The sequence below is a fragment of the Mesoplodon densirostris genome, chromosome 16, assembly GCF_025265405.1.
Source record: "Mesoplodon densirostris isolate mMesDen1 chromosome 16, mMesDen1 primary haplotype, whole genome shotgun sequence".
Taxonomy (NCBI): Eukaryota; Metazoa; Chordata; class Mammalia; order Artiodactyla; family Ziphiidae; genus Mesoplodon; species Mesoplodon densirostris.
In genome coordinates, this window is record NC_082676.1 from 85233785 (window position 1) to 86365633 (window position 1131849).

General features: G+C 44.9%; 1 protein-coding gene, 1 non-coding gene and 1 pseudogene across 2 annotated transcripts; 1 reads left to right on the forward strand and 2 right to left on the reverse strand.

Moving 5' to 3' along the window:
• Nucleotides 1–129930: 129930 nt before the first annotated feature.
• Nucleotides 129931–961139, reverse strand: SDK1 (sidekick cell adhesion molecule 1). Its single transcript, XM_060079272.1, has 45 exons — nt 960890–961139; nt 672166–672325; nt 658085–658191; nt 655796–655943; nt 478902–479035; nt 370554–370665; nt 369691–369881; nt 360867–360950; nt 357291–357485; nt 354565–354681; nt 353265–353432; nt 351217–351319; nt 347986–348162; nt 334468–334604; nt 316296–316443; nt 315208–315348; nt 310511–310692; nt 283954–284069; nt 281932–282124; nt 274704–274802; nt 268477–268668; nt 265551–265672; nt 242983–243092; nt 241179–241329; nt 240380–240617; nt 233043–233158; nt 231523–231712; nt 229371–229469; nt 216632–216826; nt 214993–215194; nt 207949–208052; nt 205432–205502; nt 194165–194300; nt 192814–192873; nt 190444–190545; nt 174490–174605; nt 172430–172616; nt 170565–170702; nt 163154–163315; nt 162463–162588; nt 151799–151963; nt 148669–148806; nt 146056–146176; nt 145555–145684; nt 129931–130176 (listed from the first exon to the last, which is right to left on the reverse strand). Exons 1-45 carry the CDS (start codon nt 961137–961139, stop codon nt 129931–129933), a joined length of 6579 nt encoding a protein of 2192 aa, XP_059935255.1.
• LOC132476424 (cytosol aminopeptidase-like) lies at nt 378222–379756 on the reverse strand (annotated as a pseudogene).
• On the forward strand, nt 747191–747263 carry TRNAW-CCA (transfer RNA tryptophan (anticodon CCA)). The gene has a single exon. It is a non-coding gene; the product is annotated as a tRNA-Trp (tRNA).
• Nucleotides 961140–1131849: the final 170710 nt, after the last annotated feature.

A 1131849-nucleotide genomic window follows, 5' to 3' on the forward strand; every position in this document is an offset into this window, starting at 1 on the left:
AATATGCAAAAAAATATAAAGAACTCAAAACAACTCAATAGCAAAAAACCCAAATAATCTGATTTAAAAAGTGGATGAAGGACCTGAATAGACATTTCTCCAAAGAAGACATACAAATGTCCAACAGGTACATGAAAAGGTGCTCAACATCACTAATTATCAGTGAAATACAAATCAAAACCACAATGAGGTACCACCTCACACCTGTTAGAATGGCTTCAAAAGACAAGAGATAACAAGTGTCTACAAGGATGTGGAGAAAAGAGAACCCTAAAGCCCTGTGGTGAGAATGTAAACTGATGCAGCCACTATGGGAAGCAGTATGGCAGTTCCTCAAAAAAATAACAGTAGAACTACCACATGATCCGGCAATCCTACTTCTGGGTGTTTATCTGAAGGAAATGAAATCACTGTCTCAAAGAGATATCTCTACCCTCACGTTCACTGCAGCATTATTCACAATAGCCAAGACATGGAAACAAGTGTCCATCAATGGATAAATGGATAAAAAAGATGTGTACACACACACACACACACACACACACACAAACACACACACACACACACACACCCGGAGTATTACTCAGCCATAAAAAATGAAATTTTGCCGTTTGCAGAAACATGGATGGACTTGGAAGGCATTATGCTAAGTGAAATAAATCAGACAGAGAAAGACAAATATTGTATGATCTCACTTATATGTGAAATTTTTAAAAAAGCGCCAAATTCATAGAAACAAAGTAGAATGGTGGTTGTCAGGGGCTGGGGGTGGGAGAAGCAGGGATATGCTGGTCAAAGGGTACAAACTTCCAATTATAAGATGGATAAGTTCTGGGGAATCTAGTATTCAGCATGGTGACTGTAGTTAAAAAACTGTATTACACACTTGAAAGTTACTAAGAGAGTCGATCTTAAGTGTTCTCACCCCAAAATAAAATCATAATTATGCAACTGATGAATGTGTTAACTAGCTCTATTGTGGAAATCATTTCACAATATATACTTCTATAAAACATCACATTGCAGGGCTTCCCTGATGGCTCAGTGGTTAAGAATCTGCCTGCCAATGCAGGGGACATGGGTTTGAGCCCTTGTCCAGGAAGATCCCACATGCTGCGGAGCAATGAAGACTGTGTGCCACAACTACTGAGCCTGCGCTCTAGAGCCCACGAGCCACAACTACTGAGCCTGTGCACCACAACTACTGAAGCCCGTGCACCTAGAGCCCGTGTTCTGCAACAAGAGAAGCCGCTGCAATGAGAAGCCCGCGCACCACCACAAAGAGTAGCCCGCGCTCGCTGCAACTAGAGAAAGCCCGCGTGCAGCAATGAAGAGCCAACGCAGTCAAAAATAAATAAATTAAATAAATTTTAAAAAATCACATTGTACAACACCTTAAACTTACATAATGTTATATGTCAATTATATGTCAGTAGTACTGGAAAAATTTTTTTAAAATCTTTACCCCCGCCAAAAAAAAGAAAAGAAAAGAAAAAAAAGTCTTTACCCAGTGTGTTGAATAAAACCTGATTCCAGACAAAAATCAAAACATATCTTTTAAAATTTTTTGCTGTTTTGGTAACTTTCCTCTGTCTCCCAGTAAAAATGTGGCTAGCCCATGAGTTTTTGGTTCATTCTTACATGACAGACATTCCCAGGTCAGTTTAAGAAGCAAAAGCAATCTCAGATCAACATATCCGACTTGAGATATTCATCAAAACTCCAAGCCTGTTTTAGCATTAAATCTCCATTCTGGTTTGGACCTGCTTCAGGCTGGGAGCCTGACGTGGAGACCCGATTGGTCTCATCTGTTCCCTGTCCTGCTTCTCACAACAAGCTACCTGTAGCTTGGAGAGACATGAGGGGAAAAAGGCGAGAGCTGGTGCTATTGTAAGCCAACTCTGTCCTCTCTAAGCCTGTTCTCTAGGTCCACACAGAATGCATGTTTCCTTTGGGTGGCTGTTTCAGTTATCTGTTGTTAGTTAACAAATTAACCCCTAACTTAGCAGCTTACAACCACCATTTTATTTTTCTGGTGATTCTGTGGGTCAGGAATTGGGGAAAGGTTGGGATGGGCAGTATTCCCTGGAGCCTTTCACGGGGTTGCTGTCATATGGTGTTGGGGCTGCATCATCTCCAGGATGGACCAGAATGGACATCCAAGATGGTGCACTCACACAGCTGGAGCTCAACTGGGTCTGTGGATCTGAGCGCCCCCAGGTGACCCTTCAAGGTGCCTGGGCTCAGAGAGGGGTGTCCAGGAACCAGTGCTGAAGCCCAGAGATCCAGATGACCTAGTTCTTCAGATTCTCCAGCACATAAGTCAACCAGATGGAGAGTTAGGACACACCATAGTCATGAGAATTGTTGGACTCACCTCCCCCAGGGGATTTCCTCTTGTTTTTTATTTTTTTCCCCAAAGGCTGTCTTGGCTAATATTGGCCCTCTGCATTTCCACATAAATTTTAAAACATTGTTCATTTCTACAAAAATTATAATTTTGACTGGAACTTGAATCTGTAGATTCCACTAACATCTTTGTATTGAACAAAGGCGATTGTAGGCGATTGTAACAGCTTTACAATACGGAATTTTCCACTCCATGAACATAGTATTTAGGTTTTCTTTACTTTTTCTCAGTAATGCTTTTCAGTTTTCTTTAGAGATAAACTGTATAACATTTATAAGATGCATTTCTAGGTATTTGAACTTTTTGTGTTATTAAAATGTTATCTTTTTACAGGCTTTATTTTCTTTTTGTTGCTGGTAGGGGTGAATAGACTTTTAGGTATTGGCCTTGTTTCCAGCAATCTCGTTAAACTCATTTACTAATTGTAATTATTTTCTGTAGATTCTTCTGGATTTCTACAAACCATTAATCTCTGAATAATGCCCTTTTTATTTCTTCTTTTCCAAGTCTTATGTATTTTGTTTCTTTTTCTTGCCTTATTCTTTTTTTTTTTTAATATTTATTTATTTATTTATGGCTGTGTTGGGTCTTCGTCTCTGCGCGAGGGCTTTCTCTAGTTGCGGCAAGCAGGGGCCACTCCTCATCGCCGTGCACGGGCCTCTCACTATCGCGGCCTCTCGTTGCGGAGCACAGGCTCCAGACGCGCAGGCTCAGTAATTGTGGCTCACGGGCCCAGCCACTCCGCGGCATGTGGGATCCTCCCAGACCAGGGCTCAAACCTCTGTCCCCTGCACCGGCAGGCAGACTCCCAACCACTGCGCCACCAGGGAAGCCCCTTGCCTTATTCTTATCTCACAGGATCTTCATTACAATGTTGAATTGAAGTGACAGCTGGTATTCTTGTTCCTGTCCTTAAAACTTTTTTTTCAAAATTTCATTAAGTATTTCATGTAGTTTGGTATTGCTGTAATTTTTTAAAGAAATATATCCATTATCATATTGAGGGAGTTCCCTTCTGTTCTTAGTTTGCTAAAAGTTTTTAAAATCACAAATAGATGATAAATTTTATAAAACTTTCTGCATCTATTGAGCAGATACTATAGTATCATTCAATGATTTTTTTTTTTTTTTTTTTTTTTTTGCTGTACGCAGGCCTCTCACCGCTGTGGCCTCCCCCGCCATGGAGCACAGGCTCTGCACGAGCAGGCCTAGCGGCCACGGCCCACAGGCCCAGCCGCTCCGTGGCACGAACCCGCATCCCCCACATCGGCAGGCAGACCCCCAACCACTGTGCCACCAGGGAAGCCCATTCATTGATTTTTGAGTAGTAGATCCACATTGCATTCCTGGAATAAACCCAGCTTGGTCATTAACTGTTATTCTTTTTGTTTTTGTTTTTCTTTTTATTTACCACTGGGATCAATTTTGATATTTTGCTTCAGAATTTTGCATTCAAATTCATGAACGTAATTGGTTTTGTCAGGATCTGGTATACTAACCTCATAAAACGAGTTTTGGAGTGTTCCTTCTTTATTATAATCTCTATTAAAGTCTGTATAAAATTTGCATTATTTACTCTCTAAACATTTCATAGAACTTCTCAGTGAAAACAATCTGGGCCTAGAGTTTACTTTGTGGCAAATTTTTAAATTATAGATTTAATTCATTTAATAGTTATAGAACTATGCAGATTTTTGATTCTGATTTCTTCTTGTGTCAGTTGTGTTTTTCTAGGTATTTGTTTTTTGGGTTTTTTTGCAATACGCGGGCCTCTCACTGCTGCGGCCTCTCCCGCTGCGGAGCACAGGCTCCGGACGCGCAGGCCCAGCGGCCATGGCCCACGGGCCCAGCCGCTCTGCGGCACGCGGGATCCCCCCGGACCGGGGCACGATCCCGCGCCCCCTGCATTGGCAGGCGGACTCCCAACCACTGCGCCACCAGGGAAGCCCCTTTTCTAGGTATTTGTAAACATCTAAATTTTGAAGTTTATAACTCTGCTCATATTAGCAAATTTGCTCTTATTTTTATTTTAACATCTAAATATCTATAGAAATGTTACCTTTTTCATTCCTAATATCTATTTATTCCTTCTCTTTTTCTTGCCAGAGAACCACTGATTTTATTAGTCTTTTCAAAGACACAACTTTTGGCTTTTTCATCCTGCCTACTGTATATTTGTTTTTTAATTTCTGCTCTTTAATACTTCCTTCTTATCTACTTTCTTTAGTTTATTTGCAGTTTAATTTTTTTTTAAGTTCTTGAGATGATTAGATGATTTTTGGTCACACTGATTTTTGGTCTCATTGATCTTTGGTCTTCCTTTTTAATTTTGGACTAACATGAACAGGTTTTAAAGTTATGAATTAGAAATATTTCCATCTTACTCCACATATAGCTTAAATAACACAGTAATTACCTGTTTTCTTAAGGTTAACTAGAAGCCATCTTCTTGTCATCTCTATTTTCAAGCTTTCTGTGTCATTTGTTTCGGGTGATTTGTTTTAACTATATGTAGCTGACTATTATTTGATACATTCTGAAAATGTTTGTCTCTTCACAGAACTTAACTGGTTTTTTACTTGTGATTACCAATATGTTTTAATACATTTCCGTCTTATTTTATGTTTTATTTCCTGTCTTTCGAGGGTTGATCATATTATTGTTTTATTATTATTCCTCCAGCAGTTTGAAATCAAGTTATATGTATATTTCTATTTTTCTACTAATTGTTCTTAAATTTTAAAAATGTCTAGAGTTAATCAGAATTTTTATTTTCTCCTAAGTAAGACAAGACCTTTCGTATAATTTTACTCCCCTATTTTCTTACCAGTCTTCCCCCTCTTCTTGCTAACACACCTTTCCCAAGTTGAATTCTTTTGGAATGTTTTCAGCTTAAAGTTTTCAATAACACATTTAAAAATATTATGCATCCTGAATTCTCAACAGATAATTTTTTTCTCCCCTCCATTTTCTCAGTTGTCTACACGTGAAACTCATGAGACTGTTAGAGTGATTTTATTTTTTTTCTCATTTTGGTTACTTGCATCTTATGTTGCCTACTTAAATTCATTATTTTTGTTTGTTTTGGTGGAGCAAATCCTTAACTATTTGTTCAAAAAAGATTTATTGGGTGGTAAATGCTTTGAGTCCTAGTATGTCTGAAAGTGTCTTGATTTTGATCTCACATTTAAATATTAGTTTTGGATGGTGTATAAGATGCTGGATTCAAAGTAATTTTTATCCTTAGAGTTTTGAGGTTGCTGCTCCTTTGTCTTCTAGCATCCACTGTTGCCAACAAGAAGGCAGAACCCAGTTTCATTTTTGTTCCTTTGTGGGCAATCTGTTTTCTTCTCTCTCTCTCTCTCTCTCTCTCTCTCTCTCTCTCTCTCTCTCTCCTGCTTGCTTTGTAATCTTTTAGGACTTCCCCTTCCTCCTGTTGTTTTGCTTATCTGTTTCATTCATTCTGATCAACTTTCAGTGAACCTATTCAACCACAATCCTTGTGTCTTTCTTTAACTCTGGATAAGTTTATTATTAAATTTTTCCTCTCCTCCATTCTTTCATTCTCTACTTAGGAAATTCATTTTGGAATGGTTCGATTATTCAGGAAATAATCAGTTTTTAGCTCCATCTATCTACTATTCATTTGATCTGTTGAGTTTAAAATTTTCAGTATCATATTCAATATTTCTAAGACTCTTAATTGGTTCTTGAAAAACACAGTCATCCCCCCCTCCGGATCTGCTGTAATCTCACTAGGCATTGCTTTATCTGGGGAAACAAAATACTTCATGAAAAAACAGAAGCCTTGTCAGTGTTACCCAGTATTTCAAATGGCTTGAGACCTATGCATTCATAGTTGACCTTAACCTTGGTCATGTGCAGAAAGATCTGAAGAAAGTAACACATCCAGAAGTCATACTGTTAAAAACAAAATTACTCCTGTCAAGGGTAAAGTTAAAAATCTTGAGATTCATTTTAAACCAGAGCAACATGGACTTACTGTATTCCCCAAAGAGGGACAAGCAAGCTAAACAGACACAGTTTGAAACGCTTTAAGAACTCTGCCACTGCGATTCTAACTTGTCACAGAGCCCCATCTGTAACCCTAAATTTAGACCATTCCTTGTTATGAAACCAGGACATTCCATCTTTGTTCAAAAAGGAATGAAAAAGAAGTCAATTCAGCTGCTTTTAATTCATGAAACAGATTTAAATTCAGCTGAGGAAATAAAGATGTTAATTACAGTATTATTTATAATAGCACAAATTGGAAACAACCCAAAAGGTCAAAAAGAAGGAAAAAAAATAAATCATAATCAACGTATATTATGTAGACATTAAAAACAATAGTTATAAAGATTCAGTGGCAAGATGGGAAATACATTATATAAGGTGAAATGAAAAACAGGACAAATTTGTATGTATATTCCTCTTACAATTATGCATATGTAAAATATACCTGAAAATAGGAAAATATAAAAGAAATGTTATTTGTGGTAATGAACTGGGATGCTTTTTTTTCTTTTTGTTGTAATTTTATTTAGTTTTTATTGTTATTTATTATTATTATTTTTTTTTCCATTATGGTTTGTTACAGGATATTGAATATAGTTCCCTGTGCTATAGAGTAGGACCTTGTTGTTTATGGGATGCTTTTTTATGGGGCAATTTTTCTGTTTGTTTTTTAAAGCCAAAGTTTTGTAACTTGAGATTACTTTTAAAATATTAAATTATTTAAGACAACATTTGGCAGAGACAGGGAACGTGATGGAGCAATCAGTGGATGGAGCCAGGAGTCCTGGGTTCTAATCACAGCTCTGCTCTGGGCTGGGAGCATCCTTGAACCACATAAGCTTTTCTGTTGCTTTTGGGCTTATTTTTGTTGTCTTTTCTCCCTCCATAGATCATATCCTGTGTACTTTCCAAAAAATCTTCTAGTTGGGGAGGGAAGGATTGGGAGTTTGGGATTAGCAGATGCAAACTATAATATATAGGATGGATAAACAACCAGGTCCTACTGTAGAGCACAGGGAACTAGATTCAATATCCTGTGACAAACCATAATGGAAAAGAATATAAAAAAGAATGTATACATGTACTATATAACTGAATCACTTTGCTGTGCAGCAGAAATGAACACATTATAAATCAACTATACTTCAATAAAATTTAAAAAACTCTTCTAAGGGCTTCCCTGGTGGCGCAGTGGTTTAGAGTCCGCCTGCCGATGCAGGGGACACGAGTTCGTGCCCTGGTCCAGGAGGATCCCACATGCCGCGGAGCGGCTGGGCCCGTGAGCCATGGCCGCTGAGCCTGTGCGTCTGGAGCCTGTGCTCCGCAACGGGAGAGGCCACAACGGTGAGAGGCCCGCGTACCGCAAAAAAAAAAACAAACCACTCTTCTACAGTCTAGTACTATTATATATTTATTCTCATTAAAATTATATTTTCTGCCATTTTACAGAAGTTGCAGAGGAAAGTGACGCTTAGTCCAGCATTTTGTTATGTCTCTGTTGTTTATCTTTTGTTAACTAATCGATACTTCTAAAGACATGCTTATTCACAATCTTTGTTCTCCTAATGTTACTTCTCCATTAAATCTTTGTTAACCAGTAAATCTCATCCAGTTGTTTCTAGAAACTTAATCCATGAGGCTGGCACAGACTATCGTATGTTAGTTCTGACTAACCTTTAAGATTTATTTCAGTCTTTAACAATTGCTTGCCTCTTGGAGTTAAATAAACTTCATATCACTCACGGTATTGATTATGGATCTCGCATCTTGCTCTTTGCTCTGTTGAGCTTGCTTGGGAGGAAATGTTTAGCGTTGATTATATAACATCGCATTGAAAGTCACAACTCATGGGCTCTGCTTTCAGCTGAGGCTCCAGGTTATGGACCAACTGAATCTGTTTTATTTTACTTGATACATATTTCATTATGCACCATCACCTGTGCTGGTCAGTCTGGATCCATTCATAAAACAGTACCTGTGGGTAGGTACTCCTGGTTGACTAAACTACGAGTTATTAAGATGGTATCCCAATAGCTGCCTGCCTTTTAAAATGTGGCTACTAGAAAATTTAAAATTACACACATAGCTTACATTTATAACTTGTGTTATATTTCTACTGGGCTATGCTGAAATACAGTCTAGAAATAGATCCATGCATATAGGATTAATTTTTGACAAAGATGCTGGAGCAAATCAACGGGGGGAAAGTCTTTTCAACAAATGGTGTTAGACCTACAGACACAGAAAACAAACGTATGATTACCAAAGGGGAAAGCAGGGGAGGGATACATTAGGAGGTTGGGATTAACAGATACACACTACTATATATAAGATAGGTAACCAATAAGGACCTACTGTAGAGCATAGGGAACTATACTCAATATTCTGTAAATAACCTATATGGGAAAAGAATCTGAAAAACAATATGTATGTATATATCTATATCTATATCTGAATCACTGTGCTGTACACCTGAACCTAACACGACATTGTAAATCAACTATACTTCCGAAAAAAAGTTGAAGAAAAAATGGTGCTAGAATAACTGGATATCCATGTGGAAAAAAAATAAGCATCAACCCTTATACCAGGCCACACACAATATTAACACAAAATGAAACACACACCTAAATGTGAAAGCTCAAACAAAGCTCCTAGAAGAATGCACAGGAAAAAAATATTTGCAACTTAGGGCATGCAATGATTTTTTCTTTTTTGAGATGTGTATTAAAATTTCCAGTCAGAGAAATAGCAAGACAGTGAGACCTCATGGAGAATGGGGAGTTTTACATACATAAATTTCATCAAACAGATAAGGAGGCAAATAATATACTGAGAGGCAGCAATGTACCAGGTCCTTTTTTTTTTGGCCATGCTGCGTGGCTCGTGGGATCTTAGTTCCCTGACCAGGGATCGAACCTGCGCCTTCTCAGTGAAAGCGCGGAGTCCTAACCACTGGACCACCAGGGAGTTTCCCATGCAATATACCAGGTCCTTGCTGGCTGCACTTTACATCTGTGACGTCACCCCAGCCTCACAGCACCCCTGCATGGTGGGAAGGATCGTCTGCTTTATAGAGAAGACAGACAAGAAAACGGAGTGACCTGCTCACATCACTTAAGCATAAGACGTGAATCTGGAATATAAACCCAGTCTGATGCCAAGTCCTATCACCATATCATGCTGCCGCCTTTGAGCTACCAATTTTTTTTCATTCAATAGTCAATCATTTATTAGCCAACAAATGGTCATAAAATGGGAATGAATTTTAGATGTGAATTTCCTTTTATTTATTTTTTTCCAAAGAAGACATGCAGATGGCCAAGAGGCACGTGAATAGGTGCTCAACATCGCTAATTATTAGAGAAATGCAAATCAATAAGGTATCACCTCACACCAGTCAGAGTAGCTATCATCAAAAAGTCTAAAAATAATAAATGCTGGAGAGGGTGTGGAGAAAAGGGAACCCTCATACATTGTTGGTGGGAATGTAAATTGGTGCAGCCGCTATGGAAAACAATATGGAGGTTCCTTAAAAAACGAAAAATAGAACTACCATATGATCCAGCAATCTCACTCCTGGACATATATCTGGAAAAGATGAAAACTCTAATTTGAAACGATACATGCACCCCAATGTTCATAGCAGCACTATTTACAGTACCCAAGACATGGAAGCAACCTAACTGTCCATCAAGAAATGACTGGTTTAAGAAGATGTGGTATATATATATATATACAGTGCAATATTACTCAGCCATAAAGAGGGATGAAATAATGCCATTTGCAGCAACATAGATGGACCTAGAGATTATCATACTAAGTGAAATAAGTCAGACACAGAAAGACAAATTATTATATAACTTACATGTGGAATCTAAAAATTAATACAGGGAGTTCCCTGGTGGCCGAATGGTTAGGATTCTGGGCTTTCACTGCTGTGGCCTGGGTTCAATCCTTGGCTGGGGAACTGAGATCCCGCGAGCCAAACAAATTTATTTACAAAACAGAAACAGACTCACAGACGTAGAAAACAAACTTACGGTTACCAAAGGGGAAGGGAGGCGGGAAGGGAAAAAAATTAAGAGTATGGGATTAACATATACACACTATTATATATAAAATAGATAAGTAACAAGGATTTACTGTATAGCACAGGGAACTGTATTCAATAGCTTATAATAATCTATAATGGAAAAGAATCTGAAAAAATATAAATATATATTTAACTGAATCACTTTGCTGTACACCTGAAAGTAACACAATATTGTAAATCAACTATACTTCAATTAAAAAACCAAGAATTTCTTAAATAGGATATAAAAAGCAAATTATAAAAATTTTTAAATTGATAAACTGGACTTTACAAGATGTTGAAAACGTCTTATTGAAAACATCATTAAGTAAACAACAGGGCAAGTCACTTTGTTTGCAATATCTGTAATACACACATCTTGCAAAGGACTTGTATCATATATATGTAGATAATAAGAAGATGAATGGTCATCTTCAATAAGTGGTGCTGGGAAAACTGGACAGGTACATGTAAAAGTAGGAGATTAGATCACTCCCTAACACCATACACAAAAATAAGCTCAAAATGGATTAAAGACCTAAATGTAAGGCCAGAAACTATCAAACTCTTAGGGGAAAAACATAGGCAGAACACTCTATGACATAAATCACAGCAAGATCCTTTTTGACCCACCTCCTAGAGAAATGGAAATAAAGACAAAAATAAACACATGGGACCTAATGAAACTTCAAAGCTTTTGCACAGCAAAGGAAACCATAAACAAGATGAAAAGACAACCCTCAGAATGGGAGAAAATATTTGCAAATGAAGCAAGTGACAAGAGATTAATCTCCAAAATTTATAAGCAGCTCATGCAGCTCAAGAGCCAAAAAAACAAACAACCCAATCCAAAAATGGGCAGAAGACCTAAATAGACATTTCTCCAAAGAAGATATACAGACTGCCAACAAACACATGAAAGAATGCTCAACATCATTAATCATTAGAGAAATGCAAATCAAAACTACAATGAGGTATCATCTCACACCAGTCAGAATGGCCATCATCAAAAAATCTAGAAACAATAAATGCTGGAGAGGGTGTGGAGAAAAGGGAACACTCTTGCACTGCTGGTGGGAATGTGAATTGGCACAGCCACTATGGAGGACAGTATGGAGGTTCCTTAAAAAACTACAAATAGAACTACCATATGACCCAGCAATCCCAATACTGGGCATATACCCTGAGAAAACCATAATTCAAAAAGAGACATGTACCAAAATGTTCATTGCAGCTCTATTTACAATAGCCAGGAGATGGAAACAACCTAAGTGTCCATCATCGGATGAATGGATAAAGAAGATGTGGCACATATATACAATGGAATATGACTCAGCCATAAAATGAAACGAAATTGAGCTATTTGTAATGAGGTGGATAGACCTAGAGTCTGTCATACAGAGTGAAGTAAGTCCGAAAGAGAAAGATAAATACCGTATGCTAAAACATATATATGGAATTTAAGAAAAAAAAAGTGTCATGAAGAACCTAGGGGTAAAACAGGAATAAAGACACAGACCTACTTGAGAATGGACTTGAGGATATGGGGAGGGGGAAGGGTAAGCTGTGACAAAGTGAGAGAGTGGCATGGACATATACACACTACCAAACGTAAAATAGCTAGCTAGTGGGAAGCAGCCGCATAGCACAGGGAGATCAGCTCAGTGCTTTGTGACCACCTAGAGGGGTGGGATAGGGAGGGTGGGAGGGAGGGAGACGCAAGAGGGAGGAGATATGGGAACAGATGTATATGTATAACTGATTCTTTGTTATAAAGCAGAAACTAATAAAAATAAATAAAACACGTAACTACGAAAGAAAAAAAATAATAAAAATAAAATGTTTACGGATGCTGATAGATTGCCTTCCAAAGCCGGATACAAGTGACAAGTGTTCTCATTTCCCTCTGCTTTTAATACAGAGTTTAAAAAAATATTTTACTAAAATACAGAGCATCTGGCTTTATCATACTGTTTTCAGAAGCTCTAGTTTTGTCTAGCACCTGAGGCTTTTCACTGGGAAACACATACGGGGCACCCACTCTCTGTTCTAAGTGTGAAAACACAGCCAGAAGCAAAACAAAGCCCTTTCCCCATGGCTGCAGCTTTGAGTGGAAGAGACCACAGCCCAGCCGACAAGCACACACAGAACAGGGTTAACAGGCAGGGGCTGCAGAGCAGGGGGTGGGGAGTGGGCGGGGCCGGGTGTGTGTGATCTTAGATCGGATGATAAGGAAAAGCCTCTCCAAGGCGATGCCTTTTGAGCTGAGATCAGAATGAAGCAATCCGTATCAGAGGATCAATAAATGTTGACTAAGTGAATTGATGTTGTATATAAAAAATTTCCACTCACGGCACCGCTTGGCCAGATCATACAACTGGTCCTAGGCTGCTGCTGCTGCTGAAGGACCACGCGTATGGACTGACCCCTGACCCCGACTGGCCCAAACTGAAGATGTTTGCAGGACCAGTGAATGACAAGACTCGTGTTAACCCACTGTGCACACACCTCTGGACTTGTTCTGTTCACAATGGTAGCTGTCAATCTTTAATTAGCACAACTACCAGGGTCCCCTCTACAATCTAAACCCTGCATTTCTGCTCAGCACTTTTCTTCAGGGACACATGCCCCTTTGTCTGCACTGGAATGGACTCGGCTTTGCATGTTTTGTCTAAGCTCTGATCATCTTTATTCTTTGATGGCATCCATTCTGATCAAAATAAGTATATAGAGTCAGAGATGTGAAAAGGCCAGTGAGGATAAGTTTAACTTTGGTTTATTTGCCGTCTATGGACTGCTGCTGATACCCCGGAAATGTGGCACCCAGGGACCCTGACAGCTTTGGTGCCCTTACCCTGAAACTGAGCCATGAACAGTGACAACAGGTAGAAACTCACTCCCAGAGGACTTAATGCAGTGAAAGGGCAGGGAAAAAATCACTCTGAAATTCAGGAAGCAAGACTGAATTTACTTTCCCTAGCAGGTGAATTGCTGGACATGTCTCCTGCCCTTTTGGCTGTCTAGGTTTCTAAGGATGGTTAGTTTGGTGCTGATGAAGTGTCCAGTGGGCTGCTCTGGACACTCAGTGAATGGAAATGTATGAAGGTTAAGAGCTGAGCCACTGCTTAGCAGCTTTTGTTCAGGATGCTGACAATCATGGTTAACGGAATTAATGATGCAATTCAATAAAGACATGACGCGTACAAAAAAAATACTGGGGCTTCCCTGGTGGCGCAGTGGTTGGGAGTCCGCCTGCCGATGCAGGGGACACAAGTTCGTGCCCCGGTCCGGGAAGATCCCACATGCCGCGGAGCGGCTGGGCCCGTGAGCCACGGCCGCTGAGTCTGCGCGTCCGGAGCCTGTGCTCCACAACGGGAGAGGCCACGACGGTGAGAGGCCCGCGTACCGGAGAAAAAACAAAAAAACAAAACAAAACAAAACTGTCTGATGCCTTGCATTCTTCAAAGTGGAATCCATATACGATACTACACTATAATGTAAATTACTATTGATGTATTATGTCATATATAAATATAATATAGTATAATATAGTATGATATCATTATGTCATAGGATGACTTGGTTGTCTGATCTCAGTCCTGGATCTCAATCCTTGGGGGTATAGCTTTCGATCAGATTAAGCAGAAATTCAATTTGATTGTTAAAAGAGCCAGGATTCAAGCCACCACGACTTTCCCTGCTTATTAGCTTGGAACAGTGCTTCTTGAGTTTAATGTGCATATGAATCAACGGGGATCCTGTTAAAATGCCGAGTCCGATTCAGAAATTCCAGGGCAGGACCTGGGAACCTGCATTTCTGACCAGCTCCCAGGGGATGCAGCTGCTGCTGGCCCGGTGGACCCCAGTCTGAGCAGTAGGCCGTGGAGACACGGTCTGCCAGGCATGCGCCCCAGGAGTTAAGACGTCGCTCTCTGCAGACGGGTAGGGCCTGGGGCGGCCTGAATCTCTGGACTGGTTCCCTCTAGCCAAGAACAGCCTCATACTTTTACTCCAGTGGTTTTGGTTTTTTTTCTACACTTACCAGTATGGGGTACGAACTAGCTTTGACTTTATAGACCCTGAACTATCTGTATCTGTTCAAATTCTTTAGATTTCTGGGGACAAAAACCCACAATCCAAAATGACTCTGACAAAAAGGAGATGTACTGGTTCATGAACTGGGAAAGTCTAGGAAGATTCCTGGCTCTAATGACTCAAATGGTATCACCTGGACCCACTGTTTTCCTATATTCTCTGGTCCCACTCACCACCAAGGGGAGGGGGGTTCCCTCATATTCTTGGACTCCTATTCTCCCTGACAGGCTGGAGAAGGCTGGGGCGCCTCCAGACCTCACGTCCCCTCAAGGTCAAATCCAGAATTCTTAGCTGTAATCTCACTGCATCCGATTGGTTCCTACTGGGTCACATACTCATCCTTGCATTAATCACTACTGTCGGCGATTGAACTGCAGCTGAATTGTGTTTCCCCCAGAGAAGTTGCAGTCCCAACTCCAGCACCCATAATGGGACCTTATTTGGAAACAGCATCTCTGCAGAGGATCAAGTTAAGACGAGGTCATTAGGGAGGTCCTCATCCACTATGATCTAGATCCTCATTAGAAGAGGACATTTGGACACAGGGGCAGAAAGGCACACAGGGCACACAGGGAGAAGGAAGAGATCGCGGTGATGCATCGCCAAGCCACAGAACGCCAAAGACTGACAGCAAACCACCTGCAGCACGGAGAGGAGTGCAGAAAGGACTCCCTCGCAGCCTCGGAAGGAACCCACGCTGCCCGCACCTCGATCATGGACTTCTGGCCTCCAGAACTGGGAAACCACACATTTCTGTTATTTCAGCTGCACAGTCATCACTTGGTGATGGCAACCCTAGCAAACCACTGCCCCAGGGTCATGCAGTGCCCATCTGTCTCTGTTTATGCTGTTCCCTCCCCCGCAGCTCACCCCACCCATCACCCCGGGAATGCCCATCCTTCTCTCCTCTACAGACTGTCCTTCTCCAGTGATTCTCCAATTTCAATCACCTGGGGGGCGGGGCTTGTAAACACATGTGTAGCTGGGCCCCATCCCCAGGGTTTCTGATTCAGCAGGTCTGGGGTGAAGCCCGAGAACCTGCATTTCTAAGTCCCAGGTTGATGCTGAGGCTGATGGTCTGAGGACCCCCTGCTCTGATCCATCCTCTAGATTTTCCCATGCACTGCTTTGTATTGTTTTTTAGACTTTCCTGTTTTCCTCTCATCCCGGCCACATTTAAGCCTCGGGGAGTTCTGTGTGCCCCTCCTCGTTTAGGATGCAATAGACACACCAATTGCCAACTGGTGTCTAGACTTGGGAGGAAAAACAAGAAAGCCTCCCTGACGTTTGTCAGTCACCAAAGGCTGCAACGTACCCTGTCGCTCGCACCTTCTTCTCAACTTTCCCAATATCGTCCGCGTTTGTGTACATCCTGATGCACACTTCGCCACCGTCCCCAAGAACCCAGCCTAAGTTAAGACTTCAGAGAATAACACTGCACACGCTTTTCTTGGAGATTTAAAGCAAGGAGTTATTAGTGTGAATGCTGTTGCTACCCAACAATTCGAGGGAAATGGAAATACTCCTTGGCTGGTGCCCATGCAGAGCTGCACACAAGGGGCCTCCTGCCTTTTGCTGCATGTCATCTCACTTGGAGGGAAATGGACTCTAGTCTCCCCTCAGCCCCCAGGATGCTCCCTATACACGCTGGGAAATCCCTTTGTGCCCCTACAACTAAGAGATGAGAAAAGCCATGCCTACAACAGCTTGGGGAGTGCCCTTCCCCCCCCAGAGAACCTTCTAAGAGAATAAGGGCTTGGTCAGTTGAATAATTGGTTATGGTTTCCTGTAATGCACCCTTGCTGTGGTCTTTCCTGCCCATGGTTGTTGGGCATTGGCTTTGGCCAGTGGGATGACACAGGCAGGGATTCAAAGTGTGCTTGCGAGGTTGGGCATGTACTCTTGACCTTCTATCACTGACAAAAGAAGAGCTTCCCCTGAATAGCTTCTGCGTCTTTAACCTGGATCCCAAGTGAATCCACATGGCACAGACTAGATGGGGAAGGGGGAAAGGCCAGCTAGACTCGTAGCCTGAAGCAGTAGAAACCCCCCAGATGAGCCCAGACTAGATCAACAAACACATGCAATTTTTATTTTTTTTTTTTGCCACTGAGATTTTTGTGATTATTCCTTATGCAGTGATAGTTGACTGATGCAGAAGGCAACGGCAATGGTGAGGAAGCTGGGGATGCAAAATATACTTTTCTCACCTCAAAGTTGCCCAGCCAGGCCCTGCTCCTGTATCAGAAATCACAGGTCCATGCATGGCTTTTTCAAACACCTGATTCACATTTGTCTCCCTCATTATGATTTGCAGAAAACGATGTCGTTAAGCAGCTTTAAAAACTCTTCCATTAGTAGAGGGATGGGATCATAACCAACACTTTGGCAAGATTTCAAAACCGAAGGAGAGTTGTGGGGTGGGTTCATTTATAATAAAATGCAATGACTTGAAGGTTTTAGTTTTCAATTATGAAAGTTCGAGTGCCAAAGCCTCAGCCGTGCACTTCAGTTCTTAGCTATTTTCACTAACATCTCCTCAGCCCTTCACATCTAAATACCCAGTCAGTCAACAGCCATAATGGAGTTCTTGTTCCCTGCAGGGCTGTGTATGGAGCTGCTGGGAGAAGAGAAGAAAAACACTCTCCCACGCTTTGGGAATTTATAACTTATAATTAGTTATTTAGTGAGCCACTAAATAGATCAATTATTCATTTAAATGCCGAGAGAAATTATCAATGCACTCTTTAGTAACTTTACTTTTGTAAGTTATTATAATCATTTGTGTTTACTTCAAATACTTTACAAAATATGAGAAACAAAGAAAAAAATACATTGCCAGTAATCCTAACTTTCAAATAACCATTCTTAACATTTTGATCAATAACCTTTCAGACATTTTTTCAAGGCACATGTATTTTCTTTAAAGATTTTTTTTGATGTGGACCATTTTTTGTTTTTTTTTCTTTTTTTTGCGGTATGTGGGCCTCTCACTGTTGTGGCCTCTCCCGTTGCGGAGCACAGGCTCCGGACGCACAGGCTCAGCGGCCATGGCTCACGTGCCCAGCCGCTCCACGGCATGTGGGATCCTCCCGGACCGGGGCACGAACCTGCGTCCCCTGCATCGGCAGGCGGACTCTCAACCACTGCGCCACCAGGGAAGCCCTGGACCATTTTTTAAGTTTGCTACAATATTGCTTCTGTTTTATGTTTTGGTTTTTTGGCCGTGACGCATGTGGGATCTTAGCTCCCTGACCAGGGATCGAACCCACATCCTCTGCATTGCAAGGCGAAGGCTTAATCACTGGACCACCAGGAAAGTTCCAAGGCACGTGTATTTTCGTACACATATTTCTTTTTCAGAGAAAAATAATATCATATTGCTTTTTTCACTTAATATTACATGGCCATCTTTCCATGTCAATGATTATTGAACTGCAGCATAATTTTATAGCTGAAAAGTATTCTTTGCATGGCTGTGCCATGACTTGCTTAATCAATTTTCTATCAATAGTCTTTTAAGTTATTTTCTTATTTTCTCTAATATAAAGAGTAATGCAGGGACTTCCCTGGTGGTGCAGTGCTTAAGAAATTGCCTGCCAATGCAGGGGACACAGGTTTCATCCCTGGTCCAGGAAGACCCCACATGCTGCAGAGCAACTAAGCTTGTGTGCCACAACTACTAAGCCTGTGCCCTAGAGTCCACGAGCCACAACTACTGAAGCCCGCGCGCCTAGAGCCCGTGCTCCCCAACAAAAGAAGCCACTGCAATGAGAAGCCCGCGCACTGCAACGAAGACTAGCTCCTGTTCACCCCAACTAGAGAAGGCCCGTGCGCAGCAACGAAGACCCAATGCAGCCCCCCACAAAAAGTACGATGTAACATTTTAAAAAAAGAGTAATGCAGTTAATAATATCATATATTCACCTATGTCCAACGGTCCCATTTTGACCTTAAGACAGGTTCCTATGTGTGGAATTTTCAGGTCGAATGTATGCTTTTTGAATAAAGCACTTGATATATTCAGGTAAACTGACTTCCAGAGTTTCAATTTTAAATGTCTTCTCTAAAGCTTTAATTATTTTGATAAGATGATCATGTCACCATTGAAACATAGGCTGTATCTGAGTCTCTCTCTTGATGTTAAAGGCTATTATTTTCAAGTTTGTAAGTTGGTTCTAAAAGCTTGATGTCCTTGTGATTCAATCAAAAACTTGGAATTTTGGTCCTTTCAACTCAATGTTCATTAGAGGGGAACATCTACACATATGCAGGAAAGAAAAAAAAGAGAGACAGACGGTGTACCGCATCTCTCCTGAGACTCAGCTCCCACATGCTCTGAGTACCTTACTCATCCCCTCCCAGCTCAGCATCCCTACTGATCAATAATTGCTTCCAACAAACCAGTACCGATCTCCAATCACTAGACACCTCCCAATGGCTGGGAAATTCCACAGGTTGGAAACTGGCAGCTTCTAGGTGGGACCAAGACATCTGTTCACATAGTCCGCACTGTTCCCCAATGACTAAGCCTGGTTGCTTCACTTACTTTCCCTTCCTTGTTTCTATGGCCCTATTGGAGCAGGACCCTGTGGGGCTCTTGGGCACAAAAGCCTTTCTGTGTCCCCCGTTTCTTGTTTTTAGGAAAGAAGCTTCATTCAGCCTCCAGGACCTTCCCTGAGCTCCGAAGGGCAGGTTCAAACAGTGGCTAATCAGGGAAAGGAGGGGATGCGGAGACAAGGGAGGAGCAGTCGAGAAACAACAGTGCAGCCTTGGGGCAGGTCCTGTTCCCCTCAAGGGATACACAGAGTATCTCTGAGCTGTTCTGCAGATACTGAAACTCCCACCAACTGGAAGAAGTTAACTGCGTGCTGCCCACAAGCACGTAGACCCCAGCCCGGCTGGAACCAGAACGTTGGTAATGCCGACTCCCAATTACCTCACCACCGACCAATCAGAAGAGTGTCCACGAGCTGACCACGCCCTCCGCCTTGAACCATTCCTATAAAACTCCTCACTACCGCCTCCAGGTCGGGACACACAGGTTTGAGTGGTTAGGCTGCAATGGCCCCCTCTGCCTGGCGAAGCAATAAAGCTATTCTCTCCTACTTCACCCCAAACTCTGTCTCCGGGATTCAGCTCGGTACTGGTGTACAGAGGCCAAATTTTGGCTACACTATCTATGAATTTTGTTCTAAATCTCTTCTGGTTTAGAAGAAAAGGGTCTTACGTGCAAATAAGGAACGTGTGAAGTGACCTCAGGTGAACTCTATTTCACAGAGCTTTGTAGAACGAATGGACCTGGGAAGGGGGCACTTTCTGCCCTGATTGGGGGCGGGCTTCCCACTGGCTCGCTTGGTTCTTCTTTTCTCTGTGCGTCCCCTTCTGCCTTTGGTCCCCAAGTCCCGTGTCTGATCTCATGGAAAATGAAGGCAACTAAAACAAGTCAAAATATAGGAAAAGGAAAGAGATTGAGCTGCGGTCTCCACCCTTTGTGTAAAAAATGGACTCCTCTGGCCCGTCCAATGGTGCACATGAAGCTGGCTCTTCCCCAGCCACTCCTATGATTCCATCTGGGAAGCCAGAGGGCAGGCTGGGACAGGAAGTGAACCCCTTCCTTCAATCTAAGCAGTGTCTGCAGCCGTCAGGGATTTTATAATTTGCTCTGGGAGAGGGGAGACGTTGCTATGACCCCAACTATTCTCTTCTACTCTCCGTCTCTTGTTTTTAAGAGGTACATCTAAAGCAAAAGGCATGCAGAGGTCGAAAATAAAAGGATGGAGCAAAAGACCCATCAGTAATATACTACCCCAAAGACTGCTGCTCTTAAATATTAGACAGATTAGTCTTTAAGACATAAAGTGTGATAAGGCATGGCGCTGGTCTCTGCAAAATGGTAAGAGGTTCTATTTCGTGAGAAGATACGGCTGCTCTAATCATGAATGCACCCAACAAAACAGCCCTATATGGAGGAAGCTAAAAACGGTTAGAACTGGAGGGGAAATGGATAAATCCACCCTTACAGTTGTTTCAGTTATTGATAAGGCAATCACACAAAAAATGAACAAGGATTTGGGAGATCTGAACAAATCACAACATTGGCTGAATGGACCCATGTGGAATCCTGCAATCAGTGCTGAAGATGGGCAGGACCCTCGGGCACCCACCAATGTTAGCGGCGTCATTACCAGGCCACACAGCATCCTCTGTAAATCTCACAGGATAGTTTACATACAGCCCTTGTTCTCTGATCACATATTATTAAGTTAGAAGCTAATGTGAAAAGACAATCAAAAAATGCTCAGTAGTTGGGAATTTTAAAGCATGCTGCTAAACAATTTGTGGGTTAGAGAAGAAATCTTAAAAAGCCAAAAGTTGATTCTTAAAAAAAAAAAACCCAAACCAAACAAACCCATATAGACAAAGTTCTAGCAAGACCGATTGAGAAAAAAAAGAGAAGGCCCAGATAAATAATGTTATAAAGGAAGAAAGAATCATACTTATGGATAAGGTCGAGATTTAAAAGATAAGAGAACACTATTACCAAATGCAGTTGATTTTTGTTACTGCTGGCATCTATGTTTTATAGAGTCACCACAAACTCTGAATTAATGGTTGCTCCCGGGAAGTTTGGGGTTAAGTTCCCGCCAGCCTCTGGTCCCAGCATTTTCATCAACGGATCAGTACATAATTTTGTTTTATGTGTGTTTCTGTTAAAAGACACCTTATTTTATTTTGTTGATTAGTATTGAACTCACAGCCAACCGCGCTGCAACTTAGGCATTCATGAAGCTCATCTAACACACGTGTTTTCTCTGAAACGCACATCACAGCCTTTAGGCCCTTAGGAACCCTAGACCACACTCCAGCACCATGCTTAGGGGGTATTTTCAACAGCAAAGAGCATAAAAGTGCAAAACATGGCATAAACAGACCGCAGGAAGATTGCTTGTTTACAGAACAAGAACTGACACACGAAGGCAAGGGGTCTCATTAGGTGTATCTAGTTTTTCTCTGCTTTGCACAGCAGCCCTGCAAGTGCTGATTTGGGGATTACCAATAAGTTTTAGGGTGAAGGCACATTCGGAATTATGGAACCCGCAAATAAAAGGCATCAACTGCAGGTGCCGATGTTTTTTTTCTTTTTTAAGACTTGATTTTTTAAAAAAGCTGTTTTAGGTTTATGACAAAATTAAGGTGTAGGTATGCAGATTTCCCACTTCCCCTACCCCTCACACAGCCTCCCCCATTATCAACATCCCCACCAGAATGGTACATTTTTTACCAAGGATGAACCTACATTGACACATCATCATCACCCAAAGACCACAGTTTACATTACTGTTCACTCTGGTTGCTGTACATTCTACGGGTATGGACAAATGTGTAATGACATATATACACCATTATAATATCATAAAGAGTATTTTCACTGCCCTAAAAATCCACTGCACTCTGCTTATTCATCTCTCCCTCACCCCAGAAACCACTGCTTTTTTACTGTCTCCATAGTTTTGCCTTTTCCAGAATGTCATATAGCTGGAATCACACAGTATGTCCTCTTTGCATGAGTTGATAACTCATTTCTTTTTAGCACTGAGTAATATTGCATTGTCAGGATGGACCACAATTTATTTATCCACTCACCTACTGAAGGAGATCCTGGTTACGTCCAAGTTATGAATCAAGCTGTTACAGACATCCATGTGCAGGTTTCTGTGTATACAGACGTTCTCCGCTCCTTTTGTTTGCAAACCAGGTTCATTTTGCCTGACGCGCAGCAAGCCACAACACTAAGAAGCCAAGGTTTGCAGCAAAGGTCACCTGACACTCCCACATGCCTAACTGCAGGGTGGGTGGCCCTATCCAGTCTTAACCAGCTCAGCTCGAATAAGACACAGCTGACTCCAAGTTCCTGGAAAACAACTCAGGCAAACACCTTGTTGTTTAGGCTTCGCGCAGCTTGGAGGACGTGCAAGTCTTTTGCAGCAACAATTAAAACGACCTTGATTAGTAAAGGCAGGTTACAGGTGAAATGGATTTAACTAAAGATTACCCACAGTTTCACTTTGGGTAAAACCAGGAAGCGCCACTGCTGGATCCCATGGTACTATGGTAAAAGTAGAGTTAAACTTTGTAAGAAGTCATCAAACTGTCTTCCAAAGTGGCTGCACCATTTTGCATTCCCTCCAGCAGTGAATGCGAGCTCCTGCTGCACTACATCCTCACCAGCATTCCGCGCTGTCGGTGTTGAGGAGTCTGCCTGTCCTAACAGGTGTGTAGTGGTATCTCACTGTTCTAATTTGCTTTTCTCTAATGACATATAATTTGGAGCATCTTCTATACTATTATTTGACATCTGTATATCCTCTTTGGTGAGCTGTCTGTTCATATATTCGGACATGGTCCACTCTTTTTTTTTTTTTTTTTCTTGCGGTACGCGGGCCTCTCACTGTTGTGGCCTCTCCCGTTGCGGACCACAGGCTCCGGACACGCAGGCTCAGAGGCCATGGCTCACGGGCCCAGCCGCTCCGTGGCATGTGGGATCTTCCCGGACTGGGGCATGAACCCGTGTCCCCTGCATCGGCAGGCAGACTCTCAACCACTGCGCCACCAGGGAAGCCCCTATGGTCCACTCTTATAGAGACAAAGTGAAGCACAGAGATGAGATGATCTGAAGATTCTAATCTAATGCCTGGAATCAGCTAGAACGTAAACTTAATGAGGCCATCAACTTGTGTTTCTAATCACTGCTAAATTTCTAGCACAAGAACGGTGCCTAGCACATGACAGAAGTCCTGTGTTTGCTGAGTGAATCATCAGATAAGACATTTGTATGGATTTGTTCAAGAGTCAGCAAACATGGTCTCTGGGCCAATGAGGCCCTCAGCCCATTATTATAAATAAAGTTTTATTGGGACACAGACACACTTGTTTATTTACATATTGTCTAAGGCTGCTTTTGCATTATAATGGCATTGTTAAGTAGCTGCAAATGAAACCATCTGGCCTGAAAACCATTTACTCTGTGGCCCTTGACGGAAAAGGTTTATCCAGCTCTGGATCAGGTTGTCAGTTTACCAGTTGCCCAGAGGAAAGCGGCACTTCGGAGCAGGGAAGGACATCCTTGGATTCCTCAGCACTACCTTTAATTGCATTCAGCATTTTCTTAGTTACTCATTGTACTGAGGCTTCAAATTTTATGGATGGCTGGGGAGCCAGTGTCTCCCATCTTCTGTTCAGTCTGGTGGGGTAGAAAGGTCTGTAAACACAGGTGCATAATCCTTACATGCCACTCCAGAATTCAAAAGTTCTTCAAAGTCTGACCTGACCTGATGAGAGGCTATTTATAATCATTTTTTCCCCTGCTTAGTCTGAATATTCATGTGCTTTCCCACAGAAATATTCATGGGTTTGATTACAGGTTGCCGTCCCTGGATCCTTCTGTGTCTATAATGTAATAGAAAGCCTCGGCCGTGCATTCTTTGGAAAGCTGCAAAGTTCTCAATGCGAAAACATGTACGGCCCCAAGGGTGTTGGATAAGGCCTCTAATGGCAACATGACACGATGCAGTTACAGTTCAGCCTACAAGCAGAGGGCTCAACTCTGGGAGGGGGAAGGTGAAGGGCTGGGGGACTCAGGTGGGCGGCGCTTCGTGGGTATCTGGTAGCAAAGCCGGGGCCATGGACATTCATGAGGCACTCGGGGCAGTTTGGGGAGAGAGAAAGGAATGATGGGAGACTTTTACCGAAAGCAAATTTCTAATTTTTCCCAGAACAGACTCCACCTGAGGCTCCTTCTGCTACAAGGTGAACTCATTCACCTCCAAGCAAAACGGTGCCGTATCTAGCCTCTTGGTTTTCTGTCTGCGCCTCTTCCCCCGACCCTTCTCTTTTTCACGGATGCTCCCCTCCCAGATAACACGTAGTCTCAAGTTGGGGAAATTCCTTGTCCACGCTTCACAACTGGTCCTGATGAGGACAGTTAGAAGGATGGAGAGCTCCCCGCCCCTTGCATCTGCTATCACTAGCTCAGGAGTCAAACTCAGGCTGTGCTGACTGGGGGGTGCAGGTCCACTTGTTAAGGAACTGTTGACCCAATCTGCCTGCTTTGGGGCAGGCACGGTGGTGACCACTTGCATGAGCTGTCTCAGAGCAGGAGGTCCTGATAAGGAACGTGGTGCTGCCCCAAAAACTACCCAGGAGAGTTCGGGAGGGGCCAAAGGAGGGAGGAGACGCCAGCCCATAATATATCCTACCAGCCTCCCAGAATCCTTCACGCTGGGATCCATCTTGGCTGACAGATGCGCGTGCCACCAGAAGGACCCCGAGTCAGACCAAATATGGGCCACGCCAGATGGCTGGCCAGAGATAACCTGGAAGCTGACCCCGTTAGCATAAAACCTGAGGCTGCGAGCCACGTGGCCGAGTAGATCTCCTGGGTCCCCTCACCCCCCTGCTCTCCGCCCGGGCACCCCTTCCCAATAAAGTCTTTTGCTTTGCGAGCACGTGTGTCTTCTCGGACAATTCATTTCTGAGTGTTAGACCAGAGCCGCCTCTCGGGCCCTGGAAGGTGTCCCTCTTCCTGCAACACTTGTCTGATTTTGAGCCGCAAGGGAGGCTGGGAAAGTGAGTGTCTGGCATCTTGAGCCCTGGTCTCGAGAGCTGTCTCTTCCATTCCCCCCCACCCCAAACGCACACCAAGAAGGGACCCTTGACTGGAAAACAAAACGGAATTAGAAAGCCAATGAGATCATGGAAATTCCTATCGTCTATCATTTGGTTTTGTTTTTTTTCCTTCTCATGGATGCCCATCTTTGCTTCCCGCCCTTCTCTTCTCACTTGACATCAAATTATGCTTTCAAAAACTAGTCATTTTTTATGGACTGATTGAATGACTTCATTGACTTGAAAGAACTTTCTGCCAACTGCCTTTAATTGATTTTATCCCTTTAAATCAAAGGTGCTTATATTCAGTCCTGGATCTGCTCCAAATCAAGTGATTATATGTTGCGGCTGCCACACTCTCTCTAATTTCTTCAGAGTAAATGGACTATTCACGTCCCTGCCGAAAAGTAATAACGCATTCACAGAGGGAGCGCCTGCCATGGTGGGTGATTGGTTTCCTGGGAGAGGTGAATTTTCTCTGGTAGGCAACCCCCTTAGAATTCTTACAAAAAGAGCTAAACGAAAAGGAAAAGGTAGAAAAAAATAAGGGAAACAGTTGGTCTCCAGGATGACAAATTAAGAAGAATGGTAACTGTGACTGAGTTGCTTTTCTCATCTTTGGATCTGAGTCATTAAAACATGGGAGAGACTGAACACCTTTTCTGTGTGGAGCACTTCTGCAGAAGCTTTTAGGAAAGACCTCTGTGGCTTAAGGAAGAGGACAATACAGGGGAGAGGCACAGCTCGGCAAAGACACAGGCAGTGATGAAAAAAGGCATGATTGGGTCTAATTCTGATGTCTCGTGGCCAACAGCAGGTCTCTGGACCCATGCCAATTTTCCTACTTTCTGTAGGAATAGCTTCTTGTGACATACGAACCCTTTGCAAATTCAGTTTCTGGGGCACCGTGAAAAGCAATGATACAAGTTGCAATCATGAAGTGGAATCTAGTTAGAATAAATTGCCCAGGCATGAAGGTGAATTAGCTACAGAGGCACTGACGGGGGGGGATGGCTGGATTTGGTGATTGCCATCTGCTCAGTTATCAGGGTGATAATTATTTGAAACGACCTTTCCGCCCATCTCAGGCTAGTACAGAAGGGTAAATGTATTCCCCAATCCATGAACTGTGTGTATGTGTGTGTGTTTTTAATGTTTGTGTCTCTGTTCAGTTTGAATGAAGGGAATTCAGAACAAACTGAGGTGGAGGTGTTTAGGAAACACACAACTTTTCCTAGATGTGATGACTTCGATAAATGGGATGCAGGAGAAAAGAACCCAGGAAGGCATTGCAGAAGGAAGGGAGGGAGGGAGGGGAGGGGAGGGGAGGGAGGGGAAGGGAGGGTGGGGGGAGGGAGGGGAGGGAGGGAGGGGAGGGAGAGGAGGGAGAGGAGGGGAGGGAGAGGAGGGGAGGGAAGGGAGGGAGGGAGGGGAGGGAAGGGAGGGAGGGAGGGGAGGGAGGGTCTCTCCGGTTTAGCAAGGCCAACTTCTTCTCTTTTTGTTGGTTTGCCTCATTGCTTTTGCTTTTAGAAATCAAAACAGAAAATTCTGTGAACGCCCACACGTGAATCTAGCAAGACTTGACCTGCTGTGTCTGGGGCTGGGGTGAGGGAGGGGGGCTGAAGCCCCCCAACGTGGTCCCCTCCCCACTCATCTCCATTCATTCACTCAGTCACGTGTTTATTCCTTACCTATTTATGGAGCATCTACTACGTGCTAGGCCCTGTGCAATGTGCCAGGGAAACAGTGGTGAGCAAGCAAGCAGACGTGATCCCCTTGAAGCTTCCAGTTTGGAGGAGGAGACAGATAAGGATGTAACTATGAGTGTGCATCGTGTCATTACAGATTGTGAACAGGGCTACGAAGGAAACAGAATTTGGTGAAACAGACCAACAAAACGAAAATACCTTACACAGTTGCTCAGGGCAGATCTCTCAAGCCAAGACCTGGAGGATGAGAAGGAGCCCATTCTGTAAAGAACAGATTGTTCTGAGCGGGAGAAAAGGCAGGTGCAAAGGTCCTGAGGCAGGTCACTGCTTGATGTGTTCTAAAAGCTGAAGACAAGCAAATACGGCCACAGTGACATTTCTTAAGTGCTGGATTCATCTGGAACTCATTTCTTCTGTGGTTGTAAGTTTCCTGAGCATAAGGGTTGGGTCCAGTAATTTTTTAGAATTTCTCAAATAATTCGCCATAGCAGGGAGAACACAAGGTGGCAATGAGGAAATGTTCGTGGAAGGGAATTGTCAACACCTTCTCATAAACTCAAGGCCATGACTTGGAAGGCTGCCAGGCCCACCTCTGGCTTTTCCCGTGGGTGAATGACTTTTCTTGTTTAAGTGTTGGAAAGAGAAAGAAACCAAGTTAATAACCCCGCAGGAGCATGCCCCAGGCCTTATGGTTTATGAAGATTTAACATCACCCATTTATAACGACTTCATTAATTTATGAGGTTACAGTGCTCTTTGTTACCTAAAACCCTCTTAGGAACATTGTAGGATGTAAATACATAAGTAAATAATTACAATGATAATGTCTTCTGAATCTGAGGCCTGTGAAAATAAAGCATCCGCTGTCCCAGGCTATTTGCTAGGCTGACTGCAAACCGCTGCTTCGTTGTTAATAAATTCGATCACGGAAAACTTTGGAGGTGTCAGAAATCAAACACCGCGCTGGGTGCAGAATTTCATTTAACTAATGACATCACGTACCACGGTGGTGAACTGATCTATAAATACACTATATAAACGGTTGCCAGAGACGGATCTGACGCAGCGTTAAACGTGGGGTCTCAGAGGCAGACACGTCTGTCCCGCTCGCTGCTCTGTCATCCTCAGCTGTTTAAATTGAGGAAATCACTTAATATCCCCAGGCTCAGTTTCTTCATCCATAAGGGGACGATTACAGTATTACCGCCTCCTGGATTGCTGTGGCCTTTATATGGTTTAATGGGGCCTGTTGGCTAAGTCTCACTCTCTACGCATACAGCCTGTGAGCTAAAAAATGACTTTTATATTTTTATTATTTATTTATTAATTATTATTTTTAAATTTTGGGGCTGTGCCGCACGGCATGCGGGATCTTAGTTCCCCGACCAGGGATCGAACCCTCATGCCCTGCATTGGAAACACGGAGTCTTAACCACTAGACTGCCAGGGAAGTCCCTACCTTTTTAAATGATTGCTAAAAAAATAAAAATAAACACCAAAAAACCAAACAGAATAATATTTCAGGGCATGTAAAATTATGTGAACATCAGATTTTGATGTCCATAAATGTATCACTGGTTTATACATCATCTCTGGCTACTTTCAGGCTACACAGCAAAGATGGGTATTTGGACAGAGACCACGTGGTGGCCAGCAAAGCCTAAACTATTTTTTATCAACCCAGTGGTCCTGTCATTTGAAGTTTCTAACCAGCATCTTGCTACCACATAAGCTGGATTTCTATTGACAAATCTCTTTTCGTGCCACTCAAAGCTGTAATAAATGTTAATGTACAAATCATGTTGTGAATGTTTAATTATCATCAACACAATAAAGGGTAAGAATCACACCAGGAAAAAAAGTAAACTTGAGAAAAATATATGTATGTTCTCTAAGTATGGATTTAAATAGAGATATAAATGTGAATTCCAAATAATTTTTATGGGTTCATTAAATCAAGTTCAGTAGGACTTCTGCTTTTCAGTGGTTGCTTACTAAATGTATATCCTGTTAATATAACCACATCTTCCCCTAAAAAAATCAAAATGAAACTTTTCATTGCATCAGGACCTACCTTTCTTTCCCACCCATCCTAAGCACTCTTTTTGCTACATCATTTAGCACTCACCTGCTCTGTAGATGCTGGAATGTTATTTAGAAGTTACCTTTCAGGTAACTATATTTCAAGGTTATGAGGCAGAGGCAGTGCTCATTTCTGGTATTTTTGCCACAACTTTCTATTCTTGGGTTTTTCTTGATTTTTAGGAATGCTACCCAGCCCTGTAGGACATTCAAAGGTGGGCATCCCTGGGGTGCATTTCTTTGATGCTCTTCGAACTGTAATGGCCTTTCAATAAGTTAGGGCTGGAAAACTTCTCCTTCTTTCCCTAAAACATGTGTTAGGTAACTCATGGGCTTGTGCTGGAAGTGTGAAATTCTATGATCTTAGGCTTTCCAAAAATAGGTTCATGGCCGTTGCCTTTCAGCAATCTTGAGGATGTAGGACTCATTTTAAAGAAAGAGTGGTTCTGCTGCTCTGGACATTTATGTCCTTTGAAGGGTTATTTTCTTAATGTATATGCTCTCTGGGGTTTTGACACAGATGGGCAAGTCCCTTGAGCATTTCAAAGTATTCCTAATCAGCCAAAAGTGGTTATAAGATGCTCATGGTTACATAGTTCAAGATGCTAGAATTTCTACTATAGAAAAATCACTGTCTCCTTTCCCACATGGCTCACAGTTCAGAGGGAAAGAAAGGATACAGACAGACTTTATTCTAAAGAATAAGTCATGGAGTTGTCCCAGGACAGTGACCTGGAAACCTGTCTGTCTTGGAGTTTTGTCAGGACAGGCAGACATTGATGGATCTGCCAGCATCAGGCCATCCTCCCTCAGCAGGCTACAAACGAGAAGGCAGGGAATTTGTTACGGGGGTTCAGGAGACTGGAAAGGGAGGGTTTCTTTGGAGGGTGCCTTTGAGAGAACACTCTGGGGACTTGCCATGAAGCCCGCGTAGTTAGAGATGGAAGAGGGCTCTGTGGAGCGCCCCCTGGTGGCAGCGCAAAGAAATGAAGGCTGCCTTGGGAGCAAGTGAGTCATTCGGAAGGTCGCTCCCAGCCTCTGAGGACTGCCTGGCAGGCAAAGTGACTCAGCTGATAGGTGGATTGCAAGAAGCCTGGGATTGTTGAAAGCAGTCAGATGAAGGAGGTACCGCTTGTACCTGGGAAATGTAGTCAGATTCCCAGCAGGGATTACCTAGGGGGAACCCAAAGACACCAGATCACAACTGCACCAGCCAAGTAACACCTCCTCCCCTGTCCTCCTCCTTCCCTGCCTGACCCTGGGGAACTAATAGCAACAGCTATTGTGTAGGAAACAGAAGACCATTCTCCTTTCCATGGGAGGTTTCTAACCCCAAAGCCAGCCTGAGCTGATGGAGGAAAGAAAACGGGAGATTTAATAAAATTAGAAAATTCAATCCCTTGAAAACGCTACTTGTCTATATTTTCTGGAAGTGATCCAAACATCTCTGTGATCTGCCTCAGATTTCATTAAAGGGTGAGAAGGACTAGTCAAGAAGAGGGGTGTGAGGAGTCAGTAGCGGGAAGGAAAAAAGGTGATTTGTTTGCTACTCTGAGGCCAGCTCTGCTGATAAATCTCTTACGTGGGTTTTTCTCAAAGGAAAGGAAAGCTTAAGCCAAGTCAATACTTCATTTTCCTAATTCAAGAGTCACCATCTGTACTGCTTAATTTTTCTCTAAGGGATTAAAACGATGTCTTCTCAATGGTTGGGAGAGGTTAGGTTATGTCTCTATGGTTAGGTGAGGTTAATAGAGAATATTATACAAAAGGCAAAGCTTTTAATAAAACTTAAGTGAAAATTAAAAAAAAAAGAGTCACCATCACCTTCATGGCTTATCTCAACTCCTCAAACATCTACCTTGACAGGCAAACTTTTACCACTCCATATGCCTAAAAACGCCCAGAGTCCAAGGAATTTTTGAGAGCTTTACTCACGGGAGGATTGGGTGGGGATTTTAACACTGGGGGTTGTGTCTCTCAGGGTTTCAGAGGTGCTCTGAATTCCACGAAACTGCAGGCAAAATTTTAAGTGTTTATGTACATTTTTCTGGGGGGAAATGTAGGCATCGTTTTTTCGAAAGGGTTTTGAAGTTTCTAGGCCCAAGATGGAGCCATTCCTGCCCCCGGATGCTGTGTCAGCAAATGGAAACTTAGGTAACTTTTGTGTCCCCGTAAATGCTCCCCTTGACCTGAAACGCCAGTCCACAAACGCCAAGAAAATGTCATGATTTCCTTGCTTTAAATAAGTCCAAATGTGCAACCCCAGCCAATCAAGCTTAAGCCAAGTACTCCTGCCTTATTCCCTGACTGAGCATCCAGCCTTATGAGGAAGGAAATCCCACCTCCCAGCCACCCCTGCCTGCTTCTATTGCTCCATAAACCTCATGCTTGCCCCAAATCCCTCGGGAACGGCGCTCCCCTGCTTGTGAGGCACTGTACTCCCTGAGTCCATGCACTGTTTTCCTTTGAATTAAAGAACATTGAACTCGCTACTAAATTGGTTTATTTTTGTCATTTGGCGAGGGTCTCAGACCTAAAAGAGGTCACGAACTACTGGTTAGACTCTTGGGCCCTGATGAACCATTTAAGAGAACAAACACTCCATCCCAGCACCCAGGTGAGCGGCTTGGGTTCTCTGGAAGCTGAGTCGGAGATGGAGACGTGGGTGGTGATGCTCACTAGGGACCAGTTCCGGAGAACAGACGCGAGGAAGCAGGAAAAAGTGAAGCTGCCCAAGAGGCCAACCAAGCCTCAGCCCACCCAGCCGGGCCCTGGAGTCAGCACGTCCATCAGATGCTATTTCAGAAGAGCCTCTAACCCTGGTCCGGGAAGATCCCACGTGCCGCCGAGCAACTAAGCCCGTGCGCCACAACTACTGAGCCTGCGCTCTAGAGCCCGTGAGCCACAACTACTGAGCCCACGTGACACAGCTACTGAAGCCCACACGTCTAGAGCCCGTGCTCCACAGCAAGGGAAGCCACCACAATGAGACGCATGCACACCACAACAAAGACCCAACACAGCCAAAAACAAATAAAATAAATACATAAATAAAAGAATGATAAAGATGTGGAATCTAAATATGACACACATGGACTTATCTACAAAACAGAAACAGACTCCTAGACATAGAGAACAGACTGTAGTTGCCAAGGGGGAGGGGGAGTGGGGGAAGGATAGAGTAGGAGTTGGGATTAGCAGAGGCAAACTGTTACATACAGGATGGATAAACGACAAGGTCCTACTGTAGAGCACAGGGAACTATACTCAATATCTTGTGATAAACCATAATGGAAAAGAATATATGAAAAAGAATGTACATATATGTATAACTGAATCACTTTGTTGTACAGTAGAAATTATAATACTGCATATCAACTATACTTCAATAAAACAAAATTTTAAAAAAGAAAAAAAAAAGAAGAGCCTCCTCTTCTTTAAAGAGAAGCAAATCTGACGTCCAATTGGACCTCTGTTATGATGATCATTTCTGGAACTTCTCCATCACAATTTCCGAAACGCCCACGTGACAAACAAAAAACCACAAAGAGCACTGAACAAGCTGTTAGTAAAGAAGCATCCTTGGCGCCCTTCTAGGCCGACTTGCTCAGCCACTGGTAAGGGGGAACCGTGCTGAATTCTGGAATCTGGGGCTTTGTTACCAAACCAGATTCGTTTTGCCCGCGCACACAGCAGGTCAAAATGTTGACACACCAAGGTTTGCAGCAAAGAGGGGCGTTATTTGCAAGGAAGCCATGTGAAGAGGGAGAACAGGTTCCAGATCAGCCTCCCTGAAGCCAAGGGTCTGGGGAAATTATGGGATGAAGCATAAAGAAGCAGGGTGGTCAGCGGCGGTGGGGGGCCTGGGCAGAGGGGATGGGAAAAGGTATGGTCGAGGTCGTTCTGCGCAGGCGTAACTAAGCCACTGCCCTCAGCACGACCTGAGGGTGGAGTTTTCCATCCTCTGACGTCAAAAGGTCACGAGGCGGACACTCGCGCATGCCCAGTTGGAGGGTCAGTGGTCCTATCCAGTCTTAACCCGCTCAGCTAGAAGCAGACACAACTGACTCCAAGTTCCTGGACCACAACTTGGGGAAACGCCTTATTGTTTAGGCTCCGTGCTGCTTGGAGGATGTGCTTCGTGAAGACCTTGACTGGTGGAGGCGGGTGCGATGGATTTGGCTTCGGCTTCATCTGATCACACCACCCTCCCAGCCTTGCCCACCTCGCCCCTTGGCAAGTTTTACCTTCACAGATTGGAATCCTCTAAAGGATGAGGCTCGAACCACCCAGAAGAACGCTCACCTTTTCAACTGCCAAGCTCTTAGCTCCCGTTTAATCCCTTACAAATTGCAGAAACAGGAATGAAAAATAGGAGTTCAGCGGGCTGGGCGGCTCAGTGTTGGCAGCACCGGACCCTTGTGGCTATTTTCCCCAATTAGAATGTTTTCTGGACAGTTTGCTTGAGAACTAGGTCATAACCTGTTCAGCTTTCTCCATTTGAGAAGGCCCACTGATGCTCTCTGTGTCTAAGTGTTAAAAAAAATCCCTATTGTATAAATTCAACTCGATTTAACTCTGGAAACAGAGTTTATCCAAAGAATATGCAACATAATTATATTAGTTTCCTAAGTGTATTTATGACTCAAGTAGTTTATCATGTTCAAGAACAAACAAATAGACAGGAAAAGATAGGCATTAACTTGGCCCTTGATTTTTTTAAAAGGTATAAATCCATTTAAAGGAAAAAATACAAAAGTGAAGTCTGGGAATTTTCAGTTTTTTAAAATTGGAGATGAATGGAGTGATCTGGAGCTCACTGGAGAGACTGATCTCTAGATGGCTTTGTGATAAAGGTCCCATTTTGATCAAGTACTGCTGCTGTTTATTCTGTTGGGGAACAGATGTTTATTTTGCTGGAGGGCAGCAAAAAAAAAAAGTCCCTGTCTTAGATGAGACAGGATCACTGGGAACAATTTAGAAGATGGGGTTTGTGAAATCTGCACCGGACTTTGGGGTCAACAGGGGGCTACCGCATTGTCTCTTCAAGGACACTGTGATGATCCTTCCCTAAAGGTGGTCTTCGTGGATCCAGCCCTCCTCCATTAGTGCTCAGACACAACTGAGAGTACCTTTCCCAAGCAACTCCTAGGTTTTGGTTTTTTTTTTTTTTTTTTTTTTTTCGGTATGCGGGCCTCTCACTGTTGTGGCCTCCCCCGTTGCGGAGCACAGGCTCCGGACGCGCAGGCTCCGGACGCGCAGGCTCAGCGGCCATGGCTCACGGGCCCAGCCGCTCCGCGGCATATGGGATCCTCCCAGACCGGGGCACGAACCCGCATCCCCTGCATCGGCAGGCGGACTCTCAACCACTTGCGCCACCAGGGAGGCCCTAGGTTTTGGTATTTAAGACTGAGTTCTGTTTTGTAAGTAAGTCCATTTATATCTTTTTTTTTTTTTTTAGATTCCACATAGAAGTGATATCATGATATTTGTCTTTCTCTGTCTGACTTCACTTAGTATGATCATCTCTAGGTCCATCCATGTTGCTGCAAATGGCATTATTTCATTCTTTTTTACGGCTGAGGAATATTCCATTGTATATATACATATACCATATCTTCTTTATCCATTCATCTGTCAGTGGCCATTTAGGTTGCTTCCATACCTTGGCAATTGTAAATAGTGCTGCAGTGAACATTGGGGTGCATGTATCTTTTTGAATTATGTATGGCACAGGGAACTATACTCAATATTTTGTAATAACCCGTAAAGAATATATATATATATATTTATATAATGGAATCACTTTGCTGTACACCTGAAACTAACACAACATTGTAAATCAACTTATACTTCAATTTAAAAATATATTAGAAAATACTGAAAGGAAAAAAAGAGACTGAGCTCTAATTGCTAAGACTTATAACCACTTCTTCAGGAAATACTTATAGGGCCTGATTACGAATGTTACACTATGAAGGTTGAACATATGTGGAGGATAACCTCTGTCTTCAAGGGCTTTGTATGCTCTTAGGGAAGATAAGGCATGACCACAAATAGGTATTACACAAGGTGGCATGGGACAAATACTAGCAGAAAGCTGTAAGTGTTAAAGTTTGGGAAGGCAGCGCTAACATCTAGCTATGTGCAGTATTTGTGTGCATGGACTCTTCTTATGTGACTACATGAGGGGTGCATGTGAGCCATGTGATGGTATCTCATCAGGAAATGATCTTGAGGGCAGAGGGTCAGGATTTACTGATGAATCCTCATTCTGGGGCCTGAGCAATAGGAGGACGGTGTTGTAGTAACTGAGACAGGAGCCCAGCGAGAGAGCTGAGTGGCGGGGGAGCTGGGGGTTCCATTCTTCAGCCCCATGAAGGCGGGGAAGCCTGTTAGGCAGTGCGTGGGGAGAAGGGAGTGGGATTCTGAGCCCGGGGGTTGGGAGAGGACCGGGCTGCGGATGTACACTCGGGGCCATCGGCTTCCGCCTGGAAGAGGTGACCGCTAAGGGACAGAGCCCTGGAGACTGGAGGGAGGGGAGAAGAGGAGGAAGCAGCAAAGGGGTTCCAGGGGAGCAGCCAGGGAGGTGGGAGGGAAACCCAGAGGGTTTGGCATCCTGAATCCAAATGAAGGAAGCAGCTGGATGAGAAGCGGGTGACCAGCTCTTGGTGGAATCGACAAAGCGCCGTTGAGACGGAATGGTCTTGAAAACTCTGATTGGAGTCGGCCTGAGAGATGTTAGAAGAGGGGAGGTGCAGTGGTTCCAGAAGCAACATCAGGACTAACGGGTGATGGTTTTGTAAGAAAGCGCACAAGGCAACTGGGGTTGCCCGCGGTGGACGCTTATCCACAGGAGCCTCCCCTCTATGGGACCCGGTCCAAGGAAATAGATCTGCACATTTATCAGGAGGGTTTCTACCGCACAAGGAAGGCTGCGTGAGACGATTTAGGTCACTTGCAGCTCTAAGACCCCATCGTTCACTTTGCCGTGGGCTCTGTGACAGTCACTGTGGTCACATAATCTGAGGGAGTGAGCACACCTCATCCTGGTGATAACGTCAAGGCAGACAGATGCTCCAGCAGGACACCTCCCTTTCCATCGTGTGTTCTTTTTCTTTTCACAATTGTATTCACATTCCCAGCCCCTCTTCTTAAAATGCTGAATATAGACCACCTCCCCAGAGAAGTCCCAGAATTCTTCGTGGGATCAATGAGCAAAATTGAAAGAAAACGGTCAAAAAGAAACCTGCACAGGAAGCAGGGCCTCCCCGTGGAGAGGAAACACATGTTCTTAAATGAATAATGATCATGAAACTCATTCATAAATAGTGCTTCACTGGGTGGTAGAGTATAAAGGGCCTAGAAAACTTTGTGTAAATGAAAGGAACATCCTGAGAAGTGGATAAGCACAGTCTCAGGATGGAAGCAAAGTCACATCATCAGTTTCAGTTAGGAAGCAACCGGATTTTTGAGAAAAACACTGGGTGCTCAGTATCATTTTTCATCAGTGTTATTTTATATTTTGGCCAGAATGATTCACATTTCTGGCATCACTCTCTACCTCTTTACACTCTTTTCGTTTCTTCAAGGTGTATATCACCATTTAAAATGACCATGTTTACTTAATTGCACACATGTTTCTTGTCTACATTCCTTGAGGACTGGAATCTTCTCTGTCTTGTACATTGCTTGGCGTTGAACAGATGCTCAATACGAATTTGTTTACTAACCCTGACTCTTTGTGGTTGCGGCTATGACACCAACCTACTTCACCAGTGTTTGGGAGTCACTGCATCTCTGGAATGAACCCTAATTAAAATAGATGTTCACTGTCAGACAGCAACCATCCCCAGCTCTCTTCCCTTTTGTTTACTTTCCACTTGAGAGAATGTAAAATGGCCAGATGTTTGCTTTCCCAGTTTTTTTGTCTGTTCGTTTATTTTTGGCCACAAGGGATTGTCATATACCATAGTCCCAAGGGAACGTGCTGAAGTGCTTCAACAAAAGTTTTTCTGTTGGTGATAATAAAAGAGAACCACTACAGAAAACGACCTTTTGCCACTGCACCCATCGTTTCCTGCTTTCGAATAAGGCAACAATGCCTGGAGCTGCAGCAGCCATCTTGTGACCATGAAGCAACAAACATCAGATCAAAAAGCTCACATTGTAAAGATGAAGGAAGCAAAGAATGGAGTGATCTTGGATCCCTGACAACTCTTTTAAGTTAAGGGCAGTCACCACCTATCTCCTTGCTAAGTAAGCCTCTATGAGTTCAGTTTTCTGTTACTTGAAGCTGAGGTGTTCTAAATGATACCATAACCAGCACACAGTATCACTGAACACCTGTAAGGTAAATACTTGGTTTTCCAGACTGTCTCCAGGATGTTAATGAGTCATGTTCATGGTTGCTTCTTGTCTTTCCTATATCTGGGGCCAAACAGAGTGAGGCACAAATGAGTTTACTAACTTAAGTTCACCTAGCTAGGACTGGGGCACCAGAACTTGGACTCAAACCCAAGTGTTCCAATTCTAAGACCTCTAGTTCCCTCTATACTCTCCACCCATTGGAGGGAGCTGATGAAGGCAGTGTAAGCCTAGTGGGTTGGGTGAATGCAGACTTTAACAAACTTACAGGAACTGTTTTCCAAGGCATGGTTTACTTAATGACAGCTACCTCTACTATAAAGAGACCTGTAAGTAGTGTGATGTAGTGATAAAATATATGCTACTTTTAAGAAATTTTAGAAGTGATAAACCTCAAAGAGACATTTTCCCAAAACATACTTGTCCGTGATTAACATTATGTAGATCCCTGGTGATAAAACACTGGCTGGACTTTGGCCCTCTAATAAAGTACTCACCCCTTAAATTTGTTTCTTGTTCACTGATTCTACAAATAAAATAGGTCATAGTGAAATTCACGTTCACTGGCATGGTAAGTCTAGAATAATTATTTAAAAGTTTATGACATGCTACATCAGCTAGGATACTTTAGCTACAAGTAACTGAAAACTTGATTAAATGAATAGGATGTTTAGGATGATTAGGGTTAAATGATACAAGAGTTTAGTCTCTCTCATTGGAAGAAGTCCAACAGTAAGTTGTTCCAAGACTGGTTATTTCAGTGGAACCATGAAGACATCACAAACCTGGGTAATTTTCTCTTTCTGCTCAGTCATCCTCAGCTTTCTCCCTTAGGTAATTTTCCTCATGTCACCAGATGGCTACCACAGCTCCAGACATCACATCTTTACCCACTCATGTCCAAAAGAATAAGGAGGACTTAATTCTCTCATTCCCTGCTTGACCAGGGAATTTCTCTCAGCAGATGTCCTCTGATGATCCACTGGACAGGAGTTGGGCCAGCCTAGCTGCAAGGGAGGCTGCAATGTACATGTTTTTCACTTTCAGCTGCTATGGTGGGAGGAGGCTCTGCCAGCTGGGAAGAGGGCGGAGGAAGGAACGGCAATAAAGTCTGCTCCACAGGCCCATCTGCACAGGACAATACTGTGAATTCTCATCAAGGGGCTGGGAAAGCAACAGTCTTCACCAAACAGTCTCAGAATTTGACGCAACCACTCTTTTTCCACAGGATGGCATTGCAGCGAAACAAGTCACCATGATACCTTTCAATGTGTACTTTGGTTTGAGGCCGTAGGGACCCACTCAGGGACTCCTGCTGGTATCCTTATATATTTTTTCTCCATTCCAAAAAAGGTTTTAAGTTAAAGTAAAATTTCGCTCCTATCACGTCCCCCAGTCCTCCTCCCTGTGTATCTTTTTAGAAATATTCTGTGAATTTGCAAGCAGACACACATGGACCTCACATAACAATGCCTCAGCGTACAAGCTTTGGCTGTGATAGCTCTCGGAAAGTTACAGCACTTTTTAAACAATGACTCCTTGTGTGTATATATGTGTGTGCACACGTGCGTCATGACTTTTTCACCAAAATCACACCAAATAAAATGCTATAAAGATGTCATATTTTGATATGACAGTTTCAAGCAAGGACATACAACTTACTTGACCCAGTTTCTTGATGAAGAATATCTGTATAATAAACTTTAGGGACATCCCTGGTGGTGCAGTGGTTAAGAATCCGCTCGCCAATGCAGGGGACACGGGTTTGAGCCCTGGTCCAGGAAGATCCCACATGCCGCGGAGCAACTAAGCCCATGCGCCACAACTACTGAGCCTGTGCTCGAGAGCCCATGAGCCACAACTACTGAGCCCGTGAGCCACAACTACTGAAGCCTGCACGTCTAGAGCCCATGTTCCGCGACGTGAAGCCACCGCAATGAGGAGCCCCGTGCACCGCAATGAAGAGTAGCCCCCGCTCGCCACAACTAGAGAAAGCCCGCTTGCAGCAACAAAGACCCAACACAGCCATAAATAAATAAACAAATAAACAAATAAATAAAATTTAAAAACCACTTTAATTTCACGCCAGCATATTTTGCTTTCCTATGTACGCCAGCTGAGAGGTGGTATTTTCAACAAGTCTTCAGTCTGTTTTGTGGATGCCCTATTTCCACATTTTAGCTTTGAACACTTCTCTGTTTTGCCTTTATTTGGCCCTCAAGGTGATTTTATGCGTCATTATTTTTAAGTTTGCTTTGAGTCATCAGGCACCCCCTAAAAGGTTGAAAAATTGGTGAAGAAAGTGCTGAAGACAAAAGAGCAAATGCAATAAAACTTTATTACATTTTATTTTATGGACAAACTGTATCTATTTACTTTAAGAGTGTTACTATTTATAACTTTGTTTTCCTTGCTCAATTTGTATTTTATCTGTGAAAATTGTTTGGATATTTTAGATTGGGATGGAACACATCACAATTTTTACTTTGAATAATGGAAACATTTTTTTCACTTAATAGCTCTTCACTCAGGGGTAGGGTTTTTCAGAAGTAAATGAAGATTGCTAAGTGAGGTATAGATGTTATAGATACATATTGCTTCTTAAACCCATAAGAACTACACATTTTGCCTCTATGCTCTTAACCACTTGCTGATTTATTCAGTAGGCTGAATAATGGCCCCCCCCCAACAATACTGACATCCTAATCTTGGACATTTAGTATAATGCTCAGGTATGCAGGGAAGTTGTGTATATATTGGACTTTGATTTCTTTATTGAAGTATAGTTAATTTACAATGTTGTGTTAATTTCTGCTGTACGGCAAAGTGATTCAGTTATACATATATACATTCTTTCTAAATATTCTTTTCCATTATGGCTTATCATAGGATATTGAATATTGTTCTCTGTGCTATACAGTAGGACCCTGTTGTTTATCCATCCTATATATAAAAGCTTGCATCTGCTAACCCCAACCTCCCAGTCCATCCCTCCCCCAACCCCCTCCCCCTTGACAACCACCAGTCTGTTCTCTATGCCCACGATTCTGTTTCTGTCTCATAGATAGGTTCATTTGTGTCATATTTTAGATTCCACATGTAAGTGATGTATCATATGGTATCTGTCTTTCTGACTTACTTCACTTAGTATGATAATCTCTAGTTGCATCCATGTTGCTGCAAATGGCATTATTTTGTTCTTTTTTTATGGCTGAGTAGTATTCCATTGTATATATGTACCATATCTTCTTTATCCATTCATCTGTTGATGGACATTTAGGCTGTTTCCATGTCTTGGCTATTGTGAATAGGGCTGCATGTCTCTTTTTGAATTAGAGTTTTGTCTGGATATATGCCCAGGAGTGGGATTGCTGGATCATATGGTAGCTCTATTTTTAGTTTTCTGAGGAACCTCCACACTGTTTTCCACAGTGGCTGCACCAACTTACATTCCTACCAGCACTGTAGGAGGGTTCGTTTTTCTCAGAGTTTGATTTTTTTTTTAATTTTTATTTATTTATTTTTGTCCGCGTTGGGTCTTCATTGCTGCACGCGGGCTTTCTCTAGTTGCAGCCAGTGGGGGCTACTCTTCATTGCAGTGTGTGGGCTTCTCATTGCAGTGGCTTCTCTTGTTGTGGAGCACGGGCTATAGGTGCGTGGGCTCCAGTAATTGTGGCACGTGGACTCAGTAGCTGTGGGGCACGGGCTTAGTTGCTCTGAGGCATGTGGGATCTTCCCGGACCAGGGCTTGAACCCGTGTCCCCTGCATTGGCAGGCGGATTCTTAACCACTGCGCCACCAGGGAAGTCCCTCTCAGAGTTTGATTTTAAAGTTGCGAAGTGTGGTTCAGTCAATAGTATGCTTGGAAATGTCCTATGTGAGGGTGAGTTTGATGTGTCAGCCTGGCGGGGCTACAGGACCCAGGTATATAATCAAACACTAATCTAGGTGTTGTCGCAGAGGTTTGAGTAGTTGTGGTTAATATCTAACAGTCGGCTGACTTTAAGTAAAGGAGATTATCCTCCATCATTTGGTCGGCCCTCTCCAATCAGCTAAAGGCCTGAAGAGCACAAACTGAGATTTCTTGGAGAAGAACTTCTGCCTCAAAACTGTAGGGTCAGTTCCTACTTGAGCTGCCAGCCTGCTGGCCTCACCTACAGATTCTGAACTTGCCAGCCCCCACAACTGTGTGAGCCAATTCTTTAAAATAAATATAAAAATCAGTGTATCTTATATAATTATAATTTGCATAATCAATAATGCATATATGTAAATATTCAATATATTATTTATAAAATTATACTATTAATTATATTGTATATCATATATAATGTACATATAGTAATATACCCATAATTGATAACATAGTATCCATGGTTTCATGTATACACAGAGTGGTTAGTTAGAGTGTGCAGGCTAAAAAAAAAATAAGCATCTTTGAAAGTGAGAATCACACGCTCTCATAGTTGGCTACACATACTGTATGAAGGCAAGTGTGCGTAGGATGCAATTACACTGTTTCCCAATCTATTTGGTCTCAGCCATCTATTGAGTTTCTATTCACTCACGGCACTGGTTGGGTTCTGAAATGTGATGGTGACCAAGGAGCAAGTCCGGGGAAAGTGCACAAGGCATTTATGCTGCGGTCTCAGGGTAACAGAGTTGGGTGTCTTGGAGGCATGGAGAGACCCCAACCAGGAATTCCTGCAGCCAGTGGGACCACACCCTGGACAAGCAGCCCCTTGTCGCCACCAGTCCTAGCTCCTCCCCAGTGAGGAACTGGGAAGATGTGGGAAGCAGTGCTCCCTACATCCTACAGCCTGGAATCTTCTGGTGGGCTTTACGGAGAATGTCCCTTGAGCTCATTACAGAAAACGTCAACTTCCAAAAGATATACGTGGCAGAGAACTCATTTCATCAAACGTCAAACCCAGTCCTCGGAGGAGCTGCTTCAGGGACTAAATGAACACGCCGCCACCCTGAGTCACTGTCACACATCTTCGTCCCAGTGAACAGTGACAACAATGACAGGTCCTGCCCTGTGACAAGTCGCACACAGAGGGGCACCCGTCTCAGCCTGGCACGCGGGGAGAGAGATGCTTCGGAAGAGGACTGATGTGAACAGGTGGAAGGTGGAGGGCAAGGACAGACCTTCCAATTCCAGGTAGAGGTAAATGCACATGCACAGGCTCCCGGAAGGTTCCAGAAGCTGCCACGAAGTGGTGTTTCTTAAAAGCTGCCACAGAACCCTCCTGCACTGTTGGTGGGAATGTAAACGGATACAGCCACTATGGAGAACAGTATGGAGGTTCCTTAAAAAACTAAAAATAGAATTACCCTAGGACCCAGCAATCCCACTACTGGGCATACACCCAGAGAAAACCATAATTCCAAAAGACACATGCACCCCAATATTTATTGCAGCACTATTTACAATAGCCAGGACATGGAAGCAACCTAAATGTCCATCAACAGACGAATGGATAAAAAAGATGTGGTACAGGGCTTCCCTGGTGGCGCAGTGGTTGAGAGTCTGCCTGCCGATGCAGGGGACATGGGTTCATGCCCCGGTATGGGAAAATCCCACGTGCCGTGGAGGGGCTGGGCCCATGAGCCATGGCCGCTGAGCCTGCGCGTCCAGAGCCTGTGCTCCACAATGGGAGAGGCCACAGCAGTGAGAGGCCCGCGTACTGCAAAAAAAAAAAAAAAAAAAAAATAGATGTGGTACATATATACAATAGAATATTACTCAGCCATAAAAAGGAATGAAATTGGGTCATTTGTAGAGATGTGGATGGACCTAGAGTCTGTCACACAGAGTGAAGTAAATCAGAAAGAGAAAAACAAATATTGTAATATTAACTCATATATGTGGAATCTGAAAAAATTGGTATAGACGATCTTTTTTTTTTTTTTTTTTTTGCGGTACGCAGGCCTCTCACTGTTGTGGCCTCTCCCTTTGTGGACCACAGGCTCTGGACGCGCAGGCTCAGCGGCCATGGCTCATGGGCCCAGCCGCTCCGCGGCACACGGGATCCTCCCGGACCAGGGCACGAACCCGTGTCCCCTGCATCGGCAGGCGGACTCCCAACCACTGCACCACCAGGGAAGCCCTATTATCTACTATTATAATAATATTTTCACATTTCCTTCCAGGAAGATGATGCAGGCCCCAGTCCTTGCCTCAGTGCTAGACTTTGGGGGAAGCCAAGTCTAAGACTTGGCTTGAAACAAGCTATCTTTGGGAACATTCCCCAAATTCTTTGTAAGTGCCCCAGCAGGCTTGCCATCCCTCCAGTGGTAGCAAGAAGCATGAATTGTCCTTTTAATTCACTCATTTCTCTCAGCTGACTCCCTGCACCCTCTTCTCTGTGGCTCATGGGAAAGAAAGAAAGGCTCTGATCTCTGGGATATGTTCTCATCGGTTTCCCAATGGCTTGGCTAACTCACTCACTGACCTTGCTGAACAAAGTTTATCCCCATAAAATGCCTCTGCTAAATCTCAGGAGCTACTGCTATCCTTCTCAAACAACTCATGCCAGAGGACAATGAGAGACAAGATTCCCTTTCCCACTTTCAGACTCTGAAATACCTTAGAACAAATTGGACTTGTTTCTGAACAAAATCACACAATTCTACCCAACCGTTTTGATAAAGGACTTTGTTATGCACTTGTCTCCCCCATCATCGTATTCTGGAAGGTCATGCTACCCTACAAATCGGGGCGGGGTTCCAATAACTGCTGGGTTGATTGATTTTCAAATTAAAAATGTATAAAGTAAGCTACCTGAATGGCACCTGAAGATGGACGTTCTCTATGCCATATTTGTAATTTGCTTCTTGGTAGGAAGGAGTAGTCAGATAAATGATTAAATACGAAATAACATAAAAACTATTTAGTCACCCTAATTTTATTTACCATAAAAGCTAATCAAGGTAAAATTATTCTAGCTTGGAACTGGTTACTTTAACTAAAAGCAGGATAAATCCTGAAAAGAACTTTAAGCTCCCAAAATCTTTAGTGAGGTTTAGTGATTTAGTAAACTTAAAAGCTGGGATGTTCCGTATCTTTTGATGTTGTCTTAAATCCCTTCCAGAACAAGAAAGGTTACAAGATGGGGTTACCATATAGTTTTGTTTTGTCCTGACTGGAAAAATTTTGAAGCTAAAAAGTGATGCTAAAATATAAATAACTTTAAAATTATTTATTTATTGACTTGCAAATTGGTTTCATGATATGGTGCAGCTCTAAAGTAGTTCTTTCTTTCAAAAATAAATATTTAAAAAAATTAACCAAAATCTACATGCATTAAAGGAAAAAGAATTTTTAAATGTTTATATTAATCATCTGAACACTAGATAACAACATGGGAAGAATAATTATTCTTGGCAGCTATTCACATATTTCCTCAGTTTTTTTAGCCATCTCTACTTCTAACACCATCTCATTGGTATTTTTCTGAAAAAGAAAGTTTTTCAATATTGTTCTATTTTATTTTTTATAAAATTGCCTGTAATCTTCCTCAAAGTGGTTTCTATGACTAATGCATTTGAGATTGCTGACACCTTCCATCAATTTTTCTCAGTCAATAGTAATATTTTAGGTTACAAAAACATTCCTCTCTACAGGTGCTGAGGTATCTGGTAGGCTCAGAACAATTCTGATAAATGGAGGTTATTATCAATTTTATTATTTTTGTGTTAACATGTGTAAATATTTCAGTCCAAAATTTTACAGAGCCTGTCTTTTTTGCTTCCATTCAGAATACCTTCTGTTATTGAACGGTGAAAAGATGAAAGCATTTCCTCTAAGATCAGGAACAAGACAAGGATGACCACCCTCACCACTTCTATGCAACCTAGTTTTGGAAGTCCTAGTCATGGCAATCAGAGAAGAAAAGGAAATAAAAGGAATCCAAATTGGAAAAGAAGAAGTAAAACTGTCACTGTTTGCAGATGACATGATACTATACATAGAAAATCCTAAAGACACTACCAGAAAACTACTAGAGTTTTCAATGAATTTGGTAAAGTTGCAGGATACAAAATTAATACACAGAAAGCTGTTGCATCTCTATACACTAACAACAAAAGATCAGAAGGAGAAATTAAGGAAACAGTCCCATTTACCATCACATCAAGAAGAATAAAAGACCTAGATATAAACCTACCTAAGGAGGCAAAAACCTATACCCTGAAAACTATAAGATGCTGATGAAAAAAGTCAAAGATGACACAGATGGAGAGATATACCATGTTCTTGGATTGGAAGAATCAATATTGTCAAATGACTATTTTACCCAAGGCAATCTACAGATTCAATGCAATCCCTATCAAATTACCAACAGAACTTTGTTTTTTCTTTTGCAGATCTAGAACACAAAATCTTAAAATTTGCATGGAAACACTAAAGACCCTGAATAGCCAAAGCAATCCTGAGAAAGAAAAACAGAGCTGGAGGAATCAGGCTCCCTGACCTGACTATACCACAAAGCTACAGTAATCAAAACAATATGGTACTGCACAAAGACAGACTTATAGATCAACGGACCAGGATAGAAAGCCTAGAAATAAACCCATGCACCTACGGTCAATTAATCTACAACAAAGGAGGCAAGAATGTACAATGGAGAAAAGACAGTCTCTTCAATAAGTGGTGCTTGGAAAACTGGATAGTTACATGTAAAAGAATTAAATTAGAACATTCTCTAAAAACATACAGGAGGGCTTCCCTGGTGGCGCAGTGGTTGACAGTCTGCCTGCTGATGCAGGGGACGCGGGTTTGTACCCTGGTATGGGAAGATCCCACATGCCGCGGAGCGGCTGGGCCCGTGAGCCATGGCCGCTGAGCCTGTGCATCCAGAGCCTGCACTCCACAACAGGAGATGCCACAGCAGTGAGAGGCCCATGTATGGCAAAAAAAAAAAAAAAAATGAAAATAAGCTTGAAATGGATTAAAGACCTAAATGTAAGACCAGATACTATAAAACTCTCAAAGGAAAATACTGGCATAACATTCTTTGACACAGATCACAGCAATATCTTCTTGGATCCACTCCTAGAGGAATAAAAATAAAAGCAAAAATAAACAAATGGGACCTAATTAAGCCTAAAAGCTTTTGCACAGCAAAGAAAACCATAAACAAAATGAAAAGACAACACACAGAATGGGAGAAAATATTTGCAAACTATGCAACCAACAAGGAATTAATCTCCAAAATATACAAACAGCTCATGCAGCTCAATAAAAAACAAACAGACAGGGCCTCCCTGGTGGCGCAAGTGGTTGAGAGTCCGCCTGCCGATGCAGGGGATACGGGTTCGTGCCCCGGTCTGGGAGGATCCCATATGCCGCGGAGCGGCTGGGCCCGTGAGCCATGGCCGCTGAGCCTGCGCGTCCGGAGCCTGCGCGTCCGGAGCCTGTGCTCCGCAACGGGGGAGGCCACAACAGTGAGAGGCCCGCATACCGCAAAAAAAAAAAAAAAAACAAACAGACAACCCAATCAAAAAATGGTTGGATATCTAAATAGACATTTCTCCAAAGAAAACATACAGATGGCCAAACGGCACATGAAAAGATGCTCAGCATGGCTAATTATTAGAGAAATGAAACTCAAAACTACAATGAGGTATCACCTCACACCACTCAGAATGGCCATCATCAAAATGTCTACAAACAATAAATACTGGAGAGGGTGTGGAGAAAAGGGAACCCTCCTATATTGTTGGTGGGGATGTAAATTGGTACAACCATTATGAAGACAGTATGGAGGTTCCTTAAAAAACTAAGAACAGAGCTAACATATGATCCAGCAATCCCACTCCTGAGCATATATCCAGAGAAAACCATTCTTTGAAAAGATACATGCACCACAATGTTCACTGCAGCACTATTTACAATAGCCAAGACATGGAAGCAACCTAAATGCCCATCGACAGATGAATGGATAAAGAAGATGTGCTGTATATATACAATGGAATATTACTCAGCCATAAAAAAGAATGAAACAATGCCATTTGCAGCAATATAAATGGGCCTAGAGATTATCATACTAAGTGAAGTAAGTCAGACAGAGAAAGACAAATATCATGTATCATTTATATGTGGAATCTAAAAACCGACAGAAATGAACTTATTTATAAAACAGAAACAGACTCACAGACATAGAAAACTTACGGTTACCAAAGGGGAAAGGCTGGTGGAGGGATAAATTAGGAGTTTGAGATCAACAGATACACACTAATATATATAAAATAGATATTCAACAAGGTCCTACTGTATAGCACAGGGACCTCTACCCAATCATCTGTAATAACTTATATGGATAAGAATCTGAAAAAGAATGGATATATGTATGTGTGTAATGGAATCGCTTTGCTGTACACCTGAAACTAACACAACATTGTAAATCAACTATACTCCAATATAAAATAAAAATTAAAAAACTTCTGTCAAGTAAGTTTATATTCTATTTATGACTCTCGTAAGTGTGTCACTCATCAAAAATGTTGAGAAATTCTAAGTACTGTCACTTTATCAAATGAAAAATAGGAGCTCCATCAGAAGATTCTTTCTGCAAGTCTAGATATTCCCAATCACAATTTTAGAATTTTAAAATTAAATCCTGCACATGGTTTGAACTCTCACATCATTTATTTCCTTGCTTACTTTTGCGGGAACAAATTTCAATACCTTTCTGATTGCAGACTTTGTTTTCAGTAATTGCATTTGGCTAAGATCTTCAAGTGCTGAAGATCTCTTGGCACTCCATGATTACTTTAAAATTTCCAACGTATTTGGGAAAAAATGGGCCCCAAATTTGGAAGATTCATTTATAAAAAGGCAAAAAAAAAATTCACTACCATTGTAGGATGCTTAAATGAAATAGTTTTCTCTAACAGTGGAAATATTTCTAAAATGCATTGATGATGGGAAGCAAAGATAGCAAGTGTTGAAATTTTTTCTTTTAAATTTAGCATCAACATCATTTAAATAATTTTGTAGTTCAGTTACTCTGTGCATAAAAAAACTATCTGTAAATGGTGACAGGCACAGTTTCTGTTTCTATTGTTAGAATCTTACTTCATATTTGGAAACAATTGTGGGCACCACAACCAGTTCCAAGTATGTTTTTGCTCCACAGATTTTAATAATTTAGTAAGAATGCTATTTTTACCTCAACATTTTTCTTCATAAAATTTTGTACTGTATGGTTACAGTCCCCTAAATTATTTTATCTTCAATGTTGAACTTTTAAACTGAATTTTCAATAGTATTTATAATACTTTTAGAGGTTTCACCTTCAAATAGATGAATTTTCAAAGGCTTTACTTTGATAATGTGAATTGGATGAAAAAGATCACACTATTACTGGAATGAACTGATTTTCTACTAGAAACATCTCATGATGTTGATACAATACTGGCATCATTTAACTGTTTGTGAAATTATTCTGCCAATGAAGTTGACAACTTAGCAGCTATTCCTTCACTTTTTATACATATGTAGTAAAATCTGGGAGTAAAATTAGCAACACTGATTTAGAAGAACAGTCATTTGATCTAAATGAAAAGTCATGCTCCATGGAGTGCCACAGAAATGGACATTCTGCAGCTGCACGTTGTGTTGTCATCTTTGGCATTTTAAGAAGGCTGTGCTCAATTAACTTTATTTATTAAAAAAAATTTTTTTAAATCATGGCCATTTTCATTTTTATTTATTTTTGGCTGTGTTGGGTCTTTGTTGCTGCACGCGGGCTTTTCTCTAGTTGCAGTGAGCAGGGGCTACTCTTCATTGTGGTGTGCAGGTTTCTCATTGTGGTGGCTTCTCTTGTTGCGGAGCACGGGCTCTAGGCACACGGGCTTCAGTAGTTGTGGCATGTGGGCGCAGTAGTTGTGGCTTGCGGGCTCTAGAGCGCAGGCTCAGTAGTTGCAGCGCACGGGCTTAGTTGTTCCGCGGCACGTGGGATCTTCCTGGACCAAGGCTCGAACCCGTGTCCCCTGCATTGGCAGGCGGATTCCCAACCACTGCACCACCAGGGAAGTCCTCAATTAACTTTAAACAAATTTTATTATTTGGCTGTGCCAGGTCTTAGGTGCAGCACCCGGGATCTTCGCTGAGGCATGTGGAATCTTTATGTGTGGTGTGTGGGCTCTCAGTTGCGGCATGCGGGCTCTTAGTTGTGGCATGCAGGATCTAGTTCCCTGACCAGGGATCAAACCCGGGCCCCCTGCATTGGGAGCACCAGGGAAGTCCCTCAATTAACTTTTGAAGTAGATACTGAAGCATCTTCAGCAGGTTGGCCTTTTTTCTGGTTTTCGTTGGGGGAAGTACAATCCCCATGGCCCCCGGGGTGAGTGGTAAATGTCAACAAGCATTTTGTGTCAATTATGCATTTGTCATCAATTTTCTGGAGAAATGGAAATTCAGTCCTTAGTTTTTATTAAACATGCACTTTTGCTTTTCATTTTCAGTTTATTATTACTGTAGGAGTTTGTTGTGAAATAAAAAGGCATTACCTAGCCATAACATACATAACTAGTTGTTGATTTACTCCATGCAATAAGTGTCCGTACTACTACAGCAAGAGTGTTCAGATGGTTCTAACACACTCACCAGCAGGGGCTCAGTCTCTATTTCCCACATAAATTCCACACGCACCTACATATATTTTCCCCCATTGCTTACCAGCCTCACCAACCGCTGGCCTGGTAGTTTCACACATTTTGCAGGTCAAAGCACAGGCAGCTATACTGAATACTTCCCCCTCATTCCCAAACTGGAAGGAGTTAGCCGTGTCCAGCCTCTCCTGACTTCACTCCATTGATCAGCAAGCCTGCTTTGTTTTCTCAGTGGGTCTCCTACATGCTATCCTTGAAAGACAGGTTATCAGTTTCTGTTGGAAATATGTGGAAAAAAGGGATGGATGATCTCAGTTTAGCTTTCAGATTTCGTCACATGTGAGAGTGAAAACTCCATCTCCTGCATGTAATGTCGCACACACCACCAGACGAGGTGAGGGCTGAAGCTCCACGTACACAAAGAGTGCTTTCCATCTGGGCTTATGCTAATGTGGCGATTACAGCCCTGGGTGCTCAGAAGTTAGAAATCTAGACAAGTGCTGACCTGGAACACAGAAATAAACTGATACTATTTCAGGCAAATCGGGAAGTTGGGTCACTCTAGTGATGATAGAAAAGAGACAGATCTATATCTGTATTTCTATATCTATGATAAATAGATAAGTGATAGATGATAGATACACAGATGACAGATAATGAAACCAAGTCCCTCTAAAGCTGAGCTTCTCTGCCGAGGTTGTGATTAACCTCTCTATCCAAAATGTTATTCCCTTTCTTGTCCAACACCTGTTCCCCTCTAGATAGAGGAGAATCAAAGACAACGGGGGACTGAAATTGAGCAGGACCCTGTGGGGCCCTCCCTGGCATAAAAACATTTCCACGTCCCCCATTTCTTGTTTCAGCCTCCTAGACCTTCTCTGAGCTCCAAAGGGCAGATTCAGTTACCAATTAGGGAAATGAAGAAAGATGCACTTCCTGGTTCCTCCTGTGGGCGTGCGTACGCATACCAATCTGATACGTGTCTCTGAGCTCTTACACAGCAATGAAGGCCCTCACCCAGGTGGAGAACGTCGCTTCAGGCTAAGCACAAAGACGGGGACCCCAGACTGGCTGGAACCAGAAGGAACCAGAAGATTGAGATCCCTGTTACCTCACCACCAACCAACCAGAGGAGGGTTACACACCCTGCAGCCCTCCCCCCAGATTTTGTCTATAAAAACTTCCTCCCTCAACTCATCAGGGATTTTGAGTCTTTTGAGCATGAGCTACCCATTCTCCTTGCTTGGTCCTGCAATAAACCTTTCTCTGCTCCAAACTCTGATGTTTCAGTTTGTTTGGCCTCACTGTGCATCAGGCACATGAACTTGGGCTCAACAACAATGACACATAGATGATACATAGATAAATGATAGAGATATAGATAGATTGGTGACAGGAAGAGAGAGATGAAAAATAATGATAGACAATAGGTAACTAAATGATAGATAACACATAGATGATAGATGATTAAATACATGATTCATAGATGACACATAGATATAGACAATAGATAGATGATAGTTAAGTGATAGATGACAGGTAGATAGATGATAGATGATGATAGACTGCTTGATTGTTTTGCTAATTGTCAATGAATTTTAGAGCCAACTATGCTCAAGCTGACCACTAATATTTGGCAAATTTACTATTTTGTGAAATGTTAAGCGCAGTGTGGTCTGACTGTGTACTGAGAAGCCTTCTACTCCGGGAACTTAGAATTAATCTAAGTGTTAGTTTCCTTATTTTAAAAATGAGGATAACAAGCACTTCTGGCTCATAATACAAACGTGTGATATTGAATAAGGTGGTATCTGTGAGCACACTTTGAAAAATGTGAACTAAAAGCATCGTCTTTTCATTAGAGAAGGACCTCTGATGTCAAACTCAAGTCATTCCAAACGGCTTCCAAGTTTCTGCCAGTTCCATCAGGGAAGAAAAATATGTTATTTCTTCTTCTGGTGAGATAAGACACATGGAATAGCGATGGTAGTTTATATTCTTATATAGATTTTCTTTCCTTCCAGCTAAAAGATATCACTTACTGTGTTTGATTTTTTAATTAAAAATATTTATCAAAGTATCATGTGCATGTATTAAAAAATCAAATAGTACCACAAAGCTTATAAGGAAGATCAGTCTTCCCATCCCCAAGTCCTACTCCTCACAGATAACTGCCTTTGACTTTTTTTTAATGTGGGTAAAATATATGCACCACAAAATTTATCATTTTAACCATTTTTAAGTGAACAGTTCTGTGGCATTAAGCACATTCACACTGTTGTGTAACCATCACCACTGTCCATCTCCAGAACTCATTTCATCTTCCCAAACCGAGACTCTGCCCCCCATTACACACTGACTGCCCCTGGCCTCCCAGCCCCTGGCCCCCACCCTTCTACTTTCTGTCTCTATGAATTTGACTCCTCTAGGGACCTCACATAAGTAGAATCCTGAGATTTGTCTTTTATGTCTGGCTTCTTTCACTGAGCATCACGTCCTCATGGTTCATCCATGCTGTAGCAGGTGGCAGAATTTCACTGCTTTTTAAGGCTGAGTAATATTTCATTTATGTATTCCTTTATGTGTAAATGGAATACACTATTAATAAAATACCATATATAAAACGTATAGACCACATTTTGGTTATCCGTTCATCTGTGGCTTGGTTACTTGGGTTGTTTCAACCTTTTGTCTATTGTGAGTAATGCTGCTTTGAACATTTAGGCTCACCAGGAAGCCTTGCATTTGAAACACAGTTCTCGTTAGAGCCCTCCCACTGACAAGGTAAGTATTCTCTCAATCCTGACAGAGTCTGATGCTTGGACACCCAGGCTTGCTCATTTGGCTGCCTCTGCAGGAAAATTCGTTACTGTGAACAAAGCCCCATCGTGGTGAATTAATCCTTGTCGAGAGACTGGCGGCGTCAGGAGGTGTGAGTCTACGTGGAAACTTTCAGTTGCTTCGGGTGAAGAGATGAATCTACTGGTCACTGACTTCTCTTTCAGGTGTTGGAATCCTACCTCCAAGGTAGGAACCCAAGTGATGCTGTCGAGGCTCTGCGTGGCCCCTCCACCTGCTGGAAGAGAGAGACGTGGAGAGAGGACGTGGTGCAGCTGTCGGGGAGACCAGCGAGGACACCCCCTACCCCTGGGGCTGAGTGTGCCGCCTCATCTGGGAGCACGGTCTGATGAGATGCGCGGGACCACTCCAGCTTCAGACACGGGGGGCAAAGGGTGTTGCCAGCCCTGCTCTTCTGCCCTCTGGTTTCCAGGAGCAGCCAGGGCGACACCACCATCCACTTCGCAAGAGAAAGCTCACTGGGCAGTGGTAATGCCATCCTGCACTTCCAAGAAGAAACCCCTTCGCTGATGAGCCAGGGAAAGTGGACTTGGAAAGGCCAGGGAAGCTCTGATGCTCGGAAGACAGACGCGTCGTGAGCTGGGTCTTGAACATCCGAGAGGACGAAGACAGAGAGTCCTTCGTGGGAGGTGGCAGAGGACGGATGCTGGGGGCCGGGGCCGGTGCCTGTGAGCACAGAGGGCACGCTGACCCACCGACCTCTCAACAAGAGAACAGTGTTTCCAACCCCCCTGCAGAAGTGCTCCTTGGAGCGAAGGCAATCGTGGTCGAACAACAGAGACATTTTCTCCTGGAAGCTTCCTTGTCTGTTGGCTTCTCAGCAGCATCTTCCACAGCATCCCCCACCGTATCTCTGTGCCTTTGCCCGTCCCTCCTCTGCAGTGCATCCCTTAGACATTGGTGTTGCCCAAGGCTTGGGGCTCGGATCTCTCTTCTTCTTGCTCTGGTTATGTGGTATCCCCCAACCTCGGTGATCCCACAAAAAAAAGAAAAAAATCCGAGGGGAAATGAACGTAGGTGGGAACAGTTACACACTGTAAAGCCAGTTTTCCCCACAGACCTCCATCTGCAGTACGAATGCTGAGTGCCCCCTGGAAGCAGCCTTCAAGGAACCATTGGGTCAAAGCTGCTTAGCTGACCCTCCAAGCCCAGTGGTCACTCGGACAGTCCCGTCCCTGACTCTGGGTGCCCCCATCCCTTCCTCTCACCCCTTTCAGATGGGCTGTTACCATGTAAAACCTGCAGCGTCTCAGGTGTGACCCCCTCAGATGTGGAAATGAGATGCAGCTTCTTTGTTTCCTGCCACGGGTCTCACTTTCCTTATTAGGTGCCCCCCTGGAGGATGGAAGGGTGGGAGGGAGACATATTTGTCCAGTCAGCCTCTGCCACCCCAAATACCATCTTTGGGGCAAACACTCAATCTGCCAGCATTCAATCTCCTCCCCAAGGAAGCAGCTGTGGGTCCAGGGGCATCCACGTCCTCAGGGCATTGGGTCCGGGAGAGCCCCTGGCCTCATACCTGCTGGTCTCCAGGGAGAGGGGCTGCTTTGTCCTTTGTGGGTCCTCTGGCTGCCGTCCACTGAGAAGTGGGGTTCCTCGTCCCATTCCTGGGTGTGTGAAGCTCCTTTCTATTAGGACAACCATGGTTTGTTTTCTTGTCCCCAGGAAGCTTGGCCATTACTCGCAGGGTCCCGCCTTGGTGGTGTTGGTGCTGAGGACCCCAGACGTGTGGCCGAGACCCCCCACCAGATGTTGGATCCTAACAGCATCTCCCTTTGACCTCACTTGCTCCAGGAACTTCTTCAAAATCAACTTATCCGAACCGTGGATTTCCCAAACAGACCCCTTCCAGGACACGTGACTGCTCAAATGGGCAGAGCATTTGCCCATCAAACAACTGTGTCTTTATCAAAACTCCTCCTAGATCCTTGCTTTAGTGGCCCCGTCAAACCTGTGCTGTTATAGTGAGAGCTTTGTCCAATCCCGGTATGATCTCCCCATTGAAAGACCCACCTTAAACCACTGGTGACATGTAGTGGGCTGAAGGGTGCCCCCCACAAAGATATGTCCACGTCCTAATCCCTGGACTCTGTGAGTGTGGCATTGTTCAGAAAAAAGGTCTTCATAGATTTATTAAGGATCTTGAGATGAAGAGATCATCCCGGCTTATCTTGGTGGCCCCCAAATCCAAGAGACACAGAGACAGAAGAGGCGGGAGCAGTGTGACAAGAGGAAGAGATTGGAGTGACGGGGCCATAAGCCAAGGAGCACCGGCAGCCACCGGAGGCTGGCAGAGGCAAAGAATGGAAGCTCCCCTGGTGCCTTTGGAGGGAGTGCGATCCTACTAACATTTAATTTGGGGCTTCTGGCCTCCAGAACCGTGAGCGGAGAAATTTCTGTTGTTTTGAGCTGCTCAGTATGTGGTGGTTCGTTTACAGCACCCACAGGAAACTGATACAAGCCTAGACCTCAAAAGCATACACGTCAACCCTCTCCCCTCTCCCCTGAGAAGCACTAAGACTCCGTTGAGCTGCGGTCAGACTTAAGTGCTGTGGGTGAGAAACCCAGCTCTGCCTGGTCCATGGGTAAGTCATCTTCTGGGGAGCTGACAGGCAATACCTCTCTGCTCTTATGTCAGACTCTTTCTCTTCAGCACTGTGTTATAGTGTCTCCCCAGATTCTGCAAAGAAAATACCCAACAGTGGTGTGAAGGGCTCTCTCTCTCTCTTCCTCCTTCTCTGTCTCTGTCTATCTTTCTTCATCTCTCTCTCTCGAGCAAGCATGAATGCCGTAGGGTCACACTTTTTCATAAGGATTCTCTTCTTGGAATATGCTGCATTTGTTCTGCGGCATCTTGGTCCAGAAAACTGATGAATTAATTCATTTGTTTGTTCTTTATGCATTTACCGTATATTTTTTTGTTTACATAGTATTTTTACTAAGGTCCTTGGGAAACAATAGTGCAGAAAAATCGTTGACAGCGCGTAGAGTGGGGAATACTGAAATAAAATAGATTAAGTGGGAAGAAAATACACATCTAAAATGTGTATTATGAGTGTCTAATGCCCTGCTACCGTGTTAGTATTGATGCTTTACCCAGGATGGAGCCAGTTCCTGCTAACAGCAGTCACTCCAAACAATAAAAGAATTACAGTATGCTTAAAAATACATAGAAGAGGAAGAAAAATCACATTTAATAGTACTCAACATGGATGCAATTCTATTAGTATTGATAAAACTCAGCATGGCACCTACATGCCCCAGAGTTTACCCGACAGCTCTGATGTCAAATATTCTGTTTTTTTGCTCAGATTCTATGTTATAATTTCAGCATTGAGCTACAGGAACAAGCCCAGTCAACCATGAAAACGATCTGTTCCTCTATTCAAGAGATAGCTGAGTGACACAAAGTGGAAAATTACAGATTTTGGACTCAGGTACCACAATGCCCGTGGCCTTGGGCAAGTCACTTCACCAATCTCTGCACCCATTTCTTCACCTGCAAAGTAAGGATGGTAACTAGTAGGCAGGAAAGGAGATCATCCAAGTTTGGGGGCGATATTGTGAAGAATTTACCATGTTCTTTTTCTTCTTCTGTTAAACCCTCAATGTTGTCACTTGTAACTAGAGGGCTTCCCTTGCAGCCCTCAGTCCAAGGTGGGGGTGGGGGCAGGAATATCAAATCAAATCACTGAATTTTAAGTTTGAAAGAACCAAGGCTTAGATATAAGACAGAGGGATTTGGTATAAGCACTGTGGCATCAACACCCCCAAACTTCATGTCACTCCAGAGGAAATAAATCTTCCCTGCATTTGTGGAGGAGGAGACGCTTGGAAAGACAGCAGAAGTTTAGATGCTGGCGAGATTCCTGCCCCCTGCCCCGCACCAGGTGAAGGCTGCAGGAAGTGGGCGCAGGGTCTGCACGTGTGAGCTCAGCAAAGAAAAGAGGACACACCATCACATCTTATTATAAACTCCCTCAGAGCACGGAGATTTGAATTTTAGATATTGCCTTTTCAAAGGGGTTACCTCACCCCACCGTGGGAACACTGACCACATATAACAAAAAGAATATGGTCATTGCAGTCAGGAAAATTCGGGCTCAAATTCTATCTACAGTGAGAGATATTGCACCAAGGTGGCCTGGGGGATTAAAACACAGCAGAAGTGATGGCTTGTCACTGTCTAGATCAGGTTACAGAAGACACTGCCTTTTCCATCCTGATCTGCCCCTCTCAGATCCCACACGCTGGGGGAAGCCAGCTGCCTTGTCTTGAGCAGCCCTTTGGAGGGTCCCACCTGGTAAGGAGCTGAGGCCTCCTGCCAACAGCCACGACCAAGAACCTGGAAGCCCATCTGCCAACCCAGTCAAGCCTTCAGACAACTTCAGCCCTAGCCAACAGCTTGACTGCATCTCATGAGACGCCCCCCCCAGCAAGAACCAAACAGCTGAGCTACTCCCAGATTTCTGATCCTTAGAAACTGTGTGAGATAATCAATGCACGACGCTTAAAGCTTCAAGGTTCGGGGATAATTTGCTACGTGACTACTACACCATCTCTCCCAGGTACTGTTCGGTAACCTTGGGCACCTTGCTTCCCATTTTTCATCTGTAAGACGGGGACTCCCATCCCCTTGATTCTTCCAGAGATCCCTGAAAGGGGGTCTTATACACACCAGCAGCTCCCAACGTCTCCTGCCGGAGTCCGTTCTCTGGCCACGGGAGCATCCCTGGCCCATGCGTGGAGGCCAGGCTGGAAGCACCAAGGAGTTGATACCCCAGGAGAGACCCTCCACCAGTGCAGAAAGGGGCTTGGCGGACAGATACCCCAGCTCCCGTGCCCACGTGAGAGGGCAGTTCTGAGTATCCTACACCATCTCTCGTGGTGATACCCTGCACTTCTCCTCCTCCCTTCCCTGTCTCATCCTCCCAAGACCTCACTGTGCTCCCTGGGACTGCTCTCAAGGAGGATGCTTGTACCCACGTCCTTGTCTCAAGGTTTGCTTTAGGGACAATCCAAACTAAGACAGGGGTAATATTCACTAAGTAGGCTTCTGGATGGCCAACCTGATGCACTGAGGTGCCTCCTTCTCCAGGAGACTTGCAGTGAGAACTTGGCTGAAATGCCTCATTCAGGGGAGCTTCATCCATAGGAGGCTTCGGTATGGATGATGTGTTGGACGTAGTCTTCCTTCCTTCTTTCCTTCCTTCCTTTTCCCTCCCTCCCTCCCTCCCTCCCCGTCTTCCTTTTTCTTTCTCTTTCTTCTCAAATACATCAGGTACTTTTTCTTTCTTTTCTATGGAAGAAATAGTATATAAATATAGATCTTCCAATCTGAATGACAATTTGATGCATAATTAGCATGAGCTCAAGAGACAGATTCTAAACTATCTAGAATTAAAGCCCCATCTTTCCTTAGTGGTCCCTCTTCTGAAGAAACAACTTGTACCTGAATGACCGTAGAGAAGGCTTTGCAAGCTCCATGAAGAAAGCTATGAAAACATCTGGACATCCAGGCCACCCCACGGTGAGGAGGATTACCTCAGGGGGCAGGGGAGGAAACAATAGAATAAATAAGCTGAAGACAGGCCAACGCATCTCCTTCAGACCAAACTGGGCTCAAGCTTCGGTTGATTTTAGTTACTCATGGTAGTTACGTCCTATAAACTCGCCGCGAACGTGGAATTAGTGAATATGGAACCATTTCTCACGGGGGGAATACAGGGTCAGGTTCCTGTGATCCTCTGGTCACAACACTCTTGCCAAACAATCAACACGTTCCTTTGTTTTATGTGTGTTTCTCTTTCAGGACACCTAATTCAGTGATACTTTTGATTCATTAACATTGGACTCACGACCAGCAGTGCTGTAACGTGCACCTGAACATAGCTCATGTAACACATGTGTTTCCTCCATGGGGCCCATCACAGCCTTCCTGGGCTTGGGAATACCAGCCAGCCCTTCAGCAGCAGGCTTGGGGCCTTTTTCAACAGCAAAATCACCACCAGAAAGCACAGAAATGTGAACAAGCTTCACTAGGTAGACCGTGGGAAGCATGCTTGTTTGAAGTGTGAGCTGAACTGAGAAGGCAGAGCATCACCTGTTCAACCTCAGCTGGAAACGTGTCACCAGGTAACCAGCCTGGGCTGAACTGTGTCCTTTCCAATTCACGTGTTGAAGCCCTAACCCCCGCGACCTCAGAGCGTGACTGTATTTTGAGATGGGGTCTCTAAAGAGGTGACCGAGTTAAAATGAGGTCATTAGGGTGGCCCTCATCCAACAGGACTGGTGTCCTTATAAGAGGAGGAGATTAGTACGCAGAGAGACTCCAGGGGCACTTGTGCCCAGAGGAAAGGCCAGGGGAGGACACAGGGAGAAGGTGGCCGTCCGCAAGCCAGGGAGAGAGGCCTCAGGACAAAATAACCCTGCCAACACCTTGATCTTGGATTTCCAGCCTCCAGGACTGTGAGACAACAGACTTCTGCCGTTTCAGCCCCCAGTCTACGGGATTTGGTTCTGGAAGCCCTAGTAAACTAATCCAGAGACTCAAAAGTGTGCTGCTCTGCGTGTGTCCACGATGGCCGTGAAAGCACTGCCCGCACTGGCCTGGGGTTTCACATGCATCTTAGCGAGCAGGCCAATTCCCAAACACTGAATCCATGAAGTGGAGGGTGACTAGCCTGTCACCAAGCCCAGCGTCTGGTCTATTCCTCACATCTACAATCAAATATCCAGATGTTGATCGAATCACAGCCCCACCTTGCGGAGAACAGGCCCTGGATCTCAGAGGCATAAGTGGGTAAAAGAGAGACTGAGGAGAGAGATGTCTCACCAAGAACCCAGCTCCGTTCGTGCTCTGTGGGCCGATTTTTTCTCAACTCAGTTGTATCTCAAATCCCTTACCCAAGTTTCACTGACGCCTGGTTTTGGCGCTGAACACATGGCAGAGGCTGACGGAAGCAGGGAGGACGACCAGAGCCCGCTGGGGCTGCCCGGGCTTCGCTGCCCCGCTGTGTGAACTGGTGCTCTGTGGCAGATCACTGCTGCCACTGCAGGGCGAAGCAAAGCCCATTAAAACCAGGACACCACTGGCCCCATCAGGGAGACCCAGAGCCTCTGCTCTTGTGCCAGTAACGACCAACGATTTACACTGAGACATCTGCCCTCTTCACGGGCAACCCCTTGGATCACTGGCTGGGATTTAAAGGATGGCTGGAAGGGGTGAGCAGTCCTTCTTACCATTCCCTGAAATACTGACCTCATGACGCTGGCCTCGTGAGCAGCAGGCTGTCAAACCAAGGGTGTGGCCCAGACAGAATCCCTCCTTAGCAAACACTGACCATTACATGTCCCGAGAAAGCGAAGAGGCTTTTCCTTTATTCCTCCTGACAACACCTCTTAACACCAATTTTTGATAGAATGGTACCTAATGTTTTAATTGATTATTGTGCATTTCAGGGAAGTTCATGAATTCTCATCCATTTACTGAGGGTCTCTTCTATGGAAATGAACAATAATTGTTTCACAATCATGGAGATACAACAACCTTAAATATATATTTTAAAGTTAAAACTTTTTCCTCTTCCAAGTTGATAACAGATTTTTGAATAGATAATACATTTATGTGGTTCAAAATTCACAAGCTACAAAATGGGACATAGTGAAAATCTTCCTTCTACTCCCGTCTCATGCTACTTAGTTCTTTTCTCCAGATGCAACTGATCTTGTTTGTCATCATACACGTGTATGGTCAGCTCTCCGTATCTGTGGATGCAGAACTACAGATACAGGGGGCTGACTGTACAACATCATTTATACAAGGGACTTGAACATCCGTGGATTTTGGTATCCTCTGGGGGTTCTGGAACCCATGCCCCGTGGATACTGAGGGACAACTGTATATATTTCCACACATATTTTCTACGTACAACCAACCAGGTGCATGTGTGTGTATATATGTGTATATGTATATATGTGTGTATCCACGTATGTGCATGGAGATATATATACACATGCACACACGTGTGCATACAGTGGTGGGCAGAGGGGTTGGGTTGCCGTTGAGAACATGCTGGTGGGAGCTGGTGGGAAGGAGACCCTGGTTCCGGGGTGGCAGAAAGCTTAGCTGAATGGTTGCTGTGGTAACATGGGAAACAGGAAATGTCTGTAATGAATGGATGGATCTGGTTAAGATTTCCAGGCAGAATGGCAAAAGTGTCTACTGGTTTCTCTGCACTAAATTTCCTCTTTGAACTGTCTCTTCATAGCCTTTGTCCTTTTAAGGTTTTTGTGACTAGTGTCTTCTTCTTCTTTTTTTTTTTTTTTGCGGTACGCGGGCCTCTCACTGTTGTGGCCTCTCCCATGGCGGAGCACAGGCTCTGGACGTGCAGGCCCAGCGGCCATGGCTCACGGGCCCAGCCGCTCTGCAGCATGTGGGATCTTCCTGGACCGGGGCACGAACCCGTGTCCCCTGCATCGGCAGGCAGACTCTCAACCACTGCGCCACCAGGGAAGCCCTAGTGTCTTCTTATTAGGGAATTTAGACCTTTGTGATACAACTTGCAAATATATTTCTAAGTTTGTTGTTTGTCTCATGGGTCTGCTTAGGGTGGATTGTCATACAGAAGGTGTGATTATTATTGTTATTATGTGATCAAATCTGTTTTTTTCTCTTACAGTTTCTGAGTTTGTATCATAGATATACAGCTCCCCAAATCCAAGATTATTTTTTAAACCTAATGTATTATTCTTTATTACTTTTGTGGTTTCCTTTTAAAAAATAATTTAAACCTTTGTTCTAACTTATTATTTACATGGATGTGAGAATGGCTGTCCAGTTGATCTAAAACCATTGATCGAGATGCCAACCTTGTCATAAATAGTCTATTTCTGGACTTCTTATTCTGTTCCATTGATTTTCCTGTCCATTCACGTGTTAGTGCCACACTATTTTAGGGAAGGTAAGTTTAAAATATGTTTTAATATCTGCTAGGACTGATTTTTCCCTTCTTTTTCAGATGTTCCTGTCTGTTTTTACCTGGTTTTCCACATCAACTTGACATCAGCTGTGTATACTGGACACACACACACCTTCTTGGTATTGTTATTGGGGTTATGGTAGATTTACACACTAATTTTGGAAGTATGGGCATCTTATTATGTAGATCTTCCAATGTAAGAATGGGATATATTTTCCCATTTATTCTAGGCTTATTTTGTGCCCCTGAGGAGCATATTAAAGTTCTCTTCATAATGACCTTGCATATTTTATTCTTAGGTTTTTTTTTTTTTTTGCGGTACGCAGGCCTCTCTCACTGTTGTGGCCTCTCCCGTTGCAGAGCACAGGCTCTGGATGCGCAGGCCCAGTGGCCATGACTCACGGGCCCAGCCACTCTGCAGCATGTGGGATCTTCCCGGACCGGGGCACAAACCCGTGTCCCCTGCATCGGCAGGTGGACTCTCAACCACTGCGCCACCAGGGAAGCCCTATTCTTAGGTATTTTATCTTTGCTGTTGATGTTCCTGCTTTTTTAAGGGAATTACTTCTTCTGTTATATATTCTAATTAGTTGTTTTATCTGTTAAGACATTTTTAATGTATTAATATGTTTTCTTTTCTTTTTGCCTGCAGTTTTATACAAAGCAAAAGTCTCTCTTCTATTTGTGATTTCCACTTTGTCCCACCTGCCCTGCTTCTCGCGTTCAACCTTCCCTTTCAGGGGGATCTCTGTCTCCAGGGCAGGTAGCTGATTTATGTTGCTGCAAACAAGGGAAGGCCCCGTTTTTGCCAGAAGTGTTCTTGGAGGCTCCTCCTGTGCTATGCAACTGCTGTTGCTCAGATGTCTCACTATTTGCAGTCAAAGATGATTCTAGTCAATATAGAAGATAACATGGTGAAAGTAGAGCTTAGCAATGGAGCCGGGCTGGGCCTGGTGACACCAGCCCTGGATCAAGGTGAGGTCTCCCCTTGGATTTTTGGCTATACAAAGCAATAAATGCTGTTTTGTAAGAAACCAGTTTGACTTCAGTCATCTGACCCCAAATCTTCCCGTGACTCAGGGAATGACCCCCCTCTATCCTCTCAGTCACCATTCACTGAGTGCCACTTGATGATGGGCACGTGTCACGGCCCATGGACATCCACGGTCAGATACCGGAGGTTTATTTTGTTCTCTTGTTCTCCTGATTCTTTGTATTGCCTGTGGCTCTGCATCAGTGTCTGCATGTTTGAAGAAACAGCCGCCTACCTCAGGTGTTATGGACTGGCTTTGACTGGAAAGACCTTTACCAGTCAGCCTGGTAGAGATCTGGGCCTTTGTTCCTCACTGCCCAGATGTCCCGTCTTTTTTTTGAGGCGGGGGAGCCTGTAATCTCTTGTTCTGGCTGGTGTCCGACTGCTAGCTCGGCCAGTGCCCCATATGAGGCAAGGTAGAAACTGGCCCCTCAGGTCCCCTGACGGGCAACCGGAGCTCGAATGAATGTGGCCATCTCTCCTCCGTCTGCTTTGTCAGTCGTAGAATGACTCAGGCCACCAAGGCAGGCTTGACCACTATAAAGTTTTAAAAGTTTTAATTGTGTAATTTTACATGGCTGTCATCCTTAGCCACAGCTTAGAGCATACATGGACCAGACCATTGTTCAAAGATGGGACGCATAGTGAATGCTGAATTTTAAATACAAGTTAAATAGGAGAATAAAAAAGAAATAGGGAGACTTCAGATTTGTCTCTAGATGACACTCAGTAGCTCCTTACAAGAGCCATAAATTGCTGTCTTTGTATCGAAAATGACACATTGAGATTCCTTTCTCTTTTAAAAATGTGTCACAAAGAGTGAAGCAATAGTCCCGCCTGACTTGACTCTTCCCAGGAGAGTCTTTACCCATCTCTCTCTGCTGAGCTCTTTGTGAAGAGATGCCAGCAGCAAGCACTTGAAACCATCTCTCTCATCTTTTCACTTGGAGAAAAGGGAACACTCTTGCACTGCTGGTGGGAATGTGAATTGGTACAGCCACTATGGAGAACAGTCTGGAGGTTCCTTAAAAAACTACAAATAGAACTACCATATGACCCAGCAATCCCACTACTGGGCATATACCCTGAGAAAACCATAATTTAAGAAGAGTCATGTACCAGAATGTTCATAGCAGCCTTATTTACAATAGCCCGGAGATAGAAACAACCTAAGTGTCCATCATCGGATGAATGGATAAAGAAGATGTGGCACATATATACAATGGAATATTACTCAGCCACTAAAAGAAACGAAATTGAGCTATTTGTAATGAGGTGGATGGAGCTAGAGTCTGTCATACAGAGTGAAGTAAGTCAGAAAGAGAAAGACAAATACTGTATGCTGACACATATATGTGGAATTTAAGAAAAAAATGTCATGAAGAACATAGGGGTAAGACAGGAATAAAGACACAGACCTACTAGAGAATGGACGTGAGGATATGGGGAGGGGGAAGGGTAAGTTGTGACAAAGCGAAAGAGCGGCATGGACATGTATACACTACCAAACATAAGGTAGATAGCTAGTGGGAAGCAGCCGCATAGCACAGGGAGATCAGCTTGGTGCTTTGTGACCGCCTGGAGGGGTGGGATAGGGAGGGTGGGAGGGAGACGCAAGAGGAGGGGATATGGGAACATATGTATATGTATAACTGATTAATTTTGTTGTAAAGCAGAAACTAACACACCATTGTCAAGCAATTATACTCCAGTAAAGATGTAAAATAAATAAATAAATAAATAAAATAAAACCGTTAATGATTTTGAAATCCAAGATTCAAGAATTTCAAACATCTAGCCAACTTTTGTCCATTTTTAGGATGTAACAGGTAGTTGAAATTCAATGTAGATTTCAATATTCACTATTTATTTTAAAATTTTAAGTAAACAAATCAAGCTTTTTGTATAGCTTATTGGAAAACCCCACCTATTTCTCTATATTTTACGAAATAAATGTTTATAAAGTAACTTGTGTTAAATATGCTTTCAAAATTATACTGACCTAAATAAAGTGTTTTAACTTCACTTTATCATTCACCATGCGTGCAGAATCACCTGATCAGCTTGGCTGAGGCTGAGAACTACATTTCCCCGTCTCTGCCCTATAAGCTTCTGGTTAGAGTTGGTGGGAAGAGGAATTTATGGTGGATTTGAGGGAGGGGCGAGCAGCAGCTGCCGGTCAGCGGTTGGAATGGGCAGACGCGAGGTGCCCCGGGGCCAGTGGTCCTCACACTCTCCACCCTGCCCGGGGCGGGTGCGGACATCCTTTGGGCTCCATGTCACAGCGTCCTCTACGCTTTTCACCTGCAGACCCTTGGCCATGGTCCAGAGGGACAGTAGCCACCCAGGTGTGTGTCCCACCATCCTCTCCATGGAATTCCCAGCCAAGTCTGCTAAAGTTGCCGCGTGTGCTTGACTTCTTTTATTTCCCCCAAGGACCCACCTTGCCCACTGCTCCGTGTTCCGGGAAAACTGCTGAATGACTTTTCTGTGATCTCCCAGAAGCACCTTCCAAGCCTTCACTTCCCGGGTGGGTAAAGGTCCAATGTCTAGAATAAACCCCTAGTTCCACAATTCTCATAGTGGCCCTGCTTCCCTGATTGAACCCTGACAGATACACCAAGAAAAAGTTATGAAACGGTTAAGACCCCTGCAATGGTTCTCACGATGACATAATACTGTGAAAAAGGCTGGTATTCAGAATACATAGGGAAACCCTCAGGTAAATTCATAACTAAATGCGATTTTGTTTTTATTCCTTTGCATGATACTTCTACAAACCCCAAACCAACAACACCCTCACCACCCAGATCCCACAAAGCCACATTTGGAGGAAAACATGGTCACTGTATCTGTATTTTATTCTCAAGACCTGGCACAGATGCTTCACAAATACTTTGAAGCCAGCTGACATTTTCTGCTCTTGCCTTTTGTGTTCTCCCTCCCAAGGTTTTACAAAGCCTTTCCTAGTCTATCTCTTAATGCAAAGGAGGCTTTTGGATTCCAGGTAAAATCTGGCTCTTTTTGAAATCCTATGCTGGTAGCGAGCCCTTCCATACCCCTTGGGATTTAAATGAAAACTTTCAACTGCTGGCCAGCAGTTGGGACTTAATCTTTCCGGGTTTTTAATTTGACACATGCAGTACTTATCTGTTTTTTGTTTGTTTGTTTTCATTTGAATTGTTAACAGCTTTTACACGATAAGTGACCTGTCCCAAAACGATCAGAAGATGCAGCATTACAGGGTCCTCAAACACGCCTGCCCACAGGTGGGTGGGGTTGAGCAGCAGCTGCCCTTCTGGGCTGTGAGCCCCAGTCCCCACCAAGCCCTACTGTCCTAACCTGAGCCTGCGGCCTGCATTTATGCTGGCTGCCAGGCTCCCCTGGTGGGTGGTGAGTCTGTGCCTCGGTCCTTCCCATGGACACCTTTCCAGGCATTGACCCTGGATGTAGTGAACTGCAAAGTGCTCTTCTTGGGCTGCAGGATCCTTCAACACACCGTCCTGCCACCAGCCCTGGGAGCTCTTCAGATACTTAGTGCTGTCCTAGATGAGACAGGGTGAGCAGGGGACATCACACCCAGCGTGCAGAAGCTTAGATTTCAGTCAACTGACATTTTTTTCTGTCTGGGAGATTTCAGCCCACTTACAAGCTTTTTATCCTTTTGGTGTTTTGCTCCAATTTTTTGTTGACTTTCACACCCTATCGGTCTGGATGATATTTTCTGCTTCCATGACCCTCAGTTTGTCCATTATCAGGCATAGCTGAAAAATCAAGTCTCATCTGGAGATGCCAGCATTGTCTAAGGTTGCTATTTATTATTATTATTTTTTTTTTTTTTTCCTTTTTGCGTTATGTGGGCCTCTCACTGTTGTGGCCTCTCCCGTTGCGGAGCACAGGCTCCGGATGCGCAGGCCCAGCGGCCATGGCTCACGGGCCCAGCCGCTCCGCGGCATATGGGATCCTCCCAGACCGGGGCACGAACCCGTATCCCCTGCATCGGCAGGCGGACTCTCAACCACTGCGCCACCAGGGAGGCCCGCTATTTATTATTATACTCATTTCACATTGAATTTTTCTTTCACTATTTCAAAGTCTCTTTTTAATCATTTTCAGGTTTTTACATCAGATTTTTTCCAAAGGACTTTAGAAGCGGCTACTGGTCTGGTTGCAATGGGGTGCAGTGGGGTACAGGGCCCCAGTTCTGGCCCCATTTGTCAATTTACCTGCCCCTAAGATCCCATACTCTGGCCAGACTGCATGCCAGCAGACCCATGGACACTGCACCCACTTTTTCTCTTTGCTTAAAAGCTCTTTCCTCTCCCTTAGTTGCTTGATAAATCTCAGTTTGCGTTGCCTTCCCAAGGAAGGGTACCCTGATTGTAATGGGGAAGAATAAATCTGACTCCATACTGGATCTGTTTCTTTTACTTTTAACCTTTGTACTCTATTGCTTTAGCTTCCAGTTAAGAATGTTGCCTATAGCCTGAAATACACAGGAGAGCCCATTCTCAAGGCTCTGACCTTTAAGGGTATAACACTTTTCCATTTAGATAGAGATAAAAAGTTGCAGAACAGAGAAAGACATTTGTCCTGTTGGAGGTTTACAGGAACACGGTGACCTGACCTATGTGCACAGCTGCAGGAACAAAGGATTCTTGACACCAAGAAGTCGGCCTCGACCAGCCACATCGCCTTCCCTTTTTAGTATAAAAGGAGCCTGAATTCTGACTTGGCTAAGATGGTTCTTTATCTTCCAGATAAAGTCGCTCTTCCTCGCCCCAGCAGCTCGTATCTTGATTTACTGGCCTGTCGTGTGGTGAGTAGTACGAGCTTGGACACGGGAACATGATCTCTTAGAAGAAGCACAGCACCCTGCCCTGCCTCTAGGTTCCTACGACCGTGGCTCATACATTGGTAACAGCACCTCTGTCAGTTTTGCATCAGTTTACAAGTCTGCACCCCTCACTCGACTTCAAGCCCCTTAAACACTGGGATCTTCTTTTATAAAACTTTTTTCATCTTTGCACCGAGTTTGAGAGTACTATAGGAGTGTATTGGTCAGCTATTGCCACAATAACGCTGTGTAACAAATCAACCCCAAACTCACTGGTGAACAATGGCAAGCATTTAACAATAACAAGCACTTATTTCTGGCTCCCATGTCTGCCAGTTGGTGGGGATTTGGCTGATCTAGGCTGGGTTTGGCTCTGCTCGGCCAGAGCTTCCCTGCTCTGTGCTTCTTATTTTGGGATTAGTGGGACACCAGAGGCATGCAGCATGTAGCCCAACTGGATGAGCACATTTTAAGCCTTAGCATCTCGCCTGCTAACACCCTATTAGCCATAGCATGACATACGGCCAAGGCCAGTGTCCAGTGGTGGGGAAATACTCTGCCCACCATGAATATTTGGATGTACAGTACAAGGGAGGGAAGAATTCACACCAGTAATTCAGTCTACCCCATATATATTTGTGGAATCAGCAAATATGGTCTATTCAAGAAATTATGAAAGATTCCTCGTTAACTGTGTAGAATTTAGCAACTGCACATTTACTCACATGTGAGAACGAACTTTGGGAGGCTGTTTCCCACATGTGCCTCTACATCACCCCACCCGTTTTCTTTCTTTTTTTTTTTTTTTTTGCGGTACGCAGGCCTCTCACCGCTGTGGCCTCTCCCATTGCGGAGCGCAGGCTCCGGACGCGCAGGCTCAGTGGCCATGGCTCACGGGCCCAGTCGCTCTGCAGCACGTGGGATCCTCCCGGACCAGGGCACGAATCCGTGTCTCCTGCATCGGCAGGTGGACTCCCAACCACTGCGCCACCAGGGAAGTCCACCCCCACGCATTTTTAAAAGCAGCACTGACTGTTTCAAATCCACCTGGAGGGTCCATGCCATAAATGGACAGCAGCCTTGACTGGGATGTTCGGTTCCCTGGTGAACTGAGGCAACACGGGGCCATGTGGGTGAACCCGCCTCCGGACCCCATCCCCGTCTACTGTATTAACATTCACTCACGCGTCAAAAGGGAGCAAAAGGCTGAAACCTTATGAAATTCTTGTCGACCGTCGTGTTTTATTAAACCAGAGCTGTAGGATGAGTGTGGGCATATGTACGGGAATTATTAACAAAGCTTATGAAGGAGAAAATATTTTGGTCCATTATTGTTCCTAATGTTTGTTCTTTTGATTATTTGCTGAATTTCATTACAGAAACCCGAGGGAGATGGGCCCTTTCCAAGCTCTTGCCCATGGAAGTTAATCCTGGGGATTTTTATGCAGTGAAATTTGTTTTTAAGGTTCGTCTTTGTCAGGTTGGTGCAGAATTTCCCTTTAACGTTTGAAGAGAGGCAGAGGTCAGGAATAATATGCATAAATTTGTTTCCTCAACAGTTAATTCTTTCCCTTAAGATGATTTGGGAAAGTGGAGGGGAATAAATTTTCATTACGTAGCAGAAAATGTTGAATAATTTAATGGGCATTTTCGAATACCTGCCTGTGAAATAAAGGCAAGGCACAAAAAGTGAAGGGATGCTTGGAATCGTTCAGGTAGGGACATGTGCCCAGCACAGAGGGGATAGGAGAGTGATAGGAAATAACAGAAGGGCACTGTGGGTCAGCGAGGGACTGTGGTCTGCAAATCCCATTGACCTGGTTCTTATCACTTGAGGCTGGAGATGCTGAATTACATGTGGGCAATCGCACTGCTAATCCCTGTTGACAGGAAGTCCTCACTGCCATTGTGGCTGGTGTACTTCATCCTAGAGGGCGGCTCTCCAACGCTCGTGTACGGAGATGAGGTTTTGCTGAGAAATGTCTCATCATCCTCATTTTCTATAAAAACCACATGCCTTGTTCTAGGGTGCGCTCCGTTACAGTGATAGGTTTCGTACACTATATTTGCCTTCTCCCTGGTTTCTCAGCTTTGGCCTCACTGACCTTCTTTGTTGTGGGGTGTCCTGTACACTGTGGGATGTTCAGCTGCATCCCTGGTCTCTACCCACTAGATGCCAGGAGCACTGCTCACCCAGCATGACAACCGAATATGTCTCCAGACTTTGCTACATTGTTGCTGGAGGGGATACAATCACCCCTGGTTGAGAACCACTGCCTTCGTCCAATCCACAGACAATTATGTGGTTGTCATCCAGGGAAACGGAGATGAAAACAGAAATTCAGAACTGTTTTCCTCATGAGATTTGCAATAGCATCAAGTTGGAGAACGCAGGGTGTTGACAAAAGAACAGGGAGACAGGTTCTCCTAGTGGAGCCTTGGGACAAGCACTGGGAAGGAGGGGGACAATTGTTAGATTCTATTCAAACTAAAAATGCACATTTCCGGTGACTGAGACCTCTTTCAGAATCAACCCAGCAGAAATCGTGGCACTTTTACAAGAGGAAGCGTTTAAACGATGTCTGTAGCAAAATGACTCGGTAGAGTGAAAAATGGAAAACCTCCTATGTGCCCATCAACAGGAGAGGAGCTCATTAAGCAGCAGTGACTGGGACGCGGGGCTATTTTGCAGCAGCTAAAAATAATTAAGTGCATCTGTGTGTACTACTGTGGACAGACCACTGAGACAAAGCGTTAAGAAAATAAAAAGCAAATTACCATATGAAAGGTCCAGAATAATTTCATCGATGTTTCCCTCTCACTCCCTCTCTCTCATAGAAACACAGTGTTTCCTTCCGTTGCATGTCTGTGTATGCAAATAGAAGTACATAGAAAAAGGTCTGGAAACACTCTGCGAGCGGCAGGGCCCCTGTGACTCCATTCTCCCTTTCCTCAGGGCTTGGCGAGGACTTTGGTGGTAACTGGGCTGGGAGTCTGGAGGGAACAGAAGGACAGGGTGGAGGTGAGTGGGGAAGTGGCACAGGCCAGTGTTTGTTCAAAAGTAGGGCATCTACACGTGTGTTCACAGCATCGTTATTTACAACCCAAAGGGTTAGATAAACCCAAGCGTCCAACAGGTGAATGGATGATATAGTTACACACCTGATGGAATATTATTCGTTCATACCAAAAAAAAATACCGATCACACTACGGCATGGATGAACCCTGAAAACATGTTAGGTGAGAGAAGCCAGACACAAAAGGCCACATATTACATGACTCCACTTATATGAAAGGTCCAGAATCGGCAAATCCATAGAGACAGAAAGCAGATTAGCATTTGTCATGATCTGCTGGTGGAGGGGTCGGGGGTTGGGGTGGGGGAACGGGGAGTGACTGCTTAAGGGTACAGGGTTTCCTTTTGAGATGAATAAGTTCTAGAATTAGAGGTGGTGGCTGCACAACCCTGCGGATGTACTAAATACCACTGAACTGTTCATTTTAAAGTAGGCAATTTTATGTGATATGAATTTCACCTCAATAAAAAATAAATTTTAGGGCTTCCCTGGTGGCGCAGTGGTTGAGAGTCCGCCTGTCGATGCGGGGAACACAGGTTCGTGCCCCGGTCCGGGAAGATCCCACATGCTGTGGAGCGGCTGGGCCCGTGAGCCATGGCCGCTGAGCCTGTGCGTCTGGAGCCTGTGCTCCGCAACGGGAGAGGCCACAGCAGTGAGAGGCCCGCGTACTGCAAAAAAAAAAAAAAAAAATGCCCGTTTCGAGAGGGTGTGAGGAACAGACCTCCTGCGTCTGCAGGCGGCCAGCTTGGCCGGCTAAGGGCCAGGCCCTCCGTGCCCCCAGCACGCCCACCAGGTCCTCTCATCAGCTTCCGTGTCTGTGATCCCATGTTTGCTTTGACTCTCAAACCCCGCATCCTCCCCCACCGCCCCATTTTAAGACAATAACTTCGCACCCTTCTCCACCTAGAAAATGAAAGCCGCCAGTGTGAGACTCCTTCACTTTCCCAGTTGTGCCCACAGGGCCCTACGCCTGGGCTGCCTCCTGCTTTCCACCTGCTGCCCCTGGTTGGGGGGGAGGCCCAGATCAGGGCCTGACCCTCCCCTGTGCCCTTGAGCCCCTCCTTCATTCCCCCGTTGTTTACATCTTATCTGTGCGAGATGTGTGCTACAACCGATGGACCAATATTGCTGCCTTGTCACAAACTGAGTCCACAGTTTCACTCTGCATCAAACAATCCATGGTTTTGACAAATGCATCCACCGTGACTGCATCAGAGTCCTCGCATTGCCCTGGATATCCTCCGTGCTCACTTATTCATCCCTGTCTCCTTCCTTCTCCCAACCCCTGGCAACCACTGATCTTCCGACTGTCTACACAGTTTCACTTTTTCCAGGATGTCACGCGCTTGGCCTCACAGCCTATGGCCCTTGCAGTCTGGCTGCTTTCGCTCAGTGACACGCATTGAAGGTTCCGCCACACCTGTCCACGGCGTGACAGCTCATTTCTTCTCTGTGCTGAATAATAATCCGTTGATTGGATGAACCATGTGTATCCATGCACCTGCTGAGGGCACCTTGGCTGCTTCCAATTCTCGGCGACTTCAGTGAAGCTGCTGCGAGCATCCAGGGGCAGGTCTTTGCATTTAACACAGGCAAGTCTCGACGCCTCATTCAGTTCCCTACGGCTCCTTCTCCATTTCCTTCCTTGTCTCTGCCTTTCTTCCCTCACCTTCCACTCGCTTCTCAACTCAACCCACTCTTGCTTCCTTTCTCAAAGCTGTTAGCCAACCAGGTTTGCTTTGGCCGCGCACAGCAAGCCCAAACGCTGCGGTGCCTGGGTTTGCAGCACAGACAGGGCTCTTGGCAAGGCAGCCAAGTAAGGGGACAGAACAGGTCTCAGATCAGTGCCCCGAAGGTGAGGGGCTGAGGCGTTTGTGGGATGAAGAACGAAGCAGCGGGGCAGTGGAGGCGTGGAGAGCCTGAGGAGAGGGGATGGGAAAAGGTATGGTCGACGTCGTTCTGTGCAGGCGTAACTAAGCCACGGCCCTCGACCTGAGGGTGGAGTTTTCTGTCCTCTGACGTCAAAAGGTCACGGAGCGGACACTCGCGCATGCCCAGTTGGAGGGTCTTAACCGGCTCAGCTGGAACCAGATACAGCTGACTCCAAGCTCCTGGACCACAACTCCAGCAAACACCTGATTGTTTAGGCTCCGTGCTGCCTGGAGGACGTGCAAGTCTTCAGTAGACGACCTTAATTAGTGAAGGCGGGGGAAATGGATTTGAGTAATGATTACCCACAGCGTCAGTAGTTTGGCAAAGTGGTTCTCAAAGTGTGGTCTCTGGAGCAGCAGCATCACCTGAGAACTCATCAGAAATGCAATTCCCGGCCACCCCAGACCTGCCGAGTCAGACTATGGAGCAGGGCCCGTCTTCTGCATTTTAATCTCCCTCCGTGATGCTGATGAGCGTTCAAGTTTGAGAACTGTAGCACTAAACCACAGCCCTGGACGGTCCTGGCATCTCTGAGCTTAAAGGCACTCAAAGACAGTGGGATACCCCTCACACCCTCCAGAACAGGTAGATCAAACAGTCTGACAACAACAAGTGTCCATGAGGATGTGAAGAGACTGGAACCCTCATCCACTGCTGGTGGGAACGTAATGTGGTGCAGCCGCTGAGGTAAACAGTCTGGTGGCTGTAGGACTGACCACAGTTACCGTACGACCCAGCAGTTCCACTCCTATACACGCATAAGCAATGAAAATGTATATCCACGTGAAAACTTGCACACCCGTGTTCACAGCAGCATTATTCACAGTGGCCTAAAGGTAGAAGCGACCCAAGTGTCCACTGATGGATGAAAGGATAAACAAAATGTGGTCTATTCATACGATGGAATATTATTCAGCCATAAAAAGGAATGAAGAACTGACACACGTGCTACGACATAAACCTTGAGAACGTGATGCTCACTGAAAGAAACTAGTCATAAAGGACCACGCACTGCATGATTTCATTTGCATGTAATGTCCAGAACAAGCAAATCCACAGAGATGGCAAGTAGATTAGTGGTTACCAGGGGCTACGATGGGGGTGGGGAACAGTGGGGTCATGACTACATGTATGGGACTTCTTCTTGAGATGATAAAAATGTTCTAAAATTGACCGTGGTGATGGCTGCACATATCCGGAAATATCCAGAAAGCCATTGATCCCGTACACTTTAAATGGATGAACTGCAGCCCAATAAAGCTGCTTTAAAAAAACACACAGGGATTCCCTGGTGGCACAGTGGTTAAGAATCCGCCTGCCAATGCAGAGGACACGGGTTCAAGCCCCGGTCCGGGAAGATCCCACATGCCACGGAGCAACTAAGCCTGTGCGCCACAACTACTGAACCCGCGCTCTAGAGCCCGCGAGCCACAACTACTGAAGCCCAAGCGCCTAGAGCCCAGGCTCCGCAACAAGAAGCCACCACAATGAGAAGCCACCACAATGAGAAGCCCACGCTCACCACAACTAGAGAAAGCCCACGCACAGCTACGAAGACCCAATGCAGCCAAAAATAAATAAATAGATGAATTTACACACACACACACACACACACACACACACACACACACACACACACACACCATCCCACTGCTTTTACTATCAAGTTAGGAGTCTTTCCAGCAGGCTATGGAGCCCTGAATGGCTACAGAGTGACCCAGGGGAGGCTGTCTGCCCACTGCGATGCTTTTGCTTTTCTGTGCTCATACTTTTTCTCAGATGCAGCTCACGTGGGTCTCTGCTTGGGTCTGCCCCTCCCCCCCCGCCCCACTCTCTCAGGGTGCCCTGCCTTTTCCTTCATCATGCTTATCACAGTTTGTGAAGCATCTTTGTTTTTGTTTCATCAGCGTCTGGTTCTCTCACGAGATCCTAAGCTCCACTAATCCCTGCACCAGATCTCTTCTGTCTGCAGCACCGAGCACGGTGCCTGGCACGGAGAAGTAAATATTAATCATGTTAACTAATATTAATGGAAATGCTAATTAGCTTCCATACACCTGTGGGGAATGCATCAATATTCTTCAAGTGCACGCAAAAATCATTATAATTGCTTTTCTTCTTAGCTGAGCATAAATTTCGTATAATTGCCCATCTTTTTTGAGTTGGAAATAAACTTGGAGAGGTCGCTGTCATTGATTGCATTAGGTTAAAAAGCCCATAATCCCAGCTGACCTTTCGTCTATAAACCCCTGCTGTTGGGGGGAGGGGGGAATTAAGTCAGAAGCTTCGTAGAAACCCAGACAGAACTTGGGAATAGCCACCTTCATTATCCTGTCTGAAAGGCAGGCCTCTGTCGGTATCCTGACATAAATTTATCCAAGTTGTCTGCTCATGTCAGTCTCGGGTTTCAAGATATTTATTATTTCTTTAGGGGTTTGTTACAAGAAGGTCAAAGAAAAGCATGACAGCGGGAGACTGCTGTGAGGAGAACAAGATTGTCCAAGGATGAAGTCAGGTGATGCTTATCAATGATGTTCTGTGACGGGGTCCACGCCTGTTTGTTCCGGCTCAGACTGGGTGGCTGAGCCAACAGAAATTGATTTCCTCACGGTTCGGGAGCCTGGAAGTCCAGGGTCAAGGTGTCAGCAGGGTTGGTTCCTTCTGAGGCCTCTCTCCTTGGCTTGCAGATGGCCGTCTTTTCCTTGTGTCCTCACATGGTCACCCCTCTTGGGTCTGTGTCCTCATCTCTTCTTATAACCAGTCATGGTGGGTTAGGGCCCATCCTAGTGACCTAATTGTACCATCACTACCTCTCTAGAGACCCCGTCTCCAAACACAGTCATATTCTAAGGGGGTTAGGACGCCAACGTATTAATTTTGAGGTGGGAGTGGAACACAATTCAGCCCATCACACCATCCCCGTGCATAAAGGACAAGTTCAGGAGGACTCAGCATTTGTAACTCTTTCCAGAGTAGTAATGCCAACGTTAGATATTCCATGAATGATATTTTGATCAAAAGTAGAGAAAAACCACCATTACTCACAAGGCACACACTCTCTTATCAGCATCACGTTTACTTATTGTCTAAACAAATCTGAGACTAGCTCTCACAGTTTTGATAAATCTGACCACATAGTCCTGACACAACATAGATGCTTAGTGATGACAGCCATTCCAACAGGTGTGAGGTGGTACCACCTTGTGGTTGTGATTTGCATTTCCCGGGTGATTAGTGATGCTGAGCATCTTCTAATATGCCTGTTGGCCACCTGGATGTCCTCTTTGGAAAAATGTCTATTTCATTCTCCTGCCCATTTTTTTTTAATTTAAAATTTTAAATATCTATCTATTTATTTATTTATTTTTGGCTGCATGGGGTTTTCGTTGCTGCGCGCGGGCTTTCTCTAGTTGTGGCGAGCGGGGGTTACTCTTCGCTGAGGTGTGCGGCCTTCTCATTGCGGTGGCTTCTCTTGTTGCGGAGCATGGGCTCCAGATGTGCGGGCTTCAGTAGTTGTGGCACGCGGGTTCAGTAGTTGTGGCTCACGGGCTCTAGAGCACAGGCTCAGTAACTAGTTGTGGCTCACGGGCTCAGTAGTTGTGGCACACGGGCGTAGCTGCTCCACGGCATGTGGGATCTTCCTGGACCAGGGCTTGAACCCGTGTCCCCTGCATTGGCAGGTGGATTCTTAACCACTGTGCCACCAGGGAAGCCCCTCCTGCCCATTTTTAATCAGACTTTGTTTTTTGTTATTGTTCTGTAAGTTCTTTACCTATTTTGGATATAGTTATCTATTAACTTCTTATCTGATACATGGTTTGCAAAAATTTCGCATTCTGTAAGCTCTCTTTTCATTTTGTTAATTGTTTCTTTTGCTGGGCAGAAGCTTTTGAGTTAGATGTAGTCCCATGTGTTGATTTTTGCTTTTGCTGTTTGTGCTTTTGGAATCATGTTAAAGAAAATCATTCCCAAGACCAATATTGATGAGCTCTTCCCTACATTTTCTTCTAGGAGCTTTATGGTATCAAGTCTTACATTTCAGTCTTTGGTGCGTTAACGAATTAATCAAAGATGTTTTTCATCAGCAGTTGTTTCATGCTATTATAAACAAAGGCTGCTCCTCATCTTATGGTAGGGCTTGATGCAGTCCTGTTCTTTTTGACCAGGCATTCTCATGTACTTTTAGAGACAATTCCTCCCCCCTTACTTTTCAGCCCACTGAATGGTGAGAGTTTTCAAGCCCTGAAGACTGACTAAGAGATATTTTTGGGCAAACAGGGCCATTGGACTTGCCTTTGATCTTTTCTCACCAGGATCCTAAGAGCTACCTTCATAAATAGTGCTTCATCCAGCTAGTGGCTGGGGCTAAACTACCTTACTTGACATGTTGTTAGTTTTTTTTTTTAATAATAATTGTTCTTTTAAAAAATAATTAATTAATTAATTTTATTTTTGGCTGCATTGGGTCTTTGTTGCTGCACGCGGGCTTACTCTAGTTGTGGCAAGCAGGGGCTACTCTTCGTTGCAGTGCGCGGGCTTCTCACTGTGGTGACTTCTCTTGTGGAGCATGGGCTCTAGGCGCACAGGCTTCAGTAGTTGTGGCTCGCAGGCTCAGTAGTTGTGGCTCGCAGGCTCTAGAGCGCGGGCTCAGTAGTTGTGGCACATGGGCTTAGTTGCTCCACGGCATGTGGGATCTTCCTGGACCAGGGCTTGAACCTATGCCCCCTGCATTGGCAGGTGGTTTCTTAACCACTGCACCACCAGGGAAGTCCTGTTGTTAGTTTCTGATTTAACAAACAAACAAACAAACAATTTTGCCTGTAGGATTTTCCTTGCAGAAGAACTAGAAAAAAATCCCATTTGGTCCACTCAGTTTATGGAGCCATTTGTGTTTGCCAAGCATGGTGCAAGGTGCTGGGTTGGCTGGAACTTATCTTTGATTCCAGATCAAGTCTCTCCCTTCAATGATGAAAAATTTCTAGATGTTTCTCAAAGTGTGGCCCAAAGATTTCTTTCAGTCAATTGAGACACTTGTTAAAAATTCAGATGAGAATTATCTTATGAACATATCTATGAAACTCAATTTCCCCCATACTCCAAAGAAAAAAAAGTAAAAAATGCACACTTCATTTTCAGCCAATGAAGATAAACTCTAGCATATAGGTAAAATGCTGCCAAAAGCAATTGAGTTCCTCCTAGAGCTGGCAGAAGGAAATGGAGAGACGTTGAGGAGAGATCCAAATGGTGACAGTCCAGGTGCTGCAAATCTCAGAAAATACCAGCAAAAATGCAGTTCTGTAAGGTAAGAGAACTGATGAGCAAAAGCTTTTCACCTGCTGCTGCAATGTGGACAGAGAAATGGAGGGTGACAAACGCTCCCACTGGAACCATTCCAATTTACAGAAGTCTACACAAAGGATCATGAAGACATGCCACGTGACAGGAAAAAATCTGTTCTTGCTGCAGTTGACAAAAAGCAAGACTTTGCATCATGAGACCCTGCAAGGCTGGAATGCTACCTGAACTTCCCTTCCCACCTACAGGATTGTCTTCACAGTGGTTGGTATAAAGCCCTAACTCATTTGGTAATGAGTAATAAAAATATATATAAGCAGCACAACATCTACATAAATGGACTAAGAGGAAAAAGTGAGAAAAACAGCAGCAAAACTTTTTACAAAGAGTACTCAGATATTTTGCAATGTGTATTAGTTTCCTATTGGTGCTGTAACAAATTACCACAAGATAAGTGGCTTATTTTGAAGGCCAGAAGTCACAAAATGGGCTAAAACTGAGATGCCAGTATGGCTGTGTTCCTTTCTGGAGGGTTGAGGGGAGAAGTGTTTTCTTGTCTTTTCCAGCTTCTAGAGGCTGCCTGCTTTCCTTAGTTCATGGCCTCTTTCTCCACATTTAAAGCCAGCAATGGCCAGTTGAGTTTTTTATCATGTTGCATCACCCTTACCTCCTCTTCTACCTCCTGCTTCCACATTTAAGGACCCCTGTGAGTACATTAAGCCCAACCAGATAATCTAGGGTAACCTCCCCATTTTAAGGTCATCTGATTAGCAACATTAATCCATTTGCAACATTTATTCCCCTTTATTATACAACATAACATATGCACAGTTTCCACTAATTAGGACGTGACTATCTTTGGCGGGGGCTGGGGTCATTATCCTGCCGACCACACCAGAGTATACAGATGAAAACTGCAGACAAACATTTCACCAGGCATTGTTTTCAAAAAGTGAATGAAACAACTGCAACTAAGGAAGACGATAAGTAAAATATTCAAAATCTCAAGTGAGAGAGAAAGAGGGATAAAGCAAAAGCTGACAGCACTTGGGAAAGAAGTAGAAGAAAAGAGTAAAACCATCTTGGAAATGTAGATGGAGTTGGAAGGAGAAAGGGGAGACTGCCACAATAAATACTGCCCCAAATAAAGACAATAAAAAGTAATAAAGTTGTAGTCTACAGCTGACATAGAGAAGCAGAAAGAAAAAAAAAAAAAAAGGAAAAACCAAAAAGAGACCATTTTAAAATAGGGTATGGAGGGAATGATGCACAAGCTATGTAAGGTGACCGCTACATCCAGGTAACTGGAGTCCCTGAGGAAGAAACCCAGAAAGGAACAGAAGAACTATTAGAAGATACAATTCAAGAAAACTTCTTTGAAGTAAAAGAAGACTTGAATCTATGTAATGAAAGAACATACTACATGACTCTAAGCAGTCAACACTGAAACATTTCTAGTTTGTTACTAAACTTCAAAGATAAAGAAAAAATTCCTTTGGGCAGCCATGCAAGTAAAGGAAGACTCTTAGAAGGAAAAAGTCCAAGTAGGTCTCAGGTGTTTTCACAGTAACACTCAAAGCAAAAGAGAGACAGAGAGAGAGAGAGAGAGAGACAGAGACAGAGACAGAGAGAGAGAGAGAGAGAGAGAGAGAGAGGGAGGGAGAGAGAGGGAGAGAGGGAGGGGGAGAGAGAAAGAGAGAGGGAGGGAGAGAGGGAGGGAGGGAGAGAAGGAGAGGGAGAGAGGGAGAGGGAGGGGGAGAGAGGGAGAGGGAGGGAGAGAGAGAGAGAGAGAGAGAGAGATGGAGAGAGAGAGAAATCCTTACAATATTCTCATGGAAAGAGGGTGTGAGCCATGATTTTACATCCAGCCAAACTATCCTTGAAGTGTAAAAACTAGCCACAAAAATGCCTTTTGCTAATAAAATATCATTCTATGAGTCCTTCTTGGGGCAATTAGTAGCAGATCTACTTTAGCCAAGCAGCTTGTGACCAGAAAAAGAAGCAAATGTTTCAAATTCTTTTCATGAAAAGAGCATAAGCTTGATATTAATACCCAACAGACTGCAACAGCAGCAGACGTGATACAACCATCACTAGTTACCACGAATGATAATAGTAACAACAATAATAAACTATCAGCTACTCTCACTCATGAATGCAGATGCAAAATTTCTAAATAAAATATCATACTAGTGAATGAATCTAGTAACATTTTCAAATACATCATGACCATCTTTATTATGGAATATAAAAACAATCCAATTTGAAGAAATCTAATAAATAATATAATTTAAAGGGAAAGGAAAAGATAAACTTCAATTTATGCTAAAAGGGTATTTAAAATTTTTCAACATCCATTCTCATTTTACAAAAGGCACCCAAAGAAATAGGGATAGCTGGATACTACCTTATCCACCGCAGACACCTAATAAAACATATTTACCCCAGCTCAAAATCCAGGGTCAGGGACTTCCCTGGTGGTGCAGTGGTTAAGAATCTGCCTGCCAATGCAGGGGACACAGGTTCGAGCCCTGGTCCGGGAACACCCCACATGCCGCGGAGCAACTAAGCCCGTGCGCCAGGGCCCTCTTCCCCACCCATGTGAATGTGGCAGCACACTTACTATGGAGGCAAAAGAATGAGCCGTCACACGGAGGGCAGCTGCCTGGACGGTCACCGAGGCCCCCCAGGCACTCTGGGGCAACCAAGACACCAGCCCTTTCCATCTTCAGCCACTGAAGTTTTGGGGCCATTTGTTGCCGCAGCCTAACCTGGCCTATCCTCGGGAGTGTGTGCAGGGGCTACAGACGTTCCTGCCTTTGACAATGGTTATCCTGGCCCACACTCGGGAGAAAAATGCTGCTGTTCTACAAACTGGGGAGGCTTCTCAATGTAGCTGATAAGAGGGAAAAAATGACAACCAGTTGAGCAACGCTGAAGGTCTTCATATTTCAAATACACCACAGACAATTCGTTTTGATGACCACATGATTTCCACCTATTTTGAGATCCCCACAAGTGCATTCTATTATGAAAGAAACAGGTGACACTGTTTCCCCCCACTTATTTATTCAACAAATATTTATTGAGTCTGGCACACTTCTGGGTGACAGATCGGAGAATAAAGAAAGTAAAAATGCCTGCTGGTCTTGAGTTTACATTCTAGCAGGGGAGACACAGACAATAAACAAACACAGCACATAAATAAAGGGCAGAGCATGACGGAAGGTGTTACGGGCTATGGGGAAAATAGGGCAGGATAAAAATGATGGGGAACACTGGTGGCAGGGCTGGTATTTGGAAAGAGTGGTCAAGAGAGAATTTATTGAGGTGACATTTGAGCAAAGATTTGAAGGGGGAGAGATGCTGAGCCATCCAGCTGTCAAGGAAGTGTGCTCTAGGCAGATGAAGTGGTCTGTGCAAAGGCCCTGGGGTGTTAGAGGGACAGCAAAGAGGCTGGAATGGGATGAATGAGAGCACATGGGAGAAAAAGGGCAGAGAGAGAGAGAGAGAGAGAGAGAGAGAGAGAGAGAGAGAGAGAGAGAGGGAGAGAGGGAGAGAGGGAGAGAGAGAGAGACAGACCAGCGGAAGAACCTCCTGATCCAGCACGTGGAGGGGGAGATTCTGCTTCTCCGATTCGGGGTTCATACTTTCCAAGTGGGAGCTACAAGATTTCCTGATGGTTTGGCTGTGAAATCTTAGAGAAGGAGTCAAGAGTGTCTCCAAGGTTTTATCCTGAGCAGCTGCACACAGGAGGCGACATCAACGCAGAGGGGAAGGTTCTGGGTGCCGGGGCCTCAGAGGAAGACGTGGGGCTCAGTTTTGGACACGTCAACATGAGTTGACTGTTAGCTGTTATACTTGTTTCTTGTGGCTGCCCTAACAAACTTCCACAAACTAGGAGGTTTAAGACAACAGAAATTTCTTCCCTCACAGTCCTGGGGACCGGAAGTCCAAGTCCAGCGGGGCCACGCTCCCTCGGGGCGTGGATCTGTTCCAGGCCCCTTCTGGCTCTGGGGGCACCAGTGTTTCTGAGCTGGTGCCGGTCCCACACCTGTCTCTGCCTGTGTGGCCACACTGCTTCCTCTTCTTCTGTCTGTGTGTCTCTCCTTTGTGTGTCTTGTAAGGACACTCGTCATTGGATTTGGGGCCCATCGGGATAATCCAGGATGATCTCCTCATCTCCAGATCCTTAAAAACACCTACCAAGCCCTTTTTTCCCCCAAATAAAGCCACACTCACAGAGTCCAGGGATTAGGACATGGACATATCTTTGGGGGGGCACCCTTCAGCCCACTATGTGTCACCAGTGGTTTAAGGCGGGTCTTTCAACAAGGGAGATCATACCATGATCAGGCAAAGCTCTCGCTGTAACAGCACAGGTTTGACGGGCACAGTAAGGCAAGGATCTAGCAGGAGTTTTGATAAAGACACAGTTACTTGGTGGGCAAACGCTCTGCCCACTTGAGCAGTCGCGTGTCCTGGAAGGGGTCGGTTTGGGAAATCTGTGGTTCGGATAAGTCGATTTTGAAGAAGTTCCTGAAGCAAGTGATGAGGTCCTTTACTGCATCACAGCCATACGGCTGAGCAGGAAGTCCCAGTTCTTAGTTCTGATACTTCAGCCAAGGGCCTAGAGATGGACTCTGCCCTCAAAGGGGCAAGATGGGCATCCCCAACCTCCCTTCTCTGGGCCAAAGTCTTGGCGGGGGGTTGGAGGTGGGCATGTTGGACAAAGAGAAGGCTGGTGACAGATAGCCTTTGTGGCACCGCTGTTGGGACCCTCGGGGATACTGCTTCTCCCAGGGGTCCCCCAGCCCCTCAGTGCAGGGGCCCTGTGGCAGGTGGGCAATGACATCACCATTCAACCCAGTGCAGCCATCCAAGTGGAGGCATCAAGTACTATTAGCAATGACTTTCATGTCTGTAACGCCAGATGAGACCTTCAGATCACTTGCTGGAACTCCCGCATTCTTAGGTGAGGAGGCCCAGAGACATAAAAACAAGGATCTCGTTACTGACATCTCTGCCACAGCTACCTTCAAACGCAAGAGACCAACCCTCAAAGCAGAAGAGTGCTCTGGGTGAGGGGTTTGACTTACAAGCAACAGAGACGGAATCTGGTTCACGCCCTGGAGGCTGCTTTGCCGATAACAACACCCCAAATCCTAAACAGCAAGGACCTCCTGACAGCACAGGGAACTACATTCAATATCTTGTAAGAACCTTTAATGGAAAAGACTCTGAAAAAGAATATACGTATATATAACTGAATCACTTTGCTGTACACTTGAAACTAACACAACACTGTAAATCAACTCTACTTCAATTAAAAAACAAAAACAGGACTTCCCTGGTGGTGCAGTGGTTAAGAAACTGCCTGCCAATGCAGGGGACATGGGTTCCAGCCCTGGTCCGGGAAGATCCCACATGCCAAGGAGCAACTAAGCCTGTGCGCCACAACTACTGAGCCTGCGCTCTAGAGCCCACGAGCCACAACTACTGAGCCCGCGTGCCACAACTACTGAAGCCCGTGCTCCTAGAGCCCGTGCTCTGCAACAAGAGAAGCCACTGCAGTGAGAAGCCCGCGCACTGCAATGAAGAGTAGCCCCCGCTCGCCGCAATTAGAGAAAGCCTGCGCAGCAACCAAGACCCAATGCAGCCAAAAATAAAAACAAAAATAAATTAATTAATTAAACACGAAAAACAAAAAAAAACAATGCCCCCACCTCACACTGGAAGACGCTGCAGTCCCCACCCTGGGGCACCGCTTGGATCTCACACGTTGGGGTTGCCTCTATGGTTGGCTCCGGACACTGGACAAAGCTGCTCTGCCATGGCCACTCTTGGCAGGATGGACCCAGGAGGTCCCTTTTCCTTGGCCTCCTGGCATCGACTCCAAGACTAGAGAAACTGGAGCCCAGACCACAAGCCCTTGTCCACTTTCCAGTCTGTCTGCGGGAGGTAGAGGCCTGGTGCCCAGTTCCCCAGACACACAGGAGAGGCGCAGGTGGGGCGGCCAAAGTTCACGGCCACGTTCAGCGCGAGAAGCGGGATGTGCCCACTTGACATAGTGACAAACAGACCAACTATCTTCCTCAACTACAGGCAGACCCTGGAGAGACTGCGGCCCGTTCCAGACCACTGCAATGAAGCAAGTCACACGGACTTCGCGGTTCCCCAGGGCATAGAAAAGTGACGTTTACACTACACTGGAGTCTATTAAGTGTGCAAGAGCATTACGTCTAGAAAAACAATAGGCAAACCTTATTAGAAAAAACACTGCTAAAAAATGCCAGCCATCATCTGAGTTTTCAGCGAGTCCTAAAGTTTTTGCTGGTGGGGGAGTCTTGCCTCTGCATTGGTGGCTGCTGACTGATCGGGGTCGGGGGGTTGCTGAAGACTGGGGTGGCTGCCGAAATTTCTTAAAATAGGACAACAAAGAAGTCTGCCACATAGATGGACTCTTCCGTTTACGAACCATTTCTCTGTAGCCTGCAGTGCTGTTTGAGAGCATTTTACCCACCGCAGAACTACTTTCAAACTTCAATCCTCTCAAACCCTGCTGCCGCCTTATCAACTAAGTTTATGTAATATTCTAAAGCCTTAGCCGTCATCTCAACAGTGGGTTAAGTTCTGTATCTCACACGGGCACAGATCCTGGTGCCCCACAACTACAACAGGAACATCAAAGACTGACCACAGATCACCGTAAGTACAATAATAATAAAAAGTTTGAAATACTGCCAGATTTACCACCACGCAACGCAGAGACACACAGTGAGCCCATGCCATCGGAGAAACGGCACCAACAGACGTACGGGACTTGGGGTGGCCACAGACCTTCAATGTGTAAAACCCCACAGTATCTGCAAAGTGCAATGAAGCAAAGCCCAACAGGACGGGGCGTGCCTGTGCAGCGTCGGTGGCATCGTGCTCTTACACTAAAACTCAGTGCGTCCCGTGTAATGCAAACCAGAGTCCCGTCACCTGGTGACGGCTTGGGGGTGGGCTCCAGCCGGTCTGTCGGGGGCTCAGCTCTCGCTGTCACCTCCCACCCTCACTCTGTTGGGCTACAACAGGCCACTTGCTCTGCCCACCCTCAGCACTCACGCTCCCTGTTTGCTGACGCTGCTTCTTTTTTTAGGTAAAATTTACACACAGTGAAACGCACAAGTCTTAAGTGTTAGGATCTGAAGAGCATTGCCAAGTGCACACACCTGTGTGAGGCAACCCTCTCTCAAGACATAGAACGTTCCATCACCCGGTCATTCTCTCAGGTCCCTCCCCATCTCCATCCACCCCCAGCAGCAACTACTGATTTACTTCTGTCACTCAGGATTTGTTTTGCCTGTTCCAGAATCTCACATCAGTGGATGCAACAGTATGTACTTTTGGTGCCTAGCTTCTGTCACTTAGCAAGACATTCGTGAGATTCATCGCTGCTGCTGTGAGCATTAGCAGCTCGTCTGTGACTTCTACTCACTGTAACAGGATCAAGGGGGTCCATAATGGACCCACAGAGAGGCTGGGAAATTCACTGCTTCGAACAAGGATTTTTCTGATCCCGGAGACTGGCTGAGGAACGGGGGATGGGGGCCCTTGTGCCCTCCAAACCCATTACGTAAGTCAGACCCACTTTCGTCTCTTTTTACACAGTGACGCTTTGGCTAAGACTGTGTTTCGGGAGAAAAAGAAGAGTTTCTTCTCCAGAACAACATTTGAGAAACACGGACTGGAAACGTCAGGTCAGCTCTTTTTCTCTGAACCAAGCACATCCTCCAGCTAGAAACCATTTCACAGTCAAGAGCTTGAGATTTTAGAAAATCAGCGAACAAACGTTTGGCTGCCCAGCGTGGGCGCAGAAGCCCGCGAGACTCAGAGGAATGTCCCCCACACCCCGGCACAAGGCTGTACCTGCAGGGGCCGCGGTCCGGCTGGTGACGCCGCTTGCCCGGAATGTTGCTGCTTGTCCCCGGCGAGCTGCACTCGTCCTGCTCAGAGAGCTCTTGTCTCGCGGAACATTCCGGAAGCCTGAGGAGCCCTCCCGGAGCTGTGAGATAGGAAAGGCGGGGAGATTAGAGGCAGTTGACAGTGCAATGTTCACAGCGGGGGTGTTGCAGAGAAAACACCTGCGCGTTTCAAAACAATTTTGAGGCTTTCTGGGCAAACATCTCTGAAACATGGGATCCTGATTAAGAACAAGCTTTGGAAGTTAATTGGCAACTGTGTAGAGGGTGAGAGATTCCCGTAATCGTGCAGGGGGAAGACGCGGGCTCCAGGACCTGGAGACGCTGGGCTTCCGTGGCCCCTGGAGGCGGGGATTCCATGCAGAAAGGCTGGAAGGAGGACCCGGCTCGCCCCACTCCCCTGGGCGCCCCCCCAGGCACTATGCGAGGTTTTTGCCATGGCCGCACCCCACTTCTGGGTGCACATTTATATTAAGGATGTATCACGTAGAGTGTGGGCTGAGCATACAGGAAGCATGGCTCCCGTGAGGGTCTCGCTTACACAAGTGTCCGTGGCTCTCAGTCCTGGCTGCTGCTGGGGCGTGGGAGGGTTCTCCATGCTCCACGACGTCACTCGGGACGCAAGGGCCTTCCGTTCTGTTACTCCCTTCCCCTCAGACTCCGTCCACATCCAATACCGCGGAAGCAGCACTGCTCCCACATCCGCCTTCCGGCCTTCGGAGAAGAAGGAAAAACGCCAAACTCCGACACAGGTGTTTTGCCTTAGGCCGGAGCCCCGCGCGCCTCTTCTGCTCACACCCCATTGGTCCTTCAGTCACATGACCACCTGGAGCTGAAAGGGAGGCTGGGAGGTGTAGTCTCTGCGGGTGGCCATGTGCTCATGGCTAAAGCTCCGTTTACACGGGAAAAGGAGAGAGAATTTGGGGAGACAGGGAGCGGTCTTTGCAAGAAGTCCTTGAGGGACGGCGGAACGATGTCAGCCCCAGGCAGGTGTTTCTTCTCTCCTGCCAGAGTGAGGCTACTTCTCATCCATTCTTTTTTTTTTGTAATTGAACGAAAGATTCTTTAAATTCTACAGTGCTTTACAGTTTTCAGAAGTTTCACCCAGATGATTTCATATAATCTCACAATAACCCCTTTATTGCTCCTCCCCCTTCCCTCTCCTCACTAGTAACCACTAGTTTTTTTCTGTCTGTGAGTCTGTTTCTTGTTTTATTCACTGGTTTGTTGTATTTTTTAGATTCCACCTATGAGCGAGATCATACAGTATTTGTCTTTCTCTGTCTGATTTATTTCACTAAGTATAACGCCCAAGTCCATCCATGTTGCTGCAAATGGCAACATTTCATTCTTTTTTATGGCTGAGTAATATTCCATTGTGTGTATGTCCCACACCTTCTTTATCCATTCATCTGTTGATGGACACTTAGGTTGTTTCCATCTTGGCAATTGTGTATAATGCTACCGTGAACATTGGGGTGCATGTATCTTTTCAAATTAGAGTTCTTGTTTGTGTTTTCGGATATATACCCAGGAGTGGAATTGCTGGGTCATATGGTAGCTCTATTTTTAGTTTTTTGAGGACCCTCCGTACTGTGTTCCACAGAGGCTGACCCAGTTTACATTCCCACCAGCAGTGCAGGAGGGTTCTCTTTTTTCCGCATCCTCTCCAGCATTTGTTATTTGTGTTCCTTTTGATGACGGCCATTCTGGCGGGTGGGAGATCCTGTCTCGCTGTGGTCCGGGTCTGCATTTCCCTGCTTCTCACCCATCCTTTACAGCCCTGCCTCCTCTGCTTCTCTGAAGCAAACTGGGGCTGAGGGAGCTTCCTCCACCGCCTCCTGCCCCAGCTCCCATGCTCACTGATGCCGACATCGGTGCAGCTGGTGTTTCAGGGTGAGCCCCTCATCTTAGGGGCGCATTCTGCACAGCGGGTGCATTCCTCCACTGCCACTGGTGCCCCCGCACTTCTTCACCTCCTTCCCTCCTGTCAGGTCCTGCTCACCCCCGGCTGCTCTGTCAGTCTGCAGACGTACTTTGAAGTCTGTGGACTGTATCTATTTTCTGGTTTCTCCGAAAATGCAGTTTATGGGTTTTTTACATTCTCCTTGCTCCTTATGCATGATTTCCAGGAGGAGAGGTAGAAAAATGTTCTTATGCAGCCATGTTCATTATGAAAGGCAATGGGATAGTTTAACGAGTCACTTTATTCTGGTTAGAAGGAGCCAAGGTCTTAGCCTCTTGAGAAACGGCAGTAGAAGGGATTTCTCTGGAGGGCGAAGAGACGGTGGCAAGTAGCAATTTAGGCCGGTGACTGAAAATCAGCTTGATTGACGACAACAAGAGCAGATGGGGAGGAGAGGATGCGTCTGGGTTCGTGCCTTCCTGACTGCCAGCCCCGGGGACAGCTTTGATAATATTGCCCTGGGCAAAATATAAGCCTGGGCTCTCCACAGACAATGGCCCAGACGCACTTTGGAGGTAGGTTATGATTCTACAAAAAAAGGAAAAACTCCAAGGAAATCAATGTGCAAGTGCCACTGAGTAAATGCAAAGAGGGATGTCGGTGGGCACCGCTGTCCCCTGCTGGGCATCGTAACCACGGGATATAAATGAACTGAGCACAGAGAGCTGACAGAAGTGCTGTTAGGGCTGTAAGTCTGCCTCCATCTGGGGTCTCCAGCCCGATAAACACAGAGAAAGTGCAGCTCACTTCATCTCCTTACATGATTGTGACTTGCAGCACTAAGGTTTCTCTGGAGCATCCAATTTTGTTGTTTTTTCCCTTTTGAAGCAGATTGCTGGTCTCAGAGCCAGAACTGTGAACATTTCTGTGTCCCCACAATGTAAACCCACCACCAGGTTAATTCTGGACAGTGTGTGATGTATTTGGATAGAGGACACGGCCAGGCTTTCTTCCAGGGATGCCTTCATTCAGGACATCCTTCGAAACCCAGCCACCCTGCTGGGGGCTGAGGACATGGTGTTGTTCCGTTTCATGGACAAAGAACAGGCTCACAGGGCTCAAGGGTCATGTTCTACGTCACTAAGCCATAACCTGGTCAGGTGGCTCGAGTGGACACTGCTCACCGGACACCTAAAACTCGTCATCCCATGCTTCCTTGCTAAGAGGAACTTCAGTTTAATACTGCAATGCACCCAGCCCCAAGTGATGACTTATGAGACTTATGATTAGCTAAGATGATCATGGGAATTAGCTGTTTCCCAGTTCCCCAGCCTCTCCTGCAGCTAGGGGAAGCCATGTGATCCACTTCTGACCCATGAAACCTAAGGAGAGGACTGCTACATGGACATCTGGGAAACCTTTTGCTTTTTTGTTAAAGAGAAAAAAAAAAAGGAAAGATGTGGTTAGCACGACTTCTCATGCTTCCTCCCTTCTCACTGCCTTGTTAGCAGAAGTGATATCTGGTGCTACTGCAGCCATTTTGTGACCCTGAGGCAAAAAAAAAAAAAAATCACGAGTCTAGGAGCTAACATAGCCTGAGCCCCTGATGACGTTATTAAAGCAGCTGAAGCAATGCCAGCAAAAGCCTACCTCCAGATTTCTGTGAGAAAAATAATTCCCTCTTTTAAAAACCCTGGTTATTCAAATTTTCTCTTAACTGCAGCCAAAATGCATGCCTGATAAAGTAGCCGAGCAGAGCTAAAATGTTTTCAGAGCTGTGTGCCTCCAAAGTCCTGTGGTTGTCACTTTACCATGGAAGCTCCTTGGTGAAAGACTCTGAAACAGGTTCCCCAAATCCAATGGAATACAGCAAACATGTCATGCAGTGAGGTCGGGCATAAGGATTCACATGCATGATGCTGAGTCTCACCTTGCTGGGCGAGAGTTATGTGAGCCCTTTCTGCTCATGTGCTGCCATCAGACGGTGGGGATGTTCAGTTGTCTGGGGACTGGATTGGGATGGACTTCCAAGATGGCGCACCCAAGTGGCTCGCCCATGGTCTGGTGGTCGTCGGAGCTGGTGGCCTCTTCAGCCTGGTGGAGTTTGTCCTAACGTGGCATCTGGCTTCCTCTAGCTGCCTCCAGAGCAAACGTTCGAAGAGAATGGTCTTTTTCTGCCTTGACCTTGGAAGTCACCCAGCATCACTTCTGTTCTGTCACAAAGAACTCAGCAAGGTCAGCCTCGTTCTTACTGGAGGGACAAGAATCAAAGAATTCTAATGAAGTGTTTTAAAACCACCACAATCATCTGGAAGGAAATCCTGCGAGAGAACCCCCTAGAAGGGCAGCATTCTGCCAGCCACCAGTGCTGTGTTGAAGGCACAGATGCCAGTAAATTGCTGACCGTTTTTTGAGCAGCTATTGCCCCTTTGCTGATTAGAAAATAATACATGTTAATGGTAGGAGCTCTGGAAAGCAGAGAGAAACTTGAAATCATGCCATATATCCTCTCATCAGAGATAAGCCACCATGTTACCAGTGGTTGTATTTCAGTTCTTTTAGTTTCAGATCACACTTAGTTCTATGCAAGAAATGGAACAGGATAAGGGCTAGAACAGGCCTGGGGTCTTGGGATGCACTGGCTTAGATGGGGGTGTCAGAGAGGACTCCCAGAGGGGGTGATGTTTTTACTGAAACCAAAATGGCAAAGGACTTGGGGAAAGAGCGGTCCAGAGGAAGATGTGAGCTGGTGCAAAGGCCCTGAGGTAGCAAAGAATCTGGTATGGCTGTGGATGAATAGGGCGTCTGGTGAGCCTGGAGTGTACTGAATTTCAGGGAGAGACATAAAATGGGGTAGATGTCAGCAAAGATCAGGCTTTGAGGGGCTTGTCTGCCTTTGTAGGGAGGGTGAATAAATTCCTAAGTAAAATAGTAAATTTGAAGCAGCAGGGAGAAGGAATCTGATTTAAAAACCATTTCTCTGGGTGTATTAGTTTGCTAGGGCTGCTGTAACAAAATACCACAAATTGTGTGGCTTAGTAACAGAAATTTAATGTCCCCCAGTTCTGGAGGCTACAAGTCCAAGATCAAGGTATGGGTGGGGTGGGTTCCTTCTGAGGCTGTGAGGGTCCGTCTGTTGCAGGCCCCTCCCTGAGCTTCTGGGATTTTGCTGGCAGTCTTTGGCATTCCTGTAGAAGCATCACCCTGCTCTCTGCCTTCATCTTCACATGGAATTCTCCCTGTGTGTGAATCTGAGTCCAAATTTCCCCATTTTATGAGGACACCAGTCATATCGGATTGGGGCCCATCCTAATGACTTCATCTTAACTGGATCCTCTACAAAGAACCCATTTCCAAATAAGGACTGTAACATCTTTTGAGGAAGAAGGCACAATTCAACCTGTAACATTGGGGCTGCCTGGTAGGTGAGTTTGGGACCAAGCGTGGAAGGCAGAACTACCGACTGAGTTCACAGAGAAAGTTCTCCTCCCTTCCTCCAGGGTCTGAGGCCCAGAGGCGGGTGGAGTCCCTGCCCTAGGCTGTGGGCATCCCCATGGCACCCTCACCCCCAGGCTGAGGTTACGAGGCTCCTGCGAGCAGATCGGGCCTATCAAGGTCAATATCCATCACCTGCAGGGCCGCCCAAGGACTCGGGGTCCAGGTCTTCCTAGTAGACATGGCCTTGTTCTGGTCCAGCCTGGGATGAGGCTGCTTTTCCTGGTCTCCCCAGTGACTGACTTGCACGGGAGAAGATGCCTGACACTTTGCTTGGAGGTTTGTTTTGTCTGCTTTACTTGAGATCTTCATCTTCATTATGGGCCCGGACCTGGTACCCTGATCCCAACTCTGATTAGAAGGAAGTCTGTTCTGCTCACACTTAAAATTCAACACAGTAGCTCTGAGAGGGGGAATACATTTTATAGTCTGAATCCCCCAGTATCACAGAATGCACTGGTATTTGGAGATAGGGCCTTAAAAGAGGTTATTAAGGTAAAATGAAGTCATTGGGAAGCCCTAATCCAGTAACATGGGTGTCCTTAGAAGAGAAGATTAGGACACAGATACACACAGAGAGAAGACGGCGTGCAGACTCAGGTTGACGACAGTCGTCTACAAGCCAAGGAGATGGCTTCAGGATGAATCAGCCCTGCCGGTACCTTGATCATAGATTTCTAGCCTCCAGAACTGTGAGAATATAGATTTCTGTTGTTAAGCCACCCAGTCTGTGGTGCTTTGTTATGGTGTCCCCAGCAAACCAATACGGAGACTCAAGATGGAGAGATTTGGATAAGAAAGGTATGAAGAGGTTTAGGATATAGCATTCCTCCTCGTTATTCACGGATTCCACAGTTACAAATTCACCGACTCCTTAACATTTATTTGTAACCCCAAAGTCAACACTTGCAGCACATTCATGAGGTCATAAAATGGCCCCAACCTTAGTGCTTGTCCCATGTTCCTAAATGCAAGTTGTATATGTTAGGTGAGCTTCGTCCAGGCATGAGATAGAGGGCTGTTGGCCCTCTATTCAGTGTTAATGAATAAACAATATACGTGGATTAAATAAGGTGTCTTTAAATGGAAACGCACCTACACTAGGTTTTGCATTGATCTGTTTTGCATATGCTGTGCCCAGAGGCTCCCTGGGGATGGCGTATTGCCCCTGGGAGCGATGGTTCCATACTGACGGAGACTTTACAGGACATAATTACTGGGAATGATGAGAATCAGCTGTAGATGCTTCTAGGCTAAGTTGGTAAGATGCTAACGGGGCAAAGGTTTGAGGGGCACCTTAGGGGTGCTTCTACTTAATGGTTTTTTGGGAGTTGGGCCTCAAAAGGTGGAGATAGGATTAGAAAAGGTATCAAGGGGCATCTCTTGATTCCCTCTGCTGTTCGTGTGCTGATTTCATCAACCTTTCTTCACTGCCACGGACAATAGAGATGGTAACTTCTCCTTCCTCCCTATGGAGTTTAAGTCCCATGATCAACATTTTGGGCTTACCTAGTGGCCTTCATTTTCTCTTAATGACCATTAGTGGAGGATAACTCTCGTGCCAGGCTGGAGGCGGGCACATCTTCATTTTCAGGTGGCCACGAACCCACGGCACCACATAGTGGTGGCACCACGAACCCACACAGTACATTTGGGGAATAAACACCCAAAGTTCTGGGAAAGTGGAGGCACCTGACATCTATTCTCTTTCCAAATTAGACAAAAAATTATTTTCTCTTTAAGAAAAGGGGTTTTGGGGGGAAGTTACTTGTTTGAACTTTACTCTTACTTTTGGGCACCTGGAGGCAACGTTCTATTTCCATAAGATGAACCATATAAATTCCCAGAAGATGGAAGACATGTAGCAGATTTCCGGAAGGGAGGGCTGTTTTAAAACGAGGAGGGCATTTCACTGAAAAGGGATGGAGAATAAAGGCCTTTTATCCGTACATTAACTCTAGATTCTGAAGTCTGAAAAGAAAGTACCACCAAGGTCTCCCCATCTCTCCCAGATAAAGGACCGGGAGCCACGTGACTATTGATTACAGACCTTGGCCAGATGGGGAGGGAGCCGAAAGTCAAAATAAAGGAAGGTCCAAGAAGGAGAAATACATTTTTCCACTATTGGAATCAGCTCTGTATTTTAGTCCCGCACTCCTCTGGAGACATAATTAACATCGGGAGGGAGGACAAGACAGATCACAGCAAAACGATTCAGCAGAAATCAGAGCTGGTTACTGACCTCATAAGGGGAGAGAAAAAAACAATCAGGGGGGCTGGTAGCAGCTAGCAAATGCAGGGAGCCTCCCAGCCCCCCGTATGCGGCCCTCCACTTGGGAGAGCAATTGTTTCATCTGCACGCAATAAACAATACTCAGTATCTTAAAAAATCTGCACCACACATAAACAATACTCAGTATCTTAAAAAATGAAACCATTAGTGTAACTGCGTATGTTGCAATTCCCTTCGCCGGGGCCAATTAGGATCCTCCACTGTTTGCACAAGCAAAGCCACTTATTACAGGTGACAGCATAATGCTAAAAAGATGCTTAGAAATAAAACCCAGGCTGTAATCATTTGGCTGAATAAGACTCTCTGGCTTTGGCAGCTTTGTACATCTGCTAAAAATTCTTCTTTCCACAAAGGTTATATCTCTGTTTACTATTTATTGTTGTGCAGGTGGGGCTGGGAGTGGGAGTCTGGTGGAGGGGAATCTCCGTCCACCACTCGGGTGTGCCAGAAATGTCTATGCCTTCAGGGTCTTTACATCAACTTAATTTTGTCTCCGAGTCCCCGTCCTGCTTGGCTAGGTGGGAATAAGAGGAGCTTTGATGACACGCTCCCACCCTGGCTTCTTCTGGAAATTGAGCCTAGGATTTGGAGTTCCAGGTGGGGCAAAGATAGCTGGGGTGTTGCTTGGGTCAGAGATGGGTGAGAAGAGAGACCCCCAAGTACCAGCTCCTATGGGCCCTCCAAGTCTGGAGCTCTCTTTGCTGCCTCCAAACCAGGTTTGGGGAAGCTGGGGGTCCAGGCTGAGATCCACACCCCAGGGACATCGTGAGGCCATGCCTCTGGGGTCTGGGCACCATTTGGGGTATAAAGGTCTGACACAGGCCCCCGCTGTTGAGGGGAACTGTAGCCACTCCTGCACATGCCCAGGAGATGCTGCTTTCTTAGCTGAGAAACTCTCCCTCTGCTTCTGTGTTTCCCCCAGAAACTCACTTCTCTCTTCAAACTATACTATCAATGAGCTTAAGCTTTTGAAACTAAACCAGGTACAGAAACAAAGTATCTGGCAAATACCTCCTGCCTCCCTCCCTGCCCCAAATCTTCCGATGCTGATAGCATCAATGAGGGGTGCAAATCAGTATTTTAAACAATATTCTCTGATGTTTGACTGGGGGCACTATGGTCTCCACCACGTGAATTCTGCATTTCGGCGAGGTGGGGGCTGGGTGAGGTGAGCAAGCTCTCCTTGTGTCTTGCTAGGCCAGCTCTTAAAGAATCAGTAGGGAGTATCACCCATATGCCTCTAATCAATGTGATTTAGTGTTTTAAATTCACGTGTTTGGAGTTAGCCTTGCCATCAACTTTATCAATCATGGAGCTCAATATTTAAGACAGTGGGTTGAGATAATCCCCGAAGAACCCCAGCCGTAGAAATTAGAAGAATCCTAGAGTATGCGGGCTATGAAATATCTTTTAAAAGGAAGTCTCCAAGAGTCATTTAGTCATCTATTCAACCTAGCCTAGGAGCAGCTGGAAATTTCAATGAATTTGAATATTCTTTCAAATAAAGCAAAAATAGATGAAGATATGCTTGGAGCATAAGATTTAGGTGGTTATCGAAGCTGTCCTTTGCAGGTGAAGATGATGTTGTTAACCTACCACCAGGAAACAATGCACTTAATTATCTTTCTAGTAAAAATAGTGGATTTGTGCTAATCTGTGTTTTTTTAGTTTTGGTTTCTAAAATCCAATTCGGATTCCAGTTCTGGATAAGATGGAATAGTATCTCACCCCTATTTTCCACTGTATGTAATTATAAAACCTGTACAGAATGCAGAGCAGCTACTGGAGGACTTTGAAGAGAAAGCAGTAGCCATCAGATTGGGGAAGAAGACCAGAATTTAAAGTACCACCAAAGGGATGGTGGATTTACCATTTTCCCCCTCCAGTGTCCCCAGCCTGAATTTAATGCAGCTGTAAACCCAGAAGTGAGCTGTGGGGAGAGGGGGATTGGGGGAGGGGAGAGAGGGAGGGAGGGAGAAAGAGAGGGAGAGAGAGAGAGCGAGCGCGAACCCAGGGAAAGTGGCTGATTCTAGCTCAAAGACAAAACAGTAACTCCTATCCTCAGAGAGAGAACATAAATCCCCAAGGTTTCCTTTCCTTCCTTCTCCCTTGTTTTCTCCATCCTCTCACACCCCAGCTCTCAGACAGCCCCAGCGGGAGCCAAGACTCCCGGAGAGGGGAGCTTCTGTTACAGAATCAGCTTCGTTTTGCCTGATGCCAAGATGCGCAGGTTTGCCCAGGTTTGCAGCAAAGAGGCGGGTTCTTGGCAAAGCAGCCAAGCGAGGAGACAGAATAGGTCTCAGATCAGCGCCCCGAAGGTGAGGGGCTGGGGTGTTTGTGGGGTGAAGAACAAAGCAGCGGGGCAGTGGAGGCGTAGGGAGCCTGGGGAGAGGGGATGGGAAAAGGTGTGGTCGAGGTCGTTCTACGCAGGCGTAACTAAGCCACGGCCCTCAGCACGACCTGAGGGTGGAGTTTTCCGTCCTCTGACGTCAAAAGGTCACGGAGCGGACACTCGCGCATGCCCAGTTGGAGGGTCTTAACTGGCTCAGCTGGAACCAGATACAGCTGACTCCAAGCTCCTGGACCACAACTCGGGGAAATGCCTTATCGTTTAGGCTCCGTGCTGCTTGGAGGCCGTGCATCGTGAAGACCTTGACTGGTGGAGGCGGGTGCGATGGATTTGGCTAATGATTCGGCTTTGGCTTCACTTTCCTCTGCATTCATGGAGGTGTGATCCTGAGAGGAGGAACCAACCAGGATTCTGTGTTTCTCTCTCTGTCCTCCCACCACTTGGGCCCAGATGCAGACCTGGTCATAGAAGTGCCCAGCAGATGGTTGTGCCTGGAGCCTTAAGCTCTGGACAGAGGACCTACAAAGGCAGCAGCAGGCACATGGAGGAGCCGGGAAGTGTCTCCAGTCCACTGTGAGCCCCAGGATCCCCTCGGGGTCTGTGGGGGGATGCCTGGTCCTAATTAGCATACTCCAAAACCTGAGACGTGAACTAGTGGATAAGCCACCTTTCAGGCCCCAGACTGACCACCCGGGGGGAACACACCCAGGACAGACAGACGAGTGAAGAGCACGGTGAAGGCTTTGAAAGCTGAACGACACTGGAGCTGTGGCCCCGGAACTTGCAGCTTGAACCTCATGAGGTTGGTTGTTCACTGAGCGAAAATATCAACATTCTCCATAGGATTTGAATGAACCCAGAGTCTCACAGCTTACGGTTAAAAATGTCTGGGATATAATCCAGAGTTATTTAGAGTATGAAGAACCACAGAAAGTTCAACTCTCATGATGATCAAATGAGCAATCGCAAGTATTCTTGGAATATATATTGAAATAGGAAGTCTCAGTAAAGACATAGAAGATATTTTTAAAAATGGAAATTTTAGAAATGAAAAAGTTACAATCATTGAAATAATTTAACTGGGTGAACTCAGTGGCAGAATGGAGATGACAGAGGGCTTAATGAACTGAAGATAGATCAACAGAAATAATCCAATCCCAACAATGGACAAAATAAAGGGTTGAAAAAAAATGAATACAGCCTCAGGGACCTCTGGGATAGTAACATGTTTAACATTCATGTCATCAGAGTCTCAGAAGGAAAGGAGAAAGAGGGTGGTTGGTGCTGAAAAAATATTTAAAGAACTAATGGTTGAAAATTTCCTAACTTTGGAGAAAGACAAACACCTACAGATTCAAAGGCTATGTGAGCCCCAAACAGGAGTAACCTGAAGGAATTCAGACACATAATAATTTTAAAACCCCTGAAAACTAAAAACAAGAAGACATGTTGAAAGTAGCCAGGAAAGCCAACAATAAAACAATGCAATATCTATAGAGGAAGAAGGATTTGAATGATTACAGATTTCTCATAAGAAAACATGGAGGCCAGAAGAAAGGTCCAACACCTTTAAGGCGTATTGCTGAGCCTACAATATATATGAATATGGTGTATTTAACAATAGCAGCACAGGGGAAGCAGTGGGAACCATGCTGTTCTGGGGTAAGGAAATGACACCAGGTGACACCATGAGACTGCAGAAGAAATGAAGACTCATAAGTGGTAAATAAGGAGGTTACTATCACAAACTCCATAAATATATTATTGATTCTCTAAGTTTCTTTAAAAGACATACAACCACAGAAAGTAAAAATTATGACAATGTTTTGTGGAGTTTATAACACATATAGACATGGTGTATATAATAATAGCGCAAAAAGAGGGGAGAGAGATTAGAACTGCGTAAGAGTAACATTTCTGTTACTCAGAAATGTATCTCAGTGGAATTGTTAGTATAAATCTGAAGTAGATTCTGATAGGTTAAGATGTAAGCCCATGAGAAACCAATATGAAAATAACTTTAAAATTGGGTAAAAATTTCTCAAAGGAATTAAAGTATTATTTTTGAAAATATTCACTTAACACAAAAAAGGGGGAGGAGTAAAGGAGTTTAGTGGAACAAAAATACAGATATATAGAAAACAAAAATCAAAATGGCAGATGTATCCCAATCATATCAATGATAATGTTGACTGTTAATGGATGAAGCAAGCCAGTCAAAAGGCAGAGCTTGTCAGACTAATATACAAACAAACAAACAACAATCTGTGTTCTCTACAGGAGACATATTCCAAATCCAAAGATGTGAGTAGAATGAGAATAAAAGGATAGAAATAGTAATACCATGCAAACAGCAAGCATGAGACCTGGAGTGGCTATCCTAATAGATAAGACAGACTTTAAAACCAAAAATGTTACTAAAGATAAATAGGGACATATTATAATGATAAAATGATCAATCCACTAGAAAGATATATAAAATTATAAACATATATGCTTCTAACAAGACAGAGTCCTAAAATATATGAAGCAAAAAATGATAGAATTGAAGGGAGAGGGACTTCCCTGGTGGTACAGTGGTTAAGAATCCGCCTGCCAATGCAGGGGACATGGGTTCGAACCCTGGTCTGGTAAGATCCCACATGCCGTGGAGCAACTAAGCCCATGCACCACAACTACTGAGCCTGCGCTCTAGAGACCGTGTGCCACAACTACTGAAGCCCGCACACTTAGAGCCCGTGGTCCACCACAAGAGAAGCCACTGCAAGTGAGAAGCTCATGCACCACAACGAAGAGGAGCCCCTGCGTGCAGCAATGAAGATCCAACACAGCCAAAAAAAAAAAAAAAGAAGGGAGAAATAGATAATTCAACAATAATAGTTGGAGATTTCAATACTCTGCTTTCAAAAATGGATAGAAAACTAGACAGAAGATCAAGGATCTGTAAGACTTGAAAAACACCATAAATCAACAAGACTTGACAGATATCTATAGAACACAGCACCCAATAGCAGCAGAATAGACATTCTTCCCAAGTACACATGGAGCAGTATCCAGGATAGACCCTGTTCTAGGCATAAAACAAACCCCAATACATTTAAAAGTTGAACTTATACAGAGTACACTTTCCAACAACAATAGAATCAAACTAGAAATCAATAGCAGAAGAAAATTTGGGAAACTCACAAAGACTTAGAAATTAAAAACATATTCCTAAATAACCAATGGGTGAAAGAAGAAATTAAAAGCAAAATTAGAAAATACTTTAACATGAATGAGAAAAAAAATACAACCAGCCAAAATGTATGAAATGCAGCTAAAGCAGTGTTTAAGGAAATTTACAGTAGTGGGCGGGTTGGGGGGAGAAGAAAGATTCAAATCAATCACTAACCTTTCAACCTTAAGAAATAAGACAAAGAAAAGCAAACAAAACCCAAGGCGAATAGAAATAAGGAAACTATAAAATTAGAGTTGAAATATGATAAAATAAAGACTAGACATCAATACAGATTATCAATGGAACAAAAGTGGGTTCTTTGAAAAGGTCAACAAAATTGACAAAACTTTAGCTAGGCTGACCAAGAAAAAAAGAAGTCAAATTCCTAAAATCAGGAATGAAGCAGGGGATATAATTAGTTCCTCACAGAAATAAAAAGGATTACAGGGAATTCTATGAATAATTATATAAATAACCTAGATAACAGGTGAAAGAAAATTCCTAGAAAGACACAAACTACCAAAACTGCCTCAGGAAGAAGTAGAGAATCTGAATAGACCTATAACAAGTAAAGAGATTGAATTAGCAATAAAAACATGAAGAAAAGCTCCTAACCAAATAGCTTCACTGATTAACTCTATCAAACACTTAAAGAAGAATTTACACTAATGCTTAACAAGCTCTTCCAGAAAACAGAAGAGGAAGGACACTTACTAATTCTGTGAGGCCAGTATTACCCTGATACCAAAACCAGACAAAGACATCACAAAAGGAGACCAACACTACAGACCAATATTCTTTATGGGTAGGGATGCAAAAGTCCTTAACAAAATATTAGTAAATAAAGTCTAATAACATATGAAGAAGATTATATACCTTCACCAACTGGGATTTATCCCCAGGAATGCAAGGTAGTTTAATAAGTAAAAATAAATCAACATAATAAAAATATTAATAGACTCAAGGACATAAACCATATGATTATCTCAATAGACACAGAAAAAACATTTGACAAAATCCAACACCCTTTCATGATGAAAAAACTCAACAAACTAGGAATAGAAGGGAACTTCCTCAATCTGATGCAGAACATCTATGAAAAACCTACAAGTAACATCATAATTAATGGTGAAAATTTAATGATTTCCCACTAAGATCAGTAAAAAGACATGGATGCCTGCTTTCACCACTTTTGTACCATTTTGTACTGGAAGTTTTAGGCAGGGCAGTTAAGCAACAAAAAGATACCAAAAGCATTCATGTTGGAAAGTAAGAAGTTAAAGTATCTCTATTTGCAGAGATATAATCTTGTATTTACAAAATCTCAAAGAATGCACTTAAAAAAAAGAGAGACCTATTAGAATGATGAGGTTAGCAAGGATTCAGGATAAAAATCAACACACAAAAAATCACTTGTTACTTCTATGTTGTGACTATTCCTTCAGTTGCCCAAACAAACCTCTGAATCATTTCATTTTAAAAAATTTCCATCATAGAACTGGCCAATTTCTAAATGTGTCAAAGTCTATTGTTTTTTATTAGTGTTACTTCAGCCTTAATTTATATTCTTACCACTTTCCTCCAGTTACTGCAATAATCACCTGAATGAGTTTTCGGCCCTATTCCACTTTCTCACTTGTACTTCTATATACTAGCAATGAACAATTCTAAAATAAAATTAAGAAAACATTTCCATTTACAATAGCACAAAAAGAATAAAACACTTATGAATAAATTTAGTAAAAGAAGTGCAAAATGTGTACACTTTAAACTATAAAATATTGTTGAAAAAAATTTTAAAGATCTAAATAAATAGAAAGACATCCCATATTCATGGACCGGAAGACATGTTGTTATGATGGCAGTACTCCCCCAACTGATTTACACATTCAGTGCAATCCCTATTGAAATCCCAGTTACTTTGTTTTGCAGAAATAAACACACTACTCCTAAAATTCATATGGAAATTCAAGGGACCCCAAATAGTCAAAACACTCTTGAAATAAAAGAATAAAAATGAGTAGTAACACTTTTTCATCTCAAAGCTTACTACAGAGTTACAGTAATCAAGATAATGTATTGGCATAAGGATAGACATAACTCAGTGAAATAGAATTGAGAGTATAGAAACAAATCCTTACATTTATGATCACTTGATGTTTGAAAAGGGTGCCCCATTATTTCAATGCGAAATAACAGTCTTTTCAATGAACAATGCTGGGAGAACTAAATGGCCACAAGCAGAAGAATGAAGTGGATCCTTGCTCACCATCATACATAAATATTAAACCAAATGGATTATACACCTAAATGTAAGAGCTAAAATTATAAAACTCTTGGAGGAAGGCACAGGAGTAAACCTTCATGACCTTTGGTAAGGCAATGATTTCTTAGACATGACACCAAAAGCACAAGCAATAACAGGAAAAAGAGAAAAATCTGACTTCATCAAAATTAGAAACCTTTGTGCTTTAAATGAAACCATCAAGAAAGTGCAAAGACAACCCATAGGCTGAGAGAAAATCTTTGTAAATCTACATCTGAAAAAGAAATTGTATCCCAAATATGCAAACCTCTTACAACTCCGTAATAATGCTTTAAAAAAATAACACAATTTGAAAAAATGCACAAAGAATCTGAATAGACATCTCTCCAAAGAAGATATATAAATGGCCAAAAAACACATGACATGATGATGCTTACCATCAGGGAAATGCAATTCATAACCACAACAAGATACCAGTTCTCACCCTCTACAATGGCAATGATCAAAGAGACCTACAATAACAAGTGTTGGTGAAGATGCGGAGAAACTGGAACCCTCTTGCATTGCTGGTGGGAACATAAAATAGTCCCATCACTTTGGAAAACACCCTGGCATATCCTCAAAATGCTAAACGTATGACTATCATATAGCTCAGACGTTCTACTCCTAGATACAGTCCCAATAGAAATGAAAACACAAAAACTAGTACACAAATGCTAACAGGAGAATCATTTGTAATAGCTAATAAGTGAACATAACCCAAATGTACATCAACGGATGATGTATTAAACAATGTGTGCTATAGTCATGCAGTGGAATCTTTTTCAGCAATAAAATGGAATGAATTACTGAAGCATGCTACAGTATGGATGAACCTTGAAAACATTATAATACGTGAAAGAATTCAGTCACAAAATACCACATATTGTGATTCCATTTATATGAAAGGCCCAAAACAGGCAAATCTATGGAATCGGAAAGTAGATTAGTGTTTGCCTAGGGGTGGGATTGGAAGGGAAATGGGGGTGGTTGCCGACAAGCACAGTGTTCCTTTTGGGGGTGATGCAACCATTCTACAGTTAGATCTGTTGATGGTTGCAAAACTGTGCCTATATTCAAAACCATTGAAAGCGGAGAGGAGAGGGATAAATTAGGAGTTTGGGATTAAAGTATACACACTACTATATATAAAACATAACCAACAAGGACCTACTGTAGAGCACAGGGAACTCTACTCAATATCTTGTAATAATCTATAATGAAAGAGAATGTAAAAAAAGAATATATATATGTATAACTGAATCACTTTGCTGTACACCTGAAACTAACACAACATAGTGAGTCAACAATATTTCAATAAAAATGTTAAAAAAACCCACCATTGAATTGTGCACTTTAAATGGTGAATTATATAGCACATAAATTATATCTCAATAAGGCTCCTAAAAAAAAAAAAGACTCAGCACGTGATTCTGGCTGATTCACATGATCACTCTACTGCGGTCACCTTTGACACTGTTGTTTGTGAGTGTTGCAAGATTGTGATATTCTGGGGTAAGTTCTTCTCGGTCAGCTTGTATTTTGGTGTGTGTGATGTTGGCTTTGGCCCAATGTACTCATCAGAGTGGAAGCCTCAATCAATTTGAGAGCCAGAGTCAAGCCCCAAACAACCCCAAACCCTCCCCTGGTTTGACGTGCCACCCCTGGAGATGGACATGAGAACAGACGCCAGCTGAAATACAGGAGTCACATCTTTGGGCTGTCCTGATGCACAGCTCCAGGGGGCAGTGTTCACAGTGTGACCTATGCAGAGGGTGCCCTCTTGTGTGAATAATTCCCCTGGAGTGGTGCAAGGCATAGAAGCTCACAAGCCGTGCTCTTACACCCTCTCCATGAATTCTCACAGCCAACAATGGGTGACACTTACTTATTCCTGATACTCTGGTGGCCATTCCACACTGAAAAAAGGAAGACAGGAGACTATATGAATGCTCACGGAACCTCTCCAAACGGACGATTCCTCAGATTGCCGTCACCCCGCAGTGCCGGGGGCTCCTCCGTGAAAGGTCCTCATCTGCACAAAGTATGGACAGCATGAAATGTACTGAGTGCGTCTCCCTCTGGGGGAGCTCCAGTCCCCACCAGGTATCTCACCAATGCCTTCGGGGCTGGACCGAGTGTGTGAATGTGGGAAGCAGGCAGATGGAAGACCAAGACCCAGGGGAACTGCAGGTGAAGGGTCCACAGCCACATCTGGGTGGCCGGTTTGCAACGCCCTGTTCCGGATGTCATATGGGGCTCCTCCCGGGGGGACGTGCGCAAAGGGACGTAGGGAACCCCTACTTCAGCACCAGTATTTGTGTCAAATCTGGTTCAGGGTCCTGATCTTCAGGGGCACCAACAAACACCTGGAGCAGAAGGAAAACTGCACCTTGCAAAGAGATTGTAACCCACCAGCAAGTCTCACTGGGAGCTACAAAGAGGTGAGATGCCAGTGGTCTATCAACCATCTCTTTGAAGTTTAATTCTGACACAGCCCTCCCCCAGGGTGGGTCTAGCGAATGACCCTGATTTGTCACCCCTTAGGAAGAAGGCTGCCGTTGCTATGCTGTTTTACATTTCCCCAAATATCTAGACTTTGAAACCATAGTTTTAGGACCGTGAATGTAAATCTGAGTGGAAAAAATACTCTTCTGGAGTAGGTATTGGGATAAACGAGACAGAATGACTCTGGGTTCATCAAGCAGCTAGTTAAATGAATCACCTTATTTTGTTTGGCTCAAAAATGATCCCAGATCTTCTTTATTATCTGTGCCTCAGCTGCTTTCCAGAAACATTTTAGCTGCCCTTATAGACAGACTATGAGAGCCTGGCTCTCCTACCTAAGAGGGTTTTAGGATTTCACTGTTACATTTTTATATCTCTACTCCCTGGAAATTTGGGTCATTTTGTGCATTACTAAGGACTTTCACTGTCCGTGTTCATTTGCTGTGATTATGCTGGTAGTCAAAGGAATCCAGCCAAATTCACAGGTGGAGAAAGAGGTCTCTGTCGAAGGCAATTGGCCTTGGAGGGCCAGCACCCGCGCCGTGTTTTACACGGGGCACACCTGCCTCTGAAACACTCCTGTGATTTCTGACAAAGCAACTGCAATTTCCCACTTCTTATCAGCCACTAGTGACCACCTGTTCTGATGAAAGGGACAGGCAGTTATGGACTGGGCCTCAAACAGTCAAGAAAACCCACTAAAACGTTCTTGTTGTGGGTAACAGTTTTGGCTTTTATTCCATACAGGGACAATGGACTGAAAATTACCTCGAAACTAATTTATTATAAATCTAAAGGATAAAGATACAAAGAGCGAGTTTCCTTCCTCCGCCCCGTCCTCTCTCTGTCCTGCTTTTGTTTCGTTTGGATTTTTGATTGTTTTCACCTCCTTGTTAAACTCGCTGTTAAATATTTTACTTGACATCTCTACAGGCTTTTGTACTTGAATTGCTGTTATTTTCTGATTATAAGGTTGATTCATGTGGATTGTAGTAACTTTGGGAAATGCACAAAAATCACGGACAAAACAAACACTACCCCAAATCACACCTCCCAAAAGCCAGGCATCGTATCTCGATGTATTTGTTTCATTAGAATTTTCAAACATTCCACTGTATGACTGAGGCTGACTATAAGTCAAGTACTGTTCCTTTCAGTATTTTTTTCTGTGATTCTATGTCTCTGTATGTACTTATTTCAGAATTAAGACGTACGGCACTTTTAATTTTGTATCTTGCTTTTGTTACCTCATGTTTTCATTCTTGCATTTCCCCACGCCATTCAGTAGCTCTTTAACTGGCACGTATAATTTGTTATACAAATTTATCATGGTTTATTTAACTGTTTACTTATTTGTACATATTTAGGAGGTTTCTGGCTGTTATAAATTAATATCTGTATATAATTCTTTGTGTGTTTATTTAATTGTTCTTTGAGAATGAATTGCTAAGTAAGATTTGTACTCAAAGGTATAAATATTATATAAGTTTTGGATGCTTATTTCTAAATGGTGCTCCAGAAATATTGGGAGATTTTCTCTTCTATGAAAAGTTGAATGGAAATGTCTAGTTCATAGTTCTTATACCAACACTGTATGCTATTTGCAGGGGGGGGTGCTCAAATATTGGATTTTTAATACCTTATTTTGCAATGTTTTAAATTTTTGAATAAGTCAGATATTGTGTATGTTTGATAGCTATTTATTTTTCTAGTGTCAGAACTTGCTTTCAAAGCCAGTTTTTCGTACACATTGCAAATATTTTTCCTCCTCTGCCTTTCCACTTTTAATTTTGCTTGTGAGGTTTTTTTTTCTATTTTCAGTACATTAGTATAATTTCATTCATCTCTGTTGCTATTTCATGTTTTTATGCCTAGAAAGTCCTTTCTACCTTGAGACTCCTTGTATTTCTTTCTAGTTGTTGGCTTGGTTTTTAGATTTAACTCTTTAAAGCATGTGGTTTCTTTTAATATATAAAAAGCAAGGAAGGAAACTCTTTTTATTCAATTAGTTAATAATCCTGCTTCATTCCTCAATGAGGAGTGGGTGGTGTGAAATGCTCCTGGAGAAACAGAAATTATGAAACAGACTCTGGGCTTCATCTCCTGAAACTTCTCTGTGCTTTGGTCTCCCAACCTCTCAAATGCAGAGAATAGTAAACTTGTTTTAAGCATTAAATTACTATTTTTAAACAGTTCTACTTTCAGATGTAATTCACATACCTATAATTCACTGACTTAAAGCATACCATTCAATGTTTTTTTAGTATATTCACATTGCTGTGCATCCAGCGCCATGAACATTTTTATCACCCCAAAAAGAAACCCTACACCCCTTAGGCAACCACTGACCTACTTTCTGTCTCTATAGCATTGCCTACTGTGGAGAGTTCATATAGATGGAATCACACAAGAGGTGGTCTTTTTGATTAGTTTCTTTACTAAGCTTATTTTCAAGGTTCATGCAGGTTCTGGCATATATCAGTATTTCATTCCTTTTCACGGCTGAGTAACATTTCATTTCATGGACAGACCACATTTCATTTATCTGTTCACCAGCTGATGGACCTTTGAGTTGTTCCTACTTTTTGGCTCTTATAAATTATGCTGCTGTGAACATTCCTGACAATTTTTGTGTGGGCATATGTTTTGAATGCTCTGGGGAGAAGCATTCTCTCCACTTTCAACCCAGTTTGATTCAAAAGAACCATGGTCTTTGGGTTGTGTCTGCAAGAAGCCAGCCACTTTGGAGATGCAGGTTAGGGAAGAGTCCCTAAGACACCCTCACTTTTGACATCAGTTGCAAGCTCAGGAGTCTCTAAGACCACCTTCGGGTTCCATGATTCTCTAGGGCTCACAGGACTCGATGAAAGCTGAGCTCTGGTTACGGTCATGGTGTAGCAGTTACAGGATGCGGACTGAAATCAGCCAAGGGAAGAGGTGCCCAGGGCGGAGGCCAGGAAAGTTCCTACATGGCCCTTCGAGGAACGCCAGCATTACTTCCTTGTTACAACACACACAGAGCACTGCCAGCCCGGGAGGCTCCTCTGAGCCAGGGTTTTCACTGGGCGCCAGCACGTGGGCTTCTGACTCCCTGTGTGGCCGAGCTCAGCCTCCAGCCCCTCTGGAGCTTGGACTAACGTCGCAAAACCCAAAGCCCCAGGCCTAATTCACGTTTTGACTACTTGCTGTGACCCAAGACCCCCGGCAAAACAAACACTTCTATCAGCCATGACATTCCAAGGGCTTTGAGATCACTTCCCAATGCTGAGGGCAAGGGCCAGACTTCTTTGGGGGCAAGGTTAAAGTTTTTATGACACAGTGAGGGACCCATACAGATTTCCCAGAAATTAACCTGGAAGACTCCTGTCTCATACCCCACATTGCAAGGTAAACCTGTTACAAAATACGGTCTAGAATCTGGATACATCACGCCCCTAATCGTAGGACTTTGGAATTTGGGAAGAACTTTAGAAACCAACATTATTAGCCAGCAGGGAAATGCAAATCAAAACCACAATGAGATACCACTTCACACCAGGTAGGATGGCTAGGATCAGAAAGTCAGATCCTAAAAAACAAGAGTTGGCAAAGATGTGGAGAAATCAGAACCCTCATACACTGCTGGTGGGAATGGTGCAGATGCTGTGGAAAACAGTCTGGCAGTTTGTCAGACAATTAAACATAGAGTTACCATATGACCCAGCCATTCCACTCCTAGGTATATACTCAAGATTTCTGGGCCTGTCCTCTTTTTTTTTTAAATGTGCTTTTTATTTTTTTTATTCTGTTCTTTTTGGGGACGCCGTGTGGCCTGTGGGATGTTAGTTCCCCAACCAGGGATTGAACCCGGGCCCTTGGCAGTGAAAGCCCAGAGTCCTAATCACTGGACCACCAGGGAATTCCTGGGCCTGTCCTCTTTTCACTAGAGCTGTAAAGAGAAGTCTCCTTATCCTGGGGTTCAAGGTAGAGAGGAGGAATGTCTCCCTACCTGTCATGACCCGTTATTGCCCAGGAGCACAGAGGGAGGAGAGCCATGTTTGCCAAAGACCACACTTAGCAATTCTGCCTTATCATGAGTCTTGGCCTCAACTACAAATGAGGGAGAACTCATGTGTAGACCTGCCTGGGCCACAGAGCTGACAGAAGGGGGTACGCATCCAGGAACAGGCTGGAGAGGGGTCAGGCTGCGTCCTGCAGGGGCCACGTGCTCGACTGCATGGCTGCTCTGACCAGGGACAGGCTCTGGCCCGTCCTTACTCCCGGTGGACACAGGATTAATTCCTGCTGTGCCCGAGCTGTGGTAAAAAGCCGGCTAGTTAAATAGGTTCCAGGTGATTCCGATTCCCTTGATTGTGCCCGTGAGAATTTATGCAAAGGACACAGACTTCTTGGGGGCTGCGCTCCGCACAGATCCAGCCACGCGGGGGCCGCTGCGACTTCTCTGCTCTGACGCATCCTCCAGGCTGGCCTCATTCGTTAGGCTGTGACCCCATAGTGAGTCCGGAAAATGGCTTGCTCATGACCACAGCTGGAAATTTAAATTTTATTTTCGACACACCTTTACCCTTCTTGCTGCTGATGTACCTGGCTCCGAGCCAATCTCCCCATGGCTTTGGTTTTAATATGTGGCGATAAACCCCTCAGTGTTGCAGCTGCTCTAAGTCAGTCCTGGTGTCACTTTCCTCAACATGGTTAATTGCGAGCACAGCATGCAAATGGAGATGATAAAACTCCTTGGCTGGAGAGAGTGGGCTGGATGCATCTGGGTGAACATTCGAATTATCTTTTTACAATGGTGTCAACATAGAGTGGGCAGAGGCCATCTGGGGTTGGGTGGAAAGTGGTGCCTGTACATTCCTTTAAGAAGTTCTACGATGTGTCCACTTTTGGAGATCAATGCAAGAGAAATGGAGACATAGGTCCACAAAAGGCTTTTTCAAGAATGATGAGAGCAGCATCATTGGTTTTAGTCCCAAACAGGAGACAACTCGAGTGTCTGCCCACAGGAGACTGGATAAGCACACTGTGGTACATCCATACAAGGAACTCTTGTTCAATAGTAAAAGGGAACAAACGACACAAAAAGTACATACTGGATGATTCCATTTTTTGACATTCAATGGCCAGCAAGACTAATCAATAGTCACAGAAATCAGAACAGTGGTTCCTCATAGGGGTGTGCAGCCTGGCTTGGAAGTAGCACAAGGGAACTTTCCAGGGTGATGAAAATATTCCATATCTTGAGTGGTGCGGTAGTCCCATTGGGATATATGTTTATCAAAGTGCATCCACGTTTGAGCTTATGGCCTGGGCATTTCACTGTATGTAAGTGTTATCTCATAATCAAACAAAGTTCCAAGATGATACACCCCCGAGAATTACCAGAAATTTGAGTGTCCAGCCCGCTTACCTTTCAGAATGGAACTCCTCAGGCTCTGGCCAGTGCTTGGGATTGGGGTGCAGAATGCAGATGGGGATCATCACAAGTGTTCCCTTGGGGAGGGTCACCCCATGGACCTCTGGAGTTTTCTTACAGACGCTCTCGAGACGTCCGCTGAGGATTAGAGCCTGAGGGGCTCATTCACCCCCAGGGGTCCACCTGCTGGAAAGAAAGGTGCTTATTAAGTGGTTATGGGGTGTGTCCAACGCTGGATGCTAAGAAAAATAACTCTGTCTTTCAGAATTCTACTAGGCACCTCTGCTTGCTCAGAGCCAATGGAATGACTGTCACAAGAGAAGATGCTGTGAGCTGCAGTGACATCGGGCTGGACCGTCCCGTACGTCATTGGCTGTCCTCATGTATTTACCATCGTGTCTCTTGCACTGGGTTAGGGGTGGTTACTTTTAGGCTTCTTTTAGCATTGGTATAACCTTTCCTTTCTCAGAATAGACTGTGCCTATATGTGTATGGATATCCGAAGTCTACTCAGTGTCTCCCTGGGATGACTAACTCAACATGGTCAAACAAAATTCTCTTTCCCCACCAGACGGTTCCTCCTGACTCCCCTCCTGTCTTTCTGTCCATGGTCCTGCCCTCCACCCACTTGCTCAGACACAAACCCTAAACATGCCCTTGGTTCTTTATTTTTAAACACACCCTGTCCAGTCCAACAGCAAATCTCATCCATGTCACCTCCCAAATCTCTCAAATCCAATCAGCTTCTCAGTGTCCACTGCTGTCCTCTTTCCACCTGGACCTCAACATCCTCACTGGCCTCCCTGCCTCCATTTTTGCCCCGTGCATGTATCCCATCCCACCCCCCACCCACTGCTCGGTGGTTTCCCACTGCAGAGAGATCAAAAGCCCAGCTCTATCTCATCTACAAAGCCCTACAGGATCTGGACCCTGCCCTCCTCCCTGGCCTTCACCCTGGATTCCCGGAGCCCATTGCTGCCCCAAGGCCTCTGCACCTCCTGCCCCTCCCCCCGGGACGCTCTATCCTAAGGCTGCCTCCTCGGAGATGCCTCCCAGGACAGGTGACCCCAGGCGTAACCTCCAGCCAAGCCCGTCCCCACCCCCAGTCCCTAACCTGCGGTCCTCCGTGCTGCCTTCGCCGAACGGCTCACTGTTTGCGTTTATCTTGCTTCTCTGTCGGTCGACTTGTTTGCTGCCGTTCTGCCACCTCCCCACCCAGGAGCATTTGCACCATTTGCAGGGCTCAGGGCAAAATGGAAACGCAGGTCCCCTTGTTCAGGAATTAATAAGAATTTTAAGCAAAACAGCAAATCAAGCATGTGGCCCCGTGTGCCTGCTCAGGCCCCCCACCTGGAAGCCAGCCCGTCTCCGCCCATCACACCTGGAAGGCGAGCGTCCTGAGGCTACAGCTCTTGCCCTGCTTGTCCACCGCTGGACCAATGGCGGCACAAGGCAAGGGAACACCCTAGAAGGAATGGAAAAAGGACACGATCGGGAGACCCCTAGCACAGTGTGGCAGCCGGACCAGGATCCAGCCCTGTGACATGATCCCTAAATGTTCAGTCAGTCCCCCGGGGTCTCCCAGTCCTGACCCCCCCAGCTTTCCCACAGTCGCCCACGATGCCCATCTGCACAGCTGGACGTGTCGCCACGCTTCGCGGCCTGGCCTGCAGGTGCATGGAGCCGCAGGTGACCGAGGCCCCGGGTCGTAACTTCCAGCTCCATATGTTCATACCGGTTCTCAATTCACGTGGGCTCTGGGCCTCTTAGGACATCCTAACAATGTGCAGGCCTGGGAAGAAACAAATGGGGCTCATCTGGCTTCCCATGATAGTCTATAAAAAGAGGAAGAGAAGATCGTGACCACTGATGCCCGGGCTCCTGGACCAGAGCCCCTTCCATCCACGTGCTCCAGCTCCAGGACGCTGGGAAGACCCAGAGGCTGCCTCCCTCCTCCCCAGCGGTCCCACGACCCTTCACCCTCTCCAAGTCTTTCCAAGCCCCTTCCTGCCCAATGTTTTGCGCCAGGAAGTCTCCCTGGCGTTGGACAAGGGGAAACGTCTGAAGCACAGTCACCGCCATTCAGTGTTTAGCCATTGGTGCAACCAGTGCTCCAAAGACATTTGGGTGCATCTAGTACAAAACCTCTGTCGACCAGAATTGCTGAAGCATGGGGGGCGGGGACTGGGGTAGGGGCTGGGGTTCGGGTGAACCGAAAGAGGCAACAGACACTCTGATCACTTAAATTGAGCAAGAAAGGGGCTTTCATTTCACGATGGTTCTAAACATGTTTCTGAAGCTTGAATTGACTTTCCTGTTTTTGCAGGTCCGGACTCTGAACAGAAATCTTTCTAGGACTTAAAGATCATGCTAGCTGAAGTCATCACTGTGCAGGAGAGGAGACTGGCTTGAATTCTAGGTGGAGGGATATTGTTGCTGGGCAGGTACTAACTCTCCAGGGAACAGGCTCTGGTTTGGGGTGTTCATCAGTTTCCATGGGGTGAGTCCTCCTTCGGGGATGACCTCAGGCTGCAGTGTGACATCCCTGAATGTGACATGGGGGTGAGTTTGGCACGATTGGCTCTGACAGGGGGTACAAGCCAGCGGTTACACTCCCAGGAGACCTTTTAGTTTTACTTTAAAAAAATTTCAGCTATGTGTTTACTCTGCTATCTTCTGGCCCCTTTTGCCTAAAAGGCAAGTGCAGGGGAAAAACTGACGGATGAGAAGGTCTCACGTGGGGCCTCCCACTGCCAGGCTCCGTGTCACTGGGATCCGCCGGCAGGGTTCCCAAGACGCCACTTCCCCATGTCCCTGCTTGGGGGGTGGGGGTGGGAAATGGGACAAATTAATAGCCAAAGGTAGAAATGTAGTTTTCCTGACCAGTGGACAGGAGAGAGAGTTTGGGGAGAGGTCTGCCTGGGACCTCTCCCATCCCCTATATAGGAGGCTGCCAGCTGGTGAAGGCCTGTAATCTTACACATGGAACCCACTCAGATCCTAGCTGCCTTGACATATGACTATTTTAACTTCAGCAAAGAGATAAATCGTGTTACTTTGGGTGCCACCATTGGATGCAGTCATTTCCATAGTTACTTGCCTTTACTTTCCAAAGATGATCGCCGATTCACAGGCAGATTTTCCACATCTCAGATGCTGGCGTGATCGCAACAAGCCAAACCGTATTTTTCAAAGCCATCTGAGTATGACACGAACGATGAATATGAAAAAGGGCTTTAAGCCTATTAGCTGATGATTAATTCCTGTCTCGGGTCTAGAGGGAGGGAAAGGAAGTTGCCAGCTCACAAAGCCCATGTTGAACTCACTTCTGGTCAAGAACACAAAGAGAAGGAGCAACCGCACATTGGAAACTACCCTTCGGTTGGTACAAAGGGTGCAAAACACCTGCACGAGAATTCACTTGATGAGGACAGGACCCAGGACGACCAGGACGGGCTGTGCCTTCACAGATGCTGCTGCAGATGCAAGACCAAAACAAAACAAAACGGGCAATGGCTATTTAAGAAGCCGAGATGTCCTGGTTAGCGAGCCTGGCATTTCCTCTCTGAGAACTTTATTATTATGCAAGTCCCCCATTTCTTTTCCCCCTTAAAGTATAAAAAACCTGCGTATGAATTTTAAGGGCACAGCCTGATAGGATTTCTTCCATGATCTTACCTCCACTCACCTCCCCAGTGCTTTATCAGGCATCATGTCTCCAGTCATGTTGAAATCTTTAGTCTTTACTGTATCCAGAATATTCCTGGGATTTTCACCCCCCCAAAACATTACATGTTTTGGGACACGTAAGCTGGAGAGTTCAGTTTTGAGACTTTTGGCAGTTGTGATCACCACCACCCAAAATAAGACATGGACGTGTCCACCATCTAGAAAGTTCGGTCCATTTTCCACTCAGCTTCCTACCTCAAAACCACCTTCTGATTTTGACCACCATAGATTCATTTTTTTGGTCTCTTCTTGGACTTCACAAGGCTGACATCATATTATACGTATTCTACTGTGTCTGGACTCCTCTGCACAACATGATGTTTGTGGGATTCATGCACGTTGGTGAGTGTATCAATAGTTTATTTCTTCTCATTGTTGAGTAGGATTCCATTGTATGGACTGTGTCCATTTTCCGAACTAATCCATCATTTGTTTATCCATTTTGCATTGATGAACATTTGGATTGTGAAGGAGCCTGCTGTGAACATTCTTGAGCAAGTTGTTTCTGACACGTTTTCATTTCTCTTGGGTGAATACCTAGGTGAAGAACTGCCAGGTTACAGAGTAAATGTATGATTAACTTTATAACATGCTGTTCTTCAAAGTGGTGGAGCCATTTTACACTCTCACCAATCATGTGAGCATTCCAGTTGCTCCACATCCTCACCAACATTTGATGATGCCAACCCTTTCTACTTTAGCCATTCTAATGAGTTCTCTCCTTTTCTGTTTAACCAACTCCTACTTGTCCTTCAAGTGCTCAGACACCACCTTTTCTATGTGGCTTTCTGGCTTTTCCTGTGTTCCCTGTAGAACTAGAATGGGCTTCGTGTTGACTTTGAATCATCTTTCCTTCACAGAACCACGAGATCCCTAAAGACAGAAGTTGTGCGTCCTATGTCTCTGCCCCTCTAGTGCCTAGCACTGTGTCTGACCCACAGCAAAAGCCCCCAAAGAGTCTGATGAATGAATGAGAAGCAGAGAAGGGGTTCGACGCTGATTTCTGGTTTTGAAATCTTGGCACTTCTGATTCTGTTAAAATGGGAGTTTCAAGAGACATCGAGGTCAAACTGCATAAAAGTGTTTTCAAGACACTGACGGATGGTGTCCTATATCATATCCCCTGCCCTCAAATTTCTTAGCAGAAAACAGCGGGCACTGAAATTTGTTTTGCTTGAATCCTGAGAGGATAGAGGGAGAAAGTGAAACTGGGGCAGGACCAGCCACAGCATACAAAATGCTGCCTCGGTTGTGGCTCTCACAGGGAAGGATTTTAAAGAAGAAATCAACCTGCATAAGGACATTTCTGCCGGGACCTGGGCATGCACCCTGGAGAAGGGGGGTCCTCTTGGCTGCAAGGAGTGGTGCCTTCTGCTCGTCCTTGAGGTCACCCGGGGCCAGCTGGGTTCCTGGCTCACTCAGCACCCTCTGTAGCCCGCCTCCAAGTGTTGTATTTGCATCGGGCCATCTTCCCCAATGGACTCCAAGATTTTCTATGTAACCAGCTTCTACTCACTCCTACGAATTTCTCAAGACCTTACTCAGATATCACCCAGTCCAAGAAGATTCTGGAAATATGAGCCCTTGCCCTGTACCTGATTCAGGGCTCTGCATGCAGTTGTGGTCCAAATACCGGCTGATTAATTTTCAAACTGAGGAGGACACGGCAATGCCTCTGCATCCCCTGTATGAGTGAGACCAGGGTGTTACATAGCAGAGACGACAGTGGTCACTGTGCTTGCACTGCAAGTTGGACAAGGCCCCGCCCACCTTATCTTGCTGCAATGGAGGGAGAGGAGTCACGGTGAGAGGCTTACCCCATATTTTGCCGTATTTCTTAAAACAGTTCAGATTCCAAAATCCCCCACAGAAGAAGAAAGACCTGTTAGACAGGTGATCCTCTACTGAGTCCACATGGCTCAGACACTCAGGGACCCTTCTCCATCTCCCAATCCACTGTTTCCCAAAGTGGCCGCAAGATGATTTGGGTGGTACATGGACTAACATGCATTAGGTTAATAGTAACTATTTTAAGGTAAGTTAGAAAAACATACAGCTAGTGCATGTAGTCCAGAATTTCTAAGCTATTATTTCATAAGATAAAGCTACATTGATTTAGGTTTAAAAAATTAAAGGTTGACTTAAAGAAAATCATGTAGTGAATTATAGTACAGATAGTATTTGGAGATGGGCAAAAATAGTGATGATAGTAGGTGAATGTCAAAAATTTGGAAAACCACTGGACTATCCAAATCCCCTATCATGCCCAGAAGGAGCTCAGGCATTCGTGGAAATCATCAGATTCCCACCCAGGGACTAGAAAGGAAGTGTTCTCCAACAGTTGTCTGTGAGGTTTGGCCACTTTTCAACCTGAAAAATTAGCACCAGTTGGCATCTGCATTTGCAAACTAGTCCAAGAAGTGGAACTGAGCTGCAGTGGATGGATTTATCTTAGAAACAATCTCCACGCTCCTGGCTGTGCCTCTGCATTCTTGGTGCTGAGACAGCTTTGGATGGAAGCAAAATGCTGTGTCCCCAGAGCACAGAGGACAGACATTGCTTTCAGAAAATTAGAAAAGACAAACCCTGGAATTCCAGGGTGTGAATCCACCTGGGCCAAGGGCTTGGAAAGGCACCATGTTTCCATCTCCAGCTGGTCAAACCTTCTTCCCCTGTGGAGACCCAACAACTGCCTCGGGTCCCAGTTACGGCCTCCTTTCCTCTTTGCCTTCCTAACCCCACCTCCCCATTAGAATCAGGTGGACGGGCCAAAGGGTCCCAACCGCTGGGGGAAAATGGCTCTGAAACACACTCACCTTTCAATGTTCCAAAAATGTCCCAGTGAATGATAGAGGCCTGGGTCCAGGAATGCCCAGTTTCTTAAAAAAATTATTCACCCATATCCCACACCTGTGATGGAGAGAGAGGCTGTAAAAAAGGTGTTCCGTCCAACAGAATTTCCCCAGTGATGGAAATGTGCCATCATCTGTGCTAATAAGGTGGCCTTTACCCACATGTGATACTGAACCCTCGAACAGTGATGAGTGTGACTGAGGAAGTACATTTTAAATTTTAATTAATATAAAGTTAAGTAGCCACATGTGACTGGTGGCTTCTATACGGAGAGCACAGCTCCAGACTGAATGCATTTCAGGGCTAGTGAAATAGTGAAATGAGTGAAGACACCCCCTCCGTCCATCTTCCCCCTTTCTTCCTCAGCAGTGAGGCATCAGGGGGATTTGTGGACATGGCAGTGTCATATGGATGCAGAGTGAGAGTGGGATTTGAGGAAGGAAAGCCAGTTCTGTCTAGGGGGTGGGTGCGTGGGGAGGGGGCATGAAACCAAAAGTAGGGAGGGGTATGGTCAGCTCTGAGAACTCATCAGCCTGCCCACGAGGATCAGGTCTTCTCAGCCCTCAGTGAAGCCCACGTTCACTTGACAGAGAAAAACCCCTAAGATGTCACATTAGAAAGATGAATGTGGAGGTGAAGACGTGCCGCTGTCGAGATGGTGCCTGGGAGGCATGGGACGCAGAGGCAGGTGAGTGTTCTCAGGTGTGTTGTCCCCTGAGAACGGTGGTCTCTCGCACATCTAAAGCCACATTCAAAGTTTGGTCAGCTTTTCTATTTCAAAGACAGAATGTGGGGCTTCCCTGGTGGCGCAGTGGTTGAGAGTCCGCCTGCCGATGCAGGGGACGCGGGTTCGTGCCCCGATCCCGGAGGATCCCACATGCCGCGGAGCGGCTGGGCCCGCGAGCCATGGCCGCGGAGCCTGTGTGTCCGGAGCCTGTGCTCCGCAACGGGAGAGGCCACAGCAGTGAGAGGCCCGCGTACAGCAAAAAAAAAAAAAAAAAAAAAAAAAAAAGACAGAATGTGTCCCGTCTTTCAACTGAAGCTGCCTCTCACACGGCCTTTGAAGAAAGAGGCGTTCCGCCTTCATCTGTGTTTTCGGCCCCATCGATGAGAAACTGGGAGATTACTTGTGTGTTGAAAGAGAGGTGCGTCCCTCGAGGTGTCCTGGGCTCGGCCGTCCTCCGTCTTCCCAGGCAGGTAACCATTCCCAGGGAGCGATTCGGTCCACTTCTCTGGAGGTGGGTGAGTCACGGGCTCTGAAAATCAGGACCCCGTGATTGCTGTGGTCCCTCCGGGGCCGGGAGCCGGAAGGAAGCGCTGGGGTCTGCCGAGGCCTGGACTGTGGATTAAGAACATGGTAGGAATGAAAATTCCCCGACAGGCTGGAAGTTCCCAACTTCTTGACGTGATCTAGGGCTGGGTAGCGAGATGAACTTCAGCCGCATCACTTAAAAATGTGAATGTTGGGACGACGAAAGAAAAAAATCATGAAAAGAGGCATCTCTTGCACCAGCTCCCTGCTGCACAAGACGAGGGGGAGGGTTTGCACCCTCTCACAGGCAGGATGTGTGCTCTGGTTTCAATATGCTGGGCTTGTCCCCGAGCCAGGAAGCGCTCGATGCCAACAGCCCACCCCAGGGACACCCCCGAGTCCTGTGAGGACCACACGCCTCCTGCCGGCCCGCAGGTCACAGGGCCCTGAAGACCAGGCTTTGCACAGACCCGCTGTTGCTGGTTCCCCGCTAACAGGACCACATACAGCATCTCGTGGGCAGCGTGGTACCCACCTCCCTCGTTCCCCCTCTCACCTTCCTTCCCTCCCTGGGGGTGTCCCCGGGGCATCAGCATGGGTCTGTGCGGTTAAGAATGACGTTTTTACACGTAAATGCGCCCTCCTCACCTTCCACCTTCTCCCGTTTTCACAGCGGCCGCCAGTCGTGACACAAGAGCTGGGTGGGCAGAGTGTCCGTGGCGAGAGTGGCTCTCAGAGGCGGGGAGGTTTGAAGAGGGATCGGGGCTCTGGCCGCGTGGGACTGGCTCCCGGAGAACAGGGGAGGGAGACGCACCAAGGCCCTGAGAGCCGTGGAAGTGGCCCGTAACAGGCAGAGCTCACACAGGGGCGGCCACCCACCGCACCAATAGGAGGAATGGTGCTGAGGGTTCCATTCAGTTACACAGAATCAAGTTTCATTGTGGCCCCCGTCCTTTGCAGCTGCCGCTGTGAAGTTCAAACCTCTACCCGATTTACAATTTGACAGTGACCTCAGGGCCATGCCTCGGGCCACAGAATTGTGGGGGGCAGCCTGGGTGGGAGCAGGGGGGCAGGTGGATGCCACCCTGAACTCTGATCTAGCATCCATTCTCCCTAAAACATATCTTCTTCCCCCACTTTTTACTGTTACACAGATAATCCATAAATATATATATTTTTTCAATATTTAGCAGCTTTATTGAGGTATAATTGACATACAATAAACTGCATGTATTTAAAGAGGACAACGTGAGAGATATATACACATACACATGAAACCATCACCACAAGCACAATAAGGAACCTATCTGTTGCCCCAAAACTCTTCTCTGATCACTCCCTTCTGCCCGCCACGAAGTGTCTCATACCTGCCCTCCACAACCGAGGACCTGCCTCCGTCACTCGCTTGCATTTCCTAGAATTTTATATAAAATGAAATCATACGGTATGTTCCTTGCTTTGTCTGGCTTCTTCGTTTAGAATCGTTGAGATTCGTTTGTGAGGTCACCTGTATCAGCAGTCCATTTTGTTGTTTTGGTTGTTGCTGTGTAGTCTTCCACTGTATGAATGGACCATAATTTGCTTTATCAATTCACCGGCGATGGACATTCAGGTTGTTTTCTACTTTGGCAATTGCAAATAAAGCCATGATTAACATTTATATGTAAGTCTTTGTATAGACACCACCTTCCATTTCTCTGGGGTAAATACCTCGAGTGTAAGAGCTAAATTACACTGTAGGTGTATGTTTAACTTTTTAAGACCCATGCTGATGCCAAGGGGACACCCCCAGGGAGGGAAGGAAGGCGAGAGTGGGGATGAGGGAGGTTGAAGTTCATTTTGGCGTGTGGATGTCTAATAGCTCCAGCACCATTTCTTGAAAAGAATTTCCTTTTTCCATTGAATTGCTTTTGCACTTTGTCAAAAATCAGTTGGCCACACAAATGTGGAGCTATTTATGGGTTCTTTATTTGGTGCCACGAATCTATGTATCTAAACCTGTCAATAGTACACTGTCTTTTTTTGGCCATGCCTGTGTAGCTTGCAGGATCTTAGTTCCCTAACCAGGGATTGAATCTGGGTCCTCGGCAGTGAGAGTGCAGAGTCCTGACCACTGGACCACCAGGGTAGCATGCCATCTTGATTACTGCAGCTATATAATGTCTCGAAGACACCTAAACTGGCTCTTCCTGTTTACTCTTTCTCAGAAACTTTGTGATCTGGGGCTGGGCAAGGAGTTTTTTTTTTTAAATTTTTTAATTAATTAATTTATTTTTGGCTGCATCAGGTCTTCGTTGCTGTGTGTGGGCTTTCTCTAGTTGCGGTAGAGGGGGCTACTCTTCGTTGCGGTGCATGGGTTTCTCATTGTGGTGGCTTCTCTTGTTGTGGAGCACGGGCTCTAGGCGCATGGGCTTCAGTACCTGTGGCGTGCGGGCTCGCAGGCTCTAGAGCACAGGTTCAGTAATTGTGGCACACGGGCTTAGCTGCTCCGTGGCATGTGGGATATTCCCGGACCAGGGCTCGAACCCGTGTCCCTTGCGTTGGCAGGAAGGTTCTTAACCCCTGCGCCACCAGGGAAGTCCCTGGGCAACGAGTTCTTATATATGACACCAAAACCACAAATGATAAAGGGAAGACAGGTAATTGGACTTTATCAAAACTAAAAATGTTTGTGCTTCAAAGGACACCATCAAGAAAGTGAAAATACAACCCCAGACTGGGAGAAAATATTTACAAATCCTATATCTAATAAGGGACTTGTGTCCAGAAAACATGAAGAACCCTTAAAACTCAGTGATAAAAGGAGAAATTGCTGAATTTAAAGTTGGGCAAAGTATTTCAATAACCATCTCTCAAAAGAAGATGTATGAATGTCTAACAAGCACACGAAAAGGTGTTCAACCACCAGTCTTTAGAGAAATGTAAATTAAAACCACAAGATACCACGTTATACCCATTAAGATGGCCAGAATAAAAAAGACATACAATCATAAGTGTTGACAAAGATGTGGAGAAATTGGAACCCTCATATTTTGGTGATGGGAATGTAAAATGGTGCAGCCACATTGGAAAACAGTCTGGCATTTCCTCAAAATGTTAAATGTAGAGGTACCATATCACCTAGCAATTCTATCTCTAGGTATATACTCAAAAGAAGTGAAAACCTATGTCCACACAAAGCCTTGCAAACAAATGGTCAGAGCAGCATTATTCATAATGGACAAAACCTGAAACAATCCAATTGTCCCTTAACTGCTGAGTGGATAAACAAAATGTGGATATCCATACAGTGGAATATTATTTGGCCAAAGAAAGGGAATGAAGTACTAATACGTGCTATAGCATGGGATCCTGAAAACATTACGCTCAGCAAAAGAAACTGGTCACAAAATTCCACGTATGGTATGATTTCATTTATATGAAATGTCCAGAGTAGGCAAATTTGAGACAGAAAATAGATTTGTGGTGGCCCAGGCTGGGAGGGGGGCAGGCTCAGGGAAAATGGCGGCTGACTGCTAATGGCATGAGATTTCCTTTGGGGATGAGGCAAATGTTCTAAAATTTGAATAAGGTGATAGTTGGTGGCTCTGTAAAGGGACGAGTCAGAATCGCTGACTTCCACACTTTAAACCCACGTGAATTATTTCTCAATAAAGCCCTTAGAAAAACATTAAGTGGCAGTGGGCAGCATGTGGCCTGTGGCTGCTATCTTGTCTGCACACTCCTGGGACCACCCTGACCCCACTGGGCAGTGGTCCAGCCTGTGTTCCATTCTTCCTGGAAGAAACCTCTGTCTCTTAAATTCTCAGGGAGGGTTTCTTGTACGAACCAAATAGCACAATGAACTATGCCCTGGATTTTCAAAGGATTTCTCTAAAGAGCCTTATTTATCTTTTCCCCACTCCTGAACTCTGTATTTTGGAAGGCTGTATCTATGTAGCAGATTCATTTACTTTTCCTCAAATAATAGCAGGCTTAGCTCCTTCAAATTGTTGGTGGGAAACCACTCTTGCACTGAGGCCTACACTCACCACCTTAGTTAAAGTGACAACTGCCCCTGCTTGCCCCCATCTCCCCTCTCCCACTCTACTTCTATTTCTCTGCTTATCACCACCGAGCAGCCTACACACTTCACTTTTATTTATTTATTTATTTATTTATTTATTTATTTTGCGGTACACGGGCCTCTCACTGTTGTGGCCTCTCCCGTTGCGGAGCACAGGCTACGGACGCGCAGGCTCAGCAGCCATGGCTCACGGGCCCAGCCGCTCCGCGGCATGTGGGATCTTCCTTGACCGGGGAACGAACCCGTGTCCCCTGCATCAGCAGGCGGACTCTCAACCACTGTGTCACCAGGGAAGCCCGTCCATTGTTCTCTTTTTTACGTGAAAAGATAATATATGTACCTGGTGAAAAATACGGAGGGTGCCAAGGTTAGTCACACTCCACCCTGGTTCCCCCCGTTTTCGTCCCCTCTCTAGAGGTAACTGTTACCAAGTTCCTATCCATCTTTCCGGAGACAGTCTCTCCACATTCTGCACCGGCGTATGTGCACGTCTGCACGTGTGCAAACACACACACACACAAGTGGGAGCATATTTATTTTTGCACAGCATGGTATAACTTCGAGATTGCTTTGCACCTGTGTGTGTAATTTCATCTTGTTGAAACAGCTGCGTAGGCTCCAGTGTGTGGACGCAGCAGGATTCATTTCCTGCTTGGGTGAGTGGGCGCCACCAAGGTGGATGACGAAAGGGGGGCTCCCTGAGATGCAGACGAGGCCCCCCTCGCTGGGGTCCCCAGGAGGCTGTGTGGGCCCCTTTCTCCATCACAGATGCCCCTGGAGGGCTTGCTGGGTTTCTGTCTGCTTTCTGTCACCCCTCATCTCTGGAGCTGCAAGTCCCCAGTCTTCCTGCCCTCGACGTTCTCGAAAAAATGTCCCTGAAGACCAAGAGGGGCACAGGAATGTCCCCCACAGACTCCGGGGCTCCATCGGGTTTCTTCTTGGGCTCCCTTTGGGGGCCCCATGGGGCTGTCTGGACCCCCAAGTCAGCAGGCCAATTATGCTGTTTGCTGGTTGGAGAATCCCACAGAAACATTTTCAGGATGCCTTAGAAATATGCATTTTTTAATTAAACTATTTGAGTCTGGATTAGATTCAACCCCATAATGTCGTTATTTGCTTAATGACTGTGGAATATTGTCTTATCTGAGGAGAAGCAGGACATTTTTAAGACTGCAGAGCCCAAAATGAACAGCTTGGAATTTTCGCCCATGCTGGCTGTTAACTGACTCCAGCTATTAAAGGGAAAGAGATTTTGGCAAACCCTAAGGTCCTTCTTGTACAAGCAAAGCCATGGACACGTTCAAATCATTTTAAAATAGGCGTCTGGCGAACCGATCATGTTCGGAAAACAGGCCAGTTGATCAGAAGGTTTGCAAAAGCTGCTGCGGCTCCCAAATAAAGTATCTGAAAATGGTTTCACTTCATGACAAAACTAAGCCTCTAAAACTTATGTGCCAATGTCACAGAAATTGGCAACAACCGTGTCAAACTTCAGTTTTCTCCCGGGACGGCCGGGGAGGCCTCGTCACCAACCTCAGAGCCCCCCGTCGCTCTGCCTGTTCTTGGTGCTGGGGGGTCTCCAGTGCCCACAGGTGGGTGCTCTGGGAGATCATCACTGGTGGAGGCAGAGAGAATCACTGCCTCTGTCCTGGGAGAAGGGTTCGGCTCTGGTGGAGGAAGGGGTGCGTGTACACAGGGGGCAACTGGTCCCTGTTACCATTTACCTGATGTTCTGGGTGGGTGGGCACAGCGATGCTGACTTAGAGGACACTTCGGGTGGGGCCATTTAAAAATAGTTCATGAAAACTAAAAACAGAGCTACCGTATGATCCAGCAATCCCACTCCTGGGCATATATCCAGACAAAACTCTAATTCAAAAGAGACATGCACCTCTATGTTCACTGCAGCCCTATTCACAACAGCCAAGACATGGAAGCAACCTAAATGTCCATCGACAGAGGAACGGATAAGGAAGATGTGGTACATATATGCGATGGAATACTACTCAGCCATAAAAAGGAATGAAATAATGCCATTCACAGCAACATGGATGCAACTAGAGATGATCATACTAAGTGAAGTAAGTCAGACAGAGAAAGACAAACACCATATAATATCACTTACATGTGGAATCTACAATACGACACAAATGAACCTATCTATGAAACAGAAACAGAATCGTGGACATAGAGAACAGCCTGGTGGTTGCCAAGGGGGAGAGGGTTGGGGGAGGGATGGAGTGGGAGGTTGGGATGAGCAGATGTAAGCTTTTATATATCGAATGGATAACCGACAAGGTCCTACTATATAGCCCAGAAAACTATATTCAGTATCAGTATTCAGTATTTGATACACCATAATGGAAAAGAATATTATAAAAAAAGGAATGTAAAAAAAAAAAAAGTAAAGGGCTTCCCTGGTGGCGCAGTGGTTGCGAGTCTGCCTGCCGATGCAGGGGACGTGGGTTCGTGCCCCGATCTGGGAGGATCCCACATGCCGCGGAGTGGCTGGGCCCGTGAGCCATGGCCGCTGAGCCTGCGCGTCCGGAGCCTGTGCTCCGCAATGGGAGAGGCCACAACAGTGAGAGGCCCACGTACCGCAAAAAAAGAAAAAGAAAAAGAAAAAAAAAAAAAGTAAAGAACATCAATCAATCAAAAAAAAAAAGATAAAATATAGTTCATGATTTTCACAGAGTGTTTTCTCCCCCCCAGAAATGCCTTGTTTTGTGGAAAACACACGTAAGGCGACATCCACAGCTAGCTGTGCTCTAGCCCTTGCCCGCTTGGTGCATCCTGTCTATAATGTGGACCGTCCCTTTGTCCCAGCTGGAACCCAGGTCGTTCTGGATTTGCTCCTGAGCCCAGGCAGCGGAGGATGTGACTGCTCTCCTGGGGCTGAGGGCCCCCAGGCGTTGCTGCCGGAGCCCCCGGGGTGGCCTTACAGATGCCCAGAGCTCGGCCTGGGGACCAGGACCCCTCCAGCTGCCAGCAGGGGAGTGGTCTCCAGCTCAGTTAAACAGGGGAACTTACTGAGAGGCTGTTGGGAGCCCTGGAATTGGCAGGAAGCAAGGCTGCTCTTGTAGCCGGGAGGACCCTCAGAGGCGCCTCTGCTTCCTCCCCCGCTTGGGGGCCTCATTCCCAGGAGGGGCACCTGCCCCCTCAGCCTCGCTTGGCTCACCTGTCTCCTGGGAGGTCGTCCTGCCCCAACAGTATCACTCGGGGGACAGGCAACGCCCCAGGAGCAGCGAGGGTGCGTGGGGCAGGAGGGACACATTCTAGGGCCCCCTCACCCCCGAGCTTGCCCTGGGGGCCCAGCTCGTCTCAGAGGTGCCCTGCTGAGGGCAATGCCCGGGTCTTCACCTGCTCGTGGACTGGGCTCTCTGTGGAGGAGAGGACCCAGACCCCCAGCTCCTTCCAGAAGAAATCTGACCTCGTGGAGACGCAGGGCCCACCAGCCCATGACGCCCACCTTCCACAGTCTGGGCTGGGCTCCGCGGGACTCAAAGCCCGGGAACAACGTGCTTCTCCCAGGAAGGTGCAGGCATCAAGGTGATGGCTCCCTCCCCTCCTGCAGGGCATGGAGAGGTCACACTGAGCTCTGGAGACCACAGCTGGGGCGCCACTGCTCCCCAGCCGGCTGGGTGCAGTGAGGGCCCCCCGCACCGAGTCATTTTTCCTTCTTGGGGAGGTCCATCTAACTGTCATCCACAAGGTAATGGAGATTTCTTTTCTCTGTGATCACTGGCTGCATTTCTAAAGTTTTTACATTAACTTTTCAGTAATAACAACGGCAACAGTAACAACGGCCACGCTTTGCCTGGAACAGGCCAGGTTGTGCAAGTGAACTCCTGCATTTTCTCTTTACTAACAAAGGAGAGAACCATGGCGGGGAGAATAAATTCTGAGCTCCAGGTGCCTTTTTGCGCAGGTGTGGTCGCCACGCTGGACCCTGCGCTGTGTGCAGGGGCCCCTGCCTTCCCGAGGCCAGCTGTCCCTGACGGGAGGAAAGCTTAGGGAAGGCAGATGGCCTCTGGGAAGGCAGGCCGTGCAGTGGTTCTGCCTGCTCTGCAGCCCCTGACTGCTTGGTCTGGACCCTGCCTCTGCCCCGTGTCCACCTGGGGCAAATGGCTTCACCCTGGGCATGTTTCCTCGCCTGCAAAATGGGACCCTGACAGACCCACGGGGCATGGTGGACCCTGAGGATGGACGAAAGCAGAGCACAGTGCGCCACCCGGCAACGGTACCCTTCACACGGCAGCTGCGGTGTCCAAAATACTGGAACGTGGGCTGACCTTAAGTGCATATTTATGGGGGCGGAATGTAGGCAGACAATGTGGGGAAAAGAGAGAAAATGAAATGTTCTCACCTCTGGCTTGTCAGTGTTTGCTTCTGGAGCAAAAGGGCCAAGTCGGAAGCACAGGCCCCCTTCTCCCTCCTTCGACCCAGCCCCCGGGCCCTGTCCTCGCAGCGCATTGGTGGCACCTGGAATCACTGGGGCAGCTTTTCCCCCGAGAAGTGGATGCCTGGGCCCAAGCCCCAGAGGTTCTGTCTTCCTGGGCCTGGGTGTGGCCGGGCACCGGGATTTTTGAGCACCATGTGGAGAGCCGCGCTCTGAGGCTGGGAGGAGCTGAGGCTGAGGGCAAAGCCGAGCCCCTCCTGGTGGACCCTGGCACCCATGGCAACTCGGCCCCAGGGCACAGGGCCCAGCTGGAAGGGGCGGGAAGGGCCTCAGGCTCCCGGAACCTCTGGGTCTTCATGGAGAGGGGAGGGGAGGGTCCATCGGAGGGGGCAGTCTCCCCCCAGTCAAGGCTAAGTTTGGCAAAGAGCAGTCTCCCCTCCAGGCACCTGTGGAGTCTTTGTGGGGTACTCCGGGCGGCGGGGGGCTGTACTGAGGATGGCTGCTGGCCACGCCTGGGTGTACGGGCCCCAGGCTGCTCGCCTCAGGACCCTGGCCACCCGGCCGGGCTGCTCCCCCGGCGTGCCTCTCCCCGGGAGATCTAAAACTGAACCCCTCTGACCTCACCTCCGCTGTGCGTCCACACCTGCATTTCCAGGAGGGGCCAGCACAGCACTGGGCTGACGTTTCAGTCTTCGATCCTACAGCCCTAGAATTCATGAGTCACTTCATCAACACTTGCTGAAGAAAATCACAGGCGCATAAGGAACAAAATGATGCTTTTATTAAAAATCGTACCCATAGCACCTCCCTGTCTTCCTACAATTTTTTCTTTTTAAAGGAGATCTAGTTTTCTGCACAATTCCAGAAAATGGCCGGGAAGACTTCAGGACTGACCTAAGCCCCCGATAAAGCAGCAGGCGAGGCTGACAGGAAATGAGGCGCGCACAGCAGACCAGCTCAGTTCCTGGATTTCTACGTGCTCCCACCTTTCAGAGGGTCCCCGCTACAGGGACGCTGAATCAAAGAGCCGCATCTGGATACGTGGATATGACCGCTCACTGGGACAAGGACTAGTGTGCCAGGCATTCGTAAAACTGAAAACCATGCTACAAAGCCTTAGAAACATGACGCAGACACCATGCTTCAGTCCCGTCGCGGTCCAGGGCAGGCATGGCGTCGCAGGGGTTTACGGAGCGCGCGCCACCCTCCGCGGTCTCCGCCGGAACTGTCCCACATCACGTCTCTTCCGCGACATTTACCGAGCGCTCCTTGAAAGCATGGCCGGGAAGGGGAGGCCTTGGTTTGGACCGATTTATTCAGAGGAGGAGGTGCAGTCAAGGAGATGTGCCCCACGCGGCCCGCTAACCACAGGGACTGCCCACAGCCCCGCCCGGCCGCTCACTGGCCAGGAAACCTGTGCCCGGAGGCCCCAGTGGGGACGGGAACCCGCGCAAACCCATCCCTGCGGCTGCTTCGCTGCGGGTCCTCACACGGAAGGGGCAGCTCGCCTGCCCATCACGGGGCCTTTGACGGGGGACTCCGCGACAGCTGAGCGCGAGACACCGGAAGGGCATCGTGGCTCAGAAGGCGGCGGGATAGGACACTCCTCCTGGCCTCGGTTAGAGAAACGGTGCTCGTCCTGTTTTTGAGAGCCGAGATTAAAATCCAGTATCCATTTTCCTATCGTGTGATTTTCTTTGTTCCTCCCCAAAGACGAGAGGTTAGGAATCGACGCTTCTCAACGCCCACACTACCTGGAGGCTGACATCTAACCCGAGACACCCCACTCTTCCTCTGGTCCAGTAGCTCCCGCGGCCCACAGCGCCGGTGCCACTGGGCGGAGCACGGACGCCAACGCCCATCGCCACCTCGGACCGCCTGTTCCGTCCCAAAGAAGTTCGCTCAGAGCAGAGAAAACACATGAAGTATAATGAGCCTGGGGAAAAAGGCGTCCTGTTGTCATAAAAGCCCAAAAGCCAGAAACATGCCTCAAACCAAGCCGTCCCCACGCTAGACGTGCCAGCACTTTCCCGTATATAAAGCAACGGACGTATGGCTTAGAGACCAGAGCGCGGAAGGCGGTGTTTGTCCACGTTCTCTGTCGATCGCTTGTCTTCCGAGAAACTCGAGCTGCAGCCTTGGGGCTTCCTGTCCACTTCCCCGTCTGGGACCGAGAGGACCGAGGTGGCTGGCCCTGTGCCCTGGGTGGGTCCTGTCCAGGGAGCGATTCTCATGCAGGAGACGCTTTGGGCAGAGCGTCTAGGATTTTTGGTTTAGAACGTTTCCCCTCTACACAGAAAAGGAAGGAAGGAAGGAACGGAGGGAGGGAGGGAGGGAGGGAGGAAGGAAAGAGAGAAGGAAGGAGGAGGAGGAGAGAGAGAAAGGAACCTTTCCACACCTTCTAACTCTACTTTTAGAGAAGCTGAAAGGTTTTTTTTTACCCAACACAAAACTCTCAAACAGAAGAGGCCTTTTTTCAGCAACACAAAACTCTCCTTGGTCTCCTGGGGAGACCGCACCCAGCAACTCTGAAATCAGAGGGTTAAGACAGCCCTCTGCCCGGAGGAGGCGTGGGAGGAAGGGACCCCGCAGACCACGTGACACGCAGGTGGCCACGAGACTGGCTCCCCTTGGCGTGGGTGGCTGGCCCAGCCCTTCCCCCTTGGGGACCTGCAGGCCCGTCCTGTGCCCTGGGGGGTGTGGACAGGCTCTGGCTGACTGGGCAGCCGGCGGGGTCCTTCTGCAGTGCCCCCCCCGGGGGGGGCGGGGCACACACCACTGACAGCAGCAGCATTCCGGGAACATCTGGCCCTGGGACCACGGCTTGACCCCCTGTACCTCACACACCTTTTGCAAAAAATGATGTGATGGGCTAGAGGCAGAGGTACGGTTTGGAGTTTCAAAATAGTTCACGCTATTTCCATGTCGCTAAAAAACGAAAACAAAACAGTAACAGTTAAAGTAAAAAACGGTTTCCAGAAAACCCATTAAGGCTAAGAGCTGGCCTGGGGTCGGGAAAGGGACAGCCACACCAGTCATGGCAGCGGCGGGAACCCGGAGGCCCCAGGCCGCGCGCACTGCAAGGAAAGCCGCGGGCCACGCGCATGGCAGGGCCTGGCAGGCACGGGGGCAGGCAGAGGGGCTGGGGACCCCGTCTTCTCAGAGCCGTTTTGCTATACTTGGAGACACTGTCGCTCTTCGTCTTTCCCATGTACAAAGCTAAACAATTAATAAAAAGGCACCTGGAGACAGCTGAGACTCATTCATTTCATGTGACGTATTTTAAAAAAAGATAAAAAGATTTAAAAAATACTCTGGTTAACAATGCACACCTCTTACACAGCGAGCGATTCTGCAGCCGCTGCCTCGTTCGCTCGGCTTGGCGGGCTGGCCGTGTGCTGTGCGGTCAGGGGAGGAGCGGGCTTGCCGAGGGCCACGGCGGTGGCTCCCCGTAGGGGTGCTTCCCGCTCCTGCGCTGCGCGGTCGAAAGGAAGAAAGGTACGGGGAGCCCCGAATATTTCACCCCTGGAAGGACGCCGAACAGAACCTTGGAATCTGTGGCCCCGTGGCCGGGAACCTTAAAGCCGATTCCTCGCCTACAAACTGCCGAGTGAGGACATTTCAGAGATGGCCGCCCTTGGGTCCGGAGGCCCTGAGCCTGGGTCACACACATGCTCTTTGCACGCCGGAGACGGAGACGGTGGGATGGAGCCCCTGGCGGGCCGCTGGTTCTCGGGCAGGGGTTAGAGAAGAGAAGGGAGCGGCCTGCAAGAGGCACGGCCTCCCTGGACCCCCCTCCCTCCCCACCAGACTTCCTAGTCGGCGCAGGATGGAGAAGCCCGGGACCCGAGGGCTCAGGTCTTCCCAGGTCGGGGTGGCAAGCCCTTGCACCAGTGAAACACACCTTCTCGTAAAAAGAAAAGAAAAACAAAGAAACCCACTTCCTGCAGCAATGTTACAAAAAGCCAGTAAAAAAAAAAACTTTCCTAATTGAAATCTCGCGTTCACAAGTGGGTAAAATCAATCATCAGGCGTCAGATCCTCTTAAACCCAAGCTGGAGCCCAGTTCCCGGAGCTGATTGTCTTAACAAGGGTCGCCGCGGGGTCGGCGCCGCTCACACGAAGGACGAGAAGCCGGTGAGCGGAGTCCGGGCGCCGTGGGCGGCGGGCGCGAACACGGCGCTCTGCGTGGTGACCACCGCGCGTGGGGCCGGCCCGGCCTCGGCCCCCGCCACCGCCTCGTACCTGTGCGGGGCCGCGCCCGCCCGCCGCTTCCACGAGTTGTAGTAGGTGGGGTCGCTCAGGTAGTGGTTGACGAAGGAGTGCTGGGGGAGCGCGTCCTCGGACTCGGACTCGGTGCCCTGCGGACAGACGGATGGACAGCGAGGCATCAGCCAGGTGGCTGGGGGGCTGGGGGGAGCTCAGGGGGGCCGTGGACACGGGGGGCGGTCGCGGACGGGGGGAGCTACGTGGGAGGGCAGCCGTGGGCAGCAGGGCTGAGCGGGGAACAGGCAGGGCCAGGAAGGGAACCAGCACTGGCCGCCCGCGGTGGGATGGTGCAGGTCAACTGTCTCCTCCCGCTTCCCCCGCCCCAGACCTCCTACACTCCACACAAGCTGCGCACGGACCCCCAGACCTCGCCCCAAGAGACCCGGGCTGAGGTTGCGCCAAGCCAGGCAACGTGCTGCCTCCCTGCCCTCGAGTCTCTGCTGCCCAACCCATCACTGTGCCTGAGCCTGTGCCAGGAGGGTCTACACTGCACTCGTGCTCCAGGAGAGGTCTACACTCCATTTCCCACCCAGGAGAGGTCTACACAGCACTCCCACCCCAGGAGAGGTCTACACCCCGTATCCCACCCAGGAGAGGTCTACGCAGCCTCAAGGGGATGGTGTGTATCCTCGCAGTGGAGAATACAGAAGAGCATGGTAATGTGCAAGGCCTGGGGGCCAAGCCGGCCCAAGACCATGACGCAGGCTCTCACAGACCAATGGGACCCGATCCTGAGCTTGAGAGGGGGTGAGGAGGAGGCTTGTCCTTCATGGGACACACATTTCCAGGGAATGTCACATCCATGCCGATCTCCGAGGGGAGCTTGCCAAGAAAGGACACCGTAAATGAACGCGGTGTCGTGGTGTCTAAAGTGCACGGGCCCCTCCCTCTCCAGGCACTAAGGGACCTGACCCCTCACCATGCGGCCCCAGAGCAGCTGGTGGAGGAAGTGGGCCACCCATTGATGGTTCAAAATCAGTCCCTCTGAGGGTCTTTCCCCCCTTTCTTTCTACAAAACAAAGCAGCAGTTTCTAGTAAGAGCATTTAGCCCGCACAGTTTCTATGTTCATTTTCTTGAAGTAAAACTCTATGCCGTGTATTGTGTGGTCTTAGGAGTGGATTTTCAGTGCTGGAGGGTGGGCTGATCCAGACAGTGGAGGCCGAAGTATTTTCCCAGAGTGGGGAGGGCTCCCAGTTCCCCTGTCCCAGACCTGCCAGGTGGTCCCGGGGCCCCTCCCCTGAATCCTGGGAGTTTCCTGCCCCCTGGTGGGTGGGGATGGCACCCAGGCTGGCCGGGCTCTGCTCTGAGGACCCGCACCCAAGACGCTCCCCAGACCCTGAAAGCAGAGGGGTTCCACCCCGCGCCCGCTACCCTGGACCTCACAGAGGCCACCGTCCATGTGCCAAAAATGGGTCTGCAGGCACGGTGGCTTCCGGCCTTTCAAGTTCAGGGAGGGGACCGGAATCGTGGCTGAGTAAAGCCCCTCCCCTCGTGGGGCACCCTGCCAGGTGAAGGTCACCGTGGGCAGTGGGTGGGGGACTGGCTGGTCCCTCACACTCCAGCCGCCCACGGGCAGGGCGCCTCCCCGCTGGGGTCCAGGGCCGAGCCGTCAAAGGTTCAGCCACACGTGCCCTTTTTCCTCTCCCCGGGCGGTGACGGAGGCCTGGGCGGTATAAAGGGCCGAGTGTCCCCCTAATGCTGGCTCAGAATCTCCGGGGAAGACTTGGAAGAGCACAGCTTCCTGGGCGGCGGCTCCCACTCTGCTCTCCTGACTCAGTGGGTCTGGGATGGGGCCCGGGAACGTGTATTCCCTGGAGGCTCTGGGAGGATTCTGAGCAGCGGCCAGGCTGGGGTGGGGGCAGGGGAGGGGGGGACAGTCGCCTTCCGGCCTTCACCTGGCGGTCTGGGGGTGACGGCCGCCCCCGAAGGCAGCTCGGACCCGAGGGCTCACGCTGTCCGCACCCGGGGAGCAGCATTCTGTGCTGTGAGAGCGGGCGGCCTCTTGGCTGTGCAGACACCCCTCGTGTACATACGGCGGAGCCAGAGACTTCTGGGATTTTTCGGACACAGACTGAAACCCTTGCTCTAAATGGAATATTTACATAAAGTCACGACGGTGAGTCACAGATCTGGGAATTCTCAGCACGTTAAATGTAAACCATTCATGTTGTGACATCGTACACGGCTGCGGCAGAGCTCCTGGAAACGGGGGCTGACAAACGTGCCCTCCCAACACATCCCAGAGGCGCAGGACAGCTCCTCCATCACTGGACAGCGATGCCGAGACGCAGCACAGGCTTCTTCCCTGTGGACACTGCTTACGACAGAGTAGCCTCGTGCCACCTCTGTCGCTGCACCGTGACCCTGCAAGCTGGGAGTTCGGATTCCGGTGGCCGTGTGGGCCCCGGGCGGTGCGGGAGCCTCCCCTGAGCCCGGCCACCCAGGCCTCGGGCTTCCCGGCTCCAAGCCCCTCCTGCACGCAGCTTAACAGGCTCACCAGCCCCTAGTGGTCAGTCCCAAGCCCGTGATGCTCTGAAAACCAAAGGCTGTTTTTGCAACTCGTGTGGAGGCACAGCCTGACCTGCGTCGAGCTCAAGTGCCGCGGACCCCGAGCTGAACTGCTGGGAGGCCAGCCGGAGCGGGTGTCCTCAGGGGCTGCTGCAGAAACACAGCGGGGTCCACAAGAGCGCCCCCCTGGCCCTGCTGGGGATGTGACCCGACACAGGACTCAGCCCCAACCGGAGGAACGCCCGGTTCTTGAAAGTGGATCTTTTTCAGATAAGAGATCAGGCACCTGCCTCTGTGGCTGGTGGTTAAGATGTATCCTTCCTCTGTTTTCTAGAGGCCTTGAGGGGCTTATGAGGCCAAGCTCTGTGTAAACTCAGAGAAAGGAGGACAAAGGTCATGGAGAGAAGCTGAGGAATCTGTTATCAGTCCCTGAGTTGGGTCTGTCACTTCTTCAGACACTGACTTTGGTTCTAAATTTCCTGAAGCTCAGGGGAAGGAAGACACCGAAGCCCTCTTTCCTCATGAGAAATTTGTAAGGCCAACTGGCCCAAGGCAGGGGAACGCAATCAGATTCACAGGTTGCATCAGACCGAAACTCTCCGGACCACCCAGTTCCAGGAACTGACCTGGGGGCTTTCCACCCGGCCCAGCCTTCCCGCCTTTCGAGGGGCGGGACTAGCGGTCCCAAGACTGATGTAATCGGCACCAGATAGTGCCACAACACCCGAAGAGACCACCAGATAAGGAATACCCTGCGCCCTCCCAGATTCACCACACCCCTTTCCCTTCTTGCCCTATAAAATCCTGCCCAACCCTCGCCCGGGTGCGACTTCTCTGGCCCCTTTCTCTCGGACCAGTGAACCTCGCCCGGGAGCGCCCCCTAATAAAGCTCACTTGAAGCTTTCCTGTTTCGCGGTGCCGTTTGTTAAGATCCGACCTTACAAAATTCACGGAACGTTCAGGATTGGACGACAGCAATATGGTTCCTGGTTTCTCAGACGGGGTCAGGGTTTATGATGATCTGAAGACTGAACGTTAAGATTCAAGATTTCACCCTTCAGTGTTTGGGGGTCCTCCCCACCCACCGTCCCAACCACGTGAGGACGAATGTGAGAAGTCGCGATTGGGTTTCATCTCACTTTGTGTTGGAGAGAATGGAGGCCCACAGAAGTGAGTGACCATCTCAGGGTCATCCTGGCTGGGGACAGAGTGGGGGCAGACCCAGCTCTGGCGTCGCAGCCCAGGTGGCAGAGACAGAGGCTTCTCAGTGACCCTTCGGGGCCGCGTTCGACCCTAGCTGTACAAAAGATGAGACACTTCGATGGGTGGGTCTCACACCAGGTCTCTCTGGTGATGGAGAGGCCATCATATGCAGCGGTCCCTCGTTCTATAAACACGTCCCACACCCAGGGGGTGGGCGGGGCACTTCTCTCCCCTCTTTCTACCCTTGTGCCCCCTCCTGCAGCTGTTCAGGATGTGGGGAAGCCGGGTGCGCAGTCACCAGATGTCACCGAGGGGCGGCCTGGAAGGGGGCTCTGAGCTCTTGCAGGAGCCAGTACTTCTCAGAGTACGCCCAGCGCTGCTTCGGGAATGAACACGTCCCGTGTCCCACACTCACGTGTATGTTCACGTGATTAACAAAACGTAGTTTCACTGGAGACCTCTTAGTAGCTATGTGTCATTATGCATTTTCTCAACCACAGATCTCAGTGTCCTCTAGGCCTGTGACAAATGTGGGTACTAAGAAGAGGGCCTGGCAGGAGACAGTCGGGATTGGCTGTCCAGCTCACAGTGATGTCCCAGGGTTTGTGTCTGAACTGTGACCCTTTGAAGGAAGTGACCCTTGTCCCACCTTTCCCTGTGACATGGGCTGAAGGGCTTGACCCTCAGAAAGCAGTGACTGGCTAATGGGTGGGCATGTGGCTTAAGCTGAGCCAGTCAGAACCTGCCCTGGGATTTTTCCCACTGCATCTGGAAAAGCAGAGTGCTTCGTGTGGGGACCAAGCTGGGCGGCTGTCAGCCTTGAGTGGCAGGGCTGCGGGTCCAGCCAAGTGGTCCCAAAAGCTACTGTGAGAGAACAAAACCATCGTGCAGAAAGGAGAGGAGAGACTAAGAGCTGCTCCTTTAGCTTCTTGCTGTTCATTTAGGGAGAGTGACAGCGTACCCAGGTCTCACGACACACAAGGGTGGGGGCGAGGGCGGGGGCCAGGCGAGGGTGAGGGCGGGGTGAGGGTGGGGCCCGGGGCGAGGGCCTCCTGGCTCCTGCTCAGGTCTTGCCTTTGCCTTCACAAGAAGGCACTGAATTAAAATGCCATTCGTCCTTCTGCTGCCTGCCCTGCTTATTGTTTATATGACACTATTATTTTTTAATGAGGATGTATTTTAGTGATTTAGACTTATTGACAAAAAGGAAACACCGCAGGGTCTTTTTTTTTAAGTTTCCTGTGTGATAATGAAATAGCGTTGTGTGTTGGTTTCCCAGGAAACCGCAGAAGGCCAGCCTGTGACTGGATGTGCTGGCAGACGGACTGTGAGAGTTTCTAAAGGTGCACGGATGCCTGGCAAGCAGCTAATAGAGATCATCTCAGCACTTTGGGTACTATATTGGCAAGATGAAAGACTCAAATATTATTAGAGAATTAGTTAAGCATGAGGGGGTTGCTCTAAGTTAGTTGGAGGAGAGATCTTGAAAACTGTTTCTTTGGATTTCGAAAACAATTTTTAAGATGTGATTTGAACAGTAGCCCTGATGTAATTCATAAGCATCTGTGCGATAAAACAGAGACAGAGCCTCTTATTTCTAAACAGAGGGACATAAAGAGCCACAGCACGTGTCATGGGACGCTGATGGGCTAATTCAGAGCAACTCTGATCAGTCAGGTTGTTGTGCACCTGTGAACGGATTCTTAGAATCTTCACTTGAGCAATATTTCTGAAAATTGGGAGAAAAGAATGGCATCACTATTTTTTTTTTAGTGAAATGTTAGCTTCGCAAAAGAGCTCTTCCGGCCAAGACCTCATAGGGTTTCTGGCTCTGGAGGAGCGGGTGGGCAGGAAGGGAGGTCAGGAGACCCCGCCCCAGTCGACCAGTCATCAATACAAAGATCCTTCCAGAATGGCCTGAGGAGCCAGCAGGTCCTCTCCCTAGTGGGACAATGATTTAACTGGGGAAAATTATAAACGTTTAGAGTCCCTGGAATTGCTGCCAAGGGCATAATAGCAAAGGGGGGAAGACTTATTCCAGAAAATCTAAAATCACTAAAAATAGCAAGAGTCTGAGCCACTTGACCTATGACCTGCTCCCCCTCCCCCTCAGCCCAGGGTGACAGAAGCTCCACTCTGAGCACATGTGGCCAAGAAGACCCAGCTCCTAGACCAGCAATTTGGTTTCACCTGGAGCAGGAAGCTGCAGGCGTCTCTCATCCAACTGCCCACCCCCAGCTCCACAGTGTGGAACTCTATTCCAGGCAGGTATGGCCAAGAGAACTGGGCTTCCTTCCCTCACCCCATCTTCGCTGGGAGGCTGGATGATGTGCAACCGGCACAGCAGGTCGAGAATACTGAGCCCTGATCGCCCCCATCCCAGCTGGCTAGTACGGAAGAAGTTCCACACTGCCCAGAAGGCCAGGGGCTACCGTCTCCACCCAGCGCCCCACTGGTTCAGCAAGTGCGTCACTATGGAGAAGAGGGCTGTCGGCCCCACTCCAGCTTTGGTGCTGTGACACAGAGGTCCTGCTAGGGGGAGAGTCAGTCCTTACGAATGGAGAGCTCCCCTGCTCTGCCCGAGGGGAATGGCTGTATTTGGACCAGAGCAGGCCTAAGGGCATTGCTGGAAACAATGGCGACCACAGGGGTGAGAAATTGAGAGGAAGCTGGCAGCTCCATGATAGCAACAAGTGAAGTAATAATAAACCGGCCAGAAGTTTAGCAGCGAGAACCAGGCAAAGAGACAGCTAAGGAGAGCCCTCTTGGGGGTCAGAGAAAAATTCAAAGGTTAACAACATCCTGCCACTGCAAAAGGTCTGGGCTGTAATTGAATCAAACTATGGAGTAATTTATACCCTGGAGCATTGTCAAAAATAATAGAGCTATCAGGTAGTGGAGGTTAACAGCTGGGTGTGATACCCGTGGTGGTAGACAATCCAGAATCTCAATGGGGAGGCAAGAACAAGAGACAAGGGGACCCTGGCTAAGACCGGTCATCCCTGGTTGTCAGGGAAACTGCACGTGTGCCCAAGGCTGCACCTCTGAGGGGTGACATAGGAGGGTATACATTGCTGACGAAACGGACTTCCCTGAACTAGTCCAGCAAGTCACTAAACAAATAAGCAGATAAGCAAACAACAATGACAACAACCAGGGGGGTTGAATATCAGTATTCTAAGTTGATACAATATATTATCGAAAATGAGCTATTTTTAAAAAACAGGAAAGTGTGATCCATACAGAGGAAAAAAAGCAGGCAGCCTCTGGGGAGCCCCAAATATTGGCAGACAAAGACTTTGAAAGTAGCTATTATAATATGTTCAAAGAACTGAAGGAGGTTTTCGAGAGAAGATGGCGGAAGAGTAAGACGCGGAGATCACTTTCCTCCCCACAGATGCATCAGAAATACATCTACACATGGAACAACCCCTAGAGAACACCTACTAAATGCTGGCAGAAGACCTCAGACCTCCCAAAAGGCAAGCAACTCCCCACGTACCTGGGTAGGACAAAAGAAAAAAGAATAAACAGAGACAAAAGGATAGGCCCGGGACCTGCACCAGTGGGAGGGAGCCGTGAAGGAGGAATGGTTTCCACACACTAGAAGCCCCTTCGCGGGTGGAGACTGCGGGTGGCGGAGGGGGGAAGCTTCGGAGCCACGGAGGAGAGCACAGCCACAGGGGTACGGAGGGCAAAGCGGAGAGATTCCCGCACAGAGGACCGGTGCCGACCGCCACTCACCAGCCCGAGAGGCTTGTCTCCTCACCCACCGGGGCGGGCGGGGCTGGGAGCTGAGGCTCGGGCTTCGGTCGGAGCGCAGGGAGAGGACTGGGGTTGGCGGCGTGAACACAGCCTGAAGGGGTTAGTGCACCACGGCTGGCCGGGAGGGAGTCCGGGGAAAAGCATGGACCTGCCAAAGAGGCAAGAGACTTCTTCTTACCTCTTTGTTTCCTGGTGCGCGAGGAGAGGGGATTAAGAGCGCCGCTTAAAGGAGCTCCAGAGATGGACGCGAGCTGCGGCTAACAGCGCAGACCCCAGAGACGGGCATGAGACGCTAAGGCTGCTGCTGCCGCCACCAAGAAGCCTGTGTGCGAGCGCAGGTCACTGTCCACTCCCCCCTTCCGGGGAGCCTGTGCAGCCCGCCACTGCCAGGGTCCCGGGACCAGGGACAACTTCCCCGGGAGAACGGACGGGCGAGCCTCGTGCTGGTGCAACGTCACGCCGGCGTCTGACGCCGCAGGCTCGCCCCGCCTCCGTGCCCCTCCCTCCCTCCGGCCAGAGTGAGCCAGAGTCCCCGCATCAGCGGCTCCTTTAACCCCGTCCTGTCTGAGCGAAGAACAGACGCCCTCCGGCGACCTACACGCAGAGGTGGGGCCAAATCCGAAGCTGAACCCCGGGAGCTGTGCGAACAAAGAAGAGAAAGGGAAATCTCTACCAGCAGCCTCAGGAGCAGCGGATTAAATCTCCACAATCAACTTATGTACCCTGCATCTGTGGAATACCTGAATGGACAACGAATCATCCCAAATTGAGGAGGTGGACTTTGGGAGCAAGATTTATGATTTTTTCCCCTTTTCCTCTTTTTGTGAGTATGTATGTGTATGCTTCTGTGTGAGATTTTGTCTGTATATCTTTGCTTTCACCATTTGTCCTAGGGTTCTGACCGTCTGGTTTTTTTTTTTTTTTTTTACTTAAAAAACTTTTTTTTTCTTAATAATTATTTTTTATTTTTTAATAACTTTATTTTATTTTATCCTACTTCTTTCTTCCTTCCTCCCTCCCTCCCTTTCTTTTTTTCTTTCCTTCTTTCTTATTTTTTCTCCCTTTTATTCTGAGCCTTGTGGATGAAAGGCTCTTGGTGGTCAAGCCAGGAGTCAGTGCTGTGCCTCTGAGGTGGGAGAGCCAACTTTAGGACACTGGTCCACAAGAGACCTTCCAGCTCCACGTAATATCAAATGGCGAAAATCTCCCAGAGATCACCATCTCAACGCCAAGACCCAGCTTCACTCAATGACCAGCAAGCTACAGTGCTGGACACCCTATGCCAAACAACTAGCAAGACAGGAACACAAGCCCACGCATTAGCAGAGTGGCTGCCTAAAATCATAATAAGGCTACAGACACCCCAAAACACACCACCAGACATGGACCTGCCCACCAGAAAGACAAGATCCAGCCTCATCCACCAGAACACAGGCACTAGTCCCCTCCACCAGGAAGCCTACACAACCCACTGAACCAACCTTAGCCACTGGGGACAGACACCAAAAACAATGGGAACTACGAACCTGCACCCTACAAAAAGGAGACACAAACACAGTAAGTTAAGCAAAATGAGAAGACAGAAAAACACACAGTAGGTGAAGGAGCAAGGTAAAAACCCACCAGACCTAACAAATGAAGAGGAAATAGGCAGTCTACCTGAAAAAGAATTCAGAATAATGATAGTAAAGATGATCCAAAATCTTGGAAATACAATAGAGAAAATGCAAGAAACATTTAACAAGGACCTAGAAGAGCTAAAGAGGAAACAAGCAGTGATGAACAACACAATAAATGAAATTAAAAATACTCTAGAAGGGATCAATAGCAGAATAACTGAGGCAGAAGAACGGATAAGTGATCTGGAAGATAAAATAGTGGAAATAACTACTGCAGAGCAGAATAAAGAAAAAAGAATGAAAAGAACTGAGGACAGTCTCAGAGACCTCTGGGACAACATTAAACACACCAACATTCGAATTATAGGGGTTCCAGAAGAAGAAGAAAAAAAGAAAGGGACTGAGAAAATATTTGAAGAGATTATAGTTGAAAACTTCCCTAATATGGGAAAGGAAATAGTTAATCAAGTCCAGGAAGCACAGAGGATCCCATACAGGATAAATCCAAGGAGAAACATGCCAAGACACATATTAATCAAACTATCAAAAATTAAATACAAAGAAAAAATATTAAAAGCAGCAAGGGAAAAACAACAAATAACACACAAGGGAATCCCCATAAGGTTAACAGCTGATCTTTCAGCAGAAACTCTGCAAGCCAGAAGGGAGTGGCAGGACATATTTAAAGTGATGAAGGAGAAAAACCTACAACCAAGATTACTCTACCCAGCAAGGATCTCATTCAGATTTGATGGAGAAATTAAAACCTTTACAGACAAGCAAAAGCTGAGAGTTCAGCACCACCAAACCAGCTTTACAGCAAATGCTAAAGGAACTTCTCTAGGCAAGAAACACAAGAGAAGGAAAAGACCTACAATAACAAACCCAAAACAATTAAGTAAATGGGAATAGGAACATACATATCAATAATTACCTTAAATGTAAATGGATTAAATGCTCCCACCAAAAGACACAGAATGGCTGAATGGATACAAAAACAAGACCTGTATATATTCTGTCTACAAGAGACCCGCTTCAGACCTAGGGATGCATACAGACTGAAGGTGAGGGGATGGAAAAAGATATTCCATGCAAATGGAAATCAAAAGAAAGCTGGAGTAGCAATTCCCATATCAGACAAAATAGACTTTAAAATAAAGACTATTACAAGAGACAAAGAAGGACACTACATAATGATCAAGGGATTGATCCAAGAAGAAGATATAACAATTGTAAATATTTATGCACCCAACCTAGGAGCACCTCAATACATAAGGCAAATGCTAACAGCCATAAAAGGGGAAATTGACAGCAACACCATCATAGTAGGGGACTTTAACAAAGAACTGAAGGAGACCATGTGTAAAGAATTAAAGTATGTTGACACTACCACACCAAGTAGAGAATATCAATAAAGAGACAGAAATGACTTAAAAAGAACCTAATGAGAAGTTCTGGAGTTGAAAAATACCATCACCAAAATTTAAAACTTCACTAGGGGGACTCAGTGGTAGATTTGAGCTGACAGAGGAAAGCCTCAGTGCACTTGAAGACAGACTGGTAGAGATGATGCAATCTGAAAAACAAACAGAGAAAAGAATAAGAAAAGAAAAAGGACAGAGCACCCAACAACTGTGAGAACGCACGGAGTGAACCAACAGAAGCATAGTGAGAGTACCAGGGTGAGAAGAGCAAGAAGGAAGCAGAGAAAATACCGGAAGCAATAAGGACTGAAAACATCCCAAATTCGGTAAAAAAAAAAAGTCAACACACCCGACAAGCTCAATAAACCACAAGATAAATGGAACAAGATTCACACCCAGACACATCATAGTTAAAATTCTGAAAGACAAAGACAAAAAGAAACTCTTGAAGTCAGCAAGAGAAACATGACTTACCCAGTACGACAGAACTCACATAATATGAACAGCTGACTTCTAATCAGAAAAAATGGAGGACAGAAGACAATGGGGTCACACATTCAAAGTGCTGAAAGAAAACTGTCAACCAAGAATCTTATAGTCAACAAACTATTTTCAAAATGAAGGTGAAATAAAGACATACTGAGATAAACAAAACCCGAAAAATTCATTGCCAGCTGACCTGCCTCACAGGAAACACTAAAGGAAGACTGTCAGGTTGAAAGCAAGTGACACCACAGAGTAATTCAAATCCACATGAAAAAACAAAAAGTACCAACAAAGGTAATTACATAGGGAATCATAAAAGACAGTATAATTACCTATTTGTTCTCCTTTCTTCTCTTATCTGATTTAAATAGCAATTTCATAAAATAATATGTATATAATTGTATTGTTGGGCCTATAATATACAGAAATGTAACATACTTAACAATAGCTGTGCAAAGAGGCATAAAGAAATGAAGAGAACCAGAAATAGTAAATAAAAAGGTTAAAATGATAAACTCTAAATAGATACTTGCTCACCTTTCTTCTCTCGACTTCTTGAAAAGACACAAAATTCTATCAAATGATACCTATAAAAATGCATTCTTGGGTTTGCCACATATATGGATGTAATATGTATAATAATAACACAAAGAGGGGAGGAGGGAATAGATCTATCTAGAAATATAGAGATTTAGTATAAATCTGAAGCAAATACTGATACTAGGGCAATCACTATAAACAATAACTGAAAAAATATATAGTAAAAGCAAAACAAGGGAGTTAAAATGGTACACTAGAAAATATCCACTCAAAAGAGAAGATGACAGCAAAGGAAAAATAGAGAAATAGAGATATGAGACTTATAGAAGGCAAACACCAAAATGGCAGAGGTAAATTCTGCCTTAGCAGTAATTACATTAAATGTGAATGGATTAAACAACCTGGTGAACAGGTAGAGATTGGCAGAATGAATAAAATAACATGATCCAACTATATGCTGCGTGCAAGAGACACATTTTAGATCCAAAGATTCAAATAGGTTGAAAGTGAAAGGATGGATATGATACACTATGTGAACAGGAACCAAAAGAGAATTGGAGTTGGCTGTACTAATACCAGACCAAATAGACTTTAAGACAAAATTGTTACTAGAGAAAAAGAGGGACACTCTGTACTAATAAAAAGGGTCTATCCATCACGAAGATACAACAGTTATAAACATATATGCACCTAAAAACAGAGCCTGCAAACACATGAGATTAAAACAGACAGAAATGAAGTGAGAAATAGACAATGTTAACAATAATTGTTGGAGACTTCAATGCAGCAGATGGCAGGAGATCAAGAGTGTGGAAGACTTGAACAGCACTGTAAATCAACCAGGCATAATAGACACACACAAAACTCACCACACAGCAACAGCAGAGCAACACACCCTTTTCAAGTGAATTCTTGCAGCACAGACCAGATGCTATGCCATAAAACAAGAATCAATAAATTTGAAAGGATTGAAAATATACAAAGTGTGTTCTTTGACCACAATGGAATAAAATTAAAAATCAGTAACAGAAGAAGATTTGAGAAGCTCATAAATCTGAGGAAACTAAAACATACACACCTAAATAACCAATATGGCGAATGGGTGACTTGTGTGGTATGTGAATTACATCTCAATCTGGTTGTTTAAAAGATGTGGTTCAAAGGAAATGTTCCCATTGGAGCTGGCACTTCCAAGATCCCTCTGTTGGGATCCCATGCATCTGCCTACATACAATTCTCCCAAATCATAAGGGTCAAAGTCGGGACCCAGCAAGATTATAGAGCACATAATTCTGGAAGAAAGATGGGCCTCACCCTATCTACCTGAGAACCCAGGAGCAGACAGAGAGCCCAGACATGTGAGTTCTTAGCCTGGACTCCATGGGGCCTTCACTGGAGGTGACTACCACAGGCTTCGGGGCGGGGGCTGGAGCCCCAGATTCAAGGTGAAAATCCTGGGTGGAGAGAGCATCCACACCTTTGATCAACTTTCTTGAACCAAAAAGCATTAGGACCCAAAAAGCATCTGTGGGAATCATAGAAGGAACCCCTTCCTCCAGGCACAGGGCTTGCCAAGGCCCCTCCTTCACTCAGCCACACATCCCAGGGCTACGACAGCTCAGCTCTGCACAGCAGGTCTGGCAGGAGAGATGGAGCTGCGAGCCCGAGGCCCATCAGTGTGCGTCTGGGGAAGACGTTCAAAAGCCTCGTCAAGGGATTCCCTGGTGGCGCAGTGGTTGAGAGTCCGCCTGCCAATGCAGGAGACACGGGTTCGTGCCCCGATCCAGGAAGATCCCACATGCCGCGGAGAGGCTGGGCCCGTGAGCCATGGCCGCTGAGCCTGCGCATCCGGAGCCTGTGCTCCGCAACGGGAGGCCACAACAGTGAGAGGCCCGCGCACCACCCCCCGCCACACACACAAAAAGCCTCGTCAAGCCTTGGCTTTCTGATCTATTACGTGAGGATCTGAACAACCTCCTTGCAGGACGTACTGTGGATTCCACGTGCCTCTCCCCTCCTCCCTCCCTGCCTTCTTCCTCCACATGTGTACACGTGTATGTACTTAGGAATGCATGTACGTGTGCACATATGCATGTGTGTATATGCCTAGCTCAGTGGCTGTATGCATTTAATAATCCTCCATGCAAATCAGCTGAAATCTGAATCTCAAAACACCCGCATGTGTGAGAGGAGAAACAGACTGAATGCCTCCTATCAACCCATTCTGAGAATGCTTTCATGAACAGAGTCCAGAATTGATGAATCCAGTCCTGGCAGCACTGGGAATGGCCACAGGTGCCTGGGAGTTGGGCTGCGGGAGAGGGTGAGGGCGGGGGTCAGTAAGCTCTGGACACATTCGTGGGGTGGGGCTGTGTGTCCAGCCTCAGCACCTGCATGTGGAACGACCTTGGCCTCAGGCTTGTGGTGTGAACAAGGACGAGAACCGCTCTACCTCGCAGGGCTGGTGTGAGCGTAGAACGAGCGTGCCTGGCCCAGAGCAGGCGCTCAGTCAGTGCTCAGCACGCACGGAGCCGTGAAGCACGCAGCCCGCAGAGCTGATGCCTGGTCACTGTGAACACCATCCACGAGGCCTGACGGTCTAAGCGCAGCAGGCCCAGGAATCCAGGACACATCAAGGCAGGCGCTGGTGACTGTCTCTAATTGCTGACCCAGAACGTGCTGGACGGCGGACCTGCCCCTTCCCAACGTGCTGCTTTTGGTACAAGCTGCAGCGTCCTTATCAGGAGGAGGCAGGTCAGTGTCTGCAGCTCTTCACCTGAAAATCTAAAGCCCCTCAACTGTAGACAAATGTTCCTTCTGAACATGTGCAGTGCTGCTTGCTGTTTTCCCCGCGCCCATGGCTGCGGTACAGACGGGGGGGGCCGGCGTCCTTGTCAACAGAGCACGTGAGGCCGACCGAGCGAGCTGGTGCCACCCTGCCATCCCCCTGCTGTCCCGGTCCCACTGTGACCTCATACATAAGCCACAATTTAAAAGAAGCCATTTTATTGAGCCTCAGGGCTCAATAAGGCCTAAATTCAGATCAGAATGAAGGTGAGAATTATTTTAGATTAAGTATTGATTTAGAGTATGAATGCCAAGGGGTGGGGCGGGCCTGCGTGTCCATCAAAGAGCTTGGTGTATTTCATCCCTGTCAAGGCTCAGCACCTCTGAAACCAAGCAGTCTGGGACTGACCGGGCCCCAGCTCTCTACCGGCTGCTTCAACGGTTTTGTTCGTGAACGTGAGAGACTGACTGGGGCGCCTGTGGGGGAAGCGGGGCCCCTCCCGGGGACGCCGCCACGGCCGCCTCCAGGGAACGCCTCCCGCCCACCCCCGACGGAGGCCTCACCCAGGGCTCACTCAGCTCCACGGAGAGTGCCCAGGCGCGAAGGAGGCCTGGGACGGGCAGGGCAGAGTCCCGGGGGTCTCAGCTGGAGGCGGACAGCCCCTCGGGGCGGGGTCTCCCTGGCCCCAGGGCTCCCGTCCTGCTCACCTGACCCTGTTAACTGACCCAGCGACGCTGTGACCAAAGTCCCCTTTTCAGCACAGGGAAGCAAGCAGGGAGGCAGGCGGGAGGGGAAGCCACCACCCGGGGCGGGGGTCCCCGGTGGTACCAGTTGGGCAGGCTCAGGGCCCCCCTTACCCAGCCAAGGTCTAGAGGCCACCAAGTTCCACGGTGACCTCCAGAAAATTCCGGGTCTCTTTCTGAAAACAAAATGGAACGAGGATGGTTTGCGGATCGGCGTCCACTTTGGGGGAGTGACTGACCTAGGAGCCAGCCTCGAGCCAGGGACCTGGGGGCCAGAGACGAGCGAGGACCCTCCTCGTCCGGGCAGGGGAGCCGCTTGTCCCCGGCTCTGCCTGCCCCGTGCGGTCGCAGGGCCCCTGGGGAGGGCGGGGGCCCCGCGTAACAGGCACCCACCTCAGACTCCGTCGCGTCCCCCGACTTCTCCTGGAGGGTCCCGCCCTCAGTCAGCGCGGAACCGTTGTACTTGTTGCAGATGTCCTCATCTGAGTAGTGTAGCCCGCCGGGGCTGGGCCGAGGCGGGGACCTGGGCGGGACGGGGACACCAGTTACCCCCCCACTGAGGCCTCCCGACCCACCCTCTGGCCTGCTTCGAAGCTGAGTGGGAGAAATCCGCCGCCTCTGGCACCATTTTGGCCCCCAGTGCAAACAATTCGCAGTCCCCCTACAGCTTCGCATGACGCCTGCCCCATCTGGGGCCAGGAGATCTCACGAGACCACGTTGCTGCACCTGAGACCTGCCCTCTTTTTCTGACTCTGGAAATGTCTTTAAAACATCCCTAACTCCCCACCACCCCGGCTCGGCGCTGCCCCACTGCGGGGCCCGTGGGCGTGGGCCCGGCCGAGCGGGCCCTCAGGTGCAGGCAGCACGGGGGGCTGGAGCTGTTGCAGCCCTACCTGGTCCCGTTCTTCTTCGAGAAGGTGTTCTTCACGTTGAGGTGGCGGCTGCTGAGCTCCAAGGTGGCAAATCCCCCGTTGTCCAGGGTCACGGACTCCTCCATGTTGGAGATGCTCTTACCTAAAGCCGGGCGGGGAAATGAGCACAGATGCTTCAGTAAGTTGCTGCCCGATGGCCTGCTGGACGGAGCCCAGGGCCGGGCCGGCCTGCGTCAGCCAGCCAGGCAGGCAGAGTCAGGCTGCGGAGGAAGGCTGCATGTCAACCCTGCAGCAAAATGACGTTAGTATTTGGGTGTTTATTCTGCTTGACACCAAAATACAAGTATTTTGATCAGTATTTTATTAAAGAGTACTCAGAATACGTGAACTTTTTAAACCATTGAGGAAATGAAATATTCAATAGATTTCAAAATAAAAGCCTCACAGTCACAGAACAAAACAGTAAGTGGAGAGTAACTGTATAAGGGGTGATAACTAAAGGGTGCAGGGCTTCTTTCTGTGGTCATGAAAATGCTCCAAACCTGACTGTGGTGATGATGGTCACACGTGTCTGTGAATGTAACTGAAAACCACTTAAAACAAGTCTATAAATACATATCAAAACATATTCTAAAATACATTAGCCGGCCAAAGTTACAAGTAACCCGAGGACACGAAGAGGTCCTGGTGGCTCTGACCTCGTTTGGCATGAGAGTTGGTGTCCTCACAGCTGTCCCTCTGCTCGGGCTGGTCTACCCGCCCTTTTCCCTCCCCGACCTTGGGAGCCCCTCCCCCAGCCATCTTCCTGACTTATCACTCACCCCCTCCTTCAGATCACAGCTCAAGGGTCGTGAGACCAGAGAGAACGTTCAGACCCTGAAGTCTTCACCCTGTGTTTTTTCTCTCCATGGTGCCATCACCACGTCTGCATTTTTCCTGCGCTGGCTTGTTCCCTGCGGTCGTCTGTCTGTCTTCCTTACCAGACTATAAACTCTTGGAGCACAGACCCAGTTATGCTCACACAATTACGCTCTTAGTTACATCCCAGCCCCCGGGACGCTGCCCGAGCACACACCAGGGGCTCCATGTGTGTCTGCAAAATTCATCAGCCTTTCTAAACCACAAGGGTCCTCTCTGCTGGGGATCCCACAGCCCTCACCTCACCTTAATGTTCTACTCATGTGCAACGGGGAAAAGCCAGCAGGACACAGGGAGTGGTGAATGAAAGATGAAGCTGCTTGCGAGTAGGGATTTGGGTTGATGGGAGGAGAGCAGGTGGAGACTGTTATCAGAAGGGGACTCTGACGTCGTACAAGGAAGGCAGCATGAGCAGCAGGGTTAGAACCAGGCTGCAGCAGCAAAGGTTTAGGTTCTGTGTGTCTCCTGGGCACGCAGGGAGACGTTCTGGTAGACAAGTGTTTCTTTTCTTTTTTTCTCCCCCCTGGGCTTCAATGATGACGTTAAATTAATGCTCCAGGGGGAGGCTGAGTATCAGAAGCTGCAGGTCAGATCGGACTTTTCAGGTCTGTTTCCCAGATGGAGAAGAAAAGTGAAAGCGGGGAGATTTTCTCTGCGCCAGACCTAGGATTCTGTAATAGCATTAACTCAGTAAAATGACATGCCACTCCTACACTGTAAACCCGTAGGAATAAAAATCTGATTTACGAACACTTGTTAGAAGTGAATTTATACAGAAAAAAATAAATCCTTTCTTGGAGGGATGAATGGCTTAATATTACAAAAGCAAATGGCAGGCACTTTAGGTGCCCAGTTTTATGAACCCTTTTGGTGCCGTGACAATGGTGCGGGGGGCTGGGGTCGGGGGATCTGCGGGCCCCCGCTGCACAGAGGTATCAGAGTGTTCCCGGCACCCCGTAAGGTTCCCTCACGGACCTTCGGTCCTTATACTTCTCCACTAAGAACACCCACCATCCTGCCTTCTAGAAACATCCATTCATTAGGTTGCTCCTGACCTTCCTGTAAACGGAGTCACACTGTATGTGCCCTTTTGTGGTCGGCTTTGCCCAAGTTTGTCCATTTCTCTAATGATGGTGATTCCTGTAGCAACGGACGCTTACTAAGCACCTACCACACGCCACGCCAGGCTGTGCTGGGTACACCGGGGACCCGGCCCACAGAGGGCTCAGAGCTGCGATGCGGGACCTAAGGCAGGTACTCCCCCTGTGTTAGTGAGGAGGGCTGGGCCACAGACACGATTCTGTACCATCCCCGAGCCACACCGGATGCTGAGACGTGCCCCACTCACTGTTCTCATGATACTGAAAAGTGCGATTTTCCATCTGTTTAACGCTTTCCACTTTCTAATCATCACTTAACAAAATACTCCTGCATTTGAGCAACCGTGCAGATGAGGAAACAGACTCACAGAGGCCAAATGACCCAAAGGACACACGGCCCGCTTGAGGGCAGAGCTCAGACAGACTCTGGTGGCCGAGGTCCAGAGCGCCTGTTTCCCTGCACCCGCTGCCTCCGAAGGGGTGTCTGCGGTGCCTGTTTTATCGAATGAAATGGAATGTGGATGTGGGCACCCCAGATCCAGGAGGGAAGCCCCAAACGTTTCAGCTCCACAGAGCTCCCCCGTGGGGAGACGGGGAAAGCCAGGCGCCGTCCCACCTGGGCCGCAGCTCCCGTACTTCTTGTTCTGGCCGTGCAGGACCAGGGCGAACACCACCAGCAGGATGACAAGCAGGCTGGACAGCGCCATCACCAGGAGGAACCACCACTGCTCGTAGAACGGGCTCTCCACCTGAGCTGAAGGGCGACACGGCACATGGACTCGGTCACGTGGGACAGAAGCTCAGTCCCTGCCGAGAGCGGGGGAGGGGAGGACTCGAGGGGCAGCCCCGGGCACGGGGAGGGTGAAACCCCTGCCTGGTCTGGGTTGTCACGGGCAGACCGACCCAGAGACAAGGCTCTGGTTCCACCGTCTCTTTTGGGCCCAGGGTCCTTCCTGTCCCCCGCACCCCCCACCAGAGACTTCACTGTCCTGGACCCTGGCCATCGTGCTTATATTCTCTCAATTTCATCTGGGTTAAAGGGAGGGAGGAACAAAAGCGCCTGGGTTTGCTCGTCTCTCCCAGTGCCGGGGCTTCCCTCCCAGACAGCCCCCAAGTCCCCTGGCCACCTCCATCCCCGCTGCCACCCCCCCGGGCCACCACTGCCGCCCGGGCCACCGGAACCACTGCTCAACTGTGTCGCGTCTTCCCGTTGTGCTCAAACCCTTGACATCACAGAGAGCGTTCTCAGGTGGGAAGTCGGCCCCTCCTAAAAGGCCTCAGTGCTGCCCCTAGTGGCCTCGGGGTGCAGTCGGTCTAAGCCTGGGAACCCCGCGACCCGAGCCCTGCCCGTGCCGAGCGCCGGACCCTTCCACACCTGCCCAGAAACCTCTGCTCGCACCCTCCGGCTGGGTGGGCCTGCCTGACTACCTGTCGGCCTCCTCCGCTGCATCAGGGCCCCCAGCCCCGGAGGCTGGGCTGTGTTTTATTTATTTCGATCCTCCAGCAAAACTGAGCCGAACAACGGGCCCCCCTTAGATAACGTTTTCCCAGAACGAACAGAAAAGGTTTCACTTGAAAGTTGCTTTGAAGAAGGATCGTCTTCCTCATGTTTTATTCTGTTTACTAAGACGAGAAAAATGGGAATTGCTTCTCGGTAGGTGTCGGACGGCCCAGGGGTCCCACTCGTGCCTTCCACGAGCTTCCCTGTTTCGGGGCATCGGACGTGAGGGATGGAACAGGAAGCCCATTACAGGTGGAGCCCAAGGTCTGGCTCCCAGGAGCAGAAACCCCCAGAAAAGACCTCTCCCTTATTGTAAATACCTCACTGGATGGATGCGAAGCGTGTGCACCCTGGGAACGAGGGGGACGTCTGCTCTGGATCACGTAACAGCACAGGGAGGCCTGACAGATGACAGCACTTTAAATCCAAAATACATGAGCTGGATTTCAGGCTGTACGTTAGGTCTCCCATCGAATAAGGCCAACACGTCCAACCCAACCGCTGGGCCGTGGCACAGAGCGGGCCTGGGCAGAAAGGCCTGGGCTGGGCTACAGGACTCCGGCCCCGAGTCGGGCTCCCCACCCCGGGTCTGCACAGCGGGGCCTGAGGGCTGCCGGCAGGTGACGGCCTGCTGGCTTCTCGAAACCGTGAGATGAGCGGACTGCCGACCAGCTGGCAGCCAAGGCCAGCGCGGGGATGCAACGGATTTCAGAGGAACGGTCCAGCCATGGTGCCCCATGACCTCAGGGGCCGGGATCCGCGTGCTTACGTAGGAACTAGCCTTTGCCACTGGCTCCGCGTGTGCGGAATTAAAAGCTCTGAGCATTTGGAATTGCTTTCTAATGATTTCTTGTTCATGGACCAAGGGAGGCATATCTTGAATTGCTGAACTGGGGTGATGGGTGCTGGGGGTTCCTTATTCTCTCTACTTTGGGGTGTGTTTACAATTTTCTTAATAAAGATGAAGGAAGCGAGGAAAATTTGACTTTTCTACGTACTGTTCGTTAAACAAGCGAGTGGTGCCCGGGTCCATCCTGCAGCCCCTCTCACTGAGCGCCCCTGGGATTCACGTTGCTCCGAGACCAGGGGCCTGAGCGCCCAAGACGCTACCCTTCCTCCAGACTCACGACAGGGAAAGGATGAAGGATGCTTTCAATTTAAACAAGTGCAGTCAGCAGCTTGGACAAATGTGACTGCAGGGAAGGGAAACATATTTGTCTTGATGGGAAGGAAGGCTCTCGTGGCTTCTGGCCCGGACTTGGCCTGCTCCCTTCTCCAGATCACCTCCAGTGGCCAGCCCTCACTCAACCCCTCTACAGCCCGGCTCGCAATCTTGGCTGCACGTAAGGACCGCTGCAGAGCTAGACAATCATCAAGCCCAGACCTGTGCCCCCAGCGATGCAGTTGCTGTCCAGGGTGGGGCCCTGCGTGGCTGTTTTCTAGGCATTCCTGAGGGGTGACCCTAAGGTGCAGGCGGGGTGGAGACCTGCTTCTCACGCGTGCCTGGGACCAGCCTCACCTGCCCTCCCCTCCCCACCAGCTGGTCCTCACCGGGCTCCTCACCTGCTACTTCCTCTGCCTCGTCCCAGGCTCTCCCTTCCCTGCAGCCACCCCCCTGCACCCTTCAAGACCCAGACCCAGGCTCCCTCCTCTGAGAAGCCCTTCCTGATTTTCGGGCAGTCACTTTGACCCCCAGCTGTTACACCCCCTGCCACGTCACTGGTGAGCACAGAGTTTGTCTCCACTGACACTCGAGCTCTGGGAAAGGGAGCCTGGCCTCCCCCGTGTCTGCTGCTCCACCCAGAGCAGGGCGGGGGGCTGGCACCTCCCACTTCAGGCGCAGGGCTCGCCGGGGTCCCCATCGGACACGACCGCGTGTCAAGGGCTAACACACTCCCCGGTGGCTGCCGGGGGCGATCTTTGCTTTTCAAGACCGGCCCATGGCTCCACGATGAGGACGCGTCCCCTCGTGGAGGGTCTTGGGCTCCACTTTGCCTGGGAAGCCTCCTCCCCGGGGGGACCCCGCCCGGCTGGAGCTGGTGGCTCCAGCGCTCAGGGAGAGATGAGAATTCAGAACGGCTGGAGCACAGCGTGGTCGGGAGTGCGGAGCGCGCGGGGCCCGTGCCGTCCTCCCAGCTCCTCGGGAGGCGTGCGCCGGTCCTCCTTCCGTCACCGTGGCTCCAGGTCACCCTCCCTGCCCCCGAAGGAGGGGCATCGCCCCGGGATTCCCGGGCAGGGCTCCTACCTGACACGGCAGCGGGGGGGCTGCTGGGCTCCCCGTAGCCCACCTGGTTCACGGCCACCACCCGGAACTCGTAGGTCACTCCTTGCCTGAGCTTGTCCAGGCTGGCGGTGTAGGATGTGGCGCCCCGTGGAATGTCCTTCACAAACATGTCCCACAGGCCTTCATCTGCGGAGCAGAGAGAGCAGAGGTCAGGGCGCCTGCGCATGGATGCCCACCCTGCCCTCAGCTCCCAGCTCCCTCCCCGGGGTACGGATGTGAGCCTGAGGCTGGGGGAGCTGCGGGGCCGGGGGCACAGGCGGGAGAGGGGCCTCCCCCTGGTGACTGGACTCCGCTAAGGCTGCAAGCTGGGCGGAAGCATTTTCCCCAGTGCTCTCCGGCCTCTGGTTTCTGACTGGATCTCACCTTCGGTGGAGGGTTCCGGCTGCCCACCGACCACCTCCTGCTGCGTGTCCCTAAGCCCACCTTTCAGGCTCACCGAGGACACCCGCTGGCCCAGTGGCGCCTGCGTGCACCAGCTGCTGACCTGAGTTCTCAGTCCCACTGCTTTCTAACTGGAAACGACAATCCAGCCGGCGGGTCAAAGAAAAAACTTTGAACGCCTCTTTTTTTTTTTTTTTTTACATCTTTATTGGAGTATAGTTGCTTTACAGTGGTGTGTTAGTTTCTGCTTTATGACAAAGTGAATCAGCTATACGTATACATATATTCCCATATCCTCTCCCTCTTGCGTCTCCCTCCCTCCCAGCCTCCCTATCCCACCCCTCCAGGCGGTCACAAAGCACCGAGCCGATCCCCCTGTGCTCTGCGGCTGCTTCCCACTCGCCCTCTGTCTCCCGTGTGGTCGTGTGTACACGTCCATGAACAAAGCACCGAGCCGATCCCCCTGTGCTCTGCGGCTGCTTCCCACTCGCCCTCTGTTTCCCGTGTGGTCGTGTGTACACGTCCGTGAACAAAGCCTCTCTTGCCAGCCGGCTGCCAGCCTTGCAGAGATGCTGTCATGCTGTCCCCACTGCCTGGGGCGGTCGCTGCAGTGTGCCCGGCGCAAGTTTCCATAATCGATAACGGGTCACGTGCTCTCGTGGGGTGAAGGCGCCGAGTGGCAACTGGCATGGCGGTGCACGTGCTCTGGGACAACCCTGCCGGGGCCTGGTTCCCTCACCTGGGGACCCTGCCTTAACCTGCCGAACCGAACTCCCCAAGTGCCGCCCTCGAGTCTGAGCATCCTTTGGAGGCACTGCAGCATCAAACCTGCCCTAAGACCAGTAGCCATTTAATCTATGCCCAGGTGCTACCGAATACAGGTACAAATTTTAAAAAATAGACTGAATTTTGAACAGACACCGACACATCTGTGTTCATAGAGCATTATTCACGGTAGCCAGAAGGTGGAGGCAACACAAACGTCCAACACAGGAATGGATAAAGAAAAGGGGGTCCATCCATACAATGAAATATGTTTCAGCCTTAAAAAGGAAGGAAACTCTGACACCTGCTACAACATGGGTGAACCCAAGGACAGGGTGCTCAGTGAGGTAAGTCAGAAACAAAAAGGATAAATACTGTATGATTCCACTTATAGGAGGTCCCTAGAGCAAATTCATAGAGACAGAAAGTAGCAGGGTGGGCGCCAGGGGGAGGGGGAGGGGGATAGGGTTGACGGTGACAGAGTTTCAGTTTGGGAAGATGGACAAGTTCTGGAGGTGGGTGGTGGTGATGGTTGTGCAACGACGTGGATATACTTAATGCTACTGAACTGTACACCTAAAAATGGTTAAAATGGTAAATTGTATGTTATGTATTTTACCACAATGAAAATACATATTGAATTTCTTTAAGTCCTGACGTGTAGGAAAACATTAATAAAATTGAAATTAAAGCCAGAAAATCAGGTGCAGAGAGAAAGGAAGAAGCTAGACAGCCTTGGTGTGAAGACTGCCTCACCGCACATTAGCTGTGTGACCTTAGGGAGAGTACTTAACCTCTCTGTGCCTCATCTGTGAAACGGTGACAACAAAGGGCATCTACATCACAGGTGTGTTGCAAGGGTTAAACAAGTTAATACTGATAAAGTGCTTAGTAAGCAGTACACTCTGTGAGTGTTTGCAAAATAAAATATAAATCCAATCTCTAAGGAGGTCTTTTCAGTAAAAAGTGGGCTCAGGGCCCAAAATGTTCATTTGAAATAGTGCTCCTTCATGAATTATAAATTCTTTTATAGGCACAGGTTTGTGATCTTTTAAAAACAGGAGATCTGGAGAGGAATCTCCATGCACATTTGAATATGCATGCATATGTGCAGACAGCTTTACGGGGGGGCGGGGGGTTATCTGGAAACCAACCTTATCACACACCTTGGAACACCAGATATGTTTGAGAGGGTCAACCCCACAGTAACCAGAAAGAGATCGCTAGTGTGTAAGTTGTATTTGCGTAGGGTTTCGAGTTTGCACCGATTAAGTCCTTGTAGTCACAGGTTAATGAAGGAATGGATGTGAATGAGACTTTCAAGGCATAAATCTCTGTACAGGCAAAAAGGGAGTAAGATGATGATTTATTTCTAAATATTCACATTTATAGTAGTTTCTCACCAAGTGACCCATTACCACTAATAATGTCCAAATGGCAAGTCATAGCTTAAGCCTTTCTTTTCCTTCTAAACATATTAAGGTTTACACTCACGATTGTCATATGTGATTTATTTCTGGTTTGGCAAGAATGCTCGGGGAATAACAGGCACGGAGGGGGCGTTTCCTCTGCACGAGCCACTCCCTCTGCCTGGCGTCTCCGTGTGGCGGCAGGCATCCTCCCCCTCCACCCCCTCTCACTCACCCACGCATTCGATCCACAAATACTGAAGTGCTCCCTCTTTGGTCAGGCCCTGTTCCAGCCAGCAGGGGATCAGGTGAGATTCCTGTTCTCAGTGAGCTGTTTATAAGTCTCTGGGGCAGGGGGGTGATGGAGGAAAATCAACAAGGTCGTCGCACCCTTTCAGATTCATCTTTTTGAGGCCAGCCTTGACCCACTCCTACACTCCAGGAAGGGACGGCAGCTTCTGCCCAGGGGCCTCCAGAACACTTCTTTACATTACCTGTCTGTCTGCACCACTGGGCTCTTGAATTTTTCAGGAGTTCAATAAATATCAGTTGACATGATTCATCACCCCTTCCTTACTCCTTCCCTTCCCTTCCCTTTCCTCCTTCCATCCATCCCTCCATCTACCCATCCATCCATCATCCATCCATCCATGCATCTTTGTGCCCCCACAGCCTTTCACAGGGCCTGGCACAGGGAGCTTTCAGAAATAATAACCACCACCATTTTATTTAGCACTTACTATGAGCAAGTCACTGTGCCAAGGGCTTTAAGCATTGAATAAATTGTGCAATGTTTTCCCTCTAAAAAGACAGATAATTTTATGCTGTGAAAGAGACTGAAGAAAAAAATACAGACTCTTGTAAACTGGATACTGCTTAAAACCATTGAAATTAAGGGACTTAAGAGTGTGAAAGGCATTCCCAGACCATCTGCAGCAGGCTTGAACACTGCTGCAGTGGGTTCTCTGGATGTCTTTTACACTAATGTTTCTGTAATGCTTTCCTGCTACTGAAGAAAAAGAATTACTTCCCCTGCCTCTCCTGTCACCTAAACTCCACATTTTATTTTAAGCAATCTGTCATAGCTCCAGGAATTATGTGAATTTTTCATAAAAACATTTAAAAATATTGATACAGAATCTCAACACACGATTTACTTTACATTGAAAAACGCTGCGAGGGGAGGAGTCATACCAAGAGAATTTCCTTCTGAAGGAAGTTCGCACTTTTATTCTGCTTAATTCCGCCTTTCCAAAATTAGCACACTCAGCATGTTAGGCTCCACTTGTGATTCCCTGGGCTATTTATCCACACGCATATTCACACCGCGATCACGGTGGGCAGAAAACCCTGGCGGCTGCCGAGGCCTCCACTCTGTCTCTCCTCTGTGGATTGCTTTCCTCGCTTGTATTATGTTGTTAAATATCTCAATAAATCATTGATGGAGAAAAGTATGTCTACAAATTAGGGGGAAAAATAACATTAGAGAACTATTAAACATAATGAGATTTGTGCTACTGATTTTCCACACGCCAGGATAATCCTCGGGCCTGGATTTACATTCTCAATCAATACTTGAGGGGAGTGAGGGCCCTTGTGTTTTTCTGGGGATGCATTCAGCCGGCTGTCAGACCCCAGGCGAGGCCACCCCGCCGGGTGCTCAGCAGACCCCAGCCTGCTTTCCCTCCCCACTGGGGGCGCTCCTACCCCTACATCACCCTCGTGTGGGGAACTCGTGATTGGCCCGAGGAGGGCAGTCGCTCGTTTCCCAAAGCCACATCTCTGGATGGCCAATGCCAGAGGCCTGAGGACCAGCCCTGCGGGCGGTGCCAGGACTTCGACCTTCCTGGGAGACATGTCGACCTTCAGGCCGGGGCCTCCTGATGTCTGTGGCGGGGTGTCCGTGGCATCTTGCCGGGCTTGGGTCCCCTTCTTGGACGCCCAGCACCTTCCTGGCCTCCCCTTACTGTGACACTGCTGGGAAGACGCCACCTCGAGGTATGAAGGCGGGGGAGCCGTGGAGAAATACACGTGGCAGAATGCGGCTCGATGAGCCGAACTCCGGTCACACACCTCCATCCCTGCCGGGCTCGGAAGGAAAGCTGCGTGAGGGTCCACACACGCACATGCGCCCCACTGGCTGGTTTTCCTTTAAAGATATAAGCTCTCGGTCCTGGCTGCCCTATGGCAGCATTTGTTTACTAAAAAAGGAGAACGGCTAATACTGAATATCCTCCAGGAGAGCAAGCGCCTCCAGTCCACACGGGTCGCTGCCCCGACCGCACTTGTTTCTGGCGCTTGGCGCGAGGCAGCTTCTCTCCTGCGGGGCCAGCACCTTGCCGCCCAGGCACATCTGCTCCCGGCCGTGCCCTTGTAACAGGGGAGCAGGGACACCGTCCTCCCGAATCCCAGGGTCTGCGCTCCACTTACCCTGCCGACGCCCAGAAGCGTATGTCTGTGGCAGGTTTCAAGGCAGACGCCAAGAAAGACGTTTGAGCTCGTGGACAACCCAGCAGGGTCTCCACGCTGAATGAAACTGTCATTCACGGCCCAAAGGTTCTGGTTCCACTAACTCACGTAACCAGCGCCATGACGTCGGCTTGCAGCTCTGAGCCTGGTAGCTGCTTATGTCCTAAACGCTGCCATTGCTCTTGGTGTAACTGGGCTGGGTCGGAAATTGAGCTGAAACAGGTGGGGCTTACACCTGAGGCTAAATACATCTGATGATAAAATAATTGTATGTTATCCGATCCTTGTTGAAGGTAGGACACCAGTGAGATGAACGTCGAAATGCAAAGGATGGGCCAGGACCAGGACCCAGCCCAGAGAGAAACGGCTGCAGAGCCCGACAGGCTGTCAACTCGGGGTCGTGAAGGAGAGAAGAAGTGAACGCAGGCCAGGGACAGAGTCAGAACTGCAGCCGCAGCCCTCGGGCTGAGGACGCTGACTTGGCAACTTCCATGGATTTTAAACCTTCTGAAAAGCACTGATTGTTTTCCTTTGTTCCGTTGAAAAGTCCCGCGGGCAAAGATCAGAAGTGGACAGAAAGAGTGGGGAGGGGCCTGGGGGGCCCCAGGAGGACCGCAAGTGGGCAGGGAGGGGCCCACGGGGACAGGGGCCCTGCTCCATCTGACCCCCTCTCCTCTCTGGGCTAAATACATTACTCGTGAAAAGAGCAACACAATGTCTGCCTTGCGTTGGGTACATCCTAAATATGTATTTCACGGCTGCTGTGGAGAGGAAAATATATTTATAGTTCCTTTAGTGCCATTCTGGTCTATTGTGTAAATATGTAAATTAGGTTTCCTGATCTATACAGTAAAATGCCTCGGGACAATTTGTGTAAATAAATCATCTGCATATGCCCCTGCATAGTTTCCATCGCCTTCCTGGGAGCTTAGCAACACCAACTGGGAAGAAACCTTCGCCCAACCAGAGACACGCACCTTCGGCAAGGCTGTCCTGTGGCGTCTGGGGCCGCGTCCACACTCACTGACTGCCCTTCTCCAGGAGTGAGGGGGGGTGTGTGTCCTAGTCCCACGTGAATGTCACCAGCTGCTGTTCAGTTCGGTGTTATCATGTTAGGGCATCAGCAGAATTTGCAGGGGTTCAAGTGAAGATGCACAAGGCTGCAGGGCCACCTGCCCGGGCCGCTGGAGCCTGCTGGCCACCCTCCCCGCACCAGCCAAGTGGACGAGCTCCATGCCTTCCAAAGGCAAGGTGGAGATGAGGCCTGGTGGGGAATGGCAGGCAGCCTGGGGCCCCCAGGGCCACCCAACAAAGTGGCTCAGTCTTTCCAGATGCCCGCGGTGACGGGAAGCTGGGTGGCCCCCTATTAAAAACTACCCCTCCAGGGCCCAGCACCACTACTGAGCTCCCTTCAGACACCACTGCTCTGCCCGGAGAGGGTGTCGCCAAGGAGCTTCGGGGCGAGAGTGAGATGCTGCGGCATTTGCTGTTCTGCGTCATGAGGCCTGTACTAGATGACAGCTGAGATCCAAAGCCCAGGGTACTGGCAAGGTGTTTAATAAATACGGACCATCCGTAAATGCATTTCATCTGACTCCAAGCAGCTGCAGGCCTCCGTTACGGGGGAAGGGCGGTGGGGGGGAGAGGGCGTCTCCCTCAACTTTCACTGGCTGGATGGTGAGGCCGGCAGCCTGTTCTGGCCCAGTCGAAATCGCTGGCAACCTGCTTCCCAATGTTGAGAAAGTGAAGCAGAATCTTCGGGGCTCGCCGAAAACGACAGGGTCCTCTGGGTCAGTTTCCTGGCGTGTCTTGGTCCCCGTGGGTCAGCTTCCACCTTCTGGTAATGACCCAGGGAGTCAGACCGCCAGCTGCCGGCAGAGGGCTCGTGTCTGGGTGAGGCCCTCGGGTGTGGGGCAACGCCCCTTCCAGACTCCCTGAAGCTGCACTTGTAACCACCAAGCACCGCGTTTCCTTCCTCACAGCAGAGGGATGAGCAGTGACAGCACAAGGGGAAATGAACCAGCTCCCCAGGGAGCCTGAGACCCCACCCTCCCCACCCTGGGGCGGCCCCGAGCGCTCACTAGGGCTAAGATTCCAGGCCTGCGCGCCTGCGTCTGGCTGGTGGGGAGTTCCGTTCACCGCAGGCCTATCACTGACACGAAGGTGCTCGTTTCAGAGAGACGGTGCACCTGACTGACCAGGGGGAGGAGACCATCCGTGGAGATTTTTAAAAAAACTTAAGCTAAGCTTTTTATTTTGAGATCATTGTAGGTTCCCATGCAGCTGTGGTAAATAGCACAGGCATCCCACGTGTCCTTTATCCAGTGTTCCAGCCCCCTGTTCCCCAGCAAGGCGGTCATGCTGGGAAGCTACAGTACAGTGCAACCGGGAAACTGATGTTGACAGTCCTGACGGGACCCTTTGCTGCAATGCTTGCACCTGGACACGTCTCTCCTCGAGAAACAAAAACCAAAGAAACTGTACGAGACTAAAAATAACTACGTGCATGCCCAGTTGGGACAAATTCTGGACCCAAAAGATACAGAGACCCAAAAACCCAACTACCACTTTTGAAGAGACTGGAGCAAAAGCAGGGGGTTGGGAGCAAAAGCAGGGTACTGAGCATGCCACCTGCATACAACACCACCTAAGAGGTGGGCAAAACACCTAAGCCTCCCCTCTGGCGCGACTCCTGGATACACCCCTACCCTCACCCCATGTAAGAAACAAGCTCACTCCACCCCCTGCCCCGCCCCCATCAGGGAGTGAGCAAGCAAGGGAAGCTGTTGCTCGTTCTCGCACCCCCCTGCTGCAGCAATAAAGCCAATAAAGCCCAATAAAGCCTTGCCTGAATTTCCTGTCTGGCCTCTGATCGATTTCTACTGAGGAAGGAGGCCAAGAACCCTGGTCGGTAACACATCCACAGCATTTCCATCGCCTCAAGGGTGCCTCGTGTGGCCCTTTTATAGCCACGTGTCCACTGGGATCTTTAACTCTTGTCGGGGAGACAAGCCTTCAGGTAGAAGGAAACGACAAGCCGGGAGTCTTGGGTGCGTGTCCTCTAGAGCAAGGCTTCCTAATCTTTTCTTGGTGCCGTGGACCCTCTGGCAACCTGCTGACTCTGAAGGACCCCATCTCAGAATGGTTTTCATGCATAAAGTAAAACTGAAAAGGAAACCAGTTATATCGGTGATGCTCATAAATGCCTAGCAGTAACCGCAAGTTCACAGTCACGTCCGTCTCCTGGGTACGCAGAAGGTCTGGATCACGTGGGTTTTCTTTGCACCCTTGTTAAGCTACGTGGTCCTTGGAAGATGTGGTGGAGAGACGTGCACTGAGGTGACACCCTTGTCCCAGGGGACTCAGACGTTTTCGCTTCTTCACGAACGCTTTTGATAAGAAGGTCTAGCAGGGTCTGCAGACGACCATAATTTCAACGCCGTGATGAGTACGAACGATCCTGGGAAACCTCTGCACAGCGGGCACATGATGTGAACGTAGCTGTGATTTCTACTGCTGGCGGTTTCACAGGTACTGCAGTTACTTACGTGGTTTCTCACCTACGGTTATGTGTTGAACTGGGTCCCCTCATCATTCATACCTTCAAGGCCTAATCCTCAGTATCTCAGAATGCGACCTTATTTGGAAATAGGGTCTTTGCAGACGTAATTAGTTAAGATGAGGTCACGAGGGTGGGCCCTAATCCAGTATGACTGGGTTCTTCTAAAAGGGGGAAGTTTGGACACAGGAACACAGTGGGGAGGCCACGTGAAGAGGAAGGTAGGGGTCTGACTGATGCTTCTGCTACAAGCCAAGGACCTGCAAAGGTTGTTAGCGACACGCCAGAAGCCAGGGGAGAGGCCTGGACCAGATCCTCCCCGATGGCCCCCAGAGGGAACCAACCCTGCCGACACCTCGATCTGGGGTTCCAGCCTCCAGACCTGAGACAGAACACGTTTCTATTATCTATGCCACCCAGTGTTTGCTACTCGGTTACAGTAGCCAAGCAAACTAACACGTGTTTATAAGTGAAGGGAAAGCTAAGTTTCAGCTAGAGGGCTCGTGAAGATAAAAACGTATTTTTTCCCGTTGAAGCTGATGGAGCCCCTTGGTGGGCCTGAGCCAGGCAACCGTTGCAACAAGCGCCCTCCCTGGGTTTGGGGAGTGAGCGGCTTGGCCTTCTGGGGTCCGTGCAGCCTCCACTGCCTCAGTCTGGGCACAGACCTCACAGGGCCTCTCAGCCACGGCACTTGTTGATCTCCGAAAGTGCCCCGGGTCAGATGTCGCCAGCAGAGAGCTGGCTGGCTCTTCTGGGTTCACTGCTTTCAGAGGTACGGGGGGACCAAGTGACCACAGAGGCCTCTGGCGAGTCCAGCCCCGTCACGGATTTGGGACCCTCCAATTCCAGAAAAGGACACATGCCCTGCTTATCAGAAACTGTCGGGGTCCCCCAGGCCCGGGGGCTGAACATGGGCATTCTTGAGCCAAAGAAGGATTCACATCGCCTTTACGTAGACACTGTTTTGGTTTTATGTACTAGGTTTCTCCTTAGAAGTTTCTAGAAGGCACTTCTAACCAGTAATCTTTCAACAGCCATTTGGCGGGGAGGAGGGACGCCTGTGACGTCTGCAACTCCGGGGACCTTCCCTCTCGGTCTAATAGCTTCTTTAAACAGCGCACTGCAGTGCTCGCAGCGCTGTAGTCCATCTGGCAGCGGGGCCTGGCGATTCGCTTTCCGAGTGCGTCCCTGGCACGCCGTGTATGTTCATGCTGAGCCGTACGGCCGTCTGAAGGTCGCGGGGAATGTGCCCGGGGCTCCTCGAGGGTGACGCCCCCCCAGCTCCAGCTGTAACATCCGACTCAAACCATCGTTCACTTTCCAGCGACGTCCGCCCTCAGGCATTACTTGAACAGAGAGAAGGCGGAAGCCCTTTTGGGGCGGATGGGGTCGGGGTGGATCTCAGCCTCGCTCTCCGTGGGTGACGTGTGGGTTTCACTGCTAACAGGAAGGTTCATGACGATCCGAAATGAGCAGCACGCTCTCCACCGAGATCTCGAGAGGAGCCTCTGACAACGCCTATGGGTCTCACCGCCGAGCCGAGGACGGCCTTAAGTGACCCTAAGTTCTCACGCACGTGTATCCAGGTGACAATCATCCTCCCCCTAAGCCTGGGTAACGTGGCCAGAACACCATGGGTCTGAGGCCCATGAGGTTGCTAGCGCGGCCGTGGTTATGAAAATGGGGGAGTGGGGGGCTTCCCTGGTGGTCCAGTGGGTAGGGCTCTGCGCTCGCAACAGGGTTCCATCCCTGGTCAGGGAACTAGATCCCGGAGGCCGCAACTAAGAGTCCGCAGGCCGCAACGAATATCCCGTGTGCCACATCTGAGACCCGGCGCGGCCAAAATAAATAAGTAAATAATAAATAAATATTAAAAAATCAACAGCGGGGGGTGGGGGAGTGAGAGGGATCCTCTCATTTCAAGTCAGTGCCCTCCGTCTCCATGTCATCAGGGAAATGCTGGGCCAGGGAGGCCCCAAGCTCTGACACGTCCCCTCTTTTACAGATGCAGACACACCATTTCGGGGTTTCGCCCGACCTACCTGAGGGCCTGGCCTCGATGACGTAGCCCGTGGTGGGCGTCCTGCCCGCACGGCCCTCCGTCCACTGCAGGGTGAGCTCAGAGGCGGATCTGGTGACCGAGACGTCTCGAGGGGAGCCCGGGGAACCTGTGGACAGAGGAGAAAAGAGTGGGTGGGCTTTGGCCCAGGACTCCTGGGCCCGCAGAGGGGCCAGTTCTGCTGCTAGGTCTCCAGGCGGGGCTCCCCCTGGGTCAGTCCCGGTCCCTCATCTTGAAAGTCGGGGTGTGGCTGACACTGGCCTCACAGGGTCCATCAGAGCATCAAGAGAGCTGAGGCGTGGAGGTGCCCGCTCGACCCACTGCCCTCTCCTCCAAAAGCACTTACACAGAGGCCGAGGGCATTTGCGCAGCAGGAACCACGTGGCCCCTCTTCATGCCAGGAAAACTTCAAATGTTTCCTATGTATCTTATTTCAAAAATGGAATGCACTTCTTTTCGCTTTTTTCCAGAAAACAAATACACACTGGACACGCTCAACACCTAACAACTTGCTCGCCCACACTGAATGCATCCGCGTGCAGACGTTCAGTTAACACACGCCTTGGAAGGCGGGGCCAAAAGAGTCCTGAGCTGACGCTGGCTCTGAGCGTCCAGCACGGCTCGACGGGAGTGCAGACCAAGCCCCGGCCGGACGAAGGAGGCCTGATACTCACCCTCGGCCGGCCCGGCCGTGACGCTGGCCCGCAGCTCGGGCCCGTAGGCGATGGTCCGCGCTTGCACTCGGAAGAAGTAGGTCACCCCCTTGGTGAGGTCGCGCACCTTCAGCCAGCGCTGCCGGTTCCCCTTCACGTCCACCGTCACCACCTTGCTGACCCCTAGAGCCGCCGGGAAGGGCGAGAGGGGCCCTGAGCACCGCCTCTTCGGCTCTGACCACCAGGAGGCCGCGAGGTTTGCTGCGGAAGCGTTTCTCACCACTGGGACTGTAAGTGCCGGTAATGGCCGATTTTTAGCACACGTAAGTGCTGTTAGAGTCTAAGCTTGGTAAGCGGGTGCTGACACGGGGAAGAACCACCCTCATGGCACGCGGGAGGAGGCCCCGGCTCACTGGCCACGTCGGTGGGGAGGGAGCCCCGGCAACTGGCACCACGGTGGGGGCAGGCCCCCGACATCCGGAGGGTCCCTCCCCGCTTGGCTTGGAGCTGCACAAAGCCCTGTGTCACGTCGGAGGCAACCTCGGGCTTCCCAGCTTAGCCGGGGGAGAGAACGTGGAGGAAGAAGATGGAGGAAGACTCTGCGTGGGCTGAAGGCGCCCCCCACTGCGGGGCCCACCCTGCGGCCTAAGGGCTTTGGCAATGCATGACAACTTCATCCACAGACCCTGAAACATGACGAACCTGTCACCACAGAGAGCGGTGGTGACGCAGCTCCACAGACCTGTGCCAGCACAGAGACGCTTCCCTCACCAACACAGACACCAAGCAGATGGGATGCTGGGTGTACTAGGTTTAATTAGAAAATAGAGGTTGGATACTTTGGGGATACAAACTGAAAAGTACACAAACACAGCATTTTCCAGAAGGGAAAATAGGGTTCTTTGGTAAAACAAGTCTGAAAATGAAGCATTCAAACAAAAAAAGCTACGTAAGCTCTAGACTGCGGGACTTCTCAGAGCCTTCAACACACCGATGTCTGTCAGGACCTCTTGGAGGAGGATGTCAGGTTGGGGCAGTTCCAGGACTCGTTAGTCAGCAGAGGTCGTGTGGAAGAGACGCGCCGGGTGCCTGCTGTCCTGGGCCCAGCGTCTGCGCCACCGTGTCCCACACACAGAGAACGGCCGGGCTTCTCAAGACCAAGGCGCCGCCTGCCCTCGCCGCGACCGGCCGGTGTTATCTGCACCTTGAATCCTAGGGCGGCCTTGACCTCAGAAGAGCCCAGCAACGTGCGTCCTCGCTACAAAGTGGGTCCAGCTTTCAAAGTCATCCAAGCAAATTCCTCTGACCCTACAGGTCTCCAGAAGCCCTTCTAATTGGTTTACTGTCTTCATGTTGTGCCTTTTATGAAACATTTGTTCAGCTACATGATTCTCTTCCAAGTTATTTCGGAGCAATTTGGGCTGTTCTCTTGCGTGACTGGGGCTTTTCGGTAGAGAAGCAGGGCCATTTCTGCACAGAGAGGCCGCCCCTCAGCTGCATCGCTCCAGAACGGGGTTTCAGGGATGACAATCTGCACCCACGGTTGACTGTCACCAGTGAACACACACGGGATCCTGTCGGATATAAAGTTTTCCTGAAGAGCAGCCCCTTCTTTTGTTAAAAAATGCCCTCCTTCTCCTCAGAGCAAAACCAACCCTGTGCACAGATTTTGTGAATTCTGTCCCGCCAAGAGGTAGAGCTGGTCTGCTCCCCTCCCCCTCCCCCATCCCAAACACGTCAGCGTCTTATTTATTCAGTCAACTTTAAAACCATGCCCTGCACTCCAAACCTCAGGGTGCAGTCGCCTGAAATACTTCCATTTCAAACATGTAAGAAAACATAAAAATAGATCTTCTATGGAATCAGATTCCCAAGGACACGGCTCAGTGTTCTGAGGGCCTGGGGGCTCCCCACGCAGCCAGGCCTATTTTCCTGGTGGAGGGACCCGGGGTCCACAGCACTGCAATACCACATCGACGCCCCTGTTCCTGGGGCCTGGGCTGCAGGCTGCCCGACCAGGGTCTACAGGTGTCCCTCCAGACGCTGCCTGAGCCTGGGGGAGGGGGCATGGAGAAGGGTCACCCCAGGATGAGGTCACTGCTTTACAACTGCTTTTTTACTGTCTTTACCACAAAGTTGTGTACGTGTTTATCAACATAAATATCATATCCTTGGTGATCTTCACAAGGGAACCGGCGTTATCACAGAGAGTTAATATAAAATAAAGATGCTCGAGGTTCTCCCTGTGTTTGCAGCCATATCTCTGGGAGATGCACGGGTCCTCTGAGGCATATGAGAGAACAGAAATGGTTCGGAGCCCCGCTTGCTACTTTCATGGTTCCCTGCCTAAATCCCAGATCCAACAGCGAGGGGGCTGCGGGCCAGGCTTCCCCAGGAGGCGCCCTCCAAGAGGCCTGCACACCCATCAGATCAGCCAGCCGCCCTAAGGGGAGGAGACATAGAATCGGGGAACTGGGGGCCGCTGGGGAGGGATGGACCCAGGTGTGGGGACGCAGGGCAGCCTGCCCTCAGCGGGTCTGGGAAGCTGTGTGGTGCTTTCACAGCCACGGCCTGGCGTTCAGCCTCTCTGTTCCCACCCACGACTCTGTCCACGGTGTTGGGCCTGCTCAGCTAGGCAACGGTGCGGTCTTAGGTCAGAATGCCCCAAAGAGCCCGGGCAGAGAGGCGCCCAGGGCGAGCGCCACTGCTCCATGATCGGCTGAGGGCGGGTTCCCTCTGAAACTCGCAGGGTTGGCCAGTGGGACGGGGAGTGCAGACGCCCCGGGATTTGGAGCCTGTCCCAGGCCTGTTACTTCTTCCCCGTGTGACGCTGGGCGATGCACTTGACCTTTGCAGGCCTCCGTTTCCTGTCAGTCCTGAGTGGGCAGTGCCCACCTCACAGCAGTGGCAGGAGGGCCGGATCCAGACCCTGCAGTGACTGTTCGAAAGCACGTTAAACTCCAGGCGCTGCGATCCACCTGGGTCCCCAGCTGCAGCTCTCACACTCCGCGGCGGCCACGCTGCCCCAGCACCCAGGGCTTATGGCGGCCACTGTGGAGCTCAGCTCACGACCCTGCTGGTCAGGTCTTGGGAGGTGGCTGGCGTGGCCGATCGTGGCCGGGCTCCTGCTTGCAGCTATGGCTGGTCCTCACGTGCCCGGCAGGTGGTCGGCTGTCCACCAAGGCAAGAGGACGGAGAGGTCACGTCCCCGGCATCTCCCCGAGGGCCGGCTCAGGCGTGTCCACGAGAGGACAGGGTGCCTCCCGCGTGCAAACGCTTTCCACGCCTCCGCCCGCCCCACGGCGGTTACTGCTCCAGTGGTCACTGTGAGTCTCACGGCCAAGTCCGGAGGAACGCAATGGGGCTCGATCTGGGGCTGTCCTGTGCTCGACCCGTGACACCCACCAGCAGGAGGACTGCCACCGGCAGCCACTGCCCACGCCCCGTGTGATGGCCTCCTTATGGCCCCACTTCGGCCGGGCCGTGCTCCTCTCTGGCTGCCAGCTGTGGCCGCTGGAAGGGCCCAGGACTAGTGTACATCTGGCTAGGTCAGGGGTTCTGGCAGAGGCCGTGGTCCAGGCGGGCTCGTGGTGGGATCCTGGGACGTGATGGTGGGTTGGCGGTGAGCAGGGCACTTCGGAAGGTCACAGGGTCACCAGGGCGGCACCAGGGCAGTGGGCCGGTGAGCTCTGCTCCTGGGGAAGGGGTGTTTGCTGGTTGCCAGGGAGGCCGGGGGAGGCTCGAGGCCTGTGGCCAGCCTCACCCCAGCGGGAGCAGGGCCCGAGCTGTCGGGGGGCGGGGTGGCCTGCGGTTGGCGGCCAGGCTTAGCGCTGGCCTGGTGCTAGAGGCAGCCCTGCGACGCCTCAGGCGGGACTGGACGCTTCCTGTCACCGTCATTGTCACGTGGGGTAGCCCCAGCCCTGGACCGGCCACTTGACAGGCAAGCAGGCGTCAGTGGGTCTGGGACGTGCACAGCCAGAGCCTGGCGTCTGGACAGTTTGCCACTGAGGGTGCAGGAGCCGGGGCAGCGGCTGAGTGAGCGCAGGGCTGAGCCCCCGTCCCTGCTCCGACGGCAGGGCTGGCACACTGGCCGGAGACCCAGGCTGAGAGCAGCGGCCCTCCCCACAGACAAGGGACGCGCTGCGGACGGCGGATATCTCGCTACTTGCGAAACGAGGGGAAGACGGCTGTGACCGAAGTGACTCCACCTGTTGCCACTCCAGGGAACGGCAAGCCCCACCCGCGGCGGGAAAGCACGATGCTTTCCTGACTGCCCTCGGGCTCCATCTCTGCCGCTTGCCATCACGTTCAGAGACACAAGTGCTCCGGACGGTCCCCATCACGTGACAGATAAGACCTCGGCTCTTGAACTCGCCCGCCTGCGTTCGAATCCCTCTTCTCCCCCCGCCGTTCCCCAACTGTAGGCCGCGGACAATGTCTTAAGGGCCCGAAGCCCGACTGCTTTTTTTTTTTTTTTTGCGGTACACGGGCCTCTCACTGTCGTGACCTCTCCCGTTGCGGAGCACAGGCTCCGGACGCACAGGCTCAGCGGCCATGGCTCACGGGCCCAGCCACTCCGCGGCATGTGGGATCCTCCCGGACCGGGGCACGAACCCGTGTCCCCTGCATCGGCAGGCGGACTCTCAACCACTGCGCCACCAGGGAAGCCCAGCCCGACTGCTCTGTCTGTGGCATGAGGATAGATGCAGCGCGCCCCGCAGGGCTGTGGTGAGGATGAGGAGAGAACACTCGAGAGCGGTGGGTGCGGCCTGCCGTGTAGTCAGTGCTGGAGGGACGGCACCTACCGGTCGGTGTGCTTGGTGGGGTCGCGTTGACGGGGGCACCGGGAGAACCCTGTGAGCTGCTTGTGGTGGACCCGAGTGTCCAAACGACGTGAAACAAACAAGCAGCCCCGAGGACACTGGGAATTCGAGCTGCTGATGTGTCCCTGGGGATGAGGCGGGGGCAGGGGGCAGGCGTGGGGAAGCTCTGCAGCAACCCGGCAGCAATTCTAGCGCCTGACCGCGCAGAGGAGGGTAACAGGGGGCACAGCCAGGCCCCGCGGCGGAATCCGGCTGGGCCGTGGCCTTGCCGGGAGGCCAAGGAGACAGGTGTGGGCCGTGGGGTTTCTGGAAAGACGGTGCAAACCTCCCCACACAGATGCTCTGCTCAGCAGTCAGTCACCTGCCGGGGGAAGCGTGGGAAACCTCACTCACGGTCTGGGGTGAGGAAGGAGGCGGAGGCCAGTCAGGCACCGTTCTTGGCAACCCTTTCCCATCTGAACGGCACTAGTGGGTTAATATCCTTGAAAAGGTGTGTGGGACCTGGGCTCGTGGAATCTGTGTGCATGCGTGTGCGTGCGTGCATGCGTGTGCAGGGAACGCTGGTGAGCACAATGAAAGTCTCCATTAATTCTCGGCCCTCCCTCCCTACTGAACGAGCAGGAACGTGGCCCGTCTCCTTCTGGACCTTGACCCAAGCCACGCCCAGGCCACCTGTCCCCAGATAGGTGCTGGGTGCTGAAAAGACACAGCAGAGTGTGCTAAATCAGTGCGGGTCCCCAGCCTCTTGGCTGTTTTACAAACCGTTTCCACACGTCACCTCTACTGTTATTTACCCAAGTTCACGTGAGAGACAGGAAGGACCCTCTGTCACCTCTACTGTTATTTACCTAAGTTCATCGATTTTCTGAGACGCACTTTATCCCCCTCGCATTTTTACATCTCTGATTTGGGATGCAGCTCGGAACTGATGCTTCAAGAGGACTGGGCCGTGGTTTAGTGGAAGCATTTTTTCTTTCTCAGCACTTCATAAAATAACAATGAATCTCACAGGCCATGGCAGTGTAGATTCGATGAAATAAAATCTAGGGCTTGACTTTTCTTCTTCAAATCAACTCCCTGTTTTACTTGAATGTGCTTGTTTTAAAAGGAAGCTTTTATCACGGCTTTAAATGGAGAGCCAATATCAGTTGATGGGTGGGCGATGTCTTTTCCTCCCAGACATTAAATAATCCACAACTTCTACAGTCTGTCTGTGTCTATGACCAGGGCTTCACCTCCCTTCTCTGCACCACAGTGCCGGGCACACAGTGGGGACAGAAAGAAATGCCCGCTCAGCCCTCAGTGTGCGCTCCGGGAGTTGGGCAGTGGGCAGAGATGAGTGGATAAGAAATCAAATCAACACAGAGCTGGAGGCACCAACTACAACAGGGGCGTAGGGACAGAGCTATGCCATCACGGCCCGGCTCCCTCCCGCCCACCCTGTCCACCCCTGCACCTGTCCTCTCCTCTCCCGTCCATCATCCCCTCCCAGAGCCCCCAGCCAGCCCCCCTGGTGGCGCCAGGGTTGATTCAGCTGGGGATCCCGGTCTCCTATAACTCAGACCCAGTGCCTCTGGCTCCACCTCGGCCCCACGTCACTGGCCCTGTGGCCGCCCGGATGACTAGCATTGCCCCCTCCCTGCAGGCCCCGCGTGACCGAGCCTCTGTGGGCCAGTCTCGCCTCGGACGCTGGGCTCCTGGGCCCTTCCTGTCTCTCGGCGCCTGTCTCCGCTCCACGCCCAACGCTCTCACGCGGTCCCACTCTCTTCTTTTTTTTGTGTGTGTGGTGCGCGGGCCTCTCACTGTTGTGGCCTCTCCCGTTGCACAGCACAGGCTCCGGACGCGCAGGCTCAGCGGCCATGGCTCACGGGCCCAGCCGCTCCACAGCATTTGGGATCTTCCCAGACTGGGGCACGAACCCGTGTCCCCTGCATCGGCAGGCGGACTCTCAACCACTGCGCCACCAGGGAAGGCCCCCACTCCCTCCTTCACAGCGCTGATCACTATCAGACTCTGTGTGTGTCTGTTCATGTGTGGCTCTCTCCTCCCTGGAGCACAGCTCACTGCACTCAGGAAAACAAGGATCTCGATGAACAGGTCAGCTCAGATCCCAGCTTCCCTGGATCCACAGACTCCAGCATCTAGAATGGCACCTGGCACACAGCAAGCGCTTAAAAAAGACTTGCTAACCAGAGTTCCCTGGCAGTCTAGTGGTTAGGACGCGGCACTTTCACTGCAGTGGCCCGGGGTTCAATCCCTGGTGGGGAAACATCCCGTAAGGTGCAGGCCAAAAAACCCCCACCCCCGACACAAAAAACAAACAAAAGCCTCACTGAGTAAACGGAAGAATGAAGGCAGCCCCCGAGGAGCCCCCGAGGGAAGCATCCGGGCCCAGCTGCCCTCGTGGCTCCAGCTTGCGGCACCCAGGCTGGGACGAGCACTGAGAGCTCAGGCGCAGCAGGAGAGGCGGGTCTTGGGGGATACAGAGGCCGGGTCAGGGGCCCTGCGGGGAGGGCCGTGTGGAGCCCCGGACGCACTCAGGCGGTTCACCCGCTCCTCCCGGCGCCGAGCCGTGTAGACGGTGGCTGCCACGCAGCCGGGAGGCTTACCTTGGACAGGCGCTAAGGGCTCGTACACCACTCGGTAGCCCTGCAGGACGCCATTGGCTGCCGTGGGCTCCCCCCATGAAACGTTCAGCGTGGTGGAGGTTACTTCCGAGAATGCCAGAAAGCTGGGGGTCCCGGGAGCTGGAGGACAGGACAGAGAGGACGTTCACCAAAGCCCCTTTACGTCATCTACGTAAGTGTCCACGCCTCCGCGTGGAACAGAGATCTTATTAGATGGTATCTCCAATTTAGTGAAGTCTCAATGCCGTGGATGAAAAGGAGATTTATTGATCATCTCCGAACTTCCCAGGGTCAATCAGAAACTCAGACCCTCCCGAGAAGAGCAGAGAAAATGGCGGCGTTTAAACACAAAGGAGCCTGAGAGATGCAATGACAAAGGCATGAAAACGAATAATGGATGGAAACAGAAAATGAAGTGCAGACAGTGCCATCTTCTAGCACTTGCTGGAGGATTCCACGGGCTCCAGTCCTGCTCCTCTCGGGGGGGCTCTCCCCTCCCCTCCCCTCCTGGGGGGCCCAGAGGCCTCCGAGGACACCCCCGCACACTGGTCCTCATCTGAAATCCCACGGGCGCCCGGCCATCTCACTGTCCCCCTTGGTCTGGAGATGGGGGAGCTCACGCGCCACCCTGAGCTGGAAGAAGCTCCTGGCAGATGCAGAGGCAGGCTGTGTGGCCAGGGAGGACGCCGACCCCACCCACAGCTCCCGTCTGCCTGGGCCCCGTGGGAGGGCCGGGTGGGTGCTGGCACCCAGAGCTGCCCCTACCCCAGTGGGCACGGATGCCCCCCTAGCTGGGTTCCCCTCCGTGCTCAGAAATGCCCACTGAATCGGCCCCCACTTGCCCCCTTTCGGTCCTCCCCTGTCCCTGGGGGCCCTTTGGCCCTGTGACCCGCCAGGCCTGCAGTGCCTGAGGGCCTCCACCTCCTACCCTCAGCCCCACAGGTCCGCCCATACCCTTCCTGTTCAGAGCCCACAGTCCACAGACAGCCCCTTCCGGGCTGCTGGACGGGCCCCGAGGACACAGTCCCTGCAATGCAGTCATGGTCATCTCCCAGGGGGCCTGACGCTCAGGAGCCCCTGTTCCCGGGAAGGCTGAACCCACAGAGGTTTGGGGAGCCCAGAGCCGGTGGGTCTGTGCCCCACGGGCTCCCTACCTTACACTGCCAGCCTTCCACTCCCTGCATCTCAAGAAGGCCCCAGAGCTCCCGGGACCCAGGGCCCAGCCGCCATTCCCTCGGGAAGCCTGGTCAGCCTCAGGAAGCGCCCCAAACCACTAGGGACTCTGCAAGTCGCCAGGAGAGTGAGTGAGCGGCTCAGAACGTACCCCAGATGAGGAGAGGAAGTCACAGGCAGTGTGAACTCCGGCAGGGCAGCCCGGCCATGCCCTAGGACCTGCACGGGGCTTGTGTCTGAGAGACGGCCTGCCAGCTGCTTCCAGAGGACTCTGTGGCCCAGAGGCCCAGGGAGGCCAACACTGCGGCCTGGGCTCAGCACATCAACATACAAGGAGCTCCCCTGCCCTGGGATCTGGACCCTGAGAGACTCCCCCGGGGGCCTGGAGCAAGTCCTGCTGGTGACAGATGAGGCCTTGTGCAGATGGAACCCGGCCCCCCATGGCCCACGCTGCTCACACTGGTGGATGCTTACGGGGCAGCTCCATGCAGCAGGCCTGGGCTGGGCGCTAGGGACACCACATGAATCGGACCCAGAAATTCCCAGTTACGTGGGCTCTGGCTTACAGGACAGGCAGAGCGGAGAGCGGAGGGAATGGAGAGGGAGGGTCGGGGAACAGCTCCAGAGCAGGGAGGTGACCCAGGCTGTGGAAAGGAAACACACTGTCCTCCTACCGGCCTGGTGGGTGCGGCCCTGCTGGGGGTCACTCCTGGGCCCGTCTCCAGCAGCGTTGAAGGCCGAGATGCTGACCAGGTACTTGGTGTGGCTGGTGAGGTTCTTCAGCTTCGCTGTCGTCTCGGGCAGGAACAGTACCCTCATCTTCTCTGTTTCGTTCTGGCTGTCCGCCTCCCAGTAGTAGATCTGCCAGAAAGAGCCAGAGGCTGGAGGCCAGCATGGGAGGGAAGGGGTGGCGCCCCCTCTGTTTCTCAGCCTGGGGACAGGTGGCCACGGAGCCAGAGGGGACCTGAGTGCTCCTGGGGCCCGAGCTGTGCTCTGCAGAGCCGGGGGTGGCTGAGGCCAGGCCAGGGTGGACGGGGCCTGAGGATGGAGGTGGCATCTCCTTTGGCTGCCAGGAAAGTGCCTTTTCTCTCACAGGGCTGGCTGTGGGGGCCGTGCCCCTTCCCCCAAGCTTCTGGACAGAAGGGAGACCAGTCTACCCCCTGCTCCAGCCTGTGGGGAGAACAAGCCCCCAACCTCTACCCTACGCTCCCACGTTTTCTTTAAGGCTGAGATCGAAGCCTTGGATCAATGTGACCCAATACTCTGGATATGAAAACAGCCAAAAATAACGTGGAGATGAACCACATAGGGCTCAGCCCTGTTGGAGCAGCCCTTGTTTCTCCTGGGTTCCGTTTCTTCTCGTCTAGTTTTTAACGCACTCGTGGGCGAACATGATGCCCGCATACAAAGGTTTGCTAAGGTCATCAGAACTGCTTCCCTAGACAGCTGGCCGAGAACCACTGCGCAAGCCAGTGCCAGCCAGGCCACCCAAAGACAACCCCAATCCACGGATCCACCTCGGCTCTGTGGGCCTACAACAGGCCAGGCCGTGAGAGCCGCTGGCCCACGCACAGGGCAGCCGAGGCTGCCAGGCAGCGCGGGGCCCGGGGCCTGCTTTCCCGTGCCCGCACGCCCGGCCAGGCCGGAGCAGAGCTGGCGGGGGAGCCTCTCTGTATCCACCTGCAAGACGCAGTTCAGCTTCTGCTCTCTGAACTGACCAGATGAGATGCTCTGCTTGAACAGGCCTCACTAACTTGAAATCAATATCCAGGTTCAATGTCTCTATCATTAGGAAATTAGGAAACATGTTTTGGACATACATAAACAGCACCTTGCCTCCGGGCTCAGGGCACTTGCCATGACCTCATTAACCACTGCAGGTGCCCTGCCGTGGAGGATGGTATTTATTTTCACAAAACACCTACAAATGTCATTTTTAAAGGGACATCTAATTGGTCCAATAGTCTGCAGGGTAGGCCAGCCCATGGAGTCTGATGACTGATCAACTTGGGCTCAACAGACCAGACAAGGAAATTCACTCTGGAGGAAGGTGGGGAGTTTTCAAGGGACGGCAGGCACTTCAGGACGGTTTTAGCTGATCTCACGGGGTCCGAGCCCCCTACGCAGGGGTGATGTTGGAGGTGGAACACTGCGGGGGGCTTCCTGCCCCCACCAACGCTGTGTCATCGTTCATCACCTGATGCTCGGACTGCAACGGGCTGCTGCCTTTCTTGGATCCCACCTCTGGGATATTTAATGTGGAATCATGACAGTTCAGTGTAAGGGTTCTCAAAGTGAGGCTCCCAGGAGCACGCAAACCCTTGGACCCCATCCTGGACCTACCGAACAAGAGACTCGGACCCAGGGCAGGGCTTGGGGAGCGGGGGAACCTGTTCTCTTGAGTACCTCCCTTTTACTGTCAGCAAAGGCGTGGAGACTCCCAGAGGGGGTGCAAGGGGAGGGAGGCGCTGCTGGCTGCGTGGGGAACTGAGCCCCGCTCTCCCAGGCCAGAGGCAAGGGCAGGCTGAGCCCGTTCCAGCCGCTCGGCGATGCCCGGGCTCTGGGGGCCAAGGGTCCGTCGGCCTGAGTCAGGACGGGAAGCAGAAGGGCAGGGTGAGCCGAGGGCGGCCACGGTCCCAGCGGAGCCCTCGGGAGATCTGGGGATTCAGGCCACTGACCCTGGCCCACAAGTGACCTGGAAGGAAGAGCCAAATCAAGCGAGAGAGTGCCTTGCCTTGTAGCCCTGGATGTTTCCGTTCTGGCTCTCGGGCGGCGGTGGGTCCCACGTGACCTCCAGCTGGCTGGCTGTGAGCGGGTTCACCTGCACGCGCTGCGGAGCCATGGCCGGGGCTGCGGAGAGAACAGCGGGGTCCGCTGAGAAGTCCCGAGACCCTGCCCTGGACCACCCCGCTTGTATGCCAACATGACCACGAACCCTTCTCAGAACCACGCCTTTAAATGCATGAAATGAAATCTGGAGAATCCCAAAGAAAACCGATTATATCGAGGCACAGCAGAGCTTTGGAAAACGAAGGTGTGATATAGTAACCCACGTGCTTGTGCTTGTGACTGAGCCCTGAAGTCAGGCTTAGGAGCTGCTCTAGCGACGGCTCTGAGGTCAGGTGGGATGAGCAGAGATGGCACGGCAACAGCCAACCTCGCCCCGACGGGGGCACACCCGGGGGCCCTGCTGCTGAGAGAGTCCCAGGCCCCAGTGATGCGGCACTGGTACGTCGTCACATTCATAACCGAGGGAGATGCTCAGTTCCAGGTGGAACTCGGAGAAAATAAAGGCATTTGTGGGAGCTCCCTGGCGGCCCAGTGGTTAGGACTCTGCGCTTTCACTGCCGAGGGCCTGGGTTCGATCCCTGGTCAGGGAACTACGATCCCACAGGCCTCGCGGCCAAAAATAAAGAAAGAAAGGCATCTGTGTTCCCACCACGAGTCCCGGATCCTGGGGTACGAAGCCCTGCTCCAGGTGGAGCTGACGTCTGCAGACCCGGGGCTGCCCCTCCTCGGGGGCGGAGCACAGAGGCCACAGCTCCGCGCCCCCCAGGAGGACCCGGTCCCACTCCTTCCCTCCCAACCCCGAGCGCCCCCGGGTGCTGTGCTGGTGTCAGCAGGGCCACACTGTGCAGGTCAAAGGTGAAAGGTGACTGACAGGGCGCCACGGCCGCGGCCTCGTGGCCTTGCAGGCAGCCGCGGGTAAGTTGGAAACGACGCACGTGTACATTTGGGGACATTTCTCCCCTCTGGCCCGTCTGTCCTCTGCCTCCCAGGAGCTACTCCTTCCTCCCACCTGGGTGACCCCTCCCCCGGTGAACTCCACGCTGGGCTGGACCCTGGGGAGCGCCACGGAGCTGTCGGGGACGTGGGTGCAGGGGCAGGGCGCCAACCCAGCACCCTCACGTTCCGCGGCCCTGCCTGCGGCCCGGGCGCTGCCTCTCGACTCAAGTCTATTTAGGGCCGTGAATGGAAAGGACCACACGTCAGCGTCGGAGGGAGGCAGCCCAGCTCACAGTCTCTCTGGAGAGGCCTCCTGGGGAGAGGATGACCTCCTTGAGGCACCCCTCCCCCGCATCTTCCCCTCCCTGCTTCCCCACCACCAGTGCAGAATAAAATGGTAATTAACACCCACTCAGCCTGACACCGACTATTTATTTTGTTCTAACTGTGTGGCTCCTGTATGATCGCTGCCCACCCTGCCGTTAATGGAAATGTTAATAACCCACACCAGGTTGTTGTGACAGATGCTCAGCCTCATTAACAGAAATTCTTATTTACCGCTCCATTAAACAACAGAATCCCACAAAAAAACAATTCAATCAAAACTAACTGGAGGAATTTTAACAGCCACATTAATAATCCAAAACATAAATAAAGTTAATGTCTTCTGCATGTTTGCCATGGGCGACTCTATCACAAAATTACTGTTGTACGATTAAAATGTGAAAGGCAAAATTGAGCACAGCCATTACCCTGGTGGTGGGTTAGGACCATCTGGGCGTGGTCGCCCCAGTCCCCCAAGTTTCCCTCTAGAAGCACAGCCAAACCCAGGGCCCACCACGACGGCTCTGGGGACACGGGCTGGACAAACCCTCCCTCCACCGCCACCCCCGGTCCTGTCCTGGGCAGCTGAGCCCCAGGTGCTGCTGTCCCCAGGCTGAGCTGTCTCCACGCCCCCCAGCTGTCCTACAGCACAGCCCCTTCCGGCCACAAAAATGATGCAGGTGACAAGGACTTTTGTGATGCTAACACAGCAGGGGAGGGAGAAACCCAGGTGAACACAGAGCAAAGCACGCCGGTTTCAAGACTTATTTTTTTGGCTCCGGAGATCCTCAGGGTCTCCACCCTGATGGGAGACCCTGACTCTCAGGAAGGCCGTCTGTCTACACCCCCAGTGCAATCCTTTTCTGTCATGAAGGTGCTCAGTTTGGAAACCGATGGAGCGTCCGATGGATCGTGATCCTCTTGCTCTCCAACCTTAGCATTTGTGGAGTACGGTGCACACGAACATCAGCTTAGAATGCTGTGTTAAAATGCATGAAATTAGTTTTTAAAAGCATGCTGGCCTGGCCTGGCAGTCCCTGGTGTTTGCTGATACGCAGATTGCCCACGGACAGCGCTGGAAGGCGGGTGCAGGGTTAGGGCACAGAGCGGGGATTCTCTCCATCCAGCGTCTCGGCCCAGGCAGACGACACTTTCCCACCGCTGTCACCCACCGGTCTTGAGGGGTCGCTCCCGCCACCCTGGCCCCCCCGGAGAGAGGTCCAGGCAGGGCAGTGATAGAGAAGCTTCCTGGACTTCTGGGGGCTCCTTGCATCTGACAGCAGTAGTGGAATCCCAGCGATTTCTGGAATCTTCTGGGATTCTGGCTGAGCGCTGGGAGAGGCCCTGCACAGCTGGGTGCTGTGGGCTGGACTCGGCGGGCGGGTCCCACGGAGCAGGGAGGGCAGCACTTTGTCCAGCTTGCTCGGCCCCGACGTGGCCATCCGGCGTCAGGGATGCACGGCGGCTGCCCTGGCCCAGTGTAGGTTTGCTGCTGACAGGGGGCGCTGGCTCACGGGCTCCTGCCTCTGCGTCCCGCAGACCCTGGGCGGCCCTGGGCTCATCGGGGCCCCCCACGTCAACCTTTCAGAACCTCTGCTCCAGGGAGACAGCTGGACAGGCAGCCGTGTGCTGAAACCACGGCAAGGAGAGGAAACAACGCCTCAGAGGCATTTGGTAAACAGCCGAGGCTGGGATGCCAGGGGCTCGTCAGCTGCTCGGGTGAGACCGTTCACCATCCGGCCCCCGCTCGCCCGCTCACTCTGCCCTCGTGGCACGGCGGGGGGCGCCCACCCACCCTGCAGACAGTCCCCCCCGAGGGAGCTGCATGCCTCCAACACTGGCCTGGCTGATGACAGGGGAGCAGTAGTGACATGCAGGGCACTTCCCAGCAGGAGCTTCCAGAGCGTTCCACGGCGCCGACCTCTCCCCACCCCCAGACCAGCGGAGCCCCCAGGGGGGGCTGATCCCCATCTGTGTCTGGGAGCACGAGAGACGCAGCTGACCGTGAAGGACAGGGACGCGCGAGAGAAAACACACGGGTGGTGTTTCAGGCGCTGAGACTCGGGGGTGATTTGTCGCCATGGAGCAACTTCGCTGACGTTTTCCTGAATATCAACCAGGCACTTGGCTTAGCTTGGCGGGGCGGGTGGACACAAGGATGGACAAGACAAGTGCAACAGGAGACATAATTCACAGTAGTTGTAATACCAGGAGGAATGTGAGGACAGGGTCAAAGGGCCACGAGGGGTCACCTCTGGCCGGGGGACGTGGGGTCTTTCCTGGAAACAGAACACCCAGCTGGCTCTTCAGGAATGGGGGGGACTTAACGCGGGACCGTGGGCCGGGGAGGCGGGGATGGAGCGGTGGAGAGCTGCGGGGCAGGGCGTCTGCCGGCGTCACGACAGACGGGCGTCTGGGGGCTGGAACTGCTGTTGCTGGACCAGGCAAGACCATGCTCGGTTTTGACTTTCACTCTTTGTAAGCCAGTGATTTATTACTTGGGTAGAGCAAGTTTTTAACTGATAATCTGAGGATCATTGTTAATGTTTTAATATAATGAAATAAGTATTTCTTTATGTGATCTTTAAAAAATTGTACATTCGTCAGTTCACTTTAATTACACCAACATTTCTCTGGTCAAACACTGTTTCTGATTTCCTGTCAAAGTGAGTAGGAGGGCTTCCCTGGTGGCGCAGCGGTTAAGAGTCCGCCTGCCGATGCAGGGGACACGGGTTCGTGCCCCGGCCCAGGAAGATCCCACATGCCGCGGAGCGGCTGGGCCCGTGAGCCATGGCTGCTGAGCCTGCGCGTCCGGAGCCTGTGCTCCGCAACGGGAGAGGCCACAACAGTGAGAGGCCCGCGTACCGCAAAAAAAAAAAAAAAAAAAAAAAAAGTGAGTAGGAAACAGAATTCTTGAATGTAATTTCACCTTCTCAGCAAACTTTGCCACCACATCTGTTCCCCTAAGCAGGGCTAACTGGCGGGGAGGGACTCCAGGTCTGGGTAACCGTGTGGCCTCTGGGCCCCCTCAGTCCATAAAGAAGGTTTACATGGGTGGCGGGGCTTTGGTCCCGAGGGACAAGCAGCGACTCGGCCCAGGAAGGAAGGAGCGGGCGGATCGCAAGGATCCAGGAAGGAGCCACGTCCCGGCAGGCGTGCAGCCCACCCCCCCTCCTCCAGAAGAAGGCTGTGAGTCACTGCTGCCACCAAACGGGACGTCCAACGCCCGGTCACCCAGGACGCCAGGCAGCTGTGAGCCCCGCCCGCAGGTACTCAGGTCCGTCAATGAGCATTTCCACTGACATTACAAACTAATTTTTCACAGAGCTTACAACAGACAAAGTGAGATCATAGCTGATAAATCTGTAACGAACATGAGGGACACGCACCACCCTTCTCTCAACCGACAGCCTCCACCTCTCCAGAACCCCCAGGACCTGTGAAGACAAATACGGTGGTGCTAACGTCCGCTTTAACTTCTGGTTAACGTAGGGATCCGTCAGTGGGATGTGAACAGCGCTGATGCCGATACCGATGATGCTCCCTTCATACCAGGGGATCAGGTATCTCTTCCAAACCCTTCATCTGGGCTCACTTCATCCTCCTAACCTGGGGAGGTGGGTACAAGTCACTGCCCATTACACGGACGGGAAGACTAAGGCCCAGAGAGCTCCGGTAACCTGCCCGAGGTCACACACTCAGCAAGCGTGGGTATTTGGCCTCGTACAGACCCAGGCAGCCTGGCTCTGAGCCTCCGTCCCTCCCTCCCAGGGGAATTCCTGGGGCCGGGGCAGGGGTAGTGGGTGGGGTGGGTGGGTAGGGGGGACATCTCACCCCTGCTGCCGTCCTCCCCTCTGAGCTCCGGCCCCCAGCCTGTCCTCCATCACCTCACTGCTGAGCGAGGACCAAAAACAACTCCAAGGAAGCTCAGCAAGAAGAATCAGGAAACTGGTCACAAAAACTATTTTCAAAAAACTCAATGCCATGTACTCCAGGCTATAGAAAACATAGCTGGGAGGCTCTGGAAGAAGCCCTGGCTGGCGAGTTTAAGGTCTGGACTCAGCTGGTGGGACTTGGGACTCTGTTCAGTCTCTGAGCTGCAGTTTCATTGTTTGTAAGATTGGAGAAAATATCAGACGTAAAGGGTTTTCGAGCTGAAATGAAATGGGTGGTGTGAGGGCAAAGCAAGGCCCGGCGGGGGCGCGTGGTGCCCCCAAGCTCGTCCCCGAGGTGACCTCTCTGTCCAGATAATCGCCCGAGGGTTTATCTGGGCACTGGGCACGTAGGGCACTGCTCTGTGTGGGCTCTGTCCCCGTAGAGACGGTAGGTAATCGAGTCACCACGCGCTGACGCGTCTAGATGCCCGTCTCCCTGGTGGTTCCCGTGTGAACCGAGGGCAGCCCAGGTGTGTCACCATGGATCCCGGTCACAGCTCCAGGGACCCCACTCCTGGTGCTCACAGCCTCACGCGATCCTTCTGACACGTAGGATATGGCAGACGCAGTGGGGTGGGCAGCCTCCTGCAGGCAGGTCAGGAAGCCTGAGCCGCCTCTCCTGCTGGTGCCCCCTCCTGGCTCCTCTCGCCCCCCACCAGCTCCCTCTAAGGAAGCCAGCCCGTTATGGTGATGCTCCACGGAGAGGTGGCCAGGTGAGGACCTCGGGGAGGCCTCTGCCCATCAGCCCAGGAAACGGGGTCCCGTGCACAACCACTCGTGAGCTCAGAGAGGGGCCCTCCCTGGTCAAGCCCTTGGACAGCGCTGCAGGCCTGGCGACACCTTGTGAGAGACCCAAGGTAGAGGACCCAGCTAAGTTAAGCCTGGATTCCTGACCCACAGACTCTGTGAGGTAGCAGGTGTGTGCTGTCTGAGCAGCTACGTTGGGACAATTTGTTACCCAGAAGCAGATGACTAATACACCCTGACCAGGGCGAGCTCCTCAGGGAAAGCACCCAGCCCAAGGCCAGACTGCACGCTCTGGGCTGCCAGAGGCTGGCTGGAATTTGGTGTGGCCCCTGTTGTAAATGCAGGATTTCATGGTGTTCCAGCGAAACACCCTCTGTTAAGGTCAACATGTCCTCTTAACCAGCCCAGACCCAGCCGTGGCCTTGGCCCCATGAGTTTGCACAGGAAATCTAGTATAAGCTCCTGGCCTTTTCATTGGTGGATGTCCTGGCAGAATTGCAGAATTCTGGAGCGGTGCAGGAGTTTGAGCAGTTCTGATTACAGGTGCCTCAGACCAAGGACAGGGTGAGTTAACGAGGGCTCTTAGCTCTGACAGAGCGCGTTCACACGTGTGCACAGAATTAGGGGTGCTCCAGCTGCGGACCAGGCAGCGGCAGCCCTTGGACGCCGAGCGCCCAAAGAGTATTTTAAAAACGGTGGTTTCAGTATGAAAGGAGGTGAGGCCAGAGAGTTCCAGACTCATAAGAACAAGCATATTTTTCTCACAGATATTTCCGTGATAAAGGTTAGCGCCGATTTGTTTTCCCATCATCACCACGGCTCACACCATCTTATCAGCTTAATCACTGCTACCACCGTTACGAGACGCAAAGTTAGAAGCCACTCAAGCAAACCGGCTACATTGCTCGCGACTGTTGTGGGTTTTCTTTTTTTCCCTCTTTGCCTGTACAGTGAGTTTCCCATCATGGCGAGATCCAGGTCCTCACAGACCGCGACTGTATTGTAGCCGACCTGGTCCGCATAACACAATTCACGGTCCCTAATTAACCAGTTGCATCCCATGTAGTTTGTATTCACAGAATTCAAGCTGTAGGGAAAGGATCTTATTCTCATTTTCCCCCTTAGAAAACTCAGGCTTAGAGGAGTTAAGTCACTTGTCCCAGGATGGACTGGATTTGAACTTGGGTCTGCCGACTCTAGGGCCCAAGCTACTTCCCCAGGGCAGAGTTGGGAAGCTTTCCATAAAGGGCCAGACAGCATTTTAAGCTTCAAGAGACAGAAGGTTTCTGTTGCAAGGACTCAACTCTGCCTTTGTATGTAAGGGAGTGGGTGTCTCAATAAAACTTTATTTACAAAAACAGGCACTGGCTGGGTTTGGCCTGAGAGCCTGGTCCAGAACCCTGCTCTACTAGGGCACAGTCTGGTTAACCCGCTGATTTTCCACATTTTTGAACCCCGTGTCTCTCCGCCCTGATGCTGATTCCAGAGGGGCCCTGCTCTCTAAGAGAAAAACAGTGGCCTTGGATGCAGTGGCCACACCGGTGCATCCCAGGACCCCTGACCAGCTAAGCATTCCTGGAGAACCCTCTGGAAACTTTGGTGCTTGTTTTTCTCATCTGTAAAACAAAGGTAAACTTTAAGCCCCACACCTCAGGTGTGGTGCATCTGTGAGCCAAGGCTAAGGACACAAGCAGGGGTGGAGGGGTCTCCCTCCAATTCCCACGTCCGGGTGCCATGGAGACCAAGCTGGAGTCGGCCAGGGTCAGAGGTCAGGCCGAGACCAGGGCTGAGAAGCACCCACTCGACTTGGTGATAAGAAGCTTCCAGGGCAGAGGGGCGGGAGCTGGCAGGGTGGCCGTGGAGGAGAGAACTGGGGTTGGGAAGAGTAGGCAGTTCCTTGGGGGTCTGAGTGCTGACTGGATACTGATGATATTGAGAAACTGTTATTAATTTTTCTGGGTGTGATAATGGCTTTGTGGTTATATACACATATTTTTGAAAGAGTTCTTTTAGAGACACATTCAGGTATTTTTGAATAAAACGACACAATGTTTACAAAAAAGGACATGTGTCTGAGAACGGGCGAGCAGAGATGCAGGTGGGTGGCGAGACGGGGGAAGACGGTCACGGTGCCTGGTGGTTGAGCACACAGCCTTCTGTGTCCCAGTCTACTTCAAATTTCCCTCATTTCCCCAAGTTAAACAACATAAGGCAAACGAAAGCAAGCAGGTTCTTTCACGAAGAACTTGACTGGGAAGGAGAGGCGAGAGCTGGGCCAGCGTTCGGGATGAGACCTGGGCTCGGGTGGGACACGGGGTCACGGCCCATCTGGATCCCCGGCTCCGTCCGTGCTGCTGGGAGCCCAGTGGGCAGCGTGAATACCCGACCCTGGGTGGCCGTCTCCCCAGCTGCCCATATGGAGATGGTGCCTCCTTGGTGTGGACGATCCAGCGTACACTCTGCCTGCAAAGCTCAGCTGCAGCCCCGCTGCTGTCCACCCCCAGCTCTGTGACACTCAGAGGCCCGCCCCGTGGGGCTTGATCCTGGATGGCCTCAGCCCCTTCCAGGACCCACGGGAGGCCATTTCCCTTCTGCTCAGAGGGCACCCTCGTCCAGGGCAGGACTGGGGTCTCCCCGCCTTCAAGGGCCTAGTGGGGGGTGCGCTGCGAGCCACCGGTCGGGTAAACCGCAGGGTTCTCTGGAGACTCTGGCCGAGGACATGGACTCTGAATTGTGTGGCGTTTGCGACCCTTTCCAAATAAAGAGCTATGCGTTAGAATATTCTCTATAACCTTCCTACATTGATGGAAATAAAGTTATGAATAATGTCATTTCTCTACCAGTGCTTCCTGGGCTCCCATGTCTGCTAGGAAAGGCTGGAACCCAGGCAGGGCAGTGTGGGGAGCCCGGAGGGCGTGAGAGGGATGCCCGGGTTTGGGGGAGCGGCTGACCCCACCATGGCGGGAAGAACGTAGGGTGGGCCTGGTGCAGCCGAGGTGCTGCTGGGGGGCAGCCTTGGGTGGGGCTGGAGGCTCCCATGGGCCCCTCTCAGGAGCGCATCGTGCTTCCTTACAGACACGGGGATGAACTGAAGGAAGGAACCAGAAAAGCAACGGGATGGGGTTTGGGCCCAGGAAGGCTCAGTCCAGCGGGGCGTGGAGGATGGGTGGAGGGTGGCTCCAGAGGCTCCTAGGGCTCCCACGGGAGGGACCTGGGGGCCAGCTCACCCCCAGGGGGGGCCCCTGCCCCGCCCTCTGTCCCAGCATTAACGAGGCCCTCCCAGGGCCGGTAGCTTTCCCTCTTGCCCGCCCCCGGGGCCGCGTCTGACTGCTCTACTGGCCTAGTCCTGGGAGCACCCCGAGTTCTCGGCGCATCTGCTCCTGTCACCCCGCCCCCACTGCGCCTGCAGGGCGCTTGAAAACCAACGCGGATGCTGGACTCGTTGTCTTCTTCCCCACGCAGGCCTCAGAGCAGGCGTCCTGGGGTCAGGGGTGCAGGGGAGAGAGCCTGGAGAGGCGGCAAAGGCCCAGCGGTATCTTGCTATTCTCCCCGGCACGGCGAGGGGACGGGCCAACTGTGCACCCACTCCACCTCCGGGCCCCGAGGCCCTGGGTCGGGGGCTGCAGACGGCCCCTCCGCAGGAGCCCCGGGCTGTGCTCCAGGCAGTGGCTCGTGGGTGTGCGCGCCGAGGGGGCGGAGCCCCAGGGAGACTGGGTGACGACCTCGGAGCGTCCCCTGTTCCCCTGGGAGATGGGGACAGCGACTCCCGCCTAAGCGACGGTGCCGACACACGCCTGGGACACGGCAGGCTGTCCACTGGCCGGTCCACCCGGTGATGGCCCAGGTGTGAGTCCACGCCTCTACCTGCACCAGCACTGCCGGCTGCGCCAGCAGGTGAGGCTGGCCGCTGAAACGGTGAGCACCTGCCCGTGCTTTTCATACCTTCGTGGCCTGTGTTCCATAAGCACTGCCCTGGGGACCCCCGGGGACAGGGCCCTGTGCACTGTGGGAAGGGAAGCCGTGCTAACGCCTCTCAGACGAGCGCCGCTCACGGTGCATCACACGCGGGCTCATGCCAGCGCGCCTCCAAAACCCTTCACTGTCCCCCGAGGCTCGAGGGCTGCCTTCGCTTGCTGCAAAGGGGAGCAGACACACGTGGGATTTTCCTCTCGTCCCAACCGACGGTAATCACATGCCTGGAGCCCGTACAAGACAGGCGGAACCCGCAGCCCTCAAGCAGTTTTCTGAGTCTTTAACAACCAGACCAAGAGTTTCAGGATACTCTCCTGTCTTCCGAAGCAACGTGTACACCAAAGGAAACCCGGATGCCACTCTGAAATGACTGAGGGGTCGTAAATACTGAGTTTGCATGTCCGCCTGTTTCCCCGAAAATCGTGGAACCAGCAACACAGTCCGGACGTTCCACCGCCGACCCGAGCGTTCATGGGCACGGCCCACTGGACGCAGAGTGAGCCCTGGCTCCTTCACTGCAGAACCGACAATGCTCTTCCTCCTGCTGGGTCTCAGGGACAGGGCGGACCTCAGCCCTGGGTCTGATCAGGGGTGAGCTGCTGGGACATCTGGGATCACAGAACAACACGAGGAAACTGCGGGCTGTGGCTCAGACCTACACCGAGGGACCCACCGACCCCAGCAAGAGATGAAAAGGGAGAGACAGGCCAGTGCCACGCCAAAGTCCCTGCATGGGGACCTTTGTGATGGCGACTTCCCACGGCAGGAAGGTGATGGCTGAGACTGGCCTCAGTCTCCCCCTATGGAGTGAGGCTTGCACACAGGCACCCCCACTAGCAGCCCCCCGTGGCGCCCGGCCCCCTCTTCCACCCGACACAGCCCCATGGCTGCACACCGGGCCACAGAGCCCACGTGCGCTTTGCTGGGCTGTGCGGAGTTCCCCCTCCCTACACCCCAGACCGGCAGTCCTGGTCCCACAGCAGTCTGCGAACATCAGGTGCGTCTGGGCGTCAGGTCCGGCCCAGGCTCAGCACTTGGCTGACTCAGTCGCTCTCTGGCCCGGAACTGCCTCTGCCTGACAGCAACCTGTCTAGCCAGACCCGCCTTGGGATCGCACTGGGTTTCTTCTCCTCTGCCTGGATCGTGAGCATCTCAGCTCTGCAGATGGCGTGGTTTGAATGTGGACAGAGTCCATCCGCTATGGCTTTAAAACTGGGCTGAGGTTCAGGGGGAAGCAGGATGAACGGGGCCAGGGGCCGCTCACCTTGGCCTCCACCCCGGCCCTCCTAGGTCAGGTGGCCGGGAAGGGAAGCCACTAACAATCTTCACCGTGACCTGTGACAGGGGACCCTGGGCCCTGCGCCTCAGGGAATCAACCCCGACTCATGGGGGCTGCAGGGGCACCTCCAGGGACCGAGCACTTGGCCGGGGCAGGGGCTGCGTGCAGTAGACGGACGAGCTCAGAGTGCAGTCTGGGGCTGCTGGGATGTACGGGTCAGGGCAGCCACTGACGGGGTCCGGGAGGGGTCCCCACCCCCAGAGCCTGCAACACACGCTCTGCCCTCATGGTTCCCTACAAGGTGCTCAGGGAAGGATCCGTTTTTGACCCAATTGGAACAAGAGCCCAGATGGAAGCCTCAGGCTTTGTTAGGAGGGGCTGGGTCTGCTCTGCTGCTGTCGGGGCCCCTCGTGGTGTCAGAGTCCCTGGGGATTCTCAGCCACCACGCCCCCTGAAAGGGCAGAGCCTGCAGGGCAGGCAGGAGCTGGGGCTGTAGGCGCCTTGGGCAGGAGCCCTCCCTCTGGGGTCTCCCCTCACCTCCCTGGGCCCCAGGGGGTCTCCCCTCCCCTCCCAGGGCCCCGGGGGTCTCCTCCCTCTGGGGTCTCCCCTCCCCCTCCCCGGGCCCCGGGGGTTCTCCTCCCTCTGGGGTCTCCCCTCCCCTCCCTGGGCCCCGGGGGGTCTCCTCCCTCTGGGGTCTCCTCCCTCTGGGATCTCCCCTCCCCTCCCCGGGCCCCGGGGGTCGAGCAGGCTGCGTGGCCCCCTCCTTCCTTTCCGTCTGAATCTGCTCTCTCCCTCCCTCACCCCCCCAACATTTCAGTGTTTGCTGCGCTCCAGGCAACCATGAAGCCCCGAGCGCCCTGGACACTGGGGTGAGTCAGAGGGTCTTTGCATCACGGACAGCAGGTGCCGAGAGCAGAGCGGGGGGCGTGTCCGGAGCAGAGGGGTCCCGGGTTCTGCCCAGGCCGGGGACAGGGCGGCCAGGCCTTGAGGGGTTGGCCTGGAAGGTGGGCTGAGCGCAAGACTGGGGGGAAGAGCAGGGGTCCCAGGCAGATGCAGCGCGGTGTGGGTGGGATGGCGTATGTCCCGGGGGAGCAGCCTGGGAGGTCTGGAAACACAGATGTGCCCCAGGCAGGAGGGCAGCCTTATCCTGAAGGTGGGGCCTGTCCTCCAGTAGTAAGTGTCCTGAAGGCCAGGATATGGGCTCCTTTCAGCTGTAGAACCCCGAGAACACAGAGCTGGGCCTGGAGGTGTCACAGGGGCGGGGGTGGGGGCGACCGGCGCAGCAGTCCTGCTGAGGAACCCCAGACACATCTCCCAGAAGCAGCTCTGGCCCCTTGGAAAACTCTGCCGTGAGTGCCGCACTGACAGCTAGAGCAAACACCCAGTCCCCTTCTGGCAGCAGCATCCAGATCTCCCCTGGGGATCTGGGGACCCTTCCTCCCATTCGGTCCATGTGGTCCAGGTAGAGATGACATAATCCCCTGGCTTTGGGACCTCAGGCCATTGGCTGCAGCAGATGGGCATGTAAGGCAGGCTAACGGGGGCCAGTGGACTGCCACTGTAGGCACTGTAGAAAAAGGAAACTCTCTTTCTACTGCCTGAAGCTACAGGGCCACCTTGATGAGGAGCCTGCCCCAGACAGGACTGAGCTGAGAGGAGAGTGGAACCAAGTGGGGACATGGGACCAGCCTGCTAGGGTGCTGGATCCAGCCATGCCTGAAGCTGAACCCAGGCTCTTCAACTTTCCTGTTATGTGAACTGATAATTGATTCTTTCAGCTTAAGCCTCTTTGGGTTTCTATCTCTTGCAAACTGGAGTCCTTACTAATGTATTATTTTTACCAATTTGAAATGCCTGGACTCAGAAATCAATCTCAATGAGAAATCTCCTAAAGATTACGCTTTCTCTCTGAGGTTAAAAGGATTTAAATATTATATATTTGGACTGGAGGGGACCTGAAGATCATTAACTCTCAACCTCTCATTGCTCTGTAGATGGGCCAGACCGATTCAGTAACCACACAGGGTCTCTTACTGACTGACCAGTCCAGGCGTGTCCTGGACATTTATCCGGCAGGTGGGACAGGCATGTTGGGGGCAGAGTTGGGACAAGGACCCCAGTCTCCTCATTCCTAGCCCGCAGCTCTCCCCCCTGCACCACAGTCCTCAGGGCCAGGGCTCAGAGAAGTGAAGTAACTGGCCCCGCATCACACAGCCGGAAACCGGCCAAGCCGATGCTCAGATGCTCAGGGCGGTCTAACTTGGGAAACCGTGTTGTTTCCAGGCTGTTCTCACACAAGTCTGAGTGTTTCATGCCGACCAGTTTGCGACCCGATGAAGCGTCTGGCCAGGTGAGTGGAAATTGGCCCCAATGAACTTTATTTTCTGCAGGCCTGGTTAGCAGCACGGCTCAGCATCGGAACGAAACCATTATAAGGGCCCTTGGGCTGTGAGAGGTGGAGACTGGGAGGCAAAGGGTAACTGGCAGCCACGCCGGGAGCACTGGCAACCTCCTTTCAGAACATTCTCTGCAGCGTAAACACAGACGGCAGAGCAACACGCTGAGGGCTGAGCATCCGCCTCTGTGCCCCGGCCCCTGCTTTCCATGTTCCTGATGGAGTCTGTTTGGAGGCTGCCATCCACACCGCGGCGGCAGAGCCAATGGACAACCTCCTTCCATCCCTCTCTGCGACACCCCCACCCCAGGGAGAGTCAGCATGGGGGCAGGTGTGTGTTGGGAGAGGGGCCCCCGTGGAGGGGGCGGGAGCAGCCAGCGCCCTGCATCAGGGCCAGGCCACACGGGCTCAGCCTCAGCTCAGCACTTGGGAAAAACACCTGGTCCACCCGAGTTCACAGCAGCTCCAGCACAAACCCGAGAGGTGGAAACAACCCAGGTGTCCACTGATGGGCCCACAGGTAAAGAAAATGTGGTGTCTGCCCACAGTGGACACGCCTACTGCATGAGAAGGAACAGAGTCTGACACCTGCTACAACATGGATGAACCAAGAAAACACACTGAGTGAGACAAGGCGGGTGTAAAGGACAAATGTGGCGAGTCCACGCCTAGGAAGTACCCAGACTAGGCAAATTCACAGACAGAAAGTAAATTAGAGGCCGTCCGGGGCCGGGGGGAGGGGAGAAGGGAGGGTCTGCTGACGGCCGAGGGGCTCCTGTTTGGGAAGATGCAGGACCCTAGAGGAGACGGTGGGGCGGGTAGTGGCTGCACAACAGGTGAATGTGCTTCACGCCCCTGAGCTGGACGCTTGCCAGTGATGAGGTCGGCACGTTTCACGTTAACGGTGCTTTACCACAAAACAAACAAACAACAAACAAGCAAACGCAGAACGAGACCCATGAACTGGGCACACCAACGGTCGCCCACTGGCTGGCTGCGGCCCCAGTGCCGGCCGGGTCTCCCGCCCAGGCTCCAGCCCTGTTCTCTGGACGTCTGCCCTGGTCCTGGGCCTGAGGCCCTGTCCGGAGTTCCCAGGCCCCCGCAGGCTGGGTCCTTTCCCTGGAGTGCAGGCTGGCGGTGGGTAGGTCAGCTCTGCAGGTCGCAGCTGGCCAGCCGTGCGCCCCTCAACCCAGCGGTGCGAAGGCCCGCACTGATGCCCAGTGAGGTCCCAGAGCTCCTGCTCTGACGGATGGCACGTGCCACGTCCCCTCCCTGAAGTGTCCCCTCCCTGCCATGTCCCCCGTCTGCCCGTGTGGGCTCTTCTGTGGCCAGGCCCGTGTCCTCCTGGAATGCCTGGCCCCTGCCCCACCTGCTCCAAGGAACCTCCACCTCCCGTCCAGACAGACTTTTGTGTAGAGGCCAATGCGACCCCCTGGTGGCTCACTTGGTTTATCCGCGCTTACACGAAAATACCGTGGGACCGTTCCAGAAAAATCCTGCTAAGCTAGGCCCTCAGTGCTGATTGGTTTACGACGATAACCTCTCCAGATTGCAAAAGGTCACCTGTGTTCTGTGCACCGGCCGAGTGACCAAAACCCCTCTGTCCTCCGGCAGGCCTGGGTCTCTGTCCTCAGAGGGATTCCAACCATCCTTCACCCTCCCAACTCCGCACCAGCAGATCTGAGCAGAACCCTCAGGCCATCTGCCAAGCTCAGAGGAGACGGCCGTCGGTGGGGCGGTGGGCGTCGGGGGGAGGGGTCGCCCTGTGGGCCAGAGGGCAGGCGGCACAGCGCGCTGCAGGGCAGCTGGGGGCAGGCGCACCCTGGCCTCCACAGAGGACACGACATCTCCCTGTGGGTTAGCCCCACAGAGGGATGGTCCTTGAAACAAACCCAGGGGCCACCTCTAACCTAAAAGGGGTACAAACATGGATCCACGTGGCTTTTCGAGACCTGGGAAGGGCCTGTTACAGATGGTCAGGCTGACTCAGTGCCGGGGCCACTGCCGGGGCCCAGCCAGAGACGGCAGCTGACAAACATCCCCCCTCCACACACGGAGGTTCCCACACACCTAGGTTCCCACGGAGGCTACAGCATTGCTCCCCTAGAGCAGGTCCTGATCAATCCAGAGGCTAAACACCCCTGAATCTCAAAGGCAAGACTTGGCCGCTGCCCCCGTCGGGACACCCAGCCCTCGGCCTCTTTCCAGCCATGACCGGAAGCCTCCTGCCCCACCAGCAAAATGACCTTCATCGAGGGGGACGCTGCTGGCACCTGAGCTCCGGGCTGGGGGTGGGCACGCAGGACCTACCGGCTTCGCCGACAAAGACCTCCACGGGCGCGCTGGCCGGGCTTTCGCCGATGACGTTGTAGGCTGTCATGACCACTTCATAGCGCCGGTATTTCTTCAGATCTGCAAGGGCCAGGGGCCAGGGGTCAGTGGGCGGGACCCCCTCCCTTTCTTAGACAACTCCCTCCATGAGCCACGCTGAGGGACCAGTGCCCCTTGAGGAGACGCGGGGGAAGAGCTCTTTCTGGCAGAGAGAGGTCTGCGAGGGGCCTGCCACCCTCTGTCCTGGCATTAGTGACACTCGTGAGGCAAGGACGCAGCCCATCCTGCACTCGGGGGAAGGCGGCGGCGGGCTCCTCTTCTGTGGGAAAGAAGCTAGGATACAGGGCCTGACCTGGGCTTGCCTTTTGGTCCAGAATCTCTCCGTAAGCGTAGGAACAGACGGAGTGAGACCCTGGCCCAGTAGGGCAGGCAGAACCTTGACCGCCTTCAAGGGAGGGCCTGGGGGTCGGATCCGCCACACCTCTGCTGAGCTAGCCACTCGCTGGGAGGCACGATTTGCAGGAACCTTGCACCCAGGTGGTCCGGCACGCACCTGGGGTCTCGGGAAAGCCACGCAATGGGGAGAACCTTCCAGAATGTTTTGGCTTAGAGGCCAGCTGCTCTCACCATGTTGGCTAGTACAGAGCTCGTGCCTGGCTACGGGGCCTGGGCGAGGTGTCTGGATTCACACGTCATTTTCTTCCCAGGACACGGCCATTAAAACCTCAAAGGGGCCTCCCTGGTGGCGCAGTGGTTAAGAGTCCGCCTGCCGATGCAGGGGATACGGGTTCGTGCCCCGGTCTGGGAGGATCCCATATGCCGCGGAGCGGCTGGGCCCGTGAGCCATGGCCGCTGGGCCTGCGCGTCCGGAGCCTGTGCTCCGCAACGGGAGAGGCCACAACAGTGAGAGGCCCGCATACCGCAAAAAGAAAAAAAAAAAAAAAAAAAAAAAAAAAACCCTCAAAGGCCTCGGTTTGCCGATATGTGTACATTTCATGGTCAAGGTTCTGTCCACGTGGTCCAGCCGTGCTGCCAGACAAACCACCAGGCTTCATCTCAACCCCGGGACTCGTGTGGCCCGGGAATCCACGGAGACACACCTGAGTGGACGCTGCTGCGTGGTCGGGGCCGCCCCTCCCGCACTTCATAACCACGACTGGAGGGCCTGGACGAGACCCCGGGAGGGAGCCCTCCTCACTGGGGCCGGGCCTGCACTTGACTCTTCACCTGGCTCCTCGGGGAGGTCACATCTGGGGGAGTGCCCGGCCCAGGAGGGACTTGGCGGAGAGACAAGGAAACAACCAGGGAGCGATGGGTGGGGGTGAGTGAGCACACGACGGATGGACGAGGTGAAGCTTGGGGAAGTGGGACAGCTCCGTGAGCCCCGCCCCGGCTGCCAGGCTGGTCAGCTGGCCCAGGTGGTGGTGGGATGAAAGGGCACGGGCTGGCAGCCAGTGCCTGCACACCTGGGGCCGGGGGAGGGCCGGCTCCCCCTCCCCCATTTATCCTCTTTCTAATCCAGCCACTTTGTGCTGAAGTGAATCGCATCGGGGCCCCTCAGCCTTGCCCTCGGTTGCTGAAACCCGTCCCCAGCCAGGAATCCAAGGGGAAGCAGTTTGGTTGGAGGGGAATGGAGGACGGATGGATAAATACCTGGGCTGTGAGCACGCGGGGGACTGTCCCTCAGCCTTGAGAAGGAAGGAGACCCTGACGCTACAGCGCGGGTGAAACCGGAAGTGAACCCAGCAGACACAGAGGGACCAACACTGTGCGACCCCACTTCTGTGAGGTCCCCCCTGGAGGAGCCAGGGTCAGAGATGGAAAGTAGGGGGTGGGGGCCAGGGGCTGGGGGAGGGGCCGGGGCGTCCGTGTTTCGTGGGGGCAGAGTCTCAGTCTGGGAAGATGAGAAAGTTCTGGAGACGGACGGTGGGCATGGTTGCCCAACAGTGTGAATGTGCTTAACGCCCCTGAACTGGACCCTTAAAAATGGTGAAGATGGCAAACTGTGTGTTATGTGTATTTTACCACAATAAGAAAGGGGCTTAAAAAATATGTCGAAGGAGCCAGAGAGGAGATCCGCCCACTCTGCCTTTCCTCCTGTCCCAAACTCGAAGACCAGCTGCCAGGACCCCACACTACCAGCCTCTGCTTCTAGAAGTTTCCTTTCCTGTCTCCCTGGTGGTTCCGGCATATTGCGAAGCAGCGTTTGAGGGGGAATCCCAGAAACGAGAGCCACGAGTCCAAGCTGCTTCCACTGGGCCCCCCGAGAGGCCACGCGGCACTGCCTGGCTGCTCCCGGCCACACGGCCACGCGGCCACGCGGCTCCTGCTGAGGGCGGTGCCACTTACGTGTTAGCTCGTATGTCGTTAACGTGGAGCTGCTGTTCACGGTCTGGAAGCTGCTCTGGGCTGTTAGGGGCAAGCAGAGCAGAAAGGCGGTCAGCACACAGGGAGCAGCTGTCGCGTGACGGGCTGCGGGCGCGGGGCCGGGGCCTGGCCGGGAAGCCTCTCCACCCACTGCGTGGCGGGGTCCGCTCGCCGGGGCCCCCGCACTGCCTGGAGAACCTGCCAGGCCCCCCGGCCCACGAGGGGGTGGCTTGTGCTCACCCCTCAGATTAAATGGGTCAAGTTCGCCTCCGGCACGAGGTAGCGTAAGCAGCACAGGGGGAGATGGAGATCGGCGTCTCCTGGGCAACGCCTGCACAGGTGCCTCGTCAGGCTACCTGTGCTCAGGTAGAGCCCCGGGCTGAAGGGGGCGAGCAGATGACAAACAGGGGCCAGGAGCACAGACCCCACCGCACCCTCTTATTCCACGGATCTGATTTTGTGACACAGCCCGGGGAGACGCTTGCTGTGGTCTGGATGTCAGCAAGGGACACCCGGGATGACGTTGAGACTGGGGGTCATGACTGAGCCAGTCCTCCTCCTGGCGGGGCCAGGGCTGAGCTGCAGCCCCGAGGCCCCAAAAGGCGGGCTGGGGAGGGAGCACGGGAGCTGCCCATAGCACATGGGACCCTCGCCGAGACGCGGGGCCCGAGCAGGCCCCGGCAGAGCAGGCCCCGGCTCCCCGGCCGGCCTGCCCCGACCCCGGCGCGCAGGGGTTAAGGCTCAAGTATCTCCTCTGACAGCGTGTGGGATGCCAGGAAGAGAGAGGAGGGGGGAGTGTGGCGGCCCACCCAGCAACTCCAGAGCTTCCTCGACGGCTGCTGGAAGGACCGTCAGAGTCCGCGGAGGGGCCTGGCAGGGTGCAGGCGAGCAGACAGAGGAGCCGGGACAGAAGCCGGGGCTCCCTGCAGCCGCCCCGGCGCACCCCAAACCTGCTCCACTTGGGGCAGTCCCACACAGCACACGCCCTGCACTGGCTGGCTGACCCCTGCCCCACCCAAGTCCCTGCCGCTCTGCTTGCCTACCCGCACCGAGCTGTGCTGGGCCCTGCGTCCCCCGCTTCCCGTCTCATCCTCAGTGACATCTTTTTACCCTGACAGTCACCTCAGATGGCTCCCCCTCCGGGCAGCCTCCCCGGTCCCCCACCGGCCGGGGGCCTCTGCTCACGGCACCTCTGGGCCGTGCGCGCCGTCGGTGGGAGGGGGCAGGGCCACACCTCCTCCAGCCCCCGAGGCCCAGGCCCGGGGGGCGGATGCACCGCGGTCACAGGAACCTCCCTGCTGCCGGGCCCGGGCAGGGGGACGAGAGGGCTCACCTGTGAGCTCGGCCCGCAGAGCGGACGGCGCCTTGAGCGTCTTGGACTCAGTGGCCGAGGCCGCCTCGTACTCTAGCTCCCGGTAGTAGATCCTGTATCCCTGCAGGAGGCCGTTCAGGCTCTCGTCCCTCGGGGGCTGCAAAGACACCTCAGTTAGGGCGCCTGGATTCACGTGTGGCCGCCTGGCTAGGAGGGGCGCACCAGTCCACACGGAGGGCCCTCAGCTGTTTGCAAGAAAACAGGCAGGTGTCACACTGACGAGGGAACTCTGGGGGGACAGGGCCTGCCGTGCGGCTGTTTCCCTGGAGCCTGGGGCTTCTGGTGCTGGTGAGTGCAGCACGGGCATCTCATCCACGTCCAGTCCAAACCCCCGAGCCCCAGGGCTGAGGCCAGAGACCGTGGCCCAGGTCACAGACGGGCGAGGAAGCTGGCCGTAGTGGGCCAACCCAGGACCTGAAGGGAACCGGGGATGTGGCCTGGCTCTGCATCGTCCGCCGCTGGCCTCACCCCGTCCCCTCAGTCCCTGTCCCTTCTGTCCACCCAGGCCGTGGCCGTCGCACTGGGAACCTCACTGACCCCTCCGTGTGCCCAGTCACCCCCCACTCTGCCCGACTCAGGCACAGGCTGGAACCCACACCTCCCTCTTCCATGTCAGTGCGTGACGGCGGGGCTCGTCTGACTCTTAAGAACCCGGTGGAAGCCAGGTGACAGGTAGCTCGGTGATGAGGCTCAGCTCGAGGGAGAACGTGAGCCCAGGACCCGTGCAAACCCACTCTGGGCGCAGGGTCTGGTCAGGCGGGGCCCCGCCGACTGTCCCTTTCCCTGTGGCTGACAGATCTGTCAGTAGAAGAAAGGTCGTCTCATTCCACACAGAATCCCAGTGAGGCCACGGCACCGACCCCGGTCTTAGGGGCTTCGGGCTCCAGTTTCCCCTCTGGGATCCTCAGCGAGGAAAGGATCAAACCTCCCAAACTGTGACCAGACAGACGGACCAAGGGCATGCCCATGACCCCTGGCTGGAGGGGTCACGAGGCCTTGGCCGGGGACAGGGACGCTCCCTGGATTCCTGTGACTCTACAAGGCCACTGCCTAAGTGACGCCACTGCGCCTTGGTACACAGCGTCCTGGTGCCTGAATGGAGGCCACAGCTTTGGTAGGAAAGCCCCTCTGTTGTTGGTTGAACTGTGTCCCCACAAGAGATACGCTGACGTCCTAACCCCCGGTACCTATGGACGTGAGACCTTGTCTGGAAATAGGGTCTCTGCAGATGTAATCAAGTTAGGAAGAGGCCACACAGTGGTAGGGAGGGCCCTAAGGAAATGACTGGCTTCTTCTGGGAGGGCAGTTCCATCTTATTTGTCTAAGTCCTTAATGCACTTGCCTTTTAATTCAGCAGTTACACGTCTGGAAATCTATGCTACACAAACATTTGCAGGTGTGCTGTCCTGAGTCCTACAAATACAAGCTCGGGACTAACCCCCGCCCACCCACCCCCCAAAGAAAACAATGCCTAAACCAATCCTCTCTGGGTCTTTCCAATGACACGAAGACAACAGGACGACCTTCCAGCTGGAAGGGCACTGACAGCAAAATTGCTTGCAAACATAATCTCAGACTTTGGACTCATGAACACCGTCAGGTATTATAATAGTTAATTCGCACAGGCACCTAAATGTTCAACGTGATGGATCCATGAAGACAAAGCACATTTTAAGAGGCAATATACAATCTAGCCATTATCTGACAAATGCTGAGACTATAAACAGACCCAAAGATGAGGACGTTTGGACATAAGGAGGATGTCACGTGAAGGCAGAGGTGGAAGCTGGAGGGATGCGTCTAGAAGCCAAGGAGCACCGAGGACGGCCGCGGCCACCAGAAGCTGGGGAGAGGCAGGGAGGGTGCCCCCTGTGTCTTCAGAGCTAACCGACACCTTGATCTTGGACCCTGGCCTTCAGAACTGTGGGACAGTAGAGCCCTGTTGTGCTCAGGCGCCCAGTTTGCAGTGACCTGTTACGGCAGCCCCGGGACACCCGCGGGCTTTGCTGTCCGAACTCTCACCCTTCAGTCCTAGTCCCTGAACCCAGGCGCCCCCAGGATCTGATGTTCACACGAGTCCGTTCTCTGTGACTTCTTGCTACTCCGTCCCAAACCCAGGAACCAAGCGGATGTGGACAGTGTGGGATCCTCGGCTCCCCAGACTCTCCAGCGGGGCAGCGCAGACAGCAAGCGTGGTTCCCAAGACACGGGGGGGCCCTGCACACACTGACACAGAGTCACCACGTTGTCGCCAGCGAGAGCTGCCGTGTGCTCCCTCGAGCCCGGGCGCTGCACTGCGGCTCTGCTGCGGCCCTGACATCCTCACGGTGCTTCCCGGGTCCTCGGTGACTTCCTCACCTCACGATAAGCACCTCGGCAGGTCACTTTCCCCATCAGACGCAGACACGCGTGCCTGGGAAACTTGAGCGGACTCGCCACGTGGACAATCCCCGCGTGTCCATCTTGTTGGAGGAGCCCAGCAAATCCAATCAAACGACACTCCTCCTGGCTGAGGGGCGACAGACCCCAGCGTGAGCTCAGGGGCAGAGAGCCACCAGGAGGGCCGCGTCAGAGCCGCCAATGGCCCCGAGCATGTCTCCTTGAGGCTCTGCCCACCGGGAGCCGGAGGGGACGGGCTGCTGGGCACGTGCGGGCCTTGGCTCCAGACCCTCCGCGGGTGCACGGGGAGCTGTGTCTCGGGGGCAGGACTGTTCTCTGGGAGGGGCTGTTTCCATTTCCCTCCCGACCTTTCTCAGCCACCACACCCAGCACAGAGGACCTGGGGGCTGGCTCACCTCCAGCCCCTTCCCTTCTGGTTCTGGCCGCCTTAGCAGGACCCTGGGGCCCCCTCTGAACACTGCGGACTGTCAGGCCAGAACCGCAAAATCAGAGCCCAGGGACTGCCAGGTCAGGTGAGTCTCCCCTGCTTTGCTTTTCCCTCACAGGGTTGCCAGATGTAGCCAATGCAAACACCGGGCACCCAGTTGAATTTGAATCTCAGAACCGTCATCGATGTGAAGTTTACGTTAACGGGACACGGGCGGGCTACAGGCACACCTCGCCTTACTGCACTTCACAGATACTGTGTTTCTTACCGATTGAAGGTCCGTGGCGGCCCTGAGTCAAGCAAGTCTATCAGCGCCGTTCTCCAGCAGCGTCTGCTCACTTCGTGTCTCTGTGGCACATTGTGGTAATTCTCACAGTAGCTAAAGCTCTTTCATCATTGTTGTATTTGTTAGGGTGGTCTTTGGTGTCACTGCTATGACTCACTGAAGGCTCAGATGACGGTTAGCATTTTCTAGCAATAAAGTCTTTTTCATTCAATCAAGTACATTGTCTTGTCTTGACATACTGCTATTGCACACTTAACAGACTACAGTAAACATCACTTTTACATGCACTGAGAAACCAAAAAAGGCGTGTGATTCGCTTCACTGCCAGAATCTCTTCATTGTGGTGGTCTGGAACCAGACCCCCGATATTTCCAAGGTGTGACCGCTGCCGCCCCTTTGCCTGAGTGCTGGCCACTGACACCCACAGGTGGAAATGTCTTTAAAATCCACTCACAGTCACAGAGTTAATGACATGAAAGGCAAGGTGGACCAGCACAGACCTGGTGTCTCCTGGATGGCGTGTGTGGACAGGCGACCAGCAGGGCACACAGGGTCCCTGGGACACACGCCTGTCTGTCCGGCCCCAGTGGCTGAACCACGACCTTGACCACTTTCTACAGCATTGGGCCGTCTGGTCTCTCCCTCAGCCGTTCCCAAAACGAAGCCCAAATCGACAGACAGCGAGGAACGTGGGAAGCTGAGTGCTCTCAGGAAGGGAGGTGAGGACAGGGGTGAAGCCCGGGGGTCTGACTGAGGGGCGGGAGAGAGGCTCTGTTTCTTGTTATGTTTTTTTTTTTTTTCTTTTGCGGTACGCGGGCCTCTCACTGTTGTGGCCTCTCCCGTTGCGGAGCACAGGCTCCGGACGCGCAGGCTCAGCGGCCATGGCTCACGGGCCCAGCCGCTCCGTGGCATGTGGGATCTTCCCGGACCAGGGAATGAACCTGCGTCCCCTGCATCGGCAGGCGGACTCTCAACCACTGCGCCACCAGGGAAGCCCATCTTGTTATGGTTTTTATTTTATTTTATTTTACTAAATTTTGTCCTTTCCTTTCTTACCAATTTTGATGGACAAAACCTCAGTGTTGGAGATGCGGAAGCATCCCTGTGAGAGGGCCCATCACCGGGCGTCCTGGGATGTCCCTCTGCTTTCTCTCCAGCCGGCCCAGCCTTTGGGCTCCTGTCCTGGTTGCTGTCCCACTCTGAGGACTGCAGCGTTTCAGATCCTTCCCTTAATACGGGGCGTTGCTGACGTGTTGTTTGTTTCTTTTTTTCCCAGATTTCTCCCTTTAGAGTTCACAGAGTTGTTTTCAGAATCGCTTTTAGGGTTTTTATGTTGTACCACCCTCCCCTATTTAAAAATTGGTTCCGTGTGGTAAAGGCGGACACCACTCAGCGTTTAATGCTAATTGATGCCAGAGACAGGGTCAGTGCTAATGCATCACAACAGAGGCTGAGACGCAAATCGTGTGTGTGTGTTTGTGTGCGCGCACAACATACGCACATCTATTCATAAGGACGGAAGGTGGCAATCTGCCCCGTCAACTCTAGTCCTGTTTTCTTATTGGCTGCAGTGGAGACCAATTACAATCCTTATTCTGTAGGGCTCCCTTCAAACACAACTCTTATAACATGTGACAGAACGTTTATTTCACCCCCTTCTTTAAAAAATGCAATGGACGGGCCTCCCTGGTGGCGCAAGTGGTTGAGAGTCCGCCTGCCGATGCAGGGGATACGGGTTCGTGCCCCGGTCTGGGAGGATCCCATATGCCGCGGAGCGGCTGGGCCCGTGAGCCGTGGCCGCTGGGCCTGCGCGTCCGGAGCCTGCGCGTCCGGAGCCTGTGCTCCGCAACGGGGGAGGCCACAACAGTGAGAGGCCCGCATACCGCAAAAAAAAAAAAAAAAAAAAAAAAAAAAAATGCAATGGATGGAAAAGTTGGAAAAGTCTACGTGTAAGAATAAAAGGAGAGACGTTTCTCCACCCAACACCTAAGCTGTACAGAGAAGATCCAGGACACGGCGATGCATTCTCCATGGCCCTCTGCCGACTAAGGCCAAGCAATTCCAGGGCCTCTGACCCTGGGGACCCCAGGTTGCTCACAGATGCGGCCCTGAGGGAGGGGGGAGGCCTGGACCCCACAAGTCCCCCCGTAGTGGAGACACTAGGCTGAGGCCCACCAGGTGGTCAGCAGAGCTCCTCTGCTGCAGGGGGGACCTGCCTGCACCACCGAGCCCTGCGCCACTGCCGGGGAGCACAGCGCTCGCCCCAGCCTTGTCTTCTAGCGCTGACCCACTCAGCAGGTCGATGACACGTCCTGAGTTATGACACACGAAGTGCCAGAAAGGGAGGGCTCGCCGCAGACTGGAGCATCAGAGAGAAACATACAGGGCACGCAACCGTGGAGCTGGCCCTCGTGGGAGGAGGGGCTTTGATGGGGGAGAAAAGGCAGCCCACCTAGTGGAGGTGCAGGGATGGGCGGGGCTCAGGCGGCAGTGGGCGGGGTGGGGGGGGTGTGTCACTAGGAGCAACCGGCCAGGGCATCGATCGGCACTGAGCCGGGACAGGCTGGGTCCTGCGCCGTTCCCCGCGTGGGCGGCCCTGCCAGGCCCATCTGGAGCTGAACTCCAGGAGACGGGCCTGAACGGAGAGTCCTCAAGTCCACAGGACCCTGTTAATCGGGAAGATGCCCGGCTACGAGAGACAAAACCTGGGGCGGGGGGCTTTTGCTTCCCCTCTCCTGGTAGACTGTGCCCGGCACCCAGGCTCACGTGAGGCACCGGCTGTGCACCCAGGGAGCCCCGGTCCACCCAGATGACGCCAGCGTCCTGCCTGAGAGTCCCGGGGCATCGTTGCTGCAGAGGAGGTGGGAAGGGAGGGGCGGTGACGATGAGAAACCCCAGGCTTCCCTCTCTGGGGTCTGAGCTGAAGACAGGCAGGTGGGCAGAGCCGTCTCGAGTCCCAGCCCAGCAATGTCACCCTGGTCACCTTCCAGGCCTCTACACAGGCCCAGATTATGGTCATGGCAGCTGCAGGCACCCAGACCCCCGCAGGGAGCCTGCAAAGGCCCAGGCCTGACCCTACAGACACGCAGGCCTGAGATGGGATGACAGTGAGAGAAATTGACTTTCAGGGAGTGGGGAGCTTGGGAGGAATGGGAAGGACTGGATTCAACTCCCCCCAAAGATCCAACAGGCAGGATGCTGGGAGTTTGCGAAAATAACAATGTCCTCCCTGGGGACCAAATGCAGCTCTGGAACCAGCGGCAAACACCCGGTCCCCAGCCTAGTCCACACCTGGGGGGCTGGGGTGCCGGGGACGGGAGAGGGGGCGGAGGCTGCCGATCCCAGGCTCAAACCCCTCCTGGAGGAGAGGATGCTGCAGGGGTGTGAGGAGAGGCCGAGCCCCAAGTCCCGAGGCACACCTGCTGCAGCTGCGGGCAGGTCCACACCTGGCCGCACCAGAAACCGTGCCCCCCGTGATGCCCTCCCAGCAGGAGCCGTACCAGCCCGGGGAGGAGGGGCAGGTGGTCGCACAGCCTGGAGGGCGGCCTCTCTGAAGGCCTCACCCAGTGAGGCTCTCGTGACCCACGGCGATGCACAAGGCCCGCCTGCCTGCGCGGGATCCTGGACAGGGTTTAACCACACTTTCTGTTCCTCAAGCTTGGAATAAACCATCTGTCATATGTGAGAGGCCTCTACGACTCTGGGTGTCCTGGGAGGTCCCAGTAGGGCAGCTCCGTGTGACCCACAGAGAGTTCCAGAAGCAGTGGGCCCAGTTCAAGTCCTGGCTCTGCGATGGCCTTGCAGGGCAGGCTCAGGCTGGTGCACAACCTCCGGGGCTCAACCCTGTACCTGCTATGTGTGGAACCTGGCCTAGGTGGTCTCTAGGGGGTTTCTGAACAGAAGTCTCTCTTCGCACGTGCAGACCTTTCTCCCAGCCCTTGGCCCTGACGCTGCCGTTCCTGTGGTTTCTGATTTAGCATGTGCCGTGGAGGCCGGGCCTTGCCTGTGTCGTGTTCGTTTCTATCTTCCCACAGCCCCTCTGCCAGGCCTGGGACACAGCAGGCGCTTAGTCGGCGCTTGTGGGGGTGCGCTGGGTGTGCTCACGTCAAGGCGACACCACCTCTGGCTGACTTCATCCTGGATCAGCCATCTGTACGGGCAGACACTTGAAGGGGCTAGGGTCCCCTCTAAAATCTTCTTCACTCTGCCTTTTGCACGTCAGAAGTTCTACCAGCAGGCTTTTGGGGGTCCAGAGCAGTTTTTCAGTTTTCGAAGCCCCCGTTAAAATGCAGATGAGCTGGTCAGAGTGCACTGGCCTTAATGGCCCACTCCAGTGGGCCGGAAGGGAACCGAGAGCTGGGGACGGCCGGGAGGATGAGGGCGGGCGTCTTGTAGGCAGCAGGGTTGAGCGGAGGGAAGGGCCCGGGTGGGGAGGGGGCAGGACTCCCACCACGAGCCTCAGTCCTGGCCGAGCACTCGGCGATGGGCTGGAGCCGGTGCAGCGGGCTTTCCCAGACCAGGCAGGTCTCGGGGGACCTGGGCTTGGGGAGGGTCCACATGGAGTGTGAGGCCTCACGGCGAGTATGAGACAGAACTGGAACTCAGCTGCTGCCGTCCTGAGGCCTGAGCCCATGACTTCCCGTGACTTCCGTTTCCTGGAGCACAGAACAGGGATTCCCTCTGACGCCTGTGGGGTTAAGTCCCGATGGTTCAGCGGAGCACAGGAGGCCCTAGAGAACCCGGCTCCATCGTGCCTTCCCTTGAAACACAGCACCAAAGCCCGGTAGCCGTCACACCTCCGAGCGTTTGCTCTGGCTGTACGTGATGTTTGCATAGTCGTCTCCCTGCCTTTTACTGGGGGAGTGAGGCAGGCGATAGATGGGCCCCAGGCTGAGCAGCTGGAGTTTGTCCCCTGTGGGGGGACAAGGGCAGAGAGAAGCTGAGCCCTGCCCAGATAAAAGATAAAGAGACCACGTATTTCTCATTCTTGAGGTCAAGGAGACCTGCCCTGACTACACATGTGCAGAAAGGCCCCTCGGAGGTCAAAAGGGATGGGGTGCCACCCCACAGCAGGTGATGTCAACCTACCCATAGGCCTCTTCACCAGAATCCACCTTGGCTAAGAGATGCGCGCGCACACATGGGAGGACTCCGAGATAAACCAAATACGGACTCAGAACCAGGCAAAGCTAGATGACTGGCTGAAGGAAACCCGGAAGAAATGCCCCATAGAAGTGATTCAAACTACCATGAGGGTGCAGCTCTCTCTCTGCGTCCACCCGTGTGAGTCCATTCACACATATCCTTTTTCCTCCTAATAAACACTTTACTCGTTTCACAACTTTCCATCTCTTTGTGGGAATTCATTTCTATAAAGCCGATGGGCCAGGGCCTTGTCCCTGGCCACTGGTCTAGTGGCCAGGATTCAGGACTCTCACTGTGGCAACCTGACTTCAATCTCTGGCCGGGGAACTGAAATGCTGCTTCAGGCCGCCGCAGGCCGAGGCCACCTGAGATCAGGAGGACCATTCTTCCTGTCACCTCCCACCTCCCTCTGGCCAGACTCAGCTGTTCCCCTCCGCTGGCTTCGCACTAATGCGCATAGAGCTCAATGAACTACATGGAAGCTCTTCAAGGTCTGGAATCTGTCCTGTTCACCTCAAGGTGCTCAGCACCCCAAGCCGGAGCTGGTCCTCTGCAGACAACAGAGCAAGTGGTGAGGAAAGGGACAAAGGCCAAGAGCTGTCCTGAAGAGGCCCCGCCGTCCTGCCCCCTCTGCCCAGGCAGCCGCAACACTCCTCTTGGGAAGGCGTCCTGTACAGCACTGAGTCCCCCCTCCCCCGAGTCCATCGTGCATGATGTGATCTGTCCCTTAGGACGTTTTCTCTGCTAGAAAACAGCCTCAAAATCCACTGCAGTCACACGAGGGGAAATGCATTTGAGTGACAGACTGTGTGACCCGCTGGAGGTTTCAGAACAGCCAGCTTTAATGTTGTGATCAATTCAGAGATGTGAATGCCCAGTATGAGCTGCACTCAGTGTGCACACAAAGCCACCGCTGTCTAGAATATACATGCAAATCCTTAGATTCCAAACAGCACTGGACCCGTGAAAGGCACAGATTGATCATCCTAAGAGGAATCAGATCTGACAGGCAGCCCATTCAAATGGGTCAACGGCCTTGAAATTACAGGCAGTGTTTTCATTTTTAAACAAATTACAAAAAAAAAAAAGTTTACAGGTGAAACATTTCATTTGGAATGCAAATCTATATTTAAATGTAGTTCCTTTGTTCTGCTCACTCTGATTTAGTAAATTACTCGTAATTTTAATTATACTTCAATTGCCTGGCAGTTGACAGGCATTTATTTCCACAATGCATCATCCTGACCACCTCCTGTTCAGGCTTCCTGGAATTAGTTTGTTCTGCTGGGGTCTGAAGGCGGACAGCTGACAGACACACATGCCAAGCGCCTTTGGTGCGGTTCTCGCCACTTCACAGAGTGTTCTAGCCGCAGCTGAGGGCTTGCAGCCCAGCGGCCAGAGGCGGGATGGCCGGGCTGACAGCCAGCACCTCGTCCACGGCCATGTATGCGGAGGCAGTGAGGTGACATAGCCCTGAGCCGCTGCCTTCACAGAAAAGGAGCTCACCTAGTTACTGGGCAGCCAGACCCCAAGCCGACACACAAAGCACAAACCTGGCAGCATTCAGCACAGCCCGAAGGACCCATCTGCTTTTGGTTGATCATGTTAGTGGAGGGTGGGAAACAGAAGCGCTCGGGACCTTGAATTTCCATTTTGAATGTTTCCCACCTCCCATCAGAGACCCAGATGGAAGTCAGGGCTGTCGAGGTCTAATGGGCCTTGGATCAGAGACCTTGCAGTGACGTCAGAGGTCACCTTTGACCTCCTGTTTTTATGGAGCAGGAAGCTGGAGCCAGAGAGGCCTCTGGGGATCAGAGTCACGCAATGGCAAACTGGGGCCTGCAGACTGAGCCCGGGCCCTGGTCCTCTCCTGGGGCTCCCTGCCCCTTTCCGTCCCGCCCTTTCTTCCTGTGCCAGTGCAGTGCACCTGGCTGAGATAAGCCCCCTCCACTCTCCAAGGCCACGTCCAGACCGTTATTTGTGCTTGGTTCCCGCTGATTCTGGATGTGATTCCGGCATTATCTAGACGATTATCATCAACCCAGAGGAAGACTCTCCTGCCCACACAGACCACAGAGGCCACTCCTAGGCAGACCTCAGCTGCCTGTGGCGCGAACCCAGACCACAGCCCTGCCCTCTGTCTGCCCTCCCCACGGCCTGCTGGCTGTAGGCACTGCCCCCGCCCAGGACGGCAGCCCCCATTCTGGACGCAGGAGCTTCCCTTGTTGGCCAGATGCTGTGCCCATGCTCATCACCGCCCTTGGCCCCTGCCCGTCGGTCTGTGTGCCTGCCCGGTCCAGCTCCAGCCCTGCTCCTGAATTAGCCCCCCGCGCCCTGGCTGGATCCCTTGCCCTCCGCTGGGCTCGCCCTCGGGCAGGGCAGCCTTCCTTGGCGGTTCTGCCCCTCGTTATTTCTGCCCTCAAGGCACCTCAGTGTTAGCGAAAATGATCCAGAAGTGGAAGTAAGGCAAAGAGAGGGCAGCAGGTGCTTTCAGTGTTGTGTTAGAGCGCTGTTGACAGCTCACCGAGGATCATTTGATTATTTAGGAGAAGGTTCCTTGGTTTGACTAAAGACTTGGAACTAACAAAGACACATGTCACCCTGTTGATGTTTTGTCTGGCTGGAATTAATTTCTGTACAAACGATAACCCGGTAGGACGTGAACCAGTCTTGCCACAGGAGCCTTGCTCTGTCTGCATCCTTCTCCAAAGCTCAGCCCGTCTGTGCTCTGGGCAGCCCCCTTGCCGCCCTGCTGGTCCCCTCAGTGCGCTGGGCACGAGTCCATTACACATGCCACGACAGTCCCACACTTCCTGTCTTGGAAGTTACACTCACCATTTCCCCGCACGGTGTGCAAGCCCGACTGGCGTGTCCCCTTTGTCCCACTCCACCCCGATCCGGGGCCCAGCAGGTGCCAGCTGACCACGTGGTCGCATGAACGGTTTTACCATGGGATTCTGGGGCCCTTACCTGCCACTGGATCAGAACAGACGAGGTGGTGTGTGGCGTCACAGAGACAGAGCTCGGAGGCTCCCCTGGAACTGATATACGAGAAAGAAGAAGGCAAGGATGAGGCGGTTCTGCCTGTGCTCGGCGGCCGCTTGGGCCAGCTCTCTCCCGGTCCCGGTCAGGAGGAAGGGCCAGGCCCAGCCCCCGAGAGCCGGGGAAAGCTGGCCAGCCAGCATCCAGCCTCCCTCTTCCCTGGGGATGCCCTGCCCCCACCCGCCAGCCTGGGTCCAGGAGAGAAGGAACCTAATCCCGGTCGGGCGATCACAGCTCACGTCCCTGACCTTCCCCCCAGGTGGACCCCCAAGACAGACACGCGAGTCTGGATCTCTCCACGGGGAGCTGCTCACACCAGAGGAGGTGCCCGGAGAGCCCCTGCGCTTCCCAGATCTCCCCGGGGGCCACCCCTCCCCCCAGAGTAGGAGCATGATTTTTTTGAGGTACTCAGGTCAGAGCGACTTCCGAACAGGACAAGTGATCAAGCCAGGCCACAGTGCCCTTGGCTTTAAACACGGACGTGACTGTCAGGGACGGAGGCTGACCTCCGGGGGCTGGAGGGACGTCGGCTCCGGGCTGGGTCTCGGTGGCGGCTCTGCCCTGCTCCCTGGGGGACAAGGTGACCCCTGCCCACAGCCCTGCCCTGCTCTCTGGAGCGTCTGCCATGCCCAGCAGGCCTTCCTGACACCCCTTCCCCACCTCCGCCCCCGCTGGGCCTGTGCGGCCCTGTCTCAGCAGTCGGACTGGCCTCCTTACGGCTGCCCCACGGTGACATCCTGACACCCGACACACGGTTAAGGTTCAGAAGTAGGCTTTGAGGAGAATGATTGAGGAGTTCTCCCCGCCCCACCCCGCCCCCAGGGTGTGTCTGGCACACCATCCCGACGTGGCCCCGGGTCCCTGCTCTGTGAGTCTCTCCTGCACCTGCCAGGCCTCCCCGTCCCGCCCAGGGACAGCTCTCTACCCTGCGCCCTCCGACCTCCTGCTGTTCTATCTTAAGACCCTGATCCAGCTTTCCTGATCACACAGGATTACAATTACGGGGCGGTCTCAGTACCCTAAACACTGTTATAAGGAAACGTTTATTAGCAAACCATCCCCAGGCTCCCAAGCCCCTTCCCCAGCACAAGGCTGCCCACCCCTGGAGTCAGTCTCTGCCTAGAGCTGGACTTTGAGAGGATGCAATGAAAACACAAGGCCGTTCCACGGCAAAGAGAAATCGCAAATCTCCGAAAAGGAAGATGACACGATAAAGGCATCCAAAGGAGTGATCTGAATATGAAAGGGGTGAGAGAGGCCGTCTTCTGACTGAGCCCGTGAGGGGCGGAGGGGGGCTGGAGGGGGCGCCCTGCTTCCACAGTCCTTCTCGAGACCCCCCCCAAACCAGCGTGCTGCATTTTCTTTCTTCTATCCATCAGTGCTCAGCTGAAGTGGAACCTTGGTTGTGTGAAACGTGGGGTTAAAGCGGGAGCCACAAAAGACAACCTCGGTGTCCCCAGGGCCAGGTCCCGCCCCTCCTCCCCGCAGGTAGGGCTGCAGGCTCCCGTGAGCTCGGTGGGCACGTCCCCGTCAGGGTCACCAGCGGGCCCTGGTGGCTTCTGCTCTGTTGCAAATAGTCTCTGCGTGCTCCTGAAGAGCTAGAAGGGTCCCCGGAACCCCTTAGCTGGTCCTTCAGGTCACTGGCGGCCTGGTGTTGGAGAAGCCGCTCTCCCAGGTTACAGAAAGAGCAGAGCTGAAGGTGGGGGGTCCCGGGGCGAGCGGGCGGACACGGGCTGGGTTGAGCCTCGTTCCCCTGCTGCGTTAACGGGGAGAGAGGGTGCTCGGGGCAGGTCTGGGGATTATCATAAAGCACCGCTGGGCGAGCTGCAGTCCGGGACCAGAGCCCAGCACTGTTACGCAGCAGCATTCCTTTCCAACCCAAGCACCCGCCTGTCTGCTGGGCGGACTTGAGGAGACCGTCTCCCAGCTCCCTTGAGCCTGGTTTGATTATCGATTGCCAAACAAACTCACAACGGATCTTCAGGCCCAATTCCTCTGAGCAGGACAGGGCGGGTGCAAAGCCACCTGGAGCTGTTAGGGGGTCTCACTTCCATCACTTAACTGTGCTTTTGTCAAGTGACAAAACTGGGTGGCTTGTGAATGAGAAAAATGGGGAAAACCTCTTAAAACGCAACTACCCCACGACATCTATCTTTAATGACCCTATCAATTATTCAGTCTCAGGGATGCTAATGGATGGTCGGTCGGGGTTTGGAAGCCAATCAAAGAAACCTCCTCCATTTGGAAGCCCTTGAAGTCTCGATTTACGGCCCTGGGCTGTACAGGAGCGCCCAGCTTCTGCTGCTAATTGAATTCCACTGCCCACGGCCACTGCCCCCACTCCCCGGGTTGACCCATTCCTGGCCCAAGATGAGAGTGGGTCTCTCTAGGAGCCAGGGTTCCGGGGCACAAAGGCGGCAGCGGGAAGCGGGCCCCCTTGCTCACCGTCCTGCAGCGTGGTTACCGCCTCTGTCTCCGCGCTGAAGTCGCTGTCCCCAATGTCATTGGTGGCCTTCAGGCGCAGCTTGTAGGAGGTGAAGGGCCTCAGCCTGAAACATGGAAGGGACCCGTGACCGCAGAGCCCTCCGCCTGTCCGCGGGCCCGGGTGGCCGCGAGGAGCGGGCATTCTGGGGCTGCGGCTGAATCTCGCCCGGCAGCAGCGAGCCGGGCGCCCGGGACTGTCTGGGGAGCAGCTCCCAGCACCCAGCCCTGGCTCACTGGCCGGTCTAGGGAGACAGGAGATTCCCGGGGCGGGGGGAGCCCAGAACTTCCCAGTAGGGGGAATGGAGCGCTTGCCTAGGGCTCCTGGGAAGGGACTACCACTTCCTGCACTCAGAGACACCTGTGCGCAGCAAATCGCTGCTCTCGGAGCAGTGCGGAGGACTTCCCGGGAGAAGCTGATCACACCGGCGCAGGCTCGGAGCATCGGAGCACGGGGAGCAGGCGCGCACCTCCTCCCGCAGCCCAGCGCTCCTCCGCGGAGCTCCGTGCCAGCCCCGCCGGGGCCTGGCTCCAGGGGCTGCCCCTGCCCCGCCCCCTCCCGCCGACGGAGCCTTGCTCGAGCAGCGCCGCCCCATCTAGGCCGCAGGGCGGCTCTGCAGGGTAGAGCCGTCACGATTCCTGTTTCACGGCGAGGGGACAGAGGCCCCCGCCCTCCGCCCAAGGACTGGTCAGTGGCTGGGGGTCGGAGGCCGGAAGAGGGGTCTCGCCCTGAAGTGACACTGCCTCCCACCTTAAGTAAGGCCAAGACAGTGTTGGCTGTCCATGTGAAACGATGTCCCCCTCGGCCCACGGATGAGACTTTCGGGACACGAACGCACTCCTTGGTGCCACCACTGCAGGCTTCCCCTCTCCCTTCCATCCTTCCTCCGTCTCATCCATCCATCCATCCTCCCACCCACCCAGACGGTCCGTGTGCCGAGCGCAGAGCCACACTGACGACTGAAGCTTCAGACAAACTCCGCCGTGTGGACGACACACAGACCTTAACCCGGTGCCCCGGCGGCACCTCCCTAGCTCAGCCCCGTTCAGCACCCGGCTGGCTGGCCGGCCGCTGTCACCGCCCTTCGGGTTTTACTTCCAGAGCAGCAGACGAGGGCCCTGCGTCCCCCCTTCCCTCCCAGCAGCGGCTGTGTCTCAGGCAGTGGCCCCGCTGTCCTCCCCGTTTCCCAGACCCGAAGATCCCAAGTGATTCTAGACGCTCCCTCCCCGTCCCTCGAGTCCAAACCATCCCGAAGTTTCCTCAACTTGGTCTAAGCACAGCCCTCCCTGCCTCAGACCAGCCCTTCCCCTGGCTCTGACCCAGCCTGTAGACCAGTGGTTTTCAAACTGAGCACTGAGGAACCCCTGAGACTCCGAGGGACCCTCTGGGCGTCCGGGGCCTCCATTCCCCCTGCATCAACCAACAGCAGCTCCACTTCCATCTGGTCTGTAACTGGTTCTGGGTGACACTTCGTTTAGAGAAAGGATTCTGCTTTTTGAAACACTGACAACCATTTTTGGAAACCAGGATCAGAAAAGTTTTCTCTGCCTCTGTTTTCAAATCGCCTCCTGCGTAAGACCGATGACAGCGGTCCTCTGTGAGCTGACACCTCGAGGGGCGCTCTTGCTTCCCAGCCCCCCAGAGCCGAGTGCACCCTGCTGCTTGCTAGTCCATCGGCGCCCCGATTCCACAGCCAGGAACAGCGCTGACGGCCAACGCTGCCTCGGCCCTGGCTTTAGTGGAGACGCTTCCGAAGTCCCACCCTGAAGGACGGTCTGGTTTTGGGGCGACACCCTTTATTCAGTTAAAACAGACAAGTAAGCTCCCATCTGTCCCCAGCTTCCCAGGAGGGATGTCACGAATGGCGGAGGTAACCACGTGTTTCCTCCCCCGGCCTCCATCTCACCCCGTCTCCCCATCTGGGTTGACAGCAGCGCCCACGCCGTGAGGCTGTTGCTGGGATGAGTTCTGGGGCGGAGGGGAGTCTGGCCCACAGCCGGCGCTCAGAACCGAGAAGTGGTCGTAGTGCTCTTGCCCTGCAGGTGTCAGCTTCACCAGCTTCAGGCGATGCCTGGCCCCTGCCCACTGTCCCCGACGCCCCGTTCATTTCCTCGTCTCCTCCATCACAATTTGTAAGTAACTGTTTCCTTGACAACTGTCTTCTTTACAAGACTCAGGACTCCTTGGGGACAGGGACCAAGGCCTCATTTATTGCCTTGTCCCCAGCACCAATGGCAGTGCCTGGCACCCAGGAGGTGCTCAGTGAATCCCCGCATAAGGAATGAACGGCTGGGGTGACATTATCTGTCACTGAAGTTTCTTGGGAGGGTTGAATGAGAGGACACATGAATATTAGCACAGGTCCGGCACACGGTAGGTGCCCTGGAAATGACCCTTGTGTTTATATGGAGCACTTTTATTATCTAGTGTGCTGCCATTTAGAACATAGCAGTGCATCTGATTTATTACATTATATTCAGTATGTCACTGTTATCTAATGGTTCCGGAAGCTGAGGCCAAAGGTCAAGCTCTTGAAGACCACCCTTTCTTTCCTGACCTCCGGGGTCTCCAGGAGGCGGGGGCACAGCAGCGGAGCAGTAAAGGATGTCTGATGGCTGGATGACATCTGATGACAGGTCTGTGACAGACGGGCTGGGACGAGGAGCCTGGGAAGCGGAGCTCCCGGCATCAGACCTGCGCTGTGCAGGCTCTCCCACTTCACGGGACCCATGACTGTCCCTGGGAGTCGCAGGGGACAGGAAGGCATCTGAGCTGCAGGACTTACCCTCTCAGTAGGAAGCCCTGCCAGGCGCCTGAAAACAGGCGAAGAGCGACTCGGAGGCCGTGAAGGGAGCGGCCATCGCCCTGGAGAGGTGACCACGGTCACCGTGTCCGCCTCCTGGTCTCCGTCCTCCGCAGGCACCTCATCTCTGCGGAGCTGCTCCTTTGGATTACTGGTCTACCTTCTACCCTGAGCACACCCTCATCGCCCCGTCCATCCCAGCCCCTCGCTCCCTCCGGGCTCGCCCCTGGGCACAACAGGACTTCACGACTGCCTGATAAATGAATAAGGAACAAGCCCTCCGATGTCCCCCAGTTCTGCCCTCTGTTCACTCTTCCAGGCCTCCTTGAGCCTCTGCTTTGGAGTCGGCCCCAAGCAGGAAGTTAAATTCTGGCCCTGCCACTCCTAACTGGGGCACGCCGTTTAATGTCTCTGAGTCTCACTCAGTTCATCTATGAAAACAGAGGTAATGATACCCACGCTTCCAGGGGAAGTTAAATGACACAACCCACCCCATGAAGTCTGGCAATCGGTCACACAGTAGGCGCTTAATACATTTTACTTTCTCTTTCCTGTCTTCCCAGAGGCTGCCGGAGAGGGCAGGTCCAGGGGAACAGCAGGGCCCACGGTTACTGGACACACAGCCGTCACCGGAGCCCACGCCATCCCTGCTCTGTCCTAAAGGGACATCCAGAACGTCCACGTGGCTCTGTGCTCAGAGCTCCTCTCTTCAGCTACACTGCATTTCTATGGGATGCAACCATCAACCAGAAACCGGTGATGCTGAAATAGGTCCCTCAGACCCAACCCCTCCCAGTGCTCTGGACCCACAGTCACCAAAGGTAGGTATAGGTACGAGATGTGGATCGTTAAACTTTTTGTTTTAAACTTTTGTTTAAATGTTTTATGTTTTTTTGGCCACTAGCAGACTTCGTGCAACTGGCAAAAGTCAAATGTAAAAAGAATGTTTAAAAAAAAAGAAGGAGTGGGGCTTCCCTGGTGGCGCAGTGGTTGGAAGTCCGCCTGCCGATGCAGGGGACACAGGTTCGTGCCCCGGTCTGGGAAGATCCCACATGCTGCAGAGTGGCTGGGCCCGTGAGCCATGGCCGCTGAGCCTGCGTGTCCAGAGCCTGTGCTCCGCAACGGGAGAGGCCACAACAGTGAGAGGCCCCCGTAACGCAAAAAAAAAAAAAAAAAAAAAAAAAGAAGGAGAATGTAGCTGTCAGGACGATGAGGCAGGAAGGGAGATGACCCGGTGGCAGTGTACAAGACGTCGCTTTCCCGGGATCCTGCCCGCGACATGTTTTCTACTGTGCGGGGCGGGGGGAACCATGTGTCCTGGTTCTGGCCCACTAGGAAACTGACAACAGTGTCTCCTGCACCAAATTAAACTGTCTGTCCTGAAACATGGACCTCTCCTTTCCAACGCAAAGTCCCAAGCACACCATTGGTCTGTTGGAGGCTCCATGACAGGAGAGGCAGTTGGATTTTATCGCTCTTCTTTCACATGTTTACACGAGGAGGTGGGGTTATTTATGACCGAGGGCACATTCTAACGAAGCCAGGCGCCCAGCGCACTGGAGCGTGCTGTACAAAGTAAGCTGGGCATCCTGGCCACGCTCGCCCGACCCCCAACCCCCAGGCGGCACAGGAGAATCCTGGCCCGGGGGGTGTGTCTGCAGCAGAGTGCCTTCCACTGCAGGGGGAGCTGTGCCTTGCGGGTCCCACGGCTGTCGTAAGGCTGGCGGGCTCCGCGGGGACAGGCTTTGACTATTCTGGGGGCCTTGTTACTTGGCCGTCCTTTCACTGCTGTTGGTCACTGAGGCAAATCTTCGACCCAGAGCTGAGAGGAACCACAGGATGGCTCCTCCAGCCCGTGTTTCGCTCCTCCAAGGTCCCATGGCCACTCAGGGGTAGATGGACTGCTGAGAGCTTGGGGTGTAGATGATACACACTGTTTGCTACATCTGGACCCATGTAAATTAGCTGGGTGCTGGTTTGCATCCGTGAAGCTTGGGGCTACAGGCCCAGGGAATGTCCGAAACACAAAGTGATCCCCTCCCCCATTCAGAGAAGCTGAGGCCCCTTCGCTGCTTAAGACACGTCTGCTGCCCCCGTCCTCGTCTGCACGACGGAAATAATAAAAAGTCTGGTCTGTTCCCCACAGGCCTCTCTCTCCACGTGGACGACTGGGGGACAACACGTGGGAATTGTTATGGAACTGACGGAGGGCTGGGTGATGCTGAGACGGTGATGGTGGCGATGACGATGACAGCAAGGGCGGCGGCGCGGGAGGCCTCCCCCCAGGTCGCCGTGGGGCGCGTCCCCACCGATGCCATCCCAGCCGCATCGTCCCACCACGAGGAGGGCTGCCGTGACTGCTACTAGTGCTCTAAACCCCTACTCGCCAGCAGACGGACCCGAACAAACGTCGCCTCTAAGGGGCAGGCAGTGACCTCGGCCCTTCCGGGGGCAGAACGTGTGCGTGGGGACCGTCCATCCCTCATCTTCAGACAGAGCTGAGAGCTTTCTGGGTCATGGGATGAGGGAGTCACTCAGACCAGGTCTATCACTTGGGGTCCCAGGAGGCCGCAGCTCTAAGTGGTGAGCTGCCTTCCTTCTGGGCCCGTGGCTGCCTCTGAAGGTCACCTCCAAAGGGGGCGCGCGTTCCGTGCGCCAAAGCAGAGCTGCCGGGAGGGCCCTGCGAGCCGCCCGCGCTGCTCCTGCTCATCCCGTCAGGGTGCAGGCCGGCCGCACAGCCTCCCGGGCGGGCAGCGGCAGTGGCCACCGCCGCCCGGAGCCGACAGCACCCGCCGTGGGCGCCAGCCTCACCCCCGTCGGTGCCGGGTCCTTGGACCAGGGGGCGTGGTCCCCTTCTCCTTCAGCCCCGCTGCTGGCACACGTAGGAGGGAGTGACAGATCAACGCTCCAACCCCAGCCCTGAGCTTCGCCTCCGGGGGTCTCTGAGGATGGCACGGCTCATGGCCTCTGCTCAGTGGACAGCAGACGGGCAGCCTTGCAAGGGGGAGGGCGGGGTGCCCAGGGAGGCCCACACGTGCTGCCTGCTGGCTGGGCAGGGCTGCAGGCAAGGTACCAGACCGACCTCTCACCCTGTTCCTCACCCGTGGAACTGGGATGGCAGTTCCCGGAGCGGTCGTGGCAATTCCACGAGCAGGTGGACGTGAATGCGGCACGGTACCCGGCACGGGGCTCGTTCTGAACGATGAGAGGACCTCGGTCCGCCTAGGAAGCCATGGTCCTGGCCTCCTCCGTCCTCCTGGGAGGTCCTGGCAGGGGTTCTAGCACCCACGGGACACAGTAGGACCCACTACTTAGTAGCCCCTCCCCAGCCCCGGAGCATGAGCCTGGCAGAAAGTGACAAGGCCAGGGCCGGGCGGGAGGTACAGTGAAGATGCCAAGGCGTCTCCCCAGGCTGCCGCCATCACCCTCCCAGGCGGAGTCTTCCACGTGGGCGGACGTGAGGACGCAGGGCCCGAGGCCACTTCCTAGACCTGCCCGTCTAGACTGTTCCATCTGTAGGATTCTGGCGGGCAACGTAACCCCGCCCAGCCCTAGTCTCCTTCACCGTAAGGAGGTGGGCGGCCGAGAGAAGGGGCCCAGGTGGGATCACGATGCAGCGGGTCCAGCTGCGGCCAGCGGTGCAGCCCCTCTCTCCTGCCCAGCAGTTCACCAGACAGCTGGCTCAGGGGGCGGGGCTCTGATCATGCCCCATCCGCCGTCACTAAGGAACGGCGGCCCCCAGGTGGAATCTGTCCACCTTGCTGACGCAGAGACGGCACAGAGAAGGGCCTCTCTCCGGCCTGTGACACGGTGACAGTGGCATGCTGGGCTGCCCTCCCCGCCGCCCCCAACTCCGTGCCGCTCGGGCACTGGGGAGCCTCAGTCCCCCTCCCGGGCTCAGGGCCCCACTGCCTGCTCATCTGTGCCTCGTCAGTCCCCGGGGCCTGTGGCGGGCAGACCATCCGTGCCAGGCCGCTCGGAAGGACTCTGGTGGGGAAGCGGCCCGAGTGGGCGTCTGCACCCGGACGCGGGATGCAAGGACTACCGGGTCCCGGCACAGCAGCGCTGACTACAAGAGGAGACATGGGCTTTCGGTGGCGCGTCTCTGCGTCCTGCACAGACTCCCTACTCAGTGGGCAGGAGCTGGCTGAGGAGGGCAGGGCCCCCATACCCCGGGGGAGGGTCCCCCTGGCCCTCTGCATACCTTTCAATGGCACAGGCTGTGGCCTCGTGGCTGATGGATGAGGAGTAGGTCTGCCACTGTCCCCGGGGCAGCTCGCGCAGCTGCACCGTGAAGTACCGGATGGGGGAGGCCCCGTCGCTGCCCGGGACCCACTGGAGCCACAGGCTGCGCGCGGTCACTTCCGCTTGGGGCACCAGGAGCTCCCTGGGGGGCGCCGGCCGCTCTGCAACCAAAAGAGGACAGATCAGGGACACGTGAGAGGCTCGCAGTGAAATTAAGCAGGGGAGGCACTGTGGCTGCCCAGAGAGCCGGTTGCACGGATTAGACGATCTGCAGACTGACTGTCCCTGGTTCCGCAGGGATGTGAGGGTCTCTGACTTCGGCCGGGGCCCAGCTTGGATCTGACTGGAGACCCCTGCTGGCTCTTGGAATGGTCCATCCTCAGAGCAGAGAAAGACAGGCAGACAGACAGACAGACTGGAGGTGAACCCACCCATGCTCCCCGACGGCACCGCCGTGTAAGGCATCTTGAATGACACCTGGGCGCCCCGAGCATCTCCAGGTTCCTTTGGACTCTCTCCCGCTTTCTGATCTTGGGATGAGTGCATCTTTAACACTAATCTCCTCTCCCTGGAAGTTGACCTGGGCCTGAAACTGTAAAGGCATGTGGAGCAGGGGTGCCTGGGGGCTGTCACTGGCCACTCCGTGCCTGCAGGGATGGGGACTGGGATGCGGGCAGCGGGGCCGGGACCTGGCTTCTGAGTGGGGCTCGTCTGCCCGTCGCCCTGTCTCCTCACCCCATTGATTTCAACAGAGAAGCTCCACAGAGGGAGGAATCATTCTTTCACTGTTTATCATGAAGAGTATCGATTCTGATTAGAAGGTGTGGCGTGAAATAAAGCAGCAATTGACTGCCGGCCCCAGGTGATGGGCGGCCGGGGGCCCTCGCATCTAACGTAATCAGCACCCTTCACTGAAGCACACACTTCGGCCGGGCGGCTTCTTCTCGCCCCCAGCAGCCTCAGTCCTGCCCCTGCTTCTCAGGCCCCTCCCGGGCCCACCGGAAGGGACAAAGCTCTCCCGGGCCCCCTCTCCCTGAGCCACGCGGATCGACGCCCTGCAGGCGCTGGCGGGGCGGCTGTTCCAGCTGTGGGACAGTGTGCAGGCGGGGGCACGTGGTGGGCAGGGGACAGGGCTGCCTCCTTAGGGGAGCTTATGTCAGTACTGGCACTCGGGTTTGGTTCAAGTCACATCAGAGCGTGAGCAAACCTCTTTCCCCCTCCTTCCGAGGGGCTGCATGGAGTCTAAGGAGGAGGGCAAGAAACAAGGCCTGCGGCTCTGAGCTGCCTGGGGGAGAAACTCAGCCCTGGCTGCTCCCCGCACCCTGAAAGTGCTGGCCTGACCGAGTCCCGGCGGGGAGAACCTGCAGGAAGCTCTGGTATCCCTGGGGAGGAGGAGAGCTCTCTATCTTTGGACCTGGGAGGATGAGACCTGAGAGCCCAGCCTGGGGCGAGTGTTGGGCTGTGACACCCGCTGTGCGTCCAGCTCCAGGTAGGCTCAGCAGTGCCTAAGGAACGCGCAGTTCGAGCGGCCACCCTCCCCAGGCACGAGCGACCTCCCCTCCCCCGGCCCAGCAGGGAATTGGGCCTCCCGGTCTTACCTCTCTTCTCGGTGGTGATGACGGTGGCCTCCAGCGGCTCCCCCCAGCCCTGCCTGGTCTTGGCCGACAGCCGGAAGACGTATGCGGACTCCGGGGCCAGCTCAGTGGCCGTGAACTGCCTCACGGTGGCGCCGACCTCCACGGTGGTGAACGTGTTAGGGCTGCTGCTGGCCAGGCGGTAGGCGATCTGGTACCCTGTGTGGGGGCATGAGGGCTGCTGGTCAGCTGAGCCCTCACTCACGGGGCAGCCCCCAGTCCCGCCACCCGGGAAACCCTACAGAGCCACGTGTTTCTGTGCTGTTTCCCTCTCCCAGGCCAGCATCTGAGCAGCAGGCTGGGTCTCTTGGGAGCGAATTCAGGCTCAGTGATGAAGGGAGGGCCTCGGGGCGCCAAGTCCCCTCTTCTTCCTTCACGGAACTAGATGTGAAAACAGCTTCCTCTTCCCTATGGTTCTCGGAGCCCGGAGGACCCAGGGAGCAGCGTGGATGGCGGCCGCTTTCTCTGTCCCTGCCCCTCCGCCCGCCTTCCAGTGGCCCTGCCTTCAGCCCCCAAGTCTCTTCTTTCCTGGAGCGCCCTTCTCCCTGGAGCGGGCTGCCCCGGAGGCTCTCACACCTGTGCTCAGACCACGTCTGTCTGTCTGTCTGCACACCCCGCTTCCTCCCGCCAGCCCAGCGCTCCCGCCCCTCCCAGAAGCCCCACCCCTGCGGCTCTGAGCCGGGGGCTCCCCTGAAACAGCTCGTCCCACTGTCGAGGAAGCAGAAGGGAGTACATCAGCTCGGGGCCAGGCCCCGCCTCTGACCGTCTCTCAAAGTGCCCTGATCATCAAGGGTTCATGGTTGATCGGGCTTCATTAAGGACCAGGCCTCCCCCACCAGGCCCCTACTGGGGCCCCTCTGCCCACATCTGAAGAGGCACAGCGGACTTTCAGACCCGGCCCGAGCCTCCTGGGCTTCCAGACAACTGCGGTCCAGCCGCTGAGTCCCGCACTAAGACCAGAAGTGGCGGTGCCGTGACCTCCACACTGCTAATGACAGCCAAGCCACTCAGTTCAACAGGGACCCTCAGGGGACCAGGCCAGCAGCGCCAAACCCAGCTCTGCCTTCGCAGGGCGTCCCGTGGGTGTGACGGCCCCTGTGGAGATGGGCTGCTGGCCCTCGGGACAGGCCCTCCGGGCCTCAAGCAGCTTGCGTCTCCGTGGCCTCCCTGCCCCGGGTGGGCATCTCTGCTCCTTCGGGCATCTCCTTGGGCTCCTTTGGTCCTCCCACTCGCACAGCCTTTGGCCCCATCAGTGGCCAAGCTTCCTGGCACCTGCCCGCCTGCATAAGGAGCCTCAGCCTGCCCGCTATGTGGGAGGCCAGGAGGATGATCCCATGGGGTCAGACGCAGAGTGTGCCCTAGCACTCAGCCCCTAACCACTGCGGGTCACTACCATGGCCATGCAGATGGGGGCCGGCAGCCCAGCCCTGTCCACAGTGACCACCGTCACAGCGTGTTTGCAGGACCCTGGACAGGCTCTGACAGCTCTGTTCTGCCTCCGATGGTCATCCTCCCCACCGTGGCGGCCAGCTGTCCCGGGGTGTCCTGCTGGATACCTGTCCTTTCCCATCCACTGACCGACGACCGGGGGCTCTTCTCCTGGACCTCCCCTAGCACCTCCCTCGCCCTTGCCTGGTCCTCGGGGAGGGGGCACCTGGAGCTCGGGTGCATCGGGAGCCCAAGCCCAAGCTCTGAGACTCCCGGACACCTAGTGTTCTGAAAATGAGGGCCATGTGGTCAGTGTGGCCACCGCAGCAGAGCCCTCCTGCTGCCCGCCTGCTGGTGCTCTCCTCCTGAGCCTCCTGAGGTCCTGCCAGGGAGCAGCAGAGCTCAGAGAGGTCAGCAGTCTGCCTGAGGTCACACAGAAAGTCACCAGCAGAGCTGGCCTGAGCCCTGCGTCTGTCCGGCTCCAAAGCCTTCACTCTCCACGGAGTCACACTGTCCCGAGAAGCGAAAGCATCCACCTCAGGCTCCCAGCAAAGGGAGTGGGGCCCTTGGCGTCCTGCCCCACGAGGAGCATGTCTCCCAGGGACGACGGTGGCCGGGCAGCCACAAGATGCAGGAGCTTGTGTCCGGGCTCCGCTCCAGGCTCCAGGAGAACGTGCCACCCCCTGTAGCCCGCTGTTGGCCTTGCTGCTCATTTCTGCGTCACCGCTAACACCTCTGCGGTGGGCATCTGCTTTGTCAGAGTCGGTTTCCCTTCCGATCCCCGGTCCTTCTGGTCCTCACCCCAGCTAGTCCCAGATGATGCGGTGAACTCGGTCCCCCGACTTCCGACAGCACCCGCTGGCTCCACACCGTGACCGTGGTGGAAGCACGAGACTCCCGTGCTGCTTGCCTCCCCCTTGTCTGTCACACCATCCGTCCTGATTCCCTGGCCTGGGCCTTTACACTTTAGATCCATTTCTCTCTGTTATTTGATGTATTAAGCCCCAGCTCTCTTCTGAAACTCACCCACTGCTACGAGAGTGATGTAGACCCACGTTTTTACACCAGCTCTAGCCTCAGTACATCTACGCCGGCTTTTAGGTGTCATTATTATTTTTATGTTGTCAGGATTTGCAGGTGAAAAGTGACGCCCATGTTTGGCAGATTTCGAGGGGCACAGGGGGAGATCGGACGGCCTGGAGGCAGCCTCTGTCCGAGGGCGGCGTGGTCCGCATGGGCACGTGGTTCATCCACAGAGGCTACAGCAAGCCTCACGGGGGACTGGGGACCTCTAGGTCCCCCTGGCCACTGGAGGAAAGTCTGCCTGTGCCCCGTACGAAAGCAACTGACCAACGTCATTATCACACGCACATTCCCAAACTACAGCAAGGAACTGAGGAAAGGTATCTTGTACAGACAAACCAAACTTCACAATCCAGCACAAAGACTACACAGGCAGACACAGACCACCAACAAGAACATGATCAAACACAATACTTTAAAACCCTCAAGAGGGAGGTGTGGCCCAGGGTGAGTGTGTACGGCCATTCGAATACCACTCCTAGTGATGAAGAGATGCCAACCCTCCCCAAAGAACAAGGAAGTAACTTTGCGTTAAAAACAGATGAATGTATGTATGTCTGAGACCCGGGCCCTGTCTGCGTACACACTGAATTTCTGCGTAGGATTGAGCTGACCAGGTTTCTTTTTCAGAGTGTGAGACAGCGTGCCTACAGCTGAGACGGCGGGAGGCGCAGAAACCGCCTGACCAGCACGCCCAGGCACCTGGAACACCAGGCGGCCGCTGGCGTGTGGTTAACACTCGGCGTCCCGGGGGCCCCCGACACCCGTCAGGGAGCTCCCCTCACGACCCCCACCAGCCAGCGTTCGGTCCCTTAACATGTCTCTTCGTATTTCGGAGAGTCATGTGTGTGAGTGATTAAGACTCCTCATTAATTCAAATCACCTTTCACCTAGTAAGCCTGAATTAATGAGGATTTATACACTTTTAGGAACAGGACATGATTACAGATGAGCTTTCTGTATCCTTTATGATGTTTCATCTCTTCTCAGATTATCTGCCACTGGAATTAAAAATCCTGGGATGGGGCTTCCCTGGTGGCTCAGTGGTTGAGAGTCCACCTGATGATGCAGGGGACACGGGTTCGTGCCCCGGTCCGGGAAGATCCCACATGCCGCGGAGCGGCTGGGCCCATGAGCCATGGCCGCTGAGCCTGAGCGTCCGGAGCCTGTGCTCCACAACGGGAGAGGCCACAACAGTGAGAGGCCCGTGTACCGCAAAAAAAAAAAAAAAATCCTGGGATGAAACTCAGATTTTGTTCAAAGGCACATATATCTTTGTGAGCTGGGATTTGGGGACGAAATTGGAACCTGTCTCCCTGAAGGTCCTCCCCTCCCTTCCCCTTCCTGGGCTGGCTCAGGTCTGCTCTCCATCAAAGGCACCACCTCTGCCCTGCCCCACCCCCAGAGCACGGCGCTAGGGTGACCCTTGACCTCGCCTCCCCGTGGGCGGTTCCTTCACATGGTCCCTCGCTCACTCCCTGTCCTGTCTCTTGCCTGCCTCCTCGCCATCCTGGCACTGGATGGCGTGTTGTATGCTTCTAGATGGTCTCTTGTCTGTCTGTCTGTCTCTCAGAAGCCCCTGACCACGCAGCAGGATGTCGTCAGGAGACCCGGGTCCTAACCCAGCCTAGCTTTTCTCACCTCGGGCAAGTTTCAACTCTCGACTTTTTGTTTCTAGCTACGAATAAAGAAAAACAGGGCCTCCCTGGTGGCGCAAGTGGTTGAGAGTCCGCCTGCCGATGCAGGGGATACGGGTTCGTGCCCCGGTCTGGGAGGATCCCATATGCCGCGGAGCGGCTGGGCCCGTGAGCCATGGCCGCTGAGCCTGCGCGTCCGGAGCCTGCGCGTCCGGAGCCTGTGCTCCGCGACGGGGGAGGCCACAACAGTGAGAGGCCCGCATACCGCAAAAAAAAAAAAAAAGAAAAGAAAAACATCAGCCCCCACTCATCAGGGCCCCAGGCGCGTCACTCCTACCACGTGCAGATCTCGCAGTGGTCTATGGTCCACGGTCCACGGGGCACATGACAGCGTCTCCGTGTCACACCCAAGGAGGGGGGCGCGGGGCACCCAGTAAACAGGACAGAGCTCCCTCCTGCTGTAAAATGACAGGATCCTGATGACGTCAAGGAAAGGGGCACAAAATAGAAAACAACTTGGCCACTCAGCAGGATATTTTCAGGGTGGCTGTGGAGAAGCATCTAGACGCAGCGAGAGGCTTGCTGCCCGGCCAGAGGCTGGACTCAAGCACGAACCTCCATGGGCGACGTTCCATTTGGAGGGGACGCATTGTTTCAGAAAGCAGCCGAAGAGATGTGCCTGGAAGAGCCTCGGGGTGCCTGTGCAGGGAGGGGCTCAGGTGAGGGCCGGGTCAGGTCCCCTGTGGCAGGGCCTGGAGCCAAAGCCACCCCGTCTGAGGGGGGAACAGACAGGCAGCAAGGAGCAGGCGGGCTCACCCACGGCTGCGGAGACCAGCCTTCGGCCCGGCCGCAGCCAGGGCGCTGTGCAGGCTGTAAAGGCAGGACACGAGGACAGTAAGGTGTGCAGAGGGACAGCAAAGTGACACAAAGGATAGATGCCCTGAACATCCCAGTCCACAGGCCCGCTGTGGGTCACCGAGGCCAAGCTGCCAGGAGGTGAGCACTGAGCTCGCAAGCAGGGTGGGCAGGTGGGAGGGGCTGGGGCTCTGCCCCACACGAGATGCTTCCCATTCGATGGGTATTTCTGCCTGAGCCCCGAGGGCTCCCGTCTACCCAGAGAACTGCATGAAATCTGGGCTGTTCCATCTGATCCAGGTCCCACATGGAGCCACTGGGAGAAAATTCCTCGGCCCGAGGGATATATTTGTATCTTCCTGTTATTTGTCCTAAAAGAGAGACAATATCCCTACTGTCCCCATCCTGTGGTGTGTTGATAAAGATGAATACCCGCATCTCACCTTGACACGGACGTGAAGAACAGCAGAAGAGAGGCTTCTCTACAGAAACGGCCAAGAGAAACAGGCGAGCGCGGGCTCGCACGTCAGGAACAAGGATGGCGCTTGCGGGACAAGGCTCGTTATGTGACTCTGGGTCCAGGAAGCTCAGAAACACGAGCTGAATCTCAGCAATGTGAGGTTAGAGGCCGCAGCCACGCAAGGAAGGAACAGGGGGCAGGATCCACGGCGGGAGGACAGGTGCCCAGAGCAGCCGCCCTTGAAGGTCATGGTGCATCGCGGTGACACGGGCATTTGGAGAAGCCAGGCCACGTACGAGCCGCGGGGCCCCACGGCGAAGATGGAAACTGTGGGTGAGAGAAGCCTGAGCAGCTCCGAAGTGCCTGGGAGATGAGGAGATGTGGCTCGTCTAGAAAATCAGGACCCAAAGAGGTCGGGGCTCCAAGCAGGAGGCAGGTTCCGGGCCACCTGCGGGGGAGGCGCAAACAGGAGAGTCTGAGAGATGCCGCTGAGGACAGGAGGCCTTCGCGGGGGGCCGGCGGGGGGTCTCGGCTGCCTCGGTTCAATGATCTGGCTGTCGAAGGGTCCCAGAATTATTCTGAGAGAATCGTGTAGACATTTTAGGTGGTGGCAGGCTTTTATAAAGACTGGATGCTTCCTGGGCAAACAAAAGGCGTCGACCTGAGAGTCGCCTGTGTGGTGACCATCCCTGGGGCCTCGAGGCCGAGGCCACGAGAGGGGTCCGATGCTGCCGACCCCTCTGCAGGCACTGTCGGGGGGTGTGGCTGGTGACAGCCCCACCAACGCCCATTCCTGGTTCTCGGAACCCACAGCAGCTGAGTCTCCCTGTGGGCCAGCATCAGCCTAGTCCAGATGCCACCTGGCTTGCTGGTTCTATGGCTTATCCGTTTGAGGGCTGGGGGCTGACAAGTGCAACAGTGGAGGAAACGATGCATTTGCGAACTCGGATCATACTCAGTCGAGCCCCTAATTCCCAGCAGAGTTCTCGCACACCCTTGTGTGACAAGCTAAAGGTCAAGGTTCAGCCCTCGTGGGCAAGCTGACTTCTAACTGGGTGTGGGGGGGGATCTGGCGTGTCTGGCAGGGCAGACCCGCGTGGGTTTGAAGACCACATGCGTCACTTGAGTGTGACAGCATTTAAGGGATTGTGGAGCAGTTGGCGAGTGGGGGAGGGGTGGCCACTCTCCGGTGGCTCCCACCACGCCCCCCAAAGGAAGGCTCTGAATGCTGCCAGCTCTGCCTGATAAAATATTTACACAAATAAACAAGTGTTTTTCCTTCTAGGCGCCTCCAGTGTTTCACGCTGTTAATCTCTTTTGGAAATGCAAGAACACGTTTTGGTATAGGTTACAAAAGCACTCGCTTCAGAGGTGGTTATATACTCAGAAGGCCACGCCGCCGGAGTGGGAACACTGATTCAAGGCCCCTGGATGCAAAGTGAGTCTGGAAGAAAGATGTTTTCCTTTGTCCCCTGTGGACACCAGTCTGAATCTTTAGAAATTGTTTGCCCGTCTTTCCTACGGCATCTACCATTTAGTGCGCTGGCTGTAATGATATCCAGGTGACAGGTTACCCAAGACAGTGTTCGTTACAATGACCACTCAACGCCAGTACAGCCACAGAGGCTCAAGTGTGATGTCTCCCACCTTGGAGGGACACGGAGCACTGTTTCACTTAGCCTCTGGCCACGGTTGGAACCGTCAAAGGATTACAGTACGACCCCCTCCTTACCTGGAGTTTTGTGATTTTTCAGTGACCCCCAGGGACTACAGATCCACACCGAAACTTCTCAGTGTCTCGGGGGCGTCCTGTAACCTGGCCCCATGCTGCCTTCCAGCATAAACCCTCCCTTCCAGCCGCCAGGGTGGCAGAGAGCAAAGCTGTGCAACACGCCTTTGGTGGGTACGGAGAAATACTGAGTGTAAATACACAGTGACGCAGAACGCTCCCCGGTCCAAGAGAAGGGGTGAGATACCGAATGGCCACAGCGTTCCAGCTGGCGCTGACCAGGCACTTGCTGGGAGGCTGGCCCTGTTCTGGGTTCTCTGTGCACCGCGTACTGGCCCTACCAGGGAGGTACACGCCGCCCCCCTGGAGGGTGGGGAAGCCCAGGCACACAGGGACTAAGTGACTGGCGGGAATTTACTTGCCGAGGTCGGCGCCTGGCCACGTGGCTGCGGGGTTGCCCCCTCCACCCAGCCTGTCCGCCACGCAGGGTTTAAAACACAAGGTCCTATTGTACAGCACAGGAAACTATATTCAATATCCTGTAATAAACCATAATAGAAAGGAAAAAATAATAATAAACACGATATTAAGTAAAGGAAACCTTCTAAGTGCACCGTTGAACTGGCAAGAGAGAAGGAGAAATGATAGGGATTGGAAAGGAAATGGGAACAGCATTTCAGAGACGTCAGGATGCCCAGGGCAGCCCAGGGACAAACGAACAAGGACGGCCCAGCTCATCTGCTGTCGGGAAAATCCAGCATAAAACCCCAAGGAGACACCAGTGAGCCTTCCAGGATGGCACAAAACATTAAAGTCTGCGTCTACCAAGTGTTGGCAAAGGTGTGTCAGGTGACGGGGACCCACGTGCCTGCTGATGGGAGTGCGAACTGGCGTTACCACTTAGGAAAACAGTCTGGCGTCATTGCGTCAAGTTGAAAATGTGCAAATGCTATGACCCAAGGAGGCTGTGCCTAGGTGTGCATAGGTGCCCCAGGAGGGGAGCCTCCAAGTGTCCATGTCAGAGAACATGAGCTGCTGTACGCAGGACTGGACCACTGAACCACCGGGGAGCATGCTGATGCCGCCATAGAGACAAGTAAGCTTCACAAGGTTGAAAGAAAAAGCAAGTCACAGAAAAATATATAACAGGAACTTATACAAAGTGCATAGCGTGCAACGCTAATGTTAAGTTGTTTGGGCTTCAATATAACACTAGTACAATCATAAAGGAAAAGAAAGCAATGACAAACACAAAATTCAGGGGCGTGTCTACCTCCTGCTGGGGTTTCAACAGTACTGGTGGCGTTCTACGTCTTAAACTGGGCGCAGGGACATCTGTGTCTTTTTATTATTCACTATAACATAAATACACTAGCATGAAGAGATTCCTTTGTAAATATGAACTATTTTATAGTTCAAATACTAAAAATGACTGGGAGAAAAAAGTTGACATTATTTTTAGGTGGTGGAATTGTGGGTGATTTCCATTTTTTTCTTATTACTTTTGTGAATTTTATTTAAGAATTTTATAGTGAATATGTTATTTTTATTTTATAGTTGTCCTTTTTTTTTTTTTTTTTGTGGTACGCGGGCCTCTCACTGCTGTGGCCTCTCCCGTTGCGGAGCACAGGCTCCGGACGCGCAGGCCCAGCGGCCATGGCTCATGGACCCAGCTGGAGCGGCACGTGGGATCCTCCCAGACCGGGGCACGAACCCGCGTCCCCTGCATCGGCAGGCGGACTCCCAACCACTGTGCCACCAGGGAAGCCCCTATAGTTGTCCTTTTTAAATTATAAAGTATTTCAAACATGCAGAAAAATACTTGGAATAATATAGATCACACACCCATGTATTCATCACACACTGAACAAATCTTGAGATTTTGCCAAATTTTTATGGTTTTTGTTTTCATTTTAAGAGAGAAAATATGATAGAAAAAAGTTGAAGCTATTCTGGTGGTCTTATTGGATCCTTTTCCTCAAAGGTAACCCCTATTCCCAACTTATTGCAAATTCCTGCCAAGTTTTTACACTTTTACTATATACATGTAGCCATAAGTGATACATGGTAATGTCTGTGGAGTGCTTAAATGTACAGAGACATGCTTAAGCTGGATATATTCTTCTGCAACTTGCTTTTCTTCACTCAACAGATGTTTGTGAGACTTATTCATGTTGACACAGCTAGGTCTTGTTCGTTACTTTAATTGCTACCGTGATTTCTGCTGTAATGAACAGCCCACAATTCACCTTTTCATTGCCTTCTTGATGGACATTTGGATTGCTTCCAGTTCTTTCTTTTTTAAACTTCTCTGTTCTTTAACGCAGCTCTGCAGTGGACCTCCTGGTGCGTTTCTTCCTGGGAACAGGCGTGCGGATCTCTCCAGGGTCAAGACCCGGAGGTAGAGCGGCTGGGGCACGGGGTGCGCCCACGCCCGGATCGCCCCGCCGCAGCTGCGCCAGGTCACGCTCCCAACAGGAGTGCGTGACGCTGCATCCCCAAGTCCTCCCCTCGGCTGGGGATCGTCAGACTGTCTGTGGTTCTAAACTGGATGAATGTGAAACGCTACCCAAAGTATCTGCATTATCTGCATTGTACACGTGCTTTTACGATCAGAAAAGCTGATGTTGAAGACACCCTTAAAAGCAGGTGACACGATTCTAAAGTGAGCCGCCGGTCTCCTGTGGACGGAGGATTCATGCTGTGACTGTGAGTGCAGGTGCTTTGGCAGTAAAGAGAAGAGCCCAGCGCAGGTCGGGATGGGCGAGGGGGTAAAGCCGCAAGCAGAGATGCCACCTGACGTGACTGTCAAAGGAACAGCAGTGGCCCGGGGTAGGGGGTCTCTCCTGGCAAAGAACCAGGCAAGTACCACGGCTCAGAGCTGGTTGGGGCCGGAACCTCAGCGTGTGGGCAGGGAAGCCCCCGGATGAGCAGTTCAAAGTCAGGGCAACAAAACCAGAGCACACGGCTGTCTACGCGAAGAGGGAATCCCACGTGAAGGGCACACTTGCCTTCTGCACATCCCCGTGGAGTCCTGCTGTCAGAACTAATTCTTATTGGCCTAGGAAAGCTGCGGAGAGCTCAGAGATGATCCCAGCATCGGGACGAGCCGGGGTATCAGCAGAGGTGGTGGCGGGGGCCTGGGGCAGCAGGGCCTCCTTCCCCAGCAGCCGGGGCCCCCGATCCCCACAGAGAACGCTGCTCTGGACGGCTCCTAGGGCCGGAAGTCACGGGTGGAATGTCACATCTTGTGCTCTGAAAATGTTTCCTGTTCCACAGCGTGCTGGGGCATCCCCTGGGTCAACAGACGGTTCGTCCTGCTTGTTGCAGGAAAGGCTGTAGGCTGGGCACTGAGTCGGGGGCAGGCCCTGCCGGCATGCGGGCTCCAGGAAGCCTGGCGAGTGGCAGCCAGCTCCGCAGACCGTGGCTGCCCCAGGGCCTGAGACCGGCCTGCAACGGTCCCTCAGCCGGACGGGATCCGAAACGCACACTGCAACAGAGCCTTCTCCGGCTGTTTATCGTGATTTTAATAGCGAGAACCTGCAGTTCCAGAGGTCACCTAGCTCAGAAACACTGTCGTCACAGCAAAGTGGCTGCAGGAAGTGCAGAAGGAAAGGGTGGAGCCGAGGGGCCCCGGCCGGCTGCGCAGATGACGTGGGAGCCCCAGGCTCCGTCTTAATGAAGCCAGAACCCAATAAATAGCTGCCTCTCTGTTCACCCTCTTCACGGCTGCCAGGTATTATCCAAAAGACATATCAGATCATGTCACTTCGCTTCTCAAGGTCCTCAGCACAGATTTTCAAATTTAAAAAAAAATGAAGTGAAACCCTTTTCTAAACCAAATCTTATAATCCTCAGCTCAAAAGCAGGTCTAAGTGGTACATTTTACCGCTGTTTGTAAGCCGTGTTTATGGTCCTACCGTCAACCTCCGATAACCCAAGCAGGCATATATGGGGTCCGCTGTGGGTGAGGAGGAGGTTACCACCACATCTCAGCGCTGCCTGCCTCTGGAGCACACACCAGGCCTCGTGCCTGGCCTTTAAAGGCTCACTTTGAAAGGTCTGGGCCTCTGGCCCCTCCTGCACGCTAAGCATGGCCTTCCCAGTGGTTGACAGCCCGGCCCATCCCACATCTCCCTCTGGGAGGTCTGTGCTCCCACAGGCAAAAGGCAGCGCTCCATTCAAGGATTTGGAAACCACTTATGCAACCGAGCGGGACCCTATGGGGCCTTCCCAGCACGGACCCTCCCCGTATCCTCTGCTATAGCTTCTCTCTGAGGTACCCAGATAACAGTATCTGATGTCCTTACCCTGAGTTGTGTTACAGATGCTAAAACCTCCACCACGTGGAAGACGTTATCTACTCGATGACCTTGAGCACGAAACATAGTCCCCAGACCTACTGGAGCCCGAGGATGGATCACGTGAACCCCTGTGACACTGCCCTGTGACCTCACCATCAACCACCCAGACAGCTGAGCGTGAGCTGACCACACGCCCCGTGACCCCCCTCCCTCGCCTGGCCTTTACAAATGCTTTGCTGAAACGCTTCGGGGAGTTGGGGTGTTTTGGGCACGAGCTGCCCTGGACGCCTTGCTTGTTGCCCTGCAACGAAGGCCATGCTCTCCTTCACCACAACCCAGTGTCAGTAGATTGGCTTTACTGGGCGCGGGCTAGCGGACCCAGGTTGTGGTTTGCTACCACTCATCCTCGAGATAAAGCCCGACAATGCCTTCCGCCCACTGAGCCCCCGGCCCCGGAGGCGCCGCTTGCAGGGCGTTTCCTGGAACCCCTGCCGCCTCGCGGCCACGTGGTAGTGTCGCTGGCGTCTACCCCGCGAGGACGGCCTACCTACGTCTTATTCACTCCTTACCTACCACTCTGGGCGTGAGGCCTGGCATATCCGAGGCCCTTAATGTGTCCTAGTGGAAGGGTGAACCAATAAAGGGGCTGATGATTTTTTTAAATAAAATTTGCTGCCTTTGGGAAACTAGGACAAATTAAGGCTTTTCATCAAAGTTATCAGAGCTGGCGCTCTGAACGCAAAGTTCAGAGTAAACCATCTCCCTGAGACCTAAGCATGCAGTTCACTCGGGAAGCTTCCTCAAAGGGTTAGGTGCGGGCCCTGCAGCAGAAGACAGACGTTTCCGGGACTTCGGAGCAAAGCCTGGGAGTGAATCTTCCACGAAAAACAAGCCCGTGGTTTTCCAAACACACATCAAAATAGCTGGGGTATTTCAGAGCGGACGGAAGGTCAACTGCAGATGGTACACTGCCACGAACCACGAACGAACGCGAAATTCTGGGCTAACGCAATGTAAATTTAATTCTGCAAAGAAACCTTAGTGCAGGACACAGTTAGAGGGCTGCAGTCTCTCAGTTCAGAGGATGCCAGGCTGCTGTAGACAGGATTTTTTTTTAACCTCTTAGACATCTAATAAAAATAGATGAGATCGACTGATTTGTTCTCTCTCTAAGCTGTGACCTCTTTAGTCACCGCCGCTCCCTTACCCAGAATAATGCCGTTGGGCTCCTCCGGTGGCTGCCACACGATCCGCACAGACGTGAGTCTCACCTCTGGGAACACAAGCCTCACGGGTGGGCCTGGGGCTGAAGGGAAAAAAAGACCGGTGATCCAGGCACTGCTGGGACGTCATGTGGGTGCACGACGGGGCCTCGTGGGCTGGCCAAGGAAAGTCATGACTGCCGATGACACGGTTCAGGGGTGAGTTACTCTAAGTTCTAGGAAAGTGACTTTTGGAATCTCTGTGTGTCTCCCTAACGATTTTGAGAAAACGCCTCCTTTTGAATCCAGCGCGTCTGCTTTCCAAGCAGCGTAAGCAGTGCTCATGAGTTACGCTGCGAGTCCTGCGAGCGTGTTACCTAAAGCTAGCTGCCCAGTCGCTAAACAGCATCGTAGAGGGTACGTCAAGTCACAGGAGAGATTTCACCCATCTGAGCTGATTCCTCTCCTGGGCTGGACATCCACCAAGCAGGTGTCAGATAAATAAGGTGGCCGAAGGTCCCTCCCACCTCCAAATGGAGGTTACAATTATTGACCAAGTAACATGGCTAAAACCAATGATTTTTCTCTTAGGCACACGACCCCTCTCCTGCATTATCCCAGAAAATTAATAAGAGTTGATGTCCGCAAACACATGTAATAGTGCTTCTGGGTGGTCTGGTGCACCGGTAATTCAAAAACCAGCTATGTATCCTGGCACCATTGAATAATAGGGTCACGGCCATCGTAAAATATATTTACTTAAATGGGGAGGCGAGTAAGTGTGTGGCCAGCATGGGAACGTCTCATTGGAACTTAAGAACTGATTGGTTCCCAGGTAAGAGGCAATGAGCATGCAGCAATCAATACAAAAATAAAATGAGGGGCCTTACAGTCATTCCAGGGCTGTTGAATTCTGCCTCGAGCTATTAAGTTGAGAACGGTATTTTAAATTATAAGCATGTGTTATGACCCCTGGGTTCAGGTAAAATAAATGAAAGACGGAGGCCACGGGCTCACACACCAGGACCAATTCACGGACAGGAAACTCTGCCACTGTCTGTCCTCTGTGGTGTCTGCCCCCTCCCTGTCCCCAAGGCTGATCATTTGCATCACAATGAGGGGAAGGAGAAACACGTTTATATCAGGATTGTGAGAGAGAAAGAGAAATCAGTCCATGACTCCCCAGCCTATACTTTGGGAAGAAACAATGATAACTGCCCGAGTCTGAGGAAGAGTTACTAAAAGCCCCTGTCACTTTTTATGTGTGTGGCCCTCGACAGAGCAAATCGTTTTGCAAAGACATGACCCTGAGGTCACACGGTCCCTCTCAGACCCCAGCCGCCCTGAGACCAGCTCCCAGGGAAGGACCAGGTTCAAGGCGCCCCCTCTTCTGACCCAGGGGAGGCCCAGCTACGGGTGTCTGCCAGGAACACGGAGAGAATGTTGTCAACCCAGCGGTCAGAGTGCGTTGGGGGGTTGATTTAATTACTTCAGTAAAGATGCTTAAGAAAATCTATGGATGTTTCACCTCTGTCAGCTGCTTCTGAGCCTGGGTTTTTTGGGGGGAGACTGGCATTTTCCCCCAGAATATTCATCACAGTCTATTTAACAAAGATCATGTAAAGCAGCTAACAAATTTAAGTGTTTGACATCTGCAAAGTGGAGTGATGATTTAGACAACGCCGTCAAGATGTACTTGTTACTGAGGCTGGGAACCCCGGGTATTCTGGGAGCCCATTACACACCGCACTCTGTGGGGCCTCTAAGGATCCCTTACTATGCAAACGAGAGCGGGAAGCCCAGAGAATCTAGAATCGAGGCACGGGGTCTGCAGCGGGGTTTTTCAGCCAGGTTTCTGCCAACACCACCAGGCCTTAGGTTTTTCTGGCCCAGCCTGCCCGGCCTTTACTGCACTGCCTACAGCAGAGCTGCGATGAAATTGTGCTCAGGCTGTTAATTAGACTGTGAACATTCACTCCTGCTGAAACTGGCCACAGAAGCGCTCAGTGACCAGAAAACAACTTTGTTTTGTTTTCCTGTGCTGAAATGAAGAAAAAAGAGTGTTTTGAAAATTAAGTTAAAAATGACAACCATCCAGAGGGTTTGGATGGCGACAGCAAACCTGGGAGACGGGCAAAGGCACAGCCGTCGACGTACCGTCATCTTTGGTCCGCTCCAGGATGGCGGGCGAGCTGGGGACCCCGTTCCCGATGCGGGTGAAGGCCAGCACCTGGAGCTCGTACAGCACGAACTTGCCCAGACCCGCCAGGAGCGCGGACTGCGTGTGGTTCCCTCGGACCACGTGGCTCCTGGGCTCAGGATCCAGATCTCTGGCGCGGAACAGGATCTGAGCATGACACACCAGGCGGGGCGGTCAGGAAGACGGTGTGCAAGGAGGGGCCTCGGTGGGCCTGGGTCTCAGGATCACATGTCAAGGACCAGGCAACTGAGGGTCCTCCCCCTGGGCAGCTGTGTTGAGGGCTTAGGGATCTAATTCCTATTCACTGGCATTTTGGGGGAAAGATGGAGATGAAGCAACTGGACTCCAGGCCGGAAGGCAGCTGGAGCTGTGTCCCAGCCACGGCCGGACTGGGAGAGCCAAACGCCCCGCTGTAATTCACAGGGTTTCAGGTGCCCAGCGGCAGCCACTAAAACCAGGGCTCGCTAGGAACACAGAGACATTCTGCTTCCTGTACAAGGGGCCAGCAGCCACTCGCTTGCCTGGCTTATTGGGAGATTAAGCTCCTGCCTCAGGAGACCTGTGCTCTCCCCCTGAACCCAAGGCCCCGCCCCTGGGCTATTTACTGCCCATGCTGCAGACACAGCACGCTGAGATGCCCCCTCCACGGTCCGCCTGCTCCCCCTTATTCCCTAAGCTCCCCCTCTCGGAACTGGTCCCTCAGATCAGTGACCAGAAGGCCGTAAAAGAGGGGGTCATCGGGGAGGACTCTGAAAAGGGCTTGGCGAGCGCTTTTCTCCGGGGTCCAGGTAGGGGGTGTGGAGTGCTGGTCACTGGGCCCACTCAGTGGGATCACCATGTCTAAAGGGGCCAGAAGGGAGCCATCAGAATGCCCGGGTTGGGGGAGGGCTTGAGAACAGGTGGGGGAAACAGAGACTAGGATCTAAATGATGGAAAGCGGGGAGGAGAAGGCAGCAGTGCATGAGACAAGCGTAGCCTTGCGGCCAAATCCAGGAAGATCTGTCCTGCTTCTTGGGGGAGGGGATGGAACAAAAACCGAGTAGGTTTTTAAGGGTCTGGGTAAACACACACAAGACGAAACCCAGAAACGTCTTCCAGAGAAGCTGGAAGGTGTCCAACCCTCACCGCTGATGACACACGTGCAGACACATGTGCAGGGATCTAATGATCCGTCCTCAGCATTTTACAGGATAAGCCACTTCTCACACCAACCCTGGGAGGGAGCTACCGCCGTTCCTCCCACTTTACAAGTGAGGAAACAGGCTCAGAACTCTTAGTGCCTTGTCTTGGCCCACGTGAAGAGGGTCCACCGATGCCTCATCTCCAGACTGTGATGAAGGTAGATGAGACAAGGGATGTGGAATCAGGAAATAGGCCAGAGCTGGAGATCGGCAGGAGAACGTGAGCTCACGGGTTTGGGCAGACAGGTGACAGCACGTTCACAGCGTGAGCAGAGGAAGGTCACCTGAGCACATACCTTGTAGCCCAATATGAGCCCATTCTGGTCCTGTTCGGGCACCGAAGCCCACGTCAGTAAAATCTGGGTGGAGCTGACGGCCTCGGCTGACACATTTTCAGGGGCCGCTGAAGGAACTGTGGAGAATGAGTTAAACAGATTGGCAGCCAAGTCTAAAGGCTTCTACAAACAAAGGTCTAAGTTTTACCCACATAATCAAGTTGTCCTTGAAACAGCAATGTATTCTGAACATTTTGCAGTGATCAGATTAAACCTGCACAGAAACGTAAATCTCTTTAATATTAGCAACAAATTCCATAAATCCTGGGTATTTAGGAGCTCAATTTTACCTGAGTCCACCCAGCAAGAAAATAAGCTTCGTCTGATTCTTATATTAACGTGTGAGAACTGTGACTTTCATCTTAGATGGAAATCCTCACTTTCAGACACCAGTTTACTGACATCTCTAAACGGGGCACTTTGTGGGGGGCAGGTGGGTGGAGAGGGGAGGAGGTGAGGCTCTGATCTGCACCAAGGGGAGGGGAGGGGAGGGGAGGGGAGGGGAGAGGAGGGGAGGGGAGGGGAGGTTTACCAAATGTACATCCCTGTGTGGGGGTAACAGGCACCAAGAAAAGGGCAGCTCTCAGCACCCCCCCAGAGCCTCCACGGTCGAAAAGGAGAACACGTCAAGTTCACGAATCTCATGGGTACATAACACGTGATGGGGCTTTGGCATCTTCTCAGTCACCCCCCAGGACCGCCCTGTGGGCTGGTTCACTCTTTCATTCATTCACTCACTGTTCATTCACTTGCTCACTCATCCATCCATTCGCTCACTCATCCATTCACTCACCCATCCATTCGCTCACTCATCCATTCGCTCACCCATCCATTCACTCACTCATCCATTCGCTCACTCACGCATAAGTACTTCCTCCTCATGGCACAGCCACTGTGAAGGTGACTCTGTTAGCCAGTTAGTCTGAATCCGGAAAGTAATGTGTGTTTGCACAACGACAGTGTTCCCAACCTATGACGCCTAGAGTTCCTACACTGAAGTGATTCGGTCTTTGTCATGGGTTGAATTGTGTCCCCTCAAGTTCCTATGCTGGAATCCTGACCCCACGACCCAGAATGTGACCTTATTTGGAAGCAGGGTCGTTGCAGACGTAATTAATAACATGAGGTCACATGGGGGTAATGTAGGTCCTAATCCAATAGGACTGGTGTCCATATGAGAAGAAACAGATGTGCACGTGGGGAGAACCCCCTGGCAGGACTAGGCTTGTGCTGCCACAGCCCAGGAGCTTCTGGAAGCTGGGGGCTGGCTGTGACAGACCCTCCCGGCCCCTCCAGAGGGGGAGTACAGCTCTGCTGACACCTCGGTCTCCATCTTCTGGCCTCCAGGACTACGAGAGAATGTATATCTGCTGTTTGAAGCCACCAGTTTGGGTCCTTTGTTACCGCAGCCCCAGGAAATGAACACAGGCTTTAAGAAAAAACGCCAGGATTCATGCTGGGCCTGGAAGAGGTGCTGCTCCGCTGTCTGCAAGCTTGACCTGGTCATTCCCACAACTGGCAGGTCTGAGATGGAGAGAAGAGGAGGTCCAGCAACAGGCTGCCACCTCACAGGGCGAGCTTCTGGGGGACACTGAACCTGAGCTCAACCACCTGTGTCCTGGGAGGGCTGCAAGCCCCAGGAAAGGGCGACTTCCCTGGCTCGATGCCCAGGAGGCAGTGGCCCCCCTCCCTTTGTCCACTTGCTACACTGACTGACTGTCCTCAGAACTCAGGCACCAGACCGGCTGCCAGTGCCCACAAAACAGAGATGCCACTGCTGGTGCCTGTTAGTCCCAAGCACAGGGGCCCTCCTGACATTTCTGGAGAGAGAAGATGCAAGTCAGCCCACTGGGTCGATAACAATTTTTTCTTCCCAATTACGTCAGTTGAGAGTCATTCATTCCGTTATTCAGTCATTCAACAAAATAATATTAATTTATTTGAGCAGATAAGTGTCACAGGAAAAGAATCTTCGTGGTTTCCGGTCAGCTCAGCCCCCTGAAGGGGAGCATGCTTGTCACACATGCCGCCCTGTGTCCCCCTGCCTCTGGCGGTGGCTCCCATGGCGTCACCTGTGCTCTCTGTGCCTTGGGGGCTCCCACCGGGTGTCGTAACTTCCGAGGCGGTTACCAGGACATTGTTTACACCCGTTCTTATTTTATAAAAAACTGAGTGATAAGCTGGCACCCAGAACCAACTGTGAATCAAAGGAGTAATTATCATTCAAAGAGAAGGTAAGCCTCCCATTTATCTAACTTAGTTTTCTGAGTTTATTTAGAATCAGGTGAGAGCAGAACACATACTCTATGCCCAAGATACTAGTGCTATGTTCTAAACTCCCATCCCTGCCTGTGAAGAGAGAAGCCATTGTCATAGCAACACAAACGGTCAACCTCTCAATCCTTAACTGTTTCCTTCGGGTTAATCTTTGAAACCGAAAGTGCCCAATTCTCACTGTAGATCTAAAAATAATAGCTGATTTTCTAAGATGCAGTGACATGTGAATCCATTTACTGGCGGGCCATCCACATCTCCAGAGAATGAGGGCAACCCTGTGATCACAGCAACTCAGCCCCGGCGCCTAGAACACAGCTGGTTTCCTAACGAGAAGACAGGCAGAGAAAATCGCAGTGTTCAGGATGAACATTTCAGCTGATTCGAGTCCCACCAGGATAAACTCTGCCATCTAATTACAAAGTATTCATGTTTTTAAGATTTGAAAAAAAAAATCTTTTTTTTTTTTTTTTTTTTTTTTTTGCGGTATGCGGGCCTCTCACTGTTGTGGCCTCTCCCGTTGCGGAGCACAGGCTCCGGATGCGCAGGCCCAGCGGCCATGGCTCACGGGCCCAGCCGCTCCGCGGCATATGGGATCCTCCCAGACCGGGGCACGAACCCGTATCCCCTGCATCGGCAGGCGGACTCTCAACCACTGCGCCACCAGGGAGGCCCGAAAAAAAAAATCTTACTCATTACCTAACTTGAAGGAGATTCAACTTCTTTCCTAACCTGATACCTTGAGTTTTGAGACCATCCTAGAATCTCCCCTTTCATTAAAACCAATACCATTTAAAATGCGTTTTTCCTTCAGTTCTCTCTCCTCTACAGGGTTTCTCACCCCGCAGCTCACAGCTACTCCTCACGTAGTCTCTCTGATTTTTAGGGCCTCATTTACCCTTATAATATATCATAAGGTGTCATGAGACCAGCTCGATCGCACTTCAAAACTGGAAACCTCATTTAAATGTGGTTCAAGATGTTCTGCTCGGTGCCTCCACGGCTGGCTTTCAGCGCGTCTGCGCACCGTGCTGTTTCTAAGCACTGATGGACGGCTATCTTCACTGAGGTGACGCTGGGCTCCAGAGGTGGGCGTGCAGCTCTCCTCTCCTCCCCAGCTCTCTCCGACCCCTCCCTGTCCCCATCAGTGGTGGTGGGAGCACTTGGCCAGTGGGCCCGTGTAGCCCCTTCACACTCTTCGCCAAATGCTGAGCAGTGATTGGCAGGACCAGTCCTCTGAAGGGGCTGATTTCTCTGCTGGGGAGGCTACCTGTCCAACCTCGGCAGCACCAGGGAAGGCAAGACATCAAAGCTGCCACAGCTGGGAGAGGCTTGTGGGTCAGGGTGAGAAGCTTCCTGCAGCAGAAGGTTCTGGAAGCTCCATTTGGAGGTGGGGGTACTGAACCCCTCCAGGACCAGCCCCAGATGGAGGGGCCAACATGCCAGCACCAGTTTCCCTAGAGGAGAGAACAGCCCATAAGGGGTCTCAAGGAGCCCACTCTTCTGGTACTACAAGTATCTGAAATCTGAACCACCCATATCTTGAAATGAAGATCAATAACCCTGTTATCAAGTTGTAATGGAAACACCTGCTGAACCAAAACTGTTCTCTTCTTCTCCAAGAGATATGTGTTGAACCAAAATTTCTCACTGAATAAACATTCAGTTAAAAACAAAAGATAATTTTCTGTAAGCCATAACCCTCAAAAGTAGAAAGAACGGGATAGCTGGCAAAGCAAAGTGTAAGCTGTAGGAACACTTCTCCCTCGAGATCAGAAGCTTTCTCAGCAAGTGAACTACGAGCACGGCCACAGTCAGCTCCGCTGGCCTGCACACGGTCCTCTCCTGGCCACACGTGCACACATTTGTCAACCGAGACAAAAGCGAGCCCACAGTGCTTTTCTGGATACAAAATCTATACCTCAGACAACCACCCTGCTCAGCAAAGTCTTTTCAGAGTCCACGTAAGAGACGATCCAAGATTGTCCGAGGAGAGCAGAGGTAGTAGAAGGAAACACTGGAGTGAGTTCACACATAGAGTGACGGCCTCTGACCACTGTAAAGACGGCTGTTCAGCAGCTGGAAGGAGTTTTACAAAATACAGTCTCAGTGCAGCAGTTCTGCCACGGGTTTACTTTGTTCTTTGAAAACTTACCCCAAAGGATTATTTTCTGTTTTTTTTGTTTGTTTGCTTGTTTGTTTGCGGTACGTGGGCCTCTCACTGCTGTGGCCTCTCCCATTGCGGAGCACAGGCTCCGGACGCGCAGGCTCAGCGGCCATGGCTCATGGGCCCAGCCACTCCGTGGCATGTGGGATCTTCCCGGACCGGGGCACGAACCCGTTTCCCCTGCATCGGCAGGCGGACTTTCAACCACTGCACCACCAGGGAAGCCCTATTTTCTGTTTTTAATGACACTTTCTTCATCTTTACATAACATTTAGTTTGTTGTTTTCTGAACAATATCCTTGAAAAGTGTAGCTAGGTGTACAATTTGAGGTTGACAGTTATTTTCTTTCAGCACCTTCAAGATCCTTATTCCATTGTCTTCTGGCCTCTCTTGTTCTTGAGAAGTTGGCTTCAAATGGTCTTTGCAGGTAAGATGCCTTTGCTCCAGATGTTTTTAAGATTGCTCTTTGGCTTTTGTATTTTCAGTTGTAGCGCAGTGCATTTTGGTGCAGATTTATTTTTATTTATTCTGTTCAGGATTCATGTCTTCAGTCTGATATGTAATGTCTTATATCAGTTCTGGAATTTCTCGGCCATAATCTCCACATATTTCCTCCCTCTCATTTCCTCCCCCTTTCTCTTCTGAGTCTTATTAAATGTATGTTGGACCTTCTCATTCTATTCTTTATGTCTTTTAACCTCTCTATCATACTTTCAATCTTGATGTCTTTGCACTGTATTTTGAGGTTTTTTTTACTCATTTCCAGCTTCCAGTTTGGTAATTCCCTCTTTGTCAGTGTCTAACCTACTTTTTACCTCAGTCAGAGTGGTTTATTCAATGACTGTGTTTTATTTGTTTTTCCTAAAAAAAAACCCCAAAACTGTTTAAAATGGTATTTTAATCTCTACTTAAAGTTTTCATGCTTTCCTTTAATAATTAAAGACTTTAATATTTATTTCCAGTTTTACTGAGATATGATTTGAATATAACACTGTGTAAGACTGAGGTGTACAACATACAACATGTTGCACATTTTAATCTCATATACTGCAAGATGATTACCACCATAGCATTTGCTAACGCCTCCATTAGGTCACATAATTACTGTTTATTTTTCTTTTTTGTGGTGACAATGTTTAAGATCTACTCTCTTAGTGACTCTCTCTCTCTCTCTCTTTTTTGAATTATAACTGACATAGAGTATTATACTGGTTCCAGTTGTTCAACACAGTGATTCAGTTCTTAACAACTTTCTTTAATCACTATGCTGTACAGAAGGTTACTCAGAACTTATTCATCTTCCTACTAAAAGTCTTTAATTAATTTAAATGTACTTATTACATTTTGAGGTGTCCAGCGTGGAAACAGCTGCTGGGAGGTGCTGGCTTCCCCTGGCTGCCCTCCTGTCCCACACGGGCTTCCAGGGTGACCTCTCTATTTTTGTACCTGTGGAGCCTTGAGAAGACAGGACACACCCTGGGCTCAGGAAGCCTCCGAGGAAACTGGAGCTAGTTCACCGTCTCAGAATTTCTACCTTCTTCTCACCCCTCGTTGGGTGGAGGTCAGGAAGGTACTGAACAGCGCCCCCCCGCCCCTCCCCCCCACCGGATACATCAAGCACTGGGGGAGCGTCACGGGGTAAGGGGATGGTGAGAGGTGCAGAGATGTTCTTCCTTTTCAGGAGAAAACCTCCCTATCTCAGACTAGTGGAAAGAGCTGTGCTGTGCATCCTTAAAGAGTGTTAGCAACACTCTTTTCTGTGTTTCTACAAACTCGAACCAGGCCAGTAAGGGTCCTGCAAACCACTGTTGACCACAAAGCCTAGAAGAAGAGCATCCTGCAGAGAGACCACTGCAAGTTTTCCTTTCCTTCCTGACCATGAGCGGTACCCCAAGCCCCGCGGCCGTGAGCAGAGGGGTGTGTGCCATTTTGGGGCAGGTGCTAAGACACAGGGGTGCCCACCCTTTGCTCATGCCTCCCCTCTGGCAGCTGCGTGCAGATGGCGGTTAATTTACAGGACAGCAGAGCCTGGGTGCTTGAATCACCTCATGGATGAGAGCCACCCAACAACAAGAACACCCATCTTAGGCTGTAATGAGAGAGAAATAAACTACCATTGTGCTACAGCAATTGAACTTTTGAGGGTCTATTTTCTAGCACAGGGGAGACTCAACACATCACACACGTGACTTTATCAGGAGGAGGTCCCGAACACCTTGCATTATAAAGATCTCCTTAGAGTCTCTGTACACTCCTACTTTTCATCATTGGTGGTGAGAATTACCCCTAATTAAAAAGATAATAATGCGACTCTAGCCCCTGGTAGAATTCATCATCAACTTCAAAGCAGCGTCATGGGCTCTAATGCAGTTGGACCGAATTACTCAGGAAAGTGTCAACACAGACATGGCAGGGGAGTGGGGGACGAGCCAGCGAGATGCCAGCGACACTGCGGACGCTCTGCTCAGGCTCCAGGGAGACACGTCTCACCTGACTCCCGTGTCCGGCCCCGCACGGACTCGCTCCAGGGCCCGGCCGGCCCTCGTCTCACCTGACTCCCGTGTCCGGCCCCGCACGGACTCGCTCCAGGGCCCGGCCGGCCCTCGTCTCACCTGACTCCCGTGTCCGGCCCCGCACGGACTCGCTCCAGGGCCCGGCCGGCCCTCGTCTCACCTGACTCCCGTGTCCGGCCCCGCACGGACGCGCTCCAGGGCCCGGCCGGCCCTCGTCTCACCTGACTCCCGTGTCCGGCCCCGCACGGGCGCCCTCCTGGGCCCGGCCGGCCCTCGTCTCACCTGACTCCCGTGTCCGGCCCCGCACGGACGCGCTCCAGGGCCCGGCCGGCCCTCGTCTCACCTGACTCCCGTGTCCGGCCCCGCACGGCCGCGCTCCAGGGCCCGGCCCCGATGGCGTTGAAGGCCTGCATCTGCAGCTCGTACTCCGTCCATTCCTCCAGCCCCTCGACCGTGAGCTCCCTCTCCAGCCGGTCGCTGATGACTTGGGCCAGCACAGTGGACGGGAGGTCGGGGCGCCAGCACGTAACTCTGTAGCCCACGGACTCGGGGTTCCCATTGTACTGTGAGTCGGGCAGCGGCTGGAAGTGGACAACAGTCCACGGTGAGCCAAGGTCTTGGAGCCGCCCCCCATGTGGGTCTCCACGCACGGGCCTGTCTTAGGGGGCCAAGTCCACGGAAAAGATATTCTGGGGTGAATATTCTTATGACCTTTATTCTACTTTCCCCTGGAACTTTTCTTCTGCGAATTAAATGAAGTCCTGTCAGTAACTTTGGCTGGACATAATTTCTTTTAATACATTTCAGCTTAATTTTGTGGGGAAATGTTCTGATTCAATATCAAGCTGGCTCTCTTACAAATACTGAGCATTGGTTCCGTATCAACCTGGCTTAAGGACTTAACAGATTCAGCCTGTAGGGCCATCGGCTTTCCTCCCCAAAGAATATTCCTCGGTTCCAAGAAGCCAGTGAGTCATGCTACTAATTAATAAGACAGCTGGGGCTGGTCTGAGATCCAACACCGACTGTAAAATGCAATACTTTCTGGTTTAATGATGAGATTACTTTTGACCGGGACAAGGCAAGACTAGGAAATGACTAAGCTCTGGGCTCCCACGCAGGCCCCCCACCTCCCAACTCACCACCCAGCGGAGCCGCAGGCTGGTCTCGCTTGCGGTTCGGACAGTGATGCTGGTGGGGGCCACGTCCGGGGGGGCCTGCAGGGTCTGGATGACCCGGGAGGACTGACTGAAGGGGCTGGCGCCGACGACATTCACCTGCTTCATCCGGAACCTGGAAGCAAAGCCGACGACTGGAGTTACTCTGCACAAGAGGTAATGTGCAAGGAGGGAAACCCGCCCACAACTTCCGGGGGTACGGGGTGGGCGGGGGCGCATATGTGTCTGCCTGCGTCACAGAGGCCATTGCTCAAGGCCGCACTCTTTCCACCTGGTTTCATTAAAACTGTGAATTACATAGATGGCCTCTTTCCCTAAAAGCCTCCACAGAATGGTAAATGCACCGCAACTCAGCAATTTCCCGTTCCGAGGGAAGCATGACTGGATGGGTTATGTGGCCAGAATCTGTGCCATCAGATGCCCTTGGCTGGTTCAAGTTTAGGGCGAGACCAGGGGATTAGAGCTCAAGTAGCTCTTTAACGGAAGTGGAATGTCACAATGTCGCTACCAGATGACAGCTTTGAAATTCCAGCGTCTCTTAATGACCAAGGGTGCCCTGCAACCCATTCTCTGTTGGTTCAGGAGAGAAGCAACGGCCGCAGAATCCAGACCCTGCGACTCTCACCCCATCGCTGACTTGCCTTTTTCCTTATCTATAGAACGAGGGTGGAATGAGATGTCCTTTAAAGTCGATGCTAATGTTCTCAGTTTTTATCTCTTCTTTATTAATATGTACAACTATTCGAATTGAACTTATATACCAGAAGAATATCCCAAGTAGACACACATATTAATTATAGGGGCTTCCTAAATTTACGTGATTTTAAGACAGAGACACTGATCTCTAATCACACTTTCTGACCTCTGAAATAACTATATAGCTTATATAATTTCACATGGCAAGTCTTGCATCCCAACAGGTCATTTTATGCTGAATGTTTTTCTCTAAAAACAAGTGTATCTTGATTCATCTGCTCTAATCTTAGGAAGGATGTTAAAATGAATGTAAGTTAAACAGCATCTCTCATTAGGTTTTTTTTAAAAAACCCTAAGTTTGGGATCGTACTGAAAAAGCGTTCTTCGCAAAGATGTAATTTCACCTTTTACTCCCTGAATTTGTCATTCTTAGTCTTTTGTTCCCCGATCTTATGAAATGTATCCATCCTGGCAGAACAGTGACTTTATCAAACTCAGCATCTGGTGATAACTGGAAATTCCACCTCCTTCAGTGACCTTATGGGGAGTCACCATGTCTCTAACAGCCCATGATCACCCCACCCTTTGTAAAGGCCAAGGATGTATTGCCTGGATACGTTTCAGGGTCAAGGAGCAAAGGTTAAATGGCACATTAAGTGCTTGATTAGTGCTAGTCCTGGGCGGGGAGGGGGAACAGAAGGGTATTCTGAGGATGTCTGCTTCGTGTACACACAGCACGGTAATGGTCCCCAGAGGTCGTGGACTTTTGTAAAGAAAAGCACCACATCTCCAACCATGTGGGTCTTGGCTACTAAGCCTAATATACCAGCCATGCTGCTGGCTGCCTGGCCAGCGACGTTGGTGGTAGGGACGTGGCTGACCTAGCATCAGGTACCATCTCCCTGGAATAACACTCCACCGTGTCTCGTGCCCCAGAAGGTTCAATTTACTGTTATGGCCACCTGGAAGTGTCTCGCTTGCACTCATGCAGCTAGGTTTCACTGCTGCAGACAGGGGCCACCTGTGGGGGGCACCCCCTCCTCGTGTGGGGCTCATGGCCTGCCGCTCTCACCTGTAATGAGTGTAGGGCGTGAGGTTCGGGATCTCCAGCGTCTGGGCGTCAGGCTCGTTCTCCTCCTCGTAGAGGGTGACCCACTCCTCCTCGTCGCCGATGGCTCCAACCTGGGGAAGGGAGGTCTTGGGACCGGCTGGACGACACAGGGCGGAGGCTGCCATTCATGTACGTGCGGCCGCCCCGTGTTCCCCACGAGTGGGGCGAGTTGAGTCCTGTGTGTGCACACCCCCAGCTTGGGCCTCTGAGACATGGGCTTCTCTGTCCCTGCCACTGGGTCTGGGGGGTTTCAGTCACCAGCTCACAGTCAGGACCTGGGCACAACTGCCCGAGCGCTCTGAGACCGCGGGTGCAGGAGAGGACCTGGCCGTCGGGTCCTTCATTCCTGATGAAGGGATAACTCGTCAGAGAAGGCCTGCCCAGGACCCCACGGGACCTGGGTGGCCGGGTGTCCTCATGGAGGCTTCAGAGCCGTTTCCACTGCAGCTGAGCAGGGGGCTCAGTCTTTCCCGCTCCCACCCTGACCCCTTCTGCCCAAACACACACCAAAGACACCGCCGCTGGCCGGGACACTGGAGGTCCTTCCACAGGGGACTCGCTGCTGCCCTGGGAACCAGCTGAGGTGGTAAAGACCCGCCTTGGGGCACAGCTGACCCCTTTCCAAGTGGGGCGCCCTGCCTGCCCTCTGGTCCTGCCCAGTGATCCACCTCCTGCTGATTTTATTCCCCGTCTGTGAACTTCCCGTCCAGTTGGCTGCCCTGGAGGTACTGTCATGTGGCTCTGACCCTTCCAGGACCACCCAGCCTGCCCCCGAGCCACACCTCTCGTGATTCTCGCCACCTTCTGAGGCAGCTTCTAATTCTGCCTGCCCCAGTCTCTCTGCCCCACTTGCGCCACCTTGCAGAGCCCTGGGGCCTGTCCCAGCGAGAGAACAACGGGGGGACACGAGTCACCACCAGCCAGGGAAGCCTCTGAGTTCTCTTCAGGTCCCTGCATCCCTGTCCCAGGCAGGCTGGCAGGTGGTCATGGGAGGGTGGCACGAGAATTCAAACGACCTTGGTACACTGGAGAAACAGACGCGGAGGACGAGAGGGGGACAGCAAACACGGGGCCGGGTGGCACGAGTCCCCAAGAAACTGAATGCAAAACTCCAAATACCCTTGACTAAGCATGTCAAGGCTTGGCATGCTTGGCATGAAAAGGCTTGGCAGCTCCTCAAAAACCTAGGATCACCACATGACCCAGAAGTTTCACCACTGGGTCTACACCCAGAAGAAGTGCAAACTGGTTCTCTCACAAGTCCTTGTACACACACATTCACGGCCGCTCTGCTCACAGCAGCCAAGGGAAGAAGCAGCATGAGTGCCCATCAAGGGATGATGGAGAAGCAAACCGTGGTGCGGCCGCAGGATGGACACCACTCAGCCGAGGGAAGGGGGGGCCCTGACACCCGCTACCACGCGGGCGGGCCTCGAACCCATGATGTGGAGAGGCCAGACCCCAAAGGCCACGTACTGTATGATTCCATTTCATAAAATATGCAGAACAGGTAAACCCATAGACACAGAATGCAGACGGGTGGGCGCCAGGGGCTGGGGGAGGTGGGGAAGGGGAGTGGCAGCCTGACGGGCACGGTGGGGCTGGGTGGAGCCCCGGAAAGGTTTCGGAACTAGACGGAGGTGGTGGGGGCATGCTGCAGAGGCGCCAACTCGTGAGCCGTACAGGCTGACATGGTTCACTTTACGTTTATCATGATTTCACCTCGGTTAGAAAGCATCAAAATAAAATATGGATGACCAGCCAAAAACATATGGCAGGGAAAGAGCAGGAGGTCAGAGCGGGTCATGAGCCCGGGAGTCAGCAAAGCAGCGAGCCGCTGAAGTGACAGCGGGAGGATGCGGCCGGAGTCCAGGGCCCTGCGCCGAGGGGGCCCGCTCTCCGCATCCTCAGTGCGGGACCCCACAGAAGGGGCCGCGGGTTGGCTGTGGGGCTTTTGCTCTGATGAGTGTAACCTACAAGTGCAGGGCGGGGACACCCGAGGTCACAACCCCCTGCCCCCAGCAGCGCTCTGGCTCCTTTTTAAAAGACCTGGATTTGAATGGAGGCCGCGTTCTGGGGGCTCAGGTGGGTGTTGCATGTCTCCGCGGACCCCGCCTGCCACTTTCCCTGCGGGCCCAGCCGTCATGACCTAATGGCACCATACAGTCCCAAACGCCCGCACGTCCACAAAACGCACCCAGTCCCCTGCTCCTTCATGCGGCTGGCAAGCTCCTTCGGGTCTGGGCAGCACCAGGCCTTTGGGAAGCCTCCATGAACGGGACCCCCTCGCCCCCCCACTATCCCCCCCCCCCAGGCTGCCAGAAGGCGATGTTCTAATTCTGTGCTGCGCCAGCACCTTCCACGTGCCCCAGTGCAGGGCTGATCACGCCCAGTTCTCACTCAAACACACAGCGCGTGTCGAAGATTTACGCTGCTCACGGATGAGGGAGCCAGCAGGTGCGAAGGTGGTTCAGAGGAGGGCACCCGAGGCGGAGTCTGGTCAGTGCAGGGAAGGAGGCCGCAAGGAGACGGCAACGGGAGACGGGAAACCGGTTAGAAGAGCAGCACAGCGGCAACCTCTGGGTTTGCGGCTTCTACAGGTTTGCACCTCACTTTACAGGGTCTGGGCCAAATTCTAAATAGTAAGTCAAACACAGTCAGGGTCCTTAAGGCAGAGGAGCCTTAGGCAGACTTAAGGCTCTCGTTCTGGCTGGCGCCCGCAACCTCCAGCCCGCCGGCCGAACCCGGCCCACCTCCTGCTTTGTAAATAAAGTCTCACTGGCACACGGCCTCGCTCACCGGTTCGTGTACGGCCGGCCCCACGTTCATGCTCGCACAGCGGAGCCGCGAAGCTGCAGCAGAGCCCCCCCGGCCCCCAATCCTACGTGCTTACCACGTGACCTACCCTGCCCACGTCCCGCCACAGGGCACACGGTGTGTCTTCCGCCTCCTCCCGAGGCGTCTTCCACGCTTGCTGTCACTTGTCCCACGAGCCCCCGAGGTGGGTGCAGGGTCTGACTCGCCACTGGAGCCCCAGCACCTCCCCCAGGGTCCAGCCCAAACTCGGGGCCCGACCCGTTGGTTTAACACACGAATGAATACACAGACAGACAAACATGTGCGTGACTTCCAAGGCAGTACTGAAAACGGGCTGCCTGGCACTGAGCTCCAGAAACAAATTATTACCAAAAACATGGTTGTGGTTCTAGACCTCGGCGGCGGCAGGGGTTAAATTTCTACAATAAAAGGTTTACATTTGGATCTAAAGAGACAGGAGCCTTCTCAGTAGGAAGGGGAGTCCTGTGATCCCTGCTGGGCTCCTCGGGCTCTCTGGGTGGATTTCAAGACCATCACGACGACGGACTTTCTAGAAGCAAGCGGCCACTCCCTATGATGCGAGTGTGGCAGGATTCTTTAAAGATAAAACAAACCAGAGCTCCGTGGGGAGGCTGGGATTTTAACAAATTTTTTTCCTTCTTTTTCTTTTAAAGCTAACGAACAGCACTTTACGATACTTATTACAAGAGCAGAAATGCCACGCATTTCAAATGTCACTCAGCGGGGGTGGTCATTAGGACCCACCGGGGAGCCTGCTGTCCTCTGCTAAAGCCCCAGGGGAGGCTGCCCCACTGCCCACCTCCACGGGAGGGCTCTGGGCGGCCGCTCCCACGGCCGGCCTGCACTTGGCGCCTTCGGACACGCCTGATCTTTTAGTTCCTGGGGTCCTAGACCCCGGCAGCCTTGCCAAGTGGTTTTTCCATCAGAGCCCAAGTTGCTATGGCCGCCGCTGTCATGATGAGCTCAGCACCCGGAGGCCAGGGACCAGTGGCCACTCAGAGGACAGGCATGAACCTGGTCCACAAGGTAGTTGCACGCGGAGAGGAAGCACGTGGACCTGCAGCCGCGCAGGGAGAGGACGAGCCGGACGGAGAGGGCGGGAGGCTGCAGCTCCCCGTTCATCCAGAGCCAAGGAGAGGGGGAAAGATGCTCCGAGAATCCACGCTATGGACACCTGCCAACCCCGGTGTCGGCAGGAAAACCTGCCTGCCCAGCTCCCGCGTCCCCTCGGGCTCGGGGCTGTGTCCCCGTGCCTGATCCAGTGGAGCCTCCCAGGGAGCCCCGGACAGCTGGGGCCCCTCTGCGCGGCACTGCTGGCAGATCGATGTACAGCCAGGAGGGGACTCCGGGTGGACGGGGCTCGAGGCCAGTTCCCGAAAAGTCTGGGCAGCCTGCAGCCCTCGTGAGCTGGCGGGGGCGGGGCGGGGTGCCCCTGGCGCTGACTGAGCTTTCCTGCTCCGAAGCAGCCAGAAGTAGGGTCCCCGCCCTCCCCCCTCCTCCCCACTACCTTGCTAGTTGCTTATTCATTTATTTTGTAACTATCTAACACTCTTCTTATCTTCAGAAGCAGGAGGGTTGTGAAGTGACCATTTGGTCCTCGGCCTTAAACGCTGCTCTCCTGGGTCTGTGACCCTGGGCACTTCTGGTCCCCTCTGGCTTTCCAGCCACCTGTCCTCTGCTTCCTCCTTTGCCCGCAGTGGCCCCTAAACGACGTCTCTCCCGGGTCTGTCCCGGCCCCTCCTTTCTCCCCTCGGCAGTGTCCTCCTTCCTCCTGGCATTTGGCGTCCCTCCATGAGGACATCTCAGACCCCGGCGCAGCCTTCGTGCCTCCTGACCGCCAGGAGGACGTTCCTGCTTCCAGCCTCTGAGCCAGGGCCTCCCTCCCGACGCCTGCTGCCCGCCCCCTCCCTCTGCCCGATGCTGGGAGGCCCCTCGGCCTCTCTTACCTTCACTTGATTTCACTGACAGGACCTCAGTTTAGAAGCTCCTGACCTATTTGGATAGTCAAGCTCAGTGACTTAAAAGAAAAGAATGACATCTCTTAGAAAAGCCCCTCTTCCTTAAAACAGACCAAAGGTTCAGCGCTGCTGGCTAGCCTGCCCTTGGGTCCAGTCGTGGCCACTGGCCCAGCGAGTCCACTAGAAAGTCACAGGTCAAATGGAGCCCCCGGCTGTTGATCTCGGGAAGGACTCCCTTCCCCATCGGTCACCCTACACAGCCCAGCCTACAATGCCCACAACGCTCAGGCCTCAGAAATTTCTGGGCCTCACCTGTTGCGGCCATAAAGTGAGGGACCGGGTCATCATCCAGTTCGGATGGCACACGGCTTCACCCGCCGGCCCAGGCTCCACTGAACGGCCCTCACTGTCCGCAGACTCGAGGCCGACCCCCAAGTCTTACCTCCCCCAACGTGCGCCTGGGTTTTTGCCACCTTATTCACATCCCCCCTGAAATATCCTTCTAGGAACCAGTTTTTCCATAAAGTCCTCCCACACCCAAGAAGAGGCTTCTCCTGGAAGCCACCTGTGCACGCACGACTGTCCCTGCACTGGGGGCCCCTGGGGGCCTGCCTCCCGTGAGTCTGTGGGCCCCCTGTGCCTGGCCTAAGCCCCACACCCAAGAGCGGCTCCACGACACCGGGTGGCTCGGGACTGGTCTCGGCACCCCGCTCGCCCTCCAGCCGCAGTCTCTGTCCTGCCGTGGGACCCCGGACCCCCGGCTCCTCTCCTGCTCGCCTCGACAGCGAGGCTGGCCTGCTCCGTGTCCGTCACGAGTGTTGGGGGGACGGCATCTGTGTCTGTCCCTTCTCTCCCGTCAGACACGAAGCCTCTCAAGGACAAACAGGACTGCCCACGCCGTCCTGCACCCCGTGTCGGGATTTCGTGCCACTTTCTAAGATCGTGCAGTGCCGGCGAGGATTGGGTCCCATCACTCATGGAGTGGGGTGTGTGTGGAGGGTCGGGAAAGGGACTGGAACACCAGAACCGGCCCAACACATGCTCGTGTGATGCGGGGACCTGGCCTTGGGGCTCCGAAGTGAAGGTCCGTCGGGAGACTCTGCTGGGGTGAAGCGTGCGGAGTGCCCAGACGCCCTGGCACGTGCTCAGAGACCAGGAGATGTGGGCGCTCGCCAGCGTTTTCAGACACAAACACTCTCCACCCTTCGTAAAGGTGCTGCAGGCTGCTCGCACTGGCTCCTGCCTCCCCTCCGGTCTCGGCTCCCATCACCACCTGCGCACACGGGGCCCGACCACGCAGCTGCTCAGCCCTCACCACGCATGTATCAGCCACAGTTCTAGTTTCTGTATTTCATGCCCTGACATCCGGGGCCTGGCTGACCCAGCTGGGACTGCCCCTCCCAGGGCAGCCGGGTCCTAGAGATAACAAACAACTCACCTGTGAGCACACCTTTCCAATGCAAACCAACCAACCAAGAGCCCTCACCCCACCCCCTCCTCCACGGGGCTCCCACACTCTGGACCACTGTCCCCCTGCCCTCATCGCCCAGGGCAGGTGCCAGACAACCAGGGAAGGGCCCTGTGCCCCACAGCCCGCTGGAATGATCCAGACTAGCCAGTCCTCAGCCTGCCCACCCTGCCTTGTCCACTCCTTCCACGGAAACTGCAGTGAAGTCTGTGGTCCACACTGCCCCCCTCTGCCTCCTGGAAGACCCTGGTGCTTCCTCGCGTGGCCCTGCCCGGCATCATGTGCCCCTCCTCTCGGGATCTGTGAGTAACAGATGATCCTTTCAGGGAGTTGTGTCTCCTGATCCACTGGCCTCACTCTACCTGAAGAGAAATGGAATTCACATTTTAAAACAGCGGGTCCCATGCCTTTCACTCTGCTATTCTCTCTGCTTGGAATGTCCTGCGCCCCATCAAACTACTGTGCAACCTTCAAGGCTCAACTTAAAGTTCACCTCCTACATGGAGCCCTCCTTGATTACCCTATTCTGTTACCCGTTTTCTTTCTGATACTGTCTTGGCAACATTTTTTACAACAATTCTCACAAGCCTCATTTTTATTGATTATTACATTACATCTCCATCATCCCTCCCCCATTTCCCCCCAGATTGTGAGTTTCTGGAGGTGGGGACTAAAAGTTTTCCATCTTTGTAATCTAGTATGTAGCATGAATCCTGAAACCTATATGACAGTAGATGCTTAATAAATTTTTGCTGGATCAATGTATGACTAAATGAAACAAGTATAAAACCTAATGACCGGAAAAATGAAACATACAGGCAAATCTAAAATTCCAACCAGAGAATTAGGATGGAAGAATTTTGAGCGGTCCTCAAAAAGGACAGGAAAATATTACTCTCGTAAAATTTAATTTAGTTTGACAGTTGTGATTTATATGTGCATTGACCTCTATTTCTTGAAAATGACATTTGTAGTAAAACGTGTCCCTCGGTTGTACTTGAGCTGTCACTTACACTGCAGTATTTTCTTCTCCTGTCTTATTTTTAAAAGTCCCGTAATAGGACCTAAAAGGATCTGACAGACTAATGAAGAAAAAAGCCACTTCAAACCGTTCATCTTGTACAGATTTCCTACGCAAGTTGAGAAATAAAAGAGAAAAGTCGTCATAAGGGTGTTATTATGGACATTCAAGCAAACAATAAACATTTTGAAATATCCGAGTGTATATTTCACTGTCACCTATCCTCTCAGTACCTAAGCGCTCAGGCAGAGGCATTACACCAGAACAGAGCTGAAGCCCGTCTCGGCAAATTTACCCAGATGGCTGGGCCATTGTTGAAGGAGCCATCAGAGAAGTGACAGCCCTCTTATGCATTTGTGACAGACTGTTCAGAAAAAATGTCACTTTTTCTTCCTATTATGAAAAAGAAATTCAACCACAGTCAAGGCTTATTACAATTGAAATGCTGACAGATACTTATCAAAAGGGCCACAAACAGCCCTAATATCCACCCATATCGAGGGAAGGAGGAGAGATACTTAGCAATCAGAAATCCCCAACTCCAGACCTCGAAGTGATGAGATAAAAAGCATCTGGCCTGTGACCCTGCCAGAGACAGAACACACCTTCAGAGGTAGGAGATACATAAACAAAGGATGGAAAGTCTCTACTGGGAAAGGGGACCAGGGACGGCTGGATGCGGGATGGTTTTGGCTCCCTGTGAGTAAGCTCCCCCACCAGCAGCTGGACGCCCAGCTGGCTTCTGGCTGCACGAGCTGCTCCATCCCAGCTGCCCCCACACTGCCCCCACTGGGGACGCGGCCCAGCTTGCTCCTTTGACCGGAGACCCGCACGGAACTCCAGCACCTCCTGTCCGGAGCACCAGCAGGTCGCTGACCTTGGTGGGCCCAGCCTGGGACTGGCCTGGCGGTCGGCTTGATGCTGCAGCATTTCCCGGGGCTGAACCCTGCGCTGTCTCCACAGGCCTGTCCCAGGAACACTCCCGGTGCAAGGACAGTCCTTCCTCGGAGCCACAGCTACTCAAGCAGCTCTCTTTGAGTCCAAATATTTGCCTTGACTTTAATATTTTTATTATGTGCTGTGTTTATTAAGTGCTTAATCAGTGTGAGTCCGGTGCTGAGGCTCTCAAGGCGCTGTTACTCTCCCAACGTTTTCCCGAGGGAGCAAGGCCGTGCCACGTCCCCGTCCCTGTGCCCTTGGCAGCGCGATGGGTCTCCTACGCCCCCAGCAGCCTCGTGCTGAGGACGGATCCTCTCTGATGTGCCCGGTTCCCACTCTGGCACCGTCTTCGCTGGTCAGCCTGTCCCTCCCCGGCCTTCCTGGGGCCACGTACTTCCCGGCAGGTCCCAGCTGGTCCCATCCTGTGAACAGCCAGGCCCAGCTGAGGATGGAACACTGGATGATCCTGGGCAGAGCCGGGCATCTGTGTATCTTGTTCCAGGGAACCTCCGATCTTCCTAAGCCTCGATGTTTCCCAACTTGCTATTTAACACTTTTACGGACTGTTAAAGAGAAAACATCACTGGGAATGCACACACCGCAAAGTGGACCGTTGAGGGCAACATTTCAGAGAGCTGCTCCCCGGATGCGGGCACACCTCCCGTCCTCGCTCTAAAGGAGGGTCGTGAACGGAGCCTCCCCGGAGGCCCGCGGCCGTCCGCTTCCCCCTCACTTGCCGTGAGGTTCCGGCGCCCTGTTTCTTCCGTGAGTCCCTCTTCCCTCCGCGCTGGAGATGGGGGCACCCAGAGGTCAGCTCGGGACTGGAGCCCACCGGCCCTCGGCACGTGGGGAGTGGGGGCAGGCGTGGATGGAGCAGGCAGGACCCCCAGACTGGAGCTCCCAGGCGGCGCGCTGGCTGCAAGCCCAGCAGCCTGGGCCTCACCCGTGACAAAGCAAAGTGGACACACACCTGCCAGGACCGTGTTTTCCCGAGAACTCAATGCCAGGAGAGATTTACTGGGAGAGGCCTGGACCAGGTAAGATGGGGAAACACGGGGCCCCATACACCCCGAAAGCTTTCTCTCGGGGGAGCACGTCAGCAAAAAGAAAAGGAAACAAAGCCTGGCCTTCCACTCTTCAGCCCCTGAGCCGGGCCCTTGGGGGGACGTGTACTTGGAGACAGAGCGTCACTGCACCCCACACCCCAAGTTCTCCGCGGAAGGTGTGTCTCCAAATGCCACCGCCGCAGACACTGCTGGGCCACCGCGGGCATCTGTGAGCGCCTCGCCCACGGCTCCTGGGCACTGGCCCGCCACCTCCGCTGCTCTGTAGTTATCTAGAGACCAGCACTCAGCAGCCCGCGCTGCGTTTTATTAGCCCATAACACTCCCTGAAACAGTGCCTGTTGAGAAAATGGCTACCATTATGCACAAATAAGCACTAAATGGGCTTTTTCCTTTTTCTTTCCATTTTCGGATGGAACCAGTTTTTTCTGCACCCAAGTGGTACCACCAGCATCTTCATTACAGAAAACCTTGCTCAAAGCAGCCTCTGGAGAAGCCCGGGTGTTATCTTGGCTATTAGACACAGCCAACAGCTGCGAACGGCGAAGGCGGGGCTCCCAGACGCACCGGGCCGGCAAGTAGGATCAAAGGAAAACACGTCCCATTTGCAATCTCCCCTTTTACCGCACGCCATGAAAGTGTGGGAGGAGATGTTTTGCTTACTCTACAGTCAAAGGTTACTAATTAAGCAAAGCATTACGGAACTAGAAATACCCGTAAAAGCTGCTATTTAAAATCTTTTTTTTTTTTTTTGTGGTACGCGGGCCTCCCACTGTTGTGGCCTCTCCCGTTGTGGAGCACAGGCTCCGGACGCGCAGGCTCAGCGGCCGTGCTCACGGGCCCAGCCGTTCCGTGGCATGTGGGATCTTCCCGGACCGGGGCACGAACCCGTGTCCCCTGCATCGGCAGGCAGACTCTCAGCCACTGCGCCACCAGGGAAGCCCTGCTATTTAAAATTTTAACCCACGTCTGAGCATCAGCTAATTACAGGGCCTTTCAAGCAGCTCCTCCGATGATGAGGATCTTTGGTTCCATAATTCACTGATGACAACTCTGAGAACGCAGCCTGCTCGGCGCACTTCAACAAATGGTCAGAATTCAAAGGAAACTTTGCTGCAAAGACGTGGATCAGACGGAGGAAAGCGAATGCCGTCCTGCCACAGAACGTTTTGGCAGGAGCCCAGGCCTTGCTCTGGGGGGCCGCTCAGCTGTCCTCTGCCCTGGCTAACTGTCAAGGTCCCTGGGGATGGGGCTCAGATGTCACCCCCTTCGTGGGCCTCTACAGCCACTTGAAGGACTCCGTCCCTCCTTCCTCAGCATCCGCCAGCACCCTGAGCAAATCTCTATAATCACCTTTCTACGTGATTAATTGCTCAGTGGCTGACTCCTTGCTGGCCTGGGTGCCCCCGAGCCCCACTCCTCCGAGGATCCCAGCCCGCGGCCAGGCACAGGGCAGGAGGCGACAACCCCTTCTTGGGTGAGACACTGGGTGAGCGAACGCTGGTACTGCACTGCAGCACAGAGCGCCTGCCTGGGTGTGGCTTGCATCCATTTGAAGGGAATCAGGTGTGGAATATTCCAGAAGACGTCACCTATGCCAGTCACGGTCTCTAGGGCCCCATCATGTTGAGTCTAGGAAAGTTGGAGCCTGCCTGGACCAGCAATGTGCCAAGACACCCTCAGAGAAGTAGCGGTGGTGCACTGAGGCTTCCTGGGGGACAACATGACATGGACTTGGCCTCCCACTGCCCTGAGGCGCCAACGGGCTTCTCAGAGGAGATTTTACTTGTAAAGTGCCTCATGCCTATAGAATGCAGAGCCATGCACATCTTAGATACATAAATATAACCGAATGTTCTAGTGCTCCAGCAGCCTGCAAGACAGGTGCCATCGCTGCTGTTCTACAGCTGAAGGACCTGAATGGGAGGGGCGGAGCTGGGGTTCAAGGTCCGGTCTTTCTGGCCCCAATGCCTGCACTGTCCTTGTGTCACTGACAGTGTCGTTCTTCATATCACATGTCCTCAGGGACCTTGTCTGTGGCCCCTCCTGGGGGTGTCAGAGGCCGATGCATGGAATGTGATGAAGGCCAGGAGGGTGGCACAAGGAAAGATCTCTCTCAGAGGCTTCAGGTCTGTTCTCTACCTGGACGGGGCCATGTGTGTTTTAGGAGATGATGGGGGTGGGTCGAAGTATGTTCTGCCTTGAGTCTGCAGATAACTGAGCACTGGCCTAGCAAAGAAGTGCCTTTCAAGGCCTTTAAAGAGATGCCCATTCATTGATTTTTTTTTTTTTTTTTTTTTTTTTTTTTTTTTTTTTTGCGGTACGTGGGCCTCTCACTGGTGTGGCCTCTCCCGTTGCGGAGCACAGGCTCCGGACGCGCAGGCTCAGCGGCCATGGCTCACGGGCCCAGCCGCTCCGCGGCATGTGGGATCTTCCCGGACTGGGGCACGAACCTGCGTCCCCTGCATCGGCAGGCGGACTCTCAACCACTGCGCCCCCAGGGAAGCCCCCATTCATTGATTTTTGAATGGACACCCTGCTGTAATATGCCTTCGAGGTTAGTAGGAACCTTTCACAGATAAAAGCAGGATTCGTTTGCCCCAGAATGGATATTCATGCTAACCTTTGTCACATCATTGTGATATTTTCTTGGGATAACTTAGTATATGATTGAAAACCAGCTCCAACGAATCTGACCGAGAGAATGGATTAGTACAACATAAACCAGGTAGCAGTCTGTTGGTGGAGTCAGGGCAGAGGATGGAGGAAAGGGGCACCTCATCCACGTGGCAGGAGGAGTCGTTACAGGGGCCGCGTGCGTGTCAGCTCTGGGATGGGGTCGGCTCAGGCCCCTACCCACCGGGTGACGAAATGCTCGACAAATCCTCTTGTCTCCTCTTGGCCAGGAAACGTCTGTAACCCTCACCCCTGGGGTTTGGAACTAAGCTGCTTTTTATAGATGAACATTTACTCTCTAGGAATATTGAAACACAAATGGTTCAAGTAATGAATTTCAGGAGAAAAAATTACCTTTCTGGTTTTGAAGTTCCAACTGTCTGCACCACTACCAGAATTTTTAGACTTGCTGAGTTAACGTTAAAATATTTTAGAAAGACTATTTCCAAGGGACTTCCAGTTCTGGAGATATGGCAGACTAGCTAACCCGAAAAGCCTCCGACCCCAAAGCCAGAGCAGAGCTGGACAGTGTGTAACAGATGCATAACAGATGCATGGCTGGGCGCATGGGGAAGCAAGGTCCATGCCTGGAGGCCAACAGAGTGGGAGGTGAAGCTGCAGCCAAACTCGCCGTGAAATCTAAGCAAGCACTGACTATAAGAAAAGATAGTAATCGTCATCATAGCCTTTGTGGATATAGGAGACAAGGAAGAAGTGAATACCGGACACAATAACAAGTATGACTTGGAATTAAGGAATTTCAGAATCCTGTACCACTGGGAGGAAGACAGAGATAATGACTAACTTTAGACTTTGATAACGTAAGTTTGTAATTTAAAAGTTTTAGGGCAGCCTTCATCCTTCCTTCCAGCAGCTCAAGGCAAAGGAGCTTAGTCCGGACCTGTGCAAAGAAGGTGTCCACTCAGCTCAGAGGACTGGCCACATATGGGGGATTCAGCAAGTAAGTGAACAGAATGAGGATACTGGGAGCCAAGCAGGGCTGGTGTAAGTGTGGAAAGGTGGGTAGCCTGACTAAATGGACGGTACTGAATTGTATTTGCAGGTGCTGCTCTCAACTAATGCTTCTCAGTGCATGCAGACAGATACAGAGACAGACCTGGATGTAGCCCTGCACGCACGTGAGCACGTGTGTCTCCTAGATCTGTGCGCTCAGAGGGCCTGGGGGCAATGACACCCTAGGAGCAAGGAGCACATCTAGTGCCCACATCTTGGTTTCTAAATGCCACTCTCCACTGAAAGGATCCAAGTTTCCTTGGAGAATGGCTGGGAAGGAAGGTAAAAGAATAAGATAATCCAAGAACATCTTGTGCCAGAAAGTAAGGAGGTACTCCCAGGAACTGGAACCTGTGAAAAGGACACAGATGCTGGCTGGAGGGCCTCCCACTGGTCAAATGTAGGAAAGTTTGAGCATCAACATAAATAATGACAGCAATGGATTACAATCTGTTACATAAAATAGAAATCCATGAGTCCACACTGATATAAACAAATAAACAAATAAATAAATGAGAAGAGAAAGCTCTTTTGTTTTTTCACAATAAAAGTCCCATCAATAAATGTAGAAGAAATGATTGAATTAGAAAGGTCACAAGTACGTGTCTCATTATACTAATTAATTCTGGCAAAACATAATCGGTGAATGACAAACTAGGGATGTGAGTGGAAAGGGAATGAGATTTTCACATAATCTTGAAGTGTCTCCCCACAAAGTACTTGTTCATTGTGAAAGGGAGGAAAGTAATTTCACAGAGGACAAAAGCTGGTGGACTCCATTTCAATCGAGTGAGCAAAATTAACTCCACCAGGGCTTCCCTGGTGGCGCAGTGGTTGAGAGTCCGCCTGCCAATGCAGGGGACACGGGTTCATGCCCTGGTCCAGGAAGATCCCACATGCCGCGGAGCAGCTGGGCCCGTGAGCCATGGCCGCTGAGCCTGCGCGTCCGGAGCCTGTGCTCCGCAACGGGAGAGGCCACAACAGTGAGAGGCCTGCGTACCGCAAAAAAAAAAAAAATTAACTCCACCAAAGATGGGGCATTTCGGTATCATGTTAAACCCAACAAGACACAGTGTGAAGAACTCAGCATCACTTCTGTGACATTCTGACCAAAAATGCATAATCTGGGTCCAATCATGAAGAAATATACACATCTAAATTGAGGGATATCCTAGGAAATGAATGGCCTGTCATCTCTGAAATTGTCAAGGTCATGAAATGACCGGAATGGCCAAGGAACTAATCCAGGTGAGGGGGATGGAGAGACAGGACAGCCAGGTGCAATGTGTGGTCCTGGACTGGATCCTTTTGCTACCGAGGACATCTGGGGACAACTGACAAAACTTGGATAGAATGTCTGGGTGAAGGGTCATTCTTTGTAGTATTCTTGCAACTTTTCTGTGGTTTTGAAATACTTTCAAGGTGAAAGGTAAAAATGAACTTCAGGGCAATCTCAAACTTTTAAGAAATGGCTACAGGCTGGCGGTGAGCTAGCTGTGAGCACGGCAGCCCAGGAGCTGCACACCCGGGGGAGTCTGTGCCATCGCCCACGGGCCCCGTGCCATGGACCTGCACCGCCCTGGCCACTCTGAGACACCAGGTGCAGGCCTGCGGAAGGGGCACGGCCACCTCTGGGGAAAGGCACGGAGCCTGCCCAGATCATCCTCCCTGGGGAATGAAGCCTCGGAACCTCTGGAAAGAGACGTGGGCAGAGGCCGGATCAGTGACACGTCCTACTGCAGGCCCCATGCATGGGGCCCCCAAGGCAGGACCAGAGCAGCAGACATGGTACCTTTTCAACCCCCTGTGTCACCTGGGAAGTTACATACAAACAGGACGGACCCCACGCCCGGAAATGCTGACGAATTGATTTGAGGTGGGGTCTGAGCGCTGGTGTGTCCTGGAATCTGCACTGACCCGCGGCTGGGATGAAGAATGCTGGCTACCTTAGGAAGATGGTCACGAGGCTCCTGTCTGTGCCAGCAAGGCCAGGGCATCAGCACCCCTCCCTCTCAGCTCCCCTCAGAGCAATCACAACTTTATTTATGAAAATTGGTGAGAAAGTGAACTCTTGGTCTTAAAAGCCAAACCAACAACCAGAAAAGCCAAGTTCACTTATGAACATGAATACAAAAATCTTAAACCCAAACTAACCCAAACAAAATAAACATCAAATTGTGTTTATCTCAGGAACACTGGGACGGGCGAACATTAGAATATCAACATAAATCATCTCACCAACAGATGAAGGAAGAAAAAACATGAACAACTCAGTAGATGCAAAAAACAGTTTGACAAAATTAAACTTCTTTATGGTTTTTTTAATCCTAAAAAAAACGCAAAAAAAAAAAACCCTCCTAGCAAACCAGGATTAGAAAAGCATCGTCTGAACCCAGTACAAACTAGCTGCAAAAACAAGCCTCAAGAATCCCACACAAAACCTCCCATAAGTGTTGTAAATGTCACACTTGATAACAAAGTCTTAAAATAATTTCTTTAAAGTTAGTAATAAAACAAAGGTTGTTCTAACGCTGCTCCAATTCAATATGATACAGGACGATCTAGCCCTCCCATTAAGAACAATAAATAACAAGAAACAGAAAAGAGGAAGAAAGGTTTCAAAGGAAGAAATAAAACTGTCACTAGCAACAGGTGATGTGACTTCTTTACAGGAAACTACAGAAGAATTAACAGACTAACAAGAGATTCTCCAAGCTTCTGGCCGTGAGGCCCTCACACCAGGCTGGGTGCTGGCACAGCTGCAGCCTCGGGTGTGGGCCAGGGGCCAGGCCACTCAAGCCGGGTCCCCTCCTGGGCTGCGCGTGCGGTCCGGGGGTGTAACTGAGTCCCTCGGGTCTTGTCTGCAGGAGGGGGTCACAGCAGCCTCCGCTCGGTCAACACGAGGTTTAAATGAGTTAATGTTTGCAAAAGCACTTAGAACACAGGAAAGTTCATTAAATTAAAAAAAAATTCAAAAACCAACTGTGATCTTATATGCCAGCAACAGAGGCAGAAAATGTAACAAAATGTACATACATTGATTAGTCCTCCGGACCATCTTGCAACAGCACTACTGACCCTGTTTTATAGACAAGGACACTGAGGCTTGCGCAGAAGTTAAATTAGGTCCAGGACCACAGAGCTAGGAAAGGGGGGCAAGAAAAAGGGGGGGCCAGGGCCGCTGGTGCACAGTCCATACTTTTCCAATCACAGTTTTTGAGGCATGCTGATGGCCCCTCAGTTTGCCTGCCTTATTGGGAGCAGAGTGAAGGTAGGAATAGAAAGCCCAGTGCTTTTGCCAGGAAGAAGAGAGCTGACAGAAGTAGATTTAAACAAATGGAAAGACGTATCATGTTCTTGGATAGAAAGACGACATCATAAGACCACAGCAAGGAGAGTAAAGCAGTGTGCATGCATGCGTGTGTGTGTGCGTGTGTGTGCGTGTGTCTGTGTGCATGCGTGTATGTTGGTGGGGATTGGGAAGACCTTAGCAGACATTAAAACAAATTTTAAAGCCTCTATAATTAAACAGTGTAGAGTTAGTGCATGAACAGCCTGACTAATAGAACAGAATAAACAGTTCAGAAACAGACCCAAGTGCATATGGGAATTTAATACTACAAATCAGGAGGAGGAAAAAACAGACTTTTTAATAGATGTTCTGGGGACAATTGCATAGCTATTTGCAAAGTGATAAAAAATGGACTCATACCTCACTCCATATAAAAGAACAAATTCCAAATGGATGGAGACCTAAATGCAAACATGAAACCATAGAACTGGTAGTAAAAAAATTGGGTGAATTTCTTTTTAACCTGACAAGGAGGAAAACCTTTCTATTTTGAAGTGCAAAACCTTGCAAGAAAAGATTGATAAATTAGACTTCAATTTTTTTTGGCATGGCAACAAATTATATATATTGCTGATGGAAATGCAAAATGTACAACCTATATAGCAGAGGCATTTGGTAATGTCTAGGAAATTTACATACACTTTCATTGCTTGATCTCGAAATGCCATTGCTAGGAATCTATCCCAAAGACTCAGTGGCAAAGGTACAAAATTGAGTATGCAAAAGGCTGAAAACACCTTTAGGTAGAATAATGCCCCCTGCAGGCATCCTCCCAACCACTCCCCCAGGTGTCCACATCCTAATCCCTGGGACCTGTGGGTAGTTACTCCACACAGAAGGGACTTTGCAGACGTGATTAAGGTTAAGAGCCTTGAAATAGGGAGATGATCCTGGATTCTATGGGCGGGTCCTGAAAGGTGCGAGACTGGGGCAGCAGGGTGGGTCAGAGGGATGAGACAGATGGAGACAGCTGACGCCTGGGAAGGACCTACCCACCATGGCTGGCTCTGAAGGTGGAGGGAGGGATGTGGTGGCCGTAGAAGCTGGGGATGGTGACAGCCAGCTCCGTCCTAGGACCACCGGCAACAGCCTGAATGAGCAGGAGACGGTGGTCTTCCAGAGCCTCCGGACAGGAACGCAACCTGCCCACAGCTGGACTTCAGCCCATGGAGCCCAAAGCTGTGAGATAACACACTTGTGTTGTTCCAGCCGCTGGGTTTTGGCTGTTTGTTGTGTCAGCAGCAGGAGAGGAACGCACACCCCAGGTGTCCAGAGGACCAGCTGCACACACAGAATTGCACGTCCACACAAGGGAAGACCACCCGCCAGGCATGTGATGTTCACATGTCCTCAAACGAAGAAAGCAAAGCACCTTCTGCATACGGAAGGGGGACACGGGTACGTACGTTGCTAACGCTGCAAAAGACAAAAGAGAACCAGCCAGAAACCTACTGTGGGGCTTCTGGGGAGGGAGGAAACAGAGTCAAGGGGGAAAGACAAACACAAACTTCCCTGAATATGACCAGCAGTTTTGACTTTGAGATCATGCAAATGAGTTACGTGCTCAAAAATAAATTAAATTTTAAATGTTTGAACAGTTTTTTAAAAAGTAAAAACGAGGGCTTCCCTGGTGGCACAGTGGTTGAGAGTCCGCCTGCCGATGCAGGGGACACGGGTTCGTGCCCCGGTCCGGGAGGATCCCACATGCCATGGAGCGGCTGGGCCCGTGAGCCATGGCCACTGAGCCTGCGTGTCCGGAGCCTGTGCTCCGCAACGGGAGAGGCCACAGCAGTGAGAGGCCCGCGTACAACAACAACAACAAAAAAAGTAAAAATGATATTTAAAGAAAGCAACCTCTAAAAATTGAAGCGAAAGAACAAAACGAAGACACTGAAATGAATGAAGCTAATCTGTATTAGGTTGGTGATAGAAACACATAGAGAAGAATCTAGACTCAGTATTTTGGCTGTACATCCACAGTGTAATACGGTCTAAGGACAAATAAGTTGCATTCAGCAGGCTCCTTAGCAGTATCATGGGCATTGCAATTTTGAAACTCTTTATAGAATAATAGAATAAAGAAAATAAGTAATTTTGTTAATATTTCTAGAAAGCACACTTTTAGTATAAAAGTTACTGAAAACGTAAATTCAAAGTTAAGTAATCTTAAATTTGAATTGGAAATATCAGTACGAACTCACGATGTTTCCAAAAATATGCATTTCCTCTCTCTATCCGCCGGAAAAGTCTAGAAACAATGACCAGTCAGCAGCAATGAGCACCCTCCCCTCCCCTTAGTGCCCAGATTATGGCCTTTAAATACGATTCGACACTAGACAAAACCAGGCAGCAGCGGCTCAGTTTGAGCTTCAGCTCGGCACTCGAAGGCACAAGACTCCCGGGAAATCCCCCTGCATCAGGAACCAAGGAAATCACCCAAGATCAGTTATCGTGAAGTCAAAACACCTAGAACATGATGGGCTGCCCGCTGGCCAAGATGGGTCAGTGTCAGGTTCAAAAAGAATGATGATTGTAGGTGACTGAAACAGACTGAAAATACAGAGAACCCGTCCTGTCCTACTGACACTCAGCAAAAGAGAGAGCTGGGCAAAAAAGGAAGAAAGAAAAACCTGTTGACCCTGGGAGTGACTGGGAACCGGTTCCTCGCTCTGCAATGCCCTGCCTTCCTGTGCTCAGGGTAACGACCTGACCTGAGGGAGGAGGGAAGCGCTGCTTCTCGGAGCTCCAGCTACTAAACGCAGAAAGACTGATAGAAAGTTGCCATTTTGAGTATCTGCAGATGATACTGAATTCAGGCAAAGGTCACCGATGGGTGAGACCACTGTATACAAAGCTGACGGGAGGACAAGGCAGGGACCAGGCTGTGCCGATCGTGCGGTGTCCCTACGTTCCCTAGAGTGGGACCCTGAGACCCCATGTGTCCTGATGTCCCGCCGTATGAAGCCCCCAGCCCCGCCCAGGAATTACTCTCCACCACAGTGACCACGACAACTATCCAATGGAGGTTTTAGAACGAACTTCCTGTTTACAGGAAACACGGGGGCAGGGGGACACGTGAAGTGACACTACAAGGATGCAGATGGGAGGGCTTCTGCTTCTCCCATCGGAGATGCTTCTCCGATGGAGGGCATTCCACGGGACAGGGGACTGGGGTTTGTAACAAGGCAGTGGCAGGGGAACAGAAGGGGCTCTGGGTGAAAAGGGCAACATCTCTAGTGGCAGAAGGCAGCTGAGTGGTGGGCGGGGACAGGGTGGGCTTGAGGGGGTGCTCGGGAGGATTGCAAAGGGTGCAAGGGAGCTTCTGGGGGCGATGGGCTTGCTCACTATCTAGACTGTGGCAAGGGCCTTACAGGTATACAGACATGCATGTCTGGGTCAAAACTTAACAGACTGTATACTCTAGAAATGTCAAGTTTATTATATGCCAACTATACCTTGAAAAAGCTGTTAAAATTTTTTTTTAAATGATTTAAGAGACACGACAACCAGAGGCACAATGTGAACTCTGTGTGGATCCTGTTCTCATCAAAGCCACAGTAAAAAGACATTTTTGGAAAATCTGGGGACATTTGAATGTGTACTGATTATTAGATGATATTAAGGAATGTTTATTAATTTTGTCAGGTGTGATGATGGCATTCTCATTATGAGGAAAAGCATCCATAGTTGAACGTAAAGTTATCGAAGGAAGACGAGTGCACAAGATGAGAACAGGTGTGCAACCCAGATGCAGACCGAGAGACAACATTCCTAACAAACATTCCAGAGCCTTCCCGTACGAGGCCCCAGAGGGGACCAGCACTCTGACACCAAAGACGATGTTTTCTTCTCTGGGACTTTGTCCTGTGGACTCAAGTCACGAGTCTGGCTTCTCTTGCTCAACACTGTGCTTGTGAAATTTGTGCCTATTCAGTGCTGAATACGTGGGAATAAAATGACGTGTGGTCTGAGATACGCAGTGGCCACCAGTGGAGAGAGGGAAGGAGGGGCATATGGGGCGGGGGAGTACGAGGCACAAACTAAGCTACAGGATGTGTTGTACCCCACGGGGAATAGAGCCAATATTTTATAATAACTATAAATGGAGGACAACCTTTAAAGATTGTGAATGGCTACACTGTACACCTGTAACTTATATAACATTGTACAGCAACTATACTTCAATTTAAAAAGAAAAGGTGCAAACTGATAGGCGTGAAATAAATAAGATATAAGGATTTAATGTATAGCACAGTGAATATAACCAGTATTTTGTAATAACTTTAAATGGAGTATAATCTATAAAAATATTGAATCGCTATGTTGTACAACTGAAAATAATGTAATAGTATGAATAGACGATACTTCAGTAAAAATTTTTTTAATTGAAAAAAAAAAACCTCAAAACACTCCAGCAACAATAAAAAGTAGGACTAGATGGATCTAGATAAGAGACGAGCCTGGGTGATGGGTGTGTGTGGGAGCTCATGAGATCACGCTGCTTCCTTCTGGGTATGTTTAAAGTGTTTTAGATTAAAAGGACAAATAGATCAGCTGTGGAACAGAAGCACGAAGCAAACGTAGTGTGGAGAGAAGTGCTATGTGTTCCCCCATCTCTTCCTCTCCTCGGACAGACAGAAGGAAGGGCCCTTCCCAGACCCCCTGCGGCTGCCTGGAGCCCATGCCTGTCCTGGCGAACAGAACCCAGGCAGAAGGAGTGTGGACGCTCCGAGGTCTGGCTCTGGAAGCACAAGACGCAGATCTTGAGTTGAGCCACGGAGGGGTGGGCATCTCCACTCCTGTGGCCCCGCCTGGCCTGACTCACCCTCGGAAGCCCTGGGAGTTTGTGTCCTTGGCGTTCACCGTGCCCAGCTGTACTGCTGTCCAGTGACACCAAGGACAGACTCTCGGCTTCTGTGTCCCTCCGAGCACTCGCCTGGCTCCATCTGGCAGACTCTGAGACGCCAGGATTGGTTTCCAGGAGATACCACAATTTTTCTCCTTGATTTTCTTCGATGCGTTTTCAAGTTCCCTTTTATTCTTTTGGTTTTCATTTCCAGGGGATTTATTTTTTCAGTTTGATGGGAGGTAGGGGCATACGGTGATTTTTTTCCTACATAAATAATTGTTCCAGCCCCATTGATTGATCAGTTCCAAATAGCTGGTTCCCATTGTCAGAATCCTGCAGAGGTTTCTGGAAACAGTTGCTTAATGAAAGTTTTGAAGATGTAGATGGATTTCGTGCCCTGATTCACCGCCAGTTTCCAAGAGCGAATTGTCTTGCGGTAGAGCACAAGCACAGTCATGAACATCACTAGGGTTTTACTACGGACAGTAACTATTTGGAAACTTTACCACCCCCGTCATGCGGCTCTTCGTCCGTTTTCTCGGCTCTTAGAACAAGGCGCTTCTGGGTGGGTGGGATTCACCGAGGCCCCTGTGACCCTCCCTCTGACGCACGAGCCCTGTGGGGCTTGCTATCTTGCTATCGTGCTTTGAGTCAGAGGCAAAGTTCTCCCTAAGGTCGACCCTCAGGATCCCCATGACCTGCCCCCGGCTCTTCCCTACACGCCCTCATTCCAGCCATCCGGCACCCCTGCCATCCTCACAGGTAAAGTGCATGTTCCTCTCCCAGCAACCTGAGGGTCCTTCTCCTGAGAGAGAACTTTCCTCCTTTACGGCACAGACTCTGTCTGTTTTTGTTTACCACTGTGCCCCTCGAGCCTAGAATAGTGCCTGGAAATAAACGCGCTCTACAAACATTGCTGAGTAAATGCATGTTCATTCATTCATCTGAGAGAAAAGTTGTACCAGACAATCCTCTTAGTCTGTTCGGTAGCTAATTGTGATATAGAATTAAAAGAAGAATCTCAACCAACGACGCCATCAAATTGGGAGAACTTACTATATATTGAACCACAACTTGAATGTTCACCCCGTGATCACTTCTCCCACCCCCCAGTGACAGCCCAGCCTGACATCCCGTTTTCCCCCATCTTCCCACACCCTGACCCCGGCATCCCAGCCGCCTCCAGTCTCTGGTTCTCCTCCTCCAAACATCACCGCCTCCCAAACTACCCAGAGGCAGCTCCAGCTATGGACTCATCACTCTGCAAAGGCACCAGTCAACCGTCTCTCATCTTTAGGCCCCAGTGTTACCCTGTGGAAACTGCAACTCTCGGCTTCCAGGAGACCATACCTGTCCCTCCACGATCCACCTGGAGATGGACGTCTTCCCGTCGTAGCCGGGTCGGAACTGCAGGGTGGCTGAGCGAGGGCTGATGTTGGAAATGACCAGATTGGATGGGGCACCAGGGAGTTCTGGAGATAAATGAGAGGGGAAAGGTGGAGATTTAAATTCTGTCACAGCTTAGGAAAGGTATCAACATGTCAGCAAGTAAACAGTTCCAAAACGCCTTTATATCAGAACACGGTTTGTTTTCACAACCACGAAGATGAGAAGCACAGCTTTCCAGGAATGTGCTCACAGCATGACTGCCCCTCCAGCGGGGTGGCCCGTTAGGCTCCAGGCCACGTGCCGTGTCACTAGAGACCTGTGAATGTGGCTCCCAGATGACAAACCATGAAGGTCGGGTCACGTCTCACTCATCATCTCCCTGAACAGCAGGTGATCAGTAGACACTTGTTGAGTGAAGAAAGGATGGACGAAGGCAGTTCTTCCAGGATCCTCAAAGAACCCAAAGGACCGACCGTCCCTCCTCCCTCTGACAATGACCTTGAGGGCCTTCGAAAGAGGCGAGGGGAGCGTGCACCCCGTGCGTCTCCAGGCAGCCTGACGTGGGGAGGTGTGCAGGTCCTGAGCTGTAGGCTTCCTGGCTCTGGTTTCCAAGACAACTAGATCCAGGTGAGAGTGCAGGACACTTCCTGCTCTGCCGGTGCTCGGTCGCTCTGGCAGCTAAACGAGGGGCGGGGGGTCCTGCACGAGGCTCCCCCGTCTCAGGCTGCCTGCGGCTAAGCCTCCTAGCTGAACACAGGCCCTGGGGCGGGTTGCCCACTCCCCCCAAGGAGCCTGTCCCACTCAGAAGTGAGATACCGTGACTTCAAAATGAGAGCTCTTACGTTATTGGGCGATGCAAACACTCTAGAGAAAGACAGCAGGATGAAATGAAGGCGAAAAAGATGCAGTGGGAGCAGCAGAAAGGCTCTCAGGCCGTACTGTTATCTGAGGAAGAGCTCCTGAACTCGCCCGTGTTTGGGGTATTTAAGACCAGGTCTCGCACAGGGACAATAAGACCTCTTTGGTGATCAGTTCAGTATTTGCACAGGCAGCGTCGCTAGACCCTCAAAGGTCCTTTCCACATCACGTCTAATGAATTTGAAGAGGAAAATATTTAAATCGAAGGACAAGTGACTCTGTTTTGCATATTTCTCAGCTCTCTGGATTCTTCAGCTGGTTCTTCAGCCGTTGATGGATGTAAACTTTAAGCACGGCAAACGGAACACAGCCCCCAACGGGATCGTCATCACGTGATTTTGCTCGGCCTGCCCTAGGATGGACCCCCGGCTACAGGTGACTCGAACCGTCAGGGAAGGAACAGCAGCCCCGCGGCCTCCTCCGAGCCTGGGTTATCAGGGTCACTCGGCACAGCTGGGCCCGTGTCCCCTCCAGCACTTCTCTGTGTCCAGGGCAGAGCTGGTCACAGTCACACTGGGGGCGGAGGTGAGGTCAGCTCGCCCACTTCCCAGCCCCGGCTGGATGGTGTCCAAGCCATCTGGGGAACAAGCTGGTCACGCACAGGGACGTGTCCCCCGTGTTACCCCGGTCGCTGCACGTCAGCCGTGTGTCTAACAGATTAAATCATGTGCCATCATCATCACTAGTTATTAAAGTACTAACGACATTTTAAATGTGTGCTTTGGGAGCTGGCTGTTTACGTAGAATAACTGAATCTCTCTGGAAGCCAAAGACTTCTTTCTTAAGAAAGGATACATGTATTTTGAAAATATCTTTAAAAAAACATCGGATTGCCTCAAGCGTGGTCCCCGACCAGCAGTGTGGGTGCCACCTGGGGCCTGTTCCACTGCAAGCTCTCCAGCCTCACCCCAGACCCAGGAGTCGGCCATGCAGGACTGGGCCCAGCACTGATCTGGGGGGAAGCCCTCGTGATTCTGATGCTCACGACAGCGTTAGAAGCGTCACTGCCTGAGAGGGAAGGCAGTGGTGACTGCTTATCAGTAGACAGGAAGCCTTCTTCGGGACCCTGGGGGCTCAAGGCTCCCCTGACGCCCAGGAAGGTAGAAAGTGCCCCGTGGGGTCACAGCGCTCAGAGGACAGGAAACACTCCCTCCTCTACCACCCCGCGGCTTCTCATGAAACACAGTCCCTGTGCGGAGAGGCGGTTATTCCTCTGGGGAGTTTTAAAAACTGTATACATTTTATTTGTTTTGTATTCTCTTCAGGTCCCCTGTGGTGTGCCACGCTTCCAAGAAAATAATTAGGTTACAAAACCCTAACTGGGCGTGGGGGTAAGTGCTGGCTTCAGCCTTTCCGGGCCTGATGAGCAAAGCCTGTTGTGCTTTTTTCTCAAAGACCAAAACGAGGCCAACTGACATTTTTTAAAGAGCAAGAGACCTCTGGCTTTAATTACAGAAATGAAGGGATGGCCCCATGACATCCTCTCACACCCACACGTATTTTGTGAATTCCTTGGAAAAACACTTTCATTTTAAACATAAACTTTGGAGAGAAAAAGTTGAGTGCCAGTTCCAAAGCGGGATGAGGGCGAACGTTTCAGAGGGCACCCTGACTTCCAGCAAGCCCGGAGAGGAGGGTCACCTCCGCCCTGCTGTGCGCGGACACTCGCTTCACCCTTCACGCCCCTTCCTTGCTCCCCTCCCCCTCTGTACCTTTTCTCCCTGCCTACCTTCTCCTCGCTCCTTCCCTCAAGCCCACATTTTCACTGTTTTGTTGAGTGAATGCAGTTTTGTGCTTCCTGGTCTTAACTGTAATGTTCATTGACCCCCGACCACCCGAGCCAGGAGCTGACACCCCTCTTTTAAAGGCCCCCAGGGACTTCTGCACAAAAGATGCCTGTCAACTCCGAGCGTGAGAAACGGCCCAGGGAAACGCGGCAGCGGGGACGCCAGGGCCCGAGCGCACTGACCTGGGGGCACCCCAGAAGAGATAGTGGACGAGGTGGCCAGGCCAGCGCCCACGGCGGTGAGGGCCGCCACGTCGATGGTGTAGGTGGTGAGAGAGGACAGCCCTTGGATCTTATACTCGTGCGTCGAGCTGTTGAGAGTGAGCTCCAGCCGCGAGTCGCTCTTCCCGTACACCTCCCAGGAGATCTGGTAGCCTGGAAAGCAAGCGAGGGCACAGGGTTAGGCCCGGGGTCCCGGGGACAGAGGCTGGGCCACCCGTTTATCTCAGAGGATCTGGAGCAACAGCAGGGAGCTCAGCCGGGCCCCGTGAAGTCCACTGCGAGTCCACAGCCCCAGGAAATAAGACCCTGGGCTGGGCCCCTCCATCGGGCCGCTGGACCCACAGGGGCGGCAGGAGGTCGGGGCTGGCATCTTGGCAAGCTCGGTCCCCGGAGCATGGACGGAGGGGCCTGAGGGATGACTGGCAGCCTGCGGTGCTCGGTGCAGCCTCTTGTCAAATGATAGACGTGCTTCATCCGTATTTCCACTTTTAGAAGCTGATATTTTCATTACACGGTACCCTAAATCAGCAGCTTGCTCCTGGCTTGCGACTAATTTGTGGAAACACTGCCACTTTTCCCTGTACAAAATGATTGATAAAACACTTTTTGCCTTCAAGTTTCTCTCCCCCAGGGCACGAGTGTCGCTTCCAGCTCTGCCTTCCCCTTCGAGCCTGTTTTCCGAGCGACATCTGATCTCCTCTGTACTCAGATCGTCCAGCGGGGCCTCATCATCACAATTTATTCAGCCAGTGCAGTTTGGGGCTTAGAGAAAAAAGACCCTGCCAGCCCCTGGGTCAGCCCCCTGGGAGGGGGCGTCTGTGATTAGAGAACATTTAAGAGTGTCTCCTAAAGAGGGAGGTGGAGATGGAGGGCGCTCCCAGGGGGCCAAAGGCAGAGTGCTGAAAGCGCTTGTTCTTCCGTCTTCCCAGCCGATAAACTGGGGAGACAGAAGTACTGGGAGGCGTCTTGTCGTTCCTCTCCCTCTGATGAAAGCAATAAACAGAGTGAGGAACTCGCACTCGCAGGTAAACAAGAATTTAGAGGAGAGCGTCCCGGGACCTCAGTGTTTTGAAAACAATAAAATTTTAATGTCAGAAGCCACTGCCCGTCTGCTGCCCCACAGTCTGGCGACCTCTGTGTGCTCGGGGGCTCCTGTGCTAGGGTGGGGCGGACGGGGCACCCGGCAGTGGAGGAAGCAGGGGGTCCTGCCACACGTCGGAAGTCCCTAGCTGCGCTCCTGGCCCGCGGGGACCGCTAAAGCCCACTAGGCCCGCAGTTCCAGCTGCCTCTCGGGGGGCCAACCACTCACCATCTCCCGACTCCGGATCTTAGAGCCTCCCTCCTCCCGGGGACCGTCCTGACCTCTGGCTTCCCGCATTCTCAGTGGGCCGGCACGAACACCACGATGCCCTAAAATCAACCCGTTCTGTCCTTTTGGCCAGTTCAGATGTTTGGAACTGATTGTACAATTAAAAAAAGAGAAACCTTCAGGGCAGTGAGGATTAATAACTTCAAATCCACAGAGTATTTATGAGGTTCCTGTGGTGCTCTGAGCACTTCACCTGCATTAATTCACTCAACCTCGTGCCAGAGCCCTGAGGCTGGAGCCATCATGACCCCTACCTTACAGAGGAGGAAGCCAGTGCCACCAGAGGTGCCTGAACTGGCTGGAAACAGCCCAGGCTCTTCACCCTCCACGGAGCCTCCTTCCACACGACCCGCCCTCGGAAGTCCTGACGTGCACAGGTAAACCCGGAAACCAGCCCTGGCCTTGCTGGGTTGGCCTGATAAATCTGTACACGGAGTGATGACGCTCGGGCTCTTCCCTGAACGCACAGGAGGAGAAGGGGGTCGTTATGCTGTTACACACGCTTGCTGTTATGTATGTTGTGAATGTTACAACCTTGTCTGTCGGACAATTTTATTTGTTTAAAAGCTATTCTTCATCAAAATTTACTAAAATATAGTCTTTTGTTCTGCATGGCAACCTGGAGCCCAAGCTCAGCAATTACAGCACCTTTAGCGGAAGAGAATTACTAGGATCTCCTGGCATCAAAACTGACAATCCAGTGTGCTACCGTCGTGGATACACACACCACCAAACGGACAACTGAAGACGCTCGTGTGCTCAGGAAAGGGTGTGACAAACACCAGCAGAGAGAGGAGCTGGCCTGGAGGCCGCGCACAGAGGGACCAAGCGCGGGCGTGTGGCGGGCAAGGCCCCGAGCGGGCCGTCCTGGCCGTGAGTGTCCCTCTGGCTCCGATGCAGGAACGGGGGGCCCCCAGCCAGGGGCCGGGCCTCCAGCTGGCGCCCAACCTGCTCCAAACAGATGCCCAACTGAGACTAGCGACTGGAGGAGCTTCCGAGCGAATTCTGCGTGGATCCGACGTGAACTCTCTGCGGGAGTTCAGTGCAGCCAATCCCAGGCTGTCTGCCTGCATCCGGGCCCTCACAGCCCAGAGCTCACGTAGGGAGAGAGGAGGAGGCTGGAATTCACAGGGAGCACTCGTGGGCAGTTCGCGCGGGCGCCCGGCAGCCCTGCCGCTCGCCTCTCCTTCTGGCAGCACAGGGAAGCTCCCAGCACCCAGTTTCCCGCGGGCCGTCCGCACCACAGAGTAGCCCGCTCGCGGGACCAACGTCACGCTGCCCGGCAGCTGCTCTAACAGCCTCGGGCGCTGATGGAGCAGCTCCAGAGGGACGGTCGCTGGTGCCCTGCGGACGTTTCCTGAAAGGGGCTTTTGGAGGCCAGGTGTGCCCACAAACACGGTTTTTCTTTTGCTACACTTGGTAAAATTCTCTCCCTCCAGCCTGGAAAAGGCCTCTGGGGTGCTGCCGGCGTGCCCCACGGGAAACCCAGTCAACCTGGGGAGCGCCGCCCTGCGTGTCCGGGCAGAGCGTCCAGGGCAGGGAGAGCCCCACGGAGGGCAGAGGTCCCTGGCAGGTGACCACCGCCGGGCTCCCGCCTCTGGGGAGGCCCTCTTCCCCCGCAGCCCATCCTACAGGGTGGGCGGGAAAGGCGACAGCACAGGCCAGAGGTGGTGGGACAACGCGGCCCCGAGAGAAGAGAGCGGAGCGTCTGCTTGCAGCTCCGACCCAGACCCTCGGAGCTGCCACCGCGTACGCGCTCCCAGCCCAGGGGCAGGGGGACCCAGCTCTGAACAGCCCGAGCTGCGAAGGCCGAGTTCCACGATAAACAATAGCTGCTGCCTGTAACTACAGGTATTTGTTTAATAAAACACGAAATTGGGTTCATTAAGCTCTGTCAGCCGGTGTGACGGGTGACCATCCATCGGGAGGACTGGTGCCCGCCGCTCAGCCTGGGGATGTCGGCTCCACTCGGGTGATGACGCCCGGGGGTCTCCTTCAAGACTGGAAACTGGAGGCGAGACCTCGGTGCTCCCAAAGGGCAGGGTGGGGCTGAGGGTGTGTCTGTAAGGTGGCAAGGCCTGCCTGCCTGCCTGCCTGCCTGGGGAGTGTGTCCACCAAGCCGTCCTGGCCAGATTTCTGAAACGCAGCACACTTAGGTGAAGCCTAAAGGCTGAGCTGACGGAGGTAAATGGTCTGCCCCTCCCCACCTCAGCCCCCTCTGAAATCAGCAGTAGGTACCGCTCTAATTCACTCTAATTCAGCCACAGATGGTCCCCAAGGGGCCTGAGCTAGAAAGCCTTTTTCTTCCGAGTGGTAGCCTCCTGCTAAGCATTTGCTTCTGGACTTGCTTTCCCTCTCACTAGTCTGTTTTTCCTCCCTTTGTGTACCTTAAAGTGACATCCTGCTGTGTGCAACCTCCAGCCTCCGCCCCTGCACCCACCTGGTTTAATTCCTTCCGTTCCTGGCCACAGGAGGGCTTCTTCATTACATACTCAGCACTGCAGTCCTCTACTAAGAAGACCTCAGAACGTGCAACAGATTGGGGTTTTGAGGTCCAGTTTCAATAGTGACTTTTCCCCCTTCCTGGACTTAACATTATTTAAAGTGGGTATTTCAAAACATCAGCTTCCTGAGGGCAGAACTAGATTTGTAAATTTACTTTATTTAACAGTGAGGGTTAGAGGCGGCATCAGATCTCAGGTCCCATCTGGACCCGAGGACTCCACTCTGTGAGGGGGTCTGGTCGAGTCCAGGTGAGTAGAAGGCACCCAGCAGGTAAGTAGTGGGCGGGGCTGATGCTGGGAGGTTTTCTGAGTAACGGGAGAGAAAGGGGGAGTTTCATGCAGGAACATGGTCCCCCGGGGCACTGCAGGGAGAGTGGTGCCGGCCCCCCGGCTGTGTCTGTGGGACACAGCCCTCTAGCTTGAGCGAGTCACAGTTCAGGATCGGAGCGCGCCGCGCTCCTCTGGATGCACCCTGTGTTTGCAAAGCTGAGTTTTTGGTGGTTGCTGTGACAAGGACACAGGAACAATGTGAAAACTGATATGGAACCAGAGATTCGGGAGGCAGGTCCACTCTGATTCCAAAGCTGGAGAAGCTGGGCTGTACCTGGGGGTGCACATGGCCCATCAGGAACTAACTGGTTATTTGGGAAGGAAATGCAAATATTCTTTTCTTTCAATTAATGTGTCTTCTCTTTTCAAACAGCTATTAAGGTGCTAGGATAGAAATACTAAGTTGTGTGCACCTGACCACCTGGCAAGCAGAACTGCTGGGCGTTTCTCTGGCCTGCGGCGTGGCGAGGGACCCAGCGAGTCACCGAGAGCAAGGACCCAAGACGGGGACGCGCTGGGCTGGGGTGAGCAGCGCGGGTCGAACCCGCGTCCAGGGATTGATGACGTGGAGGAGGTGACGCGGCATCCCCGTCCTGGCTTGGCCACCTGCTGGCCGCGTGACCCTGGGACGTTATTGCGCAAGGTCTCAGACGGGGTTAGGAGACGCGCCTTGCCTGGTCGTTCGGAAACCAGACAAGAGCCGAAACGCTCAGGGGGCCCTGCACGCGGGAGGTGCTGCCACCCAGGACACAGGGCGGGAGGAAGGGGACCCTGACCCTGTGGCCAGGCCGGGGACAGCCGATCACTCCTGGTCCACGCAGCTCACACCCGGACAGTTTTCTTGACCGCGCAGCTGGCGTGAGCACGCTTCCTGGGCCACGGGGCTCACGAGGGACCCCAAGGGCTTCGGCGGTCGGCTGGACCACCTGGCCAGTCACTGAGGGGTGGGCACAGCTCCGGCTCCCGAGGGGTCACCAGCGGACGGACGTGAAGTCCCCAGAAAGGGCTGCCAGAGCAGTGGGGCCTGCGCTGTGAGAACGCTGCGCGGCTGGCAGGACGTTTCAAGTGCTGTCTACTGAATGCAAAGGGCCGCCCGGGGCAGACCACGCCAGGCAGCCCCCGGGGGTCGCCCGCAGCCCCATGAGGGTGTTTCGATGCCCGTGTGTGGGGAGGGGGGAAGGGGTGTGCGAGGGGAGCCCTGAACCTGCTGGAACACGGTCCTCCCCAGCTTCCCCTGAGGCTGAAGCCCATGTGGATTTTATCAAGTCTGCAATTTTTTTCCCCCAAACTAAGATTTAAATTCAGCTTTAACCTGAAAGGTTTTTCAGAAACCTCTTCTACAACATAAAATCATTAAAAGCCCTACAAAGGTGAGCTGTTCCCCAGAGACCCCGCCGCAGGAGAGGAGAGGCGGCCGGCGCCCTGTCCCGCGCCCCTGGGTCCCAGGGCACTGCTCACCCTGAGGTGCCCCAAGGGTCCCGAGGGGGCTGGCGGCCTGGCACTGGCATCGGGGGCAGGAGACAGGCATGGCCTGGCCACTCGCAGGCCGGGGCACCGGGGCCGCCGCGCGGCGGTGGGCGCCCAGGGCACAGCTGCCGAGGAAAGGTCACCCCACCCGCCTGAGCCTCAGTCTCCTCAGCTGTAAAACGGTCGTAATCTCAGCAGTCGCCTCACTGAGTTGCCGTGAGAACTAAGGGAGAGAAAGGCCCACGAGAGGACGCACCAGAACACTGCTGACCGGAGGCGCTAAGCCGAGGAGGCCCGATCTCCAAACCCTGAGGCCGCAGCCCAGGAGGGGGAGGGGCTCTCGGTGGCACCGCCTGGGGGGTGGCGAGCGAGCCCTCTGCCCTCGGCCCTGTGGCCGGTCACCCTGCAGGGGCCGCGGGCACCTGTGCGCCGCCAGCCGCGGTGTTTGGGGCTCTGGGTCCATCGCTCTGTGTTGGGGCAAACGCGTTCCTCCTCTACCTGAAGGCTGAGACCCTTACCTGTAACGATGCCGTTTTTCTCCAGGGGCTCCTGCCAGCTGACCTTGAGAGACGTGTCCAGGATCTCCGTGAAACTCAGGTGTCCCACAGCTCCCGGTTCTAGCAATTAAACACAAAGATGTCTGTCAGCAAGCTAGCCCAATACTCTCTGGTCAGATTTGTGGGGAACGTTCTCACTGTGGAAGGGGGCAGGGAGCTGGGCCAGAGCCCGCAGGAAGTGTCAGAGAAAACCCAGAAGGGACAGGGAGTCCGAGGTGTTGAAGGTGAGCCGGCTACAGTCACATAAATGATTTCACTCGGCCTCATCCTGGCCTCGCCGAGAACGGCAGACACCGGCAGCAGGAGAGGCAGACACAATCCCTTCTCTGTCTTTCTCCTGATCTGATCTCATTGGAACAACCAGGTGGCTGGATCTGGAAAGCAACTGCGTGCTAGAGGGCTTTGCTGCCGTGTCACGTGTCTGGCTTGTGTGGGGACAGAGCCCGGAGCGCTGGCCCGGAGGCAGTCCCGGCCACACCTGGCTGCAGGGCGATGCCTGCCGACCTGACCCAGAATTCCAGGCTGCAACCCTTACTCACTCTCCCCAGGGGCCCCAGGGGCAGGGCGGGCGTGAGAACTTTCCAGCAAAACGGCATGTTTCCCTGGAGTTCCCCTGACCCTAGCCCCTTCTAGTGCAGAAGGGCAGAGCTGCGATTTAACGCTGGGCTCAGCGGGGTTCAAGCCTGGCCCCTCTGCTTGCTGGCTGTGCATTACTTAAGCTCTCTAAGCCTTAGTTTGCTCATCTGTGAAATGGGGAAAATAAAAATAACTCACTCTGCAAGGTAATCGTGAGAAGAAATGGAATGAAACACGGAAGCGCTTAGCGTGTCCTGACACCACAAAAATGCTGATCGACGTTGGCTGCTACTGTTACTAGGTGTCAGTTATCGTACCATCAGAATATAAAGTCATTTCTAAGATGAGCTTGCTGTCACTTTGAAGAGCACTGGAGAGAAAAGGCCTGAGAGGCCAGAACAGGAGTTCAACAGATCCAAGATGGCAGATTCTCAGAGCCGGAGGGACATTACGAATCTGCTGGGATCCCTCCCCAACTTTGCGGCTGTAAAATTCAACGCCAGGCCCAGGGCAGTGAAGCAACTGCCCGAGGATGCACAGCCACCAAGCCCAGAGCTGGGCCTGCCACAGGGGCCTCCTACTTGCTCTGGAGGGACCACAGGGCTGTCCGGGGGCTCAGTAGTCGTGGCACACGGGCTTAGTTGCTCCGCGGCATGTGGGATCTTCCTGGGCCAGGGCTCGAACCCATGTCCCCTGCATCAGCAGGCAGATTCCTGACCACCGCGCCACCAGGGAAGCCCACATTTCACTCTCTGAGTGTGGAACGTGGTAAAGCAGAACGGCTGTCAGGACCATCTCATCCTCCCCCAACTGTGAGTTTCCAGAAAGACAGTCTGATGGATTTTTTTTTTTTTTTTGCGGCGGATTTTTGAACTGACTTTTTCTTTTTTCAATCGATAGAGCAGCAAAGAAAGCTTTTTGTTCCTTTTCTATTCTCAGTGTTTCTGCTTCCTGGATTCCTGCCCAAATATTCCTGTCCTCTAGCTCTGCTGGAACCAGCTGGCAAGGTCTAGGCTTAAGTTTATATTCTGTTTCCTCTCTACTGAGCTTCCCGCTCCCCACACCCTGGCCCCAAGTTCTTAGTTCATCAGAGCTTTGGAGAAGGAGGCCAGCTGGATGTGGGGCTAACCATGGCGCCATCCGCACTGTCACTTCAGAGCTATGGGGGCCATTTCTCCAGCACCCAGAGTCCCAAGTCCTCTTTGAAAGGCCGCCCCCGCCCCAGAGCTGACCACGGTCCTACCTCCCCCGTTTCAGTGAGATCGTCCCTATTTACAAGGATGCTCTATCTTTCTAAGTAGGATGAACAGGCTCCCTGCCTATCAAAAAAATGGTGGCTCAGTTAGAAAATTCTAAAAAGATGACATCACTGCCATTTTTCTCAATTCCCAAGACATTCCTAATTTCTCTTTTCCTTACGAATGGTGGGCCTGGCTGCCTTTAAGGCTCTGTTTCCTGGCTGCACAGCATTATGGGATGCTTCCCCATAGTTAGTGTCTGTCTGTTTATCTGGCAACAATAGGGCTTTTCTAGTAAAGAATTCAGCCAGGAGTCTTCTCTCATTTATCTGAAGAAGTTCTCTGCTTTTGCCACGTTTTATTTTTAACAAATGTCCTCTGGAAAGTAAAACCTGATATCCAGTTGGACCTGGCTGTGGTTGGAGCTGAGATGCGGCCCTGGCCTCTTCTTTCAATAATGAAATAGAGGAAAACGTCCAAATGATGAAGAGCCGTGAGGGGTGCTTGATAGCCGCTGCTAGAGTTCACTCCCACCTTCCTTAGTTACGGGGACTCTCCCCTCCCACCCCGCTTGCAAATGTAAACGCTGTGTTAGGCTGTGTTTCCCTACAGAGGAGTGCAGCACGGACCCTCCGAGCAAGCAGAACTTCCCTTCGTCTTCCAGAGGTCCCTCTGCTCGCCACCCCCTGCACTGTCCCCAGACCAGCCTCCCCTCACACCGTGATGGTGCCAGAGCCCAGGGAGCCGCCCGTTTCTCTGACGCTCACCTGATTCCCAAAGCGACTGCATCCACTTGGGTGGATGGCACTGATTTCAGATATTTCCATCTGTGGTTAGACCACGGGCTCAATTACATTCCCTCAATTATTTTCCTCGGGAAATAAGGTCACGACCGCTAATTGCTAGGACTCCCAAATCTACGGCTTCGGACTCTCTGCTGCCCATTGGCCACACCTGCCTCTGTGTGAATGTGATCCAACTAAACCCAGCGTCCTAGCCCTGGACCTGTTTCCACCCTTCAGTCACGGGCGTCACCGTCTGCCCCGTCACCCACGCCGAAGTCTGTGGAGTGATCTGGAGAAGCCCTTCTTCCCGCCCCCTACGTCTAACCAGCCCCCAGTTCTCTGTGACATGCCTCTAGCGTTTCCCCCACTGCTGGCTCCACCGCGGGTGTAGAGGTGCACGTAATTATTTGCCTTCTTCCCAGATTGCATCACCTTGATCTCTAGCCCATCATCACAAAAGCTCCAGACAGAGCTGTTGAAACACTCAAGTCACAGCCCTAAGGGAAATCCCTCTGTGGTTCCCCAATGCCTAGACGATCTCTGTCCAAGCGTCTTAACTTAGCAGTTGAGACTCTCCTGGGTCGGCTCCCAACTTGTTCTCTAGGGTCACCCCCACCCCACAGACTACACTGAAGCTGAGCTAAATGCCTCATCCCCTCTCACACTCTCTTCTACTCTCTTTGCCTTTACGGGTTCTGTTTCTTCTCAGCCATTCTCGGCATCAAAAGCTCATCCATCAGGGCTGACCTCAGTTCTCAGCTCCTCCACAAGACTGACCTGACTCCCCCTGGTATCTTCTGTCACTCTTCACTGGGCTGCCACAGCCACTGCTAACGACCTCCTTTCTCAGTGGCACTGACCTCAGTCCTGTCCACCTCAGATCTGATTAGGCTGGGAGCTCTAAAGGCAGAGGCTGTGCTTACTTATCTCTGCTCCCCCTTCAACACGCAGCTGGCTACCTCTCACATAACAGGTATTCTACAAACCTCGGAATGGAAGTACATATACATGTTTGTATGTTGGATAGATGGATGAATGAATCCCCTGTAATTGTGACAGGCCCAGTACACACAGAACTTGATGAGGTAGATTTAATACTTTTTTTAAAAAAGAGAAGGCTACATCTGACCGACTGTCTCCTTTAATCCTAAAATCTGATGAGGGCTATATAAAGTTTATAATTATAAGGCAGATTCCAAAGCAGAATACACATTATATTTTCAAGAACTCATGAAACCTTAACTGAGACTGATCATATTCTGGGCCATAAAACAAACCTCAATAAATTTAAAAGAAGTGAAATTATGCAAAGTGTGTTCTTTGACTGTAATGGAGCCAAGCTAGAAGTCCATGGCAGAAAGACAACAAGAAAATCTCCAACACATGGAAATTAAATGGCACACTTCTAAATAATCCATGGGTCAAAGAGGAAGTCTCAAAGGAAATAAAAATATATAGAGCTCAGTGAAGATGAAACAGAACATATCAAAATATGTGGGATGCAGCTAGAGCAGTGTGAAGAGGAAAATTTATAACACTAAGTGCTTACATCAGAAATGAGGACAGACCTCAAATCAATGCCCTAAGTGCTTACCCCAAAAAATTAAAAACAGAAAAGCAAAATAAACCCAAATCAAGCAGAAGGAAGGAAATAATAAGAGCAGAAATCCATGAAATTGAAAATAAGAAAACGATAGAGAAAAATTAATGAAACAAGATAGCAGTTCTTCAAAAAAATCAATAAAATTGATAAATTTCTAGGAAGAATGACCAAAAACCTCCACAAAAAACAGAAGAATGAAATAGGGAATATGACTACATATTTTGCAGCCACTAGAAAAACAATAAGGAAGTACTACCAATAACTTTACACTCAGAAATTCAACAACTTAGTGGATTGATTCCTTGAAAATCACAAACTACCAAAATGAAATAGATGACTGAACAGTACTATAACCATTAAAGAAACTGAATTTATAATTTAAAAACTCCCAAAAAAGAACTCTCCAGGAACAGAGGATTTCACTGAAAAATTCTACCAAACATTTAAAGAAGAATTAATACCAATTTTACACAATCTCTTCCAGAAAACAGAAGAGTATGAACTTATTTTATGAGGCCAGTATTATGCTGATACCCAAACCAGACAAAAACAATAAATACAGTAAAATAAAATTTCAGACCAATATCTCTCATGAACTTAGATGTAAAACATCTTCCATAAGGTATTAGCAAATTGAATCCCACAACATGAACAATAATTATACACCATGACCAAGTGGGATTTATTCCAATCATGCAAGGTTGGTTCAACATTTGAAAATCAATCCTCCTTATCAATTAACAAACTAAAAAGAAAAATCATATGGTCATATGAATTGATGCTGTAAAAGCAATTGAAAAAATTCAACATTTATTCATGACAAAAACTCTCAGCAAGTTAATATCAGAGGGAAATTACCTCAACTTGATAAAGAACAGCTATGAGAAATATCATTCTTAACAATGGAAGACCAAATGTTTTCTCTCTAAGATCAAGAACAAGGCAAGAATATCTGCTCTCACCACTCTTATTCAACACAGTACTAGAAATTCTAGCCATTGCAACATGGCAAGAAAAAGAAATAAAGGACATATAGATTAGAAAGGAAGAAACGGAAGGACATGGATATGCCTATAGAAGAAGAATCTTTGTGGCACTGGAACCATACGGTATCTTGACTGTGATGATAGATACACAAATCTATACATGTGATAAGTTGCACAGAACTAAACACACATACATGCATGCATGTGTGCGCATGCGCACGCGCACACACACACGAGAACAAATAAAACTGCAGACATCTAAATTGGATTGATGGGTTGCATCAATGTAGATATCCTGGTTGTGATGTACTATACTTTTGCAAGTGTTACCATTGAGGGAAACTGGGCAAAGTGTACATGGGATCTTAGTATTATTTCTTACAAGTTCATGTGAATCTATAACTATCTCAATAAAATTTCAGTGAAACAAAAAGCAGACAGCAGATCAAAGTCAGAGTATGGGAAGAACATCAGGGATCAGTTAATAGACACAGAGTTACTTTTTATCTTTTTAATGGAAGGAATATCAGTGGTCTCAGAGGGTCAAGAAATCCATTTCTATTCTTCCTGTGTCACTAATTTGACATAGACCTTGAGTCAATTCAAGGTGGTTACAGCAGAGTAGTGGAGTGAAAGCCAGGTGGCTATGGGTTATGGGGAGCGGGAGAGGTTAGGAGTCAGAGTAATCATTTATACTGAGAGCTGGGTGACTCAGTGGGCAGCATGGTCAGGGAGTTGGCACTTCTGGGTGAGGGAGAACTGAGCATATTTGTGGGCTGAGGAAAGGTCAGACTCTTCATCCTCTGAGAGAGGAGGGAAGAGGACCAAGAGTGAGAACATAGGGAAACTCAGATGGAAGGGGGAAAGCGAGGAAGCTCATCTTGCACGGCCTTGACCTCTGTAAATGTCATTGCTGGGAGGACAGTGAAGCTGGGTCTCAGGGGGCAGGGCAGAGCAGAGCAGTGGATGACAGTACTGAGCAGAGATAAGTACAGAAGGTCAGACCACACCCAGAGCCCAGCTGAGGTGGGAGAGGAGGAAGCTGGAGGAGAGACAAGTGGCAGCCCTTTTAAACTTATTTAAGTTTTAATTCTCCTTATAAAAGAGTACATACTCATTGTAGCAAAGAGAATATGCAGAGAAACAAGAAGAAAATAGTAAAAGATACCCATAATCATGTCACATGGAGATAACAACTGTCGGAAGGTCTTTTCTCAGCTAATATGGTCTTATACAAGTGTATTTGTATAAAATTTGTAACTCATATAGTTTTGTATACTGTTTTTTTTTACCATGTAACATTAGATCAAGACCGTTTCCTCGCAAAACTTTTTTTAATAACTAAATAATATTTAGTATATTGTCATTCATAGTTTTTCAATTATCCCCCTTTGGAACATTTGAATGTTTTTCTTTTTTTTTCAATTACTAATAATTGTAATTAACCTCATTGTATATAAATCTTTGTGCACATCTGTGATCATTTTCTCAGAAAATGTTTTCCAGAAGCATCAGTTGGCCTAGGGGCAGAGAAACAGCTGATCTGAATTGACCAGCTGGAGACAATGGAATGTCCAGGGTCTTAGAGAGGCGCAGGTGAGATTCCCCTGGGGAAGGTCAGGGAAGACATGGGCTGGGAGGCTTTAAGGGGAGACTCAAGAAGAAGGTAAGGGGATTGTAAGTTGAAATCTGAGTGAAGAGAAGTCTAGCAAGACAAGACCAAAGGCTGACTGTACAGCTGGGACTGGACTGTCCCTCTTGTCCTCACAGCTCCTTCCTCTAGCCGGGCTTCCTTCCATACTCCACAGAGCATCTCTGCCAAACATTATTACTACCAATGACTTATCTCTTCAGGGTGAGCAGTCTGTGAACACACTGAGAACATGGAGCTTCCTAGTGACCCACCTTTGCTCTTGCCCTGTGCCGGATACGACAGTGGCCCAAACCTCTTTGACAATTGACTAAAGGCTATTGATAAGACACTTGGAAAGGCATACTCACTGTCTTCATGTGTCCGTAGGAGCTGAGGCGTGCTTGGAGGCCCGTCCCCCGGAGTGGTGAAACACAGAACTGATGTGAAGTAAGCAGTAAACTTCTTCAAGTTCGTTATGTACCCATGGTGGACTCCATGGAAATCTGGAGCAATGGTGACGACAGTGACGGCCTCAGGGACATCGGCTGGCCACGCCAGAAGCTGGGATGGAACAGGGTGAAAAAGAGATCCTTTTAATTGCATGTCTTCACCCTCAAGTCTGCATCAGAATTTTATTTCACAATTAAAATGTCTTCAAAGAAAGCAAAGTTGTAATTAAGAAACCCCATACATCCTACATTTTATAATCTCACTGAAAAATATTGAGTTTAAAAGATATCTCATAGATTATTGAGTACAAATATGTATATTTATATATATATTTTATACATGTGTACATAAATGAAATATCTACTCTAACTCATAATGGGAAAATGGACACTCCTCAAACCTTCACCTTCTGTTCACTTAAACATGTTACAGAACATATTTATTTTTTAACATTTAGAAATAATGATGACATTATGCAGTTATTCAACTGCATCAGTACAATCAAACATCAATACAAATATTTTTCCATTTAGGCACCTATGCTGATTCAAAAAGAAGCCCCTGGTTCAATGGGGACAATGTTAATTATTTATAATTTATATGACACCAGTTTTCTAAAAAGGATTTTAGGAGACTGATTATAATTTTAAAGAAATACAGTATATATACACATTCCAAGGGAAGTTGTTTTAATGTTTTGGCAACATTATGTATGAGTGTTACTTTTAGTTCCTCTGACACCAAACATTTCTAGGGTTAATTAGGTCTGAAAATTGACACTGTGCAGGACAAGGAGAATATTTGTATAGATTCTAGGCCAACAACCAAGCCATCGAATGAACACCCCGGTCTTGCCAATAAGACCTGACAGGAGAGTCAAGAAGGCAGAATCAACTTCGTTGATCAATATGATTTCCTTTCTAAGAAGCTTCTGACTGTAGGTACCTCTGGGGGGAAAAAAAAAGGCAGGACAAACTTCTAGCTACGTCTGCCTTTCTAGTGAAAAACAAGTGTTTTAGTAAGTTGAATCCAAATGGGAAAAAAAATTAACTGTGTGTCTGAGGAAATAACACTCTCTGAATCTGAAATGACCAAGTTTTCAAGCAAACTGTCTATAAAGATATTCCCTGAGTTCACCTGCTGTCACAGAAGATTTGCAAACACGCTGCAGGTAACATTCAGATGGTCTCCCAGGCCAGCCAGGAGATGCTGATCCAAAAGGAAAGGTAACCTGTACTTTTGGAAACTGCATCCAGGTACATCTCTGAAGGTAACATATTCTGGTACTCAGACAAAGGGCAGATAGGAGTCTGTCCTTGTCTCTAATTCAGTCCGGATAGGTGCCCCGAGTCAGCTGGTCCCAGTTCTACAAACAGAACTTTCCCTAAAGTAGCGAGAGGGGGACCTACTTATCCTTGCTTGGTAGAAACATCACTCAGTTGCACCCAGTGGGCTTTGAGAGGACGCCCTTCCCAGAAGAAGTGGTTTGTACACGTGCTGATTCCAATCAACAGGGATACGTCTCCCACTGGTCATTTTAAAAGGGACGGCTCTTCTCATAACATTGTTCAGTTCTATATGAACCACCCTCTTTTTTTTCTTTCTTTTTGTTTTTTGGCCACGCTGCGCAGCTTGCGGGATCTTAGTTCCCCCACCAGGGACTGAAACTGCACTCTCAGCAGTGAAAGCACCGAGTCCTAACCACTGGACCGCCAGGAAATTCCCGTGCACCAGACTCTTGATAACCAATAATTTGAGTTTCTGAACCAGTACAGCTGATGAAAAGACCCTGGATAAAAGGTGACCCCAGCAGGTCAACACACTCTGTAACCGGATGCCGTGGGTTCCTGATGAAATGAGGGGCGGGCAGCCCCCTCACCCATCACAAGACCATGACACCCCACGACGGCCGCCCGGAGGCTGTGGCCCAAGGTGCCTACCTTGTAGCCCTGGTTGATGCCATTGATGAACTGCTGGGGTGGAGGGTTCCACAGGAACTGGATGGTCGTGGAGTTCACGGCTTCCACCTGCACGTTCTGCGGCGGCGAGGTCGGCACTGCTCCAGGGCAGCCAGGGAGACGCGGGGCAGGGGGAGGAGAAGAGACGCTTAGCTGCTGCTCACGATTCACCGGCGATCGCAGCGCTGAGAACGGGGAGGGTGATGGACGCTTTGGGAAGCTAATCGTGACGTTACAAAGAAGAACTGGGCGACTTCTCATTTTCTGCTGGGGAGGCACACGCAGAAAAGTGGACTGGATCACCTTAGCCCCATGGGTGAGCCTTTCCTAGGGATCCCAGGATGGAGAGCAAACAAAAGCTTTCTCCGATTGTTTTTTTCAGTTACCCGATACTCGAGATCAAGGCAAGGTTTCATCCAGAAATCTGCCTTCCCTGTTATATGTCACAGTGTTTCAAGCCCTATTATCCTTCACATGAAAAAAGAATCCTTTTTCATAGGTATTGTTATTTATTCATTTGTAGGCTAAATTTCTCTTTGTCTGCCATAGAAATTACCTTTTAAAAAATTTCCACTTTCCACTTCTTTTATTGAACAGCTACTGAACCCAATTATATACCTACCCAGTGGCCTGTCTTCAAGGAAGTCATATTCTAGGTGAGGCACTCATAGAATTGAAATAGGCAAGCGACTCTAGAAAACACACAGGGCAGAGCCTCTGCCCTAGGAAAGCATGGAAGGCCTCACATCAGAAGACACCTGCACTAGGTCTGGGATAGAACTTTGAGGAGGGAAAGGCCTTGAGAAGGGCATTCGCACCTGGGAAAATGGAGTGAGCAAAGGCGTGGTATTATGAAAAACCTGGTGAATGGTGAGAAAACAGTGAGCATGGCTGGACGTGGGGTCCAGGGGGTAAGAGGGGTGGAGGAAGTGGACAGGTCACTGTGGGGATTGCCTCACATGTCAAACACAGTGGACAACAGTGTATACGGTAGGCAATGGGGAATCAAAAGCCTTGGAAAACAGCAGTGACGTGACATGGCCAGCTTTTTAAGGATGATAACTTCAGTGGCCTCTGGAGAGGGTACTGGTCCACTGGCTGTGCCACAGCAACTTTTTGCAGGATGCAAACGAAGGTCCTGGTTCTTTAGGAGCTTGTTTCAAAAGAAATACACGGAATCCCAAAGGATCCTTTGGCTTAAGGTACAGAAACAAAGACAAGAGTCTCTTGGCACAAAACACGTGAGGACAGAGCACGGTCCTGTTAAAAATTACTACACCTTTCATTACGCTCTTATTCAGAAGCTCATCTCAATAGGCAGAGGTGGAAAACATAGAATTCATCCAAGCCCCTCCAGTCACGCTCCAAGTCACCTGTGTTTTCCCATCTGCTCTGACTGTGCTATCTCTGGGTCCCTCCCTCAGTAAGTCACCAAGAAGACTGTCCCACTTCTCACTCAGCACCCATCCAAAATCTGTGGACTAAAAATGGCCATGGGGATTGCTTTGCCCAGGCTGTAGAAAGTTGGAAAGAACATCATAGCCATTAAGCGTGAGAAAAAGCTGAACAAACGATAGAGTCCGAACTTTTCTTGAGCCCATAAGGAAGCTGAGGTCACAGGGCAACCAAGTGTCTAAAATATAAGAAAAGATGGACCTCCCCAAGGAGTAGGAATGTGAACATGGGCTCGCCTGTGACAGAGCACGAGAGAAAGAGCAATGGACACCACACAACTGGGAACATTCAGCGAAATTCTTAATGAATTGCTAAAGGCTGAATGTGGGCTAGCAAGGGAGTATAGAAAGTCTGTGCTGCAGATACACAAAAAGGTACAATGCATGTAAGACACAAAAACAAGAATAACAGCCCTTCTCATCAGAAACTATGTGAGCCAGAAGGTAATGGGGTGATATCTTTAAAGTACTGATAGAAAAATCTATCAACCCGGAATTCTATATTCTGTGAAAATATCTTCTAAATATGAAAGAAAAATAAAGACATTTTCAGAAAGACAAAAACTGAGAGAATTCATTACTGGCAGACCTGCATGCACTATGACAAATGTTAAAGGAATATGATATCAGACACCAAAACTTTAGATCTATGCAAAGAATTGATGACTTCTGGAAATAGTTAAAATGAAGTAAATAAAATGTATTTTTTTCTTATTTTGGCTCACTCTCAAAAATAGTAGCAATTTATTGTGGGCTTATAACATAGGGAAGAATAAAATGACTGACCACAATAGCACAAAGGGTGGGAAGAAGGGATTGAAAGTATACTGTTACAAGGTCCCTACATTATACACACAATGGATTTCAAGATACATTGTAATTAACGAATGATATGTATTTTAAACTCCAGAGTAATCACTAAACAGATTTGAAAAAGAGATATAAATAAGGCAAGAGTAGAAAAAATAATGTAATTGTAAAAATATCTAATGAATCAGAAAGCAGGCAGGCAAAAGGAAGAGAAAAGGAAAAAAATAAGAGAGAGAACAAATAGAAAACAATTAGCAAGACGGCAGGTTTTAATCCCATCATATCAACAGTTACATTAAATATATAATGTAATATATTATCAATATATTTTATTGTATATACCAATAAAAGAGAGATTATCAGTTGGATGAAGAGCAAGACCCAACTACACGGTGTTTAAAACAACCCCACTGGGGCTTCCCTGGTGGCGCAGTGGTTGAGAATCTGCCTGCCAATGCAGGGGACACGGGTTCGAGCCCTGGTCTGGGAGGATCCCACATGCCGCGGGGCGGCTGGCCCCGTGAGCCACAATTACTGAGCCTGCGTGTCTGGAGCCTGTGCTCTGCAACAAGAGAGGCCGTGACAGTGATAGGCCGGCGCACTGCGATGAGGAGTGGCCCCCACTTGCCGCAACTAGAGAAAGCCCTCGCACAGAAACGAAGACTGAACACAGCCATAAATAAATAAGTAAAATTAAAAATAAAATAAAATAAAATAAAACAACCCCACTTTGAATATGAGGACACAAATAGCTTAAATGTAAGAGAATGGAAGAAAATACATGAAACACGAATTAAAATGAAACTGGAGTGGTTATATTAATATCAGTCAAAGTAAATACCCTACCAAGGAATAAAACCAATGATAAAGAGGGATATTATATAATGATGACATGATCTATTCACCAAGAAGACTCAGCAATCCTAAATGCGGATGCAACAGAGCTTCAAAGTACAAAAGGCAAAACTGAAAAAACTGAAAGTAAAAACTAGACAAATCTATTAGTACAGTTGGTGACTTCAACACTCCTTTATTTTTTAAAAAAAAGGTAGACAAAAAATATCAGTAAGGATCTACAAGACCAGAACCACATCATCAAGTAACTTGACCTACATAATATTTCTTTTGAAATCTACCCAATAACAACATACTACACATTCTTTTCAAGCACATATGGAACTTAACTGAGATGGACATATTTGAAATATACATGTCATATAAAGCAAACCTAAACAAGTTAAAAATAACTGAAATCACAAAAAGTATGTTTTATGACCCAACAGAATTAAACTAGAAATTAGCGACAGAAAGATATGTGGAAAATCCCTAAAAACTTCAAAATTAAGGAGCACATTTCAAAATAACCCATGAGTTAAAGAGGAAATCACATGGAAAGTTAGAAAGCATTTTCAGTTTAATGAAAGTGAAAAACACAACATATCAAAATTTGGGGATGTAGAATGTTAGAGGGGAATTTATAGCATTTAGATGTTTATATTAGAATCTAAACTTCTACCTTAAGAATCTAAGAGAGTAAATTAAACCTATGGAAAGAAACAGTAAAGAAAAAGAGCAGAAATCAATGAAATAAAAATAAACAATAATTGAGAAAATCAATGAATCCAAAAGCTGGTTCTTTTAAATATCAATAAACTCCTAGCCAGACTGATCAAGAATAGACAGAAATCACAAATTACCAACATCACCAATATCAGGAGACACCTCTATAAACCCTACTGAGATTAAAAGAATAAAAGAACATTTTGAGTATCTTTATGCTCAGTAATTCAACAACTTAGATGAAATGAAACAAATTCTTTAAAAGAAACACACTTCCAATCTACTCAAGAAGAAATAGATGATCTGCGTAGTCAGAGCTATCAAATATTTGAATACAAAATTAAACCCTCCCAACAAAAAAAACTCTAAGCATATAAAGTTCACTGGTTAATTCTACCAAGCATTTGAAGAAGAATGAAATAAAAGACACTCTAAAGCATTATCCTGACACCAAAATAAGAAACAGATGTTGAAAAAAGAAAAGAAAACTACAGGCCAAATATCCTTGAGAACACAGGTGCAAAAATCCTTAATAAAATATTAGAAAGTCAAATTCAGCAATATGTAAAAAATCACAATTTATCCTAATCAAGTGGGGTTTATCTTATAAACATAAGGCTGGCTCAATATTTGAATATCAATCAGGGTAATTCAACATTATCAACAGAATTTTAAAAATATAATCATTTTAATAGATTCAGAAAAAGAATTTGACAAAATTCAACCTCCAATAGTGATTAAAAGAAAAACCCTCAAAGTAGGAATTAAAAGGAATGTACTAAACTTGCTAAGGAGCATCTGTAAAACACCTACAACCAACAACTTATTTAAAATGAAAAACTGAATGCTTTCCCTTAAGATCAGCAACAAAGCAAAGGTGTCTTTCTTGCCATTCCTATTCTGAGAGGGCAAGCTTGTGCAGTAATCCAAGAAAAAGAAATAAAAGGCATACAGATAGAAAAGGAAAACAAAACAAAACAAAACAAAAAAAACCTCTCTCTATTCACAGACAATATGATCATCCATGTAGAAAATTCCTCAGTCTACCAACTATATACTCCTAGAACTGAAATTAGCAAGATCATAGGATACAAGATCAGAACACAGAAGTCAATTATATTTTGAAACATGAGCAATGGACAATTGGAAATTGAAATTAAAAATTTAGTACTGGGGCTTCCCTGGTGGCACAATGGTTAAGAATCCACGTGCCAATGCAGGGGACATGGGTTCAAGCCCTGGTCTGGGAAGATCCCACATGCCGCGGAGCAACTAAGCCCGTGCGCCACAACTACTGAGCCTGCGCTCTACAGCCCGCGAGCCACAACTACTGAGCCCACGTGCTGCAACTACTGAAGCCCGCGCCCCTAGAGCCTGTGCTCTGCAACAAGTGAAGCCCCCGCAATGAGAAGCCCGTGCACCGCAACGAAGAGAAGCTCCCACTCACCGCAACTAGAGAAAGCCCGCGCACGGCAACGAAGACCCCACGCAGCCAAAAGTAAATAAAATAAAATAAAATAAAGTCAGTACCATTTACATGGCAGTTAAATCATGAAATAGATATAAATTTAACAAACTGTATGCAAGATCTGTATGCTGAAAACTGATGAAAGAAATCAAAGCCCCACGTAAATGAAGAGTCATATATTAATGGATTGGAAGACAACATAACAAAGATGTCAATTCTCCCCCAATTGATCTATAGGTTGAATGCAATCCCAATCAAAATTGCAGCTAGCATTTTTTAGAAATTGAAAAGTTGACTTTAAAATTTATATGGAAAAACAAAGAAATTAGAATAGCAAAATCAATTTCAAAAAAGAACAAAATTGCACAACCTTTACTACATGATATCAAAACTGACTATAAATCTATAGTAATTAAAACAAAGTGGTACTGGAGAAAGGAGGAACACACCGATCAATAAAACAGAGTTTAGAAATTATTCACATACGTCTCAGGTGGTTTCTAACAAAAGCACAAAGGCCACCTGTGGAAAAAGATAGTCTTTTCAACAAATGGTGCTAGAATAAACTGGACATCCATATGCCAAAAACCCCCACAAAAACCAATCTGGATCCATACCTCACACCGTATATGAGAACTAACTCAAAATGGATATGGATCACATGCTTAAATGTAAATCTATAATTATAAAACTTCTAGGAAAAAAATAGTTTTGATGTTGGGTTAGGCAAAGATTTCTGGATATGACAGCAAGGGTGCAACCCACGAAAGAAGAAAACTGCTAAATCCGACGTCATCAAAATAGTAACCTTGTGCTCTATGAAAGACACCTGTCCAGAAAATGAACGGAGAGGCCTCAGAGTGGGAGAAAATACTTGTAAGACACATGTCCAATAAAGGACTTTTATTCAGAATATATATAAAAAACTTTCAAAACTCAGTAATAAGAAAACCAAAACCTCAAAAAATTGTCAAAAATAATTAAAGAGTTACTTCAACAAAGAAAATATAATGATAGAAATAAGCACATGAAAAGGCCCTCAATCGGCATCACTGGCCACCAGGGAAATTAAATCGTGATGTGATACCACTATATACCTACTAGAAGAGTTGAAATAAAACAATGACCAGATTTTAGTGACGATGCAAAGCAACGGAAACTCTCATACTTTTAATGGGAATGCAAGAATGGTAATAGTTACTCGGAAAACAGTTTGGTAGTTTCTTGCGGAGTTAAACATGCTCTAGCCGTACAATCCAGCAGTCCTGCTCCTAAGTTATGTATGCAAAAGAAGTGAAAACTTCAGCTCACATAAAAATCCGTATGCTATGTTTATAGCAGTTTTAGTAATAACCACCCTAAACTGGAAACATCCCAAAGCCCTCCAACTGGTGGAGAGGAGAACGAACGGTGGTCCGTCCGCGGGATGGAACGCTGCTCATCAGGGAGCGGCAAGGGACGTCTCACCCAGCAACAACACAGGTGGGCCTCGAATGCATCACACTAGGGAAAGGGGCCTGACTCAGAAGGCTACCTGCCGGGTTTTCCCACATTTATGATATTCTGTAAAAGGAAAAGCTAAAGGACAGAAAACACGATGGTTGCCAAGGGCTGAGGGTAGGGCAGAGCTCTACCCTCGAGGTAGAGTTTTACTGTAAGTCAGTTATGTCGCAATAAATCCGACTTTGAAAATGCTGCAATCCTTTGATGCTTTTTCTCATCTAGAGGTGGTGTCTGTATGTGGACCCCCCGAATGCAGGCTCTGTGACTATGCTGACCAAGAGAATACAATCCAGGCCTTAATGGACTAGAAGCTTCTACTCCTGATCACTGGAACTGTCCTTTCTGGGAGCCCCAAGGGGCCATGGCAGGAGTCTGGAGACCCTGCAGCCACCATGCTGGAGAGGCTGTGTGCAGGGGCCCAGGTGGACAGTCCCAGGGTGCCCGGCCTCACAGTCTTCCCTGCTAAGGCACCAACACGTGAGTGAACCCGTCTCCCCTCCCCCGACACCCGACCGCCAGCCCAGCCCATCTGCCAACTGACCGGGCACAAGACACTGCCCCCCTGGGCTCAAATTCCCAGCCCGCCCAACCATGAGATATGATGCAACGGTGCTGCCCCCAGCCTCTAAGTTTATTCTACAGCAATGGGTCACCGGGACAGTCTCCCCCGGAAGAAAGAAGGAAAAGAGGAGGGAAAGGGGAGGAAGGAGGAAAAGAGGGAAAGGGGAGGGGAAGGGAAAACAGCAAGGGCTGCTGGGAAGGGACTGAGAAGAGCTGTGACTTTCTCTCCTAGAACCCACGTCTCATTCTTTGCAGGCTTAGCTCTGGGATTTCATTTCCAATCACTGACTCTGAAATTCCAGACAACTTTCCAGTCAAGTGTTGTTCTATTTCTCTAAACTAAGACCATACGGATCAAACACTTTAATAAAATGGCATTTTGCATAAACTAAATGAGCAGTAATCTCCTGCTGTTCTTTGCTTTGCTTTGCTTTGGCGTCACGTAACAGCCATGCTGAGAGGCGCTCATTTGCCTGGTTCTGGCCCCTCACCCCACTCCAGGACCCAGGCCTCCAGCCCTGGCTGACCCGGTTAAGAAGGCAATTCCCCCTCCCTTCTCATGACCCAAGATGGCACACAACCATGAGACCCGAGAACCACCCTGTCTGTGCCATCCGCACATCAAAGCTCACAGGGTCCAGCCCTTTTGCACACACTCTCCACCCCAAAGTCACAGGATAGAGGTTCTGAAGCCTCAGATTCCTTTCTCTTACCCATCCTGGGTTTTACTCCAAAAATTGCCAATTTTTATCAGCCCTCTTCTCTCTCAGATCCTTCAGCTTCTCTTTTTCCTAATTATTGTCATCAAAAGGGACTCACAGATTTGCGAACAACGGTATTAAAAATTCCCTCAAGTGAGAAGAAGACCTAGAGCCCATAAATCCTTCTTGACAGCGCTTCAAACAACCGAGTCACTGCGGCTGAAAGGTCTTAATTAGCGACGGTTACGTAACCCTGCCCTTCTGGGAGAGGCCTGGCTTAGGCTCTGAGCTGCCACCGGTCTGCAGAAAGGTGGAGGCCCATGTGTCCAGAGCCGGGTTCAGTCTTCACCAGGATCCTGGCTGGAAGCTGTGGCCTCCTGCTCCTGGGAGTAAGGCCTCCAGGGACGCTTTCTCCCCAGATAATTAGCAATTGAAGTGCTGTTCCTTCCAAGCCTCTAACTGCAGGCCTTGAAGAGGCCTGGTGAAGTGACCGGTGTTATGCTTTTTTGTGATTTTCGTTGCTCAAAAAAACATCCATTTTCACCAGATAATTCCCCCAGCACCGATCCCAGTGTGTCCTCGGTCTTAAGTTGGATACAGCGTTAGCTCACTGGATACCTGTCTCAATTCTCACAGCCAAGGACAAGGAGCTCTGTGGTGAAGCACCCAGCACTCGAGGGCACCTAACAACCAGGTTATGTGAAAGAAAACCACAGGAGTGGTTTCAGATACAGGAGTCTTTTTCCTTATGGAAAACTGTTTGCAATCTAAAACAAGGGCCATTTCTGGGAGCTGAGAATGGATTTCTTGGAGAGTGGCGAGCAGGGGGCACTGCAGGGTAGAGTGGTCCCGTCGGGGTGCTGCCCACGGGGTGCACCTGGGCTGGGAGAGACTGATGTCTGCCAAGTTTTCACAGTAGTAAACCACTGTTTACAGCCACTCAAAAATTTACAACTGTTGAAATGACGTTTGAAAACTATACGTGTGCATTACATACATTGCTAAGCGAAAAAAGGCAGTCCGAAAGGGCTACATACTTTAGGAGTCCAACTATATGACATTCTGAGAAAGGCAAAACTGAAGACAGAAAAAGATCCGTGGTTGTCAGGGGTGGGGAGGGAGGGATGAATAGATGGAACACAGGGGATTTCTAGGGCAAGGAAACGATTCTGTGTGATACTGTAATGGCGGACACATGTCATTCTACATTTGTCCAAGCCCATAGAATGTCCAACACCAAGAGTAAATCCTGAAGCAAACTATGGATTCTGGGTGATAAACAGGAGTCAGAATAGGTCCATCAACGGTAACAGAATTACCATCTGGAGGCGATGCTGACAGCGAGGGACACTGTGGGAAGGCCAGCGGGAGATGGGAAATCTCTGTACCCGCTGTTCAAGTTTGCTGTGAACCTAAAATTCCTCTAAAGTCTGTTTAAAAAGTGAAACTATACACAGACTTGTTCTGTAAACCTCCTGAATCCATCACTATTTTGCACTTTCTACAATATATAGTATCTGCGGCCAGGGGGTGCTGGGAGTGGCTAAGCCACGCCTTCCCTGACGCCCACTGGTCCAGCTTGTCAAGCTGAGCTTTACTTTAGCTGCAAGTTGCTTCTCATCAGTGAGTCGTTGTTGTTGTTGGTCAGTGTGTGTGGGTATTTTTTTCAATGAATTTGGTTAGTATTTCACCTAGTCCTATATACAAGGCGTGTGTGATTATGCTTATGATTATTTTCTGGTATTAAGTGCTCCCCGATAAAACATGAATGATTTAAAATCTGTTCTTCTCCCTCATTCCCTTCCTTTCATCTTTGATAGTGATGTAAACTCAGCAAGATCTGATTCTTGATGAAATTTCAAAATGAATCATTTTTTAGAAATTTAAAAACATATTTAAAAATAATAACCTACAGAAGACATAGAAAATGGACTTGAGGACATGGGGTGGGAGGGCGAAGCTAGGGTGAAGTGAGAGTAGCATCGACATATAAACACTACTGAACGTAAAATAGCTGGTGGGAAGCAGCCGCACAGCACAGGGAGATCAGCTCGGTGCTTTGCGATGATCTAGAGGGGTGGGATAGGGAGGGTGGGAGGGAGACGCAAGAGGGAGGGGATATGGGGACATGTGTATGCATATGGCTGATTCGCTTTGTTGTGCAACAGAAACTAACACGTATTGTGAAGCAATTATACTCCAACAAAGATATCTTAAAAGAAAAAAAAAGATTCCTTGGTGCTCAACTGTAGAATCTGAAGAAAAGAAAGCAAATACGTGAAAGTACATGGTACTGGTCTTGGCAAGGGTGGCCATCATGGCTTAGTAAGTAACGAAGCGGAGAATGAATGGGTCCATCCGAATTCCAAGCGGCTGCTTCCCACGGAAGAAGAGGAATCAGAGAAGGATGCAAGGGTATGCTTCCCAGGGGGCTTTGGAAGGCAGTGAGGGTCACTGGCCACAGAGGTGACAGCCAGTGATGAAGGAGGAAGGGCAGAGAAAGTGGTGTGGCAGGGAGGTAGGGAACTGTGTGTGTGCATGTGTGCATGTGTGTGTGTGTGTGTACATGTGTGTGTGTGAGGAGAGAGAGGGAAAGAGAATGGTTTTTGGCAGCTGCAGATAGTGAAAAAAATCTGATAAAGAGAGAGTCTAAAGAGGATTCTAGGAAGATTTTTGTATGGTATACCTTGTCAATCCCATGAGCCACTTTTTCTCACCTTTAAGATTATCCTTTAAGAACTTGGTGTCAGATACACACTACTGTATATAAAACAGATAAACAACAAGGACCTACTATATAGCACAGGGAACTATATTCTATATATGGGTAATAACCCATAATGGAAAAGAGTCTGAAAAAGATTATCTGTATATGTGTATATATATGTGTATATATATGCATAACTGAATCAGTTTGCTATACATCTGAAACTAACACAGCATTGTAAATCAGCTATACTTCAAATTTAAAAAAAAGGAAAAAAAATAACCTACTTAATTAAATCAACTCATTAGGACTACAGGGCTTTACAGCTTCAAATAATTTACTTTTTGAAATATTTTGGATAAGAGATTACACAACTTATATATGTCATGTGTATTTCAGAATTTTAATCCTTTAATTAAATAAAAAAGGAATGTATCAATATTGCTTACTGTATGCATTTTTTTTGGATTTTCCAACCCGATTTATTTGAAAACTTTCTTAAGAATTTGTTCAACCAAAACTTTTTGAAAAGTTCATTTCTGAAGTTACTACATACATACATATAGTCCACTTTATTGTACTTGATATTTAAATATGTAAATATTTATTAAGGTTATTTAGGTCAATATTATTAATACTATTTTATATTTATAAAGACATATTTTCTCACCTTAATGAACAACTTTTTGATTAAAGGAACATCATCAGGTATACCAAGTCAGAATAGTAGAAACATTTTCTAATCAGGGACTATAACGAGGCTGATCTAGAATTCAGACTTGTGTGTTCCAATAATCTCCTTCTTCAGCCTAAATGTAGTATTTGATGGAAGCAAAGATACCAGGAAAATTATGCTAGCACCTTTCCCCAAAACATCACTCTTACACAAAAATATTGGAACTGGGAAAATTGTCTGTAGGTACAAAGTAAGAATGACAAGTATTTATGAGTCTGGTTACAACTGTACCAGTCTGAATACAAGAAGCTAGTGACAAAGTGCTGCCTTTAATAGCTAAAGCCAAACTCCTCCTGCAATTGCAGAATCACTCACATTGCCAGGCTGTGTAGAAACTGTCAGCAATGAGTCTGAGACCAATGGAGCACAGGAAACAGGCAAGGTACCATTTCTGAAGAACACGGTTAGAAGCTGCATGGATGACATGTCAGATGACCCAGAGACACACTCATTCTGGAAGATTATGAAATCAGAAAAGCTTCCATTGCCGACTGATGGGTACTGATGTTAGTAACTGCACTTGATATGTAGTAGTAGTTTGACTGCCTCAAAAGAAATGCGTACAACATTATGTTTCAAAAACATATGTGCATTAGACTGAGTGCCCTGGAAACAGACTCTGGCCATGAAGAGTTTTCTGTATAAGCTTTATGGGTGCTCCGTAGACACACTGCCAAGGAAGAGAAGAGGCCAGGGCTGGGCAGAAGGAGAGGCTTCCAGTGATGTCTCATTGATCCCACAGGGAGTTCCAGAGCAAGGATGCCCCTTCAAGTTGTCCTAAACTGAGGCCAAGGGACTGGACTTTTCTGTGCCCACAGCAACCAGCCACTGGTCACAGACTGACCCATGGGAGGGGGTCCCCTTGGGAGGGACACGTCCCCTTGGCAGTAGCAGTGCCCAGGAGTGCCACAGCTCTGAGCCTCAACAGACCAGGTGTTGGCATTGGGGATGGGTGTGTCACCTAGAGGAACTGTTCTGGACGGGGGCACCACAGTGTACCCCATACCAGACAGGCTGCTAAGGATGAAATCGTCAAAGCTAAATGGACACTGGGAATAAACAAGATACTAGATAACAAATTTATAAGTTTTGTATACCAATGCTGACAGAAAGGTATAAAGACTTGGGTTGGAAGAATTAATATTGCTAAAGTGGTCATACTACCCAAAGCAATTTACCAATTTAATGTGATCCTTATCAAATTACCCATGACATTTTTCACAGAGCTAGAACAAATAATCCTGAAATTTATATGGAGCCACAAAAGACCCAGAAGTGCCAAAGCAATCCTGAGGAAAAAGAACAAAGCAGGAGGCATAATCCTCCCAGACTTCAGACAATACTACAAAGCTACAGTAATCAAAATAGCATGGTACTGGCATAAAACCAGACATATGGATCAATGGAACAGAATAGACAGCCTAGAAATATACCTACACACCTATGGTCAATTAATTTTCAACAAAGGAGGCAAGAATATACAATGGAGAAAAGCTGGACAGTCTCATGTAGATCAATGAAATTAGAACACTCCCTAATACCATACACAAAATTAAACTCAAAATGGCTTAGAGACCTAAACATAAGACATGACACCATAAAACTCCTAGAAGAGAACATAGGTGAAACATTTGTGCACATAAATTGTAGTAATATTTTCTTCGATTAGTCTCCCAAGTCAAAAGAAATAAAAGCAGAAATAAACAAATGGGACCTAATAAACCCATAAGCTTTCCTTTTTTTTTTGGAGCAGAGGAAGGTTTATTGCAGGGCCACGCAAGGTGCAGGGTCACGCAACGAGATGGGTGGCTCATACTCCAAAAATCCCCAAACTCCAAACCCATAAGCTTTTGCACAGCAAAGGAAACCATAAACAGAATGAAAAGACAACCTATGGAGAGAAAATATTCACAAATGATGCAGCCAACAAAGGTTTAATTTCCAAAATATATAAACAGCTCATGCAACTCAATATCAAAAAACCACAAACAATCCAATCAAAAAATGGGCAGAAGACCTAAATAGGCATTTCTCCAAAGAAGTCATGTAGATGGCCAACAGGCACATGAAAAGATGCTCAACATCACTAATTGTTAGAGAAATGCAAATCAAACTACAATGAGATATCACCTCAAACCAGTCAGAATGGCCATCATGAAAGTCTACAAATAAATCAATGCTGGAGAGGGTGTGGAGAAAAGGGAACCCTCTACACTGTTGGTGAGAATGTATATTGGTGCAGCCACTGTGGAAAACAGTCTGGAGATTCCTTAAAAACCTAAAAATAGAATTACCATATGATCTAGCAATCTCATTCCTGGGCATATATCCCGAAAAGAAGAAAACACTAATTCAAAAAGATACAGGCACCCCAATGTTCACTGCAGCAGTATTCACAATAGCCAAGACAGAAGCAACCTAAGTGTCCATCGATGGACAAAGAAGTTGTGGTACATATACACAATGGAATATTACTCAGCCATAAAAAAGAATGAAATAACACCACTTGTAGCAACATGGATGCACCTAGAAATTATCATATTAAGTAAATCAGACAGAGAAAGACAAATAGCATATGATATTACTCACATGTGGAATCTAAAAAATAATACAAGCCAACTTATTTACAAAACAGAAACAGACTCACAGACATAGAAAACAAACTTATGGTTACCAAAGGGGAAAGGCGGGGAGGAGGGATAAATTAGGAGTTTGGGATTAACAGAAACACCCCACTACACATAAAATTGATAAACAGCAAGTATTTATTGTATAGCACAGGGAACTATATTTAATACAGGTATCCTGCAATAACCTATAATAGAAAAGAATCTGAAGCTGTACACCTGAAGCTAACACAACACTGTAAATCAATTATAGTTACATTAAAAAATGCAAAGGATAAAAAAAAGACTTTATGGCAAAATTCAATCTGAAAGCCTGAGATTGAAGAAATCCATTGTTTTATTCACAGAGAAGTTCTCATCTGTAAGGGGTAGCCCGTACACCTGAGCTCCTCATTAAATGACGTTATCAGGAGGTCAATCTAACAGAGTCCAAGACACTGTAGTTCCACCTGTTTTTCGCTTTGTGAAAGAAATGGAATCAGAACACCACTTTGACAAAAGAATTTCTTTTGAGGGGTTCCAGCTGCTGCTGTACATCAGTCAGTACTCACTGGCCTGCAATGGAAGTGTTGATTTAATGATCTGAACTGGGTCTGTCTCTGGATCATCTGCCAAGCCAACCATTTATCTTCTAACAGTATCATTCATAAATGGAACTTTCCTATTTCCGATTTCAGTTTCAAATTGAAGTCTACAAGAGTTTTTGCAAGAGTCTGTGAACTGAACAAAGCATTACTATTATCATTGTTGTTAGTGTTTTTAGTGAATGGGTCTCACTTTGAAGGTTTGTTGAAGGAAAAGTTACTGGTACCAAAAATGGCCATTAAGTGACATTTTCAGCACCTGAATGGACACAACAGAGAACTCCCCAGACCTTGTGACTGTATACGAACATGTATGTGTAAACTGGATGAATTCAAAGCAAAACTTCAACTTCCTTACAGGGTTAAAAATTGTTCACTAGTGACATATAATCAGTTTTATAATTCTAAAGGAATCAGTGTTTGAACTCTAAAGAAAAATTATTAAGACTGGCAGCAGTTATCTGTGTAGATATACAGAAATGCCTATTATTTTTAAATACTTGATATGAAAAACATTTGATCAGATTCCAAATCTATTCACATTATCACAAAAACCGTCTGACATTACATTGGTCAAAGGAATAAAAGGAAGAACTGTTAACTTAAAGAAACACCACCCTTAAAGTATAATGTAAAGAGGCTGAATTATCTACATTCTGGTTAATGGCAAGAAAGAAGTTTCTCTCAACTGTGGAAAACGCAATAAATAATCTTCAGGCATTTGTGACCACCCGTGCAAATACTTTCTTGTCAATGGTTACTTTCAAATATTTGAAGAGGTTATCATGAAAAGTCTTGATGGTATCTGAATGGGACCATCTCAAGAATAAAACCAGACAGTGAGTAAGTTATGTTCACCCATCAAGGTCAAGTTTCTCACTAAAAATTTTGAGATTTTGATTGGAAAGTTTTATACAAATCCAGTATGTCATAGCTTCCCTAGCATTCTCCTAAGATGACTAATGAGGCTTTTAACATATATACTGTTATGAATCCATGGACTGAAATGTATTTAGAACACTTCAATTCATTGCAGTTATTATTATTGATTTTCACATCATCCCACCTTTAACGAGGGGGAGCCTCTTCAAGGTGGCACAGGAGTCTTCCTGACAAGCCCTCACTAGTGTTTGATAAGCTTCTTTACTTTTTGGAATTATATATTATATTATATATTATTTATTGCCTGTCCCTGACTTGGAATCATCCATTTACCCAAGAAAGCCTGTTTATTTTGGGGGGTTACTGGGAAGCTCAGTGCTACTAGGTTGGTTCTTATTTCCAGGCCTTTTGACGAGAAATTCTTTTTTTCTTTGAAGATAAAATCATCGTCCTGCCAATTCCAATTTAGGGCTTCAGCTTTGCCCAAAATCTCAGTTCCTAACATCCACATAATCCTTATTCGCTTTATGTCACAACACTCATACAATTGCACCTTAAAAAACCAAACCCAGCACTACCCTTACCAGCATGACTGCTGAAAACAGCTTTTGACCGTTTTCTTTTTCCTCCAGCTTTTGATTTTGGTTTTGTGCTAGGGATTGTCAATCAAACTGTCATGTTTTAAAGTTACTGGAAATAGTTACTTTCCGTTTGGCTAAGTCACCAATTCAAAATACCGCTCTGATCATTCGTTTCATTTTGCCTTCAGTGTTTTAGAATTTCTTTTATAAATGTTTTAAAATAATTTAGTAACATCTTATGGAAAAATCTGAATGAACTTTTTGGCCAGCCCAATGTTTACATGGTTTCAAAGTCAATGAGAAGCCTAATTTCTATTTCTGTACCCTCCTTCTCCTGTAGGTGTACTTCCAGCACCCTGAGGTCCTGGGGTTCACCAACCTGTCCTTGCGGGAGCCCACCTGCCACTCCTCCGACAGGCAGCCACTCAGCTGCTGCCCGCACAGCTTCTTAGACACCTTCCCTGCTGTTTAGTCAACTTGAGCCCTGGCCGTACGCCGTAAAGGGGCTTTCCTTACGCGGAACTGAAACACTTCCTTCCACAATTGCTGCCTATTGATGCCTGTCTGTCTCCTTGCCCACAGAGCTGTTAGACTAAATGAAAATCACAAAAATATGCAGCTGGGCTTTGCTCCCATGGGCCAAGTAAACACCCCGCTTCTCTCCCGTTTCCCACATGACATGATTGACAGAGCAGTGCCCCTGCTGGTCATCCCCCTCTGCAGAGGCCCTGATTTCTCACCATCCCTCAGGGTGGCATCCAGCCCAACCAGGATTCTGTGGCATTATGATCTGCCTTGATTTGGAAGTGTGTCACCTACAAGATGACGGTCAACGCTCTCCCTGGATCTGTGCTCAACTCACCTCCCTGACTCTTTTTATGATAACTGTTGGCAAGTCCTGTCTTCCCTCCCTCTGTCACATGGCTGGTTGTGTGTATGTAAATGCAGCGTCTGGCTTATCCCTTTTATGTTTCAGCCTGATTTCAGCCATCAATCTAACACAGCAGTTTATTTTTATTTCTGATTCGGGGACAAAATATCTGAATGGCCCGTCTCAGCTGTGACACCTGCATGTTTGATGGGCATGTCCTCTCCATCCCCTCCAAGTCACTGACAGAAGTGCTGACCAAGAAAAGCCCAGAAGAGTGAGGGGTTTTGCCACTGGAGTCACCCTCACAGCGGTGCTCCATCAAGTGAATGACACTCTTCGGGCAAAGCTGAGCCCTTGGAGTCCACCTAATTACTTTATCATCCAATCCACATTCCCCATCTTGGCCACGGGGTGCTGACTGAGTCAATAAATGAATGAATGAACGAGTGGAAATCAAGCCACAGAACGAATATACTATATGGATCCATTGACTCGGTAACCCTCCCCCAAAAGGAAATGAGGTTGGTAGCATGTGGCCCCTTCTGAGTGACCAAAGGTCACTCCTAGTGGCTCTTTTCCACCTTTTCTTCCAGGAACGTCTACTGTTATTTACAGTGCACAGAATTTGAGACTCTGCCAGGCCAGCACTTTTCCTGAACCAGTCTCTGCAGCTGAAAAGAGAGACATCAGTGGTTTTCATGTTTGTTCTTCCATTCAAGTACCCAAACAATATCACGCAGATTACGTAAAGCTTATTTGCAGGATCCCCCAGTAAATTCTAGTTGATCATTAAAATTCATCTTCTCTGTAATCTACGTAAACGGCAGAAACAGTTTAATGTAACAGTTAATTGAAAGAAACCTACACTGACCACGGAGCTACCTGGTGTTTGGGAGAGTCACAACAAGCCAAATAAAATTAATAAGCTGAGGCTGTGACGCGCCAGCAGGGAATTCACAACGTCTCATGGGACAGGTGGGCATGGCCTCTGTAGTAGGAAAGTGATTGACTTCTGCTTCCTGCTTGTTCCCCGTACCAACGGGTGCAAACCCAACCTAAAGATGCTGACGGCCCGCTGATAATGCTGTAAAGTTAGCTGAATTTAGCACAGAACGAAATTACAGTGCATTGCCCGACAAAATTTCTATATGTTAACATGCTCAGCTGTATCTCCCTGAGATACCTTATCTACCTTATCTGTTACAGAAAAATTGTGGAATCTCAGTGTCCTACACAATAGCAGTTCATCTCTCATCGCCCTACAGGGCAACGTCAGTTTTCCTGGTTGTGAGTAGCCTGGCATGTGAGCATTCAGGGCACCCCCCTTGCTTAGAAGAGCATCTCCTCACTTCTGCTCATATTCCATTCACTGGGAACAGAGCTGCTGGCAGGACAGCTGCTCCCAGCAATGTCCACACCGCAGAAGGGAGCGTGGGTCCTCAGGTCTTCACCACAACCACACACCCTGATTTTCCTTATCCTAAAAGCATATGATTGCTAGTGTCAGGGACTGAAGTATCTACCCAGAATTCACAGGCATCTCCCTCTCCAGGTGACCCCACAGAATTAAATGCCTTTCAGAGAGGGGAGAAGCAGATCATTACGTGGAAAAATCACGGGCTACACTTTGCTGTGGAGACGAATATATTACAATTTGCGCGTTGGGCGTTATTGTTAATTCCAGATCGTTGTAGGTTACGGCTGAGTTCTTGTATTGTGATGGTTCTTGCGGTTTTGATACACGTAAATGTCCTAACTGCATTAAACATTCCTAACACATTATTAGGACAACAAATCTTGGACAAAGCAGCTCAAGAATCTTTTTTTAATGGCCGGCGTAAGAAAATATCTTAACACCTAAAAGGTTTTGTGTGTCCTTTTCCGAACTTATTTTTCCCAATTCTTCATGCGCCAGGCATTGAGGAGAAAGCATTTGGGACCAGCTTTTAGGCTGGGGAGGTACAGTGTGTGGGGCAAGGCAACCAGGGACCCGGCTCTCCTTCTAAGACAGGCAGAAGACTCGGGGGAGAAGGCCAGGCATCATGCTGCACGCGGAGATTCAATGGGTGCAGTGTTGGAAACTGAAATAGGAACAGCAAGGGTCTGTCTGTAATCAGACAGCTATCTACATTCTGTTTATTTACGCATCAGGCATTGTGCTTGGATTTAGGGATACAGATATAAATAAGACAAATCAGACGCAGCCCCTGCCCTTGAAGCGTTCACAGGCTTGGAGGGAAGCCCAGGCCGTAATGTGCTGGTCACAGTAATTTAAGATGGGTTTGATCGTTCCTTGTATCTTCCAGCAGCAGCTGAAGGGCAAGTCTTACCCCGGAAACCCCTTCTCTCCCATGAGGTCGTCTGCACAGATACAGGTGCTGGACTCAGCCTCCTCCAGCCCCCGAATCTCAGCCCTGTGCCCAGGCCTGTCACCCCTGCCCAAAGCCCCACTCAGGCCCCTGTTTGGTCTTTCAGTGTTGGTTTTAGCAGTATCTCCCTTGGGAAGCCTTCTTCAGCCCTGACCCTGATGTGTCCTACAGGCCAGTAGAAGCCTGTTCTGAAAGGGATTCAAGATCAGCTGAACCAAACATCCTGTATGGCTTAAATTCAGTGTTTTTCAAAACTGCAGGTTAGAAATGCATTAGCAGCAGCCCAGGAAGTCAATTTAGTGATCACAGCCTGCATCTGTTAAAGGAGGAGAGTGTGAAACAGAATGGAATAGACTAGAAAGTATTACAGAACATCACACACCGTCAGGGCGCCTATTGTTCTACGAGCCTTTTGTTTCAGGTGTGTGTGTGTGTGTGTGTGTGTGTGTGTGTGTGTGTGTGTGTGTGTGTGTGTGTGTGTGTGTGTGTGTGTGTGTGTCCGTCCATGTAAAACAGACTTTTTTTTTTTTTTTTGCGGTGCGTGGGCCTCTCACTGCTGTGGCCTCTCCCGCTGCGGAGCACAGGCTCCCGACGCGCAGGCCCAGCGGCCACGGCCCACGGGCCCAGCCGCTCCGCGGCACGCGGGATCCTCCCGGACCAGGGCACGAACCCGCGCCGCCTGCATCGGCAGGCGGACTCTCAACCACTGCGCCACCAGGGAAGCCCAAACAGATTTCTTCTTGTGGATGGCATTAAAATATGTCCACGAGCTACTGCAAACCCACTTGCCATGTGAACATAAGCACCAAAAATCTGGAAGTAATTTATGTCCATGTTTGGTATATGCAGAATGAAAAGCAAAAGCATACATTCTAGCATTTTCCAGCCTTTTCGAGCTATGTGACCTTTGGAAAGTTAGTTACCTCTCTGAGCTTCCGTTTTTTTCTCTGTGAAATAGGAACAGTGGTGCCCTTCTCATGTGATGGCTGGGGGATGACTGACGAAATGATAATGAGTATTAAGTGGAGAGCGCAGCACAGCGAAACTGGCAGAGAGTGGCATCCCCTAAATGCTCGTTTCCTATCCTTTCCTTTCCTGAAAGTTCTAACAGGCCAGATGAAGCCCATACCTAATGGAACGTCCCATATCACTCTGTTCAGTTCCTACTTAGTGTTTTAGGCAATGCTGGGAGATTCTCAACATTATCCTGTTCTGTAGGCGCAGCTTGAGGTCTAGAAATTCTTAAGGGTTGCACAAATCTTTTGTGCAATGTCATTTATGCCACACTGAGAATTTCCCAAGAGGAGATAAGAACGGAGCTTGCAAACGGAGTGTTCATTTATAATCCTTACTTTAGAAAACCTTGCAAAGCCCAAGTGAACATTTAAGGGCTTTTACTAATGTTTTAGAAATACGGATAACCAAGTGTTTTTTTCCATTTCTCTTTAAATATGAAATATTTCTCTTTCATTAGAAGGTAATGTTCTGAAACCAGAATAAATCATTACAGCACAAAAATACCTGTTATGAGAAGAAAAATGATAAAGAAATAAAACCAGGAAAAATTAAAACCTTGGCATGCTCAAAATTGATGATTTATAGTATAATTTGTCTTTGGACCCTTTCTAGAAAAACCAATATCTGCATCTTAATGGATACATTTAAGGAAGGGATAGGAGTTTGCTAACCTCACTGGCTTATTTTAGGATGGAACCATCACCTATTACATCCATATCCTAACAGTATGTAGGATTCCACACTGAGGCTCACCTCAGACCTCTGTGGTCACCTTACTTCTTCATGTGTCTTTCACCATTAGTCGAACAATTTTTAACAGAAACTCACTGGAACCAAACACTGCATCAGCATCAAATCTGAACCACTGATCGCTTCAGATGACTACAGTGCTTTTCCTCCCATACGAGATGATTAGAAAGTTGCTGAAGTAGACATTGGCAATAAGAAAAATGCTTGTAATTACACTGCGCGTTTACTCATGCGGAACTGAGACTCTGGCTTTTTCTACTGGAAACTAAAAGCATATTGATTCCTGGAAGGGTTCTGAAGGAAATTCTCGAGTAAACTTAAGTTGTTTTCCATTCATTTTGGGTAATCACAATGGAAATTTGACAAGTGGGTTCCCCGTATTGTGGAACTTTAGGCCACGCCACTGTGACGAACGAACCACGCCCCGTCTTCCCCCGACCCCGCCCGGAAACTTCGTGTGGCTGGAGCTGTATTAGAGTTTTGCTGCTCCATGTGTAAATTAATCTCTCGCATTTTAAAATTCTTCTCTAGAGCAGAGAAGGTCACGAGGCCCTGCTGATAAAATCTATCAAACGGGATTGGCAGGCAAGCTCATGGCGGGTGGGGGATGAGGGGGGATTTGAGAAGTCGGGAGGTGAGGAAGTTTGTGTTAGATAATCCCTGCGTGTCCGAACCTTAAAGGACGAAAGCAGACAAACCAGACGTTTTTATTGTATCTTAATAATGGATGGGACTGAAGAGAAACCCGGGGTGTGTGACAGGTGGAACAGTGGGTTCAAATCACTTCAGGGATCAAGGTCACGCTCGGCTGAACTCAAGGGAGGAATAACTCACTTATCTTCCTTTAGGAGCTTCCTGGAAGAAGATGCCTCTGAGACCAAGCCCATGTGGTCCAGGAGCACGAGGCCACTGCGTCTCCTGGGCAGCAGCCTTCCCGTCCCCGCGTTCCTGCCGCTGTGTGCCTGCACCCGGGCCGACCCTGCATTATTTATAAGTTCTCTTTGCGAGTGACGCCCCCCTAATGGCAGGGGGGGCCGCACCCTCTCTCCTGGCCTTCCCACACCTTCTCGAGAGGAGCCTTATGAAAGTCAAGCTAAGTGACATCATGTCGCCTGATGGATCGAGCTTGCCACGCGGCTAACGGGAGAGGGACGATGAGGCTGGCCGGACGGCAGTCTCGCTCTTCCCAAGGCCCAGTACTTCCTGCTCCTCCACGGTCTCCTGATTGACTCCAGAATTACGTCTACAGACATTCCAATAATCTCCCAAATTAGGCTGACAATTAATCTTATGAGTTATTTTTTTCTCCTTAATGTACAAGCATTTTAATGATTCCCTTCTCAGCTCCAAGGGCCAACTCAGCCCCCAGGCTTTCTCAGCAATGGCTGCTAACAGCACTGGGACACGCAAGGTGCTGGGAAGGGTCCCCGGTGGCAAATCCACGTGTTCGGCTGTTGGCCGAGCAGACCCGCCGAGCTTAGGGCTGAGGCTGAGGGGTCCGGAGGGGCTGTGGGTTTGCAGTTTCTGCTAATTCCAATGTGGGCGATTATGAAGGATCATGAGACGCTCTTAATGCAGCAGCCATGAGACAGGTTGTCCCACAATTTTGTATCTAGAAAGTGTAAATACATCCTCTGGGTTTGACTCCCCAGCAGGAGTCACCATACAAAGTGGGGCAGAAACTGCCAGCTGCCCTCCACTTTCCCCTCCCCCTTGCTTCCTTCCTAATGGACAGAAATGTACCCACAGCTGAAAGACCCCTTCCAGGCTCTCTGGCACAGAGACAGTCCATGAATTGTAAGCATACGTCTGCGGCAGATGGGACTTCTAAGAAAGCTCTTCAGAGGTGGGCACACTTGATTACTAGGCCACAAGGCACACCCCATGCCTTCCTCCTACTAGGATGTGGACGTGATAGCTGGCATCGCAGTAGTCAGCTTGTAACCATGAGGCAAATGCTAATGATGGCAAAGCAAAAAGAAGGAACCTGACTCTCTGGTGACCATATGACCCTGTAGAGCCCACTGCCCACTCTTTTGGTATGAGAGAGATAAAAACACACTTCCACCTCAGTTAAGCTACTGTTCTCTTGGGTCTGTTTCTAGCAGCTGGACTCCATTCCTAACCAAATCAGACGGCTACACTTACTTCCCTGGTGCAGTCCCAGTAAAGCCCCTTCTCAAGGGTGCCTTCCCACCAATGGCATACTCCTCAGAGCATCTCAGTGGGAAAGCCTTTACAGCACGTTAGTAATGTCTATCTTGTGGGCAAACGGGGAGTGACTGCCTGTGAATGAGGCCGGATTCTGTTCTAGTTCTTGATCTTGTCTCACAAATGTCAGTCTTTGCTCCCGGGCGGGGCTGCAAGCCCGCAGGTTTGACAACGAGACAGGTATCTCCTCCACTCTCCTTGCCCTGGCCCATCGCACAACCTTGAGCACACAGTAGGTGCTCACATCAATTCCTGAATGTGTGTTCTCGATTTTACTACTAGCAGAGAGAATAACCCCAAATTTCTTTCTGTACAACTACCAGTAGAGAAACATTCAAATACCGCAGTAGATACTGGTCATTGTCACGGTGGAAGGAGGAATACAGACAACAACACGGGTGTTTGTATCATAGCTCAGCGTTTTCAAAGCCTTTTCACATGCATTGCCTTGTTTTCGCTTCACAATTGCCCTTAAAGCAGTCAGGCCAGGTAGACGCGTCACAACTTTACAAATGAAAACAGCAGAGGCTCAGAAAAGTTATTGTGTTTCTTGAAGGCAGATAAGGAGTAAATAGTAAGAATCAGGCCTTACAGACTCCAGGAAAGGGCCGTTTCTGGGGCCACGTGTACAGCAAGGGGTGTGTGCGCGAGCTTGCGTGCATGTGTTTGCGTGTGCGTGTGCAGTGCGTGTGCCTGTGTGTGCGCGTGCCTATGCGTGTGTGCATGCGAGTATGTGTGCATGTGCCTATGTGTGCGCCTGTGTGTGTGTGTGTGTGTGCAGACATCTCACAAGCGCCCCAGCCTCATCTCCGTCTCCCTAAGTTCCTCAAGGCCCCTCGCTGGTGCCGTTTTCTTCCCAACGTACCACCTTCTAGTCAGAGGGCTCCTCACCTGGCTTTACCAAGTCATTTGCTCCAGAGCCAGGCCAGCCGCACGTCCCCCCGCGCTTGCCCCTATTCTTGCCGACCTTGTGTCTAAAGCTCTCCTCTGACTGTCCTGTCCTGGGCAGCAGCGCGGATTCAAGGACAGAGTTAACGTGCTTTTGCTCCCTGTTGTTGAGCTGTGGGTGCCTGGAAGGCTCACAAGGAGCATGGACGATGAGCCCCACGCGAGCACACCCGTGTCCCGTGGGAGCCCCGCGCGAGCGCGCCCGTGTCCTGTGGGAGCCCCGCGCGAGCGCGCCCGTGTCCCGTGGGAGCCCCACGCGACCGTGGGTCCCGCTGACAGCAGAGGCTGTTGACGGCGCCCAGAAAACAGAGCTCTTGACTCAGAAGACCCAGCGTTAGCGCTGCTCTCCGCCTTGTGTTAGCTGAGCGACCTCAGACCAACTCAATTCTAGCAAAGCGTGTCCTGTCCTATGCCATAAACTGCAAGCAAGCTGAGGGAGGGGCTGGCCCCGGTCCTACCGGGCAGGTCGCTTGGGGGAGGGCTCGCGGGGCCCCCTGCAGTCTGGGTGGGGTTCTGGGGGCGCTGCAGAGGGAAGGCGTGTGGAGCTGCTCTGAAAACCATGAAGCAGCACCCGAACACACCCCTCGCCCCTCTCACGGCCAGCGCCAGAGATGGGGGAATGCATCACTTCACAGCCACACTGTCGCTCTTTTGTCTCTGGAGCTGCCGCCTCATCCTCAGCTCCCCTCCGCCTCGCCCGCACCCACCGACAGGCCCCTCTTCTAATACGGCGCTTTGATCGCGTCACCCACAGCCCTAACCCTTCCACGGGTCCCCAGGGCAGACTCTACAGCCTCCCAGCCCTTCTCCATCCAGCGGGGCCTGCGGCAGCACGGAGTGCAAACGCGCCGGTACCCCGAGGAAGCAGCCACAGGGAACAGCCGTGGGGATTACTAACAGCAGTATCTGTCATTGTAAGTGTTTCCAAAGTTACTGTTATTTTATGAAATAGACCAATTAAAGCAAGCATGAACTGTGCAGGGTTTCAGCTATTTTCATTTTTCAATGAGTGATCAAGAATCACCCGCAGATAAACAGCCCCTTCCCGGTCGTCCTGCATGTTAAATATTTCTCCTAGTCGCTGTGAATGCAGAGGTGACGGCGCTTAATTTATAAAGGGGGATATATGGACGCACGGATGACAACAGACAGCCGATCAATAAGGGACGGTAGTAACAGCATGTAATATCAAGGAACATTAGGTCCCAGGCATGATTTGGGGAGAGAAGTGGGCAGTTAGAAACCTTATCGTTTGAAAAAGGTCAAGGCCTGGTAGCGATAAAAACGCCTAAGCAAATAAAATCACACCTGTGAGTCAGGAGAGGGTAAAGTTGCTGAACGAAAAAGCGTTTCAGATTTTGTGGGAAAACTGCTTCCCTGGGCAAGGCTCTGGGCTGCTCTGGGGCCCACCTGGTTGTGTTGAGAGAGGGTCTATTTGTTACTGCTAAGAGCTTTGAAAGCGAAATGCAGACATGGAGGAGGTTTCTGAGTGCCCAGCCCTTCCTGGCGCCGAGACGCGGATCCTCCAGAAAACCAGTGGAAATAACTGAAAATAACAGGGTTGGGTCTTAGCACATAAACGTAAGACCCACTGGCTTTATGACATTCTGCCTGGTCATTTTTGGGGGGTGAGTGTGGGGAAGAGTTTTTATTGATTTAGTAAATTGTTTGCTTGTGTAACTGAAAGAGTAAACCAAAGCGGGGGTGGGGGGGTGGGGTGGGGGAGAGGGGGTGGGTGGTGGGTGGGATGGAGAGCACCAAGTTGCAAATTCCATCACTAATAATTGTATGACATCAATAAAAGCAAAATACTAAATACTCATCCTCTTTGAAAAACATTCACAGTTTCACACAGGACGCCACAGCCAGCTTCACTGCAAAATATACTGTTATTCCATTTAGGAAAAGCCAATCCCACAGACCTTGTACAGAATAAGTGGACTAGTTAAAGGATGTGTGTAGATACATCCTGTCCTTAGTAACCAGAAAAAAGCAGTTAGAATCCTATCTGTTTCCCTTCTGTGGTTTTGTTATAGTTTCGGAATAGACAGAGAGATTAAATTAAATATGTGATCACTCTCCTTCTAACTACTCCCTAGAGGACTGGACGCTATTTTTATTCCGAACATGCTCCAGTTGAACTTTGCAAATCCTGCTCCCCAGTGAAGATTCTGCAGCCTCGGGGGAAAGCAAGCTTACCTCCTTGTAAGGTGTACTCGGTCACGGCCCTGCTGAAGACGCCCAGGCCGGCCCCATTGTAGGCGGCCACCTGTATCTCATATTGTGTCCAGATGATGAGCTCCGTCACCAGGCAGTAGCTGACCTCGGGGCTGGTGATGTTCCTCTGCTGGTACTCTCCGGGCAGGCCAGCCAGGCGGTACCTGCGGTGGACCCAGGGGAGATGACTTGAGCAAGGAACTGGGTTTACCTGAGGTCACTCCACACGGTTAGAGGAAAGCGGAAGTAAAAACAAGAGTAAAGCCAAGAGGTCAGCCCCAGACGACACCGCTTCTACTTCAACCACTAAAAAGGTGTAACCTAATTTCACAGTGATTATAAGCTCTGGGCCAACAGAACTGACATTTCAACTATGCTAGGGTTCAGGGAAGATGCTCGCTTTTGAAGTGCTAGTTGTCCAGGGAGTTCAGTGACTTAAGGCCCCAAATTCCAGACGTGATTTCTAGCGGGGTGTGGCTATACATCCATCTAAGCGACCCCCTCCTCCTGTGACTGAGATGAGGGAGGGAAGGAGGTGAGCAGTACGCGGCCTCTCGGTGTCCCTGGGCTGAGCTCCCCGCTGGGCTTGCTCACGAAGTCCCGCAGTCGGAATGAGTGCTTTCCAAAGGCATTCACCCTCCTAAAATGCTAGGCCAGCGCTAAGTATGACAAATGGCTTTTTAGGGGACCTGTAAGAGTGTGGTGTGTAGGCTCTTTAGTGGACTAAAGGCAGAGGTTTAAAGTTGTATTTATTTAAAACAGCGACATACACGGCTCTGGACACAGAAAACGTATTAGCTAGGACATTGCTATTTGTACAATGAAAGGACCGCTGTAGTGTTGTTTTGAGTAGCGAATGTTTTCCACAATTGCATGTGTAGAAGTGAATCAGTTGCCCTGGGTGAACCGAGGGGCATGCACAGTGGGCGTAACTTCCTCGGTCATCGGGCGGCTTCCAAAAGCACGGATTTCTATCCACGAGCTGGTTCTTGCCTCAGGAAGACGTGGCTTTGATGCTCCGTGGGGGAGGGAAGAGATGGAGGAGAATACGAACCCAGAGCGGCGGCAGGAGGAGACCGTCCACTCTCCACAGCGGGCTGGGGTCTCCAGGCCCCTCCTGGACACTGAGCAAGCCTGCGGGGTCCCGCTCAGTCATCTGCGCCATCCCCAGGGGCGCAGCGTCTGGATGCAGGCGGCCCAGCACACCAGCAAGGCTGCCACCCTCGGAGGAGAGAAGGAGCCCCGAAGTTCAGGCCTGGGACGGAAACAGCCCTCCCACAAGAACAACGGCTGGACAGGCAACCCGTGAAAATCAGGATTTCCTGAGACTAGTCTTTTGTCCCTTCCTGCTACAGGCCACGTGTACGTGGTGAGGACTGCGGAGAGGAAGCAGAAACGCTGGAGAGCCGGCCAGCCGTGAAGAGCACGAAGGCCCAAGGCCTCCCCGACTCCCGCCTGAAAGGAGCCGCAGGACGCGGGCCCCGCGGTGGCCCTGGCGACGGTCAGCGGTGCTCTGCGACGGGCCAACGTGGAAGTTAACGTATCAAAACCCCATTTGTGCTTCACCGTCCATCAGCTTCCGATCCTACTCAACCGGCGCTCCTTTTCTGAACTACCTGCACCAAGTGTAGGTGCCATGCACAGCATGTTAAGTTCATCCATATGACAGGACGGTCTGTCTTCCAAGCAGGGGACAACAGGGGGAAGGCTTGGTGTGGAATAACCCGCGTACCAGATATTTCCCATCTACGAAACATACACTTTTAAAATAAATGGCACTGAGACAATTAGACGGCCATTTTGAAACAGGTACATATTGGCTTCACACCCACACCAGACCCCACAGTAACCTGGCACGTGACTGGTGCCCAGGAGCATGGATAACCAACATGGCACAAGCTGGGCACGGCTGCTGAAGAGCTCACTCCACTATCTGGTACACATTCCAGGGAAAAGCAAAGCAATCAGCTCAGAAGACATAGGTTCGGAAGAAGACAACGTGCTGGGTGGCCTCAAGAAAATTCTTAAGGTCCCTGAGCCTTGCTTCCCTCCTCCCTAAACTGACAGAATCATGACGGCATCTCACAGGCTTGTTGTAAGAATAAAATGAAACAGTGGGTGCACAGGAGGTGTGACGGTGTAAAGCACCCCCTAAACACTTCTCTTTTGGAAACACTGCTCTTGTAGGAAGAATCCTAAGAGAGGACACCGAGTTCTGAGAAGCCAAGCCTGCTGCACACCTTCTCCCAGGCCCGTCTGTATGGGGTTGTGTGTGACATGCTGCAGAATCCACATCTTGGAGACGGCAGCTCTCCCTTGGAGGCAGGCAGCTTGGTCCACTCTGACCACCGGCTCAGGGTGCTTTTGTAACATTCATGGGATGTCTGGGAAGGTCATAATTAATAACAGAAGTGCAGGGCATTGTCCTCTGACTGGCCGGATACGTTGCCCGGGAGACCGTCTCAGAGAGAACGAGATGATTTTTTACATGGAAATAAACAGGAGAATGTTTTTAAAGGACGTAACCCCCATGCGGCTCTCAAAGCAACACCCTGCCCATTATTATAAATATTTTATTACTGAGCACACACTCTAACTAATTCTTATGGCCAGAGCCACAGCAGTGATTTATTTCCATTTTGTTCTTCCGTGGATCGCGCTGTTTATCTGACACGGAGACTTGTGCCCCAGAGGGTACACACTTGCAAACGGAGCTGATTTGCAGATGGGAGGATTATTCGGAAATGTGTCCAAGCAAAGTCGCTTTGGCCCGGGTCTTCAATTGCTGAAAACTTGGATGTTCACAGGCCTTGGGTAGCGCGCCCTCCTCTTAGGGCTTTCTTGACTTCAGCCCCTGCAAACACAGATACCCTCTTTTCCAGAGCTCGGCTCTACTGACACCGTCACAGAAAATCCTTTTAACACTCGTAATCCCGCAAAATAGAGCAATGTGCAGTCCCTGATGGGGCCTCGCGACATCAGAGAGATTTCGTTATTAAACTCCGTGCCCCGGGCCTGGTTCTGTGGGCTGACTTTTAAAGTCCTTACTTGGCAGCCGGAGCCCAAGGAAACTTTTCCTCCATGTGCTCAAAGAGAGACAGAGGCGGCCTGGATGACCAGCCTGGGAAGGAAGGGCTGGTCCAGGAGGGGAGGCCAATTATTTTCGTTAGTTGATAAGCACAGAACAAGGGTGACAGCTGGGGTGAGCAGGGAGGGGCAGGAACGTGACAGAAAACCCCAGCCTCCAGCAGGGGGAAGCGCCAGGCTGCTTTCCCCAGGGAAATGGGATTGTCTGGAAGCATCCACAGGACCAGAGTCCACAGGCGCCCCCTGCCCACAGGGGACAGATCCGCGGTGTCCCCTTTGAAACGGGGAAGGACGGCCAGGGGCGCAGAGACCAAGGGGGCCCTGAGTGCTGGTCAGTCCTCCAGCCCCCGTGCACCCCTGGGGATGGCCGCACTTGAACCTCTTCAGGCAGATAATGATCTGGCTTGTGTTCAGAGGGTGATTCATATGCTCGAGGAAAAACTCCAAAAGAGCGGTGGAATGGTTGTGACAGGTAAATATTACACGCATAAAGATAAACATGTATGAAACCATGAGTGGGTGATTACATAAATACATAGGGAATGAGCTACCTCCCATATGCAAAGACACGGAGTTAAAGAAGCAACTCTTTCATAATTTCTTACATTGATCTAAGAGACTCTAATTCTCCACTTAAGACCTCTGTTAACCCGGTATTTTCTGATCACACTTTTACGAAGGGCACGGGCTGGGCATCTGGAGGACGGTAATGACGGGGCACCCATGGTCCCTGCCCCGTAAGGCTGGTAACAGATACGGCCACAGCTGCACGGTCCATTAGAAGAGGTTTAATGGTTATCCTTTTAATACTGCTTTACTTTTTTCTTTCTACTTGTGTCAACAAACCACTCAAATGATCACTTTTGCTGCAATCTTAAAATTAGCAGTAGTTTTGGCAAAGCAGGTTCCTTCTGTCAACACAGCCAGTGCTGGTACAGTTCACTCAATGTGCTCAGAAGCCTAACGCCCCTCCCCACAGGGGCAGAGACAGGAAACCGGCCACTCTTGGGCCACATCTGTTCTGTGGCTGTGAGGCTCTGGCCTGCCCTGTGTTTCAAAATATGTTGATTTCATTCCCAATTTTTAAAAATTGTGAGAATGTGTGTAAAAAGCTGGATTTTAAAATTTCTTTGAAACGGGAAAACCTGGCAATTCTAAACAACATACTAGCATGGTAACAACTGGCTTATAATTATATCAACCGCATTATTACTAATTAAAAATTGTTATACTTAATAATGCATGCCCCTGGTGAAAACTTAAGAGTGAAAGGATTTACAATGAATAAGCACACCTTGCCCTCAACCCATAATATTCCCCTCCATTCTTCTGCCAAAATGCGACCCCTGATAGCGGTTTCTTGCATGCGCGCGTCACGGCCGGACTGCAGAGCCTGTCCGCTGAGGCTGCCCACAGGCGCCTGTTCTCACTGGTCGGCCGCCGTCTCCACCAGTCCCTAGAGTCTCGCTGCTGGCCTGAGTCTCTCGATTACTGTTGGGCTCCTACAGACATTTGAGTTTGCGACCTGAGCAAAACAGACACTTGACTCTCTATAAGGACAGTCTAAAAATGGCCAACCACTGGCTACTTGCCTGAGGATGTACCCACGCAGCACCCCGTTGTGCTCTGTTTCCGGGGGCGGCTGCCACTGGACCATGATGGACTGATTGGTGCGCCCACTGGCCACTATATTTTTCGGGGGAGCACTGGGTGGCTCTTCAGGGAGCATCAACCTAAAGAAAAGAAGTCAGGGAGGGGAAGAGAGGTCAGCCCCAGGAGCGAAGGGTCCTCATTTGTATTCTCTATCTTGCTGAATCTTGAGCCTAAGTATTTACTCAAATCGAGCAATGAATAAAGCAAAACGCACAGCTGATCAAACTGAAAGGATGTGCATGAAATAGTTACAAAAAATCAACATAATAGAAAATCAGTTCAGCAAGCAACAAGACAGACGTGGGAGGTGACCTTATTGACGTGGGAGGTGACCTTATTCTGTTTGAAGGGCCCGTGGTACCTCCGCTCTTTGAAGGATCACAGGTGTGAGTGGGGCAGCTCACAGGCCGCAGTCCGAGGCTCCTTCCCCATTGTTTCCTTCGGCTCTTTCAATATGTCTCATATCAAACTCCCACATTTTGAAAAAGGTCATTTAGATCTCTCAACTCTTCTACAGCACAAGCCCATTAAGAGCTCAGGTTGGCTTGGGAGGGCACATTGAAACAGGATGAAGCCCTTTCCCCACGTCACATCTGAACAGGCTTGAAAGCAGCCGCCTGGCCTGGGGAGGTGGGGTTGGTGCGGGGGACAGCACCAGGACCACCAGGGAAACGCCAGAGCTCACGTGGCTTCCTGCCAATGCCTGCTCAGTGTTTACCTGTCAAGACAGTGGCACCAGCTCCCACCTTGCTGGCGGCCAGGTACACAAAGGGCATGGAAACACCGCAAGCTCTTAATCTCATGCATACAGAGGGCGGTGCGGTTGGGAATGATTTATGTTGGCACAGCCAGAGCACCACAGAAGCCTAAGAAACTCCCCCTGGCAATTAAGGACCCCCTGGCTGGGCCGGCGAGCCACTGTGCTTCCTCTCTGCTTCCCCCAATGTGACTAAGGGGTGGTGGCGGATGGCCTAACTCGATGCTTCCATGGCTCCCCGTGCCTCTCCAAGGGGTGCGTGTCACACACCTGCTCGTCTCTGCGCTGTACTGGCCCTTGCCCACTTGGTTCACGGCGCACACCCTGAATTGATAGGTACGAGCCGGGGTCAGGCCACGCACGGTGACGCCTCTCATCTCGGGGCCAACGTGTGACAGATGCACTTTCCACGGAGAGTCTGAAAGAGCGAGCAAAACAAGGTCAAGCCTCTCCAAGCACATGTCTGAGTGACGATAAGTGAATGCAAGGTGCGTTCCCATAGATCAACTCATTTGCTGACCAGGCAGGTGGCGTGGATGGCTCCACGGAACAGGTGGGCAAACCGAGGCTCGTGGTCCCGTGGGGAGCAACCAGCGAGCCCGGCTTGGAACTCGGGGTTCCCACACCGGGTCCAGCGTGCCTCCTGCTAACCCCGTGCTGCTGTCAACAAGTAAAGGGATTTTCTGGTTCAACCTGCATGTGGCAGTTTAAATGGAACCCAATATCCCTCATTCCTGTGTTCAATATGTAACGGGAAGAAGGCCTCTGTCAACTCACATGGCAGATTGCAGATTTGTCTCCCAGAAAAGGATGCTGCACATGTCACCAAATGATAAATAAAACCTACAGTCATTAACATTTTAATAAAAGAGGAAATGAGCATGATAAAGACAGATGGGCTGTGCATTCTGCAACCCATCTGCGTGGCAACTCATTACACTGCCACACCCCTGAGCGGCTCTGGCTGGAGAGACAGGGAATGAAATTCACAGTGAGTTTAGAATATCTTTGCTCCCAGCTTTGCGGCAGGCGTGGAAGAGTGACTCTGTCAGCCAAGCGGGCTCTTGCCTGCAAGGCTTCAGAAGGTTCTGTCGGCTCCTACACTTTAGTGGGACTTTCTCTATAGAGTTTAAACAGGCTTTTTGGCCCAGTCATTCCGTGCAGGGATGCCCTGGGATGAACAAGTGCCCTCTGTCAGTTCCACTCAGAATTGCTGTGACCCTGGACTACATTTTCAAGTTATCAGTGAAGCGAAACGTAGGTGCTGGGGACTGACCCGTAGGAAATCAAGCTGCCTTTCTTATTTCTTGGAAGTGGTGCTAAGCATTTGAACATATAACAGCCAAAAGGCAATGCAACCCAAGTGTCCATCGATAGGTGAATGGACAAACAGAATGTGGTCCATCCATACAACAAAATATTATTCAGCCTTGAAAAGAAAAGAAATTCTGACACCTGCTCCAACATGGATGAACCCTGAGGACATGATGCTGAGTGAAATAAGCCAGTCCTCGAAGGACAGATAATGTAATATAATTCCACTTAAATGAGACACCTAGGGAACAGATGTATATGTATAACTGATTCACTTTGTTATAAAGCAGAAACTAATAAAAAAAAAACCCCAAAAAACAAAAAAACAAAAAAAACACAATCATATACTAAAAAAAAAAAAAAAAAAAAAAAGAGACACCTGGAATACACCGGGGGCTGGTTGGGGGGGACTGGAGTTAGTGTTGAATGGGGGCAGAGTTTCAGTTTTGCGAGATGAAAAGACTTCTGCAGATGACGGTGGTGATGGCTGCACAACGGCGTGATTGTACTTAACCCTACCGAACTGTACGCGCCAAAGCGGGTGAGATGGAAAATTTCATGCTATGTGTATTTTACCACAATTAAAAAGTTTAAATGCTGGGAATTGCACATAACACAAGGGGGATAACACATGACTCCTGAGACCGATGAGTATGAAACAAGGGAAGGGCGCCGATGCATCTGGCGTAGGCCCGGCTCCGGCAGAGACTCTGCCGGGCGTTCCTGTTTTCACCCCAGGCCCCCTCTCCGCCCTGCCCACCCTGCCTGTGCCCTGGAGGGCCTGCCTGGCAGGGAGGGCTCTCCCCTACTCACTGGAGGTTGCCCCAGACTGTCTGCATTCTTCTCCCCAAGGTCCCTGCTCTTCTCACAGCGCAGCCCTGCACAATCTCTCCCCCCGGCTCTGGGCTCCCCTCGCCCCTGTGACCACGGGTGATCCCGGCTCTGCCGCTCCCCCTCGTGAACTCCCCCTCGATTATTCTAAGTCAGGAGTGCTGCCTGCTCCTGCGGGGGCCCTGCCACACGCACTGAAGAGAACACGTCTTCCATCCCTCTCTTCCTGCAGATTACAGGGTCTGTAAGCGCACACTGCTCACCTGCTCAGTCAGGTACAGAGTGAACCGTGGCAATTTCAGAAAGAGGCAAAGTCAGGAGGACAGTGGTCGAGCCCGTGGACTGAAATGTTTAATCGCACAGGAAAGGGGCAGAGAAGCGCCCCGGACGCCTCCTTCCCACCCAAACTCAGCCCCACGCGATTCCCTGACTCTCAGCCATTTGTTCACGCAGAGTGTAAACAGCTCCTGAAAGTGTAGCCTGAGTAGTAGGAGCTGCTGCCCAGTTCGATTCGACAACAGGGCCTATTAATCTGCTCTAGACCCTGGGGCTCTGCTCAGTTCTCTGGTTGTATCTATAGGATTTTTTACTTATTCTTTTTCCTCTCCTACTAGAAGATAAAAGATCTGGCAGGAAGAGAGATTAAACTGAAAACTAATACAAATGAACCCAATCCATGTCATGGGCACTCTGATTTGTACTTAAAAAAAAAAAAAAAAAAAAAAAAAGTGGTTTAGGAAGGTTTTGCTCACTAACAGGCTTTGGAATTGCAGACTTGCTGAGAAGTGTTAAAATTTAAATAGCGAGTCTGTTCCTGACAGTCAACAGGCAAAATCCCTTTAAAAGATTCTTCTCCCAGTCCTCACAAAAGAGTATTACAAGATGCTTGTTTTAGGGCTGGACTGTAGAAGGATCTTTTGATAAAGGAACCCATCCCATAAAAGTTTCAATAGCTTTTTTGCACCCCTTCGGGGATGCCCCTTGCTCTTCTAATCTAGAAGTCTAAAGGAATTTTAGTCTTCCCCGGCCAGGCTATTAAACAAACCTCTGCTCCACAGACGGGCATCACTAATCTTTCTCTTGGTTTAGGCGCCCAGAAACCACGAGGCGTTAATCACCCCTCCACTCTGTCTGTTGGTTAAAAAGCTGGTGGCTTTCAATCTTCCCAAATGTACTGGAAGCTTTTTTCGATTAAAAAAAAAAAGAGCATCACCATTTTCTCAATTAAAGGTACTTGAGGAAGGAAAATGCTTTCCAAAGAAAATTTTCTTAATTGCCAAAAGAACCATTATTATTATTAATACCTAACATTTGTGCAGCTGTTTGAAGTCTGGAAGTGCTTTCACATCTGTAACCACACGAGTCCTCTTGGGAAGGAGGTATTATCTCTCCTCTTAACAGACGGAGAAATCAAGACTCAGGAAGTTTAAGTAACTTCTCCCAAGCCTTACGGGCTGTCACTGCCTAGGCTCCTGGATGGTCCAGCATCACTGAGAAAAGAGCAGCCGGGCCTCCAGTGTTGCCCTGTGAGACGAGGTACGGGATACCCAGAAGCACCCGGGAAGTGCCGACACTCACGCACACCCCAAGGAAGCACACAAAACCAAAAGCTGAATGTGTCTGGGCGATAAAGGAGATGCAGAAACCAATGAAGTGACACCAGGAGGAAGCGGATAGCCAAATCCTGGACTTGGGACATTCAACAAGCAAGTGCCCTGGCCTGTACCCCAGGCGAGAGCCGGGAGGAAGGCAGGCGGGGGCTAAAAGCAGGGAAAGTCGGTTAAGAGACGAGAGAGACAAAACCACCAACACAACAGATGAACCTTGTTTGGACCCTGATTCAAGCAAATCAACTGTGAAAAGACTTTTAAAAAAAACGATGAGGGACACTTAAATGTGGACTGAGTATAAGATGATATTAAAGATTCCATTAATTTTGTTAGGTACAATGTCCTCTTTTGAGCTATTTACTGAATTACTTAAGGATGAAATGACAAAATCTCTGGGATTTCTTTTAAAATACTTTAGCAAAAAAGGTAGGGAACTGATGAAACAAATGTGGTAAAATATTAATGGTTTTTGAAACCAAATACAAGAATACTCTGTACCTTTGTGCGTATTTAGTACTTTTCCTAACAAAAAGTTTTTAGAAAGTGACTATTTTGTCACTACATTGCCAGCAGTGCATATTATAACTGTCTTAAATTGTACATTTGATAGATGAAAATATATGATTTCACTGCTGCTGTACCTTGTATTTTTTTACGTGGATGAGAATGAACATTCTTTCATTAAAATAACTTCCCCCAGGTTACAGAGTGAGTTAAGTGGAAAATTAAGATGCAAATTAATTTTTCTAATTGTAATTCTACTGCTGATTTGGCTACAACTGTCTGCATATTGTGTCTCCTGAAATATAAACATCATAAGTATTGTAATAATAATGGCTCCCCATTTAAATAGCCACCCACGAGATAAGCTCCATTCGAATGCATTTAATTCACTGTTGGATCCTCAGCACCTAGAAGACTGCGTGACCCACCATAGGAACTGGATTCCTCCCTGTTCTAGGGAAGCACCTGCTGTTCCCCAGGCACTGGCGATGCCTCCATCGGGGCGCATCCAACCTCCACAGTTACCCGTGGCAGGTACAAGTTTCCCCATTCACACCCGAGAAACGGAGGCACAGACTATGGCCTGATCTTTCCACCTTGTGGAAACTCCCGGATAAGCCCAATGTTGTTCTTTTGACTTCTTGTAGCTGCTTAGCATTAAAGCAAGGAAGCCGAGGGCTCGGTCACAGAGATGATTCAGAAGAGGAGCTATTCTCTTGGACCGTCGCCTTCGAGGGTCCAGCAAGGTCACACTCATCACTCTCCTTTCCCGCCCCAGCCTGGCTGTGTAGACGTTGAATGCAAGTGCTCTGGGTTTCTGAGGCTGAGAGTGCACACTCAGGACAGGGGCCACAGAGAATGCGACCCTAGGCACAAACTCAGTTACAGTCCCCGATGTTTACAAAGCCTGCCTGACCCACATCAACAGCAGCAAGCTGAGAACAGGCACCTGGTGGGATGGGACGTGAGGAGAGGGCGCTTCGCCTCAGTGGGCTCCCTCCCCCAAAGCCCAAACTCCAGTCTAACCACGAGAGAACGCTCTGACAAACCCCAATGGAGTGGCAGAATGCCTGACCTGCCTTCTCGAGCTGTCACCGTCATCAAAACCAGGGTAAGTCTGAGAAACTGCCCGGCCAAGAGCAGCCCAAGGAGACACGGCCCCTCAATGTGACGTGGTGCTGGATGGGATCCTGGGACAGAAAAAGGCATCTGCAAAACGTTGAGGAAACCCGAGTAAAGCATGGCCTTCAGGGAATAACCATATGCCAATATTAGTTCACTGATTGTGACAAATGTCCCCCACAAAGGCAAGATGTTAATAAGAGGGGCAACTGAGCATGGGGTCCAGGGAGCCCTCTATCTCCACAATTATCCTGTAAACCAAAAAGTGTTCTAAATAAAATGTTTACCGAGGGGGGAAAAGCCAGTCAGTTAATGGCTCGGCAGGGCCAGGAGGAGGGGGGCAGGTGTGGGGCCTGCACTGCAGAGCCCGGGTGTCCGGCACGAGGAGAGGTCAGGGCTGGTGTATGAGGACACCAGCAGGCACGGCGCTCACCAGCTGCACGCGGAAAGCCCGGATTTAAGCCACTGGGATTCTTCTGGGGTCGGAGCTCTGGGGGGTGGGCTGTCCTAGACGTGGCTCACAGGAACCTTTCGTGTTTGGGGACCTGCTGCCTTTGGGTGGAGTGAAAACAAGGGGCCGGGCCCTCCACGGGCTGCAAACAGTGGTCACCCAATGCCCTCATGGTGGACCCCGTGGCCCCTCCAGAGGGACCTTGAGCTCTTGGCCCCCATCTGCACTGGCCCTGCCCAAGGTCCCAGCAGGGGTACTTTCAGCTTTGAATGGTTTTTCTTAACCAAAGCTCCAAAATTACATAAGCTATAAAACCTGGGTCTATCCTGAGAACTGTACATCCATAGAGTAATACAAAAAGGTAAATTTTATTTTTATACATATACACACATATATATGTATGTATCTCATGAAAAAAGTAATATAAGTTCATTAACAAAAATTTTCTTTGGAAAATAAAGAGTAGGAGAAAAATATGAAACAAAACAAGTACAGGGGGCTTTCCTGGTGGTGCAGTGGTTGAGAGTCTGCCTGCCGATGCAGGGGACATGGGTTCGTGCCCTGGTCCAGGAGGATCCCACATGCCGCAGAGCGGCTGGGCCCATGAGCCATGGGTGCTGAGCCTGTGCGTCCGGAGCCTGTGCCCCGCAACGGGAGAGGCCACAACAGTGAGAGGCCCGCGTACTGCAAAACACAAAACAAAAAAACCCCCAAAAAACAAGTACAGGTCAATATTACAGTTGTTGTCTAAACCATTCTCATGATTTTTCAAGTGCTTTGTGTAATTATTTTCAAGTTTTTCAGAGACTCTGACCTATACTTCAGTGTTCAGCTGAACGAGTTATTGACATTAGTGTGGCGGGATGAATCACGTTCGCTTGTCTATATTAAAGCACCCTCAGATTATCGTCATCGTATCAACAGAGACACAGTGTCAAAGCCCAGACACACAAATAATCTCAACCTCCACAGAGCGAGGCCGCTCGGGCGGAGGCTGTGGAATGGACCCCACTCCAAGCGGCTCATCTGATCTGGGCGGATGGGAAAAGCCAGAGGCAAGCACACCCAGGGCTATGGAGCAGCCTCTCTTGGTTTCTTCACAGCTCATCTCGACGTTGAAAGAGAAGCCCAGATAATAGCAAGCTCTGAAAGGTTAAATGAGATCCTTCTGCAGGATTCTGGATAAAAAGTTATTAAAAGAATGAAAGGAATATAATTTGTAGGGACACTTGAGAATTGCAAGCTTGAGCTGGCAGAAATAACATTTTTAGAATGGACCGTAATCTTGAGAGAAGACCATGAGGTCTTCCATGATTCTGTCGAGGCATTAAACATACCTAAAACGAGCGAATCGAAACACAATTTTGAAAGGATGTTGTGACCCAGAGCTACTCATGGAATCGCGGGGGATAAGTATGAGGTCACAGGAGGGCCAGGCCACTCCCCTAAGGATGGATGGGGTGAGAGACTCAGACTAGTCAGACATCGTCACTGGACCAGGAGAAAGAGCGGGAGAAGTGGATGGGTACTTTCTGCCTAAGACAAAAGCCCAAAGAGCACAGGCTAAAATAGTTGCACATCTTTCACTTGGGGAAGGCTTTCTCTGCTGTATCTGTCTTTAGAGAAGCAATAAAAGTCTGTGGGGTCAGAGTTACAATGTACCAAGTTTTGCCTTAGGAGTTAAGAACAAAAGAGTTGAGCATTTAAGGAACTAAATGAATTCTCTGCTAAGAACTATGGCCAGAGTGATGCCAAGAATAGGCTTTGAGACCTTCGGCTGTTCACATCCAAGGGACTGGGCCTCCTGAGCTGTTGGTAAGACACCAAATGTGCCCCAGGCGTGGGCTCACGGGGCGACACAGTACTGGGAAGAGTGTGGTCTCTGAACTGGAGAAGCCGTTTGCATCAGAGACACTGGCCACAGAGGTTGGACATGGGCAGTGGACAAATGCAGAAGCGGAGGGCAACTGGGGCAGGAGACAAGTCTTGGTGGCAGGGAGCCCCACACGGTGGGCTGGGGACAGGTCCGATCTCGGCTGGCCGGCGACCTTGTGGAAGCAGCTGAGCCGGCCTCGGGGAAGACACGCGGCTGGGCCACCCTGCTCTGCACCGGGCGTCCCCGCGCAGGAAGCCGCGTCCCTCTGGGGGACGGGCTTGGGAAGGCAAGGACCCACAGGGGCCGTGTGGCCCCTCGGCTGCCCTGCCCACCTCCTCATCTTGCCCGGGGGCAGGGAGCCAAGGGGCCAGGACCCCAACCCCCACCCCGCCTCAGCCCCTCTCTGGGCCTACGACACAGCAACGCGACAGGGAACGACTGTGACACGCGCTGTCTTCCTGGATGGATTTTAAAATGGGAGCAAGTGCTTTTAATGTGAGGCTCAACATGCAAAAACCCACAGAAAAGTGCGCGAAGACGGAAACCACTTCTCACACTCCAAGGCTTTTAGCAAGTACCCGTGTGAGATGTGTGTCACAGACGGATGAAAACGATCTGAAGTGTACAGAACAAAGTCTCTGTGCCACTCAGGCAAGCAAAGCAGCGCAGAGCCCAGCGTCAGCTCTGGAGCCGCTAACAGTGAGGCGGGAGAGGGTGTCCCATGCTCACGGGAAGGGGCTGGCGGGCAGGCGGCAGGACAGCAAGCAGAGCCACACGGTCTCGCCATGAAGGGGCGTCTCCTCACCTCCCCGAGGACGCCCGGGGGCGCAGCCGTCGGGGTCTCCAAGAACCTTCTCCAAAAGCCAGTCATGGGCCAGCAGGTGACACAAGAAGCCCTGCTCGAGAAAGGTATCGGCACCAGAATGTTCCACGCTCCAGGAAAGACAAACTGCCCTGGGCCGTCACTACCTGAACCCCCAAACACCATCTCAGACTCAGCAAGCGCCCGGACCACAACCTTGCAGGGCGCTTCCCGTTCCCGCGCCCGGCTTCCCGGCCATCCTCGGCCCCCTCTTCCCGGAAATTCACTCACCAGTTCAGAATAAGGGCCCTTCCCGCCCCAGGCCCTGGGCCCCTGCCCTCTGCCGCCAGGACGAGAGCTGCCGGCACAGCACCGCCGGCCCAGCTCCGCGGGGCAAGCTGCCAGGCTCTGCTTCCACGCGGGGCTGCTCAGTGGCCCTGCATGGCCCTCTGCGGCTCGCCCCTCAGCCTGGCATCATTCTGTCCTGCGTGAGTGTGTATGTGTGTGTGTGTGTGTGTGTGTGTGTGTAGAGACAGAAAGAGAGATCTCCTGCTGTTAAAGACCTTCTAAAGTGAAATATGCATGAAACTGGATGATGAAATGAAAATTAAACAAATCCAAAATCACTAAGGAGAAGAAGCCAGAGAGATGTTCTAACACCTGGGGGACTTAGGAAGCTCAGCTAAGCACTCGGTTTAGCTTTGGGTTCCCTGTTGACTAAGGGAACAAAGCAACACTCTGGATGTGGGGTTTCAAAAGGGAGGGAGACGCAAGAGGGAAGGGATATGGGAACAGAGGTATATGTATAACTGATTCACTTTGTTATAAAGCAGAAACTAATAAAAAATAAAATAAAAAAAAAGGAAGCCGCTAAGTCGCCCGGGAGAACCAGCAGCCTCTTGACAGCAGTGCTGCCTGCTGTGTGGACTCCTCCACGTGTCAGAGGCAGCGAAGGTGCAGAGGGTGTAGGAACGCCCTTCCAACCTGACAGTTCTCGCACAGCTTTGGAAAAGACGAAGAAAGGTGTTAACTTACGGAAGACAGTGTTTCTTTCCAAGTTAAGGAAAAAGACATTGATTTCAAGTCTGAGGCTCGGGAACCTCATATTGATGACCAGGTCCCTCAGAGTCAGCTCGGAAACCCGTCCAGAGGCAGGACCTTGGGAGTTCATGGCAGAGCTGCGAGCCTACAGGGGATTCATATAGCGGATTCTCCTGCATAAATTGTAGGGTATTGCTAAATGGAATTAAAAAAAAAAACAAACTTGCTTAGAAAGAAGAAACATCCCTACATACATTTTAAAAAACCCTAAGAACCAGAAATGGGAGGAACGTATTACAGGATGAGAAACGGCTGTTTCAAATCAGTATCGCGTTCATTTATATGAAGTTCAAATGGAAGTCGGAAGAGTGCTTGCCTTTGAAGGAGGAAGACTGGAAAGGGACACAGGGAACTTTCTGAAATGTTGAAAATGTTTTGTATCTTGTTTAAGGTATGAGCTGTGTGCTGTATATGTATTTGTCAAAACTCAATAAACAACAAAAATATCAATATCATACATAACAGTAAAATCCTCATAGACATCCCACTGAGATCAGATAAACAACGACTATGCCAATTACCTTTACTTTTTAAAATTATTCTAACTGACCCAGTAAGATATAAAAGCAAAAGGAGGGCTTCCCTGGTGGGGCAGTGGTTAAGAATCTGACTGCCAATGTAGGGGACACGGGTTCAAGCCCTGGTCCAGGAAGATCCCACATGCCATGAAGCAACAAAGCCTGTGCGCCACAACTACTGAGCCTGTGCTCTAGAACCCACGAGCCACAACTACTGAGCCCACACACCACAACTACTGAAGCCCTCACGACTAGAGCCCGTGCTCCGCAACAAGAGAAGCCACCGCAATGAGAAGCCCTCACACTGCAACGAAAAGTAGCCCCCTCTTGCTGCAACTAGAGAAAGCCCACGCACAGCAACGAAGACCCAACACAGCCCAAAAAAGTACATAAATAAGAGGATTAACATAAATAATTTAAAAAAAACAAAAGCAAAAGGAAACAAAACATTTTTACTATTTGGAGAAGATATGATTGTCTACCTTGAAAACTAAAAGGATCAACTGAAAAATATTTAAAATAATAATAAACAAATACCTAAACATCAATAGCTTTCCTATGTTTCAACAATGAATAACTCTTTAGAAGATGAAATGGAAAGAAAGTCCTATTTACAGTAGCAATAAGACAAAATCTTAGGGCAACTGTAACAAATAAAGTATAGAACCTATGGGTATAAACCTGCAAACTTCACTAAGCAATATAAAAAAATAGCTGAAGAAATGGAGAAGCATATTATTTTTCTGGATGGGAAGACAGAATCACCAAGAAGTCAGTTCTCATAAAACTTATCATAGGTTTAACATGATTAAAAAGTCAATGTGATGATTTTCAAAATTTGACAAAATAATTCCAATTTTTTTCTGGAAGACTAAACAGGTGACGAGAACTAACAAAAATTCTGCAAAGATGAGGGGAATGCTTTATCAGTTATTAAACATATTTTGGGACTAAAGCAATCAAAATATTATAGAACTGGCAGATAATCAGGTGATGAATCAATGGGTCCAAACAAACTCCACAGACTTTTACATAAACAGGTCCCCTTAATATACGAAAAAGGCACTTCATAAATAAATGGATTATTTGATAAGTCATGCTGAAAAAAATGGGGTCATTTGGAAGAAATAAAAGGTCACATGTCAGATTACTTACATCTAAATTCCAGATGAATTAAAGAGTTAAATGTATTAAACCTTAAAGCTTTACAAACAAGATGAAAACTTATAAAAATATATGTTATGCTTGATAGTGTTGAAATATCCAAACATAAAAGTGATGAAAGAAATCATAAAGGAAAACATCAGTAGATTTACTACATAATAAACCCTTCTGTATGTCAAAAAGTAATGCACAAAAATTAAGGGTAAAAAAACAAATTGAAAAAATTCTTGCCACAAATGACAGGAAAATCCCTAAGGCCTTGATAGAAAAATAGGGAAAAGGAAACTGACAGATGATAGCAGGGGAAGCACGAAAAGCAACCAACTTGGAAAATGTGTTCAGCACGACCAGAAATCAAAGAATGAAAGTGAAATAACTGTAAGACCTGAACTCAAGGCTCAGAGCCGTGAATCTTCTCAATGAAAACACAGGGAAATATCTTTGCAAACTTGGAGTAGGAAAAAATTATTAAAGAGTTTCCTTCCAGATATTTTGCTTAGTTTTGGTTTCCTGCCTGTGCTGATTCTCTAAGGGCCGACTTCGCCTGCTGGGCAAATCAGCACGGCTGCCCTGCATGTGGGGGCAGGAGTCTGGGGACAGCACTTCCCGGAGAGGACAGTTCCCAGAGGAGGTGCTACAAAGGAGCCGGCGGAAGACAGAAGGGCAGGACTGGGGAGCTGAGCAAAGGTGCAGTGGCGCCGTTGGGTGCGCTCAGGGAGCTTCGAGCAGAGCCCTGATGCTGAAGCATGAAAAGCACAGCAATGAGTGGCTGGAGATAAATCTGGAGAGGCAGGCGGGGGTCAGGTGATCAATGGCGCTATTTATGTGCAAATAAGCCTGGAATCTACTCTCTAAGCAATAAGCGTTTCTATACAAGAAGGAATTAGGGCTGGCAATCTGGTTAGAAGGTGGCCTGGGACTAGTCTCAGGGCTGCTAGAAGCACAAGCACGCTTGGGGGAACCCGAGGCTCCCTGCCCAGCCCGGATGCGACGCCTGCTCTGGGGGCCTCTGCAGGGCTTCAAGCGGGGTGTGCGCTCCGCAGACACGCAGGGAACGTGGGGACTCCTGGGCGGAGGGTCTGAGGAGGCCAGATGGGGGGGATTGTACGGCGGGGCAGAGCCAGTCAGGGACAGGGCTGCTGAAATGCGGAGGGGCAGTGGATGAGACAAGACACTTACGAGGTATAACCAACCCAAAGGGACGTAGTGATGTCCTTGAGGGGGGCGGGGAGTGGGGAGGAGACAGGAATGACGTCTCTGTTTCTAACCTGGAAAACTTTGGGGGAGGGTGATGAGGTCTCCTTTGACAGCCTGAGTTTGGTGAACCTGGGGACGTCTAGGTGGGGACGTCTACATGAATCTGAGGTCTGGGTTGGAAGCACATGATGGGGAGCTGCAGCCCGTGGTGGGAGGTGACCCTCGGGGAAGGGATCACTGGGGGAAACGTGGGGAGAGAAGACCAGTGTCCTGAGCAAGGAAAACCAAGGGACACCAACACTGTAAGGGCAGGACTGGAAATGAAGTCGGATGAGTCAGAGAAAATGGTCCAAGAGACAAAAGACTGAGACGTAAGAATGAGGAGGGAGATGGAAGTCAAGCCCAGGGAGCTGAGCTGTAAGTGGAGGTGAAGAGAGCACGGGATGCAGAGAGGTCGGGGAGGAGGGGCCGAAAAGTGCTCGCTGGGTCTGTCCCGTGGAAATGATGTTACGGCTTGGGCAGAGGGGAGCAGATGGCATGAGGGGTGGAGACGATTCTCCTCTGAGGCAGAAGGAGCCAGGAGACAGGGGGAGCGTGAAGACGGAGGGCCGAGGGGTTCAGTGGTGGAGCCAAGTCCTGGAGGATGTGGCCGCAGAGGGACCAAGCGCACGGCGGGCGGGGTGCTTTCCACACACATGCGATCATAGGGATTATGTTTCTTCTTTGTGCTGTAAGTAATTTCTAAATTTTTTATTAATGAGCATATATAATTTTAATAACAAATTACAAAGGTATTTTTAATATTTTAATCAAATTTAAATATTATAAGGTATAAAGCTATGAACACTCATACCTGTTAAAAACTAACAGTAGAACTAAACAAGACGAAATATTCTGAAATTTTCATGTAAGTATGCTTGTTACCTGCAGTGACTTAACAGGAGTCACGTGCTAAGATTTAAATAAATTAATGGGGAAAAGACTTACATTTTCTAAGTGGTCAAAGACCAAGCTTATTCTATTTTAGCAGTAAAATGCCTTAGTTAAACTCATGAAAACAGGGAAGGGCTCGGTTTGAGAATTAGTCTGAGATACAGAGATGGCCTTCCCCAAACGTCATGGAAGTTATCATGGAAGCTTGTGGCACATGCTGCCTTAGATGAGTCTGTGCGTTTCTAACACTATAGGATGCCAATGCACTCGTGTTAAAGGATACATTTTTAAAAAGGGAAAATCATGGTTCTCATCCAAGTATAAAAGGAGCATGTGTCAAAGATTTTAGTTGTCGTTAATTAATGAGGGAACCAGTAAGATGTTACAATGTATCAAAAGAGAATTTGGACAACACACACACATATACCGAAATACCGACAATGAGGAAGGCTAAAATGAATTTACAAATAGATGCAAAACTGACCAATAGCTACAGAGCAATAACTAAGTACTGCAGTAACCACTTATAACCAGGACACAATTCATTTGCATTTCTATGGACAAGAATTATTTGTAGCACTACAAGTTTTCTATAATCTAGAGTTGTAAAAATAGCTCATAAACAATGAAAAGTGCAGGCCCCCAAAGCATCAGGTAACCCTGAAGGCTGCTGGATGAGACACCCAGTGACCTGCTTTTGGGTCCACTTCAGAGTCCATCACAAGTTTTTTCTGGCCATCTCCCCCTTGTGATCATAATAATCTTAAAGAAAGATTATTCTTAATTAGGCTCAACAAATATTTTAGAGAATGGGCCAAATCCTTTTGCTATGCAACAGAGTTTTCAGCCTGTTTACAGGCTCCCTGCTATGGAGACATCAAGAATCCCTGCACTCTCTTAACACAGGGATGCCCCAAGGCTCCTCTGGCCACCACTGGGCCTGACCCCTGCTCTCAGCCCAGCAGGTTTGTACCTCGGGCCAGGCCTTGGGACAATGCTGCCCTCTCCAGCCCCTGGCCTCCCACAGAGACGCCTGGGACCAGAGAACTACCGGCTCCACAGAGAGGAACTACAGGACGCCTGCAGGGGGCCCATACTCTCCATGAAGGGCTTCAGCTCCAGTCCAGCGCACGGACAAGCACTCGGCACAAGCTCCAGAGTCGTGCTCCATAAAAGCTCTAAAGAAGCCCTTTCGTAACGGCTGGCATGTTGTGAGGGCAGGTGTTACAAAGCGCCTGCCTCCGCCACCAAACCCCTCCAGTTTGGTCCCTGCAGGAGCCACGGTTTCCAGGAGAAGGACATCCTACTCAGCCCGCCAGGAGGCGCTGGCCGCAGCGAGCACCCTGAGTAGCTGGATGAGTGGGCTGTCGGATGGAGCTATTTAGAACTGTCCACTTGCTTGCACACCACTGAGTGTAGCCCAAATACCATCTCCATTTTAGTGTACTTGCAGCTAAGCTGTTTTTTCTGACCATAATCAGCCAGCATGTTCAGCTGCTTCAAGGGCACTGGTTCCTAATAAAAATAAAAACCAGATCATTGGCCCAGAAGACAGTGATGGTCTTGCTGTCCGCACATCAGGAAGACCTGCGGCTAATCCACTGATAGCAACACAGAAGTGATTCAGCCAAGGCCGCAGACATGTGTTATACAACTGAAATCAGCATCAGCCAGGAGATAAGCATCTTATCCACTTTAGAGTCTTTGTGTAATAATCCTACTTGGTGCGACCATAACAATAGTGCAGAGTACTCCGGATTCTTCTACACTACTTTTCCTCTGAAGGAGAAGCATCTGGGCGTCAGCCAGCTCCAGGAGGGTCCAGTGGGAGAGCCAGAGGCTGAGGAGGGACTAATGACACCCTCGGTCACTTTCTCAGCATCCTGGCCTGGTTCCCCACATTGGCGTCACCTTGAAAGCCAGCTGTTTCTAAATGCCTCGAGGCTTATGCCCTGGGGCCTTTGCGGACGCTGCCCCTTGTCGCCTGCTGGTCCCGGTCTCCTGGCACGCCTGCCCCTCTGAGGGCGCTGTCCACCTCCCAGCTGGGGCCTCCACATGCCGCCCCCTACTGAACTCGGGACGTACCTCAGTGGGAGCGCCGTACGTGGCAGGATGTGTTGACGTGTCTGACCAGGTCCCTGTTGTCGGTGGGTTGAGACTGACAATTTCAGCTCTGTGCCCCAGCACCCAGCAGAGTGCCTGGTGCAGAGCAGACGCCCAATCAGGACTGGGTGCTGAATGGACAGATGGATGGAAGGATGGATGGATGGATGGATGGACGGATGGATGGATGGACGGATGGATGGATGGAATAAATGATTGCACGTAAGACCTGCTTCTTATTTAGGCAGGATGTCTGACAAAGAACCAGCCGATCATGCAAGTTGTTAAGAAAATAGTTGGTGTGGCATTTTGAAACAATGCCGAGTGCCATAGAGCACTTCCCTTTTGGCAGATGGTCTGTGACTATAACTTGGGTCCATCACTGGGGACTCTGCCAGGGACTGACCCAGTTCATCTGGTGAGTGCCTCTGAAGGGCACAAAGACAGATAAGTAAAACACATTCCTGATCTCAAGGAGGTGACACCCAGCGGGGGTCACCTCTGCCAGGGCCCTGATGGACAGCCTGCTTCTGACAGTTCTCTCCGTACAGATCACTGTCAGGTCCCATTCTGCTTACAGGCCACGTGGCCCTGACACCCTCGGGAAAACCTTAACCGCCCAGGAAAGTTACACCAATAAATACTGCCCGACCCTCCCCTCTTTGATCAGAGCTGTTGAACTAAAACTAAGATGGGTGTTGGCTGATTTCCATTCACACCCTACCCTCTCCTTGAGGAAAGAGACCAGATCGGGCCACGCAGAGGACCATGGAGAGGGAGCAAGGGCCTGGGCCCCGGGCACCTCAGTCTAGGATATGCTTGGAACCGAAGCTATTGTAGTCAAGGGTGAACATTTAGAAAGGCAGGACATGGAAGTAGAATACTGAAGGGGTTGGGGGAGCCCAATTCAAATAAAGGCAGGTCCACAGAGCGGCTTCCTTTAATCCCTGCAGAGACTGACACCAAAGTGCCATCCTGGGTCCACTTTCACCACAAAGGCGCTGCTAAAGCACAAGAGGGAGGGTTCTGTCCCCCAAAACTTCTCTGCAGTGGCCTGGCCATCAGGAAGAGCACAGGCTCCAGAGGCTGACGGCTGGGCCGAGTCCCCTCCTCACCTACTGCTACCTGCGCCCTTGGGCCAGGGGTTTACACTCCGCACGTCACTGAATGACAGAGCCTGCTGTGGTCCGAGCATGTGATGATCAGAAGGGGGCTCCATCACGTGAGAGGAGGCGGAAGAACAGAAGATAATTAGGAGAAACACGTGAGGTCAGTCAGTAACCAGCGGGAGAGTGCACAGGTCGAGTGAGCCTGGGAAGAGCTGTGGCAGAAGCGTAGGCTGTCCTGCCTGAGGGAGTGAGCAGGGCCAAGTGCCTGTGGGGTCTCAGCAGGACAGCCCGCTTGGGCTGGGGGGACACTGGGAGAGCACCACTCCCAGCTGTCCTGAAACAGAGACCCGCTTATAATAACGTCACGACGAGACCAGCTGCCAGCCCAGGGAAGCTGACCATCACAAGAGCCCAGCGACCTATGGTCCGGCCAGCTCCTCCCTGGGGGAGGCCCCAGGAAGGAGCCTGGATGGAGTAACAGTGGGGTGACAAAGGCAGGAAGCCAGCTTCGGCAGTAAGCAGTTCCACGGAGCTCGTGTGTGGAGCACCCAGGAAAGGGGCCAGGACAGGGGAAGTCTGGCCCTTAGGGAGACATCGTGAAACATGGTGGGTGGCACAGAGCAAAAAGCAGTGGCCTGGGAGGCTGCCGGGGGCCGAGGAGGGGTGGGTTCTGCTCCAGGCCCTGCTGAGTTCGTACAGGGGAGGAAGGATATAGTCCAGTCATATTTTAGGAAGGTCGATGCTTCGGCCTGTGTGAGAACGGTTTGGAAGAGAACGAACGTGGAAGGAGGGGACCAGTTAGAGGCTGTGGCGCTTGTCCTGGTGAGAGGGAACCATGCCCTGGAGAGACAGAGGGAGGAGAGCAGTTCCCTGCTACGTCCTAGAGCACAGACGGGCAGGGCTGCTGATGCACTGGGGTGGGCGTGGGGTCGGGAGAGAGGAAAAAGAAACCCAGGGCTATTCCTGGGCTTCTGGCTTGAGTGATACAGGAGGCACCAAGGGGGCCGACACTGAGATTAGAATGACTGCAGTGATGAAGCGGGAACAGTTAGGGTTAAAATGTCAAAAGAAAGACAGAGTTTGAAGAACCTAAGTTGGAGGCATCTGTGAGACAACAAGATCAGAGATGCCAACTGCTTATGGGGGCTCCATCTGTGGCCCTGGAGGTCAAAGATCAGGAAAAGACGCCACTGGAAATCACAGGGATGCCCAAGATGTCCTAGAAAGAGGTTCTGGGACAGCGGAGACGAGAGGCCAGCAGAAGGGAGGAGGGGAGGTGGCCAGTGGGGCTGGAGGGGAGTCCAATGGAGGAGGAGACTGTCTGCTGAAGGACGGTGCTGACCGCTGCCGAGAGGCCGAGGAAGGTGAGGAGGGAGAGGACCCACTGAGCCCTTAGCGTGGCGTCTGCGCCCAAACCGCCAACACAGGTGAACTATCGCTGCTGCTGACCCTCAGACCAGCCCCAGGCGGAGGCACTGTTCATGCATTTGCAAGTTCGTCCCATGCTGAACCGGGTACCCTTGCTCAGGGCGGCCCCATGGGCACAGCCATCTGGGGCCTCGGCCCAAACCCAGGCTCCCGCAGGAGGCCCTCCAGCCACTCCGCCCGCTGCCCGCCTGGGTTCCCACGCCGCCCTTTAATTTTCCCAAAGCCCGAGCTGTGGTTTTCACTGGAAACTCCGTAAAGCATCGTAACGTTTTACTACTGGCTGTTCTGGGTCTGAGCCAGAAGTAAAGGTTAAGGACATTGAGAGCACAGGGAGAAATCCAATTATTGTCCACGGCGACAATGTTGCTTCGTTACTTACTGTTTTCAGACAGCTCCACGATGTAATAAAGAACAGGGCTGTTTCCATCAAAGGGTCGGACCCAGGACAGCACCACCGAATGGCTGTGGGAAGAATTCAGGCTGGCCAGTAGGTTCTGGGGTGAATGAGGCAGTTCACTTGGATACAAAAGAATGAAAAAAAGAAAAGAAAAGAAAACGCACGTCAGAATTGCGGGTCAGCCTCGTGGTTCTTACGTTGCCTGGTCCTTGTGTGCAATGTTTTGAAAATGGAGAACATCAAACACGCCCCGAGCACAAATACTAACTACTCCCCGCCCCCAGAAAACCCTTCAGCATTCACAATGTGTTTTATTTTCCAAACATAATTTGATTTAATCCCTCTGGTAGGGATTAAACAACTAATGACTCTCACTTAAATCCAGTGGGGAGCGCCGATTTTATACAGTAGACTATTTAATTGAGAAAACTTGGTCAACAGTTTGTTTTTACGGCTAGAGGCTGTTAGTGGGAAGGCAGCAAGCCATAGAACAGGAAAAGGCCTGGGAAATATAATTTACTGTGGAAGTTTCCGACACCAGCCATTTGGAGTTACCAGCCAAAATGCCCATATGTATTCTTGGATAACGGAGCAGCCTCATTACTGAGCTTGCGAGGTTATATTGTTGTTCTGTCTTCTGTTGGATAATGGAGGTTTGGGAAAAGCGCTGGAAGGGAAACGTGGTAAAAACACTAACTGGAACCCCATGGAAATAGTAAACAAGGCATCAGCAAGGCTATAAAATGGAAACACAAAGCAAATAAATTCTGGAAAGAAGTGACTAACAGAAAGGGTCTTCACTGGGATTTACTGGTGAAGAAGCGTCAAAATCCAACTGCACGGTTTCCACCACCGACGGGTCAGCCACCTTGCAATCATGAGCTGCCCGGCCCATATTTAACCTTTACATCTCATGCTCCGGGAGCAGGACCCTGTTCTGTAGCCATTAAGAATGGCTTCTTCTCCTACAAGGAGTGCTGGGAAAGGGGAGGCCAGATATCACCCGCTTCACCCACTAACTAGCTTCTGGTCTCTCTTAGGCATCAATTATTGCTAACCCACATAGGTCAGCACAAAAAGCCATAATTATCCTTGATTTTTTAATTTAAAAAATTTACTCTTTACACTTTGAAATTTATTAAGATGTTATATGCCCGCAGCTACCTAAGAAACACAGCTCTCTCTAACCCACAACACCATTTATAAACAAACTAATATTTCTAACAGACTGCGACTTTATTTATTTATTTATTTAACATCTTTATTGGAGTATAATTGCTTTACAGTGTTGTGTTAGTGTCTGCTGTATAACAAAGTGAATCAGCTATATGTATACATGTATCCCCATATCCCCTCCCTCTTGCGTCTCCCTCCCTCCCTCCCTATCCCACCCCTCTAGGTGGTCACAAAGCACCAAGTTGATCTCCCTGTGCTATGTGGCTGCTTCCCACTAGCTATCTGTTTTACATTTGGTAGTGTATATATGTCCACGCCACTCTCTAGCTTTGTCCCAGCTTACCCTTCCCCCTCCCCATATCCTCAAGTGCATTCTCTACATCTACATCTTTATTCCTGTCCTGTCCCTAGGTTCTTCAGAACCATTTTTTTTAAAGATTCCATATATATGTGTTAGCATACGGTATTTTTCTCTTTCTGACTTACTTCACTCTGTAGGACAGACTCTAGGTCCATCCACCTTACTATAAACAACTCAATTTCGTTCCTTTTTATGGCTGAGTAATATTCCATTGTATATATGTGCCACATCTTCTTTATCCATTCATCTGTCGATGGACACTTAGGTTGCTTCCATGTCCTGGCTATTGTAAATAGTGCTGCAATGAACATTGTGGTACATGACTCTTTCTGAATTATGGTTTTCTCTGGGTATATGCCCAGTAGTGGGATTGCTGGGTCATATGGTAGCTCTATTTTTAGTGTTTTAAGGAACCTCCATACTGTTCTCCATAGTGGCTGTGTCAATTTACATTCTCACCAACAGTGCAAGAGGGTTCCCTTTTCTCCACATCCTCTCCAGCATTTATCATCTGTACATTTTTTGATAATGGCCATTCTGACTGGAGTGCGGTGATACCTCACTGTAGTTTTGATTTGCATTTCTCTAATGATTAGTGATGTTGAGTATCCTTTCATGTGTTTGTTGGCCATCTGTGTATCTTCTTTGGAGAAATGTCAATTTAGGTCTTCTGTCCATTTTTGGATTGGGTTGGTTGTTTTTTTGATATTGAGCTGCATGAGCTGCTTGTAAAATTTGGAGATTAATCCTTTGTCACTTGCTTCGTTTGCAAATATTTTCTCCCATTCTGAGGGTTGTCCTTTCGTCTTGTTTATGGTTTCCTTTGCTGTGCAAAAGCTTTTAAGTTTCATTAGGTCCCATTTGTTTATCTTTGCTTTTATTTCCATTTCTCTAGGAGGTGGGTTAAAAAGGATCTTGCTGTGATTTATGTCATAGAGTGTTCTGCCTATGTTTTCCTCTAAGAGTTTTATAGTGTCTGGCCTTACATTTAGGTCTTTAATCCATTTTGAGTTTTATTTTTGAGTATCATGTTAGGGAGTGTTCTAATTTCATTCTTTTAAATGTCGTTGTCCAGTTTTCCCAGCACCACTTATTGAAGAGGGTGTCTTTTCTCAATTGTATATTCTTGCCTCCTTTATCAAAGATAAGGTGACCATATGTGCATGGGTTTATCTGTGGGCTTTCTATCCCCTTCCATTGATCTATATGTCTGTTTTTGTGCCAGTAATATACTGTCTTGATTACTGTAGCTTTGTAGTAGAGTCTGAAGTCTGGGAGCCTGATTTCCTCCAGCTCCATTTTTCTTTCTCAAGATTGCTTTGGCTATTCAGGGCCTTTTGTGTCTCCATACAAATTGTGAAATTGTTTGTTCTAGTTCTGTGTAAAATGCCATTGGTAGGTTGATAGGGACTGAATTGAATCTGTAGATTGCTTTGGGTAGTATAGTCATTTTCATAGTGTTGATTCTTTCAATCCAAGACATTGATATATCTCTCCATCTGTTTGTATCATCTTTAATTTCTTTCATCAGTGTCATAAAGTTTTCTGCATACCGGTCTATTGTCTCCTTAGGTAGGTTTATTGCTAGGTATTTTATTCTTTTAGTTTCAATGGTAAATGGGAGTGTTTCCTTAAATTCTCTTTCAGATTTTTCGTCATTAGTGTGTAGGAATGCAAGAGATTTCTGTGCATTAATTTTGTATCCTGCTACTTTACCAAATTCATTGATTAGCTCTAGTAGTTTTCTGGTGGCATCTTTAGGATTCTCTATGTATAGTATCATGTCATCTGCAGACAGTGACAGCTTTACTTCTTCTTTCCCAATTTGGATTCCTTTTATTTCTTTTTCATCTCTGATTGCTGTGGCTAACACTTCCAAAACTATGTTGAATAACAGTGGTGAGAGTGGGCAACCTGGTCTTGTTCCTGATCTTAGTGGAAATGCTTTCAGTTTTTCACAATTGAGAACAATGTTGGCTGTGGTTTTGTCATATATGGCCTTTATTATGTTGAAGTAAGTTCCCTCTATGCCTACTTTCTGGAGTTTTTATCATAAATGGGTGTTGAATTTTGTTGCAAGCTTTTTCTGCATCTATTGAGATGATCACACGGTTTTTATCCTTCGATTTGTTAATATGGTGCATCACATTGATTGATTTGCATATATTGAAGAATCCTTGCATTCCTGGAATAAACCCCACTTGATCATGGTGTATGATTCTTTTAATGTGTTGCTGGATTCTGTTTGCTAGTATTTTGTTGAGGATTTTTGCTTCTATGTTCATCAGTGATATTGGCCTGTAGTTTTGTTTTTTTTGTGACATCTTTGTCTGGTTTTGGAATCAGGGTGATGGTGGCCTTGTAGTATGAGTTTGGGAGTGTTCCTCCCTCTGCTATATTTTGGAAGAGTTTGAGAAGGATAGGTGTTAGCTCTTCTCTAAATGTTTGATAGAATTTGCCTGTGAAGCCATCTGGTCCTGGGCTTTGGTTTGTTGGAAGATTTTTAATTACAGTTTCAATTTCAGCACTTGTGATTGGTCTGTTTATATTTTCTATTTCTTCCTGGTTCAGTCTCGGAAGGTTGTGCTTTTCTAAGAATTTGTCCATTTCTTCCAGGTTGTCCATTTTATTGGCATATAGTTGCTTGTAGTATTCTCTCCTTTGTATTTCTTCAGTGTCAGTTGTTACTTCTCCTTTTTCATTTCTAATTCTGTTGATTTGAGTCTTCTCCCTGTTTTTCTTGATGATCTGACTAAAGGTTTATCAATTTTGTTTATCTTCTCAAAGAACAAGCTTTTAGTTTTATTGTTCTTTGCTATCGTTTCCTTCATTTCTTTTTCGTTTATTTCTTATCTGATCTTTATGATTTCTTTCCTTCTGCTAACTTTGGGGGTTTTTTGTTGTTCTTTCTCTAATGGCTTTAGGTGTAAGGTTAGGTTGTTTGTTTGAGATTTTTCTTGTTTCTTGAGGTAGGATTGTATTGCTATAAACCTCCCCCTTAGAACTGCTTTTGCTGCAACCCATAGGTTTTGGGCCATCGTGTTTTCATTGTCATTTGTTTCTAGGTATTTTTTGGTTTCCTCTTTGATTTCTTCAGTGATCTCTTGATTATTTAGTAGCGTATTGTTTAGCCTCCATGTGTTTGTATTTTTTACAGTTTTTTTCCTGTAATTGATATCTAGTCTCATAGCGTCATGGTTGGAAAAGATACTTGATACAATTTCAGTTTTCTTAAATTTACCAAGGCTTGATTTGTGACCCAAGATATGATGTATCCTGGAGAATGTTCCATGAGCTCTTGAGAAGAAAGTGTATTCTGTTGTTTTTGGATGGAATGTCCTATAAATATCAATTAACTCCATCTTGTTTAATGTGTCATTTAAAGCTTATGTTTCCTTATTTATTTTCATTTTGGTTGATCTGTCCATTGGTGAAAGTAGGGTCTTAAAGTCCCCTACTATTATTGTGTTACTGTCGATTTCCCCTTTTATGGCTGTTAGCATTTCCCTCATGTATTGAGGTGCTCCTATGTTGGTACATAAATATTTACAATTGTTATATCTTCTTCTTGATCACTTGATTATTGTGCAGTGTCCTTTGTCTCTTGTAATAGTCTTTATTTTAAAGTCTATTTTGCCCTGATATGAGAATTACTACTCCAGCTTTCTTTTGATTTCCATTTGCATGGAATATATTTTTCCATCCCCTCACTTTCAGTCTGTATGTGTCCCTAGGTCTGAAGTGGGTCTCTTGTACACAGCATATATATGGGTCTTGTTTTTGTATCCATTCAGCCAAACTGCAACTTTAAATCATATATCAGTACAATAAAGAATAAACTTGAGCTTGAAATGGTGTCTGGTTTTCTCTTTGTGAATTAAGCTTTAAATCAGAAAAGGAATTTTTCTTTCTTTTTTTTTAGTGGCTTTTTAAAAAAAATCAGTTTACTGTATTTACTTTTTTAAAATATTTATTTATTTATTTATTTATTTATTTATTTGGCTGTGTTGGGTCTTCATTGCTGTGTGCAGGCTTCCTCTAATTGCGGCGAGCGGGGGCTACTCTTCGTTGTGGTGTGCCAGCTTCTCATTGTGGTGGCTTCTCTTGTTGCGGAGCATGGGCTTCTAGGCACAGGCTTCAGTAGCTGTAGCATGCAGGCTCAGTAGTTGTGGCACACGGGCTTATTGCTCTGCAGCATGTGGGATCATCCCGGACCAGGGCTCGAACCTGTGACCCCTGCATTGGCAGGCAGATTCTTAACCACTGTGCCACCAGGGAAGTCCTGAGCTGTTATTTCTGTCTGAGTTCTCCAATAATGGAACCTCCCTTGGATTTCCAATGAAGGCCAATATGAAGAAAATGCCAGGATGAAAACATCTTTTCTACTTCTCCCCATTTCCTGTTGGAATTGGTTTGTTCTGAAACAAACCAAACCAAACCAAAGTTGTTGAAGCAGTCCCACCTGAAAACAAACTAAGAATAAACTTGGATAAATATTTCCAAATAAGACAAGTTTGTTCTTTGTCCCGGGATGGAAGTAAACCGTTGGAATTTCCTGAGTGACAGGAGTGTCTTTGCTAATCATGGTGGGCCCCTCAGGCCACACCTGAGTTTGTGCTAAAGGTCGCTCGTTGGGGGGCCCCTGCATAGTTCCAGGAAGGGGGTATACGCGCTGGAGAGACCAACCATGTATCAGAGGGCTGGGGCTCTGAGACAGTGACATCAGCCTGACCTTCTGATTCCCCGGGAAGTGGAGGGGTGGGCGCTGGAGAAGGAGTTCAATCACGTGGTCAAGGATTCAGTCATGACCACATAATAAAACCCCATAAGAACTGGACACCAAGCTCAGCTGAGTGTCCTGGTCGGTGATCAGACATGTATGTACCGGGAGGGTGATGTGTCCTGAGGACACGAGCTTTGTGCTTGGGACCCTCCCATTCCATGCCCTGTGCATCTCCTCATTTGTCTGGTTCTGATTTTTACTCTTTATGATAAAACTGAGATACTAAATAAGCATTTAGCTGAGCTCTGGTGGTTGCTCTAGGGAGTTACTGCGCTGACAGGGGAGTGAGTCTGTCAGGAGCACGGGGGCCTGTGAGCCCTGGAGCGAGCGGCTGGCGCTGGAGCGAGGACAGTGCCCTTCACCTGTGGGGTCTCTGCTAACTCCAGGCACTCAGTGCCAGAACTGCGCTGTAAGGACTTGCCCTGAAATGGAAGATTTTCTGACACGAGGAAGGTTAACTTAGCAGGCTGACAAGGGTGGTTGGGGTCCGGGCCGTTTTCTACGTGTGGTCACTGGCCGTGCTCAAAGAGGCCCCCTGAGGGCCACCACAGTCTCACTTCTAAGTCAGGAGGAGAGACGTGCAGGTGAGCTGAGGCCTTGGAAGCAGATGCAGAACCCACGAGCCTGAAAAGACCTGCGTGATGCGGACGAGACGCTGGGGGGTCCTGAGTGGCCCCTTACAGCCTCCAGGAAGAGATTCCACTAAAACACTCCAGAGGGCTGCCTCCGGGTTAGCAGTCAGTCACGAATCTTTCCTCCTGCCAGAACCAGTGATCTTCTCTGCCCGTCCCTCCTTCCCGTCGGTGGTTACGCTCCAGGATCTCTACTCCATCCACTGTCCACCCGGCACACAGGCATCTCATGAGTCACTGAGTCCTACCTGCTGGACCTCAGAAAGGCCCACGTGCCAGACCCTCTGCTCTGCCCACCCACCAGCCTTCCCAGAGCCGTCGTACTCGGGCCGCTTGGAACCCTCGGCACTGTTGGGGTCACACCACACCCCTGCACCCTCTGCAGCTCCCCCTCCACGCTCACGAGCTCCGTCCCCACACCGGGTGTGTGGAACTGCCCAGCCGTGACCAAGGCCATCACCAACGACTCGCAGCTCCCTGAGCCAGGCCGTTCCCACCTGTGCCGGAAAATCCAGCTCAGCCTCCAGAGCTCCGACGCTCAGTCTCTCCTCTGTGAAGACTTCCTGGGCCTCCCTCTTGCCCTCGACTAACTTTTGAGCAGAACGAATCACGTCTACCCCTTGACTCCCTCTGCAGTCCGTAGCTTTTTCAGTTGAAGAAATATGGTGAAGCCTGACAGGCGCGGGGCCCACGGCGCGTGTTCGATGGAGGACCTGCTCCCTCCTCTATGCGGCCTCTTTTCCTCTCCGCACTCCCGCATCAGCGACGCCAGGCCCGGAGCCTCGCGCTGTGCAGCGTGGGGAGAGTGGACACACTGACCCACACGGGGGAGGACGGTGGAGCAAACAGCCCTCCCCAAGCCCGCTGCGGGGTGGGGACTCGGGGTGGGGGCCACAGCCCTGGCCTCCTGGAGCTCACAGCCAGGAGTGCAAGGCCCGTGCCTGGCGGGACAGCACGGGGCAGCCGAGAGTGAGCGCCACAGGGCGGCTTGGGACCAGCCGGGCTGCACGCAGAGCCGGCCTGCAGTGGGACCACCTCGCGGAGGAGGTTAGAGCCCAGGTAAGACCAGGGGGAGTTCTGGGGCCACCGCTGGGAGCGCAGGGCCTGCACTGGGTCATGGAGGAAGGCAGGTAGGCGATGCCTGGGTTAGAAACTTCCGGCTTATCTGTGTGACACTGACTTTCTGGGCCTGGAGCTGGGACGCCAAGGGCGGCTCCTCAGGAAGTGTCCTGGAGACGAAATGTCAGATCATGGGCTCTGCAACAGTCAGGAGGACAGACCACGAACAGGAGCTGGTGAGAGGGTAGAGGAGACAGGTGGCCATGGCTGGCGCAGCCGGGGTCCGCGGGACACACGGCAGCCACAGGTGGGGCGGGTAGCTGGCTCGGGACAGGCCTTGCAGAGCGGCCTTCTTGTCCTTGAGGATGGATGGGCTGGACGGGAGGCGGGCGGGAGGGACAGCCTCCTCCTGGGCAGGAAGAGCGTCACCCTGCGGCCCGGAGCAACCAGCGCATCTCTGCACCTCTGCACACATCTCTGTCCTGGGGCTCCGCGAGATCCAGTGGTCAAATTCCCACAGCCAGGAAAACCCAGGGTCTACACTCGATTTCAGATCATGCTTCTCGGCCTACATGAGGGCACACTCACTTAGCAATGACTGATCCGACAGGTGAGTGGACAGCTCTTTCCTTGGGGCTGGAGAGCTTTGCAGACGGTGGGCTGCTCACTGCTCCACATCTACAGGTCACTCCACAGCAGCCTCCCGTCCAGGCCTGAGCTCACGAAGTCCTTGGAGCCAGCTTAGGCAAGTCCCTCTGTCCAGCCCTCAGAGCTTGATGCTCACCCAGGGTGTGAGTCTGGGAAGAGTGGTTTCTGATGTCCCCCCTCCCAGCACTGAAAAGCCACCAAGGAGAATGCCACAGGGCATGCCAGAAGTAGGCACACTGAACAGCAACAATGGCAGCCCTGAGCTTGGTGTGGAGGGTGAGGAAAGACTGTTAAGAAGATTGCCGAGACTTAGGAACGTAAAAGGCAAAGTGGCCTTGAGACGTTTAGAACAGGAACCGAGATCTAAAGCCCAGTGGTGCCCAAGGACATCGCTGTCCGTGATGCAGCTAGAAATAACGAGCCCTCGTCCACTGCTGCCCCAAGAGTCCACGGTCGCCCCTGGAGGATGGCCCACGCAGAGTGTGTTCTTTACAGACATCACAGGACTCAGAGTTGGAAGGAAATTGAGATTTTTTTCCCCCCTAGTTCCAGCCTCTCTCCTCCATGGAAATTCCCTCTAGCGTACCTCGTGTCCAATATTACCTGTTCCACAATGCAAAGAACTTTTTAATATGCATTGGAAACGTACACTATTTCTTTAAATGACGTTTCGGTTATCTGGAAAATTAAGCTTTGTGAGATACTTGACTAACCCATCAATAGCCGATAAGTGAAGCTTTAATATATTCTGAATCCATCTCAGAGAAGCTCATCTAATAGCGGGAGAGTGTGTCCTGGCACCTTCTCCGCCAAGTCTGAAAGGAGATAAATGATCAGCCAGTGACTCACAGACAGTGATTTTCAGACAGGGCGACAGCTGAAAGGCTCTGAGAACAACAGGGACGACGGGGACGAGGCCAGTACTGTCACTTAGTGATTCAAAGAGAAATCACCGTCAGGAAAGTGACACCGCCGTAATATCAGAAATCAACAACCACAAAACCTGGGCTGCAGGGGACGGCGCTGAAGCGAGGTGTGTTCGAGAGGAACGGCTTGGGGAGAGGCTCGAGAGAAGGCAGTTGGGACAGTGGTGGCCACGGGGAGCTGCTCTGGTGGGAGAGGGTTGGGTAAATACTTCCTACGTAACAGCGCTGTCCCTCTAACGCACAAATGACACCTTTTCTTCCCTGACTTCACTCTGAGGATGAAGGCGACGGGGGCCTGATAACTCTCAAGAGATGGTATTAAATTGTTCGCTCCTTATTATGGCTTTGTTGGAAGTGGTTTTATTGAAAGAAACCCCTCCCACTGCCTCTGGGTCCGAGTCTTCCAGTCGCTCAGTAAATCAGGGTTTTCTCTGTACTCCGGGCTCAGAAGAATTAGTCTCTGATCTCAGAAGGAAAGATGCAATGCTAATTGGGGCTTTAAATGATTAACAATCAATCCAAAAAGCCTTCGCACCTGGTCCCTCACAGCAAGGAGCTTTGGGGGTCCGGAGTCACCCCAGAACCAGTTCCTTCCTGTAAGGCCCTAGCAAACTAGCAGGACAGACACAGCTAACACAGCTGGTGACCGGCGTTAATGATGACCGTGTGTTGTTAATTTACCAGACGCATAAGGAGACCCTCTGGAATTGCAGACGCCTCTCCTCTCAGGGAGGGGGTGAGGCAGACCCCTCAGAAATTAGTCCTCCTCGGCGGCACCAAATCCCAAACCCATTTCAACCTGGTAAGTGGAGCAGGGCTTCCTCAGACACTGATGGGGCACCTGCTATGCACCTGGCGCCGTTCCATGCACAGAGGGCTGGCTCCGCAGCAGACAGACACACCTAGTGTGTCAGAGGATGAAAGAGAGAAACTTCCTGGCCCTGGGTGATGGGGAGAGGGTGCCGCGGATGAAAAGAGGAACAGTTTTTATAAGATGGTGAGGAACGGTAAGAGCTGTGACGGATTGAGTGTTTGCCCTAAGCTAGGCTCCCAGCCAGGATTTACAAACAGCGGTCCACCCAAACCTCACCGCCACCCTTTAAGGTAAATGGCAACGTGCCCAGTTTACAGGTGAAAAAACTGAGACTGAGGTGTGAGGTGACCTGCCCAAAGTCACACAGTCAGTGAGAACTGGGGAGGGGTCTCCAGGCCAGCCTCGCTCCGGAGAGCCGATGACCCTGCAGGGACTGTGGCTTTCGCCCGCATGGTGCCCCCCCCCCGCCCCCGGCTGGCACAGCACCAACTACCGAGCAAACCAACAGGAGAGCTGCCAGCAGGCGGCCTGCTTCTGAAAAGCCCACTTGCGACGCTCCTAATTTCTACATTTAACAAAGTAGCTTTTAACTCAAGTGGGGAGGCTGGGGAAGCAGGCTTTCAGGCTCTTCGGAAGGACTCTATTTAGCCATAAGTACCTCTCAGTCACTCTTGCAATGGGAGATTTTTTGTTGTTGTCATCTGAGTGAGTCAGGGAAATGTCACTGGGCTGGGTGTGTAAGTTCTCCGAGAAGTGCAGAAGACCCTACAATCCTGAGCTGTGATGGTCGCTATTGCTCTCGTCAACACTGATGTCTCAGAGTTAAGACCTTATCGGATGTAAAGATACACTGTGCTCTAACCTACAACCTTCCCCATTCATTCCAATTTGGAAGAGTGGAGTGTTTATTACACCAACAATTCACAAGGAACCGCTGTCTTCCAAATCAGCTCTGTAACCAGTTGTACCTAAAGTGGTTTGAATCACGAATCTGCAAGTATTTCTATATTTAGAGATGAGGTGTTTTACCATGACACAAAGCCTATTACTTTATAGATGCAGCAACATTTGCTGAAAAATGTATTTTACTTAGAGGAAATCAAATAAGCAAATAGTAGGGGAGATGTGCAAATCAGTAGAACATAAACATTGTGCAGAAGAGAAAGAGTTCACTATATTGGAAGCACACAATTTGGCTTTTGCTGACAGAGTCTTTATGAAATGCTAACATTTATGTGGTACCAATGATGGATGATCTAAGAGTTCTCAAAGGTAGTTAGAAATTGTGAATAGCACAGAGCATTATGTGAATTCACTGGTCATGGATGCCAACATCATCAGCAATTTTTAAAAAGATCCCCACGTGAGCTATGGATGGAGGAGGAAAGCCGGCCAATCAGAGCTGAGCAAGGGTTGGCCATCCAGCTCTCGACGGTGGGGGGAGCCCAGGGCACGTGAGCATCTAAGGGAAGGTGAGGGGTGTGAGTGGGATGTCCGGGAGGGTCGCCGGGGGCCTGCAACAAACACACATTCATTCAACCAACCAACGTGTATTTATTGAACGCCTAAGGTATGCCAGACACTGCCAGGCGCTCAAAATGCAGAGCTGTGCCATCCTTCTACTTCAAGAGGGAAGAAGTCGCCCGCGTGACCGGTGCTGACAAGGGCGGAGCGGGTGCTGGGAAGCACGGGAGACACAGCCTGCATCCCGGGGGCAGGAGGGGATCCTGCGCTGATTCCCAGAGGAGGGGCGCACCCTTCAGGGCGAGGTGACAGAAGAGCCAGGCCAAGCCGTGGAGGCGGCAGAGGCTGAGGTGCCTTGGATGGGGGCCCGGGGGCCCAGGAGGGCAGGAAGAGCCCAGGGTCAGCGGGTCCAGTAGCGAGAGGCAGGGTGGGGAGACCCCCACTGGTCCTCTAGGGCTGAAAGGCAACTGGGTGACCTTTGATCACGACAGGTGACTAACCTCTGCGGAGAACAAGGTCATCCTGGGGAGAGGCCATCCTGGAGGTAGAACGGCGCTCTCCCAGGTTCCACAGATCCAACAGCCAGCCTTTCTGGACTAGCAGCTGCCCGTCATTAACCCTTCAAATCCCACGCACGGGCTGGCGGAGAGCTGCTTGTTCAGGTATGTGTGCAACAAACATGGGGGCCCTGGGTGCAGCACCGAGCAAGCGGTTTTCTTTTTCCTTTTTCCTTTTTAATTCCCTCGGCCAGGGCCTGGGGATTCAAAGGCAAATGAGACACGCCCCTGTACTCAGAGTGTCCACAGCCTATTTCAGGGAATGATTTTTGCCTCTAGAAGCCTTCCTGGATCGCAGTGGGCAGAGCCCAGTGAGAAAGACCTCTCCATCCTCTCAAAGGCCATTCCTGATGGCCAGCGTGCCCCTGTCGACCAGAGCGGGCTGCTGCCCGGCCAGCCCTGCCCTGCTTCTCTAGTTTCGGGTTTTACTTCTGTGCGTATGGGCTGGGGGAACATTTTTTGGGGGGCAACATTTTTAAAAAGCAGATAAATACATGTCGGAAAAACACACTGGGTCAGCAGGCTTTTCAGCTTCCTGCCCGTGAGGAGAGGGAGCTGTGGGAGGATGAGCTCGGAGCACAGAGGCGGATGCAACCAGGGCTCCCATGGCCCCCACCCCAAGGAAGGCCCAGGGAGAGGGAACGGGCGGCTGCTTGCTACTCCCAGGAGTTCAGCGGACATAACAGGAAGTGCGTGTTTGCCCACAGAGAGGCCGCTGGCTTTCCTGGGAACTGGGCCAACCCGACACGGATCGGAAGTTCTGACGGGCATCACTTGGAAAAGTGGACCTGCTGTTACTTACACATGGTGTGGGAAACAGTCTACAACGATATGGGCTCAATGTGGAGAAGGTGATTAAAGGGATCAATGAGGAGGAAACCTAATAATTAAACCATCTAAACCGAGGCTGAACACATACTCAGTTTACGGTTACCAAACAGACCCACCCCTGTACGTGTGCGCGCCTGAGGCCCAAGGCGGTGGCCTCTGACTGCTGGCTCGCGACCCATCATGCGTGTTACGCGACGGTCACGTGGGGGAGGGCTGACCCTGTGAACACGGAGCAGCCGCGATACTCACATCACCTCCAGGCGGGCTGTCCTGGAGTCGTTCCCGCCCTCAGAGATGACGCCACAGGTGTAGTCTCCAATGTCGCCCGACCACGTCTGGCTAATGAGGAGGGACCCGTCCTTCTCCACCACAATCCTGGAGCTGCCAGATGGGGTGATGGTCACGTTGTCCTTCTTCCACACGTAGCTGTGGGTCAAGCAGAGAGTCCTGAGTTAGGACCCCGGTCACTGATCCTTCCCTGTCTGTTAAAAAGCAAGCAACTGGGGCTTCCCTGGTGGTGCAGTGGTTAAGAATCTGCCTGCCAATGCAGGGGACACGGGTTCGAGCCCTGGTCCGGGAAGATCCCACATGCCGTGGAGCAACTACTAAGCCCGTGCGCCATGACTACTGAGCCCGTGTGCCACAACTACTGAAGCCTGTGCGCGTAGAGCCCGTGCTCTGCAACAAGAGAAGCCACCGCAATGAGAAGCCCGCGCACCGCAAGGAAGAGTAGCCCCTGCTCGCCACAACTAGAGAAAGCCCGCGCACAGCAACGAAGACCCAACACAGCCATAAATAAATAAATTTATTTAAAAAAAAAAAAAAAAAGCAAGCAACCGATGACCTTGTGAGTACAGTAAAAACCACCGAACTGTGCTCTTAAAAGGGTGATATTTAACACTATGTGAATTACATCTTAAAAAAAAAAAGGAAAGTGAGGGCCTCCCTGGTGGCGCAGTGGTTGAGAGTCTGCCTGCCGATGCAGGGGATACGGGTTCGTGCCCCGATCTGGGAGGATCCCATATGCCGCGGAGCGGCTGGGCCCGTGAGCCATGGCCGCTGGGCCTGCGCATCTGGAGCCTGTGCTCCGCAACGGGAGAGGCCACAACAGTGAGAGGCCCGCATACCGCAAAAAGAAAAAAAAAAAAAAAAAGGAAAGTGACCAGATGTCTTGGTCACAATACAAAGATAGATGCTGAAGTTACAACAGGACAAAAAGACAAGTGCAGGGGCTTCCCTGGTGGTGCAGAGGTTGAGTCCGCCTGCCGATGCAGGGGACACGGGTTTGTGCCCCGGTCCGGGAGGATCCCACGTGCCGCGGAGCAGCTGGCCCCGTGAGCCATGGCCACTGAGCCTGCACGTCCACAGCCTGTGCTCCACAACGTGAGAGGCCCACGTACCACAAAAAAAAAAAAAAAAAAAGACAAGTGCAGACATTCGTCTGTTTTTGGGTTCAGGACGGGGAGTCTGAGGGCTCCTGACCACCCGTGTCACCACTGCAACTGTACCTCCTGCTCCTGCAGGAAGGTCCCTGGGGTACAAGAGTGTAGCCTGGGCAGGGGGCAAGGACCCCAGGGTGTCCCCGTACACGTTTTCTTAAAATCCAACCATGCTGGGGACTTCCCTGGTCGCAGAGTGGTTAAGAATCCGTCTTCCAATGCAGGGGACGTGAGTTCAATCCCTGATCAGGGAACTAGATCCCACATGCCGCAACTAAGAGTTCGCATGCCGCAACTAAGGAGCCTGCCGGCCGCAACTAAGGAGCACACATGCTGCAACTAAGAGCCGGTGCAACCATAAATAAATAATATAATTTAATATAATATAAATAAAAATGTTTTTTAGAAAATCCAACCATTCTGGCAGACTGTCCTTAAAACTACACTTCTTTCTCTTTTAATTCTTTATGACATTTTAGCACATTTTTCTTTTCAAATGTAGACTCCACTAAGAGCCTGTCCAGCCCCTTACTAGTCACGGCTGGATGAGATCAAAGTGCTGGCTTTCCTTTCCAAAGTACTGGATTGGATGTCCAGAACGCACCCAGTTCTTTAAGGGCTCAATGCACACAGAGCACAGACTGCTCCTCTGCAGCGACCCCCAGACAGAGCAGGATGGTCTCCACCAGAAGGAAGTGAATCAGCCGCTCACTTGGGGAGCAGCATTCGGCGGCCAGTGTCCCTTAGGGCCAGGTGCTCCTTGGGGTAAAGGAACCCAGGACAAGGGGTGCCCCAGAGTGAGCAGCCTAATTCCTTCTCAGGAAGGAAGCTCCGATTTTGTCTGTCTAATCACATTAAAGAAGCTACAAGAAAACCACAAGGATCTGAGGGGGGTTTCTGGTGTGCTCTTAGGGTAGCAGAAAACTGGCTCATTTGTCCTTTGTTCGGTGACACTCCCAAGTCCTTTAGAAACGAATGAATTCTTTCCTAGAATCCTAGAATTCTCCACGTAATCTCTAACTTGTTGGCTTTCGTTTCTTTGTTTTGCATTCAACATTCTTGTAATGAAAGCAAACTTGGTTTCTGAGCTCTGGGGAAACTCCAGAGAGACAGGTAGAGATGTGGAAATGCACGATTTGTCAAACACCTGCCCAAGAAGAGTGAGGAAACAGCTTAGTCTCCGGATCCGGTTAGTAACGTATATAAACATCGACAGCCACCTCCCTCTGCTCAGCGTGAAATGTTCCAGAAAGAAGGAGGGCATCTTGATTCTATCATTTGGCTAACTGCATGCCTTTGGGGCTAAGGCCAGAGTGAAAATACTGGGATGACTGCATCTTTCTTTCTAGATTCATTTTCAAGGCTGGTTCTGAAAATTAAAAACTATTCTGAAAGTGGCAGCCCTTTGGGAAGAAGCTCGCCACCGACAGCCAGCTGTGTCTGCTGCCGCCGTGTCTACCTGGGCTGTCACGTTCTTCATCATGACCGTCCCTGTCTGAGTCAAACAAAGACAGGTGTCACCACCCACTTCGTGGACCTTCACGTCCTCTGGGTCCCCTGGTTCCCCGCAGTTTCCTCTAAGTGTGTTAGATAACCACAGATGCCTTTCTTCCATGCGGAATTCCCTCTCCCCATTACACAGTGGAGCCATCCTTGGAGTAGAGAAAACCCCTCGAGGCTAGCACAGCCCCAGCACAAACACTGCTGAAATCCCATTCGATCCCTCTGGATTTTTCTCTCATTAAGTATCAGCCTCTGACAAGTACGTTTTACAGATAGCGTATTAACCTTGGCAGAAAAATCATGAAAAGCTGTATTGAAGTCATGAAGTGGAACATAGCTCACTGTAAATAATACATAAGGCTGGAGTGGAAAATGGGATTTGTGTGATTAATGATGGAGCCCAGAACTGTAAGATGCTATAATCAGGGATCTGTGGCTGGAATCAAAGTTCCTGAAATTCTCCCTTCCCATCTCTACTTCAGTTCCCCAGCTCCCAGAATACTAATGAGCCCCAAACGTTGTAATTGACGGAGCTGACCGGAGAGAAGTGCGGGGGTCGTGGGTGGTCCCACAGTGCAGCGTGGCCGTGGTCCCCTTAATCACCACGCGGTCCTCCGGAGGGTTCACGATGGACGTTCGATCTGGAAAGACACAAGTGGCGACTCAGACAAGATTACGTGCCTGAGCGTTTCCTCCCTTGGGGGTGACGGATTGGTCATCTGACATCAAAACCTCCTAGTTTTCTCTTAGCTCGGCAAAACCAGTGCACATGGAAGCACCCAGAAACGTTCAGGGAATTGAAAGCAAGCCTGTCTGCCTCCCAGCTAAGGGAGACAGGCCTCCCCCAGCCCGTCTCAGGTCACCCCCAGACCTCGGACACTCCAGAAGGAAACAAGAAGGAAGATCGTATGCAGACGCTTACCAGGTTCTACACCCTGGATTCTTTCCCAAGATTATCAACATTCTGGTAATTTCTACTGTCTACACAGCATGTCATGACTTTGCAAAGTGCTTTCATTTACGCTGTTTTACTTGATCCTCACAACAGTCTTGTGAGAGTTGTGATAATGCTTTTCCCAGTGATCAGGAAGTACAGGGTCTTGCCTGATGCCACAGGGCCAGTAAGCAGCGGGGCCTGGTGCCACGTGCAGGCCTGCAAGGTCGTCCAGCCCTGCGGCCGCCTGACACTCCACAGCTGCCAGAGCCAAGGCCCTGGAGACGGCCCTGTGGTGTGTGTCCCCACGCTGCACACCTCTCGGGAGGGCGCTGCTCTGGCAGCAGGAAAGGAGACGGAACTTGGAGCCATGAGACTGGGTTCAGGGCCCAGCCTGACGGCTTACCAGGGGGGCATCCAGAGAAACGCCTCCGAGCTTCTTAGTTTTCTTGTCTATGAAAGGGGGTGCTGCTATCACTCACGCTGGGACAGAACAGAGTAGCTGATGCCTGGGAAGACCCCTGCAGGCCACACAGCACTGCACCAACCAGCCTAGTGCTATTATAATTTTGAATCTCAGCAGATCCACAAAATTTTCCGGTGAGTGACCTACAGAGATGCAGACATCAGTTTTCCACAAGCTTTTAAATTTATGGTTAATTTTTGGGGACACTGGATGAATCAGATGTGGTTGATAGAACAGACCACCAAATGGAACAAGACCTCTTTTTCAGTGCTAACAATATTGGGAGGATTTGGATTCATTCCTTTAAAACTTGTGATATTTTTAGAACACCTAATAAACGAGAAAGGGTCATGTATCAAAGCGGACACCAACTATATCATAGGAAACGCTAAGCAGATGTGAAATAAAGCACAACAATTTAGTTTTTCCTCAAGGATGGTATTTTAACAAAATATTCACTCAGGCAAGTTAAAAATTTCTCTCCTCATATACATGCCTTTACAAAAATGTGTTAGTGAGCACTGACTGTCTCTTGCTTTTTTGAACAATAATTTTTTAGTAATATAGATATGGATGAAGCAGAGAGAGAAAAGTTTATCAGCCAGTGAAGCTAAGTACTTGGTAACCCAATCCTTATGTTCTGGAAAACAATTTACTCTGCATTTCAGAAACCTGTGTTATAGATAAAATAAAGAGAAACAAAAGCTGGAGGAACCACAAAGATCCTTCAGTTCACTCCTAACATACAGGAAACATCCATATTTAATATATGAGGAATGTTTTAGTTGGCTATAATGATAGTATAGAAAAAATGCTTTCTCTGGGATTTTCATTCTTGGTCCACTTTTCTTATGTGATGCTTATAAGATTAGCCAACCTGTCAGTTTTTTTTTTTATTTGAGCTAGTTTTGGGGGGTAATATCCCTACTCTACTGAGGTTAAAAAGTTAATCTCTTATCTCTCCTGAAACGTCCCCATTAAATCTTTGAATACATTTTCTAATTATTCTTTTAGAAGCTGAAAAATTAATTACTCAACAGAGTTCTCCAAATTAGTTGTAAAAATAATGATTCTCCTTTGACTGGATTAGCGAGTCCAAGGGCATATATTGACATCCCCGGGGGGCAGATGACTCGCTGATTAAACCATTGTTAACAGAAAGCTCCACACGGGCTGTGGTCCTTACTCCACACGGTGAGCGTGGCAGACGCGTTCAGGGAGCCCTCGGAGTTGGCTGCACAGCAGGTGTAGTTGCCAGCATCCTGGATTAAGACAGGGGTGATCTGCAGACCCCCAGACTCAAGGAGCATGAACCTGGGAATCCGCACAGAGCCGCTGGCCAGAATGTGGTTTCCTGAGGACGACAGACGAAATAGCAACGTGAGAACTGCCACGTTCGACAGAAGGTAATGCTCTGGCCGCACCCAGGAAAATAATGTGAGGAAATAATCAGAAGAAAGTGGAAACTTTATGCACAAAAGTAACCAAAGCAGTTTGCTTTAGCGTTAATTAGAATAACAGAAACCAAGAACATCTAATCGTCCAATATTGAGAGATGTGGTTAGACAAATTATGATCCATGTATGTGATTGTTTCCTTTCGGTGACTGATTCTGAGTTTTCTTTATATGTGTATGCATTTGAAAAATTTCTCTCTAAAGCCATTATTACATTCTAAATCAGGAAAGACAAAAAGAAAATATATAAAATGAAAGAACCCTTGTTTCTGATTAATCTGTAGCTTCCCAGATCTTCATAAGCCATGGCCCCAGTGCACGAGTCATACCTTTGAGAGTTGGGAAGCCACCGAGTGGTTTTCTGGGAGTGAAAAAAGATGTAAGTTTTGAAGTTTTACCCAGATACAGTCCACTAAGCATGACCCGTTAATCTATGAGGATGAACCCAACTCAGCCGCGGTTTCTTAAGGACAGACTATGTGTGCTGTTTGTTTAGTGGCAGGTGTGCTGAATGTGTAGACAGGGCTGCAGGGGAGCTACAAAGAGCCCAAGATGTGACACCGCTCTTCACAGGAACTGAAACTACAGTCGGATTAAGAGAGCCACACCCGTCAAACTGCGGAGGATGCGAGCGACCCTGTGCTAGAGCAGTTTCTCAGAAATGAAGGCGGATGTAGTCTTAACTGTGAATATTACCAAGGAAGCGCTCCTTCAGTCACAAAGGGGAAGCTGCAGCTGAAATCCAGAGCCCGTCAGGCCTGGGGCACCCGGTGAAGGGCTTGACGGAGGAAAGCGGCCTTCGCACGGTGTACAGAAACGTGCTTCCTCTTCTAGGCTGTGAGCTGCACAGAGCTTACGGGGTCTTGCTCGTCTGACCCTCCCCGTGCCCCTAGCATCGGCCCCTGGTGGGTGCTCAGTCAATGGTTTTTTACTCTTTACCGAACAAATGAGCGAGAATAGCCAACACGACGCGGGGCCGCCGGGCTCACTTGTGCGTCGGCCACGCCCTGCAGCATGTGCGAGCGCCTACCTCTCCTCCACGCGATGGCCGGCCTGGGAGCCCCGGACACCTCGCAGCTCAGGACGGCTGTCGTCCCGTCAGTAACCGTGGTGTCCGCCGGAAGCTGGGTGAAGGCTGGGGCGACATCTAGGCAGAGGAGGTGAACAGTGAAATACTCAGCGCGTCGCCCCTCGGAAACGCTCAAGCCAGCCTGGTGGAGTCATCCACCTGGGCTTTTACAGAACTAATCACAGAGATAACTGAGCGCTAAAAAATGAAAACCTTTCAGGAAGACTACTACCCTCCACTACCCGTCTCCCAGGAATCACCTATCTTTGTTTACAGCCTAAAGAGAAATACGGTCTCGTGACGTGATGGACACACAAGTGGGGAAAAGCAGGAAGAACTGTTTTCGACCAACGTTAAAGAGAAGAGAGATGTTTATTTAGATAAATCAAACAAGCTGCTTTCATTATGTAAAGAAAAAGGAAAAAGCTAGTGTCTGAATATCCTACATTGTCCTGAAGATGACACTTTGACACTTCCTAGGATCCGTTCTGAAAGTTAAAATAACCAGATTCCAAGGGCTTCAGAGAAGAATTCCTGGGGGGAGCATTGGGTCTTCCCGTTCATGGGGGACCGCCCGGGCCTCCGGCTTCCAGCGGCCCTGAGTCAGACCCAGGAAGACAGCGGCAGCTCGGGCCGGCTTCGGGCAGGACTCCGCTGACTCCGAACTACTTTGCGAAAGGCTAAGCCAGAACCCCTGAGTCCCAGCCGTGACCTGCATCGCCCAAATCCTGTGTAGGGGTCCCTGGGGTGCCTGGGCCAATGCCCCCGGGGCAGAAGCGGGCAGGCCCAGTGGACCCCAGGGGAGCCACCCGCCTCTGCCCTCCCTCCCCGCTGGGCGTCCACCTCTGCTGCGAACCCCTGGACGATGTGGGGCCCCCCCGACTGGTCTCTTCTGCTCGTCCCCTCATTGCCCCCCACCACCAGGTGCGGAGGCCCTCTGAAAGCTTCAGACGACGCCCGGCCAGTGCCCACCTCAGAGCCGCGAAGGCCCCGCTCGACCCCTGTGTGCCCGCACACACCTGGGCCGGCCTGTCCCTCCACGCATCTTTCGGGCACCTCCACCGTGGCACGCAGCTCTCCAAGGCTCTGCAGGGCAGCCTCCTCCCCACCCGCAGGCCTCAGCTGCAGTAAGAGCCCTCTCATCGCAGAGAAGCCGCCCCGCTGCGCCCGCCCTTGCGCGGAGCCTCCCTGGCCGCTGTGGGCCTCGCCTGGTCGTCCCCTGTGGGCCCCCGCCGCCCTCTGCCACCTCTCCCCTCCCCCAGGACCCTCCGTCCTGGAAGCACGAGAGCCTCTTCTTCACAGCATCCTCCTAGCTCTGTCCCCGAGCCTCACGGGCCCGAGTAACTGACACAGAGGCTCAAGAAACGTCTGTTAAGTGAACGAATAAATATTGATTGTTTTACACACTATTTTTCTTTCATTAAAAGTACTTTAATAAAAAAAAAATCCATTTTGCCAAACCCTGTACTTACAGAACAGATAGGCAGCATTATCATTACACGCATTTATTTGTTCACTCTCCAGTTGTCATGGTAACCAGGTTAAGTAGCACTTTCATTTAAATTTCCAAACCGATCCTCCTAAGAACCCTGTGAACTGGGCTGGGTTGGTTCCATTTTGAAAAGAAAACTGAGGCTGAGAGAAATCAGGTGATCTGCCCTGGGTCTCCCCCGAGAGCAGGGTCTGCAAACCACCAGCCTGGGCCAAATCCAGCCTGTCCCTGCTTTCGTAAATGGAGTTCTGTGGAATAGCCACGTTTGCTCAGGATCGTCTGTGCTGCCTGCAGGCTACGACAGCAAGGTGAGGGGTAGCAACAGAAACCAAGTCCTTCAAAGGCGAAAACAGGCACCATCTGGTTTTTTACAGAAAAAGCTTGCCCATCCGTGCCCTACAACATCCTGGCTCACTATTCCTAACAGACTTAAATAATTCTAATTGATCAAAACTCAGTTTCTGGCTTAAGTCCCCTGTATTATTTCTGCTGCTTGAAGTGATACTGGTTTCCTATGCTCCACAACGGAGGGGAAATTTGACCCCCGGCCAAGACTGGAGGAAATGACCCCTAGTTTACCAAAACATACGCGTGAATATTTCAGGATTGCATCGGTCCCTTCCTACTTCTGGCTGACGAGAGCCACGGGCCATGCCCACGCTGACCAGTTTGCTTTCTCCAATGGCTCTCAGCATTTTGCTTCCAAAAGGGCAGACGTGAAAGGTAGAGTTCCCTAGTCACTAAATTCTACTTCGTTTTAGAAGAACAACATTACGACTATGGGAAATTCAAGAGAAAACCCACAAATATAATAAAAACCTTTACCTTTACTTTGTTTTTCAGAGTGCCAAAGTATTTCTGTTACTGGGACAATAAAAAAAGTCACACAAGAACTACAATTGTTCAATAAAACTAAAATAGAGAATGAATATAAAAAATGGAAAAAAGATCCAAAGAAAAAGACTAGGGATGAGCTGTTCACTTAACAGTCTTTCCAGTTTTGTCCAGAAAAATGGGGAGTTTGTTCCTATGTCTCAACAAAGCAGTGTGTTCAAGTGCTGGGAAGATCAAGGCTCCAGAGGGCCAGGGAGAGCGCCTGGGACAGGGGTGCTCGGGCTGAACAGACACTAGCGTTTCCTGACATGTCCATGGGGCGAGGACTGGGAAGGCCGGCTCTGCGGGGGGTAGTACTCACTGGTGACGTCCAGGTAGGTGTAGGTCTGGACCTCCCCGCCCTCATTACTGGCGAAGCACTGGAAGATTCCTGAGTCCTCCGGACGCAGCTTCTGGACACGCAGGCCTCCACTTGACAGCACTTGGTATCGAGGGTTCTGGAGCTCGCTGATGGAGACCGCGTCCTTGAACCACCGGAGGGTGGGAAGAGGGGCCCCTGCGCAGAAGTGCAACAAAAATCATTAAGCTTCGAGTTCGAGAATTCCTTACGTGAGGACTAAACGGCAGTATTTCAACGGGCGTTTTCTCATCTAGTCGTCGCTCCAAGCACCCTGTGAGGCGTCATTTTTCTCATCGTAGGTGAAGACGGGGAGGGAGAGGCCGGAAGGGAGCGGTGTGGGGCAGCTGCAGACCCTTCCGGCTCTTCCCACGGCCTGTGCTCTTGTCCAGACGGTTCTGGCTGTGACTGACCTCAGGCAGGGTTGGGAGGAAGGTCTCTGCCTCTGCCGCTCGGGCTCAGGGAAGGGTCACCAGGGCGGAGACTGTGCCATTCAGCAGGGCACTGAACCCCACCTTGTCCCTGCAGGGAACAAGGGTCACAGCGACCTCAAAGGCGGCTCCTGGGGCCTGGCCCATGGCGCGCGCTCAGCGGATAGCGCCGCTCATCATCACAACTAAGGGCAGTGCTAATGCGCACCGCCTTGGCAACAGCTCCGTCTAAGGAGTGGGATATCGCTGACCACCCGCTAGCGCGTGGTGCTGGGGCAGCGACTGGTTAGGTAAAGGAATAAGCACAGGAGATGCATCTGGTTCAGGCTGGGGAGACACGAGAGGTCCAAGCTGTGGCTGCAGGAAAAGTCACCTTGGCCCCCGAGACTAGCGCGGGTGCAGCAGATGGGGAGGAGGGTGCAGGGTGCCCCCGACCCCGTACCCAAGAGCGGAGTGAGCCGAGATCACGGCCAAGACTTCGACCAAGAGGGCTAGGGTCACGCTGAGGCTCAGTGCCCAGCTGCCCCTCCTGGGTGCCCCTCCTCATCCTGATGATGTTACAGGGCAGACCTAGGCCTCCAGGCCGTGAGACTGGAGTTGCTCACGGTCTCGCCACCTGGAAGGAGGCTGAGGCTGGGGTCGGATGGGGCGTATGCAGCGGACAAGGTCACTGGGGCCGAACCCAGGTTGCCAATGAAGGGACTGTCCTCAGCCCAGGAGCACGAGGACCTCTGTTGCTCGTCCCCCAAATGGGTGTGGTCAGTGCAGGTAACCAGGCGATGGTGCACTATGTCCTGGTGGCCTCGCTGCGTGGGACACACTGGGCACCTCCTCTTGGTGGCTTTTCCGGGAGCCTTGGGGAGCCAGCTGAGGGAAGACTGCTTCCGTTCTCCTTCCTCCTAAACCTGAGCAGGGTCAGGTTACCCAGGGAGTGTAGACAAGAGGGCCCGTCCAGGGAACAAGACCATGGCACTCAAGACAAGAGCTCTGGGCTCTGGGGGGCACAGTGTGTTTGCTGTGGCCCTGTGGGAAGTGCAGAATGCCTGGGCTTATTTCTAGATCTCAGATGGCGCTGTGCCTCAGTTTCCCTAAATAGAAAATGAATTTAAATAAAATATCTTGATGTGATTCATGCTGAAAGGCACACCCAAATCCCTTGACTTAAGATGCTATGTAGGTATGTCTTCTTTAGTAAGTAAAGTTAATGTCGTGGAATATTTCAAGAGAATGTATTCTCAGATTCTGTTCTTTGCCTAAATTATGTTGCCTGTCACTTTTCATTAAATCAGGAAATTAAAAAAAACCATAACAAGGTAAAAGTATAAGCAATCTATGTAAAATCTCATAATAGCAATTACATGATGTAGCTTTCGTAAAGAATAACCACTTCGCATGCTGCTATAGTTGCATTATCAAAAGAAAGAAGTCAATTATATGATGGCAATGCAAGGCTGAAAGACCCGTTCAGTGTATATTTATAAGCGTGTACTTAACAAGCAGTTTACTCTGCAGATATCATGCCAGAAAAGCAACCTCTTGTCAAGAGGAGAGCCTAACGCTGTCATTTATTGAAAAATAATTGTTAGTATATAGGGGAACTAGGAGTATTTCTATTTTGGGGCAATTTAATGTCATAAACAGAAATCTTATCCCCACAGTATTGTAGATTCTCGTTTCTAAAATATAAGCACTCTAAATATTTTGTAGCTTCACGTTCACAGAGTTGTTGGCCTTAAAAAGCTGGTGTTCACAGAGAAGAGAGAACAATGCAGCCACAATAGGGCAAAGATTTTCACTTGGAATTCACAGGACTCTTCTCATTCCCGTCTCCTCCCGCCCTGAGCCCCAGCAGCGGAGAAGAGAAGCAGGGCAGGGATGGAGGCTGCACCCCGGGGGCTGGCGGGACTGGGAACCAGAACCACTAAGGAAATGACTCTTCTGGGCGGGGGAGCTGTGGCAGAGGCTCAGTGGATGGGGGGAGGGGACAGGCCTCTTGGCCGGGCGCCCCCTCTACGCTGACCCTCTGCACTGTCCTGAGCGGCACTCCCACTCCTTCCCAGAAATGGAAAGGGACCTGCAGATCGGTGGTATCTGTTCCGAGTCCCAGGGCCTTGGCTCTCAGGGTCCAGGCCTAAGCACTGGCTTTGGAGCTGGTGCCTGTGGGTTTGGATCCCGTCTCCATCAACACGTGGCCCGAGGCAGGCTGCCTGTCCAGGGCTCAGTGAGCAAGGCCCCAGCGCCGGACCGCGGGCGGAGCTGAAGATGTCTCCTTCATTGTCCTGACTGCACCTTGAGTGCGTTACTTAGCTTTGCTTCTTAAGGGGTGTTTTCCCATGTATAGAGGGACGTAAGGATCTCCCTCTTACGCAGCTGTCCTGAAGATTCACAGAATTGTTGGGAATCCTCACCCGCCAAGCTCTTAGAAGAAAAACCCCATCCTTAAGATGAACAGGTGTTAACATTAAGGGGCCTTTTCCTTACTGGACGATCTCCAGAGGACTCGTGAAGTTTTGTTTATGAAATTGCCGCAGAGAGCCTGTCTCTGTCGGGGCGTTTAGTGTGACTACTTGCATGTTGGACACGACATGGGAACAGGGGACAACGAGGGGGGTCAAGGCTCGGGACGACAGGTAGAATTCCCTGAGTAACAAAGGAAAAGTTGACTCAAAGCTGAAAGGGTGGAAAAATAGAAGATTTCCTATCCAAGAAGTTGAAACAATCTCTCTTCTCTCGAGTGGGCGTGGTCACCAGTCCCGCTCACCCCACGGATGAGAATGAACTTCCTGCCCCAAGTCTTAGGGGTCACGTTCTTGCAGAATCAGAGCCTCTGAAGGGAGTCAAGGGGACAGGACTTCATCTCTCTCTGTTGGGACGGACAGGGTTAAGGCTTCCTTGCTGTTCCCTTGGGTAAATATTATTGTCCCTGCTTTGCAGGTTACATGCCCAGCAACTGAGTTCTACTCTACGCCAACGGCCCCGTTTCTAATCATCACAGTCCACCTGTCGCTGTCCAGAGGACGGCTCTGCCCTGGAGACGCCGTTTCTGTTCCTCCACCACGTCGCTGCTTGCCCTGTGGCTCCCGCACTCACCCATGGCTCCCGCACTCACCCATGGCTCCACACACGATGTCCACGGTTTCTTCCACTTCCACTAAAATCCGACTCTCAGGTTCCGCAGTAAAATACGGTGGCTCTTTAAACAAGAAAAAACCAAAACAGCCCATAAGCCAAACAGGTATATTTCAGAAGACCCTTACAGCCTACAAGAGTTTGAGCTCCTTTTAAAAACTATTTTTGAAAACTTCATTAGTTACCATCGTGCACACAGACTCAGAATTCGGTGCGCAGAGGCCAAAGGCAATTTATAGTCTAAGGTTCTGGAAAGCAAATTACTACTCAGGGCAATGGCTACTTTTCAGTTTATGGGCTTGAATAATGGAATATCTTAATTCACATTTTAGAAGGGCTATCCCGTGAGGTTCATAAAGGTGTATATTCACAGCCCAGTACTTTATAGTCTAGTTTGCTTCAGTATCTAAACTAAACAACAACTCATGAAGCACGTCAAATAAAGCACCACAGACAGGCACCCGGCCTGTTTCAGGGAACAGGGCAGCCTATTAACATATTTTTTAAAGTCTTAGCAGTTCTTCTTCTCCAAAATATAGATTTAATACTTCAGTGGAATGCAAAATAATAGCTGAGAGAAGAAAGAAAATGGGCCTCTCATTCATTTTCAGTAGCAAAGGAAACCCAGCCACTTGCATATCTCCAGACTCCCTGCTCACCCGCCTGTTCAACAGCAAAAAAATCAGTGGTTGTATTAAACAATGAATTTCCTTGGAGACTAAACTGCAATATTTTTCTCAGTTTATTCATCAGGAATTCAACGGTGGCACGGCCAAGTTCGAGGACTATTAAGGTAGTAGTGATTTCATTATCATGATAACAAAGGGCCATTGGGTTCACTTTCTGTGTGATAATTTCTGGGCGCTGTCTTCCAGAGTGGCTTATTTCCACTGTAATTGTGTTGAATGTGGATACTATAGCTTGGCCTGCCTCTTGTATTGACTATATCTTTAAAACAGGGTGGGACCTAAAAGACGAAAAAGAGAAATGAAAACTTAGCATTTCAAGGAGATGATTAAGGAGAGGAGGCTGAAGGTTCCTCCCTGGAAGCAGTCAGGTATCAATCCTGCAATTACCTGCGTCGCTCAAGCAGAAACAATCTGCTGAAGGAACCAATCTGGCTGAGGCCATGGCTGCAAATTCATTAGACGGAGGCAGATTCTCCACTTGGTTGTGTGTGTGTAGAGCCCAGGCCTCAAGAAATACTGCAGAGACCCCATGTCTCTTTTTCAAGCTGGTCTTCACGGCACACTCCTGCGTGCACACTCACGCGTGCACACTCCTGCATGCACACTCACGCGTGCACATTCAGCCGCGTCTCCTTCATCCATAGCAACGACAACAGCGCTGCTTATGCTCTAACTGCACAGCAGCTGCACCCTGCCAAGGCCCTGGTGTGCAGGTCACGCCCCATTTTCATCAGCAAATGCTGAAATTGATATCTACCCCTGTGGTCTGGTTAAAGGGATGTGAGGGGAAAGGAAAAGAACTAAGTTAAAACAGCAACATCTGCTATGACGGATTACAGTTTTCCTTTCTTAAACATTTTATTTTGAGATCATTGGAGAGTCCCACGTATTTGTAATAAATAATAAAGATCCCTCGTGTCCCCTCAGCGGTGACATCTTGCAGAAACTATAGTCCAACCAAGATACTGACAGTGAAACACGTAGTCTATTGTATTCAACGTTCCCCGCCCCCCAGTCTTGGTTGTACTCGTGTGTAGGACTCAGTGCAGGTCTGTGCATCCACACCACGGTCAAGATGCAGAGCGGGCCCACCGCCACCAGGGTCCTTCACGCTGCCCTCTGTAACCATGCCCACCCCAAGGTCCCATCCTGAACCTCTGGCAACCACGCATCTGCTCTCCATCTCTGTAATTCTGTCCTTTCAAGAACGTTATATAAATGGAATGATGCCGTATGCAACCTTTGGAACTGGCTTTTTCCACTCAGCATACTTCCCTCGAGATTCTTCCAAGAGGAGTCACACTTTGGTGGGAAGAATCCATACCTATAGATGCTCAACGTCTACAGGACCAGACAATTCCCGAGGCACTGATTACGGATGCTGTCTGGCACCCTGGCCGACGTCCCGGTGCTGCTGTCCCTCGCCCTGCAGCGCCCAGGTCTTCCCCAAGTGCTGGGGGGGAAGCTCCTAGGGTCAGAGACAATGGGCCCTCCTCACATGGTGACCTGAGGCTGGACCGAGCTGACTGAAGGCCTGGCTCTGGGGCTGCAGGTGCCTTAGGGACCCCCGGGTCTGCTCGGGACGACTCCTCTGCTAGCGCTGTCGTCCCCGCCCGGCCAGTTCCCCGGGGCGCCCGGCACAGGCTCACGGCTCCGTAGCCTCTGTGGCCCTGAGCTCAGAGCCGCCGGGCTCCCTGGGCGCGTCCCGCCGGGCAGCCTGCCAGAGCTGGACGAGCGTTGGCCGTCTCCTCCGCAGCCGACACCCAGGCAAGTTTCAGCGGTCAGGGAGGCCAGGTCTGCTCACTCATTTACTGATTCTCCTGCCTTTTCCGGAAAGTTTTCCAGGTGCTGAGCGCTCAGCACAGCCGTGGGGCTGCCGAAGCCCTCACAGACCCACGCGGCTTCCGACGGTAACGTCATCTCTCCCACGTCCGCACATTACCACCTCTCTCCCTGCTGACCCTGCATCCCAGCCCAGCTCAGCTGCGCCCTCAGCTACCTCCGCGTATACTTGTCTATAAGGAGAACAGTGCGGGAAAGTACCGGGCGGATCAGCCAAGGAAGACTGAGGTGACCGGTGGGGAAAACCTGCTCTGAACGAGTCAGCCCCGCCGCGGACTTTTCAACCACTTAATCTTCAAAGGGCAAGTGTACATCTTAGCTAATCAGCAACACCTCTGTCTGGAAAGGGTACCCTGCCAACGCAGGCGCACACTAGACTTTTAAAGATTTATCGCAATTGCAGCCAATAAAACCGGGGACTGAAACGAACACTTTCACCTCTTTTGAAACAATATGAAGCCGTCAGGAAAACGTTCTCATCCCGTGTGACACTGGCGTGTTAAGAACAGGCCAGCCATGCAGGCTGTCCTCCACATCCCCCGGGGGCCACGGGCAGCTCCTCCAGTCAGCACAGCAAGCCTCCAGTCCCCCGACCTCAGAGCTTGAGGCAGGGGTACCTCCCAGGCAGCCCCCAAATTAGGATCCCTCAGGCTCTCCTGCCCTTGATGCTGGGCTCTGGCTCCTGCACCATCCACCCCCAACCCCGGCTCACGGCACAGCCCGGAGATGCCCTCTCTGCCGTCTGCCCTTCTCCCAGAGCGACCGTCTCGGGAAGCGGCAGAGCCCGTGGTGTGCCCTTGACTCGCCACCATCGGCCACGCTTGCGTGCCTTTGTCCACTGGGGTGGGCAGAATGCCCCCAGGACATGTCCACCCCCAATCGCCGGTACCTGTGAACATGCTACGCTACGCGGCAGGGGGGACTCTGCTGACGTGACTGAGGCCATCGATCTAAAAACGGGGAGATGATTTCAGAGCAGCTGGGCGGGCCCAGTCTCATCACAGGGACCCCTAAAAGCAGAGAACCTTCTCCAGCTGGCAGCGGTAGCAACGGCAGGAGGGGAGGTCAGAGATCCGCGGTGTGAGGACCCGGCCCGCGGCTGGCTCTGGAGACGAAGGTGGCCATAGCCAGGGACGCCGGTTGCCTCCAGAACCTGAGAAAGACCCACCAACAGCCAGAAAGGAGACAGGCCCAGCCCCACAACCGCATGAACTGAGCTCTGCAGCCCCTGGGTGAGCCGGGAAGTGGATCCTCCCAGGGCCTCGGGAGAAGAACCCAGCCCAGCCACAGCCTTGGTTGCAGCCTTGGGAGGCCGGGAAGCGTGAGATGACACATCTGTATTATCTTAAGCTGTCGAGCTTCTGGTCCTTTCTCACAAGAGCAACACAAAGGCCGTCACTAGTCCTGGCTCCTCCCCGCAGACTAGCCTTTCTCAAGTTGCCTCGTTGGCAAATTCAGACCGATCTTCAAGGCCAGTCCTCGTGTTCCTTCTCCTGCAGAGGCTCCCTGCCCTCCTCGGGCTGGGTCTGCCCCACCCACGTACCCCTTGGGACCGATGACCCACATCTGTGTGATGCGTCCACCACGCTGGAGGCTGCTTCAGGGAAGAGCGTGTCTTAGTCATCTCTGTGTTTTAACATCTACCATCATTTCTGAGAAGACACTTAGAAACCGCCCACTGGAGAAGAGAGAGAGGAGACGCCCACAGACTTTAGGACCCTGAGACTCCTTCAGGGGCGGAGATGCATCCAACTCGTCTTCATGCCGCCCAGGCTGGTGCTCCCGCTGGGTGCCTGGCACACACTCGGCACTGGTGAATGACAGGTGGGTGAGCAGAGAAGCAGAGGACGGCGGGGGAGCCTGGAGTTGGACAGCGTGTGGAAGAGTTCACACCCTGCTCCCCAGACAGAATTCCTGCTCATCTCGGGGCACCAGGAGCTGCCGATGCTGAATCCAGGAGCGAGTCACCCCAGCATCGTTTGAGGTTTGTCTCACACGACTTTTCCTTTTCTTTAAGGAACAGTTCTGTAATAGCTCTTTTCTGAGCTTTAATCAGTGATAAGATGCCATACGGATAAGTCCTACAGTTGGTGATCGGATGCCGATAATGAACTTGGGTGCTTCTACTATGGGTCGTCTGTGACAACTATAAAAACAGACGTCTTAGGCTTTTCTTAAACCGATGTGAGCGAGTTACCAGGCAGGTGCCCTGTAAATCTCCATGAGGAGAGGACTGTGCTCCCTGCAACATTCTCTTCTGGCCCGAATTGCTGTGAAAGCCCCTCTCCTGCCAATCCCAGGGGAGCCCCCTGACGCCCCCCCCCGCCTTGCTGAGGGTCTAAGCACTCACTGTGGGGAACCTTAACTGCCGTGTGAAGGGACTGCCTTCCGCATAAGACCCTGGACGCCGGGACCAGCACAGCATCGGGGGGGCCGACTCGGTAAAGACCTCTGCGTCGAGTGGAGGGAAGGAAGGAAGAGAACAAGGAAGGAAGGAAGGATGCTCCGTCTCAGCTCTAGGAGAACAACTTCTCAGTTGCGGCGCTGCTGTCAGCAGAGAGGTGTTATAGGTAACTTGTTATTTTAATAGTAGTTCAGATATTGGAGTTTCTGCGTGATATATGTATAAAAAATCAGAATAGACTTGAGGTATACAGAGAAAGCTCTGCACAACTGTCATACTCACCCACCCAAGTTTCTGAGCAGGGCGTGAAGGAGGCATCGCGCCTCGGGCAGGACACGCGTATGCATGGCCGTGCTGTGTGTGGGACCAGATCCGTCAGTCTGGACGGGAGATGGACCCGTCGTGTTTCACTGAGGTTGAGACGTTGCAGCGTTGGTAAGAGGCATCATCGTTTTTGTTTACACCAAGAAAGAAGAAATGCTTCCGTGGGTTGTGAGACACATGCTGACTTCAGAGGCTGCAAGCGTGGAAGATGTGTCATGTCACCGCTGTAGGTAAAGCACTAAGGGTGACGTGTGTCACTGCGGAGTCCTACCAACAGCTCCCAAAGCGGCCATTTCAGTCCTTCCGTGCCCGTTACTTCATATGATCCTCACAATACGAGCCGGAATCATCTTCTGCAGCGTCCACATTTCACAGACGTGGACGCTGAGGCCCACAGAGGCCAGCAAGTGGTGCAGTGAGAACCTGGGCCCAGTCCCGTCTCCAGAGCCTGTTCCATCACGCATGGAGCATCAGTGACCCTCTAGAGTGTCCACTCTCTGTAGGACAACAGCTGGGACAGCGTCACTCTCTGCCTGGTGAAGAGTCTGAGAGGTCACAGAGGCAAGTGGTGACGACTGAGGGAGTCCTGAGGGACACACAGATCCACAAGGCAGGTAAGGTGGGACCCGGGCGGGCAAGGCCATTCATCCTAAGCACAGGTGCTCAGGGGTCTGAAGGGCGCCGGTCCAAGTCTTGGGTGGGCCTCCCTAAGAAGCAGACCTGAGACAGGGTTCCCTGCCAGTGGTTTATTTGGGAGGTCATGGGAACACCAGCAGGCGGGCGGGAGGCCAGCTGGAAACGAGCCCGTTACCAAGGCAGCCCCCCCTGTAGGTGACTGAGCTTACCCCGCTGGGAAACTCTGGAGGCCAGTGAAGACCACAGCCTCCAAATTACACCCCCACGTCAGGGGTGAGGAAGCTTGGCTGATGATCCTCCGTCCCTGTGGTGCTGGACTAACGCACGCTGGGGGGTGTGGGTGCCAGCACTTCCAACCTGCCCCATGGCGGGTGCCCTGGCCTCACCCAGGAGCAGCCTTGGCTCCCGTGGCCAGAGAACGCCGTCAGGAGGTGGGCCCTGAGGCGTCTGTCTCATCACGTGGGGGGTGCAGTGTGTGGGCAGGTAAGGAAACGAGCGGTGAAGCAACAGCCACAGACTCCCCGCAGGGCAGGTGGAGGGGACCGTGGACCGCCAAGCCCAGGAGGCCGCTTGCCCCACTGGGTGGAGAGGCGCGTGTGCAACGCCGTCTGCAGTCAGACCCGAGTTCCCGTTTAAACCTCAGGAATTAAGCAACGCAGCAGAGGAGTTGACAGGTGGGCTGAACAGCCTGTCTTGTCTCATCAGTAAGAAACAGGAGTAAGTGGAAGCCAGTCTGTGGCTGCTTTCTTTCATCTGCACGTTCATATCGATAGTTCGCCGTTCCACCAGGGACAGGGCCGTGGAACCGGGACCAGGGTTTCCTGGGGATCCCTCCCTCCGCGATCGCTGGGCGCAGGGCTATAATCTCCCAAATCACTCTGAACTGACAGAGGCTCTTGAGGGCTTTCCCAGGATGATTCAACCACAAAATCCTACCTGTCACAGCCAATTCTTATGAATAAAGGGGATTTAAATGAACATCTTAAAGGTACACGAGTGTGTCCGTATACCTTTAAAAGCCAGAACACGGAGAGATGGCAACTCAGGAGAATACAGAAACAATCTGTTCTGGAATCCAGATGAAAGTGCAAAACCCAAGTTCACGTGACAGATTTAAAAATTATTTTTTTCAATAAATTTATTTATTTATTTTTGGCTGCGTCAGGTCTTCGTTGCTGCACGTGGGCTTTTCTCTAGTTGAGGTGAGCAGCGTCTACTCTTCGTTGTGGTGCACAGGCCTTCTCACTGTGGTGCCTTGCAGAGCATGGGCTCTAGGCGTGCAGGCTTCAGTAGTTGTGGCACGCGGGCTCAGTAGTTGTGGCTCACGGGCTCTAGAGCACAGGCTCAGTAGCTGTGGCACACGGGCTTAGTTGCTCCGCGGCATGTGGGATCTTCCCAGCCCAGGGCTTGAACCCGTGTCCCCTGCATTGGCAGCTGTATTCTTAACCACTGTGCTACCAGGGAAGCCCTTAAATATTTTAAAAAGGGAATTATAATGGAAACAAACGTTCTGGTTTACAGGGAGATAAATTTCTTCTCTTGCTTAAATTACCTTGAAATGTTTTAACACGATATAGTCCTGTCTGCTGGAGATTTACACGTTTACAATTTTAATTTGGGTTCAATCTATAATGCGCTGTGCTCATGTAGCTGTAGATCACCCCCGACAGAAAGGTCCTCGCCGGGAGTGGGGATGGGGTGCTGACATCTTTAAAGCGTGGATGAGGAAGGGAGCAGAGAACCAGCTCAGATCCCTACTGGAGAATCAGCAATGATTTGTGACTCAAAACCTGCCTTCTCTGACGCTTTTAAAATTCGTGCAAATCTTTCAGAGGGGCTGACAGGTTTGCATCACGTGAGTTTGGCAGTCATTTTCAGGCCACAGAGCCATTTCCTAATGATTTAAAGGAATGTGACACACTCAAGGCAAACTGCCTTTTATGCAGCATTTCTTCACACTCTTGCTAATTTTTTATGAAAACACAAGCTTTTATTTTCCCTTAGTTTGCAAAGTGGCAAACTGCAAAATACGTTACGTGAGGGGCGATTGCCCTCAAAGGGCTTTCTGCTTATGTGATCCTTCCTGTTCTCCATCTGCCTTGTTTGGATTGAGAGGAGAGACGCAGAGATTCTCCCACCTGGAGTGGACCCCAAAGGCACCTCTTATCAGCAGTGGCCACTAGACGGGTCACTGCGACAGTGACCACAGCCGCTGCAGAGGCCTAAACATATTATAGGAGCTGAAGAGACGAGAGAAATAAAGGGCTTTGCCTCACAATTTAATGTAATCTTATCATAATCTGAAAATAGATTAAGGATTCCCTTAGTCTGTGTACAATGCACCTTCCTAAACATCGAGGTTTCCCAGCATTTAGAGCAGCTCAAATGTGCCTAATTTTGTCTCCCTTCTCCCTGGTTTACGAATAACACATGATTCTAGGAAGCCTCTCTGTTCTCACTTTCTAATTTAACAGAAGGTAACACCCAAGACTTTCTGACTTTCTTCTGGGTCAAAAAATAAAAAATAATGGTCATAGATTAATCTCTGAACATTGATCATAATGGCCAAATAAGGGTTATAGAAAAGCCTCATGGCAGCAAAGCCAGCACAGGGAGGTGATAAACATGCCAAGGATTTCGACACTCCATTTCCCAAGCTTTACGACTGGAAGTTTTCAGAAGGACGTTTCTTGGGAGTATTCAGAACATGAGCTCTTTGGACTTAACGCATTGATATTCTTGGGAAAGAAGAATAGGCTGAATCTGGGAGATAAACTCAACTTCACTTCCATGTGCTGAGTTAAAAACAGTCGGTGGAACACAGGTGTTAGCTACGCTGTTCCTGTGGCCTGGGGTGTGCCACCACTCTGCGAGGAGACCGCTGCCACGGCTCCCAGTCCGAGCCTTACCTATGACAGAAAGGAAGGCTTTGGCTCTGGCGGGCTCGAAAGCGCTCCCTGGCAGCGCTGCCTCGCAGGCGTACTCCCCGATGTCCGAGGAGGTCGGCGTGCTGATGGTGAGGCGTCTCCCGAAGCTGTGGAGCCCACGGGTGACCCTCACCCCGTTTCTCTTCCAGGTCACACTCAGCTCCTCGACGGGCCTGGGAGAACGAAGGGCTTTAGTGACAATAAGTGTGGATCAGGTAGATGGCAATAATAATCATTCGACCAGGAGGTATGGTGGGTTGAACAGTGGACATTTAAAACTCAATCCAGATATTACCCTACTCCCTTAAGGCACGCGTCAGCGACACAGTCTGCTCAAGGGCTATTGAGCAAGGATAGCTAATTGCAGCAGCAATGGACCGTAAGTGCTAATGATTCCATTTGCTCAGGAAAAGAATGTTTAAAACAAATACTGCTAGGGGACGCGCTGCATGGGAGGCGTGATCACGGGGACCCCATTCTGGAGCGACCACTGATGGGGCTGAGAACACCTACGACGACAGAGGAGAAGAGAATTAACTCTTCCCTTTGTACCCGAAGGAGAGCAAAGCTTGTCTCTGCTCCTCAGCCAGAATCTAAGAAGAGACCCTCTACCACGACCCAGAGCTAAAGTGAAAAGCGCTGCTTTCCAATATAAATATTACATTCCATGTAAATACTGCAGAACAAGGCCCGGGAAAGGTCAGCACACCCACGTCCTATCTTCCCATACGCACTGTGCCCAGAGCCCAGCTGGATGAACAAGACCACCATTGCTGGGAGAGCCAGCCACACGCAGGAGGTGTTGTCATGGGTTGTTACTCCCCGTGTGGGGGACTGGCACTCACCTGGCGTTGGCTATGCATTCCAAGGTAGTCTCACTGGACCCGGCCACCACGCTTCTGTTGCTCGGGGGGATCACGATGACAGGGGCCACGGCTTCAGGCATGCCAACGTCTCCTGTGGCAGAGAAAGCAGAAGCCCATGGAACTCTCTCAAGTACAGAAGGGGTGAGGATTGGAACGTGACCCGAGAGTCTTGTCAAGCTGCTCCGACAGGACGCCCAGCACCTCGGGAGCCGACCCCAGCCCTCAAGGGGCACGCGGTGCGGTCCTGGTCCGTAAGCACGTATCCCGCCCAGGAACCACGGGGTCAGAGACCTCCTGCTGACTCTCCACACATCGTGCCCATAAAGGGCTTCAGACTGTCGTGCGTTTTCCAAAATGGTTGCTGACTTTATTTATCAATTTTAGACTTTGCTGATTGAGTTACCTGGTCTACCCACTATTTTCAAATCCGTTCACTTCCATAAATATTTCATGCATCAGGCCCTCTGCTGGGCACGCGTGTGTTTGGAAAGCGGCTGCTCTCTGACTTGGGCCCGAACACTGTCCCGGAGCAAAGACATCCCATGAACCAAGCGCTCGGTTCTGTGCGTGCATGTTTAATCCCTTCTCTCTGAAAAGTAAATATTCCGACTCCATCTCTGTTGTGTGAGTATCAAACTATAAATAATTTAGCTCATACCTCTGGTGACAAGGGAGAAAAAAAACACGAGAGGTTTTGCCACTTTTCTCTCAAATACAAGTAATATCAAAATTAAACTACGTGCACATTACTATTATTTATTTAGGGAAAATGAAGACTGATCACACATTTCGAGAACAGGTCTTTCAATAAAGGGTGGAGATGGAAGAGGCTGGAAATAAAAATAAATTGACATCACAGCAAATGCCCAATGCTTCCTGGAGGACCTCATGCTACAGAGACCCGCCACCAGTGCGAGCAGCTGAGGAGAACCGTGGAAGGTTCCAGCTGCTGGCAATGTGGTCAGGGCATCGAGAGAGAACAGAGGGAGAAAAGAGGACTGGCCTCTAGTCAATTTCCCACAGCTCTGAGTCCGGCTTTCACAGCCTAAGCAGTATGAGATTCTGGAATTAAAGTTTCATGTGAATTAAAAAAAAAAAAAAGCTTGAGGCGGGCAGAGTCAACAAATCAATTTTTTAACCCTATGTATCGACTAGTTACTGCGAGGCTGTTTCAGGCCCTCGGGGCTCCTGGCAAGCGCTGGGCAGCCTTCCCCTCCCCACGCCCGGCAGGGCCTCCCGGGGACCTTCCCAACTCCCGACACCCTCGGCTTGTGCGACTGGGCATCGTGGGGCTGGTTATCAGACCTCCGAGGATGCCGGAGCACACACACGTTCGTGACAAAGGCTGAAGGCCTGCCTGTCATCTGTGAAAGTCGCTGATGAGGAGAAATGACCTGAGCTGCTAATATTTGCAAACAGTCATGTGAAGTGAAGGAAGGCAGCGGGGCGCGCAGAGGTCGTTGAGCAAGGTGCTAATTTGGCATGAATCAGCGCTCCGCCTGGCGCCGGAGAGGAAGCCCGAGCTCAGCACTCGTCGCCGCCCGGAGGCCAGACCCCCGGCGGGCGGCTCCGCCTCGCCTGCGCGCTGACCCCGAGAGACCTGCACGCGACAGACAGGTCAGCGCCAGGCCCGAGTTCACAGCCCCGGGGACGAGCGAACGGGAGGATGCACGTGCTGCTCCGCGGTGATTCCAGCCGCCCCCAGGAAAGAGGAAGTCGTTCGTAATTGTGATTCACACGGAACAGCAACTTCTGTCTGTATTGCTCTAGTGGCCCAGACCATTACATGATTTCAAGGACCCTCACCCATGGCGGGTCGACAGGACAAGTGGAGCGAGCAGCTCGACTCGGGGCTGGTAAATGTCAGCCTGCCCTCAAACCCGACTATGTTGTTCTTTCTGGTGATGCGTGAGTCACACATGACACTTGGAGAAGTAGGTCCCAGAGATGCAGATAAAATGTGACGGTTCCTAAAACGTGCATTTCTAACACACACGCAAGGTACACACATGCCGGCAAAGTGACCTTGAGTTATGGAAACGACAACAGGAAGATCAAAGCAAGGTCTTGTGGTTGAGGAGTCTGTGCGTTTTCTACCGAAACTTAACATTTCAGTGAACTTTTACGTAAGCTCCCGGAATCCACATCTCTTGGTAGCAAGGACAGTGCTGGTTGTAGCACACGATGCTGGCACACTTTCTTCATTAAAAAAAATTTTTTTTAAATTTCAGTCAAATTCGTATGAGCACGTGGATTAAAAAGAACAGCAAAGAGAGGCTTAAAACGAAATGTGACAACCCACCCCCTCCCCCAAATGTGACTTTTAACTTGTCAGTGGGCAACTTTGCTTCAATCAGGCGGGAAGCTCAGTGGTGTCCCGAAGGGACCCTGAACCCCAGAGTGCAGAGCTTTTTCCTCTGGGGCCATTCATTCTCAGATGGCGTGGGGGGAGGGGGTCCTTACCTGTCTGTCTCTCTGTCTACTCGCCTTAGCTGCCGAGTACTCTACAGTGGGAGGTAGGAAGCAGACTGTCCCAGATGCAAACCATTAACCACCCCGGCTCTAGCTCTGGGTCATAACTAGTCCCACAGTGGCCAAGTCCGCTCCCCAAGCCGAGACCTCCTCCGCCCACCCCCATGGTCATCATGCCTCCATCCAGACCCTTGTTTCATCTCAGTCACTAACAGCGCCTTCTTGTCCTGTGGACCTCAGTCTCTTCTTCCTGTACTGCATTTTAGTGGGTTTTTACTTCTTTTTTAAGTGAGAGGAGGTCATGGATGTGCATTTTTAACCTGCCAAGCTGACTTTTCTACCAATTTTTTTCCCACGTTCAATTTTTAGAAGAAAAATGCAAAGAAGACTATCTGGGCATTTTTAAAAGGATAAAACAACCTCTTCATTTCTGGTACTCTCACGGTGTCTAAGATATAATAAGCACTCAACCAATACTCAATGATGGGTTAATTTTTCATAAATATTCTACAATAATGAGCCACTCCTACCACCACCAGGAAAATTACCCTCTCCTTCAGGGTTCCACATTAAAAAACATTTTTAAAATACCATATGCCAATGTATTAAGAATTATTTCTAAGAACGAAAACAAAATGGGAAGCCGGAGGGAAACCGTACTTCACCAAGTTCCCACACAGCTGCTCAACATTCTGTTATGCGTTTACATTTACAAATGTTGCCCAATTTAATCTGACAACAATCTATTAAGGTAACTATTAGCATCCCCCTTTTATGGATGAGAAAACTGAGCCCCAAAGTCACATGACTAAACATGGTAGAGAATGGGTTTTAAATAGAGGAATGTCTTCATCCAAAGTTCATAATCTTTCTTTTATATAACGATATTTCCTCCTAATGAAAACTTTGGTTGTGCTCAGTTAACCAAAAATTAAATTAACTAGAACACTCCTTCCCCCGAGCATTTCCTTAATTGAGACTTTACTGTAGCGTTTTCAACTGAGCATTTCCCAGGTTGGTTTAGGTGGTTGGGAGGTGCAGACATCGAAGCAAAAGAGGATTTCTGCCGAGGTCAGCAACAGTGGGTGCTAGGTAGCTTCAAAGGCAGAAAGGCGAATGCTTTGTAGTTATGGGAAGAAAGGCTCCCCGCAGAGGGAAATGGGGTCTACTCCTAGTCAGTTTCTCCCACATGAACCCCTTAATCACTGGAGAGGCTGAGTAGAGAGGAGCTGTCCAGGTTGCATTTAATTAAAAAGTACATTTAAAGAATATCAAATCTCTCAGACAGAAAAAAAAAAAAAAAGTTCAAAGTCTACCAGAACTGCTAAGCTGTGGAATTACTGCAGATAAAGCAGGATGAATGGCACACAGCCTGCTTCCCTGCAATCAAGACAGTGCCTGTGGTGGGCGAGAAGCGTATAAAGGGCAAGTCACATGGACCCAGGGTCAGGAGCACAGGGAGAGGCGGGAGGTGGTGACCGAGACCTGGAAGGAAGGAACCAGCCCCGCGGACATCTGGGTGCAGAGTCAGAGAGTCAAACTCTGGAGACAGAGGTGGGCAAAGGAGGCCACAGGAGCTCAGCCAAGTGACGGCAGGAGCCTGGGGGTTGGGAGGAAGAGAACTGAATTTAGAATCCAGTGGAGATACCCTGGGGCTCCCAGCGGGAAGCAAGTTACGCAGCTTCTCCGAGCCTTACCTTCCTGATTTGTAAAATGATGCCCGTTTCACGGGGCCATTAAAAACAGGAGTATACATTTGACACTCTCACTTTTGACATGTGTTTGTATGTGTACACGATGCACATCCGACAGCATGTGGCACACAGGACGTGCTTCGGAACTCGAGGCCGTGGCACCACGGTGAAGGGGAGACCGAGGCCCTCGGTCCCTGCTCTGCCCCAGAGTTTCCCGTCTCTCTGCCAGGACGGCCTCCCCGCAGACGCTCTGAAGGCCTGTGCGCCCTGGATGTGAGGCTGCGGGGGGCTGGACCTCGAGGGAAGGCCCGCAGCCCTGCTCGCGGCCTGGGAGGAGCGAGCCCGCCTGCAGGCTTGGGGCCCACATGTCCCCACACGCCTCCTCAGGAAGGTCTCCACAGCTCATTCAAAACACAGCCCCTTTCTTTCAAAAAAAGAGCCTATGCCCTGAACGTGGAATTTTCCAGAACATCTGAGAAAGTAAATCCCTTGCTTGGGCTTCCTCTGTCAGAACCGTCATCTTGCCCGTCCTGCTTCCTAGGCGAGCGCTACCGGCCACGCGCCTCAGGGGATCTTCGCGGCCAAACCGGCGCGGAGCCGGGTGTCGCCCTGGCCGCCCAGAAAATAACGAGTTCAAAGGCCACCTCCACCGGCAGATGCTGAGGCACATCTGCCCGGAGACACACAAACGTGCAAGACTAGCCAGCCACACGGGCACACGTATTCAACCAGAGGCGATCCCGTTCCGGGAAAGATGGGGCGACGACAAAGGCCACGGCCCCCAAGACTCCAAAGAACCTCGGCTCTCCAGTTCCTGGTGGGTCCAGATCTACAGGGTTCTCACCTAGGTCAAAAGAGGGTCCCGTCCGGAAGCAGCAGCTAATGGGGCCTCCAGGACCTTTCGAAACCTCCAAATCTTACTGCTCCAAAACAAGTGGTCTAAAACTTGTAGGAACAAAAGAGAAAAATAAGGTTGAGAACACACACGGGAGTAAAAGGCCTTAGGAAAGCTCTGAGTGCTGAGCTACAGGTTCCTCGGTGTTTTTTGAAAGCTTTCTTCGACATCCAGTAATGAAAATATTTATTGGTTGCGTTGACCAGATGACATAACCATTACAGACATGCTTTAAAATGCAGGCAACTGGCTATCTGGGCGGAGCGAGAAGTGACCCATCTAGAGCCAGGGCCCCGGGTGCCGGGCTCCTCTGGCACCTTTGGGGCCAGCTCTCACCTCACTGCAGTGTCCCGATTTGCAGGGAGATCTGTCCACCTTCTGGAATAAGGAGGAGCGGGTGTGTTATTCATCTTTGCACGAAGCAAAGTGCCTGGGCTATAAGAGCCCTTCTGTGCGCGCTTGTTGAAGGAAGAATTAAGTCGTGTCCAAACAGAGCACGGCTGGTTATTATCATCAGCTCTTTATCGCTGCAGGATGATAACCACCGTAGCAAAAGTACCTCTTATTTCCAGGCACTGGGCGAGCGTGGGGAATACAAGAGCTAACGGCACGGGGTCAGAGGTCAGCGACGTCAATGAGGTCTGGGTTTAGCAGAGGAAGAGAGTCACGTCAGAAGAACAAGCAGCTGGTGGTGGGGTCAGGAGGGCCGAGGGGAGGGACGCGGCAGGGTGCAGGGTAGGGAGCGCTGCGAGACTGATTCTTCCAGGGGAACTAGGAAGGGCTTGAGCCCGGCCCTTGGAAGATGGACGGTATTCACCAGGCAGAGGAGGGAAGGAAAGGCATTCCAGGAACAGGAAAAAAAAGAAAGTGGAAACCGAGTTGGCTTGTTTGGAAAACTGTCAAGTGGTTCTTGAAGGCTGAGGGGAAACTGGGGCCTGGGGGTGACCCCAGAGGAGGCTGTCGGGGGAGGGGGGCCATGCTACCACGTTTGGACTTTATCCAGTAGGGAATGGAGAGCCACTGAAGGCCCTTGAGGAGGAAAGTGGTGACGGAGACCGTGCGGGGCTATGGCGGGCGTCGGGGAAGAAGAGGGGCCGACGGCAGCTGGGTGTGCACACAGAAGCTCTCCCGGCTTCTGGCTCGAGTGGTTTGGGTGGATGGCGGAGCAGTTCGTAAGAGTGAAAACTCAGGAGCAAGAACGGGTTGGGGTGATGATGTGGGCGTGTGAAGCTGGCGGACAAGAAGGCCTGGTGGTGTCCACGTGGGCAGGGGCACTGGCCGGTCGGCGGCACGGGAGCTCGGGGATGAGCACGGAAGACAGGACTTGGAGGGGCCCCCAGGCGGCTGAGTCTTAAAGGGCAGCCGCAGGAAGTGCACATGGACGGGTTAACTGGCGGTCGGGGCAGTGGAAGAAGGAGGAGAAAGACGTGATGACAGTAAGGAAAGGGAGGCTGTTCCTTCCAAATGAACGGGAGTTCTCACGCGGACAATCAAGGCTGCTTCTGCTCAGTTTTTGAAGATGAATCTTTGAGCTTCCCTCCTAGGACAATTACTAAGGAAGGCGGAGCTACATATAAGTAAAAATCCTGACCTTCCCCAAGAAGCGTTTCACTGTGCCACGGAGCACACTAATAGACACTGCAGAGCTCGAGCCACTCTTTTGTTCAGTTCTGTAGCTCAGCTTCTGCAAACAGGCTGCCTAGGGCCATTCTCAACCGCTTTCTGGCAATAAAAAACACAATTTAATTGGTCAGTCTCTGATGATTCTTGACCTTGTTCCATGCACAGCAAGGTACATTCGTGCCCTTTTGGGGGATGGGTGAAAACAGCTCCAAGACACTTTACTTAAAGAAAATCAAGTGGCTTTTCTTTTCTTTCTTTTTTTTTTAAATAAATAAATTTTTTAAAAAAAGAAGAAGAAAGCTCTACTGATTTCTGCTCTCCCACTTATTAGCATGGTGACATCGTTGGCATGTTACTAACCTCAAAATGTGCCTCATTTTCCTCATCTGTAACGTGGGGATAATGGCACCGCCTCACCTACTCAGACTCATCACTGAGTGCCCCAAAGTGATTATTAACATTCAGACCCAACTTAATTACTTAGTTCATATAACACAGCCAGAAGAGACAAGTTATATTATAGCATCACCGGGTTCATAATAATATATAAGTAAATATCAGAGCCACACCAGGGAGCACAAAAAGTTAGATTCATCGTTTCTGACAACTGCATAGCGACTTTTAGTTTGTTCATTATTCCCGGCATCACAAATCTGAAATACAATTTTGCTCCTCAATTACAAGCAAATACTCTGAAAAGTGATTAGGTAGCTTTGAAAAAAATCATCATTATTCATTTAAGATAGAATATCTTAAAAATCTTTGCCAAGCAAGATATTAGCTTTACCTTTATAAATCTCTGCATAAAATGAAAAACAAATGAAGGCATACAAATTTCATTTTGTTCTATGTTTTTAAATACCGTCCTTTGTTTCCCTTAAAAGGTTTTTATCTATTCATTCAAAAGTATTCTGAAGCTCTACTGCCCGTTTAAGACAGAATGAAAGTTTTAGAGCACCTGAACTAAGCACTGTCTTGACTGAACCGAAGCAGGAACTCGATCAGGGCCCTCGTGGGCCTCCCAGCCATGCCTTTGCACAGATAAGGAACCTCATCTTTGTTGGTCATCACGCCTGCTATGTCTAAATGCACCCACTTAGGATAGTCACAACTTCTTTCCGAAATGCTGCAGCCGTGCATGCCCCTGCAGATCTGTATTTTCCAATGTTATTAACATCAGCAAGTTGGCAACCTACAATCTGTGTTGTGTAACGTTCAAAGAGAGGCATCCTCCAGACACGGTCTCCCGTTTCAATGCTGGCCTCAAATAGTTTGTTCCACAGCCAGGAAGAATTGGTAAAGACCCCAGTGGCACCGGACCCCAAAGCTGCATCCATGGCACCTGTCAGGGTGGCGGCACTGATGATGACCTTTGGGTTAAAAGTGTGCGCGGAGCGGAGTACATGGGCCAGGATGAGTCTCCCCTCAGCATCAGTGTTATACACCGGTACGGCCTTCCCGTTCTTGGCTCTAACAACATCCCCAGGCTTGCTGGCCTTCCCGCTGGGCATGTTTTCACAAAGAGAGGCCAAACCTACAATGCTGATGGGGCAGGTCGAGCTCGGCAGCAGACACGATGGCTGAACAGATAGTGGCGGCTCCTCCCATGTCTGCAGCAAACTTGATGGAGATGTCACCACTGTCAAAGGTAATAATCTCCTTCCCAACAAACACCAAGGGAGGTTCACTTGCATTGCGGCTGCCTTTGTAGTGAATTTCCGGGAAGACTGGAGGCTCTTCGGACCCTTTGGCCACACGGAGGAATGATCCCATTTCCTGTTCCTCAATCCAAGGCTTGGGTCTGATGTGGACGTCTGTTTTACTACTAGCACTTTTGAGATTCTTCTCAGTAATTCCGGAAAATCTGGTTGGTGTCCTCATTGGTGGGCATCTCCATCAAGTAGCACGCCAGGTCCTGCCCAGAAGCAAAGAGGACTCCCCTTTGCCAGGCCTCCTGATACCCACTTCCATGGAGCTTCACTGACACGGCCACCTTCTTTTTCTGCTTCAAATCGTCATACTCATAGAGCCCAAGCACCACGCCTTGCGCAGGGGCGTCTCCGCAGGGGTCCACCTCCACAGACGGGATCTCTGGGTCCTGAACCTGTCTGCACCCCGCTGCAACAGCGGCTCTGATGTTTTCTTTGCCTTCGTGCCAGTTTTCCTGTTCGTCAACTCTGGCCGTCTTTTTGCCGAGGCCAACCACCACCATGCGGGAGAAGTCCTCATGCAGACCATAAAAGCTTTGGGTTTTGCCTTCCTTCAGGGGTGGTCCAGATATGTTCAAGATTTCTCTCAGCTTTCCAGACACCCATTTATTAAAATTCTCTCCTGTGCTTGTAAACTGGGGCACATCATCTTCTTTTTCTTTGCCACAGATTCCTAAAACAAGGCCCTTCGTCTCGTCTGCGGCGGCTGGGCCGGGTCCCCAGAAGCGCTTTCTGCTCAGCTGTCGGACGGGCAACTCTCGCCGCAGCTGGAAGAGGCAGCAAGAACATCCTTTCGGCTCGGCCCAGTGGCACCGCTCTCCACCGAGCACGTGGCGCAAGGAGGGCGAATGCGCGCCTGGGAGCCCGGCTTTCTTGCGGGGGGCGGTGGTCGGGCTCTAGTGGCTTTTCTACTCATCAGTTGCTTTTGCAACCCTTCGGAGTCTGTCATCTTTCTCGGCATTATTAAAACGGCCTGGCAAAAGGATTAAGTGCTCTCCTGCCTGCAAAAGCATCTCAACAGGTGTGTCTCATCGCTTGCCACCATGGGAGCTGGCGTCTTGATAGCTCACATCCTGTAGAGCTGAACCCTCCAGGGCACATACGTTTTAAGAGACTAGGAGATATATGTGTGTGTGTGTGTTTATATATTATATATATAATCTCCAAGAACTCATAGAAATTATTATTATTTTTGTTGTTGTTAACATGTGCTACAGTAAAGGGTGTATAGGCAACAGGCAAACCGGGTCATTCCCTCAGACTCCAAGCGGTGAGTTTCTCAAGGCGGAACCTGGGCGATTTTAAGACGTACTTTATTGTGAAAACTGAAATAAACAGCATGAAATTTCTCCTGATTGGAAAAATCTTGTTCACTGAATAGAAAGTTCCTCCCACCTTTCACTTTCCCCAAACTCACTTTTTAGTTTCTGCCCACCCAGCTCCTGAACAGGTGAAGCAGGCGTGTCAATTTTTCTGCGTTAATAATCCCTTGTGTGTGGAGCTGCCGAAGAAGACTCCTGTCCTTCTAAACGCTGTGTCCTCAATCGCTCATTAGCGAGAACCCGCTCTCAGCCGCGAAGGCACCGGGCAGTGCCGCTGGAAGAGCCCAGTCACAGAAGCCCCGCTGCCCTCCCAGGAGAGTCTGCACCGGCCGACTCGCTTCTTGTTTACTGTACAACAGTGGGAGGGAAAGAAAAATGGGAGGGAATACAGCCATGTACCCCATTTACAATTTTATCTTTCCGTGTACTTCCATTTTTATCTCAATACACTTCTGGACTTTTCTATTGACAAGAGAGGATAAATAAAATAATGTGACAGCTTGACAAACAATCCAGCAGTTTCTTTTCTTCTCATTTATCACATGTTTGAAAACTTGCACATTTGGAAATCAACGGAATGTTACAAAGAAGGTATTTTCATCGGCAGAGAAAAATGAAGGTGATAAAAGGCAACTCTGCAGCAGGCTTATTCGTTTATTTATTTATTGGTAAAACAGAGAACAGGAGTGTGGATTTAGGAACTGCACGGTTGGACCCTGGAGTGATCCAAATATACAGAGACAACAGCTTTCCATTTAAGCATATAAATGCATAACCTACCGTTTAATGCAAAAGAACCAAAACCAACAGAGACACTGGGACCATATGTAGTTTGGGTGGGATAGAGAAGTAAGAGGGTATTCTTCAGGAAATTAGGTCAATTTTCCAAATGGCTTACTGAAATCATTGAGAAGGTACCTAGGCACAATAGCAGATCACTTTTAGCTTCAGCGAGAAATGCCCTTGAATAACTTTGCCAAACATGCCAACCTGGGCGTGGAGCCCAAGCCCACCGGGGCAACTGATGCCCTTCTGAGGCTATTAGCAAGGACAATGGGGCACTGCAGGACCCCTTGGCAGGGGCCTCTGAAGCCTTGGTCCCTTCCATCCGCAGCTGGAGGAGGTCCAAGGAAAAAGGTTTTCTCTAAGTTCCCATGAGACACAAAGGATTTAGAGGTTGGTAGATCTGCAGGAAGAACACCACTGCCTTGAGCAACCTCGAGCAGAGAAATCAAAACCACATCTGGTTTCTTTAGTGACCATAAAGCCGTCATTTGGAGGACCGAAGCCACACTGACGGGGGCCTCTGCCTCCGCAGGCTGGGGGCCCCTCTGACAATGGCGAGCTCACCCCTCCCAGCCGTGCCCTTCCCCTCGCTCCGAGCTCCACTGGACACTCCACTTACTATGCTTGTTTGGTTTGTGTCTGTCTCTCCCCACAGGAAGAAGACCAGGAGCACAGGCACTTTCATCTGTTCTGTTTTAGCCGTTCTCTCGAGGCCTACAACAGTGCCTCGTGCACAGCAGGTATCCAGTAAGTATCTGTTGATTGAACACGGAGAGAAGGGCCTGGGTTCCTGTGCTTCACCTGCCGCGTGGCAGGCGCTCTCTGAAACATCCCAGCCGCCCTCCTCTGGCCTGAGCGCCTCCGCCTGCAACAACTTTCCCCATTCCTACACCCCGCCTGCACTGCAGGCTGCTGAAGTCCACCCATCCATCGGGGCCAGGGAGCATGCCGCCTCCTCCAGGAAGGCTTCCCAGGCCCTCAGTGAAAGTGCCCTTCCCTCTCGGTACCTGCTGCATGCATTTTAATAACATGAAATTTACCATTTTAACCATTTTTAAGTGCACAGTACTGTGGCATCAATTTACACAGTTGTGCAACCATCACCAGTATCCCTTTCCAGAATTCATCTCCCCAAACTGAGACTGTCCCCATTAGACACCTGCTCCTCATTCCTTTCTCCCCAGCCCCCTCCCCCTCTCCTGCTTTCTGTCTCTGTGAGTTTGACTCCAGGTACCTCACGTAAATGGAACCATATAGTACTTGTTCTTTCATGACTGGCTTATTTCATGGAGCATAATGCCTTCAAGGTTCACATATGTGGTAACATGTATCAGAATTTCATTCTTTTTTAACGCTGAATAACGGTCCATTGTATGGACGGACCACATTTCATTTATCCATTCATCTGCTGATAGACACTTAGGTTGTTGCTTCCGCCTTTTGGCTGTTGTGAATAATGCTGTTATGACCATGGGTGTGTGAGTATCTGTTCAAGTCTCTGTTTTCAGTTCTTTTGGGTATATATCCAGAAGTAGAACTGCTGAATCATATGGTAATTCTGTGTTTAAGTTTTTTTTTTTTTTTGCGGTACGCGGGCCTCTCACTGTTGTGGCCTCTCCCGTTGCGGAGCACAGGCTCCGGACGCGCAGGCTCAGCGGCCATGGCTCACGGGCCCAGCCTCTCCGCGGCATGTGGGATCTTCCCGGACTGGGGTACGAACCCATGTCCCCTGCATCGGCAGGCGGACTCTCAACCACTGCGCCACCAGGGAAGCCACTGCGCCACCAGGGAAGCCCCTGCGTTTAAGTTTTTAAGGACACATCATACCATTTTCCACAATGGCTGTGCAATTATACATTCCCACCACTAAGGCAAAAAAGAGTTCCAATTTCTCCACATCCTCACCAACACTTGTTGTCTCCTCTTTGTTTAGATTTTCTTCCAACTAGCCGTCCTAATGGGTGGGAGTGGTGTATCATTTGATTTGATTTCCCTACTGATTAGGGAAGTAGAACATTTTCCCAGGTGCTTAATTAGCCATTTGCATATCATCTTCGGAGAAACATCTATTCCAGTCCTTTGCTCAGTTTTTAAATCAGGTTGTTTGTTTGGTTGTTGAGTTGCAGGAGTTCTTTGTATTTTCTGAACATTAATCCCTTATCAGGTGTAGGATTTACAAGTACTTCCCCCTATTCCATGGGTTGCCTTTTCACTCTGTTGATAGTGTCCTTTGATGCGCAAAAGTATTTAATTTTGATGAAGTCCAATTCATCTATTTTTTCTTTGCCTGTGATTTTGGTGTCATATCTAAAAAATCACTGACAAATCCAATGTCATCAAGCTTTCCCCCCTATGTTTTCTTCAAGGAGCTTGACAGTTCTAGGTCTTAGCTGTAGGTCCTTTGACCCACTCTGACCCTGGACCTGGGGTATGCGGTGTAAGGCACGCAGTGCACTTTGCACGCCTGGTTAGTATCGCTCCAGAGCTGGTGTTGCCCATGCCCTGCCCACAGTCTCTGTCACTTGCCGCTTACTTACAAACCCACAACTTTCTGAAAACACCTGCCAGTTCCTATCTGAGGTCATTCTCTGGCCAGGGGTATGATTGGCCTACAAGGGTGAGGTGGAGAGATAAGCCTGCATGTCTGGACGTTAATGTCCCTGGAAGTCGTTCTCAAGGAATAAAGCATGGGAGCTGATGAATAAATCCTTGCACTTTTCCCCTCAGTTAGCGACACTACAGTGGCTTCTATCCAGTCTCCCTGAGGCTCCTGGGGGACCCAGGCCAGATGTTCACTGAGGGGCTGGGCTGACTCACTGATGCACGTGCACTGGTGTCTTTCCCTCCTCTGTCTCCGTTGCCCATACTTCCTGGGATCACCTCTAAATAAACGCCTGCACCCACATTTTCACTGAACTCATATGCTCTGCTTCTGGGGGAAAGTGAGACAAACCCTGGTCTCCTTCAGATGAGGGCACCTGTACAAGCGCATATCTGCCCCATCCACTGTAATCTCCTTAGGGTATGTGATTCTTAGTCTTCAGAGCCTCTGGCAAACAGTCAGTGCCTAACAGATGCTTGCCAAATCGAATAAATCTAATTTTACAGTTTCCAAGTAGACATCAATATCTGTTCCTAAAATAATCAAATCTCTTCCCAAGACAAGAGTTTTGCATGTAAGTTTCTGGAGAGTAGCACAGCCCTGCTCCTGAGACATGTTTATGACCCTCTGTCAGGCTCAAATCCTGCTGAAAATCAGATTGCCTTTACATAGCATGAATCACAAACAGAATCTGTAACTAGAAAAGTGTCTCATAGATAAAACCAAGAACAAAGAAATGCAATCCCGAGTCCCTGGAGAAAACAGAAAATTATCTTAACAAATGCTGTGAGTACATGAGAGAAAGAAAAAAGAAAAAAAAGGAGATAAATAAGAGAGAAAGGGGGTCACAGTATGTTAAGCAGAATATATCAGGAAAACCACAGTTGTGCCCCCCTCCTTAAAATACAATAAAGATCTTTACGGACTAAACTGAAGTTATTTTCCTTGCTACAGATACCATTGTTCAATTCACAGACTAGAAATTATGGCAATTGAAGCTCAAGGTAAATTCATGGTCTAGTTATAAAGATGCCTGCTTGGGAAGCCATACCGCAGGTGAACACTCCCACGGCTGTGACTTTTGGAAGACTTTGTTTGACTGGAACAACATAAAATTGAAAGCTTTGTATTTTACAGCTCCCCCAGCCATGTGAAAACACAAAGAGCTGAGGAGCCAATATTTTGAGAAACAGGTTTCTCGATGTTTCAGCTCCTTCCCAGAAGGGGCACCCCACAGACCAACAGCTGACCTTCTTTTTATTTTTTCATGTAAGACTGATATCCTAAATAAAACCAGAGCCTCTCAAATGAGAAATCCAAGACCAATAAAACCTCTCACTTACATATTTAGTGTTTCATAAAACTGAAATGCCGAAAGGTGGTTATACCCAGAACTGAAGAAATATTTTATCGATCGTGTGGTATTTTCTTCTGTATTCCCACCTTAAATGTAAATGTTCATACAAATATATTGATGAACACTTCCTCTGCTGTGTTTTTAGGTAATCAATTTCTTATTTATTTCCTCTTAGAAGAGAGCAAACTCTGAGGCAGGAAATCTTGCAGGTACCCTAAGCAGCACAGAGCAACTGAGAGCACTACGTGTTCCAAACCAATAAACGGTAAGTAAACAACCTGGTGGATAACCGTGCTCACCAGCCATATTCATTTCAAGCTAATTCTAGGAATAGAACTGTATTCTGTTTCCTAACATTAGGATCACGGAGCATTTCTCTCTGGGGGATGGAGTGAGGACTTTACCCCAGCTCATTTCTAGGTGGGCCAGGCAGGGCTGTATCTCTACCAACATCGTGGGCCTGACTGCTCCCAATGCACCAGCGCAGGTTCTGGGCTCGGCCTGTTTGGAGATTCATCATCCTGAGTGGAGAGCGCTGGCCCCAAGAAGAATAAATAACCAGGCTAGGGACGTGCAGCTAGAGAGCAGCGCCACACACAATCTGAGCACACAGGTGAGACAGGAGTCGGGGTCTTGGCTTGTTTCCTGGTCTAACTCTGTCTCCCTCTCTCTCCTGCTCGTGCGTGCACTCTCTCTCCCCTATCTCTGGAAATTAGGTGGGTCATTGCCCTTGACGGGGAGCACAGCAAACAAGACCACAGAATGAGCCGGGGCACAGGGAGGCTTTGATAGTGACGGATGAGAGCTCGTAACTGTGGAGGAACTTCCCTTTCTGTTTTCCCATCTCTTTTCTTTTTGTTAGCGTTGCTATATCAGAATTACCCTTTGTGTGTCACAACAGAGGTACAAACAAATCAGGAAATCTTAAGAGAAGAAAATATTTCTTTTCCTGTCTGTCCTAGCTTCCTTTCAATGAATAAAGTCAGTCCGGGCTTCCCTGGTGGCGCAGTGGTTGAGAGTCCGCCTGCTGATGCAGGGGACGCGGGTTCGTGCCCCGGTCCGGGAAGATCCCACATGCCGCGGAGCGGCTGGGCCCGTGAGCTATGGCCGCTAAGCCTGCGTGTCCGGAGACTGTGCTCCACAACGGGAGAGGCCACAGCAGTGAGAGGCCCGCGTACCGCAAAAAAAAAAAAAAAAAGTCAGTCCCACAGTGCAAGAATAGAGTCCTCAGCGAGAACAAGACGTTTTCTGATATGATCCAAGGATCTATTTAAACCAACTGCTCCCCTACTCAATCTGCTAGGAAGCAAGTTTTTTTTTTTTTTAAATGTCAACACAATCTCATTTATATTTTGGTCTAAAATCAACACCAACAATAAATCTAAGGTTGATGACAGAAAGAGAGAGAGTATATAAAGAGCAGAAACCGTGTATATAAAGAATTAGGCCTACAAAACACAGCTAAGATCCCGCTTAAGATATATACTTAAAATTAATTATTGCAGGTGTTATGAGAGGGGAGTGTGCTGCTGGTAGAAACATAAGACGTCTGTTCACATAACCTGGAAGGCAGGTGAATAAAAAATAAACTCCTAATCCCATCTATGTGATTGTTCAAATATATGAAGAAAGAAGCTGGTCATTGTGGGCCTATTTAAAACGTGGAAGGTTGATGATTACTCAGCAGATCTGGACAGTGCAAACTATCAATTCAAACAAATAAGCACTAAGCGTGTTTCACACACTTAGCAATCTGTTGTAGTTTTAAAGCAGCATGGGCACTCAGCTTTCTGCATGACAGCATGAATAACAGATTTATAGAGAATTTGTAGGAAATCCAAAAGTAATTATGGCAAATCTTTAAACAACAGGCACTTCCACCAAACCTCTCCCAAAGCTTCCAATGAGAGGATCCATCTATTTATTTAAAAATCTACCTTAGTGTCTGTTCAGTCCATGGCACTACTCATTTACTGGCAGTGAAATGCCCCCACAAGCTTGCACAGAGGAGGAGACAGAGTGGAACTGGAGCTAGGACAGTGCTCTCTTTAACCAGCACGGGATCAATCAGCACACAGACGTGGGGTGGAGCTCACCTAGGAAGGCAGAGGGGGGCTTAAGGAACTCAGAATCTACCCCACACGCCTGGATAGAGGCAAGAATCTGCCCCCAAATTACTTCCTCCAAAAGTGGGAGCTGCCTTTGGTTGAGTCCTTTAAAAGTCTCTCAGATGACAGGGCTTCCCTCGTGGTGCAGTGGTTGAGAGTCCTCCTGCCGATGCAGGGGACATGGGTTTGTGACCCGGTCCAGGAGGATCCCACATGCCACGGAGCGGCTAGGCCCGTGAGCCATGGCCACTGAGCCTGCGCATCCGGAGCCTGTGCTCCACAATGGGAGAGGCCACAGCAGTGAGAGGCCCGCATACCGCAAAAAAAAAAAAAAAAAAAAAAAGTCTCTCAGATGACAAACGCTTCCTTTATTTCTTTGTTTTGAAAATTAAGTACTGCTTGGGAAAGACACATTAGCCTAAAATAACCCCAGTTGAAACATGTGGTGGTTACCTGGAAGGAATCCGTTTTTAGAAAGATGTAGACATTTAACATAGGGTTAGTAATTATGCTCCCACTTATAAGTGTTGGTTATTGTTCTGAAAGGCCTTTTAAATATCGTTTGGAAAAGCAAAATGTTAATGTGGTACATCCACACTGTTGGATGCTACCCAGCAGTAAAAAATGCCAAGGAAGCTCTTTATAGACTGATATAGAAAGACCTCTAAGATGTACTGATAAATGAAAAAGCAAAGTACTGAACAGCAAATATGACATGTTCCTTTTGGGGTAGGAGAGAAGGAAGAAATAAGACTATGCATGCATATTTGCTGTTATTTACATAAAGAAAAATAATGGAATAAAAATAAAAATAATTCAGTAAGACACATGCAGGAATCATTTTTCTTTCACAACTAGGCTTTTCTAAGAAATGGCTATAGATAAGACCTTCTAAATGATGATAAAAATACAAATCAAATATATTTATAAACATACTTTTCTTCTTCTAAACCTGGTACAGAATTTATTTTCCTCAGAGTGTCTTTTCTGATTAGTTCATTTCAACCCACTCACTAATTCGCTTAATTTGACATCAATATTTTCAGTTTCCAAAACACCAAAAAACCACATACAGTTTTGCAAACATTCTTAAGACCTTTTTATTTATATTTTCTAAATTGGTGCTTCTCAAACCTTCATATGCACACAAGTCATCTGGGGAGCCTGTTCAAAAGCAGATTCTAAAGCAGCACGTCTGGGTAGAGCTAGATTCCACATCACTCAGCTCCCAGGTGAAGCCTGTCCTGCTGCCTATGCTCTGGCAGCAGAGCTCTCACTAGTTAGAAGGAAAAGATCATGCTTTTCAGCACATGGTGAGTTTTCAATACATATCAACCAACTCATTGCTCCTCAGAGTGGAGCTGGGACCTGCAGTACAGACCTCTTCTGGGAGCTGGTTAGAGGGGCAGAGTCTTGGGCCATACCCTGGGCCTACTGAATCAGGACCTAAATGTTAAACTCTCTGAGTGATGTGTAAGCTCATTCAATTTGAGACGCTCTGTGCTAGGTGATCTTACTCTTCAGTTAGGATTATTTTCACATGTTTATCAATTACATAAAAGAAAACACATAAAAATACTCTGTCTTCATGAACCTGACTCAGCAGGAAGTAGTCCTGCTGGGGGTGGAAGGATGCAAGGTCTGGGACAACTACCAGGGGAAAAGAGGCAGGTCTGAACTTGGGGCGAGTCCGAGGATTTCTGTGCAGCACTGGCATCTCCAGAGATTCTAGAAGCTACCAGTCTGGTGGAACTTCAGTCCTGCAGAGGAGGAAGCAGGTGGAAGGTGGGCTGAGCCTCGGCAATCTGGGTATGCTGGAAGGTCAAGAGAGGACTGATAGGACAAGGGAATGATTAGAATGTGGACACCGTGGTGTGGAGGAAGGAAAAGATGCTAGGAGAGGGCTAACAAATTGGGCAGGAGAGATGAGCTAGGTATTGATGAAGTAACAAGGACAAAGGGCAGGAAAAGTGGAAGGGAAGGATGACCAGGAACAGAATTAAAGATACCAAAGGCAGAACATTTTCAGAGATTATAAGGATTACAGCACATTTATTAACTGCTTAGTGTGGGTCAGATTCACTGTGCTACTCACTGTGTCCATTATCATGTATATTTCTATTGTTCACATTTTGACAGATAAGGAAACAGACTCACAAGGTAGCTTTCCTGCCCAATGTCACAGCACATAGCTGGATATACACCTAGGGCTTTATGACTAGAATCTGTGCTCTTAACTCCTACCCCATCCTAACCCCAATGAGGAGGTTCCAGGTGTGGTCACACACAAGTAGCAGAGATAAAAGTCCATAGAGAGGGGCTTCCCTGGTGGCGCAGCGGTTGAGAGTCCGCCTGCCGATGCAGGGAACACGGGTTCGTGCCCCGGTCCGGGAGGATCCCACATGCCGCGGAGCGGCTGGGCCCGTGAGCCATGGCCGCTGAGCCTGCGTGTCCGGAGCCTGTGCTCCGCAATGGGAGAGGCCACAACAGTGAGAGGCCCGCATACCGCAAAAAAAAAAAAAAAAAGTCCATAGAGAGAAGGCTGAGAAATCCTGTAGCCAGAGTGGTCATTTCAAATGCTGAACTCAGGCCAATCTTCCTAGAACCCAGGCTCGTCACACTCAGACCCTGATAACTGCTCCAGGACCTGCCACCTTGCGTCTGCACACCCCTACCTTGGGTGGGAGACATCATCATGGTCCACAATATGTTGAGCTCTCTGCTGCTTCTAGATATAAGGGGAGGATCCTTCTCTTTTCCCAATGAGTTAGGTGTAGTTACCAGTTAGCCATGTATCGATAACTGGTTTTGGCCCATGAAATGTGAGTGGAAGGGATCTACGTCATTCCCAAGTAGATGCACTCAAGTGCCTCTGTGTGACCCCCTGTGCCCCTGCAGTGAACCTGTGGACACGCCACGTCTTAGAACAGTGACACACCTGACGGCCCGGGTCTCAGCACTGTACAGTGAGCAGACTCCCCGCCCACACAGAACCTCTGCTGCACATGCAACGTGAGTGAGAAATAAACTGTGCTGTTTAGGCCCCTGAGACCTTCAGGTTGTCTTTATTGCAGTATTCCTCTGTCTACCCTGACAGATTCACTTGGCTTCCAAGAACCCCTCTAATCCATCCCCCCAAAATAATCCGACTGTATTCTCCACTTCTCCCCAACATCCCTCCTCAACTCTGGTCATGCTGGTTTCCTCGCACCTGGCCCATGTCTGCTGCTTTGCTCCTGGCCCGTATCCACCCCTCCACCCCTCCCAACTGATCTACGAATGACCTCATAGGCCATCTAGTTCCACAGAATCCTTCAAGGGCCAGGTCAAATCCCCCCACCTCTGAAATTTTCCCTAATCACTCTGACCCCTTCTTCCAAATCCATAAGACCCTTACAGAACACATTACACAAGGTGACACTTCAATAAACATTTTGTTCAAAGGAATTTAGAAGACCAGTTCTGCTGCCTTGTCTAAAAATGCCAACAGAATCCTGAGATTAACCTTCAAAACATCCCTGGGAGTGTGGGAAACATGGCACTGCTTGTATGTTCCTTATAGGTTAAGGCACACATCTGGAATGCTCTTCTGGTTGCTGGTCTCCAGAAAAGAAGGGTAGAAAGGTTTGAGAAGGACACACAAAACAGCCAGGGCGATGGCACAGGCGGGGTTGTCTGGTCTGTGAAGGGCACTGCGTTCAATCTGGCAGAGGCAGGCTGGGCAGATGGTCACCATCCATAAAACCCTGAAGCCTGTGTACAATATCAACAGGGACGGCGAAATCAAGTCTCAGTAACGAGTGACAGAATTCAGTGGAAAGTCTAGACTTTAAGGACAAATAAGAGGGCAAATAGAGGCCAACTCTGCCCAGATCATAGTTTGACCAAGAGTGAAGATAAACACAGTGGTTCCTCGCCCATAATAAACTTTTAAGGCAGCTTAGACTCTTTTGAGGAAGACTCCTGTATGTCCAGAGCTGACACTGGAAAGGACAGCTATAGCTAATGTCTCCTGATGACACTGAGAAAGAGCATCAGACAGGACAGAGAGTTGGGTCCAGCAAGGCAAATTTTATCTTCTTAAAAGAACTCAGGGCTTCCCTGGTGGTGCAGTGGTTAAGGATCCATCTGCCAATGCAGGGGACACAGGTTCGAGCTCTGGCCCGGGAAGATCCCACATGCCGCGGAACAACTAAGCCAGTGCACCACAACTACCGAGCCCACATGCCACAACTACTCAAGTCTGTGCGCCTAGAGCCTGTGCTCCACAACAGAGAAGCCACCGCAATGAGAAGCACATGCACTGTAACAAAGAGTAGCCCCCGCTCGCCGCAACTAAAGCCTGCGCACAGCAACGAAGACCCAATGCAGCAATCAATCAATCAATAAACAAACAAACAAATAAATAAATGCAACTTATTATTACTTAAAAAAAAGAAGTCATCCTCCACACGGCAGTCTGGCCCAGTGGCTGAGAGGGCATGCGGGGGGAGGTGGGGACAGCCCACCTGAGTCTAACTCTCAGCTTCCCACTCAGCTGTGCCAACGTGGACACATTCCCGACCGTCTCCAAGTCCTAGTTGCCTCACCTGTAAAGTGGAACAATACCTCCTGCCTCAAAGGTTGCTGTAAATGTGAAGATGAAAGGGCATGTGAAGCATGGGATCCAGTCCCAGGTACAGACTGCGGGTGTTTTCAGTGTTAGTTCCTGCGTTTCTATCACTGCGGTTGCTGCTGCCCTCATTCTCCGTATTACTGGTCTTTCCAAAGAAAGTGTGTCTACTTCTGCTGCTGGGTAGAACCAAAGGCACAGAAAACTGTCTTGCAGCTTTATATTTTTGGACCTGAACTGTTCTTTGCCACTTTTGAGCAGTTTCTTTTTTTTACTAAAAAAAAGTTTAATCATCATAATCAAATAATATTTGCACATGTAGATAAAATGTGCATATATTGATAAAATTAACTTGTGAAAGGTTTTTAATTAAGTCGTAGAACTGAGGCATCTTAAACTAAGTAATAGTATTAGCTCACTACACGGAATTCTATACTGAAAAAGTAAAGAAAGGATCTATTCAACTATCTAGAGAATTCGACCAAAACATCCACTTGCAGTTTAATCAACTAGCCTAGCAGCCCTAATGGCTCTGGATACAGTAGATAATGACTATAATTTATGTTAGCTGAGAATTCTATTAATTTTCCTTTACCTTTTTTGAAGTTATATCATTAATGGCTATTTATGCTTCCTAATCAAGAAGAGCCAGTCACTGAAACAATTAACCTATTTCTGAAGGTGCAAATAGAAAGATAATTCATCAATTTCCTATTTTTTCCCTCTGCTGCAACACTAGGCTGGCTCTTGTCACTAAATACGCTTCTCCTCAGGACTCACAGCAGCTGCTGTCAGCAATCGAGGACACACAGAGCACGTGTCCGTTTAGAAGGGTCATTGCTGGAGTTCTGCGGGGAGGAACAGTCATTTGTTAACTCAGGTAAGAGCCTCAGTCCCAACCACGACTTCCACCATCTAAAGACGTTAAATGAAGCTAGATTCCTGCAAAGAAATACACCTCAAAATCCCATCTACTTATGAAATCAGAGGGTATTGTTTTACTGCCGAGCAGATCTCTCTACAGTGACCTAAGGCACGTCCAGAGGGGCACGTTGGACAGAAGAGCAGAAGACGGCACAGATGGGGCACTTCCTGCGCCAGCCAGTGGCTGAGCTCCATCCTGAGCCCTGGTACACCACACGCCCGCTGAATGACGGTGTCACGCAAAGAGCTCACACTTGGCCTCCAAGGGCCTTGTGGTTTGTTCCGGCTTTGCTGCCCACTCTCTGACCCTGGCAAGCTTGTTCCCCTCCAGCTTCCTCTTACTACAGGAGAAATGGGGCTGCACTGCTGTGAGGACTAAGTGAAAGAACACATGTAGGTGCTTATAACAGCGGCTAGCACGCGGTAGGTGCTCAATAAAGCGAGTGCCTCAAAATACCTCACTACAAAGCAGGAGAAAAACTAAAGAACCCAACATTTACTGGATTAAAAAAAGTTTTTTTCCGCTAAGTCATGTGATTGCTTTAGAACATCATACATTTTTTAAAAGATTCTCAAATACCAACAAGTTTATCACCTTTTCCATATAATGTTTAGTCAGACCTGGTTCATTAAGACCTCAATTTCTGAGCCTCCCAAATCCAAACTATGAAATCTGAGGAACAAAATGGGGTCAGCCCCTACCTGCCCCTCATGCAGATGGAAAGCCATCGGAGGACGGATCAGGAGTCTGTCTGAGGCCTGAAGCCCAGGACTGAGGACCCCGCTTAAGTCCTAGGAATGACCGGGCTATCGAGACTGACCTTTATTTAAGTTCAGGTCCCCACATGTCCTGTGGGAAACGTGGCTTCTGCCTACCGCTCCCTAAACGGATCAATCCTGAAAGGATTATTGTTCCTGCTTGACATAAGGGGAGAAGTCAAGCAAGTTGGCCTAGTCACCGAGTTAGGAGGTGGCTGGGACGGAAGGTGAACCCAGATCTGTGTGACTCCCCAGCCCGTGTCCCTGACCACCACGGCTCACTGCCCCTGAGACACATGGCTTGTATGTGACAGCCTGTGCTCTAAGGGGTGAGTCTGAAGTCAAAACAATTTAGTGCCATTTCCCTGGAACCAACCCCAGAGCACCATTTGTGGAGCACCGACTCTTCACCAGGCCTTAGGCTACGTGTCTATTCATACCTCACCCAGTCGCTGTTCACATCAGCCTCGTTCTCCTGCCTCCGAGGGCTCCTACGAGAGGCTAAGGGTCCTCTCGTGGCGAGGAATGAGCACCATCTACGGGTCTGCTCAGCACCACGGCCAGTGTTCTTCCTGCTGTAACTCACGCTCCTGTGACCTCCATCCGTGCGTGTTTAAAGAGGCGCTTATTCGGGGTCTGGAGGATTAGAAAAGACGCCGTGACTGTGCACGGGTAGAGCTGATCCACTCCCCCTGCAGAAGCTCCAAATACTCGTCACGGGCTCGTCTGGGGCCCCTGTACTTTAGGACGCAGAAAGGGGTAAAATGTTTGTACCGCTTACTACCGCACAGACCTCTAAAACCGCGGAAACACAAAGGACTGCTGAAAACACAACTCCTAAAGGAGAATTTCCACATCATGAGTGGGAAGAGGTGGCGCGATGACGGCCCGGACGATAGGGAGTGCAGGTGACGTGTCCGCGCACGGGGGTGCTGCACGGGGGCCCCTCAGCAGACGGGGAGGCACGCGCGGCCTTTCCCAGCAGGCGCTCCGCCCGGTCACCTTCTATTCCGAGACAGCGGCGACCCTCAGGACACCTTCCCTCGGCTGAAGACAGAAGCGAGGTCCTCGTGCCCGAAGAGTCCCTGCAAGGTGCGCGGGCCGGCCCTTCCGAGGTCTGCGGGGTGGGACCCGCGGGCGCAGGGAGGCGCCCTCCGCTCCGCCCCGACCAGCACCGCCGCCTCGGTGACCGGAGTTGGACTGCGGTGGCTTCCGCGCAGGGGACACGCCGAGCCTTGGGGCGCTGTAGCATCTCTGGCCGCCCTCCCGCCCAGCAGAGCGGGGCAAGGCTCCCAGCCCAGAGTCCCCGCGGTGCTCTTCCTCACGTCTAGTGCCGGCCGCGTTAGGAGAGGGTGACCCAACCTCGAGGGCTCAGTCCTCTGCTGTAGTGACGTCACCGTCCCCACGGCAAGGGGGTGGCGCCTCCCGTTCTCACCTGGGTCTGAAGGCCCCAGCCCTGCGCCGCGACACTGGGCTGCTCGCTTTGCGCCATCATACGCTCAGGAAGAGCGGGTGGCCTCCGAGCTACAGCGGGACAGGGAGAAGGGGAAGGTGGCTGACAGACCAGACCTCGAGGGTCAGTCTGGAGGGCAGGATCTGGCAGGTCGTGGAGCGAGTGACAGACTCCAGCTCCCGTCCCCACAAGACCAGCGGGGAAACGACAACAGCCGTAACGAGGACTGAGGGTCCAGGACCTGAGGTCCCAGATGAGGGGACTGTTTACGGTGAAGGCTGTGGCCCCTTCACCCTAAACTGTCACAAACACGGCAACAAGAAAACAAACGCTTTGAGCGGGAAGAGTTATGACAGACAGGAGGAGGGCGATGGGTGAGGAAGTTCATTATTATCTTTAGTGCCGCTTGGTAAACCTGAAAATTAACACGCCACAGCTCCCTGCGGGACGGCTGGTGGGACACTGCAAACTGACCCACAGAGTGGAGGGACCGCGCACCTGAGGAAAGGGGCCGCCCTTCCGCGGTCATCTGTCAGCGCCCCTGGAGAAATGTTCCGAGCGCCGTTCTCATCAGCAAGAGGCTGAACGTAATAGAACTGCGAGGGATGCGCCGGCATCGGCCTGTGTCCTGCTTGCATCCCGCTTGCTGTCCGACAGCGACTGTGCGCGTGGCCAGGGTGGCCCGGGATGCACCACTGGCCGGGGAGGCCGCACCCCTGTCACCACGCCCAGCGGATGCCTATCCTGCTGTCCCGGCTACGGCAGCCCTGGTCAGGAAGGGCCTCCTTTTTCCGCTCCCATATGCAGAGCATCATTCTGTCCAAGCCAAGTACAACTGAATGTTGTCCACGAAATCATCCAGGAGGCAAACTGCACTTTCCAGCACACGCGGCCGTCCTCAGCTCCGTCCTCTCTCACACTTCTCACAGGCCACTGCTATCAAGGTGAGCCACTGCTGCTCAGAAACACATGGGAGCTCAACTTCTCCCCGCCACCGGCATGGCTCACTGCCGCAAAGGCCGGCCTCACTGACCACCTGGCGGATACGGCAGCTTCCCGGGTCCTGTGAGTCTCTGTGGTTACACGCCCTTGGGTCACCCTGAATGCTGCCATTAAAAAAAATCCAACTCCTGCCCCTAGGTGATTTGAACTCACCCATTTTGTGCTTCTTAAATCCCTATAGAAATTTCCAAAGGAACAAAATAGGGAAATAACTGTACCATTACTGAAAATCAGGATTGCTTCCATCCACGGGAGAGTTTTTGCAAGGTGGTATGAATGAGCCCTGAGGGGGCAAAGGCTTACTGATCTGAATTCCCATCTGCAGAAGAAAAGTCAAAGGGACTCCCACCTCACCCCCTGGGGAACCGTGTAAGTGTGGCCAAGGTCAGAATGAGCAGAGTCTTCATTTTAAAGCATGTGGAGGAGCATCTCCTTTATGAAACGGACACTTCAGGAAATTTCTGAATCACACTGATTCAGATGAGTCAGAAAATCTGAATCGAACAAAAAACTCATTGAGAAGAGTCAATAATATACTATAAATTTGAAAATGGAATAATCTGAGATCAGGAAAGATTGTTTTTAGATGAGAATACAATTGCCACAATTAAAAATGCAATAGAAGCCCAGAAGAACAGATCAAAATAGTGCATAAAATCAAATCAGTGAATTTGGCTGGGTTTGAGAGTTCTTCCTAGAATTCAGAGAAGATAGATTAAACAAGCTATGAGGAGAAGAAAAGCAAAATGGAAGACGGATCCAAGGGATCCACCATAAGCACAATAGGAATTCCAGATGGGAGAATTAGAGTCAGTGAAAGAAAAATGTTACTCACATTAACAATATGAAAAAATTCCCTGACATGAACACAGAAGATCTGCATCTTCATAAAAAAAAAAAAGGGCTTCCAGAGTACCAGGAAAGAGAGCGCCACTACAATCACGTCCCAGTAGAATGCTGGAGCTTCATGGAGAAATAAAACTTACAAGAGTCAAGATAGATAAAGCAAGGCATCAACGCAAAGGAAACAAAAACGAAACCCCAAATCCTCCAGACTTCTTCTCCACAACATTAAATGGCAGAAGAGGATGAAGTGACACCGACAGAGTTTTAATGGAGTTAAATTGTATCGCAAATATCCTAAAGGTGACAATCACGGGCCATACCCTCCTCAAGGAAGCTGACAGTTTTATTCCATGTCACACCCAGTGGTTTTCGGATAAACATTTAGCAGCCGGCCCCGGTCTGCAGTATTCGCCAATGACTCCCACCCTGGCATATCTCAGGCTACATGTACGTCTACAGTCAGCACTCACCAGCACAAGACTGACTGAAACCCCACCCTCAAGCCCCCAACCCAAGGCTGCCCAAAGTTAACAGGCCAGGACTATAACGGGTAGGAATCTGGCGACCAGACTTACCTTCTCAGGAATTTTAGCAAAGAAACAGAGACGACTGTCAGCCACTGAATCTGAGTGGTCGTGATGTAACACTGAGGCTGGTGGCAGAAGAAGTAAAGCAAAGCAGGCTGGTGAAGCAGAGGGGGCAGCCAAGAGGCAGAGAGGAGCACAGGTGAGGCCGCCGGCTCCCGAGGGGCTGGACAGTGCTTTGGATCCAGGGAGCTTGTACTTCCAGTCTCTCAAGAGCCCTGCAGGTATCTTGCTCTTGAGCTCCATGAGATTCCCTCATTCCTTTTGTTCACAGGAACCCCATTTTGACACTGCAGCCAGCAGGTTTTTATGGGTATCCGTTTCTTGCGATTAAAAAGCTCTACTATACTAGAACACCCTTAAAATAACAGCTCCACTTCTAGGAATTTAGTGGGAAGAAGTAATTTTGATATTCACATCGATGTAGCTAAAAGGCTATTCATCATTCTGTCTATAATGGTGAAAATCTGGAAACAATCTAAATGTCCAACGATTGAGAATTAGGTTGATGAATCATGATGCTTCCTTAAAAAAAGAACACTAGGCAGCTATTTAAAATGATAAGGTAAATAGCTAATATTGTATAAGTAATAAGATATTAAGTGAATAAGTTTACAAAATAGTACATACAGTACGATCTAAATTCCCTAAAAATGTCTATTTTTTTTTATTTGTATGAAACATATACGGGGCAGACCTTGGAGATATTGCTGGTTTGGTTCCAGACCACCACTATAAAGGGAATATCACAATAAAGCAAGTCACATGAATCTTCTGGTTTCCCAGAGCATATGAAACATAGTTATGTTTACGCTATGCTGCAGTCTATTACGTGTGCAATAGCATTATGTCTTAAAAACAATGTAATACCTTAATAAGAAAATACTTTATTGCTTAAAAATGCTAATCATCATCTGAGGCATCAGCAAGTTGCAATCTTTTTGCCGGTGGAAGGTCCTGCCTCGATGTGGATGGCTGCTGACTGATCAGGGTGGTGACTCTGCAGGTGGGTGGCGATCTCAAAATGAGACAGCTAAGAAGTTTGCCGCACTGATTGATTTCCTTTCACGAAGGATTTCTCTGCAGCCTGCAGTGCTGTTTGACAGCATTTTACTCAGAGCAGAACTTCTTTCAAAATTGGAGTCCATCCTCTCAAACCCTGTTGCTCCTTTATCAACTAAGATTGTGTACTATTCTAAATCCTTTGTTTCACTGCAACAATCTTCACAGCATCTTCACTAGGAGTAGATTCCAGCTCAAGAAACCACTTTCTTTGCTCATCCATAAGGAACACCTCCTTATCCGTGCAAGTTTTGTCATGAGATTACAGCAATTCAGTCCCATCTTCAGGCTCCACTTCTAATTCCTGTTCTCTTGCTGTTTCCACTACATCTGCAGTTATTTCCTCCACTGTAATCTCGAGCCTCTCAACGTCATCCGTGAGGGTTGGTGTCAACTTCTTCTAAACTCCTGTTACTGTTGATATCTTGACATCGTCCCATGAATCAGGAATGTTCTTAATGGAATCTAGAATGGTGATTCCTTTCCAGAAGGTGTTCAATTGACTCTGCCCAGATCCATCAGAGGAATCACTATCTACAGTGGCTACAGCCTTATGAAATGTATTTCTTAAATAATAAGACTTGAAATTTGAAATTACTCCTTGAGCCATGGACTGCAGAATGGATGTTGTGCATGAAACTGGCATGAAAACATTAATCTTGTGGCCCATCTCCATCAGAGCTCTTGGGTGACCAGGTGCATTGTCTGAACAGTAATATTTTGAAAGGATTCTTTTTTTCTGAGCAGTAGGTCTCAACAGTGGGCTTGAGATATTCAGCACGTCACATTGTAAACAGATGTGCTATCAACCAAGCTTTGTTCTTCCACTTATAGAGCACGTGCAGAGTAGATTAATTATAATTCTTAAGGGCCCTAGGACTTTTGGATGGTAATTGTCTTCAACTTAAAGTCACCAGCTGCTTTAGCCCCTAACAAGGGAGTCAGCCTGTCCTTTTAAGCTTTGAAGCCAGGCAATGACTTTACCTCTCTTGCTCTGAAAGTCCTAGATGGCATCTACTTCCAGTGTAAGGCTGTTTCATCTACATTGAAAATCTGTTGTTTACTGTGGCCACCTTCATGAATTATCTTACCTGGATCTTCTGGATAACTTGCTGCAGCTTCTATGTCAGCACTTGCTGCTTCACCTTGTACTTTAATGTTATGGAGATGGCTTCTTTCCTTAAACGTCGTTAAACCAACATCTACTGTCTTCAAACTTTTCTTCTGCAGCTTCCTTACCTCTCTCAGCCTTTAGAGAATTGAAGAGTTAGGGCCTTCCTCTGGATTTGGCTTTGGCATTAAGGGAATGTCGTGGCTGGTTTGATCTTCTGTCCAGACCACTGAATCTTTCTCCATATCAGCAGTAAGGCTGTTCTGCTTCCTTACCATTTGTGTGTTCACTGGAGTAGCACTTTGAATTGACTTTAAAATTAAAGCAAGAGGTGCAAGAGGCCTAGCTTTTGGCCTGTCTCAGTGTTTGACATGCCTTCCTCCCTGAGCTTAATCACTTCTAGCTTTTGATTTAAAGTGACAGAGGTGCCACTCTTCCTTTCACTTGAACTCTTAGAAGTGTCTGTAGGATTACTAAGTGGCCTAATTTCAATACTGTTGTGTCTCGGGGAACAGGGAAACCCGAGGAGAGGGAGAGAGATGGGGGAACAGCCGGTCAGTGGAACAGTCAGAACACACACAGCGTTTATCAGCTAAGTTTGTTGTCTCATGTGGGTGTGGTTTGTGGTGCCCCCAAAGCAATTACAATAGTACCATCAAGAATCACTGATCACAGATCACCATAACACATCAATAATAATGAGAAGTCAAGCTAGAAAGTCATACAAGACACTTCCCTCTCTTTAGCCCCATAAATTAGTGTGTGATAAATCCTGCTGACTCTACATTCTCCCCCAAACTCACAAGTATGATCCCTTCCCTCTACCCTCTTTGCCACTCGTAGTTCAAGCCCTTGTGTTATCTCATCCGACATACTGCAAAAGCCTTCTTCCAGTTTGCCCAAGTGCTGCAGCCAGCGTGGTCCTAAGACACTCACAGGTCTGAAGCCCTGAATGTGTTACCATGACCCACGGAGTAACGTCCAAAAGTCTCAGTATGCACAGCACGGTCTTCCCATATTGAGCCCCAGGCCCATATTCCATCGCCTCCCTGAACACAAACTGGCCACCAGCCTCGGCGGGGTGACTGCCATTCCCGGGGTGTCTTCCCTCCTCTGCAGGCGGCTCCCTGCCAGCACTGTCCTTTCACCTGGTCCTCCCCACTGCTTCCTTTTCATCCTGAAAGGCTCAGCAAATTGTCCTCTCCTCGGTAAAGCTTCCTCAGAACTGGCACCCCCTCAGGCTAACTAGGGGCCCCCCTGTGACCTCAGAGCCCCCGGGGCTTACTCTAGGGGTCAGTAGTGCTGACCACCTGTCTAACTGTGGTTCTGCTTGGTCTCTTCCCGGGGGGACTGAGGCCCCTCTGAGCTCCAGTCTGCGTCTGGGATGTGAGGCGTGTGCGCAGCCCGGGTCTCGTGCAGTCTCTGACGTGCAGTGGGTCCCAGTGAATTACCCCATGAGGTCCTCGACTAGACCGTAGGTTCCGTCAGGTCAGCAGCCCCCAGCCACCCCACGAGGCCCAACGCGACAGCACGCCCGCCGTCAGGTGATCACTCAGGACTTTAAGAGCTCTGAAAGCCGATGCTGCGCTCAGAGGCTGACTCCACGGGCGAGAGACACACGGGGATGGTCAACGCCTTGACGTGATCAGTGCCCTCTGCTAACTGCCTCAGTTCACCAGCGAGAGGGAGAAAGCCACCCGAGCGCCTCTGCCCACCCCCCCACCTCCAGCTGCCCTCAGTTCTGTCCTCACTGGATGGGTGCGGAGGGCCGGGCACGTGACCCGCCTCTGCTTCCTGACCTGCACCCAGGTGGGCCCCCTGGCCTCAGCAAAGACAAAATCCGACGTGAAGGCAAGGGCAGCACCGGTGCACACCTACGGGCCGCACAACCAGCCGTTCACCCGAGGTCTTGCCTCTCTGTGGACGAAGTAACTGTCCACTGGTCACTGACACACATCATTATGTCCCGGGGAGGGAAGGCTGAATCTCAGGATGTGCTAGGAACCCTAGGTTGTCTGGTTTGTCATGCAAGGCAGGGAGAAGGTAAAAGGGGGTAGAGGGAGGTGAGGCGCCAAAGACAGATCACGTGAGATGGAATATAGTTAACAATAGTAATTATATTAGTGATAGCTTGAATTATTCCTATTTAGTTAACAGTCATTATATTAGCACTGATAGTAATAGTTATGAACTAATGGGCTAATGATGATTGCACTGGATGTTGTAAGAATAATGGATAGAAGAATAATTCTATGCCAACAGATCAATCTGAAAAGAAGTAGAATATAACACTGTAAGTGGTACGGATGTATTCATGAGAAAAATGGTGTGAGAAACCACGTATGTGGACAATTATTAGAGGATAGACTGGGCCAGCTACAAAAGGAAGGCTTTCGGTAGAACTGGTATCCAATGTCCTTTCCTACAGACTAACTTGAGTAACCCACAGATGCTTCCCGAGTGTTCCCAGACAGCATGATGTGGAGATGGGGGACACAGGGGCCCCCGCTACTTCTGGGGTTCCCAGTCGTCCCCCGAGTTTGGGCTGGGAAGGCGGTGCCTGGGGCAGCTGATCTGAGACCCAGTCAAGGAAAATATTGCTGTGATCTCTACCTAGAAGGGAACTCCTACAAAACTATGGATTCCTTAGGAGGCCCATGAAACTGAGTTTCTTGAGCCCTGCAACAGAAAACTAGAATTAAAAAAGAAGCTGTTTCTGCTTTATTGAGACTTTGCTCAGAATTCCTGAGCCCTAAATCTTCTTATATTCCAATGGTGACCATATACCCTGAGTGCAGGAAGAGGTGTGTGTGTGTGTGTGTGTGTGTGTGTGTGTGTGCAGAAAACACCGTTGGGGCAGACCTTCATAGTGGCCCAGGGAGGCTTCAGACCAGGATGGTGGCACCAGTGTGACAGAACAGTGCAGCCAGCTAATACTTTTTCGTGACCTGGGAAAGCTCAGGCACCTTTGAGAACGCTAAGGTAACAGATTCCCTGGCCAGAAGAATCTGGCCTCTTGAGGCAATACTCCACAACATGCAGCTATTTTTCCTACACTTACGAATTCTCTAACACAGAGAGCCTTTATAGACAGAGTACGGCTTTTAAAATGTGCCTCACGAGAGACCGTTTTGAACAGAGGATTGTGCTGCGGCAACGTAGCAGCACAGCAGAATAATCTGCTTTCGTCTCGTCTCTCTTTGAAATGCTCCCATCGTCTCTGGCTGAGGCTCTGTGAGCTGCGGCGAGAACAGAGGGACCAGCTCTGCACATTCCACCGGAAAATAACGCGCTGTCTGCTGATGCGGCAAGGGGGGAAGCGTCGTACACTGTGTCATTGTTTTCCCTGCAAGGAAACACAATGCTTCCACGTCGGCGTCACCAAAGAGTCAGCGGTCCCTTCAGACGGCCTTTCAATCCATGGGCGTTTTTATTATTTTTATACATTTTACATGAACCTCACCCTCGGCCTCTATTTCTTCTCCTATAAGAGATTCACTTCCCCCGGGGGGTCGATGCAGAATGATCCTTACTGCTCACTTATGTGTTCAAGGCTGTGTTTCAAGCCTGTTGCATTTAACGTTTATCCAAAAGAGACTGATTTATGTATTAAGAGGGACCTGACTTCAAGCAAGTGATGTAAACAAAAAGATAAAGCCAAAGATCATGTGAATTAAGAGAGGATTCTTTAATCACTGAGCTTCTCTGTAGGAAATTTTAAAATATTTGTACTTAGAAAGTGTGTATTTGTTTGAAAGCTCATACTGCAGAGCGCATATAGAACAAATCCATCTGCACACACTTGATGCCTGGAAGACACTGCACCAGGCACTGTGGGGACCACGCAGATGGTCCCCGCCCTCCATGCGTTGCCCAGGCTTATCACCTCTGGGAGGGCTAGGGACACACTAAAGTATTAAGGGTCAGTCAGTGCTGTCAGTGGCCACGCCACCCTCAGGAGGGGCCACACAGGAGGATCCAAGCCCGTGCCCTCTCCGCCAGCTGCTCCTAACACCCGTCCACAGCACCACCCACAGAGTAGATGGGGTGCTGGCCCAGGGCCAAGGCCGGAGTTAAGACTAGAGTTTCTGGTGGCCGTCGGGTCACCACCTGAGACCTAGAGAATGCAGCCAAACTGGAGGACAGCAGAGGCACACGTGGAAAGAAACCCAGTCCGAGGAAGTCAAGCACGCAGGTACAGCTGTGTCTGAGGACAGTCTGCCCCTGGACCCGTCCATTACCTGTGCAAAGAAATTCCCTATTCAGTTGTAAAGCCAGTTCCAGGAATAAACAACCTTCAGGGGAACCAGGAGGAAAATGGGCCAAGAGGCACCGTCAAAGGGGCCACCTTCCTAATCTCCTTCCCGCACCCCTGTCCACCTGAGTAGAGAAAGACCATCTAGATGTGGCCTCACTTTCACCTCCTGACGGACCATCCTAGAACCCCAAGATTACCTATGTTGGTGGAGAGAACACCTACAGATGCAGGGGACTCCAACCTGTGCCTTTCAAATATGGCTTATTCCTTCTTTATTCAAAGGCATCCAAAAAAAATGATTTCTTTTCCTCCTGAATCCCCCAAAGAATGCTGCCTTTTCCTTACCCCTGCTCTAGAGACCAGGGAAGACACGGGTAAAACACAACTATGTATCCTCTTACAAAAGAGCATGATTTCCTCTTTGACATCAAAAATATATTAAAAGTGATTTGGAGGAAGAAGACAACCATCACTATAAGCTTAGGGGTGATAAGCAGCTGAGATGACCAGACGCCAGGGTACTTTAAGGAAGGAAGGGGGCTTCCCTGGTGGCGCAGTGGTTGAGAGTCCGCCTGCTGATGCAGGGGACACGGGTTCGTGCCCCGGTCCGGGAAGATCCCACATGCCGCGGAGTGGCTGGGCCCGTGAGCCATGGCCGCTGAGCCTGCACGTTCGGAGCCTGTGCTCCGCAACGGGAGAGGCCACAACAGTGAGAGGCCCGCGTACCGCAAAAAAAAAGAAAAGAAAAAAAGGAAGGAAGGGATTGCTAATGGCCAGTTGTAGCAGACGGACTAAGGGTCAGAACACCCTGACACGTCCACCACACACTTTAGGGGTCATTCCCCTAAAGTCATGATGTCGTTTCCATGTGGCCCACCCTTTCTGCTCACAGCTGACTGGGCCGTGGGTGGGCATCTGGCCAGCATCTAGGAAGGGATCTGCCAGTGTCACCTGGGCACGAGGTCACGGTGGGGAACTAGACCAAGAAGATCTTCACCTGGATTGGGTGACTTCCCTCAAACCCTGCCTTCCTTATTTCCACATGGACCTGAGCAGTGAATTCTCTGTCACTCTCTGGAACCCAAATGAGTGTTTGTTTTCTGCAGTCCCATGTGTGGACTGTGTTAGACACACAGCAGGCATCATCTGGGCTAGAAATCCAGTTCTACGGACATTCCATGCTTCTTCTATCACAGCCTTCACCACACTGCACTATCATCTTCTCTCTCTGTCTCTGTTTCACTCACTAGGACCCACGTCTTAACTCACTGATATCACAGAATCGAGTGTATTGTAGACACTCAATACATATTTAAGTAAAGGAAAGCTAAGCAGCAGAGAAGTGATGAGAAAGGCCAGGGGATAACTGTGAAGCAGGAATGAATATAGCACTAATTCAGCATCACCCCAAGCCCTAAACAAACAAACCACCCCTCCTGAAATAAGAATAAAAAAAGAGCAGTATGTACACAAGCACTTGTTCAATCAAATTATTGTAGTTCCATAGAAAATCACATTGGATGCACGTGGTAATATGTAACAATAACTGGGCAATTCCAGAGCTAAAAAGTATTGGTCTTAACTCTGAACATCATAAATGTTCACCTAGACAGAGGAAACTTGACAGAAGACCCTCACTATCTCTGCTGTTTGAGTGCTACATCTTTTGTGATTTATTTTATTTTGCTAAGAATATATTTAAAAAACATAAAATTACCATATGATGCAGCATTTCCACTCCTAGGTGTATACCCCAAAGGATCGAAAACAGGGACTAAAACGTACAGTGAGTGTTCACTGTAGCACTATTCACAACAGCAGAAAGGTGGAAACAACCCAAAAGCACATTGACAGGTGGATGAATAAACAAGTTGTGGGACGTTCATTCAAGAATAGTATTCAGCCAAGAAAAGGAATGAAGTTCTGATATATGCTACAATGTGGATGAACCTTGAAAACATTATGCTAAGTGAAATAAGCCAGATACAGAATGACAAATGTTGTATGATTCCACTTTGATGAAATATCTAAAATATGCACATTCATTGAGATAGAAGGTAGATTAGAGGTTACCAGGAGTGGTAGGGGAGGAGGGAATGGGGAGTTAATGCTTAATAAGTATAAAGTGTCTGTCTGGGGTGATGAAAATATTTTGGAAATAGATACTGGTGATGGCTGGACAACATTGTGAATATAATTAATGCCACTGAATTGTACACTTAAAAATGGTTAAAATAGCAAGTTTTATGTTATACATATTTTACTACAATAAAAATCTATTTAAAGTTTTTTTTAAAGATCTATTTTTTTTAAGATCTATTTTAAAGATCCAGCAATCCCACTCCTGGGCACACATCCAGAGAAAAACATGGTTTCAAAGGATACATGCACACAATGTGCATTGCAGCACTGTTTACAATAGCCAAGTCATGGAAGCAACCTAAATGTCCATCAACAGATGAATGGATAAGGAAGATGTGGTACATATATGTGATGGAATACAACTCAGCCATAAAAAAGGATGAAATAATGCCATTTGCAGCAACATGGATGGACATGGAGATTATCAAACTAAGTGAAGTATGTCAGACAGAGAAAGACAAATATCATATGATGTCGCTTATATGCGTAATCTTAAAAATAAAATGATACAAATGAACTTATTTACAAAACAGAAACAGACTCACAGACTTAGAGAACTGAAGTTACGGTTACTGGGGGGAAGGGTGGGGGAGAGGGATACCTTGGGAGTTGGGGATTGACGTGCACACGCTGCTGTATTTAAAATAGATAACAAACAAGGTCCTACTCTAGAGCACAGGGAACTCTGCTCAGTATTTGTAATAATCTAAATGGGAAAAGAATTTGAAAAAGAACAGTACATGTGTATGTATAACTGAATCACTGTGCTGTACACCTGAAACTAACACAACATTGTTAATAGACTATGCTCCAATATAAAATAAAAATTAAAAAATACCTATTTAAAGATTTCTGATTTTAGTTACCTGGCAGAATGAGCTATTATGGACCCATTCCTGCTATAAGCACATAAAGTTCTAGGTGAAATATAAGAAAGAAATTTAAAATGCAGAGCTAAGCCTGATAGAAAAAAGGAAGACAATTAGTATATGCCAGAAAATAAGAAATATCAAAAAGACAAAGAAATGTTACTTGTGTTTTGTAGGACTCCTTAATCTGAAAAATTAATTTAAACCATTTCCAGAACAATGAAACCAGTGGGACAATGACACACACAATGCAAAAACATTCCATAATAACACTTCTACAATTCATGAATAGGAGAATTAAGTATTAATGAAGATGAGCGCTCACACACACAAAATATAGCCACCAGTAGGAAGAGTCAGTATATTCAAAAATAAGCTTTAAACCCCCTGAATGTGAGGCAAGAGAGTAATTTGAGAGAGCCTATAAAATAAGAAAGTTTCAAATTATTAAACATAAAAGAAAAAATGGAAATTCTAACAAAATAATAAAATATTATGAAAAGAAAAGGCAGATTTAAAAAGTAGCAAATAGAACTTCTCCAAATGAAAAATACTGTCATTGAAATTAAAAATTCAGAGGTGAGGATAAATATCAGTAAGACAGAGCTAAAGTGAAAATAATCAAATGGAAGAGAGATCAAGAAAATTTCCCAGAATATAGCAAAGATATAAGAGATAGAAACTATGAAAATGAGGCTTAAGAGGAAGTAAGGTAAAAGAAGAAGTTTCAATATATGTTTCAATAGGAGTTCTAGAAAGAGAGACTACAATAAGAAAAAGAAAAACATTGTCCATGAAAAAAAACCCTAAGAATTTTGGAACTGATAAAAGACGTGATTCTTCAGACTTATGAAACGTAGTGTATCTTAAGCAGGAGGAAATAAACTACCTAGTGAAACTGCAGACAGCAAAGGCGACGGGAAAAATCTTAAAAACAACCATAGAGAAAGATTACCCACAAAAGAATAATTGAACTGGCAGGAGATTCCTTATCGGAAAAATAAGGTGGCTAAAGAAAATGGAATAATAGCATCAAGGGGTTGAAAGAAAATAAACTATCAACCTAGAACTTTATACACATCCAGACTTCATTCAAGACTGAAGGGAAAATCACCCCCAACGATACCCAAACATATGCACAAATATTCATTGTGGCATTACTTATAATAGAAAAATAATGAAAATAATTTAAATGTCAATATACAGGAGACTGTAGAATAAACTATGGTACAATGAATTTGTAGCTGCTGTAAAAAAGGAATGGTGAAGGTTTTTATGAATTGATTTCCAGGATATTAACTGAAAACAAAGCAAGGTGCTCATTAATATATAAAAACATGTTTAGATTTTTATTGATATAATTCGTATACCATAAAAGTCACCATTTTAAAGTGCACAATTGAGTGGTTTTTATTATCACAAGGTTCTGCAACAATCAATACTACCTAATCCCAGAAACCTCAAAACTCCTAGAAGAAAACATAGGCAGTAAGCTCTTCAGCATTGGTCTTAGCAATATTATTTTGCATATATCTCCTCAGGCAAGGGAAACAAAAGCAAAAATAAACAAATGGGACTACATCAAACTACTAGAAAGCTTTTGTACAGCGAAGAAAACTATCAATAAAATGAAAAGGCCACCTACCGAATAGGAGAAGGTATATGCAAACTATATATCTGATAAGGGGTTAATATTCAAAATATGCAAAGAACTCAGAGGATGCAACTTCAAAATAACAAATAACCCAATTTAAAAATGGGCAGAGGACCTGAATAGACATTTTTCCAAAGAAGATATACAGATGGCCAACAGACACATGAAAAGACACTCAACATCCCTAGTCATCAGGGAAATGCAAAATAAAACCCACAATGAGGTATCACCTCACACGTGTCAGAACAGCTATTACCAAAAAGACAACAAATAATAATTGTTGTAGAGGGTGTGGAGACAAGGGATCTGTCATGCATTATTGGTGGGAACAGAAAGTGGTACAGCCTCTGTGGAAATTGGTGTGGAGGTTCCTCAAAAAATTAAAAATACAACTACCACACGATCCAGCAGTTCCACTTCTGGGTATTTTTCTGAAGAAAAAAAGCCACTAATTTGAAAATATCTATGTACACCTATGTCCACTACAACATTATTTACAATAGCCAAGATGTGAAAGCAACCTAAGCGTCCACTAATAGACAAATGGATAAAGAAGATGTGTTATTCATGTAAAATGGAATATTAGTCATAAAAGGGGTGAAATCCTGCCATTTGCCACAATGTGGATACTCTCAGAGGGTATTATGTTGAGTGAAATAAGTCAGACAGAGAATGACAAATACCATACGATTTCACTCAGACGTGAAATTAAAAAAATAAAACAAATAAACAAAACAGAAACAAACTCACAGATACAGAGGACAAACAGGTGGTTGCCAGAAGCGAGGGGCTTGGGGCATGAGTGAAATAGGTGAGGGACATTAAGAGGAACAAACTTCCAGTTACGAAATAAATGTGTCATGGGGATGAAATGTCCAGCGTGGGGAATCTAGTCTATAACATTGTAAGAACTTCTGATGGTGATGGACAGTAACCAGACTTATGGTGGTAATTATTTGGTAACATATAGAAATATCGAATCACTATGTTGTGCCCCTGGAGCTAACACCATTGCAGGTCAATTATATTTTGATATAAACAAAAAAACAAACACTTTGTCCCTTTTAAAATTAGGTTATTTGTACTTTTATTGTTGAATTGTAAGACTTCTTTACCTATTCTGGACAACAGACTTTACCAGATATATGACTTGCAAATATTTTCTCCTATTCTGTGGTACATGCTTGTTATTGCAAAAAGAAACACAGAAAGGATATAACAGAAACTTAGAAAAATGGCTGTTTATGGGGCATGGCTGAGAATGGAGTATGATGTAGAGATAGGAAACAGGATTGGGCTTCTCGGAGTGTATTTTTTCATGGAGTTTTAACTTTTGAACTATGGTAATGATTTACATATCCAAAAATATATTACTAAATCAACAGAGATAAGAAATTTTCCTACAGTTGATTCAGACAGAAACTAATCAACCTAACTCTACATCAAATAGATAATTATAATATGTATAAGAAAAAAAAAAGAATTAATCCAAGAAAGTTTGGAACCCAGTAACTGATTGTAACTCTCAATGGGATTTTTTTAAATTTTTATTGGAGTGTGATTGATTTATAATGTTGTGCTAGTTTCAGATGTAGAGCAAAATGAATCAGTTATACACATACATATATTCACTCTATTTTTTTTTAGATTCTTTTCCCATGTAGGCCATTACAGAGTATTGAGTAGAGTTCCCTGTGCTGTGCAGCAGGCTCTTATTAGTTATCTATTTTATATACAGTAGTGTGTATATGTCGATCCCTATCTCCCAGTTTATCCCTCCCTCCTCAGTGGGATATCTTTTATGCACACACACAAAAAAAAACCTAGAAAGAAATCCTGAATTGTACTTAATGACTTTAAAGTAAGTAGTGGTATTAGTATAGCAATTGCAAACAATTTAGTGTGAATTATAGAATTGAGAAAATAAATAAATATATTAATTTTGTTGGAAATCAGTGTTCTCACTGTGGATGTGGAATAAGGGAGATACAAATATGTAATGCAGGGAGGGGAGAAAGAACCCTGTGAAATCAGTACTAAACTGAAATTCAGAAGTGCCAGTATAAGTGCATGATTTTATATGTAACATATATATAATATATAAAAATATAAATATATTTTTTCAGTGGATAGAGGAAGGAGATATATATATATCTTATATAATATGTCATATTATTATATATCTTATATTATCTTATTATATATATCTTATATATCTCCTTGCTCTGTCCACTGAAAGAGCTTAAAAGCAATAATACCTCAGTAGTAATGAGCACACCTAGTTCCCAGATCTTGGTTTCTAAACACCATACTCTACTTAAAGGAACCATGACCTCTTGGAACCTTGGCTGATTCCAGGGCCGTGGGCAGGGAAAATACAAGGTGAGCACCTTGTTGGGCCAGAAGGTGAGAAATTCTCAAAATCAGATGAGAACATGTTGAAAGGACATAGGACACACTTTGAATGGACCCTCGCCAGCCAAATGTGGAACAATGTGAGCATCAGAATGAATAACTGAAGGATTATATGATAACAAGTTGAATTAATACAGAGAGCACATGAGTCCGTTCTAAAAATTTTTTAAAGGGCGGAGGTATGGAGAAGGAAAAGCAGTTCTTTACAGAAGAATGCTAACTTTAAAAACACGGAATGGTAGATGTTTAAAAAATCACTAGCATTTGACTGAAGCAAGAGGCATCAATAAATGTTAAAACCATTGGGAAACAGAATAGTCACATAGTTTCAACGTATTGCCACACAGAGTTTTAACTAATTACAAAGGAAAAAAAACGCATCTTTACATGTGGAAAAATCTGTTGGCCTCCATTTAACCAAATAATCCCTTAATCAAAAATCATCAATAATGAGACAAACAGACATCCAGTGGCCTCTGATGTGGTGCACTGAGAAGGGCATAATAGCACCAAAATGTTTAACCTGAATCTAATAAAGATAAAACAATCAGATAAACTCAAGACTGAAGAACATTCTACAAAACAGCTAGTCTGGAGTTTTCAAAAATGTCAATGTTAAGTGGAACAGAAGGCCAGGAACTCTTAGATTAAGGATAAGGAGATGAGGAGGACATGAGAACTAATGCGATGAATGATCGTTAATTGGATGCCAGCACAGAAAAAAGCTATGAAGTTCTTTATTGTTATAATAAGGGGCATTTGGATATGAACTATATACTAGATAATAGTGCTAAATCAATGTTAAAATTTAAAGAGCGATATTTCTACTGTGATTACGGAGGAGAATGCTCCTACTTACAGCTGATAGGTGTCGGAGTACTTCGGGGGAATAGCGCGACCAATTTTCAGACGCTTTAGTCTAAAGTAAGTGTGTGTGTGTGTGTGTGTGTGTGTGTGTGTGTGTGTGTGTGTATGAAAGAGAAAGCATAAGTGGAAAACACTAAGAATCCGTAAATCTAGGTGAAGGGTGTAAGATACACATTTTATCATCTAACATTTCTGCAGGTTACAATTTTCCAAAATAAAAGCGGGAGAACCAAAGAGTGAAGTGAAATAAAGATATTTTCAGACTTTCAGTAGAAAATGACTTCCGAAGACAGTACTTGTGTAAGAAGGATACCACACCCAGGAGGAGGGGGGTGGCAGAAGAAATGATGAGTAATCTAAATAAGCACTAACGGGGAAAAGGAATTTTGTGTCATTATTGTAACTAATTGGGGATTAAAAACAAGACAGAACCCATACAGGAGGCCACACAGACGTGAGATGTGGAGAAGTTGGCCAGTACGGAAGTCGGTCCCGTTCTGTTCAGAACATGCTGTCTGATCTCCGATAGGTCAGTTATGCATGTTAGATATTTGAGGGTAACCACTATAAAATGGAAATCTTTATGTAAATTTAAAAATACAAACATTCTATATTCTATAGAATCTGGGGGGAAGTAAATGTGTAAGAAAAGAGGAAAACACGGATTAGAAGGAGTAACACCAAGTTCAAGTTAATGGTTCCCTCAGCAAAGAGAGGAAGAGGGGGCAGGGGAGAGTGACATTTACAGTTAATTTTTTAATAAAAGAATCCATTCGAATACATAACAATTTATATAGTGAGGCACCGTGTGAGTGAGGGAAGCAAAAGTCAAGGGAAGAACTGCGCTTTGCTACGACAACCCCTGCAGCTGAGATGTGCACAAAGCCTGGGGGCAGGGGCGCTCGGGGTCAGGGAGCTCCCCCTGCAGCAGTGTCAGCCTGCACTGCCGCCTGAAAACACTGACATTGAAGACAAGGGTGTCCAGGACAGAGAAACAGGGTGGCCAAAACACAAAGATGCAACAGAGCCGGGCGTTTGGACCATGGCGCGGCTGAGCGTGACGGAAGTGCTGGTGCAGAGGGGAGGATGTTGCTGATCGGCCTGTGAGGGAGGGAGGTGGCGGGGAGTGTGGAGGCGGTGACACCACATGTGGACCAGATGAGCCGAGGGCTTCAGCTGCATTCTCATTCAGTCTCCCCAGCGATCCTCTATGGGAGCCTCAGTTACTCCCATTTTACAGACAAGGAAACTGATGCTTTGAGAAGATGAGCATTCCTGTAAGTCACATAGTACACGGTAGGTATAGGATTTGCACACAGGTCTTTTTGACTTCAGAGCTCTGTTCTTAAAAAGATGTTAAGCTGTAGGTGATGGGGAGATATGAGAGAACCTTAAACAGAGGAGGGCATGGACAAATGTGCCATGGGAACAGCCCTGTGAAAGTTTTAAAGCAGAACATCACTGCAGGGGAACTGAGGTGAGCTTGTTAGATCAAGGCTAGGGCTTCCCTGGTGGCGCAGTGGTTGAGAGTCCGCCTGCCGACGCAGGGGACACGGGTTCGTGCCCCGGTCTGGGAAGATCCCACATGCCGCGGAGCGGCTGGGCCCGTGAGTCATGGCCGCTGAGCCTGCGTGTCCGGAGCCTGTGCTCCGCAACGGGAGAGGCCACAGCAGTGAGAGGCCCGCGTACCGCAAAAAAAAAAAAAAAAAAAAAAAAAAAATCAAGGCTAGTTTGGAGGTCTCTCAACACCAGACCAAGGAGGTAAGTGTCTTTGTTTTCCAAGACAATTTTCACACACTGTCCCTCTTGACATTGACAGTAAATCTGGGAGGATTGCAGGAAATAGATTTTAATAAGTTTCTCATGATTAAAGTTGAAATCAAAAAGAAAGCTAGAACTATCCTGATATGATAATAAACTGAGGTACATATGGGCTGTTTTTTCTCACTATATTATTGGAAAACCGTTCATTCAGAATTGATGCTAACTCATGTAGCAGGGATTGGGTTAAAAAATCGACATTTGTTTAAAGATAAAACTTTTTCTCAGCAAATCAACAATATAAACAAGACGTGGGGAATAACTCTTTGCACTTACAAACGAAAGATGTTCGCTGTGATAAAATTACTATCTATTTATTAAAACATGTTCCCAAGGAGCTCTAATTGCTAAGACTTAGTTTGACAACCAAGGGTGACAAAATGCCTTCAAAATAATAAAACCAGAACTCTGAATTAGTCATTCTAACTTTTTACTAATTCAGATGACTTATCATTAGTCAGAATCACTGCGAGGCTGCTCTTTTGTTTCAGGAGCAATTGTTTTCTTAAGAACAATAGGATGTAAAAAGCAAAAGACAAATGATAAAATTGAACAAATATTTGCAATGCACAACATCTAAAACCATTCAAAAAATGGGCAAAGTGCATGAAGAAGAAACAACTTAATTTTCATTGTCCACTTTAAATGATCACATACATATATAATTTTCCATATATTGCTTTGAAATTTAAAAAGTTAGCTGAAAAGAATTCTTGGGATAAGAGAACCGAAAGACATAATGACGAGAACATTGTACGGGAAGGCAGAAGGTTTTTAGCTTTCGCTCACATCATTTCTTCAACCTAGAACAGCTTTGGCATCATCGGTAAGCCCGACTGCGCCCACTTCTTAGGACTCAAGTCAACTATCAGTACTTCAGTGAAGCCTTCCTGGATCATCGAAAGCCAAAAATAACCTCCCTCACTGAATAACTGAACTGCTACATCTGCACTTCTTTTCATTTCAGGCTGCAGTCACTGATGCTCATGCCCCCTGTTCCCTCCTGGAATGTGAGCTGCTTCCTGTTAGCACGTCGGCCTGTCAACTGTGTTGACTGGTCTCTGCACACAAAGCGGCTTCATGTAGCCACACCTCCACCGAAGGAAGAGAGGGGAAAGAGATGGGCTAAGAAGAGCAGAAGAGGAAAGGAAAAACCAAGAACGAGGGAAAAAGAAAAAGAGAAAAAGGAGGGAGAAAGGGGAGAAGGTGATAAAGAGAAAATGGCAAGGAAAGAAAAAAGAAACTGAAAATGGCAAGGAAAGGGAACTTGATCAAAGTTGGCTAATGAACCATATCCATTTATCTCTTCTTTTTCCCATGAGAATTTTATATAAAAAATATACACACTCATGCACCTGTAAAAATAAACTGGACAATCTGGTGAGATGGCTATCAATACTCTAAGAGTTTTAACAAGCTTGTGGCATATTACACGTCCCTAGAGAATAGCAGCATTATCCACAATGGCCAACAGGTGGAGGCAACCCAATTGTTTATTGACAGATTAGTGAATCAACAAAATGTGGTCCATCCATACAATGGAAATTTAGCCTTTAAAAGGAAGGTAAATCTAACACCTGCTAAAACAGGGATGAACCTTCAGGACATTATGCTGAGCAAAATGAGTCAGACACATATTATATGAGTCTACTTATCTGAGGGATCTAGAGATTATCGAATTCATAGAGACAGAAAGTAGAAGGGTGGGTGCCAGGGGCTGGGGAAGGGGGACGGGGAGTTAGTGTTTAATGGGGACAGAGTTTCAATTTTCGAAGATGGAAAAGTTCTGGAGATGATGCTGGTGACGGCTGCACAGCAGTGTGAATGTAGCTAACACTACTGAACTGTACACTTAAAATGGTTAAGATGGTAAATTTTATGTCATGTGTATTTTACCGCAATTAAAATTCTTTTATTGAAAAAGTAGATGGAAAGGACTTTTGCTTTCAGCTGTAAAGGACTGAGAGGAATCAAATTTCTTTCCTCACCTTAGACAGCTAGAAAACCAAATGAAATGTATGAAACAGTGATTTTCAGATGTTGGCCCACAGGCAGCAAAGAGCACTGATCCCTGGGAGAGACGGTGTGCGGCTGCCCCAGCTCAGCGCCTCCAGAGTGTCCACCCCAGGGTGAAGGACCCAAACACATCCCTTTGGGTCTCCTGAGTTGACAAGACAGACTGCAGACTTTGGGGAGGCAAGGAGGCTAGAGCTTGCGGGCCCGAACCCCAGAGAGGAGGTAAGAGCACAGACACAAGGGCCAGAGACCTGAAGGGGAGCCCCCTCCCGGCTCTGCTGAGTGCTGGCCTGTGCACCTGTGGTCCAGGTAAGGGGACCATCCAGGCCAGGGCGGGCAGGGGGGAGGAGTAGGCAGTACACCCCCAGGAGCCCAGCAAGGCCGGAAAGAGTTTGTGCTCCATGACAGCCGGCATTGGACAGACTTTATCACCAGGAGACCAGCTCCACCAGAAAGGTTAAAGCAATGCCTGAGGGAGAAGGAAAAGGATGCCAGACAGAAAGCTGGATGTACACAAGAGAATAAAGAGCCCCCCAGACAGTAAGAATGTGAGTAGATATAAAAGACTTTTGTTTCTCATTTAAAACAATTTCTTTGAAAGAAAAGTTAGAGAAGCAGTAAAGATACAGAAGACTTCAGCAAAATTATAACCTACTTGACCTAATTGATATTTATAGAACGTTCCACACAACAACAGCAAAACATAAAGTCTTTTCAAGTGCACACAGAACATTTGCCAAAATATCGTGGGCCATAAAACAAATGTCAATAAATTTAAAGGGACTGAAATCGTGCAAAGTATGTTCTCTGACCACAACAGAATTAAATCAGAAATCAGTTACAGAAAGATAATCTGGACAATCTCCAAACAGTGGGAATTTAACAACACACATAAATAACCCACAGGTCAAAGGAGAAATTACAACGGCTATTAGAAAATATTTTGTCATGAATGAAAATGAAAACCCAACATATCAAAAATCTGGGAGGCACCTACATCAGTGCTTAGAGAGCTATTCACAGCACCAAGCGTTTACGCTACAAAAGAAGAAAATCAGTGACCTAAGAATCCACTTCCTGCAAGTTCGGAAACAGAGAACACGAAGGTCAGCACCGGGAAGTGGTGAGGGGCGGGGCCGGGAGCCACTGTGAGGAGGTGTGAGTCCAGCGTGGAGCACAGAGCTTCAGGGGCCGGAGCCAGCAAGCTTCCAGGCCCAGGCTGGGCAGCCCCCAGCCCCAGAAGGCTAAAGCGGACTCCATAATTTAGCAGGAGCCATGAATGTTTTTAAACTGCTCCAGATTTAAGTTACAGGGAGAAGTAAACTAAGTTTCATGAAAGCTTTGACTTTTAATACTATCGGCAGTATATTAAAATGTTCTGAAGATTATTTATGGTGCATATTTTCCCAAACTGGTCCAACTCCAATGGTGGAAAGCGTGGAAAGTTCCCAGCTTAAGTACTTAAAACATGCCTGGCCCTATCTAGAGAGGAATCTCAGGAGACATTGCTTAAGAAAGTTCCCCTGTCTTCTAGTGAAGTTATTCCCGAATCTTTTTTTTTTTTAATTTTTATTTATTTATTTATTTTTGGTTGCACTGGGTCTTTGTTGCTGCTCGCAGACCTTCTCTAGTTGTGTCGAGTGGGGGCCACTCTTTGGTGCGGTGCGTGGGCCTCTCACCTCAGTGGCCTCTCTTGTTGCGGAGCACAGGCACTAGGCATGCGGGCTTCAGTAGTTGTGGCTTTCAGGCTCAGTAGTTGTGGCGCACGGACTCAGTTGCTCCGTGGCATGTGGGATCTTCCCGGACCAGGGCTCAAACCCATGTCCCCTGCATCGGCAGGCGGACTCTTAACCACTGTGCCACCAGGGAAGTCCCTTATTCCCGAATCTTAAACATCACCACAATGCCTGGCTACTGAGAAACCAGCAGGGCTGTCACTGCAGTCAAGCTAAGAGAGGTGCGGAAAGGAAACGCAGGGTGTGCGCCATGATTTCACCTCTTCAGTGGTGCGACCCAGGTGGTGCCCAGAGAATATTTGCCCTTACGACCCTCTCTCAGGTAAACCCTTTATTCCTAGGGTAGACTGTGCTTCCTATAAGACAACTGAGTTTTATTCAAATCCTGTGGGTATTTTATCTTCACTCCAAATGCTAATATGGTGTGCTTGATATCTGAAGACAGGAATTGTTTAAGAAGTCTTAGTTGACTTGATGGTATCGGCATAAATGCTAGGGGATCCATCTCCACTTTAAATATAAGTGAAGAATAAGTGACCATTTCATACATTTCACAAAAATAATATATTTCCCCTCTTATTCTCTACTTGAAAAGACCAGGAAATTCAGGAAATTGTTACCCTTTTTCCCGCTGTTTGATTAAATTAACACTTTCAGAGATCCACTCAGCAAGGTAACTATTCCAGACCATTAAAGTAGAATGCTGGAGAATAAGAAATGAACCCTAAAGCAAAGAATAAATAAATGGTTATGATGCTAGGATTAGAAGGCCTGTCAAAGGCAAACCTGTAAAATCCTTAGTACTGGCCTAGGAAAATCTAAGTCAGGCAAAAAATTTCAAGTGGCAAGTGGGTGGTCCTGGAGACAGGGTCAGATAAGCATTAAGTCACCACCTTCGGGAGAGGGCGGGGCAAGGCCCAAGCTGAGTGAGGCGGCCAGGACGCCACGGGATGGACTCTGCGTGTCCGAGGACATGTCTAGAGACACCTGGGGTGCCACCGGCCCTGTGGACACTGACTCCAACTCTGACTGCACTTGCCGTCCCTTCACCCCGTAACAACGGCCGCTGAAGCTGATTCCCAAGAGGAGAGCTAGACTGGTGAGGCGTGCAGACAATTTGACACCTACAGGGTGCTCAAGGGGACCGAGTGGTTTAGCCTGGAGAAATGCGGGAGGGCACAGAAGGCATGAAAACTAGGTTCAGGTACCTGCAGAGCTGCCTTTAGAAGCAGTCACAGCAGTAGCAACAATAGCCGCTAGCACCGCACCCGTTAGCTCGTCTAGTCTCACGGTTAGGCTGTGAGCAGACGCGACAAATGGCTCGCGTAGAGATGAGTGTACTGAGGCACAGAGGTGCTCAGCATCCTTCCCAAAGCCACGCTGCCGAGGAGCTGGCAGAGCTGGACTCAGACCCAGGGAGCCCGGCACCTGAGCTTCCAACTGCCTCGCTGCCCCCTGACAGAGGGGGAACTGGGGCCAAAGTTCACAGGTGAGGGCGTCAGGCTTTGACTCCATACAACGAAGAATTTTCTCACAATAGGAATTACCTGAAATAAACCTCACAACGTCCCATGAGTTGGGTGCTATTATCTTCATTACACAGACAAGGAAATCAACCCAGGGAGTTTAAGATAGCCGGTGTTCCACATCTGGTGGATGGCAGAATGGGGTTAAAACTCAACTCAGCCTGATTCCTAAGCCTGTGTTCTTCCCACCACAGCCCAGACTCCTCCTAATGCAATAACTGCTGCCAGATGGAGTGGTTCGGCAGAGAACCAAAGCATCATCCTTGAAAGCAACTCGAGGCGTCATCTAATCCAAAGGTAGCTATAACCTTTGTCCCTAGTGAAGAGGAACTTGAGATTCACGGAGGAAAAGCCTCTGGCCTGAGGTGCGCTTGTAAGTGGTGGGGTCACGACTCCCCACAGGGTTCTCTCTGCGGCCTGGAGCCGGGTGCACGGCCGGAGGACCACCTGAGTCGGAGGCCCCGGAGGTTTATCTCAGGCCTACGCTGCTCCCGCTATAAAAATGCAACACAGCTGTCCTTGCTGATCCACTCTTGGGTTTCCGTATGGAGTCTGTACCTGTGAGACACAGTGGTACTTGTTCAACATTTTTTGCCTCCCCGCTGCCCTTCTCATGACTTCCCAGAAGGGGAAGGGTACATCCCGCCCCATTAACTTTGAACTTCCCATGTCACCTGCGGGAGAAGGTGACAGTGTGCCAGGTCCCAGCAGAGGCTTTACGAGGTAGTGTGGGTTTCCACTTCCCCCTGGAGGTCCTGCCCTCCACCAGGAGAAGAGCTCAGCCCAGATGGCAGCTGCTCATTCCGCTCTGGTCTTGGCATGAGAAGACATGGGAAGCATGTGGGGAGAACCCTGTGGGGAGTTGCAACACCACCACTTATAAGCGTACCTTAGGCCAGGCTCAGCAGAGCTGCAGCTGACTTGCAGGATTCTTAAGTGAAAAATAAATGTTGGTTGTTGGATGCCACAGAGATCTGGGGGCTGTTAGTTACTGCAGCAAAAGCTGACTAATGCGGAGACCGGTGCACAGAAGGAGGGGCTGCCATGACAGAAAGCTGAAATAGGGGGCATTGGTTTTGGGTCTAGGTGATCGGGTGCCAGAAAACTGCTGCAGGAAGTTGGAATAATGGCAACCCAAGGTATGCAGCACTGAAACATCTGGCAACAAATATCACCTGTGATAACTCAGAAGGTAAAAAATGCACCTACTAAACTTGTTTTCAGAATGTTACCAGTGTGAATTGATTGTTACAGGATACTTTTACAACCTATGCAGGGAAGGAAGCCCCCCACCCCAAAACAAAAACAAAAACAAAACAACCCACTGCTTTGCAACTGAAAGGGAATATAGAAAATCCAAAAATTCCAGGACTTGAAGGATTTGCAAATGGAACTATTATACTTCTCACCAAATCAAGGTTGGCCATTAAGGCACAGCCTCCTGGTAAAGACTAAATCAAATGTATGACTGTTAACTCCCTTTATCGAAATCCCCCACTGGAATCTTCTCAGTTGTACAAAATGGCCCCGGGGAGAAAGACCCGGAATTTGGTCTCTTGGAAGCACCAAAAGCTCAAAGTACTTGTGACTGAGCGTAGAGAGAGGACCTGGGATCAAAGATGAAAAACAAACAATGGTTTCACGAAGCGCCAAACACACTTTGAACCTGAATGAAAACAGACTGTGACCATTTGCCATCTAAAATGATCCTCAGCTTCCATCTTTCCTATGGGTAGGAGACAAGTTAAGAAATCTGCTTGCCATCGGGGAGGGCATTTCTTCTAGTGCCTTCCTCAGAGGGAGCCGGGGAGGATGAGAGAAGAGTGTAACTTCCAGAGGGTGATCCAGAGTCATGCAAACGGCAGACTGGGGCGTTCTCCTAATCAAGGAACCCCCGAACCCTCGCCTCGGGTCTGAAGTATTTGCCCAGCAGGATGTCAGGACTGGCGTGGGCTGTTGTGAGTCTCCTGCCCTTCCTCTTTCCACAGTGGTGGTCTCTGCTCCACCACTGGGGAAGCAGTGGACCTGCCGTTTGGTTCACGAGACTCCACATCAGGACGGGCTGACCGGACACAGTGTGGACCTTGACAGCCTGACGCCCTAAACGTGTGATAGTCTTTCACGTGGGGGGAGAGTGAACACGTGTGACCGACAGGGCGGAATGTGGCACTGCACATCACATGCTCACAACCGCTCGTGACCTCCCCGCTCTGGCTGTGTTTTTCCAGCAGGCAGGTACACAGCCCTGCCACGTTTACTGCGGACTTGGGCACGCGAGCTGCTTTGACCAAGGGAACATGAGAGAAGTGACGGCATACCAGTTCCGAGCAGAGGCTTCAAGAGGCCCTGGGTGTTTCTGCTCCCGCGCTGGAGCTTCTACAGTGTGGAGAACGTGCCCCAGCGAGTGGCTGCTCCACCAGAGCCTGGGTCCCAAGTAAGGAGCACGTGTAGCCTGGGTTAGAGGTGCCAAGCCTGGCCCAGCCCGGCCAGGCCACAGCTGACTGGGAGGCCGCAGTGAGAAACAAGTGTGTGCTTCTGTAAGCCCCTGAAGTTGGTGCAATATTAGTTACCACAGCAAAAACTGACTAGTATTCAAGCGTAATAACCACAGGCTCAAGGCTACCCCCAGAGAATCACGTGTCATCTTCCCTCATGGTTGTATTCAGCAGCTTTGTTCAAGAGAAATATACTCCAACTCATGCATGGATCTTTAGTTTTACTGGCAGCCACAGCGAAAAATTAAATGGTAAGAAGTTTAAAAATATATTTTATCTCATCCAGTATGTCTAAAATATAATCATTCAAAATGTGATCAATACAAAAATGTAAACTTGAGATAGTCTCCTGTTTTTGATACTAAGCCTTCAAAACCTGACAGCATTTTGGTACAGCATGTCACAACTTATATGAGCCACATTTTAAGTACTCAACAGCCACACGTGGCTGGTGGCTGCCATACTAAACAGTACAGGTCTCCAGAACGAGTCTTCTTCCTAATTAGAACTTCCACGAGTGAAAAGAAGAGGATGCCAGCACCAGCTCCAGCTGCCAACTCTCTACAGAACCCTGAGCAAGGACTATGTCTGGGAGTCATCTTAAAATGAGAGATCAGACCATTTCCCAAGCTTCTTTCTGCTTTGAGCACTTAGGAACTGTCAAACCAACACTGACTGCTCAGTCACTCGGGAGTTCTTGGTTATAAACGACAGAAACTAACTCAGGCTAACTTATGTAAAGCAAGGGGCGGGAGGTTCCCAGGAAGGTTCTCAGGAGTTCACACAACCAATAAAAGGCTGGCCAGGCAGTCTTAGAAGACAGACAAACAGGAGCTAAGGTATCTCTAAGACAGCATACAGTCAACACCTTCTAATGGGAATGGTCTGGTGAGGATGTCACTGGCACTGCTGTAGGACTTGCCACCTTTGGACACGGCCACGGTGAGTTCTAAAGCAGCTACAGCGCCTTATGTAGAGGAACCCAGCCCTCCCTCTGTCTTTGTGTCACCCAGGCTATCCCGTGTCCTGGGAGAGTCGGGTTCCTGGGTGCCAGGTGGCAGGATGGGAGCATCACGTCCCTACAGGGTCTCACTGCCATCTTCACAATGCAAGTGCTTTTCGACATAAGGCACCTGTCTTAGTATTAGGAAGTATGCAAAAATTCAATTACATATTTTCTATCCTCAAGGATCCTGGAGGCATTGATTAGACATCACTTTAGTGGGTTTTTGAATTTCCAGGTCCTAGAGGACAACGTGCTATGGACAATTTTGTCAGGATCCTTGAAGTAGTATCGATGCATCTCATTAAAAAATTAAGAGCAACAAGATTATGCTATTCCCATATCGCCACTTAAAAAAATCAAATTTCATCGTTCCTTTTAAAATTCTTGCAATTATCAGAAGTGCTCACAGATTCATTTTTAGATAAAATATCATATAGAATACGAAGAGAATGATTCAAAAGATATGAAAACCTTGCCAATTCTGCACCAATACCTATTGGAAAATACTGGCTTCTCAAAATATGCGCAAGATTTTTTTTTGCCTCTGTACAATGCAAAAATGAAGTCTACTGCTCCACAAATCCTGATGACCCCAAATTAGATCTACACTAGAATTCTAAGATCCTATTTGTGTATAATTTATCAGAGTCATTTGCACTGTGGTGATATTACCATTGTTTTGTGATGATATACTGTACAAAATGCTATTATCAAGGAATTACATTCTGTGAACAATGAATTCAGTAGCAGTCTGTTAATGCATTACCATTGATTTATTGGATACTTTTTCTTTGGGTCCTCAAAAGCCTTTGTAAATCCACTCTACAGCAGGGCAAGTAATAGCACAAGCCCTCCAGGGTGGGGTGTGGTTCCTGTCCTGTCCTGCTCTCAGGGGCCAGAGACCAGGCCGTAGGATGGGGCACACGTATGGAAACAGCATCGGACCGTGTGAGGAGTCCTTCTCACTCAGAGCAAGGAATTATTTCCACTGTTTTCACAACAAATCCCTGAGTGAGGACAGCCTGGGAACAGCTGTAAAAATACGGTTTCCTCCCTCAGCAGACAGAATCTGTGCATGTCCGCAGAAAACAGAAGTAGAGTCACAGATGTAGAAAACAAACTTATGGTTACCGGGGGCAGGGGGTGGGTGGGCAGGGGGATAAATTGGGAGATTGGAACGGACATATACACACTACTATATGTAAAACAGATAATCAGCAAGGACCTACTGTACAGCACAGGGAACTCTACTCAGTACTCTGTAATGGCCTATATGGGAAAAGAATCTAAAAAAGAGTGGATACATGTATATATATAACTGATTCACTTTGCTGTATACCTGAAACTAACACAACATCATAAATCAACTATATTCCAATAAAATTTTTAAAAAAAAATGCATTTTGTAGTTGTTTAGGTTTCAAAACAGCTGTGAGAACAACTGTTGATGACTACCCCCCGATGATATTTCATGCCAAGAAGATTTATTTCCAAGCATAACTTGGAGGGATAGGAGAGAAAAAGATGTTACAACTAATACAATGTATAAAATGAAGAACACGCATTTGCTTAAAGAACCATCAGGACCAGGGAAATGACAACATGCTCTTTTGAATTTTTAAATAACAACATGCTTTTTTTGATTTGTTAAATAACCAAACAAATATATCTTATGAGCAATCGCAACCTTGTCTCTGGGCATTTCTGAGGAATTAATGAGCAACTGACACAACCCAAGGCAAAATTCTTCCAGCCTTCCAGAAATCCCCAGGAAAGGCCCAGGCGGGCCTTGATCATGACTGCTTCATTAATGGTACTTCTCTTACTGGGGAAGACGTTTCTGGGTTTCTGGGGTTCACTAAGGCCCAGCAGTCCCTCCCCTGCCCTTCCTGGGCACTCGGAAGACTGCACTTCCTAGCCTTCTTGTAATTAGTTGGGCCACGTGACAAGATGTGGTGAATACAGTGGAACTATAAGGGACATCTTCATTTCAGGGCTTAATCAGTGAGAGGCCCAGGGGGAGCATCCATTCATTTCTGTGACCTGCGAAGGCCCGATGAGATTGGGGCAGGGGAGCCACGGGATCAACACTGCCCAGTTCCCCGAGTCACCACACGGACCCTCAGTGGACTCTGTGTGGGTGAGCAACAAACCAGTGTGGTTGTCAAACCACTGAGACCACGAGGTTGTTTGTGACAGCGGTGGAACCTAGCCTACTTACTACTCGAAGTTTAAATTAAAAACACATCACTCCAACAGAAGTATTTCCCCAGCCTCAGCCGTTTCTCTTCAGAGTAGGTGAGATATACTCCTTCACTGAAGCAAGCAGGCTCGGCATCTCAAGAGCCAACTTTTGGGTCACAGTCAGGTGGAGAAGACCCCCAACCCAGATGGAGGAGGCACCAAGCCCATGAAGCCACTGTCGAGCTGAACTGCTAGTTAAATCCTTGGTTGGCAGGAAGGAAGGGGGAGTTTCCACAGAGAAAAGAACATGAACGACCGACAAGTGTCACCTAAAGCAAGTCACTTAGGCCATTAAGACTCAGTTTTATTACAGTAAGTCCCGTATGTACGAACGAGTTCCGTTCCAAGAGCGAGTTCGTTAAGTCCGGTTTGTTCGTAAGTCCAACAAAGTTAGCCTAGGTACCCAACTAAGAAAATCGGCTACACAGTACTGTACTGTAGTAGGCTTATAATATTTCTCACACAAATAATACATAAAAAAATACACAAAAAGTAAACATTTTTAATCTTACAGTACAGTACCTAGACAAGTACAGCAGTGCAGCACAACAGCTGGCACACAGGGACTGGCATCGAGGGAACAGGAGAGAAGGGTTACTGACTGGAGCGGGGAGAGAAGGTGGGAGATGGTAGAGCTGAAGGGTCGTCAGCAACGGGAGACGGAGGGCCAGCTGCAATGTCACTCACGCCTGCCGTTGATGGAACGCACGTGCGCACGTGTGAAAGTTCGCAACTTGAACGATTGTGTGTAGGGGACTCACTGTATCTGTCAAATGAAAGTGACATGATGGCCTCCTGCAGCAGATGCTGTGGATCCCTGTCTGCATCCATCCCCTCTGCCCCCCGCGGCAGTGCCCACTGGCAACCTCCCAAGGCCAGTGTCTGTATCCCTCCCTGACAGCTTTCTCTGGGGGCCGGAGCCTGCTCTGCCTTCACCCACGGTGGACAGACGTGCCAGAGAATCCACTCCCCCTGTGCACCGCTGTCAAACCGACGATCACCAGTATACACACCTCGGCCCCCTCCCTCTCCCCTGTACACGTTTTGCACTGACTCCAGAGTCCCCCAGAGGGATTAAGCTCTGCTCGCCTACGGCACTACCTGCTACTGTGCCTGATAATAAGCCTCTGCCGGGCTGCCTTCCCTTAGCTGTGTCACACGTCACCCCTGTCCTAGGCCTGCCTCTTGGATAAACCACTTGCATTGAAATCCTTGTCTCAGGGGATGCCTCTGGGACATTCAAAACTCAGAACTCAGCTTAGGGTATAAGAGGGAGAATTCAAAATAAAACAATACACAAAACGCACAGTCCTGTGTCCTGTCTCCAGAAAGTGCTTACTAGATGCTAGCATTTATCACTGTCATCGTTATTTACTATGAACTCTGGGAGGAAATAAGAGAGAGGAAAGGCTCCAATGAAACTGTACAACCAATGAAGGTCGGCACTGTGGAATGATGGGGAATGAAGTAGGCCAGCAGCAACTAAATAATTAAGCAGCATCCATCCTGTTTACTGGAAGATAGGATAATACACGCTATAGGATTCACCAACTTAGGAGAGAAAACAGGCACACAAAAATGCCCCAGCTCCATGGAGGGCTGGGAGTGCTTGCCAGAACGAATGGCCAGGGTGCGAGGCACGCGCGGACTTGGTATAAAAGCCGTCGCAGGTTCTCAGTATGTGACACATGCACAGAAAGCTTATGAATAAGAAACACCCAGCGTGAAGGGACAACCATCAGAGGTCTGCACTGCATTCTCTACAAAATGCGAGGACGTGTCATAAGTTCCAACCCCACACCGGTGTTGTCGGCCCCAGTTAACTGCACTGGGGGACCAGCCCGGAGGGCACCGGCCGGTTTGCATGTGTTAACTCAGGAAGCGGCCAGCCCTGAGGACCTGCCGGTCATTTGCATCTCCAGCTCTCCCTGTGCTGCACACGCACTGCACTCCGGCCAGCTGCAGCCGTCTCACCTGCGGGCAGGTTCAGGCTCAGGTACGTCAGGTTCAGGTATACCTGACCCGCCCCTCCCACCACCCCCAGGGCCCCCCGGGGTTGCTGTCAGAGAAGTCTAGGGGAGCAGGAGGTCAAGGAGAACACCTTCCTTCCTGCCCTTTCTGATTTTCCCACCTGGAGTGACAGGGGCCAATGTCAAGGAGAGGGGACAAGCTCTCACCTACCCAAACCCAGGCCTCGAGCCCCGGCCTGCTCATGAGTATGGAAGCCTCCACCCCATCTGTACTGACCTACTTGGGGTGGGGTCGCCTTTTCCTCTGCAAGTCTGAAGGAGCCACAGCACAGGTGCACTTACTTTTGGAGACTAAGCATCTTGCTTCACATGAAGTGGGGAGCATCCCGGCTGCCCCACGTGCCCTGTACTTCCTCTGCCTCAGAGCTTCTCCCTCTGTCCCCCGCCAGCCTGTGAGCCTCCTGTGTCCCCAGCAGGGGCCTGGCACACAATCGGTGCTCCCAAATGGCTCGATGAAAGGATGTTAGGTAACGATAAAGCCAGGCAGGCACTGATGTTTCCTCACCTAAGAGACGGAGTTATAGCTGCTCCACTGCTCAGGGTTCTCGTGAGAGTTAAAAAGGGCCCAGGTCCCTAAGTCAGAGGCCAGTACGCAGGAACGCCTGGAAACAGCAGCAACAACAAAGTACCGGTGAATCCCCTTCAAACATACTGAACACCTTTTATGCGTGTGGCACAAGGGATTCAAATGCAAGAGGCCCTCAGGGAGCCTCAGCCTGGTGGGATATAAAAGACGCACGGCCGACAAAAGCTGTCAACAAAGGAAGCCCTCAGAAGAAGACGGCGTACCTTGGGAAGAGCTTTGCACACCTGGTTAAGAGGCTTGGACAGTATCTGGCAATATTATTTTTAAGGGTGGTGACTTGATTGCATCTATTTTAAAAGTAGGATTCTTGAGGCCACGTGGAGCTTGAGGAGAGGGAAGGGGCCGGGACAGTAGAAGGATGAGCAGCTCACATCCTGAGGAGATTAGGTTCAGGGCGTCTGGAGCAGAGAGGAGGGGCCACGTTCTAGACCCAGCGCCTTGAGTCACTAGGCAGAGTGACTACTAGCGGGCTGACAATGAGAATGGGGCCTGGGGAATAACTCTCAGGCGTCTGGCTCTGTGTTCATGGTAAAGTCTACATTTCTCAGCAGAGAGATGAAAGGCCTTCATAACCTGGGGTCCCCACAGTCTCCCACTGGCCCCCAGGAGCCCTGGTTAGCTTCAGGGTGAACTTCTGAAACTCACTTTTGCAATGAGACAGCCTCAGACAGCAGAGCTTCACACACACACACCCCCCGCCCCATCACACACACACACACACACACCCGGATCAACCTATGGGAGCGTGCCCAGAGACCTGTGTCCTTTGGAAACGTCCCTTCCTCACGGCTCTCAGGGAGGAGACCACCCTGTCCTTTATAAACTCCTTTGAGACACAGCGAAGGACTATACAAACAGGGCTGCGCATGCTCTGAAACTTTTTTTTTTTTTTTGGCGGTACGCGGGCCTCTCACTGCTGTGGCCTCTCCCGTTGCGGAGCACAGGCTCCGGACACGCAGGCTCAGCAGCCATGGCTCACGGGCCCAGCCGCTCCGCGGCATGTGGGATCCTCCCGGACCGGGGCACGAACCCGTGTCCCCTGCATCGGCAGGCGGACTCTCAACCACTGCGCCACCAGGGAAGCCCTCTTAAACTTTTAAGAAACATTTTTTTTTCTTCCTAACAAAATCTTAGGAGGAACTTCAACGTAGAGAACAGAGGAACACGGGGGCCATGCCGGACGAAGTGTGTGTGCTGGACATGCCCGAAGCCCTGCCCGATGCCACCCAGGAAATCTGCTTTATGCCTGGGGGCCTCTTGGCGCCTTCCCAGGACCCCTGGGCTCTGCAGCACCCCGCAGAAAAGCCCCTGGGCTCCATCCGTCACACCACTAGCTCAGATGAGGGTCACATCTGTGTGGCTCCTCCAGACAGCACTTGCACTGACCTATGGAAATGGGGCAAAAGCTGCGTCACCGGAATCACACTTGAAGAGGACAGAAGCCGGAAGGATCTCTTAGGTGTGCATGACTAAATGGTTCTCTGCATCAATACAGTACAGTAACTCAGAGGATGCAGAGAAAGTCTAAATTATAGAATATTTTCCTTTAAATTAGTTTCATTCATTTTAACGGCTCAAATGAATTGCTAACAAAGTGGTTCCAAAAAGAGGTCCTGCCGAGGCCACTTCAATAAAAAGAGAAAGTTCAGCGGTAATAGTGACATCAGTGGCGCCGAAGCCCTTAAGAAGAGTCTATTCGCGTAAGTAGGCAGGAGGTGCCCCTGCAACGCTATTTACAGTCCAAGCTGGCTCTCTGTCTCACAGATGGGGCGAGGGGAAGCGTCACCCCAGGCCAGGCCAGGTGACCATAAACCCTAAACGCGAGGCTTACGGAGTCCGAGCACAAATTCCAGAAGGACAGACTCAGAGTTTGGGGTCAGATTACGAAGGAGAGAAGAAAGACGAGAGCGCTGACAGACGGTGCTTCTTGGTTAACGCTGGCCGGTCAACCTGCCTGCGGCACCCCGGGAAGGGTCTTCTGCTGCCCCCCTGCGCCGCCTAGGTCCACGGCCCACCCCTAACGTGGAGGGAAACTGCACAGCGACCTCTCAGAAGGTGAAGCTAACGTTTGCAGAGACACGTTGCAAAGCTGCGTAGATTAACCGCGCTGGTGATGCGTCCCTTCAGAACCTCCGCGAGCCACACTGGGATCCTGGCGTCTCTCTTTTATTCTTGAGGGTGAGTGGCAGCCAGTTACTCATGTCTTTCCGATCCCCTCCCAGGAGCCTCCTGCGAGTCTGAAGTCTGCGCTCGGGCCTCCCCTCCGCCTTTTCTCAGCAGGATAAATGACCCGCCCCTGCGGAGACTTCCTAAGGCCACCCAGCCCTGCGGCCGGAGCTGAAGCCCTCGCGCTGGCCTTGCGGTCAGCTGCCTGCGGTGTGACTTCCTGTCAAGGCTGTGTCAGCTCCCTTCGTGTCGCCTCGACCGAGGGGTCGGGGTTTGGGGAAAACCAAATAAGAGGGGGCGTGGGTGCAAGGAGCAGCAAGCAGCCGTCTGCGAATTTAGCTCAGGTGCTTCTGAGCTGAAAGGATTTTTGATTTTCACCTGTCTGCATGTTCGTAACAAGAACAACAGGGCATTGTGTTAAGATGTCACCACACACCTGCGCGTCGCTGCACTTGTATTTCGATCTTGGCAGCCGCCCGGGGAGGTGGCAGAGTGCACGCAGGGCCGTGTCCCTGCTGCCCTGCGCCCGCGGCCAGCGCGGCCCGACTGCGCATCACCCGGTCAGGCCCTCCTCGCCTAGCAGCCGGTGCCACTCACCCCCGAGTTCTTCACTTGCCCGCTGCTGCGTGTGGCCGGGCTGCAGCCCTGACCAGCTATTAGGCATTCATTTCTAATAGGGCTAACATTTAGCAATTACTTTTGCCAGAAATGAAGGCCCACCTCACCATCCTGGGGTCGCAGAACACACCCTCCTCTCTGCGAAGCACGGTGAGAATTACGTTTATTAAAATCTTTTCATAATGACATCGTTGCTCTCAAAGGGCACGGAGATGATTGACCTTGGCATCTAGGATTAAGGCGGCATTATTTTTCTTGATTACCAGCAGCAGAATAGAAGGGAAATTATAAAGCCATTGAGAGGATTAATACAGCCTCGATCTCTCTCTCCTGGCTCTTTATCTCAAGTGATTAAAATTCTGCAGGAAAAAAAAAAATGGTCATGTGGCATACGCCGGCTGCCACAGACAGATACAGTATCAGCTCTGTGCATCGGCTCTCGGTGACAGCCGCGCAAAGGTTAATTATGCAGGCTGTACATAGTTTTAATCACTTGAATCAGAGCACTGTTCCGCTACAGACCAGGCTGTAACTTTTCTACAGGCAGGGGAAGCAGTGCAGGCAAGGTGGTGTTCATGCAGGAAAAAAGAGAAGAAAAAGGGTACATTCACCACAAAAAAGAAACATAATGCAAAAGCTACCGACTGAACAACAAGATTAAAGCGGGTGTCCATCCTAAACAGGCAGGGAAGGGTGAAGGGAGGCTGGAGGGGCTGGGAGGTGAGGCCGACTTCGAATCTTCTCCGCTCCAGTTGTGAGGCACAGCCGGGCACCTGGTCCAGGAGGCAGGCTATGGCCTCTGCATCCAACGAGCACTGCGGCTGCAGGCAAACGGCTGAGCTCCCAGGCCTGTGTTGCTGGCTGCTGCACCATATAATCTCACAGGCACTTCTAATTCCCTGCCACGTTCCCTGATGCAAAGTGCACAATTCCTTATTGTACCTCCACCTTTATCCAAATAATAACTTGTGCTAAACGGTTCATATCTGGTTTCTGGCCAGCATGTACAGCAAATGTACCTTCAATTACATGCTTTTGCATTCTGCTGTGTTTTGCCCTTACAATTTCGTGGTCTGGTTTCACTGTCAAAGAGTAAGAATAGTGACAGCTTTTTCAGTGCTGTGAATAATCTAAAAACCAGGCAAGTTACTACACACAGAATATTGAGAATTAATCACCCCCAGAGAAGCATAGAGGAGGGGAGACCAATTGGGTACATTCTCTCGAAGAGAAATTATTGACTGTCTGATGTAGAGGTCACAGCTTAAGGAATATGCAGGACAATTACACATTTTTCATTATGGTCACCTGTATTAGAAAATGTTAATAAAAATTCTTTTGTTCTTGACCTGGGTGGTGATTACACAGATGTGTTTACTCTGTAATAATTCATTCAGCTGAGATTTTTATACTTTTCTGTATGCATGTTATACTCTTCTATTAAAACAACTTAAATGTCACAGGCAGCCCTGAGAAAAATAATATTTCATCTAGGAGTAGAAATGATGACTCTTCCAAGATGAGGAGGCAGGTGACAGGAAGTGACTAAGAGGATTTAGGCCACTCTCCAACCCTCTGACTTCAGGTCTCACTTTGCTCATCTCTAAAGAGAGATACTTCTCCAAGATGGAATTTAAGACTCCACTATGATTGTGATGAGTACAGTTTAATAGTCACTATGACCAGAGGATTTGGTTTGCAGTTAAAAGCTTTTATTTTTTAAATAAGTGAATTTTTAAAAACTTTTAATATGAAAAAAATTTTTTAAATATACTATTTGATTTTAGGGAGAAAATGTGAAGAAAATGCTCTCACTTATCAAAGAATATAGAAATATTTTATTTTATTCTAAAACTCTCAAATGTGGAGATCTGAATGCTACATATGCTCTAATGGGAGTGTAACTTACAACAGCCTTTCCAAGTGAATTTGATAATATGTCGCATTTAAAATATGCTTTCCTTCTGTCCAGCAAATCCACTTCTAAAACTGTTTTCTAAGAAAATAACCATATATGTATGAAAAGACATAAATATAAGGGAGATCACTGCAGTTCACTGGAAGTAAGCTAAATGTCCACTGATGGACATTATTCCAAATTTATTTAATTTGGAAAATCCATATAATGACATTCTATGATGATGTTATATACTGACATGGAAACATGTCTATGATATAGCATTAAGTGAAAAGGAGATTATAAAACATTGTATTTCATTTAATACCATTCCTGTACCTATTTGTATATTTTCAAAAAAAATTTGGAAGGATATACCTCCAAAGTTGACAGTGGTTAATTCTCTACGATAGCATACAAGTGATTTTACATTTCTTTTTCTTACTCTTTCTGTATTCTCTCATTTTTTCATACTTTCATAGTCATAATTAAAATGGGAAAATCACCTAAAGATTCCTAACTGGAAAACAGAGAGAAGTGTCCATCAGATATAGTTCCCATCTCTAATGGATTAACCACCCCCCAATGACATGGACTCAGGGCAGGCACACAGAAGCAGGAGGCAGCTGAGGAGCATGTGCTCTTTATCTCTTTGAGATATCTGACATCTAACAATGTCATAATAGCTACCTTCTGCTGAGGGCCTACTGTGTGCAGGGAGCCACTGCCCCTCAGGTAATCCTCGTAACAGCTCTGCCAGACAGAGATTATTGTCCCCACATCTGGAAGAAACCAAGGAAGGCTCAGAGAGGCTGAGTGCAGGGACAGTAGAGAAGGGATGATGCCCAGCGGCTTGAGGCCACAATAGCCTAAGGGTTAGGGGCTCTCTGATAGGTCAGGTGACCATTCTGATTAGTCAGAATTCATTCTGATTGGTTAGGATCTGTTCCTGGCTGGAATTTGAATCTAGTTCTCTCTAATTCTGAAGCTGGATCTTTGAACTGTGCCGTTTCATCTATGAACATGCTACCTCTCAATCTAAGAATTAAAATTTATACATAAGACCAATGGGAAGACAGAGAGAGAGGTTATTTACCTTATCCAATAAGTCTTTGTTTTGCAGAAAGAACAATGTATAATTTATTTTTACCAATCCCTGTTAATATTAAGATATATTTCAACTCCCAAAATTGTTTTGGGGACACAGAGTAAAGTATTAAAATGCTAAGGTTTGGTGAATGCAGCTCAGTATCTATATCCCACCTTAGCTACTTCACGTGGAAGCATGGTCACTTATCTTGATTAGAAGTGCCACCATGTCAAAAGAAAGTAAGTATCCATGTCCCTTAAAAAAAATCTTTCCTTTGGCCACTGAAGATCTACTATAGCATTGTATTTTGAGTTTTGAAATCCGAAATGTAATCTTTAGTATCTTAAACTTGAAGTATCTTAGGATGTTATGAGTCATCTATTTCACATTTTAAAATTGTAAAAATAACATCCAGAGAAAAAGTAATGTCCTGCAACCAGTTACTAAAAGCATCCATTCTCTTAAATAGAATAAGTGATGATAAGAGGATGATAATATTGGATTCTTCCTGTCTTAGTTCTATTGAGGCACCAAGAAATTTAAGTAATGATTCCTTCCATATCCCACAGTGTAATATCTCAAAACCAGACCTGCAACATTGGATGTAAAAAATCTGTTCTGCAACTTTCAGCTGCAGAAACCTGTTCTGCAAATTTGCAACCTAAAGGAGACTGGGGAAAGTAGCACCAAAAAAGCTGGAGATTAGAAAAAATTTTTGGAGAAAGTTATCAGAATGCTGGGAATCTAACCTTTATCCCAGTTCACCTCAAGTCAAGAGACTGGGGCTGCAGCAGACCCCTGGCAGAGTTTGGTTATGTGTCCCTGGCAATTTGAGGGTAAACAACAAGCTGGTGTCCGACTCACACCAGACCAGGCAAAAGGACTGGAGAAAGTGCCTACAGTACAAGAGCTGCCCCTGGGAATGTAACTACCCTCCCACTCATGGCAGTGTGGAAGTTTACCATGGATCATGTATGAGCCAGTTTGGCATCGCCTTGGACCTTGCCCAAGAGAACTGCCTGGAAAGTGAAAGAAGGTAGCACCTAGTACCTAGGGGCTAAGGAAGGGAACACAAGGACCTGCAGGCTGGAGGAGGTGCATTCTTCCATATTAAGGGATCTGTAGCTGAAGATTCCCAACATGAATTGGTCTCAGGATTCACAAGGGCTCTCACGGGAGGACTTCGCTTTTAAACACCTATGTACATTCAAGAAAGTACTAGTCAAATAAGAACTTTCCTGCATCCTCTTTATATCCCTTCCCCAACCCAACCTCTAGTCAATCTTTCTTTCCTCTGTCCACAAGTCCGCAGACGGGGAGGGTTGAGCTAGCTGGGAGACAGAGAGAGGAGAAACAGAAGTGGGGAAACGGGAGAAGCCAGCCACGAACCCCTTTCCCACTTCAGGCTGCCTGTTCCACACAAGCTCTGAAAAGAGCAGGGGGAACGAAGAGCTTCCAGAGCATTTCCTGTGTGTTCTGTCACTGTAATTTCTGAACTGGGATTATCTGGGGTATTAAAGGGAGTGAAGGAGTGTTTATTTTTCTGAGAGTGACTTGGAAAGTAAATGGTAGAAAGTGGATAGAGTACAACTCTGGTGTCAGCTGCTACACGTAAAGAGCGTCACCTCCACAATTAGAACAAGAAAAATGCTGGACAAAGTGCAAACTAATGACTTTTCTTGAAACTTCCAAAGAACTGAAGCTGCAGGGCCCTGTGAACCTGGGGCTCAGGGTTGTGGCCCTAACAGGTGTTCCTGTTCCTCCCCATGTGCCATGCTGGCCCGGCATGTGTTTCTGTCTCTCCCCCAGAGGCAGAGCCCCCCACCCGACTAGGTTCCACAGTGTTCTCCTGCTACAGTTCTGTTGCCCTTTCACATGAATAGTAAGGCTTTTGTTTTTTAGGGGGATCAGAGGAGATGGGTACAGGCAGCATTGATAGTGACCGCCCTTTGCCTCTTCCGGCTGCTGCAGGTTTCCACCAGTGCCTGAGGGCTGTGGTTGTGCTGTCCTTCCCCCTGCAGGTGAGGGGTTTTGTTCTTGAGGGAATAGGACAGATGGGTCTGGGCAGGGTTTCAGCAGCGGCTGCTGTTCTTCTCCCCTAGCCGGCCCCAGGAGGGGAGCTTCCTTAAGACTCCCGTCCACCTTCCCTGTGAACGCCCTGTAGGGCTCTGGAGGAAACTCTGCACTAGGCTATGAGCGCCTGCACGCCTGTGGCCCTTAGGGCTGCACAGTCACACCAGGCCACACTTGACCTTAGACAATTTATTACAACTTGCAGCTGAATCTTCCTGTGGGCCTCAGTCCTGTCCAGTGGCGTCTGTCCCAGGTAAGCAATGCAATGCTCATGTTTCTCCCTGGAGGTGCCTGTCTCTGTCTAGATTTGGAGTTAGTTGTTTGCCCTGAAGCTTCAGTTCTCTGGAACTTGAATACATACAAAGAAACAAAGAGCATCAGCAAAGAAATAAATGAAGGTAAATTAAAATATTTTTCTTTCTTTAAAATTAATTAATTAAATGTTTTTGGCTGTGTTGGGTCTTCATTCCTACCCATGGGCTTTCTCTAGTTGTGGCGAGCGGGGGCTACTCTTCGTTGCGGTGCATGGGCTTCTCATTGTGGTGGCTTCTCTCGTTGTGGAACACTGGCTCTAGGCGTGCAGGCTTTAGTAGTTGTGGCTCACAGGCTCAGTAGCTGTGGCTCATGGGCTTAGTTGCTCTGCGGCATGTGGGATCTTCCTGGACCAGGGCTCGAACCTGTGTCCCCTGAATTGGCAGGTGGATTCTTAACCACTGAGCCACCAGGAAGTCCTAAAATACTTTTCTTATTTTTAAATTATGTAAAAGACTACCGACTGTTTAAAGCTGTAATGTTAAGAATGTATTGTGTGTTGTAGCATATTTAAAAGTAATATTATGATGATAATAGTAAAAGAGATGAGAGAGAAGAATTGGAAATATACTGTCAAAAGACCTTTATACTATACAGGAAACAGTATAACACTATTTGAAGGTAGATTCAAATTATTTTAAAATGTATATTATAAACTCTATAGCAGTCATGATAAGAGTTTTCAGAAAAGATGTACAGAGTCAATGAAACCAAAAGTTGTTTTTTTAAAAAAATATATAAAAAAAGTAATAAACATCTAGGCAGGATGATTGAGAAAAGAGAGAAGACACAAATTACAAATACTGAAAAGAGAGAGGGAACATTACTACTGATACCATCTATACTAAAAAGATAATAAAGAAATACCACAAACAATTCTACACCAATAAATTTGATAACTCAGATGACAAGGACTAACTCCTTGAAAGAAACAAGTTACCAAAGCTCACTCAAGAAGAAAAACATAACCTGAATAGTCATATATCTATTTTTTTAATGCTTATCATATTAATTTCACTTAAAACAAAGTGTACTTCAAAACACAGCACGGCATATTATCACAAATAAAGGTGGACATTTTATGATGACAAAAGTATTAATTCATCAAAAAAGTCATATATGTATTAACAAAATTATATTTGTAGTTGAAACATTTAAAAATAAAATGAAAGTAGTATAGTATCAGTGGTGAAATCTTCCAAACACACCAACTCTACAGAAAACAGAAGAGAAGGGAATACTTCTCAACTCATTTTATGAGGCCAGCATTACCCCAGTACCAAAGCTAGATAAACACATTACAAGCAAAGAAAACTACAGATGAATACCGTTCATGAATATAGATGTATATATTCTCAACAAAATATTAAAAACTTGAATACCAGAATATAAAAAGTGTACAAAAGAAACATACGTCATTACCAAATGGAGTGTATCCCAGGATTGGAAGGTGGGTTCAATGTTGAAAAAAAACAATCAATGTAATTCATCTTATTAACAGATTAGATAAGAAAAACCATATGAACATCTCAATAGACGCAGAAAAAAAGAATTTAATAAAATTCAACATTCATTCATGATAAAACTCTCAACAAATGGTTAAAAAAAAAAAAAAAGGTAAGTTTCTTAACCAAACATAGGATATCCACAAAAAACCTAACAGCTAGCATCATACTTAACAGAGAAAGACTGAGGACATTTAAGGTCAGGAATAAGGAAGGCATGTCTTCTCCACCACTCCTATTCAACAGCCTATTCAATCCTAACCTATACAAGAAGGCAAGAAAAGGACATAATACAGATTGAAGAGAAGGAGAAAAAACTGTCTCTATTTACAAATGAGATGACTTGTCTATGCGGAAACTCTTAAAGAATTTATGAAAAAGCTCCTAGAATAAGTGAGTTTCACAAGATGACAAGGTACCAGATCAATTTATGAAAGTCAATTGTATGCCTGCATATCAGCAATAAACAATGGGAATTTGTGGGAAAAAAAGAACCCACCATTTACCCTAGTACCAAAAACAAACAAAAAAGAAAAGAAATACATAGGTATAAATCTAACAAAATTTGTGCAGGATCTGTATGCTAAAAGCTATAAAACACTGATGAAGGAAATCAAAGAAGACCTAGATAAATGGAGAAGTACACCATATTCATGGAAGATCAATGTGGTGAAGATGTCAAATTCTCTCAAGTTTGACCTGTAGATTCAATTCAATACCAAATAATCTCCTCAAAATACCTGACCCTTCCAAAATGTCAAGGTCATGAAAAACAAGGAAAGAATGAGAAACTTTTACAGATTGGAGAATAAGGAGACATAACAACTAAATGCAACATGACAGCCTGGAGTGGATACTGCAGCAGAAAAAGGACCTAAGTGGGAAAACAGGTGAAACCTGAATAAACTCTGTAGGTTAGTTAATGGTACTGTACTAATGTTAATTTCTTAGTCTTGATAAATGTATTATGGTTACAAAAAATGTTAATGTTATGAGAAACTAGATGAAATGTACACAAAACTTTCTGTACTAACTATGTAATTCTTCTATAAATCTAACATTATTTAAAATTAGAAGTTTACTTTCTTTTAAAAAAAGGTAATAGCACCTGCTGGAGATTTCCCCCAAGGCATCAGGGAAAGACTGGTCTAAGGAGAATGTCTTGAAATGACAGTGAGAGACAAGAATTAAAGACATTTATTTAAAAGCTATTGCATCCTTCTATGTCCAACTTGTTCAGTGTAACAGTTATGCCCTCACTGAGCACTTATTTTATTCCTGATAGCTGTCAACTTCCCCCAAAGACTGGCACATAAGGTCAGCTGCCTTAGCTTAAACGGGGCAAAGAGCTGTAAAAATGAGAAGTGGCAATTAATTGATATATTAGAATAAATTTATAGAATAAGAGAGTTAAGTTTAACATATCAAAAACTCATAGAGGGCTTCCCTGGTGGCGCAGTGGTTGAGAGTCCGCCTGCCGATGCAGGGGACACGGGTTCGTGCCCCGATCCCGGAAGATCCCACATGCCGCGGAGCGGCTGGGCCCGCGAGCCATGGCCGCGGAGCCTGTGTGTCCGGAGCCTGTGCTCCGCAACGGGAGAGGCCACAGCAGTGAGAGGCCCGCGTACAGCAAAAAAAAAAAAAAAAAAAAAAAAAAAAAAAAAAAAAAACTCATAGAAACTCTGGCCTCTAGATTGTAATATCTTTATGGAATCTTCAAAGCAAAGCATTATACAGCTTTACATAAACTTTTCTGAGTGCTGACAAAGGCTCTGTATTAAAGAATAATGCATTTTTAAATGCCCTCTATTATTTTGATCATTTTTACTTCTAATGACACAACGACAGTATGTACTCCATTTACACTGAAACTTTCACATTACACTCAGATGGATGATCCAGAATAAATCCATGAGACACTTAAGTTGTAATACTCAGGGAATGATAAATATCAGACGGCATTTCTTTCAAATAAAATTATTTCAGCAGCATTTTCTTCTTCTACCCTGTGGGACCAAAGGAATCCACGTATGATTTGTTAACGGTTGCATGCGATGCGCTATGTTAGCTTCCGGTCTGAACTGTCCATGTGAGCCCTTCTCCCTTCTACTGGGCAGCATGGCAGGTGGCTGCCCGAGACAGCCCATGTCCTCCTCCTGGTGCGGTCTCAAAATCTTCAATTTCAAAGAGTCAAAAGCAACGCGCCTACATACTCTCATCGGCAAGGAAAACGCACCTGGCCTGTGGAGCGCGGAGCGTGCACGAAGGAGTTCTCCAGGAGAGGAGGTGGGGCTTTGAAAAGCTCAGAGCCGACGCTGGCTTCCCGCCGCCCCACTTCCCTCTGGGCTCTGCTCCCCCGGTGGAAATCGTAGACAAACGAAAAACACAGCTGTGCCAAAAGGCACACCGTGTGAGTTCCCACTGATGTTTTTTAAAGAAATCTTCAACTGACAACGCTCTGCAGCCAATCAGAATCCCCTATAAGAACCACCAGAGTTAGCTTTGTCTTTCCCCAACGAGAAACGTCAATCAACCTCATATTTCCCTTCTGTATTACTGGCTTTCGACAACGTTAATACAGTAATTTACATTTTCTTGAACAGAGCAATGATACTGTACACATCATTTATTCATCTCAGGATGTTAGGCAACAAAAGCAAGCAATGTAGATGTTTCTCACTCTGAAGGCTAAAAGGATACCTTTTTTATAAACAGTAGCCCTTGAACATACATTAACAGAAATGTTTGCAATTTAACTTCTGTTATGGAGAAAAAGGTATATGCTATACTACATGTAACTTACGTACCCTTAGAGGTGCCCTTAGTTTCTAACGAAACAGAATAAACAAGAGTATAGATTTATTTTCATGCTAATTCTAAAATTAGAATGGAAGTCTAGGCGGTTTATCATGGTAGAATGCAGTATTAAAATACTGGTGAATTTTTGTGGAAGGAAAGTATAGAGGAGAGAACAGGGTTTGACCTGCATAGCAGAGCATATATTACGTCACTTGTGAAGACCTCCACATGTTTTATTTCCTCTAATAGTAATGCAAATTGTGTTTTCCACAAAAGGAGCACATTTATTAACCAGATGTCACCCAGTCTGTAAAGCCAACTTTGATAAGGTGGCTTTCTTTTCCTATTTCTTTATTAATAAAGTCTAGTTCCCCTGTACAGACAGTTTTAATCTCATTATATCAAGGGCCTTCTTGATGGTATTTAATAACCACAGCGCTTCCCTGAGACAAATCTCCTTGCTCAGATGAAACCAGTCACTGAAATAAACCAAGCAGTGTATTTTTTTCAGAATCAATGATTGGTGACGGGTTTGTTTATTGTTCATTAATAAACAATAAATGATAACATTCCTAGTGGGTAATTGCCAGGTTACTTGATTATATTTCCTTCCGATTTATACGGCTGACCTATGACATATCAGTTTGGGCATTTCTTCTAAACTTCACACACCACAGAGTTGCAATCCTTTGTCATGGAAGCTAAATATGCCAGAATTAACATTCTGCTAAACATTCAAACCAAAATGACTCTCGAGTTCTAAAATAGGGTTTTTATGAAACATTTTATATAATCTGTGAACTCCAATCATCTCTAGGAAGATATAAAGGATAAGTAATGGTCTGCCAGAAAGCATTTATCTCTTCCATGAAAGAAAAACAAACACAAAAGAGAACACACAGTGCAGTGGAAAACCATGAACAGCCAACGGATAGCTAGAAATAAAACACACCGTTATTTCCGAAGAAAATTCTGATTATAAAGACCCCACTATCTCAAAGCTGGAAAATAACCTAGAGATCCAAAAGTGTATTTGAAGGGTTTTCTTTAACATGTTTTAATCAAAAGGACCTACGTTTTCATATATCTTCACACCAAAAAAATCAAAGTCTAATTTCTTAACGTGATTGGGGAAAATATGCTTTCAATAAAGAGTTCATTTTTTTTCTCTCCTGTGTTAAAGGCCCTTTTTTTCCCTTCAGCCAGTTTGAGCTCATCTCCTCAGACTGATCGACCAAGACCAATTCTTATTTCATCTTTTTTTTTTTTTTGCGGTACACAGGCCTCTCACTGTTGTGGCCTCTCCCGTTGCAGAGCACAGGCTCCGGACGCGCAGGCTCAGCGGCCATGGCTCACAGGCCCAGCCGCTCCACGGCATGTGGGATCTTTCTGGACCGGGGCACAAACCCGTGTCCCCTGCATCGGCAGGCGGACTCTCAACCACTGTGCCACCAGGGAAGCCCAATTCTTATTTCATCTTAATCCAACACAATAAAATCACCAAACATGCTTTTTCTGTGTTTGGTTGAACCTTAATTTCCCTTAGTTCTCATGTCATCACTTGGAGAAGCAGGACATTTCCATCAGTGCCAGGGATGAAAACCCACTGACAGCAGCCAGGTCTACCATCTCCCACTGCTCCTTGTTAATTCGCCAGGAGGGCAGAGGAACCCACAGCCTCGCCACCACACTGGCCACTGAGCTGAGTGCTGTGGACTCAAGGCCGTTCACTCTCTTGGCAACCCAGCTCCCATGACCAATGGGGTCAAATCCCAACTCTTCAGCTGGTAAACTGAGTCCTTCACGGTGGGTCCTGATCCTTTCTCTCACACTGTTTCTCCATCGTCACCGGCCTTAAGGCGCATCATGTGGTTCCCACGCAGGGGAAGGTATGCTTCCTCACTCTAACCAGCCTGATTTCTGCACGCCCCCAGTCTCTCTCCTGCACTAATCTGTGGTCCATGGATTCTGGGTGGGAGGTGTGGGGCGTCCATAACCTCCCTGGGATTGTGTGAACCGTTGTGTGAGCGTGCGCACTGTTTTGGAGAGTGGTCCGCAGCGTTCACCGTCTCACACTACACGCCCCCTTGATGGGGACGCTCCAGCTACTCTGGCCTCCTTCTCCTAAACCTAACAAATCCCTTCCTTCCTAAAGCTTTTGTGCCTGTTCTGTGCCCCTTTCATCATTTAAAGCACACATCCGCCTCTGGAAGGGCTGCAGAGAGGCACCTGTTTGCTGTCTGTCTTCCCCTCGGAATGGGGCTCATCAGAGCAGGGTCACCACTGAACTCCCAGAGCCTGGAACAGGTCTAGGCAGAGAGAGAGAGAGAGAGAGAGAGAAAGAGAGAGGCCCAATCGATATTTGCTGAATTAATGAATCTGTGAATGAATCAGCCTTTCGAAGTGGTTTGAGACCTAACAGAGGTTCTGATGTGGCTGCACTAGATGAGGGCAGTCAGCTTCCCAATAGTCAAAAGGGCTCTGCGTCATCCACTGAGAAACAGCTGACTCAACTAATAAAGTATAATCACGATGTTCTCTTCCCTTTGCCTTCTGCTCTGTTCCTGTGGTCCTCTTTCCTTTCAGGCAGGTATCACATCTTTCAGGTGTATATAGTGCCGTGTTTACAGGTCTTCTCTGTTTTTCCAAATGCGTATTTAAAGCTTGCTGACTTATGGCTGCAAAGGCTTCCTTTCTCTGTGAACCTCAAAATATTTTCTGGAAAGACATTAGTGGTCGAGATCTTGGGTTGTATGTAGGTTACACAGGAGAAAACCCATAAAACCGATGTGTTGAGAACTGAGGTGACTGGTCACCTGGCTTCCAGCTGGGGGCAGTTCCATCATTTCTTCATGCAGACAGAAGTCTGGTAAATGGCACATCACATGTAAGAAACATTTCGGAGCCTGTGGTCACACGACTACCACCTTCCAGCATCCCTTCAAAGGGAGAAGGATGAACTGCCCTTCCCCATTCTCTCTCTCTGTCAGACTCACTCTCTTAAGGCTAATTCCAGACTCCCTTTGTAGGAGGCTCTGTCTACCGAAACCCCACTTTCACCCCTCTTTTTCCTCCCCTCCTCTCTCTCTGCCCGCTTCACAGTGGCTCCAACATGGCTTCCTGTAAATCTCATCTCCTTGGACATACTTCACTCCCCAAGACCAGCGGCCAGGGTATGTTCTTTCTATTCCTGTCTGATGTCTAGGGGAAGGGGTTAGAATGATGGAAAGCTGAATAAATGTCTGGAAAACGCTAGCAACCCCAGCAGCAGGAGATGAAGTTCAAGTAGGAGCAAAGGAGACTGCTAAATTTGGAGGGTTCCTTCTGGGGAAAAGGCTTCTTGCTCACTTCCGCTTCCTTCTTTGTAGAGAGACGTCCACTCCTCATCTCTTCCTCTGTCTCTTTCTGCCCTGTCATTCTTTCCCTCACCAGGGAGACGCGTGACTTAGCTCATTAGTGGATTTGGGGGAAACACATAGACGGGGTGTGCTCGGCTCAGCCCCCCGCTTCCTCTCTCCTGGGCAGGCTGCCCAGCCCACAGGTGCGCCTGCCCCGCTCCTCCCTGCTCCTCCTGGAGCTGCACGCGTGCTGCCCAGGGCTGCCCAGGACTGAGTGGCTAAATTCCACTCTGGTTTTGGTGTTAGCAAACCCACTTTCCTGCAGATCCCAGCCACACCTCCAAAATCTGCTTTACTTGTCATAAAGATACGACTTTCACCTCCTGTCTGCCTTCCGCTTTTGTCTGACTCCATAGGTTGAGAACTCAGGCAGGAAAGGGGGTTATTGCTTATTGGGCTCCTCAAACCATAACAGACGTTAGCGTATATTCACTCTCTCTCCCTCCCCAAATGCTTCTAAAGTGACAGTAAAAGATTTTTTTAAAAATTATTGCTCTCTAAGTACAAGGCAAACAGAAGAGGCGATACAACAAATTCTTAGAAGAAAGGAATTGATAGCAAGTTACAACTCAAGTGCCTGTTTAAAAAGATACCTTTAAAAAGTGAATACTGTAGAACCCAGAAAAAGAGGTAGGCCCTGGAGGCTGCAGGTATCACAGAAAGTTCAGTTGAGTTTAAGGGTGCAAATGGAGAATTGTTGCCTATCTCTATACAGAGTTATTGGAGCCCCTCCCCAAATTTTACCTACAAAGAATATCATTTTTGTGTGTGAAAATATTAGAAGTAAGCCCATTCCAGACACAGTTGTACTAAAAATGGGCCAGCCAACTGCTTCACACCCATCAGAATGTCTACTGGGATCAAAAACAAAACAGAAAATAAGTGTTGGCAAGGATGTGGAGAAACTGGATCCTTTGGGCATTGCTGTTGGGAATGTGATATGGTGCAGCCACTGTGGAGGACAAGGTGGCATTCCTCGAAAAGTTAAACATAGAATTATCATATGATTCAGAAATTCCATTCCTTGGTATATGACCAAAAGAACTGAAAGCAGAGACTTGAGCAGATATTTGCACATCCATGTTAATAGCAGCATTATTCACAGTAACCAAAAGACGAAAACAATCCGAGTGTCCACTGACAGATGAATGGATAAACAAAATGTGGTCCATCCATACACTGGAATATTAATCAGCCTTGAAAAGGAAGGAAATTCTGACACCTGCTTCAACATGGATGAAGCTTGAAAACATTATGCTAAGCGAAGGAAGTCTAACACAAAAGGACAAATGTGGTATAATTCCACATAGATGAGGTACCTGAAGTAACCCAATTCATAGAGACAGAAAGTGGAATAGAAGTTATGGGTGGAGGGAATAACAGGAGTTAGTGTGTAATGGGTACAAAGTTTCAGTTTGGGAAGATGGGAAAGCTCTGGAAATGGATAGTGGTGATGGTTGCACAACAATATGAATATACCCAATGCCACTAATTGCACACTGAAAACTGGTTAAAATGGTAAACTTTGTTATGCATACTTTATCACAATTTTTAACAAAAGGACCTGCTGGCCATGGGGTGCCGAAAGGGGCACTAAGACATCGATGGAAATGTTGAGAAAAGTTTCTATGAGAACTTCTCTCAGAGGAAGTTGTCTGATAAGTGCATGGATGTGAGAGACAAGGCACCCTGCAGACGAGCAGGAGCGATACTACCTACTCCCTGCATTCCTCCTAAGGTGTCTGGGTCACACTGCCAAGGGGAACGTTCCAGTTTGAGACGGAGGTGAATGGCTGAGAATGACAACGAACTGGCTGGGTGTTCTCCCCAGCACTTCCCTGCCCCACTCCCAAGGAGCTCTGGAATACGGAGCTAAAAGCAGATGCCCCGAAGGAGCCACCCGTATCTCAAACCCTAGTTTTGTCAGAAGAAGGATGACATTTCTGGTAAAGACAAGGAAGAGACTAAATGAAAGTCACCGATTATCCAAGCTTTACCTAACAAACAATTCAGGTGACCACATTTTCCAAATCGAGAATTAGGAAGTATCTGAGAAAGGAATCTCTCATTCGTAAATATGGGGGAAGGAAGTCTGATAAAGTCACAGAAGTTCCCTTTAGTTATATATTTAACACATATCCTTTACTGAAAAGAGTTGTCAAAAATCATTCTATTCTAAAAAGACACAGTCGCTATATCAGAGCGACACAGACGGAGACGGCACTACCCTCTGCGAACGCTGTCTCAGTCAGGGGTTCTCTATCTTGGCTGCAGACTGGAATTACCTGGGGAGCTTCAGGAAGTGCCTATGCCTGGCGTCCTCCCCTCACATTCTGATGGAATAGGTCTGGGTGGGTTCTGGGACTTTCCAAAGCTCCCCATGTGATTCTAATACACAGACGACAGCTGAGCGCTTGTCTAAATAAAGGAAACCAATTTCCTAATCATTGCATAAGCAGATAGATCTGCAGATGTAGTCATTCAAATGAGATGTCTGTGTAGGAAACTGCCACCGCCATTGGCAAGGAGTTTTTGGAAACTTGCTCTCAAACATGTTTATACAAAGCAATACCCAGGAGCCTTTGTGTTGTGCTGAGTCACTAAATAAAGCTGAGAGTTTGAGTCTCCTGGATGCCAAGTCAATCCTTACTCCCAGTAGGTCTGCATAAAGGAGCGTCTGTAACCACAGTGAGGCTCCTGTACCCCAGCAGCTGCTGGGATTGTTTTCCACAGAAGATACCCACCTTTACACTGGGACGGATAAACACAAGCTCTTCTAATTTCAGTAATCAGGACAGATAATTGCACCCTCATAATTGTTTTCTTTTTCCAGCTTAGGTTCACTTTGATGGGAGAGGGTAAAATTAGTCCACAAGCCACGTGAAGCTTGCTTCTTTGCTGATTAAAGCCTTAATTGATTCAGAATGTTTTACAAATCAATCTCTGTGAATTACTTCAGGCGTATGAAGGCATCTTATAAAAAAGCGTTAGCCCCAAATAAGGTTTTGACTGAGCACCAAGTTAACAGAGACAGCCCTTCTGGTGAAGACATTCAAGCTCTCCATGGGATGGAAGTGAGTCTTGTTTTCTCCCATTGGTGTTCAAATCACTCATTCCATTTCTTTTGGTGGCACCCAAGCAGCAGGGCGCCAACTAAAACTCTTCAGTTTGAAGCACACAAGCACTCCCCAAACCCCAAAATGCCCGTGTGGTATTACTACCGCCCTGTAAGCACCGGCGCAACGTGACGTACAGGAGGAGACGCTCCGATTTTACAAAGACATCAGAGAAAACAATGGGTGGATCCCATTTAAACAAACAAACAAAAAATGACTTAAGTAGCTGGTGGAAAGGCATTTAACCAGTATTCTTTCCTGATCCTTATGCAGGGCGCTGCCTTGACCTTTATTCACTGGACACAGAGAGGGTGCTTAACCAGCCCCTGTCAGGACTGTTTCCAGTTTACACCAGTACAAACACCCTCCTGTGTACTTCCTCGTGATCACGAGCAAGTTATCTCTCAGAGCAGTGAAAAGAAGGGTTACAGAGCAGGGGCTTAGTCATTTTAACAGATATCAGCGACCTCCTCGCCAAAATGGCTATATTAACTTATACATTAGTTAACAGCATTTGTAAAATTCCATTACACTACACCCTGCTCAGCACTGGATCCTATCAAATTTTTCAAACGTTCGGCAATTTGATGAGTGAAAATTTATATTCTGTTTTCATTTGGATTTCCTGAATTAAAAGTGAGCTTGCCCCTGTTTTCCTAAGTTTACTGGCAATGTGTATTCATTTTCTCCCAGCTGCCTTGTCATGTGCTTCGTCCATTCTTTCCACTGAGTTGCCTTTTTTTTAAAATATTGATTTTACCTCTAGAATATTAGGCCTCTGAAAATTAACTATGTTGCAAACATTTTCTTCCAGTCTGTCTCTTAACTTTGTTTATAGGGCCCTTTGTTACACAGAGATTTTAAATTTTGATGCAATAAAATATTTTATCTGTTCTCTTATTGCTTTAAGTTTTTGGCTCTTATAAAGGCCTTCCCTATGCCAACATTTCCTAAGGCTTTAACAGTTTTATATTTTACCTTTATGTGTTTGGTCAATTTGGAATTTTGGTAAGTACAGTGTAAGACGTGTCATGGACACTGTGGTTGACTCATCAATGCTGATTCGACCCCTGGAAATCGGTCCAAGCCAATGAGCTCTCCCCTGGCGGCTGTAATTGCAGTTGACTGAATGAGACGAAAGGGAAGGAATTTTCATGGTGTGACTCTCTTTCTCTCCTGATAATGTAACAAGGAAGCACAAAGCCCAAACTGCCACCAGCAGTCACCTTGCAACTTCAAGGAAAACCAGATGTGGGATGAAGGTGATGCTGAGGATGCTGAGAAAGGCAGGAGGAATCTGGGGCCCTGATGACATCATGGGCCACACCCGGCACTGCTCTGCCTTTGGACTTCACATGTGATAATAAATCACCTAACTGTTAAAAGCCAGTTTGAGTTGAGATTTTTCTGCTCCCTGAAGTCCAAAGTAACCTAACTGATTAGTGGATTTCACCACATAAGAGTGCCACTACCCTGAAGATACCATAGGAAAAGGTCGTGGAGAATGAGTCATCACGAGGAAAAGCCACCTTGGAAGGAGACTTCTAGCCCAGGACCTAGCTGACCATGGGTGGGCCAGAGATAAATCCTCTAGCTGAGTCCTCCCCCAGTTCATGACCCACAAAATCATGAGCAAGAGAGAGAGAGAGAGAGAGAGAGAGAGAGAGAGAGAGAGAGAGAGAGAGAGAGAGAGAGAGAGAGGGGGAGAGGGAGAAAATGGTTGTATTTAGCAAGTAAATTTGGGGGTAGCTGTTACACTAGATAACTAAAAATAGTACATTTGTTCATTCCTGCTCCAATATTGAAAATTTATTACTTTATCTTTATGATATGCTTTGAGACTCCAGGGGAAAATTTTCCTCTTTTTTTTAGTCCTCAAAAAACTTGTGTTTTGAACTTCCATTTCCAGAAGATGGCATAGACACAATTTTCCTTGTTCCTCCACTTAAGCACAACTAACCCCTCTGGATTTTATATATAAAGCGAACATCGGACTCTGAAAGTGGGTGAAACGAACCTTAGGACATTTTTCTATGTTCTGTCCCGATCCTCCCTCTCCTGAGAAAGCCATGGTTAATAAACAGCTCAACGTGATTCTTTTTTGTATGTTTTTCAATGGAATTAGCTGTATATTCGTGTACTAATAAAATGTATAAAGTATTGTTTTGTGTTTTCTAATGAAGTGGTATCATACTATATGTATTGTTCTGAAACTTTCTTTTTCCCCACATAGAAATATGTTTTGTGGGTCTGGCTATACTCATATGCACAAATCTACCTCATTATCCTTAACTGATCCATTGCATTCCACAGTATGAATATACTAAGATTTATTAAGTCATTTCCTCATTGAAGGCTTACATATTAATCCTAAAATCAACTTGATATGTTTCATGATTGTATTGAATTTATAAATTTGAGGACAGTTGATACCGTCACATAATTGAGTCTTTCCATCCATGAACATGGTACATAACTCCATTTGTTCCTATTTTTAGAATCTTCAGTAAAGTTCTACAGATTCTTGTGCATCTTTTATTGGGTTAATTCAAAATATTTAAAAGTTTAGCTTGCTATAGCGAATGGTATATGTTAATTTTTATTACATTTCTATGATATTTTTCTACGTAGTTACTCCCAATGAAGAGAAAAACAATTTTTTCTATGTTGATCTTGTATCCAGCCATCTTTCAGACCTCTCCTATAAATCCTAATAGTCAATTGATTACCTCAGATTTTCTGTGTAAGCAATTACATTGCCTGAAATGATACTTTGACCTCTTTCCAATATCTATAACTCTTTTCTCCCTCCATTCATCTCTCTCTCTCTCTCTCTCTCTGGTCTTATTTCATTTACTGTGCCCTTAGTATTGATATAATGTAACAGTGGGCATCCTTGTCCAGATCCAGACTTTAAACCCAAAGTTTCTCATAATATACCAGTAGGTTGTTTCTAGTAGATTTTTGTTAGACACATTTCATTTTATTTTTCTGATTAAAGAAAGAACTCTGGTTTTAGTAATTTTGATCATTAAGAAAGTTTAAATCTGCATATCAATCATTTAAAAATATTTTCTTTTTCTATTCCCAGTTGGCTAAGAATACTTTTTACAGTAAATGGGAGCCAAATTTTTTTCACAGTATAATTCTAAACCTTCTTTACATTTTTATATTCTTACATCACTACTTGGTGATGGTATATTAACTGTGATTGTCATAATGTCTGGGTAGATGCTTCCCTTTTCAACATGAAATATTCCCCTTTGTCCTTTATAATACAATTTGCCTTGAATTCTAATTTATCTAATATCTCATATATTCTAATTAATATTGCTAAACCTAACTATGGTTAACATTTGTCTGATATGTTTTTATATTTTTTATCTTACGCTTCTTAAGATTCTTTGAGAAAATAGTTCCTGTAAGTAGCATATAATTTAACTGTTTTTTTCAAAACCCAATCTGAAAGGCTCTGTCTTTTATAACAGGTGGGTTTAAATTAGTCACATTGACTGAGATTACTAATCTTTGGACTGATCTTGATATTTTACATATTTATTTTGCCATGATTCTTAGTTGCTTGTTTTTTTAAAAAAATTCTCTTTTCTGTCCTTTCTTGGATTGATCCAACTGATTCCAGTATTTTTTTCTCCTGGAAAAGCTATGCATTCAATTTCTATTCTTCTAGTGACTGTCCTTAAAATTTTAACATTTACTTAAACTTACTTTTTCCTTATATCTAGACTAAATCAGTAAGAATCTCCTTCTCATGAACAAGATTAAATAATTATTATACTTTTTCTTTATTTCTCCCCTACTCCATCTCACTTCTGGGGCCCAAATTCCCAATACCTCTCAGTGTTGATAACTCTTAGAATCTTAGTTCTATGTTGATAGTATCAACAATAAACATTATTTAGACTTAAGATTTGGGAAATTCTTTATTCTTTATTACTTCATTTATATATAGTTTTCTTCCTGCTGGAGTATATCCTTTATTAATTCTTTCATAGTCTGTGTAGGTGGGGAATTTCTGAGACCTTGAATGTTTGCAATGTCTTTTTATTTTGACAGTTAAAAGACAGTATAGAGTTCTACAGTCAAAGTTATTTTCCCTCAGAACCTTGACTAGAAGTATTCTATTTTTCTTTATGGGATACTTTAGGCATTGTGTTGGGAGGTTTGTCTGTTTGTTTCTGTTTTTATTGGCACCCAATGACTCCTTTGTCTTTCTACAGTTATGAAAGTTCCCTAAGATTTCTTTACACATAACTACACCAAATTATCTTATTATAAGACTCCTTTTATTGAATAAATGCTGGCTCTATCTTCTATAACCAGTAACTCCCACCCCCTGCCCAATATCTTATAGTTTGTTTTTGATATATTCTAGGAAGGTCCTTAAGCTTGTTTTCCAGTTGTGTTCACTTTTTTCTTCAGTCTACTGAATTTTTATTTCAGCAGTATATCTTTACTTTCCAGGATCTCTAGTGTTTTACTGATGAAAGTTTTCTTGTATCTTTCCTAAAGTAATACATTTATCTTCTTTTTCACTTGTTCTCTTCAATGTTTCCTTGCATAAATATCCTTTGTTAAGTCTGGCGTCTTTCATGGTGTTTCCTGGCTGTCTAGTGACTCTTGGTGTTGTGCTCATCTTTGTATTTGAGATTCCACAGTAGCACCTACTCACTGCAGTGAGAGGAGGAAGGCAAGTGCTGCTGACCAGGATGCTTGTCTAGATAATCTTCTGGGAGTGAGTTCTCGCCTTTCCTCCTGGCTTTCTAGAGGACTGACCTCTCTCTTTCATTCGAATCCCATTACTCATAGCTCTCACCTGTAGGCAACTATGTCTGCAGCCACAGCAGAGGAGGGGTGAGGAAGTACCACATGAATACCATAGATGGAGCTGTTAGAGATCAATTCGTCACCCTCCGTTTGCACCTGGGTGCCTTGCTCTCAGCCTCACCCACCTTTAGCACTGCTCCCACCTTCTTTAAGTTTCCTGTCAACCCACTCTTGGTTGCTCTTCCTCTTTAGGAATTCCTCATAATATATCCCTTCTCCTCTTTTCTGTGTTGTCTACCTATTTATTTATCTATTACCTATCTATTTATCATGCATTTATCTATCTATCGTCCATCTGTCTATCATCTATCCATCTCTTTTCTTGTTTCTATTACTTACAGTGAGAGGAAAAGGCTATGGCAGAATCTTAGTCTTCCATTTGACCTGAAACCCCTCAAATATTCTTCTTATATTTTCAGAAGAAAATATTGTAGAATAAATCCAAATTGTCACTTTTATGTATTCTAATAAATACAGGCCCTCACATACAGTTGTGTCACTCTTTATAAAATTTCATGAGCAAAATATTTCTTGAATTTGCATTCCATTCTCATGGAAAGATCCTCTTGTCAGCATTATGGAATATGGTCGCTATGTTCCCTATAATAATCAGATCATCTCTAGCAGCTAATAACAGATACGGGTAATAAGTACATACTGAGGATGTGGGTAAGGAGAGAAGGAAAAATAATTAACATTTATTGAGTGTCTGCCATGTTCTAGGAGCTCTTTTTATATTATCTGATTTAAGTTGCACAAACCCTCTGTAAGGTATATACACTGTTGTGTTTATTCACATTTTACAGATGAGGCATCTCTTGGTGGTGTGCTCATCCTAGTATTTGAGAATTCATGCTAGAATATAGGCTGTATATGTTCACTGCAGTGAGAGAACGGAATGAGTCTGCTGCTGACCGGGATGCTTATCTAGATAACCTTTGGAGAGAATTCTTGCCTTTCCTCCTAGCTTAGCAGGAGTCTGAAGGTAATCTTCCCACAGTCACAAGATGAGGAAGGAACAGAGTTGAGATTTGAACCCCTGCTCCCAGCATATCCTGTATCATGTATCATATTTGGCTCCAGCAAATTTTCTAAGAAAGTGAGATTTACTATATCATCCTCAAGTACTTTACTCCTCAGAGTTATAATCCCTATTCCATATTCTCAAATTAAGAAATTGTTAAGCTTTATTTTTTTAAAAAAGGAATGCATACATACACATGCACATATTCAAAATCTAATTACAACAATTTTATAGCATAGTTTTCAATATTTAAATTCAGTTGATTAAAAAAAATCTAAGGATTGTAAAACGTAAGACAGACTACATTGTGAGGTCCTGAAGGACAGTCATATTTATTGCTATATCCTCAACAGCTGACACTTCATAAATGCCATCCAGAATTGTTAAATAAATGAGCAAACTCCAGAATCTACACGCAGAACTGCCAACTGTTTCCAAGATTAGTCTGAAGAAGAGATTGCCTTCCATCTTTCCAATCAGCAAAATCAACATACACATTGGGCACTATCCAAATGGAAACACGCCCTCATCCAGGCTGCTATGTAGGGATATAGAGCCAATCAGTACAACCATAAGTGAACATTCTGCCTTCACAAGGGCTGACCCTCTGGGGGTGGGTGACTTCTATGACAAAGGCACATGGTATTTAAAGACTAAGAAAATGAATGTTTTTCTTTCCTTAAATAGCATGTTTTAAAGTAAATTTCAAGAGACGTATTTTTTAAACAAAGAGCACCTCTCTCACATTTTGCCAGACTCATAAAATGGATGTGTTTCCAAACGGGATGGCTGATGACAGCACCACAACCACATCTTCCAAACACACGCACTGGCCTTCAAAGACTTGATACCATCCAGCCCTCGGGGCTGGTCAGCTTTCTATGCTTCCACAGGACACTAGCTAGAACCATCTTCGTAATCAAAAGTTCAAAATGACTTAACGATCCCCAGAACAAACAAGAGTAGACCCACACCCTTGCACACAGTTCATCATGAACATGAGGCCTGGGGACCAGCAGTGGGGCCTGTCCTCTACTTTGTCTATAAAAAGGCAGACTCTGATCCAACCCTTCCTTCTCATTTCGTTCACTCAGATTAACTCACCTTCAACCCCACAAGCAACCTCTCAACGCACTGGCAGCATTAAATGGTTTAAAACACACTTCAAACACATACTTCCTATGAGAAACACATATTTCTCTTATTTGTCAAAATCTGTCAGGGATATGAGAATGAGCTACCTCATTTATAGGTCTCATTCTTTAACAATCATACTTTAAATCTATTTTTCTTCCTCCAGGGGGTGTCCAAAGCCATTTAGCCATTTTGCTTCAATGTCCAGTCTTTCTCCAAAGGGCACATCCTCTGTGTTCACAGTGGCTCCCTGTGAGGAGGGTTTACTGCTGGGCTGTGGGCAATCACTCTGAGACTTTCCCATAAATCACCTGTACCAAGTGCCTAATGCCAGCAAAGCTTACCTAGTAAATGAGGCTCATTTTTTAAAACACACATCCTCATGACACCTGTATGATTAGCAAGTTCTTACATCAAAGATATTACTTATCTAAATTATTATGCTCTAGGGATTAGTATTTTCAAACTATAGTCCATTAAAGGGAATGCTGGTGACAAAGAAAGAATATAAACACATAACACAATGAAGCATATTATGCTTCTATCTTTATGGAAATATGAAGTATAAGTTAGTTTTAACTGAGATTTGAAATATGTTAAATACTTATTATTAACATGAAGCAGAAATTAAATATCAATTTCTTAAGAAATATGAAAATAGGATAATTCCTTCATTAAAATGTTAATATCACCAAATAATTCAATTAAAAAAAAAGACGATATCACGTCTTCAAGAGAGACATTGTCTCCTAAAAGCTTATTATTTGTGGTAGATGGTATCTTTGTCTGCTTTTAACAAGCTTTAAATGCATTTTAACAAAATGATAATTTTCACTCTAACAAGTGAAATTTCTAAGATGTATAATTTTGAATTATAATCATGCACATGTGGGATTTTTTTCAGTTAGTCCATCAGATTTGGTCAAGAACTCAGACACTTTTTAGAAATTAAAAAAGATGTCTTGTTCTTATTAATAATAAAAATATGTGATAATCAATTGAGACAATAATATAATAAGTGTCACTTTACTTAATGATTAAATGAGTCAATAGGGACTTCTCTGGTGGCACAGTGGTTAAGAATCTGCCTGCCAACGCAGGGCACATGGGTTCGAACCCTGGTCTGGGAAGGCCCCACATGTTGTGGAGCAACAAAGGCCGTGAGCCACAACTACTGAAGCCCGCGTGCCTAGAGCCCGTGCTCCGCAACAAGAGAAGCCACCGCGATGAGAAGCCTGCGCACCGCAACGAAGAGTAACCCCCGCTCACCGCAACTAGAGAAAGCCCGTGCGCAGCAACAAAGACCCAACGCAGCCAAAAGTAAATCAGTAAATTTATAAAAAATAAAACAATAAGGCAAGAATAATTAAGTAACCATAATAATTAAAATGAGTATCACCTTACCACATACCAGGCACGCTCTTACGCACACTTCACGTGTATTTGTTTAACACTTAAAAGGTTCCTGCGAGGTACGTGTCACTGCTGCTTCCTTTAGAGCAGGGGGAGACTCAGGGGCTGGCTCGGGGCTGCCCCAGCCCTCGGTGCAGCCAGAGTCCACGGCGGGCGGCCCGTGCCCAGGCTGGCACTCCTCACTGTGCGAGGGCCACCTCTCCTAACTGGCTTTTGTCACAGGACAGCAACATACATATGGGGAAAGACGGGCCTCCATAGTTTGACCTGCTGGACAACATGCCAGAAATTCTACTCTGCCTCCAGGCCCTTGTCAACTGGTGAGTTAAATACACATGATCGTTCCACATGTCTGAATTCTCCCTCTACTAAAGCTAATATGTCACCACGGTGCCAAGTGCTGCCTTCATAGCTAAAGTCTGTCGGCTCTTCTATTATAGACTCCCTATTTTTAAAATAAATCTTTTTAAAAAAGATGTATTTATGATATTTGAAAGTTACCTAGATCGGTACAATAACAAGAAAAGGAAAGAAACAAATGATCCCGCTACCCAAAGGGCTGTGAGTTGTAATATAGGTAATGGGCGCTATCAGAACATTGCTATCTACTATCAAAATGTGCCGCCCTGTCAGAATCGCCCTTCAAAATGAATTCTGCATCCTGCTTTAAACTGAAATTCACCAGTCAGCCTAAGACTCAAAAGATCTTCCAAATTCATATTTTCTGGTGATATTTTCTGAAGTCAAAATTTACTCTCAATAAATGAATATCAAACTAAACAAAACAAATTTTCCTCAAAAATGATCTTTCTAAAGACTAATAAGCCAATTTCCTACAAATATCCAAGCAGTTTAATTTCTCAGCATCTGAAAGTCTGGGTTCCACTCCCAGCTCTGTACCGGGCATTGCGCTCAACCTGAGGATACAGGGTCAGAGGGAGGTGCTACCTGGAAGGGGCTCTAAACCTCTTCCGGTGAGGCGGAAGCACCAACAGCGTGAGCCAGGCACCAGGGCAGAGGCACCCAAAGCCCTGGGCACCGATACGGCTTCCGAAAACCACCCTGCAGACGGAGAGGCAGAAGTAAGGGGAGTGGGGCCCCCCGGCCAGGGGGCTTGTTCGGATTAGGACAGCAGGGGGGCGGTGGGGGGAAAAGTCGGGGTGGAAAACTGAAACTCTGCACATAGGCCGGGGCAGGTGTGAAATGTCTTAAATAGGAGGCCAAGCAGTGAGGATTTTAAGTTCTGAAGGGGAGTGGCACGTTTTAGCAGGAGGACTCTACTGTCATTACTGAAAGTCCCCTGGGGGGGACACGGTGGCTCAGGTACCTGCCAGCGACTGCAGAGGAGACCCCTGCAGCAGACCTGAGGGGGCTACCTGTGTGCTGGGGAAGGGGTACCAAAGGAGGGCTGCTCTGAGCACGCACAGTGTAAGGGATCAATTTCCAGACCCTCAATTTCCACGCATCCTCTTCCCTAGCACTGTCTTCCTGACACGTCTCCCAAGCTCCAGGTCTCCCTGCCCCGCCTTCCCTTTCACAATCCTCCTTCTCCTGCTTTAAACAAGAACAGCATACCTCTCACCACGCTGAATCTTAAGGACCTTCCACGCTGGATAAAACCCTTTTGGTGTCAAAAGGAAAACACAGTTTAAGTTCATTTCATCAGGGCACCAAAACATAAATGCCCCTGAACCCATCTCATTAAGAGATGTGTTTCCAATTAAATAATCATAATAGTCATAATCCAATAACCCAACCACAATAATAATTCAATACAGAATTAGTTTTTTAACACAGTTTACAGTCACTGGAAATAAAAGTTTCAAATGCGATTTATAAATGTGTGCATGCGTGTTTGTGTGCATGTGTGTACACACATGTGCACATGTATGGAGGACCATAGGTATCTATGTTTCAGGGAAATATGACAGGGTAATCATGAAAACTCTTGGAGCATAAAAGAACATGACGTTAGGATAAAGTTCTGTGTGTGTGGTGGCAGGGAGGGGCAGGGGAGCAGAATGCCAACACGTACCAGCACTACCTCCAAAGAGCAAAGAGAATAGTTTTCACATACTTTTGAACCAGATGACAATATTAAATCACTATGGTATTTATACAATCAAGTGGATCCATTCAGAAGAATGATGTAACAATTCTATCTTTAAATGTCAGTCTTTATAATAGATATTTCTTGAAACTGTTTACACTTATGAAAGTTGTATTGCCTTTAAAAAAAAGTATGCAAGGAGGTACCCAGCTTTCTAAACTTCTTTCCATAGGAAGAGCAGCAAAAGCCTCTGCAGAGTCCCATCCAGGAGAGCGGATCGGGGCGTGATAGCAGCAGTAGACATGAGAGGCCCCCGAGGGGGAAAGGAGAAAATAGGGCCAAGCCTCCGTGGCTTGGGGGCCCCGGGAAGCGGGGGAATTTCAGGCTTGAACAGAAGCAGGCAGACCCTTCTGAACAGGAGGGAGGCAAGCTAAGAGCAAGTCTACATACACCGATCTGGAGGGAATTTATAGAGTGGTAGCTGGCTTCCTTTCCCTCAAAGAGTCAGGAGTGTGCACAGAGTGAGGCATGCAGGGAGCTGGCGCTTGGGGACAGCGGTTCGCTGACAACATCAGCCGTGATCCGAGATGAATATGTTATGTAACCTTCCGAAATGACCTATCAGTAGGTAATCAAATTCCTTAAACAAATGTCCTTCTCTTTTTAAAATCAGAGGGCAGAATTCCCTGAGCACATTTAGAATTCACACCTTATACTCTACTTACTTTATGCAATAAACATAATTGATAGGAAATCTTTATTGAGGTCCCTTTAAACAGTATATTAACTGCACACCCTAAGGGCTGTGCCAGTGCATATTTCGTTTCCTCTGTGTGTGTGCACGCACGCACACACATGTGGCTGGGTGTGTGTCCCCCATGAGCCCTTTTATTATTCAGTTCATGGAAATAAGAAGTGTCATTTATCAGCAATCTAAACCTACCGTTAAAATTTTGGGGGCTTGCTTCCCTCCTGCTATGTGCAAGTTACTGTCATTTACTTCAAACAGAAATACATACGTGTTATCAAGAAATGCAAACGCAACCTTCTTCAAGTAATTGGGAATATGGTCTAAAATTATTAAATTGGATTTTTGTAAAGTTGTATATAGGGGAGCACGTCAAATAAAATATCATTTCCACTGAACTTATTCCAGAAACCACAATTTCCGTTTGTTCATACTGATGATCTGGTCACCTTCTAAACCTAGCCAGTAATTTTACCTATTCACTCAAATATGTTATTTTACTTTTATTATTTTGGGACTCGTACAGCAAGCAGCCTGTTCAGTGTTAAATAAATATTCACTGCAAATGGAATTTCTTTTTAATTGACTAGTCTGCACTTGTAAAAAAATTTAAAAAGAAAAAATTGTGCATGGAGGGAATGGCCTCTGAGTGCTGAAGGGAGGCCCGTTGCCTAGGGGACACTGAGTCAAGAACTAGTTTCCTGTCGGGCAAGTCTGTGACCTGTTTTCCACACAACCAAATTTCAGGCCATCTGACCAGCTCCAGAGCTCGAGCTTCCCTCCATTCCTTTGAAGGGTCTGGCCAACAACTTACAGTCTCAGGTGATGTCTTCACTCTCGCGCGCCCTCCAGCCTGAAGTAGCTTTGCCCCCCAGCTCCCCCCGCACTGTCCCCAGCTGGGCACATCCACGAGAACTTGATGGGCTATCTTATCTCTCTTGCCATCCCCCGGCTCTCGGACTTCCCTCCTCTGACGCTGCATGGGCAGCTGCTCTGCATCCCTGAGCCAGGCCGCTAAGCCCAGGTATTCATTCTCTGCATCTTGTGTGACAGCAGGTGTTCTGCTGAAACACATCTTCTGGCTAAGAAAGTATTATGTTAAAAGCCCTTTTCTTGAGAGGAAAAAAAGCACACTTATTTGTTGAGTAATAATTGGATTCATTCAGGAGGTTTTACTCTTAATAGATTTTGAATACACAATTGTATATTTTACACGAATTAAGGCTCTTGTTTAATCAGACCAAATCAGAAACATGGTAGGTAAGTAGGTTTGGCTTTTGTCTCTAAGGCTTTAGACGGACAGCAATGTCCTATGTGTGGGACTCATGCTGTGGAGCTGCTGTTGGCATTAAGTGGTCTTTCAAGAGTGGTTCCCTCCATATTCTTCACTGTTGGAATTATAGTTAAAGAAGTGGATTTTTCTTTGGTTTGGTGAAATTTGGTTTCACGGTATTCTGTTGCAAAAGACAGTCAGTGTAGGAAGCTGAATATCTGCAGAAGATCAGCAAAGGTGTAGACGCCAAGCTTCAGTGTCCCGAGAGCCGGGTCAGCACGTGCGAGGCTCCCCAGGTCCAGGACCTGACACCTGATGGGGTCCCCTCCTCCCCCCCATCTCCTCCCTCGCTGTTTGAGGAGTTCCCCCTTTCCCTAGGGCGGTACTAGTTAGAATTTTGATTGGTATTCTACATTGAACTAAGAGAATGTTTAATCAGCATAATACTTACATAAACCTTTGTATATATATTCCTCCCATATCTATTCTATAATGAAGTTCACTGAGTTTTGTTGGGCTCATAAAACAAAAGTTTAGAGTTCACCTGGTTGAAACTCCTCCTCATTTTACAGATGGAAAAACTGAGGCCCAGATGCTCAGCAGCCAAAAAGCCAAAAAGCCTGCACAGCTTCATCGCGAGGTGCGTCCTCCATGAAACAGACTCACGTCCTCAGGCCGGAGGCCAGCTTTATAATAAGGCCTTTTTGGTATAACAGTGTCTGAGTGCCTGTGATAATATTGTTTCAGTTCTAAAAGAACCTAATTAATTTTCATCAAAAGCATTATGAATAAAAAAATCAGATGTGCTGAGAAATGAATTAAAACTAATGAAGGAATATCACCAATGGAAAACAGGTTGATTTTAGTTAATTTGGAGAAGAAAGAGCCAAGTTCTATTTTGCAGAATTTCAACAATTTCTTCTCCACAATAAAAGCTCCTTTTTAAAAAAAATAGCTAGAGGCAACGTGAATAAATCACATCCCATCTGTAGTCATAAAGAAGACAATTGGAAGCCAGAGAATTCAACTTGGTCCAGAACACAAAGCAAGGTGAGCCCACGCTGTGCAGAATTCTGAAGTAAATGTAAGTCAACAGAAAGCGCAGGAAAGTGGTCCAGTTCTCCTCCCTCTTGGGTTGGCACCAGGCCCCACGCTAAGCCCAGCGTCCCAGAAGTCAAGAGCCGGGACGGCCCGGCTGCACTGGCTGACAGTTCCTCCCCTGTCAAGTCCCACAGGCTGCTCCCGGTTGGACCCCTGCTTTCCGAAGTCCCCAGTTACTGATGAGGAGTTCATGCATGTGCTCAGCGCATCTTCACCCCATAGGCATGCGAGCTGGGCCACCTTCCTCCCCTTGCTGACACACGCTCTTCTGAGCTGGGTCTCCACAAATACCGCAGTAATCTCTTGGCTGTACCTGTGGTGACACCACGTTCTCTTTGCCACGTAGACTCAGACACCCCGTCTGAGCCAGGGTTAGGGGCTGTCGGGGGGTCGATTCCAATGACACAGAGTGAGGAAGACAGGGGTGCATTCCTCTCCCTTGGCCAGCACGTCAGCTGGACTGGGTTGCTGGTCTGGTGGGGTAACCGAGACCTTCCTCAAAGTGTTTAGGTGACTTTCCCTGCTTGTTATATATAACACATACACTCAGGGCCCATGGCAGCACAGGTGCCCATGGGCTTGTGATCACAGGTGAAGCTTGTGATCCCAGTTTCAGCAGCAGGTCTCTCATTAAGCTGCACAAACTCCCAGCTGGCCCCCTGAGTAAACTGGAGGCTCACAGCCACCAAGGTCCATGTGGGTTCTCTCTAGGGAAGTCCTTCGCCAATTTAGTATCAGAATCACCTGGGGAGTTCGGCCTGTGGCCGAACCACAGGCTCATGGACCCCATATTCCCAGAGACTCCGCTCAGTAGGTCAGCATTAAGACTCTGAGGCTCTGAACGTCTAACGGGTGCCCAGGTGATGCCGAAGCTGCTGGACCGCAGACCATACTTTGAGCGGCTTTGCTCTAGAGCCTCTGAAGAGCGCTATTCTCTAACTCTGCTGTTCAACCAGCAGCAGCAACTGGGAACTTGTTAGAAATCTTGGTTTTCTCAAACTGTACTGTGCACCTGAATCACCTAAGTATCTTGTTAAGATGCAGAATTTGATAAAGTAGCAATGAGATGGAGCTCAAAATTTTGCATTTCTAACAAGCTCCCAAGATGATGTGACCATTACTGGACCAAGGACCACACTTCAAGTCTGGCCCAATCATCTGCAGCCGTGGCTACATGGTAACATCATCTGGTGCTTTAAAAAAGAGTCCTGAACCAGCCTGGGTGATTTTCATGGGCATCTAGGGTTAAGAAACAGTGTCACAGACTTAAAATATACTTAAAATATTTTCATTCTACGTTGTTACTTTTCCTATGATTATGGTAAGTATATTGGCCCAGCACTTTTCCGAGTTCCATGCTACTTGCCCTCTGCCAGTGTATCTCCCGTTTTCCCACTGTCCAGGCACCCTTAGTAGGGCAGCCAGGGGTCCTCATCTCCACCTCTCTGCCACCCCCTTCCCTGTTTCAACTTTCATTTCCAAACTAAGCAAAGACCTCTCATTACCACTTTCGCTAAACATGGGTTTTATATATTTTTGCCCATATCAACCATAAAAGAATTTTGAAAAACCATATCCCCTTCACATATTTTAAGTTTACATTTTTAAATAGGTATATTTAATTTCTAGTGTATTTTATAAATTTATTTATTTATTTCTGGCTGCGTTGCTGTGCACTGGCTTTTCTCTAATTGCAGCGAGCAGGGTCTACTCTTCGTTGTGGTGCGTGGGCTTCTTATTGCGGTGGCTTCTCTTGTTGCACAGCAGGGGCTCTAGGTGTGTGGGTTCAGTAGTTGTGGCTCATGGCTCTAGAGCGCAGGCTCAGTAGTTGTGGCTCACGGGCTTAGTTGCTCTGCGGCATGTGGGATCTTCCTGGACCAGGGCTCGAACCTGTGTCCCCTGCATTGGCAGGTGGATTCTTAACCACTGCGCCAGCAGGGAAGCCCTCTAGTGTATTTTATTTGATTTTATTTTTGCGGTACACGGGCCTCTCACTGTTGTGGCCTCTCCTGTTGCAGAGCACAGGCTCCGTACGCGCAGGCTCAGCAGCCATGGCCCACAGGCCCAGCTGCTCCGTGGCACGTGGGATCTTCCCAGACCAGGGCACGAACCCGTGTCCCCTGCATCGGCAGGCGGCCTCTCAACCACTGCGCCACCAGGGAAGCCCCTAGTGTATTTCAAACAAAACTTCAGATCACTATTTTCAATGAATCTAAAGAGACCTAGATTCTACTGTGAAATGATACCTACCGTCATTCATTTAAAAATCTCCTTTTAATACCTAGAAATTTTACATCCTTCAATCCATGGCAGAATTGTTTTTCACTGTAATATGTATTATGTTTGAAAGTCTTTTATCACTGTACCACACTTCTCTACATAAGAAAGGATAGCTATTTCATTTTTTTCAAATTCCTGTTATCCTAAAACTCTAAGTGTTAAAAAAATTTCTGAGTTGGTTATCCATTCTAATTATTATTAATACTTAATAATCAAGCCAATATACATCATTACAAATTTTGAAAAATATTGAATATAAAAAGTAAAATTCTACTGAAATGCATCTCAGTGAGATGAATGAGACTGTTCTCTTTTTAATTAGTTCATGTATTCATGGATGAATATTACTTCTAGCTAAAATGAGAAACTGTTCAGCATCAATTTTATTTCTATTTTTTGTTTTTATAAATGTATGCACGGAGAAAACTTATTTTCATAAATAAGTAGATGGGAATGGAAGTTTTTTTTCGTAACAATGTCAGTCACTTCTTTGACATTATTCCTATGGCTATGCCCAAAGTCACATAGTAATTTATCATCAAACATTATTTTTAATGATCTACTGGCTGACAACTTGATTAGGTCCTCCTTCCATTTTGTTGAAAGTTACGAATTGTAAGCCGCCTGACTTGCAAGAGGATTTCTTACCCAGTTATTAAAGTCATCCACTTTCTCAGCACTGACCCCAGTGTTTGAAAGGATCCTTTGTCTGGCGGGCGGAGGGCTTGATAGTCCACAGCAATGCACCCAACAAAGGCTGTTAGCATTTGGGGGGAGGGGTGCTTTCCTTTGGCTCCGTGGGAGGAAAGCAATTGAGAAAGGAAGGAGAAGGGTCTGCCCCTCTATTGCTGATGCTCCTCAGGCAGATCAGTCTAGGAGACAGCATATGTGTGAGTTTGGGGGTAGAAACTGATTCCCGGAAAAGCATCCATCTCTGAGGGTAACTGAAGTAACTGAACCCTGATCTGAAGATCCCCGATCTAGATTAACCCCATCTGCTAGTGGTGGAGCAGAGGGGACGTGGCTTTGCCCAGACGAATGCCTGCAGGGACCAGGCAGCCAGGCAGCAAAAACGACTTCACTGAGCAGTGGGAGATGCTCTTCAACTTCTCTGTCTACCTTTCATTCACCTCTTTTTGGTAGAGACTGGGCATAGCGAAAGGTTTCTCTGCTATAAGAAAGAGAACAGGGCAAACACTACAATAAATGGCGCCTGCTGGTGTCCTTGTTGGGGCCACAGTCCAGGACAGTTGGGACACTGGCCAGATGAGTAAAGGCACACAGGGCGTGAGCAACAGCTACTTAGCTTCAGCTCACCGTTGTCCTGAGGGGGACGTGCGTCCCGTGCCACCAGCTCTTCAGTATTTACATGGAATCTCCTGGTTTCTAAAAGGTTGTTCATGTTTCCTGAACAGTCCTATCTGGGCCTCTGCTAGGGCAGAGCCTTGTTCTTACCTTGGAAGTTGGTATATTCAGTCTGTGGATAGAGCAGTGTCTGTTGACTCTAGGCACTGCTGTTCCCCACCTCAGGGTGGCCTCCTCCCTAACTCTTTAGCCATCTAAGTCTTATTCAACATGTAGGTCTCAGTTCAGCATCAGACCCTCAGGAAAAACCTTCCCAGTTCCCCCAGACGTGGCTGGGTGCCCCACCCTGGGGTTTCCATAGTGACCTGTGCTTCTCTCTATCATGGCTCACATGCTTGTTTTAATCATTTATTTAATGAGATGACCCTCTCATCCTTGGCTTCCCTAACTGTCCATTGCCTAGCACAAGGCTTGGTGCATAAGAGATATTCTATAAATCACTGTGGAATGGTCATTAGCATTTGCCGTGTACACCACGCAGGCCTCGCACTGACCACGTCTTTCGGGCACCAATTACTATAGATTATTATAGACCCTGGAGATGTGCAGTGAAGCTGCCCCAAAGGAATGACTGACCAATTACATTTGCTAAAGGAAATTCTCCCCCTACGAACTGCTGCACAGCCACAGACCTTCGGTAACTGAACCTTAGGTATGTATCCCGCTCATACGAACAAGGGGGCCTGGAGTCAAAGTCTTACTGGTCATGACCAGCCCTCACCACTTCTAGACAAGTCCAGGAGCACGCAGAGATCAAAGATGGGTCATGTAGGGCTTCCCTGGTGGCGCAGTGGTTGAGAGTCCGCCTGCTGATGCAGGGGACACGGGTTCATGCCCCTATCCGGGAAGATCCCACATGCCGCAGAGCGGCAGGGCCCGTGAGCCATGGCTGCTGAGCCTGTGCGTCCGGAGCCTGTGCTCCGCAACGGGAGAGGCCCGTGTACCGCCAAAAAAAAAAAAAAAGATGGGTCATGTGGGTAGTTTCAACGGGAGTTCTTTTTGTACGCAGAGTGTCAGGCATTCGTACAGAACTGTCCTGTTATATTTTTAATATGGTAGCCTCTGGACACAGGGGTACTAAAATTAAAATAAATTGAAATTAATAAAATTAAAAATCCACTTTCTTGATCGCACTAGTCACATTTCAAGTACTCAACAGCCCCATGCAGGTACTGGCCACCACACTGTACAGTTCAAACAGAGAAGATCCCCATCATCACAGAAACTCCTACTGGCTCATAGGTCACAGTGCAAATGCTCCCAGCTCAGTAGCTAATGTGAAAGAACCAACATAAGATTCAGAAACATTCCTCTCCAAAGAAGAGGGCTGTCAACACAAACACCCAAGTTACCTCAAGAACAAAGAACCTTAATCTCTCCTCTAAAACACCTGCCCCTCACATAGCTCTAAATCTGCAATAATTTAACATTCCACAATGAACGTTTTCCCAAAACAAAGATCAGTGTGCTCCACAGGCAGACTAGGGCCTCTGCCTCAGGAGGATGAGCTCAACTAAACAAACTGTCCAAACTGGGGAGGTGGCCAATTCGTCAAATAGTTTTTGAAGCCAGAAAAGTTTCTCTCCACTTTTAAATACCGGCTCATGTATTTTTAAGGTATTGTGCAGGCTAAAGGCAACACAGTCAAGGAGTGAACATATCCCACAAATGGCTAGTTTGGACTTCTGATCTAGAGTAATACCCTAGGAAAAAAGCCACAGGAGGAAGAAGGAATGTGGAGTTGTTATGGACTGAACTGTGTCCCCCTAAAATCCATATGTGGAAGCCCTAACCCTCTTGTGACTGGATTTGTAGACAGAGCCTCTAAGGAGGTAATTAAGGTACAATGAGGTAATAAGGTTGGGTCCCAATTGATAGGACTGGTCTCCTTATTAGAGAAGGAAAAGACGCCAGCCATCTCTCCATCCCTCGCTCTCTCTACCCTCCTCCCTTTCCCCCCTCCCCATGGGTGCCCAGAGGACACAGAGAACATGGCCCTCTGCAAGCAGGGAGAGCGGTCTCACCAGAAAGCAACCCTCTGGCACCTGGCTCTTGGAGTTCCAGTCTCCAGAACTATGAGAAAATAAAAGTTATTTAAGCTGCCTTGTCTGTGGTATCTTGCTATGGCAGCCCGAGCTAATACAAGAGTCTTAACTTATATATCTAAGTTACTTTATGTATACGTATATAAGTTATGTATATAACTTATACATAAGTTGTGAGGAAATCAATTTCTACAAACCACATATTGAATGGCTTAGAGATGAAGAACTTATTTTAATAATCCATTTGTAAAGCAACTCGTTTTTTAAATTACCGTCTGACATACGGGGCTTGCAGAACACGAGCGCTGCATTATTTCACACGGCTCAGTCAGTTTTGCCCACAGAAGGGCCCCACTCATGAGAATAATGACGCCTATGGCTTGAAGGCTATAATTCCACTGACTTGTTGTATTTATTTCTGACATAATCCATCTCTTGAAAATGTTCCATATTTTCTCTATAAAAGCCCACACTAATAGTCATATAAATAAGAACCATTGTGAACACTTCTCAAGAAAGTGTTGCTTCAGGGACTTCCCTGGTGGTGCAGTGGTTAAGAATCTGCCTGCCAATGCAGGGGACACGGGTTCGAGCCCATGGGAGGATCCCACATGCCGCGGAGCAGCTAAGCCCGTGCGCCACAACTACTGAGCCTGCACTCTAGAGCCCGCGAGCCACAACTACTGAGCCCGCATCCTGCAACTACTGGAGCCTGTGCTCCGCAACAAGAGAAGCCACCACAATGAGAAGCCCGTGCACCCCAACGAAGAGTAACCCCCCCACTCACTGCGACTAGAAAAAGCCTGCATGCAGCAACGAAGACCCAATGCAGCCAAAAATAAATAAATAAATAGTTATTTTTTTTAAAGTGTTGTTTCAACACACATTTTGCATATATTAACTTTATCTTTACCAACCCTATTTTTATAGCAGGCAAAGGATTAGAAATGGAAGTGGCAGAAACTCAGGATGTGTGGGAAAACATCCATTCCCCAACTTCCCCATATTAAAAGTGCTTGCTTGTCTTCTCCTCCCACCGAAGTAGGCTCTGATGGCAGAAACCAGTCTGCCTTGACCATCAGTATATTCTCAATGCCCAGCATAGTGCTGGCACTTACCAAGTACTCAATAAGTATATGTTGAGTGAAGGAAATAATGGATGATGGATGGATGAACATTCTGGAAGAATCCGGGACTTAGTACATGTTTTGGGATAGGTGAGAGCTGGGAACACAGAAAGGCAGTGGCATAACTTTGTATGGAATTGAGAAGAAGAACCTGCCTTGGGGTAGGGAGTACAAGGACACAGGCTAATTTAATTTCCAAGTGAAAATGCCCAGCAACACCACAGATTCTGTTCTCAGGGCCTGATGTCCCGATCACTGGGTCAGACGGGCAAGCCCTGTCCCCTGTCACCAGGAGCTGCATAATCTCTTGGATGAGGGAGAGACAAACACAGAGGGAAGCTGGAGACCAGTGAACCAAACAAAGTCACTAAACAGAAAAAAGTCAATAATTGAAGAGATGCACAGGGGCAAGGCTTCCATTTTAGGGCATCTTTACTAAATCAGGCAAAGAAGTTAAAAAATTAGAAGATAATCAGGATTTCAGAGCCATAGTGGACTTAAAATGATTCATCCAACTTTCCACTGAGCAAGGACTGAACACTGAGAAATGTCTGGAGAGGACATTTGACCAAAGGTGATACTTAAAGTCACAGAATCAATGAGTCCTCCAAGGAGAAGTAAACAGCAGAAAAACAAATACAACACTGCACCCAAGGACTAGACAATGGAGGTCCTCTCACGTGGGGGTAAGGAGAACGAAAAAGAGCTAGAAACACCCAAAGAAAAGGAGCTGGAGGGGGAACAAGAACACAGTCAGTGAGAAGGTACCTGAGAAGCCTAAGACGGGGAGAGATCAAGAAAAGGAGAGTGCAAATAGTGGTCCATTGCACAGACTGAAGAATGAAGACAGGGAAAAAAGCAATGCATTTGGTTCCTAATGGCTTCACTCATTCACTGAATGAGTCTTTACGGAGTCCCTAGTACTTTTCATGTATTCTTCTAGCTGCTTGGGAAAACAGACAAAAATCCCTGGCCTCATGGAACTTCCGTTCTGGTGGAGATAAGACAGTACACATAAAGCGATGAGGTTGTAGGAGACGCCGACTTGCTGGGCGACACTCAAAGTGGAGACCAGGGGACCAGACAACAGGACAGAAGTTACAGTGGTCCTCGGTCACACCGAGCACCGTCCTACCCCAAGTCTCCTCTTCTTAATTATCTCACTGGTGCTGTATCTCTCCATACATGAAAGGGAAGGTGAAAATTCTGCTAACAATGCTCCTCTGACCTCGGAAGCAAAATTAATTGCTCCCTTGCCTGTGCTTCCAGATTTTCTACCGAAGTCCGTTTCATCTGGCATTTAACACACTGTATTCTTGTCATTTGTTCATGGATCTGCCTCTCCTCAAGAAAAAGCAAGCTCAGGAAAGGCAAGAACCATGTGTCTTATTCATTTAGTTTCCTCAGTGTCAAGCATAATGCCTGGTAGATATGAGATGCTCAGTGTTTCTGAACAAAATACCAGAAAGGATATCTGAATTTTTTTTAAATGGGGGGGTTATACATTTTGGAACAAAAATGAGACAGGAAGACCCTAAAAGTCAAAGGAAACGACCCTGCAGCACCTCTGACTGCTTTTCCTCAGATGTACAGGGATGAACACAGAAATGGTGTCGGGGTGACTCCAGAACAGCAAAGTATGCAAGCTGTTCCCATAATGATGATAAGGCTACTTTTCTATGCATCCTTGAGTGTTCTTCCAGGCTAGGGTGATATTCAAAATACTTAATGACCACCATGCCCACATGGTAATGGTACCAACCAATTAACACAGAAGCCAGTGGAGGCACAATGGTTTCATATCCAGTCCTTCAGGTGCAGACTTCAGAGGTGGATACAATCCAGCTAATCTCAAGGCCAGTACAGAGTTCAAGGAAGCAGAACTGTTGCCTTGATTTTCATCAAGAACATGCTTTCTGTCCTAATTTTTTTTAATGTTGTAACTCAGATGAACAAAGAAACGAAAGGCTCTGAATATTTCCTATTCATTTTATATTTCTTTATGATAGTAATATTTTTGCATAATTTTTTTTCTGAGGCCATTTTCTCTATTCGGTTTGGTCTTCCTGAGTAGACCAGAGACATGTGAAACCCCGGAAACTCTCCTGAATGAGCTAATAACCAAAGGTCACCCTCTTTGGATGGTTTTTATACATAAATCATTCTGACGAGTCTTAAGGAATGGAAAGGCAGAAGGCTGAATTCTGGAGCACGTTTGGGCTGGAAACCTTCCCAAATGAGACCAAATCTTTGTGTGATGCAGCCCTGTCGGAATTAATATAGCCATGGACTGACACACTGACAGGGAGATATACTAGCGTGTGCAACAGTCTTTCAAGGAAAGTGAAAGCAGAAGCATAGAGTGGGACACTTAATGCCAGATGGGATGCAGCTCAACAAACTCCATTATCAGTAAAACAGGCAAACAAACAACCCACTCCACGGGGTCAGCTGAATGCGTTGCCACCAGTGACATTTCTTTTCAAGTTCTAACTCCTACTCCGAAGTCCAAGTTGGGGACCAAAATGAAAAAACAGTCATTGTTTCAAGTCTTTCACTAGAGTTTTTGTACTTCTGGGTTTTTGCTTATATCTTGTTCCCTCGGAAAATCACACAGTGCAGCCTTCAGACTCGCCAGAGGGTCATTCATGTCTATAACTAAGGTGAACCAGAAAATCCCCAGCTCACTTTTTTTTTATGATTTTATAAAACTATGCAAAATAATAGTCCTCAGAATCCACCTTAAGAAGCTACACTTGCCAGATATTCCTGGGCCAACAGCAAGTTACACTGACAATCAGAAGTCACATTTCTTACACTCTCTGATGACCTGCTTTGCCACATATAGAGCTACACTAGGCTCTGAGTGTGGGAACTGATTTTGTGCCAAGGAGGATATTTCTGAAGATCATAAAAGGTAAGAGGGTATAAGCAGAATAATTACCTGAAATAACAGAGACTCACAGGCAGAGACCATTGCTAAGAACTCACTAATCGGAACACAGAAAGAGTCTACATCTTAAGATAAATTCCTGGCTTCTATTATATCTGATATAAATTCCATCTTTTTTTAACATCTTTATTGGAGTATAATTGCTTTACAATGGTGCATTAGTTTCTGCTTTATAACAAAGTGAATCGGCTATACATATACATATATCACCATATCTCTTCCCTCTTGCGTCTCCTTCCCACCCTCCCTATCCCACCCCTCTACATCTCAGAATCAAAGTGTTCTTGGAAAAGTGGGGAATCCAGCACTGTGGATCTGGTAATGGTCTTCACAGGAGCTAAGTGGCCTTTCACTTTAACAATACTTTACCCAATTTTCTTAAGGCTTGATTTAATATTCTCAGCTACCGTGCAAAGATCTACAATTTTACTTACTTGCTGTAATTGCCTTCTATAAGAGCCAAAAGAACATCGTTTATTGTGATCAGTAATAAAACATTATGACTAAGTGGTAAAGGTAGATCTGAGCTGTTATCAGAAGGTGACCAAATGTTAGGCTGCATACACAAAGCAGCAACCAGATTAAGGACTTTCAACATGATTTGAAAAATTGAAAACAATTCTGCAATATAAATAATCTACAAGCTGGAGTTTGAAACCTCAAAAACCTCAAAAACTCTTAAGGAAGAGAAGCTAACCAGAAGCTAATTCTGAATTAACAGAGTCAGAATATTGAACTCATTCATAAAAGGAAGGAGTACTGGGAAGTGTGCGTCGTTTGTGTTCAATGACTGAGAAGATTGTACTTACAACTAACAACTAGTTCTGTGGTCTCATCTCAGCCGATAACCATTACTTTGCTTGAGGTTTCCCCAAACAAGATGTATAACAAATAGATATTAAAGTTCATAAAATGATTGTAAGGAAAATTCAGTTTTCTATCCCCTTTGTCTGTGCCCTCTAAAAGTTTCTTATCTTTCCATATCAATTATAGTGTCAGAGAAATCAGACAAAGTACTTCAGTGAATGTAATATCCAAAGTGATCAGAGCTAGGAAGATACTGACTGCATGAGTAAGTTAAGATGCTGAGTCACTCTCCATATAAATTTTGAAATGTTATGCTTCCATATTATGAGCCTAGAGTGAAATGATCTTAAATTCTCAGTCACCTAAATTCAGGATGTGGCTGAAGACTGGATCCAGAGCCAAGGGTAAAAGTCATTAGGGTTACTTCTATTTACAGTTCTAAAACTGCCACAATTAAAAGAGTCCTGTGTTTAAATATCTGAAATATAATCATTTAAATTGGTATGGTTAACAAAGGGGCAGGAGGAGAGGTGGTTTGGAGAAATTATTAAAGTTGAGTTCTGGCATCAAAACAGAAGTTCTCGCTTTTTATAACACAACCAAGCTCCTCTGAGGTCGGGTGTGTAAGAGCTCTTGATGGAGAATCTCCAGTGCAAAAGGAGGGCTGACTCGGAGGATGGCTACTTTTCCCGAGTTTGGCCTTTTCCTTGGGCTTCTCTCATCTGTACACATGTTGGCACCAAGGGCATGCCCAGCCTCCTTCCAGGAGAAACGAGGGGCATTGGGAGTCAAATAAACCTTGACTTGAATTCTCAACTCCCCATTTACTATTCTTGTGATTTCCATCACTAACCTAACTTAGGGCCTTGGTGCCCTCAGCTTTGAAACAGGTTGGTCATTAAGGCACAGGGCTAATATGGAAGGAAGGTGTACATGAACGGCTGTCAGCAGCTCACGGAGCACCAGTGCCCTTCCTCTACCTATACCCTTGGGGAATCACTTAACAGCTTATTTGTAAATTCTCATCAAATCTGATCTAGCTTAGAACAGCTTTGGTCTTGTATCACCTAAAACTGTCACTTCCACAGTTCAAGTTGACCTCTAAAGGTTTTCAGCACAGATTTGAAGAACTGCAAAGAATATAATTTCCAGTGTATTTTAATATTTTAATATTCTAGTATATTTTAGTAACATGAACTATTGCAGCACACCTTTATATGTATCCAAAGGAACCTAAATATTTGATAGAGTGGGTCTAAGGATGTGATACACAGCATCACCCATTTAAACAATACATGAACAAGCACTAATTTTTAATATCAGAAAGTTTACATCATTTCTATTTTTCTTCCTGAACTGGTATTTCCATTCTACTCCTCCCACAGAATTTTATCTTAATTTACTATATTTAAGGATTCGAAGTATTTTATTGATCACCCTATCATAGCCTCTGAAAAAAATATGTATATAAATTAAAATTCCCAGCAAGCATATGACTCTGGGGTTAAAAAAAAATAAACCCTCTTGGATTGAGTTATTGCTACAATTATTATTTGCAGTCTGTAAAAGATAAATACATGTATAACAAATTTTGATGAATATTATATATAAAAGAAAAAAAATCACTGGAAATGCATCTCTCCATGAGATGGATGCAAAGTTTACCCTAATTCTAATCCTACTTTTCTTTTTTGTAGAAATAACTGCTGGGAAATTTTGCTCATAGAAAAAAGTAGATGAGAATGGAGGGAATTTTGTTATAGAAATATCTCCCAATTGTTTAAACACCTCTGAGTATACCAAAAGTCACAGGGTAATTTATTAGTTAGGATAGACTACTTTTTGTTCCAATAACAAATAAACCCTGAAATCTCAGTGCTTAGCACACCAAGTTTTATTTCCCACTTATATCAAGTCCCCTTCAGCCGGGGTGATTCTCCAGGGCTGTTCTTTCCATGCACTAATTCAGCCTCTGGGCAGCTTCTACCTGGCGGCTCTACCATTTCCATGTGTGGCCCGGCCACTGTGGGCCCCAGGGGGAAGGCAGAGCATGAAGGTGACTTGCTGGCTCTTAAACACATGGCCTGGAAGTGACACACTCCCTTCTACTCCACACTGAGTGGAGTTAGTCAGTGGCTCCAAACTGCAGGTGGGCTGGAAATGTCTTCTCCTAAGAGCAAGGGGACTTTCTATCACTTAGCAATCAATCACCAGAAATTATTTGTAATAAGATGTCAGCTGACAATGCATTTGGGTGTTGTCTCAGTTTGTAGACAGCAGGGAATTGATAACTCCCGATTTATAAAATGATTTATTTCCCAGTTACTAGAGCACTTCACCTTCCCAGTTCTGACACTGATATTTAGAATTATCCCTTTGTTTGGAACCTGGAAGTTTGTAGCAAAGATTCGGAATGGATGTGACACGTGCCCATAAGAGAAGAGCCCCCTGACACAAGGCATCCTCAGGATGATCTGATTTTAATTTTTAAAATTTTTTAATGTTTAATTTATTATTATTATTTTTGGCTTCGCTGCTGCTTGTAGGATCTTAGTTCCCCAACCAGGGATTGAACCTGGACCTCGGCAGTGAGAGTGTCAAGTCCTAACCGCGGGACCGCCAGGGAATTCCCAGGATGATCTGAGTTTAGAAAGTGTATAAGAAATCACCTGGAAACAGATGTCCTGAGAATTATACATGCCTGCTCACCCTCTTGGAGACCTGTGTGCACCCTGAGAGGTACTCATAGCCCGATCTGAAGAGTGTTGCTTTGGGAGAGTGAGGACATTGGGCATCTCAAATGTGTTCAGAAGTTGAGGGCAGGGCTTCCCTGGTGGCACAGTGGTTGAGGGTCTGCCTGCCGATGCAGGGGACACGGGTTCGTGCCCTGGTTCGGGATGATCCCACATGCCGTGGAGCGGCTGGGCCCATGAGCCATGGCCGCTGAGCCTGCGCGTCCGGAGCCTGTGCTCCGCAACGGGAGAGGCCACAACAGTGAGAGGCCCACGTACAGCAAAAAAAAAAAAAAAAAAGTTGAGGGCAAATTACAATTCATGGTTTAACCCAATGCCCTAAGATTTACCAAGGGTGAAATCAGGCTGAAATAAGTCACAGAGGGGAAAAGAAAGACAGACTGGGATGAGGAGAGATGGGAATTCCATGGAAAGAACATGAGTAGATAACAAAAATAACCCAGTTTTGTCTTGTGGAGGTGGGAAGAGAGTTAGGGCCTCGTTATTTTTTAATCACTTTGTCCTTTTTTTCTCAAGTCTTGTTGAGAATTCCCAGCTGTACTCTTCTTCTAAACCTCATTCACCACCACTTACACATACACTGGGCTCGGAAACAAACTATTAGGACTGGCATTTTCATTTCTGTCTTTGAACTGAAACCATAAGAAGAAAACAGATCCCTAATGCTAGCGTGCAGATGGGGTCTCTCAGTGGGATGGCTCCGTCACACTGTGCATGCAAGCTGCCCCAAGCGACATCTAAAAATTCTCATTTTCAAGGTGCACAGGATGCCTTCCTACACCTGTTTGCCCGGTAGGTGGATTTACATATTTGTGTACTTAGTTTTAACTAAACTAACTCTCACAGGGTAGATAACTGGATACAAAAGTACACCTGGGAAGAAATCACAGATGTGAGTGACTCACAAGTCTAGCACAAATGAGCGACACAGACACAAATGGCAACATGGACACCAGTGCTCTTCATCAGCCACGTTCCAGGCCAAGCGGTCCTCTGTAATCAGATGTGGGAAGAACCTGTCCAGAGAACCAACGATCAGGAAGACCAAGTAAAGTATGGATTTTCATTCACAAACTGTATATTGTGCTGTGAGACATGAACTAAAGATGGAATGAAACTTTCGTGATTAACAAGATACCGTTCATTTCACCTTTCAGTGTTTCACCTTTTTGTATGATAGCTAAACACTCAAACTTTATAAACAGCTTGGTATGCATAGACCAGGGGTGAATGTCAAGGCTTCCTTACTGGTGGTGTGCCTATAAAAAGGCTTCAGAGACCACAGCCTAGACTTAGCTCCTTCCATAACCAGCTCAGGGAGGTCTGGGCAGAGCATGTCTTACGCTTCATTACATACCCTACTTAGCAGGTCAATACATGCTAAACGATTAAACTCATCATTCTACTGTAAAGTACACTTCCTGTTTATGTTTCTGAAAATTCTGGCAGTAAAGTACCATTTACCCTATAAAGCCATAGCTGGATCTGAAATCGGTCCTTTAGAATACAGACACTGCCTCAGGACTGTTCTTTAATATCATTGTAAACCGTTCCTACAGCTTTGGCCATCCACTTCATGTCAAAGAACAACTGAAAGGCTGATGCCTGGCCCTTCTCTCCCTATAATGTTAGAAGCATGAAGAAAATAAGACAGAATTTTATCCGGGCACACAAAAGCCATGTTTTACAGGGCAGTCCTCTTGGATGACTGATCCTAGACATTATTCTCAGGAATTCACTTTCAACTACAAACCCTACATGAGGTCTGCAGTTAAATTAGAATTATAGAGGACAAAAGAATGTTAAGTGGTCGTCAGAATTGAAAGCAAGGGTCTGCCAGCCTGAAGGAGGATCAGCTGAAATGATACCGCATCTGCAAATGTTGTCTGAGGAGCAGACATTAAAATGAGAGAGGTGAAAAACGCAGGAAGGAGAGAGGCAGTCATTTCTTTTCTAATTTAAGCTTCATCTCCAGCAGAGAATCTCATCACGCTGGACATTCCGAAGACTGGGTCAGAGCTGATGATGTGTCTAAGGTATGTACAATGGCATTTAAACAATAATTAGTTAATCACTGTACAGAATTCTTCTCATCTTCAAAAAGAAACTCTCATTTACATATCAATTCAGTTCGGAAGACCTGATCCACACAAGTTAACTCAATGTAAAATCTTGAAAGTGAAAAACAAAAGCAGGTTGACAGGTGTATAAAGCTTGCCCGAGTTTGACCTCAGAAGGGAAATGTGTACTCTCAGGTGAGTTCAGCCCATTCTTTTTCTGGTGTGCAGCTGAGCCACGGGAGCCAGCGATGAAAAATTCATGCAGGGTGCTTCAGCAGTCCCACCTGTGGCCTTAACATCTGCTGGCTTCACGTCACATTAAAACTTCAAAGTGAATCCACCCCTGAGATGGTGGCAAGCTTTCACTGGTAGCAGGAGAATGGATAGTTCAGAGAAGTCCTCTCCTTCCCGACAGGAAATACCTGTGCAGGACATGCTGTAACTTACCCTCTTAACCATATAAAAGGGCGGGGGGGTGTGTTAAGGGATAATAATGCACAAAACATCAGGTGGTACCGTGATGGGGCTGCATTTCACTTCTAATTGTCATGCTTTTTAAAAAAATTATTTATTTTTATCTCAACTGTCTTTATCTTTTGCTTCCCATAAGCTTCAAGTGCAGCCAGAATATTCAGCAACTGAAAAGGTGGTGAGGTTTTGAACTCTCAAATACACAGTTGTTTGGGGAAATATGTGTCATCTCCTGCCAGGTGGAGGATAGCGCATCACGCATTTTGATGTTTCGAGGCAAGGCTGGCCCTGGGTGCTACTCCACCTCGACACTAGGCTGTCCCTGCAGGAGGAACAGTTTATTATGACCACTGCAAACAAGAGGTGGGCCGCACAGCACTTTGCACTTTTAAATTAATGACAGTGAAATCCACTAGGAATTTAATTTCCAGTACCCTACCACCTTGATCGTATTCACTACAGAAATGTTCCCTACTTTATTCTCCTGATGCCAAGGGAAAATTTATCATCGTTAAATGATAATTGGCTGTAATATCTTTAGATTCTTCAGAACTGCTGGCTGGCAAGTTTTTAAAATTTTTCATCAATCTTGTTTGGTGTTTTTACAAAGCCTACATTAGGAAAAAAAAATGTCTAAGTCTGCAGAACACACTGCATCTTACTACCTGCATGAATAGGTCTTGAGAGTATCTAATGTCATAATAAATCTGGTGGGGTTGTGCACCCTCCGTATTTCACAGCCTCACACACGGTGCTGGCAGGGAAGTCCTGAACTGCAGTTTCCCCCCTTACAGCGTTCGTTGTAGTCCAGAAAGGAGCAAATTTAAACAATCCCTGGTGGAGGAACTAACATCCCACAAACCGAGTAGCATGGCCGAAAAGATTAAAACATAAGTAAATAAAAATGAAAATAAATAAACAGGGACTTCCCTGGTGGCGCAGTGGTTAAGAAACCGCCTGCCAGGGTTCGATCCCTGGTCCGGGAAGGTCCCACATGTCGCGGAGCAACTAAGCCCATGCGCCACAACTACTGAGCCCACATGCCTAGAGCCCGTGCTCCACAACAAGAGAAGCCACCGCAATGAGAAGCCCGCGCACCGCAACAAAGAGTAGCCCCCGCTCGCCGCAACTAGAGAAAGCCCACGCACAGCAACGAAGACCCGATGCAGCCAAAAATAAATAAATAAAATTTAAAAAAAGAGACTATTTAAAATAAATAAATAAATAAACAATCAATTCTGGGGTTTTCTGCAGATTTATCAAGATTTCTGATCTTTAGAGGTTTTCAAAATAGAATTTTAGTGAGAAAATGCATGATCGGGTGCCCTTTAAATTTTAGGTAAATCTAACACATCAACAGTGAGGTTCATCCAAGAATTAAAATAAGGCCGTTTCCTCAACCTCCTTACTTGTCACATTTTACCTGGTCCCTATAAAAAGCAAAGAACACAGACGGAGACAGAATGCAGGTTTTCTCCTAAGATTTAAAATAAGTCCATCCATACCATCAGCTCCTTTATATCTCACCTTCTACACATTTTACTCAGTGCCAATGAAAAGATAAAACTACACAAGGGAACGAAATGCAAGGCAGTTAATTATAATATTTATGAGCTGCTTCCAATATGCTTCTTGGTTAGACACTGAAATTATTTAAAAATTTACATATTCCAATTATCTAACGCATGGTATGGCGTTAGTACGGCAACTTACAAATTCACTGTATTCGTTTTATTTTCTACTGGCTTTGTAGAGTAGGCATGTAGGAAACTACTAGGTGCAGACTATTTCATACCTTCGTGATGTTAGCATCAAGTTAATCAGAATATTTGTGGAATTTTTTTCCCCCTCTTCTAATAGACTAAGGTCAATTTTTGTGTTTCTGACTCAGAATTCCACCAATTTGACCTATTATTATCCTGGTATGTATATTACAATTGAGTGCTGAATCAGATTTGCTAAACAGAATAAACGGCTCTAATTATAAAAGTTGGAAGTCATTAAAATTATCACAATATATTTAATAACAAAATTTCCATATTTTATTATTAATACTGAAAAATCTCCATAAATCACATTCTTTTTCTACTATGATTCTTGATTCATAGGGTCCTTTAAATAGTAGTACAACACGCACTGGACTTTGTGAGCCCTAATCAATGGACACAACTCTCCAAAGCACCGCAAAGGCCCCGCTGATGGCCAGATCTGCACCGCCTGTGGTCTGGAGCTGAGGGCTCAATTCCTAGAAATTAGGAGCTGGTGGCAGGGTGGTGGCCACCTAGGAGCACTTGCCGGGCAGGTGCGGGGCATGTGGGAGCACACGCAATTGATGCCCACTGTCTGCTGACTGTGGTGCTGTTCACCCGGTAAACTCTGTTAGGCCTAAAGCAACTGTATCCCTCAAGGACCAGGGGAAGCAAACACTACGGTCTGTCCTGCATATGAAACAAAACTTTTCAAACTACCCGAAGGGGAAAGCCATTCTTTCAAGGTGGTTTTTAAAAACATGACATCTACCACTATACAGACAAATCCACTTAACTCACTCTTGTATGCCATGATCATAATATTTTGAAATCTACCATGACCATTTCCCAACTGTATTTTCTCAACAGCATAATCACCGCACTTCATACCATGAAGCTTCACGCCGCAGACATCTGGTGGCATCTCTGAGATGCACCTTTTGCTCTCTTTTAGCTCTGAGTTCTTGCTCCTGGTCATTTCCCCCTTCTCCGGCAATCAACTTTTCCTAGAAGAATTTCTGGAGCCTTCTTTCAAAGGCCAAATATTTAAACTAAGTTGCCTCAAACCAAAACATCCTTAAATTAACTGAACATTTAACTGTGATGTGTGTGTATTTTCTTCATGATCCAGGCTTTTAGTTACTCTTAAGATATACTCCTAATTTTAACACAACTTAGTATATATATTTTCTCAAAGTTTTTAAATTAAAGTAAAAGAACATAACCTGTGGCCTAATCTAGTCTCAAGTTTCATGGATACAACTCCTTATAAGCCAAAAGTTGTTTTGTTGTTGTTAAAAACCATACACATTAACAGAGTACAAAAGCAAAAATGTTATTTCAAATTCCCCCAAACAAATAAGATCCTGTATTTAGAATTACCGGTCTGATTCACATTTTCTGCCTATCAGTTCAAAGAAAGCAACTATAGACATTGGATCAATACTGAACCATAACCACTAACCCAGAGACGTAAGATTTATTGCAAAATGCCCCATGAGACGGTGGTTATTAATTAAATCCAGAAGTTACTGCTTTCACAATGACCATGTGGGATTTTGGCACTCACTTGCTATGCTCAGGTGAATGGGCGGGCTGGTCTTGTTCTCCCCATTCCTCTCGTTGACGGCCTGCACGTAGTAAGCCCCTGCGTCGCTGGCCGTCGCTGCCAGGATCACCAGCTGGTTCTCCAGCGTGATGGTTCTGCGTCAGGGAAGAGAAGAGACAGTGTCAAGGCCGGTCCATGGAGCTTCGTATTTGTAAGACAGATTAATTTACCAGGCCGACCATAAGGGAATGTCCAGAGTTGTTATTGTTGTTGTTGTTGTTGTTTTAAAGGTTAAAAAAAGATCTGGAAGGACAAAAACAAATCCCCAGGCCGACCGGAGGGATGAGGTGGTGGCTGAGCCTGCTGAGGTCCAATGCTGCGCTGGCTTCTGCCAGGGGCCTGGGAGCCCCAGGCGCCGTGTCCGTACCTACCCTGGTTGTGCAGAAGACAGCCTTTTGGAACACACACATCCAGAGTTTGTTGCAACTCAAAGGTTCCTCTGGGAATTCGTAACAAGACAGGTGAGAACAAACTCTGGAAGAGCTGGCCTTTTTCTTTGCGGCAGGGCTCTGTGATCACACTGGACCACCAAACCCTGGACCCGGGGTGACAAAATTTATTGTGATTTCTCCACTCCCAGGGAGCCTCATTAGAGACTTTGTACATCTATTTATAGACTAACGGGTAGAAGAAAAGTTGTTAGTGGGCATAGTGCTGACCCCTTCAACTCAATTTCCCCATAATTACTAACCCCAGGGCTGCATATTCTCCACCTCTGCTATCTCCCCACGCCCTCAGGTGCAGACCAACAGTCTAGGAGATCATCCCTGAACCCTTCTCATATATTCCAATTCTACTGTGAAAAGAAATCTCTGAGACACATTTGGCCCACCCTCCTTCTCTTAAGAAATGAGAAAACAGAGGATCAGAGAGGTTAAGTTGTTTTTCCAAGGTAAAACAGCAAGGTAACAATACCAGAGGGAGGACTAGGTCTTCTCACATGTAGACTGGTGCTCTGCCAACCATACCATACACAGACTCTCACCCTTACTTATTTAAAAGAAGAAGAAGAAGAAGAAAAACAACAAAGACACAAATTCCATAAATCCAAATAATCTTTCAGTAAATGGGTGCCCCAGTATCCTTTGCTCATGTTATAGTTCTATATTCTTTTTACTAGTTAAGGAGGTTGTGGGGTAGAACCTGCTAAAAAACAAAAACAAAAACAACAAAGGTAAGTGATCTTTTCCTTGGCTGGTGAAGTGCACTTTGAGGGTCAGAGACATTCTGAGCACCAAAATGTCATTTAGCCTACACTCTCATGCTCAAAACACTAGGAAACTCCTGGGACCCTGGACTCGCACAACTGCGTCACTCTACAGATGAATAGTTTTGTTTGTTCATTTTTAATGCTAGATAGTCATAGCCCTTCTAGAGTCAGCTAAACTAAGATCTCTATTCTAGTAACAACAACAAAAAAAAACATGCAGGATGTAAAACCGGGGCCTCAGATGTAAATTCAGGGCCTCAGACGTAAAACTGGGGTCACTGATGTAAATCCGTGACCTCGGATGTGAATCCAGGGGGCAGATGCCTGTCAAGCCCAGGTGGAGTCCCTGGAGCACTGGGCGGTGCGGGCGGCACAGATGGCCCGGCTCTGACCCTGAGGACACCAGTCCGCCACTCTGCCCCTCCGGCAGCTCTGGGTCCCCATCGCCACGCACCAGCCAGGTGGTTCCAGGGATCTGGATGTCCGTGTCTTTGGGGGACCATTACTTTGCCTGCCACATGCTTGTGGGATCTTGGTTCCCAGGCCAGAGGTCGGGCCTGAGCTCCAGTAGTGGGAGCTCCAAGTCCAAACTGCTGGACTAAAAGAGAACCTCAGACCCCAGGGAATATCAATCAGAGTGAGGCTGCCCAGAGGTCCTCCTCTCAGCACCAAGATCCATCTCTATCCAACTGCCTGCAAACTCCACTGCTGGACGTCTCAGGCCAAACAACCAGTAAGACAGGAATATAGCACCATCCATCACACACACAAAAAAAGAAACAACAAAAAAAATATGTTACAGATGAAGGGGCAAGGTAAAAACCTACAAGACCAAATAAATGAAGATGAAATAGGCAACCTAACTGAAAAAAAATTCAGAGTAATGATAGTAAAGATGATCCAAAATCTTGGAAACAGAATGGAGAAAATACAAGAAACATTTAGCAAGGATCTAGAAGAACTAAAGAGCAAACAAACAGTGATGAACAATACAATTACTGAAATTAAAAATACTCTAGAAGGAATCAGTAATAGAATAACTGAGGCAGAAGAACGGATAAGTGAGCTGGAAGATAAAAATGGAGGAAATAACTGCCAGGGAGCAGAATAAAGAAAAAAGAATGAAGAGTACTGAGGACAGCCTCAGACCCTCTGGGACATTAAACACACCAACATTCAAATTATAGGAGTCCCAGAAGAAGAAGATAAAAAGAAAGGGTCTGAGAAAATATTTGAAGAGATTAGAGTCGAAAACTTCCCTAACAAGGGAAAGGAAACAGTCAATCAAGTCCAGGAAGCACAGAGAGTACCATACAGGATAAACCCAAAGAGAAACATTTGATTAAACACATATTAATCAAACTATCAAAAATTAAATACAAAGAAAAAATATTAAAAGCAGCAAGGGAAAGACAACAAATAACATAAGGTTAACAGCTGATTTTTCAGCAGAAACTCTGCAAGCCAGAAGAAAGTGGCAGGGCATATTTAAAGTGAGGAAAGGGAAAAACCTACAAGCAAGATTAATCTACCCAGCAAGGATGTCATTCACATTTGATCGAGAAATTAAAACCTTTATAGATAAGCAAAAATTAAGAGAATTCAGCACCACCAAACCAGCTTTACAACAAATGCTAAAGGAAGGAAACACAAGAGAAGGAAAAGACCTCCAAAACAAACCCAAAACGGTTAAGAAAATGGTAACAGGAACCGACATACTGATAATTACCTTAAATGTAAATGGATTAAATACTCCAACCAAAAGACATAGACTGGCTGAATGGATACAAAAACAAGACCTGTACATATGCTGTCTACAAGAGACCCACTTCAGACCTAGGGACATACAGACTGAAAGTGAGGGGAGGGAAAAAGATATTCCATGCAAATGGAAATCAAAAGAGCTGGAGAAGAAATTCTCATATCAGGCAAAATAGACTTTAAAATAAAGACTATTACAAGAGACAAAGAAGGACACTACATAATGATCAAGGGATCAATCCAAGAAGAAGATATAACAACTGTCCAAGAAAAAGATATAACAATTGTAAATATTTATGCACCCAACATAGGAGCACCTCAATACATAAGGCAAATGCTAACAGCCATAAAAGGGGAAATCAACAGTAACACAATGGTAGTCAGGGAATTTAATAGCCCACATCCACCAATGGACAGATCATCCAAAATGAAAATAAATAAGGAAACACAAGCTTTAAATGACACATTAAAGAAGATGGACTTAATTGATATTTTTAGGACATTCCATCCAAAAACAACAGAATACACTTTCTTCTCAAATGCTCATGGAACACTGTCCAGGATAGACCATATCCTGGGTCACAAAGCAAGCCATGGTAAATTTAAGAAAACTGAAATCGTACCAAGTATCTTTTCTGACCACAATGCTATGAGACTAGATATCAATTACAGGAAAAAATCTGTAAAAAATACAAACACATGGAGGCTAAACAATACACTACTAAATAACCAAGAGATCACTGAAGAAATCAAAGAGGAAATCAAAAACTACCTAGAAACAAATGACAATGAAAACACAACGATCCAAAACCTATGGGATGCAGCAAAAGCAGTTCTAAGAGGGAAGTTTATAGCAATATAATCCTACCTCAAGAAACAAGAAAAATCTCAAATAAACAACCTAACCTTACACCTAAAGCAATTAGAGAAAGAACAACCAAAAAACCCCCGAAGTTAGCAAAAGGAAAGAAATCATAAAGATCAGATCAGAAAGAAATGAAAAAGAAATGAAGGAAATGATAGCAAAGATCAATAAAACTAAAAGCTTGTTCTTTGAGAAGGTAAACAAAATTGATAAACCTTTAGCAAGACTCATCAAGAAAAAAAGGGAGAAGGCTCAAAGCAACAGAATTAGAAATGAAAAAGGAGAAGTAACAACTGACACTGAAGAAATACAAAGGAGAGAATACTACAAGCAACTATATACCAGTAAAATGGACAAATTCTTAGAAAAGCACAACCTTCTGAGACTGAACCAGGAAGAAATAGAAAATATAAACAGACCAATCACAAGAGCTGAAATTGAAACTGTAATTAAAAATCTTCCAACAAACCAAAGCCCAGGACCAGATGGCTTCACAGGTGAATTCTACCAAACATTTAGAGAAGAGCTAACACCTATCCTTCTCAAACTCTTCCAAAATATAGCAGAGGGAGGAACACTCCCAAACTCATTCTACGAGGCCACCATCACCCTGATACCAAAACCAGACAAAGATGTCATAAAAAAAGAAATTATAGGCCAATATCTCTGATGAACATAGATGCAAAAATCCTCAACAAAGTACTAGCAAACAGAATCCAACAACACATTAAAAGGATCAAGTGGGATTTATCCCAGAAATGCAAGAATTCTTCAATATACGCAAATCAATCAATGTGATACACCATATTAACAAATCGAAGGATAAAAACCATATGATCATCTCAATAGATGGAGAAAAAGCTTTTGAAAAAATTCAACACCCATCTATGATAAAAACTCTCCAGAAAGTAGGCATGGAGGGAACCTACCTCGACATAATAAAGGCCATATATGACAAACCCACAGCCAACATCATTCTCAATGGTGAAAAACTGAAAGCATTTCCTCTAAGATCAGGAACAAGACAAGCTTGCCCACTCTCTCCCCTATTATTCAACATAATTTTGGAAGTTTTAGCCACAGCAATCAGAGATGAAAAAGAAATAAAAGGAATCCAAATCAGAAAAGAAGAAGTAAAACTGTCACTGTTTGCAGATGACATGATACTATACACAGAGAATCCTAAAGATGCTACCAGAAAACTACTAGAGCTAATCAATGAATTTGGTAGAGTAGCAGGATACAAAATTAATGCACAGAAATCTCTTGCATTCCTATAAGCTAATGATGATAAATTTGAAAGAGAAATTAAGGAAACACTCCCATTTACCACTGCAACAAAAAGAATAAAATACCTAGGGATGAACCTACCAAAGGAGACAAAAGACCTGTATGCAGAAAACTATAAGACACTGATGAAAGGAATTAAAGATGATACAGACAGATGGAGAGATATACCATGTTCTTGGATTGGAAGAATCAACACTGTGAAAATGACTATGCTACCCAAAGCAACCTACAGATTCAATGCAATCCCTATCAAATTACCAATGGCATTTTTCACAGAACTAGAACAAAAAAATCACAATTTGTATGGAAACACAAAAGACCCTGAATAGCCAAAGCAATCTTGAGAAAGAAAAACAGAGCTGGAGGAATCAGGCTCCCTGACTTCAGACTATACTACAAAGCTACAGGAATCAAGACAGTATGGTACTGGCACAAAAACAGAAATATAGATCAATGGAACAGGATAGAAAGCCCAGAGATAAACCCATGCACATATTGTCACCTTATTTTTGATAAAGGAGTCAAGAGTATACAATGGAGAAAAGACACCTTCTTCAATAAGTGGTGTTGGGAAAACTGGACAGCTACATGTAAAAGAATGAAATTAGATCACTTCCTACCATCATACACAAAAATACACTCAAAATGGATGAAGGACCGAAATGTAAGGCCAGAGACTATAAAACTCCTAGAGGAAATCATAGGCAGAACACTCTATGACATAAATCACAGCAAGATCCTCTTGACTCACCTCCTAGAGAAATGGAAATAAAAACAAAAATAAACAAATGGGACCTAATGAAACTTAAAAGCTTTTGCACAACAAAGGAAACCATAAAAAAGACGAAAGGACAACCCTCAGAATAGGAGAAAATATTTGCAAACGAAGCAAGTGACAAAGGATTTATCTCCAAAATATACAAGCAGCCCATACAACTCAATATCAAAAAAACAGACAACCCAATCCAAAAATGGGTGGAAGACCTAAACTGACATTTCTCCAAAGAAGATATACAGATGGCCAACAAACACATGAAAAGATGCTCAATATCGCAAATCATTACAGAAATGCAAATCAAAACTACAATGAGGTATCACCGCACACCAGTCAGAATGACCATCATCAAAAAATCTACAGATGATAAATGCTGGAGAGGATATGGAGAAAAGGGAACCCTCTTGCCCTGTTGGTGGGAATGTAAATTGATACAGCCACTATGGAGAACAGTATGGAGGTTCCTTAAAACACTAAAAATAGAACTACCATATGACCCAGCAATCCCACTACTGGGCATATACCGTGAGAAAACCATAATTCAAAAAGAGTCATGTACCACAATGTTCACTGCAACACTATTTACAATAGCCAGGACATGGAAGCAACCTAAGTGTCCATCGACAGATGAAATGGATAAAGAAGATGTGGCACATATATACAATGGAATATTACTCAGCCCCTAAAAAGAAACGAAATTGAGTTATTTGTAGTGAGGTGGATGGACCCAGAGTCTGTCATACTGAGTGAAGTCACAAAGAGAAAAACAAATACTGTATACTAACACATATATATGGAATCTAAAAAAAAGAAAAAAATGGTTCCGATGAACCTAAGGGCAGGACAGGAATAAAGACACAGACATAGAGAATGAACTTGAGGACATGGAGAGGGGGAAGGGTTAACTGGGACGAAGTGAGAGAGTGGCATTGACATATATACACTACCAAATGTAAAATAGATAGCTAGTGGGAAGCAGCTGCATAGCACAGGGAGATTAGCTCAGTGCTTGTGACCACCTGGAGGTGTGGGATAAGGAGGGTGGGAGGGAGATGGAAGAGGGAGGGGATATGGGGACATGTGTATGCATATAGCTGATTAACTTTGTTATACAGCAGAAAATAACACAACATTGTAAAGCATTTATACTCCAATAAAGATGTTAAAAACATGCAAAATAAATAAATTCTCATGAGAAATTTTAGCATAATAAAACTTTTTCTTCCTGTGTAAGATTATCTTAAGAAGTTACTGCTTGTTCAGGGTTCCCTCAGGATATATTACATTTTGAGGTCTCTACGACTAACTTACCTCATTTCTCATTTAAGGAAATTTCCCTATTAAGAAGTTTTCAATTTGTAGTCCCATAAAAATATTTCAAAAAAGCTTTACTATAATTATTTATGATTCCTTTATAGATTCCTTTATAGAACCATAGAAACTGTTCCATTTTATTTTAGTATATGTTACACTGGCACATAAAATTAAATATGGGGCCTCCCTGGTGGCGCAGTGGTTAAGAGTCCGCCTGCCGATGCAGGGGATACAGGTTCGTGCCCCGGTCTGGGAGGATCCCATATGCCGCGGAGCGGCTGGGCCCGTGAGCCATGGCCGCTGGGCCTGCGCATCCGGAGCCTGTGCTCCGCAACGGGAGAGGCCACAACAGTGAGAGGCCCGCATACCGCAAAAAGAAAAAAAAAAAAAAAAAAATTAAATATGAATGTTTATTACACATGAAGTTACACATTTAATAGTACAATTTAAAAACTAAATATATCATAACTTTTTTCTTTAACATCTGATTTTTGCCATACTAATTTCAAATATGCCTATTATTCCTCAGAATTATTCTCCAAAAAGTCCATTAATTCTCTGTATTATTTATGACATTGTTTCAAGGGTATTGAAAATTAAAAAGTACATAAAGAATAGAAATATTAAAGTTTACATCTGTTATAATTTATAGATTTAAGCTCATTTTTTCTTTTAAATTTCAGTCATAAATTCAAAAGTCATGAAGAAAAACCTATCTATTGCCAAAAAGAACACCACAAAAATGCCCAAACTTTAGGGGACATTAGATTAATGAGGATCAATTCCCCAGAAGACTTTATTCTTCTTTCCTATCCATCTCTTTCTGAGCAGGGCATTTCTACAAAAGAAACAGATTTTCTTAATGAAAACTAAAATATCTAAAAACATCCATCAAATTCAAAATTCTGGTGATTGTTATAATGCTTAAGAAGAAGAACAATTTTTAAAGACAATGAAGTAGGTACCAAGCATCCGTGCTCTTAGTCTTCTTTCCCAAGAGACCCTGACTTTGCTGTGGTGCTCATGCCTTCCCCAGGCAGCCACGTGATGTGAGGAAGTCAGCACCCCAGGAAGTTTGCTACCCCAGCATGTTCAAGACAGTGAGGAACTGCCATGGGACCCAAGTTGCCCAGTCAGACCAACAGGAAGGACTGTGCTTGGGGCCAGTCAGGACACATGCTGCCCTGTGGGCTGCTGGTGGCCACCTTTACAACCCTGAGGGAAGGCAGTGTGTAAACAAAAGGAGGAGGAAGGACAGAATTTTGAGAATCAGGACAAATTAGACCACAGCCTGCATGTAATGATGAGAAGTAAGCTAAGAGATCCTTTAAGACTACCCTTCTATTTGTTCATAAAACATTCAGTGATAACTTTAGGTTACTACGTTGGGGCTGACTTCCAATGTCCACTCCACATCCCAACCTTTGACAGCAGCACTGCGGTGTGAGAACTGACCCCACCTGGGGGTCAAGGTTATCCAATCCCTCCTGCTAGTGACTAAGAGAGGAAACAAGGCTTAAGCCAGTCAGCCTACAGCATACACCTGGGGACTGTCATTGGTGTGGGGTGGCCACACCTAAGTTAGTTCATCAGATCAATGGCCAGAATCTCCATCCCACGGCTGGGTCTCAGGCTTCTTCTCCCTCTACTAGATGTGAACAAGGAAGCACGTTGCCCCAGATGTTCAAGGTGACAATTTTATGGCTGTGAGGGGAACAACCTTAACATGAAGCTGACAATGTTAGTGGCAGGACAAAGAGAATGGAAAGCACCCAGGTCCTTGACCTTGAGAACCTGGTGGGGGCTTCCCTGGTGGCACAGTGGTTGAGAGTCCGCCTGCCGATGCAGGGGACACGGGTTCGTTCCCTGGTCCGGGAGGATCCCACATGCCATGGAGCAGCTGGGCCCGTGAGCCATGGCTGCTGAGCCTGCGCGTCTGGAGCCTGTGCTCCGCAACAGGAGAGGCCACAGCAGTGAGAGGCCCGTGTAACGCAAAAAAAAAAAGAAAGAACCTGGTGGGATCAGTAAACTGTCCTGCAGGCCTTCTTGTCTCTGGACTTCTCATTTCACGAGGTAATGGTCTTTACTAGTGCTTAAACTTGTTAAGTTAGGACTTCTGTTACTAGAAGTGAAATACATCCTGATACAAATTCAAAACAGCATACACAACAGCAACAATTTAGGGTAAAAAAAAAACCCCAAGAAAACCTAAAACGTGTATGCTCTGTGCATAGAAAAAAAATCCCATATATCAGTCTATCTATATGTATACATGAAATGTTAACAGTGGCCAGCTCTGAGTAGAAAGATTCCAAGTTATATTCTTTCAATTTCTGTTTTTTAAAATATTTTTCCAATTTTTCCATAAGAAATATCACTTTAGTTATCCAACAAAAAATTTTCAAATTGAATGCAAGGGTATGCTAAGTAATTATGGTAGCAAAGTTTAATAATTTGTCTGTATTTATGAACTACGTGGCTTTTGCTATAATGTAATTCCAAAGTACTAATTTAAAACTTACACTGATTTTATAGGAAAATTACAGTATTAAGTCAGAGATTTTCTTTTAACTTTATTAAAATAACTGTATGTATGGTTTTATGTAAAATTATTTCCTTAGTATTTCCCATCTTAATTCTACATTTCAAAATGAAATCTTATAATTCTAACTTCTAATTCCATGGAATAATAATAAAGAAAATAAGAAAAAAAAACGAAAGCACTTAGTCCAGTATGGGTGAAATGTGCTGCAGCTCAGGAAATCAGAATGCTGGATCCATAAAGAGGAAGTTAGAGGGTTACCAGCTACGGACTGTGAGCACAGGGGGGTTTTCGTGTGGCCCTTAATAGTGGGGATTCCTGACCAAGGAAACACTGCAGTTCCAAAGAAGAAGACTTGTTTGAATGGACATTCTCTAAGTGCTTTGGGTTAACACTTGATTCTCCCAGCACTTTCTTGAGGCAGTGGTCAAAATAAGAACTCTCCGTTTCAGAAAAGATGAAACCTCCTAGGAGCTACTGGGGGTCTTTGACCATCAGCATTAATCAAAGACACCTTTGGGGGAAAAGACCCCTAGGAGCTGGGCTTCCACCCCCAAAGCTTATGCATTTGGTGTACGGGGCTGGGGGGAGGGGAGTGGGCACCCAGCTGGGATATAGTCAAGCGTGCTTCCCCCAACACTAGCCAACACTGAGGAGACGAGGCATTCCCCGTGCCATACAGAGCATCTGCTTTCAGAGCTGTGACACTGACATATTAATTCTTGAAGCACCAGATTTACGGTTGATGAAAACAGCCCAGGGTGTGCCTGCTCAAGATGACGAAGGGAAAGTCAGGGTATATGTTCCCTTGGATTGCCACAGGGACAGGACCAAACAACTGTATTCACTATTTAGCAACTATCTGCATCCCCAGGCCTGACTTGAGTGCAGGGAATACAACCTGAAACCAGGTACACACCGCCCATGTTCCATGGCGCTTAGATGTGATATATTTACAAACCATGAGAAGTAACAGGAAACAATAACTTTCCCTTAAGAGCAGTTTTGGGCCCAAAGAGAAGAGTTCCAGGGGGCACCACCCAAACTTTCCATGATGTACATCAAAACTTTCAATGTAACCCGTCCTTTTGCTTTCATAAAAAAATAAAGTGTCTTTGGTATTTAATCTTTGACACTTAAAAAAAAAGTTTTTATTTATTTATTTATTTTTGGCTGTGTTGGGTCTTAGCTGCTGCGCGGGCTTTCTCTAGTTGCCGCGAGCGGGGGCTACTCTTCGTTGCGGTGCATGGGCTTCTCATTGCGGTGGTTTCTCTTGTTGCAGAGCACGGGCTCTAGGAGCACGGGCTTCAGTAGCTGTGGCTCACAGGCTCACTAGTTGTGGCTCGCGGGCTCTAGAGCGCAGGCTCAGTAGTTGTGGCGCATGAGCTTAGTTGCTCCGTGGCATGTGGGATCTTCCCAGACCAGGGCTCGAGCTCGTGTGCCCACCATTGGCAGGCGGATTCTCAACCACTGCGCCACCAGGGAAGTCCTGATCTGTGACACTTTTAACACACAGCAGGACGGTAATATAAACATTGATACATACATTATGATGAAAATTCAGTAAAGGGTTCAGTAAAAGAAGAATTTTGCCCATAAAATAAAAAAGTGTAATTTGGGTCCGTGGTTTTACTATTACTAATGTTAAAGCAGCATTTGATCAGTTTGAATTGTCATTCGATTACATCTTTAAAAAAATCAGAGTGCAGAAAAAGGCAGAACATTAGTTTTTAAGCCCTTAAAAATAAAAACAAAACATTTAAAATATTCCCCGTTTTAATTAAACAACTTTTTAATGGGTTGGTTCTAAGGTTTAGTGTTCTGAGGATAATCAGGATCTCAGGTCTCACAGCTGAATAGCAAGATCAAAGCAGACAACTTCAAAATTGATGAACTTCCCTCACTTGTGTAATTACAAGATCTAAAATTGCTTCCCAGTAGTTTTGGCCATAATGAGTCTCTGGATACTCAATAAATGTTAAGGAACTGGAATGACATGTTTACTTAGTCAAGAAGTAAACACTTGTGGCTGACCATTTGTTCTGGGTGCAAGAAGAACATTTTATTTATCTATCTATTTATTTATTTATTTTTGGCTGCAGTGGGTCTTCATTGCTGCACGTGGGCTTTCTCTAGTTGTGGCGAGCAGGGGTTCCCCTTTGTCGCAGTGCGCGGGCTTCTCATTGCAGTGGCTTCTCTTGTTGCGGAGCACGGGCTCTAGGCACGCAGGCTTAAGTAGTTGTGGCATGTGTGCTCTAGAGCGCAGGCTCAGTAGTTGTGGCGCACGGGCTTAGCTGCTCTGTGGCATGTGAGATCTTCCCGGACCAGGGCTCGAACCCACGTGCCCTGCTTTGGCAGGTGGATTGAACCACTGTGCCACCAGGGAAGTCCAAGAAGAACATTTTAAAAGCAAGTGAAGAAGAATTTGGGAAACCTATTTCTCAGAATTTCAAACCAAGAGGAGTGATGAGTTGAGCTGTGTTCATTCGTAGAACACAGTAACACCCTGGATAGATGACAAGAAGTAAATGGGATTTCAACTTAGCGCTAGTGCACCCAGCACTGCAGGCTTGTGGAGAAAGGCGCTGTTAAATTTGAGAGCTATGGTTGTGCAGTAAGGCCCTCGTGAGGAGAGAAACCAATGGTGACCAGAGAGGGAAGATGTTAGAGACAGGAAGAGGCCGTTCAAACCCTCACCAGCTCTGCAACCGCCACTATCCATGATTGTGAAACACTTCCCTCCTTTCAGTCCCTTCAGGGATCCTGTTCTATGGCAGGTACAGTTAATTTCATAATGGCAAGTATATGGAAACATACAATTAAATTTACGTAAATTAACCTTCAGTCTAACTCTTCTATACTGATGGTTAACTCCTAATAACAGATACAAATGGGGGTAAGTTGTAGGGTGGAGTTTCTAAAATGGTAACTCCCTTAAAATCATCTGGATTTCAAAAGTATTCAGACGCACACGTGTTCTGCCTTATACACAACTGACCCCAGTATTTCAGCACAGAGCCTGACAAATAGTATGTAATCAATAAATAGGTGTTGAAGGAATGAAAAGGTGAAAACATCCAGGTATTCATATTCACGTATTTGCTCTCTTTCTTTCTGAGCTTGCAACTACATTTTGGTGCCAGAATCCAGGCAAGGAGAGGACTAACAGAACCTTTTAATAAACGTGCACGGAGCGCCTGCTACGTGTATAACACCGTCCAGGGAAGGCAGCGGGGAGATATGGTCACTGGACCAAGGGGCTCGCTCCACAGGAGGAGGATCCCCGAAGGCATGAGAAGACAAGTGACAGCTGTGTGAGGTCCCGAACGTGTGCAACTAGTCTATGTGTTTTACAGAATTTTAGGGGAGGAGGGGAGAAGCCAAACAGGTCACGAAATGTGCAGGCCTGACCACACTGACGTGCCAGTGACAGCCTCCTGAAAGTAAAATGTGAAATCAGAAAGACAGAGCCGGATCTCTAGCCCAGAGCCGGATCTCTAACCAAGAGCAGGTGTGATTGTTCAGGAACAGAGGGCTGCTCAAGAGGCGACCCGGGAGGAGATACACGTACCCTTCTGCGGCCCCTTCTACCCGCACGCGCCCGCTTCCACCTGAGGCTCTGGCCAAGGGCTCCTTTGAGGCAGCGCTTCCCCTGAAGGCAGCACATCCAACTCTCTCCCAACCTGTGGGCCTGGCCTGGGGCTTCCCCAACTGCTCTCTAAGGGCCCGGGCCTGGAAGTGTGTCCCAGTCAGCACGGCCGACAGCGGCAGAGAGGAAACCACAGTGGGCCACAAAGAAGCAAAGAGGGACACCCCGCCTGAGTGACATTGTCTGTCTCTGAATAAAAGCAGGCAGGAGCCAGAGCTCAGAGTTCACTCATCTTCTCCAAGCCCAGCTCCTGGAGCCTGGCGCAGAGCAGGGCCTGCCTTCAAGATAGGATCTAACGTGATCCACAGAGAATACACCTCCTTTTTCTACCAGAACAAGGTGATTACAGCTGATAGGAAGTAACACCACAGACAAGCTGGGGATGGAGTTATCCTGGTGCTCGGTGTTTAAACAGAGAGGCCCTTAAAATGTTCAGACAAATGCGACCTGGATGGAGCAGGGCCTGGAACCAGATCTGGCCCTGAGTCTGTTCTCTGAGGCTCCTTACTTGGTTTTTTCATCTGTGAAAGAAGGATAACAGTACTTACACCAGGAAGAAAGCACAAATCAGGCCATGAAATACTTGAGGCCAGCACACAGCCATTCATTCCGTGTGTGCTGGATCTGAATCTGGCTCCCAGGTGTGGTGCATACAAACAAGCAATAAAATAAGGAATGTAGACAACTGTCCTCTTTGGGGGCTAAACAGCAAATATGTTCCAGAGTTTTAGTTGACAGACCTCCGCACACACACACACACACACACACACAGCCAGGTGACTGAATTATCAGATTAAAGTCATAAATGATCTGATGCTGCTACTACCTACAAGTCATCTGCTCAGGGAGCCAAAGTGTAATGATTTAGCAAAGAAGCCCAGGAAAAACTCATTTTCAGATACGTCCCCCCATCTAACACACAAATGGCAAAATCCACTTTACAAGACTTTAATGCTGGAAAATCCCTGGCATCTTCTCAACATGTATTGATGTGTCACAAATAGAATCAACCCCTTTCCTTTAGAAAAGATACCGAACAATGTGAGGGATGGAAAAGAAATGCAGAAATCACAGGGCAGCTCAATATAACTGGTGAAGGGTTTATTTCATCAGGGACTCGTGCCCAGCAGAAATGTATTTATTTATAGCAGTTTCTTAAAATTTCTAGCTAGTTTTTGAAAGCATTTTAGTCAATTTATTCTTTAGTCAATTTATACTCAGGGGACTTTTGCTATTTAACTAATTGTCAGCATACGGCACAAGGAAACGGCCATGCCAAACTTCTGGTGTGGTCATATACCAAAGGATGAAGTGAAACAGGACGGTTTCAACAGCGCTGAGGTTGAGGCATAAAAATTTCCAGCCAAGCTTTTTTCCTCTGCTAAAACAAACAAACAAAATTTTTTTAAAAAGAACAAGAAACGAGACTTAAATTAATAAAATGGGTGGAACATGTGTTTTCAGGTCTTTAGGTCCAAAGAGTGACCTAAACCCCATTTTTACACTCTGAACAGAATGTAACATCCACTCAAACTAAAAGCCATTTAAAGAGATGGCAGAAAGGCATCTAAAAATACATGGGTGCCAGTGAGAGCCTCTCTGGAGGTGGGCTCTCCAAGAGTCCCTCCACCCGAGATCCTCTGAAAACAGAGGGCAAAGCTGAAGTAAGTTCACATTATATAGTGATCAAATAAAAACAATACTGAACTCATCCAAAAATTAATGAGTATTTCCACAGCCAAGTAAGACTTTCCCCCAAAGTAAAAGAGCACCAAGACCAGGGTGGCGGCCAACCCAGTGGTACAAGGGCCCGGCGAAGGGTTCTGCAGGGTGTGTAGTGACCTTCCTGCGCCTTGGTGAGTTGGGTCATTCCCAAGGCAGGGTGGGGAGAGGGGGGTGGAGCCAGCCGTTCCTGTGTAGGGTGGGGTCCGGGAGAGCCTGAGGCTGGCGATTCAAGCTTCCAGACAAGTCAGTTCCTCTCTGTATCCCACTTTCTTCAGAGTAAGGCACTCAGTGGGCGGAGCACTTGACCCCGGCTCAGCGTGGTGTCCTCTGTGCAGGACCACGTCTGCACGGCAGGAGCAAGCGCACGGAGTAGCTGCCATGAAAGAGGGGCCCTCCTTCAAGAGCCCACAATGGCCGAGGGATCCCAGACAGTCACTAGTGGGGCACAGGCTTTTCTAAAGGCCTCCGCCCACCTTTCAAGTCGGTCACAGTACTATAGCTCCTTTTTAAAGAAAAGAACTTATTACAAAGGGGCTCTCCTCTTTGTTCATCTCGTTTTGATTATTAAGGGACAGAGCTGTGCCCGCAGAGCTGGGAGCACGGAGCTGACCAGGGCAGGGCCTCAGGGGCTGAAGTGGATCTTCAGCGACGGGGCCCCCAGAGGTGCTGCTCCCCAGACTCCAGGGAGAGATCTTCACGCTCAAGGACATGACTCCCCGGACAGTGAAGGGGAAAATTAACCTAGAAGCAACACAATTTTCTTGTAACTTCTTTTCCTTCTGGAAACGACTATGGGCATGGCCCTTGTGTGTAAGCAGAATGTCTGTTGGTTCTCTGCCTTCTCAGGGGCCCACGAGCCACCTGTGGTTATGCACAGGCTCTGACACACACAGGGAAATGGGAAACTAATTTATAAGCAAGGTTGGAAATTAAAACCCTGGGCCCCTAAACCGCACTCTCCGGAAGGGTCACCACACCCCTTGTCGATATGAGACAGACACCCCTTCCAGGGAGAAGCGCCACCCCCTTCGCAGGCCAGCTGGGGCCCTGGGGCCAGAGTGAGTCCAAAGGTGCTGGACAGAGAACCAGCTGCGCCACTAGCCGCAGCTGGGAGACGGACGTTGGTATTTTCAGGGTTCTGCCAGTTTTCTCCGCGTCCAGGGGTGAGCCTGTTAGTCCGGGACAATCTCCCCGAGGACTGACCCTCGAGCCGCTCCCCCATTCATCCCTCTCCCTGGGTGCCTGCAGCTCCTGGAAGGAGCCGGAAGTTCCCTTTGAATCTCCTCCTCTGGGATGATAAGAGCCAGCTTCTGGGCGCCCGGTGTGGTGCTGAGCCCCTGCAGGACTGTCTCCCTGGGTCCTCCCAGCAGCCAGGGGTGAAGAGACAGGGTGTGGGTGCAGGGCGGGGCTTCCTCCGACATTCCCTGGGGGCACCGACCAAGCTGCCCGCCTGCGGGTGGCATAGTTCTCATGCCCCCTCTGCTGACAGGCAGAACAAAGGGACCCACTTCCTAGTGTTGGTGTGAGAAACAAGTGACATAACGTATAAAAAGCGACGAGAACCACACCTGGCACACACCTCAAACTCCAAAATGGTTATTATTCCCATTATACGGACGGAAACTGAGGCTCTTAGAGGTGAAAGAACTTTTCCAAAGGAAGGGATGGATCAAGACTCCCACCCAGTCCCCTCCACCCTGCCCAGACCTGGTGTGTTCTCTGCGGGCCAGTCTACACCACCTAGTCTACGCCCTCCCCCGCCCACACCAGGAGGCGGGAACCGTCCTCAGGACAAACTGCGCCATGGGCTGCTCAGCACTGCGTCCGGGCCCCTTGCTCTCTCTGTCTCCCCGCCACTCCTCTAGGACTCACGTCTGGCCCCAGGGTGGCTAAGAGGGCGCCTGGCACGTGGCGGTGGTGGTGGGAGCCGAGACGCGGTGAAGGAGTGGCGCCGTGGGCCTGGGAGTCAGGAGATCCGCGTGCCCACATCTGTCGGGAGGACAGCGGCTCCACGACGCGCCAGACCCCCGTGGGGAGCCCCGCGCCTCTGAGGTGTGCGAGCCAAAGGTCCGGGCCCCCTCTCCCCCCCTGGCAGAACCCCAAAGCCAGGCCCTCTTGGTTACCGCTGCAGAGGTTCCTGTCTCCACCAGGTCCTGGCTGTTGGTCCTGGGAACGAGGGTCAGGCAGAGGAGACTGGGGCTGGCTCCTGACAGTGAGTGAAAATGGTTTCTCCCTTGGAGAGAGGGAATATTTTTTTTCTCAGGAACTACCAACTTTGGACTTTCCCTTGAAAAGCTTATATTACCCCGTGTTTGGGGGCATTAGGATGTGTCTACAATGAGAAAATGAGCAGGTGACTTCAGACGTGCCTGGGTAAATGACGATATGCCCAAAATAAAGCCATAACTAATTTAAGAGGGCCATTTTGGGAAAGTCTAAGGGCACTGGAAGCATTACCAACCACGACGTGACATTCACCTGGGAGACACAGGCAGTGTGCCTCTCCAGGTAGTTACCACTCCCAGCGCCTGGACACCCCGACGGAGAGGAAACGAGGAAACCGGAGAAAAAGAGAGAAAAGGCAACAGCCGCTTTCCCCAGCGGCCCCCACTTCTTGCCGCTGTCACTGACCATGCAGTTCATTTCCATGACCAACGCAACACAGTAGCGTGAAGCGTAAGTGCGCCCTCCGTCTCTGCAGAGCGCCGCACCGTGTTCCGCGGGCGGCAGTGCGTTTGCTCTCGGCCCCGCGGCCCCGCTGCTCAACGGGCCTCCCAGGTGTGTCACAAGCACCCCAGCTCAGAGCGAGTCAAGGGAACCAGGCACCAGGTTTTGAACAGAATAAAAGACCCGGGCCTTCCCTTACCCGAGTGACACAAAGGTAAAGACCTTTGAGATTTCCCGAAGGAGAGGCCACCTTTGCTGGGAGGAGCGTTAAGAAGGGGCGAACACGCAGCCTAACCCTTACCACGTATTTGGTGGATGAACGTTCTTTGGGTCGGCAGAACAGTGGCCCCCAAAGATGGCCACGTCCTAACCCCCAGAACCTGTGAACACATTACCTCGCACGGCAAAGGGGCTTTGCAGATGCAACGAAGTTAAGGGTCTTGATATGGAGAGATGATCGTGGACTAGCTGGCTGGGTCCAAGGAATCACAAGGGCTCTTAAAAGTGAAAGGAGTCAGAACCAGGGAGACGTCTGAAGGTGCTGGCCGGGCGTGGAGGAGGGGCCCGAGCCAAGGGGTGAAGGTGCCCCAGGACGCTGCAAAAGGCCAGGAAACAGGTTCTCCCCGCACCTTCCAGAAAACACAGCCCTACTGACACCTTGATTTTAGCCTAGTGAGACCAATTTCGGACTTCTGACACCCAGCCAGAACAGTAAGATAGCAAATCTGTGTTAAGTCACTATGTTTGTGGTAATATATTATAGCAATAATGGAAAACTAATACTCCTGAAAAACTTCAGTTTTCTGGGCTCCAGTTTCTTCACCTCTGAAATGAGAGATTCCCTACCTAGCTCACAGAGTTGTGTGTCCTGAAAAAAACCAGTGGAAGGTATGTATATGTGCTAAGCATAGGGCCTGACACTATAAATATTCAATAATGTACTTCCCCATATGACACAAATTCAAATTTATGGCAAAACTGATTCAGAGCTTCCTCTGACAGACTCTTGGCGGCATTTATTCATTTATTTGTGATAAGTATAAAAGAGAAGATTTTTAATCAAAAGCATTTATAATCTTCCTGTTCCTTTACTTGAGGGCCCTAGTGAGCAGTCTGGGGTAACACCAGCGATCTAGGCAGGAGGAGGGCCTCGGGGACTCACACTGAGAAGAGAAACTGACATCCAGAACCGACCCAGAGAGGAAGGGGAGGGGCGCAGAGGCCAGGCTGGCTACGAGGAGAGGATGTGACGTGACGACTGCGGTTCGTCGGGACTTTGTAATTCTTGGAGAGGCTGGTAGCGATTTCAATTGCTCTGACAATAGTTCTGTGTTGGATGGGCTGTGTTACATTTGTTGGCTCTGCCATCAAGCAGGGAGAGCACAAGATCGGTCTCATTCACGTGCTCATCCATTCACTCATTCATTCATTTAATCATGTGACAAACAACTGTTGAGTCCTTACTGGAAAGTGTTCTGACAGATCAGAGCGTATCAGGGGGGATCATCGGTCTCCACACTCCAGTAGGGGCTGCGAGGTCAGGCGTCCACCACGATGGCTTAAAGTACTGGCTCCAACCCTAACACCAGACCGTGGTCTCTAAATGCTGTTTCCACAAAAAGGAACCAGGGCCTTTTGAAGAAATGATTAATTATGGGTCTGGGGCAGGAAATGTACAAGATGAGCCTTGAACATCTGGTATCACATAGGGAGGAAACAATCCAAGACAAGGTCATATCAAAAGGACTCAGGAATCAACCTGAAGAAGCTCCCACTGCCCTGAAAGGGCACAATCTGGCATCAATAAGACGTCACACAAATCAGAAAAAAAGAAATAAACTGTCTCAACCTCCAGATAGCATAGTCTCCATAGAAAATACCCAGAAATCTACCAAAAACAAACCCCCAAACAACTCATGGAACTAATGAGTTCTGCAAAGGTTTCAGGATACAAGATAGGTATACAAAAACCATCTGTATTTCTATATAGCAGCAACAAGCATGCAAAAATCAAAATTAAAAATACAATACCATTTATAATGGCTCACCAGAAATACTCAGGTGAAAATAGAAAACAGGATTCCTATGTGAAAAACTACAAAAACACTGAAGAAAGAAAACAAAACTCTAAATAAATGAAAAGACATACCGAGTTCATAGACTGGAAAACTCAACAAAGTAAAGATTTCAGTGTTCTCCAAACAGGTCTATAGATTTAACATGATTCCTATCAAAATCCCAGAAATATTTTTCATGGATGTAGGAAAGATATTTTTTAAATTAATATGGAAGGTAAAGAAATTAGAATGGTTAAAACAATTTCGAAAAAGTATGAAGGATCACTCTACCTGATGTTAAGATTTACCATATAACACAGTTATCAGAACAGTGTGGTACTGACAGATGAAAAGACATAGATCAAGAGGATACAGACAGGGGCACCGCGTGCAAAGGCCCTGGGAGGGGACAGGTGTGTTGTGTTACCACCGGCAAAGGAAGCCATGAAGGCGGGAGCAGACACAGCAAGGAGACAGGGAAGGAGACACGATGGGAGAAGCCATGTCGTCTGGAACTTTGCAGACCTTCCTCACTCAGCAAAGCTTATCAATGGGAGGGGCTGCAGTTTATTGCTCGGAGGTCCTTCTTCCTCCTTTGGTCAAGCTTGGTGACCAGAGCCTCAGGGTTGAGGAGGAAGGAGACGGGGATACGGAGGACACACTGACAATGCACAGTGGGAATACATAAGCTATATAAACGTAGCTCCAAGAACTCAAATGCAGAGCTGAGGCCAGTCAGGGAATTTTACAAAGAAGGATGAAACAACTCAGTGGACGCTAAGGATCAGGGAACAGGAATTTATGCTTTTAATTATAAGTTTGCAGTGATACTGAGAAGAGAATAAATTATACACCCTATTCTCTAAAATAAAAGTAGAGACATTTTAGAAAAGCCTTCATTAAAGCTACCACAATGTAAAAAGCAAAAAACAAACAAAAAAGGTTATGGTGATAAAATATTACTTCAAGCTATAAAAAATAACCTGTTAGATGAAATAGCTAATTACATAATAATGCCTCATAAGTGAAATAGTAATGTGTCTTATATTATCTTCTGCATCTCTGTCTTCCTTTGCTCAAAAATGGTCAGCTTGGTACGGCCAGTTTCACTGTGCTTTGGGATGCGGTATTAAATAAAAGGAATTTGCTAAAAACTAGACTTCATTGTGCAAAATATCTGACTTAGGGACATTTCAGTTAGTTACAAACAAAGCGGTCAGTTGATACAAAAAGAAAGTTAAAGGGCGTTAGCTCAACGAGAACCAAGAATTCTGACAGTAACAACTGTGCCGAACCAAGAGCGAACCAGGCTGGCCTGCTGGTATAGCCAGGCTTCTGACACACCTGTGCAGGTCTGTAAGATAACTCAAATGGTGCAAAGGACTCTTCTGTTTTGATGCAGGAATAGGGTGATCGTGTATGTAGGAAAGATACACATGAAAAATTGAATGCTGTTGTACTTTTTAGGTCATTTGGGATGTGAAGAAAACTACAAGTATAGTGAACAGCACTTCGATACAGCTAGAAATTGTCCTTGATGAATTTTATACACACACACACACACGTCATTATCCAAATACCAAGAGATTTAAAGTAATAAGAAAATAGAATTGCTTCATTCCCTTCTAAGATTAGACACACAGGCTAGAAGCTTTCTAATAGAGTCCACTAGGCTATAAAGTAGAAGGCCTGATCAACTGAAAGGTTGGGGACGGGGTGCTCAACAAGAAACATCTGGTTTTTATTGTATATATTTGAAGGTTACAATGAATCCTGTGCAGGGACCTAAATAGTTACATAGTTCTGGAAAGGTATATTGTTCCATCACATCCAGACAAGAAACCAAACCTAACCTAGAAAAGGAAGAAAGTGTAGAATTAACTGGGGGGGGAAAAAAATGAACCAAGCATCCAGGTTATAGTAATTTAGTAAATTTTAAAACAAATACCAAAAGCAAAGAATTCCAAATTTTCCATTTTGAAGAACATGTAAACTCAGGCAAGGGTAGAGAGAAGTTTAGGGTCCATATCTGTCAATTTCAGAATAAATGGTATCTAACATATTCATATGCCTTTAGCATGGAGAGCCAGAGGAAGCCTCAAGAGAATACAGTGATCAGGAAAACAGAGAGGAATGCCACATTTCCACGTATGAGAATTACTGGGTCCTAAAGATAACATTTCTTTCCAGGTTTAGTTGTAAAGTTTAACAAAAGTCTAAAGAACACCCCAATTGAACCTTCTGAAAATGGAAAAGAGCTAAAATTAGTGAGCAAAACCTTAAGAAGAAACAGGGTGTGTGTAAAACCTCAAAGTGTCTACCCAAAGTACTTATCAATTTTATTGTGGTGGCTTTAACTTATGTCCACAAATCCTTTGATTCTCTTCTCTCCAGTAGGTGAAGCTTACTCTTCCCCTGGGTGTGGGCTAGGCTGTAATTGGCCTCTAAGAACAGAACAAGGAAAAGGAAAAATCCTCACTTCCCAGTGGACAAACCCGCTGACACCACCTTAACCACCTGACCAAGACTAATGCCACCTCGTGACTGATGCTGACATTACAAGGCCCTGATAGGATGAGGAGAAGTTCACCTCCCTGGGATATTTCCCCCGAGTCTATAACCCCAACCTAATCATGAGAAAACATCAGACAAGCCCAAATTTCGGGGCACTTTACAAAATAAGTAACCAGTGCTCCTCAAGAGTGTAGAGCTCATGAAACACAAGGAAAGACTGAGAAATTGTCAGAGGTCACAGGAGACTAAGGAGATGTGACAGGTACATGAAACGTGGGATCCTGGAGCAGAGGAAGGGCATTAGGAGAAAAGCTGGGAAAATGTGAATAAAGCCTCTAGCTTAGTAAATAGCACTGAAGCAATATTAATTTCTTAGTTTTGATAAATGTACTGTGGTCATACGAGATGTTAACATTTGGGGAAGCTGAGTGACGGGAACCCTGGCACACTCTTACATAACTCTAAAGTTATTCCTAAATACAAAGTGTTTTAAAAAGAAATTGAACAAAAACAACAACAAGAACTTGACATCTGTACTGAACAGAGAGCCTCAAGACAGACCATGGAATATATATGATTAATATGAAATAAAAGGAGAGCTATAAATCATAGGACAGGAAGGGATAATTCAACAGAACATCAGGGAAATATTGGCTAGCCTGTCAGAAAAAAAAAAAAATCAGATCGGTACTGCATGCCACACAGCAATATAAAATTCCAATGAGATTCTCCAATGGAAAAGACTATAAATTATGACAAACACACATAGGATATCACACAACTGCTTAAAAGAATGAATTAGAGCCAAGAAGTTGAGTTCAATGGTTTTGTGTAGGTATCGTTGAATATGAAAAGTGATATAGAAAAGCATATAAAGTGTGATCCAGTTTTTACAAATGGTGGCAATAAAAACTGTGTGTGTGTGTTTGTCTGTACCTGTCTACATGGAGCCACATGACTATACAAAAAAGAATAAGAAAGATACATATTAGGCTATTAACATGGGTTGGATGAAAAGTTAAAAAGGGGAAGAGAAGAAGGAAGCAAAAAGGAAAAAGTTGAAAAGAGGAACTTAAAAAAAAGATGTATATGGGCTTCCCTGGTGGCGCAGTGGTTGAGAGTTTGCCTGCTGATGCAGGGGACATGGGTTCGTGCCCCAGTCCGGGAAGATCCCACATGCCACGGAGCGGCTGGGTCCGCGGCATGGCCGCTGAGCCTGCGTGTCCGGAGCCTGTGCTCCGCAACGGGAGAGGGAGAGGCCACAACAGTGAGAGGCCCACGTACCACAAAAAAAAAAAAAAAAAAAAAAAAAAAGATGTATATGATCAAATTTTCACATATTTAAAATGACAGTAAATGTGAATATATGTTTAAAGAAATTAAATCTTAAGAATTAAACATTATAAAACAAAAATAAAATTTAGGTCAGTATACATCTAATTGCTAAATGTAAATGTGCTTTCCTAAATGTGAAAACTATGTAATAAATAACAAAGGTTAATAAACAAAGATTAATAAATGACTACATAATGTTTATAATTTTAGTTTACCTAAAAAACAAGAAAACTGAAAGGCAAACTGGCAAAAATGTAAAAAAAAAAAACCCATAAAATTCATTTAAGAATTAAAACTGAATAATGCACATTTGAAAAAAGCTCAACATTATCAATAGCCAAAGGAAAACAAACAAAAGCAATGAATGCTGTTTTTATCAAAGCCAGAGGTGCAGAAAGTAACCCAAGCACTTGGACCATGGTGGTCACGGGGAGGCAGTGAGAAGTGGTTGCACCCTGGATATTTACAGCAGGCAGGGTCGACAGGAGACCTCTGTGCTGGGTGTCAAGGATGAAGGGAACCCGCACCACACAGGACAGGAGGCATAAAGGTGCAGCGGTCTTTAAAAGGGAGCTCTGCTTCCAGGGAAGGACAGCAACATGCAAAAGGAAAATAGCCTCCAAGCCTCCCTCTGAGACCCACTTCTACGCTCTGTTACCTTCTTGTTTAAGAAATCCCTTTTCACAGTCAAGGAAGCCTCTCCCTCTCTACTTAAGCCTCTTCTGTTTCTACCCGGCCACCTGTGGGCGCTGGTGGAAACTCTTCAGGCATCCTGTCCACTCACCAGTCAAGACCGCATTAGTCTTCCCTCTAGTAGCCTGGACAAACTCAAGTCTCCTTTCATCTTACAGAACTATGTTCTATCCCTTTTATCTTTTCTTTTTTTCTTTTTTAAATTTCCTCTCCAAAACACTAGAAGCAGAACTTACACCTCTAAGAAAATTGAGAGAGGCAAAGAAAAAGGCTGCACACAACTGTAGGGCTCCATCTTGCTGGTTTCCAGAGCAGGCTGGTTGAGCTCACAGAACAGTCCATGATTTTTAAAGCCAAAGGTTATGACTTCTATTTCTTAGCTCTCGTGATGTCTGTGTGCAGCTGATCATAAATCATCACCTTCCCAGAAACACATTTTATGAGAGCTAAAGTTAGATTTATTGTTCTCACTGATGTGATTCTGAGTATAATCAGACAATTTCACCGATTTTACTACCTGAATCAAGGAAGAATACAAATGCATACATACTCATTCTTATGACTTTATCCTATATAATATGGGGAGAACACCGACTACTTTCTAGAGTGGATGCTTCAGAAAGGGCACATGTGAAGTTAGATCTCAGCTCTCAATCTAACAGGATGGGTTGTAACACATCAGTGTCACTTTTCAATTTAATGTAATTTAACTTTTCATGAAGGGAGAGAATGCCAGCTGAGAGACAGACATTTAACAACCAAATATGGTGAGGCACAAAAGAAAAATGTCCCGAGTGCAGTCAACCCTCCTCCGTTTGCGCTTTACAGACCCCAGCACTCCTCTCAGGTCCCATTTCTGAAGGAGTTCTGTGCACTTTATATTTGTTTCTATTCCCCTCTCTGTCATAAACTCACAAAATAATCTATAAGAATTGACCCCTTCCGGCAGCACCACAGGAGGTGCTAGCAGGTACGCTGAGAGCCAAGTCTTGCTTGGCTTGGCATGCGAGGTGGCATCAATTTACAAGATGACCATATCCAGCACTCCTGTCCAGAAAAAAAAAAAAAGAAATCACAGCCAGAGGACATCGTCCCATTGAAGGACGACGCAGGACTGAGCTAGCCAAGCCCCGGCTAATAAATCCCATCTCGTGTGCCAGGACGGTACGGCGTGGTTGACGGATTCTGGGGTCAGTCAGCTATGCCGCTAACCTTGGACAAGCTCCCTGACCTAACGGTGGCTCCATCCCCCATGGGAGAAGAGGAAGAAAGATGCCTTCCTTACAGGACGGGAGCAGCGAGTGAAAGAGGGAACAGGCGGAAAGTTTCTAGCAGGCTCCCCGGCAGAGTTCACTCTTATGGTGTACTAGTAACGACAATTACTTCAGTAGCTGCAGCACGCGGGCTCGGTAGTTGTGGCTCGCGGGCTCTAGAGCGCAGGCTCAGCAGTTGTGGCACACGGGCTTAGTTGCTCTGCGGCATGTGAGATCTTCCTGGACAAGGGCTCAAACGCATGTCCCCTGCATTGGCAGGCGGATTCTTAACCACTGCATCACAAGGGAAGTCCCTATACTTTTTTTTAAAAAGGAGGTAAAAATTATGAGATGTCAAATGAACTCAAAGAACATATTAGAGTAATTTTATAAAGATAGCGTGTTTATTAAAAATAAGACAAATTTGGCTTGTGCTAAGTCGGGGGACACCACTCCCAAACAATGGGATTGGGGGAACACCCTCAGAGCAAGAGGGCTTCGGAAATAGAGGATTTTAGGACTCTCCAGAGAGAAGGCAAGGAGGACTCTGTTCCCAGATCCCCCTTTAAAGAGACGGGGATGGACCCTCATCAGGCTCAGGCAGATCCAGCTACCTTTTCCAAGGTGACCGCAATTGTGCAAAAATGCTGCTCCCTACTCCCCAAGCCCTGCCCAGGCTCAGCACATTCCCTTCCTGTGATTCCAGAATAACCCCACTGCACAGCCATTAAAGAATCAGTATTCTGAATGCTGACACCCCATTTAGTCTTTAAATCTCACTTCCAATAGCTAAGTGGCAGAGGAGTGGAAGGTTAGAAAAGGTGCAATTTATGGCTTCCCAAACCTAAAGAAAGAACAAGATTGCTTAGCTGCTGACAGTAGCCATAGAATTGACTGACAAGGATGCAAAAGCTGGAAAGGGCAGACGGAGGCTGGAGGCTCTGCTGAAAGTCTGCACGGAGAAAGAGACTGGAAGACTACCCGAGGCCCAGGAGCCTTCCCCGATCTGACGTGACCACCACTGTGCGGAATATTCAGGGTTAGTCACGTCGATCACTGGGCAGGCTTTTCTTTGTGGGGCATGAAGATCTTCAAATACACAGCTTTTCTGTCGATTAGAAGATACATCCTATGTGTAGCTTCATTATTAATAATCATCATGTCTTTTCAGAGGAACACAAGAAGACATGGTTTAAAGCTAAGTAAATGAATCATTTACAGGATTTTATAATAGTGGAGGGGTTGCCTTCAAATTTAGAAATGTATTATTTGTCTTTTATAGAAACAGACCAAAATTTTGAATTTATAACCCTTACATGTTACTATAATTTGTTTAAAAGGGACACTGGGGTAGATAACTTTTCATAACAGCACATCACTCTTCTTAATGGTGCTAATTTTATCATCGTCCCATTTGGAGGATTCTGGAATCCTTTGACCTTTTTTTTTTTTCTTCCCATTATCACCCTCCCAATTCTATGTATCCCTGTGAAATGAATCTTTTTCCCTCCCATGTATAAAAGCCTTGAGTTATTACAATGTTAACATTTCATTGTGTCAAAGCTACAATAAATGCATTTATTAAGCTTTCTATGTTAAAAGCTAGGCTGGTATGTGTACTAGAAGTTACAGAGAATCAGATCCTAAGCAGGAGCCAGCGGTGGCCCTGATGTTAAGTAAACGAGCTTAGAGTGAGATGTATAGAGACCCACAGAGGATGGATGGATGGGTGGATGAATAAGCTGATGCATGAATGGCTAAGTGGGTGGATGAATGAATGGTGGATGGGTGGGAGAGAGAGAAGAGATATTCAGGTCCCTGATGAAACACGTTCAGTGAGGCAGCGGGAAAGAGAGAGCATAAAAGGCCTGGTGTGTGTGATTCATTTATTTGTCAGCTAACGAGGGTCAGCTCTTTGCGGGGCCTGCTTGGCAGGGGAACAGTGAATATAAAGATATATAAGATACACTGCATACATTCAAGAACATACATCTTAGGAAAATTTAAAAGTTAATTCTTCAGTGTTCACTAGAAATGACTGAAGAAGAAAGGAAAAAAGAAAGCAAAAAGGGGAGGAATAAACACATACACAGGCCTGTACTCAGGTGCTCTGTGGCTAGGACGAGCAGGACTCCCACACTCACAGGCTGCTGCCCGTCAGGATCTGGCCACTAGGGATGTGGAAGTGGGTGTCCAGGATGGTCTGGACCCTGTTTTAGGGTCCATGCAAGTTTCCAAGCAATGCCAGGTATCTGGAAGCTTTGTTCCATATTTGGCCAAAGGATCCCAGATTGAATTGCATCCCTAGAGCACATCCCGGGCTGATCACCCTTGATTAAGGTCTATTTCAAAATCGATACCCCTTTCAGAGACAGAGAATTGGAGGCTTCCTGCATTGGAGAGGGCACTTGGTGTCAGCCACCCCTTCCCCAGGCTCCCTTCCCACCCAGGAGAGCTCCTGGCATCATCCCACTCAGCCTCGGATTGGGTCCTGAAGGAATGAAGACCAGGCAGGAATCATACCAGCAGCCTTTTCCCACTAGCTAGTAGGATCTGGAACATTGCACTGCTTTGGGCTCGTGACCAATGGGCTTGGGGAAGCTTTAGAACAACCAGCTGCCACCACGTCAGACTTTCCTCATGTCTATACCATGACTTGGTCCACGTGACATGGTTTCTGCAACAGTTTCCTTATAATATCTGAAGCTCTGGCATCTAAATCATTCCAGCCAGTGTCCAGGGGTTGAATCTGCTTCTGGGCTCCTGTTTCACCAGCTGTAGTGCCACCAGCTGGCTTGATCTCACAGCACTATGTTCCTACTCAACTAAACTCTGGTTTTGCTCACCAGCTCAGCCATGAATGGTATAAGCCGCGGTCCAGGTGGTTTTGTTTAACAAGCACTTATCTAATGTTTACTGTAGGCCAGACACTGTTCAACTTTACCATTTACAACTACTAAATAATCCTTCTAACACCCTGGGAGCTAGGCACTGTTATTAGAGACTGAGGCACAGAAAGGTTAAGTAACTTGTCCAAGGTCACACAGCTGGTGAGAGTGGAACTGCGATTGAAACCGAAGCAGGGGGACTCCAGAATCAAAGCTCTTTTGACGATTGTGAAAGCTCAAGCTAATGACCCACACAGTGGTCCTCCCTTATCCGCGGGGGATATGCTCCAAGGCCCCCAGTGATGCCTGAAACTGTGAACAGTACAAAACCCTACATATACTATGTTTTTTCCTATACATATGTACCTATGATAAAGTTTAATTTATAAATTAGGCACAGCAGGAGAAATCCAAATTGCCAGCATCACTACTCTTGCACTTTGGGGCGATTATTAAATAAGATAAGGGTGACTTGAACACAAGCACTGCGACACCATGACAGTTGATCTGATAATCAAGATGGCTACTAAGTGACTGACTATTGGTTGGGATATTGCTGGACAAAAGAATGATTCGTGTCTCAGGGAGGACAGAGGAGGACAGCACAAGATTTCAGCACACTACTCACAAGAACACTCAAGTTAAAACTGATGAATTATTTATTTCCCGAATTTTCCATTTAATATTTTCAGACCACAACTGACCACAGGTTAACTGAAACTGAGCAAAGTGAAGCCACTGCTGAGGGGCGTCTACTGTGCTTAAATTTCTCTCCAAAGGCACAGCAGTCCCTGTGCCACCCCTGCCTATCTCCCCAGCCCCACTCCCAGACGCAATCACTTTCAAGTCTTTGAGGCTCGTCACCTGACCTTTGCCTCTGCGTGGGCCATGCACCGAGCTCCAAAGCCACTGTCCTACCCTGTGCCAGGATATCGGGCTGTTGGCTGTGGCCGTGTGCTGAGCAGCAGACTTTGCTCCAGCCTCCAGCTTCTTCGCACGCTCGGGGCAGGTCCAAGCCCCCAGCAGCCGCCAGGTGGCGCCTCCCCCTCAGCCCTCCGAGCCGGCTCTGAGGGGTGGTCTTCGCGGCTCCTGGGTTCCATGGTCTCAGCCTTGTCCCTTGTGTCCCCCCAGCCCTAGCAGTGGCAGCTGCTCCTACAGTTGCCAGCTCTGGCTTACCACCTTTCTGCTTTCAGCCTTGCAACACCTATGTAACAATCAATACCACATGTTAAATCCCCTCTGCTGAAATACCTGGCATGACTTCTATTTTCCTGACTGACAAATATCAATAGCTGAAAGTCTTTCCCCTGAGTTCATTTAGCTTCTTCAGAGACAACCACCCTCCCACCCCCAGCTTCTAGACTGTGATGTAAATGTCTGGTTGCTGGTATTTGGGGGCACAGGGCAGAAAATGGGCAGTGGGTCCAGCATTCAGCATGCAGACTGTCACTCCGTCCCCTCTCACCCCACCCTCTGCTACACCTAGTATCCCCATGTGCGGGTCTCTCTCTAGGTCAACCTCCCCCTGAAAAGACAACTGGTCCTGCAGAGTGGGGGTGGGCAGTGGTGGGAAAATAAGCAAAAAGCCTACTTGTGAACTTTCCACCAATTCTGCCACTTCTGTCCTGCACCTCCTGGCATCCACAAGACCTGTCCTGCAGTCTTTACAGGGTGTGTGGACAAAATGGTCTCAGTCTGTCGTAACTGCGTCAGTTCTGCTAATCCAGCTCCAGCTCCTCCAAACGCTTTCTATCCTGCAAAGGTCTTTGCAGCCCCCACATCTACAGAACACCGCCGTCTCTCCCACTCCTTCCTTTGTAGTTTATACTGTCTTATTCTCTCACTGACATTTTCTTGGGCTTTCAAGAGGAAGAGGAGAGATAAAGGTGTAAAGTTAATGTTCCATGTTTAACCAGAAACTAGATGGTACATTTTTTCAATCCATTATCACTTTCCTTTTTAATTCAGAAAGTACATACAAATGGCTTCATCAACACTTCTAAAATACCGAACACAAAAAGTACTATTAAAATGATTAGTTTTGAAAGGGATTTCCTAAGAACACTTATTCGCACGTATGTAAACTAGTAAAAGCAGCCAGAAGCAGAATTAGCCTCCGCAGTCAATAGACTTCTCAAGGGCCGATCACTGTCATTCCTTCAGGATCTGCCCCTACAGAACAGTATTATCCCATCTAGTGAATGGCCAGGCTCCGTCCCCCTCAGAGAAGACCTCGTGGTACGTAGGCAACCGGTGACAAGCCATGTGCAGAGAGCAGAGAGGAAGCCCTGGCAACAGCTCCGCTCTACCTCCAAAGCCCGCCTGAGCCCAGGCCTGTTCCCAGGATAGACCAGGAGACCCAAGCAGCCTAAGGATTCGGGCCTGAGTTCCAACTCCTCACCTCACACTGGGAGATGCCATGTCCTTATAAAGCGATGCTTCCTGAGGGGCCCTTGGGGAGGACTGTTTGATACACCATATAATTGATCAAAAGGTATAGAAATAATGACATTAGAACAGTGCAGCATGCAGAATTCTAATAGAAAACATTACAGGGGCTTCCCTGGTGGTGCAGTGGTTAAGAATCCGCCTGCCAATGCAGGGGACATGGGTTCAAGCCCTGGTCTGGGAAGATCCCACATGCCGCGGAGCAACTAAGCCCGTGCGCCACAACTACTGAGCCCTCGTGCCACAACTACTGAGGCCCACGCGTCTAGAGCCTGTGCTCTGCAACGAGAGAGGCCACCGCATTGAGAAGCCGACGCACCACAACGAAGAGTAGCCCCCGCTCACCGCAACTAGAGAAAGCCCGTGTGCAGCAACGAAGACCCAATGCAGCCAAAAAAATAATAAATAATTAATTTTAAAAAGAAAACATTACAAAATATGACACATTTGCCTGCAGCAGCAAACTGCATGCAAATGCAGATACGGTGGCTGGCACCACAGCATGGCTTGCTCACCTCCACCCATCCCCCTCGTGGTAGAACATCCCGGACGGCAGAAGCTAGAAAGCTCAAGGCCATGTCTGCAGACCCCGCATGGGGTTTCACACATTGACTGCACACACTGTTGAGGCAGGGGAGGGAGAGCTGAGGGTCCACGTGTCTGCCATTTCTCCTGTCAAGCACAGACACGGGGGCGTCTGGTGTGTGGGCAGCAGTGATCACAGGGGTCCCGGTGACCACGTCCTCTACTTCCCAAGTGCCAAGTGGCAGGGTACGTCGCTGCCTGTGAGAGCACGAGTGATGCTCTATCCGGAAGCCAACAGTCACACAGGTGGCTTCCTGCTCCTGCTCCCCGCAGAGGGAGTGTGTGGTCCTGGGGCCAGCACTGGTGGTGGAGCTTTGAGACTGCTCACCTCCCGCCCTCCTGCTTGTACCAGGGACCCTGCTCCTAAGAGTGGGCCAGTTCCTCAGCATTACTCGGGGAGTCATCCCCCAGCTCGGCGCAGAGCCGCCCTGCATTCCTCCCGATGGCTCTGTGAGCAACAGCACGCGTTCCGCTCCTGCGTCTGCAGACTTGCTGAGGGCAGGCCCTGCGCCATCTACCTCTGACACTGACGGCAGAAAGCACTCCGGTGCTCCTGGGGAGTAGGCAGGCCCCCGCGAAACGACCTCTGCTGTTGAGGAGCGCTTTGATGCAGTGGTTCACAAAGCTGCTAAGCGTACAAGGGACAGCAGAGAGAGCACACATGTTACATTGCTGCCAGTGGGTCCAATACACAGGGGTTTTAAGAGTGCACCTCTGAGTGAACTGTAGCATGGTGAGCTGCAATGTTACATTTTAAAAAAGGACACCTGTGGATTGGGCCAGCTTAAAAAAAAAAAAGGAGTCATCATCTAGAGGAATGATTCTTACTATTTCTACAAAGGTACTTTGGGAATCCCTGAGATGCAGAAATTGAGGGAGCTAGAAGAGATTTTGCAACAATGCCTTAGAAAAACGAATGTTTTAAAACTAGTTTCTACAGGTGTTTCTTTCTTCTTACACAGTTCATCTCTAGCGTTAGAAGATGCTCTTCAAACCAGTGAAAGAGCAGGAGGAGCACAAGGTCTGTCTTCAATGTGATAATTTTTACTTTGTTGTTGTGCTTTGTCACTTTTTTTTTTTTGGCGGTACGCGGGCCTCTCACTGTTGTGGCCTCTCCCGTTGCGGAGCACAGGCTCCGGACGCGCAGGCTCAGCGGCCATGGCTCACGGGCCTAGTTGCTCCGCGTGATGTGGGATCTTCCCGGACCAGGGCACGAACTCGTGTCCCCTGCATCGGCAGGTGGACTCTCAACCACTGCGCCACCAGGGAAGCCCCATGCTTTGTCACCTTTGCTTTCTACAAATGAAATAAATATTTCACTTCTGCAACTGAAATAACTATATTCTTTGTGTTTTCCCTAGTTAATCAGAATTTAGATGAATATATTTAGAAAAAATTAAGTGGGCAAAAGAAAAACAAAGATTAAGGACTATACTCTATGGCAGAAAAGTTTTCCTTATGGGATTTTTTTTAAATTTATTTATTTTATTTATTTTTATTTTTGGCTGCCTTGGGTCTTTGTTGCTGCACGCGGGCTTTTCTCCAGTTGCAGCGAGCGGGGGCTACTCTTCATTGCGGTGCACGGGCTTCTCATTGCAGTGGCTTCTCTTGTTGCAGAGCACAGGCTCTAGGTGCACGGGCTTCAGTAGTTGCGGCACTCAGGCTCAGCAGTTGTGGCTCACGGGCTCTAGCGCTAGTCTCAGTAGCTGTGGCACACGGGCTTTGGTGCTCCGCAGCATGAGGGACCTTCCTGGACCAGGGCTCGAACCCGTGTCCCCTGCAATGGCAGGCGGATTCCCAATCGCTGCGCCACCAGGGAAGCCCTCCTTATGGGATTTAAAAAAAAATGATTTCGATAATAAGTCTTTCCTGGGATGAAAGAATTTTAATGATAATGAATATATTGTCAAGAGAAGTCGCATTTCTTATTTGCAAACTGCAAACAAAAGCAATGTTTATGTCAAGCACCACTAAAGTGTAAGGGAAACAGCATCAACCAATTCGGTTTGAGCAACGGAAGAAAACCAGGTTTGTGCCGTTTCTTCTACCTTCTCTGTTATTTTTTAAATAAGTTGACGTGAAGTTCCAGCGATGTTACCTGTAATGAACTAGCATGTTTGTTGGGGTGGAGGAGAGAAAAAAGAGCCACAGGAGTTGCAGGGTACTAGTCGTAGGGCAGCAGGACTCGCGTGTGTTCAAAACAAAATTTGTTTTTAAGGAAAAGCAAACTGTGAAGCACTCAGGCACCATTAAACTTCCCTCTTCTGTCCTTCCACCCCTAATGCAAGCAGACATTCACTACATAAGAGAGATAAAGACCAGGATAAGTATTTATTGTATAAAATTCATTGTTGGGCCTCCCTGGTGGCGCAAGTGGTTGAGAGTCCGCCTGCCGATGCAGGGGATACGGGTTCGTGCCCCGGTCTGGGAGGATCCCATGTGCCGCGGAGCGGCTGGGCCCGTGAGCCATGGCCGCTGAGCCTGTGCGTCCGGAGCCTGTGCTCCGCAACGGGGGAGGCCACAACAGTGAGAGGCCCGCATACCGCAAAAAAAAAAAAAAAAAAAAAAATTCATTGTTATCAGGGCAAATAGGTGGTCATGGACCCCAAAACGTGACATGGAAATAGCTTTGCCCCTTGGAAGACATCTGATGGTATCCTTTGCATTTCTATTTGCATTCTTTCATATGGACAGGCTTATAGAACCCTTTCTCCTTCTTTTGTGTTTCACATACATGACTGTCACTAGGCCAGAATTTAAGACCCTGAATCCAAAATTATCTGGTATGTTTTTAGGTGGGAAAGAGGAGAAAGACTCCAAAGTGGTGGCTGTGGAAGAGGTGGCCTATTTCAGTGGTCTCTTCCTCTACCTGAGCACTAGAGCACTCACCGGAAAAGCCTGTCTAACCTGCAGCAAGTCGACAGCACCAATTATTGATTATGCATAATGACGGCAGTTGTAAAAGAGGACCGTGCTTAAGTCAGCTGGAGATGCTCCGTCCAGCGCATGAATGCTGTTTACTAGGAGGCGAGAAGGAAGGAAGGAGAGAGACAGAAGCCAACAGACAGACAGAACTCAAAGGAAGAGAAACAAGACAAAAACGAGAGGTGCTTAAGGAGAGCAATCTGCCTTCTCTGCTCCACTGTGGTGCCAGCTTGTCCCGTTCTGAAAGAGATCACATTCGCGTATAACATACATGACCACGACTGTACCATCTGACACAGATGACAGGACCCATGACCTATTACAAGTAAGCAATTCTCTAAAACTGTGTGTATCTGAAACATACACCTTAGTTACTCAATACGTATTTATCTCACAATTTTGCGCGGGGAAATAAGATAAGGGCACTCTGAACAGGGTTGTGATGTGACTAACACGGGGAAGACACAACAACTGTGGACAGCAGCGTCTGAATTTGCAACGCTCTGGGAAATGTTTAACAGACCGTCTCCTCTCTCCTTACACTCTTCAGACTTAGAGCTTGGAAGGGCATTTACAACCATGGGCAATTGTATTTTTCAAATTAAATGCCTGTACTTACTGGGTGATTTCCCATATGTGTTCTGTTTTCTTCTCCCTTTTCCCTCCAGGAGACACCACTTTATGAAGAATTTACATCAACAGTCTGTTAAAAAAATAATCTCATTTGCAATGTTTTCCCGCATTTTGTTTTCTGGTTTCTAAGCAGACTGGCCTCAGCTTCTTAACTATATACTCTTCGCCCAGATTCTGTTTCAGCTAGAAGATTCCTTTCATCTTAAATGGCATTTCAAAGAAAGAGATGCAGTATCAAGACCAAATTCAAAGACTATTTTTCACTCACAGACGTTTAAAAAAAAATCAGGTCTGATTCGGCTAACTCTGTCCATGACTCTAAAATGTACAGGATGCTGGTTTTTGCCACACAAAAAAGAGCATGACTTCACCAACAAACACCAACTACTGCTCAGTGCTTCCCATCTGTCTTTAGGATCATTTGTAGCTCTGGTAGCTGAGACACAGACACAGAAGATGGATCTGCCTGTCCTTGCCCACTCAGGAATGGGGATTTACTGCAGGCCATTATTAAGCTACAGCAGCCCTAAGGGGACGCCTTTCTGAAGCTTGGGAGAGGCAGCCTGGGCAGCTTCAACTCCATACTCATCCTAGTCAGAGTTTCTTGGACCAGATGACATATCCGTAGTCTTAAAGATAGTGTGTTTATTTTTTATATCAAGCAATTCGAAATAATATAATTAGAAAAGAAACTGGGCACAACTGTTGGCCAAAAGATAAAAAAGGAACATCCATAATTTAATACTGTCTTTGTTAATTTCATTTTGCTCTGAGGCACTCAATTAAGTGTCTGCAATAAAAGCTGCAGCTACACTGGAATTCCAAATCCTATCAAGTGTCAAGGATGTTAAACCTAGAAAACTAACAGATTCTTTAGTTTGAAAGCAGCTTGCCTCCCACCTGAACAGTGCTTTACCAGGAAGGCAGTCTGTAATGTGTAATCATAGAAGCACTTTGAAGTAATGGACCCCACAGGGCCCTTCAACCTTATTCAGTTCACATTAAATGATTATGAACTCATCATTTTGCTTAAGCTTACGTTTAAAGTCAGCCATTCTGCCAAGTCTATTCTGTTAAGATGAAATGTATTTTAGTTTATGGATCATGCTAGATTCATGGTTGCACTAAATACACTTCAACCAGCTAAAAACACGTGATGTACTTGACTATGATGAAACACAAAACACACACTCACAGCGTCAGAGCATAAATACAGACGCAGGCAGGTCATCTGCTCATGTGTAGAAATAACTGTTAGATGAAACAAAAACATTCTCTGACCATATTTTTCATATATAAAAATGTGAACTGCAGCCCAGCCATGTAAAGAACCATGATGCAATGGGAAATGGAGTTTCTCAAGGAGACTTTTTGTCCAAAGTCCAAAACACTTAACAAGGCATTATTTAAAAAATCTAAGTCATGAGGGCTTGTTCTAAAATATATTATCACCTTGTTTTTTCATGATTTTCTTTAGGCAAATGCTATAAAAATATGGACTAATGTTAGTACAGAAAATTCCAGCTTCTTATTAACCTTTGTTCTTAATAGGGAAAACAAAATTTGCTTAAAAGTAGAAAGACTTTTATATTATACACCACTGGTTGTTACCAAGATGGCAGTCATAATGGCACGGAAAATGCATGGCACCAGTTGATTTCTATATGCACAGATCAAAAACACCTCTTTTGCCTAAAGGTAGATGAGAGAATAATCAAGAAAGACTTCAAGCTACTTATGTAAAGTCAAATCATGTTAGGAAATGTCAGCTACCAAATAACAATGTCTGCCATCCCCTGCTGTTTCTTTCTCTACAGGAAGCTGGTGCTATAGGATTAATGCTTAGAACTGGGGTGGGAACTGGGCAGGAGACTACAGCTCCTTTCACAATTGCCACAATGCTTTTAGAACAACTTTCTGCAAAGTCCCTAAGATTAAGATAATTAGTGCAAAATAACATGTAAATGCACTTTGTAATATGGCATGAAGAGCTGCAAGCTGGTGGTCAATCAAAAATCTCAGAAAGTCCACTCTGAGCTCAGGCTAAATATCACATCAGAGGATGTTTCCTCGCCTGTAAAATGACAATCTTGCTACCTGCCTTGACTACCTCACAAGGTGAGGAACGAGTCGGATTATATGAGTAAACACTTTGACAGCCATAACGTCTTATTCAAACATTAGACTATTTGTAAAAAGGCTTAGGGATATCTATTAAGCAGCATACGAATGAGGGCAAATTAGTGCACGGCCATCTGAATATAAAGGGTGGGACGAAAGTCACTTGAAGATCAAACTCGTGTTTCGTTCAGGTCTACAGTTAAAACATTCACTTTATGTCTCGAGTGTCTTTATCATAACACAGAGTTTGCCCCCTTACAGAGACAGCTTCATCTCCTCCCGTGTAAGTGCTGAGGCGGGTAGAGAGTAAAAGCAGAAAGGGTGAGTTATGAAGTAGATTTTGGAGGAAAAGATCATCATGATTAGCGATGAAGAAGCAGGTGGCTGAGGCACTGGGAAAGCACAGAGGTGAAACAGCCAGTGGGATGTGGGGAAGGATGCAGACCTCTTGCTGGATCAGAGTTCCTGCAGGTATACACTGCTCTATGTGCTACAGTTCTCTGCATGTTACCATGGAGACTTCGAGAAGTTTCACTATATAGCAGATTAGGAAAGGCTACTGTGTGGCATCCTTAAGTCTCTGTAACAAGATCAAGGTCAATTTCTGTCATATGTCCTTTCCAGATTCATCCTTGTCCAGGAAACCATCTTACTGGTACATTATTTAGGTCTCTGCTTTAATTCTTCTAGAAAAAAATCTTAGCAAAATATCTCCTTTTCTAGTGATTGTTTCTCAGGTAATTTACTGTGGGCCGTTCACATATTTTGCAATGATTATTAACTATGGTACATGGTGACTGCATGTTTAAAATCCATGCTGCTGGGGCTTCCCTGGTGGCGCAGTGGTTGAGAATCTGCCTGCTAATGCAGGGGACACGGGTTCGAGCCCTGGTCTGGGAGGATCCCACATACCGCGGAGCAACTAGGCCCACGAGCCACAACTACTGAGCCTGTGCGTCTGGAGCCTGTGCTCCGCAACAAGAGAGGCCGCGATAGTGAGAGGCCCGCGCACCGCGATGAAGAGTGGCCCCGGCTTGCCACAACTAGAGAAAGGCCTCGCACAGAAACAAAGACCCAACACAGCAAAAATAAATAAATTAATTAATAAACTCCTACCCCCAACATCTTTTTTTTTTTTTTTTTTGCGGTACGCAGGCCTCTCACTGTTGTGGCCTCTCCCGTTGCGGAGCACAGGCTCCGGACGCGCAGGCTCAGCGGCCATGGCTCACAGGCCCAGCCGCTCCGCAGCATGTGGGATCCCCCCGGACCGGGGCACGAACCCGTGTCTCCCGCATTGGCAGGTGGACTCTCAACCACTGCACCACCAGGGAAGCCCCCCCAACATCTTAAAAAAAAATCCGTTTATATACAGTCACATATTATTCCCATTTAAGCCTTGCAACACCTCTGCGAGATGGGTGATCAGAGCACCCGGCAGAGACATGTTACACAGCGATGGGCCTGGCCAGGTTCATTACACGGAGCGAGACACGTCGGATGAAGTGTAGAAACCGGCACCGTTTGCTCCGGTGGTAGTGATACAGGCCCTGAACTGCCTGCTCATAAACCTGACAGAATTATCTTTTCAGGATGCAGTTGGGAAGCAGAATGTGGACACAGCACGTATGAAAAACAAAAGTGTCCCTGGTTTTCCCAAAGCCCCTCAACACATACATCCACGACTGTCCTCCGCACACTGAAGCTCTGTCTCCTGAAGACGGGAAGCTCCAGCAAAGCTAATACCATTCACTCCCTCAGTCTCTCTCTCCTATGTATTCACCCAGCAAACATTTACTGAACACACATTCTATGGGATCCACCATCATACCCATGACCCGAGGGCCTGGCACTCAGCCTGGGGCACGGCAGGTGCTGAATGAAGGGCGCTGTGGAGGACATAGGGTGGGAAGTAGATCACACTTGAGTAGGACATCAAACAGGGACTCCCTTAGTGAACTGGTGCACATACTGGTCACGAGCAATTAAGTTGTAGGAGAGGAAGAGTCAGAGGCATTAACGAAAAGATTATAACATTTAAACAGGTGGTAATGGCTGAGCACGAGAATTAAACAGGAAAAACATGAAGAGAGTAAAAATGTTACGGAAGGCTGAAAATTACTTTAAAAACATCGGCCTGAACGAGCAGGACAAACGTGTGCATGTCTCGGATGGAAGACCCTCAGGCCGCCTGCTCTGCAGACAGGAAGGCAGCCCGCCTGGCCGCTGAGCAGACCACAGCGACGCAGTTTGCTGAGCCGAGCGCCGTCGCCAGGGCTGAACCGCTCTGACCTACCAGATGGCAACGGCACAAGGTTCAAGCTGACAGAAATCAGGACGGCCTGAAAAAGGCAAAAGCAGTGAAGAGAGACCACGGGAAGCTCATGAAAACAAACGCCTTGAACTATTTCCAAACCTCTTATTTGACCTGTATTTACTGAAAACCAGCACATGCAGAGCAAAACCCCAGGTGATTCCAAAACAACTGCAACTGAAGATTGGTGAAGGTGATTTTCGCCGGGAATGGCAGTGGAAGAGAATGCACAGGGCTCCTGGAGGGGCTGACCCTGCTGCCCACCAGCACCTGGGCACCCAGCCTCCGCGAGTCCTCAACCAGGGGACCCTCCAGAGAGGATGGACCACGGAGGTAAAGGCGTCCCTCAGAGAAGAAAGCATGAGTTTGGTAATTAACAATCTCATCTAGGAGTCCCATCATGGTTTGCCAGACTCTGAGAATCAGAGTCACCTGAAGACTAATACCACAAACTAATTTAGAAAATGTAGACAAAGGGTAGAGTTCAGAAGATCATACATCCTGAAAAAACCCTCCAAATTTTATAATTGTTTTTAGATTATAAAAACAATACACACTTTTCTTAGGAAACTTGGAAAATGCAGAAAAATGTCAAGAAGTAATCTGGCAAAGATACACATTTCTGAGAAGTTCAAGCATATTGCTTCCCAAGGGGGCTGGCTTAAGCTGGGTTTGTTCAAAAACCAAATCCATCCTATGAAGCAAAGAGAAATGCCACAGATGTCTTGCTTTGACGGAAGGGATGGCATGCCAGCTCCAAGCCGAGGTCCCAGGGGCCCTGTGCCCTTCCCCATTCTCCTGGTACATTGCAAGTGACACACAGACAAGCCCCGGCTGGCCTGCTGATGGGTCAGAGACCACATGGAGGAGAGCACGGTGGTCCAAGCTGAGGCCGTCCTTGGTCAGCCCAGAGAAAGCTGATCCACAAATGTGAGAGAGCCCCGTTTGGCTCAACAGACACTTAGCTGATCACAAACACATGGCTGAGCCCACCCAAGACCAGGAAAAGCACCCAGCTGACCCAGAGACCCATGAGCAATAATAACTGGTTACTGTGAACAGGCAAATGGGTCAGGGACCCCAGAACTGGAGGAAGATGGCACCGGGTATTCATGACCACCCCCAACCGACAGAAGGAAGGACTCAGGCCCAGCACAGCAGCAGGAGAGTCAAGGCAGGCTCCTTCCTCACCTGAACTGAACAAGACGTGAGCCTGGCAGCACAGACAAGGGGGCTCATCGATCCAGGGTCCACTACACATAAGCAGCCAGAAGAAGGGTTTTCTTTCCCCACTGGCCTGAGACTCCTCTCCTCACCAAGAGATGCCACGCAGCCATGGCAAAGGGGATCTCTCTACAAGTGCCCGGGCCAGGAAGCCTGTTTCTGCAGGCCTGAGACGTCACTAGGCAGCCAGGTGTCACTAACCTGGGACGTGCTTTCTACTTCCCCACAGGCAGGGGGATCCAGCCAAAATAAGAGCCCAGTACCAGAAGCTCTGTCCTTCCCCTCAAGCCTGAGGATGCCCTCCCTCCCTGGAGGCACCAGGCACCTCTGCCTGTGGGAACTTCTGCCCCCTTCAAGAGCAACAGAGGACTGGAAGGAAACCCAACGGCACCAGATAAACAGAGCACGCCTAAATGGCATTAAAGAGCCTCTGAAAATTGTCAGTGTCGTAAATTTGACAATGCAAATGAAATGGCCCAATTCTTTGAATTACAAACAGCCAAAATGCAACCAAGATGAAACAGATAACCTGACTAGTCCTATCATTAAAGAAATCAAATTTGAAAAATAAAAAAAAAATGCTCCCAAATAGAAAGCTCCCAGATGAGGTGATTTCGCTGGAGAATTTTACCAAACATTTAAAGAGTAATTAACACCAATTTTATGTAATCTCATCAAGAGAGAAGAGAAGGGAACACTTCCAAACTAAATTTATGAGGTCAGATTACCCTGATACCAAACCAAAGATGGCACAAACATGTAAACTACAGATAAATATCTCTCATAAACTTAGATGTACAAATCCTCAATAAAATATTAGCAAATTGAGCCCAACAATGGATAAAAAGAATTATATACACTATGACCAAGTAGGATTTATACCAGGTATGCAAAGCTGGTTCAACATTTGAAAATCATTCCATGTAATCCATCATATAAACAGGCTGAAGAAGAAAAATCATACAATCGTATCAACTGATACAGAAGAAGCATTTGACAAAGTCTAATATTCATGACAAAAACCCTGAGTTAGCATAGCGTGCAATTAGCTCAACTTCATAAGGAATATTTACAACAAACCTACATCTAACATCAGAGTTAAGCATGGAAGCCAACGTTTTATCCCTAAGTTCAGAACAAGGCAAGGATATCTGCTTTCACCACTCTTATTCAAGATAGTACTGGCTATTCCAACCACCACATAAGGAAAGAATAAGGAAAAACTGGAAAGGAAGAAGTAAAATCGGTCCTATTTTCAGATGATATGATTGACTATGTAGATAATCATAAGGAATCTACAAAGAAAAACCTCCTGGAACCAATAAATGAGTTGAGTAAAGTCACAGAATACAAGATAAACACATGCAGGGACTTCCCTGGTGGGGCAGTGTCCGCCTGCCAATGCAGGGGACACAGGTTTGATCCCTGGTCCGGGAAGATCCCACACGCCTCAGAGCAACTAAGCCCATGCGCCACAACTACTGAGCCCACGTGCTGCAACTATTGAAGCCCGCACGCCTAGAGCCCGTGCTCCACAACGAGAAGCCACCACAATGAGAAGCCCGTGCACCGCAATGAAGAGTAGCCCCTGCTCACCACAACTAGAGAAAGCCTGCACGCAATGAAGACCCAAAGCATCCAAAAATAAAATTAAAAAAAACAAGATAAACACATGCAAAAACATAAATAAATAAAATTTATTTCCACGTACTAACAAACATGCGGGAATGACAATTAAAAGCATAATACCATTTACACTTACTCCAAACAAAATGAAGTAAGTAACTAAAAACTTAGCATATATAGACTCTGTATGCTGAAATTACAAAATGTTGATGAAAGGAATCAGACACGACCTAAAGAGATGGAGAGACATACTGTTCAAGGACTGCAAGATTCAACATAGTAAAGATGTCAGTTCTCTCAAACAGGTCTATAGGGTTAGTGCAACTCCTATCAAAATCCCAGTAAAATTCTTTCTATACAGAGACAAGATTATTATAAAATTTATATGGAAAGGCAATGGCACTAGGATAGCTAAACCAATTTTGAAAAAGAACATTGAAATAAGAGAAATCATTTACCGTATGTTAAGACTTACCATAAAGCTACAGTAATCAAGACAATATGGTACTGGCAGATGGACAGACACACAGATCAATGAAACAGAAAAGAGAACCCAGAAATATAGAAATATGAACAACTGATTTTTGACAAAGGCACAAAAGCTGAATAGAGGAAGGACAGTGTTTTTAAGAACTGGACATTCATAGGGAAAAAGAAAATCAACCTTGACCTAATCCTCACATCTAGATGCAATTAACTCAAATGATCATGGACTTAAATATAAAATGTAAAACTACAAAACTATTAGAAAAAGATACAGGAAAAATTCTTTGGGACCTAGGGCTTGTTGAAGAGTTTTTAGACTTGGGAATTCCCTGGCAGCCCAGTGGTTAGGACTCAGTACTTTCACTGCCGGAGCCCTGGGTTCAATCCCTAGTTGGGGAACCAAGATCCCGCAAGCCGAGGTGCAGCCAAAAAAATACAACCCACCTCAAAACTAGAATTAGGGCTTCCCTGGTGGCGCAGCGGTTGAGACTCCACCTGCCGATGCAGGGGACACGTGTTCGTGCCCCGGTCCAGGAGGATCCCACGTGCCACAGAGTGGCTGGGCCCGTAAGCCATGGCCTCTGGGCCTGCGTGTCCGGAGCCTGTGCTCCACAACGGGAGAGGCCACAACAGTGAGAGGCCCGTGTACCACCAAAAAAAAAGAAAAAAAAAAAAAAACTAGAATTAAAACAAAAAAGCATTTTTAGACTTGATTCTGATAGCAAGATTCATAAAAGGAAAAACTGATAAACGAGAACTCATCAGAATTTAAAACCTCTGTCTGCAAAAAAGCTTGTTAGGAGGTTGAAAAGACAAGACACAGACTGGGAGAAAATATTTGCAACCCACATATCCAACAAAGGACTAGTACCTAGAATATATAAAAGGTCTCAAAACTCAACAACAAAAATTCAGTTAGGAGATGGGCAAATGCTGTGAAGAGATATTTGAAGGGAATATATAGATGGCAAATAAGCAGGTGAAAATATGTTCAACATCATTAGCCACCAGGGAAATGCAAGTTAAAACCAGAATGAGATATCACTACAGACCTAGGATGGCTAAAATAAAAAATAGTGACAACACCAAATGCTGATGAGGATGCAGAGAAATGGATCACTCATACACTGCTGGTTGGAAAGTGAAATAGTACAACCATTCTGTAAAGCAGTTCGGCAATTTCTTGTAAAACATAAGCTATCATACAATGCAGCAATTGCACTCAGATATTTATCTCTGAGAAATGAAAGCTTGCATTCACACAAAAACCTGTACACAAATGTTCATAGCAGCTTTATTCGTAATAGCCAATAGCTGTAGATAACCCAGATGTCCTTCAGTGGGTGAATGATTAAACTTACTGCGGTACATCCACACCATGGAACATTACTTAGCCATAAAAATGAGTGAACCATGGATACACACAACAGCTAGGATGGAGTTCAAGGGAATTATGCTGAGGTCCAATCTCAAAACTAGTATCTAAAGGTTATATACTGTATGATTCTATTTATATAACCTTTTTGAAATGGCGTAATCATAGAAACGGAGAACAGGTTAGTGGTTGTCAAGGGGGTGGAGGTCGGGGTGATGCGGTAGAGTCACTGCAGGTGAGTGCAGCTACAGAAGGGCAACAGGACGGTCCCTCGTGGTGATGGGACTACTCTGTATCCTGACTGTGGTAGAGATACGTGAACCTACACGTGATAAAATTACATGGGTCTAAAGACACAGACACACACACAGGATGAGTACAAGTAAACCGGGAAATCTGAACAAGACGGGGGAGATGTTGTGTTGTTTTAATCAGTGTCAGTAACCTAGATGCGATACTGCAGTGCACTTCTGCAAGATCTCACCACCGTGGGAGCTGAGTCAATGGTACATGGCATTCCCCTGTGTTATTTCTTACAAGTGCATGTGAAACTACCATTATTTCAAAATAAAGTTTCATTTAAAAAGCTGGACTGTTCAAAATTCAATGGAAACCACATTAGGGCACCAAGAGAAAGCGATATTACTGTAACCATTCTGCAGGTGTTACTCAGCATACACACAAGTTGTGGTCATGACATAACAAACCCATGAGGAACGTATGGCCCCTGACAAAGGGCTTCCTTCTGTCCTGTATTCCCACAGCAGTTCTGCCAGCGAAACAGGATCCAAGGGAGGGGGAAGGGAAAACTGAGTGGAAAAAGCAGACAAGGACAATTTGGGTCACGGAGCCGGTCAAGAGAAGAGGGAAGAACAGACTGCAAGGGATGAGCAGGTACTGGTGACTGTTTCTGGCCGACCTCTCGGTACTCCTACAGCTGTGTGCTCGGGCTTTAGGCTCGAGGCAATGCATCGTGTGAAAACCTCTGTCAGCATGTGAGAACAGGTGTATAATTCACTCCAGAATTCCAGTAGCACTGGATCTTTCAAGAAGCAACTCTAGACATTCCAAATGTATGGCACATGCCTGCATGATCTAATCAAATTATCAGACTCAGCCGCAAAAACTGCTACTGGGCCAAGAAGTACTGAGAGTCTAATAATAAAGACTTGCTAGTTGATGAAATGCTGTCTTTGAAGTTATATATTTTTATTTAGTTTCCTTGAAATTTAAGGTTCAGGAGTGATAGTGAAATACGTCATCAGCATGCTAAATCGACTGTCTTTGCCCAGTACAATGTCCTCCTGAATTCAGGGGCCTCTACCCTCTGCTTTCTGTAGAGTAAATCTGTACTGCTACAAATCCTTCAAAGCTACAGTTTTCCAGTTGAAACACAGCTGATAGAGGAGAGGAATTTTTGCTTCTACTACATTCACAGCTGTTTTAAAGAGAACAGTAAATGCAGTTAAAAAGCTGGTTGTTAAACTGACAACCAACCCGAAGAATAAATGGGACATCAGTGACAGTCAGAATGGCCATCCAGAGCTTGAGATGGCTCCAGGCCTTCTGCTCTTCCTTGCTGTGTGACCTCAGGCAAGTTAGGCACAGAATACCCACCTTTTAGGGTTGTGAGGATTAAAAGGGGGCAAGCAACACAAACGACTTAAACTAGTAACTGGCTCAAAATAAGTGTTCAATAAAATCACCTCTCCTGGGCTTCCCTGGTGGCGCAGTGGTTGAGAGTCTGCCTGCCCATGCAGGGGACACGGGTTCATGCCCCAGTCCGGGAAGATCCCACATGCCACGGAGCGGCTGGGCCCGTGAGCCATGGCTGCTGAGCCTGTGCGTCCGGAGCCTGTGCTCTGCAACGGGAGAGGCCACAATAGTGAGAGGCCCACGTATCACAAAAAAAAAAAAAAAAAAAAAAAATATCACCTCTCCTTTTTTTGATAAGAAGTCATTCATGACAATCAATGACCTGAAAGGAGGAAAACTATAACTTTGCCTTGCTCTATTTTTTGTTGCCTCTAGACAATTCTAAAGTTTGTTTTCTTGTTTTGTGTCATTTTATGAGGCAACACATCATAATTAAGAACAGAAAGTCAACACTCAATCTGCCCGGGTCAGATCCTAGCTCCTCCTCGTGACCATGTTTCCTTGGGTCTGTCACCTCATATCTCAGTCAAGTGAAGGATGTTACCTGCCTCTCTGGGTGGCCAGGCGTTGAAATGAGTTGGTACATGTAAAGTATTTACACCAGAACTGAGTCTGCATACAGTAAGCACTAAGTACCTGCTAGCAAGTATGGATTTCATTTTGTGTTAAAACAAGTAATTGCAATAAAATCATGAAAAATAAAAAAGAGAAAAAGCCTTAATTCTCACCCTCGTCAGTCTCCCATCCCAGGAGTCTCAGCACCACCCGGCACTTTCTTTCAAACAACTTTCTGGGCTGTTCTCATTCTCAGCAATAATCTTAAACCTTTGCCACCCAGACCCCAGGTCAGCTTCTCGAAGCCAGGCTCGGAAACTCCAGGTGTCCATCTGCAGCTACGACTGGTCCCCTGAGTCCACCGGCAAGCCCCCCAACCTCCTCTCCACATCGTCTCCCCAAGCCATCCCGCCAGCCTGTGCAGTCCAGGCCCCTCCTCTCCCATCCTTAAGAAAGGACCTCTTTATTCCATCCTATCCAGACTTTCCCAAAAAGGATACACACTGTTTCTACTTCCTTTCTATCCCTGCACTTCTCTGGGTTTTCCTACTTAGACTAGTAATAGGATCCTGGAATCCAAATCCAAACAGCAACTGGAACCCAAGGTGCCCCCTCATATGGCTAGTGGTCTTCTGCAGCGTTAGATACAACCACCTTTGGGTATGTTATTGTGAAGGCAGTGGCGTGAGCTTGCTCTGAGGAGCAATCATCCCTCATTCATATCTTTAATTCCCAAGTGTCTACGCATAACCGGTTAATCTATATTTGTTGTCTACTGAGAAAACTAATTCCAAAATATTCATTAGAGGAGCACAATTCCTAATTTCACCATTTATTAGTATTCATAATAAAAACTAATAATAACCAAAAGTTATTTTTTATTGATCACTGCTAAAAGTCAAACAGTATTCTAAATGTTTCACATTCTATTATTCCATTTAATAATTACAATAACCCTATTAAGTAGGTAAAATTGCTACGAAGTAGGTATATAATTTATCCCATTTAATGGATAAGAAAACTGAGGCAGACAGAGAAATGACTTGTCTAGTAGAGCCAGGATTAAAATCAAGGTAGTCTGACTTCAGCAGAGACTTCACCTGTAGCTACCATTCTACCTACTTCCCAAGGTGAAAAATAAGATAATACACTCTGCAATTCATGGTGGCTGGGTTATTTTCTTGGAATAAAAGATCTTCCTGAGGCATGAATTTAGAAAATGTTCAGACTGAGAAAAAAATGAATAGCTAGTTTGCTTATTTTACATTAACCAATGCAAATCAGATACCAAGGAGATAAATATAATTATATACAACAGGAATAATGCCCTTTATAAATCAATATTAGAATCTTGCATAGAATTCAGGATCGCAATCCTTAAACATGATGTTTCTATCCATCACTGCAAATCTTGGCCAACTGGCCAGAAATGTCATCTCTTGGAAAAATGTCATTTTTTAGTAAATGATACACTTAATAAAAACATGTTCTTATGAAACAAATGATTAATTCTTTGCATTGTAACATTATTGCTACTAGGTTCTATATTTCAGCAAGAATGATGAGCTAAGAAGAAAATAAAGACTTTAAAACATGAGCCAAGAAGTATTCTCAACCCCTTGGGATCTAAGCCCCTTTTAAACAACAAATATTTGATAATGCCCACTTCACTCTTCTGAAGTGAAATTCATAGATAAAATAACCACACTTTACAATTTCAAAAAATCAATGATATAGAGGAGAAATAAAGAAAACAGTTTATAAAGACATGCATTTCAATACGTAGATGCTTAAGCCTGACTACACTGGAGGCATAATCAAGTTGTTAGATGCCTGTACCTTCTTATTAATCAACACGTCTGGATGTGGAAATACAGGCTTAAAAGCCATTTCACAGACGATATAGGAAAATGGAAGAGTAGAGGTGTAAGTGGACACCAGAACAAGAACTGGTGCTAGAAGTGAAGAAAAAGAACAAATTGCTATCACACGACACAGTAGACTCTCACAGGCATAATGTTGTGTGAAAGCAGCTGGGCATAAAAGTGGGTACTCTTAACGGACTGTTTACATAAGATTTGTAGATGTCGGAATCAGTTACCTTTAGCGGGGCAGTAATGATGGAAATATTTTGTATCCCCATCCAGACGGGTACATATATATTAAAAAACTCACTGACTGTGGTATACTCATGATGGACTATTATTTATCAATAAAAAGGAACAAACTACCGCTAAACCAAACAACATGGATGAATCTCAAAACCATTATTTTGAGTAAAATAAACCTTAGACAAAAAAATACACCTTCTGTATGATTCCACTTATATGAAGTTCTAGTACAGGCTAAACCTGTGGCTCTCAAGGATTTTAGTCTCAGTAACCTCATACAATCTTAAAACTATAATTATTGAGAAGCCCCAAAAGCTCTTGATTTATGTTGATTATATCAAGTTCTATTTCTCATATTAAATTTTAAACCAAGACACTTAAAATATTCATTAATTCATTAAAAATGATAATAGCAAGCCTTACATATTAACATATATAACATATTTTATGAAAAATAGTATTTTCCAAAAACAAAAAAAAGTCAAAAGAATGGCAGTTTTCATATCTTTGAAAATCTCTTTAATATCTGACTTAATAGAAGACAGCTGGATTCTAAATAGCCACTTCTACATTCAATTTTCATATTAAAATACATATTCATTATGAATTACTTTCTTTTATTTCTCCTTTATAGCAGCACTAGGGCATTATATTGATTTTCTGAAATTATATGTGTAGGCTGGTTTTTTAATCTATGAATTTCATTGCAGAAGAGTAAGGGGGCATGATTAAATATTTGTTGTAATAAAAGGGGAGGGTAGAATGTAAATTGATACAGCCACTATAGAGAACAGTATGGAGGTTCCTTAAAAAACTAAAAATAGAACTACCATATGACCCAGCAATCCCACTACTAGGCATATACCCTGAGAAAACCATAATTCAAAAAGAGTCATGTACCAAAATGTTCGTTGCAGCTCTATTTACAATAGCCAGGACATGGAAGCAACCTAAGTGTCCATCAACTGATGAATGGATAAAGAAGATGTGGCACATATATACAGTGGAATATTACTCAGCCATAAAAAGAAATGAAACTGAGTTCTTTGTAGTGAGATGGATGGAACTAGAGTCGGTCATACAGAGTGAAGTAAGTCAGAAAGAGAAAAAAAATTCCGTATGCTAACACATATATATGGAATCTAAAAAAAAAAAAAAAAAGGTCATGAAGAACCTAGGGGCAAGAGGGGAATAAAGACACAGACCGGGGCTTCCCTGGTGGCGCAGTGGTTGAGAATCTGCCTGCCAATGCAAGGGACAGGGGTTCGAGCCCTGGTCTGGGAAGATCTCACATGCCGCGGAGCAACTAGCCCTGTGAGCCACAATTACTGAGCCTGCGCGTCTGGAGCCTGTGCTCCGCAACGAGAGGCCCGTGCACCGCGATGAGGAGAGGCCCCCGCTTGCCACAACTAGAGAAAGCCCTCACACAGAAACGAAGAGCCAACACAGCCATAAATAAATGAATGAATGAATAAATAAATAAATAATTTTTTAAAAAAAAAAGCAAAATTCCTTTAAAAAAAAAAAAAAAAGACACAGACCTACTAGAGAATGGACTTGAGGATATGGGGAGGGGGAAGGGTAAGCTGGGACGAAGTGAGAGAGTGGCATGGACATATACACACTACAAAACATAAAATAGATAGCTAGTGGGAAGCAGTCACATAGCACAGGGAGATCAGCTCGGTGCTTTGTGACCACCTAGAGGGGCGCGATAGGGAGGGTGGGAGGGAGGGAGACGCAAGAGGGAAGAGATATGGGGACATATGTATATGTATAACTGATTCACTTTGTTATAAAGCAGAAACTAACACACAATTGTAAAGCAATTATACTCTAGTAAAGATGTTTAAAAGAAAAAAAAAGGGGGAGGGTGATTTTGTCCAGTAGGATTGAGAATAACACTGCCTTAAAACATGTTTTAAAGTATTTATTCTTTCCTTCCTAGCTCATCATCCTCACTGAAATATGAAACCGAGCAGCAGTAACACTACAATGCAAAAAGTTAATGCATAACTGGAAAAATCCCAGCAGACTCCTAAGAGAATGAAATGGAAAAGGGCAAATAAGACCTATGTAGTTTTACAAAAATAGTTTGGGCCCCATGGTCCCCCTTGAAGGTTTCCAAGGTCACCCATGAATCCCAGACCAGGGTTAAACTAATCTATGTCAAAAAAAAAAAAACCCCAGAAGAGTGGTTTCCTCTAAGGGTGGAGGTCAGGTTTGACTGGGGAGGGTCACCAGGGAACTGTTCAGGGTGATGGTGATTTTCCGTCGTGTCCGGGCTTGCACAAAGACATATGCATTTGTAAAAAGGAATCACGTGGTACACTTACAATTTATGTAGTTCATTGTATGCAAGTTTTACATAAAGAAAGTAAAGGAATATTGAAGTCTACTTAATGATATACACGGTGAAGTGTTTAGGGGTAAGTGCACTGATGTGTGCAACTTACTTTGTAAAGCATCAAGCAATAAGATGGACTGGTGGGAAAAGAGAGGGATGGGTCAATGGAGAGACACATGATGAAGCAAATACAGCAAGACATTAACTGTAGAAACTAGCGGTGGGTAACAGGGTGTTTGTTCACTTTTTATTTTTCCTACGTTTGAAAATGTTCATAATAAAATGTTGGAAAAATTCATTGAGTTGTATATTTAAGAACTGTGTACTTTACTATATATAAGTTATACCTCAATAAAAAATTTAAACTATTACACAATTTAGGCTAAATAGTAACAGATGGCTTACTGGTAAATGATAAGAGAAAGAGGAAATAATATTTATTGAAAGAAAGTTTCAAGGCAAATTATACATGATTAAAGTGAAGAAAAAAATATATGATATTCTTAGGAATAATGAGGGTTATTTTTAAATGTTGTATCAAACTAACGTGCTACCTCGACAGGGGACAGGGTACTGACAAAGGATCCCGGAAATACACCTTGTATCTCAGATCGCCATCACATGCCAAGTGATAGACCCGGTCTCTGAAACTTAAGAGGGAAAGAACCAAGAGGCTGTAACACAGGTTGTAGAACACTGGGGCTAGGATCAGAATAAGACTAAAAGGCAGCAGGCAACCCTCCAAATCAATAATTAAATATGTAATTTTATATTATATTTCATAGGGTCACATTACAAAAATAAAGAATATAGAGAGGATGACAATAAATGACATTTAAAAAAAACTTGTATTATTAAAGTGTGATAGCTTCACATTTAATGTTCCTCTACTAATTAAAAAACACTTGGTTCTAAGTCTCTTGCAATGAATCCCCAACTCCCTCTGTTATATATTTGCATGCCGTGGCTACAAGTGAAGACTGATACAGGTGTGCCCTACGAGCAGCTCAGATACCATGAGGGCATTGCTGAAATGGTGAACAGCTCTTGGTAAAGTTCCCAACAAAACAAAGTACTATTTCCTCTCAATTTACTCAGTAATTGCATTTGTGGAAAATTTCAGTGTACGTTAAAACCCTGCAAAAATACTACGTGTTTATTTAAAAAATGGAGTACTAGGCTCAGATCATAATGTTCTTTTTTTTTTTTTTTTTAAACCCATGTAAACATCCAGGGAGGCGTGGGAAAGACACGTGCGGGCACAGAGCCATTCTTCCTCATGCTGGGCCACCCCAAGCACCGCAGGCAGTCTTGCCTGGCCCCTGCCCTCTCTGGGACTGGCTGCCATCCTTGGGACCAGAAATGCCCCACAAACATCCCGTAGAAGGCAGTCCCACATCCACTAGAAGCCACATATCTAAGGTGATTAAAGGATTGTTTGAGGAACATTTTATATTTTAACAGCAGAAACATATTCCCAGAAACAGAATTAGCAGACTATTATGTGTTCATTCCTAAACTATTCAATGCAAAAATATTTTCAATTTCTTTAAACAATTCATGGCCAAGTTGTGGTTAAAAATAACACAACCCCACAAAGATATATTCAGATACACAGTCCTGTGCTGATGTTTTGTGACTACAGTTTCACTACAAAGAAAGCATTTCCAATAGTAGCTAAAGACTTGTCATATGGAAACAATATTTGCTTATTCCTGCCTAGGGCTGGATTTAAACCACTGAGCCAGAAGTGAAAAGCTCCACATTCTGCTATTTAAAAATCAAAGCAAATACAAAAACTTCATATTTGTTCTTAAATATTACTCTTGTGATTTTTAAATCAATTTTCAGGTTATCCAACCTCGGTGTTCCAGTGGCGTGTAACTTCATGACTTTTTTGTCTCCACTTCCAAGTGTCACCTGGCCCCTGCAGTACTGTGTGTTTGTACCCGATCAGGCTGGTGTCGCCAACACTCCCGAGGCTTCCTGAGTTCCCCCCACTCTCCCCAGCATCCTAGATGCCCTTCGGCCTTTGCCGCCTCCTGTCTCTCTTTGTCTTTTTTTTGTTCTTCCCCATCAACCCTGTACAAAGACTAGGCCTATTTTTTTTAAGCAAGAAAAGATGAAATGATACGTGAATTTGTTTGTTTAGAAGAGGTGCCACCACATAATTAAATAGATCACTAAGTATGGACCGAAAGAAAAATGTACTTGATCAATAGAATAGATACTGAATTTTTCAAAGAAATTAAGGGGGGAAAAATCAGTCAACTTTAAAAAGCCATATATAATTGGGCAATCAAAATGCTCACAAAGGAAAGGTGCTGTTCACTCTATGTTCTAGGTAAACAAACATTTTGCAAACACTTACATAAAAATTAAACATGTAATAGCTGACCTACTCCTAGGTATCTACCCAAGGGAACTGAAAATGTATATTTACAAAAGATTAGGTATATATATATATATATATATATATATATATATATATATATAGACAATGTATATATCAACTTTATTCATAATCACCCCAACAACCAAAACGTCCTTCAACAGTTGAATGGATAAACAAATTGTGATACATTCAGACAATGGAAGATGCCTCAGCATTAAAAGGAATGAACTGTTGATTCACATAACAGCATGAATAAATTTTAAATGCATTTTGCTAGGCAAGACCTAAAGATCCCATTTACATGACATACTGAAAATGGCAAAACTGTGGGGTCAGAAAGAGCTCTAGTGGTTGCCAGGGGGTGAAGGGAAGGGTTGAGCACAAAGGGATCACACGGGGACCTGTGCTGTAGGTACTACGGTGGTGGATACACTGCTCTGTGCTTCTGTGGCTCCCACAGAAAGGCTCACCGTTTGCAAACCAAAAAGAAACAAAAATCTGGGGACTTCCCTGGTGGGGAAGTGGTTGAGAATCCACCTACCTGCCAATGCAGGGGACATGGGTTCGAGCCCTGGTCCAGGAAGATCCCACATGCTGTGGAGCAACTAAGCCCATGTGCCACAACTACTGAGCCTGTGCTCTAGAGCCCGCAAGCCACAACCACTGAGCCCACGTGCCACAACTACTGAAGCCTGCGTGTCTAGAGCCTGCAACAAAGAGAAGCCACTGCAATGAGAAGCCCGTGCACTGCAACAAAGAGTAGGCCCTGCTCTCTGTGACTAGAGAAAGCCCGTGCACAGCAACAAAGACCCAACGCAGCCAAAAAAAAAAAAAAAAAAAAAAATCAGCCAGGATACTGGAAGATCCCAGCACGGGGTTCAGACTGTGATAAATGAATGACTGATGAATGAAGTACAAATGTGTGACGTAACCTCACTGAAGGGCGTGAGGAAAAAGAAGGCACCCTAACTAGCCTTGGAAAACAGTGTTTTGACTGTTATTTCAAGGCTAAAGGTAAGGGAGCCGTACATCAACAGTGCTCAGTTGGTGAATTTGTTTCTCACAGGGACATGAGTTAATTCTGAAACTAGCATACGTGTACACTGGGGTTAAATAAGTAAGTAAACTGTAGGTAATGGAAGTTAGGTTTCTCACTGTTAGAGAAAGAGAGATTACAAATAAGGAATGGAAGAAAATGGCATGAACCCACAGTCCCGGATTACGGTCAGAGATGCCTGCGTGAACTCATACTTATTTTATTATTATTATTTTTTAGAATTACTGGGGTTTTTTAAAATTAATTAATTAATTAATTAATTTTTGGCAGCATTAGGTTTTCTTTGCTGCAAGCAGGCTTTCTCTAGTTGTGGTGAGCAGGGGCTACTCTTTGTTGCGGTGCACGGGCTTCTCATTGCGGTGGCTTCTCTTGTTGCGGAGCACGGGCTCTAGGTGCACGGGTTCAGTAGTTGTGGCACACAGGCTCTAGAGCGCAGGCACTCTAGTTGCTCCACGGCATGTGGGATCTTCCCGGACCAGGGCTCGAACCCATGTCCCCTGCATTAGCAGGCGGATTCTTAACCACTGTGCCACCAGGGAAGCCCCATGCTTATTTTAGAATGTATACAGACAGACAGATACAGGAATATAGACTTGGGGTATATATGGGTTAGAATATTTGTGTTGATTTCCTAGCTCTGTCCACTGAGAGGCCTAGAAGTGTGACAATCTAGCAGCAACAAGCATACCCAGTACCCAGATCTTTCTAATCCCATTTCCAATAAAAGAAACCAGGGATCTTTTAAGAAATGGCTGATTCTGGGGCCAGTGCAGGTAATATACAAAATGAGCCTGGAGCATCTCATGGTGCCAAGGAGGAAGGAAGTGCTAAGCAAAAAAATTAAAGCAATACACAGAAGCCAACCTGAAAAAGCTCCCAAGGCCAAAGTTGGAACAACCTAAGCTACAAATTAAAAATAGATTATAACCCAAGAAATGACATAAACACCCATGTCCATAATGATATAATAAATGACTGGATAATAGTACCGACATATATACACTACCAAATGTAAAATAGATAGCTAGTGGGAAGCAGCCGCATAGCACAGGGAGATCAGCTTGATGCTTTGTGACCACCTAGAGGGGTGGGATAGGCAGGGTGGGAGGGAGGCTCAAGAGGGAGGGGATATGGGGATATATGTATACGTATAGCTGATTCACTTTGTTGTACAGCAGAAACTAACACAACATTGTAAAGCAATTATACTCCAATAAAGATATTTAAAAAAAAAGATGGCATATAACCAGAAACAAACAAACAAACAAACATGGGGAGAAGGGACAAATCTTTGTTACAGAAGAATTCCAAATAATAAATGTAGAAGGAATGAAGGAAACAGAACTTCAGCACAATAACTGCTACAAGCAAGATACCCTGATGAAAAAATTTAAGGAGAAACAGGTATTTGTGTGGCTTCAAAGTATCTCCCCCAGAATATCAACGGATTACTGTGGTGGTTTTAACACAAGCCCACACATTATTTGATACTCTTCCCTCAGGAGGTGGAGTTTAATTCCCCTCCCGAGTGTGGGCTGTACAGAGTGACTGGCTTACTTCTAAGGAACCGGAATCCAATAGCAAATACACATCTGGTCTCTGTCTGGGGTCCTGGCAAAAGAGTTCCTGAAACACTTGGGATTTCCTGAGTGATAAGGATGGTAGGAGTGTCTTTTGTTCTAAAGATGGGATTGTTGGTGGCCTCCTATAGAGCTTCAGAGATGGGGGCTGGTTGCAAAGAGACCAAGCCTTGATCCGAAACTTGCAACGTTCAGTTCCATTCCCCCAGTCTCTGGGGAGGGAAGGGGTTTGGGGATTGAGTTAATCACTGATGACCAAGGATTTACTCAATCGTGCTTGTGTTATGAAACATGCATAAAACCCTAAACTGAGGGTTTTGTAGATCTTCCAGGTTGGTGAACACGTGCAAGTGCTGGGAGGCGGTGCACCCAGAGAGGACACGGAAGCTCGGCTCCCCGAACTGAACTGCTGGACACCGTTTTGGTGTCAGAGAATTGGAGGACTGGTGTGGAAAAACATCACGTATTTGGTTAGTATGTGAAAAAACCTTTCAGGAGTAGAGTGAAGGAAAAAAAGCTAGGAACTGTACCTTGGAGAAACTTGTCAAGCACCACCTGCACCAAGTGATCAAGGTCCCCATCATCAGGAATAAGGCATGTTGATATCATGTAGCCCCAGATATGATGTCACAGAAGGGGCACTTCATCTCTTGTGGTTTTCCTCCAAATCCACAACCCCAGGCTAATCACAAGGAAACAAACATAACGTGGAGGAACATTCCACAAAACTTTGGACCAGTACTCTTCAAAAGTGCCAAGGTCAAGAAAATAAGGAAAGACCAAGAAGTTATCACAGATTGGAGGAGACTGAGAAGACATGACGACTAAATGCAATGTGGGACCCTGGATGGGATCTGGAGTGGGGAAAAGGATATCAGCAAAAGCTGGTGGAATGCAGATAAAGCCTGAAGTTTAGATTTTTTTTTAAAGAGAATAAACAACTGATACACATAAAACAATATGAATGTGTCATACACTTTACGATATGTGAAAAAAGCCAGATCAAAAAGCTCCATACTGTGTATATCCATTCATATGACATTTTGGAAAAGGCAAAACCATAGGGTCAGAAGATAGATGAGTGGTTGCTTGGGGTCAAGGGGTGAGGGAAGGGGCTGGCCGCAAAGCGGAGGCACAAGGACGCTGGGAGGTGACGTTCTGTATCTTGATTGTGGTGTTGGTGATCAGATTCTATGTCCTTCAAAAAGAGTGAATTTTACTATATACAAATTAAAAAGTAAATTTTAAAAATATCCTAATAGCCTTCTCAATTTAAAATTTCCCACTTAACTATATTCAGTTCACACATGGCTAGATAAATCCCTCAGTACAAAATGAGAGACTGAATACACAGAGAGACCATGGACGACAACAGAGCTCCCACCCACATGAGAAGCCTGGGGAGACAAGCCACGCTCATCCTCTGCGCCATCGGCCTGGAGAGGCTGAGACTTGGTCACCGACGGCTCCCACACCCTTCCCAGCGCAGGACCAGGCTCGTGAACTGCTTCAGCTTGCTCAGGCAATGGCCTCAATCAGGGCCCACCGGAAGCCCTCTCTTCTTTCCCTGTGAAGTTCTCCCACTCCTGGGCCTGCCTTTGAGTCTCTGCCAAAAGCAAGGCTCCCTCTCTAGAGCGAGCTCCGAATCCATAGCCTCTGTTTGCTCTCCTTTGCTTTTCGTTTATTTCCACAGAAGCAAACCTACTTTATAAAACAAAGCCTTATCAGACACTAGATAAAACATTGCCCAAGTGCTATGTAATCAGTAGGGTAAGAAGCTCTGTGCGGAACAAATGAACAGCAGAAGGGAAGCTGCTGAAGGCTCCCTGGGCTTTGAGGCTCTTTCAGTCACCAAACCACTTCTGAACTCCTTGTATTCCCCTAGCGAACGCCATCCTTACTGCACACTAGCTGTTCAGTGAAACAGGTACAATCTTGTCGAATGAGACTTTCTTTCATCATGTCTGAATTATTCACTGAGTATTGTTACCACTGACAAGGGATTTTTTTTTTCTTTTCTTTTTTCTTGGTTATTCAGAAACCAGGTCCTGCTGTTACTCCAGTCAGCAATCCTGGAATAACTTCCTGGGATAGGAGGAGACAGGAAGGAAGGAGGGGTGTTAGGGAATGCAGGGGAAGAGGGCAAACTAAGAAAAGACTGGCTCTTTTAGTAAAAGATAACTTTTCTTTTAAGGATACAGTAGAATTAGTAATGGAATGCTTCCAAGGACTGATAAAATGATTGCACTCCACAATTTAACATTTTAATGCTTCCTATAAAAGGGTTTTCTTTCTTACTACCTGTAACAGCTTGCCAAGCTATTTAAATTTCAGGAGAAATGTTATATAGGCTAAATTAGATGGTGTAAAATTAAATTATTCTGACAGAACAACACCAAGCAAAATTTGATGAAGGAATTAATAAACTAAGAAACCTTCTTAAAAATGCAGTATTCCATTATAACTTAAATAAATCCTGGGGTACGAACCAAGACAATTGTATTAAAAAGTAATATGAATTTCTCAGAAAAAGAACTTCAGGTTGGTTGAATAAAAACTCTCCAAGGGCCAACTTCATTAGCCAGCATAACATCCAAGACTCTTGGAGTGACCGGCTAACTTAAAACAACTTTTACAACCATTTCCATGTGGCTTAGTCATTTTATGTTTACGGTTTGGACAGAAGTCTGAAGAGGAAAGCCAAGAGCAGTGCCTAGAAATATCAAGTCTCTTTTAGAAAGATTTTCCTCATCAAATCATTCATTGTTTTGCATTTTACTTTCCTTCAACATTTTATTTTATAGGTGATACTGAATTCTCATCAACATATTTTATTAAATATAGTAAAAAGAAAAACAAAACGGATAATAAGTACCAAAGGGCCCAGTTCTAGCTACTTCAAAACATGCCTTTTTAAATGTTTTATTTGCAGATCACAGCCTGTTCAGCCCCCAAATGCCACTTCACCAACTTATGAGTGTCACCTCATGCATCTCATTAATGAGAAAACTGCGTGCAGTCAGGCTTCTCAGACTTTCCCTGTGATAAACAGGTCTACAGGATGGCTGCTCATGCTTAATGCCCTGGCTTTCCAGAGCCAACTGCAATAACCTGCAAGAACATTCCTGCCTTGGGTCACTGCAACCTGGCCAGGTTCATTCCTGCTTTTTCTCTTGCAATAAAGATACTTATTTAAGTGCCACCAACTCTGACTCTGCATTCCTTGTTTCTCTAATACTGATGGTGATTTTTTTTCCCTTTTTATTGATGATGATGATTTACTATAATGAAACATGATTTGAACAGTCAAAGTTTCTAAGGAGAATTCAGAGACCAAGTTCACAAGATGACAGAGAGTTTGGATTTTTTCATTTTCATAAATTCAGATTATAAAAATAGTAAAGAAATTACTATGAAATTAATATTGAAATTGTAATATTTCTAGATACAGTAATTCATAAGCTTGATATCATAACTAGTTTATAAATTACCGTATCTGGACATACTGCCCCACACCCTCTAATTTTTTCCATTCTTTTTTTTTTTTTTTTTTTTTGCGGTACGCGGGCCTCTCACTGTTGTGGCCTCTCCTGCTGAGGAGCACAGGCTCCGGACGCACGGGCTCAGCAGCCATGGCTCACGGGCCCAGCCGCTCCACGGCATGTGGGATCTTCGCGGACCGGGGCACAAACCCGTATCCCCTGCATCGGCAGGCGGACTCTCAATCGCTGCGCCACCAGGGAAGCCCTAATTTTTTCCATTTTTGATCATCACCCCTGACATCTTATTGATCTGAAAGTCACAGAATTCAAAGACTCCTTGGGAGTTCAGTGCCTCTCCTTTTATTTGGTTACAGAACTACTACCCTTTTAGACTGGGGGAGAGAGCAATTAGGGAAAGCCAGAATTTAAAGCTGCGATAATAACAAAAACTAGATAGAAAAAAATTGTTGGGACTTCCAACAAAGATAACAGACTCACGACTTATGTACAAGTTACAAATCTGAATTTTTCGTACATTGTTTCTCAATAAGGTTCTGACCTTGGGAGATGGGTCTCATGATTCATAATAATAAAGATGCAAGGAAAGAAATGGCTTCACAGAGTTTTAAGAATTGGGGATGAGAGGAAAAGAGTATACCTTACAGTCAGCCCTTCATATCTGCTGATTCCGCACCCACAGATTCAACCAACTGTGGACCAAAAATATTCAGAAGAAAAACATTTCATAAAGTTCTAAAAAGCAAAACTTGAATTTGCCACACACTGGCAACTATTTACATAGCATTTACATTGTATTAAGTATTATAAGTGATCTAGAGATGATTTAAAGCATAAGCGAGGATTCGTGTAAGTTATGTGCATATATTACACCATTTTATATAAGGGGCTTGAGCATCCTTGGATTTTGGTATCTGTGCAGTCAGGGGTAGGTTGGGGAAGGGGTTCTGGAATCCATCCACTGTGGACACTGAGGGATGACTACAGTCCCAGATGATATAAATGCATGCTAGAATTCTAAAATCAAAACAATTTCTATAGGTGTTTCTGAAGGCATCTCCCAGCATGTTTTTGATTTCTTAAACACAGACTCACACTTTGACCAAGAATTTAAAACTTCTTTGAATGCTCAGTTACAAAGTTTCTCCATGACCCTTGTTTTCTCATCTTGTTTGCATTTAATTCTATTAAAATCCTGAGATCAAATGACATTAAAAGTATTGGGAGGTCTTGCAGAATAGTAATTATATATCAAAGCGAAGGCACGGAAGCTGTGATGTTCAGGAAACTATTTAAATGAATGAAAATCAAAAGAAAAGGGTCTTTGAAGTCCTAAACATGCATTAAGATTAAAATAATTGATCTAAAAAATTCAGCACATAGATTGCAGTCCTTAATAACAGTGAATAAGAGCATATGGAAGACAAGTTAACAGAGTCCATTTCAGCCTCAACCATCAGATTGGGCAAGATGAAAACAAAAATTGTGATATATGTTCAATCATGTAGGCAGAGACTTAGAAAGTGTTTATGAGTTAACTTTCTCCCAAATGTTGTTTTGAAATGTAAATCATAGAAGGCAAAAGAAATACTGTTTCCACTGGTAGAGAGCTCATTTCGTTCTCTGCTCATTGGAAATATGCCTCACATGAAACACCATCTTTAGTCTCTAGACAATCGTTAGTGATGTTTTTAAAAATTAGACATAACCACACAGATTTAGCAGCTGAACCAGGAAAGGAAATGGAAGCAGAAAACAATTTTCCCAGGGCTTTCAGGAGACAGCGGTCCTCAGAGGAAACTTAGGAGGAGAGCTGTCCAGAACCCAAGCCCAGCACTGGGAAAGGCCGCTTCAGGGGCCACGGTCAACGTCCTGTCTCGGCCCCTTCCCAGCTCCTGTCAGCTGCATCTGATCAGAGCTTAGCACTGCCAGCAAGGAAATGCTGAGCAATTTCTTGGGAGAAAAAGGACTTTTCAAGAGGAAGTCTGTATGGCTGTCAGAGAACCATCACTGACTGAGGCTCAGTCCTTTGGAAATAGTCCACCTGGACAATTAATGACTGAACAGCACCCAGGCTTTCAGGGACTTGACCACAACCCCCTCCCCCATGGCCCCCTTCTTGTAGCTGGCATCTCTGGCCCTACTCTCACGCTTTGTTTGCTACATGCAGCGTCTTGGGCTGAGTGAATGTGCAGCAGTGATGAATTACGAATGCAGGTGCTGACTTCAAGGTTTATGGGACAGGAAGTAAAAAGGGGCATCATCCTAGTTTTATAGCCCTCTTATTCGATAGCTTGAGAACTATCAGACCTTCAGAAGACTGAAGTGCGCATGAAAACCACTTGCTGAAATTTAAGTTCCACATTAGTGAGAGCCTAAATGTCCCATAATATCAGAAGCCAAGCCCTCAGGCTGGTAGCCACACGGGGGCCAGAGGGAGGGCTATGGACCAAGACAGCGAGGGTCCCCCAGTCTTCCTCTGGAACCACAGCTGCAAGGTGGATCCTCAGGTAGTACTGTGGGTGGCAGGCCTGCTCTGGAAGGAAAAAGCAAATTCTCAGAAGCGAAAGGCTCTGCACATGCAGGTACATGAGATTATGACACAAAGCAGGGCGGCCTTGACATGTGCCTCCTCTGCTGTGCTGTCATCACCACAGTCAGGCATCTTCCCACAATTTAAGTAGAAAAAAGTACAGAAGAGAAAGGTGTGAATAGACGGTAAAAACTGAAATCTTTTATCCCACATGACATGACTCTACGGAGTATCTTTTATTTCACTAGTGTTTATTTGTAGACAGCATTACATATAAATTATATATTTAAATATTTTTTATACTCGTTGATTTGACATGATAGTAGATGTCAAAGTTAAGTGGTTCCTCTTACTTTTCGCTGTTCTGCGACACAATTAACACCTCTTTCTCATTCATTGTTGTCTATCTAATCACTTGAATCAAGCACCTTCTTTTAGAGATGGCTGTAAGATCTTATTAAATCTCTGGTCCCCCTTGGCAATGATAAACTGATACTCTTAAGTGATTTTTAATTGAAGCAGTCAAAATCACCAGGTAGGGCTTCCTTGGTGGCGCACTGGTTGGGAGTCCGCCTGCCGTTGCAGGGGACGCGGGTTCGTGCCCCGGTCCGGGAGGGTCCCGCATGCCGCGGAGCGGCTGGGCCCGTGAGCCATGGCCGCTGAGCCTGCGCGTCCGGAGCCTGTGCTCCGCGGCGGGAGAGGCCACAGCAGTGAGAGGCCCGCATACCGCCAAAAAAAAAAATCACCATGTATTTTGAGAGTAAGACATTTTTGCCAATTTTGTTCAATAACTTAGTCAATTTTGTGGTAGGCAAATAAATCACGTCTTGGTCCCTAAACACACATTACCATGGTCTGTAAACCTGCGTGAGCTTTGAACTAAAAAGTGTGAAAAATGCCTGGATGCTAACATGAATGAAAGTCAAACCATTGTACACTGGTGTACAATTGGGAGAGGTGGGGTTTTGTTTTCAGTTTTGTTTCTCCTTTGTAGTACTGACTTGTTCCAAAGTAATCTATACTGTTGTTATTTCACAGCCTTGGGAGCAGTAGGGTACGTTACCACCACCGGGAGGGAAATGGGAGGGAAATGGGAGACTGGAACTCTGCCCATTGCATAAGCCAAACAGGAACCTTATCCCCAGCTCCTGGTCCAGCAAGGAGGAAAGCAGGATACAAGGTACTTTTTCTCTGCCGGAACCAGGGTTTAGCTATGAGCAAGCATGGAAAGGGGAAAGGAGTTTTATTTCTTTTCCTATTTCAGTTTAAGAGGTGGTGTTCCCCTTAACCTTCTTTAATGCATTCATCTATCAGACCATCTGATTAGATTCTCAGAAACAGTGAAAATAGGATCTGCTAAAATATTCTCATTACTGGTATGTTTCCATCTATCTGTGGCTTGATTTTTTTGTTCCCTGCTATACTGAAACTTATTTTAAACCAGAATATTATTATTATTAATGAATTTCTATAGAACAGAAAAAAATGTCTAGATATGACAAATCATATATACCCAAACAATTGCGGTACTGTGGATAATACTGAAAATAAAAGCATATAGTAGCTGAGATTCTAAGTTTATATAAAGTCATTATATGGTTGCATCAAGTACTTTTGAATTTTTAAGATTTGTTTTTGCTCCCAGTCAAATAAAACAGGGATGAGATTTAATTCACCCTACGATACCCTATGGTAAGAAAACCAGAATTTTTACAGCTCAATACATGAAGCATGAAGAAACTGAACATGTATTAGAATTTTGGAAGCAATTGCCCAAGGCTAGCTGGTTTCAGTTTCTCCCCCAAATCCCTATGTTTGAATACTATGTTTTAATAAAAAACACTGAAGCTTAAGGGTCCTTAGAGGAAAAGTGTACACTGAAGATCTCCAAGGGACAAAGCCAGCATTAGCCTGACTCCATCCCATTTAATGGGTATTTCCCATGTCATGTCATAAGCCCATTTTAATATATATAGATATTCATTTAAGTGTTCCAAGGTAAAACTGAATCTATTTTTCTGAAATAATACATATTTTTCCTAAGTAAATGGTAACACCTATTCATTTTAGAGAATTTAGAAAATAAAGGAGAATATGAAAAGCACCCTTCATCCTACCACCCAGAAAACCACTGGAGTAACAATTTGGAGTAACTTCTCAGCTTCTGCATGTATACATATAGAAAAACATACAGTTTTTCTTTTTCAAAATTAAGGTTAAACTGTACATGCTGTTTTGTGCCCCCGTTTTTATAATTTCATATCATTAAATATTGTATCATTATGTCATTAAAATTATATTATTTAATATTAATGATTGCATAAGTAATAATGATACACAGTATAATCATATAGTCATGATATACAACATAATTATGACATACTAATATTGTATCATAAATTATATAATTTAATATTGTATCACTGTCTTCTTTGGAAACATTATTTTCGTATCACTTTCCTGGTTCAAACCTCAAACTGCCTGACAGGTGTGGCAGGCTGTTTCCCTTCCTACCTTACCAGCGTCACCACAAGCTCCTCTCCTGTGTCTCTGTTTCATCCTCTTGTTCCCTGGCGCCAGTTCTGCTGGCCTTCACACACGCCACTCCCCCTCCTCTTCTCCCGGACGCTTACTGTGGACTCGTTTAGGCTCCACCACTTCCCCAGGGAAACCTTCCCATTCACGGTCCCCCCCGCCACCACACACACAGGCGCCCACACCCGGTCCAGGTGAAACCCTCCAGTGAAGGCGCTTGTCCCCCTACATCGCCCTCTCTGAACACCAGTGATTACTTTACTTCCAACTTCTTTCTTACTGTTTCTAGTTTATTTATCATCTTTAGGACTTGAGTATTATTTTGTCAACGTTCCACATGTATCTTCCAGGAATGTGATTGAAATTGCATTAAGTTAACCTGTGAATCAAGTTAGAGAGAAATGATGTTCTCACAATGTCAAGTTTTCCCATTCAGGAGGAAGGTATGACTGATCACATGGTCAAGGTATTATTTATATTTATTTGTAAAGTTTTAGTTTGTCTCATCAAGGTCTTCTACACTTCTTGTTATATTTGTTCCAAATATTAGGTTGTTTTGAGAATTTCTTTTCATGGTGTTTTCTATATGGTTACTGCTGATTATATAGGAAAATATAGAAAACAATCTAAAAGAGTTTTTATATTGTGAATTAATACACATATATATGGAACAAAAACAAACACTCATATAAACTATCACCCAGATCAAAATACAGAGGCCTTGGAAACTTTCCTGCCTGGTGGCCCCTGGGGTCATCACCTGTCTTCACACCACAATGAACATTTACCACCTATGTGTTCATCTCCACACACCATAATTTAGGTTGCCTATATTTTGAACTTTGTAAAAATGGAATTACACAGTAACTATTCTAAGATACTGATTTTTTACATTATGAGTACAAAAAGTAAAATATTTCATGTTACTTTGTCCCCTCTATAATGCTCTTCCTTCCCTTATGTGGGTCAGAGCATCTATAATGCTCTTCCTTTCCTTATGTGGGTCAGAGTTTCTGACCTGTATCATTTTCCTTCTCTTTGAAGAGCTTCCTTTAACACTTCTTGCCAGGCAGGTCTACTGGCAACAAATTCTTCAGTTTTTGGCTGAGAAAGTCTTTCTCCTTCACTTGTTCTCCTTCAGGTTTCAAGGGTAATTTTTACTGGATACAAAATTCTAGGTTGGTGGGTTTTTTTATTTAATGCTTTAAATATTTCACTCCACTCTCTCCTTGCTTGCATGATTTTCAGCAAGAAATCTGATGTATTTCTTACTCTAGTTTCCTGCTAAGCATGGTGTTTTCCCTACTCTTTCTTTTTTCCAAGATTTTCTCCCTGTCTTTGGGTTTTCTGCAGTTTGAATATGATTTGCCTACTAACAGATTTCTATAATTTATCCTCACTGGTGTTCTAAGAGTTTCCTGGACGATTAGTGTGGTGTTTGTAGTTAATTTTGGAGAATTCTCAGCTGTTATTACTTCAAATATTTCTTCTTTTCTTTCTTCTCCTTCTCATATACTTATTATGCATATTTACATCTTTTGTAATTGTCCCATAGTTCTTGAATATTCTGTTCCACCTTTTTCATTGTTTTTTCTCCTGACGTTTCAGTCTGGAAAGTTTCTATTGACGTATTTTCAAGCTCACTGATTTATTCTTTGTCCATGTCCAGACTACTAATGAGCCCATCAAAGACACTTTTTTTTTTTAAAGAATTTTTTTTTCCTGTTATTCCCTTTGATTCTTTCTTGGAGTTTCTATCTCTCTGCTTATATTATCCATCTGCTGTTGCAAGTTGTCTTTTTTTTCATTAGAGCCCTTAATATATCAATCATAGTTACTTTAAATTCCCTATCTGATAATTCCAGAATCTGTGTCATTCCTGATTCACATTCTGACCCTGATTTTTCTGGTCTGTTGCTGTGCCTTGTAATTTTTTTTTTTTTTTTTTTGAGAACCAGGCATGATGTATGGGGTAATAGAAACTGATGTAAGTAGGCATTTAGTGTGAGGTTTTATGTTAGTTTGGCTAAAAGCTGGGCTGTGTTTAATGTTTGCTGTAGCTGCAGGTGCCAGAAACTTCAGTTCCCTTGTTGTTGGTTTATCTTCCTCCCCTGTTTTCTCTGGGTTTCCCTAAGAACTCCTCCTTAAATAGAGTCTGTGTCCTGAAGCCCTCTCAGTTGCCATCCACTATTATTATACTGGAGCCCTATTGACCTGGTGGTAAGGTGTTTGGGAGGGAAAACATTCTATAATCTTATGATTAAATCTCAGTTTTTTAGTGGGCCTAAAAAAACAGATTTAATCAGTTAAATTTGATTATGAAGAGACCTTCAGAAGCACATCTTGGCCAATTTTCCTTCCCTTAGATGAGACAGGAAGGCTAGATGGGGCTAAAGCTGGCCAGCTGCCCTGCTCTCAGGTCAGATAAGCCTCTGGTGAGTTAGTTTCCCATGGAGGGCTGGCCTTTGTATGAAGAATGCTCTGGGTATATTTTTCAAAATGGTTACTTTCCTTTTCCCTGCCTAGGACAAGAAGGATCCCCCCCACCGCCTTTTTACAGTAAGAATCTTGTGGGGTTCCAGGAGATAAAACTCACAAAATTGTGGGAGTCCTCCCAAGACTGGGCATCCAGGAGTTTTAAGTCTCAGGTAGTCTACACTTAGCCTCCGGCAATTCATCAGAATTACGATTTAAATGTTCCTGTGAATTAGTGGGTCAGTGGCTTCTGTTTTAGGTAGCTGATCTCAGCTATGATTCTCTGTATTCACCTGTCTCTCCAACTTTTGGGATTGAGGTTTGCCCTGTGACCTTAATTCTCTGATGGATCTTTACCAGTGTTCTTTGCTTTTTCATGTGGATTCAACTCACCTAGTCATTTGCTTTTGGCTGGAAGAATTTCCTTCAGTGTTTCTTATAAGGATCTGCTAGTAACAAATTCTCTCAATTTTTATCTGGGAAAGTCTTTACCTCACCTTCATTTTTGAAAGCCAGTTTTGTGGGATACAGGATTCTTGGTTGGCAGGGTTGTTTTTTGTTTTTTCCTCTGAGCAGTGTGAACATGTTATCTCACTGCTTTCTGGCCTCTACTGTTTCTGTTGAGAAGTCAATTGCTCATCTTATCTGGGTTTCCTGGCAAGTAATGAGCCATTTTTCTTTCTGGCTGCTTTCAAGATTTTCTCCCTGTCTTTGACTTTCAGCATTTTTACTATGATGTATCTGTTTATAAAGATATAATGGGTTTCTTTGCAATTATCCTACTTTGAGTTCACTGAGCATGCTGGCTGGATAGGTTATTGTTTCTCAATAAATTTGGGGTGTTCTCAGCCACTGTTTCCTCAAATACTTTTTCTGCCCCTATCTCCCTCTCTCTTTCTCTCTGGTATTACCATCATGCATATGTTGGTGTATTTCATTGTGTCCAACATTTCTCAGCTCTCTTCATTTTCTTTCTTTATTCTCTCTGTTCTTCAGCTTGTACAACCCTATCAATACATTTTCAAGTTTGCTTATTCCTTCTCCTGCCAGTTCAGGTCTACTGTTGAGCTTCTCTAGTAAGTTTTTAAATGTAAATTATTACACTCTTTAACTTCAGAGTTTCCATTTGGTTCTGTCTATAACGTCTGTTTGTTGACATTCTCTACGCAACATTTTCATCATGCTTTCCTTTACTCCTTTAATGACGGTTTCCATTAGTTCTGTGAATATATTCCTAATAGCTACTTTGAGACTCTTCCTGATACATCTGACATCTGGTCACTCTCAGAAGCCGTTTCTGTTGCCTGCTTCCCCCCCCACACACACACACACCCACCTCCAGTGTTTGGCTCATACTTTCCTGTTTCTTTTCATGCCTCATAATTTTCTTCTGGAAACTGGACATATATTGTAACAACTCTGGGTATTGGTTCCCCCAACTATGGAGCTTCTAACTGTTATTTGCTTGTTTATTTGTTTATTGACTGGCTGGATTATTTTAGTGAAGTGTATTTCTCCTCCAGAATGTTAAGCCTCCAGTGTTGCTCTTTGGATATGTTCACAGTCACCGGGGGTGACAGTGGTTTTGGTAGAGCTCTCTTCCTTTCTTTCCCTGAACACGTCCAGCTGTTAAACTCCACGGACTGCCAACTAACTGCTCTATTGTTTTCAATAATGTTCTGAGGCATAAGTTGTTCTACAAGTGAATGCAATCAAATCTGCCTCCTTTGAAGGAATGGTTTTTGAGGCCAGTGTCTGATACTTGTTCTAACCTCAGGAGGACTCCCCCCTCCCCCGCCCAGGCAAAAATCTTTGAGCCAGGGCTCTGGAGCTGTGGGTGGGGACAAAGGCAAGTTTCTCTGAGTGTCACACCGCACCTGCTCCTCTAGGAGCTGAGCTCTGTGCTGGGGGGTGGGGGGCAGGGGAGAAGCCTGAGGTCCTCTCAGCTTGCCTCTCTTGGCCTGGAACCAGTGCCTCATGAGTTGATGCAAAGGTGGTCAGGACCCCAGTATTCTTCATGTGCTGAATCCAAGGTAGAGCGTCCCATCCACAAGTGGAGGATGGTGGAAGAAGGGAGCCTCCACCTCTCTACTGTAGTTGCTGGAGCTGAGACTCAGCAACAGGTAGTTGAGGCAGGATGAGAAACGCTGATGCTCTCTCACAGGAAGAAAGCCCTTCACCGGGGAGGTAGAGACATAAGGAGCCCTGTTCTAGGCTGAGGGGTCTCAAACGGAGTCTCTACCTTGTTAAGCTGGGAGGGAGGAGGAAGGAGCAATCTTGATTCAAATTCCACAGACTCTCACCTTTCTTACAGAGTTTTTGTAGATTTTTTTGAATAGATGTTTCTACATTTGTCCCTTGCCCTTATGACCATTTCTAGAAACTACATTTAAAAAAAATAATAATTTTATCAGTTTCACTGGGGAGAGGGTCAGTGGAGCTCTTCACACTGTGATGTTAGAAGTTGATATCCTGTGATTTTTTTTTTTCTTTTTTTTTTGCGGTACGCAGGCCTGTCACTGCTGTGGCCTCTCCCGTTGCGGAGCACAGGTTCTGGACGCGCAGGCCCAGCGGCCATGGCTCACGGGCCCAGCCGCTCCATGGCATATGGGATCCTCCCAGGCTGGGGCACGAACCTGTGTCCCCTGCATTGGCAGGCGGACTCTCAACCACTGCGCCACCAGGGAAGCCCCTGATTTTTTTAATATCTAATTTTTGACTAGTTGCCCTTACTGACTTCTCTTAATGGTGGTAATAACACTAATAAGAGAAAACATTTATACATTACTTTTAGGTCAAACTATGTGACGTTGCCAATACCTAGCCATTCTGATCTACAGAAACAGCTATTTCATATAATTTAACCTATTATATGTTGAGTATAGTTCTAAATGCTTTTATATATTATTTTCTTTAATCCTCACAACAATTCAGTGAGGTAGCTACTATAATATTCCTATTCTACGGATGAAGAGAACCTTTACAGAGAGGTTAAGTAGTTTGCTAAAAGGATGACAGCTAGTTTGCAGTGGAGCTGAGATCCAAACACAGCGGGGCTGCAGAGTATATGTTCTTAATCACCACAGCCTAACAGCTTCCAAATTAACAGTTTTCAACCATTTACTTTGGATTTTTCTGAAAAGAAAAATATATCATTTCCAAACAATGATATGTTTTTTTCTTTTTTCTTTTCCAATAGTGTTATTACTATTTATCAGGTCTAATTACATTGGCTAGAAATTTTAAAACAAAGAGGGCATGTTAAAACTGGTAAAAACTGAATAAAGTTTGTAGCCTAGTTTACAGTATTGCATGAACGTCAGTTTCTTGGTCTTGATATTTTACTACAGTTATACAAGATGTCACCATGGGAGAAGCTGGACTCTATTATTTTTGCAACTTCTTGTGAGTCTATGACTATTTTAAAATAAAGAGTAGTGGCAAAAGCAGATATCTTCATCATATTCTGGACATTAACAGTAATGCTTTAGGATTTTACTGATAGCATAACTTTGGTTTAAGATACATATTATTTATGTACCTAAAGAGTAATATTCCAACAAAACAGAGACACAGAACTGAGAGACGTCAAGATACCACAGGATCTTCATCTAAGTTAATCTGATATAATTTATACACTGGATAAAAAATTCCCAAGGTTATATTTAGCAATGGCAGGAAACTTCAGAGCAAAGAGGAGAATCGATGATTTATAAAAATTTTTGCTTTTAAGACAACAGTAAAGCTAACAATCATAAGAAGGCTTATTACTTAATGTGACACCTGATACTACTTCCTTGTCACTGATTGCTATGGAAGCATACAAGAGGATTTAGCCTTCATGAAGAGAAAATACAACCACCCAAAACAAACTGACTCTTCATTGTATTTACACTACTAGTTCATTTAGCAGATGTACTGAATGCCTATTAAATGTTTGGCAGGTGAAGCTCATGCCCAAATGAGACTTACATTCTTTTTTTTTTTTTTTTTTTTGTGGTACGCGGGCCTCTCACTGTTGTGGCCTCTCCCATTGCGGAGCACAGGCTCCGGACGTGCAGGCTCAGCGGCCATGGCTCACGGGCCCAGCCGCTCCGCGGCATGTGGGATCTTCCCGGACCGGGGCACGAACCCGTGTCCCCTGCATCGGCAGGCGGACTCTCAACCACTGCGCCACCAGGGAAGCCCCGAGACTTACATTCTAATAGAGCAGACACTGGAGACAAACATAAGGACACGCAGTGACAAGTGTACAAAGAAAATCAAAGCAGGGTAAGGTAAGGGGTTTAGCAGCAATTAGAGACATGAGAGGGACCTATTCTGGATAAGGAGTAACTTTCTGAGGAGATGACATTTGAGAAAACAACTGAATTACGTGAGGGACTGAGCTATGGAAAAATCTTGGAACAGCACTCAAAGCAGACAAACAGTAGGAAGGACCCTGAGGCAGCAACCAATTAGGAGGCTGTTGCAATAAACAAGGTAAGAGACGGCAATGATTCAAGACATCCAGTAGGATGATGTTTGGATGCAAGTTACAGAATATTTGAAGAAAGGTGCTTAATGAATAGTTTTATTGTCATTGTTTTACTAATCACACAGAAGAATAAATATGGAGGAACTGATTCCAGGGTTGGTGCTGTTGCTGAACAACGTAACCGCTTGGGAGACGCAGCTATGATCCACTCATGGCTACAGATGGCTCCTAAGTTATGGCTACTATAGTTCCAGGCATTGCACCGCATACAATAATATCCAAGCAGGACGGTTTCCTTATCGTGCCATTGTCTTCATCTCTTTGTATGACACACGACGGTGAGGTATCTGCTCTTCCTTCTCCTCCTCCATCTAATTACAATGGCTAGTACATATCAAGCACTAAGCACATTCCTGGTGCATGGTAATTGTTTCTTAAATGTTAACTATTTTAGCTGTTTATAGTTGAGGTTATTTTGAGGTTATTAGGGTATTTTGTATCCCAGCACATCCGTCCTAGTAAAATAAAGCAAGACTGGGGGTTGTGGGTGTTTTAAAAAGGCTTCTGCCTTCTCTGGGGCTGCCTGGCCCCTCTCCGTTAATTAAATAAATTAAAAGGTCAACTCTAATTGCTCTGATAATTCCAGCTCTGTAAACAGAAGGCGACAAAAGGGAAAAGGGGGAGGGACTGTGGCAGGGAGGGCAGGCTGTGTGTTCAGAGTTCAGAGAGCCCCGGGCGGGGTCCCCATCAGTCAGGTGTGCCCGGCCACGGAGGCTGAGTCAAAGCTCACCCAGAAGGCCAGACAGCCTGCAGCTCCAAATGTACCCGCTGTCACCTCCAGGCATAGACTTAACAAAGGACCGCTTTTAAACTATCCCTCACAGGAGCTCCCCCCTCACCCTTATATTGAGATTTTCCCCATCTGTGTGTCTAAGTACTCCTCTCCTATTCAAGGCACCCAGGACTTTTCTTATTCTTGAATGGAGCCTTTCCTGACAACAAGCCATGTGCACTGATGTGGGATCAATCTGATCCTGTACAATCAAATCTATGCCTTCCAATAAGTAAAAGTCATGTCATACCAAAGCTCAATACAAATTACTAATGTTGATGAAGACAAATCATCCTGTAGAAAACCAATCTCAGTTTAATACATACAGTGTGCTGGTATTTTTTTGTTTGTTTGCAACAAATTTTTTTCTGGACTATTTCTCCAGGGATCTCTTCCCATTAACCAATCCCTGTGAACTCTGATCAAAAGGGCATTGATCTTTTATGTCATGAACTTTGACAAATACAGAAGAGATTGAGAAGGAAAGAAGAGGAAGGAAAGGAAAGGGAAAGAAGGCAGGGCCAGAGATTTAATGGAACCAGATACATGAAAACATAATGAAAACTGCCCCAAAGGGCTTCCCTGGTGGCGCAGTGGTTGAGAGTCCGCCTACCGATGCAGGGGACACGGGTTCGTGCCCCGGCCCGGGAAGATCCCAAATGCCACGGAGTGGCTGGGCCCGTGAGCCATGGCCACTGAGCCTGCGCGTCCGGAGCCTGTGCTCCGCAACGGGAGAGGCCCGCGTACAGCCAAAAAAAAAAAAAACTGCCCCCACATTCGTGTTCTGTCCCTTCTATTTAAAGCACGAATCCTTAAATCACTATAAATACAGCACATGTGCATACACACTCGAGTATAGGTATACAAACTACAGCTCAAGAAAATGGATGGGGTACTGGGCCTGGATATTGGTTGGTTCTCCAAGTCAAGAGCTCTATATACATATGCCTTTGGAAAGTCATTTACTGTATGTTTTCCGGTTTACACAGTAGTAAAATTAAAATAATCAAGCATGTCAGTCCCCATAGTTCATCTCTTTCTTTGGTGAGTTAGTAATATAGTGACATGGTGTAAATGGGATATTTTTTTGGCTGTGCCGGGTCTGTTGCAGCCCATGGGATCTTCATTGTGGCATAGTTGTGGCATGTGAACTCTTAGTTGAGGTATGTGGGATCTAGTTCCCTGACCAGGGATGGAAGCCAGGGCCCCTGCATTGGGAGTGCAGAGTCTTTGCCACTGGACCACCAGCGAAGTCCTGGATAAATGGGATTATAAATGTAAATGTTAGGACTCCTAGCTTAAAAGCTTCATGTAATTTGCATGAATCTGCATGCTGAGTTCAAAAGGCACAAATCTGTAATGTTAAAGTTAATAAGGGCAAACTACTATTTAATATAAATCCAATATTCAAGAATAACACAGATGAAATAGAGAGTAGTTTAAAAAAAAAAAAACAGTTGTTTGAATTATTTCCTGATTAGGACAGCTAAAATAAGCTCCACACACATATGGCACTGCCAGTGGGGTGTACTACGCCCACACACACCACTGCAGGAAAGCAGGGGAAGAGGGAGAGCCTCCCAGGAGCTGCACATTTCTGTCGCGCCTTTCAGAGCTCCAGTGATGCAGGTGGGCTGACAGGGTCTTCCTAGAGTTCTGGTTGCTCTAAGACTCTGACTGGATAAACTTAAAACCCTGCAGACAGTCCCATGGCTGGTGGGGGGAGGACTGTCCCAGAAACTCTGTCACACCTTCCTCAGAGGCTCAGCAAGTACCTAGGACACCCACGTGACATGTAGGAGGTGGCAGGTTAGGGTGGGTGCTCAGGGAGATGTGGCCGAAGCAGCCAGTGTTCTTCCATAAGCCTCGTTCCACTCTGGGAGGTCTGCGGAGCAGCACAGGCACACGAACCACAAGGTCAGTCCCTGACGGCTTTTCTACACAAAGGGGCCTCTCTCCATGTCCACATCTGACTGAACCACAGGGCATTGCCTGAGGAGAGAAGCACCTCTGGAATGGCAGAGTAAAAACCTCAGAAATTCAACTCCTCCATAAAATCAATTGAGAACATTAGCAAAAACTATAATGTCAACTTTTTCAGAACTCTGGGAATTAGAGGCTTGCAACAATCCAAGGAGTGTTTATTAAAGAAAAACAGATGACTCTTGTTAAGAACAGAAAACTTTGGGTGTTTTAACTTGGCCTATTCCCATATTCCTCTCCTCGATTCCACAGGATTCTTGAACAACCTTGCAACTACAGTAGCCATGAAAACCAAGTCACCTTGAAGCCACTAAGTGGGATAAAACAGGATTGTTATTATTTGGTCTGTCAAGGAGCTCCCTTGAAAAGCTTCATTCTTAGTATTTGCCTTTATTTGACCTGACTCAGAGCTCACTCTGTGTTAAAAGTCATGATGAAAACACTCAACAAAGTAGGAATGGAAGGAAGCTGTCCCAACATAATAAAGACCATATATGAAAAGCCTACAGCTAACATCATGCTTAACGGTGATAGGCTGAAAGCTTCTCCTCTATGATCAGAAACAGAACAAGGATGCCCACATTAGCCACTTCTATTCAACACAGTATTGGAAGTCCTAGCCAGAACAATCAGGTAAGAAAAAGAAATAGAAGGCATCCAAATAGAAAAAGAAGAAGTAAAATGATCTCTATTTGCAAACATAATCTTATAAGTAGAAAACCTGAAAGATTCCAAAAATAAAACTGTTAAGACTAATAAACAAATCCAGCAAGGCTGCAAAGAAAATCAACACACAAAAATCTGTTGCATTTCTATACACTAACAATGAACAATCTGAAAAGGAAATTAAGAAAACAATTCCATTTAAAATAGAATCAAAAAAGAATAAAATACTTAGGAGTAAACTTAACCAAGGAGGTGAAAGACTTCTTCACTGAAAACTACAAAATACTGCTAAAAGAAATTAAAGAATACACAAATAAATGGAAAGATATTCCATGTTCATGGATTGGAGGACTTATTATTACAATGTCAATACTACCCAAAGTGATCTACAGATATAATGCAATCACTATAAAATTCCCCATGCTGTTTCTGCAGAAATAGAAAAATCCATCCTAAAATGCAGATGGAATCTCACTGCACCCCCAAATAGTAAAAACAATCTTGAAAAGAAAGAACAAAGTTGGAGGTCTCATACTTCCTGATTTCAAAATCTATTACAAAACTGTAATAATCAAAACAGTTTGGTACTGGCATAAAGACAGACATATATATACCAATGGAATATAAGAGAGGGCCCAGAAATAAATCCTTGCATTTGTAATCAAATGATTTTTGATAAGGGTGCCAAGACCATTCAATAGGGAAAGAACAGTCTTTTCAACAAATCATGTTGGGAAAACCAGATATCCACATGCAAAAGAATGAAGTTGGACCCTTACTTTGTATCACATAAAAAAATTAACTCAAAATGGATCTAAGACCTGATTGTAAGACCTAAAACTGTAAAAATCTTAAAAGAAATAGAAGAAATGCCTCATGAAATTGGATTTAGTAATTATTTCTTGTATATGACATAAGAAGCACAGGCAAAAATAGTGAAAATAGATAAATTGGCCTACATCAAAATTAAAAATTTCTGTGCACCAAAGGACACAACGAATAGGGTTAAAAGGCAACCCACAGAATGGGAAAAATATTTGCAAATCTATATTTGATAAGGGGTTAATATTTAGAATATATAAAGAACTCAACAACAACAAAAAATCAAATAACCCAATTTAAAAATGGGCAAAGGATTTGAACAGACATTTCTCCAAAGAAGATATACAAATGGCCAACAACATATGAAAAGATGCTCAGCATCACTAATCATTAGGGAAATGCAAATCAAAACCACAATGAGATCACTTCACACCCAGGAGAATGGCTGCTAACAAAAAAAGAGAAAATATCAAGTGTTGTGGTGATGTGAAGAAATTGGAACCCTGTACATACACTGTTGATGGGAATGTAAAATGGTGTGGCCATTATGGAAAACAGTATGGCAATTCCTCAAAAATTAAAAATTGAATTATCATATGACCCAAACATATGGGTATATATCCCCCCAAAACTGAAAGCAAGGTCTTGAAGAAATATTTGTACATTCATGTCCATAGCAGCATTATTCACAGTAGCCCAAAGGTGGAAGCAACCCAAGTATCCACTGACTGACGAACAGATAAACAAAATGTAGTATATGCATACAATGGGATATTATTCCTCCTTAAAAAGGAAAGAAACCATGACACATGCTACTACATGGATGAAACTTTAGAATATCATGCCAAGTGAAATAAGCCAGTCACAGAAAGACAAATACTGTAGGATTCCACTTATATGAAGCACCTAGCGCATCACATTCTTAGAGACAGAAAGTACCATGGTGGGTGCCAGGGGCTGACGGGACGGGGAAACAGGCAGTTGTTTAACAGGTACTAAGTTCCAGTTTTGCAAGACAAAACAGTTGTGGAGACTGGATACACAACAATGTGAACTATACACTTGAAAATGGTTAAGATGGTAAATTTTATGTTATGTGGTTTTTACCACAATTTTAAAAATAAATGAAAAAGAAACAAAAGCCGATACTGACTGAAAGCAATGAATGAAGCAAATTTATAAAGAGATGCCAAGAGAAAAGAGAGAAAAATCTAGAGGTTTCTGATCCCAAGCCCTCCTGAGTCCCGGCTGGACTCCTGCCCTATGACTCCAAAGATAACTCAAGAGTCTAATTACAAAGTGTCCATTGGGCTTAAACCAGCTTGAGAGTGTGTCATGCAACTACCAGAGCCCTAGCCAGCATGCACACAAAAAGGAGAATGAGGGACACAGTCACTAAAGACACACGGCTTACTTCATAATTCTGGCAAGAGCTTGCTACGTGCTGAACTCAGAAAACAAAGAATACAGGGCATGGGAAATACTGTCCCCCCAAATAAGGCTGATCCCAAAGATATTATAATTTGTTTTTAAGAGAGAGGCTATTCAACTAAAAAACTGTGCAGTAGGAGATAAGTGGCTTCCATATACCTCAGCCGCACTCATAACAAATACCCCATACAACTCAAAAACACTTTGGCCTCCAGCCTTTGCTATCTATATTCACTTCCTCCAATTGGAAAGGAAGTGGTGTTTAATTAATGGCTATTTCATTTGATCAAGTTTTGGAAGGGAAACATTATTTAAGCTGCAAATGGTAACTAATCTCAGATAATATCTTTAGCTGAAATATTTAGCCCTCTTACCGAATTACTGACTTAATACTTAAGGAGAAGCTTGCTTATAGACAAATTCTAAAATGTATGTCTATTCGAGTTATCATCTTTAACGTCATCTATAGGTGAGTCAAAGTCTGAATACAGATTTCATGACCTGTGGTTAATGTGGATAGATGCATTTCCTCATGCTAATTTGTGTAGAGAGAACCTTCACGTTCCTTTGATCCAAGGTTTATGTCATTCTTGCACAGGTCACAGAATGTGGGTATCCTCCCTCTGTTGATTGCAGGGCACCAGTTAAGCATTAAGGCCTCTGCTATAGGAGCAGTAGAGTGTCCAATGATACAAATGAATTTAAAAACAACTATAGCTAAATATCAGCACGATACTATAGGTAATGAAGGGAGCTACTGCCCCTTAATTCCAGTTACTTTCCACGAAGAAGATGAAATGGGTTGTAGGAACCTTCATCTTACTGGGAACCTGGGCAAGAGGAAGGAGCTTTCAGTAAGGGCACACCCAAGGCTGGTAGCAGGTCTGGACCAACAGTTCCCGGCATGGATTCTCAGGGCAGTTTTATTGGAAACGTCTTGGAACCTTTAGAAAAGAAAATTTGGAGGGCTACTCCTTGGAGATCCTGAGTCAGTAGCTCAGGGCTGGGGCTCCAGAACAAGTGCCCTGGGTGATTCCCATGTGCATTCAGATTTGAGAGACGTCTGTCCTGAGAACAGTCACTACAGGTTGTGAGAATCGGGATGGAACAAACCTCTCACAGGGAAGGCTAGGGACATGACAGGCCTCTGAAATGCCTCAGAGCGAAGTCACCTCCAGTCCCCACTGTGCCTTCCTTTGTTCCTTCCCGTCCAAGTACCGTATGGACTGGTCACCTCACTGCCAGTCGCTGTACTAGGGGCTGAGAGGCACAGGAGACAGACGCAGCTTTCGGAACTCAGGTAGAGGTGAGCACAGGTCTTAAGCAAATTAAAGGGGGAGGAGCTAGAGAAGGCACCCAGGAAGGCTTGCCATCGCAGTCGCTCACCGCTCAGCGCCCTGACCACCAGAGCAGGGAAACTGAGACCCTCCAGCTCTGGAGGGAAGACCCAGTGAATTGAATCAAAGCAAAGAGGGTGCTTCTATTACTTGTAGTTTCTATGTATCAATCATGAAAAATAACTCATAAGATAGCCTCTCCTGAATGAAATACTATAATTTACAATGGCTGTCTAACTGCACACAGTTAGATGTCTTCCCAAGGTAGTAACTATTTTCATGTCAACCTGTTAAAGTTCTTCAAGGGAAGTATCTTCTTGGAAACTGAATTTGATTCAAGTGGCCTACTGAAAGACACAAGGTGATAAATTAGCATATCCCTTAAAGACCCAACACATTACATAGAGAGCTGTTCCTAGTCATATAAGCCCCCTTTTCAAGATATCTGTCAAACTCTTTTATGCTTATCACTGAACTGCCTAATGTCTGTTTTATTAATTGGGAAAAAAACACAGAGCTCAAGGGATGGATTCACTTGCCAATGTGCAGACAAATGACCAAAATGCAAGCCTGGAGCCCCTGAGATTACTTGCTAGAAACTGGTTGCCTCCCTAGACTCTAGGAAAACTTCCAATGGAGATAAACTCATTCCCCATGCAAGTAAGGAAGGACATTTTAAGAAAAGGTGAATATCACGTGGAGATACACTAATTCCCACATCTACGTTCCAGTAAAATGTAAACTTTGAACTGCCTCATGAGCACTGCCTTATGCTTATTGCAGCAGCTATGGAGCCTGAATTGAAGGTTTCCCATCCCGTCTGCCACTAGATTCCATATCACTGAGGGTGTTCCTAGACGCTCTGTGCCTCAATTAATCAAATAAAAAGACACATTGCAAAGATTAATTAGTGTTCGCCACTTAGTCTCTCTGAATGCGTCACATGGAGCAAGCAGAGAAATGTCCTGCCAAAAAGAAAACAAAAGTATAATTATGAGCACTGAACAAAAGGAAATATATGAATAGAAATAGTTAAGCTTGAGACAAAACCGATGGCAGTGCTGTAAATACAAACTGTATAAAGTCAAAACTTAGTGTACAAAGTTTTAGAAAAATCTTCCCTATCTTTTCTTGGAATTTTAGAAAGTTCCACTTTACTCTATCTAAATAAGCTCCAAATAATATGGCAGCTCTCTCCTGACAAAGTGCAAAAATGTACTCTGATTATTCATATATGTTTATAAATATTCCTATATTCATTTGATCATAACAATTCGAAATCCAGCAGTTACATGCCCTACTGACAAAACTCACACATGGCTGGAGTGCCGTATGTCACTATACTGCACCACCTACTCCAAAAAAAAAGAGAAGGCCAGCTGGAGCTTTATGTAGTCACAGCTAACAAACACTTCTTCCTTCATCATTTCATCTTAAAAATAAAATTACCAGGAAGTTCTTCTCCATGGGGATTCCATTCTGTTTCTTCTTAAATCTACACACTTCTTTTATTTAGTTCCTCTGAACACGCCCTGTTAGAGTGGTATTTGTATTCCCGGGGTTTCTACCATTATCGTGTAGCTGACAGAATGACTCAGAGATAGAAAAATTATCTACTTAAACAGCCTAGTCAAGATGCCTGCCGAGGTGGATCTCAACCACAAAGTAGATTAAAATACATGACATGTTTAGCTCCAAAGCAGCAATACCAAACATAAAAGAATATGCAGGAGAAAAGTCATTCTGACACCTGGTACCTATCAACTGACTTACTTGTATGTCACCAGTTCGGGTAGAGGGACGGCATCACTAGTCCCATATCCACCTGCCTGTAACCACTTTCTGGAGTAACGTCCTCCCACGTTGACTCTGAGCTTGGCTGTGTGACCTGCTTGACAGTGGTTCCATAGGCAACATAATACAAGCAGCAGCTTGAAAAAGCACTTGTGAATTTCTTTCTCTCCTGGACACACTGCTAGGAAAATGTGCCCCTTGAGCTTTACAGAAGGATGCTGGTGACATGTGGGAGAGAAATGAGGCCCCCGTCTGAGGCCACCCCTGACCAGCCGCTCTCAGTCATCCCCCATCCGCGACCATGGATGCATAAGGGAGCCAGATCGGCAGAACCACCTAGCCAATCCACAGACTTGTGAGAAATAATAAAAAGTTACTCTTTGAAACCGCTAAGTCTGGAGGTGGTTTGTTATACAGCAATAGCTAACTGACACACTACATGATGGAAATGTACAGAATATGAACTGAGAACCAGAATCATCAAAATAAAACCTGTCCTGAGGTTCATCTAAGACCTTAAGCCTGATACTGTATTTCAAAGACCGATGGCAGCCATGAAAAGGCCTCTAGTTTGGGAGACAAAGCAAAATCTTCAAGGCCAGAGTTTGGTATGGTACAGCTGCCAAAACAGCCAATTATACGTCCTCTTCCTCCCCTCCACCCTCTTACTACATCTGAGGCTCTTCCAACTGGCCGCCTCTTGATCTGTTTGCTTTAGCTAGTCTCCTGGAACGAATATGGACCTTAATTGTGTGAGTAAGAAAAGGTGATCTAAGATCTGGAACCCAAGCCACAACTCTTGCATGTCTTTGGCTTCCTTCCCAGAGCAAAAGGACACTTGTCACTTCATCCTCTCAGTCCTGCTGCCAGCACACCTACTCCTTGGAGGAGCTCTTCCCACTGGCACCAGTCCTCTCGCTGCCTTCTTAGAATCGTCTCCTTCACAGCTCTGTTAACTCCAGGTTCTACCCTCCTGTCATTTCACAATCTGCTCTTTGAAAAAGTGGACACAGACAGTCCCAGAAGATTCAATGTCTTGGCAACAGTCTCTTCTATCCATTGGCTTCATCCCATGTCTCTAGCCCCATGTCTGGGGCTAGAGAAAGCAGCCTGGTGCCTCAGCTGTCAGAGTCCTTTAATGATAGGTGATAAGGCATGAAAAGTACGGCAGAGCACCCCCCATCATTACCAGACAGTTGATGAGCGGTCACTGTATGTGGGGCTAAGACACTCCTCCTCTGTCCTAGACTAACCATTTGTTCAGCTCCAAATGTAAGGATGCTCCAAGTGGTCTCTGTCTCAAAGGAATACTCATTAATGGCCCAGGTTGTGAGCCATTTTCCCCCTATGAGGACAAAGGTTTCCTTCCAGGGGCCATCAAATCCATATGCACCCAAGCACTAGCTGGAGACGGAACAAATAATGGGTCTCACACAGACACACAGGTACAATTGTTTTTCAAATGTCGTGTTGCCAAGACAGAAGTTACTGTAAATATCTCACTAACCTATAGCCACTTTGTGAGCGTGTGTGCTAGCATTATGATACGTTTTCTCCATTACTAAATAATAATGGGTTGACAATTATGTGAGACTCCTTGAAAGCTCTGGTCATTAAAAAAGGTCTTCATATTTAAACAGGCTGAGTGGAAACCACTGTTCTAGAAGTCATTCTAGAACATTCTAGAAGGCACATTCTTAGGTGGACCTAGGGTCACCGATGTTCTCTGGGGTTATTTAACACCTTTCGGACCAAAGCAAAACACACAATATGTCTCAGGGCCTAGGGAGGCGTGCCCCAGACAAGAACTGGAGACGGCACAGTCATGTGAGTTTCTCACCCTGGCACTGTTCACGCTGTGGGTAAGACAGCTCTTTGCTGGGGGAGTGGGGGCACCTGTGCATTGCCAGGTGTTTAGCATCATCCCTGGCTTCACCCACAACATATCAGCAGCACACTTCCACCCAGTTGTGACAACCATAAATAAATGTCCCCAGACATTGTCAAGTGTCTCCCAAGGGACACACTCCTGCCCCGACCCTGGAGCCACTAATCAAGGCTATTGTGAGCATCTGAAGGCAGTGCTAGAGTGAACACTTCCAATGTCAACCCATTAAACCATTCCTTTGTGAAAGTCTATTTTCATTTGGGTCAATGAACAATTTTATACCTGAATATATAAACGTTAATTTTGCTTCAAAATTGAAAACAAAATAGTAAATGATTTACTAAGATAAAAAACACTTAATTTCATTGGACCTTACAACCAAACTTTCATTAATACCCAAAGTAGTGTGATGTCATGTTAAAATAAGTACAAACACCACCCAGGCAAGGAGAGTGATGCCAACAGAGGCTAAACTGAGTTGTCAAGTGGGATCCATGCTGTCAGCAGCTAATCCCAAAGGCTGAGGTCAAGAGGTCCAGTGGCACCCTATATTCTCCCTCAAGTCATTTTCCTTCATCATTTTTTTTTTTTTTTTTTTTTTTTGCGGTATGCGGGCCTCTCACTGTCGTGGCCTTCCCCGTCGCGGAGCACAGGCTCCGGACGCGCAGGCTCAGCGGCCATGGCTCACGGGCCCAGCCGCTCCGCGGCACATGGGATCCTCCCAGACCGGGGCACGAACCCGTATCCCCTGCATCGGCAGGCGGACTCTCAACCACTTGCACCACCAGGGAGGCCCTCCTTCATCATTTTTAAATCAAAATTTTCTTTGTATCTTTCTGACACTAATTACTGAATGTATTCATTTCAATGGGAACTTGTGGTTGTTTTATACTGAATTTCTTCTACGAGCTATAAGGATTTTTGTTTCTGTTTAGAATGCCTGTTTTGCTGGTTCAAGGGATCAAGAATACTCAGTCCTTCATGCACAGGCAGAACTAAGGATAATATAACATGACACGTGGTGGAAAGAGAAGAGAGAGCTTTTGGAACATATACATGAGGGCTCAGCTCTGTGCTAAAGCTTGGAGGTTACAGAAGACATAAACTACATGGTCTCTGACTGAAAGTGAATACAGGGGAAATTTTTCAGATAAAATAAGAGTGAACACCAGAGGTTAAGAATAATTAAAAGCTCAGAGCTGTGAGGAGAGGGATTCCAGGCAAGTCAAACTTTATGGCAGACAGAGCTACTTTCATGTATCCTGCCAGCTGGCAAAGGCAGGCTAAAATCCCAGCAAAGTGACAGATCCAGGATATTTTTCTGGAAACACTGTCTTCCTCTCAAGTATGTATTTTCACTCTTAGAAACACCCATTGGAGTTTGTTAACTCATGACTATGTGGTTTCCTCGCCCCTCACCTCAGGGTCACCAGACCCTTCTCCACTGCTGACCACAAAGCCATTCTCAGAGGAGTTCTGAGGTTTTACCCATGTATAAAAGACAAACTCTAATTCTGATATATTATGGAACTGTAGTTGGGTCGCTCAGCTAAGAGGTGGTGAGCACTTCTCACCTGCCTTCCTACTGCAGTTCTCAACAAGTAAGTCTTGTCTCAAATAGTAAGCCTGTGGTCTAATAATCCACAAGACTGGTCAGATTCAAGGGAAGATATCTAGAAGGAGGTGAATCCTGAGGCAGTCTTTGAGGTACAGGCAGAATTAAAATAGAAGTAGTATGGAAAGGGGAGAAAAGACTAACTTTCCAGCGGAGAAACTGGAAAACACACCTCAGCCAGGTGAACAGGTCAATATCAACAGTGACAGATCATGTTGATAGCGTGTACCCTAGATATGGTGCCTGGTGAGGATGGGGCCTGGTGAGGATGGGGCCTGGTGAGGGTGGTGCCTGGTGAGGATGGGGCCTGGTGAGGATGGGGCCTGGTGAGGGTGGTGCCTGGCGAGGGTGGGGCCTGGTGAGGATGGGGCCTGGCAAACATCAGCGGTAAATCCAACACCACACTTTCTTTCCAGAATAGAGAGCAATGGAATGAAACCATTTTCTACTTAGGGATTCTGATTACACATGAGATCAGCAGACACAAACAAACAGAACTCTGATCAAATCAATACGGCAACAAGGTTGCTTTTAAAACTAAAAGTAACTTGCTCCTCTGTCTGCCATGTAAACAGTCAGTGAGGGACATTCTCCAATGCCTACTTATGATGCAAGTGAAATTTTAAAAATTAATTCCCTTTAATAGAGGGAAACATTGTTGTCTCTCTAACGCAAGCTTGCTTTCTTGTCACAAGCATGTCATGCCTGTAAAGATTGAAAGGTACATTCTCCAGAGCATTGCTCAGAGACCTACCTTATACATGATCTATTTATCATGGAGACAGGCAATTATAGTTTGGTTAGCATGTATAAATGCTGTTTCTTTCCAATATATCTAGCAAAGTGGGTGAGCAAAAACCTTCTGGTGGGATTTACACCCCTACAGACTACACAGTGGACTGAGTAAAGGGAAGAATTGAGCTGGTGGTAGAAAATTTACTAGAAAAGTGGAAACCAGAAGGTCAGCTGGCTCTGCGGTCATTGCTGAAATCTGCTGTCGTGAGCTGTGATTTCCCCCAGCTCCTGACTATGTGAGAGAACCCAGAGTTTGATGTGCCCCACTAGCCACATTTTAAAGTTTCTGAAGCATTAAAGGTTTAGAGTTAAAAAAAAAATTGATTTGTAATCTTGGAGCAGATTCAATGACAAAGAGTAAATTCAGAAACAACTGCATTGCAATGGATAAAACCAAATCGCAAATCAAATATTTTAGAAAGCTCTTACTAAGACAAAGAATTCATTTACTCCCTTAAAGGAAAACACGTAAAAGGGATGACAGTTGGGCCTCAAAACTCGCCATTAAGGCTACAAAAAATTAATTTCCTATAAGTGAGAAATATCTACAGTTGAGTTACTGCTCCCGATTTCATTGTTTGCATGTATCATCTATCTTAATATCCAAAAGCACTAACTTTGCTCTTCAGCCTGCTCAGAGTTAATGGCTTTTAGTAAGCATGCCTCTAAATCCACTCTGTAAAAAGAAAGTATCTGTCAACTCAGCGGCTATCATATTCTGCCTGGAGTAGTGTGAAGATGCTTACAAACTGGGTTCTAGCACTAGGCTAAAACGCTCTTTGGCAAAGACTTCTCCGATCTGGAGACTCTTTCTCTATGAAGTGGGAATTCCTGCTCCCCTCATCTCATTGGGATTCTGGGAGGACCAAGCATCAGGCAAACGTAGGGTGATGTGACTTCAAGTATACTTAGCAAATCTGCAATTTATTTTCCCCTAAAGAATTTTAATAGTGTCCCTCTTGCTCTGAGATACCGGTGCCTGCATACAACCTTATTTTTCTCAAACCAGCCATTATTTTGTAATGTAAGCATGTTTTAGCCCAGAATCAATTGACTGCTCAATACAATTGAATTCCAACTGCAGTAATCTTAGAAACTTTATTACAGTAGTAAATTGTGGTTTCAAATCAGATGTCGGGCTTCCCTGGTGGTGCAGTGGTTGAGAGTCTGCCTGCCGATGCAGGGGACACGGGTTCGTGCACTGGTCCGGGAAGATCCCACATGCCGCGGAGTGGCTGGGCCCGTGAGCCATGTCTGCTGAGCCTGCGCGTCCGGAGCCTGTGCTCCACAACGGGAGAGGCCACAATGGTGAGAGGCCACGTACCGCAAAAAAAAAAAAAAAAAAATCAGATGTCATTCATGACCATGCTTGCAGAAGAGGAGAAGACAGTATGCTCTCACAGTGGCACGGGCAATTTTCTTCTCTCTAATGGTCTTGGCTTTGGGCAAGTGTGAAGTTTGACTGCAGATGGCTGAGTCCCCGGGGACAGAGACTGCTTTGGATTATTTCTTTGGTGTGGCTATCCTCTCCTTTCTTGGGGCTCCTGTCTCTCTATGTATGGTTTATATTATAAAGTAGATTTCAAAAGAATAGCAAGGATGAGCTAAAGTTTCTGAAATAACAGTAATTTTAATGACAGTATGAATATTCTCTTAAGGGGATCTTTTATTACACCTTCTGTAATTGTGATTAGGAAACTTTTTTTTTTTTAAACACAGAATTTGTCAAAACCTAAGTCATCTTTGGATTTCAAGGAGAAAAGAACAGAGAGTTACTTAACAGAAAGTACATTTATGGACCTTCCCCAGCCCTCCCTCATATAATAAGGCCTTGAGACTTGAGATAGCCAGTTCCTTCTTGTTCAAGGCCCAGGCATACACACCTTGAATCTCAGTTTGCGAAATTCCTAGAAGTAATGCCCGAAAGACTCTCTTCCTTAAACCCTGCATTCGTTCACCTCTCTAGTCAGACTGAGGGTAGACTTTCTTGTAGTTTTCAGAATGCTCAGAAATTTTTCTTGCTTAACTAAATCCTAGTCAGAAAAATTAATTCCTGTATCAAGTGAAAACGGATTCAACTCTCTAGAACTATCCTTCTCTTAAAAGTACCTGTGGAGGCCCAAATATCTGGAAATGGAATGTGGCTAAGGAGGGACGTCTAAACCAATACAGCTGAAGAAAGCAAGCTTCCAGCAGTTGGGTGGACTGTCCACCAAAATGCACTTTCTGTCTCTAAAATGCACAGCTATGCCTGGGAAGCAGCCCCCCAGCCAGAACTATACTCCCCCCCGCCTCTGCAGGTGTGGCCTGGCCCCAAGCTCCCTCAGGGGAACGCCGTTAGGAGTGACGTGTGCTACTTCCAGGCCAGGCTCTGGCTGGCGAGGTGTGTATCCTCCTTGCTGTTTCTTCCTTCCAATCAGACACAGAGCAGTGGTGGACGGCAGGATGACAGGAAAGCGAAAGCCTGTGTCTCTGAATTCCCAAAGGAAGACAGCAATTCCAGGATCAGGAGCTCAGGAGCACCCGTCCTGGGCTCTTCTGGGAATGAAAACCACTTCTGTTGGGTTTGAGTCTGTTACCCTAGCTTCATCTTACACAGTGCACTATTAGGACCTTCAGAAGGTATAAACACAACCACATAAAGAGTTTTCCCTTAATGCAAATCAAAACCAAATGGCCATCATAGAAAAGCCTACAGATAAAAATGCTGGAGAGGGTGTGGAGAAAAGGGAACCCTCCTGCACTGTTGGTAGGAATGTAAATTGGTGCAGCCACTACGGAAAACAGTACGGAGGTTCCTTAAAAAGCTAAAAATAGAGCTACCGTATGATCCAGGCTTCCCACTCCTGGGCATACATCCAGAAAGGATGAAAACTCTAATTCAAAAAGATCCATGTACCCCAACATTCATAGCAGCACGATTTATAATAGCCGAGACATGGCAGCAACCTAAGTGTCCATCGACAGATGAATAAAGAAGATGTCATACACAGTGGAATATTATTCAGCCATAAAAAAGAATGAAATAATGCCATTTGCAGCAACATGGATGGACCTAGAGATTATCATACCAAGTGAAGTAAGTCAGAAAGAAAAGATAAATATTGTAGGACATCTCTTATATGTGGAACCTAAAAAATAATACCAATGAATTTATTTACAAAACAGAAACAGACTCACAGACATAGAAAACAAACTTACGGTTGGTTAGGAGTATGGGATTAACAGCTATACACTACTATATATAAAATAGATAAACAACAAGGATTTACTATGTAACAGAGGGAACAATATTCAATATCTTGTAATAACCTATAATGGAAAATCATCTGAAAACATTTTATATATATTTATATATATATATATATATAACATTCACTTTGCTTTACACTGGAAACTAATGCAATATTGTAAATCAACTATACTTCAATAAAAAAGTTTTCTCTTGGGCTTCCCTGGTGGTACAGTGGTTGAGAGTCCGCCTGCCGATGCAGGGGACACGGGTTCGTGCCCCGGTCCGGGAAGATCCCACATGCCGTGGAACGGCTGGGCCCGTGAGCCATGGCCGCTGAGCCTGCGCATCCGGAGCCTGTGCTCTGCAACAGGAGAGGCCACAACAGTGAGAGGCCCATGTACAGCAAAAAAAAAAAAAGTTTTCTCTTAATCTCACCCCTCAACACACAACAACTAAATATTGCTCAGACATAATAAGCAGATGGCGCAGTAGGATGACAATTACTTAGTTTGCCACGTTTTTCTTTCTAAATGCATGAATTGTCTTCTTCCAATTCTTCAAATTTCATTCATGAAAAGCGTCTATGTTTGAAATTCAGGTTTTACAGTGAAACGTTTTATCATTAGGTCAAAAACCAGAAAAAAATTCTCTCACTGATTTTCCTAACTTTGTTACTAACGTGTGAATAAAGAAAACTGAAGACGTAACCTCTTTCAACTTCCCTATTTGCTAAATCATGAAGACATGTAGCAGCACCTAGAAGTTTCCTTTTTTCAACAAATACATTTTTCAAAAGCTTGTCTTTAAGATGTAAAAACCGTCATTCTAATATTTTAGGAAAGCGCTCTTTGAGTTCTATAGTAATCATCTGAATTTACGTCTACATCTTGGTACACAGAGGCAACATATTTATTTGGTCTTATTTACTCTCATTTTGAATTCTTAATTTATTACTCACGAGGGACAAAGCTAAATCTTGAGTATGGAAGCTTTTTACTTGAGAAAGGCCTGAGAACGGAATTATATAGTCACAAATTCCTTCCTAACACAGATATGCTACCTGGCCTTGCAAAAGTTACTTAACCTCACTGTTTGTTTCCCAAGTGTGAAATTGAATATTACATATTACTTCTTTCTTTTCCCACAGAGTCATGTGAAGTTTAAAATTTGTAATGCAATTTCAAGGTGAAAGGAGTTTACCCATACTAAGTACTTAGGCTGATTTTCCACTCTACCTTGGGAAGTATCTCCTGAGAGTGGAAGGGAAAAGTCCAGGAGGGAACGTGTGTGTGGCCCTGTAGGTCAGAAGCCCACTCTGCTCCAGCGCCAGGCATGGCCCAAAGAACAGGCAGGGGTGTGTGCTGACCTACCCCAGCTCAGTCCCCGTCTCCGAGGATCCTGAACCAGGGGTGAGGGGTACTTGCTATCACAATGTATGTGTCTGGGCCTCTTGGGGTGGGGTGTTCTTGAACACACTTCAGCCCTTTATTTATAAGCACCTCCTGTGTGTCCAGAAGGGTGTGGTGTGCTGTGGAGTGTCCACGGTGTGCCCATAAGGAGTTCCCGATTCTGACAGAGCACGTGGACGGAGATAAAGGACTGGAGGAATGCACAGGCCAACTGCTCCTGTGTGCCCACCCCGGGTGCTGTCCCCTGCAGTGAGCTGGACAGCCAGGTGGCCCTTGTATTAAAAGCTTTGTATATGCTTCTCTGCCCTGGGCTGACTCCCCAGGGAGCCCCTTTCCTGTGGCTGACTTGCAGGGGACAGAGACTGCTTTGTTTCTTCAGCTCAGCTACCTTCTCTGTTCTTGGGGTCCCTGTCTCTCTAAGGGTGGTGATGGCGTAGGATGTGGTCCCCAGGCCTCCTCTTCTTCCAGGAAGTCTACCAGCCAGAGGTTCTTTTTGTGTAAATCCTCTTAGCAAGATTTATTGCTAAGAATGATGAGAAAATCCGCAGATAATTGACACAGAAGGGAGAGTTTAAAGGACGGCAGACAGTTCATGATGTTACTGTGCTACCTGTCCTTAAGTCCTAGTAAAACGAAGCAGAATACGTTTCTAGTAGCTTCCAGCTCTGGATTCTCTCTCCTTATGGTCTATTTCTCCTCCCATTCTTCCCCTCAGGTAGAACACAATGCACCCCAAAACATGTCCCATCTTCCTCTGGAAATACCAGACACCCTTTGTGGCAGATGTTAGAGCAGAACAGACAACTGAGAATCGTTTGCATCTTAAGGGAATACCACTAGAAGTGTTACCAAATCACTGTAAGACGCTCTTTCCAAAATTTAGAAGCTTATGCTTTGAAAGCTTGATCATTATTTGGTTTTTGCACATTCTAATTGTATTTTTAATTAATTTTTTAAAAACTTTGATTCTGAAATAATTATAGATTCACAGAAGTTGTGCATCCTTCACCCAGCCTCTCCCAATGCTGGCATCTTCAGCATAACCACAGCACATCAAAATCAGGAAACTGACACGGTACAATCCACAGAGCTTATTCAGATTTTACCAGTATGGTATGCACTCATTTGTTTGTGTGTGTAAACACACTTTGCAATTTTATCACATGAGCAGCTTTGTGTAACTACCATCACAGCCAAGATGTGAAACTGTTCCACCATCACCTAACTCCCTCCAGCCACTTCTGTGTACCCAAACCCATCCCTTTGCTCCCCGCCCCACTCCCTAACTCCTGGTAAGCAATAATCTCATCTCCAATTCTACAACTGTGTCCTTTCAAGACTGTTATCTAGGGACCTCCCTGGCAGTCCAGTGGTTAAGATTTTGCCCTTCCACTGCAGGGGGCGCAAGTTCAGTCCCTGGTCGGGGAACCAAGATCCCACATGCTGCATGGTGTGGCAAAAAAAAAAAAAAAAAAAAAAAAAAAGAATGTTCTCTAAATGGGAATTCTACAGTACGTGTCCATTAGAGACTGGCTCTTTTCACTAGTCATAATCCTCTAGAAGTCCGTCCAAGTGGTATGTATCGATGGTCCATCGCTTTTTATTACTGAGCAGTATTCTATGGTAGCACAGTGTTTTTTTAACCATTCACATATTGCAGGACACTTGGGTTGTTTCTAGTTTGGGGCTATTACAAATAAAGCAACTATGAGCATCCATATATAGGCTTTTGTGTGAACATAGCTGTCATTTCTCTGGGATATGCCCGAGAGTGCAATTGGTACGTCACATAGTAAGTGTATTTTCAGTTTTAGAAGAAACTCCCAACCTATTTTCCAGAGTGACTAGACGAGTTAACATTCCCACCAGCAAAATGTATGAGTGATCCAGTTTCTCTGCATCTTCACCAGCATTGGATGTTATCACCATTTTTTATTTTAGCCATTCTGACAGGTTTGTAGGAATATCTCATTGTGGCGTTAACTTGCATTTCCCTTATGGCTAGTGGTACTGAATATCTTTGCATGTGCTTGTTTGCCATCTGACGTCCTCTTTGGTAAAATGTCCATGCATGTCTCTTGCACATTTTCTAATAGCAGTTTTTTTTAAATGTCAAGTTCTAAGAGTAGTTTATTCTATACATCCTAGTATATTCTAGATATATTCTAGTCATTTGTCAGATATGTGGTTTGCAAATATTTTCTCCATCTCTGTAATCTGTCTTTTCATACTCTTAACATGGTTATTTGTAAAAGTTTTTAATTGTGATGAGGTCTAATTCATCTTTCTTTTTTTCTTTTGTGGATCACACTTTTGGTATCATCAAGTTTAAGAACTCTTCCCCTGGGACTTCCCTGGTGGTCCAGTGATTAAGACTTCACACCTCCAATGCAGGGGGCACAGGTTTGATCCCTGGTCAGGGAACTAAAATCCCACATGGCATGTGGCACGGCAAAAAAAAAAAAAAAAAGAAATCTTCTCCTAGTATTAGGTTCCAAAGGTATTCTCTGATGACTTTTTTCTAACAGTTTTAAAGTTTTACATTTTACATTTAAATCTGTGATACATTCCAAATTGACTTTCTAAAATAAAGTAAAAGATTTAGGTCAAGGTTGTTGTTGTTGGTGGTGGGTTTTTTTGCTTATGGATGTCTAATTATTCTCACTACAGTTACTGTAAAGTCCATATTTCCTTCATTGAATCACTTTGGTCCTTTGTCAAAAATCAGGTGGACATATTGGTGTGGGTCTATTTCTGGGTTCTCTGTTTCTTCCCATTGATCTATGTGTCTGTCCCTCCACCAATGCCACCCCATCATGATCACTGTCACTATATAGTAAGACCACACTGCATAGAGTGATTCCTTCCACTTTATCCTTTTTTTCCCCCCACAATTGTTTTAGTTATTCTAGGTCCTTTGCCATGCCATACAAATTTTATAATGAGATTGTCTATGTCTACAAAAAATTGTTAGTTTTTTAAGGGGAATTGTGTTAATCCAATAGATTAATTTGAAGAGAACTTTTTTTTTTTTTTTTTTTTTTTTTTTTTTTTGCGGTACGCGGGCCTCTCACTGTTGTGGCCTCTCCCGTTGCGGAGAACAAGCTCTGGACGCGCAGGCTCAGCGGCCATGGCTCACGGTCCGGACGTGCAGGCTTAGCGGCCATGGCTCATGAGCCCAGCCACTCCGCGGTGTGGGATTTTCCCAGACCGGGGCACGAACCCGTGTCCCCTGCATCGGCCGGCGGACTCTCAACCACTGCACCACCAGGGAAGCCTGATCAGTGATCTTTGATGTTACTACTATGACTTGCTGAAGGCTCAGAGGATGGGTAGCATTTTTCAGCAATTAAGTATTTTTTAATTTAAAAAAAGAAAGAAAATGCTGGATAAAATAGTTTTTAACAAAATTTCTGATAAGTAGTTATGTCATTAATTCACTTATAGTCTGCAGTTCATCTGCAAAAAGTGAAATAAAACCTTAAGTTTACAATTTATTTGAACAATTTATGACAATCTAGTATATTTGTGATTAGGGTAGTTTAATATCTCTCTTTAATGGATGCTAATTATACATGCAATTATTTTGGTATATAGTGAACAATAAGGGCAATTACAATCTTAGCATTTAACAGATTTTTAAGTCATCATTTGAGAGGTTGAACCAACTGAGAGATGAGTGTTCTCTACTTGATTCTTCCTTTATTTTTTATTTAATTGACTTTTAATGCTACATAATATTGATTCAAAACTTAAAAGATTAGAATTATAATCAATCTAAGCCTGCACTGCATTCTCTCAAAGCCCATTTAAAGTCTAAAAATTTGGTGTCATTTATTAATTTCATTGTAATTTGCACTTAATTAGAACCTCTCTGTATTTGAGACATACACAAAACAACTCATTCTAGCATAACTGGGAAATGAGATATCCTACAAAAGCAAATTTCCCAGACATTTGATGCTCAATGCTTCAAGCATAGTAACTTGTTTTAAAATCACATTTTAGAGAAAATTTTCTGGAATTAATTATACAGTAGTTCTTTTCCTTCTTACATAAAGCATACTGAATGACATTTAACCTTTTCTTGAGGCCTCAGGACCATTTTCACAATTTGTATATTGTTCTGTAATGTAGTAATGACAATATCAGCCACTTACATAAGACTGCAAAGCTTACAGCATTGCAAAATTCTGTAATTCTGTAAGGCTTACAGAACGCAAAGCACTTTACGGACATTATTTTACTCGTATGAAATGGGCAAGTAAAGTATAATTATTTTCTCAATTTAAGAGGAAACTGAGTCTCAGGGAGGTTGAATGACTAGTCAATAATTAAATAGCTAATCAAAAGAAAAAGGACTTGAAAAAGCTAAACTTCACATTGTACTTTTGTAGCGCCAAAGCCCTTTCCACACATGTTATTTCATTTAATCCTAAGAGCGATAACTATTATCCTTCATATTTCACAGTGAGGAAACTGCAGCTCAGAGACTTTAAGCGCCTGCCTGTTCACAGATGGCACAGTCAAGGCCTCTGCCTCTGGGTCCTGTGCTATCTGTAGCTCGTGGGTTTGTAAAGCCCCCCTGAATCTGAGTCCAGAGCTATCCCTGACGCACCGGGTTGGCAGGGCTCTTTACACCCTCATGACCTGGCTTCACATGGCTGGCGCTGTGATTCTGGTTCCACAGTTTGCATTCCTCTGCCTCCTCCATGGCTGCTAGGCCGCTGGCTCTCTCTTTGCTGCTGCATGTACGCCTGCCTCTCACAGTTTCTAATCTATTTCAAACATGTTTGTGGACTGAGATGAATGAAGCAGCCTTTGAATTAGGGTCCGAGGAGCTCTCTCCTTTAAATCCAGCCATGAATTAACGTTATGTCTATTTTGGCTGTGTAAAGCCTGCTTTGCTGATTCCTAGGTCTCGGTTTAGTTCTTAATCACAAAGGTTACTAGATATATGACTCGTCGACAAGTGACAGGTTGTGACTGTAATACCTTAGCATTAACAAATTACACAGTAATTAAATTGTTGATTGGCTTTGCTTTCAAAGCTAGTATGTTCTCCAGGTGAAAGCTCTAGTTCAGATTCCATGATCAATGACCAAATAGTGGGACAGAAAGCTGCTGAAAGATTCTGATGACTCATGGGATCTTATTCTAATGGAGTTGACATATGTTTGAAAAGATGCTTTTTTGCCCTTTTTGTTACAAATACCAAAGTCTAGACGAGGCCCAATTCAATGGTAGGAGACTGCGTTGGGAAGAAACCAATAGGAGATATCTAAGATGACAAGAGCAATGAATGAAGCAACTCCTGAGGGGAAGCAATGAGAAAATGTGTGACAGTCCATCTATCCCCCACCCAGGTCCTTTCTTACTTCAAACTCTTTGGAAACCCTTGTTATTGAGGAACTGGATTTCTCTAGGCGTGGAGAGATAAACACCCCCAATTGTACTTTACACAGAACCTCAGTTCCCAGAGGATTCTGAAGTAAGAAGATCACGATCTTTCTTAACCTAACAGAGGAAGACAACGTCTTCACCATCAGTCTGTCACCCAGCCAGACTCGGCTTTGAAAGTAGGTGTTTATCTCGGGGAGGCACTCACCTCTCCCAAGACTGCTGGAGGGTTCCCTGCACCCTCTGGCAGTCCAAGAGCTCCTCCTCCTCCAGACTCGGACCCCTGCCACCGTCCCAGGGAACGCAGCCTGTGCCGTGGCGTCCTTTCACCCCAGCTACATGGTGTCCCCTTGGTTGGTTCCATCCCCTTAAGACAGGCTCAGGACTAACAGGTAGTCAAGGGTGTGCATTTGCACCTTCACAGGGGCTTTTGGGAAAGAATGCTCCAACCCAAAGGAGGGAATCCAATGGCACCAGGGAAGGTCCATGGGGGAGAAGTCGTAAGGCAGCTGGGCCAAATCACAGAGCCAGTCACCATATAGTTAGCCATGTTTAGACAACAATTTTATGTAGTCTTTTCTGAATTTTCCCCCAGGATAAACGTCTGTCCTTTGTGTCCAGGCATGCCCTGGATATGTATTTCCAACAATGGAACTACTGTACTCTACATGTCTGTTTGTGTGCCCACTGCCGTGTGCTTCACAAAGGCAGTGAAATGTCTTACTCATCTTTATAACGATGCGTTATAACAATTGTTACCATATTACTGAGCACTGACATTGTTTAACCGTAAGACTTTCACATACATTTTCTGACAGAACGCTTACGATAACCTTATTACACAGATACTACCTTTACTCTCATTTACAAATGAGGGAACTGAACTTTAGACAGACTCACACAAGACAACAGCCCAGGAGAACTTTCCTAGAGGACCAGCCATGGTAGGTCTCCTCTCCCTGGTCTTGGCTTCCATACAAATGTACAGAAGACCAGGTCGCACCCTGCTCAGAGGAGTTCAAAGGTGTCCCTCTGTGCTCAGAATAAAATTCCCAAGGACGGAAATGGTCTAAAGAGCCCTGCAGGACCTGGTCCCTGCTGAACCCTCCATCCGCATCCTGAGACTCTTCCCACCACGCGCATTTTCTTCCTGCTTCTTCAATGCACCCAGCTTTTCTGTTTCGGGCTCTCTGAGCCCGCCATCTCCACAGCCAGAAACGCTCTAACCACAGGTATTTGCTGGCTCATTCTTATACTTTAGGAATCAGTGCAAATGTCAACTTCTTACAGCAGACTTCCCTGACCACCAACCAAAGTTACCCACCACCCCTAGTACATAAATCACTCAATTCCCTTCATATAATTTATAGCTATCTAGAATTATCTTGTTTATTCATTTGCTTACTTGTTAACTCCCTGTCTCTCCCATGTAAACTTTACAAGGTCAATTTGTCTCCTCTCTGATGTATCCCTGGAGTGTACGTCCAGTACTCAATAAATATTTAATGACAGAATAAGTGAGTCCTTGATAGCAAAGATGATGGATAGCACAGTCTCCTAAATTAATGGAGACTATTCTCACTTTAAAGAAAAAAAGTAAATCTGCAAAGATATATAGAAATATCTCTGTGTTGTTTTAAAAAATTCAAATCATACTGTTTCTTGTGATAAAAAAGAAGGTATATCAACTTTCTTAAATTACATAATTCAGACTTCTCAACATAAAGCTATTCTACCTTCTGAACAATAATATTAATTGCTATCAAATTATAGGTCATGAATTCACGAAAGCACTTCCTGAGAGTTCCCTGGAAATAAAATTTAAAGTTTGAAACTGACATAAATGGAAAAGCATAGCTTTCAAATGCACTTTATATTTTAGAGGAAAACGTCTGTATTACTACATGAAGCCACAGTAATAAAGATTTCAACCAGGTACTTATTAATGACACAGTATTCACTGTGTTATGTAACAGTATACGGTAATTTGAAAATAGAAATAATCAAGTGTGCAAACATTACTGGGATATTTTCTAAAAGGTAGATGGGGGTTGGCTGCTAAGACTGTGGAAACATTAGCCTCTCTGTTGCTTTCCTAATCACCTGGGAGCCCCTTTAGTTCAAGCAGTGACACAGCTGTAGTTAAATTGGGGTGTGTAAGCACTCTCACAATATTTGCCTTAGATGCTACTGCTCTGTTTTAGGAGGTGAGAAAAAACAGTAAGTATATAAAGACTCTGTTTAAGAAAAAGTACACTGTGAAGCACTAAGACAGAAGAGAACGACTTTCCCTAACAGCTTGTTCATATATGAAAATTAGAAACAACTCCAATCAGATCTCTGCCCTTAATAATTCTAACATGAGAACTTTAATATAAAACAATCAGATTTGGGCAATGGATTTGTTCCTGCCTCATTAAAACAGCATGGCATAATTGAATAACCAGTGAATAAACAAGTTATTAACTGTGTGTCCAGTATGTGACAACCTCGCATCAAGCTAGTCATTCTGAAGGATGCAGAGGTACTTCATATGACCCCTCTATAAGAAAGCCAGGTGGGAAAGCAAAATGCATACACGTGGAACACTGGAACAACTAATTGCAGCATATTACTGGCTATAAGTATCACAGAATCTGCCACTGAAAAATTAGAGAAATATCACTTCTCTACCTGTCCTGAAAGGATTTAAAATGTAAAAGGCATTATAGGCAATATCAAAAGTTTAATAAGAAATGTTTAAAGAGTTTTAATAAAATCTCTTTCTCTATATTCAATATATCAAAAGATTTTAAAACAATGTATCAAAAGATAAAGAAAATACAAAGCTAAGGAGAATGTTTAAGTCTTGGGGCATCTGGCACATGCTTTGCTCCCTTGAGCTTGGGATGGAGCTCATCACTAAGGTCCTTGATGGCAAACATCAAGAGGAGAGAGCCTGGAGTTTCTATCCTTTGTAAATTCTCCTTTGATATTAGAAGTTTAGTTCACCCTGCAAAGCAGCTAAGAAAAGTTTTGCAAAAGACCAATTTCATGACAAAGAATTTACTCTAAAGAACAGGAAACCATTTGTTGATGCAAATGAATAAACAAAAAGAACAAAACTATAACATGAGACAACTAAAGCAAACCACTTGGGAAGCCAATAACAAATGCGGGAAAATTAACTGGCAAAATTCTATAGCCATTCCTGACCAAAACTATTACTAAACTATGAACGGAACTTCCTCAACTTGGTAAATAGCGCATACAGAAACCCTACAGCTGACATCATACTTCCTGGTGATGTACCAAATGCTCTCCTGTAGGCTTGGCAACAAGGCGGGAATGCCCACTCTCACCACTCTGCCTCAACATGGTAGTGGAGTTTCTAGCAAGCTCAATAATGCAGAAGAGGAATAAAAGGAATACAGATAGGAAAGGAAAAAAGTAACCATTCCTGTTTGTAGGTGGCATGGTGATCTACCTGGAAAACCTCAAGGAACCTATTTTTGAAAAAGCTCATAGAATAAGTAAATTTAGCAAGGTCACAGGATAGAAGATCAACATGTGGATATCAACTGCATTTGTGATGAACATATGGAAATTAAAATTTTAAAATACAATACTTTTTATAATTACTTTAAAAAAAGAAATATTCAAAACACGTTCAGGGCCTGATGCAGAAAGCTACAAAATATAATAGGGAAATCAAAGATTTAAATATATGTTCCATGGATTGAAAGAAGTCAATTTTCTTCAAATTGATGTATAAGTTTAATGCAATTCCTATCAAAATCCTAAGAAAAAAATTTTCTTAAGTTTAGAAAATATTCTTCTAAAACTTATGTGGAAAAGCAAAGAAGGTGAAACAAGTTTGAAAAAAGAAGGATAAAACCGGAGGAATCACTCCACCCAATCTGAATTCTTATTACATAGCTAAAGTAATAAAAACTCTGTGGTATTGGCACAGGGAAAGACACATAGATCAGTGGAACAGAGACCGACACAGGTACAGCCAACTGATTTTTGACAAAGGCACAAAATCAATTCAGTGGAGGAAGAATAGTCTTTTCAACAAATGGTGCTGAAGGGATTAAACATCCAGAGGAAAAAAAAAATAAGCCTTGACGTAAACCCTACTCCTTTTATAAAAATTCACTCAAAATGTGCTGGATTAAATGTTAAAACTATTAAGCTTTCGGAAGAGAACATACAAGGAAATCTCCGGGGTTTAGGATTTGCTGAAGAGTTCCTAGGCATGACAGCAAAGGCACAGTCCATAAAAATCAATCAACTGGAATTCTTAAATTTTTAAAACTTTTGCTCTGCCAAAGAGCCTGTTCGGGGAATGAAAAGACAAGCTATGGACTGTAATAAAATACTTGAAAGCCAATATTCTCCAGAATACATAGAGAATTCTCCTAAGTCTCCACAATAAAAAATTGAATTATAAAATGGGCAAAAAACAAGAGGAGATGTTTTATGAAAGAGGGTGTGTAGATGGAAAATAAGCACATGAAAAGGTATCCGGCACCACTAGCCTTGAGAGCAATGCAAATTAAAACCATGCTGAAATATCACCAAGGAGCTAAGAGAACTGCTAAAATAAGAAGTAGTGCCCCTAACCAAATGCTGGCAAGGATCTGGAGAAGCTGGGTTGCTCATATATTGCAGGTGGCAAGGTTAAAGGGTCCAGCCACCCTGGAAAATAGTTTGGCAGATTCTTAAAAAAATTAAACATACACTGATGAGAAGACTTAGCAATTGCACTCCTGAGCATTCATCCCAGAGAAAAAACCTCAGTCCTTTAGGATTGCCATGTCTTCCTGGTAGACAGACCCTTTTTCATTATGTTCCTCTGTGTCTCTAGTAATTTTCTTTGCTCTGAAGTCTATTTTATCTGATATTAATATAGCAAGTTCTGAATTCTTTTGATTTATGTTTGCATGGCATATCTTTTACTTTTACTCTTTTACTTTACATTTACTTTCAGTGTACCTATATCATTATTTTGAAGTTGGTTTTTTATAAACAGCATATAGTTGGGTCATGATTTTTTATCTACTCTACCAATCTCTGTCTTTTTCCTGGTGTATTTAAGCCATTCCCAGTGTATTTAAGCCATTTACCTGTAAATACGATTTGAGGGCTTAAGTCTACTATTTATTTTTTATTTGCTATTTGTTTTCTGTGTTTGTTTCTTTAATTTCTGTGATTTCTTTTTCTGCCTTCCTTCCTGATTGTCATTTGAATTTTTCTTTTTTTTTGCAATTCTACTCTGCTGTATCTAGTGGTTTTGAGTGTATCCCTCTGCATAGCTTTTTAGGCATTACATTTTATCTATATAAATTTATCATGGTGTGCTAGTGCCAACATTTTACAGTCTGAGTGAAGTATAGAAATCTCACCTCCCTTAAATCCCTTCCCCTTCCGTGTGTACAATACAATCATCTTAAATATTTCCTCCACATTCACTGTGAATAACATTTTACAGTGTTATACTTTTTACTTCAACCATCAAACATAATTTAGAAAACTCATAAGGAGAAGAAAAATCTATCTTATTTATCCATATTTTTGTTCTTTCTGTCATCCTTTCTTCCTGATGTTCCAAGAGTCCCCTCGTCTTTTTTTTCTTTCTTTCTTTTTTCTTTATCACTTCTGGGTTTTGAACTGCTCCCTATAGCCATTCTTTAAGGGTAGGTATTATAACAACACGGACTAATGGTTTTCCTTCATCTAAGAATGTCTTAACTTCCCCTTCATCCCTGAAAGACAGTTTCACCAGATATAGAATTAGTGGTTGACAGTTCTTTTCTTTCAGCACATGAAAAATGTTCAGAAACCTTCTTGTGGTCTTCACGGTGTCTGACGAGAAAGCGGATGACATCTGCATTGTTTTCCCCTTGTAAGTAAGGTGTATCCTGCCTGGCTGCTTTTAAGACTTTTCCTTTGTCTTTAGTTCCAACAGCTGGGCAGTTGCGTTTCTTAGTAGGCATGTCTTCAGACTCACGCTGCTTGGGATGCACTCAGCCTCTGGAACTGTGGGTTTGTGGATTTTGCCAAATCTGAGACTTTCCCCAACCCCAGCCTTCTTCCTTTTCCGCTTCTGGGATTCTGACGACACAGTTGTGAGATCCTTTGATGTAGTCCCAGAAGTCTCTGAGGCTCTGGTTTTGGTTTTGTTTCCGTCTATTTTCTCTATTGTTCAGATGAAGTAATGTCTGTTGTTCTGTCTTCAGGTTCATGGAGTCCTTTCTCTGTCTTCATTCTGCTGTTAAGCCCATCCACTGAGATTTTTTATTTCAGATATCATATTTTTCAGTTCTAAAAATCTCAGTTTGGTATTGCTTTATCTCTTCCATGTCTTTGCTGAGATTTATGTTCTCTTTTTTCCCCTATTTGTTTCCAGTGTGTTCGTAATTGTTCACTGAAGCATTTTTGTGACTGTTGCTTTAAAACGTTAGTCAGTTTCTAACGTCCGTGTTATGTTGTTGTTAGCATCTGTTGTCTCTTCTCGTTCAAGTTGAGGTATTCTTGGCTCCTGTTATGACAAATGACTTCCAGTTGAAACCTGGACATTGAGTGTCATGCTAGGAGACTCTGGATGTTAAGCAGCTCTACTCAAGGAGGCCTCTTCCAACCCTGCTCCCGCAGAGGAAAGGCAGCACTGCCCTCCACTGGCGCCAGCTGTGGAGAGGAGTCCAGGATTCCCACTCGGCCTCTAGGGATGCCCGGAGCTGGAGTGGAGGGCTCCTCGTTGCTGCTAGGTTGGGGTGGGAGTTCAGGCTCCCCATGGGCCTCTGCTGACACCTCCCTGGCTGAGAGGTGGAGGGGGTCTCTTGCTGCGCCTTACAGAGCCTGCACTGACTCTGTCGGGGAGGGGGCCCTGTTACCACTGGTGGAAGTGAAAGGTCCTGACTCTCCACTAGGCCCTAGCGAGGAGACAGAAGGGCACCTCAACAGCCCCAGGTGCAAATACAAGCCCAGGATCTCCAGGAGGTCTCCCCTGAAACCAAGCAGGGAGCTCATGACTGCTTAGAGGGCATGTAAGCCTTGGCTACACACTCAGCCTTCTTTCTCACCACTCTGGTCAGGGGTCGGGGAGTGGAGCCACCTGTGACAGTCTGGCGAGGCTGGACGTCCAGGCTCCCCACTGGTTTTGCTGGTGGAGTTTGTGAGGGTGGCCACAGTGTTTTCCGTGGCATTTGGATGGAGACTGGTTAAAGGTGTTCTGTCCTGTGAGGCTATCCCTCTTGTGGTCCTTTGCCTAGAAAGGGTAGGGTTTCTTGAGGACTCTTTTCCCTGTGCCCACTGGAATCTGGGTTTCCACCTTCTCCAGCACCCAGTCCAACATATATGAAGCAAGTAGAAAGCTCAGGGACCCAGCACTGCCATTCATTGGGTCCCAAGGTTCCTAGGCAATCTGCCTTCTGCTTTCCACCTTTCAGGCTCTTCTTATGTTTTTCATATAAAAAGTTCAGATTTTTAGCTGTACTTAGCAGGAAAAATAGGGAAAAGTACATCTATTCCCTCCTTCCAGAAGCATGAGTTGAGAAGACTCTTTTAACAGTCTTTCTTTCCCTTCCACAGACTGATGATCAGCAAAATAAGATTCAAGGATCATGAGCACATAGAAATGCCGAAAGAACAACGACAGAAAAACCTACCACAGGGGTGAAGTGGGAAGAAGAAACGGATAAATTATGAACTGTACACCAACCTCAGAAGTGGAAACAAGGCCCTCGTCTGTTTTGCTTTATGGCAAAAGATAATGACTTGGAGATGTGGACAGTCAAAAACTGTATGGGGCAAAGAGTAGGAAGAAAATAATAATTTAAGAAAAAAAGGGAGCATTAAAGTTATGTTAATACACATGGCCTTAGGAACAAAAAACAGAAAACCTTTTTAAATGTCTCATGTCAACTTTTAATGAAGCAGAGCTGAAGAGAGAGTCTCCATGTCAGCCAAACATCACTCAATTCCATTAGTTGAAGATGAAACCTAATTGCTGAGAAAAAAAGCAGAGGTGGAAGCTCCAAATCAGCAACTGACATCCTAAAGACACACTGTAAATTACAGCGGGAGAGAAAGGAATGAGTAATTAGCACTACACAAATTTCAGTATCTTGGCTTTCCTTATAATTAGCAGACAAGCAGTTTAAAAACCAGAGCCCTGCACAGAATCATTATTGTTATTTACCAAAGGTAAAAGAAAAAACCTAGCAAGAAAAGGTTTAAATTCCCTTCATTCACTCCATCTAGTTTTATTATAAGAACTGGTCAAAACAGCTAGAGAAGGAATATCTAGAAAACAAAAGGTTCCCTCACAAGAACCTGAGAGTGTATATCCCTTTCAAGGTCTTTGATTTTCAAACTGAAGGTTCAGGCAGCACTGCTATTCTATATGAAATGAATTTATCACACATACCACGTTACTTCCATTTACTTTAAGAAATTACAATGGTAAATATTAGAGGTCTCCTAGCTACTAGTGCTGGAAACCCTAGGGAATAAGAAGCAATGAAATGCTCTCCCTTTACAATTAATCACTTTCCTATAATTATATTTTAGTCTCTAAATTCAATATACTATTTAATACAATAATTAGAGAATTAATAAATTAGAAAATATTCAAATATATTATTTCTTTCATTCTTTAATTAATTTTCTTAATGTTATTTTAGAAGTTAGCACCTACAAAGGATTAGAAATTTAGACAATGATTACATTAAATGTAATCATCTTTGCTTTTTGAATAACCCTAAATATGGAAGATGATTCAAAGGAAGAGAGAACGCCATCATCAAGTCTTGGGTAAAGAAAAGGAGAAGCATGTAGAAATAGAAAAGAGGAGATTTTCATCACCAATAGATGGTCACACAGATCTGAGAAGAGAAGGGACAAAGTCATACAGGAGAGTGTGGACTTGAGCCAGGACCACAGCGAATGGCAGGTGTTAAGTGAGTCCCAAGGCAGAGAGAGGAGGATGGGATGCAGGATGGAGGGCCATCATTTCTCAGAGGCAGTTACCAACACAGGAGTGAGAAGAAACCACCCAGGGAGATTGTTTAGAATGGAAAAACAGAGGGTCAAATAGAGAATGCACAGAAACACCAGCGTTTTAGCGACAAGGTGAAAAAGTAGCTAAGAGGAACGGTCAAAGGAAGAAATAGGAAAGAATAGCGTTGAGGAAGGCAAAAGAGGCATGTCAGGAAGCTGAAAGTCATAACAGCCCCAAAGGCTGCAAAAAGCAAAATAATGTAAATGGAGGAAATTGTCCATCAGCTTTGATAACTGGGCTGTCACTGCGAACCAAGAGAAAGCAATTCCACTGGTGTCTCCTGGGGGCTAATCCCGTCCTCTTCAGGGCTCCCCACAGCACAGACCGGCTACTGCCTCGTATTTGCTTCTCTTTCAGGGCTTTATACTACACAGATTAATAAATACATTTTACAAGGAAAATGTATACATGATATAAATCTCAGTTAACTAAATTATTTATTTGAAACACTTAATGCATTGGCAATGCATTTCTCCATGTTTTGTGTTTTTGATTTTCTAGGAATATTCACATCCAAGTATGGTGCCTCACATCCAAGTAGGACAAACTATTATACCACCATTAAAATGATTTTTACAAGGTTTTTGATAAAGGAAAACATCTATGATATAATCTAAGTTTAAAAATGTTTATAAAACAACTTACCAAGTAGGATCTCGATAATGAAAAACATACATAAAAGAAAGTAGAAACATGACAAATGCTTGTAATTTTCTATAAAATAAAGTTATGGGTGATTTTTTCTGTTTGCTCAATCTCTTCTGTACTTATCTGTTACAACGAGTGTGTGTTTTGTATAATTTTAAAAATCATGAAAAGCAATAATTAAATCCTGTTATAAAGACAATCAACTTCCTATCCTCCCGCAATTATGTTTAGTATTCAAGTTCTTGGAGGGAAATACCTGTTTAATTTGCTGTGTGAAGAAGCTAATATAGACCATACTGCCTTCTAAGAGAGCTGCCTTATAAGAACTCTAAGACAATGTGCTGATAAATATTTTAGCAATCAATAAAGTGTGAGTTATACAGAAAAGTTGCGTTAACATAACAACCCTTTGTCTCTAATATGGACAGTTCCCGGTAAGCCACCTCTGTATCTGCTTTCTTGAACAAGGCATTTATATACTAAAAGTATTTCAGAATTTGGTGGATCAATAAGAAAACCCATGGAGATACACCAGAGCACTGACATGCCTATTTTTCTAGGGTATGTGCTTGCGTTTGTACATGTGTTTAACTTTTTGTTTCATAGAAGAAACGATTTTCCGCAAGGTCTGAGTATCACTACCAAGAATCCTCTTGTTCTTCCTAGCACACGGTTTCACAAGCTTGCCTGATGATGTGACTTACAAGGATGTTTGTAAAAATGTAGGCTCCTGGGCCCGACCTATAGAAGCAGAATCTCAAGAGATGTGGATTAGAAATCTGTATTTTAAAAAACTTTCCCAGGACGCCAAACACACTGAGAACTAAGTATTATTTTCCTGAGAGTGCTTTAGAGCATCTAAAGAATCGCGTACTTTTCCAAATTCATATTTTCCCTTTGCAACTACTCTCATCAATATACATACATCCTTTTTGGACCAATGTAACAGCCAGTGATAACCAGAAATCCCCAGGTCTTTAGTTGCAATTTCAAATTTGCTTACCAGGCAGCTTTTATGCACACTCCGAAGTCCGCTAGAACCTAGGTGCTATCCCCCACTTGCCAAGGTTGGCCACCCACTGAGTCAGTCTAACTGAGAGTGTCTATAGGAGGACAGCATCATGCTAAACTAAACTTGCCCAGGAATACCGGTGTGAAAAGCAGGCTTTGCCTCAGGAACCTCCCAGTCTAGGAGGGGAAATGACTGGCATGGTTATCAACTCCTAAGTTTGCATTTTCCAGACAGCAAAGTGCTTCCACACAATCCTGTGAGGTAGGCAGGACATAATTTACTATTCCCATATAAGTCGGGAAACTGAAGCAAAGGGGTATTTAAATGATGTGTGCACTGTCACAGAGCTTTGCACGCTGTCACACTTTTGGGAAAGGATAGGTATACACATAAATCATCAAACACAGATACGAAAGATACTCTCCAAAGAGGTATGAACAAAATGCTATGAAGGCCTAGAGGAAGCAGTAATCGTGTGCAGGCGGGACAAGCAAGAGGGCCGGCCTGGGAGCCCAGCAGTGGGGGATGAACAGAGTGTTGACAGGCACACATGGGGGCGGGCAGGTCACTGAAGGAACCAGGAGGAGGTACAGACAGGGAAGGGAAGGGAAGAGCGATGTTCACAGAAACCAGGCGTTTGTCCAGTTCAGCTGCCCAGCTGGGGTCTACGGGGAGGGGGGAGTGAAGATCAGGCTGGTGAAAAGTACAGGCCAGTGCCGGAATCTAGAGGATGTTCCGTTCTTGAACAACTTACTTCAAGATGGTCTAGAGAATGGACTTGAGGATACGGGGAGGGGGAAGGGTAAGCGGGGACAAAGTGAGAGAGTGGCATGGACATATATACACTACCAAATGTAAAATAGATAGCTAGTGGGAAGCAGCCGCACAGCACAGGGAGATCAGCTCGATGCTTTGTGACCACCTAGAGGGGTGGGAGGGAGACACAAGAGGGAGGGGACATGGGGATATATGTATACATACAGCTGATTCACTTTGTTATACAGCAGAAACTAACACAACACTGTAAAGCAAATATACTCCAATAAAGATGTTAAAAAAAAAAAAGATGGTCTCTAAGAGAGAAACATAACAATTATAGTCAGGAAAGAAATAAAAACAAACAGTTAACAATAAAAATATATACAAAATTGCCCGCAAAATTAAAAAGTGTGGCACCCGGGAAAAAAAACTTTTACCAAACATCACTGGAAGATATAAAGGACAATAGAAATTAGTTGAGAGATAGACAATATTTCTGGAGGAGAAGATGTAATACTGTAAAGATGTCAGTTCTTCCCAAATTTAACTTATATTTTTGATGTAATTCTAACCAAAATCTTTCAGAAAAGTTTTCGAACATTCCATTGTGATTCTGAAACTGATCGGAAGAATTAAGAGGCAACGCTATGATACAAAAAAATTGAGTAATTGAAGTAACTTGCAATAATAAATATTAAGACATTTTCTTATGCAGAAAAAGGAAATTAGTAAAAGGGAGACAGGGTCATAAAAGAACACAGATGAAGAAACAGATTCTGATGCATGCATAAATGCATGATCTATAAGTAGCATTACAAATTAGTGTGGGGTATTTTGTTATTAGCAGAAAATAATAAATGGCCAATATCCTTAAGAAACAATATATATTAATATACTATATAGGAAATATATTGTCATATTAATGTAATATATAATGCCATCTATAATAATTTTATTTATCTAGAATATGTTCATGTATTTAATAAAAAAGACTAAAATAATAGAAAATTGGGAAATCACACATAAACACATGAAATACAACAGGATGACAAATAACTGGAAATGCTAAAGTAAAATATTAGGATACTACTTCTGTCCATCAAATTGACATATAATTAAAATCTGCAAAATACTCAATGCCAAGGACATGTAAACTAGATACTTACTCCTTGATGGGGTGTGTAAATTGATACAATTCTAGAAAATAGGAGTGTGCTTCACATTATATATTATATAAATTGGGTCCAAAGGCATAATATTTTTATAATGCTTCACAGATGATGTGATATGTATATGTTGCATTACAAAAATATACCCTTTGACCCAGTAATTCCAATTCTAGATTCTATTCTAGGCTATAGCAACAAGAAATGAGACAAGGATTTACACTTTCATCATCACATCAGTTAAAATAACACAAAAATCGAGTGGACATCATCAAAAGGTATCCAAACAAAAATAGTTAAATAATTAGGGTACACAAATAAAATAAAAAATTATTCAGCAAAACTAAAATATATTTTTAAAAGAGTAGTTAATAATATAAGAAATTCTCACTACTTAATGATCATTTAAAGCAAATAGCAAAACTGAGCATATAGTGTGATCCCAAATGCACACACATGTGGGCACATATGCATGCGAACACACACACACACAGAGAAGAAATAAAGGGAAGGAAATACATCAAAATGTTAAGAACAGTTATTTTGTTCTTTTGTTAGGGTTGGTGGGTTATTTTAGGTTATTTTTTCTTGATAGAGTCTTATATTTTCTAAGTTGTCTATAAAGTTTTAGAATCAGAAATAATTTTTTAAGAAAAAAAAGGAAATCAGAAATTATTTGGGGTCTCTGAACAGGAATTATAATTGCAACAAAAGTTCTTTATACAATTATTCATTTAACATCTGTCTCCCCACTGAATTAGCAGTTAAGTTAGAGTAGGACCCACAGCCGTGGTGCTCAACAGCTGTAGTCTGAAGGCCTGGCACATTGAAGGAACTGAAAAAAATATTGATGAATGAACGAAAGGAAGGAAAGGGAGGAAGGGAAAGCCAGGTCACGGTGAATCTGGCAGACAAGGCGCCCCTCTAACCATCAACTTCTCAAGGACGTCGCCGCCGCACAGCATGTTACCTGCCTTATAACATATGCCGAACACATGTTGAGGAAATGAGTAAGCATACAAACAAGATTTACTGCTTAGTTAGGGCAAGAACAAATACTACAAGCCCCTATTTTTTTTCTTCCCTGACACGTTCTGAACACCACTGAAAGCACACCTGACAGTAATAGATATGCATCTAGGTCAGTGTTGGATGACCAAGGTCAAAATAGGAAAATCAATAAGATCAGTTCCCATGGATCATGTCAGATAATAATCTTTTTACTTCTTCTTAAAATATCATACCATCAGAGAACATCTATCTTCTACTTTTTATTGTGAATACTACTGCCTTCTTACATAGGTTCCTGAAAAGAGAAGAGGGTAGGCTATTTTCTGAGCCATCTCCAACATGCGGCAGTTCTACGAAGCTGCTATTTGTGGGTTCCCACGGCCAAGTGGGGTAAGCTGTCCATTCCAGTGCGAAACTAAGCCTGCGATTCATTTCCATTCCAAGGAGTAGCCTGATCTCTTCACGTCCGAAGACATTCTACTTCCATGGCATTTCTACTCTGCTTTGTGATAATCATAAACCTTAAGAAAATTCAAGCCGTTTTTTTTGTCCCTCGCAAGTCTGAAATTCAGAAATTTCTAATTGGTTTTCAAATACATTTGAAGTTATTCGTGCTGAAAGGTAATTCTAAGGTATGAAACATTGGTGTAATTGTCTGAGAGAAACTGGTCAGCTTCCTGCTAAATGATAAGAAAATGAGAGAAGTATTTTTCTAACAGAAGTTGAAGAAATTTTCTTCCAAATAATCTTCCTTGAAGAACAAAATCATCTGACAAAGACAAACCACTGTATTTGAGTATTTCTGGTGGGTCACACAGAGTCTTGTAAGGAAACATTAGCCCAGGGAATTGCCTGTAAATCCAGGCTAAAATATTAGTGTGTTTTTTTTCCTGAAGTGTTTCGAGACTACACATTAGGAAAGGTGTTATATAAATGCAAAGTATTACTTTTAAATTAAATTTTCTTGGAACTCAAAGACAAGTCATGTGGCTTGTATTAATGTAAAGTTTATCTTGACCTTGCGGTGGAAAGCATAATCAACTTGATAAAATGTTGGTACAACGTTCTATGGGGTTAAAACTAACGTGGAATCTTAGAACGAAGAAGTGCTTTCCTACTTTCTAAACAAGGTTGACTGTGTGACGTTTGCTTGGTGATTTATCTGTAGAAGTCACACAATGATCTCATAATCCAATACTGGCAGAACTGCTCAATGCACGATTTTTTTGATTTCTCTTTATCCTAAATGCCAACAAAAAGCATAGGCTATCCAGTGGGCTTACTTTTTCATTTACTACATGCAAAATCTGGAAGAGACACAATGTGAGAATTATAAAAGAATAAACGTTTGCCACTATCATTGAACAGGAACAGTAAGCCTCAAGTGAATTACTATAATTGTGGCCAAAAAAAAAAAAAGTCATTTACTCACAGCCCTCAAAAAATTATAGTTACAATAAACAGATCTATATTGTATGATGCTTGAGACATAAGTATAACACATCATTTAATTCTGGATTCGTGGCACTCGTCACTGGAAGTCCATCCAGGTAGCACTGGGGATAATGCTGGAGCCGTGGCGAGAACGCCAACCACTGCATTGACAGTAACCAAGCTGTCCAGCTGCCATTCCCTACTTTTTTCAAAAGGTTAGATCTGCTGTAGGTTATAAACTGTAAATCTCATCTAAGAGCGTAATTGCCACTGGCTGCTTCTCCAAGGCAATATTCTAAGAAATGGGAAAATATATTTGCAAAAGCATTTGGCAAAAATATTTTGTAGCTTAACTCAAATATTACAAAACATTCATTTCCACACAGATGATCAAAACAAGTATTTTTAAACTGGAAATATTTTTGTTTGCAATAGAAACACATGTTCTGGCTGTCAAAACATTTCTAGATAAAACATGGTTTTTACAAAAGGTATTTAATTTGGCAAATATGTGCCTGTGTAGACACAGACTCAAAGTCTTTAAAATTATGTATAAATTCATCAGAAATAAAAATAATAACTTCCAATTATTTGCTTATTTTATGGAAAGAACTGAGCAAGAGCTTTATACTTATTATCTAGTTTAATATTTGTTGTTATTAAGTGTGAGAAACACATAAGAAATTTGAGGCCTGGAGAAGTTATGTAATTTGTCCGAAGTTTCACAAACAGTAAAAGCCCATGATATTGGATAGCAGTGAGTCACAAGCAGGAACAACAACTGTAAAAACGTTTTAAAGGGAAGAGGGTCCGGGACTCGGCCAGCAGCTCAGCGAAGTCTGTAAGGCATTCTGCCCTTCCATCCTTCTATAGTTGCAAGCGAAGCTAGGAAACCGAGGGCTGCAAGTACCATCTCTTTCTTAGAGGAGAGGCTGGCAAACATTTTCTGCAAAGCACCAGAGAGTAAACAGCTGAGGGTTTGCAGGCCATGTGGTCTCTGTCACGACTACCCAAGCCTGCCCATACAGCTGGAAAACGACCACAGACAATACACAAATGAATAGGTGACTATATTCCAATAAAACCATATTTACAGAAACACAAAACAGGCTGGGGTGGGGTGGGGGGAGGGACAGAGATTTGCCCCTGGTTGGCTGCAGTCTGCTGACCTGTCATAGAGCAATCATGATTCAGGTCGGGGTGGGAAGCACACAGCACCACTGTCTCGAACAAGATCACAGTCCCGTTAGGAAAGCCGATGTCTGGCCATGAGCAGTGCACATACAGAACACAGACAAGTCTCAAATCTAAGGCCTAGAAGATTCCACAGTTGGTGCTTTCAACCACTATGTTGTGGTTTTTTTTAACCACTATGTTGTTTTTATCATTTTATCTCCAACAAGTTCACCTTAGAATCCAAGAAGGTGAAAACTGGAAGATACTTTGCATATTATCTACTCTGCTGTGCAAAGGTTCTATAAATAGAAGAGGAAGCCAAGGTCTGCGAAGTTAAGTGACTTTCTAGAAGTCACACTACTAGTTAGAAGCACAGAAGAAAGCTGTCTCTGCATTCCTTTGCACCATCACTGCTGCTCCTGCTTCTAATAACTAACAATAGCAGCAGCAAAGCTCACATCTGCAGAGCAGTGAGAACTGCTCTAAGTACCTCATTTATCCTTCAAAGGCCCCTTCAATAAGGGTACAACTCTCACTGCTCAGTTCTCATTCTGCATGTAAGAACTGAAGCCCAAAGGTCAACCAATTTGCCCAAGGTCACGCAGCCAGAAACTGGGGCCAGAATGAGAATCCAGGCCTGATCCTCAAACCACCAGGCTGAACTGATTGCGGCCTCCTGTGAGCTGCACGGCTCTCCAGGGTTTTAGAAAGGTTTGTAACGCTCCGAAGAAACATTTAGAAAGCCTCAGCTGTTTTGAAGTAGAAATAATACAACTAGTTTTGTGTATACAGCACTCAGGAAGGAGAAAGTGGCCACATCATGGCTTCACTAAGCATTGATTGTCTTAAAGCTCTTAATACACGGGCTGCCCTGAAGGCAGTTAAAAAACAGTTTCCAGGGCTTCCCTGGTGGCGCACTGGTTGAGAGTCTGCCTGCCGATGCAGGGGGCACGGGTTCGTGCCCCGGTCCAGGAAGATCCCACATGCCGCAGAGCGGCTGGGCCCATGAGCCATGGCCACTGAGCCTGTGCTCCGCAACGGGAGAGGCCCGCGTACCGCAAAAACAAAACAAAACAAAAGAACAATTTTCAGAGCAGTTTCCTTTCGGCAATCTTCTAACCTCTGGAAGTAAGATCTTTTCTAACAATCTCTGAAGGTGCCACAGCTCTCCTCTCATTCCCTTACTCTAAGCTCTTAGGAGCTTTTAATCTGCTTACGAATGTGCTGACCCAGTTCACGGAAAGAAGAGGTGGTCTCTGTAGAGCATTTGAAACTAGAAACCTTAATTACTATTTTTTCCATACACCTCGAGAAGCTGTAGAAAGCCCCTTTTTGTCGCTAAGGGGAGAGTCATCTAGAAGGCCGAATTCCTTCCTGTGGATTTCTGATGCCTCAAAGCAAGACACTTCATACAAATTAAATTCAACACATACCTTGAGGTCTGTTCCATGAGCATTCCTTCCTTTTATTCATCCAATAAATAGTGTCCTAAATCAACCTCTTCATATTGACATAATAGTAGATACCCATGCAATTATAAGAAATAATACAGAGAAAACCCGGGCAGCTCTTACCCAACTTCCTCCAGTGGCGACAGCTTGCAAAGCTACAGTCCAACCTCACCATCCAGGTACAGAGCATTTCCATCGCCCCATCGTCCCTTGTGTTGGCCTTTTATAATCACAGCCACCTCTTTCCCTTCCCTACTTCTCTGACCCCTCGCAACCTCTAATCTCTTCTCCATTCCTGTAATTTTGTCATTTCCATAACGTTCATATAAATGTGACCTCCTAGGAGTGAATCTTTTTCTCACCTTCATTCCCTGAAGATTCGTTCACGTTGCTGCACACATCAATAGTTTGTTTCTTTTGACTGCTGCGTACTATTCCACGTTGTGGATGTACCACAGCTTCATTACTCATTAACCAGTCCTGGGACTTTTTTTCAATTTTTGTTGTTTATGAACATTCATGTACTGATTTTTATGTGAAAATAATTTTTCATTTCTATGGAAAAAAACATCCATATGAAAGAGTTTTCTTTTTAAAAATATGCTGTCATGGGCCTCCCTGGTGGCGCAAGTGGTTGAGAGTCCGCCTGCCGATGCAGGGGATACGGGTTCGTGCCCCGGTCTGGGAGGATCCCATATGCCGCGGAGCGGCTGGGCCCGTGAGCCATGGCCGCTGAGCCTGCGCGTCCGGAGCCTGCGCGTCCAGAGCCTGTGCTCCGCAGCGGGGGAGGCCACAGCAGTGAGAGGCCCGCATACCGCAAAAAAAAAAAATAAATAAAATAAAATAAAATAAAATAAAATAAAATAAAAATATGCTGTCTTGACCTAGTTTTGAGGCCCTGGCTAAAGGCCAGTCATTTCCCATTCCTTGAGCAGTGGTAAGTCCACATCCCATCACCTCTCTAGTGGGGCTCTCACAAGCCAGACCACCCTGCACTAGCCCTAACTGTCCCAAGACCAGCCATCAGGGATGGTCCCTAGACCCTAGAGCTCACTGAAATTGTTCAAATTAACCAATCCACAAGGAGGGCAAGAAACCTAGCTGCCGTATTCAAGCTCCCCCTTGCTGCTAACCCTGTCCTAGGCTACAACTCCCTGTGTGGCCTTCTCCTTTGAACCTGTAAGTAACAAAGAGTTCTGCCTTTCACCTATCCCAGGGTCAGTGTGTTGTGTCCTGCCATGAATCGAATCTTTGAATCTTATAAAACAGCCCAAGAGTACGTTTGATGGGTTGTATGTAATTGCATATTTAGATTTTTAAAAAACTACCAGACTATTCCCATAGTGGCCATACCATTTTACATTCCCACCAGCAATGCATGGAATAGTGATAGGAGAAGGTCTGGGTTTTTTTTTCAGATGCTTTGATCAGTTTGAGGAAATTACAAGTTCCCCTCTGTATGGTCAGGCCACTCAAGATGGCTGTTCTCTCACTCTTGGTCCATCCCCTGCCCGACCAGGGCCTGCTTCACCTGCACCTGCTCACCTGACTGACCTTCCTAGTACTTGCCCCAGGCCCAGCTGGTGACTGTTCTTAAAGGGGCGGTGAGGGGCCGTGCCCCTCTGCTGGTTTCCCTGGTAACTAACGAGCCCACCTGACGTCAATTCCCCTATAACCGGTAACTGCCCCTTCCCCTCCCCCGTGGAGCGAAGACTGCCGCCCTGTGCTGTCCGCCGCACACAGTGAGGTGTCACTCAAGGACCTTGCTTCAGACAGGAAAGCTCTCCCATCCATTAAACCACTGATGTATCTGATACTGACTCCAGGCTCTTTCTTTGGTTTTAAAGCTGGGCAAGCGCAAGCCTTGTAGGCCTGTGGGGTGCAGCCCAACAATTGGTGGAGCAGCCAGGAGACTGAGGAAAATCCCGTGAGCACAGAGATGTCAGGAAACACAGGATGGGGAATGGAAAGTTTCAGGGGCCCGTCCACTAGCTGCAGGCGTAATCCCAGGGTGGCCGTCCACTAGTATGTGGGGCCCTGTGGTGACTGTCCTTGATGAATGGGGGCTGCCAAAAGGTCGAGAACAGTGGTCCCTAACGGCTCTGCTACTGTATCAAAGGAGCCTTTGTAATTGGTTAAGCTAGCTTTCTAGAAGGAATGGTATTTCTCTTGTGCCTCTGAGATATAAACGATCTACCTGGTCTCTCTGGAACTTTAAGCTTATGTGATCTCTAAGAGTAAAGGAGAAAAAAGAGCTTTTAGGTAAACTCTATAGAAATAATTATGTTTTGGGAATCTCTATCTAAAATAGAGTCTCTCCAGATTTTGGTAACTTGAAACTAAAGTTGAAAGTGTGATAGGGAAGAACCTTTTGTGTTCTACTACAAGTTAATCACTAAAGGGATGTTGCCTGTACGCTTAAATGATACATAATGGCCCCTCTCTAGGAACCCTGCTTCCCACATAATGAGCATTAAGCTAAAATACCTTTGTTTAGCTCGCAGGAAACATCCTGACGAGGACCACCTGTGAATAACTGCAGGGAGGAAGAAATTAACACATCCCCTCCGAGGCTGATGGGAACCAGGAAGTGTTTGACTTTACTCCCTCCCCTTTTAGTATAAAAGGAGCCTGAATTCTAACTCAGGCAAGATGGGTCTTTGGGGCAGAAGCCCACTGTCTTCTTGGTTTGCTGGCTTCTGAATAAAGTCATTTTTCCTTGTCCCAACAACTCGTCTCTCAATTATTGGCCTATCGTGTGGCGAGCAGTACGAGCTTAGACTCGGTAACAAAAGAAGAGAATTCATGGGCCATTTCAAACAGGATAAAATATTGGAACATTAATTGCTGGGTGGGTCTAAGTTAATCTACCTTTTCCTGCTTAAGAGAGGAAGACTAAAGCATTAAGTTTTCAATCAGGAAATGCACAGTTACTTGCTTCTTGGTTTTTGCCAGAGATTGTTTTCAAGGGTTAAGATTATAATCAGTCATTATTCTTGTAGCCAAGTTTCTTTATCAATTACATTGTGATCAGGTGTTTAACTGTGACTTTTTAAGTTTTTTGTCATTTATAGACAGTTTTTGTTTTACTCTGATGCTTTTGCAAAAGTGCTTCATCTTCAAGATGATTCATAGGACGCACTTTGTGACAAGTACAGGCCTCTGATAAATTTCAGATCATACTGCCCAAATGGGTAAAAACAATGAAAGAATCCTAATGGAAAACCTGATGGCTTCACAAAAAGTTAACAAAAGGATTGGCTACTGAGTGAACTGATGAATATGGTTATAATGTTTATGGGTTTTGTCTGGAATGTTAACTGTTTTTTTTTTTGTTTTTTTTTTGCGGTACGCGGGCCTCTCACTGTTGTGGTCTCTCCCATTGCGGAGCACAGGCTCCGGACGCGCAGGCTCAGTGGCCATGGCTCACGGGTCCAGCCGCTCCGCGGCCTGTGGGATCCTCCTGGACCAGGGCACGAACCCGTGTCCCCTGCATCGGCAGGCGGATGCTCAACCACTGTGCCACCAGGGAAGCCCAGTTACCGGTTTTGATCTGTGTTTTCCAGACACACGGAAGCCCTTCCCTTCAAGTTAGTTATGACTTACAGCAATTTGGTAAACTACACCTGTGGGTAGAACTGAAGCATTTTTCTTCTCTCATTGACTGGTCCCTCCAGAAATTAGAGACTTGGGTTCTGAGCAGCCTTAGCAGGTGAATGGGAAAAACTGTCTCCTGTCTTGTGCAGGAATCTCGATACTTTGGGGACCTCTAGAAGAGGGAAGTCCACTGAGGTGGAGCCTGATAGCAGGCCTTTTGCATGGCGTTCCTGGCCTTGAGAGGCCTACTGGGAATTCAGTGTGACACCCCTTCGGAGGAGTTCCACCACAGCCAGTTTGGAGGAGCCTATATGGTCAATTACCAGACTTGTTTTGCAAACAAATTAGTCTTGATTTAGTGTATTTGGTGGAGACGCAGGTAATTTTAGAGAGAACAATATTATGTTTCAGTGGATGTTAAATTCTAGTTCTTCAGGTCTGTATTTATGGAAGTTATTATGTTAGCCATACTTCGGCCCTGATGCTCTGGATGGAAAGAAAATCATCTAGTGAAATTGTCACAGAGTATAACTACTCATGAAGGGTGACACTGCTTGCTTTAAGTCTGCTGCTAAAAGTACATGTACAATGCTTGTGTGACAATTGGGTATAAGTGATAAAATGTATAGCCTATAAAGTGTTTCCCCATTAACATACCCTGAGCCTGTTCATGGGATCTGATTAGTTTTCTCCCAACGTGAATGATGAGGTGAATGTAAAGAAGGCCTAGCAACCGAGGGACAAGGTCTGAACCTGTGGTAGTAAAACAGGAGGGAAGGGGGCAGGGCAGCACAACCTCTAAAAGAATGACACAGCCCTTGAGGACAGACGTAAACTGGCTAGAACCAACTAGGTCCAGGATAGCGGAAGATTCGACATCCAGCAGACCTTGAGCCTCATTATATGCTCACTGTAATGCATTAGCATCTAAATGACACACCCGAGTTCAAGAGCACAGAGGAGAGTGTGATGAAAGAGTGAGGCCAGAAGAAACTGTTCACTGGCTGTGTGGCTGGCAGGGTCTTGGTGCTCCAGCCGGGTGTCAGGCCTGTGCCTCTGAGGTGGGAGAGCAGAGTTCAGGACGTTGGTCCACCAGAGACCTCCTGATTCCACGTAATATCAAACAGCAAAAGCTCTCCCAGAGATCTCCATCTCAACACTAAGACCCAGCTCCACTCAACGACCAGCAAGCTGGAGTGCTGGATGCCCCATGCCAAACAACTAGCAAGACAGGAACACAACCACACCCATTAGCAGAGAGGCTACCTAAAATCATAATAAGGTCACAGACACCCCAAAACACACCACTGGATGCGGTCCTGCCCGCCAGAAAGACAAGATCCAGCCTCATCCACCAGAACACAGGCACCCGTCCCCTCCACCAGGAAGCCTACACAGCCCACTGAACCAACCTTAGCCTCTGGGGGCAGACACCAAAAACAACGAGAACTACGAACCTGCAGCTTCTGAAAAGGAGACCCCAAACACAGTAAGGTAAGCAAAATGAGAAGACAGAGAAACACACAGTAGATGAAGGAGCAAGATAAAAACCCACCAGACCAAACAAATGAAGAGGAAATAAGCAGTCTTCCTGGAAAAGAATTCAGAGTCATGGTAGTAAAGCTGATCCAAAATCTTGGAAATAGAATGGAGAAAATACAAGAAACGTTTAACAAGGCCCTAGAAGAACTAAAGAGCAAACAAACAATGATGAACAACACAATAAATGAAATTAAAAATTCTCTAGAAGGAATCAATAGCAGAATAACTGAGGCAGAAGAACGGATAAGTGGCCTGGAAGATAAAATAGTGGAAATAACTGCTACAGAGCAGAATAAAGAAAAAAGAATGAAAAGAATTGAGGACAGTCTCAGAGACCTCTGGGACAACATTAAATGCATGAACATTCGAATTATAGGGGTCCCAGAAGAAGAAGAGAAAAAGAAGGGGACTGAGAAAATATGTGAAGCGATTATAGTTGAAAACTTCCCTAATATGGGAAAGGAAATAGACAATCAAGTCCAGGAAGCACAGAGAGTCCCATACAGGATAAATCCAAGGAGAAACATGCCTAGACACATATTAATCAAACTATCAAAAATTAAATAGAAAGAAAAAAATATTAAAAGCAGCAAAGGAAAAACAACAAATAACATACAAGAGAATCCCCATAAGGTTAACAGCTGATCTTTCAGCAGAAACTCTGCAAGCCAGAAGGGAGTGGCAGGACATATTTACAGTGATGAAAGGGAAAAACCTACAAGCAAGATTACCCTACCCAGCAAGGATCTCATTCAGATTCAACAGAGAAATTAAAACCTTTACAGACAAGCAAAAACCAAGAGAATTTGGCACCATCAAAGCAGCTTTATAACAAATGCTAAAGGAACTACTCTAGGCAGGAAACACAAGAGAAGGAAAAGACCTACAATAACAAACCCAATACAAATAAGAAAATGGTAATAGGGACAAACATATCGATAATTACCTTAAATGTAAATGGACTAAATGCTCCCACCAAAAGACACAGATTGGCTGAATGGATACAAAAACAAGACCCATATATATGCTGTCTATAAGAGACACACTTCAGACCTAGGGACACATACAGACTAAAAGTGAGGGGATGGAAAAAGATATTCCATGCAAATGGAAATCAAAAGAAAGCTGGAGTAGCAATTCTTATATCAGACAAAATAGACTTTAAAATAAAGACTATTACAAGAGACAAAGAAGGACACTACATAATGATCAAGGGATGAATCCAAGAAGATATAACAATTGTAAATATTTATGCACCCAATATAGGAACACCTCAATACAGAAGGCAATGTTAACAGGCATAAAAGGGGAAATAACAAGTAACACAATCATAGTAGGGGACTTTAACACCCCACTTTCACCAATGGAAAGATCATCCAAAATGAAAATAAATAAGTAAACACAAGCTTTAAATGATAAATTAAACAAGATAGACTTAATTGAAATTTATAGGACATTCCATTCAAAAACAACAGAACACACATTTTTCTCAAGTGCTCATGGAACATTCTCCAGGACAGATCATATCTTAGGTCACAAATCAAGCCTTGGTAAATCTAAGAAAATTGAAATCGTATCAGGTATCTTTTCTGACCCCAACACTATGAGACTAGATATCAATTACAAGAAAAAATCTGTAAAAAATACAAACACATGGAAGCTAAACAACACACTACTTAATAACCAAGAGATCACTGAAGAAATCAAAGAGGAAATCAAAAAAACCTAGAAAAAAATGACGATGAAAACACGACAAAGCAAAACCTGTGGGATGCAGCAAAAGCAGTTCTAAGAGGGAAGTTTATAGCAATACAAGCCTACCTCAAGAAACAGGAAACATCTCAAACAACTTAACCTTACACATAAAGCAATTAGAGAAAGAAGAACAAAAAAACCCCAAAGTTAGCAGAAGGAAAGAAATCACAAAGATCAGATCAGAAATAAAGGAAAAAGAAATGAAGGAAACAATAGCAAATATCAATAAAACTAAAAGCTGGTTCTTTGAGAAGATAAAATTGATAAACCATTAGCTCGACTCATCAAGAAAAGAAGGGAGAAGACTCAAATCAATAGAATAGGAAATGAAAAAAGAGAAGTAACAACTGACACTGCAGAAATACAAAGGATCATGAGAGATTACTACAAGCAACTATATGCCAATAAAATGGACAACCTGGAAAAACTGGACAAATTCTTAGAAAAGCACAACCTTCTGAGACTGAACCAGGAAGAAACAGAAAATATAAACAGACCAATCACAAGCAATGAAACTGAAACTGTGATTAAGAATCTTGCAACAAACAAAAGCCTAGGACCAGATGGCTTCCGAGGCGAATTCTATCAAACATTTAGAGAAGAGCTAACACCTAACCTTCTCAAACTCTTCCAAATTATAGCAGAGGAAGGAACACTCCCAAACTCATTCTACGAGGCCACCATCACCATGATACCAAAACCAGATGAAGCTGTCCCCAAAAAATAAAACTACAGGCCAATATCACTGCTGAACATAGATGCCAGAATCCTCAACAAAATACTAGGAAACAGAATCCAACAACACATTAAAAGGATCATACACCATGATTAAGTAGGATTTATCCCAGGAATGCAAGGATTCTTCAATATATGCAAATCAATCAATGTGATACAATATATTAACATATTGAAGGAGAAATACCATACGATCATCTCAATAGATGCAGAAAAGCTTTTGACAAAATTCAACACCCATTTATGATGAAAACCCTCCAGAAAGTAGGGACAGAGGGAACTTACCTCAACATAATAAAGGCCATACATGACAAAGCCACAGCCAACATCGATCTCAATGGTGAACAACTGAAACCATTTCCACTAAGATCAAGAACAAGACAAGGTTGCCCACTCTCACCACTCTTATTCAACATAGTTTTGGAAGTTTTAGCCACAGCAATCAGAGAACAAAAAGAAATAAAAGGAATACAAATTGGAAAAGAAGAAGTAAAGCTGTCACTATTTGCAGATGACATGATACTATACATTGAGAATCCTAAAGATGCTACCAGAAAACTACTAGAGCTAATCAATGAATTTGGTAAAGTAGCAGGATACAAAATTAATGCACAGAAATCTCTTGCATTCCTATACACTGATGATGAAAAATTTGAATGAGAAATTAAGGAAACACTCCCACTTACCACTGCAACAAAAAGAATAAAAAAACTAGGAATAAACCTACCTAGGGAGACAAAAGACCTGTATGCAGAAAACTGTAAGACACTGATGAAAGAAATTAAAGATGATACAAACAGGGCTTCCATGGTGGCGCAGTGGTTGAGAGTCCGCCTGCCGATGCAGGGGACACGGGTTCGTGCCCCGATCCCGGAAGATCCCACATGCCACAGAGCGGCTGGGCCCGCGAGCCATGGCCGCGGAGCCTGTGTGTCCGGAGCCTGTGCTCCGCAACGGGAGAGGCCACAGCAGTGAGAGGCCCGCGTACAGCAAAAAAAAAAAAAAAAAAAAAAAGATGATACAAACAGATGGAGGGATATACCATGTTCTTGGATTGGAAGAATCAACATTGTGAAAATGACTATACTACCCAAAGCAATCTACAGATTCCGTGCAATCTCTATCAAACTACCAATGGCATTTTACACAGAAGTAGAACAAAAAATTTCACAATTGTATGGAAACACAAAAGACCCCAAATAGCCAAAGCAATCTTGAGAAAGAAAAATGCAGCTGGAGGCATCAGGCTCCTGGACTTCAGACTATACTACAAAGCTACAGTAATCAAGACAGTATGGTACTAGCACAAAAAGAGAAATACAGATCAATGGAACAGGATAGAAAGCCCAGAGATAAACCCATGCACACATGGGCAACTTATTTTTGATAAAGGAGGCAAGAGTATACAATGGAGAAAAGATAGCCTCTTCAGTAAGTGGTGCTGGGAAAACTGGACAGCTACATGTAAAAGAATGAAATTAGAACACTCCTTAACACCATACACAAAAGTAAATTCAGAATGGATTAAAGACCTAAATGTAAGGCCAGACACTATAAAACTCTTAGAGGAAAACATAGGAAGAACACTCTATGACATAAATCACAGCAAGATCCTTTTTTTTTTTTTTTTTTTTTGCGGTATGCGGGCCTCTCACTGTTGTGGCCTCCCCCGTTGCGGAGCACAGGCTCCGGACGCGCAGACTCAGCGGCCACGGCTCACGGGCCCAGCTGCTCCGCGGCATATGGGATCCTCCCAGACCGGGGCACGAACCCGTATCCCCTGCATCGGCAGGCGGACTCCCAACCACTTGCTCCACCAGGGAGGCCCAGCAAGATCCTTTTTGACCCACCTCCTAGAGAAATGGAAATAAAAATAAAAATAAACAAATGGGACCTAATGAAACTTAAAAGCTTTTGCACAGCAAAGGAAACCATAAACAAGACGAAAAGACAACCCTCAGAATGGGAGAAAATATTTGCAAATGAAGCAACTGACAAAGGACTCATCTTCAAAATTTACAAGCAGCTCATGCAGCTCAATATCAAAAAAACAAACAACCCAATCCAAAAATGGGCAGAAGACCTAAATAGACATTTCTCCAAAGAAGATATACAGACTGCTAACGAACACATGAAAGAATGCTCAGCATCACTAATCATTAGATAAACGCAAATCAAAACTACAATGAGGTATCAACTCATACCAGTCAGAATGGCCACCATCAAAAAATCTACAAATAATAAATGCTGGAGAGGGTGTGGAGAAAAGGGAACCCTCTTGCACTGTTGGTGGGAATGTGAATTGATACAGCCACTATGGAGAACAGTATGGAGGTTCCTTAAAAAACTAAAAATAGAACTATCATATGACCCAGCAATCCCACTACTGGGCATATACCCTGAGAAAACCATAATTCAGAGTCATGTAGGGCTTCCCTGGTGGCGCAGTGGTTGAGAGTCCGCCTGCTGATGCAGGGGACACGGGTTCGTGCCCCGGTCCGGGAAGATCCCACATGCCGGCTGGGCCCGTGAGCCATGGCCACTGAGCCTGCGTGTCTGGAGCCTGTGCTCTGCAATGGGAGAGGCCATAACAGTGAGAGGCCCGTGTACCGCAAAAAAAAAAAAAAAAAAAAAAAAGAGTCATGTACCACAATGTTCATTGCAGCTCTATTTACAACAGCCAGGACATGGAAGCAATCTAAGTGTCCATCAACAGATGAACGGATAAAGAAGATGTGGCACACACATACAACAATATTACTCCGCCATAAAAAGAAATGAAATTGAGTTATTTGTAGTGAGGTGGATGGACCTAGAGTCTGTCATACAGAGTGAAGTAAATGAGAAAGGGAAAAACAAATACCATATGCTAACACATATATATGGAATCTAAAGTGAAAAAAAAAGATTATGAAGAACCTGGGGCAGGGCAGGAATAAAGATGCAGATGTAGTATGGATTTATATATACTACCAAAATAGATAGCTAGTGGGAAGCAGCCGCATAGCACAGCGAGATCAGCTCGGTGCTTTGTGACCACCTAGAGGGGTGGGATAGGGAGGGTGTGAGGGAGACACAAGAGGGGGAGGAGATATGGGGATATATATATATGTATATCTGATTCACTTTGTTATAAAGCAGAAACAAACACACCATTGTAAAGCAATTATACTCCAATAAAGATGTTTAGATAAATAAATAAATAGTACACCCACCAGCACCATGGCAGTTCCCAGGCCAACCATAAAAGGTGAAAAAGTGGGCGTGGCCCAATTCCTGGAAATCCTGACGCCTTCCCTAAAATAGTTGGAATAATCCTCCCACTCATTAGCCTATGAAATTACCCAGCCCATAAAAACTAACCACCCCATATTTCAGAGCCTCTCGCCTTCTCAGATGACCCACACTCTGTTTGTGCAGTGTGTTTCTCTCTAAATAAACCCACTTCTTACATATCACCTTTTCTCTCACTGAATTCTTTCTGCTACGGGACATAAAGAACCTGAGCTTCATTAAGTCCTGAGACCAGGTGTGTGATCTCAATTAAAAGACCTTGGGTTCAAGTCCCAATCTGGGTTGTAAGGCTGTGTAGTTTCAGGAGGAGCCAGGACCCCAGCACTGAGGAATGGACATTTTGATCATCAATGCTTTCTACTGAAATATTTGCCATCAGAAGGGGAAATGATGGAACCATCTGCATGGATTGAGCTATGGGGAAGTCATTCTGGCTTATCTATGGTTTACCTTAAATTTTACTGACCAGAGCAGCCTGTTTTATGGTCTTTCAGACGTGCATTGCACATCTGCTTTGTCCACTGAGGAAGGGGATGCATTTGAAAGTCAAAATGGTGTAGCTGTGGTTCAGACATCCAAGATACAACGAGGTGGCCACTGTAGACGTGATTTTGGATATGTTCTTGTATTACTGAAAACTTGAGTTTTCTGAACTGTATTGCAGATCAGGATAAAAGCCACAGGTCGGTGTGGTATTATCTCTGATTGCAGTCTCTGCTTGTATTTTGCTTGGCTGTCATGATCCCCCCTGTGTTGTGCCTGTTAGGTGTCTTACATACCATCCCTAGCCTGAGGGAGGAAACCTATGTGAGGACTGAGCAGCAACACTGGCCTCTCTGTGAAATGAGTCTAATTGCTGGGTCCCCAGCGAGATGCCATTGTTGTCTTCCTCTGGACTTCCATGAAAAATTGGCTGGGCTACAGTGACTATGTGGGGACTACTGACCATGGGGGAAAAAGACTCACCATCTTCCTGTCCAGTAAGCCAACAGGTCAGAAGGACCCCATCAGGAAACGTTAACTATACCACTGACTGCCCCTGAGCCCCCCTGGGCTATGCTGTGTGGAGTAGAATAGGCTGGCTTCTGGACACACAAGTCCAACTAGCGGGATGAACTGTGTTTTGTTTGGAAAGACCTAATGGGTTCACCCCTAATGGCACTCAACATAACATGGGGTGGCAGGCCTGTACCGTGACTGCTGACCCCTGGCTAGGCCAACAGAATGTTCCTTTTAGAGGCAGGGCCCACCCCTCCCCATGGGAGTGGTTCTTGGTTTGCTCTGGGTTTTTGGCCTGTCTCTATTGTATTTGTAGTATCTGGTTGCAGTGCCCCCTACATACCTGACCCCAGGGATATCACGGAAGATGGGTGGACCAAAATTGTAAGGGTCCTGCAGGGTGTGTAGGGGTGGAGCATATGGTCAGGCCACTCAAGATGGCTGTTCTCTCGCTCTCTGTACATCCCCTGACCGACCAGGGCCTGCTTCACCTGAGCCTGCTCACCTGACTGACCTTCCTAGTACTTGCCCCAGGCTCAGCTGGTGACTGTTCTTAAAGGGACGGTGAGGGGGCGTGCCCCTCTGCTGGTTTCCCTGGTAACTAATGAGCCCACCTGATTTCAATTCCCCTATAACTGTCCTGCTCACAGTCCACCTCACATGGTGGGATGTTGTTCCAGGACCTTGCTTCAGACCTGTAAGCTTCCCCATCTATTAAACCATTGATGCATCTGTTACTGACCCTGGGCTCTTTCCTCAGTTTCAAAGCTGGGCAAATGCAGGCCAACACCCTCTATTCCTAGTTTGCTGAGAGTTTTTACCAGGAATAGATAGGTGTTGAATTCTGTCAAACGTTCTTTCTGCATAAGTTGATACATTTTTCTTCTTTAGCCTATTGATAAGATGGATTACATAGATTGATTTTCAAATGTTGATACTTGGATTAAATCCTAGTCATGATAATTTTCTATACACTGCTGGAATTAATTTGCTAATATTTTAGTGAAGAATTTTTATGACTAAGTTTATGAGAGATATTGGTGTACAGTGTTTTTTTTTAATGTTGTCTTTATTTGGTTTGGGTATCAAAGTAATACTATCCTCATAAAATGAATTGGGAAGTGTTCTCTTCATTTCTTTGGAAGAGACTGTGTAAAACTGGTGTTAATTCTTTAAGTCTGGTTAAACTCTCTATTGAAACTCACCTAAAATGCAATGACATTAGAGATTGCATGGAAATTTCTTTTTCAGAAACTTTTTAAATTGAAGTATAGTTGATTTACAATGTTGTGTTAATTTCTGCTGTACAGCAAAGTGATTCAGTTATACATATTGATATATAGATACATTCTCTTTAACTTCGTTTCCATTATGGTTTATCACAGGATATTAAATATAGTTCTTTGTGCTATACAGTAGGACCTTGTTGTTTCTCCATTCTATAAATAATAGTTTGCATTCAGATACTTTTTAATTGCAAATTTAATTTCCTTAATGGTTATCAGGCTATTCAGGTTATCTATTTCATCTTGACTCAGTTTTGATGGTTTTTTTCCTTTTGAGGAATAGGTGCATTTCGTTTCAGTAATCAAATGTATATGTGCAAACTTATTATTCCTTATTATCATTATGATTTTTGCAGATTTTTCATTTCTGACGTTGGTGATTTGTACCTTTTCTTTCTTCGTTGTCGGTCTTCCTACAGGTTTGTCAATTTTATTAATCTTCTTTAAGTGTTTTCTTTTTTTCAGGAGTAAAAGCTGTGAATTTATTTTCTGTTAGAATTTATAGTAACTTGAAATCGGCTTTTAGACCCTATATTAATAGGCTTACATTTTGGTGTGTTTTGTGCTGCATAGTGGCTAAGCTATTTTTCTTTAATCAAAGACTCTTGAATGGTATCAAGATTCTAAAAGTTGGCTTTTTTCTTACTATATATGAAATAAGTAAGATACAGGATGGAATGTACAGAACAGAGAATACAGCCAATATTTTATAATAACTTTAAACGGAGTACAATCTATTGAAAAACATCTTTAATATTGACTTTTTCCTCATATTTCTGTTTTCAATTTCACTGTTTTTTGCTCTTTATTATTCCCTTCCTTCTGTTTCCTTTGGATTTATTTTGCTTTTTTTTCTAGTTTCTTGTTTTTAGTTTCTTGAGGTGGGAGTTTGGCTTGATTGAGACTTTTTTTTCTAATGTAAGCATTTTATGCTACAAATTTTCCTCTCAGCCCTGATTTAGCTGCATCCCCCAAATTCTGATATGTTGTATTTTATTTTCATTCACTTCTGTATATTTTAACTTCCTCTGAGTTTTCCTTTTTTGACCCAAAGATTATTTAGAAGTGTGTTGTTTAATTTCCAAGTGTTTGGGGGTTTTCCTGTTATCTTTTTTTTTTTTTTTTTTTTTGCGGTATGCGGGCCTCTCACTGTTGTGGCCTCCCCCGTTGCGGAGCACAGGCTCCGGACGCGCAGGCTCCGGACGCACAGGCTCAGCGGCCATGGCTCACGGGCCCAGCCGCTCCGCGGCATATGGGATCCTCCCAGACCGGGGCACGAACCCGTATCCCCTGCATCGGCAGGCGGACTCTCAACCACTTGCGCCACCAGGGAGGCCCCTGTTATCTTTCTGTTAACTGATTTTTACTTTGATTCCATTATGGTCAAAGAAGATTTCTGTATGATTTCAATTTTTTTAATTTGGTGAGGTTTGTTTTAACGGTCCAAGATAATGTCTATCTTTGTGAATGTTCCATGTGTGCTTGAGAAGAATGTTTATTCTGTTTCTGTTGAAGTGTTCTATACATCTTAACTAAGTTCTGTTGGTTGTGTTGTTTAGTTATTCTGTATCATTGCTGATTTTCTGTCTAGTTTGTTCTATCAATTACTGAGATTGGATTAAATTCACAACTATAATGGTGGATTGTCTATTTCTCCTCTCAACTCTATCAGTTTTTGCCTCATGTATGTTGAGGCTCTGTTGTTTGGTGTATACACATTTAAAATTATTCATTCCTGGTGGATTTATCTTTCATCATTATGTAATGTCCCTTTCTGTCTCTAGTAATTTTCTTTACTCTGAAGAATACTCTTATGGGTTAACTGCCCCCCCCACCAATCCCTCCCCACACATATAATGAAGTCCTAACTCCCAGTGCCTCAGAATGCAACCTTATCTGGAAATAGGGTCACTGAAGATGTAATTAGTTGAGATGAAGCCACACTGGAGTAGGGTATGATTCCAATATGACTGGTGTTCTTATAAGAAGATAACCATATGAATACAGTGACAAATGGAAGAATGTTATGTGAGGACAAAGGCAAATTCAAGTTATGTAGCTGCAAGGCAAGGAATGCCAAGGAATACCAGAAAAACCTCTAGAAGTTAGGAAGAAGCAAGGAAAGACTCCCCTACAATTTTCAGAGAAAGCATGGACATGCCAACACGTTCATTTCAGGCTTTTAGTCTCCGTATTATAAGAAAATAACCTTCTATTGTTTCAAGCCACCCAGTTTGTGGTACTTTCTTGCAGTAGTCCTTGTAACCTAACATAACTGTTTTGTTTGATATTAATACAGACACTCCTAATTTTTTATTAATTAATGGTTCCATCATATATGGTTTTCTATTCTTTTACTTTCAGCCCACCCATGTCATTGCATTTGAAGTGAGTTTCTTATAGACAGCAAATAGTTGGATCATGCTTTTATTATTCCCTCTACAGATCTATCTCTTAGATCATTTACATTTAATTATTGATATGTTACGGCTTAAATTTGCCATTTTATTTTTCTGTTTGGTTCCTCTGATTTTCACTCTGTTTTCACTTTTCTTATCTCCCTATGGGTTAAACATTTCTTAAATGATTTATTTCTAGTGTTTTTCAGTATCTTGTGTAGTTTTCATAGAGGTTGATGTAGGTACTATATGTATATAGAAAACTTACCACTCTGAGTGAAGTTTAGAAATCTTACTTCCATTTAGATCCCTTTACCTTCTCCACTTTTAAAAAGGAATTGTTTTAATTATTTCCCCTATATATACTGAACACTATTTTAGATGGTGTTATAGTGTTTGCTTCAACCATCAAATATGATTTAAGAAATTTAAGAGAGGTAGACTAGTCTGTAACATTCACCTCTCTTCTTATGCATTCCAATGTTCTTCTTTCCTTTCTGGAGTTCTAAGCTTTCTTTCTGTTATCATATTCTGTTTAGAGAATTTCCTTTAGCTGTTCTTTTGCTAGCAACAAATTATCTTAGTTTTCCATCACTTGAGTATGTCTTGATTTCCCTTTCTTCCTGACGGATGTTTTCACCAGATATAAAATTTGCTTTTGACAGTGCTTTTCTTTCAGTACTTAATTATGCCAATTCCTTCTATGCCCCATGGATTCAGACGACTGCTGTCATTAGAATTTATGTTCCCCTATAAGTAATGTGTCATTTTTGATTCTTTCAAGACTTTTCCTTTTTCTTTAATGTTCAGAAGTTTAATTATGATGTGGCTGGGTGTGATTGTTTTTACATTTATGTGATTTGGAGTTTCCTCAGCTTCTTGAATTCATAGGTTTATGTTTTTTGCCCAATTTGGGATGTTTTCAGACATTACACCTTCAAATACTTTTCAGCCCCACTTTCATTCTCCTCTCCTTCTGAGCCCTGATGATACAAATACTAGCTCTTATCATTGTTTACAGGTCCCTATGGGTCTGTTCTTTTTTATTCCATTCTATTTTTTCTCTGTTGCTCAGATTGGGCAAATTCTTGACGTTCTCAAGTTCACTGATTCAATTCTGTCATCTCTGCCACTGAGTCCATCCAGTGAGTTATGTATTTTGGTTATCATGTTTCTCAGTTCATTAATTTCCATTTTCTTTTCTGCTACTTCAACTTATTTGCTGAACTTTTCTACTTTTCTATTTTTTCCATTTATCTGAGGAGAGTTAGTAGCTACTTGTTAAATTACTTTTATGATTGGCTCCTTTAAAATCTTTTTCAGATAATACTAGCATCTGATTTATCTCTGGATTAGTGTCTCTTGACTGGCTGTTCTCACTCAAGTTGTGATTTTCCTGGTTCTTAGTATAAGCCCTCTTAAATTATGTCCTAGACATTTTGGATAGTACATAAGATTTTGCAGCATATGTAATCTTTTTAGCAGGCAGTTCCATGGTTGGTATGTAGCGTAAGGACCACTTGTGTATGTTCAGCTTTGTACTGGCCCCTCCAACACTACTCTGGCAAAGGTGGGGCACCAGCTCCCACTACCTCATTTCCTGAGTGAGAGTGAAGATCAGCTCCGTGGTGGGCCCCACAGCCACCGGGAAGGGGGAGGCAAGGCTGACTGCTTTGTTTCTGCAGGGTGGCCTGAAGCTCCCCTCCCACTGGGCCCAGATGAAATGAGTGTTGCGTATGACTGGTCCCCCACTTCACCAGGTCCCTAGGGTCTCCTGGCTGCTGAGTTAAGGGGATGCTCCGCTCTGTTCTAGCCCACTAACAGCACCTTGGTGGGGGAAATCAGAGCACCACCTCTTTCTTCTGGGCAGAGGACGGAGGATCAACTCTCTGCTCAGTCCTGCCAACACCACCCAGTGGGTGGAGAAAAGCACCTGCCTATTTGGGTGGAGCAGGGGTTGGGGTGAAAGGTCAATGTTCTCACGAGTGGGGGCTGGTGGGGGAGGGGGACATTGTTCATATTCCTGTGTGGCTAGAGTAGGAGAGAGTTACAAGGATAACCCTTGTGGAGACTTTTCCCAGTGCTCTGGCTAGAAGGAACCATCCTTTTTCTGCAGCTCCTTGTCCAGGATACATGGGGGGCAGTGAGGAAACTCAGGGAACTTACCAACACCTTGACCCTTGAGTGCCAAGTCCCCAAGAAGGCTATCTCTTCTTTCCACCTTTCAGAGACATCCTATGCTTTTTTGTTGTGTCATGTCCAGGGAATTTCAGTTGTAAGGGAAGGCCCCGGGAGCAGTGGAGCTACTCCATCTTGGCAGAACCTGAAGTCAGTGAATACTTTCTGAATTGCTACTATGGGCCAGGCACAGATGAGTTTTCTGTCCTCATGAAGCTACCTAAATCTTAATGGACAGATTACACAAAAATCATGATAATTTATGATAAGTGCTCCCACAGGGCGTGCCCAAATCTACTGACTCTCCACAAAAATCCTCCTATCTGCTTCTGGCCTGAAATTGTTTTTTAACAGAGCTCAAAGGCATATAGCTATTAAAAATGAAAGGGGTCAATAATCATTTACTTATAAGTAGATATTTAGCAAGTGCAGAGCATGTTCTGGGTCCTGTTACAGGTATCAGAAAAGCATCAGAAAACAAAATCACGAAGAGCCTCGCACGGACGCAGCTTCCCTGCTACTGGAGTAGACAAACACAATCCACACAATCCACGAGAAGACTGAAATCTCCACTCATTCAGTCACTCAGCTCGCTCAGTGTCAGTGCCTTACCAGGCAATGCCTTGCCTGAAAATCACTCCCAGCAAAATTTGCCATTAAATTTATAAATTCTGGATGGCTGATTTCAGAACCTCCTCTATTCTGAGAGGGGAGAGCAGGCTGGAGTGTCATGGGCGGCACTGTGGAGCTGATGCAGGAAAATAATCCTCTACAGAGGGAAGAGGGAGCACAGGAAGGCAAGCATCCTGGGGGGCAGACGGTCAGTGCGCTCACTGTAGCAGACAAACGAATGCCGGCCCTGACCGTCCAGTGCGCACTCGGGCCTCGGTGGGAGCACTGCCATTAGTTCTGTTCCAAATCGCAGTACAACTGTGCGCGATTTATGACAGCTTCATTAGGAAGAAGCTTTTTCCCCTCTGGAAATGTTAATTTACAAATCACAAAAACTGCCACTTTCATGAGAAACAGCTGTGGCATTGTTGAAAAAGTATTAGAATCAGAAGACAAGTTTGTGTTTCAGCTGTGCTGCTTAGCAGACCCTGGGGTAAGATCCTTCTTTTCTAGTGACTCAATTATCTCCTCTGGGAGGTGAGTATAATCTTATCTATGTGGCCTATCATCTCACAGAGTTGTAGTGAAAGGTAAAACAGTTTCATAAATTTTGTTGTATCATTTTTAACATCGTAATCTTCAAGTGATCTGACAGACAGGTCCTTTAGAATTCTACTACTAATCAAACAATTACTTTAACTGCTGTAAGTCTATTTAGAGTCTGTTCTTATTCCATTTAGTCTGTCACAGTTTCACTGCAGAGACATTAGCACGTTTGATTATGCAATGCTCCCAGCGTCTACTTGGGGTATTAGGTAATATACAGCGTATGAACTGTATTACATTTCTACAAAAGGAAAAATTTTAAACTCTGAATTCCAAAATACATCTGGTCTCAAGGGGTTCAGAAAAACACTGTGGACCTCTATTTTAATCTTTTTCAAGTGAAGGGAGGGTTAATCAGAGAAGAAAAGCTGTCTTTGGGATGTAACGCCCATGAATTCCATTTATTCATTCAACAAACAATCTGCTATGTTTGCTGTGCCTGCCATGTCTCCGGCTCCGATACAGATACTGGGGATACAAACTAAAAAAAGCAAAACAAAACAGTATCTATTTTTCTGGGGGGCTGTGTGCCATGTGGGATCTTAATTCCCTGACTAGGAATTGAACCGGCATCCCCTACATTGAAAGCACAGAGTCTTAAGCACTGGACTGCCAGGGAAGTCCCATAAAGCAGTCTCTTGAGAGCTTATATTCTAATGATGAAAGTCATACCTAGACGTTATAAATAAGGAAACTATGTTAAAAGTCATTAAAGGAAAAACTGGACTAGATAGAAACATTTTGAAAAATAGGCATTTCTTCGTGAATTTGAGAACATGCCTACATGAACGTGACTCAGCAATTCCATTCCTAGGCAAAGACTAACAGAAACATGTGTGCAAGTATAGCAGGGAACATGTATAAGGATGGTTTGTAACAGTCTAATCAGGAGAAAACTCAAAAGTCTATTAACACTAGAACGGATAAACACACTGTGCCTGTGCACACAATGGAAAATTAAAAGGTAATGAAAATGAATGTTTACTTTTTAGAACAAGCATGAATTTCATAGTGCTGAGTGAAAGAGGTCAGACACAATAAGGATATATACAATAAGATTTCATTTATATAAAGTCTAAAACCTAAATTATAGCACTTAGGGGGCACACTTATTAGTAACTATATTAATTACTATAAATTATAAAGCATTACGAACTGGTTAATATACTTATGAGCCAGGACAGCTGTTACCTTTAAGGGAAGAGAAGGGGTAGGACTGGGAAAGGGCAGAAGCCTAGGCTTCTCAGGCGCTGCAATATTTTATTTATTAACATTGTTTCTGCAAACATTTACTTTGTAATAATTTATTAAGCTTCACAACTATGTTTTAAAGCCAGTCATAGATTTTAAGTAATAATAGATTCATAGGAAGATGCAAAAAAATCTTATATAACTATAGTACAATTTCAAAACCAAAATAGCCATTGGTACGATTTCCAGAACTTATTTAGATTTCCCGGGTCTCATGCAAGTTTAGCACGTGTACATCATTTGTGTAACCACCACAGTCAAGACACAGAACTGTTCTGTCACCACAAAGGTCCCTGGGCTAACCCTCTGTATGCACATCCCTCTCTCTCCTGTCCTCTGCCCTCCCAAACTCTCCTGGATGTCTAACTCCAGAACCACTAACCTTTTCCCCATCTCCATAACTGTGCCATTTGGAGAATGTTATATAAATGAAGTCATACAGCATAGAACCTTCTGAGACTCTGGATACTTTTCTATCAGCATAAATGTCCTTGAGATCCACTCAAGTTGCTGCCTGTATAAATAGCTCATTTCTTTCTATTGCTGAGTTATATTCCACGGTTATGGATGTACCACAGTTGGTTTAATCATTCACCCCCTGAAGAACAACAGGTTTTGTTTCTAATTTTTGGCTGATTTCAAAGAAATGTCTAAAATTTGGCTATTACAAATAAAGCTGCAATTAATGTTTGTGTACACATTTTTGCTTGAACATAGGACTTCGTTTCTCTGGAGTAAGTGCCAAGAAGTACCAATGATCACTGGGTCCTCTGATAAGTTTATGTTTGCCGAGTGCCTGTGCCAGTCTGCACACCTCCCAGCAATGTATGAGCGATTCAACTTCACATCTTGACAGCATTTCCCATTGTCACTACTTTTAATTTTAGCTGTTCTGATAGGTGTATAATGAAATCTCACTGTGGTTTGAATTAGCATTTTCCTAATGGTTAATGATGTTGAAAATATTTTTATATGCTTATTTGACATCTGTATATCCTCTGGTGAAATGTGTATTCATTTCCTTTGTTCATTTTGTAATTGGATTTTTTAACTGTTGTTTTGAAAATTCTTTATATATTCCAGATACAAATCCTTCAGAAGATGTGATTTACAATATTTTCTCCCCGTCTGTAGATTATCTTTTCATTCTCTTCACAGCATCATTCACACTGCAAAGTTTTCAGTTTTCATGAAACCCAATTTATTGACTTTTTTTTTCATCTATGACTCATGCTTTTGGTGCCACGTCTAAGAATTCTTCACTACTCCCTAGGCCCTGAAGATTTTCTCCTACTTGACAGTTAAGTCTATGGTATGCTTTTAGCTTTATGTTTCTGGTTTTTGGGTTTTGTTGTTGTTTTGGTGTGAGGTTCAGGTTAAAGTTTTTTTTTTTTTGCCTATAGATGTCCAATTGGTCAAAAGCACCATTTGTTGAAAAGATTATTCTTCCTCCACTGAATTTTCTTTAAAATTGTGGTTATATATACATATATTTACATTATATATATATATAACTTAAAATTTATCATTTGAACCATTTTTAAGTTTACAGTTTAACAGCATTAAATACATTCACAAAGTTATACAACCATCACCACTATTTTTTATCATCCCAAACAGCAACTCTGAACTCATTAAACAATAACTCTCGATTCCCTCCTCCCTCTAACCCCTGATAAATTCTACTTTACTTTCTGTCTCCATGAATTTGCCTGTTCTGAATACCTGATATAAGTGGAATCATACAATATTCGTGTTCAGCTTTTTTTACTTAGCATGTTTTCAAAGTTCATTGATGTAGTAGCATTTTTCAAAATCTTATTCCTTTTATGGTTGAACAGTACTCCAATGTATGGATACATCACATTTTGTTGCTTATTTATCTGCTGATAAACACTTGGGTTGTTTCCACCTTTTGGCTACTGTGAATAATGCTGCCATGAACGTGTGTGTGGAAATAAGGTATCTATTTTCAATTCTTTTGGGTATATACCCAGGAGGAGGACAGCTGGATAACATGGTAATTCTATGTTTAACATTTTGAGGAACCACCAAACTGTTTTCCACAGCAGCTGCATGCACCATTTTACATTCTCACCAGCAATACACAGGGCTCCGATTTCTCCACATCCTCATCAATTTTTGTTTTTAAATGATAGCCATCCCAATGGGTGTGAAGTGGTATGTCACTGTGGTTTTGATTTGTACTTCCCTAATGACTAATGATGTTGAGCATCTTTTCGTGTGCTTATTGGCCATCTGTATATCTTCTTGGGGGAAATATCTATTCAAATCTTTTACCCACTTCTGAGTTGTAGGAATTTTTTTAAATATATATTCTGGATATTAATCACTTATCCAATTCAATTGAATGTGAGTTATGTATTAGATTTCCAACTGGAGTTGTTTCATAGGCATGATAAAGTCTATAGCAGTGACTGGCAAATTATGGCCTGTGGGTCAAATCCAGCCCAAGCCTGTTTTTATATGGCCCACGAACTAAGAACACTGAGGTCACTGTGCATCTACCCACAGTAGTCAAGAGGGAATACCAAATGCTCCCTATACTTTCACAGTCTTGCCCGATTACCTGCCTTGTCCACCAGGATTAATTCTAGCATGCCCTTTACCCAGTGTGGGCCAAATTTGGTACCTGTTGACTCACAGGAGCCAATTTTGTGCTTTTCTGTCCAAATTCTTATAAAATGATGCCAGTGTTGGTAGCTGAAACCTGCTTTGATGGGCGTATTTACAACATGGAAATTCAAATGCCACAAATGAAGACTTTTCCTAAAAGAGCCACTTAACTAAACATTTAACAGCACATCACTGTCTTTATTCCTGTTCACAGGTAAAGTCCCAGAATCTCAATTCACCTCTCATCCTTGTACTCAAATCCCGACATCTCTGAACATCTCCTGCTTCACTGCATCCCTCAGGAATCCCAAATTCCTTAACCACTCCTACTGTGCCTTTGAGAATCACAGCCCAGCCTCAGCCAAAGTCCCTGTATTGTCAACCTCTTCCCTGAATATTTCTTTCTTCATCTTGCTCCACTGGAAACCTGCTTCTCCCCTGTTGGCACTCTGACCCTTGCAGCTCTCTCTAGACCCCCCAGACCTCTCCCACCACTAGGCTTGGAGCTGGAGCAGGTGTCCTCCTAGCTTCTCACTGCCACATCCAGTCCACTCCACCTCCTTCTTCTCCAACTGCCTCCATCCCTGATTTTGAATCTCATGTTATCCAACTTTATTTCCCACTATCCCTTCATCATTGTAGTGAACTTCTGATGCTGTCTATCCCTTACTTTTGATGATATATCTCTTGATTCACAAATCCCATATGTACACTGACAGTGTTCCAATCAACATATGATCAGTCTGTGCTATCCAGAGACATTTTCTCATTCTCTCTTCTGTGCCTTAATGGATTTCAAACCTTCAACAGTACTTAAAAATTCCATGACCAAAGAAATCTCCGAATTGTTACCTATTAAAAAACCTCCTTGAAATAATCCCTTATTCTTTTTTTTTTTTTTTTTTTTTTTTTTTTTTGCGGTATGCGGGCCTCTCACTGTTGTGGCCTCCCCCGTTGCGGAGCACAGGCTCCGGACGCGCAGGCTCAGCGGCCATGGCTCACGGGCCCAGCCGCTCCGCGGCATATGGGATCCTCCCAGACCGGGGCACGAACCCGTATCCCCTGCATCGGCAGGCGGACTCTCAACCACTTGCGCCACCAGGGAGGCCCAATCCCTTATTCTTTATAACATTTCTACTGTGAGTTTTAATGAGATAAAACTTGCTTTGTTCTTGTTTCTAACAATAATTTATAATCATTTTATTGTTAATGATATCAATATTTGAGAAGAGGTACTTAGAACCCAGTTTTATGTTATTTCCAAATGAAACCAACATTTATGTTTTCCTCCTTGGAGTGAAAACTATCGTCCATGATGTAAAGCAGTGACTACGCTGGGAGTAGAGAATGTGGGCCTGAAGAGAAGCTCCGTGTTGATGATAGATTCCTTGTCTTCTCACAGTAAGACAAAACTACCTTAATGCATTAGGAAAACATAATATTCAAAATCACATGAGACAGAGATAAAAGAGTAAGACTATCCCAAGGCATCTCACAAATGATGTGAATCAACTCAGGTGTGGTAACATGCCAGCAGGACAGTGGTATGCCAGTATTTTTATTTTGACATGTTTAAATATTTGGTTATAAATTATTAGGAGCTTAACATTCTCCTATGAGCTGATGAACAACTAGGCAAAGAGAGCATCCTGAATAGAAGAGCCACATGACAGCACATGACACCAGGGAGGCTAAGGCTTCCTTCAGAAAATGAATGCTTTCATTTCATCTTTCTTTCTCTACCAATACTGTCTAGCTCTCAGCTACGTCCATCTAATGAGTGATCCTGTTGATCATGAACTGCTCCTGCAAGATTTGTTACTGCAATGCTTCATTCTAGTATCACACATCCATTCTATCAAGTGTAGTCAATATTCTGTCCATAGGATGAGAGTTTTGCAGATAAAAACGATTCCCTTTGGAACTCATTTTCTGAAAAGCTTGGTGTATCATTGAAATGTAGAAACAAGTACCTTTCAAATTGGTCAAATGCTAGAAAAATCTATCTTAGTACATTAAGCATTTATTACTATCAGTAAAAGCAGTCCCAGAGCCAAAAGAAGGGAAAAAAAAGATATTTAGCCTTTAAAAATGATAGGAAAAAAAGCAAGTAAGAGGAATAAGAGGAAATTATTTGGAATCCTTCAAAGGGATGTTGAAAGATGCCCCTAGAAAATACGTTCAACTGTTTCAAGAGGTGGAATAGAGCTCTTACCCCCACCCACTGCACACACTCAAAGGCAGGGCCTCAGGATGGGGCCTGCTTGGACACAAGTACACTGTCTACACACTTAGAGCTTTCTCAATCTTTCTCTCTTCTCCACATCATCTCCTCCTTTGAGGTAGCTCTAGAGCCTATAAATGGGATTACTTCTGGACTTATCTAGGCACTGGTGTCCAGTTCATCTCTCTTCTTCATCTGTATATCCTATCTCTTTTGATGATACCTCAGTTTTTCTCCTCAAGAGTTCTCTGTAGAAGGATAAGTTGAGATGTAGTTTTTCATGTTGGCCTATCTCCAGTAAGGCCAAGAAACAGAAGGATATTCCGAGGTTTTGAGGGTTGGGTGGAGCAGACGAACTACTTTGCTATGACAGAATAATGCAGGGCACGCGTTCATGATAGCCCAGCACTATGGAAACAGGACTGGTGTGGAAACCACTTGGGGGATGCTTCCATTCTGGCCAGCATTCATAGACAGACCCCCTCTTTATAATTCTCCCTGCCCCTCAATCCTACAGGTCAGAAAAAAAGTCACTGAACCATGACCCACCATTCCTCAGAGTTACCAAGAAAACTCTTGAAGCTCTCAGGTGACCGTAGGGCCTAAAGCATTGTTAAATCCTCCCAGAAGCCAAAGTGACTTCAGGGTAGCTATTTCTCACTTTTCAGGGTCTTCGAGGTTTTAGCCCTAAGCAATTGCTATGTATGCCTTTATGAGTTGGAAAGGGAGCAGTTATGATCAGCTGATTTCCTCATATTATTAAATACAAATAACAAGCAAGAAGTCAAGCAAACAACAAGTTTAACAACCTCACAGACATACTGTGAGACCTAATTAACTTAAAAGAAAAAACCTTATAAAATAGTTTCAAGATTTTCCACTATGGATTTTATTTTCTGTTCATAATTCCTACTTCATTTCATTAGAAATATCAGTGAAAATGCTTTAGATTTTCCATAACACTGTTTCCTCAAGGAATATTATTTTTCTGAAGGACAACAGCAACAAAAAAGGGGTTTTGATTGGCTAAACACCTGGAGAAAGACAAGTTTATTTTAAATAAAAGTAACTTTTTTTTCTATTAGCTATAATCACATTCATATAGACTACATATTTTTCTCATATATATTGAGAAAAAAGGGAGAACATCATATTTTACACATTAGGAGTCCACAATAAGGAAAAGGATAACAATTGGGGCTTTAGATAGTCTCATCCACCAGAGGGCAGACAGCAGAAGCAAGAAGAACTACAGTCCTGCAGCCTGTGGAACAAAAACCACATTCACAGAAAGACAGACAAGATAAAAAGCCAGAGGGATATGTACCAGATGAAGGAACAAAAGAAAACCCCAGGAAAACAACCAAACGAAGTGGAGATAGGCAACCTTCCAAAAAAGAATTCAGAATAATGATAGTGAAGATGATCCAGGACCTTGCAAAAAAGAATGGAGGCAAAGACTGAGAAGATGCAAGAATGTTTAACAAAGACTTCAAAGAATTAAAAAACAAACAGAGATGAACAATACAATAATTGAAATGAAAAATACACTAGAAGAAATCAATAGCAGAATAACTGAGGCAGAAGAATGGATAAGTGACCTGGAAGACTGAATAGTGGAATTCACTGCTGCGGAGCAGAATAAAGAAAAAAGAACGAAAAGAAATGAAGACAGACTAAGAGACCTCTGGGACAACATTAAACGCAACAACATTCAAATTATAGGGGACCCAGAAGGAGAAGAGAGACAGAAAGGACCCGAGAAAATATTTGAAGAGATTATAGTCGAAAACTTCCCTAACATGGGAAAGGAAATAGCCACCCAAGTCCAGGAAGCACAGAGAGTCCCATACAGGATAAACCCAAGGAGAAACATGCCAAGACACATATTAATCAAACTGGCAAAAATTAAAGACAAAGAAAAATTATTGAAAGCAGCAAGGGAAAAATGACAAATAACATATAAGGGAACTCCCATAAGGTTAACAGATGATTTCTCAGCAGAAACTCTACAAGCCATAAGGGAGTGGCATGACATATTTAAAGTGATGAAAGGGAAGAACCTAAAACCAAGATTACTATACCGGGCAAGGATCTCATTCAGATTTGATGGAGAAATCAAAAGCTTTAGACAAGCAAAAGCTAAGAGAATTCAGCACCACCAAACCAGCTCTACAACAAATGCTAGAGGAAGGTGTCTAAGTGGGAAACACAAGAGAAGAAAAGGACCTACAAAAGCAAACCCAAAACAATTAAGAAAATGGTCATAGGAACATACATATCGATAATTACCTTAAACGTCAATAGATTAAATGCTCCAACCAAAAGACACAGGTTCGCTGAATGGATACAAAAACAAGACCCATATATATGCTGTCCACAAGAGACCCACTTCAGACCTAGGGACACATTCAGACTGAAAGTAACGGGATGGAAAAAGATATTCCATGCAAATGGAAATCAAAAGAACGCTGGAGTAGCAATACACATATCAGATAAAATAGACTTTAAGGGGGCTTCCCTGGTGGCTCAGTGGTTGAGAGTCCGCCTGCTGATGCAGGGGACACAGGTTCCTGCCCCAGTCTGGGAGGAACCCACATGCCACAGAGCACTGGGCACTTGAGCCCCGGCTGCTGAGCCTGCACGTCCAGAGCCTGTGCTCTGCAACGGGAGAGGCCACAGCAGTGAGAGGCCCACGTACCGCAAAAAAAAAAAAAAAAAAAAAAAAAGACTTTAATATAAAGAATGTTACAGGAGACAAGGAAGGACACTACATAATGATGAAGGGATCAATCCAAGAAGAAGATATAACAATTATAAATAGATATGCTCCCAATATAGGAGCATTTCAATACATATGGCAACTGCTAACAGCTATAAAAGAGGAAATCGACAGAAACACAATAATAGTGGGGGAGTTTAACACCTCACTTACACCAATGGACAGATCATCCAAACAAGATTACTAAGGAAATAGAAGCTTTAAATGACACAATGGACCAAATAGATTTAATTGATATTTATAGGACATTCCATCCAAGAACAGCAGATTACACTTTCCTCTCAAGTGCGCACGGCACATTCTCCAGGATAGATCACATCTTGGGTCACAAAACAAGACTCAGTAAATTTAAGAAAATTGAAAACATATCAAGCAACTTTTCTGACCACAACATTGTGAGATTAGAAGTCAATTACAGGGAAAAAACATAAAAAACACAAACACACGGAGGCTAAACAATACGTTACTAAATAACCAAGAGATCACTGAAGAAATCAAAGAGGATATCAAAAAATACCTAAAGACAAATGACAACGAAAACATGATGATCCAAAACCTGTGGGATGCAGCAAAAGCAGTTCTAAGAGGGAAGTTTATAGCTATACAAGCCAACCTCAAGAAACAGGAAAAATCTCAAATAAACAATCTAACCTTACACCTAAAGGAACTAGAGAAAGAATAACAAGCAAAACCCAAAGTTAGCAAAAGGAAAGAAATCATAAAGATCAGAGCAGAAATAAATGAAATAGAAACAAAGAAAACAACAGCAAAGATCAATAAAACTAAAAGCTGGTTCTTTGAGAAGATAAACAAAATTGATAAACCATTAGCCAGACTCATCAAGAAAAAGAGGGAGATGACTTAAGTCAATAAAATTAGAAATGAAAAAGGGGAAATTACAACAGACACCCCAGAAATACAAAGCATCCTTAGAGACTACTAGAAGCAACTCTTATGCAAGTAAAATGGACAACCTGGAAAAAATGGACAAATTCTTAGAAAGTTATAACATTCCAAGACTGAACCACGAAGAAATGGAAAATATGAACAGACCAATCACAAGTAATGAAATTGAAACTGTGATTAAAAATCTTCCAACAAACAAAAGTTCAGGACCAGATGGCTTCACAGGTGAATTCTATCAAACATTTAGAGAAGAGCTAACATCCATCCTTCTCAAACTCGTCCAAAAAATTACAGAGAAAGGAGTACTCCCAAACTCATTCTATGAGGCCACCATCACCCTGATACAAAAACCAGACAAAGATACTACAAAAAAAGAAAATTACAGACCAATATCACTGATGAATATAGATGCAAAAATCCTCAACAAAATACTAGCCAACAGAATCCAACAACACATTAAAAGGATCATACACCATGATCACGTGGGATTTATCCTAGGAATGCAAGGATTCTTCAATATACGCAAATCAATCAATGTGATACACCATATTAACAAATAGAATAAAAACCATAGGATCATCTCAATAGATGCAGAAAAAGCTTTCAACAAATTTCAACACCCATTTATGATAAAAACTCTCCAGAAAGTGGGCAGAGAGGGAACCTACCTCAACATAATAAAGACCGTATACAACAAAAAGACAGCAAACATCATTCTCAGAGGTGAAAAACTGAAAGCATTTCCTCTAAAATCAGGAACAAGACAAGGATGTCCACTCTCACCACTATTATTCAACATAGTTTTGGAAATCCTAGCCACAGAAATCAGAGAAGAAAAAGAAATAAAAGGAATACAAATTGGAAAAGAAGAAGTAAAACTGTCACTGTTTGCAGATGACATGATACTATACATAGAGAATCCTAAAGATGCCACCAGAAACCTACTAGGGCTAATCAATGAATTTGGTAAAGTACCAGGATACAAAATTAATGCACAGAAATCTCTTGCATTCCTATACACTAATGATGAAAATTCTGTAAGAGAAATTAAGGAAACACTCCCACTTACCACTGCAACAAAAAGAATAAAAAAACTATGAATAAACCTACCGAAGGAGACAAAAGACCTGTATGCAGAAAACTGTAAGACACTGATGAAAGAAATTAAAGATGATACAGACAGATGGAGAGATATACCATGTTCTTGGATTGGAAGAATCAACATTGTGAAAATGACTATACTACCCAAAGCAATCTACAGATTCAGTGCAATCCCTGTGAAATTACCAGTGGCATTTTTTACAGAACTAGAACAAAACATCTTAAAATTTGTATGGAGACACAAAAGACCTCGAATAGCCAAAGCAGTCTTGAGGGAAAAAAACGGAGCAGGAGGAATCAGACTCCCTGACTTCAGACTATACTACAAAGCTACAGTAATCAAGACAATATGGTACTGGCACAAAAACAGAGATATAGAAATGGAACAGGATAGAAAGCCCAGAGATAAATCCACACACCTATGGTCAACTAATCTATGACAAAGGAGGCAAGGATATACAATGGAGAAAAGACAGTCTCTTCAGTAAGGGGTGCTGGGAAAACTGGACAGCTAAATGTAAAACAATGAAATTAGAACACTCCCTAACACCATACACAAAAATAAACTCAAAATGGAATAGAGACCTAAATGTAAGACTGGACACTGTAAAACTCTTAGAGGAAAACACAGGAAGAACACTCTTTGACATAAATCACATCAAGATCTTTTTTGTTCCACCTCCTAGAGTAATGGAAATAAAAACGAAAATAAATGAATGGGACCTAATGAAACTTAAAAGCTTTTGCAAAGCAAAGGAAACTACAAACAAGACGAAAAGACAACCCTCAGAATGGGAGAAAATATTTGCCAATGAATCAACGGACAAACGATTAATCTCCAAAATATATAAACAGCTCATGCAGCTCAGTATCAAAAAACCAAACAACCCAATCCAAAAATGGGCAGAAGACCTAAATAGACATTTCTCCAAAGAAGACATACAGATGGCCAAGAAGCACATGAAAAACTGCTCAACATCACTAATTATTAGAGAAATGCAAATCAAAACTACAATGAGGTATCACCTCACACCGGTTAGAATGGGCATCTAAGAAAATCTACAAACAACAAATGCTGGAGAGGGTGTGGAGAAAAGGGAACCCTCTTGCAGTGTTGGTGCGAATGTAAACTGATACAGTCACTACGGGGAACAGTATGGAAGTTCATTAAAAAACTAAAAATAGAATTACCATATGACCCAGCAATCCCACTACTGGGCATATACCCAGAGAAAACCTTAATTCAAAAAGACACATGCACCCCAATGTTCACTGCAGCACTATTTACAATAGCCAGGACATGGAAGCAACCTAAATGCCTACCGACAGACAAATGGATAAAGAAGATGTGGTACATATATACAATGGAATATTAATCAGCCATAAAAAGGAACGAAATTGGCTCATTTGTAGAGACGTGGATGCATCTAGAGACTGTCATACAGAGTGAAGTAAGTCAGAAAGAGAAAAACAAATATCATATATTAACGCATAGATGTGGAACCTAGAAAATGGTACAGATGAACCGGTGTGCAGGGGAGAAATAGAGACACAGATGTAGAGAACTTTAAACGTATGGACACCAAGGGGGAAAAGTGGCGGGGTGGGTGGGGGTGGTGGTGTGATGAATTGGGAGATTGGGATTGACATGCATACACTGATGTGGATAAAATAGATGACTAGTAAGAAAAAAAAGAGAAAAAAGCAAGCAATGGCAATAATGCTGATAATGTTTTAAGGAAGACCTTGCAATAACCATTAAATCAATTCTGAATTAAAAAAAACATAACGTTGAATTCAAGAAGCAAGACACAAAATAATATATTGTTTGATTCCATTTGTATAAAAAACTCCCAAAGCAGGAAAAGATATAAGCAGTACAACTAAGAACAACAAGAAAGTATTACCATAAAGGTCAAGTCTTCCGGGGGAGGAATGGAGGGGAAATGAATTGGAAGGGGGACCACAGGAGGGTTCAGGTTGTGTTAAATGTTGGAATGAGAGGTGGGCACAAGGGTGTTTGCTTTATAATGTTTTATTCTGTACATTTACGATTTATGTACTTCACATTTCTGTATATTTCATAATTAAATATGGTGGCATCAGTTGAAGAGGGACATTAATAGTATAGCTGGGCTGTGGAAGAAGGTAGATTTCAAAGTAACAAGTTCAAGATGACAGTGATTTATTTTGTAAAATACTTGTTGATATTTAGAAACGTTGAAGGAAAAACAAAGATGTAGATATGGGAGTTCCACTAGAAAGTAAGCACGTTTAATTTTTTCTCTTAATATTGCTGTATTGTGTTTATCATAATTCCACAGGGATGGTTTTCCAAAATAAATTAGTTTATATAAAATTAAGCAGATAAGTGACACTTTATATATGTAAAGTGCAATGTGCCTTTATATCTGAACTGAAAAAGCAATAATGAGAGTAATGCATTAAAGCTTGTTGGAACATTAAACCTTAAACTTCTTTTACTTACATGGAACCCCCCAAAGTTAATGCAGGGTATGTGACTGCTACACTGTCAGTGACATTTCCATTTGCCTCTCTCTGTGTAACCAGAATTACCAATTCTTGTGAGTCAGCTATTGATAGATTTTCATTTAGGCCCAATTTTTCAAAAACTAACTTTAAAAGATTATAGGTCAAAATGTTGTTCTACATATTACTTACATGAAAAAGAAATAAATGTTATCATTTTAATAATGGAACAAATAGAAGCTGCAGAGTCCCAAGGATGCATTTTTGATAATAATATAGTTATAATAAAATTACATGTGAACAACTATATGAACTTCATGGATATACATTTCTCAAATGAGAATTTACCCATGGTGAGGTCAGAATAAGTTGGCAGGGTATACAGATAAGCACAAGAAATTGCATGTGTCATAATTCATTGAGATTTGTTTTATCATTCTTTTAAACATCTTTATTGGAGTGTAATTGCTTTACAATGGTGTGTTAGTTTCTGCTGTATAACAAAGTCAATCAGCTGTATGTATACATATACCCCCATATCTCCTCCCTCTTGTGTCTCCCTCCCACCCTCCCTATCCCACCCCTCTAGGTGGTCACAAAGCACCGAGCTGATCTCCCTGTGCTATGCTGCTGCTTCCCACTAGCTATCTGTTTTACATTTGGTAGTGTATGCCACTCGCTCACTTTGTCACAGCTTACCCTTCCCCCTCCCTGTGTCCTCAAGTCCGTTCTCTACATCTGCATCTTTATGCCTGTCCAGCCCCTAGGTTCATTAGAACCTTTTTTTTTTTTGGATTCCATATATATGTGTTAGCATACGGTATTTGCTTTTCTCTTTCTGACTTACTTCACTCTGTATGACAGACTCTAGGTCCATCCACCTCACTACAAATAGTTCAATTTCGTTTCTTTTTATGGATGAGTTATATTCCATTGTATATATGTGCTACATCTTCTTTATGCATTCATCTGTCGATGGACACTTAGGTTGCTTCCATGTGCTGGCTGTTGTAAACAGAGCTGCAATGAACACTGTGGTACATCACTCTTTTTGAATTATGGCTTTCTCGGGGTCTATGCCAAGTAGTGGGATGGCTGGGTGGTATGGTAGTTCTATTTTTAGTTTTTTAAGGAACCTCCATACTGTTCTCCATAGTGGCTGTATCAATTTACACTCCCACCAACAGTGCAGGAGGGTTCCCTTTTCTCCACACCCTCTCCAGTATTTATTATTTGTAGATTTTTTGATGATGGCCATTCTGACTGGTGTGAGGTGATACCTCATTGTAGTTTTGATTTGCATTTCTCTAATGATTAGTGATGTTGACCACCCTTTAATGTGTTTGTTGCCTATCTGTATATCTTCTTTGGAGAAATGTCTGTTTAGGTCTTCTGCCCATTTTTGGATGGGGTTGTTTGTTTTCTTTGATATTGAGCTGCATGAGCTGCTTGTAAATTTTGGAGATTAATCCTTTGTCAGTTGCTTCATTTGCAAATATTTTCTCCCATTCTGAGGGTTGTCTTTTCATCTTGTGTTTTTCCTATGTGTGCAAAAGCTTTTAATTTTCACTAGGTCCCATTTGTTTATTTTTGTTTTTATTTCCATGTCTCTAGGAGGTGGGTCAAAAAGGATCTTGCAGTGATTTACGTCATAGAGTGTTCTTCCTATGTTTTCCTCTAAGAGTTTTATAGTGTCTGGCCTTACATTTAGGTCTTTAATCAATTGTGAATTTATTTTTGTGTATGGTGTTAGGGAGTGTTCTAATTTCATTGTTTTACATGTAGCTGTCCAGTTTTCCCAGCACCACTTACTGAAGAGGCTGTCTCCATTGTATATTCTTGCCTCCTTTACCAAAGATAAGGTGACCATATGTGAGTGGGGTTATCTCTGGGCTTTCTATGCTGTTCCATTGATATATATTTCTGTTTTTGTGCTAGTACCATATTGACTTGATTACTGTAGCTTTGTAGTATAGTCTGAAGTTACAGAGCCTGATTCCCCCAGCTCCGTTTTTCTTTCTCAAGATTGCTTTGGCTGTTCGGGGTGTTTTGTGTTTCCATAAAAATTGTGAAGTGTTTTGTTCTAATTCTGTGAAAAATGCCATTGGTAGTTTGATAGGGATTGCACTGAATCTGTAGATTGCTTTGGGTAGTATAGTCATTTTCACAATGTTGATTCTTCCAATCCAAGAACATGGTATATCTCTCCATCTGTTTGAATCATCTTTAATTTCTTTCATCAGTGTCTTACAGTTTTCTGCATACAGGTCTTTTGTCTCCTTAGGTAGGTTTATTCCTAGGTATTTTATTCTTTTTGTTGCAGTGATAAATGGGAGTGTTTCCTTAATTTCTCTTACAGATTTTTCTTCATTAGTGTATAGGAATGCAAGAGATTTCTGTGCATTAATTTTGTATCCTGGTACTTTACCTAATTCATTGATTAGCTCTAGTAGTTTTCTGGTGGCATCTTTAGGATTCTCTATGTACAGTATCATGTCATCTGCAAACAGTGACAGTTTTACTTCTTCTTTTCCAATTTGTATTCCTTTTATTTCTTTTTCTTCTCGACTGCTGTGGCTAAAACTCCCAAAACTATGTTGAATAACATTGGTGAGAGTGGGCAACCTTGTCTTGCTCTTGATCTTAGAGGAAATGGTTTCAGTTTTTTACCACTGAGAACGATGTTGGCTGTGGTTTTGTCATATTGGCCTTTATTATGTTGAGGTAAGTTCCCTCTGTGCCTACTTTCTGGAGGGTTTTTTTTTTTTTATCATAAATGGGTGTTGAACTTTGTTAAAAGCTTTTTCTGCATTGTCGAACCTGAGTGAGATCCTTGCTGGGTAGAGTAATCTTGGTTGTAGGTTTTCCCTTTAATCACTTTAAGTATGTCCTGTGACTCCGTTCTGGCTTGCAGAGTTTCTGCTGAAAGATCAGCTGTTAACCTTATGGTGATACACTTGTATGTTGTTTGTTGTTTTTCCCTTGCTGTTTCTAATATTTTTTCTTTGTATTTAATTTTTGATAGTTTGATTAATATGTGTCTGGGCACGTTTCTCCTTGGATTTATCCTGTATGGGACTCTCTGTGCTTCCTGGACTTGATTAACTATTTCCTTTCCCATATTAGGGACGTTTTCAACTATAATCTCTTCACATATTTTCTCAGTTCCTTTCTTTTTCTCTTCTTTTTCTGGTACCCCTATAATCCGAATATTGGTGCATTTCATGTTGTCCCGGAGGTCTCTGAGACTGTCCTCAATTCTTTTCATTCTTTTTTCTTTATTCTGCTCTGCAGTAGTTATTTCCACTATTTTATCTTCCAGGTCACATACCCATTCTTCTGCCTCAGTTAATCTGCTATTGATTCCTTCTAGAGAATTTTTAATTCCATCTATTGTGTTGTTCATCATTGTTTGTTTGCTCTTTAGTTCTTTTAGGGCCTTGTTAAACGTTTCTTGTATTTTCTCCACTCTATTTCCAAGATTTTGGATCATCTTTACTATTGTTACTCTGAATTCTTTTTCAGGTAGACTGCCTATTTCCTCTTCATTTGTTTGGTCTGGTGGGTTTTTACCTTGCTCCTTCATCTGCTGTGTGTTTCTCTGTCTTCTCATTTTGCTTAACTTACTGTGTTTGGGGTCTCCTTTTCACAGGCTACAGGTTCATAGTTCCCGTTGTTTTTGCTGTCTGCCCCCAGGGGCTAAGGTTGGTTCAGTGGGTTTTGTAGGCTTCCTGGTGGAGGGGACAGGTGCCTGTGTTCTGGTGGATGAGGCTGGGTCTTGTCTTTCTGCTGGGCAGGACCACATCCGGTGGTGTTCTGGAGTGTCTGTGACCTTATTATGATTTTAGGCAGCCTCTCTGCTAATGGGTGGGGTTGTGTTCCTGTCTTGCTAGTTGTTTGGCATAGGGTGTCCAGCACTGTAGCTTGATGGTCATTGCGTGGAGCTGGGTCTTAGCATTGAGATGGAGATCTCTGGGAGAGCTTTTGCTGTTTGATATTACGTGGAGCCAGGAGGTCTCTGGTGGACCAATGTCCTGAACTTCGCTTTCCCACTGCAGAGACACAGGCCTGACACCTGGCCAGAGCATGAAGACCCTGTCAGCCACACAGCTCAGAAGAAAAGGGAGAAAAAAAGAAAGAACGAAAAAAAGAAAGAAAAAATAAAATTAAATTAAAATTAAAAAAATTATTAAAAATTAAAAAAATCTAAAAGTAATTTAAAAAAAAAAAGTAAGAAAGAAGAAACTAACGAAACCAAAAAACAAATCCACCAATGATAATAAGCACTAAAAACTATACTAATAAAAACAAAACGGGCAGACAGAACTCTAGGACAAATGGCAAAAGCAAAGCTATACAGACAAAATCACACAAAGAAGCATATACATACACACTCACAAAAAGAGAAAAAGGAAAAAAATATATATATATATAAAAAGAAGAGAGCAACCAAATCAATAAAGAAATCTACCAATGATAATAAGCTCTAAATACTAAACTAAGAGAAACATAAAACCAGAAACAAATTCGATGCAGAAAGCAAACCCCACGTCTACAGTTGCTCCCAAAGTCCACCGCCTCAATTTGGGATGATTCACTGTCTGTTCAGGTATTCCACAGATGCAGGGTATGTCAAGTTGATGGTGGAGATTTAATCCACTGTTCCTGAGGCTGCTGGGAGAGATTTCCCTTTCTCCTCTTTGTTTGCACAGCTCCTGGGGTTCAGCTTTGGGTTTGGCCCCGCCTCTGCGTGTAGGTCACCAGAGGGCATCTGTTCCCCAACCCAGACAGGAGGGGGTTAAATCAGCAGCTGATTAGGCGGCTCTGGCTCACACAGGCCGGGGGGAGGGAGGGGCACGGATGTGGGGCGAGCCTGCGGCGGCAGAGGCCAGCATGACGTTGCACCAGCCTGAGGTGTGCCATGCGTTCTCCCGGGGAAGTTGTCCCTGGATCACAGGACCCTGGCAGTGGCAGGCTGCATAGGCTCCCGGGAGGGGAGGTGTGGACAGTGACCTGTGCTCGCACACAGGCTTCTTGGTGGCGGCAGCAGCAGCCTTAGCATCTCATGCCTGTCTGTGGGGTCCACGCTGATAGCTGTGGCTCACACCTGTCTCTGGAGCTCGTTTAGGTGGTGCTCTGAACCCCCTTCTCCTCGTGCACCCCGAAACAATGGTCTCGTGCCTCTTAGGCAGTTCCAGACTTTTCCCCGGACTCCCTACTGGCTAACTGTGGCACACTAGCCCCCTTCAGGCCGTGTTCACTCAGCCAACCCCAGTCCTCTCCCTGGGATCTGACCTCCGAAGCCCGAGCCTCAGCTCCCAGACCCCACCCGCCCCGGCCGGTGAGCAGACAAGCCTCTTGGGCTGGTGAGTGCGGGTTGGCACCGATCCTCTGTGAGGGAATCTCTCCGCTTTGCCCTCCGCACCCGTTGCTGTGCTCTCCTCCGTGGCTCCGAAGCTTCCCCCGCCACCCCCGTCTCGGCCAGTGTAGGAGCTTCCTAGTGTGTGGAAACCTTTCCTCCGTCACAGCTCCCTCCCAGAGGTGCAGGTCCCGGCCCTATTCTTCTGTCTCTTTTTTCTTTTGCTCTACCCAGGTACGTGGGGAGTTTCTTGCCTTTTGGGAAGTCTAAGGTCTTCTGCCAGCGTTCAGTAGGTGTTCTGTAGGAGTTGTTCCACATGTAGATGTATTTCTGATGTATTTGTGGGGAGGAAGGTGATCCCCACGTCTTACTCCTCCGCCATCTTGAAGGTCTCTCCTATCATTTATTTTTCTTCTAAGAGCACTTAATGGAAAAAACAAATCCTTACCACACAATTTCCCAAACTATAAGAGCAACCAAAGTAACAAAGCACAGGTCCTTAAAGAGAAAAGTTCAATTCCAAGTTCAAGAAGAGAGTGATGTGATTACGTCGGCCAGTACCACCAGATAAAAGTAAATGTGAGCATCTATCCGTCATTTCATCCTACAAGACCTGAGACAGGAAAGAATAAACCAACTTTCCTTCCCACTGACATTGTTAAACTACACTGTCACTCTTTGATCTTTTTATCTCCACAAATATACTTTAACAGACAGATCAGTATGAAAAGAAAATTAATATTAGTCATAAATCAACCAATTCACTCAAACAAATCCAACTGCTTGCTATGCACCAGGTGCTGCTTTAGGGCCAGGGATACACAAGTGACTGATACATGGTGTCCATCCTCAAGGCACTCACAGTGCAGAGAGAAACCAACAAACAGGCCATCACAGCTTAGAGCTGACAGGACCGACCACGAAGTAAACATAGGAGACACGGGACCACACAGACCTCACTGCACCTGGTCTCAGTGGGCAGCTGGGCTGAGGAAAGTGGCTGGGGAGGTGTTCTCAGAGAAAGATGAAATCTAAAGCCCAAAGCAAAAGCCAGTCAGGGGAAGGGCATTCTAAGCAGTGGAATAGAATGTGCAAGGGTCCTGCGACGAAGAGGGCCCAGCGCAGGTGGGGCAAGCTTTCCAGGTGGCGTCTTGCTGAGGGAAAGGGAGAGGCAGGAGGAGGTCGAGGCAGGCAGCGCCTGCCGGGAGGACCCCGGCTCAGACGTCATCCTGAAGACTGTGGGAAACCACTCAAGCGGGGAGTGGGGGGCAGGGGCAGTGTGTGACCTGCAGAGGGTGTCCACCCTCCAGGGTAGAGACTGAGCTGGGGAGGACAAAGCTGGAGACCTGGACATGGGTCAGAGTTGGTGCAGGGACCTAAGCAGCACAGTCCGATGGCCTGAAGGAAGGCAGGGGCCATGGAGGAGGAGAACTTTTTGACACCTTGGATTCGAAGGGAGAGGTGAGGGAGGAATCCCGGGAGACGGCACAGAGTGTTCTAACTTCCTCTGCCCTTTCATTAATGAAACCAACTGAGAAACTGCCTTTATCACTAAAAATCAATCCCAAGCCTGTTAATAGAGGGAGGATAAAAACAACACAAATAATACTCAATATTTCAAATGTTAATAAACCGTTTACCACTTTTCTCTCTGACTCTGGGGTGCACTAAACAGACTGCAGACTGCTGAGGTGTGAGCGTCAGGGAAGGGCCACTTCTCCATGGGCCACACTGCACATCCTGGGACAACCTCAAACACTACTTCCTGCTGCCTTTTGCTGCTGCATTATGTCAAGGGAGGGAGAAGGACAATTTGTTAACTCTGGGATTCCAACCACAAGACAGGCTCCATTCATTCATTCAACCAACAAATAGTTCTCGAGTATGTGTGGTGAACTGTGCTGCATGCAAGAGGTGCAAAGGTGAAGAAAAATCAGTCCCTGTCCTCAAAGAATTTCAGCCTAGCTTGATTTAAGGTAGCAGGGATTGGAACAGAAATAAAAGCAGAATTATTCACTGTTTTAGTTGACGTTCAAATTCAGGTGAGTTATCCCTCATGGTAAAGAGAGCTTTGCAGAAATTGCTCAAGCATTCCCAAAGGTCAGGCCATCCATCAGTCATAAAGTGTGGTGAAAAGGGGGTCGAGGTATCATTATAAGGAGGAAGAGACGCTGGAGCCTGTTGTGGATGCACGGAAAGGGTGTCCATGCACACAGGCTCGTTTTGGGAAACTATAGAGAACTCATACCTGGAATCTACTGCACAGAGGAAGGGCCCAACCACAAGCTCTCACAGGCTTGAGAAGAACAACAGCCATCAGAGAGAAAAGTCCATTCTTTCTCAGAGATGTATATCATTAATTTACTTCTCTATTTTCATGTAAATTCAAAGATCTCCAAGTTAGTCAGAAGAATCTACTCAAAGTTACAAAGGTCTTAATCATTCCACTGTTGATATGGCTCATATCTATTCTTCCTGAAAATGATAAACTGCCCTTGAAAACCACTGCTATTTTTCAAACATGAAGATATGAAGGTAACACTTTGTATTTCTTGGAGGCAGTGTTCCTTTGTCTGAGAGCCATGAGCAAGATGCCAAGTTGTTAGAACTCTTGCAGACTTCATCTACTTCCTCAAGAGAGCAAAAAAAAAAAAAAAAAAAAAAAAAGGAAGTTTCCCTAGAAAGAGATTTAAGCACACCAGAAGTTAGATTATACTATTTCTAATTTTCAAATTTATGAGCACAACAGCAAAGGCGTTAAGATGACCAGAATGAAATGTGCCTAGGAGAAAAGAGTACACATATTAGATTTTCTCATTACACTTTCTCACAACACGACTGCATTTTAGCTGGAGTTGCCCTGAGTTGTGGGAGCAGTTAACAGCCTGGCATTTCTCATTATAACAACTGCCATGACTCAGGGCATCCCAGTGACGCAGTTGGCTGGCACCCCTCCTACTCGCCTTGCAGTTTACATCCCCTTCAAGGCACGTGTGTTTTTGACAAGCATTCCACCAAGAAGAAGGAAAAATGTCTCCCTGTGGAAACTGGGAAATGCTCACTAAGCTAATTTTGACAGGTACGCTTCTGTAAGCACTGATGTTGTTAAAGGGGGAAGTAAACCAAAATGCTTGCAAAAAGGTATGAGTAGTCATTTAGTCATTCTGTGAGACTAAAATGAGATGCTGGGGTCAGGGAGTATCTTATGGTTCATTTTTCTCAAATTGACAATGCCTAGCATACTGTGGAAGCATATCAACTTCTTCCCATGGTGACAATGATCTATTAATTTATTTTCAAAGCATATTTCAAAGCAAGTTCTGTTCATGAAAATAAGCCTTGCTTAGCATTTACAGGATAGTTAGCTAGCGTTAGATTTCTTTTTCTACTGTCCATGCTTCTTTATAGATGTGGAGCCTTTGGCGCTAGTAGGGAAAACACATAATTATAATATGGCAAATTTTATAACCACAGTAGCCACAAACAACAGGTCGGGTGGCCAACCATCTTAGTTTGCCCGGGGATCTGTGGACTCTCGGTGCTAAAACCAGAACAGACCTGGGCAAACCAGCATGAGCTGGTTACCCTACATGTCACACACACACCCTTCCGCCAGACATGTGGTCTCAAGAATATGTTTATTTTCTCAACTTACCCAGTGTTTTGTTGTATAAATCCCTCAATTCCAGCATAAACCTCTAAGAAGAGAACATCACAGAAAATAAACAAACGAAACCATGAGAACAAGCCCCAAATCAAGTAGAGATGTTACAAGCGTAAATTCAACTTCCCTAAATGTTTTATTTAAACACTCAAAAGAGAAAAAAATACTATGCAGGAAATAAACTTTCATTTTGTATAATGAAAGTTATAATGCACGTATAATCCCCCTAAAATCACCCCATTTGAGGACAGAAACATGGATGTTCATTTCTCTGCTCTAGGATGTTTTTCTATCATTACAAATCTTACTCTAAATGTCAGTATCACAGTCTTACTCAGTTCAAATATGGACAAGTCAAATCTTTTTACCACTGTAATAGATTTAAAAATATGGAAACATTTGACTCAACTACATTTAGTCTGAGTATATTAATTAATACTAACTTAAAATAATCTAATTATGCATTCCTTCAAAGTCCAAAATGAAATCAAATATGCATAGTACTAGCTGTCTGTTATATATAAGGTGTATGTTATACACACATGTATATCTCGACCATCATGCACAGATATGTTTATACATGTTATATATTTATTTTAGACATGCATGTCTCTCTAGATATGCGTGTGTGAGAATGCATGTGTGTGTGGACGCAGGCATGTATCCCTTTACACCTGTGAGACACACCTGGAAGACACAAGACCCTAAACATTGGCTGCCTCTCTGCTGTCTCTCCACGAATGTGCCAGCCCCGACCCTGAGCCTGCAGGCTCCTGACCTCAAGCGTCCACATCAGCACCCCTGTTCTCAGGGCCCGGGAGACGTGTACCTCCTGGCAGCACCACTGCCATGCTAAAATAGGGTCTTTCTAAGGACAAATGGAGTCTTAGAGAGCTGTCTGCAGTGACGGCTTTGCTCCTTTCAGGACTAAGCTGCAAGGCATGGCAAGGGGGCTAGGAAGAGATGTGTCCCTTGCTCCAAAGTCTCACCCTGCGAAACGTTCCGGGGCTATTTCCTATAACCGAAGAGGATATCTTCTTGGAGATACTGTGATACATCGGATCACACCCCTAAAACCTGCACTACTTCGTTACAGCTAACCCCACAGGATCTACCTCACTACTGCTTCATCAGTTCCATCTTACCTATTGCTATTGAGAACTTGGACGTTTGTTCACATGAAGGATTAAGGAAATGATTTTCACACCTCTAGATGGGATGAAAGTAATCAGAAATACAAAATGCAATTTTGCTTTGCAGGATTTACTTGAAGGGAATTAACACCAAGAGAATAACACAACCATTGCCTCCTCCTCTATTTGAAACCCTCAACTAAGTAATAATAATGAGAGAAATAAGAACCACTAACAGTTATGATGCTCTTACATGATCCAGGAGCTGGTCCAAGCCCTCTAAATGGACAGGTGCCTGCACAGTCCTGTGAGGCAGGGGTTGTTGTTATTCCAGCCACACAGAAGAGGAAACTGAGTCACAGAGAAGCTGAGTATGCGCCCAAGGTCACATACCATTAAATGGCAGAAGCAGGGTTTGAACTCAGGCCATGTGATTTCAGAGTTCATATTCTTAGCCACCATTTTGTGTTGCTTCTTTTCAAGCTGTAGCTATTATCCTTCCTAACCATGGTAAGAAGAATAGGAAGATAACAGAAAATGCTAAGGACATTTTCCACTAAATATTTAGAAGCAGTATTTTAAAAAATTTTTAATCATTAGATGCTTTTCAAATTTTCCATCATTGCCACAATTCCTTATTTCATCATTAGATCAAAGAAATGACTAAAACTTATCTGGGGCATTTACAATTTATTTAAATTCATATAGAGTGTGTGAGATGAAAGCCAGGCACTAAACAGCTAGACGCTCCACTCACAACTAAAGACCAGAGATAAGCCATCGGCAGGTTGCCAATTCCTCCTTCCTCTACAACTTTAATTAACACAAGTACTGTTTTACATCCATTTCCACAGACCAAATTCTTAAATTTAACTAAAATTTAATTCAATAATATTAACCCATACACAGCAGCTTCAAAACAGACTATGATTTCTCCATATATATCTAGTTTTAAAATAAGAAAAAGTTAATAAGACTATTGATAGTAACTTAGTTGTATAAAGTACTTGGCGTGACACAGGTTTCAGAAAGAATACTAAGCTCCACGGAGGACTGGTAAATAGTGATCTAGACCCTCAGAGTAGGCAATAATGATTTCCCAATGACATTAATGAATGAAAGGCATGTGTTAAAATGGGTAGACTTCACATAGGCAATTTCTAAATACCCAAGAGTACTCAGCATAGGTAATACACAAAATTGTTTCATGCATTAAACTATAGACTCTGACTACGAAAATAAAGTATACACATTGTACATATAACCAAAGGACATAATTTATCTCCTGGATATAATACTTTATCTTGCCTAATAATGAACGGGCACGTCTAGACTGAAGGAGATTCATGCTTTCAAAGATAAATCAGTTCTAAGGATTACTCCCCATTTACAACCTTCCAAGGCAAAACAGTACAATTCCGTCAGCGATGATAAAGACCGAGCACTAAAACACCAAGAAAAATCATCCTGGGTGAAGCATGAACTAGGCTGGTATGGTTGTTTTGATCCCAAACTTTCTAATCTGTCCACAACACATTTTTTCCAGAGGGCCTTCTAATTTATGGCTATGGCAGAGAGGAAAACTGGACCTCTTCCCAACCAGGCTGCAGAACTGAGTCCATTGTGTGCGGGTTTTACCCGAAAGGTGATGAAAGATATAAAATGGTAGGCTTTTCCCTCTTTCTCCGCTATTCCCTTTTCTGCCGCACACTGCCTTTTCTCCTCCTCTGCTTTGCTAGAGCTTCTCCTGTGATCTCCTCTTCCCCTCCTCCTCTCCCACTCCTTAGTTTGTTTGTCCTGGAGTTCAAGTTCTCTTGACTCAGACTATGTGTGGGCTGGATTCCGGTAAACTGTTCTTTTCTTGGTGATTCCATGACATCAGACACTCCTGGTTGCCTCTTCCCCTCCTGCTCTCTTTCTGTGGGCATTTTATTTCTCTAAATGTTGAGAAATAATGTTCTCAGAGCTGGCTTCTCTTCTTTCCCGTCTAGTATCTCTCTCCCCAGAAGAGCTCACCCTTTTCATGGTTTTAAATACCACCTGTATACTGACGATGCCCAATTTTGTATCTCAAGCTTAGATCTTTCCTTTGAGCTCTACACTTGTGTACATCCAATTGTTGATCTAAAAGTTGATCTTTCTATGCTGATTCTTCATAAGCATCTCTCTCAAACTTATCATGACCCAAAAGCATTCTTATCCAGTTGTCATTATTTCAGTAAATATATACCCAAGGCTCAAATCAGAAACAAAAAGCCTGACTCCACTGCATACCCAATTCATCTGTAAGCCCTATTGATTCTACTTTTTTAATCCTTATTCTGTTACGACTTATTCACACTGTTGAATATAACTGTTGATTATACTTTTGACTGATAGCTCTAATTTGTCCACTTTCTCCATTTCCTCTGCCCTGTCTTAATCCAAGCTACCAGTACCTCATTTGCAAAATAAGATGTTTGCAAAAACTTCCTAAGGATTCCATTTCCACTGTTACCATCAAGTCTTCACAAAGCAGCCAGATTTTTCTTAAAGCAAATCAGATCATGACACCCTCCATGTCCCTCCACTGCACTTAGAATAAAACCCAAACCCTTTTCCATAGCCACATGACTGGGGCCCTGATGTCATCTGGGGTATTCCACCCACTGTCGCCACGCGGATGGATTCCTTTCAGATCTTAGACCACCACGCTCTTTCTCACTTCAGCTTCTTTGCCAATGCTGCACCCAGAACATCCAGCCCCATTTCTTCATGTCACTGGCTCCTTCTCTCTCTTCAAATTTTCGTCTCAATGTTATATCCTTGGATAGGGTTGATTCTCTTGATGTGTTTGTTCGTTTGCCCATTTTGCATCTGTTTACCCTTATCAGACTGTAAATTCTGTGAAAATAGGGACCCAGGTGGCATCATAACCTGCTAGAGTGTCTGACACAAAGGAAGTATCTGGTAAATATTTCTTAAAGAAATGAAGAAATGTCTTTTCTTTACCCACATAGAACTTAGCTCAAGAAAGTTACAGAAAAAAAAAAGATCCAATGCGTGGACATACATACACTACCAAACGTAAAATAGATAGCTAGTGGGAAGCAGCCGCATAGCACAGGGAGATCAGATCGGTGCTTTGTGACCGCCTGGAGAGGTGGGATAGGGAGGGTGGGAGGGAGGGAGACGCAAGAGGGAAAGGATATGGGAACATATGTATATGTATAACTGATTCACTTTGTTATAAAGCAGAAACTAACACACCATTGTGAAGCAATTATACTCCAATAAAATTGTAAAAAAAAAGAGAAACATTTAATGATGATCAGTGAAAGTAAAAAAGAAGATTCAATGAAATATTTAATGATTATCAGTGAAACATCAAAAAAGAAAAAAGGGGAAAAAAAAGAAAAGAAACAACTGAGTAAAGACTATACATGGTGTCAGGTGTCAACAAGCCACAGAGTATATGATTCCTTTTATATGAAACGTCCAGAACAGACAAATGTATAGAGACAGAAAGTAGATGAGTGGCTGCCAGGGTCTGGGGGGACGGGGGATGGTGTGCGACAGCTACTGGGTATGGGGCTTTCTTTCAGGGTGATGGAAATATTCTGTCAGTGGTGATGATTGCCCAACTCTGTGAATACAGTTGACCCTTGAACAACACAGGTCTGAATTGTGCAGGTCCACCTATACGTGGATATTATTCAATAGTAAACACTACAGTACTACACAGAGTCCGTGGTCAGTTGACTATGGATACAGAGGAAGCAGGTGTCCGGAGGGTCGACTATACCCTAAAGACCACTGATTATACAGTTCAGAAGATATATTCTTTCTTTTAAAACAACTTTTTTCTAATTTTTACCTTTTGGCTGCGCTGCGCAGCACACAGAGTCTTAGTTCCCTGACCAGGGATCGAACCCACACCCCCTGAAAGGGAAGCATGGAGTTTTAACCACTGGACCGCCAGGGAAGTCTCGAAAGATATTTTTTAAAAAGAATTAATGATAAGTGAATTACATCTCAATACAGCTTTTTTTTTTTTTTAAAGACTATACAGGATGAACTACAATCAAATGCTACAATCCATTCACTAGAGCGTGAGCCCTTTTGAGCCAGAATCATCGTACTGATCTTTTTATCCCCAGATCCTAGCACAGTGCTGACTGGTGGACAGACTGAATGGATGAATGATGACCTTGACTTTAGGGACTGTCATCTGGATGCAAATACTCCAGCAATTAGATCTAACTAGGCTTTGGTCAGATCTGATGACAGCGAAGAATGAGCCCTCATGAGAAAATGATTCCACATTACACAGACATGACACTTTGTAATTCACAAAAGGCTATCATATCTGTTACCATATTTGAATATCACACACAAAAATAAAAGTCCTGTGAGGTGGGCAGGCTGCTATATCATCACTTGTATTTTCCAGAAGAACAAAGGGAGCCTCAAAGAAGTCAGAGACTTGCCCTAGGACACCTGGCTACATGTGGCATCGTGGAGTCAAAGAACGGGTGGCAAATGCCAACTGCGGGCCCCTTTGCAAACCCCTGCCCTTCTGGACAAGCTGAGATCAACTCTGCCATCAACATTCACGAAAATAACCAGAAAGGCATCAGTCAGGTGCTCAACTCTATCCTTGGCTCCATCACTAAAGTAGATTTGACCTTAAATCACGTAGCCACTTTCTTCCCCCATGCAGTCATCCACAAAATTGGTGTGATAAGACTTCCTCTGCTTTCTTTACTGGATGCCATGAAGATTTAGAGCAGTCTTGCAGAAAGAAAAGAGCTACGCAGGACCCTCTGCAGCATCCGCACTGGCTGTACTTCACCTACACTGCCCCGCAGACCTGCATCCCCAAGGACAGCCAGCTCCCTCCACTTCCTGGCAGAACCCCAGCCAACAAATGGGGGTGCGAAACATTTTCACGTCAGACATTCACAGGATTGGCTTTACCCCATTCTATGTGTGAAAAAGCTGAGTCCCCCAAACGTTAAGTTAGGCCTGCCCAGGATCAGAAAATGATCAAAGAGTATAGCTGGTTCTCAAAGTCAGCTCTTCTTGCTTAAACCCAGAGTGCTTTCCAAAGCCCATCCTGCCCCTCACACACCTCACACCCCCACAGGACCGCCCCTGCTTCTACATATGCTCCTCGACCACTTCCATACACAGGATCTCCAGCAATGCTGCCTCTCCTCCCACAAAGAGGGCACCCAGTGGACACAGGCTGCCAATGGTACCAGTGGGCCACTGCCCATCTGTGTGACCTCTGACCCTCTCCTTGCCCCCACTGCCTTGATCTCTCCAGTTCTCAGCTCCTTACGGCCCCAGCCCTGAGGTGCACGAAGGCCCTGGAGTGGGACACACGTCCTGCGACTTCCTCTGAGCTCTAAGAACATCCCTTCCTTCCTGGGGTTCCTTTCCCCTCCTTCTTTGTGCGGGAGAACTTCACGTTGGTATGCAATATTTCTGCCTGAAGACCCAGGGATAAAACCAGATGGGAGCAGGCTTGCCGGGACACAGAGTCCCCAGGTGCAAGTGAAAGGTGAGTCACACTGTGACAGCTGGCTCTCCATGGGTGTGCAGGCGACGCACATCCTGGAGCATCACCACAAGCTGCCCTTACAGGCCAGGCCCTGCCGCTAGGTTACGAATGGGACAGTGTTACAAAGTCTTCTTGACTCACTCTGGCGGTACCCCTTGGCCAGAGCCCAGAGCATATTTCCTTCACAGGGAATTTGGTGCTTCAGGAGTAGCTTCCATGGATGACACCAGTGCAATTCGGTACTTGTTCAGTGGACAGATAAGTGAATGAATAAATGACCTGTATTTAGGAAGAGTAACACTGATATTTCTAATCTAAAAGAGAAGCTAATAAAAGTCACTTATATTTGACTGTGTAATAAACTATACATTAGATGCACAGGTAGAAATGCCTCCCTAATTACCCAGCCAACATTAAGACTGGCTTCAATTTCCCAAGGACATTTTAACTGAGGAAGGACGGAAGGGGAGACGGGAGGGGCACATCTCCTTGTATTCTAGTACTACAGGTACCGCTAACCAAGGACTGAAAAGTCACTGCTGGTAGCGCAGTGGTTAAGAATCCTCCTGCAAGGGGCTTCCCTGGTGGCGCAGTGGTTGAGAGTCCGCCTGCTGATGCAGGGGACACGGGTTCGTGCCCCGGTTTGGGAGGATCCCACATGCCGCGGAGCGGCTGGGTCCGTGCGCCATGGCCGCTGAGCCTGCGCATCCGGAGCCTGTGCTCCGCAACGGGAGAGGCCACAGCAGTGAGAAGCCCGCGTACCACAAAAAAAAAAAAAAAAAAAAAAAGAATCCTCCTGCCAATGCAGGGGACACGGGTTCGAGCCCTGGTCCAGGAAGATCCCACATGCCGTGGAGCAACTAAGCCCGTGTGCCACAACTACTGAGCCTGTGCTCTAGAGCCCGCGAGCCACAACTACTGAAGCCCGCGTGCCACAACTACTGAAGACTGTGCGCCTAGAGCCCATGCTCCACAACAAGAGAAGCCACTGCAATGAGAAGCCCGCGCACCACAATGAAGAGTAGCCCCCGCTCACCACAACTAGAGAAAGCCTGTGCATAGCAAGGAAGACCCAACGCAGCCAAAAATACATACATAAATAAATAAATTTATATTAAAAAAAACTAAAAAATCCGTAGTTCCAATGAGGTGATTAGTTAGTTGCCTTTGAATACTAATGCATGTTCATTTATATACTTAGGATAACGAGCAGAAGAGGGGATGATAATAACACCACTACATTACATTTACTTTACAGGTTAGAAAGTGTCTTCACATCTGTAATTCTATCCATCAAATAAATGCTCCCCATAATAATTCCAAGAGTGTGGTGGGGTAGGTACCCTTATTTCCGTTTGAGATATCCCATTACATCATCTTTGTTGGCAATAGTCAAAAAAGACTTGCCCAGGGTCACACAGCTACTAAGGGACAAAGCTGGGACTGAGACCTTCAGTCCCACACCATCTCCCCAGAATGAGCCAAGTACTACTATTTATTTATTCATCCAAGAAGTACTTATCCATTCATCCAATAAACATTAAGTAAGTATGGCCAAGCACTGTGCTAAGTTTCTGGGCCTTCAAAGACAAAGAAATAATCCAATACAAAATGGGCAAAGGTATGGTTGGATTCTCTTTGCTAGTATTCCGTTGGTTACCAGGGTGGGGTGGTGGCAGGCAAGGGGTGCAGGTGGTCCAAAGGTATGAACTTCCAGTTATAAGACAAATAAGTCCCAAGCGTGTGATGTACAGCATGGGGACTACAGTCAACAGTACTATATTGTATATTTGAAAGTTGTTAAGACAGATCCTAAAAGTTCTCATCACAAGAAAAACACTTTAACTGTGTTGTGAGGAATATTCGCTAAACTTCTTGTAGTATATATATATATATATGTATATATATCAAATCATGATGTTGTGCATCTTAAAATGATAGTGTTATATGTCAGTTATATCTCAATAAAACTGGGAGAAAAAAAGACAAAGAAAACCTTAATCTGCTTCTACAGATTATAATTAGTAGTAAACAACCAACTATATATGGAAGGGGGATAGACAGATATATGACAGCCATAAGGAAGCATATTATTTAGTAGTACACACTAATAAACATATTTTAAAATGCCTCCTGCACACTATAAAACTCTTAGAGGAAAACATAGGAAGAACACTCTTTGACATAAATCACAGCAAGATCTTTTTAAACCTACCTCTTAGAGTAACAGAAATAAAAACAAAAATAAACAAATGGGACCTAATGAAACTTCAAAGCTTTTGCACAGCAAAGGAAACTACAAACAAGATGAAAAGATAACCCTCAGAATGGGAGAAAATATTTGCAAATGAATCAACGGACAAAAGATTAATCTCCAAAATATATAAACAGCTCATGCAGCTCAATATTAAAAAAAAAATCCAATCAAAAACTGGGCAGAAGACCTAAATAGACATTTCTCCAAAGAAGACATACAGATGGCCAAGAAGCACATGAAAAGCTGCTCAACTTCACTAATTATTTGAGAAATGCAAATCAAAACTACAGTGAGGGACTTCCCTGGTGGTACAGTGGTTAAGAATCCGCCTGCCAATGCAGGGGACACCGGTTCAAGCCCTGGTCTGGGAAGATTCCACATGCCGCAGAGCAACTAAGCACGTGTGCCACAACTAACTGAGCCTGCTCTCTAGAGCCTGCGAGCCACAACTACTGGAGCCCACGTGCCTAAAGCCCGTGCTTCACAAGAGAAGCCACTGCAATGAGAAGACCGCTCACCACAACAAAGAGTAGACCCCACTCTCCGCAACTAGAGAAAAGCCCACGCACAGCGACGAAGACCCAATACAGCCAAAAATAAATAAATATACAGTGAAGTATCACCTCACACCAGTTAGAATGGGCATCCTCAGAAAATCTACAAACAACAAATGCTGGAGAGGGTGTGGAGAAAAGGGAAGCCTCTTGCACTGTTGGTGGGAATGTAAATTGATTCAGCCACTATGGAGAACATTATGGAGGTTCCTTAAAAAACTAAAAATAGAATTACCAAATGACCCAGCAATCCCACTACTGGGCATATACCCAGAGGAAACCTTAATTCAAAAAGACACATGCACCCCAATGTTCATTGCAGCACTATTTACAATAGCCAGGTCATGGAAGCAACCTTAATGCCCATCGACAGACAAATGGATAAAGAAGATGTGGTACATATATACAATGGAATATTACTCAGCCATAAAAGTGAATGAAATTGGGTCATTTGTAGAGACGTGGATGGATCTAGAGACTGTCATACACAGTGAAGTAAGTCAGAAAGAGAAAAACACATATCATATATTAACGCATATATGTGGAATCTAGAAAAATGGTACAGACGAACCAGTTTGCAAGGCAGAAATAGAGACACAGATGTAGAGAACAAATGTATGGACACCAAGGGGGGAAAGTGGTGGGGTGGTGGGGTGGGATGAACTGGGAGATTGGGGTTGACATATATACACTGATATGTATAAAATAGATAACTAATAAGAACCTGCTGTATAAAAAAAATAAAATTCAAAAAAAATGCCTCTTGCTCATGATTGTTGCCATTTCAAAACATAATGTAGATACAGATGTAAGAGCTAAAAAAGAGTGAGGTATGATTTGAACTAACACATTCTAGGCTTGGCAACTTCAGCATTTCCTGTTCATTAAAACTGTATTTTCAGGCTTCCCTGGTGGCACAGTGGTTGAGAGTCCACCTGCCAGTGCGGGTTCCAGCCCTGGTCGGGGAGGATCCCACGTGCCACGGAGCAGCTGGGCCCATGCGCCACAGCTACTAAGCCTGCGCTCTGGAGCCTGCTAGTCACAACTACTGAAGCCCGCACACGTGGAGCCTGTGCTCCACAACGAGAGGCCACCGCAGTGGGAAGCCTGCGCGCTGCGGCCAAGAGTGGCCCCCACTCACCACAACTAGAGAAAGCCCGTGCACAGCAGCAGGGACCCAACGCAGCCAAAAATAAATAAATAAAATTAATAAGTTTATTAAAAAGAAACTATTTTCATTATCCTAGTTTTAAGTAGAGTATTATGTAGAGTTGGTGAGATGCAATTATGTGCAACTGACTTAAGATGTATAATAGGCTAATATTTGTAAAGAACTTCATTATTGTCACTAGATCTGCTCATGTAAAATGAAGTGGTATTTTATTTTCAAATGAAAAATTGGTACGTAGAATATTAAACTCTTGTCATTAGAGTTAAACACCACATTGCCAACTCAAATGGAACCAAGTAATTGTAAGATGCCCTCGCCCATCCCTCAGGCTATTCCCTGTGCACGGGAATGGTCCTCTGGCTGTGATGGACCCTGACTCCCAAAGCAGCAGGTGCAGGGTCAGCTGCCTGCACATGCCCAGTGACCTTCATTACGTCCATCTGCATTGCATCATGATGCAGGCCTCACACTTAAATACCCGGCTGCTGCCAGGTGTAGCCTATAACCTGGTCTCCTACTGTTTATAAGGTAACCCTTCATACAACAGTGTCACAATGACTAACAACCTGAAAGAAAATGTGAAATTCTCACAACGACCTTAGCCCTCCTCTCACTATGCAGGGTGAGGCTCCAGGATAAAGCACAATGAGCTGGAGCCTGGGTCAGCACTCTGTATGCCATTCAACAAAGAGACGCAGTGCCTCCAACCTTTCACCTGCTTCTGTGGACATTAATACTAGTCTCCAGGATAATATCAGCTCAGAGGATGGGACTCCTCCTGGTGTGGTTAGAACGACCACAACAAAAAGAACTTTCTAGGCTTTAGAAATCAGCACTTGGGAAAGCCCATGGAGCATGTACAGGAGCTAAGGCAGAGGTGCTGTGCCCCAGGGCTCCAGCACGTTCTCTTCCCCTGGGTCCCTCCTTCCCAGCTGGCTCTAACTCCCAGAAGACACCTACAGGTACAGCCATGCACTCAGCCACGTCTATACAGGACTTTCTGAAGCAAGCATCAGGACATGATCACTACATGCAGTGTCATGCGGGTGACATGTAGCATGTACTGTCTTCGCATCCTTGAACATGAGGTGGTAAATTACTTCTCACTCCATTATCTCTGGTTAAATCTCCTGACAACTCCAGGAGGAAAGAGACCATTCTCCCGCTCCTAAAGGAAGCAGAGGTGCTGTGAGGTTACGTGACCTGCCCCCAGGATACAGAGATGCCCCTGGGTGGGCGTCTCAGTCCATTCAGGCCACTATAACAAAATACCACAGATTAAGTCATTCATAAGCAAAAACATTATTTCTCACAGTTCTAGAGGCTGGGAAGTCCAAGATCAAGGGGCTGGTGAGAACCCACTTCCCGGTTCACAGACGGCCGCCTTCTTGCTGTGTCCTCGCGTGGTGGACGGGGCGAGCTCTCTGGGGTCTCTCATCCCAGTGTGAGGCTCCACCGTCACGACCTAAGCACCTCCCAAAGGACCCACATCCTAACACCACCACAGTGAGGATCAGGTTTCAACACAGGAATTTGAGGGGACACAGACACTCAGTCTACAGTGGTGGGATTCCAAGCTGCAGATGTTGGAGCCAAACACCCAGAGGAGCAGTCCAGGGAGGTCTTCGCTGTGCTGGTCTACCCAGAGCAAGCCCCCTCCGTGCCACCAGCAGGCGTTAACCATGTCTTCTCTTCCTCCTTGCAAACCCCAGCTCCTCTGAAGCCCAGGTGACCCAGCTACAGCACTGTTTATTCCCGAGGTGTCCCCTTCCTCCGCCCACTGACTGAGGAAGGAGGCTCCCGGCTTTCCATCGCCCCCAGCTCCTTCTCCTGCCGTCACCCTGCAAGGCTCAGCATCCACGTCTCCGTCCACTCTCACGTTTCCTCCACACCGTCTCAGCCCCGTGCTCACGGTCACCCCCTAAACCTTGCCAGCCCCTACAGAAATTCCATTCTGAAGTCTAGCCCTCAAATGCCCCATGTCTAAGCCCAGTTCTTCTGGGGAACAGAGCCCTTCCTGATGTGTGTGTCATCACAGGTAAGCAGGAAGGAGGGACAGGAGGAGAGAGCACAGACCAAGGAGGGCTTGATCCCACTGACTCCAGCTGTGTAGCTGTGCTTGACCCTCAGGAGGACTTCCAAGAAGCTGCATGAAGCTGTGTCCCTCAGGAGTCCAACTGGGAGAAGTCCATCTGCTGGTCCGCACCCCTCACCTGCATATACCCATCCTGACTCACCAAGGGCCAAAGTCTACCCCCTGAGAATTTAACTTGACCACCCTCCTGGACTGCATCACCTGATCCCTTCCAATGGAAGGGACTGGCTGGAGAGGTCACGGTGAGGATAGGAGGCTCTGAGGTGCCCAGAGCACCCACTTCCGCTCAGTCCCCCACTCAGGTATCCTTCCACTTCACAGGCTGCAGTCTCCTGACTCTGCCGAATTGGACCACCCATCACCTCCTCCCTTACACGACTCCCAGACAACCAAGAGCCACCTCCCATTTGCAAACCCTCCACGTGCTTGTTTCTTGGTCCCACATGACAGGCTGCACTTCATCCTTCTTTGTAGAGCTGCCTTCTCTACAACTTTACTGCAACAATCCATGACCACAGACCGCAAAGGTGCCACTGTACTCAAATGGTCCCCTAAGTCTAGCGTGTTGCTCAATTTGCTTTTGACTCTCCAGATAATTACTGAATACCTTCACCTCTCTTCTTGTGTCACACTTCACTCTAAACTTATAACCTCATCCCAATATTCACAGAGGAAATAAAGATCCACAAGAAAACCCTCAGTTTTCCACAAGCATGTCTGCCAGACAACACACGTCCAAACCCATATCAGGCCCTGTCCTGTAGTGGAAGCTGCCCTTGACTCTATCAAAGGCTGTCCCTTGATGGGCTGTCATACAGAGTGGTGAAGCCTGTGCACCACACCACACTGGGGCCCTCGTGCACGTGCTGGTGACGCGGGTGCCCGTGCCACCCAGCCTCTACCTTCTCCAGGGCTCTGCCCCTCACTCACACTCTACTGCATCCTCACACTCTCCTTCTCTAGGAGAGAATTTCCATTAGCATATGAGTATTCTCTGTTATTTCCCACGTTAAGGAAAATACCCAACCCCCTGACCTCACGGATCCTCACCATTTCTCTGCAGCCGTTCTCGATAAAAATTCCCAGAGTTCTCATCTTGCTGTCTTTACTTTCTTCTCTGTTATTTAAATGTATTAAAATTGCAATCACCAAACATTTCCTAACTAGAAAAAAATAATAAAATGAAGACCAACATTTCTAACATTCTATTTCCTCCTAGGTTCAATATTCCTTTTCCTCAAGCCCATTCTTAGTAGATCTTCCAGCAAGTTCTCAGAAATGTAAATTCTCAGTCTGAACCCGTGTCCCCTGCATTAGCAGGCAGATTCTCAACCACTGTGCCATCAGGGAAGCCCTTGGTTCTTTTTAAAATCAGCACATTAAAAGATGTTTGACATCATTAGCCATTAGGGAAATGCAAATTAAAAACACAATGAGTTGTAATTAAATATCCATCGAGATGGCTAAAATTAAAAAAATAGTGACAACATTGAATGCTAGTGAGGAAGCAAAGAAACTGGATCATTTGTACATCATTGGTGGGATTATAAAATGGTACAGTAACTCTGGAAATAGTTTGGCATTTTCTTAAAAAAACTAAACATGCAAATACCATATAACCAGTCACTGCACTTCTGGGCATTTATCCCAGAGAAATGAAGACATGTTCACACAAAACATGTACAAGAATATTTACAGCAGCTTTATTCCTAAGGGTGAAAAACTGTACACAGCCCAAATGTCCTTCACCTGGTGAAGGGTTACACAAGCTGTGGTATGTCCACACCATGGAAAACTACACAATAAAAAGGAACCCAGCACTCACACATGCAGTAACCTGAACTAAACAGAGAATTATGCTGAGTGAAAAATGCCAATCCTAAAAGGTTACAGACTGCACAATTCCATTTATAAAACATTCTCTAAATGATAAAATTATAGAAATGGAGAACAGATTCATGATTGCTAGGATTTAGGGTGGGGACAAAGGCTGGGGGAAAGTAGCTGCTGGTATAAACAGGCAACGTGAAGGGTCCTGTGGTGATGGGACTGTTCTGTGTTTTGAGTGTATCAACATCAATATCCTGGCTATGGTGCTGCACCACAGCTCTGTAACATCTCACCTGGCTGTGATGCTGTACCACAGCTCTATGAGGTCTCACCTGGCTGTGATGCTCTACCACAGCTCTACGAGGTCTCACCTGGCTGCGATGCTGCACCACAGCTCTACGAGTTCTCACCTGACTGTGATGCTATACTACAGCTCTACAAGACCTCACCAGGTAGGGGAACTGTTTAAAGGGCATATGGGATCTCCCTGTATTCTTTTTTTTTTTTTTTTTTTGCGGTACGCGGGCCTCTCACTGTTGTGGCCTCTCCCGTTGCGGAGCACAGGCTCCGGACGCGCAGGCTCAGCGGCCATGGCTCACGGGCCCAGCTGCTCTGCGGCATGTGGGATCTTCCCGGACCGGGGCATGAACCCGCATCCCCTGCATCGGCAAGCGGACTCTCAACCACTGCGCCACCAGGGAAGCCCTCCCTGTATTACTTCTTAACAACTGTATGTGAATCTACAATTAGCTCAAAATAAGTTTAATTAAAAATGAGGAAAAAACAAATACTGTATGATTTCACTTACATGAGGGACCCATTGGAGTCAAATTCAGAGAGACAGAAAGTAGAAGGGTGAGTGCCAAGAGCAGGGGGAGTGGGGAGTGGAGAGTTATCCTTTAATGGGGACAGAGTTGCAGTTTCTCAAGATGAAAGAGGTCCAAAGATTGGTGGTGGTGACGGCTGTGCAACAACGTGAATATATTTAATGCCACTGAATTTACAGTGAAAAATAGTGAAGATGGTAAATTTCATGTTACACATATTTTAGCACAATTTCAAAAAATGTTCCAAAAAATAAAACCACAACTCTTCCAAAGACGTCCCACTGTATATGGAATAAAACTCAGATTTCTTTCCAGATTCTGGCACCTCCAGGATCTCTTTCCACTCTCTTTGCCCGCTGTTCACGAGGCCCTAAGCGCCAGACAACAGTTTAGCAAATACAACAGGCTTTGTATTTGCATTTGCATGTATGTGGCCCCAGTGTTCAGAATATTCGTCCTCTAGATGTGTGCACGGCTAGATCTTTCAGACGTGAGCCCGAGAGAGCAGTGCAGCACAGAGGCAAAGAAAGTGTGGGGTCAAGAATCAAAGGCTCTAACACTAACCAGCTGCTGGCCTCCCTCTGTTGTTGTTCCTTTCAGCAAAGTGACGATAATAACAGTACAAGCCATGGGCTGCTGTGAGGATTCAATGAATCATTATAGAGAAAACACTTAAAACAGTGCCTGGTATGCGAAAAATATTTAGTAATAATCATTATTAATACCACCTCGAGAATATCACAGAAATTATGTCGAATGAAAGAAGGCAGAAACAAAAGAGTTCATATGCCATGATTCTATTTATAAGCAATTCTAGCATAAGCAAACTAACCTATGGTAATAGAATGAGATGAGCAGGTGGGGCGGGGCAGGGACCAGGGGTAAGAACTGCCCTCGGGAACTTGCTTAGGATGGTGATTACACCTGTGTACACATTTGTTAAAATTCATCAACCTGTGTGTTTAAAATCTGTACATTGTGTTGTATGTAAATGACAACTCAATAAAGTGTCACCTTAAAATGTCACCTGCATAGAGAGGCATCCTTGACAGCTCCCCCCCCTCCCGTTCAGTTCTCTCCTCTCCCGCCCTCCATTTCCCTCATAGATTTCATCATCCCCCAAAGAACCCTGGTTATTAACCTGTTTCCACAATGGACCATAACTCAGTGAAGGCAGAAGCTTCGATGTCCTCATGCCCCTTCCTGTCCCGAGCAGCTACAACAGTGCCTGGCACAAAACAAGTGCTCAGTAAGTATCTACTGAGTGCAGGGAGGAGGAAAGAGGGGGAGGGAGAGGCAGGCCTGGCCCTGAGCACCCTCCTCCCATGAGCACCGCTGGTGTGAACACCAGAAAGGACCTCAGCGGTCTTTCATGTCACCTTCCTCATTTTTGACATGAGAAAATGGAGGCAAAGGAGAGTAAGTAGGTTTCCCAAGGTCAGAATTAATGGTGGAAGCAGGTCTGGAGCCCGTTATCTCCTAGTCTTTTTTACTTATACCAAATATGGCTCAATTCACATGTATAGACATACTCTATAAACATTCACAAAATGCCTACAAAACATAATATAAAAATTTTAAAAGCATATTATTTTGAAAACCCAGTTAACTGTAAAAATGTTATTACAACCAGATCTACTTCATTCAAGCATTAAGTTGTGTGACTTCCAATACAAGTGCTAATTTAAACAAATCTTTCTTGCAGCAATTGAAATGGTACTAGGTTAATGGATGTTCAAGTATTTAAGCATGGACAATCATGAGTCAGACCGTTTCTAAGTCACCTGGGATGCTGTTTGCTGCCCATACTTCACAATTCAGATCATTCCTGGCAAGTCGTCTCACAAAGCTGACTGGAGGTTTGAAATATTTAATCTATAAACCACGCATTCCTAGGAAAACACATGCCAGTACACTTGTGCTTAAACATTCCTGTCAGGTAGGCTACAGGATGCAGTTTGAGCACAAGAACCTGCAATTAAGCAAAAGAATGGAATTACACAGGACAAGTTTCTGCGTCCTAATCTGATAACGGCCGACATAAATTACCTCCCGGAGGGTCAGAGAAATACCACATGACATCAACATTCACATTTCATATTTTGAGAAATATAAGGAAACAAAGAACATATATCTAAACTGAAATAACACAGAACAATTTTATTATCAAATTAGACTGTATTTGTAAGACAAGGCTATAATCATCTTTGATACCCAAAGACAGCAAACTAACTGTTCGGATTCAGTAAATCAGAAAAATAAACATGCACTTTTTTCATCTTCTCAGATAAAAAAAACCCTATAATTACCAATTCATAATTCTGAGTATAACTTATTCCCAATTCTTTCAAAATACTGTTTGCTTTCCCAAGATACATTTCTCCTTCATCAGCACCATTTTCTCCTGAGGTTTGTTGTGCCATTTTTTCCCCTTTTTTGGTGAGGATGTTTACATGATTTTTCTTCACATTTCTTCATTCATTGATTCAGACTTTCCAATATTGCATTTCTGCTCTGCATAACAGCAGGCCAGACAGAGTTATAAAAACAAAGACGTTTTAGATGGTCAATACCCAGGGAAGGTGAAAACCACTTGCGGAGACAGGACCTACACTTACAGTACGGGGTTCATGACTCTCACTAGCTAAAGACTCAAGGTGAGATGTTGAGAGAAAGAGCTGCCGAGCCTGGCATGTTTAGGTCATGGGTATAGACCCTCAGCTTAACTGCTCCTGGCCTGAGACTGTCCCACCTGGCCTTTGTCCCACCTCCCCAACTTATTAGTTCCCTATGGAGTCTGCTACCTTCACCTGCTTTGCCATGTTACCTAACAAATTCAACTGTTCCAGGCATTAGGACCTGGATATCCTTGGGAGGCCATGAAAGTGCCGCCTTGCTCCCTGCTCCTTGGGCCTCGGGAGCAGCCCTGGTTACCATCCTGTCCTCTCCTTCTGGTGGTTTGGTTCTGTAGTTCTCTAAATACTCCAACATATTTTCTTTTTGCTTAGCCAGAGCCATCCTCTGTAACTTGCAGCTAAGGGCATCTTAAGTGAAACGATGGAACTCTTTGGGCTTCACTAACTGGCTTATGTAGTCCATACACAGCTTTAAAGACCTATAAATCTCAACACAGCAACAACCCCCAAGTTTAACCAAGATCTCTTTGCTAACCTTGAGTCTGATATATACAACCATCTAACGACTGGACCCCCTTGGCCACCTACCAGCACATCACACGTAACATGTCCGACACGAATTTCAGACACCACCACCAACCCCCCGCACACAGACACAGCACTGTTTCGCCCCAAATCATCTCCCCATTTCAGAAAATGGTAATTCCTTCCTATCAGTTGCTGAGGCCAAAATTCTTAAGAGTTACCCGTGGCTTCTCTCCTCTCATACCCCACATCCAGTCCAATGGGAAATCCCATTGTTTCTACTTTCAAACTGTATCAGCATCTGACACTTCTCACCACCCTGATCCGAGCCACCTGAATTACTGCAGAAACCCCTCACAGGCCTCCTGGCTTCTGATTCTGTCACCCTAGAGCCTGTTCTTAACATAATTCTCTCTTTTTAAAAAAAAAAAATTTTATTTATTTATTTCTGGCGGTGTTTCGTCTGTTGCTGCACGCGGGCTTTCTCTAGTTGCAGCGAGCGGGGGCTACTCTTGGTTGTGGTGTGTGGGCTTCTCATTGTGGTGGCTTCTCTTGTTGCGGAGCATGGGATCTAGGTATGTGGGTTCCAGTAGTTGTGGCTCGTGGGCTCAGTAGTTGTGGCGCACGGGCTCCGCTGCTCCGCGGCATGTGGGATCTTCCCAGACCAGGGATCGGACCTGTGTCCCTCGCATTGGCAGGCGGACTCTCCACCACTGCGCCACCAGGGAAGCCCCTGTTCTCAACATAAATCTTAATAGAAGCACCCTACGTGAGACTGCATCACCCCTCTGCTCAGATCCGCAGAGCAAACGCCCAACCCCTCACTATGGCTAAGTAGTCTGGTTCTGGAATCTGGCCCCAGGGCCCTGGTCACCTCATCTCCAGCCCTCTCCCTGGCTCCACACCAGCCCCACTGGCCTCCCTGCTGCTGCTCAAACACCCCGGCACGGCCCTCCCTCAGAGCTTTCACACGTGCTCTTCTCACCAATACACCCCCATGCCTCACTCCCTGGATTCATTCAGGGCTCTGCTCACAGTTTAGTACCCGAGAGGCGTTCTCTGATTTCATGTCTAAAATGTCCACCACCCCATCCTGCACCCCGGCTCTGTCATCCTGCTCTGTTTTCTCCTCACTACGTATCATCAGCTGGCATATCATACACTCATCAGGTTGGCATCTGTCTCCTTCCAGTGGATGTAGGCTCCCTGAGGACAGGATCTTTCTTTTGTTTACTGCTGTCTATTCAGAGTATGCCCTGCACAAGGACTTGGGGAATGAACGAAAAACAATGCCCAAATTGCAGTCAGAACTTTGTTAGTTTTTCATTCAGCCTTTCTCATATGAATGTGAAGCAGCTCAGGTACCACCACCAGGTCCCACTACTCTTCTGGAAATGATGATGAATTTCCGCTATTTTTCCTACACAGTCTATTCTTCATTCAACAATATGTAGCCGAAGGACAAGGAGGCTCTGCCCCTGACACGGTGCCGGATTCTGCACCTGGTCACCATCCCTATGTCTCCTGTTGCCGTCCACCCCGCGCTAAGGTACCTGATGATCCCTATATGGAGATAATTTCTGTCTCCATCTCCCACTAGAACTCCGAATTTAATAAAGTCTATGCCTTAATTGGAAGGCCACATTTGCCTTCTCTTTGTCAAAAATTTCTGAAGATAGGGACCAACAGACCTAATACAGAAAGGATAAACAATGCACACGCAGGGATGCTCACTGTTGAGGAGGGTGTGTGCATTTGTGCGAGTCTGTGGCTCACGGCAAACCTAGGTTAACCTACAGCATTTCAAATCGAAACCTGGTGTTCTAAAAAAGGAGAAAAAAAGTTGTGATCAGTGTAAGAAGAAAATAAATCAAAAGCACGAAGAAGGTTCAGCAAAATAAAGTGAAAAGAAGAATTAGCCTGATGCAGAAGAGAGCATGAGATTTAGAGCCAGACAGACCTGGGTTTGAGTCCCAGCTCTGCCATTTGTCAGCTGTGTGCCCTTGGGTGGGTCATTTAACATCTCCAATCTTCGGTTCTGATAGCTAATTATACCTGCCTCAGAAGGCAAATGTGAGGATTACAGAAGATATGTTTAAAGTAGTACTCAATAAATAATAGCTGCTGTTAAAATTATTAATAGACTATTCAACTAATTTTTCAAGTTGAGGAACATTAAACTTACTGTTTCCCTTGAAAATGAAAAAAAAAAAAGCCTAAAGCTCACAGTTTTAAGGTCATGAGATAATATTAAAAAATACAGGGGTGGGGTGGCAAGATGAGGTTCTCCCTCCCCATGACAAAGGTACATCTCTCCCCTGTGTTAGGGAGCTGACCTCAGATAACCAGGCTAAAAGCAGGAGGAGAGGCTTGACCTGTTTCGACAGGTGCGAAACACTTTGAGCCAGACGTTCCATTTTGAAATGATACCTGGTGGCACAGAACAGATCTAATGCCATCTGAGTTCTGTCTGCCAACCGTCTGGGCAGAGGCAATGTACATATGCCCTTCCATCTGATGTCCAAGCTGAATGTTATTAGATGTGTAAAGTAATACATCTTTGAATGATGCATAAACTTGTGGAGAAAACCATGCAACTGCTGATTTATGGTATCTTGCACAGCGGGTACTTAAATAAATACAGGGGTGGTGATAAGGTGGAAAATATGAAACTAAAGGGCCTTGAGAAGTGTAAATATCCATAATCAGCCTCATCTCATCTCTTAAAAAAAGAAGCTATACAGGCATATTATTCCACTGAGATTGGAGATTCATCAATAGCTTCATGGTTGTAAGCAGACCATTTGTTTGCTATGACACTAAGTTAAAGCCCTACTAGCGTCTTTGCCTTATTAGCTCACCAGGAATTAAACAGTCTTTAGCAAGAACTTGCAAGTTAAAAAAAAACAAGCTTATAAAATTAAGAGTTATTTCATTCTGTATCCTTTTATACTTCTTGAGTAAATGTTGTCTCACGAACATAGCTAGACCATAGGTTAACAAATGAATTCCTCTGTAGTTGTTTGCTACGGAGTTAAAATAATCCTTCCACCGTTGACATTAGTTAGAAGCTCCAGTGTTTGAGAGGAAGCCTAATCCAACCTACGCACCCCTCCCTGTACCAGCTCTTCCCCAGCACTCATCCCACCTTTGCCCAGCCACACTGTGTTCAACACTAGGACCTTCCAGAATATTTCACAAGAATCTCTCTCAGCGGCCTTTTTTTTTTCAGCCTAACAGTCTTCTAAGAGAATGAGAAATTGATCCTTGTCTTTGCTTCACCCCATCTCCAGAGGCATTTGTTATAGTTGGAATGAATATAAAGGTGGATACGTAAGCAACTTTTAATAAAATAAAGAAAAAGGATAGAAGTTATCCCATTTTTCCAAGGTAATTTATATTTTTACTAGAATCTTAAAATATAGATTTTACGTATTTCAATATTTTTCCTGTTTCCAATAACCAAAATAGAAACATTTGCTAAATAAGCTTAAGAATTGTGTAGGCTCAAGCAGAGTTCTGATGCCCAAGTGGACGAGCAGGGATACTGGACTTAGAGAAGGGACTGCATGGATGCTCAGATGGGGAGAAAGCACATTTGAAAACTGTTCAGCAAATTGCCTTCACATATCCCTTCTGGGGGAAAAAGAGCGCATTTTCTTCTCACAATTTTTTTTTTGTCTGAGTGCAACCAACTGATGGCATAAATATTTGACGTTTAGCCCAAGCTTATAGCATTTCACAGTTCTTTCAGAAATGTCCATCCTCAAAGCCTTTATATTCAGTATGTTATCTTTAAATTACATTGCAAAATGCCCACTTATAAAATATATACCAAATGTTCTTTTTAATCACTTAAAGCTCCAAATGCAGAAACTGTTTGGCATTAGATAAATATCTTAAATGTGAAATAGGCAAGAACACCTTGGAATAATGCTTAACTAATCACAAAGCAACTACTCTGCAATAGATGGGTGAACCACTAATTAGACAAAAGGAAATAAAACTGTCATAGTAGGATAAAAGGACAAAGAGAAATAAGCAGCAATTACTATTTTGTCATCAGAGAAAGTAGCACCAAACACGGCTCAGTAAAAGAGGGAGGAAACCCCACAGCTCTATCAGTAAATGCGAGCGCTCATTAAATTAGTACTTGGAGCTAAACACAGCTCAGGATGAAAATGACATCTCCAAAAGGAAAAAAAAAATACCATAAAGAGTATGTAAAGGTGCTTTAGTTAGGCTATGCGGCATATTAAAGAATAATATTACATGACCATTTTCTTAAACTGCTTAAAACTTTCCAAGCCAGCCTTAAAATAGCTGTTTGTTAAGGACTGAGGTAGGTCTAGTAGACCAGGTTAGTCTTTTCAAAGTTTAATTGGCACACTTAATGTGTAAATGGTACCAATGAGTGTCATGAGATGTATTTTAAACTTTAAAGTTTGGAACGACTTACATTCTGTTGCTTGGAATAATCTTGTGCCCTTCTCTGAACCAGGTCACTTGAGGGCTGGGGCAGCTGGTGATGGGCAGTAAGTTGAGTATGGCTGCATGTCCTTGAGAGACCATTTTTCTCTGATCTGTATCCATGAAATTTCCCATATCTGCAAAGAAAAATCAGACCTTTTAAGTTTCAGAAAATTCTTTTTTGACGAAGCGGGAGGTCAAAGATGGAAATAACTATATTTTATTGCAAAGTCACCAGTGTTGCTATAATTAAGCAGGAAGACCAGAGGCGAGCAGTAATGCTGATGAGTGCAGACTGGGTGGTAAAGTGGAGCATAAGGCAAAGCCACGTGCCTCCAAAGTACCCATGAAGTGCGTGAATCAGCAGAACTTCATGGTCTTTGTGTCGCTGCAACAATACAATGAAATGTTTGCAACCAATTTTAATATTGAAATAAATTGTGGAAAAGCATCCTCATGCCACATGAAGCATTTTCCCAGAAATGATAATAAAATGATTTCAGACATCCCCCGGCTCCCAGATCTCTCCAGCTGGTTCTACCCAGGCACCTGCTGCTGTCCTGCTCAGTTTCTCCTTTTCTTTGTTTCTGGGGTGAATGCTCCCTAAAAGATCTTTTGGGAGAAATATTTAACCCCTGATTCAGTTTTAGAGGGTTCTCCAAACCCCATACTACTGACTTAATTGGGGCAGGTAGGTTTTGTTCCAGTCTTTGTGCTACTGGTTTACAACATTTAAAAAATGAGATCACAGGAAAAAAAACCCAGCCTTTAGAATGTGGGTATATGTGGCCAATTTTTAAATCAGTACCATTTGAAAGTTTTTTAAAATTTCCATATTATGATTAGCTACAGATATATGTATACACACACTGATATGGCACATATACTACATTTTTGTCTGAACGCATATAAATTTGGAACAGTCCATAAAAGATCTCTATTATCAACAGATTTGTGATTCAGAAGAAATTATTGACTATGTTACAAGCAGTGTTTAATAGTCTAGGAAAAGATGAAACAAATGAAACAGATTAGGAAAATATGCACGGTTATTTTAAAGTAAAGTGAAATTTGTTATCAAAGACAAGGAGAAAAGAGACAAAATCTAGCGCTAGAGGTAAAGGATAGAAACAAGGATATTATATTAAACAATTTATTAAATATAATAAATTCTAAGCTTATTCAAATATGTTTTGGGTATTAACCTTAATTTTTTATTTATGAATTATGTTTTCAATTATTTAACTGAATAAAAGTTCTGAATTATTATGCAGACAGGTTTAGGTGAGTGACTTCACCAGAAAAATGTAAGCCTCCCTAGTAATTAAAACTATAACTAAACATGTATAGCAACAGCACCTCACCCAGTCACTAGTAATTACTGTAGAAAAGTAGAAAAACTAGAAATTATTTTAAGTTATACAGTAACACTGAAAACCACAAGCCTTAACTGGGGTCAAAATGACATATGAGAAAATATTGTCATCATTGGTTCACACATCCCAATTTAGGGGCTTTTTAGAGTTCCCTAAATCTATTATAACGTATTTATATGTAATTTAAAATGTCTTAACACTTCTTGCTTTCTTTTAAATGAAGAGACATTTTGGTAGTAAATTCAAAACATTATAAAGCCTACAGGCCATTTTAGATGGACCCTACCCATCACAGATTTTGGACTAGGAAAGTATTAAATGTTTTGCATCAGCCAACTTCCCTCTCCACAGTCTCCTAAAGACTACACCAAAATTCAAGGCCCCTGCATTCTGATATCCCCTCCAGTTACTTTTAAAGGTTTCATTCTCCAAAATGGCCTGCCCAGTAGAGAATTAATTAATTCACTACAGCATTAATACATGCTATCCACATACTTTTTGTTGTGTAGCTGAAGGATTTCTAAACAAATCACTGGAAAGAACTGAATATGAATTGATAAAATTTTAACTAATTGGGTTTAATCTTTTATTTAAAAAATAGCTGAACCTGGATATGATAAAAGCTAAGAGCAGCTAACTCATAAAACAGAAGGCATCTTGCTCATTTTTTAAATCCTCAACAGAGCCTTATCTATTGAATTGAAAACAGTGGCATTTACCTCATTAGCCCCAGATCATCGTCAGACCAGCTGCATTAGCTATTTACTTCTCTCAACCGATTTTAGAAATTATACTATTCCAAATAGAACCCAAGATAGAAACTCGACTCCCACCATGGTTAAAGTGATTTTGATTAGTGTTTTGTTATTTAACATTTGTAGATCTTTTCAGTGTTCACATACATGCGACTTGAACTTCTGATCTTCTTTGCAAGAGGGCTCCCATTCTGTTTCGAACCACACAGCGGTAAAACCCAGCATCCAGCCTCTGTAAAGATGGAATAACATACCTGCCAAACACCAAAAAGCAGTGTTAATGGTTCTGTACCTAGGCAGCCAGCCTTGGCATCTCATCTAGTATATTTTGGAATCTAGTACCAAAAGTATTTAATTTTTGATAAACTAATATCTATGCAAGCCTTCCCTGACCTACACACTTACTGCAACTGCAATTTACTTGTGAGATTATTTAATTGCTATTTGTCTCTCCAGCTAGGCTGTAAATATCATATGAAGCTAGGTTCTGGAACTGTCTTGTTCACCACTGTACCCCTGTGCCATCACATAGTATCAATAGATATCACTCAAAACTGCTTGAATTAATAAGAACTGTTAAATAGCTAAAAATCATTACAAGTAAACCAGACCTTTCAATTTTTTTTATAATTCTATCTCTCAGAATTTCTAGAAATTATTTCTAGAACTGGCAATGGTCTTAACATAATGTGTTGTGTCATTCTGCATCAAAGTTCAAACAATGCAGGGTGAGACACAGGTGTCATTCAGGCAAAGCAAGCAGTGACATCAGGACACAACTCCCCTCTCCAGTCCCCACAGCGAGCAGACATCTCCCAACACCATTTACACACTTTCCTTACTTCACATATGGCTTGACATTAACTTTTAAAACTTTTTTGATTGACTGGGAGGTTATTTCATTGGTATTTTCCATTCCTGCGACTATAAGTAACCATCCCTCAAATCAATGCCTTTCTAAAAACGTCAGTAAATTTTATAGGGGGGACAAAGTAGCTAGAAGATACAGTTTCCATAAAAGCCCTGGTTTAGGTTTATGGTTAGTTTTATAATTCAGGATATTTTTAAATCCACGAACAAGCAGGAGGTACAACCGAGGACCACTTCATGTGAGCTCTGCAGCTCCGGAGCTCAAACCTTTCATGCTACCTAGAAGAGTGCATTTAATTGGTTTCTAAGCCATATTCACCAAAAATCAAGAATAAGGCTTGATTTTCACACATGGGAGGGTGCCTATCCTAAGAAAGAATAAGAGAGCTAAAACCCAATCAAATAGGAGCCTACTTTCCAAAAAAAGAGAAAACACAGTGATGCTATCCTTTCTAAAAACATGTTCTGATAATAGTTATCTTCAATTTAAAAATATTTCCTCTTTCAAAGTATAATCAGAGAAACCTAAAAAAAAAAAAAAAATCAGGTAAAAGGCACCAAGTATGGTATGCTTTATTTGCTCAGCTCTTACACATACCTTAAAGTCACTTATATTCAACTAATTGCTCATCTTTTTATTCAAGTATGTCCAATTAGTCAACTGGAAAAAGGAACTGATAGGCATACTTTTTAAGTGAATGAAACATTTGGACAATACAGGTAATTCAGTATTAAGCAAATATTAATCAGAGTGTGTTTACCCTTTAATAACCATCTTGAGATCTTACAAGCAAGATTAATAAAATATTTTTTGAAAAAATACTGCTGAATCTCAGTCTTCAAATTTTTATTCTATTCTGAGGAATGGTTTATCTCAAACAAAAAATTAATTAGTGAAGACAATCAGAACAACACCAAACTGAACACAAAGAGTCAATGCCATTTATTTAAATTACAAATCAAGACTAGAAGGATGAGCAGTGTTGATTATACACTATGATTATAATTAGGAGGAGTTTTGAGATTAGGTTAAAACAAAGTCAATAAAAGTTTTTGGAAAAGAAATTCCACAAGTTATTGGAGTACATATTTGAAAAACTACAAGAGCAGTTTCATCATTGCAAGCTAACCACATTTATATGATTGTCATTCATTTCATTTTTCCTTTTTTGCAGTATCCTGAATAGATTTTACATTCTTATAAATTTCTATAGTAATCCTGTGTACTAATGCACAAAAACAGCACTGTTTTCAAACAACTGGGAGAAACAGATACAAAACTGAATATTAGGCATATGCTGTTTTGTACCGTCTCTTTAGTCTAATGTCTCACCAGGGAAAAAATATACAAAAAAGTGGCAAAGTACTCCACCTATTACAGGGATTCCTACACAAATTATGTTTACCCAACAGATGGGAATATTCAGTGTAAGCCTATTGTTTATAAACACGCATTTTTAAGCAGAGAAAGTTTCCTGGCTCCTTATACGAAAGTATGATAAAATCCTAGCACCATATGCCACTAAAATATAGAAAATGCCTGCTCCTACTTCAAATAAGCACAGCTGGGAATGTTTGTATTCACTGTTTCAAGACAGAATCTACTAGACTAACAGAGCCTTTTCCAGAGCTAGTTCATTATCAGGAAGAGCAAATTAAAGAAAATCAAACACAAGATCACAACAAACCCAAGGGTCTAAACGCTCATTTCTGCTACGCAGGAGAATACCACAATTCCAAACTGCCACTGGGAAGGGGCAACAAGAGCAGCTCTAGAATTTCTCTAAGAAGCAGTTTTAGGTCCATTTCCGTCCGTGCACAATTGCTTGACTAGCCCCGCCTAGAGAGGATATCTGACATTTTTTGTGTGCCTAGGGTCTGCACCATGTTCTTATATTTGGAGGATTCTCCACCCTGAGTCCTGGTGGAGGCGGACCCCTACATCAGCAGGGCACAAGAATGAGATACCACAGGACCACTGCACACACATGCTCTGGGCTTTCAGATCTGGGGCTGGCGACACATGGGAGCAGGGCTAAAGGAGAATCTGTCCAGCAGCAGCAGCGGCGGTGGGGCGCCCGGATCAGGGGAACGGTGCAAGTGTCCAGTGCCCATAGGGGCAGCGGCTCAAGCAGTGGCAACCAGCGTCCAGCAGTACCAGCAGCAGGACCCTGTGGGGCTGGCTCTTGGGGCAGCTCGGCTCTGAAGGGCCCGCCCCCCTCTGTTCCTGCCCAATGTCCAGTCAGCCCAGTGACGGTAAGAGCAACGCAATAGCCAGGTGACAACTTCCTTTTTTGTTTCAACGAGAGAGGGTTTGTTTGGCTTGTCCTAGAACTCCCCAGAATGTAGCCAAAATAATTCTGGTTGAAAAGGCTTCTGAAGTTACTAGGTACTCACCATGGTCACAGAAAAACCTAAATAATGCCTCACTGAATCATCTCTTTTAAAAAAATCATGGCTTCCCAGCTAACCACTAAGAATCATTAAGTGGTAAATAGTCCCTCCAAAACTGAGACTAATTAATCTTTTATAAGGAGTATTCCTGCCATGAGCCACTAAAATTTTAGAAAATGTCTGACAAAATACTATCTGCTTTGGAACAGTTACTGTTGAGCAGTTCTTCCCAACAAGAGTTAAATGCTCTAAGCACACAGGTCTACAAAGACCTATCACAGTTCAGAATAACGAAACAACGTCTTTGATACAGAAGAGAAAACCCATACTTCTCCCTCTAAGGTCAGTGGACATAACTCAATCCATGAGAAAGAATTTTCATACCCATTAAAATTAGATATAAGGTTTTTTTCTTTCGGGGGGGGGGTCTATATTCATTTTATGCCACTCCAGACAAGACTATTCCCCACAGCTTTAATTTTTTTTTAATTGAAGTATGAAAATATCTATTCTGGTATGAAAGTATCTATTCTGCATGAAAATAAACAACCAAGTTCTATAATAAACTTTCATATCTTGGCCCAAAGCCCATTATCTTTAAAGTGAAAAAAGGTTTAAGGAAAAAAATATACAAAACTAAGCCATTTATATCCTTCTTGGAACTAATTCCATTCTATTTTTGGAAACAAGATTACAAATAATTGTATTTTCAATTTTATTTATATAAATTTCCTATATGAACATTTAAAATAGAGCAACAGTCAAAAGTGGAATGAGTCCATATCTGGCTTTTGCTACAAGCAAAGAGTGAAATGAAAAATCCAGACTGAAACTTGTTAACAAAGAGATGGACACAAAATTTTGAAAGGTGTGTCCAGCTCACTAATAGGTCTTAGACGTTAAGCAAATTGAGGGTTATGTTTTGAAACCTTTCCAAAGAGTTACAGTAATCAGTATGAAGTTAAAGTAAACAGCATAATAAAGATGGAAGTTAGCCGATGGGAACATTATACTCGCAAAAGTTCTTTAATCTCTATTTCATTTACTTAAAATTCTGCATTAAGTTGAAAGAGGCAATAATCAGGTCCCTGCTGGGGATGGGCTAAGTAAGCATCTATGGAATCTGTCTGGGAAGATAAATCTGGGGACTGTAAGCCCTCCAGGGATCAAGTGGATGATGAGTATTCACATACCAGGAATAACTACATTTAAATTTTATATTCACTTATAAACACCAATTCAAAATTTCTAGAGTTAACATTGAAAAGTTACTAAGAATCTTCTGGGATTGTGGTTTATGTGATTTTCTCTAACAGTAACAATGTTTTGGGATCATTCACTCTTCCTCCATTCCTACCTTCTATTATCAAACCAGGGACAGTAAAGGAGAAATTCACATTTTGGTAAACATGGACACATGACCAGAACTAGTCTGTCAGATCTGTCATTAGGAGAAAATGGTCTCTCAAGTCAGTAAGAATGGAGTTTCAGAAACTTGTGAAAGACAGAGCTTTTTTTAGAGCTAAAAGTCCTTTATTCATCTCTGTTTACTTTAATTCTTTATATTGCCAGGTTCTCTAGAGATATTAAAAAAAAAATCTAGAACCGTTATATGAAGGGCTAAAATACGAGGGGAAATGTTAGTTTCTACACAGTCAAAATGATCCACACCAAAACACAATGGAAAGAAGACCTAAGCTATTAAGTGTTGCAATATTAGCACAAGTGAATTAGAAACGTAAATGAAAAAGCTTTCACTTCTCTCATGGAAGTACTTGTCAACCATCATGTTACAGACTTGTTTGGTCACTCTGGCTAAAGTTCTCCACTTAGAACCCACGATGATCCTGAGATGAATAAGCCAAATGGAATCACTTCTTCAAATCCAAGTCATCGCCGGTAAGAACTTTTAAAAGTTCAATGCTACTCTGCTTCAGAAATTCTCCGGCAACAATCATACCTGCTATGACCACATGGAGTTGAAAAGATGGTCAATTAAAATCAGAAACAAATACGAATGATACACAACTTTGTGGAAGAGAGATAAGCATTGGGACACACCATATTAATATTAGAGATCAAAATCAAAAAAGATAGCACAGACTCATACCACTTTAAGCCTTAAATCAATGTCAGATACTTTGACTAGGAATGAGATGAGAATAGTCCACCCACTTTTACCTGCCAAAGTTTATCTTCCCCTTCCTTATAAACAAATAGACAAAAGGACTTGATGCCTTAGGAATGAAAAATTCATTTGTTAATTCCAGGGCTCCTAAATATAACCATGTGATATAGAAGAAAGGCCAAAATTAGGTTGAAAACTTTACACCAAGTGCCCAACCATTCACATCTTGGGCACTAAGAAATAAGAAAGTTACCCCAAGCCTTAAGCAGCTTGGGACTAGAAGGGGTTCTACTGGGTTGGGTTGGCGAAAAGGTTCACTTGGTCTTTTTTGCAAGATGGCTCTAGTAGCACTTAGTTGTCTTTAACTTCATTTGAAACAATTTTGTTAGATTGTATGTGACAGCTGTCATATCAGCCTGCACTTAAAAAAAAGACATCAAAATTGGTGAATTTTTGTGTACCATTTTAATGTTGAAGATAGAAGAAAAAAGCAACATTTTTGTCATATTATGCTTTATTACTTCAAGAAAGGTAAAAATGCAACTGAAATGCAAAAAAAAGATTTGTGCAGTGTATGCAGAAAGTGCTGTGACTGATTGAACATGTCAAAAGTGGTTTGCGAAGTTTTGTGCTGGAGATTTCTCGCTGGAAGATGCTCCACGGTCGGGTAGACCAGATGAAGTTGATAGCAATCAAATTGAGACATTAATTGAGAACAATCAACGCTATACCATGTAGGAGACAGCCGACATACTCAAAATATCCAAATCAAGCGTTGAAAATCATTTGCACCAGTTTGGTTATGTTAATCGCTTTGACGTTTGGGTTCCACATAAGTTAAGCGGAAAAAAACCTTCTTGACTGTATTTCCACATGCGATTCTCTACTTAAATGTAATGAAAACATTCCATTTTTAAAACAAATTGTGACGAGCGATGAAAAGTAGATACCGTACGATACTGTGGAATGGAAGAGATCGTGGGGCAAGCAAAATGAACCACCACCAACCACACCAAAGGCTGGTCTTCATTCGAAGAAGGTGATGTTGTATGTATGGTGGCATTGGAAGGGAGTCCTCTATTACGAGCTCCTTCCGGAAAACCAAATGATTAATTCCAACAAGTACTGATCCCAATTAGACCAAATGAAAGCTGCGCTTGACGAAAAGCGTCCAGAATCAGTCAACAGAAAACGCATAATCTTCTGTCAGGGTAATGCAAGACTGCTTGTTTCTTTGATGACCAGGCAAAAACTGTCAAAGCTTGGCTGGGAAGTTCTGATTCATCTGCCATATTCAGCAGACGTTGCACCTTTGGATTTCCATTTATTTAGGTCTATTACAAAATTATCTTAATGGAAAAAATTTCAATTCCCTGGAAGACCATAAAAGCACCTGGAACAGTTCTTTGCTCAAAAAGATAGAAAGTTTTGGGAAGATGGAATTATGAAGTTGCCTGAAAAATGGCAGAAGGTAGTAGAACAAATGTGTGAATACGTTGCTCAATAAAGTTCTTGGTGAAAATGAAAAACGTGTCTTTTATTTTTACTTAAAAACTGAAGGCACTTTTTGGCCAACCCAATACTTAGTCAAAATGGGCAAGACTAGTTCATTTGAACCAAAATACAATCTGTTGTTGTTGTTGTGAGCTGGGCAGCTCCCAGAGGACAGGACCAATGAAGAGTGAACCAGGAGAAAAGAATGACTATAAACAAGGTTAGGAAAACTGAAGCTCAACAATCTGGGGAACTCAGCCCTTTGTGGGAAGCTGTAGGTGGGAGTCGCACTCAGTTTGGCTGGTTCATGAAGAAACCAACTGGTTACGTTTCACTTAAGAAAAGGGTTCTCAATTAAACGGACCTTTCCTGATGAGTAGGGGACTCAGCAGATTCAAAACAAAACAAAATAAAAAAACAGGTATAGGAGTCTAACTCATGGCTTAGTGATGAAGTTATATCTCAGGGTCTCAAGCCTAAAGGATATGGCCAAGGGATCAATCTGGGAAAGTTTGACATGGCAGTAATACTGAATTTTCAGACAAATGAACATGGAATATCTGTCCATTTATTTAGGTCTTTTATTTCCTTAGGCAACGCTTTATAGTTTTTAGTGTAAAAATGTTGCAAATTCCATGTCAGATTTATCTCTAAGATTTTTGAAGATATTTAAAAAATATATTTATAAGATATTTTTAATACAAATTATAAATTTTAATAAATTGCAGATTCTTTCCTAGTATACAGAAATATAATGGATTTTTGTATGCTCATCTTGTATCCTGTAACACTGCTAAACACATAAATTTTAGCAGCTTTTTAAAGATAATATCACATTTTCTGCAATCATGTAACCCTCAATAAAATACATTTTTACATCTTCTCTTACAATGTACATGCTTTTTATTTCTTTTTCTTATTGCACTGGCTAGTAAGTCCATTATTGGGATCTGTTGTTGAGCTTCTTGCATTGATGAGTTTGTAGTTCTCATCAAATGTACAAATTTTTCAGTATTATTTATTCAAATACTTTTCCACCCCTGCCTCCTTTGGGATTCCAGTTATACATATATTAGGCCATTTGACGTTGTCCTGTAATTCACTAATGGTCTTTTCATTGTGTTTGATTTCTTTTTTTTCCTATCCACCTTTCAAGAGTTATATTGCTATATTTTAAAGTTTACAAATATTTTCTTCTGCAGTGTCTAATTTGCTGCTAGTCCCATCCAATGTGTTTTTCATCTCAGACATTATAGGTTTCATCTGATCACATGGAGTACAGTTATGACGTTTCTACGCACTTCTCTGCTCATTCTAACATCTGTGTCAGCTTTGGTTTGCTTTCAGTTGATTGCTTTTTCTCATTTTGGGTCACGCTTTCCTTCTTTACATGCCTGATAATCTCTGATTGGATTCTAGACATTGTAAATTTTGGTGCTGGATATTTTTGTAGTCCTATAAATATTCCTGAGCTTTCTTTTCCAGTGCCGCAAAGATACCTGGAAATGGTTTGATCCTTTCTGGTCTTGCTTTTAAGATTTCTTAGGCAGGACCAGAGCTGTATTCGGTCCGGGGTTAGTAACCCCCACTAGAGACCCAGGACACTTCTGTGTACCCTATCCAATAACCCCTTGGATTACAAGATTTTTCAGTCTGGCTGCTGAGAAGAGGCGCTGAACCCCACGCTGGGTGAACCTGGGGAACTACTACCTCCACTTTTTGGGTCCCTGGACCCTGAGTCTCCTTACTTGAATGTGCTGGTGAATAATCTGCTAAATACTAGACAAAGAACCTCTGAGGATCTCCAGAGTTCACTCTACACAGCTCTCTCCCCTCCAGTACTCTGCCTTGATCTCTCTGAACCCTCAGCTCCCTTCACCGCGGGGATCCCTCCAGGTTTCACCCGTGTTCTCCCTCTCTGTGCCACAGCCTGGAAATTCTCTCAGGGCAGTAAGCCGAGCAATCACAGGGCTCACCTTGGTGGTTTTCCATCTCTCAGTCATTACACCTTCGGTTGCCTGATGTCCAATACCTTGAAAACAATTATTCCATATACTTTGTCCAGTGTTATGGTTGTTTAGATTACCTATCTAGAATTCTCCTTCAACTCTCTCAGTGGGGTTTTCTACTTTTCTTCATGTTCTACTCATTTCTTATAAAGGTTATTCTCAGGTATTTAATAAACTTTCCTGATATTGTAGAATTTTCATCCTTTTACAGGACATAAGAAAAAGTAAATTTTCCCTTAACCATTCCTATTTTTTTACTGAAATAAAAAGATAAATATCCATCAAATTTCAACTGTTTATACTGTAACAGAAATTGAACCAGAGGCAGATCATGTAAGGAGACTATAAGATTTTCTGCAGTTTAGAGCATCCAATTATTCCTCCTGCTGGAATGAGTATTGTGCCTAGCACTAGAAATTTTGGGCATATATATATTTTGAATATAGTTACAAAATATTTTTTATCCCAAAGTAGAAAAAATAATTTGCAGTAACTATTTTCTGGGGGGAAAAAAATGGATACAAATCTGCCTGTGACACTTAAGCAACTTTGTTTAATTACTGAACTACTCTCATTTTCCCAGTGTAGCCACCTGTGCCTAAACATGGATATAAGCATCAATATGAACTATATAACATTTGAAACTTACTAAAATTCATTGTGTAGTTTATAACACAAGCAGCAAAGAAAATGTTATTTTTAGTCAAAGATGGAAAAGCTGAATTTATATTAAATATTTGCTTTTTTTAGGGTTAGAACTTTCATAACTGACACCAAAGGGTGGAGTTAGAAAACAGCTACTGTTTTTATAGAGTATGTTTTCCAATTTGAGACTTACAGCAGCCTCGTGAAGGTTAACATATGACAGCTGAAGGTGATTATCGGAAGGAAGCAGATGAAAGAGTAATTTGAAAAAATAGCGTAAGATTTTTAGACAGGTTTTATATCTTGAAAAAAATGATGACAAAATACAATGGATCCTTAATAACCCATCTCAGTGTCTGAAGCCCTCAGTGAACAGAATATAATTTATCACGTCTAACCTAAACCGTTTTTGCTTCAGAATAACCAATATCTTCTTAACGAGTTTCTGGTGAAATGGTAGTGAAGCATCTACCCTGTTTTAATGGTGCATATATAATGAACCACCTTCTCAATCCTGCTTCAATATATAATGAACCACCTTCTCAATCCTGCTTCAATCAAGCAACAATGCTTTCTCTTCTTGAGGATTATCCAGGGTGTGTCAGGTTAACAGGTAAATTAGCTGGTGCAAAGAGCAATGCAGGGCTTCCCTGGTGGCGCAGTGGTTGACAGTCTGCCTCCCAATGCAGGGGACATGGGTTCATGCCCCGGTCCGGGAAGATCCCACATGCCGCGGAGCGGCTGGGCCCGTGAGCCATGGCCGCTGAGCCTGTGCGTCCGGAGCCTGTGCTCCGCAACGGGAGAGGCCACAACAGTGAGAGGCCCGTGTACCGCAAAAAAAAAAAAAAAAAAAAAGCAATGCAAAAAAGAGCTCAATGGCCTCAATTTTTTTTTTTTTTTTTTTTTTACTGCGCCATCAGGGAAGCCCTCCCCGCATATTTTTAAGTTGACACCAAAACTGTTCTATCATATAGAAGTTTAAATAGTTGCATATACAATAATGGCATAGTATATGTTTTGGCATTTTAAAATAAAACGGTCACACACTGTTTTAAATGTATCCAATGGAAGTTAATATAATGATTTTGATATCCACACTTTCCATTTCTTAAAAATTAACTGACAGAGCTTTCATACTGTTTCTTTTTACTCTTTGAACTTGAGTATTAAATCCATTTATCCCACAGAATTTTATTCTAATGTAACATTTTTCTATGCCTGAAAGATACTTATTATTTATTACCCAACATACTTCTCTGAAATAAAAATATACAAATAAATGGTAATTTAATAAGAATTTCCTTTTGTCAAAATAGTCTAAGCACAAAAAGAATTTCATCTGGATTACTTGTGGATTGTAATTATTATTACCACACAGCTAATGAAAGCAACATCAATGTATTACAAATTTTAAAAAATAATTATTAAACATTAAAAACTTAGAAAGGAGATAGGTCTCTTGAAAGTGGCTGTTCATTCAATTACTTCACATTTTATTGAATGGAAAGTTATTTACTATTAGAATGAACAGAACTGGATAGAAATTTACTACAAAAAGAAAAGAAGGTATTGACCACATATTTGCATACAGTTAATTTAAATCTAATGAGTACATGAAGACATAAACAAGTAGAGAAGAGGCTGATGCGTACCAGCAAGCAAAACACACTGAAGTAATAAAAATGAATATGGATTTAGAATATCAAATGATATCTTTTTGCAAAAGTTAATGAAAGTGTCTTCCGAATGAATGAGAAAATATAAAGCACAAACTTTCCTGTAGTGCATGGTCCTTCTACATCAGGAGGGCACATTGATCTGATGAAAATAAACAGAACTTTTCACCCCCTCCTCGCTGAGATCTATCACTGAAGCCTCCCCGAGCTCTTTTCACTTCTGGGTAGGTGAAACGAAGACAAGTGTGTTTCAGAGAAGAGTATTTCTCAAAGGGCTTTTTATTTCTAACACATCTTGAAAATTCTAATTCTATTATGTGTAAGTGTGTACACCACAGAGCGTTACACTAAGTTTGCAGCCTGGATAAAACAAGGTGCCTTGCCTGCGGTAATTCTTGCAGATGTTTCTCTGCTTTGTTCTCATAAACGTTCCTTGAGGCACAATATATACTTTGATGATGGCTGGAGAAGGGAAAAGGGAAGGTTGTTCACAAAAAAATGGTACAGCTCTTGCTGACCACCTATACATCTGAATTAAGAAAACCCCAAGATTGGTCAAAAGATCCCATTTCTAGTGTCATACTCTGCCCTTAAAAGTAGTACGTATAGAGTGAAGGCAAGGAGCTGTTCTATGGGATGTTTAAAAGAGGCTTCTTCAAGCCCAATATTTTAAACTGTGCTTGTCTTGCACCCTGAAGGTGTGGCTTCACAGAAGACTCACTGGGAAAGGTGTGTCCTTCTTTTGTGAAGTAGAAGAAATAACGCAAAGCAGGTGTGAAAAGAGAACCGGCAGGTGCCAACACAGAGGCATGTTCTCAGGTAGCTCAATTTCAGAAAACATGCATGTGGAAACTGAAGATCTAGAAAACTATTCCTTTGCCACTATCCATGGCATATACCCCAGTTTTAAGACCACTGTTATAGATCACCCACATCACTACTTCTTTTTATGAGGAAAAACAATACGGATTCTTTTGAAACCTCACTTCCTTCTTCCTGGGGCATACAAAACATGGTATCATTTAATTTTTATGAGAACCCTCTAAGGTGGGTTTTTATTATACCCATTTTACAGATGGGAAAAGTAAGATCAAACTGGTTAGATAACTTGTCCAAAGTCAAACAGATAATAAGTTGAATAGAAGTATTTGAACTCAAGTCATCTGCCATCAAAGCCCACTGCTCGTAATGGTTCTCATTTCTAAGCCCACTTTTTTTTTTTTTGCTTTCTAATACCCCTTCTAACAAACCAAGCCCCATGTCATATTATGATAAAATAGAATTTAACAGAATTTATTAACTGATTGCTGGTGGGCCAGAAAATATGTTGTTCTACATACATTAGAGCCTTTTAATGCTCACACCACCACAAATGAGGTTTGATCACCCCCATTTTGCAGATACTGAAAGTGGGGCTAACAGGCTTCTTGCCCGAGGTCATATTGCTAACACTAATTGGTGGTGAGCTGAGATTCAAGCCTAGGTCTGTTTGATTTCAACAAGCTCTTAACTATTATTATAAATTGTTCTCACAACAGCAGATCCTCTGACAGTACAGGCCTAATGATGAAAGAGGAGGACACAAACTCCTCTGTCTAAACAGGGCAGGTGGATAATGGGACCGGGCAAAGCAAGTAGGGCACAAGGTGGGGACCAGAGAGTGCTGAGAACTGGGTATCCATGCCTGTATCCCAGGGCAGCACTGCCAGGTCCAGCTTCTGTGTGGGGTTGCAAACCCAGGAAGCCATACCTGCTGACTGTTCAAGAGGGACTGAAAATCAGATTTTTATGTGAAATCTTCCAAGTGTTAAATTCTGGCAATCAATTAAGAAATATCTACTGTGCATATATCCACATATATTTTTAAACTGATTTTTAAAATACCTACAGCATGTTCCAGGCAGGCTGAATGTGGTTCATGGACCACCATATTATAACTTCTGAGGTAAAGAGTGCATAGTGGGCTATGCCCCATGCTGAGAAGATCATTACTCTATATAAAATATCTCTAGAGACTTCCCTGGAGGTCCAGTGGTTAAGACTTTGCCTTTCTACTGCAGGGGGCATGGGTTCGATCCCTGGTTGGGGAACTAAGATCCCACATGCCACGCAGCCAAAAATAAATCGAGTGAAGATTATGTTTAAATAAATAAATAAAAATAAAATATCTCTAGACAGCCAATTCTCTTTCTTATTTCATTTAAATAAGAGCATGGTACTGCTGATTTCTGCTGATCTGTGGGCCTCTGGGACTGGTTTAGGCAGTTGCTAATTCTCCATCGCACTCAGAACTGGAGCATCCAGCATAATCCTCATGTAGAACAGGAGGTAAAAAGACACAAAACTAGAAAACCATCAAGCATGCGAGGTAAGGCTGGGAAGCCGATCCTGACTCTTCCTGGGTGCAGCTGCACCTGAGACGTAACCTGATCTCCAGTTTCCCCCGGCTCCGTCCTCTGTACTCAGCCCCCAATACCTAGCACATGGCAGGTGTTCAATAAATATTCGTTTTTGTTGCTCAGTGTAGATGCTGTACTCATGCCCATCCTCCCATAGTTCCATTTTTGCCCACCCCAACTCTGAAAGTTAGCCAGGAAGGTATTTGTTGACTAATCAGAGCTCCAGAAGCTATGACCTAAAGGTATCTGTTTAAGCATTTACGCTCCTCAGACAGGAACAATAGTGGTGGGTGGGACAGCTGCCACAAGAAGTCAAACCTATCAGGCTAAAGCTGTTACTTGCATTCCTCAGTAACTATAGCTCCTTTGGTCTGGTGATCTCACTACCGCGCTTACTTTCACAAATATAACGACAGACTTCCTAAGTGTGAAAACAACCTGTATCAGAATAGTAAATCACATTCTGATTATATGTTCAAATCTATGCCTTTAATCCTTAATGCATTACAAATTAAATCCAATATTTCCCCCTGCTTGAGCTATTATGGCCAATAGGCGAATATTCTAGACACATCAACCTGAAATAGAATCTTATTTTCAAGCAATCAATTACTTATATTCGCTGATGTAGGTGGTGAGCTCACTGTCATTGTGCATCCACTTGAATTCCAAGGGCCAGCTCCCTTCAGCAAGGCAAGTGAGAACGAGACGGTTCCCTTCCAGGTGAATCTGCGGAAGGCCCGGCTCTGTTTTAAAATATGGCACAACGTCATCTGAAATATTAAAGGAAAAAGAGAAAGAAAGGAAAAAAACTGAATGAAGTACACATGAAAATGTCATTCATCCAATTAATCAATCACTTATTTAAACAGACCTAATTTTAAAAAGCAGAAATGATGGCTATTTGGCCCAATTAAGTAGCAAATTATCCTTGACCCCCTAGAAACCTGCAATACCCTAGACAATATTTCAAAAGGCTGAATACTCTATGACAGCACCATGTGAAATCACCTGACGAGTTCATCGAAGTTATTTCCATTTGTGATTAACACTTACTTATCGCATACTGGGCAATCTCTGCAAGCCTTGGTTTTAACTAGGCATTATATTCTCAAAGTAACAATCAAGGGTATATACCTTGGCTCTAAAAGAAAAATATAACCTTCACTTAGTTATTAAAAAAAAAAAGGTAACTAGGATAAGCAAGATTAACACATATACATAAATGACAGGAATCACAATCCAGCTTTCATCTCACACACACACTGTCTCTTTCGGTGACATCCAGGGGGCTATCACACTGGAAACACGTGTGTATTCATACAGTGGAACAGCTTGCAGCAACAGGAACGAACCAACTATTGCTACACACAACACACAACACCATGGATGGAGACGTATGTGTAGTGAGAGAAGCCAGACAGGAAAAAATTACAGCATATGCTTCCATGCAAAAGTTCAGAAAGGTTCAAAACCAGGCAAAACTAGTCTGTGGTGTTAGAGGTCAGTCAGGGTGAGCGTTGTTACCTCTGGGGGATGGGGATGGTGGCGGGTGTGTAACAGGGCAGCTCGTGGAGAGCACATCAAGATCCATTTCTCAATATGGTTACACGGGGCCATTCACTTTGTGAAAATTCATAGAAAATCATTCTGTATCTGACTTGTGCAATTTTTGTATGATGCTTCCTTAAGTTTTAAAAAGTATATGAACATAGGAGACTTATTTCCAGTTCTAGCTCTATCATTTTTCTAATAAAATCCCCAGGGCTATGAACATAGGAGACTTATTTCCAGTTCTAGCTCTATCATTTTTCTAATAAAGTCCCCAGGGCACACCCGCATAATCCGGTGTGTCTATCCTTCAGGACTCCTACCCTCTCGACTCAGGAATGAACACTCCAGCACACTCTGCTTTTCACTTTAAGCCAGGCTAAGCCCTTTCTCCCTCGTGGCGGGGGCAGGGCCTTGCCTGTGCTCCTCCCCAACCCCAGGCGCTGCTCCCCAGCTCCCTGCAAAAAGCTGATGCATTCCCACCCTTCAGGTTCACCAAGCTCCTCCCACCAACATGCCCTAACAAACCGTGACTTATACCCAGTGGATTCTCATGCACGATCTCAATCACTTCTGAATTTCTAAACCAATGCCAGGAACAAAGTAGATACTGAATAAATATTCGCTCAATGAATAAATATAATAATAACAAAATTAACAGTAATAGCTAGTGTTCACTGAGTATCTGCCATGCCAGAAACTGTTCCAAGTGCTTTATATGTATTACTTGATTTAATTTTCACGAAAGCCCTACAAAATAGATGCCATTATTATACCCATTTTACAAATGGGTAGAGGCATAGGGAAACTAACTTGTTCAAGGCCACCCAGACAGTATGTAGTACAATCATGATTTAAACCCCAGATAACCTGTTCCAGAATCCAGATATCCTACATATATATTATGACTCTAAATGTCACAGGTTTCTCAATAGAGAAATTTTCTTCTCAAGAATCCCTATCTTAATGGGACTTCCCTGGTGGTTCAGTGGTTAAGACTTCACGCTCCCAATGCAGGGGGGGCCCGGGTTTGATCCCTAGTCAGGGAACTAGATCCCGCACGCGGCAACGAAGATCCCGTGTGTCGCAACTAAGACCCAGCACAGAATGAATGAATGAAAGAATGAATAAATAAAAGAATCCTTATCTTAACTTAAAATTTTTGATAAATTTGTAGAATTACTAAACTGGACTTATTTTTACTGTATTTTTCAAATTAATCATCAAATAGCATATTAATAGTGCCAAAATTGAGACTGTTTTTACATTAACTTGTACATATAGCTGGTTTCTTCTGTACTGAATATATAGAATTTAAATATAGAGTTTATTTTGCCATTGTGCTGATCACTGTATTACATAATTGGTATATTGGTAGTATTTATCCAAATAAATAAATGTTAACTTGTATCTGTGAGTGTAGTAACAGCCTATAATAAGGAGATTTAACCATCTCAATGAGATGCCGGGCAGGAGCTGAGAGCTAAAAGATCAGTAGTTGTCAATACTCCAACAATACCATGTGCAAAGGCCCTGTGGTGGTAGCAAACATGGCAAATGACCCTGGAAAGCACAAAAGACTGAAACACAAGCAGTTCTGTAGGTTCAGAGAGAATGACTGGAAGCAGGGCCTCGCAGGCAAGGCAAACACAAGTCTTCTTTCTACATCATCCCTGTGTGATTTTCAATGGTGCCCACTTCACATTCAAAAGCGTTCTTCTCATGTGAATGATAAATTATATGACCACCCTATTTCTAGGCCTTGGTCAAAAGTACTGTCAGTATAATTATGATGATGATTAGCTATTATTATAAAAGGAAGGCAGAAAGGCTTTGAAGGGTCTATGTAGTTAAACGCTCATTTTGGCTGCAACATGGAGAAGGAATTAAGAGGGGCCAGAGCAGTGGGAATAGACCAGTTAGGAGGTCACTGCAGTAACCCAAGAAAATGCTCTGAAAGGTGACAGTGGGTTGGGTCAAGGTAAGAGTAGTGACTGTGGTGGTGGAGACAGAGAGAAACGGATGGCTCTAAGACAAGATCTAGGGGGCAAAAAAGACAACGATGGACTGAATACGGGGGTAAAGGACTGAAAGGTTGAAGGATTCTTAGATCTTTGACATGCACAACTTTCCGTTCAAGAAACACACCTTGATTCTGTAATCAGCATGGGGAATACAACAAGAATGAGACATAGTTTCTGTCCCTTTAGAGGTTATAGTCTAAGTCTGGCACAGGAATAGAAACGGTACAGTGTCAGGTGCTGTGACCCTAACGCAAAGGCAGGAAGTAGTCACCCCCGTCCTACCCCAAAAGTCCCACCTGCTTCTGTCACACATCACCTTCTCTAAGTACAATTCAAGTGAATTCTTAGGTTTTGATTGTCAACTGTGTGTCCAATTTCCCTTTTTGCTATGTGCTAAAATCATACACTCTCATGACCCAAGCAGTCTAATAAAGCTGAACTGTGATGGATATGGCTTTGGAACCTTGGGATTGACTGAGCTACTGGCTTTATTAATGCCCTGCCATTTGCACTATATTCAACAACAGAAAAAGAAATGCCTTCATATGGTTCCAGTGTGCTACAAGAGGGAGTCATTAAAAAAACAGATCTTTTTGAAAGAAAAAGGCTTCAAGATAGATGCTTAAGAATTTGAATTTGGTTTTACAGTTGACAGAGCATCACCGATTTAATACATGATGGTTCTGAATGTAAATAATACCAAAATAATTCAATTTTTCCTAGAATTCATAGTTTACTAAACATGCCTACACCGTGTACAAATTATGCTCGGTATTGTGATCTAGCAGGAAAATATATTTTCAAAACAGAGTAGTTTCGGGCTTCCCTGGTGGCACAGTGGTTGAGAGTCTGCCTGCTGATGCAGGGGACGCGGGTTCGTGCCCCAGTCCGGGAGGATCCCACATGCCACGGAGAGGCTGGGCCCGTGAGCCACGGCCGCTGAGCCTGCGTCTCCAGAGCCTGTGCTCCGCAACGGGAGAGGCCACAGCAGTGAGAGGCCCACGTACCGCAAAAAGGAAAAAAAAAAAAAAAGAGTAGTTTCATAGGGCTGGCAAGCAAATACCTTGCGATAGTGTAGAATTACGGTTGGCACTGACTCTGATGTTAATTATATGGCAATGTTCTGGAATGCTAAGGGTCTAAGTTAAAATTACCGCCACAAGTATTTTAGCATAGATTAGCCTATGTGCAGAATAACACAGTTAGCTCTCTGAGCCCAGAACTATTTACCACTGAAATATACAGAGTAGATCACGAAATTAAGAGGGCTTAAAGGTAACAAAACATAAAAGCTCTGGGGAGAGAAAGAGAAACAGAAGGAATAGTATTCATGTCTGCACAGACCCCTACAAAAGCATGTGACCTTTATATATCTTAAATGGAACAGAAAAGAGTTTGAAAAGATCCATAAAGACAAAAATGATTGAGGTACGTCTTGAGATTAGATGATGAGACTCTGACCTGGGGACAAGTCAGTGGTCCACCTGATGCTCTTTGAGGTGTGTGTGTGTGTGTTTTTCCCAAATAATAACTAATAGGAAAAATGAGCAGAGATTAGGTATGCTTCTGTATTCTTACAATGAACATTCATGGAACCCTGAATGAATTACTAAGAAAAACTGTGAAATTTCCGTTTTCACATACAATTAAACAGAACATAAATCATTTATGAAAGGAAGAGTCTCGTCTGTCTGGATAATACAGATTTAAGGTCCATCCAAAGGAGAGGAATGGACTTAATGTTCTCTCAAGACAGCATCATAATTTAATGATGTATAAGTCACTTCCCTAAATGGATTTTTAAGGTTTTCAGATATAGTGTAAATGTATTTAACTTTACCGGTCCAATAGGAAGACAGTCTTCTGCTCAACCAGAAAGGAACCATGACCCATGTGCCACACTAGAAGCCATTTCCATGGGGAAGCCAGAGGATGAGATGCTCTGAAGCAGAGCCATGTCCTGGGGTTCCAGGCTTTCCTACCATGAGGAAGAGTGGCCTTGCCATGGGTTTTAACTATCTGCTCCCCGTGGAATATGGAGGATTTATTACCAGATACTCCTTCATGGCAGTATATGGACAGGAATCAACTAGTAGGTGCCAGGAAAGTCAAACTTCAAGCGATTCTTGCGATGCTGCCAATGAGAGACCTTCAGCCACGACAGTCAGTAACTGTAATCTGTTCCGCAACTTCCCTCTTCTCCTCCATTTTAAAGGGATAACGAGTAAAGAAATAATAACAATCACTTCCACTTAGTAGAGGAATCAACCTACCACAAACAAGGGGGTGTCTGAAGCAGAGCAGCCCCACATGTTCTGGTGACAATAAACTTTATTAAGCAATCATCATCAGCGCGGTCAGCCAGGTGAGAGCCCAGCGGGAAGGGTTAGGAGTCACAGCGTGTGGGCTGCAATCGGCCGGAGGAAGGCCCTGCGCTACTGAACTCGGCTTTCTTGACGGCTGAATTTCTCAGGGCAACTAATCTTTTGGTTTGAACCACTCATCTTCCCTTCAAAGCTTCTTTTATATCAAGTTCAAACATTTTCATGCCCCAAGCTTATGAATTTACCACTAGCAGAAAGTTTTATTTTTCAAACCCCAGTGAAAAACAAAAGCACAGGGCATAATGCATCATTTGTGAACAGCTATTCTGAAAAATATGGGTAGAAGTTCCTTTCGGGTAAATACAGTCATTCAAATTTCAGCTGCCGGCAGGTCATAATGTACACCCATCAAAGCCAGGAATTTAATCTCACAGTATGTTGTGCTTTTTTCATAGTAGTAGTATTAATCTTTCTAAAACAACGGTTGTGCATTGTAAATGTATTTCTGAGGTAAAATTCAAATGTATGATTAGATATGTTCTCTTATAGTTAAATATACAAATATGGAAAGGTCTCACTACAGTGCAGAAGGATGATTCTAGAAGATAACAGTCTCAGGACAAAGTCCTCTACGTGCTTTAGGACAAGCTGTTTCAACCTGCACTTCCTGTGAGCACCTAATGTAAACCCTTCGGTGGTTAAGCTGAAATGAAGGAAAGGAGGAGACAAAGGAGGAAGAGGCAGAGACGGTGGCTCTATCATCCCAGCTAATTCTCAAGCTTCATTCTTCTAGTTTATCAGAAATATCTGTAAATATTTTCCAGTGATAGGCTTTCAAATATAGTAGGATGTACCATCACATTCTAGGGCTAAAAAAGTTAGCCAACTTCTATGTATGTCACTTTATATATTTCTACTACTGCCTTGTAAAATGAATGAGCATCAGAAATTTCAGGGCCAAAGGTAGCTACAATTAAACAAATATCTACGGATCTGATTTCAAACATCATAACCTATCATGACGACCACGAGGCACAGGGACAGGGTGCTCTCCAGTTCTCACTGTCTCTTAAGCACTTCCGATGGGGCAGGACTGGGGGCTGGGCTGTGAGCCAGGTTTCCACTCTGCGCTGCAGCATCTCTGACCAACAAACAGCCAGGCCCCCGCCCCTTCCCAGCTGGCGGAGCTTCGCACAGAAGAGGAGACACAAGACTGAGGCCCACAGTGGCTCCTGCCCCACATCACCAAGGCTCATCATCATCCCTCAGGCACTTGCTGAGTGTCTCCTGGCTGCTCTGGGGATACAGCTCGTCCCTGTCCTGAGGGGTCACAGCCCAGGAAGCAAGAGGCTAGTCAACGAGGCAAGGGCAATACAGGAGGTGAGAGCACAGAGGCAGGAAGCCATTGCCCGAGAGGGCCCTTGACGAGGTTCAGGACCGCAGACCTCCCCGGCTGGGCGTCCACCTATCAGCCAGGACAGAAGGGAAGGGGCGCCAGTGCGCAGAGCAACCTGACGGCCTCCGGCTTCACAGGGGCTGAGGCCCCAAGGCCGTACTGAACCACGAGGGCTCAGGTGCATCTCCGTGCTGCTGCAGCTACACAGTGGCTTCCAAAGGTTTCCGAAGGCTTGTTAAGGAACTGTCGCATCCCTTATGACAAATGAGAATTTTTTTAGATAAATGCACTCCTCCATCCCAACTAAGAAGGAAACTTTTATGAGTCATTTGTTTGTTTGTGCCTGGGCCCAGCTGTGAAAGGTGAGCAGGGCTGCAGGACCGTCCTCGCGTGCCTGGAGAGGCCTCTGAGGATGAGGAATGGCCTGGTGGAGTGGCAGCGACTACTAAGCTTGCTTAGAGACAGAGTTTGGGAAGCCAGGGGACAGGACACCTGAGTAACCTGTAAGAGGAAGGAAAAGACTTACTGTTCATCCCTCTTCAAGTGTCTGTCCCACTGCCCTCTGGGGGGCACCGTAAGCAGAGGCAGAAAAAAGATCAAACCATGCACTGCATATTCCTAGATCTCATGGTAAAGCCATCATTTTCTATTCAAAAGTTCATCTAGAGAGTGTGGGAAAGTAGCTGGTCTGCAGTGCTCTCTTGGTATTTGGATCTGTGTGTGTGAAAAGAGGAAAGCAGGAGGGGTCCCTAAGATTTCCACTGAACAGTACTGGGAACAGCTTGCCAATGCATTTAGTCAGGGGGAAGTCAATCTGATTATCTCTGTTTTCTCTAAAATCAATGTGAATTAACAGCATATTTAAGGGAACTCATGGGGTAAAACCACCCTTCCAATATTTTCCCCTAAGAAATCATTCAAGCTTTCAGTGAGATTAATCTACAGTGATGCTGATGGTAGAAACATAAATGGTTGTATTTATGTACTGGTCTGATCCTGCACTGTGCTAATCTATTTCAGCATATAAATTAATAATAAGAGGCAGTGGAATAAAACCAATTCCCCTATTTCTCTAAACTGCAATAAGCTTGCAGCTCTCCAATATCTTATTTCAAAGTACAATCACACTGAATCGTCATTTCTATGGTTTGCCGTTAAAAAGTATGACCAACCAAAATAAGGAGAAGAGTTATCAGAAGTAACCAACATTTTTCTTGAATATGGTACAATATTTCTCTCAAATATTCTTTCAAATAATCCTGAAACTCCAACTCAGGTTAAATAAAAGGCCAAAAGGTAAAAGCAAAGAAACTCAGATGAGATTTGTCTTCCCCTGATTAATGCAGACTGCTGAGTTTCTGTCACATGTGTACTGACATAAAAACTGGGACTCATCTGACAAGTACAGGTTTCTGGTAACTGACTATACTGCTGAACTGAATGAATAAGCATTTTCAGAACTCTAATGGAAAACTGATGAATTCATAAAAGTGCTAACAAAAGATCAAGATGAAAAAAAAAAGTAATTACATGGGACTGAGTGAACTGATGAGGATGATTATAATTTTTGCGACCGTTTGAATAAAAAAAAAAAACCCACAAGGACTCAGAGGCAAAAAATATATAAATCAATTTTCACTGCAAAGTAAAGGAGCTGTTACAGTGGAGGATTCCTGGACTGAATGTCAATATTATGACATAGTGTGAGTGTGTTTCGTGTATAGTATGAGTGTGTTTCGTGTATAGTATGAGTGTGTTTCGTGTTTGGTAATTGCAATCATTGTTGCTTTTGTTGTGGTCATCCATTTATAATGCTTGGTGTCAGTTTATTTATCTCTTGTAAAAATAAAATACAGTGTGTGTGTGTGAGTTGTGAAAAAAAAAAAAAAAAAAAAAAACCTGGAACTCAGAAGATACCTAAATGGTGAAGGTTTAATTTTAGACCAGGAAAATTACATGGGAAAAGAACTTCTTAAGAATATCTAAATTCAAATAGTTAAGGCCTATTGATTTCAGCAAAGTTACAAACCATTAAGGTCTCTCAAAGAGAAGTACATCATAGCAGCTTAGAGCAAGGGCTCAGGAGCCAGACTGCCCAGGCTCAAACCCCGGCTCTACCCTGACCAGCTCTGTGAGCTTGGGTAACTCAACCTCCTACGCCTGAGTTTCCTAATCAACAAAATAATGAAATTATCTCAAAAAGTTTCATTAAAACAAATGCACTGTTAAGATAATGAATATGAAAGCCACAAAGTGGGAGAAAATATTCTGGTTACATGTATCTTGAAAAGATTTGAAGTCAGATTATAGAAAGAATGCCTACTACTCAATGATAAGACAAAGAAAACAAATAAAATGAGCAAAAGACTTGAACATGCACTTCACAAAGGAAGAAATGCCAATAGCTAACAAGCACACAGGAAAGTGCTAATATCATCTGACAGTAGGGACTATCATGGCTAAACTGAAAAAGACAGACGACACTGAATGTGATCAAATATGTGTTGCAACTGCAACCCTCCTCCTCCATCACTGGTAAGGGTGTAAAAATAGTACAGCCACCTGAGAATAACGTCTGGCAATTTCTTATAAAATTAAACACCTACTCAATGACCCAGAAATTCCAGGCCTAGGTATTTTTTTTGAGAGAAAAGAAAGCAAATGTCCACGCAAATAACTTCACATGAATAGTCACAGTGGTATTAATTCTAATACCCTAAACTGAAAACAACAGAGATGACATCAATAAAAATGAACAAACTGATAAACTCAACGCCATGGAGGAGTTTCGCAGACATTATGCTGGGTGAAAGAAACTCTGCCCATATTATGTGATTCCCTTTATACGAAATTTAACACAGGCAAACCTAATCTATGTGAAAAGAAAGCAGAAAAATGGTTGCCTGCAGGGATAGAGATTGACTGGAATGGACGTGAAGAAATTTGATGGAGTGAGAGAAACGTTCCATGTCCAGACCGAGGTGGTAGGTGCATGCGTTTACACATTTGTCAAAACTCACTGAATTGGACACTTAATATCTGTGAATTTCACAGTTTACAAATTTTACCTCAACCGAAAGTCCTTAAGGCATACATGTGCCCATTGTCTCAGAAACAGAGACACTCCTTTGTCAGTCACGGTCTCCAGCTGCTTTAGATCAATGACTGGCGTCTACCTGCATGGTCACTGGCACTTTAAGACACACTCTCCTCTACTATTATGCTAATGAGACTGCCAATGTGTTACTGAACTTCTGATTCTATTGCCATTTAACTCTTCAGGTGTATCTTGTCTCCCAGTCAGATGGATGAGTCAACAAGATTATAGTTCTATTTGTACTACTAGGACTACTACCTACCAATTATTGAGTATTTACTGCATACCAAGGAAGACATGTTTTAATAAATAATATCTCAGGTATTCCCACGACAACCCCAACAGATAGGTCAAATTTTTTAATGCCCGTTAGACAGGTGAGGAACTGAGACAGAAAGTGATTAGGGAACTCATTCAAGATCACATTGATAGTTACGCGGTAGAGTCAAGGGCAAACGCCTCTGTCCCTAATTAATTCCACCACCACACTGCTGGCCTACTGCCCCTCTGTTTCAGAACGTAAACTACAAGTGAATGGAAATACAATTGCATAATTAAATATCAACATTAGTGTTGGCAAGTTTTATATCAAGGGGAGTGGTTCATGTTCCTGTTTCAAAATCCCTACAATATACAGACAAATATCCCCCTTACCCAAGATGAAGCTATGTAAAGGTAAGATTTATACAAAAGCAGTAAAAGATAATCAGTGCCATAGCTAAATATTCCCTGCAGGGAGCATTCAATGGATAGGGTAAATTGAGATATAGAAAAACATATATTTATAATTTCCTACAAGCCAAATTACATTAACACACCTATACTACAGAAAAACCACTATTATGTAGTTGATTGAAAACTTACATCATTCAGGCAAGATGAAAAAAAAAATTGGGAGAAAACTGGCTGCATCTGACTCCAATCTTCTAAGAGTTGCTGAGAACAAATTGGAACTCACTGTGGTAGCAAAAAAGGCATTTTCCAAGTTACTAAACACCAATTTTTAAAATTAAAACACAAATGCAAGTACAGATGAAACCAAACAAAATGATCTCTCTATACATAAACGTATTAGGAAATGATTAAACTCTAAACATTAATGACGACTTTGTTTTATCTAGAGCTGACATTTTCTTAATGTTAATGAGATCCAGGTATGATTCTTTAAGTACGCGTGACTTAAAAACTATCCTCTCTCGCCACGGTTGCAAACTTTATTAAAGCAGGAACTGGTATTTCTTATATCTGTATTAACTCTAAAGCAGTAAGCACAATTTTGTTACAGTCAATGTGTTTAAGCTAACAGGCACATAAAAATCTCAACATCATCAGTCATTAGGAAAATGAAAATCAAAATCATAATGAGATAACCTATCCCAAACCACCCACTATAATGGCTATTATCAAAAAGACAAATAATAATAAGTGTTGGTAAGGATATAGAGAAACTGGAACTCATACACTGCTGGTGGGAATATAAAGTGGAAACAGTCTATCAGCTCCTCAAAGCAATAAACATAGAATTATCATGTGACCCGGTAATTCCACTCCTAGGTACACGTCCAAGAGAAATAAAAACACATGTCCACACGAAAACGTGCACGTGAACATTCATAGCAGTGTTAGTCATAACAGCCAAAAGGTGGAAACAACACAAATGTCTACCAAGCAATGGATAGACAAACAATATGTGGATGGATAAACAATGTAATATTATTCAGCAGTAGAAAGAAAAATATATGATACACGCTGCAACAATGGGTGAACCTTAGAAACATGAGCTAAGTGAGAGTGACTGGTCACAGAGAATCGTATGGTCTACGACTGCATTAATATGAATGTCCAGAATAAGGCAAATCTTTACAGACAAAGTAGATTAGTGGTTACCTGGGGACAGATAAGCAGAGCAGGGAGAGGGAAGAGGATGACAAGAGTGCGCTCATAGGTACAAGGTTTATTTCGGAGGTTCAAAAATTAGTGTACGGTGATGGTTGGACAACTCTGTAAACATTAAAAACTTTGAATTTACACTTCAAACAGGTGGATTTTATGGCCTTAAATTATCTCAACGAAGCTGTTAAAGTAGCATGTTTAGGAAATAATAATAATAGCTATTTGTGCTAAGCATGTTAAGTACTATTATTTTTACTGCTTTACAGATGAGGAAACTGAGGCACAGAAGGGGCAAGGATGTGCCCAAGGTACACAGCCGGGAAGTGGCAGAGGCAGGGCTTGTGCCCAGGGAACTTCATGCAAAGTGTGTGCTCTCACCCACTCTGCCTTACAGTCTCCTAAAAAGAGCCAGTTTCTGTCTGTGGGTGTCAGCAGTGGTCAGTGCACAGAAGGAAGGGGAGGGAAACTGGAGGGGACACAGGAGAGGACAACAAGAGAAGGACAGAAGGACAGTTGGCCTAAGTTTGGACATACATTCTTGAAAACCAGAAGGATCTCCCCTGTAGACAGGGGGACTTCTTTGCAAAAAGATCTTGGGCAAGGCTGATGGATTCAATTTGAGAAGAAGAAGGAAAACCATTATGAGAAGGTGTCTTCAAAGTTTTCTTCAAAATAATCATGTTCTAAACAAGTAGAATTATGAAAAAAATGAGCTGCGTACTTTCAGAGCCTCCAAGGTCCCTGAGTAAACAAAGCAAGATTCAAGGAAAGGGGCAGCAGACCCATGGCCACTGCCCACGGGGAGCACATGCCATTCCCAGACCTGAAGGGCAAAAGAAGGGAGGCATGGCCTGGTGGAAACGGTCTACACTGTCCCTGGGTCCTCTACACTCAACAGGGAGGCCCAGGGGCAACGGCTGTCAGGTAGAAATAACTGAAGGCAAATGCCCATTTCAAAAGCCCTGAGGTGCTGAGAAAAAAGCATTACTACACAAGCACGCTCTTAACGTCAAGAAATAAGCCTTAAGATGAGTAAGACTTCTCAAAATAGTACCTAGACCCTAGCCTGCTGTCCCAGATGCTGAATCAACTAAACTACCCTCCCCAACAGTAAGACCGAGGTAGGACTCTCTACCACAGCCTCACCAAGTTCCAGCTGCAACACTGCTTTCCAACAATGTTTTACAGATGAGTTCTCTCTCCCTAGGTGCCTGTCTCAACTCCCCAACTGCCTGTGGACGGAAGGAAGGCGGGCAGGAGGGAACAGACTCTAGATTGCTCACCCCCCACTGGCTACTTTTCACCTTCACCCCAAGGATATTGATAAGCAAGGAGTTGAAAACCCCGTGCCAAACCAGCTAGTGTTTCAAAGTACACAGTAAGCAGATGCTTTCAAACTGCCAGATAAAACAGCTAAATGGTGGCAATCTAAGCTGTTTCTAGAGGTGCGATTTAGCCAAGTTCTTCTTTGTCTAAAGCAGTGACATTTACCTAAACAGGGCTTCCACAGCAGGAGTCCCCAAGCTCCACAAGCCTGCTGTGCATTACACAACGGCATGGAAAGGAATGTCTGGTAGCAGTTCAGAAAGGAAACAGAATACCAAGATAAGTAAACAGAGGGAAAAAATCCAGTTTAGGAAAAAATAAATAACCTTCCCTGGGCAGAATTCATCAGCAGCAACATACAAACAGCATCATGAAAATGGTGCAAGAATGACCAAGAGGTAGAGAGAAAGAAAAGGACAGTAAGTGGAGTTATAATTATATGGACTATTAAAAGCCTTAAAATAGAAGGCAGTTTCTCAGATTTGCAACGCTTGAACCTTGAATGCTCCTCCTCATTTTGCAAGGATTCTATTTTTCTCAAACGTTTGCATGTAAGGGGGAGGGGAGGGGGGATGGCAGTTATCTTTAAAATGGCATGTAATCTTTCTACAACAGGTAGCTGACATTTTATAGTGAGACATCATTTTGATTTCAAACTGTTGGGTGATTCTTATAATGACTTGAGGAGCTCTAAGGAAATAAAGTATCAGCAGGTGGTCAGTCAAATACTAAGTTCCTCACTCCACAGGCAGTAATCAGGTTGAAATACTTCCTCCCTTACTTCCAAAAATAGAGCAGATAGTGATACACAGGTCTCCCCGGTTTCAAAACTGTAATTTCTGCAAATGGTAAAAATACACTCATTTGTTTCTGTATGAAACCATCAATAGACTTGTTTGTAATCTGTGCCAGGGCATCTAAGAAAAATAGCTTTTGGGGGAAATTCATTTAAATCATTGCCTCTCAAACTTTGGACCCCAAATCTGATACTAAATCTGATCCTGATATGCCTACAAAAGTTTGAGAATCACCCATTTAAAGGTTTCTCTCCCTTTGCACAAATTTTGCAAACATTTAAAAACTGAGCAGAAACAAATAAAATAAATAAATAAATAAATAAAATAAAATAAAATAAAAATAAAAACTGAGCTTCATGTTTCAAATTTAAAAAAAAACAGCAATATATGTACATCCCAGCCTGCCCATGTGCTCCTGCGCGCGGACACACACACACACACACACAAATGGGTGCAGAGATTACAAATAGCTTCCAGTGCTGTGGCCTCATAATGAACATGCACCCTTTTTTATCCATCAGCGCACAGTAGGCCCACTGCAAATTCTACCAAGAAATATACACCCAAAGGCATTTAGTGCATGTTCTTTCAACGGAGGACGCCCCAGCCATTACTGTGACTTGTTTTTCTGAATGTCAGTACGAGCAGCCAGTGCACAATACTTCTTTAATTTTATGACTTTCACAACGTGCCCAATGCCAAGGCCTCTGGGCAAACACATAAAGGACGTCCAGAAAGGAATTAATAATGGTAAGGCTTCCCCTAGGTGGTCAGTGATCCCCCATGTCAATCAGATGAAAGCACTGAATTAACAGCCAGGTTCTGCCATACCCGGCAGGCTCAGAACAGTTTAAAAAGGGTCTATTGGGAGGTTTCCAAAACTTAGGTCCTGGCACTCAGTATTATGACGCTGCAAAAGGAAATGGGTAATCTTTACGGTAATTGCCATCTAAAATATAAAAACCTTAAGGATAAAGGTCAAGACTTTTAATTGCCTGTAAGTTGGTCTGAGCTGCCTTCCTCAGAACTGTACTCTAAAGTCAAAATGTTAAAATACAGAGCTCTAACTTTAAAAAAATAACCAAATGTGAATAAAGAATGATCATAATACAACCATGGTTCTCAACTTTGGAAGTACATTAGAATCTCCTGGGGAGTTTTAAAGAATGCTGATACCCAGGCCACACACCAGACCAATTAAATCTGAATGCCTGGGAGTGGGGCCCAGGCATCAGCATTTTCAAAGCTTCCCTTGTGATTTCATCATGCAGCTGAGGCTGAGAACAGTTTAAAGGAAGTGAAGGATATCATACACCATTATTTGACACGAGCAGTCTTCCCCAAAATATGTTTAGACTTTCAATTTTAATTAATAGAACTCTGGGGCCTCCCTGGTGGCGCAAGTGGTTGAGAGTCCGCCTGCCGATGCAGGGGATACGGGTTCGTGCCCCGGTCTGGGAGGATCCCATATGCCGCGGAGCGGCTGGGCCCGTGAGCCATGGCCGCTGAGCCTGCGCGTCCGGAGCCTGCGCGTCCGGAGCCTGTGCTCCGCAACGGGGGAGGCCACAGCAGTGAGAGGCCCGCATACCGCAAAAAAAAAAAAAAAAAAAAAAAAAAAAAAATTAATAGAACTCTGTTGCTCAAAGCAAGAAATCACTGTGATTCAGTGATTTCAAGCTTATTAATATTCATTTTTTAGAAGCTAAACAGAATATTTTCAATTATCAATTCACTCTTTCATTAAATTTGTTTCATTAAATTTCATTAAATTTGTTATATAATTTAAAAATAATAAATCTTTATTCAAAAGAAAGGCCAAGGAAACAGAAACAGGGAAGGAGGTAAAAATGTCTAAATCGATCCTTTTTTTTTTTTTACTTCAAACCAACCAGAATTCAGAATTCAAGAAACAGGATTTGTTTCTACTTCAAATCCAGTGAAGTTCAAGTTTTACTCCGGAGTTCCCATAACAGGTGAAGAAGCTGAACAAGTTCCCTCAAGGTTCTGGGAGCAGAGCCTGAAGCTACCTGCTACGAGCTCTACATGTCAGCTTTCGTCTTCAAGTTCATAAACCCATGCATAGTTTATTTGCCCTCTATCCCATAACATATTTATGCCAACATGAAAACAAAATTTCTACTCCCTATCACTTTTGTGTGTATCCTGGCATAGCACCATATAACTAGTTCCAGAAGCATACAATTCTGGTTAAGTGGAGACTGTGATGAGTGCAAAGACTGAGAGTGTGGAGAATCAAAAGATTCCATTTATCCATACTTTTTGTATTGCTCAAATAGTACAATTATTCAAGAGATTTTGATGCAAATAATATTGCATTGTCTTCCAAAAACAGTGGTCAAAGCAGCTGACACTAATAATATATGTAAAAACTGGAAGAAGACATTCTGGCTGTGGAGACAGTGTTAATGACCAAGAAGAGTCCAGGCACTGATGTCCAAGGGCCACGCTAACTGGGTGAGCAAGTCTGTTCATCCCTGAGTCTCGGTATCTGCAAAACAGGGCTAACAACGTCCACCCCGCAGAGCTGTGAGAATTAAGTGAGGTGATATCTGCACAACAACTGTTATCGAATATCAGTACAAAGTAACTCCTGTCCTTCACATCTGATTCACTGTTCCATGTCAGGAAACTAAAACCCCAAATGAAGAGGAAGCTTCTTTTGTAGTTAAGTGACAATTTCAAAATCATTTTTGACAAGCAGAAGCCATGGGAAAATGACCATGAAGAGAAAGGAGAGCAAATCAAATGCAGGCTTTGATTCCTTCATTTCTTTGGTTTGGATCATCCAAAAGAGCGATCCAGAGTAGCTTTGCTTTCTTCTCAAGTTTCTCTCGTCCAATAAATTGCTTTATTCTAGAACACAGCAAGAAGAAACTAAATCAACGCAACACAGATGTTGATAAAACCTGATCAATTTTAAATGAATAATTCAATCAGTGAGGTGTCCAAAAGGTTTCACTAAACCTTTTTCAGCATCTTTCTCACACTTAGCATGAAGTCATGGCTGCAAGGACTTTCATCACCTCAACAGAGAACCCAGGAACACACGCTCATGACCCAGGCCATGCACCTGCCCAGCACGTCCACCTCCTCACACAAGTCACCAAAGAAAAACTCAGTGCTTTGAGTCAGGGGCCTTTTATAGGTGAAGTTTCTTGGCTAGAAGCTTTTCCAGTGGGTTTTTTTTTTTCTAATTAACCCTGCCATAAAATTCAAAACTGTTCGATGTAGATTTCACTCATTAGTGTATTACTGAAATAATGTTTCACCTTAAACAAATCTACTAAGTATCTGCAGACTAAAGATAAATACTGCTGGAAATATGATGTTATTAATCTAATGCTATAAATCCCATAGTTGGACTTTTCACCGAGTCTCTCTTTACCTAAATAACAGGTATGCTTTGCTTGAAGGAACCTTATATTTGGCCAGCAAATCAGATTGAGACAAGTCACTTAATTTCTCTGCAAATCAGCTTCCTTATCTGTAAAATGAGAATAACAGAGTAAAGGACGCCTGGATTCCTAAAAATTGACTTAAGCTTCCTTTAAATGCTGAAGATCCCTTGTACATTTGAAATAAGATTCAATTTACAAAGAATTGATTTACCCACAGCTTTTTTTTTTTTTTTTCGGTACACGGGCCTCTCACTGCTGTGGCCTCTCCCGTTGCGGAGCACAGGCTCTGGACGTGCAGGCTCAGCGGCCATGGCTCACAAGCACAGCCGCTCCGCGGCATGTGGGATCTTCCCGGACTGGGGCACGAACCCGTGTCCCCTGCATCGGCAGGCGGACTCTCAACCACTGCGCCACCAGGGAAGCCCTACCCACAGCTTTTTAAGAGCAATTCTACATTGGCATAGACATAAGTTTATTGGATCAATGAACCACCCAACACATTTTTATTGAATATTTAGCACATAGAAAGCACTGTGTCAGCTACAGAGAACATAGAGGAGAAGACAGGGACCCTGCTCTGGAGGAGCTCACTCATAACTGGACTGTGGAGATCTGACGTGCACACATGGAAAGCTAGGTCACTATCCAAGGAAGGTCATGGAGGAATGTGATGGTTAATTTCATGTGTCAACTTGACTGGGCCAAAGGATGCCCAGATAAGTGGTTAAACATTATTTCTGGGTGTGTCTGTGAGGGTCTTTTGGGAAGAGATGAGCATTTGAAACGGTAGACTGAGTAAAGATGGCCTTTCTTGCTGTGGGTGGAGATCATCCAATCCATGGAGGGCCTGAATAGAACAAAAAGGAAGAGGAAGGTTGGATTCACCCTCCCTCTGCCAGACTGCTGAGCCAGGACACTGATCGTCTGTCCTCGGCACTCCTAGTTCTCAGGCCTTAAGACTCAGACTGGAATCGACACCATCGGCCCTCAGGCTTTCAAACTACCACCAGCTTTCCTGGGTCTCCAGCCTGCAGATGGCGCACTGTGGGACTTCTCAGCCTCCGTATTCACGTCTCTCTCTCTCTCTCTCTCCTCTTGTTATATCCCATTGTTTCTGTTTCTCTGAAGAGCTCTAATACGAGCAGCAACTGCTGAAAGTCTCAAGCCCTCTAAAGCCCCTCGACACCCATTCCTTGTCACCTCCTTCCTCTGCTCCCTCCCTTCTTCTCTAAGTTTGGCATCAGTCTGACTGCTAAATTCTCAATCATTCCTCTTACCTAGGTCCACGAGCAGGGCGTGTGTTAGGGATTAGCCATTGTATCTGGACCCATAACCAGCCCTTTCAACATGAGTTCACACACGCCCAAGAATCCCCCCCTGATGGAACGTCAGCCCATGCCCAGCACACCAATCCCCAAACCTCTGCACTGGGCCCCCCACCCTCTCCTCCTCCTCTACCTTCTTCTACTACATCCAGCAGTTATGCCACTGCTTCGCCACAAGGCCAGCTAACCCTACTTGGACCCTCACTGCTTTAAGAAAACAAATCTCCTGTGGAACCCTAATCACACTGACTGTCCAGCAGCTTGTCCAGCCCATGTCCCCTCTCTGCCGCCTCCACTGAGTGCTTCCCCGCTGCCTACACAAACGGTAAGAATCCCCCATGACATCCAGATGACAGCTAAGGTCACTCTGTCCTCGGACACTGTAATCCAAGTGCCTCTGCTGTCCTCTCCCACGTACTGTGGGAAGTCCAAATCCCTCCTCAATTTTGCTTATAATCTCTAAGAGACAGGCTCTCAAGGCCACGTCAGCTGGGCACACTTGCTCCCGCGCACAGCTGCTGGCCCCCATCTGGGCTCTTCTGCTGATCCACGCTGACCAGTAGAAAGTAGCCCTTTTTTCTCCGTATGACTTAAATTCTTCCTCTCCCTGCTCCATCCTGCCCGAGACACTGGCCCGAGGTGTTCTGCACATGGCACACGTCCCTGAAGGTTAGGGAAACAGAGCAGTGCCTCTGCCCCCCTCCCACTGACTCTGCTTCCATTTCACTCAGGCCTCTCTTCCAGGCCAGTCCCACCCCCAAAGTCAATTCCCCCCACTTTCTTTAGCACAGCAATATAGCTCTCTTCCACCCAATCAGTTGTGGAGCCCATATGTGCATATCCAAAAGTTCATTCTTGTTTCTTCTAAAACAAAGAGCCACAAACTCTGTTTCCTTTAGCAACAAGGAAATGACAGAGGCCCTGCAATGTCAGTTTCCCCTCTAATCCCTGAGCCACCAATCTCTAAGGGTAGAGAAAAGTAGATTTCTCCAATGACGAAAATTATACCACATCTTTAGAGGCAGAAGTGGCTATAATCTGTTTTGCTTTTAGTTGGCTTTTTCCCCCGTTTCATCTATCTTCCCTTTCCTCAACCCAGATGTACCTTCTAGCTGCCATCCTCCTCCCCTCCACTACCCAACTTCCAGTCTTAATGCCACCCCTGGCAGCACCCACTACACCCGCTAGGAACCGTGATTCCACCACTGTGTGACACCCAGAGTCCAAGGTCCTGGTCCCCTCCATCATCAGGACACGTGCTCTTCAGTGTTCTCAGGGGCTCCACACCCCACTCCTGCTTCTGCGGTCATCCTCTCTCTCTCAAGAGCACCTCATCCTCTCCCTTTCCATGCCAAGACAGTCCCACCTCTCACCTTTTTCTGCTTACCCCATCCCCATATGCAGTCTATACCACCATCTTTTTATTAATCTTCTCTGAGAGACCTCCCCCAAGTCCCTTCCTCTGGCTCCTCTAATCCCAGTTCTGAGTTACCTCATCAACTACCTGCTGGGCATATCCTCTCCTCCTCTCTCCTTCTTGTGCTCTGTTGGTCTAGACTACTGTGAGGCTGGTCATCCTTGGTGCTTAGTGCCCCAGCCCAGCCCAAGCAGCCATCACACTGTTTCGCAAAGTGAGCCCTGTGAAACACTGGTCTCGAATGCGCAACACAAACAGGATTCTGCCTTTGCCCAGGTCCTCCAGAAAGCAGAGCCTGAGGCAAGGATTAAGTGCTGACGTTTTATTTGCAAAGTGCAAGCTAGGTCAGAGGACGCAGAGAAACAGAGACCTGAGGCAAGGAGAGATGTAAAGTACTGGGTCACCCCAGAGGCTGTGATGGCACAGACTCAAAGACACATCAGCTCACTTGGCAGACATGTCCAGGGACATGTGACTTCTCTGAAAAGTTCTCAGGAGAAGCATACCATGGAACAGACTGTGAAGAGACAAAGGACAGGAACTCCACCAGCCCAGCCCCCTCCCAACGCCTATTGATCAAGATTAACCTCTTGGGAAGCTAACTCCCCCAGGAAGTCCAGGTTGCATCACCCCCACCCCTTGGTCGCTGTCTGTCAGGAACACTGTCATGAAGCATTTTACCCAAGGCCAGGAGTGGAGGGGCAACTGAATGAGAATGCAGCCCAGACAGAGGGCCAGGCAGGGCTGGGGCAGGGAGTTCCTGGCAGAAGACAGGAGGCAGCCAAGGGAAACCAACAAGGTGCTCCTGGCTTGTGTCCCACTCAGGTTTATGGTCCAAGACATTTGAAATGGCACAAAATACATCCTCCATCCAGAAAGTCACAAAGCATATTGAAGGCACTAAGCAATCTTATAATAAAGACCTGCTTATTTCCCAAACTTAATTAAAGCACAGAACCTTTTTTTCCTCACAACACTCCAAACTACGTTCAAAAAACATCCTTTGGAAAAATTATTCAACTCAATTTACTTTTCTTGCTCTATAAAATTTAGAAACTTCTCCACCATCAACCACTTCAGACCGCCATTTGGTTCCTCCCGGGATGGTGAAGGATGGCTGGTACCTGACCCCAAACCAGGGTTCCAGCCTATTCCTTAATAGACTGCTGGCATTTACCCTTCACTCCAACCAGACTAGACTTCCCAGGGCTCCACGGGCCCCATGCTTTCCTCCGTCCTTAACAGCCCCTCCACCGGCAATGCCTGCCCCACCTTCTATCTACTGCTGAACCAGTTTGCTGTCCCAGATGCCACCTTCTCTGTGCCATTTCCTCTGATCTTGCAGGTATATGTGGTCTTCCCACCTGTGCCTTCCTCTGCACACCAGACCTCTCAGAGGGCACTTAGGACTCTCCACCTCTCATTTCAGTACTTGTTTTATTTCCCCTTTCAAAGTGTGGAGGTTCAAGGGCCAGAGAATAGTTGTATGTTATTCATTTCTGTATCTTAAGGAGACCCCCCAGTGGAGGGTCTTGCACATAATAGTGAGCGACTCAGTGAATGAATCAGAAATAAGTGTCATAAACTGGATAGAAACAACCTCTCAAAGACAAATACAGATGTGGATTCCAGTGTTTTAAGCTCCTCGCATCCTTCTAGCAAGGGACTGCTAACTCTCCTTGTGTTTTAAAACTGCTCTAAACAGAATCTTATTTCAAGGTAAATAAAATATCCTTTATGAATCAGTCACCTTTAAGAGCAATTTGGAGCAAGAAGAGGAAAGTTTCTAAATGGTAACATAATAAACTGAAAACTTGTTTACTGAGAAAGCAGTTTACTCCCCAAAAGACAGAGAATGTTACTTTAGAGCAAGAACTGCCAGATTTACATACCCTCAGGCATAAGTGATAATCCTCATTAGACTGAGAGCTATAAACAAAGTCATGCTGATGTACGGCCCACATGGCTATGGTCAGGGACTAAATGGAAGAAACAACCAGAGGCTTGGAGACCGTTTACACCCATTTGTCTAGAGTCTCCAATTTGAGTTTCTTTATCAAAATGCTTTTGATCCCCCATTCCCACCCCCTCGCCCTCCTCAGGCCTGAGTAACAGAAGCGGGACCTCGGGAGTACAGTCTCCCTCAGGCTCCTGGATTCCTGAATGCACACCCACTACCTGTGTAAGTCCCTTATTACCTGCCACGACCTGCCACGTCTGTCTTCCTCCCCAGCGTGGCGGAGGTCCTGGATAATAAAGTCCTTGCCATGCTCAGACCACAGAGCTAAATGAGAAAGAGGAAGCTGGAAAAACGGGAGGGAGGGCTGGGCTGGGCACGGCCAAAGGCCTACCAGAGACGGAAGGAACTCTGCTTCCTTTACTGCACGATCAGAACAAGGACCAGAACGGAAGGACTAGCCTTGATGTTACTTTCATAAAGCCTCCCTTTTAGGGGAAAATAATGCAAACTACAGGGGGGAAAAAAAAAAAAAAAAAGATGAAATCAAGAAAAAGGGAGGGGAAGGAAAAGAAAGGAACCTCACCACCTCCCTCGTCGGTATAAGGTGAATCGAAAGGATCCATCTGACCACTTCTCCTGCTCTTTCTTAGCCTGATCATTTCTCTATAGCCTGAGATTTCCTTTAAACTGAATTAATCAAGGCACTCACTGCAAGCCTCTTTGTTGTATGGACATATTAGGGGTCGCCTGGGAACACGGAAAATGAGGAAATTATCGACTCTGCCCTCAAGAAGCTTGGAACATGGTTGTGGGACGATACAACCAAATGAAAATTTAATGTGGGCCCGGTCCCTCATTAGTAAAATAGGGAATGCTTTCCTTGCTGCTGCAGAATGAAATGCTCAGTTTACTTCAATTTAACTCAACAGACATGGAAAGCTCTTAGCACGGGGTCTGACACAGAGAGAGATCAGTAAATAGCAGGAAAATGAAAGACTTCCATGGAGGTTACGCAGAGGGACGGAAACCTTCAAGAGGACCTGGTGCACAGAAGGTTACACGTGAGGTGGGCGTGGCTGCAGCGTTAGAGCTGGGAGAGCGTGAAGGACCCGACCCCGCACACCAACTCCCAGGGGCCCGAGGGACTGCGCCGTGCCTCAGCGAAGAGCTCTGCAGTCAATTCACAAGGGTATAAGTAATGTCTCCTACACTGGAGAAAACTGGTAGAATTGATTATGACTTGCTCTTTTCTAGCAAGTTAGAAGATACTGACTGCTTTACTATAGTGCAACACTAGTATCCAAGTAAAGTTATTTGCTGGATAGCTGAGGGCATGGTGTCCGTTAACTGGATCAGTTCCCTCAAAGGCCACCATATTAAGACACCAGGGATCTCCCGTTGTCACCACTGCCAACCGGCTGCCCAGCTGGGATTCTCTGCTCGATGTTTTCTGTGCTTGCTCACTGGTCCCCCAAGGAAGATGCAGGCTTTCTCTAACCAGGCATCATGCTGCCTACCTGCTCCAGATGCCCCCAGCTAGTTCAGAGTCAGACCCCAGGTGTCTGGTGTAATTTCAGAAGCCTTCACCTGGGGCAGGACACTACCTACTCTGTGAACAGTGGTGACCCCAAGAGACCTACCTACTTGGGGGTGATGGACATAAAAGAGAAGTCTGAATAGCACAGCATTACCATTCTACATTGTTCATAATGATCCGTGAGCGATCCAAAGCACAACTGGTTTGATAAAAAATTTTGTTGGGAGTTGGAAATGGTAGGGTACCTGTCTCTAATTACAATTCTAACTCTCTTCTGAAATGTAAAGTCAGATTTGTGATTTTCCTCATTTTTCCCTTTCTTTTTTCTTTACCTTTGAACATAGTCCAGGTAAACAAACACATTCATAAGAGAAGCAGGAACACTGAATCACTGCTGACCTGGGTCACATGGGGTACAACTGAGCAGAGATGAAAGGCTTCATCTCCTATTTCTCTTGGCTATTCACAGGCCTACCTCTGGAGCTTGCACCTTTAATAAAAAATAAATAATAGATTTACAGCCTCCTGGTTTGTAACAAGACAATGCTATTGTGTTTTGGGTTTCAATGATACATGATAGACTGGGAAGTTTGTTTTTAATTCATTCCCTTAACTTTAAAGAACAAAGAAAGCTTGATGGGTTTGAATGCTATTAATAAGCTGATCCCCCAAATTTTCTCTAAACAGAGTTACTGCCTTTACTAAGACGGTCCCTTTGAAGCTCCTACTTAATGGAATTTTATTGTTTATCTCTAGATTTTTCTTGATCTTGAAATATCAAAAGCCAGCTGAAACCACTATTTATAGCCTATGTGGGGTTTTTTTTCTCCAGAAAATGTATAAATGTATTCTTTCAGCTTAAATAAACATATTAAATGAGACGCTGCTATGGACTAAATGTTTCTGTCCCCCCAAAATTCGTTATGTTGAAGCCCTAACCCCCAATGCAATGGCGTTTGGAGATGAGGCCTCTGGGAGGTAATTACGATTAGGGTAAGTCGTGAGAGTGGAGTCCTCATGGGAGACAGCTGAGCGCCTGTGCTTTCTCCACTCTCTCTATTTCCCCACCATGTGAGGACACAGCAAGAAGGTGACCGTCTGCAAGCCAGGAAGAGAACTCTCCCTGGGAACCATACTGGCCAGAAAATTGATCTTGGATTTCGAGCCTCCAAGACTGTGAGAAATTTGTTGTTTAAGCCTCCCAATCTATGGTATTGTGTCATGGAGCTAGAGCTAAGACAAATGTCAACTCAAACTTAAGGATTTGTCTTCTGAGAGGCAAAGGGGGCGTTCTTTGGGCTCCTCATGAGTGTAAAGCAGTGATAATTCAAACAACCTGGAGGGGGCTGGAAGGAGCAACTCAGAAAATTACTCTCCTGCACTTGGAGATAAAGTGGCTCCAACAGGACAGCTCACACTCAGACGTTTTCTCTAATCCAGAGAAAGTGCCTTTCACATTATTAATCTGTGAGCCTGATAACTGCTTCTTTTCTCAGTCCTAGAACTCTAACTTATTCATCTCAGAAGACTTTCTTTCCAGCTTTCTTTCACCTTTTGTCACATGTTCCTTCTTTATTCCTTTATTTGGTTGAGTCATTGGTTTGCTTCGTAACTTTAAGTGAAATGTCTTCCTTCTGATTTTCATGAAACCAGGCAGTGCTGTGTTGCACTAACTACTTTATAAGCTGCTTTAGCTGCCTGGAATGTGTGCGTGGAGGGAGATGGTATGGAGGGGAATGGAGGTCGCGCTTTGTAAATGGTAGGACCCTGAAGCCAGCGCTGGTGAGGGTCAAGGCCGTGGGGAGGAGGCCGGGAACCTTCCCAGGTTCATCTACTCTCAGCAACAGCACACTAGCCCCACCGGTTCCTTAAACCCAGGTTCTGGCAACAGTTCACGGCAGAAATTCACAAACCAGGTCAATTCAGGGACCACAGAGTCTGCTTTGGAAGGACAGCTTGAGCCCTCACTGTGAAGCCAAGTCTGTCCACTCTTCAAAGTAAACTATTAGGAATCCTGCAACACACCCTATCTTCAGAACACGGACTCCGCAAAGAATGGCACCTAAAATACAGCCTGTCTTTAGTAAATAGTCAATAAATGCATGTAGACTTGATGAAGCCGTCAGGAAAAAAAAAAAAAAAAAAGATAAAAAAACACAGCGTCTAGGTTTGACCTGGTCCCACATCCAGGTTTCTTCTCCTGTCCTTTCTTTCTTCTTCTGTCTCTCTTTTTCTTCTTAATGAGCACTGGAACAGGAGTGGCAAATGGGAAGAACTGTAGGGGCCTGAAGGGTGCCCGGCTGCCTTAGAGAAAAGGAAGAGCAGAGTTCACAGTGCTCGTGGCCGCAGCCACCACAGGCAGCTGCGTTCCCAGAAAGCCTTTGGTCTTTGGGTTTAGCTTTGGCCCTAAGCTAATCGTGATAACGCACCATGCCCCGGGGAGAGGAGCATTTGATTATTGTCCTTCCCATTCAAAGGCTGGTTCTGGAGGAAGCGCTCATTCGCCAGGTGCAGGGTGGGACTGAGAGAGGCATCGTGACTGCACCTCTTCCGGGCTGGGCACAGCGACCGCTCCCGCTCCTCAGGGGACAGCTGATCTACTGTTGTCCAGTGACACTGGCTCCCTAATGCCAGTTCTTCCCTGGGCCCTCGAGCAAACAGATCCAGCCCATTTCCCACTGCTGAAGAGTCTACAGAAGCCCAAGAGCGGCCCCCCGAGAAGGGCCCTCTGGTCAGCCTCCTCTGAGCCTTGACTCTGCCCGCTGCCCACACCTCTGTGGGGCACCCTGCATTCTTCTGCCCCTCCTGGTCACAGCTGCTCAGTGTCAGCCCCGGGCCCAGTGCCAGCCCCAGTTCTGCCGCTGCCTCTGGTTCTGCAGCAGCTCCTCCATCAGCCCAAACCGCTCTCCACCTTGAGGCCAGAGAAGTTTTTCTAAGTATTTTGTCAGATCGCAGCAATATTTAATCTACAGCTCCCCCAGTGCTCTGGGATAAAGTGCAGACTCCTTCGGGGCAAGCTAGAGGCACTGCCCGCGCAGGGCCCACCTGGCCCCCGACCTGGGCTGCACACGAGTTCCGGGGGTGCCCTGCACTCTCCCTCACTTCGGGGTGGTCACGCCGGATGCTGCCTCTGCTGGAACGGCGCTCCCCTCACCTCCTCCTCTCACCAACTGCTACCCACCTTCCAGCTGAAACACCCCTTCCAATGGGAATGCTTCCTGTACCCCCCCTCTTCAGGAGAACACATTCCAAATGGCACCGTGTATTTTGCCACCATCACACATGCTGTTTAGCCCGTGCACTCGTCTGAATCCCCCACAGAACTACAAGTTCCATGGGGGCAACGAGCTGGTCTGTGTAGTTCGCAGTGAAATCCTCTTTACCTGGTACCGTGCCTATCACATAACAGGCACTCCATAAGCAGCCATTAATGAATGGCTGTCTATCTTCACTGAAGCATATTCATCAGAATAAAAAAAAATAACAGAATAATAATAGGAGCCACCATTTATTGAGCTGTGAGGCAATGTGCTAGGCCCTTTTATATGTGTGTCTCATTTAATCTGTGCTCTTTCTGGCACATTCCAGCTGTCTCTCCTATGCTCATTCAGTGGTCCATGCACCTTATACAGCATATGGAGACATTACTCCAGTCCGGTCAGACCTGATGTCTACACCAAGCCCAGGTCTTGATGCCCACCCACTATGCCCATAGTCTTGCCCTCTGAGGATCTAGGGGATCCTAATCCCAAATAAGCTCCACATCCTCTCCAATGAGGCATTTTTGCCGAGGATTGTCATTAAAAAAAACTTCTTTACAAAAATACATGAGGGCTTCCTTGGTGGCGCAGTGGTTGAAAGTCCGCCTGCCGATGCAGGGGACACGGGTTCGTGCCCCGGTCCGGGAGGATCCCACATGCCGCGGAGCGGCTGGGCCCGTGAGCCATGGCCGCTGAGCCTGCGCGTCCGGAGCCTGTGCTCCGCAACGGGAGAGGCCACAACAGTGAGAGGCCCGCGTACCGCAAAAAACAAAACAAAACAAAACAAAAATACATGAAATACCATTAAACAACATAATTAACAGAAACTCCATTTAAATTGGAGTCAGGAGACCATAAGGGAGAGCTGCCACACCCTACTACTCGACATCAATTGTAGAAACAACAGGAAGAGACATACATTTGCATCTCCAACAGGAAGAAGGTTATTACTTTACCACTCAGCAAGAGGAAGGAAGCATTTCTCCCCGCTCAGCAACAGCCCAGCCAATGAGAGACTGTCACAACTCAGCCAATGAAAATTCCCAGTTTCCTCCAATGGCCTTTTTGTTTGTAACAGCCCCTCCCAACTCCCCCTTCTCCTCTATAAAAGACTGTTCCTCTCCTTTGTCTCTGGAATTGCCTGTGCTTCCCCAGAGATCACAGGTCCTTGATTGCAATTCTTGGCTGTTCCTGAATGAACCCATTTTGCTGGTAAAAATAAGTGGCTGTTTTATTATTTTAGGTCAACAAGTTCCAGCAAAGGAATAGAAAAAAGCAAGAATGAAGGTTACTTGAAACTAGAAACTACTGACTTATTAGTCCTCTTATTATCCACAGTATTTTGAACATAGTAAGTACCTAGTAAATGGTTGTTGAATTGAATTAAAAAAAATTAGTCACTTCTTGCTGATCTAAAGGTTTAATTTAATGGGTCAAGTGCCCTTTCTTTGATGGTTAGGCATTGGTAGTTAGCCAGTAAATCCTATGTACTTAGATGTTCAACAAGTAGATTTTGAAAATTTTCCTAATAGAATAGCAAGGGAGTAACTTGGGTAAGAGGAGGGAATAATAGGATGAGAAGAGAGAATGATGACTTTTTAAGGGGTAGGTAGAGGTTTACCGATTAGCTTTAAAAAACACAGACAGCGGATTTAACTCAACATTAATAGGTCAATTTACACTTCCTCATAACTCATGCTGGAATTGCTTGTCCAAGCTAAAAATTTGGCCCTTTTCTCTAACTACCAAGAATGCTGTATTCAGTGAGCTCCGTACACTCCTCAAAGCTGATTTTAAAAAGGGGTCTTAATGAGCTAATACTTTTTAAAAGATGTGAATTTGGGAATTCCCTTATAACAAACTCTAAAACAAAAAGCTACCTCATGAACAACAAAGATAGCCTAGAATAAGAACAATACCATCAAAACCAATATTTTGTAGACCAGTAATATAAAATATCTAAAATAAGTTTATATATCTATATATAGAGAGAGACAGAGAGATATAGATACTCCAGAAATTACTTTTAAGTAAATAATCAACTTCAATAATCCAACTCTAAATTAAGTTGCATAACATCAAATACTTAACTGGAATTTTAAAAATAAGCATTTCAATGGGAAGATCCTAATTTCATTAAATAAATATATTTGAGAAAAATATATTAGCTCCCTGGGGAATGTAAAACAAATGAGTGTACTGTAAGTACAAATATCTCAGTACATATTCTGACAGAGAAATTCATACTACAGATGGTAAACACATAAATCACCATAGATTAAAGAAGCATGAAAGAAAAGCAAGCAAACTATGATTATAATGAATTCTAAGCATTTATGTATTAACAAAAATCACTGGACAAAATAAAGAACATTAATTTGAGTTAAAATACAGCATTTTGTGGAGCAAAGCTTTAAATGCCTTTAGGGACCCACTGATGCAGTAAATCACACTGCTCTCACATGCCACGGCATGCCATGCTGCAGGATACGGCCAGGCCACTGCCATCTGTGACTGTGACATAAGTTAATGATCGTGTCTTTATAAATAAAACCATCATTAGAAAACAAGAACTATCCCCACATAAGAGAGAATTGGACAGATCCTCACAGGAGCGATGGGTTAAATGGGAATCCTCGCCATCCAGTGAGAGGCAGAGAGTAGTCTGGGGAAACGGAACCATTAATTAAGTGATACTGGGGGAAAACCAAAACAAAACAGGGATGAAGCAGCCTAAGGCTTCTCCCAAACCAACTGGATGCTAGTGCTACACAGAAAATGAAGAGCCAGTGGTTTCTGCCCCCACCTCTCTCAAATGACGGAGCTGTTGTCCATGATTTAGAATTGTGAAGAAAACAGTGATAAGAAACTAACAGTCCTAAGGCCAAAGGCAGAGGAGGACTCTGAGCCCCAAGGAGGCAGCCTCAAAGGAAGATGGTGGTACATCGCACGTAAGACGCACAAGGGGACACAGTTCCCACTACAACAGTAAACCAAGAGCCAACTGTACGGCACAAAGAACAGAACAGACCCTAACAGGTCTAAGGGAAAACTGTTCCTCCGAAAATAACAGCTTTGTAACGCATGCTGACAGAGTGAAAAGTTCCTTGCCTAAGTGCAAAAGAAGCCAATGATTCCTGGCTGCACAGGCACCCTGGCCTCTCTAGCAGAGGATCTCCGAGAACTGCCAGGCCTGAGAGACCATCCAGTGAAGAGCCTTCACTCCTCATCCTGGCTCCCGTGTCAGGGGGACCTCACTGCCCACGTGGAAAGAGGCTGCACTGGATGCCCTTGGGACTCTTCACAAGGCTTTATAAGGATGCCACTGAGACACTGCTCATTAAGCCTCATTGTCCTCCACTTCCAACTTCTCAAGAAACATAGCCTCTGGTCCTAGCATCCTGAATATCTGTGCTTCTTTGAAACAAAGAGCTTGCTTTATCTGATGAGCCTTGGGAACCAGGCAACTGGCTAGGATTCCCTTTTCCTGTTGGCTGCAACACAGCATATCACTAAAATCAGGCACAGTCATGGCGAACAACCCAGGCTCTGCGTGCTTCTATCAGCCTCACATCTGGCTCTAGTCTGAGGGTCTACTTTTCTTTTTCCTTGTTTTTCTTCACTTCTGATACATTTGTTTTTGTACTCTCTGTATCCTTTTCACCAACTTTAAATGCATTCTAGAACTAAGCAAGATATAAATTTTAAATGAGTAAATAAGTATAAAAAATACAAACATTAGGGCTTCCCTGGTGGCGCAGTGGTTGAGAGTCCGCCTGCCGATGCAGGGGACACGGGTTCGTGCCCCGGCCCGGGAAGATTCCATATGCCGCGGAGTGGCTGGGCCTGTGAGCCATGGCCGCTGAGCCTGCGCGTCCAGAGCCTGTGCTCCGCAACGGGAGAGGCCACAACAGTGAGAGGCCCGTGTACCGCAAAAAAAAAAAAAAAAAACATTAATTTTTCCAGTAAGAAAATTAAGGTCTAAAGAACTGCCAACAGTAATGTGTACTAGAAAAAGCTATGCCATGCTAAAATATTCAGTAATAAATTAGAGAAGTTAAACTAAATGTTTGTATAGTGAAAAAAGATAATAAATCAATTTGTCTATAATTTCTTTTTCTTTTTTTATCAATTTATTTATTTATTATTTTTGGCTGTGTTGGGTTGTTTCTGTGCGAGAGCTTTCTACAGTTGCGGGGAGAGGGAGCCACTCTTCATAGCAGTGCACCGGCCTCTCACTGTTGCAGCCTCTCTTACTGCGGAGCACAGGCTCTAGGTGCATGAGTTTCAGTAGTTGTGGCACGTGGGCTCAGTAGTTGTGGCTCGCAGGCTCTAGAGTGCAGGCTCAGTAGTTGTGGCGCACAGGCTTAGTTGCTCCGCAGCATGTGGGTTCTTCCCGCACCAGGGCTCTAACCCATGTCCCCTGCATTGGCAGGCAGATTCTTAACCACTGTGCCACCAGGGAAGCCCTGTCTATAATTTCTTTGGGAAAATATTTTCTATTTTATTAACAGCATAAAATGGATATATGCTCCTATGTAGGAGCAAGACCTGTTGGAATATGGTGTTTGAAGGGACCTGGTGACCAAGAGTACGCATCAAAGATACTCCAAGATGAGGTTAATTTAGGAAAAAATCATTTCATATCAGGGAGCCTGCCAAAGGCCACATCTATATGTCACCAGAGGTGGAGTCATAAATCATAAAGTCATAAATCATGCCAAGGGTCTGCTCTTTATCATAAACTGTCGGTGCAAATCATTTCTGAGGTCCTTTGGAATGTGGCAATGAATAACCTTGGGGGACAGGCTGAATATTTACCAGAAAGAAGTCCAAAGGATACCAAGGGGGAAGGTCAAGATTCAATTCAACAAAAACTCCTTGAATGTTAACCACTTGAGGGATTCAGTGACGAGTCACCCATAGTCCCCGACCAGGAGAATCTGAAATCTAGGGAGGGAAAAAAATAGGTGCACTACATACAAAGAAGAATGGTGATTATCGCTTTAACAGAGGTACAAAGAGTTATGGAAGCACCACGAAGGAATGCACTTCCTTCTGGAAAGAAGCCAGAAATTAGGAATGGTCTATCAGAGCTGTTTAAAGTCACTGACTAACAAAGATTAACATAGTAAATAAATGGCCCATATGCTGCCATTTATGACACTGGTTCAAACAGCAAATCTCTTACCCTCTTGAGAACCATGGAGGATGTGATACAGGTGGCAGGTGGCCAAGCATTTTAACCCGCACCTTGACTAGGAAACAATGATGAGTAAGAGGAAAACCTCAGGGGGTTACCATCTCTTGCTGACACTTGTGGAATGACAAAATGAAGGACGAAGTGATGAGTAGATGACCCAAGTGCTGAGCACACTTGAATCAGAGCACCATGAAAACTAACCACAGCTTTATCGTCATCTGTGACACTTATTACCATGTAATATAGGCTATGTTTTATTCATTTATTTTTGTTGTTACTGTGGTCATTTAGTTCCACTTTTGTCTAAGTACCAAGACATATTGTGGGCACTTAATAAATATTTATTGAATGAACAAATGAATGATGAGTCTTAGAAAAAAAAGTTAACACCAATTAACCCAGTGCTTCTGCTTCTAGGAATAACGCCATGGTAATAAGCTACCATTTACCAAGCATTTATTATGTGTCAGACACTCTTCTAATCCTGTTACAGGTCTCACAAGAACCCATGAAGAAAGTAAGGCAAAGGGGAGAAATATCTTGGCTGAGGTTACAGTTAGTAAATGCCAGAGCACTGTTCTTTCTAAGTAGATAACCTCAAATGTGACCAAATAAATATTTGCAGCGATGTTCATTACAGGGCTTTTTTAAAACCCTAAGACAATCTAAATACCTAACAGTAAGGGGCAGCCTTCACAAATTGTACCACATTCATGAAGGGAGTATCATATCACCACCGTTTATATGTACGGGTTGATCTACGTACAGATCCCCTCCTCAACCCATTCCCCACACTCGCACAAGAGCAAATGTAATGAAGTGGCGGCAGTGGTAGCAGCAGCACCCTCCTGTCCTCTGTCCTCTGAGTGTCAATGCAGTGATGTGATCTTGAACTCCTTCCCCCAAACCTGCTCCTCCGAGTGCTTCCAGCAACCTTTTAAGTATCTGACCCAGAATACTACCTCTCCTTCCACTTGACAACCTGGAAGGACACATTATTCCCTACACTAAACTGTAACTTACAGCAGTATACGTGTCCTGTTCCCAGTATCAGAGGGAACGTATCTAATATTTCTCCATCAAGTGCAATCTTTGATATAGTTTTTGGTATGTAACCTTAAAGAAGTTCCCTTTCGTTACTAATTTGTTACGTGCATGTGTCTTTTTAAAATCATAAATAGGTGTTGAAATTTATCAAATGTTTTTGCTGCACTAATATTATTTTCCTCCATTCTTTTAGATGTGCAGTATTACATTCATAGATTTTCTGATAATGATTACAGTAGCTTCATAAAATGAGCTGAGCATTTTTTTCTTTACCTTCTAACTTCTGGGACAACTGAGAAAAATGCATGTTTCTTAAAAGTTTAACAGAAATCACCTATAAAATTTCCCCTAGAGATTTTGGGAGAAGAGGCCTTTGACGACTATTTCCTTGCCTGGTTTAATCATACCTTGGTCAAACCATGTTCTCTATTTCTTCTCATGACAACTTTGACCTTTTATATTTTTTCTGAAAATTTATTAATTTAATTTAATTTCCCCCCTCCAAATTTATTAGCATATATTTGTTCCAATACTTTTTTCATCTGAAAATGTCTTTGGTCTATAGCCTATCTCCTGTTTGCATTTTATTTTCTTCATGTTTAGTCTCTTAGAGGTCCATCTTTCAAAGATCCATTTTTGGATTTTCTTAATCTTCTCTATCATTTATTATTATCATTGTTCTGTATTTTATTGCCTTCGGTACTTTATTTCCTTCTAGTTTCCCTGAACTTTGTTTTTTTTTTTTTTTTATATATACCAACTTTTGAGTTGAATGCTTGGTTCACTTATTTTTTAACCATTCTTGTTTACTGATAAAGGTATTTAAGACTATAAAATCCCTTTAAGCACGGCTTGAACTATAGCCCACAATTCTGACATTTAATGTTTTCACTACCTTTCAATTCTAATATACCGTAATTTCATTTTTATTTCTTTTTTAACCCAAGGGTTATTTAGAAATATGCTATTTAATTTGTAATCATAAGGGATTTTTTATTGGGGGGAGGGCTATCATTTTGTGAGTAATTTCTTATTACATTGCACATATTCAGGGAACCTAATTTGTATCACTTCCATTCTTGGAAATTATTGAGCTTCCTTTATAGCATAATATATACCCATTCCACATGAGCCCCCCCCCCAAAAAAATCACATTTCTCAGTTAGGTATACAGTTTTAGGCATATTTCTAATAGCTCAAGCCTATTAATTGTGTTGTTCAGGACTTCTCCATGTCTGCTTATTTTTTAACTTCAGGATTTAAGTTTCTGACAGCAGTGTGTTAAAAATCTTCAAATACAATTGTTGATTTTCTCTCTCTCTCTCTCTCAGCAGTTGTCAATTTCTGCTTGGTATATTTTCAGACTGTATTGTTAGATACCTATGTTTTTGATGATTATACCTTCTTGTAGTCTTGACGTTCCAATGCTCCTTTTACCAGTATATAACATTCCTTTCTCCCTTATATTTATTTTAAGTTACCGCTACTTTCTCTTGGATCGTATTTGTGTAGTATACCTCTTTTCTATCCTTTCATTTTCAACCTTTCTCTGCCTTTTTTTTGAAGTATGTTTCTTGTAGATAACTCATTTTTGCATCTTGTTTTTCTATTCAGTCTAAGGATTTCTTTTTATAATAAATAAGCCAGTAACATATATTGTGATTAATGTTATATTAGACTCTGATCACTTTTTTCACATTTCCCACTTAATGTACTTTCTTTTTGTCTTCTTCCCCCACCCCACCTCCCTTTCCTATTTCTGATTAGGAAAATCAAGTTTTCTTCTGCTGGTTTAAAAGCTGCACCTTCTGTTTTCTGTATGCACAGTGGCTGCTTTTAAGATCCATTCTTATGTTTATCTAACCCTACTGTCAAGTCCCTTTGGTTTCCTCTCAACCAAATAATGCAGATAATGTCTAGAATTTTAGTCCTGGGTTATTTTGCCTGTTTCTCTCTCTTTTTATTTTGGTCCTTCACTTTGGTCCAGCCCACATCACAAATCAAAACGTAAATCAGCCTGCACTTACAGGAAACACCTGTCAAGGAACCTAACACACCAAGCACAATCCTCCAACTCAGTTTGGCTATAGCTCACCTGACCCTAGAAAACAGGGCCTGCTAGCCTTACCAGGAACTCTCCAGCTCCCTAGCCACTGTCCTGTTTCTGTTTTGCTGCTTCTAACACTCCATAAAACCTCGTTCTTACCCTGTACCCCTCAGGAACGATGCTCCCCTGCTTGTGAGGCACTGTACTCCCTGAGTCCAAGGACTGTCCTTCCTTGAACAAAGCATATCCAACTCACTATTAAATTATATTATTTTTTGTCATTTACAGCTTCAATAAACTCTCCCAGGGCATCTGATTCCTCCTCACTTCCCTTATCTCTTGGAGCTGCTCATGTGTTTGTTACCCCACATATTTAGATACTTCTCCCAAAATATTTCAATGTGGGCCTTCATATGGAAAGTTTTATAAGGCCTTGTACAGCTGAAGGTACTTATTATGCCCTCATATTTGCATGACAATTTGGCTGAAAATATAATTCAAGGCAGTGGGAAAGGTGAAAGCAAAACTTACCGTGAATGTACTTAATGCCACTGAACCATACACTGAAAAACAGTTAAAATGTTATGTTATGTACATTTTACCACAGTTAGAAAGAATAGCTAAGAAAGCTTTCCTCCATGACACCTCCGGCTGCCTCCCGCACAGGCTGCAGTCACAGGCTACCCAGCTACACAAAAGTTCAAGCAGCCTTCGGTCTCCGCGAGGGGGTCCTCATGTTCTGTTGTTAGTTAGTTCTCAGCACCGGGATTTCCCTGAGTTTCTGTGCTTTCTCAGAAGCTACCGTGGGAAGAGGAAGTCGGTAGTCTATGCTAGTTTACCCTTTGGCCGGCACTAAAAGCCCATACACCGCTTCTTGGATGTCAAACCTAAAGAAGATTATGCCAAAGTATTTTCTACGACAAGCGTATTTTACTTGAACAAAGAAAAAATGTTATTTTAAAGGTAACGGTCAAAGCTGATAATAGCAAGTTATTTTTGGAAACTTTACATGATGGTCTGAAATCCTGGGCGATAGGATCTGCCTCGCACTTGGAATCATTTTTCACTCGGGCACTGTGCAGTTTCCCAAACATAAAATTATATTCCCCCAGTGAACGCTGGCTCTGAGGCGGCATATTGTAGAGATATGGCATTGCATTCTGTCCTAGATCAACTACGTAAATGTAGCCATGGGTTGGTAAAAGACAGAGACCTAAAATATTTATTATGACTGCATATTTTCTCTGTATTTCCCCCCACTAGCATTTTTTGTTAAAAGTAATCTTTCTCAATCCATTTTAACAAGAAAATGAAAGCAAATGTGAATTTAAGAAGAAAACTTTGAAAAGAGAAATATTCATAACTTACAGGTTCCTTATAAAAATAAGTTCTCAGTGCAAGGCCAGCCCTACAATGAATCTTATTTATATCCATATTCAGAAAAACCTATTTAGTTTGCTTGTTAGAAACAGTGCATTCTGGAAGGAAACATGCTCTTTGTAGCCTGGCCTCTGATAATATCTCCTGGAGCTTCAGAATGTAAATATGTGAAGACCACGTGTAAGCTGTATAGGGACAAACTAAAATCATCAAATTCACATTTAGGGGCCCTATCTTGATTGATAAATGATTTACTGAGCACTTACTATGTGCTGGACATTATGTCTGACCAATAACTACCATTTAGGAAAACACATACACATCCTGATGAGCAAGTCTCTTTAGGAAACAAGTCATCAGGAGAACGTTTATCCTCTCGGGGACTTCCAACTTCCACAACCGCGCTTACTGTTTCTAACATATAGAACCGCAGTGGGATGTGCACGTGGGACTAAAGAAGCGACCAGAAAGGAGACAGCACCTTCCTTTCCTCCACTAGACGCTCTGTCCCTGACGCCTGAAGAAAGCAGCAAAAAGCACAATTACACAGCTGGCTCGGAAGTGTTTCTGACACAAAGCTGGCCTAATACCCTAAAGACATGATGTAGGCTTTCGACTTTGAGGGTGAGTGTTAGGGACCTGACTCAAGAAATGAGTGAGAGAGAGTTCAAAGGGGGGCATTCTGCTAACTCTGGAGACAGATCAGGATTAAATGAAGATTTCCTGGCATGCCTGGTCTATGTAGCAGGTACCATCTTATCCTACCCTCACCAAGTTTACAGTCCAGGACTGTATTTTGCAGGGGAGGGAAGCAGAGGGAAGAGGAGATAATAAGTACCTTCAACGTGTAAAATATATATAGTATGCTGATATGATAAGTATAACAAAATTAAGTGGGAAAGGGGGATATGCTTGGTGGTAGGTGTGAAATTTTAGATAGGATGGATGGGATGACCTCACTGCAAATGTGACTTTTGAGTATAGAGCTAACTGAAGAGTAGGAGCCAGCCATCTGGATACCTGGGGGAGAGCTGGTCCGGCAGAGGGAAAGCAACTGCAAAGCCTTGAAGAAGCACCAACTCAGGCATGCTGGAGGAACAGCAAGGAGGCCAGACTGGCTTAGGCAGAGAGCCAGGAGGATGGGAGGCTGTAGGACGTAGGTTACAGAGGGGTGTGCAGGGTCACTCCAGACAGGGGGCGGCCACCGGAGAGTGCTGTGTCAAGTGTGGCCATGACCTGACCTGTGTGTTTATAGGGTCACGTGGTTCCCATATGGACACTGGGCAGAAAGGCGGGCGGGGCGCTGGGGGGTAGACATGGCAAGACCAGTTACAAGGCTCCTGCACAAACCCAGGTGAGAGCTGCTAAGACAAACTGAGACAATATTTAAAATGGTAAGAGTTTATTTGAGCAAAAATCAATTTGAATCAGGCAGCCCAAACAGGAAGTGGTTAGAAGCACGCCACCCCAAAGGAGCCAGGGTAAAAACTTATATAGAGAAAGTGCGGAAGCAAAGGAAATCATTTGATTGGCTACAGTAAAGCCAAGCTGGTTGTTTGTGATCAGCTGTCCTTAGTGTTTTGATTTTGTAACCTTGAGGCATTCACAAGCTTAGGTTTTGGTTTGCTTACAAAGGCCACCAGCATTAGAGTCACTTCAGTCTAATGGATTCCTTGTCCATTTAATTTAAGAGATAATGGTGTCAGATGACGGTAGTAGTAGGGGTGGTTACAAGTGATCTAATTCAGAATATAGTCTCAAGGCAGAGATAAAAGTAATTCCAAATAGACTGGATGTAGATGGTGAGAGACAGAAGCAAGTCATGGATGACTCAACAATTTTTTTGTCCAATGAACTGGAAAGACAGTTGCCATTAACTAAGATGAACTGAGGGTATAGACAAAAGACATGCATTTGAATGTCATCTGCATACAGATAGTGCTCAAACAGAATGTAATTAATTGGACATCTGTATTTCTCAAAAGCAACAGAGATGTATTAGTTAGGGGTATTCAGACACACAGTGCATTTTCCAGAAGCATGATATTATTTTATGATAGATAACATTTAAAATAATTTTTGCAATAGAGCAAACATTCCAAATATGAAGTAGAGTTTTAAATGTGTATGAGTTTTTAAGATAAAACACCAGACTTCAAAGAAATGTACTTGTGACAGGTTGTTTTGAGCTATGTTCTGGTCTCCTGGGGCTGTGCATTTCTCTCTTCTGCCAATACAGGTTTTTCTGTGTTCTTTCAAGTTCTGAGGAGCTCAGTCGTTTTTAAGTTTATTCAACATCAATCATCTTGAAACATTTATTGAGTGTCAAGCTCTATACTGGGAACTAGGGATACAGCAGCGAAGGCGAGAGTCCCTGCCCTTGTGAAGTCTATAGTCTATGTTGATACTAAGTTCATCTGTGCTTGTTTTTGTTTTGGTGAGTTTTTAAAGGAAAACACAGTGTCATCTCTATTTAAACTATGCAGGGTTATTTTGGAGGTTCAAATATTTATGACTGTGAAAATAGTTTAGAAATTATAAACAGATATGCAGGTAAATTGAATCGACAGTTCTTTTAAAACAGAGCTTCAGACAGATAAAGTAAAAGCTATTGCAAGACACCTAGGAATGAATCAGAATGGAGTACAAATGAATGGCTTACATCTGAGGATGCCGATTACTACATCTGGGCACTAAATTGGCCCCCTAAGTGTCCTGGCACTAAAGAAAAACTTACAGCATGTATCTTTTCGTTTTCTGGCAAAAGACACACAAAAATTCACTGGCAGAGGAAATATTTTTCCTGGAAATGGACTGAAGCGGGGTTCACATGGGTCTTCGTGTAAGCCATACTGGGTAACAGAGTGGACAAGAAGACTGTCCACTACCATTTTACAACGGAGACAACAGCATTGTTCAAACTGATGCTTCCTGTGCTGACGAGTTATGAAGTCAGACCTCATCATAGCAAATTATCCTTGCAAGAGTCAGTATTCTGTACTGTTTGGGGTTTTGTTTCCAAGTACACATTTGACTTTTGTAATATTACTAAAAATAACTATTTATATATCATAGTTAGGTTCAGCATCTCAATTACAGACTGAAAGCTTCAAAGAAAACACCTTCAGTTGGAGAGGGCATGCTTTCTGTTTTCATTCTTAAGTTTTCAAAAACATACATCCTGTACGTAACAGGAAAATTTAAAACATTCAGCTGTTGTTTCTCATACCCATTAGGCAAAAGCCTGCTTTCAAACAACCTTAGATATGTGACTTCAAGTACAGTAGGAAGAAGTGATTATATGAATTTAGAGTGGAATATACATTTGCCTAATAAAAATGCATATTAAAAACATACCAATATTCCTTGTTTAAATGCTACTTTAAAATATATATATATATTTTTTCTTTTATTTTGCGGTACGCGGGCCTCTCACTGTTGTGGCCTCTCCCGTTGCGGGGCACAGGCTCCGGACGCGCAGGCTCAGCGGCCATGGCTCACGGGCCCAGCCGCTCCGCGGCACGTGGGATCCTCCCGGACCGGGGCACGAACCCGTGTCCCCTGCATCGGCAGGCGGACTCTCAACCACTGCGCCACCAGGGAAGAGTCCGCCTGCCGATGCAGGGGACACGGGTTCATACCCCGGGCCGGGAGGATCCCACGTGCCGCGGAGCGGCTGGGCCCGTGAGCCATGGCCGCTGAGCCTGTGCGTCCGGAGCCTGTGCCCCGCAACGGGAGAGGCCACAACAGTGAGAGGCCCGCGTACCGCAAAATAAAAGAAAAAAAAATATATATATATATATATATATTTGATAATCCCTAATATAGATTGGTTTGTCATTAACAGAAGGGGAAGTGTCTACTGAACCCAAAAGCTATTACAATTAAGCATATTTTTAAAATTATTTTTACAGTCACGATTTTACTATCATTTAGATATCTTGCCCTGATAACTACCGCCATGGACCGCAGCAGCTCCTGGTTCCCAGTGGTCATGTCTGGGCTGCCCCTCAAGTGCCCTCCCCTCTCCCACCCCCTTCATACAGCAACAATCTCTATCTCCTGGTCCACGCTGCCCATGCTGCTTCACCAATCACTGCCCCTTCCCCAGTGATTGGAGAAGGTTGGGAATGTGACCCAAACCAGGCTAATCTCAATCTTCCCTGGGATCTTTTCAAAGAAATCCTCAAAGAGGGAGGTTCCCTTTCCTTCTGACTGAAGGACTGCTAGGATAAGACCCTAGAGGCTACCAAGGATCCCACTGCAGGCAGTACAGAGAAGGCTCATCTGCAGTAGAACCCAATATCTAAGAAGAAAAGATAAGAAATGGGGAAAGAGATTGTGTCCCAGGTTCCAGTCTCAGAGACCCCCAGAGCTCTCTCATCCCCTCCACAGTTCTTGTGATCCTATTACCTACTACAAGATCCTTCCAAGAAATCCCCTGTGCTCCGGCAATTTCTTTGAACCATATGAAACTGCCATTTCTGTAAATCAAAATTGTCTAATTTGACAACCATATTGGCAATTTCAATTGGTTCTGCCTAACAGGTCATGTCAAATTTATGCCACTTAGAACTTAAAGAGTCTTTGGTGATCACAGCTGCCAATACTGAATGGAATTTTCAAACTATGTGATAGAAAAAAAAAAACTACATTATCTAGTATTAACCATTGCTAGTAAAGATATATATGCAAATACATATATACATCTATAAATATACACACACGTTTTTAAATTGACACATAGTATGAATCCATGTGATTGCATAAAACTTCTAGTAATGCAATGTCTCAAATCACATGGCAGTGTAAATGTGTCACTGGGAACACACGTTCTGGAATTACACTGCCAGGGGTCAACTCAAAGTAACAAGTTCTTAGCTTTTCTTTCAATTGAAAATTATATTGAGATAATTATACATTCACACACATTTGTAAGAAATTATAGAGATTTTTAGTACCTTTCATTCAGTTTTCTGCAACAGTAATATTTTCCAAAACTATAGAATATTGGGACCAGGATTTGACATGGATATAATGCACTGCTCTTTCTCAGATTTCCCATTTAACCTGTTCTTGTGTGTGTGTGTGTGTGTGTGTGTTTGTGTGTGTGTGTAATTCTACAATTTCAGCACATGTGTAGGTTCATGTGTCCATCACTACAGCCAATATACTGAATATTTCCATCACTACACAGATCCCTGGTGTTGCCCTTCTGTAACCACAACCACTACCCTGCATCACATTTCCTTAATGGTTATAAAACTCTTCAAATTATCTACTTCATCTTGATTGAGTTTTGGTAGTTTGTAGTTTTTGACAAATTGGTCCATTTCTTCTCAGTTGGCAAATGTATGAGCATAAAGTTGTCCTTTACATCTTTTAATGGCTTCAGGATCTGTAGTGTTATCCCATTTCATTTCTGATACCAGTGATTTGTGTCGTTTTTTCTTGCTCAGTCTTGCTAATGGTTTATCAATTTTATTTTTTTTTAAACAAAGAACCACCTTCTTGCTTTACTGATTTTCTCTATTATTTTCCTATTTTCAATTTCATTGTCTTCTGCTCTTTAATGTTCCTTCTTTCTGCTGGCTTTCGGGGTTTTTTTCCTCTTCTTTTTCTAATATCTTGAGGTAGGAACTTAGGTTACTGATTTGAGACCCTTCTTCATTTTTGATGTAAAATTTAGTGCTATTCATTTCCCTCTCAGAACTGCATTAGCTGCATCCTACGTAGTTTGATATGTTTGTTTTCGTTTCCATTCAATTCTACATATTATCATTTCCTCTACGATGTCTCTGATCCACATACTGCTTAGAAGTGTGCTGTCCCATTTTCACCTGCCTGGAGGTCTTCCTGTTGTCTTTCTGCTATTGAGTCCTTGTTTTACTCCACTGTGGTCAGAGAGCACACTCTGCATGAGTTCAATTGTTTTAAATGTGCTGAGGTCTGCTCCAAGACATGGGATGTCTCCCATCCTGGCAAATGTCCTGTGAACTCTTGAGAAGTCTGCATTCTGTCACTGTTGGGTGGCATGTTCTAGAAATGCCAATCAGGTAATTGGCTGATTGTGTTGTCCAGCCTTTCCATACCCTTACTGATCTTCTCTCTAGGTAGTCACCCTGTCTAGGTTCAGCATACAGGTCATGGTCTATCTTTATGGGCAGTGGCTTCAATGACAGTCTAATTTTCAGAGGCTTTGCAGTGTTCTTTTGGTCTGCTTCATTTATCTGGTGCCAGTGAGGCTCCCAGTGGTGCTGAGAGGATGGAAGGGGTTTCCCCAAGTATGGCTGCCTGCTGTTTCTCAGTGGAAGAGGGAGAATGCCTACAGGCTGGAAGAGGCTTCCCAGGCCTAGCACTTACTGTGGCAGAATCCCCCTTACCTGTGTCCTGGCTACCTTGTGTCTCTGGACAGGGGAGGGTAGTATCAGACCCATAGTGACAAAGAAGCTACTTGGCTGGGCCATTTGTTGTGGCAGGACCCCTGTAGCAGGAACTACTAAATGCCCAGGTACCTCTCAGCCCCGTCAGGGAAGGAGAGTGCATACCCTGGCCAATAATTGTTGGAGGGGCTTCTACTGATCCCGCTTGCTGTTGATGCCAGGCTTGCTCCTGTTTGATCCAGGGAAGGAAAGGGCCTACTGGAGCTGCTTATGTTGCTAGTGTGGGGAGTCAGAAGACGCCAGGCCTCGCCGGCTCTTGTGTTGGCTGGGGAATGTATGAAGAATAGGTCCTACCAGTCCACGGTTCCTCTGTTCCAGAGGTCCCAAACCAGCTGGCCTGCTTCTTACCACCTTTCAGAGCTCTCCTTTTTGGCCTCGTGCACTAGTTCTAAGGTTTATAGTTGTACTTAGTGGGGAGGAGGAGGGAGAAACAGATCTATGCCATCTTGTACAGACAGGGAATCTCAAATTTCTAATTTTTTGATATTGAGTAAAATCTCTCTAAGTCTCAGATTCATTCCTAAAAACTAACTGTCTCATAGTCTGTAGTGAACATTAATAACACACATAAAGCTCTCAGCTCACCGCCTTCTATGAAATAAGCATTCAGAAAATGTCACAAAATATAAAGCAATAATTAAACTTTGTGAAAAGATACGAATAGAAAGGGCCAGAATGAAATCCATTAAATAATTATACCTCTAGATGGTAGGATCATGGGTATTTTTAAATTTCCTTCTTTTATATTTCTCTGTATTTTCTAAGTGTTCTACAATTAATAGGTTTTCATTTGATGATAAAAATTTTAAAATAACTAACCTAAATCTATACTTTATCACTTCTTATTTAAATATCTTCTGCACATTCTTCAGATAAAGCGAGGAAGATGATGAATACAACAATAAGATCCAAACTTATCTTTCATTTCTGGGTTTATGAGACATCAGAATAAAATGATTGGGCAAGAGCACTAAGTGCTGCTGCTTTGTTCTGAGAATGTGATGATTATTTCAAAGTCTTTCACTTCCCTTAACCCCTAGAATGACTTAATTAGCAAACTGCATGACAGCTAAGATAAATGGCTTAACATGATTCACAGCCATGAGTAAGGTAAGATCCTTCTCTGCGGCTAGTCCAGCTCAGAAACATTGCTCGGCATCCACTTCACTGCAAGGAGCTCTCTACAGTGTGATCCACCCAAATGAAAATCATTTCTTCCAAAGTAAAAATAGGTACCACAAACTAACATAGGTGCAAATTCTGCCTTCCTTTCGGACTACGTCAGCCTTGATGTATGGTAGGTAAAAAGCTAGCAGGCTCTGGAGGATGGAGTTGCTCAGTGAGCGTTCCTTCAAGAGACATCAGCTGAGGGCTTGGGACCATGACTTCAGTAAACAGAGGGTCCATTTAGGAGCTGTGCCAAACTGAAACCTCGGTGAAACCAGCACTTAATGCTCTCAATCACAGTAAGAGTTTTTTAAAGATTGATAACATAAATCAGCATTTCTAGGTCTAAATAATTCCCTTGAGAAAAATTTTCTTTAAGAAAACCTTTAAGGTTGTCTGTTATATAAAACTACTAAATTCAGGGGCAAAGTGAGATCAGCTAAACTGATATTTCTGTTTTTATTTTTGGATAGCTTTAATTCCAGGGAAAAAAAAGGACTGAAAAGGCAGGCAAAGCAAGCTTGAAGTTTAACTGACTCAAAAATTATTAACATAATAGTGTATCAATATATACGTAATTAGCCCATTTTAAAGCAGGAAAACATCACTGAAGGTTGAGTCCAACTTTACACTTGCTACAAAGTGAGGGAGAAACACTGCGGCTGACTCCCCATGTGTATTTGAAAACTTTTACCGGAATAATCTTGGCAGATCTTATTACATAGGAACATTAAAAATTCATTTTATTTCAAATACCATAAAATAGTACACAGATGCTCATTTTAAATAATTCACATACCCATCAGGTACTGATATATTAAAGTAATATGACCTATGTTCATAAATATTGCATTATAAACACAGATGTGGGTTTTTTTTTGACTGGGTTGTACCCCCTAAAAACATCTACTCCTGGCAAACTACCATTATAATAAACATTAATAAAACGCAAAAGAATAAAAAGGAAAAAGATTTGTCAACAAATAAAAAAAAGAAAGTTTAGTGTGCATGATTTAAAAGTAGGTGAGGCCCTTAAATAGGTTGTTCTATCCTGCTATCCTGCTAAAAAATAGTATCAAAAGCTGGTTGAGTTTACCCAACACTTACACATTTTAACCTTTCCTTCTTTTAACAATCACAAATGATAAAGGAAGGTTTAAAATAAGCTAATATGTGCATTTCAACTAGGCTCCAGAGCAGTACTGCAAAAAAATTATAAGTACTTATCTTTAATAGAGGAAAACATTTCCTAGAAATACTAAAACATGAAGATAGAAGGAATATGATGAGAGTTCTTATGAGAAATATTTTCCTTCTTAAACTATATTTTTGTCACAGCACTAATATATCACACAAAGCGTTTCAAATTTTACTTCATATTTTAATGACTACAAGAAAGTTTCAGAGTACATCTGTCAAGTGGATATAATCAGCGCAAGAAAATTCCTGACTTGTTTTCTACATGTCCTAAAAGTCCACTTTTAGGAGTCATGCATCAAGTGTTAAGGATGGAGAAAAACCGATCTAATATATGATAGGCAAAGACGTACTCCAATTTATACTATTCCAATAAAACCAGAGAAGGAATAATGATAAGTAGCCAATAATAACTAAGGGGAGGTCTTAAAGGTAGAGGGGAGATGAGACGCTTTAAGTGGTCGTCAGGACTACTCTGATCTAATCCCTGGTAATGTGGGCAATACCCATCATTTTCACTTTGCCATAATACTTTGATTTTGAGTGTATTAATTCATCTGAAGAGTACTTGAGAAAAGGAAAGAAAGTGCAAATCACTAAAATGTAAAGGTTAAAAAAATTCCAGGCACTGAAATACTGTGAGTTTATTTAAACATCACAAGATACCTAAAATTTGTAACCCCCTGGATAAATCATGTTATTTGTGTTATCACAATATATATGCAGATATACTAAGATATACATATATGTTGAGATATATAAAATACATAAATATGTTGAGATATATACATATGAATGTATGCTAAAAATTCACCTTGACTTTACAAATATCAATATCATTGTGCTGATGTTTAATAAACATATATACTTCATATATCTAAATATATGTTTTTAGATGCAGATTTAAGGAGACTGTAAATGAAGCTGCATTGTTTTATTTCAGTGTTGCATGCACCAAAATAGGATTTTTTTCCTTTCTGGCTAAATTTGGCTTGAGGAAAGAACTGGACTATGCAAAGAAAAATGAGTCATGATTCAGATCTCCGCTTACATATTAAATGATTTGCAGTAAAAAGAAGGGCAAGAGTAAAGAGAAGTGCCTTTATGTGCGTTAGTAAAGCCATTTACAGAAAGATGTCAGTGTTACTCTGTAGGGTCAATTTAAACAATTCCTATAATTTTCACCTTATTTATAGTATAACCGTCTAAGTCTGTGCTAAAAAGTAAAACCAAAACCAAAACCCCCTCCTACCTGCATAGAGACCCGGTAACTCTGATCACAGGACACAAACGCTCTAAGTTCAGCCTGGTATGCACTGTGATTCATGACACATCTCCATCCTATTTCACACTGAATACTGTAAGACATAAAACTCCCTGCTCTGAAAAGAACTTTATTTTCCTTCAGCACAAGGGATAATATTTAGCACAATATATTATTTAAAATTTTTAAGTAAAATGGCAACACACAAGGAATTCTTATGTCATCAAATAATTGGTGAGATGTCCTTACTTCGTACAAAAAGTATATGGAAGAAAAATAAATAATACTGTATCAACCCTGTGGTGGCTTCCACAAAGAGAATGCATCCACACAGGAAGACCAGAACTCATAGCAATCACACTTCATGGCCTTCAGAATTAACTCTGTAAATTCTAGATTCCATGAAAAAGAAGTGTATGCATGAAAGATAACTAAACATAGGAGTAAGTCTTAATACAGCACATGTTTTTATACAGTTCGGAAATATACTGCACTTCCACTGAATAGATAATGGAGAGTGACAGAAATAGTGTAGCAGCAAGCTCTAACCAGGGATGTAATTCACGGACTTCTGGCCACCACACCGTTTATATATTGATACTATGCAAAGTAAACCTACTACTGCTGTTCTATGTGACTGAATCATAACAGAGGTCTCTGATTAATGCTAGAGAAGATATTTGGGGTTAAAGAAGTGATATTTTCTTCCTGACCTTATAGATATGTCACTCTGCAATAGATGATAAAAAGGATAAAAGAATATTAACTCCAGATTTCACAGGAAGCCCTAAGTTAATTAAAAACTTACCAATATAAAAAGAAGAAGGGGGAAAAGTACGTCTCTATAACAAATGATGGTCTAGGAATAGAAAAATAGTAAGATATTGAATACAACACAAGAGCCAAATCATTAAATTGGCATGGCCTTTCTGAAGAGCAATTTGGAAATTCATTTCAAAAGCCTTCAAAAATCTGCGTATCCTTTGACTGAACTACTTCACACCTAGGAAATGGTTCTGAGAAAATAATCATGGATCCACTTATCAATTTAGACAATTTATAAGCATTATTTATAAAAACAAATGATGAGCAACAGAAAACATTTGTCTCCCCTGTCTCTCCTTCAGGGAATATAACAGGACAACATCTGTCAATATTAAAGATGTAGCACACAAGCATGAGACAGACCTGGGTTCAAATCCTGCCTCTACAACTTCTATATCTGGAATGTTTAGAATAATAATGTAACAAATTTATTTTTGCACATAGTAGAGAAGGATGTCTAAAATTATTTTCTTCTGGAAGTATGGTCAGTTGTGTCAATTACATTTATTAAATAAACCATATTTTCTGAACTGATTTTTACAGCTTTATCATATATCAGATCTTTATATATACTTGGACCTCTAATCTATTCTACAGATCTATTTCAATGTTAATTCATACTGATTTAATTGTGAGAAATTCATAGTACATAGTACATGGTTTATAGTTGCCCCACAGTGAAATGTTTTAAGAATGTGGGGGGCAAATTCTTGGATCTATTCTTCCATTGGTACTTTAGAAGTAAAAGTTGTCTTTAAAAGAATAAAAGGAAAGAGGACAGCGGGAAAAATTGGTCACACTATCTAATACGTTCTTCAACAAGAATATGTGGGTTGACATGATCAGAAAAGGTTCTGAGGGGAGACAGCCAGGCAGAGGGAAAGGAGGGAAGCAAAAAGCCATCGTCTAAGGCTGAGGTGTATCTGAGTCTTAAGAAAGTATTGAAGTATCCTCACATCCTCAGTTAATATTCTTGGTTTTCCATCATTGCTTCCTTTAGAGAAGATATAGTTCTAGCCAAAAGGCTAAGAAATATGTAAGAAACATATGTTACAAGGTGATCCAAACAGCAAGTCAAGATGAAGGGCCAGAACAGTATCATGGACTGGGTCAGGGATTCCCAATTTTTTTCAGGTATGAGGATCCCCCTTTTAATGCCAAGAATCTAAACAGAACCCATATGGTAGTAACTGGCCTTTTGGTATCCACTGTTTGAAAAATACATAATAAAATCTATTACAATTGCAGTCAAGCTTTTATATAAACATATTAATCATAATGGTAGCCAGCATATATAGTTACGCTTCACTGTCTAGAGCTCAATCTACTGCTCAGATACTGTCTTTGCCCAAAATAAGTTTTAAAATCTCAATTTTATTGTCAAAAATAATTTTCATTTACCAGATAAATTGCTCTGACCTATAAAATTAGTCCATATTTTCTATTCAAATCAATATAATTAATGATAAATTATCACTTTAAACTTAAATATCAGGCTATTAAACCACTTAAATACGTTAATATTCTGCATTCAATATTAATTTCTAAACCTACTATTAAGTATAATTTTAAAAATTAGAGTTAAACCATAATAAAAATATCTAAAACTCTAAGAATGGACAAGGTCACACATCATAAAAGAAAAATGCTAGTGCTGATCAACTATTATGAGCTACATTTTTTAAACTGAGATTTTCAGGGGTTTTCCTCACCCACCCCATTTGGCTAAATCTAAAGTTTCGTTAGACTGCTGTAGACTAAATGTGTGCATTCCCCCAAAAATTCACCCGTTGCAATCTAAGCCTCAGTGTCACAGTATTAGGAGGTGGGGGCTTTAGGAGGTTACAGGTCACAAGGGTGGAGGTTTAGTGCCCTTATAAAAGAAACATCAGAGAACTCCCTTGTACCCTCCATCATGTGCGGTCACGGCGGCAAAAGGGTGGCTACCCATGAACCAGAACTGAGTCCCTCACCAGACACCGAATCTGCCACTGCCTTGATCTTGGACTTGTCAGCCTCAGAACTGTGAGAAATAAATGTCTGTTGTTTATAAGCCACCCAGTCCACAGTATTTTGTTACAGCAGCCTGAACGGGCTAAGAAAATGACATTATATATCTTTCTGATATTTATATTTACAACTATCTTACTGAGATGAGTTTTAAATGCTGGCAAAACAAATAATTTTATACTCTTAATTTCACCAAACTCTAAGAAGTAGGTAACCTGAGATTGAGTCCTTGGAAAGGATAAACTTCACTGAAAATGTACCAACATTACAGATTTCTAGGTTTCGGGACATTACCTCTCCGATAAGACAGTTCTACAGCAAAGAACACCCAGTGTTTTCCTGTGAAATGATGGTCTTTGCACAGCAAACTACGGGCAAAGGTCACCCGCAACAGCCCACTGCAACCTCTCCTTCTCTGAATTCTTAACAGCCACTGCACATATTTAGCATTTGGGATAGCTCACACTTTTGCTGTTCTCTTTTTCTATGTCCTACACTCTACTGCCTTGCACAGTGTGCCCTGTATACATTTGACTGCAAATTAAATGTTTATGGTTCATAATATATAGGACATTCTAAGGTGGTATTTTCACAGAGCCTTACTTTAAAAAAAAAAAAAAGGTTCTGTTATACAATCTTATCTGACCCTCTGTGAGGTCAATTATGACCTTCATTTTCCACAAGAAGGAAACAGAAATAGAGGGGCTGAGTAACTTACACAAAGCCAAACATTTGTTAAGTAGCATCACAGAAACTCAAGTGCATACATTTTTTTACTCCATTTTCCTCAACATCATTGCTTATCAACTTGTGGTCCCCAGAGCAGCAGTCTCAGCACCTCCTGGGAACTACATATTCTCAGGCCACTGCCCAGACTAACTGGACCAGAAACTCTGAGAGTTGGCGCTCTGCAATCTGGGTACTAGCAAGCCCTTCAGGTGACCCTGATGCACTCAAGTTGGAGAAATGCTGTTCTATATCACAAGGATTAACAGTTAAATTATATGTCTAATTATGTTTAGTAATTTTGTAATAATAAAAGAATGTGAAGCAAGAACACCGCAAGTTATAGTCTTTAAATGACTAGATCATATTAATTTAGGTTTTCCTCCTTTTAATACATTTTGATACACTCAAAAGTAGGAAACAAAAACAAAACAAAAATTATGTATTAGGTACAAATTTACTTTTTCCCTTTCACTTTTCAGCTCTCCAACTACTACTTTATTACCCCTCCTACTTGCACTGGCCCCACCAAGATGAACAGAGCAGAGGCCAGAATGCTCAGAAATGCCACCCTGCCCTAGCCGCTCCCACCAGCGGCAACCCCAGCATAGGTGTGTGAAATGCTGAGCCAGCCAAAAGGGATCGCAGGTACCTGGCACCGTGGGAGACGGTTGCCAGATGGTTCTAATTCATTCATTCAATAATCTTGCAGTGCCTGTAAACCATGTGCTAGGAACACAGTATATAAAAATGGCCCCTTGTCCCTGAGGAATTCATATTTCAGTGGGGAAAAATACATGCAAATAAATAACTAATATTTGAATTAAGCCATGTAGGATGAGGAGTAAAGGATGTTGAGAGTTCTTGAAGCAAACAGCTATGAAGAAGCCTACAACCCTATCTTTCTGGAAACAACTCCATATTCATCTTTTTTCCCCCAAATGTGCAATGTCATGTTGGCAAGTTGATTGTTAACACTAGCCCCTTTTGGCATTCTGTTTACTTGGTGCACCACAACTATTTTTCTAACCCTCCATCAATCCCATGACACGTCTCTGCTTCCTGTCTAATGCCATTTTCACCAGCCATCATCCTCATTCTGTACAATGTGGAAATGTCTTGAGCAAAGATCTGTTGCCTATCAAAATTTTCTCCTAAAGTTGGCTTTGGTTGGAAGTTCGCCTCTGTAAAGTGGGGTTTTAATCCTGCTGCCCAGCAAACATTCCCCGTTCTCCCAGGCCCTGGTGGGTCTGCATTTCCCTGCCCCCTGAATTGGGTATGGCACTTTGCTTCAGCCAATGAAATGCAAGCAGAAGTCAGGAGGCTCACTTCCCGGCAGACGCTTAGGATCCAGTAAGCTGTATACACATACACGGGCCACACCGCCTTGCCATTCCGGCAGGTATCGGCATTTCAGAGGGTGGCTCCTCCACCAGCCTAGGACTGTGCTGAGCAGTAGTTCCCCAGCCTACCCACACTGGATGGGTAGCCTAAGCATGAAATAAACTGAAATTTAAAAAGCCAGGCTCACAGTGCAACATTCTCTGCACACCCCACCCTGCCTTCGAGGCTGCTCGAAGTCCAGTGCTGCTTGATCTACACCACCTCCTGCGCTGCCTTTGCTGACAAAGTGCACTCTACTCTAAATTAAGTTGCAAAGGAAAAATATCTTTTAAATTATTCTGGCAGTCAAACTGTTGGGAACCAAGACGGATACATATGGTCCTTGGAAAGTGAAGAATTCTTACAGAACTACACTAGAAAATTTATAAGCAGTCAAGCATGTCTCCGTAGGCATTTAAAAATGAAACTGATGCTATAAAGGCCAGATAGTCAAAAGCATTTACTAAAGAGAAAAGCCTTTAGCCAAGGATAACACAATTTATGAGGAAAATAATTCAAATATAAAAACCATACAATTGTTATGGTTGAGGAAGGAATTAGACAAGTTGAACAGCAGCACACATGGCTAGTAGTCACAATCTATGAGCAAACAACGATTTTAACTTTTTATTTTATATTGGAGTATAGTTGATTAATAATGTTGTGTTAGTTTCAGGTGTACAGCAAAGTGATTCAGTTATACATATACATGTATCTATTCTTTTTCCAATTCTTTTCCATTTAGGTTGTTACAGAATATTGAGCAGAGTTCCCTGTGCTATACAGTAGGTCCTTGTTGGTTATCCATTTTAAATACAGCAGTGTGTACATGTCAATCCCCAGCTCCTTAACTATCCCTCCCACCCACACACACGCTCCCCCCCACCCTCCCTGTAACCATAAGTTCATTCTCTAAGCCTGTGAGTCTGTTTCTGTTTTGTAAATAAGTTCATCTGTATCCATTTTTTTTAGATTCCAAATATAAATGATATCATACGATACTTCTCTTTCTCTGTCTGACTTAACTTCACTCAGTATGTCTAGGTCCATCCACGTTGCTGCAAATGGCATTATTTCATTCAAAAATGATCATTTTTCAAAAATAAAATCAAGCCCATCTTAATGATAAAAACTAAAAGTTTATAAAACTCAGATTGCTATTGGTGTTTTTACTATCAGGTAACCAATAATTGAATATTTTGAGGTAATACAGACGCTAATATTTATTAAATGTTCTGAAAAAAATCATCCTCTTATACAGAATAAGCCAAAAATGAAATTCAAACCATATAAATAAACATCAATAGAATTTAAAACACATTATAACAATGAAGTCTATAATTCCTGCCCGTGTCTATAAACATGCATAACACAGAAACATACTGAATGCCATTCCAAACCTTTTTCTGAGAAGCAAATGACCATCTTTTATGTTTCCAGACCTGCCTTTATGTGACTATGTGTCATCTTTATTACTATTAGAAGTGACCCTGGAAAGCGCATTAGTCAAGTGCAGTAGCCTCCCACCTGACCTGCCTGGGGCCCCTTCTGCCCAGACTTCTTTCAGACTGGAGAGCTCATCTGTCAGTAAAATGGCTGCGCCTACAGGGTAGGAGTCTGGCCTTGTGGCTTCACCCTCACAATCACAACAGATAATGATCAAATTAAACACTCAGGGTAGAACAGGAGGCCAAGGGAAATGGGATCTATTTCTTCAAAAGGTCAAATCTTATCACAAATGCCATCTCAATGACAATTCCTCTATGGTGATATCTCAACTTTCTTCTTGCTAGTGGTAGAAACAGTCTGTCAATTTAAAAAAATAAAATAAAAATGAAGCATAAGCTCAGTTAGCTTGGAGACATACATGCTTTGGCAGAGAACTTTGAAACACAAGTAGGAACTACGTCTAAGTTTGCCCAGCATGGGGGGATGAGAGCAACAGCAGCAAACTTACCATGAAGGTTAATCTCCCCCAGAGAGGCTCTCAGCATCAGGGGACAAAACAAGCAACAGAGGGAATGAAGGATGCCCTCAGCAAGGTCTGCCCCCCTTTTTCCTTGCTCCTCCCTTTGGGGAAGCTTCTGAAGCCAGGGTAAATCCATTTTTACTCTCCTTCTTAGAAATTTTCCTTTGTCCTTGATGTTTTTTCTCATTTCTCCATTTACTCTTAAAAAAGGCCCCTTTCAGAGCTCTCTGCCTTCTCTGAAGGTACTCCTCGTAAACAAAGAATAAAACTAAGCCTACCATGTCATTTCTAAGAGAGGTTTAAAGAGGAACAATTTCACATTGCCAATAGCTACTGCAAGGTGTCTTCATAAATTAAAATATCTTTTACTTTAAAACCTTAACTATTTCAAATATTTTTACTGACTACCATATCAATGCCATTTTAATCGAGCAACACTGCATAAACACTTATTAAATGCTAACCTACTATATATACGCCGGGCTGGGTAAACCAAGATGTTTCCCAGCACAGCCCCTATACACGGATCCTTCTCTCTTACAGTCCCAGTGCTCCGCCCTGCAGCATGGGAGCTAGGGCCATGCTGGCTATACAGGTCTCTATAAAACGAGTTGTGTTCATGATGTCTACATAAAGCAGAGGTTAAAAAGGATCATTTAGAGATATTAGATCACCTTTCCAACGCTGGTATTGGGAGAAAAATAATGTTCCAAGTTGTCTTATGTGAGACCTTCACAATCATTAGATTTCTGAATGATGAGTTTACTTGTGGCATATCTAAACTATGTAATTTCAAGGGATGACATAAAAGAAATATACTGCAGATTATTAGAGCAATCTCTATCATTCTGAATGAAAATTCTAGAGTTTGCTTTGTCACTGACTTCTTAACCAACAATTAAATGTTTAAATCAATGTGAACCATCTTAAAATAAAATAGTGCCGGATTTTTGAGTTAATTAGTTTATGAAAGCTTAAACACATACCTAGCCCTTCTTCCCTTGAAAAGTCTTATTTTTGTTCCTTTGTTTGAATTACATAATAATAATACGTGAGATCATTTAGTTCATCACACTGTTAAGCTAAATATTTAATAACACATTGGGTTAATGGTTTATTTGCCTGAGTCATGCACTGGAGTGATACCTGTCCTAATAAATGGATTCAATCCAAGTCAACAATCATTTGTTGAAAAGCACCCCCATGTCAGATACATGCCTAGATGCAGAAATAGTTTACACAAAGTGTTATGGGAATAATGATAAGGAGGCATTAAGGATAGCTCTAGAGTAACTGACATTTTAAACTGTCCCTGCTGCATAAGTAGGAATTCACAAAAAAGATTAGGACAGGAGACTGGAAATGGATGGAACATTCCAGGCAGAGGGCAACACATCAGAAAAAGACATGGAGGTAAGGAAGTACAGAGAATGATCAGTGTGTGGCTTAGACTACACCCTCTTTAGCATGATGATAACAAATCAACCTGCATGGCTTTGAGCATATGGGAGTACACGGAGGGAACTCAGTAAACGGGTTTTGTTTGTTCCGTGAGACAATTTCCAACTTGCACAAAGCACTCATTAGAGTAATTTATAATTAATTATAAACTTTCTATTTCAACAAATAAAAATGAAAACATCTTCTATTAGTCCAATACCTTAGATAGGATACACCTTGTTATATTCAAGGATGTACCTTGTTCAATTTTGATTTAAAATGCATATATCACTTGAAGAACATTGATGAAGTTCAACAAATGGAAATGACTGTGTCAAATATTTGAGAGACACTGGAAATCTGTTCTTTGGTAGATAACATGACAGAAAATTAACACTGAGATTTTAACTGGGCTTCCCTCCAATAAAATAAAACCTCCTGGAATAGGATCTACTGTCATAACTTTACCCAGACAGACAAGACAAAGGCCCATACTATCATGGTGAAGATATAAAAAGAATGATTCCTTTGACAGTTTCATGTAAATTGCTTGAAGTATTTTAAATACTCCATTAAAGTATTATATTATGGATACATGAATAATGGTTTTCAAAATGTCAATTTATATGAACTTGGACTCATTTTTTGTTAAAGCTTTAAGGAAATCACTTTAAAAACAACTTTGGTCAAATTGATACTTAAGTCACAGTCTGGACCATATTTATGCAGACCAAAAATAGCTGCATAATATTAATATGCATTCTCCCTGCATTCATGAATGATTCACTGTGTTCTCTAATTACTTGACTTCTCCATAGCATATATCATTGCAGATATCCATCAACCTTGCCCAGATTTCTTGAGACTCTTCCCTTCTTAAGATTCAAGTTCACTGCTCTCCTCCAGCTCTTTAATTGCCCTTTCTCAAGCTTGCTGGGAATTCCTTTCCTTCCACTTGCCCCTTCAGGGTTCCTGGCGCCTTGCCCTCTTCTTTGGTTTTCTGGAGAGCGCAGTGTGAGAGCCTACAGACCAAATCTGACCTATATGTGTGTTTTATTTGTTCCTCAAAATACTACAAATTTAAATTTAAAAATCAGAATAGTTCATGTTGCCTTCTGAAAAATTGGGAGGTTTGTCATCATATCTACTGGCTACAGCTGAGCAGCAACTGCCCCCATCAGATAAAGTGTGTGCTCTCCAGCCGGCCACTGCCTACCGACAGACACTGAGCTGAGCTGTAGCTGCAGTTGATCATCCTAGAGTGGCCGCTCTGCACTCATTTGTCTGGACACTGTGTGCACAGAGCTGATGAGTCCTGTGATGGAGACGTCTGCAATAATTCTTTGTAACCGAGCGCGTTCCTAGGATTCATCTTGGTGTGGATGATCACCGTGGTGGTAACTTCCTCATTTAATCAGTCTACAATAATTTATTGAGCACCTATTACATGCCATGAACTATGCCAGTTGTCAGGAGTTCAACAACAAATGAGATGTGGTCCTGCTCTAAATGAGCCTGCAGTCCCAGGTAGGGAGCCAGGCAAGTCAATCAGTCTCTGCTGAGCTCCAGCCCACAGTCTCTAGGCCCCAGGGACCTCTCACGTGGATGCTCCAAAGCCAGCACAAACTCAGCTTGTCCAGCCTAAAACTCCCCCAAGAAGCCCTCTTCTGAGCATTACAGGTGGCAAGGGCAAAGGCCCAAAATTCCTCTTTCACTTTCCCATTAAAATTCCATACAAACACTCAAATAATGTTTTAAATCATGTATATATCAAGTCTTGGAAGCAATTTCTAAAGATGAAACACCAACTAGATAAGGTCTTCATAGCCAAGCTCCAACTTCTTGGTAAGTATAAGTAACAGGATGCCCTAGCGGCCCCTTCCCACACAGGCCCTAACTTGTGGAAAGATGCTTACCAACCTGGGAAGTAGGTGGCTTGAACAAAGAGAAAGGACCTACTGAAAAACCTCTCCCTTGGGTCTTCTTGTCCCCCTAATGGTGGTGGGGAGTATTCAACTCACAAACAACAAACCCAGAGCCATTTCTTACAAGCTGAGACACACCAGTTAGCGACCACGCTGAAAAGGCAGAGGGAGATGATACCAATTTGGGAGAGAGGACAGAAACAGGAAAAAGAATCCAGCAAAAACACCTCTAGAGGAATCCCTTCCATCTCTTGGTTCCTACAACGATAAAATCATGCCAGCAGGATAATGCACTCTGGGTCTCTCTTTGTTCCCCCCTCTTCTGTTCCTTAAAACATTATCCAGCCACCACAGTAACTTCCTCTCAATCAGGCTTGAATGAGCCTTTTTGCCCTCCTCCAAGTTCATCACATTCTGGGGTGAGAAGTGTCTTAAATTCCTGTGTCCTCAGCCTAGCACAGAAGTAGCTGGGCTGGCAGATATGAGGGGACCATGGGGACTTAGTCGATTCCCATGTAAAAGGAATAAAGCAGAAATTCTTTAGCACGCCATCCAAAGTATTTCACAGTCCAACACCATCTTCCTTTCCAGGTAAGGGGGCATGTATCTTAAGAATGAAGAAAGATAACTTGCTGACAGGGCAACAGGAAGGTGCTTGGAGTCCAAATTACATTGATTTTTGGAAAAAACAAAAACTCAATATTTCTGAACCTGCCTCAGAATTAACAGAAGGAAACATTAATTAAAAAATTAATGAAATGGGCTTCCCTGGTGGCGCAGTGGTTGAGAGTCCGCCTGCCGATGCAGGGGACACGGGTTCGTGCCCTGGTCCAGGAAGATCCCACATGCCGCGGAGCGGCTGGGCCCGTGAGCCATGGCCGCTGAGCCTGTGCATCCGGAGCCTGTGCTCCACAATGGGAGAGGCCACAATAGTGAGAGGCCCGCGTACCACCAAAAAAAAAAAATTAATGAGAAAAGATCTGTTCCTAGGCTGATTTTTTTTAAAGGGACTTCCAAGGTAAAGATGGCCGATTGAAAGTACATAGTTAACTCTCTTCTGAAACTTCATGAAATGACAGTAAAAGGATTTTCTTCTAAAAGTAAAGGGAACACAGGAGAGAACACAAAATTTGGACAGCTGGAAAATGTTATAGCAGTGGGAAATGCTACAGATGATGCAAGAAGCCTGAATCCAAAACTGGCAAAAGTGAAACTAACAGCAGAGATGATGATCTATAATGCAAAATCCCCAAAGGATTTTAGGTAGCCTGAGCTACCCCATAAAGGAGTGAAAAGGAGCTAGGCAAGGAAGATTACATGAAAGGTAGTTAAAAACAACCAGTATCTCGATGCTCTTTCCCACTATGCATAATCAGGTGCCACCCTCTGCCATTCTGGGCAAGCACTGGAGGTTTATTCTCTGGAGAGGGTAACACAGGGTACATGGACTCAGACTCTGGGACAGACATAGCTGAGTACCTTCCTGAAATCAGGGAGATGATCTGATTTTATGCATATATGCCCCAACTCACCTTCCTGAATGCTGCAGCCAGGCTATCACCCTCTAAGCAGGCGACAAATAGAATCTTCCCTGGAGAAACTAATCTGCTCAAGGGGGAAACAAAAATGCCAACATCTAAAATCAAGTTCCCTGACTCAACAGGTCACCAGATCACCCCAAAGCCAGAGCTTGGGATCAGCAAGCTACTTAGAACAGTAGTGACTTGATGAATCCTTACTGAAGGAAGACTGGAATTATATATATATATATTATATATATATATAAAATATATAAATATATATATATATAATATTTATATATTTATATATATAAAATGAAGGCAGTTTGTTGTACTTCACAACCCCAAAGCATCATGGTATTGTAGTGGAGAGCTCATTAGAAGGAATAAAATGCACATTCCTTAGCATGACATTCAAGGTACTTCACAATTTGACACCATCCTCCTCTCCAACTTTATTTCCTATCACAAGCCTAGGAAAGTCACAAGCATAGGGTCAGAGAAAAGAGCTCTGGGGTCACACAAACCTGAGACCAAGCCCTGGTTCCAGCACTTCCTAGCTCTGCAAGTTTAGCCCAGTTACTTGAACACTGAGAAAAAGAATAGGTGTTTTAAAATAGTGATGAAGACACATAAAGATATGATGTATAACAGAATAGTTAGACACAAAAGAGTACAGAGAGTGGGATTTCATTCAAATGATGCTCAAAACAGAAAAAACCTAATCCATAGTAATAGATGCCAGACTGGTGACTGCCTGGATGGAGGAGAGGGGTTGATTTTAATGGGATTCAAGGGAGTTTTATGGGATTGTTGGAATGTTTTATATTTTAAGTGTAGTGGGTAAAAAACTCATCAAAATGTACAGTTAAAATCTCTGCATTTTATTACATGTAAGTTATACTTCAATTAAAAAATAAAAAGAATAGGAAGAATGACAATAAAATATTCTAATGAGGTGCTATTTGATAGTCAATAGAGAATATGGTTTTATAATTCAATTAAACAACTAATGATTGATAAATACTTCATAATAGCATGGTACTTTTTATTAAAATAGATTTTTCCCCCAATAAAATGTCAATTGTTACAAATATGAAATATACAGAAAAGCATAAAGGAAAAAATTACTTCAAATTTAGCACCCAACATAAGCATTGTTAACATCTGCTTTATTTACTTTCCTTTTCTTTTTTATTAGTCATCACTTCTATATACATCAGTGTACACATATCAATCCCAATCACCCAATTCATCACACCACCACCTCCACCCCCACCCGCTGCTTTCCCCACTTGGTGTCCATACGTTTATTCTCTACATCTGTGCCTCAATTTCTGCCCTGCAAACCGGTTCATCTGTACCATTTTTCTAGGTTCCACATGTATGCGTTAATATACGATATTTGTTTTTCTCTTTCTGACTTACTTCACTCTGTATGACAGTCTCTAGATCCATCCAAGTCTCAACAAATGACCCAATTTCGTTCCTTTTTGTGGCTAATATTCCATTGTATATATGTACCACAACTTCTCTATCCATTTGTCTGTCAATGGGCATTTAGGTTGCTTCCATGACCTGGCTATTGTAAATAGTGCTGCAATGAACACTGGGGTGCATGTGTCTTTTTTTTTTTTTTTTTTGTGGTATGCGGACCTCTCACTGTTGTGGCCTCTCCTGTTGCGGAGCACAGGCTCCAGATGCGCAGGCTCAGCGGCCATGGCTCATGGGCCTAGCCGCTCTGCGGCATGTGGGATCTTCCCGGACTGGGGCACGAACCCGTGTCCCCTGCATTGGCAGGCGGACGCTCAACCACTGCACCACCAGGGAAGCCCTGCATGTGTCTTTTTAAAATATGGTTTTCTGTGCACATATGACCAGTAGTGGGATTGCTGGGTCATATGGTGGCTCTACTTTTAGTTTTTTAAGGAACCGCCATACTGTTTTCCATAGTGGCTGTATCAATTTACATTCCCAACAAAAGGGCAAGAGAGTTCCCTTTTCTCCACACCCTCTCCAGCATTTTTGTTTGTAGATTTTCTGTTGATGCCCATTCTAACTGGTGTGAGGTGATATCTCATTGTAGTTTTGATTTGCATTTCTCTAATAATTAGTCATGTTGAGCAGTTTTTCATGTGCTTCTTGGTCATCGATATGTCTGTCTTCTTTGGAGAATTGTCTATTTAGGTATTATGCCCATTTTTGGATTCGGTTGTTTTTTTAATATTGAGCTGTATGAGCTGTTTATATATTTTGGAGAATACTCCTTTGTCTGTTGATTCATTTGGAAATATTTTCTCCCTTTGCGAGGGTTCTCTTTTCGTCTTGTTTATGGTTTCCTTTGCTGTGAAAAACCTTTTAAGTTTCATTAGGTCCCATTTGTTTATTTTTGTTTTTATTTCGATTACTCTAGGAGGTGGATCAAAAAAGATCTTGCTGTGATTTATGTCAAAGAGTGTTCTGCCTATATTTTCCTCTAAGAGTTTTATAGTGTCTGGTCTTACATTTAGGTCTCTAATCCATTTTGAGTTTATTTCTGTGTATGGCATTAGGGAGTGATCTAATATCATTCTTTCACACATAGCTATCCAGTTTTCCCAGCACCACTTACTGAAGAGACTGTCTTTTCTCCACTGTATATCCTTGCCTCCTTTGTCATACATTAGTTAACCATAGGTGCGTGGGTTTATCTCCGGGCTTTCTATCTTGTTCCATTGATCTATGTTTCTGTTTTTGTGCCAGTACCGTATTGTCTTGATTACTGTAGCTTTGTAGTATAGTCTGAAGTCAGGGAGTCTGATTCCTCCTGCTCCGTTTTTTTCCCTCAAGACTGCTTTGGCTATTCGGGGTCTTTTGTGACTCCATACAAATTTTAATACTTTTTATTCTACTTCTGTGAAAAAAAAAATGCCATTGGTAATTTGATAGGGATTGCATTGAATCTGTAGATTGCTTTGGGTAGTATAGTCATTTTCACAATGTTGATTCTTCCAATCCAAGAAAATGGTATATCTCTCCACCAGTTTGTATCATCTTTAATTTCTTTCATCAGTGTCTTATAGTTTTCTGCATACAGGTTTTCTGTCTCCCTAGATAGGTTTATTCTCAGCTTTTTTATTCTTTTTCTTGCAATGGTAAATGGGAGTGTTTCCTGAATTTCTCTTTCAGATTTTTCATCATTAGTGTATAGGAATGCAAGAGATTCTGTGCATTAATTTTGTATCCTGGTACTTTACTAAATTCATTGATTAGCTCTAGTAGTTTTCTGGTGGCATCTTTAGGATTCTCTATGTATAGTGTCATGTCATCTGCAGACAGTGACAGTTTTACTTCTTCTTTCCCAATTTGTATTTGTTTTCTTTCTTTCTCTTCTCTGATTGCCATGGCTAGGGCTTCAAAAACTATGTTGAATAAGAGTGGTGAGAGTGGACATCCTTGTCTTCTTCCTGATCTTAGAGGAAATGGTTTCAGTTTTTCACCATTGAGAATGATGTTTGCTGTGGTTTTGTCCTATATGGCTTTTATTATGTTGAGGTAGGTTCCCTCTATGCCCACTTTCTGGAGAGTTTTTATCATAAAAGGGTGTTGAATTTTGTCAAAAGCTTTTTCTGCATCTATTGAGATGATCATATGGTTTTTACTCTTCAATTTATTAATATGGTGTATCACATTGATTGATTTGCATATATTGAAGAATCCTTGCATTCCTAGGATAAATCCCACTTGATCATGGTGTATGATCCTTTTAATGTGTTGCTGCATTCTGTTTGCTAGTATTTTGATGAGGATTTTTGCAACTATATTCATCAGTGATATTGGTCTGTAATTTTCTTTTTTTGTAGTATCTGTCTGGTTTTGGTATCAGGGTGATGGTGGCCTCAGAATGATTTTGGGAGTGTTTCTTCCTCTGCAATTTTTTGGAAGACTTTGAGAAGGATGGGTGTTAGCTCATCTCTAAATGTTTGATAGAATTCACCTGTGAAGCCATCTGCTCCTGGACTTTTGTTTGCTGGAAGATTTTGTGTGTGTGTGTGTGGTATGCGGGCCTCTCACCACTGTGGCCTCTCCTGCCGCGGAGCACAGGCTCCAGACACGCAGGCCCAGCGACCATGTCCCATGGGCCCAGCCGCTCCACGGCATGCGGGATCCTCCGGACCGGGGCATGAACCCGCGTCCCCCACATTGGCAGGCAGACCCTCAACCACTGTGCCACCAGGGAAGCCCCTGTTGGAAGATTTTAATTACAGTTTCAATTTCATTACTTGTGATTGGTCTGTTCATGTTTTCTATTTCTTCCTGGTTCAGTCTTGGAAGGTTATACCTTTCTAAGAATTTGTCCATTTCTTCCAGGTTGTCCATTTTATTGTAATAGAGTTGCTTCTAGTAGTCTCTTAGGATGCTTTGTATTTCTGTGGTGTCTGTTGTAACTTCTCCTTTTTCATTTCTAATTTTATTGATTTGAGTCCTCTCCCTCTTTTTCTTGATGAGTCTAGCTAACGGTTTATCAATTTTGTTTATCTCCTCAAAGAACCAGCTTTTAGTTTTATTCATCTTCGCTACTGCTTTCTTTTGTTTCTATTTCATTTATTTCTGCTCTGATCTTTATGACTTCTTTCCTTCTGCTAACTTTGGGTTTTGTTTTTCTTCTTTCTCTAGTTCCCTTAGGTGTAAAGTTAGATTGAGATTTTTCTTGTTTCTTGAGCTAGGCTTGTATGGCTATAAACTTCCCTCTTAGAACTGCTTTTGCTGCATTCCACAGGTTTTGGATCATCGTGTTTTCATTGTCATTTGTCTCTAGGTATTTTTTGATTTCCTCTTTGATTTCTTCAGTGATCTCTTGGTTATTTAGTAACGTATTGTTTAGCTTCCATGTATTTGTGTTTTTTATGGTTTTTTTTCCCCCTGTAATTCATTTCTAATCTCATAGCGTTGTGGTCAAAAAAGAGCCTTGATATGATTTCAATTTTCTTAAATTTAATGAGGCTTGATTTGTGACCCAAGATGTGATCTATCCTGGAGAATGTTCCATGCGCACTTGAGAAGAAAGTGTAATCTGCTGTTTTGGGATGGAATGTTCTATAAATATCAATTAAATCTATCTGGTCTATTGTGTCATTTAAAGCTTCTGTTTCCTTTTTTATTTTCATTTTGGATGATCTGTCCATTGGTGTAAGTGAGGTGTCAAAAGTCCCCCACTATTACTGTGTTACTGTCAATTTCCCCTTTTATAGCTGTCAGCAGTTGCCTTATGTATTGAGGTGCTCCTATGTTGGGTGCATATATATTTATAATTATTATATCTTCTTCTTGGATTGATCCCTTGATCATTATGTAGTGTCCTTCCTTGTCTCTTGTATCATTCTTTATTTTAAAGTCTATTTTATCCGATATGAGTATTGCTACTCCAGCTTTCTTTTGATTTCCATTTGCATGGAATATCTTTTTCCAACCCCTCACTTTCAGTCTGAATGTGTCCCTAGGTCTGAAGTGGGCCTCTTGTACACAGCATATATATGGGTATTGTTTTTTTAATCATTCAGTGAGCCTGTGTCTTTTGGTTGGAGCATTTAATCCATTCACATTTAAGGTAATTATCGACAGGTATGTTCCTATTACCATTTTCTTAATTGTTTTGGGTTTGTTTTTGTAGGTCTTTTTCTTCTCTTGTGTTTCCCACTTAGAGAAGTCCCTTTAGCATTTTTTGTAGAGCTGGTTTGGTGCTGAATTCTCTTAGCTTTTGCTTGTCTATAAAGCTTTTGTTTTCTCCATCAAATCTGAATGAGATCCTTGCCGGGTAGAGTAATCTTGGTTGTAGGTTCTTCGCTTTCATCACTTTAAGTATATCATGCTACTCCCTTCTGGCTTGTAGAGTTTCTGCTGAGAAATCAGCTGTTAACCTTATGGGCGTTCCCTTGTATGTTATTTGTCGTTTTTCATGTTATTTGTCATTTTTCCCTTACTGCTTTCAATAATTTTTCTTTAATTTTTGCCAATTTGATTACTATGTGTCTCGGCATGTTTCTCCTTGGGTTTATCCTGTATGGGACTCTCTGCACTTCCTGGACTTGGGTGGCTATTTCGTTTCCCATGTTAGGGAACTTTTCGACTACAATCTCTTCAAATATTTTCTCTGCTCCTTTCTCTCTCTCTTCTCCTTCTGGGACCCCTATAATGTGAATGTAGTTGCATTTAATGTTGTCCCAGAGGTCTCTTAGGCTGTCTTCATTTCTTTTCATTCTTTTTTCTTTATTCTGTTCTGTAGCAGTGAATTCCACCACTCAGTCTTCCAGGTCACTTATCCACTCTTCTACCTCAGTTATTCTGCTATTGATTCCTTCTAGTGTAGTTTTCATTTCAGTTGTTGTATTGTTCATCTCTGTTTGTTTGTTCTTTGATTCTTCTAGGTCTTTGTTAAACATTTCTTGCATCTTCTCTATCTTTGCCTCCATTCTTTTTCCGAGGTCCTGGATCATCTTCCCTATCATTATTCTGAATTCTTTTTCTGGCAGGTTTCCTATCTCCACTTCATTCAGTTGTTTTTCTCGGGTTTTCTCTTGTTCCTTCATCTGGTACATAGCCCTCTGCCTTTTCATCTTGTCTCTGTTTCTGTGAATGTGTGGGGTTTCCACCCCCCGCCCCCCCCCCCACAGGCTGCAGGACTGTAGTTCTTCTTGCTTCTGCTGTCTGCCCTCTGGTGGATGAGGGTATCTAAGAGGCTTATGCAAGTTTCCTGATGGGAGGGACTGGTGGTGCATAGAGCTGGCTGTTGCTCTGGTGGGCAGAGCTCAGTAAAACTTTAATCCACTTGTCTGCTGATGGGTGGGGCTGGGTTTCCTCCCTGTCGGTTGTTTGGCCTGAGGCAACCCAACACTGGAGCCTACCTGGGCTCCTTGGTTGGGCTAATGGCGGACTCTGGGAGGGCTCAGGCCAAGGAGTACTTCCCATAACTTCTGCTGCCAGTGTCCCTGTCCCCACAGTGAGCCACAGCTACGTCCCGCCTCTGCAGGAGACCCTCCAACACTAGCAGGTAGGTCTGGTTCAGTCTCCCCTGGGGTCACTGCTCCTTCCTCTGGGTCCTGAGGCACACACTACTTTGTGTGTGCCCTCCAAGAGTGGAGTCTCTGTTTCCCCCAGTTCTGTTGAAGTCCTGCAATCAAATCCCAGTAGCCTTCAAAGTCTGATTCTCTAGGAATTCCTCCTCCCACTGAAAGACCCCCACATCAGGAAGCCTGACGTGGGGCTCAGAACCTTCACTCCAGTGGGTGGACTTCTGTGGTATAAGTGTTCTCCAGTCTGTGAGTCACCCACCCATCAGTTACGGGATTTGATGTTACTGTGATTGCGCCCGTCCTACCATCTCACTGTGGCTTCTCCTTTGTCTTTGGATGTGGGGTACATTTTTTGGTGAGTTCCAGTGTCTCCTTGTCAATGATTGTCCAGCAGCTAGTTGTGATTCTGGTGTTCTCGCAAGAGGGAGTGAGAGCATGTCCTTGTATTCCACCATCTTGGTTCCTATCTCCAGACATTTTTCTATATACAGGTTTTTAAAAATTATTCTATTATAGCAATTCAAACTTGCAGGGGGAAAATTAAGATTTAAGAAAAAAGGTAAAGAATTAAAAATTAAATTTCTTATTAAATTATAAATTATAGCTACCAGATAATGATTAAAAATAAATATGTACAGGAATATGTTTACATAAGATCATTCCCAAGATATAATGGGGAAAAAAGTAAGGTACTAAATAGTACCTGTATTATCATTTATATGTATATACACTGACAAACACATGAAACATTTCTGCAATAATGTACAGAGCGTGTTAGCAATTATTAGCTCTGTCACTGTAGACTTTTAATATGTTTTGTTTTGAGTGGGGGTGGGAGCAGACTTTCACTTTTTGTTTTACAGACTTTGATAATGTCCGAATTTTTCACCACGATACACATACATACATATATATGTACGTGTGTGTGTATGTATATAAAAATATGTTGTTTGCATTCGTTGATTATACATTAATTTAATTAGGAAGACCTATAATGACATAATTTGTCATATTATAAGGGAGCATTACAAATAGAGAAAACCCAAGGGCTCTCATTTCACAACTGAGAAAACTTTAAAGCAGAGAAGTTAAGTAACTTGCATAAGGTCACACAGCTAAATAAGTAGTCAAACTGAACTTGGAGAACAGTTCTCTTGGTTCCCAGACCAGGTTTCTTTCCATACTGTAGCCATAGGGTATAAAGTAATCAAATGTTCTTAAAATTAAGAATGAGAGTCATGAATTTATGAACGTAACATTCAACACTAATGCATATAATTAGAATAATATATGTTTTACTTTTAAATTAAACCAAGAGATAAGCAAAGGGACTCTTTATAGCCTACCATAGTTTGTTTTAACGTAATAAAAGAACTACCCATACTTAAACCCACTCATACTAATGAAAATTAATGTGCAAGCTTTTATATTTTATTAGCTTTGATAGTTCTGAAATAAACTGGTGCATTTTATTAATTTAAACTGTAAGGCTAAATGCATTTTTTCTCACTTTGCAAGACCCTTAGAAACTATTAGTAAAATGATTTTGAGAAAATATCTATCACTGCTCTTTCTATGAAAACACTGATATCTGCCTATTTTTTTTACAGTGGTTTAAAATATTTAAATTATTTTTACATGAAATAATTTCTCAACAACTAAGTATTTAAGAATGAAAAAAAAACATTATCTTATCCTAATTAAGGATCATAGTAATAAAGTATCACTTAGGAGGAGTTCTGAACCACATAAGTGGCTAGCAATTCTACCAGAAGAAGTGTGTGTTGTAATTTGTTAGCGTAAACCCAATTTACTACTGAATTACAGTGAACTTTGGGGAAGTAGAATTGTAATGTTCCTGCAAACAACACCCTCCTCACCCACAAAAAGACAAGGACCCTGCTCCTGATTCCCCCAACAAAATCTCCCACACTAAACACACTGCAAACAGATAACATTAATATTTAAAAACCAAAACAATAAGCTTTCAGAAGTTATAAAGCCTTCCATAATAATTCAGTGCAATATCTAATATACCTAGAATTTAAGTTTTTCTTTTTTTTTTTTTCCCGGTACGCGGGCCTCTCACTGCTGTGGCCTCGCCCGTTGTGGAACACAGGCTCCGCACACGCAGGCTCAGTGGCCATGGCTCACAGGCCCAGCTGCTCCGTGGCATGTGGGATCTTCCTGGACCAGGGCACGAACCCATGTCCCCCGCATCGGCAGGCAGACTCTCAACCACTGTGCCACCAGGGAAGCCCAGTTCTTCGTATTCTTTTTTTTTTTTTTTTTTTTTTTTTTTTGCGGTACGTGGGCCTCTCACTGTTGTGGCCTCTCCCGTTGCGGAGCACAGGCTCCGGACGCGCAGGCTCAGCGGCCATGGCTCACGGGCCCAGCCGCTCTGCGGCATATGGGATCCTCCCAGACCGGGGCACGAACCCGTATCCCCTGCATCGGCAGGCGGACTCTCAACCACTGCGCCACCAGGGAGGCCCCAGTTCTTCATATTCTTAATTCAAATAGCTTTCTAGGTTTGCTAGTTAAATGTGGAGAACTTTATATAAGAGAACTCTGTACACTGACACCTGGAGAACTCCACTGAGGTAAGACAGATCACCTTATAAAAAAGCATTTGGGTCCCATCCATGTGCAAGGAATTTATGACCAACAGGCAACTGAGGAAAGCCTCCAACACGAAGGACAGAGACCAAGAGAAACAAATGTAAAAAAGGACGCAAGTAGCAGCAGAAGCAATGAAGAAAGGAAAAGGAAAAAATGAGTATCCTCAGATAGCTAAGAAAAAACTACTATGAAATGGGGCAGAGTGGGGGTGTGGAACCGAAGAGATTTACAATAGGAAAAAAAAAAACAGATGAAAATAGGATAGTTATCCCAGCAAGTCCAACAGGAAACTGCCAAGACTTACAAAAAGAAATAAAAGACAAAGAGAGAAACTATCCAAGAAATAATACCAAAAGTAAAAAAAATTCCCAGAACATGAACTTCCACATTTTCAGGATAAACAGAGTACCTGATACCATTAGTTTTCATTACAGACTTACAGCACTAATTGGTTTTATACAGTACATGTTAGGCCAATAAAAATAAAAATATTTAAATTCAAAACACTGCTTATACCATAATCCCTTACTGTCTGGGGAATATATAGAATTTATTTTGGCACCACCTTCAGAATAATAAAGTTTATATATTTAAGTCACCTATAAGTCACCCCTTAACATTTCCTTTTCAAGTCGCAGTAATTCTGTTTCCTTAAGTTTTTACCAATGGGTGTTCTTATTCTACTTTTCAATTTAGTTACTAGAGCTCACATTCTTCAGCCCTGTCTACACTTTTTATTTAGCATTACCCTGTACTGGAAATGGGATTCCAATCAGAGCCTGAGCAGCAGTAACTTTAATCTCTAAGTACTGTATTTGATAAGCAAGAGGTCAATGTTACGTGCCACTATGCATCCGGGGTTTTCATGGTGTCCTACCCCATATTTACCACAAAGTTCCGGTTGGCTGGGACACGCGAATCATTACCTCTCACACCTCTACATACACATTTCAATTACTTTCTACCTGTATTGGTGTATTTCAATTTTTCTACCCATTGGAACTCATTCTCTGCCCTCCAGGTATCCTCAGCCTATGTCTGTTCATAGTCTCTCCATCTCCCTCCTTCTCCCACATTTTCTCCGTTTATTGATTGTTTATACTGGCTGAATGGATGGTGCTTTTGAGGACAATGGCTCCAGAAGCAGGGTGCAGAACAAAGAGAGAAAAAAGACAAAAGATGACAGTGCATGGACCGGGCCTATGTAACAGAGATGGAGAGGTAGGAAGACTCCAGTGAGATTTAAACCACACAAGGTTTCAGTAACTCTTGGAATGCAGAGTGCAGAAAAGTCTAGGATGATTCTCTGGTTTCTAGCGTATGTAAGAGGGTAAGTAATATGAGTCCCTTCAAGAAAGAACACAGACTTTTTTATTTATCAAGACTGATGACAATGCTCTTAATTACCTGGAGTTAAGGTTGTAGTTACAGCAGATAAGCACTGAGTTTGGAGACAAGAGTCTGAGACTTAAACCCAGGTTTCTGTTACTATTTAGTGTATGTAAGCTGGGGTGATTGCCAGGATACTCACTTAGGGCACAGTTTACTCACCTCTAAGGGAAGGTGAAGGTACCAGGTAGGACCTAACATACCATGAGTCAGTGACCTCTCAGTAATCAACCTTTCAGGACACAGCTCAATGTCCAGAAGTGCTGCGGAAGTGTGAATGCCCAACCAGCTGAGGTCCTCACCCTGATCCTCCTGGATTCTGATTTACCATCAACAGTAATGCCTAAAAACTTTGGTTTCACAAGCCGTGGAGAACAAAAAGCAAAACCACGAAGAGAAAAAGAAAAGTTATTAGATGTGATACAAGAGCAGAGGAAATGGCAGCTTGTTAATAATCTAACCAAGAAGAAAACACTTAAAAGTAGGCGTAACACTCGACAACCTCATTTCTTTAAAATAGTGGTCCTCAAAGAAAGAAAGCTACAGGCCAATATCACTGATGAACACAGATGCAAAAAACCTCAACAAGGGCCTCCCTGGTGGCGCAGTGGTTGAGAGTCCGCCTGCCGATGCAGGGGATACGGGTTCGTGCCCCGGTCTGGGAGGATCCCATATGCCGCGGAGCGGCTGAGCCCGTGAGCCATGGCCGCTGGGCCTGCGCGTCCGGAGCCTGTGCTCCGCAATGGGGGAGGCCACAGCAGTGAGAGGCCCGCGTACCGCAAAAAAAAAAAAAAAAAAAAAAAACCTCAACAAAACACTAGCAAACAGAATCGAACAGCATATTAAAAGGATCATACACCATGATCAAGTGGGGTTTATCCTAGGAATGCAAAGATCCTTCAATATATGCAAATCAATCAATGTGATACACCATATTAACAAATTGAAGGAGAAAAAACATATGATCATCTCAATAGATGCAGGAAAATCTTTTGACAATATTCAACACCTATTTATGACAAAAACCCTCCAGAAAGTAGGCACAGAGGGAACTTACCTCAACATAATAAAGTCCATATATGACAAACTCACCACCAACATCGTCCTCAGTGGTGAAAAACTGAAACCATTTCCACTAAGATCAGGAACAAGACAAGGTTGCTCACTCTCACCACTCTTATTCAACATAGTTTTGGAAGTTTTAGCCACAGCAATCAGAGAAGAAAAAGAAATAAAAGGAATCCAAATTGGAAAAGAAGAAGTAAAGCTGAAACTGTCTGCAGATGACATGATACTATACGTAGAGAATCCTAAGGATGCCACCAGAAAACTACTAGAGCTAATCAATGAATTTGGTAAAGTACCAGGATACAAAATTAATGCACAGAAATCTCTTGCATTCCTATACACCAATGATGAAAAATCTGAAAGTGAAATTCAGGAAACATTCCCATTTACCATTGCAACAAAAAGAATAAAATACCTACTTAGGTAGGAATAAACCTACCTAAGGAGACAAAAGACCTGTATGCAGAAAACTATAAGACACTAAGGAAAGAAATTAAAGATGATACAAATAGATGGAGAGATATACTATGTTCTTGGATTGGAAGAATCAACATTGTGAAAATGACTATACTACCCAAAGCAATCTACAGATTCAATGCAATCCCTATCAAACTACCAATGGCATTTTCCACAGAACTAGAACAAAAAATTTCACAATTTGTATGGAAACACAAAAGACCCCGAATAGCCAAAGCAATCTTGAGAAAGAAGAACGGAGCTGCAGGAATCAAGCTCCCTGACTTCACACTATACTACAAAGCTACAGTAATCAAGACAGTATGGTACTGGCACAAAAACAGAAATACAGATCAATGGAACAGGATAAACAGGTTTACCCAGAGGTAAACCCACACACATATGGTCACCTTATTTTTGATAAAGGAGGCAAGAATATACAATGGAGAAAAGACAGCCTCTTCAATAAGTGGTGCTGGGAAAACTGGACAGCTACATGTAAAACAATGAAATTAGAACACTTTATTTTTATTTTATACAAAAATAAACTCAAAATGGATTAAAGACCGAAATGTAAGGCCAGGCACTATAAAACTCTTAGAGTAAAACATAGGCAGAACACTCTATGACATAAATCACAGCAAGATCCTTTTTGACCCACCTCCTAGAGAAATGGAAATAAAAACAAAAATAAACAAATGAGACCTTATGAAACTTAAAAGCTTTTGCACAGCAAAGGAAACCATAAACAAGATGAAAAGACAGCCCTCAGAATGCAAGAAAATATTTGCAAATGAAGCAACTGACAAAGGATTAATCTCCAAAATTTACAAGCAGCTCATGCAGCTCAATATCAAAAAAACAAACAACCCAATCCTAAATGGGCAGAAGACCTAAATAGACATTTCTTCAAAGAAGATATACAGATTGCCAACAGACACATGAAAGAATGCTCAACATCATTAATCATTAGAGAAATGCAAATTAAAACTACAATGATATCTCATCTCACACCAGTCAGAATGGCCATCCTCAAAAAATCTACAAACAATAAATGCTGGAGATGGTGTGGAGTAAAGGGAACCCTCTAGCACTGTTGGTGGGAATGTGAATTGATACAGCCACTATGGAGAACAGTATGGAGGTTCCTTACAAAACTAAAAATAGGGGCTTCCCTGGTGGCACAGTGGTTGAGAGTCCGCCTGCCGATGCAGGGGACACGGGTTCATGCCCCGGTCCGGGAAGATCCCACATGCCGCTGAGCAGCTGGGCCCGTAAGCCATGGCCGCTGAGCCTGTGCGTCCGGAGCCTGTGCTCCGCAACGGGAGAGGCCACAACAGTGAGAGGCCCTCGTACGGCAAAAAAAAAAAAAAAAAAGCTAAAAATAGAACTACCATAAGACCCAGCAATCCCACTACTGGGCATATACCCTGAGAAAACCATAATTCAAAAAGAGTCATGTACCACAATGTTCATTGCAGCACTATTTACAACAGTCAGGACATGGAAGCAACCTAAGTGTCCATCGACAGATCAATGGATAAAGAAGATGTGGCACATATATACAATGGAATATTACTCAGCCATAGAAAAGAAACGAAATTGAGTTATTTATAGTGAGGTGGATGGAACTAGAGTCTGTCATACAGAGTGAAGTAAGTCAGAAAGAGAAAAACAAATACCATATGCTGACACACATATATATATATGGAATCTAAAAAAAAAAAAAAGGTTGTGAAGAACCTAGGGGCAAGACAGGAATAAAGACACAGACCTACTAGAGAATGGATTTGAGGACACGGGGAGGGGGAAGGGTAAGCTGGGACAAAGTGAGAGAGTGGCATGGACATATATACAGTACCAAGTGTAAAACTGATAGCTAGTGGGAAGCAGCCGCATAGCACAGGGAGATCAGCTCGGTGCTTTGTGACCACCTAGAGGGGTGGGATAGGGAGGGCGGGAGGGAGGGAGACACAAGAGGGAAGAGATATGGGGACATATGTATATGTATAGCTGATTCACTTTGTTATAAAGCAAAAACTTATACACCATTGTAAAGCAAGTATACTACAATAAAGATTTTAAAGATAATAATAAATAAGTAAATTAAATAAAATACTGGTCCTGAGTCATTAGAAAAAAAGATTGAATTACACTGAGTATTCTCCGACTAAGAAAACATAAGAAAGGAAGAAGGTAGAAAGTGTATAATAAATTTTATGATGATTTCCATCAAAAATGGTTAAATTTAAAAGATTTTAGTCCTTGAAGGTGTAAGATTCAGTTACCTGGAAAACTAATTTATGATCAGCTACCTGGAAAATTCCACCTTATTATGGAAAATGACCAGATAAATGGGGTGCTACTGAATGTGCTACTTTAGTACAAATAAATGAATCAAGTTAAAACAAAAGCCTACTTAATTTCTAGACAGCTTATATTACCTGAACTGCAGAGTATTTCCTGTGAATTCCTTATATGTTTAAAATATTAATGTATAACACTTTGCATTGTTCAGATAAGCATTGTAAGTAGTAAGCCAAAATCATTCCTTTTTCAAGAGTAAACTCTGCCATGTATCACTTCTAACAAATGTCAATACCCAGTACAAATGGAAGAATCAAAATAATGCAATTAATTTAATTATCTACACTAACAGGGATAAAACAGTATGGAAGATCCAAATAATTTTAAATATATTAAAATCACTTATATTTGACTGAGACATACTCAGATAATGACAAATTGAATTACTTACACAGTAAGTATGTTTTAACTAACCTACATTCCCTTTTGGCTAGACTCAGAACATGGCTAGGAAAATTTGAGTCTCTATGAAAAAAATTCAAAAGACAGATTAATGCTCAAATAGCTGGTAAATTCACTTCTTTTTAATTTTAAGAAAATAAAAGTTAAATTTATCCTCAATTTAGCCTTCCCAAATACCCATTATTCAAATAAAGACTAAATCTCCATCACATTTCTCACTACCGTTAAGTAACTGAAGTCAAAATAATCATGAACATTTGAATACAAAATTAAAGGTAAATAAAGGTCTTACACAAAGCACTAAAATAGGGAATGGATTAAGATCACTCCAAAATGTGCCCTTGAATTATTCAAGTAAAAACGTGGGCTTATCAAAAGATCCACATTTAATATCAACTGAAAACCATGTAGTTTGAGGGTAAGCACTTCGGTCCGACAATCAGGAGCGGATCCAATATTCAGAGTAGAGTTCACATTAGTCCAATCTTGTTAGACTCTTAAATGCATCATTCATTCACTGGTACATGAAGCAGAGCTATCTTGGTAAAACATTCTAACGGCATAATTCCAAATACCAGCCATATATTTCCAACAGAGACGATCAACTGTACAATAAAGTTTTTCATTGAGAAACAAATTTTAATAATATTTAGATTTGACCTTCTGGATAGTTGTCTATGTTTTTATACATAGAGAAATAATAAGGCAAGCTAAATAATTCTTTCAGAAATTACGTTATCACACAAATTTGTTCATAGATGTAATTTCAGACTCACTAGCACTCCTCATGAAGTAAATGAATCCTGATATTCCATGTATGAATTTAGCTACCATAGTTTACATTTTTATTTCTCATTCATGCACATATGCTAACTTCATATTCAAGGTAATTTTGAAATAGATGATTGACCTTATATACCTGTCTATTTGAAAACAGGTAACACACTGTCAATAATATCACAAATAAACAACAGAAATACTATTTCCCTCTACTGTTCATTCTATCCATTTATTATTTTCCTTTGTAGAACTTAAAGATTCACTCATGTTTTATCTATCCCTTCTTTATTCTTTCTGACTTGGTTTTCTTATTTCTCTCATGGTTCACAGTCATTCTAAGAACTAGTCATTAGTAGATGTCTTCTGTAAGCTACAATATAGGTTAATAATATGGTAAAAGACAAATTTCCTCTTAGTAACTTGAAAAGGCCTAAAATTTTAATAAGCATTTAGCCTTAAAAGAAACAAAATCCATGAAATTTCATTGGAAGTGTTTAAGCAGGAGGGTGATGAACATCTGTAAGGGATATTATAGAAAATGTTTTTAAACAGAAAGATCTAATCCTTGCTCTTAGGCAAGTCAAAATGGTCATTCTAAGACTATGGTTTATTGTATTATTATTTTTAGGGACTTCCCTGGTGGTCCAGTGGGTAGGACTCCATGTTTCCAATGCAGGGGGCCCAGGTTCGATCCCTGGTCAGGGAACTAGATCTCACATGCATGCTGCAACTAAGAGTCCACATGCCGCAACTAAGACCCGGTGCAGCCAAAGTAAATTAATTTTAAAAAATAAATCTAAAAAAAAAGACTATGGTTTATTGTACTATTATTTTCAAATGCATGCAAATAAACTCATTGCCATTTTGAGCTGATATAATTGGTACTTACATACAAATCGCTAGTGAGAGCATAAACTGATGCTAGGTTTGGGAATATAATTTAATAATACTTTTTAAGTCTTTAAAAGTTCTTACTCTTTCTTCTAGTTGTTAGATGCTCAGAACTCTATCCCAAGGAATACTCTTAGGTATAGAAATTCTACCCATAAAAGTGTTCATCACATAGTGAAAAGTTAAAACTCAAACTATACAATGTTGAATTATGGCTCATTTATATGATGGAATACTATGTCTTGACGTTAAACAGCTGCTTATAAATAATGTTTAAAAGAAGGTAAAATAGCTATGAGGTGAATTATGTTTAAAAAGCAGGACATACAGTTATATATATAGCATGATTTCAACTATGTAAAACTACAAATAAAAAGTAAGGAAGTATACCAAAATGGAATGCTCATTATTGGAGTGAATCACTCTTTTCTTCTTCATACATTACTATAATCTCTATAAGGTTTCTTTTAAACTTAGGGGGAAAAATAAAGATAATTGCTATAGAATTAGTGACTTTTATTTTCTATTTTGGTGGTGTAGCAGAGTAGCTGAATGGCCGTGAGTAGGAGACGTACCTTCGTGCATCTCTAACGGCTGAAACGCCTGCCAGGTCTGTAAGGTGAAGGCCCCAGGTCCGAGCAGATGAAGCACTGGCACAGCTGGCGGAGGGCCGGCTGCTGCCCTAGGCCCTGAGGAGGTGCTCACACCACCACGCACTGCCCGACAGACCAATCCCAGCACAGGGGTCAGATTAAGCACGGATTACCTACATTTCTCTGGAGCGATCCCATGATGCCCTCAATTACTAGTTTGGGTGGTTTGCTTATTTCGCTGCCAACTTCCGCCCACAAAAGAACTTCAAGCACTCCAGTTATCTGACATTATGCAAGTTCTTAGCCCCACGTAGCCCTCTCCATGCAGTAAACGTATTCGAATTCTACCTGCCCTGCCCTCCATGCCCTACCACTATGCCCTCTGCCACGCCTCGACATCCTCAATGTCTTCTCGGAATAGCCCCATCACCTCTTCCTTTAACTGAAACCAGGCTGTCCCCAGAAGCCCCGTGGAGGTGGCAGCCGTTTTTTTTCTCCACACCCCAAATGCCATTGCCCTGAAGACAATATGCCATGGCTGGTTACAGATTTTTTTCCTCACTCAAACTTGCAGCAAATTTAAAGAACTAGCCTTAAATCCTTTGTATTATTTTCCTATTCCTGTTATAACAAATTGCCACAAAAATCAGTGGCTTAAAACAACACAAATTTATTATCTCACCATTATGGTTGTTAGAAGTTCAAAAAGGGTTTCGTTGGGCTAAGATCAGATTGTCGGCAGGGCTGCAGTCCAACTATTTCCTTGCCTTTCCAGCTCCTAGAGGCCTCTTGTGCTCCTGGCTGGGGGCCCCTTCCTTCATCTTCAAAGCCAGCAAGCGGCACAGCATCTTCCACCTCCCCAACTCTGCTCCCATCATCACATCTCCTTCTCTGACTTCACCTCCTGGCCACCCCTTCCTCTCGATGATGAAACGTTAGCACTGAGGAGCTGTCTTCTTCCTACTGTCACAGTTTCTGTCATCATTCAACGTGCACACAGATGATCCATCCTTCACACTCACCGCCCATTTCTTTGCTGTCATCATATCTGAAGAACTTTTCCTCCATCCCGACCTGATCGCCTCCTTGCATGAGTATACTCTAGAGACCTTAACAAAATCTCAACCTCAAGTATCCTGCTACGTCCCAGGCTCACTTTCTCATTACCAGGGCCCCTGAGAGCTCTTTCCTGCAGTACAACTGGGGCTGTGCAATTAGGCAGTCCTGCTCACACACTGCCAAACTACTGACCTCCATCAAGACCTTCAAGCCATTGACCTCTAGAACATCTTTACTGGTCATGTCTCTGTTCATATCCTACCTCAGCCCTACACAGTTTAGATCCCACTGTCCGTCACTATAATCATGCCCTTATAAGCACCCCTAACTTCCCTGTCCTCTCGCCCTGTATCCCAGACAGCTGGAAACCCCCAATATCAATTAAACCAAATGCTCTACCCCCACCTCACCTGCACACAAACAGCTGAACATGGTTCGTGAAAAACACAAAACCAAGCTGGCTCAATCTCACTTTAAATGCCATCTTTGCAATGATAAATCCTGAAATTATTTCCAGCCATAATTTCTAGAAGTCTAGATTCCTAAATGCAATGAGTACACCAAGTGCTTAGGTTTTATTTTCTAAATTCCATCTTCCACTAAAAGAAAACCACGGCTCCTTGAAGGAATAGTTGATTCCAGCATAAACATAAGATGATCCTGGAAAATGTATTTGTGTCAGAAAGCAAGAAAGTACTCAGAATGATTGGGGCATGTCCAAAAGCTACAGGACCCAGCCTGAAGGGGTTCTCACTGTCCAAATCTTGGGCAATTTGAGCATCAAAATAAATAATGATGGTAATAGATACAAATAAACATATAAATAAATGGGAGAGAAGGAAAGTTCTTCCTTACAGCAGAATGCCTGTTAATAAATGAGGAAGGAATAATGAAGTAAAAAAAAAAAAAATCACCATTTGGCAACCACTGTAGTGGTGACTGATTGAGGTGGGAGTCATCAATGGATGCTAACGTTGGTGGGGGAGGTTTGATGAGAAACAGAATATGGGTGTAGTCTTGGCTTATCTCCCGACAAAATACTTAAATTACAAAGGGAAAACTGGTGACCCAGTGATGGAGGCAAACATTGGCAGTCGTGGGATATGGTGACATCACGTGCCTCCTGATGAGCAGTACTGAAAAGAGAAGAGTATCAATTAGGTGATATTTCTGCCAAAATTCCAGCCCTGGGCTGGATATGAGGAAACACCGGACAGACTCAGGTTGAGGGACATCCTGGAGAATGATAAACCTAAACTCTTTAGAAATGTCAACATCATGAAGATGGGAAAAGACTAAAAAACCAATAAAGACTAAAAGACAGGAGACACAGCAACTAAAGGTAACATGGATACTGGAGCAGGAAGCAGAAAGAGACGGTAGGATGGCTGGTGAAATGTGAATAGGTTCTGTGGACAGGACTGACAGTGTTATATTAACACTGACTTCCTGATTCACATGGTTATACTGTGCTTATGTAGGTGAGGGTTCTTGTTTTTTGTTTCAGGCTTTTTGTTGTTGTTGTTGCTGTTTTTAACAAATGCAAGCTCACCACCCTTCCCTACAAAAACATCCTCCATTACTCAGGAGGACAGAGCCTCCACTTAGAGTCCAAACTCTCTACTATGCCTCTTAAAGCCTCTGGATCACCCCGCTGCCTCTCCAACCTCAGCTCCAACCGTTCACCCCAGCTACTACCACCCACTTCCCTAGGACACTCAGCTAGTTCTGCTCAGGGCCTTTCCATGTGCTGCTCCCTTCTCTAAACGGCCCTCATTCCATCATATTGGTCAGGACTCGGCTTGAACGTCACCTTTCCCAAGAGGCCTTCCCTGACCACACCAAATGTCTTCAGCTCCACCCCTGCACCCTGCTGTTTTCTTTGAAGCACTTAACACTACCTGTTGCTCCATAAGGTTTGTATTCACTTGCTTATTGTCTGCCTCCTACGTGAGGGTGTAATTCTTACAAGGGCATCCTACGCATCCTAGTATCCCCATTACTTACGTGCCTAATACGTGGTGGGCGTTTAATAAATATTTGCTGAACTGACACATTAACAGAAATGTACGTATAACAAACGTTTACAAAAGAGAAATAGAATCATCTGAAGATGTGGATTCACTATAAATGGGAAAATAACAGGGTTAGTGACACTAACCACTAGCAACATCAGGACCAGACCACCAAACCAGAGATGTGCCATTCATACTAGAATTGACGTAATTATAGAATACTGAAACTGAAGACAGGTTTATAGCAATTTAACTGACAACCTGCCATGTGAACACTAGTAAAGGTAAGTAGAGAGAGTCTCAAGGAAAAAGCCTTTCAGAGCTGCCCAAATGACAAATATCTTCATAATAATATAAAGTTAGATCTGGAAGACATACATAGGATTCAAAACTGCACACTTCAGTGGTTTGTATATGCATCAAGAATGAAAATCAAGCAAATAAAGACCATCCATAGCTCTGCGTGGCAGTGAAAAAAGGAAAAGAAACTGAACCAGTGCAGAAGTGAAGCAGATTGATGGCATGAAGGAGAACTTGACGAAAATAAGTGGGACTGCGGGAACCAATCATGATAGTGAAAAAGAGAAAGGAAAGTAACCATTTCATCCAGCATTCCCAAGCAAAGTGATAGAGGAAAGTGTAACAGCTAAAAAGAAAAATTCAACCTAAGAACGATTTGCAGACAATGAAAATAATTCCATATATATATACATATATATGGAATACATACACTCACATGACAACATATAAGGAAAATATATAATATAAAAAGGTGGCTGAGAAATTTTAATCTAAAAACAATGATTATTAAATAAAAGTTATACCAAAATCATAGGGGAAAACACTGACTTTAAAAATTTTCTCCAATGTATGAAAAATACTGCCAATTTACAGTGAAATAGATACCATAATAAAAATCCATGGTAAATCCTACAATGGAAAATTGGATGGTAAAAATAACAAATCCTATAAAGGCCAAAATGTGAATTCTTTGATAGCAGGGATATATTATCTCATTAATCTCTATCCCAACCCCAACTTAAGTCCTGGGTAAAATCTGAATTTTATTTAAGTGAACAAAATTACATACGACAAGTTATTACTTTAAATGTGATAGTTTTTTATTGGTCAGGGAATAGGGAGTTAGGGAATTTCAGGCAGAAGAAATCTACAAAGCAACTGAGACAGAAAATAACAGGGCATGTGGGGAAAGCCATTTGGAAGACCAACTGTAAATATGGCTTCCATGTTGATATCACCTGTCCACAAGCCATCCCTTCATCAGAAACGTTCCTCTAAGACAAACAGAAGTGACAGGAATTAACCCTGACCCAATACAAGGATAGAGGCTTTTGCAGTCAGAAGTATATTGTACACATAACAGCTACAAAAGCATTTTCCAGGTTGGGGTGCAGGGGACACTACTGAGGTGGTTCTGCTCTCTTACTAACCAGCCACACTTGCAGTGAATAATGTACTGTGCCATCAACCTTCCAGAAGATAAGAAAAGGGAGACGTGGGGTCTATACAAAATTAGGAGCGAAAAGGCATTTCCCCAAGTACAAGTGAACAAACTGCCTGATATAAACTCACTAGATAAAGAAAGGGCAGGAGGCAGAAAGTGACCCGCTGTACCCAGAACCCCCTCCTCATGGCCTGAATCCATGGAGAGAGGCCCACCATCGCTACAGAAGCAGTCCACTCTCTTGCACATGTGAACTCCACTTCTACTCCCAGGCAACTGACTGTGTTTGGACAAAGACACACAATCATACTGACTGGGCTCCGTTTAAACTCAAGATTGCAAACCTCAAGCGGGGCCCTTCTTGCAGTCTGGCAGTCCCACTGTCTGGTCCGTTCCCTCTCCCAATCCCCTACATGACAATCTCATACACCTTCCCCCAAACCTCCCACGTCACCTCCTCCTTCCTCATTTTCAGTTTGCTCCTGCTTCTCTAAGAAGAGCTCTACATAACCATCACCACCTCATCTGCTCTCCCACCTGTCTCTGTACCTGTGTATTCTGCCCTGTCGCCTATTACTATTGGCCATACTCCTCCCATCTAAGACCAAACCTGCATTTGCACACTAGATCAAGGACCTAATTCCAGCCGTCCTGCGCTGTCTCTCCCTGTCACTAACTTTTCTCTCCTCTCCTTTACAACAAACTCCATCTTCACTTTCTCCAATTTCTTTTCTCCCAATGACTCTCTGGAGAGAGAGTTAGGTTTTCCTCAATAGTGTCACTTCATCCAAACTGTTCTTCTAAGGGTCTCCAATAACATCCAAGTGGCTGAACCCGGTGTTCAAGTGTCAGTGTCCTCTTGCTGGACTCAGCAGCAGCAGCTGGCACGGCCGACCTCCTTTCTTCCCTCAGCTTCCAGGATGCCATGGTCCCTGGTCTCCTCCTGCTGCTCTGCTTGTTTCCTCTTTATTGCCTAGATCTCTAAATGTTGGAGAACCCAGTGTTCAGTTCAAACAACCTCTTCTCTTTTCCATTTACACTTTCCCCCTCAGTGACCTCATCCAACCCCATGACTTTCAGGCCTTTAGTGACACTGATGACCTCCAGTTTTATTTCTAACCTGGACCTCTCCGGAGCACAACTCCAGGTCTGTACATCCAGCTGCCCATCCAACAGCTCCACGTGGACATCTAGTTGGCGTCTCAAAGTGAACATGCCTAAAACTAAGCTCCTGAAATTCATCCTCCAACCTGCTGATCTCAGTGACCCCATCTCAGTGGACAGAAACATAATTTCTCAGGTCAAAGACTTTGAGGTCATCCTTGGCTCTATTTTCTGTTTTTCCTTTCTTTTATGGGCACATATACGCATGCATGTGTGGGCACAGACAGACACACACACACACACACACACACTCACACACTCTCCATATCCAGTCGGTCAGCAAACCTTGCTGGCACAACCTTTAAAATATATACAAAAATCCTACACTCCCCACCGTCTCTCCTGCTATCACTTCGTGCAGTTATCTCATTACCTTTGTTTGATCATTTAAATCACCTCCCAATTGATCCCCCTGCTTCCATTCTTGCCCCCTTCAACTGTTCTCAACACAGCAACCAGAGTAACTTCGTTAAAATGTAAGTAGAATCTTGTCATTTCTACCTTTACTCAGAGCTCTCCAATGGTTTGCCAACTCACTGCAAATAAAAGCCAAAGTCTTTAAAATACTCCAGAAAGCCCTGTAGGATGGTGCACGAGCCGGTGCCCCTGACCTCATCTCTCATATCTCGTAGCAATTACTTTTGCTGTTCCTTCCTTCTGGAAAGCCTCTCCCTCACATAGCCAGTTAGTTCACTCCCTTCCTTCCTGCAGGCCTTTGCTCAAATGTCATCTTCTCAGGCAATATTTACTGAATGAATGAATCAATCAATGCTGTTCACAAAGCTGATGTGCTGACTCAGGCCACGAACTACAGGATTCTAATCCCAGTGATGGACTCACAGGCCAGGGGTGAGAGTCCAGACCCAAAGGAGACAGGTTTGCATAGACACCAAGTCGTTAGCCAACAGCAGGGTCTGGACCCACAATCACAGTAGTATTTTGCCACTAAGGTAAGCAGAAAACCAAACATACAACCACAAGACTGCTTGGTGATGATAACATTACAAGAGACTTAAATTATCTAGCAGAATACAGGCAAAATTAATCACCCAGTCACACTGTAAAATTGCTGCTCAAACGTGATCCGGCACTGCCAGTCTGCACACTGTCAGGACAGAAAGAGCAAGCGCTTCAACTTTGAGGCAACTTGACTTTGCTGTGATTTGTCGATGAACGTGATCAAGGTACACATCGTTTGGGCTCCATGTGGTGTGAGCTACATCCTACTCATGTGCAGAAAGGCCATTCACTAGTCTGCAGTGGATGAGAACTTCTTAAAAAAGAAAAAACTGCTCTTTCACCACAGATAGTTTGAGAAGCACCACTATATGGGGCGCCTTTACAACATACGCCTGATTACCTACCGGATAATATTTCTTCCTTTAAATATACACAGAAATATTAATACTTGCAGTCCATGTTTTTTTTCCCCTTACGTCAAATTATTCAATTTTCTCTTGACAGCATATACCCATAACATATCGCGATTTGGAAATTTAAAATTTTTCTTTTAACTGACATTGATAGGTTTACTGCTTCCTAGTGACTGCTTTCTAAAGATTTTTCTTAGAGATCAACAATCCTGTCTTTGGCATATAGATTCTACTAACCATTTTTCAGAGAGATTTCCGGTATCAAAGAGTTTCTATTATAACATTATAATCTCTTTTCCCAGACCCCTCAGTACTCCATATGTCCCCTAAGACAGTTCCCATCTCATTACACTTTAATTACTAGTTTAATTATCTGTTTTCTCTATTGGACTGTAACATCTGTAAGGGCAGGCACTACGTCTGAATTCTAGAATAGCTTTATCCCCAGTACCTACAGTAGTTCCTGGCTCACAGCAGTTGTCCGATAAACATCTACTGAATAAATGAATGAATTCATTTTATATAGGTAAGTGAACTATAGGTGACAAAAAATCTGGAGGCCATCAACCGGAAAAAAGGAGAAAGAAGTACATGTTTCCTAAACAAGAGGACACAACACAATGGTATGACTCCGAGTGGTGCGCGTAAATGAGCTTTGTTCCAGAAATTCACATGCCTACCATCAGACAAAGCTAGTGAAACGGAAGTAGACTTCTGCAACAGAATACAAGAAAGGAAATGAAAACTAAGAAATCCAATCATTTTTGATAAAAACAATATACACAATAAAAAGTTTCCTTTGAACTGGAATGCTTTCCCCCCACAATATTCCTGAACATTTACTGAGCACTTGCTAAAGCACAGCACATGGCGGGGTGAGGGAGAAGGGTGGGGAGGCGGATGTGCTGTCCCTGGAGCAGAGGGACTCCTGTGTGAGCTCAAGGATTCTAATTTTCGTTTGTTTTTTCTAGCTTGGTGGAAAGAAAACGTTTTCACATTGCTGCAAATCAGAAGTCTGACTGGTTGTTAACAACGGTCACAGCTTATTTAATATTTGATGATTCTAATTTTCTGACAGTTAGAAGTTGTCCTCCTGCTCTGGGAGGCTGGGCCCCTCAGGGCACCCCATGCTGCACTCATTCTGGTGGCTATACCTGTTGGGGTATCATAAATTCTGTGACAGAAGCGCACACTGCATAAAGGTGGTAAAGAGTCCAAAAAGACCCTCTACAGGACACTTATGGGTCTTAGCTAAACCTCAAAAGCTTAATAGCCATTCACCAGGCAGACACGTTTAGAAGAAGGGGCACCTTCATTCACTAATCCAATACTTCATGATACCCTACTACGTACTGAGTACTTACTGCATGCTCGCTCTGCACCCACAGTGAACTCCCTTGGAAATGTATGCCTGAGTCTGTGTCTCATTCCCCACTAGACTGGAAGCCCTGGGACACCACAGACTACATCTCTAGGACGCAGTGCCAAGCACAGTAGTAACCGTTTGTTAACAGAGAAGAAAATAAGCTGTTTCATTTATGATTTACAAACACTTATTGCAAATTTTGGTGGCTCTTTAACAATTACAGCATTCAGGTCAATTGCATTTAGTGTTTTTCAGGAGATTTCACTCCAAGTTTTCTCAAGAATATACAAATATTGTCATTTCTAATTCAAATGTGATACCTAAATTTTTCCCCTTTATTTAATCCTGACCTACGTCACCTGTCTCACGATACAAATGTTAAAGGCATACCAATTTACCACATTGTATTAAATTACAAATTTGCCTTGAAGAGGGTTTTTATAAAACTATTACCCAAGTCCTATACGGTATAATTAAATAAGTCAAACTAGCCCTTAGGGACCTCTTACTTTGAAATGAAATTTTAGAGCCAAAGAGTGCCTGTAACCTTTACTGAAGTCATGTCTAAAATGCTAGTTTGAATTTAACAAACTAATGAGATCGCCTTAGAAAAGGCTAGTCATACTCTCTGATGTGAATACTTGTGAATTCCCTTCCCACCAAAAGGATCAACATGGAAATTATTTTAAAACAAGATTGTGTTTTTCAAAGGGTGCTGTGAGCCTCAAAGCTGGAGCCCATGCATCGAGTACTCAGGGTTTGGATCTGGCCAGGGTGTCAAGTGGCCTTCAGGCCTCTGGAAATGTGGAAGAAAAGAAATAAGAAGCTTTTCAAAGGTGAGCCGAGGTGACCCCAATTATCAATCATTAATTTAATAAGCATCTCAGGGCTCCTTCTATGAGCCAGGCCCCATAATAAGCCCTGAAGCAACAAGATGATCAAGTCTCTGCATCCAACCAGCTCCTAAGTATTTATCATATGCCTCATCTAAGATATCTGCTTAAAAACCAGTAACAAAATACATATATTTATTTAGCAGGAAAATTATTCAGTTTAGTTCAAACTGCGTATCTGAAGATTCTCTCAACTTATCTCCAAGAACAGCTGCCAGGATAGGGCACTGGATCAGAATTAAAGCCCAGAATTCTACTTCTACTTATGACACTAACATGCTGAATGATCTTGATAAAGTAACCTCAGATTTCTGAATTTCACCTCTTCATATTCAAAGAGAAAAAGCAATTCTTCCTATCCCAAATGCGTTCTGAAGACTATTATCAGAAAAGTATGTGAAACACTAAAAGTCTGACACAGGAGAAAAGTTTATCACTCTAACTGACTGACATCAAAGCCGCCATAGGGAGATTTACTGTATACAATGAAACCAAAAGATAGCATCGTTAGAAGGAGTTAATGAAGTTGCCTCTTAAAGCTTTAAAATCATAACAAGTCTTAGGATGTCAGTATTCAAGCCTGTGCTCAGTAAGCAAGGTGCTTGATGATGATGGTCCAGACCCTGTGCCCTACTTGTCTGAACTCCACCTCCTCCACCGTCAAGTCCATCCTGCATATTTTGCTGCCGGAATAATCTTTTGGAAACTCATTTCCTTATACTACTCTCTCGCTCAAAACAAAGTGGCTTCCCATTTCAAGAAATCATACCTAAATTCCACTGCATGACTCTCCAAACTTTATACAATTTGTACATATTATTTACTACTATTTCTAATGTAGTCAATGGAGCCTCTTTGCTGTTGCATAAATATACCATGTCCAATCTGACATCATATCTGTTGAAGTTGATCAAGTTCTTCCTGTCTTCTACAACTCCACAGTCCTTAGGGTGTGAACATTCAAACAGTCTTAAAGGCTCACTCAGAGGCTTCCTCCTCTACAAAGCCTTCTTATTTCTATCTTCACTGAATTTACTTTCCTTTAAAATCCTAAAACACCATTATAAGTGTTGATCACAATCCTCAACTAGTTTTTACCAACTCGGGTGTTAGGACTCCATCTCTTATCTTCTGGGTGTTCACTACTGTGGTTAACACACAGAAGGATCGTGTTTATAGCCATGAAAACAAACAGGCTCACTGTGGAAAACAGATCAGCCCGCAAAGCACGTTCACGCCCTAAATCCCTAGAACCTTTATGTTACTATACAAGGCGAAAGGGACTCTACAGGTCTAATGGGAAGATTATCCTGGATTATAATCAGGATGGGCCCAATCTAATCACATGAGCTCCTAAAGCAGAGAGGTGTAGCAGAAGGGAAGTAGAACATTCCCTTGAAGGAGATTCAAGCTGCTGTCCCTGGAGAGAGGCACATGGAAAACAAGAGAAGGAATGTGGGTGGCCTCTCTCAGAGCAGAGATCAGCCCCTGGCTGACAGCCAGCAAGGAAATGGGGTCTTCGGTCCTACAACTGCAAGGAATTGATTTCAGGGAACACCTGAATGAGCTTGGAAGCAGATTCATCCTCAGAGCATCCAGAAAAAAACATAGCTCTGCTGACACCTTGATTTTGACCTTGTGAGACTCTAAGCAGAAGAATAAGTCGAACCATGATGTACTCAGACTTCTGATCTACACAACTGTGAAATAATAAATGAGCATTGCTTCAAGTTGTTAAATGTGTGGTAAGTTATTATGGTAGCAATAAGAAACTAATCTGCTCACAAATATGGCAGCACAAGGTTAAACAAATATGGCAGCACAAGGCCAAACACAGGCCAAAATGCAAATTCAGACAAGCTATCCAAACAGAAGCTAAATGCTGGTAAGTTGGTTAAAGATAAACATGCCCAGGTGAACAGAGATAAAAGTAAAGAGCAGACAACATTTCAGCTTTTATTAAGGAAAACTTGGAGAGATCCCCATAGTCAAACTGGGTTTTAAAATAATCTGGTCAAATATATTAGAACTATAGTATATGATAAGGCTATTTGCTGCAATTGCTTTTGAAATAAAGTGAGAAGTTTATACAAAATTTCTAAACATTCAGGCAAAATGTTTCAAAGAAAAGGCAAAACCCTTTTCTCTGACAGGATGAGGAGTACAGTCTGTAACACAAAACACAGCAAAGTTAAATAGCCTGCAGAGAGATTGTTCACACAGCTTTGTTATTATAAATGCTATACTAACCATCCAAAGGCTCAATGGAGTAAACAGATAACTGCACCTGATGTTCTTAACACACAAACTGGATATAGATATAGATAAATCAATGGAACCACAAAGCATTTATCTAGAAGCCCTAGAGGAACAGACAGTGAAACTATGAACTTGGTGGTCAAATCCTGACCATGTAACTTACAAGGTCACTGTGTCAAATGCAGGTAGAGTGTGAACATAGCCCCCACAGGAGGGCTCTAGAGAGGAGTCTGATAACTAAATAAAAATGCTAAGTATCAAGTTAACTGGCACAATGGCAAAAATATAATCAAAGGTAGTAACTTTTTTTTTTTTTTTTTTTTTTGCTGTACGCGGGCCTCTCACTGCTGTGGCCTCTCCCGTTGCGGAGCACAGGCTCCGGACACACAGGCTCCGCGGCCATGGCTCGCGGGCCCAGCCGCTCCGCGGCATGTGGGATCTTCCGGGATCGGGGCACGAACCCGTGTCCCCTGCATCGGCAGGCGGACTCTCAACCACTGCGCCACCAGGGAAGCCCAAAGGTAGTAACTTTTAATCTAATAAAAACCTTTTTAATTTTAATTAACCTTTTTTTCTCCAAATGCAGAATAACGTGCTCAATGGAAAAAACTTAGGAAACAGAAAAACTACATGCACAAATAAAATCATCAATAATCCCAATATCTAGAGGTAGTCAATATTATTAATATTCTGTTAGATGATTTCCCAGTTTATTTATACAATATCTTTATTCATATTTATGTGTATTAATACCCTTTTTATAAAACCAGTATCATACTTTAAGGTTTACCATTACGGAAGGCATTTTCCACAACTTGAATTTTTTTTTTTTTTTTTTTTTTTTTTTTTGCGGTATGCGGGCCTCTCACTGTTGTGGCCTCTCCCATTACGGAGCACAGGCTCCGGATGCGCAGGCCCAGCGGCCATGGCTCACGGGCCCAGCCGCTCCGCGGCATATGGGATCCTCCCAGACCGGGGCACGAACCCGTATCCCCTGCATCGGCAGGCGGACTCTCAACCACTGCGCCACCAGGGAGGCCCCACAACTTGAATTTTTAATCTCCTCATAGAAATCTATTGTATGATTCTTTTATTCAATAATAACCTCTATTTGTGGAAATACAAGTGGATTCAAAATTTTTCATCTTCTACACATACTTTAATGCACACCTCTGAGAGGCAAAATAAAACAGTGGCTTCACCATTCACTAGCTAAGTGATACCGGACAAGTTACTTAACTTTCTGTACCTCAATTTTTTAATCTAAACAATGGATATGACAACAGTTCCTACCTCCTAGGGTTATGGTGAGTTAGATAAGTTAATATATGTAAAATGCTTTAAAACAGCATCTAAAACACAGCAAGTGGTAGAGAGATGTTAGCTCTCATTGTTATTATTTCCTACAATAAATTCCAAGAAGTATAATTATTGGGTAGACAGGCTCACACTTTAAGAATTCTTAATATGTATTACTAATTTTTTCCCAGAAAGGATGGTATGAAATAAATTATTCACCTAAAGAAATATATTCTCTTGTCTCATATCAACATTGGGTAAACTATATAATCTCAGCCCATCTTCTAGGCAAAAACAATACTCTACCTCACTAAAACACTTTGAAAGATTAATTATGCTTTGACAAAGCAAAGCCCTAAAACTATAACTTTAATTTGGCTCTTTAAATACCCTGGTAGGCTTCTGCACCAAAAAGAGTGAGGGCACTAAAACAGACTAACAAAATACAAAATGAATTACCCACTAGATTAAGAAAAAATATTTAGTCACTGGGTAGAGGTAGCGCAATAACAAGAAATTTGTTTTCTGGAAAGAGCAATCTCAACTGTAGTGTCAGGTGCTAGAAAAGTGGTCTTATTTAATGATGACCTAGGAGAAGAAATGCACAAGAAATTCTCTAGATGAGCTAGGAAGAGAAGGCACTGGGTGGTAGTAAAGTTACAGGCTAATAGATCATGCAACATAAAAAAGCTGACAGCTTTATCAGAAGAGTGGTGGGTATCAACATGGACAACTTGCAGGTAAAACAGTCCAGATAATAACAACCTACTCCAGAGATGATAGGCTCTGAGCTAGGAATCATGGAGGGTGACATATTCGTGGCTGCCTAAGTTGTCCTGGGCATTTCCTATAATGAAAAGGGCTCCGTAAGTTCCCGCAGGAAGCATGTACAAGTGACGAGTATCATCAGGAAGAGTATCTGAGACACAGAACATTACTTGACTTCCTCTTCTGTGGAACCATGATGCATTTCTGTCTCTGACACCGTACTGAATTTGCATGGGTACAATTCAAGAGGAGACGTAGGACATAAAACAAAAGTAAGCTCAAATAACAAAGAGGGCGGAAGAGACCCACATAAAGATAGACTAAAAACGTTACTGCTCTACGAAACGGAAGAGTAAATGGGGCATAATTGAAGTTTTTATGTAAAGATGCTTGAATTACGGGGCACTCTCATAAACCTAAAAGTTGTAATTTCCTGACCACCAGAGCAACTGCTGATATTCTTTCAGAAGCAATTGCTTAGGAATAAGTTTCTTCCAGAAATGGTTCAGACTAAAAATGTAAGTAGGCTCAATAAGAGTTTTCATACATTTATGAATGATGTATACAATAGAAGTCACAGAGAAATATCAGGGCTGTTTGCTTATAACCCTAATCCTCTGAGATGACATAACCCATATGTGTGTTTTTGGCAAACATACCAAACAACAGCGTCTGGTTCTCAACATCAGAGCGAGTTCCTGGCAGGCTGATCTGACCCAACGCAGCATTTCACAGCTCCTGAAGTGACCACTTCTTCATGCCCCCAAATTATGGGTAATGAAGCCTGTTACAACTAATGGATTCTTAAGAAAGTAAGCACTTTTCTGTGAATGATTTTTGTATCCATTTCTTTTAAAGCAAAAATATATAATACTGGATATATTTCAAATTGCTAACTGTCAGAAGATAACCAGAGTTTTTCACAAAAGTCTTCCATGAACTTTCCCAAATTATCCTTTATACAAACCCACAATAATTCACTTGAAAGGCCATTACACCCTAATTAATATATGTTTAGAACACTTTGCAAAAGTATTGTTACTGGTACACTAAAAAATGAATTCCTTAAGAGGTCAGGGAAGCTCTAAAAAATACTTCATTCAGAAATCAGGAGAATGTTTTCATTAAAGGTTTGACAAATATGTCTTCAAGTATTTCTTAAAATATAAAATAGCTTTTATAAGTAAAATACTTTAAAATTTCTTATTGTACTTTCAAGTATTAGCCTGTGGCAAATAATTCCAACATATAAAAGTCAGTTTTTGGTTAAAAGAATATGGAATCATCCAGTAGGATGGTTTGACATACGTAGATTGTGTGTGTGTGTGTGTGTGTGAGTGTGTGAGAGAGAGAGAGAGATTATTTATAGGTTCATGTATGTATAAACATTATATATATAAATAATTTACAGTATACATAATATGTACATATATAATATGTATAAGCTATATAACTTTAGTATATAGGTGCATAAATATATCATATAGGTGTATATATACATAGAGAGTTTGTATATATATCTTAAGCATTATACACACACATACCTATTTTGAAAGTGGACCAAAAAACAAGAATATATCTTTTGAGTTAAAGGGTAAGAACAGGGACTTTGCTGGTGGTCCAGCGGTTGGGAATCCATCTTCCAGGGCAGGGGACACGGGTTTGATTCCTGGTCAGGGAACTAAGATCCCACATGACGCAGGGCAACTAGGCCCTTGCGCCACAACTACTGAGCCCGCACGCTCTGGGGCCCACACACCACAACTAGAGAGAAGCCTGTGTGCTGCAATGAAAGATCCTGTGTGCCGCAACTAAGACCTGACGCAGCCAAAGATAAATAATAAATAAATATTTTTTTAAAGAAAAGGGTAAGAACAAAGGAGAGTTCTAAAATTTTCTTACATTTTTCCAACTTTTATCACTGAAGACTTAATACTTTAGTTCTCATCTAATGAATTACAGGTATAAAATAACAATGAGTAATGAAATAATTACATGTGCAGAAAGCCCTTCTAATTACACTACATGAATATTTCCAAAGGTCAAAAATGAAAAATTTCGCTAAGTCTCTTATACTTAGTGAGGACTATTTTTCATTAGTTTTGTTTCAATCTTTAAAAATTGATCAAAATACTGTGATTTATAGCTTTGAGACTGTACTATTGGGATTTCTTAATAATGCATTTGTAATTTAAAGTAATTGGTAATTTGGGCCTTATGCACATGGACCTGTGCTAAGCAATTCATAAGGATGCAATTTTTGCCCTCCAGAATTTTGCTGATTAGGGGTACCTCTCCTTCTGAATTAAATTTAGACACAACAAAAAAATAGTAAATTTTCTTCTTTTCCTAAACTATATAAGTCTTTCCTCCTATGGGACTATTCCTCAGGATGGTCGCAAGAGTTAAGAGTCAGCTCTAGTCCGAGAGGTGCTCAACCTCCCAAGATCATTCAGTAACACAGCAGAACGAGCAGGTGCTACACCTCTAGTTCCAGTCTCCTCCTGCCAGTCCAGTGTGCCCCTTCTCTCACTTGCCCCCGTGAACCCCCAGATATACAGAGATGTCAAGGGCACAACAGTGTTAAAGGTACCTTCCAAGCCTGATAATGTCTCATCCTGAATCTTTACATTTACTGGTGAAAATGGCCCAAGGGATTATTTTTCTTATTAGGATTAGAAATGTTTCCTTTGCTCTTATTACACATGAAATAAATCCTTCTTTGTATGTATGTAAGAAGAGAAATGTAAATCAGGTGGAACAGAGATGGCTACTTATCTAGCCCAATATCCATTCTTCCATTCCTCTTAGTAACAACAGGCTCCTGAATTTCAGCTGGGCACAAAACACTGTATCTTGTTCCACAGGCCTAACATGTAGCCAGTGAGAAAGAGTGCGAGTACTGTACAGCAATTTCCAGACACCTCCTTCACAGAAAGCTGAGCCGATACCATTTGCTCTGTTTTCCTTGGCTCTCTTCCTTCCTGCAAGCAGAAATGCATGAGAGCTGGATGAGAGCATCCATCTATGACAACGACATGCTATTCGTGGCAGAGTGGTGAGTCACATGGAGCCTGAGTGCTAACGACTGCGGACCCACCACACCAGCCCTGGAATACCTACCTCTCACAGTGTAAGAGAAAATTAACCTCTCTTTTTTAAGCCACATGGATTGTCTATTGAAAGCAACCAAAGGTAATCTACCTGAAATGTAAATTTTCTACAAATATATTTGTGAGTTTTAACCACGTATTCGTTTCCTTGTTGCATTAGCAGAAAATACACACCAACACGTAAAAACATGTCCAAGAAACAACAGAAGATTACACACCATATTCAACTTATAAAATGCAGAAATGTCAATTATAAATCTCTTGCAGAAAAAAAAAAATACACTTGGCAAAAAACTCCAGACAGTAAGTCTATAAACATTTGCTCTGAAACCTATCTTGTCCTTCTGCTCTTTCCTTATTTCTAAAATACTATTTTCTTTATATTGTACACCATAATTTCATGTTTCAGTCACATGAGTCTTAAGCCCTCATTAAGAGACATTAAACATGACAAAGATTTAAATAAAGAGATATGCTATGTATAGGGAGACTATTTTTTAAATGTCAGTCCCAAATTGATTTATAAGATTAACACAATTCCAAACAAAATCTCAGAATTAAGGGAAAATTTAGATGTAAATATTTATCAGCTTTCTGGATGATGTTTCAAAGAAATAGAAGAAACCATAAAAGAAACAAGTTTATCTACTCAGACCATATTTTTTAAAACTGAAAATTTGCAAAGTCAATTTAAAATCCAAAAGCAAATCACAAACCTAGACAAAATATTTGTAACAAATATGACACAATATAGATCAGTTAATTTCATAGCAAGTTAATAACAATTTAAGGACATGAAAAGACAAGGAACGAAACAAGAAATACAAATGGATAATACATAATTGAATAATTTTCCATTAACTTTTCAAAGTACACCAAAACAAGAAGCCATGTCTCAGCTATAAAATTACTGAGATTTTAAAAACAGAAACTTTATAATATTAGCAATCTAGGGTTGAAAACCAGTGCAGTGTTTTCTTGCCATGCAAAGCAGTACAGCTAAGAGGATGCAAAAGCAAGGGCTCTGGAGGAGAAAGACCACCTGGGTGTGAATCCTGGCTCTGCTTCTGCCATCTTTTTGAGCTCCAGTTTCCCCAGGGATAAAACAGTGTTATCACAGGCACCCCCCCAACAGGGTGTTTAAGAGGATTTAATGAGATAAAACATCAGAAAGACTAGGAATAAAAGGGCTCAATGTTAACTGCTATCATTTTTATTAGTATAATTATTGAAAAGCAACCTCATAATGTGTATGTAGACCCTCAATAATGTTTCTGTCCTTCAAACCAGTTACTTAATTTCTGGGAATGTACTCTAAGAAAATAATCCAAAATACAGGAAAGTTTTTTATGCACAACGATTTTAATGGCAATGCTATTTATAATTTTTAAAAGGTGAAGATAACCAAGATTTCTAGAAGAGGTGAATATTAAATCTCATTACAATCACACAGCTCTTACAATGACATGATGCATTTTCAACAACACAGGAAAAGAAGCTTTTAGTGTGATGCTAACTGGGGAACAAAATAGTCACAAAATTATGTTTACCCCAAATCTCAATTACTCATACAAATGAGGGTGGAAATCATTCCGTTTTTCACTTAATCCTCCATCTACCATGTTAATTCTTTTTAAGCAAAACATCAGAATATCAGTACCCAGTTTCAATACTGTCACAGGACATAAAAATCCAAGCACTGCATTGTCAGCAAACACAGGTGAAGTGAACTTCAAGCAGCCAAGACATGACCCGTGGCACCTATGGTGTAACAGTCTTCTGTGCAAATCGATTACATTTTGAGCATTCAGGCCCTGCTTCCTTGTGAAATGTTACACTCCTTGATACACTGGCTTCCTCTCCACCTCACACACTGCGCTTCTCTCACCTCGTGACTAACAGCACCTAGTGGTCTGCAAAGTTGAATTCAAGCTGCAGTTAAAAAAAAAAAAATCCCCAGGTCCAAACACTGCAAAAACACTGTGAGATCTACTTCTGATAAGGCTGTCTCCTGAAAACCCTGGAGGCACAAGCTGTAACTGAGCCCCCCGCAGCCTACATCAGTGGCTCTTCTCAACCATGCCTGCACCTGGGGCCACCTGGGAGCTCTGACCAGTGCTGGAGGCCCTGATGCTCACACGCAGCCTGCGTTGATCTAACTCATTCTACTCTCTACGATTTAGACTCCACAAGCTCGCTCCCCAGTTGTACTGGGGGCTCTCTACCCGTCCTGTTCCTTTTCCCAGGGCCAACGGTAGAGGACACACGCCCTGTGTGACGGTTGCTGTGGGAGGCTGCCCGCACTGTTCGATGGAGGGCCACGTGGTGAGTGAAGAAGCAGGCATGATGTGGGGAAAAGGACTGGAGGCAGATCACCTCTGCTCCTGGAGGAACCCGTGGAACACTCGGCTGACTGGCCCAGAGCTTTGGGTCTCTAAGACAGAGATGACAGAAGAACCCCTAACACTGTGGTTTTAAGCATTTAGTTAATAAACCCTTAAACAGCAATGATTATGTGCCAGACACCCTTAAGTGCTTTACAAATCATCACTCCCATTTTTACATGTGAGGAAACTGAACACGAAAAGGTGAAGAAACGCCTCAGGTCACATCTTGGCTGAGCTGGGATTCAAACCCAAGTAGCTCTGGCTCCAGGGTCAGCCTGAGAAGCTCCCATCACTAATATTAGATATACAGCACAATTAGGAAAGCCTGAGAATCCAACCCCAAGCGTATGTGCCAGTGCTGATACCTTGGGGGTTAAGTTGTTGGGCACAATTCCATTACTTAATACGACTTAATCTTACTTAATATACTGACTGCTCCTTTAGGGTGGATTGTGTATGTATGTGTGCACATTATCTCACAAGCATGCACACAAACACAATGTACACACATGCACAGACCTCATTCCTTAGGCTACCATAAAATTTTGAGTTCATCACTGCTCCTGGCCTGCTATGACTGCCATCACTGCTACAACTATTACTAGAACATTCGATTTACTAAAACATTTTAGATGTGTTTACTCTTTAAGAGCAAAAGAATAAACCACATGCCACATTCAATAAAAGAAATAATCACTTCCTATAAATCTTACTTCCTCCTTTGTTCACCGGATATATACTAAGTACCTACTTATAGAATCAGTTCTTACTTACAACATAATTTGGGAAACAAACAAGTCTGGGGAAAGGCCAATGCAATACAAGGCAATTCCCATACAAAAGCTCTATGTGTTAAGACAGAAAAAGTATAGAATGCTTCGGAGAATCAAGAAAGGATTCTTGGAATTAGATATCGAAGTTGCAATCTCAAGAATGATAATGTCAGAGGGGCAAGAGCAATGTTTAGTTCAATTTGGGGTTTGAAACTTTGAAAGTCTGATGGACAGGGAAGGCAACAGCCAGTTAAGCTCAGAAAAAAGTATGGCCAGAAAAAAAAATATTTGGAGAACACCAGCTTATGGATGATAATTCAAGTTACGGAACTATGTGACATTGCTAAGGAGGAGTGTGCAGAATTAGAAAAGACAAAGACCATGGACAATACTCCAGTAATCACCAGAATTTTATGCCTGATAAAAGTAAATCAGACAAGATAGGGATAGCCTTAAAGGGAAGAAGAAAAGTAGGAAGTTATGATATCAAAAATAAAAAGGGAAGAAAGAATTTCAAGAAGTGTCAGATGCCACCAGAAATTAAGTGAGATTAGTATTGAGACAGTCTGCTCGTTTAAGCAATAGGGGAGCCATGAGTAACCCTGCGAAATGCTACTGCAGGAGAACTACTAGGTGAATGCAAGAATGAAAGAGGTTGAGAATTACATGACAGCAGGTCCAGATATGGCTGTTTAAGACAAGGAGAGATTAAAGCATATCTAAATGCTAATCGGAGGACATCAGCCCTGTAGGAGAAACAGAACCTACAGGAGAAAGGGAGAGATCATCTATTCAATAGAACATTCAGCAAATATTTATTAAGCACTTACTATGTATTAGGCTTTGTTCCAGACTCAATGATACAAGAAAGACAGGAGAAAGTCTCTGCATTAATCAAGGTGACAAGATATTAGCAAGTTAAATAATAATAATAAAGGGAGTGCTAAACATTTCACAATAACTAGCATTGGACCAATCTTCCTGGAGTAAAAAAAAACTAGAAAACAAAAAAAATATGAGAAATGACTGTTTTCTGTCACAGACTATGATGCCCCAGAAAAAGGAAACAAATGAAGTGAGCCCTATAGTCACCTTAGGTTTCTGCCTGGAGACATTTATTGGACTATGTTATGGGGGATGGGAGCCAAAGAATCTGGTCTTGTCAGCTGAGGAGACAGAAATCAGAGGAGTCTGTGGAGCAGAACGCTAAGAAGAGGAGATTTACAGAGAAAGAAGTCCAGAAATCTGCATACAATCCCCTTGACTCCATGTCTGAATACTCAACTGTGCATGTGTAGGGCGAGGTTAGAAGAGACAAGGCAAAAAACAAAAACTGGGGAGGAGTAAGCTGGACACCACTGGAGCGTACACAGGGTCGGACGACATCGGAGTCCCACTGGAACCTCCCTAAACACCAGAGGCATTAAGTAGAGACCTCTGAAGACCATGAATTAGAATTAGGGCTAAAACACTGCTATAGTACAGACCAGTGTTCACCCACCTATCAAAACTGGGAAGCCAGACTTGAAGAGGTCAAGTTGGCACACGTGTGATTTAGCTTGCCACCAGAAATAAATAAATGCTTTTAAATGAAAATGTAATTAACCAGAAGAAAAATCAGACAGTATAAACGGATGCAGCAATGACAGAGATGATGAAATTAATAGGACTTCAAATGAGGATTTAAAGGAAAACAAACATAATTAATTTATAGGAAAATATAGGGAAAAAGAGTAGAAAAATACAACACCTGAAATGAAAAAGTGACTGAATGTGCTTAAAAGCACATAAACCTAGGAGAAGAAAAGAACAGTAGATTTGAAGACAGGGCATTAAAAACTGTACAGACTGAAGCACAGGGAGAAAAAGAGCCTGAATGAAAGACATAGTCACAGTAATCAATCAGTATGCTCTACCTGTCATTGGAGTCCTGGAGGAAGGTAAAGTATTTAAATTTGGGAAATTAAAAACATAAATCCACATATCCAAAATGCCTATAAACCCTGAACAGAATAAAAACCAAGAAAACACACCAAGGCATTAATAATTATATTTCTGAAAACTAGTGACAGACGAACTCTTACAAAGCAGCCAGAAGAAACAAAGAGAAAACAGATAAGAGATATTAGTGACTTCTCATAAGAGACAACACAAGTCAGAGACAACGGAAGAAAATCCGTCGCTTTCAGAAAAATAACTAAATAAATAAAACCATGACCGTGGGATTCTAAATCCAATGAAAATGTCATTCAAAAATAGAACCAAAGGGCTTCCCTGGTGGCGCAGTGGTTGAGAGCCCGCCTGCCGATGCAGGGGACACGGGTTCGTGCCCCAGTCCGGGAAGATCCCACATGCCGCAGAGCGGATGGGCCCGTGAGCCATGGCCGCTAAGCCTGCGCGTCCGGAGCCTGTACTCCACAACGGGAGAGGCCACAACAGTGAGAGGCCTGCGTACCGGGGAAAAAAAAAAAAAAATAGAACCAAAAAAATGTTGAGATAATTTGATTTCAAAAGAACTGCAAGAAAAGCTAAAAGAAGTTCTTCAGGTAAAAGAAAAATGTTATAAAATAAAAGCTTAGAACTACAAAAAGGAATAAAAAGCACTGTAAATGGTAAATATGGATAAATTTAAATTGAATTTTTCTTATTCTTTTAATTTCTTTAAACAGAGTTAAAATCAAAAATCAAAAATAATTGCAGAGCTTATACATATGTAAAAAATATGTGATGGTAATAGCATAAAGGGCAGGAAGGGGGAATAAAAGTGTACTGCTTTGGTTTATTATCTTTTACATGAAGGGATATGATATTTAAAGATAGACAATAAATTAAATATGTGTACTGTAAACCCTAGATTAACCAGTAAAAATGAAAGAGTGTTAGTTAATAAGGCAAAAGAGAACAGGCAATACTTTAAAATTCTGAAACCAAAGGAAGGTAAGCAAAAAGGAAAATTTCTACTTTATTTTTTTCAACTACATATAACCTGTGCTTTTTAAAGAAAATTATTCTAATGGTCAAAGGTCTTACCATATAGAAAAAGAGCCAAATTAAACATCTAAAGGTGTATCACCCCTTGAAATGTTATATATTTTACTTGTTTAGTTATTTACTTATTAAGTGAGGCATAAAAGAGGTGCTCAATTTAATACTAGTTGAAAAAATAAATCAAATTCTTATAAATGGTGGTTCATGCCGTAAATATCTACTCCCCATTAATTTATTTTTTAAAGCAGTACAATACATTTTCCAAACAAAATCATATGTGGAACTACAACCTATGTAATGAATAAAAGAGGGACTTTGTTAGAAGTTGGAAGAAGGCCTGGGGGTACCTGAGGTCCCTGTCACTTATCTTCCCTATCACCCATGGCAACCCCAAATACATCTCTGTGAAACAAAAATGGCCCATGAAGCACAGCCCAAAAACTTCTGTTTTACATCATTTTACTGACAACTACGAAATAGCTGGGTTTTAAGAAAGGACTATTGAGATATGTCATATACCATAAATTTTAGCTGTTTAAAGGATACAGTTTAATGGATTTTAGTAAATTCTCTGAGTTGTATCACTATCACAATGCAATTTTAGGATATTTCATCACCTCAAAAGAAACTTCAATTCTATTAACAATTAATTCCCATTCCCCACCTCACTCCCACCCCCAGGCAACTAGTATCTTTCTCTATATATAGATTTGCCTGTTCTGGACCTTTTATATAGACGGAATCAAACAATATGTGGTCTTTGTGTCTATCTTCTACACTTAGTATAATGTTTTCAAGGTTCTTCCATGTTATAGAATGTACCAGTATTTCATTCCTTTTTACTGCTGGGTAATATTCAAGGGTATGGATATACCACATTTTATTTACCAATTCATCAGTTGATGGACATTAGGATTGATTCCACTTTCGAGCCATTATGAATAACGCTGCTAGGAACATCTGTGCACAGATTTTTGAAAGGATGTATACTTTCATTTTTCTTGGGTACACATCTAGGAGTACAATTGCTGGGTTATACGGTAGTTGTATCTTTGACATTTTGAAGAACTGCCGAACTGTTTTCCAAAGTGACATTCCCACAAGCAACGCATGAGAGATTGTTTTTCTTTTGTTTCCTGTGCTTTCAGAAACTACTGCCTAACCCAAGGTCTCAAGATTTACTCCTATGTTTTCTTCTAAGAGTTTTATAACTATAAGAAAAACTTTGAATTATTTTTTGTACAGGTGTGAGGTAGGGATCTGAACATTCTTTACCCATGTGTATACAGCTGTCTCAGCACAATTTCCTGAAAAGACTATTTTTTCCTCCATTTAATTGTCTTAGAACTTTGGCTAAAAATCAATTGACTAGGGCTTCCCTGGTGGCGCAGTGGTTAAGAATCCGCCTGCCAATGCAGGAGACACAGGTTCAAGCCCTGACCTGGGAAGATCCCACATGCCGCGGAGCAACTAAGCCCGTGCGCCGCAACTAGTGAGCCTGTGCTCTAGAGTCTTTTAGCCACAGCTACTGAAGCCTGTGTGCCTAGAGCCCATGCTCTGCAACAAGAGAAGCCACCACAATGAGATGCCTGCACATTGCAATGAAGAGTAGTCCCTGCTCGCCGCAACTAGAGAAAGCTCACACACAGCAACGAAGACCCAATGCAGCCAAAAATAAAATAAATAAACAAACAAATAATTAAATTTATTTTTTAAGTCAATTGACTATAAGTGTAAAGGTTTATTTCTGGACTTTCAATTCTATTCCATTGATCTACATGTCTTTCTTTATGCCAATCCCACACTGCCTTGATCACTGTAGCTTTGCAGTGTTTGAAACTGGGAAGTGCAAATCCTCCAACTGTTTTTTTTCAATATTATTTGGTTATTCTGGATCCCTTGTATTTCTATGTGATTTTAGGATCAGCCTGTGAATTCTCCAACACTGACAGAAAGATTCAGCTGGAATTTTGATATGAATGTGTTTAATCTGTAGATCAATTTGGGAAATAATGTCACTTTAATAATATTAAGTCTTCTGATCTATAAACATATCATGCCTTTCCATTTATTTAGATGTTCTTTAATTGCTTTTTAACAATGCTTTATAATTTTCAGTGTACTAGTCTTACACTTCTTTATATTTATTCTTAAGTACTTCTTACACTCTTTATTGATATCATAAATGTAATTGTTTTCTTAACTTCATTTGTGGATTATTCACTGCTGTATACTCTGTTTGACAAGATTCAATCATCACTGGCTGAAAATGAATGTACTCAAATATTATGAATACCATAGGCCAAATAATCCAATTTTTCCAAATACAATTGCTGTAATTCCTGAATCTTAATTAACATTTTCTTACTCCCTGCTTTTCCCTAGAGCTGATAAATTCTTCAGAAACTTGTAATTATGTATAATTTAAATATTTTATGTTAATATTCACTTGCCATTTGCAGAGGACAAGATTGCAGCAACCATGCCACTATCTCCATGTAATTTTAATGAAAAGGAATCCAAAACATTGGATGATACAATTATCTAGTCCACTGTACTGAACATAATACATAATACATAATATTAATGATAGTATCATCTATGTAGGTAATTCCAATTCTAAGAAGAACAAAATATTTCACAGACATTAGTTCATTAATCCCTACAATACTGCAATGATTTGGTAGAATCAGGATTAACATCTTCATCTTAGCTTTATAGCCTAGAAAAGTGTGTTATAGAACAAATAAACAATTTGTTCAAGGCCTCTCAGAAAATCAGAAGCTGGAGCTGATTTCTATTAAAAAGCCCTTTCATTTGTCAAATATAGGTGTATGCTCATGCAACATATGCTGTCCTGAAAATGCATGTGAATCCAAATTTTGTATATATAATCAGGATTTAAATGTATTAAAGATACTATTAAAATAAATCATCTTATGAAACATTTTGTTTAAAAAATTTATTAAAACAATGAATGTTAAAATTCTGAAGCAGCTAGTGGGAAGCAGCCGCATAGCACAGGGAGATCAGCTCGGTTCTTTGTGACCGCCTGGAGGGGTGGGATAGGGAGGGTGGGAGGGAGACGCAAAAGGGAGGGGATATGGGAACATATGTATATGTATAACTGATTAAATTTGTAAAATTAAAAAAAAAAAAAAAAAAATTCTGAAGCAGCAATCTCCAATTAATGATCCTTCTGTACACCTGAATTTTCATTTCATAGTTTTGTTTTAATGGCAGTGACTAAACCATAATTTTAACATGAATTGGTTAATTCATAGTAACCAAATGACAATGAGCTTATGCATAAATGGAATTTTTACTAAAGGTTTTTCTATCACTAGAAATCCAACTATATAAAAACATATGAAGTTATAAAGAAAAAACATCTCTGGCCTGGGAGGGCAAAACAACAAGCAAGAATAAGGATAAGTTAAAATGGTTACAGAATACCTGAAATTTCCAAATGTCTGTAAATCAAAAGGAAATCATAATATGAACCTTGGAGAACATCAAAAGTAAGAAGTCCTTCTCAAACACAGTCTCCCATTACTTTTGAGAACTTGTAGACAGTTTATAATTGCAAAAAGTCAAATGACTGTTCTACTTCAACAAAAATAAAAGGAAGATTATGATAATTATGGATCAGTAGAATTTACTTCAGTAACTAGGAAGATTAGAGAACAAATTAATAAATAAATCATTTTATAATCAGCTAGAAAAGTACACATACTGGATCAATTGAAATGGTTAAGAAAAAACAAATTACTCCAGAACAATTTGCATTAATACTTCATCTACTTAGAATTCTGTTACATGAATACATCATGTTTCCAGAATACATCCAAGAACACAAAATAAACAAAAACATGTTTCTAGGTCACCAAAATAGATGCCAAAAAATCCACACATTTAAAGCATTTTATGCACAGGCCAGTCCCTTAGGCTGTCACTCAAGATTTAATTGTTATAATTTCAAACAATCCTAATCAGGTTCTTCCCCCTGACTCCCTAGCTTATAGAAAATTGCAAACAGCAAATTAGAGAAAGGGAAAGGAAGAAAAAGTGACAACAGCTAAAATCCAAGCAAGTGATTGAAGTAATCTTCTCTAGGGAATCTAATCAGTCCAACAGGAATTGTCTAAAGATACTAATGTCAAAGGTGACCCAAAAAGAGCTCAAGTAGATCACCCTGCAATGAAACTTCAAGTTAAAATGTCCCACCCACATGCTTAGCACTTTCAATCAACTTTTTTAGCCTGCTATTTGGCATTATAAACACACATATAGGATTAATAGTCATCTAAGGAAAGACTTCAACAGAGAAGTTAGAAATCAAAACAATCATTAAAAAAGAAAAGCAACTTTTGGAAAGTAAAGGCTATGGAGAAAGAAGAAAACGTCTTTAAAAATCTATCATTAAGGGGCTTCCCTGGTGGTGCAGTGGTTGAGAGTCTGCCTGCCGATGCAGGGGACACGGGTTCGTGCCCTGGTCTGGGAATATCCCACATGCCGCGGAGCGGCTGGGCCCGTGAGCCATGGCCGCTGAGCCTGCACTTCCGGAGCCTGTGCTCCGCAACGGGAGAGGCCACTGAGAGGCCCGCATACCGCAAAAAAAAAAAAAACCTATTATTAAAGTTCTCAGAGATATGAAAAAAATATTACATCTAGACAATAAGAACAGGATGCTATAAAAAGGAAAAGAACAAAAAAAGAACTCTTAAAAATTAACAGCATGGGGCTTCCCTGGTGACTCAGTGGTTGAGAGTCCGCCTGCCAATGCAGGGGATAGGGGTTCATGCCCCGGCCCGGGAAGGCCCCGCTTGCCGCGGAGTGGCTGGGCCCGTGAGCCATGGCTGCTGAGCCTGCGTGTCCAGAGCCTGTGTTCCGCAACGGGAGAGGCCACAACAGTGAGAGGCCCGCGTAGCGCAAAAAAAAAAAAAAAAAAAAAAAAAAAAAAAAATTAACAGCGTGATAGCAGGAAAAATGGAAGAGTTGGAGAATGAAGTTAAAGAACTCTCCCAGAAAGTAGAGCAAAAAGTCAAAGAAATGCAAAATTAAAGAAAAGAAAAGAAATAGAGGGCCAGTCCAGGAGGTGCAGCATCCAAATAACAGGAATCCCAGAAAGAAATAACAGGAAAGAAAAAAAATGGAGAGAAAATCATTAATGAAAAATTTCAAGAAAACTCAGAACTGATTCCACCTAGGTATATCATTGTGAAATCTCAATTCACTGGGGGAAAAGAGAAGTTCTTACAAATAGCCTAAGAAAAACCACAGGATCACATGAAAAGAATTAAGAAACCGAATGGCTTTTAACTTCTCAACAGTAACACTGGAAGCGGGAAGACAATGGAGCAACACTTTCATGTTACTGACAAAAATTATTTCCAACTGAGAATTCTCTATCCTTCGATCTAAGAATGAGGGTAGAAGTGCAACGTTTTTAGATATATAAGATCTCAAAAAAGTCATCTCCCATGCAGGTTTATCTCAAAAAATACTGGAGGATATGTTCCACCAAAAGAAAGTAATCTAAAGAAGAGGGAAATGTGGGATTCAGGAAGCACAAGATCTAGCATAGAGAAGAAGTAAATGGAATCATCAAAACACAGTGAAGAATGATCACTGGATCAGAACTGTGAGACAAATATAGAGACCTAATGCAATTTCAGCAATGTGACTAATGCAATAGACATGCTGAGGGCTATCACCACAAACCCCACTCCCTCCCCACCCCCCCTTTTTTTAACCACCTTTTCAACCTGAATACAAAATGCCCAGGTGAGCCAGACCCAGACTCTTATCTGTACTTTGGCTCATCCTAACCACATGTTAAATGAAGTTCCTACTCAATTTCCCACCAACTCCCAATTCCACCTTGAAGCCTTTATCCACTGAGGACTTTCTTTTCACCCTATGATGGCTACTTTCATCTACTCTGGAGAGCTGTGGTGGCCACAGTGAACTTAGAAACAGAAAATAGAGAAGCACGCATCCTCTCTTACCATATTTCTGCCAGGCATCTGACACATGACTCGCACATCAGCCCTGCCAATTTTTCTGATTATGGTAAACCTTATGTTTCCCAGAACTTGTTCATGACTTTGAGCATTAACTTCCCCAGAAGGGGCTCTGTAAACTCCCAGGAAAAATGAAGCGCAGCTATGACCCAGAGACTCAGTTCAGTTTCTCTAATTATGGAGACCACAGTGGCAACATTGCCTTTCCCTTACGCAGCTGGATGTACAAAAGTTACTCAATTTTTCAAAACAACAATAAATTGTTTTATGCAAAATAACAATATGGTGGTTAACCTGTAAAGAAGAGCAAGGAAACACCTTGGGTTTACTTCTGGGTGTGAGGGAAAGGGAAAAAACAGGGAATGAGTCCACAGGGGGCTTCTAAGACACTGATAATGTTATTTGCTTAACTTGGAAGTTGATTACTTAGGTGTTCATTTTACTATTACTCTTTAAACTATAATACACATTTTACATATGCTTCCCCATATAGTATATGTCTCACAATTTAAAAAAAAGAAAGTAAAAATAGAAAAAAAGGCTAAGACATTAAAGAATAATTGGTTAATAAACCCCATTTTAACAAAGCAAGTTAGTGCTTTATTAAAATGACTGAAAAGCTAAAATGACTGGAAGGCTATAGCCCTTTCATATAAAGGTGCAATGATGTCTGTAGCAGAGAGTTACAAAAAGAGTGATAAATATCTATCAAAAAAATAAAAACCAAAATGTAAAAAAGAGTAGGTAGCTTGACAAGGCATTTATCCAAGTTAATGTTGTATATATGACTGTTGAATTAAATCAAGGCCTAAGATAAATTTGAAAAGATGTCCATCTTAAAGAACCAATTTAGTGCTGCACTGGGTACAATTTCAGCAATTCAGAAAACCAAGTTTTCCAAAATAATTGCAGAGGCATCATCGTAACCAGGAACTGTAGAAATGGAACACTTAACTAAAATTTACTTATTTTATGGTGTGACACAACATCAGATTTTTAAAAACAAAGTACAAAACACCTGCATTTTAATTAAACTTTGGATTTCCACATATTCTTAATTAACCAATAAGAGTTGGCTCCAGATCAATGGTATTCATTCCCAAATTGATCTCTACCTGCCCTTATGGCCACTGGGTCCCCTGATATGCCCTGGAAGCAGGATAAGAAGTGCCCTTCAGAGGAGTCCAAAAGAAAGGTCTGGGTTGGAGATAACCATGTGGAAGCTGTCAGCACACAAACAAGTGACCGCTGAGGTCTTGGCTGTGGCTCAGGTTATCAAGAGCGTGTAAACAAGATAATGCATACAGGAGAAATTCCAGTACAGAACAGGCAGACAGATGAAGAGGCAGGTAAAAGACTGAGCCACTGTGTCAGTGATACTTGAGGAAAACAAGGTAAGAGAAAGATTTTGGAAGCAACACAGGAGAGAAGTTCAAGAAAGGAAGGAGTAATCAGTAATGGTAATCAGCAGGAAAGTAAATGTTTTCCTCACACTGAGCTATGCAGTACGTTAAGCACACGACATATTACTTCACTTAATTCTCCCAACGATGCAATGAAATAGGTACTATCATCACCCCACGTTCTAGACTAAAGAGACTCAGGGAGGTTAAGTAATGAGCTTAAATCTAGAAAGCTGGTAAATAAGGAAGCCGATCCTAACACCAAACTCCACGTATGTTTTCAGCTCTTGCAAAATCTAAAAAGAGACATAAATTCAAACTATAAGTGCACATTCATATACAGTCTGCAGAGTATAAACTATTATTCACAAAAGCTGATGTTTTTCAAGGCCGGCGACAAGTATTTTCACCCCCAAACCTCACACAGACAAGAAACAAGGCTTAATTTTACAAATCAGTTCAAAACAAGTTTCAAGAATAATGACTTAAAACTTCAAATTAAATGTAGGCCAGTTTAGCCTCAGGGTTTCAAATGACCAACTTTCAGAGAGTTGGTTCCTTTAAATCAATTATGATCGATATAAACCAGATGGCTGGACTGTCAAACTGGATAGAGCTGTCTGCATGATAAGGTCACTGCATCTGTCACTGGGAGACTTTGGAAAAAGTGTCACATCCAGAAACTCGAAAACCTCACAGCCCATATATCTGCAAAAGGTCCGTCAGGGATTAAGATGTGCAGTGAGGGGATGAGATGAGGTTACAGCGTGTGACAGTGTTTGTCTGTCAAATTATTGTTTGCATTTTTATTTTGGGAGCAAAGAACGGAAACAAAATCAAAAGCTCCCCACAGCCTAAATAGCATCTAAGGGGTTTATCAAGGGATGTGATTTTATTCCTTCATTTTTAAGCCACTTTCTACTCCATCTTACTACAAACAATATAATCTTAACAGGCGCCACACCATGTGTGATATCAGGAAGGATATTACCATAATTAAACGTTATTTCTGTGAGGATATGTGTGTTACAGGTTGAGACAAGATCATATATAGTATTATTATATTGCAATTTGCAAAATCATCTCACTCCTGCTGCTTCAGAAACTCACTCTGGAATAGCAATGACCGGAAAGCTACTGCACTTTCATAATAAAGGTGCAATGATGTCTATAGCAGAGAGTTACAAAAAGAGTGTTAAACATCATCTATCAAAAAATAAAATGCAAAGAAGAGTAGGTAGCTTGACATTTCCCACAAATATTATATTTTTTCACGCAGATCTATAGCCCCAGTCCCCTTGTGTTTGTTTCTATTTCACAATTTCCACCCTGGGGATGTCTATCTTCGGGGCAAAACAATCTAAAAAATAAAAGAGTAACCACTGCACTCATGTAGAGGTAACGTGCTTACAACAGGAGCGTTACTCAGGATCCCTCTTTTAAGTCATAGATTAAAATAAAGCCTTAAGAATAAGCACTGTCTTGTCTGTTAATAAACATTCTTATCTAGAATGATTTCAACTCTCACATATTTGTTGTGGACATTTTTCACTGGAAAAATGTCATGACCAACACCAATAATTATTTAATTATTCCATGCTGAGAACATAAAGGGACAGAAATACGAATACGGGGACTCAGATTGCTTGGCTGCTTCACACCCACAATTAGATCAGGTGACCTCTGAAGGGGAATCTGGTCAAGCACTACTAACCTAACTGTGAGAGGTAAAAGGATTTTTATCTTCCAGCCTGTAGAGCTTGGATTTGTATACCTTCACTACACTAAATGAATTAACCAGCAGTCCACTCTTTATGCTCTCAGAATGTAACAGATGAAATGGAATTGAAAAGCAAAATATTTGAAGCACAGATATTCTTCACAAAACAGAGAAATTCAACATGTGAAAATTCACTGTTTTGAAATTTATTGAGCATAAACCAATGTATTATACTTGACCTGAATCCTCACTATTTTAAATTTTCACCTTCACCATGCAACCTATATCCAATTAACTCATTCATTAATGTAAAACAGTATTATTTTCCGTATATATTATAATTAGGAAGCAAAACAAGATAAAGTAGTTAAGACAGCTTCCTTCTATAATGCTGAAAATATGTTAAAAATAGGACTTTAAAAAAAAATCTTAATCATTGCTTAAAAAAAATAGGACTTGATACTCTGACAAGTTATAGAAACTTTTAAAAAGTATGTATGTATAAGCGTCGTTCTGAAAAAAGAACAGCTTTATTTGGAATTCCCATAAATAAACTGTGGGAATTACGAACACAGCTACAACCATGAAAACAGTAACAACAGCAGCTCAAATATACAGCACATGACTGCATACCAGACATTATCCTTGAAGCTCCAGAAATGCTAACTTGTTTGTTCCTGCAGCAGCCCTGTGAGATATGTACCATATCACCCCCACTTTAGTGATGAGGAAGCAGGTCTAACACAGGTTGAAGTCATGCAGCTACTTACTCTGTGCTAGAGCAGGAATTCAAAACCAAGCCGTGCGACTCCAGAGTCCAAGCTCTTAACCACTATGTTACACTGTCCCTATTCCTTGGAAAAAGTTTATCAATAACTTTATTTTACAGTTGAGATCCTATTTGATCTCCACAGCAACGGTCCACTGAGAAAATATGATAAATATGTTCTAATTGTGTAGAAAACTTTCTTGGAATGTATGAATTGAAATTTTGAGAAGTATAGCTTAATAGATCCACACTAGAAGAAGATGTTAACTCAAGAGACAGTGGTCTGTTATTTCCTTGGCTTCAGTATTGTAAGAGAGCCTCCAGGCACTGAGAACAGAACGTGCCAAGGCACAGGTTTGTGGCAGGACACAGCCCACCGGGGAGACCAAGGTGCTGCACGGAGGGAGAAGGCAGTGGAGGGAGCCAGAGTGAAAGGGATGCGGGAGCCAGAGGACAGAGTGGTTGGGGAGGTCTCTGTGGGAAGTGTGACATCATCACTATCATTTTAAAGGGAATAGTTACGTCAACACTGTGGAAAGCCGAAACAAAGGGAAAACATTTACAACTGTTACATGTTCCAGCTGTTGGCCTGAACTAAGGCAAGAGAAAGGGGGAAAGGGGTCTCACTGAGATGATGGTTCTGAGGAAAACATAATGTTGTGATCAACAGGCTGTGGATAGTAAGAAAAGCATTGAGAGACCCTAAAGCTTCAAACTTGAGAGCCCGATGGTGGTGTCCCCATCAACCCATCAGGAAACACCCCTGAGTAGTAGCGCTCCAGGAAGACAGAGAGAAGAAGTTTGTGTTCTTTGTTTTAAGTGCCTTTATTACAAATTTCAAATCTGGGGAAGTCCTTTTTCCCACCCAAAGAGTTCATAAATAGAGACAGCAGAGCAAGTTCTGTATTTTAAAACATCATTTATGAATAGGTGAAAGCTGACACTCACAGCCATCAGTCCAACTTCTACTAGGTAGTGCACAGTACCAAAGCTAGTAAGCCTGCCTCACCATCCAGAATTCATGGGTTAATTCCTACACTTAACAAGGAAGGATAAAATTCATATGGTTCAACAGGAAAAAACTATTTCCAAAAGACACGCCTGGATCAGTCCCCAAGTTTTCCACCCGAGGTGATGCTGAGTTCTTCTATCCCACTGGCCCTTGGTATTCTCCCCGTACATACGACTATTATTCTCTATCTCTTTTTACACAAATGTGTTCGAGTGACATTAAGGTTTCAGGTTCTCACCAGAGAGAAACATCGCTAAACATTAACCTGTAAGAAACAATGGTCTGGAACTCAAGCAAGAGGTTGGGTTGCAGATGGAGAGAGAGAGACACACATGAAACCACAGGACCAAGGAGTGGGCACCTGGTGAGAGGAGAAATCCCCACATCACTTCCTGCATATGATAAATGTTTCCCAAATAAAGTATATGGAGTAACCTCTGAATTATGCAGCATAATCAGTGAATGAGGTAATCCAAACAGGTGAACTGTACAAACATTTGCTCTTATCATTTTAAACATTGGTTAAAATTTTAATGACTTTGGTGGCCTTCCCAATATATTGTCTTCTTTAATAAAGTACAGAAAACTTAACCCTTTTCCATAAATTTATAATTTCTAACACTAATATTCTTACTATAACATAATGTTATGATATCCCTATAAGTTATTATTGGCTCGGAGTTATTTAGCACCACCCTCAATATCCACGGACTATTATAACTCCTTCCCTCTCTTCCAGACATGATTCCCCCATCCTTTCTCACTGCTCCATCTTGCACTACTTATAACCTCCCTCCAAATTCCTATCTTTAATCTGGACTATAATAGAATAAGATATAGCAAAGCTCGTTAAAATCGTATATAAGGTAAGTATACTGATTCAAGATAAAAAAGCATAAAAGTCTTCCTTATGCAATAAGGAAAAAAGTTTTTTGTTTTGTTTGCAATACGCGGGCCTCTCACCGCTGTGGCCTCCCCCGTTGCGGAGCACAGGCTCCGGACGCACAGGCACAGCGGCCATGGCTCACGGGCCCTTCCCGGACCGGGGCACGAACCCCCGTCCCCTGCATCGGCAGGCGGACTCTCAACCACTGAGCCAACAGGGAAGCCCGACAAAAAGATTTTATAATAGCTATTTTGAATGTTGAAGTGAGAAGGAGGTGTTTATTTTCTTTCTCCTAGGTCCTTGAAATATATCTGAATTCTAAATAATGGGATTAAAATTTAGTGAAAAATCTAACTTTTCAAAACTCACCTAAGGATAATACAGAAGCTTGAATTGATACTTCCAATGCAAACTAGAAGGCTGGATGAAGGATTTGTAATGGAACTTTGGTGCCAATTCAATCTGGTCATTCCGTGTACAGACAGATTCAGACTGATCTACTATAGGAAATCCAATGTTCCATAAGTCAGAGGCTATGTCACAAGTGAGAAAGGATGATCAAATGCAGGATTTGTGAGCTAACACAAGAATAATTCTCTTAATCTTGCAAGAGAGAAACAAACTGAAAAGCCCTAACAATGCAAAAGCCCTGACTCATGAAGATGAGATTCATAAAATTCTTCCTATAATCCCTCCTTGTCTTTAGTTAAATAAAAGCATTATCCCAAGAAAATAAAATTTCTTGATTAATTATGACTATTTTATCTCTGTGGGCACTTCCTTGTAAATATGTATAAATCAGAAATAAAGGAAGCAATATTCTGTAGTGAGAACAGCACACTACCCAAGAAATATTTTTAATTTTTTTGAGAACAAAATCCATAAGCATCATTAAAATACGATTATTACAATAACTGAATGAATAGAGCTCTAGACTTGAAGACTAAAAACTCAGTTTTAGCTCTCAAGTGATGTCAAGGATGGATAAATAGATGTTAAGTAGGTAGGTAGACACATTTAAATCTTCTCTTGGAACACAGTACATGCATATTTGAATCCCATTAAATTCCCAGTGTTTTCCTGGCTCATCTAAAATATAAAAATTTTAGTCATTAGGCAACTAAAGGCTGAATTAAGTTCTATGTTCAATCAAGAAGAGCAGGCTAAACAGCTGCATCTTTCTGTCAATGAGTTGGGACTTTGTTTTATAATTACAGTCTTAATAGGATGTCAGGATGTTACATAACAAACAGAACATCAGTCAACCAGAGAGCAACAGGGCGCTTGTTAAATGTGAACTGTTGAGATACAGGATGAAGTTTGCTGTGTTGAGGAGGAGGGAGAGGAACACTGATGAAGAACTGCCCAAGGCACGCCTGCTGGCCACCCATTCCTTTGGTAAGATCACCCAACTTCACAGACACCTGTCAGACACAAGCTTTCTAATTAGAGACATTACCCTTTAACTCATAAATCTGCCCTCACATATAATAAATTTTAGCAGGGAAGAAAGTCTGAGATGAACAGAAGAGACTTTTGGAAATGCTCAGGATTTAAATAAGCAGCTATTATAGTTTCCTCATGTCTTAAGTTCCTAAAAAGCATCTATTAGAGAAAATTTAAGTCTATTAGAAAATTTAAGTCTATTAGAGAAAATTTAAGCTTTATTCCGCCAAATGTCCAAATCACAATTCATTTGAAAATGAAATCATTTTCATTTGAAAATGAAATCATTTTCAATTCATTTCAAAATGAAATCAACACCTTGAGTTGTATCCAGAAACCAACAGGGAGTCAATGTAAAATGGAACAAAAGGTAATGTGTTCCATATGGATAGAGGACTTTAAATGCCTATATGTTTCATAAGAGGACCTGTATTCACTGCATCAACTAAGTGGTGGTCAATAAGATACTTTTATCTATGCTAATTACTATTTCTAATTCTTAAATTTAAATTCTGTTCAAGAGTAAGAACTCTTCAAATGGCTACTTTATACTTTGATTACGTAACTGTTGGCATATAGTAGTTGGCTTGCAAACAATGTTGGATTTATTGCTCTGATTCATTTAAAAAGCCATAACACTCAGGTAACTTTCAGTAGAACAATGAGACAATATCTAAAGTTCTACCTCAGCTAAGAATGCCTAACTATTACTAATTATTGCATTAATTAGCTGCTGCAAAAAGACATCAGGAGAGATACAGCTATATGCTTATTTCTTTTTCTAAGTAAATCTCATCAGGCAAAATTAGGTAATTCTGCAGAAGACTGCTATCACAATGGTTTATGAATGGGGGAAAAAAAGAAATGCTTTAACCTTTAATTCATTTTATAGACAACTCAATATTTTTCAGTAACATCTACCCTAAAACTGCAACAACTGCATTATTCAAAGCTCTAAACCAGTAGTTCTCATATTTGGCTGCATACTGAAATCATCTGGACACTTTCAAAATACTGATGGCCTGGGTTCCACCCCAGAGGCTCTGACAGGGATCTACATACAGCACTCCATATTGTGGTATTATGATGTGAAGATATACTGACCCACCCTGACGCAGTCGCATCGTATGGTGTCAACATGAACAGAAGCCAATGTGGGCCCCTTAGCAACCGGGGAGACGTCCTGCTCACTTAAGGCTACATATGCCTGTAAAATGAAGTTCCATGAGCACATGCTTGAACTTCTATGAGGCAATCCAAACAAGACCCTCGTCCTTTCTGTCCTGCAATCTATAAAGTGCGGTAATGTGAGGCTGAGAGCAAGAGTGCATAGAGCACAAGGTGTGGAGAAGCTGATCAACCTGGTGATGGTGGCTATTCTCACATTTGCAATTTGTGGCCCCAGGATGAATGCTATACAGGAGTAAATGCCAAAGAGAAGAAAATTTGCCTGTGGGAGTGAGGGACAGGGGGAATCCACTAGGCACCTAGTCTTCTCCTGAAGTTCCAAGAATGCCCCAAGAAGTGAGGGAGAATGCACTTCATCAAAGCCTAAAGCAAGCCCCGTGCCTTGCAAAAATCTGGGAGACTGCCCCCAAATTGTAGGGAACGAGGGTTCCTGCAATATCCTGAAGCTGTTTGAAGAAGGAGTGCTCACAGAACCCCCGAGTCAGGGATGTGGGCTCAGGCAGTGTTCTCCCCTCACCAGCCATTCCACGTCGTTGAGTGTCTGAGCAGGTAGGGCTTCATGCATGTGTTCACACTGAACTGTATTCCTGACAGAGAGTTAAATGGAAGTGACGGGAAGTCCTAGCTTTCTACATGGTAAATTCTTAACACAAAATAAGATCTCTAAAGAAATATAAGAAGAAAAGGAATAGCAACCTATAAAATGATGTACAGAACACATGCATGACTGGCAATCACAGATACTCAATTGAAATAATACATAAATTTATTCTATGCCAGATATGATTCCTAGGCCAAATTTCATATACCTTCCCCAAGAGTAACAAAGCAATCCTGAAAGAACTATTATGAAATATAAATCCTGGGAATTCATTTCTCTTTCCCTAATCGGTATCAGTGATAAGGACTATTAACTTAAAGTATGCCTATTTCCAGTAAAAAGAATATAATAATCCATCATTCATATTAAATTACCTGGATGCAAAGTAAAGCAAAGAACCTAGCAGTTACAAGATTAAACAGTTACAGGATACCTATACTAGCTGTAATAATTTTTACTAAAGACGTATTTCTTTTTACTTAATTGGTACCTACATCTAAACATCAAGAGAAATAATTCCAGCTTGAAGGCAAGTGACAATATATCACTTTTTGTATTCTCTCAACAAAACTGAAAATAAACAAACGAACAGTAAGCACAAGGCGCGTAAAAAAGCTCATCCGGACAATCAGTTATTCAAATATATTAGCCTTTGACTACTTTGTGTAATTGGCAACATCACTTCTTTATGACAGGACTCATTTAGTGACACTACAACTTCACATCAATTCAGCATTTTACAACAAAGTTGAACTAGTAATTATTTGGCATGAATCTTGCTGCATTACCATATACACTTTGTGACCAAATTTTAATAGGACTATCTCATCTGTATTCACACAATGTTGTTAAACCAATTATTTTTTATGTTGCCTTAAAATAAATCTACTTTATTTTTCATATTAGAAGCTTTCCCTGGATTACAAATATGCAGGAAAAAATAACATTTTAATAATAACAAACTAGGTAGCTAATCACATCTTGAGTTACATTTCAATCCATCTCCAGATATGTACCTTTTATTATTATATATAACTAATAATGAGTTTCTGGAAATCCAGTGCTCACTGCTGGATGAACAATAAAGAAGATACAATGTCTGCTCAAAATCCTAAGATTCTGAATTATAAACAAAATAGCAAAAAAAAAAAATATATATATATATATATATATATATATATATCTGACATACTCATAGTAATAGAAAGAGAATTTTATAGTAATCATTTTTGGGGGGCAGCAATTACTTATTAAAGAAAAAAATCGGGCTTCCCTGGTGGCGCAGTGGTTGAGAGTCCACCTGCTGATGCAGGGGACGTGGGTTCGTGCCCCGGACCGGGAGGATCCCACGTGCCACGGAGCGGCTGCGCCCGTGAGCCATGGCCGCTGAGCCTGCGCGTCCGGAGCCTGTGCTCCGCAACAGGAGAGGCCACAACAGTGAGAGGCCCACTTACAGAAAAAAAAAAAAAAAAGAAAGAAAAAAATCACACCAAACTTTCCAGGATAAACTCAATTATTTATAGCCAAAAAGATGCTTAAGTTACACCTGAAAAAAATATTCCAAATGAAGTGTATGGATTGTTTGTGCAATCTTATGGCTGATAAAAAGTATTGTACTGTGTAGACAATAATACTGGTTTCCCACCCAACCACCATCCCTGCACTCCCTGCCACACCAGCCTTTAAACTTATTTGTGGAACCCTGATTTTGTTCACTCTGGCTCAGGTTCTTTGGAAAAGGCAGCTGTCCTTTTGTGCCCCCAATCCAGACTTACCCTCAAGCAGCAAATTATTATTGCACTTACTACCCATGGTGGTCTTTTTCCCGATGACTGCTTTAGGAATGGGCCTGTAACACAATTCCGGTCGTTCAAAGAGCTTGCTGGAGCTATAGGAAGCTTCTGGGAAGGCCTTCCCCCCACCCACCCACACACCACTGGCACTGAAATGAGAACATTTATTCTTTATCTGGTCGTTATCTGTGAGAGCCATCCTGAAACCATGGGGAGAACCAGCCTAAGAGGATAAACCTAAGCTGAGAAGGGGAGAATGGAAAAATGGAAAGAACTTGGGTTTTTGATGATGCTATTGAAGCCCACAGTTAACAAGCCCTAGCATTACCCTACTTCAGGGCTTCTTATTATATAGATCAGCGGTCCCCAACCTTTTCAGCACCAGGGACCGGTTTTGTGGAAGACAATTTTTCCAAGGACTGGGCGCAGTGGGGGATGGTTTCGGGATGATGATTCAAGCACATTACATTTATTGTGCACTTTATTTCTATTATTATTACATGGTGATATATAATGAAATACTTATACGACTCACCATCATGCAGAATCAGTGAGAGCCCTGAGCTTATTTTCCTGCAACTAGATGGTTCTATCTGGGGGTGATGGGAGACAGTGACACCGGAAGTGTGTTGCTATGTCCAGTCTACTCCGTGATCTCATTTTGGTTGCTGTCACTGCAGAAATGGAAGCAGGGTTTTCAGTGCTTTTTGTGGCAATCTCAGGATATTCTGCCTTCACTTTAATCAGAATGTATGGAGGTTTGAAGTTGACTCAAACATACTTTTAAGGCCACCATCATTTGCGATCTCAAGCAGTTGATCCTCTTGTAGCACGGACAAAGTCGATTTACCTGGTTTATTCACAAATGGGTCGCAGATCCATTCCTTCCCAGATCGGGGGTCTTTTGTGGTTGGGAAGCAATGCTCAAACTCTTTTGAAAGCTGAGATAAGTGATCATGCGCCAGCTGGGAGAAAGAAAGCCCTGGTTCAGTCTCTTTCAAAATCTCTGCTAATGTTTGAAACATGTCAAAAATCCCAATGGTCACTCGTTGTCGCCATAATTCCAGTTTCCAGTTTGGCTTTGAACGCAGCCACTTTATCTGCCGACTTGAACACAGTTGTCATTCTCCCCTGAAGTGACAGACTGAGTTCGTTGAGCAGGTTGAATATGTCACACAAGTAAGCAAGTTTTGCAACCCATTCTGTGTCACTGAAATGTGCTGTGACTGTTTTTCTAAAAGAAATCTCTGGAGTGGCTGTCGTAACTCAAAACCTCTGGCCAGTGATCTCCCTTTGGAAAGCCATCTCACTTCTGTGTATAAGAGAAGACGTGTGTGCCCTGCGTCCGTCTCCTCACAGAGCTGCGTGAGCAGACGTGAGTTAAGGGCATGTACTTTAATGCAGTTCATAATTTTAATCACATCCTGCAAAATATTAAGTTCAGGTGACATTTTTCGGCTAGCCAGCATTTCTCTATGGATGACACAGTGCGTAGATTCACATTCAGAAGCCACCTCTTTGACCCGAGTAGTGAAACCAGAAAGCCGTCCAGACGTGGCAGCTGCTGCGTCATGCATACACCAACACGAACGACCAATTCATTTCTTCTAATATGTATCATTCAAAGGCTTGAATAGTTCTGCCACTGTGGTGTTGGTTGGCAACAAAAGTGCACATAACATATCCTCATGCACATCCTCCTGAAAAATATATCACACAAAAACAAGCATTGCTGCTTTGTTGTCAACATCTGCAGACTCACCAACCTGGATTGCGTACCATGGTGACTCATTAATCCTAACAATTGTGCCTCAATATCCTCTGCTATTTCGTCAAACCGTCTAGTTATGATGCCAGCAAAGAGGAACACGTGCCACCTTTTGAACTGCAGCCTCTCCTAAAAGTTCACGACCAACGTCCTTAGCAGCAGGCAGGATCAATGCTTCACCAACAGTAAAGGGCTTCTTAGCTTTAGCAATGCAGTTAGCCACTGAGAACGATGCTCTCAGTGTAGACGCACTTGATGAAGTGGTGGCCCTCAATAACTGCTTCTGTTCTTCATGTTCACGTTTCTTTCTTTTGAAAAACTCCAAGGGCTTGTCTTTTGATGCAGAGTGCTTGGTCTCCATGTGGCGAAGCTGTTTTGAAGGTTTCCTGGCTTTGTTGGATAGCTGGTCGCCACATGTTACACAAAGCAGGCTTGGAGAATGTGAATCACCTGTTGCAATGAACCCGTGGTTTAAGTAGGACTCTTGGTGTCTTCCTTTAAACGCAGCTTCTTCTCGTTGGCAGTCTTAGAACCTTCTGCTGTCTCGTCACTGGGTCTTTCCCCCTTTTCAAAGAAGCTCTCCAGCGATGTTTGCTTTTTACTCATTTTGTCTAGGGTTAGCTTGTGGGCTTACCAAAACTGTGATTGAGACAAGTGTGCAGTGTGGGAAAGAGGCACACGGATGGAAGTAGTAAATAAAATAATGGGTGGGCCACTCGTGGACTAAAATAAGTTTCGGATTCTGACTAAAAGCCTGCACCCGATGCAGCTATACAACTGGAGGACATCAACTCATTTGCCACTATAAAGCCTGCAGATGCAGCTTAACTGTCACTTGCCACTCACTGATAGGGTTTTGATATGAGTTTGCAAGCAACTGATTTATATAGTCTCTGGGCAGTCAGACCTCTCTGCTAATGATAATCTGTACTTGAGGCCCCTCCTCAGCGCGAGCATCACCATCACCGCCTCAGCTCCACCTCAGGTCATCAGGCATTAGATTCTCACAAGGAGCGCGAACCTAGATCCCTCCATGTGCAGTTCACAGTAGGGTTCGTGCTACTATAAGAATCTAATGCCGCCACTGCTCTGACAGGAGGCGGAGCTCAGGCAGTAATGCGAGTGATGGGGAGCGGCTGTAAATATAGATGAAGCTTCTCTCACTCGCCCGCTGCTCACCTCCTGCTGTGCAGCCAGTTCCTATCAGGCCACGGACTGGTACCAGTCTGTGGCCCAAGGGTTAGGGACCCCGACGTAGATAATAAATTTCCTTTCTGCTTAAGCCATTTTCAGCTGGTTTTCCATTTTCAGCTGGTTTTCCATTACCTGTAGCTGAAAGCACCCTAACTGATGATCATCGTGATAGACTTCAAAAATCATTTTGTGATCATAGAACACTTATAAAACTTGATTATTATGTCACAAACTAAGCCTCAGTTCAAAAGCACATAAATTACAGAGATCACATTCTCTGAAGATAATGTAATAAAAACTGAAATTCATGACAAAAATATAAAACAAAAATAGCTAAATAAGGAAAAGAAAAATTTTTAATTCTCCTCAAATACTAAATCATTTCTCAGACAAACGAGAAGCTAAAGATGCAATTATAAAAACTTTAGAAAATAATTCAAGAATACTGCATACCACAAAGAGAAAGAAAAGATGGGGAAAAAAAGAAATATAACCCGATTGATATCAGAAAAAAAGATACAGCATAAAACTAGGGGGAGGGGAAGCAGAAAACAAAGTAATCATTCAATTAGGGATATTGGAAAGCAAAGAGAAACAAGCAAAATAAAGATGAAAGATAAAAATAGATGAATATGGGAAAGAGTTGAATTGGAAAACTAAACCAAGAGTTCCTTGAAGGCACCAAGCTCAGATGGTTTTTGGAAGAGTTTTCCAAATCTTCAAGGAACAGATAGTTCCCATGTTATATAAAATGTCTTAGGACAAAGAAAAAGATTTTTTTAAAGAGCTACCTAACATATTTGTAACATTTTAAAAATAAAGTATTATTATCTTAAGGTATAAAAGTTAGACAAGTGTTGTGACCATGTGGTGTTTCTCCAAGGTATATAAATATGTTTTGATAATATTAAAAAAAGGAAAAGAAATAAAGAGCCCCAATGAATTTACCCTAGTAATGTATTAAAGGGGGAAAAAATCATATAATTATCAAATAGACGCTGCAATATCATTTGATGATATTCAACTCTAATTCCTAACAAAAATGCTTAGCAAATCAGAAAAAGGGTATATACCAGAAATTTAGAGAAAATTTTATATGTAATGGTAAAATATTAGAAGCATCCATTAAAGGAGAAGTAAACCAAGGAGCTGGGTTCTGCCTGCTAATATTCCACATCTCAATACCTGATTGGGGTATTGTAATAAGAAACAAAAATTGAGAACTATAAATATTGGAAAAGGAAAGATAAGATTATCATAATTCATAAACAGTATGATTATTCACCTAGAAAATCAGACGCAATAGAAAAATAAGAAATTTTGGCAAGTGTACCACATACAAGGTCAACACAGAAATCAACAGCTTTCTTCCGAAACCTCCAAAACAGCCAGTTTAAGAATCTAATAGAAAAAAGCAACATAAACACTAAAGTAGGTATAAAACTAAAAGAGGGCCTCCCTGGTGGCGCAGTGGTTGAGAGTCCGCCTGCCGATGCAGGGGATACGGGTTCGTGCCCCGGTCCGGGAGGATCCCATATGCCGCGGAGCGGCTGGGCCCGTGAGCCATGGCCGCTGGGCCTGCGCATCCGGAGCCTGTGCTCCGCAGCGGGAGAGGCCACAACAGTGAGAGGCCCACATACCGCAAAAAGAAAAAAAAAAAAAAAAAAAAAAAAAAAAAAAAAAAAAACTAAAAGAAATGTGCAAGATCTTTATGAAGACAACTGTAAAACTTTACTAAAGGACATAAACGAAGCCTGAATAAATGAAAAGACACACTCTGTTCAAGAAATGGTGAGACTCAATATTATAAAAATGTCACTTTTTAACAAATTCATTGATAAATGTAATCCCTATCTCTCAAAATTCAAACATGATTTTTCAGGAACTTGACAAGTTAATCCTAAAATGTACATTAAATTTAAAAATATGGAAGAAAATTTTTAGAAAGAACAATGAAAGAATTTGAGCTATATGAAATAATAAACAAAATAGCACTGTATTTAATTAAAGAGTGTGACAGTAATACAGGAAGAGAGAAAGCAATTAAGAGAATTAAAAAGCCTTGAAATCATGAATGTCATCATTGTTGCCATCGTCGTCATCATCATCATAGCTAACATTTACTTGGCACTTATTAAGTGCCAGACATGGTTCTAAATTTATTGCACAGATTAGCTCATTTAGTTCTTACAACAATCCTTGTAAGTAGGTATATTTTTATTATTCCCACTTTATAGCTGAGGAAACTAAGACTCAGAGAGGTTAAGTAAGTTGTCTAAGGTCCCACAACTAATGCTTGGCAGACTGGGATTCAAATCCAGCATGTCCGACTACAGTAACCACCATATTATCCTGGTACAGTGCCATATAGTTTATGGAGGTTGAGAATTTTAAAAGGTAAAATTTCCAATCATCGGACACGCTAACGTCTTCCACATACCTCTGTAGATGCGCCCTTCTGCAACCTGCTCTGTGTGCAAGACGCTGGCCTGTTTGGACTACATTAGTGGGCTCCTATGACTTCTAGTTGGTTTCACCCAATGGGGAATAAGGGTAAATAATTAGGTCAAGATATTTATTCTGGCCCCTGAGCCCCAACTGCGCCCCCCCCGCCCCGCCACACACACATACACATCAGCTCCCTTTCCACAGGGTTGCCACAAAGCTCACTACATCCCTCGGCAAAATGTCACAGCTCCTATCAGGTGGCCCTCTCCACTCAGCCCTCTCAACATCTATTTTCCACTTCCACTGACCTTATCCCTAAAGGCCTAAGGTGGAAAAAGCAGTTGTTACTTGCTCCAGAGTACGGCAGAATTCCTTTCGGTTTCCCTCAACTGCCACACGTTTGTGAAAGTCTTTTTATTAAACTCTTCAAAAACTATCCCTGTTTACTTGACCAATCTGTTTTCTGCCAGGACCCTGACTGATACACTGAGAAAGGATCAGTTAATCAAATCAGCTAATCTTTGGGGGGAATAATGGTTAAAGCCTACCTCATATCAGTCACACAGAAAAATTATAGACAAACTGAAGATCAATATATTCAAAATAAACTATATAAATATTAATAGAAGGTACAGGAAAATAAATATTTTATAACCCTGGGTAAGAATTCCCTCTTTAAAAAGACAAAATCTCAAAACACATAAGAGAAAAACTTATTAATGGCATCAAAATTAAAATTTTTGTGTGACAAAAAAAAGCAACAGATTTGGCAGTCAGAACTTGAAAGGATTAATAATTAAGGCATAAAAAGGATGTCAAAACACCCATAAAAATGATGAGCCACACAATAGTAAAGTGAAAGAACATATTCTACCAGACATATTGTAAAACTACAGCAATAAAATGTAAAAAAGAGACAGGTTTTATTTTACAGTGTTATGACAGATCAGATGCCCTAGACTATGTACTTACTGACAGCAATTTAAAATGTTAGATGAAATATTTTTTAAAAGGTATTGCAAAATGTATCTCTGATCAGGCAAGAGGGTAAGAAATTGTCAGGGGGAAAAAAGTGAAAGCTGTACTCTAGGACGGCAGTGAGATTTCACCATGTCTCTGAACTCTGGTGGCCGGGAGCCTCTGATTTGAGGACTGCATGGGGCATCAGAGGTAAGCAATAAAGCCTATGGGCTCTACAAGGTGGGAAGCTCAAAAGAGACTTCTGAATAAAGCTGGAATCACAAAGTCCTTCACCCACAGTGTAAAGGTGAATGAGGAATAAACCCCTGTATAGAAGAAAAAGGCAAGGACAGGTCCGACTTACTGGTTTAGAAGGGAAAGCTCTTCCCTGAGAATTTCTAACCACCAGGGGGCCTCATGCAGGTCTGAGGTCCAAATTCCCACTACACTACCAGGAAGTCCAAAACAACCTTAAGCTAACAATTTTTAAATGTACCCTTCAGGTAGCTGTGCCCCCAGGAAAAAGCAAGTACAAATCCTCTCTGGAGGCAAGCAGCTTCAACCCAGGATTCAAAGCATTACTGAAGGCAGCAAATAGAAAAACAGGTAAAGGATTAGCAAGCAATTCACACAAGATAAAGTGTACATCGTCAATAAACAGAGAACACAGAACAAGATGCATCATCTCACCAGGTGCAAGAGATATGCAAATAAAAACAACAACACGATACCACGGCACCCACCTGATTGGCAAAATTTTTGTCTCCTAATATTAGGTGCTAACAAGGATGTGGGAACACTGAACTCTCACACGTTGCTAATTCATTCATTATTCAACAAAATATTTATTGAGCTCCTATATACACCTGCTATTATTTTGGTGAAAACATAAAGTCTGTTTTGAAGCTTATATTACAGTGACCAGAGCCAAGTAATAAAGAATTACATGTTAAGGGGAGCGGGAAGGGCAGAGAGTTAAGGGCTACAAAGAAAAATAAATTAGGGTAAATATACAGAGCAGAGGTCTGCAAATTTTTTCTGTAAAAGATCAGATAGTAAATATTTTAGGATGTACAGGACAAATGGCCTCAGTCGAAACTACTGGCATTCCTCATGTTATTGCTCTTCACTTTATTGCGCTTCACAGATACTGTATTTTTTACAATTGAATCTCCATGGCAACCCTGAGTCAAGCAAGTCTATCTACACCATTTTCCAACAGCATTTGCTCACTTTGTGTCTCTGTGTCACATTTTGGTAATTCTCACAATATTTCAAACATTTTCATCATTACTATATTTGTTAGGGTGATCTGTGATTAGTGATCTTTGATGTTACTACTGTAATTCTTCTGGGGTGCCACAAACCATGCCCATATAAGACAGTAAACTTCATCTATAAATGCCCATTGTGTTCCGACTGCTCCAGTGACCAGCCATTTCCCCGTCCCTCTCCCTCTCTTCGAGCCTCCCTATTTTGAGACACAACAATATTGAAATTAGGCCAATTAATAACACTACAACGGCCTCTAAGAGTTCAAGTGAAAGGAAGAGTGGCACCTCTCTCATCTTAAATTAAAACCTAGAAGTGATTAAGCTTAGTGAGGAAGGCATGTCAAACACTGAGATAAGCCAAAAGCTAGGCCTCAGTTAGCCAAGTTGTGAGCTCTAACTATAAGTTCTTGAAGAAAATTAAAAGTGCTACTCCAGTGAATGAGGCCTCAACTCTGTTCAATTCTATAAAGGCTGAGAGAGATGAGGAAGATGCAGAAGAAAAGACTGAAGCTAACAGACGTTCGTTCATGAGGTTTAAGGAAAGAAGCCGTCTCCATAACATTCAAGTGCAAGGTGAAGCAGCAGGTGCTGACGGAGAAGCTGCGGCAGTTAATCCAGAAGATCCAGAAAAGATAATGCATGAAGGTGGCCGCACTAAACAACAGATTTTCAATGCAGATGAAACAGCCTTACATTTGAAGAAGATGCCATCCAGGACTTTCTTGGCAAGAAAGGAGAAGTCAATATCTGGCTTCAAAGCTTCAAAGGACAGGCAGACCCTCTTGTTAGCAGCTGGTGACTTTATGTGGAAGCCAGTGCTCATTTACCATTCCAAAAATCCTAGGGCTTTTCAGAATTATGCTAAATATATTCTGCTTGTGCTCTGTTAATGCAACAACAAAGCCTAGATGACAGCGCATCTGTTTACAACATGGTTTACTAAATATTTTAAGTCCATTGTTGAGCTCTACTGCTTGGAAAAAAAGGATTCCCTTCAAAACATTACAGCTCACTGACAATGCTCCTGATCACCCAAGAGCTCTGATGAAGATGGACAATGAGATTAATGTGGTTTCATGCCTGCTAACACAACATGTATTCTGCAGCCCACAAATCAAGGAGTAATTTCAACTAATTTTACTATTTAATAAATATATTTCATAAGCTATAGCTGCCACAGATAGTGATTCTTTCATGGATCTGGGCAAAGTCAATCAAAAACCTTCTGGAGGGCTTCCCTGGTGGCGCAATGGTTGGGAGTCCGCCTGCCGATGCAGGGGACATGGGTTCGTGCCCCGGTCTGGGAGGATCCCATGTGCCGCGGAGCGGCTGGGCCCGTGAGCCATGGCCGCTGAGCCTGCGCATCCAGAGCCTGTGCTCTGCAACGGGAGAGGCCACAACAGTGAGAGGCCCGCGTACCGCAAGAAAAAAAAAAAAAAAAAAAAACCTTCTGGAAAGGATTCACCATTCTAGATATCACTAAGAACATCTGTGATTCATGGGAAGAGGTCAAATAATCAATATTAACAGGAGTTCAGAAGAAGTCGATTCCGATCCTCATGAATAACTTTGAGAGGTTCAAGACTTCATTGGAGGAAATAACTGCAGATCTGGCAGAAACAGCAAGAGAATTAGATTTAGAAGTGGAATCTGAAGATGTGACTGAATTGCTGTGATCTCATGATAAAACTTGAAGGATGAGAAGTTGCTTCTTATGGATGAGCAAAGAAAGTGGTTTCCTGAGATGGAATCTACTCCTAGTGAAGATGCTGTGAAGATTGTTGAAATGACAGCAAAGGATTTAGAATAGTACATAAATTTAGCTGACAAAGGAGTGGCAGGACTTGAGGATTGACTCAAATTTTGGAAGAAGTTCTGTGGATAAAATGCTATCAAACAGCATTGTACATTACAGAGAAATCGTTTGTGAAAGGAAGAGTCAATTGATGCAGCAAATTTCATTACGGTCTTATTTTAAGAAATTGCCACGGCCACCCCAAACTTTAGCAACCACCACCCTTATTAATCAGCAGCCAACAACACTGAGGCAAGACCTTCAACCAGCAAAAAGATAACGACTCTCCGAAGGCTCAGATGATTAGCATTTGTTAAAAAATATTTTTAATCAAGGTATGTACATTTTTTTAGACACAGTATCACTGCACACTTAATAGATGATAGTGTAAACAACTATTCCAAGCACTGGGAACCCAAAAAATTTCATGTGACTCGCTTTAATGCAATATTCGCTTCATTGCCGTGGTCTGGAACTGAACCTGCCGTATCTCTGAGGTGTGCTGAACTCAACTCAACCCATGTAGCACAAAAGCCGCCACAACCACACATAAATGAGTATGGCTATGTTTGTCAACCCCTAATACAGAACGAAAAATAATTTGCTTTTGTTTGTTCGATTGTTTACCTATTGTGAAAGTTTCAAATATAAAGTATTTAAAAAAACAGTCTAATGAATATCTATATACCCACCATCCAGGTTTAATATGAACATTTTGGTATACTTGTCTTATCAATATCTTGTTGAATTATTTTCGAGTAAATACTAGAAATCATAACATAGCCTCATGCATACTCCAGCACGCATTTTTAAAAATATTTTCCTACATAATCACACTATTGTCACAGCTAACAAAATTAACAATAATCCCTTAATTTCATCTTACCCTCTGTCCATATTCAAATTTCTACAGAGGCTTAAAAAAAATTACTTTTACAGCTGGTTAGTTCAAATCAGGATCTACTCAAAGGCAACAGAATGCATTCAGTCATTAGCTCACTCTTACGTGTGAGCTAATCTCATTTTAATCTCAAGTAGGCACCAACATATTTTTTCATGACAGACTTGATGAAGAGACCAAATCAGTTGAAATATGGAATGGCTCACCTTACCAACTAAACTGATTTCATTTCCACTTTTAATTACATACCTTAGAGAAACTCTCCCAAATATGCACAAAGAAATAAATGCATGAGAATATTTTTGTTTATAACAGCAAAAAAGTAAAAACAACCCAAATGCTTATTGATAGGGAATGGACAACTAACACATCACTGTTTATCCATAAGACAGAATTTCATGTAGCAGTTAAAAGGTATATACTATATCTATATGTATTTACATGGATAAATCTAATATGATTAGTAAAATAGCATTTAAGAACATAGTATATTGTTTATATATTTTTTTAAATAACACATTCAAAAAGTAGCAAACAGGGCTTCCCTGGTGGCGCAGTGGTTGAGAGTCCGCCTGCCGATGCAGGGGACACGGGTTCGTGCCCCGATCCCGGAAGATCCCACATGCCGCGGAGCGTCTGGGCCCGCGAGCCACGGCCGCGGAGCCTGTGTGTCCGGAGCCTGTGCTCCGCAACGGGAGAGGCCACAGCAGTGAGAGGCCCGCGTACAGCAAAAAAAAAAAAAAAAAAAAAAAAAAAAGTAGCAAACACTGTTCATAAATGTTCACATTCTAAAAGTGTGTATATTATAAAAAATAGAAAATAAACTAATCTAGACCCCTCAAAACGTTTTTCTTGCAATAAAATACACAAAGAAAGATGAATATTTAGAACTCCTTTTATGTGCATAGCTTAGCTTGCAAAGAAGAGAGGGAACTCCTTTTCAAAGGATAGAACAAATAAATATGAAACATAAAGATGGAGCACAGACCCCAAGGAGCTTAAATTGGTGGTCCCAGAAACTAGAGCTTCTGTTTTCAATTACTGCACAAAAAACAAGGACAAGACCTCGGGCCTATATAAGGTGGGAAACTAAAATAAAGACAGAGCCATTAAAGGTCCCTACATTTACTGTGAAAAGATTAAAAAAAGCTTATCATTTTTTGGTCTTAATTCTGGATAAAGGAGGGGGAAAAAGTCTGAATTCTAATCACAAATTGACCTTAATGAATGACTGAAATTTAATTTTACCCTATCTGTACAGTCCAAAGCACTCCAAATAGAGAAATTAATGTGAAGTAGTCCCATCTTGGTAGCTGTTCCAAAGAAAGAGAAAACATAACTGCCTCTAGAGAAAGTCTCCCTGTGACACAACCCTCACAGAATTTTTACAATTAAAATCTCCATACACATGAGCTCATAATAAAAATGGTAACATATAAGAAAAGAAAGCATCATAGTGAGGGTCAATAGAAAGAGCAAATGTGATGAGACTCATTAAAAAACTTAAGATACACATAACATTGAGATATAGAAAACAAAGTCAATACGTTTTGAAAAATAATAGGCAATTAAAGTCACAGGAAAGCACCAAGAGACAATGAAAATATGAACAAGTGTATTTTACAAAGTAAAAAATACACCTTCTAAAAATAAATAGAATTAACAGCCAATTAGATATAGCTGAAAAGAGAACTTTTGAAGCAGAAAGAAAATAACTGTTAACCTAGAATTCTATAGCAAATAAAACTATCTTTCAAATGCAATGCAAAAATAAAAATATTTTTTCAGGCAAACAAAACCAAACAATGTGAAAAGGAACTTCTGAATGATATATACTTGAAAAAGAAAGCAAACCCAGAAGGATGGTCTGAGAACGCAAGATGAAAAGCTGGCCACAGGCAAGAGTAAACATGGGGTTAATCCCAAACACATATTACCATATAAAATAACAATAAGGCTACTGCATTTGGGATCAAGAAAGAAGAGACAGAACTAAATATACTGGAAAATAAGAATGTGGAAAAGAAATGACCATTATTAAGAGGTCATTTAGAGGTCCTTGGATTGTTAGGGCAAAGTTTTTAGACTTTAAATACGCATGTTAAACCTTTATATGTTTATACATGTAATAATATGTTTAATACATGTTTAATAAATATAATTTATTAAATCTTAAGTCATGGAGAAAAATATGCAAAGGAGAAGGTTTTAAAATCAAAATGGGGACAAAATAAAATGATAGAAATACAGTGGTAAAAATGGTTCCAAATGTATCAGTAATCATAGTAAGTATAATTGTTGAGTTCTCCAACTAAAAACAAATATTGTCTAACTAGGTAAAAAACTCAAAATCCACATACATAATGCCTACAAGAGACACAAAACACAAGCACAGTGAAATGTAGAAAGATAAAGAAAAAAGATACACCGGGGAAATACTAACCAGAAGCCTGATGCAAGTCTCACTGGGCTACAATCAGGAGAGCTGCATCCTTCCTGGAGGCTGTAGGAAGAAGACATTTCCTTGCCTTTTCAAGTTTCTAGAGGCTGCCTGCCTCCTTTGACTCACGTCTGCTTCCATCTTCAAAGCCAGCAAAGCTGATGGAGTGTTTCCCATGCCACACCACTCTGACCTCTCCTCTTGCCTCCCTACCCCACATTCAAGGGACCCTGTGACTACATGACATGGCTAGCAAGTGGTGGAGAGAATCTTTCAACCCAAACCAGTCTGACTTGAAAGACCAGATCCTTCCAATACCTTTCATGGCTGTCCTAGATAAGAACATAAATGAATTTGGAAAAATAGCCTAAGAAAAATAAATGAAGACAATACAATGGTCAAATATGATCACCTAGTTTCTATCACACTCCTAAACATTTATAAGTTAGCACCTTATTTTAGGAGCTAGGGTTTAGGAAGAAGAAGCTGGAAGTAGAATGAAGGTAACTAGAAAGATAAAATGAAAAAAAAAAAGCAATAATTGAAGATATATTAGCAGCTGAACCTAGAGGGAAAATGTAGTAATCAGTAAGTACATGGAAGCACACAGTTGAATTCAAAAGGCTTTTCTAGTCATTTAGGACTGCAAACATCCCACTTCATGCAAGAGTCCCATCTAGAGATACATGGTCCCTCAGGTTTCAAAACTCCACAAAGCTATTCTTCAAACCAGCCTAGACTTTTGTTTATACTATCTAACTACTAATAGTACATACACACAAATCTACAAGGATTATTAAAGAAGTAAATTTATAAAGCATATTTAAAAGGCACAAGCCAAGTAATTACAATAAGCATTTAATCACAATTTCACTTCTCATTTTCCGCATGTTCTAAATGATTCCCTGGTTTGGGAAAGGATTTGGGATGGAACCAGCTTTCTGAGAAGCAGTGGGAAAGGCTTGCAGAAGGACATTTGAGTTTGAGGTCTTGTTTCACTTGCTTCAGCAAATTATTTCACTGATTTGCAGGTGTGTTTTCTCACCTTCGATCAGTCAATCTTGACGTACCTCACAGGTTTCTGTTATGCTCAGGTAAACTGGTATATATAAAAATATTTTTTAGGGGCTTCCCTTGTGGCGCAGTGGTTGAGAGTCCGCCTGTCGATGCAGGAGACACGGGTTCGTGCCCCGGTCCGGGAAGATCCCACATGGCGCGGAGCGGCTGGGCCTGTGAGCCATGGCCGCTGAGCCTGCGCGTCTGGAGCCTGTGTTCCGCGGCGGGAGGGGCCCCAGCAGTGAGAGGCCCGCGTACCGCAAAAAACAATATTTTTTAAACCCTAAGGAGCCATTCAAATAGAAGGCATAATGACACTAATGTTGATAATGATGGAGAAAGAAGAGTAGTAAGAGGAAGAAGGAGAAGAAAAGGCGGAGGGAGGGAAAGGGTCAAATATAATGACCTTTCATTTACTACATCAGTAATGCTTATGAGAGTTTCTTCCCTAAGTATGGCCAACAACTCAAACTCATATGTTACCCCATGTTCTAGTGCTGTGGTAGTAGGTAGCTGTGCAACTTAGGTAAGTCACTGGTCTTAATTTCTTCAAATGTAAACTGAGTAATTTAAGCTAAAGTTCTAAGTTTTCAAAGCTTTCTGGTTCTCCAGAAACTTCACTTCAATAAGATAGTGATTCATTTTCTTTAAACTTCAAATGGTAGTATCCTGTTCATTTCAAGGCCCTGTGATGGTGAAGTAGCCAATTTTAACTAAATAAAGAACTAGTCATTATCAATTACAATTATCCTGCTAAGATATAAAAATAATCTTATTTATTTGTTCGTGCAAAACATACTTATATATTATCTTTAGCTTGTATTGTTTTCTAACTTATTAGCCTTGTCCCTCTAACTACATAATAAGAAGCTCTTCAGGCAAGAAAGATGATTAATTCCTCTCACGTTCTTCACAGTACCTAGTAACACTCTGGGCATATGCCAGACACTCAGCAAAATTTATGCAAAATGTGTAACATGTAGAAACTCAACTGTTCTTTACAATCCTTCCTCCCTCAGCAAAAGGTGTCTCAAAATTGTGAAAACATAATAGCTAAAAATGGAATTCTGTGTATATCTAAAAAACAAGAGATGCAAATATTTTTACAATCCTTTTTGCCAACAAAAAGTAGTGGAGGGAAGTATGAATTTACTAACTCGAAACACAGTAGAGAAGGAGACATGGATAAAGGATAAGAAAGCACTCACGTTCACTGTAACACTACTTTTACATAAGCCGAAATACAAAAGAAGGATATAAAGATTACAAAAGTGAAAAACTGAAAAAATGCTCAAGACTACAACACATGCTTCAAGTAAAAGTGATTGTGGTTATGAATAATTTGAAGAACTTGATATTTTCGAAGAGGAAAAAAAGCCCTTTTCACAAATCAAATGCAAAACACTTCATGTTTGTTTCAGAGACATTTTATGTTATAATTGAAGTTTAAAGTCCCAGAGTGTTTCAAACTAGTATAATATAATCAGGAAGTTTTATATTAAAAAACAGAAAGCCAAAGGGACTATAAAAAGTAAAACCACACAACACTCATTTTGTTCTTGGTTAGTAAAAGTAGTATTTTATCTGATTCTTAGCAATGTTACCAGTCCTTCACGTGAACACAAACTAAATTGGTCTATGTAAGTAAGTTGACAACATTTCTTATTCTTGACTTACTTCAAACATCAGGCAAATTGAAAACAAAGTGTAAATATGTAAAATTGAATTTCATCTGAATTAGTTGGAGAATCTAAATTGACTGCTCATATTGCTAACTTTAATAATGACTCCTTAATTAGCAAGGTTTTAAGTACCTATAGTTTGAGGATTAACACATATTAAAAATAACAGTGTGAAATAACCCAATTTACAATATCAGGAGATGATAATGATTTGTAGAGAGAAACAAGGTCTAATAAAAATAATCTAGATTCCTAATACCACTTACAATCACAGCTTTATATCATGCTAAAATTACATACTTGTCTCCTCATTAGCAACTAATCTCACTCTTCTTGCCAAACCAATTATGAGAAATTTTTGGACTCAAAGGAACTAATAGGACACTTGGACCTCTCTCAGTCTTCTCATGACTCAAGTAATTAGCATTCACTTGAATATGAAATCCATATTGTTTTCCTAAACTAATTAATGAAATGAAGGACATCAAAATGTTATCAACTAATAGCAACTAAAGTCCCATATACCAATAGTCCTCAAACAGATATAATAGCTGCCAGATGTTGACAGGTTCTTTTTGGTCAACTCAGAGACTAACCTGGGGTGTAAATGAGGAGAAGGAAGCAGAGGTAGTTGCTTATCAAATACAGCAAACTATTTATGTGATAAAGGAATATTTTATAGGCAATGCTTTGTATATTAAACAGCTTCTGGACTCTCCTAACTCTTCAGGCACATAATACAAGGTGAACAAATTATTATAGTGGAAATTTGCATTTATATGACACTTTCTTCCAAGCAGCTCAAAATGGAAGAACATAAGGCTAAGCCATTTTCTCAAAAGTTCATAAAAAGCCTGGAATTTCTGAAAAGAAATTTGGAAAGCTTGTTTCTCCTGTCAGTCCCTTATTTTCCATGTCCTTTCAGCCATTCATTTCAGAAATCAGACTGTAACCGTTCGCTAGACTTTCATATTGTTTCCTCTCCTCCCACAATCCTAAACTCGATAAAAAAGTTTCCATTATACACAGTTATAGCTTCCTCCCCAAGGTTTTATTACTGACTGAATGAGAGCCTCAAAGCAGACTTCTTTTTATGGACATGTTTTATATTATAAATTAACAGCTCATTAGCTGTCCCTAGCTCTAACTTTTTAAAAGGCTAAATTAACAGTAAGTCAGAAATTAAATTTAGTTTGATTACAGACTTTATATTTCTTTACTAAAACTGAGGACCATCAAGAGATCTTTAAACAGTCGTACACAGTGTTTTGAGGACAGTACTTCGACTCTCTCTGAAGCCCATTGCCTATTAGATCCTATATCTGTTAGGTTTGCTCCTGGTAAATAGTACAAACCCAGAGTCTGGCATAAAATAAGCACTCTACATATATTTGTTTAAAGGGAGGGAGCGGGGCTGACATACACATTTTTGAAAATTATCAACGAGATTCAGAAAAGCCCAGTTGCAAATTCTTCCAAAGACACCAGGCCCCGACAAAGCTGAAAACAAACGCAACCTTGCTAGTCTCTTCCCCATGGACATGAGTAGTGTTAAATATGGTAAAATTAATGAAAAGAAGTTGCTTCTGGCTGTCAATATTATTGCATGAATTTTGTGCCTGAGGTGAAATTTAAAATATTCTCATACCAAGTCAAACAAATCTCTGAAATTTTTAACCAATGATTAAACCATTGATCAGCACAGTTACTTTCCTAGGTCTTAATTCAGAGGTGAAGCTTCACCTGATCTGAAATCTTAGGAAGCACTTTCAATTTCCTTGGGAAAATGCCTGACAGACTTCTTTTTAATATTCCTTTAGATAAAGCTCTCTGAAGATCAAAGGGGCCTCACACAGGCAGATGTGTTTTGCTGTCAATGGCTATGGGGGAAAAACAGACTTTAAGCAAACTGCTCAGAGAATCCTTAAACAATTAGGCATTAAATAGAGAATACAAGCTATTCAGAAATGTCAATGGATAAGGAAAAGCATGGCATTCACACACACACACACACACACAGAACTTCCCCTGGAAAACCAACCTAGAAATACCTGGAAAACTAGTCACAATTAAGTAGACAAGGTCTTCATAAATATTTAAAAATACTGGGCCTCCCTGGTGGCGCAAGTGGTTGAGAGTCCGCCTGCCGATGCAGGGGATACGGGTTCGTGCCCCGGTCTGGGAGGATCCCATATGCCGCGGAGCGGCTGGGCCCGTGAGCCATGGCCGCTGAGCCTGCGCGTCCGGAGCCTGCGCGTCCGGAGCCTGTGCTCCGCAACGGGGGAGGCCACAACAGTGAGAGGCCCGCATACCGCAAAAAAAAAAAATAAATAAATAAATAAAATAAAAATAAAAATACTAAAGCAGTATGCACAACCTGATGCTATTTACTGAAAGTCTTAATTTCTAAAGAATTTCTCATGGAATCACTTAATTGACACAAAATTCCAAATTTAAAATCAGCCTATACATAATCACATAATCAGAAAAATCAGTCTTTAAACCTGACAACATATTGTTACTCACTATTTCATAACTTCATGTAATTAGAGAGAAGCCCAAGTTGTGTAAACAGCCCCCAAAATTCCATAATCTAATTTCTGTTTATATCCTTCCAGAAAACACATCATTGGGCATGAGAAAATCATATTTCACTAGTAGGAAAGGAAAACATTCTTCTCTTGGACAACATGAATGTCACATGAGGTAAGAATAAAGAAATGTTGAACATTTATCTGAACTTTTTCACAGCTTGAACAACTGATTCTCTATGCTTTATTTTTTCCATTCTAAAATATTAAGATAATTATTCATTTCTTGGATATACATCATTATAAACGCCTGAGGCAAAGAACTGCTTAAAATCCTCAACAAATACAGTAACAGTAATGATAATGTCATCTATGTATAACAGTTAGAAAGCCAGGAAGCCTAAAAATTATGCAAAAGCAAGATCTCTAATAAACCTGTGATGCATTTTCAGATTTTTCCAAGCACTGTTCCAGTGCATAAGCTAATAAACAAAATCTAATACTAAGGAAAAGTAACTAAGTTTTCATTTGGAGAATAAGTTTTAATTAAATACTGTCCAATTAATTTTACTATAAAATTAGGTGTATCTTTAATCCTACCTCTATTTACAAATCCAAAAAACGTAGAAAAAATCACTAATAAGGAAACTGGTTATAAGACAAATTCTTAAAGGTTTCAGCGAACTTTGTTCTTTGTTCTTCGATAGCTACAAAACATGCACTGTGATTTCCATTGTATTTTAGTAAAGATAACAATTTTTAAAAACTTACTATAATAAAGAATTACCTAAAAGCAAATAAACTCACTCAAGGAAAGGAACATCTAGCCCATCTCTCCAAACACCAATAAGATTGTTGTTTTACCAGGTATAGTTTTTATGTATACCAAAAGTACAGTGGGCAACAATTCTTAAATGCCTGCGAATATGGCGCTTAAATTCATGAGTAAAAATATTCTCCTTTGGGGCTTCCCTGGTGGCACAGTGGTTGAGAGTCCACCTGCCGATGCAGGGGGCACGGGTTCGTGCCCCGGTCCGGGAAGATCCCATATGCCAAGGAGCAGCTGGGTCCGTGAGCCATGGCTGCTGAGCCTGCGCGTCCGGAGCCTGTGTTCCGCAACGGGAGAGGCCACAGCAGTGAGAGGCCCTCGTACCGCAAAAAAAAAAAAAAAAAAAAAAAAAAATTCTCCTTTTAAAGGGAATGTAAGTGGTATTTAGCTTCAATTCAAATGTTGCTCAATATTCAAATTTTACTGTTTTCAATTATTGGCAATTTTTTAAAGTATTTTTTTCTACCGTGAAAGTAATACGTGCTTATAGAAAATTTTTTTTTACTGATTTCACTAAAAATAACACATGGTCTCCATGAAGCATAGATCAAAGTATAAAGAAGTGAAAAGTAGCCTAAATTCTACCATCCAGGTATAAACACATTTATCAACATTTTGTGCCTTTCCTTACTAACTACATGTATTGTTGTTTTCACATAGTTGACTATATATATATATATATATATATATATATATATACACACACACAGAGAGACATATATATGGAGAGAGAGAGAAAGAGACAGATTTTTACCAGCATATTTGTCAAAGGAATTAAAAACACTAATGGTACATAATGTTTACCATGGATGATTTGTAAGTATTTCCAACTTAAAAAACTCAACGCCTCCAGTCATTTCACATCAATTTAAACACACAGTAAACCATTAGTCAAAATCCTAAGCTATGAAAATTCCCTTTATGTTGTTCAATTCAACTCTGCTATGGAGAATGGGGGTGGGGGAATACTTTGTGTAATCCTCTTGACAGATTATCATAATCATTTGGATAGTTCTGCCATTACTACAAATACTACAATAGAAAAGGAGCCAGTTATTATTTTATGTAATAAGCAAGAATGACAAGCAATTTCTTATGAACTGTGTATATGGAACATGGCTCAAAAAACAGATATACTCATTCTGAGATAAGCGTGGATGAAGATGGGTAAACCTGCCAGAAACAGTGCAAGGCGGAGCTCATGGCCCAGGCTAAAGAATCCAACTGACAAGACACAACCCAACTGAATTCTTGAGGTTAGGACACTAACTAGATAAGAATACTGTCTTTGAAAGAAAAACATTTACTTTGTTCTCCGGGTGAGCACCCAGAATTTATCCACTATCAGAGAGAAAGTGTAACGTGATATTGCCGTGCTTCCTATTATTCCCTCTTCTGGGAAGCAGCATTCATGATGGAACATCTCATTGTCTGTTTCATACCCTGCAGAACACAGCTCTCAGAACTGGCATATAAAGCTAAGAATCCGCCTGAGGACCCTCAGGCTCTCTCCGTATCCCAAGAACTAAACAAAAATTAGTTTCCCATGAGTTTTCATGTGTTAAATCATGACTGCCAATTTGTCCAACAGTCCCGTTCTATGAGGCAGAAGTCAAGGCATAGACAGTAGCAAAACCTCACCTTCTAACATAGTTGTCCATTTGGGGAGAGAAAAGCCACCACACCTCCTGAAGATGGAATTCATTCAAAGGGATCCATGTCTATGCTTTACTATCAGTCCAAGAAAAAAAGAGTGATGGAAAATTACTGCAACAACTTTTATTCAGGAAGGACTTGGTCCATGTGAACACATGTCTCAGGTGTGGTTAATACAAAATTCTCCTCAACATGTCCCTATGGTTTGTTGGGTATTTAGACCTGTGGTTAACTCAGTGTTGACTCCCTGAAATGCTCCGTCGTAGGATGTAAAATGCTTCAGTAACCACCAACACAGTGCTCTAAGCTGGCTCACCAGGCACTCCTTCCAGACCTTCCAAGTCCTGTGCCTGAATGGTCAGATAAGTGAATGATAAGAAAAAATGGGTCCACCTCCCTTTGTGGGTCTTTCCCATCCTCCATTAAATGGTTAAACAGGAAGAGTGTGTTCTCAGTATATGGGGGGGGGGGGCTTGATTCCACCAATAACCTAACATTATACAAACTTCAGCAAGTAGAGCGATGAAAAGCCATTCAAAGAAGAAAGGAAAGTGTTCATAGTAATCCCTATGACAGGAAAAACAATGGTCAGGGACACCAGAGTATCTCTACTAGAAATATCTCCTCTCAAACTTAGTCTTCAATTGCTGAGATCTCAAATTATGCTGAGGTTACTCATTATGTTTTATCTATCTATGTCTCCTAATTTTCATTTTTGGTTTAAATAGTTTTATTCATAGATGAACTTGCATGTGTTACAAAAATGTTGGAAAAAATTATGATAATCTCTAGAGAATGCCACCGATTGTCACAAGTGACAAACTGGACATGAGGGCCTCTGCTTCATCTCAGAAGCCGAACCATATCACAAATCAAAAAGTCCTCTACAGAGTCCATCCTTAGAACTGCACTAACCACTGTGAACTGGAGGCCCAATTCCAGTTTGCTGTGGGGAGCTCCCTACTTGCAGCCTCGCTTACAGAGTTGTCTCCACCACACTCAAATTTTCTGACTCAGTTTCTGCTGGAGTCTGTGCACTTCCTTTCCGAAGTCTTCCTCTAAGTGTGCCTTCAGTTAGTAATATGTTAGCCTTGGCCACACAAAGTATATTGTTTTTAAAATACTCAACAGATACTATAGTTCAGGGTCAAATACTAAAGGAAAATCATATAAATGTATATTTCCTCCAGAGAAGGACTAATTTAATGTACAATATAAAGTCAAGACTTATCTTGTAAAAATCTGCTATTAAAAACTTGAACTGAGAAATGTCATAAAATTGAAATATATTTCAGCCAGAATACTTTATATGTGTGTATAAATATACGCATATGTACACATACAATGAATGTTAAAAATGTACTATGAAGCAGGTATTAAGCAAATACTTATTATCATATTTTAAATGTTGTCTTAAAAAACATAACTTTTCTTAAAAAAAGTAATTGACAGAAGGAAAAGACATTTCAAGTTTTAACTTTTATATCTTGCTTTAACATAGGAAAACAGTTTCTCTGTCCCCAAAGCAACCATGCAGCCCAGACTGGGGAAACACCTTCTGTACCCTCAGTAGGCACCAGCAGGAACCAGTGCAAGTCCTGCAGGCACCAGAAGAACAAAACAGATCAAAACAGAAAGACCAAGGCTCTAAAAATTAAGGTGTCACTGGAACCACTAAAAAAAGTAGATTAGAATCTGAATGCTGAACCTAAACAAGGTGACTGTTGGCTAAAATAAAAGGTTTAAGCAAGACCAAGAGTCTCCCAACATGATAGCCAAAATGTTTAAGACACAATTAAAAATCATACATCACACCAAACGCCAGGAAAATCACAACTTGAATGAGAAAAGACTATTGACTGATGCCAACACTAAGATGCACTTGTTAGAATTACCTAACAAGAGCTTTTAAGTAGCCGTCATAAAGATGCATCAATAAGCAATTACAAATTCTCCTGGAACAAATTTTTTAAAAAAGAAAAGATAATCTCAGCAAAAAATAAAATAGGGCTTCCCTGGTGGCACAGTGGTTGAGAGTCTGCCTGTCAATGCAGGGGACACGGGTTCGTGCCCCGGTCCGGGAAGATCCCACATGCCGCGGAGCGGCTGGGCCCGTGAGCCATGGCCAATGGGCCTGCGCATCCGGAGCCTGTGCTCCGCAACGGGAGAGGCCACAATAGTGAGAGGCCCACGTACCACAAAAAAAATAATAAATAAATAAAATAGAAGTTATAAAAAAGAAACCAAACAAAATTTACAGAATTGAAAAATACAATAATAGAAATGAAAAAAGAAACTTGCTGCAAGTGCTTAATAGGACAGTGTAGATCACAGGATAGAACTGGTGAACTTGAAAATAAAACAGTTCAATTTAACAATCAGAACAAGAGAGAAAAAAATACACCAGGGGAAAAATATGACAGAGACTCAGGACCTGTAGTGAAATAACAAAAGATACAAAATTTGTATCACTGGAATCCCAGAAGGAGAGGTGAAAGCTAGTGGGGCAGAAAGAGTATATGAAGAAATAATGACTATTTCCCAAATTTAGCCAAAAAAACCTAAAACCTACAGATTCAGGAAGCTGAATGAATCCCAAAAAGGATAAATGCCAGAAAATCCGTATCAAGACAAATTAATGAAAACTTAAAAATTACTGAAATCAGTGACAGAGAAATAACACCTTACCTACAGAGGGATAACAACTCAAATGACAGATTTCTCAGCAGAAACCATGAAGGCCAGAAGGAAGTGAAAGCACCTTTTCAAGTGCTGAAAGAAAAAAACTGTCAACCATAACTTCTGTATCAACAAAATTATCCTTGAGAAATGAAGAAAAAATAAAAACATTCTGAGACAAAGGAAAACTGAACAAATTCATGACTAATAAATCTTTTCTTGAAGAATGTCAATCATTTCCCCCAAACTGATCTATTGGTCTAACATGACTTCTATCACAATCCCAGTACAAACAGACATTGCAGACATAGACAAGATTATTCAAAAAGTTACATGAAAAGGCAAATAACTACAACAATCTTCACAGAGAAGAACAAACTGAAAGGAATCACATTACCCAATATTAAGCCCTACTATAATACTACATTAATCAAAACTGTGTGATATTGGCAGCAGGACAGATACACAGATCAATGGAACAAAACAGAGAACCCAGAAATATATACACATAACTATGCCCAACTTACTTTTGACAAAGATGCAAAAACAACTCATGAAAGAATGAACAGTCTTTTCAATACATAGAGCTGGAACAACTGGGCAACCATGGGTTTAAAAAAAAAAAAAAAAGAAGAACCTCAACCTAAAATGTCACATCTTATGCTAAAATTAACTCAAAATGGATCACAGATGTAAGTATAAAGCTTAAAACTCTGTAAGTTTTAGAAAACATAGGGGAAAAATCTTCCAGAACTAATGGTAACAAAATAATTCTTAGACTTGACTCTAAAAACACATAAATCCATACAGGAAAAACTGGTAAATTGGACTTCATCACAATCTAAAACTTTTGCTCTGTAAAGACCCTGTTAAGAGGATGAAAAAAACTACAGACTGGGAGAAAATATTTGCAAACCCACGTATCCAATAAAGAACAAGTGTCTGAATATATAAAGAACTATCAAAACTCAACAGTAGGGAATTCCCTAGCAGCACAGTGATTAGGGCTCTGTGCTTTCACTGCTGAGGGCGCAGGTTCAATCCCTGGTCAGGGAACTAAGGTCCTGCAAGCTGAACGGTGGGGCCAAAAAAACAAAAAAAAAACCTCAACAAGAAAAAAAAGCCAACCCGATTATAAAATGGGCAAACAACATGAACAGACATCAAAAGATGTTCAACATCAATAACCACTAGAGCACTGGGAAATCACAATAAGATATTACTACATACTTACCAGAATGTCTAAATTTAAAAAATGATTATACTAAGTACTGGCAAGAGTGCAGAGAAACTGCCATTCATACATTGCTGGTGGAATATTAAAATGGCACAGCCACTCTGGAAAATAGTTTGATAGTGTCTTATAAAACTGAAAATGCAATTACTATACAACACAGCAACCGCACATTTGGGCATTGCCCCAGAGAAATGAAAAATTATGTTCACACAAAAATCTGCACATAAATGTTCACAGTAGCTTTACTGGCAATAGCCAAAAACTAGAAATAACCCAGATGTCCTCCAACAGGCAAATGGTTAAAAATACCATAGCAGATCAATACCATGGGATACTCCTCAGCAATAAAAAGGAACGAACTATTGATAAACACAACAACTTAGATGACTTCCAAGAAAATTATGTTGACTGAAAAAGAAAATCCTAAAAGGTTACATACTATAACATTTTTGAAATGACAACTTATAGAAATGGAAAACAAATTCATCATTGCCGTGGATTAGGGATTGGGGAGGGGATGGTTATGAAAGCACAAGGGACCCTTGTAGTAACAGAACGACTCTGTATCTTGACTACAGAAACACAAAACTACATCTGTGATAAAACTGCATAGAATGTGCACATGTGCGTGCACGCATGCACACACACACACAACACAAATGACAAGTAAATCTGGGGAAACTTGAAAAAATCTAAATACATTTATTAATACCAATAAAAGTTCATTTTTAAAGGGAAAATTAAAAGAAAAAACAATAAAATGTAACATTAAAAAGCATGATAAAGATGAAACTCTAGAAAGTGAGTTGATTTTTATGATCTGGCTATATCAATTTTATCTTGGGACTTGGTTTTCTCTTATGCATATCGTATTTACATATTTTTATTGCACACTGCCTTAAAAGTTTTGCAGAAAAACATGTCTAAATAAATTGACAACCAACCAACCTTGGCTCCAGGTTTATATAAGAAATAAGGGCCTCCCTGGTGGTGCAGTGGTTGAGAGTCCTCCTGCCGATGCAGGGGATACGGGTTCGTGCCCCGGTCCGGGAGGATCCCATATGCCGCGGAGCGGCTGGGTCCGTGAGCCATGGCCGCTGGGCCTGCGCGTCCGGAGCCTGTGCTCCGCAACGGGAGAGGCCACAGCAGTGAGAGGCCCGCGTACCGCAAAAAAAAAAAAAAAAAAAAGAAATAAGAAAGCAGTTGTTAATTACTACAAATAGAAGTAAATTATAATGAAAAAGTTAGCATTTTAATGAAAATGACACAGTTCTCAACATAAAAAAGCCATATAACCTAAAATTCCTAAATTTTCCCTTTCTTCCTCTATCTCACAGCCATGCTTTGCAGCAAAATTGAATAATGAATGAAATTACTTTATAGATCTAGACTAATCCAAAATAAGTTAATCCAAAATACCTGAGTTACAGTTCTAGAACTGTAGAGTACACCACTGTCTCTCAGCTCTATTAAGAAATACCACAGTCCCAATGTCCACCTGAGATGCAAGGCATCATCTTACACTGGCTGAAGGTCAAAGAACACAAGCTGATAGCCCTTCCTAAGCCAACATGTGTCAAGTGTAGTGAGATGAACACCTGCATTGAAATTACCCAGATGCTTGATTAAAAATGCATATTCCTGGGCTCTACCCAAAGCTATCCTATCAGTTCCTGTGGCTACCATAAAAAATACCGCAAACTGGGTACTTAAGACAACAGAAGTGCACCCTTTTAGATTTCTGGAGGCCAGAAGTCTGAAATCACAGTGTTGGCTGGGCTGCCCTCCTTCCGGAGGCGCTAAGGGAAATTTTGCTCCTTGCCCTTTCCAGCTTCTGGTGGCTCTCAGCCCTTTACACGTGATAGCATCATTCTAACCTCCGCCTGGTCGCACTACCCCCCCCTTCTGTCTTCTCTGTATGTCTCTCTTATTAGTACCTGTGATGGCATTTAGGGCCCACCTACATAATCTAGAGTGATCTCCTCATCTCTAGATCCTGAATTTATTCACATTTGCAAAAACCCTTTTTCCAAATAAGGTAAAATTCACAGATTCTGGGGATTTGAGGTGGGATATCTTGGGGGAGGGACATTTTTCAGCCTATCTCAGCTACTGAATCAGGATCTCTGGCTGTGGGGAACAGGGGTCTGCATTCTTTACATGCCAGCAAATCTCATGCACAGTCAAGTTTCAGAGCCACTGTCCCAAGTACTAGGAAAGAGGACTCCCACAGCGCCAAGGCACTCACCCTACTCAGGCACTGATACAGGGGCTTCAGCAAGTTTGGAAGAAGTGGGCAGAGTACACTGGGTCTAAGCTCTGCCACAGTTCCAGACACCAGTAGTAGGATGTGGACAGAGGGGCAGTGACGCAGGGTCAGGTCCATCATGGGGTCAGGATGGAGCTGAGGAAGCAATGTTGGGACAAAGGGAGTGGTGGTATTAAAAGTAACAGTCACATGTAGTTTTCTCATGGTTGAATGAGGTGGAATGGGGCAACTGTCATCAATAAGGGCTTCACAATGGAACGTGCTCTGTGCTGGGAAAAAACAAAAACAGAAAGAGCCAGAAAACAAAAACAGGGAGAGAAGAAAGGGATATCTCAGCAGGAATAGCAACAGAAATCTGATTCATCAAAAACCTTACAAGACTTTTGGAAAAAGTAAACAATGGGAAATTCTAACAGGGTGATGGATGAAGAAAGGGAAATTCCCACAAGAAGGATAATTCACATAACTACATGTATTCCTTTGAATTCTAAATGTCACCATAAATAGGACAATACTGTAGGAAGTGTTTCTCTAACATAACACAGCAGGTTGGCAAATATTTTCATTATTTTAATATTTGCAAGACAGCATTATGAGCTCTAAGTATTGAAGCAAATATACACAAAATTAAGAGTTTTCTTAATGTGACATTTTAGTAGCAAATGTTTTGTTTTGTTATTAATGCATTTTCCAAGTAACTTTCTTGCTTTTTACTTTTGATACAACAATCACAAGGTTAACTTTATTCCAGGGATGTTTACTGTATGAATTTCCCTATGATTCAAAATGAATTAATAAATCCATGTTATTGATACGTAGGTACATAACTCCCAACCTGCCAGTTTCTAGTATCAATCACCTGCTTCTAGAGAGTGGCAGAAAGAAACCAGATGCCTAGCAAAAGCAATGTACAGCCAGCATCTAAGAATCTGAGATGGCAACATCATTCTAGAATCCTTAGGAAAGTAACTACTTATTCTGAAGAGCTTAGATGACATTCTACCTGTTCTAAAGAAAGCTGACCTGACAAAGGCCCCAAATATGTTAAACAGGTAAGATACAGAAATGTCTGTAACTTACTTTTAATCATGTGAGTCCATTAAAATGACCCTTGACAAATTTACACAATTTAACTCAATAAAAAGTTTAGTTCTCTGTTCCTGGTTCTAAGACACCAGTTTACTAACGTTAATGAGTTTTGAACAAATTATTTTTACTATATACAAAAAATCAATATTATTCACAGCTCATAAGCAGAGACACCTATACACTGTGTTAACACCCCTACTTGGGGCCCATTTTCTTGGCAACTGCCCAAAGCAATGTCTTCATATACTGCCCCAAGTTTCTTCCCTACTGCACTGGTTTGACTGGCCATATACAGTTGGTTCATAGTTAGAGAGAAAAACTGCTAATATTGGAAAATGGAAAGTAATCAGGTAGAGCAGAGTTCCTGAACTCTGATGGAACTATTTAATTTTATGTGTTTTGTTCATCAAATATTTACTTTAGCTTAAATTTCAGTAAATTACTCAGTCCTACATTAAACATAAATTCTCAGTATCAAACATCTTATGCAGTGAAAGATAAAGGAAATTAAGTTAAATCTACTTAATTCCGATTCCACGTCAATACGTCAGCAGGACTGAGGAGACGGATCTTGTGCTGAGGCACGTTTGCTGGGCAGCTCCCCTCCCCGACCCGGAGTCCCCAAGCCCTCCATCTCTGCTCTCTCTGTCCTCAGATGGCCTCTCTCAATTCACAAAAGAAAACGCAGCTGTCCTCACTCTTCCTCCTGCCTACTTCGCCTCTGACTCAAACTTGCCTGCACCTCACATGCTCATCTTCTCATCCGTCTCTCCAGACACAGTGGGAAAGGGGCCCCTATTTTTTAATAGAGCTCCAGGCTCCCTCATCTCTTTAGGGACCTTGGGTGAGTCACCTCCGTCATCTCCTTTATTTTCACTCTCTATTCCCGAAACTTAGGACATTGCTCAAGTCTTGTTCTTCTTTCTATCTCTCTCTCTCTCTCTCTCTCTCTCTCACACACACACACACACACACACACACACCCCTCCCTCAGCCCTACATCATCTCCTTCTAGCTATTGCATTGTCTACTTTTCTTATAGCCAACCTACTGAAATAAAACACTAGTATATTTGTCTCCACTTCATCTCCCATCCTCTATTCCGTCCCTTTAAGCCACCATCTTTCAGTGCCACTTCAGGAGCCCGGTCTGGCCTGCACCACGGATAACCTCTTTGTTGCCAAATCCAACAGACGCCTTTCAGGACGGAGCGGGCGTGAACTCTGCGCCAGCCGACCACACTAACTACTGCTTCCCTTGGAAAACTTTCTCCTCCTTTGGCTTCCACAGAACTGCTCTCCTCCTATTTTCTTACCTTTCTGACTATTCCATTTCAGTCAGTTTTATTTAGTAAATGAAAATGAACAAATTAGTCCCACAAGTCTCTTTGCTACTTGGTATCTTTTGAGCTTAAATGCTGGATATCTACTGTAGATACTAATTTATCATGGAACATAATATTGTGAGAATATTTATCAACTATAAATATTCATCAAAAATATAATATTTAATACTTACGTACTGTTCCATCCTAGGAATATGGTGTATTCTATTTACTGAGGTCCTACTGTCAGAGAGCTAAGCTGTTCAGTAACGTGTTCTGCACAGACTTCCATAGCCCCTTTCTCGTTACAGATGCTCTACCATCACAATAATGTAATGTAACCAAATCTTCCCAAATCTTTAATTGACATGGTTCTTGCTGCTGCCTCCTGATCAGAGATACTGAAGCACCTTTGCCTCCCTTTCACTCCTTGTATGATGGTGGACAAATCCAATCAGCATTCCTCAGCAGGAAGACTGTAGAAAGCATGATGTTGTAGCAGCAAGCCCAAGGACTTATTTCCACCGTGAATGAAAGTAACAGATGCCCGGATTTGACCTCTCTGTGCAGGGCACACTCAAAAGATGAGCCCAAATAGAACTGGGGGTAGAGGGTTTGCCTTCAGAACCCTCTGGAGGAGCAGCTTTGAGGTGCCCCGAGCCCAAACCGCAACCGTCTTTCTTGGAGAGCCATCCCTATGTAGCTTACGCCATGAAGGAAGAGAACGGCTTCTGTGAACCTAACTTCTCTGTGTATGTGTGAAAAGAAAACATAAATTATTTAATAAATTATTTTCTTTACAGTGCTTATATGTTACTGCTTTTGTAGAGGCACTGAATGAATATCTCAAATTTTCCCTTTGTTACCCAGGGTCTTAAAATTGTTAAGTTACATCCTGATTAGTGGATTTGTTCACAGCAGTAATCCTTCTTGTGCCTGCAATTTTAGTCAGCAACAATAAAGAGTTATCAGGTAGCATTTGACATTTGAGCACAGAGAAATAACCTTTCCAATTTACTAAATCCTGCTTTTAAAAAGTCATTACCTTTCTGAAAATGGGTTAAGCTGGAGAAGAAATGTAATCATTTAAGTATTTTAAAAGAATACTGATGGCATTTAAATTTAGAGGCGGAAAGGATGGTTTATTTAGTAAAAGCCATCAGCATAATAAATGGCTAAAGCTATCAAGAAAAAGGCAAAGGTTGGCCCTTGTATCTCACCATACATAAAAGTAAATTCCAGGACTTCCCTGGTGGCACAGTGGTTAAGAATCCGCCTGCCAATGCAGGGCACATGGGTTCGAGCCCTGGCCCAGGAAGACCCCACATGCCGCAGAGCAACTAAGCCCCTGCGCCACAGCTACTGAGCCTGTGCTCTAGAGCCCACAAGCCACAACTACTGAAGCTTGTGTGCCTAGAGCCTGTGCTCCACAACAAGAGAAGCCACTGCAATGAGAAGCCCATGCACCGCAAGAAGAGTAGCCCCCGCTCACCACAACTAGAGAAAGCCTGCACGCAGCAACAAAGACCCAACGCAGCCAAAAATAAATTAATTATTTTTTTTAGAAAAGTAAATTCCAGATGACTTAAAGATTTCCATACCAAAAAAATAAGTCAGTAACGTTCAGACTAGGAGAATTTAGGAGCATATCTGTAGAACTAGGGAAGACAGGAAACTCTCCACAATACAGATAGATAACTGTGATGACATATTTTTTGTATTTATTCTATAGCAAAATAATAACAAACCACTTCAAAAATTTATAGACTGGTAAAAAATACTTCCAAAATAAATGATCAAAGAGTTAATACCTGATACAGAAAGCACTTCCACAAACTGAAAAGAAAAAGACAACTCAATGTAAAAATAGGCAAATAACATAAAGAGGAAATTCACAGAAGACCAAACTAAAGTGGCCAATAAAAAATGAAGATGTTCAACGTGACCAACAGTCAGAATATGTCCCTTAAAGCAAAAATGAAAATCTCATAGGAAACTACTGAAATGTCCAACAATAGGGAATGACTGCATAAACTGACCATCCATACTACAGACACTATATACTGTAGTTAATTTTAAATAACTTTGATGTATATCTATTGTCCTGGAAGAAGGAGAGGAAAAAGGCAATTTGAAGACTCATGTATAGAGAATGATCCCATTTATGCATCACATATTACTATTAATGAAGTCTAATACATTTGAAATGTATATGGGTATATGAAAGTAAGTATGTGTGTGTGTGTACTTGAATGTGGAGAAAGATATGGAAAGATAAACCCTCCAATGTTAACATTAGTTGGGGAGAGGGAGAGAGGATGAAGAGGAGGCTGCTGGGGAAAAGTAACTTTTCCTTCATTATATGTTAATCGCTTCAAGTGTTACAATTATTTTACTCTTGTAATTAAAGAAAATATTAAATATAAAAATTGTTTCCTCTAATGTAGTTTAATGTATAATATTTAATATATTAAAACAGATATAACTAATAGTGAATTACAAACCTGCTGAGAACACTTTTAAAATGAGATTGAGTCTATCTCCATCCTCTGAGATTTAAACAAGATTTCAAGTTCAGAGCTCTGTAACCTGTCACTTGCACAAAGAAGGGACCTAAAACCCAGCACACCAGATTTATTCATATTTCACATCACTTCATTAACTGTCCCTTCAAGAAATTCATCTTTTTCTCAACTTTTTTCTTGAAAGCTGTTCTATTGATTACATGGTCTCTAAAAAGATGAGCCACATAAAGACTTTTTGAAAGTCTGAAAAAGAATTTGAAGAGAATAAATTCATGGTAAAGCAATAATCTCATAAGCAAATGCAGTTGACGGTAGAGTTTAACATCCAAAAATATTGTACTTGTAGCTAAAACAATACCCTGGGATATTAACCTAATCCTACACAGTGCCACTGATTTAATATTATTTATTCCTCAAGGATTGAATTCAAATACAGTTTAATCTTGTTTGAAAACAGGTATTGCTTAAAGTTATCGTTAACTTGTTCTACAAATGCTGTTTTACAATACAATGTCAGGAATCTACTAGAGAAAATTAAAAGCAGAGACTTGATAGAGTTGAATGGATCCAAAGTATTTAACTTGACAAAGTTTCTGAAAGTTGGTTGTTCTGACTCATACTCTCTTTTTTACTCCTTTTAAAATCCTACTTTAATTGTAAGCCAAACAAAGCACTGAGAAAGTAATTTTAATTTCGAGGGGTAGGAAGGCTAGTGGAAATTTTGCTGACTCTAAGATTTTAATCCGGTTTTCTGCAACTGTATGATAAAGGCAATGGGCAAATATTTTAGAATTAGACAAACTTTGGTCCGTACCTAATGCAACCATTTCTTCATTTTGTGACCTCGGCTAAGTTAATCTACTTCCATGAGCCTCAGCTCTTCATGCACAAAACAGAGATAATACAGTCTAATGCATGGAGGTCTAGAGAAGATTAGAGATAGCACACAGCATGCCAAGCACATAGCAGGTGCACCATGAATTATAGTAACTGATACTGTGATTGTTAGCAAAATTTCAGATTTATACCAAGGCTATTAAAAATTCCAAAAACAAAACAAAATACACACAAATATGCATAACACATGTGTAAGTTAAACTGGCTGAACATTCCTTTACCCTAAGAGTATATTCTGATTTAATGTGCAAACTTTATTTAAAAGAAATATAATCATTAGGGAAAGCTTTCTGACTTCCAGCTCCAAACCAAGATGGAGTACACATACTTTTCCCTATTCCTCCGGCTAAGTGCAGCTAAAAACTCTGAACCTAATATAGAAAACAATCATAAAAGCCTCAGAAAGCTGGAAAGAACAAGTAAGACTGGCTAGGGACCCCAGGACCCAAAGAATGACACAGCAGTATATTCTTTTGGTCTTCTTTTCTCCTCATCCCAGATCAGACGCTGAAGATGGTAACCTAGAAAAACCAATGGGAGTAGACAAAAAAGTCTCCAAGAAAATCTTAGCTCTAATAACCAAAGCACAAGGAAGGACACAACCTAACAAGACAGAAAACCTTTAGACAATAACCAGTCTACTCCAGCAAAATACCTCAGGAAAAAAAACCCCACAAACCACATTCCTGTAAGCAGAAGCCAAGTGGGCTGCCTAGATTGCCACTCTTGCCCTGTACCATGGTACCGTTCCTCCCATCCCTCTGGGGTGGTCTCAGAGAAGACAAAGACTTTCATCACCATTCAGCAGTAACAAGTTCCAGCCTCCCCTCAATGAGTCATCTGTGCAAGTGGGGATCATTGCTTTACATAAGGCACCTCCCCCCAATCAAGCTCGATATTGGCCTATCAAAAATGGAATATCGGGCCTCCCTGGTGGCGCAAAGTGGTTGAGAGTCCGCCTGCCGATGCAGGGGATACGGGTTCGTGCCCCGGTCTGGGAGGATCCCATATGCCGCGGAGCGGCTGGGCCCGTGAGCCATGGCCGCTGAGCCTGCGCGTCCGGAGCCTGCGCGTCCGGAGCCTGTGCTCCGCAACGGGGGAGGCCACAACAGTGAGAGGCCCGCATACCGCAAAAAAAAAAAAAAAAAAAAAAAAAAAAAAAGATATAAAAAAAAATGGAATATCAATCAAGGATAGCAATCTAACAACTGACTGCAGAATAGAAATATACACAGCTAGGGAGGGGAGCGTGGAAGTGGGATCATCCAAGGAGAACTAGCAGAGGACAGTAAGAGTGTGCCCAGTTCTGAGTGGCGCACTTTTAAAAGAACTTCGAAAAAGTACAGTTTTCTTGTAAAATGAATGGGGTTTTCTTATTCTTGGATGGAGTAAGGAAAGAGCCTTCCCTCTTCTTAGAACTACCTACTGCTGGAATTATATGTTGAATTCAGCGACTCATTCAACGAATATGTATTACCCTAAACACAGGGATACAAAAATGAGTAAGAGAGAAAAGGTGAGGAGGAGGTAGAGAAACCAGTTTGGGAAAAGGAAAACCAAAGGGGCACTAAGCACATGTGAAGCTGGAGAGGTCAGGGAGACATCCACGTGGAGATTGTCAAACAGGCAAAACTCGCTGGCAGACAAGCATAAATACTGGAGGACTCCTCTACTGCAGAGACAGAGAGAGCCCACCCAAGGAGAAAAGCAAAGAGCTGGGGCCTGGGCCCAGGAGATAGCAATCATCTCCATCGTATAAATCAGGACAGAACTAGACTAAGTTGTCCTTTCCAGGGGAAAATTACGTAGGAGAATAGCAGTGCCGGGTAAAGATGTCTGCAGAGGGGAGAGCGCTACAGCAGCCTATTAGAGAGACAGAGGACACGGATGGGAAGGCTGCACAACGGTGTCTCCTGAATCTTTTTGCTTCTTGTCAGGCTTCCATGCTTACTGCCCAAACAACTGTAATTGCTTCCTAACTGCTCTAGTCCACATCTACTTCAGCGCATTTCAATCCGTTTTCCAATTGCAGCCATAGAGAGTTTTATCAAAACTGAAGTTTGATCATGTTCCCTCCTTTCCTTAACCCTTCCAATGGATTCCCTTTGTTCTTCTTATAGCATAAAGACACATCTCCTGAAATTGGCTTTCTGGGCCCTGCAAGCTGAGGGTCTTAGCTAACTCCCCAGAACCATCTGTACCTGACCTGCTCTCTGCTCCGAGCTTCACCGGTCTTCTCTAAGTGCCTCAAATAAGTGCCTCAGATACTAAGTGCATTGGCTGTTCTCTCCCGCCACAGGACTCCACGTGAGCTGTTCCCTCTCCTGCACACTTTCACCTGGTCCACTTCAGATTGCAATTTAAGCAGCCCATCCTCAAGAAACCCTTTCTTGACCTCCAGCAGCAATGACAATAAAATGTCCCAGCCCTTCACAACACCCACCACAGTTAGCATCTTTGGAGTGACTATTTGCCTACCTCCCTCTAGAGTATTAGCTGCTTAGAGATACGGAACCCTCTGGCTCACTACTGTATCCCCAGCACTTAGTTTAGTGCCTGGCATACAGTGAGCTCTCAATAAGCACTGGTTGATAGAAGAGATGAATGACACCCAAAGCAAGGGCTCATGATGGCTAGCGAGTACGTGCCCTGAAGTGAAACACCTAATACAGCCTTTTGTTCATGCTTAGAATTTCACTCACCATCCGAATAGTATTTCTCTTCTGTGTTAAAAGTAAATGCCACATTATATGAAGATAATGAATAATGCTCTTTTGTTATTAAACTATTTGTGTTAATAGCATTCTGCATTCAGGTCTTCAACCCATATTGGCAAATCATGTTCTGCTTAGCTTTAACTGAACTTGACTTTATCTGTTTGCACTTTCTTTTAAACTTCCAATGGTGATATCCCTAGCCTGACGACACTAAATTTATAACAAAGAATCTAAAAATAAAAGTTATTATGCTTGCTGAGCAAAAAACAGAAACAGATTTACTATCTTCAAGGTCACTCAAAGCTGAATTTAACAAATTCAGTTTTCCCCTTGACAATCACAGAGGAAGAAAGTAAACACAAATCAAACTAGTATCAAGGCTCTTATTTAGGCCAGCTGTATGGGAAATATTTAAACTTGGTATTCATCTAGCACTACGGATTTTGTAACTAGTCGCTATCTCCTTCATTAATAAGCAGTTAGTGACAAAATCAGATCACATCATCTGTGCAGTTAATTACAAGCTGGAAAATATTCAGGGTCTACAAATTTTATTAGCATGGCTGATTATCTGTCGACTATTTTGGTTAATTACTTCTGAATTTGGATTTTAGCCTTCAACTATTTCAAATTTAACATACTTGACATCAAGGGTTTTCAAGCTACTCTTATCTCTGTTTAGTATTTTTGTCTTATTCCTATATTAAAACTGTCAGAAATAATACTGTTAGCTCTTAAACTGACAGTTCATTCTGCAGCTAAATAAATTATTAATCGGCAGAAAACTATCTACCACATGGTTAATTTTTTGTCAATGTTTATTAAGTACTCTCAGCATTACTATATAGGACAAAAAAATATTTTGAACTCCATGTTACATGTTAAGGATAGAACCCTAAAACTTTTCTCTTTGCTTTGGAGTAGAAAAAAGCATTTGGCTTTTTATCTTTACAGGTTGGATATGGATCAGTTGTTTGTGTGGCTATGTAAGTAATAGCATAGACTCTAATCTATAAGTCATTTGTGGTGCGGGAGGGCAGGCTTCCTGGAAGAAATTAGTTTTGAAGTGAAAGAGAAGGCTGACGGAGGTGAAAAGATCAAGAAAGTAAGAGGGAACATGACAGGTGAGACAGGGTGAGCAGAACAAGTAATTTACAGAAAGTAAAGCAAAAGCCGTTCACAGAACACGCAGTTCACATTTTCACAGGGAGTCGGTGGCAACAAGAACGTACAAAATGAAAGATTAAAAGTTGAAAAAATAGATTCTGCTAAAAACACAAAATGTACCGAGCACACTAAACCCAAATATTCACTTTTAAACTCTCCATTCTATGTTCACAATTTTCTGTATCCCTTAAAGAAAAGAGGCCCAGAGAAACTGCCTCCCCAGTGCGCAAAGGCAGAATGGTGATTTGAACCCAGGCAAGCTAGCTTCATGCCCTCAACCACAACACCACCCTAGTTCGAAAAGATGTATTCTACATGCAAGAGGATGGCACAGGCACATGTTCAACGACAAACAGGTTCTGGCTTGTCCTTGAAGAGCTTGTGGTTAATGTGCAATGACCAGTCACCATTCCATTTGTCTTTATATAACTGACTAAGCAGGACTGTGGGTACCCGTTATGGTGGTGATAAACAATCCCACTACCTGAGGCACAGCTTAGCCTCACACTATAATCAACACTCCTTCAGAAAAATGTGAAGCCCCAATATGAAAAGCTATATTCTATAAAAGGCACGGTTATCTAAGTACTTGTGGTATCTGACCTCCTTCTCTCATAACCAGAATTATGTTGCTCTTATTAATAATGGCTTAATCTTTGTTGCATGTATTCCTTTGCCTTTCCTGCAGGAAATTCCCAAGAGAGGTAGCTGATCAAGGATTTGAGGATGTGGATGTTCTTGGATCTCTGGCTTAAATCCCTCTTGATCTCACCCAAAATGCTCACCATCTGGTGTGGTATCAGCAGGCTAGTTGAGTGTACCTGTTTATGGTTGACTGGCATGTGTGGGACAAGGATGCTTGTGGAGGGCTTGAGGTTTCTACTGAGTAAGACATCAAATATTTAGACATTTTCATATTAAATGAAAATTCTGTGGAGAATTGGTCAAGCAAATCAAGCAAAAAGACCAATTCCCATATAAATCAAAACCACAATGAGGTATCACATCACACCTGTCAGAGCAGCTATTATCAAAAAGACAACAAATAGCAAGTGTTGGTGAGGATGTGGAAAAAGGACACCCTCATGCACTGCTGATGGGAACGTAAATATAAATGAACGTAAATTGGTGCAGCCACTACGGACAACAGCATGTCGATTCCTCAAAAAATTAAAAACAGAACTACCATGTGATCCAGCAATTCCATTCCTGGCATTTATCCAAAGAAAATGAAAACACTAATTTGAAAAGATATCTGCACCCTCATGTTCACTGCAGCATTATGTACAATAGCCAAGATATGGAAGCAACCTAAGTGCCCATCAATAGATGAAAGGATAAAGAATGGAATATTACTCAGCCATAAAAAAAGAACAAAATTTTGTCATTTGTGACAACAACGGATGGATCTAGAGGTCATTATGCTAAGTGAAATAAAACAGAGAAAGACTAATACTATATGATTTCACTTTACATGTGAAATCTAAAAAAATAAAACAAATGAACAAACATAACAAAACAGAAAGAGTCACAGTTACAGAGAACAAACAGGTGGCTGCCAGAGGAGAGGGAGATTAAAAACTACAAACTTCCAGTTATAAAATAAAGAGTCATGGGTATGAAATGCACAGTGTGGGGAACACAGTCAATTATGTAATATCTCTGTATAGTGATAGGTGGTAACTAATCATGGTGATCATTTTGAAATGTACAGAAATGTCAAATCACTGTGTTATGTACCAGGAACTAACATAGTGAGGTAGGTCAATTATACTTCAAAAAACAAACAAACAAATTCACAGAAAAAGAGATCAGATCTGTGGTTACCAGAAGCCGGTGGAGAGGAGGAATTGGATGAAGGTGGTCAAAAGGTATGAACTTCCAGTTATAAGATAAATAAGTATCAAGGATATAATGTACAATATGATAAATATAATTAACACTACTGTATGTTACATATGAAAGTTGTTAAGAGTAAATCCTAAGAGTTCTCATCAAAAGGAAAAAAATATATTTTTCTACTATTTAAATTTTGTATGTATACGCAATGATAGATGTTCACTAAATTTATTGTGGTAATCATTTCATGATGTAAGTCAAGTCATTATACTATGCACCTTAAACTTATACAATGCTATATGTCAATTATATCTGAACAAAACTAAGGTGAAAAAAGACCACTTCCCAATGTCCTGTTTAATCTAACTATGAGGCACCCGAGTTATCCCTTTGCTTTGTCTCCTGATCAGTGATCCTGAGTGTTTTACATTTTAAACTTATGCCTGTTTTAAATTTCAGAGATCCAGAGACCCTGTTCATTGTTTGAAAGACTCAATGTTTGTTAAGATGTCAATCCTCCCCAAACTGATTTATAAATTCAATGTAATCTCAATCAAAATCCTAGCAGAACTTTAGGTAGAAAATGACAAGCTGGTTCTAAAATTCATATGGAATAGCCAAACACAACTCTGGAAAAGGAGTACAAAAGAACAAAGCCAGAACGCTAACGCTACTTAACTTTAAGAATTATTATAAAACTACTGTAAACAAAACACTGTAGTACTGGTATACAGAGAGACAAATAGATCAATGGAACAAAATAGGGAGTCCCAAAATAAACCCATACACACATGGACAAATGGTTTTCAGAAAGTACAAAGGCAATTCAGTGGAGAAAAAGAGAGCCTTTTCAACAAATGGTGATGGAACGAGAAGATAGCCATGGAAGGACGGAAAGAAGGGAGGGAGGGAGGAGATCGATCCCTAACACCGTATACAAAAATTAATTCAAAATGGATCATAAGCCGAAAACTAAAAAAATCCTAAAATAAAATTTAGGAGAAAATATCTGTGATCTTGGGTTAGACAAAGGTTTCTTAGATATGATACCAAAAGCACAATCTATAAAGGACAAACTGGAAAACTGGACCACATCAAAATTAAAAACTTCTACTCCTCAAAAGACATTAAGAACATGAAAAGGTGCAGGCTGGAAAAGAATTTCTGCAAAGTACATACCTGATACACTTGCTTTCAAAATAAATAAAGAACTTCCAAAATTCAACAAAGAAAACAACCCAATTTCAGCTGGACAAAGGATCTGAAAAGATACTTCACCAAAGAAGATATATGTATGGCAAACAAGCACATGAAAAGATGCTCAAAATCACTAGTCATTAAGGGAAATTCAAACTCTGACCATAACGAGATACCTCTACACATTTATTGTAATTGCTAAAATTAAAAAGACTGCTCATATGAAGTGTTGGCATGGATGTGAAGAATCTAGACTTTGGAAACTGTGTCCTTAAAAAGTATACTTATCATATGATCCCACCACCCATTCCTATGTTTTGCCCAAGAAAAATGTAAACCTAAGTCCAAATAAACACTTATACAAAAATGTTCATACCAGCTTTATTTGTAATACCCCAGACCTGGAAATACTCCAAATATCCATCAACAGATGAACCGATAAACAAATTGTGGTATACCCACACAACATAATATTTACACAGCAATAAAAATGAACAATGAACAGCTGATACACACAAGAGAGATGAATCTCAAAATAATCAGGCTAGACAAAAAGAAGACATACCACATGCTTTCATTTTAAATAAAACTCTACAAAATGCGAACTACAGTGACTAAAAGCAGATCAGTGATTGATGATGGGGGAATGTGCGAAGAACCTGCTCAAGGGATTACAAACTCAGCTCCATGAAACTTGAGGGGAGGGATATATATGTTCACCACCTTGACTGTGGTGATGATTTCATGATGTATACACATCAAAACTTACCAAATTGTATACTTTAAATATTTTGATTGCTGTATGTCAATTACACCTCAATAGAGCTGTAACTTTAAAAAAGGTACACTATAGGTTTGGGAGTTATTTTCATCAATGGCCCATTCTGATCCACCTCAGATGCTTCTGACACAAGAAAAGGGTCTTCTGGTAGGGAAGGAGGTCTTCATGTGTGTAGTTAGAGCTGCGCTGGCCATTCTGATACAAAAGTGTATCAGATCATTAAGAAACAAATTAAAAAGTAGGATAAACATTTTTTTTACCCCACTGGAAAGTATTAACTAAGCCAACACAGGACATTCCTGGCCACATTGACTCACAGTAGCATTCCTGTACGGATTCAGTATGAGTATTGGCATGTGGAATTTTGGATTTCACTTACGTATCTTGGCACATAACTGATTTCTGTACACAGAGTCAGTCCTGGGGAAGACGGACTACACCCCCAAACAATCTGATATTATTCATGACTTTCTCCACAGGTTTGTAAGGAGGGTAACAGTGGTCTCCAGTGGAAAGCTGGATCCGGAGCTTGCACGTTCCTCACGTATAATCATCGCTGCAGAAACATTAGTTTTATCGTTTTTTAAGCAAGAAAGTGACATATGTTTTGGATGGAATGTTTACTCAGGGTAAATTTAAATAACGTTATTTACCTTTTGAAAAAATGGGTTCACTATGTTGTATGTAACCAGTTGAGGCTCAACTGAAAACTACCATGAACTACACATTCAAAAGGCTCAACAATTACTGCAAAGGGGAAATAGGACTGCTGCCAATGAGGGAATTAGTGAAGAATAAACTTTTCAGAACGATGATATGATGGCTGTCTGAGGGGAGAGGAGAAGATTCTTTGGAGAGGAAGATTAAGAATTTGAGGGAGAAATAAAGAATCAAAGATGAGTGCTGGCAGTGAAGATGAGAGGACCCACACCAACCAAATGACAGGCTAGGAGTGGAACCCAGACACAGCCTGCTCCAGAGCCAGACTCTTGATCATGGCACTAAACCAACATATGGGCTAGCAGCCTTCCCAGCAGACGTTTCATGAGGCTGGCGCTGTCTCTGTAGCTGACCACATTGTACAGACGGCACAGGCAACAAGGTCACACTCAACAACAACAGGAAACACACACATTTACGAGGCTTCTTTCATATAGAAACCTGAGGGTCTAGAATATGCTAAGACTAAAGAAAGAGAAACTATTCAGAATACGTGGCACATTCTATCTTCTGTCTTTAAATGAAGGCATCCAATTTAGCTGGAAGACAGATAACTATAAAATGATAACCCTCGTTACATGTTTTAGGCAGAAGTGATTATTCATTGAGAAAATGAAATAACAATGCCATATAGATCTCAGTAGCAAATTTGTGGCTTAGTGTTAATGATGCATAAAATCAAAGGAATCAAAAGACCATACAATGCAGCACCTTAAAAGCACTGTGGGGAAAAGGAGGGTTTCAAAAGATCTGGAGGGAAGGAAGGTTAGTTGCAAATGTTGACCATGTAGCCTTGGATAAAAATTATTCTAAGTCTATTTCTTCATCTGTAAAATGCAGAATAATTCCACCTGCCCTAACCATATTTCAGGATTGAGAAGATCATATGAGACAATAAAGAAAACTGTCAAGTCTCTTGCACACTTGTAAGGGGGTATTCTCAACTGTCAACACATTACCTCTTCCAGGGGTGTCAGCTATGTGGTTTCTTCACTACTAACTTCCCGCACTACAAAGATGAAGCTTCTATTCAGCTTCTCAAACCTACATGAATAATTTTTGGTTCTGCTTAACCATATCCAATTTTTACATTTTTAAAAAAACAGACCTTTATTGGAGCATAATTGCTTCACAATACTGTGTTAGTTTCTGCTGTACAACAAAGTGAATCAGCTATATGCATATATATATCCCCATATCCCCCCTCCCTCTTGAGCCTCCCTCCCACTCTCCCTATCCCACGTCTCTAGGTCATCGCAAAGCACGGAGCTGATCTCCCTGTGCTATGTTGCTGCTTCCCGCTAGCTATCTATTTTACATTCGATAGTGAATATATGTTGATGCTACTCTTACTTTACCCCAGCTTCCCCCTCCCCACCTGGGTCCTCAAGTCTTTATTCCTGCCCTGCCGCTAGGTTCATCAGTACCGTTTTTTTTTCTTTTTAGATTCCATATATACGTGTTAGCATATGACATTTGTTTTTCTCTTTCTGACTTACTTCACTCCGTATGACAGATTCTAGGTCCATCCACCTCTCTACAAATAACTCAATTTCATTTCTTTTTATGGCTGAGTAATATTCCATTGTAATAGTCCATCTGAGTAATATTCCATCTTCTTCTATCGATGGGCATTTAGGTTGCTTCCATGTCCTGGCTATTGTAAACAGTGCTGCAATGAACACTGTGGTACATGTCTCTTTTTGACTTAATCATATCTAATTTTAACTGCTGACATCTGATAGGGAACTTCAGGTTTCATAAATTTCCATATTTTTTTAAGTTTTACTTTTCATATGCTATTAAACATTTGTGTTTTTATGCTAAATCATCCTTTTTAAAAAGTCAAATTTTAGCCTTGAAAATATCACATTCATCTTTTATTCCACCTCAAAAGCCACCTCTCAATTCTGAGAAATAACAATGTTAGAAGTTTTTTTTAAAAGAATCATTTATTACTTATTATTCAGTTAGGCTTTTAGATCTGTTTTTTGCATTGGAATATCTCCTTTCACCCCTGAAGGGCACTGAGCAATAAAGGTGAAGGACTACAATAAAATGTCTTGTATGCATTTTTCAGGATTGTATTAATCGTCTTTTAGTGTCATGAGATCTTTGAGAAAGAAAAGCAATGTTAAACCAGACTGGGCTCTCCTGGATTACTGGGGAAGAGGGGATTCTCTTCCTGGATTCTCCTTCAAGAGGGGCTGCTGCCCCTTGGATATCTAACCCAGGACTTTTTCATGTAACTGATCTAATAGACATTCTAAGCTCTACATTTTTTTATCAATAAGTAATAATGAAGTAAAGATATACTTTCCTTAGAGAACATTTTATTGTCTGTGCAGGTTCCTGGGTTGGGGGGGCGGTTAAATAACTTCTTAAAAGTAGTCTAGCATTTTCCTGGTTTTTATTTGCAACTCTAGATTATAGTTTTCAGGGAAAGGGGGAAGAATGTGAGCACAAAGATTCTGTTCTAATTTAAATATTCTTCACAATTTAGAAGTAATTACTTCTTTTAAGGTTCAATCACCTTCTAAATGTTACTCAATAAAAAGAAGAGAAAGGTATTATGTGGGTCACAGACAAGAATATTAATAAAATAATTTCTAAGGTATAATCATTATTTTCATTTTCTATTTAAAATTTTTCATTTTTTATCATCTCAGTTGCCAAATTTTAATCTTCATTGATTAAAACCACAGAACTCCTTGCATACAAATTTATTCAGGTTTGCAAACATTAAATCATCATTAGATTAGAATGACAAGCATGACAAAATTAATACTTCAAAAGAAGTTCAGGGAAATATAAAACCTTAAAAGTACTGAATTAGGTTTTAAATTGAACTCATACAAGCTTAAGTTCAGTGAAAGCTAATATTGCATACTTTTAAATCAATTATTTCATAATCATCCCCCTAAATCCTTTAACTTACCAAGAAATCCTGTCTAAAAAAGTTTTCTAAAGTCAGCCATAACATACAACTGACATGCAAATTGATCTAAACTTCCACTGAATCCATCAAATGTCACCTCACTTCAACTCATCAAACCACTTTACGTGAGTGAATGCAAAGTGTAATCAGTGCTCAACAGTGTTACAATTAAAATCCATATTATACAGAAAATAAAATGATGTAATCACTTGGAACCATTATGGGACTAACTCTATTTTTACTTTATTTTTCTTTTCTGAATTTTATTTTTTTATACAGCAGGTTCTTATTAGTTATCCATTTTATACATATTAGTGTATATATGTCAATCCCAATCTCCCAATTCATCACACCACCACGCCCCCTGCCGCTTCCCCCCCTTGGTGTCCATACGTTTGTTCTCTACATCTGTGTCTCAATTTCTGCCCTGCAAACTGGTTCATCTGTACCATTTTTCTAGGTTCCACATATATGCGTTAATATATGGTATTTTTCTCTTTCTGACTTACTTCACTCTATATGACAGACTTTAGATTCATCCATGCCTCTACAAATGACCCAATTTCATTCCTTTTTATGGCTGAGTAAAATTCCATTGTATACATGTACCACATCATTACCCATTCATCTGTCAATGGGCATTTAGGTTGCTTCCATGACCTGGCTGTTGTAAATAGTGCTGCAGTGAACACTGGGGTACATGTGTCTTTTTGAATTATGGTTTTCTCTGGGCATATGCCCAGTAGTGGGATTGCTGGATCACATGGTAATTCTATTTTTAGTTTTTTAAGGAACCTCCATAATGTTCTCCATAGTGGCTGTATTAATTTACATTCCAACCAACAGTACAAGAGGGTTCCCTTTTCTCCACACCCTCTGCAGCATTTGTTGTTTGTAGATTTTCTGATGATCCCCATTCTAACTGGTGTGAGGTGATACCTCACTGTAGTTTTGATTTGCATTTCTCTAATAATTAGTGATGTTGAGCAGCTTTTCATGTGCTTCTTGGCCATCTGTATGTCTTCTTTGGAGAAATGTCTATTCAGGTCTTCTGCTCATTTTTGGATTGGGTTGTTTGTTATTTTAATATTGAGCTGCATGAGCTGTTTATATATTTTGGAGATTAATACATTGTCCCTTGATTTGTTTGCAAATATTTTCTCCCATTCTGAGAGTTTGTCTTCTCGTCTTGTTTGTAGTTTGCTTTGCAAAAGCTCTGAAGGTTCATTAGGTCCCACTTGTTTATTTTGTTTTTATTTCCATTACTCTAGGAGGTGGATCAAAAAAGATCTTGCTGTGATTTATGTCAAGGAGTGTTCTTCCTGTGTTTTCCTCTAAGAGTTTTATAGTGTCCGGTCTTAAATTTAGGTCTCTAATCCATTTTGAGTTTATTTTTGTGTTTGGAGGTAGGGAGTTTTCTAATTTCATTCTTTTTTTTTTTTAATTAAGGGTACTTTTATTTATTTGTTTGTTTGTTTGTTTGTTTGTTTGTTTTTGGCTGTGTTGGGTCTTCATTTCTGTATGAGGGCTTTCTCTAGGTGTGGCAAGCTGGGGCCACTCTTCATCACGGCGCGCGGGCCTCTCACTGTTGTGGCCTCTCCTGTTGTGGAGCACAGGCTCCAGACCCACAGGCTCAGTAGTTGTGGCTCACGGGCCTAGTTGCTCCGCGGCATGTGGGATCTTCCCAGACCAGGGCTCGAACCCGTGTCCTCTGCATTAGCAGGCAGATTCTCAACCAGTCGCCACCAGGGAAGCCCTAATTTCATTCTTTTACATGTAGCTGTCCAGTTTTCCCAGCAGGACTTATTAAAGAGACTGTCTTTTCTCCATTGTATATCCTTGCATCCTCTATCATAGATTACGTGACCATAGGTGCGTGGGTTGATCTCTGGGCTTTCTATCCTGTTCCACTGATCTATATTTCTGTTTTTGTGCCAGTACCATATTGTCTTGATTACTGTAGCTTTGTAGTATAGTCTGAAGTCAGGGAGTCTGAATCCTCCAGCTCCGTTGTTTACCCCTAAGACTGCTTTGGCTATTTGGGGTCTTCTGTGCCTCCATACAAATTTTAAGAATTTTTGTTCTAGTTCTGTAAAAAATGACATGCGTAATTTGATAGGGATTGCACTGAATCTGTAGATTGCTATGGGTAGTACAGTCATTTTCACAATATTGATTCATCCAATCCAAGAACATGGTATATCTGTCCATCTGTTTGTATCATCTTTAATTTCTTTCATCAGTGTCTTACAGTTTTCTGCATACAGGTCTTTTGTCTCCCTAGGTAGGTTTATTCCTAGGTATTTTATTCTTTGTGTTGCAATGGTAAATGGGAGTGTTTCCTTAATTTCTCTTTCAGATTTTTCATCATTAGTGTATAGGAATGCAACAGATTTCTGTGCATTAATTTTCTATCCTGGTACTTTACCAAATTCATTGATTAGCTCTAGTGGTTTTCAGGTGGCATCCTTAGGATTCTCTATGTATACTATCATATCATCTGCAGTGACAGTTTTATTTTTTCTTTTCCAATTTCTATACCTTTTATTTCTTTTTCTTATCTGATTGCCGTGGCTAGGACTTCCAAAACTATGCTGAACAATAGTGGTGAGAGTGGACATCCTTGTCTTGTTCCTGATCTTAGAGGAAATGCTTTCAGTTTTTCACCATTGAGAATGATGTTTGCTGTGGGTTTGTCCCTTATGGCCTTTATTATGTTGAGGTAGGTTCCCTCTATGCCCACTTTCTGGAGAGTTTTTATCATAAATGGGTGTTGAATTTTGTCAAAGGCTTTTTCTGCATCTACTGAGATGATCCTATGGTTTTTCTTCTTCACTTTGTTAATATGGTGTATCACATTGCTTGATTTGCATATACTGAAGAATCCTTGCATCCCTGGAATAAATCTCACTTGATCATGGTGTATGATCCTTTTAATGTGCTGTTGGATTCTGTTTGCTAGTATTTTGTTGAGGATTTTTGCATCTATATTCATCAGTGATATTGGTCTGTAATTTTCTTTTTTTGTAGTATCTTTGTCTGGTTTTGGTATCAGGGTGATGGTGGCCTCATAGAATGAGTTTGGGAGTGTTCCTTCCTCTGCAATTTTTTGGAAGACTTTGAGAAGGATGGGTGTTAGCTCTTCTCTAAATGTTTGATAGAATTCACCTGTGAAGCCGTCTGGTCCTGGACTTTTGTTTGTTGGAAGATTGTTAATCACAGTTTCAATTTCATTACTTGTGATTGGTCTGTTCATATTTTCTATTTCTCCCGGTCCAGTCTTGGAAGGTTATACCTTTCTAAGAATTTGTCCATTTCTTCCAGGTTGTCCATTTTATTGGCATAGAATTGCTTGTAGTAGTCTCTTACGATGCTTTGTATTTCTGCCCTGTTATAACTTCTCCTTTTCCATTTCTAATTTTATTGATTTGAGTCCTCTCCCTGTTTTTCCTGGTGAGTTTAGCTAATGCTTTATCAATTTTGTTTATCTTCTCAAAGAACCAGCTTTTAGTTTTATTCATCTTTGCTACTGTTTTCTTTGTTTCTATTTCATTTATTTCTGCTCTGATCTTTATGATTTCTTTCCTTCTGCTAACTTTGGGTTTTGTTTGTTCTTCTTTCTCTAGTGCCTTTAGGTGTAAGGTTAGATTGTTTGAGATTTTTCTTCTTTCTTGAGGTAGGCTTGTATTGCTATAAACTTCCCTCTTAGAACTGCTTCTGCTGCATCCCACAGGTTTTGGATCATCGTGTTTTCGTTGTCATTTGTCTCTAGGTATTCTGTGACTTCCTCTTTGATTTCTTCAGTGACCTCTTGGTTATTTAGTAACGTATCGTTTAGCCTCCATGTATTTGTGTTTTTTACGTTGTTTGCGCTGTAATTGATTTCTACTCTCACAGCATTGTGGTCAGAAAAGATTCTTGATATGATTTCAATTTTCTTAAATTTACTGAGGCATGATTTCTGACCCAGGATGTGATCTATCCTGGAGAATATTCCATGCGCACTTGAGAAGAAAGTGTAATTTGCTGTTTTGGGATGGAATGTCCTATAAATATCAATTAAATCTATCTGGTCTATTGTGTCATTTAAAGCTTGTGTTTCCTTAGTAATTTTCTGTCTGGATGATCTGTCCATCGGTGTAAGTGAGGTGTTAAAAGTCCCCCATTATTACTGTGTTACTGTCAATTTCCCCTTTTATAGCTGTTAGCAGTTGCCTTATGCATTGTGGTGCTCCTATGTTGGGTGCATATATATTTATAATTGTTATATCTTCTTCTTGGATTGATCCCTTGATCATTATGTAGTGTCCTACCTTGTCTCTTGTAACATTCTTTATTTTACAGTCTATTTTATCTGATATGAGTATTGCTACTCCAGCTTTCTTTTGATTTCCATTTGCATGGAATATTTTTCCATCCCCTCACTTTCAGTCTGAATGTGTCCCTAGTCTAAAGTGGGTCTCTCGTAGACAGCATATATATGGGTCTTGTTTTTGTATCCATTCAGCGAGCCTGTGTCTTTTGGTTGGAGTATTTAATCCATTCACATTTAAGGTAATCATTGATATGTATGTTCTTATGACCATTTTCTTAATTGTTATGTATTTGTTTCTGTAGGTCCTTTTCTTCTCTTGTCTTTCCCACTTGGAGAGGTTCCTTTAGCATTTGTTGTAGAGCTGGTTTGGTGGTGAATTCTCTTAGCTTTTGCTTGTCTGTAAAGCTTTTGATTTCTCCATCAAAGCTGAATGAGATCCTTGCTGGGTAATCTTAGAGTAATCTTGGTTGTAGGTTCTTCCCTTTCATCACTTTAAATATGTCATGCCCTCCTTTCTGGCTTGTAGAGTTTCTGCTGAGAAATCAGCTCTTAACCTTATGGGAGTTCCCTTATATGATATTTGTCATTCTTCCCTTGCTGCTTTCAATAATTTTTCTTTGTCTTTAATTTTTGCCAATTTGATTACTATGTGTCTCGGTGTGTTTCTCCTTGTGTTTCTCCTGTCTAGGACTCTCTGCACTTCCTGGACTTGGGTGGCTATTTCCTTTCCCATGTTAGGGAAGTTTTCAACTATAATCTCTTCAAATATTTTCTCAGGTCCTTTCTCTATCTCTCTTCTCCTTCTCTTCTCTTCTCTCTTCTCCCTATAATGCGAATGTTGTTGCATTTAATGTTGTCCCAGAGGTCTCTTAGGCTGTCTTCATTTCTTTTCATTCTTTTTTCTTTATTCTGTTCCACAGCAGTGAATTCCACCATTCTGTCTTCCAGGTCACTTATCCATTCCTCTGCCTCAGTTATTCTGCTATTGATTCCTTCTACTGTAGTTTTCATTTCAGTTATTGTATTGTTCATCTGTTTGTTTGTTCTTTAATTCTTCTAGGTCTTTGTTAAACATTTCTTGCATCCTCTCTATCTTTGCCTCCATTCTTTTTCTGAGGTCCTAGATTATCTTCACTATCATTATTCTGAATTCTTTTTCTGAAAGGTTTCCTATCTCCACTTCATTTAGTTGTTTTTCTGGGGTTTTATCTTGTTCCTTCATCTGGTACATAGCCCTCTGCCTTTTCATCTTATCTCTCTTTCTGTGAATGTGCTTTTTGTTCCACAGGCTGCAGGATTGTTGTTCTTCTTGTTTCTGCTGTCTGCCCTCTGGTGGATGAGGCCATCCAAGAGGTTTGTGGAAGTTTCCTGATGGGAGGGACTGGTGGTGGGCTGAGCTGGCTGTTGCTCTGGTGGGCAGAGCTCAGTAAAACTTTAATCCACTTGTCTACTGATGGGTGGGGCTGGGTTTCCTCCCTGTTGGTTGTTTGGCCTGAGGCAACCCAACACTGGAGCCTACCCGGGCTCTTTGGTGGTGCTAATGGCAGAGTCTGGGAGGGCTCACGCCAAGGAGTACTTCCCAGAACTTCTGTTGCCAGTGTCCTTGTCCTCACAGTGAGACACAGCCACCCCCCACCTCTGCAGGAGACCCTCCAACACTAGTAGGTAGGTCTGGTTCAGTCTCCCCTGGGGTCACTGCTCCTTTCCCTGGGTCCCGATGCACACACTACTTTGTGTGTGCCCTCCAAGAGTGGAGTCTCTGTTTTCCTCAGTCCTGTCGAAGTCCTGTAATCAAACCCCGCTAGCCTTCGAAGTCTGATTCTCTAGGAATTCCTCCTCCCGTTGCCGGACCCCCAAGTTGGGAAGCCTGACGTGGGGCTCAGAACCTTCACTCCAGTGGGTGGACTTCTGTGGTGTAAGTTGTCTCCAGTCTGTGAGTCACCCACCCAGCAGTTATGGGATTTGATTTTATTGTGATTGCACCCCTCCTACCATTTCATTGTGGCTTCTCCTTTGTCTTTGGATGTGGGGTGTCTTTTTTGGTGAGTTCCAGTGTCTTCCTGTCGATGACTCTTCAGCAGTTAGTTGTGATTCCAGTGCTCTCACAAGAGGGAATGAGAGCACGTCCTTCTACTCCGCCATCTATAATTCCTTCCGGACTAACTCTTTAAAATAACTTAGTGTGCAAGCCACACGGTGCTAAGCTCATTTACGACCTGAAACAAAATTCAGACCTAATTTCCAAAGCTAACATTTAGCCAAGAGCAACAGTCCTTTTTCCATATTTCTAGTGGAGAAAAAACTCTGTCAGTTTCTCTATACAATGTTGTGGTTAACTTGTAAATATAGGGGAGACAGCCTAGAAATCTAAGTTTGGGAGTAATCACCATAAATCCATGAGAAAGGATGAGGTCCGCAGAGAATGAATACAGAGAGAGGGGAGGTAAAGGAGGGGAGGGAACAAACAGAGAAACAGAGAACTAGTCAGAAAACACCTACAGAAGACAGACAAGCGTGAGGGTTGGGAGCATGTAGAATAGCACAGAGATCAGTTACCCTTTAGTCCCCCTTTGAATAGTATCCCCCTTACTAAGTGTCAAATACGTGGAATTGGAACTCAGACTGGAAAAGATTCTTAATGTAATCTGTTTTGGTTTTCTCCCAGTCATTGTCTTCCATAAAATAGTGAGAAAAACAAAATATTTATGTCAATAATAATAGAGGCTTTTGTAAAAATATTAAGAATCACAAAAATAAACTGATTATAAGTTAGAAATCTTTAATTCACATGAAGCCAAATAGATTGCAATTAACTGATCAGAGTAAGAATTATATAATTTGGTATTTTATTCTTCGGGATACAACTTCATATCTTATTAGTGGGATCCAAGTGGAGACTTAACATTTAGGAAAAGTCTTCAAAAATTGATCTATAATTTTAGCCCATCATCTTTACTCCAGAAAAATCAGCTATGAAACAAGAGAACATAAAATAATCAGTGCTATGAAATGGGTCAATTCTAACCTGTAACTGAGTCTGCTGAGGGTCAACATGGAAGCAACGGGAGGCTCCACCAGGATGTGCTTGATTCCCATCTACTCTGCTGCCAGCACTACCGCCCAGAAGGTGTTGCAATTCAGAACCCCAAAGCAGTCAGTTTGGGTTGGTGATGGTAGCAAGTCACACCTCATGGGGAGGACCATCTGTGTTGGGTCAGCTGACTTAGGATGGAATCCCAGCTTGGTTACTTGACTGGGAAAATGACCTTGGATAAGCTACTCGACATCTATGAAATGGAAATACTTTTGTTGTTGTAAGAATTAAAATGGGGAAACACGTGATCTTCAATAAATGGTAGCTCTATTTACGGCACACCATCCTCTCCAAGAGAACTGGGTGGCACTCATGGCTAAGCAAACTTCCTCAAGGTAAGTGCAAGGTGGCATAGCCAGGCCACTCATCCCTCAACAAAATTAACAAAAAGAGGAGTTGAGTAAAAATTCCACCTCATACACCAAAATCAAGGGGAACAAAGTGCAAATTCTCTTACAGATCCTTGATAAAAGAAAAATCAAATTAACATACTAATCTTCATTAAATGAGTCTTTGAAAACGTGATTTCCTAATCTTCTCTCCATCATGCTGGTTCTCTCCCAGTAAGGTGAGTAGCACAGCATGCATAGTTTCTAACTCTAGGTCTCCAAAGAGAAAAAAAAAAGTCCATCACAAAATAGGCCAAAATTACCAGCAAAAACAAATTATAAGATGGAACCACATCTATGGTTTTTGCTTCTTTTCTGTTATTACTCCTTTATTGAACTCCCTTCAATTGACTGCTTAAAAGAAACACCACTTTAAATTGTCAGATATGTGGAGTAACAATTCTTAACTCTTCCTTAATGCGCTGTAGTATTTATATGTAAAGTAACCTATTTAACAAAAGTTAAACTTATTAATAAATCACTAAGTACACAGAAAACTTTGATGTAAAACTGTGTTTAAAACATAATTTTTTTTTTTTTTTTTTTTTTTTTTTTGCAGTACATGGGCCTCTCACTGTTGTGGTCTCTCCCGTTGAGGAGCACAGGCTCCGGACACGCAGGCTCAGCAGCCATGGCTCACGGGCCCAGCCTCTCCGCGGCATGTGGGATCTTCGCGGACCGGGGCACGAACCCGCATCCCCTGCATCAGCAGGCAGACTCTCAACCACTGCGCCACCAGGGAAGCCGTAAAACAAATTTTTGAAGTCAACTGGAGCATGCATGTAATCTATAAGGTTGTCAACTTGTGATACCTAAAAGCCGTGTTAAAGATGAGAGTTTTCCAAATTTACAATAGTATCTCTTTTTTTCTGCTAAGCACTGACTATTGCTCTTAAAATTTTTCTGGGTCAGTTGAGCTGGAACGGCACAAAGATTTCTAAAGGCTGGTTGGTCCCTAAAGGCTTTCATACAAAAAGTAATAGTTTCTTGGCCAAGCAATCTTTAATGTTGCAATTCGCTCAGCCATTGTGCCAGAAATTTTTTTTTTTTTCTGTTTAATATACACCTAAAGAAAAGGGAAAAGAAATAGGGAAAAAGAGATAAAAAGTGATGAAGATAAAAATGAAGACAGAGGGCATCCCTACCTAAATTCCACAATTGATATTTTACTATATTTGCTTTAACACATCTGTATTCATCTACATGTTCTTCTATCCTTCCATCTATCTGTCTTATTTTTTGGATGCAATTCAAAGTCTTTCCATATTTGCGGGCCTCCCTGGTGGCGCAGTGGTTGGGAGTCCGCCTGCCGATGCAGGGGACGCGGGTTCGTGCCCCGATCCCGGAGGATCCCACGTGCCGCGGAGCGGCTGGGCCCGCGAGCCATGGCCGCGGGGCCTGTGTGTCCGGAGCCTGTGCTCCGCAACGGGAGAGGCCACAGCAGTGAGAGGCCCGCGTACAGCAAAAAAAAAAAAAAAAAAAAAAAAAGTCTTTCCATATTTGGGACTTCCCTCCTGGTGCAGTGGTTAAGAATCCGCCTGCTAATGCAGGGGACACGGGTTCGAGCCCTGGTCCAAGAAGATCTCACACGCCGCAGAGCAACTAAGTCCATGTGCCACAACTACTGAGCCTGCACTCTAGAGCCCATGAACCACAATTACTGAGCTCGCATGCCACAACTACTGAAGCCCATGCACCTAGAGCCCATGCTCTGCAACAAGAGAAGCCACTGCAATGAGAAGTCCACGCACCACAACAAAGAATAGCCCCCGCTTGCCACAACTAGAGAAAGGCCACATGCAACATCGAAGACCCAATGCAGCCCAAAATTTTAAAAATTAAATAAAATAAAAATAAATTAAAAAAATAAAAATGAAGGCAGAAATAGAAACAGAGACAGAGATGGTGATGGGCTTCTTGGGAGAGGGGAGTTTATTAATCAAATACAATAATCTGAGAACCTACCTCACCTTTCTCAAGAGAAAAGAAATAACAGAACTCTAATCCAACTAACCCTTCCTCCCAAGTATTAAAATGACTAAACCAAACATCAACTGGCATGCACCTTTTGAAGTGTGACTATGAACCAATAACTGCAATGGCCAAACATCTGTAGTATCACAAAAGGCTACAAAATTTATCTCTGGTTTAACATTCATCTGATGCCAGCTGAAATTGAGAATCAAAGCAGTTAACCAGATAATTTAGGCAAAAGCAGACGTATTCTCTGGCCTCCCCCTGGTTTCACTTGGACTTGCTGAACAGTGTGCTGTCACACCTGGAATCAACTCGTCAGCCTGAGTTACGTCGACTGGAATCTCTGGGGATATGTTTTGCAACCAAGATGAAACTTTGCGGAAAACCTTCCTCTCAAATTAATGGAAAAGTAGTTTTAACTCAGAAATCTCAACAACAGTATAAAAGAACTCCAAGATTCTAGTCACTATTTCCTGTAAATGAATATTTACTCATTAGCAATGACATGCTATGAATCCATACAACAGTGAGGCTCAGCCATGAAATCCTTTCTGGAGAAGGCGGCAGTGCAGTATTCACCTTCAGACTGGTTTGGGAGCGTCTCTTTTAGCTGGAGGAAACAACTTTATTGGGGAGTTATAAGCAAATTTTGTTACCCTATGGGGAGGGGACTCCTTCCAAAGCAACTCAAATGCAAACATCATTCTGCTTCACAAACCAATCCTCCAACACCCTTCTATGACAGGCAGTTCAGGGTGCAGTCTGGACTGGGAAGGTAACAAACCTGGGTTCTTAATAAGATTCAGACACTGTGTCTCTAGCCACTGAATCCCTCAACTTCAGGAGTTTCTCTGTGTGAAACCCGGCAAAATATACTTTTAAGTAAGTATATACAAGCTTTTGTGATACTACAAACTAAGTTTTTACAAAATATACTTCTAAATAACTAAGACTGTTATGTAAATTCAACATAAATATATAACAATCTATTATTTATTTCTTCCTACTACTTTAATCCTTTGAGCTTGTTTTACATGTTACCTTTTAGGATACTTTGCCCTCTGGAGAATAAATTCACAAGCAGGCATAAGACTGCCACAGTACAAATCCAACCTCCAGCCCTGCTACATCAAAATTCTCGTAGCAGCAGATAAACTGAAACTGCCTACAGCCGTTCCTGACTAGAGCAAGATGACATGGTGCCAGTGTGAATGTCGACTCAGCACCAGCATCATAATGCCAAGACCAATACGATGATGCCCATGTCAACCAGTTAGCAAAACCATGGCAGAACTGGCACTAATGTCATTCTCAAACTGAAAAAAATTCACCCTGAAACCTAAGCTATGAGAATATTCTCTGTTTACTGCTGCCTGCAAAACATTGTTTTGAAGTATTTCACATGGATTGACTGAGTTTTTATCATAACCCTACCAGAATTTTTTTCCAATGGGTGTTTTTTTTAAACTCATATATATAAACTTAACTTCTGTCAGTTAATCATAATTTAAAAGACTGAGAAAAGGCTGGATCTTAAATGAATTCTAAGGAGAATCTTTTTATAAACCACAGTCTTCTGATATGAAAAAAAGTCACTTCTGATTTTTATAAAATCTTTCTTATTATTCAGTTTGCTCAAATCAGAATGTACCTATATTCTGATCTATTCTATCAGGTAGATCCCATTTTACATATGAGGAAATAGACAGAGGTTAATGTGCTTTTTTTTCAAGGTCACAAAGCTAGTCAGTTGCAAAACAGATTATATCTCAGAGTTCCAAATTCCGCATCCTCCCCTTAGTCCACTGGGCCATGGTGCTTCTCTGACTGAACTGAAAATAGATTACAATAAAAGATTACCATAAAAGTTTGATTTTTCCATCAACCACTTCATGGACTGCCTTTGCAAGTACAATACTGAAAAGGTGATTTGGCATTCACCTTTGGTATTTTTCATTGTAATGAAGCAGTAAAGAATGTGACTAAAAGGCATAGTCTTACTCACAGACCAAACCACTGTATGTGTCTTCAGATTACTCATCTAAACAATCAGCAGGCTAGTAGGTTTCTGATTAAATAGACAAGTTTGCTTTAAAGTATCTCCCCTAGTTTTCGGAATAAGTCTGCTCCTGGTCCTTCCTCTATCACAGTTCTTTGGGAGCCCTTTATGACTGGGCATACTTTGGATGTGAATTTTAATTTGAAAATGCAGAATGTGTGGTGATAATTGTTTCCTTAGTTTAGAAGTAGTAAAATACAGAAAGCCAGAAGCAAAAAAGCCAAATACAACTAATGAGTAACACACCATATCAGGCACCCCCCAGTCGCCCTCTGCTCGTGTTCCAGGAGAGGACCGAGCCACAGCAGCACCTGGGGAGGGCAGGACTCGGCCCCCCAGACCACGGGCATCACATGGATACCTATCTAGCGATGGATACCTAACTTAGGGTGGGCCAATCAAAGTCACTCTGTCTTTGGGATTCTGGAATCAGGTCTCAGAGACTGGTTAGAATCTACTCATCACTGAAACTGAGGAGATACGAATCCATGAGCAGGGAGGCAATCATGTAGGACCGTGTGCTCAGAGGCCTTTAGCAAGCCAGTGAATGGAGAGAGAAGGAAGTCAACAAGCAAAGGAAAGGCTGCTTCAAGTGACCTTAAAGCCAGAGAGGCAAAGGGAGAGACAGAGCAGGGCCAGACGAAGAGAGAAGCTCCTCTGTGCCTGAGTTCCAGTCCCTGGTCCTTGGGGAGCTTGTGATTCCAAATGTCAACATACCCACTGAAGCCTTAGAATTAGTGTCTTTTTTAGTAGGCTAGAGTCTGTTTTTGTCACTTGCTATCAAAAGAACTTTAATTACTAATTAAGACAAGTCCCAATACACAAAAACAATTTATTAAGAATATACCCATGATAAGAAAAAGGGAACACAGAATGTATCAATTAAGTGCCGTTTATTCTCAAATTCAGAATACCTGAGGAGTGATTCACTGGAAATGCTGATTCTCTTATGAACACAGAGATGAAGACAGCTGCCACTCCTGCACAGATGTAAACATCTGACAACTTACCAGTGCCCCTATTCCTCAACAGTGCTGCTGACAGGAAGGGCTGCCCTCCGGGTGAGCAGTGGAGTTCCCAGGGTTCCTAAGTTGTACCTCAAAAACATACTGTTTTATATAATAATTACATGTATTTTAAGTAGTACAGAAAGCTTTATTTAAAGAAATACATATAGTGAGACACAGAAACATAGAGATATGCATATAAAATAGGTTTTTGCAGTATGGCCCATGTAACAAATCACAATTTAAAAAAATTATTTCTACAGAAACATGAATTCTGAGGTCCCTACAACAGGCTTCGTTCAAGATCAAAGATGAAACACATATATATGGAATCTTAAAAAAAAAATGGTTCTGATGAACCTAGGGGCAGGACAGGAATAAAGATGCAGACATAGAGAAGGGACTTGAGGACACGGTGAGGGGAAAGGGTAAGCTGGGACGAAGTGAGAAAGTGGCATTGACATAAATACACTACCAAATGCAAAATAGCTAGCTAGTGGGAAGCAGCTGCATCTCATGGGGAGATCAGCTCAGTGCTCTGTGACCACCTAGAAGGGTGGGATAGGGAGGGTGGGAGGGAGCTGCAAGAGGAAGGGGACAGGGGGATATATGTACATATATAAATGACTCACTTTGTTATACAGCAGTAACACAACAATGTGAAGCAATTATACTCTAATAAAGATGTTTAAAAAAATAAAAAGATCAAAGATGAGACATATACTCCCTAAATGTCTTACTTACTTTTAATAATGTTTTAGTCTGGTATCTTTTACTTAAGAACTATGTGATATATTAAAATGGGTCTGGGTTTAAAAAGAAAACCTCAGCTTTACCACTTACTAGCCCTAGTGCTTAAGTTACTTAACTTTTTTGAGTCTCAGCTTCCTTATCTCTGCAATGCCTGCTGACAAGATTTTTATAATTATGTAATTAATAAGTAAAAGCCATGCACAAGACCTGGCATGTTAGAGGCACTAAATAATGTCACTTTTTCTTTAATCAAATTTTTTCTCAGCCTTCATCTTTCCAGGCCTAGTATTAATCCTTTTAGTACATCTCTGTACCATAGTCCTCTTCTACCCTGAATAATTTTAAATGCTCCAAACGGGACCTCCTCAGTTTTAGAAGCTGGACTGTATCTCAGAATCGGACTCACGCAGATTTAACTACTCAGTGTGGACTCCTACTACCAGCTGGCCAATGAATGAAGAAGAGACTATGCTGAAGCCATCCCTGAATCCCAGAAGCTGAAGGTGAGGTCAGTCACTTAACATCCCTACCCACTCTGCTTATCTCCCAACCTAACCAGGGATCTCAACTGCTAACTATTTAGCCTACTTTTCTCCACTCAATTACGGGATGTTCCTTTCCTTCTCAGGGATGTTTCACTTGTTCTAGGCTGGTCTCTCCTTCATTCTAAGACTAAGGACTCTTGATTCATTCCAAGAAACAATCTCATGTAAGGTCAAGTGTGTCACTAGCTTTGCAGAAGCTTTGCACAATCACTGTACAATACTTCATTTTTCAGGCAAGCCCTGGAAACATTACATGGTCAGCCCAGCTAAGCAGGGACAGAGTTCCTAGAGGGCTGCAGGCCTGATTAGATGTGCAGATGAGATTTTGAAGACAATCCATTAGTAATTCAAGCTCCATCAGTATGTCGACAGAAACATCAATAGACAGGTTGTGCATCCTTATAGCATTAAAATCCAGAGACATTAAAAAGTTTTGTTAATGGGTTTCTGACACTTCTTAGCTATGTGACCTTAGGCAGTTACCTAGTCTTTCCAAAACTCAGTTTCTTTGCTTGCAGAATGATGATAACATACAGACAGCCCTTGCTTTGCACGGTTCTAAGATGCATACATTTCAGTTACCACATTTTAGTTAAATAACACCATCTCCTTAATAACAGGGTTCAAATGTCAGTTACCATACCATGTTAACCATGAATAATGACACAAAGCACAAACTTCTGCACTAGCTCTTCAGTCCACAAATCGCTAAGTAAGTAACAGACGTGTATCATGATCCACGACCAATTAGGTCACTTCTTTCAAAGCCTGTCAGTGATTGGTCACCGTGCATCTGTTCGTTCACGCACAGATAGCAAAGCGCGTCGCTGTTTGGCCTCCTTGTCTCCCAATGATAAACGCACAGGACATCTTACATAAACTGGTAACCCAACGAGGGTATTGGCCAAAACAAAGATGAAAGTGCAGCAAAGAAACAAACAGTGGTAAAGCTGGAAGTGAAATTTAAATCTAGCGTAAATGGGGGTTACAGAGAGGCTGTTGACCATGGACGTATTGGCACCACTGCTGTTTGAAAGATTCTGGATGTGCAGCCACAGGGAGTTGGGGAGGCAACTTGTCAAGGTAAACAAGCAGAAGGATGAAGATGCCCAGGAGGAAGTCATACCAGTGAAAAACTTCAGGTTGGAGGAACTCCAGGAGATACTTCACAACCACGAAAGCACAAAGGATAAAATATTGGAAGCTGATCCAAACTTAGAAAGGAGTATTGACAATTCACCGAGGCACAGAAAAGGTACTCCATAGGTCACACAACAAGATGAAGCAGGGAGGGCCTCCCTGGTGGCGCAGTGGTTAAGAGTCCGCCTGCCGATGCAGGGGATACGGGTTCGTGCCCCGGTCTGGGAGGATCCCATATGCCGCGGAGCGGCTGGGCCCGTGAGCCATGGCCGCTGGGCCTGCGCATCCGGAGCCTGTGCTCCGCAATGGGAGAGGCCACAACAGTGAGAGGCCCGCATACCGCAAAAAGAAAAAAAAAGATGAAGCAGGGAGAAACTGTTCACACTGCTCTTGATAAATTTTATTTCTCCATGTCTCTAATGTTTTACATTACAGTGTACTAAATCAATGTTCGTTTTACTATTTTTTCACTTCCCTACACATTTATAACAGAGAGTAAGAGTTTTCAGTGCTTTAAAAAAAAGTTTTAAAGGTCCTGAAACCACTGTAAGTTTTCCCATTGGTTATTTTTTTCTAACGTCTTTATTGGAGTATAATTGCTTTACAGTGTTGTGTTAGTTTCTGCTGTATAACAAAGTGAATCAGCTATACATATATCCCCATATCCCCTCCCTCTTGCGTCTCCCTCCCACCCCCCCCCCACCCCTCTAGGTGGACACAAAGCACGGAGCTGACCTCCCTGTGCTATGCGGCTGCTTCCCACTAGCTGTCTGTTTTACGTTTGGTAGTGTATAATGGACATATATACACTCCCATTGGTTATTACGGTTGCTCTGCATGGGTCCAGCTTGCACTGCTGCTGTTACAGTCCTGCACTGCCCTGCAGAGTGAGGATGCCTGCACAACCTTTGGGAGGTTGTAGAAAAGTTAAATCATACGACGTTCAGAAAGTATCTGCTGGGAGATGAGGTTGGAAAGGCAAACAAAGCAGATTCTGAAGAATCCTGCATGCTAAAGATTAATTATAAATTACTTAAGTATGACAAGGGACCACTGAAAGGGCTGAGGGGATTGTTAGGGCAAGATTTGCATTTAACTGGTCATATTGAGCAGGATGGATTTTAGGAAATTTTCACGAAAAAAAGTAACTGAATTAATATGAGAGATTAAGAGTCTCTAAGACTATGGCCCTTGGATGGAGAACCCATCTTTAGGAAATATTTAAATGTAGAACTGACCAAAGGTGATGACTGACTAGAGACAGGAGTTGAGGATGGCTGCATATGTCTAACCAAGGTAATACTTGCTGCCCTTTGTTGAATGCCATGTGCCAGGTACTATCCTAGGGGCTTTACAACTACACATTAACTCAGTCAATCCTCCTAACAAATTTAGGAGGTAAGTTCTCTTATTACCATTATTTAGAGAAAGGAAAATGAGGCATGGAGAAGGTAACTTGCCTAGGGTCACACAGGTAATAAGTGACGTTGCTGCAACTGGGGTCAGGCTGTCCAACTCCAGAGCCAATCCGAACATATCCTCAACCCACTCATCCCGTGGGTCACCCTCTTTTCATCCAGGGCCCCGTCACTGCACTTACAGCCCTCTCTTGGTGTCATCCCTCCCACCAGGCTGCTTCTCTTCCTTCTGTCCTTCATCAAATACTTACTAAGCACCCACTGTGTGACTAGCACTGTCCCTCTCTTCTTACTGTAGTGAAAGTTCCCTTTAAAACAGCCAAGATCAACTGCTTATCTCCTGACCAACCATTTCTTCCATGCTGTTAACTGTTTAAGTCATACAACGGCATGGAACAAGAGGAAGATAAAGGAAGGGGCATTTATCTGAGAAGAAAGTAATATAATTTCACAAAGTTTGTAATCCCTCCATCTGCAGGTTACCATCTACAGATCAAAATTTTTTGTGAGGACAACAGTGTTCATGAAACTGTTTTTTAACCCACCTGATTTCTAGCCTTCCCTTCCATCTGAGCTCCTACGTCTCCCATCTTGTTTTTAGAAAGACTCGTCTTCCTGAAAGAAAGCCTCTTGGCAAAGTGTGTTCAAAAGATCATGGGCTAACATTTTTTTACACTTTTCTAGGACTTTCAATAGAAGTTATTTACTCTGCAAATGTCCCAGAAATGACTTTCTCTACTTATTTTCCCTAATTAATGGCACATTTTATCATAAGTACCTTTAAAATTAAACATATATTTCATTTTCCCTCTCCCACCTAAATGGTGGATATGGTTGCTTTGGTCAATCCCATGCATGGGATTCCCACTACATATTATAAATTTGTTTTCTACGCTATTAACTGAGATTATTTATTGAGTTATATGAGAAAACATACCTAACAGAAAAAGAAAAACACAGATCTGTCACTGGTATTAAGTTATATTTTAGTTATTCAGTTTATGCCAAAATATAGAAAATTGGTCGAAAATGGTAATTGAAATGGGTTACAAAAAAGTTACTCAGAAATCAATCTCCAAACCATAGATTTATGCTCAAAGAGAAAAATAGTCATTCAATTCTTGATTTACACCAGTCATTCATAAACGTCTTCCACAGATAAGGGCCATAAATTTGCTCTCTATAAAAGTGTACATCATTGCCACACGAAGATAACACAGGCCAGCCTCCCCGAGGTCACCCAGCTGTTGAGCAGCAGCTTATGTGTAAAAAGAAAAGGTAATTCTTAGTTCCGTAGTTCCTACAGCTCTTCTACCGCTTGCAAAAAGCTGACAATTTTACAACTGACAAGAATGGAAAATCAAAGACCTCAAGGTTTTGATACTTTTTCCATATAGAGGATGTAATAACTATGTTAAATAATTAATATACAGTTGATTTAGCTAGAAATAGTTTTAATCAGCCACGGCCATTTCAAACAATGAAAAATATTTTGCTGTTCATCTTAAATATTTTAGGTTTGATTAACTTTGAAGGGAAATTCTTAGGTTAACTAAACTGCTTATCAGTCAGACTATCAGCAAAAATAAAAATTTAATTTTGATGCATAAATGAAACATATACTCATAAATCTCCCATTTTTTTCCTTTCCACAATAATACTAGTCTCCTGTTTTCATCAGTGTGAAAAGGTTTCCTGAAATATCCCACATGGTTCATAAATCCCTTATACTTGAGGGTGGCCTAGGTTTAAATGTTTAAGGACATGATTCCAGAGAGAAAGAAGACTTATCTAAACATAGGTATTTATGAAAAGATACCAAATATATACAGCAAATTACCTCAGTTAGCACACGTTTGAGTGTAAAATAATGAATCTTTTTACACCTTTGATCAAAATGAACTATAAAATAACATCCTTAAAATTAAATTAATATGTATTTGCCAAGAACCAGTTGCTTATTGTTCAGAATGTGTAGGGAGAAAAACAGAGTAATGGTTTTACTTACTTACTTTTACTCTCTATATTATTTACAGAAAATATAACATTAGAAAAACTTCACAAGGTTGAATTATAATTTTCATAGCAAAGAAGATGATATGATGTCTGATCATCTGGTCCCTGGTTGCTCGAAAGGAATTTTCCTAATCCATTCAGATAACAAAAGCAAAAGTAAATTCAATTCAAATTATTGAGTTCTATAATACAATACCACCTAGAAATATATTTCCCTTGTATTTGGGATTCTCTGTATGGAAAATAAAAGCAAAAAAGTATAGAAAGCAATTGACTCCATGATTAAAACACAATTCAGGGTCTTTTTCAATTGACTTTTCATTCCGGAATTTACTGTTTTTATGTTCTCACTGCCCCCCAAAAAAGTCTTTTTTCCCTAAGGCAGAAAACTCGGGTCTCCTGGTTCCTCAATAAAAAGTTTACTCCATCTGATGTAAACCAAGCCAACCATAGTGCCATAATAAAAAATGTAAATTATTGGCATCGTCTGTGCTTAAATTTTCTCATGGAAAGGATGACAGCTCTCATCAACCAATTTATTTTCTCTTTACATGCTGCATCTACAATAGTTTCCTTCAATTCCTTATTGATTATGATTAGCTCTTGACACTTTAAAAAAAGAGAAAGAACTGAGTCACAAAAGGACAAATACTGTATGATTCCATGATTGCACTTATATGTGGTATCTAAAGTAGTCAAATTCATAGAAATAAAAGTAAAATGTGCTTACCAGGGGCTGGGGGGAGGGAGCAAAAGAACTGTTGTTTGATGGGTACAGAATTTTAGTTCCGCCAAGATGAAAAAATTCTGGAGGTCTGTTTCACAACAATGTAAATACAGCTAACACTGCTGAACTGTGTACTTAAAAATGACTAAGATGGTATATTTTATGTATTTTTTCCAATAAAAAGAATTAATTAATTGAAAAAAATTAAAGGGGAAATAGTAAAAAAAAAAAAAAAAAGACTTTAAAATTAAGGTGTCTATAATATTAATGAATGCTTTTTACACTTTAGCAGGTATATAAGATTGGCCTGTCCATTAATATCCCTGATAATATGCAGGGTAAAATGAGATAACAAAATGAAGACTTAAAACAAGACCCTGCAACACTTAATAAATGCTATCTATTTTTATGATTACTTTTGAAAATCAGATCGTTTCTGGTATTTTTCCCTGGAATTCACAGTCTATCGTATTTGTATCATTTTCCTTTCCCACATTCTAAATATCCCCATTTTACCCCCATCTTTCAACCCCTTGGTCCCAGGTTTTGCCAGAGTAGATTTTTCAATTAATTAGAAATGCATGTGAACTCAGAGCTATAGAAAGAAATAATTTGACTTTTGTAAAAGAACTCCAGTGTTATTAAGAAAATAAAACTGGCTATGTTCTACAGTATTTTCCATGCAATGAATCCACTTAGCTTCACAACCTATTAATAATTATTTAGATTCAAATCAAGTTCAATTCTTTGCATACAAGCCACTGTTTCTTTTCTACAATGGTGTGTGCATTTTTCACCCTTGATTTTGCCACTGCCTTCAATATTTTCTTAATTTTTTCTGAAAGGATTCATAGTTAAAACAACAGCATGTCTGCCAATATTGATCCTTTAACCACTTAAATAATAGTAGTTTGCCTGGGTATAGAATCCTTGGGTCTGACTGTCCTTCCACTTGACGTTAACATGTTTTATACTGATTAGATACTTGTAGAATTTTCTGTTTTGAAATTCAGAAATCTTAATATAGATATATACATATATCTCATTATATCTCTGCTACCATTGTTCATCAGGCATTATGTCTTCTGATTTACTATTTGATTTTGAGCACCATGCAGTCTATTTAATTCCTCTAATCAGCAACCATGCTCTACATCTCCAAGAGTTCTCTTCCATGCTCAGATTATTTTTCATATCAGTCTCTTGTAGATTTAGCACATTGAAAATTTCATTAAAAACTTAGTTATCAGGTTTCAGCTTAAATGTTATTCCTGAAGTTTAGATCTACATTGTATACTAAGACCTAAGCTATCTAGTTTTTATTTCAGGCTAGTCATAAAAAAACTAGGGAAGCTCTAGAGAGGCAAGGAAGTAGTACTTAGATTCTACAGGAGAAGCTCCACTACGCTAGGGATCTTAACTTATCAATTCAGTCAACTTATCTTAAGAAAAACTTTGCCTACTTTCCAAAATAGTCTCAAGTACCCAGAAATCAGAAAGGAAAGATGCAGCTCCTGGAGCAGTTCTATTATTTAAGGTTGAGAGCAGGTTCTCACAACTTGACAATGGATGTTATACCAAAAGACAACTCCCTTCCCCTAATTTAAAGGTGACATTTAAATGAGGTGTAGACATGGAAAGCTACACCTCATTGCCTAGAGGTGTTCTTTAGTTTTGGACATTCATGTAGAGTAGAAGATGTCAATTCTCCATTGATTTCATTTCACAATATAATCAATTTACATATGGTAGCTCAGTACTAAAAATTAAAACTTTACACTTCTAAACTAAAATCAATAATATGAAATTTTTAAGTATTCATAAAATATTTAGGTCAAAATGTTTTCTATCATAAAGTAGCAAATATGAAAATGCAATTTTAATAGCTTTAGTAATTGTGAACATCACAATTATTTATTGACAAACAGTAAATTTAACATTGTAACAACTAAAGGTGGGAGTACAGAGAAGGAAATTTCTTATAAAAAAAAATCATTGGTAAAAGGTTTTATTCTTTCTCCTTTGGACTACCACTTAAGCAACAGTGCAGTAAAGCAATCCAAGTATTATGCTTAAAAAATAATTGTTCCTGAGATGTGGTAAATTCTTCCATAAAGATTCTCTTTATATTAAAACAAATACAATGAGATAACATTCAGATTCCCTAAAACAGTAATTTATTATAATCCTACTTATTGTTGAGCCATATACCAAACTCTGTAAAAGACAAAGTGTATCACAAAATTAAGCAAAACCTCTCCCATCCCTCCCCAAAACATTAGCAAGGCTATTAAGAGCTATGATAAAGCAGACACACAGACATAAAGTGCACAGAAGTTCATTAACACCTAACTACTTAAGCATCTCTTCTACACAAAGTAAAATATGGTCACTGCTCTGAAAGAAAAATTAATGAGAAAGGAAAAACGCAAAAAGAGGATCAGAAGGGTGTTGAAAACATCTGAGCTGTAAAGCCTTCCCTGCTGCTGGCAATCCATCAAACTGTGCAAAATAAATGCTATTTCATCTAACCTTTAAAAATCTCTTAGGTTAAACAATACTTTCAAATTCACCAAGCCAAAAAAATAATGAGAAAATTTTAACACTAATCTGACAATACTGTTAATCCAGCTAAAATATTACTACTAACACTTTTAAATGTAAAGAATACCAAATTGAATATTAAATAGCATTCTGTTTTGTTTTCACTCTAGGGCATTGTTTTTCTTTGCAATAACTGTGGAAGGCTCTACAGTTTGCCACTGACAAAGAGGTCTGAAATACTTCAAACACCCAATGCTTTGGTGGCACGTTCACAGCACAAGGGTTGGATGCATTTCTTTGTATTATCTACTTCTGAGTCACTGGCACATCTCTAACAGCTTTGCATATTTTCCAATTTTATTTATTTATCTTTGCTTTTCCACATTTTGCCCTTTTCATTGTGGAACTTCTAGGCAGGGATTAATACCAGACCGCACTGAGCTTAGTTCTGTTCTTTAGAGAAAGCTGTTAATTCTTTTTTAATAGCGTAGTACATTTCTTGAACACTGGGAACTTCTGTACTTAATGCATACCCAGGTAGTTATCAACTTCAAAACAGATTATGTTCCAAAAGTGTACATGTAAAACTAGGAACAGAACTAGGAACATATTTTCCCATATGATCAGCAGTGTGAAGGCTGACTAGGATTCGTGACCAGCATTCAAAAATCGACGGAATCCACAATGAAGCTCCTACTGCAAAAAATCATACAGTCAGTGACGGTGTCCGGGGAGCCTGATACATTCCAAAACAGCGACTGCCCTGGTGGGAAAGTGTGGAAGCCTTTGCGTTGCTGTTTCTCTAGACACTCAGACTAGAAGTGAAGAAGGAACGTGTGCTCAGCAAGAGGGCAGGACGGAGGCAGAAAAGGGAAGGGCCGTCAACCCTAGGTCCTGACTTCATAATCAGTGCCCTCAGAGGCACGTTACAACAGGGGAGAACGTGGCTTCGGAAGCCAGAATGCCTGGGTTCAAATGCCAATTCTGCCCTCTTGGGCAAGCTACTGAAGCTCTTCAGTTTCCTGACGGATAAAAGAAAAAAAAAGGAATAAGGGCAGCTTCCTCATAGGATTTGTTGTGAAGATTAAATGAGTAAATACATGTCAAGTGCTTAGAACAGGTGACTCGCCCAAAGTGTTGCATGTATTTGTTACTCTTATTACTTTTCAGAAGTAGAACACACCAGGACTATGCACAGCATTGCCCAGGGATCTGTCCACAGCACCCTCCACAATACAGTCTGGAAGAGCTTCACAATAAATGTCTTCACAAGGCCACGTCCATCATATAAGGATTTTCAGATTACTTCATGCTTATGTGAAGAGTTGGTCTTCTAAGGTTCGGTTTCAAGTTCTACTGAGCGCAGCAATGAAAGAGTACGTATTGTTTAATGCCAGTGGTACTGAAAAACAAAATGACTGTACTTTTGGCTCAGTGAGAAGCAGAGGGGATGGGAAACATCTGGGTTACTCTTTGCTCTTCTGGAGCAGGGAGCTCTGAACTGCCTGCCTGTGATCATCTGTACTGAAGTGAATATTCCATTCTATCCATGATCCACTGAGAAGAGAAATCATAGTAGGATGTCTCGGGATGTATTTTTTATCTTATTATAATTTGGAGGATTCCGACAGTGTTTACTGAATTAGAAAAGGTGCTATCAGTAGAGAAATTATTTGCAAGTGTTCCAGTGTTTTATAGTGAATAGTCTTGCTTTTCTTTTTAACATTCTGCAATCTTGCTTCTGTCCACCGCCCCCCCACCATTCTACTAAAACTATGCCTTCTAAAATATCTAGTGACCTCTACTTGCCAAACCCAATGGACACCTTTCAGACTTTGACTTGCCATCCTCAGCAGTATATGTCACTGTTGGACACTGCCATTTTATTCAGTCCAGGTATCTCTGTTAGGCACAGGAATGTGTGCCAGGCACTGAAAACACATGGGGGATACAGCATGAGCAAGACTATCATGAAAGGCAGAAAGGCAACAAGAAAATAACTGCATAGATATTTTATTACAATTGTGACAAATGTGACTAAACAAGAAATACCAGGGGCAGTTAGTACATATACTCAGTATATTTGCCTTAGTATATGAAAGCATGAAAACCTAGCCTGGAGGGTCAGAAAAGGTAATATTTAAGGGCAAGCTTCAAGAGTTAGTAGGACTTGACCAGAGGAAGGAGCAAGAAAGGGTTTAGGCAGAGAAAACAGCATATGCAAAGGACACAGGCTGAAGAAGGTTGGTGAGCCTGAAAAACTAAAAGAAGGTCAAACTAAGTGTCACGAGAAGATGCTGGGGAGGCAGGGAGAGGCCAGACTTGTTGCAAACTCTATGAGCTCTATCCTTTTAAAAGTAAAATTATATACATTTTCTCCTGTAGCCAAAACTAGAATCTCAGTCTACAGACATTCAGTTCACCATTCAATGTTTCTTCACACCAACCTGCCCCTACTATTCTGCAAATGAAGAGTCACTCATTTTTAAATCATTTATCCCATACCCCTCTTTTCTTTTGTACTGTAGTAACTGTGGAGTGGGGGGAGCATCTTATACCAAGCGGCATCATACCGTTAGCTGGCAGCATCTTTTTTAGTGAGACATAAAACAGTGCACTTTTTTTTTTTTTTTTTTTTTGCGGTATATGGGCCTCTCACTGTTGTGGCCTCTCCCGTTGCGGAGCACAGGCTCCGGACCCACAGGCCCAACGGCCATGGCTCACGGGCCCAGCCGCTCCGCGGCATGCGGGATCCTCCCAGACCGGGGCACGAACCCGTGTCCCCTGCATCGGCAGGCGGACTCTCAACCACTGCGCCACCAGGGAAGCCCAGTGCACATTTTTTTTTAATCAGTGGCATCTTAGATTTAATTAAATACAAAAGCTACATTTTTTAAGTAAAATATTCCTGTACTAAGTAGGTATTTGTCTGAAGGAAGACAGACTGTTTTGGTACTTTCACAAGTAAAAATAAAAGGTCTCACCACCTATAAAAGCAACCATCAACAATGGGCTCTGGGGCCTCCCTGGTGGCGCAAGTGGTTGAGAGTCCGCCTGCCGATGCAGGGGATACGGGTTCGTGCCCCGGTCTGGGAGGATCCCATATGCCGCGGAGCGGCTGGGCCCGTGAGCCATGGCCGCTGAGCCTGCGCGTCCGGAGCCTGCGCGTCCAGAGCCTGTGCTCCGCAACGGGGGAGGCCACAACAGTGAGAGGCCCGCATACCGCAAAAAAAAAAAAAAAAAAAAAAAAAAAAAAAAAAAAAAAAAAAAAAACAATGGGCTCTGTCAGGCTCCCTTAGGATTTTAACTGCTTTTATGGGTTCAGATGGTCAAACCGCTTCTAAAAAGCTGAGTAAATTCCTATAATGCCAAGATGCTGGCTGAAGGTTCTGTGAGACATAAAGAAAAAAGTTTCAACGTTTGTAAAGGATGGAGAAAATCAAGACTATCATCATTACGGGGGCGGGGGGGATTATACATAGGAAACATGTGGCTCACTTCTACCACCTTTCCTGGTTCTAAACAACTGAGCATAACCACAAATAGACAGATGGGGATCAAAGCATGAGCGTCAGCTACCTGAAATACCCTCAGAGCTTCTGGTAAACCGTGCTGGAGAATGTAGCTTGAGCCTAAGGTCAAAATGAGGCCCCCTATTCACAGAGAGAGCCTTAACTGGTTTACTCACCCAGGGAAGGCTGAGACAGGACCAGACATGTGCAGGTCAGGCTAGGCCTCACAGGGCCGTCCCCCTTGCTCTGCTTTCAGGACCGTGAAGCAGGCAGGGAGAAGAGAACATCTTTACCACCATGAAGCACTCGGAGAAACAGAGTCAGAACAGAGACATGGAGACCAGCACCTTCACCCATATTGTTGTCAAGCTCCCAACTTTACAATGTGTCCTTCTTTTTCCCATGGGGAGAAGATAATAGAGAGAAAGGAGGCACAGACCCTAAGTGGAAGCAGAGTTGTCTTCCTCCATATAAACACAAAGAAGTGAAACCAACATATTCCTGAAAGGCAAAAATATTAGTAATACTACATCCAAGTCTGATCACAGACATCTTTCTTTCTACAACTACCTGACTAAGCTGTGTAATCTGACACTTGATACAACAAAGCCATCAAGATTTATAGGATACATAATCATTACCTTGACAAGGAAGATAAAATCTACTGAGATATCATAAAAGACTCCATACTTTAAAGGAGACAGCAAAGACTTTTGCAGCAAAGATATCTTTAATCCTGCTTATTTGCACACACCACCTGCGTTATTAGCATGTCATGTCACAAAGAACTACTCTTGTAATTGCAGGCCTCATTTTATAACACTAGGGGAATGTGAAGGTAAAGAAGAGACAATAAGCAGAAAGGGAGAATGGCGAATTGAATGTCTTGCCCTACCTTCTTCCCAAAATAATTTAAGTGGCCTCACGTTCATTTGCTTAGCCATTCAAAACTATGTTTTTATGCCCATGTGCTAGGCACACTGTGCTAGACCCTGGAAATAAAACAGTGAAGAAAATATGGCCGCTCTTCTAAAGAAACTGACAGTCTTGTAATGGAAATAATTTGTTAAAGGAAGGAGTAATGGCAGGAACTTTAAAGCTCAGAAGTAGGGACACAAAGCAACCGCTACATAGACTGATGAATGTCCTCCACACCCATTTTTATACTTTTGCATGTGGGTAACAATGTATAGTATTTCTTTATGGTCTTCTTACCTTGCGTAAATGATGTTATACTGTATCTATCATTCTGCAACTCATTTTTTCACTGGGCATTATGTTCTTCTATGGTTTTAAATCTATTCCTGTTGAGCTGTATGTGTGTATATATTGTTTTTCTGCTATATAGATAAATGCTATACACACAAACCTATCTGCAACAGTCTTCTACTATGTGAATAGCACACATTTTATTTACCCTTCCTGACCAATATTTAGGTTTCAGTTCCACCCTAAAGTAACCAATACATCAATGAACCTCATTTTAAATATATTTTTGTGACACATGCAAGCTTTTCTCTAGCCCACCTGATCTTTCAGATCTTCAGTTTCCCTTCTCAGTCACTGTGATAAATAAAGGATACAAAGCACTTTGTAAAGTTCTACATAACCTCAAAAAGTTAAACACAGGTTACCATATGACCCAGCAATTCCACTCCCAGATACATAACCAAGAGAAGTGAAAACATACGTTCACACACAGACAGGTACACGAATATTTACAGCAGTATTATTTATAATGTCCAAAAAGTAGGAACAACCCAAATGTCCATCAACTAATGAATAAATAAAATGTGGAATGGTATAGCCATACAATGGAATATTACTCAGCAATGAAAATGAGAGAAAGTAGTGAAAGATGTTGCAACATTGATGAAACTTGAAAATATTACGTTAAGTGAAAAAAGCCAGTCACAAAATGCCACACATTGTATGATTCCATTTATATGAAATATCCAGAATAGGCAAATTCATAAAGACAGGAAGAACACCTGTAGTTCCCAGGGACTGGGTGAGGGAGGTGGAGGGAAAATGGAGAGTAATTTCTAATCAGTATGGGATTTCTTTCTGGGGTAATGCAAATCTTATGGAATTAGACAGCGGTGATGTTGGCATAAACTTGTGAATATGTTAAAAATCACTGAACTGTGTACTTTAAAATGGTGAATTTTATGGTATTTTAATTATATCTCAAAAGAGTTCAAAGTTATAAACTTTCCCAGCATACAAAATGTGCATTACACATCTCTGCATTCCCCAAAATATTTTGTATACAGTAGCTTCTCAACTTATATTTGCTACATCAATATTATGGGCACCAGGAATATTACAGGCACACATCACTCAAAGTTCATTGGAAACTTCATCCCTAGACTATACCAATTCGTATCTAACCTTTGCCTTTCAGTAAGATGACATGTAGTTCTTATTAAAGAGGGTGGAGGCCATCCTATCATAAGTCAAGTGAATGGTCATAGTGTGCCAAATTATAATACTTGAGGAACAGTGTCTGAAAATCTGCAAAGAATGGATCCCAGGGAGCTCCGTCAGGCTGGGGGTCTACAATCCCTGCCCTGCCCAGGGTCCTGAGCTTAGCTCCATAACCCTCCCACATACCACCTACACACATGCACAATCTCAAGTGCAGAAAAGCCTGATTTTATTATATTAAAAGAAATTACACTTACTGGCAAATTACATAGTCTGTTTTCTATTTTTGGTTAATTTTGAAGCACACCAATTATGTACATCATTATATTGTGTCATAAATTTTTTTGTAAATTTTGTGACTATGAAGCTCCAAGGAGAGTTCATTCATGCCTTATTTAAATTACATTGATTAAGGACCTACTATGTTCTGGGCACTATTCTAGGCAATGGGTTCATACATGGTGAGCAAAGCTCCAGCCCCATCAATCCCTCATAGATGTTAGACAAGTCAGACTGCAGAGTTCATAGCCTGTTGCTCTCAAAACATGGTCAAGTCATCTCACAATTTTTTGATTGTGGAGAAAGCAGACACAAAGAATTAAGAAAAAATGGGAAGAAAGTATGAATAAGAGAAATCACTGCATTAAAAGGGAGCTTCTCCAGGTTACCATTAGCACAACGTTCATCATTTCACAGCACTGTATCTACTGCATTTCAGATTTGTGGAGAAGCATCAGAGATGCAGGAGATAGCTGAGTTTTCCGACTAGATCTCTAATTAAGCTGACACATGTCAGACAATGCATGCTACTAGAATATTCTATTGATAAAACTTATGAACTGGAAAGGGGGGGTCAAAAGAATAAATCTAACTCCAAATTTTAGCTGATTCATCTACATCATTGGATCCCATATTTGTTTCTTATCACTGTATTTTTAGTCAATTGTTTATAGCTCAAAGGGAAATAAATTTAATCTGTTAACACCAGAGTGATTCAGACTGCCTTTTCTCAGGTCTCATTCTCCTTGACCTCCATGCAGCACTTGACAATGTCAACCAACAGGTACTTTTTAAGCTCTCTTGTCCCTAAATGCAGAAACGACATGACCTTTCTCTACTCTCTCGTTCTCTCTGACTTTGCTTTGTCCTACACGATCGTCTCCCTTTTCCCCTTCCATTCTTCCCCAGCAGTTCTCAAATGCCAAGCTTCATTTGCATCTTTCTGTAAGATTTTCTCTCTTACAATAACTGTTATTAAAAAGCTCTCCTTATAGTGTTTTGGAAGGGCACTGCCCGTTAAATACTTAAAACAACTTTCTGTGCATTAGGTATTTTGTCCTCTATCTTTTCTCTACACCATACAGCCTCTGTTGAAGAGTTTATTTTCACAAAGGAAGGAGAGAGACAAGCGAAGTTAGGAATACGGTTTGACCTGGGTTCAAATTCTTCTACCACTTCCTAATTATGTGACCTCTAGCAGAGCAATTAAGTAGTTAAGCTGATTGAGCCACAGATCCCTCTTCTATACAATATGTACAGCTGACCCTTAAACATGGGTTTGAGCTGCATGGGTACACTTATACACAGATTTTTTTTTTTTTGGTAAGTACATATATGTACTATAAATGTATTTCCTCTTATGATTTTCTTAAAACATTTTCTTTTCTCTAGCTTACTTTATTGTAAGAATACAATATTTAATGCGTACACAAAATATGTTAATCGACTGTGTATGTTATTGGTAAGCCTTCCCGTCAGTAGTGGGCTGTCAGTAGTTAATTTGGGAGAGGTGTCAAAAGTTATACGCAGATTTTTGACTGAGCAGGGGTTCAGCTCCCCTAACCCCCGCATTGTTCAAGGGTCAACTATATAAAAATACCTTTCCAAACAAATGATGGATTAAATTGTGAGGATGATGATAACTACAATATTTTTTTGATAACTAGCATTTAAATATTAGTTATTATGTGCTAGATATGTTAAGCACTTTACACATATTAACTCATTTAAATCTCACAAGAATGCTATTGTACCCCTTTTACAGATGAGAAAATTTAGGCTCAGAGAGCGTGTTCATATAGCCCTTATCACAGTAGCTAACAAGCATTCAATAAACGGGGGCTGCTATTATGATTACCTTCAGGCTGTGACTCTCAAACACACATCCCAGCAAACATATACCTTCCTTCACTTAAACTCTGCTAGGGGACTTCCACACAGTGTCTCACCAACATAAACCTAAGAATATCAAGAATCAAACTCCACATTCCATTCCCCTCCTCCCTGCCCAGCCCCACATAAAGCCTGCTTCTCCTGTCCATGCCTCTCAGTCGGCAGCTGCCGGGGGTCAAGTCACAGTCGCCCTGACGCTCTGCTGTCCTGCTCTGTCTCGGTCCAGCGCCAGTCTGGGCTCCTCCCTACTTGCACCCCTCCTCTTCCCTCCATTTCTACTTCCTTCACCTCTGTCCTGCCAAAGCGCTAGATTCTGAAGCCGATCAAAGTGTACTAAATGTATGCTGTGGAATTCCATAATTTATATAAAGTTTGATGAAAACAGGAAGCGGCAACACCTCAAACCCCACCCACAAAGGATGTCTGAAAGGCAACGCGGCAGGAGAAGCAGCAGAACAAGACCACCTACCCGACTGTACAGGCAACCAGACGGCACACGCAGGGCAAATATGTGATCAGATTATAACCTTGAATATTATTATAACACTCATGCTCTCAGAGTAACCAGAACTATTATCCAAATGGCCTTGAACGCATCCAAAACAAACACAAAATAAAATCTCAAAAGAGACCAGCATACGGGAAAGGTGGGATGAAGGACATGAGGTTTGGTGAAACCTCAGCCACAGGCAAAGAACTGGAAAACTACCAACCCCCATTGAATGAAAAGGCCCACGTTATGTTAATCATGAGCAAAGGTGTCCGTTTACATTATCTGGTTCTGTTTTTATATCGTGAAAAGGAAAGCCAACTCATCTCTCAAGGGTAGGGAGGTAATGGAGCTAACCACGGTAATTCCATTCTTACAAGTTCCATTTTAGCAGCCTGACAAGCCAGCACTATGTGCCTCCAACTGCCACTAGGGCTGACAGAATCACTTAAGCTAATTAACTAGCTAGGTCTTGGAAATGCAATGGGAACTGTACATCAGCACTGCTTACTCGAAACTGCAAAATAAATATTGTAAAGCCTTGGTAAATAAGTGGCACTGCTGTTCTATAATGCATTACTATTATCAAATGTTAGTAAGTATAGTTGAGTATGCAAAAGCAAATAAAGTTCTAAAAGCAGAATTTAGAAATGCATATTAAAATAAAACAACGTACAATTCATAAATAGAGCAATCCATAGTACTGTCTGTCCAGCATGTTAAATGTAAGCAGTTAATTCAAGTACAGGTCAAATCAATAAGCTTATACAAACAGGTAATTAAAAAGAATGATCAATTCAGCATGTAGGAAACAAAGAGTAATTGGCTAACACCTCCTTGAATAACAAGATTAATGAGATACTCAAATATATTATTTAAATATTATTTTTTCAGTAATTTGTCAAATGGCACGCTGTATGGAATCTGTTCATAAATTCCTTTAGAAATAATAACCAGAGTGTAAATATTTTTAAAAAATCAATAAAGCCAATGCTCATAATTAAAGACTGAGGATTGATAAGTAATCATTAAATAGAAGAAAAGTAACATTTTAGTCATAAAGTGAATTTATTTGAGCCAAGACATGAACTACAGCATTCTCCAAGTCATCACAGCACACTGGCCTTCAGCTGCTTCTTTGTAGGTTCTGATGAGCTTCCCATCCCCTTGCCTCTACCTTTCTCAGAACATTGACGGTGTCGGCTGAGAACACAGCTATGTCTGCCTCTTCCTCCAGAGCCTGGTACCATGTCTGGCCCATGGCAGTCACTCAATAAGGACTGGTTGTAGGATTTGTTACAATCATGCCACAAAAGTAGCACCTCCTTGAAGGGAAGGACCAATTCTTACAGATCCCTGTATACCCAATGCTAGAACAGTGCCTGACATATAAACACCCAAGAAATGTTTGCTAAATGAAGACTCTTCATTTTCAATGTATATCCAGCTTGAAATTCTATAATATAGGTAAACAAATTATTATGATATATGTCACTCACATAAAGCTGGTTTCCTGAAAATAAATCTCCTTTATAAAAGGAGACTGACACACACTGGGATAAACTTATTTCTGTATGTAAACATACTGTCGCTATGTTTATTTTTTCCTCCATTTATCCGTTCTTTCATTCGCATCTTTTAATCACAGATATTTAAGCAGGTTGCTGAGGCCAATCAACCATGGCACTGGTCACAAAAAAATACCACTTAGCAGGATGCAAAAATCTGTGAAGACTGGCACCATGCAAGAGGGCTCAAAGAAGCTTTGTTTTCAATCAGTCATTGAAAGAACAAGTGTTTGGTAATGGCTATCAGCAAAGATTATGCTGTTTGAAAATTCCTTCTGTGATCTACGAAAATTTTAATATGAAGTTCCAGGAAGCCCAGTGAATTCTGAGTAGGTCATAAACTAAGGGAGAAACAAAAGCCAGCTTGTGAGGACTTCTTTCACCCTGAGCGTCATTCGTGCAGACAGTATGCCCTGTCTCTGTTCATTGTGTGTTTTGTTTTTGTTTTTCTCTACCCATATGGAGAGAGAGAGAGCAATTTCAGGTGAAAGGATAATCTCTGCCCTTTTCTCTAGGATTCTTGATCCTGTTGGCAACCAGTTCTCTGTGCCTCACCAACTCTGCAGTTTACTCAATCTTGCCCACAAAGAGGTAAAATTAGAAGAGGGTATTTTCTGCTTTTCTGTGTTAGTATTACATTACAAATGTACTGTTTGCTCTTATTCTACAAAATGGAAACTCCTCCATTCATTAACTTTCTAAATTCTTTTTGTGTTTATATCAATGTTTATATTCATGCACACATAAATCTCCTTATGTTTCTGTGTGTGTGTTTATATGTGGATGTTGTGTGTGGTTTCTCAATCATTCAAAAAGTCTTTGATGACTTTCCCTTAAATATCCCTCCTTATGAAACACATCCAAACACTAGGAGATTGGCTTCTATCTTTGTTTAGTACCCTAGGCCGGATGGTAAAGCTGAATGTTATTACGATGTCCACAAAACGATCTATCAAGTAAGAAACCAAATCAAGTAAGAAACCAAAACTTAGGTACATTAATGAACTGGCCCAAGGAAGAAAGAGAGGTAAGATTTGAACAAGGTCTGTCTGACTCCAGAGTATCTGATCTTGACTTGACAATAATACACCAAGGCAGTGAGTGCAGTAGGAGAGGAAAAAATAACCTAGCAAGTTCTCCTCAGACACAAGCAGCACAGAGAGAGAGAAACACGTTTGGTACTTAAGTACAAATCTAGGGTTATTTATATTGTCTGGGCTATCAAAAAAGCTTTCCCACAGATATATCTATATAGATATATCTATACATATATCTATATCTAATAGAGATTTAAGACAAGAGTCCAGTGTAATACACACATCCAAGTTCTATGCCAAGATAAGCACAGTGAGATGGTAATTGACTGAGTTCATATTTCAATGCATCAGCTTTTAAATGAGAGCAAAAAATTTTTGGATTAAGTTGTTCTATATTTTGTTTAAAAATTGTAACATTCAAAACTATTCTGAGGAAAACAGTAATGAAACAAAATAAAAAATACTGCTATTAACTTTCTTACAGGGTTAGCTACCCAGCCACTACCCTTGAGTCTACTCTATCAACCTTGCACTGTTTCGCTAAAGTAAGCTTTCTTATAAGCATATCTGATGATGTCACTCTCCTCTCAAAACCCTTCTATGTCTACATATTACCCCAACATGGGATAAACTCAAGAAATTTCAAAGGCAAAAGGCAGGTACAACAGTCTAGTATGAGACTAAGAAAAGGTAAAAATCGTGGGGAATGGAGAGGGTATACACCTGTAAGGCTGTTTTGATACACAATGTTCAGGAGAAGCATTAAAACCAGTGGTCAGCCCACTGGCTACTTGTTTCTAATTTGTGCACTTATGGTGTAAAGTCTGTATAGCCTGGTCTAGCAATAAGGCTCTGGGTCCTCTGGATGTGACATGTCCAAGTTTTACTCCCATTTACTCTACACTCTCCCTCAAACTTCAAGCTCCCATGATAGCAGAATATACTCATACAGCCACTAATACCACACTTATTTCTTTCAAAAAGAAATTCCAGGACTAAGGAAAGTTTTACAAATGAGAGAGTTGGAACAGATCCTCTTTAACAACGAGGATATTAAAACTCCCCAAAGTCATAAAGGTTGCTTATAGGTAGGCCATGATCAGAACCCAAGCCTTTTATCAACTAGCTCAACTTTTTAAATCCAACTGTTTTTGCTCAGTCTTTCACATATAGGCAATTCCTCTTATATAAAAGGCTCATTTGAATATTTTCATTTACTTACGATAAACAGTGAAACCTCAATCTTATTATATACGTTACAGAACACTAAATTAACAAGTTACTTTATTTTAAATTTCTACCTTTGAAAATACTCCAAAATAGCTCTTCCATTCTTGTCCAGTCAAAACACATTATTTAAACACCAATTACAGCAGCATTTAAAAGGATCCTATACTGTACCACCAGGCAGAATTAAACCATTTACCAAGGCTGCAATTGTTCTAGCTCTGAAGTAACTGAACTCAGTCATGTAAAAACACTGACAAGAATCAACTGGCTTTCAGCCCAGAGAAGCTTTCAAAACCAGTTCAGAAGTATTTAATAATTGTAATGATTTCAAACTCCTTTTCCACTGAATATTATTGGATCCCTAAAATAATGCCAAACCTAAGAGCAGCCTAATCAGTTGTTTAGATAAACAAAGAAAAGTCAACAGACTCTGTTAATAGTAATGCTATCAATTCTCTATTACCTGAGATAAACAGGTAGATATAGATACACACACACACACACACACACACACACACACCGCCTTAATTCAACTTGAAATATACGACTCCAGCACCCACACAGATGTGTAGGACTCCTCCCTCTCAGAAAGAGCACACCAGTGAGCATTCCATAAGGAAACACACAACAGGATCAGACTATTTTAACAGATAATAGCCACTGGGCTATTTTACATCAAAACACTGATATAATATTGAGTCTCCCTTTTTTAATATACCTGTGCTCTTTTCACACTTTACTCAGACAGGTGTCATCTGTCATTTTGCTCATAAGTACAAAGAAATTTTTGTTTACCTAAGTCATTTTGCTGCTACCTAAATAATTGCTCTTTATATTAGAACCAAAATACCTTTTTTCCAGTGGCATTTAGGAGTCAGCACCACAAATCAAACAGAAAACACTGTCAAATAGTCATAATATTAAAATAACCTACAGTAGGCAATAATAACTAGAAATTTTCCAGTATTAATTTCCAAACATTTGAAAGAAACAATCATTCATTACTATTATGGGGAAAAAAGTAAGGTAAAATAAAATCACAAAATTTTAAACAGAGGGAATCTTACGGATCTCCTAATGAGGAAGCTAATGACAGAGATACAGAAATGTTGGTTTACCTAATTTATAATAAACCAAAGTGTACATAATTAAATCTCTATCAATCAGAAGCCATCACATTTACATAAGAACAAAATAATTTTAGTAAGTTTCCAGAGTTATGATAGAATCTAGTGTTGAATTTAGAATAGTTCATATTAACTATAAGACTCAATAATGTTGAAACTTAAACACATTGGTTTCTATTTTTAAGCTACACAAACAGTGAAGGGAAAATTGCAATCAAGAAGAAAACAACATAGTGATCTATTTAAACACCTCAAAATGTCATCATAAAATGGCCCAAATAAAAAAAGAAAAAAACTACTTCAAATTATTTGCCTTTCACAATGCATATTCTTATTTCACTTGGAAAATTTAATTGTGTTTCACGTATGACCTTTAAAGCATCATTGTCACAGCTTGATAACATCCAAATGATTTCAATAAAACATCTACCACAGATGGGAAGTAATAAAATCGTAACAGAAATACTCAAACTTTATAATAGTATCTAGGAGAAATTTCTTTCCTAAAACTTAGTCTTTGTCTCTTCAGAAATGAATATTGTGCTTCCAAGTAAATGTCTTGAGAAGACACAATAAAAACTCTCTGAAGAGGCAGACTTCGCCATCCTTCGTGTCTGATCACTCAGTTCTTCAGTCCTCATTAAACCCCTTCCGAAGAATCTCCGTTAGACCTTACACATATCCCCTGCATATCCTACTGAGTGCAAGACACTAAGCCACATGGAGCTTTCCCTTCTTTAAGGTCTTTTTACATTTATTTTCTGAATATTATTTTCTGTAAATGACACAACTTTGTCATTTATGATTCACCTAAAAGCAACAGATCATGAGCCAGACTGAGGTCCATGAGGGTAGGACCCAGTTTTCTGCTTCTTTATATCTCCCACAATAGCTGGTACAAGGTACATGTACAGCAGGTGTTCATACCTCCTAACTGACAAAAGCGGTAAAGACAGCCACACAAATATATGAGGGCATCAATATCAATTCCTAGCAAATATCATGTACTGGTTTTCAAATCCAGATAAATAAAAATTGAATGGCTATGCATTTGTACAAATGCCATTTGCTCTGATTTTGGTCAATATTCAAACGTTATTTTATATTTTAAGTATTTGAGAAACTAAGGGGTAATTTTTATATTCTAAAACTAGTAGATACAAAATCATTACAAATTGGCAGAACTATTCCCATAGTTCAGATAGGTAAACTAAGGCTCAGAGGAGTAATGTAACTGTCCAAGGTATAAGAAGTAAATCCAGAAATCAAAGTTGGGTCTTCACAACCAGTGAACTGTGGCTGGTTCAAGGTACTGTGGCCATGAGCAGCCTTGCTATTTTTCCCAACAAACCATAAAAATTGCCATTTTCTATGCATCCCACATGAAAAGGTCTGGGAGTACCATCTGACTCTACCAATACTGCCTCTCTAAAAAGTTTTCCAGTAATATCAATTACCCAGCGGTGGTACTCCCATTATCAACACTCTGTGCTGACACTTCTATTTTAAAAAGTCATTCTTTAAAATAGAAAAACTACAACTGTTTAAATTTTCATTTTCTTAGTTTCCTTTCCCTTCTGATCCTGTCTGCATGATATTATGCTCAAGTCATCTTGATGGCAGTTCTGGGTATTCTCCCAAAATCTCCACTTGATTATTCTACAAAATCTCTTGAATGCTTGAGCAACTGGAGAACATCATGCTTTAAATATGGATTTAATGAGGGCAGAATTTCCTGTATATTTATTGGACTCTTGCTGACAGCTCCTGTATATTTATTAAACCCCTCAGAGCACATTATGGAGATGAGGGCTGTGAGATTGCAGATGGTGGCAGGGACCTAGGGAGGGGCAGTGTGAGACAACCATTTGTCTCAAAGCAGCAGTATGGCCATCACTTCTTTCATCGTTACCCCATCTTGTCCTGATAATGGAGTCTGGGCAAGCTGAGGCAGCCCCATGTGGGACTGGGCAGAGATATCCTCCCTAAGTAATTCCTCTGGTCATAAAAATGGCTTTGAAAGCTGAGGTCAAACTGTTTCATAAAACTCCATTACATAATATTGATAGATTCCCCATCTCATATGTTAGTGTGAAAGTAACCACAACCATAAAATTTTTTGTCTGTGTACATGTTTTTAATAATGTAATAAAACCCCATGAACCCATTACTCCAAAATAAAACTGGCCCTTATTTATAACATACATATTCCTATGTACCCCCATCCCATTCCTAGGCCTGCCTCCACCTTAGGAGACCACTATCTGGAACTACTCATGTATTTCTGGGTGACGAAAATATTTTATATACATATATATATATGTGTGTGTGTATATTATGTATATTATGTGCATTTATGTTCTTTTAGTTGTTTCTAAGTTTATAAAATGGGTACATGATATATGTACTATTCATGGACTTATTGCTTCACTTGCTATTAAAATTCACCCATACGGCAGGAGGGGAGGAATGGCAGTTTCGTTGATGAAACTAAATGAAATCGCAAATCCAAGTAAAGAACACCAGTAAAGGAAACTACAAAGGTAAATATAAAAGACAATCATTATATTTTGGGGGGATAGAAGGTGTAACGACTTTCTTCTATTTGATTTGAAAGGCAACTGTATAAACAACAATTATAAAGACTTTAATGGGCTTACAATGTATAAAGATGTAATCTGTAAAATAAAAATAGCATAAAGGTGAGGAAAAGGGTTAGAGCTATATTAGAGCAAGATTCTATACTACTGAAATTATGTGAGGATTAATATGAACTGGATTGTTTTAAATTAAGATGTTTATTGTAATCCCCAAGATAACAACTAAGAAAATAACATATATATGGGAGAAAAAAAAATCTACCTAACACAAAAGGCATGAGAGAGTAATGGATGAACCAAAAAGATGACATGTAGAAAACAAATAAAATGGTAGACATTTATCTTATCTTATCAGTAATTATAATAAATGTAAATGAATTAAACACTAAAATCAAAAAACAGATTAACTATGGATTTTTTAAAAAATGACTCAACTATATGCTATCAAAAGAGACTCAGATTGAACGACACAAGTAAGTCAAAAACAAAAGGATAACGATGAATCACACTAACAGTAAGCAAAGTAGAGCTATACTAATATCAGACAAAATAGACTTCAAGACAAAAATGCTACTAGAAAAAAAGAGGGAAATTTTGTGATAAAAGGGTCAATTCAGAAGGAAAGGTAACAATTGTAAATGTTTATGAACCTAATAACAGAGCCCCAAAATACACAAAACTAAAACTGACAAAACTAAAGAGAGAAATAGACAATTCAACAATAATAGTGGAACATGTCAATACTCCACTTTCAACAATGGATAGAAACAAGCAGAAAGATCAACAAGGAAATGGAAGACTTGAAAAACACTACCAACCAACTTACTTTAACAAACATCTACAGCACACTCCACTCGACAACAAAAAAAGGAGACATTCTTCTCAAGTACACGTAGTACATTCTCCAAGATAAGCCATATGCTAGGCCAATTAAAAAAGAGCATTTATAAATTTAAAAGGATTGAAATTATACAAAGTATATTCACCAACCATAATGGAGTTAAATTAGATATAAACAATAAAAGAAAATTTAGAAAAATCCAAAAATATTTGGAAATTAAACAACACATTTCTAAATAACAATAGGTCAAAGAAAAAATTACAATGGTAGTTAGCAAGGATTTTGATATCAGCAGAAATAAAAACATATCAGGTCAAAATGCATGGGACACAGCTAATGCAAGACTTAAGGGAAACTTTATAGTGTTAAATGCCTCTATTAGTAAACAAGACGACCTCAAATCAATAATCTAAGCACTTCCCTTCAAAATGTAGAGGAAAAAAAAGGAAAACACATTGAAGGCAATCATAAAGAAGGAAATAATAAAGATGAGAGTGGAAATTAAAGAACTATAAAACAGAAAAATAAATGTTCTAGATAAATTTAAAGAGCCAAGAGTAAATTCTTTAAAAATATCAACAAAATTGACAAACCCTTAAGTATACAAACCCTTAGCAAGAAAAATGAGAGAAAAGACAGACCACAAAAATCAGGAATGAAAGATTACCTCTGACTCTTCAGAAACTAAAAGAATTATGAAGAAATACTATGAACAACTTTAGGCCAACAAATGCAACAACTTAGATGAGAAAGTAAAAATAATACAAACAGGAAGGGAACATGGGCTGATCTCTTTGGATATGTCTTGTTTTACAACGTTGACACTGAAACCATGTAATCCTATTATGTAATTTAAAAACAAAATTAAACAAAAACAAGCAAAAGGCAGTCACCAAATAGAAAATGAACTAAACTGCACATCAGGTTGGTGGCATAACCACACAGAGAAAATAATTCCTTCAAGTTACTTTAAAATGCTGAATTTGGGGAGTTCCCTGGTGGTCTAGTGCCTAGGATGCGGCACTTTTAGTTCCATGGCCCAGGTTCAATCCCTGGTCAAGGAACTGAGATCCTGCAAGCAGCGCGATTGCAAGCAGTGTGATGCGGCCAAAAAAAATGCTGAATGTTGACCACACATTTCTCCAGAGGGATACAGCCTAAGGTAGTGGTGGGGCGGGGGGAGGGGGGGAGGGGAGGGGATGGAGGAGAAGGAGCAGGTGTGGGGAGGAAGAGAACTGCAAAGAAATATCAAATAGCATTCTATAGTCTTTTTGTAAATAGAAATACTGTGGTATCATCATTTTTTAACTATCATAGTTATATCATAGGATAAATCAAATGAGTAGTATCAGACTTTCCAATATGAAGTCAAAGAAGAGCTAGTACTCTTGCATTTGACTTAGAAGCATAAGTTTTTCACCTTAAAATAAATATATGCTTATCATATTACTACAAATACGTATCTGTGTATATATGACCTCAGAGATAGGTATGTGTGTATTTGTATTTCCTAGCTCTAACCACTGTAAACACCAAAAAGCAATAATCCAAACTGTGGTTTCTAAATATTGTTTCCACTAAAGAGAACAAGGGCTACTTTCCAAAATGCTTGATTCCACAGTGAGGTGATGAAATGTACATGAGACTAAGACACTTATTATTCCAGCAACCCACAAAACTAGCAAAAACTAATGGGGGTCTCAAAATGAACACTAGCAAACCGAACCCAACAGCATATTAAGATTACACACCATGATCAAATTGGATTTATCCAGGAACGCAAGGGTGCTTCAATGTAAGAAAATCAATGTAACACCATGTTAACAGAACAAGGGAATAAAACCACATGATCATCACAATTGACAAGAAAAGGCATTTGACAAAATTCAATATCTTTTTATGATAAAAATACTTTAAAAGGTAGGAATAGAAGGAAACCTCCTCAAAATAATGAAGGGCATTTATAAAAAACCCACAGCTAACATCATTCCCAATGGTGAAAGACTGAAAGCTTTCCACATAAGATCAGGAATAAGAAAAGGATACCCACTCTCACCACAGTTATTCAACATGGTACTGGAAGTTCTAGCCAGGGCACTTAGACAAGAAAAAAGGGATCCAAATTGGAAAGGAAGAAGTAAACTATCTCTACTCAAAGATGACATGATCCTGTATACAGAAAATCCCAAAGAATCCATAAGAAAGTTACTGGAACTTAATAAATTAATTCGGGGAAGTTGTAGAGTACAAAATCAACATGGAAAAATCAGTTACATTCCTATACATCTGCAATAACCTATCTGAAAAGGAAATTAAGAAACCAATTCCAGGGGCTTCCCTGGTGGCGCAGTGGTTGAGAGTCCGCCTGCTGATGCAGGGGACACGGGTTCGTGCCCCGGTCCGGGAAGATCCCACATGCCGCGGAGCGGCTAGGCCCCTGAGCCATGGCCAATGAGCCTGCGTGTCCGGAGCCTGTGTTCCGCAACGGGAGAGGCCACAACAGTGAGAGGCCCGTGTACCGCAAAAAAAAAAAAAAAAAAAAAAAGAAAGAAACCAATTCCATTTACATTAATATCTAAAAGAATAAAATACCTAGGAAAAAGTTTCATCAAGAAAGTGCAAGAACTGTACACTAAAAACTATAAAATATTGCTGAAATAAATTAAAGAAGACTTAAATAACAGGAAAGACATTTCATATTCATGGATCAAAAAGCTTAATATTGTTAAGATATCAAGACTACCTGAAGTGATCTGCAGAGTCAATGCAATCTCTATTAAATGCCAGGAGTCTTTTATAGAAATGGAAAAGTCAATCCTCAAATTCATAAGGAATTGCAAGGGGCCCAAAATAGCAAAACAATCTTGAAAAAGAAGAACCAAGTTGGAGGACTCACACTCCTAATTTTAAAACTTACTACAGGGCTTCCCTGGTGGCACAGTGGTTGAGAGTCCGCCTGCCGACGCAGGGGACACGGGTTCGTGCCCCGGTCCGGGAAGATCCCACATGCCGCAGAGCGGCTGGGCCTGTGAGCCATGGCCGCTGAGCCTGCGCGTCCAGAGCCTGTGCTCTGCAACGGGAGAGGCCACAACAGTGAGAGGCCCGCGTACCGAAAAAAAAAAAAAAAAAACTTACTACAACACAACAATTAAAACAGTGTGGTACTGGCATGAGAACAGACATATAGACCAATGGGATAGAATTGAGAGTCCAGAAATAAATCCATATCTCCACAGCCAAGTTAGTTTTGACAAGGTTTCCACATCCTATTCAATGGGAAAAGAACTCTCTCTCCAACGAATGGTGCTGGCACAAATGGATGTCCACATGCAGAAGAATGAAGCTAGACCTCTCTCTCACATAACGTACAAAAATTAACTCAAATGGATCAACAACCTAAATACTGTATAGGAGCTAAAACCATAAAACTCTTAGAAGAAAACATAAGGGTAAATCCTCATGACCTTAGATTTGACAATGGATTCTTAGAAATGACACCAAAAGCGCAAACAACAAAAGAAAAAACTGGACTTGATCAAAATTTTTTAAATGTGTGCTTCAGAAGATATTATCAAGAAACCGAAAAAAACGCCTACAGAATGGAAGAAAATATTTGCAAATACACTATCTGATTAGGGTTTAATATCCACAATATCTAAACAACTCCTAAACAAGATGACAAACAACCTAATTTAAAAATGGGCAAAGGACTTGAATAGACTTTTCTCCAAAGAAGATATGCAAATGGCTGATAAGCACATGAAATGATACTCAATATCATTAGTCATTAGGGAACTGCAAGTCAAAAATCACAATGAGATATCACTTCACCTATTAGAATGGCTATAGTTTAAAACAAAACAAAGAAAATTAACAAGCGGAGAGGATGTGGACAAATTGCTAGTAGGAGTGTACTACCATGGTGCAGCCACTGTGGAGAACAGTTTTGGCAGTTCTTCATAAAACTAAACATAAAATTACAATATGACTGAGCAATTTCAATTCTAGGTGTATACTCAAAAGAACTGGAAACAGACTCATATTTGTACACCAATATTCATTCACAGAATTATTCACAATAGTCAAAAGGCGATAACAACCCAATTATCCACCAACAGATGAATGAATACACAGAATGTGGTATATCCATTCAATGGAATATTATTCAGCCAAAGAAGGAACAAAATTTTGACATATGCTACAATATGGATGAACCTTGAAAACATTATGCTATGTCCAATCACAAAAGGACAAATACTGTATGATTCCACTTACGTGAAATATCTAGAATAGGCAAATTCACAGAGACGGGAAATAGATAAGAGATTGCCAGAAGTGGAAAAAGGAGGGAATGGTGAGTTAGTGCTTACTGGCTACAGAGTTTCTGTTTGGAGTGATGAGAAAGGTTTGGAAATAGATAGTGGTGATGGTTGCACAACATTGTGAATATAAATTAATGCCACTGAATTACACACTTAAAAATGGTTAAGATGTCAAATTTTATATTTTATATGTTTTTTAAACCATAAGATAATTTTTTAAAAAACTAATTGAGTCTTGCAAAAAGTTGGATCACAAGATCCAACTTAAAGGGGCCCAACTAGCCAAAAATGTGACAATTTGAGTGTCAGTAAAAACTAATGAGTGACATGGAATAAACACCAAGTACATAAAAATTCATGAATCAATAATCTTATTAGATTTTTTAAAATCACTGGTCACCAGTAGAATTTGCTAGAGTACTATGGTAGATTAAGATGGCTGCAAATTCTTTCCTGCTCCTCCCCTTAAATCCAGACCGGCCTCAGTGACTTACTTGACTGAGAGAATGCAATAGAAGTAAAATTCTGAGACTTCAAGGCTAAAATATAAGAAGCTTTGCAGCTTACACAGGGGACTCTTGGAACATTCCCTCTGGGAACGCTGAGCTACCATGGAAAAAGCCCAACACTACCCTGGGACCAACATGCCTAAGGGGACATGTTTAGGCTCTCTGATAAGTAGTCCCAGGTGAGCCTACCCCTCTAATTATCCCCTCCTCCAAGGTGCCAGACACGTGAGTGAATCGGTCTTGGACCCTCCAGATCAGCCCATCCACCTTCTTCCACATATAACAGTACTGCCAGCCAAGCCCTCCAAAATACCTGACCTATCAAATAACAATGTTTAATAAAACAGTTGTTGTTTTATGCCCCTTGAGTTTTGGGGTAATTTGTTACGCAGCAGCAGATAACCAAGCAGGCATCAGCTTATTACTCTGAAAATTGATAAAGGAAAAAAATCAAGCATTTACCTGCCCTCCTAGTATAACTATTTCAGGGTAACTATATAGCTGATGAGGGAAGAATTCTAGCTAATAAAAGCATAAAGAATGATATCATTAGAAATGCACTGTTTTTCAACCCCTGAGGAAATCATGGTTCTAGGCAGTAATATTCAGCGGACTATAAAACCTCAGGTGGAAGGTTTTTAAGAGAAGGATTAGGCACATAACACTGGAACACGCACACCCGCCAAACACATCCCCACAACCCCACACACAAAGGCACACACAACAGATAAACTGTAGGAAATAAAAGGTGGGAAGCCATTATACAACCAAAGAGGCTTAAAGGACATAATCGAATACAATGTAAGGACTTTGTTTACATGCTAATTCAAATAAGTCAAGTGGAAAAAGCCATCTTTGGATACAACCTGAGATGTCTGAATGTGGATGGAAAATTAATATTAAGGAGTTACTATTCATTTCTTTTGGTATGATAATGGAATAGTAGTTATGTTTTTAAAAAAATAAGTACTTAGTGATGAAAACTGAAGTAATTACAGGCAAAATGGCATGATGATTTCTAGTCCTGCCTTAAAATTCTCCAGGAAAACAAAACACACTCTTACCCTCAAATTCCTGCAATTATAACAATATTGCCAAAATGCTGGTAACTATCAAAGCTGGATGATAGGTACACGGGGGTTCACTATACTGTTCTCTTCTGTGAAGTTTGAAAATATCTGCTATGAAAAATGTTGTAACTGCTCAGTTATCGATTAGAACTGAATTTATGGGTTAATGTGGGGACAACTGCCATCTCTGTAATATTGATACTTTCCATGGTGAATATGGTACATCAGTGCATTTACTGATGTCTCCTTTTATGTCTTTGTGAAGGCTTTGCATGTTTTCTTTTTTAATTTAGCCTTAGGTAATATATATATTATGTTATCTTGAATATAGAATATTCTTTACAAAATATTTCTATTGTTTGTTTATTGGATACATATCTACTTTTAAATATTTTTTAATACATACTGGGTACAATTAATTCCTCGTGGGAAGAAATCTTTTACTCTACAATAGAAAAACTAAAAAGAAGAAAACATAGCTTCACTTCATAGAATGTACTTTAAAGCAGAATTTCAAGGGACAACTCTATTCCACAAAATGAGGCATCCTTTTAGTTCCAACATCGCTATAAGCAAACTGCTTATATTCAAAGTGCATTTCTAAGTCCTGCACAAGGAATAAAGGTCATGCGGGGGTTGACAGGACAGAGGAAAAGAATGACAGGAAAGACATTTTTAAGAGCTGACTTCCGTAGAGTCTGTTATTTCCCTGGCCAGCCCAGGGCAAAAATTACAAGAAACAAATTGCAAGAGACATGGTGCCACTTTATGCAACCTTCCTTCTAGCTCTTTCTTGTCCCTTCTCAGTTTGATATTGTTTGATTTTGTGTTCAAGGTCTTTCCACTCCATTCTAAATCTCACCTGGCACAAAAGGTTTAAGAAGTACCCAAGGAGCTATCATAGCTAACTTAAACGTCCAGTATTCCAAATTTGGAAAACAGCCATCGTAGGCACTGGCTCTGTGGAAGAGTAACATTTTCTATTGAGTTTTTTAATTAATTTGCTAGAGTCTCTTATCTAATTTTTACTTGTTAGAAGATGAATTTGTTCCCTAGAGCTGCCATAACAAAATACCACAAACTGGATGGCTTAAAACAACAGAAATTTATTCTCTCACAGTTCCGGACACCAGAAGTCCAAGATTAAGACTGTTGGCAGGGTCAGTTCCTTCTTGGGGGCTCAGAAGAAGAATCTGCTCCATGCCTCTCTCCTAGATCCTGGTGGCTGCCAACAATCCTTGGTGTTCCCTGGCTTGTGACAGCATAACTTCTATCTCTGCTTCTGTCTTCATGTGGTAATTCTCCCTGTGTGTCCCTGGGGTCCAAATTCCCCTCACTGTGTAAGGGAGTGTCACTAGACTGGGGCCCACCTAATCCTGCATGACCTCATCTCAACCTCATTATATCTGCAAAGACCCTATTTCCAAATAAGGTCACATTCACAGGTTCCAGGGTAAACATGAATTGGGGGGTGGGGGGAGGAGCGCTATTCAAGCTAGTACAGGAGAGACGCCAAAAAGCTTTTCAAAATAAGAGAAGGCATAGTTTTTATATACTGGCTTAGATCACTGTAATTAGATCTGTTACGTTATTGTCAGTGGTAAACATTTTGAAAACAGATGAGCAAATTCAAACTCGTGCACCTATGACACGTTTGACACTCTAAATAAACAAACATGGCTCTCCACAACCTTGCTATTCAAAGTGTGGTCGTTAGGGCAGGCTGTCAGAAAGGGCAGGCTGGAACTCTAGGGCATGCACTGAAGCTGCAGTCCACAGGCAGAATTTCTTCTCGTATTTTTACCATAAGCAGCAAGAAAAAAACCAAACAGCACTTTCAACACTTTGCTTGGAAATGTCCTTAGCTAGGTATTCAAGTTCATCACAAGTTCTGCTTTCCATAAAACTGCAGGACATAATTCAGCTAAGCTTTCTGCCACTGTATAACCAGAATCTGCCTCCCCCAGTTTCCAAGAACAAGCTTCTCACTTCCTTCTGTGCACTCAGCAGCAGAGCCTTGAACATCCATATTTCTACCAACAGCCTGTTCAAGGCAACCTAGATTTCTTCATTCATGCACATTAAAATTCAATCCTCTAGCCACTGACCATTTCCAAAGTCACTTTTACATTTTTAAGTATATGTTACAGCAGCACCCCTCCTCCAGGTACCCAAATCTGTATTAATTTGTTATAGCAGTAGTGGAAAACTATCACAAACTGATGGCTTAAAACAACAGCAATTTACTCTCTTAACAGTCCTGGAAGCCAGAAGTCCAAAATATGAGGACAAAAGGGCAAAACTCGGGCTTCCGTGGTGGCACAGTGGTTAAGAATCTGCCTGCCAATGCAGGGGACACAGGTTCGAGCCCTGGTCCAGGAAGATCCCACACGCCACGGAGCAACTAAGCCCATGCGCCACAAATACTGAGCCTGCGTGCCACAACTACTGAAGCCCTCGCGCCTAGAGCCTGTGCTCCGCAACGAGAAGCCACCGCAATGAGAAGCCTGCACACCGCAACGAAGACCCAACACAGCCAAAAAATAAAAAATAAAATAAAATAATAAAATAAATAAATTTTTTAAAAAAGGGCAAAAGTCAGCCAGAGCCTCACTCTCTCTGGAGCCTCTTGGGGAGGATCCATCTCCCTGCCTTTTCCAGCTTCTAGATCTGTATTCTTTGGCTTCCCGCCCCTTTACTCATCTACAAAGCTAGGGGTGTACCATCTTCTCTCTCTGATTCTACTTCCCTCTGCTTCTGTCACGTGGCCTTTTTCTCTTTTGAAGTCAAATCTGCCTCTTATAAGGACACTATACTTGGGGCCCACCCAGATAATCCAGGATGATCTCCCCATTTCAAGATCCTCAACTTAATCACATATTCACAAGTTCCAGGGGTGAGGACCTGGATACCTTTGGGAGCCATTATTCAACCTTCCACACTCACCTAGCTCTTCTCCCCCGATCCTCTACCTCTGCCCTCATTTCTCCTAGAGTTGGCTCCTTCCTGTCCCTCTGTTAGCTTTTAGTTGACATGCCACTTCCTCTGAGAGGCCTTTCCACACTGCTCTATCTAAAAGTTGACCCATCTCGACCACAGCAGTGATTCTCTATCACAGCATACTGCTATTGCTCTCCCAGGAGGTATCACACCTTCTACTGATTTTATTTACTCATTGGTTTACTTGTTGATTGTCTGCTTTCTCCACTGGAACGTAAACTCCACTTGGGCAAGTTACCTTCTCTTTATCATTCTCTACTCCAGCATCCAGCATGGTGCCTGACACATAGTATGTATTCAATAATATTTGTTGAATATGATAAATTCCCTTTAATTATATATTTATATTCCACAAATATTACATTATATTTATATGATATACAAATATATGAGTATCATGCATACTACTAAAAATTCTATCTTTATTTATAAACCTAAGTATCCATTGAGAGATAATGGATAAAGACGTGGTACATATATACAATGGAATAATACTCAGCCATAAAAAATGAAATAATGCCATTTACAGCAACATGGATGGACTTAGAGATTATTATACTAAGTGTAGTAAGACAAATATCACATGATATCACTTATATGTGGAATCTAAAAAAAAGATACAAATGAACTTATATACAAAACAGAAATAGACCTGCAGACATAGAAAACAAACTTATAAGGGAAAAGAATCTGAAAAAGAATATATATATATGTATAACTGAATCACTTTACTGTATACCTGAAACTAACAACATTGTAAATCAACTATACTTCAATAAATTTTTTTCTTTTTTACAAAAGAAGGTTCTGTCATCAAGTTTAGGAAACACTGAATTCGACAGTGCTAAATTTATTTATTTATTTACTCTAGATTTTCTCAGATATTTCAGTATGTTAATGTACTTTGTGACCTTTCTAAGGAGAGGATATAGTATGCAGTCTTTCCCAAAGTTACTGAAGCATGGAATCATTTCCAGAAAAGCATCTCTTAAAGGAATTAGTATTCTTCAGACTGTCCTTTAGGATATATTGCTATTGAAAATAAAAATACATTCCAGTTAACTCCTTTGGAACTGGCTAATGACTGCAAAACAGTGAAACGTATACATTAAAAGGAAAGATTAAAAGGCAAAGATTAAGAAACACATAATGAAGTTTGGCATTTTAAAATAAAATTAAAATATTAACCATATAATATTAAAGTTTTCTTCTATAAATAGCTGTAAAAGAAGTTTCACTTCAGATATCCACCGTAATAATTGTGCATTTATTCTATCTAATTCTTTAAGGCCTATGCTGAGTCTGCATAAAATAAATTTATTTATAAACATCAAGTAATAACTTAGCAGTTCTATGAAGTACAGTGTGGATAATAAATGATCATAATTACCTTTTGAAATGTAAACTGTCTTAATTTGAAATATAAGAATCTATTGTGGCTCATAAGGTTGACTTAAGTTCTCTACCTGAAGAGTTTAAAAAATGTTTCTCTAAAACATAAAAAAAAGCACTATGTACTGTTGTCCTTTGACTAAGACCATTTGCCCAAGAAGGACTAGTCTAGCTACTTATTCAAATGATATGGCATTTAATAGGTTCCATGCATCAAAGATATTTGACAATCATTAACCTTTTATGGCTACAGTAATTTGTGCAATTAACTTGGGAGAAATTATTTTTCTCAGTCACATAATTAATTCCCATGCCATCTTTTAAAAATTCTTGTACCTGAACTAAAAGTTATATGAAAATACTAAGACTATACAGTTTAAGATCAGGTCCCCAACATGGAGGAAAATTAGTATCCTAAAGTACTTCGACATGCATGCAATCTAACTGATTATGTATGGAAGCAGATAAAAGAGGTCGAATATCCTCCACTAGCTTGGTAAACCAAACACTGCCACAAGCATAACTTTTTATCCTTTTAACTAAGACTTTAATTTGAAAAAAGTAATCATCCAATTTCTAAGCTCATAATTTTAAATTGGAATTTTTAACTGAAGTATAACAATACAATTTAAGAACTAATATTTTATTAGTATGAGAGAGTGGGTGATTTACTTTTAATTAGTATCATTGGTACCTGTGGGTGTTTGCAAATTGGAGACGAAGTGAGAAGTTGGGAAGGAATTTCTTCCCTTTACCCAAAACAAGCTTCATAAAGAAACAGGTTGATCAGTCAACAAATACGTAGTAAGTCGGAAACCTACTGAATTAAAAACTAATCCACATTTGAGTGACTGCCACTCACTGAATCAGATGTTGTGGAGAATACAAATATATAATTATTTGACTTTTATATATATATAATATCTGATTATATATAATTTATATGTATTTTATTATATATATATATATTTTTTCTTTTTGCGGTATGCGGGCCTCTCACTGTTGTGGCCTCTCCCGTTGCGGAGCACAGGCTCCGGATGCGCAGGCCCAGCGGCCATGGCTCACGGGCCCAGCCGCTCCGCGGCATATGGGATCCTCCCAGACCGGGGCACGAACCCGTATCCCCTGCATCGGCAGGCGGACTCTTAACCACTGCGCCACCAGGGAGGCCCCTATATATTAATTTTTATATTTGATTTTTAACTTTTATATGAGTATGGATTGCTTTTATAATAAAAAAAGTCTTAAACTGACATTTATTCTGTGGTTTGGCTTATAATGATTTTATATGCATTCATATACAATAGATAAATTATGGATATAGATAATAAATAATAGAAATGAATACTAAATAAGCAGGCTTACACCTATTCCAATTTAGTCAGTTTTTATGTTGTGAGAAATTAAACTTGTAATGTTTGTTTTCTTCTATATTTTTGCCAATATTCCCAGCAGACCCCCAACACCACAAAATACCATTTACGTAACATCACTATCAAAATGTACTCATTTAAAGTAAAACAAACTGGGGAGTTCCCTGGTAGTCCAATGGTCAGGATTTGGTGTTTTCACTGCTGTGGCCCAGGTTCAATCCCTGGTCTGGTAACTGAGATCCCACAAGCCGTGTGGCGTGACCATAAAAACAGAAGTAAAACTAAGGATGTTATTCAAAAATTAGCACTAATATGATGATTTTAAAAATCAGGATAATTAAGATTATAAATAGTTCAGAATGTTACAGACTATGACAATTAAAATACTTAGGGCAACGCCTGGAACAAAGCAGTCCAGTGACCTTGGCAATTATTTGAGTAAGTACTGAGTACTGGGTTGAACCATAAAATTGCCAATCTTCTGTCATTTTTTAACCTACAAAACAGGCAATTTTACGTGGTTCAATCCACACAATACTAGTTAATAACACCACTCTGGAGTCAATGAGACGCAGGTCAAACCCTGTTGTTACTAACTAGCCTTGTGATCTGGGACATGTTATTTAATTACCTGAGCCTAGGTTTTGTCATCTTTTAAATGGCGACAATAATATACCAGCTTCCTAGGTTTTTCTTGCGAAGTTTGCATAAATCATGCAGGTAACGTGCTTACCTTTTCATGTGGGACAGAGTGGAGCCCTCAATAAATGTTAGTTATTATTATTAAAAATTACTTGTCTTAGAGACAAAGAAAACTATTAAACATGTTCTAACAGCTTTTTGTACAAATCTATGGTTCTATACCTCTAAAGTGCTTGTAGGTATCAGTCAGAAACGTCAGCTAAATTTCTAAAAATCCTTTCCCTGTAAGATAACAGCACTCCACAGCTTGGTACTGCTGAACTCAATTTCATTCACGTTCCCTAACCATGACTGGGCTCTTCATGCAACCCACCTACCCACAGTTCACTCTCCCAAATTCTCTACAGCATTTATCAATGGTCTTGTCCATCCTCCTCAGTCTCCACGTCTGCCGTCTCTCTCCTAACACGGAGGATAACGTCTTTTCTCATTTCCTAGAGAAGACAGAAGCCATCAGAAGGTTCTCTCGCATATCCCTGCCACCAAACTATGAAAGTCCCTCTGTGTCCATATGCCTTTCCTTCCTTCAAAGCTTACCCTTTCCCCTGGGCTCTGGATCTCAACACCTTCCATGTCCCTTGAGAAATATAATTCTTCCATGGAAAATATTTCTAAATATCTTCGACCTTTAACCATGCTCTAGGATCACATCACTTCTCGAACGCACGTCTCCCTCCAATCACTCCTCTCCCTTCCCCTCCATTTCACTTACAACCCTTTGAGTGTCATTTACTTTCACTGTCACTACTTAACCCCTCTTCACTCCATAGCCCACCGCCACCACTGAAGCTGCTTTCTCCAAGGCCACCGACGGCTTCCTTTTGCCAAACCTCAAGTCCCTGCCTCAGTTCCCGGCATACTGGACTCACCAGCACACAGGGCAATATAAACTGTCTTCCTGCCTCTCCTCAGGCTTAGAGAACACCACACCCACCAGGTGATCACCCTCCTACCACTCTCAGTCATCCCTTCTTAACATCTTCATGACGCTGCAGTTGATGTTCCCTTGACCAATTCACAAACTGCATTATTTTTTTACATATCATTATAAGCCAAACCGTAAGTTAAACATTAGTTTCTTTTAAGAAAATTTTTTTCTGATTATAAAAGCAATCCACACTCAGAGAAAATTTGAAAATCAAATAGAAGTATAAAAAAGGTCATCAAATCATGCCATCCCACCTCCCAAGGATAACATTTTTGGTACTGGTATAGTGCCTTCATACTTATATATATATATGGCATAACACATATGATATGTAAGTTTTTTATGCTTTTTCATTTATTGCTTATATCATACATTTTTCCCAGGTTATTATTCTTTGAGGCTTCTTGGTTCGATCAAGACAGCTGATCTAGCTTTTTCTCCCTCCCAAACTCCATGAAACGGGAGAATAAATATATAATGAAAACGAACCCGCAGCAACAGTAAATACCTGGCAGCCCATGCTCCCCTTCATCTGTAAGGTCTCCTCCCCTCCTGTCCCCTCCACATGTCCTCACTCTTCATCTCCTAGTCCTTCTTCCTCCTCCCATTGCTCAGGTCAACTGTCACTTACTCCAGGTAGAATTCCATGACAACCCCTCTTCCACTAAGTAGCCCTTCCATATGTCCCCAAAGCACAATGCAACTTTTCGTCACAGAACATGACCTTTTCTGTGAGGTGGTTGTTTAATGCCTATGTTCCCCGCATGACTATGTAGAAACTCCATCATGATGCGCTGTTTCTCTCTTTGTTCACCTTTATTTTCTAATGCTCAGCACACTGCCCTCCACGATAAACATTTGTGGAATAGATGAGTGAACTTCTGGAAAAACTAAGATTGATGGTAGCACCATGGCAAATCCAAGGGAATACAAGGAACCTGTGACAGCTGACAAGTTTCCCCAGGAGAAGCTCAGAATAATCCCATTATCAGTACAGCACAGGCTAGGAGAGGGAGCTGGCCACAGACAAGTGGCCAAGTAATTAACGAGAGGTGGGAGTGCTGAGTTAGTGCCCCTACTCCGACTGCTGAGCTCTGACGTGTGCTCCAGGGAAGGGGTGGGTGGGCACGAGCACAGCTTTCTAACAGGGAAGACAGCCAGGTGCACAAAGGGCCGGACCCAATGGAGCAGAGCGGCCTCCCCCAGCAGGACAGCGAAGTGAACCCCTGCCCCCAAACAGGCCCCTACCTGCCCCGGAAAAGCCATCTGAAGTCAAGCTCCGACACCGAACCTACACTGGCCAGTGGGAGGGGGGATTCTCACTTGAGCTGAAGAAATACACTCCGTAATAGATCCTTACCTAGAGATGTGAACAGAAATACAAGCAACACCGGATGTTTGAGGTAATCAGATAGCAAGAAAAAGAGGCACCTAACGGACACCCAGGAGAGACAGTGAAGCAGTTACAAGGATGGGCCTTGAAGTCCGCCAGCCTGGTCTGAATCCTAACCGTGACTTCAGTGTCTCCTCATGTGTAAGAGGCATACGTGCACACTCCTAACCCCTCACTAAACAGCAGAAAAAGGTTTTAAATAATCACATTTAGACAACTCCAAGGAGATAACATACCCATAAAAAAACCAAAAACCAGGGCATCTGAGCACAAGTGTCTACTTCCCCTCCCACCCAAGGCCTCATGCACTGACAGAAAAGACTTTTGTTTTTAAAATGAAAGAATCCTGGACACACAAAATGGTGCCATCAGATTAAATATTTTATAGGATGCCTGGAAATCAGAAAAATTGCAGGACCAAAAATATGAGGGACTCCCGGAAGACAGAGCAGTGTTCATTGTGGCCCCAAACAGAAGACTAGAGGATTCCCCAAGTATCCAAGAGAAGTTTCCAGCTCAGAGTCAACACCTACAGAAAAGCAAGCGTAGCTCGACAAATAAGTTGGTTAAAAAGGAGACTTGAGAATAGCTGGACTCGTAAGCACCCCACCCATAACCCCCTGCCCTCCGTGTGGCAGTGAAAAAGAAACTCAAAGTAGACGGTTTACCTGCGGAGAGCTCCAAGCGTAGATGTTACAATGCAAGAGAGAAGAACAGAGAAAGAGAACTCTGAACCTCTGGTAAAGACAGGGACTGGCGGTGAGGAAAAGTGGGGAGGGAGAGCAGCAGCTCTGCCGCATAACATAAACACCGACACACCCCATGACACAGTGAAGCCCTTCCTACAGTGACAACCTGGAGGGAACCCAGCTTGCTGCCTGGTTCCCCACCCACACGGCACCCAACAGGGAAGCATGCCAAGCAGCACAGTCCCCACTCCATGTGGACCAGGCTGCAGTAACCCTCCCACTCAAAGGAAAACAGACCTGTTCACCTGAAGAGGAAACCTGGAGCAGCTCCAGCACCAGTTCACCTAGTCCTTCACTCACAAGTACAAGTAGTTAGCCAAGAAGCACCAGGCCTTGGAGATAGTCTAATAGCATGGGAAGAAAGGGGCAAGATGAACACACACAACTAACTCTGGAACAAACAGCCATCATCAAGAAATCTGAAGAGAACTTTAAAAAGTTTCTAATTGGCATCCTCAGAGACATTCAAGAACTATTGGACCCATCATAGAACAGACTCCTAGAGAAAAGAATTTATCAAGGACGATAAAGTATTTTTGGAAGTTAAAACTAATTGCCAAAATAAAATTTTCAAAGCAGGGTTGAATGTTACAACAGACATGGAAGAAGAAGGAGTTGGCAACATGGAAGTTAAAAGTTAAGGAAATTACTAATATAGAGAAGAAACATTTGAGAAATAAGAGCATAATGTTGAGAAGCAGATAGGAGATACAGGAGGGCTCAACAGGAATTTCTGAACGGGAAACAGAATTCACAGAGGTGGAAGACAGAGACAAAGGCAGAAGGAAATGTGACGAGGCCAAAAATCAGGCTTGGGGATTTCATAATATATACATCCTTCTGTACCTGAGGATAAACTCATGCAAGTAGAAAAGTTTTGTATTTCCATTTTGAGACACGTCAGGCTGCCCTCCAAGAAAGTCAGACAAATCTATATTCCCACCCACATTTTCTAACCTTCCTGCAATCTTTTCAATCTCAATCTTTTTAATCTCTACCAATCTGATAGGTAAAATGTGATTGTTCATTGTTCTTAATTATATTTCTCAGATAACTACTACTCATGCATTAATTAGTATTCCTACTTTGTGAATTGCTCATGCATGTTATTGGCCAACCCATCTACAGAGAGAATCTTCTTATTGCTGATTTTCAAGAGCTGTCAATATTTAAGAGATAAAAACTTTTGTAACACAGGTTGCTAACATGTTTCCCTAATTCATAGTTTACCTTTAACCCTTGCTTATAAGGTTTCTTTGTCATAAAAAAAAAAGTTCTGAATTTTACCTTATGGTTTGGAAACTTCATATTCATAATTAGGAAATGTTTTTCTGCCCCAGAAGTATAAAAATATTCAGCTTTATTTTCTCCTAAATACATTAATAGTTCCATTTTTTACAATGAAATCTTTGATTCACTTGGAATTTTCTTGATAAAAAAAATATAGTAAGAATCCAACTTATCTTTTTCCCCAAATACTGGCTGGCTGACTGGTTATTCCAACACCATTTATTTAAGAATCCATCTGATCAGTTACCTATTGCTGTATAACAAATTACCCCAGTACTTACTGGCTTAAAACAACAATAAACATTATCTCACACAGCTTCTTTAGATCAGGTATTCAGGAGCAGCTTAGCTCTGTGGTTCTGGTTTGGTGATCCTCATGACGTTGCGGGCAAGATGTCACCCAGATCTGCAGTCATCTAAAGGCTTGACTGGGGCGGTGGGATGCACTTCCAAGAGAGCCCACGCATATGGCTGGCAAGTTGATGGTGGCTGTTGACCAAGGTCTCAGCTCCTCTCCACATGATCCTCTCCATAGCATTGCTTGAATGTTCTCATGACATGGTAGTTGGCTTCCCCCAGAGCAAATGATCCAAGGGAACACAAGACAGAAGTTGCAATGTCTTTTATGACCTAACCTTGGAAGTCACACACTGTCACTTTCATAATGTTCTTTAGGTTACGTAGGTCAGCCCTATCCAATGTCAGAGGGTCTAAGAAGGATGACAATACTAGGCAACAAGGATCACTGGGGGCCATCTTACAAGCTGGTTACCACCTTTCAGTTTTCCACTAATTTAAAATGAAATATGTTGGACCTATACTAAAACTCCATATATACTTGGGTTTACTTCTAGACTTTATTTCATTTTTCTGTCTCTTCCTGGGCCAATATTGCAGTGATTTAATAATCACAGCCTTATCATAATTTTATTACATGTAAAGGCAAGTCTGCCCTCATTACTGTTCATTTTCTAAAATTTTTTTCAACAACTCACAAACATCTATTCTTGAAAATGAACTTCCAATTTACTTTATTAGACATGAGAGACAGATTGGTCTCTGTGATAAATAGTGTTGAGTGGTTGCAGAAGCTGTGTAAGTGAAATGCCTATATAGCATCATTAAACATGTTATGCTACTCATGAAACATGTTTTAAGTTATTGTACACTTATTCATTCACCAAATATGTACTGAATGTCTACTACGTGGCAGGTACCATCTAGGTGCTGGACCTACAATGGTGAACTAGGCAGACGTAGTCTCTGATGAGCGTGACAGACTATAAACAAAATAAACACATGATTAAGTGTTAAGTGCTATGAAAGAAAAGCTCAGGGACCGAAAGAGTGAGCATAACAACAGGACCTAATCAATTTTAAAAGGTCAGGAGAAGTCCCTCTGAAGAGTTAACTAATCAGAGACCTGAAGGGTGAATTAGAGTTGACCAGATGTGGGGGGGGGGGGGGAGTGGGGAGACAGGGAGAGGAGAATGGTCAGGAATTGGTCCAGAGAGAGGGAACACCATAAGTAAAGGGCCTGGGATGAGGAGAGAACTTGACTTGTTCCAAGCACTGAAAAAAAAGGCCAGTAAAGCTATAGTGTAGGGAGAATGGGGTGACCTGAGAAGTATAGTGGCCAAGGAAGTAGGCGAGAGGAAGATCATATATTGCCTCAGGTAATATTTTGAAGCAAACTGCCTCAACTTTCAGAGAAAGAGTTAGACTGTAGTGGTGCCAGGGCTATGATTGGCTAAGACATTAAAGTAAGGCAGCTAATCTCCCCAAAGAGAGTAGGATGAAGGTAGAAAGTCAATTGTGGAAAAAAATCTTTTGGGTAGTCACAGTAGCTGATGACAATCTGTCCTGTACACAACTAGGGGGGAAAAGGTCATACACCTTCCAGAGAGTTAACAAGTCCCAAGTAGAGAATTTAAGACCAGTTAAGAGGTGGCCTTGCTCCTAAAGAGTGAACCACTTAAAGCAATAGTGGATTCTTGATACCAGACTCAGATAATCTCCCCCAATCATCCAGCCTCTAGCTATCAATAAGTGACCATGAATCTAAAGACTTCCATCATTCCAATTTCCATGGGTATCATAATATCAAGTTTAAAAAAGAAAATTCTACCACAATTTGAATTGGGATTACACTGAATTTACAGACCAAGGGAAAACTGACATTTTACAAAGTTGGCTATTCTCATGTGAAAACAAGGTGTGACTTTTTTTTCAAGTCTTTTTGTCCCTTTAAAAAGTTTTATGGTTTCCTTCACATAAATCATATACAATTCTTATCAAGTGTATTTCAAGTTTTGGGGTTTGTGATTGTAAATGGGGTTTTCTCTGTTATTTATTCTAAATGGTTATTGTTGGTGTAAAAGAAAGTTACTGAAATTTACACACTTAATTTGTAAATAAGCATCGTAGTAAAGTGCTTCTAATAGTTTGTCAGTTTTCCTTTTTTTTCCTAATCATATCTTCAAAATTACAATAATTTTGCTTCTTCCTGTCATTTACCACTTATTTTTCAGTGTCAAATAACATTATGTCACACTTCCAAAAGGAAACATTTTTTACTGGAATTGATAACACCATTATTTGGGTTTTTTAAATAAGTGTTTCTAGAATTTCCACTATAATAAGTGATGTTAAACTATTACTTTGAGACATCTTTAACAATGTTAAGATCAGAAAGCACCCTTCAATCCTTCTTTTCCTATTACTAAAGATTTTCCTTTTTAAAATAAGGAATAAATGTGAAATTATCAAGTAACTTCACAATATCTGTTTAGACCATATGGTTTTCCTCCATTGATTTATTCATAACTTCAATTATATTCTTAATACCAAATAATAAATTCCACTTATATTTTTTAAATTAACTGTTGAATTCTAGTTTCTAAAATTTAATTTTCATCATCAAAATCCTGCAATTTTATTTTTCGTGTTTTCTTATTATAGAATTTTTAAATTGGGAATGTAACCAAAAATATAAAAGGATACTTCCAGAATGTCAGAATTTAGGTAATTCTGTATTTTGAAATAAAATCCATCACGTTAATACATTTGCAATTATGCCAATACAGCCTACAACGTATACTATCCTACATCATTTGCTATCTTTGGAGGTTAGTTTATTTCATTTCACTGTTTATCACTTAGGATGTATTCAGCTGCAAGTAACAAAAACTCCAACTCAAACTTTCACAAAAAGTAAGCTGACCATCTCCTATAATGATCACTGCAGAGGCAGAGCTAGTTTTAGGGTTCTTTTGTTCAGGAGCCAAATGATGTTCTCAAGAACTCAGATTCTTGGAGAACAGTATGGAGATGTCTCCAAAAACTAAAAATAGAACTACCATATGACCCAGCAATTCCACTCCTGGGTGTATGGGTGTATAATTCAAAAAGAAACATGCACCCCAATGTTCATAGCAGCATTGTTTACAATTGCCAAGATATGGAAGCAACCTAAGTTTGCATCAATATATGAACGGATAAAGATGTGATTATACACATACACACACACACACACAATGGAATACTACTCAGCCATAAAAAAAATGAAATTTTGCCATTTGCAGAAACATGGACGGACTTGGAGGGCATTATGCTAAGTAAAGTAAGGCAGACAGAGAAAGACAAATACAGTATGATATCACTTATATGTGGAATCTAAAAAAAAAAAACTAGTGAATATAACAAAACAGACTCACTCACAGATACAGAAAACAAACTAGTGGTTACCAGTTAGAAGGGGGAGGTGCAATACAGGGGTGGGGGGTGGGAGGTACAAACCATAGGGTGTAAGAGGCTCAAGAATGTATTGTATAACACAGGAAATATAGCCAATATTTTGTAATAACTGTAAATGGAAAGTAATCTTTAAAAATTATATTAAAAATTTTAATTTTAAAAGATTTCCAGCAGAAAAAAAAACACCTCAGTTGCAAAATGGTAGTAAGATGCAACTGGGTGTGTTTTAAAGCACAAACGTTTTCAATGAAATTGAAATGGAGTTCAATTTATCAATTTTTTTATCTCTTCTGCTTTTCATGACATAGGATTAGGCAAATGCTTTCTTAGCTACGTATTCTTCTAAGAGTTTTGTCATTTGAGCTCTTACATTTAGGTCTGTGATATATTTTGAGTTAACTTTTGTGTATGGTGTAAGGCACAGCTCTGGATTCATCTTTTTCCATGTGGATATCCAATCGTCCCTATTGTTGAAAAGCCTATTTCTTTCCCACTGAACAATCTTTATAACAACTGGCACTGGGACAATTACTTTCCCATCAATTAGTTCTTAGACTAATCACAGACCATCCCATGGAGCTGAAGATGGAATGGATCCCTGACAAAAATCAGAAAACTTTTTAGAGGGGCGGCAAGGACAAATAGATGTTGAAAAGGCAACCAATAGGGCAGTAAAGAGGTTTAAAAAGAAGTTTCCCATCTTTTTATGTTTAGGAACAATTTATGTACCGTAGGTATGATCTATTTGGAAGAATTCACCAGTGGAACTATTTGGGTATAGATTTCTGTGTTGGGAGTGCGTGGGGCTAGCTCTCCAACAGCCCTCACTCACTGCTATTAATACTGTTATCCTTATGGCTCTTCTCCTCTACTTCAGTCAATTTGGGTAATTTACACTTTACTAGAAAAGCATCCATTTCATTTGGGCTTCAAATTTATGAACACAGTCATAATATATATATTTTTGCCCTTTTTCATATTTTGTTCTGTCTCAGTTAGGTAACCTAAAGCCTCACCTATATACTGGAGCATTTTTCCCAAAGAACTAACATAAATTTATCAATTGTCTGTTTTCTAGCACATATTTTTTAAGAACTTCTTTTTCTTTTATGTCTGTGCTGAAATGCTTTTTATTCCCTCTTGCTATGAAATGTCACTATTTAAGGACATTAATTTTCCTCTATGTACTGCTTTGACTAAATCTCAGTGTTAATATGCACTTTCCATTATACTTTTTTCTAGATTTTTTTTAATCTTAATTTTGCTATTCTCTTTGACCCAATCAAGAGTTATTTAAGAGATGGCTTGAAGTGGGGGGGGAGGGGAAATCGGCACTTTTTGTTTTAAATTTTCATGTACAACATTTTTGAAATTTCATTGTGGTTAGAGAATGCATTTTCTATTATACTCAGTTTGTTGGAAGTTTAGGTTTTATGATCTAGAAAAAGAATTCCCTGGGGCCCTGGGAAAAGAAGGAATCATCTCTATTTTCAGGGTAAAGCTCTCAACATGTATCTTAGATCACCCTTAGAATATTCATGCCTTCTATCGTCCTGACTTCTTGTCTAACAATCTGTCAAAAAGAAACATTAGTGTCTCATCACTCTTTGCTTTCCTTTGCATTCCCAGTGATAAATGTTTATTGTGATGTAATTTATCCCATAAAAATTAATGTCATTACTTTATTGTGGCTTGTACTTTTCATCTTCATGATTACTTTTGTCCCATTTTAATGCTTTGTCTTAGGGTAAGAGAACTTCTATTCTCTTTGTTCACATTTACTAATTTCTTTCCTTAAAGCCTTTTAGCCATAGCCTTTGACACACAGGCTGTGACTCAAAGCCTTTGACACATAGCTTTTATAAAGGAAATATAGTTGGATTGTTTTTGGTTTTGTGTTTGGTTGGTGGGTTTCCAGTTGAGCTAGAATAGACTGACAGCCTGTACTGCTAACCTCCAATCAAAGGACACAACACATAAATATATTCCAACTTCCCAAAAGGTCAAGAAGCTATACAACTCCATGCTCTCCTTTCAAAGTCAGAGAAATAAGCTAAAACCCAACAGTGGTCTCCCCCACGGATAAAATATGTATCTAAGCAGCTCTTTAAGGGATGCAACATGAATGCTGTTGTTTTACATCTGAAAACAGTCATTTACAAACAAGATTTTATATATATATATATATATATATATATATATATATAAACTCAGCTGAACACAATTACTGAGCCACAGACTTAGTAAATTCCTTTGTAGGTAACCTGCTTTCTTCCTGGGTTTGCTTTATCCTTAAAGTTCAAATAGTTTGGCAGAATAGGCTTAAGTAAGAACCTTTAGTCATTACTGTTGGCTGGTTCTCAGGACACCCTTTTGATCTCTACTCACACTCTCTCTGGCATGGGAAAGTTCACTCATGATTTCCCTGCCTACTGTTTTAGTTTCCTGCTATGGAACACCTCTTGGGTTGAAGAGGTGTTATCTGTCCTTCATATCTACTTTTCATATTTACATACCTTTATCCTTTTCTTCTCTGCATTCTGTTCTCAAGCTTGTCATCCATGATACACTTCCTTGTTTTGGCATATCAAGTATTCTTTTGATTGCCTTAATTTTAAATTTTATTGCAATTCTGGTTTTCTTGCATTCTTCTATTTCAACCAGCTTTGACACTTCTGCTTTTAACTCATCCTGTTCCTCCTTAGGGCTCTCTGGTTTCCTTTTTGCCCGAGGCCATGATTTTAAGATCCCAGGAGACTTACACTAAATTTGTTGTAAATTTATACTAAATATGTTTCTTACATGCAATCATTTTTGGAGAGAGACACTGTGTCTTCAAAGTCATTATTTCATTTCCCTTATTTTTGAAAATCTTTTCAAATCTACATGATAGACATCTTCCTTATATGTAGTTTTGTAGAGGAGAGGGCTATTTAAATTTAACGTTTTTGCAGACAAGGTAACTTGTCTTTAGTCTCCTCAATGTCCACTAAATGTCGGCAGGTTCTCCCTCTCAGAATGAAACTCAGATTGAAATGAGATGCGTTCTACTCTCAGCTCAACTGCTGATGTGTGACAGACATTCCTTCTAATGTGAGCATGTGGAGAGAGGAACTCTTCCTGCTCTGACAGGTACTCCTGTCAGCTGTCACACGCACTGTACATAATACATGAAACACATGGGCACCCACAGCTTTTTCTACTTAAAAAGCTTTTCTTTAAGTGACATGCATTCAATGGTGTAGGGCACCCTTAGCCATCTCCCTCTACTGGGTTGCACATTGGGAGTTACCTTTCAGAGGAAAACGAATGGAAATGAACCAGTGGAGATGGGGAAAGGGGGCAGGTTAAGGACACTGATTGACTGGCTCAAAAGTCTACCAATGAAGTAGCAGGATACAAAATTAATGCACAGAAATCTCTTGCATTCCTATACACTAATGATGAAAAATCTGAAAGTGAAATTAAGAAAACACTCCCATTTACCATTGCAACTAAAAGAATAAAATACCTAGGAATAAACTTACCGAAGGAGACAAAAGACCTGTATGCAGAAAATTATAAGACACTGATGAAAGAAATTAAAGATGATACAAATAGATGGAGAGATATACCATGTTCTTAGACTGGGAGAATCAACATTGTGAAAATCACTATACTACCCAAAGCAATCTACAGATTCAATGCAATCCCTATCAAACTACCAATGGCATTTTTCACAGAACTAGAACAAAAAATTTCACAATTTGTATGGAAACACAAAAGACTCCGAATAGCCAAAGCAATCTTGAGAAAGAAAAACGGAGCTGGAGGAATCAGGCTCCCAGACTTTAGACTATACTACAAAGCTACAGTAATCAAGACAGTATGGTACTGGCACAAAAACAGAAATATAGGTCAATGGAACAGGATAGAAAGCCCAGAGATAAACCCACTCACATATAGTCACCTCATCTTTGATAAAGGAGGCAAGAATACACAATGGAGAAAAGACAGCCTCTTGAATAAGTGGTGCTGGGAAAACTGGACAGCTACATGTAAAAGAATGAAATTAGAACACTCCTTAACACCATACACAAAAATAAACTCAAAATGGATTAGAGACCTAAATGTAAGGCGAGACACTATCAAACTCTTAGAGGAAAACAGAGGCGAGACACTATCAAACTCTTAGAGGAAAACAGTTTAGAAAAAATCTAAACCCTTAGATTTATTTATGACATAAATCACAGAAAGATCCTTCTTGACCCACATCCTAGAGAAATGGAAATAAAAACAAAAATAAACAAATGGAACCTAATGAAACTTAAAAGCTTTTGCACAGCAAAGGAAACCATAAATAAGACAAAAAGACAACCCTCAGAATGGGAGAAAATATTTGCAAATGAAGCAACTGACAAAGGATTAATCTCCAAAGTTTACAAGCAGCTCATGCAGCTCAATATCAAAAAAACAAACAATTCAATCCATAAATGGGCAGAAGACCTAAATAGACATTTCTTCAAAGAAGATATACAGATTGTCAACAGACACATGAAAGAATGCTCAACATCATTAATCATTAGAGAAATGCAAATCAAAACTACAATGAGATATCATCTCACACTGGTCAGAAAGGCCATCATCAAAAAATCTACAAACAATAAATGCTGGAGAGGGTGTGGAGAAAAGGGAACCCTCTTGCACTGTTGGTGGGAATGTGAATTGATATAGCCACTATGGAGAACAGTATGAAGGTTCCTTAAAAAACTAAAAATAGAACTACCATAAGACCCAGCAAACCCACTACTGGGCATATACTCAGAGAAAACCATAATTCAAAAAGAGTCATGTACCAAAATGTTCATTGCAACTCTATTTACAATAGCCAGGACATGGAAGCAACCTAAGTGTCCATCGACAGATGAATGGATAAAGAAGATGTGGCACATATATACAATGGAATATTACTCAGCCATAAAAAAGAAAGAAAATTGAGTTATTTGTAGTGAGGTGGATGGACCTAGAGTCTGTCATACAGAGTGAAGTAAGTCAGAAAGAGAAAAACAAATACCATATGCTAACACACATATATGGAATCTAAAAAAAAAAAAAAAGGTCATGAAGAACCTAGGGGCAAGACGGGAATAAAGACACAGACCTACTAGAGAATGGATTTGAGGACACGGGAAGGCGGAAGGGTAAGCTGGGACAAAGTGAGAGAGTGGCTTGGACATATATACACTACCAAACGTAAAATAGATAGCTAGTGGGAAGCAGCCACATAGCACAGGGAGATCAGCTCCATGCTTTGTGACCACCTAGTGGGGTGGGATAAGGAGGGTGGGAGGGAGGGAGACACAAGAATGAAGAGATATGGGGACATATGTATATGTATAGCTGATTCACTTTGTTATAAAGCAGAAACTAACACACCATTGTAAAGCAATTATACTCCAATAAAGATGTTAAAAAAAAAAAAAAAGAGGTGACTAAGGTTAAATAAGGTCACTCAGATGGGCCTTAATCCAGTATGGCTGGTGTCCCTGTAAGCAAAGGAAATGAGGACACAGACATACAGAGGGAAGATCGTGTGAAGGCACAGGGAGGAAACAGCCACCTGCCCTGCCAACACCTTGATCTTAAACTTCTAGGCTCTAGAACTGTGAGAAAATAAATTTCTCTTTTTTAAGCAAAAAAAAAAAAAACCCAAAAAAACAGAAGTCTACCAATGGCAAACTTTTGCCACTCAGCGTAACCCACATGCTTCCTGAAGTTAGGCATGCTGTGCAAATCAACCTTTAAACTGTGTCCTACGTTGGGTGGGGCCATATGCCCTATTCTAGTTCAGAAGCAGAACACGTGCTATATAATCCCTAACTAGTCTCAATCCATCCCACCAACCATATTTAGGAAGCTTCTACCCAGATCTTAGTATATGGCATTTGCTTTATAGTGCAATTGCCCGTATTTGTCATCTGCATGGATGTTTTAACAGGAGTTGGGAAGCGACCTATCAGGCTCAAGTAGTGTGCCACCACATTACCTCAGAAACGTCAGACCTAAGAGTTGTTTCCTTTTTACATTACATCATCTTCCACTGTTTTAGTGAGAACTGAGATTACAGGCTGGACTTGTGCATCTAATGCATACTTTTCTTAAAAGATTTCTTTTCCCACATCATTCTGAAGTCAAGCTACAGACTTATAAAGAACAACTGACAGCAAATGTTTTCTCACTCCCTCGGGGGTTAACATTCGTGTAGCTGTCTCCTTTGGTTGGCACACCCTGTACTGAAGAAAAAGAGCCATCTGCCTTGCTGTCTGAAAAACACCACTTGTCTGATATTCCCCTGCCAGTAAGGAGACTGCTCTGAAAACCCACATATTCAAGAAGCAGATTCACTTTTGAGAAATTAACGATCACACTATCAAAACCATACTCTCTAAAGCCATATACACATTTCAATTTAAAGTCAGATCTAGGGCTTCCCTGGTGGCGCAGCGGTTGAGGGTCCGCCTGCCGATGCAGGGGACACGGGTTCGTGCCCCGGTCTGGGAAGATCCCACATGCCGCAGAGCGGCTGGGCCCGTGAGCCATGGCCGCTGAGCCTGCACGTCTGGAGCCTGTGCTCTGCAACGGGAGAGGTCACAACAGTGAGAGGCCCACATACCACAAAAAAAACAAAAAAAAAAAAAAAAAAAGTCAGATCTAAATTCAAATTTTATCTTAGGCCTATGTTTGTACTCTTTATTATGGCTTGAATCTAAGTGATTCAGGTAATAGTAATGACACAGTTTGAAACACAGTTTGGTTTTAAAAGTCCTTCTCAATGGGTAGCAACATGCTGCCTCCTGTGGATGAAGGTGATACCACTGACTCCCCACCATGTTTAATTGTTTGAGTTGGTACTGGGAGCTGATGAGGCTCGGAGCTGCCTTGAAATACTAATTCTTATGAAAGCAAACCATTGCACAGCATAAACGTAAGTATTTATTCTTAGTAAGTGGAAAGAAATGTACCACTAATTTTATAGGTTCAGGTTTTCATCTATTATGAAAGAAAAGGAACTGCAAGCATTTAAATTAATTCACATAGTTTACTGCAGTTGGTAATATTTCAATAATTTACAGTAACTCAAGACCAGCTCTTTGATAGCAACATAAATGAAAACCTGAATAAACATCTTACTTTGGGCTATCCTCTTTTATACAACACCATTTGTTTCAATATGAGATTAAGAGAAACAAAGACTAAATGCTGGTTTCAGAAAGCTGTTCTATAATTGAGTTCTTTCTATTTACTTTTACTTTGGATCAGAATACCCTGTGTATCAGGTGTTGGCAAGCTTTTCCTATAATGCACAGATAGTAAATAATTTTTGTTTTGCAAACCACATAACCTCTGTCTCATCTGTTCAACTCTGCCACTGTAGAGTGAAAGCAGATGTAGACAATACATAAATAAATGAGCATCAGTGTGCTTCAATCAAACTATTTACATTATTAAAGGAGGCAGGAGGTAGGGCAATGACGTATAAAAATGTGGGACAACACGATTTCATAGAATTACAGACTTCTTGACTTTTATATATAAAATAGAGAAAACAAGGGGCAACATTTATATTATTTATATTATTTATTATTTATTCAAATTTTACATGTAATAGCTAACTTTTATTCAGCTCTTACTACATGTCAAGTACTGTTCTAAGTGCTTTGCATTAACTGTCTCATTTGGTTCTCATAAAAACACGAAGAAGTTTGAATCGGGGTGTTATGATATAGAGGAGATGCCAGGTCATACCAGGCTCCTTTTCACTTCTAGGAGTGGAAATGAATAGAAGGGAAGATTGGGGTGGCAAGGTCCAAATGCCACATGCTTTGGGTTCAAATAACAGGCTGTCAAAGTCCTAGAGAGTTTCCAGTGGGTCTTCTCTCCTACTGTCCTTACTGCTTTATCCCTTCAACTCTACCATCCCATCCATGATCCAAACCCTTACATACTGCTTTTAATTCTCAAATTGTCAATTTCACTCAATCCCCTAATACCCTATTACTGACCGCCCTTCTGCAACACCATGAAAACTGGATGGAAGCTTGGTAGTAAGAGACACCAGATTTGCAATCCCTCTGATAAGATTTGGAACTGAATAAATGTTTCCCACAAAAGTGAGTTGGGGGCTTCCCTGGTGGCGCAGTGGTTGAGAGTCAGCCTGCCGATGCAGGGGACACGGGTTCGTGCCCCGGTCCAGGAAGATCCCACATGCCGCGGAGCGGCTGGGTCCGTGAGCCATGGCTGCTGAGCCTGCGCGTCCGGAGCCTGTGCTCCGCGACGGGAGAGGCCGCAGCAGTGAGAGGCCCGCGTACCGCAAAAAAAAAAAAAAAAAAAAAAAAAAAAAAAAAAAGTGAGTTGGGAAATAGGTGGTTTTAAATGTTCATTTAAGCACTAGCCTAACAAAAGGACAAATATCTTTGTCAATAGCAGGTACACAAGACACTCTTTCAGGAAAGGAGAGGCTTGGGAACACTTTCTTCTTTGTAATACCTAGAAATGATCAGGACTTACACAACTGACTCAATAGTTAACTAAGTTTTATGTATTTTATCTGTTTCAGGTTTTTTTTTTACTCATAGAAGCCATTATTATTAAGTTTACTTTTAGTTGAGGACAATAACACTGGCAGTAATGTGACAGGACTCCTTCCTGATGCAGATCATTTCCTCTTAGAATTATCACTTCTACAGAGAGGTCTGACAGTGTGATGGTATCACTGTTTGTCTTTCTACAAAGTTCATCCTCAAAGGGAGCATTGTCAGCAACATTAGCGTCCAATAAATAGGAATTAAAGCATGTTCTAGTTATTCTGATTTTCTTTAAAAATTTTTCTGCATATTTGTGCTATAATAATAGTGTATCAAAAATAAATAAAATCTTATCACCATCATCATCCAAACACTATACCAAATTCCCTGGAGGTTGATGACTCTACTATCTGATTTTATAGTTAAGTTTTTTTAATAGCTTTTCACGTACTCAAAATGATGGCAAGGAAGTGAGCAGTTAAACACGTTGAAGGGGAGTTTAATTATAATGGCCTAGAGCAGGGGTCAGCAGAACGTAATCCATGGGCCAAATCTGCCCACTCTTCTCCCTCTCCCTCCACCGTCACCTGTTTTTGCAAATAAAAATTTGCTAGAACACAGCCATGACATTCATTTACATATTGTCTAAGGTTACCTTTACATAACAAAAACAAATTTGAGTAATTGTGACCAAGACTATATAGTCTGCAAAGCCTAAAATACTTACTTCTGGCCCTTTGCAGAAAGGTATTGTAAACCCCTGTTTTAGGCAAGAGGTGCAAGGAACAAGACTATGGAAATGTATAACAAATATAGAGGGGAAAAAGGGCATGAATGTCATTCCACAAAAAGAATTAACATCACTAGGCAACTGTTTCACAAATGACAAGTTTATGATAGAAAAAAGCCAGTAGAGGCTTTCTGTGGTTTTCTGGCATATGGTGAGATTAATCAACAAAGGAGCTGGAATAATGCACTGTTATTGACAAGGTGGTTTGAAATATACCCCCAAAAGGTGAGCAGCTAGAGAATGCAGACATGAAATTTGTAACTTCTCTATCCCATCTATGTAGAATATACACATAAAGATCTAGAGCACATGAAATTACAACTTTAAAAAAGATATTTTTCAAAACTTACACATGGGGACTTCCCTGGTGGTCCAGTGGTAAAGAATCCGCCTTGCAATGCAGGGGACACGGGTTCGATCCCTGGTCAGGGAACTAAGATCCCACGTGCTGTGGGGCAACTAAGTCCACATGCCACAACTACTGAGCTTGCAGGCCTCAACCAGAGAGGCTGCGTGCCGCAAACTACAGAGCCCACGTGCTCTGGAACCCGCACCACAACTACAGAGCCCACGTGCCCTGGAGCCTACGTGCCACAACTAGAGAAGAGAAATCCCGCACGCCACAACTAGAGAAAAGCCCATGCACCGCAATGCCGCACACTGCAACAAAAGATCCCACATGCCTCAAAGACCCCACATGCCGCAACTAAGACCCGACGCAGCCGAAATAAATAAAATAAATAAATAATAAACCTTAAAAAAAACTATACATCCAAAAAAAAAACCATCCTAAAACAAATGGAAAACCAGAATACAAGAGTCACAATTCATCTCCCAAAAAGAGAATCTTTCTTTTTCTTCAAAAACAGAAGCAATAGGTATCAAAAGTCTGATAGACAAATAGGCAAAACAGATGAACCAACAGTTTACAGAAAAGAAAGCTCTTAAATATTTTTTAAATGCTCAATTATACTCATAAGAGAAATGTAAAGTAAAACTACACTGAAACACTACTTCTCACCTACCTGGCAAAAACCTTCTCTCCTGGCAAGGTTGAGAAGTAACTGAAAATGGCAAACACTGTTGATAAAAGTACAAAATAAAATCCCCATAAAGGGGAATCCTACAATATCTAATAAAATTACACATGCAAAATTATCCAGTACTTATGCTGCCATAAAAAGGAGTAAGGAATATCTTTATGTACTATTATGGAGTAATCTGCAGGATATATTGTGAAATTTAAAAAAAGATGGAGAACAGAGAGTATACAATACTACCTTTTGTATAAGAAAATATGTACTTCCTTATTTTTATGACAAAAATTAATAAAAATGGAGGAGACACTGGGAATGAGTGCAGGGGTTAGAGATGGAAGTGAGCCATCTCTAAAGATAGCTTTTTATTTAATTTTGACTTTTGAACTTAATGTACTGATATATGTGTGTATATATCTATACATACATATATACAAATACATATACATCTATGTACTTGTGTATATATGTATACATATAGATATATATATAATTAACTCAAAACACAATAATGTAAACAAATGGAATTAAATAAACCAATATTTATATCAAATTGGTAAAATATCTACACACAGAATTGTTTGAAGAAAATTTTCAACTCAGTACTCTCTCTGTACATCCTTGGTAGTATACATTGAAAGGACTCCAACCTTAAAAAAACACCTGCAAAAAATCTTGAACTTTATTCAGTAGTTTTATTCTTAATAATATTGGTACTGTAATTTTAAAATGTTTTATGTATATTGTAGGAGAAAGCAAATAACTTATTATTAAGGAACAATTATCTTCAATGTAAGAGAAAAAGGACAGAAATATAAAGTGAAAGGAGCTAAGAAGTTAAAAACCATCTGCTGTTAAATTTGACTTTGAAATATCAATGTGAACTCATAATTATTTTCATTTCCTAGCACTGACCACTGTTTTTCTAGCTATTTTGAAGCAATGGCCACCTGTCACAATAGAGCCCAGATCTTGGTTTCTAAATATCATTCTCCCCTAAAAGAAACCAGGGCTTCTTGGAGAGAAGGCTGGGTCTAGGTCTTGGAAAAGAACAAGATGAAAACAGAATATATCCAAACTGAAAATAAATGAAATATTTAAAGTCTTCAAAGGTCCTTAAAATCAAGAGACATTTCTACTACCACCATTATCTATAAAACAATCTACTCATTTCTAAAAAGAAATGAATTGGTGATATCTGGATGAATATCCAGAGAATTATGCTGAGTGAAAAACGGCAATCCCGAAAGTTACATAGTGTATTATTCCATTTCTATAGTTCTTGAAATAAAATTATGGAAATGAACAAATTAGTGGTTGCCAGGGGTAGTACTGAGGTCAGCAGGAGGAAAATGGGTGTGGCTATAAAAGGGTAACAAGAGGGATCCTCGTGATGAAATGTTCTGTATCAATGTCAATATCCTGGATATGATATTGTTCTATAGTTGTCAAGATGCTACAATTGAGGGAAACCTGGTAAAAGGGGCAGAGGATCTCCCTTATACAGTATCTTAGAACAACATACAAATCTATAATTACCTCAAAATAAAAAATTAAATAAATGAGTCACAAATGTTTATTTCCTAAAATTACCCAAGTTTTTCTTAGAAGTCTAGTAAAACAAGCATACAAAACTGTAAAAGAAAAGTATAAACTATAAACAATCCCCTGAAGTACCTTTTAGACAGTACATGAAAATGTCTTCCGTGCTGGAGAGGTATGGAGGGAAGGGACCCCTCCTACACTGTTGGTGGGAATGTAAATTGGTACAGCCACTACGGAGAACAGTATGGAGGTTCCTTAAAAAACTAAAAATGGAGCTACCATATGACCCAGCAATCCCACTCTTGGGCATATGTCTGGAGAAAAACATGGTCTGAAAGGATACATGTACCCTAATGTTCACTGCAGCACTGTTTACAATAGCCAAGACATGGAAGCAAACTAAATGTCTGTTGACAGAGGAATGGATAAAGAAGATGTGGTATATATATACAATGGAATATTATTCAGCCATAAAAAAAATAAAATAATGTCATTTGCAGCAACATGGATGGACCTAGAGACTGCCATACTGAGTGAAGTAAGTCAGACAAAGACAAATATCATATGATATTGCTTTTATGTGGAATCTAAAAAAAAATGATACAAATGAACTTATTTACAAAACAGAAAAAGACTCACAGACTTAGAGAATGAACTTATGCTTACCAGCGGGAAAGGGTGGGAGGTTGGGGGAGGGATAGTTAGGGAGTTTGGGATTGACATGTACATACTGCTATATTTTAAATGGATAACCAACAAGGACCTACAGTATAGCACAGCGAACTCTGCTCAATATTCTGTAACAACCTAAATGGGAAAAGAATTTGAAAAAGAATAGATACATTTATATGTATAACTGAATCACTGTGCTGTACACCTGAAACTAACACAACATTGTTAATCAACTGTACTCCAATATAAGATGCAAAGTTAAAAAAAAAAAAAAGTCTCCCAGGGAGAAAAACCAGTTGTGTATGCATGTAATTGTTAATAAGTACTGTTTTTCTTAATTATATATTTCAACACTATAATTTACACTGCAGAGTATTAGTTTAAAAAATAAATGCAAATTTTTTATTTTCTAAAAATTAATGAATTTTAAATCTTGTGTATTCCTTCAATAGTCTGAAAAGAAAAAAGTAATTATACTTAATTTTTTAAACCTTAGTATTCTAATGGAGTTTGTGAAGATACCAGAAAATATTAAAAATGGCATTTCTTTAGATAAGATAAATCCAAGAACGATTATGAATTTGGTGGTGTATAAATTTTCTACTGCTGTATATTTATGTTCAAACACAGTCAACAAAATCCTACTTAAATAAGATTACCACAATGACAAAAAGAGAAGATTCAAGCGGTGATAGATAAATCCTCTCTAAAAGAAGTCACTATAGAGTCAAAAAAAAAAAAAAGGTAAAGGAAGGTTGCATTTACACTCAGCTCACACACATATTTATGTACTACGCTGTGTGAAAACAGATTATACGAAGTCATAATCAGACACCTAATGCCTCAGGGGTATATAAGTTCCCTCAAGGTTAATTTCATCCAGGTTCTACAGTGAGAGTTATTTATCACAGTATAGTCCTCAGATCAAAATGCTATTGTGAGAACTAGGTCCTTTCACTCAGAAAAATTATTTTTCTTTCCTTTCTATCCTGCTCTAGAATTGCAATAATAAACTTTAAATCCTTTAGGTCTGAGAGTTTTGCAATAAAGCGTGGTACCAAGTCATAACTCAATGTACAGAAAATGAGGCCTGTCATTGAAAAATTAATCTGCTCCAAGGTATAGATCTAGAATACTTAAAACAGATTTTTTTAAATGCCAGGTTGTACATATGGCTTAGTTTCAGTATCTATTATCAGTATAGCACTTTAAATAATCACCCTGAAAAAATCACTAGTTATTTTTAATTGATTGAGATTAGAAACCTGCCCAGCTACATATCTTTCCTCTAATAAATATTAAGTAAAGGCCTATATACTTTGCATGACCAAAGGAGAATTCTAGCCAACAGTTAATTCTAAGAAGGAAGCAACCACAGCGTAGGTGGTCAGGAAGCATAGCTGGCTCTTAGCCTATTTGAAACCTCCTACTGACACTCATGAATAATTTAAAAAATAAATAAATGAGAGAGAGTCAAACTGTAGATTTAAATGGAGTGAATCAAAAGCAAAAGATAAACAGAGAAGATGAGGAAATGAAGATGTGAGAGAAGTAACCTGAGGAAGGAAGAGATACATGGAAATGCAGAAAAGACCAGACCTGGACATTGAAGTAGAAACAATGAGAAGAGAACCTACTAGTAGGTGGGACATAAAATGGACTCAAAGAATAAGTAACACAGAGGTACAACAAGAGAAATACAAATATTCTTACCACAAACATCCAGAAAATTAGCACTAGTTTCAATAAAGGTTTTTTTAATTAAGTAATTATGGAAATAACGACAGTATCAGAGATACCTGGCCACACATTTTTTCTAAGACTTTGTTATATGTTTAAGATTATCTTTTGATCCTATTAAATTTCTTAACGTTTGTCACTTTAAAATTCAACCAAAGCGAGAAGATGGCAGATATGATTGCCAACTCATCATTTTGTTTCTTCAGTACATATGCTATAAATGGCAACCGCAGGCCTTACTATTCGAATGTGCTGAATTTCTACTCCGTGTAAGTACATGGAGTAACACACAGGCAGAACCATTTCCAGTATGGAAATCCCCCAAAGTAAAACTCCTCCCAGTGGGCTCACATCTTCACAGCAGAGGACAGACTTCCCTTCCTCGGGGGCTTCTCATGTAGCTAACCTGGCAGCTTCTCCTCCCACTGCTCCAGGAACGAGCAGCCTAGGTGACTGGGGGCGCGGAGGGAGCACTGGGCCAGGGTTACAAAACTTGGGACAATCAACCCAACACTAACTTGTCACATACTCTTTACATGTTCTAAAATACATAGCAAAGAAAAGTTTATGTTTCAACAGGAATCTTCAGCGGTTATTCCCATTGAAGAATGTCAGTAACCCTAAGGAGACCTAATATTGATAAAGAATTGAGAGTAAAATCTGTTTTGCCCCCGGAACACACTCCCCCTTCATTCACTAACATTATGGGCCTGGCATCTGAGTAGGCTACCCGGAGCTACACATTTGCATGACACTGTTCCTCTAAGGTCTAACTGCTTTAAAATACCTGTTGTTTTCTGCACTGGTCTGATGAGAATCAGCCCCACCAGCCACTGAAATTTAGGTAATGGAGGAGCTTCGTTCATTTATTCAACAGATTGTATAATGAGCACCTGCTGTGCCAGGCACTCCATTGGGTCTAGTGAAGAACGTTATCGTGAAAAAAACTAGCTGGTCCCCTGTCCTCTTGAAGTTTACATTCTAAAACTGAAGAAACAAACTAACAGAAGTGGTGGGAATGTTAAAGGGTGCTTCATTCTAAGAAGGCCATGAAAGAAGAAGGAACACCTCTCCTCCAGCCCCTGATGTTATGTGGCCTGCAAAGATGACAGCAGAATGGCAGAGCCAGAAGTAAAATGGAGAAAGTGTGGTAACATCTTGCTTATAAAATATCTTTATGAAAGTATCTATTGCTCTAAATGAGGACAGTAACTCCAGAGGCAAAGCGGAAGCCTCAAGATTCATTCAGCCAAAGAGCCTTCCTCGATTTGCCCTAAGACCCAAAGAATCATGGCTGCAGTATAAATTCCTATCTCCAGGGCTTAATTACTGAGTATTATTCCTTTTTACAGTAACCTCCAGAATGCCCTGAAGAGCAGTATCCCCCAAAGAGTTCCATGAAGCCTAAAGATACTGTCTTGAAATTGCTCAACTCCTGAAAGTGAGGTTCATAAACTGAAGAGTGACAGCAGGAACTGCTGTGGAACTGGTGCCTCTTCTCTAGGGTTCTCACGGTATTCCAAACAGGGAGCCCCCAGACCCTCTGGAGTAGAATGTCAGCACTAAGGGACCACACAGTAATCTTGTGCTGAGAAGGTATCCAAACTGTTTTATTTAAATGCATTCCTAGCCAGATGTAAAGTCACTCATTACGAGCAAAAAAAATATAGTGATAGGGCTTCCCTGGTGGCGAAGTGGTTGAGAATCTGCCTGCCAATGCAGGGGACACGGGTTCGAGCCCTGGTCTGGGAAGATCCCACATGCTGTGGAGCAACTAGGCCCGTGAGCCACAACTACTGAGCCTGCACGTCTGGAGCTTGTGCTCCGCAACAAGAGAGGCCGCGACAGTGAGAGGCCCGCGCACTGCGATGAAGAGTAGCCCCCGCTCACCGCAACTAGAGAAAGCCCTCGCACAGAAACAAAGACCCAACCCAGCCATAAATAAATAAATAAATAAATAAATAAATAAATAAATAAATAAATAAATAAATAAATAAATAAATAAAATTTTAAAATATATATAATGATAAACTTAAAAATTAAAACCTAAAAGCCTAGACTATGATTCTTTTAATAACAATGGCCTGTAAAAAAAAAACAATGAAATAATGCCATCTGCAGCAACACGGATGGATCTAGAGATTATCATACTAAGTGAAGTAAGCCCTACAGAGAAAGACAAATGTCATATGATATCACTTATATGTGGAATCTAAAAAAAAGATACAAATGAACTTATATACAAAACAGAAATAGACCCACAGATATAGCAAACAAACTTCTGGTTACCAAAGGGGAAGGGGGAAGTGGGATAAATTAGGAGTTTGGGATTAACATATACACACTACTAAATATAAAGTAGATAACCAACAAGGACCTACTATATAGTACAGGGAGCTATACTCAATATTTTGTAATAATCTATAAGGGAAAAAGAATATGAAAAAATAGATATATGTATAACTGAATCACTTTGCTGTACACCTAAAACTAACACAACCTTGTAAATCAACCACACTTCAATAAAACAACAACAACGACCTGACAGTACCATTCCTAGTTTTCCATCTTCCTTAAGGTAGTATTGTTCATAGTTCTCAATTCTAAGTGGAAAAAAATCGCATAGCTTGAACAAAAAAGGGAATGTCCCCATAATGCAAGTAAGTAGCCCTGGAGTGGAAGGCTTTTACCTGTAAGGGACCCAGATCCCTAGAGTGTCATCAGGGCTTGAGTCCCTGGGCTTGGCTCCCTCCAAGCGCTGCACTCCTCAGAGCAGCTCTCCCACAGAGCCAAGGAGGCAGCCTCTAGGCAGCCCACACACAAGCAGCAATCCAGAAAGAAAAGGCAGTCTTGCCTTGCTGGTCCTGCAGAAAAGTACCCAACGGGATATGCCAGTCAACCTAGGTGATCACGTGCCCATCCCTGAACTAACGCTGTGTCTCCAAGATGATGCTGTAGAGCTCTATGGGAGGAAGAGGGGGCCGAGGTGAGGGGGACAGTAACTAACACCTTCCACCAAAGAACTATGTTTAGGCATTTGCAAGCAGTGTGGAAAAAAGGGGGGGTGCAAAAAAACAAGACAGAAGGAAAACCATTACAGATAGAAAACTATAGTTGCCATAGCCCACTGTCCCAAATTTTTCATCTTTACAAAAGTAAGCCTTTCTTTAAGTTAAATCTTACATTTTATTTTTGTCCAGAGGGCAAACAAAGAGAGAAAAGCAGAGCTGGATGGAAAGTGGGGAGGAACAGTGTCTTCGCCTCACCGCTACATACGTCCCTTACCCCCAAATTGATGCCTGAGGGAACTCCCATAACTCCCGGAGTTCTGAGGAGCAGTCTGAAAACCAGGGCTCTAATTTAGATGTTTTTGGGGAAAAGCTACACTAATGTCCCAAACCATGCCTTAGAAATGTACCATATTCCTATCTATAACGATCATTATTTAATCCTTACTTGCAATTGCAAAGAGAAATTAAATAGTTAAAATGTTTAATGATTTTATTAAATGCTTAAAACCCACCACATTTTGGCTCCATCTGGGATGCATTCTTATTTACTGTAGTGCAAGCATATATAAAGGTCTCGGAAATCAAGTCCTCCAGGGAGGACTGCCAATTGGTTTAATTTTCAAAATCAATATCAGTGCTCAGAGCTACTAAAACCTTCAAACCTACAGAAAATTCTACCTGCATAGTATTTCCAGACAACATTTTGAGATTGCTTTTATAGAAAAATTTTTTATGAGTCATACCTTAGCTTATGCCGTAAGCCTGAAAGAACATTTTAATGATCAGATTAGCTAACTGCTCCAAATGTCCTCCCTCATTAAAACAACTTACTAATGAAACACACTGTCAAAGATCACCATTTCTAGCACCAGAAATGAATATGTACAGCTTACACATCAATCTATGAACATCACTAATGATTTAAAGTTTTATTAAGCTACATTCTGTGTTACTATAGTTTTTTTTTAAGCAAATATAATTGAGAAGTACATCTGTCCATAACTACAACAGTGTGAAAGAGGAAAAAAGATACACTTAATTACAAATCATAAATACAGCAGCAGAGAAAGTTCAGCTCATCTTTTTTGTCCTTAAGAAGGTACTGTCATCACAGAAGATCTGCCCAGTGGTTAGATAATAATATGTGCACCTCTCAGACCATCCTCAACATGCTAACACTTAACTCATTAGTATCTGTTTGCTTTCTCTTCAGACCCTCAGGTCATAGCTATGTGACACCTATGTCACCTTAGCACCTGTGCCATTATATTTTAAAACTTGGTTCTGTGTTTTCTGGTTTCTGTATCATGTTCAAGTAAGAGGAAGAAAGAGGTAGGAGAGAAAAGTGGACAGAGGTGGAGGCAGGGAAAAAACAGAAAGAGGAAAGAGCCCGATAAAGAGGTGAAGCAAGAGAAAAAAACTTAAAAACATCACATTTTCTAAGACCATGAGTATCCACATGTACATCAACTACAAGAGTGTCCCGAGTCTCTCAAAGAGAGACTACATTCTGACTACAAACACATGATTTCAAGGACAAAGACATGGAAGAGATACTTAAAGAGATTAACGTGATGAAGCAGGTATTTTTCTGATAAGCTCAGAAATGTTCAAAAGACAAAGACATATCGTGTATAAAAGAATAGCATGAATCTCTAGAATTATCATCAGGAAACAATCTCAGAATAAGATGAGGTTTGTAAAAAATGAAGTTCCATTTAGTTATACTACACTGTTAACAATTACAGAAAACATAACTCTACAAATACTTTCTTGGTCAAAGAAAATAATCTTCAGAATACATACAGAAAACTAAACATTGGAAAAAGGAAAACTAAAATCCAAAGATTGGTGAAGACAGTGAATTAGTGAATCTTAGATACTCTAAGTAAACTGCAGCCTCCTAACTTGCATGAATTACAACGCAGGAACTTATGGATGGAACTCATGGGATACCTGCCTTAATCATTCAAGAGAGGTAACAAATGTGAGTGCTTCCAGGAGCTGGCAATGTCCTACTTCTTGATCTCAGTGGTGACTACACAGGTGTTTATTTTACAGTTGGATGAACTGTACACATCAGCTTTATGCACTATTTTATGTGCTGTATTTCACACAAAATAAAGGTTAAAAAATTTAAGCGGTACCAGATGGCTGGGGAAGGGCAGATGCCTTCAAGAACTATGGCTATAGATATATTTAATATGAATCCCTACCGAGAGTCTCACAAACTAAGAGAATAGTTTGTAAAAGCTAATGAAGATGTCATGGGAATTCATACACTACAAGGCCATGAAACCCCCCTTTTACAACAGTGTTACTTGTCAGCAACTATAGCTTGTAAGAGCTATGAGGTGTCCTACTCATACACTGCAGCCCTCATGGCAAGGGAGTGGGGGAAGGTAAGATGGAGAAGTGCCCTGAATGTTGGAACTGTTGTGTGATTTCCTAACTTTGAAGAACCAGACATAAAGGGAATTAATGACTGGATCAACTTCACCCTAGAGGGAGGACTCTGGGATGTGCTGCAAAGGTCTATGTCCTGTCCTCTCAAGACCTGTAGGTAAGAATATGGAAGGCATACAACAGCAGATTTCACGGATAACGAATTTGGGCATGGTAGATGAATTCAGGGGATAGTTTCTGAAATTAGGACCAGAAGCCCTTAAGATACAGATGGTAAGGATGCATGCCTAAAAGTATAAACATGTGGACAGATGGGTAGGAAGTCAAGGGTGTTTCCACTAATGGCTTCTATATCTTCTATGAAGGACACCTGTGAGGAGGGAGACACCAGGGGACTGAGAAGGATGGGGTAAAGTTGATGTAGAGAATGGAAGAGAAAGCTGACTGGAAACACAGTGGAAATTTTAAGATTTAAATTTGCAAATGGCAGAGTACATTTTCACCAACGGATGTCTATATTTTAAAAATAACTCCAGGGCCTCCCTGGTGGCGCAAGTGGTTGAGAGTCCGCCTGCCGATGCAGGGGATACGGGTTCGTGCCCCGGTCTGGGAGGATCCCATATGCCGCGGAGCGGCTGGGCCCGTGAGCCATGGCCGCTGGGCCTGCGCGTCCGGAGCCTGCGCTCCGCGACGGGGGAGGCCACAACAGTGAGAGGCCCGCATACCGCAAAAAAAAAAAAAAAAAAAAAAAAAAAAACTCCATATCCATATATCCACTCTTTTTTGAGATTCTTTTCCCATATAGGACAGAGTATTGGGTGGAGTTTCCTGTGCTATACAGTAGGTCTTTCTTAGTTATCTATTTTATATATAGTAATGTATATGTATAACAGATTCACTTTACTGTACACCTGAAACTAACAAAACATTGTAAACCAATTATACCTCAATGAAAATTAAGAATAAAATTAAATTAAAAAATAACTCCACTATTGACATGAATGACTCATTTATATTTTAACAAAGATTTTTAGCCCTAACTTCAGAGAAGATTCAAAATCAAATTTTAGATATGAGATATTCTGAAATCTTCAGTTACCTTAGTATTTTTAAAAACCTTTTATCTTAATAAAATACATCAATGGATTTATCACATAACATGACTGATAAAGGACTAGATTTGGCCAGATAGGTCCCTTCCAATTTAAATCAGAGAAAATGAGGAAATAAACTAACTGAAACTTAGTTATAATCATATAATGAGAACTTCCCAATAGATACAAGAAAGTAAACCACTATCACATACATTAAGTGCTGCTTGGTTAATTATTTTAAGCATCTGCAGTTACACAGCAGAGAGAATTCCTTAATGCAGTCAACTAAATATAGTTAAGTCCAACAGTTTCTTCATTTAACTTTGCTTCATTCTATTTCATTTTGAGATATTTAAGCACAATATAGTCAATAATATTTTGCCCTTATCCTTCAGGATATGTTTTTCATAAGGGCAAGGGTTAATGCCTTAGCTAGCAGAGCTCAACAGTCTAGCCAGACTTCCAAAGCCAATGTGAAAGCCAATGAAATGTAATTAACTGTATGTGATTTAATAAATGTGTGGTTTTGATATGCATGAAAAAATAGAGATTGATCATTTGAGTTAATTCTTTTCAGGAGCTTTTAACGCATTAAATGATACAAAAAATGTTCCTGCAAATGAAATGTGAGGACTGTTAAATTTAACTTTTATGATGCTGCTTTTACCAACATTTTCCCCAGAAAATTAATTTCTAAAATGATAATTACCAGTGAAAAACATTGTTTTAAAAGACCTCTTCCTTATATTCATTTATGCAGGCATAAACATAAGACATAATATGAAGTCATACTGTCCCGATTTGTTCACAGCTCTGGTTTTTTGTCTTAAAAAAATAATCTGAACCTTGGTGAAATGGACGGTGGTCTAAAATGTTGATTCAGAACCCAATTCTACCACAAAATGTGTTACTTGGGCAACTGGTCAACCTCGCTGTGGGCTGGTTCCCTATCTTCAGCCTCATGGGACCATTGTGAGGACTACACAAGGCACCCGATGCCCTTTCCACCCTATGAAAAGCACTCTACACAGAGGCTGACACAGGATCTGCTCAAGCACATTAGACTGATGCTTCCATTCATCATTTGTATGGAGTCCACTGTGAATGGTCCTTCACCCAACAATGACAAACATGGCCCCTGTAACTACGAATCACATGGTCTGTGTATGCTAACCTAGTTATTGTGGTTTCTATTCATGACAGAGTGATAATATTTGCAATAGGTCTGGGAGTGGTGGGCAGCCCCACTGGGCATTCAGAAATGGACTATAGCCAATTCTTGGGTGAACCATTAAGGAAACTACACAAAGGGCACAACTAGTTAGAGCTGCATACTTTTTGAATTTTATGGAGTAGAAACAGAATATGGGTTAAGCTGTTAATTCCAAGTAGTAGTAAAATTTAACTTATCTCAATTTGTGCTTTAATTTTTTTTAATTATGGTTATTTCAAAAATTGGGAGTCATGTTCAGTACATTTTATAAATACAAATGTGGTCTAAGTTTATATCAGCTTTTATTCTAAATGCCAGCAATGTTCAAAACGACCCCCAAATGAAAGATATTCACTAAAATGTGTAAGCCCCAATCCAAGATTAAGCCAGGCACCTTAAGAAGAGTAAAAGAGGACATACAGCTGACCCTTAAACAATGCAGGGATTAGGGGCACCAACCCCAAACCGCTGAAAATGTGCATTTAACTTTACAGTCCAGTTGGCCCTCTATGTGGTTCTGCATCTGTGATTCAACCAACCACAGGTTGTGTTGTACTGTAGTATGTATTTAGTGAAAAATATCTGCATATAAGTGGACCCACACTGTTCAAACCAGGGTTGTTCAAGGGTCAACTGTAATCTACTTCATGGTCTTGAGTTCTTCCATGCCATCATCTGCATCACTTAGATATCCAGCCTCTACTCAAAAAAGGTAACAATAACAGGATCCAAATTAGAGAAACTGCCTCTGGAAAAGAAACTGTAAATTGGGATAATGTGGAAATTTTTTTAAAAACAAAAAACTAATGAGCCAATGGGATATAATCACCGGAAAAACACATGTATCCACCTGACATTTAACCTACCCTTCTATGCCTTGTTCTTCAAGGCAAATCCTATTTCAACAAGCTATTTCCATGTATAGTGTGTTCCTGCATCCATGACATGACAAATTAGTTCTCCAACCTGGTGTCTGTCCTACTTCAGATCCTTACTCTTTCAAAACATAGGCCAGAACTCATTTCCTTTTAAGAAGTAGTGAATGCCTGAATCTTTTCATGCTACTCTTTTTCTTTCTAAAAAGAAAAGGGGGGATGGGGGAGTTTCTCCAGATCACCAACAATCAGTAATAATCTGAAATGCCTCTTCTCTCTTATCCTCAGAAACGGACATGGGAAGGGATGGTTAAATCCCAAACTCGTGCATCTCTGAAGGCCTACAGGTGCCTCTGCTACCATCGTTTAAATATGGAACTAGAAATAATCTACTTCCACCTGTCTGAGCCTCAAATTTCCTTCAATGTCCAGCCCACAGTCACACTATAGGCTCAGCTGGTCTCCAGAGCTCTAAGTAAATGAAAACAGGGACCACGGCCTGTGAACTAAAACCTTCATGTAAATACCCTGTTTCTGGTAAATCCACAGATTTCTTGGTCAAGGTACACTCTCCTGCCACCAGCAGGAATGATCTTTCCCCCTTTTAGCTCAGAGACTTACTTCCTAATCCCATTTAGATGATCACTAGCCTCTAGGGAAAGGAAAATTTTCAAAAATACTGGAGATCTCTGGAATACAGAATTATCAAAAATTTGGACATTAAGAAAACTACACACAAATGCTGACAACTTTTAGTTTCTAGGCTTAGCGTTCACCACTGAATGCCCATTTTCCCCTTTACGGCATACTCATCCTGTTACTACTTTTAGATCACGTTATTTGTCAGGCTGGGGGGTCTCTCACTCTCCCCTTTGATCCGTTATATACTGGTTGACTCAAAATAGTTTACTCCTCGCAAACCAAACTTACTGTTATTGGGGCAACTCACCCAGACAGCACCAACATCATGAACTTACATTGCTGTGCTACATAAAACGATGGCATAAACATGAGACTTTAAGGACAAAAAGCCGAACTTCATCCTCCTCCTGCTACTTTATCAGCAGCCCGGCAATGCTCAAGAAGTAAATTCCTTCGCTCTACCAGCAGGGTGCTCTCTAAGACCCCAGAGGGCAGGTAAGCCTTCATAGGCTATGTGCCCATATTCCTCACTTCTTAGTCCTCTATCTGCCTCCACGTAGCTGGTCCCTCCCAGACACACACCAGGACAGCTCCCTCCTGGACACCTTGGTCAGTCACACTCAGGTGCAAGAGTCAAGCATAGTTTCAATCTATAGAAACCCAGAGTTCTTCCTACCGCCCTGCTCTCCAGCCCCTGTGCCACCCTCCCGCCTGGGAAGCTAGCCTCTTTTTCAGATGAGCAACTCCAAGAATGACTTTCCCCTTAAGTGATAATGAGCCGCAGTCTAATAAGGGTGAGCCCACACCCTTATCCCAGAACCACAGCCCCCATGAAGTCAGTCATACACGTACATACGGGATCTTTTTTTTTTTTTTTTTTTAACTGCAACCACAGGGCAGCTGAAGACTGAGGAAAGAGGCAGCAGAAGTAGTGGAGGCACAAGGATACAGAAGGGAAATGAAGAAAATGCCAAAACTAAAGTTCACGTTCAAGTTACTTCTGCCTAGGGGGCAAAAAGGAGGTGGGAGAGCAAGCCAGCCACAAACTCGACAGTGACGTGTACAAAACTGTGAGAAGTGCATTCCACAGACAGGACAGAGGCTAACAACATGAGAGAGCATCAGAACGTTCTGTTCCGTGAGTGGCTCACTCCACCTGTACCTTAAGACTGGAACTCTGCAGATGAACCTTCTGCAACCAATAACACTAACAGCAAAAGCTACCCTCTATTCAGTGTTTGCCACCATGTCCCAGGCACAGTACTGGGCACTTTTTATCACTTACCAAGTCATGATGATGAATCATAAAAACAACAGCTCACATTTACCGAGTCGTTAATCTTCATACCAACTCTATGAGTTAGATACTGGTATTATTCCAGTTTGAGTGAAAAAGGCTGAGCTGGAGATTAATTTGCCTAAGGTCACACAGTTATCAAGTAGTAAAGCCAGGAACTGAACTCAGTGCACCTGGGTTATATACTAAAACCTAAGTGCTTAACAGCTGCCCTATGCTCTCCCTGACACAGCATCAACCCTCACTTTAAAGGTGAGAAAAAAGTAGACAGGTTAATCTACCAAAGTCTCACAGAAGTACAGTGCTGAGCTAGAATATGAACTTGCTTCATCTTTATTATTATAATATACCCCTTCTCTCACTGAAACATTACACGTTTAGCTATTTATGAAGCAGGATTCCTAGATTTAAGCTCAATCTCCACTTGTTTTCAAGGACTTAAATCTACTTTCCAAAATGGGAAAAAAATTCCATAGTGTGTGTGTAACTGGCTAGATACTAAGCTACACTCTAATGCATAAATTGTTCCCTGGGAATTACTATGGTACTTAAGAAACTTGTATTAACTCTTTCAGGTCGTATCATTCAGTGAACTGAATTCTTAACTTACTAAAATGGTACCCAGGAGGTTCAGAAAAACATCACTTCCTCTGAGAGTATGGGGAGAAAAAACCCTGAAAAGCCATTTAGGAATATAAGCTAAATTCAGAATACAATTTAAAAAACAAGCTACAGGGAAATACTGTTCTAGTGAATTGGCCCCTGGCCCTCAAAAATTTGGCAGGAATGAAACTAAAGGGAGGTTGGAAATATCTATGTCTTTTGGATAGAAAATCGCCTTGGACACAGTATCTGGGCCCAATGGCTAGACTTGACTATAGTCACCAGAGAGCAGATAAAAGAAAAAGTTATCTTGCTCCTGTTTCATCAGGTACTTTTGGGAGAGACAGAGTGAGAGCAGTGGCTTTAGGAAGAAGCGCCAGGTCTCCAACTGGCACCACTATCTTCCCATTCTCTCTCACAGCTTCCTCATTTGGGGGTTCTAACCTATCACAGTCTGTCTTCCAGCAATATTCCTCCTTGTCACTGTCTCATGGTAACAGCACATCAGCATTAAGTCTCCAGCAATTTAAATCTCACTGTATGTTCTATATACTCAAGACAAAATAAACACGGCTAATATCACATTAAATACACTCTTTAACCTAAAAAGTGATTGCTCCATAAACTACAGAATATCAGACGACTTACTTCAAATGCCATCAGAGTACTACAAAACAGCTATAAGAAAAGCAAGAACATAAAAAAGCAGTTTTGTTTTGTGCAACTGGAGAGGAATTCTTGGAGGGAGTGGGGCTATAAGGACAAGTAAAACTTAAAAAAAAACAGGCTAACATCTAGATGATGGAGATAACAAAAAGAGAGCAGAAGCAATGGCACAAGCAAATGAACAGAATGAGAAGACAGTCTTTCAGGGAGTAGCAAGTAAAAAATTTAACTGTAGACTTCGGTATCTAAAGTGAAACTTTCTCCAGCTTCTTCAGTAAAGAAGAACAAAGATTTCTCTCAGCTTCACCCCTAATTCTTTCCATGTATGGTCTCACCAGCTTTCTTCTTTTTACTGATTCTGATGTTCTTATCAATGTTCTCCTTTAATATTTTTGCCATATCTGATCCCTAACAAAGATATAACTAGCCTTACTTAGTATGGCTTGGTTGTTCTTTACCAGTACTCACTATTCTTAGGTTTCTTTCCTTTAAGACAGTCTCTTACTTCAATAATATTGCTGTTCTTATATGATGCATGTTTTTAATTCTTCTACTCCTACTGAAAGACCAGAATATTGCCATGGACACGCAACTGCTCAGAGTCCACATTCCACTTGTTATGGGAAGCCCAGTCTTACCAAACCTCTAAGAATGTTTATCTTCCAGAAATACAGTACTCTGACATCCCTAAAGACCTACAGAAAACAATCTAGAAGGGCAACACTTCTTCCAGTGGGGGAATTGGGAGGAAAGCCCTTAGCTTTTACTATGTGAAACAGTTTGGCTCCACAGTCCAGTATAAGATCTTGGGTTCTTCTACGTAACCAGAAGACCTACTTAAGTGAATTTCCCAAAGCAGCATTTTGTCCTCAAAGGTGACCTCGGGCTCCATCTCTCGAAATGCAGAACTTCCACAAATTTTAATATTATTAATTTTTAAATTCTGATTGAGGTTTCAAAAACTAACTGGGTCAGTAATCAAAAAATCTCCCAACAAACAAAAGTCCAGGACCAGATGGCTTCACTGGACATTTCTACTATTTGAAGGAGAGCACCAATCCCTCTCAAACTCTTCCAAAAAACAGAAGAAGCGGGAACACTTCCAAATTCATTTTGAGGCCAGCATTACCCTAATACAGTTCGAAAATCAGACAAGGACACTACAAAAAAATTACACAATATCCCTAATGAGCATAGATGTAAAAATACTAAACAAAATATTACCAAACCAAATTCGACAATACATTAAAAGCACGATCAAGTGGAGTTTATTCCAGGGATGCAAAGACGGTTCAACATCTGCAAATCAATGTGATTCATCACATTAACAAAATCAAGGATAAAAACCACATGATCATCTAATAGATGCAGAAAAAGCATGTGACAAAATTTAGCATCCACTTATAAAAACTCTCAAGCTGGGTATATAGGAAACATAATAAAAGCCATATATTATATGCCCACAGCTAACAGTATACTCAACAGTGAAAAGCTGAAAGTTTTTTCCTCTGAGATGGAGAATGAGACAAGTGCCTACTCTCACCTCCTTCATTCACTATAGTATTCGAAGTCCCAGCTGGAGCAATGAGGCAAGGAAAATAAAAAGCATCCAAATCAGAAAGGGAGAAATAAAACTCTCTATTTGCAGATGACATTATATATAGAAAATCCTAAAGATTCCACCAAAAACTGTGAGAATAAATTCAGTAAAGTCACAGGGTACAAAAATATTAAAATTCTGTCCCATTTCTATATACTAATCAACTACAGTATCACAAAGAGAAATTAAAAAGCAATCCCATCTACAACTGCATCAAAAAAATAAAATACCTACGAATACATTTAACCAAGGAAGTAAAAGCCGTGTACGCTGAAAATTCTAAGATATCGATGAAAGAAACTGAAGACACCAATAAACAGAAAGGTATTCCATGCTTATGGACTGGAAGGATATTGTTAAACTGTCCATAATACCCAAAGCAATCTACAGATTCAACAAAACCCCTACCCAAATTCCAGTGGCATTTTTCACTGAAATAGAATAATCCTAAATGTTGTACAGAACTACAAAAGAACCCAAATAACCAAAGCAATCTTGAGAAAGAACAACAAAGCTGGAGGCATCATGAATCCTGATTTCAAACTATATTCCAAAGCTACAGTAATCACAACAGTATGGTCCTGGCAAAACAGACACATAGATCTATGGAACACAATAGAAAGCCCAGATGTAAACCTGCACATATATGGACAATTAGTTTACGACAAAGGAGCCAAGAATACACAATGGGGAAAGGACAGTCTCTTCAATAAATGATATTGGGAAAACTAGACAGCCATATGCAAAAGAATAAAACTGGACCACTATCTTACATCATACACAAAAATCAACTCAAAATGGATTAAAGACTTAAACATAAGACCTAAAATTGTAAATCTCCTAGAAAACATAGGTGGTAAGCTCCTTGACATTGGTCTTAATGATGGCTTTTTAAATTTGACACCAAAAGCAAAGGCAACAGAAGCAAAAATGAATAAGTGGGATATCATCAAACCAAAAAGCTTTTGCACAGCAAAGGAAACCATCAACAAAATGAAAAGGCAACCTATGGAATGGTAGAAAATATCTGCAAATCATGTATCTGACAAGGGGTTAATATCCAAAATATATAAAGAACTCATTTAACTCAACAACAAAAACACCAAACAATTAGATTGAAAAACAGGCAAAAGTCTTGAATAGACATATCCAAAGAAGACAACCAGACAGCCAACAGGTACGTGAAAAAGGTGCTCAACATCACTTATCATTAGGAAAATGCAAATAAAACCACAATGTGATATAACCTCACACCTATTAGAATGGCTATTATCAAAAAGATAAGAAATAAATGTTGGTAGGATGTGGAAAAAGGGGAATCCCTGTGCACTACTGGCAAGAATGTAAATTGGTGCAGCCACTATGGAAAAGAGTATGGAGGTTCCTCAATAAATTAAAAATAGAACCATCATATGATCCACAAATTCCACTTCTGGATATTTACCTGAAGGAAATGAAAACAATAACTCAAAAAGATATCTGCACACCCATGTTCACTGCAGCATTCTTTACAATAGCCAAGACATGGAAACAACCTAAGTGTTCATCAATGGATGAATGGATAAAGAAAATGTGGTATATATACAATACTACTCAGCCATTAAAAAAAGGAAATCCTGCCGTTCGCGACAGCATGGATGGACCTTGAGGGCATTATGCCCAAGTGAAATAAGTCAGAGAAGGACAAATACTGTATATGGAATCTCACACACACACACACAAAAAAAAACACATCTATGAGAATAAGGAGTAGATGAAAGGCATGAGGGTGGTCAAAGGATACAAAATGCCAGTCAAAAGTCCTGGAGTTGTAATGTACGGCATGATGACTATATTTAATAATACTGTATTGCATATTTGAAAGTTTCAATAGTAGGGTCAATTACAAGTGGCCAGGGACTTCCCTGGTGGCGCAGTGGTTAAGAATCCACCTGCCAGTGCACGGGACACAGGTTCAACCCCTGGTCTGGGAAGATCCCACATGCTGCAGAGCAACTAAGCCCATGCACCACAAGTACTGAGCCTGTGTTCTAGAGCCCATGAGCCACAACTACTGAGCCTGCATGTCACAACTACTGAAGCCCATGCACCTAGAGCCCGTGCTCTACAACAAGAGAAGCCACCACAATGAGAAGCCTGCGCACCGCAACAAAGAGTAGCCCCCGCTTGCCACAACTAGAGAAAGCCTGTGCACAGCAACAAAGACCCAACGCAAGCAAAAATTAATTAATTAATTAATTTAAAAAAAAAACAAGTGGTCAGTTTCAGGATTCAGTTTGAAGGTAGAGCCAACCGAGAAAGCCTGTGCACAGCAACAAAGACCCAACGCAAGCAAAAAATAATTAATTAATTAATTTAAAAAAAAAACAAGTGGTCAGTTTCAGGATTCAGTTTGAAGGTAGAGCCAACCGAATTTGTTAATGGACTGAATGTGAAAGAGAAGACGAAGGATAATGCCAAGGTTCTGGGCCTGAGTTACTGGGTAAATTATAATGTCATTTACTAAGATAGAGGACACCGGGTAAAGGGCAGAGCTGGAGGAGGAAAAAAAGTTTGGTTTTAGACTGATCTGAGAAGGCTATTAAATGTCTAAGAGGAGATCGGTGTAGGCCACTGAAAATATAAATCTAGACCTCTGGGGAAGATTGAGGCTAGAGACAAATTAGGCAGGTGATTACCCACAAAGAGAGAAGAAAAGAAAGAAAGGACGGAGCCCTGAGGCAAGGAGAGGATTCAACAAAGGGAAGAGAAATGGTTTCAGTCAGTGAGACAGGAGAGTGGAATGTCCTAGACTCTGAAGACAGGTTTTCAAGAAGCAAAGAGTAATCTGATGGTATCAAATGCTCCTGAGAGGCTGTTTTTGGAGTCTCTAGAATGTTTTTATTTTCCTCCTCATACTTACTCTTCTCACTTCCTGGACCCCAATTCCAAGAGTCTCTGTGTCACTAGAACTTTTGCTGACTCTTGCTTCCTTTTTCCTACATTCCTTAAGTACTGCAAGCTACTCACAGTAACTTGAAAGGGACAGGAAAGAAGGTATAAGAATGATTAAGTCGAGTTCACACCACAGCTTCTTTTTCTTTCATGCCTGGGCTGTAGTATCTGCTAAGATTAAAAGGGACCAGACTGAAGTAGAGTAGGAATTGCCACTTTAAGGAACAGAAGAATCACCCAATCAAGGACAAGTGAAAGGACAGTACAGCAGTTTTGAAGAACCAGCTATGGTTAGAAACCACACACCTACGGAGAATACTGTAGATTGACTCACTCAAAGCTACTCCAGTCTTCTTACTAACAATTCAAAAAGACATTTAATTCCCTGTAATAAATCCCTTTCTGTTTAAAGTAGAAAGAATTAGATTCTATTTTCTACAACTGAACCCTGACCAACACAGTCTTCAAAGTTGTACTAATTCACCCCAAAGTGCTGAGCAATGTGGCCACAAGAGCAGATTACATGAGTTTATGTTGGGTTAGGGATTTGCATGACAGGAGAGATTTAAAAAGTAAGAAATTCCAGACATCCCACAAGTAGTTTCTGAGCATCATGATTCTGCCAGTAACTGGCCCCATCGGCTCAGTGCATTTTGACCTTCATCAGGAATCAGCCACCCTCAGAGCAACAGAACCAAGACTCCCAATTTCTTAAGCAAGAGATCTGAACTCATTCACAGACAGCCCACCCCTGAGAATGACACAGTCAAATACACTGCCTGAAGTAGCAGCCTCTTCTTTTCTTCTTGTAAAAGATTATGACATACTGACAAGGAGAAATATAAGAGCCTTTTCTGGACAATGAAAACCAGCCCCAGCCTCAATTTAGCCTTCAGTTCTAATCAGTGGTAATGTCAAAGTGGTAAGCTGAATTATCTGTTTAACTTGAAATGTTATTATTATTTAGGCACCTTCAATGATATAATGAGTACCACAAAAAAGCTTCACAGATTTACCGAAAATACTTCTTACCTATTTAGAGGAGGGGGAGTTATTTGGAAATACAAACAACTTATTGGCTAAATGTCAGAATCTTTAAAAGTATTACTGTCTCTACAGCATATTATGACATTCCCAGAAACTGTTCCAGCTTCTACTAACTTTAATTATGAAATGCAGAGTCTTTCTAGGGCCTAGAAATATATTATTTCTAAAATAAATGGTAAGCCATTTACATTTATTATAAAATTTGTTTTTCCAAATAGATGCCATTATCATTCCTTTATAATTACTCTAACTTCACTCTAAAAGAGTTATTACTTATTAGAAGTGTGAAGGAGGGCAATTTTCAACTTCTTGAATCCTACTGACCCATATCCCTTTACACCCACAAAATAATAATTTATATACGCCAGAATAACAGGAAGAATGTGAGAACAATTTACAGCACTGACATTAAAGGATGGAATCCTGCTAGCATTAATTTGTACAACTTTAGTCATACTTATCAGTAAGCCATGCCCTTAATTATCCAGAAAAGAGATTTAAAGCTACAATAAAGAAAAAAAAATTTAACTTTCTGTGGATGACCAAAAATAACAGCTTAAAATCTCAAACGATTTCAGTATCAATTAGTGTTACTCAAGAAAGTTAGAGATATTAACTTTAAACATAATAGTTTGGATAAAGTGGTTTTTAATCTGCAATACATTAACCACCATATTCTTAGTTTAAAAAAGAGGCTTACTGCTATTCAAAATAAGGCAGGAGAAAGCCACATTCTTAAGCTGAAAATAGATTATTTTTTAGTACCTATAAAGTAAGTAACAACAAGTGTTTTACCATAAATATACGGAACTACATTGCAAGGTCATATATTATAAAACCTAGATTAATTTTCTTATGAAAATGCCTTTAAAATACTGCCAAGTAAAATATCTTAGTCAACTTAGTTGATGCCGCCTTAAAATAGCCTGCACCTGAGATGTTCAAGGAATGTTTGAGATAACATGTTGCACCAGTATCCAAAGGAAAGGTGTTTCATCAATCAAATTCATCATCTAAAAATGTATGTTGAGGGCTTCCTGGTGGCGCAGTGGTTAGGAGTCCGCCTGCCGATGCAGGGGACACGGGTTTGTGCCCCGGTCCGGGAAGATCCCACATGCCGCGGAGCAGCTGGGCCTGTGAGCCATGGCCACTGAGCCTGTGCGTCCGGAGCCTGTGCTCCGCAAGGGGAGAGGCCACAACAGTGAGAGGCCCGCCTAACGCAAAAAAAAATAAAAATAAAAATAAAAATGTATGTTGACATATGACACCAAAAGCATATGCAACAAAAGAAAAAGAAATTGTACAGCAAAATGTAAAACTTTTGTGCTTCAAAGAACACCATCAAGAAAGTGAAAAGAGGACTTCCCTGGTGGTGCAGTGGTTAAGAATCCACCTGCCAATGCAGGGGACTCGGGTTCAAGCTCTGGTCCGGGAAGATCCCACATGGCGCGGAGCAACTAACCCCATGCGCCACAGCTACTGAGCCTGCACTCTAGAGCCCACAAACCACAGCTACTGAGCCCACGTGACACAACTACTGAAGCCTGCACGCCGAGAGCCTGTGCTCCGCAACAAGAGAAGCCACCGCAATGAGAAGCCCGCGCACCACAACGAAGAGTAGTCCCCACTCTCTGCAACTAAAGAAAGCCCGTGCACAGCAACAAAGACCCAACACAGCCAAAAATAAATACATTTATGTTTAAAAAAAGAAAGTGAAAACAAACCCAAAGAATGGGAAAAAATATTTTGAAATCATATACTGTTTAAGAAACATTACAATTCAAAACTAAATAATTTTAAAATGTGCAAAGAATCTGAAAACACATTCCTCTAAAGATATGTAAATGGCCAACAAGCACATGAAAAGATGCTCAACCTTATTAGCAATCAAGGAAACACAAGTCAAAACCACAATGAGATACCACTTCCCACTTACTAGGATGGCTATAATTTAATTTTTTTAATGGAGAATAACAAGTATTAGCAAAGATTTGTAGTAGTACCCTCATACACTGTTGGTGGGAATATAAAATGATGCAGCCTCTTTGGAAACAGTCTGGCAATTCCTCAGTCATATGACCCAGCAATTCCACTTCTAGGTATATACCCAACAGAAACAAAAACACAGCCATACAAAAGTATGGCAGCATTATTCATAACCACCAAAAGCTAAAAACAATCCAAATATTTGTCCATCAACTGATGAATGGATAAATAAAATGTGGCATATCCATACAATGGAATACTATTCAGCTATAAAAAAGAATAAAGTACTGATAACATGTTACAAGGTACATGAACCTTGAAAATATGATGCTAAATGAAAGAAGCCAAACACAAAAGGCCAAACATATACTGCATGACTCCTTTCATATTAAATGTCCAGAATAGGCAAATCTAGAGACAGAAAGTAGATTAGTGGCTAATCTAACTGCTAATTAGATGAGATTGGGGTTAAAATAATTAACCCCACCCCCACCCCAGGACTCAAAGGATGAAGGGATTATAGCTAAGAAGTGTGAGGTTTCTTTTAAGGGTGATGAAAATGTTCTAAGATTGTTGATTGGTTGCACAACTCTGAATATACTAAAAGCTGCTGAATTTTACACTTTGAATGAGTGAATTATGTGGTATGTGAATTATATCTCAAAAAAGCTATTTAATTTTAGAAGTATATGAACAAGGAGCTCAAAACGAAGAGAGGACAAAGAATCTGTTTCTCCCCAATGTCGTAAGAGTGCCTCAAGAAGGTAGTCCAAAGGCATGGGAGCTGAGAACCTACATGAGTACAAACCACTGTCTGCAACATGGCTCATAACGTAAATTTTTTCAAATTGGCATTAACAAAATATGAATTAATTTAAATGAAAAAAGTAAAACATACCTACATAAATAATACCTAGCAGCAGCTTGAGGGGATAAATAGCATTCATGAACACAATAAGAAGATACATCGGTGAGACCTTTTGTTTGGGTAATTCAACACTATCAGTATGTTTAAATGTACGTATCTAGCATTTCCATGGTAGGAGTCAACTTTTTGGATTTTCTTGCAAAAAAAATATGTTGAACTACACATATAGCCAGTGCATGATCATGTCTAATAACAAAAAAGGAACAACCTAAAGGTCCCTCAAGGACTGGTCATAGAAGTTATGATATACAGGGATACTATACAGTGACTACAAGGTCAGTGTGTGCACTTATAGAAACATCTTAAAAGACATGTGAAAAAGCGATGGTCAGTATAGAGAATATATAATCCTATTTGTATCATTTTTTTTAAAATACACATATATACTAACATGAATAAAGATTTTCGAGGCTAAAAATACACAAAATATTTTAGTAGCAGTTACCTTTGGGTAGAAAGATTTTCGAGGCTAAAAATACACAAAATATTTTAGTAGCAGTTACCTTGGGTAGAAAGATTAGGGTAAGGAGATATTTTTTTACGTAATACGTTTTTTGGCTGTTTGATTGTTTTTCAAACAAGTGAGCTGTTGTTTTTATAAATAAATTTTTAAACCATACTGCCTTTCTGTGTGACATTTGGGGTGTGGCTTACAATACAAGCAAGCTAGATTACTTGAACTAGGATGTTAGCATGATCTAAAATGAAATCATCATCATCATTTACAAGTAACTTCAATATATATGCCTAAAAGCAAATTCAAAGAGCTCATAAATGTAGACCTTAAAATAGGCCTGTTTCTGTTTTATGATACATTACTTCATTTCAAACAATTCAAAATAACATTATAATGCACTAATCAAAGAAGACGAAGTGAAAATTTTGAAATATGTCATTTGCCTCTAGAAGATATCTCTTTGCTCAACACCTGTAATATTTCAACTATACATTTCAACTTTATTCTTCCCATTTTCAGAAGGAATGTTAAACATGTACAGAATAATACTATATTTATAACATGTTATTTTTAGGTAATCCTATTCTGAATGTTCTATCTACATCTTAACCTTATTTTCACAGCCTCCAAAGGGATAAATGGGGGAAACTATTATCCTCTTTTTATATATGCATAGTGATCAGGTATCAAAATACACAGTATATCATTCAATATATGAAAAAAACAACCATTATATTATATGTACAAAAACTCTTTGGGCCAAAAGTGTTTGAGAATTCAGACTTCTTTGGGTTTTAGAACAGTAATAATACAGCACTACATAACACCTACTAGGGTATGGCAAAGCACAATATACTCTAACACATTACTATTTCTGCAAAGAAATGTATGAATGTTCACACCAAGTGGGGTAAAGAAAGACATATCTGTGCAGGTAAAGTTTTGCCTCCAATGAGTTATAAAAATTATTTTAGAACTTTTATTCTGAAGTGATAGATATTAGATTCTGGGCCTACACTGGGCAGTTTTCTAGCTGGAAAATTACTTTTTTCTACTCAAGTGTATTTTCTTGTATGGCAAAAATCATTTTAAATCTCAAAGTTAAATCCTTTTTTGGAGAGATGGGTGTGTGGAGTAAAACCTGACAAAGATCATCTCAGGTTTTCCTGGAAACACAAAAGCATCATTTGCATCACATAACTAATCACTTGCTTTCATCAGCTGTATATAAACAAAATCAGTAAAATCCAAGTATGAGACCCAGAGAGGAGATATAATTTATTGCTACTTAATTAGCAGCTTCTTCCTCTTTATCTCCCTGAAATCCTCCACGTGACACATCTTGCCCCCATTCATCACCCTCTTTCTTCAGTTTTGCCTTCTCCAAACTAAAGATCCCCACCAGGCTCCTTCAACCATCCTCTGTGTGACACTATTCCCTAATTTTCCCACACTGATCACTCTCTTGTAGATATACACATTTGTCAATATCCTTCTGAAAATGTCACGCCCAGGACCAAATGCTGGTGTTATCTGACCAGCACAAAATCTATTACTTTCCTGGAACTGAGTATTATCATTACATCTAACATCTTAAGATTATTAAACCTAAGTGCTAAATCACACTAATGCAATTGGTATAAAATCAGAGAGATGATCAACTAATTCACTACTAAATTAAAATGTATAAACACTTTGTACCCAATATGTATATAAAAGGATACTTATTCTCAGTAATAGAGAGATGTAAATAAAAATGAGGTGCTATATAATAATTTGATACAGATTAAATGATAATGTCTGGAACTTGCTTCAAATGGACAGAAGGGAAACAGGTGAGATGCAGACGAAACAAGATTAGCCATGAGCTGAAATCACTAGGTGAAAAAACTGGATGATGGGTGCATATTCTAATGTTGCACATGCTTACAATTTTCATGATAAAAAGTTAAAGCAATAAAAAAAGAAAGAAAAAGTGTAAAAGAAGAAGCCGTCAGTTTGCCTCTTTCTGATTTGTAATAATTAAAAAAGACCACAAAGCAGTGTTGGTGAGAAGATGTGGAAATGAGGACTTCACTTAGTGACGTATAAATTAACACTACCTTTTTCAAGAGCAACCAGGTGATAGGGAACAAAATGGAAATACTCTGGGACACAGCAAACCTACTCCAAGGTATTTACCCTAAGTAAGGTGATTATCAAACAAGTAGGAAGAGATGAATACCTAACCATATTCATCACATCATGATTTAAAATGAAGAACTATAACAACTTCAATGTCTAGAGTTAAGGAAAATCTGACTCACACTGGAAGAGTATGCACCCATCCACTGAAAATAACGGTTGCATGTCTATATTTACAGATTTGAAAATAGACTGATGGGTGAAAGGTAACAAAAAAGGACACAACTTGAACCCACTTCATTGGGGATATGTATACTTTTACATATGAATGGAAGTACAGAGAGATTTCTAGAAACCAGATCATCAAAATGCTAACAACGGTTATCTGTGCAGAGGAAGATTTTTGTTGATGTTTACATTCATTTCTTTCCCAGTTTATTTTTTTTAATGTTATAATTTTATTTTTTTATAAGCAGGTTCTTATTAGTTATCCATTTTATACATAATAGTGTATACATGTCACTCCCAATCTCCCAGTTCATCCCCCCCCTTGCCACTTCTCCCCTTGGTGTCCATACGTTTGTTCTCTACATCTGTGTCTCTATTTCTGCCCTGCAAACCAGTTCATCTGTACCATTTTCCAGGTTCCACATATATGTGGTAATACATGATACTCGTTTTTCTCTTTCTGACTTACTTCACTCTGTATGACAGTCTCTAGATCCATCCACATCTCTACAAATGACCCAATTACGTTCCTTTCTATGGCTGAGTAATATTCCATTGTATATATGTACTACATCTTCGTTACCCATTCGTCTGTCAATGGGCATTTAGGTTGCTTCCATGACCTGGCTATGGTAAATAGTGCTGCAATGAACATCGGGGTGCATGTGTCTTTTTGAATTAAGGTTTTCTCTGGGTATATGCCCAGTAGTGGGATTGCTGGGTCATATGGTAATTCTATTTTTAGTTTTTTAAGGAACCTCAATACGGCTCTCCATAGTGGCTGTATCAATTTACATTCCCACCAACAGTACAAGAGGGTTCCCTTTTCTCCACACCCTCTGCAGCATTTGTTGTTTGTAGATTTTCTGATGATGCCCATTCTAACTGGTATGAGATGATACCTCACTGTAGTTTTGATTTGCATTTCTCTAATAATTAGTGATGTTAAGCAGCTTTTCATATGCTTCTTGGCCATCTGTATGTCTTCTTTGGAGAAATGGCTATTCAGATCTTCTGCCCATTTTTTGACTGGGTTGTTTGTTTTTTTAATCTTGAGCTGCATGAGCTCTTTATATATTTTGGAGATTAATCCTTTGTCCGTTGATTCACTTGCAAATATTTTCTCCCATTCTGAGAGTTGTCTTTTCATCTCGCTTATGGTTTCCTTTGCTGTGCAAAAGCTTTCAAGTTTCATTAGGTCCCATTTGTTCTTGTTTTTATTTCCATTACTCTAGGAGGTGGATCAAAAAAGATCCTGCTGTGATTTATGTCAAAGAGTGTTCTTCCTACATTTTCCTCTAAGAGTTTTATAGTGTCCAGTCTTGCATTTAGGTCTCAAATCCATTTTGAGTTTATTTCTGTGTTTGGAGTTAGGGAGTGTTCTAATTTCATTCTTTTACATGTAGCTGTCCAGTTTTCCCAGCACCACTTATTGAAGAGACTGTCTTTTCTCCATTATATTTCCTTGCGTCCTTTGTCATAAATTAGTTGACCACAGGTGTGTGGGTTTATCTCTGGGCTTTCTATCCTGTTCCATTGATCTATATTTCTGTTTTTGTCCCAGTACCATATTGTCTTGATTACTGTAGCTTTGTAGTATAGTCTGAAGTCAGGGAGTCTGATTCTACCAGCTCTGTTGTTTTCCCTCAAGACCGCTTTGGCTATTTGGGGTCTTTTGTGTTTCCATACAAATTTTAAGACTTTTGGTTCTAGTTCTGTAAAAAAATGCCATTGGTAATTTGATAGGGATTGCACTGAATCTGTAGATTGCTTTGGGTAGTATAGTCATTTTCACAATATTGATTCTTCCAATCCAAGAACATGCTGTATCTCTCCATCTGTTTGTATCATCTTTAATTTCTTTCATCAGTGTCTTATAGTTTCTTGCATACAGGTCTTTTGTCTCCCTAGGTAGGTTTATTCCTAGGTATTTTATTCTTGTTGTTGCAAAGGTAAATGGAAGTGTTTCCTTAATTTCTCTTTCAGATTTTTCATCATTAGTGTATAGGAATGCAAGAGATTTCTGTGCATTAATTTTGTATCCTGCAACTTTACCAAATTCATTGATTAGCTCTAGTGGTTTTCTGGTGGTATCTTTAGGATTCTCTATGTATATCATGTCATCTGCAAACAATGAGCTTTATTTTTTCTTTTCCAATTTGTATTCCTTTTTTTCCTTCTCTGATTGCTGTGGCTAGGACTTCCAAAACTATGTTGAATAGTAGTGGCGAGAGTGGACATCCTTGTCTTGTTCCTGATCTTAGAGGAAATGCTTTCAGTTTTTTACCATTGAGAATGATGTTTGCTGTGGGTTTGTCCCTTATGGCCTTTATTATGTTGAAGTAGGTTCTCTCTATGCCCACTTTCTGGAGAGCTTTTATCATAAATGGGTGTTGAACTTTCTCAAAAGCTTTTTCTGCATCTATTGAGATGATCACATGGTTTTTCTTCTTCCATTTGTTAATATGGTGTATCACACTGATTGATTTGCATATACTGAAGAATCCTTGCATCCCTGGGATAAATCCCACTTCATCCTGGTGTATGATCTTTTTCATGTGCTGTTGGATTCTGTTTGCTAGTATTTTGTTGAGGATTTTTACATCTATATTCATCAGTGATATTGGTCTGTAATTTTCTTTTTTTGTAGTGTTTTTGTCTGGTTTTGGTATCAGGGTGATGGTGGCCTCAGAATGAGTTTGGGAGTGTTCCTTCCTCTGCAATTTTCTGGAAGACTTTGAGAAGGATGGGTGTTAGCTCTTCTCTAAATGTTTGATACAACTCTCCTGTGAAGCCATCTGGTCCTGGACTTTTGTTTGTTGGAAGATTTTTAATCATACTTTCAATTTCATTACTTGTGATTGGTCTGTTCATGTTTTCTATTTCTTCCTGGTTCAGTCTTGGAAGGTTATACCTAAGAATTTGTCCATTTCTTCTAGGTTGTCCATTTTATTGGCATAGAGTTGCTTGTAGTAGGATGCTTTGCATTTCTGCTGTAACTTTTTCTTTTTCATTTCTAATTTTATTGAGTCCTCTCCCTCTTTTTCTTGATGAGTCTGGCTAATGGTTTATCAATTTTGTTTATCTTCTCAAAGAACCAGCTTTTAGTTCTATTCATCTTTGCTACTGTTTTCTTTGTTTCTATTTCATTTATTTCTGCTCTGATGCTCTGATCTTTATGATTTCTTTCCTTCTGCTAACTTTGGGTTTTGTTTGTTCTTCTTTCTCTAGTGCCTTTAGGTGTAAGGTTAGATTGTTTGAGATTTTTCTTCTTTCTTGAGGTAGGCTTGTATTGCTATAAACTCCCCTCTTAGAACTGCTTTTGCTGCATCCCATAGGTTTTGGATCATTGTGCTTTCATTGTAATTTGTCTCTAGGTATTTTTTTATTTCCTCTTTGATTTCTTCAGTGATCTCTTGGTTATTTAGTAACGTATTGTTTAGCCTCCATGTGTTTGTGTTTTTTACGTTTTTTTCCCCTGTAATTCATTTCTAATCTCATAGCGTTGTGGTCAGAAAAGATGCTTGATATGATTTCAATTTTCTTAAATTTACTGAGGCATGATTTCTGACCCAGGATGTGATCTATCCTGGAGAATGTTCCATGCACACTTGAGAAGAAAGTGTAATCTGCTGTTTTTGGATGGAATGGCCTATAAATATCAATTAAATCTAGCTGGTCTATTCTGTCATTTAAAGATTGTGTTTCCTTATTTTCTGTCTGGATGATCTGTCCATCAGCGTAAGTGAGGTGTTAAAGTTCCCCACTATTATTGTGTTACTGTCAATTTCCTCTTTTACAGCTGTTAGCAGTTGCCTTATGTATTAAGGTGCCCCTATGTTGGGTACATATATATTTATAATTGTTATATCTTCTTCTTGGATTGATCCCTTGATCATTATGTAGTGTCCTACCTTGTCTCTTGTAACATTCTTTATTTTAAAGTCTAGTTTATCTGATATGAGTATTGCTACTCCAGCTTTCTTTTGACTTCCATTTGCATGGAATATCTTTTTCCGTCCCCTCACTTTCAGTCTGTATGTGTCCCTAGGTCTGAAGTGGGTCTCTTGTAGAGAGCATATATATGGGTCTTATTTTTGTATCCATTCAGTGAGCCTGTGTCTTTTGGTTGGAGCATTTAATCCATTCATGTTTAAGGTAATTATCGATATGTATGTTTCTATTACCATTTTCTTAATTGTTATGTGTTTGTTTTTGTAGTTCCTTTTCTTCTCATGTTTCCCACTTAGAGAAGTTCCTTTAGCATTTGTTGTAGAGCTGGTTTGGTGGTGCTAAATTCTCTTAGCTTTTGCTTGTCTGTAAAGCTTTTGATTTCTCTGTCGAATCTGAATGATATCCCTGCTGGGTACAGTAATCTTGGTTGTAGGTTCTTCCCTTTCATCACTTTAAATATGTCATTCCCTCCCTTCTGGCTTGTAGAGTTTCTGCTGAGAAATCAGCTGTTAACCTTATGGGAGTTCCCTTATATGTTATTTGTCGTTTCTCCCTTGCTGCTTTCAATAATTTTTCTTTGTCTTTAATTTTTGCCAATTTGATTACTATGTGTCTCGGTGTGTTTCTCCTTGGGTTTCTCCTGCCTGGGACTCTCTGCGCTTCCTGGACTTGGGTGGCTATTTCCTTTCCCACGTTAGGGAAGTTTTTGACTATAATCTCTTCAAATATTTTCTTGGGTCCTTTCTCTCTCTCTTCTCCTTCTGGGACCCCTATCATGCGAATGTGCGTTTCATGTTGTCCCAGAGGTCTCTTAGGCTGTCTTCATTTCTTTTCATTTTTTTTTCTTTATTCTGTTCCACAGCAGTGAATTCCACCATTCTGTCTTCCAAGTCACTTATCTGTTCTTCTACCTCAGTTATTCTGCTATTGATTCCTTCTAGTGTAGTTTTCATTTCAGTTATTGTATTGTTCATCTCTGTTTGTTCTTTAATTCTTCTAGGTCTTTGTTAAACATTTCTTGCATCTTCTCAATCTTTGCGTCCATTCTCTTTCTGAGGTCCTGGATCATCTTCACTATCATTATTCTGAATTCTTTTTCTGAAAGGTTTCCTATCTCCACTTCATTTAGTTGTTTTTCTGGGGTTTTATCTTGTTCCTTCATCTGGTACACAGCCCTCTGCCTTTTCGTCTTGTCTCTCTTTCTGTGAATGTGGTTTTTGTTCCACAGGCTGCAGGATGGTTGTTCTTCTTGCTTCTGCTGTCTGCCCTCTGGTGGATAAGGCCATCTAAGAGGCCTGTGCAAGTTTCCTGATGGGAGGGACTGATGGTGGGTAAAGCTGGCTGTTGCTCTGGTGGGCAGAGCTCAGTAAAACTTTAATCCACTTGACTGCTGATGGGTGGGGCTGGGTTCCCTCCCTGTTGGTTGTTTGGCCTGAGGCAACCCAGCACTGGAGCCTACCCAGCTCTTTGGTGGGGCTAATGGCAGACTCTAGGAGGGCTCATGCCAAGGAGTACTTCCCAGAACTTCTGCTGCCAATGTCCTTATCCTCACAGTGAGCCACAGCCATACCCCGCCTCTGCAGGAGACCCTCCAACACTAGCAGGTAGGTCTGGTTCAGACCCTTATGGGGTCACTGCTCCTTCCCTTAGGTCCCGATGTGCACACTACTTTGTGTGTGCCCTCTACGAGTGGAGTCTCTGTTTCCCTCAGTCCTGTCGAAGTCCTGCAATCAAACCCCACTAGCCTTCAAAGTCTGATTCTCTAGGAATTCCTCCTCCCATTGCCAGACCCCCAGGCTGGGAAGCCTGATGTGGGACTCAGAACCTTCACTCCAGTGGGTGGACTTCTGTGGTCTAAGTGTCCTCCAGTTTGTGAGTCACCCACCCAGCAGTTTTGGGAATTGATTTTATTGCGATTGTGCCCCTCCTACAGTCTCACTGTGGCTTCTCCTTTGTCTTTGGATGTGGGGTATCTTTTTTGGTGAGTTCCAGTGTCTTTCTGTCGATGATTGTTGATTGTTCAGCACTTAGTTGTGATTCCGGTGCTCTTGCAAGAGGGAGTGAGTACATGTCCTTCTTCTCCACCATCCTGAACCAATCACCACCCATTTCTTTCCCAGTTTAGTTTTTACTTTCTTTATAGTTTTCTACACTCTACATTTTTCAATGAACGAGTAATATTTTCTCAAATCCTAAGCCACTGGGAGGGAAAAACTAATCACCATATTGGAATTATATTAAGAGACGTTTAACAACATATATAAATGCCTAAGTATGTAACTTTTTCTTTGGTTGGCTCTCTCTCACAATGAGAATGTGTACGGATACAATCAAGTGAGGTGGCCTTCCCTAGGTCTCTCAAAGGGGATATACTTGACTCATGCAATCTAATCATGATTTCTAAAAGCCTGCCACTTTTATTATAACCACCATCTCTAAGATCTTCCTGCTCATGAAAAATTAGTTGAACAAAACATCAGAAATTCAAGCAGTCTGAAGAATATTCATGTAGTGGTTTAAAAGAATGTGTAAGACTTTACTCAGCAATGGTTCTAGTACACTTTCAAAGATATATAAAACTATATTATTTAGCAATATTAATAATTTTACGAGAAGCTGGTTTATTTTGTTGATATGCACTTTAATATCTTAAGACGGTTTTGTGATAGAAATAATTACTTTCACATTCTATCATCTACAATAAAAATCATTTTGGTCCCTGGGAACCAGGATTACATAAAACGAGCTTCTTCGTATGATTTTAATAAAGAGTTTTAAATGTAATGTTGAAATTCACATTTTAAAATGTATCCATATTCTTCTCCTTTTAAAGTTAGTATTCTTTGAATATTAATGAAAATAAGTAAAGTTACTTATGTATAGATATATGCAATAATTCATGAGGTTAGAGAAATACAGAGTAATAGGTTAAGATGATACATACAAAGGTTACGATATTATACATAAGACTGGGAATGCTATAATATATGTAATTAGAAAAATAGGCTATTGATGCTCAGATCATGAACCCTCAAGTATCAGTATGTATGATATGGTCTACTGCTTTAAGTTATCAAATTTCTATGTAAGAATACTACATCAGAATCTGTGTTTTAAGATGGACCCATAAGACTCAAGCATCACCCAACTGTGGATATGTAGAGAAGTTTAAGAAGATGTCCTTCCCAAAGAGTCCAGGATTCTTTTGGTAATGGTGATCATTCTTTTGGTAATGGTGTCTAAGGACACAAATGAATAGGTATCCCATTAGCAAAGTCTACCACATCATATGGGGCCTTGAATATAGCTTCCTAAAGCTTGTTCTCTTAAAAAAGAAAAGTTCAACATGGAAAACTTGCCGTATATTAAAATAGAAAAATTAAGAATGGAAAAAGGACTTCCTTTTGAACGCTGGCCCCTAAGAACTTTCAAACGTATAAATTCTGTAATCTTACCCTTTACTATTTTCTGGGCACAGGTTTAACAAAATTCTAGAAGAGAAAAACTAAAATCTCTGGTCTTAAAAATAAAATATAAAACCAACCACCACTTCAAATTGACCCCATTATGTTGACTTTCCTAAAAACAGTTTTCCAGTTTCTATTTTAGCAGCAAAAGAACCTACTACTGCTTTGAGTGCAAAGCCCATTTTTATAACTAAAAGTTAGTTATACAATGAGAGTTTATTTCCTATTACTGAGAAGATAAGGAACCTAGCCCCACATCACCTTTGGTCACTAAGTCCCATCCTCCGTAGCAAACAAACTTACAAGAGCTACCTCCTAACTACTCATACTCCACGCTCCAAACAGTTTAAGGATTATCTTTTATACCTGCTTCTTTAATAAGTTTTTTTAAAGGATTAAATAGACAAAAAGCCCATCAAATTAATAGGCAAATAAAACACTGCTTTCAAAGGGGCCATAGGATAGTCAGGCTTATTGGAATACTGATACATGTTCTAATGCTTTGATTTGGGTATTAATTACATGTGTTCCATCTGTGAAAATTTATCAAGTGATATATTTATTATCTGTGTACCTTTCTGTATGTCTATTTCAATAAGAAGCTTACTTTAGAAAAACCATGTTATGCTTATAATCAATATTATGCTTATAATCAAAACAATCTCCTCAGTGATTTCAAATGCTAAGATAAAAGAGAAGACAGGCAACAAAAACAATCTGAACCTAAAATTGCAATTGGAGAAAGGAGAGAAACATGAATCACATTTCCCCAGAACAATACATACTAAATTTCATTATGGGGACCAACAGTTCATTTAAACTCACTTCTCTCCAGCTTATTTCCACATTATGAGATACATCACATGATTAAAATCCTTATGCAGCAAAATGAGACCAAGGGCTTGAAGAAATGGAAACAGGTCATATAAACCCTCAAGTTAAAAGGCAGGAAAAGATGTATTTTACTGGCTAAAGCAGAACTTTTATCCAACCTGTCAAAACATCACAAAACTTTGAGCATTGCAGGAGGCAGAATTCCAAAAATGTCCCACCCCAATCTCTGGAACCTGTGAATATTGTGACATATGGCACATTTAAACCTTCAGACAGGGAGACTATCCCTGCAAGGAGGCAGTGATCTAGGCACATGAGCCCTTAAAAGCAGAGAGCTTCTCTGGCTAAAAACAGTAGTCAAAGATTTTCAGAGCATTAGAAGGATGTGCGGTGCTGTTACTGGTTTGAAGATGGAGGGGCTCTGTGAGAAGGCAGGCCTCTAGAAGCACAGTGGCCCCAGCCAACATGGAAAAGGGACCTCAGTCCTACAAATGCAAGGACCTGAACCTGATCAACAGATGAATGAACTTGGAAGTGGGTTTTCCTCTAGAATCTCCAACTATATGATGAGCCACCCAAATGCTGGCCCATGTTAACCATATTTTTTCTTATCTTTTATAGCAAGCTCTGGAAATTCAATAAGCACAGGCATAAATGGTGATAAAGGAAAAATTACACAACGTATTCATTCATTCAACAGGTATCTATCAAGTTCCTATTATACACTGGGCACTGTGCCAGGTGCAAGGAATATAACAATGAATAAAATAAAACAATCATATCTTTTGAGGTTCTCAGACTAGTGAAAGAGACTGACATAATAAACTATAATGAGGAAGGTACAAAGATAGGGAGATGCACAGGATACTGTGGAAATCAAGACGATTCTTTGTGTGGAGGACACAGAAATCCAAAAGGCTACAAGGAGGCCGTGATACCTGAGCTGAGACTCAAGGAATAAGCTGAAGTTTGCCTGGCCAAAGGTGGGGTGAGAGAGGGGGCTTAGGGGACAGCATTCAGGGCTAAAGGGACTTGCAAAATAAAGGCAAGGAGGTAAAAACAACACAGTGTGTTGGGGAGAAGGGACCAAAGGAGTGGAACTACTGGCAATTTAGTACTCTGAGAGTGCCAAACGAAACCCAGGAAGAGATTACACAGCAGAGGAAAACAAGGCTCAGATTATGATCTCCAAATGCCTCAATAAGAGCCACTGTAAGCAGAAACTCATGGTGAGATTCATGTTTTGGAAGCTATGTAGAGGATGGATTTGACCAAGAATTGGGCAGAAAATTCAGTAAGAATGATAAAAGATTTTAGGAATATTTAGAGAAGTATAACCCTCAGGATTTCAAAACTAACTGGATATGGCAGGGGAAGGGTCAGGAAGGAAGAGGTAGATTGAAGATGAGTCTCAGGTTTCTAGCTGAGGTGACTCAGCGGATGACGGTGACACCAAAACACAGAAAATACTGGCTGAAACACAGACTAGGTTACAGAAGAATAAGAGAACAGGCTGGAAAGGTGTTTAGTGACATCTAGAGGCAGGTGAAGAGCTTTTAACGCTAGGCTCAACTTGGTCAGCTTTGGAGAGCCGAATAAAGTTTCGAAGACTAAAAAGTAATCCCCAAGGTATTCACTAAAAAAGTTCTTAGTCAGGGCTTCCCTGGTGGCGCAGTGGTTGGGAGTCCGCCTGCCGATGCAGGGGATACGGGTTCGTGCCCCGGTCTGGGAAGATCCCACATGCCGCAGAGAGGCTGGGCCCGTGAGCCATGGCCGCTGGGCCTGTGCGTCCGGAGCCTGTGCTCCGCAATGGGGGAGGCCACAACAGTGAGAGGCCCGCGTACAGCAAAAAAAAAAAAAGTTCTTAGTCATTATAATAGCCCAGGCAGTAGGTGGAGTCCACATTCAGGCTGAGGCAGTAGAAAAACAGGGGATGTATATGACATATTTCCATGTAGAAACAGTGGTGTTATTTTTGTATATGGCGTGAGGAAACATTCCGATCTCATTCTTTCACATGTAGTTGTACAGTTTTCCCAGCACCACTTACTGAAGGGACTGTCTTTTCTCCATTGTATCATCTTGCCTCCTCTGTCATAGATTAATTGACCATAAGTGCGTGGATTTATTTCTGGGTTCTCTATTCTGTTCCATTGATCTACATGTTTTTGTGCCAGTACCATGCTGTTTTGATTACTGTAGCTTTGCAGTATAGTTTGGCATCAGGAAGCATGATACCAATACCTCCAGCTTTGTTGTTTTTCTCAAGACTGCTTTGGCTATTTGGGGTCTTCTATGGGTCCACATGATTTTTAGGATTATTTGTCCTAGTTCTGTGAAAAATGTCATATTTTATAGGGACTACATTAAATCCGCAGATTGCTTTGGATAGTGTAGATATTAATTCTTCCAATCCAAGAATATCTTTCCATTTCTTTGTATCATCTTTAATTTCCTTCAATGTTTTATAGTTTTCAGAATATAGGTCTTTCACCTCCTTGGTTAAGTTTATCCCTAGGTATTTTATTCTTTTTTAATGCAATCTTAAATGGGATCATTTTGTTTCCTCTGATAGTTCATTATTAGTGCATATAAAAAGCAACAGATTTCTGTATATTAGTTTTATATCCTGCAACTTTACCTAATTTATTAGTTCTAATAGCTTTTTGGTGGAAACTTTATGGTTTTTTCACATATAGTATGTCACCTGCAAAGAGCGACAATTTTCACTCTTCCCTTCCAATTTGGATGCCTTTTATTTCTTTTTCTTGTCTGATTGTTGTGGCTATGAATTCCAATATTATGTTAAACAGAAGTGGCAAGAGTAGGCATCCTTGCCTTATTCCCAATTTTAGGGGGAAAATTTTCAGCTTTTCAGCACTGAAAATGTGAATGACGTTGGCTGTGGTTTTGTCATAAGTGGCCTTTACTATGTTGATTATGCTCCCTCAATACCAAATTCAATGAGAGTTTTTAATCTTAAATGGATGTTGAATTTTGTCAAATGCTTTTCTGCATCTATCAAGATGATCATGTGATTTTTATCCTTTTATCCTTTATTTTGTTAATGTGGTATATCACATTGAATACTGAACCATCCTTCCAACTGTGGAATAAATCCCACTTGATCATGGTGTATGATCCTTTTTCTATATTGTTGAATTGTTTCCTAACATCTTGAGGATTTTTGCATCTATATTCAGAGATATTGGCCTATAATTTTCTTTTTCATAGTGTCTTTGTCTGGTTTTGGTATCATGGTATGGTGGCCTCATAGGATTAACCTGCGAATGTTCCAGCCTCTTCAATTTTTTGGAACAGTTTGAGAAGGACAGGTATTAGCTCTTCTTCATATGTCTGGTAGAATTCCCTTGTGAAGCTATCCAATCCTGGACTTCTGTTTGCTGGAAGTTTTTTTAACTACAAATTCATTAATACTGCTAGTAATCAGTCTGTTCAGACTGTCTGTTTCTTTCTGATTCAGTCTTGTAAGGTTGTGTCTGGAAATTTGTCCATTTCTTCTAGGTTGTCCAATTTGTTGCCATATAACTGCTCATAGTATCCTCTTATGATTTTTTGTATCTCTGTGGTATCAGTTGTTATTTCTCTTTCACTTTTATTTTGTTTATAGATAGGCAAAGCAAGGTCTGAGTAACACTTTTTAAAAGGAAGTCAGGAAAAGATGAAAAAAAAATGTGTTCAGTTATGCATTTATTCCAAAACTACAAATGCTTACTATATACAGGTCAGATATGGTGCTAGATAATGTGATGTCAACTCTGGCTTGAAGGATTACTGTATTTGAGGTTCTGGTGGGATGAATCAAACTCAAAGCTCAGATCAGAGGCTGGAATGGGAAGATACAGGTGAAGCCATTTGTTTAGGAATGACAGCTGACAAAGAGTAGATAAGGCGAAAAGGAAGAAAAAGCCAAAGATGAAACCCTGGGGAACATCTACACTTATGCAGTTAAGAAGGAAGGAGAGGAAACAGTATAAAACCTTACATATTAATTCACTCAAAATGCTCAGCTACAACTGATTCAGCATGATGTAAGTTCAAAGTTCTGAAAGATACACTCTCCAATCTCAAGGAGTCTACATAATACAATATGAATTTATGTGTACAATAACTACAATACTAGATGGATGGAACTTATGGGTACTGTAGGAAGTTGCCAAAAATGCTATGAAAGTTGGGGTACTATTCTAAATTAGGTAAATTAGGGAAGATTTCATCAAGGAGAATGCATCTTAGTTGACCCTTCAAAGAGGGAAAGGAACAAAGAAAAGAAAGAATAAGGATTGGCAAGGATGTGGGAAAACTCACACATTGCTGGTGAGAATGTAAAATGGTTCAGCCACTCTGGAAAACAATTTGGCAAATATTCAAAAAGTTAAACATAGGATTATCACATGATCCAACAATTCCACTCCTAGGAATATACCCAAAAGAAATGAAAGTACTCAAACACATGTACATACATTTTCATAGCTACATTATTCACAATGGCCAAAAGGTGGAAACGATGCAAATGTCCATCAATGGAAGAATGGATAAACAAAGTATGGCACATACATACAACAGATTACTATTTAGCCATAAAAAGAAATGGAGTACCCTGAAAACACTGTTAAGAGAAATAAGCCATATGTAAAAGTTATCATATTGTATGACTCCATTTACATGAAACACCCAGAATAGGTAAATGCATATAGAGAGAATGCAGATTAATGGGGAGGGGACAGCTGGGGGGCCCAGGGGTTTGCTACTGCTAATGGGTATGGGTTTCCTTTGGGGGTGATGAAAATGTTTCAGAACTAGGTAGAGGTGGTGACTGCCCAACACTGTGAATGTACTAAATGCCACTGAATTGTTCACTTTTAAATAGCTAATTTTATGTTATGTAAATTTTACCTCAATTTTAAAAATTATCTTTAAAAGAAAGAAGCTAATATGGTTTCCTGTGACAGGGGGAGGTGGCAAACAGGCTGGAGGGCAAGAGTATAAGCAAGACCTCTCTATATACACTCCTACACGGTTTGACCTTTGAATCCTGCTCACAAAGTACTCAAAAACAACTCCACATTCGTTTTATTAAATCTAAGGTTTAAAAAATAACTTTTGTCACAACATGAAGAGTATTTTTTTGCATAAACTTCTTCAGATACCATAGATCTTTATAATACCTTTTTTAAAATGGCTTTTTTGAGTTCTTCTTAACAACAGGTTCATGATATCCTCACCCGATCGATTCACATTCCTGCGCTGAGCCTCCAGAGCCAGGGGTAGCAGAACAGGCCAAAGCTCACTGCCTGCAGCCTAACCACCCAGGACCCCATCATTAGAACTGCACTGTAAGAAAGCTTACATGTGCCAAAGAAATCAACACAAATTAAATGACCCAGGAAAATCAAAGATGATTTTCTAATTCATTTTGACTTTGATTTTGAGGCTTCTAAGCAATCTGTCAAAAAATTCTGTAGTATCATCTTTCTTCCAGATTTTGTTTTTTAAGATTTTTGAATTTCATAAAAGATTTTTTATGTACAATAAATACTTAATAGTTTTCAAGAGCCTTCAGTAGACATGCTCTGATATATCTGAACATTTTAGCACAGCAAGATATCCCTATACCCTATGTTACGTTAGCAAAAGTTACATTTCAGAAGAAAAACAGAGAAACTTCAAGAACTTTGTGATCTTCTCTGTCAAAGTCTATAGGCTACGTTCAATTTTTATCAAGTACAAGGTTTAAAGGAAGACTGCTTAGGGCTTCCCTGGTGGCGCAGTGGTTGAGAGCCCGCCTGCCGATGCAGGGGACACGGGTTCGTGCCCCGGTCCAGGAACATCCCACATGCCACGGAGCGGCTGGGCCCATGAGCCATGGCCGCTGAGCCTGCGCTCCGCAACGGGAGAGGCCACAACAGTGAGAGGCCCACGTACCGCAAAAAAAAAAGTAAGACTGCTTAGCCTTAGCTGATATTTTTAAGCCACACTATTCCTTCAGTACCAAGGTACTAACTGATTTTTCTAACTCCTGAGATCAAAATTATTTTAAACATATTTTGTCAAGTTCAATACTATATATAAAGTTTGGTCTTATTCTATAAGCATCAAAAGATACATGAAAGGTCTTATTTCCTCTCTTAACAAGGATAAGTAGTTGAAGAAATTCTGTACCTCAAGAAGGACTTATTCTGGGATGGCTGTAATTATTATTTAAACAGAAATTGCTTAAAATATGTAAAACATTTGATAAAAATCTACAAAGACCATAGACTGGCACCACAGATTCAGTTAGATTTCTGATGACTTATTTGTAAAGAACAAAAATTAGTCAAGGGCCTCCCTGGTGGCGCAGTGGTTGAGAGTCCGCCTGCCGATGCAGGGGATACGGGTTCGTGCCCCGATCTGGGAGGATCCCATATGCCGCGGAGCGGCTGGGCCCGTGAGCCATGGCCGCTGGGCCTGCGCATCCGGAGCCTGTGCTCCGCAACGGGAGAGGCCACAACAGTGAGAGGCCCGCATACCGCAAAAAGAAAAAAAAAAAAAAATTAGTCAAAAGGTTTCCTCTATCTTTAGGGTGTTCATACACCAACCGAGACCCCCCCCCAAAAAAATCAATATTAAACAAGGCCAGTTTGGGACTTCCCTGGTGGTCCAGTGGTTAAGACTCCATGCTCCCAAGCAGGGGGCATAGTGTCGATCCCCAGTCGGGGAGCTAAGATCCCTCATGCTGCACCGCGTGGCCAAAAAAAAAAAAAAACAGAAAAACAAGCCCAGTTTTTCTAAAGAAGGAACTCTGACACTGAGTGCTAAGCAGCAACCTACAGGAACATGAGTTCTTATTCTGTGTACCAAAAATACCTATTTTCGATTTTACTTATAGCTTTCTCTATAGAGTCCAAGGTACTGCCTGTAAAGTAAGAAGGTGGGATAGAAGAAAACTTCCAACTGCAAAGGAAGGCAAAGATGTCTGGAGCTAGAACGCCTAACTCTTCCAGTGTACACGCGCAACTATGAGGGGTGAGGAGGGAGAGAGGGGAAACTGTATGAAGCAGAACCTTCTGGCACTTCTTAAGCCCACACCTCAGAACAGAATGGGGCGGCAGGGAAAATGAACCCAGAGGAACTGCCTCAAAAAGCAGAAGAGTTGTGGCTCTGCCACAGAACACCCTCCACCACTTCTGAGCGAGTCTGAGGTGGGATTCATTTCCTCACTTTCTCAGGAAACGCTGGTGCAGAGTTGAGCCGTCATCTCTTTAAACGTTCAAATTTTCAGAAAAGTAAATGAAAAGAAAAAAGGACTTCTAAGAACGGGACATATCTAGACAAATGGAGGAAATCAGGTTTTCAATATAAAGAAACAGTAACAAAAACGAACTCCTTGAACGGAACATCTCAAACGTATTCTCATGTGCCACACTTCTATATATTTCCTTCAGTGATTACAGTTCTACGGCAGAAAGGCTGAGTTGGCAATACACAGACCAAGGACATGCAGACCATCACCAGATACCTTGGGAGTAGGTAACAGATCCTCACTCGTCACCACAGCATATGATAGAAACTCAGTAGGGACGAAAACATTAAGGTGATCAAACAGCACACATATGTATCATCCAAGTAGTGAAAACCTATCAAGGCCAAGAAGCCAGAAAACACAATCTTGAAGAGAGGATAAAAGAAACCTCTCAAATGTAATAAGCCAGCTTGCTTAGGTCACACCAGCCAGTAGGTATAGATGAAATCACACCGACATGAACTAATACCTTTAACTAGCCAGCTAAGGCCCCAGATGCTCTTCCAGACGCTCAACCCCCTGGAAAGGCCCTACACCAGAATTCCCGGGTGCACCAATCCTGAGTCCTCCAAGCATCACAGCTTGGCAGACCGCATCAAGTGAGACTCACACCTACCCTGTGGGAAACAGTGGGGCTTCCCACAGCTAGACTGCTTATACCCTGAAGCAGAACATTAAAACAGCTCAGTAAGATAGCTCACCTAGTTTCTGCACACCAAATTTTTTAATTTTTTTTAAACACACCACACCCTGCGTACGATTCCCCATGAGGACCCACCGCCTCTGACTTATCCTGACAGTTTTTAATGAACAATGTGTCACTGCACCCCCCCACCCATGCACACACACGCCCCCTCATAATTAGCCCCGTGGACCAGCCTCCTAGGGCCGCTTCCAGACAGGCCCACAGTTGAAGTGCTCCTGTGGCATCTTGGGCCCACACTTAATACTCTCTGCCAAATGCCATCTGTATCCAAATCTCATTTCTATCCCAGCTGAAATCCCAACCACAAAAAGAATCATCCTGTCTAGTGACTTGACTAAATTTGATTGCCAATATTCAATTCATTCCAGAGTATCATCAACAGAAATATTTCTTCTCTGTTGAGGTTTATACTAAACCATAACTGATGGTACCCAATGCAACGGCAGGAGGATATGATCGGTCAGTAAAGTCATCAACGAGCCAAGAAACCTCAAAAGTAAAAGAATATTATTTATTGGGGAGAGGGTGAGGAGGGAAGAAGGAGAGACTATAAACAATAGACTGGAAGAAAAGGACAACCAAGGTAAGTTATGAGGTCAAGAAACATGTAATGCCTTCTGTGTATTTTATTTTAGCTAAGGAAGGAGAAACACATCAGGGGTTCATTTGATCTGATAAATTCATGAACCTAATAGCAGCTATGATTTATTAAGCAAGACACTGGGCTAAATGTTTTACATACATTATCTCTTCTAATCCTTACAAAAACCTTGTGAAGAGATATTAACTATTCATTTTATAAATGAGCAACTGAAACAGACAGGTTCTGTAACTTGCCCAAGGTCACACAGCTTATAAATGGCAGAGCCACGATTTGAACCCAGCTCTAAGACTCAAGACACCATCATGTTATAATGCCAATACACCACAGCCAATGGCTTAAAAGCACATTTTCTATGTACGTATTTAAAAATGAGATATATCTGTATTTGCCAATACAAAATGATATCTAAGATACATTGTGAAGTGAAAAAAGAACTATGCTGAGGGCAGTCTCCCAAGTATGTAACAGTATGCTACCATCTGTATAAAGCTAAAGGATATATGTATATGGTTGCATTACACATATCACTGAAAGAATACTCAAAACAGCGAACAGGGATGACCTCAAGTAGAAAGGACCAGGGGAATGAGGATCAGGAAAGTAGATCCCTTTCATACATACACTGTGGTATGATACAACTTTTCAACCCACTCATGTATTTTTTTCATAGAGAGTAAGCGCTACATAATAAAACATAACTGTAGACAAAAATCCTGTCATGAAAGGATACCTTAAGCCTCCCTGCTTACCAAAGCTAAATAAAATAAAGAGGCTTAAGAACTACAAAGGCACATCTATTTTAATAAAGCATCTTTTCTAGATGTTTGCACAAGGAAAGGGTACCTATTAACACTGCTCACATCCTAAATGTGGACCACACATGTTGCCACCCATAGAAAGAAATGCTGGTGAACATGGGAGGAGAGACTGCTGGTAGGAAACCGTGGTGAGGAAGGGAAGAACAACGGCCACTCAGAAACAGTAAGTCAAGAGAGACGGGACTAGGCAGAGGCAAGCCCACTCCTGACGGGCCCAGGGAAGCACAGCCAGAGAATAAAGCCAAGATAAAGGCACATAAGCACCTTCAGCAAGGTAAGGGAAAGGCATGCTCACTTCCCAATCAGCCTGGAAAGTGGTAAGATGAAAACAAGATCAAAACATGCAGAGACCAATCCCCTTTGTTGTAATTCAAAGAATAATACTCCCATTCAGAATCAATATATGTTTCTTTGCTTGTCTTGAAATATTTACTTTTGGAACTTCTACAATTTTTTTTTATTTATAATACAATTCAAAATTATTGGCAGTGCTTATTAAGCCCTCTCACTTTAAAAGGTTTGGATATCGTTTGCTTGAAGAAAAAGCGAGTCTGGCTAGCTTAAGCAAAAGGGAGACATACTGGGAAACAGACTTGAGGAAAAGCTGAACATCCACACTTCGGGATCGGCAAGAACCAGAGAAGCTCTGAGGCTGCAGGATTTGTAGAATTCCACGAAAACAAGCCAAGAGATGACACAGCAGAGAAATGGCACCCTGCTGTGTGCCAGGGTCATTCTTAGAAGATGGCACCTTTTGTACACTATTGCATTCATTCATACATAATACTCTCCTAATTTGCATTTACATCATATTTAATATAAATTTATTAGTAATTCATAATTTATGTAAAACACAAATTTAAAATCACTAATTTTCATTTATAAACTACATGCTTCAAAATTTTTGTACATATTATCATTAAAACTTGAAGTTATTAAATTTATTTGATATCAGAGTTGTTATTGGGAGAATGTGACACCAGAATCATAAAACAAAGATTAAACAGCACTAACTAAAAATCGATGGTACAAATGTGTTTATCAACCCATCTTTCAAAGAAGTTTTTGTTCTTACAATGAGCCTGTATTTTAGATACTGCATGCCTTTTTCAAGTAGACGAACAAAATAAGGCCCAAAACAGTAATTTAAGTTTCCTCAAACAGAAAAAAAACACCGAAATCTCAAGTCCCCATTACTGCAATCTCAGCCTGAACCACTAAACTCCTTAAATACCATATTCCTCCTAAAATCCACTAATATCACATTATGGTAAATAACAATTGCTTTCACAATTTTTTAAAAGTTATAAATGCTTGTTGTTTGAAACCTAGAACTTTCAGAAAAAAAAATTTCCCGTAACACAGAGATAAGCGCTTTAAGCAGGCTGGTCTATTCCTTCAACCATACTTGCTGCATATATTATAAAACAGTAATCTCTTATCCATTTCTGACTTAAAATTATATCCCCATTACTTTTTTAATCTATTACACTTTTCAAAAGCAATCTAAGCCCATTACAGAAAATCAGAAATTAGAGAAAAGGAAAAAAAGTCACCAAGAAACAGCTGCTATCAATATCCTGGCGCATCGCCTCCCAGACCCTTTTCTATTGACCTATATACGGATGACCCTATGTCAGAAACTTTCCACCACATGTGCTCGTGTCACACACAATGGGCAGCACAGTGTATGGACCAAGAGCAGGGGCTCTAGAGTCAGCCAGCACTGCACTGAAAGCCCAGCTGCACCACTTACTAAGTAGGTGACCTTCAACTCTCTGTACCACAATTTCCTCATCTATAAAATAGGGTTGTCACAAGATCATAAGATACTGCATACAAAGACCCTAGCCCAGTGCCTGATGCGTGAGAAGCACTCAATAAAGACACTATTACACTGTACAAACCATGCTATAGCCTCATGTTTCCTCTAATATATTCTGAACAGCCTTCCATGTCAATTAGACCCACTTCTACAACATCTTTTTAATACCAGCATAGTACAGTAGTTTTCTCATGTGCTACATCAGCCACTAGAAAAGATGTCAGAAAAATTCAGATCCTCACCATTTTGGTCAGTGTCACCTGCTGCTAACTCTTACACACAGGGCAGAGGACTCCAACCAAACCAACTTGTCCCCTAAAAGGGGGGAATGGGAGTCAGAGCAGGTTAAGACTCCCAATGTTTCCTCAATAGCTGATTTGGGAGAAGTCACAGGGCAAATGGGGTTTGGCTGTTTGTGGGGTTTTTTTTATGTTTTTTATTGTCAATAGTATCTATGATGAAATTCAGTTTATTTACCCAAGAAAGAGCAAGTTTTAATGCAAAGAACTGTAGTTTAAAAAACCCTCTTAAGCTGTATTTTCAGATAATAAAATGCTAAACTGTAGATTTTAAATTGCTACAAAGTATCCATCTAAATAGAAGCATACCATGCTTATATTTCACACCTTTGATCCCACAGAGAACAGCAAACTTAGAGATGCAGATGACCGTTGTCTAACTATACTACTGTGATAGTAGATTTAAGTAATTTCCAAAGTCCAGGAGTTGGTCAAAAACAACTAGCCAATCATATCAAGTTGACACAAAACGGCAAATGTCTACATTCTCATCTGCCATTTATCCTCATCCGTTGAGCTTTTTCGTATCTTAACCACTGTCCTCCCTCAATATGTATGCTTTCCCTCAAATGTTGTTAAACGTAGCTTATTTTACCCTTGTGCACTGAATCTCTGATAGCTAAGATCCAAGTCCTATTTTTTCCACAGCTAAGAGCCCAATTCGGAATGTAAAGGAGGTCACTTTGGAATGTGCTGGCTAAACATGAAGGTCTTGATATTTGGTTCTACCTGCAGGAATCTTGTTATTATCTAGACAATGAATTCCTCACTCCTATTGCTCAGTTTCTTCTACCTGAATCCTTCATCTTTGCGTTCCCAAGTGCTAAGCCGAATCCCCAGACTCTAACGTGGCCTGCCTACTTGTAGCCCTACTAGGATACTGTTTAAGCTGATCTCCTAGGTTCTGAACCCTGTCAGCACTTCACTATTTGTATTTCACTCCTTCCTTCGACTTTCAATTTCTTTCGTCCTGAAATCTTTTAGTTTTTAGTAGTTCCTTCAGCAAAAGTCTACAAGTGATCAACTTTGTCTTTATCGACAAAGCTTTCATTTCACTTTTACTCTTGAATATTACTTCATATGGATACAGAATGCCAGGCTGATGTTTGTTTCTCCCCCAAAGCATTTTGTAGATATTATTCTATCATCTTCTGCTACCAACAAAACGTCTTCCAGATATTTAGACAATGACTTTCTGCAGGTTGCTTCTGTCTTGTTTCCAATGTTTCATGTACAATGTGTCTGGGTGTGGATTTGTTTTTATTTATCCTGCTTGGGTTCACTGTGCTTCTTGGACCTAAGAACTCAAGCCTTGCGTTTATTATGGAAAACTGTCAACCATTTGGAGAGTATCTCTCCCACTCTATTTCCTCTTTCAGGAAGCTCACAGAAATCGGTAACGGTGAACTTTCTCACACTAAAGTTCATGGGTCTTATCCACTCATTTTCCACCTCTATCTCTCAGTACTGAATCATAAGCAATTTCCTCAGAACTCCTCAAAGATCAATAGTTTTCTCTTCATTTATATCCACTCAGGTGTTTAACCTGTCCATTGAGGTTACTTGAGGTTTCTAGAAATTCTATTTGGTTCCTTTCCAAATCCATGTGTTCTTTTTACAACCTGTGATGTTTTTTCATTGCAGTCTTACCCCTTTTATCTCTAGTAACTTTAACCAAGTGACTTCTGTCCTATGTCCCAGGAGCACCTTTCTCCTATTTACAACATCTGCCAAAGCTCCTCCATAGTGATTCATTTCCTCATGTGGCTGCAATGTTTTATTGCAAGTTCACCCTTAGCATGAGCTGTTTCTTCTATTAGAGTCCCCAGACTCATCTGCTCTGCAGGACAGGTGTACACTTACGTCTGAGGGCTCCACTGGCTCCCATAGCTCTGGACCAGATTTTGTGCTAATTTCTTAGCTTGAGGGTTAGTTGCACTGTAAGAAGTGTTAAATTTTAACCTACCGCCAGTGTGAGGTACATCTTTTCTCTTTTCTTATTCCTAATTATGCACAGCCCCAGGAGGATAGCACGTTTCTTTGCACTCCCTCAGACCAGTGGGCAAGGCTTTTCTAGTCTTCTTTTCACAGACGGGACAGCTTCAAGATTTTGTACAGGAGGACACCAACTCCACCTTCCTTCTTTACACAGACCTAAGACCACGTCTCCTGTTTCTTCATGAGACCCTCAGGTCCATGTCCTTGGGGCCTATACCCAGATCTGAAACCACCACAGGCCTAGAGTTCCCAATTACAGCCTCGCTTTGAATTCTCTTTTCACCTGTGGTACCTGGGCTTTCCTGGTTTATCAGGCTCAGGAATGCTTTTGCTTTTCCTTGTTCTATTTTGTCCGCAGTTTCAATGCGTCTGCAGCAGGGTGGGAGTGGAAGGCCTCTCTAACAGCTCTGGCAGCAATGTCACTAGAAGGCTCCAGGAGTTGCAGAATAGGAAACTGTGAAATGATCACTTCAGAGAATCGTGATGATTACTCACAGTTTTGCCAGATGACAACAGCCCATATTTTTTTCAGTCTCGAGAACAGTTTTTAAATTGTTTTTAAAATATTCCCGAGATATTTCAAGATCATTTTGTCACTACACACTTCAAATGCCTTCATAGTTCTTTTCTTGAGAATTTTAACAGCATGAGAAAAATGCCTGTTGACTCCATTTTCTCACTAACCATTAATTCTCTAATCAACTTCAATCTGCTTTATAGTCCTACAACTCTAGGGAAATTATACTAAAAAGGATCAACATTTACCACCTTATCAACAAATCCAAGGGCCTTTCCTTGGTCCTCATATCAAATTCACTCTCATCAATCCAATCTCTTCCTCCTTCAATTTATCCAGTAAGTCAATGCCACATTAACATGACTACACATCAACTGTTCACACTCCCCATTCTGTCCTAGTGGCTTATTAGTACCTAGTACTATGAGAAAAGACAAAATGAATGAGGCATGATTCCTGTTCACAAAAGTGTAAACAACGATACCACCACCTCACACTTACTAGATACATACTATGTACTTGGTAAGGTGCTACATACCTTATCTGTGATCGTATCAACTGATCCTCAGAATAGCTATATGAAGTAGGTACAATTATTAAGAAGGTAAAATTGTACAATTATACTTCAGGGATGAGAAATAATGCCTAAAGAAGATTAAGTAGCCCACCCAAGGAAGCACAACTAGCTTTTATGACTCAGTTTTATTTTATGCCAAGCTCATCCTCTTAAACATGCTACACTATCTCCACAAGTATTTATACCAAAAGCCCAGGTTGCAAACCTCATATATCCAAACATCTTCTTGACAGGTCTCCCTGGATGCCTCAAAGGTACCTCACATTAATACATTCAAAACCAAAATCATGATCTTGCTGCCCAAACTGAGGTGGTCTAACCTCAGTGGATGACTCCCCTAATCAACCCGTCATGCAAGTCAGAAGCCTGGATACCACCCGTGACATATTCTCACTCACCCTCCACATCCAACCTACTGCCAAGTCCTGTCCATCTTCTCCCATCTCTCTCCCTACCCATCCGCCCTCCTCTCTCCACCTCCAACCCTACCACCCTGGCTCAAGCTACTACTTTCTCTCAACGGATATCACAGTTTAACTTGTCTACAGTTATTCTGGCTTCTACCAACCCCTTCTCAATTTTGCAACCAAAGTGTTCTTTTCTTCTCAAGATAATGCTTTTAAAATGCAAACCTGACCATTTCACAAATTTCACAACCAAAGCTTTAAGTCCACCTTTACTTCAGGATTTGAAGCAATAGAAATGTAAAGACTGGCAATAGCCCCATTTTAGTCACAAAGAGAAAGGCAATTTCGGTGAGAGTCAAGAAGGACCCCAACACAGGTACAGAAGCAGAGATGATGACAACGAGGACAGCACCTGAGAGGTTTCACATTCTTGGCTCCAGTTATCCCTGAGATGGAGCTGAATCCCACACCTGCCACGTTTCAAAGTATTCTTCTTGTTGCACTGATACCCCAAGATGCCTCTAATAAAATCTTTTTTTAAAAAAACGTCATTCGGACTAAATTTCTAGTTTGCAACCAAGAGAGTCTTAGCAAAGGGAGGAGGGGGAAACACCTTAGAAGAGCCAAGAAGACACACTTAGAAAAAAGGGACATACCTACACGGCAAAAATAAAACAAATTCCACGTAAAGTAAAAATACCTTTGGCCAGAAAATATATAAATATGTTCAATGTTTGTAAACTCATGTATCTCCTCCTTTTAAAGGTGTTACATAAAATGCTGGAGGGTAAGAGCCATGTTTTATGTTCTGCAAATCATCACAGCTTACTGTAGAGCTAAATGCTGAACTAAAAATTAGTAGTAAAAGCATGACTGTACGATAACATAAATCATAAAGTTGCATCCTTGGAAACCCACTCCCTCTGGGAACAGTTTATACATGCACTCATGTAAATAAAATGTCTTTTTCTAGTAATACTTTACCACTACTCTATTTCCTGGTTGTGATTTCCATTGTAAGGTATTACAAACTCACCTTGCTCATAGACAAGAATTTTATACATTGCATGAAGTGCTGAAAAGCAGTGTACCATGGACAGGGGAAAAAAATAGCTATGGAAACTAGGGATTACATCCTATATAAATACTTTTTCTGTTGCCATCTGGTGGTTCATGTATTAAATCAACACTGACACTCATTGTACAGAAGGGCTCAGTCCACAAAACTAAAACCTCCTATTCTTTTTGCATCACATTTAACACCTACGGGGAAGGCAAGAAAGAACTGACCTTCGCTTTGAAAATAGTCCCTCTTTCACGAAACCATAAATACACACACAAAATTAAGGATCACACTTAAGAGAAAAACCCACAGACACCTGTGGATATAATCATCCTTATCTACATATGAATAGGTTATACCTATGTGATATAAGCTATGATATCCCTCCTTACCCCAAATCTAACTTCTTCCGTACTAGCCTGCTTGGTTTGGTAAAATTCTTTTTATTTTATTTTATTTATTATTTATTTTTTTTTGCGGTACGCAGGCCTCTCACTGTCGTGGCCTCTCCCGTTGCGGAGCACAGGCTCCGCGGCCATGGCTCACGGGCCCAGCCGCTCCGTGGCATGTGGGATCTTCCCGGACCGGGGCACGAACCCGTGTCCCCTGCATCGGCAGGCGGACTCTCAACCACTGCACCACCAGGGAAGCCCTGGTAAAATTCTTTTTTTTTTTTTTTTTTGCTGTACGCGGGCCTCTCACTGCTGTGGCCTCTCCCGTTGCGGAGCACAGGCTCTGGACACACAGGCTCCGCGGCCATGGCTCGCGGGCCCAGCCGCTCCGCGGCATGTGGGATCTTCCGGGATCGGGGCACGAACCCGTGTCCCCTGCATCGGCAGGCGGACTCTCAACCACTGCGCCACCAGGGAAGCCCAGTAAAATTCTTAATAAAGGCAACTAACAGCACTCTGAGCAGCCATACTCCTCTTCCAGTTGCCACAGTCATTCTCTAGTTACCTCCCTGTATTCTTTTTCTTGGAGAGATCATTCATCTTCATAAAAATCAAGCTTACATATTTGAGAGCTTCCAAAACTCTCACAATAAAGAATCACGTCTAGAATACAGAGTAGAGTTCTGAAAGGGAGAAAAGGCAACAAAACATTGCACCAAAGGCTAAATTTATCTATGTAATAATATGGGCCCAGGAGTCCAATTCTCTAAAGTCCACATCTCCAAAGTTAAACACACACATGCGCACACAAACACCAAACCCAAAAACACTGCAGAAACTACAGTCTTAGCTCATGTTCAACAAGCTCATCTCCAAAAATCAGTAAATTAATAGATTTACCTGGCTGACATATTTGTTATCAAGAAATTGGATCATTTAATTGATAGCTGTTACCTTCACTAGACATTGTCTGTCTATCAACAGAGTGGCAGCTAAGCCTGTAAAAGTGAAAAGTAATTACTCTGTTAATTTTGAGGACCTTCTGATTTACTGAAAGTCCCTAATGAAGACAATTAACCAACATAACATTAGGTTGCGTCCAGAAACATCAAGAGAACACCACCTACTAATCTCTTCGATTACTGGTCACTGTCCAGTAAACATAAACATTCTCATATCACGATTTCATATCTTCTAAAATTTCTCATTGCATTAAGTACCTCCTAGATTTCAATTAGCCTTACCCTTTCCCTTCCAGCCATTTAAATAAATAAGCATCTTGCATTTTAAAGAAATTTATTCCCCAAACTTCAGGCTTACACTGATAAATTACGGCACTAATTCATTTTACAGAACCTAACATTTTGAACATGAACCACTTTCAGGCTAGAGTAAATATATCATGTGTAAGATGGCAGCCCCTAAGGAGAAATGTTATACTGCATCTTCGTTGTTTTCAACATTGTAAATATCACGGTAAAAGTAAAATGAAGAGAATCAGGTTCTAAGAGCCGAGACATATGGAGTTATAGAATCACCAGACAGAAGACACAGAGAGTTTGGTGAAGGGCAGAAAGGATATGACAAAATACAGATCAAAGAATCAGAGCAGAATGATTTTGAAGATCTAGTCTAACCCCCAACTTTTACAGTTGAGAAAAATCAACTCAGAAGCTAACAGACCTGCTTATATTGCAAGTTAGTTACAGAATAAAATCGAAACCAGGTCTAGTAACACTTATCCCAATGCCTCTTCCATTCACCTCATCCCTGTTTCTAGAAAAGCTTTGTAAACATTCTCATTCCCACAACACCTACAGGAGACCCTGGGGACGGGACGCCTGGAGCCAGGCTAAGGCAGTGAGTCTCTGGCTTTAGAAGCTGCCTGCCAGAAGCCATACCACCTAAATACTAGAAGAGCAAACAGAGAAACAAGAGTTCCTGAAGCAGTGCTCCCCTACATTTTTAATTTTTGTATTTGGATATGGTAAGAATAGTGTTAACATAATGAAGCTGTAAGACTAATAATAATGTATTTCTCCAGAACAGGTCTCAGGTATGGGATCAATAACTGGCAGGTAGGTATCTATCAAACTATGACAGACTTTGGTAGTTCAGGGAATCATTAAAAAACATAAGACTAATTTCTATGCGTTACTCCAAAAGGATGGCACAAGGTGCTATCACTGTAGTCCCAGATGACAAAATATATTCTCTCTTGGGATCATAGGTACAAATATTTATAATGTTTTATTGAGAGATTTACAAACTGAGAAATTTTAAGAAAATGCCTTAAAGAACTGATGAAGTCAAATTACTAATTAGAATGAAAGAGACTACACGTATTAAAATGCTCAGTTACATTAGGTAAAAATGTACCATCGCTTACTGTATTAACCAGATCATAAAACTTATATCGACACCTTTACTTTTTTTTTTTTTAAAGATAATTCTACTTTAACTCCTCTTTATACTATAACCTTCAACCTGATTTTCATTCCCCACCCTCAGTTTTACTCAACTTTCATTGATTTGGACTTAAACGGTGTACTCTTAAAACTGCTGTTTTTACTTCTTAGAGAAATTTAAGTCATGACCTAGGCAAAATCCAGCTTCTGAGTTTTCACTCTGCGTCTGTTCCATCCTCTAGATTCAGTCAACAGACATTATGGTCTCTGACCTCAGGGACACCTGGAGGAAGGGCCTGAGTCTCCCAACAAAAACAATACAAGGACTCTTAAGAAAGGACAGAATATAAAGGCAACTGGGAGGTAGAATTTAACTACAATATCTTGTTTGATTCCACTCCATCACCCGGCTTAACTTCTCAGAGTGACTTTGTTTTACTCCAATATTTGACGACAAAGGAAACTTCCTAGCTAGATATAATCCCAATATAGAGCTAAACTTAACTCTCGTTAGATAAAATGCATGTTAACAAAAGATCAGTACCTTACAAACCCCACCTCTCTATTTCCATTTAGAGGACTTATGCATGTACTTGAGTGAGGATAAAAGAACTTTCCAAGTGCTCTTCAAAGAAGTGGTTAGTATGCTCCTAGTGGTCAATTCTGGGGACTTCAAATCTGCCAACTGACTGCCACAACCACATTCACAGTTGCAATTTGACATTTACATTATGAGAAAAAAAAAATTCTTCAAAAAGAAAAACCAAAATGACAAGTGATTTTCTAATGGGAGAGGGATAGTTATATGCAGGGGGCTGTGCATATTCTTCTGTATTTTCCAAATTGTTTAACGTAATTTTTATTGTTTTACGGTAACAGTAAATTAGGTGACCCGAACCTTGAGGTCATGTAACTCAATACAGCAGTTGGAAAACATCAGCTGCCATCTTCCCCCTGGTATTGATCAGATTGCTCTCCCTCCCCATATAAAGCCACAGGCTGCATGGGAGACACTGCAGCCCACTGGTTATGAGCATAAACTGTGGATTAGTCAGCCTGCTTTCCAGTCTGCTTCCACCACTAGTCCTGAGGCCTCAATCGAATTAGTTAACAGTTCAGTACCTCAGTTTCCTCACAGGTAAAATGAGTACAAAATGCTACTTGCCTCTCAGGGGTTGTTGTGACGAGTAAATGAGCCTACCTGTAACGCACTTAGTGTGTGGCACGTAATAAGGGCTCAGTAAAGGTGAGGTACAGGTGGCCATACATAAGACTGCAGAGAGGGTGATAATCGCTTATTGTCAGATTTACAAGACGGTTACCAACCAAGCAGCCAGCTGCCATCTGTTAAACAGGCAGTGGTCTAATAAACTTTAATCAGTAAGTACCTGAACACTTACTAAGTGTAGTACTCTCTATGAAGACTCTCTAGTGAAGCTGCCAGCCTGGAACTCAAGTTCCACTTGAAACTCAAATTACAAAGATGTGAGGAGAAGGGGGTCTAGGGGTAAGAGGAACAGGGGAAACAAACCACTTCAGGGAGAATGGGAAGCAACGAGGGCCCAAAAGGAAGCTAGATTTGTACTGAACCCAATTAGCACTGTTTTGAGATTTCTCCAGCAAACCAGTGGCAGAGAAGCCTAATTAGTAGACCTAACTCAAGGCTGAGATCGGCCCAAGAAGAGGGATCCAGGTAGGAGTCCAGGTCACAGCAAGTCAGGCTAAAGATGACAGAGAATTGGGTGAGATTATGGGATTGGCCAACAAGGATAAAAGTGTAACACCAAGATACAAGAATCACATGTGGAGTTTTTTAATGCACAAATTCTCCCTCCAAAGACCTCCAGGTTGGAAGCAGAGCCCAGATGAGTGTACTTTTAAATTGCCCTGGTGATGCTGATGCAAACCCCAGACTAGCACAAAGCAGGAGCTCAACAATGTCAGTAGGAATAAATAGAATGAGCGACTGAAAAGCTAATTAAGTCTGGAAGAAATTTCAAAGTTTGAGATCATGAACATGGAACAAGTGAAAATCAGCTTGAAGTGCAGAAAGCTCACTGGAATTGGGGGCAGCGGGGGGAGGTACACACACTATAGAACCACAAGACCAGCCAGAAACAAGGTTAAAAGAAAAACCAAGTCATGTGATCTTACGTAAAACGGATTACAGCAATGGTTCTCAAACTTGGCTGAACACTGGAACCACCTGAGGAGTTTTTAAATCTCCTGATGCCCAGGTCAAACCGCAGGTCAATTAAAACCAATTCTGGGAATGAGATCCAAGCTTCGGTATTGTTTAGAGCTCCCAGGTGATTCGAATGTGCAAATACGTTTGAGAAACACTGGGAAAGAGAGGGTCCAGGAAATCAGCAGGTGAAGGGAATGAGGAAAATCCAGGCAATCCAAGTCAGTGGTTCTCAAACTCTGGTGTGTATCAGAATCACCTGGAAGCAAGCTCATTTCTTCCATGTGGCTCACTGAAGAACAAAAGGACCTGGCCCTCTACAGGTTCCCCCAATTCCCCAGGTAATTCTGATACACACCAAAGTTGGAGAACCATGGTTCCAAGTGGCTAGAAATAACTCCAAAGGAGAAACTAAGAACTATGAACCACCCCAAGCAGTAACTGAGAGCGTTCCCACCCCTCTGCACCTGATGAATACAACCTTAACACGAGGCTGTACTGAACATGACCAGAATCAATACACCTGTAAAGGTCCAGCAGTAAAGCTAAGGCACCACAGGTCTCACACACGACACTTGCAACGCTGCCATCCTTCGCCTCAAAAGGCACCTTCTACAACACTCACGTCTGGATCCTAGTGGACAACATACCGAAAGCATGCGTTGCCACCTGCCTTTCACAATTAGAAAGCAATCTAGAAAAGTTACAAACACACTAATAAGCAGAGTATATAATTCAAATTCCTATTACCTTGTAAAAAGAAACCCAGGACTATTAAAGTTACATTGGGAAGACGTGAACCTGTTTCACTAATGGTCAATCACGCACTCTGCTTATAACTTGGGCTCTGTAACTCTACGTAGCTTTTACTGGTTAATATTGCACTTATTTTCTCTCAAGATATCATGACCAAGCCTAGCCACATGAAACGCCATTAGAAGGAAACACTTAAAGAGAAATTAGGAATTGCTTCACCTAGCTACATAGTAATATAATACTTATGACCAGTTCCAACCAAGTGGTAGGTATTCCATTTAGAATGTTACATTTTATCTAATAAGATTCAAGAGAATACTTCCCCATGCATATGACCAACTCATCGTCCCATCAGAAATCTCTATAGCAGCACCAGAGTTTTCATTTTCAAGATACATGAGCTTTTGTCAAATGGTGACATCTCCCCTGTAATATGAATTTTCAATATAATATAAAAAATGATGGATATATTACACATTTCACAGAGAACAGAAACCTGTCAATGAATTTAGAATGTTACAACCTATTTGAAATTTTACACTAAAAGATCTGTTCACTCTTTAAACCATGTAAATGTAAAATAGGTACCCATGTTTTATACTGGTAACAAAGAATAAAATACTCCTGCCTAACAAAGTTTGTTGCCTTAGTACTTTTTTAAAATTAATTTTCATTAACACTACAACTGTAGAAAGCAACAAGCCAGACAGCCTTCAAACTGATAAAAAGTTGAAATCTGCATAATATACTTCAAAACAAAGCCAGATTTTTTTCCCCACCATTTGAATTTGTGCACTAATCTTTAGATGTATAAATGTACAGGGCTTACTGCAAAGTGCAAGTCACTGTTTTAGAAAAAAACAAAACAGGAAAACTTAATAAACACCCTTTTCTATCTTAAAGGTCATCCCTAAGTGATTTAGATTTCTTCATTTGAACCTGGCTTCTCTGGCAATCTACAGATCCCATTTTACAAAACGACTTAATGCTTTTCTACCAAAGTCTGTCATTAAGCAAAAAAGCACAAATAAGCGAAACGAAAATTTTCCAAGTAATGGAGGAGAGTTAAATTAACCAGAAATATGGCAATTTGTTTCCATGTATCAAAACATGAAAGCGGGCGCTTAGGGAGAGGGCGGGAAGGACCTCAGTGCACATCGATTAGGTTAACACTAACAAAAGAAGGATGAGTTATCTGTTAAACTATCGATGACAGTTTTGAGCTCAGACCTTTAAGATGTGATTAAGATGTGATTAAGATGTGATTTAAGATGTGATTCCATTTAAATTATCCGTCGCTACACACACATCACCTTCCCTGGACACTGAACACGGCTAATTTAAGTTTAGGGCTCCCATCTGCCGTCCACCTGTCTCATTCCATGTCCCACAACACTAAGGACCACCAAAGCCAATTCCCCTGAAGCTGCCCACGCAGGTACACGCATCTTAAAAGACCGCACCAAAAGGACGCGTGGAGCTAGCTACTTCCACCTTTTCGCCCCTTGCTTTCACCTCTTTTCTTTCCAGACAAGCAAACTTCAGCGAGGAGGTATGCTCAGAGGCAGGGGGTACGTGCCGGGTCGTTAAAAGAACCCAGATTTGGGGGACAGCTAGGCTCCGAGAGATGCCACCTCCCTTTTCAAACGGCCATTTGGCACCGGCAGAGGGGCAGCACCCACTCAGAGACCAGCACCGACGCAACAGAAACCACAGGGGGGCGGGGGGCAAAGCCTAGGGGAGAGGCCGCGGGCACCCAAAGTTCTGCTCTAGCAACTGCCAGGCTCCCCCTGGGGTCAGGCACCGGACCGGAGAGATGCGGGGTCTGGGACAGCGGCTCCAGGTGCACCTGGAACCCGACGAGAGTCAGCCACTGAGCCCGCAGAGGAACGGCGGGCTCCCAACTCGGAGGCTCGGCGCCCGGCTCCACTCAGGTCCAGCGAGCGGCGCGAGCGGCACGCGGGCGCGCCTCCCCGCGTCCGCCCCGCTCCCCGGCCCGCGTTCGCCCAGCTCCCGGTCCCCATCCGCCCCGCTCCCCGGCCCGCGTCCGCCCAGCTCCCGTCCCCCGTCCGCCCCGCTCCCCGGCCCGCGTCCGCCCCGCTCCCCGGCCCGCGCCTACCTTGAGCCAGAGCCCGGAGCAAGTGCAGCTGCAGCGCCGCGAGCGCCCACCACCCGCGCCGCCGGCCCGCGCTCAACTTTGTCGCTGGCCTCCCGGCGCGCTCCCCCTCGTCCTCGCCGGGGCTCCCGGGCGCCGCGCGGGCTCCCCGGGACCGCCGCCGCCGCCGCCGCTCGGGGCTAGGCAGGGACCCCCGCAGCCGCCCGGAGCCCGCCGCGCCGCCGCCGGCCGCCAGCCGTACACCCCCGGCCATGCCGAGGAGCCGCCGCCCCCGGCCCCGGTCTCGGGCCCCGTGAGCGGGACGGCGGGCGGTGGCCTCCCGGCCGGGCGGCCAAATACGAGGGGCGCCGGGCGCTGAGGGGAGCGACGGGGGAGAAGTTGTCAGCGGGAAGATGACAACCTGTCACGCCGCCCCCGCGGCTGGAGCGCCCTGGCCGCGCCGCGTCTCAAGAAGGGTCGGGCGGGCGCTGAGGAGACGCCGCCGCCCCCGCCGCGCGCTGAGGAGAAAGTGCACCCTCCCGCCCGCGCGCCGCCGCTCGCCCGCCGCCGCCGCGCCCCATTCACAGCCCGGCCGCACGCGCCGCCCGCCCGCGCCCGCCGCCGCCGCTGATTGGCCGAGGGGAGGTGGCTAGCGGGCCCCCCTCACGTCCCGCCCCCACGTCCCGCCCCCACGCCCTCGACTGTTTTCAAACTCGCCGCGCCCGCCCGCCTGGAATTTAGCGCCGGGCCCCGGCCTCGACTCGGGCGGCTTCCCGCGCCGGCTGCGCCCCCTAGGGACGCGCGGTGGGCACTGCAGGCCGGCGCCGGCTCGGCACGCGATCCCCTAGCGGCTCCCGCTGGGGCGGCTCCGGCCTCGCCCCGCCCAGCAGTGCCGGCGCGCAGGTGGGCTCGCACGTGCGGCCGAGGGCCCGGCGGACGGCATGCTGCGGGCGGGGACAACTGGGCGCGCCCCTCCCGGCGCCCTGGCCCACCCTCCCCGCCGCCCGCGGGGGCCGCCCCTCCCACCGGCAGGCTCCGTGTTCGCGTGGTTATGCGCCAAGTTGCGGGGATTGCAAACGAGAAACACGCCTGATCGGGTTTTCAATTCCCAACAACAAAAGGCACCTGTGTGTGCAGATCCGCAGCCTGTTGAGAGGAGTGGACGCAGGCTTTGTAGGGGCGTCCAAGGTCATGGGTGGCCTGCGGGGAGCACAGCTCCGGCCGCTTCATACCGTGGGGTGGGTCGGTCCCCTAGGGGGAAGGTCTCATAGAGGGAGGGTCTCCTGGGGGGGGTCCCCTAGGGGAAGGGTCTCCTAGGAGAAGAGTCCCCTAGGGGGAGGGTCTTCTAGAAGAAGGGTCCCCTAAGGGGGAGTGTCTCCTAGGGGGAGGAGTCTCCTGGCGCAGGGCCTGGGGCCCCCGCGAAGGGCAGTGGGCGCGGTCGCCGGAGCTCAGCAGCATGTGGTAAGCATTAGCGGAGTTTATGGGGTGAACTAAGAGCTCTGGAGGCTGGGAAGCCAGCATTTTTGTGGGAGGAGGGCCTGGAAGGTGACACACAGTCTGACCCTGGGGCGTGTGATAATTGAGTGAGATCACTAAGTGGTGATGGCAGCGGGTCAGGGCGTGCGCCTCGCTCGGCGCTGGCTCCCCAGGAAGCACTGGGTGCCGGTCTGCTGTTACTTCGTTTATTGCCCCAGGCGGGAGAGCGGACAGCGGGTCACTGTGGCCCGAAGTTCCTGAGTGGAAGCTAGCTCCTGCTTCCAAGCACCTACTGTGCGCTACCCAACCTCTGCTAAGTCTGAACAATGACCCTATAAAGGAAAGATGGGGAAACTGAGGACGGAGGACAGCAGCCAGTTGGAGGAGGTGGATTCTGAACTGGATCTGACCCCAGGGCCTGCCCTCTGCCTGCTTCCCACACCATGCCAGGAGGGCCGGAAGTGACATGCAACCCAAAGCCAGCGTGTTTTCTGGGACCGTATTGCACCAACTCCAACAGCACAGCAGAGCCCTGTGGGCCAGGGGTGTCCTAAGGACACGTGGACGGGGGGGTGGGGGGAGGGGTCTTCTTGCAGTTTCCACGGCAGCAGCCCTTGGCGTCTTCTAACTCGCAGGGTTATATGAGAGTCTAGAGGGGGAAATGAGCCACGCCTACCGTGTGTTGAACCCTCCTGTGGGCCAGCCCTGTGCGGTGGCATCACACTCATCCCCACCCCACCCCTGCTGTGTGAAAGGGGCTGTCCCACGTGCAGTGGGGGAAACAGGACAAAAGAGGTGACGTGGCTTCACTGCTGAGCACCTCAGCTTTGGTCAGAGATGGGGGTGAGGCACCAGTGGAGCGGATGAGGGTTTTTTTTTTTTTTTTTTTTTTTCTTTTTTTTTTCCGGTACGCGGGCCTCTCACTGTTGTGGCCTCCCCCGTTGCGGAGCACAGGCTCCGGACGCGCAGGCTCCGGACGCGCAGGCTCAGCGGCCATGGCTCACGGGCCCAGCCGCTCCGCGGCATATGGGATCCTCCCAGACCGGGGCACGAACCCGTATCCCCTGCATCGGCAGGCGGACTCTCAACCACTTGCGCCACCAGGGAGGCCCGGATGAGGGTTTTGACATCTGAGCTCCACTCTTTCTAGTTGTGAAATCTGGACAAATTGCTGGCTCTATGTTCCCGTAAAAAGTTAGGAATAATTCCCATTTCACAGGGTAGTTGCAAAGGAGTGAGGTAATTCACGCTCAATAAATGCTAGTTTCCCTTTCCTCATACCACCTGTTATGAAGCAAACCACCCTTGCTATGCCCACCAGTTGAGTCCAGTCCACATTTAACCTTTTCTTTTCATCTAGAAACATAAACCCATTACTTTCCTTGCAAATGGCAACCCACGCCCATATACCCTTACAGCATAGGTATGAATATGGCTCAGGCAACTTCTTGACATCGGGACACTCAAAAAATGCCCAGAGCCTCTTTTGCTGGGATTGATTTTGCAGTTCAGAGAAAACTTTATGGAAACTTGCTTGGAAATTGGAAAGCCAAGCCAGTATGCTGTAGGTTGTCACAGAAGCATTGACATCACCGTTACTCCAAAAGGTCCGGGGAAACCTCTGGGAAATGTTTTGCTCCAATATCATCCTGGGTAAGTGAGGCTCTAATGGTGTCTCATTTTACAGTTGAAGGAACCAAGCCAGGGAAGTTTAATAGATGCAAAGTAGCCGTGATAAAGCCAGAGCAGGAATCCAGCTCTCCTGAGTCCAATTCTAAGACTTCTTTCCACACCAGATGGTGTTGCCTCTTACATGACCCATTAGGTTACTGTCTTAAGGAGTATGTGTAGACTGTAGGTATTCTTTCTCAAAAAAATAATACAGAGAAGCCCCTTTATAATGCTGGGGAGAGGAGGTAGCCAGCACAGAGCTGGAATATTTCTGCCCAAAAGGGCCAATTAATTTCTCAGTTTAATTTTATCCAACCCAACGAGAAGGTCTCAAGAAGTGAACATTTTATACGTGTTTAAAAATCTTTAGCCGTATACGTATTTTAAAGGACCATGAAGTGGAGGCATGTTACTCCATGAAAGCAGAGTTATTTTTCTTTCAAAAATGAGCTATGGTGGTTTACTATTTTCCACAACAAGAAGTTAGGGTTTTCCCTGCTTGCTTAGAGAAGGGGTTTTCAAAACAAATGATAATTTAAGTGGAGTTAGGACTATTCACTGAGACGACTGATGTTTTCCACTCTTCATAAATAAAAGCTCCTCCAGGTGTGGTCCATGGTCCATCAGCCTCACCCGGGAGCTGGTGAGAAATGCAAAAATCTCAGTCCCTTCCTGGACCTACTGCATCAGAATCTACAGTTTAACAAGAGCTCCAAGTGATTCACATGTAAATTAAAGTTTGAGAATCACCCCCTGTCTCTTGGGAATTTAATAAACATGGTGAATACAGCTCTCTTTATCTTCCTCCCTACATTCCTTCTTTGCTTCCTCTGTCCTTTCTCTTCCTTCTTCTTTTGCCCATAATGGGCCATGAAATACAAGGGAAGCTTTTTTTAAAGATGGAATTATAATTTTACTTTTTATTTTAAAAGGAAAATATGCATCTTCCTAGAACATTAATAGCCTCAACTGTATACAAATTAAAAACGAAAAAATACTCATGGCACCGTGAAAAAAAAAGTCAAGGGAAACAAGCAACAAACTCTATACAAATGGCTTTTGTAAGTCAGTATGAAAAATTGATGAACAATTCGTAATATAAAGACGGGCAAAGCACATGAACAGGCAAGTCTGGGAGAAATACAAAGTGAAAATCAATGTTTGAAGAGTGCCCAAAGAAATGAAAAATTAAAGTAATCGGGCTTATAAAAATGTTAAAGGACTGATAACAGCAAGTGTTGGTGAAGGTATGTGAAAATGGGTACTCGTGTTATGGGTGGAAATATAAATTAAACAGCCTTTCTGTTGAGAAACCTGCAATCTGAGCCTAAACTTTAAATAAGAATTGTCTTTGGTCTAGACATTCCACCGCACAAATGCACAAATGTGTGTTTAAGGTTGTCCATTGCAGCATTGCTAATAATAGCAAAACTGGGAAGCAACCTAATCCCCATCCAGGAAGGTTAAGTACAATATGGTTCATCCACACAATAAAATCCCACGTGACTGTTAAAAAAAACGAAGAAAAGTATCAGTATAGAAATGTCCACAATATTCAGTTAAGTGTTCTCTTATAAAGTTATAGAACAAATATAAATAGAATAATCCCTTTTATGTTCATTTAATTTTTTTTCTGAAAGGATGAATGCCAGACTTTAATAAGTTTCCTTTAGGGGTTATGGAATTATATGAGTTTCTCTACTTTAACATTTTTCAAATGTGAATATATACTTCATAATAAATAAAGAGCTTATTTTTAAAAAGCAGATGGTGATGAGCCCAAGTCATTTCTTTCCTATCATTCATTAAGAAATGTCCCTCATGGGTTCTCAGTGGCTCTTCTGAGAAAAATATTCCCCGATCCTATTAGAGGCTGTAACATCCAGCACGAACTTCTCCACACGGGGATACGGTACCCATCCACATGCAAATCAAGGCAAAGATCAAGGGGATTCCTTACATCTGGTTTCCATGGTCTTCTGATGGACACTCTCTGAATGTCTTAGTATCACTGGAAAATCTCCACCACCTGCTTATCCTACCCTCACCCTCACCTTTGTTCCATTGCCTAGCAACCCATTAACAAACCACCAGGTGCTGCCTTTGATCCCTACAGGGAGTGTGCTTTGGTTACCTTAGAACCTACCCAGTTTCCTGAGAATCTGTTCAGAGACTAAACTCTCTCATGAAATGCTCCTATTAAGAAAGCAGCAAAGAAGAGAGGTACCAGAAATTTACCAAGGCTCCAAAAACTTCTACCAGCCTTCTTTAAGAGTAATTGTCCTTCACCTTTCAGACTGCTTTAAATTGTATGAAGCAGAAGTTCTTAAGGTGTGGTCCCAAACCAGCATCATTATCATCAGCTGGTTGGAAATGCAAATTCTGGGGTATCATCCCAGCCTACAGGATCAAACTCCAATCAGAATCTCTGGGGGTGAGCCCAGCAGGCTGTGTTTTCACAAGCTCTCCAGGTGATTCTGGTGCATGCTCAAGTTGGAGACCCATTGGAAAGTAATTCCATCCATTCTTACTTCTCAACAAGTATTTATTAAATTCCTGATTTGTGCCAGCCCCAGTGCTAGGCAAGAGAGAAACAAACAATTACAGTAATTGTATGATAAGCGAAAGCACTTAAGGGAACAGCTGAGAAAAGAAGATCTCACCACCTTGGAGAATCAGGGAAGATTTTCCAAGGGAAGTCAAGTCTAAATGTAGACCTGAAGGATAAGTGGGAATTGAGTCAACAGCGAGGAGAAGAAGGAAGGGCGTTCCAGGCAGAGGGAGCGCCACGTGCAGAAGCCCAGAGCGTGAACTTAAGCTTGAGAACGACGAACATCTACTGAAGGTTTGTAACAGGCAACTACATAATCAGATACATTTTTAGAAATATCATTCAGGCGGTGGGTTGGATTGGAGTGGGGCAAGATTGGAAGCCAGGAGACCTGCCAGGAGACAGTTGGAGCAATTGAAATAGGAAGTGACAGTGACAGGTGGAATGGGAGAGAAGAGGCAGATCAAGGAACTATTTAGAAGGTAGGATCCGTACGTGAGAAAGGGAGGTGTCAAAGATGACACCTGTTTTCTGGCTTGGGCAGCTAGAAAAACAGCCTTTTGCTTCTTAAGAGAGTGACAAACACAGGTGGAGGAACAGAATTGCAGGGATGAAGGTGGGAGGAGCACCTGATTCAATTTTGAATCTGTTAGATATGAGATGTCTGTGGGACATCTTCACACAGATATGATCACTAGACACGTGGATTTGGGGGGTAAAACTGAGAAGGAGGGAACAGAGGTAGGAGGAAAGGCAGGAGAAGATGGTGGTGTCCGAGTGACGGGGAGACGGGTGACTTCATGGAATCAACAATGGCAAAGACGACCGAGTGTCCAGAAGCTCAGGACTGAAAAGTGATCCCTGGATTTAGTGACAAGGATGTTCGCCCAGACCTGTGACAGCAGTTTCATTGGGAGCCCGTGCCAGCCCCAGGTGGTAGAGGAGTGAGTGGGAGATGGACGTGACATTTTCAGCGGGTTTAGTGCGAAAGTGCGGGCAGAAGACGGCAAGAAGGTTTGGGCTTGCGGGAAGTTTCTTTTCTGTAGAAAGGGAGACCCAGGAGGAGGGAGTGGTAATCAATAGCCCAGGGTCCTGAAGGCCCCTGGGAATGTCCTGGCAAGTGAAGGCTTGATCTTATACAGGGAAGGGCCATCCAGTCCACTGTAAAGGGAGGCTGGGGACGGGGGCAGTGGGCACAGCCTACTTGGTGAGCAGTTGGAGAAAGTTAAGGAAGATACAGTTGTTATCTTCTCTCTCTCATCACTCTCTTAAACAGGGGACCTATTTATTTTAGGGATGGAAAGAGGAGGGGAATTGGCTGACTTTGAGAGTATAGAGTGTAGGAATTTTGCGATATTTACTTTGGAGAAAGGGAGAGACTTTAGCAACAGATTCAATAGACATCTTTCCACCTGGTTTTCACATAAGCACTATATTTAATCCTCACAACAATCCCTGTGTGATAGGAAATGTGTTTCTGCACTTTACTGAGGCCAAGTAAACTTAAGTCATTTGCCCGGGGTACCCAGCCATGAGTGGTAGATCTGGGGTTTGAACCTATGTCCTGATACTGTCTCCTGCTTTGGGGGCGGGCAGGACAAATACTGTACAGACAGCATCATGAAAACTGATTAGAGGGGACCTTAAAGGGTGTCTTGTTTAAAAGAGGAAGTTTTAAGTCAAATAAAAGAAAGCTCTTAAATCCCTCTGGGAACAAGGCATGGAAGTGATGGAATCTCAGAGCTGAATGGGAGAGTTGGAACTGACCTTAACACATATTAAGTCCAGTCGTCTGCCCAAGGGACTCAGTGCCTCTCTGTCGACCCACAGGATCATTCCATTTGGAGAAAGCTCTGGTTACTAGTCTCACTTGCACTGAATTGTAATCAGCCTTTCTGTGATGTCCATCTGCTGGTCCTTGTTCTGCACTCGGGAGCTATATGCAAGTGTCACTGTTTTCTCTCCCTGGTGCCCCAAGATGTGTGTGGTTCACGTAAACAATAAACATTTGTTAAAGAGTAAATAGTGGAAGGAGCTCTGGGCTAAAAATTGTGAAGGCTGGATTTTGGTCGAGTTCCATCATTTACCAGTGGAATAACTTCGAATATGTCACAGTCCCTCTTTTGGCTTCAGTGTCATTGTCCCAAAACGTGGTATTAAAAAATCACTTTGCTCACAGGTTTTGAGGGTGAGGAAGTTAATCAGGGTACAGCCGGGAAATGGCTGGGGACTGGAATCATCTGGAGCTTCTTCACTCAATGTCCGGTACCTGAGTCGGGATTACGTGCAGGCTGTGCTCGGTTGGGACTGTTAACCAAACTGCATACATGTGGCTCCTCCATAGGACTTGGGCTTCCTCACAGCATGGCAGCTGGGTTCCAAGAGGGAGCATCTGAGAGCACGTATCTGGAAGCTGCATGACCTCTTATGACCTAGCCTTGGAAGGCAGGCAGCATCACTTTCCTTGCAGTCTATTGGTTGAGATTCACTAAGCCCAGTCCAGATTCAAGAGGAGGGGGAATTAGATGCTCCCCCTTCTTTTTTTTTTTTTTTTTAACATCTTTATTGGAGTATAATTTCTTTACAATGGTGTGTTAGTTTCTGCTTTATAACAAAGTTAATCAGTTATACATATACATCTGTTCCCATATCTCTTCCCTCTGACACTCCCTCTTGATGGCGGTGGCGGGGGGGAAAGTCACATTGCAGAAGAGCAGGCAAGATGGGAAATACTGTTGCAGCCATTTTGGACAATACAGTCTGCCAGAGATAATCCCTGAGGACTCTGGGAGATACTTGGAAAACAGGTACCTTGCAGGGCCAGAAGTCCTGCCTTAGAAAGCCGTGCTTCAGATTAGAAATACACAGCCCTCCACATCAACCATTCCTTCTACTACTAGGTATTATGTGTCCCCCCAAAATTCATACATGAAGCCCTAACATCCAGTACCTTAGAATGTGACCATACTTGAGAATAAGGCTCTTAAAGAGGTAATTAAGTTAAAATGAGGTCATTAGGGCAGGCCCTATTCCAGTCTGACTGGTGTCCTTATAAGATGGAAATTTGGACACACAAAGAGAAACCTGGCATGCACACACAGAAGGAAGACCATGTGAAGAGGTAGCAAGTGGGCAGCCGTTTGCAAGCCAAGGAGAGAGGCTTCGGAAGGAGCCTGCCAACACCATGATCTTGGACTTCTGGCCTCCAGAACTGTGAGAAGATTAAATTCTGTTGTCTAAGCCACCCAACCTGGTGTTTTGTTATGGCAGTGCTAGCAAACTGATACAGTGAATGACTAGGTATCATGGTTACGGGCACAGTCTTGCTTCAGGGACATCATTGCCCACCTGTGCTCCTCGACATCTCAGCCCCAAATGGGACATTTATTATGTGTTTTTACCTTTCACTCTCCTGTGTTCTATTCAGTTAGGAAGTGAAGCTCAGAGCTGATCAACTCCATAATTCTGAAAAGTGATTAAATGAAGGAGGTGCATGATTGCAGGGTTGCATAGAGATTATGGAAAGTACTTTGGTGATACATGTATATGAAAATCCTTGAGAGAGTTCATATTCTTTGGCCCAAGATTACATTCCAGTAAACGTGTCTTTAAAATAATTGAAAATGCTGAGATTCATGCACAAAGAATGCTTATCTTGGCATTGTTTGTAATAGGAAAAAAAAATCAGAAGCACCCTAAATGTCTGAAAGTAGAAATTATTATACATTATGGCTTATCTACTTCGTGGGATACTGTGAAATTGTTAGATCTATATTTTCAAAGAATATTTAATGACATGGGAAAATGGTCAGGATAAGTGGGGGAAATTGATTATGTCATTTTTCTTTCTTTTTTTTTTTTTTTAAAATGTGGAAAACACAGGTATACTTTGGATGGATGGCTGGCTGGCTGTAAAGACAGATAAATACTAAAAAATGATTGGAAGAAAATGCCCCCAAATATTAATGGTGGTCATTCCTGTATAGGATTATAGGTGACTTTTTCATTAAAAATTCTAGGAATTGGGCTTCCCTGGTGGCGCGGTGGTTGAGAGTCTGCCTGCCGATGCAGGGGACACGGGTTCGTGCCCCGGCCCAGGAAGATCCCACATGCCGTGGAGCGGCTGGGCCCGTGAGCCATGGCTGCTGAGCCTGCACGTCCAGAGCCTGTGCTCCGCAACGGGAGAGGCCACAACAGTGAGAGGCCCGCATACCGCAAAAAAAAAAAAATTCTAGGAATTCTAGACTGAATACATTTCTCTTTATAATAAATAATAAGTAAACGAAAACAAGTTGTGTTTTAATGTGGAGATGGTACCCGCAGCTCTCTCCTCCCACATGAGGGGCGGACAGCACTTGTCCAACTCACACTGGGGGATGTTTGGAATTTTTAGTAATGCTGCTTTTTCCTACCTCTGTATCTTTTCTCTTTCCTCTCCCTTCTTTTCCTTTCAAAAACTATTACAACTGAGTCAGCTTCCTGGCCTAGTCGGCTTCATTCTGGGGCCAACAGTGGCACCGAAGAACGTTTGCTGGGAGGACCAAGAATCACAGAATTTGAGAGCTGGAAGGGGCCTCAGAAACCATCTAGTCCAGAAGTTATTTATCCTGTTGTCAGCTGGAAAAGCATGAAATGTGCAACAGAACGTCCCAGTTTGCCGTAATAAGCCATTATGAGTCTCTCAGCCATGAAGTTTTCCGAATCATTTTCAAAGCTATTTGTAGTTTCAAGTGTATCGTTTCCATAAATCTGCTTCCCACTGGAGAGGACGCGGGGGACATGGTTTAACAGCAACACGTGGCCGCAGGCTGTTCTCTGGGTGCCTGTGAGCACTATGGGGGAGGTGTGCAACATGTGGTGGTGGTCCTGGGCTAATGTGGGGTCAGTGTGGTGTGCAGAGAGCAGGACAAGCTGGCCAGAGCTGGGTCAGCCTGGCCACGGCTGCCGCAATGTGTTCATTTCTTGGTGATGCAGCTGAAGAGGGATGGCCGCAAGCTAGAGCCATAAATCTCCATTGAAAATGTTGGCAGAAACGAGGGACATGTAGACTAAAATGGGGAGGACTTGACGTGGATCTGGTGGCTGTTTTTAAATATCCGACTGTGTGGACAAGTTATTGGACTTAATTTCAGCACCCGTTGTGGGGGGCGCTATCCAATGGTGAGTCGAAATTCAGTTAAAGGAGGACTTTCTAGCAATTGGAGCTCTTCCCACACTGAATAAGCTGCCTTGAGAGGTAGTGAGCTCCCTGTCAGTGGAGCAAGTGAAGACCAAGCAGCTGGATTTCAGGAATGTGAGAGAGAAGGAAAAGCGGCAGGCAGAGGGTTGGATCCAGCAAGAGTTGATTCCTATCAACTTTCCCTCCCAACTGTGGGATTCTGTCTCTTTTATTTTACTTATGAATGCTGTGTCTTATCCACAAAAAGACTTGGACACAAATGTTTACGGCAGTTTTGTGCAAAATAGACCCAAACTAGAAGCAATTCAAATGTCCTCAATCCCTAAATGGATAAACAAACTGTACCATAGCCCCACAATGAAATACTATACAGCGATGGAAAAGGTGCAGCTACTGATACAGGCAACAGCAGGGATGAATCCCAAAAACACACAGCTTGGGGAGAGAAGCTAGACACTAAAATATACATATGAGGTTCTAGAACAGGCAAGCTAGTCTACAGTGATAGAAAGCAGATAGGTTACATGGTTGTATACATTTGTCAAAACTCACTGAACTGTGTCATCACAATGGGTGTATTTAATTGTGTGCAAATTTTACCAAAACAAAGTTGATTTTTTAAAAATAGGATGCTTCGTTAGCCAGAAAGATTTAAGGCAGCTTTCTTTTATGTGAAAAATTTTTTTTAAGATTTTCTTAAACATCAAGGGTTGCCTCCCCTTTCCAGTATTCTGTGATGTGGTGAGCAGGGCCCTGTTCATCTTCTCTATACTTTTCAAGGATTTCGACGTGTTACTGGTGTCCACTTTTGCCGTCATCTTTCCAGGCTGAAGAGACCTGCCTCCCTACTGTGGCCCCTCCCTCCCGAGGGTCAGAGCGGCTGACTTGGGACGTCTCCCATTCCACGTGTCTGTCTTGAGATACACAGCATAGGTCCTTTTGTGCACCCCATAGTCACTGAGCACCTACTATATAAAACATTTCTCACTTTTAAGGAGCTCACCTTGCAAGAGGCCAGCGTTCAGCAGATCATCTTTACACACTTTCAACAGGGGTCTGAGCAGAGAATGGAACGAACACAGAGAAGGCAGGATTAACTCTAAGCAGTTACAGGGGGACCCATAGTCGGGGGAGGTCTCAAGGCATCTGCGTCAGGATTACAGGGGTACCAGGAACTCACAAGATGGTGTTATACTCTGTGCGGAGGGCAACACAACATTCCAAAGCACGGAGTTATGGAAGAAGGACAAGGAAAGTTAAAAGGAACCCCCAGGGCTTCCCTGGTGGCGCAGTGGTTGAGAGTCCGCCTGCCGATGCAGGGGACGCGGGTTCGTGCCCCGGTCCAGGAAGATCCTACATGCCGCGGAGCGGCTGGGCCCGTGAGCCATGGCCGCTGAGCCTGCGCGTCCGGAGCCTGTGCTCTGCAATGGGAGAGGCCACAACAGTGAGAGGCCCGCGTACCGCAAAAAAAAAAAAAAAAAAAAAAAAAAGAAAAAGAAAAAGAAAAAGGAACCTCCAGCAAAGGTGGCGGGAAATGAGAGCTTTCATGAAGCAGTGGGATAAGGAACTATGTCCTTGAACGACCTGACGCCCTTCCTGGGAAGATCCAGTGTTCTGTTTGTGTCTTGTCTGATGTGTTCCAGAAAGAGTGCACATATCTGCCCGGACCTTTCCCTGGGCCCTGGCTGACAGCTCCACGTTACTTTTCCCTGGATGCATGACCAGGGTTTGCCCCACTGAAGCTCATTTGCCACTTCCCTGCCCACGCACTCAGCCCTGAAGACCTCCCGCCGTTCAACTCCATTGGCCTGACTTTCTACCACCCAGGAAGGTCCAAGGTCACGTGCCAAGAGCTGACTTCACTGGGCACGTCTTCTTCCAGGTCGTTTGCAAAAACTTCACAAGGGACCCTTTCCAGGGCTCCTCACCGGGGTCCCCGCAGTTGACACTGCTCCTGACAGAGCTGGCTCTTCATCACTGTTCTTTCCTCCCTGTCTCTAAGTCACTTTCTCATCCTGCACTGCCCACCCCATCCTACACTAACTAAAGGTTTAAAAATAGATGTTGGTGCAGAACCTCGTCAAGGGCTCTTTGAAAATCTAAAATATTATTTCCATGTGTACCCTCTTCTACTCATTTACTCCCTAATCGAGATGTCATCAGCTCCATTTCCTACATCAAAATAATGACGTTTTCCCCCCAGGATCTTTCATTTCCTCTGGTTGGTGTTTGAAGATTATTATTTATAACTGAGACACCACCTTGCCCAGAGCAGAAGTGACATTCTCTTGGCCGTCCTCAAAGTCCTGGCTAGAAGACCGCCCCCTACCTTGACATTTTAACAACTACCCTTTACCCCTGCCCTGCAGATCCAGGGGGTTCTCAGTCTGAAGATGGTCAAAGAGATCTAAGCAAGTCATTTGCCAACTCTTTTAACTAAGGAAGTTTGTGCAACAAAATCTTAGGTGGAAATGTGTTCATTCAACAAATAATCACTTTAGTGCCTTCTCTGTGCCATGCCCTTTCCTGAGTCCTTGGACTATATCAAGGAAGCCAGCAAAGTTCTGGTCTGCGGGGCTGACACGCAGAAGGGTATAGGGAGGGGAGGAGACGAGAGGCAAAGCAGGAAGCATAATCAATTACATCGTATAAGGGTAATACGTGTGATGGGGGAAAAAAGGTAGAACAGAGAAGACAGGGTATCCCCCGCTGAAGATGGCATTTCAGCAAAGACCGCAGGGAGGGAGGGCTTAGCTGTGGGGATTATCTGGGGAAAAGTGTTCCAGGCAGAAGGAACTGCTCTAAAGAGGGAGCCTGCCTGGAGGGTTCCAGGAGCAGCAAAGAGGCCAGTTTGGTGGAAGAGAGTGTGCCAAGGCCAGGTCAGCTGGTCCACAGGGCAAGGGGGCCATAACAACTGCAGCTCTGGGGAGTCGTGGCAGTGTTTTGACCCAGAGAGAGCCATGACCTGAATGATGTTTGAAAAGATTACTCTGTAAACTAGATAATAGGGAAGCCACTCTGTTTGGGGGAAAGAGGAAGAAGAGACCTCTCAGTGGGGTGATCCCCAACTCCTGGGGATCTGCAAAGCCCTTAGTGGTTCCATTCCTTATATCACCGTTCTTAAAATATAGAAGATGTTTCTATTATTTAGGTATGGCAAGGCTAACAGATCCAGAGACAACTGCTATTGGAGAGACAGTTTTTTATACTCACAGTTCCCAAGAGAAGGGGCACGCCAACGCCAAGGTGGGGTGGGGGAGCACAGGGAAGCACCAGAGCCTCTCAGGAGGCAGAGGGAGAAGGGGAAAACGTAGCAAAGGCCTTTATCGTTATTGTCTAGGAAAGAAACAGGTGAGGCAGGGTGGGCAGGCTTAGGATCGGCTGGTTTGGATCATTCCAGCGGGCTCAGGGGCACAGGGCCGATCCCTGGTTGTCTGGTACATGCCCTGGGTGATGAGGGCAGGGGGACAGTGGCCCAGAGGGGGGAAGCCCCATGGAGGAGGGGGTGGGGGGTGGGCTCTGGGTTGGCTGGTTTGCACATGAAGGGCACGCTCACAGGGGAGTTGTTTACCATCACCAGGAATTGGTTAACCTTGGGAGAGCAGTCCCTCCAGGGTCTGCAAGTTCCCAAGATAGCAAAGCATCAAAAAGACAGAATAAAATATATGATTAATACACAATGGTTCTCATTAGTATCACCCAGGGAGCTTTTGAAACACAGTGACCCCAGGCCAACTGAGTCAGACTTTGGGAGAAAGAGGTGAGTCTACTGTGAACCAGCACCTCACACCAATTCCTCAGAGATAAATGAGGAAAAGCAGTGGCAGAGGTCCAAGCTTGGCCACCCCCTGGTTGGGAGATCTGGGCCAGGTCACTGCCCCTCCGTGAGCCTTGGTTTCCTCCTCTACGAAATGAGGAATTGTTTCACGCTTCATGGTAGATGAGAATCTACATCTTGTCACAATGCTCTGTAATTACAACCACCACCAATATTGTTGTTCTTACTGTTTTGCCGATTTCTTATCCTGAGAGATTTTGAGATCATTTCAGAAGCAGGACTCTGGGTCATGTTTTCATCTTTCTTCTCGTGGCACTTATTTCTCTTTGTCTTGTCTGATTAGCACTTGTGTACTTCAGTCCTCCTTCCCTAAGATACTGGGAGCTTCTTAAGGGCAGTCAATGGCTCTTCATCTTTTTTTCATTGGTCCTCATGCGTTCCTGGAACACTGGCTCCCAATAGCGTTTATTGAATGAAAGCAGAGGCCTTGGGCAGTAGCAGGTCAATAAATATACGTTGTATTGAATCCTTCACTCTTCTTTCCCAGGCCCTGAGCCCAGAAAAATCCCCTGCAAACACTCCCTTTGCTTAACGATGGCGTTGAAGACTTAAAAGGCAGAGAGGTCTTTCTGAATTGTTAGCCTTTTGATGTCTAAGGGAAAATGGCTTGTTCCTTCTGAATGACTGTCCAATTAACAAGGGGTTATGATTATAGCTATAGGAATGTTTCTTTTATTCAACAGACATTTGTTGAGTTCCTACTATGTACCAGACACAATTTGAGGGTTGGGGTTAGGGAATAAGACACAGCCCCTGGCCTCAAGGAACTTAGAGCTTAGAGTAGGATACGTACAGAGAAACAATTAATTATAATACAAATGATTCTCCTGGTATCACAGCCAACTAATACAGGTTCTATTACAGGAGTTTTAAAATGTCCACCATTTCCTTTACTGGATTTTCCAAACTTAAAATAAAATGGGAGGAAGCCAGAAAGTGATAAAGATTGATGAGGCTTCTGTTATAGAGGCCAGGAGGAAAGCCTTGTAACCTTCTTAAAAAGAATAAATGGAATAGACAGAAGCTGACTCATTGAATGAGACGTTATATAGGCAGAGAGCAGCCAAATAAACAAAGCCAGATTATATATCCGAATGCCAGGAGCCTAAATAACAAGACAGCTCATATGGATCCTTGGCAGAAAATGGAGATCTTAATGTAGCTGGCATCTCGGAGACGCGGTGGCAGGGAAACAATTGATGAGATGGGCTTCCAGGCCAAAAATGATACAAGAAGGAGAGAGATAGCAGATGGGAGTAGAAAAGCTGCTTGGAGAAGGATGACGCAGATAGCAGCGGGGCCCCTGGACTCACCTGGAAAAGGGTGTGCTAGGGAATCCCAGGGAGTGGAAACTCCATCTCACGTGATAACGCTTTGGGACACTCACCACCCACACACAGCCATGCCCTGGATGGGGACGACCAAGATTAGAGACCAACATTAACAGTATTAGCAAAGAAGCCAGTTTAGACCTGGTATTGATGGAAACCTTCCATTGCCCTGCATAGGCAGGCCAAGTATCATATTGAACAGAAAGTAAAGGTCAATGGCTTTGAAGGTCAGCGGCTTTACTGTTTTGGAAAAAAATTCAAATTTACAGCAAAGTTGAAAAACTAGTACGATGAACACCCATGTAGCTTTCTGCTAGATTTATCTGTGTTCACTCTCTCTCCCATGTCCTCCCTCCTTCTCTCTCTCTGTCTCTCTCTCTCTCCCTCCCCATCTCATCTCTGTCTCTCTCCTTGAGCAACCATTTCTATCACCCAGCCCCCCACCAATTACTTCATCATGCGTCTCTTAAAAATAAAGACATTCTCCTATTTTTTTTACATGGAGTATCTCATTTAATCCTCTACACCACCCTGTACAGGAGGTATTCCTGTCCATGTTTTACTGGTAATAGCCCTGATCCCAATTCACACCTATAAGAACTAACATTAATTCAGTTACCTAGTGCATTTCCCCGTTTGTTCCCTGAATGTTTTCTTGTAGCTGTTTTGTTTCGTTTTGTTTCACCTGAACCTGGACCAATCAGGGTTAGCCTATGGTATGTGGTTCTTCTGTGTCTCCAGACTCTTTCAATTTAGAATAGTACCCCACCTCTTTTTGTTTGTTTCTCATGACATAAACTGTTTGGAAAAGTTCGAGCCGGTTGTCCTTTAGAACTTTCTGGATTTGCTGATTGTTTCCTCATGATGACATTCAGGTTCAACGCTCTGACAGAACATAGATGATATAGGTGTCTCAGTGCATCTCATCAGGGCACACAACATCAAGCTGTCCCACCGCTGGTGACGCAAAGTTTGACCACTTGGTTAAGGTGGGGCAAAGATCAAGTTTTTATAAGGGATGACCGGCTGACTGGCTCTTTTCTAGCACAGGTGGGTTAGGACCCTGGCCTTGATTACAGCGACTGGACCAGGAAGCCATGGAGGAAAGGCACCAAAAAATAGACTAATAAAAACAGTAATAATAAGAGCAGCAATTAACTACTGAGTACACTGCCTGTAAGGCAAATGGCTACTGTTTTACATGGAGCATCTCATTTAACCCTCATAACTGCCCTGTACAGTAGGCGCCACCATCCGTGTTTTACCATCGTGAGGCTCAGAGAGGGACAGTGATTTGCCCAGGGTCACACAGTGAGGTAACAGTGGAGCCAGGGTTCAAACACCTGGCATCTGAGTGCAAATCCCATCTTAGCCACCAGGTTAGACCACTTCCTACTCATAGACCAAATTCATCGTCTGAGGGAAAGTGGGGGGAGCACATACCCAAGAATTAGCTTGCCTACTTACCTGCTCCTTTCAGAAAGATGGTACAGATCATACGGTCAAAAGTGGTCTTTCAGAAAACATGAAGGGAGCATTAAAAAGAATGAATAACTCTATAAATCCAGAGCATTGTCTTAAGTCAACTTACTGGAGGAAAAGTGCCTCATTACAGGAAAACATGCAATCAGAGCTGACCAATTTGCTTTAGTCAAGTCACTTTTACCTCTTCAAGGCGTAGTATGCTCATTTTCAAAATGGGCTAGTACATCCTAGAGTGGAGGCTGATCCAGGTCTTAATGGATTTGAAGCTTATTCAATCTGGAATAAGAAAAAAAAAAGATTATTAATAAAATCAGGAACAAAGGTGAATATTTATTTAGAATGAGAAAAAAAAATCATCACAAATTAGCACATTTGAAAAAGTTGACAAATACCACACATAGCACAAAACCCGAGCCTTGGAGAGAAGGCCACACAAGTGAGGGCTCCTGAAGGCTGAGCTTCATCAATATCCCAGAAAGTCTGCCCTGCAGTCATTCTCCATCTCTCCCTGTGATGTCTATGAGCCCAACCTTCGGAATGTATTCCAAACCTGCCCACTCTCACCACCGCCTTACCACCTTCGAGCAAGGCTCCCTCATCCCCCACCTGGATGGTTACAGCTGGTCTCCCAGTTTCCATTCTAGGCCCTTTACAAGTCTGTTCTTCACATAGCTTCCAGAAAGATCCTTCTTAAAGGTCAGGAAGTTCATGTCCCTGCCTGTTGTCCAGCCTACAGTGGTTCCCAGAGCACTTAGACCTGCCTTGTTCAGTATGGCAGCTACTAGCCACAGGCGGCTGTTGAGCACGTGAAGTGTGGTTCATGCAACTGAGAAAGTCAATTTTTAATTTAATCTAATTAATTTAAGCTTAAAAACTGATGCCCAATTCAGTTATTAGAAAACCTTTTCAGCGTGTTTGGGACAACCTGGGTATGTGCATCTACTTTCTCACTGTAAGCATATGAAATCTAAACACTGATCAAGTATTTATGATAAAAATTCAGCACCTAAGTTGAGATGTGCAAATATAGGTGTAAAATGTATGCTGGATTTTTTTTAATAGTATGAAAAAAGAACTTCAAATATCTCATTATTTTTTATATGGATTGCATGTTGAAAGGTTAATATTCTGTATGATTGGTTAAATAAAATGTTATTAAAGTGACTTCACCTGTTTCTTTTTTGTTTTTTTAATGTGATTATGGGAAAGTTTTGAATTACATATGTGGCTCATGTTTTATTTCTCGAGTAGTGCTGACTTGGAGTAAAATTCAGTGTATCAAGATATCCTACATGATCTGGTTCCTGTTTCTCTGTGACCTTATCTCCTAAGACTTTCTTCATGACTGCCAGGTACAGTTGTCCAGGTTGTGTCCTACACAATGATGGCTGGCGCTAGGCTACCCAGAAGAGGATGCCTTTTTCTAATTAACATGAAGGTACTATATGGGCTAATAAACACCCAGACTTGCCCCCCACTTTCACACCACTGGCCTTGCTTTCTTAGATTATTAGGAAACTCATTCCTGCTTCAGGGTCGATGGACATGCTGTACACAGCCCTGGAATCCTCTTCCCAGTGGCTTGCTCCCTGAGTTCATTCGTGTCTTTGGCGTAATGTCAACTCTTCAGAAAGGCCTTCTACAATCACCTAGGAACACCTTGTCTAAAATGGCATCCAAGCCCCCAGTCGCTCTCTGACTTGATCTATTTTGTCTTCATAGGACTTACTGCCACCTGAAATCATACTGTGTATTTATTCACTTGTTTGTCTCTCCCACTGGAATGGAAGTTCATGAAGGTGAGAGCTTTGTCTTATCCACCTGTGTATTCCCAGTGCCAAGAACAACAACTGGGCATAGTAGGTTTGTGGACCTAATGAGTAGATTTCTATCTCAAAAAGTGGCTGACAGCCTTTAAGGAGGCATAAGGGGGCCTCCCTGGTGGCGCAGTGGTTGAGAGTCCGCCTGCCGATGCAGGGGATACGGGTTCGTGCCCCGGTCTGGGAGGATCCCATATGCCGCGGAGCGGCTGGGCCCGTGAGCCATGGCCGCTGGGCCTGCGCATCCGGAGCCTGTGCTCCGCAACGGGAGAGGCCACAACAGTGAGAGGCCCGCATACCACAAAAAGGAAAAAAAAAAAAAAAAAAGGAGGCATAAGGTATGAAAGTGCTTTGTAAGTAGTTTGGATCACTGAAAGAGAAAGAGAAAGAGAAGGAAAAGCTTGCCCAAGTGGAAGTAGAGAATCCACTGAGGCATAGCCAGACACAGTTGGGCCTCCAGGATTTTGTTGTGTCGTTTGCAATAGACTCTCATACCAGTCCCATGAAAAGTGGCCTTTTAATGATATTAAAGAGGAAAGACTTCTAGAGACTCAGTAGGAAACTAATTTGGGAGCTGGATTAATCTGGACACATTGGTTGCAATCAGCAGGACCCCAACACATACAAGCTCAAGAGGGAAAGAAGGGGGCTTCCCTGGTGGCGCAGTGGTTGAGAGTCCACCTGCCGATGCAGGGGACATGGGTTCGAGCCCCGGTCCGGGAAGATCCCACATGCCGCGGAGTGGCTGGGCCCGTGAGCCATGGCTGCTGGGCCTGCATGTCCAGAGCCTGTGCTCCGCAACGGGAGAGGCCACAACAGTGAGAGGCCCGCGTATGGCAAAAAAAAAAAAAAGAGGGAAAGAAGGACCCATTGACTCATGTAATTGAAGGCAGGTGACGCTGCCGGCTCTGGAGGCCTCAGAAACTGAGCTCTGGGGGGCCAGACTCGCCTACTCACTCCCTGTTTCCCAATTCCTCCCTATCTCTTGATTCTCATTCTCTGAGCTTGTCGGCAGCACACTCACCTGCTTCAAACAGACCCCTACAGGAGAAATGAGAGAAGGACCTTAGCAGCTCTGGATTATATGTGTAGAAATGGCCTCCTCAACAGGCTCTACTTAGAAAACTTCAGGGAAGGATTCTGGTTGACCCTGGACCACTCACTGCAGCCAAGGAGATTGTGTATTGTGATTGGCGACCCCAGCACAGCCACTGTGATGGAGTGTGGAGGAGTAGCTCCCTACAGGCAGAGAAGTGGTACTTGCCAGGCAAGCTCCCCAGATGGGAAATGATGGGACCAGGGCTTCAGCCCCGGTCAGTATGACTCCGTAGTTGATACTCCCAGTCACTAGGCAACACAACTTCCTGATCACAGACAAGGTCAGCACCCTGCTAGGAGGGCGGCGCAAACCACCAACCCCGTTGCTTGCTTCGTTTCCGAAAATGATGGAATGACTAATAGATGTTCTCGACAGGGGAAAGGATGAAAAGAAAATAGCTAACAGGCTGAATGGACTTCCAGCCTTGGTCTGCAGAGGCTATTAGAATGGCTTCTACAGCAGACAGGTACTAGATCAAATCGCGGTCAATACCAGGATGTTCTAAGCCAGATTGGAGAGAAGTAAGGGCAGATCAATTACTGCAAGCAGATGGCATCCACCTGAGAGAGCCGCAGCAGCTCATGGATGAAATTGGGGTGGTTGGTTGGCAGGAGTGTGGGTCCGCTGAGCTGGAGAGGCTGTCAGCTCACAGATGTGACCCCGGCCGTAAGAGCGCCACGGCAGGGCCCGGGGAATTACAGCACAGAGGAGTCAGCCCTCAGACTCCATCTGGACCAAGCTGGGGGCGACTGGAATAAAGGACAGAAGCCTATGGACTCGGAAATAACCCACAGGGGAAGGAATGAACGGGGTGTGGGAGCAAGAGCAGCCACCCAGGTGTTGCCCAGAGAAATCACCGCTGAGGGCTGTGCTGCAGACCTCCGAGGCCAAGGGGGTGAGTTGGCGCATGCGCAAAGAGAGCCGAAGGCTCTCGTTTCCATGGGGCGACGTACAGCCAGCAGCCCACTTAGCCGGGGAAGAGTACGTTTTCTGAGTCACGCCGTCCTGGCTCCAACCCCAGCTCTGCCACCAATTTAGACAAGGTGAACTTGGGCTGCTTGCACTGAGCCTCACTTTCCTTACCTATAACATGGGGATAATCACACCTCACTCCAAAAGCAGTGTTGAGGATTTAAATTGATTTCTTAAACATCCAAAGAAAATTTACTGCAACTTCCGTAGAATTGAATTTGTGCTGCAAGACATGTTGCATTTTTTAAAAAGTACCTGGCAGGTAGCAGGTAGGTAATAGGCAGTGGCCAGTATATTGACTACACCTGGAACCAAAGGATTTTTCATCTGAGTTCTACAGCGCCTAGTATATCTGGGGGCAAAGCCTTCAGAACCACTTTGGAGGGTCTTTGGGAAGGTCTTTAACAAGACTCCAGGCCTCCTTACCTGTTCTTCCCAAACAGCTCTGCTTGTATTTATTTTCTACCTAAGGTTCTTTCTGAGAAAATGTGTGGCATAGCGGGATTCTCTGTCCCCTCTCCTCACGTCCCATCCTCACTGCTTGTGGGGTCATTTAACATAATTAATGATAGCTTGACATAATACTAATACAAGTTCATTTGCTTCTAGACTTACCACCCCGAAGTCTGAAGCATCTATACCTTTAGTGCAGTGGCTGAAAGCAGGAGCTCTGGAGCAGACTGCCTAGGTCTAAATCCTAGCTCTGCCTTTACTGGCTGTTGTCACCTTAAGTAAGTAAGTAAGTAACAACTCTGTGCCTCAATTTCCTCACCTGTAAAATGGGATCGATCATAAAAAATACTTGGCTCATACGGTTGTCCTGAGGGTTGAACGAGTTAATAAATGTAAACTGCTCAGAATAGTGCCTTGCATTCTTAGCTACTGATGCCATCATCACATCAGCATCAGCATCAACATCATCTCCACCACCACCACCGTCACTGTCATCATCATCATCACCATCGTTATCTTCATTATCACAAGCATCATCATCTCCATCATCACCGTCACCATCATATTCATCATGATCTTCATTATCATCATCATCTTCCTCATTAAAACCACCATCATCACTACACCCACAGAAAACTGTGATGCTTTCTTTTGCCCTACAGGATAGAACAGATATTCCCTGACTTGGACTGTGCAAGGAACCAGAAGCTGGAGATCAGGACTCTGGACTGGGGAGTGAGTTGAAAAGGGAAGATGGAGGGTGACCTATGAAAAAGAGAGGCTCCCCTATAGCCTATATCTGAGGCCAATTCTGCAAAGACTGAAAGGTGACCCAGGCAGGAAAGGGCTGTTTTCTGTGTTGCACCGTTCCCCCTGGGCTTGTTAATCAGCTACCCATTGACTGAGTGCCTTTTCTGGTCTTGATCAATACACTCACACCCTTCTAGATGTCCAGTGGTGGCACAACAGTAGGGTAATTAAGGATCGTGCTGCTACAAAGGTTCGAAAAACACCTACATAAACTTTCAAGACGTCAAGGAATTTTATTCACTAAAGACCTTTTGAAATAATTGAGCCACTGACCAGTTGAGATGGGGGTTATATTAACAGTCAGGGAGTGATAGAGAGTAGGGAACAAATGCCAATCATAAACGGACAGAGGCTCTTCTCCACAGGGAGGTGTAAAGAGCAAGACTCCGGGAGACCAGTGCGGCCCCCGTTGTGTTTAATATTCTTTTGCAAGGCCTGCAGGAAGTGGGTAGGGTGTACGGCAGAGAAAGCTCAGGGTTAGCAGATAAAAGGACAAGGGCTGGAAATTGATGGCAGGAAAACAGGAAGATCTCAAGACCCTCTGCAGGTGAGCAGGAAGGAAGGAGGTGAGATGGAATGTGAGCACGTTCAAGGTGATACTCTTACTAAAATGGGAGGTCTTGGACTGCTTTGGAAAAGTCACCATGCTTCAGACATCACCAAGAGGAACCTTAAAAACAGCATGGGAAGGTTGCCCGTCACTTACACGTTAATTTCATTTCCTCATTTCCCCCACATTCCCTATGCTTGTGGGACGTTCTGAGCTCCAGCACAGTCATGCCAAGGCTGGGAACAGCTGAACTGAGGGACTGGGTCAAGCGGGGAGCCTGCTATCTGCTGAGTGGGCCATCTGGCTTGTTCCAGTGCTAACAGCCGTGTTACCTTCCAGAGGATGACCTACAGAGAGGAAAAGGCCATAATGCGGCTATCACTCCTCAAAATGCCCTATCAACTCAAGTGGAAGATGACTGTGTTTTTCTCTCCAGAATGCTTGTGTGCGATCAGCGATCTCCCAGGCCCGGTGGCAATATTTGTGAGCCTCAAATGCTTAGGATGAGCTGGCTACAAAACTACTTCCTCTAGCTTGTGCCCTGGAGTTCAGTACCCAGTGTCGAGTTCCCTGTTGTTTAGATTTCCAGTGTGAGCTCATTGCATGAATGGCCCGAGAGGGCTCTCCAGCCAGCTGGCTCTCCCAAATGAGCTCCTTCTGCCTTTTTCACTTCTCCATTCTCTTCCATAAGGCCGAGTATAAGAGCAAAGCAGCCTGGGCTTTTCAACAGTATTATGTGTCATCTAAATAAATACATTTCACTGGGGAAAACATGCTAAATATGATATTCCCATGAGTCACAAAACAGCTGTGCTAGCTTTGCAGCGTGAATCTGCTCCCCTATCAGTGCTAACGATTGGAGATCACATTTCAGAACGGGCGATCCCCAGAGCCGCAGAAGGGGTCAACTCCTGGCATTCTGAGGGGGCCCTCAGAACTGCTGTGGAAAGTTCATTAGCCATAAAGACTAACACCCAAATAAAATATGATGAGGGTTTGAGGAGCTGGATACAGATTTGAAGTTCATGTAGAGGGCGAGAGATGGGCAGAGACAGTTCTACAAAGCGAACTGATTAGATCTCCCTTTGCTTCAATTCCTGTTACAATGGAAAAAAATAAATCAAGCCCAGCATGCCTCCCACCCACCCTCCACCACCACTGCCAACTGCTAAGGATCTTGGTCACAAACAATTGAGCTAATATTTTAAAAGACACTTTGTAAAATTTAGAGTCCTGTTGGTGGACAGGGGAGACAGGCTTTAGAATAAAGCTAAACCCCAGATTTCTTACTTTCAAATGTCAGAGGGTCTTAAAGGATGGCTTTGGCTGTGGCCATGTTCAGTGCATTCAAAATACAGGATGTAGGAAATAGAGGAGTATTTCGTTTTACTCTCCCCAAATGGCAGTTTAGTTCTGCATTTCTGTAACCTAAGTAATGGGAGACCACTCGTGTCACAGTGGAGGAAGGCTCACTGTGACATCACCATAGTTTCCCGATGTGCTGTACAGAGGGGAGAATTCGGGAAGTAATCTCTAAATCACACTAACAGATTGACTATTTTCTTGAAACACGTTTTTTCAAGAACGTTTTGAGACCACTCCCAGGAGAGAGCCAACGGGCAAAAGGCATGAGGATATTACTGTCAAGTGTTTAGAGGGCTGTGAGGGAGGTTATCCTAATAGGGCTTTCACCTTCCAATCTTAATCCTTTTTGGGCCTCTGCAAACAGCCCTGCCAGGCTCCTTTTTCTAAAGTCTGAGGATGCCTCTGGCAAAGGTAGACTAAGGACATTTCAGAGGGAAGGAGCAATAAGGACAACAGGTCTAAGATGCTAGGAAGCTCTCCGTGGTCCAATTCTTCCCATCGCCCTGGCTTTGATTTTTAATGTTCATTCCAACTGCTTGGGAATCTCTGAAGCCTGTCAGCCCCGATCCTGTGCCGAGAATCACATGTGGAACCACTGCCTTCTAATAAAATATCTGAAATTAAATCCTTGTGTCCTTTGATAGCATCTTTCAGAAACAAAACTGCCTGCTCAGGGCTTCCCTGGTGGCGCAGTGGTTGAGAGTCCGGCTGCCGATGCAGGGGACACGGGTTCGTGCCCCGGCCCGGGAATATCCCACATGCCGCGGAGCGGCTGGTCCCGTGAGCCATGGCCGCTGAGCCTGCGTGTCCGGAGCCTGTGCTCCGCAACGGGAGAGGCCACAACAGTGAGAGGCCCGCGTACCGCAAAAAAAAAAAAAGAAAACTGCCTGCTCAGTTGTTCAGATAGCACTTCCTGTCTGTGCAGAGCAACAGGATACACAACAGAGTTAATATGCTTAATATTCTATTTTCAGAGGCTTATACCATAGAATATCTTTGTTAGTATAATTAATTTAATTCAGTCGTGCCTACCAAGAAATTTTTTAAATTGTATTGCTATTTGAATAGGTGATGTGATTATAATAAACTAACATTCTTTTTTTTTTTAACAAATGCATATTTATTGTCAGATGATAGGAAGAAATTGAGAGAGGCCTGGAAACCATTACTGTGAAGGCTTGAACAACCACAATTTACTGCAAAGAGATAAAAACCAAACACCTCAGCCGTATTATCGCCATAATTGTCTGCTGTTTACCCATCTTGTAAAATAAACGGATCATGAAATGTGAGAGCACGTTTCAAAACATACATAGAAGGTGTTAGAGTGATTATGCCTAGGCTGCCTGACTTAATTGTAAATTGTTTTGCTTTCAGCTGGAAGTGAGACGGTATTAATTAGTAGTGGTTTTAACAAGATTGGAAGTCCATGGACTTCCTTCAGAGGGAACTCTGCAAAGGTGCCTGCATCCCTCCGAGGGTTTAAAAAGAAAATTTTTTTTAAGCTTTTAATGGCATTTTGTTGTTTGTTAATCCCTGGTGCGGGCACAAACCAGAAGATCCGAGATGTGATAAATGTACAAGTGGCTCAAGTTTTAACAAGGAGCTTTTCTCTCTGAACTCCAGGTGGCAAAGACAAAAGCTGGACTGCATCGGGCGGCCCCAGGGAACTGCCGACGAGGATTCGTGCACAGCCACCGTGCCAGCTATCTCCTACAACTTTAGAGGTGCTGGCACCAAAGTGAAATCTAACTCGACACTCTTTTCCTTCCTTCCCAGTCACTCTGTGCTGTGCCTTTTCCACCAACAGATTTTTATTCTCAGCAGCCAAAATAATTTATTGGTTTCCACTGTTCTCCTTGGCTGAATCCTCAAGTACGCCAACTCCCCGCTTTTCTGGACAGACTCTCCATAATTCAGCTGGCATCGCAGCAGCGCCTTGCTGATCCTCCATCTTTCCTTCCTCCAGAGTCGTGGTTCCTTCCTGTCCCTCGAGTCGAAGAGGAATAACAAGCAAATAGACACCATCCAGTTTGGGTTAAACCGAATGGGGAATGAACCCTACCACATTTTTGCTTTGTTGAAATAAGCTCAATATCGCCCTTGTACAGGTAGCAAATTGGCTTCACCAAGGCAACAAATGTTGCCCTTTTTCTCCTGGTCCACATCACAGTTCTACATTTCCCACTCACAGATGAGGCTCTTAATTTTGTCCTCACCGGGAGAGTTTTCCGAGCTTTAAGATGCCCTGTTTTACCTAGATAATCAGTGCCATGCTCTTGTTTGGTGCAAAAACAAAACCATTATGGTATAGATTCTTTAGGTAAGTTAGGAATGGGGTCTAAACATGTAGGTGACGGGTCTGGTGATCAAATTCAGACTGTCGTCGTGGCAATCCATCTTCCAAGGAAAACCACACGGAGTGTAGATAACTCTGATTAACCTCACTGCTGCAGACAGAGCAAAGTGATAATATGGAAGTGAAAAATGACTCCTTTAAAATAGAAGTAGAATTCTGCTGGGCTTTGTGTAGTGTGTGCATGCGTGTGTGTGTGTGTGTACGTGTGTTTCACACCAACCTCCATTATTTTTCTAGTCTTAAGCAGAGACTTCCATCAGTCCATTAATTTCCATGACAGATTCCAATGAACTGAACAGTCAGTGGGAGCATCTGGATGGTCCTTGCACACCTGGAAGCAGGTAGATGGAGCACAGCCAGCCAACATACAACACCAGGAAACAGATCACATGTCAGGAAACTTCAAAGTGCTGCGTCCTTCCAGTCCAGCCGCAAGACCCCACCAGCATGCATCTGAAGCCTCTCCCTTTTAAAATAATATACCTCCGAGTTCTGTTGTGTAAGTTAACATTTTTGACAAAAATGACATGAAGGGTTAACATTTAAAAACTCTGTCTGCGAGTGAGGGATCTGATTGGGGCACTGAAGAGAGGCAAACCTTGGACATATGTCTAAAAATAACATCTACCTCTCCCTTTGCAGCTTTAATTATTCTTACATCCCTGGTGAGCTGTCTGAAGGCTGAGATGGGAAGCTCTCCCAAGCCTCTCCCTCAGTCCCTGACACTTGGTTGTTACCTTATTTAAAGCAGACATCAGGCAAGGGGAACAGGAAACGGAGGGCCGGGAGGGGGTTTGGGAGCCATGGTCAAATCCACCTACAGCCTTTGGCAGGACACCAGCTCCCTCAACAGCCACAGGTACAGAAGGATTCTGAAAACCGCCCCAAACTTAGATCTACCTCCCGCTGCTTTGCAGGGCCTAGGAAGTTAACAGTGGGGTTCTTCCTCACGTTAACACGGAGCCCCTGCCTTCTGATTGGATCAGCACCGAGGAATTTTAGAGAACAGCGCCTCGGGATGAACCCCACAGATAACGCTGAGAAAATGAAGTCAGCCATTAAAGAGAATATCCTGTAGGATGCTGCATGATTCCTTGATACAAACGTAAAAAGTCAAACACAGTTTACTGATGGTGTTGGAAGTGACAGTGGTTATTCTTTGAGGTGGTCTATCGTTGGGAGGACCTTCTGCAGTGCTGGATTCTACACGGTGCTCTGGATGTATTTACCTTGTAAAGATTTATCAAGCTGTAAACTTGAGATGGGTTAATTCACTGTATGTTAGTTACACCTCATTAGTTATGCCTTTATATAATTTCTCTCTCCTTCTAGTTCATATAAAATGAAAAACATCAAAATACAGAATTGTGGGCTTCCCTGGTGGCGCAGTGGTTGAGAGTCCGCCTGCCGATGCAGGGGACACGGGTTCGTGCCCCGGTCCGGGAAGATCCCACATGCTGCGGAGCAGCTGGGCCCGTGAGCCATGGCCGCTGAGCCTGCGCATCCGGAGCCTGTGCTCCGCAGCGGGAGAGGCCACAACTGTGAGAGGCCCAGATACCGCAAAAAAAAAAAAAAAAAAAAAAAAAAAACAGAATTGTATGGGGAACGATAGCTTAAATGCTGTGTATTCACAATTTAACTTTTTTTTTTTTTTTTTTTTTTTGCATTACGCGGGCCTCACTGTTGTGGCCTCTCCCGTTGCAGAACACAGGCTCCGGACGCACAGGCTCAGTGGCCATGGCTCACAGGCCCAGCCGCTCTGCGGCATGTGGGATCTTCCCAGACCAGGGCACAAACCCGTGTCCCCTGCATTGGCAGGCGGACTCTCAACCACTGCGCCACCAGGGAAGCCCCAGGTCTCTCATTTTTAATGTGATATTATTAGCAATTGCATTTACATGAACAAGAATGGACATGGTAGACCTCATCTTTGTAATTCCAGCTTCTGCAATGGTCCTGCCTACATCTCGTCTGAGAAATCCCAGTCTTTCTGCAGTGAACACAATTCTCACTCTAACACGTTTAGCGTGAGCAACAACCAATGATAACCCACCTTTTTTTTCTGACTCTTTTTACACGCCAGGTAACTGACGCCTCCCTTTACAGGATAACACAGGGCACTGGCTGGTAGAACAAAAGTGCTTGAACCTTCTTTGTTTGTGGCATCGTGAGGATCTGGTTTGCCTATCATGATTACACTAAGTTTATAAAATTGTTTCAGTAGCTTACCTTCTTTTCCTAGTCTCTGTAATAGCTTTTATGAGATGAGGGCTCTCTCTTCTTTGAAGTTTTGTTAGAACTCACCTGTAAAACAGAATCCAGGCCTTTTGCCTGTGTACGGTGTCTGGGGTATGGTTTGTGGGAGTATTCTTTTTTTTTTTTTTTTTCTTTTTGCGGTATGCGGGCCTCTCACTGTTGTGGCCTCTCCCGTTGCGGAGCACAGGCTCCGGATGCGCAGGCCCAGCGGCCTTGGCTCACGGGCCCAGCCGCTCCGCGGCATATGGGATCCTCCCAGACCGGGGCACGAACCCGTATCCCCTGCATCGGCAGGCGGACTCTTAACCACTGCGCCACCAGGGAGGCCCTGTGGGAGTATTCTTGATTGTCAATTCCATTTCTTTAATAGTTTTGGTGTATTTAAACCTTCTTGAATCAATTTTGGTAGACTATATTTTTCTAGAAAATGATTCAGTTCATTTCAGTTTTCAAATTTGTTGGCATAAGTTATTCATTGTATCCTCCTGATTAAAAAAAAAAATCTCAACTGTATCTGTGTTTGTTTACCCCTTTCTCTACCTATTGTTTATTTATACCTTTTTGATCCACTTTTAAATCTTGCTAGAGGCTTGTCAATTTTGTTTGATTAAAAAGGCAGCTTAAAAAGAATACTTTCTCCTTGATCCCAGTTTTCTATTTCACTTATTTTCATTAAAAAATTTATTAATTTTTCTCTGTTAAAACAAAAAAAAATAGCATTTTAAAAAAAGCAGTAGTTCATTGCATTTTCCAATGTATTTCATGAATTTTTGTACTGTTTCTCATTTTTCATGCCTTTCTTCTTTGTTTGCTTCCTCTGGTATTGAGAATCTGCTGATAATAAACTCTCTTATTTGTTGTATGTCTGAAGATGTCTCTGTTTAGCCTTGGCTGCTGGATAGTAGTTTAGCTGGGTATAGAATCCCAGGGAAGGCATTTTAAAGAAATTTTCTTTATTGTGTTCATTACATTTTATAATTATACACATTGTGTGATTATTTGAAAAATGTCTATCTCACACCAGAATGATTTTTGTTTGTTTTGTCCACCACTGTGTATCCAGGTCTCTAGAGCAATGCCAGGCACATAGTAGGCACTCAATAAACAGTGTGCAATGAGTGAATGAATGAATCCTTCACTGGGCCCTCTGTTCTCTGACAGCAACGTGGGTGTCTTCGTCTTCAGGGCTGAGTCCCAGTGCCTTGCTTAGCACCTGACACAGTAGTAACTAAATAAACATTTGTTTAAGGAATAAATGAACTCACCCTAGTTCTAAAACAAGAGCCTAAGGACAGTAGTCTTAGAAATCAGTGCCTTTTGAAAGGCAATCTTTGGAATCCCCTGGGTTCACATTTTCTTTTTGAAATTTCTTCTCTGGGGTTAGCTGCAAGGGAACTGGGGGTAGACAGGAGCTTTCATGAAAGCAAAACCCTCCTTCGAAAGGGAGTGTTCCCTTTTACCAAATCTGCACAAACTTTCAAAGATCTATTCACAGAAAGGAGAATGTTCTCCAGCTTAGCTGGGAGCCCAGCTGAGTCCTCTTTTCTAAATGGGCTACAATGCATCATCACTGGTGGCTCCTTTAAAGGAAAAGGGTGTCACACCAGGAAAGATGACATCCAGATGCAGACTGCACGGACTGGCACAGCAACTAATAAAATATTCAGCAGCTACTGCTGTGGTGTCAGTGAGGACAGTGCAGCCAAGTGCACTAGGATTTTGCAGAAAGGCCCATTTAGGAAGGAGGTAGGGGCCTTTGAGGCCATGGTACAGGAGGTATTTAAAGACAGCCCCCTAAGAGCACTAAATGCACTTCGATTTGGCCATTTATAAAATAGAAGGAACTATTAGGACTCGGAAAAGACGCCTGGTCTGCACCATTTGAGGAGGCAGGGGTCACCTGTGTGTCAACAGTGTAAGAGGGTCATTCATAAAGCCTTTAGTCCGTTCATCGGCCCTAAAACCCTGCTCACCACACCCAAGTAGGCTGCTGTGTTTCGCCACGCTCTGGTCAAGTCTAACAATTCTCAAACATCCGGTCTCACACATGTAGAGTCCCAACTGCAGGCGGTTTCTATAGGCACAGGCGGCACCCCGTCCCACTCAAAACACCCCCTTTAGATCGGAGGGCAGTAATCTTGTAACAGACACCCTCTACCAGCTGGTGGCAAGGCTCCAGTGCCCATCTCTGCCCCGGTCACTCTTAAGACCACACAGTTCACGGACAGCCATGTTGGAGAAAGACAAAAAGAGGAGAAAAATGAGTTTTAAAGACGCCAAAGCTAATGTGTTAGCGAGATTTTAAAAACGCGTGTTCCTTGGCTCGCCGAACAGGCCTTTTCTCAAACTCAGTCTCCTTCAGCCATGACGTCTTCTCTGAAACATGGGAGTATAAACAGAGGAAAACACCCCTTCCAAATAGTGGTGCAGATGCAGGCAGGACACAGCTGCCAAAGGAAAAGAACAAAATCAGAATCAGAAGAGCGAATTGGTTTTAGAGGCATCAAAGTAGGTTTTCCAAACAAAGGAGAGCGGCTGTTTCTTTGTTAGGAGGGAAAAAAGCCATCCTGGGACATACTTGACAGTCACCCTTTAATGTTGGTATATGACCAAAATGTTGTTTTGATCTGCAGCCCACCATTAGGCCCTGCCTTCCAGAGACTCTCCAGCTTCTGCGTCCTCCAGAAAGGGATTTACTGAGTGGCTTAACACATCTTTCAAGTAAAGATTAAAACTGATAATAATAAAGTGACAAATTGGCTTTGAATCTTGGCAAAACGGAAAACCATATGTTCTGAGAGTTGCTTCATTCACTGGTAATTAAGTTTTCTTTTCCCCCACAAAAATTAGACTTTTTTGAACCCAACACATAGCTTGAAGCATGTAAGCCTCTTAATAAGGACCTCTCTCCTCTTTTGAAGATCAAATCCTGGCTAGTTTTGTTTGAAGTTCAGAGCACTGTGTGGGATCCGAGGCTCATTAATAAAATAGTAGTACATATTTGGAGTATTTCTACAACCCCAAAGACTTCATCCTAGGAGGGAAATGTAATAAGGACTCACTGACTTTAACCAAAAAAAAAAAAAAAAAAAAAAAGGTCTCCAAGTTCCTCTGACATTATGGAATTGAACATATGTCTACATGCCCTGGGCCACCCAAAGGACTCAGGCATGAGGATGCCAGTGCATTATCTGCATCTCTTCTAATCAACGCCCAGCCCAGACGGTCATCAACCCTCTCCTCAGCAAAAGTCACTGAGCATTTGGGTATATACACAGTTTGTTTGTCTTGAGTTAGAGCAGCCTTGCAAAACACAGATGTTTTCCTTTTAATCCTGTTTGCACTTTGCAGTGGTCACACTCGAAGTTATTTGGCTGCAGGAAACCCCTCCAAGACTGATACTGCAAGAGAAATGGCCTCTGATTTGGGGTTGCTCCCTGCCTCTCTGCATTGCTGAGCACAGTTAATTCATCTGAACAGAATGGCCTATGAGGGTAAGGATGAACATATAAATACCTCTTTTTTTTAATGGTAATGCTATAGAATCTCATCATCAGGCCCTTCAAGGTCAGATTATGACTGTGCTTTATGTACTTTTGGATATTCGCTCCTCCACCAGGATTTGCAAAGAGCCTTCCTGGCTTTCCTGAGAGAGATGATTCAAGAGCTCAGACTGATGGCAAACAGTCTGGACTCAGCAAGTCTTGGACCTGCTGCTTCCTTGGCTGTGTGGCCTTGGGCAAATTACTTTACCTCTCTGGGCTGCTTCTTTATCAGTAAAGAGAAGCTGAAACTAATATCTACGTCATAGGGCTATGGCAAAAATTAAGGGAGATACTGCACAGAGAGAGACATGTGAACATGCAGTACATGTTTGCTATTCTTTTATTTAATCTCTGTCCCTTGGGCCTTTTGTTCCTCGTTTCAGGCCCTTGATCTCATAAAGAGCCAGCTCAAGGATCAGAGCCTTGGAATGAAATAGACCGTGTGTGTATTTCTCCTCTGCCCACGAAAATGTCCAGTTTGCTCCCTCCTTTGGATCAAGGAGCAAAGGCTGCTATGAAACACGATATTACCACGTTACTCACACCCTGTGGATACCGTGATCAAAGATTTGGATCAGCTCTAGAGAGAGGGTTGGTCTTAGATGAATAGGACATAGGGCAGGTAAAGGTCCAGATTCAATAAGCATTCATTGAGAGCCTACTCTGTACCAGGAAATTTGTTAGGCCTATTCTTACGTGTGGTCTTGTATAGTACCCAAAACAAAACTCTAGGACAGGTATCACTAAGATCTCCATTTTATAGAAGAAGTAACGGCTTTAGGGGAAATAAATAATTGGTCCAAGACCCAAAAGTCCCTCTCTGCCACTGGGATAAAGACCCAAGAGATGACCCAAGAGGGTCATGGTGTGACCCTCTATCCATCCACCTCATCTCCATCCCCTACCTTATACCTCACTGTAACCCAAGGCAAATCCAGCCTTCTTTTTCCTGCCTTAAGGGAGACTAAGCTCCAACAGCCAGCAGCACAACCAACAGAAAATCCAACTTCCCCAAAGCACAGAACTCTAATGACAGTCTGTACTGGCGATATCTTATGGACGGTCTTAACACAAGGAGGAATAGCCTACAAACCCACTTTCCAGGCTTCCCTGGTGGCTCAGTGGTTGGGAGTCCGCCTGCCGATGCAGGGGACACAGGTTCGTGCCCCAGTCCGGGAAGATCCCACATGCCACGGAGCGGCTGGGCCCGTGAGCCATGGCCGCTGAGCCTGCGCGTCTGGAGCCTGTGCTCTGCAACGGGAGAGGCCACAACAGTGAGAGGCCGACGTACCGCAAAAAAAACACAACAAAACAAAACAAAACCACTTTCCCTACCTCTCACCTCAAGCCCTCATCCTTATGGGAGCCGCTCACCCCATTTCCTTTTCTCCCTCATTAATTCTCAAATGTCACCCCCTTATTCTCCTCCCCCTACGATGCACCTGCTCTCCTTTCTCCAGGGAAGAGCGTGGCCAGGCCTGAAGTCCTACCCTGTCCTCTCTACTCCTTGCCAGGTTAGCACAGCAAAGCCCAGTGGGGACGGAGGTCTGAAGATTGCAAACAGCGATGCTGACAGTTTTTTTCTTTATCCCATTCACACTGCATTTCCAGCAAAACCGAACGGCTGATAACTTCCCTGCAGAGGCCACGCCACTTAAGGTCTTTTCTCACACAGTCCTCTCTGCCCCAAGCAGCCGACTTCTCCCATGACTCTCCTCCTCAAGCCCTACTGCCCGCTCAGGCCCAGGGAGGAGGCCTTCCCTGTCTGACCCACCCCTTCACCTGGGCGAGAGGCTCAGGGGCCTCTTTGGACTCCTGAGCGTCCCCGACCAGAACTTATGTACAGTGGTTACCACGCCATACTGCCACCCAGCTGTCCTCTCTTCTCCTTGGCTTCGCTTTCCTTGGCTTCAACTGCATGGTCAACTACGATCCAAAAATACCAAATGGAAAATTCCAGAAATAAACGATTCCTAAGTTTTCATTTGCGTCCTGTTCTCTGTGGCATGATGAAATCTCTCGCCGTCCTGCTCAGTTCCTCCTGGGACGTGAATCATCTCTTTGTCCGGCATATCCTGCTGTTAGTCACTTAGTAGCCGTCTCTGTCATCAGATCTACCGTCACGGCATCACAGTGCTTGTGTTCAAGTCACCCTCATTTTACTTAATAATCGTCCCAAAGCGCCAGAGTAGCAATGCTGGCAATTCGGATATTCTCTTACGGTGCCTAATTTATAAATTAAACTTTATCATAGGTACATAGGTATAGGAAAAAACATAGTCTATATAATACGGAGCAGACGTACAGTCAGCTGTCTGAACTTTGACCGGGGATGCAATGGCTTCCCTAGAACCCAGCCCTGTTTTGAACCTGAACCAAGGTGTCTTACTGGCCATTGCTGGGAGACAAAACATTTCCCCAGCCTGTTTAATGGATTGTTATGATCTGATTTGTTTTGCTTTTTTCCTTTTTGGACTAAAAGTCATATAACACAAAATAACCACTTTAAAGTGAGAAATTCAGTGGCCTTTAGTACATTACAGCTGTTGTGCAACCCTCACTTCTATCTAGTTCCTGAACATTTTCGTCACCCCAAAAGGAAACCCCATACCCACCAAGCAGTTATTCCTCACTGCCCCCACCCCCTGCCCCTGGTAACACCAGTCTGCTTTCTGTCTCTATGGATTTCCCTATTCTACACATTTCATATAAATGGACATATACAATACATGACCTTTTGCATCTGGCATCTTTCACTTAGCATAAAGTTTTTGAGGTTCACCCACGCAGTAGCATGTACCAGAACTTCATTCCTTTTTGTGATGAATACTTTTCTGTTGTGTGGATATACCACAATTACTTTGTCCATTCATCCATTGCTGGGCATTTGGGCTGTTTATCATGTGATTTGAGCCCAGGCATCCTGGCTCCAAGTCCCTGCCGTGGACCCCTATAGAATGCCAGGGCCTGGTCCTTGGGGTGAGTAAGGGCTTCAGGGTTACCCTTGTTGCCTGGAGGGAGTGAGCTTGCTCCTGAGATGGGGAGGGGCCACTTGGGGACCCACTAGAAACCATCTTTGTCTGCTTCCCAGCCCTGCATGGCCCTTTGGGGAGCCTCTGCCTTCCATACTCACTTAGGGCTGTCACCAGGGAAAGCAGTAGCTGTCTTCACCTGGGGTCATCCAACCCACCACTGCATTGGCTGGTGCTCAACCAAGAACATTCCTCAGCACTGGGGTCATTTAAGTAGTTCTTATTAGTAATCAGGTAGTATTCATAGCTGGTTGATTCTTTCTTCTTGCCAGAGGCTGATCAATTGGCCAGACAAAGGAATCATTCTTCAATAATTAAAAGCCTTTATGGCTTGCAGAAGGAAGCAATTTGGGAGCACCAACCATGAGCCTAGGCAACACTCCTGTCAGCCGAAGACTACATCCACCACGGGCTGCTGACGGTTCACCTCTGATGTGGTCTCTGGGATCTCAGTTCAGCCATCCAAAGGCACTGTTCTCTGCAGAGTCAGGCACTTTCAGGTGTCCCCTGGGGTTTGAGTTGGACCGATTGGTCTAGGGAAGCAAAACAATGGCCCTGAATGGGCTCAGCATCCTGGAGGTTTGCATGGAGGTACCATTTCAACCCCTTTTAATTTCTTGCTCTGGAGACATATAGGTATCCGCAGCGCAGGAAATAAAACCTGGCACACTGTCCTCAGCCCCCAGGGAAGGACTCTGTCTTCCTAGGGAAGAACCAGGAAGGAAATGCTCAGCCATTGGCTTTGGACAAGCTAAGGAAAGGTTAAGGGATGATACACAAAGGCACTCGGTGGACAAGCACAGCCCAAGCCACCTTACTTTCCTCAAAAGCAGAGATTCTATTCCAGCATGAGCCTTTACAACATCATGCTTACGATCCCCAGCTTTTGAGTCAAAAAGACCTGAGTTTCACAGATTTAGAGAATGAGCTTAACCGGGGGAAAGAGTTGGGGGGAGGAATAGATTGGGAGTTTGGGATTGACATGTACACACTGCTGTATTTAAAATAAAATGTCTTTCCATGAGAAAAAAAAAAAAAAAAGACCTGAGTTTGAATCCAGGCTCTGCCAGTTAGTAGCTGGGTGTCCTTGGGTAAGTTACTTAACTGAGCCTCAGTTTCCTCATCCATATAACAAAAATAATGTCAACTTCATGAGGAGTAAATAGGATAATCCTGTGAAGTGAGGGTCTGGCACACGGTGAGAGCTCAGTCAACCGTAGCTGTTAGGTTACCTGTGACTCGATTCCCCACTTCACTTGCCCCTGTCCATCCAGACAAAGCTACCAGGACCCCTGCTTTCCAATACCTCCCCTATTTCAGTCCTTCAAATCCAAAGTTTTACAGACTCAAACCTTGCCAGGGCATGTTTCTTAGGGGGCCCTCTATGCCAGGATGGGCTGAGGATTATAAAGTGTGGTTAAGAGTTTCAAGGTCAAACCTAGTACTTCCTATGAAAATAGAAAGAGAGCAGTACATTACATTGTCAAGTTAATACAGTGTGATGGAACATCTCCAGACTGCACATCCTGGAAGACTGTAAAAGTCTAATAGATGTAGGGAGGCTGTACCTCGGGGAGCGTATTAGACAGCGCTCATCAATGGATCAAAACTGTCTTGGAGGCTCCCTTCCCAGGGAACAGCAGTGCCCCTTAAGTGATTGCTTTCTCTCAACAACCTGGAGATGAATTGTACTTCATACATTAACTATACACGAATGGGGCACTTATTCTGAATGGAGAGTGCACCTTATTTTACCGCAAATGAAAAAGTATATCCTTTGAAAGCCAAATTCTGCTTTCTTCTAAGTTACTGTAAAATGACATAATGCCATACTGATTTCCCTGGCTCCATCTCTGCTGACTTCGGATGTAGTCGGACCCATTTCTATGCCTCTACTGAAGTGTCTTTAATTATTCCAAAGGATGTCTTCATGCATTTAAGTTTTAATCAGATATAAAATTAGCAGAGTGTAAACTTTGCACATATGCTCCTAGGAAGGGATCATTTCAATGAGCTTTTATCCTGGGAAGAAATGCCATTTTACAATGAAAATGTTAACAAAAATAACATAACTGAACTCTTCAGACTTTTTAAGAGTCACCACATGAAATCATCAACTTATTTTACCCATTTTGTGCAGTCCTAAAATTGCACATGCTTTCACAATCTGAACAGTCACTTAAGAGGCATCGTTCTAATGAGCTGAGGGTTGATGAGGAACAGCACTGTTGACAGATGCTTGCCCCTTGCTTCTCATGTATCTTTCTGTTCATTGGGATTTAATCTCTTCCATGGGGAGGATTGTTCACATTGAGTAATTTAAATATGCTCAGTGACTAGACAAGGCATCATGGCACCCTCAGGGACCAGGCCATCGGATGGAGCATCAATCACCGGAGTCTTGACTCCTTTTCAGGGGCGAGATGCTGCAGGAGGAAGTTATGCACTTCACTTCTCCCATAAATTGTTCATCAGAACAGTCAAAGGCCAGCCTGGATCTCAGGGGAAGGGCAAGAGACCCCATCTCTCGATGAAAAGATTGTCAAAGAATGTGCAGCCATCTTTAACCACCCGTGGCAATCAAGAACACGTGCAAGGTGGTGGCTGTTCTGAAGACTGAATGTTACTGTTTGAGGCACATTGTCACAGTGCACTATGAAAAGCAGGTTAACAAAGACGCATGTTCAGCTAAACCAAGAGCAACTTAAGGTCGTTACCAGACTTTTTACAAAATACATTTGATTTGTTCGTGTTTCTCATTCTCCATTTCTAAGTGATTTCCAAGAATCACTAAATCTTGTTCAATTTACCTTCTAAATATTGTGCACATTTCCATTTTTCTCCATCTCCACCAGCACAAACACTGTCACCACCACCACCATCACCATCAAAACCACCACCTCCATCACCTCCACCACCACCATCATCACCTCCATCACTTCCACCACCATCACCTCCACCACCACCACCATCACCTCCACCACCTCCACCACCACCATCACCTCCATCACCTCCATCACCACCACCATCACCTCCACCACCTCCATCATCACCTCCATCACCTCCACCACCATCACCTCCACCACCACCATCATCACCTCCATCACCTCCACCACCACCACCATCACCTCCATCACCTCCACCACCACCTCCACCACCACCACCACCATCACCTCCACCAGCTCCACCACCACCACCACCATCACCATCATCACCTCCATCACTTCCACCACCATCACCTCCACCACCACCACCATCACCTCCATCACCTCCACCACCACCACCATCACCTCCACCACCTCCACCACCACCACCACCACCACCACCATCACCTCCACCAGCTCCACCACCACCACCACCATCACCATCATCACCTCCATCACCTCCATCACTTCCACCACCATCACCTCCACCACCACCACCATCACCTCCATCACCTCCACCACCACCACCATCACCTCCACCACCACCTCCACCACCACCACCACCATCACCTCCACCACCACCTCCACCACCACCACCACCATCACCTCCACCACCACCTCCACCACCACCACCACCATCACCTCCACCAGCTCCACCACCACCATCACCTCCACCACCTCCACCACCACCATCACCTCCATCACCTCCATCACCACCACCATCACCTCCATCACCTCCACCACCATCACCTCCACCACCTCCACCATCACCTCCACCACCATCACCTCCATCACCTCCACCATCATCACCACCACCACCACCACCATCACCTCCACCAGTTCCACCACATGACCTCTACCACCATCATCTCCATCACCTCCACCACCACCATCACCACCATCACCTCCATCACCACCATCACCTCCACCACATTTGTCCAACCTACCCTCATGTTACCCACAGTAGCCTCTGACTGTTCTAGCCACACCCACCCTGACTCCTTCCAGTTCAGCTGTTCCACTGCAGAGTGATCATTTCAAAATCTGATCATGTTCCAGAGCCCACTTATAACTCTCCAGTGGCTTCCTGGCACTCTCAAGATGAGAACCAAGTTATTTATCACAGCGCACAAGGCCCAGCCTACCTCTCTAGCTTCATCTCTCATCAGCTTCTCCTTTTGCTCCAAACCAATCTTTTCAGTTTTTCGTTCTTGCTATCTTTCCTCGACCCACATGCTGACCTCCAGCCAAAATGCCCTTTCCTTCTCTCTTTGAACAGGTAACTCTCAATTCATGTTGCTCTGGGTAAGCTCAACGCTCCCACTGTAGAATCATAGAGCAGCTCCTTTACTTTGTTTGCTGTGCGTGTACTTTCACATTTGCTGGTGGGACTGTTTGGTCAGTAAGCATCCACCACCCTAAATGGGAAGCTCCATATTGGTAACAGGAATGTCACCAACATGGGCCCCGAGCCTGGGGAGGGGCAGCCCAGAGGAGCTGCTCAATAAACATTTCTTGAATGAAGGAAGGAATGAACCTTATGTTCACCAGGAACTGTCCCACTTACCTCTTTCAGGTTGTGAAGTTGGTTTGAGGGTTTAAAATTGGAACAAAGTAATGGCTGTGATATACTGCATTTTAGGTTCGAAACAGTCATAGACTCATATCTCAGTCCCCTTGCTGTATTCATACCTCCACTGAAAGACTTGTTATATATATTAACACTCAACTACTTTAAGCATGTAAAAAATTACTTTAAATTGTGATGCACTCCTAAAAACAACCCTTGAAGAAAGAATATTTTTATCAACTAAATAGGAGAATCTGAATATTTTTATAATCCCTGTGTACTTAGCTGATCACAGAGATCAAGCAGCAATCCATTCTTAGCTGTATTTTTATCATTTTCTTCAAAATTTTAATAAAGAAAGAAAGCATTACAAGTGAAAATAAAGTTAGCTTTACATCCTTTACTGGTTCCATTATTTCCCTCCCTGCTCTGGAGGCAGCCACCATCAAAAATTTGGTATAAATACATTAAATTCTTGATTTCATATTTTTCTACATATATGTGCAATCATAAATAATGTAGGTATTGCTTTGTGTATCTTACAATTTTGTTCAAATGGCATCATATATTTCACATCATTCTGAAATATTTGTTTTATGAGATCTATTCATTCTGATAAGCATGGATCTATTTATTAACTGCTTATGATATTCCATTATATGCATATTCTACAATTTATTTATCCATTCTTGTACTGATGGTCATTTAGATTACTTCCAAGTTTTCATTAAGCAAACTCTGTTGGGATAGACGTGGAACAGAGATACTAGAGGTTCTCTATATTCAGGTACAAATTATACTCAGTAGAGACTTTCTAACGACTAGAACTGTCCAAACATGAGATGGACTGCTTCACATGGAATACACTCTGCACTCCCCATGCCTGAGCAGAAGCTGGCCAATTATTCCTTAGAGATGTCTTAGAGACAATTTTTTTAATTTTATTTTTTTGAAGTATAGTTGATTTGCCATGTTGTGCTAATTTCTGATATATATATATATATATATATGTATATATATAAATATATAAAACTGAATCCATTATGGTTTATTACAGGATATTGAATATAGTTTCTTGTGCTATACAGTAGGACCTTGTTGTTTATCCATCCTATATATAATAGTTTGCAGCTACTAATCCAAAACTCCCAAGCCCTCCCTCCCCCACCCCCTTCCTCTTTGGCAACCATAAGTCTGTTCTCCATGTCCATGAATCTGTTTCTATTTCGTAGATAAGTTCATTTGTGTTACATTTTAGATTCCACGCATAAGTGATATCATATGATATTTATCTTTCTCTTTCTAACATACTTCACATAGTATGATAATCTCTAGGTCCATCCATGTTGCTGCAAACGGCATATTTCACTCTTTTTTATGGCCGAGTAGTATTCCATTGCATACACATATACACCACATCCTCTTTATCCATTCATCTGTTGATGGACATTTAGATTGTCTCCATGTCTTGGCTATTGTAAACAGTGCTGCTATGAACATAGGGGTGCATGTATCTTTTTGAAATATAGTTTTGTCCAGATATATGCCCAGGAGTGGGATCGTTGGATCATATGGCAACTTAGAGACAATTACTATAGGGAGTTGAAGACTTATCTGGTTCCTTCTGATTCTGTATGTTCTAGGTATTGCAGGTATGATCTTTTTGAATCAGGTGTTGGCAAACTATAGCCAGAAGCAAAATGCAGCCTGATGCCTGTTTTTGTAAATAATGTTTCACTGGAACACAGCCATGCTCATTCATTTATATACTGTGTGTGGTGGCTTTCATGCCAAAACAACCCAGTTGAGTCGTCGCAAAATCCACAACATTTACTATCTTTGCCCTTAAAAAAAGTTCTGGGGTAGAATTCCCTGGTGGCGCAGTGGTTAAGAATCTACCTGCCAATGTAGGGGACACGGGTTCGAGCCCTGGTCCAGGAAGATTCCACATGCTGCGGGGAAACTAAGCCCATGTGCCACAATTACTGAGCCTGCATTCTAGAGTCCACGAACCACAATTACTGAGCCCGCGTGCCACAACTACTGAAGCCCATGTGCCACAAATACTGAGCCCACATGCCACAACTACTGAAGCTCACGAGCCTAGATCCCATGCTCCACAACAAGAGAAGCCACTGCAATGAGAAGCCCACACACCACAATGAAGAGTAGCCCCCACTCACCACAACTAGAGAGAGCCCGCGCGCAGCAACAAAGACACAGTGCAGCCAAAAATTAATTAATTAATTAATTAATTATTTAAAAGTTCTGGGAGATTTGGGCTTCGCATCTCACACTCCTTTAAATAAGTCACTCAGCCTCTCTTTGCTTTGGCAGTACACCCCAGTGCAATGCCTGGAACGCAGCTGGTGCTCAATAAGTACTTGTGTTACAAGCCAGAGGGTGACTGAACCACTGGCAAGGTAGCCTTTTACAGCAAGAATATTGGAAAAATCTGTGAGGGCAGAGATCTTCTCTTTGACATTCCCGCCTGACACACCGCCCACCACAAGGTAGATGCTCACCAAGTATGTGTGGAATGGAGTCGAACAGGTCTGTATTGGTGGCATTCCGTTCATTAAATAATGGACCTCCGTTTCCTCAGTCTGCCCTGTCAGTAAACCAGCAGTCTTGGTTGGCTTGGAGAAACTTAAGGGAAGAGGCAGTTCCTCTCTTGCCTTCAAACAGATGTCCCTGTCCTTAGTGTGTAGGTCTGGCTGGTCCAACTTAGGAGCAGTGACACTGCCAGAGGCATGAGTGAGTTGGACTAACTGTTCCATCAGCAGAGCCATCATCTCTTTGTCAGGAGTTGGCAATGCGGAGCGGGCTGGCATGTTGTCTTCTCAGCACACAGCGCTGAGGGCTTACCAAACCCACAATACTCAACACCTATCTAAGGGCGATCCAGGGTTTCAGACTGTTTAAATGTATTGCATCCCATTGCTTGTAAACACATAGAGATCAAAATCAAGGTTTTCACCAGGGTTGGGCATGATGGATCTGCTCTGTAGGAACCAAGACTGTTTCTGTTCCCATGTCTCCTTTTGCTACCTCATCCTTCAAGAAGCAAGTCAGTGTCACCCCCTCCAGGAAGCCTTCCCTGAACTCATTTGTGAAACTACCTACCTCTCAAATTCATGATAATCCTACAAAGGACTCCTGACAAGCAAGCCTGAAATTCTGAGCCATCCTCCATGCTTAATGACTATCTAGTCCTAAATCAGAGAAGAAGGATGCCCAAGGACTGGAGGATGAAAAAATCTAATCTCACTTCTTTTCCTAACTTAACACTCACGGCCTTCATCTGAGAAGGGGAAGAATTCCTGCCTCACCTTGACAGGGAGAGAGTTCAGCTTCTCACCCCGTATAGCCTTCCTCGAAGCTTCCTGAATTCTAGCTTCTCACAATCCCCATTTCCATCATTAAAAACCCCCAGCTGCAATGAACTGAATGTTTATGTCACTCCAAAGTTCATATGTTGAAATCCCACCTGCCAAGGCAATGGTGTGAAAAGGTGGAGCATTTGGGAGGTGATGAGGTCATGGGGGTGGAGCCCTCATGAATGGGATCAGTGCCCTTATAAAAAAGACCCCAGAGCTCCCTCACCCCTTCCACCATGTGAGGACACAGGGAGAAGACAGCCGTCTGTGACCCAGGAATTGGGTCCTCACCAGACACCGAATCTGCCAGCACCTTGACCTTGGACTTTGCAGTCTCCATGACAGAAATAAACATTTGTTATTTAAGTTGCCCAGTCCACGGTAACTTTGTTTTAGCAGTCCGAATGGACCAAGACACCAGCCCAAAACAGTATTTCGCAGACATTAACTAATGATTGCTCACTAACAATTTCAGGTATTTCAGATTTCTTGTCCCAGAGGAATTTTAAAGCTACCTGAGGACAAAGACTGCATCTTTCATTTCTCTTAAATAACAGTGACATAAGAGAGCTTTCTGGTGGGCTGGCAACATTCAACACTTGATCAGGGAGGTGGTTACATAGGTGTGAACATGTGTAAACATTCACAGGGCTCTACTCTGAAGCTTTGTCCACTTCACTATCTCACACTCCACCTCAGTAAAAACTGAAGACAGTAACAATGAATGACCATTGATTAAACTCTCAACATGTAAGGCACTAGGATAGGGACCTCACAGACATTATTTTCATCCTCACAACAAATGGGTGAGTTTGGTACCATCCTCCCCACTGAATAGCTAAGCAAACTGAGGCTCAAAGAGATAAGGCCATTTGTCCAGGGCCACGTACCTTCTCAGTTCTGCATTCAGGGGTCACACTCAAGCAGAGTGGATTGTGAACATTGTGTTCTCAGCTGAGGTCACCAGGACCTCAAGAGAAAAAGAAACACACACATATGCATGCACATAGGATGCTCACACATGCACATACACACATGTGTGTGTGCACACACTTATTCAAGATAAGCTTTCAACTGCAATTCCAAAATACATTTTATAAAAGACAATGAACAGGGCTTCCCTGGTGGTGCAGTGGTTGAGAGTCCGCCTGCCGATGCAGGGGACACGGGTTCGTGCCCCGGTCCAGGAAGATCCCACATGCCACGGAGCGGCTGGGCCCGTGAGCCGTGGCCGCTGAGCCTGCGCATCCGGAGCCTGTGCTCCGCAACGGGAGAGGCCACAACGGTGAGAGGCCCACATACCGCAAAAAAAAAAAAAAAAAAAAAGACAATGAACAAATGTATGCCTCCCAAGGAAATGCAAATGCAAGAGCATCGGAAAGGACTTGCCAAGGATGAATCCAGAATAGTGCTTCCCAAACCCTGATGTGCAGTGAACCACCTGGGCACCTTGTCAAAAGGCAGGTGCGGAGTCAGGAGAGCTGGGGTGGGACCAGGGCGTCTGTATTTCTCACGAGCTCCAGGTGATGCCAACGCTGCTGATCTGTGATCAAACATCCGAGCCTATTTCGATGCACATGGGATTGATTGGATCATTAGCAAAACACAAGAACTTGCTTTAAAAGTTAGATAGTTCCTGCCAATGGAAAAGATTGGCATTGCCCCTCGTCAGGTTACAGACTTCATTTTCATCTAAAGTGCTGCATTTGAAATCCCCCCCCGAAGGTTCCAACCTGAGGCCTGAAGCTCTCAGAGCCCACCTTGCTGCCAGGTGTCAGGTTCTGTCCCGGCCCTGCCCACCCCAGCTCCCAGGGACACCAGAGGCCATCAGCCACAATCTTGTTCTGTAAGAGGGAGACCCCGGGGTCTGTTTAATTTTCCTCCAATGGCTTTTACCCCTGCAGTTCCTGGTGTGTCATCGTCATTATAACAAAACCCTGAGAGTCTGCAATTGAAATGAACAGGACTCACAACTTCTTGCTGCTCCCCTGCACCCCAGATCTTGATGAAGCCAATTCACGTGTCAGCAGCACGCCAGCAAGGGTACGGGAGCTGTCAATTTACAAAGTCGCAGCCCTAAGTTCAGACAATGTGGGATTCTGCTCCCAGTTTACCAGCAGTGGTCGTCTCGTTTATAACTGAGAGAGCGAGATAGCTGATGGTAGAGACACAGCTCACCTAGCTTTATGTACCTGCAGGCCATGACAAGAAAGTTCCTATTCAGGCAGCTCTTCTACCTTGATTGACAAATTTGCTCCCTGAAATCACACAGTGGCTCAGCAAAAAGGAAAGCTGTGTGTGTGTGTGTGGGTGTGGGTGTCGGTGTGGGTGTGTGTGTCTCCATCTATCTGTAGAGAGAGGCACATAAAGGTGTTTTGATTCTGGGCACTGGTGTCTGCTACCACATTATCTGAAACACAGCCCTGAGACCTCAGGGAGAATGTGATTCTTTGATCTTTGCTGCAGTTTGGTGAAATATATACAGAGGAGTTTTTGTTGTGTGTTTCTCTCTGTGTGTGCATTTTTAACTGTCCCAGGCAGGCCAGGCCACAAGGGAATGGCTTTGTGCATGTGAAGAATGTAAGAGAAAGATGGGGTGCTGGGCCTCCATTCAGAAATGCAGCAGCAGTATCAGCTGCTAGTTGGCTTTGGAGCTGCCAAGAAGCATTCGCCCCAATAGCTGTCTCTTTTGTGAGTTGCTGATATGCAGGGTCTGCACGGCATTGCCAGCAGCTTTGTGTACAACCCTGTTATAAGCCCTCCACAAAGCTCCAGTTACTTGGCTGTTGTTATGGGAACAGTACAATTATGGCCAAATTGGAATGGTGATGGGGGACAGAAAATAAAGTGGATTGGAGGTGGGCAAAATTCCTATTTTTGTTCAAACGCATTATGGCTGATCACCTGGACTGAAGGTGAGCAGACAGGAAGACCAGGAAGCAGAAACCCTGCCCGGCTTTGGGGATTACAGACCTGAGGATGTGCTGGAAAAAGAAGGTGCCTTTCAGAGAGAAATATCACATCCTCTTACTTTCTTTGTAATTTTACAAAAATACTATAACTCTGCACCAGAGCAGGAACTTCAGTGATGTTCAAAGATTCTATGTAGCCTCTTTACTTTTGTTACCCAAGTTGATGCATGCCTGAAATGTGTCATTTTGCAATTTAAGGTTTTTGATTGAAAAAGCTAAAGTATCAGTCAATAATCTTTTAAAAGGATTGTTATCATTATTCAGGCTTAATATAGTTATTAAGCCAATGCCTGACTACAAGCTAATTAAGATAGCAACTGAAACATCAAGGCAATCCATGCTCCGTGAAGCCGAGCTGCTTTTTCAAAGCTGTAGGTGGGGAGAGGAGGTTACCTCCCATAAAAATGGCAACATGAGTTCACACAACACTTCCCCCTTCCATCTCCAAAATCACAGAAATAATGAAAAAAGTGTAAACATATGTTTTAAGACTTAACTTCCTTTGAAAAACACATAGATTCTTTGGGAGCTAAATCCTGCAAGGTAAAGAAAACAGCAAATTTTTTCCACCTATCCCAGGATGGGGTCCAGTCTGGGGAGGACTCTTCCACCCATGAACGGAGGCTAAAACATTGCAACTGTAGCCAGGGTGATTGTCTGAGGTGGCAGGAATCAGCAGAGGCACCTGCAGAACTTATGTCAAATCACACCTTGTCAATGTCCCTGTGGGACAAAAACCCCAAGCCCCCAATATAAGCCCCCTTGTTACTCAGAAACCCAGTGGGCTTGGTGGAGGCCCCTGCAAAACTTCTGGTCACAGTGGGGTGATCCCAGGGAGGGGAAATGTACCCATATACACGCAGAACTTCTATTCAAGATGAGTTTTCAAACTAAAATTCCAAAGCACATCTTTTACAACAGGGTTCCCCAACCCTGGGGACTGGACAGGTACCAGTCCGTGGCCTGTTAGGAACCGGGCTGCACAGCAGGGTGTGAGCGGTGAGCGAACGAAGCTTCATCTGTATGTACAGCTGCTCCCCGTTCCCCGCATTCCCACCTGAGCTCTACTTCCTGTCGGCAGTATTGTGAATTGTATAATTATTTCATTATATATTGCAATGTAATAATAATAGAAATAAAGTGCACAATAAATGTAATGCACTTGAATCATCCCAAAACCATCCCCACCCCAAGCCCATGGAAAAATTTTCTTCCACGCAACAGGTCCCTGGTGCCAAAAAGTTGGGGACCGCTGTTATATGAGATGACCAACAAATTCATCAATCCCAAGGAAATGAAAACATTAGGGTAATCCGAAATGGTTTTGAAATAAGTATGATTACAATTCTCAAAGATGAAAGGAGGAACAATACCTCTTGAACAAGACCAAGATAACAAACAAAAACAAAGCAGGTAAGAATGAACAAAAAAGCAAGACTTTAAAAATTAAAAATCCTGGAAATAAGAACTTCCACTCACAGAAAGATGGAATTCATGTACTTTTTCCTAAAAACCCTGGAGATCATACATAAAACAAACACAAAAAGATGTTGAGAGGTGCAGAGAAGATGTCAGTGTTCCTAGGAAAGAAGAAATGAGACAGAACTGAGTTCTTTAGTTTCCTTTTGCCTCATTTATCCCTCATACATCCCATCAGAAAAGCTAGCAACTTGGTAATACCAAGAGGCACAGTCAAAAAAGAAAGTCTCCAGGAAAGCCTGCTTTCTCTAGCTAATGAACCAAGAAAGCACCGGCCTAGAAAGACGAAACTTTTAGACAATAGCTACTCTACTGCAGGCAAACATCACAGAAAATACTGTGACCCCACCTACACTCCCACCAGCAAAGGCTGAGTGAAAGTCAGAACTTTTCATCCCCACTGAATGGGTATGAGGCCCCACCCAACGGTGTCAGTGGACACCACGGCGGGGGTGGGGGGGGGTGGGCTAGACTTCCACCCATGCCTGGTAGGATAACATGCCCATCCACCTCCTTGCTGTAGTGTGTCTGAAGAGCCAAGTGGAGAATCAAACCACTCAGCATTGTCCAGTGGAAACAAGGCAACCTTCACATGATGACAGTGGACACCATGTAGAAAGGAGTAAGGAAGTACCCATGTGCCCACCAGCCAGGGTGGTATCAGTGGTGGCTGGTAGGGAGCCTGAAGCCACCCCTCCACTCAGCACTAACGAGGAGCATGGCTCTCTCTGATGTCCCTGGAGACCAAGTGGGGAACCTGCATCCCCTCCCCCAACTCCAACACCTGGAAGTAACAAGGGGAGGATCCCCTTCAGCTGAGGAAGTGTAGAAAAAAATGTTAAAATAGAAGGTTCAAATAAAATCCAGAATCTCATAACAAATACTCAAAATGTCACTTCAATCATATATTACTAACCATATGAAGAACCAACAAAACTCAGCTTGAATGAGGAAAGTGAATCAGCAGATGCTGTATTGTGTTGAAGGGCATCCCCCTAAAGTCCATGCCCACCTGGAACCTCAGAATGTGACCTTATCTGGAAACAGGGTCTTTGCAGGTGTCATCAATTAAGGAGGTCAAGATGAAATCATCATGGATTTAGGTGATTCCTCTCCTATTCTTATAGGAACAATGACACAGATAGATAGACCAAAAGAAAGCCAGAGGCAGAGATTGGAATGGTGCATTGACAAGCCAGGGAATGACAAGCACGGTGGCAGCCACCAGGAGCTGGGAGGGAGGCCTGGAGCAGACTCTCCCTCAAACCTCCAGAAGGAACCAACCCTGCTGACATCTTGATCTGAGACTTCTAGCCATCAGAACTGGGAGAGAATAAGTATTGTTGCTTTAAGTCACCCAGTTTAAAGTAATTTGTTATGGCAGTCCTAGAAAACTAAGACAGATGCCAACACAGAGATGATGCAGATGTTAGAATTATCTGACAAAGATTTTAAAGCACTCAACATAAAATGCTTCAGGGAACAATTATGAACACACCTGAAACAAATGAAAGTATAGAAAGTCTCAGCACAGAAATAGAAAATATTTTTTAAATAAAATAAAAATTTTAAGACTGAAAAATACAACAACCAAAATAAAAATCTCAATGGATGGGCTTAACAGCAGAATGGAGAGGAAACAACAATAGTGAACGTGAAGAAAGAATAATAAAAATGACCCCGTCTGAACAACAGAGAGAAAATACACCAAAAAAAAAAAAAGAACAGAGCCTCAGGAATCTGCAGCACTAGAACAAAATATCTAATATTCATGTTCTCTGAGTTCAGAAGAAGAGGAGGAAATGAGTGGGACTGAAAAAGTCTTCAAAGAAATAATGGCTAAAAAGTTCCTAAGTTTGGCAAAAGACAAATTTACAGATTCAAGAAGCTGAGTAAACCCTAAACAGGATACACTAAAAGAAACCCATATCACAATCAAATTTATGAAAACCCTTTGGTTGAAAAAGAAAATAGAAAAAGAAAAAAATCTTGAAAGCAGAGAGAAATGAGACTTTATTTAAAGGGGAAAAACAATTCATACAACAGTGGATTTCCCATCAGAAACCACAGAGGCCAGAAGGAGGTGGCACAACATTTTTCAAGTGCCTAACTAAAAGAACTGCCAGTCCAGAATTCTATATACAGTGAAAATTCCTTCAGGAATGGAGGAAAAATCAAGACTTTTTGGAATGAATAGAAGCTCAGAGAATTTGTCACCAGTAGAAATATGCTAAAGGAATAGCTAAGTGAAGTTTTAGAAACAGAAAGGAAATGATAAAAGAAGGAATCTTGGAACACAGGGAAAGAAGAAAGAACACAATAGACTTTTCTTCTTGAAGTCTGTAAATTATGTTTGATGGTTAAAGCACAAATTATAACACCATCTGATGTGATTCTCAATGGTAATTATATTATAAATAGGGGAGGGTAAAGGGACATGAAAAAGAAGTAAGATTTTTACATTTTGCTCAATCTGCTAAAATATGGACACCAGTAGACTGTTAAATGTTTCACAAAGACCCTAATGTAATACCTAGAGCAACAACTAACAAATCTATAAAAAGAGATGTATTCATCAAAGGCACTGGAAATAAATAGAAATGGCATTAGAAAAAAATGGTGAAAAGAAAGCAAGAAAAAGAAAATAGGAATCTGATTTCCAACCTTCAGCTCCCATCCTCCCAAGAAGAAAAAAAGCTGAACAAACTGAAAATCAACAACTCTTCTTAGATCCCTCATAGAACTGAGGTCATAGGGCAAACCTCTGCCTTGAAATTTGGAGAGATGGGTGAATACAGAGAATCATAGCTTGTGGAGAACAGAAGTCACTGGAGAATTTAAACTCCTGGAGGCCCAGTTTGGGGAGGCCCCCAATTTCACAGTTTTATCTCCAAGAGACTCAACAGGTTCTCCCAGTGAAGAAAGGAGAAAAATGCCCCCATGCTTCAGGAGGAAGCAGAAAGTAACCACTTTGAAATACACTGAGAACATTCAGTTCTCAGCAACACAGACCTGCTCTCAACGGAAACTTCCAGAACCTTCTCCGATCTAAGGGAAGGGCAGTTAGACAACTGGATCCCATTCTAGCCTCCCTATCTCACAGAAGTTGAGGGGAAAAAGGCTGAGAAACTCTGAGAAGGTCATAGCTCAGGGACTCAGGTCCACTAAAAAACAAAAACAACCAAAACACAAACTGAAAAAGCCCTGAGATTTAATATAAGATGATAGAATATCTCCCCTCCCCCATACCTCACCACCACCTCAATAGGGCTCCAGCATAATCATAGGGAATTACAACAGAGAAATCTGCAAGACACAGACTTTATTTAAAAAGAAGTTTCCAGGGGAACCCAGAGACAACAGGGAGAAAAAAACAATGACACTAGAGGACATTGAAGCCTCTGACACTGAAGCTGCAGCAAGCATTAACACAGCCTAATCTCCAGCCAGTAAACAGAAAACTCATAATAAAAGCCTACTCACTTCTGTTCTTATGGCCTGATACACCATGTCTGACTTTCAACAAAAATTATAGGCATGAAAAAAGGCAAGGAAAATACACAGTCTGAAGAGACAAAACAAGAGCCAGAATCAAACTCAGGTATGACACAGATGTTGAAATTATCAGGCTGGGGATTTAAAATAACTATGATAAATATGCTAAGGGATCTAATGGGAAAAGTGGATAACATGTAATAAAAATGCGTAATGTAAGCAGAGAGATGAAAATGCTAATAATGAATCAAAAGGAAATGCTATAAAAAAAAAAAACTGTAACAGAAATGAAGGACGCTTTTGATGGGCAAATCAGTAGACCGAACATGGTTGAGGAAAGAACCACTGAGCTTGAAAAATGTCAATAGACACTTCCCAAACTGAAATGCAAAGAGAAAGAAGAATGAGGGGAAATGAGGAACAGAATACACAAGAGCTGTGGAATGATTACAAAAGGTACAACATTTGTGTAATGGGAATAACAGAAAAAGAAACAGAAAAAAAAAGGAATATTTAAAGTAATAATGACTGAGAATTTTTCAAAATTAATGATATACACCAAACTACAATTAGGAAAACACCAAGGAGGATAACGTCTACACCTAAGCAAATCACATTCAAATTGCAGAAAATCAAAGACAAAGAGAAAAATCTTGAAAGATGACAGAGGAAGAAAGCACCTTACCTACAGAGGAGCAAGAATGAGAATTTACATCAGAGTTCTCTTCACAAACCACGCAAGCAAAAAGAGAGTGTAGTGGAATGTTTAATGTGTTGAAAGGAAAAAAAAAAAAAAAAAAAAAAAGACTTCCAGCCTAGAAATTGTATCTAGCAAAGTTATCCTTCAAAGGTTAAGAAGAAATACTTTCTCAAACAAACAAAAACTGAGGAACTCATTGCCAGTAGACCTGCCTTGTAAAAAAATGCTAAAAAGAAATTCTTCAGAGAGAAAGGAAATGATGTAGAGCAGAAACTCAGATCTGCATAAAGAAGGAAAGAACAGTAGAGAAGGAATAAATGAAGATAAAATTTTAAAATATTTTATTTTTTTATTCTTAATTGATCTGATAGGTAACTGTTCAAGATAATAATAGCAACAGTGTACTGGGTGATTATATCTAATAGATAAGTGACATGCATGTCACCAACGTTATAACAGAAATTGGGAATACTTTGTTATAAGGAAGCAATGTACTGTTATTTGAAAGTGGACTTGGACTAGTTGTAAATATATATTGAAACCACTAAAACATTTCTTAAAAGAAATATAATTGACATACAAATAGAGGAGAGTAAATTGAATCACATAAAATGCTTAATTCAAGCCAGCGAAGGCAGAAAAAGAAACAAAGACCAAAAAAAAGAAGAAAAGAAAAAGCAAAAAAAGAAAGAGGTACTGAAGAAGGGTTGTGAATAGAAGACAATTATAAATATGGTAGCTACATAACCCAACTGTAAAAAGTTATACTCAGAGAAGTCTCAGTTCCTATCCCAGTCCCCTAAACCCTTTAAGTAATTGCTTTCATTAATTTCTGGTTTATATTTCCTGTGTTGTTTTACAGGAAAAAAAAATCAAATACATACATACATACAAAACTAAGCATATTGTATGTAACACTCTTTTGCACTTTGCTTTTTTTACATAACAACATATTCTGGAAATCACTCTATCAGTTCTTGGGGATTTTCCTCATTGTTTTTTCCAGCTGCCTAATAATCTATCACATGGATGTAGCCTAATTTATTCAATCAGTCGCCTATGGATGGGTAATTAGGTTGTCCCCAATATTAGAAACAAGGCTGCCATAACTGGCTTTAAATCATATGTCATTTCATATTTGTGGAGATGTGTCTTCAGGGTGAATTCCTAGAAGTAGGATTGGTGGGTCAAAGAGTAGATGCTTGGTATTTGGTTGAATATAGTCCAATTCCTTTCTGGAGGGTTTAGTTATTTTGCACCCCACTGCATCTTCCCATAGAGTGTTGTTCAGTTGTTCTTGAATATTTGTTAAAATGAAAGGTAAGAAATGGTACCTCAGTACCATTTCTCAGTGTAGTTTTAATTTCTATTTCTCTTATTGAGGGTAAAGTTGAATACCTTTTCATATGTCTAAAAGGGCTAGTTGTGTATTGATTTTTATGAAGTATGTGGTTATGTCTTTTGCTCATTTTTCAGTCAAGTTTGTGGTCTTTCACCCCTCCCTTTAAAAAAGCTTTTTTTATATATTAGGAATATTAGCCCTTTATCTGTTATACAGGTTATACTCCTGTTCCCTGGTTTCTCTTTGTTGTTTGTTTTTTACTTGGTTTACATTGATTTTTTAACCATAAAAAGTTTATTTTTCATGCAATCAAATGTACCAGTCTTTTTATTTATTACATCTAGATTTTTTCATCATAGTTAGAAAGGGTTTCTCCACAGCCGGGTTGTAAAGGAATTCATCCATAATTTAAAAAAAACATTTGTGTGGTTTCATTATTTACATTAGATTTCTAATCCATTTTGAATGTATTCTAGTTTATGGTATGAGGAATGGATTAAATTTTGATTCTATGTCCAAATACCTAACACAAAACCATTTATTTAAAAGTCTGTCTTGAGAAAGAAAAATACTGTATGATATCACTTATATGTGAAATCTAAAAAATACAACAAACTAGTGAATATAACAAAAAACAAGCAGACTCATAGATCTAGAGAATAAATTAGTGGTTACCAGTGGGAAGAGGGAAAGGAGAAGGGACAATATTAAGGTAGGGGAATAAACAGTACAAACTATAAAGTTTAAGTATAAAATAAGCTACAAGGATATATTGTATAGCACAGGGAATATATTCAATATTTTATAATAACTATAAGTGGAGTATAACCTTTAAAAATTATGAATCACTACATTGTACACCTGTAACTTATAAAATATTGTACAGCAACTATACTTCAAAAAAAAAAAAGAAGTCTTTCCTGTCCCCAGTGATCTGAGATACCACATTTATCACATAATAAATATTCACATGTTCTTGGGTCTATTTCCAGATTTCCTACTGATCTTTCTTCCTGTTTATGCACCAACACTACGTTCTTGGTTATAGAGGCTGTATAATGTTTTAATATCTGGAAGAGTAGTTAGCCTTTATTGCCCTTTTTGTGGTTTTCCTATTTTTGCATGTTTATCTTTCTATTTGAACATTCAAATCAACTTGTCTAGCTGCAGAAAACAAAACAATACTTGGTATTTTTATGAAGAATTGACATCATAATTTTGAGCCATCCTGTACAAGAATAAGAAATATCTTTCCATTTGCTCAAGTTTATTTTTGCAGAAAGATATTGGATCTTTAATTAGAAATTTCACATCTCATGCTGAGAAGGATAAATACAAACTAATTCACACAGACAATTTTAGTGAAACTGCAGAGTATTAAGGATAAACAGAAAAAGATTCATAGCTGCCAGGGAGAGGATATTTATTGCCCACAAAGCAAACACAGTTAGGAAGACATCTCATCAGCAACATCAGATACCAAGAAACATAAAACTGCTGAGAAAAAAACATGTCAATCTAGAATATACCCGGATGAGCTATCATTCAAGCATGAGGGCAAAATAAAGATATTTTCACAAACCAAAATGATTAAAAGAGTTTATTTCCACAGATGGCCCCACCCTCCCATAAGAAAGCTACTAAAGGATATACTTCAGAAGAAAGAAAATTACATTCTGATGAAGGAGTGGGACACAGGAAACAAGAGCAAACAAAAACATCATTAAGTAATTTGACAAGTCTTGTTAACTATTGACTCTAAGAAAAGATATTTTTGTGTTTACAAAAGATAGATATGAACTTCTATAGAGCAGTAACATGGAAAATGGGAGGGAAGAGGCTGAATTTGCTAAAGCCCTTTTCTGGCTTGAGGGAAGAACAGAGACACTATATACCTTTCGGCTTTTGAGACAAATACACAAAGTAATTGTGTTAGAAATTTTTGTGAGTAACTTAGAAAGAACAGAAATATAAGCTATCATGTCCATCACAGTGAAAGAAACAAAAGAACATAAAGAAAGCTTATCAATCCAGAGCAGAAAGGAAAGGGAGGGGCAGAAACAAGGCAAATAGAAACAATACACAATAAGATGAGACTTAAATCCTGATGTATCAGTAATCACGATAAATGTGATCGGGTTACACTCACATTTTAAATATCAGATTGGATTTAAAATAGGGTCATATGCTGCTTATAAACAAGAGGCACACTTCAAACCAAATGACTCAGAAGGGTTAAGATCACAAGGTGGCTGTTAAGTTAATTCTTTGTACCCTGTAGTTGCTTTTATTTTTCTTACCCCCAGCACAGAATTTTATTTATTCTGGAAAACAACACTTTGTTCAATAGGCCCATCATTCCAGTCTGTTGAGGTTGATTGGTCCGATTCTGTCCTGCTTCATAACATGTCCCTCTTTTTTTTTTTTTTTTTTTTGCGGTACGCGGGCCTGTCACTGTTGTGGCCTCTCCCGTTGCGGAGCACAGGCTCCGGACGCGCAGGCTTAGCAGCCATGGCTCACGGGCCCAGCCGCTCTGCGGCATGTGGGATCTTCCCGGACTGGGGCACGAACCCGTGTCCCCTGCATTGGCAGGCGGACTCCCAACCACTGCGCCACCAGGGAAGCCCAACATGTCCCTCTTTGATCAGCCTTGAATGGTTTCAGAAAAAGACTAAGAAAAAAGCCCTAAGACACTCCACTAGAGATACCAACTCCCTAATAGTCCTTATTTGGACACTTTCATTCTAGAAGTTGCAAAGTCACCTGGTCATCTTCTCATTCATCCTGCTATTTTCCCAGCTTATCCAGATATCTTAATATGCCAGGGCTTTGACCACCAAGACACCAAGGGAACTTCTGCTAATAACAGACTTAACCACATCACAAGCTGTTTTGCTGTAAAACCCCAAACAACTGAAACCCCTTTCTTAAGCTGGAGAAGGAAAACATCAGCTGATGGAAGATACTGCATTCCTTCTGCTTAATTTAGCACATCCTGTACGTCAAAAATGCCTCTTGGGCTTCCCTGGTGGCGCAGTGGTTGAGAATCCTCCTGCCAATGCAGGGGACATGGGTTCAAGCCCTCGCCCGGGAAGATCCCACATGCCACGGAGCAACTAAGCCCATGCGCCACAACTACTGAGCCTGTGCTCTAGAGCCTGCGAGCCACAACTACTGAGCCCACATGTCACAACTACTGAAGCCCGCATGCCTAGAGCCCATGCTCTGCAACAAGAGAAGCCACCACAATGAGAAGCCTACGTGCCACAACGAAGAGTAGTCCCCGCTCACCGCAACTAGAGAAAGCATGTGCGCGGCAACAAAGACCCAACGCAACCAAAAATAAATAAATAAAATTAATTAATTAATTTAAAAAAAATGCCTCTGATGTCAGTTCTTCTGTTTTTCATTTGCAGTAATTGAGAAGTGAAGTTTCCAAGTCAAGAAACAGTATCAGAACAAAAGCCACAGCTGCATACCAGTCATTTAGCATGTTTAAGTGTAACCTTCTTTAAAAGTTCTTTGAGAAGTCCAGGCAAAGCAGGCCAGTGGTGCACCTGTCTCTTTCAGCTGATATAGGAATAATTAATTACGTGAAAATGACTTCCATTGGAGGTTAATTTATCTTGGCTGACAGTCACATACATACGCAGATATGTCTTATGCTGCAGTAGAGCAGAGATTTATTTAGAACATTTTATTTATATCTTGGGTGATTTCATTCCTAAGAAATTGAGGGCAAGAAAGAGGAGACGGTGCAGGAATGCAAGAAGGGAAGATTTCTCATCATTTTTTTTTAAACAAAAGGGAAAAGAGGCCAATGTCACAACTAAGAACTTGGCTTTCTCCCCAGGATGCAGTAGAATTCAGACACACTGAAGAGAGGGGTCAAATGTGTGTTGGGGGCAGGTAAGCAGGGGAGAGCAGGGGCAGGGGTGGTGGATTTGGCTGGTTGTCTGTGGGACCTGCCAGGTCTTCGTTTATTTACTTCCTCCTGAGAGATCGGGCGTGAGGCCAAAGTTGCCACCATGCTGTGCTCGAAGGTAAGACAACACGAACACAGTGCCTCAGAATCAGCCCACCCCCCCCACACAAATATGACCTCAGCCTCCCTGGGAGCCGAGAAGAAGCTGTCTTTCCAAATAATGGCTAAACTTTATCGTGGGCTTTGTTATGTACTGGGCACTTAACAAGCAGTAAGTCATTCCATCCTCACCCCAACTCTGAGTGGTAGTTACTTTTTATTGTCCCCATTTATGGATGGGGAAACTGAGGCTCAGAGAGGTTAGGGAACTTGCTCAAAGTTGCACAGCTAGCCAATGATGGAGCCAGGTTTTGAACCCAGGACTGGAGCCGACTCTCCCAGTCTATACTTGTAACGAGTGCACACACTGCCTCTCTGTCATTGTTGTGATTATTATTGTGATTATCCATTATAAGTGGTCCCACAACATCTCTGGAAGATCTAATGGATTCCTGACGTGTATCCCTGAGTACGTGTCCCGGGTTTTTAAATTTCAGGCTGGGAGGGCATCATCATCTCTGAGGGGTCAGGTGAGTTTTAGCCTACCCTCTGGTTTACTGGCACACAAAGAGAACAAACAAGGCGTGAGAGGAAATTGTTTTTAATAATCACCTTGCAAGCCCCATCCGCATCAGCGCATCAGTGGTGGTTGTTACCATCAGCCATAAGTCTCACTCTCCCAGGTGGTTAGTCACAGTGGGGTGTCAGCTCAGGTTCTGGGGACCCCAAGCCACCAGCTTGTCATAATAATAAGACTCACCATTACCATCAGTACTCTCCCACTTGTGAATTGCTTACTGCGGCCAGAATTCGGATCCAGATCTGCCCATTTCATCTCCACCACCGACTAGCTTTGCGATTTGGGAATATGTCATGTCCCTTCTCTGAACTTTGGTGTCCTCTTGTGCCCATTGAGGATAGCTATGCCCACTTAAAAAATAATGTTTATTTATTTAGTCATTACTTTATATGCATGATTTATTTATATGCATGATTTTATTAATTCTCACAAGAGCCCTGTTAGGCAGATTCTACCAGGATGCCCACCTTTAGATGAGGAAACTGAAATTCACAGTGGGGATCGTAACCTACAAAGGCCACAGCTTATTAAGTGGTAGAGCAGAGATTTAAACCAATTTCAGGGCGACTCCAATGCAAGGCTTTTAATCATAATACATCGCCAAGGTTATTGTAAAAATTAGATACAGTGTATGTTGAGGGTTTAACCCAGTGCCCAGCACATAGTAGGACTCAATCATCAGTATGTAGACACTGCCTTTATGATTACTGTCCTCACGCTGGCCCTGCTCATCTCCAGGGTGAATCCCAAATCATGGCACTGCAGGCAGCAGCCACAGTGACACCGCCTCCTAGGCAGGTTTATTTATTTATTTATTTATTTTTTTTTTGCGGTACGCGGGCCTCTCACTGTTGTGGCCTCTCCCTTTGCGGAGCACAGGCTCCGGAAGCGCAGGCTCAGCGGCCATGGCTCACGGGCCCAGCCGCTCCGCGGCATGTGGGATCCTCCCAGACCGGGGCACGAACCCGTGTCCCCTGCATCGGCAGGCGGACTCTCAACCACTGTGCCACCAGGGAAGCCCGAAGAGCTAGCTTTTTAATTTTATTTTAATAAATTTAGATTTACCTTTTTCTTTTGTTTTTTTTGGCCGCATGGCATATGGGTTCTTAGTTCCCCTTCCAGGGATGAAAGCCATGCCCCCTGCATTAGGAGCACAGAGTCTTAACCACTGGACCTCCAGGGAAGGTCTAAGATTTACTTTTTTTTTTTTTTTTTTTTTTTTTTTTTGCGGTATGCGGGCCTCTCACTGTTGTGGCCTCTCCCGTTGCGGAGCACAGGCTCCGGACGCGCAGGCTCAGCGGCTCACGGACCCAGCCACTCCGCGGCATGTGGGATCTTCCCAGACCGGGGCACGAACCCGTATCCCCTGCATCGGCAGGCGGACTCTTAACCACTGCGCCACCAGGGAGGCCCCTAGGCAGGTTTAGGAGAGAGGTGAATCGCCTGCAGAGAGAGGGTCACCAGACTGATACTCATCTTATTTTAAAATAGTATGCTAACACATATATATATGGAATCTAAAAAAAAAAAATCGTTCTGAAGAACCTAGTGGCAGGACAGGAATAAAGACGCAGACGTAGAGAATGCACTTGAGGACACGGGGAGGGAGAAGGGTAAGCTGGGACGATTTTTAGAGAGTAGCATGGACATATATACACTACCAAATGTAAACCAGATAGCTAGTGGGAAGCAGCTGCATAGCACAGGGAGATCAGCTCAGTGCTTTGTGACTACCTAGAGGGGTGGGATAGGGAGGGTGGGAGGGAGGGAGACACAAGAGGGAGAGGACATGGGGATATATGTATATGTATAGCTGATTCACTTTGCTATACAGCAGAGACTAACACACCATTGTAAAGCAATTATACTCCAATAAAGATGTTTAAAAACATAAAATAGGTACTTCTTTTAAACAAAACAAAACAAAACCAAAACCTGTTCAGCCAGACTGCCCAGTTTCCTTACACAATAGCTATCTTAGTGGAATCTCAAGTTCATTTAACTCTATCTGAGAGCCTCTTGAAAGGAGAAGCACCCAAGTTCCCAACTCTGGTCTAGAAAGAGTGCACTGGGTAACCAGACACTTCTGTCATCAGCCAGCTTTAGGGAACAGACCCGCCCACTTGCCTCAGCAGCAAACACAGCCCTAACTTCACAATAGGTAATCCTTTCACTCCAGCTGCCAAGAGGAAAATAATCATTTATGGGAAACAAGATGGTGCTGCCTTGGAGCCCTGAGCATGGTGGAGGGTGGTGGTGAAAGGCCCACCGTGGGGTCAGGCTGCCTGGGTTGAAACCCTAGCTCAGTAACAACCTCCCTGTGCCTCAGTCTCCTGCTCTGTAAAATGGGAATAACAAGACTACCTACCTCTGTAGGGCTGTTGCTTGGATCTGATGAATCAATTCACACATGTAACGTGCTTCCGGCAGTGCCTGGCACATAGTCACGCCCATGGGACTTTCAGGAGTTATATTGTTTATCATAATAATGATAACAATGAATATTAGTTTTATTGAACTCTCCACCATTCTGTGGCAACCCAGGTCCTGGCAATATTTTTACAGGCAGGTCTGCACAATCGAGAAACTTTCAGGTTTGCAACAGAACCTAGCAGGGAGGGTCAGAGTCTGCTGTTGGGGAAAGAGCTGGTGAGAGATTAGGATGAAGGAGGGTAGGAGAGGGGCAGAGACCGAGGGTCCCCTCCTTACGACAGGGCCTGAGATGGGGTTCGGGATGGACGGGCTTCAGGAGGATCCTCCTGCAAACTCCAGGGCAGCCTCTCTGCTCAGCCCTTGCTTCCTACTGCCAAACTCTTCCACAATTTGAGGGACCAGCTTGTTTGGGGGGACAGGGTAGGAGGGAAGGTTCTAGAGGGGGTAGGCCCAGAGGACCATCATGTGGCTTTAGGCAAAGGTGACAGTATTCTAAAGTATCCATAAACCATGAAGTGTTTGAGGTAACCCCTGCGGGTGGAAATGTTGAATTTTATCTGAGCCCTGTGCTCTGGGAAAACAACATGATTAAGAAATTCCCCGCCCTCTCGTGTTCCGGAAACAGCTTACTGAAAAGAAACACCCTCCCCCAATATGACTTGGATAAGACTCAAGGATGCTGCTGCCTTATTTGCCAAACACAAGGCCAGACTCAGACCCTCCCCCGACAAATTCCCATCTTTTGCTTCATAAATGATTTGCTGGATTTCTCATCCCACTGATCAACCAGAACGAACCCCTGTTAACAGAACCTGGGTTAAGCGTCTCTCCTTCCTCAGGTCCCTGAACCCTGGCCCACCTGCAGGTGAGCGGGCCGACAGCTCCTCCTGAGAACAGGCTGTCCTTGGGGTAGGACGTTCTCTGATCTGCCGCTCCATCCTCTCCCTCCCACTCCCATTCAGACGACTTCCCCACACCCACTCTACCTAGCCTTGTTTAGTCTTTTCTGTAAAAGAAGAACTCTGTGCCTAACCTTTCAACACTCACAGATCTATGGTCAGAGCGTTCCCCAAACTGCAAGGGTCCCTGAACCCCACCTTCCTGCTCACAATAACCCTGCCAAATTAAGCCTCGCGTTACAAAATCTGGATTTGTTTCTTACTGGACAGAGGGGAAAACCTTTGCGTGGGACCTCGCGAGCCGTGGTTTTCTAGAAGGCTTAGGTCTTTCTCTGCCCCTGACGGCTTTCTCAATCTTTAAGAAACAGAGGATCCCTCCCACCCCCCAGTCTCCTCAGAGGAGCCGTCAGCTGTCAGCTTCCCTCTGGTCTGTCATCCACTTACACGACCTGGCAGATTGCTGGTTACCCTCTGGATTGGCTGCCTGAAGTCAAGTCCTCACCTCTAGTGCCACCTGCTAAGCCAGGTGAGGTCACCTGATGAAAACCACAGATGCTCAGACAGCCATGCCCCAGGCAGCAGGAGGCGTTTCTCTTCAAATGGGCCCAGGCGGGCCAGTGATGATGGGTATTTCCACTCCATCTCCAGGAGGAGGCTTCAAGAAAGCCATCAGGCCTCTTATCAACAGAAAACCGACTATTCTTTGGAAGCAGCATGAACTCAACCCCCAGTTGCTTAATTTGTTCGTTTCTCCACTTTCCCAGGACACCACTTGTTTCATCCTTTTCTCTTTTACATGGTGCATTAAGAGTAACTGAAAGTGACTTCACAAGGAACAGACCTCCCCCTGCAAAATTCCGCAGTTTCACCTCGAGCCCAAACAAGAGGAAATCTGTCCACTGGCTTTCTTGGTCTGGAGTAATTATTTGTTTCATGTAAAAAAAAAAAATTCTGTTTTTCTTTTTCACTGGTGCTGCAGCAGCAAACAGAAGCCCCTTTTTTCTTTTTTTAGTTTCAGCAGCTCAGGATGCTACACCGTGCCCAGATGTGGAGGAGGTCCCGCTCACTCTGATGGTGGCAGCGGTATGTCTGTTGAATAATATAAAGGCAGCCGCCAGAGTGAAATAAGGCGGATGAGCCCATGTGAAGGAGTGGCCCTGCAGGGACCAAATCAGAGATTCCCAATTAGGGGTTCACAAACAATGGGAAATGCCATGTTCAGGACTGACTGCTGATAAGAATGTCCCAGCTAATTAAAACGCCAGGGCTCCCCGGCTTCCCACGATTTCTAATCCCCCCGGGGGGTAACACTTGTCCACTTGTCAGTTCCTGCTGATAAGAAGTTCTGCTTGACAGTTACGGAGGTCTTTGATAAATAAAATATAGGAAAGCAGATGGATTATGACTTAATAAATGCAGTGTTTCTGGGGAAGTTTTTAAGGTGCAGCGGTCGTGACCAGCATTGGCATCACCTGTGAGCTTGTCCGAAACGCAGAGCTTGGTCCCTGCCAAAGGCCCATTGGGTCAGAACCTGCATGTTCACAAGACCCCCGGGTGATTTGTGTGCACATTACAGCTGGAGAAACCCCGGGACAGGGTACAGTTGAATGCGAGCAAAGGAGGCAGAGAGCAAGGATGGGGAGGGACACAGCATCCCAAACATGCAGGGCCACGACTGCAGAAGGGGTGAGACGGCCCCCCACGTCCTTTGCTGCTGGTGTTCATTGATTCCAGTCACCCAAAAAGTGTTTATTGAGTGTGCCCTTTCAGCGAGGTACTGTTGTAGGCATGGGGCACAGTGGTGTGCTGGTAAGTGTTTAACAACTGGCACCAGGGGAGGACTTCCATCATGATTGGTGTCAGTATCTTCGTTTGTGTTAAGACGAAAGTAAGACAACAAAGGCACATACTAGAACTTTACTTCTTCACCAGTGATCTGAGCGACTTCTTTGCTGAGTCCGATAACAGTTACCAAATATTGGAAGAACATGTCTTTAATTCTTTGTGCTATTTACAATTTAACATGACATACATACATTCATAATTTAATCTACAACATTAACCTTTTCTCCACCTGTCTTAATCTAGACAATCAACCAAACAGTAAATCAAGCTCTGATTTGTGGTGTTTGCTGATTCCTGCAGTGTAAATACCCCCACTGTGGCCACCATGCCAACATGATGTCACACAGCACACCACCACACGGTGTGTCCCCTCTACAGATAAATAGACGCGAACGACCTCAAGAGCAGAGGTAATCGTACAATCATTAGAAAGTGATGAGTTTTGAGTATTCATTATCTTTGCAGCATAATTTGTTTTTGTAATCTAATTTTTAATAATGTCAGCTTACAATATTCCTTAAAATGTAACAGTTGGCTCTCCCAAGCTGGTAGGAGCTGGTTCCAATGCAGCACCAGGTAGGGGTATTAACCACGCACAGGGCACACGTGGCCCCCATCTTCTGAGCTTACAGTTTAGTGAGGGATCTTGAGCTTCATTAAACCCAGCTTCCCTTAGACTAAAGGCAGAGTGTGGGAGATGAAATTGGCCCTCGGTTTGCTCTGGCACCCACTCTGGTCTAGGAAAGCCCCTTCCCCAGGTGCAGCCCCAGGGACTGGGCCTCCAGAGTCCCCCACAGAGTGAGGTCAGTGGAGACCCACCAGGAGAGGGGAGGAAGAGGAACCAGGAGACTGGAACAAAGAGAATTTTGGAGAGGAGATTAGGGAAGGGTGACCTTGGCTTGCCCTTCTGAAATCTGGGCCACCCATGGAAGAAACAATGGCGGAGCAAGTAAACTCTTGAAGAGCTGCCTCCAAGAGCTAGAGCCCAGCCTAGACTGAGGCCAAAACTCCTGGGCCTGGAGCCAAGAAGGGAACTACCTCATACGTCGGTTCCCTATTACGGGCAGGTTGGATGACTCATACTCTCCCTCACATTTGACCCTCACAGAACCTGGTGGAGTTGGCACCTTTGTCAACTTCAACCGATGGAGGGAGAAACTGAGGCTCAGAGAGGTTAAGGAACGTACCCCAAATCACACAGACACAAGGTAGCAGAGCTGAGACTCACACACAGGAGGTCCACAACTCTTCGCCTGCCTGGAATGGGGACCAAGGACACACGAGACCCAGGCCATCCTGGTTGATAATATTGCTGCCATTCCCACCCCTGTCCCATGTCCCTAAGTGGGGCAGGGCCATTCCTGGCCATCCTGAATGGCCATCCCTACCCACTCTGGGTTCCCTTCATGACTTGTTTCTTCCCTCCCAGGTCCGGCGTTATTTCCTTTTTGTGACTGTTTTCCTGGTAACAGTGCTACAGACACGGCCCTTGTCCCAGCCACGGTCCTTACTACGTGCGGCTACCCTGGTTTATCAGGCTCTTTAAGCTACTTTGCTGCTCTCTCCTTGCCACACCCCTAATCTTCACTTTTCCTCTAGCTTCTTCCAGGGTTATTGATCGTCAAGACAAAGGTCGACGCAGACTCAAAAGAAACAGGGAAATAGGCAAGAGAAGGCTGACTTCTGGCTGTCAAGTTTGCTCTCACCAACATTAAACTGAAATATGGAGATGGAGGAAGCCCTACTGTGTAACCTGTCTCTTCTCAAGCTACATCTTACCAGAACCTAGATTCAGAAATAACAATCATTATAATAACATTCTCTGCTAGCATCAGATTCACCAGTGTACTTTCATACACTTGAACATCTTCGTTAATTCTCAAAACAGTTCCGCAGTACAGGCAGAGTAGGTATGATTACACCCATTTTACACATAAAGAAACAGAATAGAAGGGTCATGTCACACCTGAACGTCCAGCTCTGGATGAGATGGCATATCCCCATTCCTCCCAGGTCCTCCTCCTCACAACTGAAAATCCCTAGACATGACAGAACAAAGAAGCAAAAGACAGAGTTCCCCTTCCCCTTCCCCGGTGTCAGCAGGGCGCTTCTGCCCCCTACCCTGCAACAACAAAGCAGTAGGATTTTTTTTTTTTTTTTTAGTTTCTGCTTTATAACAAAGTGAATCAGTCATACATATACATCTGTTCCCACATCCCTTCCCTCATGCATCTCCCTCCCTCCCACCCTCCCCATCCCACCCCTCCAGGCGGTCACAAAGCACCGAGCTGATCTCCCTGTGCTCTGCGGCTGCTTCCCACTAGCTATCTACCTTACGTTTGGTAGTGTATATATGTCCATGCCTCTCTTTCGCTTTGTCACAGCTTACCCTTCCCCCTCCCCATATCCTCAGGTCCATTCTCAAGTAGGTCTGTGTCTTTATTCCCGTTTTACCCCTAGGTTCTTCATGACATTTTTTTTTAATTCCATATATATGTGTTAGCATACGGTATTTGTCTTTCTCTTTCTGACTTACTTCACTCTGTATGACAGACTCTAGGTTTATCCACCTCATTACAAATAGCTCAATTGCGTTTCATTTTATGGCTGAGTCATATTCCATTGTATATATGAGCCATATCTTCTTTATCCATTCATCCGATGATGGACACTTAGGTTGTTTCCAGCTCCGGGCTATTGTGAATAGAGCTGCAATGAACATTTTGGTACATGTCTCTTTTTGAATTATGGTTTTCTCAGGGTATATGCTTAGTAGTGGGATTGCTGGGTCATATGGTAGTTCTATTTTTAGTTTTTTAAGGAACCTCCATACTGTTCTCCATAGTGGCTGTACCAATTCACATTCCCACCAGCAGTGCAAGAGTGTTCCCTTTTCTCCACACCCTCTCCAGCATTTATTGTTTCTAGATTTCTTGATGATGGCTATTCTGACTGGTGTGAGATGATATCTCATTGTAGTTTTGATTTGCATTTCTCTAATGATTAATGATGTTGTAGGATTTAGAGCTCCACCTCTCCCTGTGTCAGGGGAGCTTAGCCGGGGGCTCAGAGACAATAAGATGGTGCAAGGTGTTTCTCCACTTTCACTGGAAAGGTGTCAGCTGAGCCGAGGGGAAAGCTAACTGCTGCCTATGCAGCTGCAGTGAGGTAGAGTCAGCATTCACTTCTGCTAGGATGGTGTCAGGGGCTCAGTGGGAAGTGATCATGCAACCCGTCCAGCCCTCATCCATAACATCTTATGGAAAAATCCGAATGAACTTTTTGGCCAATCCAATACATCTCAACAGGGAGACCGCCTGCTCAAAAAGAAAACTGGAATAGGATCCAGGGTCTCGTAATATAACACTCCCAATGTCCAGGATAGGATGGAAAAATCACCCCTCGTCTCAAGAACCAGGAAAATCACAACTTGGGTGAAAAAAGACAGTCGACAGGCATCATACAGAGATGGATGAATCAGAGCTTGGAATGGTCAAGAATTTAAAAGCAGCCATGGTAAAAATGCTTCCACAAGCAATTATGAATTCTTTTGTAACAAATAAAATAGAAACTCTCAGTAAAGAAATAGAAGTTATTAAAAAGAACCAAATGGAAAATTAAAAAATGAAAAATACAATGACCAGGAAAAAAACCCAAAACCTCACAGGATGGGCTCAGTAGAGTGGCAATGACAAAGGATAGAATTAGCAAACTTGAGGGTAGAGCAATAGAATTTCCCAATCTCAATAACAGACAGAAAAATAAGCTGGAAAAAAAAAAAAAAGAAAATACTTTCAGGGACCTTGAGACAGAAAGAAAAGAATTAACGTTTATATCTTCTAGGTCCCAATTAAGAGAAAGAAAAAATATTGAAAGCATTCAGAAACAACACATTACTTATTTGGGAAACATCATATGGGAATGATAGCAGATTTCTCATCTGAAACTATGGAGGCCAAAAAGAAGTGGTTCAACATTTTCCAAGTGCTGTGAAAAAGAACTATCAACTGCAAATTCTATATTTGATAAAAATATCTTTCAGAAATGAATGGAAAGAGAGACATTCTCAAATGAAGGCAAACCAAGAGAATTTATTGTTGGCAAACATATCCTTAAAGATTAAAAGAAGTGGTCTAAACAGAAGCTTTTAAAAACATAACTTCTGTTTCTTTACTGAGAATTTCTATTTTTTTCATTTGTTTCAAGAAAGCTTGGAACTTCAGAAAGGATAAAAAAAAGAACTTTGGAATGTATAGAAATAGGGATAAATATAATGACTATACTTCTCATGAGTATCTTAAATTATATTTGATAATTGAAGCATAATTATAACATCTGAAGTGATATTCATGTATGCAGAGAATATACTTAAGGCAATTATATATATATGAGTATATATATATATATATATATATATATATACATATTATACATATATATATATATATAATTTTTTTTAATGAGGCGGTTAAAGGGACCTAAGTGGAAGTAAGGTTACATTTTACTCAAATGGTAAAGCATCAATACTACTAGACTGCAAAAAGTTGTTTATATATAGTGTAATCCCTACAGCAACCAATAATTTCACACAATCTCTCCCAGAAAATAGAAGAGAAAGTAACGCTTTCAGCTCATTTTATGAGGCTAATATTGCCCTGACACCAAAACCAGATAAAGATAGTTAAAAGAAAGAAAAACACAAGTCTGTATCTCTCATGAATTTAGATTCAAAAATCCTCAACAAAAATTTTAGCAAATTGAATTCAGTAATATAGAAAAAAGAATTTTACACCATAATGAAATGGAATTTTATTCTAGGGATGCAAGTTTCATTCAATATATTAAAAAAATCAATGTAATCTACCATACTGACAAGCTAAGGAAGAAAAATCATATGATCTTAACAATTTATGCAAAAAAACCCCACCACATTTGGTGAAATCCAACACTCATTCATTATAAAAGCTCTTGGAAAACTAGGACTAGAGGGAACTTCTGCAACTTGATAAAGAGCATCCACCAAAAGCTTTCAACTAACATCATATTCAATGCTGAAATACTCAATGCTTTCCCCCTGAGGTTGGAAACAAAAGAAGGATATCTTCTCTCACCACTTATTCAGCTTAGTACTGGAAGTTCTAGCCAGTACAATAAGGCAAGAAAAGGAAATAGATATATAGCTTGGAACAGAAGAAATAAAACTGTCACCATTTACAAAAGGCATGATTGCCCTTATAGAAAATTCTAAGGAGTCTATCAAAAAACTCACAGAACTAATAAGGGAGTTCAGCAATGTTGCACAATGAAAGATCAACTCACAAAAATCGATCACATTTCAATGTACTAACAATGAACCTGCGAAAAGTGAAACTGAAAACATTTACAATTGCTTCAAAGAAAATGAAATATTGAGGTATAAAGTGACAAAACATGTACAGGATCTGTATCTTGACCATTACCTGTACAAGATACAGGATCTGTATCTTGACCGACAAAACATGTACATGATCTGTATCTTGACAAAACGTGTACAGGATCTGTATCTTGACCGTTACAAAATACTAATAAAATAAATAGAAAAAGACCTAAATAAATGGAGAAATATACCACATCCATGGATTGGAAGATTCCACATAGTAAAGATGCCAATTCTTCCCAAACTGATCTAAAGGTTTAATGCAAGTACTATTAATGTCCCAGCAAGATTTTCTTTTATAGATAAGCTTATCTAAACTCTCTATGGAAAAGCACAGGACTTCAAATATCAATAGCTAAAAATGTTCTTGAAAAAGATTAAATTGGGAGAAATTTCTCTAATATTGAGGCTTACTATATGGTTACAGTAATCAAAACGGTGTAGTTATGCCAGAGGGATTAGACTCATATGTCAGTGGAACAGAATAGAGAACCCAGAAATAGACTCACACAAATGCCCAACTGATTTTAGAAAAAAGAGGAAAAGCAATCCAATGGAAGAAAAGACAGCTCATTCAGCAAACAGTACAGGAGCAACTGGACACCCATAAATAACAACAAAATGAACCTCTATCTAAGCCTCACACTTTATACAAAAATTAACTCAAAATGGGCCACAGACTTAAATGTAAAAATACAATTACAGTTGACCCTTTAACAATGCGGGGAGTTAGGGGCACCAGCCTTCCATGTGTTTAAAAATCCATGTATAGAATATCCACTTACAGACAGCCCTTTGTATAGGAGTTTCCTCCCCATCTGTGGTTTTGTCATCCGAGGAGTCAACCAGCTAAGGACGTGTAGTCCTGTAGTTTTTACCATTGAAAAACTCTGCTTGTAAGTGGACCCACACAGTTCCAACCTGTGTTATCCAAGGGTCAACTGTATACAATTCTTAGGAAAAGAAATAGGAGAAAATCTTTGCGATGCACGGCTAGATAAAGAGTTTATTGGAAACACATTTTTTAAAGCTTTTTTTGTGTAATTTTAATTTATTTTTGGCTGCATTGGGTCTTTGTTGCTGTGTTCAGGCTTTCTCTAGTTGCGGCCAGCGGGGGCTACTCTTTGTTGCAGTGCGTGGGCTTCTCATTGTGGTGGCTTCTCTTGTTGTGGAGCACGGGCTCTAGGCACGTGGGCTCAGCAGTTGTGGCACGTGGGCTCAGTAGTTGTGGCACGCAGGCTTAGTTGCTCCACGGCATGTGGGATCTTCCCAGACCAGGGATCGCACCCGTGTCCCCTGCATTGGCAGGCAGATTCTTAACCACTGCACCATCAGGGAAGCCCCGGAAACACATTTAATAGAAGGAAAAATTGGTTCATTGGAGTTCATCAAAATTAAAAACTTTGCTCTGTGAAAGACTCTGTTAAGAGGGTGAAAAGGCAAGCTCTGGATGGGGGCGGGGGGCAGGAATATTTACAAATCACGTATCTGACAAAGGACTCATATCTAGAGTATAAAAACATCTCTCAAACTTCACAGGAAATGAACAATCCAATCAGAAACTTGGCAAAAGGCATGGACAAACATTTCACTGAAGAGGATACACAGAAGGCAGATAAGAACAGAAAAAATGCTCACCATCATTAGCCAGTAGGGAAATGCAATTAAAGCCACAATGACCTATCACTACATGCCTATCAGATGGTTCGAATGAAAAGTAGTGATAAGATGAAGTGCTGGTGAGGATGTGGAGAAGATGAAGCACTCACACAATGCCAGTGGGAATGTAAAACAGTACAATCATTCTGGAAAAGAGTATGGCAGTTACTTATAAAACTAAACACGTGCTTATCATTCAACCCAGATATTGTACTCCTGGGCATTTATCCCAGAGAAATTAAAACTTATGTTCACACTAAAATCTATCCAGGAATGGTCATAGCGGCTTATTCATAATAGCTCCAAATTGGAAAAAAAAAAACCAGTGCCCTTCAAAGGGTGGATGATTAAACAAATGGCAATACCTCTATACCATGAAATACTACTCAGCAATTTTAAAAAAAGAACAATCTACTGATACATACGATAACTTGGATGGATCTCAAGAGAATTGTGCTGAGTGATAAAAGCCAAATCTCAAGAGATTACATAGCTTACGATTCCATTTTTATAACCCTCTTGAAATGATAAAATTAGAGGTGCAGAACAGATTAGTGGTTGCCAGGGACTTCCAGGGGAGGGGGGAAGGAGAGGTAGCTCTGGGTGTAAAAAAGCAGCACAAGAGATTTTTTTTTTTTTGGCTGCACTGTGTGGCTTGTGACGTCTTAAGTTCCCTGACCAGGGATTGAACCTGGGCCCTCAGGAGTGAGAACGCAGAGTCCTAACCACTGGACCGCCAGGGAAGTCCCATGAGAGATCCTTTTGATGGAACTGTGTCTACTGTGGCTGGTAGTGGTCACAAAATCCACACGTTATAAAATCACATGGAGCTGAATACACACATATACACACCCCAGTGAGAGCCTGTGAAACTGGCAAAGCACAAGAGTGTTGCTGGATCATACCAAGGTCAATTTCCTGTTGGGATATTGTAATATAGTCATGCAAGTTGGTATCATTAGGGGAAAGTAAGTGAAGGGCATACAGGATCCTTCTGCTTGTTTCTTACAACGATCTGCATATTTACTAGGACCTCAAAATAAAGTTTTTTTAAAATGTCACACCTGCGTAATACACAGAAGGAACCCAAAGTTACCTCATTCCTGATGTTCTTGCTAAATGGAAGATATGAATCTGGGTGAGCCAGTGGACACAGAGTTGGAACAATGCCCAGAACTTGTGTCCCAGTGTCTTTCACGGGGAAGGAGGAGCTGGACTGGTTGGTAAGGAAGATCTCATGGGAAACAGAGGCAGCCACCGAGACCGGGCCATGCCAAACACAAGATCAGCTCTTCCTGGAGGGACGTGAGAAATGCCAAGTGGTAGCACAGACTCCAAATGCAATGGGGTCAGACAAAGGGAGGTCCCCAAGGCAGGAGGTCCAAGGAAGCTTCATGGAAGAGGCAGCTCTCAACAAGGATAAGAATGGGCTTGACCCACTGACCCACTTCTAATGACTAGATTACAGCAAAAGTGATGGATGTCAGCTTCCCTGGTGGCGCAGTGGTTGGGAGTCCGCCTGCCGATGCAGGGGACACGGGTTCGTGCCCCGGTCCGGGAAGATCCCATGTGCCGCGGAGCAGCTGGGCCTGTGAACCATGGCCACTGAGCCTGCGTGTCTCCGCAACGGGAAAGGCCACAACAGTGAGAGGCCCGCGTACCGCAAACAAAACAAAACAAAAAAAAGTGATGGATGTCACTTCTGAGATGAGGTTATAAAAGTCTGACTGCCATCTTGACCTCTCACTTTCTCTCACTTTCTCCTTCTGACAAAGCCAGCTGCCATGCTGTGAAACCACCCTATGGCAAAGTTATGTGGCCAGAATCTGGGGCCTGGCTCTGGCCAACAGCCCAAGAGGAACTGAATCTACCATTAAGTGTTAGCTAAGCTGGCAGCGGCTTCTGCCCCAGGTGAACTTCGTGGTGACTTTCGCTTCCCTGACTCCTTGAGTGCAGCTGTACAAGACTCCAAGCCAAAGGACCCAGCTCAGCCGAGCCTTGATTCCCCATCCACAGAAACTGTGAGATCATAAATGCGTGTTGTCTTGCTTAGTTTGGGGGCCATTTGTCATGCAGCACGTGATAACAAATAGAGGTGGTGACGTCTCTCATCATCCAGCGGGCTAGCCCTGGCCTGTTCACACAGGAGGCTGCAGAGCCCTGAGAGCAGAAGCATGCAAGACCTCAGGGGCCCAGGTTTAGAGTCAGCACGTGTCCACCAAATTCTATTGGTCAACGCAAGTCCCGGAGGATTCAGGGGGTGGGGAAATGGATTTCCCCCTTCGATGGGAAGAGCTTGAAAGTCACATTGCAAAGAAGGGTGCATACAGTTTTGCAAACAATCAAAACCCCCTCATCCCTGGGGTCAGAAGGTGGATGTCACACAAGGTAGCACCAGGCTCAGAACTGGAGCCCAGAGTCCAGTGGGTGGGGTGGGTGGGAACGGGCTACAGAGTTCCCCCAGGAAACTGCAAACTCTCCACACTCCCTCCATACCTTCCCCATCATGGCCTGAAATGAGCTTTCAAACAGGCCACCTTTGCACCCTCCATGCCTCCCCAGGCAGACAGGACAAAGCTCTGCACCCAGCCTGCAACCAACACCGCGGTCTGGCCCTTGCTGGCCTCTCCTGCCTCCTACCAGAATCTTCCCACTCTCAACTCCCAGCTGTCCTGGACCCCTTGCAATGCTTTGGGGTCGCTCTCTGACCTCCAGCAGCCCCTGGACCTCCCTCATCTGTCCCAAGCACAGCAGCCTGATTTCCAAAGGCCAGAACCTCATCGCTGTTGGATAGTTGTTGGAAAATGGCAGCAAATTCCCAGGATTACCTGGGAATCAATATCCCCCCAGGGATATTTTTACACCCACATCGGGGTACAAGTATCCCAGCCGCTCACTCCACGCCCAGGACCATCCGAGGCAGGTGCTGTGTGTCATTTCCCAGATCTCCCTGCAGGGCTAGGAAGACAGAACCCCCCATGAGCGGGTTCCCGTCCACGTTGACAGCACGAGAAGCAGGTCCCCAGCAGAAGGCTGCTTGCCCGTTCTCAGCACAAAGGATGGAAACATTCAGCAGCTTTTGGTCCAAGATGCCCAGTGTCAAGGCTCCCATGCCCTCAGCTGCATCTCTGCATGCTGAAGAGTCCTGGGCTCCTTCTCTGCCCCCAGTCCCATCACCCGGAGGCACCGCCAGCCAGCCTGTCGGATCAGCTACAGCTGGGCCCGTGCCTGTGAGTTAATATGTCCAGGATCCACCTCCCCACCCTGGGTTGGTGAAAACATGCGGGGCCTCTGACCTGGTCTCGCAGGGTGGAGAGAAGGCATGAGCCGAAATCACACATGCTGGCCCGGGTTTGTGATGGCGCCAGAGGCTCTGATAAAATTACACCACGAGGGTTTGACCCAGGGCTGGGGGGTGGGACGTGGAAGGGGGTGGTCCTTGGACAACCCCAAGAAAGAGGTCGTCAGTGGAAGAAAGTCTTCGGTTCTCCAGGCACTTGCTCTCTGTGGAAATTCAGCAATTTTAACTGTGCAAAGCACAGCCCTGCGAAGGCTGGCCTGGGAGGACCAGCTGGACGGGGCCGGCCACACCGTCCACACTTGGCATCCACACCCCGTGGGCATCTCTCCTCCTTGCTGCTCTATGACGAAGGCACCCTTGGAAGCCTTGCTTTCCTCTCCCTGTTCTCCTCCCCTCCAGCGGTCCCTTCCCCGACTCTCCCCCCAGCTCTGCTTCCTCCTCTGCCGCAGAAACAGACGGGGCTTCCTCCCTTCTCTCTCCTTACACTCTTTCCCCGGCTAGCCTCCACCCCTGCGGGTCCCCTATTGCTCCCAGGATAGCGATGTCTGTTCCCACAAACCCTGAGCTCCCCAAGTAGGTCCCACGAGTCAAGTTCACGGAGCTCACATCTGAACTCATCATGTATCCCTCTCCCCACCACCCCTCCCCCCTGCCCTTCCAGGTGCTCCCCCCTCCCCCGCTGCACCGTCGCTGCCTCGCCTGCTGACCGGGAAGGAGGGTGGGAGGTGGGAACGCCACCTCATTCCTCGCTGTGCTAAGGACAGTCTCACTCATTCATTCACAAGTGTTGATTGAGAGCGTTCTCTGTATGGGGTCAGGTCACGGGACGCTGAGCAGGGAAAATGACCCATTACTGTTCTCGGGGCTCCCGCTGGAGAGCAGATGAACCAGTGTGTGAGTCCCCGAGCGACCGAGGGGCCTCCTGAGTCCTGAGTCGTGTGGCTTTTGAAAACCACGATCTTGCAGTCTGGGCTGTCATACGTTGGTTTCTTGGTAATCAATGCATCTCAGCACGGTATGGGGGTGAATTTCGTTTCCACTCGGCTTCCCTGAGGGCGGTAGACAAAATTGCAGTTTAGATCCAATCAATAAATGTTTGTTGAGAGTCTATTGTTTGCTTGCAGATCGTGGGCATTGTGGGGACACAAAGGGAGACAATGTGGGAGGAGCTTACCATGGAAACGTGTGCTGTCTGCCCTGTGGTGTTCACCATGGCCAGGAAAACAAACAAAAGGAATGTTTTTGGTGACAATGGAGGCAGGAAAGTGAGAAAACAAAAAGCACATCCTCGACTTCCACACAGGACACAGCTCTGAGTGGGAGAGGCAAGTCTGATGTGATGGAATCATGTAGACATCCCTTCTCTTTCCCAAACTTCTGCTGACTAAAATTCTACCATGAGAGATTTATTCCTCTGATTAAACGTTGCCCTCCCTAGGCCAGTTCTTTTTTTTTTTTTTTTTTTTTTTTTCCTTTTTGCGTTATGTGGGCCTCTCACTGTTGTGGCCTCTCCCGTTGCGGAGCACAGGCTCCGGATGCGCAGGCCCAGTGGCCATGGCTCACGGGCCCAGCCGCTCCGCGGCATATGGGATCCTCCCAGACCGGGGCACGAACCCGTATCCCCTGCATCGGCAGGCGGACTCTCAACCACTGCGCCACCAGGGAGGCCCCCAGTTCTTTTTTTCCAAATGAAAATACTTGTAGAAAGAGGATACCATGCCCTTCATCTCTTAAATGACACATAATTTGACATGCATGCCAATCTGTCAGGCCAATCTACCACCCATGGGTAGTACTTGCCTGAAGCAAGTACTGTGTTGAGAAAGCCTCTGAGGCTCTATCTGGCCTCTCATGCAAAGAATGTCGATTGATTAGTTACGTCTGCCATGGGTGTAAGAAGGGAAGAGAGTATTTACTTTCCCTGCCTTAGGGCAGAGGAGTTTAAGGGATTTTTTTTTCCCCCTGCTGTAACAGGAGGGGCTGGACAAACACTGAAAATCTGATGGCAGGGGCCCCTGGAGGAGGGATGTAAGAAGAAAGGGCTGAGACTGCTAATCTCATCATGTCACCTCCTGGTCTGTCCATGGCCCCAGGCTCTCAGAACCTGCAGCTGGAAGCCCAAAGCCCTGTCCCTGCTCTCAGAGCCATCTCAGATGTCAACCCACCTAGACTTCCAGCCATGTGTTTGACCATAGTCCTGGTGCTTTTCTGTTCCAACCTCATGGAACTCTTTTTTTCCCAGCTTTTCAATGTATAATGACACACACACCCAAAACTGTTAAATATTTAGGCTGTACAATGTGATTGTTAAAAGGTGTATAATGCAATGATTTGACATATATATACAATGTGAATTGATTACCACAATCAAGTTAATGCATCCGTCACCTTACACAGTTACCATTTTGTGTGTGGTGTGGTGAGAACACTTAAAATCTATTCTCTTAGCAACTTTCAAGTATTCTTAACTGTACTGACCATGCTGTACATTAGAGCCCCAGAACCTACTCAACTTATAACTGGACGTTTGTACCCTTTGACCAACTCCTCCCATTTCCCATGGTAACCACTGTTCTACCCTCTGGTTCTCTGAGTTTGACTTTTTCAGATTCTACATATAAGTAAGTGAGACCCTGCAGTAATTGTCTTTCTCTGTCTGGTTTATTTCGCTCAGCACGGTGTCCTCTGCGTTCCTCCTGTTGTTGCAAATGGCAAGATTTCCTTCTTTTTAAAGGCTAACTGGCAATCCACACTTTCTTTATACATTTATCTGTCAGTGGACACTTAGGGTATTTCCATATCTTGGCCAAGGTGTGAATAATGCTGCAACGAACATGGGAGTGCAGATATCTCTTCAAGATACTAATTTCATTTCTTTTTGGTGTGTATACCCAGAAGTGGGATTGCTGGATCATATGGTAGTTCTATTCCGATTTTTTTTTTTTTTTTTTTTTTTTTGCGGTACGCGGGCCTCTCACTGTTGTGGCCTCTCCCATTGCGGAGTACGGGCTCCGGACGCGCAAGCTCAGCGGCCATGGCTCACGGGCCCAGCTGCTCCGCGGCATGTGGGATCTTCCCAGGGCACGAACCCGTGTCCCCTGCATCGGCAGGCGGACTCTCAACCACTGTGCCACCAGGGAAGCCCTATTTTGAATTTTTTGAGGAACCTCCATACTGTTTTCCATAATGACTGTACCAATTTACATTCTTATCGACAGAATACAAGGGTTCCCTTTTTGCCACATCCTTGCCAACCCTGCTGTTTCTTGTCTTTTTGATAATAGTCATCCTAACAGGTGTGAAGTGATATCTCATTGTGGTTTTGATTTGCATTTCCGTAATGGTTAGCGATGCTGAGCATCTTTTCACATACCTCTTGGCCATGTGTAGGTCTTCTCTGGAAAAATATCTATTCAGGTTCTTTGCCCATTTTTTAACTGGGGTTTTATTTTTTGCACCACTGAACTCTTTGCAAAGCCTGGATGTGCCTTTATCTATGCCTTTCCTAGACCACTTAGAACATCCTTGCCCATTGTCTCCGCAGAAAAACTCTTACGTAACTCCATCAAGACCCGACGCAAACATCACTTCCTCTGAGAAGCCCTCCCTGATTCCTCCACCTGAGTCATCACTCCCTCCTCTGTTTACTCACTGTGGACCCAGCCTCTGCCTGGCAGTCTTCACCCTCTATCACCCTATCCTTCAGTGTGTCTCACTTTCTCATAAGGCTGAGAGTTCCACTGAGAGCAGGGCTACAGTTTGACGTCTGTGAGTCCGGACCCAGCCCTGGGCCTGACACTCAGCTGGTGTGCAATGACCATTGGCTACATATATGAATGAGTCAGTGAGTGAATGAACAAACTTCACAGATGTCACACTGGCACTGAGACTCAGCTCCACAACCACGCTCCGTGCTTTTCCTTTTATTCCTACAACAGTGCGCTGATGTGGTAAATCAACCTCAGATCTTCATGGCTTAACATAATGCAGGTTAATTCCCTCCCACAAAGCCCACGTGAGTTGTCTTTGTATTAACCGTGTCCTTTATTTTCTGTTCTGATACTGTCATATCTGGGGCCTTGCTGACTCTCGAGGGACTGTCCCTTCCAAGGTTATCTAGTTCCTAGAAATAGTAAACAACTCACCTGTGAGCACACCTTTCCAATGCAAACCAGCCAACCCAGAGCCCAGCCCTCACCCCACCCCAGCTCTTCCATGAGGCTCCCACACTCCGGGCCACTGTCCACCTGCCCTCATCACCCAGGGCAGGTACCAGACAACCAGGGATGGACCCTGTGCCCCACAGCCTGCTGGAATGATCCAGACTAGCCAGTCCTCAGCCTGACCACTCTGCCTTGTCCACTCCTTCCACGGAAACTGCAGTGAGGTCTCTGGTCCACACTGCCCCTCCCTCTGACACCTGACCCACCCTGGTGCTTCCCCGTGAGGCCCTGCCCGGCACCACGTGCTTCCTCCTCTTGAGAACTGTGAGTAACAAACGATCTTTCCAAGGCTGTCATCTCCTGATCTGCTGACCTTCCCGTACCTCGAATTTTCTATCAGTGCAGGACATTTTAGAACAGTCTTCCATTCAGTGACTCAGCCTTCCGGGGTGCTCCCAATACAGCTCCACCGCTTCACCACGTCACAGGGTCCCCACATTCTGTGGCAAGGAAAAGAGAGCAGGAACATCGCACGCCAGCTCTTAACTACTCCTGCCCGGAAGTGGCACAGGCCACCTCTGCTCACCACCCATTGGCCAGAGCCAGTCACACACATGGTGCCACTTGGGTGCAGGGGGTGTGGCTGGGAAACCTGGGGGTGGGGGGCTGTTACTCTCTGCACTTCTGGTCTTGATCTTCCCCTCCAAATTAAGGAATGAATCAGCAATCAGAGGTCAGTATGTATTTCGTTTAATGACGATGACATGATGTGATTGTAGAGTACCCTTTGCCATGGATATGACCTAGTTTGTCACCAGAAAATATGGAAGCTCAACATTAAAAAAGCAGAGACTGCAAGGAGATAGGGCAAAGGACTGATTGGGCCATAAACGTGCTCCGGCATTAGGGCCGTGAGTGAGATTAACGGGCCGAGGCCCCGAGAGCTCACCCGCTCTCACCTCCATGGGCCAGAAGCAGGTGGGGGCCATTTGGGGCTGGCTGGCTTAGGCTGGGATGTGGCAAAGAGGAAGTGTGTGTCTGTTACCACCCTGTCTTGTTAATATCCTCCGGATGTGGTGTCTCTGGGACCCATAAGCTAGTTTCCCCCAGAAGTTTGCTTTAAGTGGTTGCATTAAGCAACCTGACCATGGTCAGGCTCTGGAACATTCATGACCGGGGAGCGGTCAGCAGAGGAGAGAGGCATTGGGAATACTTGAAAGCACAGACCTGCATGAGATGATAATTCCAGCTTCCTTCTCTCCCAAATATTAACTACAGCTGCCCAGAGGTTGTAAAATGATGCAGGCTTCACCCCTCCCTTCTCCTGCCCTGGGAGACACAGAGGTGATACACCGGGTGGTGGAGGAGGCTGGCGAGAAGAGAGAGCCTTTCTGGAGGCAGGAGAGGAACCGGACGTGCGGTTCAGACCCGGGCAGAGGCTCTAAGTGCATGATTGTATTTAGTCTTCAGAAATGGAAGGAGGTTCTCATGTTTACACATGAGGGTGCAAGATTCACAAGGGGTAGGAGACCAGCCTGGAATCACACAGGATTTGAGCGGGTGATTTTGAGCCAGGGCCTCTTCTCCTGCCGCAGTCCCACACAGACAGGCCCAGCCTGCAGCTCTGGGATCTTGAGACTAAGGCATCTCACTGCAGACCCATCGCCCACTTTCGAGATGGCCATTAACGGAGAACAATGGCTTTAACCTCATGGAGGATGCGACCCGGAGGCTGGTGAAAGCCGCACATTCTTTCTGCAGAAAGACGCACATACCCTCAGGCAGGCACGTGCACTGTGGTTCCGCCCACAATTTCAGGGTGTTTGTGGGTGTCCCGGATGGAAGTATAGCTGGTGGGCTGCAGGTGAAGCACTTTGTCCCCAGCCTGGTGTACTGCAAACACCTTCAAGGTAATACGTTGACACACCTGTGGTTCGAGAGCTGCTAGACCACTGTGAGAGGAAACAGTGTGAGCAAAGGGCAGGGGACCCCGGACAAGGAATCGGAGAGTCACGTGCTTGTTTCATGTGCTTGTGCTTAAGCTGTGGCTTAAGACCATAGAAATGCATTCTCTCACATTTCTGGGGGTCAGAAGTCCAGATTCAAGGTGTCTGCAGGATTGGTTCCTTCTGGAAGCCCAGGGAGAATTGTTCCATATCTCTTTCCTAGTTTCTGGTGGCTGCTGGCATTTCTAACAGGCCGTAGCTTGTAGGTGCATCGCCCCAATCTCTGCTTCTGTCTTCACATGACCTCTCTCTCCTATGGGTCATGTGTCCAAATTTCCCTTGTCTTCTACGAACACCAGCTGATGGATTAAAGCCCACTCTAATCCAGTGTGACCGTGTCATAAACTGATTACATCTGCAAAGACCCTATTTCCAAATAAGGTCTCATCCACAGGTACCAGGGGTTAAGACTTCAACATACCTTTTGGGAGGACAACCTGCAACAGAGGTATGATGGAATGTTTCCGTCTTTGACACTGCACACCTCCAGGTGTGCCCCCTCCCCACCCCATGTTAGACCTGGCCTCACCTTTGCTCGGTGAACCCCTGTGGGCGGAGGCTGTGTGTCGCCCCCCAGCCTCGGGAGAGGACCTTTCCTCCTCAGTATCACACGACCGCTTCTCTTTTCTTCCCACAGACGCTCTCTCATGACCTTCCGTTCTACAGCTTGGCTGTCGACATCCTTGATTCAGAAAACTGGTAAGGAAGATGAGCCGCCAGCTGCAGAGGGGCCGGGACGTGGAAGACCCCACTTGGGTTTCGGCAAAAGGCCTTCTGCCTTCCACGAATAGGAGGAGAGAGCTGGGGCTTGGAGAGAAAGCAGCAGCGTTGTTTGTGGTTACTTGGCCTCCCATGCCTCGGTTTCCCCATCTGTAAAATGGGGGCAACGGTAATTCTAACCTCAGAGGGTCATTAACCTGCAAAGCACGGAGAACAGCACCTGGAGCACAGAGCTCACAACATACGCAGGGGTTATTGTCACTCCAGCCCCTGTGTCCACAGAGACCAGGAGACAGGGTCCTGGGGTTGCAAGGGAATACCTGTTAAATAACAGCCCCTCCTTCCCCTGGGCTCTAGACAAGTCGAGTGAGACCAGTGAGACAGCAAAGCATCCCCTTCATTCTTCATGCACTTAAAGTCCGTCCCTCCACCTCCCCGGGGCGCGCGGAGGCCAGGAGGCCGGGATGGGGGAGGGCAGTTCTCTCGGCCATGTTCAGGCACGGCTCTCCGTGCCATCGTGCCAGCCACAGGTCTGCGTGGCTCCTGGTCGCCTGTGGTCTGAGATATGTCTGCGTATTTGTGACCAGCCCCCTGGGGGTTGGCTTTGCCCTCTAGTGACCTCATCAGTGGAACCTTCCACGTGGACCCCATACAGAAACACAATCTCAGCTGCACCTGCTTTTTCTCTTTTTCAGTTAAAGTTCTTTAATAGCCTCCATTTAATTGGTTTGTTTGTGGCCAATAAGCCGGCAACACAAGGAGGGGCCAAGGGCTTACTCCCCCGCCAGGTCCTGTGTTTGGGCTCAGGCAGGAGACACTGCCCCGGGGCAGGTGCAGGACAGGGCTCAGCCACCTGTGCCCCCAGGATGGAAGGAAAGGGCCCCTCACTTCTAGGAGAACCCCTGGGATGACGACGGTGGCCAGCAGGGCAGTTTCTCCTCCAGTGTTGCCCCCCTCGTGTAGCTGCAATGGCTCTGTCACTATACTGTCCTCCTGCATCAGCAGGTGACGCAGGAGTGCCAGGCTACTTGCAGCCCCCAGATGACTCAGCTCAGCTCTGGTTGGAAACATCTAAAGCCTGGAAGCCAATAATGAGGACCTCAAGACCTCAGCTACCTCCAACTTTGATTTTCAGCAAGAGAAAAGCATCTGTAACATTAATGAAGTCAAGATTTGGGGAGAAACCAACATATAATACTTCCAGCTGAGTTCTGGCCTTACATATATACAATCCACTCAAAGAAAAACAACAGACTAGGAAAGATACTGCTAACACCCATCACACAAAAAGGATTACTTTTGATAATATATAAAGAGCTCCTACCAATCAAAAACAAAAAAGACAAATGACCCAGTAGAAAAATGGACAATGAGCATTATTGCAAGGAGTGCTGGTTGCCTGCTGGGACAGCCACCCGTGTCCCCGTCCCAGGACCCCAGGTGTGCTCAGGTCACCACCTGCACGTGGACATGTGCTTGGGGCGGGGCCCATCCCCAGTGCCCTGGAATCTGGGTTCATCATGGCCAGTCGCATTGGGCTAGGCTCCTTGCCTGTGACCCACAGACAGGAGCAAAGGGCAGTTGATGTCACCTGCCCCATCTGCTGGGCACCGTGGGGAGGACGGGAGGGGGCTTCCAGGAAAGGTCTTCCTCAACCTGCTTGCAGTCACTGTCGTGAAGATGTAAATCCTGAAGAGACTGTGGAGATCCTGGACTCGGAGAGGAAATGGCTAAAGTTGAGGATTTCTCTGAGGATGTCAGAGCAGAAAAATGGAAAGAGCCCTGATATCACTGGACTGCTGAGTTCACCAGTCTGGGAGCTACTTTTAGTCTGCACTTTTTTTTACTTAAAAAATTATTTTTAACTGTGGTAAATGCATGTAACATAAAATGTACTGTAGTAATGACGTGTATCATTTTTACGTGTTTAGTTCAGTGGCAGTAAGCACACTCACATTGATGTGCAATCAACACTCACCATCATCTCCAGCACTTGTTCATCTTCCCAAACGGAAACTGTGCCCCCATCACACACTAACTCCCTATCCCCCCACCCCACCCCTCCCCCTCCCCAACTTTCTGTCTCTGTGAATCTGACCCCTCCAAGGACCTCGTGTGACATCATACAGTATTCGTCCCTTTACAACTGGCATACGTCACTTAACGCCTTCCAGGTTCATCCGTTTTGTATCACGTGTCAGAATTCTCTTCTGTTTCTTTTTTTAATTATTTGTTTTATGTACTCATTTATTTATTTATTTGGCTACTTCAGGTCTTAGTTGCAGCACGTGGGATCTTTTGTTGCAGCATGCCGGCTTCTCTCTAGTTGTGGCGTGCGGGTTTTCTCTTCTCTACTTGTGGTGCACAGGCTCCAGGGCGCGTGGGCTCTGCAGTTGTGGTGCACGGGCTTAGTTGTCCCTCAGTGTGCAGGATCTTAGTTCCCTGACCAGGGATCGAACCCATGTCCCCTGCACCACAAGGTGGCTTCTTTACCACTGCACCACCAGGGGAGTCCCTCCCTTCCTTTTTAAGGTTTAATAACATCCCATTGCATGGACGGACCCCATCATGTTTACCCACTCATCCATCGATGGACACGCAAGTTGTTTCCACATTTTTGCCGCAGGGAATAATGCTGCTATGAACGTGGGTGAACGAAGATCTCTTTAAATCCTTGCTTCAGTTCTTCTGGGTATAAACCCTGAAAGGGAGTTGCTGCAGCATATAGTGATTCTCTGTTTATTTTTTTGAGGAGCAGACATACTGTTTTCCAAAGCAGCTGCGCCATTTTACATTCTCTCATCTCTAGCTCTTTTAATATAAGAAGATAAATTCCTTATCATCCAAGCCAGTTGAGTCATGGTTTTCTGTTCCTTGCTCCCCAAACACCCTGATTACTACAGATAGAAACAGGCACTTTTATAGATGAGGTATGATTGGCCAATAAACATATGAAAATATGCTCGGCCTAAGTAGTTACATCAGGAAATGCAAATTGCAATAACTGATATATCAATAGTTTGTGCCCTTTAGATTGGTAAAGAGTAAAAAGATTGATAATTGGTAACATTGGTGATGTTGTAGTGTAGGAGCTCTTATACACAATTGGAGGAAGTGGCCCCTAGAACAGCGTTTGGGGAGGGCAATTCAGTGTCACTAAAATATCTATTTTTTAATTTTATTGAATAGATAGCTAGTGGGAAGCAGCTGCATAGCACAGAGAGATCAGCTCGGTGCATTGTGTCCACCTAGACGGGTGGGATAGGGAGGGTGGGAGGGAGACACAAGAGGGAAGAGATATGGGGATATATGTATATGTATAGCTGATTCACTTTGTTATACAGCAGAAACTAACACACCATTGTAAAGCAATTACACTCCAATAAAGATGTTAAAAAAATTTTATTGGAGTATAATTGATTTACAACGTTGTGTTAGTTTCAGGTGTACAGCAAAGCCAATCAGTTATACATAAACATATATCCACTCTTTGTTTTAGATTATTTTCCCATATAAGCCATTACAGAGTATTGAGAAGAGTTCCTTTTGCTCAGTATCACTAAAAATTTAAATGCACCTACGCTTTAATCTCACGATGCCAAGCCAACCTGTTTTGTAGGAACACTAGCACAAATACACAAAGAAGTAAGGAGAAAGAAGCAGATGGTCTGGAGCAATGGTAATAGGAAAAAAAACAGGAAACCGTCCAATGGCTTCCAAGACCTTGGTTAAATAAATCATGACGCAGTCACACTGTGGAAAACTACGCAGCTGTAGAAAGAATGAGTTTCTCCACAAATTGTGCAAGCATGGAAAAACCTCCAAGACAATCAATTTTAAAATTCCAGTGAAAATCAAGTCACAGAATAATGCAAATAATATAGCTGCATTTAGGTCAAACCTTGTAGCTGAACATGTATACATATGTGTGTGTATACATACGCAAATTCATAGAGAAAAGGCCATAAAGGAATAGGCTACAGGGTTAACAATGGTTCCTCTGTAGAGAGGACGTGGAGAGCTGGGAATGAGAAGAAACTTTAACTTCTCATTCTATGTTCTGGTTGAAAAACATCTTTTACAGTGTATTGCTGCATTGTGTGATTTCTTTAAAATGCAAGACATTCATGATGTTCAAAATCAATATATAAAAGGGTTGTGTTATGGAAAGAAAGGGTTTCATTGTAAGAGGGCTGGTTCTGCCTGCCCCCTACTCCTCCGACGCCTGACCCCATTTCACAGATGCGGGCGTTTCCCTGCCAGTGAGGAAACTGCAGCAGCTCCGAGGCCACCAAAGCAAGGCCAGTGCCTCCAATTTCTCAGCCTGGGCCCTTAAGGAGCCTGAAAACAGAGTCGTTGTCTGCAGCCCCCAGGCCTCCACCTGAGCAAACGTCAGTCACTCCCCCACCCCCCATTTCTTCCTACCTGGTGTCTCCCATGGAGCTCTGGCCTCAGCCTGTACCCAGCTGCCCCAGATCCAAAGGCTGCAGCCACCGCGGCCACGTGTCTGAGCCACGTTCCTGGTTGGCTGCCTCGTGGCTGGAAATCCACCTTCTCACTGTCAGGTTTGCTTTTGGAGGCCCCTGACAGCTCTAGGGGACATCTGACCTTGTGGGAAGGGTGCTGAATTCAGGGGGTGCTGTGGGCTTCATTCACCTCTGTCCGGGGTCCTTAACCAAGAGTTCCACAGGTACAAGTCAGAAGGTCCAGAGCCTGGTACCGGGTAATCTCCTGTGTTTTATTTTATGTATTTCCACATTTTTCACAGCCCCTCCAGCTGTAAGACCCGACCGTGACGTTTAGCAGCTGTGGACCTGGACAATGTCCCCTAACCTTCCAAGCTTCAGCTTCCTCATCTGTAAAATGGGGCTAGTGAGACCTGGCTGTGAGGAGTCGCTGTGAGGATTAATGCACAGTGTAAGGGCAGTGATCAAGGAGCCTGGGCCAAGGGGGAGGGGGCACAGAAGAAGGATGATTTGATCCAGCCTAGGCATCCTGGAGGGCTTCTTGAGGGAGGCAGCAGAGAGTTGAGTTTTGAAGGCTGTCCAGCTACCACTGCTGTGTAATTTAAAAAACACCCAACTTAGTGGCAGAAAAGAATCATTTCATTGTGTTCACAGATCCATGGGTCATCTCCGCTCCACCGTGTCTGAGACCTCACCTGGGGATACGTGAAGGCTGGGCTCTATGGCTGGGTTCGGGATCATCTGGGGGTGTCTTCACTCACATGTCTCGCCGTCAGTGCTGGTTGTCGGCTGGGACCTTGCTGTCCTGTCAGCTGGGACACCGACCCAGGACCTCTCTGTGGTCTCTCTACATGGGCTAGTTGGGCTTCCCCATAGCATGGCAACTGGGTCCCAAGAGACAGCCTCCCAAGAGAACCAAGAGGGAGCTTTATCACCTTTGTCAACCTAGCCCCAGAAGTCACATAGCATCACCTCTGCCGTGGTCATACACTCTCCCAGATTCAAGGTGATGGAACATAGACTCCACCTCTTGATGAAAGAACTGTCATTGTAAGATCACGTGAAATGGGAGATATTGTTGCTGCCATTTTTTGGGGGGGAACAGAATCTGTCACAAAGGCCAGAGCAAACAGGAAGTGTCTCCTCTAGACTAAGGGGAAGGGAATGTGTTTCCAGGAACATGTTTCCTGGGTCAGCTGGCACTGTCGTGCAGGCTGTGCACTGTACAAAGTCGCCCAGATGAGAGGGCAAGTGGGAGCTGAAATCCACGCGGTCCTCCATTCAGTGAGCTCTGTGTTCATGCACGAAGCTGCATCTGCTCAGGGGAAGGGCAGACTTTTCCTTTTCCAAGGGCATTGTCCACTTGCTAAGCTGAGCACCCACAGAGTTGTGTGCACCCAGAGGGGTACACTTTTTTAATACCCATAAGACAACCATACGGACCGGCCGGGGTCCTGGGGAAGGCGAGGCTGGAACAGGAGGTGAGGAGAGGGGAGGGGAGACCCGGGCTGAGACCAGGGGCCGTGCTCCTCTGCCATCATCCGGCGAGCCTTCCCCAAACACACACACCCAGAAAGTCATTTTTCATCTTACTTTGGCATCCTCTGGTCAGGATTCTAGTTTTGTTCTGGTCCCAAATCCAGTACACCTCAAGTTGAGGGAGGAGGTCCTGATGTCACCCATGGGTCAACATAAACGTGGAGCAAACCTTCAACTCAGAAGAGAAGCAGGAGGCAGGACTTGGGCCAGACTCCAGGCTTCAGGGAGGATGCAGCCTCTCCTGGAGACAAGAAGGAAAGAATCAGGACATAGATGTCCTTCCTTAAAAGGTTTGGAAGAGCATCCTTCAGGGGCCGAGGTGCTGAAGCAGGAGGCAAGGACTCCAAGTTAGAACAAGCAAATGCCCCTTTGCTTAGCATTTAATCTCTTTTTTTCCAATTTCCCTTTATGGAGATGGGGCTATTTTGAAGAACGCTCAGCGCTATAAAAATAAAGCCAGAATTGCATATCTGGGCTTCCAGAGAGCCCGCGGTAGGAAATGTGGAAGGCGAAAGCTATTTATACAGTGAGGGAGCGTTTCAGCAAGAAACTTACGACCGGTGTTTAGAATTAATTCAGCGCGTTGTCTGCTCCAAGGACGTATGCTATGTGTCTAGAATGATGACACCTCCAACACCATATGTGTCTGTGTGACGTGGCCGCGAAGGATCGTGGAGCCTCCTGGCACACAGGCTCCGTGTGTTGGCGATGATCACACCTCCCTATGCCCAGGTGTCTAGAATCCTAGAATCTTCGGAAATTAGTGGACATATGGCGTGTGTCTCAGGGTTTGGCGCCAGACAGAGGAAATAAAAGGTGTGTGCAGTCCAGGGTCAGGCAGGGGGTGACCTGCGTATCTTTGCTGTCTCAACTTCACGTGATTTGGCGGGTTCCCAGCTCAGAGGGGGCATCCCCAGGGTTTGCATCTGGACGTACTGGAGCCCACAGTGGGGCTGCTGGAATCCGGGGAACGGGCACCCACCAGTTCTGTCACTGGCAGCCCTCGGCAGTTTTCACCTTCGAAACGCTAAAAAGGTAACTGGTACATCTGGTGACACAGAGCTAGAGAATCTGAATTAGCCAGAGACTCAGCCACTGCCCACGGGTGGAAGCAGGGAGACAGATTCATGGCAACAGATGTGGGGTCACAAGCCAGACCTTGAACACTGTTCAGGAAGGAATTGGGAAAAGCAGTGATTGTCACCAACCAGGTGTGGACTCACTGTACCCATGGTGACCAGACACACTCAGAAGCCCCAAGACCTATCCCTACTTTCCCTGTAAGAGCCAGAAACAAACTCACTTATGTCCTCAAAGAGAAATATCTATTAAGCACCCATGTAGGAGTTATTCATACAAAAGAGACAGGAGATCCAAACTCCTGTCTTCACGGAGCTGACATTCTTACGGGGTGATGGGCATTATTAGTGACATATTGGTCGGCTCCAGCTGCCATAACAAGAGACCACAGACTGGTGGCTTAAACGACAAACATTTATTTCTCACAGTTCTCAAGGCTGGGAGTGCAAGATCAAGGTGGCATCAGGGTTGGTTTCTGATGTAGCCTCTCTTCCTGGCTTGCAGATGGCTACCTTCTTGCTGTGTCCTCTGGGTGCCCTTTCCTCTGGGCAAGGAAAGAGAGAGATTTGGCGTCTCTTCCTCTTCTTATAAGGCCACCGGTCCTATTGGATCAGGGCCCCACCCTTACGACCTCATTCAACCTTAATTACCCCCTGAAAGGCCCCATCTCCAGATACAGTCACATTGGGGGTTGGGGCTTCAACATAAATTTTAAGGGGGACACAATCTAGTCCATAACAGGGGAAGAGAAACACACAAAAGAGTAAGTTCATTACATCGAATATTAGAAGGAAACTGCCCTGAAGAAAAAGGAAGCAGGGGAGGGGAGCGGGGAGGGCAGGGTGGGTTTGCAAATTTAATGAAAGTGGTCATATGGGCCTGGCTGAGAAGCGACACCTAAATGGAACAAGCCACTCAGCGTTGCAGAGACCAGGAGCGCAGGTGCAGAGCACAGGTGCATGTCAAGGAACAGCAGGGAGGGCAGTTGGCAGGAGAGGTGGACACATGGGCAAGTCAAGTTCAGAGAAGACAGATGAGGTCAGACCAACTATGGGGGACAGGTCGTGTGTACCTGCAGAGCATGGGAGGACTTGGCTTTCAGTCCTGACGACGAGGAACCTTTGGGGGAGGGGGTTCAGAGCAAAGCAGCAACATGACCTGACCTCCTCAGTGCCTGCCGTGTGGAGAATATTCTGTAACAGGGTAAATCAACATTAAAAAAAAAATTTTGAACTCAATGAGTTCTTGCTGGAAAATCAGTCTTTGATTTTCCAATTCCACTTTGGACCCCGTAGAGAAAGCACAAAGTCATAGTCAGGGGACCCGGGTAGATGCCCTCACTCTGTGATGTGGACACACCACTTAAATTGCCCTGCCTCAGTTTTCCCATCTGTCAAATGGGGACAATCTGGCAGCCCTCCCTGCCACAGTAGTAACCAGCATGAGCTGAGATTACAGAAATGCAGACATGCAAAGCTTTGAAAGTAAAGATGCCCTTCAGCTCTTGGTGGGGGTGGGGTGGGGGGGCAGGAGTGAAATCAACACTCCTTGCCCTTATGTTTCCTTGTTCGAGCCAAGACAGGGTGTGGTGTCAGAGCATCTGAAGTAACCCCACACGAGGCTGTGTCTGGAATACCAGTTGAGCTGCACGGAGAGTCGTCAAGCTAAACAGGGAAGGTCTCACAAGTAGGATGACTTGCGTGGTGTTCTCTCTGTGGACTGTCCCCCTAAAGCACCCTAAACCCTCCCCCCAACCCCTGTGGCTAGCAACTTGCAAGAAATAGTTTTTTCTTTTTCACTTAACAATCACCAAATTCATCTTCAAATTGTGCAAATTGAAAATCAGCTCACGAACCAAGAATAATATTACCAACCAGAGAGTACAAGAACTTAAAAAAAAAAAGTTAGTTTAAAAAAATTAAGTACTACTCACAGAAAGGAAAGATTTCATCAGTACAAGGCGGGGGGGTGCGGTTCAGGGAGAGGTCAGTCGTCACCCTTCCTGATACCCATTCCACCTCCCCAGAGGCAGAGATTGTTACCAGTGCTCACGTGTCCTTCCAGAAGAGAGAGCCATACCTGTAACTCTGCCTTGAAATGCTTTTTATACACACATGCATATATGTAATCCCTTTAATTCCAAAATGGACAGTGAATTATACTTCCTGTGGCACCTTGATTTTTTTCACTTAACAATACGACTTGGATACTGTTCCAATTTGGCACTTAAAGAACTTCCTCATTCATGGGCTTCCCTGATGGCGCAGTGGTTAAGAATCCGCCTGCCAACGCAGGGGACACGGGTTCAAGCCCTGGTCCAGGAAGATCCCACATGCCACAGAGCAACTAAGGCCACGCACCACAACTACTGAGCCTGCGCTCTAGAGCCCGCGAGCCGCAACAGCTGGAGCCCATGCTCCACAACAAGAGAAGCCACCACAAGAGAAGTCCACGCACCGCAACGAAGAGTAGCCCCCACTCACCACAACTAGAGAAAGCCTGCACACAGCAACAAAGACCCAGTGCAGCCAAAAATGAATAAATAAATAAATAAACTTTTTAAAAAAAAGAACTTCCTCATTCTTTTTCATTTCATTTTGCACATTCTTTTTCATAGAGTGAAAGTACCATAATTTAGTCAAGCAGACTCCTATTGACTTGGGTTGTTTTCCATTTTTGGCTAATTTCTACAATGTTGGAAAGAATATGCTGTACAAATGCTCTGGTACCTGTGTGAATACATCTGTGGGATAAATTCCTAGGAGAGGAAAAGCTGGGTCAGGAAGTAAGGGCTTTAGGCATTTGGATAGGTCTCCCCAAATCGCCTTCCCAAGAGCTTGTATCTATGCCACAACCCCCAGAGTATGAGAGCCATCATTCCCCAGATGGAAGTTGTATCAGTTCCCTGGGGCTGCTGAAAAAAAATGACTGTAAGCTGGGGCTTAAAACCATAGAAATGCATTCTCTCACATTTCTGGGGGTCAGAAGTCCAGATTCAAAGTGTCTGCAGGATTGGTTCCTTCTGGAAGCCCAGGGAGAATTGTTCCATATCTCTTTCCTAGTTTCTGGTGGCTGCTGGCATTTCTAACAGGCCGTAGCTTGTAGGTGCATCGCCCCAATCTCTGCTTCTGTCTTCACATGACCTCTCTCTCCTATGGGTCATGTGTCCAAATTTCCCTTGTCTTCTACGAACACCAGCTGATGGATTAAAGCCCACTCTAATCCAGTGTGACCGTGTCATAAACTGATTACATCTGCAAAGACCCTATTTCCAAATAAGGTCTCATTCACAGGTACCAGGGGTTAAGACTTCAACGTACCTTTTGGGAGGACAACCTGCAACAGAGGTATGATGGAATGTTTCCGTCTTTGACACTGCGAGAGACCCCCAGCAATTTTTATGGCAAAGAGTCAGGTCAGTGGTGGAAATCCCAACAAGTCAGTCGCTCCACCTAACCCTACTGGCTGCCTCTTCAGCGCCATTGACACCTGAAGTCCTCTGTCTGCCTTTAGCAGAGGCCTCCCGAAGCTCGTTCATGGGCGGGGTTGGGTAGAGCATTGGGAGGAATGGGGGGATGGGGAGTGCTGTCCTAAGGTGTCCCAACACATCTCCCTAACCTGGGACCGCCTGGGGAGGTTCGCCAATACTGATGCCTGGTCCAGTGGAGTCACATTTAATTGGAGCTTAAATTCTAAAGTTCTGCAAAGTAAAAATGACATGTAGTCAAAGTTATGCTTGGAAAGGCCCCTTCGATGTTCAAAAGCCACTACCCAACTTTTGTTTGCCTTTGCATCTGTCAATGCAAAATGGTCCACGGAGGCCAAGGTCTAGCTGGGGCCCCCTTATGTGTGACGGGGCGAAGGGAGGCTTCTTCTCTGTACTCAGGGAAGGATGCTCCCGTCCAGGGAAAGCCTTGAACTCTGCCTCCGGAGAGGAAGTGCACTGTTCAGACTCCCTCTTCCCTTCAGCTGAGCTTTGAAGGGAAAAAATCTGAAAGCGCTTAGTGCCTGGAGCACAGCCTCAGGCAACAGGTAATCCCCACCTGCAGTCTGTCAGCAAGATGAATGTTCCGGAAGCGGACTGGTGACCCCCAGGGACACAGAGGGTGCCTCTGGCCCTCTCGGTAGTTCTGCTAGCCCTCTTTCCATTTTCTGTCAACGGGACAAAGATTTTCTCTAGGGCCAGCGCCCTGGTGACGAGCCTGTGTCCCTCAGCCTTGCCACCACCTCCACGTCGAGGGAAAGTGAGGGGCAGGGTTGTGGGAATCCTCCCCCATCCTAATGCTAATCCAGGAAGATGGCTGTGACTTGGGGCGTATAAAAGCAGGAAAAATGAGAGCCTCCCCAGGGCTCTGACAGAGATGTAGAGAACCCCGCGTCCGATCGAAGAAATATGTAATGGACTGAGGGAATTTGGGAAAATCCGCCGTCCACTCCATCCAATTATCCTGTCTCCTAATGAGGATCCTAAGTGTTTGACTCCATTAATGATATTTAAAGACTCGCCTTTGTGATGGAGCAGCGGGGTGGGCTCCCCAGCACACATCAGCTTACATGGAGCAAATGCAAACCTTGTGCACATTTCTTGATTTATTGACTTACTTCTCCCAGGCAGTCTCCCACCCGGAACAGCATGGGGCTGGAAGCCATGTGAAAATCTTCCAAACGCTGCTCAGAAAACAGGGGGTCACGCCCTGAACACGTTGCCGGCTCCAGAGAGACGACCAGAGAGAAAAGTCCTCCTACCGCAAAATGTATCACTGGGGGTTCAAGGTTCCTCTCAAACACCAAACGCAATCAAGGCTCACGACCAGTGCCTGATAAATGTACCAAGGTGAGGAATTCGATCTGCCAGAGTTTCCCATCAGGGAAGTTGTTTATTGATTTTCTTAAGGTTTTTTTTTTTTTTTTTAAAGAAGGCTATTACTGCTTACAATTTTATTTCCTTTAATATTTCAAGAGAAACATGATCCAATATTGGAATTATTTGTAATTAGTGTTATTTGATGGCTTGTTTCTGCCAACATGACCCTATACTGAACAGAGCCTTGTGGGGCATGAGGGGTTACTTGAGTTACATTTTGCGGGTAACATTGGGATTCTGGTAAAAATGTGTTGCACGCAGTGTGGACCTGGGCAAAGGGAGTGTTTTCACCTCCTGGCTTCTGGACTTGTGAGGTCTGGAATTAAAGGCCCATCTGATTCGAGCCATTCTGGTTCTTGGAATACAACTGCAAATTCAGAGAGGCATGACAGAGAGGACCCTGAAAAGGAAACCACGCTTTCTGGGAAAATGCACGTTGGGGGCAAGATATTTCACGTGGAGACCCTGAGAGTAATGGGTGAGTTCACTGAAATTGCAGAAGCTTTAAAAACCTCTTCTGGAAAACTCTGAAGGTTTAAATTTGAAATTGGATTCACATCCCCCTTCTCCTAATGTCCAAAGACACTGAGAGTTTTTTGTTTTGTTTTTAAAATCAGAGTCCTTTTCAGACACTGAGGAAAGTTCACCATCAGATTAGCTAAAAATTGCTGTTCAAATTTTAAAATAATTAAAAAATTGTCTTCCAGGCATCTCTTCCTTCGACCAGTTATAAACTTATGGAATTCCAAATGTTTGAGTGAATAAAGGAATGAGAAATTGTCTTCTCATTCCACAGGACCTGACACTAGAAGGGTCATAGTAAATACCTGCAGACCATCTGAACCGCTGGCTGGTGGCGGCCCAGTGCAGACCCGGTCAGACGGAGGAAATCACTGAGTCCTACTCTCAGAGGATTGGCAATCCGGTGACTGGAAAAAGAAAGAGAGGGTGAGGAAGGAAGGGAGCCGTGGGCCGGAGCTGACCAGGCAGCTCCACGCTCTGGTGGGGAGCCCCCAAGTCCTATTTCATGCCTGCCTCTCTGCCACTCACCCACCACCGGCCCCTCACTGTATCCCTGCCCCTCACTGTGGGACTCTGAAGTTCCTTGCATCAAAGTGGGGGAGAATATTTCCCCACACCCTGTCCCTGGGTCCACCTGTGGGACCTGCTTTGCCCAATAGAACGAGTGTATGAGGCTTCCTTCCCAGCCAGCTCCCAGCCTGGGCCTCGAGTGTTTGCACGTTTGCGTTTGTCCTTTTATCCCTCTGCCCGCGTCATGAGAGGACAGGCCTGGCCAGCCTGCTGTCTCCAGAGGAAAATGAGAGACCTGTGGATCAGAGCCAGCCTCGCCAAGCCCAGTCTGGGTCATCCAATCCTCAGCTGACCCTCGGCCCCATGAGCATGAATAATGATGGTTTTAGGCCACTGAGCTCGGGGGTGTTTTTGTTATGCCACAATTTTATAACAACAGCTCATTGACCCACTCCCTGCCGTGAACTGCTCGGTCCTCCCCATTCCGCACAGTTTAGCCCATCTGCAGCTCCACGCCTCCCACACCAGTTGCTGTCCTGCATCTTGTCTGCTAATATCGACTCCCTAAGGCCCTTTGGCCCCACCATGGATTCTCCAGTCCACCTGTTTCCCGTGTATTGATGTTTCCACGTTTGGATCTCGCTCAGGTCTGCAGCAGCTTTGGCACCCACGCAGCCGGCTGGTCCTGCCCCGGGCCCTCCTCTCCCTGCACTTGGTTTCCTCTCCCCATCTCTCCCGGCCTCCTAGCGCTGGGCAGGTGCTCACCTTCTCCCTGGAATCTCTGCTGCCTTCTTTGCAGGAAGGCGTTTAGAAACACTCTGCGTGCGCATGATTCATCCACGAGATAGTGTCGCCGCCGATGGGGTAGGGGAGCCCCGCAGCGGGCTCGGTGACCTCCGGTGCCAGATATCCTGGCAGAAGAAGCCGGGCTCTAGTGGAACAGATGCAGCCTTGTCTGGCAGCAGGCGATCTCTGCCAACAGCAAATTCCGTCGGCTGCAACTGTTATTTTTTTTTTTTTTTTTTTTTTTTTTTTTTTGCGGTACGCGGGCCTCTCACTGTTGTGGCCTCTCCCGTCGCGGAGCACAGGCTCCGGATGCACAGGCTCAGCGGCCATGGCTCACGGGCCCAGCCGCTCCGCGGCATATGGGATCCTCCCAGACAGGGGCACGAACCCGTATCCCCTGCATCGGCAGGCGGACTCTCAACCACTGCGCCACCAGGGAGGCCCTGCAACTGTTATTTGACAGCATTTGTTAACATATTAATGACGGGACAAGGCTTTTGGCAGACATAACTCATCCCTGGGTCCTCCTCTCCGAAAGGAAGGAATGGGCCGTGTGGGGAGGTGCAGCAGACACAACAGAACCAATGGCCCCTGGAAAGATCCCGGATTTCGCCAGTGTTGTTTCAGAGTGTGAGGCCTCAGAGGCAGACACACATCTGTCTGTTGAACCCCAAAGTCACACAGTTTGGGTGCAAGGAACAGGGACTCACACAGAGTAACTCAAGGAAAAGGAATGTCTCCATCAGGACCCTCACAGCAAAGATGGCACACTCAGTTAAGAAGACTCAAGGGGCTTCCCTGGTGGCGCAATGGTTGAGAGTCCGCCTGCCGATGCAGGAGACACGGGTTCGTGCTCCGGTCCGGGAAGATCCCACATGCCGCGGGGTGGCTAGGCCCGTGAGCCATGGCCACTGAGCCTGCGCGTCCAGAGCCTGTGCTCCGCAACGGGAGAGGCCACAACAGTGGGAGGCCCGCGTACCGCAAAAAAAAAAAAAAAAAAAGAAGACTCAAGGCAGGCTTAAGGAAAGAGATGAGAAGTCTCCTGGGAAACCACAGGGGAAATGAAGTATCCCAGGGCTAGTAACACTGGAGTTGCCGCCACGTCCAGGCCGAAAGGGGCAGAGAGGAGCTGACGACAAGGACCAAGGTGGAGAGAGTCACGTACAGAGCCACTGCCAGGTGACTTATAGCTTCAGTTGAGGAGCTCAACTGGCCCAAGGCAACCACACAGCAGGCAGCTGGGGAGATTGACGCACCAGCCTTACCCTCTTCTGTCCCTCAGAATCCCCAACGGGAAGCCAAAGACAGGTTAGTCCATTGACATCATCTGCATGGATCAGCCTCCTAGGCTGAGGGTGACAGGAAGAAGAGTGCAGAGTGGATCTGGATACTTGTAGCTCTTCTGCAAATCCCAGGACCGCTCTTCAGGGCTGGGCTCCACAAAGTATGGGAAAGATTTCTCCACAAAGTATGGAGAAGTGTATGGTGTTTCCTAAAACATCTAAAAAACAGAGCTACAGAGTATACAGCACTTTCACTCACGGGCGTATATCTTGGGAAAAGCAAAAATCGACAGGACACAGGCGCCCCAAAGTTTAGCGCTGCTCTGTTTACAAGAACCTCGACTTGGTGACACCTTAAATACCCCAGGAAAGAGAAAAATGGATAAAGAAGTTGTAGTACTTATGTACAATGGGATCCTTAATCCTTTGTACTTATGTACAAAGGAACCTAAGAAGGATTCAAAGGCACTTGAAACATGCAGACATGGAAATGACCGTCATGAAAGGGGAAGATTTTATACTCACGTATCCCCAGAAAGAGGAGGCTTATGCCAGGCAGGGCCACGCAGGGAAGCACCAGGGTCTTCCAGGAGGCAGAGGGAGGGGCAGTGTGGACCGGAGACCTCACTGTGGTTTCTGCGGAAGGACTGGACAAGGCAGGGTGGGCAGGCTGAGGACTGGCTACTTTGGATCATTCCAGCGGGCTCCGGGCCACAGGGCCCATCCCTGGTTGTCTGGTACCTGCCCTGCGTGATGAGGGCAGGTGGGCAGTGGCCCAGAGTGTGGGAGCCCCATGGAGGAGGGGGTGGGGTGAGGGCTCTGGTTTGGCTAGTTTGCATTGGAAGGTTGTGCTCACGGGTGTGTTGTTTGTTATCTTTAGGAATCAGCCAGACCTGGAGGAACGGTCCCTCCAGAGTCAGCAAGACCCCAAGATGTCAAAGCATCAGAACAGAAAATAAAAGAAATGATTAATAAAAATGGTGAGACCAGAGAAGAAGAATAGAGGTTCAAAAGGGGAGGATGTACTGACAGCGACTTTTTAGTAGAACCTCCTGTGTATAAAGACCTGTGCTAGGGCCTCCCTGGTGGCGCAAGTGGTTGAGAGTCCGCCTGCCGATGCAGGGGATACGGGTTCGTGCCCCGGTCTGGGAGGATCCCATATGCCGCGGAGCGGCTGGGCCCGTGAGCCATGGCCGCTGAGCCTGTGCGTCCGGAGCCTGTGCTCCGCAACGGGAGAGGCCACAACGGTGAGAGGCCCACATACCGCAAAAAGAAAAAAAAAAAAAAAAAAGACCTGTGCTAAACACAGAATTCCAGGAAGCACTTGGGTGCCTGCCACCATCATGCGTACGATGTGGACACGGGGACGTCAGCTCAGAGCAGGTGGAACGTGAGCCCCCGTGCGTGCAGGCATCGTCCGCTGCGGGGAGGATGCCTGTGGTCCTATATCTAGTCAGTGCCGGGAGTGGGCACCGGGGATCCACTTCCAGAGCCAATTCTCAAAGCAGCTGAGCACACACACCGCCGTTCCCTCTGCCAGAGGAGGCCAGGGAGACACACCCACTGTCTTTTCAGGATGTGATGTTTCCTGCTGAATGGCCACTACAAGGCCATTCGGGGAATCGGTGGAGTCTGCATGGGAGGTGGGAAAGCGGGCATAAAGGGTGCCCTGGGGGACATCGGGGTGGGCAGGACAGGGTAGCATCTCCTGGAGGAAGACCCTTCTAGGAGGCAGGCTCTCGTTGCTGGCTTCTTGGCATTAAAAAACATATTCCACATTAAAATATGGGAGCCTCCAGAGAGGAAGCATCAGACATTTTCAAACAAGGCAATTCGTTTTCCTGTTCAAACCCCATCCCCAAACTACGAGAGGTGTTTTTCAGCGAACTTGGAACATTAACGTGGCTGGGAGTCAATCAGTCCCTCGGTGAAAATAACAAAGCAGTACACCGAAAGGAAAATGGGAAAAAGTCATAAGGGCACGAGAAAATGCACCGGTTTCCAGAGTGTCCTTTGGAAAACGTTAATGGGCCCAGCAAGGCTGCTTGTCTCTCCTCTCCAGGGCACCCTCTCCCCAGCACTCCTGGGGGCCCCTTTGACACAGATGAGAGCCAGCCCTGCTCTCAACAGCCTTCCTTGTCAGGGGGACGAGCGGGGGTCTCTGCGTCAGGGCAGGGTGGCCAGGAACGTTTCAGGCCGCAGCCTGCTGCAACTCAAATGCAGCATCATAAGAAACGCTCAAAGCCCAGGACAGTTGCAAATGCCTTTCTTCATTATGATTTTGTTTTCCTTGAGCTCGCTAATTAAATCATTAAAATTTTATCTTCACTTAACTATGGATAAGAACGCTTTGAAACATTTAATTAGTTGGCTGCAGGCGGTACACGGGAGTCCGGACCGTTAGGACGGGAAGGTGGATGGGGTGAGGGAAGGAAGAGAGACGTGGGGAAAGCGACAGAAAGAGAGTGGACTGTTCATTTACAAAGGCGTCTGCACACCTCTCCTGCCCGGGTAAGAGGTAGAAAAGGAGCCAGATCCGCGCGCGCCCGGTCCTGCCCCTCTGCCTTTTCTTAGGGGCTCTGGCGGGTAGCCAGGTTCTTGCCCAGAGAGACACCCCTGTGTGTGTGCATGCCTCTGTGTGTGTGTGTGTGTGCACATGTAGAGACAGACAGACAGACGGAGGCAGAGAGAGGGGCAGAGACGGAGTGAGAACAAGATGGAGCGAGGAGTCCAGGGCTCCTGGGTCAACGACCTAAACTGCGTTTCAAAGTTGACGTACATTTACATTCAGGGTCTCTGAGTTGCCTGCTCTTCTCTCACTCCCAGCCAGCAAAATAAAATATCATGAAATAAAACTGAAGTAGTGCAACTCCAAGGTCAAGTTCATATTCAGCAGGTTGGGGAAAAGGCCCCTGGGCTCCCAGGGAACAGACGCTGCCAGTTCTGAGCCCTCCCCGCCGGCCAGCAGCTTGCTAAGTGTCTTCCAGAGTCTCACACGATCCCACGACAACCCCGGAGTCGGTATTATCATCTCCTTAGCCGTAACGGATCCAGTCCTCTGGCCGCCGTCACAAGGTACCACAGTCTCGGTGGCTTAGAACAACGTTGATGTCCTCACAGCTCTGGAGACCAGAAGGCCGAAGTCCAGGGGTCTGCAGGGCCCTGCTCGCCCCAAAACCTGCAGAGAACCCCTTCCTTGCCTCTTCCGGCTTCAGGAAGCCCCAGATGTCCTTTGGTTTGTGGTGGCCTCAGGTCAATCTTCACACTGTGTCCCCCACATCCGTCTTCACATCCTCTTCCCTCTTTGTGTGTCTCTGAGTCCAAATTTCCCCTCTTATAAGGACACCCGTCCTATTGGATCAGGGCCCGCCCCAATGACCTCATCATCTCAACTTGGCTGCCTCTGCAAGGACCTCATCCGCCGATAAGGTCACAGTCACAGGGATCGGGGTGAGGACCTCAGCATCTCTTGTTGGGGACACGAGGACTGGGAGAGATTTCGAAGCTTATGCAAAGGTCACACAGCTGCTTAGTGTGACAACTGGATTTACAACCCAGACCCGACCTCAGCGCTAGGCAGCTAACTGCGGGGTTGTTTGGGGGAGATTCTAGGTCTTAATGCAGGGGTTTCTGACCCCAGGAGTGTTCTAGTCCTGGGGCCAGCCGGGGCGGGGCAGGCAGGGCAGGCCACGCATAGCCAGAGGCTACAGCAAACCTCAGCGCTTCTCTCCTGGAGGCTGCCGTCTCCATGTGTCACTGGTGTTCTGTGGGATTTCAGGGCTCACTGCACGTTTGAACAAATCTCCAGGGGCAGGTTTCCAGGGCGATTCTTCCTGGCACGGCCAGCCCCTCCCTCCAGATCCCCCAGCTGCCCTGCTCAACCCCGGCCCCACGGCAGCCAGCAGAACAAAGTGAGGCCAAAGGGACGCTCCCCCAGCTATGGCCTGAGGACGTCGGGATCAGAGGGCTTCTCAGACCCTCCTGGTGTCCTGAGCCCGGGAGCGCCAGCCCAGGTGCCCTGGTATCACTCAGGGTTTGTCCAGAAGGGAGGGGCCTGACGTGCCTTCTTGGGGTCCCCATGGTCAGTCCCCACCCTCCCATGGCTTTCTCTGTCACCCCAGCCCATCCTGCGCAGGGTGGAGCTCCGGGTGCCAACCAGAGAGAGGAGGCTGGAGGAGGCAGAGGGAGGGGTGGTCTCGGAGAGCCAGGAACCCACCCATGTGTCCTGCCCACTCAGGTCACGTGGATTCTCTCTTCGGGTGGCTCCACGCTCATTCCTGTCATACATAAACAAGTCATGGGGCTGCCTTGCCAAGATGCAGACAAGCCCCAGGCATGCTGGCGCCTCCACCACGTTTTCTGCAGGAGGGGATTAAAAGAGGGGAAGGATTTCCCATTAAACACAGTAATTATTAAAATCCTTTAGGGCAGCACACAGGAGAGAGTATGCAAAACATTTAAGGAAACTTCTGGTACCAAACGGCTATTATACTGTCCAGTTACAGATACGGGGAAGGAAGAGCACACCCACGCCAGCGTTCGGGAAACACAATGATACAGGACCGCATGTAAAGCGGCGGTGATAGCTGTGACCCTGCTCTCTGCCTTAGCAGATAATGAGAGCCTGCAGGTCTGTGATTTCGCTCACTACCTGGGGAGTCTAACCCTGCGCTCTGGGCAGGGGTGGAATACCTGACTGCACCATGGCAGCTTTCCAGCCAGCTCCCCTGCATGTTAGGGAAGCAGGATTTCTGCTCTGGGGCAGACAGAGCCCGTGACCAGACTCTGGTCTCGGTGAATTCCAGAGATTTCTTAGAAGAGCCAATGGAGAGTATGCTGAGAGGTGCAGGAAGGGTAGGGAGACAAACCCTCCACCGTGGTGATCACCTGCCATAGTAAATCCACCATTTCGCTCTGGCCAGGGAGGGACAGGCTGAGAGACAGGACTGGGGGTGTGGCCCACGCAGAACTTGGCTTGAGCACACAGGCCTCCCCCTCCCCACAGAAAATAAGAACTCGCCCTGGGAGTGTGCCTAAGAAAGTTCTGGTTAGATTCTTGGGCTGGGCAGAGACAGGGCAAGTCGTTATTTCTTCCTTGTTAGGAGGGAAAACATTCCACGGAAGGAGATGCAGAAGGGTCTTTGTGAGGTGCATCTGGAACTTTCTACTGCCCCGGGTGCTCCCTGGGGCTTTATTGATGCCCCAGGCAATGAATTCCAGTGGGATCTGAGGCAAGCTCCTAATTGCTCCCCAACTGCTGACAGCTAAACCCCATCCTCCTTGGTTACCAGCTCCACTCTCTCCATAAAAAGAGCCATGCGGCTGCCGTGGCCAGTGAGGTCTCTCCACTGACCAGAGCTGTAGCAAGGCTGAACATGTCCCCACCAGCCCTGTGGATAGTGTCTGGAGGGAGATCTCGCTTTAGTCTTTTCTCCACCAGGCCACTCGATTCCCTGGGGCCGTTGCCAATGGCGTTCTCAGAGTCTTGAACTTGCTACTTGGTGGGGTGTTCCAAGGACCAGCAGAAACCCACACCCACTGAGTCAGTCATCTTACCCAGGTCTTCAGCCCCGCTGTGGGCACAGCTTGAGAAGCACTTCTCCGAGGCGCTCCAACCTGGACGGCAGGAGGGAAGAAATCTCCAGGTCTACGGAGTCTGAAGGAACAGTCCAGAAAGCCAGGACCCGAACATGGACATGGTCTCTGTATGGATCAAATAAGTCTGTATTCCCCCGCAATTCATGTGCTATGGTGCCTTTGGGAAGGGGATTAGATCGGGAGGGTGGAGCCCCATAATGGGATCGGTGCCCTTATAAAAGGGACTCCGGAGAGCTCCTTCGACCCTGCCACCACGTGAGGACACAGAGAGAAGATGAACCAGGACGAGGGCCCTCACCAGACACTGAATCTGCTGGCCCCTTGATCTCAGGCTTCCCAGCCTCCAGAACTATGAGAAGTAAACGTCTGCTCTTTCTAAGCCTCCCAGTCCAAGGTATTTTATTACAGCAGCTTGAACGGACGAAGACAGCCTCCCTTGCACATGGAAAAGAAAGAGCTGCGTTTTGAGCTGGGCTTCTTGCAGGGTGTACCCCACAGCTCTGGGAGGAGATGGTGACCCCAGAAGAGAAACCAAGAGCACTGAGAACACAAGAGGAAACCAAATGGCCCCTTGATCACGTACGGATACCACTCCCCCTGCCCCAGCCTGTGACGAGCTTGAGTTATCGCCCTCTGCTGGGCTCTATGAGAAGTACAACTGGGAGCTGTATTAGGACAACCATCAGACCCCTTAATTATTTCAATAACAAAGGCAGGATAATAATAGCCAACATTTCCTGAGGACAGCTCAGTCCTGGGCACTATTCTAGGGTCTTTATATACTAACCCATTTAATTCTCACAACCCCCCGTGAGACTTTTATTATCCCTTAAAGATTGTAATACGTGCGTTTGTGTTTCACCGTGCCTATTTCCTCGCAGTAAAACTCAAAACACGTGGCATAGACTTTACCATTTTAACCATTTTGAGGGTACAGTTCAGTGGTATTAATACACATTGTTGTACAACCATCACCAACATCATCTTCAGAGCTTTGTCATCTTCCCAAACCGAAACTCTGCACCCATTTAACACAAACTCCCCACCCCCTCCTCCAGTCCCTGGGGATGTATATTCTACTTTCTGTGGCCATGACTTTCACTACTCTAGGGACATCAGGCAGTGGGGTAAGTATTTTTCTTTTTGTAATTAGCCAATTTAAATTAAACTAACTGTAGAGCACAGGGAACTATATTCAATATCCTGGGATAAACCCTAATGGAAAAGAATCTGAAAAAAACATCTCTAGGTGTGTAACTGAGTCACTTTGCTGCACAGCAGACTGGCTCAGCATTGTAAATCAACTACACTTGAATAAAAAAAAAATTTTTTTAATTAAAAAACATAAACTAAAATCCTTTAGTGTTTTACTTCAAGGAAATAGACATGGCGAAGTATAAATGCAGTTTATTGTGATATCTAAAAATAATTTAAAAAAATAAACTTTGTGGGGAATTCCCTGGCGGTCCAGTAGTTAGGACTCTGCCCTTTCACTCCCAAGGGTCCGGGTTCCATCCCTGGTTGGAGAACTAATCCGGCAAGCTGCACGGTGTGGCCACAAAAAAACAAAAACAAAAACCTTTGTGAAATGAGAAACGTGACCCACAAACATTCTTACTCTTCTGGAAATAAATGGACCTCAAATGAAAAAGAGGCTGGCGGCAATAACAGCAGCCGCCCCAGCTGCTTCAGGAAAGTTCTAGAAAGTGGGACGTGGAGCCGTGCCCTCTGGCACCTGACCCGGGAAACCCCGTGACCACCCACTGCCTCTCCGGGTGGCAGGTGGCCTGCTCACGGTGCATTTCTAAGCCGAGCTGCTCTCCTGTCTGAACTGTTGTTACAGCCCGCTGGCCACAGCTATGTCTTGGAGCCAACGGTGGCAGGTTCGGCTTCTGAAGCAGGAAGCCAGGCAGCCGGCTATGGAGATGGGCCCAGTCTCGTAGATGCCCACCAGCGACCCCCCCGAACTGGCAGCTCCCAAGAAGGAGGTCAGAGCTGGACCCGTCCCCTGGGTGATCCCGGCTTCCTCTTGGCAAGAAGGGAAGGAAAAATCCAGAAACGTCCTCGCGCAGAAGCCCCAAACCCTTGCGGGGGGCTCCCCCCATGCCTCCAACATTATTTCCAAGTCCTCTCCCTGCAGGGGATCCGACAGAATTCCTTTGCCCACAGGGTGAGTTTAATCTCCTCTTGTTAATCAAATCATCTCTAGAGGGCCTCCCTGGTGGCGCAGTGGTTGAGAGTCCGCCTGCCGATGCGGGGGATACGGGTTCGTGCCCCGGTCTGGGAGGATCCCATATGCCGCGGAGCGGCTGGGTCCGTGAGCCGTGGCCGCTGGGCCTGCGCATCCGGAGCCTGCGCGTCCGGAGCCTGTGCTCCGCAACGGGGGAGGCCACAACAGTGAGAGGCCTGCATACCACAAAAAGACAAAAAAAAAAAAAAAAAAAAAAATCATCTCTAGAAGCTAGCCTAGACCTGAATTAGGTTCTTGGCTTCTAGCCAAGCATTTCCAGACCAGCATCTGTGACCACGTCCCTCATTCGGCCCCTTTAAGTGTCCCAATTCCTTCACGTTTAATGACATCAGGGGGGCGGAGCAGCCTGCTGGAATGCAGAGCTTCCTTTCTTTTAAAACATGAAATATCCCCATCACTGAACTTGACCGAGTATAAACGGCACAGGTTGGTCCCCATGGGGTTAGCTACTTCCATTTAACAGGTCCCCTTTCCCCTCAGAACCAGCCTCATCTCGAAAGAAGAATCACAGCCTGCTGCTTCTTTTTTTTTTTTTAACATCTTTATTGGCGTATAATTGCTTTACAATGTTGTGTTAGTTTCTACTGTATAACAAAGTGAATCAGCTATATGTAATCATATATTTCCATATCCCCTCCCTCTTTCGTCTCCCTCCCTATCCCACCCCTCTAGGTGGTCACAAAGCACTGAGCTGATCTCTCAGTGCTATGCAGCAGCTTCCCACTAGTAAATGTAAAATAGATAGCTGTTGGGAAGCAGCCTGCTTCTTTTTTTCTTTTTAACGTTTTTATTGGAGTATAATTGCTTTACAATGGTGTGTTAGTTTCTGCTTTATAAGAAAGTGAATCAGTTATACATATACATATATCCCCATATCTCTTGCCTCTTGCGTCTCCCTCCCTCCCACCCTCCCTATCCCACCCTTCTAGCTGGTCACAAAGCACTGAGCTGATCTCCCTGTGCTATGTGACTGCTTCCCACTAGCTATCTATTTTACATTTGGTAGTGTATACATGTCCATATATACACTACCACTCTCTCACTTTGTCCCAGCTTACCCTTCCCCCTCCCCGTGTCCTCAAGTCCATTCTCTAGTAGGTCTGTGTCTTTATTCCCATCTTGCCCTTAGGTTCTTCATGACCTTTTTTTTTTTTTTTTTTTAGATTCCATATATATGTGTTAGCATACAGTATTTGTTTTTCTCTTTCTGACTTATTTCTCTCTGTATGACAGACTCTAGGTCCATCCACCTCACTACAAATAACTCAATTTCATTCCTTTTTATGGCTGAGTAATATTACATTGTATGTATGTGCCGCATCTTCTTTATCCATTCATCTGTCAATGGACACTTAGGTTGCTTCCATGGAAACACAAAAGACCCCAAATAGCCAAAGCGATCTTGAGAAAGAAAAACGGAGCTGGAGGAATCAGGCTCCTGGACTTCAGACTCTACTACAAAGCTACAGTAATCAAGACACTATGGTACTGGCACAAAAACAGAAATATAGATCAATGGAACAGGATAGAAAGCCCAGAGATAAACCCACGCACATATGATCACCTTATCTTTGATAAAGGAGGCAAGAATATACAATGGAGAAAAGACAGCCTCTTTAATAAGTGGTGCTGGGAAAACTGGACAGCTACATGTAAAAGAATGAAATGAGAACACTCCCTAACACCATACACAAAAATAAACTCAAAATGGATTAAAGACCTAAATGTAAAGCCAGACACTATCAAACTCCTAGAGGAAAACATAGGCAGAACACTCTATGACATCAATCACAGCAAGATCCTTTTTGACCCACCTCTTAGAAAAATGGAAATAAAAGCCTGCTTCTTAAGAATACTCCTCAGGCCTGACCATTGACTGGGAGAGTCAGCCTGAGGGGCTTGCTGAGGTTTTACTGTCCTGTTTAGTTTAGGGATGTTTTCACCACTCCCAGTTCATCTCCCCCTCCCTCTGACTCTCTTCTTTCTAAAGGGACCCAGTTCAGGACAGGAGGTACAGCCTCTCTGCTCTGGGCCCCTCCACCCCCCATCCCCTCCACCCTCCTCCAGGCTAAAGAATGAGGCAAGGGACTTGCTTCCCTTCCCTGATTTAATGAGCAAGACTTCTACGCTAGCCGCTAGCCGAGCCAGGCTCAGCTGCGGGGAGCATGGCGGGGTACAGGGGTGTCTGCCAGGGAGAGGGGGGAAACAGCACCATCTGCAGAGCTGAAGTTGGGGACGGCTTGGAGGGCAAGGGGCCCAGATGGTTCCCAGGCCAGCTCCTGGGGGACTGGCTTTGATACTGTCCCAGAATTTGGTTCAGAGTCAAAGCAAAAGAATGAATTTGTTAGCTGGAACACAGCCCTGAATTCTCCCCAGGAAATTCTCTGAAAAAGAGATTTAACCTGGGAGGGTTTCAATGAGGTGATGAATCACCCAGCTCCTCTCCAGCCTTTCATATCCAACGTTTCCCTTTTCTACCTTGGGTGAGATAAATGGATGCAAAACATCCTTAGATTCCTGGGCGCTTTGAAGTTTTCAAAGGGCCTTTACTTACCTTGTCTCCTGCGAACTTCTGGGCAACCCTAGGGGCGAATGGGAGAGGCCGGTAACAGGAGCTTAGGGTGAAGGGCCCCATTGTACCAATAGAGAAACAAGACACAAATAAGGTCCAGTGACTTTCCCAAAGTCCCACAGCCTGGGAAGTGTGGTTAGGACCAGAGTCCGGGTCTCCATCTCCAAGGAGCGGTTACCATATTGGACAGAAGAGAAAGAACACTTCATGGTCACAAAGGCCTGCTGGGCAGCAATTGGACAGGAGAACAGGGCTGGTCAAACCGCAGCCCTCAAATCAAATGCAGTCCCTGACTGTTTTCGGTGAACAATGTTTTATCAGAACACGGCCACACCCATTCCTTTATTCATGGCCTAGGGCTGCTTTCATGCCCCAAGCATAGCACCGAGTAGTTGTCACGAATCCTTAAATATCTGGTCCTTTTTGCCTATCCCTGCTTTAGAAGACACTGAAGCTCTAGTTCCACTCAGCGCTGCTCAGTATCATCCAGAGGACCAGAATGATCTCAAACCGCAGAAATCCCTCCTCTCTCTTCTCCCGGTTAGTGGGATCCGTTGAACACACCTGCCTGTGTGTGTTTCCAGAAAAGAAGCACAGTTCTACTAACAGGACGGTTTTTCTCTTCCTTCTGTTCAGTCTGAGCAGCTTTCTTCCTGCTCTGTCTCCACCCACCACCTCGCCTGTTCCAGCTGCTGGAAGACATCACATCTGTCCTAATAGATCAACTTCACAGGACTCTCTGGAGTGAAATAATCCAGAGCTCATACAGCAATCATGTATTGATCCCTACACCAAGCACAGACAGACATTATCTTGCAGAATCTTCCCGACAGTTATGTGAGAGAGGGTCTGTTACCAACCCATTTTATAGATGGGTACACTTCAGTCTGTCTGAAGCCAAGACCTATGTTCCAACCACTGTGCTTAACTGCCTCCTGGGGGAGTCCTGGATGATAGCAATGACTACCTTCCAAAGAGACAGACTTTTCATTATGGAAAATGTGAAACATCCACAAAGGTACAGAGAACACTTGCTGAAGCCCTGTGAGCCCCTCACCCAGTTTCAACAATTTCCAGCTCACGGCTGATCCTGTTCCAACCACTCTTCAACCCATTCCCGGTGGGCCCTGAATTTTTTGAGGCCAGTCCCAGGCATTCTGTCATTTAATCGGTAAATATTTCAGTATGCATCTTTAAAAAATGTAAACACAAGGGCTTCCCTGGTGGCGCAGTGGTTGAGAGTCCACCTGCCAATGCAGGGGACACGGGTTCGTGCCCCGGTCCGGGAAGATCCCACATGCCGCGGAGCGGCTGGGCCCGTGGGCCATGGCCGCTGAGCCTGCGTGTCCGGAGCCTGTGCTCCGCAACGGGAGAGGCCAGAACAATGAGAGGCCCGCGTACTGCAAAAAAAAAGGAAAAAAAAAGTAAACACAATACTATTATCACAGCTAAAAATACTCACAATAATTCCTTAATATCCTCAAAAATCCCGCCAATAATCAGTCCTCTAATTGTTTGAGATACTTTTTCTTTTATTGTTTTTAAATGTAAATTAGTATCTAAATAAGTCCCATCCATTGTGATTGGTTGATCGTTCTCCTATGTCTCTTCCAATATATGCCTCTCCTTTTCCATGCAATTATTTAGTTAAATAATTATTTAATTTATTTAATGCAAATGAGTCATCTGTCCTATAGACTTTGCCATAGTCTAGACTTTTTTTTTTTTTTTTTTCGGTACACGGGCCTCTCACTGTTGCGGCCTCTCCCGTTGTGGAGCACAGGCTCCGGATGCGCAGGCTCAGCGGCCATGGCCCACGGGCCCAGCCGCTCACGCGGCATGTGGGATCCTCCCGGACCGGGGCACGAACCCGTGTCCCCTGCATCGGCAGGCGGACTCTCAACCACTGCGCCCCCAGGGAAGCCCCATAGTCTAGGTTTTGATGACCTGCATCTCCATGGTGTCATTTAAGGAGCCCCTCTGTCCTCTGTTTTTTTATGTAAATTGGTAGCTGGGTCTAGAGGGTTGATGAGATTCGGGTTTTGGTTTGGAGCAAGAATATTTCATTATGTAGTGCCATGCTCTTCAATTGGGGCACAGAATCCTTGGTTTGTGTCTCTTTGGGGGGCGTGGGGGAGTGTTCATGGACTTTAATGGTCATTGCTTAGATCCATTAATTCATTCGAGGCTGCAAAATGGTCATATCTGAATTCTACCTTCCTCTTCATTAATTTGCTGGAATACTTCTGTAGTGAGGACCCTCCTCTCATCCACCATTTGGCCACCTGGCCTGAGGTATCGTTGCTAAGGAGAGGCAGGATAAATGCTTGATTTTTTTCCTGCTTCATGGGTCAATTTTAAAAATAATGAGTTGGTTCACTAGCGTCCTCCAAAGGTGGTCAGTGGGGGATTTTTTTCTTTAGGAATCATGGATTCATGGATTTAAACATATTCCATGTGTTTTGATCCATTGTGCTAGTTATCCTTAAGGATGCTGAATTGTTGAAGGGGATCCGTTGGACCAACTCCCCTTACGCTTCTGGCAGCTTCTAGCACAAGAGCCATCAGGGTTGACAGGGTTGGGGAAGGATGGGATCCCCTCATCTTGCCGCAGGCTGTAGCATCCCACCTGGTCAATCCACGGTCTGCCCATGTGCAGAGGCATGGTTCACAGAGCAGCTATAAGCAAAGAATGTTCTAGAACCCAGCCAGATGGTAGGAAGGGCCAGGCACCATTCATGGTCAAGAGTGAGAAACCTGGACCCAGATGCCCATGGTGAGGGTGTGCCTTGTTGGGTTATGTTTGATGAAGACACTGATTCTAAGCCTGCAAATGCACACGCCACACCTGCACATACACATGCACACACATCACCCTAGCAAATGCACAGGACTACTGCTCATGAGGGAAAATCCTTTCCAGGCTCCGTTTCCACCTGCTGAAAACACAGATGCTCTCATATCTCAGAGTTGGTGGCCAACTAACTTGGTTTGATAAAGGGGCAGATTTCTCTTTTTAGGGCACCTCAATGTCTCTGTCAGTTTCCTTTTCTTCTCCTCCCATCTCAGAACCCGGGCTGTGCCAATCCGTGACATCCTGGACTTACCAGTGAACGTCTAGTCTAACTGGAATTTCTTCTGCCATTTCTAAAGTCTGCAGACCCCCACTGGCATTCTCTTTATTTTATTTGCTCAGCCCCTGCTCAGGACAGGATATTAGAGATGAATTATTTATACCCCCAAGAAACCAAAAGAAAGAGAGAAAGAAAATAAGAAAGAGTAAGAAGACGGTAATTTCTGTACTGCTGTCTTGCAGGTGTTGCCTTCCTCACTGAAAAATATTTCATTCTCCCTTCATTTCTGAAAATTTCATTTGTGTACTGCCACTGGAGGACAACATTATTGATTTATTTTAAATATTTATACTGAATTACAGCATCAGATAGACACACGCATTAACAGGAGCCGTTCAGAACAATATGCCCACAAAGTTTATTTTTGAACAGAAAGTTGAGAAGGCTGTGTCTACAAACATCAAATGACTCATTCTTCTCTAATCACTGACACCTGCAGCAGAATCACTCTACTAAAACTCAGCATTTTGGTTAATTTCTGCTCCAATTAGTGTGGTAACAAAGGCATCGCCTGCTTGATATAGAAATGCAGAAGTTGCACAACGATTTTGGGAGCTTTCGATTTTCTTCCTAAAATTCTAGCCAAGAAAGCAAGAGAAGGCAACCATAGGGGTGTTATGGCCAGACCCAGGTGGTCGGCGTCCCTCACCTAAGAGCAGGGTTGCTCGGAAACCAGTCAGTTCAATCTCTTAAGCCGGGACAACGGAGAGTTCAGGGGTCAGGGGCCAGACAATCTTGAGTTTAGGTTGCTGCCCTGCTGTTCATATGCTGTGTGACCTTGGGCAAATCACTTAGTGCCTCTGAGCCTCAGGATGGGGATAAACAGTTGGTCCCATCTCACGGGGATGCTGTTGAGGCAAAGTCCTCGGACTGTGGTGGGTGCTCCACGCACACTCTTCCCCATGGCTACTGCTCAGGATCAGCCCCATTTTTCTTGACCCCAAAACTTCCCGCCAATGTTGCTCCCCATTTCAATTCTCCAGCCTGGGCTGCTATTCTAGGTCCCAGTGCTGCGGGCTCCTGTCTTCCACTGGTCCACGAATGTACTTTCATCCTAACCTGGCCCCACCCACCAGGTGGAGAGCAGAACAGCGATGAAACAGCCACCCAGGCTTGGTGCCCACCATGCAGTGATAATAAGAGCACTTCCTCTGTTGCAAGGTACCTCACCAAGCTCCTCATGTGCATTGACTCAGTAAATCTCCACGACTCCCAAGAGGTAGATACTATCATTCCCCCATTTTATGGATGAGGAAACCGAGACTCTAGGGAAAAGTAATCCAAAAACACAGAAACAGACAATTCACAGAGGAGGAAATCAAAATTGCCGACCGAGCTTAGGAAAAGCTGCTCAGACTCACAAGCCGCCAAAGAAAGGCAAATTAAATTGATCATGAGATACTGTTCTTCATCAATTAGATTAACAGATGATTAAGAGGGCAATAACCTCCAATGCTGGTGGAATGTGGGAAAGCAGGTGTTTACATACCGTGTGAAACAGTTCAATTGCTGCAAACTTTACAGGAATTAACCTTACAATAGCTATTAAAATTTAAAATGCTTGTCCTTTGAACAAGCAACCTCACTTTGGGGAATCTATCCTACACAAGTCAGATCAGCAGTGCATGAAAGTTGTGTCCAAGGCTGTTTGTGGCAGCATGGCTCAAGGCAGGGAAAATGAAGGATTCTGACAACATTGTAATGGAGAAAAAAGGGAAACAATTCAAGGATGTTAAAGGATTGTTTTTAACAGGGGGAAATGGAAACAAACAATTTTCATCAATAGAGAGGAGCTGAATAAATTTTATAATCCATGTTACAGAATATCGTGCAACAGTTTGAAGAACAAATTACAGCTCTACATGCTGGATTGCTGAGTGAGAAACCAACCTAAGCTGCTCCTTAAAATGGGTCAGAGGGCAACATTTTAGCTAATAGGAAACTATATTCCATTATTTTAAGTGGTATAATATCATAATGCATTCCCAGCCTATTCGAAAAGCCCAAGGTCCCCCAAATTACTAAAACTCTCTCCAACAATCATGAAATAATCCACTGAGTATTTGTAATATCAGGCATTTAAACCGTCAATATAAGGAAGATGTAGCACATATACACAATGGAATATTACTCAGCCATAAAAAGAAACGCAACTGAGTTATGTGTAGTGAGGTGGATGGACCTACAGTTTGTCGTACAGAGAGAAGTAAGTCAGAAAGAGAAAAACAAATACCACATGCTGACACATATATATGGAATCTAAAAAAGAAAAAAAAAAGGTTCTGATGAACCTAGGCGCAGGACAGGAATAAAGACACAGATGTAGAGAATGCACTTGAGGACACGGGGAGGAGGAAGGGTAAAATGGGACGAAGTGAGAGAGTGGCATGGACATATATACACTACCAAATGTAAAATAGATAGCTAGTGGGAAGCAGCCGCATCTCATGGGGAGATCAGCTCAGTGCTTTGTGACCACCTAGAGGGGTGGGATAGGGAGGGAGGGAGGGTGGGAGACGGAAGAGGGAGGGATATGGGGATATATGTATACGTATAGCTGATTCACTTTCTTATACAGCAGAAACTAACACACCATTGTAAAGTAATTATACTCCAATAAAGATGTTAAATAAATAAAAGGTGAACATGGAAAAATAACCCATCAGTAGCCTAATTATTTAACTCTTTGTGCACTCAACCATACTGTTCTCCTTTATTGCAATTAAGGTACCCTGTGATATCAGCAAATGGCAAACTGATATGTTAAAGGTATGCAGTGAATGCAGATAAGATTTAGCAAAATAAAATGAACAAGGGGACGTTTTAATAATGGAGGGTTACTGATGGAAGGGTCATCTGAGAGGAGGGGGAATGGGGCCGTGATGAGTGCTGTGGGCCACCCAGATGCCCCTTCAGGGAGGAACTTGTCTCTCCAGCTGCCGGCAGTGCTGCAGGCAGATAGCCTTTAGCTGTGAGCCCTTCAGGAACTGTGTCTCCTAAGGCCACGTCCCTCTCTGGGACAGCTGCCCCATGTGGGTCATTGGCTTGCTGGTCTAACGGGCACAGTCAGACATCTGCTCACCCCTCAAGGATGAGCAGGGCGGGCAGGCTTAAGATCGGCTGGTTTGGATCATTCCAGCGGGCTCTGGGGCACAGGGCCCGTCCCTGGTTGTCTGGCTCCTGCCCTGGGTGACGAGAGCAGGGGGACAGTGGCCCGGAGTGAGGGAGCCCCATGGAGGAGCTGGCGGGGGCTGGGCTCTGGGTTGGATCGTTTGCGTTGGAAGGGTGCGCTCACGGGTGAGTTATTTACTATCTCTAGGACCCGGCTGCCCTGGGAGGGGCAGTCCCAGCTGGGTCAGCCAAGCCCCGGATGTGAAAACATCCAAACACAGAAAACACAAGATACGGGCTTCCCTGGTGGCGCAGTGGTTGAGAATCTGCCTGCCAATGCAGGGGACACGGGTTCGAACGCTGGTCTGGGAGGATCCCACATGCCGCGAAGCAACTAGGCCCGTGAGCCACAACTACTGAGCCTGCGCGTCTGGAGCTTGTGCTCTGCAGCAAGAGAGGCCGCGACAGTGAGAGGCCCGCGCACCGCGATGAAGGGTGACCCCCGCCCGCCGCAACTGGAGAAAGCCCTTGCACAGAAACGAAGACCCAACACAGCCATAAATAAATAAATAAATTTTTTTAAAAATTAAAAGAAAAGAAAATACAAGATAAGTGAATACACCTGAAGGTGAACGAGCACAGGTGAGGATAGGGAGTCCTGTGGGCAGGAGCTGCATAATGGCAGGAAGACAGGTGCACATTCTAATTTCCCTCCCGTTGCTCCGCCTACAGCCTCCGAGGAAGGCTTGCGGCCTGGCAGAGAACCCTGCACACTGGCGTCCCAGGGTGACTGGACTACGCCTCGCTTCTGGTTCACACCCGCTGCCCCTCCCCCAGCACCCAGCTGTGCCCGTGACCTCAGCCTCTGGCCAGGTAGGATTCCCTGATAGACCCGGCTGCATGCAGGACATTTACTGAGGAGGGGGCTCACACTGCGGAGGGGAGGGGAGGGAGTGGGCACGGGGGAAATCACCGAGATGCGGCCTCATCCACGGCCAGGGTCGCCGTGCCAGCCTGGCCTCTGCGGCTGCATCAGGAGCCCTGACAGCTGCAGGTCAGAGAGAGGTGAGGGCCTTGCAGAGGAGCCATCTTGCTGGGGAGGGCGGGGGGCGGGGGGCACATGCAAAGGAAGAGCAGGACTCAGACGGAGGCTCGAGGCTGGAAGGCTGGGGCATGTGCGGGGGCTGGGGAGCTAGAGGCGAAGGGCCCTTAGGATCAGCAGGGCCTTGGTGTGCAGGTCCTTTTGGGACGTGCTGGGCAGGTTGAATGATGCCCGCTGGGCACAGGGAGCTGCTGAAGAGGATTCAGCAGAGCTGGTGCCAGTTTCGGGTGAACCTGATCTGCTGTCTAGGGTGGATTGCAGGGCATCCACGCCTGACTCAGTTTTTGTGACTGAATTGGTGGGTGCAGTCTGGAGTCGTGGCAGGCGGGGGCAAGGGGAAGCGGACAAAGTCTGGAGATACTTGGAATGCAGCACGAGGACTTGGCAACTGATGGAAACGCACGCGTGTTGGGCGGGCAGTGGGCAGAGGGAGGCCAGCAGGGAGCTCCCTGGTTTCACTTGCAGCTGGGTGGGTGCCGGGTATTTAACTGGAATAGAACTCAAGGGCAGCATTGAGCTGGGGGGTAGTTACCAATACGTACGAGAAAGGCATCCTGAACGGAGTCGAGTAGACGTTTGTTTCAAAGCACCGCGCTGTAATTTTCTTTTTTTGTGATATCTTTGTCTGGTCTTGGTATCAGGGTGATGCTGGCCTCAGAGAATGAGTTCGGAAGTGTTCCTTCCTCTGCAATTTTTGGGAAGAGTTTCAGAAGGATAGGTGTTAGCTCTTCTCTAAATGTGTAGTAGAATTCACCTGTGAAGCCATCTGGTCCTGGACTTTTGTTTGCTGGGAGCTACAGGCCAATATCACTGATGAACATAGATGCCAAAATCCTCAACAAAATCCCAGCAAACAAACCCAATACATTAAAAGGATCAGACACCACGATCAAGTGGCATTTATCCTAGGGATGCAATGATTTTTCAATATTCGCACATCAATCGATGTGATACACCACATTAACAAACTAAAGAATAAAAGCCATATGATCATCTCAATAGATACAGAAAAAGCTTTTGATAAAATTCAACATTCATTTATGATAAAAACTCCCCAGAAGGTGGACATGAAAGGAAACATACCTCAACATAATAAAAGCCACATATGACAAACCCACAGTTGACATCATACTCAGTGGTGAAAATCTGAAAGTGTTTCCTCAAAGAGCTGCACTGATGCTCATCAATGCAGGTCGGCCTCACAGCTGGCTGCCCCGCCTCCCTCCACTGCTCTATCCTCCCCTCCTTCTTTTCTGTCTCCCTTCCCTCCTCCCTAAAGTACATTTTCAGCATCAGGGTATGGGGCAGCCTACACATGGCATTGAGGGAAACCTGGCAATGATCCTATGTGACACAAAATTCATTAGCAATACCTAGTTTTGCCTTAATTATTCAGAAAGCTGTACCCACTTAGTCCGAAACTAGGGTGAGATGATGAACAGAGAACACATTCAAGTCTGCCAATAGGAGCTGAATGGCCTCTGAAGATCGTTTACCCTCCCCAGTTCTGTTTCCTGGGCTCTGAAATACAGCAGAAGCTACCCCACAGCAGGCAGTGAGGCCCCAGTGAAATCACCTTGTGAGTGTAATCATTCTTTTCCTTCTCGAAGCAGCTCTTATTTTTTTTTTTTTACATCTTTATTGGAGTATAATTGCTTTACAATGGTGTGTTAGTTTCTGCTTTATAACAAAGTGAATCAGTTATATATATACATATGTTCCCATATCTCTTCCCTCTTGCGTCTCCCTCCCTCCCACCCTCCCTATCCCACCCCTCTAGGTGGTCACAAAGCACTGAGCTGATCTCCCTGTGCTATGTGACTGCTTCCCACTAGCTATCTATTTTACGTTTGGTAGTGTATACATGTCCATGCCACTCTCTCGCTTTGTCACAGCTTACCCTTCCCCCTCCCCATATCCTCAAGTCCATTCTCTAGTAGGTCTGTGTCTTTATTCCTGTCTAACCCCTAATTGAGCTATCTGTAATGAGGTGGATGGACCTAGAGTCTGTCCTACAGAGTGAAGTAAGTTAGAAAGAGAAAGACAAATACCGTATGCTAACACATATATATAGAATTTAAGAAAAAAAATGTCATGCAGCTCTTATTTTTGACCTTGGAGGTATGAAATAGTCAGCCCTCGCCGGAGCAGGGCACCTCCCTGTTGCCTCTGTCTTCCTTGTCCCCTGACTCTCTGCCCCGCAGTGGATGTGATCTAGGGCTCCCAACAACCACCCCCGGCCTCACGCTGATTTCCATAACCTGAACCCTTCCTCCGCAATTTGCAACGACATTCTTAGTAAATGATTATGAAGCAGAATGTGGTCCCTTCTATGAGAGAGATCACTCAGAATAAATCGCAGGGGCATTTTGCCTTCTCAGTCTTTTTCTCCCATGCGCTGCGTGCTCAAGCATCTTAAAGATCTTTGTTTGACAGTTAAGTGCATTAATATAGACGAGTGTGACATTTCTGCCCTATTGTAATTGTTATTTGCTCTTTTAATTTCTGAATTTATGATTGCTTCTAACGTTGTGGCCCCAGCCCTTGAACGGAAGGATTTCCATCGCACCCCAATAGCCATGCTGCCTGAGGGAAGAAGGACAGTGGTGAAATCGCACAGACTTATATGAACATCTTATAGGAATAGAGCCACAGCACTCACTGTCTAAGCAGGGTGAGCACTGCCCTGGAAGAAAGATGCCAACCTATTCATGTAGCAAAAGCTTCCAAAGGCAGGTGAATGTCAAGGTTTGGGGCAGCTCACATCACCTCTAATCATAATATGATTATTTACGGTGGTACCCTTATGATTACGTCAAAATGCTTGTTTATCAAAAGGTCTGAGGGGGCACCGAAGAGTTCTTCCGGCACACACTTTCCTCCGCGTCACTGATGCAGTTCCACAGCTCCCAAAGTCAGAGGGAATCAAAAGGCGTAACAAGCAAATGCTCTGCCTATCTGTCCAAGCCTTGTTTCCTTCCTCACTTGCCATCAATATGTAGTTTGCTCCCAGGCCATCGGTAAGGTGGTGTCAGTGACCTGGGCTTTAGAGAGGTGAGCCGGGGAGCCAGGAAGTCATTCATGGGCCAGAGATGACAGGTGACAGAGACCCTGACCACTCAAAGTGTGGTCCCGAGACCACCAGCCAGGTGTCAGAAACCACACCTGTGGCGATTTACCAAGACTCTCCCAGAGGACCCGTAGGGATGCTGAAGCTTGAGAAGCACTGGTTTAGGGAACAGCTTCTTGAAAGTAAAGCCCAGAGAGATGCAGGAGCTCTTGTGCAAATGGAGACCCGGGGACATTAGGTCTTGGTTAGTTTTTAGGGTGTCAAAGCAGCAAGGCCCCAGGAGGAGGTCAGGGGCTCCCCTGAACATTCAGGAACATTTCACTTAGGTATACAGGCACACCTCGTTTATTGCATTTTGCAGACATTGCATTTCCCACAAACTCAAGGTTTGTGGCAACCCTGCGTCCAGCAGGTCTTATCAGCGCTATTTTTCCAACAGCATTTGTTCACTTCATGTCTCTGTGCCACATTCTGATAATTCTTACCATGTTTCAAACTTTTTCATTATTATTATATTCATTATGGAGATCAGTGATATTTGAGTTACTGCTATGACTTGCTGAAGGCTCAGATGGTGGTTAGCAGTTTTCAGCAAGAATATATTTTTAATTAAGGTATGTTCGTTGTTTTTTTAGTTATACTGCTATTGCACACTTCGGAGACTACAGTAAAATGTAAACATCACTTTTCTAGCCACAGGGAAACCAAAAGTTTGCGTGACTTGCTTTATTTCCACGTTCGCTTTCTTGTGGTGGTCTGGAACCAAACCAGATATCCCTGAGGTCTGCCTGTACTTGTGTTACTCAGTGGTTTTGAATCAGTAGGGTTTCAGCAATTATTTTTTCAGGCAGTGTATATGAACCTGAAAGAAGTGCTCAGGTGGCTTTCTCTGTCACATCCGGTCAGCTCAGATTTCCAAATCATGTAATGCCTACTCACACAATTTGGTGTTAGAAGTAGTGAAAGGAGGTCGAGGGGGAGAAAAAGAAAAAAAGAAGGAAAGAAAGAAGAAAAAGAAGGAAGAGGAAGGAAGGAAGGTAGAAAGAAAAAAATCGAAGTAAGAATTGCTTTTTATTTGGGGGAAGCATTCCAACCCTGGTCTCTGGTTGGAAAGCATAATTCGTTTACAAGAATTTTTATTTTCTAGAATATACTGATTTGGTGGCAGGTAGTCCCAAGCCGTGGGCTTTGTAAATATGCTTTTCTAACTGGGAAGAAGGATGTCGGCTTCCTCCCCATCATTACTCTGGACCTGTGCCTACGCTACAAGCCAAGAACAGGTGTCACCTGGAAGATGAAAGTGCTTATGGAAGGTGACAGTCAGATCCCAGGGTGCGTTGGTGTCCTGTGGCTCCTGTAACAAAACACCACAAACCAACAGAAATGGACTCTCTCACAGTTCTGGAGGCCAGGAGTCTGAAATCAAGGTGTCAGCAGGGCGAGGCTCCCTCTGAAGGCTCGAGAGGAGGATCCTTCCTGCCTCTTCCAGCATCTGGTGGCTCCCGGGAATCCTTGGCATCTTTGTCCATCCAGTCTCTGCCTTCGTCTTCACAAGGCCTTCCTTCTTTGTTCGTGTGACTTTCCTGGCAGATACCCGATATTAGATTTAGGGCCCACACTAATCCAGTGTGACCTCATCTCAACTTAAACAATTACATCTGCAAAGACCTTATTTCCGAGGTTCTGGGTGGACATGAGCTTTGAGGGGGACACTATTCAACCCATACAGAAAGGAAGGCAGCTGATAGACAGGGGGCCAAGAGCTCCAGATGGGCATTGGGAGCCTGATGGCTGGGCACCCTCCCTGGGCCTCGTCTATAAAAAAAGGTGCCATCAAGCCCTGGATAGAATTCCTTTCTTTAATTCTATGGTGGCAGAGAACCCACCAAGGACAGTTGCAAGGGGACCAACGAGGAAAAGGAGCTGAAATTCCTCTCAAATTTGGGGGCAAAGTCCCGAGTTTCAGTGGAATCACCAAGTCAGTCCCTTAGGATCTCTGGGTAGGTCCCTTGCGTCTCTGCTTCCATCTCCTTGCTTTTCAAACTAAGCTAATAACTTGGAACTCCTGCACAGGAATATTGCAAAGATCTGGTATTTAAAGGAAACGATTCTCAAGCACGTTGCAAATAGGAGGTGCTACAGGCATACTAACTAGGGGGTGACCGATCAGGGTTTCTCAGATTCTAAATCTGGCAAGAGAGAGAAAGAGAGAGGTGGGGGGTTGGGAGCGGAGAGAACGAGCTATTTTTAACTCCTGGCCAAGAAATGCTTGTTTTAAATCCACACTGATGTTACGAGCTCAGCCTGTTTGAACAATGAATTTTGTTTCCATAATTGTCCTGTCCACGGTTATGCTGGTGGAGAGATCAAGAGTCTTGGTGATTTCTGATCTAAAGCTGCTCGTGTTTCCATGTGGCTGAGTGGGGCTGCGGACGCCATGGGAGCCCCTGGAGAACCCTGAGGATGGGGGAGGGTGGCCCTCACTTGGGGCCAAGCCATATGACTAATGATTAATATTTAACACTGCTTTTAATAATAAATGGCAGGGCCCTCAATCAGCACATATGACCTAAGGTCAGGAACAGAAGAAATGCATTCATTGATTGATTTGCTTTGTACCCTCTCAGCCGCATCTGTGTCTCTGGGTATATGTGAATCAATATTGCCTACAACGTCCAGATTTTTTTTTTTAAAGGTCTTCTGGATGCAACTATAAAGACAGCCAGCCCCCTCACTGCTGCCGGGGAGGGCGTGTCAGCAAGAAATGCTCTCATTTTAGGCGTGTCCCTTCTCCTTCTGCCATCAGACCTGCTACAAAACAACTCACTATGAATTCAAGAAGAGGGTCCGATAAATTCAGTATGTAGTTTCTCATTGGTTTAAATTTTTTTGAAACGTTTAAAACGTAGAAGAGTGCAGTGATCATAGAACAAACTTCCAGGTCCCCACCACCCCAAATTATTGATAACAAATGCCATTTTCTGTCTTTGGGGCGTTTTCAAAATATGAAATGAACAAAAGATTACAGCTCCGGCTCCGTCCCTTTCAACCCCGCCGGCGGGGCCTTCTCTCTCGCCTCCCGACTGGGATGGGGGTCTCCAGGCCGTCGTGAGGGCTTCTGCCCCCCTCTCCATGCATCCCTGAACAATCTGTCATATTGCTGTTTGGACTGTTTTCAGTTTCCTAGAACTTGCTTTCTGTCACTCGACGTTACATTTGTGAGAATTACCCATGTTGATCTATTATGTCATGTTTATTGATGACACTTGCGTATAGAAGTCTATGGTATGAATACACCCTGGTTTACTCATCTTTCCCCTGTGGATGGACATTCAAGCTGTTTCTCTTTGATAGAGTTTCTCTTTTTATGTCCCCGGTGTACACGCACATGTGAGATTTCTGACTCCTGACCACATGCGTCTTCAGCTTTACTGGGTGCGGCCAAGCTACTCTCCAGAAAGGCTGGATGGATTTCCACTCAATCAACGGGGCACGAGGGTTGCTTTTCCCACACATTCTCTCCGACGTTTAATAGTGTCCAACTTCCTTATTTTAAACACTCTGACAGGTGGGGAGGAGAGAGGGCCCTCAAGATTGCTTTCATAGTGTCATTCTTCGGCCATCTCTGTTGGAGGTATGAAAATGCAGCACAGGGAACAAAAACCGGAGCAGGAACCAGATTTAAGAGACCTGAAGCTGGAGGGTCTCCCCGGTTCCAGCTCTCCAGAGACCTCACCACCAGGACTGCCGTCCCCACCATCCCATCTGCCATTTCAGTAAAGCAGCATAACACAATCTAAGTATTTTGAGAATGAGGGACGGCGTTGTCAAGATCTGGGTCCACCTGTTGGCTCTAAGACTTTCCTTTGTTATTTATTTATTTTTAATTTTATTTTATATTGGAGTACAGTTGATGAACAACGTTGCATGTTAGTTTCAGGTGTACAGCAAAGTGATTCAGTTATACCTATACATGTATCTATTCTTTTTCAAATTCTTTTCCTGTTTAGGTTATTACAGAATATCGAGCAGAGTTCCCTGTGCTCTACAGTAGGTCCTTAAGACTTTCTTTAGACAACTGACTTCACTCTCTGAACGTCAGTTTCATCAACGGTCAAAAGTGGACAATAGGGGCTTCCCTGGTGGCGCAGTGGTTGAGAGTCCACCTGCCGATGCAGGGGACACGGGTTCATGCCCCGGTCTGGGAAGATCCCACATGCCGTGGAGCGGCTGGGCCTGTGAGCTATGGCCGCTGAGCCTGTGCATCCGGAGCCTATGCTCTGCAATGGGAGAGGCCACAACAGTGAGAGGCCCACGTACTGCAAAAAAAAAAAAAAAAAAGTGGACAATAATTCTTATCCCGTAGGTCCTGCAAGGACAAAAAGAGACAATATTTGCAGAGGACTTAACACATCACTTGGCCTCTGGTGTCCAGAACAGGCCAGCTATTATTGTTAATAATCCATAGTATATTGAAAGGGTTGGGTCTGGACTCTGGAGGCACTCACTGTCTGGGTTTCTTTCCTGGCTTGGCTGCTCGCTTGCTGTGTGCCTTGGTTTTCTCACCTGTAGACTGGGGATGCTATTCATACCAACCGTGAAGATCAAGAGAGATCATTCACATAAAAGACTTAGTGCATGGTGCATAGTAAGTGCTCAATAAATCATTGCTCCTATTCCTAACAGAGCCGATTATCAAAAGCGGAACTACCCTGTGATTTGGGCAGAATCTGTTCAGGAACCTTGGCCTGGAAGGTCACCAGACTATGAAGATTTCACAGTGCAGTGCAGCTCATTCAATGTCTTCCAGGCTATGAGAGCTCTGTTCTCCTTCCCATTGACTTTGGCAACAGGATGAGGGCTGGTGTGCCCAGTGGAAAGCACCCCAGGGACCCAGTGGTCCTTCCACCCCTGCCTGGTTCTGTGGCATAACAGCAGGTCTGGCCTCCAAAGGCCTGGTCAGGTTTTGGGTGGAGAGAAGAGAGGGAGCATCAGATGATGGGGTGGGGGGTCCCTCGTGGGAGAGCTGCCTCGCACACGGGCCCAGGAGGAAAGCACATCGGACCTGCAGGGCAGTGGAAATGACAGCAGGAAGCAACATCAATCCTCTTCTCTTCCGAGATGTCCCCTGCCAGCACTCTGAGTGAAAATAAATCACTCATTTCTGACATGGTTTATTTTTCAAGGCAGTTTTATAAGAAACATCCAGCCATCTCATTTCAAACATAACTTAAATGCAGGGAAAGAACCCTGCAATGTTTATTATTAATTAAGCAGGATTACAGAACCCACTCGGTAGAAACAGGCTGAGGGAAGCAGGCATCATCCCAAATATTTGACACCCAGCCCCCAGACCTTCCTAGGAGGGGCTTCTTGACAAGATTCCTTTTGTCATAAATCCAAATATCTATTCACGCCTATCTGCGTTTTGATGCTGGAATTAGATACTCCATGTGTGCAGATGTTGGAATATTTATTGACAGTTAAAATTTCATGTTCCCTGGATTGATGTTTGTGTATAAGGACAAATGACCAGCGTCTTGCAGGTAGTTTGAACAGGTGTAAAGATTATTTAACACCGGCTTCTGCTTTCTGTCTTTAAATTCTCTGGGTAACGAGAAATCAGATCTCCAGGGACTATCCAGGTGGGAAGTGGAAATAAACGAGAATCCTATAAATAAGTCAGCTATGTCTCCTGGTGGTCTGGAACAGGCTTTTTCTTTTATGATCTCATTACTGCTCCAAATTTATTAATTCTAAAAAACTTAGACACAATTTGAAATATTTAAGTGTTTTAAAGACTCTGCTTTGGAAATGGAGCTATAACATGACAACATCCAGAGTGCCTTTCACAAGCCCGTGCTCCCTCTGGGAGGGCCTTTGCGGACAGTGCCCAAGCCCCACCAGTGCTGTGCATGAGCTGCATAAGAACCTGCAGCTGAAGACATGGATGGACCAACACCCATGACTGGGGTGTCACTGGGGTACCCAGAGTTATCCTGGGGGACCACCACCCAGAGCACTGTCCTTGGAGCATGGACAGCAAAGATCCCGAAAGAGCAGCATGCACGAATGCCTTCAAATTGCTAGACGGCTGACGCCAGCTCTGCTCATTCCAAAAATGTGACCCCACAGTGTCCTGCTCATAGCTCATAACTGGATGAATCATTCCTTGGTCGTCCAGGGAGTGGTATAGGGGTGAGGGAGCCATCCTCCCCAGGGGCTCCAATAAGGGGCGCCTCACCTGTAGAGAATTTTGAAACAAAAATAAAACCAACTCAGAGTCAATCTGCTTTTTATTATCGCCAGACACTGACAGTTCTACACAATGCCCGTGATAACACATGCTTCCTCCCCAAAGTCCTTTCGTTGGTTTCAGTTCTACACAATTACCATTGGGTTTCAATGGTATAGCTTCAGATTGGCACAGTTGTCTGACTCATCCTCTGATAAACATTATATTCAACATGGAGGGTTATACAATTTGCCCCCAACACCCAGGAACTCGGCTGCATGTGCCCATTTTAAGAGGAAGTTCGCCAGGGTTTGGAATTTTGGGGACTTGTTTGGGGTGCAGTTCAGGTCCCCGACCCCCGTGATGCTACCTATTCCTGTGTTTAAACAGTTGATTCAAAATAAACAATAGGGGCTTCCCTGGTGGCGCAGTGGTTAAGAACCCGCCTGCCGATGCAGGGGACACACGTTTGAGCCCTGGTCCGAGAACGTCCCACATGCTGCGGAGCAACTAAGCCCCTGTGCCACATACTACTGTCCCCAGCACTCTTGAACCACCACCACAGGGGTGTGTGCTGTCAAGTTGGGTCCTATAAGCACGTACCCTGGGTGCTATAGCAGAGACCGCAACAGACATCTCTAAACAGTGAATTCCATAGTTCATTATGTATAAAAGTCACAAGTGCTATGAAAGAGGATAATGTTGGAAATGACCATATCGATTGTCTATTGCCGTGTAACAAGTTTCCACAAAACTTTGTGCCTCAAATGAATGAACCTTTGTTATGTCCATTTCTGTGGCTCAGCTGGGTGGGTCTGGCTGTCTTGCATGAGGGTGCAGACAAGACGTTGGCTGGCGCTCCATCATCTGAAGGCTCGACTCGGGCATCAGGATCCACTTCCCAACTCACTCACTGGCTCTCCCTTATTGTGTAGACCCACGTGGAGGGCTGCTGGAGTGTCCTCACACTGTGGCGGCTGGCTTCTCCCAGAGCAGGCCACCCAAGAGGGGAAACCAGGAGGAAGCCACAGTGCCTTTTATGACCTGGTCTCAGAAGTCACACGTCACCACTTCTGTCATATTCTGTGCATCAGAAGTGAGTCGCTAAGTCCAGTCCACTCTCAAAGGGAGGGAATGAGGCTTGGTTTTGGAGGGAAGAACATCAAAGGATTTATAGACTTATTCTAGAACCCACACACCAACTCTGAAGTGAGAATGGGAACTAATTAGGGAAAGAGGAAGGAACATTCCGGGCAGAGGGAAAAAGCATGTGCAAAGGCCATGGGGTGGAAGGAGCAGAGTGGTTGGAAGGCAAAGAGGAAAACGGCTCCAGCTGAGGAAGCGGAGGATCATGGCCTCGTAAGGACGTGGGGTTTTATCCTAATAGTGAGAGAAGGGTGTGCATCAGAGTACTGGCAGGACCCATCTGTTATTTTTAAGGATCCTGATGGTGACCACGTGAAGACGGAGTCAGGAATGATGAGAGATGAGCCCATTAGAAGATAATTACCATAACCCACACTGCAGGGATGAGGGCTCGGCTGGGGTGGGCCTGGGGTGGAAAGGTATTTACTGATCGACTCTGAGGGCATGAGAGGGAGACTTCAGAGACGATGCTGAGGTTTCTGGCTCGTGCAGCTTACTGCGGAGGTGGTGGGTGGTGCCATCTACTCTACTCTGAGAGGGAAACGCTGGAGGAGGAGCGAGTTCCAGGAGCCGGACCAGGAGCTGAGTTTTAACGTGCTCAGCTTGACAGCCCTGCCAGACATCCAAACGGTGACATCAAGCAGAAGTCTGAGTATACGAAGCAGGAGTTCAGGTTTGGGGATGCGTAATTGGCCATGGGTTTAACCTTGTAGGGAAAGAAGGATATTAATTTAGAGAAAAGAGGAAATAAGATAGAAGATGGCTTTTTTTTTTTTTTTTTTTTTTTTTGCGGTACACGGGCCTCTCACTGTTGTGGCCTCTCCTGCTGCGGAGCACAGGCTCCGGATGCGCAGGCTCAGCAGCCATGGCTCACGGGCCCAGCCGCTCTGCGGCATGTGGGATCTTCCCAGACCGGGGCACGAACCCATGTCCCCTGCATCGGCAGGCGGACTCCCAACCACTGCGCCACCAGGGAAGCCCCAGAAGATGGCATTTGAATCCCTTTTTTTCTAGCTAAATTGTTATCTGCTTTTATGGTTCCATTAGACAAAGCTACTGTTTTGCTTAAGCTACTTAGGTTTCGGTTGGGTTTCTGTCACTTGCATTCAAAATGTTCTGACAAACACACACGGCTACTTGAGAAGAGCTTTCCTGCTTCTTAGAACAGTAAACCAACTTTTCTTCCCACTTGCAAAAAAAAAAAAAGATGAAAAAGTTCTTAATTTGTATGCAGATGGAGATGGATGGTGGTGACCTCTTGCTCAGCAGCAGCAACTTGTCCTCTTTTTAGAAAACAGAAACTTTCCACTTATACAAATGGTGTATTGCAGGATGGCGGCCTGAGGCCTTCTTCTTCTCCCTCTTTTTTTTTTTTTTTTTTTTTTTTTTTGCTGATTATTAAGCAAGACTTCTCTTGCCATGTAAATGCTTCTATAACCTTTGACACAGTCATTTCAGATCTTTCCTCCTGGGTGAACTTTCAGCAGAAGTGCCTGGGCAGACAAGTCTAATTAGAAAGAAGGTCACCCTCCCACAGGTGATCAGAATTCATAGTGTGTGGGTCCCTCCTGGCAACTGGTTCTGGAAAGAGCAACTGAGGGAAGCCAAACAGGGTGGCCTCATGTGTCAGCATCAGGTACCTGGTCAGCAGGTCAATCCTGGGAGGTCATGACACTGGGTTGCTTTCTTAGAAGGACACAAATTACCAAAGACCTGACATGTTGGAATGGAAAGAAGTACTAGACAATATGGCCTTGAGTGTAATTTTGGATCCCACAATAACACTCCTAGGAATAATCATCTACGAGGTATTTATCACCTACAAAATGTTTTCACGTAGATTGCTCACCAAGCCTTCTTAGAGCAATTCCCAATCTTTACGGGACCTAACTTCTAAACAAACCTCCGGGTTCAGAAATCCTTGTTCCATCAGACCCACCTTCACCATTTTTAGAGTTTAATATATCCTGAGAAAAAGTGGCAACGTCTCTTGTATTTTCAATTGGTGCATAGCCAACCACTCCAATACATCATGGCTTAAAACAATAATCATTTATTATCTTGCAGTTTCTGGGGGTAAGGAATCTGTGAGCGGCTTAGCTGGATGGTTTTGGCACAGAGTGTCTCATGGGCTTGCAAATCAGATGTTGGCTGGGGCTCCGGTGATCTGAAGGCCTGAAGCTCCCCTTCCAAAATGGCTCACGCACAGGGGGCTCACTCTGCAGGGCTGCTTGAGTGACCTCCTAACATGGCAGCTGGCTTCCTGCAGAGTGGGTGGTCCAAGGGAGAGAGCCAGGCAGAAGTCACAGTGCCTTTTCTGACCTAGTCTCAGAAATCACACACCACCATTTCTGCCATATTCTGTTCATCAGAAGTGAGTCAGGAAGTCGAGTCCGCACTCAAAGGGAGGATCATTAGGCTTCATCTTTGAAGGGAGGAGTATCAAATAATCTGTGGATGTATGTTAAAACCAAGTCTCTTTAAGTCAAAAAGCTAGAGAAGAGGCATCAAATAAGTTTACTTATTCATTGAGCAGGGAATAGGGAACTCACCTCCATCATAAACATTTCATTTTGCAGTGAGCATTTTTTAATCAGTCAGAGTCCTAACAGGAAACAGATGGCACACTCAGATGGTGAAACATCTCAGAGACGCAGAAAAAGCAATTGACAAAATACAGCACCCATTCATGAAAAAAAAATCAACAAACTAGGAATGTAAGGGAATTTCCTCTACCTGATGAAGTACATCTACAAAAAGTCCACAGATAACATCATACTTAATGGTGAAAGACTGAGTGCTTTCCCCAAAGATTGGAAGTGAGGCAAAGATGTCCCTTCTCACCACTTGTATTCAGTATTGTGCCGAAGATTCTAAACAGTGAAATAAGGCCCCCCAAAATGAAAGGCATCCAGATTGCAAAGAAAGAAGTAAAACTTTTGATTCACAGATGGCATCATTCTATATGTAGAAAATCCTAATGAATACACACATACATATACACACACACACACCTCCTAAAACTAGTAAATTTAGCAAGTTTTCAGGATAAAAGATCAATACACAAAAATAAATTGTATTTTTCTATATTAGTAATGAACAATTTGAGCATTAAATTTTTTAAAAGTTCATTCGTAATAGTATCAAAAAGAATAAAACACTTTGGAATGAATTTAACAAAAAAATGTGTAAGATCTATACACTGAAAACTATAAAACATTACTGAGAAAAATTAAAGAAGATGTAACTAAATGGAGACATATTCCAAGATCATGGATTGGAAGATTTAATATTGTTAAGATGTTAATCTCCTCAAACTGATCTATAGATTCAATGCAACACCAATTCAAATTCCAGCAGGATTTTTTGAAGAAACTGACAAGGTGGTCCTAAAATGATGTGTGTGAAAATGCAAAAGACCTAGAGTTGCCAAAACAATTTTGAAAAGGAAAAACAAAGTTGGAATACTTATACTACCCAATTTCAAAACTTACTATAAATCTACAGTAATCAAGGCTATGTGATTTTGCAGTCAGGATCAGAATACTGACCAATGGAACAGAAGTGAGACTCCAGAAATAAACCTTTACATTTATGGTCAATTAATTTTTTTGACATCTTTACTGGAGTATATTTGCTTTATAACATTGTGTTAGTTTCTGCTGTATAACAAAGTGAATCAGCTGTATGTATACATATATCCCCATGTCCCCTCCCTCTTGCGTCTCCCTCCCACCCTCCCTATCCGACCCCTCTAGGTGGTCACAAAGCACTGAGCTGATCTCCCTGTTCTATGCAACTGCTTCCCACTAGCTATCTGTTTTACATTGGTAGTGTATATATGTCCATGCTAAGCTGAGATGAGGTCAATTAATTTTTGACAAAGATTCCAAGGCAATTCAATAGGGGAAAGGGTGGTCTTTACAAAGCTGGTGTTATAACAGTCAGATATTCATATATTAAAAAATTAACTTAGGCCCTTACATCATACCATGTATAAAAATGAACTCAAGGTGAATTATAGACCTAAATGTAAGAACTGCAATTATAAAACTTCCAGGAGAAACCACAGGACAAAATCTTCCAGACTTTGGGTTAGGCAAAAGATTTCTTAGATATGATACCAAAAGCATGAGCCGGTTGTTAAACTGGACATCATTAAAATTTAAAACTTTTGCACTTCAAAAGACACCATTAAGAAAATGAAAACACAGGCCACAGTCTGGGAGAAAATATTTGCCAATCACATGTCTGATAAGAACTTGTGTCCAGAATATACAAAGAGCTCCTGCAACTCAGTAAGAAGACGACCTAACCAAACTAAAAGTGAGCAAAAGACTTGATGGACATTTTACTAAAGATGACATTACAAATGCCTACTAAGCACATGAAAAGACACTCAACATTATTAGTTATTAGGGAAAGGGAAATTTAAACCATAAGATACCATGACACACCTAATACTGATAAATGGCTATAATTGTTAAAAAATCAAACAATACCAAGTATAGGTGAGAATGTGCAGAAATTGGAACCCTCATTCATTGCTGGTAAAAATGTAAAATGATATAGTAGCTTTGGAAAATAGTTTGACAGTTTCTTTAAAAGTTAAACATAGACTTACCATGTGATCCAGCAAATTCCACACCTCAGAATCTACCCAAGAGAAATGAAAACACAGCTTTATTAATAATAGCCCAAACCTGCAAACAACACAAATGTCCATCAACGGGTGAATAGATAAAGCACATGTGGTATATCTGTACCATGAAACACTATGTAGAATAAAAAGGAACAAAATACTGACACACGCTACAACATGGATGCACCTCAAAAACGTTATGCTGAGTGAAAGAAGATGGACACAGAGGACTATACATTGTATGATTCCATTTATACGAAATGTCCAGAAAAGGCAAATTCTGAATATTGCATAGAGCTACAGCAAACAGACTGGAGTGAATTATAGGGGGTAATGGAAATGTACTGAACAGGACTGTGGTGGTCAGATTACTAAGAATCACTGAATTGTACACTTAGAATGAACTTTATGGTATGCAAATTATGCCTTAATAAAGCTGTATAAAAAAAAAAAAAAAAAGAAGAGCCAGAGGAGAAGGGAGGCTGGTGATGCAGGTCCTAGGAATCAGTCCTGAAGCAGAGGGGCTGGTGGAGAGGGCGGAGCACAGATCTGGAGAGGCACACGTAGAATATGCAGCCCACAACCGATTTCGGCATGCCCTGCATCTTTCCCCCACTTTTAGTAACGGCACTACAGCCTTCCTTGGGAGAACTAACTGCTCCAGCTCTGCCAGGGTGTGTGATTTCTCACGCCTGCCTGCAGGGAGAAGCAGATGACCAGGGCCCAGCCAAGCAATGCCAGTGCTAAGGGTTTTAGCAGAGTTACTGGGAAGCTATTGCTGCTGGTTGCTAAGCAGATAACGTAAAAGATTGCCACTGCTGGAAGGCAATTTTCCCACCATCAAAGAGGTCATCACAGAGGAAGGCAGAGCTGCGAGATGGAGGAAAAGAGAAAAAGACACTATGTCTTGAGGTCCAGCCACTCTTAGACATTTCAGCTGAGTCATCGAATTCCTCTTTGTGATTCCATCCGAGTCTGTAAGGTTTCTGTCACTTGTCACACACGCTCCTAACTCTGCTTCATCCGGGCTCACTGCTCCACACTCTCCCTCCTGCTTCATCTTCTCCCCACATCCTTTCCATTTTCCCTCCCTCGTTCACTCTCACCTCCGACCATTAGGCTTCTAAGTACCCCCAGGTGAAGGGGAACCAGCCACTTACTACCCACTGCTTATCAGCTACGGTAAACTTGTTGGACAAGTGACTTGCTTCTCTGAGCCTCTGATATCCTGTATATAAACCGGGGACGATGACATTGACTTACACGTTTGCCAGAAGGATGAAATGAGGCAATGGATGCCGAGTACCTGTCACATAGTAGGTTTTCAATAAATGTAACTATTATTACTAATCATTATTATCTTGGCGTTAGTGGCCCAAGAGGTCATATTTGGTACTAGAATGGTTGCAGAACTCGGTGTACGATCAGCCCTTCTGTGTCATGCCCTGGTGAAGATGTCTGAGTTGACTCTTGGGTCCCCCTGGGATGGCCGGTATCACTGGTCCATGTCTCCCTAAAGGTGGGAGAAGTTGGAGAGCAATTAGCTAGAGCTGGGGGCAAGGAGGCTTGGAGTTGTCAGCAATAATCAAGATTCCTCTCAATGGCGATCGCGTCTAATGCGCCCCGAACTGCAGCATGCACAAGGATCACCTGAGAATCTTGTTAATGTGTAGATTCTGACTCAGGTGGTCCTGGTGGTTTGGGAGGAGGGCCATGGGACCTGAGGTTGTTTTTCTAGCTGGTTCCCAGGTGATGCTGCTGGTCCACAGACCACACATTGAGTAGCAAGGATTCCAAAGCCCTGGTTTTCATATCTGGCTGCACGTTGGAACTTAAAAAACTGCTGATGTCTGGTTCCACCGTGAGAGGGTCTCTTTTGTTGGTCTGGGGTGTGGCTGGGGCACCTGCATTTGTCAAGGTGTCCTCAGGGACAAGGGGGATGGGATCCACTGTCCTAAAAGAACCTTGGTCTCTTTCCCTACACGTCCAGGAGAGAGTTGCTTTAAACACCAGAGGGTGACATTGACTTTTTTTTGACCCTTCTAGAAGTACCCCCCCACACACAGAAAGGAAATAAGTGACTCACAGCTTGAACCCTCACACACTGAAATATCAACAGAGGTGACAAATGCAAGTCGAGAAGGAAAGCTGTGTAAACCCTTTAACCTAATTAAGATGCCTCGGTGGTCCTGGGGCAGGGGAGGTGTGGGCCGTGAGTTCCATCCAGGAAGCAGGGCAGTGACATTTCACTTAGGGAAAAGGCGAACACCTCCCCAAATCAGGACCTCGGTGACACCCTGAATATTTTCAGGGAGGCTTGAATGTTAATGTATGCACGCTGGAAAGGTCTCGTTCCTGGAGAAATGTTATCCCTGGACCTTTTGGTTTGGAGTTGCCCCTTTGTCTCCACTTCTGAGGTTCCAACTTGGGCCTGTCGCCCTATCTCTTGAGACACTAGAAATTCAGCTTCTGTCTTCAGAGCTGCAAGCAGAAGGACAAGCCTATGCCTGGTCCTTGCCGAAGGCAGAGACGGGTCAGCCCCCGAGGGCAGAAGCTACTTCAGCTACACGCAGCCATTGCCCCCATGTCGACCAGGACCTGGAAAAACCAGGAGAGAGGGCAGGGACAGAAACGAGATGTAGGAATCCCTTCAACCAGCAGCACAAAACATTCATGTCTTCTAGGAGGCAGTTATTAGAGGGAGCATTTTTTAAACTGTGGTTTATTTTTTATTTTTTTAGTAAAATTCTCCCACATTGAATTTTTTCCCATTGTGGTAAAATAGACTTGGCCTAAACTGTACCGTTTTAATCGTTTCTAAGTGTCCAGCTCACATTATGCTCATTCACGCTGCTCTGCAGCTGTCACCTCTGTCACCTGCAGAACCGTCTCACCTTCTCCAACTGAGACTCTGTCCCCATTACTGACGCCCCTTCCCCCTCCCCCAGCCTCTGGTACCCACCCTCCACTTCCTGTCTCTATGAATTTGACTCCTTCAGGAACCTCATAGAAGTGGGATCACACAGCGTTTGTCCTTTCGTGTCTGGTGTATTTCACTGAGCATCATGTGTTCAGGGTTCATCCGTGTTGGTGCCTCTGTCAGAATCTCCTTCCTTTTTAAGGTGAGAGCATTGTTTTGGAGCCTGTTTGAATCCTGGACTTGAGGTAAATGCTCACCTCTCTAGGCCTCAGTTTCCTCATCTGTAAAGTGGGTCGTAATGTGTAACAACAGCCAGTGAGGGGTTGTGTTCACTTGTGTGTCGCAGAAACCCCACTTCAGTGGCTCCAGCAAAGAAGGTGCCTTTCTCTCACCTCAACATGTAACAAGATATTGGGAGGAGGCCACCCAGGGTGACTTGTTCTACGACATCCTCGACGTCCTGAATGCCTTCTTTTTGTTCCGTCGTTTTTAGTGCGTGACTTTTGTCATCACGAGAGGGTCGCTCTTCCACAGCCCCCCGTCCATGTTATGGGCAGGAAGACGGGGAACCCAGCAACGGAGAGGAATGGGTGGTGCCTGAATCAAGAGTGCACAATTTTCCCAAAAAGCCTGCCCAAGACTTCCTCTCGCATCTCACGGGCCAGATGTGTCACGTGACCACGTCTAGCTGCGAAGGAGGTTGGGCAGGTAAGGGGAGCTCCCTATGCCATTGTGTGTCTGTCTCATACAGTGAACTAGGTAGCACCGTATCTCATGTCATAGGACATTTTACTTCCTTTTCCAACAGTCTCACTGTTTTAGATGATCACACCTAGAAGGAAAAGTGGATTTTGTTTGTTTTTATTAATGCAGGTTTTTAAAATTTGAGTAGCTTGCCACACTAAACAAAATCACGGCTCTGCATAGTAAGGAAGGGGGCGTGCGGAGAATGCATTTGAGGTAGATTATTAGTGCTACACCACTTCACAAGTTGTTCTGGGGATTAGATATCGATGTAGGGAGCATCTGAAATAGTGCTGGCACACAGGAGGCACTCAGCCAATGATGGTGTCGGTGGTGATGATGATGATGGTGGTGATGATGGTGGTGATGATGGTGATGATGGTGATGATGATGGTGGTGATGGTGGTGATGGTGGTGATGATGGTGATGATGATGGTGGTGATGATGGTGATGATGATGGTGATGATGGTGATGACAACTAGATATGGGCAGAAACATTTTCAGTGGAATAAACTTTTTCGTAAGACTGCCGGTTAAGTGGATTTCATTGGGAAAACAATAGCATCCAGTAAATAGTTAACAATTATTGAGCACTCACTGTGTACCTGGCACTTTGCCGGTATTATCTTCCTGAATCCTTGTGACTCTCCCATGAGCATCCGGATCTTCTTTCAGGGGTGTTCTTTGGGGATTCCTCCACTTCTGCTCTAGAGAAGGCATAGGAACCTCAAGGCCTGATCTGACCACTGTAATCTCATGCCCAGGACCCTGATTAGTTCAAATATGGTCACTCCATCCAAATAATTCCATGAACCCCGGGGAGAGTTTTAATGAGGGCTCCATGAAAGAAGCTTTTTCAGTCTCCTGTGACACTTGTCCTCTTTCCATGGGCACATTTCTAGCTCCAGGATTGGTTGGCAGTCATATTACGATTAGGATGAAGCTGACACTGCCCAGAAATGGAAGTAAACAAGGTACCATCTCGGTTGTTACCACTGCAAGTTGTTGCAAGTTGTTACCATCTTCCGCCCCATTTTACTGATGGGAACACTGAGGCTCAGCAAGGTCAGCGCTACACAACTAAGTGGCAGAGCTGAGATCTGAGCCCAGGTGGCTGGATGTCAAACCTTAGAACGTAATCAGTCTGTTGTACCTGTTTAGAGTGCTTATTGGTGGAGATTTCAATCCCCTCCCCCCGCCCCACAAATAACCCTGGCATTTCCGTCTTTTTTCCTGAGCGCCCCCACCACCACACCACCCCATGACTGACTTCTTCCATCCCAAGGTCAGCGTTCATGCAGGCAGTAAGGGCATCTTCGTCTTGCTCCTGGATTTCCAAAAGCTTAATGGAAAGACCCTGTATGTGTACAGAGCCTGACAGAATTCAGGCTGGTTAAAATACAGAGCATCTTTGCCTTTGTATAGAATCATATCCACTCCATGGGAAATAGTGCTTAGCTCAGGATCAGTACAAGTGCTGATTGCCTGTTGTCTGTCTTTGATTAATAATAATAATTTTTAATGAATTCATTACTTCTTAATAAATGCAACTTAGTAAACAAAATCGTTCGAAGGACAAGGTGTATGAGGCACACAACAAAGGGGGCCATTGTCTCCCCGTTCCTCAGTGTGGCCATCGTCACCCCCAGATCCCTGAGTCCTGAGCGCCAGGCTTGTGTGAATATTCAACAAGATCTGGAAACTTCTCTCCACACCAGGCCACCCCGAGACGCAGAGCTGAAAATTAGCTCCTATTCTGTACAAGAGAAATGTCTGTGGGCCTTTTCCCCAAAAATGAAAAGGAAGAAGTGAATATGTGATGAACTAGTTTCCAAATCTTGTTTAAATATCGTTTAAAAAACGTTTGGCGGGAAATGATGCCAGCCGCTTCTGGAATAGAGTGTTCGGCACGGTTTCCATCTGAGGCTGAGAAAGTTGCTGGTGAGGCCCCCGTTGCTACGGAGACGGTGAGGAGGTTCATTATATGTAAATTCCAGGCATATAAGAGACAGTGAGAGTGAGTTCTCTCAAAAAGGGAAAATTTCGGGAGAGATGGGAAAGCAAATTGGCAGAGAAACTTTGGAGAAAGTCAGTCCCAACAGGGCTTTGTGCTCAGGGGAGAGATGCATAAGGAAACAATCATATCTCCCCCCCCACCTCTCTCTCTCTCTCTCTCTCTCTCTCTCTCTCTCTCTCTCTCTCTCTTTTTCCAGGGAAGCAGTAAATTCTCATCTAAGCTTTTCTTCTCATACTTCGGGGTCCAGGAAGGGTTGCCAGATAGGGCAAATAAAAATATTTATACTAAGAAAGAATTTGTTTGTCTGAAATCCAGATTTAATCTGGTGACCCTCCGTCCACGAGACCATGGCCTGCCCCCATCTTCTTCATGACAGCACCGATACCCCCCCTCACGTTCCAGCGTTAGCTCTCAGACCTCTATATCGGTAGCTGTGTGTGTGTGTGTGTGTGCGCGTGTGCGTGTGCGTGTGTGCACGAGCATGAACTTGGAACGTGACAGAATGTGAAACTGAACAGTGCATGCAATCGGCCTTGTAAACTGTAAGCGTGGCATGATTCTGTTTACTCTGTGCCTCAGTATAAATCACATTTTTAAAAAATCGAGACAGGTACCAAAGGATAAAGATAAGCCTGGGACACCATCACTTAAAGAAACTGACCACTGTTGGAGCACATTACAGCGAGTAGGCTCCCGCCCTCACCACAGCTCTGTCTTCCAAGCCCCTCCCCAACCCCTGCCCACACACGCTTTTTTCCACCTTAAGCCCCTGGCTTGAAGCAGCAGCTCTTCCTCAGCTGATCCCTGTCACTCAGCCGATTTCCTGCTAACCAGCCTGGCCCCTAAGCCCATCCACCCAGGGCTGTGCTCTCACAACTAGCTTCAGATACTCTGCCCAGCAGGACTTGAAGGAGGATAGAGCTGGTTCCCAGCCTTGTGAGCCAGTGTCCCCGCCAAGGCTGCAGGGCACTGGGACTGGGTTCACACAGAAGCTGTGTCTTCACCCCACCTGTTTCATTCGGAATCATTTCCATGAGTCACAAAATAGTCTTTGCAAGTGCAATCGTTGTCTAGTAGGGTTGGGGCATATCTTTACCCATCCCCTATGGTTGAGCATTTAGATTGTGTCCAATTTTATAAGGGCTTTGATCTTAAAGTCTTTTTTTTTTAACCCCACATTTGTTTTTTTTTATTTTTTTATTTTTTTATTTTTTTGCGGTATGCGGGCCTCTCACTGTTGTGGCCTCCCCCGTTGCGGAGCACAGGCTCCAGACGCGCAGGCTCCGGACGCGCAGGCTCAGCGGCCATGGCTCACGGGCCCAGCCGCTCCGCGGCATATGGGATCCTCCCAGACCGGGGCACGAACCCGTATCCCCTGCATCGGCAGGCGGACTCTCAACCACTTGCGCCACCAGGGAGGCCCTGTTTATTTTTTATATATATTTTTTGGCTGTGTTGGGTCTTCGTTTCTGTGCATGGGCTTTCTCTAGTTGCGGCAAGCGGGGGCCACTCTTCATCGCGGTGCGTGGGCCTCTCACTATAGTGGCCTCTCTTGTTGTGGAGCACAGGCTCCAGACGCGCAGGCTCAGTAGTTGTGGCGCACGGGCCTAGGTGCTCCGCGGCATGTGGGATCTTCCCAGACCAGGGCTCAAACCCGTGTCCCCTGCATTAGCAGGCAGATTCTCAACCACTGCGCCATCAGGGAAGCCCGATCTTAAAGTCTTAAGGAGAAGGAAGAATGGAGTCTTAATAGCTATGAATTTATGAGCTCTGTACCCACGTCTTATCTAACATACTGACTTGGCGTGTTTGGTGATGAGCTGCCCAGTTTACATCAAAAGATACACTTTAATAGGCTGTTAACAGCAAGTCCAGAGTTCTAATCTGGAACTTTAAAAACATGTTGGGGCAGGGCAGATCCCATCTGAACAGGAACCGTTGCCAATACAAAATTGGGGTGTGGGAGAAAACTAGTAAGCGCTACATTTGCAAACATGAAGTTATCCAGGGACAACCACAGAGAGATCACATCCTAGGAAAAGAGATGCCTGCTGGGCCAAAGTGACAATAATCTCTTCTGACTCTGCCCAGGGTTCCTCCGTCTAAGTCCCTTTCATGATACATGGAAAGGCAAGAGAATCGCACCTGGCTGGGTGGTGGGTGGCCCTGAGGAGAGAGGGAGTATGCTGTGGCTTCCAGGAGGGAAGTTGATCTGAGTCAATAATAGCCTAAGACAAAAACTGGAGTTCTATCAAAGCATCAAGTCCAAAGGGCAAGGTGAGGCTAGAAACAGAAACACAATCCATGGATGATCAATGAGCTCAGAGGCTGGGAGAATTCAAAACAAGATGGCGGGCAGGACGCAGAGCTAGGTGAAGCATGTGGTTCAGAACGAGTCATCTGTGAACGCAGAGAGAAAGCGGAAGTTCCTTTTCAATGGCGAGGGTGTTGTCCAAGATGCAGGGGTGAGTGTGATGGCTAAAAGGAATCTGCAGGGCTGGCCACCTGTCATACTGCACTTTGATTCTGGACATTTCATCCATCAATTTCCTTTCTTTGTCCCTTCCCAATTTCATACCACACTTATATTCTCAAACAGCTGTCAGCTACTGCCCTGCTCACATTCCTAACACAACCACCTTAAGCCTCACTCAACTCTCTCTAATATAGAGCTAGAGATTCTTTTCCTTACATGTAGAAAGGATTACCCTCTAGGTCTCAATACTCAATACTCTGTAATGACCTAAAAAAGAGCCGATATATGTATACGTATAACTGATTCACTCTGTTGTACAGACACAACATTGTAAATCAACTATACTCCAATAAAAATTAATTTAAAAAAAAAGAAAGGACTGTCCTCTGGAGAAATGCTCCCTCTACCCATTCTGAATAATAAATCTAGAGGATAAAAATTAAAGCCATCAAAATAAAGTCACTTGCTGGCAAGCTATGACTTGGGAAAACTAAATGTTTATGGATAGAAGGGCACAGGGGAAATCCATTTGGGGAAATGTTTTCTAAAGTTTGCTGTCTACTTATGGCCTTAAAGTTTTTATTTTCTCAAGTTACAGGAAAAGGTCAATCGTGGTGAGATAAAAATTTCTTTTGGAAAAGTCGTGAAAAATGTCTTTGCTCCGACACGAAGCAACAGAGTTTTGTCTAATTTTCCTGGTGGGCACGGTGAGGAAGATGGGGCTAAGATAAAGAGTGACGGGGATGGTGGTTTATGTTGTTGACACATAGTCTTAAAGATGAAAATCAGCTGGCCTGGGAGAGCTCAAGGGAAGAAGGCTACGAGGGTAGAATGAACACATATGGTCGATAAATAGGACACGTGCTTGAGAAGCAGCTATCTCATCTAGAGACAGCCTCACCTCTGTCACTTCATTGATCCTCTCCACGTTAATGGTGCTGCTGGAGCTTCTATTAATCTAATGACTGTGCTTTGGAATAATAATGCTTCTCTCCTGCCCCGTCTCTGCCATTTGACAGACAGCTTGGATTCATCAGAGAAAGGGCCCAAGAGCTTCATCAGTCATTATTAGATAGGAATCAATAGAGGACGTTCCGTGAAGGGAGCTGCAGGTCTGTGATACGCGGTGACGTGTCACCTCTCAACTCCCAAGTCCGGTCCAGTTCCCGAGCACCAGCTCTGTGAGGCCAGGCTGGACCCTGGAAATGTATGCATAGACACTGGAAGTTGGTGCTGCTAAGAGGGCAACCAGGGCGGGATCCGATGTCAGTGGTGGAGCTCATGGGCAGCCCTGGTTCTGGGTCCCCAGTGGGCAGATGTCTGCGTGAATCCTCATCTCCAGGCTGTTGAGCGGTGCCCATCACACAGTCCCGCACACCCCCTCTGAACCAGCGGGCTGGGAGTGACTCTTTGGGCCCCCAAATGCAAGAAAAAGCAGGGGCTGTGGCACGTCTGAGGGTCTAAGGGCAGGGGGCTTTCCAAGCAGGCTTCCCAGGTACCTGGCAGGGCAACTAAACACCAGCTGGGCAGGCTCACCTCCATTTCCCCTTCCTCATTTGCTGTCACAGCCCTGCCTTATTCCCAGGAGAGTTGGGGGGGGGAGGTCTTTCCTTGTGGCTGATGAACAGAGAGGCAGGCAAAGCTGCGTCTCGTCCCCTTCCTCTGCTTCCGAGAACTGGATGGACGTGTTGCTTCCGAAAGGTGCAGCTGTCCCAGCTCTGCTCCCAGGCGTTGGCCCAGCGGTGCCACCCATACCTCATGCTGGCCCACCCATCCCCGTTCCCAGTAGCGGTAACAATACCAAAGAACAGCTAACATCCCCAGTGCTGACCGTGGGCTAACAACCAGCCCGAGAGATCTCACTGACTTTTCACAGCAGCCCTGTGAACTAGGACCCGTTACTGCCCCATTTTATAGATGAGGCACTTGAGGCTCAGAGAGACCAACAGGCTTGGATCCAAATCCAGCCTTCCTGAAGCCACCTTCATGCTCCTAACCACCGTGCTTTGCAGCCACGTCCCCACAGGTGAGGGAGATCTGAGTCCTCACGGTGGGCGCCCTCCCCACCTCCCCACGCCCACGGAGCTGCCACGTTCACCCCGTGGCAGCAGTTGTGGAGGCTCCACCCCCATCCCGTTCCCTCAGATCCCTTTGCCGGGAGGTGCGCGCAGCCCCCATTGTGCTCTGGATCCCAGCAGCCAGACTCTGGGTCTCTTTGCGGGGTGCTGTCTTCCAGCTGCTGGAGCTCACTTCGCTGTCTGCGTGGAGAACCAGCAGCGCCTGGGGTTTTGTCCCCACCCCGTCCCGAGAAGCTCCTAACACAGGAACCGCTGGGCCTGCGGATATACATTCTCCAGCGCCCACTGATTGGGACACTGTGAGGTGTCACCTACACTGTCACCAGAGATGACCCCCACCTTGTGCAATTGAGTCAAAATGCCTTTATCAGTTCTCTATTGCCATGAAGTTGACAAATGAACCCTAAAGTTTGTAGCTTAAATAATAACACATTTATTATCTCCCAGGTTCAGTGAGTGAGGAGTCTGGGTGTGGCTTGGCTGAGTGCTCGGGGCTCCGGGTCTGTTATGAGTTCGCAGTAAAGGTATTGCCCAGGGCCGTGCCATCTGAGGGCTGCACCGTAGCTGGAAGCCCTGCTTCTAAGACGGCTCCCCTCACGGCTGGCAAGTTGGTGCTGTCTGGCGGCTTGAGTGTCCTCACAACGTGGTGGCTGGCCTCCCCCAGAGCCAGTGATCCAAGAGAGAATGGGAGTAGCTGCAGTGTCTCTTATGACCCAACCTCAGGAGTCACGTCGGGTCTTTTCCACAATATCCTATTGTTAAACAGGTCTGCCCTATTCAAAGTGGGAGGGGGCCACACAAGGGCATAAATACCAGCAGGGGTGGATCCTTGGCCACCGCAGTGCTACCCTGATACTGTGTGTGTCTTCACACCCCCACTTGGCCTCCTCCCTTCCTGGTCCCACTTCCCTACTTTCCCATCCATTTTTCCTGGGAATACTTAGTATCAGAGGGTTTTTCACTTTCACATGAATCTTCCCCGAGGTTCAGCTTCCAGAGAACCCGGCCTAAGACACGCACGTCAATGGCCACCTCTGCTCCAGCTTCTGGTCAGCCCCTGGCTCTCTGCTGGCATCGGAGCCCTTCTGTGAGCCACGCTCTCCTTGACTGTGGCCTTGACCAGCTCTTAGGAGGCTTGATTCTCTCCTTTGTCTTTTGTCCGGTCACTGGCTGGGGTCCTGCTGATGGAACTGCCCCCTAGAACCAGCAATACCTGTAACCAAGCGCTCGGCACACAGCAACCCGTTTAATGTAACTCTCAGACAATCCGATATTATTGCCTCCTTTTCCAGGAGAGGAAAAGAGATTCAGATTTAAAAAGTAACTGGAGGGGCTTCCCTGGTGGCGCAGTGGTTGAGAGTCCGCCTGCCGATGCAGGGGACATGGGTTCGTGCCCCGGTCCGGGAAGATCCCACATGCCGTGGAGCGGCTGGGCCCGTGAGCCATGGCCGCTGAGCCTGCGCGTCCGGAGCCTGTGCTCCGCAACGGGAGAGGCCACAACAGTGAGAGGCCCGCGTACCGCAAAAAAAAAAAAAAAAAAAAAAGGTAACTTGAGCAAGTTTGCATTGCGAGCATCACAGATCGTGCTCAGCCCACGTCCACAGAGTGTGAAGCTCACGTCCACCTCCCTCGTGGCTGTGCTCCCATCACTCTCTCCACATGCTGTCATGCCAGTTCTGCAGGTCTGACCCTCCCAAAGATGGGGATGGAGCTGAGGCTGACCACGTCACCCTGGGCTGCTGGCCACCGCATCATGTGGTCTGGGTCAGTGCTGACTTCCTGTCCCTCCACACCACAGTGGAAAGCCGCAGCATGCGTCTGGCCTTCGTGCCTGAACCAGCCCAGAGCTGTGGTCACTCTGATCAGGACACAGATCTGGGTGAAGGACCCTCCCCCCTGCCCCGTCACCCCCTCAGCCCCACTACCTTCGGTTCAGAGAGAGTATGTCCCTCGTGTCACCAGGCACAGTCTTGGCTGCAGCAGATGGAATGGCTTCTTCTCGGTCAAAAGATTTTGCCTTTCCTGAAAATTGTGCTGGAGCCTAAGCACATTGGTGCTGGGGTTTCTTCGCGGACAAGGACTGACGGGAGACCGGGCAGAAGGCGTTGCAGTGGCTCCTTTAGGAGGAAGTGGGCTGAGGGAGCGGGGGGGGGGGGGGACATGATTGTGGCTCTTCCAAATAAGGCAAGTCCTCCCCGCTGGACAGACTGCGGTTTAGGGAGACCAGTTCTGGGGCTGTGGCGACTTCTTTTTTTTTCTTTTTAAAATTTATTTATTTATTTTTCTGGCTGTGTTGGGTCTTCGTTTCTGTGCGAGGGCTTTCTCTAGTTGTGGCAAGCGGGGGCCACTCTTCATCGCGGTGCGCGGGCCTCTCACTATCGCGGCCTCTCTTGTTGTGGAACACAGGCTCCAGACGCACAGCCTCAGTAGTTGTGGCGCATGGGCTTAGTTGCTCTGCGGCATGTGGGATCTTCCCAGACCAGGGCTCGAACCCGTGTCCCCTGCATTAGCAGGCAGATTTTCAAGCACTGCGCCACCAGGGAAGCCCCTGTGGCAACTTTTACTTGTAAAACACAAGGGCTCTGGGGGCAGCGCCTAACTAATTAGAATAAATTTTCCTTTTAAATTCAAAAGATCAAATTCCTTGGACATACCATAAAGAAAAGTTCAATTTTAAAGAAAGACGCATAGAGAGTATCAAACAGGATTTTTTAAACTTTGTATTAAAGAAAGATATACCTAGGTATACATATGTATATATTAAAGATATACATATGTATATGTATGTGTATATTAAAGATATACATAGGTATATATACGTATATATTAAAGATATACATCATATATCATATTTTATATATCTTACAGAGATTAAAGATTTACATATAGATGATATGCTTATGTGTATATATGTATCATCTATATCTTACATATATCAATATATGTTGAACTTCAAACACAAAGTTCAGTGACTGTTCACCAACTGAACTCACTTGTATAATCGGCATCCACGCCAAGAACAGGAACATCCCAGCTCCCCAGAAATCTCCTCACTTTCCTGAGTCACCAGCTCTCCCCTCGCCTGATTTCTAATACCATAAATTAGTCAAGCAGAGGTCATGGGAGTGTCATTTTTTAAGTGAACTATAATTAACACTCCATAAAATGCGCAGATCTTACGCGTTTGGTTTGATGAGTTTTGACAACTGCGTACACTCAGGCACCACCACTCAAAACAAGATACAGCCCAGAGCTGCTCAGTAGCAGTGTAATGAGAGCCGCACGTGTCATTTAAAATTTTCTAGTAGCCACATTAGGAAAAGTAAAGGGAAACAAGTGAAATTAATTTTAATACTGTATTTTTAGATCAGTGCATTAAAAACATTATCATGTCAACACATAATGAAGATTAAAATTATAATAAGAAATTTTACTTTTCTTGGCAACAAGTCTTTGTAACTTAGTGTATATTTTATACTTACGGCACATCTCAATTCAGATGCTAACTTTTTAACCGTTAACGTGAAATGACGTCCTACCAAAACAAGAGTTATAATATTTTGCACTGCTTCAGTTTTAAATTTTAAATTTAATTACAGTTAAATAAAATTTAAACTTCATTTCCTCACTTGCACTAGCCACAGTTCAAGTCACATTTCATGTGGCTCCTGGACAGTGAAGATTAGAATATTTCCATCACCCCAGAACATTCTCTCTTCCCCCTTGTCGGTCAACTTCCTTCCTCCACACCCAGGCAAACACTTTCTGATTTCTATCACCATAAATTGCTTCACTTGTTCTTGGGTTTCATATAAGTGGCATTATACAGTACGTACTGTTTTATGTCCTGCTTATTTTGCTCAGTATAATTGTTTTTAAGAATCATCCAAACTAAAACAATGAGATACCACTACACACCTATTAGAGTGGCCAAAATCCAGGCCACTGACAACATCAAATGTTGTGCGGATGTGGAGCAACAGGAACTCTCATCCATTCCTGGTGGGGTTGCAAAATGATGCAGCCACTTTGGAAGACTGTTTGGCATTTCTTACAAAACTAAACATCCTCTTACCATATGATCCAGCAATTGCACTCCTTGGTATTTACCCAAAAGAGCTGAAAACTTACATCCTCACAAAAACCTGCACACTAACGTTTACAGCAGCTCTATTCATCGTTGCCAAAACTTAGAAGCAAACAAGTTGTCCTTCAGTAAGTGAATGAATAAATACACTGTGATACGTTCAGACAGTGGAGTATAATTCCACAATAAAAAGAAATGAGCTGTCAAGTCATGAAAAGACATGGAGGAACCTTAAATGCATATAATGAAGTGAAAGAAGCCAGTCTGAGAAGGCCATATACTATATGATGCCTACTGTATGACAGTCTAGAAAAGGCAAAACTATGGGGACAATAAAGAGATCAGTGGTTGACGGGTCAGGCAGGCGGGAAGAGGCAAGAGAAGACTAGGCAGAGCACAGAGGATTCGTAGGGTAGAAAACACTCCGTAGGATACTGTGATAATGGCTGCAGGTCATCTTCCATATGTCCAAACCCATAGAACATACACCACCAAGAGGGAACCCTAATATAAACTACAGACGTAAGTGATTTTGATGTAGGTTCATCCTTAGTAAAAAAAAAAAAAAAAAAAGATGTACCATTCTGGTGAGTGAAGTTGATAATGGGGAAGCTATGCATACACAGGTGTAGAGAGTATATAGGGAATCTCTATACCTTCCTCTTATTTTTACTGTAAACCTGAAACTCCTCTAAAAAATTAGTCTTTAATAAAAAATAATAATCATCCATTTCGTTGCATGTATCAGAACAGGCATACCTCAGAATCAGTGTGAGTTTGGTTCCAGGCCACCATGATAAAACAGATATTGCAATGAAGTGAGTCACATGAATTTTTCAGTTTCCCAGTGCACATAAAAGTTACATTTACACTTTACTGGAGTCTATAAAGTCTACATAATGCAATAGCATGATGTTTAAAAAACAATATACATACCTTAATTAAAAATACTTTCTTCCTAAAAAATTCTAACCATCATCTGTGCCTTCAGCGAGCCATGATCTTTTTGCAATAGTAACATCAAGATCACTGATCACAGATCATCATAACAATATAATAATAATGAAAAAGTTTGAAATATTGTGAGAATTACCAAAATGTGACAGAGAGACATGAGCTGAGCAAACGCTGTTGGAAATGTGGCGCCCATAAACTTGCTCGATGCAGGGTTGCCACAAACCTTCAATTTGTGAAAAACGCAGCATCTGCAAATTATAATAATGTGAAGTGCAATAAAATGAGGGATGCCTGTATTTTGTTCTTTTTTATTGCTGAGTAGCATTCCATTGCCTAAATATACCACAATTTATTCTTCTACTGATGCACATTTTGGCTGTTTTCAGTTTGGGACTATTATGATAAGGTTGCTACACACATTCTCATATGAGTCATTATACGAACATATGTTTTCACTTCTCTTGGATAAACACCAAAGAGGAACTGCTGCGTCATATGGTAGGTACATGTTTAACTTTATAACAAACAGTTTTCCAAAGGGATTGTACCATTTCACATTTCCATCAGCAACATTTGAGCGTTCCATTTTCTCCACATCTTTGCCGACATTTGCTACTGTTCATCTTTTTTATTTTAGCTCTTGTATCTCCTGTGGTTATACTTTGCATTTCCTTGGTGACTAAGATGTTGAGAACCTTTGATATGTGTATTGACCATTCTTAGATCTTTTGTAAGGGGCCTGATCAAGTCTTTTGTTCATTTTTAAAATTGGGTTGTTGTCCCTTTATTGTTAATTTGTAGGAGTTCTCTGCATGTTCTGGATACAAATCGTTTGTCAGATATATTTGCTGTCAGTATTTTATCCAGTCTGTGCCTATCTGAATGATGTCTTTTATTTATTTATTTATTTATTTATTTATTTATTTATTTATTTGTGGTACGCGGACCTCTCACTGTTGTGGCCTCTCCTGTTGCGGAGCACAGGCTCCGGACGCGCAGGCTTAGCAGCCATGGCTCACAGGCCCAGCCGCTCAGCGGCATGTGGGATCTTCCCGGACCGGGGCACGAACCCATGTCCCCTGCATTGGCAGGCGGACTCTCAACCACTGCGCCACCAGGGAAGCCCCTTAATGATGTCTTTTGATGAGCATTTTCTTACCACTGTCTTGTGATGAGCAGAAACTTTTCATTTTGATGATGTCTAAGTTATCCAATTTTTAATTTTGTGGTTAGTGCTTTTTGTGTTCCAACAAGAAAATCTTTGTCAAGGTCATCAGATTTTCTCCTATGCTTTGATAGCTCTCAGGCCAGATCCAGCCTGCCACCTGTGCTTGTGTGGCTTATGAACTAAAAATGATTTTACATTTTTGAAATAGCTGAGAAAAAAAATCAAAAGAAGAATAACATTTTGTTACATGCAAAAACTATACATGTGATTCAAATCTCAACATGCGTAAAGTTTTACTGGAATACAGCCTCATGCATTTTTACGTGCTGTGTGTGGCTGCTTTTACACCACGGAGGCATAGCTGAGTAACTGCGACAGAGATTGGATGGTCCTCAAAACCTAAAATAGTTCATATCTAGCTCCTTATAGAAAAAGTTTGCCCACCCCTGTTCTAGAAGCTTCTGTGGTTCTGGGTTTTGTGTTTGGGTCTGTGATCCATCTTGAATGAAGTTTTGTGTTTGGAGTGAGACAAGAGGTTCAGTTTCATTCAAACAGATTTCTTTAAATGATTGTTTGAATTACGTGGCTGATTGCGAGACTTAAGGACACAGCCCGAGTTCCTGGCAAAAAGCACCTTCTGTCCCTCTGGAAAGGGGCTGTGTGGCCCCCGCTTCCCAGGTCCTGGTGTCCGGGCTGAGAACTGGAGGAGAGGGTCTCCTCTGGGCCTCTCGAGGACCAAAGAAGCTGACTTAGAACTGGTGTAGTTTTCAACTCTGTGGGTTTCCCCAGACTACACAAACCACTTCAGGTCGGGGGTTTTTTATATTAAAACTGCAGTCTTCTATTCATGCCGGCCCACGGTTCATTCCCAGTGACAGTGTTCCTCTCCAGATAGGGATCACGGCCTTACAAGGGCTCTCCCATCAGAGCCAGTAAGTAGTCTCCACAGCAGCTCAGGTCCTGCGCATCCATCCCTCAGCTCCCACTTTTCTAGCCCTTTATCACGCAGAGCTATCTCCTGCCACTCGGTAACCATAGGGAAATGCAGTGGAAGCCTTGCAAAAGCAAATAATTAGCTCGTATCTGTTTATAGCTCCTCCAAGTTGTCGGCTCTGAGAATGGAGTTCAAAAAGTCACCCCTCCTAACAACCAAACAGAAATATTTGCCTGTCATTGAAAAGTTCTATAGCTCTCAGGGGCCGCCTTACCTTAAAGTGCTTGTTATGCAAAGCATTTGGAGATGAAATTTAACTTCAGCGTTTGGGGAAGGGTTTCAGATGGATTTATTAAGCGACTTGATTTGCATTTGCCTCTCTTGTATTCCGTGCTCTATCTTCTTCTTGTTATCTTTTATGCGAGGCCAGGACTGGCGTTTATTTTGCCTTTGTGAAGCCTGTTTTCAATAGAAACCACACACACACACACACACACACACACACATATACTCCTTAGGTATGAATCTAAGGCAGCAGGTGCCCTGCCAGCCTCCACATTCCCACTCTGCAGAGACTGCAATCATGTAGTTACAATAACATTCTGCATCCCCGTCCCATGTTTCATCTACAGTTGCAAAGGGTTTCACAAGCTACTCTATCACGTCCCTTCCAAGGAGAGAAGCTGAGGCCCCAAGACACGTGGGACATTTCATGTCCCTGACTGCTCCTACCTCCAGGGCTTGCTCCAGACCTGTCCCTCAGCTCTGATGGATCAGGACGATATCTGCCACCTACTGTTTTCAAGTAGTGTGCCAGGCTCCGCTCAGTGCCTTCCATGTTCTAGCAAAATTAACCCTCACTGCAACGTATATGCCCATGTTTCAGAAGGGGCGAGATGAGGCACCGGGAAAGGTTCGGGAAATTGCCCAGGGTCACAAAGCTAGTGAGAGGCAAAGCCAGAATCCAGATCGAGGCAGGGGAGCACCAAAGACCATGCTGGGGTCTGTTTCATCTGACACGATAGATGATGCCATCTGGTAATGATTCGTTCCCCCTGGGAAAGAGGTACAGGTGACACACACCTGGGGGCATGCATCAGCACCCAGAGCTGGAGAAAGCCTGTACCTGAGGGATACACATGTCCCATCAGCTTGGCCACATTGTCAAAGGATTTCTCTATGACTCAAAGGAAAATTTTAAAGCAGATTTTTACTGGGTGTTTTGAAATCAAAACTAAAGGGCACCTAGCCTGAAAGTCTGTGGCCAAATATGTATCTGGCCATTGGTGACCAAAGAGCTTCAGAAAGAAACGCAGTGGAGCTAGACAGCTGTAAAAACCGGTGGCACGTCTATTTCACATTAAAATAAGTTCATGTTTTCACATGCACGGCCTAAATCTGTATGCAAAGCAGAATGAACCCCACCATTGAAAATTTTACCTTGACTTTTCCCTGCCCTAGAACACAATCCTCCAAGGATTTTTCTGTAAGGGCAAGTAAAATTACAAGGCTGTTTTCTTTAGTGAAGTCACAAAATTATAGTAGTACAAAAGGCACTCAAAAGGCCAATGATCATTGTGGCACATTAACGTTTGTTAACACCAGAAGAAAGAAACAGAGCAGAGGAAGCTTCCAACAAAGGTCTGTGGTGAGGGACGTTTCCTCCATCTCACCCCACCCCAGCTACAAAGAGGAGTGTGGCTCCCTGCAACCTTGGGAATGGGAGGTGCTGGAATGCTACTCAGAGACCCTGCCCAGCCCATGAAATCATCAGGCTGGAAATGTTTCTGAGACCCTGCTCGAATCTCTTAGAAATCCGTCAATGTCTTTCACTTATTCAACAACATTTAACAAATATTTGAGCACCTCCAACATGCCAGAGTCAGTGATATGATGGTGAAAGAGACAGATATGGTCCCCTGCTTTACAGAAGTTGTGTCTGATGGGAAGACAAGCTCCAAGGGTAGAAGCGACTTAACACAGATGAGGAGCACGGGGACCAGTCAGCAATGCATCCACTGCAAAGAACAAAATCCTAGCTAGAGAGGCTCAAACCAAAAGGAGGTATTTTTTCCACATAACAAGAAGGTCCAGGTAGGTGGCTGTAGGTGTTGGTTCAGCCACTCAACAGTGTCAAAGTCCACATCTTGGCAAGTTTCTTGGCCTTTCCCTCAGGATCACAAGATGACTGCTGCAGCTCCAGCCATCATGTTCTCATTCTAAGCAGAAAAGGGAGACAATGGGAGTGCAAACTTCACTGTTCCCTTTTAACAGGAAAGCAAAAGCTTTCTCAGGGTCCTCAACTTACCACATGACCACCCCAGCTGCAAGGTGGGCTGGAAGAGCCAGTATTTAGTTAGGCACATAGCCAATCCAAACAAAACCAGAATTCTTTTACCAAGGAAGAGGGAACAGGCAATGGGTTTTGGTAGCCAGTTGTTCCAGTTATCTATTGTTGTACAAAAACCACCCCAAACATAAACATGTTTTCTGACCACAGTGGTATTAAACTAGAAATCAATCACAAGAAGAAAACTGGAAAATTCACCAATACGTGGAGATTAAACAACATGTGCCTGAATGACTAATGGGTCAAAGAAGAAATCAAAAGAGAAATCAAAAAATATCTTGACACAAATGAAAATGGAAATACAACTTACCAAAACATACGAGATGCAGCAAAAGCAGTTCTAAGAGGGAAGTTCATAGCCATAAACACCTACGTTAAGAAAAAAAATTGAATACGGAATTAGCCGCCTTTCATGTGTTTATGATTGAACTATAGTTGATTTACAATGTTGTGCCAGTCTCTACTGTACAGCAAAGTGACTCAATTATACACCTATATACATTCTTTTTTTATATTTTTTTCCATTATGGTTTATCACAAGATATTGAATACAGTTCCCTGTGCCATGTGTTCTTTTTATATTCCCCAATGGGCTTAGAGCAGCTACAGTGACAACAACTTCATTTTTCTGAAGACCAACCAATAACCCTGTCGTGGCACACTAGTACATTCCTAAATGCAGCCAGTAAGCAATAACCCCTGCCTCACCCACCCCAGCGCCACCTCGGGATGCACTCAATAGCAGGTGCTAGGTGCTTCCTAGACACTCAATAAACACTCACTGCTTTTTAAATTTTCCTTTTGTTGGGAGGGAAAATCTGAGAGGCAGGATGTGCTCAGGGTGGAATATGAGGCTTCATTTAACACGCTTTCATGTAAGGCTGGTAATGCAGTTTCCTCTCATTAAAGATGGTTTTCTCCTAGCAGTGCACCATTCAAGCTGCGTTAAATTTTAAGACCTAGTTAAACTTGTATTTCTTCAGGCTAAGTGGAAACTCGGTAGATTATTTTTTCCCAATTAAAATAATAATAAAACTGATTTGGAAAAAGATAAAATTAAACAAGATTGAAGAGGCCTAAACATATCAGTTTGTCAGTTTTACCATTACAAATAGAATTAGTCCAAACATTTAAGTGGCTTCCAGGAGCATACCTCCTGTGGGTTCCATCTGTGTATATTCTCCGTGCAGAATGTTATTAGGTATAATTTATCCTCTGCTAATTTATTAGATTATGTCTATATACTGCTGTACTTATTTTAACAAAGAGGTTTTTAAACAAATAGAAGTAAATGTAGATTTAATTTATTTCACCAGGCGAGGAATTCTCCAGAAAATCAATTTTCATTTGCACAGGTATTCTGGTCACCTGGCACCCTCCCACCCCATTGTTACACTCCCACTCCTTCCACGCTGGTGTTTACATGACAGATAGCTTCATTTCTCCTCCATGGTTCTATTACTTACAGGAAAATATGTTTAAGGAGTATTAAAGGTCTAACTTAAACTGACAAAAGTCACCAAAGCTTGTGTTGAGGCTGTAACTTACTCAGGCAAAGGGGAACCACGGGGAAAAGTGCACGCTGCCTATGACGATGGGGCACAGCTGTTTTTATTTGCGACCCCTCATGCTTTGTTAACTTATGAAAGACGTTTAAGCCTTTCTCAGTGGAAGAGGGGGTCTCGGCACAGCATGGGAAGATCCAGTGATGGATTTTTCTCTCATCTCTGAAACTGTGCGTGTCAGAACCAGGCTGTGTGTGGGTGGCCCCCGCCAAGGTTCTAAACTGGGTAGGTCCTAGGTCTACTTCTAAACGCTGCAGTTCATCCCATTTTTTTCTAGCCTCAGGGCTCATTGACAGACATAAATTAGATCATCTTTCCTGTCCTCTGCCCAAAACCCTTCTAATGGTTTTCATCTTCTTTTCCGAACTCCTTACCGCTGCACCTTGTTATGTGTGCTAGAGCCGGCTGGTACCCACTCTCGAGAACCAGACTCGCATCTCTTTCCAACTCTGCATTCAGGGTTCTCCTTGGTAGATGACATCAGCTAGGATGTGAATATTTGCACGGTGGAAATTGGCAAACACTAAAAATTGGGGTTCTGGGGGTTTTGCGGGGGAGGGTTGGGTTTTTCTTAAAGAGCCGGCTGAAAATATTGACCAGCCCACCACTGCCTTCCCTCCTCCCATTCTCTGCGTCCTTCACAGTGTTCTGGCCGCACTCACCTTCTGGAAAACCTTGCGCTCTTTCCTTCAGAGCTTTTGCATCTTCAGCCCCCCTGGCATCGAAAACTCTTGCCCCTTGTGGCAGATGCCATGGCTTCCGTACTTATACCCCCTTCCCTTCCCCCATCGGTGCACGAGCCTCCCAACTTCAAACTTCCAGGACACATTGATCCCAAGGACATATTGATCCCAAGGACATGTTCTGGCCACCACGGGCTGGCAGTGTAGACCGCAGAGCGCCAGGAATTGAGGCACCATCCCCAACCCTACTCTTAACAAAGATGAGCAGGGGTTGGTGGGTCAGCAGCCCAACTCCCTGGCCCCTGAATAGGATAAGTCTGGAGGCACCTTCTACACGCTCCCTGTATTGGTTGCTTCTCTTCCCTGTCTCACTTCCCCAACCCTCTATGGTCTTTCCCGGAATCACCTCCAAAAATAAACTTCTTGTACTTTAATCTCTGTCTCGTGGTCTGCTTCTAGGGGACTCTTACTAGGGTGCCCCCAGCTGTCCCCTGGCTGACTGCTTCCTCCCCTGCAGATGTCAGCTCAGCTGTGCCCTCCAGGAAGCCTCTCCTGAAAACCAGCCCGTCCAATACCTCCCTACCCCAACCCCAGCCCCTAATAAATGCAAGAGCTCAGTTTTGAACTCAGATCTCTGTGGTTCTCAGACCAGGGACTCCTGCAGCTCCGTCACCTGGGGAGGCTGTTAAAAGGCAGGTACCAATTCTGTAGCTCTCCAGTGAGGCCTGGGAGTCTAGAACCTATATGTTTTTTTTTTTTTTTTTTTTTTTTTTTTTTTTTTTTTCAGTACGCGCGCCTCTCACTGCTGTGGCCTCTCCCGCTGCGGAGCACAGGCTCTGGACGCGCAGGCTCAGCGGCCATGGCTCACGGGCCCGGCCGCTCCGCGGCATGCGGGATCCTCCCGGACCCGGGCACGAACCCGCGCCCCCCGCACCGGCAGGCGGACTCCCAACCACTGCGCCACCAGGGAAGCCCCCTATATGTATTTTTAACACGCTCCCCCAAGGGATTTTTATTCACACCGAGTCTCAGAACAGAGCTCTCAGAGGTGGTTTAGCAGTGAAACGTAATGTCTTTGTAAAACTACTTTATCATTTAAATTATTACATACTCATTCACTCAACAAGTATTTGTTGAACTGAGGGTACGACGCCTAACGAGACAGGCGTGGGTCTCTCCTTCTCTGGAACTTCCATATACACTTGTTATTTTTGTGATCGGAAAACGAATTGAATCTGTTTAAAAAGAAATAGAAACATCTGTTGATTGCGTGAAGGGCTGGTCGCTTTCCTGGGCTGCCGGTGGGGATTGCCTGAGTCTGGTGTCCGCCCCCTAAGCAGCCTGCCCTGTCTGGGGCTGACTCAGCCATCACTTGTAAGTCAGTGGTCACTCGGACAGCTTTCTCCAGGCATTCCTACCGGCTCCTCTAAGGCCCCCTTCTCAGAATCGAGTTGTCTTCCTTCCTGATTACAATCTATTGCCCAGTGCAGTGTGCATCTCCTAGAATGTTGGTCCTTTAGAATGTTAACAGGCATCTCAGAAAGTGGTTCCACAATCAGGTGACTCTGGGGACATGGTATATTGGGAAGCACAGCACAATGGAGCCCCGCCTTGGAGGTTCACAAAGAACACCAGCATATTAAAGGCTCTGAGAAGTCCTGCGGTGAACATAAAAAGTCAAAACATTGTGCTTCTTTATCTGTGTCTCATCAGTGCTGCCTTGTGAATCTCAAAGAGGAAAGCTCCTTATCCAGTCCCAAACCAACCTCCAACTTTCAAACCATAAACATTGACTGTATGACCTGCTTCATGCCAGCCACCACGATGGATGCTGGGATCATGATAATGAATGAAATGGACACGGTCCTTACCCTCAGAGATCTTGCATTTATCAGGGGAGACGACCTATGTATTCAATTACAGTTGTGACCTGGGCGGTGATGGGAAATTCCAAGGTCAAGAGCATGGCTCTCCGAAACTAACCTGCCTGCAAGCTTCTCCACAGACAGAGCTCGGACTCAGCCCTCGCTCTGAGAAACATTGGTCCGGGGCAGTGGTTCTCAAACTTCTATAGGGGACCTTTTTGTTGTCGAAGGACTTCACAGCCCACCCACTCCATTCTCTGTCATTTTCGTGTTTGTCTAGAAAAATGTTTTGGTTGTAATAACATACAAAAAGCAATGTTCAGATGTGTATTCATTTATAGGCAAATCATTTCACATCAGAAACGAATAAGCATGTGCAAATATAGTTGTCACAAAGTCTGCTGGAAGGTGTTTATGGATTCCAAGTTCTGAAGGTCCTTTTGGCTGGAACTTGGGCATGAGAATCCTGGGTTTAAACCAGCCAGGAGTTTTCCAGAATTCCTCATGTGTCCTGTTGCTGAACAGAAATAATCATATTCCTCCTCCTTCCTTGTTGAGATCTTTTGAGACAAAAGACAGATTGATGTTCTCAGCAACCAAGACCCCCTAGGTAACAGGCTACTCTTGGAGGCAACTCAGGTGGTTTCCCAGCTCTTTCCAGGCTGTAACCCCATCCTGGAGGGTACCCCCAAACTGGGCATGGAGCAAGGAGGAAGCTTCAGGTGAGAGACTTGAAAATAATCAGGAGAGACTGCTTCTGGTGAGGGGATTGTCTCGGATTCAGGAAAGCAGAGACCAGCCTTGTGGCATTCGGAAGCGCCGCTGCTCCGTGGTGAGAAGCCTTTCTCCTGGGTCGAGAGTAATTCACTTTTCTCTTCTGTAAAACTTTAACACCTTGATGAGAAGATAAATTGTTCTTTTTTCGCCACACACTTGAAGACTCTTTTCCAGGCAACATCTCTTTGGTGGGGAGTGAGGAGGGCAGATCTTTCAAGGATCGGCGTTTCACAGTGAGGTGACTTTGTACTGTCGCGGGGCTGTGCTCTGACAAGGTGATCTGCTCACCCAACCAGGCCTTTCACGGGGACACCCACGTTTTGGACTTTATTTTGCGATCTGCCCCAAAGTGAGGTGACGCCCTGTCTAGACCCGGCTATACTTGGATTATTTCATTGCAGTGAGATACCAAGAGACTGAAAATGGTTGAAATCTCTTCCCCGCTATTTTTTGATCGCCTCGGAATGCAACGCCCCCCAAAAGCTGGTTGTACTGTGCCTCCATTTGCCCCTGTTTGGAGGTGGGCTGGGGAGCTTCCCGTGTTCAAGGGTCCCAGGCCCTGGTCTAGGGTCCCCACCCTGCACCTACAGTCCAGCCTCTGCTGGAACCATTCAGGCCTTTTTGATCCATGACCCTGGTTTATAACTCGGGTGGGAAGAGGTGCTATCTTCCTGATAAGAGTTCCTTACGCCTTTCTGGGGTGCAATCCCATTAGACCTCGCCGGGCACAGCTCTGTGCCCAGGCAGCCTTAACAGACCTCAACGAAAGTCCTCTAAACATGCTCAGTAAGGGTCGGGTGAGGGCATCCAGGACGACTACTATACAAGGGCCTCCTCTGCAAGTGTTACAGAAGAGAATGAGGTAACCTTTTGGCATACCTTGCTTGGGAACAATATCACACATTTGTAGACATCTTTCTTCCCAAAGGGAAAAGGGAAAAGGGACTCTCACGTGGCAGGCTTTGGAGTTCAGGGAAGTCCTACAAACTTGAGACATTAGGGTGCAGGGGAGGTGCAGACCTAGGGGGCAGGTGAGGAAGCCAGGATGTCTTAGTATAAAACACGCAAGAGATCCTGGATCTTTATCTGGAAAGGTAGCCGTATGCTGGAGGAGCCTTCTGCAACCTGGATTTACTATTATTATTATTATTATTATTATTACTATTATTTATCGAAGTGAAAATCACATAGCACACAATTCACCACTTTAAAGCGTATAATTCGGTGGCATTTAGTATAATCGCAATGTTGTTAACCACCAACTCTCTCTAGTTTCAAAACTTTTTTCTCATCCCAAAAGGATACCTGCACCTTGGATTTTAAAGCAATATGTGTTGAGTGCCCACTGAATGTCTCATTTCATCCCCCCAACAGCCCTTCAGGTGTGTATTAAAATTCCCACTTTACTATGGACTGGATAAACAACAAGGTCCTACTGTCTAGCACAGGGAACTCTATTCAATACCCTGTGATAAACCATAATGGAAAAGAATATGAAAGAGAATATGTATATGTATAACTGAGTCACTTTGATGTACAGCAGAAATTAACACAACATCGTAAATCAACTATACGTCAATAAAATTTTTTTAAAATCCCACTTTACAGCTGAAGAAGCTGAGACACAACTGCTTAAGAGGCTGATTCTCCCGCCCAGGGGGCCGAGATTGTTCCAGCCCACACTCTTGAAACCCCGCTGCTAAGCCTAATGCTAGATGTTTTTAAAATTGCAGGTTCCTGGGTCCAGCCTCAAAGACTCTCATTTCCTGGGCCTGGGGTGGGGCTATAAGCAATCTGAAGTTTTAATACTTATCTCAAATTACTTCGATGGTACAGGGGCTTATGTGGCTCTCACCTGCTCACATGTTATCCCTTCTCTGGGAAACAGTCCTTCCTCTTTGAGGAAGGGGTTTTCCACTCCCTGGGGGCCTGTGAGACCCTGCTCTGCACCCCCAGCCTGCACTGTGACCCAGATCAATCTGCCTTGCTTTTGGGTGTCTGCTTCGGGACCCCCTTCACCCTTCCCACCCATTCACTCCTGCACTCCCATCCTCACCTGAAAGGGGAGGATTCAGGTGCCTTTGCCTGGTACCCTGGAGCCGGTTCTAAGTTGGGCCTGGCACCATAGCTCTGATCCGCAGCCGTAGCCTTACTGGGGGACACGGTCTCCTCACTGCACCCTGTGTAAAAGCTCCAAGTCTCCATTCTTTGCTCTGAGGCTGCGTCTCTGTCCCAGTAACCTCCTGGGAAGTGATCTCTGGGCCTTTGGAATGTCCTGACTGATAGAATATTTGTTGACTGGGGTCCTTTAGGCCGTGCCAGGTAGACCAACCATGTGATTTATCAGCTCAGCCTCAGGAAGAGCTGGAGCCTGAGGTCAGCCCCATGGCGAGTCAACCGTGACCATGCGATGGAGCCCGGTGCAGACTCTGGACACCAAGGCTCAGGGACTTCCCTGATGGCCGACGTTCCATGCACGTTGTCACACAGCACTGCTGAGAGGGGTCAGCTCTGTGCATACCTCCACTGCGGGGCAGGGGGGACGACTGGGAGTGCCATATGGGGGACCCTCCTGGACTCTGTGCCGTTGGCTGATTTTCATCTATACCCTTCACTGTAATGAACTATAACTGTGGGTATGACAGCTCTCAGTGAATTCTGTGGCTAATTATCAAAACTGAGGGTGGTCTTGGTGTCCGAAGTGAGGAGAGTCTTGCTGACTATGCCCTGACTTCAAAGACCCCCAAGTTTCCAGGGTTAGGACCCCCAGGCCTCAGGTCCCCAAGCCTTGGCATGCTGGCTGGGACACCGCCCCCGCCCCCCATTCGGCGGTGTGCCGTGTGCTGCCAGCCTGCACGCCCCGAGCTGGGCTTCCTGACCCGTTTCCTGCCCTCCTTGCTCCGTATCAGTCTCCCTAGTCCATCCTGTCCTTGTGCTCCTACCTTTTGGAACCTGGGTTCTGTCTCCCCAGCACCTGCAGCTGCGGCTGAATTTCTCCCCTGTCCCCATGCACACGGGCGTCCCTCCAGGTCCCAGCCCTCCCCTGCCATCTCGTCCCCTTTCCTTCAACCTATAGGAGAACGAAGCAGGCCTCCTCTTCCCTCCAGGTAGCGCCATCCTAGGTCCCATCCACCAGAGATACCTGTCGATTTGGGAGAAGCCCAACAGAAGATTTCTCTCTGGACTTTCTGGTTCTGTGGCCCGTTTTCACCCGGGGATGTTTCTCTAGTCCAAGACGGAATCTTTCATTTCCCTTTTTCACAGAACAAGCTTGTCTGAGGTTTTTAGCCTCCGTGGGCTCCAGAGATGAGGAGCAGCCCTTATTCTTGTCGTGACCACAGTTCCCTCGTTGGGCATCGATTGAGACGCACGGATTTCACGGCTTTCTTGGTGGAGGGAGCATGAAAGGATCTGCAGCGCGGCTGCTTACGTTTCAAAGGAGGCGAGGCTTCCACCTCCCGTCTTTCTTAGCTGTCGGCCCGCAGCTCCTTAACTTCCTGACATGAAACAAAAACGAAACCGAGGTTTCCCTAATTGGGGAGCATAATCAAGAATCTGTCACAGGGTCTCTTAGAAATTAATTCAGCTCGATCTTTAGACCTTCGCTAAGGAGCTGGCGTGTCTCCCTTGATGCCAGCGTGTCCCGTTTTCATCCCACATTCACTCCTTAACAAGATTGCATGATCGGCATTTAGTTCCCAAATTAGAAGAAGGGTAATGGTCCCAGCAGCTCGGGCCCCGTGCTCTCTCGCTGATTGCTGTAATGGTCCCACCGAGAGCCCTCCGGATCTTTCTCCATAAGCTGAAATTGGTTCCAAGTGTAACTTCATGTTGGATATTTTCCCCCCTTTCCAGCAGTGCTGTCACGGTGCTCTGTTTTCTTTCTTTCTTTCTTTTTTTTTTTAGAACTTCACCTGGTTACCCATCTCATGGAAATTGGAATAGGGTGTTGACATCTTGTATAGTGAATGGAGCTTTCGAAAAACTGATCCTCTGGATTCCGTCTAAACACATCTCTGGCCACCGACATTATGCATCTAATTCACTTTGGTCAGGATGTGTGACTCTTCACTGAGGGGCATCACTGGGATCGATTCTGATGCAGTGAGGGGACCCGGCGGGGGACACCCTGAAATTTCTAGTTTTAGTCCAAGGTAGTAACTGATGTCTTGGTCCACGTGGAGCTGGGCCATGGAGCTGGGTTTCCAGCTCATGCCAGTCATTTTCTAGTGACACACCCTCAGGTGAGTTTCTAGCTATGTCGAGCTTCAGGCTCTTCATCTGTCAAATGGGGATAATCACAAACCTCCCTTCCAGGGCTGTTGGGGGGCTTAAAGGAGATAAAAACACTGTGCCTGGCCAGGGTGGGCACCACCAAGCCGCCATCCCTGCTAACCTCCTGGCCCTTCACACGTTCGGTATTTTCCCCTTCGGTCTGGTGTCTGAGGTCTTTGTGTATCTGAAGGCTGTGGTGTCAGTCAAATCACAGTTACAATTAAAAACATCCAGCTTGCAGCTCAGCTGCTCACCCCACCTTGGCTGCACCCGGCTCTCCCCTGTGGGGAAGTCACAGTGCATTATCAGAGAAATAATTGTGTTGTCAGAACCCTGTGCTATGCCCTGGTGCCAGACAGTAGCTGTCGAAGTAAGAAACATTCAGCCAGACTACAATTCTTACATCATCAACAAAGGCCAGAGAGAGAAGTGAAAAAATGTATGAGCGCTAAATGAATCGATTTTCATAAAATTACGATTATGCTGTATGGTAATGTTTCCCAGTGTAAAGAGGTTTCATATTAATATTTATAACCTTGTAAGGATTCAATCGTACCTTTGTGATTATTTTCATCTTTTTTTAATCTTCTTCTTTTCCAAACATAAGAGTTGGTTGTGGGTTGTTTTGGGGTTGAAGGTTTTTTGGTTTTTTTTTTTTTTGGCCTTTATCTCCAGAATGTTCTGGTGGCATTCTGAACACTTCCAACAGGTAGATCTTGTACCTTTAGTAATGGTTACAAACAACACACACAAGAATCCATCCTGGAGTTGGGGGGACTGAAAAGTCTGCTTCGACACCCAGCTTGAAAACGCTTTTCTCTTTTCCTGTTTCGTTTGCGCTCTTCTCCCTCCTTTGCACGTGGCTTGAGCCGTGCCTGGGAACGGAGAACCGCACACGGGGGCCGGCCGCCGCTCCGCCCCTCTGCTGGGGGCTCTGCCACCTGGAGGTGGGTCTGAGGCGGAGGCGGGGAGCGCAGGTGAGCGGCGGCAGGGCGGGCGCCGCTGCAGCCCCTGAGCCCCCGGCTGGCCTCCCGCGCGGCCGACTCCTGAGCTGTGTGCACAGAAGGTGCGCCCAGAGCCCCCAGGCAGTGCAGGAAGCCAGCCCCACAGCCACATCCCGGGGCCTCACCCCTTCAGCCTGGGGGAGGCGGGGAAGCTACCCTTCTTCCTTTCACAGCAACAGATTTTCTGTTTTTTAAGCATCACTTTTGTTTCCTACGTACCAGTGTTTAAAGTTTGGGGCTTCTCTGTGAACCCGTGAGCTCGTCATTTGAGCTGAGTAATGGTGAGAGGCACACGGTTTACCCAACCACCGAGACAAATCACCACGCACGGCGGAAATGTACTGTCTCCCGGTTCTGGAGGCCAGAAGTCCGAGGTCAAGGTGTGGGCAGGGTTGGGTCCTTCTGAGGCTGTGAGGGAGGCTCTATCCCAGGCCCCTCCCCAAGCTTCTGGGGTTTGCTGGCGTCCTCAGCTTGTACGGGCATCACCCCAACGTCTGCCTTCAGCTTCACAGGATGTTCTCCCTGTGTGTGAGTCTCTGTGTCCAAATTCCCCCTTTGTGTAAGGACCCCAGTCGTATTGGATGAGGGCCCACCCCACTGACCTCATCTTAACTGGATCCTCTGCAAAGACTCTGTTTCCAAATAAGGGCGCATTCACGGTTACTGGGGTTAGGATGGCAACATCTTTTATGGGGGACACGACTCAACCCATAACCAGTCCCCACCTCCCTGCCCTCCCCACCTCAGTGCAGACCACCAGCTCCCCTGGCCTGACGCAGGGAACTAATCTCCTCACCCTGCACCCGCTCTGATCCCTTCTCCTACTGTAGGGCCTCAGGCTGGGTGTCCCAGGAAGCAGACTCAGGGAGCTGAATGTGCAGGAGCTTTGTCAGGGAGTGGTCTTAGGAATATCCCCTGTGCAGGGGGAGGGTGGGATGCAGGCATAGGCAGAGGACATTATCCAACTTCAATCCAGCCTCAAGGAAGGCCTCCAACGACCCCACAGGGAATTCTGGAGATGGGATGACCCCTCGGGCTGTCCTGGGGTTGATCAGGTACCAGATGCTGGCTCTCCTGCAAAGGGGTGTGACTTGGGCCAGCACCCTCTCCAGCAGAAGCCATCCTGAAGGGGTCAGATGCTGAGGGCTTTCTGCCAGCAGCCCTCCCGGCATCTGCGGGACAGGCCTTTATTTCTGCAGAGCTAGCTGATGGCTCATTGCAGAGCCCACCTCAGGGAGCCCGAGTGATCTTCTTACGAGCAAATTTGACCATGTTTCCTCTTTATATCCTTCAGTGCGTCCCCTGCTCTTGGGATAAAGATCAAAACTGCTCAGCTTGGCCCTTGCTCACCTCCACAGCCTTATCCAGCACTGTGTACCCATCCCTCTCGACCCTGACCTCGTTGCTGCCATAGGCCCTCCTGCCCCAGGGCCTTTGCAAATGCTGTCCCTTCGACCCAATCACTCTTCCCTCTTCCACCTACCTAACTGACTCCATCTCATCCTTCAAGGGTCGCTTCTTCAAAAAGCCCTCCACCAGCTCCATGACCAAGTCAAATCCTCTTACTGTAGGCTGTTAGAGAACCATGCAACTTCCCTGGAACACAATTTGCAATTTTACATTCATTTATGTGATTATTTGGTTATCATCTCACTTCGGACTGGATTGTAAGTGCCTTGAGGATAGGGACCAAGTCTGGTTTTTTTTTTTAGCACCATTGTTTCCCCAGAGCCTAGCATGAGCCTGGCACATAGTAGGTGCTCATAACTTTCATGAATGAATTAAGGACTATATATGTCCACTCATCAATGCCTAACTCCCCACAATGGAGGATTTCACAGGAAACCTGGGAGGCATTCATGTTCGCTGTCAAAAAGTAAAAACAGAAAGAAAAGCAAGAACTGGCCGTGTTTGGGTCCCTGAAAGCGGTGAAAGATTGGCTCTCCAACAGGTTAATAAATAGCAGTGGGCCCCGGAAGACACAAGGGAGCCTTTTTTCCAGGCGAGGGCCCGATTCATCTGCTGTGGGGATTTAGTAAATGGCCCCCTGGTGGACTGAACATGAATTCGCTTGCCCAACTTGGGCCTGACCCACGCCCTCCGCGGGTCCCCTGATGGAGGCGGGGAGGGTGTATGTGGCTGTCTGCCTAGAATTCTTTTCCAACAGGTTTACAATCCTAGCCATGTAGGTCCTGGGCTAGGATTATATATCAAGAGCCAGAGGGAGCAAGGACAGGAACAAGGGTGGCACACGGGCCTTGGAATATTTGCACCTTGAATGATCCACACAGAGTCCCATTTGTGTGTCGCAACTGGAGTTGGACATGCCCCGGTCAAGCCGTCAAGAAGCTGCCCTCTGGTTTTGGTACTGAACCCAGGTCTGGCTGCTCACCGCTCGAAAGCCAGTTCTCGAGAGACGAGTGTTGGTAGGAAAGGAAATGTTGCTTTATTTCAGAGGCTAGCAACTGGGGGGTGGGGGGGGAGGGCGGATGCCTGTCCAAAGGCCGACTCCACCCCCACCAACAATCAGGGGGCAAGAGCTTTTACAGACAGAGGGAGGGGGCTACATGGAGGAACAGCACAGTGAGCTCTGACAGTCGTCTTGAAATTGGTCATCAGTGGCCTGACCAGCGTCATCTCGATTATTTTAGGTACAGTTAATCGTCAGTTCCAGGGTCGGTTTGTTTCCATTTCTTTGGGCCAATTTTTGGAATTGTGGCAGCTTATGTCATGGCTACAGCCTGGTCATCATGTAGTTAACTTCTTCCACCTGGTGGGGTTTCAGTATCTATAAGACAGCTCACAAGATATGGCTCAGAATATTATCTATAGCCCCTAAGGAAGAACTAAAGGTCCTTGACTTTGCTTAATGACTAAAGTCTTATTATTTGGTCTCCTTTGACTGTGTTCCTCTGTTTCTGCATTTTCTCACTTCTCTGATTAAACTTATTCTTTGGCTAAATTTTTTCCACAGACAGAAGGCAGGCGGAGGACATGGCGGGGTGGGAAGGACCATAGCGTCCTGCTCTGTTTCAGTTTGACCCCCTTTCCTCAGCCTCCTTCCCTTTCTGTCACATCCCATTGTTCCTGCTTCCTGGGGTCCCCACGTCTTCCTCTAAACCAGCAGCGCCGACACTGAGCTCCTGAAGGCATCAGCTTGTTGGCAGCAACCTGGCGAGGTTCCCATTGTACAGAAGGGAAAGCTGAGGTTAAGCCATCTGCCAGAGCTTGAGTTCTACCCCAGCCCACGGGCGCCTTGCAAGGTCCACGCGGACAGTGCCGAGTGCAGGGAGCTGGCGGGAAGGACAGGGTCCCGGGAGGGGGTCTAAAGAGCAGCAGAGACAGGTGGGTCATCGGTGGTCAACGTCTGCCCTCGGCAACCATCGTGCTTTCCCAGGCCTGTGACTGGGGCGAAAGGATGCTTGTCTTTCTGCAGGGCCCGGAGGATGGAAAGGCCTCAGACGTGAGACACTGAGTCCTTGGTGATCCGGCCCGAGGCTCGCTGCCTCTGCCAGAAACCTCTGGCGGTTCAACCTCACCCCCCAATTCGCTTGTTTTCATTCTTTGTTGTTGCCGCACCAGCCCTTTGGAGGAAGTGGGTCCCACCCCGGGGCCTGGGAAACCGTGAAACCAGCCCCAGACAACTGCCTCGCTGCTGTTCTTGGCCCTGGCATAGCTGCGGACACAGAGAAATGCCTCTGGACCCCGGAGTGTCTTCCTGGCATCCAAGCCCTAAATGGCAGGTCAACCAAGGGGCTACCTGACAAGGAGAAGCAGCGCCCCTCGCCTCCCACGGCTTTCTGTTCCCAGCCCTGCTCTGGAAAGTAAATGGTATGCAGTAAATTCTTTCCTAACACATCAGCAGTGCATGACCAGAGCGTTTTCCCCCCACCGACAGGATCATCCATCAATGCCAGGAAGTGGGATGCAGGTTCCTGAGCTCCTGGCAAGGCGCTGCAGCTAAAAGCACACACCTGTTTCAGGGAAGTTCTGCCAGGGCAGGAGGATGACAGCGTCGTGGAGAGAATCCCACGGAGGAGAGCTTGAGTCTGAGCTGCTCCCCTCCTCCGGGTGAAAAGAGAAGGGTCTTTAGTACCCCGGTGGGGGGTGACCTGCGGTGGCGAGAGCTGGCCATGGCTCCTGGTTCTTTGGGGACTTTAATGCCATCTTATTAGGGTTAAGGTCAAGCTCTCTGTTATAAGGAAAAGCCGCTTACTTGGGGGTACTTGGGTCACCGAGTGGAACCAGGATCTCCTGCAGACCCGCTGGGTGCCACCCCAGGAGTCGGATGGCTACCTCCCCCTGAGTTTGGAAAGCAGTTCTTCTCTCCGGAATCTGAGACGCCTCATCTTAGATGAGAAGCAGCAGCCACAGCTAATGAGAAAGTGCACTGAAGAGCATCTAAAACACCAAGTGAAAAATGACACTCTTCAGCTCAGCAAAATAGAAAAGAAAGACCACTCCTGAATTTCTCTGAATGCTTGCTTTGTAGCCTTCAGGCAAAGCTGTCATTTTGGACTAAACTCAGCCAAGGAGGAACTAATGCTGATGCCTTATCAGTGGCTCCCGGCTCTCCTGATTTTGCCTTGTTAATACATCCAGAGTAATCCACCCGCCCCCCTCCGGAGTTAACGATGGCTTGTTTCCTGCCTGGGCATCTTGCAGGTATGGCAGTGAGTTCCTTGGGAGAAGATTCCACTGTCACCATTAAATAAATAAGATGAAATCGTCCACTTTTCCTGGCCTGGCACCCCATCTCAAAGTATTAAGTCCCTGTTTTTCAAATATGCAGCCGGCATCCCTATCTGTGATCCGTAAGGACAAAATAGTAAATATGACCTCTCTTCTCTGGCTATCAGCTGAGGACGTGGTGGGGGGAAACAGCGTCGCAATTCTTCTCTTTATGAAGGTGAGAAGCATCACCCCGAGGACATTATCCAAGTCTGACCTGGAGTCTGCAGTGGTTTTGGTTCTGCCGGCCTTCCAGCCATTGCAAACTTGCAACCTCCCTCTGCTAGTCAGCAGACGGTACCCCTGGGCTTGCATCTCTGAATCTCTGAGCCTCTTCACATTTTCTAAAATGAAAACCGGCTAAACTTACAGGAGTCCAAACTATGTGGGCCGGATGACAGAATCTAAAACAAAATAACACCAAAATATAAGGTGCAAAAAAAAAAAATTCATCTCATTGGGCTTCTGATTTGGTTTGTTCTCTTTCTTTTTAAAAAATTTTTGTTCTCTATGATGCTGACAGCTGATTTTGCCTGATGTCCTCTATTATTTCCAGGATGCTCTGGATGCACTGAGGCTTTATAGCTTAATTTCTATTTTTGCTTTCAGGGAGTTCATTTCAGACCCATGTACCAGGCTTATGCTGGAAGTCGTTTTCAGCTTGAGAACGCTGGATTTAGAACTGGGGACCTGGATTCCCAGGGCAGCTTTGTAATTGTCTTTGCAACAAGTCTCCGTCATCCTGAGCCCCAATGCATCTGCTTCCCAGGGACTCAAAATCCTTCCTACACAGTGAAGCTCCATTTGCCGTCCTCACCTAGCACTTGGTGACTTCAGGATCCAGCCAATGTCACCCCTGATGTGTCCTTCAAGTATTGTCAGATAAGACTCCCCCACCTCGATCTTCCTCTTCTTCTGACCCCCAGAATAGGAAAAGTAGGATTGGGTGTGACTTTCTTGCCTCCCACAAAGCTGGGTCCCCTAACCCCGACCCTCTGCCACTTCCAGGGGGCCTCTTTGGTGCAGCCCTGCCTTGGTTATCTCTCCCTGGAATGTCTCCACTGCTGGCCCCCCATTCCAGCCCATCCACCTCACCATCTTCAGCTGGACACACGGGTGATCCATCTACTGTCACCACAAAACTTTATGGCTCCTGGTCCACATCAGAATTTCAATCAAAACATCACCCCTGCCCCCTGAATTGCCCCTGTGTCCCACACATCCCCAAACAGGACTGGCATTGCTTCCTCGCTCCTGATCAATCCCCTATGTGCCCGGTCCTTCCCAGGGCATCTTGGCTGTCTGTGCCAGCCTCCCAGGAATATCCAGACCCCTCTGGCCCTGACATCTTCCCCACTGGTGGCCTTTCAGCTCCTAGTTAATGGTGCCATCAAACCTCTCCTTGGCCCGAACGAAGCTTGGCCAGGGGCACTCCCCGTGTCTGTAATTGTCCTACAACTGTCTTCTGATTCCATCCGTTTGATTAATTGTGCGGTATGTACTCTGCCCATATTTGCATAGAAAGTCGGTAATTAGCTGTGGAGCGTTTTGTTAAACTTCCACTTGAAAGATACTAGAGAGAGGGCGTCCCTAGTGGCGCAGTGGTTGAGAGGCCGCCTGCCAATGCAGGGGACACGGGTTCGTGCCCCGGTCCGGGAAGATCCCACGTGCCGTGGAGTGGCTGGGCCCGTGAGCCATGGCCGCTGAGCCTGCGCGTCCAGAGCCTGTGCTCCACAACGGGAGAGGCCACAACAGTGAGAGGCCCGCGTACCACAAAAAAAAAAAAAAAAAAAAAAAGATACTAGAGAGAAATAAATTGCATCATATTTTATGTCACTCCTGAGCCAGCCCCCGCGTGCCCGGCACCAGCCCGTTTCCTGCTGCATAGCCACCCCGTGCGTTGCTATTCCTGTCTCGACTGCTGGGTCTTTCCAGCCTCAGAATTAGTTTTCAGGGGACAGGGCAGTTTCTACCAACTCCATCCTTTTTCAGAAGGGTCTTATTTACCAAAGTTGATTTCGCTCCTACTGCAACGTGTTTGAAAATAGGTATGAATCTTGTTTATTTTCATTTGCAGTGTTCCACCAGCAAGTGGCAATTGGAACTAAATTGCACGCGTTCCAAGAATGTGCTCGCGTATTTCTGAGCTGTTGAGAAACATCTTGCTGGACTAAGCTGGGTTCAAACACAGCCATAAACCAAACCATGGTTAGCTTTAGGACACCCCAGGGAATGGGGCCGTTGGTACCACGACAGGCCTGCTGGTGGTGCCGTTTGTTTTAGTTGCAAAGCTGGTCACAGTTTTACCATCTGTCTCACTCCCTTCATCTTCATCTCTGATAGCTGCATGGCAGGGACCCCAACCCTTTATTTCTAAGTATTCCTGTCCCCCTTAACCACTCCAAATTACTCAGACTTGAAGTTCGGGTTTTTACACTCAAAATAAAATGTTCAGTAATCCTCTCAGTTGATGGCAAAAATGACCCCATTTCTCCACCCCTCCCCAAACCCACCCCCTTTGCCTCTCAGCTCTGCAGCATCCCCCGGGGGTCTAGTTCCCCACCCCCTGAAGCAGGGCTGGTCACGTGATTTGCTTTGGCCAGTGGGATGTAGCAGAAGTGATGGAGGACCCGCCGAGAGCCAACCCCTGACGGAGATGAGCTCAGCTGGGATCAGGAGAACCACCTGGCACACCTGCAATCACAAGTGGTCCGACTGGGTGGCTGAGATAACAGAAATTTATTTTCTCACAATTCCAGAGGCTGTCGGCAGGGTTGGTTTCTCCTGAGGCCTCTCTGCTTGGATGGCGGGCGGCCGTCTTCTCCCTGTGTCCTCACGTGGTCTTTCCTGTGTGTGCATCGTGTCCTAATCTCATCTTCCTATATAGACACTGGTCATGTTGAATTAGGGTCCCACATATGACCTCATTTTACCTTAACCACCTCTTTATTTTGTTTTATGAGTTTTTTTTGATGTGGACCAGTTTTAAAGTCTTTACTGAATTTGTTACAATATTGCTTCTGTTTTATGTTTTGGTATTTTTGGCCACGAGGCATGTGGGATCTTAGCTCCCCGACCAGGGATCAAACCTGCATCCCCTGCATTGGAAGGCGAAGTATTAACCACTGGACCGCCAGGGAAGTCCCTTAAGCACCTCTTTAAAGACCCCGTCACCAAATGCATTCTGAGATCCTAGAGGCTAAGACTCCAACCTATACATTTGGGGGAACATAATTCAGCCCATTACAGGATGTTTTGTTTCACAGCATTTTTACAGTAATTAATAACAGGTGCCCTCAGTAAGGACCAGGCCCTGCATTTGCACTGGGGTTATACGCAAGCGCAAGACAGAGTTCATGCCCTGCCCAGCAGCTCACAGTCTGTGGGTTTTCTTCGTCTGCAACCTCGTGCCCAGGGCCAGCCACATACATCCCAGTCTGGAGCCATCCATCCCTGGCCGGCAGACTCATGCTCTGCCTTTGCGAAACAGACTCCAAGAAACACAGCGGGAGAGAGAGAAAACGTTCTACTCCCCGTGTATCCTCATATTCAGTCACATAATAAGCGGTTACATTTTGCTGCCCCAGGCAACAGCTTGTTCTGTTTTAATTAACTTGCCTTTTATTGGATTTCCATATCTGTCACCAAACGCCAACGCACCTTCACGTGCTTCTATAAAGTCGGCGGTCACAGCAGCCAGGGGCTCTGGGATGCGTGGGACCTCTGATCCTGGGGAGGAATGGTCTGGCTCCCATCGGGGAGTGTATTCACGGTTTGATGTGCATGATTGGGGCGGGGACAGCAGGAAGAAGGTGGGAGGAGGAGAGGAGAGCCGTGGGCAAGCGGGAGGCGAGACTGGGGCCCTCCGCAGTGGTACCAGGAGCGTAGCATCTGTGGCTTGGCTACACTACGTAAAGGTTGAGACCCGCCTCGCGCTGGCAGCTGCATGTAACGTGCGCTTGATTTCTGCTTGTAAGAGCAAGAACCAGAGGCAACGCAGAGATACACCAGGCACAAATCAAATCAAAACTGAGGGTCGCCTTCTCCAGTCTCCACCAGGACCTCGTGGGGACAAGGCTGGGCTGACAGTAACAAAGCAGGGACCAGCACGACTGGAACAGACGCATAAATTCCACCCCAGCCTAGGAAAGCCTCCTAGTGAGGCCAAAGGGAAAGATGTCAGCCCCACCAGCAGAGGCGTTCTGCCCGTTTGCTTCACGGCTCTGTCTCCAGTGTCTAGAAATAAGGCTTAGCAGCCAGCAGGTGCTCGGGGAATGTTTGTTCTCATGAATGCATGTGACTGCACCATGCCTTGCTCCTGTCTTCACATGGGGTCTGTCTTAGGTTGGGTTTCCCTGGAGCAGATCCTGAGATGAGGACTTTTGTGCTCGCAGGAGAAACTGCTGAGGGAGTGGGTGAGGTGAGTGGGGAGCACGCAGGGAAAAGGTGAAGGAACCCAGCGAAGCTGAGGGGTCGTGGGGACGCACCGTGGAGCGTGGCTTCCGCCCGACCCCACGAGGAACGCGGGGGAGAGATCAGGTCTCCGAGGTGTCTCAGCTGGAGGCGAGGGGCTGGACTTCCCACTCTTACCCTCTTGGGTCAGCCGTGGGTTAAGGACCACCTCGGCAGCAGAGACCCCCGGGTGCTCCAGCCCTCTCTCTGAGGGCAGCCTCTGCGGAAGAGGTGACATCGGAGCTGGGAGACAGCTGCCCGGAGACAGGAAAGGCACCCAAGGGGGTCTGGGTGGATCCTGGACAAAAGTGTCATCTGGGTGACTGAACGCTAGGTGGGGGTCCCTCACGGTCGGCTCACTGCCCCCTGTGAGGGTTAACTTTCTGTGTCAACTTGGCTGGGCCACGTTACCCAGATATGTGGTCAAACACCAGTCCAGATGTTGACAGTGAAGGTATTTTCTAGACAACATTAATACTTAAATCAGGGGACTTCCCTGGTGGTCTAGTGGTTAAGACTTCGCCTTCCGATAGCTGGTGGGAAGCAGCCGCACAGCACAGGGAGATCAGCTCGGTGCTCTGTGATGACCTAGAGGGGTGGGATGGGGTGGGTGGGAGGGAGACGCAAGAGGGAGGGGATCTCTATATACATATAGCTGATTCCCTTTGTTGTACAGCAGAAACTCACACAACATTTTAAAGCAATTATACTCCAATTTAAAAAAAAAAAAGACTTTGCCTTCCAATGCAGGGGCTGTGGGTTCAATCCCTGGTAGGGGAGCGAAGATCCCACATGCCTCCTGGCCAAAGAAACCAAAACATAAAACAGAAGCAATATTGTAACAAATTCAATAAAGACTTTAAAAAATGGCCTACATCAAAAAAAATCTTAAAAAAAAATACTTAGTAGACTTTAAATAAAGCAGATTATCCTCATAATGTGGTGGGCCTCATCCAGTCAGTTGAAAGCTATAAGAAAAAAAAAAAAAAAAAAAGACTGACATCCCCAAAGGAGGAAGAAACTGTGCCAATCAACTGCCTCAGGCCAACATCAGCTCTTCCCTGAGACTCAAGCCTGATGACATGCCCTGCAGATTTTGGACTTGTCAGCCTCCATAATTGTGTGAGCCAATTATAGATAGATAGATAGATAGATGTATATGACTATATCTACATGTATCTATATCTAGATAGATTCAGATATAGACACATATAGGTATGTATATAAACAATATATCTATAGCTGTAGCTAGAGCCACATCTACACAAAACCTCCATGGGGGAGGTTAGCTAGGGCTGTGTCACCTGAAGGCTGAACCGGTCTGGAACATCAGGATCATTCACTCACCGGCTGGCAGTCGGCTCTGACCGCTGCCTGGGGCTCCTCCTGTGTCTCCTCATGCAGCTTGGGCTTCCTCACAACATGGCATCTGGGTTCTGAGAGGGAGCATTCCATATATGGGAACTGCAGATGGTTCAGGGTCCAGCCTTGGAGTGATGTAGTGTCCCTTCTGCTGCACGTGTTGGTCAGAGCCAATCACAGGTCAGCCCAGACCCAGTGTGAGAGGTTCTACACAGGACATGAATATCAGGAGGCATGGCTCACTGCAGGGAGGGGGGAGGCTCCTCTTTGGAAACCAACTATTGAAAACTCAGATTTAGAATTTTTCACACCATTATCAAGGCCCAATTAATCACCAGCTGGCCAGATTTGGTCTATAGCCTGCAAGTTTGAAATCTCTGGTCCAACACCTAATTTTCCCAGAGGAAGACCCCAAGATCTGGTGGGGGATAGGGATGGGGGGAACTTTTTTAAAATTGAGGTGAAATTCTCATAAGATTAATCATTTTAAAGTGAACAGTTCATTGGCATTTAATACATTCACAATGTTGTGCAACCGTCACCTCTGTCTAGTTCTGAAACATTTCCATCACCTCAGAAGGAACCCTGTACGCATTAAGCTGTCACTCCCCATTCCTTTCTCTCCCTAGCCCCTGGCACTCACCAATCTGCTTTCTGTCTCCATGGATTTACCTACCCTGAACATTTCATATAAAAGGAATCATAAAAACTGTGACTACTTTTGTCTGGCTTCTCTCACTTCACATCATACCTCCTTCCTTTTTATGGAAGTATGAGTAGTATTCGTTGTATAGATATACCACAATTTTCTTATCCACTCATCCACTGACGGACATTTGGGTTGTTCCCATTTCTTGGGTCTTGTGAACAGTGCTGCCGTGAACATTCACAAACAAGTGTGTAAGTACAGGAGTTTATTTTTGAGACCATGCAGGCAGTGAGAAGCAGATCTTAAAACATGTAGGTTCCCTGGCTCCCAACCTAATGTATATTCTTGGACTGTGTTAGACTTAGACACAGCCAACAGATACAAGGATGCAGGTGGGCAGGGAGCCAGGTCCTGGCTATTTCTGAGGTGATTTTAACAATGAATCAGAACCAGAAATTTGCGGCCGAGTCAGACCCTTCCCAGATGTTCAGACAAGTCTAATATCATACAGATCAAGCCACCTGGCGAAGAGGATTCAAAGAACCAAAAAGGGTTTGATCTTATCCTTTCCTTTAAAAGATAAGCACATGCGTGCGAGCACACACACACACACACAAAATCTCACACACACACACAAAATCACACACACACTCCATCCTATCATAAGCTGAGCTCCTGAAACAGCACCAAATATTTTAAATACTTGGAATTGATTCTCAAAAGATTCCTCCGAACAAAACCCATTCAGGATGTTCCCCTGGGCCTGGTATTTCTTTCATCTTCCCAAGACCAGGAGAGAACCTATGGTAAATGACAGCTACTGAGAAAAGATGAGCATTGTTGCCGGAACAGAAAGAACCCAACATTTCCAGCTTTAAAACCTCTGCATTTCACGGGTCCCTGGAACTGTCTTTGCTGCTGTATTTTGAAAGAAACATTATCAGCCCCAGGGGCCCTGGCAGGTTGCAGGCTTTGAGTTACGGCTTTGGATCTTGCTATCTGTTGGCTGTTATGCAAAATTAATTCTCTTGGTCATTTGAATGTTTTCCCCAAACATAGTATAATCTCACTACAAACTACTCCACACCAGAGTGAATCTCCAGCCAAATTCCATTTAGGAAATTGAAGGTAATTTAGAGTTATATGATTTGAAAAAAACAAAAAGGAAGAAGCAGCCCCTTTCTGTGCTAAATGCTAATCTGGTCTGTCTCTATAATGTAGAAGTGACATTCATTTGCTGGGGAATGGCTGTAAGTGTGTAGGAGACTTGGGGCAATGG

What these genes read in the sequence shown, in the direction of transcription:
- SDK1 (XM_060079272.1), bottom strand. Translation starts at nt 961,139, where the DNA reads ATGGCCGGGGGTGTACGGCTGGCGGCCGGCGGCGGCGCGGCGGGCTCC. An exon ending in GGTAACCACGCTGCAGGACG is followed by an intron (nt 205,503 to 207,948) that starts GTGAGCAAGGGG and finishes CTCGTATATCAG; the next exon opens with TTCCAGGGGAGCCTCCGAGC. An exon ending in GGTCTTTGTCGGCGAAGCCG is followed by an intron (nt 174,606 to 190,443) that starts GTAGGTCCTGCG and finishes TTCTCTCCGCAG; the next exon opens with CCCCGGCCATGGCTCCGCAG.